The sequence below is a fragment of the Aythya fuligula genome, chromosome 1, assembly GCF_009819795.1.
Source record: "Aythya fuligula isolate bAytFul2 chromosome 1, bAytFul2.pri, whole genome shotgun sequence".
NCBI classification, from domain to species: domain Eukaryota; kingdom Metazoa; phylum Chordata; class Aves; order Anseriformes; family Anatidae; genus Aythya; species Aythya fuligula.
In genome coordinates this window covers 154,441,491-155,594,923 of record NC_045559.1, presented here as the reverse complement: position 1 = coordinate 155,594,923, position 1,153,433 = coordinate 154,441,491, and the positions used below count along the sequence as shown (strand labels likewise).

The 1,153,433-nt window shown below is 38.0% G+C and overlaps 2 protein-coding genes and 1 pseudogene across 2 annotated transcripts; 2 read left to right on the top strand and 1 right to left on the bottom strand.

The window, feature by feature from the left end:
• Nucleotides 1–194,570: 194,570 nt before the first annotated feature.
• On the bottom strand, nt 194,571–194,867 carry LOC116501864 (feather beta keratin). The gene has a single exon (XM_032207486.1). The coding sequence runs from the start codon at nt 194,865–194,867 to the stop codon at nt 194,571–194,573; it is 297 nt and encodes a 98-aa protein (XP_032063377.1).
• A 105,726-nt stretch (nt 194,868–300,593) lies between these two features.
• Nucleotides 300,594–1,072,574, top strand: GPC5 (glypican 5). Its single transcript, XM_032197871.1, has 8 exons — nt 300,594–300,741; nt 315,104–315,265; nt 424,939–425,633; nt 447,742–447,875; nt 451,922–452,047; nt 548,901–549,021; nt 717,423–717,585; nt 1,072,171–1,072,574. Exons 1-8 carry the CDS (start codon nt 300,594–300,596, stop codon nt 1,072,326–1,072,328), a joined length of 1,707 nt encoding a protein of 568 aa, XP_032053762.1. The 3' UTR covers nt 1,072,329–1,072,574.
• LOC116485223 lies at nt 604,263–604,383 on the top strand (annotated as a pseudogene).
• Nucleotides 1,072,575–1,153,433: the final 80,859 nt, after the last annotated feature.

The following is a 1,153,433-nucleotide window of genomic DNA, read 5'->3' as shown; positions in this document are numbered from 1 at the left end:
AATCAAAACTCCTTTCTAATAATCTCCAGCAATTATCAACTGTAACATATAGAAATGATTCATCAGTTGTTGACTTCTATTAAGTCACTGCATATTTAAACAAAGTTTTGCAGTTCTGGACAAGAAATAGTTGAGATCTGTTCAAGTAATAAAACATTGGTAGCAAAATAACACAGATAAATCATTGAAAAACATCTTTTACAGAATGAAAGTAAAATTCTGGTTCTGACTTTGCTAAGAAGAAACCCAGCTCTTCAGAATTACATGTAGATAATCTAATATCACTGGCCAAAATGTGTTTTGGCTATCAAAACATACTCATCTATTTTGGTGAGAATATATCAGATTATGCAACAATGAATAGAATGCAAGAGGCAGATGAGTTGTCAAGCTCAAACAATGAATTCTCTGACTTCTAGTAAATGTCTGTCGTGGTTTAACCCGGCCAGCAGCTAAACACCACGCAGCCGTTCGCTCACCCTCCCCCCTCCCTCTCTGGGACGGGGGAGAGAAATGGAAAGTGAAGCCCGTGAGTTGAGATAAAGACAGTTTTAATAAGACAGGAAAATAATAATAACAAAATAATAATAATAATAATAATAATAATAATAATACAATGGTGATAATAGGAAAGTAATAATAATATGTACAAACAAGTGATGCACAATGCAATTGCTCACCACCCGCTGACCGATGCCCAGCCTAACCCCGAGCAGTCCAGCCCCCTCCCCCCGGCTAGCCACCCCTATATATTGTTTAGCATGACGTCAGATGGTATGGAATACCCCTTTGGCTAGTTTGGGTTACCTGTCCTGGGTCTGTCCCCTCCCAGCTCTTACTGCACCCCCAGCCTGCCTGTTGGCAGGACAGAGCAAAAGGCTGAGATGTCCTTGGCTTGGTATAAGCACTGCTCTGCAACAATTAAAACATCGGGGTGTTATCAGCACTCTTCTCATCCTAAGCCAAAACACAGCATTCCACCAGCTACTAGGAAGAAAATTAATTCTGTTCTAACTGAAACCAGGACAATGTCACAGTAATTTAAATAAATCAAGATAGACAAACCAAAGCTCTTGCCACAAATGAAAGAAAACCAACCAAACAAAACACAAGAGGAGTTAAAATTCTGTTATTAAGCTTAAATTGGTTACCTTTCCAATGGAACCTATTATTGAATTTTTCAAAGTAATAATTCATTCTTAAACAAGAAAAGCAAGTTAAACCTGAGTAGAAGGGGAAGAAAACTTTTTTCTTGATACATATTATTTTAAAAGACGTGCAAAGTAAAATCTTTTGTCCTCTGGTTAAAGGAAAAAATAATAAAGTTAATTTACAAATTTTATTACTGTGTTTAAAATTGAATTGGTTGTAATTCACATCTTCTTTTATTTCCATGTAAACCTGTATGTGCATACTATTTAATATTAAAAGTAAAGTTTTTTACTGTGACATTTTTTACTACTGTGAAGGACAGGATAATCAATGTCACAGGTTCTGTTTCAAACAATGGTTACTTTTGTATATTTACATTTGCTGTTGAAATTGGAGATGCAAATAATTCCCTCCAGGGGAGGGAAGCCACTCCCTCAGGGATGTCAGACCAAGATTACTATTCAGTTCCCAAGAAACAAATCTCAGAACAAAATCAAACAGTAATAACCTCTTTGTAAACATAATAACTTGTCCATATAGCCTCTAAAGAAGTTAACTATAATAGTACTAAAAGATAAAGTCTATTAGAAACATATATTCTGACTACAGATTGACAAAGAATATTTCAAATACTGTTTAATTGCATTCTCTTTCAGTCTAACACTGAAAAGGATTGCCTGGTCATAAATATGGGGTAGTACCTGTACATACTATGGTATTACATGGCTTTGCATTAAGACACCAATAAATCTCATTTATAAAAAAATATAGAAATATATCCTAATATTCACGTAGATATACAAACACTGTGATTTCAAAACTAGTTCTTTTTTTTGAAACTAGTTCTTTATATATATATATATATATCCCCATAGAATTACAACTATGTTACTAAAACATACTAGATCAAGTACAATCAGAAAATTCTTAAAATTTGATCTATTTTATTGTTTTGAAAAATTTGGCCTTCTTTCCACCCCTCAATGTTTGGAGCCCAAAAAAATCAGATGAGAAGTCTATATTATTTTGAAGTTTGAATAGTGTAGGTTCTCTCAAGTTTACTTTGCTCTAAGTCTATTTGATATCCACTACAAGTACAGAATCTGAAATCCATGAACTGCACAAATTTATTCTGTAATTTTGTAACATACTGTAATTATTTTAGTCTATGTAATCAATCAGTTCTCCAGATCAGTTCAGATAGGCAGATCTGTTCAGCAGATCTGATCAGCAGATCAGTTCTCCAAAAATTCCTTTTCTAAGCCCTGGAAGCATGTGGAATTTTGTTTGCCATATAGCTCCTTAAGCTTTAGGGTTTACTGACATCTGCACACTGAATCACAATTACTTCACTCTCTGATATACTACCAAAAGTTCTCTAAGACATCACTAAAGAATTCTAAGGACATTGTCACCCTGTTGCATCTAACTGACGGTTTTAAGCTTTGAGAAGCATTTGATAGTTTTCCCCATACCACTTCCCAACAATATCTATTTTCATGGATGACATGTTTCAGACAGCCTCCTGCATGCCAGGTTATTTAAAGCTGCAGCATAACCCTCAGTTAAATAGAGAATTTTATGATAAAGGTCCTACCATCTTGCATAAGAACTCAGTCTTTTTTAGATATTCTAAAATATTTGTCAACCAATATTTCATTAAATACTTGCTATGCAGCCATGATACTCTTCATTGTATGAAAGGATATAAAAATAGCACTAAAGATCTTAAGAAAGACCTGTACAAGTGGGTACAAAGGCACAAGAAGGTACAAAGACACTTGCAATGGTTCAAAAATGCCTATTAGTCCTGTAAATTATGTAGATATATCTGAATATCAAAGTGTTGAAGTTTGTAAGTGCAGTCTAGTGGGAAAGTTTACAAGAATATGGCACAATTTCATGTTCTCAATAACTACAAATATATTGGTTTCAGACAGGAGATAATCCAGATATTACCGTGCAATGCGATAAATATATATCAGTTCTTCACTAACACAGATTTTTTTTACTATATTTCACAGTGTTGACATGTCTTCTACATCATTCTGAGTTGACTAGAGTATTTATAAAAATAATATGGTCTGATATGTTTGTTAAGGTAAGGCCCATGTGTCACATAAATAAAATAGCTCCTTGGACTTCAGCAAGGTTGTATCAATTAAGTTCTGTCATTCACTGATTCACTGACAGGAAGGGTAATAAAACTTATCTATTTGGAGGTTTGTCTTAATATCCCTATTAGAAACAGGCTGTCAGTGTTTTTTACTGGCATTACTTGGTTTACTACACTACTTTTTAGAGAATCACAGATTCTGAAATACAAGATGTTTTCAAAATAAATAAATGTCTAAAGTCACAAAGAGATGATAGGATTTTTCAAGATAACATAAACCTTGTAATGTCCAAGAACTGTACAGCAGATCTCAGTGGATGCCCTCTACTGCCACAGGTGCCTTCATTTTTTTAGATCTTCCTGATTGTTCTTATGAACTCCCCTGATCATGTGTACATGTATGCACATCATTCACAGACACACTGTGACAACCTTTTTTAAAAGTAGATTGGAAAAAAAATATATATATACCTAGATCTATCATCTTGATGCTTGAGAACTTAATTGAGCTCCACAATAAAGAAAGTCAACACATCAGCCAAGCACCCTACTGCTCCAGTGTCATGATACTACCAGATTGGTGGTAGCTCTCAGTAACTGCAAAATTGTGACTTCTAGTTCTGGTGAATCAGAGAAGGATGAAACAAAATCATAAAACAAAATCATAAAATAAAATAAAATAAAATAAAATAAAATAAAATAAAATAAAATAAAATAAAATAAAATAAAATAAAATAAAATAAAATAATCTCTATAATAGGGAAAGGAGGGTAAGCTTCAGGCAACAAGACTTGAGTGGGAAGTTACTTTTGCTCCAGGAACTGGGCATTCCAATGGGCTATCAATGCTTGAACAGCTTACAACTGCTTTTGCACAGAGAAAGTCAAGTCATTTGAATTATGAGTGGACCATCAAGGAAGAAAATCTGAACACAGATATGTTTGGCTGCTAGACATCAGCACATGGGCTCCTTTAGCTCACCAAGTACATGCACTGTAAACAAATGGTACTGAATACAAACATGACAGATTCTTGTTACAAACTCTAATTTAGGCAATTTCTTCAGCTGGCAGACAGATTAATCCAATCTGTAGATTTTACCTGAGCCTAAGATCACAGAGACAAAGAGCACAGTAACTGAAACTATAAAATCAACCCCTGCTGCAATTTTTAAATTATCAGGACAATTACCTACACTGTTATCTCTATGTGCAAGTAATTAGTAAGAAGCCAGGAAAAGTGAGGGCAGGAATCCTTCAATTTTATTATTCTTCTACCAGCATGCGTATCTTATTTCCATCAAATCATTTATGGAATACTTTCTATTTGTCTACAGAAAACATACAATATTTTTACGTATCATTTCATATTTTTTAAGAATAAAGAATCTAATGATTTATATCCATACATGATGGGAAAGTCCTGTGGGCTCACTTAAAATTCATAACATTACCTACTTTAACTCTAGAAGGCACTTGAACTTAATCTGTTATACTATTGCTTTTGAATACATTATTGAACAAATGCAATCTGGTATTTGACATACTCAAGCGTATGAATGCATCATATAAATGCTGTTTATTTTTTTGGCAGTTGTTCTCTGGGAGGACATGAATACAGTTGAAAGTCATAGTCTGGTGTAGTAGGTCATAGTCATAGAGTGGATTCAGCTACAACATTTCAGTGTTTGAATAGTTTTCTTTCTATAGTCTGTAATCTTCAAAAAGTTCTCATTTTCCATTCTGAGGCAATTACAATAAATAAGAATCTCAGCATTTGGACCTCAATCCAGATTCTATAGATTCTATTTCCAACTATAAATTTTTGTTAATGGACTTCTTGAAATCCATCTGATGGAAAAACAAAAACAAAAACAAAAAAAAAAAAAAAAAAAAAAAAAAAAAACAAAAAAAAAAAAAAACACTCAAGAAGCTGAACTCATTCTTCTGGCAAAATGCCTAATGACCCTAATGAAAATGTCTGAGAAAAAAGGAAGAGTGATGAAACTTTTTAGCTAAATACAGCAGAAAACAAAAATAATTCATTGGAAGTATGAAGAATATAGAAGAAAATAAATCACAAAAATAATATTCATAGAATGTCTACTTTCTAATAACAGAATTATTTTCATTTGGATAGGGGAGAGAGACAGATAATGCAATAGCTTGCCTTTATTTTTGTAGATTAGCCACAATTTTTTCAGAGCTTGTTTTCTTCAGCTGAATCATGGTTTTGTCCAGTAACTGTTGTTATTAGACTATATTTCTTTTCTCACTTTCAGATACCAGCTCACCACAAGCTTTAAGACCTCAGGGAGATCTAAAACTTCTAAGAGCTTTTGCAAAATAGGCGCCTCAAGCCAAACAACACCTCAACAGGTAAGTTATTTGAAGTTGGTTTCTCTCAAAGAGAAAGTCATCTTTCAAGGAGAGCCAGCATTTTAGAAACATGTTTTGATTTCATTGTCAAACTCAAATTCATAAATTCTCTAACATCTTTGTAAAACTAGGATAAATCAAACCCTTTTCTTATTATTTTGTTTTTGAACTGAGAGTCTTGCAAATATTTCTCTTTTTATCATTTTTTTCCTTTTCAATTTTGAAAATATATGCTCTTTTTTGCTTATGTAATATCTCCCAAAATGGATGCAATTTTTTTCATTGCATACATTTCAGAAGCACTTAACTATGACTCAACATCCTTGCTTTCACTCAGCATCACTGAAAATGTCAGCGTTTATCTGGAATAATATTATCCAACTAATACTTCATAAGCAGAAAAGGGAAAACAAGATACATTTTGGTGGTGAGTTTTCTTCCTCTTGAAACAGAAATTAGGTTTAAACTTTTAGGTAAGAATGTTATTCTGGTTTGGGAGTGGGGGGTGTTTATTTTGGGTTTTTCATAAGTGTACAAAGTAATATGACTAAAACTGGGTGATATATTCTGCCCTAAATATAAGCACAGGACAATCTGAACTAGAAGAAGGCTGTAAAGAGCATTTATTTTCTGCAGAAATAGTAAAAGATAGAAAGGGATTACATGCTTAAAATAGACCCATACAAGAAAAAAACTCATCTGATGCTCCAGAGAAGACTTATTCTTCTATGTATATACACAAATTCAAATGAAATACAGGAAATGGCTGGGTTTTTTTGTTTGTTTGTTTGTTTTCCCCCTCTGGCAAAACAACTGTGCCATACAAGAGCCATGGTTTTATTCCTCTAATATAAAAGAGGAGTCAGTTTTGCTCAAGTAGTAAGAAATGTTTTATTGAACTCTATTAATTTTGTTGAAAACTGTTATCATTTTCCAAATGTAGAATTCTTCATAATAGGTTAAAGATAATGTTTGCAAAGATCAGAGTAGCATCCCCTATCTGGTTAAAAAAGATTCGTGAAATGAATGTCTTGTTATGTATCAGATTTAATATGTATTAACTAACAGCATCTCACTTTTGTAATTACTTTTTGGAAAGCTAAATTTAAGAAAAAATAATTCTTTCCAATAAACTAAATGAATCATAAGAAGATGACATTTCTTTCCTTCAGAGTAGAATAACCAACATTTCAAACAGCATTATAGAGAAAGAGAAGAGAAGAGAAGAGAAGAGAAGAGAAGAGAAGAGAAGAGAAGAGAAGAGAAGAGAAGAGAAGAGAAGAGAAGAGAAGAGAAGAAAAGAAAAGAAAAGAAAAGAAAAGAAAAGAAAAGAAAAGAAAAGAAAAGAAAAGAAAAGAAAAGAAAAGAAAAGAAAAGAAAAGAAAAGAAAAGAAAAGAAAAGAAAAGAAAAGAAAAGAAAAGAAAAGAAAAGAAAAGCCCTTCTAAGAAAAACTGTATTTTGTTAGATATCAATAATGCACTAGAAAAGTACTGAAAAGTAAAGCAAGGGAGACCCCTTGTGGGCTGATTTTCATCTGATCTAAACTGTTCAGAAGTTCTAATGCTAATGCTAGTATATCATGGATATAATTATATTTTCTACAAGCAAATGTAATAATATTTAAACAATCCTAAATGCTATTATATGCAATATATAGTTATTTTTTGTTTGTTTGTTTGTTTTTGTTTTTGTTTTGTTTTTCTTTTTCAGAAATCATTGGCTCGTTTTTGTTACTCATTGGGCATCTAGAAATGTATACTTCTCTTCAGTCTCTAAAAATGAGAGTACCATTTCTCAGATAATTCATATTGAAAAAAATATTATCGATGTTGTTAACCAAAAATGAAATCTATTTCCACTCACAGGTTGTTTTCATGAAATGTCTTTTTTTTTTTTTTTTTTTTGGGAGGGGGATTTTTAAATCAGACTGTCTTCTTGAAGATGTAAGTAAATATATTCCTCTCTAAAGCTATCTAAATAAAACTTTCTGCCTTTTCTAGTTAAAATGGTGTGTAATTTTATTGAGATTCCATAATAAACATTGTCCTTCAGAAAGCTTCTGTTCGCAGCATACGTATTAATTTAAATAAATAAATAAATAAATAAATAAGAAAAAAGAAAGTGTGTCATTTGCCTGACTACTTCTCTGGTGAAGATTTTTTTTTGCATCTGTAGAATTTGCTGTAGAGAAGCAGATAACCCATATGGGTTCAGACTACCTCAGGCAGAAAGCATGCCTCTAGTACAGAATGAAGGGAAAAGAGTAAGCAAAAAGATTAAAAAGACTGTCCCACCCTCTAGATGAATTCATAAGCAATGAGGAAAGGAAATTCATGGCTTTATAAGATGAGGTAGTATCTTAGAGATAAAGGAATAGCTAATTTTATTTCAGTTTGGAGGAAAAGTATAAAAACCTGGTGGCAGTCAAAGACAATGACAGAAACTTGCCTTACCAATGCTAGTTAAATTTAGAGCTAAATTTTAGAGCAATGTGATCTTCTCATGGGACAATGAGAGGACCAAGTGAATAAGACACTCCGCTCCTAGCTAAAATGGTCAGTCTGCTTTTCTTTCTTCTGAGGTTTAATTGCACTTAATTCAATACAGGCACAATACAAGTCGTATCTGAGAAAGACCTGAGAAAGACACAGATAGATCTCTTCTGCCCAAGGTGCCATTAACTGCAGCAGCATTACCCTCAAACCAGCTTGAACAATTTGGGGTATTTTCAAAAGTAAACACTTTGATAAATTACAATGCACTAGATAAATAAATAAATAAATAACAACAAAAGCTTGTTTTCTAATCTAACTGTGCTAATTCTTTGACTCTTCTTTTGCTTTACGTAGTTATTCTGATGAAAGATTTCACAGAATCACAGAATCACAGAATCACCTAGGTTGGAAGAGACCTCCAAGATCATCTAGTCCAACCTCTGACCTAACACTAACAAATCCTCCACTTAAACCATATCACTAAGCTCTAAATCTAAACGTCTTTTAAAGACCTCCAGGGATGGTGACTGAACTACTTCCCTGGGCAGCCTATTCCACTGCCTAACATCCCTTTCAGTAAAGAAGTTCTTCCTAACATCCAGCTTAAACCTCCCCTGGCGCATCTTGAGCCCATTCCCCCTCATCCTGGCACGTGGGAGAATAGACCAACCCCCACCTCGCTACAGCCTCCTTTAATGTACATGCAGAGTGCAATAAGGTCACCCCGAGCCTCCTCTTCTCCAGGCTGAACAATCCCAGCTTCCTCAGCCACTCCTCGTAGGACTTGTTCTCTAGACCCCTCACCAACTGCTGTTGCCAGATAGACCTCCAATAGAAACATATGTAACTTAAACATGAGAATCACCTGTTAAACAATGTCTTCAGCAAAATTCTTCCATGGAGCCCATGAGTATGTTATGACTTTTACTGTTTCAGGGGGAATAGACTGGCTTCGATCTATAATACCAAATGGAAATGGTTACTAGATAAATATATAAAGTCAGTACACAATAAGAAAGGAACCTTTTTTTCAAGACTCTATTTACTCCTTCTGGGATCTCTACAGAAGAGGGTGTCATGTGCCTCTCTGCACCAGAACACAAAAAGGCTGTTGTTCCCTCTGTTGCACTGTTGGCAAAACATAACTAGTTTGTCCTCCTTAAATTTCATATGTTTATGGGAGCGTATGCGTTTCGTTCTCCCTAAATGTCATGCCTTACTTAGTTTCTTGTAACTCATATATTTAGGACTATACTTATGTTCATATATGCATGACTGTACAGGGTCAGCCCAACACCCTATCTCCAAAAGTGGCCCTGAGTGAGCACCTAAGAAAATTGAAAACTAGATAAATGTGTGATGAGTTTCCCAGTACTCTCCTGGTCTCAGATTGGTTTCAGTTCTCAAACACCATACATGGATTGAAGGATGTCTGACATTTGCTACAGTGATTTTTAGTAATTCATAGTAGATCAGTCATTGAACTTGTCCAGGCTTCCTAAATTTTATAAATTTGAATCCACAGTATCCCTTGGCAGAGTCCTACAACAGGCAGGCACTATCTTTCTATACTTCTCTAGTTCTTGTCCTGGAAAAACAGATTATTTTTTATCCACCCTCCTCATGCTACTCATAATTTCATCTCTTTGTCATATGATTATAAAACTAAGCCATTTTTTAAATATTTATATAGATAGAAAATTTCTGGCTATTTAGGATATGTTGTGCATGGAAATTTTACTGAAGAAATCCCACTAGATGTTTTGCTGTATCTTGATAAATCTAAATACTTATAAGAATTTGCTCCAAATGTGTAGATGGAAAACAAAAACATATAGCTATTAGCAGTTCAGATTACTTGAAGTTACTGTATTGAAAACATTGTATTGTATTGTATTGTATTGTATTGTATTGTATTGAATTGAATTGAATTGAATTGAATTGAATTGAATTGAATTGAATTGAATTGAATTGAATTGAATTGAATTACATCAGCCTGGCTGAATTTACAATGTCGCTGAATGGTCGGTAGATCCAGGAAGAAAATTCTTTTCAGATTATTGGTAGAGGTTTCTGAGGTCCCTTGTAGTACTGGGGCATGTTGTCTCCATTTAGCACCTACAAATAAAATGGAATCTTGACCACTAGATTCTGCCTTTCCTGAAGTCTTATGGTCCATTGTCCTTCTGATTTACCACGTTGTCTTTGGAACTTTATGAGGTGGAGGAAAAGCACTAATGATACAAACATAAACCCAACAGAACTAACGCAAGACAAACCCGAGACACAGACATGCCCAAATATAACCATCATACAAAATTTCACATGCAAAAAATGAAAAAATAAAAAATAATCCTGTATTTATGAGTCAGTGGTTCCTCACCATAATAGTGTTTTTCTTTAAAATGTAATCAAATCAGTATATTATGGAAAAACACTTTTTACCTTCTGCATTTTCAGATCATTTATGAAAAGTATCACTTTGAAATTTTAAGAAATGGGAAGGCAGTGCATGCACAAAACATAATTCCAAAAAGAGTAAAATATGTAATTTTATAATGTAACATTCTGAGAAAGCTGAAAAAATGTTCTGTAAGGAAAACAATGTTATAGACCAAGAAAGCTAGCTATTAAAGGGAGCCTAGGAATTCTGATGACTGTGGTGCCATTACAAAATATAAATGGTACTATTGTTTTACTGAGTAAAAATTGTTTTCTTTTTTAAAGTTGTCTGGACAAATACTTGGATTACACATTGCCAATGCTGAGCCAAGGCACTAAGTTTAATATGTTCATCTTTTCAAGAGTTTTAATGGCTAGAGAGCCAGCATGTAACACTCTGGGGCACTAAATATCTAGAATGTCTTTTGTTCTTGTATGGCCCTTTCTATGGCCTTTTTATGCCCCTGAATTAAGAATGACCTTTAATGACTATTCCTTGTTTTCTTGAGAGTGTAATGTCCCAAGTACTGTATTTTAAAGCTCCATGCACATTACCTGTGCAAGTCTCATTAACCTTTTTTCCCAATAAGCATTTTTTCAGTCACTGTTTTAAAGCCTTTAATGTCATGTTAAAATGCTAACATAATTCACATTAACAGACATTAGTAATTGCCACAGCATTCCACATTACTTAGTTAACTACACTCTGTGGTAGCCCACATATACTATTATATAGAAAACTATATAATATAGTTTTCTGTATCACATATGTAGCTAAAATAAATTTAGAGAATGTTTTAACACAATATTTACTGCAGAAAAAGTGTTAGTGTAATTCCCATAGCTTACCTAGATGAAAAGTATGGCTGTATGTGTCCAGCTGATGTGCTTTACTTTTAATTTTTTATCCTCACACTCCAGCCAACTTTTTATTTGTTTTCACCCTCTGTCTTTTCCATCCAAACTTTTTGTTCTGAGCCATCAAAGTCTGACTTCCACAAGGCAGAAAGATATATGTTGGATAGGATCAGAACATCCTTTGTTGGTTTACATTGTTTTTCTAGTTGTCTGCTATCATCACCAGTAAAATCAGTAATGGATTGAATTTTGATCTTATTAGCTTCCTGAATTTATGCTCTCAAGGTTAATAGAAGGAAAAAAAAAAAAAAAAAAAAAAAAAAAAAAGCTTTGAGCAACAGGAACATAAATAATCCTGTTGAATTCAGTAGAATTACTCAAATATTAAAAGTTAAGAATGTGCATAAATATTTTATTGGATATGAGCTTTCTACTCAAGTTTGAAGTACAAGTATTTATTTATTCAAAAGCCAGCAACTTTTTCGTTTTATAACATCAGAGCTCCATATTGTGTACAGGCTGCGTTGTATTTTTTTTTCTTTTTTAAATAGGGAAATATTTTATTTGATCTTGAATTAATATATTTGTAACTTTAGCTCAAGTTGCAAATTTGTTACATCATGTCTCTTGACACTAAAAGAATATTTCAAGAACTAGCAGCATAGATGGCTGAAGCATGAGTGATTCGTATTGCTCTATTGTAAGAATTTTGGAAACAATCATTACTTCATGCTAACATCCAATGAAAACATTTTAGGCCACTTCAACTGGTCAAGACTTACAAGTAAAAGTATTAGCAAAAGTAATTAATCTATATTATATAGATTAAAGCCTATGTATGCCATTTTAGCTTTTGGAAATACTGACTTTTTATATTTCTTATTAATGTTAGTGTTTAGACAGAAAGAATAATACATGTAGGTGTCCATTCCAAATCATAGAAAAGCTGCTGTGAATTATTAGCGACAAATAATTACTCAGGTAGAGTTCTTCTGTCTACTTGGCTTGATGCAAAAGGTGCTTTCATCAACGTTAATATTGAAAAATTTTGTTGTTCATAAATGATGAAATAATAAAGCAGTTTTGTTACACAGGCAAATCCAAATTATTCACATTGTATAAATCATTCCTGGAGATTTAACTTCATGGTGGATTATAAACAGGAGATCATAATCAAAGGAACATCAATAGTGACTTCTTTCTCTTATTTATATTTTGTTCACAAAATAGAAAACTTCAGAAATATTTTTGAAAAGCAAAATGGATTGACATCTGTATGTAAGTCAATGTGTTTTGCTATGTTCAGTTTCAGCAAGAAAGGTAGGTCAGAATGCAGAATGAGTAAAAGCAGCTGCAGGCATACCTTTTCTGTCAGTTAATGTGGACACCAGAAGCTGATAGTTCATTATCAGGGAAAAATAAAAAAAATAAAAATAAAAATATTAAAAAATAATTATTTTTTTAAGGAGGAACTCCTTATCTAAAGATGCATAATTAATTTCTGGATGGAGATATTAATGAATGAGATTTGTCTTGCATATAAAGCATAACTAGTCCAAGTTAGCCTCTGTACAATATCAGGACATTTTCTTCCTGTACGGTACTTTTGAAATCAAATGTACTTTGGATTTTTTTGTGATACTCCTGAACAAATGCTAATCTGCCATTCTTTCCAGTTCCAGAATATCCGGAATGGTACATAGAAGAATTTGGCAGAAATAGAATAGTTTATAAATCCTAAAAAATACGTAGCTTCATAACGGTTTGGAGAGTTAGGAACATTCTTCACTGTAGTTACTTTTTATCCTAGTACAAAAAAAAAAAAAAAAAAAAAAAAAAAAAAAAAAAAAAACACTTGGATCAAATATAAGAACACCCGTTTCTCAGGTAAGTTCCCTACCTACTGTGATATGTACAGGATTTTTCTTGTGTTCTCTCTTCATGGTCCCATGAATTTTGCATCCATACTTGCAACAGAAGTTTAGACAACCCTCAATCTGTTCTTCAATGATCTTCTTTGAATTTCCCGTTTTCTAATACTTGGGAGAAAGGTGCAATTTAAGCAGCACTTCATGCTTATATTGATATTAGAGAATGAAAAAAAGTAGAGTCAAGCACAGAACATATCATCTGTACTTTCTGAAAGTGGAGAGAAAACTGTTCCATTCACTGCAAGAATGGTTATAAGTCCTCCTTAATAATAGATTCAAAGTCCCAAACAATTTAAATGTCTATCTCTCTCAGGAGAGATAGGATTTCAAACAAAGCTCCATGGTTTGTTTTTCTTCTTGACTATTTCTAAGCCATCTAGAATGGCTTTGCCACTTTGACGTATCTGAGACATAAACCCCTCCTCATGTACTGAATAAGGCAAATAGGAAGCAGCATTTAGATTCTGGATTATTTTTGAGGCATAGAAAATGAAGCACCACTTCACTGACTTGGTGGTATCAACTCTCTGTTTTGAATAGAACCTATGTTCTTTCATATATTTTTAACTATATTTCTTTGAATATGCTAAAGAAAACAAAAAAAGCCTACAACAGCAATTTTGTATTTTGATCAAATAATTGAAGGAAATTGAGAAGAAAAACAGAAAGATATTTTAAGTTAATTTTCATGATTTTTCTCTTCCAACTCTATAACCATTAGCTACAATGAATTATGTATAGAACTTCTGAAACAGAAATACTGGCTTTCAAGTTAAATGACATTCAGTATTTGATTCTTCAAAATCTTTCTTCTAGCTTTTTCTATTTATTTGGAAAAAAAGTCGTGTTAACTAAAAAAAATAAAATTAAATTAAAAATGTAGTGGCACTATGGCCTCTGTCTCACTATTTTTATCTCTCCTTTGAGTATTTCTAGTTCTTTGCAGTTAATTAGGTAAAGCCAGAATTATTTATGCTAGTGAGTGTCAAGTAGTTAAACTATAATCCTTTTAAGAGCTCTTTCAGCTGCTTTAAAAAGACAGAAATCTCTACACTACTAAAATGGACCAGAGAGAAAGTTTAGTCACTGGAGTCCTTGCCATGTATCTACATACTGTTAGTCCTTGGCTGTTTTAGGCCAGCTCCTCTGCCCAATGCAATAGCTGAACGTGCCTCATATTCATGTCAGGAACAGCTCCCAGCAAGCAGTAGCAAAAGACTCCATTCATGCTGTTCTTAGACAGTTCTCTCACGCTGTCTTAACAGGTTTTCCACTCCTACATGCCTTTATGCCACCCTACTTGCACATATTTTTTGTTTCACACCACAGTGTGTTACAGTACAGTCCTCAAGTCTTTCAATATTTGTAACTGAAAAAAGTACTGACAAAATAATAATTATGTTTCTGGGTCATCTGGCACTTGGAGAAGAGCTACAACTAACTGCTCTGAAGTGTGAATGAAACTCCTTTGCTACATGGAGAGTTAGCATTGTCTGGTCTTTTTTGGCTTTGAGGTCCCTCTCTCTCGGTCCCTCTTTTATTTACCAGCATAGATGTAGCCTTGCTACATAATGAAGCAAGTAATGTAATGATACACTGAAGTTAGAAGAAAATTTTCAAGCCAAATATCTACCTCTTTATTGTTTAAACATGAAAACCCTATCTTCCTTACAGTTCTGTTAAGTAATTATCTGGATTACCTGCTCATTTTAGTCAAAAGAAGCATAAAAGAAAGCTTGATGGGTACACACACAGACAGAAACAATAGAACATCCAATAACTCAGGAGCAACAGCAAGTAGAATTTCAACTCTTCTGAATTTAGTATTGACACTTGGGAATCAGTAAAAATTACAGTTAAACTCAGCCAACACCATCCCATGATATTCTGTCTGAAAACAGAAACCTAAGTATTTTACATAATATAAGGAATTTTTAAAGTAATTTTAAGATGTTCTGCCCTTCCCTGGATATTTCCCTAGTTTAACCAACTATGTATGATTGATATGTGTGTTCTTATACTTTCTTTTTCCCTCTTTGACAACTTATGGCAGTCACTAGCCATGGTTCCAGTGATACTGTGATTTTTTTCTCCACCCTAACCTTCCAGAGAGTTTTATTATGATTTATGATTCCTGAAAAGTACTCATATGTACACTTGTTACATTAGTTCTCTGGTGTACCCTTACAGTAGTTGCACAATTCAAGTCAGTAATTTAAGTCTTTTGTTGTTGTTGTTGTTTTGTTTGTTGTTTTTGTTTTTGTTTAAAAAAAAAAAAAAAAAAAGCACACCTCCATTTCAAATTGACATAAGTCTTGAGGGTAAGAAGGTGAGAGGAAGAAAAATGACTAAATAAACCCACCAAAAACATTCTGCTAGGATATTTGAACAGAGAAACTCAAAAGAATTTACCTTTTTATTAGTCTTCTTCTGTATTTTTCTTTTTCAAAAAGAGAATACTTTCTTCCCCATCTTCTTAGTGTGTTGGGTGAATAGCCAAGGCCTTTTCAGGCTTAACAGTGTAACTTAGTCTTGGAATAACTTTTGATTCTTTCTTTGATTCTTTGTCAGCTGTTTTCAGCACTGGTTGATATCACTAAGAAGAAAGAGGAAACAAATCACCAGCTGAGATCGACTTCTATCCAGCTGGAACTTAGATTGACCTGGGAAGCTGCCTCTCGAAGCAAAGACAAAAATTTGTCCTGGAGCTGTCACATATCTTCAAATTTACAATGTCTTTTTTCTCTCTCATGTTTTCCTCTGGCCTTTCTTGTTAATATATGTTCTCAGATCATAGATGACTTTGGAAACTGATTTGTGAAGAGAAGAAAAAAAAAAAAAAAAAAAAAAATTGCTTTTTTGTAGGCTATGAACAGTTTTCTCTAACCCAGTTAACATTTCTGTTATTGAAGAAATTACTAAGAGAAGAATGATAACATCTTAATCAGGATATTTTGCTCCTTTGGTAATATTTTATTGACAGGAACTTTGTGGGGAGGGTTAATATGAATACCAGCTTATACAGAACAAATAGAAAATTCTGGTTGGACAGCTACTATAGGATAGAGACACGAAAATAAAGTGGACTACAGCAAATGCTTCTGCTCACTTCCTGCAGTAGCATCCACTTGTGGATTCCCCACTACAAGAGAGACAAGGAACTACTGCAGACAGTCCAATGGAGGGCCACAAAGATGCTTGAGGGGCTGAACCATCCCTCCCATAAAGAGAAGCTGAGAGAGATGGGATTTTTCAGCCTTGAGAAGAGGTTTGTCTGGGGATCAGAGAATCACAGAAAGGTTAAGGTTGGAAGGAACCTCTGGAGATTATCTGTTTCAACCACACAGCTCAAGAATCACAAAATCACAGAATCAAATCACAGAATCACAGAATCACATAACTGTAGGGGTTGGAAGGGACCTCGAAAGATCATCGGGTCTAACCCCCCTGCCAAAGCAGGTTCCTCAGAGCAGGCTGCCCAGGTGGGTGTCCAGACGGGCCTTGAATATCTCCAGAGAAGGAGATTCCACAACCTCCCTAGGCAGCCTGTTCCAATGCTCCATCATCCTCACCATGAAGAAGTTCTTTCGCATGTCAGTGCGGAACTTCCTGTGTTCTAACTTGCAGCCCTTGCCCCTTGTCCTATCCCCACAAACCACTGAGAAGAGGTTGGCTACATCCTTCTGTCCCCCACCCCTCAGATATTTATATACACTGAGGAGATCCCTTCTCAGTCTTCTCTTCTCCACGCTGAACAGACCCAGGTCTCTCAGCCTTTCTTCATAGGGAAGATGCTCCAGGCCCCGTATCATCTTTGTGGCCCTCCGCTGGACTCCTTCCAGGAGATCCCTGTCTTTCTTGTACCGGGGAGCCCAGAACTGGACACAGTACTCCAGGTGAGGCCGGACAAGGGCAGAGTAGAGGGGGAGGATCACCTCCCTTGACCTGCTGGCCACACTCCTTTTAATGCACACCAGAATCCCATTAGCCCTCTTGGCCACAAGGGCACAGTGCTGGCTCATGGTCAACCTGTCGTCCAGCAGGTCCTTCTCCTCAGAGTTCCTCTCCAGCAGGTCATCCCCCAGCCTGTACTGATACTTCAGGTTGTTCCTTCCCAGGTGCAGGACTCTACACTTGCTCTTATTAAATCTCATTTTGTTTCTTCCTGCCCATCTCTCTAGCCAGTCCAGGTCTCTCTGAATGGTAGCACAGCCTTCTGGCATGTCAGCCACACCTCCCAGCTTTGTGTCATCGGCGTACTTGCTGAGGGCAGACACTATTCCCTCATCAAGGTCGTCGATGAAGATGTTGAACAAGACCAGACCCAGCACCAACGACCCTGGGGAACACCGCTAGTCACAGGCCTCCAGCCAGACTCTGCTCTGCCGATCACCACCCTCTGAGCTCAGCCAGTCAGCCAGTTCTCAGCCCACGTTGCCATCCACTCATCTATCCCACGCTTTCTCAGTTTTGCTAGTAGGATGTCATGGGAGACAGTATCAAAAGCCTTGCTAAAGTCAAGGTAGATGACATCCACCACTCTCCCCCATCTACCCAGCTGGTGGTGCCATCATAGAAGGCAATGAGGTTGGTCAAGCACGACTTCCCCTTGGTGAATCCATGCTGACTACTCCTCATAACCTTCTTCTCTTCCAATTGCTTGGAGATGGCATCCAGAACAAGCTGCTCCAATACATTTCCAAGGACAGAGGTAAGACTGACTGGCCTGTAGTTTCCCAGATCCTCCTTCCTGCCCTTCTTGAAGACCGGAGTGACAATGGCTATCCTGCAGTCTTCAGGCACCTCAACCGTTCTCCAGGACCTTTCAAAGAGAGCAGTTCAGCGATCACATCTGCCAGCTCCCTTAGCACACACAGATGCATCCCATCGGGACCCATGGATTTGTGTGCGTTGAGCCCACTCAGATGCTTGTAAACCACAATCACATCCACCAAGGGGGAGCCCTCCATTTCCCAGACCCTTTGTCCTATTGCCAGAGGCGAGGAGTCCCGGGGGAGTGTCCTTGAAGCAAAGACTGAAGCAAAGAAAGCATTCAGTATAACAGAATCACAGAATCACAGAATTTCTAGGTTGGAAGAGACCTCAAGATCATCAAGTCCAACCTCTGACCTAACGCTAGCAGTCCCCACTAAACCATATCCCTAAGCTCTACATCTAAACCTCTTTTGAAGACTTCCAGGGATGGTGACTCCACCACTTCCCTGGGCAGCCTGTTCCAATGCCTCACAACCCTTTCAGTAAAGAAGTTCTTCCTAACATCTAATCTAAAACTTCCCTGGCGCAACTTAAGTCCATTCCCCCTCGTCCTGTCACCAGGCACGTGGGAGAACAGACCAACCCCCACCTCACTACAGCCTCCCTTGAGGTACCTATAGAGAGCGATAAGGTCGCCCCTGAGCCTCCTCTTCTCCAGGCTGAACAAGCCCAGCTCCCTCAGCTGCTCCTCGTAGGACTTGTTCTCCAGACCCCTCACCAGCTTTGTCGCCCTTCTCTGGACCCGCTCAAGTACCTCGATGTCCCTCTTGTAGCGAGGGGCCCAAAACTGAACACAGTACTCTAGGTGTGGCCTCACCAGAGCTGAGTACAGGGGGACGATCACCTCCCTAGCCCTGCTGGTCACACTGTTTCTGATACAAGCCAGGATGCCGTTGGCCTTCTTGGCCACCTGAGCACACTGCTGGCTCATATTCAGCTGACTATCCACCATCACTCCCAGGTCCTTCTCTGCCTGGCAGCTCTCCAACCATTCCTCTCCCAACCTGTAGCTCTGCTTGGGGTTATTGTGCCCCAGGTGCAGGACCCGGCACTTGGCGTTGTTGAACTTCATGCAGTTGACCTCAGCCCATTGGTGCAGCCTATCCAGATCCTCCTGCAGAGCTTTCCTACCCTCAAGCAGATCGACACACGCACCTAACTTGGTGTCATCTGCGAACTTACTGAGGGTGCACTCGATGCCCTCGTCCAGATCATCGATGAAGATATTAAAGAGGACCGACCCCAGCACCGAGCCCTGGGGGACGCCACTAGTGACTGGCCTCCAACTGGACTTGGCTCCATTCACCACGACTGTTTGGGCGTGGCTATCCAGCCAGTTTCTAACCCAACGAAGCGTGCGCCAGTCCAAGCCACGAGCAGTCAGTTTCTTGAGGAGAATGCTGTGGGAGACGGTGTCAAAAGCCTTGCTGAAGTCAAGGTAGACCACATCCACAGCCTTTCCCTCGTCCACCCACCACGTCACTTGGTCATAGAAGGAGATCAGGTTCGTCAGGCATGACCTGCCTTTCATAAACCCATGCTGACTGGGCCTGATCGCCTGCTTGCCCTGTAAGTGCTGCGTGATGACTCTCAGGAGGATCTGCTCCATGAGCTTCCCTGGTACTGAGGTCAAACTGACAGGCCTGTAGTTTCCCGGGTCTGCCTTCCGGCCCTTCTTGTAGACGGGCATCACATTTGCTAGCCGCCAGTCAACTGGGACCTCCCCCGATAGCCAGGACTGCTGATAAATGATGGATAGCGGCTTGGCCAGCTCCTCTGCCAGTTCTCTCAGTACCCTTGGGTGGATCCCATCCGGCCCCATCGACTTGTGCACATCCAAGTGCCGTAGCAGGTCACCAACCAGTTCTTCATGGATAGTGAGGGCCACATCCTGCTCCCCATCCCCTTCCACCAGCTCAGGGTACTGAGTATCCAGAGAACAACCGGTATTGCCACTAAAGACTGAGGCAAAGAAGGCATTGAGCACCTCCGCCTTTTCCTCATCTCTTGTAACTAAGTTTCCCCCCACATCCAGTAAAGGATGGAGATTCTCCTTAGTCCTCCTTTTTGTGTTGATGTATTTATAGAAACGTTTTTTGTTATCTTTAATGGCAGTAGCCAGATTGAGCTCCAGATGAGCTTTGGCCTTTCTAATTTTGTCCCTGCACAGCATCGTAACATCCTTATAGTCCTCCCTAGTGGCCTGCTCACTTTTCCAAAGATTATAAACCCTCTTTTTTCTCCTAAGCTCAAGCCACAATTCTCTGTTGAGCCAGGCTGGTCTTCTCACTGCCTTCTCAGTGTCTCCCATGACCAGGACACCCCCTCATTCAACAAGGGACCCACATTATCCCTAGTCTTCCTCTTGCTGTTTACATACTTGAAAAAAACACGTCTTATTATCCTTTATCTCTTTTTTAAGCCACATCTCTAGGTGGGCTTTAGCCTTCCTTGTCACATCCCTGCAGGCCCTGACAACACATCTATACTCCTCCCAAGAGGATAGGTCCTTTTCCCACATTTCATCGACCTTCCTCTTCCTTTTGATCTTATTGATGAGCTCGTTGCTCATCCACGCAGGTTTCCTGCCCCCCTTCCCCAGTTTCCTATTCTTTGGGATACACCAATCCTGAGCATGAAAGAAGTCCTGCTTAAATGTAGCCCAGCTCTCACAAGCACCCTTGCCTTCTAGCAACCTATCCCATGAGATACTCCCAAGCAGGTCCCGGAAGAGGTCGAAGTTGGCTCCTCAAAAGTCCAGGGTAGCAATCCTGCTTTTAGCCTTACTTCCTTTGCCTAGTTCTATCTGGAATTCCACCATCTCATGGTCTCTGCATCCCAAGCTGCCACCAACCTTCACATCCCTAACAAGGCCATCCCTGTTGGTAACAACAAGGTCTAGGAGCACCCCCCACCTCATCGGTTCCTCCACCACTTGCATCAGAAAATTGTCCTGAACGCGTTGTAGGAACCATTTGGACTGGTCATGCCTGGCCAAGTTGCTTACCCAGCAGATTTTTGGGTAATTGAAGTCCCTCATGAGAACCAGCGCTTGTGATCGTGAGGCTACTAGCAGCTGCTTGTAGAAGGCCTCATCAACTTCCTCCTCCTGATCTGGAGACCTGTAGTAGACCCCCACCACCGTGTCTCCCATACCAGCCCACCCTTTGATTCTTACCCACAAGCTCTCAACTTGTCCTTCACCCTCCCCCAGGTGGAGCTGGGTACACTCTAATTGCTCCCTCACATAAAGGGCAACCCCACCCCCTTGCTTCCCCAGCCTGTCTTTCCTAAAGATAACATAGCCCTCAATGACAGCGTTCCAGTCATGCGAGCTGTCCCACCATGTCTCAATGATTGCAACAAGATCGTGGCCCTGCGACCAAACACAGATCTTGAGCTCATCCTGTTTATTTCCCATGCTCCATGCATTGGTGTACAGGCACTTTAGGGACGCAGCAGGTGCAGTTACCCCTGGGGGGATGCAAGAAGAAGATACTGGACGGAGGATCGGGAACACTATCTTCTCTGAGGAGCCCTCAGACAATCCTATGGGAGAGTTCAGAAGTTTTTCCCTGTCTTCAACAGTGACGGTAGTGATGACTTCCCCCAGCCCTTCTCTGTCACTTTTAGCTCCCCTCCCTTCCCCAGGGAGGGCTGATTACCAGGGCTTTAAACCTAGTTTGAGAGCTTGCTCCCCAACACACTTGCGCCCCACATCTGTCTGTAGCCCACATACCTGGCCTCTCAAAGGACGGCCCAAGATCAAAATACCCAAATCCCTGGTCCAGACCCCATCCCCTCAGCCAGTCATTTACCTGTCCTTTTCTGCTCCTTCTATCTGCATCCTAGTCACCCAGCAGGAGGACAGAGGAGAACACTACCTGCACCCCTGATCCCCTCAACACCCTCCCCAAGGATGCAAAGTCCTTTTTAATATTCTTCATTTTTCTAATAGCAGCTTCCCGGGATCCAACCTGAATGACTATGAGAGGATAGTAGTCCTCCAGTTTAGTGAGTTGTGGCAGAGCCTTCCTAGCGTCTCTGACACGTGCCCCAGGAAGACAACACACTTCTCTGGCTAGGTTATTTGGGTGGCAGATAGGAGCCTCAGTGCCCCTCAGCAAGGAGTCCCCAGTCACCAGGACTCTCCGCTCTTTGTTTCTGGCACAGGTTACTATGCGGTGCTCCATCCAGCCCTGATCCTTATGTTTTGCACTTCCCCCAATCTTGACTCTCCTCTCAGGGTGGCTTCCCAGGTTCGGACTAATATCCAGACCCTCAGCTTCTTCTGCAAACTCCCTGAGAGCCTCAGAAAGAAGGACCACCAAGAGCCCCTTGTCCAGGACCATGTCCAATGGCCTTTGAATATCTCCAAGGAGGTGGACTGCACAATGTCTCTGGGCAACTTGTGCCAGTGCTCAGCCACCTGCACAGTAAATTGTTTCCTGATATTGAGAAGGAATCTCATGTGTTTCAGTTTGTTCTCCTTGCCTCTTGTCCCATTACTGAATACAACTAAATTATTGTATATAAATCAATGGGAGCTATCAGAAGACCTGCTCCAGCTAAGGACTCCACTAAATAACCTCTAGATGTCCCTTCCAATCACAGATATCCTTTGATTCTTTGATTCTCTTTAGTGTTGATTTTCATTACTTTTCCTTTTTTAAAAAATCTTTCCAGCAGTTTAGACATATGCGCTGAACTAAAATTCTTTTTAAACCAGAGCTGACTAACAGTAACTTCAGAGGCTAGATACAGCTATGGAAAATAATATATATGGCCCTGAGAGATGTGTATTTCTCAGTTAGTTACACCCAGAGATAGCTCCCCAAAAATGGGAATATAGAATTTCAGCACGTTACTAACTATACCTTTTATTTAAAGTGATCATACAAAGATAGGCCAAAAAAGTTTGCTAGGAGGTATATAAGGTAGGTATAGCTCAGGAGGTATAAAAGCTAGGAGGTATATAAGACAATATATATTTATATTCATTTAAAACAACTATATATAAAGGTATATATTTATTCTCTAATTATAAGATAATAGTTCTGTTATTGAACATGAATTGGAACAAGATACTGCAGCTGAATATATGTGTGTATATACCAATTTAGGAGTAAGAGATCATTCTTATGGAATTGTTTAGAAGACAATGAATCAGGCAAGTTTTAAATGCCTAAACAAAACTTTCCTTAGCAGCACACTTTATGCTTTCAGTCTGTTTTTACACATTGTTAATGATCACCTACACATATAAAACTGTTAGTCTTTTTGTTAGTCTTATTCTAAATTAGATGTGAGTATACAATACCATGGAGTTAATGCTACACAGCTAGCATTGATAGCTACAGTTCTTGGTGGATCTTAGTAAGAGGAGTCAAAGTGATTAGGCCAGAGAACTCCTCAGTGAGATAATTTCAAATTGAAACAGGCTTGTCTTTCTTCCTTTCTGATTTCCTTGTGTCATCGTTAATGCTGTATACTGTATACTTCTCAACTACTGCCTCACGCCCCCCCCCCCAAAAAAAAAAAGAAAAAAAAAAGTGGTGCGTCAACTGATTATTGTACTGTTTATCTTGTTTTTGCCTTTGGCAGTCATCCTTCTTGTTTTCAGTGGGATGTCCTGAGTTTTTGCAGTCCCTTGTGCTTTTGCTGTCATCTGTCTTGCAACTTTTGTTACTTGGATGTCTCCCACAGGTAATTATGCCTTTCCATTGTTCCATTGTTTGCCTCTTTTGTGGTCACATTGCTCACAAGTTTATCTAAAATGTGTATTGATTGTGTCTGGTTATGGCAATATATTGTCACAAAATACTATTGGTGGTTATACGTATATTATATATATATGTATTATGTATATGTATTTTATATATTATATGTATTGTATTTACTATCCATATAGTACATGGTTATGTATTCAACATAAACTTAATTACATAATGAGTAGTATACTTTTAATTTGTCAGAGGCATCTGTTTTTGCTAAAAAGAAACTCATTAAAACTAAGACAACTCATCTTCTAAATGAGGTAAAATAAAAGGTTGGACAACAAAGAACTTCCTGCATACAGCATCTTCTAAAAATGGATTTAGCTCATCCATCTAGCAGTTTCCATAGTTTTTTTAAAGCTACCTAGAATCCGTATATTCTTTTCCTGGTCCCTGAGTCTTTTTCATTGTCATGTTTGAGACACATTTCTTGACTCCATCTGTACTTCCTAAAGTAAGCAGGTGCCTGGGAACATTAAAGAGATGATCTCTGCTTCTGTTACAGTCTTCTTGCCTGTTCTCTTATTTATAGAATCATAGAATAGTTCGGATTGGAAGGTACTTTAAAGATCATCTAAATCTGCCCTCCCTGCCACGGGCAGGGACATACATGTATTCTACTAGACCAGGTTGCTCAAAGCCTCATCCAACCTGATCTTAAATACTTATAGAAATGGGGTATCCATAGCTTCTCTGGGCAACCTGTTAATCACATTTTAACCTGTCCTGAAGACCAGAAGGTTCCTCAAGCACAATAAACAATTTATCTCAGTTGAACCAGAAGTGGTTCAGTTAAACATAAGTTCAGTTTCATAATTCAGCCAACCAAAGCCTGTGATGTACTTTGCTGTCCACCTCCCTTACACTGGCACCAGCAGTTATATAGCTGTGAAATCCAGGAGCTGATCCAGTTTAAAACAAGACCTCTAAAAATATATAAATAAATAAATTAAAAAAATAATAATAAATAAATAAATAAATAAATAAATAAGGATTTATTTCAGTGACGTATACCTCATGATTCATCTACCTTGCACCAATAGAAACATTACTGACTGAAGAAAAATGTCAGGGGCTAAGTAAGGGGAAGAGGAAAGAACCACTTCTTAACAACATGGTTGGTAACCAACCATGGAACACATATGATGCTATTATAGCCAAAAAGGGACAAAATAGGCAGCCTTATTTTCTACCATCCAGGTATTCCTGTAAGAAAATGTGCTTTACAATGAGTATGCAATAAGCCATGAGTAGCAATAAAACTATTATACAATCCATCACTGTAAGGAAGACAATTGTATTACATTACTTGACCTGAAAGAAACAAGGTGTGAAGTGTAGAGATATCCTAATACATACAGTTAGCTTAGTTTCATCAAGGCTTATTGTTTCTGCCTCAGTACCAGTTTTGCAGTCTCAGACAGATTTCTGTAGAGCAACTCAACTGTTTCTTCTAAGCTCCAGAGTCAGAAAGGGTCATTACCTGGGACAGTGCAAAAATACACAGAGCCAGCTCTTGCATAGCACTGCAACTGACCTAATCGGCTTGCTCAGAACTTGGTACTCTCGAGACCATGGATGAGTACAGGTAACATTGAACCAGAGTTAATAAGCTATACAACTCTGAAACTGGTGGTGTCTTTGTATCTCTTTCTGCTATTCTCTTTCATGCTCCTCATTCTGGGAACACATTGGAGTGGAATAAGAGCAGCTTGTAGACCTGAGCTGTCTCTGGAAGAGATAAACTAATGAGCAATAAACACCTGATGTTTTATAGCTCCTTTGGTAAAGAGGGTTAGCATTCATTCCTGTCACTGAATAAAAAAATACTATGAGCTTGTTTGGTTTGTACACATGGATGGGGGGCTTCTGCACCCCTCCATCATACTCTGCAGCCACACACTGTTGTAGTAACACAGTGTGCAGGGATACTCTAGATGCTTCTTCATTTTACAGTTTAGATAAGGGAGGGATTATGTGTCAGTATTTTAGCATATACAATTTCCAGTAACTAAAGTTTCTGTTGTCTTCCTTTCTACTTTCTTTAAACCCCAGAAAATGTTTCTTGCAATGACTCCTACCACATTTCTGTTAGCTCTCTCACAGACAAGGACAGAGAGACAGATTGATTCAGTGGCAAAAGAAGAAGCATAAAAAGTTTCAAGAGATAGAAAGGGGAAAATATATAACAAAAGAGGAAGCTGAGCAGACAAATAATTGTAAGTAGAGTGAGAGACGCTGAAATTGGCATCAGTCACAACACAAATATGCTAAAAAGATGGTATTGAATGAATGTGAGAGACAAGTTAATCTTATATAATATCTGTATTTCAGCAACTGCAAGAAGTTCTCATGAAGAAGATAATGCAATTACCAGATATCATTAGTTGCATAGATTGTTTTCATTTTGTCTAAATAATATTTTTAAAATTTGTACTTTCTGCATAAAATCTTTTCTTGGTTCTCAGAGATTTTTTCTTCCTTTGGTGTTCTATAATCTTTCTTATTTATTTTTAAACATACTTGTTTTTACTCTGGAAATACTATGTTGTGGTCATTTTAATTTTGTCCTTTTTAAAATAAATGAATTTCATGTTTCTCTATATTGGTTTATACTTTTCCTCCTTTCTCAACAGTCACCTCTTTTGTTCATCTGCCACATCCTTTGACCTGTATTTCATTCAACTTGTTGCTTAAAAATTCTTTTTTCCTACTCTTTTTCATAGAATAAGGTTCAGTAATGAGCAAGGAAGTCTGTCCACAAGGACTGAGCATTACACATCAAAGAACAAGGTGTTGAAACTGATACAGACATCTAACGTGACAAAGAGTTTGACCTAAAACCAGGAGTCAAAAGTATGATATCTCTGTATTCAGTATGCTGCACGAAAAAGATGGATCCTGAATGGATTACTGAATGCAGTAAATTCCCTAAATAGGAGAATATAAATGAAAAGTTGTCATGTGAAAATGTCTGCATCTCTGCTTTCTTTGTCTGCCATTCCTGAGCCACTGCAACATCCAGACTCCTTACAGGGTGTAAAGATTATATCCCAGCGTCTATCAGTTTCACTTCCACACTCTTGCTACCACGTAGCCAGAGTAACTAACCAGTTAATTAAGTTTCAAGGCTGAAATTCAGAGACTTCTGACTTAATATAAATGTACATAACCCCAAATTAACTGGAAAGGCTGTGCTTATGAACTAACATTGGTGGGAGTGAACTTTACGTTTAAACATGTCAGTGAAATTTTGTGGATCTAACAGTCCTGTCAGAAACCTTCCCTCTATGCATTTTAAGCCAGTCCTCAAAGTCAATCTACTAAAATTAGAGGGAGGGAAAAAAAAAAAAAATAGCTAGAAGTTCTAGAAGATAAAAGCATAGCCAGATCCTGTAATCTGGTAGTCTAGTGTCACTATTGAACATGTTTGTCCTTGACATGAGATATTTCCAGCTTAAACTTTGCAATTGGTTCCATCAGGAGGGTGAAAGCTGTTGGGTATCTTCCTGGGAAGGGGATGTGCTCATGGAAGCATCTAATGAGAATAGACATGAAGAAACAATGTAACAGGAACACTACATGGATACATGGATGAATACACAGTAGATTACAGTATGTGAACACTTGAATTCTGGAGTGAGGGAACATCATTCAATGTTAACACACGTGGATACAGTATACCCCTGGTGAGTCATTAAATTCCAGGAGGATGCTTATTTTCTGGAAGTAACTCAGAGAAAGCATCAAATAATGCTCTTCAATATTCCCAGCAGAATATATTGTTTCCCTTTAGATTATTGTATACTTCCTATTATAGATACCAAAAATAAAAAAAAAAAAGAAGCATGTCTCACTGTATATTGCTTAATAGAAAATTACATGTCATTTATACATTCCTGATTAAGTTGAATTTAATGACGTAATTTTCCAATTTTAAAGACAGTACAGTAAAACAACTAAGTTTAAGGAGAAAACATCAATTTCAAAAAACATATTTAAGTGTGTGTCATAGCATTAACCTAATATTATAGGCATCATAGCATTAAATATAAAAAAATGTGGGAAAGTAGAAATATATAGTAACAGAAACTGTAATATACAATCTAGACCCCTGAAACAATCAAAAACCAGCTCAGGAAACAATAAAAATATATTCACCAATAAAATATATTTATATTTTAAAATATATTTATATTTTAAAATATATTTATATTATAAAATATATTTATAGTAATTAATTTACATCATTACAACTAAGTTAGATAAAGACATCAGCCAGGATAAAACTGTGCCAGTGAGACTTATAAGGTGCTTAAGATGATGTGAAATGATGCCAGGGTCAATGGTATCTGGAGATGTTAAACTGAGTAAAATGAGCCATGAAAGGACATTGCTAATAGCCTGAAGATGAAGGACATTACAAACATTTTCAAGGGCAATGTTGGCAGAGCACTTCCATTGAAAATTTGAGCTATTATCAGGAGATAGAAGTGAATATATAACTGTGTAGTGTTAAGTAGTTATATAACTGTAAGTGAATATATAACTGTGTTGTGAACATTTTTTCAGCACCTCTGCAGAAATATGAATCAGTTCTTACTGATAAGTCTTGAAATTATTATACAGATTATAAAACTTAAATTTCAAAGTTTATTGTAACTGGAACTATAAGTCTATGATGTATTGCATCCACCAATAAGAAAACAAAAATTAACACTTTAAAGCATAAATATAAAACAAAATAGAGACAACACGAGAACATTGCATATAAATAGAGGACAAACTTTCTCCATCTGTAAAATGGCTTAAATAACTACTAGAGATTGGTGTTAAAAAAAAAAAAAAAAAAAAAAAATTTACATTAGAAATGTAAAAGTGTCACAGTACATGTATATGTCACAACATTACTGGAAGCTTTTTGGAATGATAAAAAATTATATGGGGTACAATCTACCGAATGGTGAATGAAATAGAAAGTGTTCTACTTGTTTTACTTTTAACTGTTTATAGCAACACAAATTATGTTTCCGCAAAAGTCAAAAATACTACCAATATTTTTGCACAGTAATTTAAAAGATCAAGCACCTTTACGCTAGGGAGGTCAGCCTAGATTTGTCTTAATTTAAATGGTTTCTGTGTTGTCTCTGTTGGTGTTTAATATTAGGAACTTCCACTGGACTTGAGCCCTCCCAGTGGAAAATGAAGAACAAAGGATTTTAATAGAATTACAGTCATCTTAGTTGACTACGCAGGAAGCATAGCATTTCTGCACAATATAGGCACTTCACTCAGATGGTAAAATTTAATGTCATTAGTCTTATCTTGTCTGTTCAGACCTATATTACAATCTGCAAACAGTATTTAAATGAGAATACACTTTGTCTAGAGAAGCACTACTGAAATTATATCAATACAATTTTTAAAGTATGTATGAATATATGCTATTCAGTTGAGAAACTGATGAAGCATGGAATTCTAAAGATTGCATAGATTGTAAAAAAGGCAGAAAAATCTTTTTTAAAGTATAGTTATTTTTGACAATTCAGTTTATATGTACTCAATATGAATATTTTAAAGAACTTTGAGGAAACATTGAAATCTGGCTTTTAAAAATTAGATCCTGTCTGAGTTAATTGATTGAAATACTAAAAATCGTTATTGATTTTGTAAATTTTAATCATTATGTTTATTTGTGAAACAATTGAATGTAAGTGTCTAGGGAAAATAAAAAGGTCATCCAGAACCTAATTTACATACATAAGTCTGAAAGCTTCAGTCTTTCCCTAACAGTATTGTCTCAGCTACAATGTTTTAAAGAAAAAAATGTTTTGTTTTGTTTTGTTTTGTTTTGTTTTCTGAAAGCAAACAGAAACTAAGTAAATTAGAGTTCAAAGGAAGAATTGTTTAGTAACAGTGTCCTATTGGCCCAATCAAACTCAAAACTCTAAGAAAGTTACAAAATGTCATATGAGACAATCAATGAAATTACATCAAAAGTATTATAAAAATATATACTGTCTTGATGTGCCCATCTGTCTCCTCCTGGCGATCACTTGCCAATTACCATCATGGACAAAACAGGGAAAATTTAATTTAATTTAATTAGGTTTAGATAATTAAAACAAATCAGGAATGCCAAAGCCCAGTATGAGCTCAACCTGACCACTACGGTGAAGAATAATAAAAAATGTTTTTATAAATATATTAACGGCAAGAGAAGGGCCAAGGAGAATCTCCTTCCTTTACTGGAGGCAGGGTAGAACATAACTACTGAGGATAAGGAACAGACAGAGGTTATTAATGCCTTCTTTACATCAGTCTTTACTAGATAGACCACTTATCCTTGAGGTACTCAGCATCCCGACCTGGAAGCATGGGATGGGGAGCAGAATACACACACGCGTGCGTGCACACACACACGCACACACACAGTTTAGGTGGAAAACAGTGGAAAACATTAGAGACCTCCCCTGCCTGGGAGCAGAGGGGAGAGGGGGTGGGGGGGGAAAGGAGTGAAAAGAGAAGAAAGAAGAAAGAGAGAGAGAAAGAGAGAGAGAGAGAGAGAGAGAGAGAGGAAGGAAGGAAGGAAGGAAGGAAGGAAGGAAGGAAGGAAGGAAGGAAGGAAGGAAGGAAGGAAGGAAGGAAGGAAGGAAGGAAGGAAGGAAAGAAAGAAAGAAAGAAAGAAAGAAAGAAAGAAAGAAAGAAAGAAAGAAAGAAAGAAAGAAAGAAAGAAAGAAAGAAATACAAGTTGAACACTTTCATATTCTTACTGTTTAATATTTTCAATCATAGTTAAATGCATCTCAACTGCAAAACTAAACTTTGGGTATATTCATTAAAAGTTCAAAATATGGGCACATTATCTTTTTTTTTTTTCTTTTTCTTTTTTTTTTTTTTTTTCTGCCAATACAGGCCCCCAAGGGACACTGCTCAACACCAGCCCCAACCTGGACATAGAACCATTGACCAATACTCTCTGGCTGTGGCCATCGAGCCAGTTCCTTATCCAACAGATGGTCCACCCTTCAAATCCATATCTTTCCAATTTAGAGATTAGGATGTGACTGTTTCAAAAGCCTTACAGAAGTCCAGGATAGATGACATCAGTTGGTCTTCTCTTGTCAACCGATGCAGTTACTCCATCACAGAAGGCCACCAGATTGGTCAGGCATGATTTACCCTTGGTGATGTCATGCTGGTTGTCCCAGATCACCTACTTGTCCTTTTATGTCTTTTCTACCCTTTCTAAAAACTGAAATGACATTTCCTTTTTTCCACTCACCAGGGTCTTCACCTGACTGCCAAGATTTTCCAAATATGATGCAGAGAGGCTTGGGAACTTCATCAGACAATTCCCTCAGGACCCTGGGATGCATGTCAGGAGGGCCCACAGACTCATAGTTGTTAAGTTGCATCAGGAGGTCCTGAAACTTCTCTTCAGTTACAATGGAAGTGACACTGCTCCCCCAGCCCCCACCTACAGGCTCAGGGAATCGAGTGATATGGAAGCCTGTTCACTAGTGAAGATCAAGGCAAAGAAGTTGTTAAGAACCTCTCCTTTCTCCACAACTGTCATTACTAGTTATCCCTCTTCATTTGTCAGAGGTACCACACAAGGGTGTCATTGCAGCCAATGTACCTGTAGAACCCCTTCTTGTTATTTTTCACATCCTTCACCAATTTTAGCTTTATCAGTGCCATGGCTTTCCTGATCCCATTCCTGCGCATTCAGACAATGTTTCTGTGCTCTTCCCAGAGCACATGGTCCTCTTTCCACCATCTGTGCATTTTCTTGTTTTATTTAAGTTTGGCCAGCAGATTCTACCATGCTGGTTTCCTACCTTCCCTGCTTGATTTATTACATATGGGAATAGAAAGCTCTTGAACTCAGCAGAAACTATCCTTAAAGAGCTGCCAGCTCTGATCAGATCTTCTGTCCCCAAGGACCATGTCCCATGGGATTTCATCCACTAATTCTTTGAACATCTGGAATCTTCCTCTTCCGAATTTCAGGGCCCTGACTTTGGTCTTAGCCAGGCCCGTATCCCTTCAGATCACAAACTCAGTGTGGTCACTGCAAGCCAGGCATCCTGCAGTCTTAACCTCTTTAATGAGCTCTTCTGCATTGGTGAGAACCAGGTCCAGTAACACTTCTCCTCTGGTTGGTTTGTCTAATACCTGGATGAGGAAGTTGTCCTCAATAGACTTCAGGAATCTCCTGGATTGCTTACTGCCTGACACATGGCTCTCCCAGCAAATATCCATGTGATTGAAATCCCCTAGGAGGATGAGAGCCTGTGAGCGCAATACTTCCTGTAGTTGGAGCAAGAAGGCATCACCTACAGGCTTCTCTTGATCAGGCAGCCTGTAGTAGACCTCAACCACAAGATGCCTTTTGTTGGTCTCGTCCTTAATTTTTATCCACTGGCTCTTAACCTGCTCTAGGCTGTTTCTTAGAGGGAACTCTTCACAATCTTTTCTTGACATAGAGGGCAACACCGCCACACTTCCCTCCCTGCCTGTCTCTTCTGTAAAGCTTGTAGCCCTCTATTCCAATGTTCCAGACATGTGATTCATCCCACCACATTTCTGTGATAGCAGTTAGGTCACAGTTTTCTAATTGCACCATGGCTTCCAACTGGTCCTGCTTGTTTCCCATGCTGCATGCATTCGCGTAAAGACACTTCAGCTGGGCTTTGGACCCCATCACCTTTTTAGAGGAGTCTTTCCTAATTCCCATGGGGTGATTCACAGGTTTTTCCCTGCTGTTTTTTAAAGTATTGGCATTCAGTGGTTCCTTTGAGTTATTTACAGGTACATCCCCTTTCCCAACTGAATCTAGTTTAAAGCCCTGCTAATGAGTCCGGCCAGCTTACTGCCCAAAATGCTCTTGCCTCACTTAATCAGATGTGCTCCATCCCATGTCAGCAGGCCTGATCTGTCAAAAGCATGTCCAAGATCATAGAACCTGAAACTTTGATCATGGTACCAGCTATGTAGGCAGCCATTCACCTGATCCATATGCCACCTCCTCCTCAGGCCACAGTCTCTGACTGGGAGGATTGAGGAGAACGCTACTTGTGCTCCTGATCCCTTCAGCAACTTTCCAAGGGATATAAAGTCTCTGTTGATGTTTCTGAGACTCCTTGCCGTAGTATCAATTGTCCCTTCATGAAAGAGCAGGTGTGGGTGACAGTCCAAGGCTTGACCAAGCTCAGGAGCCTCTTTGCGATGTCAAGAATACAAGCCCCAGGCAGGCATCAAACTTCTCTCAAGAGACTGTCTGGGTGTCTCAGTGTCTATCAGAATCTCCAACTACCAACATCCTCTGTGCTCTTTTGTGGAACTGGTTCTTAAACAGGTGGTTCACTGCTCTACCTTTTTGCAGTAGTCCTTTCCTGGGTCATGTTGCTCATGAATTGTTTACTTTTTTTTTTTTTAATATATTTTCAGAAAAAAAAAATATTACACTGAAATGGTAATTAATATTTAATTATTTCCCTTTAATTAGGAACTACAATGAAAGTCAATTATACATATCTGCACTAATATCAGATAAGATCATTATGATAAGTACTGTTACATCACATAGCTCATGAAGTTAGAATTAGAAGACAGGATGTAATTCTGAAATTTTCTTTCTACTTTCAAAGCAAATAGAACAGTCCTCAGGAAGCTTTCATATCTCCATAACTAACGTTAGTACAGAACTGATAAGAAGTATTCAGCTATTATTCTAGGACAGGAAGGTGGCAGAGTAAAGCAGCTTTTCTCCTATCTCACAAAATATATCCTAGTCCCTAAATCTGTCCATTTCTAAAAACTCTCCAGTCATGTGATAAATATGCAATTCAGTATAGGTAGGAAAGTTCAGTCAGGATATGATTGCCTATAGCACACTTAGTATCAAATTGAAATCAGTCTGCTTGCTTTTCCAGGGCAGATAACTTTGTTAAATTCCCCTTTTTAACTAAAAGTGTCACCAAGGTATGATCAGACCTGCTTGCTTGGAGGAGATGGATGCCTGCTTCTTGAAGATTACAATAAAATGCAGGTTTAGGAAAACATACCCTATTTTGTGGACGGTTATAGAAAAATAGCCTCATAGTAAGAATGCTGATCCATAATGTGGGAAAACAGTTTTCTCCCTGAGCTTGAGCATGCTTGAAGATGTGAGATATGTTCATCTGATTCGTGTCAGTATGGAACAGTGGTAGGGCTGCATGGTATGATGAATGTGACCTTCTGTCTTACATACCCTTGTATAACCACAAGTCTAAGAAAAAGAGTGGTTAATGTATATAGTTCTTGTGTCTTGCAAAGGAATATTTTAGCAACTTGTGTCAATAGAGAGCTTGAAGGGAAATGTATTTGTAGGCTTTTCCTTGCAGTCTCTGATATCTGGGGGGGGGGGTCAGAGTAACTGCTAACTATTATGACTATTGCATGGGATACTATGCAAGTTTCTGATATCTGGCCAGGAGATTAAGGAGATGGGGAGAGCTGAAGAACAACTAAAAGACAAAGCTTGCAGGGGACGTTGCACAAGTCTCTGACATACAGCCAAGTTGGACAAAGGAGAAGGAAAAGAGGGAGGAAGACTATGAGCCTTCAGCATTAGAGACCACCAGAGGGACCACCGGAGACTGATACGCATGCTCCAGTAGGAGGGTTTGGATTCCGGAAACTAATTATAATAACCCTGTTTTTTTTATAAGTAGTAATGAATATGTATCAGCCTAGGAGCATAAAAATCAGCTGTTTGATGTAACTGGTGTGTGTCTTGGTGGAGCAGAGACTCCCGGCGCACCCAGCACTGTTTGCTTACCTCTGTTCCTTTAATAAATTGTAAACTTTGATTACAGTCCTATTTTGAAGGCTGAGCCATTTATTACAAAGACACACGATGGGAAAAGTGACCTGAAGCTCCCAACAGCACTCCTATGAATGCATTTTACATTAGATGAACATTGAATAAGGAGCAAAAACATTCTCAGGAGTGAAAGTTATTTAGGCGTCTTTGGCCACCCAAATGACTGACCTATAAACTACATAAAAAGCATGTTCTTCTTTACTGCTTTTGTTATTGATTATGATGATTATTTTTTTTTCTTTTGTTTTGACTTGATAATACCTGGTTACAGCAAAGACTTTGATTCAGTGTCAGGTTAAAAAGAGCACAGAATTGAATTTTTCCTCTTTCAGGAGAAATGTTTAAATGAATTAGTTTATTATATGAAAGGTGAACAGTGCTGCCACTATGGTCCTTTATTATACTGATTTATTTGATGTCCATCCTCAGAGGAGAACTCATTTAAACCTGCCTGCAGGAACATCCTGATATGTCTGTGTTCCCAGTAATCAGTAGAGACTGGATGCCTGAAGAACAATTACTGTCTGCTTTTAGAGCTATCTTCTTCTTTCCTTGGACATTACAGGGACTTTAGGTAGCTTTTTTAGGTAGAATGGATCAAACCCAAATAAATAGTAACTGCAAAATCTACACACAGACACAGTAGAATCACTGGAAATACTGCTGAGCTATGTTTGGAAAATCTTATAAAACACTTTTTTATTTTAATTTTTAAAAATATTTACACTTCACCTCCTCCTCAATACTGTTGGCTATTGATTTATCTATTGATTACTGAATATTGACATCACACTAAAAAGTCCTAGTGTGAAACTTCTATGTGAAACTAACCTAAAAGTCAAATACCTATATTTGTCTGTCTGTTTTGTGTGGTTGATATTATTATGCATATTTTAGTTGTCAGCTGACTAAATGCTCAAAAATGGCTGATATTCTTTTGTAAATAATGTAAAACTCAAAATGGAATTTTGCATTAACATGTCTTTGCTAAACATCTTTTTTCAGTTCAATTTTCATGAGACCAAGGTTGGATTAAAATATGTGTGTATATATATATATATATAAACAGCTGTGAAATTCTTTCATAAAAATGTTCTGGGAAAAAAAAAAAAATCAGGGTTTTTGTGGTGGTTTTACTCAGGTGGGCAGCTGAGCTCCACCACAACTGCTCTCTCACTCCCCCTCTCCTCAAAGAGGAAGGGGGAGAAAATACAACACAGAGAACTCGAGGTTTGAGATGAAAAAGGTTTAATTAAAGGGAAAGGGAATAGGGAGGAAAAAAAGAAACAAAAGAAACAATCATTCCACGCGGAAGCACAGAGAGAGGGAAAAAAAAAAATTATTCTCTACTTCCCATCAATGAGCGATGTTCGGCCACGTCCTGGGAAGCAGGGCCTCAAAACGTGTAGTGGTTGTTCAGGAGGAACAGCCCCCTCCCCCACGAGAGCCCCCCTTTTTATTGCTCAGTGTAACATCAGGTGTTATGGAATATCCCTTTGGTTGGTTTAGGTCAGCTGCCGCGGCAATGTCCCCTCCCCATCACTTGCCCACCCCCCAGCCTGCTGGCTCTTGGGGGCTTGGAAGGAGTCCTGATGCTGTGCCAGCACTACGCAGCTATAGACACAACACTGGAGTGATATCGGCCATTTGCCGAGGCGATCGGCTCCGGGGCAGACGCGTTCTGCAGCGGAGCGGGGGATCGGGCCAGGCAGGGCTAATTTTTCCGGCATCGAGCCTACTTGAGGGAGCCGCCAGGACCCGGCAGCCCTCGTGAGGGAGGCTGACGAGGCGAAGGCGGAGCCAGCAGCGCCCCCTCCCCAGCCATTCAAAAGCAGCCCTTAGGGAGCGCGAGCGACCAGGAGCGCGGCGAACAGGGCGGGCAAACAGGGCGTGGCGCGTCAGAAGGGAGTGGCGTGGCAGTTCGCGCAGGCAGGGCGCGCAGGAAGGGCAGAGCGCTCCCCCTACACACAAACAACACCTCCTTAACAACAGCCGTAACTAGGCGATAATGGTCGCCACGAGGCACGGCGCGCTCTCCAGAAAGTCGGTACACACGCAGACCTACTACCCGTTAAAAAATGCCGCAGTTCAGGTCACTGGATGCATGGAGTGTCTGAGCCTGTTGCTGTCATCGGCGGGAGGCAGAGAAACTGCGTGCGTGAGGTGCGAGCAGGTGGATGACCTGGTCCGCATGGTGGCGGAGCTCAAGGAGGAGGTGGAGAGGTTGAGGGCCATCAGGGAGTGTGAGCGGGAGATAGACTTCTGGAGTAACTCCCTGCAGGGCCTCAAGGGGAGGTGCCGAGGTGAGACTCCCCAAATGGGGGCGGACCCCCTGCCCTGTCCCCGTCGGGCAGAGGGAGGGGATCTGGGAACTGAGGAGGAATGGAAACAGGTCCCTGCTCGACATCGCAGGCGATGCTCTCCCCTTCCAGCCCCACCTTCCCAGGTGCCCTTACACAACAGGTTTGAGGCCCTAGAGATTGAGAGGTCGGTGTGTGAGGAAGAGGTAGCAAATGTTCCCAGGAGGATGCCTGGGGCGAGGAGGTCGACTCCACGCCTCAGGACTGCCTCCACCAAGAAAGACAGGAGGGTTATTGTTGTTGGAGACTCGATTCTTAGGGGAACAGAGGGCCCTATTTGTCGGCCTGACCCTACCCGTAGGGAAGTCTGCTGTCTCCCTGGGGCCAGGGTCAGGGACGTTGCCAGGAAGCTTCCTAACCTGGTACGCCCCTCTGACTATTACCCCCTTTTGATAGTCCAGGCGGGCAGTGATAACATCGAAGAGAGAAGCCTCAAGGCTATCAAAAGGGACTTTAGGGGACTGGGTCGGTTAGTGGATGGAGCGGGAGTGCAGGTGGTGTTTTCGTCCATCCCTATGGTGGCAGGGAGGGGTTCAGAGAGGACACGGAAAGCCCACCTGTTAAACACGTGGCTCCGGGGCTGGTGCCAACGCAGAAATCTTGGGTTTTTTGATCATGGGGCACTTTACTCAGCACCTGGCCTGATGGCCGCAGACGGGTCCCTATCTTTTAGGGGAAAAAGGATCCTGGGCCAGGAACTGGCAGGGCTCATTGAGAGGGCTTTAAACTAGGTAGGAAGGGGGATGGGGCTGAGGCTAGGATTGTTGGGGCTGTGCCAGGGGGAACAATGGCAAGGCCGGAGGATAAGGCAATGGCCCAGCTGAAGTGCATCTACACCAATGCACGCAGCATGGGTAACAAACAGGAGGAGCTGGAAGCCATCGTGCGGCAGGCAGGCTACGACTTGGTTGCCATCACGGAGACGTGGTGGGACCAGTCTCATGACTGGAGTGCTGCAATGCCTGGCTATAAGCTCTATAGAAGGGACAGGCAGCATAGAAGGGGTGGTGGTGTGGCTCTCTATATTAGAGAGTCTTTCGAGGTTGTAGAACTCGAGGTTGGGAATGACAAGGTCGAGTCCCTTTGGGTTAGGATCGGCAGGGACAACAAGGCTAGTGTCCTGGTCGGGGTCTGCTATAGACCGCCGAACCAGGATGAGGAGACGGATGAGGAATTCTACAGGCAGCTGACAGAGGCTGCAAAATCATCAGCTCTTGTACTCGTGGGGGACTTCAACTTCCCTGACATATCCTGGAAGCACAACACAGCCCTGAGAAAGCAGTCTAGGAGGTTTCTGGAGAGCGTGGAAGATAGCTTCCTGACACAGCTGGTTAGTGAGCCTACCAGGGGAGGTGCCCCGCTAGACCTTCTCTTCACAAACAGAGAAGGACTGGTGGAGGACGTGATCGTCGGGAGCTGTCTCGGGCAGAGTGATCACGCAATGGTGGAGTTCACTATTCTTGGCGAGGCCAGGAAGGGGACCAGTAAAACCGCTGTATTGGACTTTCGGAGGGCTGACTTTGAACTGCTCAGGACACTGGTTGGTGGAGTCCCTTGGGAGGCAGTTCTGAAGGGCAGAGGGGTCCAGGAAGGCTGGGCGATCTTCAAGAGGGAAATCTTAATGGCGCAGGAACGGTCTGTCCCCACGTGCCCAAAGACGAGCTGGCGGGGAAGAAGACCGGCCTGGCTCAACAGAGAATTGTGGCTTGATCTTAGGAGGAAAAAGAGGGTTTATAAGCTTTGGAAAAGTGGGCAGGCCACTAAGGAGGACTTTAAAGAAGTAGCGAGGCTGTGCAGGGACAAAATTAGGAAGGCCAAAGCTCATCTGGAGCTCAATCTGGCTACTGCCGTTAAAGATAACAAAAAATGTTTCTATAAATACATCAACACAAAAAGGAGGACTAAGGAGAATCTCCATCCTTTACTGGATGCGGGGGGAAACTTAGTTACAAGAGATGAGGAAAAGGCGGAGGTGCTTAATGCCTTCTTTGCCTCAGTCTTTAGTGGCAATACCGGATGTTCTCTGGATACCCAGTACCCTGAGTTGGTGGAAGGGGATGGGGAACAGGATGTGGCCCTCATTATCCATGAAGAACTGGTTGGTGACCTGCTACGGCACTTAGATGTGCACAAGTCGATGGGGCCGGATGGGATCCACCCAAGGGTACTGAGGGAACTGGCAGAGGAGCTGGCCAAGCCACTGTCCATCATTTATCAACAGTCCTGGCTATCGGGGGAGGTCCCAATCGACTGGCGGCTAGCAAACGTGACGCCCATCTACAAGATGGGCCGGAGGGCAGACCCGGGAAACTACAGGCCTGTCAGTTTGACCTCAGTGCCAGGAAAGCTCATGGAGCAGATCCTCCTGAGAGTCATCATGCAGCACTTGAAGGGGAAGCAGGTGATCAGGCCCAGTCAGCATGGCTTTATGAAAGGCAGGTCATGCCTGACGAACCTGATCTCCTTCTATGACCAAGTGACGCGCTGGGTGGATGAGGGAAAGGCTGTGGATGTGGTCTCCCTTGACTTCAGTAAGGCTTTTGACACTGTTTCCCACAGCATTCTCCTCAAGAAACTGGCTGCTCTTGGCTTGGACTGGCGCACGCTTCGTTGGGTTAGAAACTGGCTGGATAGCCGGGCCCAAAGAGTCGTGGTGAATGGAGTCAAGTCCAGTTGGAGGCCGGTCACTAGTGGCGTCCCCCAGGGCTCGGTGCTGGGGCCGGTCCTCTTTAATATCTTCATCGATGATCTGGATGAGGGCATCGAGTGCACCCTCAGTAAGTTCGCAGATGACACCAAGTTAGGTGCGTGTGTCGATCTGCTTGAGGGTAGGAAAGCTCTGCAGGAGGATCTGGATAGGCTGCACCGATGGGCTGAGGTCAACTGCATGAAGTTTAACAAGGCCAAGTGCCGGGTCCTGCACCTGGGGCGCAATAACCCCAAGCAGAGCTACAGACTGGGAGACGAATGGTTGGAAAGCTGCCAGGCAGAGAAGGACCTGGGAGTGATGGTGGATAGTCAGCTGAATATGAGCCAGCAGTGTGCTCAGGTGGCCAAGAAGGCCAACGGCATCCTGGCTTGTATTAGGAACAGCGTGACCAGCAGGGCTAGGGAGGTGATCGTCCCCCTGTACTCAGCTCTGGTGAGGCCGCACCTTGAGTACTGTGTTCAGTTTTGGGCCCCTCGCTACAAGAAGGACATCGAGGTGCTTGAGCGGGTGCAGAGAAGGGCGACGAAGCTGGTGAGGGGCCTGGAGAACAAATCCTACGAGGAGCGGCTGAGGGAGCTGGGCTTGTTCAGCCTGGAGAAGAGGAGGCTCAGGGGTGACCTTATCGCTCTTTTTAGGTACCTCAAGGGAGGCTGTAGCGAGGTGGGGGTTGGCCTGTTCTCCCACGTGCCTGGTGACAGGACGAGGGGGAATGGGTTTAAGTTGAGCCAGGGGAGTTTTAGGTTAGATGTTAGGAAGAACTTCTTCACTGAAAGGGTTGTGAGGCACTGGAACAGGCTGCCCAGGGAAGTGGTGGAGTCACCATCCCTGGAAGTCTTCAAAAGAGGTTTAGATGTAGAGCTTAGGGATATGGTTTAGTGGAGGGCTGTTAGCGTTAGGTTGGAGGTTGGACTCGATGACCTTGAGGTCTCTTCCAACCTAGGAAATTCTGTGATTCTGTGATTCTGTGATTCAGTGCTGTTCCAGCTACGAATGCAGAGTACAGCACTGTGTGGGCTGCTGCCGGGAAAACGTGACTCCAGCTCAGACAGACCCAACACAGTTTTCTATTCTGATTTAACAGGCTTAGTCAACATGGGAGATTCCTGCCTCTGTAGTTTGATCTCCTAATCTCCTGTGATAAGGTCACCTTGGTGGATGAAGGGAAAGCAGCAGACAAAAACTTTCAGGATTTGAGTAAGGCCTTTGATACTGTCCCTCATGGCATCCTTCTGGACAAACTTTCCAACTCTGAGATAAACAGGTTCATGCTGTTAGGTGATGGACTGGCTGAATGATCAAAGGGTTGTAGTGAATGAGTCTCCAACCTGGCTGGTGGCTGGTCACTAGCAGTGTTCCCCAGGGCTCAATTCTAGAGCCAATTCTCTTCAACATTTTTATCAGTTATCTAGATACAGAGGTAGAATGCATCCACAACAAGTTTACTATTAATGCTAAACTGGGTTTAATGGCTTTAAACTAAATGAGGGGATATTTAGATTAAAATTTAGGAGGAAATTCTTTACTCAGAGGGTGGTGAAGCACAGGTACAGGTTGCCCAGAGAAGTTGTGGATGCCCCATCCCTGGAGCTGTTGAAGGCCAGGTTGGATGGGGCCCTGGGCAATCTGATCTAGTGGTGGCATCCCTGTCCATAGCAGGGGGGTTGGAAGTAGGCGATTTATCATGTTGCACAACACATTACTAAGCAGCCTCTCAGTTCCGTATACTGCTAATTTGTTACACGTTATATTTTTGAAGTAAGTAATCTGTTACAGCTTATTTCTTGTATTATTTCAAAAAACATGAGTCCTTTGTTGCTGTGAATTTTACAGCATCAGTAAATTTCTGCTAGTAGTTTTTGTAGAGGATGCTGTTTTAGTTAGTACTTAAAAGTAAAAACTAAAGTAACGGAAATGTTTTACACTATTGTAGATTAGTGAATCCAATTATGTAAATATAAAAACTGACAAAAGGAAATTGCAACCAAATATTTCCCTGTCAAACTACTACTCAAAAGTCATTATAAATGGACATTCAAAATTACATGATTGTACCTATATCACAAGAATACTATCTTCAACAAGTGTCAGGCCCTGGAATTTTCTCTTCTTTAGACTGTATTTCTTAGACAAGTTAGCGAAATAATTTTATTCCATTGAGAACTGATGATCAGAACCAACACACGAAAAATGTCCTCTATAGAGTCAAAGAGAGCTACTATTTTTATTTATGAAATTAATCTTTCTCAGCACTAGGGTGCTTATGGCATGTGCCCTTTATCATTGACAGAAAACCTCTGCACAGACTTTTTACTTGAAAATGTTAGATGAGAAGCAGGATGAGAATAGATTTCCTTGAAAGGACTGCATAGTAGCGTCTTTTGAATATATCAATTATGAAAGGACAAAGCTGTTATCTAAAAATAGCCTTAAATGAAGCCACAGAAGAAAACTAACTTAAAATATGTTTTTCAAAATGGACTGTCCCAAAGGGAAAGCTATAGAATACAGAACATCTTTGGCTTCACTTTGTTCATTCAAAATAATGGTAATGATCACATGATAAGTCACAAGAGAAATCCCTGTGCCTATGAATTTCTAGGCAAACTAGATTGTCTTATACTAGTTTTGAGTGGCAAAGTGATAAAACCACAGATGGGCCAGGAGTTGAATACAGCTAACTCAAATTGGTCTATAATTAGTGGGATACAAAATGATCCCAGAAAACATAGAGGTCATATAAAATGTATACTTAGTTATCTCTCTTTCTCTCTTTCTCTAATCCATTCCTGTCCTAGTTACTATATAGCCTCTGGCACTTTAAGTACATATATTGCATCTAGCTTGGTATACAGATTAAGACACTATTTTCCATTAAAACACATAGCTTCAGAGTTTATTGGAAGTAGTCACTGTTTCTTTTCTAGCACAAGTGCAGATTGCACAGACTCACCTGGCATGCCATTCTCCAGTATTACAGAGTATCCAAGCTATGCCCTTCATAGCCTTTTAAACATTTCTTTCCAATCCTTGGTTTTCTCCTTTCTAACACAAAAACTCAGTAAGCTCAAGGGACTGGTTCTGGAATATAGGATCATTTATTTTCAAATGGCCTTCTGGCTGTTCAGTGATCTGTGTGAAACAAAACAGTGGTTGAAATTCAATTCATGCAGCACAGTTGCTCCGCAAAAAGTAAAACTATCAGCTTCATCAGAGGGATTGGGGTGAGCTGGCATACCCTTACAGCCACTGAGATATCTTTGTGTTAAGCAAATTGTATTGTTTCTTCTTTCTATTACTCTGTAAACATGTGGAATACTACATTCATTAATATTGCAAAACTGGAAATCTACAAATGCACTACATTAACTTTTTAATCTGTATAGTCCAACATTAATCAACAGACAGTCCCAGGTCTCAGAATCACAAAATGATTGAGGTTGGGAAGGATCTCTAGAGATCATCTGTTCCAACCACCCAGACTCAAGAACAACCTTCCTGAGTTGTCCACTTGTCCAGAACTGTGGTCAGATAGCCTTTGAATATTTCCAGGAAGAGAAACTCCACAACCTGTCTGGGCAACCTGTGCCAATGCTCTGTCACCCTCACTGTAAAGTGTTTCCTGATGCTGAGAGGGAACTTCTTGTATTTCATTTTGTTTCTACCACCTCTTGTCTTGTCACTGGGCATGACCTGTCTCCATACTCTTTTCACCCTCCCTTTAGGTATTTATAGACATTGGTGAGATCCCCCTTGAGCTTTCCCCTCTCTAAGCTAAACAATGCCACCTCTCTCAGCCTTTCTTCATAACAGAGATGCTCCAGTCCCTTGATCATCTTGATAGCTCTCTCCATTATGTCCATAACACTCTTGTACTGCGGAGCCCAGAACTGGACACAGAACTCCAGGTGCGGTCTCACTGAGTGCTGAGTAGAGAAGAATCACTTCCCTCAACCTATTTGTAATACTTTGCCTGATGCCAAGATAGCATTAACCTTATTTGCTGTAAAGGTGCATTGCTGGGTCATTTTCAACTTGATGTCCACTGGGACCCCCAGGTCCATTTCTTCAGAGATGCTTTCCAGTCAGTTGATTCCCAGCATGTTCTGATGCCTGGGGCTGTCCCTCCTCAGGTGCAAGACTTAGCACTTCTTGTTGAACTCCATGAGGTACATTTCAGCCCATATCTCCAGCCTCTACAGATCACTCTGAAAGGCAGAAAAAAACCCTGGTGTATCAACCTCTCCTCTCAGTTTTGTGTCATCTACAGATTTGCTGAGGGTACTTTCTCATCATGCAGGCACACCCCTCTGTACAGATCACTAATGAAGATATTAAACAGGACTAGACCGAATACAGAGCACTGGAGTACATCACTAATTACTGGCCTCCAACTAGACTTTATGCTACTGATCACCACCTTCTGGTTTTTGGCCATGCAGTCAGTTTTTGATCCACCTCACTGTCTACTTATCCATCCTCCAACAGCTTCTTTGTGATAATCTTATCAGGAACAGTGCCAATGGCCTTACTGAAGTCCAAGAAGACAACATCCACTGCTTCCCTCTCATCTACCAAACCACATATTTCATCATACAAGTTTATCAAATCAGTCGAGCATGATTTCCTCTTGGTGAATCCATTCTGACTACTGATGATTTTCTTGTACTTCTTGTTCCTGGAAATGGTACCCAGGATCAGCTGTTCTATTACCTTCCCGAGGATCAAGGTGAAGGGTAGTGGTCTGTAGTTCCCTGGATCCCCCCTTGTTGTCCTTCTTGAAGATTAGAGACATTTGCTTTCCTGCAGTCTTCAGGAACCTTTCCCAGTCACCACCATTGATCAAAAATTATTGAAAGTGTCATCAGTCATATCTGTTAGCATCCTCAGCACCCATGGATACTTTCCATCAGGGCTCATGGAACTTATTTATGTTCATTTTTCTGAAGTACTGCCTGACCTGACATCTTCCACCAAGGGTACATCTTCCTTGTTTCTTTGCCTTTCAGTTCGGCCTCTGGGACCTGGGATTCCTGAAAGCTGGCCTTACTGGTAAAGACTGAGGCAAAGAAGACATTCAGTACCTCAGTTTTTACCATGTCCTGTGTAACAAGGTTCTGTGTAACCAGGTCTACCATTTCATTCAGCAGTGGGCCCATTGTTTCCCTAGTCTTCATTTTGTCACTAATATATTTACAGATGCCCTTGTTATTTATTTGGTCAGAATCAATTCTAGTTGAGCTTTAGCTTTCCTATCTTGATCTCTGGCTGCTCAGACAATGTCTCTGTACTCCTCCCAGTTTACCTGTCCTTTCTTTGAACCTCTATATGCTTCCTTTTGGGGTTGAGTTTGGACAGGAACATCTTGTTCATCCATGAAAGTCTATGTTGCGATGGACTTCTCTTGAGCTTGGAGAAGGTGATCTGTGAATACTAACCAGCTGTTTTGGACTCCTTTTTCTTCAAGTGATTTATTTAATGGGACTCTTCCAAGTGGATCTTTGAAGAGGCAAATATCTGCTCTCCTGAAATCCCAGGTTGTGAGCTTTCCATTCATCCTCCTCCTTGTCATAAGAACACTGAACTTTACAATCTCATGGTCACCATGGCCAAGGCTTCCTTTGACCTTCACATTACCAACAAGCCCCTCATTATTGGTAAGCATGAAGTCCAGCAGGACACCTCTCCTAGTTGGCTCCTCTGTCACTTGGAGAAGGAATTTATCATCAGTGCACTCCAAGAACCTCCTGGATCATTTATGTCCTGCTGTGTTGTCCCTCCAGCTTGCTTGAAGTTCCCCAAGTAGACCAGGCCCAGTGAATGTGAGGCTGCTCCAATATGTCTGTAGAGCACCTCATCTGTTTGTTCTTCCCAGTCAGGTGGCCTGCAGCAGATACCCACTGTAATTTCACCTTCCCTTGTCCTCTCTTTAATCCCAATCAATAAGATATCAGTCATCTTTTCATCTATCCCCAGGCAGAGGTCTATGTAATCCTGCTGCTCTCTTGTGTAAAGAGCAACCCTCGTCTTCTAGTCTTCCAGCCTGTCCTTCCTGTATCACTTCATTGCAATACTGCAGTCATGAGATACATCCCACCATGCCTACATGATCATAGCCCTGCAACCACAGTAAAATCTCTAACTCAACATGTTTATTTCCCATACTGTATGCTTTAGTATATAGGCACTTAAGAGAGGCACCCCAACATATCAAGTTCCTGTGTTACAAATTATAAGGTATAGTTTATATTTATTTGAAAAGCAAAATCTATTGTCACATTGTTTGTGATCAATTTACATTATAGTATTTTATTAATATTTGCATGCCAATTCTTTAATCTATTTTTAATGAGTTATAATGAAACATAATTAATAAAAAGAAAAAGAAAAAGGAAAGATATACCAGTAGTATTTTTCTAGCAAACAAACTACTTAAACATTTTATCTCTGTTCTCTAAGGAATTTGTTTGCAAACAGATGATTTCTAATATATTCACAGCAGAATTACTGAAAAGCCTGGGTAAAATAATATATAATTTATGTTTTGGCTAGTATGGTGTGCTAGCACATAAAAATATGACTAGTAGTTTATGAATCAAGGATATATTACAAAAGAAAATAATCTTTCCATTAAACAGGAGTGTCATTACAGCAATAATTTAGTGTCCTTGTGTTTTTAATGGTATGCTGACACAAATGCAAATGCACTGATGTTTTGAAAGCTATGTTTTTCTGCCCTTCATTTAAACCTGTGATCCTGTTTCCTGTTTATAACCATGAATTTGAGGCATCACTAATCTCAGAAACTCTGAGTTGAATTTAAAATTTCACTATAGAAGGGATAAACTGAAATAGGCTTTCTGTATGTATTCTGTTGTGATAATCTCTTTACTCTCTAATTGTCATAAACTATACACGGGAATTTAAAATACATAAGGCTAAGCTCAAAACTTGGAACTGAACATGGAAGGATTAAAGTTTCTCATTTGAACCTGATAGAAGTGATATTTAACTCCTCATCTTTAAGGAGCTAATGCAATACTCTGCTTGAACATCTTCAATTAATGTATTGCTGACCACTTAAAAAAATTTTGATTTAGCTCTCACATTGTTGAGCAATTAATGGGGATAAGTCAATAGAGAAATATGAGCATTTCCTCAGGGTAATTCAGCCAAGGGTCATTCTTAATAAACATCTCTGTGTTGGATTTCCCCTTTATGAAACTGTTCCAGAAAATGGAACAGAAACCAAAAGAATTCTGTATGACTTGGTAGTAACATTATTCTTCCTTAGGAAATTATGTTGGTACATTTAGAAAACATTTTCTCTATAATTTTCTCAATATTTCAAATAATTTTCCAGGAAGGTTTTATCAAGTAGGAAAGTTTCTTGTTTAAAGGTTTCCTCCAGCCTTCCTTATCTAGTAACAGAATCATTGTTTTCCATGCCTGGATTTCCACAAATCATTTGCACTTAAACTGATGAGCAATTTCAGCAAGGTACTAAGACCCTTAGTGACTGGAAACATGTGACTGGAAACATGAATCCTTTTGCTTAAAGTTTTGTTTACTTTTCTGCAAAGCTTGTTAAGTAGCCTATATATATACTATACTATATATACAATATACTATACTATACTATATACTAATCCTTTAGTATCTACTTTTGGCAATTCCTGTCAGGGAAAGGATAAGGATGAACATAATCAGTGGTAACACTGGCACCCCCCATGAATAACATTCTGTTTCTTCTCTGCTACTCTGAAGGGAAAATTGCTGAAACTTTTACTGAATCCATACTAAATGTTAACGTAGGTAAACAGTGAAGATCATGGCTGCCACCTCCAGCTGCTCCAGCCCAAGACCACTCTTGCCTGGCCACCAGAGCCCAGCCCAGCTTCTCTGCCCAGGCTAGCGGACATGGCCACCACTTTCTAATTTTTGTGTTAATCTGGTAGCAAAGCTGAGCACATATCCCAGAGACACAGACAGAGGCAGGACACTGACATGACTGGTCACACAGGCTGCCCTAGCCAAGGGCTGCCTTCAACAGCACCCACACAAAGGACTCATGTAACACATAGACATAGACAGCTTTTCTTCAGCTGGTGGAGATGTAAGTTCACAAGTGAAGGCACACACAGAGGACTCTGTAGGTTCACAAGCACACACAAGTTCAGGGATCCTTTGAGTACTGGCACAGTCCTTTTGTACTTCCAACACCCCTGCATATATACCAGGCCTAACCTGTAGTGCATGCACACATAGGAGAGTGCAAATACACATAAGTTAAGAAAAAAATAATGAGGAAATATAAGAAGATAAGACAGACTACAATGAACAGACTCAGGCATCAGACAGATATTCACTCCCATGGACACTCAAAACATGGTAATACACTGAGAAGCAAATAAACGCAAAATTCTTTAGAACTACCTGACATAGCATGACCAAATATTTAAGGACAGAACAAGTCAGGTTATCATGTGACTAGTTCACTTTTCATGGGACTTATAGAGAGAAGGGGCAAAAAAGGGACAAGCCCCTAGAGTTTTATTTTAAGAAATTTAGTAACAGTGTGGATCATGGTATAGGAAGGAAGGAAGGAAGGAAGGAAGGAAGGAAGGAAGGAAGGAAGGAAGGAAGGAAGGAAGGAAGGAAGGAAGGAAGGAAGGAAGGAAGGAAGGAAGAGAAAGAGAAAGAGAGAGAGAGAGAAAAATGGTATTCTCTAATGAGGAATTAACTTCCTATTTTTAGTAGGAAATAATGATGCATATTAACCTGATGTGTAGCATACTATTAACCAGGTAGCATATAATCCTGTCAATCTGATGAAAATGCATTGTACATTTTAAAGCACGGGAAAAACTTTTATACATCATCCATCAAAAGTTACTTTTAATTTATTCAGTAGGATGCCATGGTTAATAAAAAACAAATTATTTTTTAATATCCTACAGCTTTGAGATGTGCCTAAAGCGTCAGCAGAGATATTCGCCTGATAATATGAAGTTCATGGTTTATTCAACCACAGCAGCTGTTGTAAACCCTAGGTTGTCATTTATTTTCCAACTCTTGAAAAAGATTTATCATCTGATTTTAAATGAAACACATATTTAGCCCTCAGATCGCCAGGAAAAACAGCCACACTGATACTTTATAGACACAGAAAAAGAAGAAAGAAAATGTTAATAAAACAACAAACTGAAAATAACTGGATTTTGTCTTTTTTTTTTTTTTTTTTTTTTTTTACTTTTAAACACTTCTTCTAAAGTCTTGAGCAAAAAGAGGAAAAAAAAAATCTTTACATGTCTTCTCAGGTTAGAATTTTCATGTATTTTCAGGAGTGAAGAAACATCTGTCTAAGCCTATGCCAAGAGGGCAGTCTTTCTTTAAGGTGGAAGGAAAGATTTAGTCTTACAAACAAAATGCCTTGTCTAAAATAATAAATTTTTGTGCATGACTACTGTTAGAGGTCAAAATTTGGAACCAGTAAAACAAGTAGTATACCATGAGCAGAAATTACAGTGGTTATGCATATCCATCACTGTGTACTACATACTAGAAAATTTATCATTCTTTCAAGTCATGGTACTGAGGTTTTAAAAGACCAGACACACTAATTTAAAAATAATAAAGTTTTACATATTTATTGACTGATCTATTCCATTAAAACCTTCTATTGAATCTAAATAAAAATAATAATAATAATAATAATTAAAAAATATAGCATGCACAAACAAGGTTTTCTTTAAAGGAGTAAATTTGTCCTCTTGAAATGCTAGACAATGTGTAGAAACTGCAGTGTTCTCCATGTGGAGAAAAGTTCAGTGCCAGGATCTCAGTATTTACTTCTGCACTATTAGCGTATATAAAACTCCAGCTGACATAAATGAAATCAAACGAAATTTGGAAGACTGGAATTGCAAAGGAAATTTCTAATGAGAAGGAATATGGCAGGACACTGAGGTCACCACCAGGCCTTGCTGTCCTGGCCTAGCTCCCCAGAGCCTCCCCAGACTCTTCTCAGAGTGCAGACCTCCAAGTCAGCCCCTGGGGCCATCAGGCCCTGCACCAGCGAGGCTACAACAGGAACAGTCTCCATCTCCCCACAGACCTTCCCTGCCCAGCCATGGGTCCCACTAGCCTGGACCCACCTGCCAATGTTCCAGCACAACCTCAGCCCATCCCCATCCCTAGGGAGGTGCCTGATACCCAGGGCTGGGCTCTTTGCCTACTCATCTGCCCTGCTCCTGGCTGGGGTGGTAGGATGGGTCCTGGCTGCCAGGCCTTGCAATGGGGAACTCCCCCTGCTCCTGGCACCCCAGCAATCAGCCAGGCCACAAGGTACCCTGAAAGAATAATAATTACCCTGACAGAGCATAATCTGTATATTCACTAGAGATTTTAATTAAAGGATTCATAAACCTACAGCACAGAACAAAATAAATGCAAATTTTCTTGTGTTTCTGTTTTAAAAAGATAAATGACAAGAAAGTCATCATATCAAAATTTCACAAAACTCTGCTTTTTGTTAATATAACTATGTATGCTGCTATAAGAAAAGCCATGTGAATACTGACAGCAACTGTCACATTTAATTTTGATTCACACATAAAATCAAGGTATTTTAACATGAAGAGCATAAAAACATTTAAATACCCTTTCTATGTCTTCCAAGATCCACAAATGTATATTTTTCTGCTAATGCTCTAATCAGTCACTCAAAGCCAAACGTCAGATCTGACCATGCAGGTTAGTATCTCTCCACTGATCTCCTTCCTAAGGCCAACAGAAAATTGATACATACCAGAATACTCTCTACAAATATATGCAGTCACATTTCTACTTTCCCATCTTTTGCCTTCTGTCGTGGTTTAATCTGGCCGGCAGCTAAACACCACGCAGCCGTTCACTCTCCCTCCCCCCTCCCTCTCTGGGACGGGGGAGAGAAATGGAAAGTGAAGCCCGTGAGTTGAGATAAAGACAGTTTAATAAGACAGGAAAATAATAATAACAAAATAATAATAACAATAATAATAATAATGATACAATGGTGATAATAGGAAAGTAATAATAATATGTACAAACAAGTGATGCAATTGCTCACCACCCGCTGACTGGTGCCCAGCCTAACCCCGAGCAGTCCGGCCCCCTCCCCCCGGCTAGCCACCCTTATATATTGTTTAGCATGACGTCAGATGGTATGGAATACCCCTTTGGCTAGTTTGGGTCACCTGTCCTGAGTCTGTCCCCTCCCAGCTCTTACTGCACCCCCAGTCTTCCTGTTGGCAGGACAGAGCGAAAGGCTGAGATGTCCTTGGCTTGGTATAAGCACTGCTCTGCAACAATTAAAACATCGGGGTGTTATCAGCACTCTTCTCATCCTAAGCCAAAACACAGCATTCCACCAGCTACTAGGAAGAAAATTAATTCTGTTCTAACTGAAACCAGGACACCTTCCTATGCATTCTCAGAATTGGTGCAGTTTAATTAATACTTGTTATTTAATCACATTTGTCCTCTGTGAAGCAGTAGCACAATAAACACATAAGTTACTTCAATATGTATTCATTTTCAAGAGGTAGAGGTTTGATATGTTGAAGGAGCAATATACAGCACACATCACAATATCTCACTATGACTCTAATGTGGATGCTTGCATTTGAGCTTTTCAAACCATATTCAAGGTCCCTACACAAACTGCCCACTTTCCAAAAGCAAAGCAACTGGAGATTCCAGTTATGTTGCAGTATTAGAAAAATCAGAACACACATTTATTTCCAGTATTTTTCACATGTGCCAGTGGAATATGTTCAGCAGGACAAGAGACAGTGACAATGACACCTTCTTATGGTTCTTTCTCCAATATTGTCTATATGGACATTTATATTTTCCTTACAGCATCAGAATAAGAACTCTTTTTGAAGCATTTATTGAAAATGTTTGGAGTCTAACAGACAAGTTTCTATTTTGTAAATTTGATCATTGTTATTCTCAGCTTTGGGGTTTTTAGTAAACATAATACTTCTATACTTTAGTAAACATAATACTTCTATAATACTTTAGTAAACATAATACTTCTTCCTTGTCTCTATATCTCTGAATGAAGACAACAAAGGAGTTACAGGAATTAAGATGTACTTTGATGGAGCACAAATATTCATCTAAGTACATAGTAAGTAGTAGTGCACATCCTACTGTATGAAATAATGCAAACATGGTTTGTATTAGTTGCATGGAGTTTCTACAGGAGATACTATTTAATCCTGTTTCAAAGACCACTCCAGCAAAGATGTCAGTATTGGGGTTAGATCATTGGGATTTTAATCTATATGTAGCATAGAACTAAAATTCTGAAAACCTCAGTCTTTCAGTTGATGAAGCATGAAAGCCTTTGGGCTTTCAGTATATGCACAATATATATTTCAGTATATGCACAATACCAGGACCTAACATGTCACAGCAGCAGCTACAATCAGTTGACGATTTAGAGATGCATCTACTCCCCAGATTTCCAAAATATCAAAGATATCTATGGATCACAGGTTCTCTATCGTCTTTCTTACTGTACAAAATAATAATCAAATTAGCCCCGTTCTTCAGTAAAAAATATGCACTTTCTGATGAAGTCTATTCTTATCCCTGAACAAATGTGTTCTGAAACACATTTAGAACTTAGCTGTTCTGAAAGTTTAAAATTAATAGCAAGCCTTAGTATGTATTAGTATGAGAATGTATTAGTTCTTATCTCTTGCTTGTCCAGTTTTGATTATATGACGGCATTGCACAAGGCATCTTTTCCATTGTCTTAATCAGTACATATATATATAGCTGACTTTTTAATGCAGCTGAGTTTAGTATTATCCTTTGCCTTGGATTATACTTACTTACTTATTTCCTAGGAGGGCTGTTCTGCATCTTTTATACTATTTTTCTAAGACATTATGGTTCATATTACTATTCAATACATGATCCTCCTCATTTTCTAATGAGTGTGGACTGGAAGTGATTAACAGATGTAAATTAAAAATAAATAAATAAATAAATAAAATAAAGTTAGCCTTCCCATACCTACTATGTTTTCCCCTGATAACCAGATGTATTTTTATGCTTAGCTTTAAAATGAATGAATCTCCATGTTCTGATCCATGTTAAACCATATATTGTTAAATCAATATAATTGTCATATATTATATGACGATTGACAATATTGTCACATATTATATAATATATAATACTTTATATATATGTTATATATATAATATATAAACCATATATTGTTAAATCCATATAATTCTATTCTTTGTCTTAATTAATCCTCAGTATGTCTTTTTTTCAGGATTGCTCTGCTTCATGAATACCACAAGATCATTTTTGCTATTTTATATTCATTAATGTTATCAGAAGGTTTTCTGTCTATTCAGCCTTTGATCTACATGAATCCCACAAAAATTTAGTTGTTTAGTGCCATCCCCAGACTAAAGCCATAAAGTTATTGAGTTTAACCCCTATTTATAGCCAGCATAAGAGGGGAACCAGGACCAGTCTTGCTCACTTAGCATCTGAGTAGCCTGTTGTGTGCTGGTGCTTCTTTTTGTTGACTGTACAGGAAAAGTATTAACTAAAATTTAACTTAGAATACTTAGGTAGAATTTAACTAGAATTTATCTAGAATAAGTTAGGTACCTCCTTCAGGTCCCTGAATTTAGAGGGGCTAAAGCTTGTTCAGCTCAATGACAGTTTTACACGACAATTACACATGGAATTTTTTTTTCATTCCTTTTAGATAAGGTCAGGAATATATATAAATGCAGAACATTTTTAATTAAAAGGAGGGGTATGAATACTACGGTTTCCATTAGAGTAACTAAACTGGTTTTAAAACTGTTCAGAGGAAATCAATGCAAATTCCATGTTCAAGAGTTCCACAGTATCCCACTTCTAAATGGAACACTGTTATGCACTTTCCCAGCTTCTTTCATAACTTCCAGTGTGTCATTATTCTTTTCCACAATAGCAAAGAATTACTTTTTAAACTCATATTTAATTTGTTATAAAATTTGAAGTTCAGTATTATTTAATACAAATGGAAAAGTGGTGATGACATTACATTGGAAAAATAAGATTTTGTCAAAATCAATAGAAAAATAGTGAGTGATGGGATATTTATGTGCTTAATTAGAATTCGTCACCTTTTATGGTTTCATAACATGCAGGGATGTAAAAATAACAAAGGGAGATAGAAGCATTACTGTAAGAAATTAAAGTATTGCCTTACTATTCAAATGAGAGTAAGAAATCTTTTCTCTTGTAATCACTTGGAATACAGAAGCCTACAGAGTAAAGTTAATACAGAACATCAAAACTGTGCAAATATACATGCCATAGAATACAGTGAAAAATAATGAGGAGTAAAAAGAAGTGCACTCTAAATTTAATGCTGGTCTACATTCACCTTTACCACTCTTTACCACCTTTGTTTCCTTCTTTGTAAAATTGATGGTCTTAGTCTGTTTTATTTTGTTTCTTTCCTCTGTAATGCCTAAAATTGATGGTTTTTTTACTTAGGTTTTGTTCCACACTCATTCTGTCCAGGCTTCTGCCTACCACATATTGCATAGTTTTGTTTTATTCTCTTAAGGGTTATGCTCCAACACCCAAATTTATTTTCATGGATTTCTTCTCTTTTTGTGGAGATTGCGTTGTCATCTAGAACAAGTAGAATAATATAGGAAACAGTAGGAAATTTAAGCACATTATGTAACTCTTTAACCAAGAATTTCATATGCATTATTTATTCTAATTCAAATGAATATATTTGCAAATAAATCACTATAGGTGCTGAATTATTTTAAAATGTACTTTAATTTCTTTATGACACTGATATTTCATTTACCTTTTCCTCACATTTTACAATATTTGAGGATCTGTTTACAAAGTTTTTCTGTGCTTTTCCAGTGATTGGTCCCTGACATTATTGTCCTGCTCAATAATTAACCTTTTGTTTAGTAAGAGCCATTATAATTGAATTATCACACTTAGCTATATAACATGCTAATCCTAAAGCTGTTGGCTTTATTTAGTTCAAATATAGCCAAGTAGATTTTCCCCCATATCCTCTTATTAAAATAATTATAAGTGTATTTTAAAAGGTACAAACTTAATGAACATAAATTAATTTATAAATTGAACAACTGATATTGTCAATATATTACAGATGTTATGGTTCATAATGAAACAACAAAAATCTAAGGAATTAAAAGGAATACAATTTTAATTAATTCCTACATATTGAGTAGATATTCAGTTGACTCAGCTTTAAAACATTGGTAAAGTATGCTGTTTGTTTCTTCTCTATTCCCTTATAATTTATTCTTTCTTTTTCCCTTGTAGGTTTCATGACACTTACTTATTTAAGTGTCTCTTTTTAAGACTGTGTTCCTTAACTGTCTATCAAGTTAATCTCTTAAATAATCTATTATATTGAATTAGGTAACAGTTCTTGCTTCATAAAGGAGTATTTAGTTCCAATCTTTTCATCTGTTTTATCCTATAACACTTAAGCTGTCATTCACAATCCACACATGACTTCATGTCCTCCAGTAATCTCCTTCTACTTACATGATTTTCCCCATTCCAGTATTATGAATGAAATATCTTGTTCGAATGAGCCTATTAATTCAAATTTTAAAAATACAAATTGTTATCACACCCACAAGAGGATACTGTAATCCCTTCCAGCATTAGTTTGACAGTCACGTACCAGGAAACTAAGAAATATGTTAGATTAATGCTAATTACAAAACACATGTTCCCAAATGGAACCTTCTTCTGGTGTGTAATAAAATTATCTTTTCAGTTCTCTGAGCCAATCCCAGTCATCCGAGTTACTTACTTTGCTCTTTTTGCCATGATAAACTTCTTATATATAAGTTTCTTGCTTAACTGAACCTCCACTGAGACCAGTTCTTATTTACTGACACAAAGCATGGGATTCATCTGACTAAACATAAAGAAACAAACATTTGGAAGGGTTACTTTATCTCGTCTTAGTCTAGAAATCTGAATTAGGTCAGATGTCTCATAATCTATTTCTCCCATTCAATACGAATGGATTATGAAGTGACCAGCTTTTAAATAGGCTTGTTAGATGTAGAAATCTAGGGTCAAATGACATTAATCTCATGCAAAGTAACAAAGGATATATAAAAAAATTAACGGCAAACAACTTGATGGAAACATACATCATTCTACAGCCACAGTTTTGGTTGTATTTGAATGACAAAGGAGATAAACAGATTAGAGGAAGGGTAGAGACTGAGAGAGGAGGAGGATGAGACAGAGAATGAGGTTGAGAAGGGCAAGGATGTGGAAAAAGGGGCACACATACTGGTTGAAAGGAAGGTGAAAATGTGAAGGAAATGACAGGGAAAAAAAAAAAAATATATATATATATAATCAAGAGCAAATCTAAGACAGTACATGTTACTTGAATTACTCAAAAGTATTCTGCTTTGGCTAATTCCACTGTAGTATTTATCTGCTGGAATCTTTTCCAATGTGGTGTGTGCTGACCCCAGCCAGCAACTAAGAATCCACACAGCAACTCACTCACTGTTCAGCAGGTAGGAACTCTACCTGTTCAGCAATAGCCAAAACACTCATGTGTTATAACACTATTTTAGTTAGAAATGTGAAACACAGCACTAGACTAGTTGCTGCAAAGAGAGCTATCCACATCTCTGAAAGACCAAATACACACAGAGATCTCCATAATATATTACTTTAGCCCTTACTTCCACTCACAGCATTTTGCAATGTAGGGAGGGGTGAAGCATTACCTTACAAGCTTATGTGTCCACAGAGAAAGCAGGGAACAGTTTTTGCCCTATCTATGTCATGTTGTCTGCCTTCTCCCATACAGAACACTTTTGACTGTGCACTTGCCTCTACTAGCAAGAGTTATGTTTTTAAGCAAACTACTATTTTCATCTCCTCTACCCTTCCCTGAATCAAATATAGCTATGGCGGTAATGATCAACCAGTTTCCATCAAATACAAAGAAAGCCTTTAGTGCTTCAAATATAACTGTCATTATGTAGTTATTGTTAACTGGGTATGCTTTCTATGTAAACTTGGCTATAAACCAGGTACAATTTCATAGTTGAGTTATAAACCTTAGAAATTAAAAGCAGGTGTATCAGGTGCCTATAGATGAAACTTTTCAGACTTGCACTTCCTCTCTCTATTTGCTACGCAATGCTCTATGAAGGTCCTCAGCAATGCATCTCTTCTCCTAAACAATTCACTAGTATCACAGCACTCCAAAAAAATATTGTGCTCCACAATATTTTTTTCCAGTAGAAATGTAGTCTACTTTGGAGCATGGGCATTGTACTACCAATTGAATAAAAAGATACTGACTGTTCCAATCTCCTTTTCTAGCTCTTTAAATCTCCATTGATCTTTGATGACCACCCTAAAACAAACAAACTAAAAATACACTTCCAGTAGGTTTTCCTTCTCTGCAAAAGTTTCATATCTGCCTTCTTTGCATGTAAGTTAGCCATTTTTTTCCTCAAGATTTCTTTGGGTATTTAATATATGCCATATTTTTAGACATCTGCCATCTACATGGCATACTGCCATATGCCATCTACTTTTTAGACACTGGGGAAGAAGACCAGCCTGGCTGAACAGAGAATAGTGGCTTGAGCTTAGGAGAAAAAAGAGGGTTTATAATCTTTGGAAAAGTGGGCAGGCCACTAAGGAGGACTTTAAAGAAGTAGCGATGCTGTGCAGGGACAAAATTAGAAAGGCCAAAGCTCATCTGGAGCTCAATCTGGCTACTGCCGTTAAAGATAACAAAAAACGTTTCTATAAATACATCAACACAAAAAGGAGGACTAAGGAGAATCTCCATCCTTTACTGGATGTGGGGGGAAACTTAGTTACAAGAGATGAGGAAAAGGCAGAGGTGCTCAGTGCCTTCTTTGCCTCAGTCTTTAGTGGCAATACTGGTTGTTCTCTGGATACCCAGTACCCTGAGCTGGTGGAAGGGGGTGGGGAGCAGGATGTGGCCCTCACTATCCATGAAGAACTGGTTGGTGACCTGGTACAGCACTTGGATGTGCACAAGTCGATGGGGCCGGATGGGATCCACCCAAGGGTACTGAGAGAACTGGCAGAGGAGCTGGCCAAGCCGCTTTCCATCATTTATCAGCTGTCCTGGCTATCGGGGGAGGTCCCAGCTGACTGGCGGCTAGCAAATGTGACGCCCATCTACAAGAAGGGCCGGAAGGCAGACCCGGGAAACTACAGGCCTGTCAGTTTGACCTCAGTACCAGGGAAGCTCATGGAGCAGATCCTCCTGAGAGTCATCACGCAGCACTTACAGGGCAAGCAGGCGATCAGGCCCAGTCAGCATGGGTTTATGAAAGGCAGGTCCTGCTTGACGAACCTGATCTCCTTCTATGACCAAGTGACGCGCTGGGTGGATGAGGAAAAGGCTGTGGATGTGGTCTCCCTTGACTTCAGTAAGGCTTTTGACACCGTCTCCCACAGCATTCTCCTCAAGAAACTGACTGCTCTTGGCTTGGACTGGCGCACGCTTCGTTGGGTTAGAAACTGGCTGGATAGCCGGGCCCAAAGAGTCGTGGTGAATGGAGTCAAATCCAGTTGGAGGCCAGTCACTAGTGGCGTCCCCCAGGGCTCGGTGCTGGGGCCGGTCCTCTTTAATATCTTCATCAATGATCTGGACGAGGGCATCGAGTGCACCCTCAGTAAGTTCGCAGATGACACCAAGTTAGGTGCGTGTGTCGATCTGCTTGAGGGTAGGAAAGCTCTGCAGGAGGATCTGGATAGGCTGCACCAATGGGCTGAGGTCAACTGCATGAAGTTCAACAACGCCAAGTGCTGGGTCCTGCACCTGGGGCGCAATAACCCCAAGCAGAGCTACAGGCTGGGAGAGGAATGGTTGGAGAGCTGCCAGGCAGAGAAGGACCTGGGAGTGATGGTGGATAGTCGGCTGAATATGAGCCAGCAGTGTGCTCAGGTGGCCAAGAAGGCCAACGGCATCCTGGCTTGTATCAGAAACAGTGTGACCAGCAGGGCTAGGGAGGTGATCGTCCCCCTGTACTCAGCTCTGGTGAGGCCGCACCTTGAGTACTGTGTTCAGTTTTGGGCCCCTCGCTACAAGAAGGACATCGAGGTACTTGAGCGGGTCCAGAGAAGGGCAACGAAGCTGGTGACGGGCCTGGAGAACAAATCCTACGAGGAGCGGCTGAGGGAGCTGGGATTGTTCAGCCTGGAGAAGAGGAGGCTTAGGGGTGACCTTATCGCTCTCTATAGGTACCTCAAGGGAGGCTGTAGCGAGGTGGGGGTTGGTCTGTTCTCCCACGTGCCTGGTGACAGGACAAGGGGGAATGGGCTTAAGTTGAGCCAGGGAAGTTTTAGGTTAGATGTTAGGAAGAACTTCTTTACTGAAAGGGTTGTGAGGCATTGGAACAGGCTGCCCAGGGAAGTGGTGGAGTCACCATCCCTGGAAGTCTTCAAAAGAGGTTTAGATGTAGAGCTTAGGGATATGGTTTAGTGGGGACTGCTAGCGTTAGGTCAGAGGTTGGACTCGATGATCTTGAGGTCTCTTCCAACCTAGAAATTCTGTGATTCTGTGATTCTGTGATCTATATGTCTAGTGGACTTTGATATATCACAGTTAACATTCAGGCTCTGCATCCAGTGCATAAAGAATTAAGTTAGTAACAAAGAGTTCACAAGACGCCGCGTATTATGAGAGTCACCTAAATGGGACAGTAGGAGTGGAATTCATCTGCCTTACGCCCAAGATATCCACCCATTATAATCACTAGAGAGAAATAAATGTGTTCAGAGGCTAATTCACCTGTCTTGTCTCAGTTGTTTGACTTATGAGGATATGTATAACCCCCTAAAGATGACAGTTTTTCTCTTCTGAATTTAAAGGATGACTGGAACGACCAGCTAGTTTTTCAACAGTGAATCAGAGCAGAAGACTCTTGGAGTTAAGAACATACCTTACAGTACTCTCTGTTTATACGCAGAACTCACAGCTTTAAGAGCAGGACCACAAGTGATTAATACCTCAATCCTTCCTTCTAAAAGGTGATTTATTTCATCCGGAATATTACAGGAGCAACTAGAAGTAATATTTTAATTGCTTAATCCTCTAAATATTTTGTCTTTTCATTTACATACACACACATATATACTGATCTGTCATTAAATATATTATGTGGCATGAAATCAAGAACTTGAATCCTGATATCACACTCAGATTAAGAAAATGCTTCTTGAAAAGTAAAATAACCTTACCAAGATGAATCATAATATATTTATAACAGAATATCTTATAACAGATTGCATATTCCGGTGGATAAAGTATTTTCAATCAAACAGTCCAAATTGGAAACTGGACTCCAAGTTCTGCAATTTTAAGTGGAAGCATTCCTTTTGCTGTGGCACATTTTGTACCAAACAAACCACTGGCCCAGAATAAAGAAGAAATTTGAATGGGAAAAAGACTCTTTAGTAGTTGATCCCATTACTGGAATCTCCACTTGGCTCTTTTCATTGGCTGTCTTTCACCAAAAGTCTTATTAGTCATCAGAAGTTTTATTAGTATCTGAGAGCATGGGATAGATCTGACTTGGCAGACAAGATATGCAAATGAGCAGGCTGTAAATGTTACAGTAGAGACAGACCTTCTCTGCACTTCTAGAAGTAAAATGTTTCTGGCACACTGAGATTCTGATATTAAAGAAGTGTTCTGAAGCAATAAATATTTTCAGAGTCGGAATTTAATGGGCATTGGGATGGAAGGGATAGTAATTTTGGCCTAGAAAACCATGTAGATATAATCTCATACAAGTCTCTTATTTATACTTAAATCCCATACAATTGCCTAGGTGGATTTAGCCAGTAGGCCTTTTGTAAGATTAGACACATAGAGGCTTTGATGTGTACTGACTAACAGTTTATCCATTTCCACCTATAATATTTTTCAGAAGGAATAATTCCTTTTGAAGACAGGCAGAAATAATTGTTCAGCCAAACTTTGACTAACAGCTAGGTTGGTCAGGAGAGCTTGGTCAGGAGAACTTTGACTAACAGCCAGGTTTCTGTAAGTTCTTTCTAAAAACATTTAAACAACTCAGGCCTCCAACTAGACACCTGGGAAATTGAGTACATGACTACACTGTCACATCTGTCACACCATAACAGAAAAATTTGTTGCACCACACTCTTCCTGCCTTGTTTTTTTCCTTCCACACTTAAGGGTGTCATTGCATCTGGCATATAAGAAGGGACAATTCATCTTTGTATTCAGACTTCATTGGCAAGCCCCCCACAACCAGACTTTCTAGAGATCACATCACATGATTTACACATATCTCACTGAAAAATAAGAACATACTTTTTGAAATACTTTATTCTACAGCTTCCTGTCATTACTCTATTCATTAATATATATTAAATGTCATCCTTAAATCAAGCAGATTGCTCCAGTTAGACTATTAAATTGCATTTAGAAAACTGGACTAGTAGCTCAAGTGACTTCATGTAATTATTCCTGTTTGACATCAGGATGACTGAAATTAAAGCCAGTCTAGGACACCAACTTTTAAAGGATGGTTTTCCAGGAGGGCAAAACTCTATTGTTGGCAAGTTCTTCAAAATAAAAACAATAAATAAATAAATAAATAAATAAATAAAAAGAACAATGCTATTTGGGGGAAATTTCTTTACTAGCTAGTTTAAAGCATAATTAAATAATATAAGTAATAGGGACTGCTGTTTATATAAATACTTGAGATTAAAATAGCATTTCACACTAATTATCTGCAGTTCTGACTAAGAAATATCTTGGAAAAGAAACAGTTAGCTTTTCAGATGGTATAAGCTGTCATGGTCCATTAATATCAGTACAGATAACTCTGTATAGATTTCCAGATTCATAGCACTAAGAAGCTTAATTCATTTTTTCTCAGTTCTCTAGCATGGATGGGTAGATTTAAGGTCACTAACTAGCATTGCCATGTATTCTGTGTGAAGATGAGTTACACTGTACAATGAAATTATGCTGATAAAGAAGAGACATCACATAGCCCTTTGGGAAATTGTTTTGTCATGTCACCCAGATTTAATTAGGCAAAACTAGAAGAAGAAGAAGAAGAAGAAGAAGAAGAAGAAGGAAAAAAGAAAAAAAAAAAAAAAAACAGCTGACATTGAAAACCATTCACGCATTTCTAAGATTAGAATCCCCTGCGACTTTGTACTGAAGAAACTAGGAAGTCATCTCATACTTGATTATGATTCAATTTTAAGAAAACATTTTATTTTTTCACTTTAATTAATTGAATAATTAGAGATATGAATCAATTCCTTGGTGTAACTGTGCAGCTCTCCTATGATTCAGACTGTTCTGGTTTTGCAGTATATGTTACCAGTCATGGGGTTCTTTTTCTGCTGTTTTTCCCCTTCTTTTTATGATTTAGATAAAACAACTGCAGATATAAGTGGCTAGCACTTTTTTTTTTTTTTTTTCCCTTATGGAAAAAGGATATCACTGAGAACTTTATTTCAGTTCAGAACATTTGCATTTGTACTTAACTTTGGTTTCACATAACAGCCTGATTTCATTCACGTTAGCACTGAAATTTAGTGTAGATAAACCTTTAGTGATGATAGCTATATGCAAGAAAATCATTATATAGTGATGGACTCTGAGGTGACTGCTGCCATACAGAGTCAAGATCCCAAGGCATGGTTCTCTGAAATGATCAGCCTAGTATTCAGTAAGAAACAAAAATTCAACTAAATCTTAGGAGCTACAAGGAAAGACAACAGACAAGAAAAAAAATAAGTGCCACTAAAAATTCATGTTCCATTTGCTCATTCATGCTTTTTAATACCAGATGGAGTTCTTGTTCTTCTGTCTCAAAAAGGACATAATAAAATGGGAAAATGTTCAGATAGGATCTTGGAACTAAAAATCTGGGCTTTTATCTAGAAAAATAAAAAATGGGCAAAGACAGAGGGACAAGTGATGGTAATGATGATTGATGATGATGAAATCTGTGAAGTAATGAATGACACAAAGAAGGTGAACTGTGAATGTGTGTTCATTGCCTTTATCCATCAAGAACTAGAGGGTTATTTGACATGACTTTGCTAAGTTACACTCTCATGCAGAATCCTGAACCTTTATATTAAAGAAAAAGAAAAAGAATGAAAAGAAACACAGGAAAACAATTTCAGAGGGAGTGATCTTCACTTATAAACTGTACACTCTAGACAGAATTATCACCATATAGTCAATGTCCTAGTAATAATGGAATTTGACTTGTCTGAGAGCTATAATTCCTGAGTTCCTTCAAACATCTGTGAGATCCTCACTTTTTCTGTTGAATTTATGGAATCCAGACAGATTCAGATCCAGATTTCAGATACTAAAGGGAATATGGAAATCTCATACATTAGGACTAAATTTTTAGTGGAAATTATTTGCAAGATCTTAATTCCATTTCTTTATTCTACTTCTGAAGGAAAACATATTTTTTTTTTAGTCAAACTTTGTGAAATTAAAATAAAATAAAATAAAATAAAATAAAATAAAATAAAATAAAATAAAATAAAATAAAATAAAATAAATAAAATAAAATAAAATTGTGTTGTTTGGCATAAGGTGCCAGAAGCGAGAACATACTGGAAGAACAGTAAGATAAGGATATTCTGAAATGGCAAATTTTGGAAAATAGGCCATAACTTTGTAAGTGTTTTGCCTACCTTTTTTTTATTCTTTTACTGCTATTTCACAAGCAGTACATAGCGTCGTGATTATGGTTCCATGGCCAGTTGTCCATGCCACTGGGACAGATGCTGAGAGTACTCAGTTTTACTCAAATCATAAAAATACAGTTTCCAATAGAGAACAGTCTTTTTAATAATATAATACATTTCATGTTATATGACTGCTATACAAGCTATGAAGCCTTTTAGGAAATACTTTTTTTTTTTTTTTTTCATTTAAATATTTTCAAGAGGAAAGACAACTAAATAAAATTTCCTAATCTGTGTCACTAAATGGAGTTGTTTCTGCCGTAAGCTACAGTAGTTACTGTTACAGGTAATGCAATAAAAACCACTCTCAGCTACAAACTGAAAAATAAACACTGCAGAGTGGTTCTGTTATAGGAGCTGTCAGATCTTATTCATACTCAAACACTCTTGTGTTTTGTGTTTGTCAGAGTAAATGATCTGTGCTGAGTATCCAATGAAATTCACATACATAACTAAAGTTTCTAAAAAGACAAATTAACAATATTAAATAATATATTATTTAAGAACATACCCTTCTTATTTTTCAACATTTTTTTTTATGGGAATCAATTTGTATAGCTACGCTAAATGTGACCATTTTACTTTGCTATTTCCTTTGTTATATTACAACTTCATCTAGAAAGTTCGACAGCCAGACCAGGATGAGGAGACTGATGAGGAGTTCTACAGGCAGCTGACAAAAGCTGCGAAATCATCAGCGCTTGTCCTTGTGGGGGACTTCAACTTTCTATATATATCCTGGAAGCACAACACAGCCCAGAGAAAGAAGTCTATGAGGTTTCTGGACAGCATGGAAGATAGCTTCCTGACACAGCTGGTTAGTGAGCCTACCAGGGGAGGTGCCCTGCTAGACCTTATCTTCACAAATAGAGAAGGACTAATGGGAGATGTGGTGGTTGGAAACTGTCTTGGGTAGAGTGACCATGAAATGGTAGAGTTCTCCATTCTTGGAGAAGCCAGGAAGGAGAGCAGTAAAACTGCTGTATTGGACTTCCAGAGGGCCGACTTTGAACTGTTCAGGACACTAGTTGGTAGAATCACTTGGGAGGTGGTTATGAAGGACAGAGGAGTCCAGGAAGGAAGGCTGGGCGCTCTTCAAGAGGGAAATCTTAATGGCTCAGGAGCGGTCTGTCCCCACGTGCCCAAAGGCGAGCTGGCGTGGAAGAACACTGGCCTGGCTGAACAGGGAATTGTGGCTTGAGCTTAGGAGAAAAAAGAGGGTTTACAGTCTGGAAAAGAGGGCGGGCCACTTGGGAGAACTATAAGGATGTTGCGAGGCAGTGCAGGGACAAATTAGGAAGGTCAAGGCTCATCTGGAGCTCAGTCTGGCTACTGCTGTCAAAGACAACAAAAAATGTTTTTACAAATACATCAATGCTAAACAGAGGACTAAGGAGAATCTCCATCCTTTACTGGATGCATGGGGAAATTAATTACAAGTGATGGGAAAAGGCAGAGGTCCTTAGTGCCTTCTTTGCCTCAGTCTTTAGGAAAAAAACAGTTGCTCTCTGGATACCCAGTACCCTGAGCTGGTGGAAGGGGATGGGAGCAGAATGTGGCCCTCACTATCCATGAGAAAATGGCTGGCGACCTGCTACAGCACTTGGATGTACACAAGTCGATGGGGCCGGATGGGATCCACCCAAGGGTACTGAGAGAACTGGCAGAGGAGCTGGCCAAGCCGCTTTCCATCATTTACCGGCAGTCCTGGCTATCAGAGGAGGTCCCAGTCAACTGGCAGCTAGCAAACGTGACACCCATCTACAAGAAGGGCTGGAGGGCAGACCCAGGGAACTATAGGACTGTCAGTTTGACCTCCATGCCAGGGAAGCTCATGGAGCAGATTATCTTGAGTGTCATCGCACGGCACTTACAGGACAACCAGTCCTGTGATCAGGCCCAGTCAGCATGGGTTTATGAAAGGCAGGTCCTGCTTGACGAACCTGATCTCCTTCTATGACCAAGTGACGCGCTGGGTGGATGAGGAAAAGGCTGTGGATGTGGTCTCCCTTGACTTCAGTAAGGCGTTTGACACTGTTTCCCACAGCATTCTCCTCAAGAAACTGACTGCTCGTGGCTTGGACTGGCGCACGCTTCGTTGGGTTAGAAACTGGCTGGATAGCCGGGCCCAAAGAGTCGTGGTGAATGGAGTCAAATCCAGTTGGAGGCCAGTCACTAGTGGCATTCCCCAGGGTTCAGTACTGGGGCCGGTCCTCTTTAATATCTTTATCGATGATCTGGATGAGGGCATCAAGTGTATCCTCAGTAAGTTTGCAGATGACATCAAATTACATGCGTGTGTCGATCTGCTTGAGGGTAGGAAGGCTCTGCAGGAGGATCTGGAGAGGCTGGACTGATGGGCTGAGGTCAACTGTATGAAGTTCAACAAGGCCAGGTCCTGCACCTGGGGTGCAATAAGCCCAAGCAGAGCTACAGGCTGGGAGATGAGTGGTTGGAAAGCTGCTAGGCGGAGAAGGACCTGGGAGTATTGGTGGATAGTCAGCTGAATATGAGCCAGCAGTGTGCTCAGGTGGCCAAGAAGGCCAACGGCATCCTGGCTTGTATAAGAAGCAGTGTAGCCAGCAGGGCTAGGGAAGTGATCATCCCCCTGTACTCGGCTCTGGTGAGGCTGCACCTCGAGTTTTGGGCCCCTCGCTACAAGAAGGACATCAAGGTGCTCAAGCAAGTCCAGAGAAGGGTGACGAAGCTGGTGAGGGGTCTGGAGAACAAGTCCTATGAGGAGCAGCTGAGGGAGCTGGGCTTGTTCAGCCTGGAGAAAAGGAGGCTCAGGGGCGACCTTATTGCTCTCTACAGGTACCTTAAAGGAGGCTGTAGCGAGGTGGGGGTTGGTCTGTTCTCCCACGTGCCTGGTGACAGGATGAGGGGGAATGGGCTAAAGTTGCGCCAGGAGTGTTTTAGGTTGGATGTTAGGAAGAACTTCTTTACTGAGAGGGTTGTTAAGCATTGGAAGGGGCTGCCCAAAGAAGTGGTGGAGTCATCATCCCTGGAGGTCTTTAAAAGACGTTTAGATGTAGAGCTTAGGGATATGGTTTAGTGGAGGACTTGTTAGTGTTAGGTCAGAGGTTGGACCCGATGATCTTGAGGTCTCTTCCAACCTAGAAATTCTGTGATTTTGTGATTCTGTGTTAAAAAAAAAAAAAAAAAAAAGGTTTAAGATTTCTTGCTTGACAAGGGAAGTTGAACCAGATAACCTTGAGAGGCCCCTTCCAATCTAAACCACTTTGGGGTTCTGTGAATCCTATATAAATTGTGTTTTTTGTGTTCATTTATATGATGCTGTGCATCAACTTTTTAAAAAATATAAAATAAAAATATATTTACAGAACTTTTTCCAGTTTTGTCCCTACCAATGCTTTGTAATGATTTTTTTCTATTGCTTTAAAAACTGCTTTGCAATTGGGTAATTCTGACCTGAGACTTGCTAAAATTGGTGGCTATTTTGTAAGCTTTCCTTGCAAATTCTGCTAGTACTAGTCCATTCAGAGTGACAGCCCCAGAGGCTTCTTTGTATACTCAGATTCCAGGCTGTCCTCTCTATTTAAAACCAAAAGCAAATCAGATTCAGACATGCATAGCAAAAATCCTGTTGACCTGATGTACTTTTTGAAGCTAAATGCATAATTTGCAGGAATGATCCATGTGTCAGTTTAACTGAATTTCATTAAACAGCCTTTGTAGGCTATGATGTGTTGTACAGTTTAGAATAAGTCAAGTTATGCAAGTGTGAAAAGATTCTTTGTAACTGAATGGAGGCATGCTGTTTTTCTGCTCTTCCCATGCTCTTCATAGGCTTAAACATCTTAGGTTGATAATTTCAGTCTTGGCTTATCCAATAGTCTGCCTCTTCTGCTAAGTAGAACAAATTCAAGCACTGGAATGCTGACCAGATCTGCAACATTCAAAACTCAGGTCATTCCTTTCTCCCTTCTGGGCTGCTCTGATGACTCTCCTGTCTCAAGGCAGGGCATAGTCTAGAGAAAGTTCTCAACACCACTTCCACATAGCATTTTGGAGGAGACTAGTCCAGCTTTGGTTTCCTCTACCCTGAATAGTTCTCATACACTATGCCAGAAAACTTTGTACCTGCAAACAGCCCGTTTGCCTTAATGACACACAGATAGCAATGCTTAGTAACTGAACCCAGTCCTTAAAGTTAAGGAGTAGGATTTAGCTCACTTAAATGTAGGTTATTATGCCTTATATATTTCCCATATTTGACTACGAATAAATAACTGAAGTCTGTATTTCACTTTAAATTAGCTGTAAGGTGTATGAATTTCAGACAGTAGAATCAGTATCATAGAATGGTTTGGGTTGGAAGGGACCTTAAAGATCACCTATTTCAAACCCTCCTGCCATGGGCAGAGAGACCTCCCACTAGACCAGGTAGTTCAAAACTCCATCAGCCTGGCCTTGAACACTTCCAGGGATGAGGAACTTATAGATATAAAAGATTTACTGTCCCCATATTAATATATTAGATTTTCACAGTGACTGTTCAAGGGAAAGTCAAAGAATTTTGGTGATATATAATTGCACAAGTGTAAACTCCAGTGATAAAATTTTAAGAAACACATACTCAAGATCCCTAATAATTTATTTTTCAAGGGCATTAAAATCACTACAAATTTCTGAGGGAACAAGAATTATGTTTCAGACAAATCTACCTGGAAGCTCCCTTATATGAATAAGTACCATACTCAATGACAGACCCACAATGTTAATAGGTGTATTAACACATTAATCAAATTCTAAGTACATTCTTATGGTGTTGAATGAGTTATTCTATGAGAGAATATGAGAGAAAATATGTTTTTTTCAGGCTTTCACAGAAATGACAGAATTAAGCAAGAAGCAATGAATTGCAGATTTGACAGAAATACCCACTGTGTATATATGAAGATAATTTATCATTTATAATTTAAAGAATAGTTTAGATGAATTTTAAGGGTTCTGGAAACCATTTCTGAAACACAAGTGAAGGGGTTCACTTAATTCTAGATCTAACACAACTGATAGCATACATCTTAGGAGCTTGCGTATCATACACAGGTGCTATATGAGATAAAACTATTTTTTGATTTTTCATTAATTTATGACATCATATCTTTCAAAGTGTTGAAAGATTTGAAATTGGGTAATTCTGACCTGAGACTTGCTAAAATTTGTGGCTATTTTGTAAGCTTTCCTTGCAAATTCTTTCAAAGTGTTGAAAGATATCTCTACATGGAGAAGCATTCAGCACAATTCAAAAAAGATGACAGTAAAAATCTTGCCAAGATTTATTTGTGGCAGTAATGTGTTATCTGCTAGCTACACGAAATGAATAACAAGAAATCTGCCTCTAAATTGGAATTTAAAAATATTGATTTCATTATGAATTATTATGGCAACTGTGATTAGTCTATTATTTCTAGCTGCAGCACCATTATTTTTATTAGGACCTTTTTTTTTGAAAATATTAATGCAAATTTTAAAACTGAATTTCTTTGTTCTTCTTTCAGGTTGGGTCCTAACTGTGTCTATTTAATTTATAATACATACTTTCCACTGACTGATACTCCTGAACCAGATATAGGATTGTATCGTGTTAAACATTTTTTATTTCCTTCAAAAATATTAAATATTCTTTCATACTATCTTAAGTCATTCTGGCCTCTCAAAAACTGTATCAGGAAACAGACCTTGAAGAACTTACTAATGTCTTATAAAAAGTAATTTAATCAATTTGAAAAAAAAAAATGCCATTTGGGCAGAATCACATTCTGCTGCACTGTGTACACAAAAGCACTATGCACCTGTGTTATCGTGTTACATCTAAAGCACAGTCTTTTCCCAAGGTTAATGGGAAATGAACTGTGGTTTCATAGATATCACTTGGTATTGCTTGCTCTTCTGTTGATCTTTTCTGTTAAAATTGTACTTTCTTAAATGCATAAGATTAATTATGTTTGTCTTTGTAAAATACAGCAATAGTGCTTTATTTGAGCCTTTACTAAGTTAGCTAGAATCTGTGCTAACTAAACCCCTGCTCTTCGGGTGAGGACAAATGAAGTGTGGGAGGTCTCAACTAGTTGGTTAGTAGTCCCTATCAAAACCTACCTTTTTTTATATGTGGTATAATTACTGGAAGTAACTTATTGAGACTAAGGTACATCCACATCTTAAGAGAAGGTACAACATTGAAAAAAATTCCAGGGAGAGATGCAGCAAATAAGCAAGGAATCCATTCCATGATAGTCCCCTTGGCAACATAACCTGCAACCTTAGATATTGGTGACACCAGGGGAGCTTGGTGTGCTGACTCTAAAAGAAATAACACAGAAGGTGAGGCAGAGGGTAAACTCTGCTGACAGACTCTTGCTATCACCACAGGGATGGGGAACTTAATGAAACTATGGAACTGATAGGCTGCATGGCCAGCCCTGAGTCTAATTGATAACAAAATCATGTCCTCTGGGTGAACTTTGCTCATTCTAATGTCATTATAATGCCAAAACACACCTCCATCCCAAAGGCTATCTGCCTCCAAGATATAACTATTGAGAGCATGTGCTCTCAATTTCCCTAAATCTATACCTTTAAGGCAAAGTGAGAAAATTTCATAACAAAGGTATGACTAGAGTGACTCATGCTCCACCTAAAAGTAAGAAAATAGTATAAAAAAGGCTCAACAGAGGAGGAATTTTAGGAAAGAGACTATTGCAGACAAGTCAGAAGGACATCATTGACTTTTGGGATGTGCTTTGCAGGCAGTATTTGTCACCATCAATCCAAAAGAACTTCTACTCCTGTTGCTTCAATAAACTGCACCATTCATTAATCTACTAGACTGAAGGTGTATTATGTAATTTATGCATCCATGCTCATGATACTTCAATATATTGAATGCAACTGGACTTCTGGACTTATAGTGCTGAATTGGCCATCACTCAGAATCTAAGCCCAGCTGCCCATGGCTTATGTGAGCACAAGCTGGAACACAAGAGGGTTTAGTTCCTGTCAAGATTCTTTACCCTTTAATGTAACAGTGTATTATCTCTTTTAACTTCAGTGAAATCCATCAAACTTAAGCCTTATTTTTATTGTCATTAATGCTGAACTGTTAAATCTTATGTTAATTTTAAAAAGGCAAAATAAAAGTAACAACTTAGTTTGCCAGAGCATAGCTGTTCAATGAAGATTTCATATTGTCGATATTTTTATTTACCTTCCTTCCATGTCTCTTTCATCAACCTAGTCTCTTCTGATTTTATCAAGTTACCTAGTGATGGATTTTTATACCTCAGAAAATATACACTTCTTCTCAGAAACAGCATGAAGTTTATCTGGAAGCAGAAGTTCATAGTCTGTTATCTCTTTGATAAAGCCTTCCTTGATCTGCTTAAAGTCACTCTTTTCAGTTTGTGTCCTAAGGTTAAAATCTGCAAACTAAAAAAAAAAAACATTTCACTTAAATGATTTCTCCCTCACTTCTGACTACCTATAAATCCTCCTGAGGTATTAGTATTGATTAGCATGTCAATAAGTATTTCACATTTATATCATGCAAGTCTAATTGCCAATATCTGCATGCAAAAAGATTCTATAAAGCAGAATGTATTTTCTTTCATATTTAGATTTACTTGAGTATAAGATTTCTCAAAAATTTGAACCTTAAATATTTTATGTGTGAAACCATACACTCAAATCATCCAGCTAGCCAGTCAATGTCATTTTTAGCAGCATTTTCAGTCAGGACGGATGAATATTTTGGGGAGGAAGCAGGGATACTTATGCTAGCACAGAACCAATTAATTTGAATTTATTCTAGATAGAAAAAACATTTTTAAACTTTTTATTTTTCTATAAGAATATGTATAGATATTATAATGGCATCTTGATTTTGACCTCTGGATTTCAAGTATTGAGCATATTTTCACATTCCACTGTGTATCATGTTTCCAGATTAGGCTTTTCTTCAACACCCCCAGGGACGGTGACTCCTTCCCTGGGCAAACCATTCCAATGCCTGACTACTCTCTCTGAGAAAAAAATGTCTCCTAATTTCCAACCTAAAACTCTCCTGATGCAACGCGAGGCCATTCCCTCTACTCCTATCACTAGTTATCCGTGAGAAGAGGCCAACCCCTAGCTCCCCACAACTTCCTTTCAGGTCCTTGTAGAGAGCAAGAAGGTCTCCCCTGAACCTCCTCTTCTCCAGAGTAAACTACCCCAGCTCCCTCAGCTGCTCCTCTCAGGACTTGTGTTCCAGGCCCTTCACCAACTTTGTAGCCCTTCTTTGGGCATGCTCCAGGGCCTTGATGGCTTTCTTGTAGTGAGGGGCCCAAAACAGAACACAGTACTTGAGGTGTGGCCTCACCAGAGCAGAGTACAGGGGGACAATCACCTCCCTAGTCCTGCTGGCCACACTGTTCCTGATACAAGCCAGGATGCCGTTGGCCTTCTTAGCCACCTGGGCAAAATGCTGGCTCATGTTCACAAGACCAACAATCAGCACCCCCCCAATCCTTTTCCTCTGCACACCTTTCCAGCCACTCTCCCCCAAGCCTGTAGCATTGCATGGGGTCATTGTGACGGAAGTGCAGGCCCCGGCACTGAGCCATGTTGAATCTAATCCCATTGGCCTCTGCCCTTCTATCCAACCAGTCCAAGTCCCTCTGCAGGGCCTTCCTACTCTCTGGCAGATCAACACTTCCCCTCAACTTGGTGCCATTTGCAAACTTGCTGTGGGTGCACTCAATTCCCTCATGCAAATCATAAAGAAAGAGAATGAGCCCCAACACCAACCCCAGTGGAACACCATTGGTGACTGGTCGACAGATGGATTTAGCTGCGTTCACCATGACTCTCCAGGCCTGGCTGTCCAGCCAGTTTTTAATTCAGCAAAGAATGTACCTGCCCAAGCCACGGGCTGCCAGCTTCTCCTGGAGAATAATGTGAGAGACTGTGTCAAAGGCTTTGATGAAGTCTAGGTAGACTACATCAACAGCCTTTTCCTCATCCACCAGACAGGTCACACGGTCATAGAAGGAGATGAGGTTGGTCAGGCAGGAGTTGCCTTTCATGAACCCATGCTGAGTGGGTGTAGTGGGTTTACGTGGCAAGGTTTTGATAGAAGGGGGCCATAGGGGTGGTTTCTGTGAGAAGGATCTAGAAGCTGCCCCATGTTTGGTAAGGCCCCCACTGTTTTCCAGAGCTGAGCCAATAAGCGATGTTGTTTTGCGCCTCTGTGAGAGCATATTTAAGACAGGGAAAAAAATGCTGCACCACACAGCAGCTGGGAGAGTGAGAGGAGTGAGGAACAGACTTGCAGGCGCCAAGGTCAGTGAAGAAGGAGGGGGAGAGGTGCTCCAGGCGCTGGAGCGGAAGCCCCCTGTGGCGAGGACCATGGTGAAGCAGGATGTCCCCCTGCAGCCCATGGAGTACCACGGTGGAGCAGGGTTCCATGCTGCAGCCCATGGAGGAGACCATGGTGGAGCAGGCGGCCCTGCACTGATGGAGGCTGCCGCCTGCGGAAGACCCCTGCTGGAGCAGATTCCAGGCCAGACCTGTAGCCCGTGGAGAGGAGCCCACGCAGGAGCAGGTGACCTGACAGGAGCTGCTGCCCATGGGGGACCCAGGTTGGAGCAGTTTTCTCCTGAGGGATGGACCCCGTGGTACGGACCCATATCTGGAGCAGCTGCCTGTGGGAAGCCCACACCGGATCAGTTCATCAAGGACTGTATCCCGTGGGAGGGACCCCACAGCAGAGAGGACAACAGTGACCGAGAAGGAGCGGCAGAGAAGTGCTGTAGACTGACCATAACCCCCATTCCCCCATTCCCCTGCGCCGCTTGGGGGGAGGAGGTGGAAGAGGGTGGATAGGGGGGAAGGTGCTTTTGGTTTCTTTCCTTTGTTTCTCACTTCTCTAGCTTGTTAGTAATAAGCAATAAATCTTACAGTCTCCCTATGCCAAGTCTGTTTTGCCCGTTACAATAATTACTGCGTGATCTTCTTGTCCTTATCTCAACCTTTGAGCCCCTTTCATCACATTTTCTCCCCCTTCCTCTTTGAGGAGGGGGAGTGAGAGAGCGGCTGTAGTGGCGCTCCGTTGCCCACTCAAGTGGAACCACAACAGTCGGCCTGGTCCCTTGGTTGTCCCACATATGCTACGTAATTGCATTCAAGATGACCTCTTCCATCACCTTCCCTGGTACCAAGGTTAGGCTGACAGGCCTGTAGTTCCCTGTCACCTAAGCAGAGCCTTCTGCTCCTCATTAGCATGTAATTAATAATATATGTATTCCATATGTATTAATAAAATATGTATTAGTAATTTGTTTTAGCCTAGCCATTTATCAGGACTATTATCGACAATTTTTATCTGTAACTCTTTTGGGAGATGGATCTACTTGCTTATGCCTAATTGACATTTACAGTGGAGTGATAACGTCACTTTTGAAAGATAAGCAGTGGTAGTGAATAATCTTGCAAGAAAAAATGTCAGAGCAAATATTCATGTATAGTTATGGGAATCTGTGAGCACTTTTGAATCTGTACTTATGATACATGAATTCTCAAATCCAGATTTTACAAAGTGAAACAGTGTACAATGTTTATAACTGGGACTGGGTGCCATCCTCTGGAAGTCTTTGTCATTGTTCCATTGTTCTGACTAGTTGCTAGCTCAATGAAACAAACAAACAAAACAAAACAAAACAAAATAAAGCAAAACAAAAGAGAAACAACTGCTTTGTTAGTGCATAGAATGTACAATTAAATTTTGCTGTATTTGAACTCATGTTTGTCTGGTGCAAAAAGCAATTTCAGGCTAAAATAGAAAAATATGCTACCTTCTGTTTCTTAATGAAAGTATATATATATCTTCTAAATCATGTTATAAACCACATTTTTATTTCACAATACCCCCAGTAATCACTGAGTGTCATTGCTTTTTTCTTGTCTTAGTAATCACCTTGGGTCATTTTGTGAGGTATCAGGTGAGTGACTCTGCTCCATGCTGGTGAGACCTCACCTTGAGTACTCCCTGCAGTATGTCCAAAAGAGCACAACAAAGATGGTGAAGGGTCTAGAGAGGAAGATGTATAAGAGCAGCTGAAGTCACTTTGTTTGTTCAGCCTAGAGAGGAGAATGCTGAGGGGTGACCTCATCACAGTTCACAACTTCCTCACGATGGGGGGTGATGCTCTCTTCTCTCTGGTGACCAGTCACAAGACTGGGAATGGTGTGAAGGGGAGGTTCAGACTGAATGTTAGGAAAAGGTTCTTCATTGAGAAAATGGAACAGGCTCCTTAGAAAACGACAGGCCCTGGAACAGGCTCCTTAGAAAACAACAAGCACCAAACTTGTCAGAGTTCAAGAAACATTTGGACAACGCTCTCAGACATATGTTTTAATTTTTGGATGGCCCTATGTGGAGTGAGGAGTTGGACTTGACGGGTCCCTTCCAACTCAGGATATTCTATGATTCTATGATTCTAATGTAGTATGCTTCAATAGATGTTTCTCAGTGTTTTATCTAAAACATAAGCATTTTAACATGCACCTAGACACTACAGAGTATGCCTGAACCTCAATTTCCCAGGGAATTTGTAATCCAAATGAAAAGCAACCAGCTTTTTCACTGTTTTCTTGAAGAGTAAGAGCATTTCTGGGGACTTTTTTTTTTAACTGTCAGCTTTGGCAAATTATTCTAATAGATGAAATTAGGATGAGTTAGTTGGTTCATATAAAACACTGCCATTTGCTTATACTGAATTTTTCCTCTGGCTTGTAGCAATAAATACTTTTATCAAACTACATTCTAATACTATTATTTTGGGCTTATTACCACAGAGTTGTTAGTCACAGAATCACAGAATTTCTAGGTTGGAAGAGACCTCAAGATCATCTAGTAAAACCTCTGACCTAACACTAACAGTCCCCACTAAACCATATCCCTAAGCTCTACATCTAAACGTCTTTTAAAGACCTCCAGGGATGGTGACTCCACCACTTCCTTGGGCAGCCCCTTCCAATGCCTAACAACCCTTTTGGTAAAGAAGTTCTTCCTAACATCCAACCTAAAACACTCCTGGCGCAACTTTAGCCCATTCCCCCTCGTCCTGTCACCAGGCATGTGGGAGAACAGACCAACCCCCACCTCGCTACAGCCTCCTTTAAGGTACCTGTAGAGAGCAATAAGGTCGCCCCTGAGCCTCCTTTTCTCCAGGCTGAACAAGCCCAGCTCCCTCAGCTGCTCCTCATAGGACTTGTTCTCCAGGCCCCTCACCAGCTTCGTCACCCTTCTCTGGACCTGCTCAAGTACCTCGATGTCCTTCTTGTAGCGAGGGGCCCAAAACTGAACACAGTACTCGAGGTGCGGCCTCACCAGAGCCGAGTACAGGGGGATGATCACTTCCCTAGCCCTGCTGGCTACACTGCTTCTTATACAAGCCAGGATGCCGTTGGCCTTCTTGGCCACCTGAGCACACTGCTGGCTCATATTCAGCCAACTACCAACCATCACTCCCAGGTCCTTCTCTGCCTGGCAGCTCTCCAACCACTCATTTCCCGCCTGTAGCTCCGCTTGGGGTTATTGCATCCCAGGTGCAGGACCCAGCACTTGGCGTTGTTGAACTTCATGCAGTTGACCTCAGCCCATCGGTTCAGCCTCTCCAGATCCTCCTGCAGAGCCTTCCTACCCTCAAGCAGATCGACACACGCACCTAACTTGGTGTCATCTGTGACCTTACTGAGGGTGCACTCAATCCCCTCATCCAGATCATCGATGAAGATATTAAAGAGGACCGGCCCCAGCACCGAGCTCTGGGGAATGCCACTAGTGACTGGCCTCCAACTGGATTTGACTCCATTCACCATGACTCTTTGGGCGTGGCTATCCAGCCAGTTTCTAACCCAACGAAGCGTGCGCCAGTCCAAGCCACGAGCAGTCAGTTTCTTGAGGAGAGTGCTGTGGGAGACGGTGTCAAAAGCCTTGATGAAGTCAAGGGAGACCACATCCACAGCCTTTTCCTCATCCACCCAGCACGTCACTTGGTCATAGAAGGAGATCAGGTTCGTCAAGCAGGATCTGCCTTTCATAAACCCATGCTGACTGGGCCTGATCGCCTGCTTGCCCTGTAAGTGCTGCTTGATTACTCTCAAGAGGATCTGCTCCATGAGCTTCCCTGGCATGGAGGTCAAACTGACAGGCCTGTAGTTTCCCGGGTCCGTCCTCCAGCCCTTCTTGTAGATGAGCGTCACGTTTGCTAGCCGCCAGTCAACTGGGACCTCCCGTGATAGCCAGGACTGTTGATTAATGATGGAAAGCGGCTTGGCCAGCTCCTCTGCCAGTTCTCTCAGTACCCTTGGGTGGATCCCATCCGGCCCCATCGACTTGTGCACATCCAAGTGCTGTACCAGGTCACCAACCAGTTCTTCATGGATAGTGAGGGCCACATCCTGCTCCCCACCCCCTTCCACCAGCTCAGGGTACTGGGTATCCAGAGAACAACCAGTATTGCCACTAAAGACTGAGGCGAAGAAGGTATTAAGCACCTCTGCCTTTTCCTCATCTCTTGTAACTAAGTTTCCCCCCACATCCAGTAAAGGATGGAGATTCTCCTTAGTCCTCCTTTTTGTGTTGATGTATTTATAGAAACGTTTTTTGTTATCTTTAACGGCAGTAGCCAGATTGAGCTCCAGATGAGCTTTGGCCTTTCTAATTTTGTCCCTGCACAGCATCGTAACATCCTTATAGTCCTCCCTAGTGGCCTGCCCTCTTTTCCAAAGATTATAATCCCTCTTTTTTCTCCTAAACTCAAGCCACTATTCTCTGTTGAGCCAGGCTGGTCTTCTTCCCCGCCAGCTTGCCTTTGGGCACGTGGGGACAGACCGTTCCTGCGCCATTAAGATTTCCCTCTTGAAGAGCGCCCAGCCTTCCTGGACTCCTCTGCCCCTCAGAACCGCCTCCCAAGGGACTCTACCAACCAGTGTCCTCAGCAGCACTGTGCAGTGTTGACAAAAATTGCCATGCACAATAAATCTTCAAATCTAAATTCTGAATCTTGTCATCATCTTCAGCCTGTCCTTTATGGGTGTCTTGTTTGTTTGTTTGTTTGTTTGCTGGGAGGAGGGTTCCTCTGAACACAAGTTCTTAGCAAAAGAGTAGCCTAGTACAAACAACTGTAGCATAGTATAATCTACCCTTTGCAAGTTTGGCTGCAAATTAAATCATGTTAATTTATTCCTTTTTATGCAACACAATAAATATGGCTGACAAATTTTTCTCTGTTCTCTCTGAAGCCTATCTGTGATCTTCTGCTTGTACTATTTCATTTTGTTTTGTTTTTTTTTCATCACCACTGCTAAGTTATGCATGCTGTTGTCTGCCATTCGTCTACATCTACAGAAATAGTATTCGCATCTATTTACACTTACACGTCATAATCATATTTTATGCAGCATTGCAAGCAACAACAATAAAAAAAATCTTGAATAGCTCATGCAATTATATCTTGAAAAGCTGCCTCTGTGACTAAATTTATGCCACTGAGAGTAGCATGGCTGTTTTCAGCTTAGAAATATATATGGTGGCACAGCTAGTGGGTTTTAAACCCTCTGAACTGTTGTGGATACACATCATCATATAACATATGATTTAAAACACACACAAAATGAAGTTCAAGGAAACACAATGCTTTTACACAAATGTATTTTTTAGAAGTTTTGTGATTCTTTTTTTTTTTTTACACTATCTGTTACTTAATATGCCATTGCACATGGAAACATGGAATCACAGAAACATAGAATGGTTTAGGTTGGAAGCAACCTTTCAAGATCACCTAGTCCAAGCTCCCTGCCATGGACATGAATATCTTTCACAAGATCAGGTTGCCTAAAGCCACATCCAACTTGGCTTTGAATGCTTCTAAGGATGGAGCATCCACAATCTCTTTGGACAACCTGTTCCAGCACCTATCCACCCTTGTGGATATATATATATATAACCTATCCACCCTTGCAGACATATATATATGCAATATATATATATATATATAATATATATATATATTTCTAACATCTAGTCTAAATTTAGCCTCTTTCAATATGAAACAATTACCCTTTGCCCTATCAGTACAGACCTTGGTGAAAAGTCTTTCATTGTCTTTCCTATAAGCCCTTTTAAGCATGGAAAGGCCACAATAAGGTCTCCCCAAAGGCATCTTTCCTCTAATCAAAACAAACCCAGCTCTTTGAGCTCTTCATAAGAGAGATGCTCCAGCCCTCACATCATTTTCATGGCCCTCCTCTGGACTTGCTCTAATGAGTTAATACATGTCTTATACTAGAGACCCCAGATCTCAGTATTCCAAGTGTGGCTTCATGAGGGTGGAGTAGAGGGGGAGAGTCTATTGCCTCAGCCTGTTGGCAACACTTCTGGTTATGCAGCCCAAGACACATGGATCTCTGGGCTGCAAATTCACATTGTTGGCTCGTGTTTTTCACCCAGCATTATCCCCAAGTCCTTCTTTGCAGTGTTGCTCTCAATCATATTGATGACCTATCTGTACAATACTGGGTATTGCTCTGACCCAGGCGGAGGATCTTGCACTTTTCCTTTTTGTACTTTATTAGGTTCACCTGGGCCCATTATTCCAGGCTGACATTGTCCCTCTGGATAACATCCCTTCCCTCTGGTTTATTGACTAAATCACTTAGCTTGGTGTCATCCACAAACTTGCTGAGGGTACACTCCAGTCAATCATCTATATCATTAATGAAGATGTTGAATAATATCAGCACTAGTACAGATCCGTGGGGGGCACCACTTGTTACTGGTTTCCATTGGGACATTGAACCATTTGCTATAACACTTTGTATGTGGCCAGTCAGCCAATTCCTCATCAATCTATTAGACCATCCATCAAATTAACATCTTTTCAGTTTAGAGTTAAGAATGTTATGGGGCACTGTCTCAAAGGCCTTGCAGAAATCTAGGTAGATTATATCAGTTGCCCTTCCCATATCCACTAATACAGTCACTCTATCATAGGAAGCCACCAGATTAGTTAGGCATGATTCACCCTTGGTGAAACCATGTTGACTATCTCTAATCAACCCATCAGCCTCCATATGTTTTGACATGGTTTCTAGCAGGATCTGTTCCCTGATCTTTTGGGGGCTGAAGTGAAACTAACTGGTCAATAGTTCCCAGGGTCTCATTTTTTATCCTTCTTTCAAATAGGTGTGATATTTCCTTTTTCTCCAGTCACTGTGGACTTGACCTGACTGCCAAGATTTCTCAAATATGATGGACAATGGCTTGGCAACTACATCTACTGGTACCATCAGTATCCTGGGATGGTCCTCATCATGTCCCATGACTTGTATATGTTCAGATTCCTTAGATGGTCTCTAACAAAGTCTTCTCCCATGATGGGAGTCAGACTTCACTGACCCAGGTTCTGTCTTGAGGTCTTGGGGAGATTTGAGAAGACTGATTACCAGGGAAAACTGAGGCCAAAAAATTGTTGAGTACATCAGCTTTTTCCATGTCAGTCATCTGTATACCTCCCGTATAATATCCGTAGTATATCTAGCAAATTGGAGGGTGTCTTTTTCTTTTGTTCTCCTTTTCTGATAAACATACCCATAGAAGCCGTTTTTTATTATTTTTCAAATTCCAGATTCAGTTTCTGACATGCCTTGGCTTTCTTAATCCCATCTCCTACATGCCAAAGCATTTCTATATTGTTCCTAAGATGTATGTTCCTGCTTCCACTGCCTATGCATTTTCTTCTTGCTCTTCAGTTCTGCCAGAAGATGTTTACACAGCCATTTTGATCTCCTGCCTCCCTTGTCTGATATCTTGCACTTAGGAATTGAGACATCTTGTGCTTGAAATAAATAAATAAATAAAAACCATCCTCGAAAAACTGCCAATGTTTTTTTCTGCTTCAAAGTCCCTGAAGAGAGTTTTCCATGGCACTATATTCACCAGTTCCTTAAACAGGTAAAAGTTTGCTTTCTTAAAGTTAAAGGTTTAAACTTTGCTCTTTGCCTATTTCATATCCCTGGAGATCATGAACTGTATTAAGACATAATTGCTACAACCCAGACTACCACCTAGACTGATGTCCCTATGAGGTCATCTGTGTTAGTGAGCAACAGGTCCAGTAAAGCTCCTCCTCTGGTTGTAGCATCTATCACCTGGATTAATAAATTGTCTTCTGTACAATCTAAGAGGCTCCTGGACTGCTTGCTGCTTGCTGTGTCAGGGAAGTTGAAGTTCCCCAGCAGGACCAATGCTTGTGAGCATGATACTTCCTGTAGTTGAAGAAAGAACAATTCATCAACATTCTCTCATTGATCAGGTGGCATGTAGCAAACACCTACCACAGGGTTTCCTTTGTTGGCTTGGCCTCTAATTATCACCCATAAGCACTCTACATACTCAATGCTATTTTTCAATGACAGCTTCATGCAGTCAATCCTTTATTTATATAGACCGCAGCTTTGTTGCCTCTCCTTTCTTGCTTGACCCTTCTGAATATTTTGTAGCCATCCTGTAGCACTCCAGTTGTGTGAGTCATTCCACCATGTTTCTGTCATAGCAGTTATGCCATAGTTTTCCAGTTCCACTATGGCTTCCAGCTCCTCTTGTTTGTTACCCATGGTGTGTTTATCAGTATAGATGCACTTCTGTTGGGCCATTTATCCTGACATATTCTGGGAGGAAGTCTGAATTCTTTTGTGACATTTCTCAGGTGTTTCCCTGGTTTCTAACAGATCAGCAGTCCCTTAGCCTTTGCTACCACACAGTCTTTATGCCCTGAATCTAATACATCTGTGTATATTCATGACAGTCTGTAGAACACAGAATCACAGAATTGTAGGGGTTGGAAGGGACCTCAAGACATCATTGGCTCCAACCCCCCTGCCAAAGCAGGTTTCCCAGGTAGGCATCCAGATGGGCCTTACAGAGAAGGAGACTCCACAACCTCCCTGGGCAGCCTGTTCCAGTGGTTCATCACCCTCACCATGAAGTTCTTTCGCATGTTGGTACGGAGCTTCCTATGATCCATTTTTTGACCATTGCCCCTTGTGCTATCTCCACAAACAACTGAAATTGGTCAAATCCCACTACCTCCCACACTTCAGATATTTGTATATGTCGATAAGATCCCCTCTCGATCTTCTCTTCTTAAGGCTGAACAGACCTATTATTCTTTATTTAGACCAAGATTCTTTATTTAATTACATTACTTTACTATATTTTAGTAGTTTATTTTCAGACAGGCACTGCTTTATGATTATATAGATTTTAAGTATGAAATGCTCTCTTTATGCAAAGTGAGCAAAACTTATCCAATTGACTATCCAATGCTTATAAGTCATCACGGTCAGTGAAATGGATTTTCTGGCCACCAGTGGGAAGAAATTTTAGAGCAATCTTTTATAAACATTTTTTAGTTTTTATTTTTATTTTTTCAAATGGAAGCTTTTTTTTTTTTTTAATGGAGACTAACTAGTCTATTTTGAAAAACATTAAAAGAAAAAGAAATTAAGATTATAAGGAAGATGTAGCACCTGCATAATGTAAGCAACTTTTAACTTCTATACTCTGGTATCACTACCTTCAAATAGCAGTATTAAAAACAGATCAGAAACCTCTCTGAAGTGCTTTTCTTCTGAAAGCTGAAGAAAATAGGTTTACCATGTCAAGATCCAACTCCTCTCACGTATGCTAAAGCATAAATGAACTGCAAAAAAAAGTTTCATACAGATTACATTAATTAAATTACTTGTATACAGGAGACAAAATATATATATATATTCCAAAAAGTTCTCAAAATTGTTCCATTACAATCAGTAAACCAGGAAGAAAAAATAAAAATATTAATTATTTTTAATTTTATTCAAAATAGTAAATTCAAAAATAACTTAAGCATGCTGATACAGCTAGAGCACTAACAAGGTCTCATCACGGCTATTAAAGTCAGAATAGGAACATAGCTGTAAATTTTAGGTCTGTAAACTCTTTATCATAAACTACAGTCTGGGATGAAGTTGGATTCAATGATCTTTATGGGTCCCTTCCAACTCAGGTTATTCTATGATTCTATGAAGTTCAGCTCCAGGCCAAGACAGTAAGGTTTCTAAAGGATGTAGCACAAAGAAACACCATCCTTGGTGTCTTCACTTTATAAAATGTAGTTTTATTGAGAGTTTCTTTAGATTATAGGTATAGAGTTTGGTTTTTGCTCTTCATAGGGTGTAGTTATGGATCTGATTTTGGTAATATGATTCTTTAGTTTGTATCACCAAAACACATGCAACCATCTCTGGAAGTCTCCAGAATTCATGTTGGCTATGACCAATGACTGCATTGTTTTTCAAGTGTTTTTCAATAACTCCAAGCATAACTTTCTCCATAATTTTATTAGGCATTGAAGCGAGACTGACAAGCCTGTAAATACCAGGGTCTTCTTTCCTGCCCTTCTTGAAAATTGGTATGTTTGTCAGCTTCCAGTTGATTGGGACCTCTAGAGATTCCCAAGACCATTGAAAAAATAACTGAGAGAGGTCTTGCAATTACATTAGCCAGCTCAGGCCCATAGACTTACAAACATACACATTTGGAGCAGCAAATACTGCATGGGAGTTCATTGTTTCTGCAGTCACAGTCCTCCAGCTCAGGGCTCCAGGGGTCCCATGGCCCATCATTGATGTTGAAGACAGAGGCAAAGAAAGCATTAAATGTCTCTCCTTCGTATACATCCCTATTGTTGAGGTGACCACCCTCATCAAGCAGCAGACCGATGTTATCTCTGGTCCCCCTTTAGTTCTCAACATTTTTTTAAAAGACCTTTTTATGTTCTCCCACAGTACTAGGCAGCTTTAACTGTAATTGAGCTTTGATGACAAGAATTTTCTCGCTATTATGTCAAACAACATCTCTGTATATATCTTATACAGCATTTCTGTACATATATCTACATACAAGCACTCACAGCAGTCAGTGGAGATCTATGGTTTAGTTCTATTGTCCAGACACAGACATTTAGCCCCATCTGGGCTACACTGAGGTGTCCAAGATGTCTGCATGGATCTGACAGATGCAGAAGAGAATTTACTGGAGTTGACAGCAGTCTTCTGGGTTGCAGATGGAGGACAGATGTGGTAATATATACATCTCAGATGGTACTAAGTGTCACACTTCGGTGACTGAATCCCATCCCAAAAGCAGTTCATTAGGAACTGAAAGGGGTGGCCATCTTTGGAAAGTGTTGAAACAAGTTTCACAATAACAGGTAGTTAAAGTCATTTGGAGTATTCTCAGATACTTTTCCTGGCTCTTGGATAGTGCTACAGATGAGCACAGGACACACATAGAAATTTTGTCACACAAGATCCCCAACCATATGTCTCATACAGTGAGATACCAAGCATATGTGCCCAGCTTTCCCAGAGAGGAAATCTGTGTGGGCAGGTTAGAAATGACCCCAGAGTAGTCCTAATGCTGGGATGCCAGAGACAGTAAGGGGGCTGGGAGCTTGTGACTCCCTCCAGCTGGCACATGCAACCAGAGCACCAATAAGCAAATACACGGAATGTCCATCGTCATCAAAAACATCTTTTACAGCACTTATTACAGCATTCAGTGGTAAAAATAACATTACATAGACTATGGATACAGCTTTGAGGGACTACTGATAAGGGAACATTCATAATACAGATTTAGAAAGATCAAACATTTATTTGGGAGAAAAACAGCATATTTACTAACAATCAGAATGAAACCTAAAGTATGATGCTGATCTCCATCAAATATCTAAAAAACGTGGACCACCTTTTTGGGTAAATTCACAGTATAGACGTGTGGTGGTTTTACCCAGGTAGACAGCTGAACTCCACCAAAACCACTCTCTCACTCCTCCTTCTCAAAGGGAAAGGGGAGAAAATATGATGGAAAAGGCTCAAGGGTTGAGATAAGGACAGGGAGATCACTCAACAGTAATTGTCATGGGCAAACAGATTCAGCATACGGAGATTAATATAATTTATTATCTATTACTAACAGACTAGAGCAGTGAGAAACTAAAAAAAGACTAAAACCACTTTCCCCCCATCCAACCTCTTCTACATCCTCCTCTCAAGTGGCACAGGGGAACAGGGAGTAGGATTCAGTCTATAGTGCTTTGCCTCTGCTTCTCCTTCACATTCTCTGCCCCTGCTCCACGTGGGGTCCTTCCCACAGGATGCTCTCCTGAACTGATCCTGCAGGGGCTTCCCACAGGCAGCAGCTCTTCAAGAAAGGCTCCCACATTGCTCCGTACCATGGGGTCCATCCCCCAGGAGAAAACTGCTCCAGCACAGGTCCCCCATGGGCGGCAGTTCCCCCCTGATCCCCTGCTGCTGTGTGGGCTCCTCTCCACAGGCTGCAACTCCAGTCCGGTGCCTGCTCCTGCAGGGGCTCTCCATGGGCTGCAGTCTCCTCCAGGCCCCATATATCTGCTCCACCGGGGGCTCCTCCATGGGCTGCAGCATGGAGATCTGCTCCATGTGGGACACATGGGCTCCAGGGGGACAGCCTGATCCACCAGGGGCCTCTCCACAGGCCACAGAGGAACTGCTGCTGTGTGCCTAGAGCACCTCCTGCCCTCCTTCTGCACTGACCTTGGGGTCTGCAGGCCTGGTTCTCACTCCCCTCTCCCAGCTGCTATTGCACAGCATTTTCCTTTTAACTCTTCTCTCACAGGGTAAAACCAACATCTCTTATTGCCTAATCTCTGGCCAGTAGCAGGCCTCTTTTGGAACTGGCTGGAAGTGGCTCTTATCCGATATGGGGCAGCTTCTGGCCCCTTCTCACAGAGGCCACCCCAGCAGCCACCTGAAACCAAAACCTTGGCATATAAACCCAATACAGGACATTAAAGAATGACTGCAGCACTCATCAACACAGACAGCAGACTAAACAATAATGTTAAATTTCAGCTATAAAATGAAAGGAAATATGTGGGGAAAAAAATAATATATATATATATATAAATAACATGCTGTTTAAAGTTGTCAAGAGTTTATATGCATGCAGGAATGTACTGCCAATATGCTCAGAAACAATGAATATTCTGTCTGACAAAAATATTGTAAGACATATATGTAATGGAAAAAATCTTTTAAAAATCACTTAGAAATCTAAACATGTAGACTGTGTAACAAAAGGGATTCAATAAATACATCTTTGTGTTTAAATCTTTTTCTGAGATACAATCATAAACCAAGAGTAACATGTACAGCCTCAGTGGAACAATTGCAAAAAATTACAATTATTCTTAAGTACCTTTTAGCAAAGCAGAATTATCTTCAATATTTTATGTTTTTCCTAGAATAGCATGCATAAATCATAACATTCTGTATTGCCATTAAGAATGAGTGGAATAAATCCATAATTTGGACAAATAAGTGATGTGATGTTTAAGTTCTCTATATTTAGACTTTATAGATTGTAAGACTTAATAGTCTTACTTTATGACAAAGACAACATCTGCTTCATCATTTCTAAGTTACCAACATATGCTTTAAAAACAAACAAAAACATATTTTTTCATCTCACCTGAACAAGATCCAGCAGTATGCCCACATAGCCAAGAAAGCCAATGGCACCCTAGCTTGTGTCAGGAACAGTATAGCCAGCAGCACCAGGGAGGTAATTGTTCTCCTGTACTCTGGGACCCTCACTGCAAGAACTGGCAGAGAAGCTGGCCAAGCCACTTTCCATCATTTATCGGCAGTCCTGGCTATCAGAGGAGGTCCCAGTCAACTGGCAGCTAGCAAACGTGACACCCATCTACAAGAAGGGCTGGAGGGCAGACCCAGGGAACTATAGGCCTGTCAGTTTGACCTCCATGCCAGGGAAGCTCATGGAGCAGATTATCTTGAGTGTCATCACGCGGCACTTACAGGACAACCAGTCCTGTGATCAGGCCCAGTCAGCATGGGTTTATGAAAGGCAGGTTCTGCTTGACAAACCTGATCTCCTTCTATGACAAAGTGACATGCTTGGTGGATGAGGAAAAGGCTGTGGATGTGGTCTCCCTTGACTTCATCAAGGCTTTTGACACCGTCTCCCACAGCATTCTCCTCAAGAAACTGACTGCTCGTGGCTTGGACTGGCACACGCTTCGTTGGGTTAGAAACTGGCTGGATAGCCACACCCAAAGAGTCATGGTAAATGGAGTCAAATCCAGTTGGAGGCCAGTCACTAGTGGCATTCCCCAGGGCTCAGTACTGGGGCCGGTCCTCTTTAATATCTTTATCGATGATCTGGATGAGGGCATCAAGTGTATCCTCAGTAAGTTTGCAGATGACATCAAATTACATGCGTGTGTCAATCTGCTTGAGGGTAGGAAGGCTCTGCAGGAGGATCTGGAGAGGCTGAACCGATGGGCTGAGGTCAACTGTATGAAGTTCAACAAGGCCAGGTCCTGCACCTGGGGCGTAATAACCCCAAGCAGAGCTACAGGCTGGGAGATGAGTGGTTGGAAAGCTGCTAGGCGGAGAAGGACCTGGGAGTATTGGTGGATAGTCAGCTGAATATGAGCCAGCAGTGTGCTCAGGTGGACAAGAAGGCCAAGAGCATCTTGGCTTGTATAAGAAGCAGTGTAGCCAGCAGGGCTAGGGAAGTGATCATCCCCCTGTACTCGGCTCTGGTGAGGCCGCACCTCGAGTACTGTGTTCAGTTTTGGGCCCCTCGCTACAAGAAGGACATCAAGGTGCTCGAGCGAGTCCAGAGAAGGGTGACGAAGCTGGTGAGGGGCCTGGAGAACAAGTCCTATGAGAAGCAGCTGAAGGAGCTGTTTTTTTTCAGCCTGGAGAAAAGGAGGCTCAGGGGTGACCTTATTGCTCTCTACAGGTACCTTAAAGGAGGCTGTAGCGAGGTGGGGGTTGGTCTGTTCTCCCACGTGCCTGGTGACAGGACGAGGGGGAATGGGCTAAAGTTGCGCCAGGAGTGTTTTAGGTTGGATGTTAGGAAGAACTTCTTTACCAAAAGGGTTGTTAGGCATTGGAAGGGGCTGCCCAAGGAAGTGGTGGAGTCACCATCCCTGGAAGTCTTTAAAAGACGTTTAGATGTAGAGCTTAGGGATATGGTTTAGTGGAGGACTTGTTAGTGTTAGGTCAGAGGTTGGACCCGATGATCTTGAGGTCTCTTCCAACCTAGAAATTCTGTGATTCTGTGATTCTGTGACGAAGGACATCGAAGCCCTGAAACATGTCCATAGAAGGACTACGAAGCTGGTGAAGGGTGTGTGACAGAAGTCCTATGAAGAAGGATGAGTCCTACGAGCTGAGGGCACAGGGACTGTTTAGTCTGGAGAAGAGGAGGCTCAGTGGAGACCTTCTTGCTCTCTCCAACTACCTGAAAGGAAGTTGTGGGGGAGCTGGGGGTCGACCTCTTCTGTCAGATAACAATTGATAACACTAGACAGAATGGCCTCAAGTTGCACCAGGGGAGTTTTAAATTGGAAATTAGGAGAGATTTCTTCTCAGAAAGATTAGTTAGGTATTGAAACAGGTTGCCCAGGGTGGTGGTGGAGTCACCGTCCTTGGGGATGTTCACGGAAAGGTTGGATGCAGTACTTAGGGCCATGGTTTAGTGGGTGATATTAGTGGTATGGAGATGGTTGGACCAGATGATTTTGGAGGTCTTCTCCAACCTTAATGTTTTTATGATACTATTATATATATATATCCATATATATTAGTATATATATATATGGATATATATATATATCCATAAAATCTAGAGAAAAACATCTCCGAGACAAGATTCTAAATATGACTTACTTAATATGACTTAATTTAAATTTTTCATTCTTTCTTTTCTTTTTTTTTTTTTTTTTTTTCATTTGAAATTTTAATATGATGTTTTGAATAAGCAAAGTTTTCAGGCATTTTCCGTGGTAGCTTTGAAAAATTTGTCAAAGATTGTTTGTTCTTTCTTGTACCATTAGACAAAAGAATTTGCTTTCTATAATTTGTCCAAATAAAGTGATCCCATGAAAGTGTGTGAGGCTTTACAAAAACATTTAAATTTCTACTGTTTTTCAAAGACTATCTAGTGTTCAATACTTTGGAGGTCTATATTAAATCCAAAGGAATGACATGAAGCTGAATCAGGGAAGGTTCAGATTTGATATTAGGAAAAGGTTCTTCACTGAGAGGGTGATCGAGCTCTGGAACAGGCTCATGGGAAAGCTGTCATGGCACCAAGCCTTCAGGAGTTCAGGAAGCATTTGGGCAATTAGGACAAATATATATTCTTCCCTCCTTTTTTCTACACTTAACCCAGATTCCTGTTAAACCCATGGGACTTTTCCATAATCTTCTGAGACTTTGGAAGAAATCTTATTATACACGTCTTTGGTATCTGTAATATTCATACTATGTTCATACTATTCCAATATTCATTCATAACCAGGTGTAGTGGGTCTGGCTAGGATATTAACTTTCCCTGCAGCAGCCCATACAGTGCTGTGCTCTGCATTTGTAGCTAGAACAGCAGTGGTATCAAACCAGTGTTGTGTCTGCTGCTGAGCAGTGCTGGCACAGCATCAGGACTCTCTCTAAACTTCATAGGGGGTGGGCAAAAAAAAAAGGGAGAAAAGAAACATCACCAGGGCAGCTGGCCTTAACCAGCCAAAAGGATATTCCATACCATATGATGTCACATTCAGCAAGAAAAGGTGGAAACAGGAAGAAGAGGAGAGGGGTGGGCTCTCGTGAAAACGTCAGTCCTCATCCCAAACACCAGCTACATGTGTTGAGGCCCTGCTACAAGGACGTGGTCAAGCATCACTCATTTGTGGGAAGTAGAGAGTAATTTCTTTCCTCTGCACATCCACATAGCCTTTATTAGTTTTGTGATTATTTTTTTCCCCTTCCCCCTCCCTTTTCCCCTTTCCCTTTTTTTCCTTTAGTTAAATTGTTTAGTTAATAATAATCTTTCCTTAATAATTATTCTTATTTTTTCCCTTTAATTAAATTATCCTTATCTCAACCCGTGTGTTGTTCTTTACTTCTTCACCTCCTCATCTAATGAGGGGGGAGTGAGAGAGCAGTTGTGGTGTTTAGCTGCCTAGCACGGTAAAACCACCACAGTCCTTTTTGGTGCCCAACGTGGGACACAACAGGTTGAGATAACAATAGAATTGATTAAAACGCTTACAACTAACACACTTATTTGCTAGTCACCATGTTCAGTGTCCTGTTAATATTGGCTTGTTTGATCATATGTAATGCAATCCGTGTCATGTTCTCCTTTCTCCCCTATATCCAATCCAAGAACGTGCTACAATCTGTGTTCTTTTTTTTTTTTTTTTTTTTTTTTTTTTTAATTCACTGTGCTGCCAAGCACTGGCCTTGAGTTTAATCTGGCATTCAGGCTCTGCACTGTTATCATTTAGGTCTCATGGAAACTGTCCTTTAGAGAATATTCAGAACTACACTGCCTTCCTTTCCTCATCTGGATGTCAGTTTATGAATAATTCAGGAATGGTAAGTCCTCCTTCTTTCACAGTGGGCTAATTATAACAGTTTTTGAGTATTTTGAATATCCATGTATAACCCATATATTGCTATTTCTAATTCTGAATAACGGGTTTCCTCTTCTCTCTAAGCTTAGTCAATTGTTTAGCTTACCCAGGAATCTGTCTCGAAACAGTCTTGTGGTGGGTGGCAAGGTGTGTGGGAGGATATAGGCAGGTACCTCTCATGAGTGTCTCCTCCAATAGTTTTGAACTTCACCCCTGAACAAGTGCAAAATCCTAAAAACTTGACAGAATGTTTGGGAGTTGTATGTCCTGACCCTGATAATGCCTGAGAATGGCAGCTGCCCCAGGGGTGGAAACACAGCCCTACCATTTGCCATGGACTGATCCAGTCTGCACTGGAACAAGGGGGAGCTCCTGAACACCTTCAGTACATTGATGACATCCTCGTGTGAGGCAACACAGCAGAAGTTTTTGAGAAAGGGAAGAAAATAATTCAAATTCTCCTGAAAGCTGGTTCTACCATTAAACAGAGTAAGGTCAAGGGACCTGCACAGGAAATCCAGTTCTTGGGGGTAAAATGGCAGGATGGATGTCATCATATTCTGATGGATGTGATCAATAAAATAATGGCAATGTCTCTGCCAACTAGCAAAAAAGAAACACAAGCTTTCCTAGGCCTTGTGGGATTCTGGAGAATGCATGTTTCAGGCTATAGTCAGCTTGTGAGTCCTCTATATCTACTTGAAATAGAAACTATTTCAAGTGGAGCCCCAAGCAACAACAGGCCTTTGAACAACTCAAACAAGAAACAACTCATGCAGTAGCCCTTGGGCCTGTCCGTACCACACCAGCTGTGCAAAACATACTTTACACTGTAGCTGGGAAGCATGGCCTCATCTGGAGCCTCTGACAGAAGACCCCAGGAGAAACTTGAGCTCGACCTCTGGGTTTCTGGAGCCGGGGCTATCAAGGATCAGAAGCCAATTACACCACAACTGAAAAAGAGATACTCATGACATTTGAGGGTGTTCAAGCTGCTTCAGAAGTTGTGGGTACAGAAGCACAGCTCCTCTTGGCCCCATGGCTACCTGTGTTACATTGGATGTTTAAAGGGAAAATTCCCACTACACACCATGCAGCTGATGCTATGTGGAGTAAGTGGATAGCATAACACAGTGGGCTCGAATGGGGAAACCCAATCACCCAGGAATCCTGGAAGAGATCATGGACTGGCCAGAAGGCAGAGATTTTGGAGTGCCAACAGAAGAGGTAACCCATGCTGGAGGCACCACCATATAATGAGTTGCCAGAAGACAGAAAGCAGTATGTGTTGTTTACTGACGGATCCTGCTGTGTGGCAGGGAGCCATTGGAAATGGAAAGCTGCTGTGTGGAGTCCCACATGACAAGTTGTGGAGGCCATGGAAGGGGAAGGTGATTTGAGTCAGTATGCAGAAGTAAAAGCCATACAACTAGCCCTAGAGATTATTGAAAGAGAAAAATGGCCAGTACTGTATCTCTACACTGACTCATGAATGGTGGCAAATGCTCTGTGGGGGTGGCTGCGGCAGTAGAAACAGAGCAACTGGCAGTGCAGAGGTAAACCTATCTGGGCTGCTACCCTGTGGCAAGATATTGCTGCCCAGGTAGAAAAACTGGATGTAAAAGTACGTCATGTAGATGCCCACATGTCCAAGAGTCGCGCTACTGAAGAACATCAGAACAACGAGGAAGTGGATCGAGATTCAAAAATTGAAGTGGCTCAGGTGGACCTAGACTGGGAACGTAATGGTGAGCTGTTTGTAGCTCGATGGGCCCATGAAACATCAAGACATATGGGGAGGGTGCCACTTACAGGTGGGCTCATGATCGAGGGGTGGACCTAACCATTGAGGCCATCACACCATGAGTGTGAGACCTGTGCTGCAATAAAGAAAGCTATGAAGGTAAAATGTCCCTGGAACAGGGGGAGATGGCTAGGATTTCAATATGGTGAGGCCTGGCAAATTGACCATATTAGACTACTCCCACAAACCCGTCAAGGCAAACAGTACATACTCACCATGGCAGAAGCAACTACTGAGTGGCTGGAAACATACCTCATAAACTATGTCATGACCCAAAACAGTATCTTGGGCCTAAAAAGGCAAGTGCTGTGGCGTCATGGCGTACACCAGAGAGAATTGAGTCTGACAATGGCAGTCATTTCCAAAACAATCTTGTCACCTCCTGGGCCAAGAGGCATGGTATTGAGTGGGTGTATCACATCACTTATCACATGTAGCATGGTTTAAATCCTTGGGTGCCTAGCTAAACCTACAGACATGTAATTCTATATTAAAGATTCCAAAATCCCAGTCCTGCACTTAGGAGTGAGCTGGGATCTTGCAGAAAACCTTTTTCTGCTCTAAAGTGTTGGCACAAAGCAAATCTTCTTTTAGGTGGTCAGCAGATCACTGAATATCAACACACAGAAATTAATAAACTAAACAGATAAAGGAACCATCCTCTGGCCCTGCGACTGAGTGGTGTGGCATGTCCATCTTTACACAGCATAGTACTTGGCTACAGATATTTTTTAGGCCTCATGCAGGGCATTGCTGGCCACCAAACCTATTTTTATCAGTTCAAAGCCTCTGTTAATAAAAAATAAATAAAAAATTGTATAGCTGGCACTGAAGTTGCATGATAGCTGCTACACTGAAAATCAGTATTGTAACAAAAAAATATGTGGGGAGTTTGAGAATTCAAATCCTTCTAAGATAGTGCTAGAGAGCTAAACAGAGCAGAGAGACAAAAACACTGGAGTCTTGTCTATAACATCTTCTGGGAGTGTTCCTTGGCATCCACTCTGCAATTTGTGCTCAGACAAAATTTGAGAATGCTGTTTGGCACAACCAAAACTGTACCAGTGATGACACTAACAATGAAGCAGTCAAAGCACTCACAAGTTAATGATGAATAATGTGCTCTGGTCCTGATTTATTTTTATATAGTCAGCAAAGATTTATTTGAAAACACAAAAAGAAGCTGGTATGAGCTGCACTATATCAGCTAAAAGAATCCTTATGCCAAAGACAGTAAAATTGCCAGTCTAGTGAGGATTTCAGGTTAAAACAAATGTTTGTTACTATCCCTTGGACATAATCAGAGTATGCATTGGATACATGGAGGTGGCTAGCGTAGGTATCAACACCTTGGCCTTTCCTCACAGTGTGTAAGTACACAGTTGTTTCAATACTAAGAGGTGCCACAGATCCAAGATATTCCCTCATTGTCATAACAACATCCTTGATCTTGCTTTTATTTCATTATTATTTATTTATTTATTGGTACACTCAGTGCATGAAAGTAGTTTGCTCTGGATCACAGACTTAAATCTACCCTCTATAAATGTGGTAAATTTAACACACATAAATTCATGCAGCAACAAAACAAGTTTTTGAGGGACTGTAAGATCTATCTAGATTTAAAGTACCTGTAGAGTTAGCTGGATGTTCCCTCCACTACAAACTAAATGGTCAGAAACAAATATATTTTCTCTACAGATTCTAACGTGTAGTGTTTTCAAAGACAATTTTTTTGAGCTTCCAAAGCTTTTAGCACTGACACAACAAATCCAAAAAGAGCTGATCCACAGCTCTAATACATGTTGATTCATCAGATGCTAAGCTGACAGCTGCAGTAGAAATGGCCTTTGATTTTAGTAGCTCTGTTAGATATTTTTGGTTTTTTTTTTGAGCAATGGGAGACCTGCTGACACATAGTAACATTTCTTAGCTATGAGTTTTGTACCCCACTTAAAAGTTCATCCCTCTTTTTCAAATCTGAAAGTACAGATTCTACGGATTCTATAAGCATTATTTATCATGTTTCAAGTGTTTATCATCAAATGCTTTTCCAGTAACAGTAACTGTCCTTGCAATTTGAAAAATTGTCTTTGCATTAGTCCAGCTTAAGGTATTGTGCAATATTTTTTTCTCCTTATTTAGTGTTCCCAGAAGAGTTCTCCTTATTAACTTCTTACCTCAGACGTTTCAGAATATCTTGCTCTAACTGTCTGCTGTACCTCAGCTTATATTTCAACCTTAGCAAGTAGCACATATTTCAGTGACAGTTTGGCCCTAGTGACTAAAATGGCTTCCTTTTCAGCTCACCAACAACTGCTGAGTAATCAAATACTTTTGATTTGTTCTTTAGATTTCTCTTATACTTCTTCATAGTTTCTCTAGATTAAGGGTCCTCTTCATATTTTCTCCTCCTCCTACTAGGAATCATAGAATCATAGAATCATAGAATATCCTGAGTTGGAAGGGACCCTTAAGGATCATCAAGTCCAACTCTCGACACCGCACAGGTCTACCCAAAAGTTCAGACCATGTGCCTAAGTTCACAGTCCAATCTCTTCTTAAATTCAGACAGGCTCGGTGCAGTGACCACTTCCCTGGGGAGCCTGTTCCAGTGTGCAACCACCCTCTCTGTGAAGAACCCCCTCCTGACGTCCAGCCTAAATTTCCCCTGCCTCAGCTTAACCCCGTTCCCGCGGGTCCTGTCACTAGTGTTAATGGAGAAAAGGTCTCCTGCCTCTTGACAACCCCTTACGAGGAAGTTGTAGACTGCGATGAGGTCTCCCCTCAGCCTCCTCTTCTCCAGGCTGAACAGGCCCAGTGACCTCAGCCGTTCCTCGTACGTCTTCCCCTCCAGGCCTTTCACCATCTTCGTAGCCCTCCTCTGGACACTTTCCAACAGTTTCATGTCCTTTTTATACTGTGGTGCCCAGAACTGCACACAGTACTCGAGGTGAGGCCGCACCAGCGCAGAGTAGAGCGGGACAATCACCTCCCTTGACCTACTAGCGATGCCGTTCTTGATGCACCCCAGGATACGATTGGCCCTCCTGGCTGCCAGGGCACACTGCTGGCTCATATTCAACTTGCTGTCTACCACGACCCCCAGATCCCTCTCTTCTAGGCTGCTCTCCAGCGTCTCATCGCCCAGTCTGTACGTGCAGCCAGGGTTTCCCCGTCCCAGGTGCAGGACCCGGCACTTGCTCTTATTGAACTTCATGCGGTTGGTGATCGCCCAGCTCTCCAACCTGTCCAGATCCCTCTGCAAGGCCTTTACGCCCTCATTTGAGTCCACAACTCCTCCAAGTTTGGTGTCATCAGCAAACTTGCTCAAAATACCCTCTATTCCTACATCCAGATCATTTATAAAAATATTGAAAAGTACCGGCCCTAAAATGGAGCCTTGAGGGACCCCACTGGTGACCGCCCGCCAGCCTGACGCAGCTCCATTTACCATAACCCTTTGGGCCCTGCCCGTTAGCCAATTGCTCACCCATCGTATGATGTTTTTATTTAGCTGTATGGTGGACATTTTGTCCAGTAGGATCCTATGGGAAACCGTGTCAAAAGCCTTGCTGAAGTCCAAAAAAATCACATCAGCTGGTTTCCCTTGGTCCACCATACGGGTGATCTTATCATAAAAGGAAATCAGGTTAGTTAGGCAGGACCTACCCTTCACAAACCCATGCTGGCTGGGACCAATGACTGCTTTGTCCCCCAGGTGCGCCTCAATGAGTCCGAGAACCAACTTCTCCATGATTTTACCAGGCACTGACGTGAGACTGACAGGCCTGTAATTGCTAGGGTCTTCTTTCTGACCCTTCTTGAAAATTGGCACAACATTTGCCAGCTTCCAGTCTACCGGGACCTCTCCAAATTCCCAGGATCGTTGAAAAATAATTGATAGAGGTTCCGCGATGACATCCGCCAGCTCTTTCAGCACCCGGGGATGAATCCCATCCGGACCCATGGACTTGTAGGGATCCAGGTGGAGTAGCAAATCCCGCACACGTTCAGGGTCAGTTGGGAGTTTGTCATCCCCACCGTCCCGGTCCTCCAGCTCAGGGCACCCTGGGTCCCGAAGCCCATCATCGGCATTGAAGACAGAGGCAAAGAAGGCGTTAAGCGTCTCTGCTTTGCCTACGTCATCGTCTGTGAGGAGACCTTCCCTATCAAGGAGCGGCCCTATGTTTTCTTTAGTTCTCCTTTTTCCATTAACATATCTAAAAAAACCCTTTTTATTTTCTCTCACAGACACAGCCAGCTTCAACTCTAGCTGTGCTTTGGCCACTCGAACTTTCTCCCTACAAACACGAACAGCATCCCTGTATTCTTTCCATGACGCCTGGCCCTCCTTCCAGTAGCGAAACACTCTCTGTTTCCGCCTAATCTCCATTAGAATGTTCCTGGTCAGCCACGCCGGCCTCCTGCCCCGCCTGCCTGACTTGCGATATTTTGGAATTGCCTTATCTTGTGCTTCAAGGAGGCATCGCTTAAAGAGTGACCAGCACTGGTGGACATCGAGGCCTTCAAGAGCAGTTTCCCAGGGGACCTTACTGACTAGTTCCCTGAGCAGCCTGAAGTCCGCTTTCCCCATATCTAGGGATGAGGTTTTGGTGGCACTTTTCCTTCTGTCACCATAAATTTTGAACTCAACCACTTCATGGTCGCTATGACCGAGGCGGCCACCAATCACCACATCTCCCACCAGACCCTCTCTGTTTTCTAGCAACAGGTCTAGGAGGGCACCTTTCCTAGTTGGCTCCGTTAGCACCTGCACCAAGAAGTTATCATCTAGGTGCTTCATGAACCTCCTGGACTTGCTCGTGTCAGCCGTGTGGCACTCCCAGTTAACGTCCGGCAAGTTGAAGTCCCCCATAAGGACAAGGGGAGTTAATCTCGAGGCCTCTCTTAGTTCTGTAAAGAATAATTTATCGGCGCTATCGTCCTGGCCAGGCGGTCTGTAATAGACTCCCACAACGACATCCCCTTTATTCGTTCGTCCCTTGATCCTTACCCAGAGGCTCTCAACTTTGCCATCGCCGACCTGAAGTTCCACACAGTCCAGCCCCTGCTTCACATACATCGCCACCCCACCACCTCGCCTACCCTGCCTGTCCCTCCTGAAGAGCCTGTAACCATCTATCGCAACACCCCAGTCACAGGACTCATCCCACCAGGTTTCGCTTATGCCGATGATGTCGTAGTTGCGGGACTGGGCCAGGACTTCTAGCTCATCTATTTTATTCCTCATACTGCGTGCGTTTGTGTAAAAGCACTTCAGGTGCGTCTCCTTACACTCAGCACCTTGTGGATCTGACCAAAGGACCCCACTGGCACACAGCCCCTCTGATTCTAGCATACCATCCCTTAGGTCTTCACCGGCTCGCCTGGTTTTAGCCCCTTCCCCCTTCGACTCTAGTTTAAAGCCCTATCTATCAGCCCTGCCAACTCCTGACCTAAGATCCTTACCCCTCTCCGAGAGAGGCGCATCCCATCCGGTGCCATCAGGCCCGGTGTAGCATAGACCTTCCCATGATCAAAGAAACCGAAATTCTGCCGGTCACACCAGTCTCGAAGCCACGAGTTTATGCGAACAGTACGTCTTTCAGCTTCGATCCCCCCTATCGGAAGGACAGAGGCAAACACCACCTGCGCCCCTGATCCTCTAAGTAGTCGCCCCAAATCCCTAAAGTCTCTTTTGATCGCCTTCGGACTTCTCGTTGCTACTTCATCGCTACCAGCCTGAAAGACCAGTAGCGGGTAGTAGTCAGTGGGCCGTACCAGGCGCTTGACTTTCTTGGCAAAGTCTCTCACCCGAGCCCCAGGGAGGCAACAGACTTCTCTGCGGGTTGGGTCCGGTCGGCATATCGGTCCCTCTGTCCCTTTCAGGAGGGAGCCCCCCATAACAATAGCCCTTCTTTCTTTTTTGAAGGATGATGTGGCAATGCGACGTGTAGGTCGCATTGTCTTAGGCGCCCCCTCCAACTGGGACGGGTGTTTGTCTACTTTGTCATTTAGATTGTCTTGCTCTAGTCCTTCATATCGATTATTTAAGGGTAGATGAGAAGGTGAGGTGGGCAGAGAGAGGGCTCGCCTACCACCCCGAATAGGCACCTGCCTCCATTCCCCCCCTTGATCTAGGTCTCCTCCCGCTGCCTGGCTGGAGGAGTGAACCTCCGTCTTCTGCGTAACAGGAGACGCCTGTGCCGTGGCAGTCTCGTGAACCTGCCTCAGAGAGGGTAGAGCGCACCTCCACCAGTCAATTTCCCTCTCTGATTCCCTGATGCTCCTGAGCCTGTTCACCTCCTCCCGGAGCTCCGCTACCTGGCCGAGCAGTTCTTCAACCTGGGCACATCTCCCACAGGCATACCCACCACTGCTGTCAGAGACCGACAGAAGGCTGGGGCACACTCTGCAGCCCAGGACCTGGACGGCTGCGTGTTTCCCCGAGCCCTCCGTCTGAGTAGCCACACTGGTGACCGTGGCTGGAGATGCCTCACGAGATGCGGAGGCCACGGTTTTCTGCCTGGTCGATACCATGGTCAGGTTCTACGCAAGCAGGTTACAAGCACCGAAGGGAGAGGCAGCTGCAAAAGAGCGACGATGAGCCCCCCGCTCGCCCTGCCCGCGCAAACTGCCACGCCCTTCGACGTGCCACGCCCTGTTTGCCCGTCCTGTTCGCCGCGCTCCTGGTCGCTCGCGCTCCCTAGGGGCAGCTTTTAACAGCCTGGGAGGGGGCGCTGCTGGCTCCGCCCTCGCCTCGTCAGCCTCCCTCGCGAGGACAGCCGGGTTCCGGCGGCTCCCCCGAGTGGCCTCGATGCCGGACAAAAAGCCCTGCCCGCCTCGGTCCCCTGCTCCGCTGCAGAACACGTCTGCCCCGGAGCCGATCGCCTCAGCAAATGGCCAAGGAAGGAACTTTAGCTTTCATTTTCACCTACTTCATTAAGCACAGCTAGTGTTTGTATTTTGAGCACCAGCATACAACAGCAAAGAATTTTAAACAGTTAATTTATTTTGCCAAAGGATAGGAATTGCTCAGGTAAGCCATGGGAATAAAGACTATGGGGGCAACTAGCACTACATAAGCAGGTCATCTGTACTGTTGCTTGAGATCACTTGTATTAAATCAAACTGCTAGCCTTCTGGAACAAGCTATTTGGCCTTCCACCTTTTCTGATATAGCCTCAAGTAAGATGAAAATCATTCACCATCTAGCACTATGCCTATCATAACTGAATGCTTAGAGATACAGTATGTCCCAAAAGTCAGAAAAGTCACTTCCATTTAACAAATAATGACATGGGATGTAACTTTTCACAGAAGCAATACACACTGTCTTTCAAAATATCCCTCTAGGTCATCTTCTTTGTTCTTTATCATTCCAGACTCCTCATGATTTTGGATCCTGATATGGTCCCCTTTCTAATAGCAACCTTTCCTGTCATGTGACAGCAGTGCCCTATTAAGACTGTGTGGATATAACAAATCTCACCCAAGAAAAGCAGTTCTCAGCAGCTGCAAAACTGCAAGAGTCACAGCTGCAAAGTCACAGATGCCTTGCTGTTTTGTAGCATGGAAGTTTTCCCTTTCTCTAGGCATAATCTCTTATTGGTTCTACTTCTCTTGAACCACCATTGTTTTGTTGCACAGATCCTGAAAATTTTAGACCTTAGGAGCAATTCAGAATTAATTTGAATCCCGATTCAAATTTACACAACTGCAAAATAATGAAGCCCAAAATATTTGGTTTATGAAAGCAACAACTGTATTGTACCAAGGTCCAACAATGTTCCTGATTTACACACATTTTATCTCAAAGTTGAAATACAAGTTTATGGATTGGTGGCCCTGCTTTAGCAGAATGGTAGGACCAGATGACTTCCAGAGGTCCCTTCCAACCTCAACTGTTCTGTGATTCTGGGATATACCTGTTTGTTTATTCTGGACCTATGTGGCTTGAGTATTAAAAATGCTGTTTTAAATAAGAATCAGTGACAAAAAAAAAATGTTCTAGAGAACACTAGATGGAAAGAAGCAGAGCTCTGAACTTTCAAAGAAAAGAAAACTGTAGAAAAAAATTTCGGAGTTTATGGATTCTCCTGTTTTTCTGTCTATTGACAATAAATAGTTGGTAAGATAGAATTTTCCTGAAGCTTTTGAGAGTGCTTTCTGATCAACACATAAGCTGCATATTATGTGTCTTCTGTATTGGAAAAGTTTCTGGAAGTGAGTGGATTCTTTCATAATCTATTTTTAAGCTTTATGAGAATTTGAACTTTTATCCATCCAGCTCTAACAGTACCAAGGGGACATCCCACAAAGCTTCTAAAATATGTCACTCAGCTACGATACACAAAATGGCAGAACAAGATGTTTAAATCAATGCTAGTGTGGAAAAGGAGCAAGAGTTCAAAACTGTAACTGAGCGTGGTTGTGTTAACCATTTATATGAGAGGTAGTTCCTCCAGTTGGTTCCTATTCTCTCTCCAGTCAGATCTTGCCTAAACTGGAGATAGGTTGCAGTTTAGAGTAATTATGAGCCACGAATAATCTGGGATGTGTGTAAATGCAGATAATTGCTATGCTATTTCTGTGAAGTCTATAAAATAAAACAGTAAAAGCAAAAATTTAGTAAAACTTTTTTAGTAAAAATTTAAGTAAAAATTTAAAGTAGAACTTTAAATTCCATGACTTTGCCAGAACTTTAAATGGGCCAGAACTTTAAATGAAACCTTTCATTTTGATTCCAAAAAATATAAGTTTCAGATTAAAACATCAAAATATTCTTTGAAATTCAAAGGATTTGTAATTTAAATTCATAGTTTCTAGAAATGTAGGGGTTTTTCCTTATTGTCTGTTTACAAGGTGTGCTGATCACATCAAGATTAATAAAGCAAAGATATTTCTTCAGATCACATCCATGTATTATTTTAAATTGCAATTTTATCATTGTTTTACCATTATTTTAAACATACTGTTTGTCCTGTAGAAATATACTGTTCTTTCTTCACCCATTTTTTTTTCACCAGATGCTTTATTTTCATCGTTCCTTCAGAGTATAAGGAAGACATAACAGTTGCAGTATATATTTTGTTCAGACAACATACATTCAGATATTCAGACTTTTCAGATAACTGGTTTATATGTAGAAAAAAAAAATAATAAAAAAAATAAAAAGAACACAATTTGAGGAAAAGAAAGAATGAAAGAATGAATGAATGAAAGAAAGACCAGAAGGGAGGGAGGAAGGAAGGAAGGAAGGAAGGAAGGAAGGAAGGAAGGAAGGAAGGAAGGAAGGAAGGAAGGAAGGAAGGAAGGAAGGAAGGAAAAGAAGAAAGAAAGAAAGAAAGAAAGAAAGAAAGAAAGAAAGAAAGAAAGAAAGAAAGAAAGAAAGAAAGAAAGAAAGAAAGAAAGAAAGAAAGAAAGAAAGAAAGAAAGAAAGAAAGAAAGAAAGAAAGAAAGAAAGAAAGAAAAAGAAAGAAAGAAAAAGATGAAAGGGAAAGGGAAAGGGAAAGGGAAAGGGAAAGGGAAAGGGAAAGGGAAAGGAAAAGGAAAAGGAAAAGGAAAAGGGAAAGGAAAAGGAAAAGGAAAAGGAAAAGGAAAAGGAAAAGGAAAAGGAAAAGGAAAAGGAAAAGGAAAAGGAAAAGGAAAAGGAAAAGGAAAAAAAAAAGACAAAGAAAGAAGGAAAAGGGAAAGGAAATGCATACTAAGTAGCCTTGCATCATACATGACGTGAGCAGATAAAGAGAATATAGTGAAAAGTTCTTCTAAAAGAGACTGACTTATAAGTTTTATTTATATTTCTAGTTATTTCTGAGGAAATCTTACTAGAAAGGAAATTAGCAGTAGGGAACAGAGGTTAACAGAACTCTGGCTGTTGTAATAACTATTGAAAAGTTAAGGAAAAAGCCTGAATAGGAACAAAAATGTGTGGTTAGACCATTCATGTGGTGGCAAAAATTTGAAAACAGTTGAAATTACTCTGAACCTTTGTGATGGCTGTTATGTTCTACCAACAAAAGTTACAGGGAAGACTTTTTAAATATTACAAAATATTTCCAAATTTTTTGTGCTCAGGTTTGGAAAAAAAAAATGTAAGCACTGACCATCACAAAGGAATAAAGTGAGATTATAGTGTATAGATCCACACAGCATATGTGCTTCTTCCTTCAGATGCATCACATTTCTAGAAGTCCACTTTTTAAAAATATAGCTGTCATTTTGTGGGTAGCACAGATGTAATCTCTTAAAAAGAGGATAGGCTTATATTGTATTATATTCATTTGTCTGAGTGTTTGCTTTCCAAACCCAAACTCATTTGATCTCAGTTCTTAAGCATGAGATAAAGAAGAGGGTGGGTGTCTGGATACTTGCTCTCAACACAGGCACCTGTTACTTTAGAGTTTGAAGAGGACACAGTTAGGTACATTCACACTCCCCAGCAGAGTCTCCCACTTTCTGATGCCTGTCCCCATACCATCCCATCCCTGATTGGGAAGCAAATCAAATTAGTTTTCATCTGGAAGAGCTTCCAGAAGCATCAAATATGGAGGAAGTGGTTTTTCATGCACTTGAGGACACACTGTCTGTATCGACTGTGGGAGGTAAGAAAAAAGCAAGGGATGATCCCAAGCTAATCAATCGATTCCTATCCATATTGCTTAACTTTACATCACTGTAGACAAGTTTTGCCTTGGAGCAAGCCAGCCTGTAACCAGGCAGCAAGATAACATTCAAGCAGTTAGGACAGTCGTGTGTCCAGCCCCTAACTTCTCCTTATTTAATAATATTTAATAGTCCATGGAGAGCAGATAAGAGAGGCAACCATTTGACTTACTAACAGTGTAATGGAAGATCAGTCATAAGCAACTTTATTATTTGAGCTGGACTGTATTGCAATGCCTTTCTCTCCCCTTAAAGACACAGAAGCTGTTCTTTTTCTAGGACTAAACCATGTGTTTTTCCATACTTTCAGAGTACACCTGTTTACAAGTGCAGGTTTTGCAGAACTATGTCCCTTCAATGAGTTTGCAACTAGTAGCAAAGACCAAAGGATCCATGTCTGAAGATATATATATATAAAGAAAAAGAAGTTTATTCAAATTAGAGGAAGCTGAAGAGATGGATCCTTAAACTCCTTCCATTAGACCTGGTTAATACTACAGTATAGAATTACTGTGGCTTTGAAAATTAAAAGTATTAATATGTAGTTCAAATATACAGTTCAATTTGGTAGAAGGAAAGAAAATGTAGACATAGTCTGTTTTTATCTTAATCTGTAATTTAAAATAGACAGAGAAGGGCTACATATTGGGTTTACATGACAAGGTTTTGGCTGTAGGGATTGCCTTTGTGAAAACAGACCATGTTGGACACAGCCAGGTTCATATGGCCCAAAAGGAATTCCCTGTTGGCCAAAGCTGAACCGATAACTGATACTGGTGGCACCTCTGTGATATTTAAGAAAGGGTTAAAAATGCTGTACAGAAGCAGTAGGGGGAGAAGAGTGAGAAAGCAGGATAGAAACAACCCTCAAGCCAACAAGATCCATGAAGAAAGAGCAGGAGGAGGTCCTCTAGGTGCTAGTACAGATTTCCTTGTCCATAATGCTTTGACTCTGCCACTCCTTCATCATCACCCTCTGCTGCCACTTATTCCTTCTCACTGATTCTACATGGGCTTCCCACATATGGCAATTCTTCAAGAACTGCTTCAATATGGTCAATACCACAGTATGCAGTCCTTCGGGAACAGACTTTTCCAGCATGGATCGCCCATGGGCAGCAGCTTCCACAGGACCTCTTGCTCCACTGTGGGCTCCTCTCCACAGGCTGCAGCTCCGGCCCAGGGCCTGCTCCTGTGGGAGCTCTCCATGGACCGCAGCCTCCTCCAGGCTACATCCATCTGCTCTACCATGGGTCTCTCCACAGGCTGCAGCATGGAGATCTGCACTGCCGTGGGACACATGGGCTGCAGGGGAACAGCCTGCTCCACCAGGGGCTTCTCCACAGCCTGCAAGGGAACGTCTGCTGTGGTGCCTGCAGCACCTCTTGCCCTCCTTCTGCACTGAAGGAACGGCTGTGTCTGCAGGGCTGTTTCTCTCACATTTCTCATTCTTATCTCCCAGCTGCTGTTACACAGCATTTTTTCATTTCTTAAATATGCTGTCACAGAGGTGCAATTACCATGACTCTTTGTCTCAGACTTGGCCAGCAGCAGGTCCTACTTGGAACTGTCTGGAAGTGTTTCTTATCTCACATCGGGCAGCTTCTGGACTCTTCTCACAGAGGTCACCACCGCGGTACCCCCTGCTACCCAAACTTTGCCACATAAACATTGATCTAAGGTACTAAATAATATTCAGAATTTTGCTTTATAAATTCAAATAGAATATTTATTTTTTTTTGTGCACAACACTGTATATATTCATGCATTCAGTAAAAAAGAAACTGTGAGTTATTACCTATTATTATAAAGATAAGAGCTTACAAAATTATTTATTTTCCATGAGCTACAACTGAAACTGTAATCATAGTTAATCACTTCACTATAGATTTTAAGGAAAGCCTCAATTTTGCTTACAGTGATGATCTCTTGAACATCAACGAGGTTATTCTGATATATAAAAGTATCCATGTGCTTAAATGTTTTTAGGATTGAGGACTGTCTCATTTTTTTTTCAATAACAGTTTTCCTTTTGTTTCTGTTTTACCATTTGTTTAGTTAGAGCTATAAATGTTTTAACTGCATTTTTTTGCTAATCTTTGCTTCTTTGTATTTGCTAACAGCAAATACATTTTCTAAAAAAGGTTCTAATTTGCCAAGAGGTGAGAATTCATAATTTCTTTAAAATATAATGGATTTTAATGCCTGACCATGGAAAATATGACAGAAAAACAATTCAATTGCACCTCCATCCCAGATGAAAGCTGGGGGAGAGGAAAAAATGTCATGCACATTATTAAACAGATTTCATCACTGCAGATTTAATGAAAGATGCACTACACTGAACCCTGGCATTTCATTACTTAAGAAAAAAAAAAATCTTCCATTAGGGAAATCAACAGGAGTGAGACGACCAATAATGCTGCAGCTTTAAAAAGTCCACAGGAGTAAATTTTATTTTTTTTTTTCACTTCAGTTGAAAAATGTGCACAATAATGGCTTTTACCAATGTTTTATTAATCTATGTTTAAAAAGAATTCATTTACCAAAGTGATAAGGACATTGATTGTTTTCTGTCAAGAGTAAAACCATACTAAAATGAGAGAGAAATGCATAGATGAAAAATGGAAAAGACACCTTGGCTAGTACTCATAGAATGTATTGCTGAACAAAATATCATTTTGTTGGCCGTGAATCAACTTTCTTGAACAAAAAACTCAGTTAAGATACTTCATAAGTATCTATGAAAGAAGGACTGGATTTGCTTTTGTTATGCATCTCTTTGTTCTTTTGTCCTGAGATAATATATAGAAGAAAGAATACTGTGTTGTTCTGTACTCTTAAACAATATTTGGTATGATTTTTCCTATTTTAAATAAAACAAATCAATCTCCAGCTGAAAACTTGAAATTTCTGTTGTGCTCAATGTTTTTGCTAGCTGTTTCTGTAGCAGGTATTAGGTAAATCCATAATAAATCCATAGAAGAAAAAAAAATATGATGTTAGAGAAATCCGTTGATGCCAGATAAATTTCATCACATGGAAACAATATATAATTATAATCTTGACACTTAACGGAAACAAAATGGATATGTCAAGAGCAAGTAAACAATATATATTTGGAGAGAAAACAGCAAAAGATTAAAACACCATTGGTGTAAAACAGCAGTGGAGACATTTAACCCCTGCATCTTCTAATGATATATCTAGTCTGAATAATCTCAGATACAACTAGTGTATCAACCTTACTTAAGGTACAACACCAATTAAAAAATAAATAAAGTCAACTAAAAAAGTCAAAATGGTAACAAGACCAAAGAAACATAGAGGTAAAAAGATTAAATTTGTTTTCCAAAGCAGCAACATATGGAACCATATTAGATTCTGTAGGATTTAATTCAGTTGTGATAAAAAATATAAATCAAGCATTTAAATATAAATGGTAAATGAATCATGAATTTTCTGTAATTACTGTTAAATAGTAGTGCAAAACAAATTTTGAATTCATAATTTTTTGTGAAATCACCTAGAAAGTTGAGATGTGGAAATCAAGTACCAGCCTGTAATGGCTGGTATGCAATGTACTGCAATGTATGTAATGGAATTTCAAATCTATTCTTTCTTGCTTTCTCTGCTCACCTTCTGCCTTTCTAGCCTTATTAATCTTAAATACTGTTTTGCATAATGTATCAGCTCAACTAAAGAGTTGAAAGGTTGCTCCATACACACTAATTTATAATCTGGTACTGGATACACTGTCAGGGAAAATGTGTCCTCAAATATATTCATGCTGAGGGCATCACTAAATTCAGCTCTCTAATTTTCACTTTCTTCAAATTTCTGACTAAATTAAGTAATCTGGACTATTATTTAAAAAAAAAAAAATGCTAAGTAAGAACACCACCAAAACTTTTCTTAAAATAGAAGACGTTATTACTCAGATTCCAAGTAGTAAGTTCTTGATTGCAATAGTTACAAAACTGAACCCAGTCTTACATAGCTTTTAACTCAGTCATAGTTAGGTATCTAAGAGATGAAGATGATTTCAAGCATGGCTTTAGCTTCACAGTTTTATTAGCTAAATTACAATAATTATAAATAACCCTTCTACCAAAAGGCTGGGAAGGGTGTAGATGAGTATCTATGTTCTTAACTGTGTCTGTGGGTCTTGAACTTTTTGTTTAAAATGAAGATATCTACTTTTTCCACCTTTTATTTTCTTACTTATATCAAAAAGTCCAAGTCATGGGAAAAAAAATAAAAAATAAAGCACAGTGAGAACTACAATATTTGCCATTTGCCAGAGCTTTTACATGCTGTTATACACAATTTAGTTAACATTAATTGTAAGTAGTCCATGACACACAGTCGTTGATTGAAGAAATGAATGGTCAGTTCCTGGCTGATGAAGTAGTGTGATTCATATACATGTATAACTATGTGACTACAGTACTAATGAATCTCAGGTCATAGATGCATTGCTCCTACATGCTTAACAAATATATATTGTTAACAGGAGAACCCAGGAATGTAAAGTATGTCTGCTTCTACTATCTATCTCTCCATAACAAACAGCCAGGGTGCCTGAAAAGTAGTAAATTGGTCACTTTTCCTGCTCCAACAAATCCCTTCTTAGCAATGATTCTTTAAGATAGCGCACTGAGCTCATTTTCTAGTTGCATCTTTTCCCATCTCCTCTGTTGGACTCTGACCAGAGGAATGGCCAGAATTTTGCTGGGAGCAGCTCTCCACTTCTGCAGAGATGGACTATGACAGTGTGGTTAACTGAAATACTTTTGCCTCAGTAATTTTAAAGCTCAAATCTGTTCCTTATAAAACAAGTAATATCAAAACATACCTACAAAGATCTTCTAGGCATTAGCCTAGAAGACTTCACTTGCTTATTTTCAAAGGTAAACAGAAGTCCTTCTTGCTTCTTTCCTCCCTAAGAGTTCTTATTCCCTGATAAAATGACAAAAGTGTGAGACACTTCACATTTGCCATCTTTAACAGGAAACTGCTGTTGCTATCTGTTTCATATTGTCCTTTTTCATTTCTACTGGCCTTAACTTTTTTCAAGTTTAGGCACTTGACTACTACTTTTACCCATCAAGTCAGCCTTGACAGAAATATTTCCTATGGTGCTGGTATTGAAATCACATAATCCAGTTAATTTACCAATATCCTCTTAAAAGTAAAGCTGCTGGTTCCTAATACTTTCAGTAGGAAGCTGTTCCAGGATTTCATTCTTGTCTTCTCTTAATTACAATCTTCTAATCTCCACTCTAAATGTATTAAGAAGATGTTTTCAACTTTTTTCCTGAGCCATTGTTTAAGTAGGATTTTCTTCTCCGCAGTATGTCTCAGATATACAAAGACAGCAGTCTTGTTCTCAATCTTCACTAAACAAGATACATTCTTTGACTTACCATGTACTTCATACATGGTTTCTCCATTCTCCTTACAATTTAGAAATGATTCCCTACACCTTTTCCAGTAATTCCTCTTTCCCAAAGCCTCATACCCAGCCTAGTAAAAGTATAGCTGTATCTTGTGCTTTACACTTCCTTGAAAATGTCAGTGATACATCAACTCCACTGGTAATATTTTGCCTAATGTCAACTGTCTTTACAAATCTTATCACAGCCACTGTCTAATTCCTTCTAGATTGTGGTAGATGTGAAGTCTTGCATGCCCTGCAGTCTTGAGTCTCAAAATGAAGGGAATGAAGAATGATTTGGAAAAATATGTACTCCTCATTTGGACTTTGCAGGTAAGCCATGGATGTGGAGTCTTTGATGATAAATTAGAATACATTCAGAATACCTTTGGATACTTGAATCTGAGCTTTATTTTCTCTGTTTTTCTCTTGACAGCTGTGATCAAGAGATAAACCTGAATCAAGAATTAGATGAGCCTCTGGAATGTCTGATGAGATCTTACAACATATGAGGAAAAATTTCTGTATAAAGTGTAGTATTGATGCCATATGACAATGATAAAGTTGATATGTCTGAACAAGTAAATGCAACTGAAGTAAATTCTAATTACAAGGTATTCTGTGTGTTTTCAATGTGTGTTTTCCGGTACTTTACTGGAATGCAAGGCTCTAAACAGTAAAAACTGAAGGAATCAGAGTCTCAGTATTAATTACCAAATTAGTTACCAAAGTAGAAAATTGCAACTAAGTATATTTCATTTAAAAGACAATCTACACTTTCTAAAAAGTTCATTTGGGATCATAGCATTATCTAGGCAAATTCAGTTCAAGTTTAATTGATTTTTTCTTGAATTTCTATGTGGAAATAAAATCTTTACGGGGGAAAAACAACAACAACAACAAAACATTAAACACAAAAAAAAATGTTTAGAGTGCATTTTAAGGTTTTGTTTTCAAATTCCAGTGAACAGAGTGGTAAGTAATTATTTCTGCCTATCTGCCTCCTAAGAAAGAAAAGTTGGTGACATTGGTTATTCAGTGAATTTCACATTTTTTACCTGTGAAAAGATGTACAGTATTTCCAGAAGCAGCCTTGATGGAGTGAGCAAGAAACATATACACTATAATTTTTCACTGCATTATAATAAAGTGAATGTTTTCTAAATGTCACAGTTTAAATTTCATGGGGTGTGAAATCTACTTTTGAAATGAAATTTAAAGCCTTTTTCCAAATAAGAAGTCTGATCTTATAGTCAAAAAATCTTCATATTTCCTGACATTATTAACCTTGGAGGGCTGCCTGCAAGATGATAACACTATCTGACATATAAAAACTGAATTTGCTTTTATATAATTATGTTACACAATATTTAAAATAGATACGGTTCCAAGAAAAATATTAATATGCATATTTAGCAGTATTTTCATTTACTAATAATAAATATAACTGCCCTTCATTTTAACATGTTAATATTAACACAAATACTAACAGATTATTTCTAAAGAAAACTATTTTTGGACTAATCATAGTGCTTAATGTCAAAAAAGATAACACGTCACAGTAATCTCAAGGAAACTCAACCTTAAATATACTCATTTGTTATTGAATATATAATACGTCACATTTTCTGTTGCAAAGAAAAGGAAAAGAATATATTTTTATCATATTCTAAATGGTTGTAATATCTCTTATATTCGTATAAAAATCCATAATTAATTTACCCTTTATTGTGACAACTAAATGCAGTATGTCGTTGGGTGTTTTTTGTTGTTGTTTTGGTTTGGTTTTTGTTTGTTTTTTTGGGGGGCATTTTAAAGGAAAAAACAGAATTGAAAATTTCCACAGACTTTGACTCTGAGCTTCTGAAACCCAGCCTGGGAAAAAAATAATGAGAAACTCCAAAACAACATCTCTTTGGAAGCTATCAGGTCTTGATAACAGTATAAAATTATTTTGCCTTTTCTTCATTTTTTTTGCTTTTGGACAACAACCTTGGTTCCATTTCCATTTTAACAGTTCATTGTAGGAGCAGAACAGTAAGACAGAGAGATGTATGAAAATAAAGATTATTGTATATCTTTTTTTGTCAGCATAGCATTCTCCCCTGACACAGAAAAAACAGTAAAGTCTTTGATCCCATGTTATTTAATGTTCTACTTTAACATTAAGCAGACATATAATCAATGCTAAGACAACTTGAGAAAATAAGCATGAAATATCTGTTGTGTTCATGTATTTTTTAATTGCTAATTACTGGAAAGTTAATAATATTTCTCATAGGTATAAATAAAAATGTACTTCCAGTTGCAGAACCCAGACACTTAGCTGGAAAAGAAGTCTGATGGTTTAGACAGCAGCCTGAAATTTTAGAAAATATGAATGTATTTCTGAACTCAGCATCCCTCTTTCACTACTCATATGCCTGTTAATTTGATCACGATTTCATTTTCAGTGAATTCTACAAAATAGGTGCAAGAATTATCCTTGCCTGAGAGTGTTGTGCTTCACTTATCCCCTTAGTCTTGTGAATCTTCTGGCTTTTTACTGTTTCTTGTAGGTAATGCATCTACCATGGTTTAGTTGAGGATAAAGCTGCACCAAAGTCAGTATGTTGGAAACAGATGATGCACTCAAAAGAACTGATACCACTGAATGGATTGTAACTCAGGTGCAATTGTAACTCAGGTGTCACTCTTACCTTGGGTATAGTGGGATCTACTCCCACCAGAAGTTGATAGACCTCAGTAAAATCTTTTTTTCCCTCCCATACTAAGGGCACATGATGGAGCCAGTGACATCCTCATGATACATCAGGACAGGAAGAACACAGCAGCACAGGGATCCTCAGCATGGATTTTCCTGGCTATCCCCAAAATCACACAGGTGAGTATGCAGTGACCTGCAAGCTGAATATGAAAACCAGTGAGTTGCTTGGTCCTGCTTTCCCAGTTATCCTGTAATTTCATGCATGAGCTGAGTTGCGAAAAATTATTTTTTACATGTGGATTTTCATATATAAAAATGATAATGTGTAACTGTGTCCTTTGACCGCTATTTTTATGATGACATTGAGTGACAGATTTTAGGTGCTGAAAAATAAGATAAAATAAATTAAAAAAAAAAAAAATGTTCAATGATAGCATAATAGAGATTTCATGCTTTCACGAAGCACCTTGTGCTTTCATGTACTGTAGATCTCAGTGGTGCTGACTGCTGGTTGTCCCTGACTTCACAGAAACCAGCATGTGGTGACATGAGCTGAGCATGAAGAGGCAAACAGGACAAAGTAAAAAGGTCTTTTAACCATGATCATTTGGGGGGAAGGGAAGGGGAATGTTCAATATGTAAATATTAAAGTCTCTTTGAGTTAGTAGTATGATGTAGTTTATACTGTTCTTGTTATATGTTGTCGACGGGAGGAAGACACAGACACTCAATCTGAGTGAACAATGAACTTCAACTTTAATGGATAGCTCTGTCGCCTTTTATCTAGTTCGAACATAGTCAACTCATACATATTGCAAAAACTAAGCTCAGGATTGGCTAACATTTCCCGCTCTTTTCAGGTAGTTCCTCCTTCTTTTAGCCACTGTCCTGCCTTAGGGACTTTCCCCATCGCTCAAGGGCATCGTGTCCTTGAGCCTGATTGGCTCTCAGCCAGCTGTGTACGTGCCAGACTCATGTGAGTTGAGTACGGTACTTTACTAGCCCATTGCCTCTTAACTGCCCAACATCCACTTGTCCTATTTCACTTAACCATTCCTCCACAGTTATATATGATACTTTTCTCAAACTTCCCATGTGTTATATGTATGCACACACACATGCATATCTACAAATTCTTTTGAGAACCCCATTCTCAAGGATGTGAGCTACTGCTGCTTGTGGACATCCATGTGCAATTACCAGCCCTACAAGAGCATGGCGAGACATCTCTGTGACAGTTCCTTATCCTACTTCAGAAATAATAATAATAATAATAATAATAATAATAATAATAATAATAATAATAATAATAATAATAATAATAATAATAATAAAGCATAAGATAATCTTTCTCAGCTATTTAAATACCACTGTCTTTGATATGAAGTAGGCAAGGAATGTTTACATGATTCTGTGTACCAGCTTAAGTTTCTGGTATCTTCAAACATCTATGTCTAGAAGCATTCAAGAACAGGTTCAGGATAACTACAGTCTTCAAAAAGTTGCATTTATGTATGATACCAGAGACTCTCTTTCTGGGAGAAAGATACACTTCTCAGAGATTTAAGGCATCTACCTTAAATATTCCTTAGGAATGAATCACCTTTAGCAGGTAAATATTTTTCTCATTTGGCTAAAAGGAGAATCTAGGCTGACTAGCTCAGATTTAAGCATCCAATTTTCAGATGCTTAAATGAGGGCAGATGAACCCAAGTCTGTGGCTTTAATTGGCATTATGAATTGCTAGAACAGAAATACTGAAGAGTGTTACTAAAAAAAGCATTATTTTCCTGCCATTAAGAATCTTAGAGACAAATGCGATAACATGCATTAAATAAATACAATACAATTTATCCAATATCTCCCAGGTTTTCTCCTTTGAATCTAAGATTCAAAGCCTATTATGTGTGCAGGCAGAGGACATCATTTTCAACTGCTAGATAAGGTAATAAAAGACAGCAAGGCGTAGGATAACACATTGTATCTAGCTAAATGCTGTAAAACCTGCAGCAAATGTAAAGATGTGATTGTGATAAATGCCAAAAATGTATATGACATGTCACAGGATATCTGTAAAGTACAGGACCAGAAAAGTTTTGAAGATGTCAGATCAAGGAAAGTACATTCAAATTTTATTGGAAACATTTTCAAATTACAGTGCTATCTCACTGTCATGAATATAAAACTGTGACTTCCTTTCGTTTTCTATATCACTTCATGTAGATTTTCTACAAAATGTCTGTGAGATGTAAATGTTTTTAGAGACCAGTCCCATCCCAGAAGCTCCAAGTGAGCATTCATACAGAGTAAAAACAAGTATTAATCTGAGCAGCACTGACTTCTCTTTTAGCATATTTATTATCTGTTGTCTTTTCTGCTGTGATCAATAAAGTGAATGTCTATGCAAATGAAACATTTTCAGTGCTGAGCTGAGACATGTATCTCACAGGAGGTCACTGTACAAGCTTTACCCATTCAATACACCCTGCAGCATTTTGCTGTTCAAATGTAAGGCATCTCTTAAATTTATTTTCCCAGACCATGCAGTTGAATAAAGAAAAAAATGAAAGGAACTCATACTTTGCCATAATACAGAAAAATTTATGAATTTAATCTCAGAAACAATAAATTATTTCTAATCCTGTGTAAAAATAAAATCTTAATAATTTTTAGGGGCCTGGTGGAAGTAAAAAAGGGAAACAAAGGGAGGCAAGCATTGCAAAAGAAGCAGACAAACTGGAGATCAAAACAAAGATTTTTTAAAAAATAATAATCTTCAGAGAGAACTTTCTGCAGAACAGAGAAAGGAAATATTTCTAGATTTATGTTTAATAAGATGTGGCTCCATTTCCTCTTTTATATTATGAGGAGTCAGAAGAACAACTTTTTATATCTTCTATAACCAATTTGTGATGAGAGGTCTTGCTTTCATTTAGCATGTTTTACATCTAAAATCCTACTTTTGTAATGTATCATACCATGCTTCTGAATGTAATGTATTGACATTACAGGTTAAAGCATTTTTCCATGTTCATTGTTGAACACAAAAGATCCAGCAAAACCCACTAAGTTGCCAAATAACCACACTAAGATAGATCCTCCAGGGACTCACTCAGTTCCAATGAATTTCAAGGTGGTTTTTGTTTTATTTTTATTTCACGTTTTTCCATATAATCTGATTAATAGTATGATGAAAACTGTTAGATCTTGTACCAGTGGACTGTTATAAGTCTCAGAACAAAATCTTATCATTCAATTAATGTACTTTAAAGTGAGTAAAATAGAAAACAAATTACTTGTTATCCCTTATATTCTGGAACAATGCATTAAGCTGCAATAAAGCTGGAGTGACTTGTATTTTTGAAATCATGTCCTCGGTCAACAAAAATAAAGAATCAATTTTGTACTACCCTTCCTGATCATATCAAGCCTGTAGCTCCCATGTTTCACATCTGTTTACACTGAAATAGAGGCATAGTCTTTTGCTGTGTGTTATTGTAGAGCCTGGCAAAATGAGCTCTGCTGCAGTCTCCAAGTGTTCTTGAAATGAATTTCAACATCATAATAATTAATGACAATAATAATAGACACTAACTGATACTAGTGAGATCTCTACACGTATAAGAACTAAATAAATGATTACAACCCACTCTTATAATTTAAAATATTGAGTAGTAAAAAATTACTAAAAATAACTGTAACCAAAAAGAAATCTCCAGAAGCAACTCAAAGAAAACTTATAGACAGGTTTGCTGAGACTTAAAATAAAACTCTTTTTAAACTCCAGATAGTTGAACTTAATGCCCAAGAAGATTTGTGTGCACTGAAGTCTGCAACAGATGCTTAATAATTAATGGATGTAACTATCAAGAATTTAAGGGTCCCCTTACCACTATTATCATATTTTACACAGCAAGTGAAAGAAATTAGCTGTCACCTTAAAACTTTTATAGAGCACCATTACAGCTTCCATACTGAAGAATACTCTGTCGTCGTATGTAAGTACCTCTTCTGATTTGTATTTTGCCATCAATTACATCTTGTGCCAAAAGACAGTGATGCCAGCTTCTCTCCAACATTGTGACTTCATTTAAGCATGCTTCTTCTATCTTGAATAAAGCTCAGAATTTAGAATAAATATGTTGAAATTCTAGCTTTATATAACTGCCAAAATTGCAGAGACTTTTGATTCCTACAGAGACTACTGGTTCTAATAGTAATGACGAGTTTGGTGTGAATGCATCAGCTAAGAGTACTAAGTAAAAAAAGTAGCTTTAGTTCTTTCTTTTCTCAGAGTAGTTTCTCATCTGTTTCTTAGTGGAATGAACACTGACCAAACTAAGATTATATTCTCCTCAAAACAGGGTTTGAGTAATGTTTAATAATAGCTATGATCAAAAAATAAAATAAAATAAAATAAAATAAAATAAAATAAAATAAAATAAAATAAAATAAAATAAAATAAAATAAAACAAAACAAAACAAAACAACATTTGCCTGAAATTCCTTTCCACCTATCTTCAGGCTCCTGAAGATAGTAAATGGGTAGTCATTCCACATTTCCTCCATTGTCACTGGGGAGGAATTTCCACAGGCCAATTCATATTTTACTTGGGCTATTTTCCATGGAGAGGTCATGCACCCTTTACAACCCAAAGTTAGTTTTCTAAACTCAGGTAAACCAAATCCAGGTCTTAGAGAACATGGTTAATTGAATTAAAGATTTATTGCACATATTTTTAAACAAATAGGTATTTAGAATTTAAAAAAAAAAAAAAAAAATGAATACAAAAGCACAAGTAAAAAGACTTTTTAAAAAGTATCCCCTATTTTTTTTCTGTGAACCTTAACCATCATTTTAATAATTAAAACCTGTTTTTGTTTTTTTTTTAAGTAGCGAAAACAATCAAAAGCCCAGGCCAGTCAATAAAAAAGGGTGACAAGAGAGACATATCCTATTTCTAGCCCAGATTCTGCATTCCTATTTCAGTTCCTGCACTTCATCCACTAACCCTTTAAATTAAAACATACAGGAAAAAAAAAAAAAAAAAAAAAAAAAAAAAAAAAAAAAAGCCATCTTTCTGACTACAAGACTTCTACAAGACTTCTTGCATTCTCAGTGATCTACTGGATCCATTGAGACCCAGGCTTTTGTTTCCATCACTGAAACAGCTTCCACCAGAATGGGGAAAAAGTCTCCATCACATTCTTGCAACACTTTATATTTTCTGTAACAGTGTTACAGAATGCAAGACTCTTACCACTCTCTGCAACCAGTACTCAAATTTTAGAACAGCATTTTTTCTCAGCTGTTCTGAAAGTCTTCACTGTCCATCTCTTCCCACTTCATCCACACACAAAACTTGGATGAAACAGTTTGAAACAGTTTTATTGTTGACAAAGAATTGGAAAGAGTTGTCTTCAAAGTTGATATCTATTTTCATTCTCAATATAAAAAATATTGTCGTTCATTGTTTCAAACAACATTTAGATGAACATATTTTATTTTTCTTTATTATTTAAACAAACAAAAAAATGTCTTTCTGAAAATACACGAGCTACCAGTATTATTCAGGTTTATGGTGAGGTCCTATGGCTTGAACTATATGACTTTCAGCTCATGTATACCCTTGAATTCATATCACATCCACAACGTTAAAGCACAAACACACAGTCCACTGTGAATGGTAGAGTAACCAAAGAGCTGGGCAACTGGGGCTCACACTGACCTTAAATGGAAATCAAAGTCTATTTCTAACTGCAATTTAGACAACTACACACAGTCAGCTAAATTGTCAATAATGAGTAGATACTCACTCAGCATAATTTCTGCTCAGCAGAACAGCAATGCAGAATACATCTAAAAATCAACCAACTAAGCAACCAAACAAACAAAAACCTAAATTTGTCTTTTCCAGACAATTATCTTCCTGCTTGAAGAATGACCATGAATAAAATACATTCATGAATTTAAATACTGTGAGCAGAATTAAATTAGCATGACTCTCTGCAGTAAAACAGAGATTTCAAACCAGATGGACTAGATCCACAGGACTTTGGGTGTTTAATTTGACATAAATCACATAATTCCAAATTATTTTCATAATCTTCAATTAGTGCTGGCAGTAATGTTTTAATATAAGAATACATATGGAGACACAGATAAACACAGGGTCTAACTGGAGTCAGGCAAATAAAAAATAAGACCATTGCACAGTAATCCAAAGCAAAAGAAGCAGAACACAGATGTAAATAATGAACCAGAATATTAATATTTATTTGAATAAAAATAAATATATACCAATTAGTATATCAAATCCTTTCTCTTTTGGGGTGACCTTTGATGCATTTGCCTTTGGTCGATCCTGAGAAATTTTCCCTTTCTGAGAGGCAAGTATAATCAGTCAACGTTTTTGAAAACGTTATCTTTAACTTTTTGGGCACATGTTTTAATTCATTATTACTGAAAAGTCCTAATAGCTGAAGACATTCTGTTAGCTTAGCAAGAGATTGTATTGAGTGTTAATGAAACCTAGAATTCGTAATTGAAAAATGAATAAAATCTGTTAAACAAAACATTTGTTATTTCCACCCTTTCTCAAGACAAATCTAAGGCCAGCCACTTGCAATTCTCACACAAGATGATGAGATGGAAATGTAAAATACAATTATTATTTTATTTTGTTATCAAGGGCAGGAAAGGATCCAGTTATTCCACTGTTGTTCAAGGAAACATTCATCCTGTGAAGACCCCAAGACCCCACATAAGTAGATGGCAGAGGTGCCAAGAAACAATGATGAAAGGCAACCCCTCAGCCCAAGTGGCTCATGAAGGAGTTTTAACGTTATTATAGACATCATTTCCACTCTGTTTTTTCTTTTATTTTTTTTTTTTTCCTATTCCATGGATGAATGAAAAGCCAGGAGTGCAGTGCTTTCCTAGTAATTAAATTTAAAATATGCTTTAGAAGCTGCAAGTCCTTAATTTAGCCTTTACAGTGCATAAAGACAATTTGACATTCAAAATGTAACCCTTATTTTTCCTTATGCAAATCCATTTCTTGTCCCTTATTTTATATACTCATTTGAGAATGACTTTTGTTTTGTTTTACAGTACCATGAATAATGGGAGCATTGGGACTCAGATTCCTAGATCCTGTGATAATACAAATAATTAGCAGTAAGAAAAACTTTTTTTTTTTTTTTTTTTTGTATGAGGAAAAAATAAGAGAATTGTTTCTTTGTTAATTAGCTGAAGGAACATAATCAGATTGAGATTCCAGACTCTGGAAGTTCCCTCTAATGGGAATAAGATGCAAATTATCACGGAATTTGCTATTTCTGTTTACCTGGTATTGCAATACATTGGTAATTGCTGGACAAATACATCCAACTAATATTAACTATTATCAAGAATCAGATCAAACGGAATCTTCTCTATTTGCAAAGGAGGTAGGAATGGTAAATAATGGAATCTATGAAAGGAGTAATAATGCAGTCTTTTTTATTCATTTTTTATCTAATTAGAATAATGTAAGAAACAGTTTTGGACGGTATCCAGCATCACTACTTTAACAGATTTTGTTCTCAGTTGCAAGAGAAGAGTTCTCATCCATTCCACTCACAGTTGTAGTTGTTATATAAAGTGGTCAGGCCGTTACCTAAACAACAGGAATTTTTCATGCATACATATTTCAGTATATATCTTTGATTCCCAGAAATAGCAATCACACAAACATGTATTAGCCCTTGGCTAATGTGACAATACAATAATCTGATTAGCAAGGACAGAAGGAAAGATGAAAGAAAAAGAAGAAAAAAAAAAAAAAAAAGAGAGAGAGAGAGAGAGAAAACAGAATGCCTTTTCAAGGTAACATACTTGCTTGCTGTTGCTGCAGTAGAATTTTAAAGAGTTCTTTGAAGAATATTGGCACAGAAAGACTGCAGCTATTAATGAAATATAAATTGTATAGAGAACAGTATAGAAGTTCCTTCCAATTCCCATTAAACTCTACTGATTCCATTGCAAGCTTATTAAATAGGCATCTTCCTTTTCTGTATTCATATACATGAGTTAAAATTTCTATCCATATGCTCTTATGAGACAGAGGTCCTTTACCTTCTTCCTTTTTCCAAAAGACTCTAATGTGCAGTAAACAGATTATTTAATAATAATAATAATAATAATAATAATAATAATAATAATAATAATAATAATAATAATAATAATAATGCACAACCTCAGGAATTAAAGAATTTAAGAATCATCAGATCACTCTAACTGTAAGGCATATTTTTAGGAATATTTTTGGGAATGTGCTCTCTCTAGCATGTATCACTGCATGTCTGAGCACTGCTTTAACTGCCAAAAGAAATTCTCTCACACATACATTTCTCTTCTTTGGAGAGTCTGACAGTACAAATATCCAATGGATATTAATTATTCAATGCATTACCATAAGGCCCACAGGTATTGTGACGATAAGCACAGTGTAAAAGCACATATAAAAGTAATAGAACAAACCACATTGCAAGAGTCTGACAAAGGTGAAAAAGATTAAAAGCTGCAGCACCATACAAACATTAATATATTCACTAGGAAAAAAATGTTCTTTAACCATTTCAGAAAATCTTAAGTCCATGTTTCTTTTGTTCTTTTGTGCCATTCACATTATCACATTATTTTATTTTTATTTTATTATTATTTTTTTTAATGATTCAGTTTAGGGGCTTTTAGGATACATAAGAATTTGTGCCACCATGAAATCATCATAGGCTCAGGAAGGTATCCACAAAATCTACCATAACCCCATTAGCTGCCATGAAAATACATGTGCAATGCTTTAACCTGTTCTTTAAAATTCTTCCCATGTAACTCTATTTTAATCAATAGAGGTTCTGAACTGTTGTATAAAGCTACCAGAGGAAATTCAACCAGGTTCAAATAACCTATTGCATGCTAGATCTAGCATACTGCTTGTTGTATATGAAAGCAATTGCTCTTTTACAGAAATCTTTTTGCTCTTATTTAACTCCAGGAAAATGGAAACATAAGAAACAAACAAGTTTGACTTCAAGGTTAATGCAGCAGAAATTATTTAATTCCGAACCATTTTCTTCCTAACATGAGCTTCACTTTTATTATTTTCAGCATTGTAACAGCTTAGTGGTACTTAAAACATATTTTTTTAGGAAGAAATTATATTTTTAACATAGAGATGCTCCTAAACACTAATACAGCTTTTTAGAAAATAGGGTAACTCTTCTATTAAGATAGTAACAAAATTAAATTGTAAAGGAATATGTAGACTACATCTGCCATCTACTGTAAGAATGAAATGTTGCAGTTCTCCTGTTTGTCCAAAATTTAAATTAAAAAAAATATATAATTATTAGATTGTCTTTTACCATTTAGATCTACTTCTGTGATCTGGTCACAATTTATTTCGATAAATATGGATTAAAAGTAATTAAAATAATGGCATATGTATTATAAAAATATCTAAAAGTCCACTGCCTGTAAAACAGATCAAATTTTCAATTTGTTGTGAATAGAAAAAAAAAAATGGGCATTCAAACAGTACAAAGAAAATTAGCTTATACATGTATTATGAAAGGCTTTGGAATTGCTATTAGTGTGCAAGTAATCACTATAATCACCATACTGAAAATGTGAACCATTGCACTTTTTCTTCAATTCTTGCATGTTTCTCTTCATATACAAATATAATGCTAGCTTTAAACCCCATTAGTACATCCAGCTTCCATAAAGAGTGGACAAAGTTAATTTTAAATTTTATGGTAGTTTAGTTGTTGAGCAGCCTTTATAGAATATGTCTACCCTTCTATCCATCCAAGGAGCAGCCCCAGAAAAGGTCTCATGCACTGATTTTCTTATCAACCCTACTTTTTTTTTTTTTTTTTTTTTTTTATCTTTCTCCCCATATCTGTCCAACTCCATACCTGCAAGCAATGCCTGGGCACAACTCTGAGGATAATTTCTTCATGGACTTCTTCTAATCAGCCGAGCAGAGTAGACAGTGCTTAGTTCAGCTTTGTCATTTTACATTGCCTTGCAAAATTACCCAGCTGTTTCATCTTCACATACTCTCACTATTGCTTTATGTCACAGCTTGCACGTGCACTACATACATACACTTTTATGTACTGTGAACTTGGTGAGATATAAACAAACAGTTCCTCCTTTGCTGCAGACACTCTGAACTGTGCAAAGATCAATGGCATAATGGCACTATACCTGGATATATCCACAGAAAAACACCTTATACTGTGTATAGGGACAGTCTGCTTCAGAGGAGATTGGTCCAGGCAGTGCAGAGGTAAGTAGCTCTATAAGTCTTGAGGTCATGGATCTTTCTCTGACCCTCGTGTTTAGCTACAGAAACTCAGCTTCTGTGAATTAAACTGCTTCTAATGTGAACTGACTGCAGTGGCAGTCAGATTCTTTTACCTGGTTAGACTAGTAATAATATCACATGGGAAAAAGAGATGATGTCAGATAGTGTTGTGTTAGTAGCGCTTTCTACTGAGCACAGGCAAAATTTTAGTACCTACCTAAGCAGATTTGAGGGGTGTTCCCTGTTATATAACTAACCATCAGTGAAGAAGCTTCTTCAGCAGTTAGCTTCCGAAGATTTCTCACTTTCAACTTTGGAAAAACAAGATGATCTTCTTGAGTTTTAAAGACCATGTTTTTATTATCCCATCTCAAGCAGAGCATTAAAATAAAATCAAGTCAGCCTGGAGTAAGACTGTGACAAGTTCTCACAGTAATACAGAAGAAGGACTGAAGTAATACAGTCCCTCTTTTCTGCAGAATTCCAAGGTAGACATCTTACCATACAACAGGAATTTTAAAGCTAGCCTTTTACAAATTAATGCCTGGAAAAGAGCATCTGCTATCTGAATTAAACTTAACACAGTACAGATACCAGCTGGTTTTGTGTGCTTTTGTTTTCTCTTTGTTGGTTTTTGTTTGTTTTGTTTTTGTGTTGTGGTTTTTTTTTATCACAAAAAAAATTCTTCCAATCTATTTCTACTCTGAAAGATATTTCACTTTTTCAAGATGTGATATATGTAGAGAGAGATTTGGAAGGCATTCCTTAGGTACATAATAATCGTGAGTGGCTAGTGGTCTTTTTTATTATTCTTTTTGTACACGGATGTCTCAGAAGTAAGCCCTCTGAAAAGGACAAAGTTTTTGAAAAAAAAGAGCAACTTTTACAGAATGTGTCATTTGAGAAATGTCAACTGTTTCAAGATTATATAGAGAATATATATATTTTTATATACAAGCATTCCAGTTTTATGCTCCTCTTTTTCGTATTTTTAATATTGCTCAGAACTGCTTTTAAGCAGGGAACACACAATGTGCCAGCTGGGAGGGATTACATCAAGCAAAATTTAGTCTGTTCTTTTCTTCTGCTCTTGGTTAAATTTCAGTTCCCTCCGTCCAAGTCCAACTATCATGCTGGTCCCTTTTCAGGAAGCAATAGGAGTTTCACTAAAGTATCAGAACAAACAAAGTTACTTTCATTACTTAGTTCAGTTCTCCCAGGAAGGAAAGTGACACTGAGAATTTTACCTTTACTAACGCTATTAATAACAAGACAGGTCAACATGACAGGCTGCTTCCAGAGTTATCTGATGGTTTTATCCTCCAAGTCCTGTGTTTTCCACCCTTTTGGATGAGGGACTGATCCATTGTTGCCATTCCTTCATAGCTTAGATATACATCTTTTTATTTTCCATGGTGATATGGGAACAGTAGTTACCTTGACTCAAAAAGTCATTTCAGGCCTGTCAGCACACGTCTGTCCTACTTGCTTTCTCTTCCCAGGTACTCATCCTAACCCCTATGACATACCACTGCAATCATTTCTGAAAAATAAAAATAAAAAGGGGGGTGGGAGCAGATATCATACTAATGACTAATGTACTATTGCCTATCTAAGACCCAATATGAAAAGAGAGTCTGAATTAATTTTGCATGACAAGAATCCCTCCCAAACATGACAGGAAGCTAGCTACATTACCCAAATAATGAGGTTTCCAGCTGAGGTAAGTCGGGGAAACGCTTGGACTACTATATGCATATACAATGCCTCATTTAACTTCCTGAACACACAGACATGTCCAAGAAGGCTCACTGCTAATACAAGTACATTAGAAGATTTTGAGAATATTTGAAACCAATCATATTCTGCAATGGGTATACCTGTCCCAGAAATTCAGTATAGTCTCTAGGGGATTTACTATATATTTTTTTTCTGAGCAGCAGAGCAAGTACATTATGGTTTCTAAAGATTTACTACCATAAAAATGCAGAAAGCAGTGACCTGTATAACTACATATGAGGCTGTTATCCAAACTTTGCATTCAGAGGAATTTCTTTCTCGTTCCCTGTCCCTCTCTCTCTGGGGAAGGTGATTTGAATTGCAGAGAGCATCCCTCACCATAACACTGCTAAACATTTCTATATTTCAGGTACTAGACACTAATTTTGACAGAAAACTGCTCTACCAGAAGATGCACATCTACAAAATACCTCCCCAGTTTCTTCATCTGCAGTTTGTTTCTACCTGTTCTTTCAGTCTTGGAAGAGTCCTTCCTTAACGATTGTGCTAGACCAAGAGGCACTGGGAGTTTTAATACTTATGGAGAGAGATGCTTTGAAAATCACAGATGAATACAATTTAAACAGATGGTCTTATGGAGGGGAGTGCCTCACTTTCTTCACAGTTCAGGTGAAGAGAGAGTATGAGTGAAATTGCACGTGCCCACAATTTTCCCTCCCTTCGTGTACACGGAAAATATAAAGTCCTTTTCCAATTGAAAGCAAGATTTTCATTGCTAATGTACCAAGAAGACTACACATCTTATTTGTTGTTGTTTGTTTGTTTTTCCCAAACAATTATTCCCCCCAGAATGGTTAAAATGTAAGTGAATGCTTACAAAGGTCTTTGGGATATTCAGTAGCACCTCTTGGTTTGAGTAAAACCTACTATTTGATTTTCATATTTTTCCATCCGAAGGCTGAGCATACAAACACCCTTTTTCACACATAGTTGCAGTATCTCCCTAAGGCAGGCAACTAGCAAGAGTAACTTTCTCACAAAACTGCTAAATTTTTATGAAGTAAAGGTGTTATACACTAGGAACAAGAACAAATTGATACAATTTTCATTAAATGAAGTGTAGTTTGCAGTTATTTCAAGAATTACCAGAGTTCAAAAGTATATAGTTATTTTTTAAAATCTTAAAAATACTGTCTGATATATATTTAAGAACTTATCTTAAAGTCATGGAAATATAGCCCTTATACTAGCTGTGGCAGGAGGTAGAGAGGAAAGTTACCTTTATTGTTTATCTTCCAAATATTGATGCAAGTCTTGACTTCTCTCTTTCTGACATCTTATGTGCATGTAACCTTGCTTCTAGTTTTGTCCCAGAAACCTATTCTTTATCACAACAGGGCTAAATTTGTCCCAGTACTTTGCTGCAAATCATGGCAAATAACTTTTAGAATAGCTGGTGAACTTCCAGGTATCTCTGTCTTGAGAGTTTTTCTTCCAAACTGAACATAAAACAGGTTAGCACAACAAGACAAATAATATATTATAAATAAATGAGACTTTAAAAAATAAATAAATCAGGCTTCTAAAGCCTCCCTCACAGACTTGTGGTTTTAATATGCCACTTAAGATACAACTGAGAAAACTGTAAGAACCATGATCAGCCCACTGAGTGTCATGGCCTCGCAAAGGCAGGACTTTGCTAATAAATTATCATGCCTCAGGCTTACCACTAGAGAATGTAACAAAGACACAGATCCCTTGAAAATAAAAATGTCTATTGTTACAATCAAAAAGAATGAACTAATTCCCTCTGCTCTCTTTTCTCTAAGCCTTGGTCAGTGAAACATTCTTGTTCCTAGTTACAAGGGCAATACAGGAGAATCATTCACCTTACATTGCAGTATGATACTATAAAAAATAAAGTAAAAATCCGGATGCTTTACTCTATTTTTATGTCTACTGATAAAGTAAGCCACACAGCTACTTTCTCACCTAGAATCCCTATGTGTATTTTATCATTCAGATTAAATGGAGCAAAACATAGACACACACATGAATCCTTGTCTCCCTCCTGCAAAAAGAATAAAGCTGCTTTGTGCTGTTTCTGTTGAGTAAAATAACAATTGAGCCAGTGAATCCAACTCCTTCAGGATCCCCTCCTCCCCAGAAGCCACAGGGGTGACACACATCTACTGCAGTTACTCGTATACTGCAAACCATTCTCTCTTCCTTTGAAGATGACACTACAGGGAGCACCCAACTGATTATACACTCTTATTTTAGAACATGAACACTCTCAAAGAGAAAGTGAGTCCTCAAAATACTGCCAGATTCATCATCTGGGGTTTACTAGCTGTGCTACAAAAGGTCTGCATTGCTTTTAAATTAGAAAATTATCCAGAAAATTCACAGCACAGGAAAATCAAAATGTGTTTTAAATGCCACAGGACAGGGTCTCCTGAATTCCCATGAATTTTATAAAACTCTCTCCTATATCCGTAAAATATGGGTTTCTGATGCTATCCACTAGCAACCAAAGTCATATAAAATGTGACCCTGAAATTATTTATGTCAGTAGCTATAAAACATCAGAGGGGGGAGGACAAGCAAAGGCATGTAGCCGAAGAAGAGTACTGGCAATTTGTCTGCATTTTTATTTTTTTAGGGATGGAAACAATACTGAAAAACTTATTAAAATTATAATGAAGAGTGATTAGCTTGTACAAACAGTGGTGTTTTCTCTGTATAGTTTTGATAAGCACACAACATGTTATTAGTTCTGCATTAGCACATACGCTACTTTTGATAGAAATGAAGACTAAAGGTGATGGATTCCACACTAGATCCATAAATCTGCCACATAAATGAGCCAAGTTCATAATAGTGGGTCAAGTTAATAATAGTGTATTAGAAAGAAATATGCAGTCAGACATGGTCTGTCTCGGAATTAGTGTTTTGAAAAGTCTTTCCTTTGTCATTACTGATTAAAAGTCCGTAATGCCACACAGGTTTTACTCACCCAAAAATAAAAATAAAAATAAAAATAAAAAAAAATAAAAAAAATAAAAATAAAATAAAAATAAAAATAAATAAAAATAAAAATAAAAATAAAAATAAAAAGTGAGCACAAATGTGAAATGTTACACAAAGAGTGCTGGTTTTGTTTTACTTAAAAGTCTTTAAATGCTTACATAGAGCAAATCAGAGAGAAAAAAAAATAATTAAAAAAAAAAAAAGCATGTATCCTATCCTACAGCTTTGTCAATATATCACAAAAGAAATCATATTTATTACTATTTTACATAGCATGATAACATTGCTGCCACTCCCACCTCTTCTTGTTGAGAACTGGTTCTTTATTATATTACGCTTCCCTCTGGACCAACACAAAGGATTGGGTTTGTCTCACCTAGCCTAAGAAGCCAACAGCATAAGCTGGTCACTGCAGGCTCTGTATAATATCCAAGCAGACAAGTACACAATTCTAGAGCACAATCTGACTTATTTTAGACCCATAAATTAGGATAAAATGAACTGCACTCTAAAAAGGGATCTGAGGTGACTAGATCAAATGTAGAAGTCTTCATCTAGTAAATGAATCCTACCCATGCTCTCTGCTCTGGAGGGCCCATCATCTTGACAGACTATTTGAGCAAAGGGCAAAAGCAGAAACACTGACATACTATAGCAGAGCTCTTAAAGCTCACTGCTCAATACACTGAACACATTTGTTCATGTTGTTGTTGTTCCTTATGTACATAGTGTCCTTATTTTAAATTAAAGGATCCCAACTTTAAAAGGTCCCAAATCTAAAGGTAAAGAAATAAGAAAATCTAATAACACAGAATTATCTGTACAACTGTCCTATGCTCTAAAGCTGTCTTCATGCTTCATTGAAGAGCTTCTGCCTAGAATTTTGCTCCAAGCTGGCTCATTTCCCAGTACAGCTGTAGAGAAAGATTACAAATATGCTCACAATTTGTACTATCATTACCTCTCTGCAACCAGCACATTAAGGTTGCAATTTACCTGCTACTGTGAGACTCAGAACATCTCAGCAACTATTTTAGCAAACCACCTTAATCATGAAAGTGATGGAGCGATAAGAAGTGAAGAAAGTCTGGGATGTGGGGTTCTGAGGGTCATTTTGAACTCAGGCTGAATGAGAGCATGACAGACAGGAAGACTTAGAGTTGATGAAAAAATTATGTCTATTTGTGTGAGTGCAAAGCATAAGAGAGATATTCTCTATTAAAAGGTTTTTGGAGGATCAGAAATTATATTTGATGCTAATGTTGAGCTAATAGTTTTGTTGGTTAAATCTCCCTGAGAGATCCAGATGTTTCCAGTTTGTAGCAGAGATTCTCTGAAGGGAATAGAACAGCAGGAAGCATCTTGTATGGTTTGCTGACTGCCTTTTTCTTTTTTTTTTTTCTTTTTTTTTCTTTTTTTTTTTTTTGTCTTTCTTATTGGTTTTAGAAGTTTATTCCACTTTAGATTGTTTATTCATTCTGAATAAGGTGATTTCAAAAGAAATGGCTGATGTGCTTATTAGGAGATGTAGGTGCTTTTTTGTGTATGTGTGTTGATATTAAGAAAAACAACATTCCTCTGAGAGAAAAGCATAACACTTACATTCTATAGTCTCCAGCAGCAAAATCATTACTGATATTTTTAACTATACAGGAAATACATATCTTTGCATACAGTATTTCACATTTTGTGCTCCTGTATTCACCTCTTTGAGATAGAGGAGTTTTGATCCAGTACTGAGAAAAGAGATCATATCAGAGCTCTTGCTGACATGGCACATATCATACAGCAATCAAATTATTTTCTCAGCCTGCATGATTCAAATATAGTGTTTAAATAGTACTTTAAAGGTGTCCAGTGGCATAAAAAAAAAGGTTATGTTAATTAAATAACAAGCCTCTGCAAAGGCAGTTAATATACTTAGATCCTAATTCACCATGGAATTTTAAAAGGCAGTTAACTTTAGGCACACACTTGAATTTCAGTGGGACTGCTTGAGCACATTTGAAGTAATGTACCTCCTTCACTACCCTTATGACCTGGGACCTAAATGAATAAAGGACTATTATGCAGCTGAATATACCAAAGTTATTATGCACTGTTATTGAATTGCTTTGGATTTTTAAGAAAGGAAATATTCTCCTGATCTGTTCTATTCCCTGGATTCACAAAGTAAAAGTGAAATACTACAGCTCTTTTAAAAAAAAAAAAAAAAAATCTAGAATCAGAGCTTTGCTCTAAGAATAGTAAAATGCTGCAGAGAAAAAAAAAAATCAATGAGTTGAATTTTCATATTCATAAGGTGACATCAGGAGATTTTAGCATTTAAAGTACACCACATTCTATCCAGATGCATAACAGATAGTTTTAACTTCACCAGAAGCAGTTGTTTATTTAAAAATAGTTACAATTTAGGTATATATCTACATCTACAGACACATGCCACTAGAGCTTTCCTCTGACAAAAGCTCAGTGTTTAGCCCATTCCTCAGACAATGCACCATGCATATTGGGAAAGTCTACTTGGGAAAGTCCAGTAGTTCACATACAAGCTCTGTTTTTGTGATACCAATAATCCCACTGCTAACATGAATTATTTTGGTGCTGTTTTAGTATCAGAAAGTCCTCACTATAAGCATCAAAGAGTTAAGTTAGGTATTCAAGGCTTCAAAAACCTGTAATCTTACTGTTTGAACTCCTTACCCAGGTCCTACAAAAGCATGTCAGGCTGACCCATAGTAGTCAATTCTTATTGCCCTTATCTAAAAGGTTTCCCTGCTGCAAAGCAGTCCTGTGCTGCATTGGGAATGGCAGAAAACTGAAAACAGACTCTTTTATAACAACAGGAGCTTCATTTATAGTGCACGTATACTGTAAGAGCAGTCCTGGGTTTTCTATCAGCATGCCTGAGCCTAATTACACCTGCTGTAGTCTCAAATCACCAGCCAAAGGCCTAGAGTAGTACTTCAGTGCCTTACTGAATTCAAAGAATAGCTGAGATGGAGCCTGCAGACAACTAATGTGCTCTAAGAACAATGCAACAGTCGTTTCGTGGGGTGAACTGAGGAATTTCAAGGGAGCTGCCACAGAGACTACACATTGTTGCAGAGCAAGAGGTACTGTTTTGTGTACTGCACTTCACTCTAACACTTACAGTTGAAAAGAAAGCTATTCAAACCCAAATAAAACACTACGTCTCTTGGACTAATTTTTAACATCAGGGGGTTTGTTTGTTTGTTTTCCAGCTGCTGGATTTTTTTTCTGTGTATGCATCTATCATTTTTATACTTTGTACATAATAGTTTCCTTCTGGTTTTCCTTCCTCCTTTAGTTTCCCCTATTTTTTTTTTCTTTCCTTTTTTTGTTTTTTTTTTTTTTTTTTTTTTTTTTTTGTTTTGTTTTGTTGTTGTTTTCCATTTTACATGTTCATTATGATTCTTAAAACACACTTTGCTCCTGCATGGTACAAGTGAAAATCAGGTGCAGTGTTGGTTTGCCCTCCTGAGTTAATTCTGCAGCCTGAAGCATCTGCTTCTTTTACATTTCACCTTTTTCATAATGCAGGGGTGAAAAGTCTCTGGCTCCTGGGCAACTTCTGACTCTTCAGATGTTTAAGCCAGAAGGCTTGCTACCAGTATAAGCAACACATCTTGCATGTGAAGGACAGTATCCTCTGTGAAACCAGAATGCCAATTCTGGGTTTGGAGGAGAGAAGGTCCCTTTCTTCATGTATTAATTGTCATCTGCAGTGTCTCCTCAGTGGCGTTCAGCTCCTGTGGGGTGTCTTAAGGCTCTCAGTCAAAAAAAATATTACTCTTAGTGTCAGGACAGCTGCAAGATCCTACTCTGCTGTGTCCTTTTTACAACTCTGCCTCTTGACAATATTCTAACAAAAGTACTTGTTGTGGTGGATCAGACAAATGATTCATTTTGTCCACAGCTTCACTTGTATGATCTATTAAGCTGCTTCTCCACCACAGTACTGCATAAAACACAACTGTAACTGTTGACTGAAATTTCTTCTCCAATGAATGAAATAACTATTGAAAATGCAAGGGAATAGAAATGTGGACTGTATTGAAAGTCACTGACAAGCTACTCCTAATTCCTGCTTTCATATGATATTGTAGACAAAGTATAAGATACCCAAGCCATTACAGGATATTTTATGTTTGCAAGGCACAGAAAATGGAGCAGATAGCATATAAAATAAATTTTCAAGGGTTTTGCTGGGAGAACAGACTAATAAAATTAAACCTATATATATCAGAGAAGAAAAAAGTATGAAAGAGTTAAGGGCATCCTCATACAAGGTTTTAAAAAAAGTCTGGGGAAAAGGATCTCTCAGCTAAGGGAAAGGCTTGTCCTAGCTCTGAATCTGTTGTTCTGAGGTCATATTGAAGAGATGCCCTGTTCTTGGGCTGTGCAGCAACAATATAACAAAATCTGTTCTCATCTGTCACTGGAATTACCCAGACAAAAGCACTTGCTGCCCTAAAGGGAATGGAAAGGGTATGGGGAGGCTTGCACATCACAGCACACAAACAAATCCCAAAATACATGCAATGCAGCAAAACAATAAACCTGAGACTCCCAGCTGCATCATTGGCAGTTTTAGACCAAAGTTAAAAGGAGCTTAATAACATGATCACATACTGGTTTGAGCGCAAAACTCAGCTCACTCTGACTTGAACCACTGAGGAGCAACTGAGGAAGTCAACCTCTCAAGCAGGCCATATTGTCTTGTGTCTGGTGCCGCACAAGGAACATTTTTATCACAATTAGGCAGTGTCCTGTTATGTACTCAAGATAACTTAAAAGCTTACCCTAACATGAAACAACTTTAAAACATAAATATGCCTTTATGGATAGTAGAATACTCAAACATTCTTGAACACATTTTTAAAACTTACACAGGGACTGTACTTTGGATAAAAATTGTGTGACATTTTAAGATATTCCCAAGAAATTAATACAGAAGCCATGCTATAACCTCAGAGAGAAAAAAAAGATTTCATTTTGCCTGTCCATGTAAAGTGCTAAAAAATAAAAAGACTCAAGGAAAACAAGTTTGAGCAGTGGTTCTCTCATCACGTGAACTATTTAACTTTTAGTTACAGAAGTCAGGTTTAGATTATGCGAAGTAGCATTCACTGGCACAGAGCCTGGGCACAGTTCAAGGGACAACGCATGTCATCTGAATTCCCAGTACATAGTCTGTTTTAGACTACACCCGGCTTGGCTCCCTCCACACTCCAACACTATCTCAGCAGGATTTTCAGAGCCTGGAGCATCCCTGATGGCCCTGATGCCACATTGAGAGTTTGCAAAATATATTCTCAGATTTATGCTATGAAAATGCCAATCCAGTGGGATGCCCTCATATTTTTTAAATACTAGAACTGGACAAAAAAAATAAGAGTAAAAAACAAAGAGAGAAAAGAAAGAAAGGGAATGAGAAATAAATAAATAAATAAACAAATAGATAGATAAGACACAAAATGATAACTATATCCTATGGACTTTAAAAAAAAAAAAAAAAAAAAAAAAAAAAAAAAAAAAATGGCATGAAGCCCAGAAGAGACATAGAGCCAAGTTTGGTTGCAGCCAGGATGACACACTTGGCTTCAAAGCCAGAAAATGATCCCTTACCATGTTTTATTTAACAGCAGAGATGCAGTCTTTGACTCCGTCTAGCCCATCATCTTTTCCTCAACAATAGCCAGTAGCAGTAGTTAAGCAGAAAAGTATGAAAAATGTCCACAACACACCTTCCCAAATTGTAACTATCCTCTGGTTCAAGTTTTCCAGATTTGGATGTTGAATCCAGACCACTATGTCTGATAGATGAATACATTCAATGCTCTTTTGGGGCTAACATACACTTTTGGTTTCCAGAATGTCTTTTCACAGATGAACCCTACAATTAAATTTTGTTCTTTATAGAAGACAAATAAATATATAAAAATCTCTTTGTTTAAAATATACTGTGCAATTATTTGATTGGGTGACACCTTGGATTCTCCTTTCACTGAAGAGATTTTATGTACAAAGCTTCTCTCTTTAAAACTATTAAAAACCTTAGTCTATACCTCTAATATTTATTACCTTTTCTGATTTTATTGTGGGCCTTGTGTATCTTTTTTAACTCTTGTGAATCTAGATGATCTTTAAATGTCCCTTCCAACCCAAGCCATTCTATGATTCTATGATTTTATGATTCTATGATTCTATGACTTTATGATTATTTTTCTTTCCATTTTTAATAAGCTGAACAGCAAAGATCCAGGCAACTAATTACTAGAGTAAATATAACATCAAGTTACAAGAAAATCATACACTTATCTGAAAACTATTGATTTTCCTCATGCTGTTAACTTCATTGAAAAAATAATGCTTATCTACAAGAATAAAATGTGCTCTTTTGTGTGTTAAATAGTTTTGCTTCTGTCTCTTTCAAGCCTATGATTCCATGTTGTGCTGATGCCTCAAAGTTGATTCTGCACTGCTTGCACCACAAGAGTAGAATATCTTTGTGGTTTATGACTAGTCAACATAATATACAAACTTCTATTTACATAATACAACAGTGGCTATGTAGAACCATAATTACTTATCATTAGTAGCACAACTGTACCTATATACTTCTGTATATTACTGTATTGGGCTTACATGACAAGGTTTTGGTAGTGAGGGGCTGCAGGAGTGGCCTCTCTGAGCAGAACCCAGCATCTACCCCATGTCAGATCAGAGCTGGCTCCTACCGGCTCCAAAAGCAACCCGCTGCTGGTCAGAGCCAAGACGATAAGAGATGTTGGTTGTACCTCTGTGAGAGAAGATTTAAGAAACAAACAACAAAAAAAAAAAAAAAACCTGCTGTGCAACAGCAGCTGGGAGAGAGGAGTGAGAACCAGGCCTGCAGACCCCAAGGTCAGTGCAGAAGGAGGGCAGGAGGTGCTCCAGTCATGCAGCAGCAGTTCCCCTGTGGCCTGTGGAGAGGCCCCTGGTGGAGCAGGCTGTCCTCCTGCAGCCCATGGGTCCCACATGGATCTCCATGCTGCAGCCCATGGAGGAGCCCCCAGTGGAGCAGGCAGATGTGGCCTGGAGAAGGCTGTGGCCCATGGAGAGCCCCCACAGGAGCAGGAGGTCTGGGGGGAGCTGCCACCCGTGGGGGCCCTGTGCTGGATCAGTTTGCTCCCGATGGATGGACCCCGTGTACGGAGCCATGTGGGAGCAGTTCTTGAAGAGCTGCTGCCTGTGGGAAGGCCCCATAGGATCAGTTCAGGAAGGACGGCATCCTGTGGGAGGGACCCTGTGTGGAGCAGGGGCAGGGAGTGACCGAGAAGGAGCAGCAGAGACGAAGTGCTATAGACTGACCACAACCCTCATTCCCATTTCCCATTGCTGCTCATGGGGAGGGCATAGAAGAGGGTGGGTGGGGGATAGGTGTTTTTAGTTTAGTTTTTCACTGCTCTAGTCTGTTAGTAATAGGTGATAAATTACATTAATCTTACTATGCTGAATCTGTTTTGACCATGACTATGATTGTTGAGTGATCTCCCTGTCCTTATCTCAACCCTTAAGCCCTTTCCATCATATTTTCTCCCCCTCTCCTTAGAGGAGGGGGAGTGAGAGAGTAGTTGTGGTGGAGTTCAGCTGCCCAGCTGGGTAAAACCACCAGTATTACTCATATGAATAATAGTAATAATTAGAAGACATATGAGGAGTGGCTGAAGTAACTTAGATTGTTCAGCCTGGTAAAGAGGAGACTGAGGGGAGGCCTCATGGTGGTCTACAGCTTCTTCTCAAGGGCAAGTGGAGGAGCAGGTGCTGATCTGTGCTTTCTGGTGACCAGTGATAGGACCCGGGAATGGCTTGAAGCTGCAACAGGGGCAGTTCAGGCTGGATGTCAGGAAAAGGTTCTTCACTGAGACAATGGTCAAGCACTGGAACAGACTCCGCAGGGAAGTGGTCATGGCACTGAGTCTGACAGAATTCAAGAAGTGTTTGGAAAACACTCTCAGACATATGATCTGTTTTTTTTGGGTGGTCCTTTTGGGACCCAGGAGTTGGACTCTATGATCCTTGTTGGTCCCTTCCAACTCAGATATTCTGTGATTCTATGATAACAAAGCATCAGCATTTTTTCACCTTTGCACTCATGAAAATAACTTGATAAGCAACAAGACAGTAACAAGCAGTCCTTTTTCAAATCCCTCTTGTTATATTTGGCCAAGACTGTATCAGATAAGTTTTTTGTTCAATATAATTTACTCCTAGATGGAAAAAAGTAGCAATTTGTTAAAAAATAAATAAATAAATATTAAAGGAGAGTGTATGAAGCAGAGATTTTTATTTTAGATAGGTAGGAGGAGCAAAGAAAGAAATTTTGTGTCATTTAATCAGCCTACCCTGGCTACTTCTTGTTTTTCTTTGGCTTAGACTTCCATGTAAAAATACAATTTCAACAACAAAAAAATAACAAAGTAGTCGTATGTGACAATGATTTTCCAAATAGAGGGCCAAGGAAGGCCTCAGGGACTGGACTGTTCATTCTGTTAATTCCTGTATTTAAAGTAACCAAACAGAGAGAGCATCTTACTATCTGCTATTCAAAACAAATTCATAATATATTTAATTACTTATTAAATCTTTTTCTTTATCCAACTCTATAGTTTTTTATTCTCAACCTATAAATCAAATGTAAAATAAAAAGGAAACTCTAAAAATCATAATTCAACTTTCACTTTATTTCTCTTCTACTGAATTACATTCCATCAAGTAATAGCTATCTTCACCTGTACTTAATAACTCATTTTTCAAATTATAGAAATGCTTTCAGGTTTTGTGTATTGTGTTTCTGGGATTTGATTCTATTCATTTTTAATATAACCATTTTACAAAGTCTCCAAAGAATAATTCAGACAACGAATCAGCACAATAATGTGCCTTGCATTGAAAAGAGCTGATTTTTGGAAAGAGGGCCATTCTCTGAGATGTGAAAGATATCATTATCGTTATAGTATCAATGCAATTTAAAACTTCTGAAATTATTTATGAACTTTAAAGGGCTTTCCAAAGAATTATTTGAAGATATCAGAAAATGTTGGTTACATTAATAAGAAAAAATACCAACACTTTTTCATATATTTTTTTTAAGTACATTACCCTTGTGTAAATAGAATTTTTAATTTCCATCTAAGAGTATGTAAATATTCAATATGATCAGTTAATAACAGCAACATTTTTGATGATTTCCTGAGTGACTTTATTGGATCTTATGATGCAGAGAAAAAAGACCTAGGGAAAAAAAAAAAAGTTTTTATGGGTTGTCTTACCCCAGTCTTGTCTGTGTTAAAGAAATGGACTCATAACTGAAAGTTGAGACCAGTTCTTTTTCTTGCTCATCATGTATTTCATAATGTTTTAAAAAATATTTTTTAAAAATGGATCAAGGCACGGTGGAATTCCAAGTGCTGAGGTCAACCTTGATGTGTCTATGCCAATGCTAGGGCTTAGTTCAAAATACAAGGAGATTGTCTGTTTGTTGTTTTCTGAAGAGAAAATCACTGCATATCAGAGTATACTATCTACTCCTTGATAGCAGATGGAGTAGAGCCTGGACTGCTCCCAGACTAAGAACTGCAGGTGGAAACCTGCAGGATCTTGAGCTTCCATTCTGGGTCAGAATTTGTGTGTCACTAGAAACATGCCATTTTTAGGTACACACCATTTGGATGAGCAGAAAATGCAATGTATTAAAATCCTATTTTTGTTTAACTGACCTTGACTTTTTTGTGCTGTTTGAAACACTGTAAATCTAATAATTCTTCTCCCACTTCCTTCTGAGCACACATATGTACAGCACTTTGGGATGGCAAATCATGTGCTGCTTGAGAGGTGGGGACACAAATCTAAGATCAGGAATAAATTAATTTTAGTTTGCTTCTACCTGGTTACGTAAAAAAGAAAAAAAAATGACATCATATACTTCTTATTTGCTGAATCAAGTCCTAACTTTCACAGTTTTGCCCAGGTGAAATGATTAAATTATCTGACTTCAGTTTGAAAATTTAATATTTACATACTGATATCAGGCATTTCAAAGCATAAATTAATATCTTAAAAAAATGTCCAGACATAATTACTCTATTAAAAGACAGCAGGTAACAAGTTTTTAGAATGATTTTTGCTTAGAACACAGCAGAGGGTAAAATTATTTTCTCAATTATCTTAAACCAACCTGTTATTATAACACACTTCTGAGTCATAGGCAAACTTATCAACAGCAGTAGTTTTTCACTAGATTTGCTCCACTTTTTCAGTCAATAAATGTTAGCTCAACCTACTGCTGAGCATTAATCACAGTTAATATTATGAACTTTTTCAAAATACACTTTTTCAAAGCTGAACCATATTACTCAGTGGTAGAAGTGAGAAAATGTATCAAGAGACATCTTTTATTCCCTTTTCTCACCTCTTCCTCATCTCTTCTCCTGCTTTCATCTCTCACCCTTCCTCTCCTCTGCCTCCAGGAATGAACCACACACAAAACTCCACAAATTCTTAATTAAATGGAGCTGTGGTCAATCAGAAATTATTTCAAAATTTAAAATTATTGAAAACTTTCAGATAACTAAATGCACCTACTTATGTATTTAGAGATTTCTGAAGCTGATCATTTAAATCTTTCAGAACTAAACCATCACATAAGGCAGGTTGACTAATTCTTATGTTGGTGACTTTTTCCACTTACTCCTCACCTTGTTCATGGTAACATACTTAGTATTCTCTTCAAGTATATAAGAAAAAAAGCATTCTTCACTAGAACTAGAACAGACCATTTGGCAAACTTAAGAGTTAAGTCATACAGTACTCATTTTGCAATATCTAAAAGGCTAAACCATCTAAAAATCTGAATTTGTCACTTTTTGTTTTAGACAAGTAGGCTGATGAAGATAATAGTTAAATTAATCTGGCTTTGGTAATCTTTATATATAAAGAACTCTCATTTAGTTCATTGCCAGCTCTGTAACAAATAAAAGCCACAAAATAAATGAGGGCAATAAGCAAATCAAAGTATTTCCAAAGTCACCCACAGACTGTAGCATTGTGAATTTGCCCGGAATTAAGATTTGCCCATGTTAGCTGTGTTAAAAACTTAACTTGCCATCCATGAACATAAAAACACTAAAGACATTAAATTTCCTAGTTATTAATAATGAAATTACCATTAACATCTTAAATGGAAAGAAAGCAGAAGAATAAATGCACTTCTGGATGGAATTAACCACTTCTGAAGATGATTAAAGAAGTAGACATAAAGTTTTTTTATTAAAAACACTGAAATTGGACTTTTGATTAATGAAGTACAGTTCATGGTTATTAGCAGTACTAACAAAAGACTGTAACAACAAAAATGGTAGCAGTAATGAAGACAAAGTAAAGCTCAGAAACATTGGTTGAAAAGGAACAAACACTACATTCAGCTGGAAATTTAGGAAAGTATAACATCAATAAAAGCCTTGAAAACAATTAGTACTTTCCCATTTTTCTTGTCCCTGAAAATGTGTGAAGTCCATCATCTTCTTGTCATAGACAAAGTGCAAAGTAATTAAGATATAAAACCAGTCAGTTATTGAACTTAAGTATGTAAACTCCTATTTTCACTGTAACTCTGCTGTTGATACAGTGACTATCCCTGAACAGCTTTCTATGCTGCACGTCCAGGTACAGTGTGCCAGTGTGCGGTATGATCTATGCCTTGCATGCCTTATACATGTAGATATGGACACAGCGCTGCAATGCCCATAACTCAGAAAAGCCCCACAAGGCACCCAGCAAAATCCATCTGAAAACATATGGATTTATGCCATATTCATAGTTAGGTCTTTAGAAAAAATACCCTACTCTGAGGCTGTCTAGCTAGCATCATCCTCTACTTACTCTATACTCATGAAGTAAACAACTATCATTGAAATGTACACTAACCACTATGTAAGTACTTAGAAATATAGATTTTAAGTCTTAGAATAATCTTACCAAAAATGTGAGAGTGTCTTACTATTAGATGCTATTGCTAATAGCAGCTAATTATTAATTAGTGAGAATTAAGCTGACATACTTTTTGAGACACAAAACAATTGGAGGAATATTTTAAAAGCCATGTAGTAAGGAAAGATGACCTACCATTTTTTACTGTTTTCAAAGCACAACTTTGTGTTGGAATTGAATTCAAGCAAATAGATTTTAGATCTTAATTCTAGGATCTAGTCAATTTTTGGAGTATCCAAAATAAAAAGAGATTATCTGTAAACTTGGTTTAATGCTCAACATCATCTTTCAATACAAGTTGAAACTTCTCATTATTTTATTATTATTGTGAGGCCCTAGTTGCCTGTCACTTTCTTCATTAATAGGCCTGGGGTATACAGATTAAAGATTCCTAAACATTTTAGGATGTGGAGAAGCATTAGTGGATTTTCAGGGAATGTGTAATTTCTCTGAAGGCTTTCCGCAATAATGTTGGCTGCAGTGTAAAGAGGTTTTGGTCAAGGTCAATCAATGCATCATAGACGAGACCTCAGAGACAAAAATGACTAACTACAGCATCTTCATTACAAAAGCTGGCTCCCATTCACCTTATTCCTGAGGTGAATCCCATATATCATGCCGATGTACAGGGAAGGTGAAATGACAGGAAAATCATGGACTCATGCTGTGTTTATGGGATGAGAAGACATCACAGTAGGAGACTCCAGCAGATACAAAAGTTTCTGGAAGTCAGTGGGTGTCATTTTCTACTCCATGGGACTTTGGTGCCATTCATCGAGCAAGGCTTAAGATTCAGCAGGGTGGCACAGATCCATATGCCCAGGTAGCCTGGCACAGGTGTTCCCAGACTATTCCCAGAAATTTTCTGCTCTCAGCCAATGTTTTCTGTGTCAGTGCCTGCAACTGGCACTGGAAGACTCAGAATTGCAATGAGACTTGCAAATGATTCAGCTTAGTGAGCAACACTATTCTGCCAGTTATTCCAGTTGCTAATGTTTTTGTTCTAAGACATTTACCATGTGTGATGCAAGAGTTATGCTATGATTTAATAAAACATTTTGAGATTCACTAATGCAAAAAACTATAGAAATGCATAAATTTACCAGTACAAATCTCAGAGGTGTCAATAAGGAGGTAAAAAGCACACAACACTGAAAAAAAAAAAAAAAAAAAAAAAAAAAAGTAGTGTCACAAATGTAGCTATTTGTTATTTGAGACATGTTATGAACTTTTGTTATTGTATGCCTTAAACTTCAACTGTCATGAAAACAGGAGATACAAGAGTCTCAGCTGAAAAGAAATGTTGGTATTTAACTTTTTTTAGCTTGTGAAATTTTAGGTCTGACTACAGTATTTTTCTTCAGATTGCTGATGTGTAAACCTTCACAGTTAATCATTCTATGGTTACACGTATTAAAAAAAAAAAAAAAAGCCACTCCTGTTTCTGTAGAGTTCCTCCATCCTTAAACATCTGGATGCACTTGCACACGCACAGACAATAAGTCCACAGAGACATTCTCTTGCAATACTAAACATGTACACACAAAAAGAAAAAAATAAATAATAATAATAAACTCTTCAAAGCACATGAACTTAGAGGACAAACTTCTTCCTTTAGGAAAAGGTTTTCCCCACTGTACCTGATAACCAAAAGATTTCCTGATTTGAGTATCTGAGATGGGGTAGATTTAATGATAGAATAATGACTATGCCTCTGGTTAAATTAAATATGACATTTCCTATGATCCCAATTCCACACCTGCATAAAATTGAAACTTTGTCTGTGGAAGGAAAGTAAGTGTTCAGCTGTTTTTGCATATGCCAAGAGGCAATCAAGGTAGCGTTCTTGTCAAATAATGTCATTTGGAATACCAAATTATAGAATCATATACCATGAATATACAGAATAAATAGAATATGAATGTATGAATATATTCTGTATGACTATATAGATGATTCTATAACTTTGTACTATGTCATAGGTTTCAATAAATAAATAAATTCATAGTCAGCATGTGACAGAAAGTGGGAATAAGATGTTATGGACTCTATTTCACTGTTGCTCTTAATTGAAAGTAATGGTCACCTTAGAACAACTTTATTTCTCACTTATATTATATCTCACTAATACCAGATATTCAACAAGCTCAACAATGACAGATTACAGCTGGAATAGTTTGAGGAGCAAGACTTCATAGATAGACTATTGTCTATGACTATCACTGAGAAATAACTTTAATTCTAATGACATATTTTTCTTTTCTTTGTCTTGTTACAGCAAGACTGCAAAGCAAGTATCTGGGTTAAGCTAGAAAGAGGAAATATTACTTCCCTTCACAATTAATTTCATAATAATTTTTAGGGTTCTCAAGATTAAATAAAAGAATTAAAGTAATAAACCATGTAAACGGACATTAAAGAAATAAAACATTTTAAAGGTCAGAAAAGGAGTGGAAATCTAAATGAAATTAACAATTTCTATCAAATAGAATAAAAGCAATTAAAAGGGATGATTGCTGTAACTGGAGCAGCTGAAAGCAGTAAGAGAACAGCCGTTCCTTAGCATTAGTTCACAATTAGATTAATATTAACAGAGAATGCTTTTTTCATTTGCTTTCATGAAAATATTACATGACTACTAAATCATAAAAGCAATTGGAAACTAGCTATAATATTTTAATTAGTAATTCCATGATAGTATAAAATTGCACAACAGACATCATTTCTGAACATTTATGCACTGGTTTGAAACATCAGATGTATTGCTATTCATTAGACTGACTGAATATTAAACAGCTATAACTTCTAAAGATATCATCATATCACAAAGGAAAAAAAGAAAAAAAGAAAACAAACAAACCAACAAACAAAAAACTTCTAGAGGACTGTGAGTTGACTTAGTAGTATGCTTTCCTCCTTCATTCTTTCTGTTTGAACCAAGCCCTAACAATACAGTGTCTCACCGGTATTCTTTATTTTCAGAGGACATCTTAATAACCAGTTAGTTTACATTATTTATTTTCAGTTTGGTGAAACATTCAGAAGAATTACATTGCCACTCTGTCATTTCATAGCATGAAACTCATAAGGATTATTCACATTTTAACAGGGTATTTTGAGAGAGATTATCTGATGATCACTTTTTACATCATATACATCCAAACACATAACAGATATAAGTTTAGATTTTTCAGCCTTAGCTTCTTATTTTTGCAAGTGCCATTTTGCACGCAGTTTGATTGAAAGGACATTTTTGTACCCTTGATTAACTATCCTACCACCAAAGAACATGACAACAATTGGAATGAGAAGACTTCCCAATTCCATAAAAAGGATGACAGATTTACACCTACATGCAGAAGTCACCTGGTAGATAATGTAGGTATAACTTGCATAAACTACATAAAAAGCTTTTTTTAAAAAGTGAAAAGTGATGATGAAAAAAATACATGAAATAATATTTATCTGAAATTTATCTGCACCTTGTAGGAATTTGTATTCTTCTTTTAATTATTTTTTTTCCTTAACCTAATTCTTATTGCCTTTGGCATCCCTGCCAGTCTGCTTTTAAAATAAAAGTATGTAACATAATGGCAGGTTTGAACAGAATGAAAATGCCTGTGCTGTTCTATGGTAACATGATCTCACACACCCAATGATTAAGTGCAAAAATCAAACATTGACTGTATTGGTTGCTCCAAAGATGCTTCAGGTATGACCAATTAAATGGTTGTTCTGGTCCCAACCCCAGCCCTCTGTTGGAGGGACAGCACAGCAGGGCATAGACAATACAGAAGGTTCTTGGAATGTATTGATGATAACTTCTTTCTCCAGAGGAGAAGGAAGCCAACAAGGAGAGCCAACAATAGAGGAGCCAACAAGGAGAAAGGTGATGTGCTAGACATTGTTCTCGCCAACAGGGAGAGGCTGGTAGGGAATGTAAAACTCAAGGGCAGCCTTCAATGCAGTGAAAATGAAATGGTGGAGGTTAGGATCCTGAGCTTCCTGTGTTCCCTTCTCATTGCCCTGGACTGTGGGAGAGCAAACTTCAGCCTCTTCAGGCCGTAATCTTGATCTGCTTGATACCGTACCATAAGACAAAGCCCTGGAGGGAAGATCCAAGGTCCAAGATGACACCAAGCCATGTGGTGTGGTTTACATGCTAGATGGAAGGGATGCCATCCAGAGAGACCCTGAGAGAATTGAAAGGTGGGGCTGTGTGAACCTCATGAAGTTCAATAAGAACAAGTGCAAGGTCCTGCATCTGGGGCAATCCCAAGCACAAATAAAGGTGGGCAGAGAATGGAATGAGAGTAACCCTGAAGAGAAGGACTTGGTGGTGTTGGTTGATGAAAAACTCAACATGAGCGTGCAATGTTTGCTTGCAGCTCAGAAAGCCAACCATATCCTGGGCTGCATCAAAAGCAGTATGGCCAGCAGATCAAGGGAGGTGATTCTCACCCTCTACTCTGTTCTTGTGAAACCCCACCTGGAGTACTGCATTCGGCTCTGGGGCCCTCAGCACAAAAAGGACATGGATGTATCAGAATGAGCCCAGAGGAGGGCCAGGAGGATGATCAAAGGGCTGGAGCACCTCTCCTATGAAGACAGGATGAGGTAGTTGGGGTTGTTCAGCCGGGAGAACAGAAGGTTCCAGGGAGACCACATAGCAGTCTACCAGTACCTAAAGAAGTCCTACAGAAAAGCAGGAGAGGCAGTCTTTATGAATGGGTATAATTATAGGACAAGAAGCAATGTTTTTAAACTAAAAGAGGGAAGATTTAGATTAGCTATAATGAAGAAATCTTTTACAATTGTTAGGGTGGTGAGGCATTGGAACAGGTTTCCCAGAGAAGGTGTGGATGCCCCACTGTTTATTGCCAGGTTGGATGGGCTTTTGAGCAACCTGGTCTAGTGGAAAGATGATCTAGTGGAAAGATATCTAACGGAATTAGATGATCTTTAAGGTCCCTTCTAACACAAGCCATTTGATGAATCTGTTGTTTAACATGGCAGGCAGGTAAGCATGACAATTGTTCACTCACTCCCCCCTAGTGGGATGGGGGAGAAAATCGGGGAAAAAAAAGTAAAATTTTGTGGGTAAAGATAAAGACAGTTTAATAGGACAGAAAATGAAGAGAAATAATAATAGTTATTATTATCATCATTATCATTATCATTATTACTATATATGTACAAAGCAAGTGATGGGCAATGCAATTGCTCACCACCCACTGACCAGTGCCCAACCCATCCCTGAACAGCAGTCCCCCCACATGCACTCCAGCCTGCCACGCCATATAATTGTTCAGTATGGCATGGTATGGTATGGAATATTCCTTTGGTCAGTTGAGTCATCTGTCCTGGTTCTGCCCCCTCCCAGCTTCTTGTGCACCCCTACTCTCCTGGATGGCAGAGTAGCATGAGAAGCTGAAAAGTCCTTGGCTTAGTGTATGCATGCTCAGCAACAGTTAAAGCATCAGCATGTTATCAACATTATTCTTATCCTAAATCCAAAACGCAGCACCATATCAGCTAATATGAGGACAATTAACTCTATCTTAGATGAAACCAGGACAGTATGATTCGATGGTTTGTTGACAGCTGTTGATAAAAGTCCACTCCTTAATGGGACAGTGCTCCCTACCAAACCTGTAGCAACTATTTGCCCCTACACACAGGTACACAGTCACTTTGCCCTCACCTCTGTCAAGCAGTATTAACATTAAAAATTTTATTCCCTGTATGTTTTCCTGTATGTTCTAGTCTTTAAATCCAGTCTATGAAGTGTGTATTCTTCTCTGAGCATATTTTACGTGCTATAACAATTTTTATAGCAACTAATTATAACTTCTAATTTAATTATAAGTGTTTTTTGTTGCTATTGTTGTTTTTTGTTTGTTTGTTTTTTGGTCTTGAATCAGGAAGCATGTCTTAGTTACTTTGGCTTAGTTCTATTAGTTATTTTATGCCTTTTTCTGTAGCTTTTACAAAATTAAAATAACTATCATTTAATGAAAGTATTAGAAAATTATAACTGAATTTATCTATTAATTTCTTTATTTATGCACTTGGAATTTAGCATGTCAGGTATTGGAGGGGAAAAAAAAAAAAAAAACACGACTAATTCTTTTACAAAATATATTAAACATAAATATTCAGCAGTAAAATATAGACTGAGGTTTCTTGTATTTAAGCTAAACTGACACTTCTGTCTTCAGTGCCACTGGTTACGTAATACAACATACAGGTGCCTAAGAGATAGAGATTACAATGCCTAGCTTTCAGATGCCTTGTGGGTGGCTTAAGGTAATATACCACAAGCATAAAGTGTTGAGAGAAAGAATATAACTCTTGTGTCAATGTTACACTCTTTCATTTTTTAATTTCCTAAAATGATATTGAAAACTTCATTTTGAAAAAGTTGAACTGATGTTCCATCAATAAATGATACAAAACCACCAGCTTCTAATGTCACATCCTGGATGGGATATAAAAGAAAGACAAGAGAAATGCAAACTGAAGTCCTGATATGAAGCCCTACCAGATGGGAATAATCTAAGGTAGCAGATACCAGATAGCTACCAGAATAATCTAAGGTATCAGATAAATTTGTCTAATGACTGAAGCAAAATTTTAAAGTGGCATGGCTTTCTCAGTCTGATTAGATGAACGTATTCAAACAAAATGCATAATAAAAATGCAAATTAATAATCTGTTCATATAATCAATAATACATTCAACTCAAAATTACTTCAAAACTTACTTCCGTGTACTTTGCTGATATTAATATATACAGATTTCATGACACCATATGAACATAGAAATACTCAGAGATTAAATTGCTGTTTTATTTGAAAATTGGTTTTGCAATTTTTTCACCACCAACCAAAATTTTGTGACCAAAATTGTATACTTGCACTTATCCATACCTGGGGAAATACGGTTTATTCTTATTCAAACTAGATGTCTATCACATAATCAGGAATTAGACTATTTTTACAATATTTTACAGTTTGAATACAACAAGAATGAGGATTTTTAGCAACTGTATTTCAGCATGGTGAGTTAAATGTTTTAATGATTTCATACTGTTACTTTCTCACAGTGTACACAATAAAAGTGAGTATATGCCAGAACAATATTTATTTTGATTCACCAAGAACCATTCACTTAATAGCAGGAGAGATACCTATATGAGGTATTTGGAACAAAACTTACCTCTAGGGTTATGCTTTGTATGGGGAATATCTTAATTAAGTTCCATTGCAATATTGAAACTTGAGAATGAGGTCGTAGCCTGCTGTAATATGAAAGCCTTTAATTTGCACACTTCTGTTCTATTGAATAACCAAGGAAAGTTTAATTGAGCACTCTAGAGCCCTGGGTGTTCAGAGTTTCTATGTAGTTACATTGTGTTCTCTGTGCTGTGGTTTAACTCCACATAGTTATTTAGGAGCTCAATTAAGGCAATTAAGAACTACAGCTGGGTTTTTTTTTGGACTGGCTGTGCTCAACCTGGTTGTATAATTATACTCAAATGGATACCTTGCACCCACTTCAGCCTCTGCTTGGCAATGCTTTTGTGTGTGACAGAAAAGCTTTTTTTTTTTTTTTTGCCTTTTTTTTTTTTTTCTGGTTAGCATTTTCATTATTACAAAGAACAAACAAATATAATGGGTGCCTTACACTAGAGTCATAAAAATTGTTTCTTTGCAGTTGATAGCAATTCACACTGAGATGACATTTTAAAAAGCACCCAACATAGCATATATTCAAAATATTTTGGCAGCTCTTGGGATTTTTATTATTGGCTTAAATCTCAGTTTAGATTTTTTGAAATGCTTACCAACTTCAGACCTCAATAATTTGAAACTTTATCTGAGGCTCCCATAACCACATAAGTGCTATTTATCTGTCAGTAGTTGTCTAGGTGTAAAAAGTAGGTCCTCAGGAGCCTGTCTTAGCTGAGGGTCTTAGGGCTATTACATTACTTATGCAAACAGTTTCTGCAAAGGAGGTAGGCTGGCAGCTGAGCCTGTGCTTTCCAGGCATGCCAACAAATCTCCAGGCAACAAACTGCTTGTAGCCATGAAGTTTATTTCACAGCTAAGTCCTACAGGAATTTACAAACTATATAGTGTTCTAGTTGCTATTCCCTAAGCAACTACTTGTATGAGGCATGAAGAGGGCTACTGAAGAGGCAGTCAGGGACCACTGTGCTGCTCTGTAGAAGACAGCCAAGAAGCCATCTCAATCACAAGGCTCCTGAACACCCAAACTGACCCTTATCTTACTGCCCATGTTTTGTTTTGTATCATCTCTGCTAACTCCCTGAAGGATAAATTTGCAATACAGGGGGCTTGCCCTCAGTAGACTGGAGGCAATCAGTGCCACCCATCTTTTAAGTCCAGTGGTCAGTTCTTTACTCAACGGTGACTGGCCATACCCAGAAAGACCCCATGCATTGCTCTGTGCTTCCTTCTAAATGCAGCCAGGAGAGGCAGCCAGGTCTGTGTCAATCAGTCATAACATTCCCAGCCCTACCTGAGGAGATGAAGAACATCTTCATCCCACAAATATCAATTATTTTAAGGCAGAAATATGCAGTCCTTCCTGAAATCATCAACAAAAAAACATCAAAAATGAAACACACCATTTTTTTGGTTTTATAAACCTGTAGTCTGTCAGTGAATTGACAAATTTCAGATGGAATATAAGAGACACCAAGTTTAAATCACGTCCCCCACATACTACATATTTTATGCGACATTAAATAAATTTGTCCAATGAGGTGCACTAAGAATGAGCTGTCCCAAAACACCCTGTAGTCTGGCAACTGGGAAGCAGTTTTAGAAGGCTGGAGTTAGGATTCAATCATCTACTCCAAATCAGTCAAACTAAAGGCTGAAAAACAATTTTCTGATCTTTAAAACTGAATATCTTAAATCCTGTTGTGTCGCTTTGTTGAGGAAAAGCCTGGGGAACCTACCCTATTTCTGTTGATTAGCCACACATCTTCTGCTGGAGTTCAAGACGGATTTGGACAATGTTCTCAGACCTGTAGTCTCATTTTGTGTGGTCTTGTGTGGAGCCAGAAGTTGGACTTGGTGATCCTTGTGTGTCCCTTCCAACTCCGGATTATTCTATAATTCTTTCCCATATATTATATTGGGAAAAAAATATAATATATAACCTTTGAAAAAATATAATATAACCTTTGAAAAATATAATATAAAACCTTAGATAAACTCATCCCCAGAATCTGACTTTCCAAGGCATACTCACAGGACCCATCTCTATCTCAGGGACTTCAAATGGCATAAAACCTGCTTGCAGTCATTCAACACAGTGCCATGCCCAATTATGCTGAGTACTGGAAGCAGTATATCTATTTTTCCTCTATTTGGATACACACCGGTTGCTTCACAGGGTTGGTTGGCTTGCACTAACTGCAACAATATAGCTATACTGCTTCTTGATCTGAGTTCCTTGTCTATCTTTCCATGTGTTCTAGTTTCATCTGGGATAGAGTTAATTTTCCTTCTCATAGCTAATATGGTGCTGTGTTTTGGATTTAGGATGAAAGTAATGCTGACAAAACGCTGATGTTTTAGTTGTTGCAGAGCAGTGCTTGCACTAATTCAAGAGCTTTTCAGCTTCTCCCACAGCTCTGACAGTGAGGAGGCTGGGGGTGCACCAGAAGCTAGGAGGGGACACAGCCAGGACAACTGGTCCAGACTGGCCAGGAATATTCGATACTGTGTGGTGTCAGGGTCAGCAATAAAACTGGGGGTAAGGGGTGTGTGGGGGGAGGGTGGATTGGCCAGTGGGAGGCTGTGGTGTTATTTACCTTGCTTAGCAGCTGAACTCTACCACAACTGCCCTCTCACTCCCCCTCCTCAGAAGAAGAGGGGGAGAAGAAAGCATGATGGAAAGCAAAAAAGGCTCCACGGTTGAGGTAGGATAAGTTAATTAAAGGGAAAAGACGATACAGATTAAAAAAATAATAATAAAAATTAAAAAAAAAAAAAAGCTGTGTGAATCACAGAGAGAGAAAAAAAAAAATATGTTCTCTACTTCCCATCAACAAGCAAGTTCAGCCAATCCCAGGAAGCAGGGCCATAGGCATAGTGGTTGTTTGGGAAGACAGATGCCTTCATACGAGAACTTCCCCCGACCCTCCCCCCCCCCACCCCCCCCCCCCCCCCCCCCCCGCCATTCCCCCTTCCCACCTTTTATTGCTGAGTGTGACACCACATGGTATGGAAATTTGGTTGGTTTAGGTCAACTGTCCTGGTGATGTCCCCTCCCCACCCCAGCCTACAGCCTTTTGTGGGGTGGGGATTGGAGGGAGTCCTGATGCTGTGCCAGCACTGCTCAGCAATAGACAAAAACAATGCTGTGTGATACCAGTGCTGTTCTAGCTACAAGTGCAGAGCACAGCACTATATGGGCTGCTGCAGGGAAAATTAACTCTATCCCAGCCAGTCTGAGTATAGATGCAGCTGCTGCCTCAGGTGGTGAGTAATTGCACTGTGCATCACTTGCTTTGTATATTCCTTTATCCTAATTTTTATTTTCCCTTACTTTTATGTCCTATTAAACAGTATTTATCTCAACCCATGAGTTTTATCTATTTTTCTTTTTTCTGGTTCTCTCCCTTATCCCACTGAGGGGAGTGAGCAAAGAGCTGTGATGCTTAGCTGCCTGCTGGGTTAAAACGCATCATCATTGTATCGTCATAAGTTATTTAGAAATTTCTAAAAATAAAACACCACGATGTCTATATCAAACTTAGGCTTCTATCTTTAGTTTTCTGAAGAGCATAAATTTAGATCTAATAAAGTAGGTATATGCTGTTATATATGGAGTGGTAATTCGTGTCAAGAAAATGGTTGATATTAATAAAGAAGGGGGAGATTTGAGAGTGTGGCCATGGGGGTTGGAAAGCCCCGTGGTTGAGATAACATTAGACTCTTAACAACGAGGCCATCAGGAATATAAAAGAGTTTAGAGGGAACAAAGAAGGGTGATTCAGGAGACTCCATGCAGTCTCCAGTTTCTTGTTCTCCAGCTGGTTTATTGTTCTCCAGCCATTAAGGCATGGAAGTTTCTGGATGTTTGCTGTTGTTGTTATATTCAAAGTTGTTTGACCAATGAAAAGTTGTTTTGAAAATAACTGCTGTGGAGAGAAGGGTATAAGAGGGGAGCCTGCCCTCAAGATAAAAAGGAAGGCAACACAATGTGATGAAGTTATGATCAATAAAGAAGCAGGAAAAAGGAGTAAAGAGGAACAGGCTACCAGAATGGAGACCAGGACAGGAACAGGCACATTGATTGCCTCATGAAGATAGGTTCGGCCAAACTCAACAAACTGCTCAGAGAAGCTCATAGAGAAAGTCGCTGGAAATAGGTGCACTGGAGCTGGAGAGAAGCTCGAGCTGAGAGAAGCAGACCTGCGCACACAACTGCCTCTCGCTGGTAAGCAGTTGCGCATTATGGGGAATCATACATCCTTAGGAACAAAGACTGTCCTGGTAACCTTACAGCTTATTCTCCTTATTAACAATTTATGAGACAATTTATGACAGTTTATTTAAATAAATTATTATTTATTGACAGTTTATGAGCCTGAAATATGGGACCAAACTGAGGTCAAGGTGTGGAACTCTGCAACTAAAAATTACAAGGTTGCAGTGGGAATGCTCAGCACCTGGTGAGCAGTCTCTGAGGCCTTAAAGAGCCATATGGGACCACAGTCAGAAACGTGTGGTTTGCCAGATAGTGAGGGATCTGCGGGCTCCTTTACTGATCCAACTGCTACACCATGGGCCGCTCTGCTGCTACAGCCATCAAAGGCTTTTGCTGTTACACCCCCTACTGACCTGGACGTGCCTTTTGACCCAGGCTTATTGGCCTTGAAAAGCATATGGATATGCTGTTCTTCAATCCGGGAAGAACGGGATGCATAAGGCCTGAAGACCAAGTTGCTTGACAACTTAAAGCAAGACATATTGTTCAAAAGGAATGGAAAATGGAGACTTGTTTGTAATCAAGAAAAGGAATGGAAAATGGAGGTTGTTAAGTCACGGAACTTAGGGGATTGTTTGTTACCTTTTCTGATTTTACATATGCATAGGCGTACTCGAGTTTAGTAAGTCATGGAACTTAAAGGATTCCTTTAAACCTTTCCTGATTGTACGTATGTATAGGCATACTCGCATGTATGTAAAAGCAATGTTCTATATATTTAGAACGTTTGATATTCGTGTGTGCGTGTTGGTGGAGCACAGACTCCCTGCACACCCAGCACTGTTTACTTGCCTTTTATATCTTTTATACTTTTTAGACCTTTTATAAGTATAAACATTACTAAATTCAGATTGAGTTGAGACTTCATTTATAACAATGCCTATGTACAGCTAAGCAAATAGCCAAATGTTTGAAGAGATGAGAAGGAAAAATATTGTAAGAATAACAGAAAAATATTCTACTCCTAATAGCAGATTTGATGTGAAACAAAGAAAAAGAAATGCTGGGGGACTGGAAGAAAAGATAAGGGAGTAAGAGAAAACCTACGTAAATAACACAAGAAAGGATGCATGAGAGTTCTTATAAAATATTTATTCCTTAAATACAGCAGTTATGACCTGCACCAATAAGAGAATTGGCTATTAAATCTTATTTGCTTTATTGAAGAAGTTGAGGCTTTCTGCTCCGTTACTTTTCATGATGCCAGACTCTGAAAGAAGAGAGCTTAAACTGATAATCCTATTATGCAAGGTAACATACGAGCAGTAAATGTCTCAAGTAACAAAACTGTAAAGGAATATTAAAATAAAATAAATTAAATTAAAATAAATAAATAAATAAATAATGTCTTCAAATATTTCAATGAAATACCAAGAATGTGTTTTCCTTTAAAGGCACAGAATTAGTCCAAATTTATAGCAGTATAACTACTAATGTAATTTTACTTAATCCTTGATGATTATCAAGGATTAATAATTATCTTGATAATTTTTCACCTTTACTGTATGAGATGCACATAAGTTGCACCTGTTTATTTTTATTTTTTTTCCCTCCTCATAGGAAATCTAAGAAAGCTTTAATTTTCATGTTAAGAAGTTAAAAGAATTCTGTATGGGGATTTAAAAGTATGTATATGTGTCTACATGTGACATGCTTAGGTTAATAAAGCAGAAGGTTGCAATAAAACTGAGGCAACCCTAAAATCCTCCCAAATGGGTGTAAGCAACAAAGTCAAATATCACTCAGTTTATTTGTAAGTTTCATAATTTAATAGCATCAGATGTTTGAATATTTACTGGACACAATTTTGGAAGTGCACCTAAAAGTACACGTAACAAAAATGCAAACAAACAAACAAAAAACAACTACTAATAAACAAAAGATTCCTAAAGAAAGTTTTCAACAAAGAAAATGTGACTTTCAGACCAGCAGATTTCTTATTCAGCAGTGTAATAAGACAATGTACATTTTTAAATTGGCTTGTTATTCCCTTCCAATTTCCTGAATGTTTCTTGAAAGACTTCAGTGTTGATTGAGATTGTTAAGAAGGTAATCAGGTTTGCAATAGTAGCTGATAAATGGGCTGTATTGTTAATATATAACTTTAGGATTAAAATCTTAATTAAATAGAGCCATAATTAAAAGACAGTTAACATATGCTCCCGTGTTCCACCAATGAAAAAGGAATTTACCAACTGTGTTCAATGGAGGACAACTTGTTTTCAGAAAAGACAGTTAGTTCAAAACTTGAACTCTGTACAGTCCAAATTTTAAGGTCTTAAGTAAGGCAAAATCTTAGCAGGTCTTTTTCACTAATAATTAGATTACTTCTCATTCATCCTTTTCCCCCACACTATTTAATAGCTTCGATTTTTATTCTTACTCTTTTTTTTTTCCCATACTCAGAACTGAACAACTTATTAAATAAACCTGGATTTATATATATTTAAGATATTAAGATATTTATATATTTATATATATATATTTAAGAAAAATAAGTACTCTGTGTATTCTCGTATACTGGTTTAGAATTCATGGGTATGTATTAGTTAGTACACAACAGGGCAACTGGATTGATATGCTAAAAACAAAAGAGGAAGCAAATGTAAGCCATTCAATTTTATAGAATAAAACATATGAGAATACTAGCTCATATCCAAGCAGCTGGCATAAAATTAATGCTGAGTAGAAATCAAAGAAACAATGCAAAATAGGATGTTGGCATAATAGTCTGGTTTTCTACTTTTCACATTGTGCTACAGTGAAGTTAGACCACACTCCTGTGTCAGCACTATCGCCTGTGTTGGTCTGAGTTCACATCATATCCTTCCCTGTCAGTAGTGTTAACTTCTTCAGGAAAATGCATAAGTGTAACAGTTAAATCAAAAGATTTAATCCTTCAGGTAGGCGTTCAGCACCGACATCATTTTATGTTTCTTGAAGGAGTCACAGACTGTCCATTCTTGAAGGAGTCACAGACTGTCCATCATTTATCAGTAGTCCTGGCGATCGGGGGAGGTCCCAGTTGACTGGCGGCTAGCAAACATGACACCCATCTACAAGAAGAGCCGGAGGGCAGACCCAGGGAACTATAGGCCTATCAGTTTGACCTCAGTACCAGGGAAGCTCATGGAGCAGATGGAAAGGAAAACTTCCTTTTCCAAGTTACAGAGGAGCCAACAAGGAGAAAGGTGCTGTGCTAAACTTTGTTCTAACCAACAAGGAAGGGCTAGTGGAGAATGTGAAGCTCAAGAGCAGCCTTGGATGCAGTGAACATGAAATGGAATATGAAATGGAGGAGTTTAGGATCCTGAGGGCAGGAAAGAGGGAGCTCACTATTCCCTTACTTAACTTAGAAGGAGGGATTTCTATCCTGGACTGTGACAGAGCAGACTTTGTCTTCTTTGGGGATCTGCTTGGTAGGGTACCATGGAACAGAGCCCTGGAATGAAGAGGGGCCCAAGAAAGCTGGTTAATATTCAAGGATTACTTTCTTCAAGCTAGGAGAGATGCATCTCAATGAAGAGGAAGTCAAGCAAAAATGCCAGGAGGCCTGCATGATTGAAGGAGATACTGGACAAACTCAAGCAGAAGAAGGAGGCACGCAGAGGGTGGAAGCAAGGACAGATAGCCTGGGAGGAACATAGAGAACATCATCCAAGCACCCTCAGCAAGTTTGCCAATGACACCAAGCTGTGTGGTGTAGTTGACATGCTGGATGGAAGGGATGCCATCCAGAGGGATCTTGAGAGGACTGAGAGTTGGGCCTGCATGAACCTCATGAAATTTGATAAGGACAAGTTCAAGGTCCTTCATCTGGGGCAAACCCAAGCACAAATATGGGCTGGATGGAAAATGGATTGAGAGCAGCCATGTTGAGAAAGACCTACTACGCTCTTGTGAGACCCCACCTGGAGTACTGCATTCAGTTCCGGGGACCCCCAGTATAAGAAGGACATGTATGTATTAGAACAAGTCCAGAGTAAGGCCATAATCAAAGTGCTGGAGCACCTCTCCTACAAAGGCTGAGACAGTTGAAATTGTTCAGCCTGGAGAAGAGAAGGCTTATAACAACCTTCCAGTATTTAAAGGGGAACATGGGGATGGAGTCTTTATCAGGGAGTGTAACTATAGGACTGTCATGGTTTAACCCGGCTGGCAGCTAAACACCACGCAGCTGTTCGCTCACCCTCCCCTCTCCCTCTCTGGGACAGGGGAGAGAAATGGAAAGTGAAGCCTGTGAGTTCAGATAAAGACAGTTTAATAAGATAGGAAAATAATAATAACAAAATAATAATAATAATAATAATAATAATAATACAATGATGAGAATAGTGCTACTACTAATAATATGTACAAACAAGTGATGCACAATGCAATTGCTCACCACCCGCTGACCGATGCCCAGCTTAACCCCGAGCAATCCGGCCCCCTCCCCCCGGCTAGCCACCCCTATATATTGTTTAGCATGACGTCAGATAGTATGGAATACCCCTTTGGCTAGTTTGGGTCACCTGTCCTGGGTCTGTCCCCTCCCAGCTCTTACTGCACCCCCAGCCTGCCTGTTGGCAGGACAGAGCAAAAGGCTGAGATGTCCTTGGCTTGGTATAAGCACTGCTCTGCAACAATTAAAACATCGGGGTGTTATCAGCACTCTTCTCATCCTAAGCCAAAACACAGCATTCCACCAGCTACTAGGAAGAAAATTAATTCTGTTCTAACTGAAATCAGGACAAGGACAAGAAGCAATGGCTTTAAACTTTTAGATATGATATAAGGAGGAATTCTTTACTCAGAGGGTGGTGAGGCACAGGCACAGGTTGCCCAGAAGTATGGATGCCCCATCCCTGGAGGTGTTCAAGGCCAGGCTGGATGGGGCTTTGAGCAACCTTGTCTGGTCTCCCTGCCCATGGCAAGAGGGTTTGAACTGGGTGATCTTTAAAGTTCTCTGCAACCCCAATCATTCTATGATTGTCATGATTTATTCTTATAATTTTCTGGCATGTTTCATTTTGCTTCATCTCCACATTTTTTCTGACAAAGTTTCTTGACATTTCCACATTTCCTTTAGAGGACTTTGAGAAGGGTTAGCTCATCTAGGCATATCAGCACCTGGTCTTTTGGGGTAGTATATAACACAGGAGTTAGATAAGCACAATGGTGACTCCACAGAAACATCAAACCATGAAGGTTTTAATGGTTTTGGATTTTTTTTCCCAAAATGCAAACAGGTTCTGGTACTCCTGTGTTATGAGTACTTTCCCATCCCCATCTATAGATAAACTACACTGTTCAAATTATTTCATAATGTCTGGGATTTCTTGCTTCTGTCAAATGCCTGTCTGATCAAATGTTGCCACAGTGAGAAAAAATAAAGATGAGCATGGTAAAGATATGGAAGAAGAAAAGAACGGTAAAGAAAAACAGTGTGGCCTGTGGCCACACTGTACAGTACCTCTGTGATATGTGCAAGCTGAGTGGTCTCCAAGGGCTGTAGCACAAAAGACTCATTTGACTTGTTCTATTGATCACCATGTAACTTTCTGCCTATTAAAGCAATTATCAAAACAAGTACAATGTGTACCACCTCTGTTTTGCCTAGCAAGGTGCTCTCTACCATCTGGCCACTAAATTAAGGTCACTTTCTGAATCTTACAGTGCTTCTTACCTTCTCTGTGCTTTTTTAGTTGTGCTCTGCTCAACAGGAGACATGTTGAAATGGGCATATGGGTGTGCTTTAACTGGAACTACCTCAGAGAAGAAGCTCTAATTAGTCATAGACCATCCTTGTAACTAAATTCAGAACAGATTTTTGTTGTTATTGATTTTCAAGTTTTGTTTTTGTTGTCATTTGTTTGTTTTAATGTTATAGCTAGGATCATCTGTTTTCTACCTCTTCAGTATAATTTTGAGGTGTTTGCATTGTTTTTAACACAAGCCTTAAGAACAGTGCGTAAGTACTTGGTGTAGGTGGCAAAGATCTTGCTGGGGGGAAGCTGCAGGGCTGGCAGCTCGGAGAAGATACCAGGGCTGATCCCATGCCAGACAGAGGTGGATCAAAAATGGACCCACCACAGGACACAGCTCAGCCAGCTAGCCAAGCTGGTGATGCCTCTGTGACAACATAACCAAAAAAGGGCAAAAACACTGCACAGATAGAGGAGGAGGAGGGAAAACAAACAAAAGGAATGAGAAAAAGCAGAGAACACACAAGTCAAAGAAGGAGAGGGAAGAGGTACTCCAGCCACCAGAACAGAGATTCCCCTGCAGCCCATGGAGATACCACAATGGTATTTCTCTGCAGGCCATGGAAAACCCTACACTCGAGCAGGTGGATGTGCCCCAAAGGGATCTGCAGCCCATGGGTAGCCCTACTTTGGAACAGGGGGAAAATGTGATCAGGAAGGAGCAGTAACACAATGCCTATTTCCCAGACACCCTTTGCCACTTTGAAACAGGAGCCAAGGAGGAGGCGATAGAGAAGTTTGGAATGAAGGAGTGAAGTTGAGCCTGGGAAAAGGGGGAAGAAAACTGTTGTTTTAATGTTTGTCTTTGTTTCTCACTACCTGAATCTGTTTTAATTGGCAATAAATTATTTTTTTTTGCAAGCCAAGTTTGTTTTACCCATGACAACAATTGGTAACTGGTCTCCTTGTCTTTATCTTAACCCATAAGCTTTCTTAGCCTACTCTCTTCCCCTGCTCTGCTAAGGAATGTGAGTGAGTGAGTGGTTGGTTGGGGGTTTGTCCCTTGGAAAAAGTTAACCCACCACAGTATATTAAGATGGTGGGCATGACTCAGACATTTTTACCCCAGTTTCCTCTATATACCATGGTAATACTGCAAAGAACTTGATGGCTAGTGATGGACTACTCTCTACAGATACCTTAAAGGAGGCTGTAGTGAGGTGGGAGTTGGCCTGTTCTCCCACGTGCCTGGTGACAGGACAAGGGGGAATGGGCTAAAGTTGCGCCAGGGGAGTTTTAGGTTGGATGTTAGGAAGAACTTCTTTACCAAAAGTGTTGTTAGACACTGGAACAGGCTGCCCAGGGAAGTGGTGGAGTCACCATCCCTAGAAGTCTTTAAAAGACGTTTAGACATAGAGCTTAGGGATATGGTTTAGTGGGGATTGTTAGCGTTAGGTAGAGGTTGGACTCGATGATCTTGAGGTCTCTTCCAACCTAGAAATTCTGTGATTCTGTGATTCTGTGGACTCTGGAAGCAACTAGTTTCTCCACTGCTCTATTTGTCATTTTGTCTTTAGCAGCCTTAGGAGTGCTTCTTGTTATATGCTCAATGGGGCAGCACCTATTGAATAGCCACTAGCTACAAGTCTCCTCAGACAGCTGAATAAAGTTGAATATTCAGCATAACTTTTAAAAGGCACTGGTTATATGAGGTTTGCATCCCAGGACTCACTTTCAGAGAAGGTACGTTCAATCTAGATTATTTAAAATGGGGTAGATCACACTTTCTATAATAGTGCAAAGAGGGCTATAAGTATATAACAGTTAGTGAGGAAATCTTCCACCTGGAAGACGAGCTGCACTACAGCATGCCATTGACATATTTCTGTGATTCATGGAGTAGAAAAGTTGTACCTTTTATGCTGTAATGCATAGTTAATTCATTAAAAAAAATAATAAAAATAAAAATAAATAAAAAAGAAATCAAAGATTACAAATAAAGACTATTAGAATAATATTGTATAGAATAATGTATTTTAACTCCACAAATATGCCTAAGCATCATGAAAACAATACAATTCTTTTGATTTAGTATGTCAATAACCTGAGTCATTAAGTATATCTTAGTATGTTCTCCCAATTATTACTGCAATTATTTTAAGATTAAGGCTACCTAAAGATACACAATATGATGAACTACAATAATTCCTCTAAAATGTATGGTCTGAAGATATCCTACTGAACTGTGTATAATGATTTATGGTCTGTTAGTAAGAGATGCAATTTAATTGCACTTTGGAGCATTCATAAAGTGGCAATCATCATGTCACAGAGTACCTGCAAAATGTCAAACTCTAATTATTTTCATGACAATGTTTCTCAGATTTGACTCTGGTAATCCTTCAGCCTGAAGGCTTATCCACAGAAAATGAAACATCAAGTAAATTATGCTCAGCTGTCTTCTTTACCATGTGCTATTTTGTCTACATTTTGTCAGAGTGTGTACACAGGAAGGTGATCTGATATGTTATGGAGCTAATCCTAATTCCCTTCTATGTACAAAGCTTTAGTTATTTTAGAAAACTATGCCAGTTAAATGATAGGTAGATACATAGATAGATAATATATTTTTTTCAGTAAAACAATAACATGATAAATTTTATCTCTGTAGTCAGATTCCAATCTACTTTACAGTATGTTGACACCAATAAAATGTACTTCATTTAATGAAATTAATCTTATACACCAGTATACTGATCAGAATGAAGCCTACTTTTCTCAATTTTGTCAGGAAAAAGAATAGGAAACATTGAATTAGCTAGTCTATGAAATTTGCATCTCCTGATTTCAAAGTCTAAGTTTACAAATAAATGGAATCATTCTGTGCTCTTCAATCATATTCATTTGCTCTTCCCAGTTCTTCTCTAGCTGTTTTGGTGAACTTGTCTCTGACACTTTTTCCCCATTTAGTAGTGTCACAGAGATTCCCTCATGCCTGTATTTCATAGTCACACTTTGATCTTTCCCTCAAGATTCTTTATTCATCCAGTGCTTCAGATCCTTGCTGTGATTATCTCTAGATACATTCCCCACAGTATATGTCTGGAGATTGTTCTTGGCTTTCCTAGAGGCGTGTTACTCACACCAGTGAAATTCAAACAGGAGCCCAAGGGCAGATCTTATTTTGAAAATCCATAGTGGTAAGTCTGCATGAAGTAATTACTTACTGCTATATTCATATAATATGCCTCCAAAATTTCAGGCACACACCATAAAGTAGAATACAGGAATAACAACCCTGAAAGTCCTACAATCAGAATAAATGGAAGAAGACAGGAAATATCATTTGAAAGTCACAAATAAAAACTTGTAGAAAAAAAGTACTTCAGTGAAAATTATGGTATTTTGTGTCTGAGCTGTGCAAATTGGTACCAATGGCTCTCAGATCAGAAACTGCCTTTGTGCATACACTTTGCCCAAGAGTTACTTATTCACAGATCTCAAAGGAAACATAGAATTTGTCCCCTTATTAAAAACCATAACTACTATATGTAGTTCAATTTTTAAATTACCTGAATATCACATGAAGAACTGGTGGAAGTGCAGAGTTCTTTACTATAGTGACATAGGCTTGTAGTAATTTATAAAAGCAGATCTCCAACAACTTACAGAGACAATTTACATTGTATGTCTCATTGGATGTAATACTGCTTGGTTGCAAAGGCTTCAGTGTTTTTCTATGTGTAAAGTCTTTGCAATCAAAGTTCAAGAAGATAGTCTCTTTGCAGCACTTAACACGTAGGTGCCACTTCCATGGTATAGAAACATAAACAAAACACTAAAGTTGTTTACACAAGTGGGTTCTACAATGTTAATCTTTCTACAGTGCATTTCTTGTGAGCAGGGAATTCTGGGGAGAGATTCATGCAGAGGGAGGGAGATTCCTTCATTTATATACTTTGATTTGTGGGAATTAATTTGCCCAGGGGTCTCCATGAAAATGTTCTCAGTATCAATATCATAGAAAATTTTCAGAAGAATCATTCTAAATGAGAGTCCTTCACCTCAGAATACCCATACTCAGAATGCAAGAATATGTCTCTGACTTCAGGTCAGTGCCCTAATTCACTAGAAGAAAGAGAAGAAAGAGGATTTTGAATAAAACTTTTGCATTATTTGTTAGTGTTTTACCACAGAGAAAGTGTGAAGACACAAGGGAGAAGGAAGCAGCCTCATTTCGCATTTATCTGAGAGGTGGGTTACACACCTGGGCCTTGCTGCTAAGAAGAATAGAGAAAATCTGTTTCCATATCCCACAGTGTTTTAGGGACTGCATTGCTCAGCACAACAACAGAAATGAAGGAGCACAGAGAATCTTACTGCTGGATGCACAATGTGGGATGGATGTTAAGCAGCAATTTTGAGAACCTATCCCTTGTGTAATTTTCTTCATGACTCTTGTCCTTATTTCTTACTTATGGAAATGCACAAAGATCTGGTCTTACTTAATATATGTTTTTGTATAGGGAGAGAGAAAGAAAGTCAACATTCTCAGCTATATTAAATAAATGGCTTCCTTACTATCCTTTTATTGTTAAGCTACCATTGTAACAAATAAAAAAAAAAATATTAAAAACAGTTTTAGGCAACAGAAGTATGTTGCAGGACAAGAGGATATGTCGCAGAAGTGTCCTGTAAGGTAATATTAAGCTCTTCAATTTATGGTTGTTTTCTTCCTTGTGGTGTTTTTCAATGCACTTTTATTACAGGCTCTAAATTATACTTTCACAGGAAAGGTCTCTCTTTAAACCTTTAGGTCAGATCTTTTCACACTGAATCAGTCAGTTTTAAAGCTGGCAAAATCCTTGGCAGGCTTGTAAATCTTTCAAAAGATGTTATCCAATTATCCTTCATGGTCCACAGGCTTCTATGCTGTGACAGTTTCCTTCTATGTGAGGAATTAAGTGCTCATGAAAGGTTAGGAACCAATGGAGTTGAAAAGTAAGCCAGCACATTTTTCTACAGTTAGATATTACGGCTAAATCTACAGAGACAGCATAGAGATCTGTAAAGAAATTTTATCATGATCAAGAACATTGATGGTCCTTTGAGACAAGAAGCACAATTAGGCCAGAAATGTTAGTTTATATTTTCTTAAAAGACAGTTATGTTAAAACTGGAAAGTTCTGCATGTACATGTAATGCCTTAAACCTTGCATGGAACTATCAAATAGATTTTATTTTTATCTGTACATGTCATAAACCTTGGTCTTTGTTATATGTAATATATATACTTCAGGAAAGGTGGCAAGAGGTCATAGACTTCCTACTTTTTTAATATGAAAAGGAATATAGTGAGGAGTGATCTCTAAGTTTTTCTGGGGCTATTTGACATACTTTTTTAATTCCTTTATAATAAAAGATAAATATTTATTAAGATGTTTGTTAATATCAGATATAATTTTAGATCTCAGCAGTTTTTAAGCTGCAGTATTTATTTCAGTGCAATAAACTTCAGTTACTGGACTATAGCAGAAAAAAAAAGAAAATTACTATATCAATTACACATGTAGCTTGAAAATATTATTTAATGTCACTGTTGGTCAGGATTACTAGAAAAATGCCCCTTCAAAACCATTACCAGGTTAATAAAATCTCAGTTGAGAACAAATGATAAAATGTATGTTGTCTCTTTGAGAGAGCTTAAAAAAAATGGGCTTTTTAATGAAAAAAAAAAAAAAAAAAAGGAGGTTACAGTGAGTAAAGTTCAGCTGCACTGATCCTGTGGTAGAGTTACACATGTAACTTAAGTTAGACATGTTGTGATTTTTACATCTATATATACAAGTATATTAAGATATACATATTCATTGTTTTGGTATACACATGTACCTAATGTTCATTTTTTTCCACCTCATAGTGAGAAGTATTTTCCCAGTTGAATATCTGAAGACTTACATAAAAATCAATTTCTACTTCAGGCCCTTTCTATGTCTGATTTTCAATTGTATCTTTATAAATATTCATTTCTGTTGGTGCAAGATGAAAGAGCCTTGAAATGTGAAACTTTACACCGTGAAAATAAATGAAAACCTATCTAGTCATGCAGAATTAAGTCCTTGTTTGGTTGGATGTTTCTAATACACTTCAAATTCTGAATAGGGAAATTAAGTTAAAAGGAATTTTCATATGCAGCATTTAGAAAGCCTTCAATTTTGCAACTTATATGCATTTACAACTTATATGTATTATTACCTCAACAAAATTTGTACTCTTTTTAAATTACAATGTGAAATGGATGAAATAAAAGCTTCATATGATCTCTAAATCTATAGTCAGAGAGTTTTATGTATATAAGGAAAATGCTCTTAATCATAAGAATATATATATATATATTTAAATGCCGTGGACTTCTGCATAGTACAACCTTTCAGTTTATTTTATGTTTATAGATAAAAAAAAAAAAAAAAAGTTTAGTGAGATTTTTATCCAGTTCAGATTCCACAGAGCTTGTAAATGCCATGTCTCAAGACAAAGTTGCTGTTATAAACTCATCTATCAAATAAATAAAATGTCACTGATTAATTTTCAGCAAGAAATGGATTATTATTTAAAAGGCGGTTTTCAGATTTAGTGAGAGAATACTTCTGCCTACCAAAGAGAACTGAGTGCATTAAAAATTCTGTTGTTCATGATTGTTTCACAAAGTTACAAATTATGACACAAAGCTAGAATGAAGCAGGCAAGATCCTTTCTACATTTTTTATGTAACGTTGCTGTATTTCTTTCTATTTTGAGTCACCACAATAAGTTGTTGACACTTGCACAAAAATATATTTTAGTTATTTATTTATTGGATATGGTGTTTAACAGTTAACTATTCATCCTGACAAAATGAAGATGAGAACAAAACAAAATCTTCAAGGGAATACTAGTCACAGTTTATAAATTCAGTGCTTATTTGCTAGATAAGGCATATGAAATGTTTCAGTACAACTGCACTTCACTAGGATCACTTCCTTAGGGACTTCACCTCAAATAGTGATGTGTATTGCAGCAAGATCAAGAACTATGTGTGTAATAACTGTAATCAGAACCTGGTAGAGTGGTAGAGTTTAGGATTTGTTAAAGCAAAAGAGAGAAAGATAGAAAGAGTGGGAGAAAGAGCGAGAGAGAGTGAGAGAGAGCGAGACAGTGAGAATGAATGAACAAAAGAAGGAAGGAAGGAAGGAAGGAAGGAAGGAAGGAAGGAAGGAAGGAAGGAAGGAAGGAAGGAAGGAAGGAAGGAAGGAAGGAAGGAAGGAAGGAAGGAAGGAAGGAAGGAAGGAAGGAAGGAAGAGAAAGAAAGAAAGAGAAAGAAAGAAAGAAAGAAAGAAAGAAAGAAAGAAAGAAAGAAAGAAAGAAAGAAAGAAAGAAAGAAAGAAAGAAAGAAAGAAAGAAAGAAAGAAAGAAAGAAAGAAAGAAAGAAAGAAAGAAAGAAAGAAAGAAAGAAAGAAAGAAAGAAAGAAAGAAAGAAAGAAAGAAAGAAAAGAAAGAAAGAAAGAAAGAAAGAAAGAAAGAAAGAAAGAAAGAAAGAAAGAAAGAAAGAAAGAAAGAAAGAAAGAAAGAAAGAAAGAAAGAAAGAAAGAAAGAAAGAAAGAAAGAAAGAAAGAAAGAAAGAAAGAAAGAAAGAAAGAAAGAAAGAAAGAAAGAAAGAAAGAAAGAAAGAAAGAAAGAAAGAAAGAAAGAAAGAAAGAAAGAAAGAAAGAAAGAAAGAAAGAAAGAAAGAAAGAAAAGAAAGAAAGAAAGAAAGAAAGAAAGAAAGAAAGAAAGAAAGAAAGAAAGAAAGAAAGAAAGAAAGAAAGAAAGAAAGAAAGAAAGAAAGAAAGAAAGAAAGAAAGAAAGAAAGAAAGAAAGAAAGAAAGAAAGAAAGAAAGAAAGAAAAAGAAATGAAGAGGAAGAGAAAGATTTCACTTTATTAATTCAGAAAGGAATGTATTTTTAAAGAAAAAAGAATATAAATATTTCTATAAAAATAATATAGTGATGTTTTTATTGCTCCTTTATTCCCACCTTTTCTTTTTGCTAAAAATAAAGAGAAGAAAACAACCAAAATTCACAAGTGTTCCATAAATATTTCCCCCAACATATTTGATGAGTATAATTTTTGGCAGAAGTCTGTTTGAATGATGATTATTTAACAAAAATGACTGAAGACTAAAAAATCAATTTGATTTTATGAGCTGCACAAATAGATGTTATTACAATATATAAAGTTCGTTCCATCTCTTGCATTTTGTAAGAAGGATATAACCACTTTTGCCTTTATTCTGACTAGAGATCCCAAGTAATGACTCTAGAAAGAGGCATTGTCATGAATTTAAGATTGGGTCTCTAGATCCAGTAGCTTATTTTATTGTCTTCTCTCCTAGTGACATTTCTACTGCTTCTCCAAGTTCAGTTGACCATATTATGAATTTTGGCAGACATACCAAATTATTAATTTATTAGTTGCTCTAAGGGGTGGTTTGCTGAAATAAGATTTATCCGGTGGATTATCTTTTTTTTTTTTTTTTCAGTTGAGGGTTGTTTGTTTGTTGGTTTGTTTTTAAATCAGTGTTCTTTTCCCTTTTACTAAGGTACAGTATATTGTGAATGATTGCAGAAAAATATGGCTATATGAAGAAGAATTTGCTGACTTCCTTAAACAATTTTTCCTCCTCTTAAGTTTGGATTTTGTTCCCATGAAAATCAGTGATTGGCCTGGGTTGGACTTCAAGGATAATTTAGTTCCAATTCTCCTGCCATAGACAGGGATGTCACCCACTAGACCAGGTTGCCCAAAGCCCCATTCAACCTGGTCTTGAACACCTCCAGGGATGGGGGCATGACCTCTCCAGGCAACCTGTTCCATTGCCTAACCACCCTCTGAGTGAAAAATTTCCTTCTACCCTCTATTCCAAATCTCCCCTCTTTTAGTTTAAAACTATTTCCCCTTGTCCTATCATTATCTACCCAAGGAAAGAGTCCTTCTCCATCCTTTTTATAAGACCACTTTAAATACTGACGTGAGGTCACCCCAGAGCCTTCTCTTGTCAACTAAGTTTGAGAAAATTTCTTATATTATTCAAAAAATGAGACAATCATTTCAATTATTTTTGGAAATATTCTTTAATCTATTTCTATTATCTAAGGCTTTGAATATTGCAGCTGAAATCTGAAACAGTTTCAACAATCTAAAACAGAAAAAAAAACCATCAGAATGAAGTGAGCAACTGTATTTTATAGCCTCTTTTTTTTTTTTTTGTTTTCCATACTCTGAGATTGTGACTCGATTTAGTATGGAAGCCTTAAGCATGAAGAAAACTTTCACTTACATTTTGTCTCCACAGTCTTTCTAGTCTTCTTACGAACTGCCAATGTTAAGACATTTATAATGTTTAATTACCTGTCTTCATCTAAGCAGATGGCAAGATTAAATTAGCATTTACTAGATATAGTTTTGAGTAATAGCTTTCATAGTTATTTCATCTCTTTCCCTTGCCTTGATTGGGCATTGCATGCATAATTATTATGTTTCTTTTCTTGAATGATAAAGGTTATTCAGCCTTAAATCACTAATGCTTGATGTGAGATCATGATGCCACTCCAAAGATGGCATCATATCCATGTCAGTCATAAAGATGGAAAGTATCTGCTATAAATATTAGCTTTTACAGATTCTCTAATCACTTGGGGCTTGTATGTTTTTTTGGTGTTGTTTTTTTTGCTCGTGTTTGCCAGCCACTGTGGGCTGGCAGTCATTGCTGATGCAAATGTCTAAACCGATAGCTCAAGCTGTGTGGAGGTATCTCTATGTCATTTGAAATGCTCCACACCTTGAAGGATTAGTCATTATGAAGAAGGCAAGCAAAAAGTAAGCAGAGGCAGGATGGGCCAAGCAACTGAGAATTGTTGCAGCTTCTAGTATAATTTAAATTGGATTTTGACCTAGTCCAACTTGTGAGTGATTGCTTACAGCTCTAGAGTCATTTAGTGATGACTGGGTTGTGGAAAGACCCTAATTTGCATGATCTGTGACCCAGTGAAACAGCAGAGCATAATTACTGAATGATTTCTGCAATGTGAACATTCACTCTGAAACTGAACCAAGCTAATTAGGATACTTGCATAGACTGCTTAAGAGGCAGAAAACGTTTATTCACTCCTGCAATTTCAAACTGAGCTTTTGTCATTTTTTATTAAAAAGTTTGAATTAAATTTAAGATAAAAAAGCATTCAATATTTTGCCAAAGTTATGACTGATTTCAGTAATTACTCTGCTGGTTTGTACTGCTTTGTTTCATCCATCTTTTTGATCTATTGAACAATAACTAGTACAAAATAAAGTAAAATGTATAAAATGTCAAACAGCTTTTAAATAAAATCACCCAGGTAAGCTCAAGATCATTCATTTGTTTAACTCTTAATATACCAGAAACTAGAACTTTTTTTTTTTTTTTTTTAATTAAAAGTGTTCATTTACTGTGAAATTCTGTTACTCTCTTCCTTGTGCTTTTCAGCATATATGGCTTAGAGTTCACAGGGCTCATGTGAATGAAGAGTAATTTTCATTACTATCTTACAGAATCGCAAAATACTTGAGGTTTGGACATCCTGTCCAAATCCTGTTTGAGACATTTTCACAGAGGTGTTTTCCCAGGACTATGTCCTGTTGTGTTTGGAATATCCCTGAAGAATGAAGACTCCACAACCTCTCTGGGCAACCTGCTCCAGGGTTTCACCATTCTCACATGAAAGATTTTTCTTATGTTTAAATGGAATCTCCCATATTTCAATTTGTGCCCATTTCCTGTTGTCCATTCATGGGATATCACTCCATCTTGTCAGGTTTTCTTGCCTATTGATAAGATCCATCTCTAAGCCTTCTCTTCTACAGGGTAAGCAACCCGTTCTCAGCCTCACCTCATATGAAAGATGCTCCAGACCCTTAATTATCTTTGTGGCCCCTTACTTGACTCACTCTAGTATATCCCTGTCTCTCTTTTCTGAGGCCTCAGACAAGCACTCCAGACACATCTCACCACAAGCACACATTGCCAGCTCATATCCATTTTTTCAATCCACCAGTATCGCCAAATCCTTCTCTGCAGGGCCACTCTCAACCAATTCATCATGCAGTCCATGTTGTTACTGGGGACTGCCCTGACCACAGTGCATGATCTTGCACTTGACATCACTGAACTTCATGAGGTTCACATGAGCCCGCCCACACCAGCTTGCAGGAAGGGACTGTTCCTGAACTCAGAACATGTAATTCTTCAAAAAATCAACCAGCTCTCCTGAGCCCTTTTCTCTCCAGGACCACAACAGCTGTCATTCTTCCAAGCCCTGAATAGGCCTGAGCTCTGCTCTCCTGATGTCCAGGACTGATGAGATGGCCACAGCCTCCTTCGGGCCCCAGATAGCTCTTCCTTGTTTGTAAGTATCAGGTCCAGCAAAGCAACTCCCATCATCCACTCCTTGCTCATTTGTGTCAGGAAGTTGTCATTAATGCACTCCAGAAATCTCGGTCATTATTTGTGTCCTGCTGTATTTTTCCTCCAGGAGATATCATGGAAATTGGAATCTGCCATAAGGACAACAGCCTGCAAACATGTGGTCTGAATAAGGCCCCAGCTTCTTCTTCCTGTTCAGGTGGTCTGTAGCAGACACTTACTACAACATCACCCAAAATGAGCTGCTCACTAATCCTGACATAAATTCTCACCTGGCTCCAATTCCAGCCCTAAATAGAGCTCCATGCATTCTCACTGCTCTCTCACATAAAAATCACAGAATCACAGAATCACAGAATTTCTAGGTTGGAAGAGACCTCAAGATCATCGGGTCCAACCTCTGACCTAACGCTAACAGTCCCCACTAAACCATATCCCTAAGCTCTACATCTAAACGTCTTTTAAAGACCTCCAGGGATGGTGACTCCACCACTTCCCTGGGCAGCCTGTTCCAATGTCTAACAACCCTTTCGGTAAAGAAGTTCTTCCTAACATCCAACCTAAAACTCCCCTGGCGCAACTTTAGCCCATTCCCCCTCATCCTGTCACCAGGCATGTGGGAGAATAGACCAACCCCCACCTCACTACAGCCTCCTTTAAGGTACCTACAGAGAGCAATAAGGTTGCCCCTGAGCCTCCTTTTCTCCAGGCTGAACAAGCCCAGCTCCCTCAGCCACTCCTCATAGGACTTGTTCTCCAGACCCCTCACCAGCTTTGTTGCCCTTCTCTGGACTCTTTCAAGCACCTCGATGTCCTTCTTGTAGCGAGGGGCCCAAAACTGAACACAGTACTCGAGGTGCGGCCTCACCAGAGCCGAGTACAGGGGGACAATCACTTCCCTAGCCCTGCTGGCCACACTGCTTCTTATACAAGCCAGGATGCTCTTGGCCTTCTTGGCCACCTGAGCACACTGCCAGCTCATATTCAGCCGACTATCAACAGATAGACAGAGCAGCTCTGTCTTCCTCCTTTGCCCACCTGTATCCATCCATTACAATACTCCAACCATCCCACCATGTCTCCAAAATCCCACTGAGATCATATGCCTGCAGATGCATGCAGATCTCCAGAACCTCCTGTTTGTGTGTTTATTCCTGTGCAGGTGCTTCACAGAGGCATATGTTCACACTAATTTCCTAGAAAAGGTATGAAAGCTTCCCACATCATACTGTTGTCTTTTCAGCACTTCCATATTTGTGTGCAAATATGTGCATTTTCACATTTGGGGTGATCTCCTTTCAGCCCCGCTTTGTTGATTATGAGGTAACTCTCATCCACATAATCCTGCTCCTTTGCTTGCTAAAACATGCTAAGTCCGTATGATTACTTGAAAGGTCTGCTAACTAGTTTGGCCAACCAGTTGACAAAAACACTTATCTCACTTTGTCAGGAAGATCCTGTCTCTTACAGGATCATTGATCCTCGAAGAGTCTTTCATGGTCACAAAAAGACGAATCCCTGCTGTTGATGCCAGCTGCACAATCAGTTGAATGTGCAATATGTGACCACTTATCCACAAGCCCTTCCTTCCCACTCACCATAAAGACTGAGAAGAATAACAATATTTTTTTCAGATATTTGACTATCTGAGAAAGTGAGTGATCTATGTTATTAAAGAGTAAATAATCTATGACTCCATTTACCTATTTGCTATTTGACTGAAAGGAGGGAGCTGTAAAAAAAAAAAAAAAATTAAATAAAAAAAAAATAAAAAACAGAGAGAAAAACAAGAGCCCTAAGAACCTCTAGGAGATAGAAAGAATGAAAAAGTCCTTACCTGAGTTTTACTGGTAGGGTGATTTTTGGAAACTGATGTTTGTAAAGTCAGAGATTAATATCAGAAATCAAGAAAGCTAGCAAATAAAAACCCTACTAAGAAGCTATGATTTCTAGCTCACAGATAGGGAGAGCAGAAATTTTTGAGACAGAGTTACTGACAAACATGGAGCAAGCTGCCTGAGGCAGTGAGATTCACTGTGGAGAGAACTGAGGAGGTACAGATGAGATGCAATCATCTGAGATGTGCACACAATTCCTGTCTCATTGGCTGTACTCTTTTGGGTAAAGAAACAGTACTTCCATTTAAAACAAACTGATTTTCATCACTTTTAATCAGCTTACAGTCTTCGAGAGAGACATATCTTAAAAATGATTCTTACAGTTATTAGGCAGGTATGTCCATTATCTGAGAAGATCAGAGGAGACAAGGATATTTGCCATTCTTGCTATGTTCAATAGAGCAAAATTAGTGTTTTTGCAGAGAGGTGCTCCAGGTTCAATTTATACCAAAACATAAGATTTGGAGGAAGTTTACAGGGCTGACTAGGGAAAGTTCATTCACAAAGCTCTCCTGAAGGCACTTAGTTTATTTAAACTAAGAATGTTTTATTTGTCTCCATTTCTAAAATGCTTTAGAACTCTGAGAATTGGTTCTTGGTTATGCTTGGAAAAAAAAAAAATCTTTCTTATACAGAAAAACTTTCTATACAGGTCTTTTAAGACAACTCTTCCTCTTGAATAGATTCTGGCTTCAATAAAATAATGAGTCAACAACAAACCCTATACAGGCAAACTGTTTGGGATTTGGCTATGTAGGTCTTCTTGCAAGATTAATTCCAACTTCTTTATGTGACCATTCCTTCAGTTTCTTGAACTTACATTTATCTACAGACACTATTTGATAAAAAAAAATAATACTCTGAAAGAATATTTCTCTTTTATTCCCAGGAGTTGATGGGAAACTGAAAGTTTTAATGTTTATTCCTATGACAGTTAAACTTGAAATTCTTTATGAGTTATTTATTCTGAATGTCTTTTTCATAGCTGTCTTTCTATCCAGTCTTTACTTTTGGATAAATAGTTTAGACCTACATATGTGTATATGCAAATTTATATAACAAAACCGAAAAATATGCATTCTTAAAACTGGACAGAGGGTTATAGTTGTGAGGAATTCAGGCAGGCTTTTATGGTAGCTAGCAAGGTAAATGCTGGCCTACTTCTTATTAGGAATATGCAGTTCTCTCAGTGTCTAGGGATACACACATGAATACAGATTTATGCAGGAACAGTTAAACTCTTCAGGAAAAAAAAAAAAAAAAAAAAAAAAAAAAAAAGTGAAGCAGAGTTACTGTTATTGTGGTTTTATAAGCTTTCTGATGTCTTTGCTACCAAGTATAGAATTAGTTGTATTACTGTAGAATCTAACATTTCTCTAAGGGGTTCTGAAAGGGGTTCTAAAAGGGGTTCTAAGGGGTCTTCACGTTGTGTCAGAAACAGTCAAATTCAAAACAAAACAGAGCCACCACCCCAAAGAAGTTTCTACTATGAAGATTAGATCAATAAACTTTAATCTACTTCTTTTACCTCAATACTTTTGTTCAAACCATAGGAAGAATTATGTACTTACAATACCAGAATTAAGCCAGCTGATCTAAAGCATTCTATGGCATGCCAACCATTTTCTTCCAACAAAGAAATTACCCACCGCTGGAGTGTCACTTGTGATCCAGGAAACTACCGACAAAAAAATGAAGCACTGAATACATCACAGAAGACAGAACTCATCCAGAGAAGGATATCTCAGAAAACGCAGATGAACCTCACCAGAGATCTTCACCTTTCTGATGAACTTTTCTCCTAAACCCATTTAGCCCTGGATAACTTGTTTTATTCCTCACTGGGGTTAAAAGAGATCCACCTGGTGTTAAAAGAGAAATGTGAATTTTCAGTTACCTTGAAAGTTCTGAAGCGACAATAGTCATGTTGGGTGTAAGGAGAATAAAAACTTTCTTTTTTTTTAACTATTTCAGTGAGACAGATTTTCATACTAATTTATTTTTTTTAATTCATCAGCCAACAAAATGCTAACAGTATGTACTTCTTTATATGATCTTTATCAGACCACCTGAGATCTTCCCTGAACAGTACAAGAAAACAGTACGTCCTTTTTTCAGGACAAAGCACAATCATATCTCAGATTATTTGGTATTAATTACCTCTTCTAGCTATTTTACCTAATTAAGATAGTGGCATAGAACACTGTAATTGCATTTTACTTCCCTTCTTTTTGTTTTTCTTAACTTAGGCAGAACTAGTATTTTTCCTAAGAATGCCTGGATTCTCTGACTCAGCATGTTATTGTAGTGTGCAGGGAAGCTGGAACACTTTCAAACTCACATGAACAGATAAATGCCATGGTTTTCAAGAAGGCTATAAAGGTCATATGCAGATTTCATTAAGATTGACAGGAGACTTTACATTGACCTTAATGGAAACCAAATTACACAGAGAAGTGGTTTATGCTGATTCGCAAGACAGACCATACCCTTTCTACACATAAGGTAGTACTACTTTGGAGAAGTTCTTCAAAACTAGAGGACATATGGGCTGGGAATGCACTTGAATTTCCAGAGAGAAAGAATGACAAAGAGAGTTCATACATGGACAATTACAATTGATACTTAAATCTGTAGTTATCTTTTGCAAGATGACTTTTTTTTTCCATTATTACTGTAATAATGTACACTTAACTCCGTTTATAGGAATATTTCAATGGTCCTTAAACATTTTGAATTATTGGAAGCGGGCATCTAGAGACTCATGGATTTCAAGTCCATATGAGATGACTGAATATAGCTTTGTTCTTTCCTTAACTGTAGAAGACTAATTTTCATCTTCTTCCAAGAGATCTTAGAAACCTGATTTCATTATATTATTTCATTAGAAGTTTGTTCTAGCATTCATCCTTACTATGAAAACCTTCTGTCCATACTTTCCTCTGAATTTGCCTGATTATCTCCAATATCAAATTGCAGGGTATGAACTGTCCTGCTTCATGTGCCTGAGTGAACAGTGGCAAGCACAGTATCCATGGTCAGCACTGCTGCCAGTCTACTAGTTGTGGTTCCGCTCGAGTTGGCAGCCGAGCACCACCACAGCCGCTCTCTCACTCCCCCTCCTCAAAGAGGAAGGGGGAGAAAATACAATGAAAGGAGCTCAAAGGTTGAGATAAGAACAAGAAGATCACACAGTAATTATTGTAACAGGTAAAACAGACTCCGCATAGGGAGATAGTAAGATTTATTGCTTATTACTAACAAGCTAGAGAAGTGAGAAACAAAGGAAAGAAACCAAAAGCACCTTTCCCCCCATTCACCCTCTTCCACCTCCTCCCCCCGAGCAGTGCAGGGGAACAGGGGAATGGAGGTTATGGTCAGTCTACAGCGCTTGTTTTCCGCCGCTCCTTCTCGGTCACTCTCGTCCCCTGTGCTGTGGGGTCCCACCCACGGGATACAGTCCTTGATGAACTGATCTGGCGTGGGCTTCCCACAGGCAGCAGCTCTTCCAGAACTGCTCCAGATATGGGTCCGTACCACGGGGTCCATCCCTCAGGAGAAAACTGCTCCAACCTGGGCAGCAGCTCCTGCCAGGTCACCTGCTCCTGCGTGGGCTCCTCTCCACAGGCTACAGGTCCAGCCCAGAATCTGCTCCGGCAGGGGTCTTCCACAGGCCGCAGCCTCTGTCGGTGCAGGGCCACCTGCTCCACCATGGTCTCCTCCACAGGCTGCAGCATGGAACCCTGCTCCACCGTGGTACTCCATGGGCTGCAGGGGGACATCCTGCTTCACCATGGTCCTCACCACAGGCCGCAGGGGACTTCTGCTCTGGCACCTGGAGCACCCCTCCCCCTCCTTCTTCCCTGACTTTGGCACCTGCAAGGCTGTCCCTCACTCCTCTAACTGGTTCTCACTACTCTCTCTCAGCTGCTGTTGCACAGCAGCCTTTTTTTGTTTCTTAAATCTGCTCTCCCAGAGGCACAACCAACATTGCTCACAGGCTCAGGTCTGGCCAGAAGCGAGTCCCTTTCGGAGCCAGCTGTAACTGGCTCTTATCTGATACGGAACAGCTTCTGGGCACTGCTGATAGAGGCCACCTCTGCAGCCCCCTTCTATCAAAACCTTGTCACATAAACCCAATATAGTGTTTCATATACTTCTGATATCAGCACAGCAGTGTTTTTGTTGGTTAACTGATGCCAAAGGAACTTAATTTAATTCAGTGAAATTGTGGGTGTGCTCATGTCCTAGTGCTGAGCATCCTCACTTAGGATACTTCACTGAGCACATTCGGGGTTTCTTGTGATCAGACCAGTTCTGGAGAGGTCAAACACTGCTTCAGTGTCAGCCTTTGAAATTGAAAGTGCAAGGGAATCCACAAGGCGTCAGGCCTCTCCTGCAGTGAAGAAGGAAAAATAGCTCTTTATGTGATATCATTTGATTATTGTTTCTTTTGTTTGCACGTTAGTGGGTCTAGTCCTACCCATCTTCCCTGAGGGGAAAAAAAAAAAAAAAAAAAAAAAAAACTATCTTGAAGTCAAAGAATTTTCTGCTTTTCAGGACCAACAGGTTTGGGCTGAGGCTTCCTTAGTGGAGTGAATAAAACTATTGATCTTGCTTTGTTATACAGAGATATGTGTTCTGTACCAAAATGTAATTTTATTTTATTTTATTTGAGGATATATTAAAACAGTGCTTAAGGAAGAAGTAGAATGATTAAAAAATGCCCCAAATTATTCAGATAATGAGTATATTCATTAGTTTCAGGAAATGTATATAACAGTACATATAAAATGAAATATGTCTAAAAATCCTTAGTATGCTGACTTGTTATAAAAGCTTTTCATTAAGTTTAATGATGCATGGACACCATAGTCTGTGACAGTGTTTGAATTCAGATTTATTCATCACTAACTGGAGTTAAATTTTCTGTTAGCTCTGTAACGACCAACAATAAACACTCACAAAATGACAAAACACTACACTACCTCTAATCTCATATTTTAGAAAGAGATTCTGCAGCAAACTGGTGAAGTAAAAAATGGTAAAACCATACTATTATGGATTATTAAATGACAGTGATTCAAAAAGCTGGTTGCAAAATTCCTGTTGATTTGCTGGAAATCCTGAAGAGTTATACTTCTTATGCTGACCTTCTGAAAAAAATAGCTATATTCCCCAGAGGAAAAAAAAAAAAAAAAAAAAAAAAGTATGAAGGTAAAGGGAGGTTATCTTAAAGGAGATTTGAAACTGTTTTATCTACAAAATGAAAAATTTGCTTTGTGCCTGGAAACTAAGCACTCATATGGCAGTTTTTTTTTGTCCCTAAATGTAATGCAAAGAGATTGATACTAACATTAATGTAATTCAGAAGAAAAGGTATGAATAAAAATGAGAATTAAAGAATGGAAATATATTCTACCAAAAACTCACTAATAATGTGCTTTTTGCTTTTGGAATTCTGCTTTAGAAAAGATTAAGAGCATAATTCACCTCTCTGACCAAGCAGAACTTTGTACAGAAAACAAGGTTGAAGATTTTAGCTCAAATATGGAGGGGATGCCAGAGGCTGAAGGGACTCCCATGGCCCTGGAACCTCTCTGGCATACAAGAATAAGCAGGAGATGGGACACCCAAGGAAGCCAGCAGTGTAGTCTCCCAGCCTGTTTGTCTTTGCTCCCCAAAATGAGAGAGCTTCAAAGAAGGTCACTCTTGCAAGCGTTGTTTCCAAAATAAGTGTAAGGGAGCCACACTATATGGGCTCCAAGAGTAAAAGGATTTGATCTGAACCATGTGCAGGCACATATATGAAAATGGATAGTTGCATCTGAAAAACACATTTTTCACATTTTTTTTCAGCATATTATAAGCTGCCAAACCCTTGACAAATCGTATCTTAATTTCTGGCCTTAAGTAAGAACATCTTGAAAAGGTACTTGGCCTTAGAATAACATGGAAGACACAGTTAGTAAGGAATAAGCAACCTGTTCTCTCATGGAAATTTTAAAGTAAAACTTCTGTGTCTGAGTTTATCTCATTTTATCAGTCAGTCTCATTTTATCTCTCCCTTTTACCAAATGAGAGAAGCACACATTTTCAGGATATGATATACCTAATTTTGAGACAGATGTGTGAGATACATGTATTGCCTTTTGGAGGTGACATTTTTTTCTCTCCATTGATCACTAAGGTGACCTAGGATGAACTAGATCATGTTTTGATGTCTGCTTTGTAGAGAAAAGTTGAGAATAAGTGTTTCTCAAGTTAGATTTTTGCTTTTTCTCCTGAAATAAAATGTTCAAATCGCCCCAATCACAAAGAAATCATGAGAAATATTTTTCTTTAAGACTTATATTTCTCTTTCCCAACAATATTTTTAAATGTGTTTGCTCTTCAAGAATCAAATAATATAAATTAAAAAATATAAAATGAAATAGCTTAAAGATAGTTGAAAATAAAGAGCTTTCACCAAAGATCACAATTTTCTCAGAAATGTTAACAAACCTTTTCCCATCTTTTTTTTTTTTCTTTTTCCCGAGCATATATCAGTTTCGGAATACCAGCTCTGAGAGTCCCAAGAAATTGCATTTGCTTCCCTTATTTGTTTAAGAAAAACATTGGATATAACAGACTCTCATCATCATGTTGTGTCTTCATTTTCCAAAAGTCCTAATAAAAAAATATCAAGTTAAATTAAATAGATCATTCATTTATAAGTATCAAAGATTCACTATAAAAATAATTTTTTAAAGAAAAGTATGATTTCCAAAACAAGGATATATACAATATATATACTATACGCATACATTTTCTCCCTTAATATATTTTCCAAAAAGGTGATGAAAGAGAGCCAACGGATGTTTCTTTGTTGTTAAATTACTGAAGGAGAAACTGAAATTAATAAAATTACTCAAGGAGAAACAATGTTAATAACCTCCATTTATTTTTGTTTTTTAGTGTAATAGGGTTGTGTGGCCCTGTATGAAATACAGTTGCTTTGATCATGTTTTAGTCTTTCCCCCTCTTCACTCCATTGTCTTTGCATGTGTTACAGTGGGGTGAAGGAAAAACTTCATCCAAACCGTAATGCTCAATCTTTGTTTGGTTTTGTTGTTGTTGAAAATCACACTTTCAAATTCATCTTCTTGTGTGAGACTGCTTCCTTTGATGTCCTAGGATCCAATGCTAGCACAACTCACAGCAAAGTTAACTAACTGCCTGTTAAGAATTTTGAGGAGTTTTAGACTGTCTTTTTCAAATCTGCTTTCTAGTGGCTGAATCTCACAGGCACTTCAAATTCAGATGAACTAAAAAGCCACTTTTGGTGAACATAATATAAGCTTAACACAAATTGGGACCAAAAGACCTTTTGACCTTTTCTGATACAGCTTTCCACCTGAGATAGAGGTGTGCTTAAAGGACAGAACAGACAAACAAACAAACAAATATATAAACAAACAAACACTTTTTGCTATTGACTATGTGAAGAATCTGAGGGCTTCACATCACAGGAAGATTACCGGACCTTACTCACTTCCTCTGTGCTGGTTGATTTTGTCCATGCTTTATATCTTCATGTCAAAATGCTAGTGATAACATGGAAAATTATGGTGTAAAAAGTCTATTGATGCAAACTGTCATAGCTATACAGTAGGAAAAAAAAAAAAAAAAAAAAAAAAAAAGAATTATGAGAGTTTACATGTATAACTCCAGAAGTTCAGGTTCAAGTCTGTCTCTCTTTAAAATAGGTTGATACATAGGTTTAACATATTTCCTAAATTTCTGAGCAGATGGGTTTTCCTCTCATAAGAACTTTCTCCAATAAGGAACAGTTTCTTCTTTAAGAGAATTGGTTCCTATCATCCTCAAATCTATATGGCATAACTTCAACATGGTTTAGGAAACTAACCACAGAATACATTTTTCTAATGAGATTATTTAGTTAATTTTAAAAAACCTAGTTATATAAATAGTTTATTTCTTGATTAAAATACTCATTTCAGTGTATTTAGTAAAGGAAGAGTACTTAACTATTCCACCAAGTGAAATATCCTGAGGGGAAAAAAATGTTAAATGCTTCTTTTTCCCTTAGAAAGTTCAAACGCCTATGGCATACTCCTAATCAAGATACTGCTTTTCTTAAAATAAAATAATAATAATAATAATAATAATAATAATAATAATAATAATAATAAAGTCTGTAAGTTTGGAGAATTCTGTGCAATTCTTAGTGACTATAGCTAGTGCCTATATTCAAATACTTTGAAATGTCTAGAAATTTTCTTGACATAAGAAGTTAAACATTTCCAAAAATTGAAAAAAATAAAATAAAAAGGCTATATGTAATGGATATCTGCCTTAGTTCTGCATACTCTATCAAGACTGTTCTTTGTGATTATATTTTGTTTATTGATATACTTTTCTTCTAAGAAACTATGTTTTGGTGATTTCAATACATTAGTCCACAATTCTAAACACTTTTTAATTTTACAAAGATTTGTGTTCTCCAAATACTAGGCACTTCCTGTATGCAAATATGTTAGATAGCGAATGCAGAAAAGCTTTTAGCCTGACTAAAAGAAGGGAAGAAAAAAAAAAAAAAAAAAAAAGGAGGTGGGGAATGAGGGAGTAGCAGGAAGAGAGGGATTTAATTTTTATTTTTATCTTTTACCATACATTCTACCTTTTTCTCAACCAAAGACTAAATAGAGGCATCTGATGCAAATAATGAAGTAAGTTGTCTTCCTCTTCATAATCAAAACAGAATGAAAATGTTTAAACTGAATTTTATCTTTTAGAATTTACACATAAAAGGTGGGATTCGTAAAACATGAAGTATTTTGCAGTGTGACTGTCTACATCTCAGTTAATCATCTGTATTAACCTTAAAGTCAAAGAAAAGAAGTGGGGACTTCCAAGACATGATTCAACTTACCCTAAACTAGACTTTCAAAATGGGTCAGCTAATCAGAACCCCTGTTTTCTTTCTGCATATTCTTTAAGAATTCTAAGAATTCTAAGATTAAGAGTTCTAAGACTCAGACATACACAATGTGGACATTACATTTACTTAGAAGAATCCTTCAGACTCAACTGAAATGCACCTATTTTTAAAAATAACATTCATTTGGTTATAAAATGCAATTATTTACTTACTGATAAGTAATTCGGGCTGATTATCATGTTTACCAGAATTTTTACAATATATAATGTAGAACATTTCACAGAATCACAGAATTGTCTAGGTTGGAAGAGACCTCAAGATCATCGGGTCCAACCTCTGACCTAACACTAACAAGTCCTCCACTAAACCATAAGTTCAACATCTAAATGTCTTTTAAGGACCTCAAGAGAGGGTGACTCCATCCCTGGGCAGCCCATTCCAATGCCTCACAACCCTTTCGGTAAAGAAGTTCTTCCTAACATCCAACCTAAAACTCCCCTGGCGCAACTTTAGCCCATTCCCCCTTATCCTGTCACCAGGCATGTGGGAGAATAGACCAACCCCCACCTCACTACAGCCTCCTTTAAGGTACCTACAGAGAGCAATAAGGTTGCCCCTGAGCCTCCTTTTCTCCAGGCTGAACAAGCCCAGCTCCCTCAGCCACTCCTCATAGGACTTGTTCTCCAGACCCCTCACCAGCTTTGTCGCCCTTCTCTGGACTCTTTCAAGCACCTCGATGTCCTTCTTGTAGCGAGGGGCCCAAAACTGAACACAGTACTCGAGGTGCGGCCTCACCAGAGCCGAGTACAGGGGGACAATCACTTCCCTAGCCCTGCTGGTCACACTGCTTCTTATACAAGCCAGGATGCTCTTGGCCTTCTTGGCCACCTGAGCACACTGCTGGCTCATATTCAGCTGACTATCCACCATCACTCCCAGATCCTTCTCCGCCTGGCAGCTTTCCAACCACTCATCTCCCAGCCTGTAGCTCTAATTGGGGTTGTTGTGCCCCAGATGCAAGACCTGGCACTTGGCCTTGTTGAACTTCATACAGTTGACCTCAGCCCATCAGTCCAGCCTATCCAGATCCTCCTGCAGAGCCTTCCTACCCTCAAGCAGATAGACACATGCACCTAACTAGGTGTCATCTCCGAACTTACTGAGGGTGCACTCAATCCCCTCATCCAGATCATCGATAAAGATATTAAAGAGGACTGGCCCCAGCACCGAGCCCTGGGGAATGCCACTAGCGACCGGCCTCCAACTGGATTTGACTCCATTCACTGCAAGTCTTTGGGCCCGGCTATCCAGCCAGTTTTTAACCCAATGAAGCGTACACCTGTCCAAGCCACAAGCAGCCAGTTTCTTGAGGAGAATGCTGTGGGAAAGGTGTCAAAAGCCTTGATGAAGTCAAGGTAGACCACATCCACAGCCTTTCCCTCATTCACCAAGCACATCACTTTGTCATAGACGGAGATCAGGTTCGTCAAGCAGGACCAGCCTTTCATAAACCCATACTGACTGGGCCTGATCACCTGTTTCTAGCAGTTTATGTTTTGAAATGTACTACCATATGTCCTGACTGGAGTATTTGTTTTCCCAGTGTTTTAAAATGATGTCATGTTATATGTTTTCGTTCTGATCATCACAAGAAATACATTAATGCTTTTTTCCAAAATACCAGTTTGTTCTGTGCATGATCTGGTCCTTTTTCACAGACTGAGACAAAGACAAAAGCCAACCAAATATTTAAGTCTTCTCTACTTGGTAGCAGCTGTCTTTCAACATCCTTGTAGCTTAACATGATCACTGACCTTTCTACTGTAACATCCTGACAGTGAAGACACTGAATCCTGATATCAGAGTTATAGCATCTTTGGACTTTCCAGTATGTATAAAGCAAAAAGAAACAACATATCTAATCTGTATACAATCTGATATAGAACTTTTTTTGTTTAAAACATTGAAAAAGAAAAGTGACAATAGTATGAACATATTAAAATAAAATGCATTGCAATCAAATTTCATGGAGGTTGGAAAAAATAGATTATTGATATTATATTAAAAAAAAAAAAATCTAAGAATATTAAAGCCTAATCACATTGAGATCTAACCACCGTCATTTCACTTTTTATTTTCTAAAATTTTTATTGTATTTGAATTATAACAAACTAGAAAAGATGGTGATATGCATGCCTCATTTCACAGCTGCACTACTACTTGATGGTCTGCCTGGCCTTGCCCTGATTATTTAAATGAAGTGGAAGCTATAGTAATAAAGAATACTGTGCTGTAGCTCTGAAGCAGTCTTGCAAAGAATGATAATACATGAACAGGATCTCAGGGTTTTTCCTGTGGTTTCTTACAGTCTGTAAATATATATATATATATAAAGTGATAAAACAGTAATGTTTAAAATAAGAAATATACGCATGTAAAACAAAATGCTTTAAAGCTTCCAGCAGCGTTGCAGCACTGCAAAGGTACTGTCTTGCGAACAGTGCCATCTAATGGTTTTCTTGAGAATAGCTGGCATGAGTACTAACAAAACTGGAGGAGCATCTTCATGTTGCATCAGAGCAGGCATCTGAACATTATTAAGAACATTGACGATATATTTATTGTCAGAATACTGCTTTGTTATAATTTAGAGAAATTACATTTTCAGTATAATCTTATCATTTTAGGCATTGATCTTACTTTACTTCTTAATCTTTAAACTTGACTTCAACATGAAATGGTCACATAGATTGTGTGAGATCTTTATAGGTTTTAAAACTAAACTGCAATCATTTCAGCAGTGAAACTATAAAATAAAATAAAATGAAATAAAATGAAATAAAATAAAATAAAATAAAATAAAATAAAATAAAATAAAATAAAATAAAATAAAATAAAATAAAATAAAATAAAGTAAAAACTTTTAAAAACAGTAAATAAAAATATTTTTTGATCTAGTGATCAAGAAATAAAAGGTCAGAATGGAAAATGGAGAAGGTATTGATAAGCAGGGAAATAGGGGAAAACCTCTGAATTATAGTGTTTACCCATTAGTAGCTAAATGTAAAAATTGAACCACAATAAGCATTTTCTCCTTCACTACTTCTATCTCCCTTTAACCATAACATACATATAAACATATTTCTTACTTCATCATTTAATTTCAAGTTATTCTTGGCTATGCATCTGTATTTTCAGTGTAGTGATTTTATAGAATGTAATATGGAACAACAACCTTTGTATACAGAAGGAATACCATAGCAGGAGCATGTCTCTATTGCACTAAGATGATTTAAAATAAACAGAACAAGAAGCTTCCTACAGAGCTCTAAGCCACCCTATAGATTTCAGTATTCCTGTCACAGAATTCTGTAAAAACCTGTAGGGATGATAACATTCTCTTAAGCTGTATAGCATTTTTTTTACCCGCAGTCACAAAGAAAACCAAGGATGATCACTGTAATAAAACTACAGGCCATGTTTTATGAAGCTATAAACACAAGCTTCAGCCACAAAATAAGCTAGCTTTCTAGCTTACCCAACAGACAGATACATTTCCAGACCCTATAAAATATCTCTGAGCTTCTAATTATTAAAGTACCAAGCTGTGACCTGTGTAATTCAGGTAATTAAGTGAGTGCCTTATAATGATGTGTACTTGATGCTACCAATACCTATGTTGCAATATCTAGAGGAACTTCCACAGCATTTAATGAGTTGTAATTATGGTTGACCTTGTTCTTGAGGGCATGGGCTGTGCATGCATTGTAAAACAAAATTCCATTATAAGATTTCTGTTAAAGGATCTCCAGTGCTCTGCTCTCCTTACAGTGCAGAACTCCCATTATTGTTTGTACAATATGCATAAAATACATACATATGAAAAAAAATCAGATATAGGTCATATCTGCCAGACTATAGAAATGGAGGGCTGGAAGATATATCAAGAGACCACAGAGTGAAGTACATTCTACAGTCTTCTCAATAGCTTTTTTACTGTCTTGTTCCATTCTCAAACTTAGACCAATATTCCTAATACTAAATATAAAATTGTTTTTTCCTTCAGATGAAACTAATGTCTTATTGTTCTTCCCTGTACTTACTTGCTAGATACAGGGAATAACTCAACACTTCCTAATAGAGACAATGTTAAACACGTGAAAGATCAAATCATGGAGACACTGCCTTCTCCCAGTCAATGCTTTCCAAACCTTTTAGTATCTTTTAGTTTTCTTCCGAATTCTGTCTAAACTGCCTACATCTTTTTTAAAATTGGGTGACCAAAGTTGAAAGAACACTCTATCTGAGGCTTCTCCTATTCTAGTTAAAGTGTGATAATGAATTTCTTCTCATGATTCACATGCAGTTTTTTAGCTAATGCATATCAGAATGAAAATTGCCTGTTTTACTTTGGCTGTTTTACTTTACTTTTTTTACATGGATCAATGACTCATTTTTAGTTTGTGTTCAAGTATGATTTCAAAATTATTTTTTCTAGTACTGCTGCCCATCCATTTTTTCCTTTATACATATATATATATATTATTACTTTTCTATGTGATCTCTTTACTAAAGGTCTTTGCTGAGGCTCACTTTATTCAAATCTCCTCTCCTTGTGGTGACCACTTTTACTTACAGTGTGATTCCTTCCTATGTATTTCAGCAGCACAAATTTTGGAAAAGTATTTTTTATTTGGGCTCTCAAGCTAATAATGAATTTCTCAAGGTGCCATGCAGGTCAGTTGCTCCCAGAAGCCAGGCTCTCCCCGTGGGTGGGCAGGGCAGGGACTCACAGCCAGGACCTACTCCGCCACCTCGGCAAGGAGCCAGGCAGCTGTGGCTACTGGGGCACCAGCCACAGCCCTGGGCTCCAGGCACCTCCCTGGGGACAGGACAAGGCCAGGAAGGGCCTTGTAAGTCAATAAACACATCAGTTAAGTCACAGTCAGCAGGAACAATGCCAGGCACAGATACAGATCAGGCCAGAAACAAGAACCATGGCTAAACTGCAAATCCCGAGGCTAGAAGAGGGAACACGCCCAGCTTCTCTCACCTCTTTCTCCTTCGGTCTTCCCCAACAGTCTGGGTAACAGGTCTAGACCCATGCTTGCCTTGTATGCAGGCCACAAATGCCCTCTCTGGGCATAATGGGGTGCTCCAGACCCCAGCAGAAATGTTGTTCAGAACTGGGGCCTAGGACACAGTTGCTTTTGACCTCACCTAAAACTCACTTCCACTTTGACGAAAAGTAACCAAACACTATTCTTTGTCTATATCTTTTCAACCACATTTGTGCACTTAATTTTTGGTGACATCATCAGCATAATGATATTTTGATTCACTATGACTCGTTTCTTTGTTGAGAAGATGGAATATGAAGAGCCTTTCTTCATATTGAAGTGCAATATGAAGTTCATTTCTTTTTGACCTCTATTGAATAAGCAGGTTACAGACACAAACAAAGAAGATACACTGGTGTATGGTTTAAATATCATGGAGTTTTGATCATTTTATTAGGCTTCACTTGCTCAGAGATTGACATCATAGCAAGGTGTTCTAGTGTCTTAACAGGAATTGAATTTTAACGAATAGTTCTGTGATAGGCATGCAGTCATTTGGGTCTCAAGGTAAAAGCAGATCCTGAAGCAAGTTCTGCAAATATTTAGGAGTGACTCAGTTGGGTGTCTTTTTGCTGCCAGGCATCAGCATCTCTTGAGCGAAGCAAATAAATTCTAATGATGCTGTTTGAAAAAACATATTGGGCAACCACTGCATGGCTTATGTTTACATCATTGTCATTTATAGAGTGATATGAAGTTTTATTTTTAAAACAGTAATAAAGCTGTGGGGTTTTTTAAGTAGTAAGTCACAGAAGGTGTGTTAGTTAAGTGATCAATACATCAATAATTCAGATGCCTAAAAAGAGGAATCTGTTTATAGCCAGGTTATTTACTCAAAACCCTATCATCTCCCATGTTTTTCCACCAGTCATTTCCACTGTTTGTTTGTTTGCTTGCTTGCTTGCTTGTATTTTCTGGCATCCCCTGTGATGTCTCTGATTTTACTCCTCATTTGAAAATTTGTATATCCTTTATTAGCTCCACCTTCTATATCACAACTTTGTCCCTTTTTCCCTTTTTAATGTACACAAACAGACGTTATTTTATGAAGTCATGAGCCCTGGAACTTCCATACATTTGCAGTAAATATTTAATCTGAATTTTCCTTCAAAATGGGAAAACAAAACCTATAAATATTTTTTTCACGAGATTTTCTAAGGGTCTTTTTCCCTTGGTGAAGCACTGTAATGTAATACAGCCTTACATATCTTGCTTAATGCTGCCATCTAACGTCCATTGGAGAGATCAAAAAAGCATTTCATTCAAACACGTGCAGTGTTCCAGCTCCCCGACCCATATAAGGCCTGTGTAGATTTTTCCTAGACTGTTTCACTGCAGATATTCAGTGAAGTGTGTAAGGGTTTAGATCCAAAACTCTTATTTAACATTATATTCATTCATACTATTAATTCATTTTTTTATGTCAAGCAGTGCAGTTACTATGTTTTTTGTTGTGTTTGTTGTTTTGTTTGTTTGCATTGTTATGTTTTGCTTTTCTTCCATACAGGAATATCCAGGAGATAAAAGGAGATAAAGGATAAATATAGGAGATAACTATAAAGGAGATAAAAATCTAGATAAAATATCTACATTAAAAATTTGAAATGTAATAGTCATATGAATTTATTTATCTATCTTAATACTTTGTACATGTATACTTGGCTTTGTTCAATATCTACCTTCCCCACCAGCAGTTAATACACAGACATTTTTTTTTTCTTATGGTTTGTGAAAAGAAATAAAATTACAAATACTATTCATTTTGCAGGGTCAAGACCTGGCCCATCTCAAAAGTTATAAAATTTTTTCAATCATGAGGTTTTTTATTTTAGAATAAATTTAAGGCACAAATGTTCCAACACATATATGATAAGAAATCTATATTAACAGTTCATAAATCATATTCTGTTTCTCCTAGAATTACTTTATTCATGTCTACACTTGAGGTTAGAATGCTGAACAAATATATCTCATGAGTCTTTCAACGACATCTGCTTTTCTCCATTGATTTTATAGGTAGTTAAACATTAGTTTGAAAAGATCTGGATCCTAAAACTTGTAATGCCTTACTCCAGCAAACAGAGTTCCAGCTAGATTGTTTTTACCACTAAGTAAGAGGATGTGCCATAGATTATGAGTATTTCCCTACCACATTAGTGCCACATTATTTGCATATGTTTTATGTCAGTGTATGGGTTGGCCGGCAGCAAGTTTGGTTGAACAAAGAGAAATGGAAGTTCTGAGCCTCTTCTTGTGCACAAACTGGTTGAGAGATCATAAAAAAGCATGTCTCTAGATGAATATGAAAAGTCTGAGCAGAATCTGCTCATTATTCTCCTAAATGTGTTATAATTTTTTTTCATTTCACAACTTTCTCATCTCTAAGGATATTATTGGTCCTTCTCCTATAAATCACATCTTTCTCCTGAGATGACTTCCCTAGAAATCCAATCTTTACTCCAATTGCTCTATTAGTAAACAACATAGATGCTGCCAGTGCAGCTGCTTGTCATCAGAAAGTCATCTTCCTTAACTCATGCAGTCTGGGATTAAAAATTTGATATATTTTCAGAAAGTCTAGGTTATATACACTTCTGTAACGTCAGTGGAGCAGTTTTATAGAATTATACTGTGGGTCAACTTAGCTGTAAACCAAACTATTTTACATACTTTTAGACCTATTCATAATACTGTAGATCATTATCACTGTGCTAAACAGCTCCTGAAAATTAACGAGTAAAATAGTTAAATAGTTCAGTGCATTGAATAACTAGGCTTTCATTCAGATATGTTTATTCCTTCCTCTCCAACAACCACCAAAATGAAACCAGAATAAGGAGCAATTCATAGAAGAAGGGATGAGTAAATGGCTGTTTCTACACTTAATTCCAATATTTTTTTCCACAGTAATGAGAATCAGCTGCCAAATGAGAACACTGTGACAGGCTCAAAGAGAGGACTGGATGAAAGAGATGAAAAAGACCTCATCTAGCTAAAATCTAGGAAAACCTTTGATGTGATGCCAAAATGACAAGTTGTTCATTTAACTGAAGAGGCTGACATTAGTAAATGAATTAGCAAATGAGATGAGCTTAGTAAATAAATTCATGAATTAACTAAGGAACTGGATAAAGCAGAGGTGGCAACAGGTTAGATGGAAAGGGAAGTTTCTCCAGCCAGGTTGAAAAAAGGTGAAAAATAGATTTTCCAGATCAATGACGAAATTGATTTTATTTAATATTTTGATTATAATAGACCTACACAAAAAGTCAGTACCTATAGTTCAGAATCTGAACCTTATGTGAAGACTGGAGATGTTAAGTACTAAACATATCAATACTGAGGGCTGGACTTGTAAAATAAGAAGGTGTACATCAGAAATGTTACAAACATCTAAATTAAACATTTAGAGACCAATACAAGACAAATGATATTGTGACCTGAAAATTTAACAGCGTGCCTAAACGGACAGGAAGAAAAACAATTATGTTTCTCTGGATGCTCTGAGTTGCCAATGTAGTATAGCCAAAGCAAATATAATCCTTCTCAGCTACAGAAATGTTAGTTCTGCTGTCCTACTGAGAAAGTGGGATACTGCACATAATTCTGATAAACCCATTAAAGAAAGAAGAAAAAGGAAAACTTCAAAAAGATACAGAAGAGATCCTGTGGGCTTAGGAAGATGAGGAAAGAAACCCAAAGAGCAGGCTTACCTAGTTTTAGTGAAACAAAGTCTGAGAAAGAATATAATTTGTGGTCCTTTACTTCTTTCACCGGGGGGCAAGAGAAAAAGAAAGGGAAACAATATATACATATATATTTTAAAAATAAAAATAAAAATAAAAATAAAAATAAAAGAAAAAGAATTATAGTGAGAATAGGCCACTTTGCAGTCAAAAGAAAGAAGTAGGACTTAGAGGCATAATTTGACTGCTTTATCTAAAATTTGTACTGCAATATCAGACAAATGGCATCCTGGAAGTGCATACTGTACAATTATCTCAGAAACGGACTCCTAAAATACAGTAGTGACTGTATATTTCTAACATTCACACATTAAAATAGAGGCTGTATGGGGAACTGTACTGCCCAGGTCCCACAAACTCAGAAGAAAATTAAAGCCATTCTGTGACAGAGATACAAAATGAACTCAGAACAATTGTTATTTGAGCCATTTATTTAGTATATATTATAGTAAGTACTGCACATACTATCTTCAGTTCTCAAAGGACAAAAAAATATCTCCAGAATGAATGCAAGGACTGAGATTATTCAGGGAGTCCTTTTGTCATCATAAACTGTGGTCATGAGAATACACCTGAAATCACTTTATGTGAATCAACAAATCCAAAGCAATGAATGTAGCTACTTTGGGACCATGTTAGGCCTTTTATATTTTTTGTTCACAACTTGGCATTCTGAAACATCATCTAAAATCAACAGCTTTCATATTCACCATACAGGGCTCTGAAATGCCTTGAAACACTATGATGAGCAAGAATGAATACTGCACAATTAACTTCATTTATAGACACATTCTGTCCATGCAAGTCCATTATATACAGACTATGCTTCTGATATTGTCCTTCTTTTATGCAGAGAATGCAAAGAGATGAACATTTTTCTGTTTTTATAGCTGTGATGCTAAATTATTTTAAAAACCTTTTGTTAGCTCTGTTTAAACAACAATGCTAATGACAATAGGTTGACAGACAAATAAATGAAACTTTTCCTCCATTATTAACAGTTGTTTAATCAACTCTAAGATTAATTTAAATATGATATTGATAAATATAATTACTAATATAAAATCTATCTACAACTATTAATTTTTCCTTTGTATATGCACACAGAATGTAGGTCACTGGAAATCTCATCTGACTTTGAAGTTTTTGAATTTAGTATCAAATAAGATAATCACAATTATTGCTGTGGAATCAGTACATCTGACTACATACACGTGTAGCTAAAAGTGAGTAAGTGGATATCTCATCATCTAAGTGTTATAAGAATTTGAGGGAGTTATAAAACCAGATTTTCTAAGTATTGATGTTTTACTTTCTGAATGACATATGAATTTACCGTAGATTATTAATTTTTCTCAGATAATTTATGAATGAATGGTGTTCAGTGAATCTCAGAAGAAAAAGTCACAATAAAATCCAATAACATCATTCTGAAAATAACACTTTGAATTTCAATCTCACTGCCTTTTTCTATGAAGTATGTTGGGATATACTGCTTTATGCAGATGCAAAATATGACATGCATCAGAGTAGCATAGTAGTAGATAACATATTATACTGAAAGAAAAAAAGGCTTTCGTCAACAATATCTTTATAATTTTTGAAAACTCAAGTTACTGATATGCTGATGATATACCGAAGAGTTCAGCCATCAAATTAAAGTATTACAAAGGGAAATACTACTGTACTGCTAACGAGCAGTATATCTCTATATACAAAATGGCCCAGGTATTTAATTCCCTGAGATCAATGGCAAAGTACTAATTCACATCAGATGAGGATTTGGATTAGTATGAAAGTTGGAACTGAAAATATTCAACTGTCTTTTTTAAAAGAGAACAATTTTAAGTTGTCCAGTTAACAATAACTTCATATATCTCAATATTACTGGTTTTATTCCTTCAATTTCCTGAGATGACTGCTGACAAGATGACTTGTTTGTTTGTTTGTTTGTTTTAAAGAACACTTGTAAGAGAGGAGAATGGACCACATAGGACAAATAATGCCTAATCACTACTTCCTAATTTCTCCAGATTTCATGTTGGACTAATATGCTGGATAACTGTTTTTTGTAGGGTTTCTTGAGTTCTTAAGAGAAATACCCTACCGATTGTGTTTTTTTTTTTTTTTACCATGAAGTATTTGTTAATTTATTGGAAGAAATGTAGGATTTTTTTTCCTTTATTTTGTATTTTTTTTAATAATATATTATTCAAGATTCTTCTCATCACAGAAAATAAAAAATTGAAAAACTTACATTTTGGTGTCCTGAACTGACTTGACTAATGCTATTGATTTATCTTGAGTGCAGGTAGTTTTGACCAATGCACTCTATATTTTGTTGTTATGCTAATTAATAAAACTGTAATTGCTGTAAATTGTAATGTATTATCTAACTTCCATCATTATGTGATGGAAAAATAAATAAAATAAAATAAAATAAAATAAAATAAAATAAAATAAAATAAAATAAAATAAAATAAAATAAAATAAAATAAATAACAAAGAAGAAAAAGAAACTACGGATCCAGTTGGTTGCACTCATACTTCATATGAGATCAGAGCTGAATTCTAAGCAGATTGCTCTTTGACGTTTCTTGTCCAGGTTACCCTGTCTACAAACTATATAGCCAGGAATAGCCATACAATCTAGTGATGTGGCTGATCAAAGAGTACATGAGCTATGAGTTAACATGATGATGAGCAAGCTGAGCAGACTTTTTCAGTACTTGGTTTGGAAAAGAGGGAAGACTTGATTTCCCTCCTTTTCTCAGTGTCCTTTCAGTTCTTATTTACACCTTGGAACAGTTGGAAATTAGGTTTAACACAATCAACTGTAAATATCCAATTCCAGCATTACATTATTATACTAACCTTTCACACCTGGTAATGTGATATTAAGGTCACCTAAGGTAAAACATCAAAATAAATTGCTAGACAGATCCAATAACAATTTTTAGCCAGAATGCAAAAATATATTTTAGGTATAGCTGGGAGTTATATTACACCAAGACTCAGGAATAAAATAGACTTCAGTAATGTCAGACCTTTTGGTATAAAGTGCCAACATTCAGCAGACATGTCCATGTTCATAAGAGCTCCAGTTCATCTCGTGTTTTGGTCATTTTCTCTTAGAAGATAGTAATGCATTTTCAAACAAACAAATATATATATATATATAAAAATAATATATATATAATAGTTGACAGATTAGTGAATTGTACTCTGAAACATACTTTAAAATTTCTGTTACATTTAGTATCTGGACACAATTATGTTAACAAAGTATTTACACTATAGAAACCAGTACCAGCTTCTCAACATCTCTTTCTAGTGTAGTTTCTCTGGCCTACTTTAAAAGGAAAGACAATTTATAAAGAAAATAATGTGTTGCTTCTAATTTTCCCAAGACTTTAAACAAACTGCAGGTACTTTGCTCTTGGTACAAAGACAAACATGAAACACCTCAGCTCCAAAGGGAAATGTTTCAGAAAGTTGTGAGAACAATGGGGTATCCTGGAAATTGCTTGATGACCTTGACAACAGTGAAGACAAGTAACAGCTGCTGCAGTTAAGGAGTCCAGTGGAAGCAAAGTGACAAAAATCAAACTGTGTATCCTTTTTGATCTCTGTACAATTCTGATAAAGAAATAATAAGCATACAGACCAGATTCTATCACTGTGTTGTAGAGTTTCAGGATCCCATCCTGCATATCTTCAAGACAATTAATGCTTTGCATCATGTTGCTCCCATTAGCTCTGACTTTAAGGTCATTGGTCCACTATATAGTGTGTGATGCAGTATGAAAATAGATTTGTACATTGACAAGGACCTGCACATAAAAAACTCACTGTTTGTGGTTTCAGTTATTATAAACAACATTCAGATTACCCCTTTGCTTTTTATAAGACTATATAAATTATGCTTTGTTTAAAATAAAAGCTGGTTACAAAAACTCTGACAAGTCAGAGAAACATGAAGGAATATGGAATAGATGGAAATTCAAAGTTTCTATTTCAAAATCTACCAAAGAAATTATTAACATCCTTCTTCCTTAAGATCCTGAGCTGTTCTCTTGATCTATTTTTCATTATTTTTTATAATATAGACTTTAAATTGCTAATGAATTTTAAATAGAGCTCTTACTATTTTTACCAACTCCATTTAACAGATTTCTGGGATCAATCCATCTCATGTTATTTTCTTTAAACAAATCTTTTATATTTTCCCTACTCCACTTCCTGTTTACTATCTTTTTAGTGAAAGAATTTGGCAAGTATCACATGCCAAATCTATCTATTCAAATCTATCAAATCTCTCTTTGATATATATATATAATATATCAAATCTGTTCAAATCTATCCAGAATTATTAGGTTTATTATTCACCAAATGAAAGTTGAAAAGTTTGCATCCACCTTAACTATTTAATTGTTAGTGCAGTTCAGCTATCTATCAAAACTAACAACTCTATTACTAACTCTATTACTAACTCTAAATCTGACCCAGAGAACCCACAGATGAGATCTCATGCAGGCCGTGACAGAATTACTGCCAGGGATTTCAGATATGCTGAATACATGTGCCTTCTAGTAAAGTCATGCACACAACAATTCTAGAAAGCAAATTTTGTTTCTTTTTCTTTTCCTCTTCTTCTTAAAACACAACCAAGAAAAATCTAGAGTCCTGGTCTAAAAAATAGACTTTTCATCAGTAATAATCCAGAATGTATTCCTAAATTTAAATGCAGGAAGAGGAATCCACACAAACTGCCTTGATAAAGAAAAATTTTGAAATCACACCACCAATTGGCAAAGCAAAGTAATTGCCTAGTTATTTGATTCAGTGTGTTTTCCCTCTGTCTCACTAGATGGCAGACTAAATAGGCCTTGGCTTGAAAGGAGAATCCCTTCAGGGGTCAGAAAGGAGTATCATTCTTACATAAAACGTTGTTCAAATACCCAAATATAAATGCTTTTTGAGACATCCACTTAAGCCGAACCAATATATACTCAGCCTCGGGTTACTGTGAATTATTCAACAGCATAACTTCCCAAGACAGTCTATATCTGGTGGATTTTTGGCACGTGTCCACTTCACAAATCCTGTGCAAAAGACTCACTCTGTAGTACAACTCACACAAAAGAGTGGGTCTTAACCTTAAAATAACCAAAAGTACTTTCAGCATTTTTTATGGGCTTTCAGTCTCACATGTATAAAAACTGTCCTTAAATGACACTGAAAGAATAAAAATAATGATGGATACTCTCTTAGCTGGAAAAATCAAATGGCAAAAGTGTTTTTTTGTTTTGTTCTGTTTTGGTTTTTTCCCAATACTATATCAATTTTTAGAGATTATTCATAAGCTAAAAAATCTTGACATCAAAAAATAATAATAATACATATTTTGGAGTTAAAACTAAGAAGAATTGGTTCCATGCAAAGAGTATGGGACTGAAAAGACATGATAATTTAGTGCTCCCATGCTCCCACTCTGGGTCTGAAACCATTATCTGATAAACATGTTTTAAACTGAACATTTTGTAAGTTACCAGTGTGCCCAAACTTCCATTATTGTTAATGGAAGCTACCTACACACTCACTAGTTTGTTCTGGATATTTTTTTTTAATTTCCTTGAAAAGTACATTATCTAAAGCACTTAGCACTGTGGTAGCTAACAGCAAACACAATTTAAACAGAGAAGCACTGATAACATGTAAAAGGGATCTTAGCATGTCTGTTCTACGTGATTGCATGCTGCTGTCCTCTTCTCTCATTTTTTTTCCATGATGTGAAACATGTTAATTTACAGTGATTATATAAGCTATTAAAAATAAATAAATAAATAAATAAATAAATAAGGCAAGATTAACATGAGAAATAGCTTATTGCTTAGATGTGGAAAGAACTACGATTTATGGTCATGGCTTGTATATTTCACATTGCCCATTTTAAAGCTGTGTAGCTCCACTAATAACATAAATTTGTAGTGTTACCAGTGAGACGGGAGCCTGACCCTGTTTAAGCAGAAAATAATTGTCCTACCAGCCTCAGCCTGTGTGACGCAAGGCACTCTGTCCAGATGGGGGCTCTCCTAGTAATACAGGCAGTTATCCAAAAATCTTCATACACCCTATACAACACTTTCTTCAGTCAAGCTGTATGACTAGAACTGGAGAAAAACTCTTATCATTAGTAAGAGAAAATGAAAAAGTTTTATTTGATGTTTTATTTAGTCCCAGGGAGAACAGGTTTGTGTGACATGTATGTACACTTAAACATACCAGCAAAGGAGACAAGCTACTACATCACCTACAAGTGAAGAAGGCCATGCCTTCAAGAAACCATATCTTTTCTGACACTTTTATGTGAATATACTTAGATTACACCTATGTATGTATCCCTCCTTCTAGTAGTCAATTTTATCTCTGATCTTCCCCTTTTCTGAAGGCAGGATACAGTCAGCAATCCCTATTATGTGCTATTTACAAAGATAACTTCTCAGACAAGCTGCTGTTGCTGCTGGAAATGAACCAATGTTAACCGCCTTGCCAGGCTGTTCCCATAAAATAAAGGAAAAAAAAAAAAAAAAAAAAAAAAAAGAGAGATGGAAAAATCTTAATTCAGGTATCTTTTGGTGCCAATCTGTTTATTTGCAAGGGAAAATTACAGAGTATCCTCTCTTCAAACAGAATAAACAATAGCAGGCCAGCTCTTTATTCAAAAACCCTTGTCTGTTTTTGCAGTCAGTTCTAAGCCTAAAAGAAGCTCACTCTGTCTCTCTCTTGGCTTCCTCCCAGAGTAGCACTCACACTGCTTCCCTCACTGTCAAGTTGTTTTCAGACCCACAGAAATATGCCCTGGCTTCATACTTGCTCACACATAGATATAGATGTGTATACCACATGCATTGCTTTGTTCATTTCAATTTAAATATTGCAGTTATCATTTCCATGTATACAAAAGGAAACCTCTCCAGCTGCTTAGGTAAGCTCCTGTTCATAACTTGTTATGCTGATCTGTGTCTAAGCAAAAGTGTCTTACCATTTTAGGCACCAATAAAGAAAAAGCACTTAACTGCACCCTCAAATAGCTTGAATAAAACAAGGATAAACAGGTTCTTCTGTGCATGGAAAAAAAAATAACACCTTGAATTCCACCTCTCCACAATATCTATCTGAAGCCATATATATATATTAATCTGTTAATTATTTTGTAATAACTATGAAATACTCCTGTGTGAAATTCAGCCAGGTCATGAAAAATAGATTATCTAAATTTTGTTTCATTGTTATAGTAAAAGTAGAGGAGACTTATTGGAAATTGCAAAAAGGTATTTTCTTAAGAAAAATTCTGTCTCTTGCTTTCCTTTTTATCCTTTATTACTTTTATGGAATAACAGTGGATGAAGGAAAGTAACCCTTGTCTCCCTTGAGGGTAGCTAACTGCTCCAGCCAGGAAGGAGGTCCACATTAGGAGCATATCCACCTACTCTTTTCCACTCCAATATACTGCATTTCCCCCTGGACAGTGTGGCTGGGCATCCCAATAGAAAAAGGAACATGAGGAGACTCCGATTACAATGCAGCATAAACTTTAATGGGTATGAAGAAAGAATCAAAGCAGTGACTGCTGGAAGGAATCTGGTCCAGGCTGCCACAAGGGCAGCTGGCAGTCAGACACCCCTTCACCACATGCGATGCACATCTTCCTCTCTCACATGGCAAGAGGAAGAAAGAACAGGACACTCTCTTCTGGATGAACCCATGGCACAGGACAGCAGGAGACAACAAGGACTCACGATGCAGAGAAGAAAGCGAGAGAAGATATCTGTTGGCCATATTTCCAGACAGTACAGACTGGCACCCTGCCTTCCCTCTCTGCTCTGCAGGAGGGCAAGAGGGTACTCGGCCCATCTGGAAAACCTGGCCAGCAGCTCCATCCTCAGTTTGGCACCTGGCTTTAGGCTTCCCAGTTGATGCACTCACTGGATGTCCACTTTGGCTTTAGCAGGGCAGGCACCTTCTGCCATAGTAACGGCCTCCAAAGCCAGAGAGGCCGAAGCCCCCAGAGGAGATGGGCACTCCCTCAGCACTCAGGATACTGCCAACAGCAGCAGAAGTGGTGGATCCCACGGCGGTGTTCTGGGGGAAGGAACTGAGGATGGGGCCCGGCAGGGTAACCACCACAGGAGACGGTTCAATCACCACACGGGAGTCCTGGCACTGCCGCACACAGGGCTCATTGCAGCTGTTGGCAAGAGGGGTCGGGCCACAGGGACGGCACAGATCATAGCAGGACATGGCTGCGGGATGGAGGAGCACCTGGGAGAGAGGGCAGGGAAAGCACAGGCAATGTGTGAACAGCAGCCTGACAGCCTGCTCAGCAAGAGAGTAGGCATAGGCTGGGGAGCAGGGACAGGCTGTGCAACAACAGAAAGAGGCTTGTGAGCTTAGGTCCTTAGGGGCCCCTGCAAAGACAGCCCAAGACCTTCTTCCACCTCCCCCCACAGTGGCAAGCAGAACAGCGACAGAGGGAGCAGCATCAAAAAGCAAGGATCACACCAAGACCTACACAGAAGCAAAGACTTGGTCAAGGCCTGAAGACCAAGAGGATAAGGCAAGAGAAAGAAGAGAGTGAGGAGAAGGCAACTGCAGCTCACCTTGTTCACGAAGGAGGAGAAGGCAAGAGAAGTCGATGAGGAAGCCTGCTGTTCGGACAGGCTTTTATACTGCTCCAGACTGCCCCAGGTCCAGAAACACCATTTGCACTTGTAATGTGTTTACCTACAAGCTCATCTTGTATGCAAAGCACTGAAATTAAGTAAATGGGAACACTGTTTTATGTTCCCAGTAATGCTACCTTTTAATTTCCCTGTTCATGACATGCCTATTTTGCTACACAAGCTCCTTTCAAGTGACAGGATTAGAGACCAAAATATTTCCATTGGAAATGATACATCAGCACATGAAAATGATGCAGCCTGCAATGAGGGGTATCCAACCACAGGATTTGATGACAGCCTCATAACCTAAGGGACTTGCTTTGAGGATTTTAAAAATGCTTAACATACATTTCCTTCCCATCCTAAAATACAAGGCAAGACTTAAAAACACTTTCCTATGACAGGGGTGGCCACCACCAAAGCTTCACATAATACATAACTCTGTCTAAGTTAGGTATGAACTTGTCATTCAGGTTGGATACCCTGATGGCAGACAGACTGTCTGCAATCTAACATCAGGAGAAATTCACACGTTATTTGGAATTTCTTACACTGCTTAGCTCTCATGTAAAATCTGTGTCTTTTAGAGTTAATCTATAGTGATGTGTATCTAGAATGGGACACTAACTGGGGGACACCTCACCTATCATGTCCCTATTCTCCCCAGATTTTTTTATTTATTTACTTTTTTAAGTGTTCAACCCTCCTGTTAGGTCCTTGTGCCTGCACAGAAGGCAGTGGGCTTTGGCTGTGTGCATATCTGCTGACTTCAGGATATTTCTCTATGTTAGATCTTTGTTGTTGTGAAGCCATGTAAACTTTTATGCCTTCTCAGAAACAGTGTTTCTGCATAGCATAGTCTTCAAAGTTGTAGATTAGTGCAGATAGAGACATGGACCCAAAAAGTGAAAAAGGTAATTTACTGTTATCAGTGTAAAAATAAATAAATAAATAAATAAATAAATAAATAAAGTAATAAATAAATAAATAAATGAAGCCTTCTGACAATTACTTTCATAGTTGACTAACATAGGATCGTTTGCTTTTTAATGTTTATTTGCATTTTTGCATTCTTATACTAAATCTTATCAATACTCAGTCTTGTTTAACTAACTAACTGCATGAAGTTCATAATTAACTGCATGAAGTTCAACAAGGCCAAGTGCCGGGTCCTGCACCTGGGACGCAATAACCCCAAGCAGAGCTACAGACTGGGAGAGGAATGGTTGGAAAGCTGCCAGGCAGAGAAGGACCTGGGAGTGATGGTGGACAGTCGGCTGAATATGAGCCAGCAGTGTGCTCAGGTGGCCAAGAAAGCCAACGGCATCCTGGCTTGTATCAGGAACAGCGTGACCAGCAGGGCTAGGGAGGTGATCGTCCCCCTGTACTCAGCTCTGGTGAGGCCGCACCTCGAGTACTGTGTTCAGTTTTGGGCCCCTCGCTACAAGAAGGACATCGAGGTGCTTGAGCGGGTTCAGAGAAGGGCGACGAAGCTGGTGAGGGGCCTGGAGAACAAGTCCTACGAGGAGCGGCTGAGGGAGCTGGGCTTGTTCAGCCTGGAGAAGAGGAGGCTCAGGGGCGACCTTATCGCTCTTTATAGGTACCTCAAGGGAGGCTGTAGCGAGGTGGGGGTTGGCCTGTTCTCCCACGTGCCTGGTGACAGGACTAGGGGGAATGGGTTTAAGTTGAGCCAGGGGAGTTTTAGCCTAGATGTTAGGAAGAACTTCTTCACTGAAAGGGTTGTGAGGCACTGGAACAGGCTGCCCAGGGAAGTGGTGGAATCACCATCCCTGGAAGTCTTCAAAAGACGTTTAGATGTAGAGCTTAGGGATATGGTTTAGTGGAGGGCTGTTAGCGTTAGGTTGGAGGTTGGACTCGATGACCTTGAGGTCTCTTCCAACCTAGAAATTCTGTGATTCTGTGATTCTGTTTACAGAATTAAACAATTCCTCTGCCAATGTTCTAGCTCTAGCACTCTGTTTTGATATTGGTTTTGATTCGTCATCATAGATCATCATAGTGTCTGACAAAAGTTCAGTTTTCACATGATTTTTGAGATAATCCGCCTCAAAATCAAACAGTCTTTGATATCAACTTCCGAAAAACCTCCCATCTAAATACTAAAACTCCTGTACTGACGGAGGAAGAAAAAAAAAAAAAGAGAGAGAGAGAAAAAAAAAAAAAAGTATTTCTGTACTTAGGACACTTTTTATAGTCTCTTTAAGTTAATAATGTGTCTAAACTACTGTATTAAGAATGCTTATGCTAGGAATGAGGGAGCAGTAGACATATTTACTTTTTGCTATATTCACCTTTACTTTGCTCACTTTTTTTCCAGTTTCTCTAGGACTTGCTCAGCTTTCCTCTTCAACATGCCCATGAAAGTCAGACACTTTTGTGACCTCATTTCAGACCTCAGTACCTCTTGTTCTATTGCCCAGCAGCTGAGAACTGTGAAAAATGGATTAGATGGACATGGATGAGAATTGCTCTGTCTAGAAGAAGCAGTCTGGTAGAGAAAGAAAAAAGAAGTAGATAATTAGCTATTAATCAAGAAAGAGATGGTAATCAGCAAGTTGTTATTATCCTGTAGAGTCTTACTTTTATGCACGTGTCCTGCATGTATTGATTTTCCATTCTCAGCAAGCAGACTGCAATACAACACACTTTCATAGTTTACCTGTGGCAATACTATACTTCCTCTGACACCCTAGGCTTCAGAAATTCAGGAAAGTTCTCCATCTTCTCAATGATGGAACCCGCCAAAATCTCTTTGTCATCTCAAGTGACAAGAGCATTTTCTTACTGGGATACAAATTCATAACAATCTGTGCTGGGGATTGCCCTATACCTTCAAACTGTATTCAAATTAGTAAGTACCCTCTAGGAGAAGATAAGGTCTCTGTATCTGACAACACTAAGACTAAACTGGAGAGCCAATCCTCAACTGTATCAGTCACCCCTATAGACAAGAAGAAACAATTAAATCAGAAGTCGGCTTGTTTAGTAAGACAAGAAGCTTCTCATAAGAGGGACCAGGAGAAAGAATCAGAAAAGGCAGGCTGCTCTGCATCAGAGCAGAACAGGAAGTGCAGACAGAAATCATAACTGAGTCGGAAAACATCCTATCTATGTCCCTGAATGAGCTGTGAGATATGTGAAAAGATTTCAGCCATCACCCAGGAGAGCACATTGTCACCTTGTTGCTCTGGCTGGGGTAATAATCAAGAATTAGAGGGCAAGGAAGCCCATCAGCTGGGTTTTCTTTCTAAGGAAAAGGCCATTGACAAAGCAATTGGAAAAGGGGAAGAAGTCTTTAGCCTTTGTAGGAAACTCCTATCAGGCATGAAAGAAAGGTATCTTGGGAAGGAAAATAATGTAAATTTCCAAAGCAAGTGGACCACCATGGAAGGAGATATCCAGTACTTGACAGAATTAGCTGTGTTGGAGGTGGTCTGTAATGACCTGGACAACAATCAGGTATCCAAATACCTGGATGACATCCAGTGCATGTGATCCATGTGCCAGAAGTCTGTATGGAGCACACCACCATCATACTGGCAATGTCAGACTAAAAGGATATAGAGGCATATAGAGGCAGTGGATAGATTGGCCAGCAGCTCTGTCAGTATGAAGCAAATCTCTCATCCCTCCTATGGGCCTGTGTCTCAGATGTGGAGAAACTGGTTCAGTGGCTTGAAGAGAATATGTCTTCCTCCTCACCCATTCAGACCCATATCCCAGTTATTAAAAGTCAGCACTTTTCCACTTTTCTGCTCAAGGAAAAGGATACCATGGGTGTACACTATGTGGCACCTTGCAGGTTTTTTTTTTCAGGTACATGAATAGCAAAGGAAAAAAAAAAAAAAAAAAAAAAAAAGCATTCAAAACTTCTCTTGCTTCTGTTGAGCAGTCTTTCCAGACACAGTAGAAGGGCTGATCTTATTTCTGATCCTAATGACCCTTCAGTTGTGTGTTTGCAAGAATTAAGCAATGGATACTATGGTCAGGACTAGAGGGGCCCTGTCTCCAGCCAGGCAGAGGAAAGGGGCAACCAGGTCTACTGGACTGTGTAGATCTGATTGCCTGGTACATCAGACCTGCAGGATAAGGCTCTAGTGGACACCAGTTCACGGTGTACCTTAATGCCATCAGGCTACAAAGGGGTAGATCCCATCTGTGTTTCTGGAATGGGAGGGAGATCCCAACAGCTGTTTGTATTGTAAGCCAAAGTGGGCCTAATGGGGAATGAGTGGCAAAAGTACCCCATTGTGAACGGCCCAGAGTCTCCATGCATCTTTGGCATAGACTACCTCAGCAGAGGGTACTTCAGGGACACAAAAGGGTATAAATGGGCTTTTGGCATAGCTGTCTTACATACAGAGAAGATCAAAACATACCTTTCCTGCTCTCTCAAATGATCCTTCTGTTACAGGGTTGCAGAGGGTTGAAGAACAGCAGGTGCTAATTCCTACCATGATGGTGCACCAGTGGCAATATTGCACCAAGACTCCCTAATTCCCATCCAAGCTGATTCATTGACCAAAGAGCACAAAATGATGAACAAGACTTGCTCACCCATATGAACAGTACAAAATTCTGATAGAGAGTGGAGGCTAACAGTGGACTATCGTGACCTGAATGAAGTCACACCTCTGAGTGCCTCTGTGCCAGACATGCTAGAACTTCAATACAAACTGGAGTCAAAGGCAGCTGAGTGGTATGCCACAACTTATATCACTAATGCATTTTTCTCCATCCCTTTGGCAACAAAGTGCAGGCCACAGTTTTTGACTTGGAGGGGCATCCAGTACACCTGGAATCAACTGCACCAGGGGGTGCACATTTTCCATGGACTGCTGTTTGCCATGAACTGATCCAGACTGCACTGAAACAGGGGGAAGCTCCTGAACACCTGCAGGACATAGATGACATCATTGTGTGAGGTGACACAGCAGAGGAATTATTTGAGAAGGGGAAAAGAATAATCTATACAATCATAGAGTCACAGAATATCCTGACTTGGAAGGTACCCACAAGGATCATTGATTCCAACTCCTAGCTTAACACAGGACCACTCAAAAATCAAACCACAGGCTTGAGAGCATTGTCCAAATGGTTATTGAAATCCAACAGGCTTGCTCTGCTGTAACCACTTCCCTAGGCAACCTGTTACAGTACCCAACCACAGCTCCTTTTGGCACCATGACTATATCTGCTACACTGGATGTTCAAAGGGAGAGTCCCCACTATACATCATGCAATTGATGTTATGTGTAATAAATAGGTAGCATTAATCACAGAGCAGGCTTGAATGGGGAAACCCAATTGCCCAGGAGCCCTTGAAAAGACCATAGACTGGCCTGAAGGCAGAAATTTTGGAGCATCTCTGAGGAAGTGACTCATACAAAAAAGCACCACCATATAACAAGTTACCGGAAGATGAAAAGCAGTATGTTTCATTTACTGATGGATCCTGTCTTGTTATAAGAAACTATGAGAAGTAGAAAGCTGCTGTATGGAATCCCATATGACAAGTCTTTGAAGTGCAGGAGAAGGCAGGTTGAGTCAGTTTGCAGAGATGAAAGCCATCTAACTGGCTCTAGAGATTGCTGAAAGAGAAAACTAGCCAGAACTCCATTTAATTTTGTCCTCCCTCTCCACCCTCCCACCCCCCCATCCTGCTGAGGAGAGGGAGTGAGAGAGCATCCGTGTGGTACTTAACTGCCTATCAGTGTTAAACCACAACACACTCATTCCTTACAGTAGGTTGTCTGGCAAGGACTGAATTAAACACCTTTAATTCTGTGACCACCACTGACATTTTTGTATTATTTGTAATATCAATCTTAAGGAAAACTAACCAAAGTATCATTTTTGCCCTTCAAATAAGTGCTACTGTTCGGTTGGAAATCTTATAATAATTAGTTGTCCTGCTTGTTCTTGAAAAATGCCCATATTTGGCTTTAATTGCCTTTTTTATTCTTCCTTCTCTTTTCTTAAAAATCAGCTAAACTTAAAAATAAAATAAAATAAAATAAAATAAAATAAAATAAAATAAAATAAAATAAAATAAAATAAAATAAAATAAAATACAATAAAATAAAATACAATAAAATAAAATACAATAAAATTACAAGTCATTCAGTTCCTTAAGTCCAGTAATGAACAGATATCATGGTCCCTTGGGAGTCCTAAAGGGCAGAAGGGTCCAGGAGGGCTGAATGCTCCTCACGAAGGAAGTCTTAAAGGCACAGAAGCAGGCTGTCCCTGTGTGAGCAGTCCCTGTGTGTCCCTTCTGTGAGCAGAAGAACCCCCCCACAGTTCAGGTGGAAACAGTTAGAGACCTGCTGCTCCACCTGGACTGTCACAAGTCCATGAGGCCAGATGGGATCCAACCAAGCGTGCTGAGGGAGTTGGCAGATGTGATTGCTGGGATGCTTTCCATCATTTATCAGTGGTCATGTTCAACTGGAGAGGTCCCAGATGACTGGACACTTGCTAATGTGATGCCCATCTATAAGAAAGCTCATAAGGAGGAAATGGGGAACTATAGGCCTGTGAGCTTGATGTTGGTGCCAGGAAAGGTTATGGAACAAAACGTCTAGAGTGAAATCACACAGAATGTGCAGGACAACCAAGGAATCAGGCCCAGTCAGCATGGATTCATGAAAGGCAAGTCCCGCCTGACCAGCCTCATCTCCTTCAATGACTGGGTGACCTGTCTGGTGGATGAGGGAAAGGCTGTTCATGTAGTCTTCAGCAAGGCCTTTGACACAGTCTCCCACAGTATTCTCCTGGAGTAGTGGTGAATGGAGTGAAATCCAGCTGGTGACCAGTCACCAATGGTGTTCCCCAAGGCTGGGTGTTGGGGCCCATCCTCTATAGTATCTTTCCTGATGATTTGGATGAGGGAATTGAGTGCACCATCAGTAAGTTTGTAGATGACACCAAGTTGAGGGGAAGTGTCAGTCTGCCAGAGGGTTAGGGAGGCCTTGCAGAGGGACCTGGACAGGATAGGTCGATGGGCAGAGGCCAATGGGATGAAGTTCAACATGGCTAAGTGCCGGGTCCTGCACTTTGGTCACAAGAACCCCATACAGCATTACAGGCTTGGGGCAGAGTGGCTGGAAAGCTGTGCAGAGGAAAAGGATCTGGGGGTGCTGATTGCTGCTCACCTGAACATGAGCTGGCAGTGTGCCCAGGTGGCCAAGAAGGCCAACAGTATCCTGGCTTGTATCAGGAACAGTGTAGGCAGCAGGATGTACATGACTCTTAACTATTCCTGTCAAAAAGTTCCCAAGACAGTATATAACTTCCCAAGACTACATTCAGTTTATTTTTGCTTCTTATTCTTGTTAGTTAAAATTGTAACAGAAAATGGGACACAAACAGTCAGATTAAAATATCTAAATAGTTATTTAACAGAATGTCTAGCAGACAATATTAACTTTATAATAACTATAGTATTGAAGTTACTGTTCAAAACTGTTGCATTGCTACAGGCAATTTTAGCAACAGAGCATTAGATCATTTGACCCAACTCTCAATGACAAAAGTTTAAATAGTCCTCTTAACTAATCTGGGAAACAGAATTGGCCTAGAGATAAATCACTGACTAAGGATATCTTGATGTACCTTTTGCCCTGCATCCTCATTTTCTGTATCCTTGAACACATCATTATGTGTATCTACACAGAGAAAATGTTTCTTCTTCAGTCTGTAAAATGGGAAAATTAGTAAAAATTAAAAATAAAAGATTCTTATCTCATTTATTCAGAATGTAGGGCTACTTCTATATTTTAAATTTGATTTGAGAATTGTGGACTCTAGTAAATGAAAAGAAACTAATGTGAGTAGCCCCTGTCAGTGATGTCCTTTGCTGTCATCAGCCCTCTACTAATGTCATATGTAATCATATACATATATGTATACACATAAAATATTTATCTATAAATAGCAAGATGACACAAAGTGACAGCATCATATTCTGACTTCTTTGTGTTTTTAGAATGTGTAGTTCTAATTTTTTGTTAATTCAGCTTCTCTTTCTTTTTGTGAACTGAGAACAGCAGGGCATGATATTTTTCATATGCAGTTGAAAATCAGCCATTAATATCATTACTGAAAGTCACTGCTGGATTCAATATTCCATAAGAGAACTCACTATCCTGTTTCTAAGTTGCAGTAGTTAATTTTATGTAGGTGGACTAATATGCTATTGCTTTCCCATTAACTAAATATATAGGAGGTATGAGCAATTCTGGACAAGCCTTACAGTCTTGCTTTGTTTTATACACAGTTAATAAAACACATAGTTTTTAACTGTTGCTAGCTAGTTAAGCAAGGAGAGTTAAACTTCACTCATATTGAGTCAAGCACCACTGACTGCTTTTGGTTTGCTGTGAATGCACTGGTCTGTGCTCCATTCAGGACTTGTCAGCAGTAGGTAAAAAAAAAAAAATAATAATAATAATAATCTATTTTTTAGAGTTTTCTTTCATTTTTTCTTTTACAAAGCTTTACCAAAATGTTTCATTTAAGGTATTTTTTAAATATGATTTTCTTATTTTTTTGTAATTTCCAGAATAAGATTATTTCAACCCAAAAAAATATCTTTTTTAAAGAATGTCAAAACATAATTTTTTCTCTTTTTACTTAATGTACCTGTAAAAAGCTCACACTTGCTCATCATTGTCTAATTCTCAAGATACAGCAAGGGATGTAACAGAAGTACAGCACCAGATAGCACCCGGCAGCCTTCTTTCATTGCTAACTAGTCTGCTTAGCAAAAAAAAATTCTTAATCTTCTTTTTCTCTCTCTCTCTCTTTTTTTTTTCTTTTTTTTTTTTATTTTGTAACTTCCAGTACTCTCCCAGCTTTCAAAACTTTGAAATACAAATTACTTTTGCTTCTTTTATAGAATAGATATGTGTAGAAAACTAGCCTGCAGCTAATATAATCTATTCATTTACTTTAGAGCAAAGGTCTACATACATACACTAGCAGTGGTTTGGAACATTACAGTAATAAATGAAAGTATTCAGAAAACAGGAAAAGTATTATTCTTAAACAGTCATGAAGATTCTTTGAAAATGTGTCTATACATGTAAAATCCTTTCTCTATGTCCAGGTCATTGCCCATGCTTCAGTTCCTTCAATATTAAAAATCAAAAAATGATTACTGCTAAGCTATGCTCTACTGCAAGTTAAAAAGCTGAGTTTATGTCTTTTTTTTTTTTTTTCCACAAGTATCATATTAAAATTGTATTCAATGTCTAAATATATACCTAGACATTGTAAAAGGTTTCCCTCTGAGTCAGTGAGACAAGACTTGTATATAATATAGGTGACTTGAAACCCTTTATCTTCCTTGAGATAACGGCTAGCAGGAATCAGATGCTGTGGTAACAGTGGTCTTCTGGTTGTGATTGACAGCCATCCCACCACATCCTTTAATGTTAAATTCCAGGTTATGAAATTACTTTGTTTTGAGTGTGAGATTATGAAATTAAAGCAACAGTCTTGTTTCATGTTTACTTAGTTTAGTTAGTGATGCTAGCTATACTGGTTAGCTAACCAGCTAACCAAGACCAAGACCAAGATTGTTGTTAACATTTTCAGGACAAGAGAGTTAAAAATTTATGTATCCAAAAACATGTACAATATAGACATAAGAAATTTAAACAGTATTTAAATATTGTTGTGGTACCAATGAAGAGAGCAAGCTTAATAAGACCAATTAAGTGCACTTAGCTTTAATTTATTAACTAGTATGGAAAACAACCAATTATTGTTTTTTCAACTACTTCTAAATATAATAACTAGGGATACAGAGTGGGGAGGAAGGAGATAAGGGTCTCTAAGGACACAGAGGGGAATACACCCAGCTGTTATTGACATATAAACACATCAGACACTAGGAGTGACTATAGTAAAGAAGCTGATGATTTAATTCTTAAGTGAATAGGAACATTTCAATTGTGAAAAAATAATGGAAAATAATACTGAATAGAAAATTATTTATTCCATTACTGTCAGTAAACATAAGACTTGAAGGTTTCCACAGAGCCATTAACTCTTCAAATGCACTAATTATTCGTCAAAGTACACAGTAGTCCCATCAACAGCTACAAACATTTCAAATCTTCAATACTAGTAAACTTCTATTTCTATGGAAGCCTGAATTTGCATTCTCAATTTATTTTTATTTTAGGCTTACAACTTAAATAACCTACAATATCACTTTGTATTTCACTTCCCTCACACAACAAAATTGATTTAAAACAAAAATGAAAAAAAAAAAAAAAAACACTAAAAGGCAAAATATTGGTTTACTATAACAAACTATGCAATATTAAGCTTCCATACACTTCACCTTGCAACTTAAGAACAGCTTGAACACAACACAAAACAAACAAACAACAAAAATCTGGTGTCTTTGGTTCATATTCCTCAGCATATTTGGTTTTGACCTGAGCAGAGATAAAGCTTGCACTGGTCTCTCTGGCTTATTCAGTGATATCTTTTGATTTACAGTGAAGTGGTCTCCCTGTTTTTATGTTAACTATTCATTAATAAATGAAGAACAAGTAAATCTTCTTTGTAGGATGTTTAAATGAAAAACATGGAATCACATCTGAAAGTTTTGTGTGAACATACATGTGTATGAAAAGTCTTATTAGTTCATTTAGCTCAGATGTAACACAGCTGTGAAACTCTCATTTTATTGTGATATTTTGTTTTCCATCCAAAACCAAGTAATCTACAACTTATGAAAAGGAAGTTAAAATTTTTCCAGATTTTTGTTATTTTTGCTTTCTTTGTTCCCATTAAAATTCACAAGTAAAAATTCAGTTCCACCTAATTGTGTGTTATTTCTAATCATTTCACAGGTTTCCTTAACCTGGAATATCATAAACAGGAAATGCCTTGCCACTTTCAACTAAATGTGTTATCGTATCTGGAGGCAATGATGTTAGCAGATAATACATCAGAGCAGATGGCAGTTGGTGTTCAATGCAAACCACAGGTCAGACTGGTATACTGTTAGTAGCCATAATAAATCATTAAGAGGAACTACCTACAACACTTCCAGGATGTGTGTTAGCCCTATATGGAATATTTATATCACAATCCATAAATATCTTCTTAATTACATACAAAGTAACAAAGCAATGTGCAATAATCTATAGCTGTTTAGGTTTTAACTAGAAATTTCTGAAGGAAAAGAGCCTTTTTGTTTTTGACATTTTAACCTTTCAGGCTGAAGTGTTTGACTTAGGTAATAAATTTTTAAAACCAAAATGAGTTCTTGCCATATGTGTGAAATGTATGGGCCATCTCTTAATTTCTACATGAAAACTAATTATAAGCAATTTGATAAGCAAATTTCCAGTACTTCATGAAAAAAAAGAAATGTGTATAAGTTCTTCCAAAGCTGTCCTCCCATTTCTGTTGGAGTCAAAAAGTCTTTACGGTTCCTGGATCTAGCTTTTTAAGACATCATATTCTTATGAAATCAAGATTTATTTGAGCAATATCAAATACTCAGTAGGTTCCTAGGCTCTAATGCAACGCAAAACAGTCATTCTTCACCAAAATTAAACAGGGTTCCAGAGACAGAACCCCCCTCTTAGTTAAAATTCTCCTCTGTAAAGAACAATTTATGGTCACAAATCAAAGTACTGCCTGAGAGCCAGGCAGACCATCCTTTTTGCCTTCTAGAAGGAGAGGAGTATCACCAGGGACTGTAGTCTCTCTGGTCATTCTTGGTTGTTCCCTTTTCAGCATCAACAGCTCCCACATGGGTAACAAAGGCTTGCCTAGGGGACAGACTGGGCTTAACATTATTTTTTAAAGATCCCAGATGCATAGAAGCCACAAAACCTTGTATGAAAGCATGCCTGGCTGGCAGATGGGTGCCTCCATCTCCTTCAGGAGGGAATCTCCAGCCCCTATCACCCACCACTCATACTCTTGGAGCTTGTACTCACAAAGTACTTTGAAAATCCTAGCAAACATGTTAAAATTCCTAAGTATAATTTTTTTTCAAAAGCCTTGAGCTGTGACTTATGTCTGTTGGTTTTGAAACTGAATTGTAAAACAACTGACCATAAGAAAATGGTTAGATCAAAACTGAGCCCTTTGCAAATTCAATTCTGTGTGTCCAAGCCTTTTCTACTACTTGAGTAAAATAGCTTAAAACTTCACAGAAATGACTATTATAGTTTTTGTTGAAAAGTGTTAACTAATTCTCACTTCAATGATTTCACAGTAAAAAAGGAAAAAATAAATCCCATTTCCCTGCTGCTTGCCAGTGCCTATGCACTGTGATTAACTAATGCTTCTCTATGTATTCATTTTCAAGTCATACTGAGTTCATAATGAGTAGCTGTTCAGACTTCTATCATGTTATTGTTATCTATAACTTTTACTAAAAACCTGTCGGGTTTATAACTTCAATGTAGCACAAATTTTTACTTTATATTCTTCACAACTGACATTGAATGGTTTGACTTCAGTGGTTTGCAGAACCAGCTTGAATTCTCATTTGGAGAATTCAGTCAAATACAAACAATTTATCTGCACAGGTTTTCCTAATAAGATCTGTGAGCCTATTCATATTGCTAAGGGAACTTATCCACAGATCCTAATATAAAATTAAATGGTGGCATTAATTACTCAGTTGTATTTATATTTTTCTGTCAATATTTTACATCCATCAATGATTACAAAAGCTCTTAACAAACAAAAGTCTGTTTTCCCTACCGTCATACTACCTAAACATTTTTGAATTTCTAGGTCTTATTTAAACTGTAGGTACTTCAAATCAAATTTCCTTACCTATGTGTATGTGTATGGCCTCATAAATGACTGCCTTAAAAATAGTTACATCTTTCCCTTCGCTCAGTCAAATCTTTCTGAAAATGAACTCATCCCACAGATGATGGTAGGATATATTTTGTCTGCAGTTTTTACATTTATCGGTCTTTCAAAAATAGGATGATATAAATATATTTAAATTGGAAGCAAATAGAATGTTCGTAAGAGAAATCAACCTACTTGGATCCATCAGAAAGAAATGGAACACCAGGAAATAAAATAATAATAATTATTATTATTATTATTAATAATAATAATAATAATAAAGCAGAACTTTGAAGAAAGGTATAACATATCCTGCATTTCTTGTTAGTGACAGTGTATCAAACCATTAAAACCACAGACAGTCAAACAAACACACAGACTAAGTATTCTGAAAATAAGAAACTATGATAACTACAATTTTCCTGTTTCTCAAAGCAACTAAAGATATGTCACCTGGATTACCTTGTAATCAATAGAGACAAATTATTTTTCCAAATTAACTTTGTTCCCATTAATCCTGGGATTTTCAGAGATAGGCATAGTTCTAATGTCACACTAATATATATAGTGTGACATATATATATAGTATATACAGAATATATAGTATATATAGTATATCTATATATATATAAATATATATATCTAATATATAGTTAAGAGTTCAAATGGTCTAGTTCCTTACTATTTTTCTTCATTTCATATTATATTTAACACTTGACCTTCAGACTGAGAGTATAGTTCTCAGACATTCAGTTTCTACAGATATCATCTCCAAAAAAATAAGAGGGAAAAAGAAAAGATTACAAAAAAAAAAAAAAAAAAAAAAAAAAAAAAAAAATTCCATTAAACAGTTTATCAGCTAAATACGTGAATTTCACCAGCTAAGTCATGGGCTTCTAATTTTAAAAACTTTATGCTCTCCTTCATTAATTTCACAGCTTTGCTACATAAATAAGTTTATTCAGATATTTGTATGGACTCTAAATTTATTGTGAATGTACCACAAACAAAATTCTTCTTAGGGACTTTCCTGGAAATCATTATTACTTTGTTGCATCTCATTATTTTATTGTCATGAGCACATATATTTGGACAAGACTTGCTGTTCATTTTATTTCCTTCAGATATGAACTTTTGAAAAAGATAATGATGTAAGAATTACAATTCTTTCAGAACCATACGAATAATCCTGAGCCTTCAGTTCGTTTTAGTCTTTTGTGACCTAGAGACAAAAGACTTGCACAATGACTACAGCTACTGACAGATCGAAGTCCCAAACACTGTGTTCTTGCAAAGGCACAAATATGTTCTGTGTTCTTACTTGCTCTAAGGATAAGTACAATAGGACTACTCATGTAGGTTAATAAAAGCATTTGCAGTTTCTTGGTTCTCTCTCCTCATGTATTTGGTTCTCCCTCCTAAAAGCATATCCCTTCTTTTACAGGACTACTTTTCCAACTCATTATTGAAACATTCAAATTAAAAATATAGAGTTTTTGGATTAAGTTTGTTCAGCAAATCTCCACATTCCATCTTGTTGGGTACAATGTGATCATATCCTTTGCTCTCAATCCCAGCTAAATATGGTGTCATACACTGTATATTACTTTCCTAAAATATCTCTGTCTAATCAGTAAAAGCAAGATACAATGCTAGACAAAAGTTTTTTGTTTTTGTTTTTTTGTTTTTAACTTAAGGGGTTTTGTTGCTTATTCTATAAAATGGACTTAAATAAATAGAAAGAATAATTTGTTGAAGAGCCTTTTCAACTTGTCTCAGTTTAGCTAAAGTGGCAGATGGCAGCTATCTCTGTTCTTCTTCCAGTCCTGTTCTCTGTATGGCTTCTCTGCTGTTCAAAGGAACTCCACGCTCTATACACATTATTTCAGAAAAACGAATATTAAGGTGCTAGTTGAAAGCAGTGCTTTCATGAAAAGCAGGAAGCTTCTTTGAGGACAAAAAAAAAAACAAGGTCATTGTTGACAGAACAGGATGGGGCAGGGGGCAGAGTAGTGTGGGTTTGAGTGGCATCAGAAAGCAAAAGAATTTTAGTATCACCCTAAAACAATTACTAGTACTTCTGACAAAGTCTAAACTACAATAATATTGAAATTAGAAATTATACAAACATTTCTCCACTTTATAAACAATGGGTCACTTCACAAGATGTTTTGATGAAAAGAAAATTCTTTTTTTCATTTCTCAGGAACAATTTTATATATATATATATATATATATATGTTTGTGCATGTTTATTTGACAAATAAAATATCCATTCCAGGTGTTTCTTTAGTTTACTGTAGTTAGCTTCATTAATACAAATTCATGTCATTTTTTTTTTAAACAAATGTAAAATTTTTATATAAATATACAGTGGTTAGAAATACATATTTATCAAAATTTCTTTAGGTAAAAAAAAGATATTTCTGTAACTAACTTATTTCAAATGTTATAGAACATTTGACATAAATAGTCTCTTAAATTTTAAATAGGCATCTATTTCTGTACTTTTTTGACTACTAAAAAATAATTAAAGATTATTTTATAAAGATACTTTCTCCTGTTACTTCATTTATTAACAGTCCACCTCTGGCGTATCTCAGGTTTGGAACATCATTCAGATTCCGCTGTGCTGGTTGCTGCACTTACTCAGTAATAAGACACCCTGAACCACTGTGCTTACACTAAACAGAGGTAAAAAGGAAAGGAAAAAAAAATATGTATATATAAATATTTAGTTACAAAATATGGCTGAGTGAAAATTATGCAAAATTAATTTGTTAAAAATATCATTTTTAATTATTTTAATTTTTTTCTAATTTTGAAACAATAGAAAAATGTTTTGTTTTGTTTTGTTTTTTTCTTTCACGTTCACTTTCAGTTTTCCAGTAGAAAGATATGAGACAAGTTTAATAAAAAAGAAATTAGAGAGATGGAGGATGGGAATGGAGGAGCCTTACTTACTCATTCCCTTTATCCTCCCTGAGAAATAAAAAGAGAAGAAAGAATAAAATTTAATAATAATAATAATAATATATAATAAATTTAAAAAGAAAAAAAAAAGACAGGATAAGCATGAGAACTGAAAGGTAGAAGTAGATTTTGAAATAAATGTTTTTAATCAATTTTACCGATGATAGAAAAGGGAGGTAAAAGCATGGAAAGAGCACCTAAAATCTTCAGTTTGTCTGTTACTTTTTCCAACAAATATAATTCCTTCTCTAGGGAAAAAAAATAACCATGAGAGACAAGGAATCAATAGAAAGAGGATGAAGAAGCCCTGAAATTCTAAAAGAAAATTATGATTCTAAAAATACATATATTTCTCTGCCTCAAAAATATTTGTTATTATCATCTAAAGCAAAATGAAAAGCATTTTAAAATCAAAGTGCTGACTGGAACATTTTTTATGTGGTTTACCTTCCTCATTAAGTTCATACCAATATACTCATTCCAATACTATTCAGTATTGTGGCTGGTCAGAATGTATACACCCAAAAAAACAAACTGAATTGCATTATCTGGTGATTAGAGGAGGGGGTGATTAAGGAAAGATTGGACATGGTGCTTAGGGATATGGTTTAGTGGGTGATATTGGTGGTAGTGGGGTGGTTGGACCAGATGATCTTGGAGGTCTTTTCCAACCTTAATAATTCTATGATTCTAATAAATAAATAAATAAATGAGGGAAAAAGAAAGGGAAATGAGGGAAAAAGTTTACGTCTCCCTTTGCAAACTTTTCTCCATAAAAAATTGTTAAAATGGAACCATTTCAGGAACCATTTGACAGGTATCAGATAAACAAATTCTGAAATATCAGGAAAAAAAGAAAAAAAGCATGGTTTACCATGATTTGAGTCCACACTTTTATCCATAATGGAAATTCAGCTTTTTTTTTTTTTTTTAACCTAAGCAGTTGGCCATCGCTGATGTTTTGCTGATTTTTTACAGTGTTGTTTGGTTTTGGTTTTTGTTTGTTTGTTTCTGTGTTATACTATGATTTATTTCTAAATTATCTAAATAATCTACTGTGACTATAAATATCAACAAATTAAAAAACAAAAACAAACAAACAAAAAAACACCACTGCTTTGAATTCCAAATCTCATTTTGCTAATGCTCCACTCTCGCATACCCAAGCAGTGGGTCACAGGATAAGGGCTCATGTATATGTCTCTGGATCTTCCTTGATGTCTTCCATATGTATGTAATTTTTCTAGTTTGTCATACATATAGCTTCAACAAATATTGGTACAGTGCCCTATTAGAATGTGTATGTTATGGAAATCATTTCCAACAGTACCATTTATTTCCACCTTTGGCAGCTGGTCTATATTTCAAATGGTGGTTCCTATACTTGCAGTTGCTTCTTCCACAAACCATTATATTTACCCCTTAAATCTAACTTTGCAGAAAAGAAAAAATAATGGAGGTTGCAGGGTGGGGGTTGACCAGGTTAAAGAATTGAATCTGCTGCAATCCCACAAAATGCTAAAGACAGCAGACAGCACAAGGGAGGAGTAAATAATGCAGCTGACAGCAGCGACAAGTAGAAGAAGGAACCAAACAAAGATGAAGCAAACAAGCTGTTAAAAAAAAAAAATCTTTTCTTTTTTTTCTTTTTCTGCTACCACTAGCCAGTAATTTGGCACAAACATAAAGAGAAACCAATACAAATTAAACTGAGCAGGTGTCATCAGCTCATATTTAGCTTTGAAGTCTGTTGCTTCGACAGCGAACCTAAGGGGTCACATGTTCATTTTCCAACTATACAGGCTATTCAAAGAAAAATAATATCTCAACTTACAAACCAGGTCTTTTCTTAGTACAATCAACTGCTTGGTTTGATGACTATGACAAGGCTCCTAAGACTACCTGTAAGACATTAGAAGTAACTTTTGTTGATGCTGTCAGTTTCAGCTGAAGGAGTCAAGTAAGACTATGGCAACTATGTCCTCCTTATCAGAGAGCCCAAATCAGATTTTTTAGAGTTAGGTACTGTGTCAGTTTGCAGAGTTTAAACAGGTACTGCTTAGGTCCTCTCTGAAGTGATGCATGTCACATTGCTAGTGCATTTGAGAACTCCAGGATGATTGCAGATTGTTAACACATAAGCAGGCTTCAGTTCTATCTGAATTTTAGGAGAGGGCATCCGGGAATGATGAAGGGAAAGAAAAAAAAAAAAAAGTGTAAAAAGATTGCAAATGTAATTGCTTTATGGGATACATTATAAATAGGGGGCTAGCTGGGAAGCTACAATAGAGAGTGTGTCACACATTTGCGGAAGTCTTGGTTAGCAGACAGTCCCTAGTTGAGATTACTTCAGGGAAAATGTTGGTGCTTTTCTATGGGAATGTGTGGGAAAAAATGACTTTGGGTGTCAGGCAAAAGAAAGTGATGGCTCTGCTTTCATTGATAGGGACATAAACCTCATTGTGGAATAGCAGTAACAGTCTCAAACCACCACTAAAATTAAATCAAGAAAGGGTTTTCAGCTATTCAACTTACCCACGCAGCTTTCCAGCTGCAACACATTTGGTGGCATCACCCAAAGTCTGCCCCTGCTTTGCTGCTTCTGTATAGCCCCAGAAAGTACTCACAGAGAAAGCAGATTAATCAGTGAGAAACCTATGGGATGACAAGATCATGGCACTACTTTCCAGATACATTTGATAAATATCCCGTTCAGGAAAGGTCATGCAGAAGAATGTGTCAGTGATGAATCCCATTGCTCTGCCTACGGCATAAACCAAACCAAACCAAAACAATAAATAAATAAATAAATAAATAAATAAATAAAATCCCAAGGTCCTGACTATGGGAGTGCATTTGCAGACCATTTCTGTAAATATATGTTTGAGATATGTTTCAAAAATGGATTCTCAAAATATCACAGAGACAAACTCAGGAAAACAGAAGGAAACCTCAAGTTTATAGATCTTGAAGAACAGTCAAACAAAAAGAAGTCCTCTCCTGATCCAGAAGTAGTGAAAGGAAGGAAATATTGCCAGATTCTGCAAGTTTGTATTTTTTTTTTTGATTTGTTTCATTTTTAACACCTATAAAAAAAAAATCCTTTGTTTTATTTAGTTTGGTCAATTCTATCCTTGCTATTTGAAAACTGCAAAACTCATCAATAGCAAAGTAATTTCAAAACTACAATATTCACTTCTAGGTATACCTTCAAAAGGTATATGCTAGGACCCATCTTAACAAAAACTATATTCCTCAAGCTTATGAAATAGCATTTTGGGTGACATTTGCATAGTCTTTCTGCTTGCCAAAGCAGTATTGCTTGCTATTATACATCTAATATGTATTTGCCAAACCTATTTTTAAATACACCAAGTATATGAGTTTTCACTGCTTCCCTTGAGAGACCATTCCATGGGCTAATATATCTAGCTGTCAAGAAGTTAAAGACTGTTTCTGAGTATTTTCAGTTTCAAGCTGAATCTTTTTGCCTACATTAATACTAAAACCTATATTAGCTACTTTTTATCTCGAACCTTGTTTTATAGTTTTGCTATATTGGCATTGCATGTCTTGAATAATACATGACTAACCTACAACAGGGACCAACTTGAAGTACTAAAGCTGAAGCTGCTGACTGCTTCTAAATATTGTATAATCTTAAGAGAATAAGAGGAAACACATTTTCTTTCAAAGGCTTTTGCAGAGGGAGACCTCTTAGTATGTGTCAGATTACATCTCTGACATCCCTTTGGGTGAACCTCAACACTATTTAACTTCCTTCCAGAGCAGCATGTAGTTTGATGTAGATGTTTACTTTTTTTTTTTTTTTTAATCAAACTTTGTGCAAGTTTTTTATAAATTTTGCTGTACTGTCTTTTTCAGTACATTTGTTGAGTTCTTTGAAAATGAAGTCCAGCAAATTTGAATGGATTGCTAGTTCATATTTTATTTCTCTCTTTCTAAAATAATAAAGACATTATATATATATTCAAAACAATCTCCCATATTTCACTGTTTAAGTCATCCTTTAAACAGATTAAATATACACAATATTTTTTTTTTCCTTTTTCTTTTTTTGATCATTTTAAATAACTTTACTCATTCTCTACATGTTTTACTCTTACCATTTACAACTTGACATCACTATTACTGCCTACTCCAATCTGGCAGTATGTCTTAAAACTTCACCATTTTAACCAATTGTTTTTTTAGTACTCATATGAAAAAATAAAATAAAATAAATAAATAAATAAATAAATAAATAAATAAATAAATAAATAAATAAATCTGTTCTGTGATCCTTTCAATGAGCCAGAAAAAAAATAATAAAGTAAATGGGATTATTTGTACCATCTGCTTTCTGTTTTGCCTTCACAGTTCATGATTATTACAATCTGAAAAGATACATGTAAAAGAGAATGTTAGCTGACAGGTTATGTGATAAACCACTGCTTTACTGGCAGCTCTTCTAAACAAGCCTTAGTGAAATGAAAAGATTCAAGTTTATGATTTTCTACCAGCTAATAGTTAAAGATAAATACATTCCAGTTCATCAGACCTAAAATTTTGGTTTACCCAATTTTAGAAGAAAGGGACTGCTATGAAGTTCAGCTTTGGTTTATCCAGAAGGAGCCAATCCAACATCATCAGGTACAAGGAGGACTATCAGCTGATTAGCAGTTGATTTCTGGTCATTGTCATTTCAATTAAGTCAGTAAATGAAGTTTGTCGGTTCCTTTCTCCAAAGACTTGCCTTTCTTCGTTTTGTTTCTTTCTTAAAAATAATTATCTCTTCTGTGGGTAGTGAGTTTGAAGTAAAGGAAATACTAACATTATATTAATCTTTTCAAGGACTTCTATTTTATTCTGCATGAAGAGAAGATTGTCTCTTGTAAGCAAGCTGAATTTGTACTTTTGCAAATTTGTGAATTCGGATCTATATCTCAGTATTGTTTAATTCAAATAAAGCTAAAATATTTCTATAAAATAATTTGTCCTAGTACCCTGTGAACAATGATAAACTCTTTAAACTCTTTCCTGTTGCTGATGTTAAAGTTAACCACCTCCACAGGAATTGCATTAAGCCTGAGTTTGATAAATATAACTGAAAACCAATTTGAGTAAAGTAATTTAACAGGCAGCAGATGATATGCACAGATGGGATTTCCCAATTGTATCGCTTTGGGGATGGAGTTAGTGCTATAAAAAAAAATAAATAAAAAAAAATCTCATAAATGCTTTCTATAGGAACTCCCCTCGAGGGTGCTGGAACTGACAAGATTTGAGGATTTTTGTTTAAATGCATTTAATCATTGCTTTTCAACCTGTGTGTGTGTGACAGAGATGATGAGTGAAGTAGAACCTTTCCAAACAAATCAGTATTTAATTAATACTTAATTTATACCTTTACCTTTACACAGTAATATGCCCAAAGTAAGATATGCAGAGAAAACATTGATTTAGTTTCCTTATTTGAATACTTTCTTCAGTGAAAATTACAACCTTGCCTCACACCATAAAGAGCAACTGCTGTACATAACCTCTTAGCAGATCATCTGTAAGTAAAATTAACATCTAAAATTACATAGTCTGAACATAAAAATAGAAAAATTATGTTTAAAATATACACACACATTTTATTTTAGGTGTACAATATATATACACCGGAAAATATAAACACTTTTTCATGTAAAGATATGATTATAAATATGAACTGGAAATTTGTATCATCAAAATATCTACATTCCATATTTAAGTAAAAACAATCACTATGAGTTAACAACAGAAAGTCAGAGTCCCAATATACTTAGTATTCAATAAATACAGAAGTAAACAAGACATATCCTCATTCTCTAGAAGTAAGGACAAGAACTCTACTCACAACTTCCCAGTTTTGAGTATTTACCATTTTGTCAGCAATGGTGTTTTCTTGCTTGGCTGTGTTGTTTTATTCACACATATGAGATAAAGGTATTGAGTATAACATTACAGTGCATCCTAACAGAAAGACAAACTTCCCTCCTTTCCTTGTCAGCATGAAACACTCGTATTCCTAGAAACTTACTGTCTAGGGCTACTCCAAGCTAGATTGTGCTTGAACCCAGGTTTCAGACAATATGCTCCAGAGAACATGGTTCAAACTAACTTCAAACCATTGTTGAGATTTACCTTTTAAAAAGACTATTGATTTTTCAGCAACGGATTTTTTTTAATCATTAGCACACTCCATTTTACAATATTGAAAGAACATATCAAACAATAGCAAAACTAGCTTAGCATTATCATAAGCCATATATGAGGATAAATAGATCATTCATAACTTCTTGTGGAACCACTGTTTTCTTGGTATTTCACATAAGGTTACATTACTGCACCTGACTCTATCTTAAAATTCTACTGCAGAAGTCTATTTTCTCTCTATCTGAAGCAGACTCAAATATTGAGACTGCTTTAAACTGTAAGTTACATTATCACTCTTTAAGCACCCTAAAATCTTTATTATGCCACCCTATAAACTGTGGAATTTGCTTTTTCACATTTTTTTCCTTCTCTGTACAGCAAGACTCTCTTTGAATTTTTCAGTGACAGAATATATTGAGTCTGATTTGCAAATGAATCTCCAAGTTTTATGACAAATGGAGCTTCACTGAAATCAGTGAGATCCAATTGAAACTCAAAATTGTCCTTTCCTGGCATAATGCCATCTGGAAAAGGGAAACAAAGACAGTAAATGACCAGTTTCTAGCCATGCTCACCTATGAGGGAAAACACTATTGATAAATAGAGACCCCAAAATGTACATAATTGTGAACTTGAACTGCAAATGACATGGTTTATGTTTTACATGCTTGATTGTAAACTGCACCTGCTCAGGAACAAATGTAATTCTTTCCGGTACAATGACATAAGAATGGCAGGATTTGGGAAAAACAAGTGGGTTAGACCCAACCCACCTAAATCCACCCACACGTTTGAGTCACTGTCCTAGCAGTTACAGCTAACTCTCTAGAACTCAAATTAAATCTCTTCCCTTCTCATTCTCTTGCCGGAGGCTTTTTTTAAAGCCATAATATGCAGATTGCCATTCAGTTTAATGACTAAAACAGAAATGCGTGGAGTTAAATATTGGTGTGTGGAGTATGTAATTGGAAGGTAATGTCTATAAACACTTCATTTTATCACATTGAACCTTATTACATTTAAGGTATAAAATGGAGAAGAAAATAGAAAAATTATAAAGTATGACAGAAAAAAAGGATGAAAGTGATAATTAAACACAACAGAAGGATAATGCATTAGTAAATGCTCTCAATGTACTGTCTTCATAACAAGGAGAGAAGATGTTCATTTGGACGAGGGCTTCATTTTACAGGCCAAATGATGCTAGGGATATTTAGTAACCTTTTTTGCACACTCTCATTTATACTGGCACTAGTAATAGACAGTACTGCACTGTGCCATTGCAGCTGGGTATGTACGCAAGTGCTAGCTTTTTTAAAACCTAACAAAGCTTCTTTTGGATTCTTTACATTTCATTTTAACTGAATTAAAGTACTGACACATTCCAGTTTTTCTGCCATCCTTTCTGCCAATGCAGGAGCTTTAACAATAATGGTTATTGCATTTTCCCTGGATAGTCACTTAGAAAACATTAACATTTTCACTAATTTTGGTCTTTAATAACTACTGTGTCAACAAAATATGTTAGAAACAAGGAAAAAATAATAATAATAAATAAATAAATAAACCCCACAGTCAGTTCTATGGTAAGCATATACAGAAACAATGATGCTAGAAATTACCCTCCCTCCTTTAGCTATATCATAAGGAACTTTGAAAAAATTGTTTCTCTGATCATTTTTCCCAAGGTACCAATTTAAAAAAAAATCTTTCTTTAAATAAGCTCTGGAAAGGATACACATTTAGGACAAGATTACAATGCCCTTACTCACTCTGAATAGTAATGTTAATGAATAGTAATAGTAATGTTCATCATAACTGGTTGCACTGTAGTCAAAGGGATTTTTTTTCTACCAAAAAAAAGGTAATAAAAAGCAGTTTTATCCAAGAAAGAACAATCTAGATCTAGGAAAAGTAATAAGATTATTTGACTGAAAAATAATACAAAGATAAATACCATGGTGACATTTACTATTTTTTATAATTCAAATCATTAAAAGCTCTCTCTATATAGGCAAGCAAAAAATATTGTGACCAAAACAGGTATTTAGAGAAAAATAGACATGCCACATACTCATCAGAGACAATAAAGACACTTTATTTTGTTTTATAGCATCACAAAAAGAGCACCTAAGTATAAACAACAGGGGTGGGAGCAACTGAGGGAGGGAGGAAGTGACACAAAACACAGACAACAGCCTGCCATATCTCTTGCAAGCCAACTTGCCTTCATTGTCAAAATGATGAAGGTCTAAAGCATTGCTCAAACACTACTTCCTCTTGGACTATACTGCTTTGGGGGCATCACTGTCAGTAAAATGCAGTAACCAGGAAGCTGATGCTGAGTACTGCCAATTCATTTCTTGCATGTCAGAGAGCTGTAATTCCTGACTGCAGAAGGAAACACAGTTTCCTGAAGTAGTTACATTGCTGGTAGCAACTCGAGGTAGTTTAACTGTACCTTGCTCAGTAGTTATAGATGCTTCTTACTTCCTCACTCTAAAGGAATTGACATAATTCTAGAAATAGATAAGAGAATATTAATTATATTCTTTTTTATTTTATTTTTATAAATTTTATAATAATGGTTTAAACTTTTAAAATTATTACACTTTCTAAATTTTTGACTTCAGAGAACCTTCCTGCAGCACCCTTTAGTTTTCATAACTCCCAGTTTGAGGAGCATTACTGAAATATGCTGCAAACAGAAAGAGAAGATCTAACCTAATAAATTCCAGCTAGTCACACAACAGTACTGTCTCTATCAGGATATTTTATACCAGTTATTCATAACAATCTTGTAACATTAAAAGTTTCATTAAGACCCCTCTGGTACCCTATTAACAGACTGGGAAGTCCCCTTGCAGCAAGCCCAAATGATATGCATAGCAATTCCCAAGCATCTATTAATTATTTTTCAGAGAGCAATCTCTGTTCTATTAACTAATTTCAGTTCCTGTAGCTAGTAGTTCCTCAGACATGCTGATTATTGTTCAATCAGATGGTTCTCACAGGTCTCTAGGGGTAGACTTGGGATCCAATCATTTCTTGTAAAGTCATTTTATATATATTTAAATGTGTAAATATATATACTCAGATCAGTAGTGTTTATAGTCCTTTTCAGTGTTTGTGCAACTAATGGCAGGGTTATCCCTTTTCTTTACTGTTCCCATTATCACTCTTTAATAGATTAACATCAATCCCTCAAAAAAAAATAAATAAATAAAAAAAAAATCCAGCTGTAAACAGGATGTTGTTTCAAAATCCAGATTTCTTTGATTCCTTCAGTACCTCACACAAAGGAGTTGACAGATTTATTTATTGAGTCCTACAGATTGGGAGTAAAATATCACACATGATATTCTTGTTGACTGTGTACTAAAAACTCAGTGAAAAAAATAAAGCATGCCTCTCTTACAAACTTACGCCCTCTTCAAGGGAAGGGACCAGCTCAACCCTGCAAATACTGCTAAGCCTCTGCAATACTGATGTTAGTTTAAATATATATATATATATATATATTTCTAGGTAACATTTTGCCACATCATCTTACAATCACCTACAATTTTGTTAGCATGACCCTGTGTTTGATAGGTTTTGATTGCTCTGAACACCATTCCTGCAACCAGTAAAATGACAAGAGTGGATTGTTTCTGTATCTGAGTTAATATCTTTTTCAGTAAACAGTTGCTCAATTTCTCACTTGGAGCATTGTAATTAGTGTTTCAACAATGCTAGCCTTATTTCATGTCCTTATGCATTTTCTAATCATTAAACTGTATTTTTTCCAGACTCTTCATGAGTTGCCTTTCTCATTATTTCTGTATTTAAAGACACATGCTGAAATGTATGTTTTCCCCTGACCATGAACTTCTTCTCAGGCAATCAGTGAAAGCAATGTTCCTCAGCTTTCAGAATTGCTGAGAACTCTATTTCATAGCACAATAATTTCTTTTTGGACAACTCAGAATCGTGTTATAAAAATCCATCATTCTTGTAACTGCTCTCAAACCAGAAGTGATAATATTTATTTCCAACACAAAAGACTTCCTGAAACACATACACAAGTATTAGTAACAGCCTTTTCAAGTACAAAAATATTAGCTTAAATCTCTTAAACTGTCTCCCATTCACCTATGCAGTAGTATTGCAACATGCAGAAATGCACACAGCCCATTTCTGTAACAAGTTCTTCAAACCTCTTCATATCCTCATATCTAATGTGTTTGAGAATCTTCTTGTTCTGCAAGAATTTAACTTGTTCCACATTTTAACCTGTTAAAGGTCTGACAGTTTGAATTCTCAGAGATTCATGATGTTAAACCAGAATTTTGTCATTCCATCTATGAAAAATATCATAGTTTCTGCTTTCCTGGAGTTTTTAAATGAAGGTAGTGGACTATATTCAACTCTAGCTGTTGAAAATAGAGAGACAAATAGGGAAAGAAAGAGAGAAAAGAAAATAGAGAGTGAAACAAGGAAAGAGAATAAAGGGAAAAAAGACAAAGAAACAGACAGGAAAAAGTAATGAGAGAGAGAGAATTTGAATGTATCTGGAAGGGAAATTAACCCTAATTAAGAGGAGGGTCAGGCTGTTTTTAATTGCAACCACTAGAAGACTTTGAAGAGGAGACTGCCTATAAGAGACAGAATATTTGACACCATGCAGAAGGCAAGCATGAAAGAAGCCTACAAAGTCAAGTTATTAAAGCAGAGACTTTACATAATTTTAGTGTAACTAGACTAAATTTGTATTTTGTTTGATTTCTTTCAGCTTGTCTTGTGCTGTAGCCAAAGGATGAGTGTCATCTCACTTGAACATTGTGAGCTAGAAGAACAACAGGTACCATGGGCATCAGAGAAGGCAAAAGCGTCTTCCAGTGACTGTGGCAAGGACTGAGGGACCTCTAGCATGTAGTTAGGGATTTAGACATCACACTGAACCCTGAAGTTCATAGGAGACTATCTTATGATTTATCTCATCTGCCCAGATTTCCTTTCAAATATGAATTTTTAAGCATACCAGGATCCAGCACCTTCAGTTTCTTCACTTGTCCAACATTTCTGCAGCTTTCCAATATGTTTCTAAATACTCCTATCATTATCTTTCAACCACGAGATATTAAATAAACAAATAATGTCAAAAGGAAATTTCTCTGCTCATCCAGTTTTTGATGCAGTAAGATTTCTTAAAAACAAAACAAAACAAAAAAATGTTCAGTTCAGGCTGACTATAATTATAAAAGACCTTTTGTGGATGTATTTTGATTACTTATCAACACTCAAGTATTATGTTTCTATTACTGTTATAATCCCTTGTTTCAAAATTTAATTTTACATGATTCTTCTGTTAATTCAAAACACAAAAAACCATCTTCTATTACAGGGCTCTTCATAGCTTAGCAAATTTCACAACTCACTGTGACTTAATCGTATTTCAAATCCACTTCATATTCCTAAATATTTAAAATTGACTCACTGCAAATTGAAACTTCTTTAGCAAGGTCTCAGTTTAATAATAATAATAATAATAATAATAATAATAATAATAATAATAATAATAATAATAATAATAATAATAATAATAATGATAATAATAATAATAATAATAATAATAATAATAAACAGTTGCAAAATATCCAATCCTAAATAAATTCTCTGGATAGCCCAATCAAAACAAAGTAGCTCTTTTTCCAGGAATCATAGAGTCATAGAATAGAATATCTTAAGTTGGAAGGTACTCACAAGGATCAAGTCCAGTTGCTTGTTCAACACAGAACCACACAAAAATCAAACCGTATATCTGACAGCATTGTCTAAATGCTTTTTGAACTCTGACATGCTTAGAGTCATAACCACTTCCCTGGGGAGCCTGTTCCAGTACCTGACCACTCTCTCAGTGAAGAACCTTTTCCTAATATACAATCTGAACCCTCCCTGACACAACTCCATGCCATTCCTTCAGGTCCTATCTCTGTTCCCCAGAGAGAAGATATCAGCACCTGCCCCTCTGCTCCCCTTCATGAGGAAGATGTAGACCATGATGAGGTTACCCCTTAGCCTTCTCTTATGGCTGACGTGGGAGGATTAATTTGGATATTAGGAGAAATTTCTTTACTGAAAGGGTTGTGCAGCACTGGAATAGGCTGAGTCAACATTCCTGGAAGTCTTCGAGAAATGTGTAGATATAAAGCTTAGTAGCATGGTTTAGCAGTGGACACGTCAATGCTAGGTTAAAGGTTGGTCTAGATGACCATAGAGATCTTTTCCAACCTAAATGATTCTACAATTCTGTGACTCTATGATCTAAGATGAACAAACCACGTGACCTCAGCCACTCCTCATATGTTTTCCCCTCTAGACCTTTCACCATCATGAAGGTCTGTGACTGCATGATATTTTTACACTCCCAGTCTTTCCTGCACTGTCCATCTTTGTCAGTTATTTGACCAAAGCTTTTTTTGGAGAAAACCTCTTCTACATTGCAGTTAGGTTTCTGGACACCTATTCCGTCTGCCTGTTTTAGTCTGGTAGTTTTTCAGCTGTGCTTTCATGACCAAACAGAGAGAATGCTTACAGCAGACAGAATTTTCAAGAGAATTTTTCCCTAAAGGAAATAGTTCTCCAATCTTGCTGTAACACCAAACTGAGCAAATTACCTCATGAAAACGCAGAACCCCTTCAATAAGACTGGTGAGACAAAATGTATAAAAGAGTTGTGCTTACATCTTTCCACACCTGCTCTCAACCTAACATCTTTCAGTGATTTTCATTGGTTGCAAAAAAAAAAAAAAAATGTGCACACTTCATCTGAGGTATCATCCATAGAAAAAGCTTTTGCCCACCATCTTGAGTCTGGCAATTCACTTGTTCCCTTCTGAGGAATCACCCTAAGTGTTTTCTGTCATTCCTTGCTTTCATAATATTGCACAGCAAGAGTTGCCCATCCAAACCTACCTGCCCTGTTGAGTGACTCTTCAGGATGGTGCTCCCTGCTAGGCTACCCTGTGATTCACCTTGACCCATTCTGCTCTAGCCTAGACAAGCCAAACAGTCAAACTAGTCTTCTGGTCACCCACAGAAATTTGTTTGACAAATTATGAACTATATATCAAATAATAAAAATATATAAATAAATAAAGCAGATGCCATGCATCATATGGTTCTAGCAAAGACTTTATTGCATCTCTTCTTGCTTTTTTTGGGGGGGGAGGGGAAGGTAGGGGGAGAGGGGAACTGTGAGGTTTGAATTCCATTTGATCTCTATTATGACACTTTCTTAATTTCCTTTGCCCATACCATATTTCCACAGATACTTTCCTTGAATCATTTACCCATTTTGGTTCATCAGAACTTGTTTCCAGACCTCTTTCTTAAAAAGAAGACCAATCAGTAAAATTTTTGTTAACCTCTCTTTGAGCTACATAGATAGAAAAAAACTCAGAATAAATTGTTTCCATTCAGAAAAGAATCTGTTGTTAGAATTGGTCACTTCTTTGGTGAAATAAGATTTTTTTTTCTTATAAATACTACACAGTCTTCATCCCTAGAGTTGTAAAACTTGAACTATTCGCATTCAACATAAAAGCTCTCTCTCCAGCTTTTCCTCAATGACAGTTACATTATCAGGGGAGTTATGTTATGCTTTTTTACTTCCTTATTTTATGCTCTTGGGGATTTTCTCTCTCTGAGGATGCAGTTCAGTGGCAAAGCTGAGCCATTTACTGATACATCAGGTGACAGTGGACACCCAACACTTCTTGGCTTCTGTCTGTATACCCATGCAGTTCAAACTGCACAGTCCATATCCCTCTTTTGCCCTGTTTCTATTTTTTTTTCTGTAAGTGCCCACTTGGCTGATTTTAGCCTTTAAAAGAGCTGAAAACTACTCCCTTCTGTATCCTGTTTATTTTCTGTTAATTTATTGAACAATCTGTTCATCAGAAAGTCCAATAATTGCTAAAGCGGATGCAGGGGAACCACAGGGTTAGGGGTAGGAGGAGCAGAACCATCTGACTTTGGTGGCAGTCAGATAACAGTATCTGTACATGTGCAGCTTCTCACTAGACCAATATTCAATACATTTATATCAGCTTTATTTACGTTTTCTGTGAGGTAGCCTCACATCTGTTTCCATTCCAGGTGCAGGTATTTTTGAGCTGAGGGCTCCTTCTGTTTTATTATGGGGAAGTGACTTATGAGAGATCATAACAGGCCACTATAACTTATTTAAATGAAGGGAAAAGGCTTCACTCACACAGCTCATTCAGTACCCAAAATAGTAAAATATCCCAAATTTTCTGTGATGACTTTGTCACAGGTTGATGAAGCCAATAGTAGGGATATCCTAAAAATCCATGTTGATAGCTCCCCATTAAAGATGACTGTAATCATCAAAAAGAAGCTACCTTAAAAATAAATAAATAAATAAATAAATGCAAATTTTAAAAGAACAGAAAAATAGAAAATAGATTAAAATAGTGCCCAAATAAAAAGCATGGGAAGAAATATACAATGCCTAAAACCTAAAAAGGGACAACAATGAAGGGATAATGTGGCAATGTGGAATTTGGTGGCTGTACAAAAGGCTGATTTGTAGAATTCTCTGCTTGGCCACATTATGAGATATAGTGCTTCTCCCATTTACTTCCAATGGGAATATTTTATCTCTAACCATGTTTTATAACCTTGTCTGGTTTTGGATGTTGTCCCTCATCTTTTATTCATTTTTGGACAGTGTTACTCCTTCTTTCTTGTTGTTATTTTTTTGAATGCTACTGTTTTTATTCTGCTGCCAGCTTTAGCTCTTGCTTGCTGCTAAAATTTCACTGTTTGCTTCTTTCTATTTAGCAATAAAATTCAGCATTTAGCTAATGTGTTTGTGCCTGACATAGGTGGAGGAAGCTAGCAAGCTGCTTTTTTGTTCCCTGAACTCCTGATAAACTAAGGGCTTATCTGTATGCTTTTGAGCTGTGCAGTGATGCCATTATGTATAAAAAGATACCCAAATAGAATTTTGGCACAGTATTTTTTGCATTGCCTGTATTATATCTGCTTCTTTTAATGTTTTTACTGATTTTCCTCAGCATGATCAGAACACCACTACAAAAATAAAGTACATATACTTTATACTCAATAACAAGAAAGCTGACATCTGTCTTGGTGATTTTTGTTTCTTTGATTGTTTAGTGATTTGTTGTTGTTGATGATGTTTCTTTGTTTGTTACATTCTGCCTTTTGTTTTGTGCTTTTTTTGTCCCTTACAAGCAGATACAACAGCTGAACTTGTTGCTAGAAAGTCTTTTTGCTCCTTTAATCCTTTTTTTTTTTATCTTTTAAGAAGTAGATTCAGCAACTGAGGGAGTTGGCTACAGTTAAACTAATTTCCCTATATACATGGCAGATAAAAATAAGTATTTTTAAATAATGATTCCATACATTTACAATCACTCCTGTCCTCAGAGATACTTAATTCTCTTGATCAGATACTCAGGGAGGTTTGAACAATTATACTCTCAGTTTGGCACTTGTCTTAAAGTCAAGTTGGTCAATCAGTAGTTAAGCACCATTAGATACAAAATGCATGTTTCATTGATCATCAAAATAAAAGCCTTTTTTCACAATTAATGTTCAAATCTTGGTGGTTTGCTCTGTAAAGAGAGTAGTTTCTTTGTTGTATCCTAAAATAAAAACCTGTATTAAACGTGGAAGAAAAGGTTTCCTTCATAATAATCACAAGTCAGGTAGTTTCTGTTCCATATTGGAAGCAAGTCATTCCATTTTCTGTTAATTTAATTAGTTTCCATGATGTACCCAGTTTTAGCAATTCTGAATTGCTTTCACTTCTAAAGATTGATTGATGTTTGCATATTTGGCAGAATATTTTGGCAGATATGATGTGAGTAAGAGCAGCATACTCAGTTCTTTGGAACATTATTCATGAAGCACTAACGTAAAGAGTTTTCCATCTGTAGATTTCAAAGTATATCCCAAATATTAATTAATTAAGACTCTTTATAACCCTCTCAAAAAATATTCCCATTTTACAGCTCAGGAAACTCAGGCCCATATCCTCAAAAAACAGAAACATCAAGTATACTAACTTCTAAAATGTGTCATTTAAAAATAACAGAAATTCATTGTTTTCTGCATTAAGCAAGAAAGCAGAAATTTATAGCATCTCAGTAAAAATAAATTGAAGTATTCCAATACATTTTATTTACTATCTCAGTCTGATGGTGGAATTATTTGTATCTCATTATGTGGCTTTTACTATTGGAAACAACCCTTTGCCAAATGGTTTCTTTAAAATATCTGAAGTTATAACCTTTTCCATTACTCCTTCTAGGCAATGTTAATGAACTGTCTTATACAATTACCATAGCAAAGTAACAGTTGAGTACTAATCAATATCAGTAGACAGACAGAAAACCAGATGGGAAAACAAAGGAAGAGGATGGTGTCTGACCAATGGATTTGTTGGTTTGGATTATATTATTTCTTTAAATTAAAGGTATATTGTTTGAATGCTTGAATAACTGATTTGTCTTCCTTCTAAATGTGCAAAAGGACAATATCCTGAAAGTTTTAATGCTACTTTTCCAGGGGGAGTTTTAGTACTATGATGAGAAAAACTCACCAGCTATGTGCAGTTTTGAACTATGCTGGTGCAAACTAAAGACATTTATTTTAATCTAAACTAAATTGAGTTTGCTGATGAGCTTCTCTCATTCCAGCTGTCTTCCTTATGCATACACAAGGATTCAGGCTGTGAGACAGCTCTGGGAACTGATAGCCCTGGGGCTTTTTTCTATCTGGTGCTAGTTCTCAGTCTTGCAAACATCAGTACCAGTAAAAGCAAGGTGATAGAAATCTTTGAGCAGGCAGGGGATGACAGACACTTGTTTTGGAGGAGAAGGGCTAACTGTCATGATTGATCACATTTTCCCATTAAATATGCTAAAGAAAAAATCATTCACAATTCAGTCTAATAGTTACACAGAGAAAACTTTGAATTTAAGTATCCAAAATACATGTACTTAGCACAAACTGGGCCACACTATACCCTTCTCTGAGTGGAGGTAACTACGTGTAATCCTCTAGCTCAGAATTGGCATCATCTGAAACAGCTCAGATATGAACATTGTTGCCCCAGACTCTCAGGATTTCATAAAGACTGGTAGAATGCCAAAAGTAATTTAGTCCCTTTCTCAGTTCAGTGATTAAGTCAAATGAGCCTGTGCACAAAATAGAGAAGGAGAGACTGCTTCTGACTTGGTATTTCAGAAAGCTGTCTAGCATTTTTAGCATTAGTTTAACTGCACAGATGAATATCGGTACAGGACACAGTCCTAATAGTAGCCACATTCCACAGGATCTTTCTCAAAAGCTGTATGGAATTTTGCTAATTCCTATTATTTCATCCACATTAAACAACATGCTCTTTCATCCATCCCTATTTTTTAAATGAATCATAGAGGTGTTGTACTTTCTAGAAATAGTAACAGGTTCCTAAATATGTTTAGATACTACACAATGTCTTTACAAATATAGATGAGACATCATGATTTTCAAGAATGATATATTCCCTGTTGTGTCAATCACAGGTAACACAAGAAAAAGTAGTTCTTGAGAGAGAGTGAAACAGTGAAATAACCAGAAAGGGTATGTTCAAGTGAAAAAAAAAAAGATTAGAGAACCTTCTCAGTGAATAACTGCATAACTATTCTAGCACTAACATCAAAAATCAGATTCCTTAAGTAACAGTTCATAGAACTAGTTTCTCATCTGAACATGAAGTAAAGAGCCAAGTCTTTCATGAATTATTTCAATTTTGTGCCACCTTTTGCAGATGAAAAATGCAAGGTGAGTGCAAGGTAATATCACTGTTGTTATCTTCCTTGCCATTTATCTCATTTATTAGGTATCTTCAAAACAAGTGTTAAGAGAATAGATACTGCTGTTTTACAGCATTATTCATTTGAACTCAGCATAGATCAAAATGAGTTTAAGAGTTGCAAGACAGTGGAGTATTATTTTTATAACATCTAAGGATTTGTCTTCATTAGAGAAATTTGCATATGAAAATATCTAAAAAATTCAGCTGCCTTTGTGTAAACCCTAATTTATAAATGTTAGCAAGCTCATTTCAGTAATGAGCTGAAATGCCGGTGGCATTTCAGTAAAATAGGGTGACTTTATGTAATGTTTCAGACATTATAATGGCATCACAAGCCAGCTCTCCCTGCATTAAACTGCTGTAACTCTGCTGTAACTTCATTATAATCATAATAGTGGTCCTAATATGGAGAGATCCTAGAGCACTTTTGTTTGATAATACATGCTAAGACTGTTCAGAGCAGACACTGAGATTCACCTCGTCTAAATTTAGGTGTCTAAAACTAAGCTAGTCAACAGAAAGAAATGGTCACTTTCTGGTCAGATCTGTCCTAAATATTTAATTTAGAATGAGATTAATTACTTTCTGAGCTTCCTGGTTTTCCATAGTTACTATCAAAGGAGTCTGAGGTAGACAGTATTGACTAAGTAGATGACTAACTTCTAGAAATCTAGTGTAGCCAGATGAATCTTAACCATTATTTTTATTGCATTCTTCTCTGATTTATAGTTATATTTTAAATAACATATACTTCTATAATTACTGATTCATGTTTTAGCATAATGCTTCCTTTGTCTAACCTCATTAAGCAACATAAATATCAAAGATGCTGATGGCAAAGTCAGTTTGATGCTTTTGTTACACAGTTCACTGATCCCAAAGACAGAGAAAGGTGATGAGCTCTCAGTAGTGCTAATAAAAGCCTGAGACTTTTATCCTGACAAATTATCCTCTAGGTCCAATCTAGCAGCTGGAGATCACCAATTTCACTTAGGCCACAAACAAAGAAAGGCTACATGTATATTGTAAGAGCTACACCACATCTGTGTTGTTGTTCCATACTGAGTCTTGAAAAAGCTGTCCCTTGATTCTTGGGAGGACAAAACAAAATAGTAAAAACAAGCATCTGATAGTTTCATATCTCTATTCTAGTCCATGGGTTCTACAAGCCCTACTAGCCCATTTCCTTGTCCTTTTTACCCTCATATTTGCTCTGCAATAACTTTACACCATGAGAAATATACTCCAGAGGGATGCCACAGCACAGAGGCCATGTGTATGACACACCTGTATCATTGTGGCCTTGTAGGTTTGTACATGGGCTTTGTTTCTTTGTCTTAAGTATGCATCTTTCAACAGCATGAAGTGCAAAATTTTATTAAGGGGCAATTTGATGTCCATCTCCTCAAAATCCTCATCCTCAAAATCATCATCAAAATCATCATCCTCAAAAAAACACCTACTTAGTAGCAGTGAGAGCATAGCATTGACTCCTACTGGCGAATAAGGTATTGCAAACGTATTACAGTGGAGTCTTAAGCAGTTTAAGAAAGAAGTGCTATATAAACAATTCCTGACTTCACAAAGACTGCTGAACACCAACACCCGCTGCAGAAGATGTGCCACTGTGGCAATGCCCTCTTTTTCCATAGGCTTTCCATAGCCCTTCAAGGATTTCACCACAGTGTTCAGTTCTAGTGTTGCTTCTATTTCCAGTACTTTGTTGCTGGACACAAAAAATAGCTTTCAGACGTCACAATAACTCATTATATTTCAAGTTTCTGAAACTGCAACCATCCAAAGGGGGAATTTTGCATTCTAGCTAGCAAAAAGGAAAAGTTCTGCTTTTTTTTTTTTTTTTTTCCTTCTTTCTGCACTAACTCCTGTGCTTATTCACCGGTGTTCTGCCCAGAAAATGATGTATAGCTCTATCTATGCTATTTATGTTTTGTTTTCAACAGTTCAGTCCCTCCTCTAGTCTTTTAACTTTTGTGGTTTTTTTTAATCTCAAAGAAACCAGCTAGCAAAATCCTCTTCTGTACTCTTAACTCTCAGCTATCTGCAGCTTTTATCTATTTGGTACAGTGAAATCAGCTAACTTGTTTTCTAATCTCTTCCTTGCTTGAGTCATCTTAAAATCTGTAGAATCAACAATCAGGCCCTCACCATTCTTTCACAATCTCAAAGGAAACTCCCACATCTTTTCCACCAGCAGTACCCACCAATGCCCAGCTGCCCTTACTTGTGCCTTTCCCTGCTGTATTTATTAGACACAGATACCACCCCTTTCTCCTAATCAGATCCAACAATCAAATAATACTAGTTCAACATAAGATTTTAGACACATCCTTTTCAAGAGGGCAAATAAACTGTAATGAGAAATCCAGTTCTAAACCCACAGTTTTTCTGAGGTAAAATATATGACTAACTTTCATAAATTTGGAGACATGTTGCCCTAAAACTGTCATTTCAGCCTCCTTTTTCTGCCCCTTCCCATTTTCTCTTATGGCCATACTTCACAGCTGGTTCATCTCCCTGGCTGTGTCCTAATTACAATCTACTACCAGATCTCCTCACTTAACAAAAGTGAGGGTTGACATTCATACTACCAGTACAGGGAAAAACATTTATTTGAGTAATTCCTCAAGAATCTATACTAGAAGTTTAAGGGGAAAGATAAATGATCTTCTGGGCTGATTCATTGCTCTATCAGCTTCTGCTGAAAACAGTGAAGGTGAAAATCTTTCAGATAAAGCATCAGCATTTATTTTTCTTTATTTGTAGGGAAAAATCAAACTCATGTATAGAAAACTCATGTATATCTCAAATAGCTTGTTATAGGTGAATCCAAGCAGTGTCTCATTTCTTTTCTTTATCAGTATTTTCTAAAAGCATACGTATAAATATATAAGCTCCAGATTTCTATAAGCTAGTGCATAACTGTCATGAATCCTTGCATTTCTATTTAATATTTTCAAGAAAAACAGGAAAAGAAAAAAAGAAAAAAAAAAAAAGTAAACAGAAAGAGCAGTTTCACTTTAAATACGTTGTTTAAAAGTACTGCAAACAGATCGACAATATTTCTTGCGATATATTGCCATCTACAGGAAAAAATGTACGTTGCTACAAGTTAAATATCAGGGTTTAGGTTTATAATTTCGCTATATTTTACTATGAAAAATACACATCGTGCTTCCTAGACAAATAAATGTCCAATATTAACAAAACCAGGTGCATTAAAAAAAAAAAATACATTCATAAGCACAAGACATGCAATAACATATGCACATATACATACATATGTTGAATACTGTATACGACCCAGAATCAGACAAACAAATGTTATTGGAGTTTTCTGTCTGTTGCGATATATAAAAGTGTTTCTAAAATAATTCATTTTGTGCATCCCATCCAAAAACTGCAGCTGAATTTCTAATTGAGACTAAGTAGTGTTCTTTTCAGATAGTAGCACCAAAAATATTAAACTTACTGTTTAGATTAATGGAAATAAGTGACATGCACTGCAGGATATCTATGTAGTAACATGATTGTATATGGAAATAAATGAGATATGCAAGTCTAATCGAAATAACTGAAGGTATTAGGTATGAGTTACTTATTTTGAGAGTCAGTCAAGGACTCAAACTAAATTACATATTCAAGTACTTTGCTGAAATGGGACCTGTATGCTGTTCTTGATCATATATGTGGTTATCTGAAGTGTATTTAGATATGAACTAACGGTAAAGAATTATTCTATTTTATTTACAGTTACTTCAGCTCCTTTGTTGTTAGTTATAAAAGATTTATAGTTATCATTTTAAATTATTTAAAATATGTTCAGGTATAACAGAGCTTTTTAGCAAAAAAAGAAATTTGAGTGTAAAAATCAGTAAACTCATATAAGGTCAATTATTGAAACCTAACGCACATGAATCAAAAAATTATTTCTTATCTTAGATTCCTGAAGTGCAACTAAATACAGGTGGACCTGTATGTGTAAAGCAGTGATTAGATTTTTTCAAAAACATGGCAAGAAGCTTCTGTATTAACTGTTTCAAATAATCAAAAATGTGAATTGATTTACATAAATAATAATAACACACACACACACCAAACAACAAAAAAAATACAGATGCTAGCATATCACCTAGTGAAGTTCAGCAAATGGAAAAGCAAAGCCCTGCACCTGGGGAGGAACAACCTCAGGCACCAGGACATGCCAGGGGCCACCCAACTGGAAAGCAACCTTGCAGATAAAGACCAGTGGACACCAAGTTGAACAGGGGCCAGCAATGTGCCCTCCCTGCAAAGAAAGCTAAAGGCATCCTGGTGTGCATTAGCGTTGCCTGAGTGTTAACAGCAGGTCAAAGGCATTGATCCTTTCCTCAAGGAAAGAAAAGGAAAAGATCCACCACTGATGAGGTCACAGATGCAGTATTGTGCTCATTTGAGGTACCCCACTACAAGAGTGACAGGAGGGAGTCCAGCACAAAGGGCTACAGCAATGATACCTCACATATAAGGAAAGGCTGAGAGAGCTGGGTCTGTTCAGCCTGCAGAAGAGAAGTCTCAGAGGGGATCTTATCAGTGTCTATAACTGAAAACAGCAAGGGTGCAAAGAGGATGGAGCCAGGCTCTTTTCAGTGGTACCCAGTAACATTATACAAGCAATAGGCACAAAATGAAATACAAGAGGTTCTTTCTGAACATCAGGAAACACTTCTTTACTGTGTGGGTAACCGAGTATGTGCACAGGTTACCCAGAGATGTTATGGAGTCTCCTCCTTGGAAATCTTCCAAAGTTACCTGGACATGGTCCTGGGCAAATGGTTCTAGGTGGTCTTGCTTGAGCAGGACTAGCTGACCTCCAGAGGTTCCTTCCAAGCGCAACCATGATGTGTTTCGGTAACATGAAAACACATAGTATTTTGTCATTTCAAGACAGGAAAGAAAAAAAAAAAATGACAACCAGTGCAGACAGTGGGGAAAACCTCAGCCTCCACCACTATTTATTGTCTTTGAGGAGATAGAAAAGTCATTAATTTTCAGTTTTGGTTTCCTTCTGAGACATACCTTACAAATTTATGAAACTCTTTTACGCTGAGGTAAGGCAATACAAACATAATTTTATATTTTGACATGAAATAAAGAAAAAGAGTAATTTTTCTCTTGAAGAACGCAAAGTGATCAGAACATTGTGTACTTTTGTAAAAGGCACTATTTGTCTGAAGTAGTTTCTTCTCACTATTGCTAGCTTTTGTGTATATTTAGATATTTTGGATTCAGTTTCTATTAGAGTTCTACAAACATGCATGAACATAGTACCCACCTAGAGAGTAAGACAAAAAAAAAAGAAAAAAAAATTAAAAAAAAAAAAAAAGAAAAATAGTGTGTTTTTTATAAATGGTTGGTATTGGTTTATTTTATTTCCTACATATACTTTGGCAGGAGCTGGCATGCCCCTACACAGCAGTTTTGAAAATACTGGTTTTGTGATTGATTATAAATTTTCAGCAATATTGTGGCCTTATTTAGAAAATGTCATATATACATTTTAGTTATTCTTGTGTTGTTATTACCATACAGAACTTACAGTTCTATATGGTAATTCTTACAGTTCATACAGGTTCTTACAGTCGTACCTAAAATGAAGATGTTTTCTGCAGTCCTGATACCCCACCATCCAGACCAGAAGGTCTGCTGGAAAGCACTTCCACGCACGTAATTGTTTCAGGGGCATCCAGAAGAGAAGCTAGGGGTGATGTACAGTCAGTTCTTACGGTATATGCCCTCAGTCCTCTGAGACTGGTTAAAAACAACACAGGATCTGTTTTGGTTACTATTATGTACGCATGAAGAGAAACATGAAGAAAATAAGTGGTCTACATTCCAATAGTCAGGGAATTTAAAACCGTAGGTCAGCTAGCCTTGAATTCAATATTACTGATGTTTTATAAAAACATAACCACTCACATATTGACTTCGCCAAGTTTAAGTAGTCATTGCTTGCAGAGCATATTCTGATAGTCAAGTTGTTCAGAAGTGACTTTTGGCTGTAATGAATTGGCTTTTCAAAGCTGAAATTGAGATGCTGTCACAGAACCTAACTGATAGAGAATCAATTCTTAATATCAGGATCATGGCAACAGGCAAGTAAAGATATATATGGAAAAAGATCAGAATACGAACAGGGTTTGAAAAAATGGACAAATTGTGCCTACAAGCAAAGATGTGCCTGCAACTGATGTACACTGAGGATAAGTGTAGTGTAGGTTCTTTCTCCTTACTCAAAGCTCATCTCTAAACCAGCATCAACTCACAGGTTTTCTGAAGCACCTCCAACTTCCTCATGAGTTATCTTAGTGATTTGAAAGAATGAGAACTAGCATGGTTTGCATCATAAAACTCAGCAAACATATTATATAAAAAACATATTATATAAAAATATTCCATACTTTTTTTCTTTTGTCATATCAGTTTTTGACTAGGATACAGGTAATATATATTACAATTAAGTGTAGAATGTAACAGTAATTAGCCATTTGATAATGAATACCTGGCTATCAGTATAGGCTATTAATGAAAGAATTGAAAGCCAAGAGCTTCAAATGTTTTTGTAACATCAACCTTCTCTCCCAGAGTCCCAAATAACATATGAGGTCTTATTCTCTCAGAGTCCTTCGTGTCACTACAAGCAAGTTTCCCCTTCTTGTTCCTGCCTAATTATCTTCACAGTGTTTAGTGACAATCTATTGGATACAGTTATTTTGTTCTGTGGTTTCTTCTGTCTTCCTAGTGTTTCATCTGCCACCATCCTTTTGCAATGTCACTCCTTCTCTAGGGCTCCACTGCTATAAAATTCTACCTGCATCACTGCCCCCACTGCATCTGTAATGCAGGCTGCTTCAAACTTATCAGAAACACTTGCCTGTAGTAGCCATTTTTATAGTAGAAAACCAATTTTCTTTTCCTTTGAAGTGGGAAAAAAGCGCCATTTTTATCTGAAACCTTGTTACAGTTCAACTGAATACAATGCAAAAGTACCTGATTTGGTAAAAGCACACATGAGCAATCCTGCCATTTCTCCCATTATTACCATTAAGTTTTATTTATATAAGCATATTTTATTTATATAAAACACTGTCACTCTTTTGCGACTGCTACCATTATAAGCATAAATATATCTTCAGAAAAAATTCCTCCAAATTTCATAGTCAATATGAAAGGATAAAAAAAAAAAAAAGAAAAAAAAAAAATAAAAAAAAGACATATTTAAAATTACTTTTTTAAATTTTTATTTCATGTTATGTTATTCATTTGCAGTTGTAAAATGGACAACAAAGAACTGACTTTAGTACTAGCACTAAGCTCATCCTTGTTGCTTCCAAGTTAACTGTGACATTTGCTTGCACCATCAGAAAAACTGGAGTTGACAAAGGTCATCTTGAAGGAACAATAACATGAGACTAAATTGCTTGTGTTTAATAGCTACATACATATTAAAAAAAAAAAAAAAAAAAAAAAAAGGCCCTGAAAAAGACATCAAAAAACAGATGTAAAGAGATCAAACTGAAAATGTCAGTTAATACCTTGTTTTCAATGATGTTTTAATACTTTATGGAGTTCTTGAGTCCTTAAGGAAAATCTGTCTCTTGTAGCAGATTAACTTAATCAGGCCTTCTTTGTCTATAGCTATGGTATCTGAACATCTAATAGTCCTATTTTCAAGGAAAAACTCAGTAAAATTATTAAGTTTTGTGTTAAGGTAGCCAAGAACACCATCCTGTATGGAATCATAGAATCATTTACTTAGCCTCAGTACAAAGGATAACCCAGACTGCTATCAAGAGCCAAGATTCACTTTCCTGAGCAAGCTATATGAAATGAGGCTGGTGACCAAATTTCAGTAGCTTCAATCCTTACTCATTTTTTGCCAAGGTCGAAGTCAGGACATACCTGAATGTCCTTGTATTGCATGCTACAGGTGTGGAGAGACCAAGTTCTTCTTTTGTGTGTAAGAGCATTTTATACAAGTATACAGGAGGAAATGGAGAAGTTTTTGTTTTTGTTTGTTTGTTTCAGGTAGGTTCCAGAATAATATATGCTTCTTTATGCCAAAACTCTGAAGTTTCAAGAGTATTAATATCTTACATATTCCTACAGACACTCATAACATGCACAGCTCAGAAAAACTGAACTCACACGACATAGTGGAGAATATAGATCTTTCTTGTCTTATACACTTCGTGTATGTTCTTCAAAAACATTTTTTTGTCTGAGAGAAATGAGCAAAATCAAAATTAACCTGTAAACTAAGAACAATGTTATAGTTTGGACACAACAGACATCCTTTAGGATAGCTGTAGCAGCCTAATAGAACTAATACAGCTTAATACGCTACCTAATAGAACTGGAAGACTTTAGGGAAATGGCAACAGTGTTAATCTTAAATATTTCCTGGTTTGAAAAATAACTTACCTTTCTAATATTTGTTTTCATTCCTAATATGAGTGAGACCAGACTTCCCCAAATTTTTATTTTTCAGAAGAGAGAAGGGGAAGAAGAGCTGTTTCCAAAGTAAAACACTGATGTCTGTGGCTCCTGGAGAATCTGCATGGTTCTGCTGTCCTGGAGCCATAAGAAAACTGAGATTGCACCAGAAAGAGAAAAATTGCACCATTCTGTAGTGCTCCTCAACTACTGTTTCTTCAGTTCTGAGTCAAATGCAGAAGTGTTATTAGTTGGGACCCCCAAATCAGTTCATTTCTAAATAGTTGAGAAGCTACTTGCATAATTGTCAAAAAGCTAAAGAATCCAAGTCTTAATTATTAGATACTTGTGGGGGAAAAACAAAAAATTGTTCCAAGAGACAGGACATCTGTTGTGCAATTACTTTCAAAATTAACTTTTAGCTTCATTATATTCAGATCCAGAGGTAGAACCCACCCCCTTTTTTCTTCTGGTTTCCTGCTATTGTTACTGCAGCTGTATATTCTTCCTTTTCTCTTTGTGATTTCATTAAAGAGCTAAGGTTTGACTCTTGGCTTAAAATTGTGAATGTTGGTTTTGAATAACTTTACTACATGAGGATCGTTATCAAAGTGACTGTTTCTTCTTAAGAATGGAGGTAAGAATATTCCAAATATATCATGTTCAGATTCTTGAAGTTCCAGAAATCTCTCTTGGAATTAACATAATGCATTTTGAGTGATCGATTAAAGTAGATAAATAAATAATTAAATAAATTGTATAAAGATAAAATATTTTTCTCTCCCCAAAATTTTTAAAACATCATCCTTGTTGGTGTAACATAAAGGTTCCTTCATAAAAGGATTTTTTCTGATCTTACCATTCATGAAAATATGGGTGGGTTGTTAATATCTGTAGAAAATTGTTCTCATTTCCAATGCATTTTACTGACATTTTTCTGGAAGGTAAAAAAAAATTTAGTTTTAAAGCAAACAAAACAAACCCGTGTAATCTTTCTTGCTGTACAGTCTATCAAGAAAAATGGTTACATTTCCTTCCAGACTTCTCTTTTTCAGTATAATCTAGATATTTTAATATTCTTCAAATTATAATACAGACAACTAAAATCACCGGCAATTGAAAAACATTTTTTTATTTCATAGCATAATTGAGGATACATCTCTCAGTTGTCACAGTTATAGCAACAACATGCCCATGCCCAAATAATTATAAGTTATTATAAGGAAGAAAACTCTGTTCCTATTAAATTTTTTATCGGTATAGGAGAGGATTTACTTGTTATACTTTTCCTTGAGTTTGGGTATTTGTGGTTTTTTTTTTGGTTGGTTCTTTTGGTTTGGTTTTGCTTTAATATTTTCTCTGAGTATTATCATATTATCATATGGAGGAATTTTTGTACACTCTTCTCAAATTAAATATGTCATTTTCCATGGAATGCTGTGGAATAAGATATTCCAGGATCATGACAGGTTGAAAATAGTTTCAAAAGTTAAAAAGTACTACCACCATTCTCATTGGTAAGAAACATGAGATTGGGAAAAGCAATTAAAAAACAAACAAACAAACAAACAAACAAAATGAAGCTTCCTGCTTGGTTACAGCTCAACTATCAAAATCTTTTTTCTTTTTTTTTTTTTTGTCTACCATTCCTTTCACACCTCTGACTTTGTTTCCCTTCCAAATTATTCACCAAAAGGAAAAAAAAAAAAAAAAAAAAAAAAAAATTACAGCTTGGTCTCCTATTTCAGCTGCTTTCAGGCATAGCGAGACTTGCCCTATAGAAAACAAATTCATTGAAATCACCATCCTTTTTTTCATTAACCTACTGTGAGAGGGGAAAAAAAATCTATCTTCATACTTCTTAAAATATTCTGAAATTCTTATTCCATGAATGTGAACATTGAGTTCTGTATAGTTCCTGTACAGCTGATACTTTGCTGGGTGCATGATGCATCAGTACCTGTAGCTGATAGAGACAGAGCAAAGCACAGAGTTGTGAATACTGAGTCATGAAAGGATCTACATAGGTTCTTCTCTGATGGGCATCTCCCTCCAGGTCATGTTCAAACTGTCAAATCTAGGCTCTTAATTTCCATTTTGCAGGACATAAAGGGCAGCCATCTAAACTCAGCAACCATATTCTTAGCATGTGAATTAGAAGCCTGTATTCTGCTTGTAATCAGCAGCTCAAAGCAACATAACTGGTTCTTAAAGAGGCTTTGGTTGAGATTTACCACCCACTAGAATAATCTATGACAAACTATTCCTAAATTGTTTGCTACTGTCAGAAGCTGGGATGACTGAGACATTGCTCTCCTTCCCTCACAACCCATTTTCTTGAATATTTTTCTCCTACATATATTAAGTCCTCATCAGAGTTAAAAACATTAATTCAAGCTCCTTACTGTCAGCAAAGAAAACTCTACAGCCTCCTCCTAAAGCATCTCTGAGATTAGTGCTGTAAATAAGCAGACAGTCTCTCTCCACTCACTGAGAGAAATACTGTCCAGCTTCACTCAGGGGGGTTTCAACCAGAAACTTTGTTTTCCTGAGAGGACCCTTAAAAGCAAGTATGGAGGGGCTGGTGGGTCACCACATAGGGAACAGAACCATAATTTCAAGAGAGAAAGCCAAAAAGAAACAACCTCATTCTCCCGCCTAGCACACCTCGGTGGGAAAGCAGAACTCCTGGGGTCTGGTCACAATAACTGTAAAGAGCAAGTATGTCGTGGCAAGTAATAAAAACATGATAGCTGGCAGCGGTGGTAGCTGGTGTAAGAGATGTGATCTGGGATAAACAGGGAGCATAAAGCAGGGTGAGCCTGTGATTACAGAGGTCCAGGAACAGGAGCAGGGGAGACCTGGGGCTTCCCTGGGTTCCCAGGTGGTGATGGAGTACTGCTTTGCACAGCAAAAGGGTGTTAAAGGCAGTTGTGCCCCAAGGGCAGTGAGTGTTGTGTGGGTCCTCCCCACTCTGAAGCTTGAGAAAGGACTATAATCTCTTTCGTACCACATCAGCCACTTGCATGGCAATAATACACAATGCATGGTGAGCCTTTACTGCAGTCATTCAAACAGGTTTATGGAAAAAGGGGAAGTTCAGTATTCAGTTCACACAGACTAGATCCGAATCAAAATTACACATTTTGCTTACTTTCTCTAAAACTATTTTTTCCTAAATTGTGTGCATACATTTCTGGATTAAAAAGAGATATGAGTAAGTGTAGGTAGTAGGACAAATCTGTGGCTTCCCTATTACAGAGGAATAAGGTATCATAAAACACCTCCCACTCGCCTGCTGGAAGATCAAGAATATGTGAGGCAATTTTCCCCTTCCCCATGCATGTGGGAAGAAGAAGGTGGGTTGGCAAGGGGAAAAAATAGGAGAAAGACTGATAGATGCACTACTGAAAAGGCAAAATAAACTAAAGAGGGCCAAAAAAACCCATTAGGTGAAAAGAGTGCACAGTGTATAGGAAGAACAGAGATAATCCATTGGGTAATCTTGCCAGTCAGATATCAGAAGCTTTATTTAAAACTTGAGTTTGTTCAATAAAACAACAACAACAATAAAAGTCCCATCTATTTGGTAATTACATATATGTGTTAATAATTATTTGCTTATTCATCCACTCCAAAAATAAAAAAATTACAATAACTTAAGCAATACACCGCATGTGGAGAAATTTACTCCTCCAAGCTTCCTTACTAATCATGTCGGTGTCCAGTATTAAGGTCTATGTGAGTAAAGTACTACATGGTGACACCGACGTTAGGCAGGATTTGTGCTGACTGATTTATGCCATCTGTTCACGACTCAGATGTCACTTTCTCTGTATTTCGAACGGGGAAAACAAAAACAAAAATTGCTCTCCCGAATCTTGATTAAGGTATTTGCTGAGTTTATTTGGATTTTCAACAGTTTCTGAGCTGTTTCTTTGAAAAAAATAGCACTGGTACTATAATGTTCGGTTACATGAGCAAAGAGCACACTTTGCAGGATATCAATGCTGTACAGAGAACAAAGGAATAAGTATTGTAATTAGCAAATGTTTTGCTAACAGCTAGAAAGCATACATCCACTCTGTAGACTTGTTGGAACATAAACTGCTTTTTTTTTTTTCCCCCTACATCTGGTATACATAAAAAAAAAAAAAAAAAAACGGAACCTGGCAACAAAACTTTACATATAGCATTTTAAAGAGGCAGTACACAATAAATTACAACCCTCTTCAAATGATACGGGAGGGACTTTCCTCAAATAAATTAGGAAGATTGATAGAGCAAGACTTTTCTAAGTACTGACCAGTTTAGATATCAAAACTGATATCGATTTTTTATTTATTTATTTCGTTGCCAGCAGTTTGGGTGCGAGATTAACAACAATCACAACTCGCAGGCGGCATTTCCCTTCTGGCTTAACTCTCGTTTTATTTAGTTCCTCTGGTGGCATCGCAGCCCTGAGCAGACGCCGCCCGCCGTCCTTGCAACCCCCGGCTCGCCATGAGGGGGAAACTGTCACCGCTCCCCACAGCGACCACCCCCGGCCGGGCCCGCTCCGCTCCCTCCTCACCCTCACAGGCCGCGACAGGGGCCCGCCGTGCTCCCGGCCCCGGCCGCCCCCCGCCTCCATCCCGACCCCCGGCGGCCGCTGGGGGGCAGCACCGGGACCGACGCCTGGGCCCGAGCCGGAGCCGGGGCGGGCATGGCGGGGGCCGGGGCGGAGCAGGCGGCGGGGCCGGGGGGAGTTGGTGGGTGTCCGTGCGCTGGAGGCAGCGGTGTCGCCCCGTCAGGGGGTGCCCCGGGAGAGGGCGAGGTGCGGCGGGCAGTGCCGTGGAAGTGGTTTTTTTTATGGCAGGTTAAAGCTTCTGCTTCACCCGGAGCTCTGCCAGAGCGCTGCTCGCTGGTGTGCAGCAGCTCCTGGCATCGCGCTACTTTCTGTCCCGGGAACAAAGAAGTCTGACTTTGAAAGAGTGTTACTGTGCCCCCCCCCCCCGGGGAATGCTGCCACAGTAATTAGTTGCCCCGTCTTAGGTCACAAGCCAGAAAGCGCCCAGGGGTGGTGCGGCCAAAGGAAACCTCCTGGGGCTCGGTCTGGGGAGGTGCCAGGGTCTGCACCAGAACAGTGTCACCCCGTGTCCCCGCGGTCCCGCAAGCAAGTGGCCTGCAGGAAAGCACCAGGGACCTGCGGCAGATGTTGAGGCCAACAGGAGCCCAGAGCGTGTTTTCATGGGCCAGCTGCATGCTAGGCTGCATTACAAAGAGTCTGGGTGGCCAACAGTTTGAGGGAAATTACTGTGCCCCTCTGCTTGTTGCTGGTAGTAATGCAGAGTACGATGGTGAGTGTCAGGACCTCCATGTTACGGAAGAATGAGGAGAAACTGATCCAGTGGTGGGTGACCAAGTGGTCAGGGCCTAAAACATGCCCTACAAAAAAAGGGGTTCAGGGACCCGGGCTTTTGTAGTCTCGTGGAAAGGACTCTGAGGGGGAACCTAGCAATTGCTTGTAACTACCTCTACTGCAGTTACAACAGTTATGCCTGAATATGTAATAAGCAGGCAAGTGCTACAGATTTCATTTTGGGAAGGAACAAAAAATAAATAAAAATCCAACCAACCAACCAACCAAACAAACAAAAGACCTGTCAGGAGGGTTGTGCAAGGCTAGAAGAGTCTATTGACATCACGAATTCTGTTCTTAGAGGGTTTCAAACCCCAAAGCTGGCCTGGTAATGGGGAAATGGTGCGGTTTCAACTACGTGGTTGGACCTGGTTATCTCTCTTCCAACCCATGTTTGGCAGTTCTAAAGTTTATATGCTTGTTGTATTTGACAGACCTGGGTTTCTACACAAATTAAGATTTTATGGAAAAAGCACAAAAATACACTGGAATTTACCAGTAAGTTTTTGTATTTTTATTGTACAAAGTAGATGGTACAACACATTGTTCATTACTGTTGCGTAACTACTTTATGTCCCTGAGTTTGTAGATGCATTTACAGCTTGCTGAATGAGATTAGGTATTCATTTGTTTCTATGGCAAAAAAAAAAAAAAAAATCCTTTGGGATAAACTTCTAATGGGAGTTATTGGCTTATGAGTATCCCTGTCCTGCAACTACTTATGAAATAAATTAGTTGACCTATTTTGAGTCTCAGCTCAATTGGCTTGGGTAGGATTTTTAAAGCACTGTAAATCTTAGCATTAAAAAGATTGTAACTTTGCCTTGGACATTACATGCTGTTATAAGATAATAATTCTGTGAAGTAGGTGTTACATTATGCCTCCTGGTCGCAAGATGTAGATCTCTGAATATATTCTGGGAGTTTTCAAGTGGTAAATCTGAATCTAGACAGCACAGAAGATTTCCCTTATATTATCAAGGAGTACTGATGAGAACTGTGACTACAGAGCCTAATTTATCAAAAAGTTTATATAAACCATGAGATTAATTCAATTTGTGATAACACACTGTACTCTGTTCAAGTGACAACCTCCAGAAGCAGACATGAGTCTTGAAAAGCAAAAAGTTAGCTTAAAAATTCTCATTTAGTCCTGAAAGGTGTAGGTTTTTTTATGCTCTTCATCTTATGAAGCAAAATCGGTTTTCTCAGAAACTGTAGCTTTATATAAAAGTAGAAATTTGAAGCATTACTGCTGGCTCTATAATGAAAATTATCCAGCTGCAATATTTAGTAAGAAAGGAAAGGTTAAGCAACTGAAATCTTACATTTCTGCAAATGCTGATGAACAGTGACAGAAAATAGGTTGTTTATATCGAGTAATCACTGATCCATAGTTAATGGTCAATATATAAAAGAGCATTCTGGGTCTGCTTTGTTTTAGCCAAGAAAAAAGGTGGCTTTTGTTTTTGTTTGTTGTTGCTTTTTGGTTTTGTTGTTGTTTTTGTTTTTGTGGTTTGTGAGTTCCACAAATGTGAACATTCATGATTGAAATAACAAAAATGTGATCTGAAAAGTTATCTCTGTATGATTCAACAGTCATGGACTAAACATACATTTTGAGGAGTTAGCGAAGAACCTAATAAATTAAGTCTACAGCTCAGAATGCATTTTTTCTCGTTCTTCAGAAATCTTGTTTACATAACTGACTTAACACAGCTTACAATATTTGTTTCTTCAACATAAAAATACCTGCTGATTTTTATTTTAGTGGTTTTGTTGTTGTTGTTGTTGTCTTTTAGGGTTAGTGTCTCCTGTTAATGACTGGAAGTAAAAATGAACTCATCCTACATGGGATTTCATACCAAATAATGTTTACTATTGCATTCCACATCATCTTTGTACTCTAAGCCCTCAGCTGGCTTCCATCAGGATCCATCAAAGATCATGAATATTAAGTTTTCTTGAGGAAGTAGCTATTACCTACACAACAGCCTTTTTCAGTATGTAAGATAACTAAGTAAGAAATGTGTCCTAACACACTTCTAAGAGGTGAAGAATGACCTAAGGAAATTCCTTACTTGTGGATGTGATACCAATTCTCAATTCTTTCTGAAAGCAAACTGGTAACAGAAAAAAATGCATGTGGTATGTCTGAATGACAATTTTCTTCACCTTAATGTCCTTAATACTGTTCTACAACCCTGTCCTGAAGCACCACAAAAATGAAATGAAATGAAACGAAACGAAATAAATAAAATAAAATAAAATAAAATAAAATAAAATAAAATAAAATAAAATAAAATAAAATAAAATAAAATAAAATAAAATAAAATAAAATAAAATAAAATAAAATAAAAAATAAAATAAAATATTTAAGCATTAATAATGATGTTAAGTCTTTTTGAGAAAGAGAAGACAAAACCCTTCATGCCTCCAATAAATAGAGATAAATGGGAATAACTGATTAGCCTGGCAGAGCAGGCTAATCAGGGAAATATGGGTTATGTTTGAATAACGCTGCAGTATACCAGAGTGTGGTTCTTTCTTTGTGGATGTTGAGGTTCATCCCTCTCAAACCAGTGGTAAAAACTTCCTCAGTCTTATTTTCCTGTTGTGCTAAGTGCAGGCAACAAGCCCAGCACAACAACACACCTGAATAAATGCATACACCAGAGCTGGTGTGTACTGCGTTGTAGCCCTACAATGGGGATTTCACTTGCTGTTTCCAACATCATAGAGACAGACACATGGCAACTCAAGATAAACATGAAAAGGGGAGCATAGTTACAGTGCCCTTTACAGGACAAAGGCTCTTTTTCTTTTTTTTTTTTTTTTTTTTTTTCTTTTTTAATGTTTTCCATCACAAAATGACTGGATACTCTCTTTTTTTTAGTGTTACAGTAATGAATAACCAATATGGTTTGTGATTTTTATGGATTTGTTTTTTCAGACCTTTCAGAAGCCTCTCTCAAACCATCCACAAGTTGACTACTAAATATTCTACTAAGAGCAGTTAGTGTTACACCTGAAATACATTAGAATTGCAAGTAAGGTGAAGTATCCCCCAAAGTGCATTCCATTTTGTTTCAGAAGAAACTAGAGTATTTTTTTAAAAAGAAAGCCCATACGTGAACTGAGAGTTACACTGTGGGAGTGATAAGATCAGGGCTCAGAAGTGAACTTGGGAAGCATGCCATCTGATAATTTATCAGATAAATATCTCTTTGAGATTTTTAAGATTTCCATAAGTATCCAAAATCAAAATCCAAAAGTGGAATTCCACCTTTTTATATGAGTAAATTTTTGAAGTAAGTCTATAAACAGAGTGTTTTTACTTCATAAATGTTTCAGTGCTTACTTAATAATTGCAACATCCATACATACACTAAGCTTTGAACAGTTTTCTGATAATCAAAGGGTTAATTTTCATATTTCAGAATGTAACAAAGGCCTTATGTTTAAAGCTAATTAATGAAAAAAAAAATCAATTGTACAACTTTACTAAAAGAAAATATGGAATAAATTAGATTTAGTGACAAGTATGATGCTGGACCTTTTCAGAATGTACAGAGAATACATCATTTTAAAGTGATAAAAATAATTTTCTAGATTTTATTATATATGATGACAGGAAAGTTTTCCTTCTGAAAATTAACCATATATTGCTTATTCATTATGTGCATAAAGTGGTAATTCAGAAAGAAAGTATGGAAGGGGGTATATTTGGAGAATATTTCAGCTAAATTTCACATCACATTGTTAATTTATGTGTAAGTAAAACAAATCTAGTAGTCCCACTTTACCTCAGAGATACAGAGAGCATGATTATGCTCCATACATTATGTGCATAACTTCACAGAATCACAGAATTTTCTAGGTTGGAAGAGACCTCAAGGTCATCGAGTCCAACCTCCAACCTAACGCTAACAGCCCTCCACTAAACCATATCCCTAAGCTCTACATCTAAACGTCTTTTAAAGACTTCCAGGGATGGTGACTCCACCACTTCCCTGGGCAGCCTGTTCCAGTGCCTCACAACCCTTTCAGTGAAGAAGTTCTTCCTAACATCTAACCTAAAACTCCCCTGGCTCAACTTAAGCCCATTCCCCCTCGTCCTGTCACCAGGCACGTGGGAGAACAGGCCAACCCCCACCTCGCTACAGCCTCCCTTGAGGTACCTATAGAGAGCGATAAGGTCACCCCTGAGCCTCCTCTTCTCCAGGCTGAACAAGCCCAGCTCCCTCAGCCGCTCCTCGTAGGACTTGTTCTCCAGGCCCCTCACCAGCTTCGTCGCCCTTCTCTGCACCCGCTCAAGCACCTCGATGTTTTTCTTGTAGCGAGGGGCCCAAAACTGAACACAGTACTCGAGGTGCGGCCTCACCAGAGCTGAGTACAGGGGGACGATCACCTCCCTAGCCCTGCTGGTCACGTTGTTCCTGATACAAGCCAGGATGCCGTTGGCCTTCTTGGCCACCTGAGCACACTGCTGGCTCATATTCAGCCGACTATCCACCATCACTCCCAGGTCCTTCTCTGCCTGGCAGCTTTCCAACCATTCCTCTCCCAGCCTGTAGCTCTGCTTGGGGTTATTGCGCCCCAGGTGCAGGACCCGGCACTTGGCCTTGTTAAACTTCATGCAGTTGACCTCAGCCCATCGGTGCAGCCTATCCAGATCCTCCTGCAGAGCTTTCCTACCCTCAAGCAGATCGACACACGCACCTAACTTGGTGTCATCTGTGAACTTACTGATGGTGCACTCTTAACTTTTTAAGACTCAGCTGGAAATAGTACCAGCTCTCATTGCTTTTTCAAATTAAAACTGGAAGACAAAATATTCTTTACATAAATGTGTTACTTTACATGTTAACTTAATATCCAAATTAATGAGTAAGATGGTATACATAACAAATGAAACTTAGTTCCATTGTGATTTTTAGGGTAAAATATTCAGAAGGTTTTAAGCATCAGTTATGCAAACGATTACACTTGAGTTAGTCATCCTAGGCCCTCTTACAATCAAAAGAGAGAAGTACTGTTGGAGTACAATTCATCTGGCCAGCTTTAGTTTTCTTTATTAATGTGTGATGAATTACACCAAGGAAGCACCTGTTTCTTTCCACTGATTGACAAAGAAATAACTAACACGCTTCCTACCCTTTGTCACCCAGCCATTCTATAGAGCTTTGCCTTGTATTAAATATAATCAGTAGAGTAGATCTTGCCTGCATTGCTAGAGATCTAGATTTATTTTGAAGTGTAACAGCTTCACCATCATTTGAGTTAAATCTATCAGAGTCTAAATTACTATGTTTATCAGAGCATTAATTTTTATTTACAGTACCTTGGATTGCTGAATATTAACCTTCATTGTTTTCCTTGGCTTGTGTTTCTTTTTTTCCCCCCTCCGTGATTTCACTATTTTTTTTCTGAAATATGTACAGATACTCTAAAACTGTTTCTATGGCTCAGTCCATGTGTCTCAAATGGAAATCTTCAACACTTCAAAAGAATGAATGCATGCGTGAAAACCCAAATCTACGCAGAAATAGCAGATCAGGAAGATCTGTGTTTGTAACTGGAATTGTGCAGCGTGAGCTTAAGTTGCACTAAATATTAGGTCTGGTTCATAGTGTAACAGGAGAGTGTTCCAAAGCTACATTTACCTGGAGTATTGCTGTGCATGAAAGATCACTACCTCAAAATCATAAGTATAAAACCAGCACAGCACTCACAGTCTGCAATTTCATGTATATCTGATCACAGTGTAAGAGTATAATGTATCAGTTTATAGAATTTTACTTCAAAGTTTCATCATGTAGCCAAAGCTAGAAAATTTGAGCAAAGCTATCAAAGTTAAGGCAAAGAAGGGTTATGTATATTTACAAGAACCTGTGAACAATCAGCATCAACTTGTACATCATCCCAATTCTTTGTAGAAAATAAAGCCTGAAAATTAAAAATGCAACAAAATATTTATTTTTATGCAAATGTGAAGTGGTATCAAAGAATCTACCAAAATTTAAATATAAAATTAAAATAAAATAAAATAAAATAAAATAAAATAAAATAAAATAAAATAAAATAAAATAAAATAAAATAAAATAAAATAAAATAAAATCCCTAGCAAGATGCTCATCTACTTAAAAAAAAAAAAAAAAAAAAAAAGCTGTCGTTAATGTTACCTGGCTTTCTGATATGACTCATTTCAAACAGATCCTACTATAGATCCATATCCATGTCTCCGTAGCAGTACTGAGGAAAAAGAGAAATCCTCTATAAAATAAATCTAACTTCACACACATCCATCTTTCCAATGACTAGGGAAACTCTCACAATATTCCCTTTTCTACTGCATCCTCACTGCTGTTCCTGTGTCCTAGATTATGACTCTGTTCTGTTGCCCTTTTGTTTTATCCATTTTACATCAGAAATTTGAACAAATCTCTACACCGAGCTTCCAGTCACAAAAGTTTCAGATAAGCATTCATCTTACAAATTATTTTTCTGGCACTTCAGTTTTTTTTAGGATGCTCACAAATCATATTCAGCTCTCTGCTAATCATTACAATAAGTTTGTTTTGTTTTGTTTTGTTTTACTTTTCATTTTACAATGCATCTGTTTTGTTAATATTTCCCCTAGTGGAGAAACCTGCAATATTGTGGTTATTGACTGAAATCTACTAGAGTGATAGCCATAGCAGACATCAAATATTATGAAATCAACTTCAAGCAGTGATTCAATTATTATTTGTATTTTCATTGATAAATAAATATATCTTCTTAAGATTTAACTTATAATTTTCACTCCTTACGACTCTAAATTTTTCAATAGCATTGTCATCTTCAAGTGACATCTTTATCAAAATATTACCAATAGAATCTTAAAAAAAAAAAAAAAAAAAAAAAACTATTATTTAACTTACTAGCTATCCTAAGTTTAGAAAGTAAAATTATAGGAACTGACAAAGTAATGTGCAGTGACCTCTTACTATGTCCTGTTTGGAAAAGTAATTTTGGTCTCTCTGTCTTTACACACGTTTACTTAATTTACCCTAATGTTTCTGTCTTTCTTAAACAAATAGCTGTCCAGAAGCCAAAACCTGGACCGATCAGTTTTACTGTCCTTCAGACTGCTTTAAATTTAGAATGGCACTAGTGAATAGTTTTGGCTGAGGAACTGAACATCCTGGTATCATATGTATCTATTAAGGATGCTTGAACTCACTTGAGAAAGTATTCTGTAAATAACACTACAGACAAAACTTTGCCATCCAAACTGAATTCCAGTTGATTTGTTAGCTGTTCCTTTCCAATGAGTGAAAGAGAGATCCCAGATACATGTATTATTAGACAAAGCTAACTAAAGCCTCATATATAAAGTTGAATAAGCTGAAATCCTGCTTTGTGAGTTCAAATCTCTGCCTTCAAACAGCATTGACCATGGCAGCTCATCTGAAACAGATTCTTTAGAAACCTCTGATGAGCTAAAACTCTTGATTCTTGTTTTCCAGATAAAAACTGCACTACTGAAAATACAGTGTTGAAAACATAGATACATTTCCAAACTTGTCTGTTCATCTGCGTATTTCATTGCTTTTTTTTTTTTTTTTTCCCTGAAGTAGAGAATTTGATGAATGCAGTCACTTGTGAATACTTTAAAATATTTTAAATATTTTGTGACAAACCACACTGACATGTAATGGCTTAGACAAGTAATGTGTTGTGCATCATTAACCAAAGTAATTGATTATTCTGAATAGTTTAAGAACATAGCTATCGTGTAATTTAAAATGTGTTTCTTTGTCTTTTCTCAATACCACTAGTTAATAAAACTGATCTTCATATACTTACATATACATAAAAGCGAAAAAGCAAGGGCTTTCTAAATAACTCTGTTGCTGTTCTTTCTGAGGGTTTTCTTTTGGTTTTATATTGGTAGTACTGACTCCAGTTTTAATGGTTGCCATTTCCCTGCTTTCCTGCTTTTCTGTGAAGGAAGGAGAAAAGACAGAGTTGGAAGGAACAATAAAATATTGGGGGGGGGGGGGGGGGGGCGGAGGGAGGTTATTGATATATTTCTTTAAGGTCTACTTTTCAGCTCCTAGCATGGAGAAGTTCTATTACACAACACATATGAATACTGTAATAACTAAAGGAAACTAAGAAACCAGAACTGTTAAAAATACTGTCCCTGAATCTTGCCTGGACCTTGATGCTATGTCTATAGTACTAATAAAAAGGATGAGGCCACATGGCACATGATCAGGTCTTACCAGGACACCATCTCCCATACAGTGTGATTTACCAGCACATAACCTCCTGTGCCTTTAGTCCTTGCTAAAGCACTATAAGACTATGTTTAGGTTCTGTCTAGGAAATACCACCGGACAAAGACTGTTCTCTTCTAGGCAGTAAGGATGAGGCCATCGTGTGTTGGAATGAGAAATGATTTTAGCTTTATAGGTATGTTTGCCAGTGCCATCAGAGCCAGCAGACAACACCTTGTCCTTTCTATTTATTCATTTAGCTGTAGCCTCTAGGTTCACTCGAGGTTATTGGTAGCCAGAGGATAGCAAAATAAAACAGAATTGTTTTAATGGGAGAGATTGTGACTTCTGTTTGTTACCTGAGATTCCTCTTAATGTCACAGACAGGCCTAAAGGAGGAAATGGGTCTCTCCTAGCAAAGGGGGAGGATAAACTTCTCAGTGCAAGAATCAAAGTTACAAAAGCCATAAACAAGCAAACAAAAATTGTAAAAGGCAAATTTAGAACATGCTTCAAAATAACTCCTTAAAGTCTGTTCTTTGCTATCCATAAGGATTTCCCTAATGTGTATCTTAGCCATAAAAATGAGGAAGCGATTCAGCTACAGCCCATCCTGGAGTATTGCCTTTTGGAATCGTTTCCAAAGTTCCCTAGGGACTGAAAACACTCCCATTTCTCCCAAGCCTTCACAGTCCTGCAGCCTTGAGCAATTTTACTTCCCTTTGCTACAAATGTATCCTCTCTTCCTTTTTCGTCTGTTATTCAGAGCAAATTCAGCAAGCAGACCTCATCCTACTACTTTCAGGGCAAATGTTTGATTGCTGCTGTGCTTGTTGCTTCTAGAGTAAATGACCTTCTAGTTAACAAAACTAACAAAACTGTTTTCAAAACTCATATAATGTTTTGTAATTGTATCTAAAGATATATTTTACGTACATATATATATGCATGTATATATATTACCAAACTGACGTCTTTAACTTTTGTTTAAATTTTCACAGCCCAAACTCCGAAGAAGGTGTGCAAAGCAACATGTCTTCTTGCACAGCTTCTTTCCTTCTTGTGCACTCACATTTCCCTTTGAAATGCTGTAACTGCTGTCATGCAATTAGGAAGCAGCTGAGTTTTACACCTGCATCCAACACCTGGAAAATGTTCCTGGGTTCCTCGATATAGACAAGTTCATAATGTGAACAACACAAATTATGTTGACAATATGGGTGAAAAACTGGACATTTTAGAATGCTGTATCTCCTCTAGTATACTTTTTGTCAGTTTCTGATCTGCCGTTGCGGTAACAGCGAAAAAAAAAACGACAGCATAAGCATAAATTTTAATATGAAACTTTGATATCTCCAATGACGTTAAGGTTGTTCACTGAGCACCAGAAATAATGAGACTTGGAAGGGAAGTCAATGCACCTTTATTAGACACCATACACCCAAATTGCATGAGTTAGTGGAAGCAATCTTTATAAAACAAGTGCTTAAGTTTCCTGGATAGTCAACAGTAAGAGTTTGTTTCATCTGAAGACCTCAAGAGGGTGATTCTACCTGCTTCGGTTTAACAAACAAATTTAAACTAATTGGATTTCCTTACGGTATCTTCAAGAAAATCTAGCCTTCTTCATTGAGTGCACAAGGAACCTAGGTGCCCTCAGAGCAGCTCAAGTAGTTTACAGGATGGGATTAATCATACCTAATTCAAACTGTTTAAAAGCTGATTGTTTAATCTAAGCTTATTGCTTAGTTTTCAACTATGATCAACAGCAGAGGTAAGTCTTTCCAGAGGATAATTCATCTCATCCTCTGGAGATGCCCATTAGCTGCACTGACTGCAGATACCCTACTGTCAAGTAAAAGAGCATCAGGGAATGAGCTCAGACACTGGATACCTAGTTATTCACAGTACATAATTGCTTACTGCCTTCGTGGCAGTGCCTTGGATTGTTACAACTTGTTTTCTCCTTACCAAATCCATTGTATAAGATGCACATGCAATTAATGATATTGAAGTTGTTCAATGAGCATCAGATTAATTAAAATCTGAAGCAGAACTCAGTCCATCTCTATTACACCTAATTTAATATGTCTGCAGAGAAACAGTCCTGCTCATAGGAGTAGCTGTTGCCTGGAGGGCTGTTGGTGCTATTAGTCACTGCTATTCGGTGCTGTTTGTGTTCAGAGCTTCATTCAGCACAACAGATGTGGCCTATATGTCCACATATAGCTAATGTTTAGTTGGCTAGTGATGTTGAGGTAACTCCAATCCCAGTTATGGGTGGAAATAAGATGTCTAAGTCAGGTATATTGAATTTGCTTACTCATCTTTGGACAAGTTTGTACCTGGCAGTGAATTGGGACCCCTTGCCAATTGGGTAAAGTTGTGGTTTTTACTTTTTCTTTAGCAGTGGTACATACGTCTCCCATCATATGTGCATTCCCTGGCCGTTTTTCATAGGCTGAATTAATTAATACCGAAGCCTTTCTTTTAATAAGAATGATGTGGTTTTTCCCTCCCAAGTACTTGTTCTTATGAAACTTGTGAGAACTTTAGTATTTTTGGCACTTAGAGCTCTACTAGAGGTGACTAAAATTAAGCTGTGCGTTTGAAAGTTAGTAGCATACACAACCATGATCACACAGTGAGTGCAGTCACAGAAGTCTTGTCTCCATAGGAGATCATTGAAAGTTTTTACCAATATTCAATAAAGGAAATAGCAATAAAAATACATGCTAGTATTGCAACTATTATATCACTAGGGTGACATAGACATTCATGTTCATTTTGGAAACTAATATTTTATATTAGTTATGTAACTTTTAAGTGACGTAGTCAAGAAAATATGGTATTTTCTTGGGAATAGTGAATTTATTTCTAGCATTATCTTCTTCTTGACAACAATTTTGAGATATTTGTGAAGAAATAAGCATTCTTTCAAGATGTGTCTAGGCTTTTATGAGAACATATATACAGCTGGCCTAATACTAATGTACTCATTTATATCAGTGTTTTTATAGACTGTTTATAAGGAAAAATGAAGAAAAATGATTGGAATAACAAAGTATGTTAAACATACAGAAAGGTATCAAAAAATATATAATATAGTTTTCCAAAAGTTACCATCTGCCACCTCTGCCTTCAGAGTCACATGACCGGTCATTTTGAAGGTCTTCTACATATAATCATTTAAGGTTAAGTATTTGCGAATTATTTCAAATGAGAGTCCAACATGGTGATAGTGGACCCAAACAGCAGTAAATTGCAAATGAAAGCTCCATAAATATGGTTGTTTCACATATCACAAAATAACGCAAAAGGCCTGAAATGAGCTTTTTTCCCAGCTTAACATATTCTGAGGTTACTGTGAGGTCTATTTGAGACCTTTCAACTTCAGCTAGTGTCATTTTTACCATTTCATAAGACCAACGACCAATGATGTTGTAACCAGCTGGAATCAGCAATATCTTAACATTAAAAAAAAAATGTTAAGGATTTTCTGTTGTTTCTATTCTCTCCCATAAAAATTCTGTCTAAAACAATTCACTTTAACTTTTCGTACTTTCAATTTATGGCAGTTTATGTTTTTTTTCTATGCTGTCCTTTATGTTTGCAATAAACAAGCATGTATCACTGAAATATTTCCTTAAAACAAACTTTTATGTCTTTCAGCAGGTATTCATGTTGGAATCAAATTTAAAAAGAGATGCATACCAATTTTAAACTTGGTCTTTAAACTGAACATCTGGGAAATTTTCTGTTTGGACTATGTTATCTGTCTAATTGAACTGATTTCTGAGCTCTGCAGATCGTGGCAAAAGGTGCCCTACAGCAAGATGGCATTTCTAATTGACTCATCTGAACTGCAGCATTACTCCTGTCTTTCATCTGATTGGGTATGGTAAGCACATCATGATGCTTATGGTCTTCAGGGAGGGTGGATCACCCTCCTAAATTTAAGATGTTATGTGAATTATGAGTTCTGAAAGTGTCCTTTACATACAAGCAACCACCAACTGAATTTATTCCTGACATGGTCTGTTACTATGAAGACATTAGGGATGCTATTTTAAGTCACATGTGTAAGCTGCCTGGAGACTATAATCGGGTTGAATAATCAGGTGGCATGGCAAATTTGGACTGTTGTATGGTACATTGAGTCCACTGTTTTAGTATTCAACTCTAATATTTTTTACTTTCTAAGGAATAAAGTCCCTTTTCTCTTTATTTGCATTTAAATTCAGTGAACCTAGAAAAGCAGGCATACAGTTGCACTAAACCCATCAGTTATGTGCAAACACCAGATATAAGATTAAAACTTGTTACCAGGGGCTCCTATAAGCATTATTATACTGCATCTGTTTTTATTTCAGAGCCTTGAATAGACAGAATGAAGTCTATGTTGCTAATCGTTTGTTGGGTTGTGCCTCATTTGCTAGTTTTCCCTTTCCAAAATATTGCTTGCATATTTTGTAGTCCATGATTATGCAGAAACAAAACCACAGATGTTTATATTACTGAGGTTTCTTTCTTCTAACTACATACTCTCTTAAACATGTCCCATGAAAAATCTATGTCTCACCCGTTCATTTCATAATCCTGTCAGAGATATTCTGAAGCAGAGTTTTATGGTCTTTTTGTGATTCTCCACAATCTCTTTGCTTCCCATTTTTCATTTCTCTCCTTCCTTCATGTCTCCTTCTGTCTCTTTGGTATGTGTGACTGCTGGCAGCACTGTCAAGTCATCCATCCACTTCTGTTGCTGTGTTTCAGATTCACTGGAGTGATTATCCAGTGGCCAAATGCTGGCTTGATGTTCCTCACAATGTCAAACTTGTACCCAGTGGCACAGTTATACCAATGGTAGGTCCTTTGGAACAAAAGCATGTTGCCATTCATCATAGGCACAATAGGAAGACACGACATTTGTTTTGCTTTCCATCTATTCAAAATATTTCTGGAGAGAAAGGGGGTTAGTAAAGATAAGCAATGGCAGTCTAATTTCTGAGGCTGGAATTAACATGGTCCAGCTGTAACAAACTAAATCTGTATCTGGCTGATACTAGTGATCCAGGCTGGTTGCTGTGGAGAAACAGGAATGTCTAAGGGTGACGCATGCCAGTTATCCTAAACAGCTAGCTTAGAAAACGAGAGTCATCCATTTAAGAGACCATACATCACTAACTATAAAAGGAACTAGCTTATAACTCCAGTTGCATCTACAACCTTAAAATGATGTTCTGCTTCAAGAACCAGTGAAAGAAAGGCTAATTATTTGAGACATCTTCTTGGGGAGGTAAAAAAAAAAAAAAACACGTAACAGGAATTTCAGGTTACATTGACAGCAAAAGGAAGCTGGTTTTATCAGATCATCACAGAACTCATGAATCTCTTACTGAGTTAAGAAAGCATGTTTTATCACTATCCAGAAGCTGCATAGAGTGATAGCAATGATAGAGCTATACTGACCAGACACTACTGCATTATTTAAGGGGCTTGAGATAACAGGGAGTGTATTTAAACACACTTTTCTTATAACGTATTGTTTGCTAAGGACATAGCCATACATAGCTAAGGACATGGTTGCATTATATAAATATTGTTGTTCTTTTCATCAGAGCTGTATTGTTCTCTTAATTTTCAAAATTGTCTTGTAATACATTTTTCTTTCTCTAGTCTGAACAGCATATCTGAAAGAAGTGAAAGGAGTAGAAGTTGGGAAAATCACAGCTACCCTCATCTGATGGTAAGATTTCAACTTTGCCTTTTTTTTTTTTTTGTAATATTGTGTATGGTAATTATAAAGAAAGTATCTTCTTTTTATAGGGGTGAGATTTTATGCCCCACCATTTTTTTCAATATGGACAGTTTCTACCAAGTTATATCATATTACATCTTCACCATCGTACAAGCTACAAAACTACATATTTCCTCGCATTACCACTTCCAGTGGAATTATCTGCTCACATCAGCATACAGATCATACTCCACAACTTATCATAAACCAAGGTACCAGAAGATCAGTATTTCTGTCTCTGCTCCTACCTTGAGCCTCTTTATATTCTTTCTGCAGTAACATCTTGTCTGCGTAGTTCTAGACTGAAAGAACAGCTGCTAAGGTATACTTTGACACAATTTAATATTCTTCTTTGAACTGTAAAATTTTCTCACTTCACTTTGAAGCTCTTCAGAATACTTCTACATTCAGACACTAAGTACACTGAAGTAGAGGTAATAATCCTGTTATTTCAAATTCCAGAGATGTAAAACCTGAAGAAAGATCAAGCAGAAATGAGAATTTAAAGAAGTTGGATATTTTATCATATTTAATCAGAGTTCATAACACATTTGTATAGTATATTATATGCCAAGGCATAAAGGAGTGTTGTTCCCCAGGTTTGTGGGAGGAGTTCGAAGACCCATGATATACAAGTTTTTGTGAATGCCTACATGCAGTGTTAACCTTTTAGGAGCAAAATGTGATCAAAAGTACTTGTGGCTTGCAGGGCTGAAAGCTACTTCTCTTAGATTAGATCTTAGTGGGTAATAAGCAGTTATATGAACACACATTAATTTTAGTGGAAAACAGAACTAAGCATCTTGCCAGTATGTGATACATCTCATTTATGTATCTACAGTATCTAAACATGAGCCAGTTAGCATAGACTTCCTTTATAATCAAAGGAAAGGAAAAGGCACTTCTAGGAATTTTTTATATTGACTTTGAGATATAAAAAGTCCAATCTAAAAGAAACTGTTCTTCTCTAGTGTCTAAAAAGGCAGCCTAGATGACTAGATGAGGTGTAGACACCAACATTTAATAAGGTGCACGTCAACAGCAGTTTTGTGACTAAGTTCATCTGTTGGTAACAAAGATGGACTTATACTGGCTGACCACCTGACAGTAACTAAACACTAGAATTTTTTCTCAGTTAGTGACTGATGAAGAAATAGGATGGACTTCATGTTAGCTCTTTGGTTCTTTTTTGGTACAGGAAAGTTTTAACATTTTCTGTATAGTATGAACATTTGTAGATAATATTTTTGGAAGAAAAAAAAAAGGCATGCAATATAGCACAGTAACTTCACAAGAATATTAGAAGGTAGAGATTAGAAGGTAGAACCCTACAGATTTTAGAGAAATGTAAGATGTATTCTGCACAGGGTAGAACAACACCAGGACAAATATATATATATATATATATATATATATATATATATAATATATAATTCCTATATAATTTTTTATTAAAAAATAAACTCCTATAATATATAGGAGTTTAGTAATGGCTACACACACACAAATTTCTAGAAACCACAAACAACAGCAGTTCTCCATGTGAGCAGTAGGATAAAAAATGAGCAGGATCGAATTCACTGAGATCCACATCAAAAAGGTAACTTTGTATGGCAAAGTCTAACATATGCACATCTAACTTTTAGATGTGTGAAATGGAATTGAAGGTATCGAGTAAGACTCCCCTGACATCAGTCAGAAAGTATCATAGAATCGTAGAATCACAAAGGTTAGAAAAGACCTCCAAGATGATCTCATCCAGCCACCACCTTACCACCAGTATTGCCCACTAAACCATGTCCCTAAACACCACAAGATGCATTTTTGGATCTCTGACCATGCTTGCAAGAGCTCTGTTTTATTATATCTTGTTACAAGCCAGCAGATAGTATCTTCATGTCAGATATCCAGGATCATTTCTGTGAATCTCACCCCCCAAGGCACAAGCCACACAGGGTCTTTTGTACCAAGCAAAAATGTAACATGCCAAAAGCCAACATTAACCTCATGAAAATACTTAAAACCAACTGGACACTGGGAAAGCAGTCACAGTTGTTATTGAGAGCCCTCCAGAATTCCAGCCTCACTGTATCCTGGAGGTTCTAAATACTCTGAAGCTTTATGGTTTAATTTGTTTTATGTGTCCACTCACTTATTTGCAAGGAGAGGTGACACTGTCTCTTTTCTTCTCAGTTTCTGTGAACAAATGTCAAGAGAAGACAATACATGCTCTGTAAGTGCCATTCCACAATTTAAATGCTAAATATGGAGTAGAATCTGTTTTGCCATCAGTTTATACCAAGTACATTAATAATGGTATAATTTTAAGTAAGTTAAATGTGAGCTCACGCTTGCATAACTAAACTTATTTTTTCACATAAAAGAAATAAAATTCATGACAATTAAGTCACAATCAAATACTGCATCTGTAAAACAGACCTGACGTACAACCTCCTATTTAGTTTCTAGTAGAGCTACTGCTTGGAAGAAGGAAAAAGTCTAGAACACATAAAGTTTTTATTATTATTACTATTATTATTATTATTTTAAAACAACTAACTAGTTTTTGTTGTAATTAAAAAAAAAAAAAAGTAAAGATATATATATGTTCTTAGAGTAGTTTTCCTCTCTCATCCATGTGAATTCTTTCAACTCATTTCACTTGTATATGTAGATTTGACACTGCATATTTATAACTATGAATCTCTATATTTTCAGGGTGCAGCAAAGTATTTGCTAGATCTTCTTTGGCAATATCTGTAATTGTTTTATGATTAATGTCAGTTAATAGCCCCTCCATAAACAAAGAAATAGGTTTCATACATAAGAAAGAAATAAAAACAAAACCAAACAAACTAAAAAATCTTATCTGAGCTTGCTGATAATCAGATATTGTTGATATCAATGCCTAAGCCATTTGCACTCTTGTTTTATCCATACAAAAGGGGACAGTTTTGAATGTTCCTGGAGTCATCCGGGAGCAACTTAGAGAACTGCACACATTTTGATATTATATCAGCATTTGAGCATATAAACTATGCCTTCAGTTTCTCAAATAGTTCCTCATTACTGAAGATGTGAATCTCACTGTCTGCCTTTTTTTTTTAACTAGATAACTTTGCACAAAAACAAGATCCAAGTGCTAGTTGGGATGCCTATGTTAATATAACTAATTTTGCTACATAGGTCAGCATTATAAGAATTTATATATAGCATCCAGTGTCTTATGGCATTCAATGCTTGAAGTGCTTGAGGGTAATTTTTTTTTTTTCATCCATTTCCAACTAGGTATAAGGACAGACTACTCAAGTAGCCTGTCCAGCATGTCTGGAAAACTCAGTCCTTTATGGCACTACTGCCCAGTATCATAATCAGCAGTCTTCTCTTTTGTTTTGTTTTGTTTTGTTTTCATTTTCAGGATTTTGAGCTATTATCAAATTAGAAATGCATATCTATCTTTTCTATCCCTTAAATCATCATTTATAAGAGTTGAGGCATCAGTACTAACTGAAAAATTGCAGAATTGAAAAGACAAACATCAGTTAAAAGCTGAAATCATACTACAATCCCAAACTATTAAAAAAAATAAATTTCATTCCTCCCTCAAAAAAAAAAGTAATAAAATAAAATATAATTACAAAATTACAATATCATATTACAATGTAATATAATTTTGTTATTTACATTACAGCATATATGGCTTCAAGTTGTATTCTGCATGCAGGAAAGGTAAAACTTTTAAAAATGAATGTCAAACTTACATATGATTGAAGAGGCACCTAAAAACTTCCCCTTTCTCCCCCCCCCCCCCCCCTCCAAAAAAGGGTATTTTATAAGACATGGAATCAAATAATGAGATAGAACACTATATAAATTTCAAATTCAGCTCCACTTAGCAGCAGTTAATAATTGGAGAACAGTTAATTCTCAGAAACACAATCTGAGAACACAGTTAATTTAAAGAAATGCCGTAAGTAAGCTCATACAGCAACTTACATGCATTTCATAAGAGAAGGTAAAACAGAGTTTGTGTAAACAAAAATGTAGTAACAAAGTAATTAAATCTTATATATGGGAAATTAATTAAAATATATATTTGAAAATGTTGAAAAGCTTGAAAAGTACAGGGTTGTTCATACTAAAAAATGAGGATTTCAAAGTAAACAAGGTGAAAATACCAGGAGAAGTTAGCAGCATCAACAAAAAGAGCTAAAGATGATAAGACAGTAGATGCTTTTTTTTTTTTTTCTTTTTTTTTGGATGTCATAGAATCATAGAATCATAGAATATCCTGAGTTGGAAGGGACCCTTAAGGATCATCAAGTCCAACTCTCGACACCGCACAGGTCTACCCAAAAGTTCAGACCATGTGCCTAAGTTCACAGTCCAATCTCTTCTTAAAGAGATGTGAGGAGAAATGGTAAAAATAACAGAACTCTGATAGATACTTTTGTTCATTGACTTTTAAGGTTAGGAACTTGATTTTAACCTCTATGCTTGCAATGAGTGTAGCAATTATTTGTTCTGCAGAAGATTTGTTATAAAACAATGGGGAAGCAGATGCCGTTTTTGAGCTCAAGTGAGCTAAAATGTCAGGTAAATAGCCTAATGGTAAAGGTCAAAACATTTGAATTAACAAGAAAAAATATCTGCTTACCAATATGTATATTAGCTTATATACATATATGTACAGAGGTTTATATGCAAGTGAAAGAAAAAGAAAAAAACACTATTAGAACTTTCTAGGGTATAAGGAACTTCAAGCCAACACTGTCATGATATAATGTGTAGTATCTTTAAATCTAAATATATCTAAACATGTATATGCACACACATAATTTCCTGAATAGATTATACTTTGGGATTTGTTCTCCATAAAGCTACATTATGGCCATTAGAAAAAAGTCCACTCAATGATCATGTTTTCTCAGAGAACAGTAGAGGCTGATGTCCTAGTGTACGTAAAAGTCTATGTTTGCTGTTAATTTCAATTGTAAGTATTTGTGTTAGAGACCTATAGATGCTGTTGTTCTGGATCATCTAGGGCATCTAGCCCGGTCTATTTTCCTTCAATAGCTGACAACAGATGTTGTTATGTCTTGTAACAGATGTTGTATTTCCTGTGCATTAAAGGACAAGTGGTGCTGAAGAAATAATCAAAACAGAAAGAGAAGGTAGAATCTGTCATTCCCAAAGATCATTTCTTGAAGAGCCACAGGACTGGATAACAACACATGCCAAGAAAACTATTTAGCTTTCTGTTGTGTCTCTCTACAGCAGACTGTGTAGTTCAGTTTGGCCTGACACTTCTATCTTAGTTTCCTATCTGGTGACCACTATGTATGTATGTTGTTCCATTGTGTGGGACTTTTTGACAGGATCATCCCAACTCTTTGTTTTACCACATTCTAATCAGAATTAAGGCTTTACAAACGTAATGAAACACACTGGAAAATCTAGTTTAATTAATTTATTGACCTTCTGCTAAAGTTGGACTTTTTCTTTCTTTCTTTCTTTCTTTCTTTCTTTCTTTCTTTCTTTCTTTCTTTCTTTCTTTCTTTCTTTCTTTCTTTCTTTCTTTCTTTCTTTCTTTCTTTCTTTTATATATATAAAGGCAAATAATTAAAGACTTTTTTTTTTTTTTTTTTTTTTTTTTAAGTTCTGTAATTAAGTGGGAGATTTCTAGAAGACAGATTTCAACAGAGTTTTCCAAAGAGCTGTCTCCTCGTTCCTGCTCTCCCCCCAGATCAGCATATTGGAAGTGTGCATTTGTTCTGTAGTAATGAGAAGTTAATTTACAGTTTCTTCACTCCTTATTTGGACAAATCCATATGAAGAGAGGAAACTATTTTTGGTCTAGGAACATATGGAAAGGAATGGGAGAACTCACATCTCACGTTAACCACAATCTTCTAAATCAGAATAAAGACAATGATATTAAAGTTGAACTAACTGAACATCTTTGTATTTTTTTAAATATATTTAAATATCGACATGCTTTGCTATTGTTCTCTTTAGTTCTCCTTACATTGTGATTACATCTATAATATTTTTATTCTCTTCTGTTGTCTATGAATTTGATTCCTCAGTTTGTTAGAGCATAAGGACTTGGGTTATAATGCACTTTATATTGTCAATATCAGTTTGACTGCACGCTTTTCTACATTCTGCAGGGGATTTGTTTTTATCTTCAGTCTTGCATTTGTTGGATCAAGTTGTTAGCTACCATAAGGTGTCAAAAGTCTACTAAATTTATGCTATTGATAAATCTGTCCCACAGTTACCGTCCAGAAAAAAAGTATTGAGAAAAATCAGTGTTATATCAAATATTTTGCTTAGATACTGGGCTGTGGGGAAAAAAAAAAAAAAAAAAAAAAGGCAGAGCAGTGAAACTTTTTTTAATAAAGCAGTATCTTAAAACCCTTTAGATTATGGATTTAAAAAAAAAAAAAAAGTTTGTACATATTGTACCAAGTCATTATTTCCTACTGCTTATGCCTCTTATTCACAGGAGTTTGAGCCTGAAGTTCAGAGTTCCTGAAATTCTTCTTTCTCATTGTGAGAAAAATTAAACCTATTTCCACCTGCCACAATGGTGTAGATAGAGTTCAAAAATCAAATATTTCCAGCTCATTCTATACAAAATACAAGAGCCTAAATTCAGCTTACTTGTAAGCTGCTAACATAGCTTGTCTACTCACCAGATAAACTTACAGTTGAATGGTATAGATGACCAAAGCTGAAATAATTTTGTAAAAGTAAAAAGCCTAGATACTTTAAGTGTTGCATTCATCAGAGAAAAATGAGACAATCTCACAAAAAAAAAAAAAAAGAAAAAAAATTCTAACTACTATGATCACTGCAGATTGATTGTCATCAATATCACTTTATCAATAGCATATGGATATGCATACTGTAAAAATAAATTTAAATATTTTTCAATTTGGCATTACATCAAAACATCAGTTTCACTCTTCAAGACTGAAAGGCACAATTTGGGTATACAGGGGGTATAAGTATATTTACACCCCAGTGTGAGCAACCAGGAGCAGGGCACTTAGTGTTTTGTGAGTTACTGCTGCTTAGCACTTCTTAAAAAAATGTACCTTGCAAGTGTGTCCACAGGCTACTACAAAGCAGTGTGATGCTGTGATACAGAAAGTAGCTGTTAGTGTGCTTGGTTTGTGCACTAGAAACAGTATTATGCTTGGGCTAATTATAGGGCAGAAGAATCTTTTTGAGGAAAATAAAAATAAAAATAAAAATAAAAATAAAAATAAAAATAAAAATAAAAATAAAAATAAAAATAAAAATAAAAATAAAAATAAAAATAAAAATAAAAATAAAAATAGAGAGTGTGTGATGCAGATGGAATGAGAGGAAATGATGGAATAAAATAATGAGAGAATATTTTGAGGATAAGTAGAGAAAGTATTTGAAACTTTTATTGATGTATTCACTGGAACACTTTATCTTACTTGCTCATTTTGACACATGTTCACATGTTCATGTTTAAAAAAATAAAATAAAATAAAATAAAATAAAATAAAATAAAATAAAATAAAATAAAATAAAATAAAATAAAATAAAATAAAATAAAATAAAAAAGAAAGAAAGAAAGAAAAAGGCCAGGATATTTTTGGACATTTAGTCTTCCATCAAAGCTGAAAATATAGGATATAAGATTGTTTTACTCATGTTGGGAAATAGTGCAGCTGAGATCAGAAATAGCTTTCCCGTTGCTCCAAAAGGAACATGACTATGCTTAATTAATATAGAATTCTTTGATCCATTTTTATTAAAAATATAGCTAACAGTCATAATTGGTATGTGTCTTAATGACTACAATTTCTTAGAGAAAGATGAGCTATTTTTACTTCTTTCTCCTCATAGAAATTCTACTTTTGCCTCTGTATTTGTCTTGTATTTGTTCCAATTAAATCATAATGCTATGTTAAAGTATTTCAAATTATTTGGCACATTAGCCAAATTATTTAGCATGTTCTTAACTTTTAGTATATCATTCCATAACAAAAAGAAAGATGCCAGATTTGTTCACTAATGCCTAGGGCTTTTTTTTATATATATATATATAAATCATGAGTGATCATATTCTACTAACTGAACTTTACAATATTGACAAATATTTTTCATTATAAAAATGACTGGAAAAAAATAACTGAAATTATTCATACATTTTCAAAGCCACTTGATCTTTCTTTTTACTTGCACACATGTCTAGTGCTGACGATTCATCATTACCAGCTTTAATTTTTAACTTGCCAGTTAAGATTAACAGTTACAACATATTGTTGTGCAAGTCTCTAACTTTGTTCATGTGCTTTCTTTCATTAAAGACAATTCAACACTTGAAATATGTGTAGTTCAGTTTCACTAAAAAAAAAAAAAAAAAAAAGCAAATGCAATTGGTTACATATAAGTTTTTTGGTTTTTGCTTTTTTATCTTTAGGTAGTTGCTTATCACTGTTCAAATATATGAAAATATTTTGTTGGATTATGTCTCAAGCATTCATTACAAAGGAAATGTTTAATAGCTCTGTTGATGAAAATAAAATAGGGAAAATATACAACAGTCTCTCATGGACACTGTTTTTTAAGATGTAATGAATAAGGATTAAACCAAACAGATCTTGTTAATCAAGTGAGTAAAAATGACTCAGATTATATTCAAGGAGCAGATCCACTAAATAAGCAGATACTATTCTTTCAGTCATACTTCACACTATAAAATAGATTTAATAGAAAATTCAGTCTTATTGAAACAAGAAAAACTACCTAAATGGCAATGGAGTTCTGCTTTCCTCTGCTAAACCAAACTATGGACTCCCTCACTGTCTTTAAAGCTAAACATAACACATTAAAAAGCAAAATTTTAAGCCTATGTTAAAAAGATAATTTGTGATAGAATTTGAAGCAAAATGGTTAACTATGTTTGAATAAATGAAACAATTTTAAAAATTAATTATATTCTAGTATAGCATTTAATAAAAGTAACTCTTTCCTCTAAATACAGAAGTTGTGATTTTTGCATTTTAAATTTTCAAATAGTATTTGTTGGATCCCTCAAAAGAGAATTTGTCTGTGACACCATTGTATCTGTATTTTCATTCACTCATTAAATTCATAATTGTTTCTGTACTGTGCTATTTTTAGGCTAATTTATGAGATTAAAAAGTTGTGGGTTTATATTGTTCTAAAAAACCAATAAGGTACAGATTCAATATATTTTTTTTCAAATTCACTCTGATAATAAACACCATATGTAAAGGGCATGGAAGTGACTTGTAGTATGTGAAAGCTTGCAGAGTGTGATATTTGTTTTGCTATAGTTTAATATTTTAAGTTCCATGCTACAACTTAGCCCAGCTCTTGAACACAAATATTGTATTCAGTTGAGATGAATCCCTGTTTGAGAAAGAGTCTGGACTAGCTTCAGAGGAGCTCACTGCAGACTGTACTGCGAAACTACAACTGATATTCAACAGTGAGGTGCACAACTGGAGGAGAGTTTGCTGACTGTCAGCAAAGGTGATGTAATTTGTCTAAATGTAGTTGAAAGCACATCTGCATTTGCTTCTGTTACTTATGTATCCATCTGCACAAGTAGCCTTGGATTTAACTGCATGTCCAAAATACATGTCACAAATGGCAGTCAAACTCATTAATTAAAAAAAAAAAAGAACCATTTTTTTTCTCTTTTGCCAGCTCTGTTACTGCAATGTTAGCTGACCAGGTAGCTCTTGTCCAAGCCACGGTCTCCAGCAGATGCTGTATTATCTTTTCTACTGAAGAGATGTGAATCATAGCACAGGAGACACGTAAAATGGAGAGTTGTGTGTTGTCAGCATAGTGACGGCATCTAGTCCAGCACCTCACTTCTGAACTTCCCAGTAGTTTCCATAACACTTTGATAGGAGGAAAGAAGAAGTGGCAAGTGGACTAGTCAAAGAATTAGGCCAATAGTTGTCTACTATTTCCTATTTCCCTGCTATACACCTTCCTACAAATGCAGGCTCAGTATCTCCCTTATTACTCTATCCTTACTGAGGTTGTGGGCTAGTCAAGAATACCTTGTAAGCAGCAGAGTGCTCATCAGCTGAAGTCAGCTGAACAATACGAACACTGATACAGACAACTTGTTGTCTGTAACAGCTAGGGAAGATCACAATTAGAATTATGAAAATACATTTAGTTCAATGACTGAAGCCATCTAAAATGGTGGTTAAGCATTTCAGAAGAATTTCTTCATATGAAAGGACCTATCATCCTCTTCTAGAACCACTATATTCAACCCAGCTTGCAATAGTCATAAATTCTCACAAGTTGCTGACCCAGCACAGGGCATTCATCTATGGGCACATTGATGTCACCAAGCGCCATTAGTCTCACTGACACAAAGCTACAGAGAAATCTGAACAATTAGCCAAATCTTCTACAGTAGACTAGGGCAAGCTGAATGTTTATGGCATTAATACCATTTTTATCGGTGCATGCATGCGCTTATATATACTGTTCAGATTTTTTTATTTTATTTTATTTTATTTTGTTTGGTTTGGTTTGGTTTTGATTTGTTTTGTTTTGTTTTTATTATAGTGTTTTAAGAACAGTCCCACAATAAAGGGCAGAGTCATTGTGGTCTTCAATACATAAGTATGAATAGCAATCCACTCAGATTTACTGCACTTTACTCACTAACAGGGAGCGCCTTTTAAAAGACAGTACACAGCTCATACAGCTGCCCAGGTAAATTGAAGAGAATGAAATTAGTATATTTTGTTATGATAGGTTGAGTAACAAGGTTTGGGTAAAGCTACATTTAAAGGGGGGCCAACCAATTCACGAAGTTTCATTGTATTTTGATTACTGTTAGTAGTTTCCGAATGATTTAAAATTAGAAGAGAATACATTTTGTGTATATCCTTTTCATCTATATCCTTCTCATAGTGTCCCATTTCAGAAAGAAGGGACTTTTGCAGCACAAGGTTTTGCAGGAGCTCAGGATGTCATTGGAGAGGGCGAGGAGGAGTGAGGGTTTCTAGAAGTGCAAAATAAGGGTACAGTCTACCATGAGGGAGAGCACACAGCTTGCAGAGGCTGGACAGCTTCATTCTCCCCCAGCTGTAGGGGCACCATTCAGGAGGTGTTGCCAAAGGGTGTCTTAGATTTGTGTTTCAAGAAGCAGGCAACAAGGGCAAGGTGACATTTGTTATTGAATATCCTCCATGAACAGACGTTTCTCAAGTCATCTGAGTCCATTCTGTAGCCCAATTATTCGGGCCTCTTGTTGGACAGTACGGTTACTTTTGGCCAAGAAGGTTGGAAAATGCTTCAAAAAGCATTATCACTTGCTACTAGACATTATGTTGGTCCTGGTGCCACACTGGTGGCTCTCAGTGGCTAATTTCAGGGTCAAAGTGCCCCAACAGAGCAGGAATCTCAGAAGAAGACCTGAAGAACAATTTTACAGTAGTCCTACAGACTCAGTGTACAACCAGAGGTGTAAAATCCTTAAATACAAATATCAAAAGTATTATGAACAATATCTAAAATGATATCTACAGGTGTTACTGTATAATTTATAAGGTCCCACTGAACCTTGGCTTTCAGCTTTACCTCTTACATGAATGCATAATGTCTCTCCAGTTCCCACAGTTTTTTCACCACTTGCAATTTTCTCTACCTTACACAATAATTCCCTTTTATACACTAGTTTACTTTCTCCCTTAGTCTATTAACTGTCAGGTTCCCAAACCCATACAGTACATGTAGTGTCCCTGTCCTTAAATGTTCTATTTTCCTCCTTTTCCACTCCTTCATTGCTCATCTCCATTCTCAAATTAATCCAGGAGACAGGTAGTTCTATACAGCATTTGAGTTAGCTACAGGAATCTCCAAAAGATAACCATATTTCTGTAACTGCATCTGTTTCAATAATTGTTCTTACATGTCTGTGAAGGTATATTACATAATTATACATGTTAATGCACTGGGATTCATTCCTACAGAACAGTGGAAGAAGTCTATCCCACAGAGTGTGGAGAGGGGATTTTGAGGAAGGCATTGCAATATCACCAGTACACCAACTATTTTACTTTATTTCTCCTGGCATCTTCTTTGATCTAGTCTTGAACAAGCACCGCTAGGCTTTAAACCATGCTCTCATTTGTGCAGATGTTCACAAAGCAGAAAAAAGTACATGCTTTTTGCATGAATGCAAAGGGTACGGAAGGCAAGAACTACACCTAAAAGTACCTGAAAAGCGTGGACAGATTTTACTGGATGTTTGTATAAAATGTCAGAACACAGATTAATTCTGGAGAATCTTAATCCTGTCCCTATTGCTCTCCAGTTTTAATTCCCCCTTTTACTTCAGAGCTGCTTCTTCAGCATCTTTTTCTTGCTTTTGAAATCCCTTCTTTTTAAAGACCACATTTGTACCCATGCTCTCTTTTATTCCCCATGTTTTTAAATCTACATGCTCAGAAGTAAATTCTGTGGCTTCTCCTGTTTTCCAGCTGTTCAGTGCTTTTCATGCTACATCCCCCTAGATTGCTTATTTAAGAGAGCACAGGGAGGATCCTTAGGAACTGAGAAAAGGAAAGGCAGCGAACAGCTTAAAACAGTAAGGAGTGAGAATTTCAACAGCCAAGAGAGAAAAATTGTGAGACAGAGGACAGAACAGTTGACGATGGGACAGCTCATCTTTAGTTCTTCTTTTCCCAGCAACTTGTTTGCTTCTTCCGAGTGTAGATCACAGTAAGATCCCTCCAAAGTATTTCAGAATAGCCCAACATCCTAACCAGAAGGAGCATGCATTTCCAGTTTCTTGTTGGCATTCTGAAGAAACCCAGGCACCTTGCAGTGAAACTTGGCTCCATAAAAATCACAGAAGCAGACAACTTTGACCAGCATGAGAATTGTCCTGCCTGTACTCAGCCACTCCAGCCTCAGAGTATGCAAATCCTGAGCCTTAGAGGAGGACAGAGATAGGGGAAGCGATGCTGCAAAGCTGACACTCTCCGTTTGTAAGTGTTCCCTCTTCTCATGCTGTGAAAGCTGTGAAATTTTCATCTCTCTGCAGATGCTGAAATGTATCCACAAATTAAAAACTTCTATACTTCAAATGAAGCTAATATATAACGTGGAATGCTTTACAAGTGAAATGAAAAGGTAGAGTCTGTGCAAACACTGATTTCCAGACAGGATAACATCATAAACACTGGGAAATTAAATTATTGGTTGAACAGTACTGAACTCCCAAGAATAATAATCAGATATAGGTGTTTAACTGTCTGTGACTGAGGACTCCTATATCTTGTTATAACTCACCCCCCTACAGAGTGCATGCCTCCTTCAAAATACAAATATTTGAAATTATGATTTATGTGTGCTGGAGTATGATAAAATATGTAGGAATTAAAGGCTTGATTCTAAAAAACAAACAAAAAAAAAAAAACAGCATGACGGGAAAGTGTATTTTAATCCTAAAAACAGAGCAGCCATTTTTGCACCACTTTTGTTTGTTTGCTGTCTAGTTAATTTAATATAATGTACTTGAAACGATGAATAGAGTAAGTATTAGCTCTGACAAATCAGTAACACCAAAAATTTTTACTTTTTCAAGTACATTATTATCTGACTTATTATTATCTGACTTATATTATGCATTAGCTGAGAGAGGGAAATATAAAAAGATATTTGGGGATATTATTTTTGTCCTGTTTTCATTTTTCTAACTGAAATCTACTAAATCTGTCATCTCTGCTACAGATAAACAGTTTGTGAAGTTTTGAAATAATCATATGGATCTAAGGAAAGGCAAATTTCAAATGTTGGAAGTAAAATACCAAGTAGAGCAACTTCTGTCAGTCTGTCAGTACTCAGTTCATTTATTTTTTAGAACAAATAACCCTAAAGTCACCAAAAAGAATGTTACAAATGCCTTTTTGATTATCCCTCACTGTCTTTAGCTCAGAAATTGCAGTTTGACAAGGAGCTAGCATCACCACTGCACATGCATTTTGGTAATTATGGTTGTTTAAACACGTTATAAGTTTTTGATCTTTAACTTTTTTTTTTCCTTTCTTTTTTTTTTTTTTCTTTTATTTTCTTTTTTTTCTTTTTAGCGGTTACAGGTGCTTGGTAAATTAGTTTTTTCCAAAGATTTCTCATCAGCGTTTACTGCATAACATAAATATTACCCATGATTTTGACTGACATATAATGATTTATTCCATATTCTCTGTATTGATTAAAACAGAGAAAACCAGATGCACTTACGGTGTCAGCCTTGGTTGTGAAAGAGATGAGGTCTGCTCCTTACTGTGTCAGATTCTTCATCTGCAACGTGGCAATGGCAATTGCTATGCCCCACTGTGTTGTGAGGATAAATATTGTAATAAATGTGATGTGCTCAGCTGCTTTAGTAAAGAAAAGTAAGATGGATAGCACTCCACAAAGGACAAAAAGATGAGTTAGCACATGTTAAAGAAGAGTGACCTTAGGACCTTTGTATGTGAGTTTTATCTACAAGATGCAGAACAGTATTTACTGTTTAACACATATTTCAACTGTAAGGGAAAGTTGACTTTGACTTCTTCCTCTCAGGAGACCCATTTTAATGTAGTGGATTGTATTTCAAAGATACTTCCAAATAAAGTTTTTGATAGCATACCCCAAAGCTCGGAAACACAAAATACTAGGGCACGTGTGTTTGCAGATAATCTATGTGCCCAGGGACCTCATGAACATCATTCCACTGGTTTCAGTGAGAGCCAGATTTGGTCCCCTGTGAACGACTACTTGGGCACATTTCTTTCTCTTCATCAGTGGCATGGTGTGGTGGCAGGGACACAAAAACCTGGTTCCTGAATTCAGTATATCCCCTCTGTTGCAAATGATCAAAGTCATTGGGGTAAAAAACAAAACATAACAAAACCCTACACTTTTATTTGTTCTCACGCACACTTTTCACCAGTAAGGTATAATGTGTTTAGGTGTAGAGCTTAGTGATGTGGTTTACTGGAGGACTTGTGTTAGGTCAGAGGTTGGACTCGGTGATCTTGGAGGTCTCGTCCAACCTAGATGATTCTGTGACTTTACTTTCTTTACCACTTCATTTATATTCTGAGATGAATGCTTGCCCACCTTTGCAAAAGCTCTGTGGGATCTCTGGATATAAGATAAGGACTGAAACGTTACCTGTTCCCACCAGCAAGAATATTGCCACCAACTTTGGTAAGGCCTGAATTTCATCCAAAGCAGCAAGAACAAAAATATGTTTATATGTACATCTTATTACCTCTTGGTGGCCTTTTTGCGAAAAGTGAAACAGAAAACAAAAAGCAAGAAAAAAAAAAAAAAGGCAAAAGAAGGAAACTGGAGTGTGGAGGAATAGGGTTAAGGAGTGGAAAGAGCGTCTGCATCTTGGTTGTGAGGGAGAGCCACACCACTACTACTAAAATACGATACAAAAACGACTACGTTTTATACTGTTGTGGTGTTAAAGATCAGCTATGGCTTTCAACTGAAACGGTCTTTTATGAAATACAGCTTTGTAAAATAAGTGTGTGTGTAGCAGCAAGCGTACATTCAAGCTAAAAGAAAAAAAAAAAAAACGAACTAAGGTGTGTGGGTGAAGAAACCTCAAAGTCTGTGCCCATGAGATTCAACACCACGTAGAAATGCTAAAAAATACTGAATGTGCATCACCTTCTGAGGGCTCAAACACAGCAAAGCCATCTGAAAGATAACGCTGTAGCCCTAATGAAATGCAGTGAGCAGTTTGGGAACCACGTGTGTTCTGCTACCAACAGCTACCGAACAAGACGAACTGAGAACAAGCACACTTTTTCTGATACTTATTGCAGGTAACCAGCGTAATAGGTAAAAATAAATATATTCCAGCGTCTGCAGAGATCACTGCAGTGGGACGGCAGCAAACACAAACTCCAGGCGCTTTGGGAATGGCAAATGCTGGGTATCATTTTTGACTTTTTTGTTTGGAAGATGACATGATATCCCCGGTTATACGAAGAGAAGGGACCGTGGAGATGTTGCTGGCCTTGTGCTGCATAAAACACTCCAGATTTGAGGCACTTTCGCCCTTTAGAGCCGTGAGTCCAGCACATCCTTGTGAAGCAGGCTCCTGCGTCACCCCGAGGCTCGGAGCTCGCCCAGCTGCCGCCGGAGCACCGTGGGCAGGGGGGGCAGGGGCCGGCCGTGCCCCCCCGCACCCCCTTGTCACTTTTTTTGTCACTTTTTTTGTCACTTTCCCACCTGGGGAGCGCACCCTGCGCCCCGTCGCCGCTCCTCAGGGCCTGGGCTCCGCGCGGGGGGAGACCTGCAGCAAATGGTGGCCGCACCCCCCCCATACCCCCCCAATCCCCGGCGGCGGCGGGGACCCCCCTCAGCCTCCTCCCCACCGCGTGCACCCCCCGCAGCGCACCGCACCGCACCCTTCCCCTCCCTCCTTTCCTCCTGCTCCCCTCCCCTTCCCTTCCCTTCCCCACCGCCTGCGCAGGCAGGATGCGCGCAGCGCCGCCATCCCGCAGCGGGAGCCGCGCATGGCGGGGCGCCGGGCACCACGCTCCCCGCGGCGGCGGCGGGCGACAAAGTTTGTGCCGAGCCGTGCTGAGCCGAGCCGTGCTGAGCCGTGCTAAACCGGGCCGGGCCGAGCCGAGCCGGGCCGGGCCGGGCCGGGCCAGGCCGTGGTGCCGCCCGCCCGCCGTGCGGCTGAAGCGCGGCGGGGCGGGGGCGTGCTGGCGCTGGGGGTGGGGGGTGCTGCGGCCGGCGATTGGGCGGCGCGGCGCTCGGAAGCACTTTGTTTTCTATTCTAATGAGGGCGGAGCGGGGCTTGTGGATATTTACGTTGAGGCGGGAGCCGCCGCCCTTCATTCACCCACATGGTCCCCGAGCCCTGCCGCCGCTGCCGGGACCGGGACCGGGACCAGCACCGGGACCGGCCTTGGCGCCGCTTCTCCCCCCGCCCCCCATCCGCCCCGCCGAGCAGCGGCGGCGCTGCCTCGCCTCGCCCCGCAGGGAGGAGGAGGAGGAGGAGGAGGGAAGATGGTGGCGGCCGCCGCTCGCTCGCTGGTGAGTGTCGCTGCCGGGAGACCTGTTGTGAGCCGCCCGGCGGTGCGGGGGGCGGGCGGGCGGCGGTGCGGGGGGCTCCGCGGGCGGCTCGGGGGGCGGCGGCGGCGGCAGGGGGGTGTGGGTGGGTGGGTGGGCGGCGAGGGGGGAGCGGGAGCAGGGCGCATGGCAGCGGCCGCCGCGGCGGCGGCGCCTCCCGAGCTCGCAGACGGGGCGGGAGGGGCCGGAATGAGGGAGATTTGAAAAGCGTGCGCGCCGCTCGCTGCCGCCGTGAGTCCCGGCGCCCCCCTCCCTCGCCCCCGCAGCCCTTCCCCTCCTTTCTCCCCTTGCCCCTCGCCGCCGCCATCCGGGCCCGGGGCGAGCCGCCGGGCGGGCTGCGGGAGCGGCCGAGCCTCCCCGGGGCGGGCGGCGCGGAGCGGAGCGCAGCACAATGGCAGCGGCTGGGGGCCGGGGGTGGGAGCTGGGCGGGGGGGGGGAAGGGAGGGAGGGTGCCGGGGAGGGGGCTGCAGCCCCCCGGGGGGTGGCTTTTGGGGCGGGAGGGAGCGGGGAGGAAGGCCCCGTCCGGGAAAGTTTGTGGCGTGCCCGGCTCGGCGCGGGGGGGAGCTGGCGGCAGCAGAACAAAGCAGCACATGGGGCAGAGGCCGCGGCGGCTCGGGGGCTCGGCTCGCCGCCCACGCCCAGCTCGGGGAACGGCGGCGGCGGTAAAAGAGGAGGAGGAGGCGATGGAGGAGGAGGAGGAGGAGGAGGGAGGGAGGGGTGTGCGCGGCCGTGGTGCCGCGGGGGGGGCTCTCGGGGAGTTCCCGGCTTTGTGCTCCGCCGCCCCCCGGGGGAGGGGGCGCGGGGCCCCGGGGAGGGGGCAGCGCCGCGGGCTGCGAGCGCGTCCCGGGCCCCTTCCGCGTGGGCTTTTGTTCGCGGAGGGGCGGGGGCGGCGGGCCCTCCTCTTCCTCCCCCTCTCCCTCTCCGGGCCGCGCTGGGCGGCGGCGGCGGCCTTTTGGGGGCGGGTGGGGGGGGGTCGCGGGCGGGTGTGTGGGGGGGCTGCGGGCGGGGGGCTGCGGGCCGGGGCCCGGTCTCGGGCCGGCGGCTCCGTTACGAAATCGGCGCGGCGGCAGGCGCGGGGCCTCGGCGGCGCCATGTTGCTGGGGAGGGGGAGGAGGGAGGCGGGGGACATGGCGGCGGCTGCGTGCTGGGGCCGATTGTTCCCTCCTAGGCCCCGAGCCGCGTGTGGGCAGCGGCGGCCGGCGGGGACGGCTCCCCCACGGCGCCCCGCGGACCCTTCCCGGCTCCTGGGGGGGTGCAGCGGGCGGGCCCGGCCCCATCCCCATCCCCGTCCCCTCCGCCGGGGCTGCGGGGCTCGGCGGGCCCGGGGGGGCGTCACGCCGTAGCCGGGCTGTGACCTCCGCGCTGCCGCCGCTGCCGGCGCCCCCTGGCGGCCTCGGTCCGCGCCGCCGGCCCTGTGTTCTCGGCACGAACACGTGCTGCGGCCGGAGGGCGGCGGGCCCGGCCGGGAAGGGGCCCGACGAGCACGGCCACGCCGCCCCGCGCCCTGCCCGCGCTCCTCGCCGCCCCCCGCGGGCCTCCAGCAGCGCCCTGAGCTCGGGGGAGCGGCCCCGGGGGGGTCCCCAACGGGAGGGGGGTGTGGGGGTGCTCGGGGAAGGGGTTTCGGGGGGGGGTCTGGGTGTGTGGGGAGGGGTGTGGGGGGGTTTTTGAGGTGCGCGGGGGGCAGCCGGGCGTTTGGCGCCCTCGTGGCGGGCGGAGCGCGGGTGGGAGGCGGCGGTGCTGGGGAACTCGGCGTGTGACTTTGTTCTCCGCTCAGCAGGCAGAAAGCGAGGAGCTCGGCGGTGGTTTCGCAGCGTGGACACGTGCGGCGGGAGGTAACGAGGCTTGCTGGGGATGTGGAGGTAGAGGATTCGTGGAGAAAGTTGTGTTTTTTTTTTTTTTTGCAGAAAATGGTAAGTATTTATTTTTTTCGCTATTTTTTTTTTAATGTAGAGGCAGAGCCTGTGGATCTGAGTCAAAGCATGAGAGTTTGGTGAAGAGCACTAAATTGCAAAGATTTCTTTGGGTCTGGAGGCAGGTTTAGCAGCCCACAATTTCTCTCATTTAGAGGAGAATAATTCAAGTCTTTTGAGCACACACTTTGAAGCAGCTGGATGGTCAGAAAGTCTTCAAAATGTTTTTAATTCAATATCTGGGATTTCATTTTTCTGGGAAAAGCTCATTCTGAAGTACAACAAAAGTTACAGTTCTGTTGTAGGTTAAAACCATGGTAGTAAGCTTGCTGTATCAGGTAAGACTTTTACATTGGTGCAATATGCCCTATTACAGAAGGAATAAAATGTGCTTTCAAATTTTGAATACAGCACTCTCCTGCTTTAGAGTATCTCAAGTCTGTAGTAAGCAGCCATAACTTGGTTGTGGCTATTACATATTTGCGTATAGAGCCATCATTAGAAATTTTTTCAGTTCAGGGCAGGCCAAACTAAATGCAGTGGGGAGGAATTCTAGGTTGAGGCAAGGTGTCTGTAGCAGTAATTGCTATATTCTGCCAGCAAAGTGAATAAGTAGAAAACATAACACCTGGCATGTTATGATGGTATGATACGCTTTCTGGACTTAAGAAGTCTGAGCTTAAGAGGTACAAACTGTTGAGTGTAACTTCTAAGTGTCTAATTAGCTAAATTGGGCATTAAATTTGTTTATATTTGTTTAATACTTGCTGGCCTTACCCTTTTTATCAAGGAGAATGCCCTTCCTACTTGAGATGGGTCTCTGAAAACTAATAGTTATTTTTACCTCCACAAGTTGGTGTTCTGAGAATGAGAATCATATGGGAGAAGTAGTTGACTCATTTTCACAATTGGACTCTTCTGCTGTCATAGGTATTGATTTTGGCTCTCTTGGTAATTCTGTGTGAGAGTCCTGGATGGGGTAATGCACTGGTTCAGCTTTTTCTGAGGGAGGTCTTCAGTACAGACAAAAAAAAAAACACCCTGAATATTTGTTTCAAAGCTTGGTTGTCAAAACTGTGATTCAAAATTTGATCAAATACTCACTTTGTTCTTTCTTTCAGCAGGTACAAAGTAGGCAACGTATCTTGAATTTCTAAAAGCGCTGGTTGCGTCAGAGTAATGTCAAAGTGCTTACAGTGCAGGTAGTGATATGTAGAACCTACTGCAGTGAAGGCACTTGTAGCATTATGTTGACAACTGCTTCGGGAGATCTTGCAGGACTTCAGAGACTGGAAAGGTACAGTGTGGTGGTGTCAAGTGCTTTTTGTACTAAGGTGCATCTAGTGCAGATAGTGAAGTAGATTAGCATCTACTGCCCTAAGTGCTCCTTCTGGCATAAGAAGTTATGTCTTCATCCAGTCACTCAGGTTAAGACTGTAGATGTTCCAGTAGTTTTCTGCTTTGCAGTCTTCTGTTAGTTTTGCATAGTTGCACTACAAGAAGAATGTAGTTGTGCAAATCTATGCAAAACTGATGGTGGCCTGTTATAATCTACATCAAGGAGTCTGAATGCTTTCTGCTGATTATGGGATATTTGGTGGCCTTTCTTACTTTTAACAGCAGTCTAGCGAATAACAGCTCGTGTAGCACTAAAGTGCTTATAGTGCAGGTAGTGTTCACTAATCTACTGCATTATAAGCACTTAAAGTACTGCTAGCTGTAGAACTACACATTCAGCGTGTCTCGCAATTTATTTGTTGTTTAATTGAACACTGTTCTCTGGTTAGTTTTGCAGGTTTGCATCCAGCTGTATGATACTCTGCTGTGCAAATCCATGCAAAACTGACTGTGGCAGTGACAAGTCAGTCAGTAGATGTGGACAAATTGTACCCCTTTCTACACAGGTTGGGATCAGTTGCAATGCTGTGTGTTTCTGTGGTATTGCACTTGTCCCGGCCTGTTGAGGTTGGTGGGGATAGAGGCTGAAACACTTCATAGCTTTAAGGAATTTCTCCCTCCTTCACTGATCTGGGAAACTAAAACCTTCAGTTTCTTTTTTGGAAAAAAAAAAAAAGTTATGTAACCATCTGTGTAACTAGACTTTCATTTTCTGTACCTGGCTTTTTTGTATGCATTGGATTTGTTGCCGATAATAAGTATTTGCTGAAGTCCTTGAGTGTGAGTTTTGTTTCCTTTTTAAAAAAGGCTGTTATGAGCTTTCTATTAAACTGAGGTGGATTCTCCTTTACAATTTCTTCTCCATTAATTTGTTGGGAAGAAATGGGTCGTAAGCATCAAAAAATCCTGATGAGAACTTTCACTTGTACGCTGTAAGCTTGTTTCTCGAAATCAAATTACATGAAGTGTTCTTTAGCTTTCTTTTGTACTGCTTTTTATTATATCAAAACTGGGGATGTTCTAATGGGCTTTTAATCTTTGTTCTTCATCTAGAATTTGTCAAGTTCAAACATAGTAAAGGAGGCTACAGGCAGGGCCTTAATCATGCCACACCTGTGGAATCTTTAATACTAGTTAGGTGTCCACTTCTTGTGAAGTACCCACGTTGGTGGTGAGTCTAACACTAGTCAGCTTTTGCAGGCTTTGGAATAATGTGATTAGGATAGGATGCATAGCAATGAAAGCAGAAAATCTCTAAAACTATCTGAAAAGCTCACCCATAACACTGCTTCAAAAAGACTAAGGCTGATTGGGGAAGACTGGGTACCTGGCTTCTTTATGAAGCATAAGTATAAAATCTCTAAGTGGAGCATTTGGCACATCTAGTTTTTTGAATGGCCCACATGTTAGTAAACTGCACTTCTCGCTCAAACATCAACGGCTTTCTTTTCTAAGACGGGCTTCCTGAGAAATAATGCTGTAAATTCAGATAAGTATCAAATTTGTTGCTTAAACTGCCAAACTATACAAACTATATGCTCCTTTTAAAACGCTTTTGTGTTAGAAAAAATAAGGGTATGTGGGTCAGTGCTGCCCTTGCTTGCTGTTCTTGCCTCAAATTAAAACAACATTAACTTGTTGTTTCCAAGGCAGTGCTTTCCAGAGTCGGTCAATGTATACTGTGGTGCTGCGTGGAATATTACTCCATTGTGTAGCAAAATGTTGGAGATCGAGGTGGATTTGGCATCTATAAGTTTATTTCTGAAGTAGCTAAGCCAACTTAATCTTTAACTATGTGCTACTCCACTTCCGCCCCTTTTACTCCTATCCAAGGAATTTGGAGTAGGTTTCTTACACGAAACACTTTTTTCCCAAGCTTAAAATTTTCTTTAGGCTTACAGATAAGAGGAAGCTTGTCTCAGTGAAGTCACCAGGTGAAGAAGGCAAGCGTCTCATGTCCTGGTTGCTGTTCAATATTTTTTTTTTTTTCAGTAATTTGTTAGTACTAACAGGTTTATCTCCCTTTTTTGAATTTGAAAGCAGCATTCTTAGAAGTTGAAATGCAGGAATTGTTTTAATATGTGGTGATGGTTATACTGCCATTCAAGCATCCCATTTTTTAACTTCTTGAAGATGCATCTTAGACAACAAAGCTTGTTAAAATGGAGCACTTATGGAAGCGATTTTTATACTCATGGAGTCTGAAATTGTCCATTAGATATGTTGGAGAGTACCTACCTAGTTTTAATACCTTTGTGTAGAAAAAACAACTGTCACAATTATTACTGTTCCCTTCATTTAATCCGTTAATTGCCCAGCCTGAAAAAAAGTGCACACAAAAAATGTTGCAAGTCTGTGAGGAATAATTTTATAACTTATCTAGTGTTTTAAAGACTTAGCCATGCTTTGTCAAGGGGTAATTATAACAATGCCTTTGTAACTGTAATAACAATCTTAGGTGCATGCTTTCAATACAGCTTTGTCTTACTAATTGTGAAATGTTACCAGAAGCTTGTCCCATGATTTTTATTTTTTTGAGGAAAAACTTAAATCTACCCTAGGATTCAGCCCATTCCAACAGATCGGTAGCTTTCTGATGGCTATATAGTAAGTCGCATCAAGTTACGTAAATCATTTCTCATTTTTTCTATTGCTAAACTCCACATAAATAATTGTTTTTCAATATATATTGGCTTCAGTGAAGTGGAGGCATTAAAGTAGTTGAATGACAGTGTAGTGTAAGAAATAATGCTGCTACAAAGTTCATTTGGCTTTAATAAAGTAAGTTGAGAGCCCTGTAACTTTTCTTTCTGTAAAGGTTGACTGGAATGGAGTGGTTAGATAGTTGAAACAAGCGCCAGTTTAAGAAATGTGTGGAAGTTATATTTGAAATACCAAAATAGGTATTTTCTGCAGATGTGTTCAGATGTTTCTTAAAACACTCATGTGAATGGGAAGCTTATTTTTCCTACTGGTACAGGTAATCATATTTTTCAGGCAATCTTCTGCTATGAATTAGTTTGAGCCATATACACTGATGTAAGCTTAGCACTAGTGAAGATAAGCCTGCAGAAATTTTGAGAAATTTTATAAAACGACTTTTGAGTTTGTATTATGCAGGAAGACTGTAACTTAGTCTGTCTTGCTGCACAAAAAAGTAAGAAATTCCAAGCAGTATTAATTGCCTGGAGTTTCTAGCATGATCACAGTTAGCCTTATAAGGAAAACCTTGTCTGTTAATCATAGAAAACTTTTCTCTATACACTCCTAGTATATGAAAGCATGATGGGAAATTATGCGGCTTTTTCACTGATTTGTCACTGAATGATACCGAAAAAACAGTTCTTTAGAACTGACTTTCTTGTGTTGACTTGCAAATATCAAAGCAACTAGTGAGATGACTGTCAGGAGCAGACATTTTGAGTAATAGCTAGTTCATAGTCATTAAATGAACATAAAACTAGAGGGGGACATCCCCTGCTGTGGCAGCATGGAGTTGTCTCTTCTGCATAGCTGACGTTATCATGAGAAACTGAACAGAGCACTTGATGTTCTGTTTTTCTCTAATTCTAGTCTTTGAAGTACATCACATCTCTTCCTGTAGTTTGTAAATGATGTCTTCAAGTCTCACTTCAAGACCTGAAGATTTCTTCAAATCAGGGTTTGTTTCTGCACCACCTTCTGTCACTAGACATTCATTCCTGCAGCTTTCTCCCTCATAAATGTTTGGGTTTAGTAGCTTCAGAATAATTGATGCAAATATTATTCACCAGGTAGAATACGTAAGTGTTACTTGATGGAGGAGCTAAAGCAGCTGATCATAAAGCAGTGGGCTTGCATCATGCATTGGTTCTTTATCACAGCCTTGCTATGGAGTCTGCACTTCTGTTCCTAAAGAATCTTCATTTCTGGTCAGTGGCTTGCTTCATCAATTCATTTAGGAATAGGTTTAGGTAAGAAGGTACTGAAAAATATTAAAGGTCTGAGGTTATCTCTAGTCCACTGAGTAAATACTTCTCTTACCTTGCTGATGGATTATCTGCTGCGCTTGTCTTCTACTTCTGTGTAGCAATTTTAACAAGTATCTGTCTTGATTCAGTTGGTGTGTTGAACAGGAGAAGAGTAGAGAATGATGCCTGCTCATGTGCATGAGAATTGTTGGTCTGGCATCACCGAGGCTGGAAATGAGTTCCCACCCTAGCATCATTTCATGTTGCCAGTTCTGAAGCTTCTGGTTGCAGGAGATACTTTGGGACACAGAGGACGAACAGGAAATGTTGGGTGAATTGTGTGGGTTATGTTCTTTTCACAGGATTTAATACAAGGATGCTAATACTCTCCAGCCAGGAATCATACTGGCTGTAAGAAACTCAAATGCTGGCCTGGTGAGTAGAGACTAAAAGTTCTAAATGTGAATCTTTGCTCAGTTATTCTAAGCTTTCCACCTTCCTAAGAAAAAAGTGTTTAACTCTTACTGTTAAACAAAACTAATTTTCTGTAGCATCCCAAAACGATTTAATGGGTGAACAGTTCTGTGAGTTCAGTCTCCTTTCAGGCTCACCTGCTTTTCAGGGTGGGGTGTTTTTTCATTATCCTTAAATTGCCAGGGTGACATGACACATGGGTAATTTAAGTGTAAGTATCCAAATACAGAAAGCTTGGTTACAGCCACATGCTGACTTCTTCAGGCTCTTTAGGAATTGAATCAGGTTCTATAAATATGTAGCAAACTGTGTAGACAGAGCCATAAAAGCAAATAGCTGTGATCTGTGTAGCCTTAAATATTTTTCTTTGACTTGAGGAGGTTAGTATTTCTGTTCATTACTGAAAAAAATACTACTGATTTATTTCAACCATTGTAAATTAGATCAGGTTTAGGGATCCACTGAGGCTGTGGGAAGGCATCTCCATAGTTCATGTTCTTAATGGTTCTTACCTAAAGCTATCTTAATGCATGGATTGTTGCACAAGGTTGGTGAACAGAGCTAGCTGAGACCATTTTAACTGAAGAAACGCTCATTTTGGAGATGAGTGTTCAGCGCATGTTTGGGGTTCAGACTGGCTTTGATTGCTGCCAGCTCATCTAGTTGATGAGTGCTAGCTAGTGCGTAGCCTGAGCCCTTAATGGTGTAATGCTGGAAAGTGAAGTTACTGAAGTATGTCTTTGCTCTCCTGAGTTTGGTTGAGGAGAGGCGTGTTACATGGAGTCTGACCTGCAGATAAGTGATGGCTGGCCATGTCCTACTTACAGTAGAAATACACAGGCCTGCTGGAAAAATGTGTGATACTGCCTGGGAGATGGGAGGAGATCAAGGATGCCATTGAAGGGAGGGTAGATGAATACAAGAATGGACAGGGAAAAGAAAAAGCTCAGTTAAAGCAGGAGGCTACTATAACTTGTGTTATTTAATAATTGGTATTTTCTATGCCTTCTGTGCAGCTGTGACTGACAAGAATGTTAGAACGACTGTCCTGCTGTGGGGCATGTCAGCAGTTTGGATAGAAATGGTCTGCGTTTTAACAATGGATAAGACGCCATGCAACAATAAGAAATCCTTTGGGTGGCATGTTATAGAATCTTTAAAAGGTTCCAGATACCCACATCTTTTAAGTGTGTTTATTACAGTTCCCTTCCCTGCTATAGAAGAAATCTAGCTAGTTCCTGTTTAGTGTATTTTTCTAGGCACTTCTCTAGTTTTTTTTTTTTTACTGTCCTCTCTGCAGAGCTGTAAAATATGAGCACTTAGGAAGTACTGAGTCACCGATTACTTGTTTTGATATGTGCATCTCTTTTCTTTCCCCCTCCTTCCCATTCCCGCATATACACAGTATGTTGGCAAAGGCCCATACTTTTTGTGGGAAATCAACCTTTACTCCAGTTTTCCAAGTATCCCCTTAATATTTTAAAGGCTATAAATACTTTGAAATAGAAAATATCTACATGGTAAACTCTAAAGCTCTACAGGCCTTCCTATTTTTTTTCCTAAAGACTAAAAATGTGGCATCCTGAAAAAAAGCTTTTTTTCAAGTATCTAATCAGTTCATTCTAAAAATCAGTGCTATTAGGTGGCTCATCAGATTTCTTCTATTAGTGCAGTAAAAATACTGAAACAAAATAGTGAAACATTGGTTTATGGAAAGCTTTCAAAATATGAAGTGTGATCTAAGTAAGTATAAAATAAAAGATAAATACATAGTTGAATAGGTAAGAGTGCCATTGTCTATGATAAGCTCTGCTAATTGGTGGATTACCAACCTCTAGGTAAAAACTCCCTAATTCACAGAATCACAGAATTTCTAGGTTGGAAGAGACCTCAAGATCATCGAGTCCAACCTTATCGAGTCCAATTCTTATCTAGCAAAAGCTTTTCAGTGAGAGCATGCTCGCTGAAATAGTACTGAACATAGTTTTCAGTGAAATCTGGTATGTATATATGAGATGCAGCTGCATATTTCCTTTATATTAAATAGTTCCTGATATAGCATAGGATAGTAAGCAAGGTACTACTCAGATTCTGAAATGACATGTTCATCAGTATTATCAGATAAAGCATGAAAGCAGGCTGTGACGTATGTATCTGTATGTCTTGTAAAAATGCTGTTCCGATGCAAGTCATGGAAACTCCTCAAAATTGCATTATGGTTACCTTCCCAAGGTCTGTGGCAGGAAATGGTCCCTCTTAGCGCACTCTGTTACAAAGTGCCTCCCTTTAAACCATCGCATAAAAACTCTGCAAGTTCTTAGTGCAGTATAATATTGCACAGGGTGCTTAACTTCTATGATCGAGTTTTACCTATCTGTGAACTATTCAGTTCTTAAGTTGTCTTCAGTCTGAAGGTTTTTTAGCATTCTGTGTGCTCCTTGTATTTTCCAGTTTCTTCTAGTAGAAATACAGCCAACGTCCTATAGAAACAACTTGATAGTGTTTCCGAGAGTGCTGGACTGGATTTCTGTGGAGGTGACTATGTTCTAAGAACTAGCTAGGTGTTAGGAAGCTCAAGCACACTTACTGACATACTTGCCAGAATACACGTAGAGAGAATTTTAGAGTTGTCCTGAGCAACAAACATACCAGAGGCATTTGGAATAGTATCAACAGTCAGCCTGTGAGCTTGCAAACACTCTTGACTTTGTGGCAAACTGGGACTGGAGGTGGTAAAAACAAACAAACAAGCCCAACCCTCTAATTCTGTTGATGTGCTTTAATATCTGTGTGTCTGGAGAAGTGGAGAAGTAGTTCTTTCCTGTTCTCCCAACTCAGGTATCTCCGTCTGCAGAAAACCCAGTGATCTGAGGTGAGATCAAGTGGTCAAGCTATGAATACATCCTAATGGTCGGTGTCTGAGAGGGTGCTTCAGCAGGGTAGTGAAAGCAGGTTCTGCCCAGTGAGACTGCATGAGCAATCTGTAACAGGGGTTATCCACGCAGATGGGTGCAAACAAAAGTGTGTTCTTTGTCTGACCAGACCTGAGTCAGCTCCTCTTTGAAGCTGAATTCTGAGTTAGGATGTTTCTTTTTACTTCTATTTCCTAGCAACTCATGTCTAAGGATTGTACTGATGGCTTTGACAACAGATGTTCACTTGTTAGTGTCTACTGTTAAAGTTATTTTTGTCCTTTTTTAAGATCTATTTATTAAAATTTAACCAATAAAGCACCTAGTGAGTTGAAAGAGATGCTTATACATGGACTCCCTTGTGATTTGGAGGAGAAATACATTTTTTCATACCACATTTGTGTGAATAAAACATTTTTAAACATAAGGTTGAGATGGATAGGGGTTAAAAGTCTCCCCTAGTGTAGGGAAGGGGAGAAAAATCGTTACTGGAATAGAAGTCTACGTGCTGGGGAGGTTAAAACTTTATTGAAGAAAGTGCTGAGATAGACTGCTTGGAGTGAAACAGTTTAGGCACTCTGGATTTCCACAGCGCTGTAGAGGTATATGTTGAAAGCCCCGTTTCATTAAAAGTAAACTCTTTTTCCTTGTTACTTTTTGTTTTTGGTGCAGGGAGATGGAAGGGGTGACAAAAGCCTTCAGAGCTTTGCTGGATCAGTGGACTATTCTTAATTCTTCCTTAATGTCATATCTTAATATAGGTATTCAATGCGCCCTAAGTATTAAGACTTTTCAAAAGTATCCAGTCCTGCTCTGGTGATGTATTGCATATGGAGGCTTTGTGTTTTTATGTTTTTAAGAGGATAAAAATATAGAGTATTAAATTTTTGAACTGGGCTAACAAATAAGTGAAGATTTTTTTTCTTTTGACATGAATCAGTTGCACTTTGGTGGATACTGAGAGTCCTGCAGGTCACTACTTCAAATTAGCTTTTGTGAATTGAAGAAAAAAATCATCTTTTTCCTTATGAGAAAATAATGTGGAAAATAATGGTTAAAAAGGATTCACAACCCTAGAGAATTGATACTGTCCTGGATTCCAACTGAAGATGACTGATTCTATATTATATTAAGACCACCTCTTTCTCTCTAGTCTAAAGGCTGTTTCCAGGCAGTGTATCTAGCTCAGTATACCAAGAGGTAACCCTTACACTACCTGGATGTTTCTCTGGGTTGCTTTCATGTAGTGATTGTCAAAAAAAAAAAAAAAAAAAAAAAAAAATGTCTGGACACAACCTGGAATCTGGGCTAACCTCTTCACCTACCAGTATAATTCCCACCCCAAGTGGAGCACCACGACTGGCCTTGACAGACATGCCTCATGCCTCTGATGTGTGAGTGGTCTCCTGGGGAAATAGCATGTGGAAACTGTGAACAGAAGTATGTGCAGAGGTATTCAGTTGGGTGATGTTGAACTGATGGTTGGGTGACACAGTGTGTAATGGAGCCGCATGGAGTTAAATCAGTTAACCTGAAAATCATGAAAATTATCTGATCCGTCAGTGTATATATATGTAGTTTCCCTTCATGTGCATCTCCAGTACTGAATTAAAGAGTTCAAAGTCTGGAATATATATTGATTTGTAGGCCTGTTCCCCTTTGGGGATAAGGAAGCTATAGCACATTTCACCTACTTTTAGAAGTCTGCAGATTAATAGGACATTTAAATTAGGTTACATTTTGCCTTATGTCATAAAAAAAAGCGTGGGGAGCCAACAGGATGTAAGTGTATTCTTGCAGGCATTGCAGAAGCAAAACTTAGAGCACTTGAGAAATTTAAGGGGTATGCTATGTTCGTAAAACAAGATGAGTAGTCATTTAAGTTCTGTTGGTGTTAAATGGAGTCTTCTATAGCCTGTAAGGGACTTGGAAAATCTGCCTCACCTTTTACAAAAGTTGCGTGCAAAGGAGTCTTTAGCAAAACAGTCTAAACAATAAATGGGTAAAAAGCCATTTGCCTTGTAATCTAGAGGGTTTTATTTTAATAAAGTGCAGCAGAACAATTAAAGGTGCATAAAAATATACATCTGTACTCCTTTCCTGTGCTGAAAGAGGGATAGAAGGAAATGCTGAGAGCTCAGTGCTGTAGCAGAGCTACCAAAGTAGTGTTGAGGCTGTGTGGTCTGCCAGCCAAACTTTTGCAGCTCTTTTTGGGAGGAGGTGGGAGCCTTGGGGAGAGCGATGTTACAGGACCCTTCTTGTTGAAGATTGTGTGATTACAGCCAAGGGATGCTACCATGCTGAAAGGAGAAAACTATAAAAGCTGGATGAAATTAACCTGGGAATTAAAATACCTGTCCCTTCTCAGTGTTTTCATAATACTGGCTTCCAACAATGAGCAACAATGAGAAGGAAACCTGTTAAGATTTGCTTTGTGCCCAGAACAGAAAACCAGATTGATCAATCATCCTTAGGACTGTTGTTGTAACAATTGGTCTTTGTTATGGCTTCTACCAGACAGTGGTGCTGGTTCACAGTCCCAAACTGACAAGGCACTGCATTGAAACAAACATTCCTTGAGATTAAATGGTCCTTACCATTGCAATAAGACCAGATGTGGAAGCATGACTTTTTGAAGTCTCAAAAACCTGGGTTGCCAAGAATTTCCTGTGTGTGGGTGCCCTTTTTAGCCTGATGTCCGAGTCTGCTGGTATTCAGAGAAATAACGACAGCTCCTGACTATGCCACAGTTCATGAAAGGTGTGCAGCACCAGCTTCATAGGGCAGCAATACCACTCTGTATTGGTGATACCAAGCATGTGCAGTGTGAGCTCATACATTGCTTGCTGAGGAAAAGCATGTGCAGTATGGCTGTAACCTGTAGAACTGGTGCATTTTATCACTGTGTGAGTCTCCCACACAATTTGAACTTTGTCAGAACAGTGGTTAGCTGCTTTATCCTCATTCACTGAGGAGAGATCTATCTTGATGTTACTGAGACTGAGATTAACATCTGTTGGCTTTGTGTTCCTGGTTTTCAGTTGGGAAGTTAACGCATTACCTTATTCAGAGAGTTTCAGAAATTGTAACTATGCAGCTGTTTATCCCTGATCAACCAAGTTGTCTGTTCTAGTATCAGGATCATGCTTGCCTTTTGCAAAGAGTTCTCATACTCCTTAAGTCTGCCAATAGATCTGAAAGTGCAGAAGTTACAACAAAGTCTAGGAACATTGGTACTCTTGAAAGTTTTCTAGTCCATTGTGACGCTAGTGTAAAATGACTCTTTCTGCCTAAAATAGAGTATGAAGCATGCTTCTTGGTCAGATAAGGGAGTTTAGACTAGTGTGCAATGGAATCCTGGAGTACTGTTCTAACGAAAGTGACTTCCACACGTACAAACACAAATCCACAAGAAAGCGGTAGATAATCCAGAAATACATTTGATCTGGAAGCCCACAGATCTCAGCAATATGGAACTAGGAGGGAATGTGTTAAGCAGTGGGAGTGCTGGCAAAGATGAGTAACCGGGTGAGTTCTATGTTTTATGAAAAACACCTAGCAAAGTGTACACTTGGTCTTCTGCCCAAATGAAGAAAGTTTCCAGGTCTGCCTAATGAAGTAAAATCACAACAAACTGGTGTCTTATGTGCTGCTTCCAACCCTTGTGCCTTTGGAGCTTACAGTCTTCCCACCTAATTTGTCTAGGGATATCAGAAACAAACTCAGAGGTACTTATCCGTAAATAGATGGATTAAGCTCTCAAGACTTGGAAAAGACCAAGCAACACACGTTTCCTCAGTGTGAGGTAAGTATTCGAAAACTTTTCTGGATGCATCATGAAGACAAACCTAAGGTGATAATAGCATTCATTTTAATAGATTTATGTAGTTGAACTCTGTTACTTCTAATCTGTGGACATCCTTTTGATGGAATGTTTGATACCTTTTACCTCACATGACAAACTGCCCTGTTGCAATCTGATTGTACAATACTTTGTGTGGGAGGTTTTGTGTTCATCTGTAGAACCTGCACAACACTGATGAACGTGTGTTCAAGATGGGAAGGCCCCCTTTTTTTGAGGTGTGGACTGCTGTAATTTTTTGTCAAAGATGCTTGTTTTCCCCATGGGTTGTGACTCAGATTCCAGGCCTCAAATTGGAGAGACTACGGAGTAGGTCTTCCTTTGGACTTAATGTTTTTTTAATGTAGATAGCAGGAATCCTGTTTCTGAACTTTAGTATACCTTTGGAAGGTCACTTTTAATTACCTCAAAATCAAGGAAATTACTGGACATTGGCACAGAAAGCTTTTTGTGTTCTTGGTCTACCACAACCATGCTTTTCCAGATTTGGAATTTGTCATTGCAGGATGTACTGATGTTGTACACTTAACTATAGTTCCCCGTCCCACCATTCAGGTATAAATAATGAAAAATATTTTATAACATTATTTAGAATAAAGATTATTTAATATTAAAATCTAGTTTTGACTTGGTGAATTCAATTAGGTTTTCCATGGATTCCACCAAACACAGGAGACATGTAATGAAGCTGCAGATGTTTACAATTTCTATGATAGTTCTGACTTTTTTTATTACAGCTAGCCTTTTCCTGAGCATGCAAGGCCAAAAAGTAACTGTACTTACTAATGACTTTACATCTTCATCCTTGAAGGGGTTGTGAAATGTTACAAACAAATCAGGAACCTTCCTAATTTCTTCAAACTTCAGGAAATGGTATTTCTTCACAGCTGCTTATTTCCCTAGTCCATGCTTTCTCTTACTGTGTGTGTATGTCTCTGTATAGGTACATATGTCTATATTTACACCTCCAAAAGATAAAGGGGGATGTTACTAATACACAAAAGCTGACATATTTTCACAATTGCAAAGAACAGGTTGGCTAGTAAAATGCCTTCCTGCATAGTATCTGCTACAAAAGATCAGGATATGGAGGAAAAAAAAAATCACTGTTGCTTGACAGAATTCCTTTACTCGATGCATATGTTATGCTTACTTTGTTGGTGTGTGTGTGAAACTAAAATCTTCCAGGAAAACCTGTCAGTTGAGAGGGGAAGAAACTTTTTTTTTTTTTTGGCTTGAATGCATTTTCTGATGACTGAAATCGGCTGAGGATAGTGCAGGTGCTGAACCTGGAGGTACACAATATACACAAGTTTTCTTCCTTTTTCTTGAATTCCCTGAACTATTGGAAAGTTGAGCTCTTTCATTAGCTGGAGAGCAGTTGTGGAAAGATGCTCAAGTGTGTCCTGAGTGGTGTGGGTGCAACTGGAAGAAATGAATGGGAGGAGAATACCTATTAAGGGATGTGTTTTTTAATACACATATATGTGATTGGTAACTTGAGTGTTTCTAAAGTGACAGATGGTTGGTTGGAAGGACATTAAGGAGAAAATTACAGATAGCCCTAGGAAGCTGCTATTAGAGTTAGGATACTGAGTGAACAGAGCTGTGGTATGACCTTGCCACAGCCCTCCTCATATTCTTGTGGGGGAGTGTTATGTATTCTTTGATGGAGGCATTATGGAATTGGTGGTAGGAAAGCTAGGACAGCTTAAATACTTGAAGTTGATCTAGTGAGATTTTCTCACTAGGGTCTACTTCAGTTGTGTATAATTAAAATTTATCAGTTGTTCAAAGCACTGAGTGCAATGTCATACAAAGTGATAGTAAAAACATGATAATCTTGATCCCTCTATTTGTGATTTTCCCCCTCCAATTTAAGAACTTGGTGCTTGTTCCTATGACCTGAGTCTTTGCCTTGTTCAACATCTGCTAAAGGTTTGTAAGTTCCAGCCTTAAGTTGTGCTGTGTGGTTGACTTACCTCTAGGAGCTTTCTTCTGCAGTTGACAACAAATGTTGAGGTCTGCTCCAGTACCTCAGTACTGGAATGCTGTGACGCAAATTGAGCTTACTTCAGGATGCCTTAGAGACTGAAATTAGCAGTACATATGGTTATATGGTTGTATGCTGGTTAAATATACTAATAAGGTTGCCAGTTCATGTTGTCCAGGTTTCATCATCTGTGCTGATTGAATTCAGCAGGTGACAATGGCAGGGCTCACAACAGCTGAAAAGTTTGGCTGCCTCAGTTGAATTGGTACAGCTTAATAATGGAAAATAATGGTTAAAGTAGGCTCTGTGAGGAAACAGAAGAGAGGGAATTAATACGGATCTAGATTTCAAGATAAAAGTTCAAGATAAATTTTCAAACTTGGGCAAAACTATTAGATCAGATACCAAGGTATGCATTGTGCAGAACACCTTTTTTTAACCAGTATGCTTTGAAGGTACTATCTCATTTTGCTGATTAATCTGTTGTTAAATTTCCATTAAGTATTTGAAAATAAGTGATAAACTTGTTTTTAGTGATAAATGTGCAAAATTGAAGTTGTGTGGAAACTTGTTTGCATGAACTAGTACACAGGAATTATATCTTCTATATACCTCTACCAGGGACTCTGTCTTTTAATTTAGGTGCCTAATTGAACTGAGAACTGGAAGAGCTTCTAGGTTAAGTTCATGCCATGTCACTAGAGGTAGAAATATTTTAAAATAAATACCCAACTTTCTTTAGTCAAATGCAAAGCTTTCAGAATTTTAATAGGATAAGAATTATAATATTGCCTCTTAAGAAATAAGGGGAAACTCAGTGGTGACAGAACTTACTTTGCATGTTGTGTTTTGTATAAACTGCTCTGGAATAGAAGTTAGCTAGCTGTTGCCATGTCTGAACAGTTGGTGGCTCCAATGCTTTGCAGCTGTCAGTATGCATAATGCCAAAATAAGCTAATTCAGTTCTAGCTGTATATATTGAACTAGTTAGAAACTTACAATGACAGACTAAGTAAATAGCCAAACACACCCAGCTTGCACTTTAAGCCATTATGTAAGATCCCTTCTTAATATTTAAATAAACACTAACTCCGGCATTCCTGTCAAACTTGATATAAAATGTAAGAGGCTACCTTGCAAAATGCCAATTCAGAATCGGTAGCAATGTTCTTGAAACCAGCACAGCTGACAGACCACTCCTACTCCATATTGCAGGATTGCACAGGCAAGACAGATGACAGCTATCCTGACCAAAAGGGGGGCAGGGGAAAATAGTCAAACAGTTTCTAGGAAAGAGGCAGAGAGGAGCATGTCTACTATGTAGTCAATCTGGAAACTGAGAGACAGGCAATTGCTTATATACCTAAAAAGGGAAATGTTTTGTTTTGACTTGAAGTAAAGGGTTTAGAGGGCAGTGGAGTTTGATAGAGTAAGATCATAACTTGAGAAGAGCCCATGCTGGTGAGCTGTCATTTTTGTTCATGTGACTGCACAAACATTTATTAAACAGAGAACTTAAGTGGAATTGAGAACTTTGTAGAAAGTGTTAGCTCTAGAAATATGCAAAAAAAAAAAGTTTGGATTAAAAAACAAAAGTAGAAATTGGACTAGAAATTTCCAGGGATGTGTGTTGCATTTTTTTTTTTTTAAAAAAAAAGTCCCCAAAGTCCCTGAAAATGTAATTGAAGAGATGGAAAACTCCTCCCTGAGTTTACATGTTTTGCTGGAAAATGAAAATGTAGAATTAATTTCTCCTTTGTTTAAAAACAAACAAACAAAAAAAAAACTGAAATATTTGTATTACGTTGTCCTGAACTAGTGTAGGTACCTTATGTTCCTGTTTTCATTTTTGCCTTGTTTCTCACCTGTTTTTGTATTACCATGTTTCCTTCTTTAAACTTCTGTAGCTTATCATGGGAACAGCCCTGATGGACAAAAATATGAGGAGAGCAACCTTCAGATACGGTTTAGCCCTCAGAACTAGAGTGAGGTAGAGAGCAGCCTGAGAAGTTGTAGGCCACTGTGAGTCAAGGTGAGTGTGCAGTCTGTGTAGCTTTTCTGTTTCTGTAGGGTTCAGTGTTACACACCAGTGGAGTTCTCTTGGGGCATTGGCAGCATGGGGGGCAGCACTGGCTGTATGCAAACAAAATTCCTTGCAAAGATGCTTTTTTTTCTGTCTCCTGGAGGAAATAAAAGAACAAAAATAGCCCTGCTGAACAGAATTTGCATGACAGTTTGAATTGCTCTATAACATCATAGTATCTTTGCAATAGTTCATCAAACAGTATATTCTAGCAAAATGATGTGAAAATAAATATTATTCAACTCATACCTTCATTGTTTTGGCTTATAAAATTAAGATTTCTGAACTCCTGACTCTTTTTGGTGTATACAAAGTCATCCAGGACTTCCACTTAAAGACAAGTCTGGAATGCAGTTAGAGGTACACTATTTACAGGAATCATGAAGGAGAGCTGCTTTAGCTTTTCCTTTGAGTCTACAGAAACACTTCACAGATGTTTTTTCCTTTTTTGTCTTATTTTATTATTTCTAGTATTTTAAGTTACCAAGTGTTCATGAATTCTGATGAAGCCTAAGATTAAACTTAGCTTTGTATTGTTTTAACACTGCTTTGGAATGCTAGGTGGATAACATCAGGCTAACTTTCTAAATATTTACATGCTGTAATGTCCAATTCTTGTTCATAGAGTGGATTTGTAAGACCCAAACTAGATATTCCTCATTCACATGCAATATTTAGTTTCCATGAAATGTATGTTAATGTTATTGACAAGCTAGGAAATGCATGCAGTTCAAAGATCCTTTTCCAGGGTATGTCTCAAGCTAGTCAGCTCACTAACTGGGAGAGTTTGCAGTTTATAAATTACACTTTTTTCCTATGCAAGAGGAAGTTCAGTTTCTTAAGAGTGGTGATAAGGGATGGTATGAGAATTGGTGGTATGTGTGTATCTGCATAACCACACTGTTTTTGTTTTTCTTTTTTTATAATGAGGATCTAGGCCTAACTATTTCCATACATTAGGTTATCTGTTTACAAACTGGAGAACTAAATGAGAAGTACAACTTAATAGGTAGTTCAGGAACAGCAGAAAACCTTGTCATTTTGTGGCTGTTTTTGTTGTCTGAAGCAATCAAACTTACACTTTTTGGCTTTTTCTGTAACAGACATTTCTGATCTTACACCTCCCAGAAAGTATACCCATACAACTCCCCAAAAGTACCCATTAACTAGTTATTAGGGGGCAGGTAGACATGCACATCATTATATGTACAGTGTGGTTTTCATGAAATGTAAGGTTGGAAATTGACTTACAATGTTTTGGAGTTCCTTACCAAGGTCATAAATGCTTTATGTAGTGGTGTAAATTGCATCTTGTTAAATATGCAGTGATTTATGAAGAGAGCATGAGATGTAGTTAGGGAGGCTCAACAGCCCTTCAACAGAAAGTTATGGCTCCATTTTGTTTATTTATAGTGCAGAAAGATCTGCACTAGAACTTCAATATATGAAATACTTGATAATAAGTCAAAGGAGATTAGACTCCAGTACTGACTTCCAGTACCTCAACTTGGTGGACTGGAGTTCTACTCTCACTCAGGCCAGTTGCTACAACTATTACAGCACAACTGTTATAGTATGTGTTGGGAAAACAAAAAATAGGTGCAAACACCCTTATTGATATTTGACCACAAAACATAACAGTTAGAGCATTTTGGGCTGAACTTCTGGTTATTTTTTTCACTTAATTTATGGATTCAGGTGGGACCTAGTGATGAGGTATAGGTCACTTGCTCAACACTGACAGGGTGTAGTTATTAACAGCCTGCTTCTAAACAAAAGTGTCTGAGAGCCTTTACTGACGGAAACTTAAGCCCTTATTGACTTCTGGCAGTGTCTAGTTTTGTCTAAATGACAATTTAAAATTACTGAATTCTGTATTTAATGCCAATGAATTGGTCCCCTTTAACTGCCTGGATTCTTTTGTTCTACAAACAGTAAGCCACACTATGAAAAACATGAGAGCTGAGGGAAAAACGCCAAAAAGGGTTGTAGCTCTGTGGGTTTATTTTTTTTTTTGTTTTTTTTTTTTCTTTTTTAGGACTGAAATTGCACTCTGCAAAATATATCTTTTTTTTTTTTTAATTTTTGGTGCTGTTTTAAGTAGAATGAATGTAACTCTAGTTTGCACTTGTAGAAAGGGGGAATGCTAAAATTCATGACAATATAAGCACTTAATTAAGTTGCACGAAGTTTAAGGATCAAGTACGTATGTTGTTTAGATGCAAGTCCTGTGGATTATACCTCTTAGAAATAGATTTTCATATTCTTTGCACTTAAAAAATAAATAAATAAAGAGAAAAAAACTGGGCATCAGCTACGGAGTTGGAATAAATGTTTCACCAGTTGCAAGTGCGTAAAGAATAGTAAATAGCAGACATTGTGAATGATGTATAAATGCTCATACAGTAACTTGCATGTGAGCGTTGACTTACCTGCTAATTAGAATCATAGAATATCCCAAGTTGGAAGAGACCCATAAGGATCATCAAGTCCAATTCATTAGGATGATGCCTGGTCCTCTTGTTGAACAAGTATCTGGTTGCAAAGTCTCCTTGGGTATCGTTGTTCTGATGAAGTAAAAGTAATGCAAACATCACATGTGGACTAAAGGAAATAAATTGACCTCTCTAGGCATGATGAGACTTGAATATTTTATTAACTGATAGGCACAGTTCTCCATTTTTGACATGCAGGAAAAGGAATAGGTGCTTCCTGTGTCTTACGTGCTTAGGGGTGACCAAAATAGCATGTTAACCTTGTGTAAATATTTCAAAGAAGAATATTTAAGTATCAAATGAAGTGCATGCTTTTTTCAATACTGATGTTGGTAAATAGTGATATTGAATGCAGACTTCTTTTATATTTGGATCAGAATGCAGAGCTGTACTTCTAGTTACGTGACACCTACATTTGTGTGTTGCATGTGAGTATTCTGTGTAAGTTGCTGCTTTCCTCTGCTGCAGTCTTCCTTACTGAATTCCCTCTTAGAGAAACACTGCAGATGGTCTTGTCTGATCATGTCTTAATTGGGTGGGCCTGAGTTAAATATCGTGAAAGCAAGACGAGTGATACTAATCGAAAGGAAACAGAGTAAGAATGTACAACAGGAGGATATCTGATGAAGTCCCCATGGGAATACTATACCTAGCAGTAAAAAGTACTTTTGAAAGTACATTGATTGCTGAGCCATACTTGAAGTGTAAATTATTAATTAAATAAAACCTATATGAAAAAATATGTATGCAATTACATAAGGGATACATTTCTCTGTGAATGCTTGAACTCATAAATTACTGTAAAGAACTGAAGCTCTTCAGGCAGCATGCATTGCCTACACTTCTAAAACCATTTTTCCCTTTAAGGGAAGTCGTGATTTTTAAAAAAAAAAAAAAAAAAAAAAGTTGGGGGATGAGGCAGGACAAGGCTCCTCCCTGCCTGCTGGCAGGGGGCTGCCTGCCTGGAGCGTGACATGTAGCGGTGTTGCTCGGGGTCCAGGGGCTGCTTTTTGGGGATCTGGGCCTGGTGGTATTGTGGGGAGCAGGACGATGCTGTGAGGAGATGCACAGGGGCAGGGAATGGGGACACAAGGGATGGTCGGAGCAAAATGTACAGGGGGATAAGCATTGATCAACATTCTGCAATAATAGCAGAAGGGTGTTTGTTATGTGGTCTCCACAAAGGATGGACCCCATGGCACAGACCCATATTGGAGCAGTTATTGAAGAGCTGCTGCCTGTGGGAAGCCCCCCTGAGGATCAGTTTGGGAAGGACGTCATCCCATGGGAGGGACCCCACATGGAGCAGGGGTGGAGGGTGACCATGAAGGAGTGGCTGAGGTGAAGTGCTGTAGACTGACTGCAGCCCCCATTTGTTGTGCTGCTTGGGGGAGAGGATGTAGAAGAGGTTGGGGAGAGGGGAAGGTGTTTTTAGTTTGCTCTTATTTTCTCACTAATCTGGTCTGTTAGTGATAGGCAATAAATTGTATTAATCTTTCTATATTTAGTCTGTTTTGTTTGTCACAATAGTTGGGTGATCTCCCTGTCCCTATCTCAACCTTTGAGCTCTTTCCATCATATTTTTTCCCCCATTCCTCTGAGGAGGGGAAGTGAGAGAGTGGTTGTGGTGGAGTTCAGCTGCCCAGCTGGGTAAAACCACCAAAATGGGTGTGGTATGGTGTGGGTATGGTGGTGGTGGGAGAACAAGCTATGATGCTCTGTTGTTACCAGCAATTATTTCCCCAGCATTTTGTACCAACTGTCTCCATGTTGATAACTCATTGTAATTGCAAATAGTAAAACAACAACAAAAATCCTGTTAGCATTTTTATAAAGATTTTTTGGTAAAATTTAATAACTCAAAATGAAAATCCACACTTCGACCTGTATTTGTAAATACATTCTCAAACTTTCATAATACTGGTATGAATACTTTCAGTGCTACAGTTGATGGATCCTTAGATGAGCTAAATTTCAAAATGAGTGTGCTATTTTACTGGCCTTATGTAAATTTATGGGGTCATTGGTAGCAGAGTAAGGTAGTGTTACGAATCCGAATGGTGCATAGCTTTTAGTTCTGGTTTACTAGCTTAATTAGCTCAACCTAAAGTAAAAAGGGGGAAAAAAAAAAAAAACTTAGTAACTGTAAAATAGTTCTGCATAAGTAGAGGGGAAAAAAAAAAGTTGTTCCCTGCTGTTTCTTCAAGGAGCTCCATCTGAGTGTTAGGATCTCCCGCTCTGTTCAAAACAAAAGGATAGTGTTGGAATGAAGAGCTTACAAAGAGCTCTGGTCAGTAGAGCAGAAATAGATGATTGGAATTTGCCATAGGGACATGGTGTGAACATACTAATCAAGACAACAGTCCATGTTCTTAATAAAGAAAAAGCTTCCTTACGTGCTATGATGCATGTGAAGATAATAGTTATGACTCAGCACCTAGAAAGCCTTGAAGAATGACTTAAAGGAGAATGAAAAACTGTAACGGATGTTTGAACTACTTTCAGACACGTGAAGCAAAACAGGAGATAGTATGAAAGTATTTCCTCATTTCAGAAGTTGAAGATGGAGGCAGGTCTTGTAGTGGGAACATATTTTTTACATCATTGGTGAGATGGGAACAGTAAAGGGATATTCGATCAAAGACTTGCATTTGACATGACAAAAGGAATGTGCAAAAAGTAGGTGTGGATAAAGCAACGGGTCAGGAAAGTTATTTCTGTAGCCACCCTCTGAAAGCATCCAGTCAGGGAAGGCAGTTCAGCCAAATAAAGGGTTTCCGTATTTGCAAACAAGATGGCAGTCTTAAGAGTGTTAGCTATGTAGGTAAATAGGAAACTTAAGTGCTGTATGCCCAAAATAATAAAGTTTCATTTTAGCTTGATGAATTTCAGAGAGATGAGTTGCACCAGAGGATTGAGGTAATGTAGTGGTTTTGTTCACGATGAAAGGAAGAAGGCAAAATGAGAATGTGTGGAAGTGCTGTTCTTTAGTCATTCTGAGTGGACAGCCAGGTATCAGAGAGGAGACACCGATGTATATGTCAAAGCTTTGGTCAGGAAAAGGGGCAAGACTGTAGCTAATGCTGATGTTTGCTCTCACCAAGTTCCTATATATCCTCATGTTAAAATAAGAAAATTATTTTCTTATGCATATTGTTGCAAATATGCAGGAACTTTGTCCAGAATATTTGTTTCATGAAACTTGTGAGCTAGAAGATATGTATTTTTTTCTATAACACTAAGATCAGGAAAGATTCAAAACATAAAACTGGCAGGAAAAATAAATTGGGTCTCTTATTTAAGCTAAAGTTAATTATTTCCTTCATAGTTCTTATGCTAAAGTCATTCAGAACAAAGTTTTGTACTAAATGAACCTTCCTTATCTCAAATGAGATAGCTAAAGGATGTATATAAAACGTCTTTACAAAAAAAAAAAAAAACAAAACACCTCTTTTTCCCCTTAATCTGTAGAATTAGTGTAGAGGTTTCAATGCGTTGTAACTGGCAGAAGATGGGATCAGTTCACTGTAAATCCCTGGAGTCCAGGATCATTTGTTGCTGTTGGCAAACTATTGTGCAGTTGTGTTTTTAACAAGAAACTTGCTTTTTTTTTTTTTTTAAAGCAGGAATACTTTTATTTCTTTTCCTGCTTTTCCCCTCTCCTCTAATAATTTTCATAGATTTATTGTGAATGCTGTGCATGTCTTATGTTAGGTGTTGAAGTTGGTGTTCCACGATTCCCAGAATTTCCTCTACAGTCTTCAATTTGCTGAATAAGATCCTCCACTTTCTGGCTCCCACATCCAAATTGTTTTCCCCAATACTATTTTTCAATATTTGAGTATTCTATTTTAAGAACTTGTGCTCTACTAACTGACAAGGTATTTATTGTCCATTAACAGCTTACAGACAAGGCATTGCATTTTTAATTATTTCTATTTTGGTCTAAAGCTTCTTTGGCCAAAAAATCTTTTTATTTGCAGGGGTACATCATGTTCTGCTTTCCCCTCTTTTTCTTCATGTAAGGCCCCACGTCTCTTGCTGTAGTTTGCTTCATCAAAAGATTGTAACCTGTAATCTGTGTTCACTCTTTACATTAAATGCCATGGTTCTGTTTACCAACAGTAGAAGAGCAGTAGAACAAATTCTGTTAAAGGACACTTCAAATAATATATGCTGGAATTTCTTGACAGAAGAAAACTGCCAAGTCCATGAGCATAGGTGGCTGAAAAAAGGAAATGCTGGTTCTTTCCACTTGTTACAAATTGTCACTCATTACAGGAGATGTCAATATAATGCTCCCTTCTCTTATTGCTTTGCTCAGCAGTGAAGTAGTTGATTTCTAACTGATGTCTCAATTTGTTACCCTTATTCAAAGGGCTGTGTAGAATAATTCACATTCTCCACATTTATTTTTTTTGCGGTCTTGTGTTGAAATTGCTGCCACAGTTAAAAGATTTCAGTGAAAAGATCTGAGCAAGAGCTAGGATAGGCAGATGTTGTAAAGTGCTGAATGATCACTGGCAGTTTCAAAACTTAGTAAGAAAATATTTCCAGCTAAATGGGGTAAGATGCATCATTAAAGCTTGTGGGCTTCATAAGGGGATTCGTGAGGGGATTCTGAATCTCAGAAGCAATTTCAGAACCTGATGAACCGAAGCTGCCTCCCCAGTTGCTCCGACAGCTACCACTGGACATTGGCTTCTAAAATCAGAGATTTTTGCAAACCAGTCCTCTGTCACTTTTGCCTATGAAACCCGACATTTTTGAAGTTACCTTGGAGGCAGCTGAGTTTTTGGAGGCACTCTTCAGGAAAGCGCAAGCCTGGCATCAGAAGGCGAGCTCACAAAACCCCTCCGCGACCACTGCCGCCAGCTGCGAGCCCGTTGTGCAGCGTCTCTAAAAGCAGGTCGCTTGAGGGCCGTCCTCAAGGCGGATCCTCGGGGGCTCCCTCCTCACACAGCGCTGCGCTGCCCCTTCCCCTCACACCCGTGCTGCCGGGGTCTTCTCTTCCCTCAGCGCCGCTCCCCGAGCCCCCATCCCCTGAGGGGCCACCTCCGGGGACCCCTCCTCGCACTCTGCGGGCGGGGACCGGGGGAGGGCCCGTCCCGGTCCCGGTCCCGGTCCCGTCCCGCCCGCAGGGGGCGACTCTGGCGGCCTCCCCCCGCCGCCTCGGCTGCCGGTGGGGCCATGGCGGGGAAGGGGCTCGGCCTCGTCGTCCTGCTCCTGCTGGCCGCCCGCGGGGCCGGGGAGCCGCGGGGCTGCGAGGCGGTGCGGAAAGTTTTCCAGCTGCGACAGCTCGGGCCCCTCCGGGGGGTGCCGGACTCGCCGCGGGCAGGTAAGGGGGGGGGTCACCCAGCCCGGGGGTCGCGGTGCCGCTGGACCGGGGCGAGGAGAAGCCGAGTTAGCCCTGTGCTGAGGGAGAGGGGCTTGCACCGCTGTAGCTGTAATTAAACAAACTCCCCGGAAAGTAGCGTGCTAAATAGCAGGAATCTGAGCGCAGCTCAGCGTAGTGCGGGCAGAGAAACTTTGTAAGCGCATGCAAAGTGCTGTGGCAGAGCGCATCGAGGAGACCTACCTTCTGGGGTCTGCGGCTTGCGTCCTCCAGCCGTGTGAGTACCTCAGTGGTGCTCCTCACAAATTTAAAATGAAGACCTGCGTGTAAAATCCATTCGTGGTGAGGTGTCAGGCGTGCTAGTAAGCGCGAGTCGATGCTTTCCTGGCAGAAAATGACTTCTGTGTGCAGCGGGAGCTAAATTAACATCCACCCTACTTGGAAACAGCAGCTGCCTCCTCCTTTATTTAAGATGATCTGCTTAGTTTTATTCATCCTGCAAGGCATGCTGTGTCTATTCCTAGAGGAATCACTTCAAAATACAGCTTTTTAAAGACTCTGGCTTGTAAATTGTGCACTGTAATTCTGTGTTATTTTTACGATTATCTGTTATATTTTGGCCACCAGTACTTATAATAATATACGTAGCCTTCTTACGTTGTCTCTAGCTAAAAATTTTATCATCGTCTTTACAAAAAAAAAATAAATAATTGCTTTTGTTGGAAAGCCTGGCTGGATGGGTACTGTGCAAAAGAAGATACTTCATCTGGAAGCTGAAATCTGAGTCAAAGCCCTGTTAGTGATTTAAATGTTTGGTATTGATTAATCACGTGAATGACATCAGGATGAATGATAGAGCTATTGTGGTTGTGTTCTCATTACGTAGACTGGTGTAGCTGTTACACTTTCTTTTGCCAATACCATTTATTTTGGCACCAGATGTTCACTTGTGTACTGTGGACAGGGAGAAAACGTGTTGCCTCCAGAGGAAACAACTGTGGTATTTCATGCATGTTCCTTCTGCCCTGCTTCTGTCTTTCTCCCTTCCTCTATAACAGTTTCATATCATCACTCTCATTTTATTCTTTTCTGAATTTCCTGATCCTGAAGCAAAAGCTGGTTTTGTGCAGAGTAGCAGAACGCCCTTCTCCTCCGGTGTCCTGCAAGTAGTGGTCAGCAGGAGGTGCGGTGCAGCTGTTCACTCTTTCAAGGAGTTGTGGTGCTGTGAGCAGCCTGGAAAACCTCAAGGAGCCGAGCACATGCAGGATTTCTTGCTTAGAGTATCTTTGATCCCAGAGGTACATGAAACAAATGGTTCTGAATGCTAAAATCTGTTCAGAGTTGGATGACAAGAAAATGGGGATTAAATGAGTGTTTTAGATGATTTAAGTTTGATTAAAGGTATTCGTAGGTTGGAAACATAATGGGAATAGGAAAGAAGCGTCACTTTTGCTGATGATCTTCTATGCTTAGCCTTCTTCTGAATCAAGAAGTGAAAAATATTTTAAAACTCTTTCTGAAGGCATTTAGAAATGTGTGTGTATCCTATGTATATGCATAAGCACCTTAGGTAGGTGCCTGCTTGTGAAAACAGGCGTCAGAGCTGCAGTTAAGGGTCTCAATTCGCTTGCCCAAACGTAGGCTTCTGGTAGCATTGGGGATTCCCTGTAGCCTGTGGAGTATCCTGGTGGGGCTGTCAGGTCCCATCCCTCTGGGGCACCTTGTGGAGTGGGAAAGCACAGTGGGAACCCTTGGCACTGCAGGTGGGTGACCACACTGAGCGGTGGGCACAGGTTGGGGCCTGCTCCTTTTCAGCTCAAATGTTGGGTGGCGGCTTGGGGGTGAGCTGTGCAGCCCCTCTGCCTCCGTTGTATTGCCTACGTTTGTTTTAGTGCTACTGTATTGTATAAGGACACCTTCTAAATGTCTGAAGCCGAATCCCACCTTTCATGTGGAGAAGGATTGCTAGCTGAAGGGGAGTGGGAGTGTTGGGATATGCACTAGCATGCAGTGGAAGGTAAAGTCTACAGTCAGTCAAACTACAGGGAGGAAGTTGGCTGATTTTGGCCTTGTTCTCTTTTTGTGTATTCAAATACAAATAACAGCATTCATAGTTTCTGTTTTTTCCTTTTCTTAGTGTTGATAGAAATGAAACAGCCTGATACCGGCAAATCATGCAAATTGTAGTTACGTGTCATTCAGGGACTGGTGTGTGTCCATATTTTGAATATGCATCAGCACAAAAAAAAAACACATGCATTTTATATAACTAGTTTTGCAGCTCCTCTGTGTAGTTTCTGTATAATGAGCAAAACTCTCTCTAACAGTATGCAAAATTGTCCAGTAAGTGTATAGCGAAGATTATCATCAAGGATATGGGGACCTCACGTTTGAGTTTGTGTTATTGTTCACATAACACAGGATTAGTGTTGAAATTGGCAACTAATAATCAAGAGAAATGAATACCCTTAACAACAATAAAATTTTTAGTGCTGCCCTCAGCAGTGGAAAAACTTATCTAACTATGCACAATCTTGTAGCAGTGATTTGTGTACAGACCTGTGGTCAGCCCCATCGCATGCTAAAATGAAACATTTATCACTGTCATGCTGATTTTAAATGATAGTTGCAAAAATGATTTTAATTTCTCTGCCTGTCTGGTTCTGTGCTACATGTGCACTGGTGTTAGGACTGTACAGTAAAACTTGATGATTTTCAAGTTATGAAAGACCATTTTAATTGAAATGGAGAATTGAACAATATACAAAGCATGAAATAAATACAAAAAGGCCTCTTTTTATGTGTGTGTATGTATGGCTGTTGGATTATTTAAAAAAATGGTGTTTTGTTTGCAAATTATATTTTAAAGATATTTTTATTTCCTAGTCTCTATTTCTGATATTTTCTGTCTATTGAAGAATTCCACTTCTTTACCTCATATATGCTAGTAAAGCTAGAATTTTTAGCTTATATAATCAGCTCATTTTTCAGAGAGATGAAATGGAAAGCTCATTTCTCAAATCTCCTTGTTCTCAGTTGCAAATAAGATTGTTTCCTTCTTGTTTCCTTCTCTCAGAATCCCCCAGAACAGCAGAATAGGATGAATGGTAAACCAGTCTCCCTTGCCTTCTTCATAAAGGGTTCCACTAGGTATGTTAGTGAACAAATTGTCAGGCTTCCCTTTGCACCAAAAAGCTGAGTTCCATGGCTTATTGAAAAAAGTTAAATGTCCTGGAACTGTAGAATCAAACGTTTCCTATTGATGTAGACAAAAAGTGTTTGAGATATTTTTCCAAACTCTAAGCATTTTTTTTTTTTTACCTTCAGGAATCAATCTAGGGTTCTTCTCAGCAGTCTTTTGGAGCTCATTTTTGCAGTCAGAAGAACAAAAAGCATAATAAAAGGAGTGAAGACTCTTTGATTAGTATAAATTTTGTTGCAAAGACTTTTTGATGAAAAGCAGTTATACATATGAAATTGAGTAACAGGCAAAAAACTGTGCTTGAAGGGTGACGTAATCTCAGAAAAAGTTGATGTCTATTTTTTTTGCTACCTCAAGTTAAAATACTCTTGCTAGTTCAGTTTAAACTGATTTTTTACTGTTAATTAAAGATCTGGGTCAAACTGATGAAACTCCAACCTATTCTTTGAATTTTAATTTGGGGTTCTTTTATGATCTAAATTTAGGTAACTTAGGTTTTGGTTCTGTTGGTGTTCAAATCAAGGATTTGTATGTGGGTATGCCTACTTCGGATTATGCTGTTTGTTGAACACATACAGATCTCCAGAAAAGGATATAGGTGGGAATGGAAGCAGTTGCTTGGTTGTATCAGTTGTTAAGGTCCATTTTATCACATCTGTGCGTTTTGTAAGGATTTTTGCCTGTGTTGTTTTTCTGTGTCTGAACATGCGCTGTTGGCTTCTAAATGCAAGTAGCATGTCACCCCTGGATCCACAAAATGACTGCTGTGGGGAAAAAAATAGATTTTAAAAAATATTCTGGGATTAAAAACAACAAAGAAGTGGGAATCAGCATTGTGGCAGCTTTCCCATGTCTATTTCCCGTATTTCCACTTCTAGAAAGTCAGTAGTGCTGAGAAGCCTTGATCTGGCTGGAACGATCTGAAAAGTGGTGTCTGGACTGCGAAATAGAGGATGGGACCAACATGTTGAATGGCATAGTTTGGCTCGTGTCTGTGGTGCTTCAGGCTGGTATTTTGTCAAATGGGCTGACTGTATCCTCACTACTTGGTGTTTGCCCTGGAGTTTTCTCAGGATCTAGTGTAATACTTCTGTAATACCAAGGTACTCTGGAGTTTTGGGGTGTCCTCCCACTTCTGCCAGTTTAAACAATCTTAAAAATTGAAAATCTTTTTGGAGATGTTGGATGTAGTGTGACATGAATGCATATTTTGTGCGTTGAGCTGTGCCATGAGCAAATGTAGAGCTGCCTATACCTTGCTAGGGTGCCTGCCAGTAGGAGGGTGATCTTTGAGGGTGCTAAGGAGCCAAACCTGTTGCCTGTGGTGTTCTCTGAAGGCCATACCTAAAATGCACCTCCTCTAGCAGATAGACACACTGGAACTGTCTAAACAGAGCCACAGAAGGAGGTTGGGTAAATTGTGCAACAGTGTGGGCAGTCAGGGTCACGTGCTTGAGTTTGATCCTTACCTATTTTATTTAACCAGGCTGAAGTGTTTTACAGGAGTCTTAATGGTGGTTATGAACGCTGAGTGTGGAGCAGTGGCTCTAGCCAAGACGAGTTAGCAAATAGATGTTAAAGTGTGAGTGTGAGAGACTCGTGTCTGACACAGGTTGCAAGTCCGTTTTGCAGCAAACCACTTGTTTGAACAACAGCTTCCAGGCCCTGTGGCATTTCAGTGCTGTCTCTTAAAAGACTGTTTATCATGACAATCCTAGGTCTGTTTTGGGATTTATCAGACTCTGGATTTGATCTCATGGAAGTATTTGTATAAGCTGACAGGCAGAAATACCACACATGTGGTATTTTCTCTTCCTGGCATTTAACATCATCATCCTGTCAGCACTTGTTTATCTCAAGTTACTGAAAATATGGATTTGTAGGGCTGAGACCATGAATGAAAGTTTGAAATCAGTTCCAGATCTTCTGGAAATAGGTAAAATTACACCTCAGTGTTATTACATTTTATTCTTGCTGAGCTCTTTTTCTGCACCCATCTAGATTGTTTTCAATTATGAAACCTTTCCTAGACTGTAACTGTATATCTTAATATCTGTCTACACATAACAGGCTAAGTTATTTCACTTTCTTTCTCCTGTGGTTTTGTATAAAAAACCCAGGTTGCAGTTGTAGTGCCTTCAGAATTTAGTACTGAAAAGAGCCACTATCGCTTATTAGAGCAGAAACTGTTTTCCCGCTGTATTTCAGGATAAATGGCTGTTGATAAACAGTTCTTGTTGAAAACTGGAGGACTCTTAGATGTGAAAACACATAAAAGTGTGTGTTTTTTTTACATTGTTTGTACTGAAATGGGATGACCTGAATCAGTTGCTTCTGTGCTCTCCTGAAACGCTGTCCTTACGCTGTTGCTTGTGCCACAATGCTCTGAGAAACAACTACAAAGCCCCTCTGCAGATTTGTAGTTTGTTTGGTTCTTTTGCATGTTGTTCTCAGTTACTTTTTCCTGACCATTGAAAACAGCTGTGTTTAATGAGCTGGAACAGAATTAAGTCAATAAAATGTACTTTATATGTACGTGATTAGCAGTCTTAAAGTAAAAACAAAATTCCCTTAGGATTGGGAATGATATCCATATTAAAAATATGCTGCTTAAAAAAAAATTACCATAAAATCAAAGGGAGAAGAGAATATTGAAGAGTCAGCTGAAACCATAAAAAAAATCATTATTGTTTTAGTTTTGCTAAAAATCTAAATGTTTTCTGGAAACTAGTCTGTTACGAGCCTGGATTAATTTTTGTATTAATTCCTGCTTTATGAGAGAGAAAATGACAAAGTTTGAAAGCTAAGTAGTGCCTAAAGTTTATTTAAAATATTAAGCACAATTTGGTTAATACACCTAATTTGCAGGTGATTTAATTTTAATACTAAACAAGCATTATGCATATGTGTGACTATATGCACAAAGAACTGCATGTGAGCAGGTGCTGTGTATATTGGTTGTTAATAACTAGATGAAATAAAGGCAGGATTTATACTTTACATCTTGGAAAAATTGTCCAAAGGTTTTGTGCAAGGTCAGCTTTTCTGAACTTTGTAGGGAAAAGGAAATCATTGCTTCTAAGAAATGAAATTTGTTGCTTATTTGTGAAAGGTACACTCGCCATTCAGTAGGAGAATGAGGAGCAGTACTTAGAAGTTCTGTTTTTTGCTTAATGTGGTGGCTCAGCTACACACTTCTCATCACAAAATTATGGTTTATTGTGCAATGATGCCCTCGTGCAAAATGATGCTACATGCAACATAATGTTGTTTGAGTTTTAGGCAACTTGACCAATACTTGGTCAGGTTTTCTCTGTAATGTTTTTGGTTCCAAGCAGAGAGAGGACATTTATGTGTAGTTACTACCTGCTAAGATTTGGAGAGTGAGGCAAATCATCTTATACACTTATGGTACTGAGAGTCTTCTTTCTTTCTTTTTTTATTTTAATTTTTTTTTTTTTGACTGTTTAAATACTTTACAAAGAAAAACAAATGACAAAAAAGCAAAAAGCCTCTCCAAACCCACCACAGCTATATTCCTCACTGGGAACAGCTCTAAGTCCCCTGCTGGCATTTGGGCCTGTCCATATATGAGCTGTGTTGAAATCTGAAGATTGAGGAGCTCTAATGTGGAGACTTCTGTAACGTACAATATTTTATAATATTTTTCTAATAAGTTACCCATCAGAAAATTGTAAGACTACAGTGATGTAAGAGAAGCACACTATGTCTGGTTTTCCTTTTTTTGGACTTTTCAGAGAGATTTTTAGTTCTTGAATGTTTTGGTATCCAGACTGTGAAATAAGTTTATTGAAGAGTTTAATATTTATCCACTGCAGTATTGTCTGGAACAGTATAAGTTATAAAGATCATGTTGTGTCATAGAAAGCAGGTTTTCCAAACCTAGCTGAATACTTCTGGCCATGGAAAAGTCAAATACTGAATTATCAGACCTTCTTTAGAATAGGAATATTTGCAATAACTATAGGAAACATTAATAGTTTATTGCATATTTAAATTAATAAGTGGATTATGTAAAGAAGAATAAATGAAAACAGCTTTAAATAATCAAAATCCATAAATTGAACTGCTGAAATTGTGCTTTGCTTGTTGTCTTCTATGTGAAACAAATGAAAGGTTGTAGTTTCAAGGAATCTTCTAATTAAAAGAAAAAAAATCTTCTGCAGTTTATTAGTGACTGCAGTTTGGTTCTGTAAAATGTGATGCCTGTATGTTGCTAGTAAAACAAAGTGTTATACTTGAGGATAGCATCAGGAAAACATGGCATTCTCTTTTTATTCTGGACTAGAAACGGAATTGAGTTAAAGCACTGTGATAAATGTGTTCTCAAATGAATGTCAAAAAGGACAAGAATTGCTTTTCAGGTAATTTAGAGCCTAGAGCCATCCAGGAGGGTAGAGTGTTTGACATTTTAAATTCTCAGGGAAGGGTTTCAGGGAAAAAACGTGGTACCTCTGTGTGCGTTTAATCATCACTGACTTTAATCAATGATAGAAAGCGCATGACTATAGCCCTTTCCCTATTTTAACACCAGTAAATTAATCTTCACCTCAGTAACAACTAACCCAGAGTGTGTGAGAGTCCTCAAGTCTTCGTGGAGCTGGACCACACAGTTCCCTTCACCCACTGCCTGCTGCCTTGCAGCCCCGTGGCTGAGGCTTACAACACCCCTGTGGCACTGCCAAGGTTAAAATTGAGGAGCTCTCTCTGCCATTGCGCTGCCGTTCTGCATGCAAACGAGAACAGGAAAACGAAGCAGCAGTGGCAACATTGCCAGTTTGTGAATTACCAGTTTAAAGCAAGCGTTCTGCATGCTTTGATGGGCTTTGACGGGTTGCTTCATTAACTGGGTTTTTGGTTGCTTTGGTGGTTTTGTCATTCTTGCCTTGTAGCTGCTGCCATCCTTTTCCCTAGGGGTTGCAAGCCAAAAATTGTATTCTAGCTCTTCAGTCATGGTTGAAGCAATTTAGCTAGCTGCAAGCCTTCCCCCCACCACTCATAGCTGATTCTTCTCCCTGGTCCCCACCATATTTACATACAGACACACAGAAAAACAGAACAAAAAGAAAACACAAGAAGACCTTTATGGATGTCACCCATGAAAAGAAGTAAAAGCAGGATAAAACAATTGCCTGTGCTCTGTTTGGATCAGCTTTACTGTAGGCACTTACGAACTGTGCTTCTTCAATTAAGTAATCAATGTCATATGTTATAAAGAAATTCAGAAAAATTGCTTATGATACTTTGAATACTGTGAAAGTAGTCCTGTGGCACTCTAAAAAAGATGCACTTGATATTTCAGACTGATATTTAAGAGCAGAGACCAAGTTCAAAACCAGTCAGTAAAGACTGATTAATCACTGTCTAGGTGCCGCTGGAGAATGTCTAGCTAGAAATACTAAATTCTTGTTAATGTTGATAATGTAGAGGTGTCTGATTTTTATTTTTTTTTAATTATCCTTCTGATTCTTAATGCTTTTCACTTCAGCTGCACTAAACCGGCTAATCTAGCCCTGAAAAGCAGGCTTGAAATGTATTAATTACATTACACCTAAGAATTAACAGCCTAACCCTCAAAATTTTCTGCTTTTATAACTTCGTGGTTTTTTTTAGTTGTCTGTGGCCTTCAAAATGTGCTGCATATAGAATGTAGACTTCTGTGTCTGAATTCATCTCAGGACAATGTTTATATTTGATGTTTTGCTACAGAAAAGCAAGTTGTAAAAAGCATAGTGGAGGATGTGAGTTTTCAGTGTGACACTGCTTAGTTCTGTCGCGCCTTTGTCATCAAGTTCTCTGCAGGGAAATCCTGATGTAGACAATGCTCAGTAAAATTAATCTAGATTAATAATAGATTAATCTAGATAAATCCTCATTGTGGTTTAATTCTAGTTCAAACAACTGCTATGTTTCTTAATCTTGACAATTTTTTGGGCTCATAATCATACATCAAATGCGATTAGGTCAAGAAGAAGAAAAGGATAGATAAGCATATTAAAAAGCGTGAAATCAAGAAACATGAAAAGTACTGAGAATTATAATAGAAAACAAAATATTTTAATAGATATATAATGTTATTAAGTATTTATGAAAGAGAGGTAAAAGATGAATGGATCAGGCTGCTTTGTGAAACTGGGAGTATGTTGGTTTGAAGTCAAAGTCATTGGGAGCTAATGGTAAACTGAAGGGGCAAATTGCAGGAAGAGTGGAGAGACTTTTTTCAGAATAGTGTAGGAGCATTGGGTTATCTTCTGGATACCTAGAAATGAAATAATTTTTTCATTTCACAATATTTTTGTCCCTATGAAATTGCTGCAGTTCAGGGAGAAACCCAAGCTCTGCACTGTTCCAGATCAGCTTCTGTGTCAGTAGGTGCTGAGCGGGTTTCTTGAGCAAGACAGGCTTTGGACAAGGTCAGACATGAATTTAACACACATCACGTAGTACAATTTCTCGTATCCAGAGAGGTTTCAGCAACATAAGAGTTCGTAATCTAATCCATATGTTGGTCTGATTAAATAAAACGATGTATTCTTGTCTAACTTCTAAACATATATTCTTGAGGCCTTCTTATTCATGCATCTGGGTTAAAAAGCACTCTGTCTTAGACTTGTATTAGTATCAGTGGCCTCCCCCCCCCCCGTTTCTCTTCTGAAGTCATGCTGGCTGGAAGCTTCTTTATAACGGTAAGAGACTTCCCTGAAAAAGCAGGAATGGAGGTCTAAGGAAGAAAAAGTACTGCAAAGAGTTGTAAAACTGCCTGATGCATCAATGTATGACCAATAGACAAACCCTAGTAGATCAGGTTTGACTATACGACTAATTCTTTCCTTTTGAGCACTCTGCTGGTTTATTTGAAGGTTGGGAAAGACAAAATCTATGCACAAATAATAATTATAAAAACAACAAGCATTTGAGTTCAGAATCAATTTTTTAATAAGAAAATATAAAGAAAGCCTTTCCTTTTCAGTAAAGAACTTAAAGAACACATGTAGGGGAATAAAGAATATAGTAAGTCTGAAATTGGCATGGCATTGAAATGTGTCCAAACAACTTAGTAACATGGTTCCTCTCTTTTACAGTGTCAGTTACATGACTAAGGTAGCTGCCTTTTTTAACAGCAGTGAGTTGATTTTTGTTACAAGCAGTAGATAATATTCAGTAACCAAAAAAGAGAGAGAAAAAAAAAAAAAAGGCTGTTGCAATGCAATGCTGGGAATATTGCTATCAGTATAAACATTTTTTCTCTTGATGTTTGTAGCTGTATTGCTGCTGGCATGCTACAGACTATACCTTTGCTTGCCCTGTACTGTGATATTCTCTGTGTGATAAACTCGAAGTGATTAAAAAAAAAAATCAGAGAGAGAACTGCATGTTGTACCTCTGAATAGACCTTTCTGGTATGATGAGTAAATGTTGCTGCAGGCTTATTATCATTCCTTTAATTTGCATGTAGGTGGGTGGTATATTAGTCCAGTTTGCCTCTTGCTGTTTTAACAATATGTTATTTTAAAATTCTCATTTAATGCAGCTAATATTTAAATTAATTAGTATTCCTTATGACAGCAAATGTATCTGATCATAAGTCAGAGGATTTAAAAAGTTTTAATAGAAGCTTGCAGTGCTTTAATCCCTTAGACAGTGTCAGCTTGGACATGTTTTGCATATGAGATAATTGCACCTGAAATGATAAGTGTTTTATATACATGTGGTGTAACTCACCCCTGGAACAGTGTGTATTAACATAGTTTTAATACTTTTATTTCTTGGTTTGAGTCAGGCATCACTAATGTGTCCTCTTGACCCATTCTGTGGAGTAACCTGCTATCTCTTTACTGGACCAAACTTTGCTGAAGCCATGACCGCTGCACTGATTAAAAACAAAACAAAAAAAACCACCACAACACTTTTAAACAAATGTCATAAGAGTTTCAGCTATAGGTTGTAGAAAAACAGACTTTCACGCAGTTCAGGTTCCAGCTTTGCCTGTTTTAAATGCTAGGTGTGGCCAGCCTTAAGCATCCGAAGTATGTGCTTGGGGTACCATGACCTGGTTCATCCCCCCTGCTGCTCCTTCTCTTTCTGTTCATTGTGTTTCAGCTGCTCTGCAGGAATTGCCCTCTGCAGAGGGGCCCTTACCCAGAGCAGTGAATTGGCATTATATTGCTCTTTTGTGAAGCAGCACTTCCTATGTCCTAAATTTTGTTGCATCTCGGGCTGTGATTTGGTGTGCCATTATCTTTGCAAGGCAAAATGGGATGAGTCTCCATATCTGGGGGTGCTGCCTAGGACCGGGAATGTGGGAATGCTGTGGGAAGTTGGAGGTGGTCAGCAGTTTAGGGGACTTGGTTTGGAGATTCAGCATGGGGTTGGGAGATGGGAGTCAGTAGGGTCAGAAGACTTCTCCAAGGCTTGGGGAAGGACTGGAAATGGAGGAGAGGGAGCAGCTGTCTCTGATGCTATTTTCTTTGGCATGCATAACGAATGCAAAAGTACCTAATAGATAATGTAATAGACAACCTTTAATTTTGCAGTTTTATTTTCATTTTTTTCCTGCTGAATTGGAATGTCTGGGGATGGGATGTGTACCTTCTTATGTGGCATTTGTAAAGGCGGCTTGCCAGGAGAAATTATTTCATAAACTGTAAAAATTTGAATACTGAAGAACATGGAAATCATGTTTAAATAAATGATGAGGGTAAACAGCTTTCAAAAACATCTAATAGTATGATGAAAAAGGTATCTTGTACTAGAATATAATTTCTTAATAGTTGCAGAAGTTCAGCGATTTGTGGCTGCATTAGAATAAAGTTTTATCTTTCTGTTGGGTTCAGCTTCCTGGACTGTGGCACGTAGGTGTGCCAATTGCTGTGTTACACTTCTGCCAAGAATCACTTCAAAGAGATTTACAGGGATATCGCTCGCCTGAGTTCATTTTCATATCCAGAGGTCACATTCTTGCTTTTGCATGCTTCCATGAAGGCAATCTCAGATTTCTGAATTCTGTGTGGTAGCAGGATTTCTTGAAGTATCTACTGCTCTTCCCTTAACATAATGAGATTTACTCCTGGTCCTGTCTGTGAAATGGGTTTATTTCAAGGCACACATTCTTAATATGGGTGGTGAAATGTTCTGTGTATGTGGGGTCAAACGTTTGTGATGTATATGGAGTAAAACAGTTGTCTTCATAGATATGAAGCCGTGTTATCAATTCCTGAACAGCACTCTTCACTGCAATCAATTTGTTTTGCCTGAAAATATGCATGAAGAGAAAAAGATTCTTTAAAAATGAAGAGAAAATCTGTAATATTTAATACTGTAGGTTGCAGTGTATCTTTAATACTGTAGGTTGCAATGTATCCCAAAGCAGGTATGGAAGAACAAGGGAATTGTGACAATGGAAACCACCAATGCCAGAAGGAAATGTTGAGCAAATCAGAGACCATATTATCTGTTATATGCTATATTTGTCAAGGGAATTAGATTACCTCTGTATAGTATTGTAGAGACAAGTTTTATCTAGAGTCTTAGATGAACACAACTTTTGAATGGTCCATATTACTTACCTTTGTCATTCTGTTCTAATGCTTTTCTAAATATGATTTTTAAGGAATCTTCTTAATCTTTTCTACTTGCCTGAATATGATGCAGTGGGTTCCTGTTTCAGGCATGCTGTTGCTGTCTGTGAATAAATTTTTTTCCCACTGTGTAGCTGAAGTGAAGTTCCAGGACCAGGAATCCCTTCATTAAGATGTCTTCAACCAACACACACATAAAGGGACATACATTGGATATAATGAATTTAAACATTTTGACATTCTCCAAGAATGATCAGTAGCTCTTTTTTTTTTTTTTTTTTTTTTAAGCTTTTTGGAATATGTTATTTAAAACCACCTAACTTACATAACTAATGGAATATTGAGGGTACAAATGTGTAAGGCCTCCCTTTCCCCATAACTATATTCAGATTACTTCTGAATGAGTTTTCAGAGAAAATACAGAAAAAAAAAATAGAAGTATGATTTAAAAGCGATGTTAGGGTACCTTCCTCACATGAAAAGGTTAGCTTCAGGGAGGTAGTGTAAGAACTGAGAGTAGAGTCAAGGATGCCACAGATTTAAGTTTTCACTTTAGAATGTCTTGCTTTTTTATTCCAATCATTATCTTCCCTTTCTACTTATTATGAAGAAAGAATTATGTATATACACACAACCACCAAATTATGATTCAGCCCACAGAGCAAATAAAAATGTGATTCCTGTCAGTGAAACAGTGTATCAGAGCGGAGTTTGAATTGAACAGTACAATTTTTGTGTTAATGTCATTTAAATCCTCACATCTTCCTTCTTTCATGGAATGTTTGTTTTTTTTCATTTTAGATTTTTTTTTTTTGATTCAATATAAAGCATTCTAATGCCACATGATAACAAAGAGGGCAAATAGGGTGTTTTCCTGCTTGATTATCTCCAGTTGTTTAAAAAAATAAAAATGAAACAGCTGTCAGAACAGTACCGAATTCCCCCTCTTGAATTTCAGTGTGCCAACAACTTGAAAAGATGTTCATTTCTATGAACTTTTCCCATCCCAGTAGTGACGTAGTGAATTGGCATGACAGTTGCATGGGAGTGTTAGACATCAGAGAAATCCAGTAAGAGAGATTATATTGGAAGTTAGGACTGCTCCGTATAAAAGTTAATATGAGCATGTTCATATCAGGAATGGGCTTTCTGTTGTCGTGTCTCTAATATTTGGCAGTAGTTAGCCCTTTCCAGCCCAAGTTTTACAGGAGAACAAGAGTGCCAGACATGAGCTAGCCCAGCAGGTCAGTATTCTAGGTGATGTACAGTGCATATCCAATGTATTTGACCAACGTTAGCCAGTAATATTCAAGCTAGAATAAGATTGCAGTGTCAAGGAAATGCTGTTATATGACACTAATTAACTGTAATAAGTGTATTCTTCCCACAGAATTTTAGTTACTACCCCCATCTAATTTTTGTTTAACAAGATCTGATGCCTTTGAAGCTCTGGGTATTTCTTTTAAGCATATATACCTATGCTAAAACCAAAAAAAAATTCTGTGCCTTTATGTATTGTGTACCTCTATTTCATTGTAATCATTGTAATTACTTCTTTCTCTAGGGGTTGATCTCCAGGTTTGTACTTCAAAAAATCCAACATGCTGCAACAAAAAGATGGAAGAAAGATATCAGACTGCAGCGAAGCAAGATATACAGCAAGTGCTTCAAACATCAAGTGCTACATTAAAATTTTTAATATCTCGTAATGCAGCGGCATTTCAAGGTAAGGCTTCCTGCTTTTTGTCTTCAAACCTGTTCATACTTTTCTTGATTTTAGTCTTTGATTAGTTTAGGTGTATAATAAAAGTTATCTGTTATTTTTTAGTTTCTCTTTTCCCTGCAGAAGGAGCACTGAATCATGTAGGTGATAAGCAACTGCATTGCTTTTAGAATTAGTGACTTTTGAAAAATAATATTTGAGAAGAAAGAAGCAGTTTTAAAAAGATTGACTAAGCTCGTAAACCACTACCTTGGCTTTCCTCCTAGACCTCTTTAATTTGGATGATAATTTAATTAATTTGGCAATACTGTTGCCTGGTGTGCTAGAAAACAGAGATTTTGTTATTCTATTTCTGCTTACCACATTGTCTTGTTTTAATGGAAATACTTGGGTGTTGTTTTCCTGAGGTACGTTTCTAGGATCAAATTTTGTTCCAGGTATGTAGGTTCTTGAATTTTTTTTATATTTTTTTTTAGAGTTGATAAAAATAAGTAAAATTTGAATTTCAAATTGAATTGAATTTTAATTAAATTGAAATTAAATTGGTAAAATGAAATTGAATCCAGTGAATTTCATTTGTTTCAATGTATGATGGAAAACTATCTCATGAATTATAAGCTGTTTGAGCTGGTGGTGGGATTGCCTTTAAGAAATTTTCCTGCATACTATTCATCTTACTCTGAATTTATAATAAGGCATCAATTAATGCAGAAATTGGTCAGGAACTGGAAATATGTGAGAAATAGTTGCAATGTACGTTTGTATGTGATGGAAAGAGAAATAGGATTCATACATATTATGGGCAAATCCCTACAGTCTTGTCATTTGTCTATTAATGTGTACTTACAGCCTTATTGTGCACTTATGACTACTTGGGTGGATGGGATAAGATGTACAGGCTTTGTAAGTTGTCCCTTTGGTGGCTCTCTTGTTTTTAACCTTTGAATCTAAAATGATTAGCAGATTTAAAACTACTGTTCATAAAATGGACCCCAAATTGACTCTGAGCTCCTAAGGCCTTCCATCTTTTGAAGTTTAGGTTCTGTCTAATGCTAAGACGAGGTTGTTGTCTGCCTTCTGGAATCATTGCCATTTAGCCTGGATAATACAGCTGTCAGTGTGTGTCATGATCAGAAGATCGTTGGTAAAGTGCACAAAGAAAGATCTTGTGCCCTGTCATCTGCTTCCATTCTTCCTTCCAGCGTGTGTAGATTAGCCGTCTTCTTTTGCAATATGTTGTGTTCCTTTGCTGATCTGATGCTGTAGACTCTGTAGAGCTGAGGAACCAGCGGTACTTTCCTTAAGTGAGGGCTGTGCTTTCTGCTGTGGGATTTTAACACCTCCTACCTTCCCTCAGCCGTAGAACAACAAAACAAAAAACCAACCAACCAACCAAAAACAAAAAACACCTTTACATATCTAGGTTATATACTTGTGCAATCCCAGAATTTCTTAGTCTTGACAGGAATTGGATTTAAGTGAAATTAAAGTGATGTTAGTGAACTTAGTGAACCCAGAAGCTGACTTTTCTATTGCTTTTACATCCTGAGAGGCTCAGTCTGTTGCATATTTTCACACTGTGTGCAACCTTGCATATTTTCACACTGTGTGCAACCTACCCCTGTAGCTGAGTTCTCCCTGAAAGGCAGGAGTATGCATGCCTTTGAGGAGAAATGATGATGAGGTGTTTCCCTCATGTACAATCTTAGCAATTATTCAGCATGTGAGTTCTAGGCTCTTTTTGCCTTTTAAAGATTTTAATTGTAACCCCTGCAAGTTCAGGAAGTCTCCCTAATCACCAATTTAGAGGCTAATAAGGAGCAAATGCACTTTTAAATTATCCCACTAATGCCATTTTACAGCGTAGAAAGGGTTTCAGGAAGCACTAGTGATGATTCATCCTCCCACTAGAGGGATGGTTTGAGGCCCTCTTGAGGATTACATTTTTTTCATCTTTTGGGGAAAAACACGTGACCAGTGCTTGTAGCAGGAACCTAAGCCATCTTTCGCAAATACGTAGCCTAAACACTCAGTACTAATCCCATTGGCTTTTTCTCATTATTTACTTTTAAACTAATATTTTTCAATGCATATACTATGAAGTATATATTTTGTATATGTTACATACTTAAGATATTTCAAATTATATGATTTGGTACTTTAGTCTTTTATTTCCATCTATGCAAGGAAGTATAATTAGAGAGAATATTCAGTAGATTCCAGAGTTGCTGAGATAAAAAACCTTTGCTCTTGAAGTAGTAATTTGTGGGAAAACATGAAGTTGTACATACTATTCATTTTTGAAGAATTGCTACCATTGCTAGCTGAAATTCAGGCTGTATGATTTCAGATTCAGAAACCATAAAACGATGTTGCTGATGTTTTTTGGGTTTTGAACTCTGGGAACATAGTAAGACATTCTTCTGTCTGGACAAAATCCTGCACAACCTGGTCTGAGTTCCGTTTTTAACCCTCTTAGAGCAGGAGTTTGGACCGAAGACCTCCAGAAGGCCCTTCCCAGTGCCTTTGTCTCTGCATTCACCACCTGGAGAAAGATCATACCTTTAGGCATTCCCCTTATCTTCTGTTCAGGCTAGGCCGTGCAGCCAGAAGTGTGATTACCTCGAAGTGAAAACTTTACCAAGTTTTCCTGCTACTTTGGCAACAGGTCAGGCATCTCAGCAGTTAGGCAGAAAGTGTGAAGGGGGTTGCTGGGGTGTGTGCAGATGGGAGCAGGTGTCATGGACTTCACCACGGTTATTACCTGCCTTTGATTGTTGGGGTTGGATGCCTTGGCCTGAAAGAGCTGACTGGCTCCAAATGAAACAAATAGGTAATGTTTTCTTTCAGTTTCATACATATTCAGTAGTGAGAGGTAGTTAAAATAAGTCATCTGTGTCTGCCTTCGGAGGTCTTCAGAGGCATGTTTTCTGTACGCATTAAATGAAGTCCAGATACTAAGTACTAAAGGATCACTAAGTGCTTTAGGATCACTGTATTTGCTCATAAAGCATCTGTGTGTCTATCTGTTAATTCTGTGTGTGCATGTATCTTCATATGAGAGTAAAAATACCTGTATATGACATGTCTATGCCACCTGCTAATATTTCTTTAAATCCTGTGGTACTATAGTGTGGTAAGCATTGCCTTCTATTTACAGTTTTCAAATGTTGCAAAAATTCCATCCAGGCCTTTTAAAACACGTCAGGTTAAATGATGTAAATCGTACCACTTGTGTACTGCTTCTTAGCAAGTACTGTTACGGTTTTTCCTTACATTTCAGGGCATTTTAAAATGTAGTCTGCTTTTTTACTCCACATCTTGATTCTTGTTAATACCTTTGAAGAGGGATGAGGGAACAGAAGGATAAGAGAGAGTGAAGTTAAAAAAGATAATATATGCCAGCCTAGATATTAATCTAGTAAGTGGGAGATATTTTGTGGAGAGCAAGAAATCATTCTTCCCTTGGGGAAGGTGACTACAAACCTTAGGCTGCATGCTAGCAGTGTTTCAAGACAGTTATTTTACGTAGGATAGCATTCTTGCACATCTTTGCATTTTCAGCATTTGTTGTCTTAATAACAAGTGAGAAAAGTACTGTGAATACTGTGCAGGTACTGCAATGCTAGGTACTCCATTCTAGGGGAAGCCATAAAAACAAATAATCGCTTTTTTAACCTTTATTTTATATGCTGTAGACCTATATATATATATACACTTTTGCAGAGTTCTTAAATACTACACAAGGTTCAAGCTGACCCTTGTTGGTACCTCCAAATGAAAGAAGACAAAGAGCCACCAGTGGTCAACTGGCATGGTCTGGTTTGTAACTGTCTTGCTTGGGAATGGTGCCTGTAGGACCTTTAGTTCCCAGACACTCTTATGTAGCACTTGGCCAAAAGTTTCCTCTGGGATGAGTCTTGGGCTGGCAGATTTTTATTTTTTATTTTTAGTTCAAAGTACCTGTAGTCATGTAGTCATGTGAAGACTACAGCAGTTCCTCAGCAGTTCCTCACTGTGAACATCTAAGAGGGAACATAGATGTGTGTTAGCTAGGCTTGCTGAGCTGTTGTAGTGTTGAGAGGTTTAAACCTGACATTGCTGATACTGTCTTTTGGGAGGAGATCTTGGCACAAACCGTTCCTCCAAAAATATTTTGGCATTGTTCCATGGAGAGCTGGGTGGAGATGTCCAACACAGAAGGGAGGAGGCAGAAGTGGTTGTCTGGCTCCCTGCCTGAAAGTGTTCACACCTGCAGGGTCAGCTACCACTGGCACAGGGCAGAGGATGCTGTGTACCCTGCCAGAGCCTGGGACCTGCTGGGAAGATTGGTGCTTGGTTAAGGTTGGAAGTGACATGGGTGTAGCCTAGGCAGCGAAAGACTCAGCAATCAGTCAGCTTACACAGTTTTGCTTATCTGTTTTGCTTAAAGAGTGGTTGACTAAGCAATACGGCACTCAGGACTTAGGAAGAATGATTTCAGACATCACTCTGTTAGTTTCTTACTGGCTAGCCTTTCTACTGCGTATCATCATGACAGTGCTATGGTGATACTTACCTTTTGTTTCTCATAAAAGAAACAGGAATATTGGGCACAGATTTGTGAATTAGATTATAGGAATCAGATACGTAACACTAAAATGGAATCAGCCTGTAGCTTCCCTTTATGTTACTAGGGAAAACCTTTCTATTACAATAAAGACCAAAGTGCAAATTTATTAAATGCTTTCTACCAATATAATTGGTATCTGTTTTTCTTATTTTACAGTCTCTTCAATATTTGGCATTGCAATAGGTTCTTGAAAGGATGGGGACTGCAGTTAAAATTAAAAAATCACTAGTGACCTGTACCAGGAAAAAATGTTTGTTCTGAGAGCAAAGCAAAGGTTCTGGAAAAAAAGTTGTCTGATCTGTTTCAGGCCAGATAGGCTTTGCAGAACAGGATAGGTGGTTGAGACTAAAATGGAGTTTTCAGCACAGTCTTGTCAATAAACTGTCAAGCGGAGTCTTCTTACCTATCTCATGTGCGAATACTTTTTTCAAGATTTGAACCATCCTACAATTCAAAAGATTTGGGAGAGAAAGTTAAAATTTAGCATTGAGGTAGTGCTTAACGAAGTTGAGAGCCTTTGATTGTCATGAGGGAAACACATTTGAATTTCACAATGATAAGGCTTTAATAAAAGTACATTATGTGTGCCAGCTGGGTTTGAAATAAGTAAGTGCTGGTATTGAAATGCTAGTGAACCTCAGTGGGTGTCATTGAATTGTCTAGGGATGATTTCTAAATTACTCTAGTATCACCGTTTGCTGTTTTTGACAAGGGAAAGCAGTAAAAGATTTAAATCCTCTGTATTTCAGGTTTTCTTTATTGAGGTGAGGGCAATACCTTCTCCTCCAAATGATGCTTATAGCCAAGTCCAGTAAGACATGATGCAGAGCAGTATTGTGAATGTGAAAGAGAAACCTGAAGAGTTTTCATATGTGATGACATATTACAGGTGACACAAGCTGCCATGTAGTACAATGCTTTATTACATAACACCAGTGCTCACCTAGTAACATTTGAAATAAAAAAACAAGCAGCCAAAATGATGGGTATGGAAGACTAGAAAGAATTTGCGTCCTGTATCCATAAAAAAGGCTTCCTCCTGACCCTGGCCATACCATGTCATGGATGTATGACCCTTGTATAGTCACAGTGCAGTGCCAAGTTATGTTTAGGGGAAAAAAAAATCACAACAGAGAGGAGTTCCTCTCCAACCACTTGAAGAAGAACTAAAGTCATCTAGGAAGCTGGTGATTTGGAGTGGGGTGGAGCTACGGGCAAAGGATAGCAGATCTTGTGTCACTGTTACTTTTTCACACAGAACATATAACTCTTCAGAAAGTGGCAGTATATGACATAGCAGCTTGTCTGGTTGAAAGGCAAATTAAGAGATAATTAAGTAAAAGGACAATTAAGTACAATCCATTTACTGAAAGTAAATCAGTAAGTTTACTGAAAGTAAGTGGATTTTGGTTTGTGCTACTGTGTTTAGGATCTCTAGTGTCATAAAATTGATTTAAAAAAATGGAACCTTGAATCGTTTAAGAATGTGGCAGCCTTTCACCAAAATAGTGGGCTTGGCAAGTATACCTTTGTAAGAAAGAGGTAATAAATGACATTCTTTCACTGCAGCATTTCCTGACACTTTTACTACTATGCAGGAAAACTCTACAGTTTTTGTGATGTAAGCTCTGGAGTATATTGAATCACCTTGCCCCAAACCAGTTTCTTTTTTTTTTTTTTTCTGTATAATTTTATTACATAATAGATCAATGTTGACTTCAAGCTTGATCAGAATTAAGTGAAATCAAACTTATATCAGATTGTTTGAGGTCACAGTACACGTGCTACATTTAAATATGATAAATTTGTAGCCCGTAGCTAAAGTAAATTATATGAACTAGAAAATGTGTTCAAAGCTTCTGAGCTGCTTTCTCTGGTAGCATGCTAAGCCATAAGAAATAATGAAATTTTGTTCAACCTTGTAATACTATATCTGCTCTGGCACTGTTTCAATTGTTTTCCATTTGTGAAAGTCTGTGAAGAATTATTTGAAAATTAGAAAATTATTTCAGCAAGATCTGCTGTATCTCACTTAAGGTTTCAAATGATGATTGCCCTCTGTATAATTTGCAATGCAAAGAGCTGCTTTGAAGTTCCAATATTTTCCCTTTCTCTTCTCTGTAATCCTTTGTATTTTAAGTGTGATAAAAATAAGCTAAAATCCAAGTACCTATGAATCCCAACTTCCATTAATTAAATGAAACTGAGTATATTAAAAGTCAACGAAGTGGACAGGCTGAGACCCAGTTGTCGTTGGGTTGTTGAACTGAGGGATAAGGGTCTCAAAAATGTCTCAGGTTCAGTGGAGTTATGCACCTAATTCTCTTACCTGGTAGAACTTTCCCCATAGCTATGATAGTGTTACCTCTTGGGCTGAGGAAAGAATCACAGAATTGCTTGGGTTGAACAGGACCTTAAACACTATCTAGTTCCAACTCCCCTGCCATGGGCAGGGACACCTCCCAGCAGACCAGGTTGCCCAAAGCCCCATCTAACCTGGCCTTGAACACTTTCAGGGATGGGGCATCCACAGCTTCTCTGGGCAACTTGTGCCGGTGCCTCACCACCCTCTGAGCAAACAACTTCTTCTAAATATTTAATCTGAATCCATCAATTTTCAGTTTAAAACCATTTCCTATTCCTATCACTACGCTCTCTGACAGAGTTCCTCCCCAGCTTTCTTGTAGGCCCCTTTAGGTACTGGAAGGTCACTCTTAAGCGCTCCCCAGAGGTCTAGTCTGAAAAGTCCCAACTCCCGCAGCCTCTTTTCATAGGAGAGGTGCTGCAGCCTTTGATCATCTTCATGGCCCTCCTCTGGACCTGCTTCAGCAGGTCCACGCCCTTGTCATGCTGGGAGCCCCAGAGATGAAAGTAGTACTCCAGGTACTCTCACAAGAGCAGAGTAGAGAGGAGGTGAACCACCTCCCTTGACCTGCTGGCCATGCTGCTTTTGATGCAGCCCAGGACATGGCTGGCTTTCTGGGCTGAAAGCATACACTGCCAGCTCATGTTGAGTCTTTCACCAGCCATCATCCCTAGGTCCTTCTCCTCAGGGCTGCTCTCAGTCCACTTATCACCTTGCCTGTAGTAATGTTTGAGATTTTCCTAACCCAGATGCAGAACCTTGAATTTGGCCTTGTTGAACTTCATGAGGTTCACACAGGCCCACCTCTCAAGCCTGTCCAGGTCCTTCTGGATGGCATCCTTTCCCTCCAGTGTGTTGCTGACACCACACAGCTTGGTATCATTGGCAGACTTGCTGAGGGCACACTCAACCCCACTGTTTATGTCATTAATGGAAATATTAAACAGTAGTAGTCCCTGTGCAGACCCCTGAGGGACACCGCTCGTCACTGGTCTCCACCTGGACATCGAGCCGTTGACTGTAACTCTTTGAATGAAACCATCCCAATAATTCCTTACCAACCAAGTGGTCCATCCATCAAATCCATGTCTCTCCAATTCAGAGACAAGGATATCATGCAAGACAGTGTCAAATGCTTTGCACAAGTCCAAATAGTTGATGTCAGTCGCTCTTCCCCCATCCACCAGTGCTGTAACCCTGTCATAGAAGGCCACCAGATTTGTCAGGCATGGTTTGCCCTCAGTGAACCTGTGTTGGCTGTCACCAAGCACGTCCTTATTTTCCATGTGCCTAAGGATACTTCACAGAAGGATCTGCTCCATGATCTTTCCAGGAACAGGCATGAGTCTGACTGGCCCGTAGTTCCCTGGGCCTTCAGTTTTTCCCTTTTTAAACATGGGAGTTATGTTTCCCACCTTCCAGTTGGTGGAAACTTCAACGGTCTGCCATGAATTTTCAAATAAAAGTAGAGATATAGTAAGAGATATAATATAGCAAGACAATGATTATACCCACTGGTTGGTCTAGGGAGCAAAGTTGTTACAGAAGCCTTATTAACTTCAGAAATCATCTATTCAGATGGTATTTTGTTTTCTTTATAATGCAAAAACCAGGATAAGCAGTGTACTATTGTAACTTAGAATTGAACCCAGTATGCACAAAAAGCACAGCATTAAGGGGCTGTTGTAAGTGCAGAAATCTCAATATTTAGATTAATACTTTTAAGCACTAATCCTGAGTTTTATTTCTGTATTGCAGATAATAAAAATGTCTTTTATGATTCTGGAAGGATTTACTTTCATTGTATTTCATTCTTATCTTTTGGATACTTACTTGCATACATGTATGCTTTGCTACAGGCATTTCTGAGGTTTATAAACACAGGGATGCGCTGGGATTCTGTAATAACAGTTTTCACCACATCAGTCTTCTCTTAAAATTCTGTTTCTTCTGGTGTGCTCTTAGGCTTGCAGATTCTTGTCTCAAACTATGGTTACTTACAATCACTTAATTATTTTTACTAGCTGCAGTAATACCTGAGTTACAGGTAAGGCTGACTTACAGGTAAGTTACAGGTAAGGCTGACTTACATACATGTAGACTGGTATTTATGCAGTCCTGTCAGCATGGATATCAGCTAAATTTTCAGAGTCAAATGCTGGATAAATACTAAGATTTTTACATAATATATAACGTTTATATTTATATATATAATAATAATATATATGCAATATATATATTAATGCTCAGCTAAGTGCTATTTTGGTTTAGGTCTTTGTAACAAAGTGATCAGTATAGACATATGCTAATCTCAAACTTTTATACTTTATGCCATGCTTACACATTAGAAAAAAGAAAAGTGATGTACAAATTTAAAACATCATTTCCTTCTATGAAGTGGCTTGCATTTTCATGTAACTGTGGATGCCTGCATACTGCTTATTCTGAAAATTTTGGGAAGCTGATTTGTTGGTAGAATGTAGGAGATTGAAAGGAGACCAAAGTCCAAGAGAAGGCAGTATAAAATTGGTGGTTTAGGACAAGTGTTTAGTGTTGTTTCAAAGACGACATTTTTCTGTAGCCATTTAGATTTCCAGGATTTTCAATTACAAGTGGAAAAGTTATATTTCTGTTTAGTAGTTCTATTTTCTCTGTTAAGAAAATGAACTACATTGTCAGCCAGTCAAGTATTGTTGGAAGACAGAACTTAAAGTAATATTGAGAAGTTAGAAACAAAGCCTGAAAAACAGTGTTTATTAGGAGCAAATACAGGTGCTACTTTTAATCGCGAAGAAACAGAAGAAATAACAAGATGGGGGATAACTTTCTGTGGATCTCTTTTGTAAGAAAAGTTCTTGGAATAATGATGGATCAAAAGTTGACAGAAGACAGCAATCTCTTCCTGTTGTGGGGAAGACAGCTATCATCTCAGGATTCTTAAACAGAAAGACAGCAGATAAGATTTGTGAACCGAAACTTGTCTGTTTTGTGCTGATAAACCTTGAGCTGGAAGACTGTTTGGTTTTGGATAGCTTACTTGAAGAAGAAAATGGGCCAGAAAAGGGAGCAAAAGTGTACTCTGAAATCTAAACATGTAGCTTAAAAAAGGGACAGCCCTGGTTCCTTTAAAATGAGAGACCTAGGGAAGAACTACACTATTCTTAAAAAACAATATGGATGATAACTGTCTAGAAGAAAGTTACCTGTATTCTGTTATGCGGGGTACATTAAAAAGAAAAAGGTTTTATATTGTAGCAAGGGAGGTGTAGGTTCAATATGAGGAAATATTTTCCAATGAAACGTTAAAAATATTTGAATAAACTACTAGGGAAGTTCAATGTCCAAATGTCTTAGAAACAAGCTGTACAGGACAACGTGTGCCAAGAATTATATAGTAGATATGATTGATCATGCTTTGGGGCAGAAGGGACAGTCTAGACTGCTCAACCTGCTTTTAGCCTTACATCAGGTTTAAAATGTGATTCATAAAGAAAGGTTAAAGGAATTGAATGTTTTAAATAGTTTTAAGTTTAATCACTGGGTGCTATGATCTGACATGTACTCTAACATAATGGGATGGACTGCTTCAAACATAAAGATGGACTTAAATTTAGAATACTACATTCCTATATAGTATAGGGATATATTTATATGAATGAACATTCATTTGTTCAAAACTTTGTACCCCCAAAATAATTTCATTATTTATTATTTTTACAGTGAAACTGTTGTGCATAGAGCTACAAAATACGTGGAGTTACTAATTATATTATTAAGAACTCCATGTTCCACACAGGAAATTCAATTAATTTTGTAGTTTTTGAAATATAGTCTTATCTTTACCACCCCCTTTTTTTTTCTCCAAATTGCATCTCAGTGAACATAATGCTTAGGAGAAATGGAACTATGTACTGTATTTTCAAAGGCTTTGTGAGAAGTAAAAACAGTTCTCTTTCCCAGCAAAACTAAAATAGTCTGCACTTAGGTGAAATTTTTAAAGTTGAATGTTTTTACATCTTAATCAGGTAAATATAATTGTATTTTAAGTGATATTTTTAATTAGAAAACAATCTTGTCAAAATAGAAAAAAAGGAAAAGTGAGGGAGGGCAGATATGCATCAAATTGATATTCATCAGACAAACATTAAAATACACTATTACAAAATTCAACAAAGCAAGTATTGAGGTTTTTCTTGTATATGACTACACCTTTACTTTGGAAAGTAGATGAGTGATAAAAAGAGAAATAACCCAGGAAATCTGCAGAAAAGATCTGAACAGCAAGCAGAAAGCTGGGAAGAGAATTTTGCTCGTGTGGAGATAAAGAATCCAAAGTTATTGCTAAATACCTTAGGGCATGTTGAATGCCACTAGAAACCTATGGTGAAGCAACTGAACTGAGCCCTCTGTCGTCCTTGACTGTATTGAAAGCTTGGACGCAAGTATTTAGATGCATACGCTGTCTGGAGCTGTGCCACAGTGTGTGTATTATACACGCCAAAGTAACAGCTCCCAGAACTTCCCTGCTCTCTGAAATCTTACAGCAGCCAGGTCTAATGTAGCTCAAGGGTGTGATTAAGGTCTGCGAACACGAGCAGGTTATTGAGGAATAAGCCGATATTTAAGGTTCCAGCCTATCAGCTACTAAGAGGTGATTGCTTTTACCCTGTAGTGAATGAAACCTGGTTTACTGCTACTTCCCTCCTGCCAGACATGCAAAATATGAAATTATTATCTACTTTTTTTCTTTTTTTTATTTTTTTCCCAATTATTTTTTTTTTTTTTTTTTTTTTTTTACTGTAATGAAGCAGAAAGGTATGTCCATCTCATCGAATAAAGTAGGTGGTGTAGTAATTTTAAAAGTGGTAATGAAACATGCCTTTACTGATATTAAACCGTTCAGCAGCAGGCATAGGTAGCTTTACTTTGATCCTTAAAAGAATATGGATACAAGTAGTGTCAATTTTTAATAAATCAACAAATTTCAGCTTGCATTAAAGGCTTGAACTAAGGTCTATGCAGGCTAGAGGTCTGCTGATTCTGGAGTGCCAAAGGAGAATATTTTATATTCATTTTTTTGAGTGCATGCTTTTAAAAGCGTGTGCATTTAAATGACGCATAGCAAATAGTGATATGGGTTCTAAGGTTTGCTGTAGATCAGCTGCATAGCAGTTTAATATGTGTATAGTAGCTATTTGTGCAAGATTTTCATGTAGTGTCTAAAAATACAGATTACTGAGTAGAGTGGGCTGCTTTCTGGGTTATTTCTTATTTTGCAGCATGTAACTCTTAAACTTTCCTGCAGCTGTTCTGTTCTGTGTAACTACTTAATATTCATTATGACAGAAGCAATGTGAAAAAATAACTCTAGTTCAGTAGTTAGGTATTCATCTGCAACAAAGGAAAGATGCAAGTTCCTGCTCCAGTAAGTATTTTTGTTTGAATTATATATAAACAGGGACTACACTGGCATAGCATCACCTGGCAGGCCTGAATCACTATCGAACAAGTGTTTCTCAAGGCACATGTGAATTCTGGGCTGGTTATACTTCTAGTTGTCTAGATCTCATCAATTTTGTTGTTGCCCTTTTCAATGGATCGCATACTGTCAGCAGGACTTTGAAAAGAAGGAATTATGTGCTGAACGGGAGCCAACTAACTTCTCAAACGGAAAGAAGGGAGAATGTAAATTCCAGATGGTTGTTCCCCTCCGCTACCACCGCTGTGATAGTTGTGGTCTGCCTGTTTGGCTTGAATGAGATAAACTTTGCAAATTATACAATACATGTTCTGCAAGATCATGCTAATTAGGTGGCTGAGTAAATTTCTTTCAAATCAAATTAATGTGTCATTTTTATTTCAGAATATAGCATGTACTTGTTCTCTGCTTATGTAAAATGCAGTATGTTTGTATAAATATATTCAGTTGTTGCTAGATAACTAAAAATAACTAAACATTGCAAATATATATTTTTTTTTATGCTGTGCTTATAAATCATGCAGTCTTTGTGATTTGGAGGCTGGGAGAATATTATATTGTTATAATTTGCAAGGTTTGTAGATGTAAAAAGGAGGACTGGAAATTTTAAGGTATAGCGTGGTTTTGTATTGTGCTTCTGATATATCATGGCAATTTTAAACTCAATGTAGTTTGTAATCCAGTTTTTCTGTTTTTGCCTAACACAGCTTTAACCTCATGTTATTTTAAACAAAGTGCAGATAATGTAGGACAGCTGATTATCACCAGTCAGCATTCAGTTTTGTCACTCATATATTATTTGAAAGCATCAAGCAAAAAATCTGGAAGCAAAGTAAGGCCTCGTTCAGCCATGTTAAAATTCTAAAATTCTATTTACCTTTTTTTTTTTCAGTATAACTGTGTCAAACTGAAACTGTTACCTGGCAAAGTGGTCCCCACAGACAATTTCCCTTTATCATTCTGATTTTATTGTAAACGATTGTCAGCATAGTACAGAAAACTGAAAGGCTTTTCCTTTACTCTGTTAATAGGTAGAAGCTAATATTTAGGGAACTTTTGTGGGAATTATCCCCCTGGGAAAGATTTTGTTTTTCATTTAATATTTCCATTTTATATTTAATGGTGTGTTAAGCTGGCTTTTTTCTTTCTTTCTTTCTTTTACACCTGGTGATAATGAACCTGCTGTTTTCTTTTAAAGATAATGTTTTCTTGAGTATTTATTATAACTTAAGGTTTAAATATAGCCATTGCTACAATCATGGTGCTTAGTCCTTACTGTGAAATAGATTAATGACTCCCGTGGTTTAAAAAATTTAAATTTTGCTTCCTCTCATTTATTTTCTTTCCTTTATCAAACAGACTTTCAATTACTTTTGAATGACAGGTCAAAAACTTTGAGGCACACTCTCAGTGGATGGTACTGTGCAATCTAAACCTGTTTTATGGGTTCTGCTGCTGAGTTGCCCAAAGTATGAGCAAATAGAAATACTGTGAAGTTAGAAGGGGCCATGAGGAGGCAGCTGTTAACAGAATAAAAAAAGGTAATGATGTAATAGAGTGTGGCCTTCCCAGAGACAAAGGTGTTAGCAGCAATTCATTGGGATAAAATCCTGGGCTTAATTTGACTGTGTACAGACATCTCTCTAGTTCTGTTTCAGAAGCCCTCTGGTGTCCTGTCCATCCTCCAGACCTACCTGTGCAGAGGTGCTGGTCCTGTCCGTCTTCTATCGTATCTGCTAATCCTGTAGTGGGTGTCCTGCACAACCCAGGGAATATCAAATGACATTATAATTCTGTTGAAAGTTTGAAGTTCACTCTTTCAGACTGTAGATGCTTACATCTGGTGTCTGTATGTGAGCTAAGGGCATTTGGTCCCATAACAACCAAAGATAAGATCAAATATGTCTGTTTTAAGTGGAGTTAAGACACACTGTGGGCTCCAGTGACTGCACTTACTTTAATGGTATACAGTTTTTGCTTACATTCAGTGTATATACTGTATATTAATATTTAAAAAGAAAGAGACTCGGCAGTATAAAGGCCTTACACAATGCCACCAGTACAGAACAGTCACTGGAGCCTGGGGCGGGAAGGAAAAAAAGTGTAATTCAGACTGCTGCTCATCTTGAACCTCACACTTTTTGAATTAGATACAGAACAGAAAGGTAGCAGGGGAAAAAAAAAATCATGATCATAGGTTTGTTCTTGCTTCTAACTACAGATTTGCTTCCCTAGCTGAAATAGTTCTTTGATTCTCCGCTTCTCTCCCTGCAGTTGCTATGGTACCTAATGCAACTGGAACAGGAGCATTCTGTCAAGCAGATTGAGGAAGATGCACCTAGGCTTAAGCTTTTTGCATCTCTTTTTAAAACTCAGCTCCTCTCATAAAACCGATCAAGAGCACTTACACAAGTCACTTAAATAATTAAACATATCCATGTCAATTAGAGATCTTTAAAAAAATCAAAGCATCAGCTTAAGTGAGTGCACTAGGAAAGGCAATCAAACAAGAAATGGATCAATTAAACAGCAACAACAACAAAAACAACAAACCAAATATGAATAAATCCTAGAAAGCAAAACCTTAGGGAAGTAATGGGAGAAGTACAGAATGAGAGCTTTAGGAAGAAAGAAGAAAAGAGAAAGGGGGAAATAGGTGTGGTCTTTTTCATTTTTTTTTTCCTTTTCTATAGAACTTTATGCTCTCATTTCCTTCATGCTTTGCAGTATATGACCAATTATGACCAATTTCTTGGAGAAATTACAGCCTAAAATGAATATGTAACAGAAAGGAGAATTTGAAGACGGCATTAAGATTTTGGTGTCCAGTTAATCAGCAGGTTGTCACAGAGAGTCCAGGAAATTGCTTGTCCACTCTTCAAATGCGAATGCTTCTACTTATGTACTGTGAAGAAAATAAAATTTGATTGTGTTTTTTAGAGACTGATTCCTCTCTTTGCATCATCTAACATTAATTTTCATTGAAACATATTATCACTAGGAACTGTAAGGGATACTTCTTCATCTTGAACCATTTACGTGCAAGTGTCTTCTGTAATGTTTAAAGAAGGACAACCACAGCATTTTCTCACTGTGTACGTCAAGGATTCAGAACAGCTGATAATTTTTTAATTTGTCATTTGAAAGTGTGAAATTTCATACAGTATAAGAACAGAGTTAGAACATTTCCTGAAAAAATAAGATTCTAAGACCAAGAAAAGTCAAATTCATACAAAATGAAGCAAGAAAAGCACTCAAAATAGAACATGTTGGGATTAATTCAAAGTGGTTTCTCAAAAAAGCAATTAACTTTCTTCAGTTCCCATAAAGGTGAGATGAATTTCCCCAAACAATACTGTAGGAGAAAGTGGAAATGGTTAATCTGACTCAAAAACTTTAAAATTTGTACAAATTCTGGGAAAAAAAATATATGCTGTTCTGCGGTGCTATGTGTGCTCTACAGAGCTACATCTGGATTTTCTGTTATCTTAAAATGTAGAAGTCATTACTGCCTTTTTAATATGGAGTTGCAGTGTTAGTGGCATTGTTTTGCAGTCCCATTGTATTCACTTTCATAGGGTAAACACTGTTATCTAAAGCATGCAGCATATGGATCTGGTCGATGTGTAGATTAACAACATGCTTTTAAATGCAAATCCTATGGGGGTGTTCCCAGACCTTGAGGAAGCATGCACGTATTGTGAGGCAACTTGGCATATGCAGTATCCAGGCATAAGCAATATTCAAGGCAGTGTTTCTGCAGCAGACTAACCACATCCATTTTCATAGCATTGAGCTGTGCTGTATGCTGTCCCTGTACTCCGTAACATATGACTATTTTTCAAGGTTTTCTTTTTTGCTTAAGAATGTCTTTAATACTTAAGAATGAAATGATGATGGTAACCTGTCTGCACAGTGTTTTTATAGCATTGCATCAAATCTATGTGTTGCAAACTCTTAGGTATGGTGTTGGGGCGAATGGTGGTACTCGAGTAGCAAATGCTGCTGAAATACTGATGGTCAGCTGTATAGGCTGGAGGGAACCAAGCCCATCTAGGAGAGACACTGAAGCAGACTATCTAGGGGAGTGATAGATTATCAACCCCACCTCAGGTTTTTCAGTTGAGGTTTAACATCAGCTTTTGTAGATGTGCTGTATTCAAATGCCAGCCACTGCCTTATTTAACAAAGAAATCTCTTGTGTGCCTAAGGTGTGTTAGAGCAGTCAGATTCTATGATCCCTTTCTTGAAAGGTGAGTAACATCAATTTAATGAGAAAACTGAATGCAGTCTACCCTATGCATGTTATCCCACAATATTCTTCCTCATGCAGATAGTTAATGGAAAACCAGGTTCCTGAATGGAATTCAGGTTCTATGACCAGCTTTACAACTAAGTGGGATTTATTGGGCACAAGTGGAGAAAGATTGTTCGTGACAACTGCTTTGTTTCTTACCAATCTAAGATAGTTTCAGCATCCTGAAATATTGCAACGCTGTTATTTTACAGTGAAGAAATATCTCCCTTCCAATCTTCCCCCATGCAATCTTTAGGTTATCGAATGAAATCCTTAGCATAATACAAGGAAAGAATAAATATGAAAGCAAGCTGCTATGATTTATTATTACTTATTTAATGATTCTTTACTCTGTGTGAGATAACATTTCCCCTCCTTTCTTTAGTGGGCTAAATCTTAAAAAACAGTTTAAGTTACCTGTGTATTAAGTGAAACCTGGTTATACTGTATACACATTTCTCCAGTGAACATTATTTCATGGAGAAATAATCTTCTCTAGTGAAGAACAACAGATGTTCTTTCTTGCTATCCAGTTTTATCTTTTACGATGCATGACTCAGTGTTACTATGGCAAGTGTATAGAATTGAGAACATGCGTATCTGAAGGAGATGAACATGCTAGGATGACAAAACAGAACTTGAATGTCATATAAAGCATCATTAAAATTTGAAGTTTTGTTAGATTTTCTTTTATAAAATAGGCAAAAATTGGTGGGGGTAATGTCTCATGTACTGAATTGAGTGGATAAGCTTTCAACTGTGTTGTTTGAGCTCTTAATACCTCTGTCTGCAAACCCTGACCTTATCTATTGCATCAGGTCACTAGAGGTATAAGATAAAAGATTTTAGATAAATGACAATCAATCTGAAGACAAAATTCTTGTCTCAGTACTATCTCAGTTAAGTTCTGCTTCAGGAGTTTTTGAAAGTGTTTTTCTTTGTCCACTCCCAGGTCTATTTCTAATACTGGTGTCTAGTTGCCCTGTGAAGACCAAGGCCTATTGTAATCAAGTTGCTGTGATTAACCTAGTAAAATTATGCCGTTGAGAAATGCAGTATGTGAAAATTCTAGGATTTTTACTTGTGAATGACTTTTTTGTCTTGTCATTTTGTCAAGCTTTTAAAAAAAAATGTAACACCTGCTTCTAAGTATTCACTTGCTGAGATTGCGTTGGTAAAAAATCTTCCTTGGACTTGGAGCATGACATGGTAAGGTGTTTGATGAAGCTTTAATTATGCTACTTTTATACTAACACGTATTTCATCTCTTTGCATTCAAGGAGGGAGAAGGTGCCTCTCTAGAAATGGACAGTAGGGGGACTTGGACTCTGCTCTCCGTTGTATTTATGTATTTTGTTCTATTGTGGAGAGCCACTGGATTCAAAACAACAGTAGGAACAGGAATGCTTCCAACACTGACAAGACATCCTTGTTCTCTGTCTTGGAAACAGAGATTTTGGAAACAGTCTTTCTGCTCTTACCTGAGTTTTTGATCAATCAGTTAGAACTAGGTTTCTTCTGCCTATTCTCATTCAGGCTATGGGAACCTTATGTTCCAGGTCAGAGGGTGATTGCCTGAGTTTTCATGGGAGAGGTGGAAGGTGTTTTCTCCCATGCTGCTTGATAGCCATACAGGGGAGTCCCATCTGACTCCCTCCAAATTTAAAGGAGAGAATTTGTGCATTTCCAGACTGAATGCAACTTAATGCTTGGATTTGTGTGCATCAGTGTATGGGAATTAGTGGTTTAATATACTTACCTGTTTGTTTCTTGTTTGTAGGTACATAAGCTTAATACAGTGCTATTTTTTCCCCAGTAAGATTAAGCAGTTTGTTTGCAAACCTGATAATTGATCTTTTTATATAATACTGTGTCAGAACAATAGCTACGTTTTAATCAAGTAGGCTGGACCACAGTGTTCAATCATAAACAATGCCATAGATTTCCTATGTGAACTAAGAAGTCATTTAGTCATCCTGGGAGAATTCAGTCTAAGGCCTACCTAAAGTTGAGCCATTAGAAGTATAGCTGAATTCTAGCCAATGATGCAGACAAACTACTTTTCAACACTACCTTAGTATGTGGGTGTCTAAAGTGAATAGATATGTTTGTCCTTGATGTGTATTTCTACTTAGAGAGAAGGGAAGGATTTAAAGCCAAGCTGATGGAATAGAGGACAGGAGAAATGAGAAATGTGGGCTTGTGTGGGTGCATTTACATTAATGTTTCAGGTTGGATTAAGAGATGTCTTTTTAAAAGTGATTCCCCCTGTTGTCCTCAGACTCCACTTCAGTTCACGTCACAGAGCAGTTGCACCTGAAGTTCAAAAGCTCAGTTCCTTACAGATGAATCTTAACTGAAAGATGTGTTTTAAGATTACATCAGTTTTTCTCCAGCCACTAGTGGGCATGGGATATGTGGGACTTGACCTCATCTGAAGGAAAGTCCTCCAAAATGCAAGTAGTGTGAACAATGGATCATCTGTATGAACTTTTTCATTCTGTAGATACATTTCTATTATGCCACAGGGCTTCTGAATGTACATAGCCTGCGTGACCTTGAGTCACAAAGCTAGCCCTAGCCCTATCTGGCAAGGAATTAGCTATCCTTATTACCATTTTTGGAGGTGAGAATATTTTGTACTTCTGGAGATCAAATTCTTAAATACTTCTTAAATTAATTCTTCAATAAGTCTTTAAGGCTGATGATACCTGCCTTCATGTTCATGTATCTTATACAATAACATAAAAATGTTAGAAGCCCATTTAAGACATCTTCTTGTACTTGAGAGAGCTTTAAAGCATGTTAAGCAATTCATGTGTTTCGCAGTGACTCTTCAGCAATAATAAATTTTAATCATTATGGAAATTAAATAATCTCAGTATAGCAGCCTGGAGAAATGAGCTGACAGCAACATCATGCAGATCAACAAAAGCAAATGCTGAGACCTGTGCATGGAGAGGAGAAATCTCATGTACTAGTAGATGCTGGAAGCCAGATGGCTGGAAGTGATGTTTGCGGAAAAGGTATTGGGGATTATGGTAGACACCATCCCTGGGGGTGTTCAAGGAAAGGTTGGATGTGGTGCTTAGGGACATGGTTTAGTGGGTGACATTTGTGGTAGGGGGATGGTTGGACCAGATGATGTTGGAGGTCTTTTCCAACCTGAATGATGCTATGTTTCTGTGTTACCCTGATGAGAGGCTAGAGCCTAAGCTCGAAAACATCACGTGGAACAAGGTAGATAAGGCTGCAATTTGCAAGGTCCTGCAGTTCTGGCATCTAACCTAACCCCATAAAAATGGCCTAAAAGAAAGCTGGAGAGGGACTCTATCACAGAGTGTAGCAATGGAACAAGGAATAATGGCTTTGAACAAATGGAGGGGAGATTTAGATTAGATGTGAAGTGAGGAAGAAGTTCTTCACTCAGAGCACAAAGCACACGCGGTAATTAGGGCTGAAGATGCACCTTGCTTCTGTTCTTTTCTGTAAATTAATTTTAATTACCTAAAAACCAGTGTTAAAAATAAACCCAGGGCACAGGATGGGAGGTGGAGGGCAGACCCTGTGGCGGAGCGGCGGGCAGCCTTTCTCTCTGGCAAGCCAAATGGCCTGGGGGAACCAGTCCCAGAAAAGGGACCCTCAGCCCCCCAACCCTCCTCCTCCTTCCACGTGAGGGCATCTTCCAGGTCGCTCCCAACACAGCCTCCTTTGGCCATGCACAGCCACTCCATCACAGAGGTTTGCTGAGGTCACAGTGGCCACCACTATCCCACCCTTGCTCTGGGCCCTGTAAAAGCGGACCCCTGCAGCTGGCCCACCATTCGCTGAGCTTCTAGGCACTCTGACAGCCAACTCGTGTGGCAGGAAGAAGAGCCAAAGCAGCAAGGTGAGCAGCAGGCCTCCTCTGTGTGAGGACAGCAATGCAGTCCAAGGAAGCACCGAGAAGGAATGCACCTAACAAGAAGGAGAAGTGTCATGGGCAGAGGGGTAGCGCCTGCGGCACAACAGACACCAGTGCCCGAGGGACCTCTGGCGCCCAGCCCACAGACACTTATAATAAGTGGTACCACTGGCACTGCCACGATGCGGTGAACAGGCTGCCCCCTCAGCCATACAGCGACAGGGGGCCTGGGCCTTGTCATTGGCACAACGGTGGCATGGAGTGAAGGCAGGAGTGTCAGCCGGACAGCCGTGTGGAGCAGAGGCATGCCTGTCATCCAGAACACAGTGTGGGACCCAGCCATGGCCATAAAACAGATGGCAGCATCAAACCTAGGCATGGAAATGAACTGGACAGTGGCATGGGACCTAGGCACAGAACTGGATGACCCCCTGGTTCGGCACCCTGGCCTGAGAACATTCCAAATGGAAGGCATCCCATGTGGGCAGTCCCGGGCAAGGACTGGCTTGTCCTTCTTCCAAATACTGTGGAGCCTATGAAGTTGGATCCACCAGAAGATGTGGAGGAACCAATGGAGGTGGATCCATCTCGGCCAGACCAGACCTTTGACTACTCCGGCACCTTTTCACTCTCTGCCATGCGAGCACACCAGCAGCGTCGCAGGAGTGCCCGGTAAGCTCCCTACTTGTCACGCAGGCTCCATCCCAAGCATTAGCTTGGAGCCACCAAACACCATGGACATCCTGCAGGCTTAACTGCAAGGTGTTCCGGCAATAAAGAACTCTTCCCAATTCTCAGGCGTTGTGTGAGTGCTTCTTTCCCATTCCCCAGCCCTTGTGTGAGAGGTGGTATCCCTTCTGAACAGAGCCTCGAGGAAGAGCAGGAGAACCCAGCTTTCTCCAGGCTGCTATGCTAGAGTGACAGGAGGAGTCATGGGTGGCCGCAGAGGGCCACCATGCACCTTTAACATTTGTGAAAATAGAGTGAGGGATGAAAATAGTAGTGTGTAAGTGATTACAGGTGGCTAATTTCTTATATTAGGAGTGAGTTTCTATATCTGAGTACTGGGTAACGATGGACATGGAGAAGGCTGAGGCACTCAACAAGTTCTTTGCCTCTGTCTGCGCTGGTAGATGGGCTTTCCAAGTCTTTCATTTGCCTGAACCCGTAGATGGAGGCTGGGGGATCAAAGTCCCACCCGCTGTAAGCAAAGAGCAGGTTCGACACCACCTGATGAATTTAAACAGGTAGGAGTCTATGGGACCTGATGACATGAATCCCAGGGTCCTGAGGGAACTGGCTGATGGAGTTACTAAGCCTTTCTCCATCATAGTTGAAAAGTCCTGTCAGTCGGGCAATGTCCCTGTTGAGTGGAAGAATGGAAATGTCATGCCCGTACTCTTCGATATTTAAAACAAAGAATTGAACAAGGAGCCATGTTCTTCAAAAATTAAAACAATTAGGAGACATTTCTTCTCAGGAAGAGTGGTCAGGCATTGGAATGGGTTGCCCAGGGAAGTGGTTGAGTCACCATCCCTGGAGGAGAGGTTGGACCTGGTGCATAGGGACTTGGTTTAGTGAGTGACATTGGTAGTGGGGTGACGGTTGGACCAGCCGATCTTGAAGGTCTTTCCCAACCTTAATTTTTCTATGATTCTATGGTCCTGAGAGCCAGCAATATGTACTTGTGGCAAAGATGACCAACAGCCTTCTGGGCTGTATTAGGAGGCTTGTTGCCAACAGATTGAGGGAGATGACCTGTTGATGAACCTGACAATTCAGCGCTGGTGAAGGTGCACCTGGAGTACAGTGTCCAGTCGTGGGCTCTCCAGTGCAAGAGAGATATGGTGCAACTATATGGTGCAACAGCTGTAAGAGGGAGTCCAGCAGAGAGCCATGAAGCTGATGAAGGGACCATCACTCATAAAAGCAAAAGCAGAGAACGGTGAGATTGTTTAGGTTAATCTTAGTCATAGCTAATATTGCTGTGGTGTTTTGAGCTTTTAGAGGGTTCAGCACTGGTGGAGGTGAATCTTTCTGTAACATCACTGGTGGTTGGAAACAATCTGAATTTTCTAGCACACCTAAGTACACAGGTGGAAGTCAGATGACCCATTATAGGTCTCTGTAATCGAAAGGTTGGAGGGGATTTTTATTTTTATTTTCAATATGAATGTTTCAGGAGCATTTCTTTCAAGCGCTGTTACAGTTTGACAGTAGTTAGCTGGTGAAACACAGCCAGACATACATGAGTTGGTCCATCCTTTCAGTTGAGCCATCTTCTGGTGGTGTTTAGGAGTGAAGGATTTACAAATCCCAACTGTTCTGCTTGGAATGGATTTTAATGATAACTGAGGTTACTGTCATCATTAAAAAAGGAAAGAAAGTCAGAAATTGACTGTAGTAGTGCTAAAAGAGTAAGATTATCCTACTGGATTGCCTTTTGAGTGCAGATCTTTTCTTAGCTTGACACTCTATGTGCTAGACTCTGTAAGAGCAGAACAGCACATCCCTGATCCAGACACTAGGTCTTCAAAACAGGCTTATAACTAAGTATAGGTTGGACTTGGTTCAGTGTTAAGCAAAGGATTTTGTAAAAGTAAATTGTTGGGAGAATGTAAGTAGCATAACTATCAGGGAGTGTAGTGATAGGACAAAGAATAATGGCTTTAAACTAAGAGGGGGTAGGCTTAGATTAGGTAAAGGGAAGGAATTCTTCACTCAGAGGGTGGTGAGGCGTAGGCACAGGTTGCCCAGAGAGAGAAGCTGTGGATGCCCCATTGCTGGAGGTATTCAAGGCCAGGTTGGATGAGGCCCTGGGCAACCTGATCTGGTGGGAGATGTCCCTGCCCATGGCATGGGGGTTGGAACTAGGCGATCCTTAAGGTCCTTTTTAACTCAAACCATTCTGTGATTCTATAAGTTTAAGAAACCACAGGACAGAGACTCATAGCAGCCATCAATCTGGGAGAATTCAAATCTGGCAGTTGTTTATTATGTGGTCATAGGAACTGTAAATTGTCCATGAGGAGAACAGAGCACTTACCTTTTAATCTGAGGAATGATTTTTTTTTTCTTTTTAATCAATAAATATATATACTTTAATTGTTCTATTGCTTTTTCTCTGAGTAATGTGTGTGAAGACTTAATTCAGTTCTGTTGGTTTTAATACATCTTCAAGAAAACAGGCAATAGTTTAGGTGTTTGGTATTTTAACAACATGGGGATCCCAATCCCTTCTATTGTTGCTTTTTTACCAAGTACAGCACAGTTGTTACTTTCTTCCTTGCCAGAGGAGGCCACAGAAAACTGAGTCGTTTTGCTGCAAAGAGGAGAGCTTGAATAAATAGCTAAAAAATGATTGAAAGGCCTGTTGCTAAGCTGGAGGGAGAAATGTGATCTTCAGGGAAGAAAATTAAACTTCATTCCCAAATATTGTACTAGGAAACTCCAGCATATCTTACTTCAGGAGAATGCTGCAGTGTGCGTACAGGCCCTTTGTTTTAGGCATTTTCTTTTATTTCTATAGATAAGTTCTTGGTCCTTCTTTCTAAAGCAGTTGTGCTGTCTGCATCATCTCTTCACCAATTTCAGAAAGTACATCTGTAGTGGGTTTACGTGGCAAGGTTTTGGTAGCAGGGGGCCATAGGGGTGGTTTCTGTGAGAAGGATCTAGAAGCTGCCCCATGTTTGGTAAGGCCCCCACTGTTTTCCAGAGCTGAGCCAATAAGCGATGTTGTTTTGCGCCTCTGTGAGAGCATATTTAAGACAGGGAAAAAAACGCTGGGCCACGCAGCAGCTGGGAGAGTGAGAGGAGTAAGGAACAGCCTTGCAGGAGCCAAGGTCAGTGAAGAAGGAGGGGGAGAGGTGCTCCAGGCGCCAGAGCAGAAGTCCCAAGCGGCCTGTGGTGAGGACCATGGTGAAGCAGGATGTCCCCCTGCAGCCCATGGAGTACCACAGTGGAGCAGGGTTCCACGCTGCAGCCCGTGTGAAAGATGCCTTTTTTTTTCCTAGGTAAGGAAGTATCCCACAAAATGTGGGGTAGACAAGCCCTTTTCTGGAGAGACTTTAAAACTGAAAGAAACAGGCAAATGTTTATATTAGCTGCTGTCATAAACATCCTTTTTGTTTCAATGTGGTAAGTCCTTCTAGATGTGTGTTGTCCCTTCCAAAAAAAAAGTCCCTTCTGCTCGCAAATACACCAGTTTTCAGCTATTTAGAAAAACTGTAGCAATTGGCTATCTGCAGCCTGTCAAACAAAAAGAAGCATAATTACAAAATCACAGAATTGACCTAGAATCACAGAATACAGAATCACAATAATTGACCTAGAGGGCACAAGGGTAGATTTATGTTGACAGTTCTGAGTCAGGGAAAGGTGTGACGTGGTCACAAAGATGTGGATTCACACCACATACATGCCTCTTCCAAGGTGACAACATTGTGATCTTAGGCTCATATTGTGAAATCACACGGCACATGTGTGACATCCAGGGGATCAGGCCCAGCCAACATGGGTTCATGAAAGGCAGGTTGTGCTTGTCCAACCTCATCTCCTTCTATGACTTCATGACCAGGTAGGTGAGGGAAAGACTGTTGATGTAGTCTACTTAGACTTCAGGAAAGCCTTTGACACGGTCTCCTACAGTATTCTCCTGGGAAACTGGCTGCCCATGGCCTGGACAGGTATGCTCTTCTCTGGGTCAAGAACTGCCTGGAGGACCATGCCCAGCGGGTTGTGGTTAATGGAGTTAAGTCCAGCTGGCATCCCATTACAAGTGGGGCCGAGGCGATCGGCTCGGGGGCAGACGTGTTCTGCAGCGGAGCGGGGGATCGGGCCAGGCAGGGCTAATTTTTTCTGGCATCGAGCCTACTTGAGAGAGCCGCCAGGACCCGGCAGCCCTCGTGAGGGAGGCTGACGAGGCGAAGGCGGAGCCAGCAGCGCCCCCTCCCCAGCCGTTCAAAAGCTGCCCCTAGGGAGCGCGAGCGACCAGGGCGGGCAAACAGGGCGTGGCGCGTCAGAAGGGAGTGGCGCGGCAGTTAGCGCGGCAGTTCGTGCAGGCAGGGCGCGCAGGAAGGGCAGAGCGCTCCCCCTACACACAAACAACACCTCGTTAACAACAGCCGTAGCTAGGTGATAGTGGTCACCACCAGGCACGGCGCGCTCTCCAGAAAGTCGGTACACACGCAGACCGACTACCCGTTAAAAAATGCAGCAGTTCAGGTCACCGGATGCAAGGAGTGTCTGAGCCTATTGCTGCCATCGGCGGGAGGCAGAGAAACTGCGTGCGTGAGGTGCGAGCAGGTGGATGATCTGGTCCGCATGGTGGCGGAGCTCAAGGAGGAGGTGGAGAGGTTGAGGGCCATCAGGGAGTGTGAGCGGGAGATAGACTTCTGGAGTAACTCCCTGCAGGGCCTCAAGGGGAGGTGCCGAGGTGAGACTCCTCAAATGGGGGTGGACCCCCTGCCCTGTCCCCATCGGGCAGAGGGAGGGGATCTGGGAGCTGAGGAGGAATGGAAACAGGTCCCTGCTCGACATCGCAGGCGATGCTCTCCCCTTCCGGCCCCACCTTCCCAGGTGCCCTTACGCAACAGGTTTGAGGCCCTAGAGATTGAGAGGCCGGTGTGTGAGGAAGAGGTAGCAAATGTTCCCAGGAGGATGCCTGGGGTGAGGAGGTCGACTCCGCGCCTCAGGACTGCCTCCACCAAGAAAGACAGGAGGGTTATTGTTGTTGGTGACTTGATTCTTAGGGGAACAGAGGGCCCTATTTGTCGGCCTGACCCTACCCGTAGGGAAGTCTGCTGTCTCCCTGGGGCCAGGGTCAGGGACGTTGCCAGGAAGCTTCCTAACCTGGTACGCCCCTCTGACTATTACCCCCTTTTGATAGTCCAGGCGGGCAGTGATAACATCGAAGAGAGAAGCCTCAAGGCTATCAAAAGGGACTTTAGGGGACTGGGTCGGTTAGTGGATGGAGCGGGAGTGCAGGTGGTGTTTTCGTCCATCCCTACGGTGGCAGGGAGGGGTTCAGAGAGGACACGGAAAGCCCACCTGTTAAACACGTGGCTCCGGGACTGGTGCCAACGCAGAAATCTTGGGTTTTTTGATCATGGGGCACTTTACTCAGCACCTGGCCTGATGGCCGCAGACGGGTCCCTATCTTTTAGGGGAAAAAGGATCCTGGGCCAGGAGCTGGCAGGGCTCATTGAGAGGGCTTTAAACTAGGTAGGAAGGGGGATGGGGCTGAGGCTAGGATTGTTGGGGCTGTGCCAGGGGGAACAATGGCAAGGCCGGAGGATAAGGCAATGGCCCAGCTGAAGTGCATCTACACCAATGCACGCAGCATGGGTAACAAACAGGAGGAGCTGGAAGCCATCGTGCGGCAGGCAGGCTACGACTTGGTTGCCATCACGGAGACGTGGTGGGACCAGTCTCATGACTGGAGTGCTGCAATGCCTGGCTATAAGCTCTATAGAAGGGACAGGCAGCATAGAAGGGGTGGTGGTGTGGCTCTCTATATTAGAGAGTCTTTCGAGGTTGTAGAACTCGAGGTTGGGAATGACAAGGTCGAGTCCCTTTGGGTTAAGATCGGCAGGGACAACAAGGCTAGTGTCCTGGTCGGGGTCTGCTATAGACCGCCGAACCAGGATGAGGAGACGGATGAGGAATTCTACAGGCAGCTGACAGAGGTTGCAAAATCGTCAGCTCTTGTACTCGTGGGGGACTTCAACTTCCCTGACATATCCTGGAAGCACAACACAGCCCTGAGAAAGCAGTCTAGGAGGTTTCTGGAGAGCGTGGAAGATAGCTTCCTGACGCAGCTGGTTAGTGAACCTACCAGGGGTGGTGCCCCGCTAGACCTTCTCTTCACAAACAGAGAAGGACTGGTGGAGGACGTGATTGTTGGGAGCTGTCTTGGGCAGAGTGACCATGCAATGGTGGAGTTCACTATTCTTGGCGAGGCCAGGAAGGGGACCAGTAAAACCGCTGTATTGGACTTTTGGAGGGCTGACTTTGAGCTGCTCAGGACACTGGTTGGTGGAGTCCCTTGGGAGGCGGTTCTGAAGGGCAGAGGGGTCCAGGAAGGCTGGGCGCTCTTCAAGAGGGAAATCTTAATGGCGCAGGAACGGTCTGTCCCCACATGCCCAAAGACGAGCTGGCGGGGAAGAAGACCGGCCTGGCTCAACAGAGAATTGTGGCTTGATCTTAGGAGGAAAAAGAGGGTTTCTAATCTTTGGAAAAGTGGGCAGGCCACTAAGGAGGACTTTAAAGAAGTAGCGAGGCTGTGCAGGGACAAAATTAGGAAGGCCAAAGCTCAATCTGGAGCTCAATCTGGCTACTGCCGTTAAAGATAACAAAAAACGTTTCTATAAATACATCAACACAAAAAGGAGGACTAAGGAGAATCTCCATCCTTTACTGGATGCGGGGGGAAACTTAGTTACAAGAGATGAGGAAAAGGCGGAGGTGCTCAATGCCTTCTTTGCCTCAGTCTTTAGCGGCAATACCGGATGTTCTCTGGATACTCAGTACCCTGAGCTGGTGGAAGGGGATGGGGAGCAGGATGTGGCCCTCATTATCCATGAAGAACTGGTTGGTGACCTGCTACGGCACTTAGATGTGCACAAGTCGATGGGGCCGGATGGGATCCACCCAAGGGTACTGAGGGAACTGGCAGAGGAGCTGGCCAAGCCACTGTCCATCATTTATCAACAGTCCTGGCTATCGGGGGAGGTCCCAATCGACTGGCGGCTAGCAAACGTGACACCCATCTACAAGAAGGGCCGGAGGGCAGACCCGGGAAACTACAGGCCTGTCAGTTTGACCTCAGTGCCAGGAAAGCTCATGGAGCAGATCCTCCTGAGAGTCATCACGCAGCACTTGCAGGGCAAGCAGGTGATCAGGCCAAGTCAGCATGGGTTTATGAAAGGCAGATCCTGCTTGACGAACCTGATCTCCTTCTATGACCAAGTGATGCGCTGGGTGGACGAGGGAAAGGCTGTGGATGTGGTCTACCTTGACTTCAGCAAGGCTTTTGACACCGTCTCCCACAGCACTCTCCTCAAGGAACTGGCTGCTCTTGGCTTGGACTGGCGCACGCTTCGTTGGGTTAGAAACTGGCTGGATAGCCGGGCCCAAAGAGTCGTGGTGAATGGAGCCAAGTCCAGTTGGAGGCCGGTCACTAGTGGCGTCCCCCAGGGCTCGGTGCTGGGGCCGGTCCTCTTTAATATCTTCATTGATGATCTGGACGAGGGCATTGAGTGCACCCTCAGTAAGTTCGCAGATGACACCAAGTTAGGTGCGTGTGTCGATCTGCTTGAGGGTAGGAAAGCTCTGCAGGAGGATCTGGATAGGCTGCACCGATGGGCTGAGGTCAACTGCATGAAGTTCAACAAGGCCAAGTGCCGGGTCCTGCACCTGGGGCGCAATAACCCCAAGCAGAGCTACAGGCTGGGAGAGGAATGGTTGGAGAGCTGCCAGGCAGAGAAGGACCTGGGAGTGATGGTGGATAGTCGGCTGAATATGAGCCAGCAGTGTGCTCAGGTGGCCAAGAAGGCCAACGGCATCCTGGCTTGTATCAGGAACAGTGTGACCAGCAGGGCTAGGGAGGTGATCGTCCCCCTGTACTCAGCTCTGGTGAGGCCACACCTCGAGTACTGTGTTCAGTTTTGGGCCCCTCGCTACAAGAAGGACATGGAGATGCTTGAGCGGGTTCAGAGAAGGGCGACGAAGCTGGTGAGGGGCCTGGAGAACAAGTCCTACGAGGAGCGGCTGAGGGAGCTGGGCTTGTTCAGCCTGGAGAAGAGGAGGCTCAGGGGCGACCTTATCGCTCTCTATGGGTACCTCAAGGGAGGCTGTAGCGAGGTGGGGGTTGGCCTGTTCTCCCACATGCCTGGTGACAGGATGAGGGGGAATGGGCTTAAGTTGAGCCAGGGGAGTTTTAGATTAGATGTTAGGAAGAACTTCTTTACTGAAAGGGTTGTGAGGCACTGGAACAGGCTGCCCAGGGAAGTGGTGGAGTCACCATCCCTGGAAGTCTTTAAAAGACGTTTAGATGTAGAGCTTAGGGAAATGGTTTAGTGGGGACTGTTAGCGTTAGGTCAGAGGTAGGACTCGATGACCTTGAGGTCTCTTCCAACCTAGAAATTCTGTGATTCTGTGTGATTCTGTGAAGTGGTGTCCCCCAGAGGTCAGTACTGGGGCCTATCTTGTTTAATATCTTTATTGATGACCTAGATGAGGGGATTGCGTGTACCCTCAGTAAGTTTGCAGACGACATCAAGTTGGGAGGTAGTGTTGATCTGCCTGAGGGTAGTGTGGCCCTTCAGAGGGATCTGGATAGGCTGTATTGCTGTGCTGAGGCAAACGGTATGATGTTCAGCAAGGCCAAGTGTCAGGTCCTGCAGTTTGGCCACAATAATCCCATGTAGTGCTACAGGCTTGGGGCAGAGTGGCTAGAAGACTGTGAAGAGGAAAAGGACCTAGGAGTGTTGCTTGGCTGAGTGTGAGCTGGCAGTGTGCTCAGGTGCCCAAGAATGCCAACAGCATCCTGGTCTGTATCAGGAATAGTGCAGCCAGCAGGAGCAGGGAGGTGATTGTCCCCCTATACTCAGCTTTGGTGAGGTCACACCTTGAGTACAGTGATCAGTCTTGTGTCCCTCAGCACAAGAATGACATCGAGGCCCTGGAACGTGTCCAGAGAAGGGCAACAAAACTGATGAAGGGTCTGGCACACAAGTCTTATGAGGAGCAACTGAGGGAGCTGGGATTCTTTAGTCTGGAGAAGAGGAGGCTCAGGGGAAACCTCATTCCATCCTACAACTTCATGAAGGGAGTTGTGATGAGGAGAGGGGTCTGCCTCTTCTCCCAGATAACTAACAATAGGACTCGAGGAAATGGCCACAAGTTGCACCTGGGGAGATTTAGATTAGATACCAGGAAAAACTTTTTCTCTCAAAGAGTGGTCAGGCACTGGAATGGCCTGCTCAGGGAGATGTTGGAGTCACCGTCCCTGGCGATGTTCAAGAAGTGCCTGGATGAGGTGCTACAAGATACGATTTAGTAGCTTAGTGGGTAGTATTGGTGATAGGAGGATGGTTGGATTAGATGATCTTGTAGGTCCTTTCCAACCCTGTGTTTCTATGATTGTATGATATTCATGCTTTCTAACTTCAGTTAGCTCTGAGGTTTTCTGTACTAATAAATAATGCACTGCCTGCGAGGAAGATGGAAGCTATTTTTTATACAGGTTGCCCAAGCATTATTATGCTCTTTGGCAAGGTTTTTTCTTGTGCCACTTGTGTCATGTGCTAGAGAAGACAAAAGGAAAAAAAAAAAACAAAACAGTTGTAGATGTTAGGAACTGTGAGGACCTAGAAATTACTCTTGATGATGGGTATGAAAAGACATACCAAAAGAACCTGACCAAATTTCTTTATCCTTACTGCATTTTGTGGCTGGCATATTGTTGCAGGTGAATTACGGAAACAAATTCTTGAAGTGAGATTAGCCAAAAGGGCTTTTCAATCAATATTTAACGACAGTCAAGCACTATACTACTTAGCACATGTCTAATAATTAAGATAGCTTAATAGCTACAAAACATACCTCTTACACTTGATATATATGAATGTTGCATGCATATAAAAAGTGTCACTTACCTTGCTGCAGACATCAGATGCTGGGTAAGAGATCTCTCCTCTCTTTAGGAGTAACCTTGAGAAGTATCCCAGCTCAAGGGGAGATCACAGTCATGCAGCCTGCTGCCATACAGGAGAGCTCAATGGGCTCTAGTGGCTGCAAATATTTATAGTGTAAAGTTGTTGACTTGTTGTCAAGCTTCTTCCATTTACAGTCATGCAATACAGGCTGATTATTTCTTTTCTCATTAGTGGTTTATCAACTATACCACCTCTGCATAGGAATTCATGTTGTTAGACATGAATTAGTTCTTCTGAGGTGTGACTCTACAATTTTACAGCACTTGTGTCCAATTATCAGCAATGCCTGAGCCAGAGAGCTGCCAGCATGGAATAAAGAGAGTGCATCTGTCACATGTATTTCAAAGTATTCCTTTAAATATGATTTTGTTAGATAAGGATAATCCATTTTATTGCAGTTACTACATACTATCCATTTCCACTTACTCATAATCACATCTAAAGAGATGCTTTTTTTTTTTGTTTCTTTTAAATGTTTTTCTTCCCCCTCCTATTCAGTTAGCTATATGCAACTTTAGTAATGCACATTAAAAATGTGGAATCTAGATTACTAACCTTCTTATACTTATTGTATAGTAAATAAATTCACTCACACTACAGAATTGGATTTTTAGAATTGATTTTAGAATTGATTTGCCCTTTGAATCATACATTATCCCTGGAATAGATAAAAAATACACAAAATCTCTTCTTGTTGTGTTAAAATCCTGTGGAATAAAATACATAAGCCAATGTTCCAGGGAATGAAATACCACCATATGAGAAAAGCAACATTAAAAGAAACATTATGAGATGGATTAAATGTAGTAAGAAAGAGGAAGCAAATTTCCGTTTTCTGTTGTAATAACTGCAAGTGTGTTCATTCACTTACTTATAGCTATATTAATGCACAGCTTCTGGACTGTGAACTTGAAAGGACATAAATGCTAAATGAGGTCAAGCCTGCAGGGTTGAATTATTCCTTCTGCAGCCATTACTGTTCCTACAGAAATCCAGATGTTTTAAGGTGCATATTGACACGACTCCCTGTGTCAGTTTGGTTGCATTGCTCTGCTGTAGTACAAGTCTATAACTCTGTGATGTGTAGCTAGTTTGTACTTTTTGATAACCAGCTCTAAGTTTTGGGGAGTCACCATTACTATCATCACCTCCATGTGAGAAAAGTATATTATTCTCCCAGAGACCTGCTCATATAGTTACTTGCTTGTATTTTTTGACAGCTGGAGCCTTGTCTGAACTGTGGTAAAACCTTTGACTAAGTTGCTTCAGTAGATTGTCTAGTCAAATGTTATATAATTATGTCTATATTGAATTTAATACATAAAATTTAACTAATGTTTTCCAGAGAGAAATCCAATTTTGTTTTGAAGTTTTCATGAGGAGAGGATGAAACCATTGCTTTCCTTGATAATTAGATCTAGTAGGTAATTATAGTGTATGTGAACATATTTTCTGGTAGATTAAAGAGTCCTTTAATATTCGGTATTTTCTCAATATAATATTCGCTGTATGAATGTAATGGTACAATTCTCAATAATAGTTTCAGTAAGTGAAGCAACTCTCTAAGTGCCTTACTGTAAAACATTTTATCTGATCCTCAAATAGTTTTACTGGTTCTTTCCTTCAGTATCTCTCTTCTTTTTTTTTCTTCATTTTTTTAAATGAAAAAAAAAGTTGTTATTAAAAACTACATAGGATTTTATGGCATCAATCATGTCAATGCCATTTACAGAAGTTATATTTTCTCTGTACTTCTTGTACTTCTATTGCATTCTTCTTATTACGTGTTTATATATAACAGGGCTTTTTCCTGAACCTGCATGTAATCTTTGTTACCACATCTCATATTGCATTTTTTCCTTTCAGGATTAGCTGAGTATGATGAGAGGTGACTGCACTTTTTCCTCCACAGTGTCCCCTACCCAAACACTTCAAGGTTTCACCTACTGCTAAGTGAAACTTTTGGAGAATTTTTAAGAAACAATGGTCTTAAATACCTGTAGTATACAGATAATGTCTTTCTGATCCCGAAAGCTTGCAATGTAGAACTAATGAGTCAAAGGAGGAAAGCTGAAAACCAAACTCCACTAAGTTGCATACAAATAAAATTGTCATCCTAAATCCAATAAACAGCATTTTTCCAATAACCAAGAACTTTTAAGCCCTTGAAAAGATTATGGATTATGGAATACTGTTTGTAAACTTTGTATGTTCATGGTGAATGCAAGATGCAATAACACTGTCTTCTCACTGCCTTTAGAGGTGTTGATTCGTATTGTCACTTCTTGACTTGAGATGTGAGGTGTTTGCTTTTCCCTCTGTATTCTACCAATGACAAGAGAATGAAGAAAATTCCCCTTCCAAATCTTAATGTTTGCAGGCTTTTTATGAATAATTTCCTTCCTCAAATTTGGCACACTGATTTCTGTCATTTCATGACTGGAAGTGGTCTGCCTCTGTTAGAACAGGTGTGCATCTATTGATTTTGCATGATAATATATGTTGTGTTAAAGGGTACTTATCAGAGTCAAATGTTTGCCTGTTTCAGAGACCTACCTAGGGCTTTGCACTGAGACAGTTTTGCAAAGGCAACAGATATAACAGATTTGGAATTGCCAATGATAAATACACTTACTGCAGTAGTACAAATATATGATAATAGTGCAAGATAAATGCTATCTTGGGTATTCCTCACCAAAGGGTGGAGGCACAGAGATTACCAAGCTGCTAATGCTAACACTGACTCTTTTCCCTAACACTAACACTTTTCTAGACTTCCCTCTTATCCTTAATATTTTAACCTTATTTGTCATCCCCCCTCTTCCCTTCAGGACAATGTTTAGCATGATCTGGGTGGAGAGTCGAGTACTATTATATACATTTAGCCTATTCTTCATTAAGCTCATTGTCATATACAGGATTATTAAATTTAATATTAATTTTACAAATAATGAAGCAAAAGGTTTCACTCCAGGCACTGTGGCCTTCAAGATCCTGTTCCACCACCAAAACAGGGCCGTCCTGCCACCACAAGAGTCCTTCCTTCAGTAACCTCTCACATCAAGCTTGCAGACCTCCATCCACAAATGTTGTATAAGAGAGGAGCAGGGGCAAACTGCTCAGCTCCTCCCTTGCCCAAGGCTGATGCTTATCAATGACACTAACAAGTCTGACTATTCCCTGTAACGTTACCAAACTCTCTCTTTTTTAGACCCTATTACAAGTTTTTCTCCAAATAATATATTCTATTTGCGTCTAGTACTTCCATCTACTTCCCATCCATTTATACTGTTTTATTGAAATGAAAGTGTAGCCATTGCTCTTAACTATTGTTTATCTTCTTTTTAACAATCTGATGAGAGGCATTTATGCATACATTATAGTAAATTAAGTAGACTTTCTTTTGTAGGGGAGCATTAATGTAATCAGCTAATTGATATTTCTAATTGATATTTAACACACTTTATTATTTTATTTTATGTTTTAGGCTATTTACAGTAACATGATTGTTTGTACCTCAGTAGGCTTATTCAGGTCAAGGGAGGTGATCCCACCCCTCTATTCTGCCCTGGTCAGGCCTCATCTGGAGTACTGTGTCCAGTTCTGGGCTCCCTGGTACAAGAAAGACAGGGATCTCCTGGAAAGAGTCCAGCGGAGGGCCACAAAGATGATACGGGGCCTGGAGCATCTTCCGTATGAGGAAAGGCTGAGAGACCTGGGTCTGTTCAGCGTGGAGAAGAGAAGACTGAGAAGGGATCTCCTCAGTGTATAGAAATATCTGAGGGGTGGCGGACAGAAGGATGTAGCCAACCTCTTCTCAGTGGTTTGTGGGGATAGGACAAGGGGCAAGGGCTGCAAGTTAGAGCACAGGAAGTTCCACACTGACATGCGAAAGATCTTCTTCACGGTGAGGGTGATGGAGCATTGGAACAGGCTGCCTAGGGAGGTTGTGGAGTCTCCTTCTCTGGAGATATTCAAGGCCCATCTGGACACCTACCTGGGCAGCCTGCTCTGAGGAACCTGCTTTGGCAGGGGGGTTGGACCCGATGATCTTTCGAGGTCCCTTCCAACCCCTACAGTTCTATGATTCTGTGATTCAGAGGAAGGGTAACAGTTAACAGAAATCTCGGAGTAATTAGTAAAACCAAATAGAAAGGAAGAATCTTGTGTTACATAGGATATTTATATATACAGAATATACGTGTACCCAAACAAAGAAGATTTTGTTTGGGTTTGGGTGTGCGTATATCCTGTATTCATGTATTTTGTTGGCTTGGGTTACATGGTGTTAGCTGCTTGCTATCATGCATGCAGTCCTATCTCTGTACTTTAGACCTTCCCTACAGGATTGAACCTTCAGAGTTTCATTGGATTTTTCCAGTCACTTTCAATAGGTAATGACTAAACAAAGTATGTTTATAAAGAGTTCCGTTGTTTAGAGATCAAATCAGTTGTTTCCACAGAAAACTGATGAGGCAATTTCCAGAATCTTTAGCAATGTTTAGAAAACATATTTTTTTTTTGAAATCTAATTCTCTACTCTGCTGCTCTACTCTCCTGAAATAATTATCTACTATGTTCTCGTGAGACCCACCTGGAGTGCTGTGTTCAGCTCTGGGGACCCCCAGCACCAGAAGGACATGGACCTGTTAGAGCATGTCCAGAGGAGAGCCATGAGGATAACCAAGGGACTGGAGCACCTCTCCTATGAAGACAGGCTGAGGGAGTTGAGATTGTAGTACTGGGTCTGGCTGGGATGGAGTTAAGTTTCCCTGCAGCGGCCGATATAGTGCTGTGCTCTGTGCTTCTTCTGGGGAAGGGGAATGAGAGAGCAGTTGTGGTGGAGTTCAGCTGCTCAGCTGGGTAAAACCATCACAGCTCTTCAGCCTGGAGAACGCTCTGGGGAAACCTTATAGCAACTTTCATGGACCTACAGGGGGCCTACAGGAAAGCTGAGGAGGAACTCTGTCAGGGAGCATAGTGATGGGACAAGGGGGAATGGCTTTAAACTAAGAAGAGGGTAGATTTAGATTAGATATAAGGAAAAAATTCTTCACTGTGAGGGTGGTGAGTCATTGGCACAGGTTGCCCAGAGAAGCTGTGGATGCCCCATCCCTGAAAGTGTTCAAGGCCTGGTTGGATAAGGCCCTGGATAACCTGACCTAGTGGGTGGTGTCCCTGTAGGCAGGGGGTTTGGAACTAGGTGGTCTTTAAGGTCTCTTCCGAGCAAAACCATTCCATGATTCTGTGGAATGATAGTCAGATTTTAAGTAATTTGTTTTCAAAGATAGAGTGGGGCAGAGTTTTAAGCAGTGAAAAAAACAGTGTTTTAAGCAGGCAATGATGAGCTACTAATGGCAATTGGGAGTTAGCTTGTTAGCTCAAAATTCATCTAATTTTGTCCTAATTTATTTATAGGATAAAAGGCATTCAGATGAAGATATCATACTATGAGCTTTCCTGTCTGTACCAGATGATATAAATACAAGTGATGGTGTATCTTGATGGAAATATCTCAAAATAGACTGTTATATTTATTACAATATTTTTCTAGTTACTGTTGGAATGAATTTGACTGAGACGAGATTTCTGAAACCAGTGATCCAGTTGCTCTCGACCTGAGATAGAAAATAGATTTCCAGAAAATATTGCACAGGATTGTGAGAAGAGGTGGCAGATTTTACTTGAAAATAATATAAAATTTGATAAATAATACAAAGACTTTGAGGTGTTGAATCAGAACAAAGGGGAACTTTGTTTAAGGTTTAATCAGGAACTTACCATGAGGAGCTATAAGGAAATCAGTGTCAGTGTTGACTTCTGTTTTCAGTCTTCAGCACAGTTGTTGGAAATCCACTGCAGTGTTTTTCAGTGATTTATAGGATACTGCTGTTCTGGAAAGCTGGCTGCTGTTACCAGTTAATGAAAGTATGATCAAGTGTTGACATATATTTTGGAACTACATTAAATAGCATGTGAGAAACACTCCATGTCTTTGTACTGAGTCAATATTATGATTTTCTGACAAAACTGCAGCTGAGAGTCTATTAATATAAAAGATGAAGAAAATGTGGATTTTAAAATGACCTGAGGTTGCTCCATGAAAATACCGCTTTATTTATAGATTGATTTGCGATTTCAGCCTTTTAGTTTGAGAAGTTGTTAGTCTATTCTTTTAATATGAGAGCTCAGGTTATAGTTGCCCGAAGGGAATTCATTAAGGGCAACTTACGTAACCAGTTTTGCATCAAACAGTATGTGGAGTTATCAGTGCGATGCAGAACACTTTCAAGAAACAAACACTGCACATCAAAGTGTAAAGTGAATCCGGCATATTTTCATGGAAATGTTTGGTACTGTGCTACTACAATGAGTAGCTCACACTAGCATTTCCAGCTACGTTTTATTGCTTCTCCAGACTTCTTTTCCCGTTTCCCCTTTTTCTCTTTTTCCCTTCTCCCGACAAATAAATACAAGAAGAATGTGTGCCCTTGAATTATATGTTGTAAGCTTTATGTAATTGTAAGAAGGGTGTAAGAGCACATTGGTTCCATAATAGGCTTTTACTCATAGTTTTGGTTTTCAGTTTGTTCTCTGTGCCACCAGGGCTGATATCACTTCTGTTACACAATGAATCAAGTATCATACTGCTGAGCATGGAAAGTTTTCTGTTTATTTAGGGCTTTCACAACTTTTTCCAGTCAGCTAAGGGTCTGCAGATATTTTCCATCTGGGAAAGGATACATTGGGCAAATTGGTAGAGGCTGTAGTGAAGAACAGAATTAGCAAATATATATATTTATAAGTAATGTGGGCAGAGAAACGCTGTGGATTTGTAAAGAGAGGTCATCCTTCGCATTTATTGCAGTTTTTGGAAGTAATTGGGTCCTTAGTCTACTTGGATTTCCAAAAGGCTTTTGACAAATAATTCAGTCATATAATAAAGTACAACGTCTTGTATGGATGAATAATAAGTTAACAGATAAAAATTAAGGGATAAAAAAAATATTCAATTCTCAGAATGGAAGGAAAACTTCTAGATGGATATGTTTTGGGCACTATGCAGTTCATCGTATTTCTAAGTAATCTGAAAAGGGGACAGCAACATGAAAATTACTGGTAGTGAGTATTTCAGAGTAGTAAAAATGAGGACCAACCTTGCAGGGCTGCAGAGGTATCTTTTGAGAGACAGAGGACCTGAAAGCTAGAAAGCTAGATAACAGTATGAGATTAATGGCATTCATGGAAAAGAAAGATATTAATTTTATTAAAAAAAAAAAAAAAGTGACTTTGAGCTGTTTCCATTCAGTGATGAGATACTGGGTTTCTGATAGTTTCTAAGTCAGTTAGTTCAGTGCTCAACATGAGTAAAAACAAACAAATCAAAAAACAACAACAACAACAACAAAACAAACAAACAAAAAAAAAACACCACCAAAACCAAATGGAGTGTTAGGAATTCAGCAAAAAGAGAAGAAAACAGAGCATTAGATATTGGAACAAAAAGCCACAGTAGGCTTGCATTTTTGAAAAAAATTTAATCTCTTTTTCATTCATCTCATAATGGGTTTTGTAGTAGAACTGGAATGGTTCAGATAGGGAAACAAGTTATCACAGATACAGAGAGACTTCTGTGTGATGAGTGACAAATTAGTTCTGGAAAAGTCTTTAACAAGAGTAGCTCTTTGGCCTACAAAAGGGTTTAACAAGGAAGGATATGTTAAAGATGTATAAAATCCTGAGTGTCATGGAGAGGATAATCAGAGAGCTACTTTTCATTCTTTCCTCCAATACAAAAAGTAGGGGACATCAGGTGAACCTACCAGAAGGCAGCTCTTCTCAGAACATACAGGGTGTGAAACTGATGGCGTCAGGCTGGAGTGGTTGCAAAAATTTTACATCTGTTCTGTTCCACAAAGCAGTTCACTAGTAAGTGCAAAGTTACCACCCCTGGCTAAAGAAGTCTCACAGTCTCAGATGGCTGGAAGCTGGGAAAGGGTCCTGGAGAATGGCAGCTCTGGTGTGATGCTTTTCAATAGGCATCTCTTCCACCACTTCGGACACAATATGGATGTAGATGGATTTTTGTTCTGATCCAGTCCAGTATTATAAGCAGATGAAATTATTTCCTCTATTTGATATGGATCATAAAAGTAATATAAACGTAGGCTAAAGGAAAAACTGTGGGCAATGGCGTTATGCAACTATTTAAACCACTTAAAGGTAGGGAAATTAAAATCCAAAGAGATGCTAATTCAGGATTTTTTTATTTATCGAGAATTGCTAGTAGATATTCTTTTTGAAAAAAAATATTATTATTTAGTCATTTTGCATTTATATAATTCTCATAAAGTAAAGAAGACAATTGTGGATATTCAATATCTAATTCTTTACAGACTGTAAAAAAAATATGTAAAAATATGTATATTTGCCAGTGGGAGTTTGTAATTATTATCTGAAACAGAATAACTTTTCGTTTAGTTAAGAGCACCATTACATTTTCTCCAAACCCAGATATTTTTCCTTTTTATTTTAAAAGACCAGCATGCAAAATCTATCTGTTCACCACGTTTAGTCTATTCTAGTAACAAGGTACATAATGTCTTGCACAGGCATGTTGCCAGTGTTTGTCAAACAGATTTTTTTCAAATTTTCATAAAATAAAACTTTGTACTCAAAGTAACAATATGGAGGATTTGTTAATATTTATTTTCAGTAGGTGTTGATTAATACTACTGTATTTTCATCTTGAAATATTGATTGAGGTATGAACTGTAGAAAAACTTATTTAAATTTGGTTGCGGAGTAAGTTCAAATATTATGTGCAGCCCCTACTTGCAGATCAGCTACTACTGTGCCTAAATTTTTCACTCTAGTTCTTGGTGAAGGATCTTAAATGCAGATTGCTGTAGGTAGGTGATAAGGTTTATTCTGAAAGTGTATGTAGTGACTGCAGAATGGTAAAAAATAAAAAAATCTGTTCCCTTACGTCTTTCTTCTTCAAAGTCTCATTCATACAGTCAAAGCAGCTAGGAGATGTCTTAGTCTCATAAGACGTAATTTCTGCTGCTCTATTGGCAGCAGAAGCCTTCATTTTTTATTTTTTATTTTTAATAAAATGCCTCACTTCTTTTCCAAGAAAAATACAAATAGTGAGGAAAGGAAGACAATATTCTGCTTTATGGTTGAGTGCCCTAACCTTAAACTGTGGATCTTCATTGAACTTTGTCTTTTTGTTCCATGAAGCTCTTGTTCCTTTCTTCATCCAAAAAGGTGAAGAGACTCTTCACTTTTCTCCTGTCAACTTTTCCTTACACTCTGAAGGTTAGGGGTGAGAAATTAATGTAGGTTTTGTCATCAGACTCATTTAAAAAGATTTTACCTCTTATATAAAGCATAATGTGATTTTGTAATATATCTGTGGGAAAACAAAAAGCAATTACTTCGTAAACTGGAGCTGGGTTTTCCTTATAATATTAGCATTAACACTGAAATACAGTAATTTTAAATGTTAATACTATGAATTAATTTTATACTGATTGTTTTAAGAGGATATAAGACAAGATAACTTGTTTCCATATGATGTAGAACTTATTTGGATCCATATCCAAATTGCCTTAAATAAATGTAAAAAGTGTAGTCTGATAGAGATCTCATATATCTTTCTTGCAAACAGAACATAATAAACAAAGAACCCCATTAGCTTGTTCCTGGGAAAGGATAATTTATTCTAGGTGAAGGATCATTTTTGTGAGCACAGCTTTATGGGAAGGATCACATGCCAGATGTTGAATTTACACATCTTGGTGATCTGGATAATATCCTTTAAAGCTCATAAAACTCTCTCAGTGGAAAAGTAGGAGAGTCTAATTATTCTATTCAGCATCTACATCTGCAGGAAAGAGAGCATTTCAACAAACCTTTTTTTTTTTTTCTTCCCCTCTGTCAAAAAGTACTTTCTAGGGCATAAAGCAGAGTCAAGGGACTCCCCACCAACATCTTTATGAGTATCCTAAGATGGAAAAACATTTTAGCCACAAACCTGCAAAAAAAGAAAGAAAGAAAGGTTACAATTTTATGAGTAAATTAAATATTCCACAATCCTTTCAGTTATGATAGAGCCAACCAGGCTGTTAGGAGATTAAGTGAAATCAAAATGTCATTTATGGTGTTCTGAGTGGAAAAATCATTGTTTTCCTTCAGGTATCCTGCTTGTAAGAACTACATTGAAAAATGATGATTATTAATTTTTTTTTTTAGTTTAACTGTTGTTATGTTTGCTACATGCTAATTGGGAAATATCAGTTTAAGTTAAGGATGATTCTATTCTTTAAAATAGGTAATCAGGCAAAATATTTTTGATTTTAACATATATATACTCTATAAATGATACATTATAGAAATTTAGAATGCAATTTATTTAATTAATATTGTTGTATTCAGTTGAGAAATAACTTTATAAATTCATATAGAAGTTAATCATATGTACCCTTGTCATAATTAACACTTCATATATTTCACTGAAGATTTAAAAAGCACATAATGGTAGTGATAAGTCACGTTACAAAACCTTTTTGGATTTACAAATATCACATGGAATACTTGCTGAGTACAGAGAACATTAATGTGATTTTGGCATAAGTAATTAACACTAAAGTACATTTCAAAAATTTTCAGAGGATTGTTGTGGTGAATGATACTTGCTCCTGCATTTATGAGCTAGTGTGCAGTGTTGTAGGTTGTTATAACTAGTAAGCCAGATGTTACTGTGTTGTTACTAACAACATTCTGTTCTGCAACAAAAACTGTCTAAAAGTGACTTCTCTGTTATGTCAGAGGTCAGTAGATTCCTATTAATGAAAAAAAAAAAAAAAAGAAAAACAACCCCACAACCAAGATGGCAAATTAGAATGCATGTGGATTACTAATTTCATGCTTTGGCATATTTATCCTTATTTCCTTATTTATTGTCCATTAAATGAGTAATGCTTCATCCTACTGACTATGGTCTATGTGTGTGTCCTATGAGTAAATAATATCCTCAGGTAGGGCATGTGTTCTTCTTTTACTTAGCTACCAGTGGTTCTGTAGACCTCTTTTAGGTATTGGAAGGCTCCAGTACCTAAACAGGTATATAGGCTATAGGGTCTCCCTGGAGCCTTCTCTTCTCCAGGCTGAACAACCCCAACTCCCTCAGCCTGTCTTCATAGGAGAGGTACTCCAGCCCCTTGATAATCTTGTGGCTCTCCTCTGGGTACATTCTAATAGGTCCATGTCCTTCTTGTTCTGGGGGTCCCAGAGCCGAATGCAGTGCTTCGGGTGGGGTCTCATGAGAGCAGAGCAGAGTGAGGTAATCATCTCCCTCAACCTGCTGGCCACGATACGGTGCAGCCCAGGATATGTTTGGTTTTCAGGGCGGTAAGTGCACCTTGTTGGCTCATGTCAAGCTTCTCATCAACCAACACCCCTAAGTCCTTCTCCTCAGGGCTGCTCTCATCCATTCTCCACCCAGCCTGTATTTGTGCTTGGGATTGCCCCTGTCCAGTGTCATCTGCAAACTTCCTGAGGGTGCACTCCATTTCATTGTCCATGTCACTGATAAAGATATTAAACAGTGCTAGTCTCAATACTGAGCGTATCCTTGAGGAACACCACTCGTTACTGACCTCCACCTGGACATTGAGCCATTGAGCCATTGACTGCAACTCTTGGAGTGGGACCATCCAGCAAACTCCTTACCCAGCGAGTGGTCCATCTGTCAAATCCACGTCTATCCAATTTAGAGATGAGGATGTTGTGGAGGATAATGTCAAACACTTTGCACAAGTGCAGGTAGATGATGTCGGTTGCACTTCCCCTAAATACTGGTGCTGTAACCCTGCTGTAGAAGGCCACTGGATTCATCAGGCAAATCAGACCTCTTTACTTTTGATATATTTCATTATGTTACTTCGGGTTAACCCTTTGTTTTAAGTTGTAGACTTCTCTGAAGCGAAACTTAGGAATGTAATGCTTCGTCTCCCAAGTAAGAAATAAAGAAGTACAGTTCAGTTGGAGGGAACCTGGAAAGGCCACTGGGTCCAGCTACACAGACCATTTTCAGGGCTAACCAAAAGTCAAAGTGTGTTATTAAGGTCATTATCCAAATGCTTCATTTGGAACACTGTCAGGCATGGGGCATCAACTACCTCTGTTTCTAGAAAGCCTGTTCCAATGTTTTTGACCACCCTGAGGATAAAGCCATTTTTCCTAATGTTGAGTTTGAACCTCCCTTGGTGCAGCTTTGTGTTGTTCCCTCATGTCCTGTCATCTGTTACCAGGGAAAACAGACAGGCACCTCCCTCTCTGCTTCCCTTCCTCAGGCAGTTGTAAAGACCAACGAGGTGGCCTCTCAGCCTTCTTTCCTCCAGACTAGACAACCCAAGTGTCCTCAGCCTCTCCTCATAAGTGTCCTGGTTTCAGTTAGGACAGAGTTAATTTTCTGCCTAGTAGCTGGTAGGGTGCTACATTCTGGATTAGGATGAGAAGAGTGCTGATAACCCCCCAATGTTTTAATTGTTGCAGAGCAGTGCTTACACCAAGCCAAGGACGTTTCAGCTTCCCACTCTGTCCTGCCAATGGGCAGGCTGGGGGTGCAGCAGGAGCTGGGAGGGGAGAGACCCAGAGCAGCTGACCCAAACTGGCCAAAGAGGTATTCTGTACCATCTGGCGTCATGCTAAACAATATATAGGGGTGGCTAGCTGGGGGAAGGAGGGCTGGACTGCTCGGGGTTAGGCTGGGCATCGGTCAGCGGGTGGTGAGCAATTGCATTGTGCATCACTTGTTTCACACACATTATTATAAGTAGTACTATTGTCATCAGTATTGTTATTATTATTGTTGTTATTATTATTATTGTTATTATTATTTTCCTGTCTTAATAAACTGTCTTTGTCCCAACTGACAGGCTTCACTTTCCCATTTTTCTCCCCCATCCCAGAGAGGGAGGGGGGAGGGTGAGTGAATGGCTGTGTGGTGTTTAGCTGCTGGCTGTGTTAAACCACAACAATAGGACATGCTTCCAGCCCTTTTACCAGCTTTGTTACCCTCCTCTGGATGCTTTCAAGGACCTTAACATCGTTTCTATGTTGTGGAGCCCAGAACTACATGTAATATTCAAACTGAGGCCACACCAATGCTAAATATAGCAGTAAAATCACCTCTTCTGACTGTCTGGCTGTGCTGTGTTTAATGCACCCCAAAATGTGATTTCCCTTCTTGGCTGCCAGGGCACGCTGCTTACTCATGTTGAGCCTGCTGCCAACCTGCACCCCCTGGTCCCTTTTGGCTGAGCTGTTCTCCAACCACTCATCTCCCATCTGGACCTGTGTCCAGAATTACTCTGTTCCAGGTGCAGATCCTGGCATTTTCCTTTGTTGAACTTCATGCCATTGACTGTCCAATGCTCCAACGTATCTAGATCCCTCTTCAAGCTCCTCTTGTCCCTCCAGAAAGTCAACAGCAGCTCCTACTTTGGGATCATCAGCAAACCTGCTGAGGATGCATTCCACTCCTGCACCCAGATCATTGATAAAAATATTGAACAGAACTGGCTCTAGAATTGAGCTCTGGGAACACCGCTAGTGACCAGCCGCCAGCCAGGTGTAGGCCCATTTCCTACAACCCTTTGATCTCTACTGTTGAGCCAGTTCATTGCTCAGCATAGTTTGAACCTGTTCATCTCACAGTTGGACAATTTGTCCAGAAGAATGACATGAGGAACAGTATAAAATATCTTACTAAAATCCAGAAAGATCATGTCCGCTGCCTCCCTTTCATCCATCAAGCAGGTGACCTTATCATAGTTGATCAGTCACCCCAAATTTAATTTGTATTTATGTTAAATTCCTCTTTTCCTTGAAAATTAATGTTAAGAATTTGAAGGCATGACCTGCTTGCTTCTTTGAACACAAGGAGTTGATTTCACCCTTCTTGTCTAAACAAGATAAAGATTTTGTAAGCTGACACAGCTACTAGTAGTGGCTCAGTCATGTTGTTTCAGATTTTCAGAAAGTGATTTTTGTTTATGGACTGTAAGTGGCAAGTAATTGGAGGTACTTAATGCAAAGTCTTGAATAAGGCACCAAAATGCCACAGAAGATGGGAATGCTGAAATCCTTTTGTGTTCAGGATTTTCCAGTACTTACTCAAGGTATATATTACTACTTGTAGGTTGCCAACAGAAGTACCCCACTGTTAATAAAGCATTAAATCATTAAATGTGAAATCATTGTATGCTTAAGAGGTGTACACCTAGTCCCACTGCTTGTGTGGTTTCTTATTATTTCACTCACTGCTGTTCCTGTGAACCACCCTTCCAAAGTCAGGGATCATCAAATGATAGAATCATTAAGGTTGGAAAAGACCTCTATGATCACCTGGTCCAACCATCCCCCTACCACCAGTGTCACCCACTAAACCATGTCCCTAAGCACCACATCCAACCTTTCCTTGAACACCCCCAGCGACAGTGACTCCACCATTTCCTTGGGGAACCTGTTCCAATGCCTGACTACTCTTTCTGAGGAGAAATGTCTCCTCGTTGCTAACCTAAACCTCCCTGGTACAACTGGATTCCTCATCATTGTGTGCTTGTTTACTAATGTTTTTATGCTTGTTAATTGTGATTTGTGCTCCATTTAAGTCCCATCTAGGAACTTTAAGTCTTTGGAAACTAAAACTTTTTTTTATTATTATTTTTATTTGTTTGTTTGTTTGTTTGTTTTTTTCCCCGATTAATCAGAAAATGCCAGGGCATGTGCCTGTGTTCTGGAACTCAGCGTGTTGTTCAATGATCAGAAGAGTCCCTTGATTGCTTGTGAGGAGCGCGGTATCACAAACTTCCTCTGTACAGCTGTGCAGTTAATATGGGTCAAGAACATCCACTGTTGGAGTCTGCATGCTGTTTTGGAGTGTATGTTGGCCACTCCATGAAACGGCTTCTGTGACTAATGATAGTCACAGCCAAGTTCAGTTTATTAGTAAAACATGAACCTTAAGTGTGTTAGGTGCCTGTAGACCTAAAGTTCTAAAAATTACTCCTACATCACTTCTATCAAACTGCCCATAGTCTACTTTTAATAAGACACTACTATACCATCACATAATTAAAATTCTTTGAAAGTTTACTCACTAGCATTTACATTTGGGATTCTTTTTTTTTTTTTTTCTTCTTTTTTTGAGTCACAATGGGTTTGAAGACATATTTTAATGTTGTTCTCAACTGTGCTTTCTTCTGGCCTGTGATATCTAAAGCAAAAAGCTTTTATGTGGGATTTTTATCGGAAGCTGCATCTGATTAGCAATTGTGCTAATGTGAATTTCAGATTAGATCTTTTCTTCATTGCCTTTCTTTCTTGACTCACTGTGTTAGAAATTGACTGCAGTGTTGAAATGCTCTAGGTTTAATCTTTCCAGTAAGAATCAAATGATGAAACTGCTACCAAGCAACGTCTTGGTCAATGGAATATGTCTCCTAGACTTTGCAAAAGAATGTGCTAAGCAAACATGAAGGATTCACAAAGCCATTTAATGGCAAACTACGTGCAGAGCTGTTCATTATTGTCTGATGGAATCACTGCTGAAGTACAGTGGTCATATGCTTTGTATTGCATAAAAGCTTTTAAAATGATCCCCGGTCCAAAGGTGAGGCTGATGTTCAGAAATGATATGAGAAATAGTGTGTGATCAGTGCACAGAGTTTCAGTAACTTTAATGGAATCCTCCTGTCAGTCATTCCTAACATAAAAACGATTTGGTCTTAAACTTAGTCCTAATGAAAGAGTTGTTCATTAGCAAAGGCACTACATTGTATCTGCTTCAGGAGTGAAAAGCCAGTCATGGCTGAAAAAAGTAGGAGAACTATTGTCTTGTTTTTCTGGTAAGTACTTGGAAGTCCAATAATTTCTACTTAATAAATAATATGCAAATATTAAATAATAATGATTTAATTTTTTCACAGTAATTAGACTTAGGTGGCTCATGAGTTTATAGGTTATCTAGAATCTATGTAATGGTTAATTATGCTGCAGTCTTTGCCAAAGAGCTAGAAAAATAAACTAGCATTGCACTGAAAGTGTGGAAGAACAAGCATGAAAAGTACTTTGGCTTTCCATTGCTTCTACAGTAGGTTTAAAGAGAAAATGTATTGCACTGTGTAGTGAGGGATCTCTAAGCGTTGCTTTTGCATATATCATTTTTACATTGAAGCTAGTTGAAGCACTGGACGTGACTGAAGTAGGTTGAAGTTATGCATTTTACTTAAAGTATGTGGTCTCTGAAATGCTCTCCTAGAATAAAGAAAAACATGAAACTGAATTTATTTGTGCTCACATGAGGGAATGGAAATAGCTTTTCCAGGTATATATTAAGAATAGCATGTGTCTTAGGTATTTGTGAAGATGATGCACTTCTATAGCCTGTAAGACTGATGATCTGGCTTTTCTGTTTATTAGCCTTTATAACCTTCTCATGTCATAATGGTGGCGTATATATTTGTGTGTATATATATATATATATAACACAATTGTGGCATCTGAACTTGTACATTTTGTTAATATTTCTATGTAATTTGCAATTAATATTAGAATTTGAAGCATACTACTCAGAAAATTTAGTCTAAAATGTCTAGTAGAAATTCAGGCTAAATAAGGTGATGTTCATAAGACAATATTTAAACCCACAAATTGATCCTAATTATTCCAATTGATAAAAACTGGCTAGGCAGGGAGATTTTCATAAAGTGGGTTTCATGAGATATGTATATACTGTTAAAAACAAACAAACAAACAAAAAAAACAATACTGCTGATGAAAAATAAAACCTTTCGAATAATAATAAAAAAGCATAAAGAAAATAAATTTGCGTCTTTAATGTGGGCTGAGATAAGAAGGAATAAGAATGAATAAAATCAGTTTAATCAAGTATTGTGACCTCTGTCCTTGACTGCCTGTCAATACTACATGCAGGAAGAGTGATGACTGGAAACATTTTGCTTATTTTGTTTGTACTTGAGACACTGGGACAATGTGTTACTGTCATCTGCAGAGAGTAATCTTTACCTGATTGATCTCTTGTGTTATTTCTGTATGCCTTTGACAATGGTTGAAACAGAGATTTCTGTCACTGTTAAACACTGCAAAGAAAATGTGGAACTCTGCAGGAGAGAATGTCAGGTACCTGAATTATATCTATTTTACCACTCAACCTTGAACCCCCTATTTATTTATAAGCTTTGTGATTAGTAGCAATACTTCGATATAGCCAGTATGAGGATAAATGTGGTTCTGTGCATTGTAAATGACATTTCTGGAACTGGTTTATTCTTGTACATACAGAATCTCTCATAGGTTGCCAACATTAAATGCAACCTGTAAGTAATGACATTTCAGGTCATATTTAGTCAGGTGTCTCTATAGTTGTCATTGTCCTTACGGAAGTAGAGTTATGTTTGTTTTTTCTTTTTGTTTGCATGTTTTTGTTTTTGTTTTGTTTTCCTTCCTGACATTCTCTTACAAAGAATCATTTCTCTCTTTATGTGGGATTTCAGTTCATGTTGTAGCCTCATTCATATCACTTTTAAGAGATTTGAAATTCTTATTCCAGTATTATGTCAGGTTATACCACAAAATGGGAACTAGAAAAAAATATGAAACAAGGACATCTATCAGAATGAAGTTGTCTTTTTGTTTTAAAAAGCAATAGTCCTTATTCCTGTAAAATGCCTGTTGTTTTTACCTTGTTACTGTTATCTCTTCAGTAACATTATAAAATCTTTTCTGCAGCAGTTGCTGCATGTGAGGGACTGTCTTAAGATTCTTAAAGGAGGTACGCATTTGCATAATTGTTTAATTAGTTTTCTGCATCTGTTAAGTTACTCATTTCCTGCAATAAATGTGGAGGGTGCGTATTTGGTATCTTCATGTTCCTTTTGTGTATTGCTCTACTTTTTGGTATTATGCATGATAGAGTTCATGCCTGGCAGTATGTTACTGTTGATTTTGATCCTTCCTGTTGTTTATTACAATGAGGTTTAAGCACCTTCTAGAGCTAGTCTAATTCTGGATGGCAGAATTAATTTTTTTGGTGATGTTACAACCATTACCACAATAAATCAGCTATCAGCCATATGACAAAAATAGTTACTTAGCTAGATTTCCAAAGGACAAATATGTGTGTATCAATTCTGACTTAATATGCTCCCAAGGATTGTGTTATCCTTTATAACTACACTGTCACAAAAGAGCTTAGATCTCTGTGTCTCGGTATCAGTTTATTTCAAGATACTGCATTACTCTTTACATGCTTTTGACCTTGCATTTGACAGCTATATTTTGTCTTAGGCTGTGCAAATAATTGCATATTACCAAAAGATCCAGATTTAGCTGTAGGATTGGCCTGGCCACTTCATTATTTGTATCTCCACCATTTTTATGTCATTTGCAAAATGACATTTTCAAATTATATCAGCAGTGATTTTATCATTTATTCTAAGAAATGCAATAAGTCAACACACAGGATCTTAGAAAACCTCATGATTAATTGTAGTGATCCAACAATGATAAGAATTCCAATATTTTTGCTTGAAATAGTGCTTGTTCTTGTGTTAATTATTAATGTAAAGAATTTTAGGTTCTTATTTGCCTTTATCAACTAAAAGATCTTGTGAACTCATTAAAAAATGAGAAGGTTGCCAAGCAGACCTATTTTCCACAAAGTCATGCATATTGCCATTAATTGTGCTTTTATTCTGTATCTTTTAAGAACATTCTGAATTTTCTCTTTTCCAGTAACACCTACACCATTTTGCCTGGAAATAGCATCAGGGTAGTGTAAGTTAAATGAATGAACTCTATCATTTTTCATTTTTTTTAATGTCACCACAACATTTTCAACCTTTCAGAAATCCCCTAGAATCAATTGTTTTTTAAAGATCCAAATAATTTGTTCTAGAGGTAATTTGTAATACCCTTGGATGAACACCTTGTAATTGTTTTCACTGAAAAAAAATGTAGTAGTTGCTATCCAGTATAATTCTGTAGAATAAAATGTCTTTGTAACAATATAGTTTCATTTTCTATTTCTTTAACATAATTTTCCTTTTCCTGTCAGTTTTCTATATGAGTGTAAACCAGGTTAGTGTTGCTCTCACAGGGAGTCCTGTCCCTCTCATTTGGTCTGAGCTTTTTTGTACTTCGGGTGGAATTTAATTTGCCCAAATTCAGGTATTGATAATTTGGAGATCTCTACCTGAGCTAGGTCTCCAGACTTCATCTAAAGTCACTGGAGAGAAAGAAGCACTTACACAGCAACATGTTTTACTGTATACTTTAGAAGGGGATATATTGTGGTTTGCAATGCTAAGTTGTCCATATCAATTCTACCAGCATAAACTAGTGTGATTAATTCAGATGTGGATATTTTCATCAGGGCAGATAAATCTTAGTGTCTCTCACAGTTTCTCAATTTTTGGAAAAGGCGCTTTTTGGACTTAGGAATCCAATGAGCAATTCATTTGACCTATTAAAACATTTCTCTCAGAATGAAACAAATTGTCTTCTGAAGGTGTCTCTTTCCCTTTATTCACTCTAAAGTGAGTATGTATGCCTGTTAGAGATTAAACCAACTTTATTAAACAACAGTATTAAGCTAGGGTGAGATGAAATTCATCCCATTCAGTTTATTTCCTTCAGGGATAGACATAGTTTATGCATGCTTTGATTAATATGGAGCTACTTCCACTGCTTAGAATGAAGGTTCCTGTTCCTAGAAAGTCTGAAAATCCATCCCTGGTCAACTAAAATTATGTCCAGTGGTATAATGTAGGAAAGTACACTACGGCATCAAGATCCAGAGGTGTCAAAATGATGAAAAATAAACCAACAGCACCCTGCAAGTTTCTACCATAGTTAATGTTTTATGGCGCAAGGAATATCACTCTCTTCATTCATGTTTAAGCTATAAGACTACTATTTCCTGTATCTAAATACCCTTTCTTACACTCTTCTTGCTTTAAAGTCCTCCAAGGTAAAAGGAAAAAGTTGGAGGAAATCATAATGGGGGTGGTGTAGTGGGTTTACATGGCAAGGTTTTGGTAGTGGGGGGCTGCAGGGGTGCCGTCTGTGAGAAGAATCCATCAGGTGCCCCATGTTAGATAAGGGCCAGTTTCAGCAGGCTCCAAAGGGACCTGCTGCTGACCAGAGCTTAGCGAGTGAGTGATGCTGGTTGTGCCCCTAGGAGAGGCTTTGGAGATGTTCAAAACCCACCTGGATGCCACCCTACACAATGTGCTCTAGGTGATTCTGCTTGGCAGGGGGGTTGGATTAGAAGATCTTCAGAGGTCCCTTCCAACGCCAACCACTCTGTGATTCTGTGACTCTGTCTGTGACCCTGTCTGACCCTGTCTGACCATGACCTGCTAGTTCAGAAAGGTGTGAGTCATACAGGCCGTGTCATACTTGCCAGTCTCATGTGGAATTCAGTCCTAGAACTACTTCAGGTGTCACTTGGCGCCTTAGAGAACTAGGCAAACCCTCTTGGAACATCCCATTAGAGATGTATTTTCTCTTCCTCAGGACAAAATCAAACCCACCTGAAATAAAACAAAGCCAGGGGTTGTAATGTAAATACATAGCTTGCCAGACTTCACTAGTTTGGCAAACTCTGTGGTCAGTTGTCTGTCACTTATGGGTGCTGTAGTTCTTATCTCACTTCTTCTTTGTATAGTACCAAACTCTAGACCTGTCATCCTTGGCATTCCTCTCATGGAATGACCGTGGTTATTCCTTATCTGCTAGAAAGGAACAGCAAGGTAACAAATTTCTGGAGAACTGACCAGTTGCTTATCAGGAATACCTGTTTGTATCAGTCTCTCCTGCCACTGCAAGCAAAGCTATTTAAATGGTGAACTGTTCTTTAAAATCTTATTGGTACATTTTAAAGACCTTTTATAGATAGGGAATTAAGGTGTCCATTGTTTATAAGACTTTGCAAAGTGATATCGACAAATTGTAGAATAAAAATTACTCTTACTTTTTGTCCTGTCCATAATAGACTCATCTGATAAGCCCTCCTTCTGCCAGGGCTCTGGCATCTCGGTTTTGCAAAAACATGTTTTACAGCCAAAGCTATTCCTTCCTGGCAGGATGTTCATTTGCTTGGTACCATGGACAGAAATTTCTTTGCCAGTCAAGGCTGTTGTGTAGAAAAATGTAATTGGCCACAACAACTCACTTTTGAAACTGGAAGTCTCCAAATAGTTGGACACTGGGTGCTGTTACTGATGTCAAAGATCCGTAAATACTTTCTGCACTTAAAATAGACCAAGCTCTTCATTAAGTGCTGATAAATTTCTTCCTGTGTTCTATTTACCCCTATAGTTTGAAGAATGCCTTGTTTTATTTATTAGAGGATATAAGCGTGCTGTGATGATAAGCGAGGAGTAATGATCTTAATAGTTTACTAGACTATTAGTTTACTAATTAGTTTACTGTTTATTTACTATTAGTTTATTTACTGTTAGCTCACTAATAGTTTACTGGAAATAAATACGTCTCATTAAATTAGTCATTGCTGTTAAATCAGTAAGTATTCTGTGCTCAAAATCTGGTGTTATATGTGATGTAAATCCTCACCTCGGTTATCATCTGTGGAAGGAATTTGTGTTATTGTGTGGAGAGGGAAAGTATGAACAGCACACTGGCAGTATGCAATAGCTGTGAAATTTAACCCTGGAGCATTTAAGTGATACTCAGCTTATTTCTCTGATCAGACCCGAAACATGTTGGTTGCATTGGCAGTGTCGCATGTTCTGATTTAAAAAAATGAAATGCTCTCTAGCGAGTACTGATTCTTACATCTTACAGATAGCTTTACCTGCTCAATAATAGAATATTTTAGGAAAGAATCAAGTTAGAACTTCGATCTATAGGAAATAGGCTGCATGAAGTTCAACAAGGCCAAGTGCCGGGTCCTGCACCTGGGGCGCAATAACCCCAAGCAGAGCTACAGGCTAGGAGAGGAATGGTTGGAGAGCTGCCAGGCAGAGAAGGACCTGGGAGTGATGGTGGATAGTCGGCTGAATATGAGCCAGCAGTGTGCTCAGGTGGCCAAGAAGGCCAACGGCATCCTGGCTTGTATCAGGAACAGTGTGACCAGCAGGGCTAGGGAGGTGATCGTCCCCCTGTACTCAGCTCTGGTGAGGCCACACCTCGAGTACTGTGTTCAGTTTTGGGCCCCTCACTACAAGAAGGACATGGAGATGCTTGAGCAGGTTCAGAGAAGGGCGACGAAGCTGGTGAGGGGCCTGGAGAACAAGTCCTACGAGGAGCGGCTGAGGGAGCTGGGCTTGTTCAGCCTGGAGAAGAGGAGGCTCAGGGGCGACCTTATTGCTCTCTATAGGTACCTCAAGGGAGGCTGTAGCGAGGTGGGGGTTGGCCTGTTCTCCCACGTGCCTGGTGACAGGACGAGGGGGAATGGGCTTAAGTTGAGCCAGGGGAGTTTTAGGTTAGATGTTAGGAAGAACTTCTTCACTGAAAGGGTTGTGAGGCACTGGAACAGGCTGCCCAGGGAAGTGGTGGAGTCACCATCCCTGGAAGTCTTTAAAAGACGTTTAGATGTAGAGCTTAGGGAAATGGTTTAGTGGGGACTGTTAGCGTTAGGTCAGAGGTTGGACTCGATGATCTTGAGGTCTCTTCCAACCTAGAAAATTCTGTGATTCTGTGATTCTTCAGAACAGTTTCATTTTTAATCATCTCACAAATAATCTTTTGAGTCATCTTTATTGTTAAATCTACTAGAAATATACAAAAGTCAAATTTGCAATGGGACAAAAAAGTTAGGAGCAGGTAATTTCAGAAGAGAAATTTGCAGATTCTTTGCTTTTGCTTCCACATTAAGTTCCTGATACTGGTGATGTTATATCTTTTCTAATGCTATACAAGTTTTGTAACAAATTCTTATGATCTCTGTGCATATCAGCACCTTAGCCTGAAATCTTGGTAGGAATCCACATGAGTTCCGTAATTCTTAACATTTTTTGTAATATTCCTTCTGTCACGTCACAGTTTTCTTAGCTGGCAGTACTTTAGCCGAAGATTAAAGGTGCTTAAGGCTGATACGCCCTACACAAAAGTTCACATATATTCTGACAGATAACCTAATTGCCAAAATGATTCCTGAATTTCATCTGAACCATTCTGTTCTGTACATTATTTTTTGCAGCTACACTCTCCATACAGACAGAAGTTGTTTGTCCTGGAAATTTCTAGATTTTTATGATTCAAGGTCAAAGGATCCAAACTGTTCATGATTTATTTTTTAGCTAAAGGTGCTAAAAGGTGAGGTCATCTTAATACAGATTGTCAAAACACCAATTATAGTATAACTTAGCTTTCATGCTCTAGAGCATCTTCCCTCAAGCGGACTTGCTATCCCGGAACTCAAGCATTACACTTTGGACTCAACTGTGATTTGAATTGGAAGTGTAAGAAATCATTAAAACAACCCAAAATTCACCGTTCAGACTGCTGCAGCCTCATTTTGTCATCTTAATAGGTACTGTGCACCACTAGCCTATAAGTAACTTACCCTTTCTGAATTTTTCTTGGAGAAGGAAAAGCAATCACGTGTTGTGTCACAGTGTGGCTCCTCTGTTCATATTTTTCAAAGTCCATCACAACCTGGGCTTTAAATAGTGAAATAACTAAGGGACACTCATAATTGGTCTGTTCTTTATACTTTCAATCAAGTACATGAAGCTGTTATTGAGAGAGAGTGCTATTCAGCAAACTGTGATCATGTTGTTTAGAATCCACATGAGAAAGTAAATAGTAATTTATCAGAGCAGTGACTCCCTATAGGCATAATTAGTGTTGAGATCACAGTAAATCAATTGCTGTCAGCTACTGACAAAGATAATTACTCTCAACTGGAAGCTCAGGGAAAAGGTTTACTGTATTTACATGTTCTTCTTGTAATTTTTGCTGTTAAAGAGACCTCTGTTGCATGCTCATTAAGTTAAGGACTCTGTTTTCACCTGGTAGCTATTTTAAACAGAAGTAATTACAGTAAACCTTTGGCTTAGGACCTTGCCCATGCAGTTCTTTGGAAAAATAACTTACGTTAGAAAGCATGTATATGGAGAAGATAACTAAGATTACTTCTCACTTGGCAATAATTATTCAATAAAGCTATTTTTTAATTCATGTTGGTGGTCTTCTTATTTTCTGGTTTGTGTCATAAATCAAGGTTTGTCATTGCTATATGAAGGAAGCCAAACACAGGTATTTGACCTGTAGAAGGTAAAAGTTCTGGAGGAATTTGAAATGAAGTAATTAAGGGAACTGATGCTGTGTCATGTTACTTTTATCTGACTACAATTTATCCTTGAGCAGTAAAATCTTTGGAACCAAGGAGACATCAGTGGTGACTACAGGAGAAAGATATATCTTATAGGACTTTGATTTTAGATGAAATTGTAGTACAAAATATCTGGGAAATGCCTTGATCCACTTAAAAGAAAATCTAAAGAGAGTTAGGAGCACTGAATGTCACATAAATAATAGTGCTCTCATTTCTTTCCGCTGTGCTTTTTCTTCTTTGTTCTAGATCATTTCTGAATTTCGTGAGGTGGATGTTTTAGGAAATACAAACGAAATAAAAGCCCTGCATATACCATGAATAAAATGAGAGATGATACAAGTTGGGAATCATATTTTGTTTTACTCTTCATTCCTTTGTCAATCATACTTTGTACGGATTTGTAGCTTCTATACTTTTGTGTTTTCTGTCATTCCACTTTTCTATTTCATATCTCACTCTTTGCCTTTGAATATTTTCCATGTGAAAACTAAGTGCTCTTTAGACTCCCTTGCACATAATTATGGTTTTGAGAAGCTACTGGGTGCATTCTGACCTGTGTAGTAAGGACTTTTACAGATAAGATATGTTTTTATAAAATGAAATAAATCCAAATGTTCAAATCTTTGTTACCTTCCTTTCATACAGTCTGTACACATATCATAAAATCAACCTGTTCCAGTGCCTCACCACCCTCCGAGTAAACAACCTTTTCCTTATATCTAATCTAAACCTACCCTCTCTTAGTTTAAAACCATCCCCCCTTGTTCTATCACTATAATCCCTGATAAAGAGCCCCTCCACAGCTTTCTTCAACTTTTTAGCATATCTCTTAGAGAGAGGACCCAGTATTTTCCTAATGTTCGTTTTTTTTCTGCTGTCACTGATGTATTGAGCTGCTGATTTTCATTTCTTTGATAATAAAATGAAAATGAACTCTTACAGTTTCTTTAAGAGCGTGCAGCACATAGCTTGATTTTAATTAATAAAGTAACCTCACAGAAGAGAAAGTCACAAAAGGAATAAAGTTTGGAATACAGCTTGTCTGACTGAAGATGCTGAGTAAGGCATTACCTCACTTTTGGGTTGCTTGGCCTTGGGGGTGGGGATAATCCAGTCTGCTGTGCAAAGCTGGGTGTTTCCTGTGCAGTTAGTGAATACAATGGCCTCAGGCAAACAGTCCAGTCTGACTGATTTAGGTTCTTTCTCTGGCTGAAAATACTAAGTATGTCCAAGTGTTCAGGGTCCAAAAAGATTCAGTCCCCTTAAGTTTGCTTAGGAGCTAGAATTTATTTTTGAACACAAACATACAGTGCAAAATGTAGGCAATATCTGTTACACATCCTGCTGCAGATGACACACATTTTTGGTGTTCCCCTTGGTGATCTTAGGTGGAGTCTTAATGCCGGTATACCCAAACTTGTATTGTAATGCTGTTCTAGACTGGAGAAAAGAGCAAAATCTTTTGGAAATAAGGAAATGCAGCAGATTGCAATTAAATGGCAAAGAAGCTTCCAAAGCAAAGAGGGATTCATGTGGACAGGCGTTCTGAATGTTGGTATATCCTGTCCTGGAATATTTTTGGTAACTTTGTAGAAACATAAGCAGGATTTACATGTTCTCACACCCATTTTCTATCAGTAAGTCAAAGAAAAATTCTCATAAAAAACGTGGGCAAATCCATATATTATAGGCTTTTTGCTTTCATTTCAGGACTGGTCACTTGGTTATTGGGAGCAATAGTTAGTATTCATGGCCATCCTTTCAGTAACTGACAACTTCTTAATTTCCAAAGACAGTACCGTGAAAAGCAACATCCATCACCTTCTTTTTGCCTTCCATCCTCCTTTTCAATTTTCCAAATATTGAAAGTGCCTCTAGAAGCAAACAATAAATTTTATTACTAAAGAAAGTTGATGAAACATGTCTTAGAATAAGAATAAATTACATTTTTCTTTTTGTTACTGAAACTGATCTGTGGGAACCATCAGTCTTCATAATCAGTTGGCTCACATGGCTGTGATGATAACGTGTTTACCACAGCAGTATTTATATTTCTTGTACCCTGACTAAAGCTAAATATAATAGGGAAAAGCCATGCATATGTTGTGAGGATCTATGTAAAGAATTTCCCTTCCTATTAGACTTCCAGATATATAGGGTTAGGCAGCAGTATAAATACTATGCTCTCAGAGTTTGGTATAGGCTCATAGGTTTACTTGTGATAACAAATATAATATTTTTATATCACTTTCTTACTGACCTTGGAGCCCAGCAAAGCTCAAGTATGTCAGGTTTTGTAAATAATGCCACTGGAAGACATTAATGTAAAGTTTTCTTAATCCTAGAGTCTGAAAACTGCTTGAATTCTGTAGCATCTTATGTGTGTCTGTTCAGGCATCTTTCAAAGAATCAGCTGATTGTCCTGGTTTCAGTTAGCACAGAATTAATTTTCTTCCTAGTAGCTGGTGGAATGCTGTGTTTTGGCTTAGAATGAGAAGAGTGCTGATAACACCCCGATGCTTTAATTGTTGCAGAGCAGTGCTTATACTAAGCCAAGGACATCTCAGCCTTTGCTCTGTCCTGCCAACGGGCAGGCTGGGGGGTGCAGTAAGAGCTGGGAGGGGACAGACCCAGGACAAGTGACCCAAACTAGCCAAAGGGGTATTCCATACCATCTGACGTCATGCTAAACAATATATAGGGGTGGCTAGCCGGGGGGAGGGGGCCGGACTGCTCGGGGTTAGGCTGGGCATCGGTCAGCGGGTGGTGAGCAATTGCATTGTGCATCACTTGTTTGTACATACTATTATTACTTTCGTATTATCACCATTGTATCATCATTATTATTATTGTTATTATTATTTTGTTTTTTTTTTTTCCTGTCTTATTAAACTGTCTTTATCTCAACTCACGGGCTTCACTTTCTATTTCTCTCCCCCGTCCCAGAGAGGGAGGGGGGAGGGTGAGCGAACGGCTGCGTGGTGTTTAGCTGCCGGTCGGGTTAAACCACGACAGTCTTTTTGGCGCCCAACGTGGGGCCCGAAAGGTTGAGATAACGACAGATCTGATCAGAGTGTGTTAAACTAAAATTGGTGTAAGGATTAGACCTGCTTAATAGTCACTTGTCATGATGCTGATTGCTTTAATCACAACTCTGCTGCGCCTGTTTTCCAAATTGAGTATTATAGTACATTATTTTCCGTATTTGCTCTCTGTAGTGTTGTTTCTCCTCTCCGGGCCCTGGTTTCAGACCATTATGGTACTAAGTGTTATAGCAATGGCTTATGAGACGATAAGATATCTGGTCATGACTCTAACTTGGTATTTATACTCAGTAACATCGTGGACTCTGTACTTTGGAAACAGCATCTTGGGAACTATTAGCAATTATACCTATTGTTTTTCTCCATTAGAGAGTCAATCTGTGGAGGGGAAAGGGGAGGATATTTTTCCTTACTTGCTTACTCTCCCTTTCTCCTTCACCACCCCTGTATCCTCCTGGGTCACCTACCAAAGAGGCTTTGACCGTTTGGCTTGCTTAATTGCAGCACATGTTTCACAGTCATGAATAACCTGTGCTATAGCGTCCATGGTCAAGTCCACCCCTCGATCACGAGCCCATCTGTATGTTGCATCTCTACCTTGATGGCCTGAGGTGTCATGGGCCCATCGGGCTATAAATAATTCACCTTTATGCTGCCAATCCAGGTCCACCTGAGCTACTTCAATCTTAGCAGCCTGATCCACCTGCTGGTTGTTTTGATGTTCTTCAGTAGCCCGATTCTTGGGCACATGAGCATCTACGTGGCGTACTTTCACAGCCAGGTTCTCTACCCGAGCAGCAATATCTTGCCACAATGCAGCAGCCCAGATAGGTTTGCCCCTACGCTGCCAGTTGTTTTGCTTCCATTGCTGTAACCATCCCCACAGGGCATTTGCTACCATCCATGAATCGGTGTAGAGATAGAGAACTGGCCATTTTTCTCGTTCAGCAATGTCTAAAGCCAGCTGAATGGCTTTCACTTCTGCAAACTGACTCGATTCACCTTCTCCCTCAGCAGCTTCTGCAACTCGTCGCGTAGGACTCCATACAGCAGCCTTCCATCTCCGATGCTTCCCCACAATACGACAGGATCCATCAGTGAACAGGGCATATTTCTTTTCATTCTCTGGCAACTGGTTGTACAGTGGGGCTTCTTCAGCACGACCCACCTCCTCCTCTGATGATATCCCAAAGTATTTGCCTTCTGGCCAGTCCATGATCACTTCCAATATTCCTGGGCGACTGGGGTTTCCTATTCGAGCCCGCTGAGTAATCAGTGCAACCCACTTGCTCCATGTAGCATCAGTTGCATGATGCGTAGAGGGGACCCTTCCCTTGAACATCCAGCCTAGTACCGGTAATCGGGGTGCTAGGAGGAGCTGCGCTTCAGTACCGACCACCTCCGAAGCAGATCGAACTCCTTCATATGCTGCCAATATCTCCTTTTCAGTTGGAGTATAGCGGGCCTCAGATCCTCTGTATCCCCGACTCCAAAACCCCAGAGGCCGACCTCGAGTTTCCCCAGGTTCTTTCTGCCAGAGGCTCCAGGTGGGGCCGTTCTCCCCGGCTGCAGTATAGAGCACATTCTTTACATCTGGTCCTGTTCGAACTGGCCCAAGGGCTACTGCATGGACTATTTCCTGCTTGATTTGTTCAAAGGCTTGTCGTTGTTCAGGGCCCCATTCAAACTCATTCTTCTTACGAGTTACTTGGTAGAGTGGGTTTACAATCAGACTGTAATTTGGGATGTGCATTCTCCAAAACCCCACAACACCTAGGAAAGTCTGTGTTTCTTTTTTGTTAGTTGGTGGAGACATAGCTGTTATTTTGTTGATCACATCCATTGGGATTTGACGACGTCCATCTTGCCATTTTATTCCTAAAAACTGGATCTCCCGTGCAGGTCCTTTGACTTTATTTTGTTTTATGGCAAAACCGGCTTTCAGAAGGATTTGGACTATTTTCTTCCCTTTCTCGAAAACTTCCTCTGCTGTGTCACCCCACACAATAATGTCATCGATGTACTGCAGGTGTTCAGGAGCTTCCCCCTGCTCTAGTGCAGACTGGATCAGCCCATGGCAAATGGTAGGGCTGTGTTTCCACCCCTGGGGCAGCCTATTCCAAGTATATTGGACTCCCCTCCAAGTGAAGGCAAATTGTGGCCTGCACTCTGCTGCTAGAGGGATGGAGAAAAATGCATTAGCGATATCAATTGTGGCGTACCACTTGGCTGCCTTCGATTCAAGTTCATACTGAAGTTCCAGCATGTCCGGCACTGCAGCACTCAGTGGTGGCGTGACTTCGTTCAGGCCGCGATAGTCCACTGTTAGTCTCCACTCGCCATTAGACTTTCGCACTGGCCATATGGGACTATTGAAAGGTGAATGAGTCTTGCTGATCACTCCTTGGCTCTCCAATTGACGAATTAGCTTATGGATGGGAATCAGGGAGTCTCGGTTGGTGCGATATTGCCGCCGGTGCACAGTTGTGGTAGCAATTGGCACTTGCTGTTCTTCGACCCTCAGCAACCCCACAACAGAGGGGTCCTCTGAGAGACCAGGCAAGGTAGATAATTGTTTAATGCCCTCTGTCTCTAAGGCAGCAATACCAAAAGCCCACCGGAACCCTTTTGGGTCCTTGCAGTATCCTCTTCTAAGATAGTCTATGCCAAGGATACATGGAGCATCCGGACCAGTCACAATGCGGTGCTTTTCCCACTCATTCCCAGTCAGACTCACTTCAGCCTCCAATACAGTCAACTGCTGAGATCCCCCTGTCACTCCACAAATATAGATGGGCTCTGGTCCTTTATAGCTCGATGGCATTATAGTACATTGTGCACCGGTGTCTACTAAAGCCTTATACTTCTGTGCGCGTGATGTGCCAGGCCATCGAATCCACACAGTCCAATAAACTCGATTGTCCCTTTCCTCCCCCTGGCTGGAGGCAGGGCCCCCCTAATCCTGGTCAGAATCTTCCTCGTTTCTGTGTTTGAAGGACTGTCTGCTGGAAGTTGGAGCAGCAAACTTTTCGGAGAATCCCTTTTTCCTGATTGTTTTCTTTTGCAACTCACGTACCCGTGCCTCTAGGGTCGCGGTAGATTTTCCATCCCACTTTCTCATGTCCTCTCCATGGTCTCGTAAGTAAAACCACAGGGTGGCACGGGGTGAGTACCCACCATATCGTCTTCCTTGTGTGGGTGAACGCCTACCCCTGACAGCTGAGACACTGCTTTGTACAGGTGCGAAGGAGAATAATCTCTCTTCAAGTTGGTGAACCTTTTCAGAAAGTTTCTCCCAAGTGTTCTCCTTTGGTCGGTGGGCACTGGTTGGTTCAGGTGGGGAGGACAATAGATTCTCTTCAAGTTGGTGAACCTTTTCAGAAAGTTTCTCCACAGCTGAGACGCAGGCCTGTAAGGAAGAGGAGAGACTTTCTTCGTACTGCCGGAGTTGTTTAGCCGCTTCACCCACTGTGGGTTCCTCATCCTCTTTCCAGGCCATTATTGCCAATGAGCTGGCATATGATGATGGTGCACTCCGTACAAACTTCCGCCACATGGGTTGTGGGTTCGAGCCCCACGTTGGGCGCCAAAAAGACTGTCGTGGTTTAACCCGACCGGCAGCTAAACACCACGCAGCCGTTCGCTCACCCTCCCCCCTCCCTCTCTGGGACGGGGGAGAGAAATAGAAAGTGAAGCCCGTGAGTTGAGATAAAGACAGTTTAATAAGACAGGAAAAAAAAATAACAAAATAATAATAACAATAATAATAATGATGATACAATGGTGATAATACGAAAGTAATAATAGTATGTACAAACAAGTGATGCACAATGCAATTGCTCACCACCCGCTGACCGATGCCCAGCCTAACCCCGAGCAGTCCGGCCCCCTCCCCCCGGCTAGCCACCCCTATATATTGTTTAGCATGACGTCAGATGGTATGGAATACCCCTTTGGCTAGTTTGGGTCACTTGTCCTGGGTCTGTCCCCTCCCAGCTCTTACTGCACCCCCCAGCCTGCCCGTTGGCAGGACAGAGCAAAGGCTGAGATGTCCTTGGCTTAGTATAAGCACTGCTCTGCAACAATTAAAGCATCGGGGTGTTATCAGCACTCTTCTCATTCTAAGCCAAAACACAGCATTCCACCAGCTACTAGGAAGAAAATTAATTCTGTGCTAACTGAAACCAGGACACTGATTTTCTCCCAGCAGTGAATTTTCCTTCAGCCAGTACGGAATTATTTCAGAAGGATCTTGATAGTGCAAGAATAATTAGTTTAATTAAAAAATAAAGAAGTTAAAAAAGTCAAGTACTTTTCCATGGAATTCATGCATCACTTCTTAGTTTAACTCCTTGTTAATAGCCAGCTGTTACACCTTATTTCATTCTATTTCCTGCTAATGTAATGGCAACAAAAGAGAATAAAATAAAATGGATTGCACTATCGTTGGCTTCTCAGTTATTACGATACCATAATTTTAATAACAATTTTATTGGTGCACATTCTGTAGTATTTTCATGATCATTAGTTTTGTAATAAGAAAGACTCATATTTCAGTTTCCCCTCTCTTTCTAAAAATGAAAAGTACGTAATTATTTACATTTTAGAGAAAATTAGTCTTAAAAAGTGTTTTCAGAACTGGAAAAAAAACACATTATAATAAAGATGTAATATTCTATGATAAAATCTTCAGAGTACAATGTGCTGGTTGATGCAGAGTGAGATTACAGACACAGAATAATAAGGAGAGTAGGAGCAGCTTTTTAAGCTAGGGAGAATTTCTGCTTCCCTTTTTCTTACAGCATGGTTCTCAAACAACATTCTCTATACAGGGATTCCTCCTGTCTGAATTTAGAGGTTATTTCTTTAAAGACAACAGCATAAGTGCATTAATGTATTTTTCAGTATGGAAAAAAAAAAAACACTGGAAGATGTTTTTTTATGCATTTATTCCGGTTGGTAATTTCAGGCCTTGCCATCATCCAAGATTAAGTAGTAGTGTTGTTTTTAAAATATATTCATCCCTCCAGTCTTGTTCATTGGAAATTCTTAAATAAGGAAAACTGAGAGTTCTAATTTTTTTCAGGAGAGTTTTGAAACTTTTGCAGACCTGGGAGGCCACAGTCAGTATCAGAACAGATGTGCTTGTCCTTGGCTCCTTTTTTCCCTACTGGTTAGTGCTTTCTTCCAATGGTAACGAGAACAAGCATCACATGCACACCCACCTCTCATCACAACAGGCACCTAGGACATAGTCACAATATGTGTCCCTGGAGAGCTGGAGATGTTCTGAATATCTGGGGACACTCTTGATCCCACAGTTTGCCCATAACACTAGAGGCTGATACCGGTCTTCTAAACATCATCTTCTCTGTTTGCCAAGCAGCACATGCTCTACTAACATGTATATATTTGAGGACAAGTTTTACTGAGTTCAGCATTCCTGTGTCTCTGTGTGTGTGTGCACTTGTTTATATTTTATGCTTCTCAGATGTTCTTTTACTGTTGGAGTACTTTGAAATAAAAAGTCATTTTTGCATCCAAGTTGAGATGTTGTCATGGTAGTGGCAGCTACACTGAATAACAAGTTCATTTCTGCTTCAGTATTTCTGGAAATTTGCAGAGTTCTTCAGAAAATTGTTCTCTGTGGATGCTAAGCCTTGTGACCTAATTGTGGAATATGTAAGAAGTGTCTCATTTATGGGAAGGAAATTACTTTTTCAAATCATGAATAAATAAGACACATATGCAGATATTTAGACAGAAATTTATACCTGTTTTTTGGTATCAAACCTCTTTTTTTAGTTATCCATTTAAACTTAGTGTATTGTATGAGTAAAACAATGCAAAGATTTTTTTTTCTTCCAAAGTAACTTCCTAAAACTGTTATTGCCAGTGGATTATGGACATACCTCTGTCTGCTGCCTGTTACAGAAGTAGCATGCGATATTATTTATTGTCTGGGGTCACTATAAGAGTTATTTTTTGTGGGTGGGGTGGGCTTTACAGTTTCAAATGGTGTGACAGCAGTGATTCCTTGTCATGTCATTTGCTTTGTCTTTACTTTCGTGAGAAATAAATATTTTATGAAAATAGGAAACAATATTTTTTGTATAAGAATACATGTGTATCCATAGCACATGTATCTATCACTTCCTCATATACCTTACTGTATTTTGACAGCCTTGTATAGGCCTGTTGTCTCTTTCCATTGACCTGGAATGTCAGGAAAGAAGCTCAGAGCTTAACCAGACTGTTAGCTTTGTGTGCTCTGTGCTAGGTTCAAACTCGTTCAAATAAAGAGTGAAACTTGTTTTCCTCTCAGAGCTGTTGTCGTATGTATTCTCTACTGAGTGCTCTACCATTATATGTAAGCAATTACTGTGAAGAACCGGTTGAAATGGAATATACTCTGATGGAAAATTCATTTTTCATAGAATCATAGAATCATTCAGATTGGGAAAGACCTCTAAGATCATCTGGTCCAACCTTTTAACATAGTACTAAAGTCCACCACTATATCATGCTACTAAGTTCTACATCTACATGTTTCTTGAAGACCTTCAGGGATGCTGACTCAACCACTACTCTGGGCAGCCTATTCCAGTACTGCAGAACCCTTTCAGTAAAGAAGTTTCTTCTCATACCCAACCTAAACCTCCCTTGGTGCAACTTAAGGACAAACAACCCCAGTCCCCTCAGCTGCTCCTCATCAGACTTGTTTTCTAGATCCTTCAACAGTTTCATTGCCCTTCTTTGGACACGCTCCAGCACCTTGATGTCCTTCTTGTACTGAGCGGCCCAAAACTGAATGCAGTACTCGAGGTACGGTCTCACCAGAGATGGACACAGAGGGACAATCACTTCTCTGGTCCTTCTGGCCATGCTATTCCTGATACAAGCCAGGATGACGTTGGCCTTCTTGGCCACCTGGGCACACTGCTGGCTCATATTCAGCTGGCTATCAACCAATACCCCCAGGTCCTTTTCCTTCAGGCAGCTTTCCAACCACTCTTTTGCCAGCCTGTAGCATTGCCTAGGGTTGTTGTGCCCCAAATGCAGGACCCAGCACTTAGACATGTTGAATTTCATACAGCTGGCCTCAGTCCGTTGGTCCAGCCTATCCAGATCCCTCTGTAGAGTCCTCCTACCCTTGAGCTGATTAACACTTGCACGTAACTTGCTGTCATCTGCAGACTTTCTGAAGGTGTACTCGATCCCCTTGTCCAGATCATTGATAAAGGTATTGAAGAGAAGTGGCCCCAGTACTGAGCCCTGGGGGATACACACCACTAGTGACTGGTCTCCAACTGGATTTAACTCCATTCACCATGACTCTTTGGGCCCAGCCAGTTTTTAACCCAAGAAAGCATACACCTGTCCAGGCCTTGAGTAGCCTTCTTCTTCAGAGGAACGCTATGGGAACCGGTGTCAGAAGCCTTTTTGATGCTGACTCCATGGGCAGGTTAACTGACCTTTGTGTAACAGACTTCTTCCTTAGCTGACTCACAGATGTTTTATTTTTACATCTGTTATTGTGTAGAAAAGCACGAAGTGAAAAGAACTATTGTTTAAGGAGAATTGATTTTAACAGGAAATAAAATGAAATGACAGCAAAACATAAAATATGGATAAAGCAATTGATGTTACACACACAGTTGAATATTTAGATTATTATGCTTTGCCTATCAAAACTAAATTATTGCGTTTCTTACTGTACCTGCTCTTAGGTTCTTTTCCCTTTTCAACATACATATATTTCACTTTGGCATTGTTTTCACCCTATGTTCATTAATGGTATTTCTTGATTGCAATGGGTGCCTTGTCCTTTTATCTTTAATTTTCAGTACCAGCAAACAAATATGATGGACATGTTATCTCACAAAACCTTAGCAATATCATGTTGCTCAGGAGTTGACACTGCAAGGGATGTACATCAGTTTTCTACTTTTCTCATCTCATAGACAAATTAATTTCCTGTACAATATTTGTTGTTATGATTCACGATCATTTTAATAGGTTTTATTTAACCCATCAGTTACAACAGTTACAAAATATCTTCATATCCTGTCCCTGTCCTGCAGTGGATCCATCCTGCGATTCCATGATAGAAGAGGTCGTTTTTAAGTAAGTGTCCCACCATTACTGTATTTTTATCCAGCCAGCCAGAAGCAGAGAGACACGATTTTTTTAAATGTGGGAAACCCTGGTCTAACTTATACTGAAAAGAATATTTTTCATCTTTCCCCTTGAGGTGCTATATGGCCAGGCATGTAGAGGTCATGGGAATGAATGTGGTGTAGGTAGGTTAGAACCTGCTTTCAGTGCAGATGCACAATTTTGTTTGGAAAAAGAAGTCTAAGGTTCTGTATTAGGAATACTTTTATTTTCACATGAAGTATGTTCATTCAAAAATACATCTTGCTCAATGAGAACAAATTTTTCTGACATTCCTTATTCATTCCTTGTAGCCGTAGCAGGTCAACTATGACCTTACTGCCTCTTGGCAGTAAATGGAGGAAGGGAATTCAGTAGAAAAGGATTTCTACGTCTGTGCTGTAGGTGAGAATATTCGGATTCCAGGAGATACCATGGGCAAGGGATGAACCCACACGGTATTGTTTTTTGTTGGGAAACTAGATTTACACAAAATAAAATACCATTGGGGTAGTAGCTCTCAAATTTGTTACAAAGTTGTGCAGAATGAATCCTGGGAATTACATATCACAGTATGCATTATGCCTGTTTTGGAAATTTCTGCTTAATGTATTGCAGAAGAAAGTGGATATTTAAAATGCTGTAAAAAGCAGTAAGTTGTACACCACATAAAAAAAAAAAAAAAAAAGGATAATTTCCATGTATTGTTCTCTTAGCTTTTTTAGTAACATCTGGATTATGTTTTTCATGAAAATCTCTATTTAATGTGACAGCTAATCATCTTGGCAAAAGGGAAAACAGTACATTTAATTTCTGACTTAATGAGGTAAATGGAGATAAGCTACATTTGTTGCTAGTTTGGGAGCATTTGTGGGACTTTTAAAAAGTGTTTATTTATACTGAATAATAATAAAAAACAAATTTTAAAAAAAGCTAAACAGAAGAAGCCAACAATGATTTTGTGGACTTATGACTATACTTTGAGATACTTTTAAGCTTATTCCTGCAGAGGTCTGTGATGTGGAAGGAGAAAGCCTCTTGATGTGAGTTGAGAGCTGCACCCTTGGAGCCTCTCCTGGTAGGTCTCTGCAGAGTCTGACACTTTGTTAAATTCTTCAAAGCATTATATCTCCTTGATTTTGAAAGCTAAACAACCAAAGATAAAAATGGAATACTATGCTATTTTATATGACTTTGTAAATGTTTAGAAGAGCTTATGAAATAAAAATGACATTATACTTCAGGTTTGTAAAGACTATGGTATGACACACCAAGCATTTAACCGTGTGCTTGAACCCCTTCCTAGACAGCAATATATATAAACCTGTATTTAAACGCTCAGCTGAGTTGGAACCTAAATCTTGCCACATCAGTGATCTTAGTAGACTGATGTAGGAGTTTATGCAAGCAAGAAATATAATAGAGCTAATGTACCTGAACACAATTACGGAAGTTTCCAGGCACAGCTCAAAGCTTTCTGAGTGTTGGTGGTCTTCAACGTATGATTCTGCTGTCTGTAATGACAGCTGCATAGTAAATACGTCCACTTTGTGTGGGGTCTCTGAATCACTCTTGGTTAAATTGCTCAAGAAAATAAATTAAGAGGACAACATTTCTAACTTCTGTCAGTCAGATGAATTCACATTGACACCATCCGAAGATCAGCGTGGCATGGGTGTAGTTTGCTTCTGTTTTCTGGTGTTTATTTGTGACCTCATCCAAATCACTATCAGACACAGTGGGATCTTAAGCACAGTGAACCAAATTAAAAATTACTATTATCAAGCAAGGCATGATATTTTCACAGTTATCTCAGATACACGCAGTTGGTAAATTTAATGGTTTCCCGAACAGTAAGTGGTCAAGCTGTGGAGATTTCTGGGACTGAAATGAAGGAAATGGAACTGTCTCTTTCTTTTCTAGAGGACTGCCTATTTGAGTAAACTGAAAATAGCATCATTAAAGGTTGTAAAGGAAAATCCTTATTTTTATATTTGCAGATATTAATTTGTAATTCTAAGATGTTGGCCTTCTTTTTTAACTTGAGGCAATGTATCATACATAACATGAAATTTAACTGCCTTACACAAGGTGAAACAGATAGTGATGTTTCAAAAATATATTCCCAGGACTACTACGCATTTTTTACTATTGCCATTTTTGAAATATAAGGGGGTTCAGATGCTGATCATCATGTATATTTACGTGAATTAGACACACCATTTTGCGTTTATACTTGATGTATATGTCTTGTATGTGGCTCATGGTGACATTCAAGGTGATCTGCTCCGTAACACTCCCTGGTACCGAGGTTGGACGGACAGGCCTGTAGCTCCCTGCATCCTCCTTCTGGTAGACTGGAGTCACTTTTGCTCACCTCCAGTCAGCTAGGATCTCCCCTGTTGGCCAGGACTGACGGTAAATTACTGTAAGTGGTTTGGTGAACACTTCTGCCAGTTCCTTCATCACCCTTAGATGAATCCCGTCTGACCCCGTAAGACTTACGGACATTCAGCTGATCTAAGAGGTCACTTCAAGTTTCCCATTGGATTATAGGAGCTTCATCTCACTCCCTGTCACCGTCTTCCAATGCAGGGGGCTGGCTTGCCTGAGAACAATTGGCCTTACTAATAAAGACTGAGTACCTCAGTCTTTCTCATCTTCTGACACCGTGTTTCCCATCACATCTTAGAAAGGGTGGAGATTCTCCGTAATCCTCCTTTTGCTGTTAATGTATTTACAAAATCGATTTTAATTGTCTTTTACTGCAGTATGCAAACTGAGTTCCATCTGGACCTTAATATGCTAAAGGGTTGCATAAAAATATGGAATAGGTTGTTACAAAATTTGAGCTTCAGCCCTGATAACAAGATGAACAAGACAACATTTGATATGACAACATAGGATGACAACATTTAATAATAAGATCACTGAGGCACAATTTGAAGGAAAAATTGAATTGTTACCTCTGTTATATCAGTTTATTTTTCAATACTGCCTTTCACGACAAAACGTAGTTCATCTTTCTCATTTCAAATTGATCTCTATAGTAGTTTTATACTACCGTAATAAATATTATTTTGTTACAACTAAACTCATTTAATCTTTTTATTTTAACTCTATTTTATCTTTTTCAGAAGCAACTGTGACTTTTAAAATAACAATTTGGAGTCTAAGAAGCAAACAGCCAGCTGCGTGCTTGCTTCTGAGCACTTCTGACCTAGGATACAAGAAATTCTATAGATTGCTATGAAGGAAACTTTTAGGACAACCAAAGAAGAGAGTAAAGAAGTGTCTGAATCTGTAAGATTAGGCAGTGCTAAAATATATGTAAAAATAGCTTATTAGTACTAAAATAGCTATTGGACCACATCAAAGTATGCATTTCACTGACAAATATCTGCTTCTGATGCTTTACAGGCATAGTAAGGAAAGTCTCAATCATAAGAAGCTCACAACGTGAGTAAATAAGAAAGAGAAGTGAAGTACAAAGGAATAAATTGATTTCCTTTAAGTTCCACAGGTAATTGGTGACAAATTAAAGAACAAAGCCATTCATTTTATGAACGATAATCTAGTGTCCATTACTTTTATTTTAATTACTATATTATTGTTGCTTCATTCTGCAAGTCATATTCTTAACGAATGATGGCAATACAATATGATATGCAGTAGAGGTTCCCCCTAGCGATACTGAGCCATTTATATCTTTTGAAGTGTTGTTGAATACATATTAAAAAGTAATGTTTTAATGACAGCATAGTTTGGTGTTTTGCATGTCTTTGTGGTAGGATTTTTACTAATCTTTCCCGTCAAAGCTTGGATTATACCTGTCATGCTTCATGTAGATCAGCAAAGACATTCTTGTAATATTGCAGAATCCCTAAGCATTCTTTTCATCTTTTGAACTGCATCAGTCTAGTTTTTTTTTAGTTCTTTTGCTCTTGAGATTTTCTATTGAGCATGGAAGTCCTTGAGTAAGCAAGAACTTTCCTCTAATACCTGGGAGTAGTAGGAAAATGCACATAATTGTGAGTAACTGTGAGAATTTCTAGTAAGAGTTTGTAATTAAGAAGAATTTATTGAGAAGTTGTCCTTTACAACACAGTATGGCATGCATCTATATTTCATTGGAGAAGAAAGTGTGGCTGGCCAATCCTGTCTCCTGCAAGATGACACCCTCTGAAATCTCAAAGGTGTGGATTATTTATGGCTAAGACAAAAATATAGTTAATAAAAGATTGTTAAACTAAGCATAAATACCTATACTGTAGGTTACCACTAACATATCCAGATTGTGGTAGGGTATTTGCATTTAACAAACAGTATGCATTTAAGAAACAAACTGTGACGAGGAAAATAAATTAGCTGTTTACTTGTTTCAGTTTTTATTTTTAACATGTAAGCGAACCGCTGAAGGTAAAATTTTATGGAGTTTTCATTATAAGGAAAAATGGAATCACTTTTCACTTGCTGTTAACATTTTGGATGTAAGTTACAAAATATTGTCCCTCTTCTGCTGTTAATTTGTCATCAGCCATGACATACCAGTAAGCTAGTATTGGAACTGAAATTGAAGTGTACATGTATATGGCTGTCCTCTACACCTTTTCCAGCCCTACCATTTTCTTTTGAATGTGAGATGATTAGGGTGTGACTGCCTAGAGTATTTCTTATACCTAATAATTTATGCCGTGGAAGATGGTATTAGTTATTTTCTTCTTTTCTCACAGTAATTCTTAAAATTCAATTTTTGGCAGTTGCCAGGAAACTAGTTGACACTTTTGCTAAATGACTCACAATGATTACTTGAGGACAGTTGATATATTGATTAATATTACGAAATACTGATTCCTTGAATCAATAGTTCATAACTCCATCAGTGTGCTTTATTTTCATTTGTCATGGTTTTGTTTTTTTGAGGAAGGTTTTGTTTTCCAGGGACCTGGGACGTGCCATGGCATGTGTCAGTGGGGGCTGCAGCTATGTGCATGTGATGCAATGAGCTCAGACATGATGCTTGGTCCTGCCAGCCTGGCAGGTGCACCTCTGCAGTGCTGGAGCTGGGTCAAGGGTTGGAAAGATGATTTGCTTGGAGTTGCTGGTGTAGAACAGTCTGAATTAAACTTTGAGTGATTCAGACTATTAGAATCATTTTATTTTGAGTTTTTACTTGACCTGTTTTTCTAGAGAGGAAGAACGATGCTTTGCATCTTTGGAAAAGCAGTTTCAGCATTTTGTTTCATGAAGGAAAAGTATAAGAACATGGCTGATTTATGCTGTACAGATGTACTAGTGATTTAAGATTCCTACCTCCTTGTATCATCATCTCTCATTTTCTTTCGTAGTTTCAGCATTTCTTTTGTACATCTACATAAATCTCTTGGCCCTATTTTATTCTTTGTGCTATTATGCCTTTTCTAACTTTTTGTCTCATCTTCACTCCTGTTTCAATCTTTTTTTTTTTTTTAAATGCATCCAAATACTGTCCTTTCAGTGTCAATCCTAGCCTTCTGCCACACAGCTGTATTACACTTCATTTGTATTTCCTCGTGACAGCAGTCTGCTGCTTGGTGACAAAACGTTACATGTACTTTTTGTGTCCTTATTCTCATGTAGGATGTTAAGTTGATTTTGTTAGTGGTTCTTGCTTTTATGCTCCCATCGTATTACCGTATGTATTGGAAGAAAGTTTAAAGCAAAATGCATGAAATAAAATATAAATCTCATTACATAAACAAGACAATAATGCCATCAAAAATATGTGCTTAATGCTCATGTGGTAAGGCTGTGAAGCCCCCCAGGAGGACATAGGATACAGTGAGTTCTCCTATCTCTGCATGCCTATGCCAGCTCCAGGTTGCTGATAACTCTAGACCTGAATCTGCCCCAGTAGAGTAGACCTAGCAGGGTAATTATCCTACACACCATGAAACATCGGTAGAATAACAATATATATTTAGGTAGCTGTCATCCTCTCACAGAGACTCCACTGACAAATTCTCAACAAAATTAAAGTATATTACCATTCCAAAATGCGAATAAGAATGAGACTCAAGAATAATAATATAGCAGAAAGGTAGATTTTTAAAAGAGCAAAGGGTTGGGTAATTCAGGCCTCTAGGGGAAGACATCAAAGAAATATACAATTCATTCTAACCCTATAAATGGCAGCAACCAAAGGAATCAAATCTCTGAAATGTTTTAAATTAATATTTAATTGTAATTATAAATAAAGTCAGCCTTTAAGTTATTTAAATTAGTTAAATGCAGCAGAAAAGAAATCCCAAAACAGCCAACCTATTATTTATTGAGAATAATTGTTTCCTTTTAAATATCAGTGCATTGGCAAAAGTGATGAATCTAATCAGGAAGTATTCCTGCCTACCTCATAACACTGACTCATGTTAGCACTGATGGTAACATTCAGCTAAACTCACTATATCTTTGCTAATTTTTACTCGACACATAAACTCTGGAAGCAAAGACAAAACATACCAATCCCTTTACACTTTTTTCATTTAGTTGTTTGTTTGCTTGGATGCTTGTTTTGTAATAGTAACTATAGCTAGGATGAAAATTCTGCAAAAAAGAAAGCTTTTTTTCTTTTGAAAGATGACTGGGTCTTGTAGTACACCTATGGATGCTATGGGTTTGTTGGGACTTTGTGATGACATCATCTGGTCTGAACATATTAATGTGGGTTTAGGGTGGATGTTACTCTTTGCTATTTTACTTTTTAAAGGGTCAGTTCTTAGAAGAAATGAACAATGAGATGCTGGTCTGACTGAAGTCAAGTTTCAACTCCAAATCTACAACCAAGATTGATGCAGCACAGGGCGGTGTTTCACTTCCCTTATTTATTATGCAGGGTGTGATCAATCAATAGAAGGCAGCTTGTACTTTCTATCATGATGTGATAGCAGGCATGCTTATAGAAATTAAGATTGTTATTTCTGGTAGGCTTACATTTTGGTAAAACTGTTATTTTTGAAGCCCTGTGTGTAAATTTTACTTGCCTGTTTCTGCACTTAAAAATCTCATGTTATTTTTTTGCCACTTTTTGCCACAAAGTTTACATGGCAGTATACATAAATGCTTTGTAATCATCATGGCACAGCAAGGGCCAGCCTCTCTCTACTACATTTACAGTTCAATGCTGAGAAGGTTAAAAAAAATCTAATCTTGCATGTAAAGGTGGGTACTGTGCCCAAAATATTCCAGATGTAAGAATATGCTTCAAAGAAAATAGAAACTACATCTTAACTCCTAGAATACATTTAAACCTGCAGAATTTAAATCTGTGTTAATTTAATGTAGCTTTTCCTTGCCTACATCGTTTATTGTACCTGTAGTGTTTAGTGTTTTTTTGTTTTTATTTTAAATCACTATGACTTCACATTTTATTTGTTTAAAAATGCTGCTCCTTCACTTACAGCTTGCTTGAAGTATAAGCCATAGTTGGATCAGGAAGGAAACAATAGTAATAGAAAATATTGGTTTTTGATGCAATTTCACATTTTTCAGTCTATCTTCCTGTTCTTGTAGTTCTTCTCCCCCAAGGTAATCTTTTTGCACTTTTCAAATGCTATCCAGTGCTTTCAGCCACCCAAACTGTATGTAGTGCAGCAGGTGCCTTGCTGGGTGACCAACTGGATCACAGGATAGATGCTGAATGCATTGAGGTCTAGAGTAATTACTCCACGTACAGTCTTTCACCCTTACATATAGTATATAAACATGAGACTGTGCAAAAACAGATCAGTTGACATTTGCTTGCTACAGTCTGTTCTTGGGGCGCCTGAGAATGGATATAGGGTGATGTAAAATTCAGGGAAAAAGGTAAGGACAGCAAAACAGAGCAGATTAATTCCAAGCAGAGTGGATACAATTTTTAGAGGAAAATCAAGGGAAAATGAAGGGCTTGAGAGAAAGTAAGCTTATTAATAAATTAAAAGGTGGATTAAATTAATGATTAATGACTCTAAGTGGCCAAGTACTTAAGTGATTTTTAAAAAATCAATCTCAGTGAGCGGGGGGCGGGGGAAGGAAAGTCATGAGCAAACAGGAGTGGATTGGCACACTGGGACCTACCCCGAGTCTCAGGTGAGACGTTGCTGTGCAGCTGGGGCAAAAAGCAGGCACAGCATCAGATGGCTGAGATCCATAGCTTAGCCTTTGCTTCCTTTGCGTTTGTCAGTCACGACCATGCAGCTTCTGTGCATAGTGTGCAGGGAGGAGTGACAGCACGGTGCCTTGGAGGCAGCGAGCTGCAGCTGGTATATGTGTGAGGCTGCTCGGGAGGACCCCTGGCACTACTGGTCTCTGCTGTGGCCTGGGTCACGGTCTCACCTTTAGCAAAGAAAGAAGGGTAAATGACAGTTGGACTTAACACTAGTTGGACAAAAAGAAATTTGCAAATTGCATAAATATGAAAGGACCCTGTGCGTTTATGCACAGTTGGCTACAAGTGTAATTTATGCTGGAAAAAAAGTGTGAAGGCACTGGAGGATTAAGAGAGAGAGCTAAGATTGCATTGATTTGCAAAAAGAAGAGGGGGCGGGAGGGCACTGATCCTCATAAATCCTGTCCTGTCTGTCTAAATTAAGTCCTTAAGGGTAAGAAAAAAGAGCCTTAGAAACAAACAGTAAATTAAAGAGTAGTAGGCAGCTAGTTTGAAAAAGACCCCAGTCCACTAAGTAGAATGATGTTATAAGTAATGAATTGCACTCCCAGAATATTATTACTGGCAGTGATTAAAAAGGAAAAGAATGGAGAGGGGGATTAGATATAACATAGTTGTTTTCCCTCTCAGATGGAAATTTGTGCTATTGGTAACTGTCTTCAGAGTCCTAAGCAGTCTGAAATGAAATAATGGAAGGCATCTCTCAGCCTGTATTCAGTCAAAACAGTTCTTTTTCATACAAGTTAGTTTTTCATTCCTGTATGTATATATACTTATTTCTACATACATGTTAGCACTGTATATTTGAACTCTTTGTCTTTTTCTCTCTGCATGTGTTTATGTGTTTCTTTCCACTCAAGATATCTCTTAGGCTCTGCAGTTGGAATGGGACAATCAGACTAATAATGCAAAAATAAGGTAACAAATAACCTACTCATACAGTGAGGAAGAATACAGGATAAGACAAATGGGTTTATATTAAATCAAGTTTTATTTTATATATTTAATCATATTTAGGATTAAAGTGTGCTGGGATAGAAACAGTGTAGTGGGACTGAGAGAAGGGATTTACAGAAGTGAAAAAAAAAAGAAAAAGGAAAAAAAAATAAAATCTCAAACAGCCAAAAGTGAGAAATCTGAAATCTGGAAAGCAGAACAGTTTCATTGGAATTGGCATAAAAGCTGTGTCTCTCCTTCAACATTAACTTCTCTGTGTTTACATCATATGGTTCAGTGCTTTAAAAAAAATAAATTTATTTGATGAATGATGAATATTTTTGTTCATCTTGAAAAATATTTATTTAAATAGGCACCACTTTTCTAGTAAATATTGCTGAAGGACATCTCTTTGCACACTTCATTGATATTGAGGAATATTTCTAGAAATTGTATATATACAGGAAATGCAAGTGTCTGTTTGATTTTTCCAGAAATGCTTATTGTTCCAATTGCTAGTTTTCTAGTGAATCCAGACAAACATGAGACACTAGGGAAACCACTAGCTACAGTAAGTAGCTAGTCACTTAAGGATCAGTCCTACAATAGTAGTAATAGTGTTTTTCCCTTTCCCTCTCCCTCCCCCTCTCTCTTTCCCTTTCCCTTTCCCTTTCCCTTTCCCTTTCCCTTTCCCTTTCCCTTTCCCTTTCCCTTTCCCTTTCCCTTTCCCTTTCCCTTTCCCTTTCCCTTTCCCTTTCCCTTTCCCTTTCCCTTTCCCTTTCCCTTTCCCTTTCCCTTTCCTTTCCTTTTCCTTTCCGTTCCTTTCCGTTCCGTTCCCTTCCGTTTCCTGTTTGTTTAATCTTCAAATAGCAAAGGCAAAAAAGAAATTATACTTATCCTGATGTTGTTAGATGTTTCCTCTTTAATAGATTGCAGTTACTTCTTTCTCCTCTTTCTGTGGAAAGTGCTGTGATAAGCCGCAGCACTGCATGTGCTGATCAAGCTAACGGTATTACAGGCTTAGCTGCACTTCAGAGTATGACATGATATACATGCTACATAGACTATTATAAATATGTATCAAATGACTGAAAAGCCTTCAGGCACTTGGTTCTTGTTACCTTGCTTGATTGCTATCAGTGTGCTGCATCTTCTGAATTTTACCTGTGGTCTTAGGGTCATTACCTTAAGATAATATACATTCACAGTAGTTTAAAAATCAACATAGTAAGCATCAGAAATTAAAATAAACACACTTTGTGTTTAATTTACCCTCTCTATATACTTAAACTGCATTAGTTAGATAATTGGCTAAAAAAAAACAACAATGAAATGACTTTAGAAGGAATGCATAATTTTGTTTTGTCCTTGTTTTCACAGAATCACAGAATCACAGAATTTCTAGGTTGGAAGAGACCTCAAGATCATCGAGTCCAACCTCTGACCTAACGCTAGCAGTCCCCACTAAACCATATCCCTAAGCTCTACATCTAAACGTCTTTTGAAGACTTCCAGGGATGGTGACTCCACCACTTCCCTGGGCAGCCTGTTCCAATGCTTCACAACCCTTTCAGTGAAGAAGTTCTTCCTAACATCTAGCCTAAAACTCCCCTGGCTCAACTTAGCCCATTCCCCCTCGTCCTGTCACCAGGCACGTGGGAGAACAAACCAACCCCCACCTCGCTACAGCCTCCCTTGAGGTACCTATAGAGAGCGATAAGGTCGCCCCTGAGCCTCCTCTTCCCCAGGCTGAACAAGCCCAGCTCCCTCAGCCGCTTCTCGTAGGACTTGTTCTCCAGGCCCCTCACCAGCTTCGTCGCCCTTCTCTGCACCCGCTCAAGCACCTCGATGTCCTTGTAGCGAGGGGCCCAAAACTGAACACAGTACTCGAGGTGCAGCCTCACCAGAGCTGAGTACAGGGGGACGATCACCTCCCTAGCCCTGCTGGTCACACTGTTCCTGATACAAGCCAGGATGCCGTTGGCCTTCTTGGCCACCTGAGCACACTGCTGGCTCATATTCAGCCGACTATCCACCATCACTCCCAGGTCCTTCTCTGCCTGGCAGCTCTCCAACCATTCCTCTCCTAGCCTGTAGCTCTGCTTGGGGTTATTGCGCCCCAGGTGCAAGACCCGGCACTTGGCCTTGTTGAACTTCATGCAGTTGACCTCAGCCCATCAGTGCAGCCTATCCAGATCCTCCTGCAGAGCTTTCCTACCCTCAAGCAGATCGACACACGCACCTAACTTGGTGTCATCTGCAAACTTACTGAGGGTGCACTCAGTGCCCTCGTCCAGATCATCAATGAAGATATTAAAGAGGACTGGCCCCAGCACCGAGCCCTTGGGGGTTTTGGCTGGGATAGAGTCAGTTTTCTTCCTAGTAGCTGGTATGGTGCTGTGGTTTGGATTTAGGATGAGAATGCTGATGTTTTAGCCGTTGCAGAGCAGTGCTTATGCAGAACCATGGACTTTTTTTAGCTCCTCATGCTGCCCTGCCAGTGAGGAGGCTGGGGGTGCACCAGGAGTTGGGAGGGTACAGAACCAGTACAGCTGGCCCAGACTGGCCAAAGGGACATCCCATACTGTGTGGTGTCAAGCTGAACAATAAAGCTGGGGGAATTGCCTGCAGGGACTGCTGCTACTTGGGGTCTGGCTGGGCGTCTGTCAGGAGGTGGTCAACAATTGCATGGGGCATTACTTGCTTTGTATTTTCTTTTATCATTATGTTTTGGGTTTATATGGCAGGGTTTTGATAGTGAGGGACTGCAGAGGTGACCTCTATAAGAACAGTCCAGAAGATGCCCCATAGTAGATAAGGGCCTGTTTCAGCCAGCTCCAAAGGGACCCGCTGCTGGCCAGAGCCAAGCCAATAAGCAATGTCGTTTGCACCTCTGTGAGAACAGCTTTAAGAAAGGAGAAAACAAACAATCAAAAACCATCTAGGCAACAGCAGAAGGGAGAGAGGAGTGACAACCAGCCCTGCAGACCCCAAGGTCAGCACAGCAGGAGGGCAGGAGGTGCACCAGGTGCCAGAGCAGCAGTTCCCTTGCAGCCTGTGGAGAGGCCCTGGTGGAACAGGCTCTCCCCCTGCAGCCCATAGGTTCCACATGGAGCAGATCTCCTCACTTCACTGGAGATGTGCTCCAGCCCCTTGATTATCTTTGTGGCCCTCCTCTGGGCTTGTTCTAACAGCCCTATGTCCTTCTTGTTCTGGGGGCCCCAGAGCCAAATGCATTACTCCAGCCGGGGTCTCACAAGAGCAGAGCAGAGGGGGAGAATCACCTTCCTCAGCCTGCTGGTCATGCTTTTTTTGTTGCCGCCCAGGATATGTTTGGTTTTCTGGGCTGCAAGTGTACATTGCTGGCTCACGTCAAGCTTCTCATCAACCAGCACACCCAAGTCCTTCTCCTCAGGGCTGCGTTCATCCATTCTCTACCCCGCCTGTATTTGTGCTTGGGATTGCCCTGACCCAGATGCAGGACCTTGCACTTGGCCTTGCTGAGCTTCATGAGGTTTGTACAGGCCCACTTCTCAAGCCTGTCAAGGTCTCTCTCTGAATGGCATTCCTTCCCTCTAGCGTGTCATAGGCAATGAGCTATATCTAATGTATATTTTATATAGCATGATGAGACTCTTTTTCTGATTTGGATGAATGAGTGCTGTTGTAATAAAATATGATTTATTTAGGTAGTACAAAATTACCATTGAGATCAGTTTAGAATAGGAAAGATGAACTATGTTTCATTGTGAACTGCAGTATTGCATAATAAAGGAAACCGATATAACAGAGGTAACAATCCATTTTTTCCTTCAAATTGTGCCTCAGTGATCTTATTATTAAATCCTTGTTGTCACATTTTTGTTGAAGCACACATTTTTTTAACAACCTATTCCATATTTTATGCAACCCTTTAGCATATTAAGGTCCAGATGGAACTCAGTTTGCATACTGCAGTAAAAGACAATTAAAATCGATTTTGTAAATACATTAACAGCAAAAGGAGGATTAAGGAGAATCTCCACCCTTTCTAAGATGTGATGGGAAACACGGTGTCAGAAGATGAGGAGAAAGACTGAGATACTCAGTCTTTATTAGTAAGGCCAATTGTTCTCAGGCAAGCCAGCCCCCTGCATTGGAAGACAGTGACAGGGAGCGAGATGAAGCTCCTGTAATCCAATGGGAAACTTGAAGTGACCTCTTAGATCAGCTGAATGTCCGTAAGTCTTACGGGGTCAGACGGGATTCATCTAAGGGTGATGAAGGAACTGGCAGAAGTGTTCACCAAACCACTTACAGTAATTTACCGTCAGTCCTGGCCAACAGGGGAGATCCTAGCTGACTGGAGGTGAGCAAAAGTGACTCCAGTCTACCAGAAGGAGGATGCAGGGAGCTACAGGCCTGTCCGTCCAACCTCGGTACCAGGGAGTGTTATGGAGCAGATCACCTTGAATGTCACCATGTGCCACATAAGGGGCAGTAGAGTGATCAGATGCAGCCATCAAGGGTTTATGAAAGGCAGGTCCTGCCTGATTAACCTGATCTATGAGAAGGTGACCCACTTAGTAGTTGAAGGAAAGGTGATGGATTTTGTCTACCTAGACATCAGTAAAGCATTTGACACCATTTCCCATGGTATTCCCTGGAGAAACTGGCTTCTCACAGCTTGAACAGCTGAACAGTTTCGTGGGTGAAGAACTATCTGTCTGGAAATCAATCCAGTTGGTGGCCAGTCAACAGTGGCATTCCCCAGGGCTCTGTACTGGGACCTGTTTTGTTGAACATTTTTATCAGTGATCTGGATGGGGGAATCAAGTGCACCCTCAGTAAGTTTGCAGACAATACCAAGTTAGACAGGACTGTTGATCTGCTTGAGGGTAGGAAGGCCCTACAGAACCTACAGGCCCTACAGAAGGGCCTACAGATCTGGATAGTCTGTGTCAATGGGCTGAGTCCAATAGCAAGTCACTCAGGAAGGCTAAATCCTGGGTGCTGCACTTGGGTCAGCAGTATGGTGCAGCAGTATGGGCTAGGAAAAGAGATGCTGGAAAGCTGCCCATCAGAAAAGGATTTGGGAGTGTTGGTCAACAGCCAGCTGCTGACCGTGAGCCATCAGTATGCCCAGGTGGCCACGAAGGCCAGTGACATCCTGGCCTGCATCAGAAATACGGTGGCCAGCAGGACTAGGGAAATGGTTGTCCCTTTGGGTGCAGCATTGGTAATACCACACCTTGAATATTGTTTTCAGTTTTGAGGCCCTCATGACAAAAAGGATATGGAGTTGCTCAAGCACATGCAGAGAAGAGCAACAAAGCTGGTGAAGGGACAAGAAAACAAGACTTGGAGCAGCTGAGGGAACTGGTGTTGTTTAGCCTGGAGAGAAGGATGCTGAGGGGAGACCTCATCGTTCTCCACAACTACCTGAAAAGAGGTCACAGTGGGATGGATGTTGGTCTCTTTTCTTAGGTGACCAGAGATAGGATATGAGGAAGTGGCTTCAAGTTGCTCCAGGGGAGGTTTGGATTGGGCATGAGAAAGAATTTCTTCGTGGAGAGGGTGGTCAAGCTTTGGAAGGGGCTTTCCAGGGGAGTGGGGCTGTCCCCATTCCTGGAGGTGTTTAAGAGATGTGTGGATATTGCCCTAATGGTCATGGTTTAGTGATGAGACTTGGTAGGTCAGGTGGATGGTTGGACTTGATGATCTTGAAGGCGTTTTCCAACCTAAAGGATTCTATGATTCTTTGATTTTTTTCAAAACCAAGTTTAAAATTCCATTTATTTCAAAGAGATTCTTGGTCATCTATGTAGTAAGTTAGCTGATGCTTACTGAACTATGTAACTGATGTTTTTTTGTAAAATAACCCAGAGAACGTAATAGAAGTTTGGATTAATGGCCTTGCTTCATTTATGTGTAAAAGCAAAAATCACATTTACAGTATAATTCTGGTTTTGAGTTTATTATAAAACTGTCAAATTTCCTTATCCTTATTGGAGGTATTTTCGTAGAGCTACTATGTACAGAACATCACTCAGTCTGTTGTTGTATTTTATTTGCTGCAAGTTACTGCAATTTCAAAATGAAAGATTGAAGAATCTCTCCGTGGTCATTGTAATTTCCATTTATATGTCTGTTTGCTACAATTTGGTTTCTACAGGATTTTTTATGATTCAGTTTTGGGGTAAGAGAACTCTGCATCATTTTGCTTATAACATTGCAGTCAGCATCAGAAGACAAACTTCCAGCAATCCAGCTGTGAAAAATGACATGATAAGTTTTAATAGTCATTAAAATATAATGTATTTTCAAAGTAAAACTTTATAACTGCCAGCATCACCTATAGAGATTACTCTGTAAACAACAAACCATTTTTATATGGCCTGTTAATTCAAGAAATGAACAACTCTGAGTTTATCCATGACAAATGTGCTGTATAAATTTTGTGGGATTCCTAATTCTGACAGACACTTTTTAAAACATGCAGAAATTTATGAGATGCATTCTTGCAGTGAAAGATAAACTAGGCTTTTCCTTGCTTAAACACCTGAATCTTTCTAGACCTAACACACACTTATTTTTTCCCGAGAAAATCTGTGTTGGCCAAAGTAACTAGAAATAAATTAAAACAAAAAACACCACCACCACTAACAAAACTGCAAGCCAAATCCCAGTGAAAACAACTTCATCTTCTTCCATAAAATCACTTCTTTTACTTTTTATCTTTTCATCATAAAATACAGGTTGTTGTAGCCCTTTTGGTAGCAGCCTGAAGGGGAGTGAGTAAATGAAGGGAGGTGTAGGTGGACCAAACAGAGCACTTGTAGTTAAATATTTTAGTTTTGTTACAGCTTTATATCAGAGAGATTTCAAATTCTAAACCTGAAGCACTAGATGAGTAACATGTAGTGCCTAAGAGACAAATATTCAGTGAGTTGAAGAAAAAAGGTTGCAACAATAGTATACCTGAGAAAGTCAAACAGCTGAAGATAACACAGTGTGAACAATAGCAGTAAGGTATTCTTAACTTTTTAATTAAAAGATAGGTACCAAGTGGACTTGAGAAGTTTATTCAAATGTAGAGGCAAGTAATCTGATCTTGTGTTTGGAATTACACATTTAAGTTCTCATCTTTTAAGCTCCTTATCATGCAGTCAGTTCATGTAAAGAACTCCACTGAAGTAAATGACATTGCTCAAGTGTTTTGAGGATTGGGCCCCTTATCAGCATTTTCCCACTTTCTCACTCTTGCAGCATTCATACAGCTAATTGGTGTTTTGACTGAGTCAACAAAAGAATAGTAACACCAATGAATCAAAGGAAATTGTTCTCATTAGAATGTGAAGCTAGAAAAGTACTGCCTTCCGGAACAAATATTGCCCTGAAAAAATATTCTCATTAAAACAAATTGCCCTCTGTGGCATAATAAAATTCATGTAAAGAGAAACATCTGGCAGAATCATATAACCTACCGTAGCGTAACATTTGGAATGAATTAATTTACTTTATTGTCACAAACTGCTTTTTGGTCTTCTCCACATTTTTTCCAGATTTAAATTTATCAGTATGTTGCTTTATATAATGTTCTCAGACTTTACTTGCATTTCCTTTAAAGTCATTTTGTTTTGCACATAACAAACAAAATGGTTTGGAAGGTGGAATATGTTGGAATTACAGAAAGTTTAGACTAAATTTGTAGACTGTACTTGATGTGCTGTAGCACATTTCATCTCCAAGTGTTTTACAAACCTTCCAACGTGTGAAGGCACTATGGTGTCCTGGTGATAGGAAAATTTGCCTTACGGCAAGCAAAAGAAAAAATAATGCTCACGAACATAATATAGGATTTCTCCTATCTAACCTTTCATGTTTATAATATTAGAAGTTACCTTTGAATTTGTAGTCCCCACTCCTTTTGTAGTCAGTGGAAAAAACACCACCGCCACCACCAACAAAACAAGCAAGGCATATTCCAGACTTATTCCACTGCAACTGCATTAGATGCCACTGTAAAAAATCTAGAATTGGTAGCTGAAATAAACATCTAAACTGCAGATATGTCTTTGCTTATATTAATCACACTAGATTACAAGAATACTTTGAGTATGATAAAGAGATTATTTTGAATTTAACATTGTTGTGGAGTATTCTCAGAAAGCTCACAGATTTGTTGTCACAGTGAACAGTTACCAGCCATTTAAAAATATTTAGTTCCTGTGGATTTTAAAGATACCAGAACATATGCTGAGTACAAATCTGAAGTGTTTAGACACAGTAAAATGGCATGTAAATTATGGAGAGTTTATGTAAGTTAATTAACTGAATTTTATACTTAATCTTGTCAGTGTTTCAGACCTGAGACTGCAATCATCAGTCTTACCTTTTTAGTAGCAGGAGTAGGACAGGTATGTTTGTCCATCTCTGCTGTCCATCTCTGGATTTGAGAATTAGGCACTAGTTCTTGATACTAAGTGCTGAGAGAAAAAAATGCTGTTTATTAAAAGAAAGAATGATGGGTTGAAATAGAGGAAATCAGGAAAACAATTAGAAATAATCTAGAAAGCCAAACAGACCAACATTTTCCAGACCCCTCTGCCCACCAAAATTCAAGGATGAGAAATGTTAGCTGAAGGTGAAGGGGAATTATTCAGAGCAAAAGCACTGCAAGCTAATGGATTGTCTCAGGAAAAAAATACATTATGCATAGTGAAGCCTTTCACACAAAGATAGTATTTATAACATGTAAATGAAAAAGTTGGCATAAGCAGCACATATTTGAAAGACATTCCTCAACACCAAAATAATTTAATTTCTCTTACATCCTTGAATATGTTTTTTAGTCTGCACCTCTTGCCTTTTTCTCTAGAACAGCTGGTTTTAAAACTGTTCAAAATGTGAACAAAAATCTTAAGATTCACAAAAACATCTTCTTAATTATATTTTATAAAAGTTCATGTGTTCATCATACTGATGGTGTTTTAATTCAGTTAATAAAGTTCTATGTCTGCAGAGAGGTTGTGTAGAGTAATATGTCTAGATGCTGTAGAAATTGTACTTTAGAGAACTTTTTTTTTTTTTAAAGAGAGGAAGGAAAGGGAATATAATAACAATATTGTATTATATTGCAATGAAGAATGAAGTATAACTTTTTACCTATTGTATTTTCTAACAATCAAAGTGAGATCAGACATCCCACCATTTACCTTTTCAATTGAATTGGTCATATATTTTCCTTTCAAGTATGTTAAAAAAAAATCGCTTCCATGTGAGCAAATCCTCAAGAACCTTCAACAGTTTCTTGTCACTCAAAAGATTCATATAATAAAACATTTCTTCAAAATAATCATATATGCCCAGTTTCTAAATATCTTTTCATCTAATAAATGTCTTTCATTTGCTGCAGCTAGGAAAGAAGAAAGTAAATGTGTATTTTCTCGCAGTTGATGTCTATCAGGCTGTTCTGGGCTCTTCATCCAGCCATGCAATAAAATGAGCAAGCATGGTGTTGATAATGCAGCTGTGATACAAGAATTTAAGAGTACAAGAACCCATTACACAACTTATACAGAGAAGACATACTTCAATTACATTCTCATTCAAGGATATGCCAGTACATAAATTCCTAATTATGTATGTGTATACAATATACTACACGTATATGTAGTTGATTTGTTGTTGTTGTCGTTGATTGTTTTTTGAACATGAAAATGAGTTCAATGCATAAAAATTCTACTTTGCACTGTGAAAATTATTTTGGAGTATTTTCTCCTTTTGGAAGAAAATTCAGTCTTCTGATAATATTGTTCAATGTGATATGTACATACTACATATTCAGTATATACAGAAGGTCTGGTCCAAAGTCCATTTAAGTCACAGAAAAATGTCCATCAACGTGAACAAGCTTCAGGGACAGAGTCATTCTTCTCCACGTAAATCTTGTAATCTGTCTAGCTAGTTTATACAAATCCTGTTCAAATGATTTGTCCTAGGAACATGACTGATATCACTAAGAACTGTACAGGTTTTATTGATGTTGTTGGTTCTAAATTCATAATAATCTGACCTTTATCATCCAAGTAATCATCCCCCTCTCAATTTTGGAATACCTAAGGAGTGCTCTGAAGTAACTAGAAGTAGTCTGAATATTTTGCTATTGTCATTTGCTGAATGTAAATGTAAATTTGGCTTTATGTTGTAGTTTGTCAACCAATTATAGGTGACTTTGAAGGTGAGAATTGATCCTGCTTTTTTTTAGTATTTTAGTTAATTTAAAGCTAATTTTATCATGTTTTGAATCTTAATTCCGAACCACATCGAAGTGTTTGAGACATTTAAAAAGAAGGTTAATGATTTCCTTAATTGTTTGTTGTATTATGTTTACTGTTACTATGTTTAGTATACCTTGGCATTGAGAAATAAGAAATGAGGAAAGGAGAGCACATATTTAAAGAGTATTTCAATATGAAAAAGTCCAAAAATGTCCATGTATGGTGTTGCAAATACTATCTGAAAACAGCATCTATACTTTTATAATTTGTTCTAGAAATACATTTCTGTGACACCAGAATGTTTTCTTTAAAACCCCTGATGCAGTGATTTCAGATGAGAGATACCATCTCTATTTTTTAAATTAATTAATGAATGGAATATATTTAGTAAAATTATTTAAATAAATATTGTGGTGGGGTTCCGTCAACGATACTGATATTTGCTTTTAGCATTTTCTGATGAGATAGAAACAGGTATAGAACTGTAGAAATCTAGCTTTACAAAGTGGTTGCCACATTGATTAACTGTATGCATACACAACGGATTCTACAAAGCACAGCAGAGCAATACTTCCAAATGACAGTAATAAAACAAACGGCATAATGTTATTAGTTAATGAGAGAAATTTCAATCCAGCATTGTAATAACAAATGTGTGAGGAAGCACTGACAGCTGCTGCTGGAATGCAAAACAGAACAGCTTCTGAAGCATGATCCACTTACCAGCACTGGGTTTCTGGGCAATTTGCAGAAGTTGTGGTCTTCTCTGAAGGTCTCACAGGGATTCATTTATTGGCAACATGAATCAAAATGAACTGTATTAACATGACAAAGGGGAGTAGTAAAGTTTTCCAAATCAGTTTCTATAATATGATTTTTGGGTATCTAAGGCTGAAGACAATCCCTTGTTTGTGCAAGATAGGCCCCCATATTTAATCAAGACCTAGAAGCTGCTGATGGGCATGTAATTATAGATAGTAACCCGATTAAGCTCACAGAGAAATAGAAGCATAACAATATACTTAACCTAAGAAAAAATGTGATCATTGGACATGTGCTCACACCACCAAAATTGTAGTGGTATTTTTTTTTCTTTAACAATTACAAAAAGCACTTATTTAATTTTAGCATTAATTCATCCAGTTTTAAATTTAACAATTAATGTGCATGAACGGTTCTGAATAGTATTTTTAGAAGCAGATTTATCGTGCAAAAAACTGAGATTCAGCTCATCTAATTATATGTTTTTAGTCTAGGTTTTTATATCTGAGTTAATCTTTGTATAGTTGGGGAACAAAGTTGACATCTGTAGTTCATGAGTAATCTGTTCCCTATTAGTTGTACATTTTAGGGTGGAAGTAGTCATACAAGGGTATATTTCAGTATATTTCTCTTCATAAAGACAATAAAGAGAAGCTATACAGCTAACTTGTATCTTGATGTTTACACAGAAGTTATCTAAAATTAAGGGAGATAAATGTTCTTCAGAAACATGTTAAAAGTTCAATATGGCAACACAGCAGACTTAATGTCGGCCAGAGGAGAAGCTGTGTGTATTTGTGATCCCTTCTTATATTAGAACCCAGGTTCTGGTTGTGGTTATAGATGGTTAGAGGGAGGAAGAAGATTGAAAAACTCAGTATTCTCCTGACCCAGACCCTTTCACATGCCAAACCATAATTCTTTTACCCAGAACTGAATTATTACCACAGCTGCTCAAGAGCCTTGATGACTTCTCAGCAGAGGTCCACTAAGTTTGTTGTAGGTCTCCCTGTCCGGCTAGCTCTAAAGTGTAGTTTTTTAGAGTTCTTTTGAGCTTTTTAAACTCAAAGCTCCATGACTCCTCTTAATCTCCTGCTCGAGACTACAGCTCAGGGACTATATTCTCCCAAACCTCATCCACACTAAGTACCCAGTATGTCCTGTCCCAAGACCTTATCCCACTTTCCTGTGAGCCCTGTAACACACCACTGAGCTTCCCTGTTCCTCTCAATCCGTGTCCTGCCTGTGCTGATTGCTTACCCCGGGACCATCAGCAGGGCTGCTCAGCTAGCTCTTCCTGACCCTTGTACTGCTGCCATCCATCTGTGTGCCTAACATGCTGCTGACAGCAGCTATGCACTGTCATATAGCGTGCATAGCTGCTATGCTATTGGTGTGGCCATTTGGAAAAATCAGCCCAAGATTTGGTCTTTCCTGCTGAAATTTTGGGGCAGGTAAGGAATATAGAATCACTGTGGAGAAACAACAAAAAACCTAAGTGACCCATATTTGATCAGCCTTATAATTGTATCAGAAATAGTGTGACCAGCAGGACTAGGGAAATGATAATTCCTCTGTACTCGGATCTCATGAGGCCACACATCAAATCCTGCATTTAGTTTTGAGCCCCTCGCTACAAGAAGGACATCAAGGTACAGGAGCATATCCAAAGAAAGGCAGCAAAGCTGGAGAAGGCTCTAAAGAACAAGAGTGATGAGGAGTGGCTGAGGGAAATGGGGTTGTTTATTCTGGAGAAAAGGAGGCTCAGGGGAGACATTGCTCTCTACAACAACCTCAAAGGAGGCTGTAGCGAGGTGGGGATCAGGTTCTTACCTCTAGCACTAAGTGATAGGACAATAAGAAATAGCCTCAAGTTGCGCCAGGGGAGGTTTAGCTTGGATATTAAAAGAAATTTATTCACTGAAGGGGTTATAAAGCATTGGAACAGGCTGTCCGGGGAAGTAGTTGAGTCACTATCCCTGGAGGTATTCAAAAGATGTGTAAATGTAGTGCTTAGGGACATAGTTTAGTGGTAGACTTGGCAGTGATAGGTTAACAGTTGGACTAGATTATTTTACAGGTCTTTTCCAACTTAAATGATTCTATGAATATCTTAACATCGTAAGTGACATGAATGAGTGAAGTATCAATCATTAACAGCCAGAAGTTCTTTCCGTTTCTTTACTCAACTGTAAATTGCATTTACTTATTGAAACTTGTTTCATCTGAAAATAATAACATAATTGCCACCTAATACAAGTCTTTAGACAAGAAAGATAAGTCTTTAGCAAGAAAGATAAGTCTCCTTTAGCAAGAAAGATAAGTCTCCTCAAGAAACTGGCGGCTAGCAAATGTGACGCCCATCTACAAGAAGGGCCGGAGGGCAGACCCGGGAAACTACAGGCCTGTCAGTTTGACCTCAGTGCCAGGAAAGCTCATGGAGCAGATCCTCCTGAGAGTCATCACGCAGCACTTGCAGGGCAAGCAGGCGATCAGGCCAAGTCAGCAAGGGTTTATGAAAGGCAGGTCCTGCTTGACGAACCAGATCTCCTTCTATGACAAAGTGACGTGCTGGGTGGACGAGGGAAAGGCTGTGGGTGTGGTCTACCTTGACTTCAGCAAGGCTTTTGACACCGTCTCCCACAGCATTCTCCTCAAGAAACTGGCTGCTCTTGGCTTGGACTGGCGCACGCTTCGTTGGGTTAGAAACTGGCTGGATAGCCGGGCCCAAAGAGTCGTGGTGAATGGAGCCAAGTCCAGTTGGAGGCCAGTCACTAGTGGCGTCCCCAAGGGCTCGGTGCTGGGGCCGGTCCTCTTTAACATCTTCATTGATGATCTGGACGAGGGCATTGAGTGCACCCTCAGTAAGTTTGCAGATGACACCAAGTTAGGTGCGTGTGTCGATCTGCTTGAGGGTAGGAAAGCTCTGCAGGAGGATCTGGATAGGCTGCACCGATGGGCTGAGGTCAACTGCATGAAGTTCAACAAGGCCAAGTGCCGGGTCTTGCACCTGGGGCGCAATAACCCCAAGCAGAGCTACAGGCTAGGAGAGGAATGGTTGGAGAGCTGCCAGGCAGAGAAGGACCTGGGAGTGATGGTGGATAGTCGGCTGAATATGAGCCAGCAGTGTGCTCAGGTGGCCAAGAAGGCCAACAGCATCCTGGCTTGTATCAGGAACAGTGTGACCAGCAGGGCTAGGGAGGTGATCGTCCCCCTGTACTCAGCTCTGGTGAGGCCGCACCTCGAGTACTGTGTTCAGTTTTGGGCCCCTCGCTACAAGAAGGACATCGAGGTGCTTGAGCGGGTGCAGAGAAGGGCGACGAAGCTGGTGAGGGGTCTGGAGAACAAGTCCTACGAGGAGTGGCTGAGGGAGCTGGGCTTGTTCAGCCTGGAGAAGAGGAGGCTCAGGGGCGACCTTATCGCTCTCTATAGGTACCTCAAGGGAGGCTGTAGCGAGGTGGGGGTTGGTTTGTTCTCCCACGTGCCTGGTGACAGGACAAGGGGGAATAGGCTTAAGTTGAGCCAGGGGAGTTTTAGGTTAGATGTTAGGAAGAACTTCTTCACTGAAAGGGTTGTGAAGCATTGGAACGGGCTGCCCAGGGAAGTGGTGGAGTCACCATCCCTGGAAGTCTTCAAAAGACATTTAGATGTAGAGCTTAGGGATATGGTTTAGTGGGGACTGCTAGCGTTAGGTCAGAGGTTGGACTCGATGATCTTGAGGTCTCTTCCAACCTAGAAATTCTGTGATTCTGTGATTCTGTGTCTTTGAACAAGAGCAACTTTTTGAGATCTAGTTCTGTGGCTGTTTTACCTTGCTGGGCAGCTGAACTCCACCACAAATGTTCTCTCATTTTCCATCCTAAAAGGAAAAGGGGGAGAAAATATGATGAAAAGGGCTCAAGGGCTGAGATAAGGACTGGGAGATCACTCAGCTATTACTGTCATGGGCAAAACACACTCAGCATAGGGAGATTAATACAATTTATTGCCTATCATTAGGCAATAAATAATTTATTACTTATAATGATTTATTGCCTATTGGCTCTGGCCAGCAGCAGGTCCATTTTGAAGCCAGCTGGAACTGGCTTTTACCTAATATGGGGCAGCTTCTGGGTTCTTCTCACAAAGACCACCCCTGTAGCCCCCATGCTACCAAGACATTTCCATTACAGAAAACTGCTTTCCAGTATTTTGCTAGGGCAGCAGATTCACTAGAAAATGCTGATCCAGTGGCACACATATTCCACATGAACATGTGGATTAATCATAGAATTTTGACCTGTCCTCCAAATCCATCACTATCTTCCATGCTAAACTGTTCATTTCTCAGACATCCTGGCTATCAGAGGTTGGTAAGCTCAGTTTGAACCTTGGTTCTGTATTTTCCAACTTGTTTGCTAGCCAGCCTCAGCTTTTCATCTCTCTTGTCTGTGTGACCAACAGTCAGTATTTCCTTCTTGCATTTCTTTTCTACCTTTACAGGATCTTGCTGATCACTAGACTTCCTCTCCAGTTGGTTATAGAATGGTCTGGGTTGGAAGGAGTCTTGAAGATCATCTAGTTCCCCTGCCATGGGCAAGGACACCTCCCACCAAACCAGGTTGCTCAAAGCCCCATCCAGCCTGGCCTTAAACACTTCCAGGGATGGGGCATCCACAACTTTGCTGGGCAACCTCTTTCAGGGACTCATCACCCCCTTAATAATGAGTTTCTTCCTTACACGTAATCTGAATGAAAAAACAAACAAACAAAGAAACAAACAAAAACTTATTTCAGTTTAAAGCCATCACTCCTTGTCCTATCACTCCACTCCCTGACAGAGTCCCTCCCCAGCTTTCCTTTGGAACCCCTTTAGGTACTGGGACCCCTTTAGGTTATGAGGGTACCAAGCACTGCAACAAGTTCAGAAAATCTAGGAAGCAAAGGTGGCATTATATTTACAAGATAGACACTCGCAAAATTTTATTGGTGATAGTAAACAACAGACAAAAATAGACAGCTTTTGTGTAGCTTGTTTTTTAAAATCCCCACTGATGGATTATCTGCAGCATTACAAGACAATCTGTTCCAGAGCATAGTTATCACTTCTGGTAGGCTTTTCTTTAGGTCTAAATTAATCTCCCTTTCTGCAGTTAAAGCTTATTATTACTTGTCCTACCCACAGTGGACATGAAAAATAGTTTATTCTGTTCCTCTCTGCAGTTACTTTTTATCATGTCCTGCTTCACGTTTAGGTTGTAGTCAACAGCCCCAGTTACTTGTATTTTTTCATTACAAGTCGTGTTTAAATCATTATCTCCGATGATTTTTGTTGATGTACTCTTTATTCATTGTAGATAATCCACTTATTTGGGAATTCTGGTACAAAATCATATATAGTATTCTAGCCAAAGGCATCTTAAAGCCAGCTACAATTGAATGGTTATTTACATATTATATGTGCTATAATACTCTTTTTTATACGCCAGTAGCATGGTCTTTTTCTTTTTGATGAGACATAGAAGACTTATGTTCACCTTGATATCCACTCCAGCCTCCAGATTTTTTTTTTTATTTTTATTTTTCCTAGAGCTTGCATTTGTGCCATTGATGACTTCTAGCTGAGTGTTGTTATTTTTCACTTCTTTCTGTGGAAATTCATTGTGCTTTTAAAGAACATTTCTCTAATATACGGTGGTCCTTTCCAATTTTAGTTCTGTCAGCAGGACTGCCTACAGTTATCTCCAGCTTGGCAACACCTTCAGATTTTGTAATTTCACATTCCTCAAAACTTTCATTTTATTATTATCATTAAGAAAATTATTATTATCATTAAGAAAATATACAGGCCAACAGCAGATCTCCAGGAACCTCAAATCAGTATTTTCTTCATGTTTGACAGGGAAACACTGAAATCTCTCCAAATACAGTTCTGCAATGAGTTTTGCATATAATAGTAACTTCATGTAGACCTTTTTAATACAGTTTATGAGAAAATTATGTATCAGAAGGTGTATTAAAAGCTTTTTTTTTCTTTTCAAATATGGTTGTATTTGCAGTTCTAGTCTCTTACCTCCTCCCAGACTTACATGAATTGTTTTTGATGATTTGTTTTGGCTCTTAGTCATCAACCCTTTTGCTGAGGTTCACAGTATTTTTTGCTTGCTAACATATTCTAGATTTTTTCTAGAAATGGAAATTAGTCTACCGTATGCCAGCTCTTTTTGCTTTCCCTTTTTATATGGATAGAAAAGTAATTTGTTTGATCTCTTTTAGTCTTCCAAAATTCCATTCATCAGTTGATTTAAAACCAACTAACTTGTTTACATTTGTATTCTCTAACCTGTTTCCTTCTTCTGTTTTAAATTCTAACTGCTTTGTTGTTCATGTTAATTGCATTACCTGCCTGATTGCATCTAACCTTTTTAGTAGAGATTGAAGCAGTGAATATATTAAACATTTAGGGTTTTGTTAGTGCATTGATTTAACAGCCTTTCTTCCTATTGAGTAGTGAACTAGCTTTTTCCTTTGTCTTCCTCTTGCAACTAAAGTACTTACTTTTTTGGTTTATCTTTGTATGTTTCTTGCTAGCTGTTCCACAGTTTGTGCCTTTGCTTTTCTTAGTTTGTATGTGTTCCTGGTGGTCTGACTGTTATGTGAACGGTGACAAGAGCACAGCTACCTCCTCCAGCCACTCCAGCCCAAGGACCTCTCCTGCCCAGACGTGGGGGCTAAGCTTAGTGTTTTGGGACCTGGGGTCTCTGCCCAGGCTAGGGGATGTGGCTGCTAGTTTCCCCTTTTCAGGCTCAACTGGTAGAAAAGCTCAGTATGTATTTCAGAGACACACAGACACATACATGTACAGAGACAGGCTAGTCACACAGGCTGTCCCAGGCAAAGGCTGCCTTCAACAAGACTTATTTGTAGGTCTCACATAAACATAGACACAGACAGCGAAGACACCTTCCTCCTCCCCGGCAGGTAGAGATGCTGAAGGCACACACACAGCACTCTCCAGGTTCACAAGCTCACACAGATTCATGGATCTTTTGAGCACCTGGCACAGCCCCCCTGTCCAGTGGGCAGCACTCGGCTCCCCAGCAGCCAGCACCAGGCATATGAGTTGTGGCCCTGCTCCAGCCACTGCTGGGGAGTCCCATACTCACCTCACTCATCTGGGACCTTCCCCAGCACCCAGGAGCACATACTGGTCCTGTCCCAGTGTCTGGGAGCAGAAGACCCCACTGCCTACAGTAGGTGATGGTAGGATCTCATTCACTCCAGTAGCTGGTACCTTGGTCCACAGGGCCTACACCCCTAGCCTGACTCCAGGAGCTATCGCTGAGGTTCACTCACCCCCTTCCAGGTCTCGCCAGCGGCTGGCACTTAATCCTTGCAGCACATGTACACGCAGGAAAGAGTGTGCAAATACGCATGGAGATAGTTAAGGAAAGAATGAAAGGTATAGGAAGATAGGACAGACTGGTGATCAGGCCCAGAGTTCAGTCAGACAGACTGAATGGCCCCGTTTTACATGCAGCTGTCCCCTTTATCCCCTTGTCTGCCTTTCCCTGTTTTGGTTCCTCCTGCTGCTCCTACCCCCTGCACACCCCCATGGGTTTGCAGAGTGCTGCAGTTTCTGCACCCTCCCAGTCTGGGGCCGTGGCTTCACAGTCTTATCAATTACAAAGTCCAGGCTGATAGCCCACCAATTGATGTGTCTGGGAGGTGTGTTTCTTGTGATTGTCACCCAGCTTAGAAGTCCTCCACCAGATAATCCTGCTGGAATAAACATCAGTTGGAAGTTCCTGGAATTTGAGGCTTCCTGATTCCCAGTATTATTCAGCAATCCAAGTTACCCTAAAGATTATTATGGAAGATAATAGCTATTTTACTTTACTTTCCATACCCTCATTTAGCTCTGCCTGGCCCTCAGTACTCAATTCTGAATAACCTATTTTACAGTTCAGTCTGTTATCTCAGAGGCAGCTTGCCACTATAATGTAATTATATTGTAGTACTGCGGAAAAGATTTCTTACAAAACCCTATCATAACAGCACATTTGATAAGAATACCTGCTAGTTTTGTACAGTCTGCAAGCATTTCTGTTACTGAAGCACGGTTGGAACATGATCCAAAAGCATCCCGCTCTTGCTGTATTTTTATTTTATTTTTTATTTTTAACAAAGTACTACGAACTGCTGTTGACACAAGTAAGGTTCCAATAGATCTCATCTTAAGATTGGATAGCTTTTAATAATAGGAGCAGGCTAGCCTGTTAGCCTAACTCAATAAAATACACAGTTCAAAGTGCCATTTAATAGCTCACTATGTTGTATGACTAACAAGTGATTTATATTATCACATGGTACGAAAAATTGAATTAAAATGGATTTTTGTTTAGATTTTAGTACTTGAAATGCAATGACATAAAGCTACTAAGTATGCAAGTAATTTTTTAAAAGTCGTATTAAGAAGCTAAGTCCAGAGAAGCAATTAAACACCAAACACAGTAGTTAAAAACTGACTTCCATGGGCTCAGGCATCCTTCTCATATTAAGGTCTGACACACAAATTTCACTGTGATGTGTGTCAGCCTGCTGAGGCTTATATTCTATATCAACCTGTAAACTGGCAGACATTCACGATACAAGTGTGTGAATAGGATTAATGTGTACAGCTGACAACTGTGACTTTTAGACTTTCATGTGGTGCCAGAAGGCAATCAAGTCCTGCTGAACAGCAGTGTTTTTGGATGACTCATTCACAAACTTATCTCAGACTGATAGTGAAATACCAGAAGCTAGAAAAAATGGTATTGTCTATATCCAGAACTGTACTCTGAAAAACTGGCATTTAGCTGACACTCTGTAGCCACTGCAGTTTCTAAAATCCCAAAGATACTACAAAATTATGCTGGCGTAAGTATGTAAAAACATCTGATTTCTAATTAACTTTACAAGCTTTTAACCTAACTCTAGAGGCATATGAAAATTAGAGCTCCCCGTGCCAAATTTCCTGGGATCCTGGATGTCACAGAAGTTCAGAGAGTATGTAGGATTAGGCTCACTACAAAATACTGTGGCAGCCCTGGCATTTGTCTTGGAGGCTCCTGTGGTACTGGTAGTCTCCTTTGATGTACTAGTCTATAACGATGCACAGCATATAGGAGATTCAGGTACAGTTGCTTTCTATCTGAAGGAATTAAAAACATTTATTTTGCAACTTTTGACTCATTCATCATGAAAATGCAATCTGAAACTCGAGCAGCTTTGAAAACGTCTCAAACTCTACTCTCTGAAATATTTTTCTTTTGTTTCTGCTAAATAAAAGAACAACTTTATTCTCACTATCAATCCAGAAAATTGATTTCCTCCAGATAAGCATACTTAACACATTATTTGAAAATGCAATTGTTTTTCTTGGCAGCATTTTACCCAGGCTCTCTCCAGCTAGCATCCCATGCTCAGTTTTTCATTCATGGACAGAATGAAAGAGTAATCACCAAGTTCCAGCAATACATGACATGAATGAACTTCCTGTGTTTCACAGTCAAGGATCAGACCACAGTACAGCACAAAAAAAGATCAAGAGACGGTAACATCAATAAACAATGACTTCCTTATCTCTATGAACAGTATGAAATTTCCAAGCTCATTCTCCCCTCTGGCCTTTGAGATCAAGGATCAGAAAGTGATTACATGTTAAAGTAGGAGTAGATGATCCAACAGAGCAGTGACTTGCATCATTTTTCTCAAAGGAACTTTGAAACTGTTACCGGATATTTTTTATTCTGGTCTGAAAACCATTATCTATGAAGCTTTATTGAAATCAGGCTATTTTTTCTGTTTTATGCTGGTGTGTGGGATATAGATGGGTACCACAACCTTGGCTGCACTTACACATTAACAATACAGCTTGCGGTGTCTTACTTTCCAATGGTGCACATAACTAGCTGTCAGAATGTCTTTGGGATATTAGCTTTTAAATAATAATCTCCCTTATGCATAGTAGAAGCGATCAAAAGGAAATACTCTGAGAAGTTATGCGAGCTGCTTTCTTCATCTTCCACTGAAGGTAAAAGACTCTGCTGGCCAAAGTGTCAGTAAAACTTTGGTATTTTAATTCTTTCTAAGTTAGAAATATCAAATAGCATCGGTTTATTAAAAAAGTTTTCTTTCACCTTCAGTATGCTAGGGTATTGTTTAGAAATATCTATATAGGAAGCTCAACTTAGTATACCAGCATTCCCGGAAAACTGAAGTGTTATTAATAATCAGTGGCTTCCTACCTTCAGGTCTTGCTCTCGTGGATATTTTGATTGTGGGCCTTGTTAGGGAAATTAATTGAAGTTTATTTTCTGGGACAGGGAATCGCTAAGTAGTTGTACTTTGTCCCAGCACAGGTCAGGGAATTAACTGATCATTCAGCTAGACCCAGGAAAAATTAATTCTGGGGTATGTGGAGATAAAGATCTTCAGAATACTTAATGGCAGATGATTTTTTTTAGAAGTCAAGATGTAGTTCAGAAAGTCATTTCACATTCCATCTGAATACGAGAGGGTGACAGAGCAGTAGAACAGGTTGCCCAGAGAGGTTGAGGAGTCTCCTTCTCTGGAGATATTCAAAACCTGCCTGGGTGCCATCCTGTGCAATGTGCTCTAGGTGATCCAGCTCGACAGGGGGAGTTGGACCAGGTGATCTTCAGAGGTCCCTTCCAACCTAAGCTATTCTGTTGTTCTATGATTGGACTGTTTGCTATAAAAGGGTAGCTTAAATAAAGTTAGCACAATACAGACAGTTGCTACTGCAGTATTTTTTTTCTAGTTACTTAGTACTATGGGATGAATCAGAAAAAAATCATACCAGTGTACTATAGTATTATTTAGGAAAGTATTGCAGTATTATTTATATTAAAATAACAGTGTGTTGCATCCTTACCTTGGGGAAAATGTATATTATTAAATTCTTGAATGGGTGATAGTTGACCAGTATATCAAGCAACACACTCATTCAAGTTAGTATATACATTACTGATAAATTTAAGCTAAATAATAATAAAAAAATAAATCTGTTCATATACATTCAATGTGAATATATATTTAATAAGAACTAATGGTTTAGTTGGATACAATTAATAGGATTTTAAAAGACTTTCCTCTGCCCTTTATTGAATGCTATCCAATGTTTCAGGGGTTGACTGAACAAATGAATAGCAACATACCTGATTTGTGCTGGACAAAATCAGTGCACCGTTAAGAAGAGATTTTTGTCAGTTTTTTTCCCCCTCATGATTCCTGAGGTTTTGGGAATGTTTGCTGAAAGTAACTAACTCATGTAATGGGTTAGACCTTTTAGTCTTCACCAGGAGTTAGCACATAATCGAGTAGGAGGAAAAATTACATTTCACAACTGTGATAGTCATCCACACTTGAAAGCCCTTGCAAAATTAATTTAACAGCCAAAGGTTCTCAAATAAGGAAGAATCTTACAGTATTTATTTTTATTTAATATTATTTTTTTTACCTATACATTAATTCAAATAAAATATCTTTGTGGCAATTGAAGACCTGTGATGTAGGTAAGGTCAATATTAAATTTACTTAGCACTAAACCTGATTGAATTTGCAGACTGTATGAGTGGGATTCATCTTTTCTAATTTTAGTTACCCACAAAGTAGCTAAAGGAGTATCTAATCTATCAATCATTTAGGCTCAACATAGTTCATGAAGAAATAAATGCAACTTAGAGTGGATCTCATCCTATCCTAAGGTGGATGGCTGCCATTATCAGGACGAATTGCCATTCAGAGCTGTCTGTCTGAGTGGGAACTATGACTTGCACAGTTAAAGCATCTATTTAATTAATCAGTATTCCTGAATTTGCGTCAGAGATAAAATACGAGGAGTTGCCTCTCTGAACCCACTGATCATCTACATAGGTAGGGTAGACTAAGTATTTAACTTCTAGATGGATAAAGTAAGCTGAAGTGAATCTTGCTTTGCACTTTGAAAGAAAAAAAAAAAAAAAGACATTTTAGCAGAAATTTCCTCATTATTATGGTACTACAAATTACCATTTTTAAACATATAGAAAAGACAAAATAATATCTAGTTTATTTTTTCCCCAAAATCAGAACATCGTCAGTGGCAAATTCAAATTTTAGAATTGTCTTCCATACCTATATAAACTAAGCCATCCAGGAGAAATTTGAAATATATATATATATTTAATCATTTAAGACTATAGATTTTATAGCAGGAATGTATTAGTGTTGCATGAAATAAAGTACTGCATCATGCTATACATGAGCAACAATTTGTACAGCTGAACCAAACCATGCAGAAAGATGTTAAGTGAAAAAAACAAACAAAAAAAAAAACCACCAACAACACCAACAACACCAACAAAAAAAAAAGGCAAAAAAAAAAAACAAGGAAGAACTCAAAGAATCTAAGAATTAGTAGTTTAAATAATGGCTTGATACTCAACTTTAGATAAATGATGCTGCTTCAGAAGCACACTTCAGTGCTACTCATTGCACACATGCTCTGTTCTTCAGCCTCCTAGCATGTGACTGGTCATGTATTTACTATAGAGCAGCATTAAGGGATATGAATGTGCATTATCTGCCAGCTAAAGGAGAAAGGAAATGGCCCTTCCATGCCATTTGCTTCAAGTCAAGTGACAGCTTCTGGATGCATTTCCCTTCCTCAAGCAGAGTCCTTCATCGAGAGTCCATAACATTCACTGGTTTGGGGATTCTCCTTGAACCACTGGTACACAGGACATTTTAAAAAGAGCAAGACGTTCCTGTATCTTTGCCGTAAATGTCATTTCAATAAGACATACAAATAAAGTGAGAAAGGTAATTAGTTTTCACAACTGAAAATTCCCGTAACATTTAATATACACAAACTTGCAAAGTGAGTAGCAGAACACATCTAAGATTCTCAAGAATTTCCCTTACTGTTCAACCTTCTCTTGTTTTCACGGCACATTTTTTGGTAATTTGGAAGTGTATTTCTTGAATGCACTGCATATGAGAAAGCAGAATGTTGTTTTCTAGAGAAATGATTTTCACGGTCATGCAGAAAGCTTTTACATCTTTGGAGTACCCTGTATTCAAGGGTAACATTATGTGTTCAGGAGATGAATTATCACTCGTCCCTTAGGATTAAAGTAGGATGATTTGACATGCCTTTCTTATAAAAGAAACATACTGCTGGAACTGGAAGTTTTCTTTTCTTGGATGGTCACAATAGAGAAAGAAGTATTCTCTGTTGTTCCTTTTTTTTCCCCCTGCTCTTGTTCTCAACAGTGTGCTGAAGAGTTGTGGTTACAACCATTTTGTCAGTGCTAGGCAAGTGGCCAGTTCAGGAAATAGTTTAATATATAATCTGCTTGTGAAACTGGATTTGGCAGGGGGTTAAAATGTGTCTGCTAAACTGAGTGGGAAATGGGGCCACCACTCTTAATGTTTAGTAGGGAACACAGCTTTCAATGCTTTTCTACCCTGTACTTCTTTTATTTCTTCCATCTCTATTAGGAGAGGGTTGAGGGAGCCCCATCAGCCATTCTGAAACCAAATGAAAATTTGGCAGTGAGATGGAAGGCATACAAGAAGGACAGAGCATTACAGCACTGTCTCCCAGATTACAGAAGGAAGTTGGCGAGAACTGGACATACTTAGCGATATCAACACTGCTGCCTGTGCAGATCTGTGGAGACATTACCAGGCCACAGGCCAGGCAGTGATGTTGCTTGTGTTGACACCACTTAGGGCCAACTCCTTCTGGAACAGACTGGACACATCCTTTCATGTTCTACTTGGTTGTGTGTGTACTCCTGATTTTACATTATTTTTAATTTATTTTTTAATGCTTTGTTTCAGTCAGAAATAGTATGAAGAATGTACTACACCAACCAAAATGAACTTGAGGTGCTCTACTGGAGTGTCAGAAGGATACAGAGGTTATCAAGCGTTCTGGAGTAATATTGGAAAACTCTGGAGAGTGCCGAAACTTACACAGTGTCATCCATACTGTGTTTTGGGAGTGGTACCTGTAGTAGATTTTCTCTATAGAATCACACAGGTTATTTTGGAAAGAATTAGTAGGGATGACCTGGAAAAAAAAAGATAAGTGAAAACTATTGGTTATGGCTCTTGTGGTCAAATTCTTTCCCTAGACCTCTTTTCTGCAGTGGGCTTATTATTCATTATTGGTGGATAGCTTTAGAAGTGTGGAAAGCTGGCAGTGCAGTCTAATTTAATGTTACAAATACATTGTCTTTCTTCAGTGTCTTAGAAAATATTTTTTTTTTCAGACAGATTCTGCATGTATCTTTTGTAAGTACTGTCAAAGTACAGAATTCCTTTTGGAATTCTGGCTTGTCTCTCGATGTTTTAGCATTCAAGTATTGACAGTTACATTATGTACTACACATCTTTTGTAGTGGTATTCTGGAAGAGAGTCATGTTCACAGTGAATAGAAGGGAGATTTTGAAAAACGAGACTGCATTTTCATGACACATTTTACTTATGAAGAGTGGTTGAAATTATGAGAGTCTATGCTGGTAGAGTCACTGCTAGTGAAAAAGGCACTAAAATTCGTCTGTCTGCATAAGCAAAAATTTACCTCCATTATGTCCTGCACCCTTTTTCACCTTACGTGTTTTGGTTATTAACACAGAATCAAAATAGTTTGACAGAGACAGAAATTAAAAGATAAAAGAACTATAGTTGATAATGTAATATATATTTTTCTAAATTTCCTCTTTTAGTGAAGGAATTGCATTCAGGTATACAAGTGTATATATGTTCAGTATGCACATATAAAAGTCAATGAATACACATTTGTGTGGCTGATAGGCCAACATTCAACTCGCTGTAAACTTCATAAAGAAATGGGACATCACTTTTAACTTACTGAGGTATATTGATCAGCTTTTTTTTTTTGTTTTTACAGAATGTATGTTCTCTTTAAGAGTTCATAAAAAAAAAAAATCCGTTATAGATTGCATTTGTGCAGTTGAATCTCAATGAATATAACATTTTAAAAGCAGATCTAGTTACAGAAAAGTCTTTGGACAGAAATCTCTGGAGGAGACACAGTTCGATCTAATTTTCTACAGTGGAAATTCAGATGCAGATACTACAGGTTAATACAGAAGTTATAAGTAATAATAATGTAGAAGATATAAGTAAATATGTCAATAATACAGAATTTATAACTAAATATGTAACCAAGATAAATGAGTTATACAGGTGAAATGCCAAAACTAATGACGATAATGGATTGCTAAGCTTGTCACGCTCAGAAATCTCTATAGTAAATTGGTAGAGACACTTTTTTTGGCATGATTCATCTCTCCATAAACATTTTGGCATGATTCATCTTCCCATAAACATCTAAAATAGGTAAGATGAGTCACACCTTAAACATCCCCATTACTTTCCACTGAGAAAAAAAAGAGAATATGGTATTCAGCTGAGGTGGTAGCTGAGATGAATCACCACCTTGTGTGCTTGTGTGATAGGTGTGATAAGGTGATGTAATCTTTTGCTGCCCTTTCTGCTTGTGGGTTTGGGGTTTGGAAGTTCTCATTGTTTAGTATCCATCTCTGCTTTCATCAGTATTGGCATGCATGCATTCAAAATCATTTACGAAACATACGGGATTCCTTTGGTCTGTTTTTTTTTTTTTTTAACTCTGCCTTTTCATGGGCTGATTTTTTTTTTTTTCTGAGCACCTTCCTCCTTTGATCATCAAGTTCAACAAAGTTCAACAAAGGCAAGTGCGGGGTCCTGCACCTAGGAGGAACAACCCCAAGCACCAGTCCAGGCTAGGGGCTGACCTGCTGGAGTGCAGCTCTGCAGAGAGGGACCTGGCAGGCCTGGTGGACTGGGAGGGAGGCAGCAACGTGCCCTTGTGGCCAAGAACACCAAGGGCACGCTGGGCTTAATTTAAGAGTGTTGCCAGTACGTCAAGGGAGGTGATCCTCCCCAGCTGCTCAGCCCTGCTGATGCCATATGTGGAGCCCAGATATCACCAATGATGATCACACTTCTAACAGATGAAGGACCTCTGCACAGTTATGGAGCAGTGTTGGAAGCATGTAAAGGATCTTCACTTGTCAAAATGCATGCTTTGAAGTATACTAGTAGTTGTCTTTGGACATATAGAGGTAGCAAAAGAGTGGAATAAGCAATTGTTTGTTTTTGTTAAATAAAAAAGGGGACAGATAGATCATTTTAGACTGGTTAACTTAATTTCAGGCTGAAATATTTAGAAACTAAGTACAAGAAAATATCAAGTTGATAAGAAACAATGAAATTTTATTTACTGGGGACAAGATAGGCCAAGTTAATCTCATTTCCGTGCATGTCAGGGAACCAAACTGTGGGTATGTGAGAAGAGATGTTAAGTAACACCTTTAGGTGTTAAGTAATCACCTGACTTTACATATGTTCTCTGAACTAATCAACCTCTTTCTCTCTATAATTAGAGGGGAGAAGCAGCGTGATTCGTCTTATTTCCATGTGGACACCTAAATTGGGTCAGATGAATCATGCCCATTCCTCTCTACTGATTAGCTGTGATGCAAACATCTAGTTCAGAGCTCCATTTGGGCTTTGTAGATGTTTGCAGTCAAGTGGGGGTGATCTAAGCTGAAATACCTAAAGGGAGGAAGAAGCAAATAATTTATTTGCATTGTAGTGAATATATGAGAGGATGGTGAAGCACTGGAATGGTTTTCCTGGAGATTGTGGCCTCCCTGTGCTTTTTTTAAGAATAAGTTATATGAATGTGTTAATATATGAGAACATATATATAGTTAAACTTGTCCTGTGTTCAAAGGATGTGTTAGAGGACATCTCATGTTCCTCCTAGCCCTGTGTTTCTGTGTGGTTTTATAACTTATTGAGACAGATTCTAGCTCCTCATAAACTAGGTTACACAGATGTAAAGGGAATGGGGAGGTAACCATTCAATTTTGAGTGTACCCCTTGTTGTATTGCACGATGGGGTAGAATCATATAATAAAGTGGAATTCACAGGGGGGTTATAGTTTGGAAGAGACATGTTCCCAGCAACTATTATATCCATCTCCTTCCTGGAAGCCATTACTTGCTTTGGGAACCTATTAATTGGCAGTGCTCTAGCAGGACTAGCAAAACACAGCTTAGCAGAGCATCTACAAATACAGTGAAAGACTATGAGCACCCCCTGTGAAGCTGGATAATAAAAATAGATAATGTACTGTTATACTAATGGTGTCTCTAAATTGAAATAATGTTGCATTTAAAAAAGATTTTTTTTGTTATGTTTGAAAAGAATTTGGTGAAGGTTAAAGAGCATTGAAATACAAAGCTCAAGGGAATAAGCACATGAACACATAGTTACGTAATTACTTATACGACAGTAAACATTATTGATTTGTGTCTAAATTTAACCTCTATTGTTCTAGGGTCCACTGAGTGAGCTCTAATTAAACTTGAATAGTCATTAAAAAGCATCTTGCCAACAAAAATCAGGTAGTAATTCATGAGATAATCTCATGAAAATTCCCAATAGCTATTACAAGATAGGTTTTCAGCAATTTTCATAAAGTAGACTGCATCTTGACCACATACGTACATATGTGAACTGCATAAGGAAATCTAGGTTTTGACTTTTTGTTGGTTGGTTTCATGAGGCCAGAAAGCTAGACTGAAAAGTGAGCTGGTTGGGTGACATGGAAGGACTACAGAGATGCTATTCACCATTGAAGGGGCAAAATTCATGCAGACAAAGCTGAATTACAGTTGAAGGTTGCCAGTATTGCTGGGGAAAAAAAAAAAAAAAAAAAAAAAAAGGGAGGGGGGGATGTTCTTTAAGTATGTTACAAGCAAAAGGAGGACCAGAGATAACATTGGTCTGTTACTTGATGAGGATGGTCACCTCACAAATAGGAAGGTAAATAAAGCAGAGAGGCTTAATGCCTCCTTTGCCTCTGTCTTTAATGCTGATGATGGGTCCTGAGACCCCCTGGAGCCCTGAGCTGGAGGACTATGACTGTGGTAACTATAAACTCCCATCCAACTCCAAGAGGCCTTGCAGAGACATCTTGACAGAATAGAGGGCTGGGCAACCACCAACAATATGAAGTTTACCAAGACCAACTGCCAGACTCTGCATATGGGACAAGGCAACCCTGGATATACATACAGACTGTCATATGAAAGGCTGGAGAGCTGGAGAGCAGCCCCATGGATGGAGATCTGGGGGTTCTGGTCGACAGCAAGTTGAATATGAGTCAACAGTGTGTGCTGACAGCCAAAAGAGCCGACTGTATCATGGCATGCATCAAGCATGGCATTGCTTGCTGGTTGAGGCAAGGGATTGTCCCGCTCTACTCTGTGCTAGTGCAGCCTCACCTTGACCTCTGTGTGCAGTTTTGGGCTCCACAATATAAGAAGGACATAAAAATATTACACTGTCCAAAGGAGGGCCACAAAGATGGTGAAGGGCCTGGAGGGCAAGATGTATGAGAAGTGGCTGCAGTCCCTTGGTTTGTTCAGCCCAGAGCAGAGGAGGCTGAGGGGAGGCCTCATGGCAGCCTGCAGCTTCCTCACGAGGGGAGCGGAGGGGCAGGCACTGAGCTAGATGGTTGTTTTACATCACACTTTGTAATCACTTAAATATGCTATTATCAACAACAACAAAAAATAATCCAGATATGAAGAATCCTCTGAATAAATGCAGTAAATATCTACTTTTTTTTTTTTTTTTTTTTTTTTTTTTAAAAAGTCTTGTGATTTGTTGCTTACAAGAAACAAGAAAGATTTTATTTTATTTTATTTTCAAAAAAATAAGGGGCTAGTATATTGACAGCCCTGATTTTTGACTTAGGAATGTACAAATCATAATTTTTGTTTTAGCAAAAATATATAGTTGCATGTTCCCCTGGGTAGATGCTAGATACCACTCGTGGTAGTGCTGCAGAAAGTATCCATAGTGGTTATGACAAAGATCTCATAAAGGATGGAGATAAGAGGCACTGAGCACCTGTGTGCCTGAAAATTAGAGAAGCAGTTATAAACAAGTGAGCATTTAATAACAGTAAAAAGAGCTTGTCTGGCTCATCTTAGTTACATTTAAAATGTATTGGTTTTATACTGATTGAAAACTTGCCACTTATTTTATGTTGCTCAGTAATTAAGACTGATAATGTTAGTCTGGGCCTATAGACTTAAAAATATACAGAAACACATTGTTAAATTTATGCTTGCAGTATTGAATCAGCATAACCTGGTTAGTCCTTGAAGTCTCTGAAAGTGTTGTAAATAGATTGCTGTTGTAGATGTTCACAGGAGCTGTTCAATATTGTAAGTAAACATAGATCTGCTTTGTTCTCTGTCATTGTTCAAGCTGTCTGTGGGCAAAACAAATTTCTTGAATAGTTTTGGAAGTTATGAAGCAAGAAATGTGCCAGTAGAGTAAGTCTGATTAACAAATTAAAAAATGAAATAAAATGCTAAAATGACAATTAAACAGTGTGATGAAGAATTGTAAATACAAGTAGCCAGTATTACCATATGCTGTCTAGAAAAGCACAAATAGTCAATAAATCATGCAGCTGATTATTGTACCCATTCATCTGTGGGTTGCTGAGGTACTAAAACATAATTCAATCTCAGAAGTTTGTTATTGTTTAGACTACATTGTAAATTCAATTGATTATCCATGTGCAGCTTGATTTATTCTTTCATCTAATATTTGTGCTGTTAATAGAATATTGCAGCCGTAGATTATAGCAGACATTTTAGATCACATACTTTATGTTTTTCATCCATGAAAAAGTAATAATAAAAAATTGAAAAGGGTCATAGAAATCTTGTTCATGTCATTCTAAAGAGATTATTATAAAATCATTATTTTACTACCATTACCTCCTTGAATAAATTTCATCTGAAGCATTAGCAAAATTTGTGTAGACTGGATCTACAGTTACAAAAATAGCCATTTTACTGGCTGTTATTTTAAATCATCTAAAACAGGAATCGATATGACTTATTTTTTTTTTTCTGATACTCTGTCTACTTAAGGCTTTCAAATTAAGGGTTCTTCAGTCAGTGATAACTAGATATCTAGAATTTACTTCAGTTCTTTAGACATAGCTGTCTAGTAATATTTTAATTGCATAATATCCATATTAAACTGTCAGGTGTGATGCAGGACCTGCAGGTTACCCATGCCCTTCTGGACAGGCAGCTAAATGGCATCTAACACTGGAAATGGTGCTGAATGTTCTTCAGCCAACTAAGTCAAGCCTCTGTGGTAGAGGCTGCCTTTATAGCTGGTGGAGATGTCATCAGTGCAGTTGCCTTAAGGTGGGCATCTTGGTCAATCTGATACTGTGTCTTAGTCAGCTAGCACTTCCACTTGTCAACATATGGGGTATACTGAAGAGAGTTTCCTATTTTGAATCCAGGAATTGTCTCCACGGGGTATGGTAGGAGCCCAGCTGCATGTGGATTTGAACCTTTTGCTGAATCACTTTGGTATTTGTCATGTGTACATGCTTATAGATAAATTCACCTTACGAGTGAGGCACATATGCATGTGTCATAATGACAAAAATGAGACAAATTGAATGCACTTTCCTACTCTTTATTGGATGCAGTCAACATTTTTTTTCTTACTTATGTACATGCTAGAAGAATGGAAAAGAGATAGGTAGCAAAATCCTTCCACCTTCCTGAGGATGGAAGACAGTTAATAGGTAATAGGCAACAGAGCAACAGAGGTAATGACGTATTACCTAAGCACGTATCTCATTTTTATTGGAAGAAACAATGCATAGAAGGTATTAGCAGATTAGATAAACATGTCTGTGATTTTTTCTCTTCATAAAGACGGCAATTTAAAACCCTCTGGAGTCAGTGAGAGTTATTTCATTGACCTGAACAAGCTTTTTATTGGAAATCAGGCATTTATTCTTATGTATAGATGTATATCAAAGACACGATAGCCAGTCTTAGTGACTACATTAGAATTATACCTGGTGTTCTGCTGTTCCTGAATATTCCTATTCATCAGACTTCAATTTGCTTCAGTAATTGCCTGATATCTTTTGACACTATTTGACTCTTCCTATTTTTAACATCACTGGTAGGACAGTATTGAATGTACTTCATGCTTTCCCTCAATTTTATTTCTATGGAGAGGTCCATTTAAAAACTGAAAAAAAAAAAAAGAATTTTTAAATGAGTCAAGCTCCCTTGAAGACCAGGCTACAGTCTTTCTAGTAACACTGGCCCATTTATACTATTGCATCTCATGAGTTCCTCCCTTTGTCTATTTGTGCCTTTTATCCTATGTAGCTTCTGAAGGTTTTTTATTTTTATTTTTTTTAACACAGAATTTTAATTTTAAGGCATTAGATTCCATATTGAATGAATGAAATAAACTTACCAAATCACAGAATTATCGAATTGCAGCATCATAGATTTATAGAATCATAGAATCATGGAATCATAGAATAGCCTGGGTTGAAAGGACCTAGTCATAGCTGTCTAGTGGATAAAATGAGTTAATGCTTGTAATACATGATGTTTCATTGTGTTTTTATTTTCAACTCTCAAGTAAGTTTCCTATTGATTTCTATATTGCTCCTTTGCCTAACCTGAAATGAAAACTTCCCAGGCATATCTTGGAATTCCTCAGTGCATACAGTCTTGTTCTGTTTCGCCTTTTTTTTTTTTTTTTTTTTTTCCTTTCTTTTTACACCTGTAAATCACAGATCAAGTCAGGACTGAATTCTTTTCCAATATATTTTAACTGTTTTGATAAAAATTACTAAGTATACATAAGTATAAGCTTAACAGGCTATGGAGATCTTGAGGCTTAGAATGGGTGTATCCAGAACAATGACTGGCAAGAGAAATTCTCCATGTTCCATCACTTTGACCACAGCAATTGACAGCTTTATTTTTAACCAGCATTATTTTTAAAAGCTTGTTCTCTTATGTGTTTAGTACATTTCCTTCCTTTGGAAGACAAGAAGACAAACTCTTTGTCTTTTAAAGGTTAAGTTTTAATGGATTGGAAGAGTCATTTCAATTGTTTAATACTACTTTTGCCCAACCATTTAAGATAGCAAGAGGAAAGACTTGAGGTAGAATGACTAAGAGCATTTCTCTTTTTATTGCAAGTTGCAGAATGAGTTGTGGGATGAGAGAGATCTTGTATGTATATGTGTAGACAGGTACAGTAAAGCTTTGTTGTGTTTTGTAGCTTAATAACTCAGCTTACAACTGATTTCCTTTTATATCTGTTTAGACTGTACTTAATAAATTCTTCCAAGAATACAGATAAATTATTACAGTGTTGTAACCTTATTTGTAAGGTATTTGCTTGCATAGAAAATGTAGTTGTCAGAGTTTGTGAGTATTCCCTCTGCATAAACTCTAAGTCACAATCTTTACAAAAATGCTGTCAGGATAAATGTAAGATATCCTTGTGTGATTGTTTTAAGTTCCTGCTCTAATTTTATTTATTTTTTAATTTATTCGTTTTTATTACAGAAACCTTTGAAACGCTCATCAGACTAGCTGAGAATTACACAAGCACACTTTTCTGCAATGCATATAGGAACATGGCTGCTGAGGCTGCTACACGCATTCAGGAGTTTTTCACAGATGTTGGACTCTTCATATTTGGCACAGACATCAACACAGAGGAATTTGTCAACAGATTTTTTGACAACCTGTTCCCAGTGGTCTACAACCACATTATTAGCCCTGGTCAGACTGATGTTTCACTGGAATACGCAGAGTGCCTCCGAATGGCTAGAAGAGATATCAGACCCTTTGGTAACATTCCCAAGAAGGTCATAGGACAAATGGGAAGATCACTGTTACCCAGCCGGACTTTCCTGCAGGCTCTGAATTTGGGCATTGAAGTGATCAATACAACAGATCATCTGCATTTCTCTAAAGACTGCAGCAGAGCTTTACTGAGAATGCAGTACTGCCCCCATTGCCAAGGGCTGACTTTAAGTAAACCCTGTATGGGCTACTGCCTCAATGTCATCCGAGGCTGCTTAGCCTACATGGCAGAAGTTGATCTTCATTGGCAGGCATACACTCAGTCCTTGGAGGAGCTCTCAAGCGCCATGCGTGGGACATATGACATTGAGCACGTGCTTCTAAACTTTCATTCAGTTGTTAATGATGCTCTCATACAAGCTCGTGTACACGGACCTGAATTATCTGAGCAGGTAAGAAGCTGTTGTTATCCATGCTTGGTGCAAACAGAACACTAGAGAAAGTAGCACTAATAGCTAATACTTGTTTGGCCGTTTTTATGCCAATGAACACATTTGTATCAAAATTCAGCTTTATTTAGCAATGTGTGTTTCCAACACTGTAGTTTGATGTACCTTAATCATCCACATGAACTTCTAATTTCACATAATGAATTCACAAGTTTGGCATCAAGTTGAGATTCAGTGTTTTGGCAGCATTTAAAGTAAAGGATTTTAAAAATGAAAGAAATTCATAAATGGATATTTTAAAATCAGAATCATCTAGATATGTGAAGTAATGTCGAAACATATTTCCCCTTGAAACCACAGATATTTCAAAAATTTCCTGAGTGAAAATTTCCTGAGTGAAGCTCTACATCTAAATGTCTTTTAAAGACTTCCAGGGATGGTGACTCCACCACTTCCCTGGGCAGCCCGTTCCAATGTCTAACAACCCTTTCGGTAAAGAAGTTCTTCCTAACATCCAACCTAAAACTCCCCTGGTGCAACTTTAGCCCATTCCCCCTCATCCTGTCACCAGGCACATGGGAGAACAGACCAACTCCCACCTCGCTACCGCCTTCTTTAAGGTACCTGTAGAGAGCGATAAGGTCGCCCCTGAGCCTTCTTTTCTCCAGGCTGAACAAGCCCAGCTCCCTCAGCCGCTCCTCATAGGACTTGTTCTCCAGACCCCTCACCAGCTTCGTCACCCTTCTCTGGACTCTCTCAAGAACTTCGATGTCCTTCTTGTAGCGAGGGGCCCAAAACTGAACACAGTACTCGAGGTGCAGTCTCACCAGAGCCGAGTACAGGGGGACAATCACTTCCCTAGAACTGCTGTCCACACTGTTTCTTATACAAGCCAGGATGCTGTTGGCCTTCTTGGCCACCTGAGCACACTGCCAGCTCATATTCAGCCGAATATCAACCATCACTCCCAGGTCCTTCTCTGCCTGGCAGCTTTCCAACCACTCATGTCCTAGTTGACCACTCATCAAGTAGCTCTGCTTGGGGTTATTGCGCCCCAGGTGCAGGACCCGGCACTTGGCCTTATTGAACTTCATGCAGTTGACCTCAGCCCATTGGTCCAGCCTATTCAGATCCTCCTGCAGAGCCTTCCTACCCTCGAGCAGATCGACACACGCACCTAACTTGGTGTCATCTGTGAACTTACTGAGGGTGCACTCAATGCCCTCATCCAGATCATTGATGAAGATTAAAAGGGGGACAGTAAATTATCTTGTGAAAAAGTAACTCCACAAATATATATTATCCATATATTCAAATGTTCTTTAAAGACAAAATAATATCCCAAAGTTTGGAAAAATGACAGTATAAGTCTCAGCATTAATGTTTGTTTTGGAACTGGTATCTTCTTATAACTTTTCAGATTACAAAAACCTGTTTTTCATGAGCTCTATGTAAGAAAATTGTTTAACCTTGTTATTGTTATATTCTCATAACAATAAATACAAGCAATTCTTTCTTGAGATACCAATGGCCTGTCTCACAGAACCCATAATGTAGAGTATATTATTTTCATAATATGCGTTTCAGAGGAAGTGTAGCACAGTTCATCTGCAACATGAACTAAGTCCTTCCTTATATAAATTTAAGGGAAAAAGCAAGTTAAGTGGCAGCTATCTTATCTGTGAATGCCTGTGAAGAATTTAAATACAGTTTGGGGAAATACACAGTATTTAGCTACACATTAGAATGAAAGTGTATCAGCAAATTCATTGAAGCTGTGTAAATAGCAAAATTTAAATTCTTCCTATATTTAATCCATGATATGTTTTGTAAGTGTATTTTTCTGTGTATTTCTTCATGCAGATTTCACTGACAGTGGCATATTCTGTTCTTAAAGCTGGATTGGATATCTTGGTCTAAGTAGATGTCTTCACTTTTGAAGGGTACACAGGTCCATTTATGGCTGTGCACCACTGTGGGGTGGAAGGTACCAGTAATACTTCTAGGAGTACTACAACTTTCCTCCTTACTTGACTAGCTGAAGCTGAAGCAGCATTTTCTGCTAAGTAGCTGACAGTAAATTACTTGCCCTAGCATAATAAATAGAGGATTCATCATTTCTTACTGTGTTAAAACCCACAGTCTATTAAAACAGGTTTTGAATCCTGCTTGTAGTCAATGAGTAATAGGTAAATTGACCATTTCTCAGAATTTCCCATTTGATCTACTTTACACAAGACAGCTACTTTAGCCAAAATCTCTAGCTGCTGAACTGTATTAAGAAAAGCTGTGATTTTTGAAGAGGTTTTTCACTAATATTTTGGCTTAATGGTGCCTCACTGATGTCTGTCCAATTCCTAATGTGTTCCTAAGCTACATTTACCTTTTAGGGATAGTCCTTGTTCCTCTTAAGATTTTATTTATTTATTTTTAAATATTTTACCCTACAATTTTCAGGAATGAGCTAGGAAAAGTAAGTAAAGATTCAAGGAAGGGCCTCTTTCCTGCTTCATGCTGGGAAATTGGTATGAAAAAAGCTCCCCTCTCAAGATTTAGAGTTGCATTTTGAAGGGTTTACCAGCATTGCCCTAAGCTTAAAGTCTCTTGGCACACTTGTGTTTTCAAAATGGAAGTTTTTACTCTCCAACATAATATCTTTCATGCAATTTGAATGAAAAACTAAATGGGTGAAGAGTCCTTCACCCAGTGTTTTGGCTTTATGAAAATTTCAGATTGGTCCAAACCAAAATGCTTTATTTTGATGTTTCTGAAAACTATGTCTTTCTTGTCCCTTTTCCTCAGAAGACATCAGAAATAAGAAAATTTCTTAAGCAGTGATATTCTGTGGCAATGTATTTGTTTGAAGATCAACTGTTTACTTCTGTTGCAGTAACGTCTTTTCATATAGAATCACTTCCAAACCTGAAAAGCTAAAAAAATCATTTTTCTCTCAATCTGCATCAGATCCACGTGTTTAGACTATTCATAAACCTTGTTGCATCTTTCACTTAATCTCTTTGTTACAGTTGATCAGTTCTTTCCCTCTTTGATACGTAATTTGGTCAATAAGACTGTGATACATTGATCCCTTCAAACATGGTGTTGGTCAGTATTGATCTGTTGATTATGGCTTGATTATAGTTCAGATTGCCCATACATTAGGTATAAAAGCTGATTCTGACATGGAATAAAGACAGTCTCTCAGTTTTTAGAAGAAGAGGATATGATTTCTGTTGAAATTGGCTCATTAATATTTATTTATTTATCTTCAGAGTGACTCATGAACTATTTCAAATTTAGATAAGCAATTAATGCATCAGTGATCCTAACAGACACAGAGAAGATGATTATGAGCCAGCAAATAATGGCTTGCTTAGGCATTCAGCAGCCTCTGCAGTTTTAAAGTTGAATTTCATCACAGTAAGTACTTTTTTTGAATGTTAAAGAAGCAGGTAGAAGAAAAAAAATATCTTAAAATGTATGGAAATATGGAATATGCATATGCAAATGTTAATGTGAGAATCAGCAGTGTATCCTATTCAGTGATACATGTATTTGTATAGCTCTGTATCTAATCATACGTATGTTTGTGTAAATAAGTGTATGTAAAGGATTTCTTTCTAACATGCTGTGTGTTTATCTGTATTTAAATCTAGTGTATATTCATACATTATGTTGTTCTGTTTGGTGTGGAAAGACCAATGCCTGCATAACACCACTTCCTTTTACAAAACTTTTTTTTTTTCCCCAGTAATTTACAACTTGTTCACTTTTCTGCTTGGGCCATCAGAGCAGTGCCATGCTGTCTACAGTTGCAATCTCTCTTTCCCTTCGTTCTTCCTATTTTGAATTCACACCTTTAATTCCTTCCTCCCACAGCTCCATTTACTGACAGATAAATGCAGCATCAGTTCATCATCTTTATACCTGGACATTTTCCCATGCTATTCCGCGGACTCTAGTGGAAATCTGTGGGTTGAGCAAATATTCACATACTTATATATGCTCACATATACGTATTGGCATATAATTAATGCCAGTTCTCTTCTGTGCTCCTGAAGCCTACATATGTCCATTTATGCACTGTTTATGCTCAGTGCAGAGTGCTCTATGCTTTTTAGCTAGTAGGAGCTGAAACAGAAACATTTTTAGTACCCTTCTGCATGTACACTCCTGCAAATGTAATGCCACAGAGTTTTAAGAGAGCAGCATTGTACAAAGTGAGAATAGTATAAGCTATTTGTTAATAAGATAATCTGAAAAAGATGATATTGTGCAGTTGCACTGGATAACAGGTAAAAATGCCTGTTTCTATACAGGACCTTGTAACTTCTTACTATGCTCTCTGTGCTAAGCAACATGCTGTTTTGTGTGAACTATGGCATAGTCAGGAAAATCCCCAGTGAGGGCAACCATACAGGCTAATGAATATGCAAGAACTTTGTAACATGTTTAAACATTGTTTAAAGGAAAAGAAAAAAAAAAGAAATTATGGAAACTTTTTACACGTGGTCATAAATTGTTTCATGTTACTTCCATTTTACAGTTGTTACGCTAGACACTGCATCTATGGATGCTAGACACTGCATCTCAGTCATGAGACAGAAGGAAAAAGAGAGATTGTAATAAGATTTCTAGAGTTCTAGTGTAGATTAACCATATTGTACCCTGTGGAAGAGTATGTACTCTTCCTGGGGAGAGTATGTACTCTTCCACAGAGTACTCTTTGTGGAAGAGTATGTATGCACCCTTTCTGGGTGCGCTGATGGTAGGTAGGGTCACATGCCGTGGAAAGTCAAGTTCCTGTGTCATTTACAATGCGGCTCAATGACAGCTTAAACCAGCCTCACTTTGGCTTGCTACATCTTGGTCTGGCATCAACCTCAGCTATGTTTCTTCATCCCTTTCCCTGTGTGGATGCTGGTTAGGGAGCTGAAAAAAAAAGCTGTTTCAGGGAGCCCTGGTTTATTTTCATGGTGTAAGGAATTGTGCTGTCATGTGCTGGCATCATGGTGGACTTGAGAGGAGGTGAAATGGGTTTGAGTCAAGAGCTGAAGGAAGAGGGGAAGGGATCAGTAAAGAAAAGAATGAGAAAAGGCATAAGCCTTTATAATTAAAATCTTTCCTCCAAACTAAACTTAACATTAAGCTACTATTGTTGAATCCCAAAAGATCGACGGTGTCTGAGATTAATGCTGAGTAAAAGAGATGAAAAGAAATATTGATTAGTTGTTCATTGTATATTCTGGGCACTCATGATTTGGGGATCTGGAGGAAAATGAAGTATGTGACTATGATGTAGAAAGCTATATATGCATACAAAGACGTGCCTATATTTCTCTTAGCTTAATCCTGAAAGAAATTCTAAGTTATATGTCTTCTGAAAATGTGCGTGATTATATTGTACAGAAAGAGACTTTTGTCCTGCTCTTTTTTAAAATACTGTTGATAATAGAAAAAAAAAATATATCTTTCTTGTGCTTGTGTCTTAGAATGCCAGCAGTAAGAAGCTAATGCACTATATTTAGAACTCTGCTTACTTATTATTTTTTTGTGAAATGACTAGCTGTATTGGGCTTAAGTGGCTAGGGCTTGGTAGCAGGGAGGCTGCAGGGGTGGCCTCTCCGAGCAGAGCCCAGCAGCTGCCCCATGTCAGGTCAGATCTAGCTCCAGATGGCTCCAAAAAGGACCTGCCACTGGCCAGAGCCGAGGCAGTGAGTGATGTTGATTGAGCCTCTGTGAGAACACATTCAAGAAAAGGAAGAAAACAAAACAAAACAAAACAAACAAAAAAAAAAACCTGCACAACTGGGAGAGAGAGGAGTAAGAAACAACCCTGCAGACACGAAGGTCAGTGCAGGAAGTACTCCAGGAACCAGAGCAGCAGTTCCCCTGCAGCCTGTGGAGAGGCCCCTGGTGGAGCAGGTGAATGTGGCCTGGAGGAGGCTGCAGCCCGTGGAGAGGAGCCCATGCAGGAGCAGGGAGTCTGGGGAGAGCTGCTGCCTGTGGGGGGACCCATGCTGGAGCAGTTTGCTCCTGGGGGATGGACCCCATTGTACAGACCCATGTGGGAGTAGTTCCTGAAGAGCTGCTGCCTGTGGGCAGTCCCCGCAGGATCAGTTCAGGAAGGATGGCATCCCGTGGGAGGGACCCCACGTGGAGCAGGGGCAGAGAGTGACTGTGAAGGAGTGGTGAAGATGAAGCATTAGGGACTGACTGCAGCCCCCATTCCCTGTTCCCCTGTTCCCCCGGGGGGAGGAGGTGGTACAGGGTGGTTGAGGGGAAGGTGTTTCTAGTTTTCTTTTGTTTTGTGTCTTCTAATCTGCTAGTGACAGGCAATAAATTAATATTAAAAAATATTAATCTCCCCATTATGAGTCTGTTTTGCCTGTAACAATAATTGCTGGATGGTCTCCCTGTCCTTATCTCAACCCTTGAACCCTTTTCATCCTATGTCCTTCCCCTTTTCCTTTGATGAGGGGGAGTGAGAGAACGGTTGTGGTTGAGTTCAGTTGCCCAACTTGGTAAAACCACCACACTCACTCACTACTTGTAAACACCTAAGCAGTCTGAATTGCTGCAGTAGTGACATGCTGAATTTCATATTCCCAGAAAGAGAGATATTAAAAAACATTATCAATAGAATATTTGCTTTTCTATTTCTTCTAGGATCTGGTTTACTTTTTACTGGGGCTTTTCTGGTGCAAAATTGCACAACCGTATTCAATGCCATTCCAGAATATAAAGTACTTACAGAAATGCACTAAACCAATTCATTCCTGAGATTTAAAAAAGAAACTGAATGAAGGCAATGAAAAACACATTTGGATGACCCAAATACACACTTATTTGCTTGCAAGCCACAGTACAATTGCAGTTTTTATTTTAGGGAAGGAGGAAGCTTGCTGGTCAACAAAAGACCAGATTAACCATATTTCTAATTGTGGGAATTCCCATACTTGGATATTTAGTAACTTTCATAATTTGACAAGTTGAGGCACTTAAAGAGCTGCAAGAAATTGGCATCTTTTGAAATAGCTATCCTGTGAATCCATTGCCTTACTATCTAAATCCCTTTTATATACCTCCAAATATAGCAGTACTATGCATACTGCTTCATAGCTACTGCACTTTGGTTACTTGCTAAGAGTGGTTTCATTTTAAATAAGTTCAGAAGCTATTTGATCATATTAAAAATAAAACTTTAATTTTAAAGGAATCTTAATTCTGGAAAATTATAATTATAAATCTGCTACATTAATCAGGTCATGAAAGAGATCTGAAATTCATCACATACTTAAAAACAAAGTTGTAGCTTGTGAGCTATATTCAGCCCACCTGAAATGAACTTCTGTATCAGATGCCTGTAAGAACACACAGTACAGTGTTTATCAAAAACAGTTGTTGATTTGATAACAGTCAGAGATACAATATTTTACTGTAAGGAAAATATTAGGCTGTACTTCTAAGTTTTATTTAAAATATCTGCCCTTGAATTTATTTGAAAAGCTTAAGAGTTAACCATCTAATGAAAATTCAGGAAAATTGAAGAAAAAGAAACCCACAACACTTCCATTAAAAATGAAGATTTAGAAAAATGCGGAAATGAGGAAAATAATAAACATTTACTCTAAAACAATTCAGTGTCTCTAATTAAACACTGCCGTATGAATGTCTTTTAATACTATTTCCATATGTTTCAGTGCACCTAACAGTATACACACAGAAGAGACCCACATTTGACTCAACTACAGTAACTATTTTACCACCAACTTCTCTTATTTTGACTCATGGCTGGAGGAATCAGCAATTCATCATTCCTTGATTTTGAGGATTATGAATGGGAATGCTGCATAACCTTTATCAAAATGGCTAAGGGCTTTAACCTTAACTTCACACATTTTCTCTTGCCACCTCAGTCTTCTCATTCCCTTAATATAAAATGAAATGAGAAACATTTGAAAGTGATGCATTCAAGATTTTGTTACTTGTAAATTAAATGTAATAAAAACTTCTGTTTAGATACTTTTATGAAATAACATTGCCTGAAAATCAAAACAATAGTTAAAAAAAAATAAAAGTTCTACATATAAGAAGAATTAACTATGTGAAAAGATAATTTCACAGCCTAATTTCCTGTATATACTAAAGCAAAACTGGCAATTATTACAGAGTAACCTATTCAGTTATTCTTTTACACATTAAGCAGATTATATTGCATTATATAATTTATGACTATTTTGGTTTATTATATGTATTCTTGGTATTTAAGCTGCATAGTAAATTTCTCTATTGCAGACATTCTAGGTGTACTTTATCTGATTGGAAATAGATAAGTAGAGCCAAGTATCTAGCTGGCTCTTCCAAATAGTTGACTTCATCTGTCTATGATTCATCTGCTGCTGTGTGGGCATCATATTTTAGCATTTACACAACGCAGAGACGTGCAGGCAGCATCATTATGAGGGAGTTCTCCAATTCTGTAGTTTAAAAAAAAAAAAAAAAAAAAAAAGAGCAGCTTGAGATCAGGAACAACTTACTACATTCAACTCCCAGACTTCCTTCTACACACGCTCCTGCTCCTTGGTCATGATTGCTCTTACTGCCTTTGAGATCACTCCCTCTCTGTTCACAAGAAAGCCCCATGTAACATAAGTCTCCAGCTGCACTTTGTGTGGGCAGAAAGGAGAAGCGCTGTTCGTGTTGGATGGAGTGTTCTATCACAGGATGGCCATGGTAAGGACCAGTGGCCTAGATTATATAGCTTTTCCCAAACTTCAGTCCTGTTACCACTAGTAGTCTGGGTGTTAGGGAGACAAGATGATTTACAGCATGTTTACTTCTGGAATTGAATCGCCAAACCACACTGTGCATATAGAAGTATGTATGTATGCCCATGTTGTATGTATAGGGAATCACTTGCAGTTTCTGGCTGGAAAGGAAAACAGACATGTTTAATTCCAAAGGAGGATTTTCTCTGAGACAGGATGCAGAGACTTAGAGAGGATCAGGGCAGTGATCAGGGAAGTGATCCTTCCCCTCTACTCTGCTCTATTGAGGTCGCACCTCAAGTACTGTGTTCAGTTTTGGGCCCCTCACTACAAGAAGGGCATCAAGGCCCTGGAGAGTGTCCAGAGAAGGGCTACAAAGCTGTTGAAGGGCCTGGAACACAAGTCCTGTGAGGAGTGGCTGAGAGAACTGGGGGTGTTTAGTCTGGAAAAGAGGAGGCTCAGGGGAGAGAGACTTTATTGCTCCCTGCAACTACCTGAAAGGAAGTTGTGGGGAGCTGGGGGTTGGCCTCTTCTCACAGGTAACTAGTGATAGAACTAGAGAGAGTAGCCTCGAGTTGTGCAAGGGCAGGTTTATGTTGGAAATTAGGAGACATTTCTTCTCAGAAAGAGTAGTCAGGCATTGGAACAGGTTGGCCAGGGAAGTGCTGGAGTCACCGTCCCTGGGGGTATTTGAGGAAAGGTTGGACCTGGCACTTAGGGACATGGTTCAGTGGGTGACATTGGTAGTATGGTGATGGTTGGACCAGATGATCTTGGAGGTCTTTTCCAACCCTAATGATTCTGTGATTCTATGAAAGGGAGTATGAGTAGGCGTGATAGAAGTGGATCCTGGGGAAGATGTGCAGGTGCCCCACACTCTGTCAACCTTTGGCTCTTCACAGGCTTACACTACAGCAGCAGCAGAGGAGCAAGGTCATTGCCAGGTTCCACTGCCAGCAACATCTCATATTTTATCAGGAATACAGTGTATATTGCAGGTGGGGTAAGTTGTAGCTGCTTTGTTCAAGTTGACCCTGCTTGAACAGGGCTGTTGAACTAGATGATCCAACTTTCCATAGATCAAACATATAATCCAACTGTGAGATGAACAGGTTCAATCTATGCTGAGCCAAAAACTGGCTCAACAGTAGAAATCAAAGGGTTGTAATAAATGGGCCTACACCTGGCTGGCAGCTGGTCACTAGCAGTGCTCCCAGAGCTCAATTCTAGGGCCAGTTCTGTTCAATAGTTTTATCAGTGATCTGGATACAGGGGTAGAATGCATCCTCAGCAGGTTTGCTAATGATCCCAAAGTAGGAGGTGCTGTTGACTTTTGGAGGGACAAGAGGCCCTTTCAGAGGGATCTAGATACGTTGGAGCATTGGACAGTCATCAACAACATGAAGTTCCACAAAGGAAAATGCCAGGATCTGCACCTGGAACAGAGTAATTCTGGACACAGGTAAAGGCTGGGAGATGAGTGGCTGGAGAGCAGCTCAGCAGAAAGGGATCTTCAGTTATAAAATTAGTTATATTTTAAAATTACAATTTGTATTATATCTTTAATTTTAATCATAAAATAAATTATATTTTTCTTCATTCAAAAAGTCTAACTGTATTCAGCCTTGTGTGCATTTAACTTTAAGCAAACATGTATTCCCATTAACAATTTACAAAAGACAGAACCAGAGTGAGCTACATGCCATATACTTCTTGAAAAAAGGAAAATCTGAACTATGTAATTTTCAGCAAAGCAGACTTTGGAGTAAAATTGTGGAGTTCTGCCTGAAACTTTTGGCTTATGCTTGTGCCACCTTTACGTTGTTGAATTTAAATAACTTGATAAAGTGATTAATTTAAATTACTTCAGAAGTATAAAATATAAACTGATTTGTGAAAGCTGCTGAACAGTAATTGAATTCAAAGTCCTCATCTTAAACACTTCTGTATTCTAATCTCATTGTGTTGTAAAAGAAGGTTTGATACCTAACTTAAAACACAGTTGAACACCATCACTTTCCATTTCCCTCCATCCACAGATAAGCATCCAACTGCAGCTGTGAAAAAACGTGTGCTTATATAATAAATTATATAAAATATTTTTATACATCAGTCATTTTTTGATTGTAGCAAGGAGCTAGTGTACTGCAGTCATGACCTCCTCTAGTGTTATGTTTCACTTCCCCAGTAGTTCAAAGTGGAAAAGCTCCCTGCTTCTGTCAAGAAGCTTTCTCCAGAGGCTTAACTGAGCTTCAATCACAAGAAAAAAGAATGGAAAATTTTGAAAACAGTGAAAATCAACAAAGCAAGTTTTTATCACTTGCTTGGAACTAGTGAAATTACCAAAACCATTGGTAAGAAGCATGGGAGGGTTTAAGCCATATTTCATGTCTGACGTGAAAGAGGGGAAGTCACTGGGCAGTGAAGAGATCACAAGTATTATTTCTCACCACTGCAGTCACAGCAACACTGAAGTATATAAACTCTTCTCAGCTAGTAGTGGATGACAGTAATTTTAAGGTAAGTTTTGAAGCCTATTGAATGTTTTGAGGAAAGAGAATAGAACTTGTGGTCAGGGTTCCTAATGAAAATGAAAAAAAAACCACCATCACCTATATGACCACAGAGGGATACATCCGCTGACCCGAAGATGAATAGTCTCATATTTGGTCTTGAAGCTTTATGCTGTTTGGTGTTTTAAATGAACAATGCTCAATCACAATATTGCCTGGAAAAGGAAAGACCTTTATCAGGAAACCTGTGCATATTAAGTACTTACAAAGCAACATACAAACTAATTCACAGTCCACTTTTGCAGGTATTAAGGGTTTTTTCTGTGTTCTATATAAATGTTCATATAAATGCAAATAGAACAAAGAAAAATCTGACACAAGTTTTACAGAAAATCAGTGTTTAAGATGAAAATAAATTTCAATTAAAGAAACCCAGGTCTCTCTAGTGCCAAGCAACCTGAGAGTATTTACTGTGGTAGTCTTTGACAAACATTTTTAAAGAAACTCTGAGGTTTATGGAAAATATACATGTTAATATACATATATATGTATTATATACATATTTATTGCATGGTTGTATATTAAAAAACAAAACAAACAAAAAAAACAACAACAAACAGCTAAGGGTCTTGGTTTCTATGCACAAATAAAGTAAAAACAAAACAGCATTAGAGATTGAATTAGAGATGAACAGCATTGAAGCATGGTCTATTTTAGAACAACTTTCAGGAGCTGATTTTCTGAGACACCATTGACTGTATTTTTAGGTGAGTATAAATTAGAGAATCAAAAATGTAAGTTAAAATCTGGAATTCTGTGTGGAGGTTTTCATGGGTGTTGTGTAAGTTCAGTGATGTTGGTAGCGTAAATGATAGACAATTTGATTTGCAAGTCTGTTACAACTCTAAAGTGAAATATAGAGGAAACCAAAGTTAAACTCTAATAGACAGAATGCTCTGTTGTCCAATATAAAACAATTTGAAGATATATGCTTATATTTGTTCTTTAAACATATGAAATGATCAACAAAAAGTCAGGTATGGTAGACATTAGTTGAAAGATGTTTGTATAAAGGATAACAACTGAGTATGTTTACATAATTTCATCTTATGCATAATAAGTCATTTCCAGACTCTGCTTATCTGTTTTCCTATTTATTTTTTCTTGCTTAATCTCCCTTGTTTCTGTAATTTTGCCCTTTTCACAACACTCTATTTTCTACCACTATAAATGCCCATAATATTTTATGGATTTTGTAACTAAAAACAGTGTTTTCCAAATAATGACTAAATCTATAAAACAACCTGGACATTTATAGTGCTACCATATTTAACATAAAAATGGTAGCAAACATCCCTCAGCATCTCTTGTTTGTCGGAATCCCTGTTGTATGCTTGATTCAGCTCAAAATGTGTGCCTTTTTCCACTGCAATAGGTTTATTTGCTTTTAATGTGTAGAAAAAAAAAAAGAAAAAAAAAAAAAAAAGGTTTCCAACCATGGATAGAATAAATATTAACAGAAGCAGTAATGCATCTATAAATATACATGCATTTTGGAAAAAAAATATGTTAGGATACGATCCATCCCTTTCATTTAGCAGGGCATCACTTTTCAAATGCAAATTGGAAAGAATAAAAAAAGATGAGTTATGCTGGACATACGCTTGTTAATATTCTGTTAGTGTCTTTATTTTAAGGTTTATGATACACCAACAGATATGTGGCAAACACTGGAAGCACGTGTTTCTGCCAAGAACTTCTTAAATACTAGAGCAGAACATGAAGCCATGGAACCATGTCTATCAAATACAGTTGACGGCTACATTAATTTCTCTTCTCAGTATTTGAGTGTATGGTGGCACAGCTTTCAATACCTGCTTCAAGATGCATCATTTCCTATTCCTCTTCTCTCAGCCAATTTTCCTTTTATTTATAGAAATGCAAGAGAACATATTTCTCACCCTTGGTGAGAAGAGGTTCAAATCCAGTGTCAAGTTCATGTCTCACGCCTTTCTGAAAAGCCTTGTGGTTCTTCCAATCCATTTGTCAAATTGCTTGGGTTCCTCTTCTGCAACGCCTCGCTGGAGATACTCATTTTATTGGGTGTCCATGGCATGGTGCTGGCAGGGGGCTGCGGGGCTCCTCTGAGGGGCTGCCCCATGCCAGACACAGTCACTTCTAGCTGGCTCCAACACCCCCACCACAGGGCATGGCTGGGCCTAGCAGCCATGGATGGGCACCTCTGGGAAAACTTACATGGGAAAGGTTAAAAAATGTTACACAGCAGCTGTGAGAGAAAGAAAGTGAGAGAACCAGCTCTGCAGACCCCCAGGTCAGTGCAGACAGAGGACAGGAGGTGCTCCAGGCACGGAGCAGAAGTTCCCCTGCAGCCTGTGGAGAGGTCCCTGGTGGAACAGGCTGTCCCATCCCCCCCCACATGATCAACACAGACATGGCTTTGGCAAGCAACATCAAGCAGTGCAGTTTTGCATAAGGTAAGTTCAATATAGACTGCCAAATAATGTAGAAACATATCATGGCATGCTTTATGCATTCCTGTTTAATGTGCTTAAATCAAATGTGCATCACAATCTGAAACATTTTTTGTTAAATCTTCAAGTTTGCTGCACTTCCTTTTTTAAATTGAGATCTGCTTTGTCAGGAAATAATAGAGTCCTTAATATACCTTCTTTCTTGGGGGGAATGGGAGGGGAAACGTTTAACAGAAGGTTGGGCAAAATTTAGACAAAATGCACAGATCCAAAATGGGCCTCCTCTTTCCATTGACTGCATTCTGTAGACTTTTTCAGACTCAGAGGTCTGAAAAATAATGTGGAATAAGTAGTCTGGACTGCCGTCACATTCTGGGTTTAGATAGCATACTGGATGTCTAATTCTGCTTTGGCACCATGGCAAGCTGTCTGAATGTGTTCACTGGGAAACTAACTGAAGGTGAGGAAGATGGTCCAAGAGGCTGAAAATGCAACAGTGTGGTTCTTTGTATTTGCAGAAAGAGAAGAAAGGAGGCTTTGCACTCCTTTCCATAAGCCAAGTAAGAAGCTTGAACAAGTGTAAAGGAAGAAGTGAACCACGAATCCTTTCTGTAGTCTGTATTTTCTTTTTTTTCTTTGCTCTTCCTTTTTCATTCTGAAACAGATTAACAGTGAGCTACTCAGCTGAGCAGTTTTCTGGTTCTCAGCTGGTCCTTAAATCAGCTCTTTGTACTGCAAGAGAAAAACTATATGAGGGCAAATCTAGAGATTGTGAAGCAAATGAATTTTTTAGACTAATTTGGTCCCTTACATTATATATACATATATGAATAAGTGACTGCTTTGTACATAATAAAGATCGTCATAGAAAACTGTTTTTGAGGTTCAAATGAGAGGGTGAGGAGACATTGAAACACTCAACATACAGACAAAAGAAGGAAAAACAGTAATCTCATAAGGTGCAGTCTGAAATGGGTGAAAAAAAAATAGGTTCTCTGCAATGTTAGCTGTCTCAGTAGTAAGGTTCCTCCCCTCCCTCCCTTTTTAAACAGTGGTTTTTGATTCTTTATTATCATGAAAAGGTAGACCTCCAGTTATCTAAGGAATGGATGACGGTGTCTTACACTGAATGAAATAATGTATTATGACTGTTATTGTATATGTGCATGGTTTTATTAACATACATACTTCTGTTACAGACCTTGTTTTCAAAACTACTGTTGCCTTCACAATTTTGAAACTTAAATTGGAGCCTGCCACAAAGTGTAAGCACAGAGTGCAAATATGCAAACACGATGAACTTGTTTTGCTTCCACAAACTCTTTTATGTGTTGTAAATTGTAATGTGTTTCTTCTTTTAAGTGAGCAGCATGCCTGATAAAGGCTATAGAGCCCCATTCTGCTTTTCATTGACAGTTGCATTCCTACTGAGTTTCTTTTGGTGACCCTGGATAGACTTATATTTAGATTTAATGAACAATTCTCTGAGTATCAGATGAGAAGGCAGAATAATGTCAGCCCTCTACGTCAGAGCTATACTTGCAGCGCACACAGAAATAAGGAGCAATAAAGTATATTTTAGCCACTAGAGAGCACAGATATGTCAGTCTCAGTACACACAGGGAGCTGATCTTTGGAAAGGACTACTGCCGGTTTTATATAATTGCTTTTCAGAGGAGAACCACAGAGTGTTTTCACTGAACGTAAATGAAACACCTTGGCATCCACTGAAGCAGACTTGGACTGGGAGAGCTGGCAGCCTCTCACAAGAAGCAGTTTTGTTGAACTGCCTTTGAGGAGTTTGAACTGGCAGTGCTGCATTCTGGCTGCAGGATAACTTGGCCAAGAACATTAGGATTTCCCCTAACATTAAGCCATTAAAAAAAAAAATCACTTCCTTCCCTCTCACCCCCATTCAGAAAAGGAAACTCTTTTTTTACTGCCAGACTTACTGAGTGTTAGTCCCTCATGAAAGGAGCAGCAGAATTGAAACAATTTAAGATTTAGTAATTAAAAAGTGGAAGACATAAATTGAAATTATATTAAGAAACTCATACTTAATGAGCTAGCAGATTTTATTTTACAGTTACAATGTGCAGAATGAGGAAGGAAATCAGAGATAATTAAAGACTGATAAGACATGAGAACAGCCTGAAGAACCCAGGCTGAAACACTGGTTTTGGTAGAGGAGGAGGATACAGGTCTCAGTCACATGCGAGCCATGAACTGTGGGTCCCAATCCAACAGCTTGGACAGCAGTCTTTTGCAAACCCCTATAAAAAAATAAAAAATAAAATAATAAATATATATATATATATTGTAAATACTTAGCATTATTGTCTCTTCATCTCTTCTTTGGCCCTCCATCTTCAGTATAGATTTCATTTCCCAGAAAGGTGCATGACAATGACACTGACGCCCCACTACTACCAAACATAGTGGAATAATTAGTTGTCCAGTGGTACATTTATTTATATATCTCAGAAAATATTTTCCTTTTTTTTTTTTTTTTTTTTTTTTTTTTTTTTTTTTTCAACATATAATCCTCTTATCCTCTTTTATTTTTTATTTATTTTTCCTGATGAGGCTACTACTGCTTTGCACTGGACACAACCCCCATTTTGAGGCTGACCACAGCTCCCATTCCCTGTTCCCCTGTGCTGCTTGGGAGGAGGAGGTAGAAGAGGGTGGATGGGGGAAGGTGTTAGTAGTTTGCTTTTAGTTTCTCACTGCTCTAGTCTGTTAGTGACAGGCAATTTATTATATTAAGCTCCCTATTCTGTCTGTTTTGCCTGTGACAATAATTGGTGAGTGATCTCGCAGTACCTTATCTCAACCCTTGAGCTCTTTCCATTGTATTTTCTCCTCCTTTTCCTTTGAGGAGGGGGAGTGAGAGAGTGGTTGTGGTGGAGTTCAGCTGCCCAGCTGGGTAAAACCACCACAACTCCATCTTACTTGAAAAATTTGTAAATACACTTTCTCATGTATCAGCTGAATTTTTAATTATAGTTTTGAATAAAATTCATTTGTAATTATTTAACAAGTTTATTTAAGTCTTGCAGGTGATTATAAATTGAGTGTTTAATGATTTGTGCAAGCATCATTCAATTATCAGCTTCAGTTTGTAATGCTCTAGGCTGTTGTTCACATTTTCCACTTCTAGATTATGTTGGGCTTCTCTCATAAATTCTGTAAAATGATGAAACCTATTTGTGAAATTTATAAAACTTTAGGTTGCTGCAATAACTCTGGAGTTTAAAGCTTTGGATGTTTAAGATGTATGGCCAAGAATCCTGGGGCTACAGTAGAGAAATAGACTAGTTGCAGAAAAAGAATTAACAAAGAAAACAATACAGTATTTCTCCATGATCTTCCTATGTTGCTAATACTGGTGGCACCCCACTGTTCTTTCCTAAGGCAATCTCATTAACATCTTTTTCCCAATTTGAAGAAAAAAACATCCTGTTTTAACAAATGCCTGTTCTCCTGGTATCTAAGAACTTGAACTTTGTCTCATTAGGGAGTCCTTTACTCTTTCATGCACCTCTGCGCGCTCTGACATCTCAAAATACATTTTTTCGTTGCAATAGAAGTTTGATATTAAATAAGCAACTGTTACAAACAATAAACGATAAAAGCCTGCTCAAGTCTTTGGAAATACTGAAATGTTGGTGCTCCCTCTTGTGGTTTAACTGAAAGAAGGAAAAGCAAGTTCAACAAGCGCCAAGTGTGCCGATGTACTGGCTCCTGCTTCAGGAGCTCAGCTGGGGATTATTACAAGTTAGGAGGAGAAGCTAATTTTGCTTTGAGAAATCGTCATTGTTACCTGCTTAGATGATCAAAAAGTGCCAAATGCCAAGAAGCTGACCTTTCCTCTGCTGCTAGCAATGGCCGGCTAGCAGAAGGAGTTACAGGACAGAGTGTGCTGCTGTACTGCTCTTCTTTTTCTCCTCTGTATGACACACAGCCATCTACCTGCAAGGATTACACATCCACTTGTAGGGTTTGAATCTGAATCAGGAAATGTTGTAAACTTGTAAGGCTTTGTGTTTATGGATAAATGTTTTGGGCAGTTTGGTTAGTAATCAGTTGCTGGAAACCCTTGTGACATCAATAATCTTATTTATTGAACAAAGTGTTCAACTTGTGCATTCCTAGAAAACCTGAAAACATTCAATTAACCACAGTTTTTATTGTTGTTGGTGGCAATATAGTTTAAACCAGTTGTTCTGCTATCTTCTAGCTTCTAGGGCTACTGCACTTCAGTATTTTTCCTTCCTTCCTTCCTTCCTTCCTTCCTTCCTTCCTTCCTTCCTTCCTTCCTTCCTTCCTTCCTTCCTTCCTTCCTTCCTTCCTTCCTTCCTTCCTTCCTTCCTTCCTTCCTTCCTTCCTTCCTTCCTTCCTCCCTTCCTTCCTTCCTCCCTTCCTTTCTTCCTTTTCTTTCTCTCTTTCTCTCTTTCTCTTTCTCTCTTTCTTTCTCTCTTTCTTTCTCTCTCTTTCTCTTTCTCTCTTTCTTCCTCTCTTCCTATCTCTCTGTCTCCTTTCCTTTCCTTTCCTTTCCTTTCCTTTCCTTTCCTTTCCTTTCCTTTCCTTTCCTTTCCTTTCCTTTCCTTTCCTTTCCTTTCCTTTCCTTTCCTTTCCTTTCCTTTCCTTTCCTTTCCTTTCCTTTCCTTTCCTTTCCTTTCCTTTCCTTTCCTTTCCTTTCCTTTCCTTCCCACAGGTGTTTGAGGGGATCAAGAAAAAGCTATCGTTCAGTAACTGAAAGCACACCAAGCAGGCTGTGTCCTAGTCTAGTGAATGGGAGTGGCACTTTTATTTTCAGCCTTTGAATTAAACATAGGAATGATTATTGAATTTCATAATTAAAAAAAAAAAAATAGTGAAATGATTTCAGTAGAAACGCTGAGGTCAGAAAGAACCATTTTTGTAGTGCAAAAAAGTCCCAAAGGATGTGACCAATTGGCCCTATTGAACCTGTGAACTGATATGGCAGTGTCCCGTTGTTACTAACATAATGCTCACATCATTGTCCAGCCCTCTTTAAATGTGAAGGCTTATGACACTCAAGTTTTCCAAACTGTGTGTAACCAGAGATGTTCAACTATGCACCAAGCAAAATCAAACTGTCATAAAGTTCGTGTGTGGCACTAATTGCAATTTAACTGCATGGTTATTACAAGAGCTTTTAATTAACCCAATCATCATTCTGTGGCATGCAAATTGTGCATAATAACAGCATGCTGAATATAATGACAATAGGTTTGTCTGAACTGTGAAAATCGTGAGTTTTATAATTTTCTGAGGTTTCCTTTTATGCCATTAAATATTGTGCAGTATCTGTTTAAGAAAATTGGACCAAAGTGGGGAGATAAGGAGAAAAGAAAAAAATCCTAGTAAGTTGCTTAGGCTTGTCTGTTTTAAAATTTTATAGTTATCTTTAATTCTTTCTGAAATTCAGTGAGATTTGTAATTCTCTTTAGAATAATATTTTCGGTGATTCTTTCAGTCTCACTTTCCTCAGGGTATTTTCAGTCCTCTTCAAGAATCATTTTGTATGCTCTTCAAGGATCTTGTGTTCGTGGCCAAGAAAAATGCTCAAATTTTTGTGGGAATGTTCAGTGAGAATAAATACCTTTTCAGTGCAACTGGAGGGCAGGATGATAAGAATACATTCTGATCGGATATTGCTGCAAAATGATCTTTTGTTAGCTCATTAGTGTATTGAGAGCAACCCCCTTCTTCCAAAGTGAAGATTCAAGTCTATGTCTCCAAGGACTGACAGTAATAGCACTGGATGAATTTTTTACAGCCCAAAGGCTAAGAATACTGAGATGATGTGGCTGAAAGGCTGTTAAAATCCTTCTGGAATTGGCGGAAATACAATTAACTGGCATTACACTTGTTCCATGTACACTTTCTAGATACTTAAGGAATACATACAAAAAACAGTAGACATTATTATGATTTTTTTTTTAAGTGTATCATGTGGAAAATGAAATTCTGACATTTTAGTTTTAAAATATTAGTCTCACAGACACAGCAGGCACCTGAAGGCAAGATAGTACTTACTATATGACCTTTTCATGTGCACAACTGCTTACTGAAGAAACTGTGTGAAAATGAAGACTGGGACAGAGAGGAAGGCAAAAATATATCTGGCATCCATGTACAGTTAATGGTTTGAATATGACATAAAGATGTCAGGCACCAGTGAACAGCTGAAAAACAAAACAAAACAAAACAACAGATCATGTTCAGCTGGTTGAGTGATGCAAGTGTAATGTGTCAAACAAAATAAAGAAACCAACACCACACAAAGCTATCCAGCCAGGCAGTGTTCCCAGGGTTTTAAATAAAAATAAAAAAGTAATAAAAAAGAGAAAGGTAACAGACAAAGACATCATCAGAGTACCTGCTCGTACATGCTGAAGTAGCTCACCTTGTAGAAACTCTGAAGAAGGAAGTGACTTTGCTAAAGGTTAGTGAGCTAACTTTCAGCTGCAAGAGATGTTGCTATCATTAATATAACAGCTCTCAGCAGTATGACTACTGGCGTGTACTTCTTTGTGGGAATTGCAGAGGTGTGTGTGCTCCTGTACAGGCACTTTTTACAATTTAACTACTGGTATTTTCAGAATATTCCATAGATATGTATGTAAAGCTTATATAAGATTATTTTTTTTTAAAAGATTCTATATTTGAAACTAAGGTTTATTTGTAAATGTATCAGTGAATGCAAAATTCCCCAAATCATACTATGCATTTCTTGAGACATTCACTCAAAGTAAGTAAACAGAGAGAAAGGTCATGAGATAGTATTTTGAAGCAGCCATATAATGTAAAAAATGAACACTGTCCGTACTGCAAGCCACTAGGACTGTAAGAACTACTGATTTTCTTTATTTTTTTCATTTTAGTTGAGTAAAACTTAAAGACATTTAAATTTAAGTTCAAGGAATATAGATATCTGTGGATTCTCCTGCCTTCATAGGGGAGCAATAGGAATACATATGGAGCAACAAATACATGTTTTTTTCAGTTTATTACAACTGGAGCTAAATTTCCCTTTTCCTTTTCCCCTTTTCCTTTTCCTCTTTCCTAAAGGAGCATTACTCACCTCCTTAGAGCCTGTATTAGCTGGTAAATCGCTGACACCGTGTTTCTCTGTCCCTCACAGGCTCACACCCTGCAGTTAGTCTCTGAGAGTGCCAGGACAGCTGTGGCATCTCTTTCAGACATCCAAGGGCCAAAGTCAGCACAACCTACACACATAACCTGTGCCTGGCATGGGAGAGGTGCTCCTTCCCAAACATCTGGATCTGACGCTCACTGCTTGTGTTTGTGTTTCAAAAACTGAATACCTATTGTAGAGCCCAAAGCCCTTTTTAAGAAGGCTGACTATCAAAACTGAGTTTTAATAAATCACATGCAGTATTAGTTTTTTGGTACTGCATACATGCTAGGTTAAAGAAGATACGTGCCCTTCAGTCTGCTTAACATACTTTCTGATGTGATCCTCGCCGTCAAGTATCTCTTGCTTAATAAATATGTATGGCACTAATTATTTTTCTTCAGTGACTAGGAAGAATAATGAGCAATGAACATGAACTGGTATCATGTATAGCACAAAATGCTCACTATCACATTTTACAAAGAAGAAAATGGGAATTCATGTGAACTTGTATCTATTGACATCTGGATCAGAAAACCAGGCATACAAAATCCCTTGGTGTTTTCAACATCTATGGTCTGAATCATTAAACGTGCATCTTGGATCATTAAATTTACATCTCGCAAAGTTGTAATGCAGGTTTACACCATGCTAAGTGTTCACTATATGCTCTGAATAACTATGCTGAACGTGCCATAATAATTCATCAACCCTGAAAGAAATCACAGAGTTCAATACATATTAAAAAAAAAATGTGATTAGGGTGTAATACAGAAAAATGGAAATATGCTGCTGTTCACAACACATTCTGATCTCTGAAGTTACTGTCGCTGTCTGCATAACAATACAGTTTCTTGATAAAAGGCAAAAAAGCCACATTCAATAAAATACATGTGGTGACTTGCTTACACACTTTATATTCCTTCAAAAGGAGTAATTTTGTTTGTTCTTTTCTTTTACAAAATGAAATAGAATTGTGTTTACTGCATTCGTTATAGACATACTGTTGACAAATATGATAATTAATGATATTTTTGTAGCTGATATTTATCATATGTCCATAGACTTTCTTTCTTGTTAAAATGGACTTAAACTGAATTGAGGGATATGTAATATTTTTTGCTTACATATCTTCTTTCCTTCTAATGACTTTTTTTCTTTTAGGTGAACAAGGTATGTGGCCCTCCTGTAAGGAAGCCTGCACAGTCTCCAAGTTGCTCTTTTGATCAGAACAAAGATAATGAAGGGCTGAAGATGTTCTCAAGAGACAGTGAAGAAACCCTTGCCAACAGAAGAAAGTAAGACATTAGTTTTACAGCCAGAAAGAAAGAATAAAGTAAGCCATTAATTTTACAACAGAATAGCTTATATTCAGTGCAGTGGCATGCAAAGAATGAAGCATTTCAGCAACACAGTCTGCTCAGTTACATTTTGAAAAGAGTCATTTTATGACTTTATGACTTTATGTTTTCCAGTATAATGGATGTATGAGTGGGTTCATTTGGTGTGTTTTGAAATATTTAAAAGAGTGGATAACTAAAATATGAATATGAATAAGAATATCAACTCTGTGTGTAAATTTTCAAATTACATTTAAATGGCACATCATTGGGTATTACTGCACCTGTCAAGACCTGATTGTCCCTTTTACCAGAAGACTGTACAAATTGATAAGACAAAAAACGTAATGACTTCATTCTTACATACCTTTCTATTGTGATAAACGAGAAAAATAAGCATTTAGGTTTAAGTCTTGAAGTTCTTATTGAAGCAAATCCTGCTGATTTTTTTCTTTGGCTCTTTAGCCAGTACATAGTGAATTCAGGTGACTACAAAACTTAGGTATTTGATTTATATCTGGTTCAGCATTACAGCGTAAACTTTCCCTAACTGTGTAGGAGCTAAGTGTTTAAGCTGCCATTATATTCAGTGGGGAGGAGGACTCAGTTCAGCTGCCCACACAACAGCATGAGTTCAGTGCCATTTGAGGATGCCCTAAGGTATCTCAACTGATCTTCTGCTTCCCAGAAGGATACAGGTGTCCTGTAAGTTTTGCCATATGTTGCAGCCTTGTGCAGAGATCTCAGATAGCTGAAGGCACCTTAAAGGCCACCAGATATTCTATCTTTAGACAAATGAATCAAGTCTTTAATGCCTGCAAGGAGTAATTGCACTGTAAGGAGTAAGGATAGTATTACTGGTGAGATTAAAGGCTCTATTAATGCAAATCATATGCAAAGGAAAAATCAGAAATTTCATTCCCATCACAGTGTCCACTAAAGTACAGAGATGGTTTCTTTGGCCTCTTTTTCTTTCATTTGAGTTTGTAGTGCAAAAGGAGACTGAAATGAGAGAATTCCAAGTAATAATTACTCATTTCTGATGTCTGGAGAAGAAAATGTGCCTCTGAGCTTCAAAGGCAGACCATTCTAGCTAGTGCAATGTTCTTTATGTTCCTAAGCAAGTTCCTGATGTTTACTCAATGCTAGCACTCTGCAAACACAAAATTGCATTCTAATATCTCAATTCATCTGGGACCGTTCTGATTCAAAAAAATAGTGTCTGGGTGGACCTCAGGGAGATCATATGGGACACCAGAGCCAGTGGGCTGCAGAAAACAATGTTGTTTTGCCATGGTTTATTCCTGTCTGAGATGCTGGAACCATTTAATGGCTTGCAACAGGTACTACACCAAAAAGCTGGGGGGTGTAGAATGAGAAAAAAAAGTTTTTGAGATGCACTGGCAGAAATTTCAGTTTAGCAACTTCATAGTCCATATCATCTTCCCTTGCTATCTCCTGGATCACCCCTTCTTCCTTATTAGTCACAATCACTTTATATTTGCCATATTATATTTATATTTGCCATATTCCCATGGCAACTGCATGGCAACAGAAGAGCAACTTCAGCAACCTTACAGCCTGCTTTTAAGGAAGCATGGTTCTCCCAGTCAAACTCTGCTTTTTTTACCTTCTGACCTGTTTACCTCTGGCAACAGGGTTGCTCTCTGCAACTTTCACAAACTTTAGCAGAAAAGAATAGGCTTCTCCCAAATGGTGGAGGCTTGATCAATGAGAATTATCTTAGGAAAACAACAAGTGAACAAAAGGACTCCATTAAATGTGTGACTCCCAAGAGTTCCCCAGTTTCCTAATATTTCTCAAATCCAGCTGCAGATGAAAGTTTACATGTACATGTGCATTAAAGAACAATGTACATGTTGGACTACTGCCTGAACTTTTCCTAAATAATTTTCACTATCAGAAACACCATCAATTTAAACATCAACACCTTAGGCAAGTGTTTTCAAGCACTATGTGGTACAAGAAAAAAAGGAAATTCCACTTTGCTTTTGACACTTAAAAATGTCAGATGAATTTTTGAAATTGCTAAGCGGAACATTACAAAACAACATACAATCTTAAAAATACATAATGATTTTTTCTCCAAACCTTAGCTTTGCAGACAGGTTATAACAAGGAGAATAAAATTGTAAGAACAAAAACAAACAAAAACATTGCCAAACAGATAAGAAATGTTTGTAGCTTGCACTGACTGCAATTGCACATTTGTGCTCAGCTGCCTATAATTACATGCTATCTGGTCTAAAAGATGTTGATGTGAAAATTGACATTCAAACCATCTGCCCTTCTAACTACTTTGGTCAGACATCTACAGGGGCTGAAATCAGTTATTACTTCTGTATTAACTTCGGCTTTGCCTCAGGATGCATCTGCTAATAAACTAAATAACTGACCTTTCTGTTACAACGCAGTTTGGTATAAGATATTGTAGCAGCTGTATTCATTTCCATTTCTTTATAATACATGGATTGATTGTACAGAAGAAGAAATTTCAACTATTTATTATGAGAAGACTTTAATCACTAGTATTCATCCAGAACATAAACACAACGCATAGTCAAAATCAAAATCAATCCCCCTCAATGGGATATGGAGGAAATCTGCAAACATATTATGCACACTATATGCAATTTGGGGGATGGAACAATACAGGATACAACTATCTGTGGTTGGGAAAGTGTATGTGAATCATATTTATATACTTAAAATAAACTGTGCATATACAATTACATGATGAATAGTCAAAAAAGACCCTACCTGAGATTTTCAGAACAGTAGTTTCAGAACAGTAATGCACTTAGATCCCCTTAAATAATCATAGTAAATCTGAATCACTGTGCTTTGTGTAGAATATTTGCCCTACAATTACAATTAAAAAGTGGCTTTTTCAATGACAAAATATATAAAATTACTCATGTTTTATTTGTGTTAATTTTGAGTAAGCAAAAATTAAAAATTTAATTCCATATGCCATTTTAGATCTGTGTTAACTAAATGTAATGAAATGTCTAGAACTTTTAGAGCTATTTTCTTTTTTTTTTTTTTTTTAAAAATTCCAGACAGCGTTCAAGAAGTTAGCATAATGAGAAACTTGCTGGCTCATAGAGCAATGAGTACAGCATTTGTCGGTACCTTTCTTCTTCATGCCTGCGGGTCACAGATAACTCAGTATACTGTGATATTCTAAACCAGAATAAATAAGTATTTTAATTTTTCACAGCAGGAATGGGTCTCCCAGGAAGAGATTTTCAATACATAAGCAAACAATTTATAAACATAAATATCTCAATCCAGTTACAAACATACTAGCTAAAAAGTCATTCATTTGTTTTGATTTAAGTGCAAAACCTTATCATTAGCTCTGGGCAACTTGGCAATTCTTTAAAATAGCAATACATAATTTATAATTTAGCAGCATAACAAGATAAAATTGATGTCTTTTGGCAGACAGTAATTTAAATATCCACTAAATATTTAACATCTACATCTTAAACCCATTCTACCTAAATCTTGAATTACTCCATAACTCTCACCAATACTCTTTCTTGTACTTGTAGGACTGTAGGGGACCAGTTGGTAGCGCTGAAAAACAGATGACATTAATATACACCTGTTTTTTTATTTGCTATGCTTTCCTTTGGATCATTTTTTATTACATTTGTACAAGTGTAGTATTGCAAGCTGTATCAAAATTATGCAAGAAAATTTCAGGGTGGAGGAAAATAACTCACATTCCAGAGCATGAGTAAATTGTTTAATTTTGACAATAAGAGTATCAAGTCTGTAAACTACTGAAATGTGTCAGAGAGAATCTAACTTAGGTAATAAGAAATTGACAAATTGGTTTAAAACATCATTGGAACCAGGAGAGAACATTAGAAAAAGCATATTCTGTATCTTCTCGTAGACATGCACAATAGCAGTACTGCTTAATGTTATTGATTGACACTGTCTATTGTTTCCCATGTTCCTCTGTGCAGAGAATTTATCAGCCACCTCCGGCTCTACAGAGCCTTTTACGGCGGACTGGCTGATCAGCTGTGCGGTAATGAGTTGGCAGCTGCTGATGGACTCCTGTGTTGGAATGGAGAAGATGTTGTAAGAAGGTACCTTTTTAACTCACTTCTGTCTTTCCTTCTGTATTTCTCATTGCTCTAAATTAGCCAAGTGGAGTCAAGTGCATTGTTTCTCTGGGTATATGTCAAAGCCCATTTGGAAAACAAGTCAGCATGGGTTTCCTTCTCTCAGGCCTCATCTATAAACAGAATTAAAAAACAACCTGTATTTATGTTTTAAAGAAAAAAAGAATATTACTGGTCCTCAGACATTTCTGCATCAAATTTATGGAGCTTAACCATATGCTGGTTAGGAGAAGATGGACTGGCATTTATAGTTGGAAAAAATGAATATGGATTTTTCTTTTCAGGGATGATCTTTATAAAGTGCTCCTTTTAATACAGAGTTTGTGATATCAGACAAGCTGTTTGCTTAAAACTTTCTCTGGCTCTGAAGAATGAACTAATCTCTTAATATATGTGGTGTCTCAGGAGAGCACCATAAGTTAAGACACTAAGATAAAATGTTTTAAAGGTGAAACACCTGTATTGTTTTATGTATGCACTAGCCTGGGAGACATCACTCAGTAGCAATGGCAAAGAAGAGATAAAAATAAACTGCTAGGCTCCTGGATGCATATCTCTGGAATCGATATGTTTCACGACTTACAAGACACTATCATTTGTGAATGTCAGATGGATTTTCAGAGAAATGAGATATGTGTTTTTGCTTTATTGCTCTCATCAAGAAAACAAGTATTTCTCTGAACTTGTGGTGACAGATGAAAATATTGAGAGGTTCATTGCAATTACGTTTTATAAAGATCATACTCTTATTACCAAGATGAGGTAGTATCAAAGAAGGTGGATAAAGGCTATAAAGGTGTGTTAGTAAAATGGGAGATAGCTGGTACTAATCAGATCAGGCACTGACAGTCTGCATCTTCAGCATGGGTTTATGAAAAGCAGGTCCTGCCTGACTAACCTTATCTCCTTATATGAGAAGAAGATTATGGGCTTAGTAGATGAGGCTGTTCATGTTGTCTACCTGGATTTTAGTAAAGAGTTGGACAGTGGTTGCCACAGTATTCTCTTGTAGAAAATGGTTGCTCCTGGCATGGACAGGTATACAGCTTGTTGGGTGAAGAACTGGCTGGATGGCCAGAAGTCATAGTGGAGTCTAATCCTCTTGGCAGCCAGTCACCAAGGCTCAGCACTGGGTCCAGTTTTGCTTAACATTTTTATCAGTGATCTGGATGAAGGAATCAAATGTATCTTCAGAAAGTTTGCAGACAATACTGAGTTAGGCAGGACAACTGAAGGTATGAAAGCTCTGCAGAGGGATCTGGATAGGCTGCGTCAATGGGCTGCATCCAGTTGCAAGTCACTCAGCAAGGCTGGGTGCAACTGGGTGCTGCTCTTGGGTCACAATAACCCGATGCAGCAGTATGGGCTTGGGGAAGAATGACTGTAAAGCTGCCCAGCAGAAAAGGAGAGGGTGGTCAAGCGTCACAACAGGCTGCCCAGGGAAGTGGTGGAGTCCCCATCCCCTGGTGCTTAGGGACATGGTTTAGTGGGTGACATTGGTAGTAGGGTGATGGTTGGTCCACATGATCTTGCAGGTCTTTTCCAACCGTAGTTATTCAATTATTCTATTTAAGAACGTGGATGTGGCCCTGAGACGTGCTTTAGTGATGGTACTCAGTAAGTCAGCTTGATGGTTGGACTCAATGATCTTGAAGGTCTTTTCCAACCTAAATAATTCTATGATTTTAGGATTCAGGCATCTCTAAATAGGTTATGTAGGAACTATAATGTATTGATTAGTGATGTCTAAGAAAACAGTACATACCCTTTCAGCAAACAGCTAGAGATCTGCTTTAGTTTATCATCTTGGGTAGTGCTTTGCAAGCACTAAGGCCCAATAAGTGGTTGACCCTTGGCACTCTCATTGTCCTAATTTGTCAACAATCTTCTCAGGATGAATTATCCTTTCTTAGATACCTGTATTTCAGATTTAATTTCAACTTTATATCCTGGCTTTTATTTTCATGCTTTTTCCCAAGTGAGTTATAGTACTCTTACTAAATGTCTCAGTAAGAATTTGAAGTAAACATCTTGTAATTACAGATTTCCTAAGAAAAAATTTCTTGTATTCTAATTTTTATATGCAGGTGGGCTTACTATCCATATATTATATATTTTCAAAACTATATTATTATACAGTACTATTACATTTTAGTCATTATACATGTATTATTATATTGTTACTATTATTACACTGTTATATTTTAAGAAGTATGATTAGAAGCTTCAGTCCTTTTACATCAATGAAACATCTCATTAAATTCTAGACTACAGTGGTTTTTAAAAGTAATTTTATTTGATTAAAATAATTAATTAGCACAATTTATTTGTGGCTCAACTTAAAGATATAGGCGGTGACAAGAATTCCATATCTTAAATGAAAGACTTCCTTGATTTTAATTTAACTTATACATTTCCTTACTAAAGTATTTTATTTTTATATAAAAGTAGATATTATTTTTATATTGACTTTATCTCTAAATTTTAATGTTAACTTTCTGAAAGAGCTAACAGTACTATGTAGATAATATTTAGAAGTAGAGAGAACTGATTAAAACCAGAAGAGCAGAATGCTCTGGGTTACTCTAGGTTATCAGCTGGAGCTGAAGCCTGTAGATTAGTTTTCACAACTCAGCACCTCTACTTGTACACTATATCACGATGCATATTCTTCTGCTTCAGTAGCTGTATGACTGTCCTCTTCCTCCCATTCCTCCCATTCATTTTGCCTTGTTACTCAGTCAAAATGTCCTATTTTCATTTTATTTTTTTTTTATTTGTTCTTTTATAACTGAAGGGGAAAAATGTCCATCCTGCACATCCTGAAATCATTTATTTTTTTCTTAATATTACTACTGAATTGCTAAGCTATGGAAAAATGGGCACTTTTATTCTTAGGCAGTTCCGTGTGCTTGCTATCAAAACAAGGCACATGTAACACAAGAGTTCAGGGCAGGAGTACAGATCAGATGTGCAGTGCCTGAAGTATTCTCTTGGGTTATGGAAAGTCAAACTGTGTCTCAGAAACACTTTCAACACATTTAAATTCTGCAAATTTAGACGCAAGGAGAATATGTTCAAGTAAGAAAGGTTCCTAATCTGCTCCATGTATTGTGCTGGAAAATGACAGTCGGAATGGATCAATGAATCAGTCCAATTTAGAAGGGACAAAATGAATACAAATACAAAAAGTAGGGCAAGTGGTTCAAAATCATCTTGATGAAATTCAGCATAATCCCAGTTACAGGTTTTTCAGAAAAAAAAAAAAAGGCAAACTTGAAGAGTATTCCCAGGAGCATTATGAGAGCAATCAAGAATCTAGGAAACTCAGTTTATATAAAAGGAATGAAATATCTGGACCTGTTTAACCTGGAAAAGAAAGAGTGATGGGAGAAAAAGCAAAGCGCAAGCAGGCTGTTGCTAAGGGGAAGAAAAGTAGCTATTATCTGTTTCTATAATGGTTAGGACACGTAACATGTAAATTATAGCATGATTAAATATTACAGAATCACAGAATCAAAGAATTGTCTAGGTTAGAAGAGACCTCAAGATCATCGAGTCCAACCTCTGACCTAACATTAACAAGTCTTCCACTAAACCATATCGCTAAGTTCAACATCTAAACGTCTTTTAAAGACCTCCAGGGATGGTGACTCCACCACTTCCCTGGGCAGCCCATTCCGATGCCTAACAACCCTCTCAGTAAAGAAGTTCTTTCTAATATCCAACCTAAAACTCCCCTGGTGCAACTTTAGCCCATTCCCCCTCGTCCTGTCACCAGGCACATGGGAGAATAGACCAACCCCCACCTCGCTATAGCCTCCGTTAATGTACTTATAAAGAGTGATAAGGTTGTCCCTGAGCCTCCTTTTCTCCAGGCTGAACAATCCCAGCTCCCTCAGCCGCTCCTCGTAGGACTTGTTCTCCAGGCCCCTCACCAGCTTTGTCGCCCTTCTCTGGACTCGCTTGAGCAAATTGATGTCCTTCTTGTAGCAAGGGGCCCAAAACTGAACACAGTACTTGAGGTGCGGCCTCACCAGAGCTGAGTACAGGGGGACGATCACTTCCCTAGCCCTGCTGGCCACACTGCTTCTTATGCAAGCCAGGATGCTGTTGGCCTTCTTGGCCACCTAAGCACACTGCTGGCTCATATTCAGCTGACTATCAACCAGTACTCCCAGGTCCTTCTCTGCCAGTACTTGGGAGAGATTTCTAGTGGTGGGGATGGTAAGCGACAAAAGCTGGTAGTTTCAGGTCTGGTATTTGCCTGCATGAAGATGTTTAATAACAGGCAGAGCAAGGTACTGAGAAACAATGCAGCAAAAAAATTTTTTTCCTTAGAGATACCAATGTGAATTGGATAACCTCATAAGAGCTGCTTCAGCCTTCTGATTCTCAGTCTAGAATTATCTAAATCTTGAGTTGCTCAACTTCTGTTCTCATGATCCCAGAATACTGTGACATTTTAGAAGCAATAATGACATGAGCAGACATCACCACTTTTCTCTGTAAATACAGAACACCTGAACCTGTGAACTTTCTCTTCCCTACCCTACACAAACACACACACACACACACACACACACACACACACACACAGAGACACTAGTGAATTTGTCTGTGTAGTATTTCTGGCTACTCAGGGAGAGGAGGGGAAAATCAGTATTGTTCAAACTAATTGAATGTAAATGGTTTTTATCTGTTGTGACATTCTTCATCTCTCTCTGTTTTTGCTTTCTGTTTAAAAATCATGTACCATAGCTGTTGATGACTGCAATTTTAGGCCTGACATGGGAAGCAATTCCATAGGCTACATAATGCTGGTGCATGTGTATCAGCACTGGAAGAGTTTGCTGTATCTGTGTTTAAAACTGCAAACAGCCTTGCAAATAAATCCTTGCAAAAACAAACAAACAAACAAACAAACAACTGCAAATAAGCCCTGGAGACAGAAGATGGATATGGTAAAAATGAATAAATAAAATCTTTGGTGCTCTTCTTTGTCCTTTTGTGCATTTTTTAAAGGAAGTTGTTTAGAGTTTTAACAGCTAGCTGTAATACCATATCTCAGTTAAATCTTGTAGCTTTTGCCATATTTCATACCATCAAGATTGGATGGGAACAGATCAAAAAAAAAAAAAAAGGGGGTATTATTTAAATGAAAGCTTTCCTAACAGTTTACATTTCACGTGCTTCAGCTGCTTCCTTTTTGGCTTATTTATTTATTTTTTAAAATAACCATAATATCATGACAATTTGGCCCTTAATTCAGAAACTAGAGCTTGTTCTGGGTCTAGCCTGTTACATGGTGTAGGTTCACACTTTTATCAAAACTGAGATAAGAATCCCTAAATTGCTGTATTCATGTTGTTCAAGAGAAGAGAAGAGTTCAGTTGGAAGGGACCTTCAAAGGTCATGTAGTTCAACTGCCTGACCACTTCAGGACTAACCAAAAATTACAACATATTAATCAGGGCATTATCCAAATGCCTCTTGAACACAGACAGGCATGGGGCATGGGGCATCAACCACCTTGCTAAGAAGCCTGTTCCAGTGTTTTACCACCCTCATGGTACAGAAATTTTTCCTAATGATCGGTCTGAACCTTTCCTGGCACAGTTTTGTGCCATTCCCACATGTTCCATCATCATTTACCAGATGGAAGAGGCCGGCATCTCCCTCTCTGCTTCCCCTCCTCAGGAATTTGTAGAGGACAATGATGATATCGCTTCTTAGCCTTCTCTTCTCCAGAGTAGACAACCCAAGTGTCCTCAGCCTCTCCTCACAGGACCTGCTTTCCAGCCCTTTTACCAGCTTTCTTCTTGTTCATTAAGTGGTTTAACTGACACTTACACAGTTTTGGTTGTCCAAAGCACATGGCTAGAATGTGAACAGGGATGAATTAAAAGTCCACAGAGGAGAGCTGAATGTAGACTTTCCATCTTGAGACCAGTGATTCCACTGAAACAAAAATAGATGTGAGAGAAGGAAATAATAAAATTATGCATGTTGATGGACTCAGAACTAACAGGGATTATTAAAAACAGCTAATCAAGTTTGGAAGGAAGAGTTTCATATGAAACACATATCAAAAGTATCCAAATTAAGAAGAATTAAACAGCCTGATTGATTTTAATTGCTGAGCAAGCTGTTAGAAAATGATTATAATAAGCATCTATCATCAAATAAATGTTTAGCTTTAGCACAGCTCTTACGCTGGGGAAGGAATTTTCTCCTTAGACTCTTAAATATTCTGAAACAAGAGTTCAATCCCAAATTAGTTCTTAGCCAAAAAAAAGCAGATAAATGGTGATGTAAAGAGATATAATGAATTCCTCTTAGTTTTCTTCTATTTGAGCTAGCTCTCAAATCATAATGAGGCAGAGGTGAAACTACTATTGAAGGCACCACTTGCAACCTATGCAAAAAAAAAAAAAACACAAAAAAACAAAAGCCTGAGCAAATTGAAATGTTAAGAATAGCCAACTGTGGCTTTTACTGCTTTGCCTAATATGCTATTGTCAATAACGACAAACAACAGATGCTTAGAGAAAAGCAACTGTAAATTTGTGTGTCCTTACAACTGCCAAATTTGGCAATGCCTGCCCCAGAACAGTGAATGTTTAGTCTTCTCATGAACTCATGAAATCTTAGCACCAACAGCATTCCAAAATCAGCCTAGCATCCCACGATTAGGAATTGGAATCAGAATTGTTCACAGTTTTGTTTTGACCTTCAATTGAAAGAAATCCAAATGCCTTAAGTCTGAAATATTGTTTTGAACTGCTGCTGCCCCCTTAGGGATACTTGGAAGAGCATCCCTATGGTTCACCAGCATATGGCACCTCGGCTGTAATGAAGAATCAGGACATCTGACCTGTAAGAAGAATATGTAGCTCCAAAGGTCCTCCATGAATTCAGGAGAATTTTTTCATTACAATTTATAAACCTGCATTTGGAAAAGTGCTGTTTTCAGGTTATATTCGATATCTAATTCGATATCCATTAGTTTTACCACTCCCACCCACACCCCCAAAAAGAAACACCATTAAGTTGATATTGATCCTATTTTGGTTGTGAGAAAAATGAGAGGGTCTTATGACAATTTTTTTCTGTGTCATCACAGAAAACAAAAGACATTTCTATTTTTGTCATCAACATGTAATTCAATAATAAAATAACAATATTTGTCTAGTTGCTGGTTTTCTGGAGGTAACTTTTTGATATCTTTTATTTTGAGAAACTTGAAATATTATTTTTAGGTTATCTTAATGAATTTGGGAATTACAGGTAAGGATATAATCTGAACTATTCCAGAGAAAGGCAAAAAACAGAAGAAAGAAAAATACTGGTTTGATAATAGATTGTATAAAAACTATTTACTTTATGTAAAGGCTGAAATTCTGAACCCTCTGTCAGTTGTTTTTAGGAGATCCAAGTCTGATATTAGGTGAAAAATGAAATGTTATGATTCTTTTGTTTACATTAATTGTGGGTTTTGTTCTCTATTTTGTCAGGAAGTATACACATAATAAATAATTCCTGCTTTAATAATAGTAATGTTATAATATAATATAGTTATATGTTAATATAGCTTTATTATTTTCATAGTTTTATTATTTTTATTAATATGTTAATATAGTTTTCAGTATATACTTAGACAAGTCTCATGACATTTCAGAATATAATTTATTTAATTATTTAAAAGCAAAAAAATATGTATTGCATTTGATTACCTGTAAATAAATGATCTGGTTATCCTTCTGTTTACTTGAGCAAATGCATAGTTTTCTGTACTGTTTGTCCTTTGTCATGCACAGAAGGAGTTATAATGGAAGGGTTCTAATGCTGGGTGAATTTATTTTTAATAAGTTGGTAATAATTTACAAAGTGTATTGTCTTTTAAACTGAAAAGCATGATTTGAGCTGTGTTGAATAACTGCTAGCATTTATAAAGTCTGAAAGATAGACAAGAGAAAGAACAGTGACCAAGGGTATTCTAAGAGTTTGAATTCTGGCATTATAATACCTTCATTCTGGAGTGTTTTGTTCTTTCATTTTACACAGCCCTAAAGCAAGCAAACAAACAAACAAAAATCCACAGATTTACTCCAGAATTTAGCATTAGAGAACTGTTGACTATTAAAAGTTTTCCTAGGGAGTTCAGGGCCACTTTACCATGGTTTATGAAATGCAACAATGGAGGCAGAAAGATCTGTCATCTCTTTTTCTGTATAGTAAGGTTTGACATTATTACCAATGAAAATTCATGCTGTATAGTTCAAAAATAAGCATAACGTAAAATAAATATGAATCATAGGTGATTATACTTGACAGAAGATTTGTGTATTTGTGCCTCACTGAAGTTCGTATAAATGAAATCCAATCTATTTGGATTAAACTTTTATATATATGATACCTTTCAAGTAACGTGTTTAGTGATATTTTACAATAAGATCCCTTATACAGTGATATTCTGAAGCATTTTATATTTTTAAATGCAAATTATTTATCATCTGTAGCAAAGGCAATGTAATTCAACAGCTCTCACTGAATTATTTAAACAATATTTTGGGTTGTGAAAAATCTTCTCAGGGGTCCTCTTTTCACTGTAGTGTTCACAGCAGTCCTGAATAAACACTGCAGGCTTATTAGTCCAGGCAGGAAACTTTTGAGTACTTATGACTGTGCAAGTGTTCAGCACTTCAGCATTTGCAGGTTTTCCTTTCCACCTTTGTTTTGTATGTGTTGTCAGCTCACGACTTTCCTCACAACAGTTGTAGGTCAGATTTTCAATGAGCATCTTGCACTGACTGTATCTATACTAGTGAAACTTAAGATTCTGCTGTTTATTTTATTTTATTTATTTATTACATCTCCACATTAGGCTTAGTTACTTCTGTTATCCTAAATCAGGACTGATTTTAGAAATCTGGAAATTGGTTGGGAGTCATATGAGAAAATCGCTGATAGTTTCTATATGTCTAATTGTGAAGTTTGCAGTAAGCTGTTCTAAGCTCTTATAATTGCTATATAAGAGCAATTTTGCTTTGTAGTCCTATTATGGTGGATATTCTGTAAATTATTTTGTGTAAAGTCTAATTTCATTAATGCCATTTATGTAATACGGTTGATAAATTGGTATTCATATAATTTTGCTAATGCATTCAAAGAATGACAGTTCACTTTATTTATTCTATAAATTAGTATTATTCTTTCCAATTGTATCAAATTATTCTTGCTGCTTTTGTAGTTAAAAGAATCATCATTTTCTCTTTAATGAAGTAAAACTGATATGCCATTCACAACTGTGAGTCTACGAGCATCTACTTCAAAAATACAGCGTTGTCTGGTCTCTTTAATAAAAGTTATGATTTCTTACCTACCTTAGCAGCTCATCTTCTTGTATTCCATTAGGATTTTATGATGGGAAGCACAAGTTGGCCTGTATTCATTAAAGTGACCATTTTGTTGTAGCTGTTGCTGTTCTAACACTGCATTCTCAAGGTCTAACTTCATTACTTGTCCAAATACGGGCACTCGGTGAAAATTATGCTGAATTAATGAAGGCTGTGAATTTAGAAGTCAGGGTTGTTAACTTTTTTGACTTAGTTCATTGAGTGAGAAAACCAAATTGAAGACACTTTGTTTCAGAAAGATTTTTTATTATGAAGGTGTGGTATCTCACACAGAAATGTAATGTTTTTCTAATCCAGTTAATGCATTTGCATCTTTAATATACTCAAAGTGATGTTTTGAGTTTAATCTTTCCTAAGTAAAAGAGACACCTTTGCTGCATGGCTTGTAAAAGACGTAAGTGCCAGCAAGCCCTTCCATCAGACTGTTAGGACTCATTATATATATTTAAGAAAAAAATATGCCTGCAGGAGAAGGAATTGCACTATAGCATCCTGCTGTGTAATACTGTTCTTCCTCCTAAGTATCTACCAAAGGAATCTGAGTGTTGAGTTTCTGTCACATTAGTTTTTAAACACATGCTTTGGCAACATTAATGTCTTATGTTAATAAGAGCTTGCACTGTTGAAACTTTTGCTCTTCTTCATATCTTCTACTCCAGGTGCATGTGAAGAAATGCATACCTGAACTGGTCTTCTGGCTTTTCTCAGTAAATAAATATGTGGGCCTTTGCAGGACTCAATTCATTCAGTCCTTAAGTAGTTGGATAGAAATTCCTAGAAGGTCATGTTTCTCTCCATTGGCTATGAAGGTCATCAGTGTAGACGTTTAAATGTAGTGGTAGGATTTATATTATCTGTCTAAAACATATAGAATCTTACATGTTTTTCAAGAACAATGCAATGTATCCACACTAAGATGAAAAAACAAAATACCTTAAACACTGGGTGTTAAACCTGGGATATTGATCCAAACCCATTATGCTTAAGTCTTTGAGATATTTCACCAAAATATATTGATCCATATTCTAAAAGTAACATATAGCAGTGCTGATCAGTTTTTGATAGTGCAAGTCTTCTGGTTAAATTGACATATGAAAATAACTTTTTATGGGATAACAGTGTTCAGGACCAAGCAACACTAGCTCTTTATCTTTGGTCAAAGGTGAAACATATTCTTGAATGAGGTATACAGTTTTATGTTTTAAAACTATAACATAATTGTTTTGAAGTTGTTTGTTTGTAAAGGTTAAATAAAATTAGTAATGGATCTGAGGTGAGTTAGAGTAGTTGTGGAAAGAATATAATTTTTTTCTTTCATTTTCCCTTTATTTCCTAAGCCTGTTTTCTCTGTAGGAGAGGTTATAGCATCTAGAACTCAGGTCTTAAATGTCCAGTTCTAATATAGTGTTATGAAAATTGGAATATTCATGTTCTTTTATGAAATATGATGGCAACATTATCTGAGGGAAGCTTATGTTCCTGTACACAAGTATGTTTCTACTCATCCTCCTATTAGTACGTCTCACTTTCATATCCCAATGTCTTTAAAATCTTCTCTGAATCACACATAAGGACAGCAGTAACAGAGGAAGTAATAAGCCTATCCTATTTTGCAGTCTAATAAAACTACTTTTTTTGTTTGTTTGTTTTGTTTTGTTTTGTTTAGTGAAACACTTCTGGAAGCTACAAAGATATCATGGCAGATACCTAAGATTATTGCTTTCAGTTCAAACATCAAAGCAGCATATTATATTCTACTTAGAGAAGAAAAGTATGTTATTATTAGTGCATCCTGAAATTGTTGCAGAGAAGCTGTTTGAAGTAATAAAAACTAATTAAAAAATCAAATACTTTTTAATTCAAAAGTATTATAGATGTGGTCAGTTAACATGTGGTGGTACCATATGGTAGAAGAGCAATACTGAACTGTTCAAGAGTTCGGAAGAGCAGCTAATGGAGAAAAAACGAATAAATCATTACAGTTATTTTTTGAGCAAAGGTCTTTTATATGTGCAGATTATCACTATATTTTCCTCAGTTCCTTGAACAGCAATTCCAAGATCAGGGCAACTGGCTCTTGATTTCATGCATATCTAGCTCAGAAAAGATTTGACTATGATCCAAACCAATGAAAGCTCATTCTGGAGTACTGCCCTTCAGCCTTTTGACAGCACAGACTGTACTTAGAGATCTTGGCAGTACTCATTTAACTTCAAACCCATATTTTTATATCTAGAGAAGTTTTTCCTAACCATTTCAAGAGTTTATAGGTAGCCTGTGCCACCTCTTCTCTACTTTTAATTTCTTAGTAAAGAGGAATATATTTGAGGAATAAAGAAGTTCAGTAGAACAGTGAGAAGTTGCTTAGACACTTGTGAAAGATTGAAAAAAAAAAATAAATTCAGCTCATGCAGTCAATACAGTTAATTCTTTTGGTTTTTACCTTTATAATGCCATATTTGTGTACATAAAGAAGACTTTGTTTTGGGAGTGAAATTCAAGTGACATTTTAAGCTATGCAAAATTGAGGTGTCTTATCTAGACTCCTAGAGACTGTATAGTCAACGGAGTGTGCCATGTCCTGCCTAGTGCTTGTGGACTGCCTGTTTCTACCCATTGTAATCACTGGGAGTGAGCCAAGATGATCCACTGATCATCTTGAGAGGAGCTGCATGGCTTAGATGATCTGAATCATGCCCTCAAGAACATGCAAGTCAGATTGAAAAAGGTTTGCACCGTAAAAGGACAAGCAGAAAGAATTCTGAACATACGTCATGACTCTCAGAAAGAGACTACAGAAATGGGCTGCTTCTACCCTGGGCCTCAGGGAGCTGTAGTTAAAGGTATAACACTGCGCACCATACTCAGGTAAATGTCACCAGAAGATGACCATTGAAGGTAAAAGAAAAACAAGTTTTCTGAACATCAGCAGAGGCTCAATGAATTGCTTTTCTCCTCATCCTTCTTTCAAATTCCTCTGTAGGAGATTTGAATCCACTATAGAGAAAGAGCCACTGTGGCAGATGCTTCAGCACTGCCGTTGGAACAGTTCACAGAGATAGACAGATCACATACTATGAGTCAAACAGATGCTCATGACAGGAAAAACTCTCGTCTCAGCTGTGTACACAAATTAGAGTGGAAGACATGAAGAGAAGCCATATGTAAAATAGATCCTACACTTGTTGTTCAAATGAGCAGTTTTCTCTAATACTTCCATCAAATTTTAAACTGTGTGGGATTAGAATTGACATTTTTCCATTTCCATAAACAGGAAACAGACCTTGAGTATAGAAAAGTTAGCAGTTAGTATTGTGCTGCATAAGCAAGATTATCATTTCATAGGGCAGGAACAAATTCTTTCTCAAGGGACAGGACAGTTCATGTCCTAGGAAGTCTCACCTGATAAATAGGCAGTGTAATTATGCACCACATTCATTTTTCTCATTTTTTTTTATGTGCATGTAACATTGTCCTGAGCTTGTTCATTTAAACTTTTGTGTATGTGGGAGTAAAGCAAAAAAACAATCTATATCTTGATAAAGTCAGAAACAACTTTCTTCTGGAAAATTTTGTGTCCAAACAAACAAAAATCCAGCACCAAAATAGTCACAATGAAAATAACCCTTGACAAATCCACATTAAAAGCTATTATGTAATGCCTTGTTAAAATTAGTGTTCCTATTATCTTGAGACATGTTTTCTGCCTCCCCGCTGCCCACTGCACTCCTGCCCCCTAAACAAAACAGAACAAACAACAGCAAAAAAGCACCACACAAGGACACCAAGAGAATAGTGACAATGATAGGTTCTTCTGAGACACTGTGGCTGTCTGTTTAAGTGAGATCACTTTCCTGGAGTATTTGGAGATCTTACTCCAAAACAGATTTCCAGCTCATAAACTGCAAAACAAGTGAACAGGTAATAGTCCTTCACAGTTGCCAACAATAAATGATCTCTATCCAGCTGACTTAAAAATGAAGATATTTATTCACAGAGCACAGTTAAATCACAGAATCACTGAGCTGAGATAGTGTGGAAACAAAAAGTGTACCTGGGTTCAAAGAGAGGCTAGATAAGTTAATGGAAGAATTCAGCAATGACTGTTGATGAAATTATGATTTAATTCTGCTTTCTATAAATTGTCATAAACTGGGTGACAATTCCGAAGAAAGAAGAGGGAGAAAGTGTAGTATTACACTTTTAACAAGTTCTTGCTGGCTAACTTTAGACAGTGGGACAGTGGTTGCTGCTACTAGATTTAAGCTTGCTGAGTGGAGATATTTCTTCAAGAATTATTGTCACTTCTTGTCCATGATACTGCTGTGAACCATTCTCATCTTGAAAAAATAAAAAAAAAAAAGATAGTGATGGGCACTTGAATATAAAGCAATATAATCTAATTGTCAAGGTCATTCTTGCTATCAAGGCTATGCAATGTCCTACTTTTCAGCAATTGCTCAGAATTGGGAATTGAGATCTAGAGATAATAGCAGAAATGTTTTCAACTCTTAGAGGCTTCCTCACTGTAGAAACATTTTTTCTCTTAATTTTGTAAAGTACAAAGAGCTCAAATTTATATATAATTTCCTGTTATTTTTCTGGAAAATGCCTATGTGATTTTTTTTCCTCCTCTCTCTTTTATCTGTCTTCTCCTCTCATTTTTTTTGGGAGAAATTGCATTCTGCATTTTAAACAAATCAGAGACATAAGATCTGGTCTTCTCCACCCCACCATTTGCATCTTACATTTTCCTACTACAAATTCAAGTGACTACTAAAACGATTTATTCTCTAAAAGAACTTGCAGAACTCTACTCATGATGTATGTGACAAAATGCTTACCAGAAATCAGCATTACTTTCAAGTACTTCTAATGGCAACTGTAGTTCATATTTCGTGACACTATTAAGACAAAGAACAGAAAAACAGTTAAACACAAAATGGGGTATTTTTAGGGCTATGTTAGTACTGATTTGAACCTCATCCAACATGATGAGGCCATAATCATTCACAATTGTTCGAGGTTTCATTTTTTTCTCATGTTTATAGCATGGCATCTGCAACAGCAACAGAAGCACATACTTTAGGTAAACCTTCATAGTGGTGGATTTCTCGTTTTGGTGGTCCTTTGGAGAAAGCTGTTCATTCTGTTGCTGGATCTTAGGTTGCCATCCAGTGGAGAAGACTGTAAATTCTAGTTGTTGCAGAAAGAAGCTTTGTTACTCATGGTGAAGCTGCCTTTATTATGTAGGGGAAAAGACTGTGGGTGCCTTCAGTAAATAGAATGTTTGCTTTGTTTTTTGTTTTTGTTTGTTTGTTTGTTTGTTTGTTTGTTTTGAGTAGCTTTAATGCAGATTTAAAAGGTGAACTAGTAATAGCACAGCATTTTAAGGAGAAAACCTCCTGGGTTTACCTGTGTTCTCTAAATATTTCTCAGTTTTGACCAGTGTGTTATATGACATACAACATCCCAATTCAACAGTGCAGATCCATTTATAGTAATATTAAAAAGTTATTAATATGGCAATGGATCAGAGCTGTGATTTGTAGCAGGGTTTTGAATTCCACAAAAAGATTACATTAGTTTCAAGATTTTTATTTTTATTTTTGTTAGTTATGCCATGTGCTGTTAAAATCTCTTCTAACGCAGATGCTGAGTGGTGATTTCATTTGGCCTTAGCTATGTTTGAACAACCAGTTCACAGCTTTGAGGAAAAAGCATTACAAAATAGGTTTCAGTTTATATTACTGAATCATCTGACCCATTCTGTACTCACTTCACTGAGTGCTTGGAAAGTGATACAAAACTAGTTAGGGAAGTGTTGGCAACCACCACTATTTAAGTAGTATATCATGAGGAAATACTTTAAGTATTTAAAGGAAAAGAGACACAAGATAAAGTTGAATTGACCTACAGGAACAAAAGAAGAAAAAAAAAGGAAAAAAGTAGGGGAAAAAAAAAAAAAGATAAAAGTTAGGACACTGATCACGCTAAGGAACAAATATGGAAGACTGTGACCAGTAGCTTCCGTATCAGAAGCAATTCCTGAGCAGCCATCATTCTGCCCTGGTCCATGAGTTTCCAGAATGGACCAAACACAAATGAAATAAGATGATGGATGAATCTTCTTTACTTTGGAAGTCTGTAGTAGGCCATTGCCATGACAAAAGCCAAGTTACAAAGCACAGTCTCAGTGTTTCCTTTCTTTAGAAAGTCTGAAAGCAACAGAAATTCAAACTCTTCAAATTGTCCCTCATATATTTGCAGCTGAAATGCAGGCCCATTCTTTAAGCTGTTACTAAATGACCAGTATTTCAATTTTTCACATTATTACCCCGATGTCTTTGTTCAGAGAGAGGAGAGGAGGGCAAAGCCGATTCTGCCTTCAATGTCTCAAGTAGCCCTTATACCTAAGTATATGTTGTTTGTTGTATGTCCCAAAACATGCAGACTACTTTTTACTTTTAAAGTAAAAGAATGCACAAATTGCAACTGTTCAGGAATCCAAAAGGGATTATTATTTTTTTTTCCACTTGTATGTAGACATTTTTTATTACTGAGGTCATAGAATCACAGACAAACCTGAGTGAGGAAGGGACCTCTGGAGATCAACTTTCAGTTCAAGGCAGGGCCATAGGCTTAACTTTGTCAAGTTGACTTGAATATTTTCAATGACAAGAGATTTCACCACTTCTCTGGGCAACCTATTCTAGTGTTTAATTGTTTGCATAGTGAATAATGTTTTCTTATAGACAGGTAACATTTCCTGTAAGCAACTTGTGCCTCTTAACTCTTGCTCTATCTTTGCATCCTTGGAAAAATAGAATCCCCTCGTTTTCTTGTACCTACATTTTAGAAACTAATGTCACAGAATCACAGAATTGTCTAGGTTGGAAGAGACCTTCAAGATCACCTAGTCCAACCTCTGACCTATCACTAACCAGTTCTCTCTTAAACCATATCACTAAGCTCTACATCTAAACGTCTTTTAAAGACCTCCAGGGATGGTGACTCAACCACTTTCCTGGGCAGCCGTAGTGGGTTTACGTGGCAAGGTTTTGGTAGCAGGGGGCTATAGGGGTGGTTTCTGTGAGAAAGATCTAGAAGCTGCCCCATGTTTGGGAAGGGCCCCATTGTTTTCCAGAGCTGAGCCAATAAGCGATGTTGTTTGCGCCTCTGTGAGAGCATATTTAAGACAGCGAAAAAAAAACGCTGTGCGAGACAGCAGCCAGGAGTGAGAGAACAGCCTTGCACGTGCCAAGGTCAGTGTATGAGGGAAGGGGAGAGGTGCTCCAGGCGCCGGAGCAGAAGTCCCCTGTGGCCTGTGGTGAGGACCATGGTGAAGCAAGATGTCCCCCTGCAGCCCATGGAGTACCACGGTGGAGCAGGGTTCCACGCTGCAGCCCATGGAGGAGACCACGGTGGAGCAGGTGGCCCTGCACCGACAGAGGCTGCCGCCTGTGGAAGACCCCTGCCGGAGCAGATTCCGGGCCGGACGTGTAGCCCGTGCAGAGGAGCCCACGCAGGAGCAGGTGACCTGGCAGGAGCTGCTGCCCGTAGGGGAGCCAGGTTGGAGCAGTTTTCTCCTGAGGGATGGACCCCGTGGTACGGACCCATATCTGGAGCAGTTCTGGAAGAGCTGCTGCCTGTGGGAAGCCCACGCCGGATCAGTTCATCAAGGACTGCATCCCGTGGGTGGGACCCCACAGCACAGGGGACGAGAGTGACCGAGAAGGAGCGGCAGAGAAGAAGTGCTGTGGACTGACCATAACCCCCATTCCCCCGTTCCCCTGCGCCGCTCGGGGGGAGGAGGTGGAAGAGGGTGGATGGGGGGAAGGTGCTTTTGTTTTTTTTTTCCTTTGTTTTCTCACTTCTCTCGCTTGTTAGTTGTAGGCAATAAATCTTACTATCTCCTTATGCCGAGTCTGTTTTGCCCGTTACAATAATTACTGCATGATTTTCTCGTCCTTATCTCAACCTTTGAGCCCTTTTCACATATTTTCTCCCCATTCCTCTTTGAGGAGGGGGAGTGAGAGAGAGGCTGTGGTGGAGCTCGGCTGCCCACTCGAGCGGAACCACGACAGCAGCCCATTCCAATGCCTAACAACCCTCTCAGTAAAGAAGTTTCTCCTAACATCCAACCTAAACCTCCCCTGGCACAACTTTAGCCCATGCCCCCTCGTCCTGTCAACAGACATGGGAGAATAGACCAACCCCCACCTCGCTATAGCCTCCTGTAATGTACTTATAAAGAGTGATAAGGTCGCCCCTGAGCCTTCTTTTCTCCAGGCTGAACAATCCCAGCTCCCTCAGCTGCTCCTCGTAGGACTTGTTCTCCAGACCCCTCACCAGCTTCGTTGCCCTTCTCTGGACTCGCTCGAGCACCTCGATGTCCTTCTTGTAGCGAGGGGCCCAAAACTGAACACAGTACTCGAGGTGCGGCCTCACCAGAGCCCTGCTGGCCACGCTTCTTCTTATACAAGCCAGGAGGCTGAAGTCTGAGATTAGATCCCCCCTGAGCTTGGTCTTTCCTAGACTGAACAAACAGTTCATTCAGCCTTTCTTCATACCTCAAGTTCTGTAAACATCTTGGTGGTATCTTACTGGATTTACTTCACTTTTCAGGCCTATAAAGGACCATATGTTGCCATGACTTTTGTGATTATTTTTATTTGTTTGTTTTGCTGTGTTGTGGGTTTTTGTTTCTTTATTAATTTATTTTATTGGCTGAGTGTCTCAAGTGTAATTTGGGAAAGGTGATACACTCACATTCTGAAATTGCTCACCTTTAACATGAACTCTATCTCACCTTGGTCATAGATATTTTTGCAAAGCCAATCATTTTGTTTATTTTTTAGTTGCCAGAACTAGTTACCTCCTTATTCAGTTTTCAGACAATTTTTCTTCCTGTTTTTAAGACTGTAATTGTGGGAAAACATTTTGGGATTTGGGCTTAATGTTTGTTTTTCCCCTCTGTGTTTATAATCTCAGCTGTGTAAAGTATGGACAGTTTTATTATGTTTGATATACACATTTGTGTAGTAGAATGCAATTGAAAAATTAAACAGTCAACAGCTAAGAGACAGGAGAGAAAGCAGAAAAAGAGGAGAAAAAAAAATCCACCCATTTTAAATTTGAAGTAGATGAACAGGAACTGGAGAGGAATTATTTCCTCCTGACTTAAGGACATGTTACTGATCTGCTTTCTATGTGAAGAAGCAGATACAGATGCATCTAGAATAACATTTTGATTTGGATCAGGAGTGTACTTTTGAAGGAAATCTTTCATTCATTCCTAGTTGCTGCACTTCAGTTCATGTTGTGTAGTGGTTTTAGGCAAATAAATTGGATTCCTTTCAGATGAAACTCAATTGAAAGATCCGACTGAAGATTGCACCTAACACAACCTAACTACTAATGAATATTCAGTCCCTTGGGATTATAGTAGATCTAATTGGAAACATTCTCTCTTCTCCAAATACAAGTCTTGAAGATATAGAGTCCTTTGTTTTTACAGAAACAAATTTCTGTAAATCTATTGTTACACAGTTTCACTCCCTGCTGATTTTGTACATAGCCTCACCATAGTGAATTGTGTATGTTGGGGGGAGGTAGGAGAGCAAAAGGGAGGAGGGTGAATTGCCAGTACAGTGATTTAGATTGGATATAAAATAGTACCAGTTTCAAAGGGGAAAAACCCTGTACAAAACTTGGCAAATGCAGGGACGAGAGGGCAATTGCTTAGATTTCAGTCAAAAAAGAAAGGAAAAAAAAAATGGGGGAGCATGTGTCCTAAATGTTTTTGCATTTAGAATATTGCCTGTTCATTATTCTAAAAAATGTTATTTAAATGGATTACAGATAGTAATTAACTATATATATTTTTTTAAAGAATCGTGATACTTTTGTTGAGAAGGGAATTGTTAAACTGTATACTAGATGTAAAGGCTTGTAATTGTTTGAAATAACAATGTATATACCAACACAGACCTTTTTAATGAGACATGGTGAACTGGGACATCTACTGCTATGGTGGAAAATAAAATGAAACAGTTTTCCTCCAAATGGAATACATGATTGTTTGTTTCAGTGGGGCAATCATCATGTACAAGCTACTGTACTGGGATGTTTTTCTGCCTTAATTGCCCTGTCAGTTACAATTAGAGGTGTTAATATAGCTGTGAAATGCTACAAATTACTTGTGGCTTTGCTCCTTGTGTATTCTCAGCCTGTCTTGTGTAAAAAGATATCAAAGTGACTGAGATTTCTTGCTGAGTCTGTTATTAAGGTTTGCTTGTTATACTCCCTGGGTATAGATACTCACTCAGTGTGGGTTCCGTATTATGGGTGTAAAGATGCCTGCAACAGAACCATTTAATCCTTTAAAGTAAGGGATCCTTTACAATCCTTTAAAGTAAAGTAAATCTTCAGGTATCAGGCATTTTTGCTGAAATTGCTGCAGATATAATAGGGATTCATTTAGCTGTACTAATTAAGAAATTGCTAGTTTTACCAAAGTTGTTATTAGTATGAAAATCTGTGATTTTTACAGTCTTATCTGTGCTTTGTGATAGGTATTTGCCATTGTTTTTCTGTTATAATAAAGGAGCTGACATCTTTTGAAATCCTACTGCTATGATCATCTGGAACAAAGGGATCATCTTAGCAGAGCAGAGAAATTTTTGACTGTTGGGGGAAAAATGAACTTGAAAGTGGGGCACTGAGGATGGTGATTTGCTAGTGCTTTCATTTCAGTAAGCAGTATCAAAAGACTACCTGGTCCATCACTAATAAATAAAGCAAAGGAGACAAATTGAATGAATGAATGCTACAATGCTATGTGATAGCTTGAGGAAAAGATAAAATGCAGGAGATTCATATAAGGATGTCCAAATGAGCCTGGTTGTGTGGTAGGTTAGAACTGGCTTTCTTTCTCTTCTGAAAAGACAGCAAGTGCAGACTAATAGACGTCTTGTGTGTGTTTTGAAACAGTTACTTTGCATTTCTGAAGTCATACAGATTGCATTGGTTTTTGAAAGGTCAGATATTCTCTGTATTGAACTCTCTAGTATTTGTTTCAGAGCTGAAAAAAATCCTTGGACAGTGGAATATCTTTTTCCTGTTGTCCCAAATCTTAAAACACTGTCATCTACAATGAGGAGCACTTTAGTGTAATCAAGAGACTGGTGACTAGAAAAAGTGACAGGTCACCTTTTTTTTTTTTTTCTTTTCAGTTTTGAAGTGTGTATACTGCTTAGTGAAACGTTTTCAAATGTCAGTAACCGTTGTTGGTTGTTTCTTTGAATTAACAATCAATGAAACTCATAATTTATAAAACAGCATTTAAAGTGGGATTCATCCAGATTAAGTAGTTTCTCCTTATGATATATATGTATTCTTTTAAATGTGCAGTGCAAGCCTCTTGCTAAAATCTAAATTTAATGACTGTAAATCATGAGCACTCAGACCTTTTATTTCAGCCAATGGTTACAAGGGGTGAGGTAAAGATTTTAAATACTTTGAAAAATGGAAGAAAAAAATTAGTCTTCAGAGTCTTCAGTGGTTTCGAAAGAGAAAGTTTTCTTATAAATTTTGAAGGCAAGTGCATATTTGTATGATTGAGTTTTTATCTTATATATCTTATTATATAATTTTTCTTTTTCTTATCTTACCCCACAAAATAAGCAACTGTTAAATTGTGTACTTGCCAAGAATTGTGAAGAAAAGATTGTTAATATTTTTAAGTTATGTGAAGTACATTACTTTATAAAATTAGAAACTATTAAGTCTTTGGTTTTTGAATAAAAACAAATATACATTATTTTAGATATGGGGTAACAGCAAGATATGTACATATGTATTAGCTTTGTGTGCCTGCTGACACATCTGAGCAAGAAAAAAAAAAAAGAAAATTCTATAAACTCAAAGCATTTGTAGGTGACAGTATATATTTCATATCAGTTATCAAAAAAAACCTTATTAGATGTATATGTCATTCCCATATATGTGTGAGTGTGCATCTTCTTAGTGCATTATCAAAGACCAAGAAGAAAATGTCTGGTCCACCATATGTAGAAATTAAAACTACCTAACTTTGTAACTTTTTATAAAGTTTAATTATAAAATTATTTCAATATTTTGAAATATTTCTTAGGTGTAGAAAGTGTTTTGGGTCCAGATTACTACACTAAGCGCATCACCATAAATACACTTAATGGAAGAGTTCTCTTTCATGTTGAGAGGGAAATGTTTCACAAACTGTCATCTCTGCATACCTCACCCGTGTGGGGAGAAGGAAACAAACTTTTTTTGTTTTCTAAAATCTGAGTGTTAAGCTTTCTTTCATGTTTGCTGTTCTAGGATCTTAATTCTCTAGCCTAGTCAGAGAAGTGGACTAAGAGTCCAGAAAGCTACATTTTAATGTTCCCACAAGATAGATGTCTATGTGCTTCAGGTCTTGGTGTGCAAGCAGTGGGAACAATGGAGAATGGTTTTAATCTCTGGTTTAGGCATCTGACTTTGGGCTTTTTCCTAGACTAATCTTCTTAGGCTTCCTAAGCAGCAAATAGAGCTGGACAGACTCTACAGGAAGATGATTGGGAAGACCTGAGTTTAGCTGCTTCTTTTGAAGCTGGTTTGAAGAAACACCTACCTCTCTCTTGTGATAACATGGGAAGCCTTGCCCAAATCTCCCCAGTTTGTCTTTCTTGCAAGCTTCCTTTCCTTTGACTTTGTCATCTGCTTAAACTCAGACCATGAAAAGGAATTTTGGAAGGTAAATGCAGTCAGAGGAATACTGCTGAAATCAAAGGAACTGCTTATGTGTGTAAGCACACACAAAAAAGTACTTGCAAAGCTGGGGTGTTAGATAATGAAGTCTTTGAGGAAGAAGCTCTGTGTTTGGCAGAGTTATTTGTTAAATAAATAGTAAGCAGCAGGCTCTACTTTTGCAATCAGTAACTGTGGTATTTCTTTTCATGTTTATGTTTAGATAAAAAATGTATTTATGCTGAAATTCTTGCAAAGATTGACTGAAACTTTAAAAGCCACAGTCACTCAAATATTTTATATGTACTTTTCACCAGAGGATGACAGTTTTACTCTTGTGTGAAGGGTCTTATGATAAACAGAGAAAAAACTAGGCTACTGTATTTCATAGATACAACTGTATCTATAAAGAATTTCCAACTCTATTGCCATATCCACATGCATATACAGACGTTATTTCTGTTTATTACACTCTGCCGTTTCTGATACTGGACAGTTACGCTTGACCTGGTTGTGATCACTAGAGCAGAAGATGATTGACTGCAGCTTTTACCCCCTTCTTCCTTGTATATGTAGAAGAAAACTATTAAAAGACTTATTCAAGGGAAAGAAAGGTCAGGCACTCAATCAGACTGCAAGAGCTGGGATTACTGTCAAACTAGAAAGTCTTCTGTATAAAATAATAACTGTTTCCATAATATTTTTTCTATTATTCATATAAAATTAGTATATGTTCTCTATCGTTTTTTCCCCCTTTTGAATCTGTAACTTGGCTGTTAACCTGCTGACAGAAACCACAGGTTAATCTGTGGTTAAGGCCAATGGCACCCTGAAACAAGGTGGAAGGTGTAGGATTGCCTTGTTTCTGGAGAAGAGTTCTGTGTTAAAAACTTGACTACCTTGCTACTCTAAGTACTGGAGCTATGAGAAAAGAAATAAAATAAAAGAAAAAAGAAATATATATATACATATATACTGTTTCACTTTATATGTATCTTATACCAGACATTTACTTATTTACTTCCTTGGCAGTTTATTAGGTGTACTCATTGGAGCCAGTAGGTTCTGCAAGCAGAATGTAAACCAACTAAAACAGTCCTGATCTGGCACAATATCAAAGCCGCAATATCAAAGGAAACAAATCCACCACAGCCACCGCTCTGCTCCCCCAAAATTAAATGAAGAAAATGGTTTATTTTTAATGCATTTTTTCCCCTCAGTAGATGTATTTTCTTCTATGAAATAAATATTTATTAACAAGTAATATTCATAAGCACAATTATATTTATGTGTCATGAGCTGAGTGAGATTATACCTATTTGGTTTTCTGCCAAAAACATTTGAAACAACTTTGAAGATTTTTATTTGTGTTATAAATTAAATATCCAATCCAGAACTCCAATACCCAGTTGTCACAATACACATTAATTTCACAACAAGAATAATTGCTTTTCTTATATTGTTTAATTATATTGTATAATAAACATAATAAATATAATTTATTGTATAACCAATGTATTGCATTGATACACTGGTCATATATAAAATCAAGATTTGAACTTTTTTCTAAAAGCATAATGTCTATATTGTATACTCTGTAAAGATTTGCAAGTAATTAAAGTGATAAAGGATTGACAACTTTGATATTTTTTTTCTTAAGAAGATCAATCTCTTTCTCTTAAAATCCTGTCTTATTTATTCTTGTCAGAGGAAGCAACATGAGTATTTCTCACCACCTTTATCAGTTGGATGAGATGCGTATGTCAAGGAATGATTAATATGACTTTTGAAATAACTATTTGTGGGCAAAATATTAAGAGACCAAGCATTTTTGAAGACAGAAGAAAGGAACACAAAAATTATGGAATTTAAGTGTCAGTCTCTTTGGGAATGAAATGCTAAAAATGCTAACTCATCTGCAGATGCAATTAAACTCTTGAAGTGGTTCTAAGTATTTGCTAAGCAGTTACAGGGAGTGAGGTTTGCAGAGTAGTAAAGTATGACCTGAAAAATTGATAGCTTTGGGAAATTATGCCCAAATCACATGCCTGAGAATATCAATATTGAAGTTGGTTTGCCAATTTAAGGGCAACAGTTTTTATATAAAACTTCCTTTCCGAGATATCAAACTGTGCTCAAAGTGCTCATATGTTTGTGTATCTGAAATATGCAGTGGTTTTGAACATTTCAAGCTTCTTTTTCAGTTGTTAGTTTTTATGAATATAAGATCCTTTTGTGCTCAGTTTCAGTATATTGCTTTTTATATTTGGCCATTATTATTTAAGCTTTTCCTCCATTCTAGAAGGAAATATCAAACATTAATTTAACAATACCAGCAAAGTAAACATTACGTCATAAAATCCAGTCCTTAAACTCATTTTCTTATGTTCTTCCCATTCCTCTTTCCTACATAATCTCTTTACCTAGAGAAAAATAAATGAAAATATGTGCTAATATTTCTTGATCATTTTCCCCCAAAATATAATTATTGTCTTAAATAATAAAAGTGCATACAACAAATAATCAAAGAAGAATCAAATACCTGCAAATTGTCAGTTCAAGTGTTTAAGATATTGTGAATGCATTTAAGACCATTGTGAAACCGTTACCCTTTCATTGCTGGAGTAGCTGAGGATGTAAATTTAATTAATTGTGTATAAATGTACTTATTTATGCATTTATACCTGTATGTAAATTACTTGTATAGTATCTATAGTTATGCTTGTAATTGTCAAACATGCAGAATGGGGTTCCATAAATTAGAGGATTAACTTTGGTTTAAATCAATCAGTTGAATAAGCATGAATAAAAATGGTTTATAGATTCACGTGTAAATATCAGCTGTTTCCTACCTCCCTGGCAATATCATAAAATCCCAGCACAATTACTGATGTTGTGCAGTGCAAAAGCTGCAAAACTATGTTTATATCTTTCTACAGTATTCAAGCTTAAGTCACTGAAGTTTTTTGGACAGAGTGCTGCTGGACGTGGCATCACATGAGTTTATTTATGTTTATATGTACAACCTTTAATTACTCTGACAGAAACCTCCATAACTGCTGAATATCTTACCAGACACTACTTCTTTTGAAAACATCTGGTACAAAACAAGCTGTTACAAATGGACTGGGCAGAACCAGAAAACACCACCATTTAACTCTCAAAAGTCTTGGAATAGGGTAATGTGTACAACACAGTGCAGTGGCCTGATAAAATCCCAGGTCAGTAAAGCAGCCCAGCACCTGAGGGTGTGATCGGTGGGTAGTTGGTGATCAAGAATCACTCCAGACATGGGATGGAAACATGCTGGGGAAGGCAGCACTACTAGAGCTGTAGCAGAACACAGGTTGTATGGGACAATTATAGAGTGGGAGTTAGAGTAAAGACAAAACTGGAGATTATCATGTTGTAGAAGGCAGGAAAAATTGCACATCTAGATTTTTACTACAGCTCAGGTAGAGGTGCAAAAGATGAATGATACCATGAGGCAAGTTATTAAAAGGACAGATGGATCAAGTGTGAAATGGGAAAAGAAGAGGAGAGGAAAAGAAATTGAAAAAAGCCAGAAAGTCAGTTTATGCGTTTATGACCATTTTATAGTGGCAACAATTCTTTAAATCACTTTAGTTCTATATATATGGCATGCTTTCATGGTTTGAACTAGGCTGCACCACGTGACACAAGGGGATATGTTAAATCTACAGGAGACTCTAAGAAATTAAGTCAAGTCTTCAACATCTGCTGGAGTTAAAAATATATAAATAATACATCATTACTTCGCAGGGAATATCAGGCAAAAAAAGAATGTAGAGAACTCAAAGAGACCATTAAAAAAATTTCATGACTGAATAGTCATTGATGCCTACAATGTATAGCCAACCAAATACTTACGTATTTCCTTAACTATTTACATGAGCTAATATTTCATAATTACTATTTTTATCTCTGCGTCTCTCAGACAAAGATTCATAAAAACTAGGAGTGTATGTCCAAATGTTCGTTTGGTGTGTTAACTCTTTTTTATTAGCAAGGTTAGTGAAAGCAGAGTTGTGCATTACAAAAGGGTTTATTTCCTTAATGACTTCTGTTTTATTAATTTCTTTATCAGATGATATCATTCAAAACTAGCCTTTTGTCAGTCTCCTCAACATTTTGGGTGCCTCTCTGCTTTGCATCCTCTTATGCTCTTTAGCATCCTCTTTTGCTCTAGACATTCTTGAGTCATTGATGATGATTATTCAATCACCTTTTAAAATCTATTCTGTCAGAAGTTTAAAAATTCTGAAGATTATACTTAAGCATTGCAAAACACATTCCATGCAGCAATTTAAGATTCAGTAGGTTGATATACTTCTGTGGATTTGCAGAGATGAGTTCTTTGAAAAGATTTCGGGTTTAAAATCTTAAAATGTGTTGTCTTCCAACAACACATTTAATTTTTTTTGTGTGTTTTTCTGGATTTTTTTTTTTTTTCCTAAGCATATCTTTTTGAGTTTTATGAAAATTATCACTTTTTTTTTTTTTTTTCTTATGATATTTTTTGCTTTTAACATGTGAAAGGTACCACCATGTGAATATGAATTCTTGCACATGTGGTAAATGGGGGGTACTGAATTCATGGTGAGCAGCTGTCCAAGTGAGACTGAGCTGACTCCAGTCCTGAACACTGTTGTCTTGGGTAGGTTTGTTTGGATTTGAAGCAATTTCAGTTGATTTCAGGGAAGGGACAATAAGAGGAAAAATGAAGAGATGCATACCAGAAAAGGAAAAACTAATTATGTGATTTGTGGCTTGTTTATATTCACTTTCTTATACCATCCTCTAATGTTTCTTTTATATTTGAAATAACATGCTAATGACTATGCCATAAGCTGCATCATGGAATTTTCAAGTATCTAATTTCAGAAGAGTCTACCTTTCCCCCCTCTCTCTATAATGTAATAAATTCCCAAGAGGATTGGGAGAGGGTACTCAGAACCACTCTGTGCTTTCAGTAATGCTGTCTTCAAGGTGCCTTTATTAGAAACATAGTGCAGTCATGCATTTTAAGGACTGGCTTTAGATCAGTATTCTTATTGTTTGTTTTCAAGCAATTCTGTGTATTTATATCTCACTTGTCATTCTACTGTTGAAGTACCAAACAACATTGAGTACTGCTTGGTCAAAGTATAAACAGCAGTTTCACCTTTCCTTCTGTCATGAGAAACAGGGAACGGTCATATCTTAAGTTTTACTTAGTTTCACCTTTCGAAGCATTGCACTGAGGGAGGAAAACTGTTTTGACATTGTTTAAGGGTACAGAGAAAGTTTTCAAAGAATATTTCATGGGGAAAGGTGCGAGACAGTAGGTCTTTCAATTACCACTGAGATTTATAAGTCCTTACTTTACAAAGAAAGAGAGCTCATGGCAAGTTGCTGGGATAGCCTCTAAAGTAAAGCATGGCAAGCAAATCTGAATAGTGAGAGTTCAGTGTCAGCATTCCAGTGAAGGAAGAAAAAGTAGGTACTGTGAGTAAGATTCATGGAAGTTTTTGATATATGACTGCATGAAAACTGAGTCATTTCCTGTTTCTTTTTTTTAATTATTATTATTTTTATTTTTATTTTTCCCAGTGCAGGAAGTATTTATATGGTAATAACAATTAAGCACTACACACAAAAAAAAAAAAAATTGTTTTTGTTAAAAAACAATCAGAAAGTCATTCAATACTGTAGATGTTTTTACTGAGCCATCTTTTTTCCTTGTCCCAGTTGATGAGATCAGGTGATTGAAACTACAGGAACCTGGCATGCTTCTGGTTGCGTATCTTCATGATGTTACTGTATAATAGAAGTGATCCTAAACAGCAGGATTTTCACTTGGCTGTTTTGCATTTGATTGAAGACAAGGCTTAAAACTTGACGTTATTTGAGTTTTGGCAATGTTTAGACAATATTACTGCTTTGTGGTTTTTACACCTGACCAGTCTGGTGGCTTTCTATGACTGACTGACTGAATCAGTTGACAAAGGAAGACTGACCAATGTCACCTGGATTTCTGCAAGGCCTTTGACACAGTCCCACATGACATCCTGGTCTCCAAATTGGAGAGAGGTGGATTTGATGGGTGGACCATTCAGTGGATAAGGAGTTCTCCTTAAGATCGCACTCAGATCAGTGGCTCTATGCCCAAGTGGAGGCCAGTGATGAGTGCTGTACTTCAGGGATCTGTCCTGGGACCAGTACCGTTTAATATCTTTATCAATGACATAGACAGGGGGATCAAGTGCACCCTCAGCAAGTTTGCAGATGACACCAAGCTGAGTGGTGTGGTTAATACAACAGAAGGAAGGGATGCCATCCAAAAAGACCTGGAAAAGCTTGAGAATTGGGCCCACGTTAAAATGATGAGGTTCAACAAGGCCAAGCGCAAGGTGCATCACCTGGGCTGGGGCAATCCCCAACATGAGCACAGACTGGGAGAAGAACTGATTGAGAGCAGCCCTTCAGAGAAGGACTCGGGGGTTCTGGTGAATGGAAAGCTCAACATGACACAGCAGTGTGTGCTTGCAGCCCAGAAAGCCAACTGCATTCTGGGCTTCATTAAAAGAAGAGTGGCCAGCAGGGTGAGGAAGGTGATTGTCCCTCTCTACTTGTGAGGCCCCACCTGGAGTACTGCAGCCAGCTCTGGAGCCCTCAGCACAAGAAAGGTTAGTGGGTCCAGAGGAGGGTTAGTGGGTCCAGAGGAGGGCCACAAAGATGATCAAGGGGCACCTCTCCTATGAAGAAAGACTGAGAGCTGGGGCTGTTCGGCCTGAAGAAGAGAAGGCTCCGGGGTGACCTCACTGAGATTTTTCAGTACTTAAAGAGGCCTTATAAAAAAGGTGAAGAGCAACTCTTTGCAAAATCAGATAATGACAGGACAAGGTGAAAAGGTTTTAAACTAAAAATGGGGAGATTTAGGTTAGAGATTAGGAGGAAATTCTTCACTCAGAGGGTGGTGAGACACTGGAACAGGTTGCCCAGAGAAAATGTGGATGCCCCATCCCTGGAAGTGTTCAAGACCAGGCCTTGAGCAATGTGATCTACTGGGTGGCATCCCTGCCTATGCTGGGGGGTTGGAATTAGATGATCTTTGAGGTCCCATCCAACCCAAGCCATTCTATGATTCTATGATTCCACACCTGTAGAAGCAATATAGGAGATTGGTAAAAACTTGGTCTAACATATCCTCATGTATTGTTTTCCTCCTTGTTCCTTGACAAATCTTGTTTTCTTTTGTTTTCATTGTTATACACCCCTCTCAGTGTCATAGAACATATTAATTGTCCTATGGGCTCCTGACTTAATGTTTTTGACAGTGTGATATCAAATGATACTGGAAGTGGATTTTGCATGGTACTAAGAAGTAGAGAATAATTTAGAATTGAATAACCCCACAGACTCCAGTGCAGAGGAGTACTTCCCTCTATTCCCCATGTTCTGTCGAATCATGATGCTGTCATGATCATTCCTCAAATTGCTCTGTCAGCTGTTACTGTAGTGTACTCCTGAGTTGAAGGGCTCTATGCATATGCAATATGTGATTCTTAATGAAAGAAAATATTTTATATAGTATCCATGTAAACCCAGAGGTAACACATCGTAGCTGTCAGTGTTGTATATTTCATAAAACAGTATTTTGCCTTTGATAATTGAATGTGATTTACTAATATCTGCATTTACTTATTTTTTATTTTTTTTAAATGAAAGTGTGTTCTCACACTGTTATTAATAATAAGCATGCTTACACATATCTGTATAGAATTACAATAGTAATGGTAAATATTTAAAATATTTTAGGAAGAAATAAAAAAATGTATTGACACTTAGAATGAGGTTGGAGGGTCTAATCTGAAAAGAGTGTGTGAGAAAAAGTTAATCACGATCAGGTTGTCTAAGTTGTTACTAAGATACTGAGAAAGAGTGTACTGTTTGGTAGGACTCTGCTGCAGACTGGTGGCTGAATAAATGTTATTGTAATGCTACAACGGTATTGTAATGGTACAATAAAAATTCTGTTACACTGTAAAAATATGCTAAATGTTACGTATTGTATATGTAAAAAGCATAGACACCAGGTCCCAGTTGAGATGCCAAGGGTATCTGAAATGTTGCACTGAGCTGACAAGTAGGATTCATACAAATGCTGCTTGGAAAGAACCTCTGTGGTTTTCCTAGTCCAAGTCCTCCGGTCTTTGAGACAGACCTGAGTGACGATATCTTTGTGGATGCCATCAAATGACACTGGATGCCTCTATTCAAACTACTGAATTGAGCCCTAAATTTAATTTACTGTAGTAGGAGTATAGATACTGATCTCCTGGGCTGACAACAGTGTTTGTGTGTATGCAGTCTGGAACTGAATCCCATCCCTGCTATTGGAAGTTGGTGGTGTTGGAAGCAGAAGAGGTAACTGGGCTTGCATGCAGGCTACAGCTTTGGTAGGAGAATGGAAAAAAAGACTTCAAGTAAATCTTGAGAAATCTTAGCATGCCTTCACTTAAGAACAATGTCCTACATAGAATGCTAAAAAAAAAGCTATTTGTGACTTTTTATGGCTTCACAGGCACATAAAAAGATAAATTGATGACAGGGAATAGTTTTGCAGTAGCACAAAACTAATCAAGACTGCAAGTCTTTATTATTTTCTATTATAATTGCTTTTTTTTATTTTTCTTTTGAACTATTCATTTTCTCTCTTAGAATAAAACAGTTTGTTTGAATATTAAGTGATACCTGTGCTCATGTCTTCAAAGTTGCTAGGAAAATAAATTTACTAAATCATTTTTCCCTCAAATGCTGTCCAATTAAAAACTATGTTAAAAAAAAAATCACTGTGCAAATAAAGTATTGGAGATATACTGCTATCATTGCCTTAGATATATCCCATTTCAGATTCTGTTATATTGGAGATCTCTATGAAATTGCTTTGCAGTTAAGGTATTTAACTTTCTGGTTTTCAAGTATCCATCACTTGAATGCTAACCTTTCTCAAATTCCTTTCTTGATTATATTAGCATCAGGAATAATTTTCCTGCTTTTTCAACTGTCCATCCCAAAATATATATTTGGTTTTTTGTTAATGTGGAGCTTGGCTGCCCACCCAAGTGAAACTTAAATATGCTTTGTCTCTGCCGCTCCTTCACAGTCACTCCCTGCCCCTACTCCTCGTGGGGTCCCTCCCACAGGATGCCGTCCTTCCCAAACTGATCCTGCGGGGGCTGCCCACAGGCAGCAGCTCTTCAAGAACTGCTCCCACATGGCTCCGTCCCACGGGGTCCATCCCTCAGGAGCAAACTGCTCCAGCATGGGTTCCCCATGGGCAGCAGCTCCCCCCAGACTCCCTGTCCCTGCGTGGGCTCCTCACCACGGGCTGCAGCTCTGGCCTGGGGCCTGCTTCTGTGGGGGCTCTCCATGGGCAGCCTCCTCCAGGCCACATCCACCTGCTCCACCGGGGGCTGCTCCGTGGGCTGCAGCATGGAGATCTGCTCCTAGTGGGACCTATGGGCTGCAGGGGGACACAGCCTGCTCCACCAGGGGCCTCTCTACAGGCCACAGGGGAACTGCTGCCTGGAGCACCTCCTGCCCTCCTTCTGCACTGACCTTTGGGTCTGCAAGGCTGTTTCTCACTCCTCTCCCAGCTGCTGTTCCCCATCAGTTGCTTTTTTCCCCTTTCTTATATATGCTCTCACAGAGGCACAACCAACGTCACTTACTGGCTTGGCTCTGGCCAGGGACAGGTCCATTATTTAACATGGGGCAGCTTCTGGATTCTTCTCACAGAAGCCACCCCTATGACCTCCCGCTGTCAAAGTCTTGCCATATAAACCCACAGCAGCTGATTATATAGTTCCTTACAAAAACACTAAAGAATTTAAGTATTTTATTCTTGTGAAAACATTGTTAAATTGTATTTTATGGTTTCCAACAGGTCTGTTGAGGTGGTGTACTTAGTGTAATTGCATCTGTAGTACAGCAGAAAGTTTAACATTTTGCATATTGCTCAAAATAACAGCTAAAAGTTTCAGTAGAAATTTTTATAGTGCTTGTAACCCCACATCTTTAAACTTCACTAACAGTTTTTCTTATAGAGATCCAGATATAGAGCCTGTACACATCTCTTCACTCATACATACACACAAACACAGAGGTGGCCAGAACTTCTCTGATTCTTAACAGCCAGCCAAAACAAGTGAGATACTAATGAAAATTGGTTCAGTATCAATACAAAGCTTTTGGAAAGAAGGGTAGAATGATTGAAGAGAACAAAAATGATCCATATATGAAGGTGATCCCAAGGCAAATAAGAACAGAACAGAAAATTGGAATTGCTCATGTGTCTTGGTGTTCATGCTGGAAAAGCCAGGAGTGCCTGCATCCAGGCACTCCAAAGAAACACTGATATGGAAGTGCTGCATTGCTGGTGCTGCAGTACCTGCTACTTAAAGCTATTACAGTGCCAAGTAAATGGGATGTGTCAAATGCACCTTTACAAGTACCTCCAAAGACCCAGGGCTGCTCCCTTGAGGGATGCCACCAGGTCTGTGCAAATACCTCAGTACAAATAAAGGAAAGCAAATGTAGTAATGCAGACACATCTCACAGGTAAACACAGAGTTTCCCAGTCTTTTTCGAACTTGCTGTTAATATTCAGAAGCTGGTTAAGGATATTATAAGGTATATTTTGAAATCAGCTTTGAATTTTGTTCAGTCTTTTACCGACATTGGCTTTACATTTTTGAAAGTTAATATGGAGTCGTGCAAGACTTCTAGGTGGCAAAAGGAAAACTATTCATACTGGTATTTTATCTTATACTTCATATGGTAAATAATCTAGAATTTGAAAGGTGCTATGTTTTAAATAGCCTCTTGTTATTGAAATGTCATCTTAAAATTAAAAACCTGTATACCATTATAAAATTAGAACTCTTTAGGGTATTTTTAGTGAATTAATAAATTTCTTCAGATGGTTGAAGATAGTGGTTTTGTTACCTTATGTCTCTGAACCCATCCAAGGCATATCATAGTAGACTACAAAAATATGCCCTGGGGCATCTTAAAAATATATAAATAGCATATCAACATGTTGTTGGGAGAACAAGGTGGATATTGATACTCAATCCAGGTACTGCTCAGAAATTTGTGTTGTTCTCACAGCCCAACCTGTGGTGATCCATGATGATGAGACCATGTCTACAGAAAACAGGTGGGAGAGGGCATGCATATGATAAGAAACATTAATCTAGGCATATTTTCTTCTCCAGGTAATGCAATTTGCTGCATGAGAAATACTTGGTATGATTTGCCTTTATATGAGCTCCCTCCATTTTCCAATTTCCAAAAACTGCATGTGCTTTCTACAATATACTATATAGCTCAATAAACTCAGGTGACTAAAAGTATATAAAATACAATATTTATTTTAGAGTTGATTTACTTAGAGGAAATTGAAGGAAGTAGAACCTATGTGCATGTTTTGCTTTACATTTTGAATTCTACAAGATTTTTATAGGTGAAAATGATTATTTAATACAGTACAATCAAAATCCAGGAGTAGGGGGCAGAATTCCAATTAATTTGATTTTATTACTTTAAATCCACAATTTGCCTGTGAAAATGGAAACTTTCAGTAAAGGGGCTTGTGAACATTTTAATGGAAATAAGTCAGAATTGAAAAGACATATTCAAAAGACACTTCCAAAACTGAAGATGTCAAAAGTCATTACATCTCAAAAAGTAACAGAAGACTGTAAAATTAAGTTTTCCAGTGCCTCACACATGAGGTAGTATAAGTGAAAAATAAAAGAAATGCACAGAATATGTAGCAGAAGAAAGCCAAGTTTTCATTTGCCTATAATTGCAATTAGAGACTGATTTTCAATAATTTTTGATACCTTCAGTTCCAGATAAAGTCAGTGCAAATTTCATATGATTGCACCACACCATAGCAAACTAGTGAAGTTCTTAAAGCATGAGTTTTATCCATTCAAAAGCACCCCATTTCAAAGTCAACTGGAGTTAAACCCCTAAGGTGACGTGAATTCAGATGAATGCAAAGTAGGAAGAAATGGCAGAGACTGAGAAGAATCTGAGATAACTAATAAAATAAGAGCTAGAATCTTTAAAAGAAAGGGAGGGAAAGAAAAGTTACAATGGCAAAAAGAAGTCCAAAGAAAAGACTGTGTATCATGCAATGAAACAGGGATGAGATGAAACTTCTAAGAGTTGAATGTATGAGCAGGAGAATAACACTGAAAAATAAACATAGAGAAGGAAAGGGTAATTTACTAAGCAGATCAAACATTAAATTAACTGCAAGTGGCATACTTTTTGTTATTTGGAAGAAAATATTTCTTTACTTTCATCAGAAGACAGAGAATAAATATGCTTATTTGCTAAAATACCTTCCACCTCTGGCTTGACTAGTATCCCCAAACATATACAGACAACTCAGCCGTGCTAATTCTGCTGAAAATATTTTTCACTGTTCGAGCAAGGATGTCATTTCTATCCCCCTGCCAGCTGGCCCTCAGCTGATATATTGAAATAACCTGTCATCTGAATGACAGCTGGCAGTAAGAGGACTTCTGGTGATGGAGATGATTACTAAGCTTCATTGACAGAAATAAGTGTTTTTGCTCAGTCTTTCTCCAGCCTCCCTTCTGGGCAGGAGAACAAAGATAAATATTCATTGACAGATTTTCGGTTTAATGAGAGTACTCATCCATGTGGATTATTTTTTTCCTTTCTCTCTTTTTTTTTTTTTTTTTTTTCAGGGGGGGAGGTGAGGGGAAGATTTTGGGGGCACAGCCTCTAAGTGCTTTAGAGATTTTCTTCTGTGATGCTCTTTTTGTGCTCTTACTAACATAATATTGTCAAGGTTATCTCTTCTTTTTCACTGTGTTACTTAGAATTTTTTTCTGTGTCTCTGGAACACAGAAACAGAGGCTGAATTGGTATTTCTTCATGCTTTCAGAGGAAAAAAAAAAAGTTTAATTATAGAAACTAAAATACAGCATATATTCACATCTTTTGATGACATGACAATGGAACATAAAAGAAAATGATCCACTCTTTGCCAGTGAAACATACTCCAAAAATGTAAAAAAAAAGGCATAGAATGCTTAAAGAAAGCTTATACGGAAGACTGTGACTGCAATTATCAGTGAAGCCTTAGAAATGGTACTGTTTTTATACTTGCTGTACTCTTTTTTTAATGACTTCAGTAGGTGATCCACAAATGATAATAATTAAAAACTCAGCAAAGCTATGTGTTTCCTTGGCTAAATGTCGTACCATCAATCATTAAATCCCAAAAGGATACTAATGTGCAATTTGGAGGATTTTCTTTAATTTCTAAATCTAAAACAATGTCCAATACTTTTATTTCTGAAACCGATTCTCTCTCATTCTTCTGTTCCTTCACAAAAATGCTTCATCCTTTCGTTTAGCAATACTAGATTTTTCTGGAAGACATTCTAAAACAGAAGTGTCCATTCATATTCTTCTGAATGAGGCAGGCAGGAGATAGCTCTATGCCCCTTATATCATGATGGTTTGCAGAGTGAGTTAGGCCATTGCAAGGGGCATTCTGCAATGCAGAGAATAAGCAGTCCTCTGTGATGCTTACCTCCAAGGCAGTCTATGTGGTGTAACATAAACTGAAGTGAATTGTAGCCTATGAGTGTGTTCCTGTAGTCTGTTTTTGTGTAGCACATATTTGTGATGACTGGAATTTTCTTATGTTTCTTTTAAAATGAAAATACAGTCCCAATTTTTAGTTGGATTGCAGAACTAATTATGAACAAAAGGGTATTATGACTTTAGCAATAATGAGTTTATATTTGTATCTTGTATAAATATTATCCACAGTATCAAATGTCTTAATATGGAAGAATTGTGCTATGCTGTAAGACAGACAGAATTGGAAGGTTACTGTTTTGTGTAATTCATCAGTGTACAAAAATTTAATAGCATATATGACAAAAAAAGCATATTTGCTTTGTAAAAATATTTTAATTTCAAAAGAAATTATATAAAAATGTGAATAAAAATATGATTGATTAATAGATACATAAGGAGGTATAATCTGGAAAAATACATATGTCAGGAAAGCCTCAGTCTTAATCTTGTTTTAACATGAATTCATTATACAGTATTTTGCAAGTCATTTTGCCTTTCTCTGTTTCCCTAAATAAGGATAGTAACACTTACCTTATACATGTACACTCCCTTACAAGGTATAATGAATATTCATTAAATCATGCTTGTAAAGTATTCTGGTGAAGTATTACTGTTAATATTATCGTGAAGATATTCAAAAGTCTGTGACCAAAATTGTATAGAACACTGTCAACTGATATAAGAAAATCAGAGATAAAATCTGTCACTGGATCCTTAACTTCATACTGTTGTCAGATTTTGCAGGCCGACTTGGGATAACGTGTGATATTTCTTATCTAGACATAGCAAGCTGAATAGAGAACAGATTGTCAGCCTAATATATATCACAGTGGCCCCAGGCCAGAGCAAATCTTTACGGTCAATTTATGAATGCCTGAAAAATTTAACTAGGAATAAACTAATGCAAACTGGCAACCTTAACTATATTGTAATTTGCCAGTTTAATTTTTTTTCTGACTTGAATGAATCAGTTCAGCAACAGTAGCACAGAATTAACTATATTCCTAAACTTCAAGAACATTTAATCACTTTTGAAGTTAAGAGTAAAGGAAATTTTAATATATTTATTCTAAAAGTTCGTTGCAATTAAGTACTTACACTGAATGAACAATGGATCAGCATTGTCTCCAAATAACCTCAAGGAATATTTGAATCTACAGCTGTGGTCCAACTCTAAATCAAACAAGCTTAGGCACACATATAGATATTTCAGCAAATAATCTGAATGGATTTACCTTTAAGCTTTTCAAACAAATAATTCACCTTAATAATATAGTAATTTGTAAGATAATTTAATGATCAATAAGACATAATTAGCAGATTGTTCCAGAGTATCAAGCAATCATGTTTACAATCTTTAAAATATCCGCAGCTTCCCTCCTTGACACTCCATGATTTCACCAAAGAAATCTACTAGGTAGATGTATCTTTTGACTTTGTCAATGGTATACTAATTTTATTTATTTATTGCTGTATGAAGTTGTTTAAAGAAGCCATCAACTTACATCTGTGAAAAGTCGTTAAGCTTCCTGAAGTTAATATTGGCAAAAAGCCTATCAGTGGACTAGCCTGTAATCTTTACTGGTGGGAGAGGAGGCTATGCACATGGCTATTGATGCCGAGCTGGAGAAAGCATGCACATAACAACTGGAAATGCACTGGAAATTTCACTCTCCTTCAATATATTCTCACATTGGCCACATTGTGGAGCTACAACTAAATTAGTCAGAAACTTTTAGAGATGCCCTGACACACTCCCTGAAACAGCAGCATTTGAGCCAGTGCATTAGATAAGGTGTGGTGTGTGTGCAACTGCATTTTAAATTGATTAGGAGACCCTCCCCACTCCATAATCATATGATAGTATAAGTATCTTCTATTTAAAAAGATGCACCTCAACTTTTCTCCTGACTCATGCAGCTAGAGTTTGAGAATAAGGCATGTTACCTTAAACAAGCAGTACTAAAGCCCCAGAAGTCTTCCTTTTTGAAGTCAGCTTATGCCCAATGAAATAGAATTAATAGCATCTGTCTTAATTACTAGAGTTACTGAAATTCTCAGTAACTGTTCTTAGTCAAACATTTGCTCTCATTTTTAGAGAGAAATTAGGAATTTTTCCTACCTATCTTAGGTGATTTTCCAGAATTGTTATTTCTTGTTATTTTTACTGCATTTCAATAGATGTGCATTACTGAATTTCATAGGATGTACTTGAATTCTTCAAATGTCTGCTTCAGGTTTCAGTAAAAGCCACTTCAACCTAAGAGGCCCTTGCTTTGCGGCCAGATTGTTGGCTGAAGTGTTAGCAGCTTGTGGAAACTCAGATCTTTTAAGAAATGCCAGGTGTTCATTTGTTTTCAGAAGGTTCTGGGGCTTGATCTAGGGAAAAAAAAATAAAAAAATTGACTTATCAGACAGATTTTCTGAAGTATTTGCCACACAAACTTATTTCTCCACAAGCTGAACACTTGAAAACATCTTGTTACCTAAGCAAGCTCAGCTTGGCATGAAGTAGCCAGATTTGTAAAGGCTACTACAGACATAAAGAAACCAAAACACACAGGTTATATATTTTCTGCTGCAATAAATAACAAGGTTTCTTTCTTTCTTTCTTTCTTTCTTTCTTTCTTTCTTTCTTTCTTTCTTTCTTTCTTTCTTTCTTTCTTTCTTTCTTTCCTTCTTTCCTTCTTTCCTTCTTTCCTTCTTTCCTTCTTTCCTTCTTTCCTTCTTTCCTTCTTTCCTTCTTTCTCTCTCTCTCTCTTTCTCTCTCTCTCTTTCCTTCCTTCCTTCCTTCCTTCCTTCCTTCCTTCCTTCCTTCCTTCCTTCCTTCCTTCCTTCCTTCCTTCCTTCCTTCCTTCCTTCCTTCCTTCCTTCCTTCCTTCCTTCTTTCCTTCCTTCCTTCCTTCCTTCCTTCCTTCCTTCCTTCCTTCCTTCCTTCCCTCCTTCCTTCCTTCCTTCCTTCCTTCCTTCCTTCCTTCCTTCCTTCCTTCCTTCCTTTCCCCCACCCCCAATAAGGCATACCAGCTTCTTTTCATTCTTTTTTCTTTCTTTCTTTCTTTCTTTCTTTCTTTTTTTCTTTTTTTTCTTTTTTTCCTGTCTTCTTTCTTCCAGGAATCTAGAATCCCTTTCAGAAGTGAGCAGTGTTTCAAGTTTGTGAAAACAAAGGGGGGAGCTCTTGCTGCATCAGCTGTGACACAGAGGCAGCTGTAAGAAAGCTTGTGCTGTGTACTGCTTATTTAACCCATATAGCAGAAGGGGAGATATAGAAAGGGTTTGAGAAGGATCTCTCTGTCCACTTCTCTTCTCACCCTTGCATTGCCCATGCGACTATTTGTGAAGTTAGTAATAGGTTCATGTTTGAAATGACATTTTGGATGAAAGCAAAGTACGTGATATAGAACTGAGTTTTCTCTCCCTGTCAGATACCTTCCTTAATCTGATTTTGCAAATCTATGAAGCATATATAAATAGAACTGAAAGCACAGGTTATGATTTTGGTGAGTTGTAAAAAGGATGTATTTTCATAAAGCTTGAGGCAGGTTGTTTTAAACACAGTATATATAACACAAGCTTATTTTCTGAAGCATGCTCAAGTCTGAGTCTCAGGTTAATAAACTAAAAATTTTAAAACCATCATGATTAAAAAAATTATCTTGATAAATCAATCCACAGATACATAGATATTCATATTATTGTAGTGTTCATTTTTCTGATCAGTACGTGGTGAATTTTAAATACACCACTCAAGATTTTATCTAATACCTTTTGTGTCTACAGTCTGAAAATATAGCTCCCTTTTTAAAGACCAGACTGAGGAAATATTTGTGGTTTCAGAGACATTTACACTGTGGGACACAGAATGCCATCCATGTTTGTATGTTTATTCTTCAGTCCTGCCAGGCTTTTAAATGTTTAATGTGAGATGTACTTCTTCTGCCCTTAGAAAAAAACAAAACAAACAAAAAAAACCCTCACTTTCCCTTTTATGCCAGCTCCTTTAATAGCAACAACCTCCTGAGCATTGGGAAGGTATTTTTATTTTAAAATATATATATTTTTACTTTATTTTAATATTGTATTTTACAAATACAATATTTGTAAACTTGACTCTTAGTTTTCTCTGTGAATAAAAAAAAAAAAAGGCAAAAAAAAAAAAAGCTTTTTTATTGTTGGTGTTTTCCTTTTTACTTAGATGTTTCTGTTATGATCCCTCTGACAACCCTGTCACTTTCTGCAGCTTCAAGAAGAGCCTTGTACTTTTGAAATTTTCATTAGCTTTTGTCTGTCTGCCAAGATTTCTGGCACTGTAGTCTGGCGATGCAACAGTAGTATCTTGTAGCCCTAGCCCAGAGGCTCCAGATCAGAGGTAGAAGCTCCAGAACAGAGCAAAGATACCTGCCTTCTTCTTTAAGTAATTTTTCATTGCCTGATTGCTTAGAGGGGATAGAGGCAGAGCAGAGACTAACAGCTTAATGCTGGTGTAGAGCCAGCCTCCACACCCCCAAACAAACCAAACCAACCAAATAAACACAAACGAAAATCAAACAAACAAAAAACAATCCCACAGCACAGTGGATTTAACTGTGACTAGGACTTTTTATTCTCTCAGAGTTCTAAGGAAGGAAAAAGTGGAAGAAATTTTGTCTGCTATTAGGAATACACACAGCATGTACCATTGAACTGGGTATATATTTAACCATGTTCTTGAAACGGATGGATGAATAATACCAGCGGTGTTATTGAGGATTATATCCGTGTTACATTCAATGGTGTGACACAATTCAGTTTTTGTATATATACTGGACTGATTTGTAACCAGAGAGCGTGGAGTCCAGGATGTTGCAGCTATGTAGGAATGTGTGTGAACAGTCAAGCTTCTGGCTGAAAATAAATAAATAATTAAATAAATAAATAACCCTATTAGATTGCGTTTCTGTCAGGATTTCAGTCATCTGAGTCTATGTGAGCTGTATACATGTCTTTGCTTACAGAAAGTGATGGCATTCTCTTGGTTATTTGCTAAAAAATACCAGAAGAAGATTGCCCTCCATATAAAGCCATTATCACTAGTTGTTTTTGGAGTACTTTGTCATTCAGAAGAAATACAAGCCCTGTCTAGAGCAGGGCTATGTCCCTGTTCGAACAGGACAGCATTAGTGGTAGCTGAGGAAATGGCATGCTCAGTCATCATGCCTTTATCTGTAGATTATGAGAAGTAGCAGTATTATGCTACTTGCCTTGCATATGACATAGGCAGTGCATACTTAAGGAAATCACTCTTATTAAGGACACTTAATCAGTAAGTTCACTTTACTTTTTCTGTATTTTTTAAAGCTTTTTTAGTTCTCAAAGTTCCTCTCCATAGAATGCCAGTCCAGGGTTTTGTGTATATTCATTTTCAGAACACTAGAAAAAGCAGGTACAAAACAAATTTGATCAAGCCAGCAACATTTTACTTTCCTTCCAGCCACAGATGCTACTTATTAGCAGTGAACTGACTTTAAGAATATCCCACTGCATCCCTTCATTTTCCCAATAGAAATTCCACACCAGAGCTGGCTTGAGAAGACAGTCTGTGCAGCCTGTTTGAAATATTATGGGGTGTGATAGGTCCAGAAATAAAGGGATAATTGCAAAGGGAAGGGAATGTATGATGCTGTTTGGCAGCCAACTGTAAGATATACAGGGAGTTTTTTATCCCCATTGTTTATTATAAGAGTACTACCTAAAGAGGGGACAACAGCCATCTGCCAAGTAAATTGCAGGACATTAGGGAATTTATAGATAAAAAATCAAATTCTATTCTCTATCCCAAACCCAGATTATATATGTTTAAATATTCTTGTGGAAGCTGATATGTGCCTCCCCTGCTGATAGTTCTCTTTTTTTGTTTATTCATGGTGATTGCTCATTTGGTATTAAAAATCCAGAAAAATAAATAAATTATTGTGTTCTACACAAGTCTCTCCGTTCCACAGTCAGATGAAGTATGCTTCTATAAATAGATGTTACCCATCAGAAAGTGGAAGGAGAAGCCAAGCAGGTATATACTCCCTGTTGTCCTGATTCCCTATTGGCAATGCCAAGTGCTGTCCAATAGAAGGCAAGTAAAGTTCTGGTCATTGGAATCTGGAGCAAAATATTATTTTTAAGTTTTTTACTGGATTTTCTGGAAAATTAATTGCTTCTGGCCAAGCAGAACTTCTGCTCACACAAGTGACATGTATATATGTATATATATACACACATACACACTTGTGTATTTTTGTATGTACATATGCATGCATTTATTCTTTACGCGTGTATATAAAGTAGTAAAGTAAAGTAGATAGTGTTCAGGAATGTTCCTAGGCATTGAAAAATGATAATCACTGTTGTGTTGTTACAACAGTCTCTGGAATGGTTTGGATTTGTGTCAACTGTCACTTTCCCTAACAATTCCCAGGCATAATTTGGGAGTTAGAAGGTTCTAGGCACTGTTCCCAATAAGCAATATGCTGTAGTCACCCAGTTTTGAAGGCTAAGAGATTTTACTAGCATACCAAGGGCTGTTCCATACCTGTTTATCTTGGTGTCAGGGAATGTTTGTAGAACAGAAATGTCAATTAATGTAATACAGACAGATCAGGTATACCAGATAATGAATTGAAGTAATAAGGTTCTATGTAGGTTGGATATTTGCCATTTCAGTGTAATTATCTTTCCTTCAGTTGTCTGTCTCCCAAACTCACATTGCCTTTGCTGGAGAGTTTAGAATTTAGTTTTCTTGGATTTGCATTAAAGTAAATGAATACAGTGTATTTTAAGTTGAATACATCTAAATGGATGCATTCTAAATTAGATGCAAAACTGAGACATGGCAACACATGACAACACCGAGCTGCATGGTGCAGTTGACACACTGGAGGAAATGGATGCCATCCAGAGATTCCTTTACAGGCTTTAGAGGTGGGCCTGTGCAAGCTTCATGAGGTTCAACAAGGCCAAGTGCAAGGTCCTGCATCTGTACTGGAGCAATCCAAAGCGCAAATAGAGGCTGGGTGGATAATGCATTGAGAGCAGTCCTGAGCAGAAGGACCTGGAGGTGTTGGTTGATGAAAAGAATCACAGAATCACAGAATGAGTCAATGGGTTGGAATGCTTGGGTTGGAAGGGACCTTAAAGATCATCTAGTTCCAACCTCACTGACAAGGACACTAGAGTAGGTTGGCCAAGTCCCCATCCAACCTGATCTTGAACATGTCCAGGGATGGGGGATCCACACCTTCTCTGGGCAACCTGTTCCAGTGTCTCACTACCCTTACAGTGAAGAATTTCTTCCTAACATCTAATCTAAATCTATCCTCTTTTACATGTAGTTTAAGTGCATTCCCCCTTGTCCTATCATTACCTACCTGAGTAAAGAGTCCTTCTCCATGCTGTTTATAACATCCCTTGAAGTATTGAAAGGCTGCAATGAGGTCCCCCCTGGAGTCTTCTCCAGGCTGAACAACATGAATTGGCAATGTGTGCTTGCAGCCCAGAAAGCCCTGGGCTGCTTCAGAAGAAGCATAGCCAGCAGGTTGAGGGAGGTGATTCTCCCCCTCTGCTCTCATGAGACTCCCATGGAAAACTGCGTTCAGCTCTGTGGCCCCCGGCACAAGAAGGACATGGATCTATTAGTATGAGTCCAGTGGAAGGATGATCAGAGGGTTGGAGCACCTCTCTTATGAAGACAGCCTGAGGAAAACAACCATTCTATAATGTATACCAAAATTGCTTAATTTCCTTCTAACCTCCTTCCAGTCTCTTGCTCACAGTCCAAATGACCTAGGCTGCCCATATTTTACATCATTTCTATAAGCCACAAATCTTAGGGTGACTTCTATTTGGACATAGTCACAGTGGACCATCTGCTTCGTCACAGTGGACCATCTGCTTCAGTGTTACATTTTCATAACACACAGGCACCATGAATTTTCTAAGTTAAAATAAAGTATACCATTATCCAAATAACTCCATCCAAATATACTTTTCCATTTTCATTTCAATGTAACTTTGCAAATATTTAAAGTGGAATTTGTGTTTAAAGGTCAAATCTCCAAGATGTCTAGGATGAAGCAAAGTGATTTCCCTGGCTAGCAGGTGAACACCACAGGCACTATGTTGGTGCCTGTTCCTGGCCTGATTGTACTGGCATCTTCCCAATCATGTTCCCTAACAACAGGATGATATGCAAAAGTGTCAGATATCATATGTGCTAACTAACAAGTATTTATCTCTTATTTTAGAAGTCAGATTCATCTGACATTAGATGTCTACAATTCAGAAACTACATAAGGAGACTAGCTTACATATATGTGATGTATAGTCTCTGGGAAGGCATAAGCTTTTCTACATCTCACAGAAATGTGTATTTTTGTATAGTGTAGTGCTGAAGCTTATAGAAATTTTACTTTTATGTTGTTGGAACAAGGCTTGGGGCACTTTTGTGCTATGCAGCAGTCTTGCAAAGCATGACTAGTCATATTTCTGATAATTTGGAGTCAGCAAAAGTTGAAGGACCATTCAGAATAGCCAATCTACATATGGGCACATGTGTCTTGGAGCTCAAAGAATCATAGAATATACTGAGTTGTAAGGGACCCACAAGCTCATTCAGTCCAACTCCTGGGTCTGTACAGGACCACCCAAAAAACAGACCATGAGTCTGAGAGCTCTGTCTAAAAAATTCTTGAACTCTGGTAGGCTTGGTACCATGACCACTGCCCTTGGGAGCCTGTCCCAGTGCCCAACCACCAGGCAGGTGCAAAACCTTTCCCTAACACCCAGCCTGACCCTCCTCTGTCCCAGCTCCATGCCGTTCCCTCCAGTCCTGTCACTGTCCCCAGAAAGCAGAGCTCAGCGCCTGCTCCTTCGCTCCCCTCGTGAGGGAGCTGCAGGCCGCCATGAGGCCTCCCCTCAGCCTGCTTTGTTCTGGGCTGAGCAACCCAAGGGACCTTAGCTGCTCCTCTCACATTTCCATCTCCAGACCTGTCACCATCCGTGCAGCCTTCCTTTAGATGCTCTCTGATAGCTCAAAGTCCTTCTCACACCATGCCACCCAGCCCTGAGCTACCTGATGGACCCTAAATTTTTTTATCTCAGAAATCACCCTGGCAAATTGAAATTTAGTTGGAAATGGCTTCAAAAAGGTTTCAGTGTAAAAGCAGATCTCCTCCAATGTTTTACAAATATGAAATCTGACTGGAACTCTCACACTTTGTTTTTCTTTTTCTTTTTTTTCTTTTTTTTTTTTTCATTAGTAGAATGGTTATAAATCCTCCCACAGATAATGTTTAATTTGTACAGATTTTGCAACCACAAAAATAATTAAGAGGGAATTTGATAAACAGCTGTTTAACTTCTAGCATTTTACTCCATGTTCATCTAAATTGTTTGAAATGGATTTCAGACACTGGCATTTACATACTTTTTTCAAGATTATTCAATCTATATGACATCCAGCTTCAAGAACTCGCTGAATCATATTTGTTAAAGACTGGAAAATAGCTGGCGCCAAATCTATACTTACATCATTAATCTCTTTAAGAATTTAAAATATAATTGAATGCTTACAGTAAAATGATCTCATATAATATTACAATTGTGAGAAATCTAAGTATAAAAATATCTGTTTTCCATTTAAATGCATAAATATTTTGATTTGGACAGAGTATGCTGGTTGTGGTCAGTTTGTAGCAACTGTATGTGTCTATGGGTATTTAGAGATATTGGAAATAGTTGCAGACTTTTTCAGTTAATCTTATTTATTTATTTATTTTTAGTGTATGCATTTATTTCCTCTGTTGTTTTGCTGCATCTTTCTTGTTTAATAAACAAATGTCAAAAAAAAAAAAAAAAAAAAAAGCAAATCTGGATAGAAAATTTTCGAAGTCACCTTTCACAATTTACTAACCGAAGAAGTTTCTTCCTAAAAAAAAGATGATTCTTGTGATGTCATTTACATCAACAGATTTAAATATTACAAAACAACTTTGAACATTTGAATTTCAGAAAACATAGCCACCTCTGTGTGGACACAAGAACAGTTTGAACAGTAGAAAAGTCAGTTTGCAATGTGACTGCCTCATACAGTAACTTCAACCTTTGCTTTATAGTTATTCAGATCACAAGATTTAAGTTCAAAATTTCTTGAGTTCTGCTTTTTCACAGACTTCATTGTGCAAACTTCAGTGCTCTTTTCTCAATATGCATCTTTACCATAATTTTGTCTTAATTGTCCAACTATATAAGCATTTTTGTATGCTTGTTAATCAACTGACTAGCCAGTGTATTTTGGAGGCTATTTTTGTTTTCTGTGTGCACAGAATCCAGCATGTTCTTAGTGAAGCCAGTCGCCTCACATTTGTGCTGCTGTAAATTTTTATATGTGCATACATCAGCTGAGTCTCTCTGTCTCTCTCAGCAAAATTATCCTAGTTGCTTTGAATCATATGAGCTGGAGCTCATGAGCTCTGACAGCTATGTTAACATCTTCTTTCACAAGATAAAGTTAAAAACAAAGAACTTTATCTATGTTAGTACCCTTTTCTTTTATAGCATATATTATAGTTACGTATACACGTCTCAAAAATCTTCAGTAAAATATGTTCAAACTGGGTAAATGTAGCTATTTTCTTTGTTGCTTTGCTGAAGGAAACAAAAAAGCCTGTTTCATATTTCAATCTCAATCAATAATAAAAGAGGAATATATTAAGAAAGCACACACTTCTACATAGCAGCATGATATAAACATATTGGATAATTCACTTAACTATCTGAACATTCTTTTCCAGTTTTATGCACTTAAAGTGAAATGTTCAGATTTTTTTTCATTTCCACCAATTCTGACAAAATATTAGTTGTCATCATCATTGCACTGTAAGGGAGTACAGGGTGAAGGTAGAACAGCTACTATCTCCAGCAGTGCTAAGGCCTAGGTAGCTCCTACTTTAGACAGAAGCTGCAGGTACCAATTCTTTGTGTTCTACAAAGTGAATTTAAGGAAAAAATATTACCTTTGCCTTCATTTTAGTTTTGGAGATATCTCTCTGTATTTCCTTGTACTCTCTTTTAAAAGACTTTTTACTTAAGAAAATTCTTTTCTGCCTCACAGATTGCATCCTTACATCTCTCTCCATCCTTACTGAAGGCTGTAAGAGCCTTTAATAATTCCTGAAAACACATATCCTTGCAAAGCTGATCACTGAGTGAGGTCCAAGCCTAGGCAACCCATATTCTTTCTGAAAAAACAGAGTACAATAAAGCTTCAGTTTTGGAGCATGGGATTGGAATAGGCAACTTGGATCACTGTGCACTTTTATTGTCAGCAGCAATGATGCTATAATTATTCTTTCATAATCTTAATAAGTTCTAGTTGAAAATGAATTAATCTTTTTTTTTCCTGTATTTCATGGTTGGAATACTGTTATGAACCCTGTTTTACTAATGGATAATAAAGTCTTGATTTAAGTTTAAATGTTTTAATTCTCCAGTTTATAATATTTTTTATGCCAACATTTTCCTTCTGTTTAACTAACTATATGTTCCTAAAGACAGAACTCTAGCGTCCTCTAGGATGTTTATTCCTTTTTTCTTAGATTGTTTCCAAGATTAAAAAAAATATATATATTCTCAGTGTATGTTTGATTTGGTGGCATTAATCCTTACTTCATCATACTGGCACCCATACAGAAGTTCTCACTGGAATTTCTCCCTCCAACATAGTTATGATATTTGGTGCTATACACATTTTTCTGGAGCAGGACTTTTCACAAAGACATTTTTTCTCCTGTCTTCTACTGTTAAGTAGGTGAATAAGGGATATTATGTAATAACTACGCGTGGATATGGTATATATTGGTCCATTTCTCCAGGCTGTAGGAATGCCTCTGGATTGCAGCCCTGCTTTCCAACAGATTGCCTGCTCTCCCACAACTTGACATCATCCACAAACTTGCTGAAAGTGCATTAATTTCCTTTCATCTCTAAGGTCATTAATAAAGCCATTAAACAACATCAGTTCCACTATCAACTCCACTTAAGTTGCTTCCACTGAAGTTGCTTCCAATTAAACTTTGTACTACTAATCACAAGTCATTAAGCTTAGTAATCCAGCCAATTTTACATCTATTCTATAGCCCATTTGTCCAAACTATAGCTTACCAGTTTGGCTATAAGGATACTGTAAGAGACCATTGCAAAGCCTTTATTATAGTCAATTTATACACCATTCATTGTTCTCCCTTCATCCACAGAGCCAGTCATCTCATCAGGAACAATATGCCATTGGTACATCTGTGCTGACTATTCTCAGTGGCCCTGATCTTTCCCACATTTGTAGCCATACAGAAAAAGAGGTTATACATATAATGATTTTGACTTTGTAAACATCTTATATCATGGTTAGTAATAAAGAATTTACAATTTTTTTACATAATTTTATTTTAGAAAGTGTAATCTCAAAGGAAGGAGCACACTTTAGTGACATTCATTCAGCCATGTTTCAGATGTCTTGGCAAGAACCTCCCTCATCAGACACTGTACAACAGACAGAACACTTCCAGCTTTGCTAAAAATGAAGTTAAAAGAGCATCTACTTAAAATGAACTAGTGACTATGCCTGCATTCAGTGTGATATTTCCAGAAATAAACTGTCCCAGGTTTTGCAGTTACAAAGTATATCTTGAACAAAATTTTAGTGACAGGTGAGATAACAGAATTCCTCAAGGGACATAATGAAGGCTAAGAGGGTCTTATTTATTCTAGGTTTGACTGACATGAAAGGAAAGAAAAAAATGCAAAACAAAATCCAAACCACATCAGACTGCATTTGTTTAATCTTAAAATAGAGATAAGTGAGTGGAAGAGGAACCTTTCAAAGACCTGAATGATCTATGACTGTGAAAGCAATGCAGGGCCATGCCCGAGGGTATGCCTTACACTGCTAGTCTTTTCTTGGCATTTGTCAGGTAAGACTGTTTAGTTGGGATAAGCTCAGGTGGGAGACAGTCTGCTGATATGATATACATGATGTAACAGAACATATTGTGGTTCATAAGGCTTTGGTCAGAATCAAATGAAATTAACCATCTGCATGTGAGGGAACATTTTGTCTTGAGTAGTAAAATTAGAGGACATAATTTGGTTTGCAGGGCATGGGAGGGGGGTTTATTACAAGCCTGAAAAACTGATTCAGGACCTGATTCAGTTTCTGCTGAACTGGTGAGAGACATTTATTTTATTTAAGTCAAGGGGGATCTAATCTCCAATGGGTAAGCTATTAGTAGTCTAGTCACAGTCAGTGAAATAAACATGTTAATTAATATCTAGGGTAGCAGCTTCACAGATTGAATTGGAAGTATTTAGGAATGCTTTTACTCATGTCTATAGGTGGCATCAGTGTACTGTATGCAAGGCAAAACTAATTAATTATGCTGATAAATCTTGCTTTCCTGACTTCTGTTACCAAGTAATCAACCTGGAGAGTTGAAGATGTGCTCTAGCATCCAGGATACCAATTTTTTTGAAGCAGAATGCAAGGCAACAGGAAAAGTAATGCATTCCTTTTTCCCTTACAGATAAGCACGGCCTCCCTTCGCATTGTTGGTGTCAGCATTTTTCATAAACGTTGTCTAGCAGGCATCCACAGAGAGAAATTTAACACTCATTGATTTTTCTCATGTTGGGTTATAATAGGAGAATCTTCACAGATTCTGATTTACAAAAGCTGAAAGTGGACTTGTTGCTCTAAACTAGAATCCATACAAAATGTTTATAGAATTAAAGCAAAAAAGGAAGACTGCTTCTGCTCACCCTTCCAAAAGACTGTCTTTTATGAGTAAAAAATCAGTGAAAAATACTTTCAAATAAAGCTTTTAGCAGTAGACATTATGTCTACTGTTAGATGACCAGTCACTATCTGCACTTTTAACCTGCAGTACAACCATGAAACGATTAGCAAGCTTTCTTACTGAAACATACCCCTTAACCTGGGAGGCATTGAACATACAACAGCTACAATTTTAATTTACTAAAGTATACACAAATGTGCAAATCATATTAACAATGTCTCACAGAATGGTTGCAGCACTGTAAGATGTTCAGGCCAGTTTTTCTTAGGAAAAGGACTGACAGTGCAAAATAATTTTATATTAATTTGATTATTTGGAGAGTTTTCTTAAACAATCCTGTAGGCTTTTCAGAGTAGGATTCACAATATCATCATTATTCTTTATTAGACTAAATGCAGTCAGGAGTACAGAATTAATAGTAAATAGTTAGGATTGAGGCCCTTTGCAAACTAGTACAGCAAGATATTTACACCCAGTGTGGTAAGAACAAGGAACCAAGAGACTGGAGAAATCTGCTGAGGTCCATGCCTGCACTGCAAATTTTTTTCCTCCCTCTTTCCAGTCTGCTTTGGCCCCTTCGAGATGCATAAGCCAGGAGACTAGTGGAGACTTACATATCAGTTTTATGCATAAGGGAATGAGCAGAAACTACCCTTTAATTTGGGATATTCTGCTGCATTCCCAAAACAGACACACCTGTAGGGAAAAAGAATATTTACTCAAGTACTAGCATGATCACTTCACCACAGGAAGGAGGAGCAGACAGCTGTATGGGGCTGCATCATGCTACTTTTTCTCAGGAGCAGGAATAGGCCTTGGTCCAGTTTATTTACTGGTAGAGGGTTAGTCAAAACGACTGGGACTCCCAAATGCCCTTGACTGTGTTAAGGAGTACATACTTTTATCCTAAATTCAGTTGCCATAAATAGGATGAAGTTTAAAAGGTAGAAACGTAGGTATATCTAATGGCACTAAACTGTTATGTTTAGAAATGTATGTTTAGTCAACTTAATCAAACACCAACTAGTCAGACATAAGAACATATGTCTGGAAGAGGTCTACTGTGTAATGAACTTACCGTCCATGCTGCCACAAAAAACAAAACCATATAATCACAGCAGTATGTTTATCGTGCCCTTTGCTGTGAGCAGTTAAGTTTTATAATTCTTCTGCTGTCTTGAAAAGGGATTTTTTTTTTTTTTTTTTTTTGCATTCGATTTATTTCAGAGAATGTACCCTCAGCAAATAAAAGCTTACCAAAACACAGGACAACCAATGCTTATTTCACTGATCAGAAATACTGACATCTATAGGCACTCCTGTGCTGTTACCTTTTCTATTTATCCACCATCTTGATTAGTCTCCCTTGCAAACATGGACTTTACTATTTCTTTCCAATAATAACACTTAATGTTGTAATATAACTTCAGTCATAACCATAACCAAAGTTTACATGGCATCCATCACTCTGAACAGATTAAGGTGACATTTTGTGCTATTTTTGTTGATTTTTAAAATAGCTCCCCAAAGTAGTAAAACAATAACTTTTGGTAGCTATATCTCTTCCAAGTGAACTTGATTGTATATGTTCATTTTTCTACACCAGATTTGAACAAAATTGTCTAGTGACAGAATTTTCCATGTATACTTTCCTATAGTTTTTACCATCCTGAAATGTCTGAATGTCTGGGTAACTTTAATCTGGTCTTGCCCTTATCTGGCAGATAAGATAAATGACTATAATCTATCAAGGGTGTAGTAGAAGGTAAATTATTTCCTAATAGTCAGCATTTGATGATTTAAGTGAGGTGACATACTCTATTTATTTATTTATTTATTTTCATTTTACCTTGCAGATATCTTAGGAGTTTTTTGAAAACAAATGCAATACCATTCTCTCTTGAGAACTGTAAATATACCTGTTCAGCGTAGTGTCAACAAATGCCCAATGGCTTATACAGAACACCAGCTGTGCAGTATAAATTTGTAATAAGGAATTCAGGAACAGAGATTGCTGCAATCTTTACAGAAAAGGAAAACAAACAACAAAAGCAAACAAACAATTTCCATATAATCCCTATACACACTCCAACATAATGGAAACATATTCCAGTTGCAAGTTCTAGAACATTAGCGGAAAAAAAATTACACGTGAATTTATTTTACATTTTGCTTCTACATTTCGTCACAGCCTTAGCTTGCTTACAGATATCAAAATGCTGTTGTCCTGGAAGCTGCCTATTTTATTCACACTCAAGATACTAAGAATGTCACCATTACAGAGAAATAGGGCCTTCAGTCACAAATGCCAGACTGTGAAGCTCATAGGGGATTTCCTAATACATTATTTCCATATTTCCCATGTAGCACTCTCTTGCTCAGGTTTCTATTTAGCAGCTTTATTCACATCACACTGCTACTCTGTATCCTGAGATAAAGGACTGCTTTCACAAGAAAGTAACCAAGGTCATAGATCTTTTCCTTGCTAATAAACAGAATAGAATACACTCACATCAAACTAGTTTAGCTAAGTAGACAGAATTTGTTGTAGTCAGTGGACCAGATTCTCACATGGTGTAAACAAGCATCATGGGTTTACAGCAGCAAAGAAAGTGGCCCACATTTACCCAAAATTTCCAAAATATAGTTCTAGATTGGTAATGATACAGTAAGATTAATAAAATAGCTAACTAGGATCACTAGATCTACATGTTTATTTTTGCCCCAGTCATAGATTCTGCAAAGATCATTTTCTTAAATTCATCCATTTGGCATGGCCACTCTTTCTTGGTCTTTCATGTCAGATCTACTTGCTCCATCACATCTCAGATGATACATGCGCTTACTAATGTTGATGCGGAAGTTTATAGCAAAATTGAATATGCTGATTCTAACAGAATACCAACGTATTTAAATAAAACATATATGGCAGTCTGCTTGAAAAAACAAAACTGCCAATGTCTACCTCCATTAATATGACTATGGTTGGTCATATGATCTCTTTCCCTGACCATACCAATACCTTGCACAGGGATATCAGGGCTTCTGAGCTGAGGAGCACATCTGGGCTGCATCCTGATTAAGTCTTGTGAGAGAAGCCAATGCACCAGTTCCCTCAGAAATAAAACCTGTAAATGTTACCCAGACAGGCACAATGGCAAGTTCAATCACACAAGTCATCTGGATAGGCTGGACCTTGGACACACTGCAGGACACATCCTCCTATGGGAGCTCTGAGAAAGATCAACTATTAGATATATATGCAGTCTCAGAGTGAAAAAAAAGAAAATGTGAATTAGGATTGAGGAGACATGCATGTTACTCACTCAATGTTTAAAATCATTTTGTAATTTGCATTTATTTATATTTTTATATATTACTTCTGTAACTTGTGATTAATTTTATTTCTTACCATTATCTTTCAGAAGTAAGTTAATTTTTTGTCTGTCTTCAGATACCAAGCTCAACATTAATAAAATTTGAAGAGGTAGCATTAATACAAAGAAATTTCTCAAGAGTAGAGGTCTGGATTAGATAATGCTGTGGTTAGTATTATCAAGCTTTTTTTTTTTTTTTTTTTTTTTCTACAATACTTGCTAAAGGACAGCATCACATAAAACAAAATCTGTGTTAATGTTAGGTACTGATGAAATGTTATCTTGTTATATTTTGAGAAGCAAAGAAGCTTTACAGGTATTCCTGTCAGGAATGCGCTCATCCTTTGAACATCTTCCCTGGCATGAATAGCTTTTTAATTTAATTGACAGATCAAACTGCACATTTACCAGTGGAAAAGGTTACTGTACATCATATAAATTAAAGTCCACCTAGCAACTTGTTTAAGGATGAAGTTTAGTACTAAGTTTATGTAGGATTTTGAAAATTAATTATTTCAGCTGACATTAATGTTTCAGATATATGTAAATTATGCATTAGAATGTAACTGCAGAACAGGGAGAGATCAACTCTTCAATTTTAGCTGAGCATAAATTACATTTACACTCACTAAAAGTCTCCTTAACCCTGCCAGAAATGTGTAAATGGCCTTCAGTTTAAATGAGAAACAGGCCCACTATAGAATTTTGTCATAAGGAACTGAGGGCTTTTTTAAAATTATTTATTTTATTTTATTTTATTTCATTTTATTTTAGAATTTTATTTTATTTTATTTTATTTCATTTAGAATTTAAAGTTAAATATTTCAAATGAGGAAGTATACACAAACACCATTGCTTGATAAAGGGGTGTCTTACTTATACATATTAAAAGTGTTTAAAATATAACCTTTAAATATTGTCTTGCACTGATAAATAAGTCTTTTCACATTCTTTTTCATACAATCATCATAGAATAATAGACTGTTTTGGGTTGAAAGGGACCTCAAAGATCTCCTAGTTCCACCCCCCTGCCATGGGACACCTCCCATTACAACAGGTTGCCCAAAGCCCCATCCAGCCTGGCCTTGGACACTTCCAAGGATGGAACATCCACAACTTCTCTGGGAGATCTGTTTCAGTGCCTCACCACTCTCTAAGTAAAGAACTTCTTCCTCATGTCCAATCTAAATATCCCCTCTTATTAATTTATGAAATTTAACATTTTAATGAAAAGATTATTTTAAGATAGTCTTTCTCTTTTGGGAAACTCATTGTATATTTTACAGAACTCAGAAAGTGTTTATTTTGAAAGAAATATAAAAAGCCAGAAAAGCCAGAAAATGAAACTGAGTACCACAGTACTGCACTGTAATATGTAATGGTGAAATTAGAAGTTCCTCAGAAGCCTATCAAGTGGTAATTGAAATTTGGCAGGAGTTATTTTTCGTACACAACTGTATTGGAAGAGAATGCGTATTTTTTTTTGTAGGAAAGAGTAGAGCAATTTAAAGTATGTTTTTTCCCTTTGATTCAAGCTTGTGCCCTAAGGGCCATGCTGTTTTGTTTTTTTCTCCATGGAGAGAATTTATGTATCATGAAACTGCAGAGTAAATTGTGAGGCACTTTCAGTGTAGGACAGAAAATATATCTATTGGCCACAAATCCAAAAGAAGTAGTGTCACTCTTGGCCTATTGGGGTAGAAAGGTGCAGAGAATTCATCTTAATAATTTTAGTCCTTATATCATAACAGACTAGATATAGTCATATAGGAAAAGTCCAAATGTTTCAAAAAATCTTTTCAGTGTTATATGTAAATCAGAATATGCTGTACTGATAAAGATTTAAAATAGTTTTCCTAAGATACTCTAATTTGGCCAGATCTTTTATAAAATGTGAATCAGAAGACTGAAAATTGGATATTCATCATGCTGTTTACTGCATCATACAAATAAATAGAATCTCAGATGAACAGAAAAATTCATCATTCGAGATATTTATAAGAGAATGTTCATAGACGGAATTAATGTATTTTACTAAATCAAATTATATATCTGAAAAAAATAGGCAATCTTCCTGAGTGCAGATCTGAAACAGTTGGTAAAATAAAAGCTGTGGCCTACCCTGGGGAACAAGTATGGCTGATATTCATCAGGCAGTCTTGGCCTTAACCACAGTACCACCACAATATGGGTGATATAATTATGCTCAAAAATGTTCACTACACATTCTCCTAATTATTGTTATATAGAGAAAATAAAATATTTATTGTTAAATTTTCAGCAACATCCCATTATTAAAAAAAATGTGGTTTGGTCATCTGTAATTTTTAAGAATTACTTGTGCTGTAAAGTTGTCAGAAACATTCAGGAGTACAATTTTTTTTTTTCTCTAAAACTTCAAAAGCCATAATAGCTTGGTATATACCTGAATATTTACCAGATATTTGTCTATCTAATTACCAATCTATGTATGTATCTGTAATAAAAGTTGAAGAAACATTTCACAAACATTTTTCTGTGGGATTACATTTAAGATTATTTTATTTATTAATTAAACATTCCTTCCATATGGACGTCTGATTTCTGATTCCCAGCATTAAATCTTTCTCCTGTGAAATATCACCAGAATTATTTAGTTCCAGTTTTTGGTCTGGTCAGGATAGATTTAACATGTGGAGACAAATGCAAATACACAGTTAAATAAATGCATATTTAAAGTTGATTTCTTAGGCTTCTTTTAAGTATAATTTTCACATATTTTATCATTGTGACTACTTTTTTAAGAAAAATGATCAGCAAGGAATTCATCATCAGCTAGCAAGAGAACTGCAAAATATTTCAATTTTTCTATATATGATAAAAGCTAGATCTGTGGAATGTTGTTATGCATACAGAATTGTCCATATAGTTTGTAACAACATATGGATGGGACTTCTCAAACAGACAGATGAGTTAAGATACTCTCTGACAGGACTGTTGCTATGCAAGAAAGAAAAATCTTATTTTTTCATCTTTTCTTATCTTTCTATGCAAGATAAGAAAAATCGATTTTTAGTCCAGGGTTGTAAAATACATGTTTTTTAAAATCACAAATTAGAGTGTAGAATTCAATGAATCTTGTCATAAGTTGAACACATACCACACGTCTTGTGATAGGTGAAGTGGAGATAGGGTTCTGCAGCAGTAAGCGTAGCTGATAAAGAAAAATTTGTTGTATGTAGCAGAGAGGACTTTGGAATTCATGTGGAAAATTCAACAGATACACTATACTCTGCTCTGTCATGGAATTTAATTCATTAATACTGCCCAAACACTTTTGGAACCTGCATCTAGAAGGCAGATTTGACACTTAAACCAATGTGATTAATGCTGCCTAAACTAAAAGCCTACACTCACCTTTTTTTTTTTTTTTTTTTCCTAGAGTGTGAAATGCTTCTGAGAGGCTTTAAAGAGTAACTCAGAGATCTGGAGGTGGGAGCTTTCTTCTCCCCATTGGGTAATGGATCCTGTAATCTAGAACAATGCAAGGCTACCTTTCTTTCATTGAGGACAGCACACATGTAAATGCAAGGTAGCTTCATATATGTTTACAGTAAAGTTCAGTACCTGAACTTTTGTTGTAGCCAATGATCATCAGCCTGGACAGTAGTAAGCAGAGAATTATCCAGCTGGTCAGACCTTGAGGCTCTACTGAGTTGTCCAAAGAGGGTGTTTAGCACCTTTTTAGCTACTGTGGTGTTTCCTGCCTACTTGTCAGTTGGTAAGGACATACTGTTATGGGTACAGGTTAGATTTTGGATCATTTTTGCCAGTTCCATGTATAGAATACACTGGATCTCAGATAATGCTCAATGCCTTTATTTACACCACTGAGTTGACATTGTATCACACAGCCAATGAAATTTAAGTGTCCTGATATCAGTCTAGTAAGTTATATTTTGAGCCAAGTGAGTCTGCTCCCTAAAAGTGATGGGATTACACATATGCATTGGAGCAGTCAGTATTGACAATGGATAAACAGGCACAGCCTGGAGTGCAAACATGGGATTTACTGAAGGATCTGTAATGTTAATAGTTTCTTGAAGACCTTATAGAGCTGGAAAAAGCTGCACCTTGGAGATTTAGTTTTATTAGCAAGCCAAGAAACAGTGATTTTAAATATAATCAAGAGAACATTCTGAGAAATACTTATGATACAGCATTGATTTATTCAATGGAAGTAACCTATAAAGATAACCTTAAGAAGTCTTTTATTAAAAAAAAAAAAAAAAAAGAAAAAGAAAACTGAAGTATTGGTGTCAAGTAAGTCTCCAAGTCTGAACAATAAGGAAATTTGCCTTTTTGTAGTAATAGAACTGTCTCTGAAAATCCTGATTTTCCTAAATAGTAAATATTATTTATATTTTTTTTTTTTTTTTAATTGCTTAATGCCTCATTTCTCCATCTACTGAGGGCATGTTTCTGCTTTCTTCAAGCTGTTGAGTAAGACTGTCTTGCCTTTACTTTGAAATGAATTTAATAAGAATTAGAAGGTTAAGAGCTCTATGTATGCTTAAAAAGTATTAATGTACACTAATGTATTTATTTTAATAAATTCATTTTTACCCAGGTAATAAATATACATCTGGAATTTAAATTCACTTTTTTTGTTCTTAGTTCAGGAACAACCCTGTTGGAGTTGTTGGAGAAGACCACATTTTTTACATGGAGTTGGAGAGATAGGCATCATATTCCACTTGATTACAATAGTAATAGTAATAGCAGTTTTGGATGTAGGACAATATACAAAGACCAATGTGCCCATATATCCTGTAAAAATTGAATGATTTACAATACCACTGTATGTATGTACAGCAAAGCTTTCATTTATAAATTTACAATGATGAACACATCACCTATGATGAGTTTGCATTATAAAAAATTGGAATTAAATCATGTATATTTTATCTCTATAAACATGCATATCATGGCTTATGAAAAGTACTATGTGATTACTAAGTGAAATACTCTTTACAAGATTTTTTCTTTCATTTCAAAATACCAGCCTTTTATTGAAAATTGCAACCTTCCTGAGGAACCCACCAACTTTTGCAAAATTTAACTAAAAGTGTTAAAAAGTTTTAAAACATAACAAAAAATAATTCTCTTCTATTTATGGAAAGGAATAGTTTTATATTTATTTGTCTTTTATTTAGAATTTTAAAACTGTATTTCACATGAATTGAATGGAACAAAATGGAACAAAACATATATGATAGGATTATAAAGAAAACACGAAGGAAAGGGGTTGAAAATGGATCATCTAGGCAGGAAGCTACTGTTATGCTCTGTGACTCTATTTCTTTCCCATGTGGTCAGAAATTCAGAAGGAGTTCCAAAGGCTGCTTATATGATATCGTATTTAATGAATAGGTCAGTGAAGGACTTAAGAAGCCTTTATGATAATGCACCTCATTGTAGTCAATGCATCATCAAAGACTCCTGATGAAAGATGAAAAGTTTCAATTGTTCTCTAAAGACTGAAAAAGGTCTCTGCAGGCATTTGAAATGAATAGAACTGGGGGATATTATAAGTCTGCTAAAGAGAAGATTGCAAACTCAAAGTCCTTGCCAAGGAACAGTTCAAAATGTGATTTGACCCTGCAGGATATGAATATTCTCTTTTCTGTTACATTTCCTACTTAGCTAATTATGCATTACCTTGGAGCTTGACTAGGCAGAAAGAAAATTCTACTGTGATTTTCTAAAATGCATATGAAGCAGGGAGGCTGTATCCTTCTTTATATAATCTAGTAATAGTGTGTTCACTTTTCAGTACCCAGGCATCAAAAAGATATGACCAGTATACATAGAATTCAATTTAGTTTTGACTAATTGCATGTGATAACAAACTTTTGTATTCAGAGATTAAAGAGATTTTTTTTCAATGTATTGCAAATAATTTATTTATTTATTTATTTATCAAGAAAATGTATTATATTCCTATTAGAGGGAGATACTCTTAGGATTTATTACAAAACAGAGACATTGCATTAAGTAAGGTATTGTGCACAAGGGTCAAAATGGTAATAGAAACTATTTTAAAAAGATTGTTCTTGCATTAAGAGGGGAAGCACACTGAATATTATGGTAACCCTATCTTGTTACTTGTTCTTGCATTTTCTTTTTAAACTTAATTTTGTGTTTTGTTATTGTAAAACTATTTATTTCATTTTAGATAAATACAGAAAGAACTGACATTTATCAAGACAGACTTGTTACAATTCATTATGATCTTTGCTGTAAAACAACTGGCCATTTTGATTTCTTCTTGGACTATGGATACAGAATAAAAGATGCAGGAAAAACAAACAAACAAACATAAACAATCAACAAAATGAATACCTGAAAAATCAGCAAAAAGTGTGATCTCTTTTAAGGACACATGATTTTTTCTGAGTAGCTAAATAAGAAGCAAGTTGATAAATGTCATTCAGGTAAAGATATACTGAACTGTTGCTTTGCAAATGAGGCATTTTAAGATACAGATACTACTTTTAGTTTTGGCAGTATTCCAAATAGTTTTTTCAGCTCTTAAAAATTTTATTGCCAGTTAGATTCATTTTGTTAATCTTTCAAGTACTGGAAATGAAGAGCAGATGAAGCTCTGATGTACCCAATTATCTACTGCCTTAAATAGCTCTATTAGTTGAAATAATAGCAGGACTAGTTGATGGCTGTTCTGTTGAAGCTGTTGCTTTATGAGGAAAAGATGGCACACTGGGACAACTTCTCTTTCCTAAATTAGTCTCCCAAACTTTAATCCAGGGCTACAGGAGTATTCAGTTGCTATGGCTTCTGCATAGTAGAGAGGAAAAACTGGGTGTTTTGAATTATATTGTATGTCTCTATGGTAACTGGACACAAAAAAAGTCAAGATTTTTAGATGAAATCTTTACCATGAAAGATGTTAATCTTTAGATAAAATCGATACCATTCACAAAAGTCCATGATGCCATGTTTCCCATGTGAAATTCAACTGCGGATCACAGAATTATAGAATGTCTGGAGTTGGAAGGGATACACAAGAATCATCAAGTCCAACCCCTGGTTCAGAACCAACCAAAAATCAAACCGTATGGCTAACAGCATTGTCCAAATGCTTCTTGAGCCCCAACAGGCTCGTTATCATTACCACTTCCCTGGGGAGCCCATTCCAGTGCCCAACCACCCTCTCAGTGAAGAAACTTTTCTTAACACCCAGCCTGAACCACCCCTGACACAGCTCCATGCTGTTCTCTCAGGTCCTATTGCTGTCACCAGAGATAACAGATCAGCACCTGTCTCTATCCTCTCATCCCCCAGTCTGTACATATAGCCAGGGTTGAAGTTTTAGTGGCAGTTTTTCTCCTAAGATTATAAAGAAAAAAAAGGGTGCCAAGTTATTGCTGGCAACTTGTATGACTTTATGGTGGCAAAAACAATTCCATTTGAGCGTTCAGTACTAAAGTGGCTACCAGATTGGAAATTATTATGGAGATTACCAAAAAAAAAAAACATTTTGGAAACTGGTATTCTTAAAGGCTGGCATTCTTTTTCAAAAATATTTGTCAACTGACGATCCTGCAAAATTCAGATTATCACCTTTATTCTGTATAATGGCAAAAGAGCAGAAGGAGAAGCAGCTGGAAGAGGAAGAACAGCAGGAGAAATCACAGAAGCACCAGTTTGGGGGTGATTTACACCGTGCTTACTGGCTCCAACCTATTAGTTGCAGCAGAGAGGACTTGAAAGAACATGAGAAGATAAATAGGAAACATTAAACCATGACTGTATGTAGAGGTGTTTTGAACTGACAGGTGATACAGAAACATATTTTTATAATTATCCTCTTGGGTACCTATTCTTAGCCTTTTATTTATTTATTTTTTTCAACATACTTCAATTGTTCTTAGTTTGTATTATAATACTGGGATATACACAAATTGAACCTTGTTGTAATTAGAAGTCATCAATTTATGATTAATTTTGGAACCTGTGGGAATATGTATTTACTTTGTAGCCTATTAAGTCTGGAAACTGAGATATCTGTGCAGTAGGATGTGCTGTTTTTTTTTTTGGCTTAAAAACAAAAGTAAGAGTGATTTGCAAGATGGTGGTTTTGCTTTTGCATATGAAGGTACTTTTTCTAATCTAACCTTTGTTTTATCTTAGTTGTATTTAAATATATAATGAAGTACCAGATGGAGGTTGCAGAGAGACCTCTCCACCTTGATGGGGTATACTGATATATACTGAAGACAAGCTCTGTAAGCCAGTATTTGCTTTTGGGGACATTGCCACCTGGGAGAGCAGTGAAGATGTGTCGATGTATCTCTAGTGGTGCTCGCTTCTGGTCAGTTTTGTCACCCTCAGAGAATAATCAGCATAAAAAAAATGGTTTAGCTTCATAGTTATCCATTATATACAGGCTTTATATGGAAGAGATTGGTCTCAGCTTCTGAAACTCCTCTAAGGACCTCTTTTCTGAAGTAGCTGTTAAAACTTTAGTGCTCAGTCCATAGGGTCAGCCTAACGGAATGTCCAGGATCCTCCAAAAATCTGTAGTTCTAGTCTGTAACGACCTGGGGATTTTATCAATGATTATGACAATAAGTAATAAAAATAAACAATAAATAAATCATAAGAATTAATATGAAGCTGAACTGGACAATGATACAGTTCATTAAAAAAAGGTGCAATTCACAGACAATTCATCAGGAAGAGCTGACAAAGCATATAAAATTACTACAAAGTTTCCCCATAGTGCCATTCATCTTACAATAAGGCTAATGTCTAGGTCTGAAGTAAGCACCTTAGAATCACAGAATCATTAGGATTGGAAAAGACCTCCAAGATCATCTGGTTCAACCATCACCCTACTACCAACGTCACCCACTAGACCACGTCCCTAAGCACCACGTCCAATCTTTGGGACTACATGGTGACTCCACCACTTCCCTGGGCAACCTGTTCCAGTGCCTGACTACTCTTTCTGAGAAGAAATGTCTCCTAATTTCCAACATAAACTTGCCCTTGCACAACTCGAGGCCATTCCCTCTAGTCCTATCACCAGTTATCTGACAGAAGAGGCTGACCTCCAGCTCACAACTTCCTTTCAGGTAGTTGGAGAGAGCAATAAGGTCTCCCCTGAGCCTCCTCTTCTCCAGACTAAACACCCCCAGTTCCCTCTGCCACTCCTCATGGGACTTGTGTTCCAGGCCCTTCACCAGCTTCGTAACCCTTCTCTGGACACACTCCAGGGCCTCAATGCACTTCTTGTACTGAGGGGCCCAAAACTGAACACAGCACTTGAGGTGTGGCCTCACCAGAGCTGAGTACAAGGGAATGATCACCTCCCTGGTCCTGCTGGCTACACTATTCCTGATACAAGCCAGGATGCCATTGGCTTTCTTGGCCACCTGGGCACACTGCTGTCTCGTGTTCAGGCAAGCATCAATTAGCAACCCAAAACCTCTGTACAGCTTTCATCCCTCTTCCTCTGTTTAATCTTCATTCCTGCCTTAAAGAAGAAACCTGGTAAATCCTATCCTGTTGACTCTAGAAGAAGAATTACCTCTTGGTTTTGCCTTTTTTTCTCTTCTGTATTTATGAAAGGTGTTGTCTGTCCCTTCTACACTGTTTTCCAACCTATTTGAAGTGCGCTCAGCCATCTGCCCAAAACCTTGCAACTCAGGGCAGCCACAGGGCTTCTCAAACTCCACTGACTCTATCTCTGCTGGTTCTTAGATGCTCTGCAGTATGACTAAGGAAAATTAGCTATATTACAGGCCAGGCTGTATTGCACAGCTTTTCACTCCAGGAGTATGTAAGGTGTTGAGGAGGGGGCTGCTAGGAGCAGGAGAGGACAAAATATGAAAAGATAAAAGAAGGGAAGACTGCTTAGACTCCATGTACAGTGTGAGGACAGAACCCACTTATGGTGGGGAAGATTTCTCAGATGGTTTGAGAAGAAAAACCTGGCAGGATATATGTTCACTTGGTTTGAAGTCAATTTTCTGGCTCACAACTAAGGAATATGTTTTAATAGGCCTTTAGATTACATGCAAATATAATTTAATTGTTACAAACATAAATAAAGAAAAGTGAAAAGCAAGAGTAAGCAAACTGACAAACTGGGGGATTTTCTAGCCTGAAATATTTAAGTGAAGGTAATAAATTAGAGAATGATCAAATTAGGCTCAGAGGTTATAGGAGTATCTGGCTTTGTTGGCATCCATGAGAGATGTGGAGGCAGCAGATGGGAAATGAACTAGAATCACCTACCAATAAATCAATTTGTGGACACTAGCAATTTCTTCCATCTCCTATATGGTTTTAGGGACAGAGGTGTAGGATGAACTGTCTGTAGCAGTCTGGTAGACATACTTTTCAAAATACAATAGAAGAAACAAGAAAGAAACTAGAAGAAAGACACTGTCAAGTATTTTTCCAGACAGTGAAAAAGGAATTTACAAAATCTTTTATCAAGTCTGGACAGAGACAGTGAGGCAGAAACCATCCTTCAAAAGCTGCAGAACAGGTCCTGAATATAGTTGTGGACATGGCACATGTGATAGAGGGAAGTAAAGGAATATGAGGTTATTGACTATGAGGATTAGACAGGATAAAGCCAAACTGAATAAGAGAAAATGGTGGACTACAGTATGTTCCATCCATGCAAAACCTGCTCATTGCTTTAAACCAAAATGTGTAAAAAGAAAAATAACATTTGTGCAGTTGCTGCTCTTCAGTTGTTTTTTTCAGCCCAGGAAATGAGGAGTCTTGAATGCTTGACCACCAACTGTACTGCACTTTAGAAAACACGTACCAGTCTCAGATCTAGGATTACTTTTTTACCTGTTTAACTGTTCTGTTCAAACATCCTATCTATGTCCTTGAGGACAAGGAAGACAATCTGGTAACCTCCCTTGGTATGAAGGGGAACATCTAGCATAAATGTGAAAATAAAGGCAGATGGGAATTCAATGTATCTTTCCTAATGATGTTTATGTTTTATATTTAGTTTTATTTTTTTACCTATTTTATAGTTACTTTGCATATCTCATTATTAAAACAAGTTTTAACCAATGAAAAGAGACTCATTGCTTCAATAAGTTTTCATTTACCTCCAGTGGTGAAAGAGTATGTGAAACAGAAAATGAGGTAAACGATATTCTTGGATTTACCAGAGAACTCTTGGTAGATTTATCCTTGCTGTAGTTTTTGAAATTTGCATTAGACCCATTAATTATATTTAAGATCCAAACCCAAGCATTTGCTTGAAAATGAGTGATCTTCCTATTTAGCATGAATTTGAAATAAGGTTGGAAAATACTTAAGATACCATATGCTATATAATTTTATGATCACCTTTATCTTTCTTTTATTTTTAACTTTTTTTTTTTTCCCTCACAAAGCAGCATGTTTTATCATAACTCAATAGTGATTACAGTTGTAGTAAATTTAAGTGGAAAAAAATAAATATTATTTGTGTATTCTTCAACTAAACTAAGTGTTTTGGCTCAGCAGGAGTGAATGTACTATGTAGGCCTCTGTTGCATGGTTTGAAACTGTTTTCATTCACAGTGTGTCCTATGGGTCTGAATGAGCTACAATACAGCTCAGACATAAACTGCTTTTTTTCAAAGCAGCAGCAGATAGAATAGGCCATTTTTGCTTGAGAACTTAACTGATATAGATATACAAGCAATGGGAGTGCTTGTTTTTCCCTGCCCACCCTGGCCTAAAGTTAATTACTGGCACAGCGACATGCATGAATTGACTCTGACAGCCAATACTGTCTTCAACAAGTAATGAATTAACAGAAGAGTTTAGCTAGGTATTTTTTGAAAGGTCTTACACAGTATACAAGTGCATTTTTACAAAATATAATTTTCCTTGAAATATTACTTTTCTCTATTGTCTTTATAATGTCTATGCTTTTCAGGCTAGGATATTTTATAGATTTTTATATTAAACATTTTATATTAAAGAAGTTTTATAATTCTTTGAAATACGTTTCAAGTAGTCAGTATTCAGCTGATCCATGTTGAAGTCAAACACATTAAGACATTCAAAGGCCTGTACTGTAGAGAGCTGTTTCTAGGTCATAACGTTTTATTGTGTACAATCAGAAAATGTGGTGTGGTTGGCAAACCCTACATTGGTTTTTGAAATTACTGTGCTACCGGTATGTTCCAATCAATAAGAATCTCTGAGCCATGAACTTTTATTGATTTGTATTCTCCTGGGTAACATAAATGGCCTTCCTTAAGTCTTCCAATTTCACTATCATATTTTTTTTTTTCTGAAAACACAGCTGAAAAGAATGACAGGTTTATTTATGCAGTCGCTTTGCTGTCCAGCTCTTCCAGAGCCTGAAACAAAAGTGCTAAGTAGGAATAAAAATTCAATGATAAGCTTTGTCTTGATTTTAAGATCATTGGTCTTAAAACACCTATGTAATACTTTTGACTTCTGGAAATGTATACTGTCATATTAAACCTGTTCAACCCCTTTTGAAATGTTTAATTTTTTATTCTTTGAATTGAAATACAAGTTTTTTATTACTTTAAACTGAAGAGGTGAGAGAATAAAATTCTAGTCATCCTTCTGCATTATTTTTATTAAAGATACTTGAACAGGAAAGTTCAGCTTGACAGATCAATGCTAGCCAATAATGCGAAGGAATGATGTCTATCTACTGTGTGAACTGTTGTGATGCATAGGACTCAGTGAAGCCATCATCCAAGATCCCATTTGCTAGTGATACTGAAGTAGCAGCTCTGTAAAATTTTCTAATTTTAATTTAGCAAAAAATACCAAAAAATACCATCTGGTTGTATCTGAATCAGAATAATGAAAGTGTCTTCAAGTAAATATTTGGTCCATGTTGAGTAGAAAAGAAGGTAATTAAATTGCCTTTTTTTTTTTTTTCTTTCCATTGAGAAAGAATTCATAGCTACTAAAACTTAATTATTTTAAATATTTCCATTCCTTCAATCTGGCTGATAAGGAAATACTGGAAGAGAAATTGAGTGAATTAGCTTCCAAAGACTTATGTTCTTCACAGGTCTGTCTGTGTGTATGTAACTAGAATTGCTTCAGAGATTCACAGTAATTAATTTAAAAGAAAGCTGGATGTACCTACACATGTAAATGAATGTATTCAGCATGACTTGGTCAAGGTCACAGAAAGTTTGTGACAGAGAAGGGAATTAAAACAGCTATTTCCTTAATTCCAGATCAGGTCTGTAATCACGAGCTGCCTTTGCTTCCAAGTATCCACCAAGTCCCAGCCTCTGCCAGAGACTTTCTGCATCACAAATTTTGGCTCTGATCCACAAAAGGATTTGTATGTACATGTAAGAAACTGTGATCATCAAAATACCTACCTTGGCACCAACAGTCAACACAAAATTTAACTGGGAGCCAGAAGTTCTGCTTCTGTGCTTAGGCAAAGTTATCTTAGATAATTTCAAGTGGTTACAGAATGAATCAGAATGGTTTGGGTGGGAAGAGACCTTAAAGATCATCTAGTTCCAACACCCCTGCCATGGGCAGGGACACCTCCCACTAGATTGTTATCTCAAATCCCGACTTCTTCCTGATTCTTTAAATTACGTTTTCTTCTTGCTAAAACCTATATGGGCCATATCTGAAGACATACTTGCAACACACCTATCAAATGTTCTGGATGAGTTCTACACCTATCATAATGGTGACAGTCAGTTTTATTTTCAAAATGGTAACTGCCACGTGTTCTGTTAATTGTCTTAAATAATTGTTCAATAGCTGAGCAATGTAACAAAATTCCTTTTCTAGTCTGGGAATAAAATTTATGGTATTTTCCTTCTTTACTGTGATAGCTTATAGCATCTTTAAGCAAATTTTAGTCTTACTCTTTTTGTATACAAGAGAACAAAGACCCAGTTTACACTGAATTATTTGAGGTAATCTAAATAGTCTGCTGAAACGCATTATGACAGTAATGTTCAGTCTGAAAATCACTTTAAAATGTATAAGGCATCATATATACATAAGCATATAAATATATATATCAACAGAGAGACAGTTTCTGTGGATAAACATTAACAAGACTGAAAGGATTATAGTACAAATATAATATTTTTAAATTATTTGAGATACTACTAAAGATAAATATCTCTTTCTGTGGCTTTTGGAGAAGAAAAGTTTAAAGTCTTCTTCATTAACACTATGTATTTTCAAGTGTTTTAATATGATTTTCCAGTAAAATTACAGCTGTTTTAATTTTCATATCTTTATTTGGCTTTTGAATGCATATACAGCTTTGCTTCCATTCATATTAAAGTCTATATTTTTAGTGTTTATTTTAAAATACAAATTTAAAATATAAAGTTGTACTTTATTTTTTCTTGTTTGGCAACTATATTGGTAAATCCTAAAAAAAATTTAGAGCTCATCATATCATAGGAAAAAATAAATTGTGTATATATTTTTATTACTATTTTAGCTAAATCATTTGATTTCAAATGGATTTTAAGAATATTTTAACTTCATTAACATATGTTAACATTTGTTAACATAGATAACAAATCTATGTCGATAAGATTTCTTATCTATTTCTTCCTCTTCTAACCTTTGTCAAGGGCTTATTTAAGCAAGAATGTATCATTTATCTGTTTTCCTACTACCAATTACAGCCTGCATGTAGGCCTAGTGCAATCTTAAGACATGCCTCAGCACATGGAGCTAAGCTTTTTTAAACCTTATAAACTGATTCAGCCAAGGCAGTAAATAATTCTGCTAGAACTTAGTTATATGAAAGTGCATAGCAGCGGAGTGGAGTATATGTCAGTTAACATATGGTGTTGGCATGAACTACAGTAGTTGTACTGACAATAGATGAATTAAAAAATTCAGGAACCTAAGGCAATCAATTAATTGATCTGTAAATTACATGATACCGTGATGATTTTTTTCCCCTGTATAATATATGGCTGCACTTTCATCTTCCCTTGAATCTTCCTATTAGAATAAGTTATTTTGATGATCAAAGTGATTGATGAAAGTGCAGCTCCTGTACCAATAATAATGTCTGTCTTTTTTATCATAGCATGTGAGACACCAGCATTTTCTTTAATGTGATTAATATAAAGTTACACCTTCTAGGGTGTCTATGTTGACCACTATTTGCTCACAGCACTATCAGGACAATGTCTATTACTTGTTATGGGTAAGCCCCATATTAGAAAAATAGACTTTTTTTTTCCTTGATTAACTGTTTGTGGAATTTTATTTACTGTTTACTAAAATATACTCATTCATATAACATTCTATGCTCCTCCAAAATGACAGTGTACTCAGTATATAGGGACACAAGCATTTGGAAAAATGCTTTTCAAGATGTTATTATGTCATATTCTTTCCTAAGAGAGTGTGCTGTACTGTACTGGTCAAACCCAGCTATGCATAGTCCCTAAAATCCTGTTAGGCACCATAACTTAAAATCCAGTGATCTGAATGCTGATGTACTGGGTCATCTCAGTTGGCCCTCATTCATCAGATCTTAGCTGAAAGACTAGCCTGTCTCCTAAAGTAGGAGCCTCTGTGTCCTACAGCCTTCTATGTCTGGTGGAGTCAAAGTCCAGTACTTTCTGACCAGGTTCTTTTAGATTTTCCACACAAGGAGGTTTTAACGTTTAATACCAAATTTACTTAATACCAAATTTACTTATTTGAAGATATTCAGCATCACATGAGATTTTGATTTAGCAGAGTGAAAGAGCAATGTACTGAAATGACAACAGAAGCACAATATAGTGAGTGCAACATGCAGTTGAATCACAATGCAAACATGATTGCCGTTACTGGTCTCTGTATGATCACCATCATGACACAGTTTGTCCTCAGTCACTGGGAAGCAAAATGTTGGTTAAAGCCAACTCAAGCCCAACGCCCTCTTCAAAGTTCATCTTATTAGTTGCCCCGTTTTTATACTGGGCTGAGCCATGTGTACACTCCCCACAGCCCCATGCTGGTCTGGCTAGCTCAGGGTGACTTTACACTTTTTATTATCTCAGGGAAGGCTGTTTACACAACCTGATCACCCACTGGTATAGCCAAATATCTGAAGCAAAGATTCAGTCCTCCATGTCCTCTGCTGAGATCAGTTCAGCTTTCTCTACAGTAATTGGTAGTCATTCCTTATGTTCTTTCCTGAGTTTATTATTCTTGCCCACCTCCTCTTAGTCCTACTTCATGGCAGAGGTGTGTTGATTGTCATAAGTGCACAGATTCGTGTGTTTATAAAACCCGAATCAGACTTACATGGGATACGCCTCCTTTCAAAGTTACCTCTGTCTCTTCATTCACTACAGAGGGGTGCTTGGGCCAGGGTATATAGCAGTAGTGCTTTTAAAAAATTACTTAGTAAGGTGGAATTAACGCAAGCCTGTGTGTCTCCAGACAATGACCTCCCACTGGAGAACTGTCTAAAAAGTGATAATATCATTTTTTAAAGCAGGTCAAAAGTCTTTTTTTCTACTTCATATTACAGTCAGCATTTGACTGCTTTATTCTACACTTTGTTCTGTTAACAGTACATTATAGCAGACTAACCCAAGAAATTGTGTGTTAAATTCCACTTCAGGGATTTGATCAATCACCATATTTGTAGTTTGTTACACATATGTGTATGTTCTCAAATATATGTGCATTTCCCCAGGTATGTACATATCCAGTGTATGTGTGTGTGTGTTGGTGAATCTGTGTATATCCTTGATGGTGAAACTATCATAGGACTATATTACTAGACATCACAAGCTTTGCTGTGAGGAGTTTCTGAGAACCAAAAGAAATTTTAATCTCTCCCTGTACTTGAGTAGATGCATATTTTTAGTTAGTACATTTCTTGGGATTATTAACTTAGTAGTAGTCAGATCCTGCTGGGATTTTTTTTTCCTACTAAGTATTAGGATGTTTATTGGGATAAACTTTTGAAATTTTGCTCTAAGTGTAAGGATCTCAACTGGGTGTTGATAATATAAGATCTGCAATTATTATAATAAGTGGAAAATAAACACAGTTGATTTTTTATCATGTTTTATACTATGCTTACCATGAGATTTGACAGAGGTAGTAGTATTTCCTACTCTGACTTCCTACAGGTAAATTTTATACCTGTTTAAAACAGTTTTATGTTAAGCTATTTTTTTCTCATTATTTTATTAAAAAGGTAGAAGAAAGAGAGCACAAAAACAAAACATTTAAAATACAAAAAACATTTTTCTTTTTTGTTTTTGGCTTTTTGACTTCATGTTCACATTAGGAAAAAAAAAAAAAAAAAAAAAAAAGAGTGCTATTTTCCCCCCATAACCAAAAACGTGTAGTGGCAAACCAACAGAGAATAGGAAAACTACCTTTTTCTATGCAACTCAAGTGGCAGCATCAACAGAAGTAATACTGATGAAGTTCTTGCTTGACTCTGATTAGGTTAGGTAGAATTGAAAACTTTTGGATCCATTTTTTATCAGTCACTCTATAATTATTGTAAGATGTCACAGGTTTCTTTCTGCAGAAATCAAAGGTCATGAGTTAACATTGTTTTCAGTGTCAAGCTGTTACCTTCCATCAAAAAAACAATGCACAACAATAGACAAAACCTTCTCCATTCCTGTTATTTATGCCTGTACATGCAATCTTTTTCTATTCTTTAATGTGGCTTGACAAAATAGGTTGTCATGATGGTAAAAAACGTAATTTCTAATAACTCCTATGCCATTTTTCTATCTCTTGCAAATTTTTCATTTTCCAGACATTTGTAAATCACATAGGTTCAAGAATATGGAATTACATTCTCCTTAGTTACACAAGTCTTTCATTTCAATTTTTCATCAGATCTATCTAAAATATTGTCTATTCCAATTATATTATTATTTTAACTTAACTAAATGGCTTTTCAAAATTCCCAATTGTGAACCAGTACAGATATCAGGACCACACCTAATTAGTATACAGTTGCAGTTTAAACCCGGTAGGTTTAACTTCACCCTCTCCCTCCTCAACAGAACAGAAGGGGAAAGTATGACAAAAAATCTCATGGGTCAAGATAAGGACAAGAAGATCACTGGTTACTGTCACAGGTGAAACTGACATGTTGTGGAGAAGATTAATTTAATTTATTGCCAATTAACAATAAAATAGTGGGAACTAAAAGCAAACTAAAAACACCTGTTCAAGCCCCTGTTCTAGCATGGTGTCCCTCCCACAGGATGCCGTTCCTCCCAAACTGATCCTGCAGGGGCTGCCCACAGGCAGCAGCTTTTCAAGAAGTGCTCCCACACGGCTCCGGACCATGGGGTCCATCTCCCAGGAGCAAACTGCTCCAGCACGGGTCCCCCACAGGCGGCAGCTCCCCCAAACCCCTGCTCCTGCGTGGGCTCCTCTCCACAGGCTGCAGCTCTGGCCCAGGGCCTGCTCCTGCAGGGGCTCTCCGTGGGCCACAGCCTCCTCCAGGCCACATCCACCTGCTCCACCGGGGGCTCCTCCACCAATGGGGGGCTGCAGCATGGAGATCTGCTCCATGTGGGACCCATGGGCTGCAGGGGGACAGCCTGCTCCACCAGGGGCCTCTCCACAGGCTTCAGGGGATTTCTGCTCCAGCGCCAGGAGCCCTCCTGCCCTCCGTCTGCACTGACCTTAGTGTCTGCAGGGCTGGTTTTCACTCCCCTCTCCCAGCTGCTGTTGCACAGCAGCTTTTTTGTTGTTGTTTGTTTTGTTTTGTTTCTCAAATCTGCTCTCCCAGAGGCATAGCCAACATTTCTCACTGGTTCAGCTCTGGCCACAGCAGATCACTTTTGGAGCTGACTGGAGCTGGCTCTGATCTGACATCGGGCAGCTTCATGTTCTGCTATTACAGAGGTCACCATTGCATCAGCCCTCTGCTACCAATACCTTGCCACCTAAACCCAGTATGTATGCATTTTTATCTTTGTACCTTATCCCCAGTTAACATGGGTAAAAAACACTGTAAAAATAGTTTATATGCCTATACCATTTTGCTAGATGTCACCAGGACTTAATTTTTCATTCTTTCATTTCTATAATTTAGAAGACTTATAACATCAAGAAAGATGTCTTGATATATGCTGTATTTATTCAAACATTAGCCACAGATGTTTTCAGAGATTTTGCCCTTCAACACCTGGCTGAGCCAATAACTTGATCGTTTTATGAAGTGCTGGGAATCTGCCTTATTGCAAGTCACATCATATCTTCCTGGCCTTCTGCAGACAAACCTACAGTCATTTAGCTTGTGCACGGAGCTGGCTGAAGGCCAGTAAACTTCAATCCAAAAGCTGTGCATCTTTGTTAGCACGGTGCTGTACTGTCATTAGGATTACCATATTAGCTTGAGCTCACAATCCTCAGATCAGGGCTGGCTGGCATCCATCCAACTTGGAGCACAGGCAAAGGAGGCATGCAAGACCCAGAGGGTAATACTGAAAAATTAAAAAAAAAAAAAAAAATCACATATGAAAGTTACACAGATATCTAAAAAAATAATAATAATCAAAGGGTTAAATTTAAGTGTGACCTTTCTTTAAATAACAAATAAATTAAACTGTCCCATTCAATATAGATGTTAGAAACTGCTATATATGTTTAGGTTAGTGTTAATTTATAACTACAGATAAATATGTTCGGGTTTTCTACTGGTGGTCTGGAATTCATAACACTGACTTTCAGTTTAGTGAGGTACTAAACCTTACAGTTTGGTAAGGTGTGCTGTTTGCAGTAAGTATCTAGGATGACCTGCGTGGATCAGGCAGATATAGCATGGGAGATCTGCACAACTCTGAAGCAACAGCTGTTGACCAGATGTGATACTCAATGTCATCTTGAATAGCACTAGACACCCATGTTTAGACAATTCAATCAATACAATTAATGATGTTTACAAAGTGATTCAGATGATGAAATGTAGTTTCCAGCCTTATACTGAGGTGATCTGCTTTCTAAGCTCTGCTGAGAGGGATCACTATATCTCCAGGGTGCAATTCAGTTCCTTGGCAGTATGATAGTGGAGATAGAAATGTTGCATGGCCTCTAGGGTACCTCTGTTTGTCTGGAGGAACCGCTTGAAGTTAGTCTACATATTTGTTTGAGTTTCTCATTTAGGGGCTGACTTCCCACCAAAATATTTTAAAACAGCATATTAATCATTTTATTAGTATACCATGTTTAGTTCATAAAGATGTTTTATATTGTAACATATTTCCAGTGCAAATTCTTTGGTCTTATTTCAAAAGGTTCACTATATTAATTAAATAGCGAAACATTCTGGATTACTTTGAACACTCTTTAATGAATTAATATCTTTGACTCAATGATGTATGTCATGTCAGCTCAGGATCAAGCACTTGAAATGTCTGTGGGGTTCAGAAATGGGAACATTTATGACACAGAGTCTATTAAACCAAAGGGTCTGCTGTCTTTTGTGCCTTCTTCCAGTTAACAGTGGCCTGTTACATACATGTATGTTGATGAAATCTGCATGGGTCTCACGCAGGGTTTGCTTGAGGTACTTGGACATCAGTGCCTTTCACTGTTGGGCACCTATGTGCCATGCCAGAAGGGTGCAGGTCTCTAGCCCCTCTGTCAGATATGAAACCTGTTCTGCCTATGGAAAACAATCTTGGCATTTGAAGTGTCACTATACACTTGTGTGTGAGAATTTGAACTGTATCCTAGATGTCTGCAGCTGAGCTAAGGCACACTAGGTTCATTGTATAGCTGAAGGAGATAAATAACACTTCTGGACATGTTCGATCTTCTAATTAAAGGAAGAGGAAATCTAAACAATTAGTGCAGAACTAGCTAAGTGAAATGACCTACAAGCTTTTCAGAAAGCATTTAGCTCTTTAGGAAATCAAATCTAAGCTCAGTGTGTGGCCAAGTTTATGACTGAATGATCCATGCAATTTACAAGCTAAACCTGTGAGTGTTAACTTTGGAGAGACACTGTGAAGCTCTCAAAACTATTCCATTCCTTTTTGATTTTATGTTCCATAGATCACAATGTGGGCTGCAGTATAATAAAGCTTGGTGGCTGAAACCATTCCAGAAGCAATTAAAAATTAATGAATAACTACAGAGAAAGGCAAGCAGAAATGCTCCATCAGTGGTCCATATTAGCAAAGCACTTCCTAGTCACAAGTTTCACAAGTCAATCCCTCAGTGACCAAACTTTTCAAGACACATTTTCAGAGAGAAATACATGTACAGCAACTGACCTTGCTTTTTCATCCATTTCCCTCAATGCTTGCTTCTGTGACAGGTCTCCTTCACATACGAACATTGCTGTAGTGTTGGTCTCCAGGTGCTATTTATTTATTACAGTCTATGATTAATAACTAAACAGAATGAAGCTCAAACTATAAATGGTAAAGATGTTACATTAATTAAGCTGTTGTCCCATCCTTAGGAGAAAAACTGACAAAGCAAAGCTAATACATAGCTTACACTGTGTTTTTTTTTTTTTTTTTATTCATTTAATTAATTAATTAATTACTTTTCTTTGTTGTTTTTTTTTTTTGTTACCACCAGGTTAAAAAAATAAAGGAAGGAAAGGGAGAGGGAGAGGGAGAGGGAGAGGGAGAGGGAGAGGGAGAGGGAGAGGGAGAGGGAGAGGGGGAAGGGAAGGGAAGGGAAGGGAAGGGAAGGGAAGGGAAGGGAAGGGAAGGGAAGGGAAGGGAAGGGAAGGGAAGGGAAGGGAAGGGAAGGGAAGGGAAGGGAAGGGAAGGGAAGGGAAGGGAAGGGAAGGGAAGGGAAGGGAAGGGAAGGGAAGGGAAGGGAAGGGAAGGGAAGGGAAGGGAAGGGAAGGGAAGGGAAGGGAAGGGAAGGGAAGGGAAGGGAAGGGAAGGGATAAAAGCCCTTTGTGTATAAGAAAAGTTCTTAAAAATTGTTCAGGCACAAGAGTGTACCAGTAGTCTGGTAAAGAACAATGCCAGTAGGATTTTTAGTAAGGAGCAAAATCTGACCTGGCAAGTGAAACCTTTCCATGATCTTTCAGGGCTACAAATAGGAATATGGGGAACAAGATGGGATTTGTCCTCAACTGCTACTAAGAGCTAAAGTAAGACAATATTGCTATCCAGAATTTTGGTTGTCTGGAAAGACAGGTTGTCTGCTATTCAGACAAAATGAGAATGTATCTCATAGAAGGATTTCAGGGCTATGCCAGTGAGGCTGTGCAGTAACTATGCATACACTTAAAGAACAGTTGGCCTGAAACAAACAAACAAAATTTCCCCAAAAATTATTTGCAAGGATGAAACACAGGACAGACTCATGAGCAGGAATGAAGAGAACATGTTTTTAGAAAATTAGAGTTAGCCATATGGGACAAACTGAAGACTGAAGAGAACTAGCAGTTAAAATTCAGATCACCATGAATCATATTGGAAAATATCAAAATTAAGTAAAAACCAGAAATGTAGGATTAAAAGCTATGTTTTTCTGAGGGACAAACGTTTTATTTATGAAGCAGTTTTGGAATCACACTTCCAGCAGATGAATCAGAAAGTAAACTTCCTTATCTCATATTTGCATTCTGAAAATTACTCCATCAATATTATGAAGTTTTCAAAAAAGCTGTTAGTCACTCTGAAAGTTATTTGGTAGATTTATTTAACCTTACATACAAGTAGAAAGTAAGCACTGTTAACTTATTTTATTGGAAAAAAGGTATTAAAGGGCTTGAGGTAGGTACCAGAACAGAAATGTACATATTTTCCCCAAAGTATATACCCTGCACTTCTCAGGCCAAGCTTTAGATTAAGAGATTCCAGGGACTGTGAAAAGAAATGTGATTTGAATATATATATATTTAATGACTTTATCACAATTCCTTCTGTGCAGTTGCTGTCTAGTTAGATCCTTGGTATATTCATAAAGTGAGTTGAGAATTATGTATCAGTGATACTTTTGAGTTTAGTTTTTTTTTTCGTACTTAATATACAGCACTTTCTGTCAGTCTTTGATTCCACTAGGCAAACTACTTTCAGTTTGGATGCATTGAATCAAATCTCATGTCTACCGTGCTGGAGGGCTTAGGGTGGTGTTTGGCAGCATATAGGAGAATTTAAGATAATTTAAGGAGAAATTAAGATTTATGCTTAACAATGAGCTTCAGGTATTTGAATATCCTGTTAAACTGCAGCCAAGGAACCCATTTGCAAAGAACCTCATACTTAGAGCCTGGCCCACTTAATATCCAACTTTAAGGGTGTATTTTAGAGCTGGCACTATAATCTTCTAGCCTGTGTAACATGTTCACCAAGGTCTTGATGCATCTCAACTACTATATGTAATCACAGAATTAAAAACTAGCTGACAAGCTAATATGTGTTCTTATTAGAAATAGGTGAGTGTAAACAAAACTTGTCTTATGAAATAGTTTTCTATGGAAAAGCATTGTTTGTCAAAAAAGAAACTTTCATGGGGTCCTGATTTTATTTTTTTTTCTTTGTGGTCTAGTCCATTGGAGACCCCATTGCCCTGCCCAGCTATCTGCTGTCTCTTATGATTTGCAGAGTTCTGGGTTGCTCTTCTTAGTACCTGTGTGCTTCACTGGCCATTTTATTATGTGGTTGACCTCCCAAATACAAAGTAATAGTCGCTGCATTCTTCCAAGGATGCCACTCTATGAAGCAGTTCATTCATTCATAGGTATAGCCTGCAACATGCCTGGCAGTTTACAAAAAAAAAAAAATAAAAAAGCAAAATTTGGAAGCTGCTTAGCATCCTGTCCTATTTAAGAAATTTTCTGCTCAAATCCACTGAAAAAATAATGTGTAAAGTGGTCTACTTTTTGAATCAGTTGTTCAACTTTCTGACTGTTTTAATTAATGACAAAGTAGCCAAATATTTGGTAGCAGGCTGAGAATTTTATGGAAAAAAAAAATATCTTTGGTTACAAACCTAAAAAACCTGCATTTTTCAACATTCTTCAAATCTGAAATAAAATTTACACACAAAAAATAAGGACTAATTTTTCTATTGAGGGAAGTCACAGTTACCACACAGTTGCAATGATTAGTCTGAACTGTTCAATTATACACAGCTGCATGTGTGAGTAAGACTGTAATGATAAGAACATAATACTCAACGCAGTGTCATTCACATGATCACAAGATGGCTGAGTCTGGAAGAGACCTCTGGAGGTCATCTAGCCCAACCACCCTACTCAAGCAGGGCCACCTAGAACCACTTGCTCAGGACCCCGTCCACATGGCTTTTGAAGATCTCCAAGGACAGAGGCTTCACATCTCTTCTGGACAACCTGTGCCAGTGCTTGGCCACCTTTACAATAAAAAAAAAAAAAGTATTTCCTGATGTTCAGACAATCTCCTGTGTTCCTGTTTGTGCCCATTGCTTCTTGTTCTGTCACTGGGCACCACTGAAAATGGCCTGTCTGTCCTCTTTGCAACCTCCTTTCAGATATTTAAACACACTGATAAGATCCCCTTGGAGTCCTCTCTTCTCCTGGCTGGACAGTCCCAACTCTTTCAGCCTTTCCTCATTTGTGGGATGCTCCACTCCCTTAATCATCTTGGTGGCCTTCAGTAACTCCATGTCTCTCTTGTCCTGGGGAGCCTAGAACTGGACTCAGTCTGCCAGGTGCAACTTCACCAGTGCTGGGTAGAAGGGAAGGATTGTTGAACCTTGACTTATCGCACCACTTTGCTGCAAGGAGGGCACATTCTTCAGGAGGGAATTCTTCACTGTAAGGGTAGTGACACAGATTGCCCAGAGAAGCTGTGGATGCCCCATCCCTGGAGGTGTTCAAGGCCAGGCTGGATGGGGCCTTGTCCAAGTTGATCAAGTGGGTGGCATCCCTGCCTATGGCAGGCGGGTTGGAGTTAGATAGTCTTTAAGATCCCTTCCAACCTGAGCCATTCTAGGATTCTTTCAGAAGACGACACATCCTTACTATTTTGGATGTCAAAACTGTTTACCAAAAACTTCTGGTTTTGGTAAACCTCACATACAAATATATACCTATGCAAAGGTATATATTTTTGCAACACAAAATTCATTTAATGTTTTCAGACTTGTAATACTTGCTGCAGGGTGCTGTTTCCCTGAAGAACAGTTTTGGCAACAGTTTGACCCCATTTTCTTTCCTTCTTTTGGCAGCTTTTCCCTTAGGGAAGATAGCCTGTTTGACTTACATTATCCTTGAACCCCTTGTTACTTACTTGACATTAATTTCTGTAACTAAGGCAATATCTCAAGTGAAGTTAAATATCAAATCTCTGAGAATAACATTGTCTGGATTGATTCTCCCTTTAGACTGCACACTAAGCAGTCACATAGAACTTCACTCCAGACACTTCCAAACTTACAGCAGACAATAGACTTCTCCTTTTGATCCCAAAGGATGAAAGTGGAACCCTTCTTCTATTAGGAAGAGTTTAGCTTCCAGCAGTCCATTACAATCTGTATAAATTTCTTATAAGTTTGTCCTTCAATTTGTCAGGATCTACTGAGTATTTCAGTAAATGAAATACTTTAAGCTTCATTAGGAAGAAAAAGAAAGATAAAAGCTTGCCATTAGCTGCAATGTTTTCTAGAATGCACTGAACTGCATGTGCCAGAAAAAAAAATCAAAGTTCTTTGATAAGAACTGCTGCTCAGATACACAGTTCCCATTACTGGAATATCTAGAAGCATCATAATATTTAACTTTCATCACTGTCTTTTCATTGTACCTGCCATGACACAGGTATGTAAGAGTTACTATGATTTTAGAAATGGAAATCTGGAAAGCTGAGGCAATAATAAGCTTGCTGCGGAAGCCCTATGACTTCATCATGAGCACTCCAAGGCTAATGCAAATGACATTCATTTCAGTTTAGTTATTTAAACAGTATAATGTCCAGGCTAGTTGTTTAGGAGACATGTCCAGCAGAGATGGAGAGGTCATAACTCCATCTTACCATAGGTGCTAAATTTCTACCAAAGCCTTGGCTCTTCTTTTTTTTTTTTTCCTCTCTTCCCCAACTCTGACTATAGGGGAAGTTTGATCAATAGGTACTTAGGGAGTAGGTGCCTTATTTTTAAATAGTTAAAGATAGGATGTGCAGGATGATAGGATTTTCAGTACAAATGAAAGTAATTTTTTCATATTTCTTCTTATAGGGGCATTCTCAGATGAAAATGATGTCATATTTGTCTAGAGTCTCTATTTTGCTAGGTTTTGGGGGAATGGGAAGAAAAATGTGAGACTGAGTCACTGTCATATTTTTGTTGTAATATGTTTATCACTGAGTGAAACAAAGAGCAACTAATGAGAACCAGCTATTTTTATTAGGTCTTCATAGTATGATCTTCTTTACCCTTCTGTAAAAGATATTTTTGCTGCTGTTGTACAGTGAACCATTATTCACCAAAGAGAAAATGAATATATATAACTACATTCACTCATTTAGATCTAAAATAAAACAATAACTCAATGTGATAAGGGAAATTTGTATTTGGTTTTTGAAAAGAGACAGAAAAAGGAGAGGATATGAAGAAAGGTAGAGCTCAGTGATATGGAGGACTTGTTAGTGTTAGGTCAGAGGTTGGACTCAATAATCTTGAGGTCTCTTCCAACCTAGAAATTCTGTGATTCATTGATTCTGTGAAAAACAAAAGGTTTATTAACGCTCTTAAACCTCCAATATAATCGCTAACTTTAAATAATTTAGTATTAATTATGAAGGGAGTGCTAGCTTGCATACATATATATATGTGCATATATATATGTATATATATATATAACCTATGTATATAGGTTATGCACACAAAGGAAGAAGAATTTCTTGTTTTTAAAGAAACATTAAAAGATGGTGCTACATTGTACATGGGTGTAAGTACAGTCAGGATGAAATGTGGAAAACACCGAAACATCCTCAAAGGTGTTTTTATCCCTACTTATGTTCCCTGTACTATACAGTGGTTATATTTTTCCTATATTTTTTTCTGATATAAAAATGTATAATCTAAAATATGCTTGTGTAGTATTGATATGATTTTGTCTAACAACATTTGAGATGAAGGATAATAAGCCAGTTCAAATACCTTCTTAGTGCATTCACACACAACCCTTTAACCTTCTACAGACTCTTCAGTTGACTACTCTGATAAAAGTCTCTTCTGAAATTGGAGCTCCTCATGCATACAGCAGTATCTTTGAATATGACTTTATTTAAAGTCTATATTTTTTGTGATTTGTCCTGAAATGCTTTAAAAATTTCCTACCATCACGGATAGTAAAATGCATCAAGAATTAAGAAAGTTAATGCATATATTTATCTTTGGTATAAGACCAGTTAAAGACTAGTACTGAATGAGACTGTTACTCAATTGCAATTTATGATGTTCAAAAAAGTTTTCAAATTCCCATAGAGATTAACTAAGACAAGCACATAACACATATTAAATTGTAATGCTCATTTCTGTTGTTTAATAGAATACAGTATACTGTACAATTTCTGACCTGTACCACTGTACGTGTCTTTAACAAGCTATTCACTGTACTCTAAGAAGTGGTAATGCAGGCGTTTTGCAATTCAGGTAACATGCATTCAGGAGAGGCACTGTGAATTACAAAGCTCTGATAAGAATACAGTTATGGGTTAGTAGCTGAACAAACTTCTCATTGTTCAGAAAACACTTTTTCTGTAATTTGTGTGATATCCTTTGTAGGAAAATGAAACCAATCCAAACTGTGTATTAATACAGTAGTGGACTGATTTTCTTCCCATCCAGGTGTACAAGAAGACAGCATGCTTGAGTAAGTGTAAAACTGGTTTAAATGAAGATACAATTATGTGTCCTGAAGACAGTGTCATATTGTCTAGGATTTTGCAGTATTAAAACTGAGAATGTCTTAGATGAAAATGTTTTATTTGTGAAAAAAAAAAAAAAAAGTATAAAAACACCCCACAATTAATATGAAGAACATAGGAGTCATAAAACATTTAAGATGAAAAACACAATGTGTTCGATACATATCATCAATTCCTAGTTGGCAGCATTGTCGTTCGTGCACATTCAGATAAACTGGGATGATACGATTAATCCAATGCCACAGAGATGAATCAGTGACTTATATGGACTGATTATTAATCTACCAATATTTTGCTAACTCTTAGTGTATTCTGCCAACAAAGAGGGACATTAAAAAGCAGCTTTACCACCACAGGGAATTTCACTGTTGAGAATAAATGGGAAGATCTGTCAAGTGGCTCATGTGAGGGGATTTGCTGAAATTGCATTTCACTTGGCATTGCACAGCAACTTAGGCTGATTCCTTCATTTGACCTTTATTTGCTGAGTGACTTTCTTTTCTTATGTCAATAATGTTATTCAAGTTTATTATCTGCTTGATAGTCCTTCACCATAACTTAACTGTCATTTTGTGGTTATTTTCCATAAATAACCTCAGAAAAACCAAACCACTCAATAACAAAGAATGGATTGTGGGATTGCACCTTTGACATGATTTGTATTTGAGTAACTCCCATGCTGCTGTAAGATAAATATTGACCATGTCAGCATTGTGTCAGGTATCAGTCCCAAAATTATCAGGTACATTCCAAGTCTCTAGTAGATACTTCGGTTTGTGTCCTGAAGCATCATGTTGGAGAAAATATGAAATGTCAGACTTTTGTCTCCAAGGTTTTGTGTCCTATCTAACGCCATAGTTACATGACCCTTTTGCCATTTCCAAGCAGAGCTTTTGTTAATTCCTATACGGAAGCAGGTTTCCCAATTTTAGACTAATTAGGTGTATCAAAGCTTCATATTTCCAAGTTGATTATATTGTTTCTCCAAGATAATTCCTTTTGTTTTGCCAGCTATCTGCTGTAAACATTTATGTGCTTGTTTATGATAATTAACATATCTCTTTTCATTGCTCAATTAAGTGAAGTTATGGTAGAATTATTAAAGTAGTAGGAAGATTTCAAGAATACTACAAGAAGGTGGAGATATTGTTGTCCTTAGATATGTAGATTTAGCGTACTTGCATATGTCTTCTGTTTAGTTATTTTCTATTGTAGTAAGAATTTATTTTCTCAGTTGTAAATGTGACTTACCCAAGGCACCTAGTTTGAATGAAATATCTGTCTCAAAGCTCATCTTCAGTTCTTTTCTCTTCAGCAGAGCTTGCAATTACTAGAACATATTTATTTAATAAGGAGCACTGCAGATTGATAGTGATTCCCTCTCAGATGCCTCTTCTCTTGCCTCAGTGTAGAATTTGGAGATCATTGGAGTGAAAAACTCTCCCATTTTCCTTAAATGATTTTGGGTGTGCAACACTTGATAGAGTTTAAGCTTGTCATTGGCAGCATAGTGCTGTTATTTAGGGTGTTTTGTCTTGTTCTTTGTGGAGCTCATTTTGCAGCACAGATAGATGATATGTAGATAAGTATTACAGTTGTTACCATTAATTGAAGACCAATTTCCATGCTATCTTTCAAGTGAGAATTCCTGTAGTTCTTGAACTTTTGAAACAATGCAAAGATTAAATTTTATGAAAGAAAAACAGACACACACACACACAACAACAAATTCCCTGAGGTTGGTAACACAATACAGAATTTTTACAGCAGGAAATAACATTGGTTACAAGGAAATTTATCTAAGCTTTCATATCATAGGGTAGAATTATTTTAGGATTCTACGAGTAGGTTCATGTGGCCTACTTCATTCAGATGAAATCCAAGAAAAGGGAGAAGGAAAATCAGAAGGAAAAGATCGTGTCCTTAAAACACTTTATACAAGTTTAGGTTGAAATAGATTACTGCAATGAGTTAATGAAGATCCTGACAAATTTGGTTTATTTCAAAACGGTTACAGCTTTGGCAGCTGCTCAGAACTGTGCTAGTTCTAAATATGCAGTAGGTTACACTTGGAGTTTCTTTCAAATATTCTGAAAAACTCTGCAAGTGTTACTTTATGTGATTTGTCTCAATGACATCGATCTAGTTCCAAACAAGGAAGGTTTTTATGAATTATCTATTTAAGGTGGAGTATTCCGAAGTCAAATGTCACTTTTCCAGTGGAGGAAACTCAAAGGCTGACTTGCTATTTTTTCTTTTAACAGGCAGTTCTATTCAATGATGAAAAAATAAATGTAAATACTTTATAAGACATGTTTTAACCTAAAAGGTTACAGGATTTGTTTTCTAAAGCACAAATTATGCAATCTCTAAATTTAACAATAGAGTATACAATCACATTTATTTATTTATTTATTTATTTTATTCCCAAACATATACCACATTACAGACCTAAAAGTAATTTCTCATTCAAAAATTCAAAGCCATTTCATTTTCATTAAAAATAAATTTGATCAATTTAGAAGTATTTGAAATGTGTAGGAAAAATGGTATCTGTCCCAGAAATAGTACAATTGCTGTCTCTGATAACTAGGTATAAAATATTTTGATGGGTTTTCTGATGCTTCCTTTGCAATAGTATTTGCTTTTACAAAACTCTCTATATGCTAAGCAAAGCCAGCCAACACCCCTGTCCAAGCTCCAAGTGTTTTTAATGATTTAAGTGATTCTTTGATTTGTTGAGCTTTATTAATTAAAATTTGGACTACCAAACGTTCTTATACTTTTTTTTTTTTTTTTTTTTTTTTTTTTTTCCTGTACATGTTTAATTTTTGACTAGTATTCAGGTAATGGTTGATTTCTCAATTAAAAGTTACCTGTAATCTTGAAGTGTACAGCAGTTATGAAGATGTTAGCAATAGCAGGTGTAAAACAGCTGTTATCAGCAATCATAAAGCAAGGAAGCTAGGAAGGAGTTATTTTAATATATATATATATTTACCAATTTGAAATTAAATGGAAAAGAAAAAAAAAAAAAAAAAAAGAAGTAGACACACTGTGTTCATACTTTCCTAAACCACAGTGAGACTATATAAACTATATAAATACAGGTGCTTGCTTGTAATTTTGAATGCCAGCAGCCTAAGCTGTGAAGTAATTTAGTATTCAACTGAAGTGAGAAGCTGAATGAAACAAGTCCTTTAGCATTCAATACCTACTTTTCCACACTAGAACATGAAAACAAGAAAACACAGTTTGTGAAAGAGGCACATATTGCAGAAAAGTGTATCTTGATTACTGTATCAGTGTCAGTTAAAGGAGGTGAATTAAAGGTTTTTACTAAAAGGGTAAATACAGTAAATCGATTGTTTTTTAAATTATATTATTTGGTCTCCTGTATATAATATTGTCTGACTGGAGCTTTCAGAGGAACCCACAGAAAGTAGGCACCCAGTTTCAAACAATTTCCCTAGCATTTTTGTTCTTACTTAAATTGTCAGCTGATGAAAATAAACATTGCTTCATTTATACCAAATTAGTAGCAGTATCCCTATCCGATACACACCGACATATCAGAGGTAAGGCAATGCAACCCTTTGATTATACCCTTTAAGACCAGAGAAATTTTCTCAATATCATGATCCTGTAACTGGGCAACTTAAGGTAGAGATTCCTGAGTAACTCAGTAGGGCCAAACACTAACAAGCCCAAGAAGGTGGTGGTAGAAGGTGATGATAGCATCTGGTAGACAGACATTAGGTTACATGGAACAGCTGAACTTGCTGAAGTGTAGAACATCACCAGATCTTTCAGGAGAGGCTTGCCTGTCTTAGGGTTGTTCCAGAAAACATAATCTGTTGAGCTAATGCACATTTTGTTACTTTAATGTCACTTGTGGGACATGGTCCACATTCTAAAAGAAGCTCAATGTCACTTCTTCCAAACAGCAAGTTTGAATCCCACTCAGTATTCTCTGTTCATCTTTTGCTAGATGTGCTTGCACATACCCAGTCAACCTGAAAACATTAAAGGCAGGATTAATCACTCTGTCATTCACTTTTCTTTAGCATCATAAGGAAGAATGCAGTTCTCACCTGCTTGTCTGTGCAGTGTTTCAAGCTTACATACATAAGAAATAAATGTTATTATTACAAACTGTTATAGATGTTGATTTTTTTTGCTAGTAAGTGGAGGAAGTTACTAGCTTGAATTGTGCCTACATTTTTCACTGCAGATTCCCAGGAATATGAAAACATGCAGAAGCATCTTTTACTAAAAATATGGATAGAGACTTCCCAAGTTCTTCTGCAGTCTAATATGTGATCAAGAGAAACTTCATCTGTGGTGGCTCTGAGTTCATTTGCTTTTGTTTAAAAGGATTATTTGCACTAAAAAGAAAATAAGAAATAAGAAACCATGGTGTTTGGTGGTGTGCAGTTTGCCTGAAAATCTGCTGTTGATGGCAACTCAGCAAATAATGTTTGCTTATTAAAAGCATTTCCTGAAAACTGTGGAGCACTCTTTCTCCTGTTGAGGCTGGGATCCTCAGGAATATGAAGGACACAGATATAGAACAATTAGACAAAGAATATCATGAATACTAGACCCTAATTCAGACTCTACACAGCTATGAAAACACAGTGCAAGACCTCTGGATTTCAGATACAACAGTTCCTGGCTTTTGGAGCTGCTTGAAAAAAATTTCTCTCCCTTCCTCTCTCCCTCCCTCCCTCCCTCCCTCCCTCTCTCTAGTACAAGTTCTTGGGGTTTGTCTCATGGGCTTGAATCCTGTCAAACCTACAGACAATCAGCAGAATGAGACATTAAGGGGGGGGGGGAGGGAATCTTGATGTTTAAAATGTTTACATATACACATACTTTCTATATATACAACTATATGTAATTTTCTTCAGGTAATACTGCACTTTATCTTCAAGTACAAGTCAAAATAAGTTTCTTTAAATACTTGACTTATGAATGATCTTCATAGTTATATAAGCATCTTTGTCTACACAATTCTTATTATTCTGTTCTAACAATATGAACTTTTGTCAACATTTTGAAATTATTTAGCAGTTTGAAATCTTCCTATACTTTAAAGATGCAGCTTTCCCACAGTTGAGAGGGTCCTACTGGTGCAATTATTAGAAAGTGTCAAACTAAGCCTGAGATCTCATCTGGGCGTTCTCATGACTATGCCATCTTTTTCTTGGAACTATGCACATTTACTTCACTACATCTCAGTTCTTATGCTGAACAAGGAAAAACATAAGCTTTCTATTTAACAATTGGTTATTATTTTATTTATTTATTTATTTATTTATTTAAATATATATATACCTGTTTAGAAGCCAGTCTATTAGAAACAAGTCTATCCTAACCATATTCCCCTCCTACTTTCCCTTTACTTACATATCTTCTTTCCATCTCTAATGGATGAATACTGCATGCATATCTCTTGGATTCATTGTTAAGTCTATGGAGCATGTGCACTCATTTTACTTGTGTTGTGAAGTGGCAGGGCTATGCCATACTGCTGTGAGTCTGAAGACATGATGTTGTGCCTCTACAAACACACTAGAAAGCCATGCTTCTCACTTAAGTGTTTAACTTTGGGTTTTAACTGGAAAGCATATCCAACCAAACCAAACAAAAAAAGTTTACAGTTTGGGATAAAGAGTTCAGAATTCCAGAATGATTGGAGATGTCTTGGAGTTCAGGATCCTTACCACCTATCAAAGCTCTTGACTCTTCAAACTTAGGTTAGGGTCTTGAAAGAGTTAAAGAGCTTGGTAGCACCTGTTCCTAGAAGGTCCAGTTGTCCAGCTCTGGGTTGTTCCCCAGGCAACATGTAGGAAGGAAAATGCTGCCAGCACTACCTGTTGAATTCTGGGGAAGTTTGTATCTAGATCAAAACTTTATGGCTCAGACCCATTTTAGCATCAATCTCATACTCTGATGCATCTATTCTTATGATTCTGTGATTTTGTGATTCTATGCTGATATGACTCCATAAAGCTAGTGCAAAGGAATGGAAAATCATGGTCAGTTAGTTTTTGACAATAAATATAATGTATCAGTGTTCGTTGTTATCACAATATAATATAGATTATTTATGTTGAAGTAATATAGAGATACAGATCTTCTAAGCACTTTGTCCACAATTTTGGCTGATTTTGAACAGAATTCCTATCTATATAATTTCTATTAGCTTTTCTAATTACAAAAACCAAGTGATAGCCAACAGAGTGTGACCTTCTCTTTTAATAGAGATATTGATACAATCAAATGTAAAAATCAAAAACTGTATTCATAGATACAATAAAGAGCAATAGCATATTTATATGAATATTGAACTTAGAGAATGGGCAACTTGTTATTCATCATTTAAAAACATGTTTATAGAATACAAATATATTGGTGCTTTTTATTTTTTTTTTTCTTGTGTTGATGAAAATGAATAGTATTTGGGGACCAAGTCTGCCTATTAAAGTGCTATGATACATTACCATGCTTGTACAGAAATGAGCACAGATGGTGGGTCTATTATTTCTAGCAAGAAATTTGTCTTTTTTTTTTTTTTTTTTTTCCCCAGGATTCAAATTTGACCGACACTTACTCAAGTTGGTCTACGTCTGTGGGAATCCTTAATTTTTTTTTTTTTTTTTTTTTTTTCCATTAATTGCACATTTGGAGTAAAGAAAACAGAAAGTGATTAATGCTGTATTAAAACTTTATAATGAGTGAAGGCTTTCAAACAAAGAGTTTGAGATTTATATATTTTTCAGCCAAGTAAATGGAAACATGTTTTGCATGCAAATGAAAGTCTACAGGGATGAAGTTTTGTGTACCAGGCTTAGATTCCCAATAGTTCATTTAGTTCGAACAGATCTTTTAGTCCACATTAGAGTGTTTGAAGATGTTATATTTATAGACATTTGTTAATTAAACACAATGATATGTGGAAAATAAAACAGCAATATATAAGTAAGGTTATAATTTTTATGCAAAAAATATCATTTCAATCAGCAAAAAAGTATATATTAAACAAGAGGCTGACATTCATAAATTTACTTTCATGGTAAGAATCAATGAAACAATGCTTCATTAGGCTTTGCCAATGCCTTATTATCAATCTGAAGAAGAAAACGGGGGTCAACCTGCCTTGTTATTATTGGAGCCAATAATTAGAGTATGGGTTTTAATATGAATTGCTCAAAGCCAGATCACTTTGCAGGGAAGGTAGATTTAATATGGGTTAGGATTTCCAGTATCAGGAAAAAATGCAATCACATGAGTTCATTTACTCCAATGTATTCTATACTGAGACCTCCATCATTTAGCAATGCATTGTGAAAAACTCAGTTTAACATTTATTCTGTGAACTGGTACACAAAGACAGTATTGTCAAATTTGGAGGAAACCATTCTTGCTTCCAACTTCAAAAATGATATTGTATTATTTTTGTTCCATTCAAACAAGTTTTTTTTTGACCTGAAGATAAATCAGAAGCATTTGAAATGAGTAGTGATTGTATCAATCGTGGACAGAAAGCTTTCTTTGTGTTTACTATGCCTGTAACCTTGTGTGTTATTTGCAGTCTGATGGGGCCTGCAATGGACAAAAATGTCAGAAGGGTGGGCTAAAATGTATCAGTTGTCACAGAGCAAGTTTTGAGCTATTTTGGTGGCAGACAATGCATTTATGAAGGTTTTGTTTGTGGAGGTGCTCTACTTTGCTTAGGAATATAGTTGTAAAGGAGGAGCCTGTAGGTGGTTTGGAATCACAAAATCACTTCTCTCAGAGATGGAATGGATCACACCAGCCACGGGTCAGAGAAAGGCCAAGAGATATAAAGAACGTAGAAAGAATGGTGCTAAACAGTTCAGAGCAAGTAACACCAAACAATACAGAGCCTGTTACTTCTAGTACCTAAAGATCTACTTTTTCAATGCTAACACACTTAAAATTGTGGTATTACCAAGTATTAGTGTGCTGCTTGTTGCTGCATCAATTCACTTGCCATCTCTGCTTCAGCTTTTATCCCTTCCCCACTCTCAACTGGAAGAGCAAACCCTACCTCATATCAGTCAGCAAGGGCACAGCTTAGGTAACTAATGTGAGTAGGATCTTTGACAGGCAAGTGACTGAATGGATTTCCTTCCCAACAGAAAGGAAAAGTAGCCTGATATAACTATGTTATGTTATGTGTGACTGAGCAGTTCTCAAGTTCAAACGTTGACACTTAATAGAGGGTCTCAGCATTGCTGCTCCGAGGCCTCTTGATCTTCTCAATGTTTTTAAGGATCATGTTGTATGCTGTAAAAGAATAAAATGCTTACCAAAGTCAATTTCTTTACAAAGATGCAAGGGCAGGCAAAAGAATGAAGGACAGGGATATTCCCAGAGTAGAGCATGCCCATCCATACTGTATATCCGCTTTCTGTACAGAGATGCATTTCTTACAAAAGACAACAAAAGAAGTAAAGGTTGAATGAGATTTACCGTGAGCAGTGCAGTGGGTATGAACATCTGAACATTGTATAGGAATTGGCTTAGCCATCAGAACTGAGAAAATATTCAAGTGGAATTAGAGCCTCTTTCTAGGATGACTTCAAGCTTCCAACCCAAAACAGTGAAGAGCCATTGGACCACACAAGGTTTAGAACATTGAAAATGTATAAATTTGAAAAAGAGTGTTTATTTTATTTTATTTTATTTTATTTTATTTTATTTTATTTTATTTTATTTTATTTTATTTTATTTTATTTTATTCTTGCATAAGAGAGGAGAATCAATCATGTAGAAAAAACAAAACAAAACAAAACAACAACAACAACAAAACTAGACTTCTCTGCCTAGGGAGCAGATATAAATCTTATCTTTGAGAGAATATGGAAAAACAACTATAACATAATGACAAGGAGTGGGAGAGAAGTAACTAACACTTTCTACAGGTAAGTTTTGAGCCCAAGTAAATACATTGGTACTGAAGAAGAACATAAGAGGATGAAAGTTCTGAAAAGCTTATGGAACATAACTGACGCTCCTAGTATCTGTTTCATTCTCAAGACAGTGTCCCTTGCCCTCAAATGGAGGAAGAGAGTAAGTCCTACAGTAAAGACCAGTTGTGCAAAGGTGCAGATTTCATTGTGAAAATAAATGAAAATAGAATGATAGCCAGCTTTGAACGAGTCATTGCCAGATAATTCCCAGCTGAGCTAAATTAATAAAATTGTAGCCAAATCAATGGCTTATTTCTTTCTGCATGGCTAGAGAAATGAGTATTATCAATTGAATTAAAAAAAAAAAAAAAGGTATTCTTTTTCACATAGTTCTGCATTTCATAGGCAAATGTACAATAATTTGGTTTTACAGCATTTCATGAAAGGTGTTAATTGAAAAACTCAGTGACAGAAAGTAAGAGGGACAGAAAGTAAGAGGAATATAGGTTTTGCATGCTGCAATACAGAAAATGAGAGCACTGTAAAGGATGGATATCCATAACCTTTTAAGAATTTCTTATAGTGTTATAGTATGAAGAAAAATTCCTGTACTTAGTTAAAGCACTTGTCCTAGCACTTGTATTGCACTATTCATCTGGAAAAGGAAGAAAGGAGGGGAGGGAAGAAGGGAGGTGAGCTTTGTAAATCCATTCTGAATTATCTATTTTGATGTACACAAATGACTAAGAAAGATGGATTTCCAAAGTAAAGCATTGAAGAAGGTTCTCCTCTCCTCTCCTCTCCTCTCCTCTCCTCTCCTCTCCTCTCCTCTCCTCTCCTCTCCTCTCCTCTCCTCTCCTCTCCTCTCCTCTCCTCTCCTCTCCTCTCCTCTCCTCTCCTCTCCTCTCCTCTCCTCTCCTCTCCTCTCCTCTCCTCTCCTCTCCTCTCCTCTCCTCTCCTATTTTCTTAGGAGCTACCAGAAAATTTGTTGACTCTACTCAAATTGCAGTGTTAAATATTTTCTCAAATCAAATTTTTCTCAAATCAATACTTTCTCAAATAAACCAAAATACTTCACTGTGGAGAATACAAGCCATTCATATAATCAGTGTATTCAACACTGCTATGAAGAATTTTTTTTTTTTTTTTTAAATCTAATTTCAACTACCATGTTCAAGTGAACTATATTATGCTCATTAAGCCTTGCTATCTTAATTGTGCAGTATTAACATCTATTCCAAGTTATAGTATGGCTCGTGAATTAGTGACAGACTCAGTAAGGGCTTTAGTAATGGGCATATTACTTTAGTATTTACTTTAGCTAAATACAGCTGACAATGTATTTGCTCTAATGAAGAGTGAAAAAAGCTGGGATATTTAACTTGTGACTAATTCCAGGTAATCATTGATGCAATATCTTGATACATAATTGAATTTAAATTTGGTATATTTACATACTAAAATGAGTGCAAAAGAAATAGAACATTTGCCCTCAATATAACATAGAATCACAGAATCACAGAATTTTCTAGGTTGGAAGAGACCTCAAGGTCATCGAGTCCAACCTCCAACCTAACGCTAACAGCCCTCCACAAATCATATCCCTAAGCTCTACATCTAAACGTCTTTTGAAGACTTCCAAGGATGGTGACTCCACCACTTCCCTGGGCAGCCTGTTCCAATGCCTCACAACCCTTTCAGTGAAGAAGTTCTTCCTAACATCTAACCTAAAACTCCCCTGGCTCAACTTAAACCCATTCCCCCTCGTCCTGTCACCAGGCACGTGGGAGAACAGATCAACCCCCACCTCGCTACAGCCTCCCTTGAGGTACCTAAAAAGAGCGATAAGGTCGCCCCTGAGCCTCCTCTTCTCCAGGCTGAACAAGCCCAGCTCCCTCAGCCGCTCCTCGTAGGACTTGTTCTCCAGGCCCCTCACCAGCTTCGTCGCCCTTCTCTGCACCCGCTCAAGCACCTCGATGTCCTTCTTGTAGCGAGGGGCCCAAAACTGAACACAGTACTCGAGGTGCGGCCTCACCAGAGCTGAGTACAGGGGGACGATCACCTCCCTAGCCCTGCTGGTCACACTGTTCCTAATACAAGCCAGGATGCCGTTGGCCTTCTTGGCCACCTGAGCACACTGCTGGCTCATATTCAGCCGACTGTCCACCATCACTCCCAGGTCCTTCTCTGCCTGGCAGCTTTCCAACCATTCCTCTCCCAGCCTGTAGCTCTGCTTGGGGTTATTGCGCCCCAGGTGCAGGACCCGGCACTTGGCCTTGTTAAACTTCATGCAGTTGACCTCAGCCCATCGGTGCAGCCTATCCAGATCCTCCTGCAGAGCTTTCCTACCCTCAAGCAGATCGACACACGCACCTAACTTGGTGTCATCTGCGAACTTACTGAGGGTGCACTCAATGCCCTCGTCCAGATCATCGATGAAGATATTAAAGAGGACCGGCCCCAGCACCGAGCCCTGGGGGACACCACTAGTGACTGGCCTCCAACTGGACTTGGCTCCATTCACCACGACTCTTTGGGCCCGGCTATCCAGCCAGTTTCTAACCCAACGAAGCGTGCGCCAGTCCAAGCCAAGAGCAGCCAGTTTCTTGAGGAGAATGCTGTGGGAGACGGTGTCAAAAGCCTTGCTGAAGTCAAGGTAGACCACATCCACAGCCTTTCCCTCATCCACCCAGCGCGTCACTCTGTCATAGAAGGAGATCAGGTTCGTCAGGCATGACCTGCCTTTCATAAAGCCATGCTGACTGGGCCTGATCGCCTGCTTCCCCTTCAAGTGCTGCATGATGACTCTCAGGAGGATCTGCTCCATGAGCTTTCCTGGCACTGAGGTCAAACTGACAGGCCTGTAGTTTCCTGGGTCTGCCCTCCGGCCCTTCTTGTAGATGGGCGTCACGTTTGCTAGCCGCCAGTCGATTGGGACCTCCCCCGATAGCCAGGACTGTTGATAAATGATGGACAGTGGCTTGGCCAGCTCCTCTGCCAGTTCCCTCAGTACCCTTGGGTGGATCCCATCTGGCCCCATCGACTTGTGCACATCTAAGTGCCGTAGTAGGTCACCAACCAGTTCTTCATGGATAATGAGGGCCACATCCTGCTCCCCATCCCCTTCCACCAGCTCAGGGTACTGGGTATCCAGAGAACATCCGGTATTGCCGCTAAAGACTGAGGCAAAGAAGGCATTGAGCACCTCCGCCTTTTCCTCATCTCTTGTAACTAAGTTTCCCCCCGCATCCAGTAAAGGATGGAGATTCTCCTTAGTCCTCCTTTTTGTGTTGATGTATTTATAGAAACGTTTTTTGTTATCTTTAACGGCAGTAGACTGATTGAGCTCCAGATGAGCTTTGGCCTTCCTAATTTTGTCCCTGCACAGCCTCGCTACTTCTTTAAAGTCCTCCTTAGTGGCCTGCCCACTTTTCCAAAGCTTATAAACCCTCTTTTTCCTCCTAAGATCAAGCCACAATTCTCTGTTGAGCCAGGCCGGTCTTCTTCCCCGCCAGCTCGTCTTTGGGCACGTGGGAACAGACCGTTCCTGCGCCATTAAGACTTCCCTCTTGAAGAGCGCCCAGCCTTCCTGGACCCCTCTGCCCTTCAGAACCGCCTCCCAAGGGACTCCACCAACCAGTGTCCTGAGCAGCTCAAAGTCAGCCCTCCAAAAGTCCAATACAGCGGTTTTACTGGTCCCCTTCCTGGCCTCGCCAAGAATAGTGAACTCCACCATTGCGTGGTCACTCTGCCCTAGACAGCTCCCGACGATCACGTCCTCCACCAGTCCTTCTCTGTTTGTGAAGAGAAGGTCTAGCGGGGCACCTCCCCTGGTAGGCTCACTAACCAGCTGCGTCAGGAAGCTATCTTCCACGCTCTCCAGAAACCTCCTAGACTGCTTTCTCAGGGCTGTGTTGTGCTTCCAGGATATGTCAGGGAAGTTGAAGTCCCCCACGAGTACAAGAGCTGATGATTTTGCAACCTCTGTCAGCTGCCTGTAGAATTCCTCATCCGTCTCCTCATCCTGGTTCGGCGGTCTATAGCAGACCCCGACCAGGACACTAGCCTTGTTGTCCCTGCCGATCCTAACCCAAAGGGACTCGACCTTGTCATTCCCAACCTCGAGTTCTACAACCTCGAAAGACTCTCTAATATAGAGAGCCACACCACCACCCCTTCTATGCTGCCTGTCCCTTCTATAGAGCTTATAGCCAGGCATTGCAGCACTCCAGTCATGAGACTGGTCCCACCACGTCTCCATGATGGCAACCAAGTCGTAGCCTGCCTGCCGCACGATGGCTTCCAGCTCCTCCTGTTTGTTACCCATGCTGCGTGCATTGGTGTAGATGCACTTCAGCTGGGCCATTGCCTTATCCTCCGGCCTTGCCATTGTTCCCCCTGGCACAGCCCCAACAATCCTAGCCTCAGCCCCATCCCCCTTCCTACCTAGTTTAAAGCCCTCTCAATGAGCCCTGCCAGTTCCTGGCCCAGGATCCTTTTTCCCCTAAAAGATAGGGACCCGTCTGCGGCCATCAGGCCAGGTGCTGAGTAAAGTGCCCCATGATCAAAAAACCCAAGATTTCTGCGTTGGCACCAGCCCCGGAGCCACGTGTTTAACAGGTGGGCTTTCCGTGTCCTCTCTGAACTCCTCCCTGCCACCATAGGGATGGACGAAAACACCACCTGCACTCCCGCTCCATCCACTAACCGACCCAGCCCCCTAAAGTCCCTTTTGATAGCCTTGAGGCTTCTCTCTTCGATGTTATCACTGCCCGCCTGGACTATCAAAAGGGGGTAATAGTCAGAGGGGCGTACCAGGTTAGGAAGCTTCCTGGCAACGTCCCTGACCCTGGCCCCAGGGAGACAGCAGACTTCCCTACGGGTAGGGTCCGGCCGACAAATAGGGCCCTCTGTTCCCCTAAGAATCGAGTCACCAACAACAATAACCCTCCTGTCTTTTTTGGTGGAGGCAGTCCTGAGGCGCGGAGTCGACCTCCTCGCTCCAGGCATCCTCCTGGGAACATTTGCTACCTCTTCCTCACACACCGGCCTCTCAATCTCTAGGGCCTCAAACCTGTAATGCATGCAGCAATGTATTTGTATGAAGGCGAATTACTCTCTGATTCCTATGGAAAACAAGTCATTTTGTATGACAGAGTAAATTTATATCCATGAACAAGGCCAATGTCACTTTAGGAATGGTATCTGGACCATTGTATGCCTCCTTAGAAATATCCTCAGTCTCACTTAAGGTGATATTTAAGCAAAGATCAATGATAAAAAAATGTTGCTATGTGGTAACCTGGCTTTAATGACCAGCATTCAGTATTTAGCATTCTCTTAAATACAGTTAAGTGGGGAAAACATGTTTATACTTTGCAAGTGTTATTTTTTTTTTTCCTCTTCACATCCTCCTTTTTTTCTTTCTTTGTTCTTGCCCTTTTAGTTTTCCTCTAATTTTCTTTCCATATTCTTTTCTGTGTGCTAATTCCCACTAATGATAACTCAGCTCATAGCCCCCTTCATCCTTTTGGTAATTCCTTTTCTCATTTTCACCATAATAATAAATAAACAAATAAACAAATAAATAAATGAAAAATTAAAGTGCTCTCCTTGGGCATTTTCCATATATGACGGCCAAAAGGCAAACAGTCCTTGCCCCTCAGAGTTATACTTCATAGCTTTCTGCAAACTCAGGCAGCAGACTAATCTTCCTATGGTTGCTTCATATATGGAAGGTTTCCTGTTGAGCTTAGAGGTCTTGCAATGTTTTTCATAAAACTCAGCTTCTGCTGAATTCAAATATACTGTGTTGCTCATATGTAGTAATGGTAGGCAGGAATTAGGCATTTCTGTACTCCATTCCTCATAGTGGAGGAATTTCTTTTTCTTACAGCTTAGCAGCTGGGACAATAGTTTTGAGATAGAGATATATAGAGCTATCCTCTTGCAGAGTATGCAGACAAAACATAACATATGGAGGGGATTTGCATAATGGGTATTTGTGATAATGTAGCAATTCATTTTTTCTTGCATAACTTGACTATTACCTAAAAAATAGGAAGTTGAATGTAGAATTGCATCTTCATAAGCCACAGAATTCTGCAAAGTGGTTAATTTTAGTGTCTATATTTTGAGTTTTGATATATTGGCGTGTTAGAACCAATGCTTTACTTACTATGTAAATTCTTTCTTGAATGTGAATATATCTGGCTTCCATTGCTTCTTTTGCACATATCTGTCTATGAAGTAAATTTTGTCCTTCTCTGTACTTGTATCAGTTATGTAATGTCAAATAATATATGCATAACTTGTCTATTGTCCTGTAATAAATATTGTAGTTGCATGTGAATTCGCAAAAACACTAGAAAACTTCAGATGTAGTTCTGAACCTACCATGTGTGTAGTCTCTGGATGGTTTTATTTATTTGTTTTGTTTTGTTTTGTTTTTAACCTGATATGTCATGCTTTTAGATAATCACGGTTTCACTTGTATTTAACAAAACCAAAATGAAGGACAGCTCATACACAAAAAATATGCAGAGATAAATGTTTCTTCCTTCAAAATGTAAACAACTCTTTTCTTGTTAAAGTTTGCAGTAAAATTAAAGCAACAATAAATAACACAACTTTGTGGAATGAAGTAATTATATTCTGCTATATTTCTTTTCTATTAAAAATATGTGCACAAAATTAATGCATCTCATTAAAATGCAATGTTGGTGCCATGAGAATTGAGTTAATATGAACTAGAAGATGACTCTCTGAGAGCAGAATAACTTACTAAATCATCTTTGTGTGTGTATTTGTGTGTTGAAATAGCTATACTCTTCGCGTGGTTGGCAGTGGAATCAAAGCTCAGTTTGGGAATCCAGAAGTAAAGGTGAAAGGAACAGATCCTGTAATAAATCAAATTATTGACAAGCTGAAACATATAATTCAGGTAAGCTTCTTTTACCTATAAATATAATGTAATATTAAAGGCAACTCTAGTGAAAGTATAAATTTACTGTACATTAAAGGGTAATTGTTAATTCAAGTCATTGCTCAATGTATGTCAACACCAGGAAAAAAAAAAAATCTGCTCCCTCTCACTTCAGTTATTGGAAATGATGTAGTCAAAAAATTTGCATATGGTAGAGAAGTGTAGGAAGTAAGAATTTGTGAGCTGGGCCACCTGTACCTGTGAGTACCAGTATAGCATTTCATTAATTGTACAGAAGAACAAACAGAATAATTTAGGGATATTGACTGGGTTAACATTTAAAAACAATAAAACATAATTTCCCTCATCCATCTATACTAAATTGAGATTTTTTCTTAATCAGTCTTGCTGCAAGGTTTATTGTTTATTAATCAGATAGAAACACTAGAAAGTTTGAATAGCATGCTTGCTAAGCAAGTTGGTGTTCATTGAATATTTGTGAGTTACTAAATTTAAGGCTTATAAAGCAGTCAGTTCCAATATGATCCTGCACAACTGTAGAACTGTAATACATTTAAGATTACATGTATGTTTTGTTATACTGTTATCATCTGTATCATGGATAGCCATAACTACAGGATGAAAACCTGACTCTGTTGAAAGCACCAGTAAGTTTGCTGACAATTCTGTATTTCAGTTAGAAAATAAAATTTTCCACCATGATCTGAAGCCTGAATGATAAGAACTACTTTACTAGCATTTCTTGTCATGGTCCCATCTAGTCCAGCAACCTCTTATCTGCACTGGTGAAAAGAGACTGTTCAGGGAGGGCATGCAAGCTTGGCAACCTTACCTTCTCCATTCCCCTTCTCTACCTCATTTTCTAATCATGAGAAGAGATATTAATCAGCTCTTCCTTGCCTACTGCATTGAGTTCCATTTAAAGACTGCTCCTTTAATTTTGTTTTTCCATCTTCTTGACAGCTGCTTTTAAGTACAGTTTCCAAAATGGTTTCTTGAGTTGAAATAGGCAAGCCATTCTAACATTACCGATAACTTCATGGTGAACTCTCTGGGTTCTTATTTCTCTATTGGTAAAAAAATAACTGACAACAAAAGGACAGAATTGGTGAAATAGTAAATAAACAAATAAATAGAATCTTTTCCATCAGTAGGGTTGTTCTCTGGGATAAGTGGAATCCCGATTCAAGCTCAAAGGCAGTCATTTTTCCTTCCTCCTAAAATAAAACACTGTATTTAGCCCTCCAGCTTCAGCATGCTTTTGTCTCTACTTCTTATTAAAATTGTGACTACCATGGTAAGAAAATAAATATAATTTTGCGTCCGAATAGATGCTATGACTTAATTAAGAACTAAAAATTACTCTACAAAGAAATATGTTGCAAATCTTACTGGGTAAGTCTTTTATCTGTCAGGAATGTTGTCCTTTGATATTAAACCTGCAGTGTAGAGTTTATTGTATTGTTTTCCTCTAGAGGCTAGGATTTGTGTTGTTTCCTCCTTAGGTGAGGATCTAAACAAATGGAATAGAACAATTCCATTATAAGGCATTTCATTTTCAGAGCTTATTTGTCCTTGTCTCAGAAGACTGGTGAGGGTCTTGGAAAGAAGAACTTATAACCTACATACTGCAAGTCCTACTAACTTGCAAATATATTATCTTTCTATATCATAGTTTCCTTTCTTGTAGCTCTGAGTATGGAAATGGGGCAGTGGATAAAGAGACCATCAAATACCTTAGAGACCCAATATATAACTGTTTTTCCTCAGATAAAAGGGATGAAGAAACTGCAGAAAAAGCTTTCTTCTCTAGCTTTTACTGCTTGGAAAAGAAGGATGGGGAGGGTAAATTAGAGATTCAAATACAAAAGATCACCTTTTTGTCCTTTGTGATATGAAAAGGATGAATCACATATTAAGCTTATGAAGGAGAGATTAAATAAGGGGAGCTTAATGGATTGTGGTGTCACCTCTTGTGTATAAGTCCTAGTTCTATCTACTTAATTCCAGCACTCTATCTGAGTAGTATTATGCAATACAAAAACTTTAACAGGTAGTTCTGTAGAAAAAAATCATATTTGTCCTACTTTTCATAATTAATAATTCCTGTAATCTATAAAGGTTTATATACTTTAATTTAGTTTTAAGACTGGCAACATGATGTGTAACCTTCTATTTGTGTAGGAAACTATATATATTTCTATATAAATTCCATGTTGCTGTAGCCTTGCTTTCTAATAAGTCCATTTTTGTTATTTGTGTTTTATATGGAGCATGAAATGTGGCAATTTGATCTCTGCGTTAGGAAATGGAAATGAGTGGTAATTCAGGTTTATATGACCTTTCACATCAGCCTTTAAACACCATACAAGATATCAAAGCAGCATTGCTCTCTGTCTCATGATGCCATTGGAGGATATGGCCCTTCCTTCCAATCACAGTTAGAGCTGTGTGTATCAGTGTAAGTGTAGTCTGATTTTCTTCTGCTTGTATAGCCTGTCATGGTGCCAAGACCTTCAGAAATGAAAAGCCTCTAACATTTGGTGAATATCAGTATCCAGAAAAGAATCAGAGGTTTTATTTCTGGTACTTCACACAATAAATATGGTGAAATGCACTGAAATGTTATGTAATCAGTGATAACATAAAACATTTATTTGCAGCTGGGATAGGATTTATTTCTGTAATCAAACACACACATTGAGGTGTTTAAGCTTCCCTCATATGCAGGTCTAGTCCATGAAGCTTAGACAGCTGTTCATTTGGCCAAATCTGAGTGTGTGCTTCAGAATAAGAAAAGTAGGTCTTTAGCCTCAGACTATATAAAATGAGTTTGGGTGTATTGCCCACATGTTGGCATCTACATTATAAACATCTGCAGTTAAGTGCCTGATCTGAAGGATTTCACCTTGTGTCATATTTCTGAGCCCTTTCCAAGAGGATGCCAGTTGGAAAACACAAACTAGAAATGTGTCCTTTTCTAATTCTAATAAATAGTTAGTAGGTACACTGTATCTTCTTATTCTACTACTACATTCTGGTTTTTCAAAGGGTATGTTGCACCACAGAATTATCAAACTATAAAACAACCTAATGTCTGCTGGAAAATGAAGCCTTTTGCTTTTGCAGGTGTCTGAGTTGGTCTGAAGTGCATGTACTTAGGATACATTTTTATTTGTTTGGTTTTTAATTTTTGTGAAATGATTGAGACCTTAGGTACAGTTCAGAGAGTCAGGAACTCAAAAAGATATGTCCAAACATTTGGGGAGCTCCTGACACAATTCTGATTTTATGATTATGCAGTCTTTTCTAATCATTTAAAAAAAAAAAAAAAAAAAAAAAAGTAAATTATAGAAAGACTAGTTTGAAGAGGATGAACAGTCTGGTATTTAGAGTACATAATTAAACTCAGATTCAGAAATACATCCTGATTATATTTTGCTCTTCTAGAACAGAAAAAGTAACTATCTCTGCTATGAAGAGGTAGAAGAAATACATTGTCTTCTGAAATGTTCCTTTCTCTTTGTCATCAAAGCACATGATCCCTTTTCTCACCAATTGCACTACATTTTTCTTTGTACTTTCAAGGATCTGAGCAGGAGAGTAGGAGTGAAGTTAATATTTGGAGATGTAAAGGGAGGGCTCATTCAAGGAGGACCTAGCAAGCTCTCAGAAAATCAGACTATACAAATTTATTGTCAAATGGCTAAATATTATCAAGTAGCAAAAGAAGAACAGATACATTAAAATTTGCTTCCTGGTCATCTTTAATGTGTACATGAGAAAATAGATCAAATACTATTTTGACCTGCCTGCAGAAAAGAGTAAGGGTCTCCTAGTATTTCCTCTTTTCTTACTGGGCAGATATACAAGCATGTAAAAATCCCTAGCCAAGAATCTACTTCAAAATATGTACATGTTTGGTGCTTAAACATAGTCTCTCTTTTCTCGGTTCTATTAATTACAAATTTTTAACTCATTGCTTAAATTTGTTGCTTAAAGGAGAACTCTTCCCAGTAAGGTTTGTTTTCTGGGCTACTGTGCTAGGGTTAAGTTACAACTGTTCACAGACTTTATGGCAGAGACCTTTTCAGTATATGCCACAGTGGCCCATATGTCATTTCTCCTTTGTGAGAGGCTCACAGTAAACCTCCTTCTTTTTCTGTAAATAGTGGATTTACCAAAAATCAATAACACTTTTGATTCCATTGGACCCTGACTGCTATAATCTGTGCTCTGGACTCCACAGGTTCGTACTCCCAGCATTGAAGTACAATTAGAGGAGCTAGCATGAATTCAGGTGAACCAGTCAGTGATGAAAAGGGTTTGACAAAGTCACCTTCTTTTGTAAAAATCCTTACTTGTACAGTCTGGTGTTTTGGAGAGCTTTTTAAATGATGGGCTCTTCCTCATTCATTTATCTTCACGGTAGGCCAACAATGGGTTCAGTGCATATTCTCTTATGTACTGAAATCAGTAGCTATCACTCTTATTTAATAGGCAATCATGATAAGCAAAGTCAGTTGCATATGGCAGCGATAATAATGGTAATTATTTTTCTTTCTTCCCCAGTAATTTAAAAACATGATTTATCTTGCCTGCAAGTACAAATACTAAGGTTATGAAGTAAGTATGATATTTTGGTGCTGTGATTACAGGCAATTGGATCTTGGTCATTTCAATGTATTTCTTCTTTTAAAAGATAATCTCGGAGAGATACTTGTTTGAAAATAATAGCCATTCCTTGGAGCTCATATTAACAGGTGAAATAATCACTTGCTAATTTTAGAAAATCCTGCCATAGTAGAAAATACCACTGTGTATATCTGACAATATGAGGCAGACAATTTCCCTGTAGAGATTTCCAGAGGCACCTTCCTCTCTATTGACTATACTGGAAATTTAAACACTTTGGTTAGGATTAATAGTTTCCTATTTCTGGGTGTAGCAAAAGATGTGCTTGAACTTATCTGGAAGGGATCACGTCTTACGTTGCAGAACCCCTGTATCACTAGCTGATATACATGGATTAATACTTATTTTTTCCATGAAGGGCTGAAAAATGTCACTAATGGAAAAACTATCTGATCATAACTAGCAAAATTTATTCCAAAATGAGAATAATATAGTATTTTTGTTATTGATAGAAATTCTAAAAGCCAAAGGGAGACTAAACCCAGCATTCAAATGAGTAACTATAAAAGCTGAATGGGTTTGTGAAATAAATAGTATCAGATTAAAGAATTTTCAAGATCATGCGGCAGTAAATAAAGCCTAAATTTTGGCAAAATCCTTGACTAACTATGACAAACGGAAAAGTTGTACAGTGCAGATTTGTAAGAGTACATATATTTGTGTGTGTCATCAGCAGAAGGCAGTCCAAAGCCAGTAATCATAGTATCAAAATCAACTGGAGAAGGTTCCAGATGACTGGAGACTTGCTAATGTGATGCCCATCTATAAGAAGTCTCATAAGGAGGATCTGGCCTGATAGCCTGACCTTGGTGCCAGTGAAGGTTATGAAACAAATTATCTTGAGTGCAATCACACAGCATGTACAAGACAGGTAGGAAATCAGTCCCAGTCAGCATGGGTTCATGAAAGACCCATGCCTGAGCAGTCCTCATCCCCTTCTATGACCAGGTGACCTGCCTGGTTGATGAGGGAAGGGCTGTTATGTAGTCTACCTAGACTTCAGCAAGGCCTTTGACATGACCTCCCACAGTATTCTCCTGGAGAAGCTGGCAGCCCATGTCTTGGACAGGTACACTCTCTGCTGGGTTAAAAACTGGCTGGCTGGGCAGGCCCTGAGAGTGGTGGTGAATGGAGTTAAATCCAGCTGGTGACTGGTGTCGTGCTTCCACTTGAGTGGGCAGCCAAGCTCCACCACAGCCGCTCTCTCACTCCCCCTCTTCAAAGAGGAATGGGGAAAAAATATGTGAAAAGGGCTCAAAGGTTGAGATAAGGATGAGAAAATCACGCAGTAATTATTGTAACGGGCAAAACAGACTCGGCATAGGAAGATAGTAAGATTTATTGCTTATTACTAACAAGCTAGAGAAGTGAGAAACAAAGGAAAGAAACCAAAAGCTCCTTCCCCCCCTCATCCACCCTCTTCCACCTCCTCCCCCCGAGCAGCGCAGGGGAACGGGGGAATGGAGGTTATGGTCAGTCTACAGCACTTCCTCTCTGCCGCTCCTTCTCGGTCACTCTCGTCCCCTGTGCTGTGGGGTCCCACCCACGGGATGCAGTCCTTGATGAACTGATCCAGCATGGGCTTCCCATAGGCAGCAGCTCTTCCAGAACTGCTCCAGATATGGGTCCGTACCATGGGGTCCATCCCTCAGGAGAAAACTGCTCCAACCTGTGTCCCCCACGGGCAGCAGCTCCTGCCAGGTCACCTGCTCCTGAGTGGGCTCCTCTCCACAGGCTACAGGTCTGGCCCAGAATCTGCTCCGGCAGGGGTCTTCCACAGGCGGCAGCCTCCATCGGTGCAGGGCCACCTGCTCCACCGTGGTCTCCTCCACGGGTTGCAGCGTGGAATCCTGCTCCACCGTGGTACTCCATGGGCTGCAGGGGGACATCCTGCTTCACCATGGTCCTCACCACAGGCCACAGGGGACTTCTGCTCTGGCGCCTGGAGCACCTCTTCCCCTCCTTCTTTACTGACCTTGGTGCCTGCAAGGCCGTTCCTCACTCCTCTCACTCTCCCAGCTGCTGTGTGGCGCAGCGTTTTTTTTCCCTGTCTTAAATATGCTCTCACAGAGGCGCAAAACATCACTTATTGGCTCAGCTTTGGAAAACAGTGGGGCCCTTACCAAACAACTGGTCACAAGTGGTGTCCCCCAGGTGACGGTCAGTGTTGGGGCTCATCCTCTTTAATATCTTTATTGATGATATGGATGAGGGAATTGAGGGCACCCTCAGTAAGTTTGCAGATGACACTGAGTTTGGGGGAAGTGTCAAGGTGCCAGAGGGTAGGAAGGCCCTGCAGAGGGACCTGGACAGGTTGGATCAATGGGCAGAGGACAATCAGATGAGGTTCAAAATGGCTAAGTGCTGGGTCCTGCACTTTGGCTACAACAACACCATATAGTGCTAGAGGCTTGGGGCAAAGTGGTTGGAGAGCTGTACAGAGGAAAAGGATCTGTGGGTGCTGATTGATGCTCGCCTGAACATGAGCTGGCAATGTGCCTGGGTAGCCAAGAAAGCCAACGGCATCCTGGCTTGTGTCAGGAATAGTGTAGGCAGCAGGACCAGGGAGGTGATCGTCCCCCTGTACTCAACTTGGGTGAGGCCACACCTTGAGTGCTGTGTTCAGCTTTGGACTCCTCAGTACAAGAAAGGCACCTGGAGCGTGTCCAGAGAAGGGCCACAAAGGGCCTGGAGCACAAGTCCTGTGAGGAGCGGCTGAGGGAACTGGGGTTGTTTAGTCTGGAGAAGAGGAGGCTCAGGGGAGACCTTATTGCTCTCTCCAGCTACCTGAAAAGAAGTTGTGGGGAGCTGGGGGTCAGCCTCTTCTCACAGGTAACTAGTAATAGAATTAGAGGGAACAGCCTCAAGTTACAGCAGGGGAGGTTCAGTTTGGAAATGAGGAGACATTTCTTCTCAGAAAGAGTGGTTAGGCATTAGAATAGGTTGCCCAGGGAGGTGGTGGAGTCACCATCCTTGGGGGTATTTAAGGAAAGGTTGGACGTGGTGCTTAGGGACATGTTTTAATGGGTGATATTGGTGGTAGGGTGATGGACCAGATGATCTTGGAGGTCTTTTCCAACCTTAATGATTCTATGATTCTATGATTGGACCTATGGGCTATTAAATCTAATACCACGTTCTATTTTTACCTATTGTCAGAGACTCCCTAGGGATGACTCAAAAAATTTAGAGGCAGAAATGTAGTTAATTTGGCCTCCTTAAGTAATTTTGTCTATTTCTTTCCTTATGCATCTTAACATTTCTTACTTTCTTTTGACTACGTGTGCACACCAAGCATAGACTTTGGCTAAAAATGATGTCTATAGCCTTTAAGTGAATGAATAGGTGCCATTACTTTAAAAGACATGAAATGTGGCAACTATTTTTCCTTTACTAGTGGTCATTATTACTGTGTTGTAAGCACTGTGTTTGACCATGCCATCATTTGTCTATTTACCTGTCTCAAAAATATCACAAAAATAGTAAGGTAGGATCTTATTTTGACAGTGATTTTTCATACTAACTACACTTTGCAGCTTTTTTTAAAAAAAAAAAAAAAAAATGCTTTATTAATAGGACACAACACAGGCAAATTAATATATGTTTTTGTGAAAGCCAAGTACATATTGGAAGTGGTGATGGAACACATTGCCTGAATTCTCAACTATACATACAAATAACTGTTTTTTTAAATTATTCATATGCAAGATGTGGTACTTGCAGTTGCACTTCCCTTTGATCACTGATAACATGTTTGTTCCTTCTTTAGCATTATGATAATTGCCTAACAGTTAAAATCCCTCTGCCTCTTAGAACAGTTCAAACTGCTGTATAAATTTAATGAATTATATATTCTGATGACTTTATTCATGACTGAAATGCAGTTCTTTCTCATGGAACAAGTGAATTCTGAAGTGTACAGCATTTAACATTCAGATACTTAGGGCCTTAGTTTGATATACTCTTCAGAAACAGGAACAAGCTCTTGAAACACACTTTCAAAACGTTGTTTATTTCCTCTACTCAAAAATTTTTTGTTGCTATATTTTAGCCTGCACTTTGCATCGTTCTGTAACAGGTATCCCATTGAGGTAATTGGGAAGTAAAATTTGAGTGCACTTTGTCATACAACATTCACTTGTGCTAGATTTGATTTCATCTGTTTGCACCTAAACTGCTTATTTATTATTTTTGTTTCTTTTTCAATGGGAAAGACTGTTGCACAAGTTTTGTTTTGTTTTACATATTACAAATGCATAGATTTTTTTTTCTGCCTTTTCCACTTTTTTTTTTTTTCCTTCTAAAATTATCACACTCCTGCAGGTAGAGAACAGCTTGATATCTTCATTACATTTTTTTTTTCCAGTGATTTGTTGGCTCTCCCTTTAATTTTTTATGTGTTTGCTTGTTCTTTCATTGTACTTCTGTAATTAATACAATACTACTGTCATGCTACAAACCCTTGGACAAATTCCATCTATGGCAAGGCATGATAGCAGAATTATGTGTCATCGTATGAGGATATTCATACTTGACAGAGAAACCTATTCTGTATTTGTTGTAAGCTGTTCCTGTTTTGTTTGTTTGTTTGTTTGTTTTGGCACATCTAAAGATGGCCAAATCAATTTGGCTTATCACATAGTATTAATTTAACTATTAGCTGAAGTTATGTTAAATATTTTGAGTATTACCATTATTCATAAAATATTGACATAATTTCCGCAGAGTAGGAAATAGCTAGGGATGAGATGGGAAATTCTTTTCTGAGTTACATCCTCCTCCTTTTACGATATATTTCAACCTCAAAAATAAATATCAAAAGTTCAGGATTGCTGATGTTTTCAAATCTCTTGAGTGAAAAGTTTCTCTCAACAGTTCTGAGATTATAATGAAGTTATTTGTTCTTTTTGTTGTTCACAAAGGTAACCTTTCTCTTCCTGAAATTCAAAACACCAAAGTTTATGTGAACATTCTGAGATGATTGCATGTCCTATGTGTAATAAACTATGGTGTACAGAATGAAGACAGAGAAGGAAAAAGTCATTATGAGGGCATGAAGATGAGAACATGCATCTCCCAATGTTGGGATGGTCATTGATGGTCATTAACCGCATAGTGGTTTTTTGTTTGTTTGTTTGTTTGTTTTTCCCCCCAGTAATAAAAGCTCAATAATCTTTTTTTCCTGCTTTATTTTGTTTTTCACTAGGAAGTTTACCAACATTATTAAAGGCTAATCGGAGTTCCAGTCATTTAGCACAAATGATTTAAAATACTATTTGTACTTAAATGAAAAGCTTTTGATTTTCCTAAATGTGACTAACAAAAGAAAAAAATGTACATTTTACAGAGCTTTCTGGAACTATGGCTAAGGTCTAAATTTGTGTAAAGCTAATTGAAAACAAAACAAAACAAAAAAAAACAACACAACTTACATTTGTATTTTTATTATTTTTTCTCCTCCTTTTGCTTATAAAACAGTGCACAGTGAGAAAACATGCACATTGATGCAACAGGGAGGTACTATCAATTCTTATCCATTTAGTGCGGAAAACAGTGGCACAGAAAACAAGACAGACTTTTCCAGCAGTATTAGGTGGACAGCGACATTAAACAATTATTAATTATGGTGCAGATTCTCTCTACAAAAGCCTATTTTGCACCTAAATTGCTTCCTGCTATAACTGGTAAAAACTGCTTGTGCTAGGGTTTCTCAGCAAAAGAGAAGTATTGTTCTATCTTCTTAAGTACAATATTAAGTGAAGGAAGGAGGGTTTTGAGATTTTTGGATTTTTTCTATGGCAATATAGAATATGGTCAGGGCACAGTTTTTTTTGATGCTTACTTTAGAAAATCTGTTCTACTTTACTGTCTGAAAAACCATGTAATTTTATTTTTCTTATTTATAATTTATCATTTATGCTCCTTGACTCTGATAAAAATGTATTTATTCATTTATTTTTTAATACTTTATTTCAGACTCCCCATAACTGTGGCCATAGATAATAAAACTAAAAGGGGTTTTGTTCCTGTACCACATGAAAATAATGGCAATTTTGAAAGTGAAAAGGAGCTTCTGATGCCCTTAATACCCAATCTCAGTTTAGAAAAGAAATGGAATATACATATTGATATATAATAGGACAGACTATAGAGTTCAAGAGGGCTTCAAGGCCCTGATGTACAATGGTGCGTACTCTGGACATTGTCTCAGGACACTTTTAGTAGACAATAGTTTTAGGGAGCAGTATTGTGGATTACTTTTGCTTTTGGCCTTTACATTTAGAGAATCATTTGCTTTGCAATGGCAACCATGCCAATTAGTGTACAATTAACTGGAAATGAGGTTAGGAATTCAGCTTGAAAGTGACCTGCCTAATGGAATCTGGATTTGTTTAAAAAGTTTTTCTTTTTTATGATTGAAGAACCACATCCACTTCTTCTCATGTGGAACAACAATTGTACTTTGCAGAGATGCATGCAAGCATCAGCTACTTGCAGTACAAACTGCATTATTCATTGTTTTCATTACTTGTATACCAATGAACACATCATGGGAAATAAACAGGAAGAACTGGAGATTTGCATGCGGTCACAAGGCTATGATCTTATTGCAATTACAGAGACATGGTGGGATATCTCATATGACTGGAATGCTGTCATGGAGGACTACAATCTTCTTAGGAAAGACAGGCCAGGAAGGCAAGGTGGTTGAGTTGCTCTTTATGTGAGAGAGCAACTGGAATACATCCAGGTCTGCCTAAGGATGGATGAAAAGCAAGCTGAGAGTTTACAGGTAAGGATTAGCAGTCAGGCTGCCATGGCTGTTGTGGGTGTTTGCTACAGGCCACTTGATAAGGAAGAGGATGTAGATGAAGCCTTCTACGTACAGCTGGAAGTAGCCTCACAATCACAAGCCTTTGTTCTAATGGGGGACTCTAACCATTCTGTTATCGTCTGGGCAGATCACACAGCTAGACACAAATAGTCCAGGAGGTTCCTGCAGTGCATTGACGACCACGTTTTGGCACAGGTGGTGGAGAAGCCAACAAGGAGATGTGTGCTGCTGGACCTTGTACTAACAAAGAAGGTCTGGTTGAAGATGTGAAGGTCGGAGGCAACCTTGGCTGCAGTGCCCAGGAAATGGTGGGGTTCAGGATCTTGTAAAGGAAGAAGCAGAGCAAAAAGTAGGATTGCAGCCCTGGACTCCTGGAGTTCAAACTTGGGCCTCTTCAGGGACCTACTTGGAAGAATCCCATGGGTTATGATCCTAGAAGAAAGGGGGGGTCCAAGAGAGCTGGTCACTATTCAAACATTACTTCCTCCAAGCTCAAGACTGATGTATCCCTATGAGTAGGAAGGCAAGCAAAGGGGGCAGGAGACCTGCATGAATGAGCAAAACTCAAACAGAACAAGTATGCAACATCCCCTGCAAGGGAGCGCAGAGACCCACCAGGAGCTTGCAGGGCACATTATAGTAGGAGAATGTTACGGGCCATCTGATTAAGATCAAGCAGATGAGGCCCTCTACAGACAGATAGAAGCAGCCTCACATTTGCAAGCCCTGGTTCTCATGGGGGACTTCAAGCACCCTGATATTTGTTGAAGGGACAACACAGCAGGGCATAGGAGGTTCCTGGAATGTGTTGATGTTAAATTCCTTCTCCAAGTAATAGAGCGGCCAATGAGGAGAGGTGCTATGATGGACCTCATTCTCATCAACAAGGAGGGGATGGTGGGGAATGTGAAACTCAACGTCAGCCTTGGCTGCAGTGATCATGAAATGGTGCAGTTTGTATTCAGAGAACAGTAAGGAGTGAGCACTGCAAGCTCACTACCCTGGACTGTGGGAGAGCAGACTTTTGCCTCTTCATTCTGGTCTGCTTGGTATAGTACCATGGGTCTGCTTGGTAGAGTACCACGGGACAAAGCCCTGGTGGGCATATGGAGGAGCCTGAGGTACCCAATGTCTATTTTGCCTCAGACTTCACCAACAAAAGTTCCAGCCACATGGCCCAGTTCCCAGAAGGCAAAGGCAGGGACTGTGAGAATGATGAACTGCCCAGTGTAGAAGATCAAGTTTGAGACCATTTATGGAACCTGAAGGTTCCATACACATGTCCATGAGACCAGATAAGATACATCTGCAGGTCCCGAAGGAACCATTGGATGAAGTTACTAAGCCCCTATCAATCATATCTGATAAGTCATGGCAGTCCGGTGAAGTTCCCAATGACTGAAAGAGGGGAAGCATAACCCCCATTTTTAAAAAGGAAGACCCAAGCAACTACAGGCCTGTCAGTCTAACCTCTGTGTCCTCTGTGCTCTCATAGAGCAGATCCTCCTGGAAACTGTGCTGAGGCACACAGAAAATTAGGAGGTGATTGGTGACATCCAACATGGCTTCACTAAGGACAGATCGCAACAGGAAAAACTGGTGGCCACGATATCCTTCTCTCTAAATTGGAGATACATGGATTTGGTGAATGGACCAACGGGTAAGGAATTGGCTGGATGGTTGCACTCAACAGATTTGCAGTCAACAGCGCAATGTCCAGGCAGAGATCAGTGACAAGTGGTGTCCCTCAGGGGTCTGTCTTGGTAACAGGGCTGTTTACTGTCTTTACCAATGACGTAGACAGTGGGATTGAGTGCACTCTCAGCAAGTTTGCAGATGACATCAAGGTGTTGATACAACAGAAGGAGGGGATGCCATCCAAAGGGACGTGGGCAAGCTTGAGAAGTTGGCTCCTGTGAACTTAATGAGGTTCAACAAGGACAAGTGCAAGGTGCTAAACCTGGGTTGGGGCAATCCTAGGCATGAATACAAACTGGATGAAGAACTCATGGAGAGCCGCCCTGCAGAGAAGGACTTGGGGGTTCTGGTGGATGAAAAGCTGTGAGCCAGCCCAGAAGGCCATGCAGCCCATGCTTGCAGCCCAGAAGGCCAACTGCATCCTGGGCTGCATCAACAGAGGGGAGGCCAGCAGGCCAACGGAGGTGATTGTCCCCCTCTGCCCTGCCCTTGTGAGACCCCACCTGGAGTGCTGCATCCATGTATGGGGGATACATGCACAAGAAGGATGTGGACCTTTTAGAATGGGTCCAGAGGAGGGCCACAAAGATAATCAGATGGCCAGAGCATCTCTCCAATGAAGACAGGCTGAGAGAGCTGGGGCTGTTCAGCCTGAAGAAGAGAAGGCTCCAGGGGAACTTTATTGCAGCTTTTCAGTACTTATATTTGAGCTTATAAAAAGGATGGCAAGTGGCTTTTTACAGAGGCAGATATTGATGGGACAAGGGGGAATGGTTTTAAACTAAAAGAGGGGTGATTTAGATTAGAGGTTAGGAGGAAATTCTTCATTCAGAGAGTGGTGAGGCACTGGAACAATTTTCCCAGGGAAGCTGTGAATGCCCCATCCCTGGAAGTGTTTAAGACCAGGATGGATGAGGTTTTAGCAACCTTGCCTAGTGGAAGGTGTCCCTGACCATTGAAGGGGGGTTGGACTAGGTGATCTTCCAACTCAAACAATTCTATGATCCTATGATGATTCTACAATAAAGGAATAAAAGTTAGAGTTGGTTTTTTTTGTTTGTTTGTTTGTTTGTTTGTTTTTTTCGTTTTTTTTTTTTTGTTTGTTTTTTCTTTAAAGAAATAAAAGTTAGAGAATAAAAAAAAACTAACAGAGTGATAAAAGTTAGAATAAAATATTCCCAAACTGACATACTTGGGACAATATATTTGGGAAAGAGAGGTGTGGACTTTCATATGAAAAGAGACTTTAAAAGATTTAAGTACAGCAGGAAATCAACTCTCTAGCCAGAAGAGAAAATCAAATTAGTGACTCTAACTTATGAAATCTGATACATATCATAAAACCATCACACAGCTTCATTGACAGTCTCTTCTGAGTAGAGGCTCAGCAAGCAAATATCACATTTGTATGGAAGATATCAACAAAAATTTGAGAAGTATCTTACTATCTCTTTTAATACTAATTAATGTCAGATGTAGTCTGTCAATATCATAAAAACATTAGCTAAATAATTTCTATGAAGCAAACTCATTTAAAAGGAAAAAAAAAAAAAAAAAGAGTTGGAACCGTAACTGGAATTAGAGTAGATACCATTAAGATCTAAGTGGCACTTAGAAACTCTGGTCTCACCAGTACTATGGAAATTACTGAGTGAGCAGTTCCTCTAGGTTGATGTATTAAGGGAATAAGCAAGATGACTGTGCTGTGTATACATTCCTGTGTTACTGCTTGATGATCAGTACTTTCTCCACTTTAATTTACTGGTTGTGGATTCTGTATAGCAGCAGAGATCATTTCAAAGATAATCACATTTCTGTAAGTGTTGATAAAATGGAAATATATTACCTCTTGCCAGTCAAAGTTCTACAGCTTTGGTAAGCTCTACTGTGTGAACTTGTATGTTATTAACACCAAATAATACACATTGAACAGTTATTATAAGTGCTGTAACCACGAAAACAGGTTGTCATCAACTACAAAACAGAAAGTCAAAGGAAACTGTCTTTATCAGTTATCATAAAAATATTTTTAGAATACATGCAATGCTCACTGTGCAAAGCTATGGCATCTAAAACAAAGCAGGTACCACAGTAGTACAACACTACGAAAAAGAAACTGTAGCAGTATTTCAGTGGTATGCAGTCACTGAGAAGAAAGTTGATGTCAACAGACTTTTTGAATTGAAAAACGAAACATCATTTTTAAGCATACTGAATGTTTCCTATTTGAGACAGGTTATTTCCTTCTATTCTCAGCCCTGGGAAATCCTCCAAGTCAGTGGCCTGTAGACAGCAGTACAGAGCAAGCCATTTGCCGCAGGTATCATCATAACTTGTTCTACTTGTCAGCCTGTGCAATAAGCAATGCATTCTGCAGGCACAAGAAATAGTCTGGAAAACAATCTTTTACTTTGATGTCTTATAAACAAAAATCCTGTGTTATCTATGAGAGCTGTTTGTTGCCTAAAGAACTCATTTGCCTAGTCTTTTTCACTCTGTAAATGTAGAAAATTGTAGAAGATCATGATAGTATTATGCACTGGCATTAAACTACTTTTCACTCCTGTGATGTGCATGTGAAATCTATTTTTATATATTTATATATCTATATTTTAAACTATACAATATATTTAGGACACACATTTTGCTCAGCAAAGCCTTGCTGTTATCTTGAGAGAGCCAGCCAGCACCTGGTTGAAGAATCAGAGCTGAAGGGAAAGCATGTAGTTTACATGAAGCCTCATCATTCAGCATTATGGCTTAATGTGGCATAAACAAGCTGAGCTATGCAATTTTTAATTTAGTTTTTGTTTCAAGAGACAATACAGGCAGATACAAATACTTCCTAGCAGATTGAAGTTAGTTCTTAGGTTTGTAGTGAAAGTATTTCAGGAAGGGGAGTATTAAACTGCTTAGTATTCAGCTGACTGATACATTGTAAAAAACAAAAACCAACCAACCAACCAACCAAAATGATTCTGAGTTGTTTCTCTAATAAGCACAGAATAAAAAAAAGGAAAATCATTCACAGAGAAAAACTTGACAAGGTTCATTACATATATAACAAATCATGGCTTTCAATATCAATATTCATGTCAATATTGGTATTGAATAAGTATTTATATATGTCTTTACAAGGCAGGTTAGTTACTACTTCTGAGAAGTCTTTTCAGATTTTATCTTTACAATGTATTACCAAACCACTTCATTATACAGGTGGTGTAGTTTCATTCATGAAGACACAGGGCTCATACCGTGCAAGACTGGTGAAGAGCTGAATAGGTGTTGGAATCACCTGGGAATTTCAAGAATATTTCTTATTTTCCCAGCCTTAACTTTTATGAAGTGGTTTGCTATGCTAGGAGTCAAATGAACAGTCAGGCTCTCCTGGAATACTTGAAGTGTTTGCAGTGAAGGTTGGACCTGATGACCTTTCAAGGTCACTTCCAACCCCTTCAATTCTGTGATTCTGTGATATGTGCTCACTGAACGTTGTAAGAAGAATATCAGATAAACCAGAACATGAACCACAATATATTTAAGATCCTTCTGGAGGCAATCCAAGTTTTTATTGACACACACAGTTCCAGGTATTTACTCAATAAAGTAAATATTTACTGTATTTAGTACCAGAAAGATTGAGTACCAGATTTATTTTATCGGGAACAGAAAGATCTTAGGGTGTTCAAATTCATTAAGCATCTTCTATTAGAAATTCAGTAGCTACAGACAATGGCTTCAAAAAATGCTAGGACCCTCCAGTCATGCTATTTTAAATTCAGTACCACAATTAAAAAATAATAATCTATATATATAATTAAAAAAAAAAATAAAAAAGATCAAGCTGGAATCATTTAAAAAAAAAAAGATAACTTGATTCTATGAAAAACCTTGATTGTCAAGTATCAGTTAGTTACTACAAATCATATAAAGATTGCATTTGTTATTGCTTATATTACTTCTAGTAATATATTACTATTACTAGTATTCTGTGCAAAACCTTCAAAAAATCACTCGCTATTATGTTTGATTGTATTTCAATCCTTTTAAGGTAGTCTTATTTGAGGAGGTTACTATCATCAGATTAGAAATCTAAAGTTAGGATTTAGCTGGTGAAGTGCAGACATCTCCAGTTTCCAGAACCCACTTTCATAACTCAGACTCTTTCATTTGGCAGTTACAGGATACTGGATTGGTCACGCTGTACCCTGAAAGTGTCTTTTTCTCTCATCTGACTATAGTTAAAGTCTGCAGATGTTTACAAACATATATTTGTGTTTTGGTGTCTGAAATCGAGGTAATATGAGCTGAATAATAGTCAGTTTGATATATCCTGAGGGAGTATGTGTGTAGAATTCACCTTCAAGAATTCGAGTTGCAAGAAAATAATTTTCATACACATCAGTGGGAAGATTTGTATCTTCTTATGCAGGAGGAGATCTCTTTAGTTACAAGCATTTGGGGAACAGGAGTTTTATCAAGAAACGATGTTTTGTGCATAAATCTAAGAAATAGTAAAAATGACAGTTCAAGGGGATTCTAAGGAAGCTTTTATCTGGAGCTTTTAAAAAGAGAAAAAAAATATTTGTCTTAAGTGACACAATTGAAAAGATTTTATTTTTAACTTTGTCTACTTTTTAATACCTTATTGTGTTTTCTATACTTTTAATTTCTGTTTTTTTTTTTTTTTTTTTTTTTTTTTTTTTTTTTTAGTTTTCCTAGTGCTGTTTTTCAATGGGAAAAAAAAAGAAAATTTTACTGAAATAAAAATAAAAATAAAATTTTTCTAGAATAGTATTTTTTTATTGAAAAAAAAAGAATGACTAAGAAACAGCAGTGAGTATTTGCAATTCTATATTGATATTTATATAATAGGTTCTCTTCAGAACTTTTCCCTTCACCATTCTTTTAATTTTTTATTCTGTTTTCAGTTTTAATAGAGATAACTGAAGATTTCTAATTTTGACAAATTTGTATATTTTGTCCACATCTTCCAAAGAATTGCATGTCAGCATGACTGTTTTGTGTTTGTGTGTACACGCATGTGCATGTGTGTTTTGGTTATTGTTTTCAAAATAACAGTATTTTCTTGAACATTTCAGAAATTACAGTTAAAGACGATGTGAAAAAAAGAAGCTTTCTATGATTTTTCCAGGAAAGATTTAAAATACTTGTGTGTGTATATATATATGTGTATATAAATACATACAGAAGACCTAATATTTCTGAGAAAGGTATTATTGCTCCCCATTGTATTGTATTGTATTTGATGCTGAGACTGCACTAGTGTAGTGTATGAAGTTCTTAGGATATCAGTCAGGATATATTCTAAAGCTTTTGAAATTCTTATTTCTAGTTTTCTTTCATGTGCTGTGAATTATTCATGTTTTCATTTTGTGCATGGCTTAATGATCTGTTCTTTGTGTTCTGCCAGTCTTTCTGTCTATTCAGTTCATACTCATATTTTTCTGAACTGCTGAGCCTGCACACGTCACATGTCAGACCCTTAATCATACTGTTTAAGTCCCTTGAATGCAGAAATCTATGTTTACCTTTCTCCTTATGCTCAAGGTATTAAATTTTACACCTTAAAATGTACCTTAGACTGTTATGAGAACTGGTAGAATTACCCCATTGATACTTCAACTCTTGGAAATGCTATTTTGAATTGTTCCACACCCCCTGCACTCCAGGTGCCACAAGGTTCTCTCAGCTTCAGTACATCTAGTTACTTCCCTTCCTCTACAAACAGACTTCTGTAAGGAGAGCATAACTGGTGGGGTGAAATGCAACTCTCTCCATGATACTAGAGGGCAACCATCCAGTTAGCTACTACTGTGCCAGCATCCTCCTGGCTCAGAGAATTTTGCAGTTGTGAGGGTGTGGAGAAGTAAGGTGAACAAAGTGTTTCTTGAGAACCTACAGGGAATGTATCTACACATAAGGGCCTGAAAAATGAAATAACTTTTAAAAATGGAGCAAGTGGAATATATTCCTTTTCATCCTTAGTGGTCTTAGATGTTATTTGTAACAAAAACCCTCAGAGAATTTTCAGAGAAAGTTTTAGTAGTTTTAAACTACTGATGATCCACGTCATACCAAAAAAAAAAAAAAAAGTCTTATTCAGTTCTGTTGCTGTTTTTGCTACTAAATAACTGGGTTTAGAGGATATATCTTGCAATTATTTTTTTAAAAACATTTCAGATGATTTTTCTAATATGAAAGACTTGGGTCTGTTTAAAGGGATCAATACTGCAAATAACAGAAAATTATTTTCATTACTACTTTTTATTTCTGGAAATTTTAGCTAAAGCACCATCTGATTACTTTCAAGGCTATTATCTGTCATAGACCAACATGGAAAGTCATCTGCAAATCCTGAGACTGTGTTCTTTACCTTTGTACTTCTATATTGCACAGGAATGGGTGGCTCACATGTAAAGCTTTTTTTAAAATTATTATTTTATTTATATTTATACAGCTCAGTGCTCATTTTCCATCTCTTTCCTTCTCTGTTTTGTGTGCCAGTGTATTTAAAATAGCAAATTTCAAGCATTACAATAATTATTTTTGATTCCCACCTTTATTGCTTTCCAAGTTGTATGACAGTTCCATTATTCAGGATATGAAATATGCAAGGTCCTTCAGGACAGGAAAATAGTTCATTGGGTTTGAGTGTACTTCTCGAAAACAAAACAACACAAAGCAAAGCAAACATGAATAGCTATAATTCCTTTGATGTTGAAAGCAATGTAGTAACCTGGGGTCAAACCATCTTGAATCATTAAGTTCCTGAGACTTTCTTTTTAATGAAGGGAAAAAGGCACCTACGGAATAAATTGACACTTGAGATGACCTCAGTTACACTCTAGAATGTCTAATTTTTCTGTTTTGGCATTCTAGAATGATCACAGTCCAAATGGTGATATCACAGATGAGATATGTTATAGATAGATGGGATGTGTTTGGAAGAAAACATAAAATCTCATTCATTGTGGGTGACACCAAATTCAGTTTGCATGTGTTCATGTTGACCTTAGGTAGCTATCTTTCAAGAACAGATTAACAACTTACTTTTTAGCACCACAAAAACACAGTAGGTTCTTAAAACCTTTTATCTGCTCCCCAGATACACAAATTTCATTAAAAAACCCTGATGAGCTGATTTATTAGGAGTAATTTGAGCGTACTTAATTAACTCAGGTTATATTTTAATGACATAAAGGTTTAGCAGAAATAGTAAAGGATTCCCTCAGTGTTCTTTTCCTCATTCTTGTTTTCAGAGTCTTTGGTTTATCTGATTTTTTTTGTGTTTTATTTTACTTTATTTTATTTTATTTTATTTTATTTTATTTTATTTTATTTTATTTTATTTTATTTTATTTTATTTTATTTTATTTTATTTTATTTTATTGTGTGTGTGTGAGAGGGTGGGGTATGAATAGGTAGGAGAGGACTGTTTTTACCCAGCTCTGAGTACCAGTAGAGGTCCCCAGTTATCTCAGGACTGCCAAGATGAGGACAAAATTTTTCTTCCCATCAGTACTGTTCCTTAATACATATATGATTGTAGTGAAATAATTCTAAGGACAAGAAAAAATCAGGGCTGAGATCACATAAAATAACTTGGTGCTTGCCCAGAAAATGTAAAATTTCAGTTCTAGGCCATTGTAAAGCAGGGTAAGAATGAACCCAAAGCTAATTTAATAAAGAATATGGGATTCTATAATTCCCAAACTTCAGATGGAAGGGCTGAATTGTATTTTTTGTTTTGTTTTGTTTTATTTTATTTTTAATTGTAAAATTTATAGCAAGAAAAGTTTGCAATAACAATCCAGTAATGCTTTTTTTGTTTGCTTTGTTTAGAGTGTGAATTGCAATGCTTTTCAGGAAATATACTTTAATTATGGACAAAGAGTAAGCAAAGAGGAAATGTTGTGTCACTGTGAAGGTTTTTGTGCAGTCTCTACCCTATTCACCTTAATAGATGGCACTCAAATGGGCTTTTCTTTACTAGAAGGAATCTAAATGTAGTCCTGTATGCTTTGCTGGCAGTGACATCAGTAGATCATTTTCCACCTTACTGAATTGCTTTAATCACCTTAAAACCTGACATTTTAAATTAACATACTGCTGAAAAAGAAGCCATTCATGCACAAAAGTTCTGTAGCAATCTTTTTTTTTTGTTTTGTTTTGTTTTTAATTATTTTTTATTTCAAACAGCAAACTTTGAAAAAAATAAGGGACATGAAAGCAAATCTGCTGAGAGGTTCATAATTTTGAATACAGAATGTATCTGAATTGTAGATACTGTCTCTAATTTGAATGTCACAAAACAGTAGGAAAAATAAAATAACACCATGGGGATCCAAATGCAATGGATAAACATAAATTGAAAAGCCTACTGGAAATAAGAGATCTGATGGAAGACCAATAAAGAGAAAAAATTTATCTAGTTAGAAAGTGCAGGGATAACATGGAATTGTGAAAAGTCAAGCTGACTTAAAATTGCAGGGAATAGTTATACAGAATCACAGAATCACAGAATTTTCTAGGTTGGAAGAGACCTCAAGATCATCGAGTCCAACCTCTGACCTAACGCTAACAGTCCCCACTAAACCATATCCCTAAGCTCTACATCTAAACGTCTTTTGAAGACTTCCAGGGATGGTGACTCCACCACTTCCCTGGGCAGCCTGTTCCAGTGCCTCACAACCCTTTCAGTGAAGAAGTTCTTCCTAACATCTAACCTAAAACTCCCCTGGCTCAACTTAAGCCCATTCCCCCTCGTCCTGTCACCAGGCACGTGGGAGAACAGGCCAACCCCCACCTCGCTACAGCCTACCTTGAGGTACCCATAGAGAGCGATAAGGTCGCCCCTGAGCCTCCTCTTCTCCAGGCTGAACAAGCCCAGCTCCCTCAGCCACTCCTCGTAGGACTTGTTCTCCAGGCCCCTCACCAGCTTCGTCGCCCTTCTCTGCACCCGCTCAAGCACCTCGATGTCCTTCTTGTAGTGAGGGGCCCAAAACTGGACACAGTACTCGAGGTGCGGCCTCACCAGAGCTGAGTACAGGGGGACGATCACCTCCCTAGCCCTGCTGGTCACACTGTTCCTGATACAAGCCAGGATGCCGTTGGCCTTCTTGGCCACCTGAGCACACTGCTGGCTCATATTCAGCCGACTATCCACCATCACTCCCAGGTCCTTCTCTGCCTGGCAGCTCTCCAACCATTCCTCTCCCAGTCTGTAGCTCTGCTTGGGGTTATTGCGCCCCAGGTGCAGGACCCGGCACTTGGCCTTGTTGAACTTCATGCAGTTGACCTCAGCCCATCGGTGCAGCCTATCCAGATCCTCCTGCAGAGCTTTCCTACCCTCAAGCAGATCGACATACGCACCTAACTTGGTGTCATCTGCAAACTTACTGAGGGTGCACTCAATGCCCTCGTCCAGATCATCGATGAAGATATTAAAGAGGACCAGCCCCAGCACCGAGCCCTGGGGGACGCCACTAGTGACTGGCCTCCAACTGGACTTGGCTCCATTCACCACGACTCTTTGGGCCCGGCTATCCAGCCAGTTTCTAACCCAACGAAGCGTGCGCCAGTCCAAGCCAAGAGCAGCCAGTTTCTTGAGGAGAATGCTGTGGGAGACGGTGTCAAAAGCCTTGCTGAAGTCAAGGTAGGCCACATCCACAGCCTTTCCCTCATCCACCCAGCGCGTCACTTTGTCATAGAAGGAGATCAGGTTCTTCAGGCATGACCTGCCTTTCATAAAGCCATGCTGACTGGGCCTGATCGCCTGCTTCCCCTGCAAGTGCTGCATGATGACTCTCAGGAGGATCTGCTCCATGAGCTTTCCTGGCACTGAGGTCAAACTGACAGGCCTGTAGTTTCCCGGGTCAGCCCTCCGGCCCTTCTGTAGATGGGCGTCACGTTTGCTAGCCGCCAGTCGATTGGGACCTCCCCCGATAGCCAGGACTGCTGATAAATGATGGATAGTGGCTTGGCCAGCTCCTCTGCCAGTTCCCTCAGTACCCTTGGGTGGATCCCATCCGGCCCCATTGACTTGTGCACATCTAAGTGCCGTAGCAGGTCACCAACCAGTTCTTCATGGATAGTGAGCGCCACATCCTGCTCCCCATCCCCTTCCACCAGCTCAGGGTACTGAGTATCCAGAGAACATCCGGTATTGCCGCTAAAGACTGAGGCAAAGAAGGCATTGAGCACCTCCGCCTTTTCCTCATCTCTTGTAACTAAGTTTCCCCCCACATCCAGTAAAGGATGGAGATTCTCCTTAGTCCTCCTTTTTGTGTTGATGTATTTATAGAAACGTTTTTTGTTATCTTTAACGGCAGTAGACTGATTGAGCTCCAGATGAGCTTTGGCCTTCCTAATTTTGTCCCTGCACAGCCTCGCTACTTCTTTAAAGTTCTCCTTAGTGGCCTGCCCACTTTTCCAAAGCTTATAAACCCTCTTTTTCCTCCTAAGATCAAGCCACAATTCTCTGTTGAGCCAGGCTGGTCTTCTTCCCCGCCAGCTCGTCTTTGGGCACGTGGGAACAGACCGTTCCTGCGCCATTAAGACTTCCCTCTTGAAGAGCGCCCAGCCTTCCTGGACCCCTCTGCCCTTCAGAACCGCCTCCCAAGGGACTCCACCAACCAGTGTCCTGAGCAGCTCAAAGTCAGCCCTCCAAAAGTCCAATACAGCGGTTTTACTGGTCCCCTTCCTGGCCTCGCCAAGAATAGTGAACTCCACCATTGCGTGGTCACTCTGCCCAAGACAGCTCCCGACAATCACGTCCTCCACCATTCCTTCTCTGTTTGTGAAGAGAAGGTCTAGCGGGGCACCACCCCTGGTAGGCTCACTAACCAGCTGCGTCAGGAAGCTATCTTCCACGCTCTCCAGAAACCTCCTAGACTGCTTTCTCAGGGCTGTGTTGTGCTTCCAGGATATGTCAGGGAAGTTGAAGTCCCCCACGAGTACAAGAGCTGATGATTTTGCAACCTCTGTCAGCTGCCTGTAGAATTCCTCATCCGTCTCCTCATCCTGGTTCGGCGGTCTATAGCAGACCCCGACCAGGACACTAGCCTTGTTGTCCCTGCCAATCCTAACCCAAAGGGACTCGACCTTGTCATTCCCAACCTCGAGTTCTACAACCTCGAAAGACTCTCTGATATAGAGAGCCACACCACCACCCCTTCTATGCTGCCTGTCCTTTCTATAGAGCTTATAGCCAGGCATTGCAGCACTCCAGTCATGAGACTGGTCCCACCACGTCTCCGTGATGGCAACCAAGTCGTAGCCTGCCTGCCGCACGATGGCTTCCAGCTCCTCCTGTTTGTTACCCATGCTGCGTGCATTGGTGTAGATGCACTTCAGCTGGGCCATTGCCTTATCCTCCGGCCTTGCCATTGTTCCCCCTGGCACAGCCCCAACAATCCTAGCCTCAGCCCCATCCCCCTTCCTACCTAGTTTAAAGCCCTCTCAATGAGCCCTGCCAGCTCCTGGCCCAGGATCCTTTTTCCCCTAAAAGATAGGGACCCGTCTGCGGCCATCAGGCCAGGTGCTGAGTAAAGTGCCCCATGATCAAAAAACCCAAGATTTCTGCGTTGGCACCAGTCCTGGAGCCACGTGTTTAACAGGTGGGCTTTCCGTGTCCTCTCTGAACCCCTCCCTGCCACCGTAGGGATGGACGAAAACACCACCTGCACTCCCGCTCCATCCACTAACCGACCCAGTCCCCTAAAGTCCCTTTTGATAGCCTTGAGGCTTCTCTCTTCGATGTTATCACTGCCCGCCTGGACTATCAAAAGGGGGTAATAGTCAGAGGGGCGTACCAGGTTAGGAAGCTTCCTGGCAACGTCCCTGACCCTGGCCCCAGGGAGACAGCAGACTTCCCTACGGGTAGGGTCAGGCCGACAAATAGGGCCCTCTGTTCCCCTAAGAATCGAGTCTCCAACAACAATAACCCTCCTGCCTTTCTTGGTGGAGGCAGTCCTGAGGTGCGGAGTTGACCTCCTCGCCCCAGGCATCCTCCTGGGAACATTTGCTACCTCTTCCTCACACACCGGCCTCTCAATCTCTAGGGCCTCAAACCTGTTGCGTAAGGGCACCTGGGAAGGTGGGGCCGGAAGGGGAGGGCATCGCCTGCGATGTCGAGCAGGGACCTGTTTCCATTCCTCCTCAGCTCCCAGATCCCCTCCCTCTGCCCGATGGGGACAGGGCAGGGGGTCCACCCCCATTTGAGGAGTCTCACCTCGGCACCTCCCCTTGAGGCCCTGCAGGGAGTTACTCCAGAAGCCTATCTCCCGCTCACACTCCCTGATGGCCCTCAACCTCTCCACCTCCTCCTTGAGCTCCGCTACCATGCGGACCAGATCATCCACCTGCTCGCACCTCACGCACGCAGTTTCTCTGCCTCCCGCCGATGGCAGCAACAGGCTCAGACACTCCTTACATCCGGTGACCTGAACTGCGGCATTTTTTAACGGGTAGTCGGTCTGCGTGTGTACCGACTTTCTGGAGAGCGCGCCGTGCCTGGTGGCGACCATTATCGCCTAGTTACGGCTGTTGTTAACGAGGTGTTGTTTGTGTGTAGGGGGAGCGCTCTGCCCTTCCTGCGCGCCCTAACTGCGCGAACTGCCGCGCAAACTGCCGCGCCACTCCCTTCTGACGCGCCACGCCCTGTTTGCCCGCCCTGGTCGCCGCGCTCCTGGTCGCTCGCGCTCCCTAGGGGCAGCTTTTGAACGGCTGGGGAGGGGGCGCTGCTGGCTCCGCCTTCGCCTCGTCAGCCTCCCTCAGGAGGGCTGCCGGGTCCTGGCGGCTCCCTCAAGTAGGCTCGATGCTGGAAAAAATTAGCCCTGCCTGGCCTGATCCCCCGCTCCGCTGCAGAACGCGTCTGCCCCGGAGCCGATCGCCTCAGCAAATGGCGAATGACAAAATAGTAATAAAAATTTTCATCAAGATTAGTAAAAACAAGTTAGGGAGAACTGAGTACAAACATTTCCAATAAAAAAGCTGATGTTGAATAAAGGAGAATGAGTTATGGGAATGAGGTCAAGGAAATAAAATATAGATGATTAAGATAAAAGAAAAAAAAATGTAAGGCTCAATTCAGGCTTCTGTACACCTAAGAGATGGACCACACCTCTGTGAATCAGTTTGATGAAAAATGTGAAAGAAGGAGAAAACAGAATATGTGCTCAGAGACAACATGACTTTACAGAGAGCGTATTGTGATGTAGCAAGATAGTTTCTTGCCAGTACTCCAAGCAAGTGACCTGTTGTATTTTCTTTGCTTGAAGGAGTATAGCAGGACAATTTTCTGTGTGTCATTAAGATGGTTACTATAATGTTGTATGAATTGTTTTCCCTAGATAGAACTATAAATAGTATAGACCTTGTAGTGGAAGGAAGGAAGGAAGGAAGGAAGGAAGGAAGGAAGGAAGGAAGGAAGGAAGGAAGGAAGGAAGGAAGGAAGGAAGGAAGGGAGGGAGGGAGGGAGGGAGGGAGGGAGGGAGGGAGGGAGGGAGGGAGGGAGGGAGGGAGGGAGGGAGGAAGGAAGGAAGGGAGGGAGGGAGGGAGGGAGGGAGGGAGGGAGGGAGGGAGGGAAGAAGCCAACACCTATGTTTAAAAAAGCGGTTGTTAGGCTGTAGGAAGATTAAGAAAGTTCCTCAAATATTGGCACTGCAGCCAGTGCTAAATACTTTCTTTAACAATCTTCATTTAAAAATCACTTATTTTATGAGTTTGGAAATAACGTGATGTGGTGGTTTAACAACCAATTGACAACTCAGCTCCACTGTGCTGCTCTCTGATTACCCTTCCTTGTAAGGACAGGGTGAGAAAATAGAAAAGTTTGTGGGTTGAGATAAGGAGTGATATAAGTAACTGAAAAGAAACAAAACAAAACAAAACAAAAAAAAGCAAAAGCCATATGTAAGCAAAAGGAGAAAACAGTCATTGTCTACTTCCCATCAATGAGCAATGTTTGGTCACATCTTGGAAGCAATCCATGTAGCATTTGCTTGGGAAGACAGACGCCTTCATAACAGGAGTTCCCTCTTCTTGTTCCACTTTCCCACCTTTCATTGATGAGTGTGATGTCATACTGGTTTAGGTCATCTGCCCTGGTGATGTTCCCTCCCCACCTCTTGCCCACCCCCAGCGTACTGGCCTGTCGAGAGGTTGGAGGGAGCCCTGACGCTGTGCCAGCACTGCTCAGCAATACAGAAAACAGGTGCAATACCAATGCTGTTCTAGCTAAAAGTGCAGAGCACAGCAATATATTGGCTTCTGTGGAGAGAGTTAACTCCATCCCAGCCAGACCCAGCATACATGAGATTTGGCAATCAGAAGCAAGTCAGATTGTACAGCAACAAATAAGTGATTTAAGTCATGCAGTAATAAAAATAGGATGAAATACAAAAATGCAAAATGTAAGCTTGTGCATAAGAGACAGCCTTCCAATTAGTAATAAGAATTTCCATGAGGTTGAAGCTCATCAGCTGGAGGCAAATGAGGAAGGTAAGACCAGGGTAACTGATCAGCAGATTGATTTGAGTCATCTACATTCCCCTGTAATTTGGATTCATGGGAAGCTTATTTTTCAGCACAGCTAGAGATTTGGGGATGGTTTCTTAACATTTATTTATCTTCTTCCCAGTTATTTTCTGTATATTATTAAAATATGATGACATATGCATTTAGGGGAAGAAGGAACTTTAATGCTTTTTCTAAAGTGATATCACATTTAAATATTCTTTTAGAATTATAAACCATATAAAATCAAATCTACTATTTCTGCTCTGCAAATTCAGTACGTTATTGCTTCCCTTTTTATTTTTATGCTTTTTTATTTAGAAAGGCTTTAATAATATTATTATTAATATGATAGTAAATTTCAGTGTGGGAGGGGAACCATTGGATAAATATATACATTAATTATTTTTTGAAACTGAAATCCTTTCAACTTTCCAGTCTGTTTCTCAAATCCTATGCTTAATTTTAGTGGTTCATATTATTACAAGGAAGAGATGCTAGTGTAAATTTATATTTACATACTTCTGTTTTATTAAGACATTTAAGTACTTCCAATCAATATATAAATATTAAACTTTTTCTTTCTTTCTTTTTTTTTTTTTTCATTCTAAAGTTGGTTATGATAGCCTGTTTCCTGAAAATGAAAAAATTCCTCTCCTCTCCTCTCCTCTCCTCTCCTCTCCTCTCCTCTCCTCTCCTCTCCTCTCCTCTCCTCTCCTCTCCTCTCCTCTCCTCTCCTCTCCTCTCCTCTCCTCTCCTCTCCTCTCCTCTCCTCTCCTCTCCTCTCCTCTCCTCTCCTCTCCTCTCCTCTCCTCTCCTCTCCTCTCCTCTCCTCTCTTTTACTCTTCTCAGAAAATTATGATTGTGTTACTTTGAGGAGCTTTTCATGAAATCACATGAATAAGAATAGCTGGGACTTAAATCAATGGTACTTTAAAAATGACTGTAACAGTGCCTTCCACATTCTTTTGAAATTCTGTTGAAGAACTTATTTTATTTCAGAGTTTATTGTCTTGACAGAAATGATATTTCGACTATTAGTAAATTGAGTAAAATTGAAGGTTCAGATTACTCCCCAAACTTCATGCACAGCCCTAAAATATATAAAAACACTTTTATTAAAATTCAGTGTCTGCTGACCCTTGAGTGAATGTGGAGCTTCATCCAAGAAAAATAAAATCCTGTTGAACTCCCAAGTAACTTTCCAGTTTTAATTCTCTGATTAGTCAACTTTGAGGTGGAAAACAGGCTTTGAATTCAATGTTTAATTGTTTCTGTCTTGTACCTTTTTCATATTTACATACCTAAACAGTTTTTTTTTTCTCTTCTTAGTAAGTGTAAAGCTTAATAAAAATGAAAAGCATTAATTAAAATATCTACCTTCATTAGCTATATCATTCTTTTTTTATTATTTTTCAATGGCTTATGCTTATTCTAAAGCTGGATATATATATATATATATATATATATATATATATATATTTTTTTTTTTCCCCCAAAAGCCCACATAATTCTATTTATTATGAATTCCTTTTTACAGGAAAAATAATAAAGATCAATAATAAAGATATTGAGCAAGATTGGATCTAGTATTGACCCATGGGGTACATTACTAGTAAATGGACTCCAACTGGACTTTGCAACACTGATCACAACCCTCTGGGCCTATCCAGTTCAGCCAGTTTTCAATTCAGCAAGTAATTGTCATTGATTATAGAGTTTTCTGATAGCTTTTTCTCCCCTTATTCTAATGAAGTCCCTCCATTGAAGTAAAAAATATTTTCACCAAAAATCTTTGCCTTGTACAATTGCTTTGCCACAGGAAACAAAACAAAACAAAACAAGAACAAACAAACAAAACAGCAACAACAACAACAAACATTATTGCTTATTGTTGGCAAGAAAAATAACATAAAATGAACACTAGGAAATAAGATATCGGAGCTACTTTTAAAAGATATTTGAAAGTATTGTACGAAAATCCATTAATTTAGTACTTTGTGTTCCCAAATTTTCATTAAATGTACATCTGCCTCAGCAAAAGAATTTCTTGTCATGACGTCTATGTATAATTTTTAGCACTGTTTTTTATGCTTTTTTGATAATACAACTGAAAGCACCCAACACGCACGTTTCATTTTTTCATATGTTGTTAATGGGCAACAAAAGTATAGTGAATATACAGCTGATGCCCCAGATATCTCCCTCATTGGCAGAGTAGTCTGCAAGGATAAGAACATGACTTTCTCAGTACAGCTTTCCTTCTACAGAATGTACAGAATGTATGGGGCATGTAAAGTCAGGGGGAACAAAGGTGAAAGAATATAGAGACACGGGTCAAGAGACTCCTGTCCAAACAGCATACTTGAAACAGCATGCTTGAAATTTTTCCAGCAATGCTCTTTGATCTAGAGTTTGGGAGATCCACTACAATTTGTGGGATGGTTTCTCAACTGTCCTAATGACATACTTTGTTAGAACAGGAGGGATCTGCGGGTATTCGACAGGAAACCTGTCATACCCTTAAGTGACTCCCCTGCCCTACCCAGCAGCTCTCTACCTTTTGTGTTGCCATTTCTATGCAGTCTATACACATTAAAACAAAATAATACAAAAACAGGCACATACAAGATTTTTGTTTTTTGCTTAAAGAAATAGAAAAACAAAACAAAACACCTCTAATGATCTCTCTCTCTCTCTTTTTTTTTTAATGCAATGTTTTTTTTTTTTTATTAAAAAAAAAAAAAAAAAAAACACAAAACATTTGCATCTGCAAATGGTTCTCTTGTGTTAACCTAGAACCTCTTCTATATAGGTTAGTGTGGCATATGTGGTGCCAAATATGACTGATACTAAACCAGATGAGAAAATTGGCAATTATGTTCAAGGGAAAAAAGATCCATTATCTTTTCTGTGTGCTTGCCCACAGCAGTAGGTTCTTTTGAAGTGTGATGGACTACACAGTATTCTCTGTATTTTGCTACAGTTTTCTCATGGTGCATTGGTGAGAGTGCTATTCATGACTTTCCCCTCTTTGGAATACAGGGAATAGCACTGCGTAGTCCAGGAAATCCTAGTGCCAATGTTTCTTAGTGCTCTTTTGTGAATCTGACTATCTATCTTGTTTCATTAGATTGGTCTATTAAATATCCAGCTGACCTGGAAGACAGCAGCCAACATAAACAAGTTGACTTCCACCCAGATGCATAACCATAACATTTTTAATCAAATGTAGTAAACTGAACTTGTAGAAACTATATGACAATCTGGAAAAGCAAAACAAAGCAAAACAACCCCCCACTCCCCAAGGAAATACTTGTTCTACTCATCACAAGAAATGAAAAGTTATTCTTATCCATCTTTCTTATTTTACGCTGTGTCTGATCTCTATTAGAATGGTTGGTTTCCGTGTCTAATGTAGGTTGTCTGCCAGAATCAAGTTTTCTGTTCAGATTATCTGATGTCACAGGTATTGTAGCTCTAGATCATGAAGCCATATTTTATAGTTTTTCTTAATCTATGCTATCTTAAAGAAGCCTAGATTCTAAAAGGGACTAGCCATTCATCAGCAGTTAAGTCAGCTCAAGGAAATAGATATTTGCAATTTCTGTACAAATATTACTCATATTGCAAAATGTTGGCAGTTTGCCTGTGCACAACCCCGACCCCAAAACCCATGCCAAGTATTTGCCTGACGTTGATTCTGTCTAATTATTTCCCGAATATACTTTGCATGGATCAAAGGGTATCAGGGTTCCCACAACACTCCTTCATACCAATATGACTTCTGGCACCTTTGAATAATTTAAAACCTTTTGAGGGTTTTTCTTATTTGTTTTTATTTATACTATTGTCACTAGATTCAACTTCACATGATCTGCTCTGTTTTTCTTTGGTATAGTTTGCTTTTAGAGACACAAATTTGCCTGTTGTAATGTGCAATTATTCTTCTACTCTGAAATGTTAGTGGTTATAAATCCCTACAATAATTTACCTATTATCCTAAAATAATTTCCTAGAAATAATACTATGACTCAAATATTATCAGAACTAAAAGTGTACAATAAACCTAGTAAAAGTGCACAAAATGTGGGCTAGAAATAATATTTCTAAATTATTTTCTGTGACATTTTTTTCCCTAATGTTATTTTTCTGATACTGCACAGATGTAGGTGACAATATTATGAATCATCACAATTTGAAGGACATGAGTTCATAAATTATTATGATATGTGTCATTATTAAATGATAATAAATAAAGAGCTGTGGTGGAATTGTCCTCTGCTCATGGGTAGTAGGAAGCAGGGGCCTCTTATGTTCCTAAGAAGTAAGAACTCAGTATTATTTGTTTTTATATAGATTATAATCCTGTAATAGAACTAGTCACATAGCATAAAGGCAATTTGTTTTCTAGAATTTTAAAAAAGAAACGGTATTCACTTCCCGTAGTTTAACTTCTCCTGAATAATTACTTTTAATCACTGAAGACAAAGAAAAAAAAATTTTTCTATTTGATCAGCTCAGTATCCAAGGATCTCTGTTTCAACCACAGATTAGCAAGCCTAATAATATTTTGCACCTTGCCAAGATAGCGTTTATCTACATGGGGAGAGAGAGGAAAGGGAAGAATCTCAAAAGACAATATGGAAAAGATTTATACAGTGATTCTTGCCAATAAAAATGATGTGGGTAGGAAGTATGTCACTCATTTGAATGCCTGTCACAAATACCTCAATATATGTCTCTATGTATTTCCACCTAAACAATTCTTTCTCTCTCTGAAAGTTAATCTCTGAACCATTTCTGTCTCTTTTCTGAGATGTTTTGCTTGGAATGGAAAATGTTTTAATTTCTGCTTGCTTACTGTATAAGTTCCTGCAGGCTTTCTTAGATTGAGTTTGATTGTTGCATTTAATTTCAGGAAGACTTTAATTCTTCTGAGATGGCCTCACTTTTCAATCACTCTCAGTAACAGTCTTTTAATCATTCACCTCAGTACAAACAGTCCATCAGGTCTTTAACAACAGAACAATGACACAAAAAAATGGAAATCTATATTATGAAAGAGGTCCTAAATCAAACCCTTACTGATTAATTCCCTCTTTATTCACAAAGCCTAACTCATCCTGACTGAATCAATCAAAAAGCTATTACCTTCATACTTGCAAGTGTTACTTTCAAAATCAATAAAAATTGAGTTCATTTTTAAGATGCAATATATTACCAAAATAAAAGTTCCCCATTTACTTGGGCTAGACATTTATCAAAAACTGTTGTAGTTGGCAAAATCCTGGTTGTTGGCCTGGTATATTTTTTCATGTTTTGTAACTTTTAACTTTGTCCATTTCTTTCCAGTTTCATTAAGTTCAATAACTGTATTGCTATTAGTTTTGTGGATGTGGATGTGTTTTTCTTTTTTTATACATCACTTTGCTTTATGATCAGTGTTTTTCAGGAAATCTTTCTGCCTCATATGCCATGTTTTCATTTTGTTTTTTAACAAAGCTGCAGTCAAAGTGGTCCAAACCTGGGGACTGCTGGGTAAGGACAGGACACACCTGGTGAAGTGGAGCAAAAGGCTCTTGGCCAAGACCTCAAAGCTTTTGAGGAGAGTTTTAAACTAGGTGGAGAGAAATTACAACCCAGTTGGAAGTGTGGAAGCTGTTGACAGGGTTCAGAGTGCCAGGAAAAGCAAATGGTTCAGAGTGCCAGGAAAAACAGACACTTTAGGAAAAACAAAATGGGGCAAATGAAGACCCTCCATGCATGCCGCCTTGGAAGGAAGCAGAAGAAATTAAAGCTCCACATACAGATGAAGAGTTGTGACATCATTGGTGACGAAATAACAGATGTAGTGTCACAGCCTGCATGACTTGAGTTCTGTGATGAATTGATACAGGATCTTCAGAAAGGGAGGAAGGACAGGCAGGGAATAAATCGAGGAGAGGTTGCCCTTTATGCAAAAGAGCTTGAAGTATATAGGTCTTGTATACAGCAGACAGCAGGCTGGTTGAAAAGGTGTGGCAACCTGGAAATTAGAGGAGTAGCCAGTGAACATTGTGGTGGGAAATTTTGCCAGGCCACCTGATCAGGGTCAGGAAGAAGACAAATTCTTTAAATAACTAGAGGAAATCTTTTTATCACAGAACCTGGATTTTATGGAAAACTTAAAACTCCTTGCCAGCTGCTGGAAGAGCTACACAGAAAGATGCAAGCAGAGGGTGCCAGAGATATTTCCTTATTGCAGGTATCAAGTGAGTCAACTAGGGGATGGATCAACTCACAGCTGGATCTGATACTCGTGAACAAGAACTGCCTAGGGATATGGCAGTCAGTGGCAGCTGTGGCTGCAGTTAACATGAAATCATGGTGTTTGGGATCCAAAGAGTAGTAAGGAGGACAGCAGCAGGAGAGTTCAGGCCTTAGAAGGTAGTCAAGCAGACTTTGTCTTCTTCAGGAAACTGTTCAGTGGGATCCCATTGGAAGCAGCACAGAATGACAAAGAGGTTGGGAAAGACAATAGGTGTTTAAAGACAGGATCTTTCTAGCACAAAAACAGTTTATCATGATATACAGGGAAATAAGCAGACCAGAGACCGGCTTGGTTACACAGAGAGCTCATGAGAGTGCTCCAGTGCAGAAAGGCGGCATACTGGGGTGGAAACAGGGACAGTTACAAAAGAACAAATGACTCATACAGGTCCTTGGCACCCTATAGGCTGCATCCAGGAGTGTTTTGAGAATTGGCTGATATCCTTGCAATGCTGTTCTCCATCATCTTTGGAAGGACATAAAGATTCATGCCATTACCCAATGACTGGTAAAAAAGAAATGCCAAAAGGTCAACCTTACAGGCTCATCAGCTCCACTTTGTTCCCTGGGAAAACCATGGTGTAAGTCATCTCACTAGGATTAAATGATGACTGTCTTCTGTGATAAAATCACTGGATTTGCAGACAAGTAAAGAAGCAGATGCCATTTACCTCAATGTTAGGAAGGTACTTAACACTAACTTCAGTGGTTGGGTACCAGAGAAAGCTTCATAGCTATTGAATTAAGCTTAAATGAAACAAACATCTCAACAACAAATCCTATTTATTTTTTGTCCACTGTTAGTGACAAAAAAGGGTAGCAAAATATAAGAACTTCCTGTTTATATTTTGACCAGGTTTAATCTAAGAACAGGATCCTAATTATTTCACTGTTGTTATTTTACCTCCTAGTCACATTCTAAAAACATCCACAAATCCATGCCACTAATTCTGAAAATGCATTTGTCTTTTGTTTTCCTTCCTTTTCATATCTATGTTTTTTCCTACATCTATCCTCACATATCATGTTTTCCATATGGCGTTCTGGCATGCTTATGGCACACACAAGAACTCACATTCAAAATTTTGAATTGAAAAGAAAAGGTAGCCTTTCATATTTTTTCCACTGAAGATATCAGAAGAAACAAAAAATAATTTGATAGCTCAACAGCAATAGAATTCTTTATAAGAAAAGCATTTGACTGGCCTGAGGTGAAAAAGATGTCAATTGTAGAGCTGTCCCAGTTTGCCCCTCCAGTGAGTTTGACCTCTAGTTTTTAGGGTATTACAGCATTTCTCAGGTGAGAAATGAAAAGAAAGAACAATTAACATATCCTACATATTTAAAAAACATATATTGGTGACTGTGGTAAGGGATTTCAGTGTATGTTTCTACATGAAAAAAAGTAACAGAAACTAGGATTTTTAATTCAGTTTCATCAAAGGCTGTAATCTCTTAAGTGAGAAAATGCATATGTTTTTTGAATAAGAAAGCACAAAGGGTATTTACCTTGTTACCACTCAAACAGCATTAAAATATTCATAGGATGCTTTAAGAGTGTGCTGACTTTCTTGGGTCTTCATCTGGAAGGAACATCCACTAATGGTTTCTGCTTCCTGTACATTCATGCAGCCAAAGAGATGCTCACATTTAAAAAAAAAAAAAAAAAAAAAAAAAAAGTATCCTTTGACCACTTATAAAAGAAAATGCTTAGAAGTCATTTCATTTAATGACAGTACTAACTATTTTGTAGCTGATTGTTAATAGTTTATTTTAACTGGAATTCTGAATTGTATGAGCTTCAGAAATCACTTTTTGCAATTGCATGGTCTTTGTGGTTTCTAATTTTAATTTCTCTACACAAAACCAGTCATACAATGAAAGTATAGTTATTACTGTTGCCTTTTCTCCTTAGACAGGAACTGAATTATGTTTCTCCTATCTGTACCCTGACAGAATCTTAGGACTCTTACAAGAGAAGAACTACATACACATATTTTGTGGAAGGGCAAGAAGACAAGAGTATACAAGAGTATAGCTTCCTTCAGGATGCACATACTCTCAAATGTTCTAAAAAGCATATCCATAAACTAGGACTGGCTTTGAGACTAGAGAACAACTTAAGGTCATCCCACTTTTCAAAATTTTCTTTGACAGTATGACTTTTTTAAACATATGCTTGTATCTATATATGTATATAAGTAGATACAGGTAAATATATGTATTTTCACTTCTAACTACTTCATCAAAACTGTTTCTCCTTATTTTAAATATCAGTGATTTATGTCTTTATCATGTTAAAACAGTATACCACAATGGAAGTTGCAGAATTATCAATATCATCATTACCCTGTAGGCCTGCTTCTGTACTAAGCCTTTATCCAGAATTGTAATACTATAAAGCTGAAATGTGCAGGCCTTACTTAATTCTCAGTCAATAAAGTTTTAATTGAAATCAGCAGGGGTCTGCCCAGTACAAGCTGACAAGAATCTAAGAATTTTTTGAACGGTGATAGGAGTGTTTGCATGATCAGAGCTTTGTGCAAATGGACACAAGTTAATTATCTATTTGTTGACTAGTGAAGACAAGGTACGTGTGAAAGAATGCTCATTTATTTTTTTCAGTTTCATTTTGTATTCCGACTTGTAGTTTGAATTCCAAAAAGTATGTTTTTATTTTTCAGAGTCAGTATGTTACGCTCAAACATAAATGAATCCCAGGAATACTAACAGCATTATAGACGAGTTGCTGTCTTGTGCGTCCAAATTACTTTATATAGCCTATGGGCTATAGAAACCATGTAGGGAAGAAAAAAAGTTATAGCCTAGGAACAAGCATACGTGATGTTGATGACATAGTGCATTGTGTTGTTGAAGGAGGAAGTGACAGAAATATACACCAGATTTTCCTTTGCTTTATAAGGCCACACATGAATCCAAGGTTGCAGCAATTAGCCTGTCACCTAACTGAACTCCTGAACACAATTGATGAGACCATAGCTTTCATGTTTTAGAAACACTTTAGGAAACTGCTGTTCAGGTAAACAAAGGAAAATCAAGCAGGAAGTACTTTACCATTTGCTTTTCCCCCCCAAAAAAATAATAATAATAAATATATATATATATTTGAAAGGGTTTTCTTTAATTTTTAAATCAGTTAGCTCAGAAAGCTTTGTGAAATATAGTAACCTCTTTACATACCAGTTTACCGATGTTTCCGAAGCCACTGTCAAATGGTAGAATTTATAACCTCTCTTTAGAACAAGAACATTTCAGTAAAATGTTATTTAAAAAAACAACAACAACAACAACAACAAAAAAAACAACATTACTAGAGTGGGTGCATGATGCAGTAACTTTCTGTGTTATTTCAGGTATATGTAAACAATACGAGCTATCACACAGTGGATTAAAATGGATGTTCCAAATATTTACAATGCTTTAAAGAAAAAATATCTGCAAAAGATTCACTGCAAAATTTCTCCATGGGATTTTTTTTTTTCCTGAGAAATATTTATTCTGTATGATTTTTTTTTTATTATTTTTATTTTTTCAGAAGCTCCTTGAATTTACTTCTAAGGCAGACTTTGTACAGTCCAGATTTCCAAAAGGGCAATTATTTAAATTCTCCAAATGAATTACTTAATCAAAGCATTCCTTTAAAACAACAACAACAAAAAAAACAACAGAAGAGTACCTGAGAAATTGCATTTTCCACATGTCCCCCAAGACAATACGTGGTGCTAACAGAGGAGATTTTTTTTATTAATTTTTTTTTTTTCCTACACAAACAAACCCAAAGCATTTTGGGGATGTATAGCCTTAATGAAACAATTAAAAAAAAATCTGATAGTTACTGGAGACCAGAGTAAAGTTTGGTGAGAATTTTAAAGGGACGTGTGCAATATGTTTATGGAATAAATATATCTTTTCAATGAGTAAAAATTTGTCTTAAGTTAATGAATTTTTACAGTGGAGTATTAAAGTCTTGTGTTTGTGCGTGTCTGAACCAGCTTATGAATCTGCTCACAGCTTTCAGCTTTCAAACAAACTAACAAAGTTTCTAAATTTAAATAACGGAGTTCCTTCCAGTGTAACAAACCCAAGCTTTAACTAAACACATCCAATATCTTTGCCTTATTTTATACTGAATATAGAAAATCACAGCTGTCTGCTTTTATTGCAAGAGGACAGGGAAGGGTGATTGTGAATAAACAGTAAGTCTCCCTTTGAAAGAACCACTTGTAGGATAAGGAAAACAAATTCTTTTAATCAAAGCCCTGTCAGAGTGCAAACTCCTACAAAACCAGAATTTCAAGCACGTCAGGAATAGCTTGGTGCTGTTGTATGCTGCCTCATCATTAGCACACACCAATATGGTTCTTCTCCTGAAACACAGGACTTGGTCACACCTGCTGTACTGTAGGTGTTCAGAAATTCATTTATAGCACATCTACCTGCTACCTCTTCATCTAGCAAAGGCTTGAGTTGCTTTTGAAAGACAATATTGTAGTAGTGATCCTCCTGAGAGTAATTAAAGAGTCACTGATGCTTGTATTAAGTAAAGAAAATGCCATCACATGTTTTTCTTCCCATCCCAGTGATGTTCTGGTTAACTTTAGTCTATAAAGTATTGCATCCTGGTATAGTTCTGCCTGAACAGAAACTGTTCATTCCTTAGCAATCTTTTTGTGTCCTTCAGGAAACATTATTCTCATGCTAATAATATACTATTTTCTATTTTCAAAGTTATACCACAGTTATTATCTACAAAACTGATCTGAATTTATATCAAGAGCCAGCAAAATCTTCATCATTTACTTATTTTAAAAAAATTAGTTTTAGCCATAAGATGGCTTTAGTCACTCCTCTGAGGAATAGTGTCTGAGTCTTTTGTCATGTGCAAAACAAGTATGGAATATGCAAAAACTAGATGTATTCCTTGACAGTCAAATGTTTCTACCAATGAATTAGCAGAAGAAAAACAACAACAACCACAACAAAACCAACCACATTTCTTTTGTGCATAAGGGGTTTTAGCCAAAGTAAATGAATCAGGGTTGTAATTCACTTGGGTTCAAATTCATTTAGCCTTGTCATATTGAAGAAAAGGAAACCATCAACCATAAAGGAGCAGTCAGGCATGATATTGAACAGCTGAACTTGTCAAAATAATCAGCATGTAGTTATGAAGCTGCATTCAACGTAGCACTGCTTTACATTTATTGCTATTGTGTTTGATTTTTACATGCTTTTAGGCAAATAGATGTAGGTTGTTTTGTTTTGTTTACTTCTTGAGTTGTAAAATCATTATGAAACGTAACCTTTACTTAGCATTTGACCACTAATTAGAGTATTGTTAATTGTTTTAAATTTGTCCTGTTTGAATAGTTATTCTATTTCCCCAAAGGCATACTGATGGAAGGATACCCTTTTGTTATTTACTAGCTACGGCCAGTAGATTAGGTCTATTTGCAAGTTTTTGAGCTTTGCGTTAGCTTATCATAAGACCATATTTCTTTGCTGATTTTTCCAACTAACTAAAAGTACATTTCTTATATCTGCATGTGCAAATCAAAACGAACCCTTTACGTAGCTGTGTGTATATACATATATATAATTAAAATAAAATCAGTTCTAGGTCATTCACTACTTTTTTTTTTTTCTTTTCTTTTTTTTTTTTTTTGATCTCATTGCCCTGTTAAAACCTTAACATTAGAATTTTCGTTTTAGTACTATACCGAGAAATTCATAAGCAGACAATGATTATTAGTAAGTTACTTCATGAATGGTAAATGGCTTCACTACAGTTCCAGACCATGTATTTTTCTGTCAATACTGTTTACAGCATGTTGTGCTCTGCCTCTTAAGAAGAAAGAAGGACAGCTTATGTTATATTAATAAGCAACTCATTTATAAGTAGGAAGTTGGTAATCTTTGAATATTAATTGGAATCATTCTAAAGGAACAGTTAGAAAACAGACACAGAAAGAAGACTCCTTCCTGTGAGTGTTGAATAGTGCATTATTTTTAGACTATAAATTATTTACATGGAATTTCTGCTTAGAGCCAGGAATCTTTTATCTTTCCATTCTTGCTTTAAACCCGATCAACAAAATGACATCTAACTTCACATTTTCCCTAGAGCTTGACAGTCATGAAAGCACAGCCATCTTTAGGCAGATGTTTGCAGTTGAAAAGATGCATTAAAGCATGGACCATTAGCTGAACTGTTGTGTAAGTTGTCAAAGATCCAGGTTGTTTAACAAATTGATATCTATGCAGAAAACAAAAGACTGAGAAGCCCAAGGAATGCTGCAGTAGTACTTATTGACAGTCTTTGAGATCAACAAGAAGTACTACATAGAGAAGAGTATGAACAGAATGACAATATGGCATGTTTCAAAATAACTTTAAACTGAATGCAATAGATAATTTATTAAAGTAATATATCCCCTCACTACAACTCCCAAATATGCTGAAGCAGATTTTTTTTCTGCCTAGTCTTATCTATTGCTGTCATATTTAAATGAATTAAAGTGTAACTTAAGCTTTGCAGAGAAACCTGTCTTAGAACAGGTAATGTGATGCTTATATTGTGCTGCATGCAATTCACAACTACCCAGGAAGATCTGCATGACTTAAAAAAAAAAAAAAAGTCCAACCTAAAATTGATTATTACAAATGGAAAGCTGAGTAGAAATAATTAAAAAACTGAATGGAGGAGAAGAAAGGGGAACAGAAGATCTAGAAAAGTGTAAAAGATAAATATAAATTATGAAGACGCAGTGAAAGGTAGATAAAAAGTGTGGCAAAACAATAGAAGGTCTGAAGAAAAAAATGGGAAATGCTAGTAAATATTTAATGGGATATGTAGACAAGAAAAAAAAAAAAAAAAAAAAACACTTAAAAATGGAGAAAAAAAGGTAAGAAAATTTACCCCCAAGAAAGGAAAAAATTGGGTGCCATTGAAAAAGAGAAACTAAAAGAGAGGTAGGAAAAAAAGAAATGAGTACTTAATTCTTTTGTGTGCACGTCTACAGAGATGAGAAAGTTCCTAATGAATTGCAGACTTTGCATATATACATATACATGTCACTCATGCTCTCAGTTATCGCATAGAGTTTAAATGTTTAATGTTCTCATGATTTGTCTGATTGAGCTCAAAGATAAATTTGTTCTATCATATGTTTCACTAGATCAAATTATTTTCCTGTCCTACCATTGCTATATTAGTGATGATACTGGAAAACAACTCAAGTATACTTCCAAGTTGCTAAGTGTATGTAAATATATATTTTTAATAAGAACATAACTTTGTATGGAATGGGATGCATTAGGAGCTTTAAAAAATAGCAACATTTGGACAGTAAAACAAATGGAAATTAATTCTTTGCAATTGCAGATTAATGAAGTCATTATCATAGTCATGCAAAGCTCAGCAATATCAACCCAAAGTTATTGCTTATTCTGTTTCCTGGGCTTTAAATTGGAGCCTCTGTCTGGTAAATAATATGTTAGCTCTGGATTTGCTCTTATCTTTTAATACTGTATAGTCTTTCTTCCTTCTCTTTTTGCTTCTAGAATCCATTACTCTAGATAAGGGGACAGATGCATTATTCTGGTTAAACATTCATTAATGCTGACAAAATTCATTAAAAAAACTTCAAATTTTACTGCTACTTTCAGTAGGATGAGAATGGGAATCCTTATACTATTGCTACAAAGACTTTGTTTACTTTTTTTTTTTTAATAGAAAAAATATTTTAAAAAATGATATATGCATAACAGTTAGCCTTGTTGTAATTTAGAATCATAGAATATCCTGAACTGGAAGAGACCCATGAGGATTGTTGAATCCAATTCCAGCTCTACACAGGACCACCCAAAAATAAAACAGTACAGCTGACAGCATTGTCCAAACACTTGAACTCTGCCAGGCATGATGCTGTGACCACTTCCCTGGAGAAACTGTTCCAATGCTCAACCACGCTCTCGGTGAAGAACCTTTTCCTAATGTTCAACCTGAACCTCCCTGATGCAGATTTATGCCATTCCCTTGAGTCCTCTTTCTGTTCACCAGTGGGATCAGTGCTTGCACATCCACTCCCCCTCATGAGGATGCTGTAGACTGCCATGAGGTCTCCCATCTGTCTCCTCTTGTCTAGGCTGTACAGACCAAGTGACTTCAGATACTCCTCAACCATCTTGCCCTTCAGCCCTTTCACCACCTTTGTAGCCCTCCTTTGGACACACTCTAATACACACTCATATATCAGGGCACCTAAAACTGCCTCACCAGCACAGAGCAGAGTGGGACACTCCCTTCCCTCGACCTGCTAGCAGCAATGCCATGCTTGATGCAACCCAGGATAGAGTTAGCCCTTTTGGCTGCCAGGGCACACTGCTGACTTATATTCAACTTGCCATCAACCAGGACCCTCGTATCGCTTTATGTGGGGCTACTCTGCAGCCTTTCATCCACCAATTTGTACATATATCCAGCATTGTCCTGTCCCAGATGCAGAATCTGGCACTTGCTCTTGGTAAATGTAATGTGTTTGGTGATTGCCCAGCTCTCTAGTTTGTCAAGATCTCTCTGCAAGGCCTCTCCATGCCATTAAAGGAATAAACACCTCCTCCTAATTTAGTATTATCTACAAACCTACTCAGTTTATGCTCAAGTCTTGCATTCTGATCATTTATAAAACTGTAAAAGAGAACTGGCTCTAAAATGGAGCTGTGATGAACCCCACAAGTGACTGGCTGCCATCCTGATGTAACCCTATTTACTATAACCCTTTGAGCCTGAACCATCAGCCAATTGTTCACTCATATTATGTACTTGTCAAGATGTATGCTGGACATTTTATCCAGAAGGGTCCTGTGGAAAAAAAAAAAAAAAAATATATATATATATATATATAGTATTGAAAGCTTTGCTGAATTCAAAAAAGATTACTTCAGCTGGCTTCCCTTGGTCAGCTATGTGGGTAACCTTGTCATAAAAGGAAATCAAATTAGTTAAGCAGAACCTTCCCCTCATGAATCCCTCCTTGCTATGATCAATGACTGCATTTTCTTACAAGTGTTCTTCAGTAACTCCCAGAATAATCTTCTCCATAAGTTTACCAGGCACTGAAGCAATGCTGACAGGCCTGTAATTTCCAGGGTCTTCTTTTAGCTCTACTTGAAAACTGGTACAAAGTTTGCCAGCATCCAGTTGACTGGGACCTCTCTGGATTCCCAAGACTACTGAGAAATAATTGAGAGAGATCTCTTGGTGACATCAGTGAACTCTCTGAGTACCCTGGGGTGAATCCCACCAGGTCCCACAAGCTTATATGTATTATGGCAGCAAATCCCACAAGAGTTCGGTGTTGGCCGGGAATTTATCATAATCGTCCTCCATCTCCGGGCACTTGGGGGTACCAGAGCCCATCACTGATGATGAAGACAAAGATGAAGAAGGCATTAAACATCTCTGCTTTGTCTACATCTCTATCTGTGAGATGACCGTCCTCAGCAAATAATGGATCAGTGCTATCTATGGTCCTCCCTTTGCTATTAACAGATTAAAATACAACACACCTTTTGGTTGTACCCCACAGACCTAGCCAGTTTCCACTCTAAGTGAGCTTTGGCCACACACATATTGTCCCTACAATGATGAACATCATCTCTGTAGTCCTCTCACATCAGCTGACCTCACTTCTAGTAGCCATATACTTTATTTTTCTGCCTAAGACCTGGAAGAAGTTCCCTGCTCAGCCAAGCTGGCTTTCTGCTCTTCTAGTTCCCTGAACACCCTGACGTCTTCTCTCTCCATATTCAGGGTTGAAGTGTTGGTGGCAGTTTTCCTCTTATCACCAAAGATTTTAAACTCCACTACTTCATGGTCACTCTGGTCAAGGCAACCAGCCACCAATCACCACTTCACCCACAAAACCTGTTTACAAGCAACAATCTAAGAGGACATCTTTCCTAGTTGGCTCCCTTAGTACCTGTACCAAGAAGTTATCATCAACATGTTTTAGTAATCTCCTGTTTTAGGACAAAGACAGCTAATCTAGAGGCAAAATTAGGTGCAAAATAAACTAGTCCTATTGAACAAAAAGAAACTTCCTACAGGTGTGGGAATGGGAACCGAGCTCAGTTCAAGGTTGCAGATCAGTATTAATTCCCTTTTTTTTCCTTTTTTTTTTTTTTTTCCTTTTTTTTTTTTTCTCCCATCTTTTCAAATCTAGACTACTTCTACTGATGTAAATATGTAAATTTCACTGATATCTATGTTCCCCTACTCCCTACATTACTTTTTAAATTTTAATTTAATTTTATTTTATTTTTCTCCACATGGTCTGCTAAAGCTTCTTTAGGCTGTCTTCTAGCTGTTTTCTCTAGCTGTCTGCCTGCCTCGGTATTTTTCTGAGGGAATTCTTCCTTGGTTAAAAATGATATTGATATTTTATACCCTTCATATTGCTTCAGTTCATCAAAGTTTGCCATCTAAAGATGTCTGCTGTGTTGGCTGATATTTTTCTACCTCCCACATTTCTCTGAATGTTTTCTATGGCTTTCATTGATATCAAAGGCATAACTCCTATTAACCTGAGTCAGAAACACTCCATTCCAAATATGTGTGTTAATGAGCAATTACGTGTTTAGGGGAAGTTAAGTCACCTATATATTTTTAAAGTTTTTAAATGTAATTTTCTGTTTGAAAGTAATTTACTAACTTAACTAGCTTTCAAACAGATGGTCACACTAGACAGCTAATTTCTAGAGCAACCGTCTTAAGGAAGTGCTCTCAGGAACTTTCTGTCTAAAACATCACTCTTTGGAAAACTTCAAAAGAAAAAGAAATGACAGCATCATCAGACGTGGAGTAATGTAGTTGTGAATACAATTTATAAAAATTGCTTTGCTGTAGTGAATATGCAAAACCTATGTGGCTACATTAATTTCATGTGTATTAAAAAATAAAAAATAAGACTTACACAAGTTTTAGTAATTTTTTCTTACAGACTTCCAAGCAAATGTCTGAACATTTCACTATGTAACTGACGAGGACTGTACACTAGAGGCTATGTATCAGGTATTAATTGTCACTTTGCAAGCAAATGGGATAAAAGTCAGGCTTGCACAAAAATTACACTGTCTTAAAAAAATAAACGATTCCTTGGAAAGCATAAATGAACTGATAATCAGGCAGCTAGGCATTAGTGTGAAGAAATGGATGCCTCGAAACATTTCTGAATACCTGAAGAGAATTTTAATAAAATATAACTAGGTTCAGTAGTTATATCACACTCTATATTTTATTCTATAACAGAAAATCAACAACCAAAAGAATGAAATCTGCCAGAGGGATCATCTCAGTCCTAACCATATCTAGATAAATGTTATAGGTATTCTTGACTGCTTTTCTTATCTATTCTAAATACTTAATTGGAAAGTGAATGAGTTACTTAGTTATACTAGAGCAAGACAAGTTACCATTCATTGGAGTTTTTATGACTCTAGAAAAGAGCATACTGGCAAAAAGCCACAAGCATTGATAAACAGTAGGAAAACTGATGTGTCATAACATTAAAATCTGAGTACAGATAAAAGAAAACTTGCTTTGTTCAACATCTACAGTAACATAATGTAAATTGTCTTAGAAATCAATATAATTCCATGATTCGTGGTGTTACTATAAGCCAGGTTCATCCTCACTGGTTCTGGAAGTATAAACCTTTTACCTCATTTGACAAGAGTTGTAAGAAGACCTTCAATATATACAAAAATAGGAGCCTTTCCCTCAAACTCAGGGTGGTGTTGCCTCCTGAATAAAGGCACACATGGAAGAAAATTTTCTTTGATAACTTTCTGTGAAGCTTTATATTTCCCATAAAAGAACAGAAGGACTGAAGAAAAGGAGAGAAAAGGCAATACAACAGTAACAGAGAGAAAGTTAATGAAGAAAGATTATGGACCAAGTGTTGCCTGAAAGAGATTTGCCACTATATAGAGAAAATGTCTCCTTTGAATTCTGTTGTGTCCATGGAAAGAAAGCTCTGCATATCCTTAGTAAATAAAGTTCACATAAGGACTGTTTGACTCCACACAGCCCTGAACTTTTTCTAATCAAGTAGGTCAAAAAGGGCAGTACTGATGACAAACATAGTATTCAGTGTCCATGGAGGCAATGCATGTACTTGTACATTTCTGAAAAAAATCAAATAGAAAAAAAAGAATGGGGAATTCAAGCATGTCCCAGAAAATCTGAAGTAAAACTTAAGGAGCTGAAGGCCTCAATTAAGGAATTAAAATAAGATCTAGATATTTTCCAAAGTGGTAATAACTACAGACAAACTCTTGTTCTTCATGTAATTAAAGAGGTTATTTCTGACATCTCTTCAGCTGTATCTTTCTCCAGAAGTTGCCCCAGTGAAACCAGAGTTGCCAGAAGCAAGCACATAGCTACAATTCAAAGTTCATCACCTGCTATATCAATTTGAATTAAAACCAGTAGCACAGGAAATGAATGTGCCAGGCTATGAACTTGAATGCCTCAGCAACCAGCACGTGCTCTTCAGTTGTCATTAAGTTAAAAAGGGTAAGCTGTTGCACAAGAATAGATGAACCCTGGGGGGATGTTACTCCTGTCAAATAAATCAAAGCTTGTCTGGAAGCGTTCTGGTAGATTACTTACAATCAGAGATGAAATCGTTGTTGAGGAAGCAATTATAACATCCTAGACACTTAAGGACAGTCCAGCTGCATCAATTTCAACCAGGAAACCAGGGGATCTGTAGCAGGGAGTCACAGAAAGGAGATATCACTGGAAAGAGAAATCATAGAGTGAAAGGCCAACATGGAAGTCAGCTTTTAGAAAGAGAAATTGGATGAACAGGATGGAAACTAGATGGAATACTTAGGAATGTTAGAGATACAGCTCTGAGCCCAGTATGGAAGAAGTGGACTCTGAAGCCATGTATATTGATCTAGGCTATTGTAAGGAAGAGCAGTGCTGAATTTGTGAAATAGAATAGGCATGAATCCAAATATAAGCAAGAAAATAAGCAGTTCAGTGAACTGAAAATTCAGCACTTCAGTTGATACTGTAAAGAGAATTGCACAAGGAATAGGATCATTGCAAGTACAAGGTGTGCTCAGTTAACAGAGGTTAATGACAGTTCCTTTCATACTGTGGAGAAAAAAAAAAAAAAAACGCACACACAAAACAAACAAACAACAACAAAAAAATAACACAAGGGAAAAAGAAAAGTTAAAAGGGCAACATTTATGGTTTCAGAATAAGTTTCAGAGCTCTTCTTTTGATCAAGTTGTTTAAGGACCAATAAAGGAAATTTTGCATCTATAAAGTATTGTTAACACTAGTTCAAATATAAGAAATTTGAATAGTTATACTGCAAAAAGAAGGGATCAAGGCATCAGTATCACCCATTTGTATTCAACATAAACAATAACTAAAGAGACTTAACTTATCAAAAACTAAAAAACATATATTCTGATGTTTTATCCTTTTTTTTAAAAAAAAAATCTGGATGTTGAAACAGCTGTAGAGAAAGTGAAAACAAGCCTTTTGTTTTGGCTAAGGATTTGAATAAAAAAAAAATGTACAAATACATTCTAATCTAAGGAGAAGGTGGCATTTTCACAAATTGATCACACTGTCTGGAACCAACAGTGGAATTCACCTCTAGATTCAGATATCTACAAGTAAGCATCTACACTGCAGGTTTTGATGTGTACTCAGTGAAAAAGCTTTTTACGATACAATGGGCAGGATTCAATTTCCTGAACATATATACCTGCTGATGTTCCAAATGCCCTCTGTAAGTGGTATCTGCATGAAGCTTGCACACCTTGCAAATCCAGAAAGTAGAGGAGATTCTTGTCCTGTAGTGGCAGGTGGAATCTGCATAAAATATAGCATATAAGAGGGCAACAGATACTTAAATCTTAAGTTAAGGGTTTGAATTGAAGGTGAGTTGAATGTGTCCCGAGAATTCAATTAATTTTACTGCATGCCATCTTGTGCCATCTGAATGCCTGGCCTCTACCTACCAAAACAGAAGTTCATGGGTCAGCATGTCTGCTGAGTGAGAATGTCTTGGTTATCTTAGGGCATCCCAAGGCATCTAAAAAACTCAGATACTTTCTCTTTTCATAGTAACTTCCATTGTAAAAGCACACAGAGGAAAAACTAACAATAAATAAATAACCAACTAGATTATTAAGGTTTGTCTTAAAAGTGACTTCTATGTTAAACTTCCATTTCCTATGAAATATTCTAAAACATACCCTTAATTCTATAATCTGGATAATGCTGAACATTGAAACATAATCCTAATACCCACTCACTACTCTGTTAGAATAAAATAAAACAAAACAAAACAAAACAAAAAAACAGTATATAGGTAATTTTATTGATATCTGTAGAAAAAAGTCTCTTTACATTTTGAAAAAGTGAGTTTCTAAATTCTTTACAGACCCTGCTTCTGCTTTTATATGATCAAATACTGCATTAGAAAAAAATATAGAACCAAGTGCAATTTACAGTCAATCCAGCCTTTGTATAAAAAAAGGATAGATTCAGACTCAAAGGCAAAATACTTCCATTATTCTACTTCCAATTTTCAGTTGAAAGTGAAGCACAGATCTAGAGATTACAAGACTCAAATGTACATAACCAAAATTAAAATTGACTAGTTTATTTTCATTGTCATAAGTGAATCACAAATCGCACTAACACTGAAAGAAAAAAAAAAAAAAAAAAAGGAAAAAAGAATAAGCCTTCTGAAATTTAATTTTAATAATATAAAGTACTTATTGTACTGATTTGTTGTTAGATTTTTTGAGTTTTTATTTTGTTTTTAACGGTTGTTTAGGAAAACAGATTAACTTAATCTTGTTTAGCTGTTTCAAAATAAATACTTAAAGCACACCTAAAGCTTAGATGTTTAAAGTCGTAAAATTTACAATTGAAATTTTCTAAGAAATTTCTAGAAAATTTGGAGCTTTTCTAAAATGCTCCAAATGAAAATATGGTGTCATGTTAACTTATACCTGTCAATATGAGTAATTTAGTTCTCAATTTACCCAAGCTTCCTAGCTGTAAAAGCTTAACTGCTGTCTCATATAGTGTATATAATTTCTAAATGTAAAAAAATAAATGAAAAAAATAAAAAATACCACTTTTTTATGTTCTAAAAAACTGCACATAATCAGAGTAAAACCAGTAGAAATAAGTAATTTACTTAACAGAACATTCAGTACTCAAGAAATGCTGAGTTTTTGTTCTGACTTTCAGTCAGTCTTGTCTATGGTTATGGCTACTTAATCGCCTATAGTGAATATTTTTGCATCACAAACATGTTATTAATATGGTATCACTGACCTTGCTTTCTAAGGCTATGTCCAAATACGGGTACATAGTGTCTCAGTTTCATACATTAGGAAAACGTGCTGGGATTGTAACCTGAAAATAAATTATTCTTCTCATGTCCCAACCTCTGATTTGATGGCAGTACTTGATATGAAAGAGCTCTATTATGCCCCCAAATGTCCTGGTTTGCAGATGGGGAGGGAAGAGGATAAGTATGAAGGAGGCTGGAAATGGGTGTGCCATGAAATTCAATTCCTTTGCTACATACATGCTCAGACAATGAAGCATCAGTTCTGCTGCCCATACATAGGCTTGTGCAAGCCTCAGGCACCTGCACATGGCTGGCAAATATAACATAGAACCTACAAGTGTCATATAGAATCAACATCTGGAAGCCAGGCAGGATACACTTTGCCATTTCAAATGACACTAAATCAATATCTGTGGTGAAGTGAATTGAGCCCCTTGGCAGCACAACAATAGTGTCTAGGGAACCAGCTGATCAAATGTCAATGTCTGGTTTTACAGTGACACAAATAGCTCTGTTGATTGGATCTGCATTGACTATAATGATAGTTTAGACTCCTAGCTTAGAGATAAACTTACGCTTGTAGGCTAGATCTGAATCCTTGCATACATGAATTACCTCATGTGGATGACAGAATAACATTGTTCTAGCCTGGAGGAAGTATTGGCCTCAGATGGTCAGTCTCCATCTTTTTTTCCTATAGTATAGCACAGTAATGGCTTCCTTTGAAAACAGAGTTTTAGAAATTCTCAGTGACACACAAAGTCTTGTAGATTAAATTGAGCATCTTGAGAAAAATTCTCATTCCTGACATGGGTATGTGAGTAGTTTTATGGCAAGGAACTGGGAGATGCAGATAAGTACGTTCATATCATTCTTCGTCTCACTTCACCTAGGGAACAGAGAATCACTGTGTAATAGTTTGCAGCTAGGAGTTTTAGTTTTTTGTTAGTTTGTTTGTTATTTAAAGTCACAGTGACCTAAAGAATAATTTTTCCAACCACTACTCCCAAACAGAACCAAAGAGCATTGTGATGCTCCAACTACTGGTTGCTGAAATTGCAGAAACATCAGTGTAAGATAATATCTGCAAAGAGATGTTCTTTGTTTGTGATCTTTGTTTTACTGGAATATCTTTTCCTTGCACTTCAGTTTTCTTCTAGTGTTCGCTCACTATCTAAGAACCTTTATTAAAAGTTATTCTAAAAACCCAGGCAGAGGGGATCAGCAGTAGATCTATCTGAACTATAAGTCTGTGCTACTATTATTTTATTTCCAAAATCTCTTAACAGCCTTTTTTTTTTTTTTTTTTCTTCTGAAGATGTTTATTATACTTAATTTAAAATATAAACCTTTTTTTTTTTTTTTAAGTCCTTTACAAATTGAAGTTAACATCAGCAGAACCTCTGGAAATTTTTTAGCAGTTCTCTTTTCTGGCGATTTCAAAGTTCAGTGATTGCTTTGCCTATAATTACCATAATATATAAAATTTTCAAGGTCTGTTTTTTCCACATTTTGTTTCAAGGAATCTTTTGAAAACTAATCAGATATTTTTTCTACTCTTACCTTACTTCATGGTTTACCATATCTGTCTGTACTCATCTCTGTTGAGGCTGCACCTCTAATACTGTGTTCAGTTTTGGGCCCATCACTACAAAAAGGACAGATGTTGGAGCGTGTCCAAAGAAGGGCAAGGTAAAGGGTCTGGAGAAGAAGTCTTATGAGGAGTGGCTGAGGGAGCTGGGGCTGATTAGCCTAGAGAAAAGGACAGTCAGGGGAAACCTTACTGTGCTCTACAATTACTTTAAAGGAGGCTATAGTGACGTGGGGTTTGGGCTTTTCTCCCAAACATCAAGTGATAAGACAAGAGGGAATGGCCTTAAGTTGTGCCAGGGGAGGTTCAGGTTGTATATTTAGAAAAATTTCTTCACTTAAAGGGTTGTGAAGTGTTGGAACAGGTTGCTCAAGGAAGTAGTTGAGTCACTGGAGGTCTTCAAAAAAGATGTGTAGATGTAGAGCTTAGTGACATGGTTTAATAGTGGACTTGGCAGTGCGAGATTAAAGTTTGATCTAGATGATCTTAGAGGTCTTTTACAACCTGAATGATTCTATGACTCTATGATATTTTGAAATTGTTCACCTATTTTCCTTATAGATTACCATGCAGAAAAGTACATCTCTCAAAGCCCACTGTTGTCAAATTCTAGCCTTCTAATCTCTGGCAAGACAATTTTATCACATATTCATAATTTCACTTTATGAAATGCATGACCTTGCACTTAATAGACAGATGGATCAGAATGAGTGGCTTTCACAACTACTGCCCTCTCATCTTTTCCTTGCAAGTCTGCAAAATACATAAGAATTCTGACCTGAAAATCATTGAAAAATAGAAGCAGAAAAAAGTAACAAGAATACACTGATACAAATATTTAAACTTGCAGAAATAATTTAAAGTGGCTAGAGCTGTATTTGACCCAGGTGGCATTTAAACATATAAAGACATAAATCTCAGAAAACAGATATGGAAAACCCAAGGAGCAGGCAACTTAACAGAACACCTCAAGTATAAAAGATTCAATTTGAACAGATCAAAAAAAATCAAAAAGCACAATAAGGATGACACACACAGTTGCCATTGGGAGCTCATTTTATTTGGCTACAAGGGAACAGGGCATTCACCAAAGCTAACATTTCCACAGATAATTGCGTATGAGGACAAACACAATCACTGAGGTCTACCTCATGTCTACCTGAAGTTTAATTTTGCTAAAGCTGTCAAGTTCAAACATTTCATAAAAATAATAAATAAAAAGTAAATCTGCTTTTTGAAAAGCTAAGGAATAAGGTAAATGAAATGAAGGAAAATCCAGGTTTATGGTGTCCTACACCTTTTGAAAGAATTTTTTTTTTGGTAATTTGTCATTTCTTTGGTATACCAACTTGTAATAAATGACTGAGTCCCAAATAGGATTGCAATTAAATTAAGCTTTACAATTTATTAAATGAATAGAGGCAAGTAAACAGCGCTGGGTGCGCTTGGCATCTCCGCTCCACCAAGACGCACACAAGTTACATCAGGCAGCTGTTTTTTATGCTCCTAGGCTAATACATATTCATCACCACTTTTGGAAAAGGCAGGGTTATTATAATTAGTTTCCCGGGACCCGAACCATCCCATGGACGCATGCGTATCAGTCTCCGGTGGTCCCTCTGGGGGTCACTCGTACTGAAGGCTCGTAGTCTTCCTCCCAGGCTTTGCCCTTCAGTTGTTCTTCAGCTTCCCCCCTCTCCGTATTTTTCTCTTGGCCAGATGTCAGAAAGTTGTGTCCCGTGCAATAGTCATCAGTTATCTCAAAAAACTCCCCCCTGTTCTCTTATCTCCTAGACCCGAGTCTCAAGGTTTACCCTTCAAACCCTCTATCAACATGAACTGCTAGACCATTCTTTTGCAAGATACAAGAGCTATATACACTAACCATTCTGTTTCTCTTGGACTTATGGTTATACAAGGGTATATAAGACAGAAGGTCACATTTCATCATGAGGCCCTAGCATTGTTTCATATTGACACGAATCAGATGAACATATTTCACAAACTGATCGGTTTTAATGCAGAAAGTGCAATGATCTTTGTAATTACAATTCTTTTCCTTGAACATGCTATTTTTTTTTCTACTTCAGCTATTTAAAAAGGAAACAATTTTCTGGGAAAAGAAAGAAAATCATTTCTAAGGAATTCCTTTTTCTGTCACAGCTATCAAGTTACTTGCCAAATACAAATAGGAAGAACAGTTTCATGTTCCTTTTTTGTCATACATAAATGTCAAAATCTTCTAATTATTTATCAATTAATCAAATTGAGCTTACAATTAACAACTAGGAAAAGAGAACCCAAGAACAATAGAAGTAGTACTTACAGGTTAAATTCTCTAGACGTGTTGTTGTTTGAGCTGGGACTTTTACCATCAACCAAATGTGAACTTCTTTTTCCCCTCTTTTTATCATTTTAGTAATGATCAGGTTTACCTATTTTTAACATTTATTGACAGTGTTGTGTTTCTTGTGGACATCATAGAGTGAATCCATGCTCAAAGAGTCAAATTAAATGTTGCTATTACTACATATATTTTACGCATTCCTGCTGGCCTAACTACCATATAGTTTTCTTATAGAATCATAGAGTCATAGAATATCCCAAACTGGAAGGTACACACAAGGAGCATTCATTGAGTCCAACTCCCGGGTCCCCAAAGGACAACCCAAAAAATAAGACCATGTGTCTGAGAACATTGTCCAAGCAATTCTTGAATGCTGGCAGGCTTGGTGCTGTCACCACTTCCCTGGGGAGCCCATTCCAGTGCCTGATCACCCTTTTGGTGAAGAACCCTTTCCTGATATCCAGCCTGAACCTCCCTCATCCCATGCCATTCCCTCAGTCCTGTCACTGTCCCCAGAGAGCAGAGCTCAGCGCCTGACCCTCCGTTCCCCTCGTGAGGGAGCTGCAGGCCCCTCTCAGTCTTCTCTTTTTTGGGCTGAAAAAACCCAGTGACTTCAGCCACTCCACATACATCTTCCATATAATTTCTTAATCATATAGTTTCAGCTTGTACTACATAAAACACAATGAGGATCATGAATTATTAAAATCAAGGCTTCTCAATAGTCTATACAAACAATATTTTTCTCTTTATTTTTGATTATGAAATTACCAGAAAAGAGTTAAATTTCTTGTGCTATACAACAGATTTAGTGGAAGTAGTCCTGATGATTTCACTAGGATCTAGATCAGTGCCACTGGGAATACATGAACATGTGTATTGTGTTTATGTAATATATATCCCAAACTCAATAGGAAGTTTTGTTGAGCATTATACCATCTGTCAGCTCTTATTTATCCATCCAAGTATTACAGGGAAATTACTCTCTTCCATGTCATGACTATGGGGAATTTCTAGTTGTAAAATAAGTAGGATTTTTTAAAGTGAATTTAAACAGAACATCATAGTGCTTTATTTTAAATTACAGGGATTTAATAAACATCCCTTGGTGAACCAGCACAAAATATACATCTGAAAGTTTCCCTTCACATTTACTTTGATGCAATATGAAAACAAAAGTAAACATCATACTTGACTGTAGCCACCGTCACTGTACAGCAGCGTCGCACCCACACATTTTTATGGCATGCTTATGTGAAAAAGTTTGCCCCAGAAAATAAATATCAGTGAGAGCTTTATTTTGGCTGCTGATTGAGATCATTGTAAACATTACAATGACCTCTTCCATGCAGTGTGTTTCTTAAAAGTAATTTCTTGTTCCTGTCTCCAGCAGCCATGCTCTTCCCTCCTGCATTTTTACTTCAGTGATTATTTCTTTACATGCTCTAGATAACGCATTGAGCCTAGACCTTTCCTCTTCTTTCTCTGTCTCTTCTCAGAAACAGTTCTGCTGTAATACTTTTTCTTCTTCCCCTTTGCAACTAGTTCATGCTATCTATTTTTAATTCCCATTGCCAAGAAGCAAGTGAGGGATAAATGTGGTCCAGGTGCTGAAGGGATGAAGAAGAGCATTTGCAAGATAGCATCAGCAATGTGCCCTTTAAGCTGGTTGTCATTCCTCCAAGCACTCACAGAAACCCCCAAAGCCATTTTTCTCACTTTCCTAGCTCCTGGCTAGCAGTGAAGAAACTGCACTCTGCTGTTAAGTGAAGGGTCCATTCAGCTGTGGTTGTCTATGGCCAAACCACCCTGACCATGCCTGATCCCATCTAAATCTCTGCAAGTTAAGCAGGGCTGGGTCCAGTTAGTACTTGGAGGGGTGACCTCCTGGGAATACTGGGTGCTGTAGGTCAGAGTTTTGTTTTAGTGGCCATCTTGGTCATAGTGACCATGAAGCGGTTGAGTTGAAAATTTTTTGTGACAGGGAGAGAAACTGCCACCAAAACTTCAACCCTGGATGTGGGGAGAGCAGACTTCAGACTGCTCAGGGAACTAGTTAGTGCGGTCCACTGGGAAACTGATTTTGAAGGCATCAGCATCCATCGCTGCTGGTCAGTCTTTAAGCATTGCCTCCTAAAAGCACAGTATCAGGCAATTCCAAAGATGGTGAAGGGCCTAGAAGGGAAGAAGTATGAGGAGTGGTGGCTAAGGTCTTGGTCTGTTCATCCTGGAAAAGAGGAGGCTGAAGGGAGGCCTCCTTGTGGTCTACAGATTCCTCAAGAAGGGGAGTGGAGGGGCAGGCGCTGATCTGTTCTCTTAAGTGACCAGCAATAAGCACCCGTGGGAACGGTGTCAAGCTGCAAAAGGAGAAGTTCAGGCTGGATATCAGGAAAAGGTTCTTCACTGAGAGGGTGGTCGCATACTGGAAAAGGCTCCACAGGGAAGTAGTCACAGCACCAAGCCTGTTGGGGTTTAAGAAGTTTGGACTGTACACTTGGTCTTATGGTGTGAATTTTTGGGTAGACCTGTGTGGTGCCAGGAGTTGGACTCAATGATTCCTGTGGGTCCCTTCCAATTCGGGATATTCTATGATTCTATAATAATTGCCTTTGACTGGCATACTTTCATTCTTTATACTTTGTCGGATAGTGGGATTTGTGGCACACAGATCAAACACACCTTGAAGAAAGTTTCAGCTTTATTAGGGCACACAGATAAATCATACCATAAAACTTGATATGGTTATCCTGGATCAGATCAAAGGTCTGTGAAGTCCAATATCCCATCTCTAACATTAGCTAGAACAGATGACCAAAGGAAGAGAGAGAAAAAAGGAAAATATATTCATTTAATGCTCATTTTACTACAGTGTGGTTTCTGTATTTTCAATAACCATTAATTTACATTAACAGGTTGAGTCTCCAATTCATAAAGGGATCTGGGGATTTTGGTTGACTACAAATTGAATGAGTCAGAAGTGTGCCCTGGCAGCCAAAAGGGCTATCTCTATCCTGAGCTGCATCAAGCATAGCATTGCTGCTAGCAGGTCGAGGGAAGGGACTGTCCCACTCTGCTCTGCACTGGTGCAGCCTTGAGTACTGTGTGCAGTTTTAGGTGCCCTGATATAAGAAAGGCATAAAAGTATTACAGTATGTCCAAAGGAGGGCTACAAAGGTGGTGAAGGGGCTGCAAGGCAAGACGGTTGAGGAGCATCTGAAGTCACTTGGTTTGTTCAACCTAGAGAAGAAGAGGCTTAGGGAAGACCTCATGGCAGCCTACAGCTTCCTCATGAGGGGGAGTGGATGTGCAAGCACTGATCTCCCTGGTAAACAGAAAGAGGACTCAAGGGAATGGCATGAATCTTCATCAGGGAGGTTCAGGTTGAATATTAGGAAAAGGTCCTTCACCAAGAGGGTGGTCAGGCACTCGAACAGGCTCCCCAGGGAAAAGGATCACAGCATGAAGTCTTCCAGCGTTCAAGAAGTGTTTGGGCAATGCTCTCAGCAACATGGTTTTATTTTTGAGTGGTCCTGTGTGGAGCTGGAGTTGGACTCTATGATTTTTGTGTGTCCCTTCCAACTTGAGATATTATATGATTTAAAAAATATATATATTTTATTTTTTAATAGGAGTGACCAGAACTGTACATAGAACTAAATATTTGTGTGACTTATGAATTTTGAAATGCTGAAGTGTTCTCTAGGGCTTCCTGTATTGTTTCATGATTCTTTCCTAATAATTTCTAGCATATGTTTTCTCTTTTTGATTGATCTGCTATTTTGATGGAATTGGTTGTCATAAGGCTAATATTCTAAATTGGAGAAAAAAAAATCAAAACCTATTGTTGTCTTAGATATTAAGGATATTAAGTTGGAATTCTTTTTTTTTTTTTTTTTCAACCATATGAACCATTTTTTATTTGTCCCCATTAAATGACACCACCCATTCTCTCAGCAAATCACTTATAAGATACTTGCACAGATGATCATAGTTGAACCTTGACCTTATTAATCTGAGTAACTTTGTAACATAAAATATCCTTCAGACTTCACTGCCAGTTTCTTTTTCAAGGCATGGATTAATGAAGACATTGAAAATCATAATTTTAATTTAGGTTGGTTGTAAAGGTCCTTCTGAGGTCACTTCCTTCAACAGCCTCCTGAAAGCATGTTTAGGTTCAGTGTAACATCCAGTGGAGTCTTGAACTCCTTCAAGGATGGAGACACCCACCTCACTACAACCTACTTTAAGGTAGTTGTAGAAAGCAATAAATAGATATATATATGTAATATGTATAATTTGTATAATATGTATAATTGCATAATATATTTACTATGTATAATAATACTATATATAATATAGTATTATTAATAATATATATATCACAGAATCATAGAATGGCTTGGGTTGGAAGCGACCTTAAAGATAATCAGGTTCCAACCCTCCTTGCCATGGGCAGGGATTCCACCCACTAGATCAGGCTGCCCAGGGCCTCCAACACCTGGCCGTGAACTCCTGCAGGAATGAGGCATTCGCAGCTTCTCTGGGCAACCAGTTCCAGTGCCTCAACACCTTCTGAGTGAAGAACTTCATCCTAATATCTAATATACGCCTACCCTCTTTTAGATTAAAATCATTCCCACTTGTCCTATTACTATCTCACTGATGGTTTGTTCTCCATCTTTTTTATCAGCCCCCTTTAAGTATTGAAAAGCTGCAATAAGGTTACACTCTTCTCTTCTTCTTCTCTTGTTTAGGCTAAACTGCCCAACAGCTTTTCTTCATAGGAGATTTGTTAATATATATTATATATTATACAGCTATCCACTCATTTAGCTGTGTTTTGTAGCTTCTGTTGGCTGAAGAAAAATCAGGATTACTGGCTTCAAATTCTAAGATACTGCAGAGTGTTTTCTTCTTCTTCTTTTCTTCTCTATCTCTATTTATTTATTTATTTATTTTTAAACACAGATATCGTATTTGCTATTCCCAGTCCTCAGATACAAAGGCTATTGTAAGTAACAGATGAGATAACGTTATTGTTGTTGGTTCAACGATATTATCTTTGAAGTCTTTTAGATCTCTTATGTAAATACCATCTTGTGTTGGCAGTTTATTTTTATGCCTTAAAAGTATCTTTTTTTTTTCCACCGATTACAAAACCAATTTTGATATGTAGCTGAGATGTAGGTATATACAGATCAATACATCCTATTGTTTTTAATACACTTTCCTATATAATGTAAATACAAACTACTGCTATACGCAAAGTACAGTTTCAGCTGTGTAATTGTGAATGTGCCTTTTTCAAAACTGTTTAGAAATCATCTTTAACACAGTTGCACAATTTAGTGAATGCAATTTAAACAGTAGATGGTGAGATATTTCAATACTAACATAATAATGGACTTTGTAGAGATTCACATTTACCATTTACTGTAGTAAAAAAATACTGCAATCCAGAAATACTTCACTACTTCAATATGCCCAGAGAAAGTGTGTTTGTATAAAAGGGGTGAAATAGATTTTTTTTTCCTTTATTTTTTAAGATGTTGCCTGATGTAACTTTAGCTTATGATTTTCTATTGATTTTTACAGCAATATTCTTCAGTAATAATGCTTTATATTATATCAAGACTAACAATCTATATTAAATGAACACATCATAAACATATCAAATATGGAAAAGAACAATTAATAGCTTATAAAGAAACAGGTTTAAGCTGAATTCTGGAGAAACAAGATATAACTCTATTTTTGCTCTCCACATGATAATCACTATCTAATATAAAGCAGTTGGTTTTTACATGACCAGAAGAGAGTGTCCGTTGTTGACACTTTAAGGACTGTGAGAATGAAAAACAAACAAACAAAAAAAGTGACAGAAACCCTGCTGGTGAACGGTACAGTAGATCATTGTATTCAGTATAATATTTTGATTCTCATCCTGATACTCAGGAGTTTTCTGCAATGGAAAGATTTATAATAACTCTAATCTATGATTTTTATTTAAAAAGCCAAATGAGAACAAAGGAAACATATCAAAATGGTATTTAGATGTTCCTTGGAGAAATATATGACTCTATAAAGCTTGACTAAGATCAGTTTGGTATAATTTATAGTTGTTTAATGGCCTACCAATATTATTTTATTTTATTATTATTATTAGCTTTATTACTGACAATATAAAAGGGAGAAGAAGTAAAACTTAGACTTACTTTCTAGCCCTTTGTGCCTGTATGGGAGTTAAGACACATAATGTAAACCTTACATTTCTGATGTGTAAACATCTCTCATGTGTTCTATAAGGTCTATCAGACCTTACGTATCAGTAAGGTCAAAACGGAAGATGGATGGGGAAAAAAAGTGGAATGGGTTGGAGGAATTGGCCAGCATTTTATTTGCATACAATAAGCAATAATATAGCCTTTACCATTAAATAAATTAACATTTCAAATGAGAGAATCGTGGTTAGTTTTAACTCATTTAAACAGTAGATTCAGAAATGACAGCTGTACAACCCCTCCCTTCAGTATGCTAATTGGTAAAGTGCAGTAGTCATTCTTGTTCTAGCTAATAAATATTTGTGAATACATGTGAAGAATAAGCTTCAGCTACAGAAGTTGAAAGTACCCCTAACAGTTATACCTGATCATTACAACACCATTTGGAGAAACATGGATTTAAAGCTTTAAGGTTAAAAAAATTAAAAACAAAATAAACAAACGAAAAAACGAGCCAATGTATTACAAATGCTGGAGGACATCTTTAATCACTTAACTTTTGGATTTAGGATAGATATGGGCAATGAGTTTCATACAATCATCCTGTACTAACAATATACTCTGAATGAAAAGGGCACTTTGTGGTTTGTGAAGTAAAGTACTTTAACAGTACCCAGCTAAAAGCTTTGGGTTAAAACATTCGAGTAGGAAAGAAATGCTGGGACCCTTGAATATGTCTTTGTTCAGAGACAGGACTGAAGATGAGCAAGGATGTTGATTGACTTAGAGGGTTTTAAGCTAAGCAATTATTTTTTCTGGTGTTGAAAATATAGAAGAGTAATCTTATATTATGGGGCTATCTTCTTGGCTATGTTATGGACTCTCATTTTAACTTCAGTAAGATGATTATAATACATATACATGCAGTAAGAAACTGAATTAATTCAGTGTGACAGACTTAATTCTATTTGACTTTGCAACTGTAACATTTATAAATTTTAACTTTTAAATAAGGTTATATACAACAGTAGTTATGCAAGAGCAGGTAAAATATCTGACTGCTAACTCCAGAGAAGTGCTCAGTAGTAAAATGCTAATTTATAAATGTGAAATATTTATTAAAATTTGCAATGAATTATAGAATCATAGAATTATTTAGGTTGGAAAAGATGTCTAAGATCTTCTGGTCTAACCTTTAACCTAGCACAGGTAAGCTCATTGCATCCCTAAGCAAGCCTCATATCCCTTAGCTCTACATCTACACATTTTTGAAGAACTCCAGGGACGGTGACTCACTTGCTTCCCTGAGTAGCCTGTTCCAATACTTCTCAACCCCTTCAGTAATGATTTTTTTTTACTAATAGCCAACATAAACTTCCCCTGGTGCAACTTGAGGTCAATTAAAACAAAGTTCATAGGTAGGAATGTCATAATCTATGTAATAATGCAAATGTTGTTCTGTACTTGTAAGCACAGTCAAAAAAAAAAAAAAGAAATTTGCTGGAAATTAGAAGTGAATACTTAAACCTAATGTAAGATATTGTAAGATACAAATTTTAAGCAGTAATCAAACTGATCAACAAGTTGCCAAAACGCATATAAGATCTCAGGCAAAGTCATGATGAATATGTATCTTTTTTTTTTTTTTTTTTTTTTTTTTTTAATTCACCCCCCCCACCATTTCAGCTTAATGTTAACATCAATGAGAAATCTACTTTAGTGCCAATTATAATAATAAATCTTTGTGGTTCCTTCTGGGTATAAGTTACCTGAATTTTTAGCATATACAGAATTAATAACTTATATGATTAAGAGATAAACTTTAGGATGCAATAGAAGCTATAATCCTATTTATCCTATATGTAAACTTTTCAGTCAAAATACAGAATTCATATTACCTAAAGTGAAGAGAAAAGAAAACGGAATTTTAGGCGTAAGAAACTGTTGCTAAGTATTTACAGGATACGGAGCCAGTCTTGAAAAAATAACCAATTGGCAAGAGTGATGCATCATTCTCCTAGTGTATTCCTGAGGAGTGTGGAAATTTGCTACAAAAAAGAAAGCTAAGAAGTATTAATTCCTGTATCAAGAATAGCCTAAAAATGTCTTTGTTTATGTATGTTGCCACAACAGATTTACTGTTCTCTGCAAATGTATTAGAAAACACAAGCTTCACTTGAAAGTGTTGACAGAACTTATACGGAGACCCAGAAATGACTATTTTATATATATATATATATATATATATATATATATATATTTTTTTTTTTTTTTCCATACTTAGTGTGAAGCAGTTCTTATTCTATATAAAGCCAAAGCCAGTTCTTGGAGGCCATCATAGTGGAATAAAAAGGCTGACAAATTCAGTATATTTTACACTGTGGAATGATATGGTGCATACTGATAGGGGTGCCCTTGGCAAGTGTATATTGTGTCTCAGATATTAGACTACTGGAATGCCATCCTCATTCCATCCACAGATTCATTTTGTTTTAATTTGGTCTCATCTCACTAATAAAAAGTTATTGTTTTAATGGGCTGAGCCTATCTATTACAAGTATAAAACGTATTACAGAGTAGTAAGTGGATTTAAAGTATAATTAACTTTAAATGGATTTGATATTTAAGACAACTTTAAATTCAGATTACATTTTACAAATAGCATGACTAGCCGCCATTGATTTTAGCAGTGGAAAGCATCCTGTTTTCAACGTTTTTTTACTCCTTAATTTTGAGGTAATATCACATTAGACTGTAGAACTCTATTTCATCTCCTTGCTCAGTGAAACCCTTCGAGTTGCATCAGAACTGAATATGATGCAAATAATTTAATGGAAATGGATTTACGTGCTAACAAAGTCACAGTATCATAATAATCATGTGACAGAGACATCATTGTCTACGAATGAATATGCAGCACTGCATACAGTAAACACAAACTAAAGTGCAGTAAGCTGTAGTAAAGCACATTCGGTTAAAATGTTCTCCCCAGGGACTTCAATCAATCAGCTCTAATCTCAAAATAAGTTCTTTTCCAAACAACATGACTGTCTGTGTGTACAAAATGTTTTCTGAAGTGATGATTGAGGATGGTTCCTCAATGGATGGATTGATGCAGGATGGTTCCTGTAATTGCCTCATTGTTCAGCCTGTGTCACAGAATTATGCTAATCATGCATGATAGGCACATCTGCATATCCAGTGCACAACACTTCTTGGTACTTCATTCTTTCATTTGACATATGGCACTGAATATATTTCTGTGCTGGCACTATTAGAGCTGTTCAGGTAACAGGCCAGCAAAGTATTGCATAAAGGCCAATTGTTGAATTTATTTATTTTTTTTATGAAAAAAAAAATAAAAAATATATATATATATTATTTGGAATAAAACAATGACCAGAAGACACTGCTGAAATGATAATATATTTGTTTGGGTTTACGGCCAGAATGGTCCTTTGGGGATGCTGTTTTATATCAGTCTGTCCCTCTACTGACTTCGGTCAATTTTTCTCAGAAAAGGAAGTTATATAAGTAATAGCTCGATGTGCTTCAAGAATTCTTAGTTACCATAACAGTATCCAGGGAATTAATTTGGGGGACTATAAATCCAAAAATTTTTAGCTTCTGAAGTTGATGCTGGGTTGAGCTGACTCCAGATAGCCCCAGAATTTATCAGAACATAAGCGTACCATGTATCCATTTATTCCCTCAGCCCTGAGAAGTGGAGTGTGTCATGCTTGCTTTTTTGTTCCCCTTCATATCATTCTCTGCATCAAGGCACTGTAGAGTCCAGGCTATATACACTACTGGAGAACAAAATGTAAAGAAGGACGGGGTGAAGGCCTACCGACTGTTTTGTTTCTCTGAGTAATTGAGGGAAATAGTCCACAGTATTTGTAAGTGGCCTGGATTATTCATAGTATCTTCCTGTGAATGTCGTTTGGAAATTCTGGTCTTTAGTGCTTAAGGAACAGATATAAGTCAACGAACTGGTCACATTTTTTCAGGATAGACTTAGTTCAGATATAAGTGGGTAGAGCAGTAAAACTTTATGGCTGGGTCTAGGGCAGGTCATATTTGAACAGCAGAGCAGCAAGTATTTACAAACTATAAGGCCCTCACCCCCTATTTTTGACAGTAAGCAGTTTTTGATCCATTCTTGTCTTAAATTTCTGAGCAAGAGTAAAGTAGGATTCTTCTCCACTAACTTTATCGACTCATTTTGTGACATTGAATCTTATGTTTTAAGTTGAGGACTTAAAGTTAGTTGTTACGTACTCTGCTTTGGAATAATATGTCTGTGTATCTTTTGCTTCCGTTGGTCCACACAGATCCAAGTGTGGCTATGTTGTTCAACACTTAGGCAATTGGAGCTTGAAATCCAATATTATTATTAATAATTGTTCATGAAGAATAATGCATGTTAGGCAATGATGATAGAGGAAACATATATTTTCATCAGTTATTTCACTAACTTAATGAAATTATCCCTCAGCTGCACTTGAAATGCTCTGTTAGCATTCCAGCTCACTTCAATATCTGATTTATTAGCTACCACTTTTTGACCACAACCTAAAAATTCCTTATCAGATTTTTTTTTTTCCTTTCTTTCTATTGCACGCCCTTCCCCTTCCTTCTTCCCCAAGTCCCTCCCAAAATGTTGCTATTGGGATTTCTAATCTTGTGTCTGGGTATCTGTTCTGGGTCCTATTTACTAATTCTTAGTTTGCTGTGATATTTTAACTTTTGAAAAAAAAAAAAAAAAAGTGAACACGAATCATTTAATGTGTTAATTTTAATTACAGCAATTTAACTTTATAAAGATAAATTGAGTAGTACTGACCAATGAAGTACCAGAAATTCAGTTTAGCTGCTCTCTTCTGAAGGATATCAACATATTAACATATATTTAGACTTTAAAAGCTGGATTACTTTAAACATATATACATACACAGTATACCTGTTTAGCCTTGCTATCACTCAGAAAATGTAATTTCTGCAAAACCAGTTCATTTCTTGTAACTGTCTCACATTTGTGTGCACTCTGTTTTCCTTTCCAAAACAATAAGAAAGGCAAGGCCTCTTCTCCTCTCTAGTTGTTAATGGGTTTGTGGTTGTGGTCAACTATAATCAATAAACAAATGTGTTTAAGTCTCTTTTTTGCCCTTTCACGTCCAGGCTCCCTGCTATCCCTCACCTGAAATCAATGATACATATCTCATTGACTGAATTTAAAAGGGAAAAGATCTAGCTGCCTATTAACAAAATGTAGCGTATCCAAACAAGATGGGGGTGAATGAATTGTTTAAAGGGACACTATCCCAAAGAAAACCCTTTGTTTTTCTGTAAGATTTTTAAAAGAAAAAAAAATATTGTCATAGTTCTATGTCTATATTTTAAATTCAAATTGCAATTATTTTTTCTATACTGCTAAATTAAGAAATAACATTTCTGAGGGAAAAAATATTTTACTGCTCTTACCCAAAATACGATTTGAGCTCACTGAAATTTGCTAAGTTTTTCACATTGTCTTTAATGGTCTCAGATCCATCAAACTTGTGGAGTTTTCAGAGATTAAAAACCTTGTAAATACCACAAAGGCTGTACAGAGGAAAAAGGTAATGCATTTAAAATATCAGTCTTGAGTTCCATAATTTAAGACAGTCACAGCTAAACACTCTGTAAGCCATAGTACATCTAGTTATTTTCAGTCAGGTGTACATAAAATCAGAAAGCAATGACATGATTAATTAGCATCTTCACTGTTTGGCTAACCATTGAGGTTAGTCTTGCATGCATATTTCTTATCTTAATAGTTTTAAGATGAATTAATAAATACTATATTCATTGAAATATTCATATTATTTTCATACTTGAAAAATAAAATTGTAACATTTATTTTGAATGTCTTCCGTTTTGTTTTGTATGAGTCAGCAGTCCAAGTTCTTTTAATTGAGTCTTAATATTTTAAAAAGACTTAAAGATCTGAGTTCTTTTCAGATATTCTAATTATGACAGAGTGCTGTTAACAGGACTATTTTGTTATATGTATTATTTTCACTGCCCTTTTTTGTGCCTGATAGCTTTGGAAAAACTACTATGGGGACTTGACAAAAGAAGACAAGCGAGGGCTGGTGAAGTGAACTAGAAAGAAAATTTGGAATATGGTGATAGAGTCACTAGTATATTAGTTAACTGCTTTATAAATCTAACATAAGTGAACATAGCCATCTAACTGTTTATTAAAATACAATATTCCTAAGAATAGACTTTAATGCTCTAGCTTCTGACCTGGACTCCTAATGAACACAGTACTAACAAGATCAAAGTTTCAAACTATATCTTAATCTTCGCTTCACCTAGGATGCTAAAAAACACACTGTCAAATACAATGTGGTAACCAGAGGACTAGGTTTTACACGGAATTTTCCTCCTTTGCTTTTTGCCATTAATTATAATAATAAATACTTGTAGATTCTTTTTTCCTGTTACATAAATATCATAGTGAGATATTTATAAACACCTAGTAGAAATGTATCTGTCAACATGGAATTTTGAAATGATTGAACTCTATTTAGTAATTCTGTAACACTTGCTAAATCACAGAATTAACTATTATTAATTTCTATACTCAAAGCATCTAATGGTAAACATTATGGATTACACAGAATACAAACTAATGTAAACTATACTTTCGGTGGGATTTACATCCTATAACTTAAAATATCTAAAAATCAAAACCTAGAAGCTGGTAACACTCAGCTTCTTTTATAACAAATGGTAGAAATAGGAAACAGCGAAGTTATGTTCAGAGAGTGGTGGGACATCTATCTTAAAGAGAGTTAGGTAAGTTAGGGAGAATGTGATAATATTGTCATCCACATATGATTTATTTATTTATTTTTAAGCAAGGTTTGGTAATTTCAAAAGCAAAAAAGAAAATGTAGGCGTGAAGCATTAGAGTCATTAACTAGAAAAGGTTTGAAGGGTTTGTTGCCATGAGATATTATAGTCTTTACTTGTATTTTGTGACAAGTCTTTGTTTACTTATTTTAAGACCACTTGCCAAGTGAAAGCCACTTGCCTTAAAAACAGCTTCAGACTAATGCTGAAAGGTGAATGGATAGGCTTTATGTGATAGACTTTAGTTCCTGCCTGCAGGATTTTCTATTTCTCTGCTTAAATGAATAAATAAGATGCTTGAGAAAGCTGACAATTAATAGGTTCTTAAAGAAACGAATGAACAACTAAGTGATACAGAGTTAACAATGCGTTATGATTAATATCCACCTTTGTGATTCTTGCTGTTGATTTTAAGGTACTGAGTAGTATAGTACATGGAAAGAATTCCATCTTCTTTAATCTGTCTTCATACTAAAGAAATACTGCAGGCAGATAGAAAACAGATGAGGAGCTAGACAAAATAATCTGCAGATTGCAAAAAATCTGCAAAAATGGTAAGAATCACTAATTACATAAAGTAATTTAAGTGAGTTTGAAGTGAAACTGAGACCAGGCACTTGTATCTTTACCTGTATTCCCTAATGGCCTGATATACTAGGAATGCTAAAAATACACCTAACAAACAAAAGAAAATGCAACAAAAAAATAAACACAGCTTTTCCCATCATTTACTTTAAATGATGAAGGGATTTGTCCATACTATCATGTGTACATATTATCTGTGTACATCTTCTTGATGTACTACTTAGTAAGTTATTAAACCATCTTAAAAATATATCTAGATGTTTCAGGTCTAGAAGGTGTTATTATGAGTTCTCATGGCAAATCAGCAACTTACAACTCCTTCTACATTTGAAGATGGTGGTTCTGACTTGTGTGTGTGCAGCCCCAGGCTATGTTCATGGATATATAAAAATAAACAAATAAAACAAAACAAAGCAACAACAACAACAAACAATATATTTAAACTGCACAATTTGATGCATTTTTTGAGCAGAAAAATACCATGCATAGAATGTGGAAAGCATTGAAGAGCCTGTAGATGGATAAGAATAAAGGTCTATAGGGCATTTAGTTACCAAGCCAAGGCTAATTCCAGGTCCTGGAGTGAGTTGTAGTCAGTCCACCGTAGAGGAGTCTAACAAAGAGTAGAATGCAAGCAGCCTGCACCAAATGAACTGCAAAAAAAGAGATCCTCCTGTGGATATTGCAAGGAAAATACAAGTGGAGCCAAAGAGTCTAAAAATCAGCACAAACCAAGAGCAAAGTTAATATGTATTTAAGCAAAACAGGTTTAAGAAAGATTTCCTGAAGTTCTGCTAAGACAATACTTCAGTGATTTCAGACTGCCTTTAATGATCCTGACAAGAAGAGCAGGGATTTACTTCTCTCACATTATGCAGTGGACATGCCTAAAGAGAATTTACAAGGCTTGTAAATGTAAGTACTATTCTTTATTAGTAAATGAGTTGAAGAGCTGGACTTGTTTTTTATTCAGTCTTAACAAGAGTTTGTAAAAGATGTGCCACTCACACATGTTGGAACTCATTCACTCCTTGACACCTTACCTTTTTCTTCTAAAACTTCCTAAGTAGAACACTGAGGTGCAGACTGTAGAGGAGGCAACTAGACTGTGCTGTGAAAAACAAGGTTGTGTTTTTGCAATAGAAGGTGTTTTTGCAGTGGAAAAATCCACTAACCTTGCGTATTCAAAAGTGATTGTGTAGCATAGCAGTGGGGAGTATGTTAAGCAGATAAGGGGAAGGTCTCACTGTTCCAAAATAAGGAGGATAGTTAAGAAAAACAGGATGGGCGGTACGAAATCAGTAAAAACAAAAATCATGGGCCCTCTAGTCATGAGAGAAGACTGGAAAAGAAAGGAAAAGGAGAAATTAGCGGTTGGTCAAATTAAATTGTACATACAGAAGTGTGTCGAGTAGGTTGTGAACCTTTAGTACTCAATGAGGAAACAGGGGAGAAATAAGGATTTGGGTAATGGGGAATATAAGGTTACGATAAACTTTTACTAAGGTTACGATAAACTTTTACTGTGCGCTCGTGTTTGCAGGATGCCCCCCATTGCAATAGTAAATAAAATAGCTTCACAGAAGGTCCTGTCTGAAGAAAATTATTGAGATTTTTCTCACAGTGCCACAACTTTATATAGTGTTCAGTAGACATGTTTATTTTGCTAATCATTTCATGAAAGGTTGTGAAAGTAATATCTACATTTCATCTTAAAAAAAGAAAATAAAAAAAATCCATATACACAGTATGAACAAGGCTTGTTCAAAGAAGGCAAATCTTATAAATGAAATAGAGATTTAGTACATACTTTTATGAGACTAGAGGTCTGTGAGATCTATGTGAGTGGGGGTTGGAAAAAACAAACAAACAAAACAAGGAAACTCAACATTCTTCTAAATCTGGATTTAGAAGAATCCTGAAGAGAAGGAAAATAGAACCTTAATTTTCCTCCACTGATTTAGCTGAAGAGAACCACTGCTTGTTGAATCAGCATACCTTTATTTCTCTTGAGTTAATAGTCATTCCTATTATCTTTTTTAAGAGCTTTAGTTCCTGTATTTCATCTCTTGAAAATTGGAACTAGATCAGCATGTAATTGCTACAAGCGAGGGTAGAATTTTTGTGTAAATTGTGATTTTCATATCATTCCCCAAAGGAAGAAGACAAACAAACAAACAAACCAAAAACCTCCCTTGTCAAATGCTCCAACACATTTAATCAGTTCTACAGCATTCCTCTAGGGTAACGTTTGGAACAACAGCTATGTATGTATACATAAGGTATACCTGCATGTTTTGAGTATTCAGTTTTGTCCACCTTGTTGTCTACACCTCTTTTTGTTCTAGCCGAACTCTAAGTTAGTCAGCTACTTAATTATGAACAGGAAGGTTCTGACCTGCATGCTCAACCTTCATTCCCTGTTCTTGCTTCACCTGGTTCTGAACAGGGAATTCATATAACAGGTGCAGTACTAGCTCTTTAGTAAGGAAATCAAGTCTGGCCTTTTACAAAGCAGTCTTAAAATTTTGTGTTTCTAGCAGCAAATAGATAAACTACATCTGTCATGTTTATACAGTAGTAGTTTATGAAAGCAAATAGGAAAAAGATGGAAACAGAAGCCAAGAACACCTTTCCTTCCTAAAAGGAAGTAAAAAAAGCTCAGTGTGATTATCACAGAATCACAGAATCACAGAATTTCTAGGTTGGAAGAGACCTCATGATCATTGAGTCCAACCTCTGACCTAAGGCTAACAGTCCACACTAAACCATATCCCTAAGCTCTACATCTAAACATTATCACCAAACATTCCCCTCCACCCCCCCAATCTTGACAGACAGCTAAAACACATTCCTGCCTGAGAGATCAGCATAAACATGTAACGGTATGTTGCTTTGTTTGAATAGAGTATTCATGATTTTAACATGACAAAAGGATGTCCCTGATTTAGTCTAACACTCTTCTAATGTAATGCAAGACAGAAATAAATGACAGGTTGGTTGCTAAATGCCTTTAAAACATGAATGCTTTATTCGATGGAAATCTTATTTTATTGTTAATTTTCTTTGTTCTGAATGATGATTATTCATATGAATATATGCACCCATATAAATGATCATATATGCATAAAAACAAAAATGCATATCAGAATATACACATGTATAAATCTTGTCCATGAAGACATATATATAAGCCATGTTAAATTGGCAAAGATTTTATTGCCATCTGTTAAGTATTTATAGACTGTAACCCATGTAATTTTTTTCTTCTTTTTCATGAGATTGATGTAACAGACCCACAGTTGCCTTAGACAACCAATTTTCCGTTTTAAAAATACTGAGGAGAGCTTGTTTAAATTCCCTAGACCCTACACTGTAACCTGAAATTTGTTAAAGAATCTTCATCATTCATCCAAACTGCAATTTGATCCATTATTTCAATGTTATTTCCTACAAGTTACTCTGATTAGTTTGCATGTATATTCTGACTTACCTACTACAACTTTTTCAATTTATGTTGTGGTGAAATTCAGTGTCCATATTTTATCATTTAAAAATAAACTGTATTTTAAATATTTAACAGCTGTCATTTAAAAACATTTTATTTAGTGATGGGATAGGAGGTATTTTTTTTATCACTAACAGCAGAATATTTCACCTCTCTTTGTTCCAAACATAGAAGTATTCTTATACTCGTTTGGTATGCTTCATTATGATTTATTGATGAATTTGCCATCTGCATCAATGTTAGGTCATATGTCAGTGCTAGAGTATATATACATATATATATATAGATATATATTTTTTTTTGTTCCAGACAAAGTGTCATACTTATTAGCCTTAATATCTGCCTTAGAAGTTTCATGAATATATTTAGATTCTTTTATCAATTATTTTTATTTCCTCATTGTCAAAGACTACACATGCCTGTCAGCTTCTCTATTTTTCCATTGGTGATATATGTTGTTGGCAGTTCCTTGTCATTAAGTTAAATCTGGAAAAGCATTGTATAGTGTATTTCTCTGGTCATGTTTTCCCTACAGAAGTCTTGGAGAGCAAATATTTGTTTTGATCTCACTCTGATTTTGATAACTCTTACCAGGCTTTCACAAAAGCAATGTATTGGAATGTATTTGTGCGGTGAATAGAATAGTTGGAAGTAGGATCAATGTGGAAAATTGTGGATTTAAACAGCGCTGTAGCAGTTCATCTTCTCCTGCCTACTAGCTATCACTATTCCACATTTCTATAACTTCCTTTCAATTGTGATTGCTTTTTTTTTTTTTTTTTTTTTCTTTTTCATAGAAACAGGTAAAATAAAATCAAACCAAAATTAGTCATGGTCTAATAACCAATATTAATTTTAAATTCTACTTCCAATATAGACTAATGAGTACATTCCCAACTAATTTCCATACTAATAATCCATACACAGTTTTAATGAGAGAACATCATATACTTATTTTAGATAGCACTTGACTCTTGAAGAAGTTCCACTGAAACAGACGGACAAGAATATGCATCAGGTTGCTACTCAGTTGTGATCACACATACTACAATCCAGATTTCTGTTTTGATTTACTTATTTGAATTAAAGAAATCAGTTTAAAATACAGTTTTGTGAAACTTGTCAAAATATTGAAAGGACTTTTGGGAACAAATGTAATGTAATATCATGAGGTTATTCCATAGAATACTTGCTCTTGTTCAACCTGGTGTCCATCAGGACCCCCAAGTCCTTGTCTGTTAACCTGTTTTCCAGCCAGGTGGCCCTCAGAATGCCCTGTGCCCTGGTACTTAGTGCTGTTCCTCTCCAGATACAAGACTTCGCACTTCCCCTTATTGAACATCTGAAGGTGTTTTTTTAAAAAAAAAATAAAAAATAAAAATATTTATTTATTTATTTATTTTATCAGCCTATTTCCTGCACCCCACTACTCAGCACTGGTGAAGCCACATACAGAGTATTGTGTCCAGTTTTTGGCTTCCCAGTACGTGAGAGATATGGACATACTGGAGAGAGTCCAGTGAAGGAAAGCTAACACGATGAAGGGTGTGGAAGATCTCTCCTGTGATGAAAGGCTGACAGAGCCAGGACTATTCAGCCTGGAGAAGAGAAGGCTTGGTAGGGGATCACGTCAATGTGCATAAATACCTGAAAGGAGGATGCAAAGGTGATGGAGCCAGGCTCTTTTCAATGGTGCACAAAGGACATGAGACAATGTTATCATGATCTCAAGGGTTACCTGACCTGTAGGTGCAGAGATAGTAGAAGTGGTAGGATTCCATAATGTATAAGGACATAGAGGCTTTGTTTTCTAAAAGTTCTATTTATTACAGATTATCACATACTGCCACCAGTGAGTATACTATGATTAATAAGGCGAGTATATAGAAAGATACAAACAATATATATTACCAGGAAAGTAAATATATTTGCAGTAGATATTGAGGGAGTAGCACTAATTAATTGTAGCAGGAATTAGAAGTAGTAGAAAAGCAATTAGAGGTAGTAAAAATCAGTAGTAGAGCAGCAAATATAGGTTGGTATTATAGGTTCAACAAACGTATCAATACTAGAGTAATGAATATACTTAGCAAGGACTGCATACATCAGTAGTATAACAATGATACTTTATAACAATGACAGGGGACCCACCACCACCAAGGGGACCCACCACCAGCCAGAGCAGAGCCAATGAGCAATGTTGGTTGGGCCTCTGGAAGGGCAGATTTAAGAAAGGAAAAAAAAAGTGTTGCACTACAGCAGCTAGGAGAGTGGAATGAGAGACAGCCCTGCAGACTCCAAGGTCAGTGCAGAATGAGGGTAGGAGGTGCTCCAGGCACTGGAGCAGAAGTTCCCCTGTGGCCTGTGCAGAGGCCCCTGGTGTAGCAGGTTGTCCCTCTGCAGTCCATGGGTCTCACTGCGGAGCAGATCTCCACACTGCAGCCCATGGAGGAGCACCCGGTGGAGCAGGTGAATGTGGCCTGGAGGAGGCTGTGGCCCATAGAGAGCCCCTGCAGGAGCAGGCCCCGGGCTGGAGCTGCAGCCCATGGAGAGGAGCCCACGCAGGTGCAGGGGATCCAGGAGGAGATGCCACCCATGGGGAACCCATGCTGGAGCAGTTTGCTCCTGACTGATGTAGTGGGTTTACGTGGCAAGGTTTTGGTAGCAGGGGGCCATAGGGGTGGTTTCTGTGAGAAAGATCTAGAAGCTGCCCCATGTTTGGGAAGGGCCCCATTGTTTTCCAGAGCTGAGCCAATAAGCGATGTTGTTTTGCGCCTCTGTGAGAGCATATTTAAGACAGGGAAAAAAACGCTGCGCCACACAGCAGTCGGGAGAGTCAAGGGAGTGAGAAAACAGCCTTGCAGGTGCCAAGGTCAGTGTAGAAGGAGGGGGAGAAGTGCTCCAGGCGCCAGAGCAGAAGTCCCCTGCGGCCTGTGGTGAGGACCATGGTGAAGCAGGATATCCCCCTGCAGCCCATGGAGTACCACGGTGGAGCAGGGTTCCACGCTGCAGCCCGTGGAGGAGACCACGATGGAGCAGGTGGCCCTGCACCAATGGAGGCTGCCGCCTGTGGAAGACCCCTGCTGGAGCAGATTCCGGGCCGGACCTGTAGCCCGTGGAGAGGAGCCCACGCAGGAGCAGGTGACCTGGCAGGAGCTGCTGCCCGTAGGGGAGCCAGGTTGGAGCAGTTTTCTCCTGAGGGATGGACCCCATGGTACGGACCCATATCTGGAGCAGTTCTGGAAGAGCTGCTGCCTGTGGGAAGCCCACGTCGGATCAGTTCATCAAGGACTGCATCCCGTGGGTGGGACCCCACAGCACAGGGGACGAGAGTGACCGAGAAGGAGCGGCAGAGAAGAAGCGCTGTAGACAGACCATAACCCCCATTCCCCCGTTCCCCTGCGCTGCTCAGGGGGAGGAGGTGGAAGAGGGTGGATGGGGGGAGAAGGTGCTTTTGGTTTCTTTCCTTTGTTTCTCACTTCTCTAGCTTGTTAGTAATGAGCAATAAATCTTACTATCTCCTTATGCCGAGTCTGTTTTGCACGTTACAATAATTATTGCGTGATTTTCTCGTCCTTATCTCAACCTTTGAGCCCTTTTCACATATTTTCTCCCCATTCCTCTTTGAGGAGGGGGAGTGAGAGAGCGGCTGTGGTGGAGCTCGGCTGCCCACTCGAGCAGAACCACGACAACTGATGGACTCTGTGCATGGATGGAGCTATTTGGGAGCAGTTTTTGAAGAGCTGCTGCCTGTGGGCAGCCCCTGCAGGATCAGTTTGGGAATCATAGAATCATAGAATCATACAATATCCCGAGTTGGAAGGGAACCATAAGGATCATCAGGTCCAACTCCTGGCACCACACAGGTCTACCCAAAAGTTTAGAGCATGTGACTAAGTGCACAGTCCAATCTCTTCTTAAATTCAGACAGGCTTGGTGCAGTGACTGCTTCACTGGGGAGCCTGTTCCAGTGTGCAACCATCCTCTTGGTGAAGAACCTTTTCCTGATGTCCAGCCTAAACTTCCCCTGCCTCAGCTTAACACCATTCCCGTGTGTCCTATCACTGGTGTTTATGGAGAATAGGTCACCTGCCTCTCCACTCCCCCTTGCAAGGAAGCTGTGGACTGCGATGAGGTCTCCCCTCAGCCTCCTCTTTTCCAGGCTGAACACGCCCAGTGGCCTCAGCCACTCCTCATATGTCTTCCCCTCTAGGCTCTTCACCATCTTCATTGCCCTCCTCTGGACACTCTCCAACAGTTTAATGTCTTTCTTGTACTGTGGTGCCCAGAACTGCACACAGTACTCGAGGTTAGGCCGCACCAGCGCAAAGTAGAGCAGGACAATCACTTCCCTTGACTGACTAGCAATGCCATGCTTGATGCATCCCAGGCTACGGTTGGCCCTCTTGGCTGCCAGGGCACACTGCTGGCTCATATTCAACTTGCTGTCAACCACAACCCCCAGATTCCTCTCTGTGGGGCTGCTCTCCAGCATCTCTTTGCCCAGTCTGTATGTATTGCCAGGGTTGCCCTGTCCCAGGTGCAGGACCCAGCACTTGCTTTTGTTAAACTTCATGTGTTTGGTGATTGCCCAGCTCTCCAATCTGTCCAGGTCTCTCTGCAAGGCCTTTCCACCCTCATCTGAATCCACAACTCCTCCAAGTTTGGTGTTGTCGGCAAATTTGCTCAGAACACCTTCTAGTCCTACATCCAAATCATTTATAAAAACATTGAAGAGGACTGGCCCTAAAATGGAGCCTTGAGGGACCCCTCTAGTGACCATCTGCCAGCCAGGTGTAACCCCACTTACCACAACCTTTTGAGCCCTGCATGTCAACCAATTGCTCACACATCGTATGATGTTTTTGTTAAGTTGTACGCTGGACATTTTGTCCAGTAGGATCCTATGGGAAACCATGTCAAAAGCATTGCTGAATTCCAAAAAGATCACATCAGCTGGTTTTCCTTGATCGACTAGATGGGTGATCTTATCATAAAAGGAAATCAAATTTATTAGGCAGGATCTCATGAGCCCATGTTGGCTGGGACCAATGACCGCATCATCCTCCAGGTGTGCTTCAGTAACTTCAAGGATCATCTTCTCCATAATTTTACCAGGCACTGATGTGAGACTGACAGGCCTGTAATTGCTAGGGTCTTCTTTCTTACCCTTCTTGAAAATTGGCACAACATTTGCCAGCTTCCAGTCTACTGGGACCTCTCCAGATTCCCAAGACCATTGAAAAATAATTAAGAGAGGTCTCGTGATGACGTCAGCCAGCTCTTTAAGCACCCTGGGATGAATCCCATCCGGACCCATGGACTTGTATGGATCCAGGCAGAGCAGCAAATCCTGCACACGTTCAGGGTCGGTTAGGAGTTTGTCATTCCCACTGTCATGGTCCTCCCACTCAGGGCACCCTGGGTCCCGAAGCCCATCATCAGTGTTGAAGGCAGAAGGATGGAAGGATGGCATTCTGTGGGAGGAACCCCACATGGAGCAGGGGCAGAGAGTGACTGTGAAGGAGAGGCAGAAACAAGGCATTAGGGACTGACTGCAGCCCCCATTCCCCGTTCCCCTGCACTGCTTGGGAGGAGGAAGTGGGAGAGATTGTGGGTGAGGGGAAGATGTTTTTAGTTTGTTTTTGTTCCTCAATGCTCTACCTTGTTAGTAACAGGTAATAAATTATTTTAATCTCCATATGTGTTGTGGTTTTACTCAGGTGGGCAGCCAAGTAAAACTTGACTCCACCACAACTGCTCTCTCACTCACTCTCTCCTCAAAGAAGAAGGGGGAGAAAATACAACACAGAGAGCTTGAGGTTTGAGATGAGAATGGTTTAATTAAAGGGGAAGGAAATGGGGAGAAAAAAAGAAATAGAAGAAACAGTAAGTCCACGCGGAAGCACAGAGAGAAGGGAAAAAAAATAAATTATTTTCTACTTCCCATCAACAAGCGATGTTTGGCCACGTCCTGGGAAGCAGGGCCTCAAAACGCATAGTGGTTGTTCAGGAGGAACAACCCCCTCCCCCACGAGAGCCCCCCTTTTTATTGCTGACTGTGACATCAGGTGTTATGGAACATCCCTTTGGTTGGTTTAGGTCAGCTACCCTGGTGATGTCCCCTCCCCATCACTTGCCCACCCCCCGCCTTCTGGCTCTTGGGGGCTTGGAAGCAGTCCTGATGCTGTGCCAGCACTACGCAGCAATAGACACAACACTGGAGTGATATCAGTGCTGTTCCAGCTACAAGTGCAGAGCACAGCATAGTGTGGGCTGCTGCAGGGAAAGGTGACTCCATCCCAGGCAGACCCAATGCAATATGCTGAGTCTGTTTTGCCCAAGACAATAATTAGTGTGTAATCTCCCTGTCCTTATCTCAACCCTTGATCCCTTTTCACTGTATTTTCTTCCCCTTTCCCTTTGAGGAAGGGAAGTGAGAGAGCAGTTGTAGTGGAGCTCAGCTGCCCAGCTGAGTAAAACCACTGTAGTTGTTGGGCCCAAAGAGTTGTGGTGAATGGAGTTAAGGCCAGATGGAGGCCAATCATTAGTGGTGTCTCCCAGGGCTCAGTAATGGGTCCACTTTTCTTCACTATCTTTATCAATTATCTGCATGAAGGGATTGAGTGCACCCTCAGTAAATTTGCACCTGACACCAACTTAGGCGCAAGTGTTGATCTGCTTGAGGGTAGGAAGGCTCTACAGAGGGATATGGATAGTCTGGACTGATTGGTGGCAGTTCAACAGGGCTAAGTGTCAGGTCCTGCACTTGAAGCTTAACAACCCCATGCAACACTACAGGCAGGGGGAAGGGTAGTTGGAAAGCTGCCTGGTAGAAAAGGACTTGGAGGTAGTTATTGGTCTGTAGCCAGATGAATATAAGCCAGCAGTGTGCTCAGGTGGCCAAGAAGGCCAACATCATCCTGGCTTGTATCAGAAATAGTGTGGCCAGCAGGGCTAGGGAGGTGATCGTCCCCCTGTACTTGGCTCTGGTAAGGCCACATCTTGAATACTGTGTTCAGTTTTGGGCCCCTCACTTCAAGAAAGACTTGAGACCCTGGACCATACCCAGAGAAGGGCTACAAAGCTGGTGAAGGGTCTAGAAAACAAGTCCTATGAGAAGTGGCTGAGGGACCTGGGTTGTTTAGTCTAGAGAAAAGGAGTCTCAGAGGAGACCTTATCATGGTGTACCTTACAGGAGGCTATAGCAAGGTGGGGATCAGGCTCTTCTCCCAAGCACCAAGTGATCAGATGAAGGGAAATAGCTTTGAGTTGTGTCATGGGAGGTTTAGGTTGGATATTAGGAGAAATTTCTTTACTGAAAGGGTTGTGTGACACTGGAATAGGCTGCCCATGGAAGTGGTTAATTCACCATCCGTGGAGGTCTTCAAGAAATGTGTAGATGTAGAATTTATTAGCATGGTTTAATGGTGTACCTTAGTATGAGATTAAACATTGGAATAGATGATCTTAGAGGTCTTTTCCAACCTGAGTGATTCTATGTTTCTATGATTTATCATATCATTGTATCTACCAAGCCTATACTTATGACAGGTTATCCTTAACAATACTATACATATGACAGATTATGTATATATATGTATATATATATATATATAATAAAATGACCACTACCAAGTGCTGCATCAAACTGTTGTAAATTCTGAGTCAATTTAGCTTTATAAGGTTTATTTATGGGGTTAATAAAAGGCAAGTAAAGAGCGCTGGGTGTGCAGGGAGTCTGGTCTCCAACACACACACACGTTACATCAGGTGGCTGTTTTTTATGCTCCTAGGCTAATACATATTCATTACTACTTCTAGAAAAGTCTGGGTTATTATAATTACTTCCCGGAATCCAAACCCTCCCACTGGCACATGCGTATCAGTCTCTGGTGGTCCCTCTGGGGGTCTCTTGTGCTGAAGGCTCATAGTCTTCCTCCCAGGCTTTGTCCTTGTCCTTCTCCTTTGTCCATCTTGGCCAGATATCAGAGACTTGTGCAGCATCCCATGCAAGCTTTGTCTTTTAGTTGTCCTTCAGCTTCCCCTTTCTCCTTAATCCCTTGGCCAGATACGAGAGACTTGTATAGTGTCCCATGCAATAGTCACAATGGTTAGCAGTTATTCTGAAACCCCGTTGTTCTCTTATCCCTGGATATCAAAGACTGAAGGTTTACCCTTCAAGCCCTCTATTGACATGAATTGCTGGAACATTCCTTACAAAACCAATCCCAGAAATGGGGGACAAACCAACCTCACAGGACCTAATTAAGAAAACCAATCTCAGAACAGGACCAGTAAAGAATGACTTCAGAAAAGGCCAGCCCCCAGGAGTGGGACCGGAAAGGTAACCAATAAAATAACAGACTGAAAGTCACTTCAAGGTAGACCCGCATCACAGGGTTTGGAGCATCATAGAGCTTAACCATTAATCTAACATAACAATGCAGATATAAAAGTGGACCCAGTGTTCTAGTAATGTTTCAGCCAATTTAACAGAGAGAAGTATGTGCAGCATGGGAAGTTTCTTAGAGAAGCTCCATTTTGCGTAGAAATCAGGCCATTATTATGTTATACAGACCTAAGGGTGTGTAGAACAATATCACTTTAAGAAGCCAATAGATGCTATTAATTTCTGTTTTTCTTCTATGACAGCCAATAGATGATGCTGTTTTATATTTTCTCAGACAAGATTTTTATTTTTCCAGACTATTTTCAATTCTATCAGCTTGAACAACCAATAGCAGTTGCAGATTCACACTTTCTCAGGGATATATCAGCCTGTTATCTTCTTGCATTACACTTGCTAGTATAGTATTCATTGAACATCTTATACACCTATATTGAACATTGTACACCTTGTATGTTTTTAAAACTCATAATCTGAGAAAGAAAAACATTCAGTAGAGTACAATTTCTAGATGTATCAAAGTGTACTGGACTTATGCTTCCAAATTGGTTAGGGACTTCAGAAAAAAAAAACAAACAAACAAAAAACAGGCAAATAAATAAACAAACCCTACATTCTTCCTTGTAATAATGGTAGACTAGTTTGGCCGAGGTTCCCCAAAATACTTTTGCCTTGAATAATACATTTTATTCTTTACAATGGATTGGCAACAGTTTAGATAAATAGAAAGCAATATTCTGTAGCAAAGCAATTAAAACGTTTGTTTGTTTGTTTGTTTTGTTTTTAATGCAAAGTTGAAATGTTTCTTGCCATGTCCATATATTTTACTAAATCTACACTGTTATTGCAACCATATCCATAAAGTACAATTGTTAACTTCCATCATAACAGCATCATAACACTTCAGCTATATAGGGCCACTACAGAGGTAAAACCTCTCCTCTGATACTTACTCCCAGTTGGTACCACAGGTAGGTTCTGCTCAGTCATTTTCTTCTTAGGCATGGAGCTCCCAAGCCCAGTCCTGTCATTTCTTCAGCCCTAGCTTGTCTTCTTTTGTCAAGGCCAGTTCTGCTGGCAGTTCTAACCAATGAGGTGATGTTTTGTTGTTGTTGTTGTTGTTTTGTGCACTGAACAGTAATGTCTGTGCAGTGTTGTTGCAAGATCCCTGAGCTAGCTGGTAAACCTGTATAGCAGTATAGCACAGGGCTATGCCATATAAAAACTAGCTGTGGTCCCCGGATCAGAGTAGGTTATAGGTTCCCTCCTAATATTTATATGGATAGCTAATAGCATGCAAAATTACTTAAGTCAAATGTAAGCAAATCTTACATTAGAATGAATAAATAAACCCACCATGGCATGTTTAGTCTATAAATTTCTTTATTTTTTTTTGTGGAACATGTTCCAATAGGAATTTTGAAAACAAAGAACACTAGAAATAAGTCAGCACACATATGTGTTCCTATTCTATTGACCTGGACAACATAAAAATCAACTAACGTATCCATCCATATTCCAGATGTTGTAGGAAACTGTGAACAGAAAGGACAGAGACCTGAGTGACTTTAGAACTGGGATATTTTTCTGGAGATGGAGAATGCTGGTTCTCGATTTACATAAAATAGGCTATATCAAAAAGGAAAAGAAAGGATTCATTTTTTTTTTTTCTTCCTTTGGAATATAAGATTCAAGTTTTTGTTGTGTTGTTTGGAGGAGAATCCTGAGCTTATGCTGCAACTCCTAAACTAAACATTGTTGGACCTTAAACAAAATAAATAGCATGTGGATTCTTAGGTGCTTTAGAACGAGCTCTGTTATATGCAGCACAGAGACAGCAGAAGTGCCTTAAACTACCTAGAACAGAATACATGGGCTGATAGACCTGTGGTTTCAGTCTACTCTGTCTCATAGCCTGGAGGACAATATTTATGGTTTGAAAGTCTGCCTTGGAGATAGATAACGCTTATTCTGTCTTTTAAGTCAAGAAAGAGAAATGGTCCTTTCTTTTAAAAGGCAACAAACAGCCTCTGTGGAGATCTTCTGTGGGGTTCTGTAGGCAAAGTTATATTTAATCTTTTGGATCACAGAATGCTTTGCAACCTGGAAAGATGAAAATGTACATTTAGCCTGTATGCATTTTCATCATGTGCATGTCAGTAGAAAAATTTCAGTCATCTTTGCATGTTATGGCATGAAAATTCTAGTGTGTGACTGTACTTCTAAAACCATGAATATTAATTTATTTGTCCAGAGAAATGTGCATTCTTTTCAGAGATAGCAGTTAATAAAATACTTCTCCAAGCATCTTCATTTCGAGTCCTAGATTTTTCTAGAATTTCATGGAAGATAAACTCCTGATATGGAACAGTCTTCTTGAGAAGCATTCTTTGTACCCTGCATGACAAAGTGTACAACAAGTTGGCATTGTAAGTTCCTGAAAATTAATTAAACCGTACATGAATTCATGATGTGTCCTCAGCGATTTTTTTTATACTCTTCTATAACAGCTCTCATGTTCTATGGGAAATGAGATCCCTAAACAAAAGTAAAGTCAATGCATATATGTCTGATTCGAAAAAGAATAATGATAGACATTAGTAAATGGCTGTAACTAAACCTGAAATATGCTATGACTTGCAATATGAATTTCACTTTTCTGATATAAACCAGTTCATTCACTGACATTTGTTAAGAGTCAATATTGTCCTATGAACAATAGTTTTTCATAAATCTTGCCTGGGTTCTGTTAAGTAGCCATTGGATAGCTTCCAGCCATCTGGCTAGCATCTTAGCTTCATTGAAGACATAATTCAGTGTGACTGAATTTGAAGACATAATTCAGTGGGAGAATAGAAGGAATAGAAGTCAGGAATAGAAGTATTAAACATTTTGAGTATTGTGGAAGACAGAGAGTTTGGAAACTTAGTAAAGCACATATCTTTCTGTGAACAAGAAAATATTTTGACATCATGTAAACTTACATGTATTAACCTTTTCTCTTTTCCTCTCTGGAATCCCATGGCTGTTCTTCAAGAAAAACTTTTTATTTTAAGTTTCTAGTTGTGGAAGAGCTCATTACATATATGGTATTAAAGATGTTCATCAACTTGGGAGACATTCTCATTGCTTACTAACAATAAGTTCTAAAGGAGTAGAAGCCTTCTATTTCTACTAGACTGTTCTAGTATTAAAAAAAAAATAAATCTCATGGGAGTGGAATGGAGCTTAGCTTATTGTAGAGGGGATTTAGTTTGCAGACAACATCAAGAGTGTTCTTTAAAAGTATTAAAATTCATTTGGTCATTATAATAACCTTGTTTGATAAAAACATTCTCAGAATTCTTAACCTGAAAGACAGTGAGTGAGCAGCACCACTTAGTGTCCTGGTTAGTAAGGAAAAAGATCCTTGATTTTCATAGAATCATTTAGACCTTAAGCTCATCAAGACTATCCATCCCCCTAACCCTATAAGTCCACTGCTAAACCATGTCCCTAAGCACCATACCACACATATCTTAAATACTTCAAGGGATGATGACCCCAGCACCTTCCTGGGCAGCCATTCTTCACCTAACCACTCTGTCTGTGAAGAAATTTTTCCATGTATCTAATCTAAACCTCCACTGGCACAGCCTGAGGCCATTGCCTCACATCCTACCACTTGTCTCCTGAGAAAAAGAGACTGACTTAGTCCTCACTGCAACCTCCTTTCAGGTTGTTATAGAGAGTGGTGAGGTATACCTATATTACAGAGAGGAGACCTCAGCCTCTAGACTAAACAGTCTCAGTTCCCTCAGCTGCTCCTCATAAGTCTTGTTTTCTAGTCCTTTCACCAGTTTTGTTGATTTCCTCTGCACATGCTCAAGCAACTCAATATCCTTATAGTGAGTGACCTAAGAGTGAACTTAGGGTGTGGTATCACCAGTGCTGCGTGCAAAGGGACAATCACATCCCTAGTCCTGGTGGCCTCACTATTTCTATACAAGCCAGGATGCCACTGGCCTTCTTGGCCACCTGAGCACACTGCTGGCTCATGGTCAAGTGGCTGTTGACCAGCGCCCCCCAGGTCCTTTCTGCTGAGCAACATTTTGATATAAGGTAAGAGAAAATGTGCACTCTTCAGTTCGCTTTCTTTGCTAGTATGCTTCAGTTTTTTTTTTTTTTCTTGTTTGTTTGTTTGTTTGTTTATGTATATAAAAACAACTAAAAATACATTCAAAGATACATTTTTTAATTTAGTAGCATGCATTTTTGTAGCAATAAGAAAGGCTTTCCAAGCACATTTCATCCTCAAGCTCTTCATTTGCCGGAGTAAACACTACAAGCATCTGAACGCTTTATTACTAAACAAAAGAATAAGGAACAATGATAGTTTCAAGGGTTCTGTTTACAGATGTTGCAAGAAACTGTCAGGCAGCAGGAATAGGAGGCCAGAACAAGAGATGTATGAAGATAATTTTTGGCCACTCAATGAAATTTTCTTCGTGGTTCTTTGTGGTTTTCTCTCTCTCGGTGCAACTGTCAGTACAGCTCTAATTCTGGCCTGCTATTTCACAATAGTTTTCACAACCTATGAGGAATGTAGGTCTAGCTTGCAGGTGGCAGAATAGATTTTTTCCAAGGCATATAGAGCCTTTGTTTTGAACACCAAGTTATTCTCAGAAAGGGAAACTAGATGACTCTAGAAGTCATCTGTTCTAACATCCCTGCTCAAAGCAAAGTAAACTAAAACAGGATGCTCACATCATTGTCCAGTTGGCTTTTGAATATCTGCAAGAGTGGGGACTCCACAGTCTGCTTTCATTTTCTAGAAAATGTTCTACATTTCCATTAAAAGTGCCACTAGTGTGCTCAAGGGATGTAAAAGGTGTGGCAGCCTAATGTGTATTAGAAACATTTGAGACCAGAGGAAGAGACTTCACACAAGGAAGAGCAATTAGAAGAGTCAGGTTACATGGTGATGCAGAAAGAGGACCAAGCTGAGACAGAAATCCAACAAAGCTTTGCAGAATCACTGCCGTGCCTATACTGGGAGTTTTTTTATCTAGATGTATTGACTGTACATGCATGCATTCCTTTGCATTATTCATTAACTTTTCCTATGTCATTTTCAAAGGACATTTTGTTATTTTTATTTTCCAATTATTATCTTTTTAGATTCTTCTAACATTTTAGTATCTGAATCCTTTTCCATGAATTTCTGTTTTGATTTTCTGTGTTTACAAAAGATTAGACTTAAAAAAGGACTATACCATTGAAACAGTTAACTTTTAGGTACCATGCTTATCTACAAGGTGAAACGTTGTTTTCACCTTGGCCTAAGTTCTACAGACTTCCATACCAAGCAATTCAATAATGTCAAGCAAAAGTGTTAGTAAGAACTTGGGAAGGAATTCACCTTTGTTAGCTTTAAAGGTTTAAAGATTACTCATCTAGGTTGACTTTTTAAGTAGCAATTTCTCTTCACTGACAGCAAAATAAGCCTAGCTCAGATTTAGATAGCAACTAGGTCATACAAACTGTAGTATTCAATGTTGGGTTTCTAAGGAGACAGCTGTATTATTTTGTTCTTTGCAGAAAAACAAAACCTAAGAATTAACCTTTTATTTTAAACTCAATTTTTTTCCTTCAATTTTAAAGCATGTGTTTTACATGATTTGTCATCTCTTTATATGTTCAGTGGTTGACTTTTTTCTTGAAGTCTGTTTTAATGGTCATCCAGTGCTTTCCCAAATCATTTTGCCCTGCAACTTGTTCCCAAGATGGCTGTTTGCATTCTGATCTCTCTCCTAAAGTTGACAGTAATAAAACATAAATAATAATATAATTATTTGTCTTTTATATACACGCACAGGTTCTTCATAGCTTGAAAAAGAAAAAAGAAAAAAAAACACTATGATAAAGCATGTGACCTTTCTAATCACTGTGACCAGCATTCATCCTGTGCCATTATTGGTAGATACTCTTTATCCTCAGCTGCTGAAGTCTTTTCCAAGTCTCTTAAGAAGAAAATATTTGAAATGTTTTTCTTTGAGTGGAACTACCAAAAGCTTCTGCATAAGAATTTTTATGCCATCCCAGAATCTCATTTACTGTATTCTCCTGGGCATAATTCACATTGTAGTATTCAACAAGGACCTTCTTTAATTCTGCAGTAGTGCAATATTTCTGCAAATAAAACATGTTACTCATTTATTTTAACAGTTTAAGGTTGAAGATGTCTTGGCTCATGTTAAATTGCAAGTGCATGGTTTGATATTGAATTCCTACCTTACTTTGTAAGATTTAACCTTACACCTTGTGCATATATTATGAATTTTCTACAACAGAAGAGGAGTTAATGTCTTTATATATTTGATGTCTGTGGGTGTAAAAAGTACAACTACACCCATTAGCATTTAATTTCCTCCAAATGCCTGCTGTTAAAGATCCCTTAGGATTTTATTTAATTTGTAAGTGAAAGCTGCTAGCTATTCTGCTTTCCCTGTGTCTGTCCTCCACACCAGAGTTCAATTAAACATCCCCCTATGGTTTCCTTCACCTGCAAAAACAAAACATATGTACTAACAGAAAAGGGACCTGAATTTCAACTACACAGGTGCATGCTGGCTAGGTAGATATATATGCAAGTGGTTAGCCAAACTGTCATTCCTCACCCTTGCCTCCAGTGAAGATAAATCTCCTCTGTTTCCTTTCACTCATTGAATCCTCCAAACCAACATTTTTCTGTTGATTATAAAAGATAAGTATTTCTTCTGTGAGTGTTGGAAGGTCACAATCAATTCTTTTTCTTTTTTCTTTTATATTTTTCAATTGCTTTCTTTATAAATAGACTTTTTCAGCATGGAATTACAGCATGTTCACAGATTAGCCTTTTGTATCTCAGATGTTGAGACAGAAGTAAAAGTTGTAATAAATGACAAAAAACAAAAAACAAAAAAAAACAAAACAAAACAAACACAAAAAAAAAACAAAACAACAACAACAACAAAAACACAAAAGGTACATACCACAAAAACAGAGGTGTTTTAGGTGCCAAAATTTGTGATCAAAGTTAAGCAATAAAAGATATATCATAAATACATTTTAAAGGGAGAGAACTTTATTGTATAACAGCTAATTATAATTCTGCAGGTAACAATGTGTGGTGTAATTGCCCAAAGTAACTAGGAAAATAAAACTAACATTCACATTTTAAAGAAAATGTACAGCATTGAAGAGGCTTTCAGGGTGGGGCATAGCTGCATTACCTGAGCGTTCCCTAGGCTTCCAACCTTAGATGCTATTGTGCTGGGGAAACCTGGTGTACTAGCTCTAAGGAACAGTATGGCCGGTCCTCTTTAATATCTTCATCGATGATCTGGACAAGGGCATCGAGTGCACCCTCAGTAAGTTCGCAGATGACACCAAGTTAGGTGCGTGTGTCGATCTGCTTGAGGGTAGGAAAGCTCTGCAGGAGGATCTGGATAGGCTGCACCGATGGGCTGAGGTCAACTGCATGAAGTTCAACAACGCCAAGTGCCGGGTCCTGCACCTGGGGCGCAATAACCCCAAGCAGAGCTACAGACTGGGAGAGGAATGGTTGGAAAGCTGCCAGGCAGAGAAGGACCTGGGAGTGATGGTGGATAGTCGGCTGAATATGAGCCAGCAGTGTGCTCAGGTGGCCAAGAAGGCCAACGGCATCCTGGCTTGTATCAGGAACAGTGTGACCAGCAGGGCTAGGGAGGTGATCGTCCCCCTGTACTCAGCTCTGGTGAGGCCGCACCTCGAGTACTGTGTCCAGTTTTGGGCCCCTCGCTACAAGAAGGACATCGAGGTGCTTGAGCGGGTGCAGAGAAGGGCGACGAAGCTGGTGAGGGGCCTGGAGAACAAGTCCTACGAGGAGCGGCTGAGGGAGCTGGGCTTGTTCAGCCTGGAGAAGAGGAGGCTCAGGGGCGACCTTATCGCTCTCTATGGGTACCTCAAGGGAGGCTGTAGCGAGGTGGGGGTTGGCCTGTTCTCCCACGTGCCTGGTGACAGGACGAGGGGGAATGGGCTTAAGTTGAGCCAGGGGAGTTTTAGGTTAGATGTTAGGAAGAACTTCTTCACTGAAAGGGTTGTGAGGCACTGGAACAGGCTGCCCAGGGAAGTGGTGGAGTCACCATCCCTGGAAGTCTTCAAAAGACGTTTAGATGTAGAGCTTAGGGAAATGGTTTAGTGGGGACTGTTAGCGTTAGGTCAGAGGTTGGACTCGATGATCTTGAGGTCTCTTCCAACCTAGAAAATTCTGTGATTCTGTGATTCTGTAGAGTGGAGTGGAGACACCATGGCTAGGCTCTGTAACCAGGTGGGGACTCTATTGTTCTTGTGCACACCGAGACTGATAAGCTGCACTTTTTGCTACCCTGAGTCAACAACCTGTCATGTTTTGACAAATGCTGTACCCTAGTGTACTTTTGCTCATTATAATAACATTATAATACCAAAACATACCTCCATGCCAAAAGCTACCCACCTCCAAGGTGCAACCACCCCTCACTGAGCATGCGCTCTGAATTTCTCAGAGCTTATTACTGTAAACGGAGACGGGAGAACTTTTTGCCAATCACAACTAAGATACACTTGACTAGAGACACTCAAGCTCCACCTAAAAGATAGAAAATAATATAAATTGGCCTAAGAGAGAGGGGATGTTAGGGAAGATACCACCATCCCGAGGAGATACAACATCCTTAGGACCCCCTGACTCCTGGGACTAGTCGACAGGCTGAGCCTCTCTTCCCCCCCCATTGGGACGCCTTTGGGTGAGACTTGAACACTTGGTTATAAATCTTTCTAGAGTCTTCAATCCTTTCAACGTATTAATTTCTAGGTTGTGCATCTGTAACACTTGTGTATTTCATGCATGATTGCTGGCTTTTGCAGACAGTCACTATCGCCGGCAATCCAAAGAACCTGTGTACCTGTTGCTGTAATAAATCACACTTGATTGCATTGTTATAGCTCTCATTAAGTGCGACTAGGGTAAGGGTGCTTATACGTTATTGGTGAATACATGACTGTGATAGTTCAGTGTTCTGAATCCAACCAGACCCCTAACGGTTAATGCATTATTGGTGAATATCCAACTGGACCCTTAACGGTTAATGCGTTATTGGTGAATATCTGACCGGACCCTTAACGGTTGATGCGTTATTGGTGAAATCTGTGATTGTGATAGTTCAGTACCCTGAATCTGACCGGGCCCATAACGGTTGATCAGCTACACCCCTTAACGTGACACAAAGTAAGAGAGCTACTTCAGTTAAAAAAAAGAATCTTCTTAAGCCAATAAAAAACAAGCAAACAAACAAACAAACAAAAACAATAAAACTTCTAGGTTGATTGAAAATATGTCTGATGAACTCATATACCTTGCAGCACTTCTATTATGTACACTGTCAATCCCCAAAACCACTGAAAGATATAGAATTGCTTACAATCCCAGCTATTTTTTCCCCTCTAATTGTGCTACGGTCACACTCAGCATTTTAAAGTTTGAGTCCAGCAAGTCTACAAGTGTTTTCAAGAGCAGAAGTATGTACGTAATGCATAGAAAACAACAACAAATGTATGTTAAAAATGTAACAGAATCATAGAGTTAGTGAATGGTTTGGATTGGAAGGGACCTTAAAGATCATCTAATTCCAACCACTCTGCCATGGGAACTGTCCCTTGGCGTCCAAGATGGACACCAAGGGACATCACTCTTCACAGGTCTCCACCTGGACATAGAACCACTGAACGCAACTCTATGGGTGTGGCCATCCAGACAATTTCTTATCCACTGAATAAATTGTCCACTCTTCATATCTCTTCAATTTAAAGACCAGGATGTCATGGGGAACTATGTAAAAGATGTTGCAGAAGTCTAGGTAGATGACATCGGTTAGTCTTCCCTTGTCAACTGAGGCAGTCACTCCATCATAGAAGGCCACCAATTGGTCAGGCACAATTTGCCCATAGTGAAGTCATGCTGGCTGTCTCAGATCACTTCCTTGTCTTGCATGTGCCTTGACATTTCTTCCAGGAGGATCTTTTCCATATCTTGCCAGTCACAGAGGTGAGGTTCACTGGTATGTAGTTCCATTGGTCTTCCTTTTGCCTCTTTTTAAAAATGAGAGTGACGTTTCCCTTTTTCCAGTCACCAGGGACTTTGCCTGACTGTCAAGACTTTTCAAATATGACAGAGATTGGCTCGGCAACTCCATCAGCCAATTCCCTAAGGACCCTGAGATGCATGTCATCAGGCCCCATAGACTTGTACCTGTTTAATTTCATTAGGTGGTCTTGTTCAGCTCTTTGCTAACAGTAGGAGATACTATTCTCCTCTAGTCCTCATCTGCAGGTTCAGGGACTCAAGAGAGCTGGGAGGCCTGACTGGCAGTGAAGACTGAGGCAAAGAAGTTGTTGAGTGCCTCAGCCATCTCCATGTCTGTTGTTACCTGTACTCATTTTTCAAGGGAGGTCCTTGACCTCCCTTTTCTGGCCAAGGTACCTATAGAATCTCTTCCTGTTATTCTTTGCATCCCTTGCCAAGCTCAGTTCCATCAGTGCCTGGGCTTTCCTGATCCCATCCCTGCACATCCAGATGGCATCCCAGTACTTTTCCCAGGCCACTTGTCCCTGCTTCCACTGCCTGTGTATTTTCTTCTTACACCTCAGTATGAATAGCAGGTCATTTCTCAGCCATGCTGTTTTCCTGCCTTCCCTGCCTGATTTATTAAACATGGAGGTGGAAAGCTCTTGCACTCTAAGGAAAGTGTCCTTAAAGAGTTACTGTCTCTGATCAGTTCCTCTGTCTCTAAGGACTGTGTCCCAGGGGATCTCATCCTGTAGGCCTTTAAACAGCTGGAATTTTGCTTTTCAGAAGTTCAAGGTCCTGACTTTGCGCTTTGCCAGGCCTTTATCTCTCAAGATCATGAACTCAGCCAGGGCACGGACATGGCAGTTCAGACTGCCTCCAATCATAACCTCTTTAATGCAATCATCCACACTGGGGAGCACCAGGTTCAGTAACATTTCTCTAGATGTTTTGTCTAACACCTGGACCAGGAAGTTATCCTCAGTGCGTTCTAGGAGTCTCCTGGATTTCTCGCATCTTGCTGTGTAGCTTTCCCAGCTTACATCTGGGTGGTTGAAATCCTCCATCAGGATGAGAGCATGCAAGCGCAATGCTTCTTACAGCTGAAGCAAGAAGGCATCGTCAACAGGCTCCCCTTGATCGGGGGGCCTGCAGTAGACCGCAACCACAAGGTGTCCTTTGTTGGTCTGGTCCTTAACTTTTACCCATAAATTCTCAATCTGTCTGTGGCTGTTTCGTAGAGGCATCTCTTCATAATCTATCCATTTCTTAATATAGAGGGCAACACCTCCACTCTTCCTTCCCTGCCTATTTCTTCTGTAAAGCTTGTAGTCCTCAATTCCAGTGTTCCAGTTGTCTGATTCATCCTACCGTGTTTCTGTGCTAGCAATTAGGTCACAGTTTTCTAGTAGCACTGTGGTCTCCAACTCCTGCTTGTTTCCCATCTTGTGTGCATTTGTGTAGAGGCACTTCAGCTGGGCTATTGGCCCCATCACCTTTTTAGAGGAGTCCTCCCTAATTCCTTTTGGGATAATTCACAGGTGTATCTTATTACTCCTGAAGTGTTGCTGTTCCCTGGTTCTTTTCTGTCACTCAGAGGTACACCCCCTTCCTCTGCTGAATATGGTTTAAAGCTCTGCTAATAAGTTCAGCCAGTGTGCTGCCCACAATGCTCTTGTTCCACCTGGTGTGTCCCATCTGGTGTCCAATATCAAATTGGACTTGTTATGATAGTCTGAGATTGAACTTGGGCATTTTTTATGATTTACACTGACAATATGATTTCTTTTCTGAGAAGTTTTAGCCTGAAGGATTAACATTTGCCAAAGTCATGAATACTAGAAAAACATGATAAAAAAATCAAACAGAATCTGTAAGAGGTGGTGAGGCCAAAACTTACTTTGATAATATTTGAGTAGGTATAATCCAGATACCTAAACAGAATAAACTTCTTTGCTTTGGGAATATGTAGACTGTAATGAATGCTGCATATGCCACTGCATATATATTTGCCTCCTGTCTTAAAGATCATTCATTCTGTCAGGCTAAATGACAATATTTTATTTTATTTTATTTTATTTTATTTTATTTTATTTTATTTTATTTTATTTTATTTTATTTATTTATTTATTACTCTGTGGACATATCTTATTATTTGCCTTGGAAAACCCTTAAAATACGATATTTTCCTTGATCTGAAGGATTTACAAAGCAAAACTTCAATAAACATTTTTCTGCCAACAGGCTAATGAAATCTAGATGCTAAGTTGAATTATTGAATTGATATACAAATGTTATACTAGATAAATAAGAATGATTTTATTTTTGTCTATTTTTTTCATTTGTTTCTTTTTTAATATATAAAATGTAGAGATGTAATGTGTGACAAAATGTAAATCCAAGACTTCCACTACTAAAGAGAGAAGGTTTGAGAAAAGTGAAGCATTTTTTCTGGTGAACTAACTACACACTTTTGGATTTCCCATAGTTCTTCTGACACATAACTCAGCATAGCTTCATCTTGCCTAAGCTTACCAGTTGGAAAGTTCTGTGTATAGGATGAGCTAGTCATCTAGACTCCTGTATACATGTAATTAGTGGTGAGAAAGAGGCATTATCAGGAGACCATTTGTTTTGTTGTAATACCATTTATTTTGTTGTAGTTGTGGTGAACTGGAGGATTAGGAGGCATAGGTGGTACACTGTATGGTTTTGCTGTCTTGACAAGCTGGAGAAATGGATTGACATTGCAGAAATGGATGGACTTTCATGAAGTTCAGCAAAGGGAAAGACAAAGTCCTTTGCATGCTGGGAGCAGGCTAGAAGGCCTGTAGAAGGCAGAAAAAAACTTGGTGTCTTCGACATAAGCTGAGCATGAGCCAGCAATGTGTCCTTGCAGCAAAGGCTTTGTTACAAGCATCAGGAAGAGGGTTTGTTGCCAGCAGGTCAGGGGAGGGGATTCTCAGCACTGGTGAGGCCATGCCTCCAGTTCTGGACTCCACAGTCCAAGAGAGCCATAGGAATACCAGAGCAAGCTCAAGAATGTGCCTTGAAAATGATGAAGGGATTGGAAAAAAATCTTAAAAAAATCTCATATGGAATGAAGATGAGAGAGGTGGAAAAGCTTGGAATAGACAAGGCTTGGGGATATTATTAGTATGTGCTACCTGATGTGAGAGTAGTAAAGAGTCAGTCTTCTAGTGACAGAACAATGCTTAGTACAAAGAACAGAGGCAATGTGCACAAAATAAAATACAGGAAATACTATTTAAATTAAATGATTTTGTTTTGTTTTGTTTTGATTTATTTTGTTTTGCTTTGAGAATGGTCAAACACTACAGCTTATCCAGAGGCATTATGGAGGCATTGGCTATATATTTAAAACCTAACTGGACAAGGTACTGAACAACCTGTTTTAGTAGGTCCTACCTTTAGCAGGGAGTTAGCCCAGGCCATTGCAGAGGCCCCTTTCAACCAAACTAATTCTGTGATTCTGTGAAAATTCTACAAGCAGACAAAACTAAACACTTTTTAGTATCTTGTGATGAGATAACATTCTCCCTCAAATGCTAAGCAGTTGAATTTACTTACCAAAAGTTTACTAGTTAGTAAAACAAAGTGTAACATATGATTTATGTTAATAATACACAATTTATACAATATATACAAAATCTGTCTATAAACTTTTCTGGTTTTGTCTGGGCCAAGAATTTTACAGCAGTTGTCATGACCAAAATTGGCAGGATTTCTTGCTACTTCTCCAAATCTGAGTGGACCTCTCCCTGGACTGTCTTGATTTTTAGTTGAACAGGAGTACCTATAGTAAATATATAGAAATTTTATATATTTCTATATATAAAATTTCTCTCAGAAATTTATGCAAGCAAGGATTTTGTGGCATTGGTATGCATACAGCTTGTCGAGGTATATATCAACTTGCCTTTATTTCTGACATAAAAGAATAAAAGATAAGATCTCAATGGCGTGAGTCACAGCACGATGAAAGCTTGTGTACCTTCCCAAGTTTGGTCAAAATATGAATATGGTAAACCTTTATACTCTTGATTGTACATTTTAGAAAAATTATTCTGTATTTAGATTTTTTTTTTTTCCCCAAGGATAACTTTTCTGTAGCATACAGTATTCTTCATTTGTCAAGGTTCAAATCAGTAACTATAGGTGTAAACAAATATTTATATCTATTAGTTTGGAAAACATTTTAGTGTTGTCAAAGAGAAACAAAACATATCTTCATCTTTCAAGTTCCAATCCCATATTTTTCATATGACTATAACTGTAGTGATAAATTCGTGCCTATGTTTATGTGCATGGGAAAAAATAGGATTTTTATGACTCACTGTGAGTAGAATCACATTTAATCATAAATCAGCAACAGAGATATAGATATATTTAGAAAGTACAGGGAGCAGCTTGATATGTAGTGTATGGAGCTCAGTTATTGGATTTAATGTTATCTACTCAGAGAAGTCATTGATACTTACAGTGTAGAATTTCTATTTGTCTAAAAATTCCATACAAACTTAAACTTACTGAACACTAAAGATCTCTATAGGACATCCTTCAGAGAGGTTTTATTTTATGTAGTTTTATTTAGGTAGTTCTAAGTGAATATTCTCATAAACATTAATATATTCATTGTATTTTTCTTGTAGTATACATTTAGTATATATGAAAATTCCACCTCAGTGAACACTGCTTTTACAATGACTTCTTAACTACATGACATACTGAGGGTATATTGCAGAAATCGCAAGAGGAAAATTAGTCTTATTTACACAGATCTTCTCACCCCTCAGCATTCTGAATTTATGCAAGGGATTTTCTAGCTCTTGCATATATATTAATAAGTTCTCTTTTGGAGTATTGTGACAATATTTTGATTGTAAAGTGTGCCTCAAAAAGAGTAATCAATGTTTATTAAAATACAATCTAAGAAAGAATTTGAGTGTTTGGGCTAACAAAAAGAAAGTTAAGTAGAAATAGGAGACCTCAGGTCTATAAAAACTTTATTGTAAAGAGGAACATAAATATTTGTTCTTTATTGCCATGATGGATGGGACAAAAAATAATAAGGTATGATTCATATGAGGAAGAGTCATATTACACACTACGAAGAACTTAATGCTGAAGATAATGCAGGTCTCAAAAAAGACTCTGTTCAAGAATTTCAGCTCTGTAGGCCTAAACAACCAGTAATGGTACATTTCATGTGTATCATCATAGTGTAGTGTCATTATTCACAGTGCATAGATCTTCATAGGAGAAGTTATAATGTTATAATTTGGAACACTACTAAAAATTCTCCTGTAGTATATATTGGCATTTTATGTTAAAATTTGCATACATTTTACAAGATAATTTTGGTTTTCAAAATAAGGTGCCTAAAAATAAAATCTGGAATGTATGTGGAATTTATGTTAGAATAATTTAATAGTTCAATATATAATTCAATATTCTTTTATATTGAAGATAAAACTTGTATTCTCTAAAGTCTACAAAAGATATTTTACCAGTAAAATATGTACAATATCCTAAATTGTAATATGCAATAAATATATTTACTGGTTTGTCACCATGGTGATCACCTTGCACTGTGAATTGAATTTTTTGAATTTTCAAGTTCCTCCTTGCATTCCTATTTCGAAGATTCTCTTTTCCTTTTTAGTTATACATTACAGAGTGAGGAAAGAAAGGCAGAAATAACCTGCAGACTGGGCCCCACTGATATGTCACTGAGAACAGTTAGTTATTTAATTAAGAAGACATGATGTCTGACATAAACACAGAACTGCAGCTGCTATAAAATGCTGGTATATCTCCCATGATTTGCTACTGCTTCTCGTCTCTGTGTATGACACAAAAGGAAATGAGAATTGGATAGGAACTTTAAATGTATATTTTAAATCTAAACAATTAAATGAATCAATATTTTATATGAACATTATATGATTTTGTAAGTTGTATTTTAATAAAAAATGGACTTGAGGAAGCATCTGCTTGATAATTTTTTATATTCAGAATACCTTATCATCCTGAAGATAGTGATATTTCATTTCATGGGCAAAACATCTGTATTTCCATTTTACTCAATAGAAATTTAAGTAGACAGAAAAGGAATTTATTAAAAAATCTGAGTTTTGCTCACTGTCTTCACATTAATGATTTAGCAGTTATAATACTCTACTAGAATTTTCTCAGGCCAGACCATTATTTCAGTTTCTTAAAAATGTCTTTTCAATCTGAGAAATTAAATATGACCTGACCCAGTATCTACTGAATTCACTAGTTGCTGAAGTGAGCAGCCATTTTATAACCATTTGATATCAGTGGAAAAGAATCTATGCAGCATTGATGAAAAAAGTTTCTACCAACATATATTGTTGTGAGGGCTGTATTTTTCCCTTTTCACTTTCAAATAATCTTATCATACTGCTAGCCTTCTTGATTGCAAGAATCCATCTATCCCTAATTATTCTGCAGTCACTTCTCTAGTCCTGGATCTCAGAGTGACTTATCAGTAGAGTTATTTTAATGTAAATGATTTTGTTTTTCTAGCACTTTCATTATATGTTTAGTTCCCTGTTTATTCACCATATTTAACGTCTTCTGAGGCTCCTCATTATCAGTGGTTTTGGCTTAATGAGTTGTTGAAAAGTTGATGAAATATGCAACTACCAAATATCTTGCTATTTCCAAGTTTAATAGTTTTACACTCTAACACACAATACTTTTTAAACCTTGTATTGGTAAATTTCAAACATTTATAATGATTGTTACATCTCTTTTCATTTAATAAAATGAGCTGTTTCAATTTTAAAAAACAATATTGAAATTATTCGAAATACAAATATCCCTTGTGTTTTTCAAACAAATTTAGAGGCATGTGCAAAGTCTTAAGGAGACATATACAGATAGTTCAATACTACATTTTAGAAAGAAAGCTTGTTAATCTGTTTAGTAATTTAAGTTTTGTAACATATGAATATAATATTAGGTGTAAAAAAATGTGCTTGTATATAGAAAGACAATTTTAGCCATTAATAATGTTAAATGCCCTTCTGTCTCTACACATTTAGCCAAAGAGCAATTGCCTATTTCAACCATAAGAATAAAAATAATTTGCATGAAGAATGATTTTTCTTTTCTTTATGAGTAAATACTGAATTTTTAAAAGCACAGATATCCCTGTATTTCAAAGACGAAAATAATCATTTTTTTCCCAGATACATTGTCCTTGTTTCAGCTGGGCCAGAGTTGATTTTCTTCCCAGTAACTGGTATGGTGCTGTGGTTTGGATATAGAATGAGAAAAAGGCTGATACCACGCAGATGTTTTAGTTGTTGCAGAACAGTGCTTACACAGAGTCAAGGCATTTTTGGCTTCTCTTGCTGCCCTGTTAGCAAGGAGACTGGGAGTGCAAAAGAAAATGGGAGGGGGGAAAACCAGGACAGCTGGCCCAAACTGGTCAAAGGGCTATTCCATTATATATGTCATCATGATGAACAACTAATATTGTTGCTGAACAACTAACTGAGGGGATGGGAGGAGGAAACACTGCTGCTCAGGAAGAGTCTTGGCATCTGTCAGCGGGTGGTGAGCAATTGCATTGTGTATCACTTGCTTTGTACATTCTATCATCATCATCATCATCATCATTTGCCCTTCCTTTTATTGTACTATTGAGCTATCTTTATCCTAACCCACAAACGTACCTTTTTTTTTTTTTTTTTTTTTTTTTTTTTTTTTTTTTTTTCTCCTTTTTTTCTCCCAGTTCCCCATCCCACTGTGGGTGGAAGAGTAGTGAGCAAATAGCTGTGTGGTGCTTAGCTGCCCCCTGGGTTAAACCACAACATACATGACTAGAATCAACTAGATCTTGAATACCTGGGCAACATACACTTGCTCTACTTTTGTATAATAAAAAATAATCACTGCTATTTGTTGAATCTTTTTTTTTTTTTTTTTTAGCCAGAACTGAATAGTTCAAAATTGCTAATGAATTCTGACCTTATCTAATTAAATGTAATAGAGTTAAGCGATTTCATCACATTTATTTTATTTTCTCTTCCTAGTGCACAGGAAATTTATTTCCAACAATTAAATTCAACTGAGTGATTCTATGTATTAGTGCCTTTTTTTTTGTTGTTTTTAATTTTTAGATATAGTTGTTACAAAAAGACAATCTTATTAGGTAATTGGTGCATGGTTAAAATAATTTGAATAATTTAGGTAATTTTTAAGCATTACTTTTTTTTTTTTTTTTTTTTTTTTTTTTTCTCTGAGGTGGTGTAATTAGTTACCACTTTTTTTTTTTTTTAATAAAGATTTTATTTATTTATTTATTTTTTCTCAAGTGACAAAACATACAGAAAGATTGGGGAAAGAATTGTTAATGAAATGTAGTCAGTACAATACAGTTGTTAAAACTGTGGTCTTCCGGTAAATTTTTACAAAACACATGAAAATTGCCACTTCCATTGTGGTTTTAGGGTGTTGTGGCTTTTTGATGGAGTCTGGCTACAGGTTTTCTTAATTGGATGATTCATTCATTAAGTGATCCCACAAACCTATAGCACTGGTGCAACTGGCTGGTTGCAAATAGATCTGAGGGGAGGAATGTATTCTTTTTGTAATTAAAAAAAAAAAAAGTGCTAATGGGCATGCTATAAATATTAATATATCTGTTTACCTATTTTGTTCTCTTTCTCCCCACCCCAATTCAATTAATGAACTAATGAGATGTCTCAGTGGAATACAAGGGTGTCCATTTTAGTTTGGAACAAGCCATGCTGATTCCACCTGAAAAAGAAAACAATAACAACAAACAAACAAAAACAGATGTCTGCTAGAGAGGGATTCCTTGATGATATATGCTTATATAAACAGAGAATGAAATTATAAGGCTTTTAAGGGACCATAGATTTTAGACTTTAACATCAAGTGCATTCATTACCTACAGTATTAAGGCTTTATTTAAAAAAAATATTGGCGTAGTGGTGGAAATACTTGCCTGGAATTCAGGAAACATGGGTTACTAAAGTTAAAATTCACAGTGACATACGCCTGGTGAGACTAAATGTGTCTGTACAGTTTAGACACTCAAAAAGGCATCTTCTCAAATCCATGCCTAATTTATTTCTCTGCATATTCTAAAACTGTAGATTTTGAATGGGCTTGATCCTCACAGTAAATGCTGTTATTTGCAATTCTGACAGCAATCCTTAAAGCACACCTAAGTATCTAGACCACTCAGAAGGATGCCCTTTTAGATATACCTCTATTCAGCATTTCTCTGTAACTGATTTCTGTGGCACAGAATATGTTGTGTGACCTCCAACCTCTACAGCAAACTGAGTCATGCATGTCTGGGTAGAAGTCATGGAATTCAGTATAACAGTGCTTAAGACTTATGGATCTTTATGAACATTGAGGGCAGGATGATAGACTTTTCATTAGTACTTACAGACATCAGTAACTCCCTGGTTATAGTACCATTCTAGTAATGTTTAGGTGGTTAGAGTCTCACTGGGTCTAAATTTAGGGTTTCTAACATTTAGACAGAGCTTCCTTTTTTCTATCCTTTTCTTCTGTTACTTACACATATTTTATGCTCTTTGAGGCAGGAACTTTACAGATTATGTACTTTACTTTTATGTATGGAACATAACATAGAGTTTAGATATCTTTGATATCCAGCTTTGATATCTGAAGTCTACCTTCAGAAAAAAAAAAAAAAAAAAAAAAAGGAACTTAAAATATGACTTATTTTGTTTCATCTCTTTCTACCTTTGGTAGAATTTTAATGCACTAACTATGCGTGCTGATTAGCTTGCTGAAATTTCTATTTTGTACTTTCCCCAAAAACTGTGAATATAATAAAATTTACCACACAGACTGTAAGTTATTATTATTAGCAATATATATTATATACCATGGAATGCTGTAGAGTAAGCCTTTTTAATACCACCAGTTGATAGGTGCACAGATGTAATTAAAGCATCACTGAGTACTGCACACCCTGTACGCCACAGGTCAAATAAGTCTGCATTTCACAGAGCTTCCTACCAGCCTGGAGTCTGCCACTTTATGTAATGCTTCACTGATAGCTAACCCAGGTCCTACGATAGGGTATGTTTTTCTGCTCAGTGAACATTTATCAGTTTTAATAACACTAACAGGAGTTCAGTGTATGCTTTTGAAAGAAACTGTTTGTTGTATGTTTTTAATAAGAACAATTTGTTCACTCTTCTGAGTAGAAAAACGAATAGAGGTAGATCATTACATCATTGGAAGGAGGTGTTTCACAGTGTTTTTTATGTTGCTCTAAATGAATCATTGAAGGTTGAAGGTCACTGACCCTGTGCCTCAACTGGCAATTAAGAATTGTAATAACTATCTAACTATGCCCTGTTATGCTTCCCATACAATAAGTCTCAAGTCTTCATTTTGTTCTTTGCCATCTATGCAGAAACTGTGATTTTCTTTTAAAATTAGATTATTTTTTATTAGACTGGACTTTAAAGACAAATAAAAACAGTACTCAGTTATGCACAAGTCTGTAAGGTGCTTTACCTTTTTTTTTTTCACAGTAACACAGTCTGTAAGAGAGAAAAAAATATATATATATATATATATGTATATTTGTTGCAAGTACATTGAGGCCTTTAAAAGAAGCATGCTGTTTAGAAGAGGTCTCTGCAGAAAAATGAAATATCCTGAGGTAAAAACATGCATATGATATGATTCACTGAGTTTGGTATGAGATGGTAGATTTATAGGAGCATCATCCTGTTCTGAGTTTACAGAGTGTGGGAATAGAAATGTTGTTTTTGCAGAGTTACATTGTTTAGAAGGAAGGAATGTGGTACTGACATATGCTTAGAGTGATAAGAAAGCTTGAGCAGGTGACCTTGTAAAATGCAGACAACCAGACTCCTTAGAACAATTAGGTGACAATCACGGTGTTAAGTCAGATAAGAGAAGAAACATTACCACTTCAAACAGTAAAAAAGTCAAAAGAAATTTGAAATTTATCAGGCTAGCAACTGAAGGCCATGCATTGTTTGTGAAGCATCAGATAGATTGTGAACCTGGATTACCCACTCAGTGGGGAAACAGGGGAGGGTCCTGTCATCAAAAAGTATATAAACTGTGTTTTGGAACTAGTAGATGCGCTCTCCTGCTTGTGGGCGCCCGGCATTGCAATCGCGAATAAATTACTACTTCACTGAGATCCTCGCCTGAGCCTAAGTTATTGGCTACAGAGTGTTTCTCACAAGAGACGACTACAGTTCTTAAAGAGGAAAAAAAAAGAAAAAAACAAAAAAAAAAACAAAAAAAACAAAGCCCATGAAGTGACCAGTTTTGAGAGCAAAGAGGGATTCTGCACATTATATAAATGTTCCTTTAAACTGATAGACTCTTTGCTCTCTCCAGTCATGAAGAAGGGAGTTTTACTTCCTTCCCCAGTCTCATTTGCTTTCAGAAATTGATATGATGATTTCAGGCCCGTGTGTAGCAATATGCCTTGAGACAGTTGCAGGAACTACCACCTAAATCTTTAAAATATATTTTATTTTATTTTTTCCCAGTATCCTTTCAGGTTATTTCAACAAACTGAAAATGCAAAAATCTAAAATAAAACTAGAATTCTGCTTTTTATTGATAAAATCAGGTTTAAATTTTACTTTAGGACTATGCAGACAACAGTTTTGCTGTTGATCTTGTTATATATGGAGTGGTAATTCGTGTCGAGACAATGGTTGATATTAATAAAGAAGGGGGAGATTTGGGAATGTGGCCATGGGGGTTGGAAAGCCCCGTGCTTGAGATAACATTAGACTCTTAACGATGAGGCCATCAGAAATATAAAAGAGTTTAGAGGGAACAAAGAAGGGTGATTCAGGAGACTCCATGCAGTCTCTGGTTTCTTGTTCTCCAGCTGGTTGTCTTGTTCTCCAGCCATTAAGGCATGGAAGTTTCTGGGTGTTTGCTGTTGTTGTTATATTCAAAGTTGTTTTGAAAAGAACTGCTGTGGAGAGAAGGGTATAAAAGGCAAGCCTGCCCTCATGATAAAAAAAGGCAACGCGATATGATGAAGTTATGTCATCAATAAAGAAGTAGAAAGAAGGAATGAAAAGGAACAGGCTAGTGGAATGGAGGCCAGGACGGGAACAGGAACATTGATTGCCTCATGAAGACAGGTTTGGCCGGACTCAGCAAACTGCTCAGAGAAGCTCATAGAGAAAGTCGCTGGAAATAGGCGCACTGGAGCTGGAGAGAAGCTCAAGCTGAGAGAAGCGGACCTGTGCACACAACTGCCTCTCACTGGTAAGCAGTTGCGCATTATGGGGAATCATACATCCTCAGAATCAAAGAGTTTCCTGGTAGCCTTACAGTTTATTCTCCTTCTTAACAATTGGACAGTTTATGATTCTGAAACATGGGACCGAATTGATGTCAAGGTGTGGGACTCTGCAACTAAAAATGACGAGGTTACAGTGGAATTGCTTGGCACCTGGTGAGCAGTCTCTGAGGCCTTAAAGAGCCATGTGGGACCAGTCAGAAACGTGTGGTTTGCCAGACAGTGAGGGAGCTGCAGGCTCATCCACTGATCCTTCTGCTACTCCATGGGCCCCAGCACCACTACTGCCATCACAGGCCTTTGTTGTTATGCCCCCTGCTGACCTGGACGTGCCTTTTGACCCAGGCTTATTGGCCTTGAGAAGGAGATGGATATGCTTTTCTTCGATCCGGGAAGAACGGGATACATAAGGCCTGAAGATCGAGTTGCTTGACAACTTAAAGCGAGACATATTGTTCAAAAGGAATGGAAAATTGAGATTTGTTTGTAATCAAGAAAAGGAATGGAAAATAGAGACTGTTAAGTCATGGAACTTAAAGGATTGTTTGTTACCTTTTCTGATTTTACATATATATAGGCGTACTCAAGTTTAGTAAGTAATGGAACTTAAAGGATTGTTCTTTCCTGATTGTACGTATGTATAGGCATACTTGGGTTTAGTATGTAAAGCAATGTTCTGTATATTTAGAATGTTTGATGTTCATGTGTGCATGTTGGTGGAGCGTAGACTCCCTGCACATCCAGCACTGTTTACTTGCCTTTTATGCCTTTTATACCTTTTATAAGTATAAATATTACTAACTTCAGATTGAGTTGAGACTTCATTTATAACAATCTACAGCTGCAGCATGTTGACTGGTGGGCAAAAACTCCTTTATATGTTCAACTTCACAAGCTGTTGGTAACAGCAAGTGATATATATATCATACAGGAATAGAACGGATTTTTTGTTACACAACAAGTCAGTGCAAAAGAAGAAATAGCTGTTGTTAAAGGCCACCTGTAAATGTAGCTGGAACTAGGGAAGCAACACATATTTTGTGAAAATTTATTATCCACTTATGAAAGCACACACCACTACTGAGTGCAAAATCAAAAGATGTGTGGAAGGAAGTTTTTTCTAACTCTGAAGACATGAGCTGCATTTCTGTTGTTTTGCTAGCATAAAATTATGTTCAGTGATGGAAAGTGCTGAAGAAGCACTGGAAATATTTGTCATCTCTGAATTTCCAAGCTGACAGTTAAAAACATCTGATAAGTGAAGATGCTTGACTTAACTACTTAGTTTTGTGGTTTCTCATAGATGTAAGTTAAAATTCTAAAGGACTGAAATAAATATTTATATATATATATACAGATTTTTTCTAAGAAGAAAGCTGAACTAGATAGAGTTGGCTGTCTGGACCAATAATGTTGAATATATATAGAGAGAGAGAGAGAGAAGAGAGAGAGAGATTCAAGATTAGGTCATAGATTAAGTGTCATTTTAAACAACCAGGGACTCTGGAATTTGGTATGCATCCAGTGTGAATGGGAAAGTTTAAAAGTACTGTACATGACTGATTTTTTCTCTAGTTTGAAGAGCATACACTGCATTAGCATGGAGATATAAATATGTAATCTGATTTATTTTTAATTCTTTGAGAGTTTTTTTTTTTTTTTTTTTTTTTCTACAAATTCTTTTCCCTTTGTCTGTTTCATCTACCAATTTTCTTTAATTGCAGAAAAGTACAGATATGTCTATACTAGGGAAATATTTTTACTAAAATCTAAATGTCTAAAAAGCACAGGTCCAACTGACTTTCAGTAGAACTTAAAGTCTCATGGTCTGATTTTAAAAATTCCATTTAATATCTCTCCCCCCCTTTTTTTTTTTTTTTTTTAAATGTTTGTCCAAATTTTTCATTTTAGAATAAAATGTCAAAAGCAGTCAGTGGGAGAAGTGGGAGAATCATTTCTGAGTTCAGGAGAGTAAAAGAAACTATCTTTGAAAATTCCACTTCTAAGCTAATAAATAATTTTGTAGTTTTGTATTTGTGCCAATCACAACAGCTAAGCTAGCTGGTGGATCTTCAATATGTCTCACAGCTCAAAAATCTGCTTTTTCAAGGATAAATAATATAAATTTAAATTATTTATATTTAAATATAAATAATATAAATTTTTCAATTTATATTAAATTAGCTGACATGCTGGAAGCCATCCATCCTTACTAGTATGATGCTTTGTCTCAGCTAATATACTTTGCTTACCAGCGGTATATTTATTTTGCCTGAAGCACTGTACTAGCATAACTGTGTTGCTTTCAGCACCTGAGACAACTTGCTCAGATCTTGGGCCAGAGTCCAAAATTCTAGTACATTATAAGACTAGATCCATTTCACTTACCTTTAAGTATTTAACCAAAACACCTAAATTAGGAATGGTCCTTCCTATACTGTCTCTGTAATTAGGCAAATACAGTTGCTTATTCAGGGAGGAAGACATTTCTAGAGGTTGGTTCAGTACACCTGGATTTTCTCCTTGAATGTTTCTGACATATGGCTGATTTTTGAGAGATAACCAGATAAAAAGCACCTCATCTTGTACTTCAAATTAACTTGTTATTCAAGTTAATGAACCTGGCATAATGGCTCAGGACTTTGTACCTCTGCTGTCAGAATGATGACTTCATGACATATAAAAGAGTGTGGATCCTAACCAGTGAGCTGCTTTAAATGTTCTCTGTATCTCTTGATGTCCAAAGATAAGGAGGTTCTTTTCTCATGGCTTGTGACAGCTCTCAACATCCATCCTGTTGCAAAACAGTAGAGGTGAATGTTCTTTATTACAAAATAAGCCATGATCTGGGCATCTGTTTTGTATATCAGTACTTTTTATTTTTATATACATATATTTATTTGTTTTAATCTATTTGAAATGAATAGACTATTGTAGAAAACTCTATTTACCTCTTCCACAGAATTAAATAATAATTAGAAATTTAATTTCTAATAATTGTTACTCTTAGGATAATATATACTCTATACAAAATAACATAAAAGAATTATTATAAGAATAGGAAATTTCTTAGGAAAAGAATAAATATTATTTCTTCTGGGGAGTCCACTATACTTGAACATTTGCTAGGGATGCTTGGGGATAATTTTAAGTGCTTCTATATGCTATGTTTATTTCTTCTTTATAAATAGACTTCATTTGTGCAGATAGCTACTGCAAGTGAATGGGACACATTATTTTTCGTGTTGTTTAGCATTGTTAATATTGATGATAACCTTTTCAGTGTACTTCGAAACATCTCTCTAACAGCTAAGGACAGATATGCAGCTTTTGCATCTGGACAAAAACTTTGTGAGATCTTTTAAATATATTTTACATGACATTTGCTAATTTATTAATTAAAACCGTTGATTCTGAGTCCCATCTGTCTTTAGCTAAGGGTCTGTTGTAGCTAATTGCTTCCCTAAAAAAATTGTTTTTAAGGGAAATGCTTCTTTGAGTTTTATTAGCTGTTAACCAGCATTTAAAGAGAGAAAGAAATGTATTGTGACATAAATAACAAACTGAGATTTCTGTGGTATTTTTGTTTTTGTTTTTCAAGCAGAGACTTTAATCAAGACATCAGACAAAAGAATTCTGCAGTTCTAAGTGTCAGTTTATCATTCAACGTAAGTCTGAAATGCAAAGCCTATTTGTCTTAGAACGTATTCTGCAGGCTAGCTTTGACCTCCACTGCCTTCCACATGATGCTCTGACTACCTTCCCTTTTAACACAGAAGTGAAGCCCATGGCAATTATGAGTATCAGTGTGTGGTAATCTAAACTGAACTTTAAACCACTATAAAACCTTCAAGAGTAAAGCCTAAAACTGTAGTGAAGTTAGAAAATAATTAGCAAGAAGACAAGAGTAAGAATTCAAAAGCTTGATGGTGACATTTCTCTTTGGCCCCCGGCAAACCCATTGCTGCTCTGTAATGTCATCCTGCTTTTAGCTTCTTTGTGATTAAGGAATTTTACATTTTTCGTATGTATAGACTCATATTGCAGAACAAGTTTGAAGGCTATGATTTATAGGTGGTCAGTTGAAATTAGGATATAAAGAACTAGCTTTCACCCTGAAAAGCAGCATCATCAGTTTCAAGATACTTCCCTTGGTTTCCCTTTTTTTCTCCTTGTTGAAAAGAGAGTTGTAATATCAGTCTGAAGTGTAGCACTACAGCAATAAAACTTTCTCAAAATACAGAAATAATTAATAACAGCTAGTAATTAAATAAGTGATATATATATATATTTTAGCAACTTAGCCTAATTTTCCGGTTGTTCACTGTAGACGTGACCACACTTGCAAATGCCAAGAACATCACTTTAGTTCCCCTAGTGCAGACTCATTGAAGTCAGGACAATCAGCCTACTAAACTGGCATGACTTACCTAAGAGAATTATATATAATAGAATCAGTTAACTTCTTTATCCTACTTTCATATATAACAATCAAGCTGCAGTGTTTTGAAATAAAGCTTGGCTGATATGAATATTTCCTATTACTTAATTAGAACGATTGTGATTCACCAATGACATTGTTACAATTTTACTTGCTGTGTCCATTCACACTGACCTATGTGTACTTTTTTGCTCATTATAAGTATGTCTCTGTTGGATTTTTCTTTTTTTTTTTTTTTTATACTAACATAGGAAAAAAATGGATATCATCTTAAGTAATTGAGCATCACTGAATTTTAATCTCATTTTCAGAGTTCCAGAAGCCATAACGTAAAATATGTGGTTCAGGGTCTGTATCAAATTTACACTAACTACTTTGTGATGGTAAGAAGTCTATAAGAATGTAAGGAGCTGATGGAAATAATCTGTTGTTTGATTTCATTTCTTTTGACAAATTTCTAAAAGTTATTTGTTCCATATATATTACACAAAGACTGAAAGTCAGAACAGATGTATTGCCACTTTATTTACAGGTTTCTCCTGTATACTATTTAAGGATTTTATGTGAACTTTATCCAATTCACTGCTGATAGCCAAATTTGCAAAAATTGCAACATTTGTATTAACAAAAACTTCAGTACTGTTACTTACACATGATGTTTCCTCAAGATTTGAACATACAAGTATAATTATAGTTTTTGTATGAAAGCATAGGCTTAGAAAGGTGCTGTGTGGATCACAGAGTTCTGATTCCCCTAGGCCTGGGTCAGAAGGATCTCACAGAGCACCCATTCCACTCTCCAGAGGACCTTGATACCCTATAAAACGTTGTGGTGTAATCTGACAGGCAACTCAGCACCACAGAACTATTCGCTCAGTTCCCCCAGCAGGATAGGGGAGATAAAAAAAAAAATATAAAAATAAAGTAAAAATTGTGGGTTGAGATAAACAGTTTAATAGGACAGAAAAGAAAGGGGAAATAATGATAATAGTTATGATAAAGGAATATACTAAGCAAGTTCAGAAGTGCACCTGCTGACAGATGCCAAGCCAGACCCCACAGTATGGTGCAATTCTGCAGAGTCTAGGGAATTTGAGAAAGCCTTGATCGTTTTAATTTTTGTCCATGTGGATATGTGTTCAATTGTGGATAGTCACAGAAAAGCAATGTGCAAAGAAATATACGGATGCATGCAAAGACTGCAGTATTTCTCTTTCAAGGTTAACTTTCTTTCTTTCTCTCTTTCTTTCTTTCTTTCTTTCTTTCTTTCTTTCTTTCTTTCTTTCTTTCTTTCTTTCTTTCTTTCTTTCTTTCTTTCTTTCTTTCTTTCTTTCTTTCTTTCTTTCTTTCTTTCTTTCTTTCTTTCTTTCTTTCTTTCTTTCTTTCTTTTTCTTGTTTCCCAGCTGCCCTTCTTTCCTTCTTTCTTTCCTTCTTTCCTTCATTCTTTCCTTCTTCTCTTTTTTTTTTTTTTCTTTCTTTCTTTCTCTCTCTCTTTCTCTCTTTCTTTTTTTCAGTCTTTTTGACTGAGTGTATGAATTTATTGCAGATTTTTTTTTAGGATCTAAAATCCTCGATATGTTTAGTACAGTGCTTTGAAGTTTAGGCAACAGCTGTGAACATCTGTCATTTAATATGTTTTTCTTCACTTCAGATCACCATCAGAAGTTAAGAGACTGGGAATCTGTTGCTAACTACAGTGCTAACGTATTGAATGCTCTGAAATGAGACTTCATAAAAAAAGAAATCATATCTTTAGTATATCCTATGATATTTTATGATTATCTTTCAAGTTGAAAATTCCATGTATTATTTTCAGTAACATGGGTTTGAACATATTTCATACTAATTACTGAGGTAGGAATATTGGAATTCAAAAGATCATTTGAATCCTGAAGTTTTAGTGATTTCCGTTAGTTGTTGCTAATGAATTTATTGTGATATCTCACATCACTACAAATGCATTTTTGTATCAGATTTTTAGAACACTTACAAAAACATAAGCAATTACTTTTAAGTTATGGTAAATTAGCTAAAAACCTCTGTATTTTATTATTATTTTTTTTTAATATACATATCTTTAGTTTTTTGTATTCATGTGTAACGTGTTATATTCAGTAATAAAAGGAAGACTGAAAAAAAGAAACTATTTCATACCATAAAAGGATATGAAGAGAAGTCTGGAAGATTGAATTCAATTGGATGAATTTGCTTTTCTAAGATCTTCTTGGTTTTGCATGGGTCAGGTCACTCAATGTCAGCTATGATAGAATTTAATTTGATCTTTGATATGATCTTTGATACATGGGCTCCTAAATCCACACTTTTTTTGATATTCCAAAAATTAAATTTTATATAAATATACATATTTATATAAATATATAAATAAGATTAATTTTGATATTCCAAAATTAAAACTTTTTTTTTCCCCCCATTTCATATATTTTTCTCTTTGTTCACTGTTTGGAATCAGAAAATATTAAGTCTTCACACATCACCATGAGCAAAACAGACATGTAGCAGGATATCCGTGAAGTTAATTGTCATCCTGAGTTCTTCATATAGATTTTAATCAACTTTTCTTACATTTTCTTTTTTAATTGACCGGTTTTTAAAATGTTTTCACTGCAAGCTGACTTTGGTCACAAATCACCAAAACCAAACCAAACCAAACCAAACCAAAAAACTAAAAAAGTCATCATCAACAAAAACCCCCACAAAACAAACAAACAAACAAACAAACAAACAAAAACACAGCACCTTAAAAATGTACATAGTCATGTATTCAGTTGTTGTTATTCTAAGAACTTATCTGAGAATTTCACAGAATCACAGAATTTCTAGGTTGGAAGAGACCTCTAGATCATTGAGTCCAACCTCTGACCTAGCACTAACAGTCCTCCACTAAACCATATCCCTAAACTCTACATCTAAATGTTTTTTAAAGACCTCCTGGGACGGTGACTCCACCACTTCCCTGGGCAGCCCGTTCCAATGCCTAACAACCCTTTCGGTAAAGAAGTTCTTCCTAACATCCAACCTAAAACTCCCCTGGCACAACTTTAGCCCATTCCCCCTCGTCCAGTCACCAGGCACGTGGGAGAACAGGCCAACCCCCACCTTGCTACAGCCTCCTTTAAGGTACCTATAAAGAGCGATAAGGTCACCCCTGAGCCTCCTTTTCTCCAGGCTGAACAATCCCAGCTCCCTCAGCTGCTCCTCATAGGACTTGTTCTCCAGGCCCCTCACCAGCTTCGTCACCCTTCTCTGGACACACTTGAGCATGATGTCCTTGTAGCGAGGGGCCCAAAACTGAACACAGTACTCAAGGTATGGCCTCACAAGAGCGGAGTACAGGGGGACAATCACTTCCCGAGCCCTGCTGGTCACACTGCTTCTTATACAAGCCAGGATGCTGTTGGCCTTTTTGGCCACCTGAGCACACTGCTGGCTCATATTCAGCTGTCTATCAACCAATACTCCCAGGTCCTTCTCTGCCTGGCAGCTTTCCAACCACTCATCTCCCAGCCTGTAGTTCTGCTTGGGGTTATTGCACCCCACGTGCAGGACCCGGCACTTGGCCTTGTTGAACTTCATGCAGTTGACCTCAGCCCATCGGTGCAGCCTATCCAGATCCTCCTGCAGAGCCTTCCTACCCTCGAGCAGATCAACACGCACCTAACTTGGTGTCATCTGCGAGATTTGTTTAATTTGTTTAATTGTACTTCTCACAGCTGAACATGCACTGACCTCAAATAAGAGCTATATGTGAACTACTTCAAGGCAAGGCCTGGCGGTAGACATTCCACCACACAAGAAAGTGCATTTGGAAGGATGCAAAATTTTATTTGGGGCATACTGGATGGAAAAATCTTTGAGTGAATGTTTGGAAGAAATCAGTTCAAGAAAGTTTTTAAGAGTTTTTAGTTACATTTAACCATAAAATCATAAAATACTGAAGTCATCTGTGGAAAATCTGATTTAGTCATAAAAAAGAAGGAAGGAGGGTAGTATTTTAAATATGCTGTTATTGCTGTTACCAAATTTCAGTGTTCCAAAAATAAGATCAAGAGCAATTGAGTGAGGATAAAAGGTCATTAAAAGTATTATTTTGTTAGTCTAGTTTAGAAATTTCCTAATGCTGATAACAATCTTAGTTATACATAATTTTGTTACTGACACACACTTGAGCCTATTAGTATCGCTGTGGTGTCAGAGCAATTAAATATAATATTTTCTGTAGATGGCACAGATTTTCACACTTGAAATGTATATTTGTTCTTCCTGTCTTTGGCTTGTAATGAGATGCAGATGCCTAACCACATTTTCCTACACCTATGTATCCTTCCTAACTACTATTTAAAAATACATGACTAGTATTCTTACCCTACCTTTCACTGGGCTGTCACATTTTGAGTAGTTATCAAATGACACAGCTTCTGAAAGAGAGTTTTTCCTCTCCCCTGCCCAGCACAGCTACATCTTTTGTGCTAGCATGTATATCCATCTAACCACACAGTGAACTGGATCATACAACTGATGCAAGCTGGTTATTTTTCAGATTCAGCTCTCTGGCTGCACAAGCTCTGTGAAGGAAACAAACAAACAAACAAACAAACAGACAAAAACCACCAAAACAAAACAAAATAAAACAACAATTAAACAAACAAACAAAATCACCACCAATAAAAAAAAATACAATGGGAAAGTCAGGGAGAAGGCAAAGGCAAGGCTGCTTCTTTTAGTTGCCACGCAAGATGATGACAATTAAAGTGTTTGTGATATGGATATCAGCGTGAGAATCTACAATGTCTATATTAATTTCACCTTCTTTTCTCCTGTGTTTTACTGAGTAGACAATTATATCAACTTGTGTTGAGCTGCACACGAGTCTTAGAATGAACAGAAAGTAGGTGGAGTATATAGCCAAAAGCAGAGAGAGGCAGAGACAGGTGGTGAAGAAGAGCTTTCTAAATCTCCTTGCTTTTGTAGGACCAGTCTGTTAGCTCTGATACATCTAATATCTTATTTTGAGTTTCAGAGGAAACTGAAAGGCTGTAAGGGTACTCCTTCGAATTCTTAATGACCCTTACTTTCTCCCCTCGTATTTCACTTGTTCTGGAGCTGATGATAACAGGGCTGTGAGGAGAGTAAATTCACCTGATTAAATGCTCATTTCGTCCTCAGAAAAAGGTTTCTATCATTCTGCTTGCAGGCCAGCTGCTCCCATGGGCCAAGATGCTGGGGGTGGCAGGGGCTACACATTGGGGGCCATAAGGGCAAGGCCTGGCATCCAGGACCTGTCCCACCAACACAGCCAGGAGCAGGGCAGCCAGGGGCACTAAGGACAGAGCCAGCCATGGACACTGAACACCTCCCTGGGTCCAGGGGTGAGCTGAGGCTGGGACAGGACATGGCCCTGCAGATGGGTCCAGCTTATCAGGTCCCATGGCCGGGCAGGGCAGTGCTGTGTGGAGCTGGAGACCAGCCCAGCTGCAACCTTGCTGGGGCAGGGACTGATGGCCCTGAGTGCTGAAATGGTGTCCTGGGCAGAGTGAGGGAAGCTGGGCAGGGACAGAGAGGCCTGGTGGTACCCTCAGGGCTCTGGCAATTTATGCTAGATCTTCAGTTTGGGTTGATTTAGTCTTCAGCTGCATGGTAGCTAGGTCTAACACCAAGTGATGGTGGGAACCTGCATCTGAGGAGCTGACAGGAGGAGGATTGTCCTTTGGCCACAGCTTGTTCTTACCTGTGAGTATGTGTAACATCAGCCTAACCCCGAGAGCTCAGTTCTGCAGCAATGCTATAACCAATCCTGTTGGAAGCCCACTGTTCCTATCCAAAGCATACCCATCTGTAGAACAGTTGGTGGCTGCAGGAAAAAGTCTCTAGAAAATTGCCATTTGGACAGTTGGGCATATATGCTTTATCGACCTATATCAGGCCTTTAACTATAAAATCATTATCAAAGCTGTACCAAGGCCTAGAAACATATAGGATGTAATTTAAGAATCACATGAGACCCAGGATCAAGACAGATGTGTGGATACCATCACTCATCTCATTTCAGCAATCAGGCTGACTGTCATGTGGCTGATGCAGGTAGGCAGAGTGTACTTTCTTTCCCTCTCCCTCCCCTTCTTTATTTTCTTCCAGCCAGACTGGCTGATTCTGTGAGTCAGTGACAGATTAGGTAGTGCCTTAATTTTAAGCTACACTGGCCCTTTAGAATAGTTTATTGTAAATCAATTTACATTTTGATAGTATGTGCTGTGCTGTCATTTTCTTCTCTAGAAACTCATGTGATTCATTTCTTTCTCTCCCCGCTGTTGCATTTTTTTGCATGAATGGGCAGTCTTCTTGGAAGGCATGAGCCCGCAGGGGCTCACATCCAGGTAGGTCAATGATTAGAAGAAATAAGCAGCAACAGAAAAGTGATGGTTGCCAGTCTTGTGGGATTTCTGATTTGTCATGTTCCCATATGACCAAAATTTTTCACATCAGACTGGAATGAAATCCACCTCCAGTCTGAGGGGGACAAACTCTGGGTGCAGCAGGGAGGCAAGAATACAATTGGGCTTCTCCACTTATGAGGTTTTTCAGGTTTGGTGAGGGGGAGCACATGGGAGTATTTTAGAGAGACTTTCCTTGTATCATCTACCTATGCGTACATGTGTGTGTAATGACTAGGAAAAGAAACAAACAAACAAACAAACAGACAAAAGCCATTTATTTGGCAGATGCAGTGTCCTGTTAATAGGCCTCCTGGTTTTCCTGTGTGGGTAGGAAAAGCAGAGCAGAAATTCTGTTAGAGGGGAGGATGAAGCGGAGAATAAAGTTTCAGTGCCATTGATGTCAGCTATGGCAGTGTGGCCTCCAGACTTTTTTTTTTTTTTTGTGCATATTTCATTTGTCTCCTTTCCTGATTACCAGAACAGCTGGCAGCAGTTGTTCCAGGTCAACTAGAAGTTGAACTGGATGTTTTGATTTCATGTATGTGTTATAGTTCTCAAGAATCCTCTCAAAAATATAGCAAGGTACAATAAACCATGATAATTCATACGGTTTTAGGGATGTAGGCATAATGACTGTCCCCGAGAGTCCTTCAGCATCTAGTAAGTTGCCTGAAGGTGTGTGTAGAGTTTTACAGTAGTTCAATCTTGGCTGAAAACTGCAGATATCCAGATCATAGATATAACTCTACATCTTAAAACAGCAAGAGGATATGGTTCACCATGCACACTGGCAATCTCTGTTGAAGGACCTGAGAGGTGAAGGTCTAACTTGAGTCTAGTGGTATTTTGTGTTTATGAGACAGTCCCCTAATGCCTGCCTAGAGTTGTGGAATTCAGCCTGGGTGAAGACCTGCCTCTTGCTGTGGGTGTGATTTATGCAAATCGTGTTAAGCTTAATGACATGAGAAACAACTCTTTTTAGGCTTTAGCTACCACCAGATCCATGTTGAATTTGGTTACCTCAGAAGGCTGTCTATTGCCCATTAATAATCTATTTGATAGATTGAAATAGTGGCGACTGTTTCTCAATAGAGAGTGGTTCTTGAAAGGTTGTATTACCTCCTAGGAAAAGACCTTAAATGTTGCCATTCCTAAATGCCTTGCATTGATACTGTTCTCAGTTGCACAGAATAAGATCATATACATAAGAGCATATCTCCTTTGTGCCAAATCTTCTGTTAAGAATAGAGGGACTTCTTGTCTTGGAGAATAGTGTGAAATGTTCCAGGCAGATATTCCCTGACTTTCTGCCAATTGCCCCACTGGTTGCTTAAGGATGACAGATTCATCCTTTTAATAAAGACTCTTCCTGCAGTAATACTGTCAGAAGGGTCTGTCTCTATGGCAAAAATAAATGCAAAGAGCAGAAACAGCACAGTAGAAACAGCAAGAAGATGTGTTCAAAGTGAATGTCAAAGCAAATGTGTTGCATGTTTCCTTACATGATGCACGAGGGTTAGATCATTGGCATTTTGATCTAGTAGAAATGCTGATACTATGCTATGTTTGAAATGTTGCTGGATATTTTGTTGACCAAAAGGATCATGAAGTTGATCAGAGGGCTGGAGCACCTCTCCTGTGAAGACAGGCTGAGTGACCCAGGGCTGTGCAGCCTGAAGAAGAGAAGGCTCCAGTGTGACCTCATTGCAGCTTTTCAAAACTTGAAGGGGGCTGTTGAAAAAGATGGAGAGCAAATTTTTGCTCAGTCAGATAATGACAGGACTAGGCGAAATGGTTTTAAACTAAAAAAGGGGAGATTTAGATTTAGAGTTTAGGAGGAAATTCTTCTCTCAGAAGGTGTTGAGGCACTGGAACTGGTTGCCTAGAGAAGCTGTGGATGCCCCATCCCTGGAGGTGTTCAAGGTCAGGTTGGATAAGGCCCTGGGCTGCCTTTTCTGGTGGGTGACATCCCTACCCATGACAGGGAGGTTGGAACTAGAAGATCTTTAAGGTTCCTTCCAACCTGAGCCATTCTATGATTCTATGATTCAATACCTATTCTCCAATGTATAATTTGGATTTGGACTGGCCAGGTCAGTGTGTCTGAGACTTAGATAGCATGTAGACTTGAGAGGAAGAGCATGCTGCCTAGTACAAACAAAGAATTTAGTATAGATGTAGTTTTTTCTTTTTTTCTCTTTTTTTTTTGTTTTGTTTGGTTTGGTTTGGTTTTGTTTTCTCTCTTTTTTCTCTTCCCCCCTCCCCCCTTTTTTTTTTTTAATCTTTGAAGAACATAATTATCTATTCCCAATTCAAATATGGCAATGTCTCCCTCACCCATATATTATGGAACTATGCCTCCTGTGAGGTGAAGACCATATGCAAAACAAATAAGCAAAAAGACAAAGCAAAGCAAACCAAACATGTTATATTTGTAGATGTATACCTGGTGCCAGCAGTTCTGCAAAGACTGCAAGATGTCTGTTCTACACACTATAGCTAACAGATATTAACAGCCCTGTCTTCCTTCCTTCCGCAAAGTATTGGTGACCAAGAAGACAGCTAGCACTTGTTGCAATCTCAGTTTAACAAACTACTCAGCTGTGCAAAAAGGAATCTCTGGTCTTCCTTGGGGGACACTTGGAATTTACCTATCATGGGTTGAGAAGATGGATATCTGGTAGGATAGTCCAGGTAGGAGGCTAGACATCATGTTTTGGGAAGATGATGTGTGAAAAATTGAATGGATGATGGAGCGATATAGATGCTTCTTAGGTGTGATTCTGAAAGGAAAAGCACAGGCTAAGTATTTCAGAAGGAAAAATGTAGAGCTTTACATAAGTCTTGGTTTTGGCCTCCCATTGTCTAATATTGGCTCTGATTGCCCTGGTCATTTTTCCACTTACATGGACCAGAGCAACTTTTCTGCAGAAGGCTGTGATTATATATCAGCTAGAGAGGGTGTGCCTTTTACTTTTTTTCTAGGCAAGAGAAGGAAAAGAAAAAATAAAAAAAACAAACTTTTCAGATTTACCTTTATAGACTCGTATCATTTTATCCAAATGGGACATATTTACGTCAAAGAAATGATATTTATTTTTGGAGGCAAAGTTTAAAACAGCCTGTTGTGATAGAGAGAACAAACTGTATTAATAATGAATAACAAAAAGTTACTTCCTTCAAACATAAATCATTTTAAGATCATTACTTAAATCGTTTTAAATGATTACTTTTTTTTCATAAACAATTGTATCTCTGTTGTGTTTCTTTGAAAGTATTACTTTATTTATTTATTTATTTGTTTTTAAATCAGAACTACAGCTTCATTTTACTTAGAGAAGATGCAATCAAACATATAGTGTGTTGTCTCAGGCTCATGTTAATGATGACCCAGAAATTTAAAAGATTTTACTTTGTCGTTCAGTTGTGTTTTGTGGTTAAATGATGAAGCCCTAATTGTTTGTTATGATAATCATTTCAAAGCTTTCTTCAGTATTTATGTCTGCCCATAGTCTTGACTTGAATTGATAATCAGTGGTTAAAACAAATGTTCTGAGTTCTAAGATTATTTAAAACTATTTGTATATCTATTTTCATTTAGTTTTATGTATAATGAACTAATAAAAATGGTGTGCACAGAACATCAGAAGAGAAAACTTTTTATGAGACTAAGTAAGAGGAACTGAGAGGGGTCAACAGAACTTTGTTTTACTGAATAACTATCTAGGGACACAGTAATCTGTTCCTTTGCAGTTCTGGTAAAGTGAATGGGAGTTATATACATGTATTAGGAGGCCTGTTTTCCCCAAAGAGATACTACATTTTGTATCAGTTTCTGCTTAAATAGGCATCTTGGAATAGTTCTTTCTCCTTATTTAGATACAGGAAGGCAGAGAAGAGAATTAATTTCAGATGGCTTTAAGCAAATGTTAGAAAGGTTAACATTCACACACTTCCAAATATCTTTTGGGCAGCTGACATTTTCAAACACTAAGCTTTTTTCTTTAGCTGAATTACAGTGCTGGGCAGAAAGCAATGGATGTGTGAAATGAAATATGCCATTCAAATACAGAAAAGAAGGGAAAAACTGCTTGTAACTATTACAGAGAATAAAAGGTAAAATTGAAAGCCACTGCTACAAGTTGAGTGTTCTGTTTGAGGCATTTCACATGTACTTGATATATTTTATGTATGAGAAATGCTTGGAAACTTTTTCCTTTCACCAAAATATCTTCAAGTGTAATTTATTTTCAGATGAGGAAATTGTCTATTGAAATGAAAGAAAGATGTGGTTTAAAATTCCACAAAACCACATTGCAAGATGAACCTGAATAGCAGACAATGTTCATAACTGGACTAACATGTCTGAGTACCATTTTGGATTCAAGATGGAGTAAATCTGTTAATTCTTTTGCTTTAAAACTGTTATGCCTGTAGCATGCATCTCTATAGTGGGAAACTTGAGTATGCATCACTGACATGCTTGTAAGATACATAAGATTATTGCTGAGATACAAAAGGGTTAGCAAAAATTATATTTCTGACTACAGTATAGATACATGCCAATCACTGGCCTAATTAAATACAATGTGTTAAAAAATTCCCAGCAGCACTACATCTGGATAAAAATGAATGAACACATTCTTTTTGCAACAGAAAGTAGGTTTTAGAGAAATAGGAACATACAAATGTTGATGCCTACAATAATAGATTTGCTAATCAGTCATGAACATTTTTGTAGCTTCCTTTAAAAAAAAGAAAACAAGTCTTCACAGTGATGCTACGTCTGCCAGTTCTCCTGATAGCTTCTGGAACTTGTAGCCTTCATGAACCACATTTAACAAAAGAATAGATGTCACTCAGTCATGGGAAATTGCAAGGATTTTGACTAAGTTGATTCATGTACCAAAATGGAAGGCAGGGAGCTAGTGGTACTGAAGTTGGAGGAACTACTGCTAGAGGGAACTGAGGATCATAGGGAGGATTTGGTGATGAAAGACTGCTAAATTCTGAGAAGCAGAGGGCGTAGCAGGACCTGTCAATACTATTGTGGGATGGAGAACTGTCAGAGGAGAACAGAATTGCAGCAGGGTTGCTGTAACGATGAGGTGGAGGTGAGACGCAGTTTTATTTCAGTGAACATAGGCAGAGGGAACATATGAGAAAGCAGATATAAGTCCAAGGCACACCAGATTTAACCATAGTATTATGGTTAAACCATTAATATGTATTAATGGGACAGTTTAGAAGTCTTTAATTAAGGACTTGTTTCTCTCCTACATTCATAAAATTTGGCTGTACCTGTCCAACCTAAGAACCATGGGCAGTTCATAAGGACCTTAAGATAAACAACTCAGCATTTCAGTATGAAATGCTTGGCATTTTATTTCAGGTATAGTAGTTCTTGTTTTAAACATAACTGCATAAAAACTTATGTGCATTCCTTGCAACAAGAACTCATAACAGGTGTCTTCTTAGCTGTAGCCACTAGTAACCTTTTCAGGTGTTTACTCATCTTATTCCTTATATTCTTTGCTGAGCAGTGAAAACAGTTCCAAGAGGAGCATGAGGAGTACCACACACATAGGATGCAGTATCTCTATCAGAACCAGAAGGAATATGTGGGTGCTCTAGTTACTTATTTATCTGAAAGAACAGCTGTAAATATTTGTTAGACACTGGAACAGGCTGCCCAGGGAAGTGGTGGAGTCACCATCCCCAGAAGTCTTTAAAAGACGTTTAGACGTAGAGCTTAGGGATATGGTTTAGTGGGGATTGTTAGCGTTAGGTAGAGGTTGGACTCGATGATCTTGAGGTCTCTTCCAACCTAGAAATTCTGTGATTCTGTGATTCTGTGTGATTTAAAAAGTGATTATTGGTAACGGAATCCACAATGTATACTTAAACTGCAAAAAATGATAGGATTTCATACTCTTTTTTCTTTTCTCTCCACATTTTCTCTATGAGCTGTGCCTGATGCCAAGGGACATCTTCATGCTTAGGATTTTTAGATAACTACATGTATTTCTTGTCATGCTCTCTGTACAGAGCTCAGTTACCCAACTCCGTATCAGTTCTGCTGGAGGTACAGGGACCTTCATTTGATCTGGACCTCTATTTCTTTTGCAGAACTCCATATATATATATATATATATATATATAAAAATGTACATTTGGCTGCATTAGGCAAAGCTGTCTGCTCATCCAGCCCATATTCCAACAGCTTGTGTATGAAGATCTTATGGGGAACGGTGTCAAAGGCCTTACTGAAGTCCAGGAAGATGATATTGCTTGCTCATCCATCAGGCTGGTGATTTGATTATAGAAACTTATCAGGTTGGTCAGGCATGACTCCTCCTTATCTTACATACAGTTTATAAAATTCAAGGACATGAAAGTGTTTGGTAATTGGGGAAGTCTAGATTTTTTTCATGTTGTGTGAGGTTTGAGAGAAGGGAGTAGTCAGGCTTTCTTCCATTCTGACAATTGCATGTATTGATTTTCCTGAAATTTTGTTTTCCCCTTTTTCTTTTTCAGATCTATTTGTTTGCTTGGATTTCCTGAACTACAGTGACCTTACTTTATGCCTCAGATCATCCCCTATGTTCAGTGCTAGTTGTACTTTGTCAGACCTGTTCTGCTCATCTGTAGTACTTGAAAATGTTATATAAGGAGACATGGCGTTTGACTTTTCTGTACTTGTATCTAAAATTCCTTCTTCCAAGATCAGTGAAAACTGATGCACAGAGAATGCAGCCATGGAGACAAAATCACTCTGCTTGCTTTAAGGAATTTCAATATTGCTATAACTATGCTAAGATTATGGAAACTGCTTCCATGCTCTCTTATCTTGGTGGGAATATACTGTCACTGCATATATGTGATCAGTTAGTAACTGTAAAGTATATTCTGCGTAGTTTTAGGACCAGACTTACTGTTTTTACAATTTCTGTTCAGCATGTATCTTACCTACATAGCCCTTCACGATTCTTTTTCCTATGCAAGAACTACTAGAATGTGCTTACAGCTTAGCAGGATACTATCACTGTCCAAATCTTTCCCTTACACTTTACTTTTGTGTTTGCCAACAGCAGTGCAAAAATACTGGCATTTTACAAGGGAACAACACTTTTCTTTGGAATAGGGTTTATTTCTTGAGATATATACTGTATCAAACTGATAAAGGTCTGTAGATGAATCTGGAAAGGAATTGACATATAGTCGATATATGTTATCATTTACAGAGCATTATTAAAAAAAAAAAACAAACAAACAACTATTTCTTAGTAGATTCAACATCCAATACAGGATTTGTTCTTGTCACATTCTATTTAGTTTGTTTTATATATATATAAATATTGTTTGTTTGTTTGTTTGTTTGTTTGTTTTTTGTTTCAGTAAAGCTATTATAGCAAGACTACTTGGCCAAATTCCTCTCTTCTTCTTTCCATTCTTATTCCATTTCTTCCATGTCTTCTACCCATTTCTAATTCTGTTTGAAGCATTTCATTTGTATAAGTTAGGAAGTGATGGAGTCACCATCCCTGGAGGTCTTTAAAAGACATTTAGATGTAGAGCTTAGGGATATGGTTTAGTGGAGGACTTGTTAGTGTTAGGTCAGAGGTTGGACTCGATGATCTAGAGGTCTCTTCCAACCTAGACATTCTGTGATTCTGTGATTCTGTGATTTGTAACATATACAGATGTGTTGAGGAGACTAGATATGTTGAAGAGACCAGAGCAGTAGAGACTAAGAACCAAGCACAACCTTTGATTTTTATTTTTGTTAAAAAGATTGCAATATCCCCCAAAAAATAAAATGCTATTTTAGGAGCAGTAGTGATTGCCTTTAAGAATATCTATCATTTTATATCATTTGTAATTTGTGCTTTCACACTTTAGCTTGTACTTAAAAAGTGTTCTGGTATTTGCTAGGCAGGATCTGAGTGACAGTAGGAACTGAACTATATCATTAGGATGTGTGGAGTTTGACTTCACAGGCCCTTTGAACTGTCATGAAGTATTTATGTCTAGAATGTGTATATGTGTGTGTTTGTGATTAAAACACACTCACACACACAAACCAAAACAACAAAACAAAAACTAAAACAAGATATCAGTGAGAGGAAAAAAGAACAAAATATGTTAATATTCTGAATAGGAGTACGACCCATTCTGCTTTAGAACATAAACTGTTGATTAAGTGGCTATACTAGCTGCTGTTCAAGTCAATAAATAATATTCAAGAGAATTTGTATTTTGCTCAAGTTCCTCATTAGGGATACATCGGAGGCCCTACTAACTCTTCTTATATAATATTGTGACTTCATTTTACACAGTCTGTTGCCCCATTTTTGTTTTGTTTTGTTTTGTTAGGAATTCTCATATGTTTTTGACCAAATATGTTTGGAAGGTCTATTTCAAATCTTACCACAGAAATTATCTTTGTTCCTGGCCTGAGGCTATAATTAAATGTCTCCTGTGGTTGTGTATTTTTTTTAACATTTTACCTTGCACAAAAGCAATTAACAGTTCAGAATCCTGTAAGCAATGATGACCATTTTTGTCATTTAGTTTAGAGTTCGAAGTTGGGAATTGACAGATTACTTTGCTTTGGTATGATATTCCTAGCACTGCCTTGGGTTACTGACCTAGATAGTATTGTATTTTTAATTTTGGCACCAAGTGTGCCTGTATTTTTGCTCAAGGATTATGAGTTTAGACATTATATATGACAGTAATTCACTCGTTTTCTTTTAAGTATTTGAGCACTGATAAGATTTTCTTCTTTCATTGATTTCCAGTAGGTGGCATCCATGCATAATAAAACTCTCTGAGACTTTTCTAGTCGGAGTGCTATTATATTTGGTCAATAGAAAATAGCATTTCAATAGTAAACCAGTTTACTAATTAGTATATATATATATATTACTCGAATACCAGCTTCTGCACATTTTCTTTTTGATTTCTCATCTTTCTAGACTCCAACAATTGCTTGAACATTTAGTTCTTTTTATTTTCTTTCTGGACTTGTAGAACCTAATGTCCATTCTCAAAGAATAGTCTTGCATTCACTTCACATTTTCTAGGTCTTATACAGCTATTAGACACTAAATTTGATGGAAAAAGAAAACAATTAACAGAGTTAAAGAAATTGGTAATTTCTAATTTGAAGTGAGCATTATTGAACTAATAAAATTAATTACTATATTTGTTCATTAGGTTGGCAAAAGTTTTTGATTATTTCTAGGCATTTCATTTACTGTTTAAGAACTTTTTATCATTAAAATAGGCACAGTTCTAATCCATTATCATCACAAGCCCATTCATAGTGTATATTGCAGACATGTCCTTTGAACGCTCCCATTCCTATATTTCACTTCTGTTAAGTCACAACTTGTTAGTTGACCATGGCCAAACACAACTAAACTCTCCTTTCTGCCTTTTGAAATGGCTATTAGTCATTGATTTCCAGTCTTCCACAGAATACTGGACTTCAGTACCTGTATCAAATTTGCTTGAAAATCACTACTGCCTTTAAAAATTATTAGGTATGTGCTGTCAGACAGGCATTAAAAGAACAGTTCTTTTGAAAAAATCCTCTTTTGTTCTTCCAGGACAGAAAATGTCGAGCTCTCATATCTTTGGAGAAAAGATGAAATACATGTATGCAAATACAATTCCTTCCCAAAACACTTAGAAACTGTTACTTTCACTAGTCTGGATTGGATTATTCTGGTCCAGTCATGATTTTCCAGATCAGTATCCTGATTAAATTTTAAAATTCTGTGAAATAGGAGGAACTATGGTACCACTGACTTATAAATGTTTTATCAAATCTGATGGTTCAGCCTCCCTACAGACTTCTCAGACTGCTTGAGCCCTGAAAAAGGTATTACAGGAAACATATTTGTAAGATCCCATAGCCCATGTTGAGAAGCTCACCTGCGTTGCAGGGTGGATGCCTTAGATAATGTAGATACCAGTTATTAATGATTGCCTTTGTGAAGGTTCTATATCTAAATCTTTGAAGCTCAACAGTCTCAGAGTAATAACTGCCTTTATGGAGGTGCTAGCTTCTGGCTGTAGAATTACATCCCTGCCCATAGGTGATTACAGCTCTCAGTAGAAAGAATGTCAGGAAGTTAAACGGATGGAGAGGGTACCTCTTTGAAGGGCTGTCAGGAAAAACTGGTGGTGTGGGGTTAACATCCTACTAGAGGACTATCAACTGGTTTGGGCCTAGTGACGGAATGAGAGAGTGTACGGTGTGAGGGTAATGGTTTCCTCCTGTATGGGAGAAAGAGATCTAGCTAGGACTTATATGCTCCTGTTGCCAGTGCCAAAATCTGTGAGAACAAGTGTTAGCTAGGAAGACTGTAGTATTTACTGTGGCTTTATAATTTATAATTTTGGAAACGTGCATTGGAATTATTTGATCTAACAAGCTCTGTTTTTATATTTCTGATCTCTCTATGTTTTGGCATCAGAAATTTTAGTCATGCTGAAATTTGATCCTTGCAGTTTTCAGTTTTGCTAATAAAGTAGAATAAGCTAAATGGTTGTAAAAGCTGCTTTACAAAAGCCTTTATTTTACTTTATAAAAGCTATTTAAAAATCAGCTGTTTTAACTAACCTTCAGGGAATAAAAGAAAGTCAACACAAATTGTGGTAAGGATAGACCTATCCCTTTCCTCAAATCAAGAATAACACAGCAAAGGTGTCAAAGGGAGTAAGATTTAGAATACAACATGAAGAAAATGCTTCAAGGTGTATTATTATACTCCTATATGCGTATTCCCATATACAATGTGCTGTGCAGCAACCTTGTAAATTATGAGCATTTGAGAGGTAAATTATTGTTAAATAATGAAAATCCAACCTCAAGTACATGCAAAGTATTGAGTGCAATTAGGAATAGTTGTGGCAGTGGACAGAAACAAGCTAAAATAAATACGCAAAAAGGAAAAATAAAATGAAGACCAGATATTATAACTAATGCAGAAGCCAGCAGAAAATGCATAGTAATTCTGTCTAGTGCCCTTAAGTGGTAGTGATTCCATTTCAAAATCAGTCAAATGGGTAAATATGATAGAGATTGATTACATACTTCAGAGCAAAAAGATGTAAGTAGGAGAACCTCAATAAAGAATCTGCTGTATTTTTCTCCTCCCTTTACTGCAACCAGAATGGATTTCAGTTCCCATTTTGCATTTTATATTTTAGTTTCATCATTTGGTCAAGATAAGCAGTAAGAAGCCTTCTTTAATTTTAAAGCACAGAAGCGGTGATGCAGCTGGAGAAGGGTTCCAGAGCTCACCTCCTGCTCACTCAGAGCACTGACTGATTGCTCTTTGAAGTATCAGCATAATGTTGTTAGTCTTCTGGTAGTACAGCAGACTAAATATATTAAAATTCACAGGAGTGCTATCTGTTGCACAAGGCAGTTTTCTGCATAAACTGAATTAACAGACCAGATCAGCTCTTCTATGTCTTTGAAAATGTTAGTGGTAAAATAAGAAGAATAATCTTAGTTTAGTACAGAAAAAAATGGGGGTACTGGTAAAAAGAACTTTTTAGATTTTGTAAGATTTTAAACTTTCTGTTTTTCTAAATGATGAACAACATATATTTATATTAAGCTTTTTATTGAGCTATACTTTATAGCCCTAGAGAACCCCAAGGAATGAATGTACAATCAGAAACATATTGTCAGAAGTTCAGTCTTTTAATCATAGGCATTATTTGAAGTTTAAAATGAGCTGAAATATATGAATATAAAATCCTGATGCATGGCTCCTTGGCAGATCCCTGAACAAAATCCACATATCATAAAGATTAAATTTGCAATCTGCCAATGAAATATGGAAACTATTCTCTCTTGAAACTGAATATATATGCAGTTTCAAGAAGAGTATCTGGAAAAAGTAGTTAGGATGTTAAAGTAAATACATGTTCAATATAACTTCTGAATATACCTTGCTGGAATATCAGCATGCAGAAGGCTATAAACACAGATGTATTACAGCGAAACCAAGTCTGAGTGTATTGTTACAATGCACAAACAGGAGCTTATGTCTAAAAACAGAATAAAATTAAAGACGTGGCTATGTTATATGCTGGGGCAAGCTGAGGCAGGACATACCTTTGTCAACAAATGATCCCAACTAAGAACCTTGAGCATGGCTTGAGTCAGTCTGTATGGGATGTCTGCATTTCATTTCCAATAAAAGATTTTCCTTTGTCTGATCTCAACATTGGGTAGCATCCCTTTTCATCCTTAAGGATGGAGACAGTATGGCTGGTGTTAACACCTAAGTCCAGGAAATCAGAAGTGCTCCCAAGTGGTGTAGTATGAGTATAACCTAAATTTCTGTGGGATGTGCTGAGGAGATAAGATAACATAAATAAAACATCTCTGTACACTTCCACTTATGTATCTGATAATGTATAGGTCAAAATTATTTAAGGGTTTGAAAAATGAGTTACAAGTTTCAACTGTCAAGATAGCAAATAATGCAATTTCTTAACAATGATTATACATGACACGTGGATGCACTTTTATCTTTGCATACAAATATGCATCTGAAACTACTAGTTGGAATACCTGTGCAACATCCTAAAGTAACTGTCACTCAATAATTGTAACTTTTTCAGTGGTTTCTAGCACTGCTTATTCTTATTAGTTCAAGTAGTTTCAATGGGAGAATGTACCTCAGAGCATATTTTTATGCTTAACATTTCATTACTACTTTTTTTTTTTTTTTTTTTCAGTTGCTGCCCTTCTTTTTTATTTATTTATTTTATTTTATTTATTTATTTTTATTTTTTAGATATTAAAGGACAATAATTAAAATAAAATCAGGTCACCTAGCATGCTAATCACACCTCATCAACATAATATTTGTGGCGATTATGTGACTTGGTTTTAAGTTAATGGATCTACATCAAGGTTTTTTGCACCTTCTCTCAGCTTATTTAAGATATTACATAGCACTTTATTTATAAAGAACAGCGTTTTTTACTAGCTTTAATGATAACATTGGGCTTAAAGATACTTTGTCTTTTTTCCTTTCACAATGTGAGTACCAGGATTTGGCTTCAGAGGCTGCTGTAGTTCCTTTGCAGCAGGTGCCACCAAGGGCTTTTAATAAATTAACTTTGTCTGTTCTTGAAATTCTCAGGAGGGAATTTCCATGGGTGCTGCTCGCTGTTCTGATTAGAGTACTAATTTCGTGATTATTGCCAGTTTACCTTCTTGCCAGGGAGATGCTCTGTTATATATGACTTTAGAAAAATCAGACACTCTTTTTAACGTTTTGAATGAATAAAGTGTCCAAAACAGTCTAACTAGCTGATCTTTTTCCCACGCTTGTGGACTTCAACTGCTTCATCAATAACAATGAGGTTTTAGGCTATTGAATGTCCTCTTCATCTGCCTAGATTTTTACTTAGTCGTTTTGAATTGTACAACAAAGGCAACCACTGTAGATGTACAGGCATGACTAAGATACCCATTTAATGTATTAGGCCAAAAGGAGGAGCATATGTGCATGTTTATATGCATAATTTTAAATATATGCATATAAAAATTAGAAAAAATAAATCATACTGAATGAATTGGACGTTCACTGAGCCCTTGTTTGTAGGTTGCACATTAGATGTCAGTGTTATGGATAAATTTGGAGCTTTTAAAGAGTGCTTGCATAGAGAATGATAGAGGGAAAATGCTGAAGTGATGTTTTCTTTAAGTTACAGTTCTTGTTTTTTTTTTTTTTTTTCCTATATTCATCTTAAAATTATTATGAAGAAATATGTGATGAAAACAGAAAAGAAAAAAATAAATAATTTAAATATATATATAAGTATATAATAATAATAATAATAATAATAATAATAATAATAATAATAATAATAATAATAATAATAATAATTTCATAGCACTGCTCTTCTCAATGAGATTTAATTTGACAAGGAAAGTGTTATGGGGGGGACTTTGGAAAGACTGATGCCAGATTAAGTTTTTCCCCATATTGCATATTGAAACGCAGAATTTAAGCCAGACTCAATTGTTTTCTTATATCATTATCTTTCGGAATTTTCAAAGCTTATGTATTTCAATTTCAGATATGTACCCCACATGGGATATCACTAATAAAGGCTTTGCTGGCATTCTGCATTTGATCACAATAAAATGAGACTCTCTGTTCAAAGTGCATGTTCATGATACCCAGAAGGGAACCTGTTATCCTATAAGTGCTAACACAATTCAAGAAATACTTTTCTTCTCCTGTAGTCTTAAGAACAATAACTATTGCAAACTAAGTGTTAAATTTATTTATTAAGATGATTTATGGAGTTCTTATTACTGAAAGCCACTTCAGGTGCCATGCATAAAATAATCCAGTCATTTTCCCAGACCCAGTAGCACAGCTGGTGAAACAGAACATTGCTGTATCTTTGTAACCATCTGGCAGGGAAGAAAATCAGATAAACTGGTCATGAATCAATTCTTTCAAACTGGAATAATTTAAAGCATGGCATGACTCTAGAAGTAGCTTTTTTAAAATGTCAGTAGAAGCCAGTTTATATACTTAATTAGAAAATTAGAAAGAAAGACAGAAATTCAGAACGAATTATAATCTCTAGTGTTGTTGCTGTGCATAATGTATTTCAATACTTAAATAATGTCACTTTCAAATCATTTTTATTTGATCTTCATATCTTGTTAGCTCCTTGAACGTATTTGAATCTCTGAGAAAAATTACAAGATGATTATTTATTTGTTAATAACAAATTATTTTCATTTTTTAATCTGACTACATTATGAAAACTGTAGAATCTATTAGCTCAATTTTAATGGAATATTTACCTTGTGTGATGGAAACAAATGGAATATTACCAGAAAGTGGTATCTATCCATGGTCTTATTAATCAATGCAAACTATTTCTTTTTGCTTTCATGGAGAGCAATGGTGGCATAGAGATTAAATGGTGGCATTTCTTCCATACTTTGCATTTAACAAATTTTTAGTTCTCTGTTTATTTTGTGGCTGTAAATCTGTGTAGCTACTGAGGATCAGGTTCAAAATGTTTATACTATTCATTGCTCATTGTTCAGTGGTAAAAAATGTTCAATGTACTCTTTTCATCCTGGAAGCATTTAAATTATCATATTGACTGTAATGGAAATATTCAAAAAGTTAAGCATATATATATATATAGTTATATATATATACATTTATATATATATATATAAAATATATGCATATATATATATAATATAATGGGCTGCCCAGGGAACTGGTAGAGTCACCATCCCCGGAGGTCTTTAAAAGACGTTTAGATGTTGAACTTGGCGATATGGTTTCGTGGAGCACTTGTTAGTGTTAGGTCAGAGGTTGGGCTCAATGACCTTGAGGTCTCTTCCAACCTAGACATTCTGTGATTCTGTGATAATAAGGAGTTTCACCAGACTAGGTGTCGGGTATCCATCCTCTTTAAAATAAAGCCATTACCAAGAGGTACCATGTTTTCTTCTGGCCATGTTCCCTTTTATGCTTGGCAAGAGCAAATGTTTTGGTGTTTGATTTGTGTTGTAACTAAAATAAAATATCACAGTAAGCAATTTCCTTCTTTAGGCTAAGGACTCTTACTATAAATATGACTTCTGTGATAAGTTCTGCATCAGCTACTAGCTATCACAGTGGTACCTAAATTTTGTAGACCCAAGTTATATTTAGAATTAAAGGTCACAACAGAAATTAATTTTAACAGAAATATTTTCCCCACAGATGGCCATTTCATTGTGTTATTTCTGTCAGAATGAAATTGTGTCATATATCTTTTTCATAAAACATTACTCAGAACAAAAACTTTTAGTTTTAAGTGGCTATTTCTTTTTGCAGCCTAGGCAAACAATGGAAGCTTTATCATGGAATATCATTCCTTGGGATTATTTTGGAAAAAACAAAAACAAAAACAAAAACATGTTTGTTGTCTATTTTTTTCTTTCTTTCTTTCCATAAAAGGTGTCACCAGCCCCACTGATACTACTGTAATGTCACTGATAAGATATTTATTAGGAAAAATATTATTTGTAAAAGCCAAACATGTTCTAGCGAAAGCAAAAATATATTTTCTGCCTTTCATATTGTATACTGTCAACCAGCAGCCTATTTGAAAGGTTTACTTGAATGTAGAACAGTATTTTGTCATGAACATGTTCTATTAGCATCATGCTCTATATGTATTTTTAATATTAATGTCAATATCAGAGGTTATTTTCTACTCTTACAAAATCTTTGATCAGGTATTATAGTTACCATCACAGTGAATAGAACACTATAGATATATAGTAGTGTAGAACTAGTGTAGAACACTATAGATATATAGTGGATAGAACAATATAGTTACCATCACAGTGGCTTAGACTGCAGAGGCTTGGGTTTTACACCTTAATCTGCAAGTAGCTGTATGTTTACTGTTGTATGAAAATAGTGACCAACAGCAAACTGAAAGATTTAAACGTTTACATCCATATTTCAAACTTTTCATCTGATTGAAACACATCCACATTGTATTTGGGAAGAGCAAATCTTAGGATATCTACTAGTGGATCAACAGTAGTGTGCTTGGCCTTACAGCCAAATGCCTGAATTATCCAAAGGAGGGAATCTCATTGTGGACTGCATGAACGTTCATTATTCCCAATGCAGGGGAAAGAAAAAATTTTTTTATTCCTGATTATTGTACCAGGACAGCTATTTCTAGATGGTAGAACTCTTGCAGAGATTTTTTTTCTTCATTGTTGTGTCATATTAAATCATTACATGTATGTAGAAAAACAAACTGTGATTATTTTGAGTATGATTAATCAGAAACTTGTTAGAATACCACTGAATCAGACACTGTTTAAAAACTACAAGCAACTTAACTGTTATCCCATTAATCCTTTTGGTCTTTAACTCAGACTAAATTTATAATTTATAAATTGTAATTTAGCTGTTCAAAGTGATAAGTGAATAATGCTTTCTTAAAAAAAACTTTCATGCTAATTAATACAGTTGGGACAGCTGTACAGTAATGACATTTATTAGGTATCTTTTTTTTTGGTTCATTTTAAAAATTGGATAAATTTAAATGAGGGAAAAATGTGAAGGACTGAAAAATGAATTCCTGAGATCTTTTTTTTTTTTTTTTTTCAAATTTCTTAAGAGAAAACATCTCAAGTGTGAATGATTCCTAGAATTCATAAATACTACAGTTATGCATCTCAAGGCGTATTGCTGAAAGATAACTTTCTCTGCTCTAATCTGTCTTCATCCCTCTCACTCAGCTTTGGTTCTTAATCCAAATGTTCAAAATCTATTTTAAATTCAAATGTTCTATCTAAATCTTCTATGCAAATATTTGTCCTGTATTGGTGTCCCCATGTGCTTATCATTCAAACGTCTGAAGCTCAGTAAGGTGCTTATGCACAATTATGTCTACGTCATCAGGTGCTATATGGATTTGGACAACACACAGTATAGCAAACCCATTTATGTTCCTAGGCCAGGATGTGATGTTATTTGGAAATTACACCAGCAACTTTTAAATATTAAAATATATGGAAATATAGCATCATCTTTATTCTAGCCTTAAAGCAGACCTATTCTTCTGCCTTGCAAAGACTCTCTCTTCTCCTTTTTTTATTTTTATTTTTTTTATTTTTAATTAACCACCAACTGATATAGCATTAGTTAATCCTATGTATAGAATTTTCCGTTCTTTCCCTTCAAATGTATATTGCTACAGTGTCAAATGATTAAGAACACCAGAAATACCCTCTCCATTTAGACCAGTGATATAAATAGATCCAGAGTCCAATATTTTATTTCTAATATTAGCAATAGGAGGTGCTATTTGAAGAGAATGTGATCCTGGTCACCATCTTTGCTCCATTCCTGCTACATTCTTCTAGCATTCACAATACTTGTATCAGAAGATGCATTCTTGCCTGTCCCTTTTGATACGTGTTAATGGACATGTTTAAGGTCATCCAGGAATTTGCTGAATTCCTCTATGAAACTTCTAATACTGTTCACTGTCACTGTCACACTATGGCAAAAAGTTCCACAAATAAACTTCCTGATCTACTTTCTTTTATCTCTCTGAAATTATCTATTATTAGCACCGTCAAAAGCATTCTTGCACAACTTTAATATTGCAGAATTTGGTGAATAATATCTTTGCATTCAGCATATCATCAGTCTTTATGTCACTGCCTTGTCAGTCACTCAGTCATACTTCTATTTTGTCAGCTTAATTCACCTTAGTAACATATCTGCTCAATTGCTTTCCTCACAAATTGTAGAGTGCCAGCTTATTTATCGTCTCTTGATGTGGCGATTGCTTCATCCTTGTTATCCTGCTATACCTTCCCTACCTTCCCTATCTCTCTCTCTCTCTCTCTCTTTTTTTTTTTTTTTTTTAAATCTGATTTATTCTGAAATATCATCAGAATTTTGTTGACTTTGTTGAGAGGTCAAATTTTAAAGATTTGTCAAAATTAATTCAAAGTCCTCTTTCTGATTTGTAACTGAGTCCTGAGCATCACATAGTCTTGGTTGAGATTATTTTTCTCTAATGATGGTACTTTCTTTACCTACATTGAATTGTATCTGCCAGTTACTCAGTCTTTCTGGAGGGCCTTGCCATGGATGCTGCATTTGAATAGCAGAAAGAGTTTAATATTATCTACAGATATGAAAATTAAGTAGCAGTTATTTTTATTTTTATTTTTATTTTTATTTTTATTTTTATTTTTATTTTTATTTTTATTTTTATTTTTATTTTTATTTTTATTTTTATTTTTCGTTTGTCTGTTTGCTTTACCCTTAGGAATTGACTGAATGAAAAAAAAAAATAATTGCTGTTTTTATTCACAAAGGGTGATACCTTTAAAATTTTATGCTTTGATGAAACAATATAATTCTGTAATATATACATGTTGAATGCTGTTTAGTTTTACATGCTGGCAGATTTCAGATACATGTTTCCAACTTTATATCTCATGCATAAGTATGTACTCCCAATTAATTTCATTACATCTATACTTTTAATTTTGAAAGGACCATATTCTGTAGCAGTTTTCACACACACATACACAAAAGAAAAAAAAAAGAAGCTATAATTCTGATTACATTTTCCTTCAGAAATCCTTTCTAGGAATTTTTTCCTTAGGCACTTCACACTATGCCTGCTGGGTGCAATGAAGGATAAGACAATGCTGATGTCGTAAATAAATCCTTACAGGGTGTACAGTCATCTCAGTTCAGTTTTCATACAGAATAAATAGTAACTGTTTTCTTCATATGAAACATTAATGATCTGTAAAAACAGAGAAATCCATGGAAATTCTTTTTTATTTAAAAAAACAAAACAATAACCACATATACAATAGTATGTGATGTATATACCATTTAAGAGCATACTGCCTAATGAATACCAGATTCTATTCATTTCACATGAATGGCTTCTCAGTGATTGATCAGCTCACTCAGCTGCTTACTGCACTGTAGTGATTTTTTGAAGGCTTCCTGGGAGGACTGTCAATTAAAACAAATACACGTGTGTAAATGCCATTTGCACGAATGTATGTTTTACATCTGTAAAGAACAGTCTTTCTCCAATTTGTAGTTCAAGATTACTACACTCTAGAGAGTGATTTTTTGTTGTTTTTTTTTTTTTTTTTTTTTTTTTTTTAGGCTGTACTGCTACTCATGTAAGTCTGGTTCCTTGCATCTCTGCAGACCTTCAGTAGACTTTCAGCAGGCTTTAGAGCATCAGGCACCACCACATACTCATACTGCAACTGAGAAGTTGCCACAAATATTCATTCTTTAATATAGAAAAAGCACAGATGATGGACTGGCACAGCTCCCTCATGTTATTCTAAACACTCAAATAAAAAGAAATCCCATGAAAGAATCATTGCATCTTGGGGTCAGAGCTTGCTTAAAGCAATATAAAGCTCAGAGGAGGGATTGGTTCTTGGTCCTCATTTACTTAGCAGTAAGAAGGTCACAGACAAATCTTTTTTAGATTATTTTTCAGTCAGTTCTCTTTCCATAGGAGATTCTTTCTTTGTTTGCCTTTTCATGTTTTCTGTGGAGAGACATGCCTCAATGCAATCTCAATGAAGAAGTGCTTTCAGTCTTTTTAGTTACAGTAAAGAAGGATAGGAAGGGCAGGAGTTGTAGCCGAGATGCTGACAAAACAATTTCTCATGAGAGTTGCCCACATTGCACTGTGTTGCCTCTGTATGCGGTCCCTGGACACAGGTCAGTCCCAAATGATGAAGGAAGGTAATCGTTTGCCTCAACAAACAGCTTCTGCCCTTTACTCATGCCTCTGGCCTTCTACAACCATTTTAACTTGGGATTCCTAATGTGTATAAACCAGGAAATAGTAAAAGTAGCAGTGACAGAGGTTAAGTTAAAAGTTTGTATCCATGTTAAACCATAATGTCAATTATGGTAAGCTTGTTATTTATGGTAAGCTTGCCTGTTTTTAGTCTGAGTGTGTCTGAGTGAACCAGATTAGGTTGCTGTTCCAGTCATCAATTATGAGAGTTTTTGCCTGCTTGCAGTGTTTTTTTTTTTTTTTTTTTTTTTTTTTCTGTTCCCTTACCTCCTTGAGCATTACCAGACCTGTAGAAAAAAAAAGAAAAAAAAAAAAAAGAAAAAAAAGAAAAAAAGAAAAAAGGAAGGCAATTCAGAATATTCATAATACTGGAACGGTAACCACAGAGCCACAGAGCCTGTTTTTGTATTTTAAGTGTTTACCTCTTTTCCTCTGCACTCAGGAGGCAAATGCTATCAGAACATATGTTTCTCCTTTAAATGTTTTTTTTTTTTTTTTTTCAATAGTAACATCACCAGTGGTCCATACTTTTATCTTAACTGAAGCAGATGGTTTAAAGGTCTTGGCATTAACTGCATTGATTAAAATTAATAAATAAATACATTTTACTCTGCTGATTTCTTTGGCTTCATGCCTGTAGGCAATAATGGATGATTAGGAAGTATTGTGCTGAGAATAATATGAACCATGAATTCCAAACTGAGTTGGCGTTGTAACTTACTTAGAACTCAAATGATGAATTTGAAACTGAAAAAGTTTATTTGAAAGTGAAAAAGCAAATACCAGCTATCACTAGTATTTCTTCATATTTTGTGTAAACAAACTGAATATAATTCAGTACTCAACTCTTCTCTCAGCAGTCAGTTGCACATGTATGTCATGCTGAAATTTTGCAATTCTTCTTCAATCTATTGATTTTTACTTCTGACAATTACTTCTAGTCTGAGTCCCACATATTAAATCATTCATTCGCTTTTACAGAGGATGCATTTAAAACAAATATGCTGTTCAATTTACATCTTTTTTTTTTTTTTTTTCACTGTTTCACACTATAACTATTCCACACATTTGCAGTCTGATTCACCAGCCTCTGTAATCAGATAAAGTTACTTCATTGATTTCACCAAACTTTATAAAAAGGCATTAAAAGCCTTTTGCTTTTAATGTTTTAGGAATAGTCTCAATGAGACTAAGTATTGCAATGAAGACCAAATTCTATTTTGTATGAATTTGAGCTTAGAAACTTCGGGCAGTCTAATCCTATGCGTCAACAGCTCTGTGATAATTACTGACTGCCTCAGTCTTGTGCTTGTCAATATCCTTTTTATTATATGACAATTCACATGGACACACTAAACATCACCCTGCTGGACTGGATGGATGGCTATATCCACACTGGGATAAGGCACGAGGCCAGCCTAAGCACTAACATAAGATCAACCATAATGTTTAAATGTTAATATACTCTTTGGAACTTAAGGCCCTTGCCAACTGATACAGTCAGTCTTCACTATACAGGATAGTGAAGATGAAGGACTGTCTGAGAAAGCAACTTTCTCAGACATCCTTGGGTGGATTCTACAGAATACAATTAAATTATGCATGTAAATCTTTAAAAGACACTGACTAGGGAGTAAATTCCTAAACTCAAAAGTGAAAGACATATCAAGACAACACCTATCTACCAGTCTTTCAAATATTTTTTGTTAAATTACAGAAGTTATTCACATTTTATTTACTTCAGTAAAATCTGTTTCACAAATTCCATGGCAGTCTTTGAAAGTGTTCAGCTTATTTTATGTGCCAGCTTTAAAAAGGATCCTCAGTGTGTAGATTATTAACGTACAATTGATACAGCTAAAATTCAGCTTTGTCATGGTGAGTTTTCTTTTATATTTAGAATAACAGATAGTGTAATTGTTGCATATCAGTGGTCAAATACTAACTTTTCACAGAATTCTATACATGCTGTCATTCCCTATATTTCTTACTTTTTTGTGTCATACAAAACTGCGATGATTCACTTTCATGCTCTGCATCCAAAGCAGAGAAAATAAAGTTGTTCCAAATTTAACTGAAGTCTGTAATGGTTTCCCATGATTTCTTCTGATAATGAAAAGGTAAAATTAGTCTTGTTTTTGTTGAACTTATTGGCATGCTGATTGTTTTGCAGAAAGACTTTGAAGTAAGCATGGGTCAATTTTAGGAAAATCACAGAATCATAGAATCATCTAGGTTGGAAGAGACCTCCAAGATCACTGAGTCCAGCCTCTGACCTAACACTAAAAATCCTCCACTAAACCATATCACTAAACTCTACATCTAAACGTTTTTTAAAAACCTCCTGGGACAGTGACTCCACCACTTCCCTGTGCAGCCCATTCCAATGCCTAACAGCTATCTCAGTAAAGAAGTTCTTCCTAACATCCAACCTAAAACACCCCTGGTGCAACTTTAGCCCATTCCCCCTCGTCCTGTCACCAGGCACGTGGGAGAACAGACCAACCCCCACCTCGCTATAGCCTCCTTCAAGGTACGTGTAGAGTCTTCCCTGAGACTCCTCCACGCTGAACAATCCGAGCTCCCTCAGCCGCTCCTCATAAGACTTGTTCTCCAGACCCCTCACCAGCTTCGTTGCCCTTCTCTGGACAAAAGTGAGGTTACGCTATTGTGTTTAGATGTGAGGGTAAAGATTTTTGGTAAAAATCTAATAATTATTTTCTGTTCATATTTTGTGTGTGTGTGCACATGTGCATTATGAACTATGAAACTGCCTGGAAAGAATGCATCCAGCTGTTTTGTCTTCTGTTTGATTTGCCAAGATTTTACTCCATTATTGAATTGGGACTTCTGGAATAAACACAACAAACTAAAGAAGTATTTGCTAGGGTTAAGCCAAGGTTCTTTGTACGTTTTTTTCTAATAGCATGTCACATTGGTATGTTTAGCTTTTTTTTTTTTTTTTTTTTTTTTTTTTTTTTATAATCATCCCGTTGCAGGAGGAAAATTCTCAGCAGCATAATAGCAGTTCACCACAGAGATATTGCCAAAACAAATTGATGGCATTTTAAAACTACATAATTACCTAGAAATAACTGAATGTAATTAAATATATATTTGTTCATGTTTTGAGCTGCATTTGTCCTTTAAGTAGTCCTATCACTACTGAATTATTCCCCTGGTGTAATTGAATGCCATTTTGATTTTATTTATTTATTTATTTATTTATTTATTTTTGTTTACTCAAGGATGTCTTCTGTTTTGTTTTGATTTATGAGGATTTACAATTCAGAGTTAATGTGGTAGACACATTTCTGTTTTATCCATTCATGTCTAATTGTTGAGGGATTTTTGAAACAGCAAAGATCCCATGACTTGCTGCAGCTGAGCAAACCAAGCTACCAGGATGACTATGAGAAGTTCCCATGACAGTGTTCCCACATCACCTGACTGAGGAATTTAGAAAAATATTGTTGTCAGCAGCTGGCTTCAAGGACGGGATCTATGTGACTGCTAATCACAAAGGTGTTGTTTTCTTGCAGGTGGGGTTGTTTTCTTGCAGTTTTTTGTCTGAGTGCTTTTGACCAATAATCTTGTGTGAGACACTATCCGCCCCTGTTAAGTTTGCTAGAAAAGTCAGGCAATTCGGGTAATAAAGTAGAGCATGATCTGACCATAGTAGTGTCTGTCTTGTTTTCGGCCGTTCTTCCTGCAACACATGTCCAAGAATATTTTGTTGTCCTTAATGATGGAAGGTGGCCCTGAAATCACTCTGCAGCCTCGGGGATATAAGTAATGGCCCTTTCTTTATCTATTGTACTTGAAGGTACATGTACATGACTTCTGTCTTTCCATCAGCTGTCCGCATCTACTGTGGACTCTGAAGGCATTAGTGTGCATTTATTACTGCTTCTGAAACACTCTCTAGCAATCATTTAATGAAGCAGCCAAACAAACTGCTGTGTAATCTGTTAATATTGGCATTTGCAATGTAATTAAGATAAAGTGTTTGAAAATGAATGTCTTATAGTTTTATGTCTAATTAGTTTCTGCTGATTACCACAAAACACTTAAAACTGTAATGGCTAAACAAAATAATTAAAATCATAAAATGAGGCCCTAGTGTCTAAACTATAGGTGAACTTATGTTCTCCTAGATCATCTATTGCTTTGAGGTCTCCTGATAGAAAAATATGTCTGCTTTAATATCTGGCTTTCATATTGCTATTCCTGACTTGTGTTACTTGGAAGTTTTGAATCAGGGAAAAATGATCTGCTGAAAGAAAATAATTAAATGACTCAATTCAATAATTAACTATTCCTGATACAAGCCAGAATGCCCTTGGCCTTCTTGGCCACATGGACACACTGCTGGCTCATGTTCAGGTGACCATCAACCAAAGTTCCCAGCTGCCTTTCCCCTGTGCAGTTTTCCAGCCACACTGTCCCAAGCCTGAAGCACTGTGTGGGGTTGTTGTAGCCAAAGTGCAGGACCCAGCACTTAGCCATGTTGAACCTCATCTCATTGGCCTCTGCCCAGTGACCCATCCTCTCCAGATCCCTTTGCAGGGCCTTCCTACCCTCTGGCAGATCGACACTTCCCCCCAGCTTGGTGTCTTCTGCAAACTTACTGAGGGTGCAATCAATTCCCTCACCCAAATCATCAATAAAGATATTAAAGAGGAGGAAGGTCTTTTAGTTAAGTAATTAATTATATAATTCTGCATTATATATGTATATTCATATACATACAGCTAACTTGTGAAACCTCTCTCTGGCTGCTTCTGAATGGTTGTTTTAGCTCACTTAACTTATCTCTATTGAGCATGCACATTACAGGGAACCATCAGGGGAGGGGACACACCAAATCCCACAATTCCACACATTCCCAGTTTGATGGGTGTGTTTTTTAATATGTTAATGACCCTTAATGAGCGAAAGGTAACCATAGGTAAGTCTGGAATCCAGCTTCAGCTGTTTTCCTCATTCTTGTTTTCTAGTTTTCATCCCTTATCTCCCTTGCTTTTACTAGCTCAAGGCTACCAGTCTCCCTGTTTTCTTCAAGGTTTCCTTGTTTTCTTTAGTTTAAGACTACAATACTGCCTTGTTTCTTAGGTCTGTTTCTGCTGATGCACAGAATTTGCTAATGTAAATATAGCCTTACAGCAGCATCCATAATTGAAGTTGCAAACCTATGGCTCAAACACAGGAATAAACTGCTATATGCTAACTGTTGAAGCAGTTACTGTATGCAGTAATTATGAGCATATGCATTCATAAACCAGGACAAGATTGAGTATGTATAGCTTTTACTGATAGAAAGCTAACAATTCAAGTAATAGTGCATTAGCTAAAATCATTCACATAGACATTTACCATGGATTTACTTATACTTAGGGTGGGATTCATCTCAATTCAGCATATTGCAATTGTTATGAGATGGAAGCTTTGATTACAGCAGCAGTTACCATCTAAGAAAATTAAATCTCTTCATTTGCTGCAGTTCAAGGTCTTGCTACTGCTATAATGTTTGTAATGTGGATACAAGTCTATGACATTCAGGTATTATCACTTCACTGATATGAATATGATTATTGCTGATTTTTTCCCTCTATTATTTTGTCTGTGATGATAAAGATCATTTTAAAGAAGCTGATTTTTATTTATGTTCTGATCAGGAAATGAGCTGGCATTAAATCTACATAAAGAAAATGGGATTCAACATTGTCTATTCTTACTATACGATATACTTGATATGAAAGAAGCTCAGGTTTGTTCCAGATTTTCATGCAACAAACAATATTTGACTGAATATAATCAATATCTCACAGCTGGACAAATTCTCCAGAAGGATGCTGCAAAGGACAGTATCAAAGGCCTTACTGAAATTCAGAAAGATTATGTCTGCTGCCTTCCCTTCATTCAACAAGCAGATGACCTTATTATAGAAGGAGATCAAATTACTAAGACAGGAAGCATTGCTGAAGCCTTGATGGACATGCACCACAGAATCTTAATATATCTAATGGCTATCTTACTTTCATAAAAAGAGACTTTGATGTAAAATTTCAGTATTGTTCAACCAGTGAAGATGTTTGTCAGTTATGATGTTCAGATCATTTTTTTTTTTTGAATCCAGAGAAACAGAAGCTTTTGTATAGAGCATTGGGTGCATGACCCCTCACTGTATTTTGCATGTTTCTCTAGTCTCGGAGTGCTGTTTGGTTGCTTCTTTTACCTCTGGTCCTAATGCAAACACAGAACTATCAGAATTCCTTTCTGGCAGGCTTGAAGCAATCTGCTGACTAGTGTAGTGGACCCTTTGACACATTACAGAAAACTTTGGGTAAAGGACTGAATTGGATTTTGATAAAGAACATTTGCTGAATAAATTGCTTTTATTTTTATTGAAACGTTATCAAGGTATTCACACTATGGGTTTTTGAAACACTGATTTGTATTTTCAGTTCATGATTGATATTTGTTAGGTGTTTCTAAATTTCAGGTCTAGAGAGCATTTTCTCAATTTATACAATGCATTCACATTCTTGCTATCTGTAGACTACATTTAGGGAGGAAACCTGGGTGTTCAGCTTCTTCATTTATACATTCACTTGTGATTTAACCTGGAAGACAGCAGGTCGTCAGGTATGTGAGCATCTATATGATGTACTTTTGCAACTAGGCTCTCTACCCAGGCAGCAATACCTTGCCACAGTACATCATACCAGATGGCTTTACCTGATTTTTTTGGATGTGACAGTCATGATATACCTGCTCATATCCTCCCACACACCATATTATGAAGGAAATTAACTCTATCCCAGCTGAAACCATTACATATTTGCATTCTGATTTCAGTTGAAAAAGTTTTGACATAGAGGCAGATACAAGATCATGGTACACTCTCACAGGTCTGCCTGACCTGGACAATCAGAGCACCAGGACTCTGGGATGTACTGTTTGAGTCCTGGCTTACATAGCAAATTCTACAACAAACAAACAAACAACAATAACAACAAAACCCAATACCAAACTGACTAATTTAGTTGTGCAGTATTATAGACCAGTGCCTAAACTGGACTATGAACAATGACAAAACTACAGGAGTAGAAAGGTTGTGCTGAACGACACTACTTCATATCTCAATATATTCTTTTACAATTAACTAGACAGCAAATATAAATAAAAAGCCTCTGGAGCCCTCAGTAATTATTTTGTTCTTCATTTTCTTGAATTGAATAAGTATTTCAGTCATGGGTAGTGAAGTGAACTTGTCAACTGCATGAAGTTCAACAAGGCCAAGTGCCGGGTCCTGCACCTGGGGCGCAATAACCCCAAGCAGAGCTACAGGCTGGGAGAGGAATGGTTGGAAAGCTGCCAGGCAGAGAAGGACCTGGGAGTGATGGTGGATAGTCGGCTGAATATGAGCCAGCAGTGTGCTCAGGTGGCCAAGAAGGCCAACAGCATCCTGGCTTGTATCAGGAACAGCGTGACCAGCAGGGCTAGGGAGGTGATCGTCCCCCTGTACTCAGCTCTGGTGAGGCCGCACCTCGAGTACTGTGTTCAGTTTTGGGCCCCTCGCTACAAGAAGGACATCGAGGTGCTTGAGCGGGTGCAGAGAAGGGCGACGAAGCTGGTGAGGGGCCTGGAGAACAAGTCCTACGAGGAGCGGCTGAGGGAGCTGGGCTTGTTCAGCCTGGAGAAGAGGAGGCTCAGGGGCGACCTTATCGCTCTTTATAGGTACCTCAAGGGAGGCTGTAGCGAGGTGGGGGTTGGCCTGTTCTCCCACATGCCTGGTGACAGGACGAGGGGGAATGGGCTTAAGTTGAGCCAGGGGAGTTTTAGGTTAGATGTTAGGAAGAACTTCTTCACTGAAAGGGTTGTGAGGCACTGGAACAGGCTGCCCAGGGAAGTGGTGGAGTCACCATCCCTGGAAGTCTTCAAAAGACGTTTAGATGTAGAGCTTAGGGATATGGTTTAGTGGAGGGCTGTTAGCGTTAGGTCAGAGACTGGACTCGATGACCTTGAGGTCTCTTCCAACCTAGAAAATTCTGTGAAATTCTGTGAAATTCTGTGAATCTATATACTTGACTATATTATCTCTAAATCTTTAATTTTGATCCAGTGAGGACTTTCTTTGATCATACCAGTAACTATTTAATGACTTTTTTATTGTGCATAAGTAATTGTGTATTAAAGGACATACTACTTAACATATCATTAACAGCATTTTTATTTTTCTCTGTTATTAATTTATGATTTAACCATTAAGCATATGAAATATATTTAGAGCTACTGCTTACAGTTATAGTCAAAACTTTTAGGGACTGCTGCAAGCACACCAGAAATTTAGGAAAGATTTACCTTATCTGTTAAATACCCAGGTAGGAGGGTGGGGATAGAATCTGTGGTAGATGGTAAAAAACCTACTGTGAGGCAAATTGTCCAATTTATATAGAGAAAAATTAAAGTAGAGCCACAGTGCACAGAAATAAAATGTGGAACAGACTTTCCAGTAAACATCTTCAAAATGGTCTTAATGCATTTTGGAGCTCAAGGAAATTGCTTGGATTATTTGCAAATCACTTAGCTAAACCTGTGATTGTATCCTCTCACATGTTTTCCAGACACCAGTGTAATAAACTTGGGAAGACGGCATTCCTAAAGCAGCGAAGGGTTAGTGGTCTGCCCTGAAAACAAGGGATTAAGTCTGCTTCTTCCAAATCCTGATGTGGCTGGAACCATGAAGCTCCTACCAGGAAGGTAGGAGATTCATTAGAAAAGTCAGAAAGGGCAAAAAATTAGCCTTTTGGAAGCAAGTAAAACCTGAGATCTTTAGCTTTTCTTCCAAAGGTGTGCTCATTCTGTATAAACACTGCCTGTATTTCCCCAAGGAAGAGGAAGATATATATTAAATAGTGTTGCCTTGTCTCCTTCGTCTGAATCCTATGTCTAATTGCAATAATGAGAGCTCAATTTTATTAATGGGGGCAGAGGAGGGAAAATTAATAATAAAATTCTACTCCACAAAGGAACATACATATATATTTTTCCCTTTCATACCGACTGCAAACAATTGGCTCTCTGATGAATTCATACATTCACTGAAAATTTATACAAAGCTAAGTTTAGAGAGCTGATTGTTCTTAGTGAGGAAGAAATTTTCTGGGCTACACATGCCAAGAATATTTTGCAAACAGTGAGAGAAATGAAGGTTGAAATAACTAACCTATTAAATGCCCGATTTGGACAACTATAACTTGGCCTAAAGACCCAGAAGCACAGTTATGATATTATTTCAAAATTAAGCTAGTTGCTCTCTTTCTGTAAACAAAAGTAAATACTTCAAGAAGTTTAATGAGTCTTTGAAATGTTTGAAAGAATTTGTGCTGAATAGGTATGTCTTTCTTGTGTCTGGGTAAAACTCTACATGGCAAACTTAGTGGAAACAATATTAGGAACAAAAGAAAATGAGCTTCTGCATACCACATATTTTCTTTTCCATTTTACTTCATTGAGTCTGTCCATACATAAGGAGAGGGTCTCAAACTAGCCTATTAAGTAAAACTAGCTTGGAGGTTCTTCTTAACAGTTTTACAGCCCTGAATCTTTAGCATTTCTGTAAACATACTTATCATTAAGCTAAAATTCTTCTAAATTGAATATTGTTACACCTATGCTAACTCTTAGATCTAATGGTCTCATGATTAGCTGAGTTATACGCAAAGATTTTACTGTAAAGCTTATGGTGAAATGACTTGTGAAATTGGTCCAAATCTGTGCACAAATAAAAACTGACAGCAATGTTACGTGTTTGGGCAAGAATAAAATATCTTCAATAGAAATGAAGATAGAAGTGCTAGAATTCTAATAGGAAATAGTCCTGTTGAAAAATCATTGATCAAAGTTTGATTTCAGTTTGATGGTACAGAGTTTATAAATTTCTCATCCTGAACAATTCATTTTAGTGAAGAACAGATTACCTGGATGTTATCTATTACAGCATATAAACAAAAGTTACGAAATTCTAAATAATAGACTAAGAAAGATATGATCATTTCAGATTTAAAAAACCTGTGAGAAGTTTAATTCCATATGAGTACGGCTGAAATGTAGGCTGAAATATAAATATGTCCTTGGGACCCGTGTAGTAAATACAATAAAACCTGGCAATGTTTACACTTTATTACTATGGTAATAGAAACTCTAGAATTACTTTATACCACACAATTTCACTGTTCTTTATACAAAGAAGGGTAATGATTCCTCACATACTAACTGATAACATAACTAGTGTCAAAACTACTTTAAAACAACAGATCTATATTGAAGCATGTGGGGGACCAGCCAACATACAGTCATTAACATATGAAAGACTTGCCAAGAGTTTGTATGAACTCTTTAGAAATACGGATTTGTATACGTATTTCATCTTGCAGTTAAGGACTCAAACTATTTTTTTTTTTTTTTTTTTTTTTTTTTTGTGCATGTGTGTGTGTCTGTATGTATATTAGTTAGGAAAAAAGGGAAAAATTAATCATGAATCTGAATCTTGACATCAAGTCTGAAAAGTAATTCCTCTGTGAAATCAAGCTTAAAAAAGAATGTTAGAGCTCAAGCCAGAGGGAGTTTATGTGCCTCTTAAAGAACGGCCATGTTTCTTACGTTGACTATGTACTGTTTGCCTGTATTTGTTAATGTATGCAAGACTCTAACAGAATCACAGAACTTGCACAACCTACCAACCAGAAAAGTGTATCTGCTGTGACTGTGGCCTCTCTTCAGGGTTCTATTCATCCTCTGTAAGAAATAGACACCAACCCCTGCACCACAAAAATGAAAAAAAAAAAAGGTAAAACCCAAACCCATGCCTCCTGTCAATGGCAACACAGATACACAGATCTGTGTGACTAATGGTCTACAAGACAGTGGACAGCACTCATACCCTCATGCACATATACACACAAACACAGAATAAAGTTCCTCATTCTAAATAACAGTTAGAGATTATGTTTAATGAGAAGACAGGGCAGATCTGTGATGATAATGTGCAGGGCATGGCCAGATGTGTACTGACAAGCCTCTGTTTACAAATGACTACCTCTCTTCATCTCTTTAACCATCTATTTATTGTCTGTTATTTATTTCCTCTATTCTCTATTCTTTACCCTTTTATTCTAATATATCTCATGGGTGTGTTACTATTAGTCCGCAGGAGGGTCATTAGGATGATCAAGGGGCTGGAGCACCATTCCTACAAAGACAGGCTGAGAGAGTTGGGGTTGTTCAGGCTGGAGAAGAGAAGGTTCCAGGGAGACCTTATAGTGGCCTTCCAGTACTGAAAGGGGGCTACATGAAAGTTGGTGAGGGACTCTTTTTCAAGGGGTGTAGTGATAGGACAGGTATAACAGTTTTAAACTAAAAAAGTGTATGTTTAGATTAGGCATTAGAGGAATAAATTCTTTACTCTGAGGCACTGTAACAGGTTGCCCAGAGAAGTTGTGGATGCCCCATCCCTGGAAGTGTTCAAGGCCAGGTTGGATGGGGCTTTAGGCAACCTGGTCTAGTGGAAAGTGTCCCTGCCCATGACAGAGGTGTTGGAACTAGGTTATCTTTGAGGTCCCTTCCAATCCAAACCATTCCATGATTCTATGTTTCTATTTTCCCATGCTTATTCCTTCCTAAATCCCCTTGATCTCTCCTGTTCCCCATCTTTGGTTGTCCCCCTAAATATTCCATATTAAGTTTAGAAGCATCTCATATTCAGTCTAGTATAATCCCAAATGCCCGTCCCGTGCATAACGTAATGTATTCCACACCTATGGAGTAACCATCGTAGTCTCTGAGGTGATCTGTGGAAATTGTGTCCCAGTGGGTGTGGTGGGTATTCTCCCAGCATATGGGACTGAGGATCTTCTGGGAAGGGCTCTGATTGGGTTATTGAGGTTCCTCTCCCATCATTGTGTCAATATGTTCCTTTGTACTAGTGAAGATTATCATTTAATCACATTATCTAAATATTGAAGTGTTCTAAGATCTGAGGGAAAAAGTTGCTGCTCTTTCTCTTCTTTTTCCTCAAATAACAATTTAAAGATTAAAGTACTAGCTTGAAAAGTAAGAGTTCCAAGTTCAGCTTCCTCCATTGAGAGATCCTCTATGTCAAAGTTGTAGGATCTTTGAGAAGGAAGAACTTTGTTTATTCTTCAGTAAGTATAACATTCAGATGACCATTGTGACCTTAACTATAAGGCTACTAATCTATGCATTCTTTTCAGAACTTTGGGCCCAGAAAATGCTAGTAATTTATTCTTCACTGATGCATTTTCATAAGAATAACTTGAGAACACATCTTCCTTTATCTTAATAAAACTGGAATACAACATGAGAGTTAGACAATAGGAGAAAATGTGGGTATGAATCACTGGGGACAGTGGAAGTGCTTCAGTCTGAATCTCCCATTTTCTGCATAAAAACCCCTAATAATGAAGCTATTACATGAAAGATAATGAGTAATGTCTGTTCTTCTGTTGGCTGAAACTTAGGAAACAGTGAAACATGTAGATTCTTAATTCTGTATCTTCTTCCATAATGCTGTGCCTATATGAATGATCTTTGCATTTGGGGAACATTAGGAGGGTTATTTTTCTACCAAGCTGTTAATCTACTGGTAGTGCTTAGTACTGCACTACACTCTACCAGCTCCCATTAAAACTACTTGGTTTTCTTTGTAATTTATAGAGTAGTATAGCCCAGTTCTGGATGTAAAAGAACACTACAATAACACTACAAAAAAAAGAAGATAGCATTTTGCTAAATGTGATAGATAGATGATCTTTTAGTGACTTTTAGTTTATAAATGCAACCATATTATACTAACATCTATAGTACATGTATTCAAGTAGTCTATTATTGAAATGATTATGTGCAAAACTTCTGACTCAAACACCTTTTCAGCTTATAATTTATTAAATGTTTGATATTTTAAAGATATAAAGAGAAATGGGAACACTGAACCCTAGAAACTAAGCCCCAGACTTCTCATATGTTGTATTGTGTTATATGTTGTTGTGCTGTATTTTCATATGTTATATTGTATCAAAGGTGTTCTGTATTTCTCTGCATTAATACTTGATCTTGTGATGATTCTTATTTCTGCATAAATTTACACTACAGAACCATGCAGAAATGAATGCATTGCAATAATGAAATCCTTGTCAGGTTAAGTGCTATAAAGAAATTCTACTAGCATTTGAAACAAAATCCAAACTCAGTTTGCCATATTATCTCATATTATTTGCATATTATCTCTGGAGCAGCAAGGATATACACATATGTAATTGGATTATAATAAATTGAAAACACCAAAAATGTCTTAGAAAAAGTCTTAAGATATTCTTTTAGGCTTTAACAATATTTTCTTAATTTTGTAGCCAGGCCTTTAATGATATTCGTATTCCCAACAAAAAGAAAAAAAAAAACAACACATAGCTGCATTGAATAGGTGTTTCTAGTATTCTTCCAATTAGATGTTCTATGTGGGAGAAAAACAAACAAACAAACAACCAAAAAAAAAAAAAAAACACAAAACAATAAGAACAGCTCATCTTAAAGGAATTCAGAATTTTTTATGTTTCATAAAAGCTGTAGAATGCTGACTCACATATTTCTGATGTTTATTTGTTGGCATGCTTTATGTGAAGTATTTTGAATATGAGAAAAAGCATTCAAAGCTTACTGTTGCTGTGCTAAAACAATGCACAAAACTTACCATAACATCTATATATTAATTGCAAGCCAAATGAATAAAATAAATTATTTTATAATTTGCTCTCAGATAGAACTTTTAAAACATTTTTTCTCTGTCTTTGAGACAGAAGGAAGTCTGACATCAAAAGGTTGACATTCACTTTCTTTCCTTCGTTTCTTATTGATCTCTTCATGAGACTCTGAAGGAAGAAATTGTAACCGCCCCCTTGGCAGGAATTAGTATTAGGGTTTTCCTAGTTACATAGTAAAGTTTCTCATTTTGTCCTGGTTTCAGTTAGAACAGAATTAATTTTCTTCCTAGTAGCTGGTGGAATGCTGTGTTTTGGCTTAGGATGAGAAGAGTGCTGATAACACCCCGATGTTTTAATTGTTGCAGAGCAGTGCTTATACCAAGCCAAGGACATCTCAGCCTTTTGCTCTGTCCTGCCAACAGGCAGGCTGGGGGTGCAGTAAGAGCTGGGAGGGGACAGACCCAGGACAGGTGACCCAAACTAGCCAAAGGGGTATTCCATACCATCTGACGTCATGCTAAACAATATATAGGGGTGGCTAGCTGGGGGGAGGGGGCCGGACTGCTCGGGGTTAGGCTGGGCATCGGTCAGCGGGTGGTGAGCAATTGCATTGTGCATCACTTGTTTGTACATATTATTATTACTTTCCTATTATCACCATTGTAACATTATTGTTATTATTGTTATTATTATTTTGTTATTATTATTTTCCTGTCTTATTAAACTGTCTTTATCTCAACTCACGGGCTTCACTTTCCATTTCTCTCCCCCGTCCCAGAGAGGGAGGGGGGAGGGTGAGCGAACGGCTGCGTGGTGTTTAGCTGCCAGCTGGGTTAAACCACGACAGTCTTTTTGGCGCCCAACGTGGGGCCCGAAAGGTTGAGATAACGGCAGATCTGACCACAGTGTGTTAAACTAAAATTGGTGTAAGTATTAGACCTGCTTAATAGTCACTTGTCATAATGCTGATTGCTTTAATCTCAACTCTGCTGCGCCTGTTTTCCAAATTGAGTATTATAGTACATTATTTTCCGTATTTGCTCTCTGTCATGTTGTTTATCCTCTCCGGGCCCTGGTTTCAGATCATTATGGTACTGAGTGTTGTAGCAATGGCTTATGAGACGATGAGATATCTGGTCATGACTCTAACTTGGTATTTGTACTCAGTAACATCGTCGACTCTGTATTTTGGAAACTGTATCTTGGAAACTATTAGCAATTATACCTATTGTTTTTTTCCATTAGGGAGTCAATCTGTGGAGGGGAAAGGGGAAGATATTTTTTCTTACTTGATTACTCTCCCTTTCTCCTTCACCACCCCTGTATCCTCCTGGATCACTATGCCTTCCTCCTTCACCACCCTCTTACCCTCTGAGCTTGCTACAATAGCTCTCCAAGATATTGAATATCCTTGGGATACTCAGACCAACATAGTCTTGTTGTTCTGCCTCCTGAATGCACTTCAGGTTCTGCTTAAAGTTAAACAACTACTTAGGAAGCTCATCCGGAGATCTGCCCGGAGGCAGTATAGTTGTGGGTGGCAGGGAATATGGGAGGATATGGGCAGGCATCTAGAGCAGTTGGCACCCCCAGTGTTTTGGAAATTCACCCCTGAACAACTGCAAAATCCTCAAAAACTGGCAGAATGCTTGAGAAAAAGGTGTCATGATTCTGGCAGTTCCAAAGTAACACAAATCATTGTAACATGCTGGGGCCTGGCTCATGCCTATCGAGCTGCCATTGATACTGCTATCAACTTAGTGACAGACCCTGCGGCCACTCCAAGCCCTGTGACAGATTCAACGGCCACTGTGACCCCTACGGTGGACTCTGCAGCCGCTCCAGTCCCAGTTCCTGCAGATGCTCCAGTTCCAGCTCCTGCAGCTGCTCCAGTTCCAGCTCCTGCAGCTGCTCCAGTTCCAGCTCCTGCAGCCACTCCAGTTCCAGCTCCTGCAGCCGCTCCAGTCCCAGTTCCTGCAGATGCTCCAGTTCCAGCTCCTGCAGCTGCTCCAGTTCCAGCTCCTGCAGCCACTCCAGTTCCAGCTCCTGCAGCCACTTCAGTCCCAGCTCCTGCAGCCACTCCAGTCCCAGTTCCGGCAGATGCTCCAGTTCCAGCTCCTGCAGCCGCTCCAGTTCCAGCTCCTGCAGCCGCTCCAGTTCCAGCTCCTGCAGCCACTCCAGTCCCAGCTCCTGCAGCCGCTCCAGTTCCAGCTCCTGCAGCCGCTCCAGTTCCAGCTCCTGCTGCTACTCCAGTCCCAACTCCTGCAACTGCTCCAACTCCAGTTCCTGCAGCCACTCCAGCTCCTGTGGCTGGGTCAGAGAAAAGAGCTGTAGCAGTGCAAGTTGACCCTGCAGAGGGTATTCCAACCTCTGTGGCAGACCCTGTAACAAGGTCAGAGAAACGAGCAGTAGCAGTGCAAGCTGCCCCTGTAGAGAAGGTGAAAAAATGGTATAGAGATTCAGGTCGTTTAGAATGCAGAGAGTCTTCTGCCAAATCTAGGTATAGAGACGACGGAGACGACGACGACGCTGGGCCATCAAGGGTTCAGGAGGAGGAAGATGAGGATGCCGAAAAATCAACAGTAACTACCCGAAGCCTAAACGAGCGTGAGTTACGAGATGTGCGAAAAGATTTTGGTCGCTGTATAGGTGAGCAGCTTGTCACCTGGCTGCTCCGATGCTGGGACTCTGGAGCCAATTGTGTGGAATTAGACGGCAGGGAAGCCAAGCGACTGGGATCCCTTGCTAGAGACGCAGGCATTGACAAAGCAATTGCAGATGGAGCACAATCTCACAGCCTCTGGAGGCGTCTCCTCTCAGCTGTGAGGGAAAGGTATCCCTTCAAGGAAGAACTTTTATGTCTACCAGGCAAGTGGACCACTATGGAGAAGGGAATCCAGTACCTGAGGGAATTAGCCGTACGGGAAGTGATTTATGAGGATCCAGACCTCAGACAAACATCCAAAGATCCAGATGAAGTCAGGTGTACACGACCCATGTGGTGGAAGTTTGTATGGAGTGCACCATCATCATATGCCAGCTCATTGGCAATAATGGCCTGGAAGGAGGATGAGGAACCCACAGTGGATGAAGTGGCTAAACAACTCCGGCAGTACGAAAAAAGTCTCTCCTCTTCCTTACAGGCCTGCGTCTCAGCTGTGGAGAAACTTTCTGAAGAGTTCCACCAACTTAAAGAGAATCTATCTTCATCCCCACCTGAACCAACCAGTGTCCACCGACCAAAAGAGAACACTGTGGAGAAACTTTCTGAAAAGGTTCACCAACTTGAAGAGAGATTATTCTCCTCCGTACCTGTACAGAGCAGTGTCTCAGCTATCAGGGGTAGGCGTTCATCCACACAAGGAAGACGATATGGTGGGTACTCACCCCGTGCCACCCTGTGGTTTTACTTACGAGACCATGGAGAGGACATGAGAAAATGGGATGGAAAATCTACTGCGACCCTAGAGGCACGGGTACGTGAGTTGCAAAAGAAAACAATCAAGAAAAAGGGATTCTCTGAAAAGTTTGCTGCTCCAACTTCCAGCAGACAGTCCTTCAAACACAGAAATGAAGAAGATTCTGACCAGGATTAGGGGAGCCCTGCCTCCAGCCAGGGGGAGGAAAGGGACAATCGAGTTTATTGGACTGTGTGGATTCGATGGCCTGGCACGTCAGACGCACAGAAGTATAAGGCTTTAGTAGACACCGGTGCACAATGTACTATAATGCCATCGAGCTATAAAGGACCAGAGCCCATCTATATTTGTGGAGTGACAGGGGGATCTCAGCAGTTGACTGTATTGGAGGCTGAAGTGAGTCTGACTGGGAATGAGTGGGAAAAGCACCGCATTGTGACTGGCCCGGATGCTCCATGTATCCTTGGCATAGACTATCTTAGAAGAGGATATTGCAAGGACCCAAAAGGGTTCCGGTGGGCTTTTGGTATAGCTGCCTTAGAGACAGAAGGCATTAAACAATTATCTACCTTGCCTGGTCTCTCAGAGGACCCCTCTGTTGTGGGGTTGCTGAGGGTCGAAGAACAGCAAGTGCCAATCACTACCACAACTGTGCACCGGCGGCAATATCACACTAACCGAGACTCCCTGATTCCCATCCATAAACTAATTTGTCAATTGGAGAGCCAAGGAGTGATCAGCAAGTGATTCACCTTTCAATAGTCCCATATGGCCAGTGCGAAAGTCTAATGGCGAGTGGAGACTAACAGTGGACTATCGTGGCCTGAACGAAGTGACGCCACCACTGAGTGCTGCAGTGCCGGACATGCTGGAACTCCAGTATGAACTTGAATCGAAGGCAGCCAAGTGGTACGCCACAATTGATATCGCTAATGCATTTTTCTCCATCCCTCTAGCAGCAGAATGCAGGCCACAATTTGCCTTCACTTGGAGGGGAGTCCAATATACTTGGAATCGGCTGCCCCAGGGGTGGAAACACAGCCCTACCATTTGCCATGGGCTGATCCAGTCTGCACTGGAGCAGGGGGAAGCTCCTGAACACCTGCAGTACATCGATGACATTATCGTGTGGGGTGACACAGCAGAGGAAGTTTTTGAGAAAGGGAAGAAAATAGTCCAAATCCTTCTGAAAGCCGGTTTTGCCATAAAACAAAATAAAGTCAAAGGACCTGCACGAGAGATCCAGTTTTTAGGAATAAAATGGCAAGATGGACGTCGTCAAATCCCAATGGATGTGATCAACAAAATAACAGCTATGTCTCCACCAACTAACAAAAAAGAAACACAGACTTTCCTAGGTGTTGTGGGGTTTTGGAGAATGCACATCCCAAATTACAGTCTGATTGTAAACCCGCTCTACCAAGTAACCCGTAAGAAGAATGAGTTTGAATGGGGCCCTGAACAACGACAAGCGTTTGAACAAATCAAGCAGGAAATAGTCCATGCAGTAGCCCTTGGGCCAGTTCGAACAGGACCAGATGTAAAGAATGTGCTCTACACTGCAGCCGGGGAGAATGGCCCCACCTGGAGCCTCTGGCAGAAAGAACCTGGGGAAACTCGAGGTCGGCCCCTGGGGTTTTGGAGTCGGGGATACAGAGGATCTGAGGCCCGCTATACTCCAACTGAAAAGGAGATATTGGCAGCATATGAAGGAGTTCGATCTGCTTCGGAGGTGGTCGGTACTGAAGCGCAGCTCCTCCTAGCACCCCGATTGCCAGTACTAGGCTGGATGTTCAAGGGAAGGGTCTCTTCTACGCATCATGCAACTGATGCTACGTGGAGCAAGTGGGTTGCACTGGTTACTCAGCGGGCTCAAATAGGAAACCCCAGTCGCCCAGGAATATTGGAAGTGATTATGGACTGGCCAGAAGGCAAATACTTTGGGATATCATCAGAGGAGGAGGTGGGTCGTGCTGAAGAAGCCCCACTGTACAACCAGTTACCAGAGAATGAAAAGAAATATGCCCTGTTCACTGATGGGTCCTGTCGTATTGTGGGGAAGCATCGGAGATGGAAGGCTGCTGTATGGAGCCCTACACGACGAGTTGCAGAAGCTGCTGAGGGGGAAGGTGAATCGAGTCAGTTTGCAGAAGTGAAAGCCATTCAGCTGGCTTTAGACATTGCTGAACGAGAAAAATGGCCAGTTCTCTATCTCTACACCGATTCATGGATGGTAGCAAATGCCCTGTGGGGATGGTTACAGCAATGGAAGCAAAACAACTGGCAGCGTAGGGGCAAACCCATCTGGGCTGCTGCATTGTGGCAAGACATTGCTGCTCGGGTAGAGAACCTGGCTGTGAAAGTACGTCACGTAGATGCTCATGTGCCCAAGAATCGGGCTACTGAAGAACATCAAAACAACCAGCAGGTGGATCAGGCTGCTAAGATTGAAGTAGCTCAGGTGGACCTGGATTGGCAGCATAAAGGTGAATTATTTATAGCCCGATGGGCCCATGACACCTCAGGCCATCAAGGTAGAGATGCAACATACAGATGGGCTCGTGATCGAGGGGTGGACCTGACCATGGACGCTATAGCACAGGTTATTCATGACTGTGAAACATGTGCTGCAATCAAGCAAGCCAAACGGTCAAAGCCTCTTTGGTATGGAGGACGATGGCTGAAATATAAATATGGAGAGGCCTGGCAGATTGATTACATCACACTCCCTCAAACTCGCAATGGCAAGCGCCACGTACTTACAATGGTGGAAGCAACCACCGGATGGCTGGAAACATACCCTGTGCCTCATGCCACTGCCCGGAACACTATCCTGGGCCTTGAAAAACAAGTACTATGGCGACATGGTACCCCAGAAAGAATAGAGTCAGACAATGGAACTCATTTCCGAAAAAACCTTATAGACACTTGGGCCAAAGAACATGGTATTGAGTGGGTGTATCACATCCCCTATCATGCACCAGCCTCCGGGAAAGTTGAACGATACAACGGACTGTTAAAGACTACATTGAAAGCAATGGGCGCTGGAACATTCAAAAACTGGGATACGCATTTGGCAAAGGCCACCTGGTTAGTCAATACTAGGGGATCTGCCAACCGAGCTGGACCTGCCCAATCAAACCTGTTACATACTGTAGATGGGGATAAAGTTCCTGTAGTGCATGTAAGAAATATGCTGGGTAAAACAGTCTGGGCTACTCCTGCCTCAGGAAAAGGCAAACCTATTCGTGGAATTGTTTTCGCTCAGGGACCTGGATACACTTGGTGGGTGATGCAAAAGAACGGAGAGGTCCGGTGTGTACCTCAAAGAGATTTAATACTGGGTGAGAATAGCCCATGAACTGAATTGTATCATGTTAATTACTATATAATACTGTATATTATCACTACTATGACTACTGTAGGTGACTAATTAGAATGTATGGAAAAAAGTGTAACCTGAGCATGACATAAATGGTGTGGAATAAGGGGTGGATAGATGTCCTGGTTTCAGTTAGAACAGAATTAATTTTCTTCCTAGTAGCTGGTGGAATGCTGTGTTTTGGCTTAGGATGAGAAGAGTGCTGATAACACCCCGATGTTTTAATTGTTGCAGAGCAGTGCTTATACCAAGCCAAGGACATCTCAGCCTTTTGCTCTGTCCTGCCAACAGGCAGGCTGGGGGTGCAGTAAGAGCTGGGAGGGGACAGGTGACCCAAACTAGCCAAAGGGGTATTCCATACCATCTGACGTCATGCTAAACAATATATAGGGGTGGCTAGCTGGGGGGAGGGGGCCGGACTGCTCGGGGTTAGGCTGGGCATCGGTCAGCGGGTGGTGAGCAATCGCATTGTGCATCACTTGTTTGTACATATTATTATTACTTTCCTATTATCACCATTGTAACATTATTGTTATTATTGTTATTATTATTTTGTTATTATTATTTTCCTGTCTTATTAAACTGTCTTTATCTCAACTCACGGGCTTCACTTTCCATTTCTCTCCCCCATCCCAGAGAGGGAGGGGGGAGGGTGAGCGAACGGCTGCGTGGTGTTTAGCTGCCAGCTGGGTTAAACCACGACACATTTTCACTTTGTTCTTTCAAATAGTCACTTTTCTCTCCCCCCATCTTTCTTTTTCTGACAGAGTCAGTTTTGCTAGAATGAGTTTTTAGTGCAAGAATTCAATGAAATAATTAGCCCTCTTTGGAGTGCAATGGAGTGCACTTTGTAGTGCAATCTAATACCCTTCCAAAAACAGTAACATGTCTGTGTGTTCTTACATGGCTTATTGTAAGATGAGATCGACCTTCTGAAGATGCCTACTTCTTTCCATTGACTATGAAAGATCTAGTGACTCTAAAAGGTGTCTAGTACCATTTAGCTAGCCTGCAGACGTTTAAATTTAGTACACAAATCCTACAGTGAAGAACATTTAAACCTCATTTTTACAAAGAAGCTAGTTTTTTATATTCTTAGCTGAAAATTGAGACTAGAACAGGGGGTAGAGTGTCAAGAGGATGGAACTGGTCTCTTTTCAGTTGTGCCCAGTGAGAGGACGAGAGGCAATGGACACAAAATGAAGCACAGGAATGTCTGGCTAAATTTGAGAAAGCCTTTTTTTTTGACTGTGAGGGTGACAGAGCACTGGAAGAGGTTGCCCAGACAAGTGGTGGAGCCTCCTTCTCTGGAGATATTCAAAACCCACCTGGAAGAAATCCTGCACAATGTGCTCTAGCTGACCCTGCTTGGCAAGGGGGTGGGACTAGATGATCTTCAGAGGTTTGTTCCAACCTTGGCCATTCTGTGATTCTGTGATTCTGTGAATGTGACTTTTGGCTTTGATAAACATCTTTCATTTTACTTTAGATTGAGATGAAAGAATCCCTGGATTTACCTGTCTTTCGGCAAAGATAGATGCCTAAGTTTAGATTGCTAAAGTTATGTTAAGTGACTCCCACCCTAACAGATGAAAAAATACATAAGCAGTTTGTGAGACTGGTGTGAGCCCTTTAGTCTTCACCTTTCATTTGTATAAGCCTATCCTAGGACATCTTTGAACAGCTCAGATACAACTACTCAATCAATATTCTATATCACAGAATCACAGAATTATCTAGGTTAGAAGAGAACTCAAGATCACCAAGTCCAACCTCTGACCTAACACTAACAAGTCCTCCACTAAACCATATCACTAAGTTCAACATCTAAATGTCTTTTAAAGACCTCCAGGGATGACTCCAGGGATGACTCCACCACTTCCCTGGGCAGCCTGTTCCAATGCCTAACAACCCTCTCAGTAAGGAAGTTTTTCCTAATATCCAACCTAAAACACCCCTGGTGCAACTTTAACCCGTTCCCCCTCGTCCTGTCACCAGGCATGTGGGAGAACAGACCAACCCCCACCTTGCTACAGCCTCCTTTAAGGTACCTGTAGAGAGCAATAAGGTCACCTCTGAGCCTCCTTTTCTCCAGGCTGAACAAACCCAGCTCCCTCAACTGTTCCTCATAAGACTTGTTCTCCAGACCCCTCACCAGCTTGATCATCCTCCTCTGGACTCACTCGAGCACCTCGATGTCCTTCTTGTAGCGAGGGGCCCAAAACTGAACACAGTACTCGAGGTGCGGCCTCACTGGAGCCAAGTACAGGGGGACGATCACTTCCCTAGCCCTGCTGGCCACACTGCTTCTTATACAAGCCAGGATGCTGTTGGTCTTCTTGGCCACCTGAACACAGTGCTGGCTCATATTCAGCCGACTATCAACCAATACTCCCAGGTCCTTCTCTGCCAGGCAGCTCTCCAACCACTCATCTCCCACTCTGTAGCTCTGCTTGGGGTTATTGCACCCCAGGTGCAGGACCCGGCACTTGGCCTTGTTGAATTTCATGCAGTTGACTTCAGCCCATTGGTCCAGCCTATCCAGATCCTCCTGCAGAGCCCTCCTGCCCTCGACCAGATCGACACACACACCTAACTTGGTGTCATCTGCAAACTTACTGAGGGTGCACTCAATGCCCTCATCCAGATCATCGATGAAGATTTTAAAGAGGACTGGTCCCAGTACCGAGCCCTGAGGAATGCCACTAGTGACCGGCCTCCAACTGGATTTGACTCCATTCACCACAACTCTTTGGGCCCGGCTATCCAGCCAGTTTTTAACCCAACGAATAGTACGCCAGTCCAAGCCACGAGCAGCCAGTTTCTTGAGCAGAATGCTGTGGGAAACGGTGTCAAAAGCCTTGCTGAAGTCAAGGTAGACCACATCCATAGCCTTTCCCTCATCCACCAAGCGTGTCACTTTGTCATAGAAGGAGATCAGGTTCATCAGACAGGACCTGCCTTTCATAAACCCATGCTGATTGGGCCTGATCACCTGCTTGCCCTGTAAGTGCCGCGTGATGACACTCAAGATAATCGGCTCCATGAGTTTCCCTGGCACTGAGGTCAAACTGACAGGCCTATAGTTCCCTGGGTCTACCCTCCAGCCCTTCTTGTAGATGGGTGTCGTGTTTGCTAGCCGCAAGTCAACTGGGACCTCCCCCAATAGCCAGGACTGTTGATAAATGGAAAGTGGCTTGGCCAGCTCGTCCGCCAGTTCTCTCAGTATTTTCAGGTGGATCCCCTCTGGCCCCATCAACTTGTGTACATCCAAGAGCCGTAGCAGGTCACCAACCATTTCCTCATGGATAGTGAGCGCCACATTCTGCTCCCCATCCCCTTCCACCAGTTCAGGGTACTGAGTATCCAGAGAGCAACTGGCTTTGCTGCTAAAGACTAAAGCAAAGAAGGCATTAAGCACCTTCGCCTTTTCCTCATCTTTTGTAACTAAGTTCTCCCCTGCATCCAGTAAAGGCTAGAGATTCTCCTTCAACCTCCATTTTGCGTTGATGTATTTGTAAAAACATTTTTTGTTGTCTTTAACGGCAGTAGCCAGATTGAGCTCCAGATGAGCTTTGGCCTTCCTAATTTTTTCCCTGCACTCCCTAGCAACATCCTTATAGTCCTCTTGAGTGGCCCGCCCTCTTTTCCAAAGATTATAAACCTTCTTTTTTCTCCTAAGCTCAAGCCAAAATTCTCTGTTCAGCCAGGCCAGTCTTCTTCCCTGCTGGCTCGTCTTTGGGCACGTGGGGACAGACCGCTCCTGCGCCATTAAGATTTCCTTCTTGAAGAGTGCCCAGCCTTCCTGGACTCCTCTGCCCTTCATAACTGCCTCCCAAGGGACTCTGCCAACCAGTGTCCTGACCAGTTCAAAGTCGGCCCTCCGGAAGTCCAATACAGCGGTTTTACTGGTCCCCTTCCTGGCTCCTCCAAGAATGGAGAATACCATTTCATGGTCACTCTGCCCAAGGCAGTTTCCAACCACCACATCTCCCATCAGTTCTTCTCTGTTTGTGAACAGAAGGTCTAGTGGGGCACCTCTTCTGGTAGGCTCACTAACCAGCTGCATCATGTTCCTGTTTGTAAATGCTACCTCTTTTCTACTCTGTTGTGTATAGTTTTGCTTTTATAATGCACATATAAACAAGTTTCTTATTCTATGTGTCATGAAACTAGGATTTCTGCATTCTAAAAAAGAAGAAATAGTGAATTAAATTCACATCAATGAGCAGTGTTGCTGGATTGATCCGGATTCTGAACTGTTCTTCAAGACGGAAAGATTTCTGTTAATTTCTCCTATTAGCAGGAGCAGGAAGAACAGGGTTAATTACAAATAAATGGTGTGATGGAAATATTTAATAACTGAGAGCACATGGCCTAACATAATACAATGTGCTGTTGAAAAATTATCTGATTTCCAAAATAATATAAACTCTCCATAACCTATACACCACTCATTTCACTCTAGGAGGAAAGTGGTCCCTTTGAAGACTTCAGATAACCTAAACAATAAAATAGTTATGATAATGGAAATCCTGAGCTTGCATGTGCATGTAAAACGATTCTGAAAACACAGACTAATGTACCTGGAATTTTTATGTGTGCTAGCTGTAGGAATACATGTGACTTTATAAATATTTATGCAGGGTTCAAAGCCATCTGTCAACAATTAAAGTATATGTCACGTTTAATGACATAGCCTGCATAGATTAGGATTACTATAATTAGAGTATTGCGCACATATTACAGCTGCAAAATGGATGAGCCAGGCTTTCTCAGGAATTTCAAAAAAGGCTTTTTCTATGTGATAATATTCTGCATGATGTTTGATTGCATCTGAATAAGTAATGTTGCAGACAAATGACATAGGCAGCTACTTGAACTTGAAGCTAGTTTTTCTGAAAAAAAGTTACAACCTTATCACACGTACAAAGACCCAATGGGACTTAAAGAATAGTTCTATCAAACCATTCAGAAGGCTCTGATTGCAAATGGTTCACTTCTTTATATACCAAGAAAACTGTTCTCAACTAATATAGTATCCCCTCCTCCACCACTTCCATGCTTCTAGAATACCTTAATTCTCTTGAAGTTTTTGAAAAACAGGCATAATGAATTTTGACAAGAGTAGGCAGTAGAAAGGTCTATTTCAAGAATAGTTTGGTGGTAAAGAGGATTAAAAAATATAACCCTTCATATGTGATGAATCTCAATTCATGCAAAGCAGCCTTGCTGCGTAATGAGCATAGCCAGAGGAGTATAGTTATATAGAAGTCACAAAAATAAATGGCAGCTCAGGAACAGGATCAGGGGGTAAATTGTGTGTCAGGAAGGCCTTGTTTGGAAGGAAACTGGAAAACTTTCTCTGTAAGGCTTAAGTGGGGTGTAAATGATGTATGCGAGTTTTTACTAGCTTTCTGATTTAAGAATATACACTGCAAATTAAAAGAAGATATATTGGACCTTAAGAAAAACTTGGTAAATAATGTAGAAGGCCTCTTGATGTATGCTTTTTCTATGGTATGTTTTGTGGAAAAGAAATGCAGCAAACTCTTCATAAAGGATTGGTCCAGACACAGTCATAGTTAAGGACTGGTGATATGCTTTTGTAATTGCTACTTGATCTCGCTTACCTAAGGAGATTCTCAATTATTAATAACTTTAAGTTTCTGCTCAGTTTATTTCATAGTAGGGGGGGAAATTACTTTTGCACAGATAATCCCTCCCCACCAAAACTACTCTATAATCAACACAGATATAGTTCATTGGGAGATAAATGAACTTTCAAGGTTTTTCTTTCATAGTAGTTGAGTTTTTTATTACTTTTTTAGGTGTCTACTCCCACATCATTTTCTATATCAATTTAGAATGCCTTGATATGAGAAAAAAAATACATGTGCAGCTGTTGTTGATGGAAATGTATTTTTAATGTTTATATTTTGTTAACTATGAGTGATCATTTATAACATACATTATCTACAGAACAATGGCTAATGCAAAAGTAATGGATTCCTTTTACTGCCTTCTTTTATTTAACTTGGTTTCAAATACTTCTGGAAGTCTACCAATTTTATAAAAATACAGTTTAAATATTTTTTTGTCTTGCTGAAACACTTATCTTTTTTTTTTTTTTTTTTTTTTTTTTTGGGCCTATAAGATTCTGACATAATGAGATGTGATGAAGTGTGTCATAGTTTGCTGTAATTCAGTAATTCAGTGATAACGTGATAACTGTGCATAAGAGTCTCTCTTTTCTCTGTCTGCATATATCACTTGTGGTAGCACCTATTGTTTGTGTATGCCTCAGTTCGATTGGAACTAATGGAAGACTGCATAAGCCATTATTCTGTAATCATTCTTTCAGACCTAGACTCTATAAGAATCAATGCTTCACATGCAGATTTAGAAGAATATTCTGTATTCTCAGCTAAGTACAAACCACAACTCTTTTGTGGAGCTAGCCTTCTACAGCAATTATTTGTTGGTAGACTTAAGTGTCTTAGAGGCATACTCTGACATTTATGCAGAGATTTCTGAAATGTTAAGGACTGCTACAAACACAGCTTGTGGCCCAGCTATTTTTTTCCCCGAGCTGCTCACTTCCACTGTGCTGCTGTGGGTATCATTGATGTGCACGAATATAAAGTCTACCTCTTATATGCCAGTAGCCATTGTAATTTACTTCCAGTTTGCATTACTTAAGAGTAAAGTAATAGTCCTCTTTAGGACTAAAAGAAAGATGTTTTTTTCTCCTTGAGGAATTAAGAGTGTTCTGTGTCCTGTTTGTCAATAATTTGTTGATTAGTCTGCATTATATGCTAGGCACCAGTGATAATGGTCCCTATCATCTCTCACTGATTGTACTGATAAACTGTGGGTGAATTATTTCATGGTGCCATTATTAGTTGTCAGAGAATAGACTTTATAATCATTCATTAGCTTCATGGCTTATTCATGTAACTGAACTGTGGCAGTCAGAATTCCTGTCAGAACAATTCAGCTACACAGAGCCTGCAAATTGGCACAATATTAGATTGGCATTATACTTGAACAGAAACAACTTTCTTTGCTGTTTTCTGACATTCTTATTTCCTGCTGTAATATTATTTCTTACTTTTCTATTCAGAAACTATTTAATAATCAGAGTGATTGTCCTGGTTTCAGTTAGAACAGAGTTGGTTTTCTTCCTAGTAGCTGGTGGAGTGCTGTGTTTTGGCTTGGAGTGAGAGGAGTGCTGATAACACCCCGATGTTTTCATTGTTGCAGAGCAGTGCTTATACCAAGCCAAGGACACCTCAGACTTTTGCTCTGTCCTGCCAACAGGCAGGCTGGGGGTGCAGTAAGATCTGGGAGGGGACAGACCCAGGACAGGTGACCCGAACTAGCCAAAGGGGTATTCCATACCATCTGACGTCATGCTAAACAATATATAGGGGTGGCTAGCCGGGGGGAGGGGGCCGGACTGCTCGGGGTTAAGCTGGGCATCGGTCAGCGGGTGGTGAGCAATTGCATTGTGCATCACTTGTTTGTACATATTATTATTAGTAGTACTATTATCATCATTGTATTATTATTATTATTATTATTATTATTATTATTATTATTTTCCTGTCTTATTAAACTGTCTTTATCTCAACTCACGGGCTTCACTTTCCATTTCTCTCCCCCGTCCCAGAGAGGGAGGGGGGAGGGTGAGCGAACGGCTGCGTGGTGTTTAGCTGCCAGCCGGGTTAAACCACGACAGTCTTTTTGGCGCCCAACGTGGGGCACGAAAGGTTGAGATAACGGCAGATCTGACCAGAGTGTGTTAAACTAAAATTGGTATAAGTATTAGACCTGCTTAATAGTCACTTGTCATAATGCTGATTGCTTTAATCTCAACTGTGCTGCGCCTGTTTTCCAAATTGAGTATTATAGCACGTTATTTTCCGTATGTGCTCTCTGTCATGTTGTTTATCCTCTCCGGGCCCTGGTTTCAGACCATTATGGTACTGTGTGTTGTATCAGTGGCTTATGAGATGATGAAATATCTGGCCATGACTCTAACCTGGTATTTGTACTCAGTAACATCTTCGATTCTATACTTTGGAAACTGTATTTTGGAAACTATTAGCAATTGTATCTGTTGCCTTTTTTCATTAGGGAGTCAATCTGTGGAGGGGAAAGGGGAAGATAATTTTTCTTACTGGATCACTCTCCCTTTCTCCTTCACCACCCCTGTACCCTCCTTGATCACTCTCCCTTCCTCCTTCACCACCCTCTTATCCTCCGAGTTTATTACAATAGCTCTCCAAGATATTGAATATCCTTGGGATACTCAGACCAGCATAGTCCTGTTGTTCTGCCTCCTGAATGCACTTCAGGTTCTGCTTAAAGTTAAACAACTACTTAGGAAGCTCATCCGGAGATCTGCCCGGAGGCAGTATAGTTGTGGGTGGCAGGGAGTATGGGAGGATATGGGCAGGCATCTAGACCAGTTGGCACCCCCAGTGTTTTGGAAATTCACCCCTGAACAAGTGCAAAATCCTCAAAAACTGGCAGAATGCTTGAATAAAAGGTGTCGCGATTCGGGAAGTTCCAAAGTAACACAAATCATTGTAACATGCTGGGGCCTGGCTTACGCCTATCGAGCTGCCATGGATACTGCTATCAACTTAGTGACAGACCCTGCGGCCACTCCAAGTCCCGTGACAGATCCAACGGCCACTGTGACCCCTACGGTGGACTCTGCAGCCGCTCCAGTCCCAGCTTCTGCAGATGCTCCAGTCCCAGCTCCTGCAGCCGCTCCAGTCCCAGCTCCTGCAGCCACTCCAGTCCCAGCTCCTGAAGCTGCTCCAGCTCCAGCTCCTGAAGCCGCTCCAGCTCCAGCTCCTGCAGCTGCTCCAGTCCCAGTTCCTGCAGTCGCTCCAGTTCCAGCTCCGGCCGCTACTCCAGTCCCAGTTCCTGCAACTGCTCCAGTCCCAGCTCCTGAAGCCGCTCCAGCTCCAGCTCCTACTGCTGCTCCAGTCCCAGCTCCTGCAACTGCTCCAGCTCCAACTCCAGCTCCTGTAGCCGCTACAGCTCCGGTTCCTGCAACTGCTCCAGCTCCTGTAGCCGCTCCAGCTCCTGTGGCCGTGTCAGAGAAACGAGCTGTAGCAGTGCAAGTTGACCCTGCAGAGGGCATTCCAACCCCTGTGGCAGACCCTGTAACAAAGTCAGAGAAACGAGCAGTAGCAGTGCAAGCTGCCCCTGTAGAGAAGGTGAAAATATGGTATAGAAATTCAAGTCGTTTAGAACGCAGAGAGTCTTCTGCCAATCCAGGTAAGGCTTCTGCCAAAACTAAGTATAGAGATGACGAAGATGATGACGACGCTGGGCCGTCAAGGATTCAGGAGGAGGAAGATGAGGATGCCGAAAGAGCAACAGTAACTACCCGAAGCCTAAACGAGCGCGAGCTACGAGATGTGCGAAAAGATTTTGGTCGCTGTATAGGTGAGCAGCTTGTCACCTGGCTGCTCCGGTGCTGGGACTCTGGAGCCAATTGTGTGGAATTAGACGGCAGGGAAGCCAAGCGGCTGGGATCCCTTGCTCGAGACGCCGGCATTGACAAAGCAATTGCAGATGGAGCACGACCCACCAGCCTCTGGAGGCGTCTCCTCTCAGCTGTGAGGGAAAGGTATCCCTTCAAGGAAGATATTTTATGTCTACCAGGCAAGTGGACCACTATGGAGAAGGGAATCCAGTACCTGAGGGAATTAGCCGTACGGGAAGTGATTTATGAGGATCCAGACCTCAAACAAACATCCACAGATCCAGATGAAGTCAAGTGTACACGACCCATGTGGCGGAAGTTTGTACGGAGTGCACCATCATCATATGCCAGCTCATTGGCAATAATGGCCTGGAAAGAGGATGAGGAACCCACAGTGGGTGAAGCGGCTAAACAACTCCGGCAGTACGAAGAAAGTCTCTCCTCTTCCTTACAGGCCTGCGTCTCAGCTGTGGAGAAACTTTCTGAAAAGGTTCACCAACTTGAAGAGAATCTATTGTCCTCCCCACCTGAACCAACCAGTGCCCACCGACCAAAGGAGAACACTTGGGAGAAACTTTCTGAAAAGGTTCACCAACTTGAAGAGAGATTATTCTCCTTCGCACCTGTACAAAGCAGTGTCTCAGCTGTCAGGGGTAGGCGTTCACCCACACAAGGAAGACGATATGGTGGGTACTCACCCCGTGCCACCCTGTGGTTTTACTTACGAGACCATGGAGAGGACATGAGAAAGTGGGATGGAAAATCTACCGCGACCCTAGAGGCACGGGTACGTGAGTTGCAAAAGAAAACAATCAGGAAAAAGGGATTCTCCGAAAAGTTTGCTGCTCCAACTTCCAGCAGACAGTCCTTCAAACACAGAAACGAGGAAGATTCTGACCAGGATTAGGGGGGCCCTGCCTCCAGCCAGGGGGAGGAAAGGGACAATCGAGTTTATTGGACTGTGTGGATTCGATGGCCTGGCACATCACGCGCACAGAAGTATAAGGCTTTAGTAGACACCGGTGCACAATGTACTATAATGCCATCGAGCTATAAAGGACCAGAGCCCATCTATATTTGTGGAGTGACAGGGGGATCTCAGCAGTTGACTGTATTGGAGGCTGAGACTGGAGCAAAGAACGACAGCCTGAGACACAGAACGCCATGCAGGAAGAGGAGGACACGCTATTATCCCCCTCAGGCACACAGCCCAGCAGGCCAGGTTCTTCCCAACTCTGTTCTAACTGAAACCAGGACAGTGATACAAATTGGGCATGACTGCCCTGTGCTATTCCCCTACATATTTTAAACCGGACTATGGAATACTTTCCTACAGTGTGTCTTAGGAGGAGCTATCATTCCTCACATCTGCATCTTTCATACTATATTTTAATAATCATTGTTCCAGTGGATTAGTCCAAATTCTAACATCGAAGTAGATGCTTTCAGATGAGTGGTCTCTCTTTTTCTTTTTTTTTTTTTTTTTTTTCCTTGGGAGGTCATCTTCCATTTCATGTAAGCAAACATTATTTCCTTTGCTTCTTGATTTCATTTTTCTTTACAAAGATCTGGATAAGTGCTATCTGAAAATGTCATAGATCTGGGGAAAGAAATTCCACTTTGGGAAGTGGCAAAAATGAGGAATTAATTCTCTAACTCCCTTAACATTCCACCAGGCTATAATCCAAGATAACTTTACCCACTGTTGTGTAACAAACATGCACAGTGCCTCACCTGAATGTAATATACTTTTGATCTGTCAATAGAGCTTATTCAAATTGTAAAATAGTGGATGTGAGGTTAAATTATAATGTCAAAATTGGTAGAAATTAATTTATTTCCGAAGCTTTACGCAATAATTAAAAAGGATGTAATTAGTTAGCCAGTAAATCAAGATGAACAAAGTTCAGTCAGTTCTTTGTATGGAGTAGCTGAATAAGTCTACTGAACTGAATTTATTTGTTGATTTTTTATACAACCAAATGGTACAGATAAAACAGATGATTAAGAAGATGTAGCATGTTTGTTTGTTTGTTTGTTTATTTGTTTTCTTTAAGGCAAAGATTTGTACTGTGTGTGACAACAAGGAAATACTCATTGAATGCTTAGTCAGTTCACAGGACTTTCATGCACTTTGTTAAGCCAGGAGCAAAAGAACATCTGCTGTTACCAGCAGTTTTGTATATCTTTGACTTCCCAGGGCAAATGACCATAGCTGATTTCTAACTGAATTAGCAATAGCTACCTTTTGGTATAATGTGGAATGCAAATAAAACTGCATTCCTTATGTGATGTCTTAATTGCCCTGCATACCTTCTCAACAGTGTGAAATTTTAGGAATCATACAGTCAAATCTTCAATATCTGAATTTGTTTTTCTTGCCAATAGAGCAAAGTAGCTGTGTTCTAAGAATTAGTCTATCTCATTCCAAGATCCCATCTTCTTCTCACTTGTACCAGAATCCACTCAGATGGGGTTTGGAAATATTGTGAAGAAGTAATTTTATCATGCTTCTGGTGTGTAAGAGAAAACACCGTGTGAAGCAGTATTGCTTGCTGTGAGCCAGCTCCCCTGATCAGCCACTGAATTACATTCACTGAAATTGGTTCTTTAGATAAATCACCAATTTCCTCACTCACAATAGGGTAGAAATAGGGAATAAGTAGATGTCCTGGCTATTCGTATCCACTCTTACTGAGGGAGAAATGTGTAAAATTCACATGAGAATGAGATCAAGGTAAAATTATTAGCAAATTAGCTGCAAAATATTTGCTCTGTCTAGTGGACGGGGTTATACCAATAACCTTAAAACAAATACAATGAAACAGGTGAGCAGTAAAGAACAGTGAAATAAAAAATCCAAGCAGATCAATGGCTCTATAGAAGAGATGCTAAAAATGCTCATAAAATAACTTTAGAAATGTTTTAAATAACATTTTGCTGATGATTCTCCCCATCCTCCCCCCCCCCCCCCCATTGTTGTTGGCCTGTTTTACCTCTTAAATTTAAGTTTCTCTTGTTATTTTTCTCATTTATTTCTGTTTGTAGCTATGCTATCTTCATGGATGGGTGAAACGGGCAAAGAACATTAGTCTCTACACATTAATCATATGTAATATGACTTTGTTCTGCTATTTCTACTACCTAGACAGAAAGGAGTACAAGCTAGGCTTTAATTTTGCTTACATTGGTTATCTTAGATATGCCTGACTCATTTACTTAATTTTCGGAGGATGACTTAAATTGCAGTGAGAAGTTAGTAAGACACATTTTTGTTGTTGTTGTTGTTTATTTATTTGTTTGTTTGTTTTTCCCAGAGACCAAAAAAATTAATACTTTGTGAAATAACCAAATTGATAGTGTGCATAGCTAGGCTAGTAGGAAGTGTATCAAGGGACAAGAGCAAAGCTTTTGCCTCTCTCTTCACTCAAATCTAGTAATAACTGGAAAGAAAATCAGTTGTTCATGACAGAAATCATGTGAGAACCTGAATTGAGGGGTTTTAGCTGTACAATGTGCTTCCAGATATGAAGAGGGATTTTTAAAATAGAGAAGACTGAGGCATGAGTATTTTTTTTAAAGAGAAATGTTGTCCTTTTAAATATTTACATATGTAATACTAAGCAGAGGAATAAACTTTAGCATAGTTTATCCTTCTCATCTGAAGGAGTTCAAAACAGTCATGCTTCTAGAAATAATTATTCTAGGCTTGATTTGATTAGGTAAATTGGATTTACTGCTGGTCTCCTTTGGGATTCCCTCCACAGGTGTTTAAGGTATGCACATAAATGAAAGAGAAGCAATATTATGACTGAGCTTAGTTCACATTGACTGCAATAGAATATCATCAAGATGTTATTGTTAAAAAAATAATAAAATTAAATTAATAAAAAAACAGTGTTTCCGCTGAAGGTGTATGATGTGTATGATAAGTAAATGGGATACTAGATTTTTGTTGAAAGGGAACCAGTATCATATCAGTTTCAACAGTGTAAATATAAGCTCCCTCACCTTCCAGTGTTCATCACTCATGAGAGATGAACTCACTTGTAACTTTCTACAAGCACTGGAAATAAAAAAGAATTCAGTCTTCCATTTAAACCAAATTTAGTTACATGGATTCATACATTTTTGAGAGAAGGGGCCATTTTTGGTTACTTATTCTGACCTCTTGCATATCCTGGTGTTGAACTTCTGGATTAATTCCTGCTTTAAGACTAAAACCTCTGTCTGAACCAGAATACATGCATATGTATATATATAATATATATATTATATATATATTATAATATATATAATAAATATATATTTAAGAACTTGACCACAACTGTTAATAAATTATTTTGATATAGAACAACCCTTGTTTGGTTTATTTTTAATGTACAATATTGATAAAGTGGATTCATTTGATTTAATTGAAAGAATAAATCAAAGTTTTTGGTTCATTTGTTATTTTCACATTGGTTAAAAATACCATATTTTTGTTTGTTTGTTTTATTTTGTTTATTCCCTTTTTTAAACACCCCAGTATAACTCAATTCTGTGCCATCCTTTCTGAACAGAGGAAGCAAGACCTGGATTTGGGAGTAATATAACATACCTAATCTAATTTAGTATTCCTATTTCTGTCTTCAAAGCTATCCCATTAAAACCTTTGGCTATAACACTAGTCTTGATAATTCATAGCCTACTATTTCATAGAACAGAATATTTTATCTTTTAATATGAATGTAATACAATATTTAGACTTGCAAATTTACTTTTGTCTGTTTTATTATAGTATGTATTTAAAAATTCATTCTATTGCCTGGCTTACCAGATGAGGTACCTTATTAGACAGTTTGCCACTTCTCTTTTTTACTTAGTAAGTCTCGAGCTTTTATAGCAGTGGAAGATTTACCAGCATGGTTTGTGTTTTATACTGCCTTCCAGGTTATTAATGAAAATCCTAAATGATCTGGAAGACCTACCAATCCCTACAGGACTGAACAAAACCCACACATTCCTAGTGATAGAATCATAGAATGTGGACACCTCACGGGTCTGGAAAAGACCTAGGGCCAGTTGCTATGTAACATGGATGCTGTCTGTCTGCTCTAAAGGACACTAGTATGAAGGTGTGAAGGACATGTCTCTATCCATGTGATTTGGCCTCGGGGCTAGGGATTAATGCCTTATCCTCTCTTATTTAGCAGTATAGATACAGAAATGTTACACATTTTTAAATTAAAACTGAGGTATACATGTCCAGATACCACTCTTTTAAACCTAACTGCAAACCAGAGGAAACAAAAAATCAGAATTACCTTTATGTGGAACCTAAAGTTTTCCTTTTAAAGCATATAAATATCAGAGAGACATACCTGAAACTTTGGCTGCTCACTGAAGTTTTCCATCTGTATTGCTAACTTATACACTGTATCTTGTCTTCAGCTATTGCAGAGCAAATCATTTCCTAAATATTATAACTGGGATCTGCGACAAACAGGCAGTGGTGGAAGTGTGGATGAAGAAATCAGTGGAGATTGTGATGATGAAGATGGTTGTGGAGGATCAGGAATTGGAGAAGTAAAAAGAGTAATGAAAATTACAGACTGTAAGTCCATGATTCTGTTTCCTTCATACATTTTAAGAGTGAATTTGACATATTTTCCACTAAGAAATACCACTGAATTATCTTGAAAAAGGTGTGGAAAAGTTGTCTGTTTGTTTCCAAGATATACAGGAATAGGACTATAATTACAAGGCTTCTATGAGAATGGTATGATGATAAGTATCAGTTTCATCATTGCATACTTGCATATGCAATATCTACATATTTGCATTATGTAGACTGACCTCAACACAGTATTTTAGCCCATTAAAAGTCAGTACAATGACATGTTTATGTGAGTTACTGATTTAGCATGAAAAGTATTACTTGAAAGTTTTGCACAGAAATTGTTTCTAATTTGTAATGGAACTATGGCAAAAAGCTAAGATTTAGTTGTGGTAGTTGAATTTCTTAGAAAACTATTGGAATCAATGTGCTGTAGCACACTAAGCATCAGTGCCATTAGTACTGCTTACACTTCTTTCCGCCTTGCTTACTTTTTAATTTTTTTCCTGAACCACTTTTGTAAGAATTTTGTAAGAAGAATGTTTGTAAGACCTTTGTTTATGCATTTCAGCGACATAGAATTATGAGTATGAGCAACTGGGTTAAAGCACAAGTAAGTTGTCTGGTTCTCTGAACTGGTGCTATATTGTGCATCTCTTACTTCTCTTTCAAGTGTAGAAATATAGGCAGAGATGATGGGAATAGATGCCTGCCATCATCAAAATTATATTTTTCAATATTCAGTACTAATAGATAAGTAGTAAAGGCTGTTGTTAATCCCTGAGTTTACCTATATTTACTGAATTTGAGTGTGCTCTGGGTTTCCGAGGATAGGTCCTCTTGACTTGATAGTGAAAAGACAATTTAGAAATTCAGTCGCAGAGAAGTCATACTTGCTTGCCTAATTCCAATTTAAATAATTGGAGAAACGAGACTCCGAGCATTCTGGGCATGCATTAGCAGGTAAGTCTGCATTCAGCCTAAGATGCTGTTGCACTGCTACCTACTATACATATTTTCAAGGCCTGCTGATGTTTCTTTAGATGGAATGTTAAGAGGCATTTATTTCCTGAGAGTGGCTTTTTTGAACATATACATGTAAACTCAAAAAAAGAAGTTAGAGATCAAATACTTAAAAGCAGATGTACTTTGGACTACTGGATATATCTATTAGATAATGACACTCAATGGTATGGACAAACTGTAAAATAGTCTTAGAAATGACTAGGGATATTAAACAAGTATAACATTGTAAAAATATTGAATGAATTGCACATTTTTTTACACTCTGCATTTTATTTTTCTTCATATTAATATATTTAATGTAATCTTTTAAAAATGTCAAAAAGATAGCTAATTAAACTTTGTATTCTCATTATTTTACATGCGTCTCTGGGATTATAAACTATGTATTAGGCTTGCTGAAATTTGCATTTAATGCTGTTTCATTCAAACCTTTTCTAAGACACTAGTAAACAAAAATATGAGTCCATAGTGTTTTATATTATGACTTTTATATATTTCTTGATTACTAGTTGCTTGAGTGGCCTGTTGTGAATTATTAAAAGATTCCATGTAGTACAAATTTTGTTACAGTATAGGTCATGAACATCTTGGGAAATCACTTAAGGGTATACTTCAGATAACAAACTGAAGCTCAGATAATTCTTTTGCATCTCTGGGATATACAAGTAGGATTTTAGGAATTAAAAATTAAGTTGAAAGTCCAAAAAAAGTAAAATAAACCTATTGTAGTAAGCAAACAAAAATATCTTTTCAAGATTCCTGAGGAACAAGAATGAAAACATTAAGAAATAAATATCATCACTATTTAATCTGGTGGAAATTTCTTAGCTTCAGATGACTGCTGCTGATTCTAAGCTAAGGCAGATCCTGAATTCCCTATTTCTAAATTGAAATGCTAGATTTATGCAGCCTGTATTGCTTACTGCTTTTGTAAAACATGACTAAATATCACGCATGGTCTACCATGGTTAGTTAGTTAGGTAGTTTGTTAGTTCTGATGCTTTTTATACATCCCAATACATATATGTATATATATTAATTGCATACAAATAGCCATAGATGTCTGACTACTGTATTTATATCTACATGTAAAGTTTTATCTTGGCAAACATCTTCCCCTTCCTTTCTGTTATTCCCAGATCTTAGAATCATACACATTTAGAAGACAATGACATGATCTCAGAAAAGGCAGATACACATCTGCCTTTACATTTTTTACCTCTATAAAAAATAATGTGCTTAGAAGGGATAATTCTGTATCATACTTTATCAGCTTATTTAGATTATGAATTTATTGGAAACAGGATCGTTCCCCTTTGTGAACATCTTTGGAATAGCTAACAAAGGGGAGAGTTGGCTTTGTATAAGGCCCCCAGACTTTACTATAATACGAAATACGTAGCAATCTCCTTTTCTTTCCCGGCTGATTATGAAAAAAATGAAAAGTTGACCAGAAGCAAAAGACTATGAAAAATTTCTTTGGTAAGGAAAAAAATAACACCATCTATATGCCTGCATGTACCAAAAGAATATAAAGTAAACTTTCCATGTGCATAATGAATCCAGTTAAAATGTGTATGTTACTAAACCACATACATGTATGTTAACAGCCCCTGAAGTTGAAGATGACTTATTTTTCCATTCAGTGTTACAGACGTAAGAAGGGTCTTCACTTAGTGTTGCAGAGTGTCAAATTTGTGCTGACAGGCTTTAGACTTTGGAAGACTAATGAAGAAATTTGCTATTTATGACTCAGAAATGATAGCCATAGCATTACACCAACGCTTAAAATATGTTGTATTTTGAAAATTTGTTTTTATATCTAACAGTCATTCGGTGTTTCAAAGTCCTACAATTGCTCTGACTGCTTCGTTCTTTGCAAGTAGCTTTAAAATATAGCAAATTGATGCTGTCCTTTGGAGCAATGGTACAAGTGATAGTGCACTTTAAATGTATAAAATGAACAGTAGTATAAAGTCTTGACACTGCATTTGATAGTTTTATTTTACCCTAACCAAGCAATTCCCACAGGACTATTTCATGTGTCACAATGAATTACCTCCACAAAAAAACAAACAAACAAACAAAACAAAACAAAACAAACAAACAAACCTTCCAAATTCAAGAGGTATTAATGACAAATACTTATTATTTATATATTGATTTGAACCTATTTTCAAATAGCTGTAGCAAGGAAGAGCTAATCCTGCTATCACTCCTCTGAGGTACTCAATATGTTTTATTAAAATTCTCATAGGACTTACACCAAGACCACTAATTTTTTGAAAAGTGCTGTACCACTGCTTTGCCTTTCTTCTTCATCTTTTTAAAATTCAGTGCAGCTATTGCCTAACTTTATTTTATTTTATTTTATTTTTAAGTTACAGCCATGTTCAGGGCTCATATATGTAAAATTATGCTTTGTGCTTATTTTATATACAGGCAAATCTTGTCTCTTGTTTGAATTTTGTCTCATCTGATATTCACCCTGTCTGAGGAAAGAAGTCTCCAAAATGTTTGATTTCTATGACTACTTAATTCATTGAAAGTTATAGTCTTGTTCAGTTTATGCAATAGCGTGATAAGTTGGAAAAGGCTTTATGTTTTGACCTCCATATAAAAAGAGGGTACAATGATACACACAAACTAATCTATGTCTCTTATATGATTGTGTACTACATTCTCAGGTTGCAGACACTTTTTCTCCTCTTTCACTTACTTCAGTATGGTTCACTCCCTTCCCCTTCCCCTTCCCCTTCCCCTTCCCCTTCCCCTTCCCCTTCCCCTTCCCCTTCCCCTTCCCCTTCCCCTTCCCCTTCCCCTTCCCCTTCCCCTTCCCCTTCCCCTTCCCCTTCCCCTTCCCCTTCCCCTTCCCCTTCCCCTTCCCCTTCCCCTTCCCCTTCCCCTTCCCTTCTCCAGTACAATGGCAACAATGATAAAGGTATCAGCCATTTGTACAGCTGTTTTTCTCAAGTGCTTCATCAGCCATTCTCATTCATATCCTAGAAGTACTGAAATTGACCAGTTACTGTTCACTGAACAAAATAACTAGGCTGAGTACAAATCTTAGCTATACTGTAACACATGATTTCACTGAGGTAATGTTCATTCAAGGTGCTTGACTGGGACATGAAAATTTTAGGCAGCAAAAGTAAATGTGACAAATTGACTGCATTTACCTAGATCTGTGTTTATTATACATGTAAAAAAATCCATCTGTCATTACGTAGGTAGGGTTTAAATGAATCATCACAACACTAGACTGAGATAGATTCATTGTAAAATTTTAATCTGAAGAATGAGAATTTACAGTCTGATGTGGAAATGATATACAACCACGCAGAATGTCAAACATGAAAAGAAGAGACTCTAGATGATTATTGAACGTCTAAACAATAGAGATCTTTAATCATAAAACATAAACTTAATCCATATTTTAACTCATATAGATGCAGATTTAAGAATATATGTATACAAATTATATAGGTTAAAGCATTCTGATTAGCAATAATTGTTTAATGACCTGACTTTTGGAAAATGGCTTATCCAAAAATGTTTTTTTAGGGTTTTCTATTTGCAAAGTCCAATCTGAATCTTATGATTTACTTCAAAATATTTCAGTGCTTCTGTCACAGATATTTAACTTGTTGTCTAGTGTTTTTGAATGCATCTTTATCCCATCATATTGGAAGAACAATATCTTTGTTTCAGAAAGCAAGTCATATTAAAGTAGTAGGAATATCATCCACTAGCATCTTTTGCACATGTCACAGGTCACTTTCCTTAAATATTTATTGTCTAATTAAAAAAGGAAGACAAAAACTAATAAGTAGATAACTCCGAAAGTTATACTTCCAGTCATAAATCGATGGTGTCACATGGTGTCACATAACACAGTGAATCTGTTCTTGTGTTTTTTGGCCAATCTGTTCTGCTATTTCTACCCCTTTCACCATCCTCAGCTCCAAAAATGAAGCAGTACTGTGGTCCAAACCATCATGGAAGCAGTGTGGTGAAGGGCTTCTCAGTAGATTTCTGAGTGTCTTGGGACTCAAAGATTTATGATTAATGATATTCACCAGATAGTGAAAACACTAAAATCTCTGTTATGATGTTTGCCATCTGTTACATTGTTTTAAAGTCTAATCTGCATTCTCTCTAACTTCAGTAAAGGGAGAGCACCTTTATGCCTAAGTAGGGTTTCAGGTCTTATTTTAATACACAACAGTATTCTTCTTAATCCCCCACTGTTAATGTGAAATGCTCTTATTCAGATTTTACATTGTGTTTTATGGAATGAGTATGATTAACCATTTATTGTTTAGCTAGAAGAACTGATATTTAACAATAGTTCTTGTATGTTGATGGGATTGAACTGCATTTTAACCTAATGGCATTTAATGTCATTTTAACCTTATGAAATTCTTCAGTAGTTGACTTTGTTTATTCCCTGTCTAATAATTCTGTTGATAGTTGGTGGGTTATCTTTGAGAGAATGTTTAAAAGATGATGGTGGAGGAGGATCAGAAAGATGAGGGATCTTACAGAACAATTCATTCCATTTTGAAATGCAAGAAGAGGGTGCATTGCCGCACTGTAACACCCACTGTGACTTCTCCATTAATTCCAGGCAAAAACATACTTTCACACAAAAGCGTTTTTACCCTCATGTAAATGGACTACCATTCAGAATCAATTTTATAGTCCACTGTGGGTGTCGGCATAGTAGTCACTGTCATGTCAGTTCTGAGCAAGGACTGTATCTGTAACTGCCAGTCTGGTGAAACAAGCAAACTGTATTATTTCTTCATTCAGTATGTAACTTGTTGGCTCAAACAGCCCAAGGTTGTCTACATATCTGTAAGACCTGAATTTAGGTTGTTCTATTTTCCCCTCTCTGACCAATGAAACAGCCTGAAGGGTACACCAGCTGATGTGAAGGAAAATTTAGAACTGAATGAGTCCATAGAAAGGAGTGAGCATTCTTTTCTGCCCTGTTAATTGGAACCCCACTATTTTCCAGATTGATAAATTAACCTTTTACTGCTCCAGTACCACATAAAGTGAATATCTTCAGGATGCCAACTTTATTCTTATATAGCCCATTAATTTAAAAGTAGTTCATACGATACACAAGCTACATCATACCTTGACCAAACAATATAATTTTATGTATTTCTCTGACTATTCCAAGAAGAGTTCCTAAAGAGCTATAACCTTCACAAGGAGAACTCAGAACACAAAGGATGTGATAGAGTGTATCCTCCGTGCTCTATTTTGGAAAGCATAAAGCAGGAAGCAGTTTTTTGGAAAGCTACTAAAAACTGAGGAGTAGTAAGGCTGAATTTGTTCAAGAGATAGGTGGTTGAACACTAACGGTAACTCTTCTGTAAGAGTAGCACTGGCTACTTTCCTTCTGCTGCAGAAAGCCTTCAGGCCATTCTCTGTCCAGATAAATAGTTATAGTAACTATTAGCTTATTCCTTTTCCTCAGGAAATGTAGAAGAATGAATAAGGAAGCAATATATCTTGGTACTTTGCTGGAAAGTTTGTCTCTTTACTGGTAACTGTGAATATTAATATTAAGATATGGGTTGCAGTGAAATAATATGTGCAGTAAAAGACTCCAATTTTCTGGTAACTTCAGAATTAGTGGTATTTTTATAGGGTAAAATATAACCTCATGTTATTAATGCAGGTAATTTGTAATAATTACACTGCTCTGATGCACTGTGTTTTAGACTAGTGAGTATACTTGTTAAATGCTTTTTGATAACTTAGAGCCTTTGAAAAGTAATTGTGCTTTTTTGTTTGCATTTGTGGTAGTTCGTCATAATTTAATCTTCCTACTGAGTATAACATATCAATACCAGAAAATGCACTGTTGAAATGTACAAGATTTTGCATTAGCTGACTTTATTTCAGCCTCTGTGTGAATTCCCTCAACAAATTTTACATAACCCTTCCCTTTATTTGTTTTTGAAGTAATGATCCAACTTGACAGCTCAGCTTTAATCCATTAATCAAGTTAAATTCATTACACAATATGTACAGATGTTGACTCCTGACAAATGGTTGTGTTCAAGTAGGAGAGTTGCTACTCTTTAAATAGGAAGCAATTCAAAACTGAAATCACAGAATCATACAATATCCTGAGTTTGTAGGGACCCACAAGGATCATGCAGTCCAACTCCTGGCTCCACACAGGACCACCCAAAAATCAGACCATATGACCGAGAGCACTGTCCAAACACTTCCTGAACTCCAGCAGGCTCGGTGCCTCTTCCCTGGGGAGCCTGTTCAGGGCCCGACCTCCCTCTGGGTGAAGAACTTTTTCCTAACATCCAGCCTGACCCTCTCCTGTCTCAGGTCCATACCATTCCCTCAGGTCGTGTCACTGTCCCCAGAGAGCAGAGCTCAGATCCTGCCCCTCCGCTCCCCTCGTGAGTGTGTTGGGTCTGTCTGGGATGGAGTCACCTTTTCCATGCAGCAGCCCACACTATGCTGTGCTCTGCACTTGTAGCTGGAACAGCACTGATATCACTCCAGTGTTGTGTCTATTGCTGCATAGTGCTGGCACAGCATCAGGACTCCTTCCAAGCCCCCAAGAGCCAGCAGGCTGGGAGTGGGCAAGTGATGGGGAGGGGACATCACCAGGGCAGCTGACCTAAACCAACCAAAGGGATATTCCATAACACCTGATGTCACACTCAGCAATAAAAGAGGGGCTCTCATGGGGTAGGGGGATGTTCCTCCTGAACAACCACTGTATGTTTTGAAGCCCTGCTTCCCAGCACATGGCCAAACATCGCTCGTTGATGGAAGTAGAGAATATACTCTCTGTAGTAGAGAATATGCTCTCTGTGCTTCTGCGCGGACTTGTTTCTTTTGTTTCTTTTCTTCCCATTCCCTTACCTTTAATTACACCTTACTCATCTCATACCTTGGGTTGTATTTTCTCCCCCTTCCTCTTTGAGGAGAGAGGGAGTAAGAGAGTGGTAGTGGTGGAGCTCGGCTGCCCACCTGAGTAAAACCACCACAGTGAGGAAGCTGCAGGCTGCCATGAGGCCTCCCCTCAGCATGCTCTGGGCTGAACAAACCACATGACTTAGCTGCTCCTCATAAATCTTCCCCTCCAGAACATCTTTGGCTTCTTTTCAACTTTGTTGCCCTCCTTTGGACACTCTCTAATAGTTTTATATCTTTCTTACACTGTATCACCCAAAACTGTAAGCACTGCTCAGAGTGACACCAGCACAGAGTACAGCAGGAGTGGAAAATATCATCATTTGTTTTTCCAGATGGATAATATGAACATGTCAGTATACCTTTTAGTAAAATAAGATGCAAGGAAGTTATCTTTTAATTTATCTCAGTTTTCACATGATACTTCAAATGGCATTGCTTTGTTCTTTCATGACTTCATGTCTATACATTCAATGGATTTACCTGCTCAAACTTCATAGACCGGTGGTGGGCTGTACATAGTCCACAAGTGAGATTTTATCATGGAAATCACTGCAACTTGGGTATCACTGCGGCTTTTTTTGTTTATGTTTCAGTAATTTATATCATTTGTATTTCTGTGCCAACATTTGTAACATGCATACAGAAAAAATCTTTGAACTTCATATATGTTGACAATATGTGCCTTCTTTCTGAAATAAAATACTGATTTAGTGAAATGTACGTTTTTCACAGGAATGTACTGATTACAGTAAATCCTTCTCTTCAAAAGACTTTCAGTTCCTGAAAGACAAGGGTAAGAGAGAGAGAAGAGATTTATGGCAGTTTTACTGTGGCAAGGAAGGATGAGATAACAATAGCCTTCCAGTTAATATTATCCTATGATGACTTTATTGATGTATTATGTAATATGATTACACTCATGTTATTTACTAATCCAGTACCTTCAAATGAGCCAGTGGAAAACTGATTAAGGTTAGTCCTTCAAAAAGCAGTGTAGAATCAGAGAATGGCCAAGGTTGGAAGGGACCTCTGAAGATCTAGTCCAACCCCCATGCTGAGATGGATCACCTAGAACACATTGAGCAGGATGGCATCCAGGTGAGTTTTGAATATCTCCAGAGAAGGAGAATCCACTACCTCTCTGGGCAATCTGTCCCAGTGCTCTGTCTCCCTCACAGTAAAGAAGTGCCTCCTTATATTGAGCCAGAACTTCCTGTGCTTCAGTTTGTGCCTGTTGCCTCTTGTCCTCTAGCTGGGCACAACTGAAAAGAGACTGTCTCCATCCTTTCAACATCGTCCCCTCAGATGTTTATACACACTGATGAGGTCTCCCCTCAGTTTTCTCTTTTCCAGGGTAAATAGGCCCAGTTCTCACAGCCTGTCCTGATACGACAGGTGCTCCAGTCCTTTAATCATCTTAGCCTTCCTTTGAACTCACTCCAGTAGTGCTATGTCTCTGTAGTAGTGAGGAGCCCAGGAATGGACACAATACCCCAGGTGTGGCCTCACCAGGGCTGAGTAGAGGGGGAGGATCTTGACCTGCTGGCAACACTCTTGCAAATGCACCCCAGGATACCAATGGCCTCCTTGGCCACAAGGGCACATTGCAGACTCATGGCCAGACTGCTGTCCACCAGGATTCCTGTCCACCAGGACTCCCAGATCTCTCTCTGCAAAGCTGCCCTCCAGCAGGTCACCCCCTGCCCCCCCCATCCCCGCTTGTACTGGTGCTTGGGGTTATTCCTCCCTACATTCAGGATCCTGCACTTGCCCTTGTTGAACTTGATGAGGCTCCTCTCAGCCCGTTCCTCCAGCCTGTCGAGGTCCCCCTGAATGGCACAACAGCCCTCTGGGGAATCAGCCACTCCTCTGAGCTTTGTGTCGTCAGCAAACTGGCTGAGGCTGCACTCCATTCCATTGTCAAGCTCGTTGGTGAGTAAGCTGAACAACGCTGCACCCATTTCTGCACCCTGGGGACGCCACTAGCCTAAAACTGGATTCTGCACCTCTAAGCATAACCCTCTGAGCCCTGCCATCCTGACAATTGCCAATCCACCTCACTGTCCACACATCTAGGCCACATTCCTGAGCTTGTCTATGAGGATATTATGGGACACAGCATCAAAAACCCTGTTCAAGGCCTTGCTCAAGATCTACCTCAAGGTACACCAAATCCACTGCTCTCCCCTCATCTACCCAGCTAGTCGTCTCATCATAGAAGGCTATGCCCAAGCAGCTTGTGCCCAAGTACATTGTCTCCCATCTTTACTTATTATAAGGCTGTTTCACTCTGGTCCAAAGACTCTTTAGTTTGGATAGATGAGGGAAAACTGTAGGGAGATAATAATCAGGCTGTTTCTACAGCTGTGGTTAAAGTCATTCAGCTAGTATGTGGGATGGAAATAAAACAACCACTTCAACAGTGTCTGATGGGAATTTAGGGCTTTGTTTTCATGATTTTTGTTTTTTTATTATTTTTTTTACTGTGTATCTGAGATATGCAAAAACAAATCAAGATACACTGCTCATTTATGGAAAGTCTGGTCAATTACAGAATATTACAGTACTATGGCTAATACCTGTTACATTTTGAATAAATTCTGATCAGGTTCTTTCTGAAGTCAGTAAGCATCATTTAACTGACTTCATAGGAGCTTGTATTTTCCTGAGAAAACACATTCTGACTTTAGCAGGAGTTCTAACATTATTTCACTGAATCATATTTGTTATTATTTGTAACCCCCCCCTTTTTTTTTTTTAATGTAGTTTATAATAATGTACTATGGATCTGAAAAGAAGAATTTTTATGACTGTTGGGATCACTGTATCATAGAATCATAGAATGGTTTGGGCTGGAAGGGGCCTCAAAGATCATCTAGTGCTATCCTGCCCTGCCATGGGCAGGGACACCTCCCACTAGACCAGGTCGCCCAAAACTCCATCCAACCTGACCTTGAACACTTCTAGAGATAAGGCATCCACAGCTTCTCTGGGAAACCTCTTCCAGTGCCTCACCACTCTCTGAGAAAAGATTTTCTTCCTTGTATCTTTTCTAAACTTAGTCTCTTTTAATTTAAAGCCATTCCCACTTATCCTAATACTTCAATCCCTGACAAAGAATTCTTCCCCAGCTTTCTTGTAATTCCCTTTAAGAACTGGAAGGCTGCTATAAGGTCTCCCCAGAGCCTTCCTTCTCCTGAGTGAACAATCCCAACTCCCTCAGCCTGTTTTCATAGGAGAGATGGTCCAGCCCTCTGATCATCCTTGTGGCACTCCTCTGGACTTATTCTAATATTTCCAAGTCTGTCTTGCGCTGTAGACCCCAGAGCAGAATGCAGAATTCCAGGTAGGGTCTTAAGAGAGTAGAGCAGATAGATGCTCTCACAAGTCACATCCCTCATCCTGTCATTAAGGGGTAAGGAACTTTTGCAGGACCTAAACCCCCTTGCGTTCCAGCTTTTACTTGGATATTAGAGGGGCTGGGTGTGGCTGGGCTTAAATTCTCAGTGATGCCCAATTTGGCAATATAGGTCTGGTCCCATTCAATATATTAAATCATCAGGATCATGGATGCACAAATAGCACAATATTGCAGTACTGTAAGTCTGGTTGCATTAATTATATTGAATTATCATGATCACAGATGCACAAATAGTGAAATACACTTTCTGTCTAATAAATGACTGGTGTGGTTTATTGAAGCAACAGGATTACAGGTTCTTTTGGATTCACAGTGATACTGGATTCACACTGTCTGCAAAGCACATGCAAATACCAAGAATATGACAAACACAACCAACTACACATGTGCTAACTTATGAAACAACTCTATAGAGAATGCTAAGTTTCCCGGGGAACCACTCGGAATAACCAATAGTTTAAATCTCACCCCATAGTCATCCCTTTGCAGGGGGCAGGGGAGAAGGGGGGGGATGAGAGGCTCAGCCCATTGATTGATCCCAGAATTCAGCAATCTCCTTCCAACTTGTCTGTAATGGTTTCTTTCCTGACATTTTCTCCTTTTGAGCCATTTTTTATACTATTTTATTAGTTTTAGGTGGAGCTTGAGTCATACCCGTCTTTGTTGTGGTTGGTATAATTTTTTCTTGCTTTTGTTTTAAAGGAGGTCTCTTTCAACCTAGACAATTCTGATTCTGTGTGATTCTGTATAGGCTCAGAGAAATTCAGAGTGCATGCTCAGTGAGGGGTGGTCTCACCTTGGAGGCGGGTAGCCTTTGTGATGTGTTTTGGCATTATAATAAGATTGTAATGAGCAAAGTTCACCCAGTTCACCCAGAGGACATGATCTGGTTATCAGTTAGACTCAGGGCTGGCCATGCAGTCTATCAGTTCCATAGTACTATCAGGTTCCCCATGCCTACAGTGATAACAAAGAGCCTGGCCACAGTGTCTTCACTCTACTCCACCCCCTGTACTCTCTCTCTTAGAGTCAGGACACCAAGCTCCCTTGCTATTATCAATACCTAAGGTTGCAGGTTATGTCACCAAGGGGACTGTCATGGAAGAGATTGCTCAAATATCTGATGCACCTCACCCTGGAAGTTTCCTCAATGTTGAACTTTCTCTTAAGATGTGGACATACATTTAGCGTCAATAAGTCACCTCTAGCAATTATTCCACAACCTGCTGGCCATGCTTCTTTTGATGCAGCCCACAATAAGGTTGGCTTTCTGGGCAGCAAGTGCACATTGCCAGCTCATGTCGAGCTTCATATCAACCAACACACACAGGTCCTTCCTATCAGGGCTGCTTTCAATCCATTCTCTGCCCAGACTATGTTTGTACTTGGGATTGTCCCACCTCAGATGCAGAACCTTGCACTTGGCCTTGTTGAACTTCATGAGTTTTTCTCAGGCCCACCTCTCTGTTCTTCTGGATGGCATCCCATCCTCCAGCATGTCATCCACACCACACAGCTTGGCATAACCTGCAAACTTGCAGAGGGCACACTCAGTCCCACAGTCCATGTCACTGACAAATATGTGAATACTGGTCCCAATACTGACTCCTGAGGAGCACCACTCATTGCTGATCTCCACTTGGACACTGAGCCTGTGACCACAACTCTTTGAGTGCCACCATCCAGTCAATTCCTTTCCCACCAAGTGGTCCACCCATTAAATCCATGTCTCACCAATTTAGGGACAAGAATATTATGGGGAGAGTGTCAAATGATTTGTACAAGTCCAGGTAGATGATGTCAGTTGCCCTTCCTCTGTCCACCAATGCTGTAACCCCACTGTAGAAGGCCACCAGATTTTTCAAGCATGATCTGCCTTTAGTGAAGCCATGTTGGCTGTCACCAATCACCTCCTTATTTTTCATGTCCCTTAGCATCGATTTCAGGAGGAACTGCTCCATGATCTTGCCAGACACAGAGGTGAGTCTGACTGCCCTGTAGTTCCCTGAGCCTTCGTATTTTTCCCTATTGAAAATGGGGTTTCTCTTTCCTGTCTTCCAGTCAGTGGGAAGTTCATTGGACTGTCATGACTTCTCAAATATGGTGGATAGTGGCTTAGCAGTTTCATCCACCATTTCCTTCAGGACCCATGGTTGCATATCATCAGGTCCCATGGACTTGTGCACCTTTGGGTTCCACAGATAGTCTTGAAACTGATCTTCTTCTACACTGGGCAGTTGATCATTTTTCCAGTCCCTGCCCTTCCCTTTTGGGGCCTGGGCCATGTTGCTAGAGCTCATTTCAGTGAACTCTGAGGCAAAATAGCCATTGAGTACCTCAGCCTTCTCAATATCCTGGGTGACCAGGTCTCCCAACCCGTAACCAAAACATCTTTATTGTTCTACTAAGTTCTTCCACAAATTCTGTGAAATAAAATTTATATTATTTCCCTTGTACAAAATAAAAATGAGCATGAGGTTTCTCACAAAAATGCTTACATATATAACATTTAATTAATAGATTTTTGAAATATATATTTGATCTATACAAATAAAAATATTCATAAATAGATTTATTCTATATTTTAATTTAATTTTCTATGGGAAAGTAAAACAAAATGAACAAACAAACAAACACACAAAAACCAGACCAGTGTTGATATTTCATTTCTCATACTTTCTGTGATAGCTTTTATGATCTGTTTTTTATGCTTCTTTTACTCCTTTATTGTGTTCCTACTTTACTGACATAACGCCTCAAAGAAAAAGTCTCAAGGAAAAAGATTTTTTTTTTTTTTTTTGGTGGAAACAGACTCTTCTTATTACTTTGAGGGAAAGGAAATATAAAGCTAGCCTCTGAATTTTTAAAGGATCAACATATTCTAGTAACATTTCCCTCATCCATGCAGTTAGGTAATTTAATGTTACAATAAAAACACTACATTCTTACTACCAAAAATCTAAATATGAATGTTGGATGATAGCTATACACTACTGTTCATTTCTGTTTTCCTCAGCATTTAATCCTACTTTAAGCATAATAGATTTTTCTTACTTCATACTAGCCGTTGGTAATGTAAACATCTATGCCTGAATTTAGCTTTCTTTTATTGTCACCAGAAAGGAATAAATATATTTCACTGGAAACAAGTAAATATGTGACGGCACAATTCATTAGTTGTTAAGCAACTCTATTAGGATGAAAACTGCAACCTAGAATCCCACTTCTCTCAAATGATTGTCAAAGGACTGAAGCCTTGGTAGCTCAAGTAAAGATATCTAGTTAGTCAGACAAATCCTTCCCTAAGTTAGGTTCCTTTGCTTTCACTTTGGTTTTAATTTCATTGTATTTATTTTTATGTAAGAGTTAAATATTTTTCAATGTATGTTATGATTTTATCATAATGGTCGCTAATGATTTTATGATTGCAACATAAAGCAGAGGAGCTACTTGGAAATACAGGCAATAATGTCTGTAAAGTGGGATTCAGATTGTTTGAAAAGACTAATTTTGTAGGAGAAGAAATCTATTTTTTTCCATCATATGTGATGGGGATAATGGTTACTGGAGCAAAAGGATGTATGAGTGGCTTTGAATCCCATGGTATATTTAGTTTTCAAAGTGTCTTGGTGTCTGTTTTATCTTTTTCTCATTCTAGATTTGAAATACAGATAAATAGATGTTAAATCTACAGCAAACTAAAACTATCAAGACCACTAAATTAAAAATGAACTCTTTCACTGAATTAAAAAGGAACAGTAAAACACTTTTTGTCTGCTTATGAGAATCTGTTTCATTCTCAAAACTTTGAATCACATCAGACCTTTGTCTTTCAATCTATGTTTGAACAGGTAGTAACCATGATAAATGTCACATCTGTATAATCAAAGATTATAATGAAATAGTGAAATGAAAATGAAAAATCAAAGTTTATAATGAAAAGTAGTCCCTCTGCATGGCATGGATGTCTTCAGTCTTTATTTATTTTAAAAATCAAAATACATAATCTCAAGAGTTTCTTTTGCATCATGTGCAGAGACTTACATTAATTTCTTATTTGTGTCTTCTATTATTATAAATTACAAATCCAATGCCTTGAATAATCTGTTTATTGATAATTCATGTTCAGATCATTTTAAACTTTTTAAATAAGAGAGAATTAATCAATTTTTGTTTGTCACAAAACATTTTTTTTTTTTTTTAGAAATAACATGAGATAGGAATATGATGCTAGAACTAGTTTATAAAATTTGCAAAAGGTGTGTTATTATCAAACAAAAATTCTGCAAAAGTTTCCCCAAAAATGTTGAATCTACTCTATAGTCATACTTATGACCTACATATTCCAAAGCAACATATCCACAGGGCAGCAATTGAGTTTCCCTTTTCTTTTGTTCTTTTAAAGGGAAGTGGCTAGAGGTCAGTGTAATTCCCATCGGACCTACAAATTTGATGCTTGCTTGCTAGAATTAGTCTTCTAACAGGCATGAGTACTGTTTTGTACTTTCTGTGAAGAAATGCAGAGAAAGAGTGTTCTGTTTTGTCCTGATCCTCTGGGAAGATTTCCCCTCTAGATCAGACACCTAATTGTAGGGGTGGAACTACATTGCCTAGACATGATCATGCCTAGATCATTTTTGCAGATCATTTCACAAATCTGTTTCAGTATGTGCTGAATAGCTCACTGGTTCCTTCTAACTGTATGAACTGTGTCTCCAGCAACAATAGCTAGCTCACATTAAACCCTGTATTGTAGACAACTACATTTAGGTAACTGAATCTGATGATAAATTCCACTTTTTGTGTTTTCAGTGGTTGGCTAAGTAGAACAACACTCTGCCAGATGCTGGCCAGTAGCAGTGAGATTAGACATGTTAAACATGAGTCATTTTTCTTACTTGGAGTCCCATTAGCAGATTCTGCTTAGGGCCAGTGGACGTGATTAAGGAAGAAAATATTTCCTGCTTTATTGTGATTTACCCGTTTGGAGGCACAGAGGGTTATGCCACAGCTCAATAGACACAGACTTCATTAAATATATCCTTTGTGGTACCATATAGTCACTAGTATTTTTTATGTCAAATCCATTAGGTCTCTGAAACATGTATCTTTTCTCCCATTTGGCTTCATACAAACACGTGCTGTATACAGTCATCCCTAGGTAACTGCTTTTATTGCACAACCTTAAAATAAGGGCTCCCTGAGTAGATGGTACATTTCTCATTCAGACGTGATTTGGAATTATGAATGCTGTGAGCATGGACAAACCATACGTAAAGTTGTGCCAGGCTTCAGGGAAGGGCACCAAGCCTGTTTTAAATTTAATTATCAATAATACCCTTAGGCATTATTGATAATGAATCAATCTTAGGCATTATTGAAATGAATCAATCAATGTCATTGTAATTCAGGGCCAAAATGTGCCTGAGATCCAACCTAGAAGAACAAAACTTTAGCCTTAAAAAAAGGTTATAGACTGAGATGGAAACCCTAAGAATAAGAAACTGGAGGTGAAGAAAACAATTTCTTGAGGAACAAGTATGATTGGAATATCTGAATGAGAACAAGTCTGAGTTGAGAAAGACATATGAGAAACAGGCATAAACTTCCTTCTTCACTACCTTTACTGTGTCTATTCTGCCATTTCTTAAGTTTGTAGGCTTGAATAGAAATGCTGATGTGTATAAGATTGCATTTCCAAGGCAAAAGGGTGGATCCTGTGACCAGCTTTTGTATGTGAGAAACACTTACACAGGTGGTAGCGATATAGAAAGTATAACAAGAGTGTTTTACAGATTGCAATGGTGACATTTGGAAAATATGTCCATCTTCAGACAGCATGGAGACAACTGCCTGTTAAAAATGACCATTTCTGAAATACTGGGAAGAAAAATCAGAAAAATACAGTTGTTTACAAAGGAAGAAGCTACATATGAACTAAATAATTGTCTAATAATCACTTTGTACATACTGTGTGGATACCTTACATACACAAATTCAGTCATTAGGAAAAAAGAAAGAAATAAATAACTATTAATTAAGGTGAAGGTTTCCTAATCAAATTGTTCAGCAAAAGCTCATTGCAGACAAAAATATTGATCATACATTGTGACTTGGATAAGTACTTGAGATTTATTAAAACATTTATTGTTTGCTAAATGTTGGCTATTTAAAAGTACACATCAGGGAATTTATATTCAGTAATTAAACATGCATGCTCATATATTTAAATGAAGATAGTAAAAAACATTAATAGGTTTCCAGTTTATGTTGTGCTAGTCTCTCTCTTTCAAGACTGAGACTCACAAGACACTTAGACAAACCTTAAATATAGGTAAACTAAGAGCATCAATTCCCGTTTTACAAACTGATTTAGTTAATAAGGTAGGTTCTGCTGATCACTTTGCACTTCCTCTGGATCTGTGTCTCCTCTAGCCAGAATAGTGGAATTATGCAAGATACTGGAAATCAACCAAAACAATTTGGAGACCAACATTTTAAGGCAAACCAAATATACTTCTGCTGTACATGAATATAGCTATCTTAGGTTGATCTTGGCTGGCTGCCAGATATCCACCCAGCTGCCCTCTCATGCCCCCTCTTGGAAAAAAAAAAAAAAAAAAAGAAAGAGGAAAAATCTTGTGGACTGAGATAAAGACAAGGACATCACTTACCAGTTACCATCACAGGCAAAAAAGATTTGACTTGGAGAAAATTAATTTAACTTATTGCCAATTAAAATAGAGCAGGATGGTAAGAAACAAAGACAAAAACTAAAACACTTCCCCCACACATCCCCTTTTCCCATGCTCAACTTCATTCCTTCATTCCTGACTCCTTTACCTCCCCTCCCAGGCAGTTCAGGGGGGATCAGGAGTAGGGGGTTGTGATCAGATCATAATACTTTATCTCTGCCATTCCTTTATTTATATTTTCCCCTGCTCCAGCATAGGCCCTCTCATTGGGCTGCTGTCCTTCAAGAACTGCTGTTGTGTGGGTCTTCTCCATCTGGTACAGTTCCTTTGGGGAACACCCACCCGGTTCAGTGTGGAATCCTCCATGGGCTGCAGGAATTTCTGCTTCAGCTCCTCCTCCCTCTCCTTATTCTCTAACCTTGAAATTCACAGGGATTTTGTCTTCCTCACACTGCCAGGCAATGATTTTTGCTTTCTTAAATCTGCTACCCCAGAGGCACCACCATCTTTGCTGCTGGGCCCAGCCATGCCCTGCATTGGGGCTGTTGGAGCTGGCTGGAAACAGTTGTTTCTATTAAATGTAAGTGATAACAGAAAGTGTTTAGAGAGATGGATTCAAAAAGAGATAAAAATCAGTTTCTTTTTTTTGTTTGTTTGTATGTTTTTTGTTTGTTTGTTTGTTTTTGGTAGTCCTATATGTTGCCTTTACCTTTTTTTTTTTTTTTTTTTTTTTTTTCTTGCTCTCCCTTTTTCTAATTAATTATCATTTCCCATCTTATGTCAAGTGATACAATTATAAAGCTGTTATTTGGAATACTAATAACCCTCAAAGCAGTTGCCTCATACGTAAACTCTCAGGCCCAAAGGGGCACTTATCAAGCCACTAGATTTAAATTTCTCATCATTCATTATTGTTTCAATTGGTCTAAACAGAATAATTGAAGAAGAGCAACAGGTGCTTTATTATTTCAGTTCTTTAAGCTTGTTTTTTAGCTTATGCTTTTAATGGAAATGCTCTTTTACAGTGAGATGGCTATTAGTTCTTCTGTATGCCAGAAGATGCCACTGTAGAACTCATTGGCAAACTGGAAAGACTGATGGCAGGGGAGAAGAGTATGAATATTATCAGGTGCAGCATCTGATTGATTCCTCCTGAGAAGATATTATTGGGAGTATCCTAAAAGTCAAGGCTATTAATTTTGTTGGAGAATGAGATTTTGAAATCTATATCTATATCTATCTATCTATATATATTTTTTTTTTCAGAAAAGAAAAGCATCTGGAGTTCAGGAATTAAAGGGAATAGTTAGTTTTTTTTTTTTTTTTTTTTTTTTGGCATAATTTTATTAAGTGAAATCCTAGTACATTATTAACCAACATAGATATGTATGTGCATGACATTGTAGCAAACATCAGTGTAAGTAAATGTTCTTTCTCAAAGGGGTTTTTCTAGAAAGGATTTCCCCACTGTTTAATATACTGTATAAATCACTTAAAAAAAAAAATAAATAAATCTCTCCTTAGGTTACTATTTCATTTTCTTCTACACCCAGCTAATCGTAGAGAGGTTCAATATCCTCTATCTACAACAGTGTCAGGGTTCCTTTTTTAAAATCATTTTCCCAAAAAATGCCAGTAGTGAGCATTCCGTCACTAGCTTTAGAAACTATGCTTTTCCCCAGGTAATAAATAAAGAGGCCAGCCAAAAACAACAACAAAACACAAACTTCCCACAAAGATATATCAAAAAACATGCTTTATTTTATTTTATTTTATTTTATTTTATTTTATTTTATTTTATTTTATTTTATTTTATTTTATTTTATTTTATTTTATTTTATTTTAGTAACAATTTGAAACTACTACCTCTTGGCAGCAGGATGATTTCCTGGTGACAGAAGAGAAGAGGGAGGGAGGTTACCATCAGCCCCACTGATGGTCAAAAAAAGCTCAAAGTTATCATCCGTAATGACATACAGTCAGTGGAAGAAGTGTCTTTAAAATCATATCTTTTGAACAAGTTCTCAATTAATTTGTGTTTTTTTTTTTTGTTTGTTTGTTTTTTTTTAAGAGATAAAATGATGCCTATGTAAAAAAGAAAGCATATACATGTATATTGAAAGCATGTGTGCATGTAAGTTTTACAGTGTGACACTTCAATTCACTATCAAATGTCACCAGAATGAGTTCTTGAAATTTAACTGTTGTACTGGGTTTACGTGGCAAGGTTTTGGTAGCAGGGGGACCAAAGAGGCTACCTCAGTGAGAAGAGCCTGGCCGCTGCCCTATGTTAGAGAAGAACCAGATCAAGGCGGCTCCAAAAGGTACCTGCTGCTGGCTGGAGCTTGCGCCAGTGAGTGATGATGTTTCTGCCTGTGGGAAAGCAGATTTAAGAAAAGCAAAAGAAAACCAAACAACCAAACAAAAACAAAACAAAACAAACAAACAAAAAAAACCTGCTGCACATCAGCAGCTGGGAGAGCAAGGAGTGAGAACCGGTCCTGCAGGCCACAAGGTCAGTGCAGAAGGAGGGCAGGAGATGCTCCGGGTTCTGAAGCTTCCCTGCAGCCTGTGGAGGAGCCCCTGGTGGAGCAGGCTGTCCCCCTGCAGCCCACGGATCCCACATGGAGCAGATCTCCACACTGCAGCCTGTGGAGGAGCCCCTGGTGGAGCAGGTGGATGTGGCCTGGAGGAGGCTGTGGCCCATGGAGAGCCCCTGCAGGAGCAGGGGATCTGGGGGGAGCTGCCGCCTGTGGGGGACCCGTGTTGGAGCAGTTTGCTCCTGGGGGATGGAACCTGTGGTATGGAGCCATGTGGGAGCAGTTCCTGAAGAGCTGCTGCCTGTGGGCAGCCCCTGCAGGATCAGTTCGGGAAGGACAGCATCCCATGGGAGGGACCCCATGTGGAGCAGAAGCAGAGAATGCCTGTGAAGGAGATGAAATATTAGGGACTGACCACAGCCCCCACTCCCCATTCCCCTGTGCCATGTGGGGGGAGGAGGAAAAAGAGGATAGATGGAGGGGGAAGGTGTTTTTATTCAATTTTTTTTTCTCACTGTTCTAGTCTGCTAATGATAGGCAATAAATTATATTAATCTTCCTATTTGCTGAGGCTGATTTGCCTGTGACAGCAATTGCTGAGTGATCTCCCTGTCCTTATCTCAACCCCTGAGCCCTTTCCATCATATATTCTCCCCCTTTCTCTTTGAGGAGGGGGTGGGTGAGAGAGTGGTTGTGGTGGAGTTCAGCTGCCCAGCTGGGTAAAACCACCACAGCTGTGCAGTGTTTTCTACTATGAAACATTTAAAACACATTGAGGCCTAAACAAAAACAAACAAACAACAATCAAAACCAAACCAAACCAAAGCAAGCAAGCAAGCAACCAACCATTAAAACAAACAAACAAACAAACAAACAAAAAAACCAAACAACAAGGGATGCACAATGCAAACTCTATGTTTCGTCATCAGCAAAAAAGATGTATTTTTCAGTAACTACATACAGACTTTATGTCTTGAGGTTAAGTAGGTGTTGATGGTGCTCCTGCCTATTAGAAACAGACATAAATTAACTCAACGTGGAATTTGGGTATAGAGATGGGTTCTTTCCAGTTGGTCAAAAATGATGTTTCTATTTCCAGCACAACTGTTCAGCCTGTTCTGTAAGCTAGATAGCTTGATTATTAGAAGTAGTTTTCATCTCTTTAGTTGCAAATAACAGAATTTGTCATCTGAATTCTGAGGGTACCATGTGGAATATGAGGGTGGTCTCTGTGCATGGCTTTGAAAGGCACATTGATCTCTACCAAAACATGGAGAAACTGAGGATGCTTTTTACAATACTGAAATTTATGCTTTAGCTATTTTCATAAGTATTAGCTGAAAAGTCTGTATTTTCTTTCAAACTTGTGAGGTAGCATGTAGGAAGGAACTGGAAATAATGTTTAATCAAGTGAGAGAATATTGAACAGTTCATTACTATGAGACGTAACTACAACTGACATATTATATGCCTGTTATAATTTTGATTAAAATATTCTTCTACCAAGTATTTATTTATTTATTTGTTGGAACAGCCAAAGGACTTGAACACTCTTATAAAATTGGTCTAATAACACAAAATTGTCTTAAGTGATGGCAGTCCTATAGATTGAACCTTAGCCTTCTTGCTAGACTCACCACAAAAATGTTTTATAGCAATTATGCATTGTTCTGTTGACTATTACGGTAACTGTTTTTGCATTACCTCTTCATAAGATCACATGTTTGCTTTTACTTTTTATTTTTTATTTTTTTAATTTTGATTTTGTGAATACTAAGAACACATTCTAAATCTAAGGATATAAAATACAGTTACATTGTTAAATTACATTTTTATAATTAAAAGGCAAATTAATGCCTTAAATGCACAACCAGCATTTTTCTGATGCACAGAATTACTTTACATTTTGACAAAGAATATAAAGTCAGTAAATTGCATAGCACATTTTTTTTCAAACTTATCGGTAACTACAGTTACTTTGTCAGTAACTACAACAACTTCAGAAAATAGGATTTATCCAAAAAATATTTACCTTACATACAGCTAAATGTAAAGGTAGATTTGAAAATAAAATTATGGACCAAATGAATTTTGATACTAGTGAACACCTAACATTGTACTATAGTCTATGGGTTTCATGTTTACTGCTGCTCAGCAAGAAATGTATTATTCAGAAGTACCTGTGGGTACCTGTGAGTCAGAGTACTGTGTGGCTGAGGCATTTGCTATGCAACAGAAAATTTTTCAGTTACTCAAATGCAGGGCAAGTGAGATGGCCAACAAATATGTCACTATACACATCAATTTTGCAATGACAAACTGCTCATTTCTTAATTCACTGCATTGTTTTCATCTGTTGCTTATATAAAAAAGGTATAATAGATAAAATTATTGTGATGAAGCATTTTGTCACAACTGTAGCCATTTCTCAGTCTTCTCTTATTTTGGAAAACAGCACTGGTAAATATTGTGAGAAAATGTGGAAAGTAATTAAAATGAAACACTTTGATGGATCACTCCTGAATGTTCCCTTTTAATAAATTACATTTGTTATAGTTCATTAAATTACAGGAGGGATGCAAAACAGAAAGAAAGAGAACACACATGAGCTTTTAGTTCATTTTTGAAGTTTGGGTGGGAGTGTTATATATTTTGATTTTGATAATTTTTTCAAGTCAATGGGGAAAAACTCAAAGCTGGGATTGAAAGTAGAAGACCTGGAGATCCAGGCAGTGAGGGCAAGATGGCTAAAATAGTACCACTAATAAAATAATTATAATAATTAAAAAAAAAAAAAGCCTTTTTTATCAGGCTTCGTGAGACGTAATACAGATGTACGAAAATAGGAAACAGATCATCATTTAGCTTCCAGGTGGTTTGCTTTTAAACAAATGTTTTAATCAGACTAATCACTTTTCCCAAAGTCATGGGGAATAGTTCGTTTGAATGTTCTTTTGTTCATCCTTTTAATTTCTTGCCAAAATGTTCTAGAGTCAAACTGCCATCAATCACAACAGTAAGATATTTTACAACTAAACCAGTAGTTTATGTACAGTGTGTCTACTGTAGTATATATATTACTATAAGCTCTGAAGAAGAGTTTTCCAACACATCAAAAAGAAAATCCTATGAAGAGAAAGAAGAATACAATATAGAACATTGTATTAATGTTTTGTGTGGTCAGTATCACATGAGACTATGTAGTCTCATGACTGTTTGTTCAGACTGCATAATTTTTCATTTCCTTTGACTGTTTTTTGACTTTTTTGGTTAAAAAAAAAAAAAAGTTAATTCTTCACCAAGAATATATTTGAAGAATATATTATTTATTTGGAATTTTCATCAAAAGATATCCTATTAATGTGTACTGAGATTGTATCCAGCCTTTTAGTTGCAATCAGAAATAAATAAAACATAAAAATTGTAAATGGATTTTTCTTCTTGAAACCTTTGTGTCATTTTTCTGTACTTCACTTCTCACTGTGACCTAATTATTTAGTGAGTCTTCAAATTTGTGTTATTAGTTCATTTTCATTAGGATGTAATCTCCCTGTTCTCAAATTGAACAAAGATTTTATATATATATATTTTTAGTTTTCTGACTAGCATATGATTACATCTGTTATTATTATTATTATTTTTCTAAATAAAGGGAAGTCCTCAAGTTGCTTCAACAAGGTTCACTGAATATCCATTAAAAATGTACTTCCTCAAAAATCAAATTTCTAATGGGTTTGAATTTCCTCATGAGTACTTTATTTACATGTACTTTATTTCTTTTTATCCCACTTTTATTGTTTCTAAGCTGTTAAATTTTCAAAACTTTGAAATTTCTCTAAATCTATAGTTTGAGAATACAGAAGGCCTTGTGGAAGATGTGATGATAGATGACTGTCTAGGCCACAGTGATAATGAAATAGTTGAGTTCAAATTTCTTGGTGTAAGGAGAAAGATGGTGAGCGGAGTTGCCAGCGTGGACTCTAACAGAGAAACTTTTGAGCTTCTCAGGGAGATAGTAGGTAGCATTCCCTGGGAATTGGCTCTAGAGGGTTTAAAGATCCATGAGAAATGGTCACTTTCCAAGAAGCATCTTTTGAAAGCCCATCTGAAAGCAGTTGAACCCATTGTGCTGCAAGTCGAGTAAGCAGGGCAGAAGACTGGCCTAGCTAAATAGAGATTTCTCCTGGAAATGGATTAGAAAAGGAAATATATGATGGCTGGAAACAAGCTGAAAACAAGGCCTGACTTCACAGGGAGAGTACAGAGCTGCAGTTTGCATCTGCAGAGAGAAAACAAAAAAATCCAAAGCTTGAGTAGACATTGGCCATTGTGGTGTCAGACAACAAAAAAAAGTTTTTTTTGTTTTGTTTTTTTTTTTTTGTTTGTTTTTTAAGTATAGTAGCAGAAAGAGGAGATCAGAGCAAAACGCTAGACTGTTACTTCTGTTACTTGCAGCAGATGGTCACTTAACAAGTAAGGATGAAGATAAGGAAAAGGCATTATATGCTTTTTTTATTTTTGCTCTTTTTTTTTTTTTTTTTTCCTCGGTTTTTAGTTTTAACAAAAGATCTTGGGCTGCCCCAGCCTCAGAATTGGATGACCATGACTGGGGGTACAGTGACTTTCCATCTGTGGTCACCAAAATTCTAAGTGAACAGCTGTATCAGCTCATAAATCCATGAAACCTGACAGAATTCACTCCTGACAGGAGCTAGTGGATGTTATTTCTGTACACCATTTACCAAAGGTCATGGGAATCCAGTTAGGTCTATGCTGGCTGGAAGCTAGCCAACACTATACACATCTAGAAAAAGCACATAACAGAAGAGGAAACTACCAGTCTGTTAGTTTAACTTCAGTCCCTGGAAAAGTTACGGAGTAGAATATCCTGGGAGATATTGAAAGACATTTAAAGAACAAATGTGTAATCAGGCATAGTCAACATGGGTTCATCAAGGGAAAATCTTAATTAGTAATTTTATCTCCTTGTATGATAAGGTCATCTACTTGGCGGATGAAGACGAAGCAGTGGATGTAAACTTTCTGGATTTAATAAGGCCTTTGACACTCCACCACATGGTGTTCTTCCAGACAAATCATCTAGCTGTGAAACAAATGGGTTTAACACTACTCTGGGTGATGAACTGGCTGAACAACAGAGTTCAAAGGGTCATAATAAATGGGCTGCTATAAAGGGTCATAATAAATGGCTGGCGGCTGCTCACTAGTGGTGTTCACAGGGCTCAATTCTATGGCCTGTCCTGTTCAACATTTTTATCAGTTATCTGGGTGAAGGAGTGGAAGGCATCCACAGCAGGTTTGCTGATGCTACTAAACTGGGAGGTGCTGTTGACTCTCTGGAGTGATGAGAAACCTCACAGAGAGGTCTCAATAGATTGGAGCATCGTACAATGATCAATGGCATGCAGTTCAACAAAGAACAATGCCAGGTTCTACACTTGGGACAGAGCAATGATTGACAGAGGTACAGACTGGGAGATGAATGGCTGGAGAGCAGTTCATCAGAAAGGAATCTGGTCATCAGCAAACAACATGAGTCAGTATCCCTGGCAGCCAAGTGGGAAAACTTCATTTTAGAACACATTAAACATAGCATAGCCAACTGGTCAAACAAGTTGATTCTCCCATTATCTTTACCATTGGTATGGCCCCACCTTGAATATTTTGTGCAGTTCTGGGGTCTACAATATAAAAAAGATGTTAAAAAAGCATTCAGAGTAGGGCAACAAAGCTGGTGAAAGGAGTGGAAGCATGTCCTATGAGGAGAGGCTGAGGACAATTGAGTTGTCCTGTCTGGAGAAAAGGAGGCTGGGGCCACCTCATTGCTCTCTACAACTTCCTGAGGGGAAGTGGGGAGAGAGGTTCTGTTTTTTTCTCCCTGATGACAGGACATGAGGGAACAGCACAAAGCTGCACCAAGGGAGGTTCAAACTAGACATCAGGAAAAATTGCTTTACCGTCAAAAACACTGGAACAGTCTTCCTAGTGAGGTGGTTGATGCCCCATGTCTGTCAGTGTTCAAGAGGCATTTGGGTATCATCCCCAGTAACATGCTTTAACTTTTGCTTAGCCCTGAAGAGGTCAGGCAGGTGGACTTGATGATCTTTGAAGGTCCCTTCCTTCAAAAAGAATTATTCTAGTCTAGTCTGGTCTAGTCCAGTCTAGTCTAGACTAATTCACTGATTATACCACACACAAAATCAGTATCCTCCTTTTCTTCATCTGTTTGAAGAAAATAAATAAATAAATAAATATATATATATATTTTTCCCCAAGAGATCAAGAACTGAAGAGATACTAAATGTATCGCTGCTTCTTTTTCCATACTTTGTTGAGACACTGAAGAGGATAGAAGCAGTTGGAGACTTGACTCTCTCTCTGTAAAGATGACCAGCTCCTGTAACTTTATTTTATTAGCAGACTATTTGGCTCTAAGCCATACATAATAGTGAATGAACATAGTTAGCTTGTTTGGTCTGAATAAACATTTATGTAAAACCAAATGAAATATTTCAATACATATAAAATCAAATAGTGACTTGCGCACTTATTTTTTTCCAACTAACAGGTTTTTGTTCTTTAATCAAAAGACCCTATAAAATTATAAATAACTAAGTTATTAAAGATTCAATTATCTAAACGGTGAGCATTGATTATATTATTATTATTATTATTATTATTATTATGCAATAATATGTATGCCCTATGTAGTGTTTTTGACTTAGGATTTTTGCAATTTAACAGATACTGACTAACTACATACACCCTTCTTTTTGCTTTGTATAGCATAGGTAAAACACACAGAAACTATTAGTGTAATGTTAGCAATGCCTTATTTTTTAAGGAAAATAGGCCAACACTGAAAAAGAATTAATGTTATAAGGGAAGTCAGTCAAAGATTGAGAATGAGATTTGCTTTTCCTATAGTGGGAAAAACAAACAAACAGCAACAACAACAACAAAAACACCCACCTATGGGGATTAGTGTTGACTACCTAGAAGTGCACAGTGTGAGTCAACTGACTCCAAAAGTAGATCAAAGATAATTCTGTTCCAATAGCTGATTATTGAAGGAGAATTTGCTATTCCTAATAGAAACCTAACAAGGTTTCTGTATCATGGTTATCAACACACAATCACTACTTAACTTAAGTAACATGACTAATGACCTGTTGCGTCATATGATTTTTTTTCCTCTTCCTCATGGAGTGAGTACTACATGTGTATTGGAATTTTTTATTCGCTACAAATCAAGGTCAAAGAATTGCATCTTTTATCTGAAGCTTTGCTTCTGATGGTCCTTCTGGCTTGAGTAAGGACTTCAGTAATCCTTCAGACTTCAAACCAGAACTCTGTAATTCCCTCAAACATCTCTCTTCCTTGACAAAAAAAAAAAAAAAAAAAAAAAAAAAAAGTATTTATTCACTTTGAGTACAATTGTCTTCTCCTCCACAGTTAGCTACAATATTTTATAGATAATTTGAAAGCAAAAAAAATTACTAAGAATGAAGACCTGGTTTGTAATTTTGCTCCAGAACCTGGGCTGTCATTAAAGAGAACTTCTAAGTGGAAGTATGTGATTAGCCCAGTTCTCTCAGTTGGAGATAAAAACATATCCATGCAAGTATGTGGCATTTAAGATAAAAAATGTTTAAAGTATACTAAGGCATGCTATCCATTACCTCTTCATGGAATCCTAAAAAAACTTGTATATACATGTAGTTTTGCTTCCAACAGAAGGCACCCATATGTTTCCAAATTCTGCCAGGGAAGAAGGATGATTAGAGAAAAAAAAAATGACATTCTGACTAGATCATTAGAAATAAGAATGGATAAAAACAGATATGAGGAAATGCTAATGCCACACATTATTTTATTTTATTTTTTTTCAGTTTCTGCCTGGGAGTTTCCTACTCAAGGTCAAACCCAACCAATCCCCTCAATTTCGGTGCGGTGTGCACTTGTCTAACCTACATATTTAAATACAGTTTTGAATAATATACTTGGCATTTATTTTTATCTTTTCTGAGCAGATCTGAAGAGATTTTAAAATCTTTGTTTGTATAAGTGCTACCTTAATATTCATTGCTTATAAAATTAAGAACCGATTGTTCCATTGTGAATAATTTAAATAAAATGTTTATAAAGGAAAATTCAGAAACAGAAGAGTTTTAGTTAAGAAAGCAGTGGATTTTTTATTCTAATAACTCTACATATTTTCTTCCTCTTTTTTTTTTTTTCCTTTTTTTTTTTTTTTCTTTTTTCTTTTTTAAATTTTAAGCCACATAATTGAGTTTTAGGAGCTTGATACATTATCACTTCTCAGTTAAGTCTCAGTAGTTATATGTCAGTGTATACCGTAAGACTTTCACAATTACAACATGGTTTGTACCTAGACTATTCTCTCAGAAACTTTCCTCCAGCACATCACCTTTTGAAAGTCAAGAAGAAAAGTATGTGATCCTTTCCATCATAACAACACATCTCCAGAAATTAATCAACCAGTATTATCAGATCTCTTCGATTTTATTTGCTTATTTATTTGCTTATTCTTCTATTTTTGGAGACTTTTTTTTTTTTTTTTTTACGGGATGTGTAATATGACTCTGGTGAAAGTCAAGCAATGTTCTTCGGTATTGTGGATGACATTCTAGAAAGAACAAAGGCTATTGATGCTGCTAAATCACTTTTATGGATCTCACCATCTCAATTGTACTTCGAGTATCCATGAATATTTATGAATATAATCATATTAGTTCTTCAGATAATGATGTGTATTCATGTATAAACACTTTCAAGCTAAAAATGTCATAAACTAACTTCCTTCTCTACTAACCCCTCATTTTCTTTCAAGTACAACAAAACAGTGTTGATCTTGTACTTCCACAGTATTAACTTGTATTTTCTACTTTAAACTCCTGTGAATCATCTGCTATTCTGTGATTCTGTGATCTAAACCTGCAAACTCACATATATTTTTATTGTGTTGCTCTGCCTTAATAAATTGCTTTCATTTTTCCTGACTTACTTTTTCTGTAGACACTCCTTCTATGTTTGAGCTTATTCTTAGCAAAACAGTCCTTATTCTTATATCGATTTGGAAGACTACTCCTGAATCTAAATTACTGTTTGTTTTAACTGTGGTTTATCTCTTGCATTCATGCCAACTGGTGTGCTTTTGGCAGTCTGCCATTTTATTTTGCTAAAACATGTCTTGTTAGAGAATCCTAAGCAGGAAGTATACCTTTATGAATTAATCAGAAAGGTTAATCAGAAGGAATTGAATCACTGATAAAAAATGTCCTATATTCCAAATTTACTTGGTCTGTTAAAATGATTTATAACATTCTAAAAGAAACACATAGTGATTTTCAGTAGCAGGATTACATTTCCGTAATTCTTTGAAAGTAAGGATATAACATTTTTCTATCTTCTAATAACACTAATTAGTTAAAAAACTATTAAAAAAAAAATCCTCTTGCAACAGCCTCCAGAAAATGTAATGTGGAAAAAGAGATCAAATGAGTTTAAAGAGAAGTTTTACCCTACACCAGAACTTTGAATTCATTTCTTGAATTTACAGATCTATTGGGTTTACATGGCAAGGTTATGGTAGCAAGAGGCTGCAGGCATGGCTTCTGTGAGAAGAATCAAGAAGTTGTCCCATGTTAGATAAGGGCCAGTTTCAGTGGGATCCAAAGGGACCTGCTTCTGGACAGACCTGAGCCAATGGGTGATGTTTGTGCTTCTGTGACAGCAGATTTAAGAAAGGGAAAAAAACTGCTGCACAACAGCAGCTGGGAGACCAAAGAGTGAGAAACAGCCCTGCAGACACCAAAGTCAGTGAAAAAGGTGGGCAGGACATGCCACAGGCACTGGAGTTCCCCTGCAGCCTGTGGAGAGGCCCCTGGTAGAGCAGGCAGTCCCCCTGCAGCCCATGAGTCCTACATGGAGCAGATCTCCATGCAGCAGCCCATGGAGGAGCCCCCAGTGGAGCAGGTGGATGTGGCCTGGAGGAGGCTGCAGCCCATGGAGAGCCCCCGCAGGAGCAGGCTCCGGGCTGGAGCTGCAGCCTGTGGAGAGGAGCCCATGCAGGAGCAGGGGGTCTGGGGGGAGCTGCCGCCCATGGGGAACCTGTGCTGGGGCAGTTTGCTCCTGATGGGTAGACCCTGTAGTGTGGACCCATGTTGGAGCAGTTCTTGAAGAGCTGCTGCCTGTGGGCAGGCCCTGAAGGATCAGTTTGGGAATGATGGCATCCTGTGGGAGGGACCCCACGTGGAGCAGGGGCAGAGAGTGACTGTGAAAGAGCAGCGGAGGTGAAGTGCTATAGGACTGACTGCAGCCCCCATCCCTGTTCTTGTGTGCTGCTTGGGGCAAGGATGTAGAAGAGGGTGTATGAAAGAGAAGGTGTTTTAAGTTTTTTAGTTTCTCACTGTGATAGTCTGCTAATGATAGACACTAGATTATATAAATCTTCCTATATTGAGTCTGTTTATCCCATTGTGATAATTGGTGGGTGATCTCCCTGTCCTTATCAACCCTTGAGACTTTTTCATCATTTTCTTACCCTTTCCCTTTGACGAGGAGGAGTGAGAGAATGGTTGTGATGGAGCTCAGCTGCCCAGCTGGGTAAAAACAGCACAACAGTAGATGTGAGATTGAATATATGTGTGTACGATGGTAAAATCCTCTTTCCCATCATCAGGCCCAAACTATTAGATAGAAATATCAGTTTGACAGAGTAAGTCATTGCACAGATGAAAAGAAATTCAATTTCTCTTATTTTTATATATTCCTATATAGCTTTATGCATACAGAATTTTTGTTATTTACCCATATCACTGAGAAGAGCCTTCAAATACATGAAATTACTCAATTATATCCAAAACTAGACAGTGACAGTAAGATGTTTATCTAAAGTGATGGAAATCCAGAGAAGAAAATATATATATATATATATTAACAGCCATATTGAGTATGAAAACTTATTTTTAGAATTAAATAATTACTTGAGCCGGAATAGTCTGAAAAGATTTATGAAAGTTGTAAAGATATGAAACAATTCACATTATTTGACGAGACTCTTCATTACTCATGGGCAACCTTATCGCTCTTTATAATTACATTAAAGGAGGCTGTAGAGAGGTGGGGGTTGGTCTATTCTCCCACATGCCTGGTGACAGGACAAGGGGGAACGGGCTAAAGTTGCACCAGGGGTGTTTTAGGTTGGATATTAGGAAGAACTTCTTTACTTAGAGGATTGTGAGGCATTGGAATGGGCTGCCCAGGGAAGTGGTGGAGTCACCATCCCTAGAGGTCTTTAAAAGACGTTTAGATGTTGAACTTAGCGATATGATTTGGTGGAGGACTTGTTAGTGTTAGGTCAGAGGTTGGACTCAATGCTCTTGAGGTCTCTTCCAACCTAGATAATTCTGTGATTCTGTGATTACATTTCAATGTTGTAATCAGACAAAATAGTCCTATTAAACTTACTCAATCTTTTCTTTCTTTTTTTTTTTTTTTTTTGATTGAACATAAAATTACATCAGAAGAAAAATGGAAATGAAAATGCGATGAAATTATTTTAAATTATTAAGCAAAAACAGTAAAGAAACATAACTTTAAGTATAGAAGTATTTTGTGTTTAGCTATGAGAAACCCTTGTCAATGGAAAAAAACTTACATTGTCATTTATACGTTTTTTCTGATTACATTATACAAATGTGATGTGACATACAGTACTCCAGATTCCCCTCCTTTTTTTTTTTTTTTTTTTTTTTTTTTTTTTTTTTTTTTATACAAGACTATATAAAGTCTATGTTTCACTCTTAAATCTTAGTTAATCTTTTTATTTGTATTTTCTTACATTTTGCCTGGAGTATAGTTAGCTACATATATTTAGCTACATATAATTAGCTACAGATACTAGGAAAGGAAAAGGAAATATGTAATAGCAGACAAATATATGGCAAACTGAAGTCAGTGACAGAAATTTGCATTTCAAAGTTTTATATAAAGAGATTGCTTATTTTTTGGAGTAATGCTGATCTTTCCTTTTACAACAAGGTTACCCATGTAGTTGACCAAGGGAAGCCAGTTGATGTAACCTTTTTGAATTTTAGCAAAGGTTTCAATACTGTCTCTCACAGTATCCTTCTGGACAAAATGTCCAGCATACAGCTAAATGATGAACCAGAGGAAACTGGTTCATAATAAATATTTAAGAGGCTGAGTTTGCAAGCTGACTTATAAACACTAATAATAGATATGTAACATAAAAATGCATTTTTAGGAAAGTTAAGAGACTATTAGGAGATTAGGAGATTATTGGGAGATTAGATTTCCTAATGTGCAATGACTATTTTTTTTCCTGTCATTTCTCAAAGGAGTTGATGTAGGTGAAAACGATCTGGTTTTAATGCACTGTTAACTGGTTCTGTGAAGACTATACAGCTAATAATAACCTATACTTTTTTTGCCAAAAACAGTTCTTGTTTTACAAAAATAATGACTGTAATATGCAGTGCATTACATAACTGTGTACATGACCTTTCAATATTTCTTTTTTAAAAACAACTGCATTTGTATTTATTTTGCTAAATTATGATTGTGGGCATGCTTGCTAAATTCTCTATATTAGCACATAAGAAGTCCATTGAGAACGTTCATATAATTTTTTGTAGCAACACTGGAGAACTAAATCTCTAGTGCATTCATGAGAAAATTCTAAGAACATATGTAAACAGATGTAAAATTATGAATATCTTGAGACTGTTTCATGTAATATAATAATTAATGCATACCATTTTCTTCATACTTTAGTGTAATTTTTCATAACCGATTTAACAGTCTAAAGTTGCATTCATTCTATATGTTCCAGTAAGGACAACTATTACAAGAACCTAATAAATCAAATCCAATCTGTTCTATTTCTTATCCTGGACAATACCAGTCCATGCTAAGCACACCAAGTGCTCACATAATTTATTGAAAAAGGAATTTCAACTTAAAAAGGGCTTTCAGCATAAATAGGAAACAGTCTTTGTTTCTTTGCAAGGATAAACAAGGCATTAATATTACAAATGTAGAAGGATATTTTCAACCTCTGAGGGGCTCCTACACTCTTGACCTGTCAATTATGTGCTGACTATTTGCTATCTAAAACAGTTCCCAATGGAGACAGTATAAGAAACATCCCTTCTGTGAATAACATGAATTAATTGAACTATGAAGGAATAGTATTTTTAAATGTGCTTATTTTTCCATAGGATTTAATTTACTGTTATGTATTTTTTTAAACTTAATTTTTGTTGAATGCAAAACTTTGTAGTGAAATTCTTTTTCTTTATTTACATGGACATGATGAACTTCTAGTATCTAGGAAAAAAAATCATATTAACATGAATTTTACAAAGTAACACTGTACTTTTTATTCTTTCTGTTCATACCTTTCTTTCTAAATCTCAGATAGTAATTGTATTTTATGGGAGACAAATAATATTTGTAGTTGTAGTTTACACTCTAGTTAGATTTCTTTAGCTCTTTGTAAGCAGCAAGTGGACTCTGTGTAAGAATAATAGGGTATTTTTGTGGATAGAAATTTTAATATTACTGTATTTGTAAAGGCTTGATATGGTGTCTTTTTATGGATGGACATAAGTTACACTTTTATAAGTGTCCTATAGTAGATTATTACTAGAAGTATTAGTGCTCTAAAGAAAGTTAAGAACATATACGTAGCACAAGACTTCTGGCTTGTCATCTGCTCAGTGTAGTGTCTTATTAACTACATGTATATTCTTACATTAGCATTTGTTCTGCCTCTGATTTTGGCTGGAGCAAGCTACCCTTTGCAACAATTTTGTAAACAACTTTGATCTCTCCATGCCTTGCTTAGGTACTCTTGCTGCACTCCAGCAGCATTGGTCTCAGTTTCCATTCTTAACTATTTCATAGACAAGTGCACCCACTGGCAAGAGCTCACACTACTGTCTTGTCATGCATCTTTACTGCTACTTGGGGTGCCTTTCTTATTCTTCAGTGGAGATAGGAATAATTAAAGTTATAGTAGCTTTGCCCTTCTGGACATTATCTGAGGCAGGATACATATTTATTATTTGCTGTAAGAGATTTCAGTTGCTGTCTTTAGGGATACTAAAGCAATGAATAATTAAATGGTCTCTTTCTATTAAGATAGTACCATCTGCATACTAATAACAAATAACAAATAACTAATAAGGTTAAGTAGCAACAAGATTTCTTTCAGCTCCAAATTCATTTGTTATAAGCAGACAAGATAGTCTAGAGTGAATGATCAGTTCTGGATTTCTTGATCAGTTCTAGATTTCTAAATTGTCTGGAGACCTAAAGCTTCTGTGGAAAAAAAAAAAAGTCACTATTTTGCTGTAGTAGATCTACTAAGGTGGTAAATCTAGCAGTATGCTTTCTTTTGTTGTTAGTAAATAATTAACTCTTTTGGGCTCCAAGTGAGTATGTGCCCTGTAAACAATATGTTTGCTTACTCAAAAGCTCAGTGCTTTTCAAAACGTCATCTCTCCTATTAAATACAAGTTGAATCATTAGATTTTTTTAATATCATTTTTCTTTGTTTCTTTTGGTGGAATTGGTTGTGAACTTATTCACATACTACCAAGTGCAGATACAGAGAGTGCTCTCCAAAGAAACTGACCTTTGCCAGCAGACAACACAAATTGTGAAAATTAAATTACCTTCTCCTTTCTCAGCCTTGTAAGTCTAATGTTATTAGTAGCAAAGGAAATGACATCCACTTTAAAAATTACATTCATCTTGCCAATGTACATTAAATTTTGAACTTTTATATATATATATATTTTTTTTTTCTTGTCTGTTACTACAAGAATGGAAGTCTTGTGGCCGTTGTTACTGATAACTTGCAATATTTTGAATGGAAACATATAAAGTAGCCTTAAATTAAAAATTACTTTAAGCAATGTCCCTTTTTCAACATTTATGAGGTGCTTAAAGTAATCTTGGCTTTTGAACACTGACTGAGAGGACCAAAATTATAATTGTGACACCTTTTTTTTTTTTTTTTTTTTTTTGTTTGGGTGTGTGTATGTGGGGGGGGAATTGAAATGTAGAACTATTTAACTATTTGAGGTTAAAGCATTACATCTTTATTCCTGCCTTTACCTAGTATTATTCATCTTGGATATCTGAATATCCTTGTCTAAATCAGAGAGAAAAGGATTTGAAGGGTGGACTGTTTGGTGGATAAATAATTGGCTAGATGGCCGCACCCAGAGAGTTGTAGTCAAGGGATCTATGTCCAGTTGGCGGCCAGTGACAAGTGGTATCCTTCAGGGGTCCGCCTTGGGACTAGCGCTGTTTAATATCTTTACCAGTGGTATAGACAATGGAATCTAGTGTATCAACAGGAAGTTTGCAGATGACACCAAGCGGAGTGGTGTTGTTAATAAAGTAGAAGGAAGGGATGCCATCCAAAGGGACATGGGCAAGCTTGAGAATTGGGCCCATGTGAAGCTGATGAGTTTCAACAAGGACACATGCAAAGTGCTGCATCTGGGTCGGGATAATCCCAGACATGAGCACAGACTGGGAGAATAACAAACTGAGAGCAGCCCTGTGGAGAAGGACTTGGGTGTTGTGGTGGATGAAAAGCTCAACACGAGCCAGCAGGGCGTGCTTGCAACCCAGAAGGCCAACTGCATCCTGGGCTGCATCAACAATGGAGTGGCCAGCAAAACGAGGGACAGGATTGTCCCCTCTCTGCTCTGCTCTGCTCTTCTGAGACCCACCTGGAATAATGCATTCAGCTGTGGAGCCCCCAGTTTAAGGACATTAGAGTGAGTCCAGAGGAGGGCCATGAAGATGATCAGAGGGCTGGAGCACCTCTGATGAAGACAGGTTGAGAGAGTTGCGGTTGTTCATCCTGAAGAAGAGAAGGCTCCAGGGAAATGTTATAGCAGCCTTCCAGTACTTAAAGGGGGCCTATAAAAAGATGGAGAACAACTTTTTACTCAGGCAGGTAATGATAGAACAAGGCTTTAAACGAAAGGAGGGAAAATTTAGATTAGATGTTATGAGAAAATTCTTCACTCAGAGGATGCTAAGGCACTGGAAGAGGTTATGCAGAGAAATTGTGGGTACTCCATCCTTGGAAGTGTTCAAGGCCAGGTTGGATGAAGCTTTGAGCAACCCAGTCTAGTGGGAGGTGTCCCTGCCCATGGCAAGAGGGTTGGAACTAGATGATTTTTAAGGTCCCCCAAACCATTCTGTGATTCTGCAATTCTGTGACTCTGAGATTCTGTAATTCTATGATTAGCAGGCTAAAAATCACTGCAGGATACTTGCTGACATGGTAGTGAGCACATGCAGAGGACTGGACAACTTGAAATACTTCTGAAAAAAAATTAAGTAAGTTAGTCTGTCACAGCGAACCTATTTTCGTTAAGAAACAGATCAACGCACAAAAAAAGGCACACTGAAGCTTGACAAATTTCTTAATTTTAAAGTAATAAAATAAGTTTTAGACTGCTGTACTTATTTTAACTCCTTTCTTGTCAGAACTCAAAACTGAACAAACACATTTTTCTTCATATTTTGAATTAGTGTTTTCATGATTGAACTTTGGTGTGCCAAGCTTCATTCAAGAGCACTTTTACTATAGAGTTTTGAACCCTTGTAACCAAAGATTACAGAGAAATTGTTGGTACATCACTAACTACAACAGTGTAAACAATTTCATTATAATATTATTCATGATGAACATCCTCTAGAGGAATTCCTAAGATTTGTAAAGATATCAGACAAAGGGCTGGGCAAAGGCTATGAAATTCATGCTGTTGCAAACAGTAATAACACCTTTGCTTAAGTGATGACCTTCATTATATTGTTTTCTGATAATTACTTTTCCTAATCATTAACCTACTTTTACGTTTTTACCATAAGTAAATTGTTATCCTGTATAAGTATGCCCCTCTAAGTCTGTTTGCTTGGTTAGAACACCATAACATGTGTCTGTAGTTCTTGCCTGTATAAGGGTGCAAGAAAAAGCTATTTCTAGCTAGTAAATTGTATGACATAAGGCATGTTGTCATATTTTAACCTGAGATTAACCTATTTATATAATCCTGGATTGTATTGTATAAAAACTTGATTGTATTGTATGAAAATTTGGACAAGAGTGAAACTATAAGGAAGCAGTGATCTGTATTCACAGTATCTATATGTAAAAGGCTATCTCATGCTATCACTGCCCATGCTAAGCACTTCAGAATTATATGAATTACTTTATTAAGTTACAGAAATAATAATCTGGATTTTAGAACATGGTGTATGCTAATTATACATTACCAGATGTTTTCAACCCTAGTTTTGTACTAACTACTCTGTCTGCTTTTCTCTCCCACGTATTTTGCTGTTTTTCTTTCTTGTCCTGTTTCTGGAAGGCACATTATTATATGAGTGAATTTGTACTGATTCAAAATAGGTTCTCTAAAGACAAATGAAGCAAAAATTAGAAAAAATGAGAAATAAGGACAGTGCCAGAATTGTTCTGGAGGGATCTGTGTGATTGGTAAGGTGTCTGAGTAGGAGAAGGAAAGGAAGATGAGGAGAAATTAGCCATAAAGATGAAAATCTGTCTGATTCCAGGTTGGATATTTTGGATATCCTATTAAGTTTTGGAACTAAAAACAGAACTGCTTTCCTTTATTTATTTTTTTTTTTTCCATATCTCTATTCCTGAAAGTACTTGATCTGCAAAACTTCATTGATGGTAGATAATCTGAGCTTGTTGCGATATATGTGATCAGTCAGGACCGATACAAAGACTTTCTCTCAGTAATACTTCAATACTATCTCTGCCTACATATTTGAAAGTACAATCCATGAGAGACCTCCAGCAAATGTACATAGAAAAAGGTACATATAAGATGCAAGCAATTCACATCTGTGCCTCTCCTTACAGTTTCTAAATTTGACTTTTTTCCCCTTTTTCTGCATAGTTTCTCCAAAGATAATTCTTGTCTTTTACTCATCTTCCATGATGGAAGCTCTTTCTTGTTTGTTCCTAAATACTAATGTCTGTTTCTTGTCCTTATGCTCTATTTGGCCCCTGCTGTTGCTTTCCCTTCCTTTTTCTGCTTTCCACATGTAACCATGTGAACTTGGCTGCTTCACTGTCACCTAATGCTACCGTCAGGCAGAGAGCTTTGTCAAATCTTAATACTTGGTGTGCAATATAACAAACATAAAATTGACAGTTCCAGTCTAAGACCTACTTAGGACTTATAGCTGCTTGATTTTATGTGCTGTGCATCCTGTCACATTTCCCTGTTCTAAGACAGGGACATAACAACCAGGTTAGCCAGGTGCCTGGGACATTCAAGGCTTGTAAAGAGGGAAGAAGACAGCTTGGCACCCAGGGACCTCCAAGGCTTGATGAGGAGAGGAAAGAGGGCTGATATATGACAAACTCACAGAGAATGGCCTTATACAAAGAAATGATGCCTTGTAAAACAGCATTATTTATGGTAACCATGTTACCAGGAATGAGGAGCAAGGTGTACAGCTCAGAGTCACCTTCCCAACTCTTATGCTCTGTGCTCTCTTCAAAACTTTTAACCTACCTTTAAATAAAGTACTAAATGTTGTGAATTTCCCATACCTGTAGGCTGCAAAAGAAGGGAAACAAATGAAGGGAATGCTCCAGCTACTCTAAAATACAAAACATAGAAATAATTTATGTGGAATATCTGATACTATTTTTTTTTCCCCTTTTTTTTTTTTTTTTCCTCTTTTGAAATGAAGTTAAACAAGCTGTACATAAAATACCTTTGCATAGGTTAATGAACTACAAACAAGTTGTACTTTATCATATTGCTATTTCAGGAACAAAATTAAATACTCCATGCCTACTAGAAGTACATTAATTCATAAAGATTGACATAAAATTTAGGGGTTTGGTTATAACTGAAAATTTCTATTAAGTTTGCTGCAAGGTCAAGTTTATTTAACAATCTCAGAAGCTTCTTGCATTAAAAAAGGATTTAAAAATCCATAGTCTGACTTGAAATTCATGTAGTTAAATTTTAATGCAATGCTAAACCCCAAATTTAAATTTTGAATATTGCTGTGGCGGTTTTGCTCAGTTGGGCAGCTGAGCTCCATCTCAACCGCTCTCTCACTCCCCCTTCTCAAAGGGGAAGGGGGAGAAAATACAATGGAAAGGGCTCAAAGGTTCAGATAAGGACAGGAAGGTCACTCAGCAATTTTTGTCATGGGCAAAACAGACTCAGCATAGGGAGATTAATAAAATTTATGGCCTATTACTAACAAGCTACAGAAGTGAGAAACTAAAACTGAAAAACACCTTCCCCCCATCCACCCTCTTCTATGTCCTCTGCACGCATGGTGCAGGGAAATCGAGGAGTGAGGGCTGTGGTCAGTCCCTAACACTTCGTCTCCTTCCTGCCCCTGCTCCATGTTGGGTGCCTCCCATGGGATGCCCTCCTTCCCAAACTGATCCTGTGTTGTCTTCCCACAGGCAGCAGCTCTTTAAGAACTGCTCCCACATGTCTCTGGGATCTGCTAACAGAAGTCATTCCTGAAGCCCTGCTGCTACTGAACCCTTGCCACTTACGTTTTTCTTTTTTTTTTTTTTTTTGGGGGGGGGGTTTACACCCAATACATGCTGTCAAAAAATAAGACATACACCTTCTGCATAAGCAGCTAAACACATGGGAGAATTGGTGACATTGGTTGATCACAGTTTCTCAGCCTTGTGTGGGTTTCATAGATCCTTCCACCAGGCCTTTGATCCAGCCTACCCTTACTTCTTATTTCCTTGAGTGGAACAACTTGAAACAAGATCCTGCCTCTGTAGCTACCATATTTGAGCAGCTCTGAACTGGAAAACTGAACTGAAGAACATCAGTAATAGCTATTAGGTGGAGAAAGAGGATAGACTTTGGAGAAGAAGAGTTTTTTGTGAGGGAACAGACCCTGGGAGAGGGTGAGAGATGCAGATGTAGGTAGGGGCAGGGCAGCCTGGGGAAAGATCTCCCCTGGGATGTGGCTAATTTCGGTATTTGTTGAGGACAGGTTGAGGGTGGAAGAGTGCATCTGCAGTACCTCTGTAACATATTATGGCCCCCTGATATCCACTTACCTCAAACAATACTTAATGGAAAGTAGGAAGCACAATCAGCAGAAGCTACAGGGGATGGCAGAGTGCTCTTTGAAATTAACTGCAAAAAATAAACAAGCAAGAGAAACAAGCACAGAAAAATTAAAACCAGATACAGAGACCTAGAAAAAAGAAAATAAATAAAGAGCAGTAGGAATAAAATCAATAATGCCAAGACTATAAAAAGTCTAGAATAGGTCTCTAAAGAAGGTCAAAGAGTCAAGCAGGTGTGCAAATCCAATTTGCATTTTGAAAACAAAACAAAACAAAACAAAAACTTTATGTGTTTGAGACCCAAGTTTGTTAATGCAGATGAGAAAATTGCCTACTCAAGAGTGTGTTCATATGGTAAAAACTGATTTGCATGCAGTAACAGTGATTCTGAACACATACCAGGTGGCATACTCTTGTTATTATAGGCAATATTTTACCTATATTGTTATCTGGATAATGTGCTAACTCTTGTGGTTTTTGGTGTTTGTGTTTTTGTTTTGTTTTGTTTTGGTGGTGATGGGTGGTGTTTTTGTTTTTTTTTTTAAAAAACTTTTTTTTTTTTTTTTTAATACATTGTATTTTATTTACACATTACACAAATCTCCTTCGGTTAAATGTGATTGTTTGGGAAACAGAGCTGGATCAAGGTGAATCAAGAAAATCAAAGAAAAACTGATTTGAGGTTAGATTTTCCTTCTTAGGCATTTGTGTGCTTCTTCATTTTCATATTGTTTGTTTAAGAAGCATCTGTCATGAAGCACACAGTTCTTCTTGCTCCTTAGAGGCACAGATTCCACTTCTTCAGACACACCACTGAGTTCAGTAAGTAATGCCCTTCATTTCATAGCAGTTCCAGAAATGCTTCCCTTCAATACTAGCTCACATTTAACTGTGGTTTAAGCATGTTGCTATGTAATATGTGTGTTTTTATAGGTTATATCAGAGGTAACTGGAGGGGGGGAAGGAGGAGGAAAAGTAACAACAACAAATTAAAAATAGAGTCCCCAAAGTGACAACAAAACTCCCAAATATCTGGAAACAGGAAGGCTCAGGGGAGACCTAACAGCAGTCTTTCAGTACCTAAAGGAGGCCTACAAGAAAGCTGGAGAGGGACTCTTTATCAGGGAGTGTAATGGTAGGACAAGGGGTTTTTTGGTTTTAAACCAAAGGAGGGGAGATTTAGAATATATTAAATATATTATATATAGAAGTTATATCTATATTACCTATAGAAGTTCTTACCTAAGAGGGTGGTGAGGCACTGGAACATGTTGCCCAGAGAAGCTGTGGATGTTGCATTTCTGGAACTGTTCAAGGTCTGGTTGGATAGGGTTTTAGGCAAATTGGTCTAGTAGGAGGCATCCCTGCCCATGGCAGGGGTTTGGAGCTAGATGATCTTTAAGGTCCCTTCTAACACAAACCATCCTATGATTCCATGAAAACAAAGGAAAAAAGATATATATATACATTTTTTTTTTTAAAGGAACATGAAGGAAAAATAAGAGAAGACAAAACAGAAGAGAAGAGTAAGGGATTTTTGTAGGGCACCTAGGTTTATAGAGTTCCTCTACAAGGATATGTCAGATCACAAGGTGGCGTTCTGTTCTGTCTTTTAACAACAATCATGTAGAAATATGAGTGATATCAGGACTACAGACAATTTTGTAGAGTATTTATAGTTTCAAAGGTCCTTACAGTGCTCCTGATGCACACTTGCAAAGTTTTACTTATTCTAAAAAATCTTACAGAAAGCATTTCAAATAACTTTTGAATACTGTAATACTTCAATAAGAAACTATGAATACTGAAAAAGCACGTAAGATAAAAGGAAATGAAAGTCACTGAACACTGAAAATATTCACAGTAGATGACATATCAAGTTATTTCATTTAGTATTTCTTTATTGATGATGTATTAGTGAAATTCACTTTGTTCAGTGTCTCAAATATCTCATTTTCAGTGTACAGTGAGGTGTTATATTATTTCATTTTCCCAAAATAAATCACTGTATAATTATCCTGTTCCTATTTTCTCCCATCATATGGTCCATGGTTGCATCCTATTCCTTTTCCCTCCCCACAAAGAAAAAGAAAAGGAGAGAAAACCCTTCTGTAACAGGGTTCATAGTTTCAGACAATAATTTTAATATATTCCAGTAATGGAAAGAATTATAATTCATTAGATTTAAAAATAAAATTAAACAGCATTATGTTTGATAAGGATCAAGTTAAAAGTGTCATATGAATTACACATGAGAAAAATATGTGTACTCTTTAAGTCCTCTTGTCTGTTCCCATTCAACTGCGGGAATGTTTCTTAAACTATATATTAAATGATAAATATAATTTTAATAGTGTAATTCCTACTCCTCTTCAGGAAACAGAGCAAAGTACAGGAAATCTCCTAGGACCTAGTTCTGCCAGTCTTACTCTGAACAGTCATCTAATCCATGATAATTCCCTGGAAATCTTTTTAAGGATTTGCAGAAGAAGGTGTTACTCAAAGTGAATAACATGTTCCATGCAAACAAGTTATTATTGTTGTTTTTAACTTTCAAAACAAATTACTGCTTCTCATTTATACTCCTAATTCAGAACATGTTGGGAGTAGACAAGGAAGACTGTTTATTAGTCTCAATTATTTGTAAATCCTCCCTAATTTTCACTTGGGCAAATTGAAGGCAATCAAGGTTATGTAGCAATTTCTGTTATAAATAGTTTTTCTTGTCGGCCTGACCCTACCCGTAGGGAAGTCTGCTGTCTCCCTGGGGCCAGGGTCAGGGACGTTGCCAGGAAGCTTCCTAACCTGGTACGCCCCTCTGACTATTACCCCCTTTTGATAGTCCAGGCGGGCAGTGATAACATCGAAGAGAGAAGCCTCAAGGCTATCAAAAGGGACTTTAGGGGACTGGGTCGGTTAGTGGATGGAGCGGGAGTGCAGGTGGTGTTTTCGTCCATCCCTACGGTGGCAGGGAGGGGTTCAGAGAGGACACGGAAAGCCCACCTGTTAAACACGTGGCTCCGGGGCTGGTGCCAACGCAGAAATCTTGGGTTTTTTGATCATGGGGCACTTTACTCAGCACCTGGCTTGATGGCCGCAGACGGGTCCCTATCTTTTAGGGGAAAAAGGATCCTGGGCCAGGAGCTGGCAGGGCTCATTGAGAGGGCTTTAAACTAGGTAGGAAGGGGGATGGGGCTGAGGCTAGGATTGTTGGGGCTGTGCCAGGGGGAACAATGGCAAGGCCGGAGGATAAGGCAATGGCCCAGCTGAAGTGCATCTACACCAATGCACGCAGCATGGGTAACAAACAGGAGGAGCTGGAAGCCATCATGCGGCAGGCAGGCTACGACTTGGTTGCCATCACGGAGACGTGGTGGGACCAGTCTCATGACTGGAGTGCTGCAATGCCTGGCTATAAGCTCTATAGAAGGGACAGGCAGCATAGAAGGGGTGGTGGTGTGGCTCTCTATATTAGAGAGTCTTTTGAGGTTGTAGAACTCGAGGTTGGGAATGACAAGGTCGAGACCCTTTGGGTTAGGATCGGCAGGGACAACAAGGCTAGTGTCCTGGTCGGGGTCTGCTATAGACCGCCGAACCAGGATGAGGAGACGGATGAGGAATTCTACAGGCAGCTGACAGAAGTTGCAAAATCATCAGCTCTTGTACTCGTGGGGGACTTCAACTTCCCTGACATATCCTGGAAGCACAACACAGCCCTGAGAAAGCAGTCTAGGAGGTTTCTGGAGAGCGTGGAAGATAGCTTCCTGACGCAGCTGGTTAGTGAACCTACCAGGGGTGGTGCCCCGCTAGACCTTCTCTTCACAAACAGAGAAGGAATGGTGGAGGACGTGATTGTCGGGAGCTGTCTTGGGCAGAGTGACCACGCAATGGTGGAGTTCACTATTCTTGGCGAGGCCAGGAAGGGGACCAGTAAAACCGCTGTATTGGACTTTCGGAGGGCTGACTTTGAGCTGCTCAGGACACTGGTTGGTGGAGTCCCTTGGGAGGCGGTTCTGAAGGGCAGAGGGGTACAGGAAGGCTGGGTGCTCTTCAAGAGGGAAATCTTAATGGCGCAGGAACGGTCTGTCCCCACATGCCCAAAGACGAGCTGGCGGGGAAGAAGACCAGCCTGGCTCAACAGAGAATTGTGGCTTGATCTTAGGAGGAAAAAGAGGGTTTATAATCTTTGGAAAAGTGGGCAGGCCACTAGGGAGGACTTTAAGGATGTAGCGAGGCTGTGCAGGGACAAAATTAGGAAGGCCAAAGCTCATCTGGAGCTCAATCTGGCTACTGCCGTTAAAGATAACAAAAAACGTTTCTATAAATACATCAACACAAAAAGGAGGACTAAGGAGAATCTCCATCCTTTACTGGATGCGGGGGGAAACTTAGTTACAAGAGATGAGGAAAAGGCGGAGGTGCTCAATGCCTTCTTTGCCTCAGTCTTTAGCGGCAATACCGGATGTTCTCTGGATACTCAGTACCCTGAGCTGGTGGAAGGGGATGGGGAGCAGGATGTGGCCCTCATTATCCATGAAGAACTGGTTGGTGACCTGCTACAGCACTTAGATGTGCACAAGTCAATGGGGCCGGATGGGATCCACCCAAGGGTACTGAGGGAACTGGCAGAGGAGCTGGCCAAGCCACTATCCATCATTTATCAGCAGTCCTGGCTATCGGGGGAGGTCCCAATCGACTGGCGGCTAGCAAATGTGACGCCCATCTACAAGAAGGGCCGGAGGGCAGACCCGGGAAACTACAGGCCTGTCAGTTTGACCTCAGTGCCAGGGAAGCTCATGGAGCAGATCCTCCTGAGAGTCATCATGCAGCACTTGCAGGGGAAGCAGGCGATCAGGCCCAGTCAGCATGGCTTTATGAAAGGCAGGTCCTGCTTGACGAACCTGATCTCCTTCTATGACAAAGTGACGCGCTGGGTGGATGAGGGAAAGGCTGTGGATGTGGTCTACCTTGACTTCAGCAAGGCTTTTGACACCATCTCCCACAGCATTCTCCTCAAGAAACTGGCTGCTCTTGGCTTGGACTGGCGCGCGCTTCGTTGGGTTAGAAACTGGCTGGATAGCCGGGCCCAAAGAGTCGTGGTGAATGGAGCCAAGTCCAGTTGGAGGCCAGTCACTAGTGGCGTCCCCCAGGGCTCGGTGCTGGGGCCGGTCCTCTTTAATATCTTCATCTATGATCTGGACGAGGGCATCGAGTGCACCCTCAGTAAGTTCGCAGATGACACCAAGTTAGGTGCGTGTGTCGATCTGCTTGAGGGTAGGAAAGCTCTGCAGGAGGATCTGGATAGGCTGCACCGATGGGCTGAGGTCAACTGCATGAAGTTCAACAAGGCCAAGTGCCGGGTCCTGCACCTGGGGTGCAATAACCCCAAGCAGAGCTACAGGCTGGGAGATGAGTGGTTGGAGAGCTGCCAGGCAGAGAAGGACCTGGGAGTGATGGTGGATAGTCGGCTGAATATGAGCCAGCAGTGTGCTCAGGTGGCCAAGAAGGCCAACGGCATCCTGGCTTGTATCAGGAACAGTGTGACCAGCAGGGCTAGGGAGGTGATCGTCCCCCTGTACTCAGCTCTGGTGAGGCCGCACCTCGAGTACTGTGTTCAGTTTTGGGCCCCTCGCTACAAGAAGGACATCGAGGTGCTTGAGCGGGTGCAGAGAAGGGCGACGAAGCTGGTGAGGGGCCTGGAGAACAAGTCCTACGAGGAGCGGCTGAGGGAGCTGGGCTTGTTCAGCCTGGAGAAGAGGAGGCTCAGGGGCGACCTTATCGCTCTCTATGGGTACCTCAAGGGAGGCTGTAGCGAGGTGGGGGTTGGCCTGTTCTCCCACGTGCCTGGTGACAGGACGAGAGGGAATGGGCTTAAGCTGAGCCAGGGGAGTTTTAGGTTAGATGTTAGGAAGAACTTCTTCACTGAAAGGGTTGTGAGGCATTGGAACAGGCTGCCCAGGGAAGTGGTGGAGTCACCATCCCTGGAAGTCTTCAAAAGACGTTTAGATGTAGAGCTTAGGGAAATGGTTTAGTGGGGACTGCTAGCGTTAGGTCAGAGGTTGGACTCGATGACCTTGAGGTCTCTTCCAACCTAGAAATTCTGTGATTCTGTGATTAAATTTTTAAACTTTGCCAAAAAAACTCTGATTAAGGCTTACTTTTTCCACTGTGTGGAACACTGAAGGAAAAAGAAATATCTCAGGTATTTCCAAGGTAGTGAAATTTATTCCTTAAAGATGTCTTTGAAGACTTCCCACATTTTGAAGCAGCTCATATGCTGACTATCAGAAGATTCTTTTTGTTACCCCATCCATATCAGAATTACTTAAAACCTTAAACCCTTAAAACCTGTTGAGACCCTGACGAGCACATTTCAACAGCAGGAATTTCCTAGTGGTGTGCTGCCAATTTATATAGGCAGAAAACTCATCTACTCACAGAGCTTCAGTCTGGGGTTTAAAATTACAATGAATTCCTTCCCTCCCCTGGTGAGTGGCAAGGGGTCCCTACTATAGTGCTTCCTATAACATGCAGCTCAAATCATGGGTTACAACAGTTCAGAGGCATATCCATTACAATCTCCACCTTTTCTCTTTCTGGACCAGGCCATAGGGTTTAACATTGCAGTGAACTCCTCTCCTTGTTCCTTCTTCAGCCTAGGCTTGTCCATTGGCCACAGTCCCTTGGAGGTATACCTGTTCTGGCATGGGCTTATCCATGAGCCACAGTCCCCTCGGAGGTCTGCCTACTGTGTCGTTGTCTTATCCATGGCCACACTTTGAGGTCTACCTGTTCTAGTGTGGACTTATTAATGGGCCACACCCACTTCAGATGTATACATACCTGGCATGGACTTATCCATAGCTACAGTTGCTTAGAGGTGTACCTGCTCTGCTGCGGCCTTCTCCATTAGCCACAGTTCCTTCAGAGGTCCCTTCGGACACCTGTTGTGTTTCAGTATTATCTGTAGTCACAGATACTTTGTGGTATTCTGACATGGCCTTCTCCATGGACACAGACACTGTAAGGTGTACCTGGACTTCTCTGTGGCAACAGATGCTTCAAGGTGTACTCGTTCCAGAGTGGACTTATCTGTGGTCACAGATGCTTCAGGGTGTACATGCTTCCACATGGACTCATCCAAAGGTCACAGTCCCTCTGACTTGATTTCAGTCTAGACTTCCAGCCTGTCCAGTGCAGCAGCATGGGAACAGCAGTGATGCCTTGGCCATCTGCCAGCCCAGGCTCATGGCCGTAGCTGTTATCAAAATGTTCCCAGGCCCAGCAAAGCAAGAAGATAAGGAATAGAGAAAACTGCAAAAGTAAAAGCAGCCACTAACAAGCACTGAACTCAAATACACAATAAGGCAAGTAAGCCCTGTGACAAGCATAGGAGTCCACCAATTAGCAGATATAATATAACAGATATAACATCTATAAATTTGACTTAACATGCTCCACACTCCAGTCAAATCTGGCATCTTGTTGAACCCTTCAAGCCCCACGTAGGATGCCAAAAAGACTGTTGTGGGTTAACACTAGCAGGTAACTAAATACCATACAGCTGTCCATTCACTCCCCTCAGGTGGAATGAAGGAGAGTATTGGAAAGGTAGAACTACAAGAACTCATTGATTGAGATAAAGACAGTTTAAAAGGTAAAGCAAAAGCTGCACATGCAAGCAATGCGAAACAAGGAATTCATTCACTACCTCCCATCAGCAGGCAGGTGCTCAGCCACTTCCACGAAAGAAGGGCTTATCACAAATAATGGTTTTGTGGGAAGACAAACACCATCTCTCCCGATGTCCCTCTCTTCCTCCTTCTTTACACCAGCTTTTATTGCTGAGCATGACACCATATGGTATGGCATATCTCTTTCGCCAGTTTCAGTCAGCTGTCCTAGCTGTGTCCCCTCCCAGCTCCTGCTGCACCCCCAGCCTCCTTGCTAACAGGGCAACATGAGAAGCAGAAAAGTCATTGGCTTTGTGCAAACACTTCTCTGCAACAACTAAAAACATTGGTGTGTTATCTTTACTATTTTCTTCAAATCTCCAAAACACAGCATCAAATGAGCCTCTACAAAGAAAATTAACTTCATCTCAGCCAAAACCATGACATAGTTTGAGGGCTTTCGTAGTCCCAAAGAATCATAAAATCATTAAGGTTGGAAGATACCTTCAAGATCATCTGGTCCAAGATCATCTGGTGGTACCTGTACCACCAGTATCACCCACTAAACCATGTCTCTAAGCACCATGTCCAACCTTTCCTCGAACACCCACAGGGACAGTGACTCCACCACTTCCCTGGGCAACCTGTTCCAATGCTTAACTACTCTTTCTGAGAAGAAATGTCTCTTAATTTCCAACCTAAACCTCCCCTGGCACAGCTTGAGGCCATTCCTTCTAGTCCTATCACTAGTTATCCATGAGAAGAGGCCGACCCCAGCTCCCCACAGCTTCCTTTCAGGTAGTTGTAGATAGTGATACGGTCTCCCCTGGGCCTCCTTTTCTCCAGACTAAACAACCCCAGTTCCCTCAGCCGCTCCTCATAGGACTTGTGTTCCAGGCCCTTCACTAGCTTTGTAGCTCTTCTCTGAACATGCTCCAGGGCCTCAACGTCCTTCCTGTAATGAGGGGTCCAAAACTGAACACAGTACTGGAGGTGCGGCCTCACCAGAGCAGAGTGATCACCTCCCTGGTCTTGCTGGCTACATTATTCCTGATACAAGCCAGGATGCCCTTGGCCTTCTTGGTCACCTGGGCACACTGATGGCCCATGTTCAGACGAGCATCGACCAACATCCCATGATCCTTATCCTCTGCACCACTTTTGAGCCACTCTCCCCCAGGCCTGTCGTGCTGCATGGGATTGTTGTGGCCAAAGTGGACCCAGGACCCAAGACCCAGCACTAAGCCATATTGAACCTCATCCCATTAGGAATACATGAGAAAGTCCATTTTAATTTGGCGCGTGCGTGTGTGTGTGAGGCAGGGAATAAATCTAGTTATCAGGAAAAGCTAAACAAAAAAAAAATCTTTTAAAAATAGAAGACAACTTTGAAAGAAAACACTTTAATTCAAATTTCAAGATTTTTGAGTGTTTGTATGCTAATCTGATCAATTAAATTGTTCATTAATTGTGGATTTAATTCAGTAATATGGTAAGATGTTTCTGCTGCTATAATTTAAAAAACAAAAACAAGAAAAAAAGCAAGCCACTTTCACTTTTACATGCAAAGACTGCCCAGGAGCAAACAATTATGTAGTTAGGAGCAAGCAGTTATGTTGTTATTAAATACTCCTTTCAGATCCAGTTACTACTTCTATAATATATGCCATATAAAAATACATTAAAATAATTAAATTTGGATTTGTACCTGGAAGTCAGGAAGCAAAAGGGTGAACCTTATTTTTGTCCTGTGTTTTGTCCTGAATTATCTTGAATGAGCTGGGACCCTGTGTAAATGCTCAGATGGTGGGAACCCTGTGCTACATAGCTCTTTTAATGCACTAGATTTTAGAGCAATTTCTTAACCTGTATTCTTTCAGGAAAAAATGTAAACATTTTCTATGTGTAATTTGAGACCACTTGCTTTCCACACCACATTACTTTTCACATATATAATAGTGTTAATATAATAATGACATCTGCCATTTGAGTGTTTGAACCAAATGTCTCTCAGCAATAGACACAAGATGTCCAGAAAATTTTTGACTGGCCTATTTTTATTTTATTTTTCTTTGATGTAAAGGAGTCCCAACTTCTCAAATCCCAGACATTCCAGATACAAACTGACTGGGGCCTATTATGTTTGGGATGAGCTCTGTGTTTCTTTTGTACTTTGTTGTCCTCCCTCTCAGTTTCTACTACATTAGGCATTGCTCTAGATTACTGGAAATGCAAATTGAACTCCCAAACCATAATGTATTTTGTGTTGTCTAGAATACATATAGCTTTTGCTACATGGACCAGGAAAAGAAGATGATGATTTAACTGATTATGTCTTAATAGAACCTCAGCATACCAGAATGGAAGAAAAAGCATCTATGTAATAGGAAAGGATTTTCATGCAGAATGGAACATTTTCACAGCTGAGAAGTGAAATGTGAGTCAGTCTACACAGAAAGCTAACAGCCAGCTAGTTCCCCAAGCAACATTGCAATAAACTGAAAAAAAAAATAAAATAAAATGTTACCACATTCTTTTCTTACTTCTTTCTAGAAAGAAACAGCAAAATGAGCTCCTTCATTGAGATAAAAAAGAAAGGGAAAAAAAAAAAAAAGCACAACCTCTCGTATAGTTTTAAATAAAAAGGAAAGAAGCACCTGTTATTTTTATTCCTGCTGGTAGATATATCTGAAAACATGCCTTTGATTCCTCTGGAGTGCTTCTTAGAAGTAGAATTCTTAGTTCGTACAAACACCGAGACTTTTAGATTATTTATTTATTGTCTTTTATCCTTGTTACCTATATTAAATTTATACTTTGGGCAGTAGAATGTGGGAAATCTGAGACTCTGAGTTTATAGGAATCTAACTTAGGAACTTTAATTGACATCCATAATTTCTTGCTGTGACTTGCTGTTAATGTGTCTATTTCATTCTGTAATTCCCTGTTCTACCCCAGCTGCACCTTCAGCAGTTCTGTGCTAGCATGGACATTTTTGCAGCTGTACAAAGATCTAGATTGAGAAACTGACCTATCTAAAATGAAAACCATGAAAAAATAAACAGACAGAACAAAACAAAACAACAAGTAAAAAAATGATATATATTTTTTCAATGCTGTTGTGTAAACAGCTTTTCCAGATGAACACAGGGCAGCTGAGCAAGTAGAGGGAGAAATGCAGAATCACAGAATCATAGAACTGTAGGGGTTGGAAGGGACCTCAAAAGATCATCGGGTCCAACCCCCCTGCCAAAGCAGGTTCCTTAGAGCAGACTGCCCAGGTAGGTGTCCAGACAGCCCTTGAATATCTCCAGAGAAGGGGACTCCACAACCTCCCTAGGCAGCCTGTTCCAATGCTCCATCACCCTCACCGTGAAGAAGATCTTTCGCATGTCAGTGCGGAACTTCCTGTGTTCTAACTTGCAGCCATTGCCCCTTGTCCTATCCCCACAAACCACTGAGAAGAGGTTGGCTACATCCTTCTGTCCGCCACCCCTCAGATATTTATATACACTGAGGAGATCCCTTCTCAGTCTTCTCTTCTCCAGGCTTAACAGACCCAGGTCTCTCAGCCTCTCCTCATAAGGAAGATGCTCCAGGCCCCATATTATCTTTGTGGCCCTCCGCTGGACTCTTTCCAGGAGATCCCTGTCTTTCTTGTACTGGGTTGGCTCTTCAGAAGTCCAGGGTAGCAATCCTGCTTTTAGCCTTACTTCCTTTGCCTAGTTCCATCTGGAACTCCACCATCTCATGGTCGCTGCATCCCAAGCTGCCCCCAACCTTCACATCCCTAACAAGGCCATCCCTGTTGGTAAGAACAAGGTCCAGGAGCACCCCCTGCCTCATCAGCTCCTCCATCACCCGCGTCAGAAAATTGTCCTCAGCACATTATAGGAACCATTTGGACTGCTCGTGTCTGGCCAAGTTACTTACCCAGCAGATGTCTGGGTAATTGAAGTCCCCCATGAGAACCAGCACTCGTGATCATGAGGCTACTAGCAGCTGCTCATAGAAGGATTACATTGACTTCCTCCTCCTGATCTGGAGACCTGTAGTAGACCCCCACCACCATGTCTCCCATACCAGCCCACCCCTTTATTCTTACGCAACAAGCTCTCCACTTGTCCTTCACTCTCCCCCAGGTGGAGCTGGGTACACTCTAATTGCTCCCTCACATAAAGAGCAACCCCACCCCCTCACTTCCCCAGCCTGTCTTTCCTAAAGAGGATATAGCCCTCCATGACAGCGTTCCAGTTATGTGAGCTGTCCCACCATGTCTCAGTGATCACAGTAAGATCGTGGCCCCACGACCGAACACAGATCTTGAGTTCATCCTGTTTATTTCCCATGCTCCATGGTGTACAGGCACTTTAGGGAAGTAGCAGGTGCAGTTACCCCTGGGGGGATGCAAGAAGATGATCCTGGACGGGGGATCGGGAATGCTACCTTCTCTGAGAAGCCCTCAGACAATCCTATGGGAGAGCTCAGAAGTTTTTCCCTCTCTTCAACAGTGACAGCAGTGACAACTTCCCCCAGCCCTTCTCTGTCACCTTTAGCTCCCCTCCCTTCCCCCATCAAACCTAGTTCTAGAATCTAGCACAGAGTAGAAACTTACCTATTGGAGCACAGAAAATACTCCAAGAGACATCCACATTTCTAGATTTGCAAAGTTAAAACGTGTTAGTTTCCTAATAAATGTTTGTTATTACCACTGCCTTATTATATATGTGTATTGGGTTTACATGGCAAGGTTTTAATAGTGGGGGGCTGCAGGGACAGCCTCTGCAAGAAGAATCCAGGAGCTGCCCCATGTTAGATAGGGGCTATCTCCAAACTCCTAGCAGACTGGCTCTGCTGACCAGAGCAGAGCCAGCAAGCAATGCTGGTTCTGCATCTGGGAGAGCAGGTGTAAGAAAGGGGGAAAAAAATGCTGTGCAACAGCAGCTGGGAGACCGAGGAGTGAGAAACGGCCCTGCAGACACCAAAGTCAGTGAAAAAGGTGGGCAGGAGGTGCTCCAGGTGCCACAGCTGAAGTTCCCCTGCAGCCCATGGAGGAGCCCCCAGTGGAGCAGGTGGATGTGGCCTGGGGGAGGCTGTGGCCCATGGAGAGCCCCCACAGGAGCAGGCCCTGGGCTGGAGCTGCAGCCCGTGGAGAGGAGCCCATGCAGGAGCAGGGGTCTGGGGGGAGCTGCCACCAGTGGGAGACCAGTGCTGGAGCAGTTTGTTCCTGATTGATGGACCCTGTGGTACAGACCCTTATTGGAGCAGTTCTTGCTGCCTGTGGGAAGAAAACATGGGGTCATTTTGGGAAGGACGGCATCCCCTGGGAGGGACCCCACATGGAGCAGGGGCAGAGAGTGGCTGTGAAGGAACGGCAGAGGTGAAACATTAGGGACTGACTGCAGCCTCCATGCCCTGGTTTCCCTGCACCAGTTTGAGGGAGGATGTAGAAGAGGAAGAATGGGAGGTAGGTGCTTTTTGGTTTATTTTTAGTTTCTCACTTGTCTAGTCTGCTAGCGATAGGCAATACAATTTATTAATCTCCCTATGCTGAGTCTGTTTTACCCATGATGGTAATTGGTGAGTGATCTCCCTGTGTTTATCTCAACCCTTGAGCCCTTTCCACTGTATTTTCTCCCCCTTTTCCTTTAAGAGGAGGGGTGAGAGAGAGGTTGTGGAGTTCAGCTGCCCAGCTGGTTAAAAACACCACAGTCCATTTTGGGCCCAATGTGGTGCTGAAAGGGTTGAGATAACAACTTGTCATTGTTCTTTTTCCTACCACTTCTACAGGCATAGTAAAAAATATTTTCCTATTTTTTTACACCCACAGAAATTTTGAATTATTTGTATTTTCACTAGCTTGCAGAATGGCATAATGCATAAATCTTAATTTGGGAAATTAAAAAAAAATGTTTATTTGTTTTCACTGAACTAAGATCAAAAGTTTGTTGAGTGTTACATATACATCTTTAAACTCCCTAGTGTTATTTGTTAATTGCTCAGAAAATGCTAACGTATTAAATCTCTAGTTTCAAAAAGCTATTTTCCACTACATTTCAAGTTTATTACATTTGTTTTCCTCACTGATTTTTTAATTAATTCATCTTAATTGTAGATTATTTGGTACACTAATCTTTTTTGTTAGCTGTCAACACTAAAATTTTAAAGTTACATATAGTTTATTCTCTGTGATATGATATGAATGTGTAAGGAGGTTTTACTGAATAGTCATTTATATTTCCTTTTTTTTTTTTTCAGTTTATTTCATATGTATCAAGAATGTTTACAGCTGTATTACTTGGTGATTTCTCATGGTACTTCTATACCAGTGAAACCCGCATAACAAATATAATTATTCCTGAGCCTTATACATTGTCAGCTATGTGCTCTAATTTTGTAATTATTTAAAATATTTAATAAATAAGCATAACTCTTCAGTGCTTGTCTTCAGCATCTTAGATATTCATGTAAACAATAAGATATTATGAAAAATAAGGCACGTCATATCTTCCTCATCCATGTTTGAGTTACTTTGCTTGTATTAGCCAAAATTGTGTTGTGCAAAGAAGCAAAAATAAGAAAGAAAATACTACTGTATGTGCTGAAAAAGAAATTGAAATTAGCAATTCAGAATATTAAATGGCATTAAGAGTTTATATTTATCACTGTTTATAAGAAACTGTTTAGAATATTTATGAATCCAAATACCACTGAAGCAGTGTTTCATTTTATGAACTGCTGCATTCAGAGTACTTATATGCACATGAAATCACTGGAAATCTAATCTAGCTGTTAAAAATATCCATTACATATGCATATACTTTTATCTATTATATGATAGTGTATTGAGAAACTTTTTGTAACTTCCATAATACAGAGAACTTGAGTTCAGTATTTCATATTCTGCAAACATAAATGTACAGCAACAGAGAAGGAAACTGGTAAAGGGAAGGTAGTTCAGTATGTTTGCTGCTATAATTTTTAAAATGTTTATTGCTGTAATGTTTGCATCTTTTTATCTTTTTTTTTTTTTTTCTGGTTATACTGTTTAAAAATATATATTGAAAAGGGTATTAAAAAGGAAACTCAGCATTTTCTAGCTTTTGTATTTGATCCTGTATAATCAAACTTCATTCAAAGAATAGCTATTATTAAATGGATTTTTTTTTTTAATTATATATTAATCTCTGGAGATTCTTTGGCTGTATGAAACCATGCCTTTCAAAAATAATCTGCTCTGTGCTGATGCAGCAAACTAATGAAAAGTTAACTTAAAAGCTAACAAAACTTGCTGTGAGTATCATATATAAATAAAAACTTAATTCCAAGTAAAAATGAACATTTGAACAGAAATAAAACATGAAACTGTTTAGATTTATAAAATCTGATATAGCATTATCTATATTGAAAATGTGGAAAAGGAAACTATCTCCATTCTTTCCTTCATGATGCATATACATTTATGTGTTCATGAATAAATGATGAGCATATATCTTGTAATAACTACTCACCTTTTAAGAAACCAGATAGACTGTACAAGGTGAAAGTAGGAAAAAATATTTTTCATATTATTACATCTTTTCGTACTTTTTGGTTAAATTAGTTAGGTATATTTGCCCTAGAATACTGTGAAACACAGGCCAGATAAGCAAATTTTGACAAGAAAAAGAGGGTTATGGGATTAAATGCAACATGTATTGATGTACATATTTCTGTCCACCTTTGACGTGGTGATGATTTTGTTTAAAGAATAAACAAAACTCATAGACCAGATTGTGCAAATGTCAGCATTCAATAATGTCTTAATTAGTATGGTTACATAGCATTTTCAGCTTTGATTCTGCTATGGCAGTTCAGGCACAGAGGAACATGGTAGAGGAGCAATGTATATCACTGGAATTTCAGGATTCTGATTTGTATTTACAAACTGATATGTGTACTTTACAGATATGAATAAAAGTACTCCACCTTTAATTTCTGTTCTTGAAAAAAATGAAAATCAGTCACCATGATGCTTCCAAGAGATTTACAGAAATACACAACGTTAATCTTTTTTTTTTTTTTTTCTCAGTTTACATGATAAAAAATGTAAAAAATGACCAACGTGAACACTAGACTACTAAAATATTCCATTTAGCAAAAGAGGTAACTTTTCTTCAGGTATGGAAGTGATGGCTTTATAATTTTGGTCCATAAACATTCTTGGATGAACCCTTGGATATTCTAAAAATGTGGAGTTCAGAGATTTAACAGTTTATATGATCTAAATATGAAATTGCCATACGATTGGCTCTGTAATGTGATAATTTCTAGATTATGGCTATTTACTTATTGTTCTACTTTTTCTTAATTTTTACCTGAAAGTGCTTAAATGAGTTTTGAGTGGGGACATCCAAAGGGAATGTGGCATTGTGTGAGTTATAAAGTTGGCCAGATTTCATTTTGTTTGAGCAGAACAATAAGTTAAACTCTTATCATATAAGCAGAATCTGATCTCATTTTGTAACCATCTATTTTCAGAGAAGGTGCAAATCAGCAGGATTGCTGACAGTTGTTGAAAGCCTTCCTATATGTTGTCAAGAGTTGTTCTTTCTTCTGCAGGACAGATTCTTTATCTTGCAGCTGAGATAACTGTGGGGAAAAATCCTGGAACACCTTAAAAGAAAGAACCTCAGGTTATTTTCCTTAAAAAGAAATATTTGCTCTGAAATTATATGGATTCTGGGAGCATATATATATATATATATTGCCAAAAGAGGCCTGCGAAGCAAGTAACTGCCATATTCCTCAGATCCCCCTTCAGGCACAGTTTGGGCAGGAACTATGCCAGACATCCCTTAGGCAGAGAGAGAAGCGGCATGTAGAGGCAAGACCATTTTCTGACTGTGATGCAATCTACCCACTTGCTCAGTGCTGTGCCTGCAGGCACTGCACCTTGAAATGTCCCTGCAGCCATTCTCCCTCTTCCTCCATTTCTTGCTATGAAAGCACTAAGCTCATAGGTTTCAACACAACCCTCCAGTTATTTATGTCATTTTGAAATATGTACATAAAGTACAAATGAGATAAATCTGAGGAGATACATACAACAGCCAGAAGCAGGTGTAGTGTGGATATGGCTCAGTTATGCCCTTTATTTGGTGTCAGAGCTAGAAAACGTACCATGTTCCTGTTTCACTGAGCAATGTAAACATAGCCAGTAAGGTGGGTAAGGCTTCTGCAGTACCTCACAGTCAGGGCAGGCCATGTGGGCAGGTGGACAGTAGTGATCTGAGGTGACCTGAGAGTGAAAGTGAGCAGATAAACTAAATCAAAAAGCATAGTACAGAATGTAGAACTGGAAGACTAATGTTTCTTGGGAGTAAGAACTTTTAGTGCAAAAATATTGAACATTACAAAAGTATTAGGAGGAAAAATAGCAGTGAGAAAAGGATGAAAATAAATGGGCAATGGGTAGAATTTAAAAATTATTCATCCTGAGAAACTTAATTCCTTTAGTACACATTTATTAAAAAAATCATTCACAATAATTTCTTTACAACAGTCATGGGTCTAGCTTTCAATATTTTGAAAACAAATGCAAATTGGCATATTCATCTAGTAGAACAGTGATATGCATACTGGAGCAAGGGATTTGCTCAGGTATTCTTAAGTTATTGATGTTGCAAAATTTGGTAGAGCATGTAATGGGAGAAAGGATATCAAGCAAATTTTTATCCAGCATCTTCTTTCAGCATCATTTTATCACAGTCTGTTCATTAATTCACACTTCTTTTCAATGGTATTTATATTATTTTTAGCACCTCATATGATTATTGAGTGCACTTGCTCTAACAGAAAAAGGTCAAATATTAATAATGCAGTTAGAATTCACGGCCCTTAAGAAATTGGAAGAGGTTGAAGTGGTTCATGTTTCTTGGAGTTGGAAGTTCATTGCAATTAATTGTGTTTTACACCACTCAACCTGTGTTCCTTAAAAATGTCTTATGTTAGAATTCATTGTCAATTAAACTTCCCAATATCTGACTACCAATGCCAGGCATCCAGTACATGTCTAGCATCAGAGGAACAATGTAGTTTCATTTTCATTTTTAGTATTAAGGGTCCATCAGCACCTACTACTCTTAGGTTTTCCCAAATTACCAGATAAATATGGTAAATTGTCAGGTCACACCTCTCTAGGGCCTTCATCTGAACTGTCCCAGCAGTTCTTACAATGGGAAATTAGAGATAAATAGCTTAACTAAAATTTAATATGAAACTTTACAAGATATTATATTTAACTATAGCAGTATTTGAAAGCTGGGAATATAAAAAGGAAATTATCTCTGACTGAAGCATTCATATACCTACATACTGGATAAAGTGATATGTAATATTTTTAGTATAGTATATGTATATATGCTAGTATATGTGATACATCCCAAGTACTTTGGTGATGCTCTTCATACTTATACAAGCATACTTAGAACTTTGCTTTAAAGTAAGCTACAGATCTGCAAATGACTGCTAAAGCTGTAATGCATCATGACTGAGAAAAACGCTTTGTTCAGCTATTTGATGTATACCAGTATTCCTCACCTTTACCTCACTGACTCTGATAAAGATTCCTTAATGCTTGGGACCTAGCTTAGACATCTACTGAAGAATGAATTCTAGCAATACCTATTTCTTTCTGCCCATTGACTGACTATACAGCCAGCTATCTCAGAAATGTCTACAATCTAATATGGCTGTAGTTGCTAAGATGATGAATTTTCAAAGTGATAACATAAAAAAATGACCATGGTCTTCCACCTATTTTTAAACAGAATAGAGAAAATAAGCTCTCTCCCCAAAGGAGCAATGCTGACATAAAATCAAAGAAAAGATTTTAACTCAAAGGCTAGCTAAGGGCTGTAAGTTACGGAGGGCAGGAACTTGAAAGTTACATGTGATAAAGCTGAGCAGCAACATTGCCAGGTGCTTTTGTGGTGTAGTCCTTAATGAAAACTCAAAATGAGTTTGCAGTGATACTGACTTCTTTCAACAATAAATGAAATACGAGTGTGAAAAAGCAAAAGAATCCGTTCAGATTCTTGAGATCTTGGGAAGGAGAGAAACTTCAGTCAAATTCCAGCTCTAAGAAAGTCAATGGCAGCATTCCCATTTAATTAATTTTAAGTCAGGATTTCACCCAGAAATATGAGCTGAGTACGAATAAAGGAAAAGTTATTCTGTCTTCTGATACAGCATCTTATGTTTATGTACAACCTGTCTTCCACAGGGAAGGGCTTTAGCAACTTCATATAATAAACTGTGTTAATGTTTCTCTGAAATGCAAGTGCATCAAGATAAAAAAAAAAATAAAATAAAAAATTCAATATAGCAATCCAACAATACATAACTTTACTACACAGATCACACAGTTATTTCAACGACAAAACTAAAAAGAAAATAAAAATTTGTTGGGGAAAATTATGAGAACAGTGTCAATGGCCCTAACAAACACATGCAATCTCCTTTGAAAAACTGCTCTTGAAATAGTTCATGATCTAATGCTATACTTTACATTGCTGTAACAGCAGATTGAGAGAGAAGAGAGTCTACTAAATGTCAACATAGAATCATAGAATGTCTCAGGTTGGAAGGGACCTTAAAGATCACCCAGTTCCTACCCCCATGCCATAGGCAGGGATGCCACCCACTAGATCAGTTTGCTTAGGGCCTCATCCAACCTGGTCTTGAACACCTCCAGGGACGGGGCATCCACAAATTCTCTGGGCAACCTGTTCCAGTGCCTCACCATCTTCTGAGTGAAGAATTTCCTCCCAACCTCTAATCTAAATCTCCCCTCTTCTAGTTTAAAACCATTCATTCAACATGTCTTTATCATATATTATCTATGAAAAGGAGCGAATCAATTTTTTTTATTTATTTTTTATTTTGTATTATTTATTTATTTATTTATTTATTTACTTATAATTAAGAGACATTTTGTACTCAAAATTCATGGAACTAGTAAAATGGAACTAAAAAAACGTCTTTTTTTTTGGGGAGGGGGTGGCGGTTGTGTGTTTTTCAACTGGTATATTGAAATCATGAACAAACAAACAAAAAGCTAGGTAGATGTATGTTAACAGTTGCCCTCTCTCTGACTCATGTTCAACCTGGTGTTCACCAGGTCTCATAGGTCCTTTTCTGCAGAGCTGGGTGGCCCCCAGCATGTACTGGTGCTTGGGGCTCTTCCTCCCCAGGTTTAGAACTTGGCACTTCTGCTCATAGAATTTCATCAGATATCTTGTCTGCCCGCCTCTCCAGCCTGTCCAGGTCACTCTGGATGGCAGCAAGGCCCTCAGACACCCCCCCTAGTTTCACATCCTCTGCAAATTTGCTGTGGGTGCACATCATCCAGATTAGAAGGATCTCTACTGCATCCTAAAATATATATATATATTAAACTATGACTAGATAATGAAATGTCTACTGGACTTTATCAAATATTCAATGGACGTTGAATGCATTACTGAAAGTCTGCAATACTGTGATTCCTAATGAATCAATGTGTTGCTTCTGACCTTTATGCACAATGCACAGCTATTTCTTTATTAAATACAGAATTCACCCAAAGTTTCTCAGATAAAGGATACTTTGGGCAGGAAAAACTTTTTTTTTAAACATGCTTGGGAAAAAAATAAAAATCAACAGCATAGCTCTCAGTACATTTACAGAACTATAAGTCAAATGACCAACTTCAAGCAGGTCTTTGGACAGTACTGAAATCATGCCAAGGAGGATACATGTTTGATTTCAATATCTTTTGGGGGAATATCTGACCGCGCAGTTAACTGCAGCCAAGATGAAATGGGAACCTTAGACTAAATAAATCTCACTGCCTAAGAAAATTGATGGCATATTAATGTCTCCAAGCTATTGCATGCTATATAGGATATCTCAATTTAAACAAGATAGACTGTTTTGTAATCTGTAGATATCAACAAGCTGTTTAGAGAATGATTCTTCTGATCTATTTAACATTTTATGAGCAAGACACCATTTAGTACATTCCTTGAAAACAGGGGTTCTAAAATTTTCTTCCTCAGATTCTACATATTCTGTGATACAGAAGAAATTACTTGTACCCTCAACTTCCCTTGTGTAAAATGTAGCAAAATATACCACATATCACTGCTTGCCATTTAATATTTATTTTTTTGTAAAATGTGATATGTATTACCTCTGTATTAGTAAATCTTATAATAAAATATAGGTCTGTTGTTGATAAGTTGTTGGGACAAGTTGTTGAAATACAGCTGTTTATTTTATCTTGGCTTTATATTGCTTTTTTTTTTTTTTTCTTTTTTTCTCTGGTCACCCTACTTTTACACCTTTTTTATGGCCTTTTGTAAAAAACATTTAGATTACAAAGCTATGCCTCCATGCATCTATAATGCTAGGGTCCATGACCTGAATAAGATAGATCAATTTATGGTTAGATGAATAGACCACCCCTTATTTCTCACACCATTAATTTATTCATTACAAAGTAGATTTTCCACATGTGCAACTCCACAAACTGTCCTAAATGAATTAAAAGACATTAGATGCTTTAGGTTTCAGATTTTGTAATTTACTATTATTACCGATTGGTATACATTTGAATACAAGTGTTTTCTCAATTTAGTTACTGCTGTCAAAGTTCTTCTGACTATAGTTACACAGGTATGTAAATATTCATTATATAGTGTGAAATTTTGAATCTAACTGTCTGAGAAATGTTACAAAAAAGGAAGTTACCTATAATATTGAGGGTTAGATAAAACCTTAAAAGTATATTTTATGGTTGATATTGTTGCTGTACTATATCCTGTGTTGCAGAAAAGCTCCTGAAGGTGTTGGCTATAAAAGTTAACATTTCAGTGGGCTTCCATATTCTTCCACTTAATGAACTGTTAAAACTCAAAGAACTGGTAAAGACAGAATGGAAATTAAGCACTGGATATTATGGCAATTCCTGGCATTTTGCATTTTCATATAAAAACAGTATTAGCTTCAGAAATCATGTCTAGTTTCTTGATGCTTTGTGCTTCTTTAATCATAGCTGCAGTATGGCAGGTGAGTAGTTCTCTTTTGTATATTTTGTTTGTAACTAAACAACCTGGAAGACATCACTGCAGATGGCCCAACTTATTTATTTATTTATTTTTATGGTGACAGTGAAGTAAAATGAACTTTAATTTCTGAATAAGTATGAATCAAATTGGTAGATGAAACACTTCTGTCAATCACCTTTTAAGAAAATAGTATGAGATTTTAAATTTATAAATTACTTATTTAACTGTAGGTTGCTCATAATATAATTCAATAGATATTAAACATTTATTCGAAGTACTAATTCAGAATTAAAGATAAAATTTTGGTTTTCTTACTACATAACTAAATTATTACTAAATGCCTTACTATTTCGAACAGTAAAATTTAATTATTTTAAAGACAGATAGATGTAACTGATTTTTTTTCAAATGGTTTTTAATTGAAACTACGTTTTCACTTTATTTAAAAACAAGAAGGTGATTCTATAGATATTTAATTTTCTGAGGGAAGAGAGAAAAAAATGGCTTTTTTTTTTGTGTTTGTGTTGTCTTCAATAAAGACAGAAGTATTCACATCATATGCAACTGTGTAGACTTTTGTAGCCATTTTACTGAACATGAGCCAGTTAGCTAGGCATTTTTTAGATTATATTTGACAGGATGTTGTGTTTTCCAAATGTGTGTTTATACAGAATATGCCAGAATGACACTTTCAAATATTAATTAGCTGTTCAAACATATTGTGTATCAAATCACATCTGGTCTATGGCAAAATGTGAAAACAAATGGCACAGCAGCTTTTCAGATAGGTTGATAGGGTCACGTAGATCTGCTTGTTCCTATTTCCACTTGGAGAGTTTCATCAATGTCTCATGTTTTATGTCATAATTTGCATTTTAGAAGGTACAGTAATGTGTGCTGACATGCCAAAATTTTCTCAAGTGTCTTGTTATTTGAGTGGTGGAATAGATCTTCAGGAATGGAATATCTAAATCTTTTTTCTTTCTGTGCCCATGGTGTTTACGCTTGGATCCTCATAAGAGTCTGACAGTTCTCAAGATATGGACTACACTGACATGTATCTTTCTGTTCAAATCATTCTGTTGCAAAGACAGCAATGTTAAGAGAGGGCAAAACTGAAATCAAGAAACAATTCCTGACAGTTCTGGATTAAGTAGAAACAAGGAAGAGCTAGAATTTTGTTCCTGTTCCGAGGATGACATCTCTGTCTTGTTCACCCAAAAACTTCTCAATGCAGCACATAAAAGCAAATGTAGACACCTTTGTTGTAGACATTGATGTGTGATCCAGTAAACGACTTCCTCACTGACAGGTGAGGCAAAGGCTTCTCAAATGACACTTTGAGCTTGTGTCTACATATGAGTTAGGTTTATAAATTTTGATTAAAATCAATGGAGATCCACTCTCCAGCTTGGATTGAGCTTTGCCACTTAAGGCAGGATGGTAGACTAAATGTTGAAGCCTATTCCTGTTTGTCAACATTTCTAAAAAAAAGGTTTCAGTGTGCAATGAACAAATTGTAAGCAAATATGCTGAGTTATACCTGGGGCAACAACCTCCTTGCAGGCATCATTTGTTTATTTTTTTATTTTTCCCTGGGGTTTTCTCAGGTCTCCCACCATTATATAATCTTGAATCTTTAGTTGTCTTAAGAAGGAAAGAAGAACACTTGGCAGCTGGGAGCAGTCTGATGCAGTACAACTGAGCAGTACATATGGTCTGTGTGTCATTCATATGAGAAGCTATAAAAGAATCCCCACATATCTCCCCATGCATATGCAAAGAGCCTCACGTAGGATGCATATTACTAATTTACATTTTTCTTCTTTGGGCCCGCGTTTCTGCACAGACTGAAATCTTTCCAGTGCAGTGAGTATATGTGGCAAGGTTTTGGTAGCAAGGGGCTGCAGGGTTGGTGTCTGTGAGAAGAATCCAGCAGCTGCCCCATGTCAGATCAGAGCCAGTTCCAGCTGGCTCCAAAAGGGACATGCCTCTGGCCAGAGCCAAGCTAATGTCCAATGTTTGCACTTCTGTGAGAACAAATTCAAGAAAGGGAAAATAAAAATGTTGTAGAACAGCTGTGAGGAGAGAGAGGAGTGGGAAAGAGCCCTGCAGTCCCCAAGGTCAATGCAAAAAAAGGGCAGGAGGTGCTCCAGGCACCTCCTGGAGAAGTTCCCCTGGTGGAGCAGGCTGTCCCCCTGCAGCCCATGGAGCAGATCTCCACGCTGCAGCCCATGGAGAGCCCCCGCAGGAGCAGGCCCCGGGCCGGAGCTGCAGCCCAAAGAGAGGAGCCCACACAGGAGCAGCAGGTCTGGGGGGAGCTGCTGCCCATGGGGGACCCATGCTGACAGATGGAGCCCATGGTACAGAGCCATGTGGGAGCAGTTCTTGAAGGGCCTATGGGAAGCTCCCGCAGGTTCAGTTTGTGAAGGATGGAAACCTGTGGGAGGGACCCCATGTGGAGCAGGGTCAGAGAGTGACCGTGAAGGAGCAGCAAGGATGAAGTGCTACAGACTGACCACAGCCCCCATTCCCTGTTCCCCTGCACCACTTGGGGAGAAGCTGGAAGAGGGTGAATGGGGGGGAAGGTGTTTTTTGTTTCTTTCATTTCTCACTACTCTAGCTAGTTAGTAACAGGTAATAAATTTTATTAATCTCCCTATGCTGAGTCTGTTTTGCCCATGACAGTAATTGTTGAGTGATCTTCCTGTCCTTAGCTCAACCCTTGAGCCCTTTGCATCCTATTTTTTCCCTCTTTCTTCTTGGGGGGGGGGGGGGAGGGGGGGGAAGTGACAAAGCAGTTGTGGTGGAGCTTAGCTGTCCAGCTGAGTAAAACCACCACATCCTTAAGTGTCTAATGTCATCATTCTATCTGTTTCTGAATGGTAGTGCACAGGATAGTAAAAGATAGTAGCTCAATGCATCTTAAAGGTTTTGAGAAAGGGAACATGTTTGGTGAATGTAAAATATAATCATGCAAATACTTATTCTGATAAACATTTAAAAGATGTTTTGAACTATAGCAATTTGTCACATCAGGTGAAATCTTTGAGAACTGGTAATGACAAGTGAATTAGTTAATAGATAAACAATCTTATTATTTATATATCTCATATGACGTATGTTTACAAATGGAAATAAAAAGTATTATTCAGTATAAAAAATATAATTATGGCAGTATAGTAAGTCCTATTTGAGGAAGATTATTTCTGCTTATTAGAAAACTGAACACACTACAATACAGCTGAGTCTAAAAGCTACTTATGATGTTGCTACTATATGGTACTGCTTTAATTCAGTAGTCACTGTTCTCAATCACAATAAATCACTCCTTGTACTTTTCTGAAAACAGATATAGAGGCATATTTATTTAATTATTTATTTATGATTAAGCTCCCTTTTTTGAAAGCAAAATACTCCTAGGGCACTTCCTCAAAGGCTGCAAATTGCATTTACAGTGTGACATTCAGATGATTCATATGATATGTTCTGCTTATATTAACTGACTGCTTTGAAATGGGTGTTCTTGGTGAGCAAAGTGAAAGAAAAACTGATTTACATTACCTTGCAGAACTTCAGAGCTTGTTCCACTGCTGGGAAACCTAAAAAATGTATTAATATTTTTTTTCTGTTCTCACAAAGAATAATATTTTAAGTGCAGGTAGTCTAGGTACTTTTTGAACAAAAATATTTAATACTCCAGATTACTGGCCACTTATCTTGGCATGGATTTTTTATTTTATTTTTTTCCCCAGATGCTTAGTTTGAAGAATTATAGTTGAATTGGATGTTTTTTCCTCTCACTCTTTTTCCCACTTTTTTCCTGCTTGAGCAACTAACTTGCAATATATCACAGCTGTCATTATAATGAGAGAAAACATCATGATGCAGCAGAACTTAGTCAATTCAATTATATAGAAGATGCAGTGAAATTATTTTTGAAAGAAATGCACCTGCTGGGGCTTCCTGCTAGTCTAGTCTACAATTAGATACTGTGTAAAAATTATTAGAAAGTTCATTTAAACAATTTCTCTCTCAAATGTGGCAGGGGAATATTTCCCTGAAGGAAGGGTCAAAACTCTGGAGAAATATTTACTTCAAAAGTAAGGCAGATTATGCATTCTTGTTCTAGTAAATGTTGACTAAAAACTCAGAACATCTTTTAAAAAAATAAATAAATAAAATCAAAGGTCTAAGATAATCATAAAAAGATGAGGATTTCTTAAAGAAAGAAAACAGTTCAAATATCAAGGTATGCCGTTAGCATTCCACTTCCACTGGACTTCTACCAGTGGCAGAAATAACACAATAACAAAAGGCAAAAGAAGCTTCTTCCACAAAGTAGTAAGAACTACTCAAGAAAAATCAACTAAAAAAAGTGAACTAAAAAATGAATAAATGAACTAAACCTTATATGAAAAGCCGTACTGCTTGCATTTTGGAGACAATTTTACCATATCAGTACTTCTAGGAAGAATAATACATTTCACCAGGTGAGTGACCCTCTGATGTGACCCCTGGCTGTTTGTGTCACATTCAGAAACTGAGCCAAGAGCTTATTGTGATAACATGAAAGGAAAGCTTCCCCTAAAAATGTACATTCTCAGAATTGTTTTATCACATGGTGCTCATCCACTTTCCCAGGAAGGCAATAAATCACTTTTGCAGCTTATATCTTCCTGACTGCTAGAGTCATTACTATGTGATATTTTTACAGCTTATTTTGCCTAGTAGTTATAACAATTTCATGCCATTTTTTCTCATAAATTAAAGTGATTAATACAGTAATGCTGCAATCTTGTGCAGTTTATAGTTTGAGAAATGCTTTTTTTTTTTTTTTTTCTTTAACCCTTAGTTTGTCCAACTGCCTTTTTATATTGTTCCATCTATGGAAATTCTGTTTCAAAAATAAGCAAAGTATTCTTTCTACCATGGTGTTATCAATTGCACATTTTAAGTGAGTTTGAGTATTGTAACTGAAAACAATGGATAGTCCCTTTGGGGTTTGTTTAAAACTTTCAGGGGCATTTGTCCATGAACAATGATATAAGGGGAAAAATGTGATATCTTCTTAAAGATGAAGAATGAAAATTCACTTCTTAAAGCTGGACAGCAGATGGTCAGCCTTCCATTGGTATTCATCTATAAAACCATCTATAAAATGTAGTATAAATATGGTTTCTTTAGTAACTTCCAAAAATTATTTTAGTAGCAACCAAATAATGTTCTCATAGAATATTTTCTAAATTACCTCTTTTCATTAAGTATATTGAACAAATCAATAAAACTTAACATATTTTAAATATATATATAAAATGATTTTATGTAGACATAGAAAATTTATTCTCTGTATGTTGTTTACGTAAGAATTTCAAATTAATACCTCAAAAAAGCACCAGACAACTCATATTAATAGGTTGTCTGAAGAAAGCATAGGCTCCTGTGTTATGTACAAAAGTCAAGAAATTAAAGTGTGTACTCTTGGAATGATTTATTAGAGAATCTGACTATCTGAGTGGAAGATGGAGTCTGGGTTCTTAAACTCTGTTCTGAATGGTTTCCCCAAAAGATTTCTGATACAATTTCAAGTCCCATTCTTTTATTTATTTATTTATTTTAATTTTATTTATTTATTATTTTTATTCATGTTTTATTGTTTTTATTTTTATTTATTATTTATTTTTTATTTTTTTGCCAGGTGCTGACACAGAGTGATGCTAGTCTTGCGACAAACAATTAACTCTTGAGATATTTATCGTTCGGGACTGATCTTTTAAAAGGAAGTATCACAGTTTTTGGCATCTTAGAATGCCTCTCTGACAGGATAGGTTTCAGATATTACCTTAGATTTGCATTTAATTTGTATCTGCAAAATATCATGCCAGCTTATTTTCATATATACCTTTTATTGAATATTTTCTATAGTAGTTAAAAATGAGAAATATCTATTATCTGCTTGGCTTAACCTTCTTTATCACAGTTAAATATTTGTTTTGTGACAAATATGAAGTTGTACATAACTGAAAAGAAGATACAATTATGCTAGTGACAGGCAGGAAAACCCTATTTACTTATAGAAAACAAAACAATGACATTTATATTTGCATAGTATATATGAAAAAGATTTGGCAAATTATTTGTGCATATGTCAAGTTCAAGGTTATTCCTTCAAAATAATGAAGAAGGAGCCTCAAACTGGCCAGCAAAGGTAATAATGTAAATATTTTTAATGATTAAATCATAGTTTATTCAATAATATGTATAAATCAATTAAATTTCATGAATTCTTTTTTAGTGTACTATAGTCTTTTGTATTCATGAATAATTAATGTGAGGAACAGCAACAACAAAAACAACAAAGACAAATAAACCCATGATATATTTTGGTTTACTCCTGAAAAGGTTAAGAACATCAAATTTTCAAATATCATGACCTGACTTTAATGAACCAGTAACAGGCTGACATTTGCAGTACCATTTTTATGTAATAACACATCACATGCAAAGATCAGCAAGTGCAATGTAACTGCTTATCTCAAAGGAGAAAAATAAGTAATAATGGTACAACAGAGGTTAATGATAGGTACAGGTCCAGCCTGGCTTTTATCAGTCTCTTTAGAAAATGAACTGGGGATTGCTGTCAACTTGATTGGAAAACAGAGGAGAAATAGATACATATGGGAGACATCAGTCAGAGTGGAGAGGACTGGTCTGTGTGAAGGTTGTTTGCAAGGTTACCTGCTCTGACGCAATGTAAAGCTGGAATTTGCATCTCAAAGCTTTGTTCCTTTCTCAACATAGTGTCACATAAATTGTCGGCCTTGGGGTTTTAATTTCACAGATGTCTAAGCTCATTTATAAATTAAAGTGCAATAATCTGTGATCCACACTCTATCTCATCATTCTGATTTTTCTCAGCAAATGCTACATGGTGATTTTTTTTTATGCATCAAAATGATACCGAAAGTTTTTTTTCTCCTTTTTATTTTTATTTTATTTTATTTTATTTTATTTTATTTTATTTTATTTTATTTTATTTTATTTTATTTTATTTTAGTACATCTGTGTATTTCATGTATTTCCGTGAAGGTTAAAACATTGTCTTTTTGTTTTTCATTAAAGATTGTGTTTTATTTTTATGTATTAACTTCTGATTATTTATTTATTTATTTATTATTGTTGTAATCTGCAGTTTTCATAATCCCTCATCAGTATAGTTGGCTGACAGATGCTTTGTAAAGATTTTAATTATCTCCTCTTTCTGTGTTAGTGGAGGTATCATCCTCTAAGGTACTGACTCTGAAGCCATTACAGAAGTTTAGTAGTAGTGTGAATCCTAGTAAAATAGTGCATTAACAACTTATTTGAGGACATTTTACTTGTATATTGTGTTTTTAGACCTAAATAAAAATAGAAATAAAAACTTACTTATTCCAGACCATGAGTGGCAGGGTTGAATACAGTAACAAGCAAGCAGCTCATCAGCAAAACACCATCCAAGGTTTATAAGAAAGAATGATGTAACCTAGTATAGGAGGCACAATGTAAAACAAACAAACAAACAAGTATAACAATATTTATAGATTTTGTTCATGAATGTCCTAACTCTAAAAAATCCTAGGAAATAAATGTGCCTTGGAAATTTTCTTTGAGATTCACTTGATTTTGCATTTGCAGATTATGTGCAACTGTGCTGGAGCTCCAGAAATTCTCCAGCCAAACAAGAGCCCTGCTATTTTAAAGCTAGCATTCAGTTTGAACACCATCGCTCTTGTTACTAGGTACGTTCTGAACATAAGAAAATGATTATTTTAAGGGGAAAAAAAAAATAAAAAATCTCTTTAGATTCATATTCATTCCTGGGGTTTCAGAAAGTAGGAAAACAAAGAGAATGTTCATCAGTTATATATGGGACACTGATAATGGCTATAATGGCTACCGATAATTGCTATGATGCCTCTGAAGATGTGCAAGGATTTATAGATGAGAAGACAAACTCATTATTTGAGCCTTGTCTCTAAATTGGAGAGATGTGGATTTCATGGATGGACCACTCAGTGAATAAGGAATTGGCTGGATGGTCATGCTCAAAGAGTTTTAGTCAAAAGCTCAATGTCTGAGTGAAAACTGATGATGGTGTTCCTCAAGGGTCAGTATTGGGAATGGCGTTGTTTAACATCATGCTAGGTGACATGGATAGGGGGATCGAGTGCACCCTCAGCAAGTTTGTGAATGGCACCAAGCGGTGTAGTTGACATCCTGGACAGAAGGGATGCCATTGACTTTCACAGGCTTGAGAGGTCTGTGCAATCCTCTTGAAATTCAATTTTGTTGAATCGTAGAATCATAAAATCATAGAATGGTTTGGGTTGGAAGGTACCTTAAAGATCAACCAGTTCCAACCCTGCTGACATGGACATGAAACCTTCCACTATATCAGGTTGCCCAAAGCCCAATCCAACCTGGCCTTAAACACTTCCAGGGATGGGGCATACACGACTTCTTTGGGCAACCTGTTACAGTGCCTCACCACCCTCTGAGTAAAGAATTTCCTCCTCATATATAATCTAAATCAATTATCTTTTAGTTTAAAGCCATTACTCCTAAAGCCAATACTCCTTGTCCTAGCCCTACATACCTGAAAATGAGACCCTCTCTAGCTTTCTTATAGGCCCCATTTAAGTAGAGGAAGGCTGCTATAATGTTTCCCTGGAGCTTTCTGTTCTCCAGGTTGAACAACCCCATCTCCTCAGCTTGTCTTCATAAGAGATGTGCTCCAGCCCTCTGATCATCCTCATTGCCTTCCTTTGGACTCACTCTAATAGTTCCATGTCCTTCTTATGTTGGGGAGATCTGAAAGCAGTGCTCCAGGTGGAGTCCTGCAAGAGCAGAGCAGAGGGGGAGAGGGAGAAAATCATCTTCCTTGACCTGCTGGTCACCTTTTTTTGATGCAGCGCAGTTGCATTAGTTGGCTTTCTGGGCTGCAAGTGCACATTGCAGGCTCATGTCGAGCTTCTCACCAACCAACACCCTCAGGTCTTTCTCATTAGAGCTGCTCTCCAGGTCCTGCACATGAGTCAGGACTGTCCCAGGCACAAATACAGGCTGGGCAGAGAATGGATTGAGAGCAGTTCTGAGAAGGACCCTGGGGTGTTGGTAAAATTATCTTCAGGTAAAAGTAACCAGGTTATGAAATTTACACCCTGCAAACTTAAGAGCTCGTTGTAGAATTAAAACTATGATAAGGTCTAACAGGTTAAAATGTTGGTTAAAAAAACCCTCTGTATGAAAGAAAAAGAAAGAAAATTTGAAGAAATTAAGTTCATAAAATTTTCAAATTTAGAATAAGAATTGCAGGAAAAAAAATGAAGCTGTTGTAAGGCCATATATGCTAAAATTCAGTTTATACAAATAAAAAAATAATACATGAAATTTGCAATGCAGTATCATAACAAATGGTAACATTTTATGAAGTTTTGAAAAGTAGATTGATGGAACATTGTGTGAAAATAGAATGGATACCATTGAAGCAATGTTAGCAATGAATATGGGAAAAGTTAAAACCATACCTCACTGAATTGCTGTCCATGACTTCTTTTTACTACAGTAATTGAAAACAAAAACAAACTAAAATGCAATTAAATTGTGTGTTTATGATACATGATTGGCATAGTACACTGACATAATTTATCAAGCCAATTAAATCCTGGCATTTTATAAGCTCTAAGTATGATAGAAAAAATGAAGATTTTAAGAAGCATTTGTGTCTTAACCTCTGTTTTAAGTACTGCAGTCTTATTTCTTAAAGAAAGAAAATCAAAACAGTGGTCAGTATAAATACCAGACAAAAGTACTTCCACCTGGAAAATGCTATTTTTACTAGGCCTAGGAGGAAATTTTCTAGTTAAAACTAATGATGGCAGAATGGGAAGGATGAGGTGAGCACATGCTCCTTGAGAGCTGAATGAGGTGACACTTTGTTCTTAGCTGTTGTGTCTCCAGTACCTGAAGTGATTCCATGGTGCTTCCAGCACTGCCTGCTTTACCTACCCTGTTTTAAAATACAACATTGATGTCCCCCTCTGAAAGGGCTCATATGCTTACATCAAGGCAAGGAATAAGAGCTATGTATGATTTGCTGACTCAGATCCCTGGAGAGAAGCTGCAAATCATCCATCATCCTTACAATTTCTAATATATTGTTTTTGGCATCTCACTGCTCTGTGCTAGTTATTGTTATCGCCAACAAATTCCAAAGGCACAGGCTGCTCTGCAGCTGTGGCAACTTTTTAGCTTTCACATGTGGGTGAAAGCAATCTTCTACCTGCTTAGGTTTAGTCCAGAGTAGGTACACATATCATTTCAAGACGGAAGTGTGAAACCTGGTAATAGTGTAAGAGGTCTTTCCTAAGGCAATCATTTCTGGCTATTCCCAGAAAGTTACTGCAGGACAATAATGCATTTCTAAATTGGAGAAGGATCCTGTTTGGTTGTAGAATAGGATATTAAATATCACTACTTTTTAAGGAAATGTCTTAAATAAAAACTACTGTATAGTAACCAAAATTAGAAATATTCTTAAAACTTCTAAACCAAAATATTATAGAATGTTATAAAAGTTGGAAAAATGTTTTGATTTATCTTACAGAATTATACAGCAAGAAGATATTTTATTTGAAAACTCTTCTACTGTGTTGTGGTTTAACCCGGCCAGCAGCTAAGCACCACACAGCAGTTTGCTCACCCTCCCCACTCCCTCTCTGGGATGGGAGAGAAAATCAGAAAAAAATTAAAGCCTGTGGGTTTAGATAAAGATGGTTTGTTAGGACAGAAAAGAAAGGAAAATAATGATAATAATGATAATAGTGCTCCTACTAATGATGTGTACAAAACAAATGACGCACAATGCAATTGCTCACTACCCGCTGACCAATGCCCAGCCCAGCCCTGAGCAGCTGGCCCCCCCCACTCCGGCCAGCTTCCCCATATTAATTGTTCAGCATGATGTCAGATGGCATGGAATACCCCTTTGGCCAGTTTGGGTCAGCTGTCCTGGGTCTGTCCCCTCCCGGCTCCTGCTGCACCCCCAGCCTGCCTGTTGGCAGGACAGAGTGAGAAGCTGAAAAGTCCTTGGCTTAGTGTAAGCACTGCTCTGCAACAATTAAAACATCAGTGTGGTATCAACATTATTCTCATCCTAAATTCCAAACACAGCACCCTACCTACCAGCTACTAGGACGAAAATTAACTCTATCCTAGCTTAAACCAGGACATATTGCAATTAACTTTTCAATAAACTAGGCACAATCAATAATGTACTAACAAGCTTTTTATGATAAACTGAGCTGCACTTGAAAACTGAGCTGTATTTGCAAAGGTGTAAGTGAGATTACTGCATCCAGACTACAGAAAATAGTGAGGAATTTCACCATGAGGAAAGATATTAAGACAATTTGTAATTTTTTGCTCAGAATTAGTAAATTAATAAAAATAGCTCAAAACAATTCAGCAAGGACAAATCAGATTTTTCATCCTTCTTAAAACATTTTACATATGTTTGCATTTATCCTGGAGTTCTTATACTTTATGATTAATACAAAACAAGAAATTTAATTTATGATGGTCTTTTTTTAATTGCAGGAAATTTCATATAAAGGCCAATGGCTAAAGGCATTTTTTTTTTCCAATTTGCAGTTTGTTTCTGACTCTCTGAATTAATTTGACTTTGACTAATTATGATATGGATTAAAAAAAATGCATATTTTATTATAAACAACTTCTGTCATATTTCTTCTTCTTGTATCACTTTATTAGACATAGAGAGAATGCAAAAGGGAATGAGCCTAACCTTTTGGAACCTGGAATACCTTTGGCTTGCATTCAGTTTGAAGGCCTTATAAATGTTTTGTTTCTGAAACACTTCCAAAATGTTGGGATTTATAACTGTGTTAGTGTTGAAAGTATTATTGTATTGACAACTGAATAATGTTGATCCAAATTAGATCTCAGACCACTTTTACACTGGAGCAAATCTACAAATATGAAATAGAATTAGTAAAGAATGTACTTAAATAAGCACATTAGATTCATTTAATGGAATTGAACCACACCATGCTGAAAAATGTATTAAAAAATACTGGTCACTAGAGAGAAAATATTAAAAAAATGTCTCACTATATTGCTGGCAGCTTTATGGATTTTACCAGTTTAAACTTCTAAGAAAAGTACCCAAAATATTTTTTATCTATTCATTAATGTTCTCAATATTTACATAATGATTTCTCTCCAAAGATGAAAGAATGTGTGAACAATAAATAATTGTGACCTTCCTGCAAAACAACTTTACCTTTAATGATGGATCACATAGGGTGATGCTTGGCTGCATCCAATACATCAGTATTTATTAAGCTGACAGGAAGTCAATTTCACCATACCTTGTTTTGTACCAGAAAAGATATGCCAGGATTAAAACAGAGAAAAAGAAAGGGAGGGAAAGGGAAGGGAGGCGGGGGGGAGGAGGAGGAGGAATAGAAGGACTTCAATTCATGTTTTCTGTAAATTTTATTGTACATTTCAATAGATGAAACTCTTCATAGACTTATTGAATACATAAAATGATATAGATAGATAGGCATTCTTAGAATGCACTGGTTTAGGAGCAGTTCACTGATCGAGGTCACTATCAGCTGAAGTTAAGCGGGTCAAGTATATTCAATAGCAAACAATGCATGGCCTGACAGGAACATGATTTCTACAGCTCCTGAAGCTGTACTGGGAGAACGTGAAATCATAGTCATTGCTACTAAACAGGCATTTAGAAATAACTGATAATAAAGGCCAGGTCAGATCCTTTGTCATGCCAGTAAATTAACTGGATACTTACAAGAATATAAGAATGTATGAAATAACAATAATAAATATAAAAACATTTGGGAGAAAACAAAACCATAATGGAAGCATTCCAAAAGATGTCAAAAATTTACATATTAATGCTATAAGAAAGATAACCCAGGAATGCAGAAAACAGGACTTTTTGTTTTCTGAAAAATTAAAAGTACCATACAGATTTGCACAAGGATTTCTGTATCCTGTTTTTACAGGATATCCTGTTAATACTGATATTAATGCAAGTATAAACTCTGTAGGTTTCTAGCAGCTCATTAGTTTTAACAGAGTACACACACATTATGCAAAAATAAGCTGTTATATGGCACGGTCATCTAGCTATTTAGTGTATTTGTTATTTATTTTAGTATTGATTGTTTCCAAGTGACACAAAAAATACAAAACTTAAAGCTACTCCTTAGTTTAGGGTCACATATAATGAAGGAATTAAAATTAAGGAAGTTAAAGCAAGAGTCAAGCAGTGAAATTCAGGTCCCACTCTAACTGGTCCTAAAACTATAATCTGAAAATAATCCTCTTTGTCTGTGTCTGTCTGTTCATGAAATACCAATGTTTCACAGCTCAACCATCTTGGATGTGCTTGCTTCTTATGAGAAGAGTGCAATAAGTCATTCACAGAGATCCTGAGAGCTTATTTCCCTGAGAGCATATTTTCCATATGGCAATGTTAATGCACAATCTAAATGCACCTTGGTAGAATGTGGTGTTTCATGGGGTCCCAAAATGCCCTACAGTGAAGGGAGAGAGATGTCTTTTCCAATTCAGTATTACACTCCATAACACTCCATAAATCTTTTCTCTTCACAGAGCACAAACATCTTTAGAGTTTGAGTTAATGTAATAAACAATGCCCCAAATATGCTATTTCATAATGGCTACTGTCGTGGTTCCGCTCGAGTGGGCAGCCGAGCTCCACCACAGCCGCTCTCTCACTCCCCCTCCTCAAAGAGGAATGGGGAGAAAATATGTGAAAAGGGCTCAAGGATTGAGATAAGGACGAGAAAATCACGCAGTAATTATTGTAACGGGCAAAACAGACTCGGCATAAGGAGATAGTAAGATTTATTGCCTATTACTAACAAGCGAGAGAAGTGAGAAAACAAAGGAAAAAAAGCAAACCAAAAGCACCTTCCCCCCCCATCCACCCTCTTCCACCTCCTCCCCCCGAGTGGCGCAGGGGAACGGGGGAATGGGGGTTATGGTCAGTCTACAGCACTTCTTCTCTGCCGCTCCTTCTTGGTCACTCTTGTCCCCTGTGCTGTGGGGTCCCACCCGCGGGATGCAGTCCTTGATGAAATGATCCGGCGTGGGCTTCCCACAGGCAGCAGCTCTTCCAGAACTGCTCCAGATATGGGTCCGTACCACGGGGTCCATCCCTCAGGAGAAAACTGCTCCAACCTGGGTCCCCTACGGGCAGCAGCTCCTGCCGGGTCACCTGCTCCTGTGTGGTCTCCTCTCCACGGGCTACAGGTTTGGCCCAGAATCTGCTCCGGCAGGGGTCTTCCACAGGCGGCAGCCTCCGTCGGTGCAGGGCCACCTGCTCCACCGTGGTCTCCTCCACAGGCTGCAGCGTGGAACCCTGCTCCACTGTGGTACTCCATGGGCTGCAGGGGGACATCCTGCTTCACCATGGTCCTCACCACAGGCCACAGGGGACTTCTGCTCCGGCGCCTGGAGCACCTGTCCCCCTCCCTCATACACTGACCTTGGCACGTGCAAGGCTGTTCTCTCACTCCTGGCTGCTGTCTGGCGCAGCGTTTTTTTCCCTGTCTTAAATATTCTCTCACAGAGGCGCAAACAACATCGCTTATTGGCTCAGATCTGGAAAACAATGGGGCCCTTCCCAAACATGGGGCAGCTTCTAGATCTTTCTCACAGAAACCACCCCTATAGCCCCCTGCTACCAAAACCTTGCCACGTAAACCCACTACAGCTACTTAAAGAGTTACACTTTCAAGACTGCTTTTTTGGTTATCCCTTTTATATGTTAAACATATATCCATATATGGTGATTATTACAATAGAGATTAATACATCTGTAGCCAAAAACCCAGCATAATGAAGTAATATCTGACTTGCAGACAGAACAATACAGATACAAAAAAAGGTATTACAATACAACAAAAATAAGTAACAAAAACTCCATTGAGTTTATTGACACTGCCAAAATCCTGCAAAGACACATTTGGGAAATGGCAAGCCATTATGTCGCTGAAAGAAATGGGCCAAACTGTAGTATTTAAAATAAGTAAACCAACAGCCGTTAATTTTTGATACAGTATTGTAAAGTTAAATTAGAAATAAGATCTGCTAGAAGAGGAAAACGTAAAGGAGGACTAGAAAACAATGTTCTGATTGAAATATTTATGAAAGTGTTTTAAAAGGGAGATTAAGCTAAAGGTACCATAATGGATGTATTTTACCTTTATTTTAGGAAAGACTTTGGTAAGGTGTCCAATATAAATCTAAAAGGTCAAAGTTTGATGAAGCGTTGCCAGTGCTTTGATTTAAATCTGCTTGATATGAACCCTGGAAAAAGACAGGAAATTATTTTAAGTTAAAATGAGTATAGATAATACTAACCCTTTGTAAGCCTGATAAAAGTAAAACATACTAGTTATAGCAATTAAATTCTGCCTATCTGAACTTCTGGTTCCCTATTATATTCCAAAAATAAGGGTGGAAATGAATAAATGCAGCACCCCAACATTTCTCTGTATTTTCTCCTCCTCTCTGTGATACAATGAGTTTGTGATCCTGAAAAATGTTCTTTAAAGTGCAATAACCTCAATAACCTCAAATTTTCATTCTATAGCTGAAGGTAATTATAAACCCATTATTAGAGACTTATTGGAAATATGAGTATGTGTCAGTTTTCTTCATCTTCTTTTCATCTGATTTTTCTAAATGCAGATAACACATCATGAAGACAACTGGGTACCATATGTATGCAAAGCTTTGCCCATAAGGAGGCGTTTGGTTGAGTTTCTCAGCAATCATTCTTAGGATTGAAGATTACTTTATCATCATTTTTGATTAAATGACCTTTGTGCAGTGATCAGGAATGTAGTCATGAAATCTGTTGACGACATTCTCATCAGTACAGAGAAGGTTTGGAATATCTCACAGGAATAACGAGATATTTATGGTGACTGAATAACAGTAATTGGATGAAACCCATCAATAATATAGACTGTCTGAAATACTGTGGTATTGAAAAGAAACAATAAAGAAACAGTGCATATATTAGCTAGTTGCAAGGTGACTATGAACTATCAATGTAAGGCAATGGTGGAGAATAGCAAGCATTATTCTGGATGCATCACATGAAGTATTTTTAGTTTGGTTCTACAGGACCCATGTAAAACCATGTTTTGAAACTTAAAAAATATATATATTACTCCAGATTTGATTTAGTCAACGTACTTCTCTGAGGAGGGAATTAGAGAACTTACTTTATTAAAAGATTAAAAGAGTTTGACCTTTCTGTCAGGCAAAAGACAGGCTTATATAAAATATCATTATTTTCTATAAACACATTTAGTGCTAACTAAAGGCAATAATTAAGTTATACTTAAAAAACAAAAAATAAGTTCTTACAAGGAAAACTGGTTAGTAACCAACAATAATCTGGTAATCAAACGTTTCTATGAATAAAAAAATAAAAAAAAAATGTATAGTATAACCTTCCACTATAGGTGGCGGATGCAAACTCGCATTACAAAACCAGTGTATCTTGACTGGAATATTCTGTAGCCTGCTATTGCCCTAGTGTCTTGAGCTGACTCCCTAACCTATATATTTGTGAGCAAATATACAGAAACTGGTTCTGAATTCAGCAGGCATGGAACAGCTCACCTACAGGCAGTGAAACTCTCCTGCCTTCTCCCAAAAATACCTACATGCAGAAGGCCTATTCAGACTTACCCTGAACACTCAAATCATACCCAGGCATTTCCTGGGAGTGCTACTTGTCTCAGGCCAAAATTGTGCCAGCCCCATGCTTGCAATTTGATATCTTGGATGGTCAAATGACGGTGCCCAGGACTAAGCTTTGATTAAATTTAGTGCACTCACATAGGAATTTTTATCTATAATCTTTAATGAGCAGAGACTGTGAAGGTTTGTAGCTAACGGCAATTCATACAAAGCTTTTACTCCATCAGTGACCTTCTGAATTGTAAGACAAGGAGTGTCTGCTAGAAAAAACAAAAACACCAAAATTATGAATCTATAAAATATTTTTGGGGGTAAAAAAATAATAATTAAAATGACAACTAAATGCAAAAGTTTGTTTGTTTGTTTGTTTGTTTCATAAATTTTCCTGAAATATTTCTCATTTAGTAACAGGAACATTTCTGCTTTCTAGATGTTACATACACTGTGGAATTAAAAAAATTACTGGCTACCTAAGTGACTGAGATTGAAACAGTATTCCAGGTTGTCTACATCATTTGAAAAACTCGTTCTGGATGAAATAATCCACATATGTTATAAATACTTAAAACACATACATATATATTTGCCTATGTTTGCATACAGACATCTGTAGGTATGTATACAGACATCACTTTAGATAAAAAATTATCACCGCTTTAATGAAAGGATTAAGTACTACCTTTCTTTACAGTCCCTTTAAAAAAGTGCTGCAGTAGGCCACACAGACATCATTTATTTACACATCTGTCTAGCAAAGAAAATTCTTCTCTGTTTTGTTGCTTCCAAATGACATATGCAGTCTGTTGCCATTACTGTAACAGTGAAACCACACCACGGTGACTTAGTGTAGGTTTCCTTAATGCATGACATAAACATTTGATCCATGTAGCCATTACTTGAAGTTTGCTACTTCTGGAATTTCTTTAGTTAATAAAAATAATATGAAGCACATACTCCCGGATTTGGTCATGGAAATTTACTGAGACTGTCCCTACTTTTAGAAGACAGTCCCCTATTTCTATTTGGCATAGAAAGTAGTGCTTTGAAATTGCTTCCCTAGCATTTTTAGAGTGGTGAGGAAAACATGTCTGTGCATACAGATAATTTAGATCAGCAAAAGCTTCCAGACTGAAAGAAAAGCCTGACTTTTTCAATCAGTGATAAATTAAATACAGTAATTGCTATTCTGCAAAATAATAGTACTTTATTTTTGCTCATGGAATAAAATATTATTAACAATAAGAGTATTATCTGTGGTAGAAGAAGTAATATTTTTAAGCTGACTTTCATAAATTTAAATGCTAATTATAGCTGTTAATCCAATGAGACACATTTCAGAGGTGTGGATAATCACCACAAATTTCACCTTTCTGTAAATGCATAATGAAGCATCAGAGTCTTATTTCTAAGCATATCAACTTCTGTCAAGAGATTTTCATTACATCAAACATTGATTATGCTAAATTTAAGTTTACCATGTTATGGATGGATTTAAAGTGCTGATAAGCATCATTTAAAATTATTCTTTGCAGAACGTGCAAAGATATCTCAGTATGTGTGCAAAGAAGGGGATATTGCCTACTTGCATAACATACTTAGAGAAAGTTTTTGTGCTTTTTGTTAATCTGGAGACTGGGAAGGAGTAAAGCATAAGGACATATGGAGACAATTATAATTAATGCTTTTGATGCTGTGTTTTTTACTAACAAACTCCTGTTAACATCTGGGAAAAACCTGTCATGTTATTCAGATCTCTGAGAACAGTGTGGTGTGGGGAGAAGAGCTGTTATGTGGACATTCATACATTTTTACAGTGGAATACTTCCCTTTAAAGAAGAATTCTTCATTAGTTTACAGAAGTTTTATTTATTGTACACATAGACAAATGCTATATACTATAATCATTTCTATGGCTGGTGCTGTCCTTGGAGCACATATATATATGTATATTTCTCTATATATTATATATATACATTATATATATATATATATTATATACATTATATATTATAATATATATTATATATGTGTGTATTTATATATATATGTATTTATATTTATATTTATATGTGTGTCTTTTCAAAAGAATCTTTTTTACATTCATTTCCATGACTCTTCAGAAACATGAAAAGGAATCATTGTTCTGCTCCAGAAGCAGTCTAGTGAATTATTTTTTCAACCATTGGTTATATAAAGTGAATGCATCTATTTTAACCTCTGTTCCACAACTTGTGCCATAGCACTGTAGTGGGTTTACATGGCAAGGTTTTGGTAACAGGGGGCCATAGGGGTGGCTTCTGTGAGAAGGATCTAGAAGCTGCCCCATGTTTGGTAAGGGTTCCATTGTTGACCCAAGCCAAGCCAATAAGCGATGTTGTTTTGTGCCTCTGTGAGAGCATATTTAAGACAGGGAAAAAAACGCTGCGCCACACAGCAGCTGGGAGACTGAGAGGAGTGAGGAACGGCCTTGCAGGCGCCAAGGTCAGTAAAGGAGGGGAAGAGGTGCTCCAGGCACCAGAGCAGAAGTCCTCTGCGGCCTGTGGTGAGGACCATGGTGAAGCAGGATGTCCCCCTGCAGCCCATGGAGTACCACGGTGGAGCAGGTGGCCCTGCACCAATGGAAGCTGCCACCTGTGGAAGACCCCTGCTGGAGCAGATTCTGGGCCAAACCTGTAGCCCGTGGAGAGGAGCCCACTCAGGAGCAGGTGACCTGGCAGGAGCTGCTGCCCGTAGGGGACCCAGGTTGGAGCAGTTTTCTCCTGAGGGATGGACCCCGTGATACGGACCCATATCTGGAGCAGTTCTGGAAGAGCTGCTGCCTGTGGGAAGTCCACGCCGGATCATTTCATCAAGGACTGCATCCCGTGGGTGGGACCCCACAGCACAGGGGACAAGAGTGACCGAGAAGGAGCGGCAGAGAAGAAGCGCTGTAGACTGACCATAACCTCCATTTCCCCGTTCCGCTGCGCCACTTGGGGGGAGGAGGTGGAAGAGGGTGGATGGGGGGGGAAGGTGCTTTTGGTTTCTTTCCTTTGTTTCTCACTTCCCCAGCTTGTTGGTAATAAGCAATAAATCTTACTATCTCCCTATGCCGAGTCTGTTTTGCCCGTTACAATAATTACTGCATGATTTTCTCATCCTTATCTCAACCTTTGAGCCCTTTTCATCATATTTTTTCCCCATTCCTCTTTGAGGAGGGGGAGTGAGAGAGCAGCTGTGTTGGAACTCGGTTGCCCACTCGAGCGGAACCACAACAAGCACGTACATTTCTGTTACAACAATTTCTGTTTATTCATTTAGTGAATAAAATATAAAAAATGCATTCTCCAACATTGGGTTCTATCTTTATCCAGTTCTTGCTGAAATCAATACTTTACTGAGAAGTAAATTCTCAGTTCTTCCCTATACTATACGAGTCCTTGTCCTTTTTTTTTTTTTCTTTTTCTTTTTTTTTTTTTCAGTATAAGTGGAAAGTTCTGCGTATACAAAGATGTTATGCAATATTTCATTAATGTCTAGAGAACATACTTTCTTCAAATGCAATAAAGATTTTGGAAAAAAAGTAACAGAATGGTTCTTCAGTTTGTGGGAGAATCCTATGATAAATTAAGCTCATTTCTCACATGACAGAGACCCTCTTCTTCCACCAACTGAAGTAGCAGTTCAGAGCATTACATGTTGTGGGAGTCATTGACATTGCTGCAATGTTTCTTAAATGCTTTTTCAACACAATACTGTTCTGTGAGTAATCTAGCATTCAGTACTGTGCAGAAAAAAAAATGAGATGTTCAAAATGAAGTCGTTGATGCATTTATCGTCAGGTTGGGTCCATGTAGTTTTTACACGCAAGAAGATTATGACTTTTTACCCCCTTCCTGTCATTACCCTGATGAACAGACACATTATAACTTTATAACTATATAGTGTTATAAAGTATACAACTGGTATTATACTTTCTAGAACTTGTTACTCTTATGATCTAGCTCATCCATCAAGGATAAACGCTAAGGTAACTCAAGGGAATACAGCACCTATATAATTTGCATATCCCAGGTTAACACTAAGTCCTACAGTGGTAAGGAAGGCCATTTTGCAACTTCCAGGGAGGATTCATCTGATAAAATCTACATCCAAGCTAACTCTGAAAGCTCCTTTTACAGACAATAGAGAGAAATGGGCTCATTTAGGAGACAATTTACCACAGTCCCAAAAGCTCACTTAAACTGACTAGACAAGCCTAGTTTCATGAGGAGATCTAAGATATCCCATCTGGCCTTCTGCTGATCCAGAAGGGAAACAACATATCACAGATCCCCTAAGTTTTGTTGTTGTTGTTGTTTTGTTTGTCTGTCTGGTTTTTTGTTTGTTTGTTTGTTTTTCCAAAATGTTAGGAAAGCAGCTTCAAACATCTGACAATTCCCAAGTTTTTGATATCTTAGAACATCTTAAATGACATTTAGGTAACTGAATTTAGCACTAATGTCTATATTAGTGTGAGATGTGTCCTAGGAATGTCTATTTCTTTCTTTAGCAAAGAATTTCTTTCTTTAGAGATAATCTGGATTATCTCCAGTATAAGACTGGAAAAAAAGCTTTAAAATACTTCATTTTCTAATACACTGAACAATTTTATTTATTTATTTATTTATTTATTTATTTATTTTTCCTGTGGAAGAGGAGATATTTCTTGATATATGGAAAACACACAATACATAATCTGGCTTTAATACAATCATTCACGTAGTATGTTACCTGTAATATGGAACATTTTGGTTGCTCTAAATCTCTGTTGTGCTTCCTGGGACACAAGTACATTTTGCAAATGTGGTTTTCCTAGTAATTTTTCCTTCTTCAGTATTTCTTCTATATGATATTTAAATTGTATTGCTTGTGTTAATTTAGTTATTGAAAAGATTGTAGAAATGTACTTTTTTCTTGAACAGATTTTTCCCTCAAGTGTTTTATTAGGATTGTAAAGAGTTCCAGCTTGAGTGTTGTAAGAAGCATTTTTAATCATATATTGACCCTTGACACTTACAAAACCACATTGTCTTAAATCTCTTTTTTATCAGAGCAGAGGCCTCCTCATCCAGTCTTGTGCCAAAAAATTGTATGTGATCAGCATCCAGATTAGCCTGAAGCCAGTGTATTAAGCAGATGCTCTTAAGTGCTTGGCCCCCACCAAAGAACTACCTACTCTAGAGACTGCCACTCACACATGCACACACAGACAAAAACACAAGAACCAAACCAGGCAAAATTGATTGGAAGTATTAAAACTAAAGTGAGAATTTAAGTTGTGGGATGTTGGTTCTCCTGGTTTACAGGAATGAAGGACTAAATATGATACCTAGACACTGTGACAAGAATCCAAGTCTCGAGTATAGCTGGAGTATGAATAAGAGTATGGAGTATGAAAGACTGAACAAAACCAACAGTTTCCTCTACTAGGACAGTTTCACATCTATATTCCAAGGACCTAAGTCTTCTTCTCCCACTTCTGTTCATTCCCTTGTAAAAAGTCACAAGTCCTTTCTGATCCCTCTCCTTCTGGTCTCTTGACTGCCCATATCAACAAAAGAAGAGGAAAGTGCCTCATGCTGGGAATCCCTTCAAAGATCAGTTATAACTTCATGATGCTGAGGACCTGGTGGTCCACTTCTAGAGTGAATATCGTCTAATAAATGGTTTTGCAGCTGTGGTGGAGAGGGAACATTGCTGCTCTCTCTTCTTTCTAAAGGAACCAGCCCTGATTTATTGGTTGCCTAACCTCAGTTACAGATTCTTAAGATTCTTAATGTAAATTGATTGCCTTATGATCTAGTGATCTTAGGAGTTGGCTATTTCTCTTTAGTAATTGTACAGAAAATTTAAGTAGCTGTATTACTTATGCTCCCAAGGGAACAACACCTGTAACTAGGCACGTTTTTAGTTAAGTCAAGCTCTTAAGTAGTTGAGAATGAATCTGGGCAGGAATGAGATCATGATTTTATTTATTTATTTATTCATTTATTTATTTAATTATCTATTATGACAGCTGATTGCTTGTGCACTGACTAATATCCTTACTTAATATGTTAGAATCTGCTAAAACCACTTGCAGTGTTACATTCAGATATTGCACTTCAGCTAGATGTTTGCTCATAGCTGAGAGGCAGTGAGGAACTTTTTCTGAAAATATTTCTCCTCTGTAACCGTGTAACTGTATGAGTTCTCCTAGTTCACATGAAGGCGAGGTTGATTTACTAGTTTAAATGAATGTACTTGTGTTTGTCCTGATACAGACTAGAAATACTTATGTAATCATTTACCTCCTCCAGGCTGAAATACTCTTACTAACTGCAGAGATGCACTAGGTTCTCAACCTCTCTGCTATAATGACTATAAGAATGCTTTGTTGTTGTTGTTGTTGTTATTTTATCTAGTTCCAGCTATCTTGCACCCAGCTTTCAAATTCTGGTTGGGTAGAACAAGTGCAGCAGGAAACAGAGCTGTAAGTCGTAGGATTAGAGCTTTGGGTTTTTTCTACTTTACCTGTACTAAAGTGTCAGCCTCCCACTGTGCTAAAGTGATATACTTTTAGATGCAAGGTGTTATAAGCATTAATCTACTTTAACATTTGAGTTTGGGTGAGGAATGCACATTTGAAACATATTTTCTGATTGCTCTGCTACTACTCTCTCATAGTGCAGCTGTCTTAGAGTGTACAAACGGGAGATTTCAGAATAACTCAGATTGGAAGATGCTGTCTAAGAATACACCTCTACCTGCTAGTGGAAAGACATAAAGAACCAGAATTCATCAAAAATACACTTTTTATACAATTTATACACTAAAATGTGTATAAAGCAGGCTTCGGTACACAGTCCCAGTTCCACATATCTACACTCTATAAATCCCACTTGTGTGCTGCAGTCTCTGCTAATGTAGACATTAATTTCAAATATTTTGCTGTGTTTTATATTCTGCTAAACTGATAATAATTGATGACTGCTAAACTGATAATGTAAGTACAACCCTATATAAGGAACACATTAGATCAGGATATATGGTCTTAACAGCCACTTGACAATAACAATAGTTGAACTCACAAAGCAGTCCACACCCTCCTTGCTAACTTGTTATCACTGGTACCCAAGCTAATTGTTTTATTACTGCCTACGTCAGCAATTTAGACACACTTGTCTCCTCTACTATTGTATCGCAGCTTGTATACTCAGAGTAAATCTCCGGTATCACACGGTGATTTTCAGGTAACCATTTTTTTGTTTTGCTTTTATTAGTATAACACCATATGAGCAACTGTGAGGTAAATGGCACTTCAAATCCTTTCTAGCAGACTATCAGTGACTGGAAATGGAGAGCAAATATGGTTTGTGGGTGTTTGTTTGAACATCACAAAATTTACAGTCCACACTGAAAATTAAACATAGATGGTTAAGTTTTCATAGATAAAATCAGTGAATGTCTGCTTTTTATATTTGAAGTTATGTTTAGAAATTTCTGAAATGAGTAGGCAAATTTCCTATTTTCGTATTTTTAAAAAGACAGAAATATTGTGCAAATATTTTGTGTGAAAATTTTATAATGCTCAAGTGCCTATTTTTACTTTAGAGTAATACATTGCACAATGCTCACTATAATTCCCATAATGCTCACTATAATTTCACACTTAATTCTCTAGTGTGACAAGTAAAAGCACATTTTATGTTAGTTCTACTGTTCTCTTTCAAATCAATTTTTCCTACAATATTATTGCTTATGCCTTATGTATTTTCCATGAAAATTCTGTTGAGTTCAACATTGTTTCAGAATATCATGTAATCTTGTTCTATGAATATGTTCTGATTCAAGGCCACAGTTTCAGTAAAGAGTGATGCATAAGACACTTCAGCAGTGTGCTGGTTTTACCCAGTGGGGCAGCTAAACTGCACCACAACTGCTCTCACTCCCCCTCCTCAAAGGGAAAGAAGGAGAAAATACAATGGAAAGGGTTCAAGGTGTGAGATAAGGACAGGGAGATGACTCAACAATTATCATCACAGTGAAACAGACTTAGCACAGGGAGATTAATAAACTTTATTACTTATTACTAACAAGCTATGATGCCATCCTTTCCAAGCTGAACCTGTGAGAGCTTCCCATAGGCAGCAGTCCTTCAAGAACTGCTCCCACATGGCTCCGTACCATGGGGTCCATCTGTCAGGAGCAAACTGCTCCAGCATGGGGCCCCCATGGGCGGCAGCTCCCCCCAGACCCACTGCTCCTGTGTGGGCTCCTCTCCATGGGCTGCAGCTCCTACCCAGGACCTGCTCCTGCAGGGGCTCTCCATGGGCTGTAGCCTCCTCCAGGCCACATCCACCTGCTCCACCGGGGGCTCCTCCATGGGCTGCAGTGTGGAGATCTGCTCCATGTGGGACCCATGGGCTGCAGGGGGACACCCTGCTCCACCAGGGGCCTCTCCACAGGCCGCAGGGGAACTGCTGCTCCAGTGCCTGGAGCACCTCCTGCCCTCCTTCTGCAGTGACTTTGGTGTATTCAGGCCTAGTTCTCACTCCTCTCTCTCCCAGCTGCTGTTGCACAGCAGTGATTTTTTTGTTGTTGTTTTTTCCCCATTCTTAAATCTGCTCTCCCAGAGGAACCAGCACCACTCACTGCCTCAAGCTCCAGCCAGTGGTGGGCCCCTTTGAAGCTGGCAGGTGCTGGCCCTTATCAACAAGTCTAGGGTAGGTGCCTTATTTGTTTATAGCAGTGAAACAGCTCAGTTTCTGGGTGTGGCCAATGTCAAATGGCTGGTGTGACAATAAGTGACACTTTGATAGTATTAGGCACATGTGTTTGTAAGAAATCTGAGCCAGCAGATGAGTTGCACTAATGAGATGCATCAAAGTGTATTTCATGAATAAATATGCTTATCATATAATCTAATGGTTATTATTACATTTGTTTATAAAACATTTTAAATCTCTCTATATAGTGTTTATTTATTTATTTATTTATTTATTTATTTTTACATTTTATTTCTATATTTACTAGGAAGTGAAACAACGAGGTGTAACTTTTTTGACCAGTTATTCTGCACAGATTAATTCATGGAGAATTGGAACAGAAATCTGCAATCCTGTTGAAAGATAATGACTTTTATTTCTAAAGAACAGTATTTATTAATTTACATTTATTCAGTGTGAAACCCACGTGATATTTTATTACTTCATGGTTGTGTAGTTGAACTACATAAGAGCACCATATCTTTAATAAGTATTATTAATTGCAATGCAGCTGTAGCATTTGTTCTTTTTGCCCATTTTTCAAAATCATAGCTTAATATAGTATTATTCAGATGCTCTTCATACAAATATTATGGTAGTGTGCAAGTCAAGTTTAATGTGCAGCAGGGAAATACTGCTCTGTCTTTGCACATTAGCTGCCTCCCACATAACCATGCACATTTTAAACTGGAAAACAAAATTATGATTTCAGAGAAATTGCAACTAATAAAGTTGAACTAGCTACACAAATACCCACATAAATATACTCCGCATTGGGAAGTGTTTAATAGTTGGCAGTACTCATTTTTATTTTGGAGAAATATATACAGTACATTTCTGTACCGCTTTTAATATTTAATGGTTTGCACAGGCTTAGAAAACAATTATTAAATATAAAAAGTATTGCAGGTAGAAGTCACAGAGTGGTTTTCAAATATATTATAAACGAACAGATTAGCATTTCATTATTTCTTCATATGCCACTTGGAGAAACTGAGTTACCTGAAAAATGGTAGTAAAAAATCTCTAACGGCTTAGAAATGTGGTGGTGAGGAAGACAGGTTAAAATATTGCCTCTTGAAAAAGAGTTGTTTCTTGACATTCGTGTTCGAAAAGCTTCCTGTTTTATTAAAAGAAAGTGAAATGTTGCATTTTACCTAGTTGTAACAAAGAATTTTTGTTGTATCGGAGCATGTCTCTCCATTTGCAGTGGAAAAACTAGGTAGTGCTACTGCACCTTTGCTAAAAACAAGCAGCACTTTTTTCATCAGAGTCAACATGTTTAAAGATAAGTTATATTTTGGAAGTCCACTCTATGTTGTAAAAAGCTATATCTGAAGCTTATAGTATTCTGTTTGTGTCTTTGCAGTCCTTTATTTAGTTATTTATCTTCGTCATTTTAAAAGTGAACATTTACATTTACATTTATATTTACATTTCAGATTCTGATAAAAGGGGTAAATTTCATGAGAACTGTGGATGCTTTAACAGATGTTTTATTTTCCTATTTTTTTTTCTCTTAATCTTTTTAGATTAATATTCTAGACTCATCTGAACTAAACAAAAAATACTTGTGGCAATACTAAGAGATGAAGACTTGATCATTTTCACTACTTGATTGCTAGGTTTATGATACTGTTTTGGACAGTTTCTGTTGATTCCGTAGATGAAGGTGGTTGCAGGGGCTAGCTCTGAGCAGCTTGGACACAAGTGATCTTGTCCCCTCTGTCTAAGGTCCAAATGCAGACATTTATAGACGTATCTATAACAGACCATGCCATCTGCTTTTCAGATTATCTATTTTTCTTTACATGGTTAATTCCTTTTTTTTTTTTTTTTTAAGGATTTTGTTTCTCACTAGTCTACAGCATGGATTTTTCATGTATTTTTGCTATGCTTTTTCTTGTTCTGTCCTATATAATCTTTCTTACAACCTTGCTTTTTGGGATAATTAATTTAATGAAGTACTATCAAATTATGTTTTCTTTTTCTCTGTGAAAAAAAAACACACATGACCTGCTCTAGTAATATTCCTGTTGTGCCTTATGCTTTTGACACCTCCTAAATGATTAATAGCAAGAGACACAATATTTGCCTTTATTAATGTTATATTAATAGAGGACTCACAAAAGTCAATTCTACACTTCTCTATTCAGCTAGGTCCTTTCATGTCAGAATGTATGGGTATATGTGTGCATGTGAGTATTTATATATATATTTAATAACAAGGATATCTCCTGGGCCTTGGACTTTAGCTTCTTTTTAGGAGCTATGGAAGCATTATAATGCTTCAGAATTCTAAAAAGAAGACTAATATCTGATTTCGCTGATGCTCAAATTCTACACAAAACCGATACTTACACAACAAAAATTAATATTTTAAAAAAAAAAGTAAAATAAAAAATTAACTTTATTAATGAGATGGAAAAGTTTAATAATGACCTGTTATATAGGCTTGCTAGCCAAATGGTCATTGACAAAGAGTAAAGCAATCAAATAGTTTTTCTTTTCAAAATTTTAAGTAGTTTAGATATTGAAATATTAATTGGGGCTCACTTATGCAACACATCTTGATTGTTTCCCATGGTGTATGGGTTTCTGACTGGTGAACATTGCTGCATATTTCACTAACACTTCTAGCTTACTTTTATTAAAATGGATTTCTGTTGCTCTGTAGTTTGTGATTTAATTAATGATCTCAATAGGTAGACAGAAAGATATGTAGCTTCAGCGTGTAAGGGTATGTGCTATGTAAAGATACCTAGTTTCTGAAACTAGCTTGTGAATGGCTATTCAGTAATAATAACTAGGACAGGAGACACGAGAAGTAATAATTTAAGGACCCAAGTACAAGAACTCTAAGAAGCAGGAGATGTAATAGCAAAGACTAGAGCAGTTGGATCACTGCCTGATGGACCTTTGAATGAACCACTAGAAGCCTTGAAGAGGTTCAATCATAACTTTGTTATTGGTAAGAAGGGGGAAATTAATATAATGGATATCAGGGATGTGGTGGTTTTACTCAGGTGGACAGCTAAGCTCCACCACAACCTCTCTCTCGCTCCCTCTCCTCAAAGGGAAAAGGGGAGAAAATACGATGGAAAGGGCTCAGGGGTTCAGATAAAGAGAAGGAGATCAATTAACAATTATCATCATGGGCAAAACAGACTCAGCATAGAGAGATTAATAAATTTTATTACCTATTACTAACAAATTAGAGAAGTGAGAAACAAAGGAAAGAAATCAAAAACACCTTCCCTCCATCCACCCTCTTCCACCTCTTCCCCCTGAGTGGTGCAGGGCAACAGGGAATGGTGGTTGTGGTCAGTCTATAGCAATTCATCTCCCCCACTTCTTCACAGCCACTCTCTGCCCCTGCTCCATGTGGGATCCCTCCCAGGGGATGCCGTCCTTCCCAAACTGATCCCGAGTTTTCTTCCCACAGGCAGCAGCTCTTCAAAAATTGCTCCAATATGGGTCTGTACCATAGGGTCCATCAATCAGGAACAAACTGCTCCAGCATGGGTCCCCCACAGGCAGCAGCTCCCCCCAGACCCTCTGCTCCTGCATGAGCTCCATGGGCTGTAGCTCTGGCCTGGGGCCTGCTCCTGCGGGGGCCTCTCCACAGGCTGGAGGGGAACTCCAGTGCCTGGAGCACCTCCTGCCCTCCTTCTTCAATGACCTTGGTATCTGCAGGGCTGTTTCTCACTCCTCTCTCTCCCAGATGCTGTTGTGCAATGTGTCAATGTGTTGTGTTTTTTTTTTGTTTTTTTTTTTTCCCCCTTTCTTAGATCTCTTCTCACAGAGGCACAACCAACATCGCTCATTGGCTTGGCTCTGAGCAGCAGTGGGTCCCTTTGGAGCCTGCTTAAATTGGCCCTTATCTAACATGGGTCAGCTGCTGGATTCTTCTCACAGAATCCACCTCTGCAGCCCCGCACTACCAAACCCTTGTCATGTGAACCCACTACAAGGGGAAAAAACAAATTTATCTTGGGATATTTGAAGAGGTTTGCTGGATTCAGAAAAAATCAGTATAGGATGCCTAGAGGAAAGGACAAAAACTAAGTGAAGCTGGAGTCAAATTAGGTTGGGGAGAACAAATGTGGAAGGAAAGGAGATAAAGATGGATGGGCACATGTAAATAACCTGCTGGTTGATATATTTGTCTGGACAAGCCCTAGCCTGATTACCACAGTCCATCCTCCTAATAAGCTCTATTCCTAATTTTATTCCTGTGCATCATGCTAGCAAAATTTAGGCTGTTGAGTAGGTTAAGAGGTCTGGTCTGGTAGCACAGTTTTGGTAAATGAGTAATGAAGAACTCAGTGTACTTCTTAAGTCATATGTCATTATCTATTCAAAATAATTCTAAAAATTACCTACTGGAAGGACTCTGAAAATCATTTCTAAAGCTGGGCAGTGATCAAAGTGATTTTTTTATGTTTTCCATTTGTATTGTTCCCAAGTATATTTAAGTCCCATTTATCCCATTTTAATACCTGAAAGAGGCCTCTCATGGCTAGATCTGTTTCATAAGCACATCCTTTTCTGCTCATTCTACCTCTCGTCCTTTTACAGTGTTTAAGTCCATATAATACACTGGTGTTTGGCTTTCACTGTGAAAATTATAAGATGAAGTTTCTAACTTAATATAAGTTTGACATAGTGAGTAGAATCAAGGAAATGGGGTACCACAAAGTGTCATTGCAAGTCTTAGGGTACAGATATGGATGCACAGGGCATGGAAACAAGGGGTATTTCTGAAACAGTGGCTCACTTGTACTTCACCTCTGAACTTCCAACTGCAAGCATATGAAACACACTTCTGTAACCAGACCTATACTCCCCCTTTACCATGTCTGTCTTAGCCTTTTACTTTCAAAAGGCAGCCTTATAGTCTTGATGCTGCCAAGATGTTGTGCAGTAACTTTAAGGCTAAGGCCATTTTTTCAAGAGTGGAGACCTGGGGTTTATTTCTTAGTAGCCTAAACTGGGGCTGAGTCAACAACTCCTGCCATAAGTTAGGATGGAGTGGATGGGAGCTGCCTCTATTTCCTGTTGAAGCCAGACCTCTTTTCATGGAGGAAGCTCAGATTCACAAAATCCTGTGGAAAGCTTCATGAAGTAACATGTTTCTGCATCTGATAAGTAGGACTCTTAGCTGTGAACAAGAAGACATCATGTTTTCATGAATGTTCCTTTGCTTGTGCATTTTATATAACTTTAATCCTAAAGAAAAAAACAATCTCCAACCCCCCTAAATATTTCAGAATCATGAATTTAGGACCATAATCCTTATTTGAGGCTTTTGTGTAATGTTAATGAAAAGTAAAAAGATAAAAGCATTGTGTGAGGACAGAACAATTTAGAGATTGTAATTATTATTAACTGTCTGGAAGAGTAATATCACATCTCATTAACATCCAGTACTCTTCAGCAAGAATAATACTAATCTAAAGAATGCAGCACACCTTAAGCTGAACTGCAAAAGAGATAAATTTATATAATACATTATCAAGCACAGCAAGAGAAAGTTACGAAGGTAAAAATAGTAATTGCTTTCTACACAGAGACAAGCAACAAATCTTTTTTCTAAACTTTACAATTAGAGACAGTTTGCAAAATCACACTTTTACAACTGTACTGGGTCTGGCTGGAATGTTAACTTTCCCGGCAGCAGCCCATACAGTGCCGTACTCTGTACTTGTAGCTGGAACAGCAGTGTTATCACACCAGCGTTGTGTCTACTGCTGAGCAGCAGTGGCACAGCATTGGGCCTTTCTCTAACCCTCCTAGGGGGTGGGCAAAAAGTGAGGAGAGAAACATCACTAGGGCAGCTGACCTAAACCAATCAAAGGGATATTCCATACCATGTGATGTCACACTCAGCAATAAAAGGTGGAAACAGGAAGAAGAGGGGAGGGGTGGGCTCTCATTAGGAAAACATTGGTCCTCCTCTCGAACACCGGCTGCATGCGTTGAGGCCTTGCTTCAAGGACGTGGTCAATCATCGCTCATTTGTGGGAAGTAGAGAGTAATTTCTTTCCTCTGCACTTCCATATAGCCTTCATTTATTTTGTTTGTTTGTTTTCCTCCCTTCTTTTTATTTTTCCCTTTTCCCCTCCCTTTTCCCCTTTCCCTTTTTATTTCCCCTTAGTTAAATTGTTTAGTTCATGGTAGTCTTTATTTAATTGTTATTATTATTTCCCTTTAATTAAATTATCCTTATCTCAACCCGTGAGTTGTTCTTTGCTTTACTTCTCCCCCTCCTCATCTAAAGGAGGGGGAGTGAGAGAGTGGTTGTGGGGTTTAGCTGCCCAGTACGGTAAAACCACCACAACAACTTGTCCTAAGACCCCAAATAATCTGCCTACAGAAACATGTAAACAATTTCATGAAGAAGTTATTGCTCTGAAAAAATTTATTTGCTATTTCATTCCTTTTTATTGTGGTAGCTTTTGGGTCTTCTGACATGCATCAATGAATATTTCAAGTCTTTTGGGTTAAAAAGAGCCTACCACCTGCACTTTTTTTTTTTTTTTTTTTTTTTGGGGGGGGGGGGGGAGGGGGACTTAACTTTGAACTAAATTGAAAATAGTTTGCTCTTTCTTTCTTGCTTGCTTTCTTGCTTTCTTTCTTGCTTTTTCTCTCTCTCTCTTTCTCTTCCTTCCTTCCTTCCTTCCTTCCTTCCTTCCTTCCTTCCTTCCTTCCTTCCTTCCTTCCTTCCTTCCTTCCTTCCTTCCTTCCTTCCTTCCTTCCTTCTTTTTCTTTTTCCTCTGTGAACTGCAAATAAAAGGAATATTTTTAAAAACAATTTATCCTCTTTTACTGTTGAAGTACCTGAAGAACATCACAGACTGGATGTAGCCAGAAAGATGATGGAAAGCTTTGCAGCAATTTTCTGTGTATAATCTTAAGCACTGTAAGAAAAAGTAGAGTGAAAGACTGTTAGTCCTTTTGCCACTTCCCTTCCACATCTTTGATCCTTCAGTAAATCTCCCTGTCCTTTGGCTTCTTGCTTATGCACCACCAACAAGAGCAATCCTGAAAACTCATCTCATTGTGAAGTGGTCATCATGCTTCACGGCACATTACGCGAGTCATTTAATATCTTATAACACCCATTTTCTTGCCATACTGTGCTTAAGGATAACTCTACTTGAAAGTGCCCTGTTAAGCTCTTTTACACAGACCATGAAATTGTTCAACTCCTGTATTCTTAAGAATCAGTATGAGACTAAGTGTGATTTGGTCTTCGGTTGAGCATAACCTGCTGCTTCCACAGCTCTTCTCCTCCCTCTGTCTGGGACTGGAAAGATGACATTCTGCAGTCCATGATGATTTCTTGACAAACCACTCCCAGCTGGGCTTCCTTCCTGCTAACATGAAGAACACCACCACTGCCAGACTCTGTCCAAGGGTTTTGCTCAAGTATTTTTATTTTTTATTTATTTATTTTGTGTGTGTGTGTGTTTACTGTTAGTAATTAAGAAATTTACTAAACCATACCACTCTCTACAGCTGGCCATTTTGGATGTTATTTTTCAGTAAAACAAAACAAAACAAAAAAGGTTGTACATATCATGCATTTGTTAAAGTTAGTTATTCCTAGAAAGTAATCTTTTTATGAATAAAATCACAACAACCCCATGAAGAGCTACAGGCTCGGGGCAGAGCTGGAAAGTGGTGCAGGCTGGAAAGTGGTGCAGAGGAAAAGGATCTGGGGGTGCTGATTGATGCTCACCTGAACATGAGCCGACAGTGTGTGCCCAGGTGACCAAGAAAACCAATGGCATTATGGCCTGTATTGGGAATAGTGTAGCCAGCAGGAAGAGGGAGGTGATTGTCTTCCTGTATTCAGATCTGTTGAGGCCACACCTTAAGTACCGTGTTCACTTTGGGGCCCCTCAGTACAAGAAGGACACTGAGGCCCTGGAACGTGTCCAGAGAGGGACTACGAAACTGGTGAAGGGCCTGGAACACAAGACCTGTGAGGAACAGCTGAGAGAACTGGAGTTGTTGAGTCTGGAGAAGAGGAGGCTTAGGGGAGACGTTATTGTTCTCTCCAGCTACCCTTGTGGGGAGCTGGAGGTGTGGTGGTTCCGCTTGAGTGGGCAGCCGAGTTCCAACACAGCTGCTCTCTCACTCCCCCTCCTCAAAGAGGAACAGGAAGAAAATACGATGAAAAGGGCTCGAAGGTTGAGATAAGGACAAGAAGATGACGCAGTAATTATTGTAATGGGCAAAACAGACTTGGCATGGGGAGATAGTAAGATTTATTGCCTGTTACTAACAAGCTAGTGAGAAACAAAGAAAAGAAACCAAAAGCACCTTCCACCCCCCAGCGGCGCAGGGGAACAGGGGAATGGAGGTTATGGTCAGTCTACAGCACTTCTTCTCTGCCACTCCTTCTCGGTCACTCTTGTCCCCTGTGCTGTGGAGTCCCTCCCACGGGATGCAGTCCTTGATGAAATGATCAGGCAGCAGCTCTTCCAGAACTGCTCCAGATATGGGTCCATACCACGGGGTCCATCCCTCAGGAGAAAACTGCTCCAACCTGGCTCCCCCATGGGCAGCAGCTCCTGCCAGGTCACCTGCTCCTGCGTGGGCTCCTCTCCATGGGCTACAGGTCTGGCCCAGAATCTGCTCCAGCAGGGGTCTTCCACAGGCGGCAGCCTCCATTGGTGCAGGGCCACCTGCTCCAACGTGGTCTCCTCCACGGGCTGCAGCGTGGAACCCTGCTCCACCGTGGTACTCCATGGGCTGCAGGGGGACATCCTACTTCACCATGGTCCTCACCACAGACCACAGTGGACTTCTGCTCTGGTGCCTGGAGCACCTCTCCCCCTCCTTCTTCACTGACCTTGGCACCTGCAAGGCTGTTCCTCACTCCTCTCACTCTCCCAGCTGCTTTGTGTCACAGCATTTTTTTTCCCTGTCTTAAATATTCTCTCACAGAGGCACAAAACAACATCACTTATTGGCTTGGCTCTGGTCAGCAGTGGGGCCCTTACCAAACATGGGGCAGCTTCTAGATCCTTCTCACAGAAACCACCCCTATGGCCCGCTGCTACAAAAACCTTGCCACGTAAACCCACTACAGGAGGTTGGCCTCTTCTTGCAGATAACTAGTGGTAGGACAATAGGGAATGGCCTCAAGTTGCACCAAGGGAGGTTTAGGTTGGAAATTAGAAGATACTCTCAGAAAGAGTAGTCAGGCATTGGAATGAGTTGCCCAGGGAGGTGATGGAGTCACCATCCCTGGAGTTGTTTAAGGAAAGGCTGGACATGGTTCTTAGATACATGGTTTAGTGGGTGATGTTGGTGGTGGGGGTAGTTGATCTTGGTAATCTTGGAGGTCTTTTCAAACTTTAATGATTCTATGATTCTATGATACATACTTGTAGCATTGTGCTATCTAGCTCCAGGCTGATCCTGTGGTCTGAATGTTAGTCATTGTAATGCAGTAAGTTCACTCCTAGAGTGACTCTTCCAGTTTCATCCAAATAAGGACTTTTTTTTTTACTGTTCTCCAAAATCTGCCATATGAACTAAATCAGGTAAATGGGGATGATTGGAAAATTAACTTCAAAAGCACATTTTGTGCTTGAAATAAAATGCTAATGGTGATCTATCATTCAGGTCTCTATGGTATCATCTCATCTTTCTCAAGTCAAGAAGTGAGATGAAAAAAAAATACAGTCTCACAGATGTTATTCTATCAGTCAGAACTTTTCAGATAACCCTTAATTGGAAAGGGTTGGAAGACTAGCGAATTTCTGATAAAATGTAGTTACAAAAGTGGACCAGAATGACAGGAAGACTTTCCAAATGTAAATGCTTCGTGATCTGAGCACCATGTTTCCTTGCCACACTCATTTATATGTTAATAGAAACATGGATGGACTGAAATTGGTCTGGGTAGAACAAAGAGATCAGCTGGGTAGAAAAACCTAAGTGAATACAGGTTTCTAGACTAGGAATTTTTATCACAGATCATGGGATAGTTGAGGTTGAAAGGGACTACTGGAGGCCATCTGGTCCAACCGCCCTACTTAATTTAAGCAGGATCACCTAGAGCCACTTGCATAGGACCATGTCCAGATGGCTTTTGAATCTCTCTAAAAAAGGAGACTCCATAATCTCCCTTGGCAACCTGTGCTTGCACTTGGTCACCCTCAGAGTAGACAAGCATTTTCTGACATTCAGAGGGAACTTCCTGTGTTTCAGACTGTGCCCATTGCCTCTTGTCACTGGGCACCACTGTAAAAAGCCTGGCTACATTTTCTTTACATACTCTTTTCAGGTATTGTATTAACTGATGTTTCCCCTTCAGCCTTTTCAAGGCTGAACAATCCCAGCTGTCTCAGCCTTTCCTCAAAGGAGAGTTGCTCCAGGCTCTTAATCATCATTGTGGTTCTTCGCCAGATTCTCTCCAGTATGTCCATGTCTCTCTTGTACTGGGTGCTCCTGCACTGCACACAGTGCTCCATATCTGGCCTCACCAGGACTGAGTAGAAGGGAAGGATCACCTCCATCGACCTGCTGGCTATACTCTGCCTAATGCACCCCAGGATACAGTTAGCCTTCTTTACAGCAATGGCACATACCTGGCACATGTTCAACTTCATGTCCACCTGGATCCCACACATACTTTTCTAGAGCTTTTCATACTTTTGTAGAGCTTTCCAGCTCTACACTTCCCCTTGTTGAATTGCATAAGGTTCCTGTCAGCCCATTTCTGTACCATGTTAAAGTATAGCAAAATAAAGCTCTCATCTGTTAACCACTCCTTCCACTTTTGTGGCATCTGAAACTTGCTGAGGGAACACTGCCTCATCATACAGATTATTAATGAAGATATTAAACAGGACTGGATCCAATATCAACCCCTGGGCTACACTGGTAGTTACTGCCCTCCACCCACAATTTGTTCCACTAATCACCACTCTCTGAGCCCAGATTTTCAATCCACCTCATTGCTCATCTAGACCATACATCAACATCTGCTCTATGAGTATCTTACGGATGTCAAAAGCCTTACTGAAATCCAGGTAGCCAATATCTACTGCTATTCTCTTGGCTATCAAGCCAGTCATTTCATGATTTCATCAACTTCACGTTGGTGAAACTTTAATGAATCCATACTGGCTACTCTTGATAAACTTCTTGTCCTTCCTGTGCCTGGAAATGGTTTCCAGGATTAGCAGCTCCATCGCCCTCCCAGGGTGGGAGGTGGAGCTGACCAGCCTGTAGTTTGGAATATGAAAAAGATCGGTCTGTTCAACTTATTTTTTCATTTACTATATTATTATTATTATTATTATTATTATTATTATTATTATTATTATTATTATTATTATTATTATTATTATTATTATTATTATTATTATTATTATTATTTTATGATGAAGAAGAATCCAATAATCAACTGTGGAACCTTGCAACATTCAGAAAATGAGGTGGACGGTCATCCCATTTCTAGGCATTGATATAACTTCTAAAATTTTGTTAAGGTACACTTCACAGAAGTAGTGGCAACTATTTTGTTGGTAATGCAAATCAACATTAATGAATTAACTCTTATGCCTAATGGACAAAATTCCATTAACAAGTGTGCCAAGATGGAAGATACATCATTTTGTGGCATGAAATATCAGTTTTCTGAGGAGGTTTTTAAGGAGGTCTAACCCTTGAATTAAAATGGTATTCTGTGATTAGGTTTAGAGCCACTGTAGAGTGGTATAAGCAAAAATAACTAACTAAATAAATAATCCAAATACATTTTAGGCATATCATCCCTCTTCCTCATTTTACATATTACTCTTGCAGATAACTGTTAGTCTTTTAAAGTAGGTCTTCAAATTTTCTATCATTATACTTCTCAAGTATAGTGCTTGGCTTAAATAAAGCAAAAATCAACTGGATGGTAAAATTATACTTCTCTTGTGTCTAAACTGGATAATATAAAACTAGCTAGGAGAAAAAGCTTCATATCACACATCTCACTGATGTCCAATAACCTACAGGATATATTCTGAGTTTATTGAGTTAGGCAATAAAACTTGTAAATCATTGCAACAGAGGGAATATTTTTATTCATCTTGTTTGAATCTGATCAGCAGAATACCTGCAAGTTATTGAAAGAATTGCTTATAAAATAGCAGAAATAAAACTCTGTCTAATCCTTAAGGTGCTGTAAAAAAGAGTTCTGAATGCATCTATAAATGTTCTGGACACATAATACAAAAGGGATTACTTTTCTCTACAGCATAATAATAAAAAAAAAAAATAAAAAAAATAAATAGTTTGAAATGAGAAAGAAACAGGTGAGATAATAAAATGAAGACACACGTATATTTTTGCATCTCTGGGGAAAACACTGGAATCCCAAGGAACTGCAGTATTACTGTGTAACAACAGCATATTTTGATTTAGTGTTTTATATAGGCATTTTTGAAAACAGAATCTACTTCAAAATATCCTTTTGTAGAATCCTTTGGTAATCTGTGATTTTTAATACTTATTAGTTTTGAAATATGTTGATAAATGAGTAAATACGTACCTAGGATATGTTTTATTACCTGAAATGTATATATTTGCTGCAATGTATTACTGTAGCAAATAACTTTTCTAAACAAAATAAATAAACAACTTTAAAAACAAGAAAAACAATGGGGAAGAAGGAAATTTAATGTGCTATGCATAATTTTAACTTCTTAGCATTTTTAGTATTTCCTTAATAATGTAGCAACTATATTTTAATTGCTCATTCATCGTTCACTCATTAGAATATGAAATTAAATACGAGTGTACTTAAAACTATTGTCTATACAGCCTTATGAAACAAAAACTTTGATTAAAAAACAAAACAAAACAAAAAAAACACCATTTGAGCATAGTGTACTGAGAAGAAAATTGTTGTATAATATTTTCCAGTTCTTGAGATGTCTTCTGACAGATTAAATAGTAAAAACTGAAATATTACATGCACAGCTTTTTCTTCTGTGGACTAAACTCATTTCTTTTGCTATTGTGTTTCTCATATTTATAATTAATTCCTGTTAGTAAGCTTCCATCTTATTCTGTCTGATTTCTTATGTGAAAAACTCATGCTTTTTTTGAACAAGTTAAATATATCATTCATATTACAGCTACATGATTACAGAAAGACTGAAAAAACTCCAGATGCAGAAAAGATGTATGGTATTTGGAAATTAGAAATCAGAAATGGAAAACCTCTAAATTCAGTAGTTGATGAATTTATGAACATTTATCAGACAGCTACATTTTTTCAACAGTAAGCAATCTTTCTTCTATGACTTAAGTTTATGGACAAGACTGTGCTGGATGCACTAATATGTAATTTCACTCCAGTAATACTAGACTGACTTCATGCATATGTAACAGATGGTTGTTAGAAGAATAGGTTCTGACTAGCCCTGTTACTTTTTTTTTTTCTTTTTTTTTTTTTTTTTTTTTTTTTTTTTCCTTAAGCCTTTCACGTAAAGCAATTTCAATTTCAGCTTTTCTAATGCTTCCAGATCAATCACACTATTATTAAGAATGGAGATGGCGCTGCTCTGGAAGATTTTATCAGAAACTTTTGAACATGGATAAGTTCATTGTTGAACTGATTTAAACTTTATAATTCAGATATATTTTTATTCCAGATTCAATTTACTACATGCAAAAAATGAGTTGCATGTCATGAGTTGCACGTCCAGAGCAATAGAATTTCTGTGAGGGAAAAAAACACAAAGTAAAAAACATTTCTGTAAATTCAATGTTCAGGTCTATCAAAACACTAATAAAAATAGTGAACAATCTCTGTGCTAATGGCTATGTTCTGCCTTATATCTACAGAGAAAAATATATACACTAATACAAGCAGTAAAAGTACCAGTTGGCCAGCTTTGCAAATGCAATTTCATTTTTTATTATTATTTTTTTAAATGGTCAAATAAAGTGTGTGTAGTGGTACTCAAAAGTACCCTGAAACACCGGTCATGAATGAAGGGGAAAACTGATTGTTGAATGCTCCTTATTATATATTGAATATAGATCACTAAAATAATAATCTCAAGGACAGGTAGAGAGTCTGAGCTACTTCTTGTATAGTCTTCCTTTTTAATCAAGAGGAATGGACAAATCTTAGGACAGGATGAATTGGTCTCTGAATTGTATATCCTTGTTACTGTGGAGCTTAACACCAACACTTCATACAAACAGGACTGAGTCTACTTGTTCAGTAATCATCTGGTTTATTAAAGTACCTAACAAATAGAAGGCACTTAACACATTGAAAATTAAAGTACTTCTAGGGAATGATTTCTCTGGTGTCTGTAATGATCATGCTTTTCTATTTAGGGCTTGTTGTACTTGCGTTGTATAAACAGCTGGAAATAGACACTACTTTTTTTTTTTCTCAGGGGACACTGATGTTATCCCACATCAATATGTTCAGAAGCTCACTGTCAGAAGTATCTCTTCAATACCCCAGTTTCAGTAAACAGGCCAGGAAATATATCTGAGAATCTGTCCTCAAGACAAGATGACATGCAAGAAATGAGAAAGGTGTCATGATAGGAAGAATCCAGTAACTCAGATGGACCCAGCGGTTACTGGGGATTGTTGCCCATAGACTTTTGCAGTCTATGGGGTTATAACCCCCTAACTATATAGAAAAACTACCGTTTTTTTTGTTGTTGTTTGTTTTTGTTTTTTGAAATTGTATAGTTGCACAAATATACCAAAGTTATTGTAACAAAAAGTTTTATACCACACTATTGTACAAAGCTAGGCTAAAGCTAAAACTGTTGGACAATAGTCATTTCTAGTTGTTCTCCAAGATGATCAAGAAAATCCCAGTAAAAACAAAACAAACCAACCAACCAACCAAACAAAAACAACCACCACCACCAAAACAAACAAACAAACAAACAAAAAACAAAACAAAAAAACAGAAGTCTTGAGGGCTACTAGCATTGAGAAGAGTATATTTTGAAGCTATCAAGCTACAGATTCTGACATCATCTGGAGGCTGTGTGAGGAATGTTTTAACAATTCGTGTTCATAAAGAACAATTTTGTTTGAATCCTGTCTGCCTCTGGGTCCTGCACTGGCAATTTAATTCTTGAACCACAGATGCAGTGTTTCCCAGTCTCCCCCTCATTCTAGTCAATTTATCACGTCTTCAGAAAACACTCCTTAAATTTATGAACCTGTTTGCTTTTGTTATTCCGGACTTCTATTTCTAACAGTTACAACCTTTTTTCCTGTCTTCTTCGAGATTAACTTAACACTGCTATAGATGTGTCTGTGAATGGCTGGGGAAGAATGTTTTAATTACTCGTGAAGTGTCAAATAAGAAAGCTGTTTGTGTTTGATGTCTGGGAGTTTCAGAACAACTGATAACAACTAGTGACTGTTATGGGATACTATGCGGATCTTTGGTATCTGGTTAGGGGGGCCAAGAGATAAAGAGGAAGGAAAAAGAAGCTGAAGGACAGCTGGGAGACAAGACCTGAAGAGGATGTTCTATAAACTTGGAATGGTGCCAAGTAAGTACAAAGGGGGAGGGGAAGACTACGAGCCTTCAGCATGAAAGACCCCTAGAGACCCCCAGAAGAGACCCCCAGAGGAGACTGTGCATGCTCCAGTAGGAGGGACTGGACCCCGGAAGCTAATTATAATAATCTATTTTTTTAGAAGTAGTAATGAATATGTATTAGTCTAGGAGCATAAAAATCAGCTGCTTGATGTAACTGGTGTGCGTCCTGGTGGAGCGGAGACTCCCGGTGCACCCAGCGCTGTTTGCTTACCTCTATTCCTTTATATTCTTTTAATAAATCCTATTTTTTATTTAATCCTAATTTGAATCCTGAGCCATTTATAACAGCTGAGTTATATTTTATATTTGGGTCCTGGGTTTAAAATCAGATCAATGGAAAAAGTTGCATAACATTTTTTGCATTGTTAATCAATTATAATTTTTTAATTTTTTATAACTATGCTATATTTCTTAGCATTTTGAAGTACATTCAAAGTTTTCTTTAACATTTCTTCTCTGTTTTATATCTCATAAGATATTTAATATAAAATGTAAAGAATGTTGTGCAATTTTCAAGAAGAATGATGCTAATTTTGAAGAAGGGTAAGAAAGAAGACCCTGATAACTACAGGGCTGTCAGTCTCATGTCAGTACCTGGTAAAATTAAGGAGAAGATTATCCTGGGAGTTATTGAAGTGTACCTGGGGAACAATGCAGTCATTGGTCACAGACAACATGGGTTCACAAGAGGTAGGTCCTGCTTAATAAATTTAAATTCCATTTATGATAAGATCACCCATCTAGTTGACAAAGGGACATCAGTTGATGTAATCTTTTTGGATTTCAGTAAAGCTTTCAATGCTGTTTCTCATAGGTTAGGATTTCTCATCGAATAAATGTTCGATATACAGCTAGATAAAAACTTCATACAATTGGTGGACAATTGGCTGATGGGTAGGGCTCAAAGGGTTATGGTAAATGGGATTACATCAGGCCAGTGGCCAGTCACCAGTGGGGTCCCCTAGGGCTCCATTTTAGGGCCAGTCCTTTTCTATGTTTTCATAAATGGTTTGGATGTAGGACTAGAAGGTGTTTTGAGTAAGTTTGCTGATGATACTAAACTGGGAGGATCTGTTGGCTCTGCTGAGGGTGGAAAGGCCTTGCAGAGAGATCTGGAAAAATTGGAGAGCTGCGTAATCACCAACTGTAGGAAGTTTAAGAAGTGACAGGTCCTGCATCTGGGAAGGAGCAACCCTGGCTATATGTACAGACTAGGGGACAAAATGCTGGAGAGCAGCCCCACAGAGAGGGATCTGGGGGTTTTGGTTGATAACAAGCTGAATATGAGGCAGCAGTTTGCCCTGGCAGCCAGGAGGGCCAATCGTATCTTGAGATGCATCAAGCATGGCATTTAAGTCGGTCGAGGGAAGTGATTGTCCTGCTCTACTTTGCGGTGGTGCAGCCTCACCTCGAGTACTGTGCGCAGCTCTGGTCGCTACAGTACAAAAAGGATGTGAAACTGTTGGAGAGTGTCCAGAGGAGGGTGACAAAGATGGCAAAGGGACTAGAAGGGAAGATGTATGAGGAGTGGCTGAAGTCACTTGTTCTGTTCAGCCTGGAGAAGAGGAGGCTAAGGGGACACTTCATCGCAGTCTACAACTTCCTTGCAAGGGGGAGTGGAGGGGCAGGCACCAACCTATTCTCCTTAATCACCAGTGATAAGACCTGTGGGAATGGTGTTAAGCTGAGGCAAGGGAGGTTTAGGCTGGACATCAGGAAGAGGTTCTTCACTGACAGGGTGGTTGCACACTGGAACAGGCTCCCCAGTGAAGTAGTCACTGCACCAAGCCTGTCTGAATTTAAGAAGTGATTGGACTGTGCACTTAGTCACATGGTCTAAACTTTTGGTTAGACCAGTGCGGTGCCAGGAGTTGGACTTGGCGATCCTTATGGGTCCCTTCCAGCTCAGCATATTCTATGATTCTTTGATTCTATGACTCTTGGTGAAGTCAGGGGTCAGTAAAACTTCTACCTTGGACTTCTGGAGGGCAGACTTTGAACTGTTCAGGACACTGGTAGGGAGGGTCCCTTGGGAGTCGGTCCTGAAGGGCAAAGGCATCCAGGAAGTCTGGGTGCTCCTCAAGAAGGATGTCTTAAAGGTGCAGGAGCAGGCTGTCTCCATGTGCTATAAGATGAGCTGGCAGGGAAGAAGACCTGCATGGTTGTGAGTGTCCAGGAGAGAGTTTGTGTCCAGTGGAAGAAGGGACAGACAGTTCAGGGACAGTACAAGGATGTTGCTAGCATATGCAGGGAAACCAGAAAAGCTAAAGCCCAGCATAAGCAACCTGGCCACTGTGGTAAAAAAAAATAAAAAAATAAAAATGTTTTTACAAATATATTGATGGTGACCTTATTGCTCTTTACAGATACCTTAAAGGAGGCTGTAGCGAGGTGGGGGTTGGTCTATTCTCCCACGTGCCTGGTGACAGGACGAGGGGGAATGGGCTAAAGTTGCACCAGGGGAGTTTTAGGTTAGATATTAGGAAGAACTTCTTTACCGAAAGGGTTGTTGGACACTGGAACAGGCTGCCCAGGGAAGTGGTGGAGTCACCATCCCTGGAAGTCTTTAAAAGACGTTTAGATGTAGAGCTTAGGGATATGGTTTAGTGGGGATTGTTAGCGTTAGGTAGAGGTTGGACTTGATGATCTTGAGGTCTCTTCCAACCTAGAAATTCTGTTATTCTGTGATTCTGTGATTCTGTGATTCTGTGATTCTGTGATTCTGTGATTCTGTAAGATGAGGGCCAAGAAGAATCTCCATCTTTTACTGTATGTAGGGGGGAACATAACTATTGAGGATAAGGAAAAGGCTGAGATTCTCAATGTCTTATTCACATCTGTCTTCAATAATCAGAGCAGTTATCCTCAGGGTATTCAGCCTCCTGACCTGGAAGTCTGGAACGGAGAGCAGAAGAAACCCCCCACAGTTCAGGTGGAAACAGTTAGAGACCTGCTACTCCACCTGGACTGTCACAAGTCCATGGGGCCAGATGGGATCCACCTGAGGGTGTTGAGGGAGCTGGCAGATGTGACTGCCAAACTGCTTTCCATCATCTATCAAGGAACATGGTCATTCAGGGAGGTTCTAGAGGCCTGGAGACTTGGTAACATAATGTGCATCTATAAGAAGGCTCATAGGGAGGATTTGGTAAACTACAGGCCTGTCAGCCTGACCTCGGTACCAGGAAAGGTGATGAAACAGGTCATCTTGAATGCAATCACACAGCATATGCGGGACAACCAGGGGATCAGGTCCAGTCAGCATGTGTTCATGAAAGTCAAGTTTTGCCTGACCAACCTCATCTTCTTGTATAATCATGTAACATGCCTGGTGGGTGAGGAAAAGGTTGTTGATGTAGTCTGTCTAGACTTCAGCAAAGCCTTTGACACCTTCTCCCACAGTATTCTTCTGGGGAAACTGGCAGCCCATGACTTGGACAGGTATACTCTTTGCTGGGTTAAAAACAGGCTGGACAGCCAGACCCGGAGAGTGGCAGTGAATTTAGTTAAATCCAGCTGATGACCAGTCATGAGTGGTGTTCCCCAGGGGTTGGTGTTGGGGCCCATCCTCTTTAATATCTTTATTGATGATTTGGATGAGGGAATTGTGTGCACCCTCAGTAAGTTTGTAGACAACACCAAGTTGAGGTGAAGTGTTGATCTGCTGGAGTTTAGGAAGGCCCTGCAGAAGGCCCTGGACAGGTTAGGTAGAGGCCAATGGGATGAGGTTCAACATGGCTAAGTGCTGGGTCCTGCACTTGGAGCACAACAACGCCATGCAGCACTACAGGATTGGGGCAGTTTGGCAGGAGAGATGTGAAGAGGAAAAGGATCTGGGGGTGTTGGTTGATGCTTGCTTGAACATGAGCTGGCTGTGTGCCCAGGTGGCCAGGAAGACCAATGGCATCTTGGCTTGTATCAGGAATAGTGTAGCCAGCAAGACCAGGGAGATGATCACCCCCTGTACTCTGCTCTGGTAAGGCTGCACCTTGAGTACTCTGTTCAGGTTCAGGCCCCTACCTACAAGACAGACATCAAGGCCTTGGCTCCAAGAAGAAGCTCCCTCCAGAACAGGGAGCTCCCTCCAGAAGAGGGTCTACGAAGCTGGTGAAGTGTCTGGAACACAAGTCCTAAGAGAAGCAGGTTTCCCCCATCTCTCCAGTCCCTGAACCTCTAGGTGAGGACTGGGGTACTGGAGTCACTCCCACTGTAAATGAAGAGCAAGTTCAGGACCTCCTGATGCAACTTAAGAAATACAAATCTATGGGCCCTGATGACATGCATCCCGGGGTGCTGAGGAAGTTCGCTAACGTAGTTGCCAAAACACTCTCCATCATATCTGAAAAATCATGGCAGTCAGGCAAAGTCACAGGTGACTGGAAAAATCACAGAATCACAGAATCACAGAATTTCTAGGTTGGAAGAGACCTCAAGATCATCAAGTCCAACCTCTGACATAACACTAACAAGTCCTCCACTAAACCATATCACTAAGTTCAACATCTAAACATCTTTTAAAGACCTCCAGGGATGGTGACTCCACCACTTCCCTGGGCAGCCTGTTCCAATGCCTCACAACCCTTTCGGTAAAGAAGTTCTCCCTAACATCCAACCTAAAACTACCCTGGCGCAACTTAAGCCCATTCCCCCTCGTCCTGTCACCAGGCACATGGGAGAACAGACCAACCCCCACCTCACTATAGCCTCCTTTAAGGTACCTGTAGAGAGCAATAAGGTTGCCCCTGAGCCTCTTTTTCTCCAGGCTGAACAAGCCCAGCTCCCTCAGCCGCTCCTCATAGGACTTGTTCACCAGACCCCTCACCAGCTTCGTTGCCCTTCTCTGGACTTGCTCGAGCACCTCCATGTCCTTCTTGTAGCGAGGGGACCAAAAACTGAACACAGTACTCGAGGTGCGGCCTCACCAGGGCCGAGTACAGGGGGATGATCACTTCCCTAGCCCTGCTGGCCACACTGCTTCTTATACAAGCCAGGATGCTGTTGGCCTTCTTGGCCACCTGAGCACACTGCTGGCTCATATTCAGCCGACTATCAACCAATACTCCCAGGTCCTTCTCTTCCAGGCAGCTTTCCAACCATTCCTCTCCCAGCCTGTAGCTCTGCTTGGGGTTATTGCGCCCTAGGTGCATGACCCGGCACTTGGCCTTGTTGAACTTCGTGCAGTTGACCTCAGCCCATTGGTGCAGCCTATCCAGATCCTCCTGCACAGCCTTCCTACCCTTGAGCAAATCGACACATACACCTAACTTGGTGTCATCTGCAAACTTACTGAGGGTGCACTCAATGCCCTAGTCCAGATCATCGATGAAGATATTAAAGAGGACCGGCCCCAGCACCGAGCCCTGGGGAACGCTACTAGTGACCGGCCTCCAACTGGATTTGACTCCATTCACCACAACTCTTTGGGCCCAGCTATCCAGCCAGTTTCTAACCCAACGAAGTGTACGCCAGTCCAAGCCAAGAGCAGCCAGTTTCTTGAGGAGAATGCTGTGGGAAACGGTGTCAAAAGCCTTGCTGAAGTCAAGGTAGACCACATCCATAGCCTTTCCCTCATCCACCAAGCGTGTCACTTTGTCATAGAAGGAGATCAGGTTCATCAGACAGGACCTGCCTTTCATAAACCTATGCACACTGGGCCTGATCGCCTGCTTGCCCTGCAAGTGCTGCGTGATGACTCTCAAGATAATCTGCTCCATGAGCTTCCCTGGCACTGAGGTCAAACTGACAGGCCTATAGTTCCCTGGGTCTGTCCTCCGGCCCTTCTTGTAGATGGGCATCACGTTTGCTAGCTGCCAGTCAACTGGGACCTCCCCCGATAGCCAGGACTGCTGATAAATGATGGAAAGCGGCTTGGCCAGCTCTTCCACCAGTTCTCTCAGTACCCTTGGGTGGATCCCATCTGGCCCCATCGACTTGCGCAAAAAAAGGCAAAAAAGACAAACATCACTCCCATTTTGAAAGAGGGTAGAAAGGAAGACCTGGGGAACTACTTACCAGTGATCCTTACCTCTGTGCTTGGCAAGATCTTGGAATTAATCATTCTGGAGGCAATGTTAAGGATACATGCAGGAGAAGGAGGTGATCCGAGACAGACAGCAAGGGTAAATCATGCCTGACCAATCTGGTGGCTTTCCATGTTGAAGTAACTGCATCAGCTAACAAGGTAAGAACAACTGATGTCATCTACGTGGACTTCTGTAAGGCCTTTTATCATGGTCCTACATGACATCGTAATCTCTAAATTGGAAAGACATGGATTTGAAGGGTGGACCATTCAGTGGATAAGGAATTGTCTCGATGGCTGTACCCAGAGAGTAGTGGTCAATGTTTCTATGTCCAGGTGGATACTGTTGACAAGCAGTGTCCCTCTGTGGGTCTGTCTTGGGACTGATGTTTTTAAATATCTTCATCAGAGACATAGACAATGGGATTGAGTGTACCCTCAGCAAGTTTGTAGATGACACCAAGCTGAGTGGTGTGGTTGTTACCAAAAAAGGAGGAGATGCCATCTAAAGGGACCTGGACAGGCTGGAGAAGTGGGCCCATCTGAACTGCATGAGGTTCAACAAGTCCAAGTACAAAGTGTTGCACCTGGGTCAGGGCAATCCCAGATGGGAGTACAGACTGGGAGAAGAACTCATTGAGAGCAGCTCTGTGGAGAAGGACTTGGGGGTTCTGGTAGACAAAGGGTCAACATGAGCCAGCAGTGCACACTTGAAGTCCAGAAGGCCAACTTCATCCTGGACTTCATCAGAAGAGGTGTGACCAGCAGGTCGAGGGAGGTGATTGTCCCCCTCTGCTCTGCCCTTGTGAGGTCCCACTTGGAGTACAGCATCCAGGTTTGGGGCTTCAGCTCAGTGAAGATGGGACCTGTTAAAGTAAGTCCAGAGGAAGGCTACAAAGATGGTTAGAGGGCTGAAGCACTTCTACCATGAGGAAAGGCTGAGAGAGTTGTGGATGTTCAGCCTAGAGAAGGGAAGGCTCTGGGGAGACCTCATTGTGGCCTTTCAGTACTTCAAGGGGTCTTATAAAAAAGATGGAGAAGGACTCTTGACTAGCTTAGATAAGGATAGGACAAGAGGGAAGGGTCTTAAACTAAACGAGGATAGATTTAGACTAGACATTAAGAAATTCTTCACTGTAAGGGTAGTGAGGCACTGGAATAGGTTGCCTAGAGAAGCTGCGGATGCTCCATCCCTGGAGGTGTTCAAGGCTAGGCTGTATGGGACCTTGGCTCACTTGATGGAGTCAGCATTCCTGTCTATGTCAGTGGGGTTGGAGTTAGATGATCTTTAAGGTCCCTTCTAACCTGAGACATTTGTAGAATCAATCATCATTCATAGAATCAACCATAGAATTCTATGATTCTAGGATTCTTTCAGAAGATGACATCCTTACTATTTTGGATGTCTATCTTTAGATGGATAGATATCTGGAAGTGCTTCTTGGACTTTTCATAAAAGAAAAAAAAAAAAAAAGGCAAGCTTAGCATAAGTTACTAACTTTCCAGCAGCTAAATATAGTTGTGATTATTTCCTACCAAGGTGAAGTAGGTCTTAGATAATGATTGGTGTCCGAAATCTGGATGCAATCTTGTAGGTACCTGTAGGTGGAAAGATTACTTGGGCCACTACATGACAGTTAGGAGTCAAAATATACTCACATATAGTATTCTGTAAAAAATGCAAATGTTAAAAGAAATATACTTATCAATGAATTTTTTTTTTTACAGTTCTGAAGATAACTGAAATAAATATTTTTTCCCAACTTCATTAGGTGAAGAGATGTAGGTAGCGTTATTTTTCTCTTAAGATCTGAGTATAAAATCCTTGCTAAGAAGCAGAAACTTTAGCTTTCAAAAATATACTTAGTTGCAAATTATGTTGTTACATAGATAGTTTTACAACGTGGTCTGATTCCTTTTCATTTCCAGTTTTTCCTCTTGTCACAACAGCTTTATAGTAGTGTTAAAAATTTACAACCACCATTTATTTCTTGCGATCTGTCAAAAACTAACGAGAGCTGTAGTTTCATGACCCAGGCCTCTTCATTGCTGCATTTATATAGCCTCTGAGTATTTATTTTGTGCACATTGCTTCTGGGACAATTTCTCTTATGAATTATGTGTTTATTTTTTATTATGTACATTTGACTTGAAATAAGAATGTTTATACCTTCACATTTCTCTACATAAGAGAAAAAAACATTGAAATATTGTCGTGGTTTAACCCGACCGGCAGCTAAACACCACGCAGCCGTTCGCTCACCCTCCCCCCTCCCTCTCTGGGACGGGGGAGAGAAATGGAAAGTGAAGCCCGTGAGTTGAGATAAAGACAGTTTAATAAGACAGGAAAAAAAAAAAATAACAAAATAATAATAACAATAATAATAATGATGATACAATGGTGATAATACGAAAGTAATAATAGTATGTACAAACAAGTGATGCACAATGCAATTGCTCACCACCCGCTGACCGATGCCCAGCCTAACCCCGAGCAGTCCGGCCCCCTCCCCCCGGCTAGCCACCCCTATATATTGTTTAGCATGACGTCAGATGGTATGGAATACCCCTTTGGCTAGTTTGGGTCACCTGTCCTGGGTCTGTCCCCTCCCAGCTCTTACTGCACCCCCCAGCCTGCCCGTTGGCAGGACAGAGCAAAGGCTGAGATGTCCTTGGCTTAGTATAAGCACTGCTCTGCAACAATTAAAGCATCGGGGTGTTATCAGCACTCTTCTCATTCTAAGCCAAAACACAGCATTCCACCAGCTACTAGGAAGAAAATTAATTCTGTGCTAACTGAAACCAGGACATCTATCCACCCCTTATTCCATACCATTTATGTCATGCTCAGGTTACACTCTTTTCCATACATTCTAATTAGTCACCTATAGTAATCATGGTAGTGATAACATACAGTATAATATACTATTTAACATGGTGCAATTCAGTTCATGGGCTATTCTCACCCAGTATTAAATCTCCTTGAGGTACACACCGGACCTCTCCGTTCTTTTGCATCACCCACCAAGTATATCCAGGTCCCTGAGCGAAAACAATTCCACGAATAGGTTTGCCTTTTCCTGAGGCAGGAGTAGCCCAGACTGTTTTACCCAGCATATTTTTTACATGCACTACAGGAACTTTATCCCCATCTACAGTACGTAACAGGTTTGATTGGGCAGGTCCAGCTCGGTTGGTAGATCCCCTAGTATTGACTAACCAGGTGGCCTTTGCCAAATGCGTATCCCAGTTTTTGAACGTCCCAGCGCCCATTGCTTTCAAGGTAGTCTTTAACAGGCCATTGTATCGTTCAACTTTCCCGGAGGCTGGTGCATGATAGGGGATGTGATACACCCATTCAATACCATGTTCTTTGGCCCAAGTGTCTATAAGGTTGTTTCGGAAGTGAGTCCCATTGTCTGATTCTATTCTTTCTGGGGTGCCATGTCGCCATAGGACTTGCTTTTCAAGGCCCAGGATGGTGTTCCGGGCGGTAGCATGAGGCACAGGATATGTTTCCAGCCATCCGGTGGTTGCTTCCACCATTGTAAGTACGTGGCGCTTGCCATTGCGAGTTTGAGGGAGTGTGATGTAATCAATCTGCCAGGCCTCTCCATATTTATATTTCAGCCATCGTCCTCCATACCAAAGAGGCTTTGACCGTTTGGCTTGCTTGATTGCAGCACATGTTTCACAGTCATGAATAACCTGTGCTATAGCGTCCATGGTCAAGTCCACCCCTCGATCACGAGCCCATCTGTATGTTGCATCTCTACCTTGATGGCCTGAGGTGTCATGGGCCCATCGGGCTATAAATAATTCACCTTTATGCTGCCAATCCAGGTCCACCTGAGCTACTTCAATCTTAGCAGCCTGATCCACCTGCTGGTTGTTTTGATGTTCTTCAGTAGCCCGATTCTTGGGCACATGAGCATCTACGTGGCGTACTTTCACAGCCAGGTTCTCTACCCGAGCAGCAATATCTTGCCACAATGCAGCAGCCCAGATAGGTTTGCCCCTACGCTGCCAGTTGTTTTGCTTCCATTGCTGTAACCATCCCCACAGGGCATTTGCTACCATCCATGAATCGGTGTAGAGATAGAGAACTGGCCATTTTTCTCGTTCAGCAATGTCTAAAGCCAGCTGAATGGCTTTCACTTCTGCAAACTGACTCGATTCACCTTCTCCCTCAGCAGCTTCTGCAACTCGTCGCGTAGGACTCCATACAGCAGCCTTCCATCTCCGATGCTTCCCCACAATACGACAGGACCCATCAGTGAACAGGGCATATTTCTTTTCATTCTCTGGCAACTGGTTGTACAGTGGGGCTTCTTCAGCACGACCCACCTCCTCCTCTGATGATATCCCAAAGTATTTGCCTTCTGGCCAGTCCATGATCACTTCCAATATTCCTGGGCGACTGGGGTTTCCTATTCGAGCCCGCTGAGTAATCAGTGCAACCCACTTGCTCCATGTAGCATCAGTTGCATGATGCGTAGAGGGGACCCTTCCCTTGAACATCCAGCCTAGTACCGGTAATCGGGGTGCTAGGAGGAGCTGCGCTTCAGTACCGACCACCTCCGAAGCAGATCGAACTCCTTCATATGCTGCCAATATCTCCTTTTCAGTTGGAGTATAGCGGGCCTCAGATCCTCTGTATCCCCGACTCCAAAACCCCAGAGGCCGACCTCGAGTTTCCCCAGGTTCTTTCTGCCAGAGGCTCCAGGTGGGGCCGTTCTCCCCGGCTGCAGTGTAGAGCACATTCTTTACATCTGGTCCTGTTCGAACTGGCCCAAGGGCTACTGCATGGACTATTTCCTGCTTGATTTGTTCAAAGGCTTGTCGTTGTTCAGGGCCCCATTCAAACTCATTCTTCTTACGAGTTACTTGGTAGAGTGGGTTTACAATCAGACTGTAATTTGGGATGTGCATTCTCCAAAACCCCACAACACCTAGGAAAGTCTGTGTTTCTTTTTTGTTAGTTGGTGGAGACATAGCTGTTATTTTGTTGATCACATCCATTGGGATTTGACGACGTCCATCTTGCCATTTTATTCCTAAAAACTGGATCTCCCGTGCAGGTCCTTTGACTTTATTTTGTTTTATGGCAAAACCGGCTTTCAGAAGGATTTGGACTATTTTCTTCCCTTTCTCGAAAACTTCCTCTGCTGTGTCACCCCACACAATAATGTCATCGATGTACTGCAGGTGTTCAGGAGCTTCCCCCTGCTCTAGTGCAGACTGGATCAGCCCATGGCAAATGGTAGGGCTGTGTTTCCACCCCTGGGGCAGCCTATTCCAAGTATATTGGACTCCCCTCCAAGTGAAGGCAAATTGTGGCCTGCACTCTGCTGCTAGAAGGATGGAGAAAAATGCATTAGCGATATCAATTGTGGCGTACCACTTGGCTGCCTTCGATTCAAGTTCATACTGAAGTTCCAGCATGTCCGGCACTGCAGCACTCAGTGGTGGCGTGACTTCGTTCAGGCCGCGATAGTCCACTGTTAGTCTCCACTCGCCATTAGACTTTCGCACTGGCCATATGGGACTATTGAAAGGTGAATGAGTCTTGCTGATCACTCCTTGGCTCTCCAATTGACGAATTAGCTTATGGATGGGAATCAGGGAGTCTCGGTTGGTGCGATATTGCCGCCGGTGCACAGTTGTGGTAGCAATTGGCACTTGCTGTTCTTCGACCCTCAGCAACCCCACAACAGAGGGGTCCTCTGAGAGACCAGGCAAGGTAGATAATTGTTTAATGCCCTCTGTCTCTAAGGCAGCAATACCAAAAGCCCACCGGAACCCTTTTGGGTCCTTGCAGTATCCTCTTCTAAGATAGTCTATGCCAAGGATACATGGAGCATCCGGACCAGTCACAATGCGGTGCTTTTCCCACTCATTCCCAGTCAGACTCACTTCAGCCTCCAATACAGTCAACTGCTGAGATCCCCCTGTCACTCCACAAATATAGATGGGCTCTGGTCCTTTATAGCTCGATGGCATTATAGTACATTGTGCACCGGTGTCTACTAAAGCCTTATACTTCTGTGCGCGTGATGTGCCAGGCCATCGAATCCACACAGTCCAATAAACTCGATTGTCCCTTTCCTCCCCCTGGCTGGAGGCAGGGCCCCCCTAATCCTGGTCAGAATCTTCCTCGTTTCTGTGTTTGAAGGACTGTCTGCTGGAAGTTGGAGCAGCAAACTTTTCGGAGAATCCCTTTTTCCTGATTGTTTTCTTTTGCAACTCACGTACCCGTGCCTCTAGGGTCGCGGTAGATTTTCCATCCCACTTTCTCATGTCCTCTCCATGGTCTCGTAAGTAAAACCACAGGGTGGCACGGGGTGAGTACCCACCATATCGTCTTCCTTGTGTGGGTGAACGCCTACCCCTGACAGCTGAGACACTGCTTTGTACAGGTGCGAAGGAGAATAATCTCTCTTCAAGTTGGTGAACCTTTTCAGAAAGTTTCTCCCAAGTGTTCTCCTTTGGTCGGTGGGCACTGGTTGGTTCAGGTGGGGAGGACAATAGATTCTCTTCAAGTTGGTGAACCTTTTCAGAAAGTTTCTCCACAGCTGAGACGCAGGCCTGTAAGGAAGAGGAGAGACTTTCTTCGTACTGCCGGAGTTGTTTAGCCGCTTCACCCACTGTGGGTTCCTCATCCTCTTTCCAGGCCATTATTGCCAATGAGCTGGCATATGATGATGGTGCACTCCGTACAAACTTCCGCCACATGGGTCGTGTACACTTGACTTCATCTGGATCTGTGGATGTTTGTTTGAGGTCTGGATCCTCATAAATCACTTCCCGTACGGCTAATTCCCTCAGGTACTGGATTCCCTTCTCCATAGTGGTCCACTTGCCTGGTAGACATAAAATATCTTCCTTGAAGGGATACCTTTCCCTCACAGCTGAGAGGAGACGCCTCCAGAGGCTGGTGGGTCGTGCTCCATCTGCAATTGCTTTGTCAATGCCGGCGTCTCGAGCAAGGGATCCCAGCCGCTTGGCTTCCCTGCCGTCTAATTCCACACAATTGGCTCCAGAGTCCCAGCACCGGAGCAGCCAGGTGACAAGCTGCTCACCTATACAGCGACCAAAATCTTTTCGCACATCTCGTAGCTCGCGCTCGTTTAGGCTTCGGGTAGTTACTGTTGCTCTTTCGGCATCCTCATCTTCCTCCTCCTGAATCCTTGACGGCCCAGCATCGTCATCATCTTCGTCATCTCTATACTTAGTTTTGGCAGAAGCCTTACCTGGATTGGCAGAAGACTCTCTGCGTTCTAAACGACTTGAATTTCTATACCATATTTTCACCTTCTCTACAGGGGCAGCTTGCACTGCTACTGCTCGTTTCTCTGACTTTGTTACAGGGTCTGCCACAGGGGTTGGAATGCCCTCTGCAGGGTCAACTTGCACTGCTACAGCTCGTTTCTCTGACACGGCCACAGGAGCTGGAGCGGCTACAGGAGCTGGAGCAGTTGCAGGAACCGGAGCTGTAGCGGCTACAGAAGCTGGAGTTGGAGCTGGAGCAGTTGCAGGAGCTGGGACTGGAGCAGCAGTAGGAGCTGGAGCTGGAGCAGTTGCAGGAGCTGGGACTGGAGCAGCAGTAGGAGCTGGAGCTGGAGCGGCTTCAGGAGCTGGAGCTGGAGCGGCTTCAGGAGCTGGGACTGGAGCAGTTGCAGGAACTGGGACTGGAGTAGCGGCCGGAGCTGGAACTGGAGCGACTGCAGGAACTGGGACTGGAGCAGCTGCAGGAGCTGGAGCTGGAGCAGCTTCAGGAGCTGGGACTGGAGCAGTTGCAGGAGCTGGAGCTGGAGCGGCTGCAGGAGCTGGGACTGGAGCGGCTGCAGGAACTGGGACTGGAGCAGCTGCAGGAGCTGGGACTGGAGCGACTGCAGGAACTGGGACTGGAGCAGCTGCAGGAGCTGGAGCTGGAGCAGCTTCAGGAGCTGGGACTGGAGCAGTTGCAGGAGCTGGAGCTGGAGCGGCTGCAGGAGCTGGGACTGGAGCGGCTGCAGGAGCTGGGACTGGAGCGGCTGCAGGAGCTGGGACTGGAGCGGCTGCAGGAGCTGGGACTGGAGCGGCTGCAGAATCCACCGTAGGGGTCACAGTGGCCGTTGGATCTGTCACAGGGTTTGGAGTGGCCGCAGGGTCTGTCACTAAGTTGACAGCAGTATCAATGGCAGCTCGATAGGCATGAGCCAGGCCCCAGCACGTTACAATGATTTGTGTTACTTTGGAACTGCCAGAATCATTACACCTTTTTTTCAAGCATTCTGCCAGTTTTTGAGGATTTTGCCATTGTTCAGGGGTGAATTTCCAACACACTGGGGGTGCCAACTGCTCTAGATGCCTGCCCATATCCACCCATACTCCCTGCCACCCACAACTATACTGCCTCCGGGCAGATCTCCGGATGAGCTTCATAAGTAGTTGTTTAACTTTAAGCAGAATCTGAAGTGCATTCATGAGGCAGAACAACAAGACTATGGTATTCTGAGTATTCCAGAAATATTCAATATCTTGGAGAGCTATTGTGACAAGCTCAGGGGATAAGAGGGTGGTGAAGGAGGAAGGCAGAGTGACCCAGGAGGATACAGGGGTGGTGAAGGAGAAAGGGAGAGTAAGCAAGTAAGGAAAAATATCCTCCCCTTTCCCCTCCACAGATTGACTCTCTAATGGAGAAAAACAATAGGTATAATTGCTAATAGTTCCCAAGATGCTGTTTCCAAAGTACAGAGTCCACGATGTTACTGAGTATAAATACCAAGTTAGAGTCATGACCAGATATCTTATCGTCTCATAAGCCATTGCTATAACACTTAGTACCATAATGGTCTGAAACCAGGGCCCGGAGAGGAGAAACAACACTACAGAGAGCAAATACGGAAAATAATGTACTATAATACTCAATTTGGAAAACAGGCGCAGCAGAGTTGTGATTAAAGCAATCAGCATCATGACAAGTGACTATTAAGCAGGTCTAATCCTTACACCAATTTTAGTTTAACACACTCTGATCAGATCTGCCGTTATCTCAACCTTTCGAGCCCCACGTTGGGCGCCAAAAAGACTGTCGTGGTTTAACCCGACCGGCAGCTAAACACCACGCAGCCGTTCGCTCACCCTCCCCCCTCCCTCTCTGGGACGGGGGAGAGAAATGGAAAGTGAAGCCCGTGAGTTGAGATAAAGACAGTTTAATAAGACAGGAAAAAAAAAAATAACAAAATAATAATAACAATAATAATAATGATGATACAATGGTGATAATACGAAAGTAATAATAGTATGTACAAACAAGTGATGCACAATGCAATTGCTCACCACCCGCTGACCGATGCCCAGCCTAACCCCGAGCAGTCCGGCCCCCTCCCCCCGGCTAGCCACCCCTATATATTGTTTAGCATGACGTCAGATGGTATGGAATACCCCTTTGGCTAGTTTGGGTCACCTGTCCTGGGTCTGTCCCCTCCCAGCTCTTACTGCACCCCCCAGCCTGCCCGTTGGCAGGACAGAGCAAAGGCTGAGATGTCCTTGGCTTAGTATAAGCACTGCTCTGCAACAATTAAAGCATCGGGGTGTTATCAGCACTCTTCTCATTCTAAGCCAAAACACAGCATTCCACCAGCTACTAGGAAGAAAATTAATTCTGTGCTAACTGAAACCAGGACATCTATATAAATACACCTTTATAAAATACACAGTTAAACATAATTATGTTGTTATATAAAATGTATATTTATCATATTTAGTATGACATTTTGGACAAAAAAAAAAAAAGTTTACTAACCCAGATAATTTTGCCAAGAGATCATTAATCACATTTGCTATGTGATTCTGAGACACATTTGAGAGCTTTGTCACAAAACTAAACCATACTATAGACAGTGAGCTGGAATCACACTGCCAACTTCACCATGAAATTAAAATGCGAAAGCATAACATTTGCAAATAAAAAATAGAGAATTATGTAATTTAAATATATCCCTGGGTACTTACCAAGGAAACAAATGTCAGAGATAGAAATATAAGATATTCTCCGAAAACACTAATTGTGCAAATGATAGTTACCCATATACTACAAACAGAAGGAATTTTGTTGAGATACTAATGAGTTAGGAGTAGTCTTAAGCTGGAAAGATCTGATTTTCTCAATAACTTTGGATAACTCTTGGATAAAATTCAATTTTTACTGTACGGAAAAATACAGAAGAATCTGAAGTTTTTTGATGCTTTTGATGTTTTTGACGAAGTTTTTTTGATTCTTTCCTGAGAATTTAAGTATGTTTCTTATCTCACTACTGTTATCAGCGTGAGCAATTATGTAATTCTGTCTGTCACAGACATACTCGGACAATACTTGGAATTAAAAGAACTGATTCCCATTTTTAAAAATAATATTGATTATTATTCTTTTGACTGAATCTTTAGAAACTGGTGATGTGTACGGCAGGTACAGTTTTCTTCTCTTTCTTTCTTCCCCAGCTCACTTGGCTAATTTACTCATTCTTTTATAATCTTATTATTTTACCTCTGCTTGTATGTATTTTTTTTTAATTAATCAGGACTGATCACTGCCAAGATAGCTTAGTGCTCATTTCTCTTTCTCCTTTTCGTTTTTTTTTTCGTTCCTTCTTTATTTCTTTCACTGGTAAAAGCACCAGTAAAACACATATTTAAAGTAGACTGCTTTTGATAAGGGCTTAAAAAAATATTAAAGATACAGAGATACATGTTGCTTTTCGACAGAGTATGACTGAGTACATACTGCTCTTTTTTTTTTTTTTTTTTTCCAAAAAAGTCACAGTTCAGTCATCTGTGTCAAAACTTTCTAAAATTTTCTACTTCAAAAAAGCTGGGGGAAAACAAAACAAATCAAATCAAAACAAAACAAAACAAACAAACAAAAAAGGGAAGCTGGGGATGCACAAGATGCTGTGAGGGAACACACCCAGGACAGCTGACCCCAACCAATCCAAGGGATACTCTGTATCATATGACATGGTGCTCAGCAATAAAGCTTAGGGATAGTTTTTCCAAGTTAATGTCTTGGAGACTGGTCATTGGTTTGATGGTGGGAAGTGGTGAGTGATTGCCTTTGTATCCCTTGTTTTTGTTTGTTTTACTTTCACTTATTACACTTTTTCTCAATCCCTCCCAATATATTTTTATTTTATTTTATTTTATTTTATTTTATTTTATTTTATTTTATTTTATTTTATTTTATTTTATTTTATTTTATTTTATTTTATTTTATTTTTATTTTATTTTATTTTATTTTATTTATTTTTTCCTCTTCGAGTTCTCTCTTCCATGGCACAAGGTACAAGTGGATTAGTGAGCCACTGGCTGCTGTAATCAGTAGAGGTCAAGACAACAGGGTGGAATTTAGTTGCCTAAATGTAGGTGTTCAGTGCTTTTTGAGATGCCCCAAGGTATCCTGCCTAGATCTAGCTGTTGCTCCAGAAGGAAGGCATCCCACATATCTACTATCAAATACGTCACACTCTACTTACCTATTATTATTATTATTAAAGAAAGTAATAGCTATTATTACCTACAGGGTTAAAATTTAGTTTGCTAATGCCTCTACAAGCAGAACACTATAGCACTCTCTCTATTGCAATTGGAGAAAAAGGCTGCAGAGGAAGACGTGATAAATACATGTTTTATACATTATCTATGGCTGTTCTCTGGGCCCCAAAGTGGTATTAAATTAGCACATTAGATTTCACTAATGAGATTCAAAGTGGAAGAATATCTTGGACATCTGCTCTGTGTTTGACAGTGCAGTCAAATCTGTTGCTTTAATACAGATGATCAAAATAAAACCTCTTAAAAAGGCAGATGAGAAACATTGGAATTGGCAGTCTGTGAAGGAATTATAATGGGAAAGTAAAATTTGCTGGATTGTTTCATGACTTTTTCCTAGAGAAAGTCCACTGTAAATGTATGGGGAGGAGAACATAAAAACAGAACATTTTATCAGAGAAGCTGAGAAAGTGGGCAGAGGGAATAAACTCAGTCATTAAATGATCAGAATAAAGAATATAAAGATAAAGATAATTTTTTTATGCTGGATAAAGAAAATGGTGGAAGATCAACCAGAGCAGAGTTAATATATCTTTAAGTCAAATAAAGCATGTGTGGGTGAGAGAGCAGAAGCCTAAATATCATGTGGTAGTCCAATCTATACATGGGTAGCCTGATATTGACATCCTAGATACCCTTTAAAAAGCTATGGCTTTTTAAAAGCATCCAGAACTAATTAAGACATGGTTATATAATTTATTTAATATTATACTACATGAACAACATGAAAAGTGAAATATATTTATTGAAAAGAGCAAATGGTTTGGACCCAGATAACCCGGAAAGGTGGAGGAAGAGGTTTTTGCTGATGAGATGATGCAGAATTCAGTATCTTTTTCTTCCAAATATAATTACTGACTTTCTGTAATGAAGGCTTCGTCTTTGGAGGGACAAAATTTACATTTTTAAAAATTCTTTAATTTGGTTAACAGGTAGTATTTTTCAGTCTGTAATTCTATGTCCATTATATATGACTTGACCTTTGAAAATATAGATAATAACATATCTTAAAACATCTTACAATAATTCATATATTTTTGTACCTTTTTTTGTGTGTGTGTCCCTGTGTGCACTGATAAATGCTAGTGTCTTATTATAAGTATTGTGCTCAGATTTCGCTCTCTGAAGTGTCTGAACAGATAGACGTTGCATTATAGTTCTACTACTGACATTTCAATTCAGAGCTAAGGCCACCAACACTTACAGCTACTGCTGTTCTATTAAATATTTGTCAGCGAAATAGACTAAGGATTGCTTCTTTCATATTTCATGTTCATGCTGGGCTACAGTGAAGATGAAATGTCAGGTAAAAATCAGTGTATACCCTTTCTGATAACAAAACTCTTAGCTTGCATACAGATACTGTGGCCTTTCAAGAAGTGTGCATACGATCATAATGCATACTGTGATTCTTTAATTGAAAATTTGTGTAGGTAGATAATTGAGCAGATTAGAGATGTATCTATGAAGTGTGCCAATTATGCATGGGAAAAAAAATAAAAAAGAGAGACCTTGCATGATGAGGGGGGATAAAATCAGTCTGATAAAATCATGGTAGACATAAACTTTTCCCATTATTCCCACATGAAATTAAAACTTGTAACTTTTAAATGAAGCAGTGCAGGCTGGTTTACTGAAAATGCTTTTGAATAAGCCTGGCAGGACTTGTTCATTTTTAGTGTCTTGGTAACTACTTCGAACATAAATGGAGCTTAAATGAACTGGCACAATAGACTCTCATTTCTGTAACACCTGTAAAATTTCTACTATAGTAGAAATTCTACTCTTCTGCCTCATCCCTTTGCTTGATCCTACTGTGCATGACAGTACAAAATTCAGAAATGGGAGTTTTTATTTGTTTATTTTAAAATGTGTGGGAAGATGAGAAAAGAGGTTTCAGAAAAGAAATTACCTAAAAGTAGTAACTGTAATCTGCTCAATGTACTGCTAACTCTCTAGGGAATAGTTTGGCTTCCAACAACATACAGAATTTCAACTAATCCTGAGTGCTATTATCAATGCAGTCATCCAAAAAAATCAAGCAGCAAGTTTATCTGTGACAGTGATGATTTGTGCCACTACTAATACTGAAGTTTTTAGACATAAATTATTATTTGGATTATTTTCATTATTTGATTAATTTATTGATTTATTTATCTAGTTATCTGATTGTTTATTTATTTAAAATTGATCTCTCCATTCCCCTTTCAAAGCAAACATTTAGGTATGTTGCGCTTTTATTTATTTATTTATTTATTTTCTTCCTTTGTCTTAGGGGAAGAAAATTGAATTTTATTGTGTGCTGTGTCAGGGAAGGATCAAATGAAAAGGAAGATAAAAGTCTCACTGGGACAGTTGGGGAAGAAAGTCTGTGTGAGATAGGCTTAGGGGGAAATAGAACACTTGAAAGATCAAGAGATTTGTTATGTTTCTCTCTGGCACAATTTTAAATATGTAGAAGGGGAAAGTGTCCTAACCTGATGTTGTAATTTTTTTGGATAAAGTTGAAGAATTTTCAGATGCCAAGATGCATTTTTGAATTCTCTTAATTTGCCTTTCTTATTTACTGTAGCAAACTTCAGATATGGACTTTGTGTAGTTTTGTGGAAGTTCCTATCACCTCTTTCAAATTTCTTCAGACTGCCTGTAACATGTTATGATACAGTGTATTTTTAGATGTCTCTCTTTTGCTTTAGAGGGCCATATATGTCTGGAGAATTCTTTATGGTTATTGCTTACTTAGCACTAAGTAATATTAAAAATATTAAAGTTATTAATATGGTAGCTTCATAATTTTTAATAGTATAACACGCAACTCATTATGCACGCTGTTGACATAAACACAACCTCTGTAATAGGAAACTAAGGCAGTGGCAGAATGATTACAAATAATGAGTAACGTTTTGGAAACAAACAAACAACAACAACAGCAAAAACCTATGAGATAAAATTACGTTATTTGCCGTGTTAAAAGAATTTTGGAATCCATTCAAGATATTTTTGCGTAGGTCCAAAGCAGTTAAAATGTGGTATTTCATTGTAATCTCTGAAATTAACTATGCTGTGAAATATTTGACTTCTATTAATGCCTGTCAACAAGTTATCTACCCTTCCTTTGGAGAAAAAGAGAAAATTAGTTATTCAAATGTAAAATTCTGCCATTTCTGTAGGCTCAATTTCATCTCTGATAATTTCAGTACTTGATTGAAGTACAAAGATGGGAACCCATTTCCCTTCCACTCAATGATGAAAATATATGTCTCTACATTGTAAGGGGCCTGACACATAGGTGAGTGCTATTTCTTCCCACTGAAAGTATTCAGGAACTAGGAGCTTTAAACTCATAATCCATTTAAACCTTCATAAACCAATAGTAATGTCAAATGAAACTAGATGGGCTTCCTCTGGTCTTCTTAGATGCTCACTCCTGGATGCTACACTCTGCCCGGTGTTGCAGCCACAGAGACACATCAAAGAACAGATCCAGATCAACACTGGACCATGCTGGAATTTTCTTTTCTGCTTTTACTGAGCTCATTATACCCTTGATAAGTTCCTAAGAAACTTAAATGCTGGCCCAGAACTTTCTGGGAGGTCAGTAATTATAGAGAACAAGAATATTTACGCCCAAATTATCTTGTTTGTAGACAACAACAACAAAAATTACTATTATTATTATTTGTGTGTGTGTGTGGTTGTTGTTTTTGTTGTTGTTTTTTAAATGTGCATGGTTTTACATTGGTACAGTCCACAAAAGTTGTAAACCTTTAGTTTACAAGCCTATTTATCCAGCAGCAGGAACTTGCCACTACAGGGGAAAATGCTGCTATGTTGTATTTTCTTCTAATGCTCTGAATGTATTTGATTTCAGAAACCAACATTAGAAATATCGGACTTTGTTGTAACATAGACTAAACCACAGCAGAACCTGTTAGGGAAAAAAAAAAAAAAAAAAAAAAAAAAAAAAAAAAAGATATACTGTGATTGCATTTGCTGTATATTACTATATTACTGGTTAATTCACCTCACTGAATCACATCATCAAATTAAGTTTACACAACTGCAATTTCTCAAGTAATAGTGGGCTTTAGGACTTTTTCTTGGACATATTGCTTTATCTTTACAACAATACATGTATAAATAATCTGACTACCTGTTTGTAGGATGGATGTTTACTACAACATTTATTTATACTAGTCATCCAGTTTTTTACATCTAATGAAAAACAACAAGAAAAAATATTTGGAGAGAACAAAAACATACAAATTTTTCTGTACCTAGTCATTTTTAATGAAGAGAAAAGCTTATCATTTATCTCTTGCAAAATTAAAATAGAAATACTTCAGAGATCCCTTATCATACACAGTGGGAAGAACTGAAAAATAATGATCAAAATAAAAGGGGTAGGTTTTAACATTAACATTCAGTCTGTGTAAAAATTCAAGAGTATGTTGATATTCTCATTTCTAAGCACTCATATGTACTTATATGTATTCCTGACATTTTATTCTAATTATTTGTTCTGCCTTTGTGCTTCCATTATGTAATGCTTGCTGATACATATGCATGCATAGACTCTGTGGTATTTTAGAGTTATAAGTAATATATTTAAAGGGGGCTTATAAAAAAGATGGAGAGCTACTCCTTGCTCAGTCAAATAATGACAGAACAAAGGGGATGTTTTTAATAGGAGAGATTTAGATTAGAGGTTAGGAGGAAATTCTTCACTGTAAGGTTGATGAGGCACTGAAACAGGTTGCCCAGAGAGGTTGCGGATCCCCCATCCCTGGAGGTGATCCCTGGAGGCCATGTTGGATGAGGCCATCCCTGGCCAACCTGATCTAATGGGCAACATCCCTGCCCTAAGGGGGGTTGGAACTAGATGATCTTTAAGGTCCTTTCCTTCCTGAGGTATTCTATGATTTTATGATAAGTGGATGACCTATGAAAGGAACAGATGGGAAAAAAAAAAAACAAAAAAAAAAACACTAAAAATACATGCAATTTGCTAACAGAAAAATTAAAGGTGAATGCAGGCTGAAAACATTCTACTGCTGTAATATATATTTTAAAAATGTGTTCTTTATAAGTATGTATAATTCCCCCAAATTTTGTACATAAAAATTGCATAGTCTATATGCATGTATGTGATTCAAGATTTCAATTCATTTACTGTTGTTATTAGTTCAGGCACACAAGTACACACATACAAGTTACACACACATGTACATACATACACCCCTATTCAAGACCAAAATTTACAAGGTTAGCCGCATTTATTTTTTTTCTTAAAAATGTAAGTTGTAACATTTGTTCCTTCATTACTTTATGTACATTCTCTTACATAAGAACACGGTATTCTATTTTATCATATTTTACTTTCTTTTTATGAACTTTTAAAGTACAAACACTAACAAAAATATGTAATTAAAACATATATTTTAGAGGACCAAGATAACTATCAGCTCTTCTTCACATAAATTGCTTATCACTCATTTCTTTCAGAGGTAATTGTTTAAAATTAATAGACATAATGAAGCATGGCCTAGCAGGGAGTAATTTTGTCACATAGTACACCAGACTGTTTTGTATACAGGCCTTCATTTTAACAGATGTGATTTTAACATTTCTTCTAAAAACTGAAATGATACATGTTAGAAGACAGGAGAAAAATAGTGAAGCATAAATTAAAAACTGATTATTGCATTACTAGTAACTGAACTAATACTTTTAGATGTTTTGTAATTACATTGTAAATCATCTATTGGATATGTATCTTATTTAAGAACTTAAGGGACAAAGCTTTTCAAAATTAAGGGCAATTTCAGCCGTACAATATGCAGACAGGATAAGTGCGCTCAAAGCCTCTGCTTACAATAATTCCCAGTATATTCCAGATATCTGACCCTTTACTGGATATTTTACCCCAAGCCCTCCCCTTTGTTTTCTCAGTGTCTGTGTCCATTATACTGATTGCTGTGACACTGCATGGTGTAATAACACAAGTTTTAAATGTCACATTTCATATATTCATGTGACTGTGGTGTAACAGGACCACACTGAGGGTGAAAAATCTAACCAGAAGCATAAGAAATATCAAAGTGGAACAATGAACATCACATAAAGTGGTTTGGGGCTATCTTTCTTCTCTTCTATCAGAATAATGGAATGATTCAGCTTGGAAGGGCATGAAGAGCTCTCCAGCTCCAGCTTCCTGCTCAAAGCAGGGCCAGACATGAGGTTGGACAAGGATGCTCAGGTCTTTGTCCTTGGCATCTAAATGAAGACAAAAGTTCTAAATCTTTCTGTAGTCAGTAAAGAAAAGTAGACCTGTTCACAACTTAATTAAGATATTAATTCATTGTCCAATGAATTAAGGATGAATGTTAAATATTTATCAATTTAAATACTATCAATTTATTAAATATTAAATATTTATCAATTTAAAGTACAAGTGGAGTAGCTATTATACTGTAAATTTACCTGCTTTCTTACAAAACCTATCTATCTTACAAAATCTATCAAGGTAAAACTTGCTTCTACAATACTAGGGAAGTTTACAAAAAAAAAAAAAAAAAAACAGTCTTTAGAATTATTTTTCTATATATAAAATAGATACAAAAATTTAAAAAATTGAATGATTTAAAAAATAAATCAGTATTTTTAGATATACATATATTGAAAAAATATTTGAGAGTTTTCCCAAGGTTTTTCACTCATTTTTTAAATAGTTTGAAAAGCAGACAATTTTTTTTTTTTGCTGTTCTATAGAGCCACATCACATTTCAATGCTCTGCTTTATTCTGTACCATTCTGTTTGATCTCATCAAACTGCAATGGTGTTCAAAGTTACAATGATGTATAACAGAATTAAATGTAGTGTCTGAGAAAAAATCAGGAAGGTGAAAAATTTACTTCCTACTTGCATACCATAACCAATCAATTTTTAATTAGAATTGTTTTAAATTAATTGTCTTTGAGTAACATCTTTAAAATATCATTTAAATAAAAAAAAAATAAAAATCACATGTATCTGTGTCACAGGTCCGTGAATTAAAGACGATCTTGAATTGTAGTCACAAATAGTGCTTTCAAAATACAGTATCATCTCTATTTTTTTAATTTTATTTTCTACTGACACAGGTAGAAATAAATAGTTCTGTGAAGATACTCATTAGTCTGAATGCAGTGAAAAAAGATCCTGTGGGAAATAATTTTTTCACTGTAACACACCTATTGCAAGGAATCACACATTCAGAATTTATTTTTGATAAATAAATATTTACTAAATTCAGATAAGTAAGCTGTCAAACTCAGCAGTTCTTAAGGCTAACGCTTCTAAAAATTGGCTTATGCATATTCAAATTTACTGGAGACTGCAAGTACTTTTTTTCCATTACATTGTTAAAAATAGCAATGTTTGACACATTTGTACACAGAGATTTTCATGTTACCCTGGCAAGATAAAAAGCTAACATATCTGCTGCTGGAATCTAGTCTCAGCTGTGTTCACAATGTAAAAAAAGGCAAAAGGATTAGAAAAGGCATTTTTACAGTAATAAAGAGAACGAAGGAGGTTCTTATTGTTACCTTGAAGAGCCTAAGTGTTAAACTAAAACCAGAATTTTTATTTATTTATTTATTTATTTCAGAAATAAAAACACCTGTATTATGTTTGGAATACACACACACACAGACACATACATATTTAGAGAGTACACAAGAGGGAAAAATATCATTCAGAGAAAGTATTCTGTTTGCTCAACTGAAGGTTACTCAGAATAAAAATTTTCAGTGTTTTGACCTACATCAAATGTTGTTTACATTAGACAGGACTGACTGTAGGTCAAAAAGTCAGAGGGTTTGCTCTGATGTTTTATTTTCTTTGAATACTCCTGTGAATTTTCATCTCTTGGAATGTGTTTTTAATGCATTTTTGACAACTGATTTCAGGTTGGTAGACTCTTTGGGGATGGGTGTGAGATGTTGATATATTCATTTTCTTCCTGTCCACCAGAACTGTTTGAATCACAAAATGCTTGTTCGTGTGTACTGAGCTAGAATGCTAACTGCAAATTAGAGGTACTACATATAGTTCGATAGACAGTGTCCCATTTTAAACTTTGATGATGATACAAATACATACCTTATAAAAACAATTATGTTATCTCAGTCTGCCTGTATCCTACATTTGTTTTGTAAACTCTTTTCTGAACCAAAGAGTTAAAAAATTCACTTGCAAATAACTTTTTCTGTCTGATTTATTTAATTATTTACTTATTTTTTATCTACTTTTTTTTTTTTTTTAATTATTATTACTTTTAGGATCAGCATACAATTAAAATATGAAGGAGCACTGAAATAATACGTGGTCAGAACATATATATATATATATATATACATATATATATATATATAATATATATATATATATATATATAATATATATAAATATATATATATATATTTATTTTATCCCAGTTTTTATTTCACAGAGAACAGCTTTTGAAGAGTCCCAGATGAGAACTTTTTAATGTGAAATGCATTAGCGATCATGTTTCATAATAGAAAATATTGCTGGAAAACATTGCAGAACAGACCAACAACAACAACAAAACTATAACAAATTACTGTAAATGTTTTACCTTGTTTATCCTTGTTCTAAAACAAGGATAAAATAGGCATGGGCACATTTGTTTGAAACTGTCCTGGCAGTGGCCAAGACACTATCACAATGGTGGCAAAAGCACAAGAGTGCTCAACATGCTATAAAACATGTACAGATTACTTTAAAGAATGTATTAGCTAGCCCAGGGACTGATATGGTACATTGAGAAAGGAAAGAAATGCCTTTTGTAAAATGAAACCACGAGTCACAACATTTATTAGAGTTCTGTCAGGGAATGAACAACGATGTATTCTTGGATTTTGAAACCAGTTGATCAAGTCCCCACTAAAGACTTATAAAAAGTCAAGAAGTGAAGAAGCAATAACAATAACAACAACAAAATCGTGAATGAATGGTTAGTTCTAAAACATGAAGAGGTCATTCTCTATCTGGATGTAGATATCCCATGTAGTTGAAGTCAACAAATTTATGACAAATATAAAGTATTACTCAGGAATTAGATCTTAAGATTTTAATAGGTAGTTCTATGAAACTACCAGTGCTCAGTAGGAATGAACATGAAAGTAAAACATACACTGAAAATAATTAGACAGTGAATGGATAACGAAGCAGAAAATATTACAGAATCACAGAATCACAGAATTTTCTAGGTTGGAAGAGACCTCAAGATCATCGAGTCCAACCTCTGACCTAACGCTAACAGTCCCCACTAAACCATTTCCCTAAGCTCTACATCTAAACGTCTTTTGAAGACTTCCAGGGATGGTGACTCCACCACTTTCCTGGGCAGCCTGTTCCAATGCCTCACAACCCTTTCGGTAAAGAAGTTCTCCCTAACATCCAACCTAAAACTCCCCTGGCACAACTTTAGCCCATTCCCCCTCGTCCTGTCACCAGGCACATGGGAGAACAGACCAACCCCCACCTCACTATAGCCTCCTTTAAGGTACCTGTAGAGAGCAATAAGGTCGCCCCTGAGCCTCCTCTTCTCCAGGCTGAACAAGCCCAGCTCCCTCAGCCGCTCCTCGTAGGACTTGTTCTACAGGCCCCTCACCAGCTTCATTGCCCTTCTCTGGACTCGCTCGAGCACCTCGATGTCCTTCTTGTAGCGAGGGGCCCAAAACTGAACACAGTACTCGAGATGTGGTATCACCAGAGCCGAGTACAGGGGGACGATCACTTCCCTAGCCCTGCTGGCCACACTGTTTCTTATGCAAGCCAGGATGCCGTTGGCCTTCTTGGCCACCTGAGCACACTGCTGGCTCATATTCAGCCGACTATCAACCAATACTCCCAGGTCCTTCTCTGCCAGGCAGCTCTCCAACCACTCATCTCCCAGCCTGTAGCTCTGCTTGGGGTTATTGCGCCCCAGGTGCATGACCCGGCACTTGGCCTTGTTGAACTTGTCAGGGGGCAAAAGAGGAGATGAAATAAGATTGAAATAGGTCTCTAAAATCCTGAGTGGCATTGAAAATAGAAGGGAACGGCATTTTCTTTTAAAAAATAAGGGACATAATGAAACTAGCTGCAGTCATATTTAACTCCTACCCAGAAAGAAGACCCTTATTCACACAGTATTCTGTGGAATTCCTCACCACATAGGTGATTATATGAGTTTACAAAGCAACTGTGAAAATTTTGTAGAAGAAAATATCACTGGGGAAAATCAAACCTCCTCAGACTAAAATCTAAGGACACCCTTGCTCCACAGCCAAAAGAAAAAACAAACATACAAACAAAAAACATCAAAGTATCAACAACTAAAACCACTGATTCTAGACACTAGGAGACAGTTCTGAAGAGTTATTTTAGGCTAATCCTGAGTGTTCTTACACTTTTTCTCATGTGTTCTACAGGAATAAGGTGATTTATATGAATTTTCTTACATTTATATTTTCCAACCAAAAGTTGTGAGCTATAGTTTGAACATTGAAATTATCAATGACACTCAGTACTGCATAATAACAAGACCGGAATATGCTTCTGGTACCAGAGAATACTCAAAAATTAATAGGTTTCCAATATATTGAGTATAACAGTAAATTAACTGTTAACTAATAGTCTGTATTAATAGCTAACCACCTACAAAATAAAAATGTTTCTGTCTCCTATATGAAAAAATCTTTTACCACCTATTATTTTCTCTATATTACAATACCTATACATTATAATCAGTACAGAAAATATCTTGACACCAAATATAGAAATACAACTCATAAGTCCAGAGATTTTATATATTTAAAAATTCAATTAAAAAATGGATGTAACAATCTTTATTAAGAACACACATTCCATCTAGATGGAAACTTGCTATATGCAACCAACTTTAAAGTCTAAAATGATACAAATGACTCTTGTTAACATAGCTGCCCAATTGATAAGTGATTTTAGTTAATAAAGTAGTTCATTTATAAAAGATCACTTTCCTTAGCTTAGCAAAATACAAAGATGTCAAAACCTAGATCTGCCCATTTGCACAAATGATGCACAGACTTAAACTGTCAAAGACTTGGTAGCTAAACATGTACCAAGAGGAGAAATTAAGTGATAGCTTTGATTCCTTGATTCCTGAAAGAAAGATTTGTGCCTAATGTTTTTATCTTTTTGTTTGTTTGATTGTTTGTTTTGTTTTGTTTTTCATTTTCTTTCATGATTCTGTGTCATTTTCATGTTGGAACAGAAAAGCTTTCAGTATAGTTTCGGAGTAGTTGTGTCACAATGATTTCAGGACTTTGTCAGATTCTTTCTTTCTTTTTTTTTTTTTTCCTTTTTTTTTTTTTTTTTTTTTTTTTTTTCCTAGAGAAGACTGGACCACTATCAGTAGGCAAACTGTCATAGTAGTAAAACACTAAAAGAAGACAACTAACATTATTGAAATGAATAATGCCCTCCACTATGGGTATCTATGAACAATATTTGTTCTTGAATTATTTTCTACGTATGTTCTTTTCCTTCAATGTTCCTCATGTACTACATTTCTTTAATAGAAGCAGGGCATATTTCTAGCCTTTCAGTTTTTCTGCCCTTACCATTACGAATGTGAAATGTGAATGTTATACGCACCAAACCCCTCATTCAAATGCCCTATTTCCATACATTAAAGATATCAACACTTTTTTTTTTTTTTTTTCAAAAGATTATCCCTCCAGAAAGCAAATGTGAAATTAAATCATAACAGTTAGAACATTTATAAAGTCAATAACTGTGGAAGGCAGACAAAAATTCAGGGATCTTCAGAGAACTTTATGTTGATGGACATTACTCTCGATGGAGAGAATAATGACCTTTAGCAAAGTCTTTCTTCATCTCAGGCTCAAGGATATTAACACTCAAAAGAACTTTCAGAAAAGTGTCTTTCCTGTCTGTACTCATGACTAGTTTAATACAGGAAATGATTTTCAAGAATTCAATGCACAGCTTTTTCATTCTGTCTAAATCAATGACATGAGAGCACCATAAGATACTCATCTTAAGACCTTAATAACAAACAGCCTAGACATTTCTAAATAAGGCTGTCTAATGATTTACAACTCACAGAGATGAAAAACAAACAAACAAACAAACAAAAAACTCAAGAGAGATATCAAGGATAATTTCAACAGAGATATAGTTATCTTCATCTTACTACATAGATTCTAACTCATAGCTGTGACTGATAGGTAGATGAATGGATTTGTAAAAAGGTCATAAAAACTTGAATTCATCTTAACTTTCTGCATATACACTTTTATATAAAAATAATATACTTTGGTGTTGTCAAGACTGGAATTTTGTTGTGGTTCAGCTGACAATTGAAGTCACTAGCAAGATCTGACTTTCAGACAGACATTACATGATTTAGTCCTTCACTATAACTAAAAAGGTCTGGCCCATATAGATGTGAGATATTTACTTAAATTACTGAGCATTGACCTAACGGTTCTGTGCTTAAGTTAGCACTGTGTTTTAGTCTGTGGAAAAATGATGGATGAATAAGTAGCTTAAGCATCTGATGCTTGGAAAAAGTCTTTTACTTTTCTGATATGACTTTCTGCCTCTATCTGTGTATGCCATGTGACTCAGACCTCAGTTTTCTGTTTCTTTCATTGTTGATTGAGTCTGATGTTTTACCTTACTATTGCTGGGGCTTGAAGTGATATGTTTGCAGATAGGTAGATTCCTATGGAAAATAAGACAAAATATGAATGCAATTCCTGAGAATCATTTGTGTCCAAACACGTATAGTAGACATGGAGGATAATCTTCAGCTGGTCAAATAGATGGGTCTACAAAGCAGTCATTTACCTGTGTCCTAATTACTTGTGCACCCTTTACAGGCAATTAAGGGAAACAGGTTCTATTGTTCATGATTTATCTTTTTCAAAGGAGACTTAAAACTGTATCAGTGGATATATGAGAAGCATCTTAATCAAGCTTATTACAGGAAATTGGCTCATACACTTTAATATTGTAAGATAACTACAATTAAATTACTGTAATTGCTAGAGAATATGTCAAGCTTCTTGCCAAGAGCTAATAGACTTCCAGTGACCTTAAATTTAGCAGCAGTCCAGTTGCTGTAAGGATTGAAAGAACCAATCTGCCTGATCAGTGTCTTTTCTAAGTTTGTTGTTGTTGTTGTCGTTTTGTTTTGGTTTGGTTTGTGTTTCCCCTGAGGCAGTTTTAGAACTTACTTCATTACGTAATTGGAGAACTATTTTTTTATTTTTTTAATTTACTCCACTGTATTGAAAGGGCTGCTTCTGCATCCTTAGTACTCATCAATTTGTTTTGGGGTGTGCGGTAGCACCTGTTCAGCTATATGGAATAAGAAACATATTTTATTAACCACAAAACTTAGAATATAAAATTCTTCAAAATCAGATGAAAGCAGAAATGCTATCATGGGAACATAATTATTTATATCAGATTTACATATACTGATGGTGAATTCAAAATTTGTGTGTGAGAACTTTACTGTTGAGGAAAGAAAAGGGTTCCTTCTGGAACCCTGCATTCCTTCTGGTGATTAGAACTGGTCAGTGATAATCTTCTGTACTAAATACCATATCAAATAATACAATTGCAGAAGCCCTTCTTTAGTCTTTTCTTATATAGAGTGTGCATTGTCCATTAGAAAATAGGCGAAAGCTTTCACCTATTTTCTAATGAAGTCAAGATATAAAGTATATTTTAAGAGTGCGATTGCAGGCAACTTTTGAACATTCATTTTAAACATCTGAAAAACATGACTGCCAAATATCTTAAAATCTTACGGAATTTTTGGCCACAATGGTCTTAAATGTTAATAATAATGATTAGAGAGGTTTTTTTTCTTAACATATATTGTTCGTGAGTTGTCGTCCTGCATTACACAATTAATAATACACACTAATGATTGTGTTTTGTTGTTGCTGCTGTTGTTATTTGTTGTTTTTGTGCACTGCATGAGATTTAGATTCAAAACAAATTGATCTCATGAAGCTTATAGATCTTCACCTTGACTGAGCACATCAGTACTATTAAGCTGTATACTCTCTGTGAAAGCAATGACCATCAGATATCTCACTCTATGAATACTCTGCTGCAAACAATAAAACATTACAGAAAGTTTCAGAACGAAAGGATAGAGGAGTGGTAATTCTGTTCTTATTTTGTTCTCAGATTTATCTTTCCTATATCAGTACATCAGTTTGGTATATTCTGATTGTGTTTTATCTTTCTTGACCTTTCCTGGATACTTGTATTTGTCAGAATCCTGCATATGTCTCAGTGATGCTGGTTCTTGCTGGCATCACAGAAGAACATTATAACCACATAAGTGATTGTAAACAAAATTAAAGCACTGAGGAAGAGCAGAAAGTCATCATAATTTTTCCGTTAAAAAAAAAAAAGAAAAAAAAATGCAAATAAATATATAATCCTGATTTAATTAACTTGTATAGATGAGAAAAAGGATTAAATAGTGTCAGCCAAGCAGTCACTGTTACAGTTAATTGCAATTTTAAAATTGTGATTCTTACTAAAATCAGTTAATAGTCTCTGTCAGAGGTGTGGTGGTGTTGGGTTTTCTATAGGTATGTCTATTTTCTTGGCAGCCTCACTAGTAATATCAACTGTATTCTTTCCTTTTTGTAGAATTCTATGTTTTTCCATCTTATAATGCCTTTGGATCAGAAAAACTGATCTTACCTTTCTGTAAAACTCCTTTTCATTAACTGTATAAGAATGAGTCTTGGGATGAAATTTGTATCTTGGCAATGTTTAAGTTTTTTGTTGTCTGTTTTTAGAATACTTTAAAAAGAACATTATTATTATTATTTTATTTTCACAGGGGATTTTTTTTTTCTCCTCCTCTAGTTTCTAGCTCCTACTTATTCAAGTAGTGTTCAGTCCTGTACTCCTTACACAGCAAAACATTTAACGACTGTGCAAGACTAGTCTGAACAAGGACTGTAGTTCTTATACCAAATTTACAAGCTGTTTGACATTGTCTTATAATAATTAAATTAAAATGTTGGCTTTTTGTATAAACACAATCTCTTTCAAAACGTAATGGATTTGGTGTGGGTGTGGGGGGGTTACAAGGTGAATGTGCTTTCATTTCTTGATTAATTGGTGTCATTAGTGGTTAACTGCCCTGATTATCTATTTAAATACTTCGTTTTAGAGATGGAATGTCTTTTCTTTTTATATAGCAGATTAATACCTATTTGACTAGTTAATTTCAGAATAGCTTACATTTGCACATTACTATAAAGACTGGCAGTCTTTAGTAAAAAGTCATTTTTGGAGGCTACATTAAAAATGAGTCTATACCTTAGAATAAGCATGCATCTCTGTACATCAGGATACCTAGAGAACAGATTCATCTCACTAGAGGTACTCTTTGGAGGCAATCTGCGTTCCTTGTACTTCTTAACCCTTCAGAATACTATTTGTTTTAGTAAAGAGTGTATATAAAGATTACTGTGATAACTTGTATCCTGAAATAGTCACCTAAAATATATATCTACAACTAGGAAGAATTAATCTGAACCTAGAGCTTTATAAACTTCGGTAGGATTCAGCTCTAGACTGAGATATGCATTTTTTTTTTTTTTTTTTCATAACTTTTCAAAGGTTATGGTTCTTTCAGAGGTTTCTGTTGTATCAGAGGGTACCTATTTGTGACCATTGTATAGGGTTTGATCTTAAATCAGTCCTGAGTATTAACGATTTACTCTTGTTTGTGGAAAAGTTCTGTAAGATTTTGGGATTTCTCTCACTTCAAATAGGTCAAAATTGTAACATGATTTTCAGGACCAGTTTTCAATTTATGTTGAAAAATAATCACTAGTGCCATCTCTGTAGTTTCTTCTGCAGGGACTTAAACACCTGACTAGCACATCAAAATATGCAGATTAGCTCCAAAAATAATGGATATGGGAAATACCTATGAGGAAAAATAACAACAACAACAAAAACTCTTCAATTAAATAGAGCAAGGGACAGTCACTGAAAAGTAGGCTTCAGGAACTGGAAAGACTACAGATGGGATTTTGATAGTCATAGACATACAAACATGTAAAACAATCAGGGTCATTAGGGAAAGAAGGCTGTAAGAACAAGTGAAGGCAGTAGAACATACATGTTTGTTTATAATAAGCAGAAAAAGGACAGAATCAAAAAAATAAAAAAAAAAATAGAAAAGAGTTTAAGAGTTTTCTGGACCTTCCATAAAGACATGACTATTAATGAATTTTCTGTGTCTCCTGCAAGCTTTAATTACCCAGTTACATGGAACTATATAACGATGAACATCAACATGTGACTGATCATTAGTGTAAATACTTATGATCACTCCAGCCAAATAAACAGTAAAAACTTAAAAGAAAAAACCCTACCCCAAACAACAATGCCTTGAGTGTTATGCAACTATTTATGGCAGATAAAATAAGTATTTTGTTTATTCAGCTTTAAACTTGGGGTGACAGCAAGAATATGAAAGGTTGTGGTTTTCTTCAAAATACTCTTAGTTATGTTTTTTTTTTTTTTTTTTTTTTTTTCCTCATGATCCTTTCATAATGGAAAAACTAAAATAAGCTAAAACATACTAGATGCATTTCAATGTGACAAGAAACACACTTTATCAATCCCTACCATATGATTTTCTTTTCACCATGATCTTGAGGTCTCTTCCAACCTAGAAATTCTATGATTCTATGATTCTATGATAAAACTTGCTTGTAAATGCAGTAAAATTGAAAGAGGTTAAGTAGGTATATATTCCTAGAAGAATCAACATATACATCAAGAAGAATGTGAGTTTTCTGATCAACATCTTGACAGAAAACTAACAAATGCCCCAACTGTTGAACAGCAAGTACTAGCTAGCTAAGCAACATGAAATATTTTTGGAGTCAGTTTCTTGCTCCTTACTTTCTGTGGTTAATCTTAACTCAAAGGACAAGATACACAGTAGATACGCTGAATGAAAAATTGCAATGTTATTCTGAAATGCACTAATGGATAGTTATGCATATAAATTGTTGTGATTAAATCAGTTTGTGAAATCAATAAAATTGATTACTTTATTTTTCTGTAACCATGAAATTATTTTCATTGCAAACATGCTCTGTGTTTAGCATTTATTTCAAAAAGACTATATCATCCCTCAGGACAGTATGAATTAGCCCCAAATGAAAAGAAATGCAATAATTTCATTTCATTTGTGAATTATACAATCCATCTTAAATATGCATCCTTTCATATTAATCTTGTCTTCAAAAATTCCTGCTGTTTTCTCAGTATCTCTCATATATGTGTCAGAATTGAAACTGTTTTATTTTTTGCTGTTTTATTTATTCACACCTCAATACTTACATAATCCCTATACAGATTAAATTTCTATGGCCTTTGCTGAGAATTTCTGTTAGACTTTTATTGAATGATTTTGCCCTAGCAGAATGCTTCTTGTACTGGAAGCGTCTATCTATCTATATTATCTATCTATATTTATATTTATATTTATCTATCTATAACTATCTATTAGTTATCTATCTATAACTAATCTATACCTATACCTATACCTATACTTATACCTATACCTATACCTATACCTATACCTATACCTATACCTATACCTATACCTATACCTATACCTATACCTATACCTATACCTATACCTATACCTATTCCTATTCCTTTTCCTATACCTATAGGTATAGGTATAGGTATAGGTATAGGTATAGGTATAGGTATAGGTATAGGTATAGGTATAGGTATATATGAGGTGACAAATGTTGTTGCAAGAGATAACCCATCAGACAGAAGGTTCCATTTTTGAGACCACTTTTTTATGTTGTTGTGGTTTAATCTGGCAGGCAGCTAAGCACTGCTCAACCATCCACTCACTCTCTGCCAGTGGGATGGGGGAGAGAATAGGAAAAATATAAAAGTACGAGTACTTGTGGGTTGAGATAAGGACAGTTTAATGAGAAAGGAAGAAAAGAAGAATAAAAAAGAAGACCAAACAAACAAATAAAAACAAGTGATGCACAAAGCTTCCCCCAGCTCACAATCTGCTGATAATGCCCAGCCAGTCCCTGAGAAACAGCAGCCTCCCCAGCCAACTCCCTTCAGTTTATTGTTCATCATGATGCCATATGGTGTTGAATATCCCTTTGGCCTGTTTGGGCCAGCTGCTCTGGTTCTCTGCCCTTTCAGCTTCCCCACTGGGTACACCTCCAATGTAACTCCAGCCTCCCCACTGGCAGGGTGGTATGAGAAGTTAAAAAGTCTTTGGCTTAGTTGTTGCACTTGAGTTGTATTCCTGCTCAGCAACAACTAAAGCATTGATGTGTTATCAACATTGCTCTCATCCTATATACAAAACACCAGACATAACTGCCACTATGAAAAAAAAAATTAACTCTATCCCTGCCAAACCCAGGACAATGTTTAAATTAATTTTTTTTTTTTTTTTTTTCATGAACTGCGCTGTCATTAAACGGCTTATCTTTCCTGTCTGAGTAGCTCACATATGTTTAGTGTGAAAGGAGACAGAAGAGAAAGAAAATTGCTTATTTAAGGGAGTACAGGAAACAGTAACCTTCCAAAACCAAGAAAAGGTCTTGGTTTCCACTAACTACAGTGAAAAGGGTTTTGAGAAGGAGAAGCTGAAGGAAACAAACATTTGTCAAAATTCTGGAGCCTCCTACATGTATTGCAAGATCTGCATTGTTCATCACAATGCCATACTCTCACATCCCCCAAACTCTACCCAGGTACAAACATCTTTGATTCACAATGTGTGTTCTTTGATACTTAGACAAAAATTATGTAATGGGTAAAATACCAGAAGCACATACTGTAATACTGTACAAAATATTTTTGCTAATGTTTGAAGCACCATATTATTATGTGAAAAAGAAAAATAAGCAAGCAAAAGAAACACCTGCAGTGTATGATAACTTTTTTTTTTTTTTTTTTTAAATAAATAAACCTCAGTATAAACACTTAAAACAAAAATATTTTTTTCAAGCTATTGTTCAGGGGATACACTATGACAAACTGATAGGAATTATAGAAAATAAAAACTGAAAATAATTGATATGAGCTATTGTTAGACATTGCTAGACATTACCATATTGCTAGACATTAACAATGAGGGCATTACATTTTCTTTCAGAGTAATTTGTTTGATGTTCTTTTTGTTACTTGCTTTGACGTGTCTCATCTAAAGTGTGTGCTTATCACTATAAGACTATTTATTCTATCCAAGGTCACATCTAGAAATAGGTCTTTGCAAGATTTTTCTTAATGTCTGAACATTTGTTGTATCAGTCAAGCATAATTTTCTTTTTTATGCCCACCAGACCCTTTGCATCTTTCCAATAAGTATGTCTTACATCTTCCATGCATTCTCCCTACTGATTTCTTCCTTCCCTTATGGCCCCATTCCACCTAAATGATTTCCTCCCTCCTATGATTTTGCTGTCTTGGAACTAATGCACACTGTATAAACTGGAAACTTTTTTTTTTTTTTTTTTTTTTTCCTATCTCAAGTATGACCCAGTTCTCAACAAGGAATTAATAATATAATATGTGGAGACAAAGATGAAGAGTTAACAGTTGTCCTGGTTTCATTTAGGACAGAGTTAATTTTCTTCCTAGTAGCTGGTAGAATGCTATGTTTTGGCTTAGAATGAGAAGAGTGCTGATAACATGCTGATGTTTTAATTGTTGCAGAGCAGTTTCTGCAGTTTCTGGATTTCAGAAACCCATTTTATTGGTGACACATGAGATTTCATAATTCTAGGTTGAAAAATGGGGATTATTTCAAGTATTATAAAATGAGTGAAAAGCTGATATTAATCAACTGGTCCTTCAGGAGAAATATGGATCTGTAAAGTTAGCAGTGGAGTTTTTTAGGATTACACTTGGATTACACAGTCTTACTTAATATTTTCAGTAAGAATTTAAACACAAGTTACAGGCAAACTGTGAAGGAATTATCTGATGACTAACTCAGAAGCAACATTTATATATGGAACAGTAAAATATCACTGTTGTTGAAGATCCAGGCAGTAACAATGTCATGAAACCTGATGACATTGAACACAGAACTAAAAGTTTGACAGAAAACAAACAAAAAAAAAACAACTAATAACCCAAGAAAGATTCAGTATTACACACACACACACACACACACATATACATGTATACATAACTGCATTAACAGAGGCATGTCCAGCAGGTTGAGGGAGGTTATTGTCCATCTCTACTCTGCCCTTGTGAGGTCTCACTTGGAGCCCTCCATCCAGGTTTGGGGCATCCAGCATAACAATGATGTGGACTTGTTAGAGCTCATCCAGAGGAGGGCCACAAAGTTGATTAGTGGTATGGAGCAGCTCTGCTATTAAGAAATGTTCAACCTGAAGAAGAAAAAGCCCTAGAGAGACTTAATTGCAGCTTTGCAGTACTTAAAGGGGTCTTATAAAAAAAAAAAAAAAAAAAAAAAAAAAAAAAAAAAAAAAAAAAAAAAAAAAAAAAAAAAAACCAAACCTTTTTACTTGGGGAGATAATGAAAGAACAAGGGGGAATGGTTTTAAATTAAAAGAGGGTAGATTTAGACTAGATGATAGGAACAAAGCCTTCACTCAGAGGGTGGTGAGGCCAGTTTGTCCAGGGAAGTTGTGGATGCCCCATTTCTTGAGTTGTTCAAAGCCAGGTTACATGAGGCCATGGGCAACCTGATCTAGTGGGTAACGTACCTGTCAATGGCAGGGAGGTTGGAATTATATGATCTTTAATATCCCTTCCAACCCAAGACATTCTATGATTATATTTTGTATATATATAAACCCCAAGATTTATGGGCAATGTAAGGCATCTTTGCTTTTCCTAAGCACTTTTCCTAAAAGCAAAATATTACAGGTATTATGTGAAATATTTACATTACAGACATCAGTGTTGTGATACAAGGCATTGTACTCACAAGGCATCATCTAGTCCTGTGTGTATTTCTGGACATTCAAATTCAAAAAAGATTAATTTAAGAAGAAACAAATGTAAAAATGGCTCTTAACAAAATAAGGAGAATGAAGAATATTTTATTTTGTAAGAAGAGAGTAAAATAATATAATTTACTTAGCCTACCAAAGAAGGAGAAGGCATATCGATTATAAAAAGATCAAGGGAATAAATGCTGGGAAGAGAGGAAGAAGTTTGTATGTTAAGATGGTGTTGAATGAGAATGGACATTTGTAACATTTTATGAAGAAATTGAGTCTGGAATTTTAAGAGGTGGTGTGGCAGTGATGGGTAAACACAACTCATGTAAATCTTTTCAACAGAAGTGGTAGCAACTGGAGAGCTAATTTATTGTCATCTAAGGCTTGAAGCACTTTTATGGAGTACCTGCTACATAACAGGACCAGATTCAACAGTCCATGAGAAGCTTTAAAGTCCTCTGATCATAATAAGCATATGGAAAAATTCCTACTTTTTGTTAGATTTTTTATATTTTTGTTAGATTTTTGTTAGATATTTACTTAGAAGTGTATAAGTGTAATGCAATAAATATTGATGTTAATAATACCACAGCTATTTCATCATATTTCAGATAGAGGAAGATAAAACCTTTCCTGTATATAGTGTTGTGTTTTGAACCAAATAATGACCATTTTAATATTTTATAAAAGCTTCCTTCATTTCTTATTCTAAGAAGAAGATAAACCTTATTATTTATTTTATAGTATGCCGGTATCTCTGCAGTTCTTGCCTTATCAACATATAAATTAAATTGAAATACACAAACATTTTCTTAATACCATTTCTTAATACCATTTACAGGAAGTAAACTTTCCAGAGTAAAGAGTTAATTTTTAAATAACTAATATACTATCATGAGCCATGCAAACTGTGAATGAATGAAAAATAATTACTATGTTGTGAAAAAGAATCTGACACTTCTTAGGCTGTGAAAATCGGGGAGGATAAATTAATATATTAATTAAGATACCAGCTAGCAGAAAAGGATATATTCACCTATTCAAAGAAAATCTGGGCTAATATTAAAGCCACTTACAGTCAAATTATTCTGTAAAGAAATTGCTATAACTGCATTTTTTCATTAGGGAAACTGAATATTTGTAAGTGATTTTTGCTGCTTAAAAGAATACTTAAAATAATAGCTTTGTTTTGAATTAAAATAAAATTGTGTGTGTGTGTCAGTTATTTGGTTTTGACAAAACAAAATTACATATTTCTAGTAATGAAAGGGTTACTTAAAAGCATACCAAAGTTGGTAGGTCCTTATTGCTTGACATTCATGACAGACAGTATATCATATCTAGATTTTAACACTTATGTGACCACCTGCTTTAGGAGGTCAAAAAGAGAAGTAAGCTCATTTAAAGTCAGAAGCACCTTATTCATTCCTTTCTGTGACAATTAACTGGAAAAAAAAAAAAAAAAAAAAAAGAATGTTTAAGCACATCACTAAATGCTTTACCAAATAAGGCCCCAAGGCCTAAGGATATTTAGGGCCTTAAATGCCCTTGAAATCCTTGGAAATTGCATTCACTTTCTTTTACAGTGGATGCCTTATGAAGGGTCTTCTAAAGAGACAAAGTACTTTATCAGAGGTCTGAAGGCCCATAGAGTCATTTGACTCCCGAATCAAACAGATCTGTAAAGCTTATTAACACAGATGTTTTAAGAGCTCTGATGAATGAACGTCCATTACATTTAATATGAAGGCTTCAGGAACACCAGGATAAGGCCTGTGTATTGTGTGATACTATTTAGGTACCAGTAAAATACCAATGTCTTTGAAGACGCAATCCTTACAGCTGAAAGCACAGATTTTAAAATATTTTTTTGTTGTCAATTAAATTATTTTTTTTTGTTGTCAAGCCTGAATATATACTTTTGATAATGCATTCTAATGTATATATACAATTCTAAATAAGAAATTCAATGTTCAATATACCTACTCAGAAATCTTTATCCAAGACACTAGGAAGCTGTCACCCAATCATAATTTAATGAACTCCTCTCATAGCTATAGTTGGTAATAGCACCCAGCATGTGTAACACAAGTATGAATGCCATTTATAAAATCAGTTTCAAGGTATGTGCTAATGGCAAATATACAAAAGGTAATAGCTGGAAGTATCTTGCTTTTATCAGATTCAATATTATTTTTAACTACATTTGAGAAGTATTTATATTATTTACCATTTTCTAAGACCCAGTGAGTCACAGGAAAAAAATCAAAATCATAATTAAATAAGGTTGTAAACTAACCCATATTTGAGTATATTAAATACACAGAAAGACTGAAAACATAATTCAGACTTTCTCTAAAACATATTGAAAGCTGATCAAACAGTAAATGAAGTACATCCAAACACTGCCATAAGGTAGCACTACAGCTATTGCTGATAGGCCCACATGGTACCCTAACAGTACCACAGTAAAGAAAATATCCATAAACAAGTTCACCATTCAGTATTTTGGTCAGGTTTTTGTCCCCAGAGAAATATCTTTCCCTTAGTAGCTAAAAGGCTACTTAGCTATACATATACATGTATACATATACATATATATACTATACATTATATGCATATGTAGTACACTAAGAACGAATCAGTTTGTAGTACGAAGTGGACAGGTGAAATATTCTGCTTTGTTTAATGACTGTTAGCTGTTGACATACTTTTCACGGGACCAATTATACTCATATTTGCCTTAAAGAGAAAATTTTTCTCTATATTTCCCCTATTGTTCCTCCCTCTGGAGTATTCCAGTATCTGCACATGTGCAGGGTGAGGTAAATGAAATAAACTGACAACTGATGGATCCTTTCTGTTTGTATTCAGTCAGTCCAATGTACTGACTGCCCTACATCACTGAAGATATACTTCTCAAAGAATTACCATAGATATTGGACTGTTCTGAGGCAATGCCCAGGAAGAGCCATGTGGGACTGCCTGCACTGTTTAGGCTGTGGTCAGATTACTGCTTGCTGTTTTGTTAGTACAATTTTATAGCACATTCCAATTATTTCTGTTTCTGAAAGCATAGTAACCAAATGTGGGTTTCTTGCTTGTCAATTGTTTTGCCCAGTGAAATGTATTTATTTAAATTACCCTGGTTGTGTTCTGATCATGTTAGCCTTATTCTGAACTACAAAGACAACATCAATTCTAATAATATAATGATATTGTAAAAATCACTTTCTGTCTGTGGCTACTAATGCATTCATTAGGGTTGTAGACCAAATTTCAGATATAAGCCATAATCTCCTTGTTTGACTTGCATCTGTGCATCTTGCATACTAAAAAATAAGGTGTCCCCATGGTCATAGCTGCTCATGAGAGAAAACATTTTTTTTTTTTTTTCTGTATTGCCTGCCAGATGGACCCCAGTTGTGAAATACAAAATATTTCCTAATCTCACATAAAACAAAAAAAAAAAGATAAAATCTATAAACTATTTTTTCTCTGAAAGTGCATTTTAAAAGTGTTTCTCTTTTTTAGGTTTTGTAGAAATAGATGTGAACTATGAAGCTATCTACATTATATGATGGATGCAGTTTGGAGGACAATCACTTAATTCTATTTTTTGAAATGATTTTTTGAAATGATATAATCTTTAGAACAGAATAAAAATAGCATTAGTTTTCAATTTATAAACAGAAGAAACACCTAAAGCATTGTACATAATACATAAAAAGTTGTACTAGTCAAAATTTATCTTTAAATTTTTCTCTAAAATAAAGTGCTAGTGTGCTTAACAAGGAGTACAGTTCAAAAACTATATTGTTATTCAGTCAGAAGGTACATATTGCTCTGCAAAAGAGCAGTGAAGTGAAAAAACACCAGGGTGTTGCTATCAGATCAGGAATGTCTATTTTTACAAATAGAGATAGAATTAATCACTCTTAATTTATGTATCCAAAAGTTAGACGTCAAAATCTGAGTCCTCAAAAATATCTTTATTGGTGTATTTAGAAAGATAGAGACTTTTCAGGAATAAATTTCACCTCATTTCAAGTTGGGTCAGATCAATCATTTACTACTTAATCTTCTCCATCAACTGTAAAAGGGGACCATTATTAACTAGTGCAAAATTAAACATTTAATTACGAGATATCTAATTGTTGAGGGATTTTTGAAACAGCAAAGATCCCATGGTTTGCTGCAGCTGAGCAAACCAAGCTACCAGGATGACTACGAGAAGTTCCCATGACAGTGTTCCCACATCGCCCAATTGAGGAATTTAGAGAAATATTGTTGCCAGCAGCTGGCTTCAAGGACAAGGTCTATGTGACTGCTAATCACAAGGGGGTTATTTTCTTGCAGGTGGGGTTGTTTTCTTGTAGCTGTTTGTCTGAGTGCTTTTGACCAATAATCTTCTGTGAGACACTATCCGCCCCTGTTAAGTTCACTATAAAAGCTAGGCTATTTGGGAAATAAATGGAGCATGATCTGACCATACTAGTGTCTGTTGTGCTTTCAGCCGTTCTTCCTGCAACATCTAATAACTTGTAAATTCCTAATAGATGAAAATATACATTTTCTATTAAACATACAAAACAAACAAACAAACACACACACACACAAAACCACTCTCTTTACAGAAGAAAAGAACAAAAGATTGTATTGCAAGTGTGATATTTTAAGTTTGTTGTTGTTGTTGTTGTTTTGTTTGTTTTTGTTGTTGTTTTGTTTTGTTGTTGTTGTTGTTTTTCCCTTCATAAATACCTTGTTTTAGCAGTCTATCAACATAAATCTTTGGATTAAATACAACCATAAAAAGATAGGCATGAAATATTTGGTAATGTAAGAGTACTGGCAGCTATATCAAGAAAGGGCCTATCCCTTAAAATGTTCTCCTTTTTGTTTTTGTTTGTTTGTTTATTTCTCCTTTTTCTATTAGAAGGCATATTGTGCTACACACACTATGGGTAATCAGGTATATTGCATTAATGTCAATGTTGGAATTATTAAAGGCAACTGAAAGTATTTTTACTTGGATTTAAAGTATAAGGGAAGAAGAAAACATGTGACCTTGACTTCCTTTATACTAAAGAAAATGTTCCGAGTTTCAAGTTGTGGAAACTCTTGAAGAGCACTGAATAATTACCACTTCATGCTATAGAGTATTGTTTGAAATACTTTTGACAACTGAAAAGGGAGTCTTCAAGGAAATTTATGAGAATGATAATGGAAAATGGCCTTACCAGAAAGATATTGGGCTGTGGCTTAGAGTACTTCAGTTCCGGTGTCTGATGTAGTCTTAACTGCATGGTCTTTGGCCACATCTGTTGAGGTGGAGATGATACTTTCTTGTCTCCATGGGATTTTGTGATAGTAAATAGGTTAATGTTTGTGAAACATGAACATACTGCAACTGCATTGGTGGTGGTCATGCAAAGAATAGAATTTCAGAGTTTGTTAAAATACTTTTCGTCTCTAATCACAATAAATGTCTACACAAAAGCCAGGAATTAAAAGAAAAAAAAAAAAAAAAGTGTTTTGTATATGGTCTAAAGAGCACAGATAACATATATGCATATATTTAGTTTATATTGTTATCACATGATATATAGCTATTACGATCTTTTGTCATATCTACTACATGGAACAGCTGCATTTGTTTTGTATAACAATAATGTTAACAATCAAGGCCCTTAGCCAACTTAACTATTTTAGCACAGGAATATAAAACTGCTATTTCTTTAAACAGGTGAAAACAAAGGATCTTGCCTAGAATTAAAATGCTTCTTAACATACATTATACATAAAACTTGGTGGGGGAGGGGGGAAGGGATACTTAAATAAGCTTATTGCTACAAAAGGTAGTGAAGAGAGAATATTTTTTAAGGACTGAACATTTGAGAGGGATAAGTATTTTATGCAAAAGACGTGGCACTGAGCCACATTGTGGCAAGAATATATTGCTAACATAGCTATACCTGTTATGCATTTCAAGTAATTTTATTATTACTTTTATTCATTTATTTATTTATTTATTTATTTTTATCCTTGACAAAGGCCTGGACAGCACAGAGGGAAATTACCTCTTGCTTTTGTAAAAGCAAAAATACTAAACTTTTCACAAAGAAAATACAAGTAATTTCCTTTTCCATGAACATAAGAAACAATGAAGCTATTTCATTCAGTGCTGTGTCTTGTGGTTGATTGCAGTTTCTGGTCAAAGTTTTCATTGTAGGCTGAAGTATTTATAAGACGTATCTGGCTGTGTCTCTAAGACATTAGGTTCAGCAGCCTTCCAAGGCTTCCAAGATTCTAAACCTTAAGATTCTAAGACTTAAGAAGATAGACAAAATGATATCACATAGTGTGTGAGCTTTCTGCCCTGTAGTACTCCAATCCTAGAAATTATTCACGAAGAAATCTTGTAAATGCTTGTGTGCAAAAGAAGATTAGGAGTAAGTTCTTTGAGAGGATATACATCTGGAGTTCCACATGCAAATTCTGCTGGTTTGATCTTAGCCCTAATATTTAACTATCTCTCTGGTATTATAGTTACTATAACTATAGTTACTATAGTTACTATAACAATATTACCATTACTATGATTATATATTATAGTAATACATATTACTGTCAAAAGGAGATTTTGACAGGAGTATTTGACCCTACAAAAAGTATTTGATCCCAACAATTTAAAGCAGAATATTTAAAAGAATATTTAAAGCAGTTCAGAAGCGAGAAGTGAAAAGTGTTCTTTCTCCTAATCTATCAGACATTGACAGATTCTAATTAATTTTAGTGGAAAGAAAAGTAGGGAAATGCCTAACACACTAAATGTTGTGTTAAAAATGCAGTAACACTGTTTTCCTTGTTAATGCTACACATTCTATTTAGGGGAACAGGAGTGAAATTCTGTGGTAACCAAGGCTGTGGAAGGCTTTTTTTTTTTTTCCTCCTCAGAAAACTGTTAAAGTACATTACCCATAAATGAACAAAACAAAATTAGAAATACCTAAAAAAAAATCCTGTGAAAAATGAGGAAAACGTTTATTTATCTGGACTGGACTGAAGTATAGGTGTCACAGCCCTGTTAACCTTGATAAAAATGCAGGAAATGCATATGTATAAGTTGTGATATATTAATTTCTCTTAAAGGACAGTACAAAAGCTGTGTTAGGAAAAGAATGCTGAATTGAAATACTAACTTATTTTATAGAAAGCCCCTACAATGATATAGTTTATTGCTGAGAGTAGAATGTGCCAATTCTATATATTTTAGAGGTAGCGTCTCCATATATGCTTAAAATCTGTGATGGTCCAGCTTCTTTTGCATTGTTTTCTTAACAAATTCACACAACTTTTGTGGTCCAAAGAACAAGTATAATCAAACATCAATAAACTGCAATGCATTTCATGGTATATGATATTTTTTAGCCTGGTTAATGGCTCCCCCCCAAAAAAATGTAAATGTTTCTAGCTTTTCTAACAGTTCTGCGTAATACTCATGTCTGCAAATAATTTTGTCTTATCCTCTTCTATAATATTCCCTCCATTATTGTGTTTAGACTAACGTATTGATGGTGAGTACAGAGCATGTGGAAGCTTTTGTAAAGACCTATTTCAGAAATAAAAACATTGATCAAATCTGCAACCACATATATGTACATCATTCTTCTATGTGTACCCCACTTTAAAGTTATACATGCACCCCATCCATAAACACTGCCACAATGTGCTACCTTTGCAAGCAAACAAAATATTATTGCCACCTTAAAATTCATAGTTCTTATTTGAAAGGTCTGTAAACTATACATCAATACAGAATTTGAACCATACATACTTAAAGTTTCAATTTGTGCTGTAATAACCTAGGATTAGACTCAGTGCAGGTCTCTTTAGATGTTATCAGAATTTGAAAACAAACTTACCACTTTGCTTTGGTTCAGAAAATAGAGAAAGATTAAGCTGTCACATTAAAATATTCAGATGTCTATGTTTAAACCAGGTGCCTAAATGAACGGAGATCTACAGTTTGTTGTTGTAACCTCAGGCTGGTATCTAGTGCCATCTGAGATATAGAAAGTAACCTTTTAGAAACTAAATTGACCTAAGTTAATCTCCATTCCCCACCTCAGAAAGGCTTAGATTTCACTGTAAATTCTTATCAAACCTGGCAGCATTATGTGGATGTCTTGAAAACAGACATACATCTCAAATAGCACTATGTTAAAGCAAGAGAATTAAATTCCAAATTTCTGTTGACTGGAACAGAAATTTGACATCTAGGTGACAACTAAATTTAGGGTCTAAATCAGCAGTTTTTCCACTCAAGTGCCTTGCATGTTGTGTATGCTGAGAACAACTAATGGAGATTGGCAGGATCACATTCCACAAAGTCTACAGTTTTTTCTCCTAAAGTTGGTTAGATGATGGGATGTTACTCCTCTTTTATATAGTACTGTAGTGGTCAGAGAAATAGGAAAGAGAAAAGGAGAGCTTCCTACTTCAATACTGTTTTCAGCATGTAGAAACTTGGGTCTTCTATTTCCCACTGGCATGCCAATTGAATGTGGCGTACTCCACATCCATCCTCTTTAAAAACTCAGTAATACTGTTGAAAATAGGGACCTCATCTGGCAATTTGTATTTCTAATAACAAATGGGTAAAACGCACTTTCCATTCTTCCTTTTGAAAAAAAAAAAACAAACACATTGGCAGTAAGCTCTGTGTTACTGATCTGTACTAGGCATTCTCAAGAGAAAAAGGCAGAACACATAATGTGGTATTCATTGACCAAATTTATAGTGTAGATATCCATACCTATGACAGCTACCTGAAGTTCTCTTTTCAGTTAATAGATACAAATAGGTTGGTCTAAGACATAATTCATCTCCTGACAAAATATTTTTTTATTGTCCAGGTAATTTATTGTCCAAATTATTTATTGCTCATTTTGGACCACTTCAGGACTCAGTTTTCTTTCCTTTTCTCTTTATTTATTTATTTATTTATTTATTTATTTTTAAAGGTATTGCCTTACTTTTTCAATACACTATAAAAGTATAGATGGAGTTTACTACCTAATACAGGATTATGGATTCCAAGCCAGTGGCTGACTACCAAAAATTGGAGATGTAGATTTTAAGTATTGATGTCCTTTATGGGCTGTATTTCAAGAATCAAGAATCAAAGTCTCAGCCAGAGAGGAAAAATACGACTACTACGAACAAGAGAAAATAGGAAGCTTCTATAAAAGATAAGCTTCAACTATAATTTTTATAATCACACTATGTAGGGGTCTCTGAAAATATGAGAAAGGGTGTTGGTTTCTTCCTCTGGCAGGTACTTGTGGGCTTGATGATATAAAAGTTACAGTTTATTTCTTCCTCTAGCAGATATTTGTGGGCTTGATGATATAAAAGTTACTGTTTAAGTATAAAGTGCTTTTGGATGGTTTGTTGAAAGACTCAGTTCAGATTGGTTGATGTTCAGATTAACTGTGTCATTATTTAGAGTGTTGGAAATGTTTCCTTTCACACTGCGTAGTAACATTTTTGTTGATTTGGCTACAGTGGAAGATTTAGCCCAAAGTGTATACTTGGAAAAGATAACATCTGTGCCTGTAAAAACCTTGAAGAACAACTTTGAGAAAAAGGCAATTAAATAATGCAGAACATTTGTGGCAATGTAAGCTCCTTGAGAGACTCCTGATAGAATCAGGAGCTTTGTGATGTAATGTTAATCGTAATATATGTTCTTTAACCAGCAATTTCAATGAAGACTCAAAGTATGAGCTTCAGTAAAGAGGGAATATCTCAAAGGAGCATTCATCCAAACAATTAGAAAGCTAAAAGACTGTTTAGTTAGATAAATAAGAAAGAATTTAAATATTATAGTAGAAAGATTATCATTCATCTTAATTTCATATAAATGATACCTTACAAAGAACATCAGATCCCCACGACAAATCGATACGTGGGAGTCTGACTTATTAAGGAATTGATTCATGTCTTTTCAAATATGGAGATAATTTGAAAATGTATTAGCATTTAAACTTCACATAATTACACTACATATGAAATCAAAATTCATATTAGAAAATGGAATAGGGAATGGTTTTTGACTTGTGGAATTTACACTGATACTTGGTCCTAACAGGACTCCTTAACAGGAGTTAAATTTTAGTGTATCAGAAAAAAATGTGGCCCCATCATTTAATATGACATTTACATAAAAGCTGGATTTTAAGAGCTATAGTTCAAGCTAATAGTTTCCTTATTCTAATTAAGGTTTGAACAAAACAGATTTTGAGATGATAGAGTGTATTACCCAAGATCTTAATCTGACCACATTTTACACAGATGATTAATTCAAACACAAGTTGTATACAAACACACAAATGTGTGTATGTGGGATCAAGACCCAAATCAGTACAGTTGAACAGTCTCTGAATTGTAATTTAGCACACCATATATTTTTATGCAATATATATTCTATAATATGTCTCTATATTATAGATATATTTTTATTCATAAATGCATGTCCTTATCTGACAATTTTCCCAGCTATTGGAAAAAAATCATATTCTAGAATCAGGTCTATCTAGCATTTCTTTTTTCTATTTAATTCGGACCTGTTTATAAGGAATTGAAGACTTAGATGAGCCTGTAAAATTGAAAGTTCTAAAATGGGGATTCACAATTAGATTTTTAGTCTTCAAAGATGTATTCAAATCAAGGTGTAGCAGATAAGATTTAAGGTTAAGTCCGCATATACTGTTTCAGTACACATCTTCTGTAGGTCCTGTGTCATTAATGCTAGCTTGTGAATTTCTCAGACTTTCTATATTATCTCAAACTGTACTACATATGTATAATTAGCTGGCTATTTGAGCTCACAATTACATATGGTCACCTACACTGCGGATATCTTGATTTAATCAAGGCAAATACCACCCATGTTTACAGCAAACTTAGAAGAAAGACAATAAGGACCAATTACCTCAGCATGGATGTAGTTGATCTTAACCAAGAGCCAGCAATATTACATATGCTTATTTTACTTAGATGTTTTTACAGTGTATATTTTTAATGTCCGGGTGATATAGAAAGTAAACTTCACTGCAAATTTTGCCTATAGATTTCTGTTGATTTAGTGAGCTGAACAAATTTACAGAGAACAAAGAATCAGATGAGGAGAAGAGGAGAAGAGGAGAGGAGAGGAGAGGAGAGGAGAGGAGAGGAGAGGAGAGGAGAGGAGAGGAGAGGAGAGGAGAGGAGAGGAGAGGAGAGGAGAGGAGAGGAGAGGAGAGGAGAGGAGAGGAGAGGAGAGGAGAGGAGAGGAGAGGAGAGGAGAGGAGAGGAGAGGAGAGAGAAAGATGGGGATGAGAGAGAAGAAAGGAGTTGGGATACAAGGACTCCACCCATTTTGAGAAAAGCCTACCTTAAGATCATTATTCTTTTTCATTAACTGCAGAAAGATATATCTGCATAAGACTTTATTACATGGATATATATACTATGCATCAATTACAGGACATTTGCATACTTCCTGAAACTATTTTTTATAAAAATATTTTGAATTATATTCAAGATCTGCTCAACAGACCAAACCAACAGTATCTAAGAATTCCAAGTTGAAAATCAGGGCTGATGTTCTGCAACTCTGGCATGCAGAAATCTTTCAAAAATGGAAATGATTTCTGCTGTGTATAAAAATTTCAGATATTTCATAATTAACAACTATTTGAGTGTTAATTATAATAAATCCCACCACACCTTTCTGTAAATAAAAGGCACCTGCCTCTCACTATGATTTCTCCAGTATAGATGTGTGCAGATTTTAGAGCAAAACAAAACTAGAAATGTTCAAAATGGAGGAACATGTGTGTTCTCCTTAAAGAGAGGGTGAGAGAATACATATGTGATAAGCACAGTTGTGACAGATTACTGTCACAGTAATAATAAATAATAACAGTAGTAATAAATGTCATTACTTAGAATGCTATTGGAATGTATCATACTCTGATAACACAAAAATTAGTATATTGTAGGAATTTCTACAGTATAGAAAAATATTGTTATTACTACTCAAAACCCAAACATTTTATATTTTTAAATCAGTGGCCACATGTTTGAAACATAAAATAATCCTGGTTAATAGTCTTATATGCAAATTTGCTCATTATTCACAAAGGTTCATTTAAGATTTAAATCCAATTTAAATAAACACTTGGGATATACTTCTGACAATTCTGTCTCTAGCAGATGCATTTAAGCATGTAAAGAAATAATATATATACACATATATATATATATATTTTTTTTTTTTTTCCAAGAGAAACTAGCATCTTTGGATGGGATTTTATTTTGATCTCACACAGAAGTTGGTTCAAGCTGAGAACTTTTCCAGTTGTTTCAAAAGCAGTAGTACAATTATTTATTTATCTTGTTTATTCTTTACTCATTTATTTTATTAATTTCCTGATTTAAATCTACACCAATTGTGATTTCTGCTTTATACCAGGAGCCGATATTTTTACAAATTGTACATAAGTCCAATATATTAAAAATAAATTTACATTATTTAGTTCATTATATAAAATAAGTTGCTTACTTCTTGGTAGTCAAATCCTACATCAGTGGTTACCTGAAGTCTCCAGAACACAATTCCAAAGCTCAAAAAACAAATTCATCTTTTCGTATAATTATACAATCCAGTTATTTTTTTCTTCATCATTTTATATATTTTTAATGTTATTATTATTATTTTTTCCACATTGAGGTTCAGTTCAGATAAATTTCTTAAGGATTTTAACTTTTTATTTTGACATAAAAATATCATGTAGCATTCTTCATACTTTTTCATTAAAATTTGTCATATTGTTTGTAATTTATCTTCAATGTAAGAAAATGATTTTTTTTGGTGTGTGTTTAAAAATGCATTAACCTCCGTAATTGTAGCATACACTGCTTCTTAATGTGGCTGAAACTAAAAAGCAGCCTACACTGATGTAAAAACTGGCTGCTGCAGTCCCACCCTTTGTTTCATCTGTCACTTGTATTCCACTTTCTTGAGCTTGTTTCAGAGTTTGCTGGACACATCATCCACCTTTTCAGTGTTCAATGCAACAAAACGGTATTTGACTGTCAGAAGGAACTGATGATGACTGAATTCAGTACCAAGAAAGATATAGTTGAGATACGGAGTAGTGCAAAATTACACCAGCTTGTAGCTGTTGATAAGCAAACTGTATCAGGCTCTTCCTGAATTTTAACTCTGTCCCCTCAAATGGGGGATATGATATCCCTTTATTAGTCTAATGTTGACAGTGTAATATTATATTTTTTGTACCACTGTCCTTCAACCATCTCTTTATCTTTCTATACATTTAATAGTTTGAAACACAAGGTCCCTTCCCTTCCCTTCCCTTCCCTTCCCTTCCCTTCCCTTCCCTTCCCTTCCCTTCCCTTCCCTTCCCTTCCCTTCCCTTCCCTTCCCTTCCCTTCCCTTCCCTTCCCTTCCCTTCCCTTCCCTTCCCTTCCCTTCCCTTCCCTTCCCTTCCCTTCCCTTCCCTTCCCTTCCCTTCCCTTCCCTTCTTCCCTTCATCCATATTTATCTGAGAAAGTGTGGGATAGATGAGTAGACGGCAAGGTGGGTTGAGAACTGGCTGACTGGTCAAGCTCAGAGGGCTCAGATTGGCAGAGCAGAGTCTGGCTGGAGGCCTGTGACTAGCGGTGTTCCCCAGGGGTCAGTGCTGGGTCCAGTCTTGTTCAACATCTTCATCGACGACCTTGATGAGGGAATAGTGTCTGCCCTCAGCAAGTACGCTGATAACACAAAGCTGGAAGGAGTGGCTGACACACCAGAAGGCTGTGCTGCCATTCAGCAAGACCTGGACCAGCTGGAGAGATGGGCAGGAAGAAACCAAATGAGATTTAATAAGAGCACGTGTAGAGTCCTACGCCTGGGAAGGAACAACCCAAAATATCAGTACAGGCTGGGGGACTACCTGCTGGAGAGGAGCTCTGAAGAGAAGGACCTGGGGGTCCTGGTGGATAACAGGTTGACCATGAGCCAGCAGTGTGCCCTTGTGGCCAAGAGGGCTAATGGGATCCTGGTGTGTATTAAAAGGAGTGTGGCCAGCAGGTCAAGGGAGGTGATTCTCCCCCTCTACTCTGGCTGTCGTCAGGCCTCACCTGGAGTACTGGGTCCAGTTCTGGGCTCCCCAGTACAAGAAAGACAGGGATCTCCAGGAAAGAGTCCAGTGGAGGGCCACAAAGATGATATGGGGCCTGGAGCATCTTCCGTATGAGGAGAGGCTGAGAGACCTGGGTCTGTTCAGCCTGGAGAAGAGAAGACTGAGAGGGGATCTCTTCAGTGTATATAAATATCTGAGGAGTGGGGGACAGAAGGATGTAACCAACCTCTTCTCAGTGGTTTGTGGGGATAGGACAAGAGGCAATGGCTGCAAGTTAGAGCACAGGAAGTTCTGCACTGACATGCGAAAGATCTTCTTCACGGTGAGGGTGATGGAGCATTGGAACAGGCTGCCTAGGGAGGTTGTGGAGTCTCCTTCTCTGGAGATATTCAAGGCCTGTCTGGATGCCTACTTGGGCAGCCTGCTCTGAGGAATCTGCTTTGGCAGGGGGGTTGGACCCGATGATCTTTCGAGGTCCCTTCCAACCCCTATAGTTCTGTGATTCTGTGATATTAATAAAAGAAAAAGAAAGCAGTCTGAGACTATTTCATTGAATTATCCCAATAATTATATTTAGCTAATTAAGGAAATTAAATGGTGGTTTATACAGCAGGATATAAAACTTAGTGTTCATGTGCATACAACTTATTTTTATTCTAATAACTAGTATATCACTGATATTTATTTAACCATTTTATTGGGACATACTATAATTAACTAACAAGCTCACTGAGCTGCTCATGTTAGTGAAATGCCATGGAGATAAGAGTACCATAAAGATTAAAAAACAAACAAAAACAACAACAAAAAAATCATATATATAGCTATTTAAAACCACACACACACATTTTTAAATATATGTATACGCATGGAATGCTGTGGTTGTCATAGTGATCATTGTATCTGAACTCTGCCTGAACTGTATCTGCGTGGTTCTTAGTGTTTTAAGACAAAGAAAGTAATTGCTCACAGTGTATTGGGTTTGCCTTCAAAATAATACCACAAAACTATTGACAAAAGACTCACCTAACAGAGAGCTGAGATTAGTGCTGGGGGTTATTGTCTTCTAGTCTCAAAGCTATGTGAAATGTCAGTTAATTGAAAATGGTAATTGTTCCACATAGCAACATCAACTGTTTCATTCCAGGAAATGTGCTGCTCTTAAATTAATAGCCATTGATCCAGAGGCATTTCATGATTCTTCTCCATCCTTTTCACATATTATCCAGCCATCAGTCCTTGGGACAAAACCTATTTCACCATTTTTATTGACCATTCTTTACTGAGTGACCTGGCATCCTGTTCATATATAGACTAAAACAGGTCTGTTCATCTGAATGTATGTCAAGCAAATTGAGCCACCTGACTTTCAATACACCTGCTGTTTTTTACCATAAATACTTGAAATTAAAAAGGTTAAGTAATAGTACAGAGCAGTTATGTGGCTATTGATGATTAATACAATGAACTAGTCTCTCCAGTCTTCAAATTGCTTTTGTGATAGTAAAAATTATTAAAATTTCTTTCAGTAGTGCACTACAGTCACACTTATATCTCATCTTGATTTCTTATGAAAGAATGTACAAAATCTGCTTCTTGTTTGCCAAATGAATATGTTATTAATACAATCTATCCGAGTAACAAATGGCAATATGTCTGAACTTCATTATTACATAACAAAAAAGCTCAAAAATTTTTGCTTTACTTAACTTTTATTGTTGTTTTTGTTTTTTGAAAGCTTAGTAAAGGAAGCAAGTGGTGCAGAGTTATTCTTTTGCTCCCTTCTTAGACACAGTTTTCCTTCTTGGTGTATTAATAAAATAGTCATTAAAAGAATCCAAATATATCATTTGCACAAGCTGCTGAAACATTTATAGAGACACAATTCATAATTTGGTGTTTTTTGTTGTTGTATTTTTGTAAATAAGAAATTCTATACACCATCTAATCTAATTTTGGAATAAAATAATTTTTGGCAGTATTGAATAGGAAGGCTCATATTTTTTTTCAGTGCTTACTTTTCCATTCTAACTTGGAACAGTTTCACCTTCACAGCTATATTAAAAATTGTTGTATATTTTTTCATACTGTTTAAATTCCAGATTAAATTTATATGAAAACAGAATGATGAAAAAACACACCGAAGTGCAATGCTTTTAAATTAATGTATATTAATATTTGTGCAGAGGCCTAGATGCCTCCTTTAATATCAGAAGAAAACACTCTATATTTCTGTGTTCAAGTGCTTTTGCTTACAATGTGTTGCAAATTAATGTAAACTCCAACAATTTCCAGCAGAAAAAAAAAAAAAAAAAAAAAAATTTCTGTATGATTCCTTTCCATTCTTTTAAAAATAATACATTGGCTGCAAAGAGCTTCCATGTGTCTTCATAAGTTGCTGTATCTCTTATACATTAATAGACAGTTTTATATTCCAAATAGAAGAGAGAAATCTGATTAAAGTTTCTAGGACAACTACAGTATAAAATCAATTGAAATTACATTGCAACATAACATACATAACGAAATCAGTTGTTATATACCAGGTTTAATGCTAATATCTGGTTTATAGTTAATTTAATCAAAAAGGTAAGAAGCCAGGAATATTTTAAGAAAAAATTGCAGCAGCTCATGGGGGATGGATAATATCTCCAGGTATATGATGCTAAGTAAGTGAAAGTCTGAGTGTTGTGAAGAATCACAAAGTAATCAAAAGAAATTGTTGCAAAAATTTGGGACCTTTTTGCATCATTTATACCTATGGAAGTGAGCACATGCACAGTTCTGTGATTCATCCCATTTCTTGTCATTTTACATGTACTTTCTTCTTGAGCAAATTTCAGATTCAGAAAGTAAGTGCAAATCAGATATAATTGAATGAGGGGGATTGGTGGTTATGAGAAGTAGGGCCATTTTGAATGTGTGGCCTCACCAGTGCTGAGAAGGGAAAGATCACCTCATGACATATTGGCAATACTTTCCTTAATGCAGCCAGGAATATGGTTAGCCTTTTTGGTGGCAAGGGCACATTGCTGACGTATGTTCATCTTAGTGTCTACTAGGACCACCAGGTCCTTTTTTGAAGATCTGCTTTCCGTTTGTGTGACCCACAGCATGTACTGGTGCCTGGAGTTGTTCATTCCCAGGTGCAGGACTTTGCACTTATGCTCATTGAGATCATGAGATTCTTGTCAGCTCACCTCCCCAGGTTGCCAGTTTATTCAGAGCTTTAGGAAATTTGAACCACTTATGCAAATTTGTAGAGCCTTGAGACTTGATTCGGATTATCTGAAAATATTTGAATATGTAAGAACAGCTCTAAGTGTGTTGTTTTCATTAATAAGCCTTGAGGATCAAAGCTGTTTCTGGCCTTTGGAGCCTTATCTCTTTAAAGCTTACATTAGCAGCTAAAGGATGTCTTTCTCAAACTGATTTCACATTAAAATATCATAAAAATAGCATTAATTATAGAGATGAAGATTACAGATGTAGATTATTGCTAAACATTGAAAGTGCTAAGCAAATCTACCAGATAGCAGTAATGACTTAATTAAAACAAAATGCATCTGTCTTGGAGAACAGCAATAAAATAAAAGCAGCAATCCACAGAAAATAGTAACAAAAACATGAGGCATTCAACCGAAGCATGTTATAGTAGCATGAAATAGATTGGCTTGGGTAAGTATAATTTATGCCAACCTTAAACATTAGCATTCTAACGGCTGCCAGAAATTTAGAATATGTTGCCTTGAGAGTGCCAGGTAGTTTAGAGGGTAACTACCAATTACCCCAAAATTGAGTCATATCAGAAATGACTTAATGTTTTATTTCCTCCCACGGCCAAGCTGGCTGTGATACCTTTGCAATAGACTTCATTGACTCTGCTCCCTTATTAGAAGGGTAGCTGTTTTTTCACCATTCTCAAATAGACTAAAATGACCTCAGCAAGAATTATTGCACAGTCAGTGCCAAGAAAAAGAGTTACATTGAGGCCTGTTCACACTAAGTGATTTTCTACCTGGTGCATATGGCCCATATTGGCCCATGGATAACTTATCTCCTGTTCATATTTGTTTTGAGGAAATCATTTTATTTTATGCTTTATACTCTGAAATTTCAGTCATTAGTAAGTTGTAAGCAACACTGTTAGTGTTTCAAGTAATACATGAGATTCATGTAGCAAAGAGTGAAGGAAGATATTTTCTCCCTCTGGTGTGGAGGAGATAGACCCTGCCTTCCTTTGTGGCAATTCTTACTATGTTATATTTAGATGTAAAGATGGCACTGACAGTTCTCACTGGAGATAAAATAGCAATACTTGCAGTTATTGTAATGACCATAGCTACCACTTTAGCTACTCTACTCATGTCACAAACCTGGTGAACTGATTCAAAAAAAAGTACATAATCCTAAAAAATATCTTTTTTAGAAAAATCACATAGTACTTGCCTAGTTTTAAACATGCACTTAGCTGACTGTTAATGTCAAAGAAATGTAGTAAGAGTCTGATTCTCTGAACTGTACAAGGCTGCATGAGTCCATACCATATGTAAACTGTCTGTATGCAAACTGAGTACGCATTTTATGTTTCATGTCGATGTTGGTCCTCTTTAATATCTTCATCGATGATCTGGACGAGGGCATCGAGTGCACCCTCAGTAAGTTTGCAGATGACACCAAGCTATGCACATGTGTCGATCTGCTTGAGGGTAGGAAAGCTCTGCAGGAGGATCTGGATAGGCTGCACCGATGGGCTGAGATCAACGGCATGAAGTTCAACAAGGCCAAGTGCCGGGTCCTGCACCTGGGGTGCAATAACCCCAAGCAGAGCTACAGGCTAGGAGAGGAATGGTTGGAGAGCTGCCAGGCAGAGAAGGACCTGGGAGTGATGGTGGATAGTCGGCTGAATATGAGCCAGCAGTGTGCTCAGGTGGCCAAGAAGGCCAACGGCATCCTGGCTTGTATCAGGAACAGTGTGACCAGCAGGGCTAGGGAGGTGATCGTCCCCCTGTACTCAGCTCTGGTGAGGCCACACCTCGAGTACTGTGTTCAGTTTTGGTCCCCTCACTACAAGAAGGACATCGAGGTGCTTGAGCGGGTGCAGAGAAGGGCGACGAAGCTGGTGAGGGGCCTGGAGAACAAGTCCTACGAGGAGCGGCTGAGGGAGCTGGGCTTGTTCAGCCTGGAGAAGAGGAGGCTGAGGGAAGACCTTATCGCTCTCTATAGGTACCTCAAGGGAGGCTGTAACGAGGTGGGGGTTGGTCTGTTCTCCCACGTGCCTGGTGACAGGACGAGGGGGAATGGGCTTAAGTTGAGCCAGGGGAGTTTTAGGTTAGATGTTAGGAAGAACTTCTTCACTGAAAGGGTTGTGAGGCATTGGAACAGGCTGCCCAGGGAAGTGGTGGAGTCACCATCCCTGGAAGTCTTCAAAAGACGTTTAGATGTAGAGCTTAGGGATATGGTTTAGTGGGGACTGCTAGCGTTAGGTCAGAGGTTGGACTCGATGATCTTGAGGTCTCTTCCAACCTAGAAATTCTGTGATTCTGTGATTCTGTGATTCTGTGGTCAAATAGAGTAGTTGTAGTGTAGGAACATCCAAAACATCTGAGCCTGCATGAATATACTTAAAAACAAACAAACAAACAAAAAAACAAAAACAAAATAAACTAATGAACAAGATAGTTACATGAAATCATAGAATTTAGATTAAGATGAACATTTTACTCTGGGAACCTGCATCATTTTGATGTTGCTCTGTAGTTGTTCAAAAATGAGAAAAGAAAGCAAAGCTTTAATTTAGAAGTAGTATACATTTATTTTTATTAATTAGGAGATGCATATAGATATTAATAAAGAATTATGTAACATGATTTTATTTTTTATTTTTACTTTTTTTTGGAAGTGCAATAACTGCATGCTGTATCCAACTGACAAGTTATAATCATAATTCTTATTAGTACCCTCCCTTCACTGAAATGTTTATATATCTTCATCTGAGAAAAAATAAAATTATCTTTGATTAGATGTATCTGCTTATTCAGGTCCTCTTAGTATGGTCTAATATTATTGAAAATTATCTTCATATAGGAAATATCTAATTACCTTTACTAGAGATAATGCACATTGCATCATTGCTACAAAAAAAAAATAAAATTCTGTTTGCAAAAAAAAATCTGTTCATGAAAATGTTACTTTAAAATTAAGGAAGATATATATATATATATTTTGTTTCATTAAATACATGAGTATTGTCTTTGAAAGAAAAAAAAAAAAAAAAACAACTTTTAATAGTTAATTTTTTAATGAAATTTTACCCTGAAGTCATTATGGAGAGCAATACATATTTGTAAAGTCTGAGAAAAGCGCATATGACTTCACTGGGTGAAAGAAAGGAGCAAGTGGAAGTAGAGTAGGGGCAGACTAGGTTTAACTTTGGAGCAATAAAAGAGCAAATTATAAAGAAATATAAAAATGAGAATAATTTTTTGGAATGTGTCTGTAGAAGGATGAGAAGGCTATGAAATTAGCTGTTGAACATGTGCCAGGAAATAGTAAGAACTAATGGCAGCACCCATCGATTGTGAGTGAGGCTGAATATGTAAAATATGTGGAATCACCACTGCCACTGAGAGCACCCTTTCTAGAAACCACCTACTCTCAAGTAAATTTCAGTTTTCCATCAATCTTTATTTTCAGCAGAAGTATTTTTCCAGGATATCTGAACTGCACATGCTTTTTCATACTAAGAAAAAGATTCATTTTTCCTACCTTTTTATATTCAAAGTGTCATCTTATTGAGAGAATTAGATTTATGTTGGAATATGCTTTGTTAGAATATTAAGATTCCATTCAATGACAACTTCAGAGATACTTCATTTCCAAAATATCACAAAGGAATAAATTAATTAAATTACTTAAATTTTAGTCAGTGATGGAAGTAGTAATATTTGATATAAACAGCTGTAGGTTTTTACTGAAATCCTCATCAGAAAAAAAGCATGACTATATATCATCAATGTAATTAACAGTCTTTTATAAGTCTAGATGGAAGAAAAAAAAGTAGGTTAGCCATTCCTGGTCTTGTAAGCAGGATCATTGTAGTCTCTCTTGGTTCACAGAAAAGTTTGTCAGATGTGGCAGTTTGCTGCAGGTGTTTAATGCCACATGAGTAACAGTAATGACTTGAAGTTCCCAAGTATCTGCAACTAAAAATAATTCTGCTCTGTACAAATGTCCTCAAGAGCAATGTGATTATCTGTCAGCACAAGAGAGTGGGTAGCAATTGACTCTACTTAGCACCATCTATGAGCCATTTCTCAAGGATAAAACAATGATAATGGGCAATTCCATCATTAAAAAACACTTCTGTACACTGAGTTAATTTTTAATATTTTTCATTGCTAACTATATAGATAAAAAATCTAAAATGAGCATCTATAATGACAAAAAAAAATAAAAATAAATAAATGCAGAAGATCCCATAGGCCAGTCTCTAAACACACTAGCAGTCCCTTTAAGCTTCTTCAGCCATATTTTTGAAGGACAAAAGACCACTTCTTTTTCCCATTTAGTCACTTCAGTGAAACTGAAAATGTTTCCTTGAGTTTCAGTACATAGCTAAGCCCAAATAGAACAATAGGATGAGGGACACTGGAGATTTTGACTAGCTGGCAGAGCAAAGCACCATTTAAAATACATTTATTTGAGGTTTCACAGTTGACATACAGCCCTCACAATACTGCTTGTAGAATTTCTAGTGCAACTTCTTGCTTCCAGTCCTGCTTCGAATTTAGAAAACCTGTAACACAAAGCTGAAAATAATGCTATAAAGAAGTTAAATGCTTGCTACTCTGAAAAATATTGATTCTTAGAATCATAGAAATATAGAATGATCTAGATTGGAAAAGATGTTAAAGATCATCAAGTCCAACCATCAGCCTGACCTTCTGAGTCCCATCACTAGTCATACACACACGTTTCTTAAATACCTCCAAGAACAGGGACTTCAGCACTTTTTCAGGCATCCTTTTCCAAGTCTTAACCAATCTCTCAGTGAAGAAATTCTTCCTAAAAGTAGAATCATTAATGTTGGAAAAGACCTCCAAGATCATCTGGTCCAACCATTCTCCTACCACCAATATCACCCACTAAACCATGTCTCTAAGCACCAAATCCAACCTTTTCCTTAAACATCCGCAGGGGTGGTGATGCCACCACCTCTCTGGGCAACCTGTTATAATGCTTGACTACTCTTTCTGAGAAGAAATTTATCCTAATTTCCAACCTGAACCTCCTGTGGCACAACTTAAGGCCATTTCTTCTAGTCCTATCACTGGTTAACTGTAATGTCCACTGTAAACCTCCACTGGTGAAGCTTGAGACCATTCTTTGCTACACTATTCTTTGCTACTTTTTTTTTTTTTTTCTTTTTTAAATAGGAACCACAGAAAGCATATTCTTATTCCGCAGGAGCTAGCTTGCTCAGCCCAGCACAGAACACATATATTACTGAACATATCCTAAGATCCTATTTTGTAAACTTAGAATTTTAAATGAAAAATACTTCAGAGCATACAACAAATTTGAAATTTTACCTTTGTATTTAGAAACTATAAAACTAAGTTTAAAGATATTAAATGAGAAGAAGTAGAGTTGTGGTTTAACCCTGACAGGTAGCTCAGATGCACACAGCTGCTCACTCTCTCTCCTGAGGTGGGAAGAGGGAGAAAACTGGAAAGGTAATAGTGTGAGAACTCATGGATTGAGATAAAGACAGTTTAACAGGTAAAGCAAAAGCCACACACACAAGCAAAGTAAAATAAGGAACTAATTTGCTACGTCCTATTTGCAGGCAAGTTTTCAGTCTCTTCTAGGAAAACAGGGCTCATTACGTGTAACGGTTTATTGGGAAGACAAATGCCATCACTCTGAATGTGTGTTGCGCCCTTCGCCCCCCTCTCCCCTGCCCTTCTTTACCCCCACTTTTAGTGCTGAATATCATGCCATATGGTATGGGATATCTCTTCAGTCAGTTTCGGTCAGCTGTCCTGGCTGTGTCCCCTCCCAGTTTCTCGTACACCCTCACCCTCCTCACTGGCAGGGCAGCATAGTAAGTAGAAAAGTCTTTGACTCTGTTTAAAAGCAATGCTCTGCAACAACTAAAAACATTGGTGGGCTGTCCCCATTATTTTCATTACAAATCCAAAACACAGCATTGTATGAATCTCTATGAAGAAAATTAACTCTATCCCATTCAAAACCATGACAAACATTTTAGTGTCAGAGTTTCTAGTGTATAGTAATGGTTAAACAAATTGCAGAGGTCTGGTTATCTAGGACAGATGGTACATACTGGTGTTCAAATCATATGAAGAGAATATGTTCCAACATCTAGCTGTCTTACTGACACTGGCATTTAAAAAGCAGTAGAATTGCTGTATACTCAGCAATCAGACTTAGTGCCTGCATAAGTACAGACCCTATTGCAAGACTACATATCATATTTTTAATGAGGTTGCATGTCAGTGTCACTGAAGTACATCAGGTACCTTCTTCATATGTGCACTATGTCCACTAACTTGAGGTTATTGGAAATCTGCCTGTCTGGTTTTCAATGGAAACTTGGACATCTTGAAATCTTCTGGAGATCTTGAAATCTGGAAGGCCCAAACCAGAAGGACCACACATGGTTATCAAAAGCACTGGCTACTTCAGTAAAGGTGACATTCTGTTAAGACAGGCAAGTACTCAGGAATGGATTCAGACAGACAAATTAAGTTCTCAGAAGTCTAATTCCACTACATGTGTCTTAATCGTGAGATTTGTATATGTAGGATGAAGTCAAAGAGAAAGGAAAGAAGCACCACCAGAAGGTGATTTAGAAGCCTAATTTATTTTCATAGAACCATAGAATGGCTTGAGTTGTAAGGGACCTTAAAAATCATCCAGTATCAACACCCCTGCCATGGGCAGGGTTGCCACCCACCAGATCAGGTTGCCCATTGAATTGTGCTTTTCTGACTCTTTTGAGCAGTGTTTCAGCAGTTATTATACTCAGAAGAAAGAAAGTTTATTGGCAGCAGGAAGCTGCCATTTTCCAGATAGGAAGGAGAAATGTAAGTTGAACATTGTACCACAATGCTCTTTCAAGCAGACCAGACAAACAAATTCATGTTTTCCTTTAATATGAAAACAACAAGCTACTCCTTGTACTGCTCAGATAATTTAGAAAGGTTTCCTCTTCCAGGTACCTCAATAGTTACTTGGAAGTGATAAACCATTGCAGAGGTGTGCTAAACTATTATCTGGAGGAAGGAAGGAAGGAAGGAAGGAAGGAAGGAAGGAAGGAAGGAAGGAAGGAAGGAAGGAAGGAAGGAAGGAAGGAAGGAAGGAAGGAAGGAAGGAAGGAAATAGAAAAAAAAAGGAAAGAAAGAGGGAAAGAAGGAAAGAAAATTTAAAAAGAGAGAGAGGGAGAAAGAGAAAGAAAGAAAGAGAGAGAGAGAGAGAGAGAAAGAGAGAAAGAGAGAGAGAGAGAGAAAGAAAGAAAGAAAGAAAGAAAGAAAGAAAGAAAGAAAGAAAGAAAGAAAGAAAGAAAGAAAGAAAGAAAGAACGAGAAAGAAAGAAAGAGAAATAAAGGAAGAAAGGAAGAAAGGAAGGAAGGAAGGAAGGAAGGAAGGAAGGAAGGAAGGAAGGAAGGAAGGAAGAAAGAAAGAAAGAAAGAAAGCAAGCAAAGAAAGAAAGAAAGAAAGAAAGAAAAAGAAAGAAAAGAAAAATTTTGGGTAAGAGAAGGTATAATACTTTAGATTTTAAAAAGTATGTACTAATTGGAAATTCTTTAATTCTTTTCTTGATGGAAAGATTTTTTCCTAGTATATGCATAATGCATATATTTTAGAGACCTCTCAGGCTGCCAAAAATTTTAAAGTTGTATCAGGATGTGGACCCAAATTTTCAACTGATCTATAAAATACTTGTTACTGGTTATTCTAGGCATTCTTTCCTGCACTGTGAATTGGGTCACACAGACCATGAAATCCATCTCAACGGGGTTATGGTCTGAGAGAGAGTGGAAAGGTAAATAAGTACTTTTTGGTCTTTGCTAGGGAAGCTGATGACATGAAACATGTAACTTACAGATTTTGATGATTTCTACTTACATAAATATACATAAATATATTTAAGAAAGGGTCTTTTTTTTTTTTTTTTTTTTTTTTTTTTTTTTATGTCAAATCAAATGTGACCATTAAAAAAAAGAGAAGAGGTGGGAGAAATGATGAATGACCTTAATGAGTATGTGGAACATAACAGATGGAAACATTACAAGTTAAATCATTTTTTTTTTTGCCTGTAAATGCAAATAGTTCCTCACACAGCTGGTTATGCAACACTGATGCAGGAATATTTGCAAATATTTTCACAGACTCTATCCAAAAGCCACAAAATGCCAACACATACTGTCGTTCAGTAAACAGATTAGAAGACACAGAGGGCAGTGTGCAATTACAAGCCAAGTAAAGAGTCAGAAGGCAGCTAAACTCTGTTAGCTGCAGTTAGGATAGAGAGAAGTCAGAACACAGCCAAGGAACTGAAGAAAATTGATAGGCTAACATATTAAAGATCTGTTGATAAAAATCTTGACAAAGTCTGCTTTCACAGCTTCTATGCATTAAAATGTGCCCCAGCTACAGAACTGCTCGTCAGTTGCTGCTGGAAAAACTGATCCTTCTTTCTTAGAAACACTGTGAAAGTAAGACTTCCTTGTTTAATGAAACACCTTTAGTAGTTTTTGATAAGAATAATCTTATGAAATGAACTAACACATTTTTCCTGGATCTTTTTTTATTTTAATATTGTTTGTAATGTTTATAGACAGTCTTTGCAAGCAGGTTAGTAATTTCATATCAAAACAGAACTAAGGTATAAAGACCAACTGTACAGTAGAAATATATATAAAGCTTTAGTGGCTACATTAGTTTCTGGAGAAGTGTATGAGAATTTCAGAAATATTCTGAAGGAAGGAGGCAGGAAACAATCTTCTAAGGCACACTGTAGAAGTTATTATCTTAGTGTAGTCTTCTGCAAACACAGAATATGGGATTCTTTCACAGATTAACCTTAAGGGTGCATACATTTGAATAATTTAATTTGGGTGATACTGGATATACGAACTTCTTGACTAGAACTGAGCTATATCTTCTATTAATATGCCATCTCCTGTAATAAATAATTACATTCTATCTGTGTTATTCTAGGTACAGGTATAGTTCAGTGCATGTGCATTTATAAATTATAATTTAATTTATAATAGTAGAGAGAGAAGAGGATCCTTCTAGATCATTCATAGTGCCTAAATAATAGTGTTTAACTTTACTGTGACCGTTCTCAGAATTCTTGCAGACATTTTTTCTTCTGGAGAGTAAGATCTGCAGTCACCTATTCAATCTTTTTAAAAGTATTGGAAAGAATTATGGAGGCCTACTCCAGGTGCAACAGGAAAGTATTAGCTGAGGGCAGGTGTCTACTGGTAGTAAAAATTAAGACAGAAAACAGAAGGCACTGTAATCTCAGCTTCTAACAGATGTTTCTAACGTATCTATGGCTAACACATTCATGGCTTTGATCATGTTTGGTACATTCTTATGCAGCCTGCTTCTTTGAGTGACTAGACTATTTCATCCCTGTACACTTGCCTAAACAATAAGCTTATTTTTGTTAATAATCCTAATAAAAAAGGAACTGAAAACTTACACGTTCAAATAATTTATTTACTCTCCTACAATTTCCATTCCATGTCCTTTGTGGTGTTGAATTATTCCATATGACCAAAGCAAAGTAATTTGGATTCTTCATTGGATCAAACTGTCCATTTATATATAGATATTTAAAAAAAAAAAAAAAAAAAAAAAAAAAAAGATATTTATGATGTTATAAACCTCTTTTACCTTTAGAACACCAAAATGTGGTAGAGCATTGTGACTAATAACAACCAGAAATTTGATGTTCCTTCTTGACAATAGTTTTGACTTCACAGATATTTAAAGTGTGTATTTAAATTTAGGTCTTCAAACTCCACATTTCTAGAGCTGCTTCGTTGAATAACATGTGCATGAACAGAAGAGTTTACTCTTTTGATGTCCTGATAGTAAAGTTGCAGTGCTATGATGATGTTTTTTTGAACTGCTTCAACTCATAATCATTTAACAGAAGAAACAGATAATTAAAACATATTGGCTGTACCTACCTATAATATCAATTATTGTATTATCTATTTTTAACTTACGCTGCAGATAAAGTTTGCACTTCATAATGACTGCGGGAGGTGGGAGGAGAAGTTATAAAAATCACAATTACATTGCATATGAACTAAATAAGGAATAACATTTTCTATTACTTATTTTTAGTTACATAAACATATGTAACTTATGTATATGTATGTTTAGTTACATAAACATACAATAAATTTCTCAAATATAATTTATGGAGAACATCCTAAAGGGAAATACTGATTTCCATAGCTGAGGGTAAGTTACAGTAACAGAAAAAGGATTTGCTATATACTTATATGGCTTAACCCAACACTGTACTAATGGTTGCACAGTCTTGGAAATACCAGTTCAACAAGAAAAGTTTTGCAGACTGTGGGACGATGCTGAAAAATTTAATTCTGAGAGCCTAGAAAACTGTTTAGCATAATGCTTTAAAATAATTTTAAAATTCATTAACAGAACCAGAACAGATTTTAATGGGTGTTGGATATTTAGCTTAATATAATCAAATTGTACCACTTTAACAATTTTCCACCCATTGTAGACATTGTAACTCACTACAAGCTGTTCATCCTGTCATTAGGCATAAAGAGGTTTGGCTGCAATGCATTTGTAAAGTCTTCAGGAAGAAAATCAATCTACAATGATCCTGTATTATGATGAAAAGTAGCGATACTGTTCTTCTCACTGTGTGAGTTTTTACTGTTTGTGAAGGATTTATTATGCTTGGCTGAACTTATACAAAGTAGGAATCAGTTTGAACGTCAGCTGATATCTGAACTTTTTTTAAAAACTTTTTTTTTTTTTATTTATTTTTCTCAGATTAACTCCAATAACATTTTACACTTCACCTATTGTTAATGTTCTTTATTTATTGAGGAGTCTCTGCTTTTGTGCTTGCTCCCATTACATGTTTGAATGGCTACTCAACAGATATGCCAGCTGAGGTCTGATATTTTAAATTTGCTTACATAGTGGTTTAAAAAATATTGGAGAAGCCCTCATGTGTGCAGCAGGGTGCTAAAAGGAAGTCCTAGAATGTATGCCTTTCCATTCTGGATCTGTCTGTTAGTGTATATCCTGGGTAACAAGTAACAGGAAAACCCTTGAATACCAACAAATTTCCCAAGGGGAAATACATTGTGTTGAACCCTCTGAGAGAAAACCCACTGTACTTCCTTTCTGAAAAAAGTAGAGGGGGACGGTCCAATAATGATCATGTAAATTAATGGCATTTCTGTCCAAAGTTCCAAAGAGCACTATAAAGAAGCAACAAGCTGGTATAACTGACTGCAGTCTGTAATTTAAAGAAATTAATACATCATAAAGTAAACCCGTCTTCCTTTCTAAACCAGAATACTGGTCACTGATTTAATTTCCTCTAATGTAGCCTGTGGCAGGTATTTCTGACAGATAGCTAGTAATATCATAAAACCCAAATATTTAAGTAATTAACCTAAATCACTGATATTGTTCTTTTCTGAAAAGTTTCTGTTCTGTTTGTTGTATGTTTATTTAGCCAAATGGGAGAAAAAAAAAAAAAAAAGAAAAAAGTATTCTGTGAAGATACAGGATCTGCAACCATTTACATGGTATGTTCCTTTTCAGCAGGATAATTCTTCTGTAGACATTTCACCATTCAGTGCATCAGGCATTCATACCATCTTTTTTTTTTTTTTTTCTCAGCTGCTTACAGAGTTTTATTTCCACCACTATTCCTAGATACCTTTGCCCAGCTCCATTTGAACCACTGTAAATGTGTATGGATGTGTATGTAAATGTGTCTGGGGGGGTTCTGCTGTAGCATGGTGAGTGAATATAAACTTTTTTCTTATTTTTTTTCCCCTCAAGATACACTTTTAAACTAAATCACTTCAGCTACCTGATACTGATCCACTCTGCAGCATGTTGTCACAAACCATTATACCTTCTAAACTGAGGTGGCCTCTCAAGGGCAGCAAAAGAAGAAAACAGATGTGAAACTATGGCTGCTGTTTCCCTGCTCTGAGATAACACAGTTGTTTTCATGTAGTGCTTTTAGATCTAATGATGAAAAGTTCTTTGAGTTGGAGGTATTTTCAGAAGATTATCAGAAGATAATTATCTGAATTTATGTTACATTTAAGTCATTCTGTAATAAAAGTTTGAAGCAGCATCCACATCTTTAATATTCCTATTATTATTAAATACATGAAAGCAGATAACAGTATTACATTTTCATTTAAACACAGCAGCTGGGGCTTTTAAGAAGATGCAAATATCATCACTGTCTGACTAATAGATGCTCAGACAAGTGTCTACTTTCAAGCTTATTAATTGTCAGTAGCTTTGAAGTTAATATTTATTGATTGTTAAGATAGTAACTACCTAGCCATAGGTAGTCAACATCAGGTAGAGAGATCGAGGAAATATGTCTCCACTGCCTCCCTGCTTGATCAAATATTAAACAAAATCATGATCAAGATCCTGGAATCACAATACTACCATGTTAGGTGAGGCAAGGACACCTGTGCACTGTGACCTTCCAGAATGTCTCAGCAGTTCCGTGGTCTATTGTGAACTTTCCCATGCAGTTTCTGTGGATGATGTGTTTGTGTAAATGGAATGTGCCCAGAATTGTCTTCTCTGTCAGGAGCAGCCTGTGCACTGTGCCAGTTTTGCTGTTCATATTATGTCAGTGCATGTGAGACTTAGCTAATTGGTTAGTGACTGAAGACAGTTATTCTTAGAGTTTATCATTCTAATTTCAGGGTGATATTTATCTATAATATTCCATAAGCAATTAATATTTTAAAATTTTCTTTATTTTCTATGTACTACCATAATGTATTTTCTTAGAAGATGTCTGCTTACCCAGAGATCCGCCCCCTGTGCATTGCAATCCCTTATTGGGAATATAAAGCCCTTTTCAAAATCATGGACCATGTAGGGCAGTGATTATTTCAGTACTGAAACTCATGAATGAATGGATTAATGCTGGGCAATTAGGGCTGGGCATCTCAACGCCTTTTGTCAGTTGGAGCCTCATTGTGTTTTCTAAATATGCAAGACCTGTTTCAGAGTTCTGATTTATTTGTTGTTCTTACTCCTGATGAACACATTATATACCTATATTCGCCTGTGTGTGTGTGTGTGTGTGTGTTCCTATTGGCTTTGAGAATTCTTCATCCGTTACAAGTTCTGTCATATTAAAGGGCACAGGAAATCGTTATAGAAGGGTAGAAGTGCTTGATACATATATCATACATCTGCATACATATACATAGACTTAATTGCCATATAATACACGACTGGAAAGTATACATCTGCATGATAATTTCCATACCAAATAGAACTAAATGGAAATTTTCTGAGAAGGCTTTCACTAGAAAATCTATGGGCTGAACCCCTAATGTTTCACTTTTATTTTTATATTTTACCATTTTCATTACTACATTTGAACCCTATTAAGACCATGTTTACTTCTACAGATTTTATCCTCTGAAATCTTTCCTGGTTAGATTCTTGACTAGCAACTCTCAAGCTGGAGACCAACCACATTTTAGGCTTGGGAGATATCTTCTTACCACAAGTCCATGATTTATGTAACCTAAAAATATTGAACCTGTAACTTCAGGGTTGACCGTCTAACAAGAACTACCCACAAGATGCCAGAAGTAAATAGATCTAGTAGTAGCCAGGAATACCAGAATAATTTTTGTCATGAAGATGGGAGCTGGAAGTGCCTGACAGTCTTAAGCTTGGCTCCTTGTTCTGTCAGAGTGAGCTTGTATCTCAGTAGTTTCCTTTGATTTTCATCATGCTCTGAAAGGTATTTTATATGCTCTCCATATGTGTATATGTATACAACAATACAGAAATTGATCAGCTTTTTCCATTATATGCAAAATAAGTTAGTAGTGTTACTGCTCCTATTGATTAGTGTTAGATTTGTACACAATTATGTGGGTATGATTAAGAACAGAAATCACTGAAAAGTGACAAGAACTTTGTTTCAACCTACAAGGTCTCTATATAACAGAATTATAGTCAAGGAGCAGAATGCCTTCACAGCAAGATTAGAGGATAGACAGATCTCTGTAAAATGAGAATAACAAGGCAGTAGCAAACATCTTCACATTATCAGGTTTTTCCAGACAATGAAAAAGGACAAATAGTGCTTTGTGAATTTGAAATTATTTTCCTAATGTTACTTTCTGTTCTGGTTTCAGTTAGAACAGAGTTAATTTTCTTCCTAGTAGCTGGTAGAATGCTATGTTTTGGCTTAGGATGAGAAGAGTGCTGATAACACCCCGATGCTTTAATTGTTGCAGAGCAGTGCTTTTACTAAGCCAAGGACTTCTCAGCTTCTTGCTCTGTCCTGCCAACGGGCAGGCTGGGGGTGCAGTAAGAGCTGGGAGGGGACAGACCCAGGACAGGTGACCCAAACTAGCCAAAGGGCTAGTTCCATACCATCTGACATCATGCTAAACAATATATACGGGTGGCTAGCCGGGGGAGGGGGCCGGACTGCTCGGGGTTAGGCTGGGCATCGGTCAGCGGGTGGTGAGCAACTGCATTGTGCATCACTTGTTTTCTACACATTAGTAGTAGTAGTACTATTATCATAATTGTATTATTATTATTATTATTATTATTATTATTATTATTATTATTATTATTATTATTTTCCTGTCTTATTAAACTGTCTTTATCTCAACTCACGGGCTTCACTTTCCATTTCTCTCCCCCATCCCAGAGAGGGAGGGGGGAGGGTGAGTGAACGGCTGCGTGGTGTTTAGCTGCCAGCCGGGTTAAACCATGACACTTTCCAAATGTATCTGTTTCTCTCTTGATTGTAGGAATTAACATCATGCTACTTAATGGCAAAGGCTGACCAGTTGCTTTATTTTTGAGGATTAAGGACAGCATTAGTATGTCTTTTGCTATAAAAGGAGGAGGTGGGAGAGCAGAGGAAAGACTTGCCATCTGATAAGTAATCGTAAGTAGTTTTAAAAGATGCTATAGTCATTGACATAGCAATTTATAAATATTGATATATATATATATTGATATACTCATTTAGGTTAGAAATCAGGAGACATTTCTTGTCAGAAAGAGTAGTCAAGCATTGGAACACGTTGCCCAGGGAAGTGGTGGCATCACTGTCCCTGGGGGTGTTCAAGGAAAGGTTGGACTTGGCACTTAGGGACATGGTTTACTGGATGACATTGGTGGTAGGGTGATGGTTGGACCAGATGATCTTGGAGGTCTTTTCCAACCTTAATGATTCTATGATTTTATTAATGTTATTGCTGTTGTGGTCCAAGTTTATGGGAAAAAAATATCTTTCCAGGAGTAGCAGTCCTTTAAAAGTTCAAGACTTGTTCCTCTCTCTAATTTTGATCAGCAGTTCTATCTAGATTGTTTTCTCTAGGGTTGTTTAGTGTGGTGGTTTCATACTGATTACTTAGCTAAGCTCCAGCACATTGTTCTCTCACTCTTCCTCCTCAAAAAATCAGTGTGAGAAACTATGATGAAAAAAAAAAGCTCACAGGTTGAGATACAGAGAGCAAGAACACTCATCAATTAATGTCATGGGCAAAACGGACTCAGCATAGGGAGATTAATGTAATTTAATGTTTATTACTAACAGACTAGAGCAATAAGAAACTAAAAGAAAATGAAAAGCACCTTTTTCCCCTACATCTAACCTATTCTAACTCCTCCTAAGTAGTGTAGGGAGATGGGGGCTGCAGTCAGTCTGACTTTGTCTCAGCTGCTCCTTCATGGTCACTCTCTTCCCCTGCTCCAGTGTGGGGTCTCTCTCATGGGATGCAGTTCTTCCTGAACCTACATGGGCTGATCCTACATGGACTTCCCAAAATATGTAGTTCTTCATGAACTGCTCCAATATGGGTCCCTAACATGGGGTCCATCCGTCAGAAGAAAACTGCTCCAGCATGGGGGCCCCACGGGTGATAGATTGCCCCAGGCATCCTGCTCCTGCGTGGGCTCCTCTCCATGGGCTGCAGCTCCAGCCTGTGGCCTGCTCCTGCAGGGGCTCTTCATGGGCTGCAGCCTCCTTCAGGCCACATCCACCTGCTCCACCGGGGGCTCCTCCATGGGCTGCAGTGTGGAGATCTGCTCCATGTGGGACCCATGGGCTGCAGGGGGACACCCTGCTCCACCAGGGGCCTCTCCACAGGCCAAAGGGGAACTTCTGGCTGGTAGAGAAGGCAATAGCCCAACTGAAGTGCATCTACACTAATGCACACAGCATGGGTAACAAACAGGAGGAGCTGGAAGGCATCGTGCGGCAGGCAGGCTACGACTTGGTTGCCATCACGGATACATGGTGGGACCACTCTCATGACTGGAGTGCTGCAATGTCTGGCTATAGGCTCTTCAGAAGGGACAGGCAGCATGGAAGGGGTGGTGGTGTGGCTCTCTATATCAGAGACAGTTTTGATGTCACGGATCTTGAGGCTGGGAATGATAAGGTTGAGTCCTTATGGGTTAGGATCAGCGGGAAGGCCAACAAGGCAAGCATCCTGGTGGGGGTCTGCTATAGACCGCCGAACCAGGATGAGGAGACTGATGAGGAGTTCTACAAGCAGCTGACAGAAGTTGCGAAATCGTCAGCACTTGTTCTTGGGGGGGACTTCAACTTCCCAGATATATCCTGAAACCACAACATAGCCCAGAGAAAGCAGTCTAGGAGGTTTCTGGAGAGCTTGGAAGATAACTTCCTGACACAGCTGGTTAGTGAACCTACCAGGGGTGGTGCCCTGCTAGACCTTCTCTTCACAAACAGAGAAGGACTGATGGGAGATGTGGTGGTTGGAAACTGTCTTGGGCAGAGTGACCATGAAATGGTAGAGTTCTCCATTTTTGAAGGAGCAAGGAAGGGGACCAGTAAAACTGCTGTATTGGACTTCTGGAGGGCTGACTTTGAACTGGTCAGGACACTGGTTGGCAGAGTCCCTTGGGAGGCGGTTCTGAAGGGCAGAGGAGTCCAGGAAGGCTGGGCACTCTTCAAGAAGGAAATCTTAATGGTGCAGGAGCGGTCTGTCCCCACGTGCCCAAAGACAAGCCTGCAGGGAAGAAAACTGGCCTGGCTGAACGGAGAATTTTGGCTTGAGCTTAGGAGAAAAAAGAAGGTTTATAATCTTTGGAAAAGAGGGCAAGCCACTTGAGAGGACTATAAGGATGTTGCGAGGCAGTGCAGGGACAAAAGTAGAAAGGCCAAAGCTCATCTGGAGCTCAATCTGGCTACGGCCGTTAAAGACAACAAAAAATGTTTTTACAAATACATCAACACAAAACGGAGAACTAAGGAGAATCTCCAGCCTTTACTAGATACAGGGGAGAACTTAGTTACAAAAGATGAGGAGAAGGCAGAAGTGCTTAATGCCTTCTTTGCCTCAGTCTTTAGTGGCAAAACCAGTTGCTCTCTGGATACCCAGTACCCTGAGCTGGTGGAAGGGGATGGGGAGCAGAAAGTGGCCCTCACTATCCATGAGGAAATGCAGTTATGAGGTTAGCGAACTGCTACGGCTCTTGGATGTACACAAGTCAATGGGGCCAGATGAGATCCACCCGAGGGTACTGAGAAAACTGGTGGAGGAGCTGGCCAAGCCGCTTTCCATCATTTATCAATAGTCCTGTCTATCGGGGGAGGTCCCAGTTGACTGGCAGCTAGCAAATGTGACGCCCATCTACAAGAAGGGCTGGAGGGTAGACCTGGGGAACTACAGGCCTGTCAGTTTGACCTCAGTGCCAGGGAAGCTTATGGAGCAGATTACCTTGAGTGTCATCACGCGGCACGTACAGGGCAACCAGGTGATCAGGCCCAGTCAGCATGGGTTTATGAAAGGCAGGTCCTGTCTGATGAACCTGATCTCCTTCTATGACAAAGTGACACGCTTGGTGGACGAGGGAAAGGCTGTGGATGTGGTCTACCTTGACTTCAGCAAGGCTTTTGACACCGTTTCCCACAGCATTCTCCTCAAGAAACTGAACATTTCTGAGCGTACACTTCGTTGGGTTAGAAACTGGCTGGATAGCTGGGCCCAAAGAATTGTGGTGAATGGAGTCAAACCCAGTTTGACCAGTCCTCTAAGTTCAACAAGGCCAAGTGCCGGGTCGTGCACCTGGGGCGCAATAACCCCAAGCAGAGCTACAGGTTGGGAGATGATGTGTTGGAAAGCTGCCAGGCGGAGAAGGACCTGGGAATATTGGTTGATAGTCGGCTGAATATGAGCCAGCAGTGAGCTCAGGTGGCCAAGAATGCCAAGAGTATCCTGGCTTGCATAAGACACAATGTGGCCAGCAGGGCTAGGGAAGTGATTGTCCCCCTGTACTTGGCTCTGGTGAGGCCACATCTCAAGTACTGTGTTCAGTTTTTAGTCCCCTCACTACAAGAAGGACATCGAGGTGCTCGAGCGAGTCCAGAGAAGGGCAACGAAGCTGGTGAGGGGCCTGTAGAACAAGTCCTATGAGGAGCGGCTGAGGGAGCTGGGCTTGTTCAGACTGGAGAAAAGGAGGCTGAGGGAAGACCTTATCACTTTTTATAAGTTCATTAAAGGAGGCTGTAGTGAGGTGGGGGTTGGTCTATTCTCCCATGTGCCTGGTGACAGGAAAAGGGGGAATGGACTAAAGTTGTGCCAGGGGTGTTTTAGGTTGGATATTAGGAAGAACTTCTTTACTGAGAAGGTTGTTAGGTATTGGAATGGGCTGCCCAGGGAAGTGGTGGAGTCACCATCCCTGGAGGTCTTTAAAAGACGTTTAGATGTTGAACTTAGTGATATGGTTTAGTGGAGGACTTGTTAGTGTTAGGTCAGAGGTTGGACTTGGTGATCTTGAGGTCTCTTCCAACCTAGGTGATTCTGTGATTCTTCTCCGGCACCTGGAGGATGTCCTCCCCCTGGCTCTTCAATGACCTTGGTGCCTACAGGGTTTTTTTCTCTCCCAGTTTCTCACTCCCCTTTCTGTGCAAATGCTGTTGCACAACTATTTTTTCCTTTCTTAAATACACTCTCACAGAGGTGCAACCATTATCACCCAGCGCCTCAGCTTTGGTTAGCAGCAGGTGGCTTTTGAAGCAGGCTCGAACTGGCTTTTATCTAATATGTAACAGCTTCTGGACTCCCCTCATAGAGACAAACCCTGCAACTCCCCCCCTGCCTTGTCGCCCCCCCCAGTACTAAAACATTGTCACATAAGCCCAATACATTTAGTTAGAAGATTTTTCAGTGTACACAGTGAAAACTTGGTCTGTTTTGTTCATATGGTTTCAGAAAAAATTGCTAATTCCCAGCTGATCAGAGAAAATGCCTTTTGTTAAGTCATAAGGAAATGAGGTCCCGAGGATTTATGTATAGCAAAATCATGTACTTATGTAATGTTTATAATTCTATATTGAAATCCACAGAAACAGGTAGGTTTCCTAGAATCCTTGCCCAGGAAGACACATACTAATTAACTCAGGAGTCTAATGACATGGTAGTACAGGGAGGCATCAGCATGACACATTTCCACTTACACATTGAAGAAGCAGGCCATAAGCAGGCCATAAGATGTATTGAATCTAAAAATAGATACATAACATTACTCCAAGTCTGTTCCTGCACAAAGATCAGTCAGGCTGACCTTAACAGGTCACTATTGTGGCTATCATCTGTAAGAGTCCAGCTACAGGGTTTTCAAACTACAGCTACCTTCTATTTTACCAATTTGGGCAGCTGTCATCTTAACTCAGTTTGACCCATACTGATGTACTTCAGATCATCCTTTCAGATACTGATAGCTGACTCTCTACCTTCATTATATGGCCATAGAGGAGGGGGACACTGTTCAACAGGCAAACTGCTTCCACCTTTTGCATTATCACTCTTGCTGAGAGATTAAAAGGTCTGGGTCCAATGCTTTACTCAGCTCAAGCATATACAATTCATACCTTTCCAGCTGGAATACAGCCTGTGACATATGCATAGCTGAGATTGAAGTTGGACCATATTGCAGCCAAGAAATACAGGAATGTCTGAGCAAGGGATAAAAGTAGGAAAGCATAAATATAACATTGTAGGCATAACAGGGGCAGGAAACGTCTTGTGCTGTGACTCATTCTTTGCGTCTGTTTATGAATTTTATCTACTGGCTCCTTTGTAAAGGCTATGTAAATATGTAATGTAATGAAGTCTGGATCACATTCTTAAATGTTAAAGCTCTCGTAAGTTGCATTTCATGATTATAACACCATTTTAAATCCAGCCCTAAAATTCTTCTGAATAGAACTGTGCTTAGAAATTACTTTTAAGTTACAACTTTCTGAGTACTATACCCCTCTTTCCTCTTCCTTCTAGCACATATGTGTCTTAATTAGTGTTCTTCCTTTTATAAATGACAAGCTTCATTTAATTTGTTTTAGGGTTTGGATATTTAATGGAAAAAGTAAATATCCAAAGGTATTGCTCAATAATGTATAAAGAAGTGTTTTGCAATTTGGTGTTGCTGCATTTTTTTAATAACAATTGTTATCATTCCTTGACAGTTACTATAATACTTTTGGTACATATAATTTAAAGGTCTTGAGTCTCCGAAGGTTTATTGTCATGATTAGTTTTAAACATATGTGTAACTCATTGGTTTTTATGAGGTTACTTGTGCATTTGAATAATTTATGTAAGAATAAAACTTACTATTCCCTAACAGGGTTAAGTAATCAAAACAAATAAAATACAGCAGTAATTGTATTTTAACAGTTGGCTGCATGTACAAAAGCCCCAGCACATTATATTAGCATGTTATTTTAAGTAATTGGAAGTAATATTTTCTTCTAAATTTAGAAGTGGAAAATCTAATTTATTACTATTTAACAGCTTAAATAAGAAATAAAAATGTAAATATAAATATATGAACTAGTACTGTTAACATGTTGAAGATAATACACACTAACAAGTGGTGTCATCAGAGGACCCTAAGAACTCAAGATTTCCTCCAACTCTAAGTCAAAATAAGAGTTGTCATAATAGACATATATACATACAGACACATGTTGTAAAAGCAAAGGTTTACTTTTATTTCCTTATTTTTTTTTCCTTTTTTCTTTATACTAAATCTATAAATCAATCAGCAGCAAACCCTACTTTAAGGGAACAAATGTTTACAATAAAAGCATGTTACAAAATATATATGCTCAATAGGATTATGATGCACAATGTTTCTTGCTTTACTTGAAGAATGATACTTTTGTCTTCTCCACTTTGGACACTAACAACACATGCATTTTTACATACATTAACTATTGACTGCTATCACATGTTCATATTTTCTCTTCTTCTATGAACTCTCATACTAAGCCATAGGAGCTAGAACTCTCACTTTTTTTTCTTTTCTTTTCTTTTCTTTTCTTTTCTTTTCTTTTCTTTTCTTTTCTTTTCTTTTCTTTTCTTTTCTTTTCTTTTCTTTTCTTTTCTTTTCTTTTCTTTTCTTTTCTTTCTTCTCTTCTCTTCTCTTCTCTTCTCTTCTCTTCTCTTCTCTTCTCTTCTCTTCTCTTCTCTTCTCTTCTCTTCTCTTCTCTTCTCTTCTCTTCTCTTCTCTTCTCTTCTCTTCTCTTCTCTTCTCTTCTCTTCTCTTCTCTTCTCTTCTCTTCTCTTCTCTTCTCTTCTCTTCTCTTCTCTTCTCTTCTCTTCTCTTCTCTTCTCTTCTCTTCTCTTCTCTTCTCTTCTCTTCTCTTCTCTTCTCCTCTCCTCTCCTCTCCTCTCCTCTCCTCTCCTCTCCTCTCCTCTCCTCTCCTCTCCTCTCCTCTCCTCTCCTCTCCTCTCCTCTCCTCTCCTCTCCTCTCCTCTCCTCTCCTCTCCTCTCCTCTCCTCTCCTCTCCTCTCCTCTCCTCTCCTCTCCTCTCCTCTCCTCTCCTCTCCTCTCCTCTCCTCTCCTCTCCTCTCTTCTCCTCTCTCTCTTTTTTATTTTTTTTATTTTTTTTTTTTTCCCTGTATTCTCACAAATTTCTCCACACTCTGGATCTGGAAATATTGTGAACATGAACACACTGTCTTTACAATAAAGAACATGTATTTTGAAAATGAAAAACAGATTTCTAACAACACGGTTAAATTGCTAATATGAAGAGAAAAACGTATGGAGTTTCACATGCAGAATTATCATAAACACACTGATAGATCTGTTAATTGTGTGGTTTCTGCCAAATCTCACATTGAATTTGAGGTTCATTCAGTGTGATAGAAATTCAGAGAGCAGAAGCATGTACCATCCTGCAGACCTGGATGCAGCAAAGTTATGTAATCATGTACAGCACAAGTATTGCAGGAAATAATCTTGGTTTTCATTCAACAATTGGACTAATGAATTGGCTAAGAAAAAAATAGGTCAGTGGCTTCTGGGTTCCATATTCTTATGGAACCCAGACTAATTGCTTTTTTTTTACTCATATCTTCACCATCCTTGCCAGAACAAAACTTGCACATCACCTTTGATCATTCTCTCACAGACAGTTGTTTGTTGCATTTTCTGATTTAGAATTCAGTTTCAACATAGCAGGTATAAAATGAGTGAAAGCTGGAGGAAAAGATTTGCACTGTCCCCTTTTCCTGCTTTGTGGTTCTCTTCCTGTCTTCCTTTCTCTCACTAATTTCCTTTACTTTTTTTTTTTTTCTTTTTTCTTTTTTTTTCCTCTTTTCTCTTTTTCTCTAGTTCTCTAGTAGCTCATCATATTCTACAGTTCCCCTTTCTCCCATCACCTGTCCTATTTTGTTTCAGATAGAGGAAAATAAAGACAAAGATGCAGAAAACCTGAAAAACGTTTTGTTTGTTTGTTTGGACTGCTGTTTTAATGTAGTGTTCCCACTGCCCTTATTCTTCATCTGTGTATATTTCTCATGTGCTTTTCAGACAGTGACCATGCTTGGTTTGCTAAATGCTGTTTATAGCAACATGACTGAAGCTTTATTTTCCCTGTTGCAGCTTCTGTATTAGCAAAGGCAAAGTAATAATAAATAAATAAAAGAAAAAAAAAAGTACACTCATACTGCACTTTCCATTTGGTATGTCACTGAGATTCTACTCAGATGAGACTTACAAAAAGCATTGTCACAATATGTAAAGTTTATCGGGAGTTTATCACTTTATAATGAGGTTAATATAGTTTATTTCTCTGTTTACAGTACTTTTATTATTTTGCTGTCATTGTTGTGATGATTTCTTGTTCATGTGTTTAGCCTCTCTGCTAAGATGGTTTTGAGTAACAGAGAGAATATTTTGTGAACATGTAAAATTAGAGGGGAACTTATTTATTTTTTTCTTTATGACTTTTTACAATAAGTTACTAATAGTGTAATGCCCCTCATTTTATCTAAAAGTTTGTCCTTGAACAAATTCCAGGCAACTTCTGTTCTCATTGTGGTTTGTGATGATCTTTGCCTTTCCATTGATTCAGCACTTACCTTTGAGCCTCACATTTCAAATGTGTTGAATTTGCCTTTTATCAGCTTAAAAATGTGGATCTCATGCATATTTACATTGCAAACTGTGACAGCTCTGGAAGAGGTCAGTTGTGTCAACTGCTCTATACGTCCACAAGAAACTCTATTATCTGTTGAATAGACACAGCTTTACCATGGGTAAAACTAAGCATATTTTCCTAATAATATTACCTGCTTATTTTGAAACTGATAGTTGAAGGGGTTGTTAATACAGTTCTAAATAATTTTGGTCTCACAATAATACTGAAAATAAAGAAGAGTAAAATTTGAATGGCAAATCTCTGTTTCATATAGTTTTGTGGCTGTCACCAGTGGTAGTTTTAAAATGATAACTGTGACTTCCTTGTCAATCTAATACCAATTTTTCTAGTCATCAGATGAGAGGGGCAAAAATTTTTTACCATCAGACATTTTCAGTGTTGGCGGATAAAACAGTTGATTCATATATTTCATAAGTTAGAACTTAATTCAAAGCCATTTGTAGTTGTTGTTTGTTTGTTTGTTGTTTTTGTTTGTTTGTTTTCAGTAACAGGACATAAAATATGTGCTTGTTTTTAAATTGAGTTTTATTTCTTCTTAGTCTTCTGGACTAAGTCTGCAATCTCACTTAAAAACCATGCATCTTAGCCATGATCAACACTGGTTTCAATTATTGGTAAGGCTGTTATTTGGTTTGAACTGGATTTAAAGCTTATGGGGAAAGTATGGGCAAAGGAAAAATTACACTAGTGCAATAGCAGAACCCATCCCTGACCCTTGACATATCAGAGTTGCATGAAAGAGGATGAGATGAGACTAGAACAGATTTTTTTTTTCCAAGGAGAAAAAATAAACCAAGATATTACAAGAATAAATAGTAAAAATTGACACTTGGTGGGAACTATTTCCATTGTTTTAGCCAAACCCCAATCTATATATAGGGATGCTCTTAAAGCAATTGCAGAACACTGAGTTGTTTCCTTTGTGTGGTGGTTTTACCCAGATGGGCAGCTGATCTTCACCACAACCACTCTCTCACTCCCCCTCCTCAAAGCAAAAGGGGGAGAAAATATGACGGAAAGGGCTCAAGAGTTCAGATAAAGACAAGGAGATCAGTCAACAATTATCATCAGGGGCAAAACAAATTCAGCATAGGGAGATTAATAAAATTTATTAGCTATTATTAACAAGCTAGAGCAGACAAACAAATGAACAAAAACAAACAAACAAACAAAAAAAAAGAAACAGACTAAAAACACCTATCCTCCCTCTTCCATCTCCTTCCCCACGAGCTGCAGGAGAACTGAGGGAATGGGGGCTGTGGTCAGTCCCTAACACTTTGTCTCTACTGTTCCTTTATGGTCACTCTTTACAGCTGCTTGCCATGGTTTAACCAGCCAGCAGCTAAACACCACACAGCCATTCGCTCACCCTCCCCCCTCCCTCTCTGGGATGGGGGAGAGAAACAGGAAAGTGAAGCCCGTGAGTTGAGATAAAGACAGTTTATTAAGACAGGAAAATAATAATAACAATAATAATAATAACAGTAATGATGATAATAGTACTACTACTAATAATGTGTACAAAACAAGTGATGCACAATGCAATTGCTCACTACCCGCTGACCGATGCCCAGCCTAACTCCGAGCAGTCCGGCCCTCCTCCCCTGGCTAGCCACCCCTATATGTTGTTTAGCATAATGTCAGATGGTATGGAATACCCCTTTGGCTAGTTTGGGTCAGGTGCTCAGGGTCTCTCCCCTCCCAGCTCCTGCTGCACCCCCAGCCTGCCCTTTGGCAGGACAGAGCAAGAAGCTGAGACATCCTTGGCTTGGTGTAAGCACTGCTCTGCAACAATTAAAACATTGGGGTGTTATCAGCACTCTTCTCATCCTAAGCCAAAACATAGCATTCTACCAGCTACTAGGAAGAAAATTAACTCTGTCTTAACTGAAACCAGGATACTGCTCCAACATATGGTCCTTCCCATGGGATGCCGTCCTTCCCAAACTGATCCTGCAGGGGTTGCCCACAGGCAGCAGCTCTTCAAGAACTGCTCCCACATGGCTCCATACCATGGGGTCTATCCCCCAGGAGCAAACTGCTCCAGCACGGGTCCCCCATGGGTGGCAGCTCCCCCCCTCAAATGTCCTGCTCCTGCATTGGCTCCTCTCCACAGGCTGCAGCTCCAGCCCAGGATCTGCTCCTGTGGGGGCTCTCCATGGGCTGCAGCCTCCTCCAGGCCATATCCACCTGCTCCACTGGGGGCTCCTCCACAGGCTGCAGCATGGAGATCTGCTCCATGTGGGACCCATGGGCTGCAGGGGGACAGCCTGCTCCACCAGGGGCCTCTCCTCAAGCCACAAGGGAACTGCTGCTGTGTGCCTGGAGCACCTCCTGCCCTCCTTCTGCACTGACCTTGGTGTCTGCAGGGCTGGTTCTCATACCTCACTCTCCTAGCTCATGTGGTACAGCAGTTTTTTCCCTTTTAAAATTCTGCTCTCACAGAGGCACCAACAACATTGTTCATTGGCTCAGCTCTGGCCAGTGGTAGGTCCCTTTGGAGCAGGCTGAAACTGCCCTTATCTAACTTGGGGCAGCTTCTGGGCTCTTCTCAGAGAGGCAGCCCATGCAGCCGAAACCTTGCCCCATAAACTCAATAGAATTTGGCTTGTCCTAAAGCCTAGTACTTGCCATTTATATTTCATTGGTACTACCACACCGTTACTACGTTGCTGATTCCTGCAAGTGCTATCAGGCCTTTACTCTAATGTATATATTTTTACCTCTTTTACAGGCACAGGATCTTTATTATATTAGAAAAGCAAGTCATACAGCAATATTTTTGGAGCCTTATGGTTCTCTGATGGTGACAGGCTGAAATTACACAGAAGGGTGCTCTAACACCCAATGAAATAGAAACTCCATTTCCTCTCAGTGCTGAAAAAAAAAATAAAATAAATATTTAGAAAGTAGAAGTAATTTATTGCTTATGCTAGAATCTGGCAAACTCTTTAGACCCTGTTGTGTAGATTTAAACTCTGTAAATAAGTTGGCAATAAAAAGATGTTACTGTCTTAAGAAAAAGGATAAAGGGAGAAATTTTTCCATGCAAAATCATAGAATATGAATTATAAATAAAAGCAGGTAAAGCTTGATGTATTTTCTTTGACTTGGATCAAAGCTGTGATGAAGTCATGCAATATTTTGAGGAGGAACTCCTTCATTAGATTTTTTTTTAATTTTCTGAGTTCTTGTTAATACATTCCTCAGTCTCTAGCTAGATCATGCAATGAATTATTACAGGGGAATAGATATTCAAAAATATTTGTATTGTTAAGATTTTTACAATTTATGCTATGCATTTCAGAATGGAATATATACATTTCATATTTGGTGGATTGTGCCTGCATTTAACTATTATAAACAGTAATGTTCTCTAATATTGGAAGGAAATTATCATTCTTCAAAATTAGATTTTTGAAAGGACAGTATAAGTATCACCAGACATTATTTCTTGTATCAAAGAACTTACACTTCTATCAAATTCTTGGTGTTATGAGTTCCCTTTCACTAGTTTAAAAACAAAACAAAAACAAACACAAAACATGCTTTAGTCTAAAAGGATTTGTTTTGTTTTGTTTTGCAATATATTTTCTTTCCTCAGATTTCCTTTTGGAGTTTTCTCATTCCAGTAGCTGCTAGAACTGAATATAAGATTTTTACACAGTACCCATCAGAGCACTGGGTCATCTCTTCTGCAGTCAATCACATTCCCACAGTTCATCAGAGATTCATACAGTGACAGGAAAAGCATTCAAACCAATAGAAAAAGCCACAAACAAATACATCAGTTTCTTGTTCCTGTTACATACTTCAAGATTTATTTTCCTGTCATGTTCTGACCTTTCCAGCTTTCTTTAATTAATAAAAGATAATCTTTTTTTTTTTTTTCTTTCTTTTTTTTTTTCTTTCTTTCTTATGATTTCATTCACTCGTAGGGTACAGAGTTTATTATGTGTGGAAGTACTTAAAACAAAACAGACAACAATTACTGAAAATATCCCTCATAATTTTGTGTATTTTAGAAAAATTATTTGCACACATTTACAGATTCAGTTGAGACACTTCTAAGATTTTTTTCATATTAAGCAGCATCACCCAAGGTAAAAAGTGTCAGAGCAAGATGTATTTCACTAACATGTAAAACTATAAAAATTTTATCCTTAAAAATCTCACATTTGTTTTTATATTATATGGAACCCTTAATTAGGAAAAAGATAAGATTAAACTTTAACCTACTTTATAACCTTGTGTGGTGGGTTAACCTTTGCTTGTCACCATGTGCCCACCAGACTGCTCTCTCACTCCCTCTCCTCAGCAAGGCAAGGGAAAAAATACAATAGAAAAGCTTGTGTGTTTTGAGACAAGGACAAGAAGATCACACAGTAACTACTATCATGGGTAAAACAGCATTGATTTGGGGAATACTAATTCCATTCATTTCAAATTAATAACAAAGTAGAATATTAACAACTAAAAACAAAACTAAGAACACCTTCCCCACACCCCAGGGGTGTGGGGAAATTCGTTTTCAATTCCTTAGCCTTATCCCCTCAAGCAGTGCAAGAGAACAGTGGTTGCAGTTAGTTCATAACACTTCGTCTCTGCCACTTCTTCATCTCCACACTCTTCCCATGCCCCCCTGTGGGGTCCTTCCCAAGGGATTCATGAACTGATTTAACATAGCTCCTTCCCACAGGCAGTACTTCAAGAACTGCTCCAGTGTGGGTCCCTCGGGGGCCACAGTTCCTGCCAGAAAACCTGCTCCTACATGGGCTCCTCTCCAAAGGGCCATGGTGCCAGCCAGAAGCCTTCTCCTATGTGGGATCTCCATGAGATGCAGCTTCCTTCAGAACATATCCACCTGCTCTGGCATGGGGTCCTCCATGGACTGCAGTGTGCACATCTGCTCCAACATGGTACTCCATGGGCTCCATGGGACAACCTTCTCCAACAAGTTCTTCCCCATGAAGGGGAATGAAGCAGGGGAATGCCTGTAATACCTCCTCCCCCTGCTTCTTCATTGGCTTTCGTGTCTGCAAGAGTTGTTTCTCTCACATTTTTCTCACTCTTCTCTCTCACATCTGCTCTGCAGAATTTATTACCCTTTTGGAAATATCCTGTCACAAGAGTGACACTAGTGGCTCAGCTTTGGCTAGCAGTGGGTCCCCTTCGGAGATGGCTGGAAACAGCTGTGTCTGACATGTGTGCAGCTCCTGGTCTTTTCTCACAGAAGGGGTCCCCCCCACCTGGCTACCAAAACCAAGTGATTCAGAAGGGTCAGAAGACAAAGGATGTTGTCATTGCCAATCATATATGCACACTGCACTCTGATAATAAGCTAAACAATTAGCCAAGTGATTCTTAAGAAGGACAACTACTTGAAAGTCACTTCCTTAGTGCTTTAATGTATTCACATGGAGATACAAATTTTTATTAACACACCCACTAAACTACCTGTTTTGATTTTTTTTTTTCTATATAGGGGGAAAAAGGAGGTGGTACTGAAAACATCGTAGATCTCTACTAAGGGCTCCATCTTTTTATTCTGCTTCTTTCTATATTTGTCTTTTGTATTTTTTTCATTTTTATGGCTATTGTGAAATTAATACTTCAATGTGAATTAGTCCTCTGTTGGAGTTTCCACATTATAACTACAGTCAGTATTGCTGTTTGTAGCAAAGGGTCTATCACAAGATAAAGGACTATTATTTATTTTTATGTGTCAATTGGAACAATTTATTTAAAGACATTGAAAGTGAAAGAAAAAGTAAAAAAAAAAAAAAAAAAGGCAAATAAAATATCTCCCCTTTGAGCAGTGTCAGTCAATTTGAGTGAAATGGATTCCCTGTTTGCTCAGCAAGTATTTTGTGTCACAAATTTCCTGGACAATTCTTCTTGGATGTCTTCATTATAAAGAAATACCTGGTGTTTTAGTGTTGTATTAACTGTTTAATTAGTATATTCATATTAAACTATATGTTTCTGTTAGACAATTTGTAATAAAATATTGTTTTATTATATGTAATGTTATTATATTATACTGCAAAATAAGTTGAAATTCCATGATAGAAAGTGCTATGGTAATTCTGTAATTCAATAAGCATCTAAACAGCACAGTAAATTTAAAGTATATACTGAATAGAATATTTCATCAACTCAGCAAAGACATAGGATTGAATTTTTTATACTTCTTTGTTCTAGCCCAAAATAGATTCTATTATATTCTTACTCTCTCTTTTCTGGTTCATATTTAGTGGTAATGGTAGTAGTATAAACTAAATGGGGAAATGTAACTTTACTTTAAAGTTCTTTTCCATTTAAATGGTATCAACATTCAAGTTATATAATAAATCCAGCTTTATTGTAAAGATTCATTACTGAAAGCATCACCATGCTTTTTTAAAAAAATAGAAATTTCTCTCTCCAACTACCTGAAATGAAATTGTGGAGAGGTGGGCGTCGGCCTCTTTTCACAGATAACTAGGGATAGGACTAGAGTTGTGCCAGGGGAGGTTTAAGTTAGAAATCAGGAGACATTTATTCTCAGAAGGAGTAGTGAGGCATTGGAACAGGTTGCCTAGGGAAGTGGTGGAGTCACCGTCCCTGGGAGTGTTTAAGAAAAGGTTGGATGTGGTGCTTTGGTTCAGTGGGTAACATTGGTAGTATGGTAATGGTTGGACCAGATGATCTTGGAAGACTTTTCCAACCCTAATGATTCTATGATTCTATAATTTTTCCTTCTTTTGTATTTTCAATTTACAGTATTTCCAGTTCCAATTTGCAATTTCCAGTTTTTAAATTTAGGCTTAGAGTTCCCTCTATTTATTCATATATTCTTGTTATAAAAAATATATTTTTTTCACCACTAGTATTGTACAATGCATATACTGTGATACACAACTATTGTTGGCTCCCAGTTGGGTCCCAACAGTTTGCTTCTGCCTACAATCCTTTGGCAAATTATTCTTTTCCTACATAGCCAACTGCTCTGCTAATTACTGTATTACTAGTACTGGGCATGGGGGGATGAGGGGGAATAAAAGTGTGTCAAGACTTCCGTATAGAAAATTGAAAGAGGATAGAATACTTGTTTTCAGTAATGAATAACGTTTATGCATAGGGAGTTGAAGACTAATTTTGAATTTTGAAAAATATCCATGTCTGGCAGTGAAGTACTTAAAAGGCATGTTCTTAGATGACTTAACACTATCTTCCCTTCTTGCGGGTCTCCATCAAGGATGCTGTATTGAGGACTACTTAATTACTATTGACCTTCTCCTTTGTTATTCCCACCCAATTAAAGACAAGGAAGACAGACATACACAAACTTTTTTTTCACAGACCACAAGTATCTCCAACTTCAAAGTATTACTGGAAAGTTTGGTATTCTTAATTTACAAGGGTCCAGATGGTCTTCTTATAGCCACTGATGGAAGGAGGTTAATGTGAAATTCTTATTTTTGCAAGCACTACCCATCTGAGGAAAATGCCAAGGTGACATTTCTAATTCATCTTTAGCTTTGACAATGCCATTTAGAAAAGGCTCTATCCTTCCATTAGTTTCATCTTTGAGAAATACGGATGTATTCACACATGTAGTGTGTATATTTAAGTTGCATATGAGCCTCTAAATAAGAACTAAAATGCTATTCGATCCCTCCATATATGAACATTCTGGAGTGTTTTTTTTTTGTTGTTGTTTGTTTTTTTTTTGTTTTTTTTCAATCCCGTTGAACTATCCTTCTGAGGATTCAACGTTTCTAGGCCGAGTGTTTTACCACTTTTACCACTATTAATTCATTTAGTGTATCTTGTATATAGTATATATACTATATACTATATCTTGTATATCTTAGTATAACATTACTTTCCATTAATTCATTTGGTATTATTATAATTATTGTAAGTGCTTTGGTAGGATTTCCAGGGTAATTCAGTATTAATTAAGTGGATCCATGTTGTTGAGAATCCTGTTATGCTGAATATTTCAATATAGTGGAAAACATCAAAATCTTCCTCTGAGTGTACAAATCGCTTATTGTTCTGCAAAATGACTATGCAGAAAGGGCAATAAAGAAGTCATAGTAAGCCTTCATCTCTGACTATTGTCTACTTTTGACTCTGAGCCAGTTCTTTGGAGTAGGCATTATGTTCTTTACTTGCAGTGACAATAAGTCTTCATGATTGAACGTAGACCTAGTTCAATGTTGTTGCCATATGGTGTGCTAGCAATGCTACTAACTCTTACTGGCAGACTATTCAATGAAAATGGGAATAGCAGGACCAGGTTTTGTATACAGTAAATTGCACAGATGACTATCCTTTTCTTATGTTTAAACATAAAACACAGGGCATATGATTTTTTTTTCCTTTCATGTGTTGAATTATAGGGTATGTACCCCATGTTTTTCAAAGACAGTAAGACAGAAGTTTACTGTCAGTCTAGAAAAAGTCAGAATTAAAATTAAAATAATTCAACTGTTTGAAAAAGGTGACCTGCAACTGAATGGACAAACAAGAAATGATAAGAGAGAGGAAGAGAGGAAGAATGTTCTTCCACTGGTACTATGAGTTATAACAGTATTTCAAAGAGTTATTAATATGCTTCTAGATTTCTTAAAGAAACAAAACCAAAAAGTAAGCTAACAGACAAATAGCCAAACCAACAAACCAACCAACCAACCAACCAATTAAAAAATCCCGAAGCACTGTGCAGAACTGTAGATGAGGGAGAAAATCACTTTCCTGTATTTTGTACCTCCCATCCCAGGGAACTGAGACATACATGTATTTTACTCAAGAAAAAAAAAAAATCTCATCAAATAAGCTTCTGTGGCTATTCTTTCAAACGTTTTTCCAAAGCAAATGCCATAGTATGGCACACCATCAAACTTAATTTTAATATTTATCATTGGCTTTTTTCAACTATATACTTTTTTTTTTTTTTTTTTTTTTAACGAGAATAATAACATTACTCTGCTACGTTGACTACTCAATTTCACAACATAAAAGGACAAGCAATTTAATACATAAAATGAAGTGATTCAATCAGTATTAGAAATTGAAGTGTGACCCTAAAGCCTGTCATAAAAAATAAAATTCTTCTGTTCCTGTTGTTAAGGCACTTCTGGCATGGATTCTGAAAGAATGAATTGTAGTCACACAATGATATTTTTGATCACCCCACCTGTGGGCATTATAATTTTAGTGGGCATTATAATTTTAAAATAATTGGTTGTATCACTAGACTCCTTAAAGAAAATAAACTACTTAACACAGGAGTGAAGGTATACTGCAAAAGGATGTGGATAGAACTCATGAATTTTGTAGGAAATAGAAATTAGGAAATAAACGAGAAATGAGGAGAATATTCTCAGTCACATATTTATAAATGTACCTGAGATTCATGGGAGTAATGAGAGTGAGACTACAATGAAACAAATGGGGAGAATGACAATATACCCCAACCAAGCTGGTAACACACATGGAAGGGAAAATATTGCACACAACATGGGAAACAAACAGGAGGAGTTGGAATGCATGGTGCAGTTAGAAAACTATGATCTAATTGCTATCACAGAAATGAGTACAGATTACATATCTAGAACACTGGAATAGAGGGCTACAAGCTTTACAGGAGAGACAGGCAGGGAAGGAAGGGTGAGGGTGTTGCTCTCTATGTTAAGAAATAGATTGTGAAAAGTTCCTTCTAAGAAACAGCCAAGAGCAGGTTGAGAGCCTGTGTATAAAATTAAGGACCGTATCATCTGCTAGTCAAACTTAGGCAAAAGAAGGAAATGCACAGAAAGTGGAAACAGGGCCATTTACCCTGGAAAGAGTAAAGAGATGCTGTCGCTATGTGCAGGGTTGGGATCAGGAAAGCCAAGGCACTGACAGAACTAAACTTCGTGGCCAAGAAGGCCAATGGGATTCTGGTGTGCATTAAAAGGAGCATGGCCAGCAGGTCAAGGGAGGTGATTCTCCCCCTCTACTCTGCCCTGGTCAGGTCTCACCTAGAGTACTGTGTCCAGTTCTGGGCTCCCCGGTTCAAGAAAGACAGGGATCTCCTGGAAAGAGTCCAGCAAAGGGCCACAAAGATGATACGGGGCCTGGAGCATCTTCCTTATGAGGAGAGGCTGAGAGACCTGGGTCTGTTAAGCCTGGAGAAGAGAGGGGATCTCATCAATGTGTATAAATACCTGAGGTGTAGGGGACAGAGGGATTTGGCCAACCTCTTCTCAGTGGTTTGTGGGGACAGGACAAGAGGTAATGGCCACAAAATGGATCACAGGAAGTTCTGCACCAACATGCGAAAGCACTGGAACAGGCTGCCCAAGGAGGTTGTGGAGTCTCCTTCTCTAGAGATACTCAAGGGCCGTCTGGACACCTATCTGGGCAACTTGTTCTAGGGAACCTGCTTTGGCAGGGGGGTTGGACCTGATGATCTCTTGAAGTCCTTTCCAACCCCTACAATTCTGTGATTCTGTGATTTTGCATCTATCTCGCTGTATTTCTCTTACCTTTCCTGTTTAGAAAACCTCATGTGACCCTCGGTGGTATATTAGGTTGCTTTAAATAATGGAGTTGAATAAGGAGTATTATCACTATTATCACTATATCATGAAATGTGAGAACCTTGAAGGATCTAAAGAAATTCTCAGGAAATGGGTTTAAAATAAGCTACACCTATACTTGTTCACTCAGCACAAGATATTGCACCTTCCAAAAACTGTCAAGAAAAGATTCAAAAAGTTCATGGAGAAATAGTCTGTGAGCACCAGACATTACAATACAGATTCAAGTTCTCACTATAAAAGCCCTGCAGTCTGGAAACGGAAGAGTAGGCCAACCCTATACACATCCTGTTTTATATTCTTCAATACATATAAATTATTGCCTGCTGTTAGAGGTAATGCTTAGGTAGCCCAGAATCTGAGAAATCATTTATTTTGGAAACAACCTGTCTTTGTTTTCCAGATGACATTTTTTCTAGTACAGGAAGTTTTTCTCATTAACTTCCAATTTAATTTTCTTCCCGTTTTGACTTAAAATGAGATCCATTTCAGCAGTGACTGATCTCATGTTTAAGCCTTTTTTATTAATACTTGTGTGATGGTATGTCTGGAGTGATTCTCAGCAGATGGTTTTGGGAAGGAAAAGCCTTATATCTTTCACAGGTAATATCTGAGATCTCTCAAACAAGAGCCAGATCAGGGCAACCTACAAAACACAGGCAGAAGCAGGCTTCATAAAGTCATATTTATAGTTCTGGTTTTAGAGGAATTTATAGCATAAAGTTTCTATCATTCCTAGGAAGATTTAAATGTACTTTTGCAAATAGTCCAAGGGCTGTGAAATACTTAGATATTCGCCCGTGTTATTATTTATCATGTAGCAATTAAAATATATAAAAAAGTGTTTTTGAAGGATTCATGTCAAGAATAATGATTTTTTTATACAGCTCTCTTCCAGAAATGTGTGAATGTCTTTCTTAAACAAATAAACAAACAAAACAACAACAACCACAACCACCATATTTTCTCGGTTCAGAGTACCTCTAAGTAAAATGAGTTTCCCTTGGTATCAAAGACTCTGCAAGTGCCTGGACTCTATATTCCATGAAAAAAAAAAATATATATACATATATTATATATGTATACATATATGTATATATACATGAAAAAAAATTGTATACATATAGAGGTTCTGAACTAAGGCTCAGCAAAAAGCTTAGAATTTTACACTAAACCCATGGTCACATAAAGCTAAAACCAGGAAAGTGAAAAAGCAATCTTAGCATTTTGTTTCCCAGCCATATTGCTAAACTAATACAGAGAGGATCTTTCCCTTGTAAAAGTATATTTCATTGCTTTAGCTCGTCCTTTCATTATCATGTAAAAAGGCTGGTTTCAGCATAAATCTTAGCAGGAAAATAAGGCTTGAAGTACCTGAGTGTACATTTTCAAATGACTTTAAAAGAACTACATGTCCCCAAGCAACACATATTTCCCTAAAATTTTTACATTAAATAACTCTTCATAATATCTTTCATTATGCCAACAAGATGAATGGTTATGTTAATAATAATCATTCAAGGAGCCAAAGAAAGAGGAAAAAATACATCAGGATTCTAGGAAAGGTGAAGCAGAATGATAGAAATTCTGTGATTCTGTAATATATAATTTGGAATGGTATCTTAATTTATGCACATAGAAAATCCTGAATTTTTAGATGATGAGACTTTCACTTCTGTTACTGTATTGTCCTTGAAAGCTAAAAGCCAGTGTTTTTTGTTTTGTTTTGTTTTGTTTTTGTTTTTGTTTTTGTTTTTGTTTTTAATCTTATGTTTGTAAATGTCTAGCAAGGTAACAATGTATTTTGAGTTATTTTCTGAATTCTAGGGAGCTCATATATCTGAACAACAAATATTATTTAGGCAAAAAACAGACATAAAATTTACATTAAGTTTCTCTTCACCACCTCAAGATGAGTACTATTAGAAGTTTCTGGCTGAATTGTATTTGTTCTGCTTTTCCCTTGTGACAAAAGCCAGAATAATAGAAAATCCTTACTAGCAGTATCAGAGAGATTCTCTGGTACCTCAGTTGCAGACTTGAATCATATATGCAGTTCAGGAACTCTTTTGAGTCTTGGTGCATTACGTAGCTGAGAAATACAGAAAAAAATCTATTTGCAGATGTCTTTAAGTCTAGTCCCTCCTTTTCAGGAAGTGTCATACATGTACATGACCAGGGTTTAAAAACAGTGATGGGGACAGCACAAATGTCCGTTGTTTGCCTTCCCTGGAACTCTGCTTACTCCTATGTATATCAGGACCAGGGACCTTTATTATGAGAAACCTATAGAACCCACATGATATCTTGTCTCTAAACTGTAGAGACATAGATTTGATGGATGGACCACTAGGTGGTATGGTCACACTCAAAGAGTCGCGATTAATGGCTCAATGTCCAAGTGGAGTTCAGTAACGAGTGGTGTTCCTCAGGGGGTCAGTATTGGGACTGGTGATGTTTAATATCTTCTTTGGTGACATGGATAGTGTGATCAAGTGTACCCTCATCAAGTTGGGTATTAGTTGATGAGCCAGCAATTAGCAAGCAATGTGCTCCTGCAACCCAGAAAGCCAGCTGTGTCCTGGGCTGCATCAAAAGAAGTATGGCCAGCAAAGTCAAGAGAGGTGATTCTCCCTCTCTGCTCTGCTCTTTTGAGACTCCACCTAGAGAATTGCATTCAGCTCTGGGGCCCCCAGCATAAGAAGCACATGGATGTGTTAGAACAAGTCCAGAGGAGGGCTACAAAGATGATAAAAGGGCTGGAGCACCCCTCCTATGAAGACAAACTAAAAGAGTTGTAGCTGTTCAGCGTGTAGAAGAGTAGGCTCTGGGGAGACCTCATTGCAGCTTTCCAACCTAAAAGGGGCCTACAAGAAAGTAGGATAGGGATTCTCTATCAGGGAGTATAGCGATAGGACAAAGAGTGATGCCTTTAAACTAAAAAAGGATAGATTTAGATTAGATATAAAGAAGAAATTCTTTACTCTGAGGATGGTGAGTCACTGGAACAGGTTGCACAGAGAAGCTGTGGATGTCCCATTTCTGGAAGTGTTCAAGGCCAGGTTGAATGGGGCTTTGAGCAACCTGGTCTGGTGAGAGGTGTGCCCATGGCAAGACAGTTGGAACAAGATGATCTTTAAGATCCCTTCCAATCCAAACCATTCTATAATTCTATGATCTGAGAAGCCAACAGACCTGTTAACACTGTGGTATCCTCTTGGAAAGGATGGGCTTTACAAGATGACTTCCTGTAGAAGATTTCAGCTCCTGAAAGGAACTAAAACTAGTCTAGCTAGATCTTTGAAATTAATACTTGACTAGAATGACAGGATGGCTATTCCACTTCCTATACTTTTGTATTGGGTATAGAAGGCAACGTTTTGGTATCAGGAGATTGGTGGGCAACCTCTGTGAGGAGAGGCCATGGACACAGCTGGTTCCAGCCAGCTCTAATTACCCCACCACAGGGCACAGCTGGGCCCTGCAGCCAAGGTGGTGATGCCTCCATGAAAATATAACTAGAAAAGGGAAAAAATGCTGGAGCACATGGATATTTCCTGAAGGACTACAGTCTGTGGAAAGCCCACACAGGAACAGGGGAAAAGTTTGAGGTGAAAGGAGCAGAAGAGAGGAGATGTTAAGAATGTATTGCAGTCCCCCATTCCCCATCCCCTCTGCAACACTCAAAGCAGGGAGATGTAAAATATTTGAGAATGAAGGAGTAAAGTTGAGCCTCTGGGCAAAAGGTGAGGGGAAGGTGTTGTTTTGAATTTTGTCTCTGTTTCTCACTATCTAAATCTATTTTAATTGGTAATAAATTCTACTGATTTTCCTCAAGTCCAGTCTGTTTTGCCCATGATGGTAACTGCTAAGTGATCTCCCTGTCCTCATCTCAGCCCATGACAATTCTCATCCTATTTTCTCCACTGTGCTTTTGAGGAAGGGAAGCAAGAGCAGCTGGATAGGAATCTGGCTGCTGGGTAAGGTCTACCTACCACATGTTTTTACTTGTACACATTAAAGCTGACAAACGTTAAGTTCCCCCAGTTTTCCATTTACTGTGTGTAGCATAGCCTTAGTGCACATGAATCACAACAGTAATTTCAGCCCCGGTCTCAAATACAGCTGGAAATCACAATAGAAAAAAAAAATCCTAACAGTAAAAAGGGTAAAGTCCCTATTGTAAAGTACATTTTAAATGTTGATCCTTCTGGATGATATCTACGTATTTTCTGACAGTGCTTTTTCCAGGTCCTTCCAACACCATTCCAGCAGTAAATACAGAATAACATTATATTTCTGCCAGTAAAGGATTAGGTTGGTAAATCAGCATATTTTATTTGAAAGCAAATGCCATCCAGGGACAGAGAGAATGATAACAGAGCCTATTTTTCATTAGGGCACTTTTAGTTTTAGCCGTCAGTAGGAACCTTATTTAAATAGAAAGATTTTTGGTCACTTCCTGTGAGAGTCATATACAGCCCGTAAATGGACAGTTTTACAAATGAGAATACGTGGAAGCTTCAGAACTACTGAAATAGTTTTCTACAAAAGGTGCAGAATATTCCTTTTATATTTTCTTTGAAGTTAAAAACTGCAAATTAGGCATTAAAAATGAATAAAACTCACTCTGTAAGAAAAATAATGGTAAGTGAAACATAGTTTCATTCTAGTTTAAATAATTTGATTGCTTGATCTCTAATAAACTGTTCTTCCCTCACCAGCTGTGTTTTAAGCAACATGAATTAGATAGTTTGGTAAGCTACAGTATAACCTGCATTTCTGCTTGAAGTGTGTTTTTTTGTTTGTTTGTTTGTTTTTGTTTTTTGTTTTAATATGTGTATGTTGGCTGCAGGGGAATGGTAAGGAAAAGAGATGTGTGCAAAAGTGCAAAAGCTAAAGGCAAAGATATTAGCTGGCCTGCCAAATGAGCTATGCAGCTGCAAGGCTAACATGGGACCAGGGGCAGGTCAACATATGCCTGAAAGCTTCAAAACACTAATTCAAGTCCATCCAAAGTTTTTCGTCTTCTCTGTCCTGTAAGAACAGCACATTCTTTCTGTACTGTTGACCTCCTTTTAGATGCCAAAAAGACAGCAACCTATAGGAAAAATTAGCTTAATCCTTTCCTTGCTTCCTCTTGTCTTTTCCTCCTCCACGTTATATCTATGGTCTGTATTACTTTCTATGTTGTCACTGAAGCTGGCATGTGTCCACATCTTTTCTAGTCCTATCTTCAACATTCTGCCAGCAGTGTTCTACATTAAACATTGAAGCTTTCCTGCGTGATTTAGAGGAGGTTTTACATGCTATGGATCTTCTCTAATGTTAGGAAGGCTATAGGTAGCTGTTTCTATGGTTTCACACTCTCACTGCCAGAGTCATTATAAAGGTACTGCATTGCACTGATTTTTACCCATCTGTCTCCTCGTATAACATGCTCAAGAATTACTACTCACCTGAAGCTATAATAATTCTGACTACACATCACCAAAAAGGCAAGACTGATTTTCCTGGTTGCCACTTTTCGTATATAGGGTTACATCTTTTATGAGCAGAGGGATCAAAAGGAAAGTCTAGTGACAAAACAGACTCAAAAGCAAAGATTCCAAGTGCCCATCACTTTTAGCCACAAATAAAGCAACAAAATAAAGTGTCTTCAAGACACAGGGGAAGTTAGTTTCTGGATCTGAAACTGAAATGTAAGGCTTACATGTATATCCATTTCACTCTGTTCTAAGTGCCAAGGATAGGAAGATAGGCCTCTTATTTAGTAGAGAGTGTTTGTGAAATTCCTTCAGTTGTGTCAGGAGTGCTCACTTGTATCTGAATTAGCTATATTTGTGAAAAGGAATCTAAAGAAGAATAAAATCTATACCATATCCCCCCTTTATATTGCTTAATTGTAGTCTGTAGCAATATAAGCATTCCAGTTCTACAACTTAACAAATAAATAAATAAATAAATAAAAACCCTTTATTACATAGATATTCGTCAGCCAGAAGTGTTCTGTCTTCTTGTTTCTGTCTCTGTTATCCATTTTTAAACTATTAAAACACGAGGAGAGTTATTCATTGACATGTTCTTTGAATTGCTATTCCTTGGCAACATCTATGATTATGAGGAAAGGCCAGATTAGTAATGTGATTTTCTAGTTGCTATGTGAAAAGCAACCACTTAGAATCAGGTGGATATTTTTGGCTGCAGCTCAATCCTTATTAATGTATGCATCCTTTTAAGTGTGGTTAAATTACTAACCCTAGAATCTATAATAATGAGCACAATGTTGTGAAATACAGATTTTTTACATAATGAATGTCTCATCTAGCAGCACTGTAACTCATTAATCTCTGAATAACCTTCAATTCGTACCATAACATGGATGTTAATGGTAGAAATTAAAGTTGAAAATACCTATTTGGTCTTCTATTTCATGTACTCAGTTGATTGTTCCCTAAAGTATATTTTCCAGTGCTTTGTCTCATCTAGATTTAAATGTACCTAGCAATAAAGCTTCTACTACTTCCCTTTTGAGACTATGTCACCATGTAATAGATTTCACTATTGGGAATTTTTACCCTATTCAATCTTGGGAAGATATTTCATCTCAGAAACAAGAAAAAGGGAAAACATAATAAAAGCAAAAATATTTATTGACTAGAAGCTAGCAGGAGAATTTTCTACAAACCAGGCATCTTACTTCTCTTAACAGCTCAATGATGCTGTTGTCATTTCCTATAGAGTGAAATCTGCTCTTGCATTTTTCATAACATTTCCTTGAGGTAAAGACAAATTCTACCCATGCCCTTTGACTGTGTCATTTAGCACTTATTTCACGTTTCTACTTTGTAGTTTAAAGCTTGTTATGCCCTTGGAAGTAAACTGCTGAAATACCTATGTAAGAGTCAAATTTTTTAAGTCAGATTTATTAAATACAGGAAAAACAGATTTAAAACAAAGAGACTTGTGAAGTCTATCAAGATCTCTTAACCTTACAGAGACGTTATCTTCTTTAGTCCTCAGAGAGAGGAAAAGCTTCCATCAGCAACAGAACAAGCTCTGTCTTCTGACTGACCCCTCACTTGCAAAGAACCATTTATGAAGGTGAGCTGATTCAAAGTTGATCAGGGACAGACATAAGGTAATAATGGTTAAACTCATTACTAGACCACTGACTACAAAATACTAAACTGACTGACAGATATAGGTAGCCATCCACTCCTGATAAATTCCTTGCATATAACATGTTGAATATTTGGACTGGTGTTAAGAGTCATCAAAATGTGTTTTCGGGGATGTAAAATAGCCTAGTCAGTGTCAAACTGTGTAATACAAGGGTACGTGAACTGAGTGACATAGAGTCAAATAAAGAGCAAATGAGGAAACAAAATGTCTTATTTGTGTTTATGTATAATAAAGGTTTAGAGTGTTACAGAGGAGATATACATAACATTTGGCAGGGAAAGACAGAAATACACACACCTCCATACACAATTCTGGACAGTTGCCTTATCAGGTCAAAAGATTATTTTAAGGAGAGAAGAGCTTCTGGATCAGACAAGCAGCAAGAGAGAGAGTGAACTTCTACTCTTGGAACAGGCAGGGAAAGCAGACAGCAGCCTTGGAACTCCAGCAATCCTATATTGGTTGTGCAGAACAGTACCTGTAATAATTATTTCCTCTTTTCTGCACCTCACTCCTCACCCCCTAACAGTACCCACATCACCCCACCCGATTCCAAATCCTGTCATTTTAGAGGATGTTTGAGCTTCTAGGCAGTTTTCACTCTCTGCACCCTGGAATATGCACTCCATAAAGAAGATAATATGACAGGTACTGGTTTTTCTTGCTTATCAGCTTCTTTTCTTTCGTATGCTGAAAGCAGTCTTTTCCCCACCGTGAAAATTGTGTTTCTTCAGCGACCAGTAATTAATTGACCATCTGTGGCTTGTTTATAGGTCTTGGTCCTCTGTTATCAACAATATTTTCAAGGCAATTTCTATTATCCCTTGCTTAAACTCTACATCATACCAAGAGACACCTGATACCAAGCTCCAGTTCACACACCGAGTTCTCATAATAAGTTGATAACAAGAAGAATAGGTTAGGATAGGTCTTTGCACAGTCAGCATAAGCTTTAGCTTGCATTTTTACTGGGACACTGTGTAGTGTTCCCATTATCCAAGCTAAGCTGTCAGTTTTATATTATTATTATTATGTTGTTGTTGTTGTTGTTTGTTGTTGTTGTTGTTGGATAAATAGATGAGAGAAGGAGAAGGGAAGACAGAAGAAAAAAAAAATAAGTCACTTCCATTACCAGATTTCCCCAGATTTTTCTCTGCAGGGCTTCTCTCCAGTGTCTCGTCACCCAGTCTGTACGTATAGCCAGGGTTGCCCCTTCCCAGGAGCAGGATCCAGCACTTACTCTTGTTAAACTTCCTATGGTTGGAGATTGTCCAGCTCTTCAATCTGTCCAGATCTCTCTGCAAGGCCTTTCCACCCTTGTCAGAGTCAGCAGCTCTTCCCAGTTTAGTAATATCAGCAAACTTACTCCAAACACCTTCTACACCTCCATCCAAACCATTTATGAAAACATAGAAAAGGACTGGCCCTAAAATGGAGCCCTGGGGGACACCACTGGTAATGGGTTGCCAGCCTGATTTAACCCCATTTACTATAACCCTTTGATCCCTACCCATCAGCCAATTGTTTGCCAGTTTTGTTTTTACCTAGCTTTATGCTGGACATTTATTCCAGTAGAATCAATCCTATGAGAAACCATATCAAAAGCTTTACTGAAATCCAAAAAAGATTACATTAACTGGCTTCCTTTGGTTGACTAGATAGGGGTGATCTTATCGTAAAAGGAAATTAAATTTGTTAAGCAGGATTTTGTTAAACAGATGCAGCATTAACTTGTCTAAACAGATCAAAATATTTCTGGTCAAAAGAACCCTACATGTGCATTTTCAGCTTTCAAGGAATTAACATAAAGGCACATTGAGGTCTTCAGAGAACAAATTTCATATTTTGGTGACATCACTGTGTGCTCTCATTACTGAAGAATTTTGCATTTAAGTACAGATCAGAAGTATGGATCAGAACATTTCTATGGCTTATGCTTTTTCATAAAATAAACTTTCAATTTAACCACCAAGCAAGAAAAATAAAGAATAAACTTGCACCACTCCAAATATTTTTGTCCCAGCCTTGATATTCTTGTTACTACCTATCCAAACTCCTTAATATAGCATGTGTATGTCAGTGAAGTTACAGATAAGGAAAGTGCACATTTTATTAGTTTACTTCATAATTATGTAATAAGTTGTTATCAAATATATAAATACATCCACGGGATATAATTTCAGAGGCATCAGTTTCCTTACTTTGTACACAAATTGAGAAACATTTCCTTTAAAAGTGTGATTACAACTAACTAATGTCAGAAACTTCAGTGTGATACTAAATGCAGCAGAAAAAGTTCTAACATCTTCAATTTCCAATGGCTATTTAAATAATTAAATTAATCTTTTAAAATGTCACATCTGTTGGAGAATTTACTTGTTAGATTAGTTTCACTGTTGCATTTCCAGTGTGTTTGGATGTTTGTGATGCTTCAGTTCACTGAATAATATTTTCTTCCATATAGCCAAACTGTTAAATGCTAATATAGATTCTAAAAACATGATAAACATGGTTTGCTTCTTCATATTTTCTTTATTAGGCTTTAATAAGCATGTTGGTATTTTTAAATTGCTTCTTAAGTGCTTCTGTACATTGATTTAATCTATATGGTTACTTTTAAAATCCCTTCATCCCTCGAGACATTTAAGGTATTTATGCATGGATGTGGCACTAAGAGACATGGCCTAGTGATGGCATTCAGTTGGTCTGATTGGCAGTTGGACTTGATGATCTTGAAGGTCTTTTCCAACCTAAATTATTCTATGGAGTACAAAATGATGTAGGTAGTGACAGTATGGATGTGGCCTTGAATGTCTAACATTATTTTGAGATGGAAAGATAATTATTTAACATGTTAACCTAGTAGTTATGCAGGATTGCTAGAAGATTTCATAGTCTGAGGGCATCAAGCATAGCAGATTTAGTGTGGTAGATGTGCATAAGACATTGTTCCATGGGAGTGAGATTGTCTTTCAAGCACAATGAAATTATGTGCTATGTCTGCATGGGCAAAATCTCAAGGATTTATGATGATGTATAAAATACCCATATATCTTTTCAATTCCAAACTGTTCTGGTAAAATCAGATGTGTCAGATAACTGGGTCCCTGGAATAATTTTTGGAGTAGAAACACTTATTTTCTCATTGATACAAAACACCAAACGAATTTTAGGATAATTTGTTCCTGAGTAGCTTTTACAGTCAATACAAATGAGACAAGACTAAGACTGGTGTCTCTAGTTCACAAGTACCTCTAGGCCTTAAAAAATACATTGTTTTGTCATGCCATATTTCCAGAATATCATACTTGTTCTCTGTTTCATGTGGTATAACTCAGCTTGTTAGGCTTCAGCACACTGCTCCCAGACCATTTAGAAAAATACATGAAATAATTATTACATCTTGGTCCCACAAGAGATCCAGGAAAAGTGCTGGGCAACAGAAAAATGCCTGGACTGCTTTAATGTGTCTAGCCCTGAGCAGTGTGATAAGATCCCTTCTGCAAGATTAGGCTTGCATACCTACATCTACATTGTAGCATGGGTAAGATGCAGAAGCAGTTGTGATTATCCAGAGGACTGTTCTAGCGAGCATACAGACATGCATCCCATGTCCCTGCTCAGTCTTGTTTTTTCATCCATTCAAGTGGATTGTAAGAGCAGAGACTCTCAGGAACTTCATGGATATGTTTTGTGATGTAGCAGGGGACCAAAACTTGAACTTTTAATTTTAAAAACTCCCTTCTTGTTTTCTTGCTCGTGTAGGAAAAAAAAATAAATTAACATAAACCTTATTCTTGTGGTCTAGAGCAAACCATAGTGTGAATGCTAAATGGAGTTGAATGTCAAAACACTTAAATCACAATCACAGGCATACAAAGTTTTACAAATTACATAGTGTTCATGTTTCATGGGAGAGAGGATGCAGTCAGAAGAGAATTCTGACTGGAGGCAGTCTGGGAGGTTACTGCAGTGGTCTGGTGTGTGCAGTTGTAGTGTCATAGGGTTTGTTGGGGTTTTAAAGAGATAATACAGGTCCTAGTGCATCCTGAACCATGAGGCCCCTCAGAGACTCACATGTTCTCCTTTTTCTGGGTCCCCTATGGAGTGTCATTCTTTGGCTTTTCTCAGTTACTGTGGGTATCCTTAAGTGTCCTCATCTGCAGGATTGGGTAGAGGGTATCTCATTGATGGTTAGTCTGATCAAATGCACTGTTAACTGATTTGCTTTTGCTGTTGGTGCTCACAGTCTTGTTGCTTTGGACTTTCCCAGATATGATTGCACTTCATGATGATCAACTGGTTGTTTTTTGTAGTTCAGCTATGTATCTCCTTGAGCATACCAATTTTCTGTTGTTTGGAGAAGATGGTTGATCATATTTTGTTTACCTCTGCCACAGCAAAAAGTTGGTTAAATTTCAGGGGCTTATACTAACAGTTCTGTTAACTAGACCAGGCTCATGATAACTATTACAACATTCCACTCCACTAAGACGTCTGAGTTGTAACACTAGATGGAAGGGGAAAAAGGGGATTAATTTATTTCTGAAGAATTTTGAAGATGTTTTTATACTTCTCTTTCTCTTGTGACAAATATATGTGTCTTTCTATGCATTTTGTTCCCTCTGTGCCTTCTGTCCTCAAACTATTGACAATTCTCTCAATAGATAGAAAAATTTGCTGTAAATAAGTCTGTCCATGAAACGCTCACTGAATAAAAAGCTTTCTGCAGAGCTCTTTTTGGAAAGTATTATTGAAGATACTGTTGCATATCACAATGAGATTTATGACCAGTTCTTTAATACTCCAGCTGCAAATGCACTTTGTGGTCAAGTATCAATAAAATAAAAAATTGAAAATTTTGTTCTTTTTTTTTTTTTTTTTTTAAATATATATATATATTACTTACATTTAAAGAATTAACCTTTATAACACATGCTTTTTTTACTGGTTCTATGGCATTTGAAGTGTACTTATTTTCAACTTCAATTGGGCAGGACACAGCTTTGGACCCTCTTCAAATTCGATGTTCCATCTAGCATGGAAGTCTCATATCTTAGTCTCAAGAAGTTTGTTTGCACTTTTAAAAAAGAGTCACCAAGAAGAGGCTTGCTCTATCCTCCAGACACTTGCCCTTTACATGTTTATAAACATTAATAAGGTTTCAATCTCCTCTTCTCCAAGCTAAAGAGACTCAGCTCCCTCAGCCTTTCCTTGTAAGGGAGGTGCTCCACTCCCTTAATCATCCTTGCGCTGGACTCTCTCAAGCAGTTCCCTGTCCTTCTTGAACTGAGGGGCCCAGAACTGGACGCAATATTCTAGATGTGGTCTCACTAGGGCAGAGTAGAGGGGGAGGAGAACCTCTCTTGCACACCACTTCTGATACACCCCAGGATGCCATTGGCCTTGGCCACAAGGGCACAGTGCTGGTTCATGGTCATGCAGCTGTCCACCAGGACCCCCAGGTCCCTCTCCCCTTCACTGCTTACCAGCAGGGCAGTCCCCAACTTATACTGGTATCTGGGGTTGTTCTTGCACAGATGCAGGACTCTACATTTGCTCTCATTATATTTCATTAAGTTTCACTCTGCCCAATTCTTTCGTGTTCAATAAGGTTTTTAAAGAGGAAATCTTCAGAACAGCTCTTGAATGTCTGAAGATGGGGGAAAGGGAAACCATAAGAATTGTTTCCTCTCTCTGAAAAATGAAGAAGAAACTTGATTTAAAAAAAAAAAAAAATCACAAGAATATACCTCATATTTTAAATAAATCCCAACAGTCATGAATATTACCTCCTTTTTTTTTTTTTTTTTTTTTAAGAAACAAGTTTCTTGATAGGGGATGGAGCATGGCAATTTAGGATGTCATCTTATAGGGTCCTGTTTCAAACAGTAGTATTGGACAACAGTAGCTGTGTTACCAAAGGTGAATTCTCAGACGCTCTTTTTCTGGAGCTCTGGTGCTGATGGCTTTGACTAGTTGTGCCTGGAAACATTACTGAGTTTTAAATGAGGTTGAACCATATCTAATGTAGCTACTGCCAAGGATCTGGTTACCTGCAAAGTCCACTCTTTGTAAGTGAATAACAGAGGAAAAAATATTAGATACTGTTCTTGGAGAACTCAGTCAAATACCTCTACAATTTCAACATTGATCACTACTAATACCACCTGTTTTGACAAGGGTAATTCCATCGTGGTTGAAGCTGTCAGTTATCCCTAAAGGCACACTGATAAATGCTATGTTTTATCTACCTTATATCTCTTTTTTATATCTCTTTTTTATATCTCTTTTTCCTTTCCTTTCCTTTCCTTTCCTTTCCTTTCCTTTCCTTTCCTTTCCTTTCCTTTCCTTTCCTTTCCTTTCCTTTCCTTTCCTTTCCTTTCCTTTCCTTTCCTTTCCTTTCCTTTCCTTTCCTTTCCTTTCCTTTCCTTTCCTTTCCTTTCCTTTCCTTTCCTTTCCTTTCCTTCCCTTCCCTTCCCTTCCCTTCCCTTCCCTTCCCTTCCCTTCCCTTCCCTTCCCTTCCCTTCCCTTCCCTTCCCTTCCCTTCCCTTCCCTTCCCTTCCCTTCCCTTCCCTTCCCTTCCCTTCCCTTCCCTTCCCTTCCCTTCCCTTCCCTTCCCTTCCCTTCCCTTCCCTTCCCTTCCCTTCCCTTCCCTTCCCTTCCCTTCCCTTCCCCTTCCCCTTCCCCTTCCCCTTTTCCTTTCCTTTCTCCATCTGTAAAGACAGGAATGTATTCTAAAAATAGCCTCAGGAATAGGTGACCACCCATTCCAACTGTACAAATGTACAGTCACTGTTAAAATATTCACAGGAAACGTAAAGTGCACAAGACAATAGAGAATGCACTTTAATATGGATGAAACTATGTATTTTCTACATAGTGTATTCTTTCTAAGCAGCAGAATTCAAAATTATGAATACTTTGTCATGTAGGTTCTCTTGGAAAAATGTGTAAGGAAATTGGAAGGTTTTTTGTTTTATTATTTTTCTTTTTTTTTCTCTAATAAAATAATTTTTAAATAAGTATTGTCTGGTTTTGTTTGTTTTTGAAAACCTGTTCAACATTTAATCAGCATTTAATCTCATAAAGTCATGGTTTTAATTCAGATATTCACCTTTCTCTTCAATTAATATTTTAAATTCCATTTTATGTTTTAATTAATTAATTAATTAATTCTGTGGTGGTTTTTCCCTGCTGAGCTGCTGAACTCAACCACAGTTGCTCTCACTCCCCCTTCAACCTCTCACTTGAGGTGTAGCCTCACCAGAGCAGAGTACAGGGGAGCGATCACCTCTCTGGCCTTGCTGGCTACACTATCCCTGATACAAGCCAGGATGCCATTGGCCTTCTTGGCCACCTGAGCATGCTGCCATCTCATGTTCAGATGAGCATTGACCAACACCCGCAGATCCTTATCCTCTGCACAGCTTTCCAGCAATTCTTCAGCTGTCCAGCCAGTTTTTAACCCTGCAAAGAGTGTACCTGTTCAAGCCATGGGCTGCCAGCTTCTCCAATAGAGTACTATAGGTGATCATGTCATAGGCCTTGCAGAAGTCTAAGTAGACGACATCAACAGCCTTTCCCTCATCCACCAGGTGGGTTACCTGGTCATAGAAGGAGATGAGGTTGGTCAGGCAGGATTTGTCTTTCATGAATCCGTGCTGACTGGGCATGAACCTCATGTTTTCCCACACATGCTGTGTGATTGCATTCAAGATGACCTGTTACATCACCTTTCCTGGTACTGAGGTCAGGCTGACAGGCTTGTAGTTCCCTGGGTTCTCTTTATGACCTTTCAAGATGGACATCACATCTCCAAATCTCTGGGACCTTCCTGGATGACCATGTTCCCTGATATAGATGATGCAAAATGGTCCAGCAATCATATCCACCAACTCCCTCAGCACCCTTGGGTGGATCTCATTTGGCCCCATGGACTTGTGACAGTTCAGGTGGAGCAGCAGGTCTCTAAGTGTTCCCACATGAACTGTGGGGGAATTCTTCTGTTCCTCATCCCAGACTTCCAGGTTGGGAGTTTGAGTACCCTGAGGACAACTGGTCTGACTAGTAAAAACAGATGCAAAGAAGGCATTAGGAACCTCAGCCTTTCCCTTAGTTTTAGTAGTCATGTTTCCCCCTGCATCCAGTAAAGGAGGGAGATTCTCTTTGAACCTCCTCTTGCCATTAATATATTTATAAAAACATTATCATTATCATCATCATCATCATCGTCGTCATCATCATCATCATCACCATCATCATCCTTAACCAAGCACACTAGAACAGTGAGAAACTACAATCAGAATAAAAACATCTTTACCCCCATCCACCCTATTCTACCTCCTCCCCCTGAGCAGTGCAGGGGAACAGGGAATGTATCGTGTAATGACCACACAGACACCAGGGTTCTTTTAGGATCAGTAACTGCTACTACTTTATTGATGACATAACTTCAACTCCTCCTCATATTGAGGGCATAACTTCATCTGCTTATTGAAGACAGGATCCCTTCCTATCCCATTCGCCCCACAGCAGTACTTTTCCACTAACCATTCATTGGTCAAACAACTTTCCCCAGCAACAGCAAACACCCAGCAACTTCCATGTCTTATGGGCTGGAGAACTAGTAGTCCCAGACAGGGTCTCCTGAATCACCCTTCTTTGTTCCCTCTAAATTCTTTACATTCCTGATGGCCTAATCATTAAGAGTCTGATGTTATCACCAACCATGGGACTTGCCAACCCCCATGGCCACGCTCCCACAGGAATGAGAGCTGCGGACAGTCCCTAAGGCTTTGTGTCCACCAGTTCTTCACAGTCTCTGCCCCTGCTCCACGTGGCGTCCCTCCCACAGGATGCCGTCATGCCTGAAATGATCCTGCAGGGGTGGCCCACAGATGCAGCTCTTCAAGAACTGCTCCTACATGGCTCCATACCACGAGGTCCAACCCCCAGGAGCAAACTGCTCCAGTATGGGTCCCCTATGGGCTGCAGCTCTGGCCCAGGTCCTGCTCCTGCAGGGGCTCTCCATGAGCTGCAGCCTCCTCCAGGCCACATCCACCTGCTCCACTGGGGGCTCCTCCACAGGCTGCAGTATGGAGATCCACTCCATGTGGGACCCATGGGCTGCAGGGTTCTCCACCACCCCAGGGTTCTCCACCCCTCCACAGGTCGCAGGGGCACTTCTACTCTGGTGCCTGGAGCACCTACTGCTCTCCTTCTGCACTGACCTTGGGGTCTGCAGGGCTGGTTCCCACTTCTCACTCTCCCAGCTCATGTGGCACAGCAGGTTTTTTTTTTTTTGTTCGTTTGTTTGTTTTTTTTCCTTCTTAAATCTGCTCTCAAGAACTGTAAACAACATCTCTTATTGGCTTGGCTCTGGTTAGCTTCTGGGCTTTTCTCAGAGAGGCCACCCCTGCGGCCCCCCCTGCAACCAGGAACTTGCCGTGCAAATCTGATACACTTAATACAGTCTGAAAATTTTTAGATTGTCTCCCATGAAAAGAAATACTATGAAGAGCTCAATAACATTTTTGGTTAATACTGTGAAGAGCTCAACAACATTTTGTTGTTGTTGTTGTTGTTTGTTTGTTTGTTTGTTTTGTTTGTTTTGTTTTGTTTTTTCAAAACATCAACTGAAACTTGAAACTTGTTGGACTAAGTATTTTCTTAGTATGTAACTGAATAAAATGTATTATTATTGTTATTATTCCAAACTGATCTTGTCCAACACTGTCATGATCTGAAACAACTTTTAAACCTAATAGGTAGGAAAGTCCTTTGAGCTTGTCATCTTCATCATTTACCTTGACTAAACATTTAGATAAATCTTTAGCAATTACAGTTCACTTTCTTATGTAGTTTAAGACCCCTAGTGCTTTCTTGCCAATTTCTATGTGCTCTCTGAAGTTTTTTTTCCCCAGATCCTTCATTAGCTTCAGAAATTATAATGTGTGTTTTAGATTAAATTAAATTGCATATAATTTATTGCAGATACATAGTGAATATAGTACATAAATGGGAGAGCTTTTATAACCTTGACATAAAAGTACATCGCATGCTGATTTTTTCACTCATTTTCTTTAACAGTTCCTATAATTTGCATTCTGTTTGGGGCTTTTAATATAAACATTCAAACAACATCTTGATAACCTTTGCATTGATAATGTCTATCTGATAGGGTCTAAATTTTATTAATATAATCTATCTGCTGAGTTTAAAATTGACTCTGAAGTTTATATCTTATTTATTTTGTGTCCCCTTAGATTCCATAAATAGCATTAGAGTCCCTGTAACCATGCTAGATGTGAATTTTTGTTTTGTTTAAAATGTGGCAAATTTGCTTCTGTCACAATGTAGGGAAACAATGCTAAGGACCAAATGCATTTTCATAATTGTAGTTTACACAAAAGTAAACAATAAAAGATACACATTACACTTTTAAACATTGAAGAAAACTAAGAATATAAAATAATGTATGAAACAAATACTCTTCAGCTTTCATGTTATGCTGTAGAAATTGTTTAAAAGAACTTTTCAGCCAATTTTTGCTGCTCACACATTATTCACAAGGAACATATTTTATAAACATTTTCTTGTCTTCTTGGTGATGAAAATAGTTCATATGATTTTTGCAAAAAGTAATTACCTAATGGATTTTGTTAATTTATCTACAGACATGTCTGAGGGTGAATATTTATAATGGATTTCAACATAGCTCCCTGAAGGAAAACTGACTTGCAAAGCATCAGACATCTGGCTAAATGTGCATTTATTCCTTAAATGTCTGTTCTGAGACATAAATTTCCGTGGCTGTAAAGAACAGGTCTCAGGTTTATCAGTGAACTTGTTCCCTCATCTTCAGTCTTAGGATGTTCATTAAGTAATTCTAAAGCTACTATTTTAAGTTGCCAAACAGCTAGCTAAGGTCATCAGCAAACTAGCTGAAACACCTTGACTTAAACTTTGTGTATGCATTTTTTGAGGAAAACTTTGTCCACAGTACCATGTGTTTCTCCAGATTTTTCTTATGCCAGTGTACTTAGGAGCAGTTTCGGCTACAGCACTCTTGGTTCCTTTCCAACAAATTGTGAAAGAAATTGTCCAACCTTATGAATCAATCACTGGAATCACATAAGAGGACAGTGATCACACATATAATATTTTCTGGTGTTTATATTTAAGGCATAAACTGCAAAGAAATTGAGGCACAATCTAAAAGCATTCCCTACATTTAAAACACATCTGAATCCAAGCCAGCAATTTTCTGTGTGGAAAGGAAAATGTTTTCAGGAAAGCAGAAGGTTCTTGCTATGGTAGGGTCTCTGATTTAGGAAGAATCAAGAAGTAGACACCAGGGCTGAAGTCATTAAGGTCCTGTAAGACCAATGACCTGCTAGGCTTTCAAAAAGGGCATTTGTTCCCATGGGAAAATGTTGAGTGGACTTTAAGCTGCACGCATTGCTCTGTTTTTCTTGAGGCTACTGAAACAAAGTGATTTACAGGCCAATTAGGCTTGGAGAGACCTTTGGCCTTAGAAACCTCTAAACACAACACTTCAGTATTTTGTGTTCAGGATGCTTTTCCTACTTTCCTCCTTTATTCCTGGCAGTAGAAAAGGAGGGAAGTAAATGTTACGTCATCTTCTGTGACTTGTTCAGGAATCGGAATGCTCGTCTCAAGACTGCCCGTTACAACTCAATAGCATAAAGCACTCTGACTACATGGTTCAAAGTAATTGTGCTAATATTTAGTCCTAAATGCTTCCGGTAGAACAAACACGCCATTTTGCTAATTATCAATATACCTGACAAATGAATTTGTAGTTTTCTTTAACAGTGAAAGAGAAATACAATTTACAGACTCATTGCATTCTTTGGGTATATATTAGAAGCTCTTTATTTTATTTTATTTTATTTTATTTTATTTTATTTTATTTTATTTTATTTTATTTTATTTTATTTTATTTTATTTTATTTTATTTTATTTTTTATTTGAAATTACTTTGTCTCAAATGAATCTCAAGAATACATGCACAGAATGAACTAAATTCACACTGAGACCATGAGCAACAATACATCTCCCACATGGATCTCTAAATTATTGAACACAAAGAAGAATGTTTTGCAACTTTGACTGGGGAATTGTTAATCAGGCCCATAATAGTATGTAGGTCAAAAAACAATTAAAGGAGCCTGACAGGAATTTAAGACTAGGCAACTATTAGAAGCCTTGCTTATTAAAGAAAATAAAAGGATGGAATAGATTTTTTTTCTTTTTTCTGTGCTCTGGATACAGTATGACAGTTTGAGTAGCAATAAAACAGTCAAGTTAGCGATCAATTACTAACTTCAGGAACAGAAGAATAGTTTTGTGATGAAAAGCTTATTCGGCCTTTGACAAATACTTGGCTGTCACAATAGCTTGTTTGAAATACCATTGTAGCAACTCCAGCTCTGGTTTTATTTTTTGTATCTTCCAAACAAATAAACTGTGTATAGTGTTTTTAGTCTGGCTTTGAAGTTCAGGCTGTTCTGGCAAGGCACTGGTACTTCACAAGTAATAAAAATACAATCCCTGCTGTTACTTATCCTGCAGAACCATTTTCTTATCAGAAAGGCTTGCAAAACAAACGAGCAGTTGGATCTCTAACGGTAAAGTTTTGTAAAACTGCACCATTGTGACAATAAAAGAATGTAGCAAAAAGTACCTCTCAAAATGCACAAAAATTCCAAAGAAGAAATTATATGTTTTATCTGAGTTTTGATCAGCAAAGAAAAGTGGCTACCATATCTCTTTGTCCTATCTTAACTTTTTATCTCCAATAAGGACAAACATGATTTCACTCTATTAGAAGTTTGTCGTAAATAAGTCTTAGTCATTTAACATGCATTTGCGTTTAACATGCATAAAGCCTTTACACTTCTATCTTTGAAATTCAGTAAACAGAATGCATTTCAGTTTAAAAAACAATAATTTTTTCATCTGTCTTAAGGTCTTAAAAAGAAAAACAACAAACGCCAAGGAGAAGAGTCATGTTTGGTATTAGGTGAAGGATGTTAAAGATGATGCATCCTCTTGAGCTACAAGCTGACACTGAGTTTCAGATAAATTCAAATTAAGAAATCCCAGATGGAAGGGAAACACTGAAGAGATTGTCATGCATGAAGTATATGCAGCTTAACAGGATTATCAATAATGGTTGCTCAAGCTGTGAAGACAAGATTTCAGAGCAAAATAGGGAAACTGTGTTTTGGAAGAATTACAGGGTGCAACTTGTGTCTTGTCATTTTTCAGGGTGGTATGCTTATTTCTTTCATAAAAATACAATAAGAAAAGGTGGCAGTGTTGTGTTCTGGTAGATCCATTGTGATTACACACACATAAATATATACATGTAAAAATACATATGCATTTATATTATTTACATATTTAGTATTTTATATAATGTTATTATTAGTTTATATTTTATTATTTATACATAGGAAAAGAGATATTATGAAGAAAAAATTGAAGTGTATGTCTCTTGAGCCTTTTAAAATAATCTTGATAAATTATACTATTTCTGTTACTGATTTCTAATAGATATCTATACATTTATTCTCAAAACAGAAACCTAAGAGATATTGTGAATATGCATGACCACAGCTTTATATTTAAAATAGTTTGGGGACCAAATCAAACCTTTAGAGGAAGAAAGCTTCAGGTGAATTATTTAGGAATAACTGACAACAGTATTTTTGGACATGGCCCTAGAAACATCTTCACAAGATCTGAAATCAGTGCAGCGCAAATTTTTAAATCACATTATAAACATGGCAGCACAGGCATAAAACAAATGATGAGGCTTTGTCAAGAAGAGAGCAGACAGGAAGCTAAAAAAGAGTATAAACAGTGGTTAATCATTCTGCTAACAGATAAGGTCCATGGGCTCTATTCTGGCCCTGAATTTGAAGAAAAAACAGTTCCCCCTTCATAGAATCTAACCCTGAACCAACTCTGGACATAAGAAAGGATTAATATCATTTGTGTGTATTGTAATTTCACAATGTTTAATGTAATATAAGGAGAGTAGGTCATGTAGGTCATGACATTGATAGTTGCATAACATGAAACTGAAGTAAGACATATGCAGAATGTTCTGGATATGTTACAGCATGAAGCATGCTGGAACACCTGGAGGTACAAAACCTGCTAGAATAATGTTGGAGTACTGGGAAGGGTGGCAGATCCCAGCCTGAAGCAGTCTTGTGCAAAGCTCCAAAGCTGTCCATGGAGAATAACTTATTCTAAGTACTATCCCTTGAACTTTCCAGACAGCATGTAAACCAGACAGGCCAGGCCTATGCCAGGGCATTTGCTGCCAGAAGGTCAGCACGGGCAATCTCTGGTTTAGGTTAGTCTTTTATGTATTAGTATATACATGATCAACAGGGCTATAGCTAGTCTCAAGCAGCTAATTACCCAGATTCCTCCTCTGATTAAAAAACAGTTGAGAACTCTTGCAATAGGCTTCTATTCTGAAGCTCTAGAAGTGTCTGTCTTTCCTCAGTGACTCTAAGGAACACCTGTTACATATTTCTTTCCACTTCTCTGAAGTGGCCTCAATACTTCTGTAAATAATAATGTAAAAATAATATCACATATCTTATTATGGTATTTAACAAATTAATTTAACTTTGCATTAACAATTATGAGACAGGTAGGCTTACCACTAATATTTTAGGGGAAGCAAATGCACAAAGGGCCATAATTACACTTTCTGCTAATTCATCCATCATAATTACCGGACTAAAGTTCAAAGAAATAGTGATTTATTTTTTAATATTGTGTTTCAAGAACACTGTATTGTCACTAGAACAGTGATTCCTAGGCCAATTCTGAGCAGAAGGTGTCACAAGTTACAAGGCATTGCCTAAGATTTGGGTTTGATGATTTCAAAATTTTATATAATTCCAAGTTAGACGTGTAGGCATCAAATATGCTTCACACAAAGTAAAGATGATAGATGTCTATGTGTATTCAAGAATTCAAGAATCTTCTTTTCTTTTTTCTTTTTTTTTTTTTTTTGTTTGTTTCCTTTTTTAGACATTAAATAATGCTATATAAGCTTGAAAATAGGCAATTTTCGTTTTAACGGTCCCTGTGGTGTCTATAAATTTTCCTTTGATGTCTTTCCAGAGAGACAGCTGGAAGCCATGTGGACACCCCAGGGCATCTAAAATGGCACTCAAAGACTTTTCTTAGGCAACTGAACCACTCTTGGATTCATTTTATTCCAATTAAAATTTTACATGAGGTGCCAAACTGACTAAAGCAAGCATCAGTTTCAGAAAATGAGCTTTATTTCTCTATTGATCCTTTTTCATGTACATGCCTTTTCCAAGGCAAATGGTTTTTACCTCTTAGACACGTAACTTTCCAAACCAGATTTTGGTTGCCTTTGGCCTTATAATAAAATGAGAGCTGTCAAATCACACAGAACTTGACCATTTTTCATTTTGTATTACCAGCAGAAATGCTTTTTCTCCCTGAATTCTTTACCATACCATTCATTTCCACCTTAACTCCTTAACTTAGTTTTTCCAGCTTTCTCGACTTTTTTTTTTTTTTTTTTTTTTATCTTGACCTGTAAGAATACACAAGTTACCTTTCCACTGTTACTAACCAATTTTGAAAGTCAGCTTGAAGTTTAGCTAGAGCAGTAGAGCAGCCCTTCAAAATATATGTAACTATTTCAGAAACAATTGTACTACCTTTTGAATGTATTATACTCCCTATTTAGATAGCATGGCCTGTATAGATAAAAAGGTAGTATGACCTCTGATTGTCATGCTATGCATAGACTCAAAGGAAAGACATGGAGAATAAATCAACTGATTCAGTGGACCTGTGTTTATTTCTCAGTGAAGACATATGCATGCTTGTTGATTAGCCAGTCAGGACAAGATATCAAGCTAAGGCACAAGCCATTCAACTTCATGTCTTCAAAGAAGTAAGTGATAAGAAAAAAGTCTGTTTCTCTAGCATATGTAAAAATAAACATTAAATTAAAAAATAAACTTGAGAAATCAATTGGTATAACTTGTTTTATATTAAAAATATAAGATAAAACCCCGAAGTATTTCTGTTGCAATAAATCAGATGAAAAAAAAATGTTTTGATTGTCTATAGTTATTTATGCTTTAATTTTCATAGATAGATGTTACTCTAGAGACAAAAACACTTCTTAAAGCAATTTAATTTACAAATCATGTTCATATCTCTTCTGAAGTCTACCTGTAGAAAGACTACATGCTCAGTGAGCTCCATCAAATGCTGCTCAATGAACCTGCTTTATGTTGCATTGTTCCTTATGTAGAAACAATGAGAGATGGGCCCTTTCACTGTGATGAAAGGTTGCTAGAGGTCTCTAGCAAGACCTCTGTGATACCACCAGACACTGTGTCTGGTGGTATCTAAATTTGTTAATGTGGAATGGATGGAACTGAGCCAGAAACTTCCTTTGGTGCCCATGAAACACAGCTTATGACTCTTGTCTCTGATACATACTTAAAAAAAAATCATATTTTTGAATGTACCATATGCACATGTACAAACCCAAAAGGTCAAGCATGTGTCTGTAAAATAGCAATGATGTAAATTTTGCAGCTTGTATTATTTAGATGAATTATTATTTATCTAAAAAAATGTGTATCTTGGGGATACTCTGAAAAAAATATATATAATTTTTTCTCAGTATTATGCAAACTCCCAAGTCAACATATGGTACTATTCCAAAGAATCTTAAGCTTTGTATTTTCTGAGCTATAAAAGCTGATAAGCACCCCTAAGGACTGAGATATTTTGAATTGCAGAGATATTCTGAAATCAAATTTTGTTTCAATAACAGAAAAAAAAAAAAGAAAAAAGAATTATAGAATCATAGAATATCCAAGTTGAAAGGAACACATGAGGATTATTGAGTCCAACTCCTAGCTCCACCCAAAAATCTAACTGTATGTCTGAGAGTATTGTCCAAGCAATTCTTGGACTCCAGCAGGCTCGGTGCTCTAACCGCTTCCCAGGGGAGCTGGTCCCAGTGCCCAACTACCCTCTCAGTGAATAACCTTTTCCTAACACCCAGCCTGACCCTCCCCTGTCCCAACTCCATGCAATTCCCTCAGGTCCTGTTGCTGTCCTCAGAGAGCAGAGGTCAGTGCCTGCTCCTCATTTGAAAGGTCCTGGAGAACAGGAGAGGTGCCTGAAGATTGGAGGATAGGCAATGTCACTCCAGTCTTCAATAAGGGCAAGAAGGAGGATCCAGGAAACTACAGGCCAGTCAGTCTCACCTCTGTCCCTGAAAAGGTATTGGAGCAGCTTGTTCTGGATGCCATCTCCAAGCAATTGGAAGAGAAGAAGGTTATGAGGAGTAGTCAGCATGGATTCACCAAGGGGAAGTTGTGCTTGACCAACCTCGTTGCCTTCTATAATAGCATCACCAGCTGGGTAGATGAGGGGAGAATACTGGATGTCAACTACCTTGACTCTAGCAAGACTTTCGATACTGTCTCCTATGAAATCCTGATACCAAAGTTGAGAAAGTGTGGGATAGAGGAGTGGACAGTAAGGTGGGTTGAGAACTGGCTGACTGGCCGAGCTCAGAGGGTGGTGATCAGCGGCACAGAGTCTGGCTGGAGGCCTGTGACTAGCGGTGTTCCCCAGGGGTCAGTGCTGGGTCTGGTCTTGTTCAACATCTTCATTGACGACCTTGATGAGGGAATAGTGTCTGCCCTCAGCAAGTACGCTGATGACACAAAGCTGGGAGGAGTGGCTGACATGCCAGAAGGCTGTGCTACCATTCAGCAAGACCTGGACAGGCTGGAGAGATGGGCAGGAAGAAACCAAATGAAATTTAATAAGAGCAAGTGTAGAGTGGAAAGTGGAAAGGCACCTGGGAAGGAACAACCTGAAGTATCAGTACAGGCTGGGGGACTACCTGCTGGAGAGGAACTCTGAGGAGAAGGACCTACTGGATGACAGGTTGACCATGAGCCAGCACTGTGCCCTTGTGGCCAAGAGGGCCAATGGGATCCTGGCGTGCATTAAAAGGAGTGTGGCCAGCAGGTCAAGGGAGGTGATCCTCCCTCTCTATTCTGCCCTTGTTAGGCCTCACCTGGAGTACTGTGTCCAGTTCTGGGCTTCCCAGTACAAAAAAAAAAAAGACAGGGTTCTCCAGGAAAGAGTCCAGCAAAGGGCCACAAAGATGATACGGTGCCTGGTGTATGTTCCTTATGAGGAAAGGCTGAGAGACCTGGGTCTGTTCAGCCTGGAGAAGAGAAGACTGAGAGGGGATCTCATCAATGTGCATAAATACCTGAGGTGTCGGGGACAGAGGAATTTGGCCAACCTCTTTTCAGTGGTTTGCAGGGACATGACAAGGAGTAATGGCCACAAGATAGAGCACAGGAAGTTCCGCACCAACATGCAAAAGAACTTCTTCATGGTGAGGGTGACGGAGCACTGGAACAGGCTGCCTAGGGAGGTTGTGGAGTCTCCTTCTCTGGAGATATGTAAGGCCCGTCTGGATGCCTTCCTGGGCAGCCTGCTCTGAGGAACCTGCTTTGGCAGAGGGGTTGGACCCACTGATCTTTCGAGGTCCCTTCCAACCCCTTCAATTCTGTGATTCTTTCACCCATGAGGACATTGTAGGCTGTCATGAGGCCCTCAGCCTCCTCTTCTCTAGGCTAAACAAACCAAGGGACCTCAGTTGCTCCTCATATGTTTTGCTGTGTAGACTCTTCACCATCTATATAGCCCTCCTGTGGATGCTCTCTAATAGTTTTACATCTTTCTTATGTTGCCAGGGCACACTTTTAACCTGTGTGAATACAGATAAGAGCAAACCACAGTGCTGCCTATCTGCTTTAATGCAGTTAATTAGACCTATCCAAAAGCTAATATTCATCATACTATGCTTAAAAACAATGTGCTGTTAAAGTAACGATTCTGAGTGTGGTGGCATGTTTTATGTATGCTTTAATAATACACAGACTGGAACAAACTGTAGTGCTATGAATAAACTATCATTGGTTATGATCCTTGTCTGAAGTCAGTAGGACCTGGCACTGACACAAATCCCAGCTGCAGGCAGCCCATGTGGAAACAGGATTTTAACTATTTAAACAGGAGTAAGAATTCTTTCCTATTTGTAGCATTGTAGAGTTAATACTGCTGTAATGCTGATATGCAATTGACCTTCATGTGAGTACTCACTTATATCGTCATCCATATCAAGTTACACTCCTTTTGCGTTCATTTCTGGATTTCTATTACATGTGCTTGCAGCATTGTTATGCCACCCCCATCCACCGATATAAATATATATATATATTTTCTCCCATGCAATTGTACATAGATATGCACTCCCTCATGCACACATTTAAATACGAGTGCCAATGAGCCATGGCACGTATATTTACAATAGACTGGAAAAAATGTAAAGAAGCCACACATCCTTAGAAAGGCTGTAGTGTATGAAACCACAGAAACAAAATGGAACTTACTTTGTAGATGTAATTTTGCAGATGATCCCACAGATTGTTTCACTACTTATTTTTGCTTTCCAACATATTTAGAAAAAAATGGCAGTTATTGTCTGCATGAAATAAAATAGTAACCCTTAGGATTGTTATCTTGAAGCTCTCTTGCTCTCTCTCTCTCTTTTTTTTTTTTTTTTTAAATGCTGAAGATGTGGTAATGTATTCTTCTGGTCTGTTTTTTGTGCTTTATTTATTTATTTTTTTTAAAAAAGAAGGCTGCAACCACTTTCACAATAACCATAGGATTTTATTTCTAATACCACATAACTACAACAGACCAAAAAGCAGAACATCCTGCTCATTGCAGCCTGCAGTTTGCACACATTTAAAGTCATAGATGTCAATGGCAGATGATATTTGTCTGATTTAGATTCAGTTGCTTAAATTCATTCATCTAGTGCTGTTTTTAAAGTCTCTGGGATAGGTCTCTAGCTGCAGAGTGTGGCCCTGACATAACACCTGTTTGATATCTGCCAGCTTTGGGCAGGTGTTTTGGGTACATGGGGTGAACTACCTGTGTTTAGATGCATAAATCCCATTTGTGGTGTCCCGATTTCATCTGGGATAGAATTAGTTTTTTAAATTTAATTATTATTAAAAAATAAATAAATAATAATTATAAATAAATAAATAATGAATTAATTATTATTAAAATTAATTAGTTAATTTCTAGTAATATGGTGTTGTGTTTTGGATTTAGGATGAAAGCAATGTTGATAACACACTGATATTTTAATTGTTGCTGAGCAATACTTGCACTAAGTCAAGGACTTTTCAAGTTCTCATACTGCCCTGCTAGTGAGGAGTCTGAGGGTGCACAGGAAGCTGTGAAGGGACAGAACCAGGACAGTTGACCCAAATTGGCCAAAGGAATCATAGAATATCCTGAGTTGGAAGGGACCCTTAAGGATCATCAAGTCCAACTCTTGACACCGCACAGGTCTACCCAAAAGTTCAGACCATGTGCCTAAGTGCACAGTCCAATCTCTTCTTAAATTCAGACAGGCTCGGTGCAGTGACCACTTCCCTGGGGAGCCTGTTCCAGTGTGCAACCACCTTCTCTGTGAAGAACCCCCTCCTGATGTCAAGCCTAAATTTCCCCTGCCTCAGCTTAACCCCGTTCCCGCGGGTCCTGTCACTGGTGTTAATGGAGAAAAGGTCTCCTGCCTCTCGACACCCCCTTCCGAGGAAGTTGTAGACTGTGATGAGGTCTCCCCTCAGCCTCCTCTTCTCCAGGCTGAACAGGCCCAGTGACCTCAGCCGTTCCTCATACGTCTTCCCCTCAAGGCCTTTCACCATCTTCGTAGCCCTCCTCTGGACACTCTCCAACAGTTTCATGTCCTTTTTATACTGTGGTGCCCAGAACTGCACACAGTACTCGAGGTGAGGCCGCACCAGTGCAGAGTAGAGCGGGACAATCACCTCCCTTGACCTACTAGCGATGCCGTGCTTGATGCACCCCAGGACACAGTTGGCCCTCCTGGCTGCCAGGGCACACTGCTGGCTCATATTCAACTTGCTGTCTACCACGACCCCCAGATCCCTCTCTTCTAGGCTGCTCTCCAGTGTCTCATCGCCCAGTCTGTACGTGCAGCCAGGGTTTCCCCGTCCCAGGTGCAGGACCCGGCACTTGCTCTTATTGAACTTCATGTGGTTGGTGATCGCCCAGCTCTCCATTATATTCTATGCCATATGACATCATGCTGAACAATAAAAGCTGAAAGTAGTTGTCTGGGTTTGGGGTGCCATTGCTCAGGGACTGACTGGGCATTGGTCAGCTGGTGGTGAGCAATTGCATTGTGCATCACTTGCTTTGTTTATTCTTTTTGTTGTTGTTATGTATATTTTTTAATTATTATTTTCCTTGCCTTGCCGTTTGTTTTGTTTTGTTCTTTATTTGCTTTTTTATTAAACTCTCCTTATCTCAACCTATGAGGTCTTGCACTTTTCAATTCTCTCCCCCATCCCACTGGGGGGAGCATTTGGGTGCTGAACAGCTGTGTGGTATTTAGCTACCTGCCAGGTTGAACCACAACAATGGCCAGATCTGTCAAGCTATTTAGCCAGAAACCAAAAGAGCCTGTCCCCAGAGAATTTCACTGTAATGTTCCCCAGTTTATTTACTTATATGTAGTTATACATGTAAATCGTTTTTCTTCAAAAAGAACCAAGACTATGACCACGAGCTAGCAGGCATATTTTATTTTGTTTTAAGTGCTCTTCAGTGAAATGTTGTAATGTCTTGCAAGGTTTTATCCAAAAATTTTATCTTTCCCCATTTATTACAGATTCTCTTATATAGAGAGTTTTAGTGCTTTCAAGGAAAAGAAACAGAAGCATGTTTTCACCTCAAATCTTTTTTAGGTGCATAAGACTAACAGTAACTCATCTTTGTTGTAATAAAATACCTAATCAGAGTTGTGCCACATCAAATCCGTACAACATTTCCAAGGGTCTCATAGATAGCAAGACAAGAATCCCAGACAGGTTTGTCTGAGAAGCAGAGGAGAGGCATCATCTTGTTGAGAAAAAGGGAAAATTGTTGAATGCAGGGAAATCCACAAAGTCTGCCCCTGCAGAGCCAGCACTCCTAAGACTAGGTTCCATGACAGCTAAATGCCTTCTGCAAATGTATCTCTGAATATTTTAAGGTTGTGGTCATACAGTTTTAAAAAACATAGAGTATATTTGATTTTCAAATGGGCAGTGAAAAAAAAATCAAATGATCTTTTATTTTGTCAATGTATCTGGTATTATACCAGACTGTTCCTGCTACTTGCTTAAAAATATACTGTTGAATCAGGTGCTAAAGAAATACGTGATCATTGTGACTTTAAAAAATAAAATATAATTCTGAGTGTAGTACACCCAGGCAGTAAAATACTACAGAACTTAATGTTTTATAGGCATCACTTCATCATAAGGTAAATCTTTGTTAGGCATGCTAATTTGCATTTCAATGTCTCTGTGTTTCCAAATTATTATCAGACTTCTCTTGCAAACAATTCAGTGTGTCACTTGATGCCTTATCAGAAATCCTAAAAATAAATGCACTGAGAGTGATGTAGTGTTTTAGTATCTACAAAAAGAATAGTGCATTTAAGTATTTCTGTGTCTATAATGAAATAGAGAACAGAGCAAATATATAGTCCTTGCACATGCCAAGAATTTTTCTTGAAAATGTTTTCATATATACTTAGCAATAATAACATAAGAATAAATGTTTATCAACTACTCAGGATTAATTCTAACGGTAAATTTGAAGATTCCATTTTGAGCAAGTAGGTTTGAAACAGCATTGTCATGTGTTGTGGTCTAACAGTTTCAAGCAGCAAAGTCCCACACAGCTGCTTGCTGATTCCCGCCCAGTGAGATAGGAAAGAGGATTGGAAGTGTAAAAGTGAGAAAACTCATGAGTTGAGATAAAGACAAATTAAAAGGTAAAGCAAAAGCTGTGCATGCCAATAAGGAAAAACAATAAATTCATTCACTATTTTCCATCAACAGGCTGATGTTCAGCCATTTCCAGGAAAGCATGGCTCATCACTTGTAACAGTTATTTAGGAATACAAACACTATCAATCTGAATGTTCCCCCCACTGCTTCTTTCCCTAAGTTTTTATTGTTGAGCATGATGCCATATGGCATGGGATATCCCTTTGGACAGTTGGGGTCAGCTGTTCTGGCTAAATCCCCTCATGGTAGTTTTACCCTGCTGAGCAGCTGAACTGCAACACAGCCACTTCTCACTGCAAACTGCCCCAGCATGAGTCTCCTATGAGCGGCAGCTCCCCCCAGACATCCTGCTTCTGCATGGGTTCCTCTCCACAGGCTGCAGCTCTGGCCTGGGGCCTGCTCCTGCGGGGGCTCTCCATGGGATGCAGCCTCCCCAAGGCCACATCCACCTGCTCCACCGGGGACTCCTCCAAAGACTGCAGCGTGGAGATCTGCTCCATGTAGGATCCATGGGCTGCAGGGGGACAGCCTGCTCCACCAGGGGCCTCTCCACAGGCCGCAGGGGACTTCTCTGTCGGTGCCTGGAGCACCTCCCGCCCTCCTGCTGCACTGACCTTGGGGACTGCAGGGCTGGTTCTCATACCTCGTTCTCCCAACTGTTGTTGCACAGCAGTTGTTTCCATTTCTTAATTTTGCTCTCCCAGAGGCACAGCCAACATTACTCCTTGGCTTGGCTCTGGCCAGTGGCGAGTCCCTTTTGGAGCCATGTGGAATTGTCTCTTACCTAACATGGGGCAGTTGCTGGGCTCTTCTCACAGAGGCCACCCCTGTAGCCCCCCTGCTACCAAGCCCTTGTTGCCCAATACACCACTCCTAGCTTATTGTGCACTCCTAGCCTCCTCGCTGGCAGGGAAGAATAAGGAAGAGAGAAGATCTCGATTTAGTGTAAGCCCTGGTCAGAAATAGCTGAAATATCAGTATATCACCAATACTGTTTTTATCACAAATCCAAAAAACAGCACTATATGAGCTACTATGATGAAAGTAAACTATATTCCAAGCAAAACCGGTACATCTTCACACTAACAGGTCAATGAAGACAGTCAGTTTAAAAAAGGGTCTAGATGCTTTTCAGCTTTATTGTGCCATGGCACAGCTGTTACAAGTACAAAGCGCAGTGACTCTGTATATGCCCTCTCATCTTATGTACTTAGATTTACACATATACATTCCCAATAGATTTATCTGTGGATGTCAGAGTTTGCAGGATCAGAGATTAAAAAATAGTTGGATAGTTCATTTTATAGAAAATCTTTTTTAACTTCAAGAATAAACTGATGAATTTGCCTTTACTTGTGGATGTACAGATTTTCTCATTGCATTTTTAAAAACTCTTTTCAAGCTAATTCCAAGAGAAGAGTATATAAAAGGTTAATACAATACTTATTTTTAGATCTATGTTCCTATGAAAAAACAGCAATTTTACTGTATTCACTGGGATTTGAAAGCAGATAAATAATGAATAGTTCAAGTGATAATTACCTTATTTCAATATTTACAGAAAACTGGCACTTCGTCATCATCAAAGCACATTGAGAATTGTCTTATTATCTACACAAGTGCCTGATTTCTATAAATATTGAAATTTGGTAATTATCTCTAGCACTGTTACTTCCTTATCTACTTTTCAGAATTGATCAAATAGAAATATCATTTAGTCATTAACATTTTTCCAAATACATATCTGGTTTCTTTTTAATGAGACTGCATATGTGTGGGAGGTAAGTTGCAAAATAAGGTCAGTGGAATAGAATGAAACATCTTTGTATCATATGTATCCAAATGAATGAGCTAAAACCATGTTATTCAAATATCTGGGTTTAGCCTGAATCCATTTCTTTTTAGGAATGGACTTCGCTAACAGGTAGAGAGTCCATCTCTCAAAGAGGAGCCATCGGCACGTATACATCATGAAATGAATATATCTCTATTTATTTATTTGTTTATTTGCACATTTGAGACAGGCAATATAGTGCCATATGCCCTTCTTTGTTGGGTTAAGAAACCATATAATGTTTCCCAAGGGTGTTATTCCTTGTAAGTCTATTTGGGAGATGGCAGACAGGGCAGGGCTGAATCTGCCTGTATTGTGCAATTCTATTTTTCCCTGACATTCGTCTATAATCACAATTATACGTAACTCAGAAAATCAAGATTAGTTAATCTATAATGTGTATGCATGGAAATCTTTTACAATCTAATTCTGCACAAAGTACTGTGAAAAATAAATAAATAAATAAATAAATAAATAAATAAATAAATAAATAAATAAATAATGGGCCATTGTAAAAGGGTTTTTGTATGGCCTTTGGGGAACCATCCGTACTCTGGAGATACTAACTACACAGTTTACTCCACACAGGTATAAAATGCAGTATGTTGCATTCAGAGAAAGAATGTTTTAGTAGATCCATCCAATGTCCTAACTTCAAAATTTCTTGTTCTATCAATTACTGTATTTGTATATGCTACAGAGTCTAACTCTAGTCTGGAGGAATTTTTAGCCATGCATATAAGGTTAGTGAATGTCCTCAAGCATTTTCCAGTGACTGGCTGTAAAACAGATATGTTTGCCTGCTCCCCAACAGGTTTGGCCCATGCTAGCTTGCACACTCCTACACATACTTAGGCAGGATGTGCAGGGACTACTCCTTGTAGTGGGTTTACGTGGCAAGGTTTTGGTAGCAGGGAGCCATAGGGGTGGTTTCTGTGAGAAAGATCTAGAAGCTGCCCCATGGTTGGGAAGCGCCCCATTGTTTTCCAGATCTGAGCCAATAAGCGATGTTGTTTGCGCCTCTGTGAGAGCATATTTAAGACAGGGAAAAAAATGCTGCGCGAGACAGCAGCCGGGAGAGTCAAGGGAGTGAGAGAACAGCCTTGCAGGTGCCAAGGTCAGTATAGAGGGAGGGGGAGAGGTGCTCCAGGCGCCGGAGCAGAAGTCCCCTGCGGCCTGTGGTGAGGACCATGGTGAAGCAGGATGTCCCCCTGCAGCCCATGGATACCACGGTGGAGCAGGGTTCCATGCTGCAGCCCGTGGAGGAGACCACGGTGGAGCAGGTGGCCCTGCACCGACGGAGGCTGCCACCTGTGGAAGACCCCTGCCGGAGCAGATTCTGGGCCAGACCTGTAGCCTGTGGAGAGGAGCCCACTCAGGAGCAGGTGACCTGGCAGGAGCTGCTGCCCGTGGGGGACCCAGGTTGGAGCAGTTTTCTCCTGAGGGATGGACCCCGTGGTACGGACCCATATCTGGAGCAGTTCTGGAAGAGCTGCTGCCTGTGGGAAGACCACGCTGGATCAGTTCATCAGGGACTGCATCCCGTGGGTGGGACCCCACAGCACAGGGGACAAGAGTGACCGAGAAGGAGTGGCAGAGAAGAAGTGCTGTAGACTGACCATAACCCCCATTGCCCCATTCCCCTGCGCCGCTCGGGGGGAGGAGGTGGAAGAGGGTGGATGGGGGGGAAGGTGCTTTTGGTTTGCTTTTCCCTTTGTTTTCTCACTTCTCTCGCTTGTTAGTAATAGGCAATAAATCTTACTATCTCCTTATGTCAGGTCTGTTTTGCCCGTTACAATAATTATTGCGTGATTTTCTCATCCTTCTCTCAACCCTTGAGCCCCTTTTCACATGTTTTCTCCCCATTCCTCTTTGAGGAGGGGGAGTGAGAGAGCGGCTGTGGTGGAGCTCGGCTGCCCACTCGAGCGGAACCACGACACTCCTGAAAGTAATTTCAATGATCTTCTGGGGAAGGAGAATTTAAGGGAGTGTATAGATGCATTCGCCTCAAGACCAGAGGATGGCCAGTCCTTTATTTTTTAGTTATGCTTCCTCTTTAACTAGATGCATTGACCACTAAAATTTTTAACCAGATGGGTTGAATATTAACCATCTCATTTGGCTTGAGATACTGAGAGACTAGTCTTTCTTTAGCTGCCAATAAAGAGAAGAAACATTCCCAGAGCAAATTTTTTAGCTGAGCTTTATTACACATCTATCTTAGATGAACTGTGATAAGTGCTTTTTTCACTGAAAATAGATGGAATCTAAACATCTAATTGTTATGCAGACGTTGATGATGTATATTATGTCTATTATATTTTTTCTGAGGGTGGATGAGATGAATGCCACCCCTCACTGTTTTCCTGGCTTCTCCTTTTATACTCTAAGTCCCAGTATGGTACATACAGTCCTTAGAGATGAACACCCTACATATGCTTCAAATAATTCCTGATCATCTGCATTAAAAAGGAGCTCAGTCAATCTGAGCTCTTTTCAGATGTGTTCTTCTCTAAAAAAGGAATCACTTCAAATAAAAGAAATACCTGATTATTATTTTAACACCTTCTGCCACACAGGCATAATAAAAGGGCTGTAATGTAGTCACAGCAACGCCAGATGCTATAGAAGTTGAGGATGAAATTATGCCATAATTAAGACCCTACAAATTTACATTGATTCCACGCTTCTCTAGGATTCAAATAGCTACAGACATAGCTAAGACATATGTTTATTTTTGGCATTTGTTATATCTTCCCATTGGAAAGAGCAATGTAAGTAAAAATCCCATTATTAATAACTCAGAGATATATAGACAGTCCAAGCTGTCTAAAGAGATACAAAAATATGGAGTTATTTTTCCAAACTGCTGTCATAGTTCAAATGAAAAAGAAATCCTAATGCAAAAAAAAAAAAAAAAAGTATTGGTGAAACTTGAAACTGGTAATAATATTCTTGGGTATCCCCTTGAGATCACTTAATTTGCAGTCTTCTACTGAGGAAGGGCTGAAAAGGAAGTTATATACTATGTTCTATATCCTACATAAGATAGGTACTAGTGTCAGTTCCTGTGCATTTTTCAGAAGGCAACAGAATATGTATGAATCCCCTACTTTTTTTTGTTTTGTTTTGTTTTTCTTTCAGTGGCCATGTAAGATAGGAAGTGGGAAATTAGGAAGGTATAATTTTGATGGAATATGTTGAGAGTAAGATCCAAGGTGCAATTTATTAAAGGAAACTAGAAGTGAAGAATATGAAGAGTTCTCATGCCACAATGAGTAAATCATTGTTATTAAAAATGACTGAAATATGTAAAACTAGCCCAGCCATGTTTAACAAGGTGTAGGGCTAACAGTAATGGGGCTTCCACAGCTTCCAGTGCTGTGGAAAAAATACATTTTGCACTTGAGTGGTAACCCTGGTTTAAATGTTTCTTTGTTTGTTGGTGTTTATTTATTTATTTATTTTTTAATTGTGACCATTATTCTACAAAAGAGAAATATCTTTCTCAAAATACACAAATCTTACTTCAGTCTTCTTTGCCTTATTGTGTTAGAACCAAGGTTTTTATAACAGAGTCCCTGAAACAAGCATGAAAAGGACTCTGGAAAGAAAGTGGAAAACAACAACCAAAAGCAACTCACTAGGTAGTATTAAATCTTATACGCAACACGTATTACGTATGGTACCTTTTGGTAGCATAACATATAAAGGTTCTTAGAAACTTTTTGCAAGTTTCTCAGTCTCATTTTCAGGACACTTGTGTTAGTTACACACAGGCTGCTACTCTCTCAGGTAAACCTTTATTTATTTATTTATTTTGCAGCGCCTCATAAGTCTGGCCTTGCAAACCACATTTTGACAATTTAAGGGATTTGTCAGAACAAAAGAGCTACCTCCCATGATAGGCAACCATATCAAAGAAATATATTCCTGAAGCATTTGCACAGCATCCAATTTCTGAAATTCTGCATACACTGTAATCCGTAAAACACTTATCCAGTCCTACTAATATACAATACCTATAGTAAAGAAGTGTAAAAGTTATAAATTATAATGTGCCATAAAAAGAGAACAGAAACTCCAGTGTATGTTCAGCAAAGTCACCTAATAAAACGTGACACCTTCCAGACTTTTATATCATCATTTTCCATTGTTTTCAACAGCTTTACAATTGTGTTTTTATTACTTTGGCAAGGAAACATGGTATGTCCAAGTAAAGAATGTTACAAACATACTGAATTTTTATAAGTAATCAGAAGGAGATATTCCAGAGTTTCTTGAGATCAGAATCTTAAAATTTATCATCATTCCTTGTATCATTCAGAAGTGGAAAATTGGATTCATAACATGAAACTTGCAACAGAAAAAAAATAATATATTTGCTTTCAAATTACAATTGTATTAACTTAATTGTTCAAAAAAAAAGTTATACTGTTTTATATGTAGATCTTAAAATAAGGAGTATTTATTCCACATAATTATGTCATTTACAAAAATTCTATGAGAAACAATTTTGCTGTAACTACAGAATATAATAGACATACACCTGAGATACTTTTCTGGAAGTGATTTAAATGGTTGTCTGTCAATGACTTATGAAAAGTTTGTTTATAAACAGGCATAAGACTTTCAAAAAAAGATTAATTTTAACACATTAACATATGCTTATGCATTCCCTTTAGTTAAGAAATGTATATTTCATTACAAATGGCTTACAGAATCATTAGCTGGCATAAATGTCTTTATTTCATTTTGAATGTGTCATGGCTTATTCTAACCTACCAGCAACAACTAAAACTTTTGTTACTTCATTTTCAGAAAAATTGCATTTTCATTATGCATAGGTTTTAAATATATTCAAGCTATTTGTAATGAATTGTGAAATATGAAAATACATTATATGTTATCACAGTGAATTTTCTGTCAGACAAGTGTACTATATATATTTATAATTAGAGTTTTTAAGGTTTTGCTTATTTTTATATTTATTTGCAAATATTTACATTTCATCCATCTATCTATCTATCTATCTATCTATCTATAGCTGATTTTCCAAAAAGCCTGCTGGAAGAAAGATTCTGCTGAATACATCATAGTTGATGCACAGCAATGAGAGGGTTCTAGAATCACAAAATAGAAGAGATCATATTGCTAGGTAAATTTGTTCTTTCTGTGAATTTCTTCTAAAAGTTCAGGATGGGATTTAGAATACCTTTATTTGGAGTACAATAATGTTGGTATATACATAGGCAGTAGATGCATAAAGTTTGATTATCATAAATGAAAATGTAGTTGATAATGTCAATAGAGTGGAAAAAATGATAACCTCATCCTTAAGTAGGCAACAGGATGTTATGAAGTTGGTTAAACATTTGAGATGTTTTCATGCATGATGCCTAAACCTCCAGCTGATATTCCAGAAGAATGCAGATCTGTTGCAGGCCTAGATGCAAATTGCATCTCTGCCATCCCTGGGAAAATGCTACTGAGTACTTCAAATGACATGCGATGCTTTTGTTTAGATATACAAAAGCTCCTGCTGATGGAATCATTCTCTAACTCCTCAAGGATGAATTCAGTGGCTCTTTGTTGACCGCAACTTATACACCTATAGCTCACATGTAAATATCTGCACTTTTAGCATCAGGTCAGCCTGAACATCATGCCCACTGCTTGCCAATGAGCTAATTTTCTAGGATTCTACTTTCTTATGTCATCTACAGTTGAAGTTATAAGATGCCTGATTTCTTTCTCCAGGGACAGTTATCATTAATCTATCAAATTCCTACAAAGCAATATAATTGACTTAAAAAAAAAAAAAACAACAAAAAAAAGCAAACAAAAAAAACACCTGCTTTAGACCACAGATTTTCATCTTTATGGGAATAAAGTGACTTGAAGATAACTTTAGCTGAAATGCTTTATCCAAGGCAGCTCAAAGGGGGGAAAAATAGAAGAATATTGTTTGTTCTTGATAAATGCTTTCATTGTCTTCTTCATTCTTTGTTGGTAGATGTCTTGTTAGATTTTGTAGATTTTGGCATCACTGGGGCAATTGATACTAAGACATCATACAAAATTAACCTAAGGTTAAGCTAGCACACGAGCTGGTTTCCAACATCAACTGTAGGTAAAAGTCCAGAGAAAAATAACGCAACAACATATTATAATACTTCTAGCCTACAAGATTACCTGAGGCAGAAATGTTTTTTATAGATTTTTCCAACAGGAATTTTATAATCTTCTTTTGAGTCAAATTACATTTTTATCATCCATAACACTCTGTGTCAAGGAGATACACGATCTGTCCCTAACTGTGTTTTGAACCTGACAGCTGACAGCTTCATTTGATGCCTACTAATTCTTTTGCTGTCAAGGGACAGAGAACAACAGATCAGCTCTCTACATGCTCTATCATTCCCCCTTCAGTCATTTCTTTTCCAAGCTGAAGAGTTCTAGACTACTTATTTACTCCTTGTAGAGAAACTGTTTCATAGTTTTCACATTCTTATTAACTTCTTTTGAAGGCGTTGCCGTCCTTCAGTGCTGGTCAGTCTTTAAGCATTCCCTCCTGAAAGCACAGAATCAGACAATTCCAAAATAATGGAAGTCAAGCAGGTGGGGCAGAAGGTTGGCTTGGCTGACCAGGGATCTTATTCTGGAGCTTAGGCATAAAAAGAAAGTGTATGGCTGCTGGAAGCAGGGCAGACAACATGAGAAGACTACAGGGATGCTGTTTTCATTTGTAGGGAGAAAATTTGTGTGGCCAAAGCCCAATTAGAATTGAAGCTGGCCAGATCTGTGGGAGACAATAAAAAGGGCTTTTTAAAATATGCAAACAGGAAGACCAGAGAAAACATAGGTCTGATACTTGATGGGGATGATCACCTCACAAAAAAGGACATAGGCAAAGCAGAGACGTTTGATGCCTTCTTTGTCTCTGTCTTCAATGCTAATGATGGGATTTGGGACCCCAAGTGCCCTGAGCTGGAGGGCCATGACAGTGGGAATGATAAATTCCCAGCCAACCCTGATAGTCTACAGGTTTTGCTGTTCCACCTGGATCCATACAAGTCCATGAGTTCAGATTCATTACAGGGTACTCATAGAGCTGCCTGACGTCATCATGGGAACTCAATGATTTTTCAAAGGTCCTGGGAATCTGGAGAGGTCCCAGTTGACTGGAAGTTGACAAATGTTGTGCCAATTTTCAAGAAGGGCAAGAAAGAAGACCCTGGTAACTACAGACCTGTGTGTCAGGCACATGTCAGTGCCTGGTAAAATTATAGAGAAGATTATCCTGGGAGTTATTGAAGTGCACCTGGGGGACAATGCAGTCATAGGTCACAGTCAACATGGGTTCACGAGGCGTAGGTCCTGTTTAACAAATTTAATTTCCTTTTATGACCAGATCACCCATCTAGTTGATCAAGGGAAGCCAGCTGATGTGATCTTTTTGGATTTAAGTAAAGCTTTTGATACAGATTCTCATAGGATCCTACTGGAATAAATGTCAGCATACAGATAAAAACACATCCAGATAAAAACATAATGCGATGGGTGAACAGTTGGCTGATGGGTAGGGCTTAAAGAGTCATGGTAAATGGGGTTACAACAGGCTTGCAGACAGTCACCAGTGGGGCTCCCCAGGGCTCCATTTTAGGGCCAGTTCTTTTCTATGTTTTCATAAATGGTTTGGACTAGAAGGTGTTTTGAGTAAGTCTGTTGATGATACTGAACTGGGAAGAGCTGTTGATTCTGTCGAGGGTGGAAAGGCCTTGCAGAGAGATCTGGACAGATTGGAGAGCTGGACAGTCACCAACTGCATGAAGTTTAACAAGAGCAAGTGCCAGGTCCTGCAGGTGGGAAGGGGCAACCCTGGGTATACATACAAACTGGGCAATGAGACGCCAGAGAGAAGCCCAACAGATCTGGGGATTGTGGTTGACAGCAAGTTGAATATGAGCCAGCAATGTGCCCTGGCAGCCATGAGGGCCAACTGTAGCCTGGGGTGCATCAAGCATGGCATCGATAGTTGGTCAAGGTGAAGTGATTGTCCTGCTCTACTCTGCAGAGGTGCAGTCTCACCTGAAGTACTGTGTGCAGTTTTGGGCATCACAATACAGAAGGGATGTGAAAATATTGGAGGGCGACAAAGATGGTGAAGGGACTAGAGGGGAAGACATATGAGGAGTGACTGAGGTCATGTGGTTTGTTCAGCCTTGAAAACAGGAGGCTGAGGGGAGACCTCATTGCAGTCTACAGCTTCCTCATGAGGGTGAGAGGAGGGTAGGCACCAATCTCTTCTCTCCGGTGGTCAGTGATTGGATCTGAGGAAATGGAGTCAAGCTGCAACAGGGGAGATTCAGGCTGGGTATCAGGAAAAGGTTCTTCACCAAGACAGTGGTCCCGCACTGGAACAGGCTTCCCAGGGGCATAGTCATGACACCAAGCCTGTCTCAGTTTAAGAAGCATTTGAACTATGCTCTCTGTCATATGGTCTGAATTTTTGGGTAGATCTGTGTGGAGCCAGAAGTTGGACTCAATAATCCTGGTTGGTCCCTTCCAATTTGGGATATTCTATGATTCGTTGCCCTACTCTTGACCATACACAGTTCCTGTACACCCTGGGGTAGATGTTCTATGTCCCCCTTTTCTGGGGACATAAAGTACACGCAGTAAGCAAAGTTATTTATACAGCTGTATAATGACATTCTGTTATTATTCTGTTTCATTTCTAATAACTCAGTAGTTGTTGCTACTGAGATTCACCTGTCTTCATATTTTTGTCTGTTATAGCTTCAACATCTTTCCTCTGATTGATAGTGGTTCACTCAGAGCTTAAAATGAAAGATAATTGTTTCCCATGAACATATATTTATCTACATCTAATTTCTTTGACTATTTTCCTCCCAAATCCCACAAGATCCTTGGGCAGAGTCCTCAGATTTGGCCAGGTCTTTGCTACTTCAGATGGCTTGGTATCTTCAGCAATAGATATAGATATAGATATAGATTAGATATAGATATAGATATAGATATAGATATAGATATAGATATAGATATAGATATAGATATAGATATAGATATAGATATAGATATAGATATTTCCCTAGGTCACTCTTACCCTCTTTTCTAGGTCATTTATGAATTTACGGTGAATGATGTGGGTCCCAGCACAAATTCTTAAGGCACTTCATTACTGGACTCCATTCACAGTGAAGAGTGGCCATTTACTGTCACTTTCTGATTCTCTTTTTAATCATCTCTAAATACATACAAAGACCTTTTACTCTATAATTTACCTAATAATCTTTGGTGATAGGCCTAGTCAACCAAATCTTTTTTAATGGTTGTTATAACTCCAGAAAGTTATTCAGTCATGGTAGGATAGAAGTACAACTGAGTGGTTATTCACCTCCAAGAAATAAGGGCCTTCTAGACCCAGAAATCTGTGAAACTCTGAAGACAGCTGCCATCTGAGAACAAATAAACAAAACAAAAAAAGGCTCAAAGACACTGGTATAAGGGATTCAATCACTGAAGCTTGAGAAAGGGAGGATCATATTTATAAACTAACAATCTCATAAAAGTATTACATCTAATACACTTTATTATTAAAATGAAATGAAATCATACTGAATCTCCACATTTTTCCCCACACGTCCCAGTAGGCATTCTACAGAGTGAATACAAGAACAGCTATGAATCAAGTATAATTCTGGCTGCAATAAATAAGACCAACAAGCAGCCCTGAGGGTAGCTCTAGCCCAGCAGTTTGCCATCTTTTTTATTAGATACATAAACAGCCTCAAGATATTTTGTCATATGATATCCCCATAGTATCTTAAAAACAAACAAACAAACAAAAACAAAAACAACAACAACAAAAAACCCTGTTTAATCTGTCTGTAAAACCTTGTAAGCTTGTAATATGTTGCTAAGCCTCGCAGCCCTTTGCCTTATCTCCATGTACAGCAAAGGCTGTCCCCTTTAAGCCTTTCACTGTAACCTGATGCTCTCTTAATCACCCCCTGAAACTCTGCTCTGTATATCCTCTTTTACAGAGACAGGTGAGAGGGATTTTATTAATGCAATACCTTCTTAAGTGGTTTAGTTTTATCCTTTAGTATTGATTCAGTGGTTTAAATCCATTAAGAGAGTGTGAACAGACACTTTATTCTTTGCTTAATAAAATCCACCATAGAAAAGATAGGTCATAGTATTCTGTCCTCTTCTACACCTTTATTTTGTCCTGTGATACCTTAGACCAATAGCATATTACAAAACATCTCCATCTAGATGCTGTGTAGTTTCAGTTGACATATTTGTTTGTGTGCCTGTCAATTTTTAAGTCATTTATTCAATTTCTAATATACAGGTGTTTCAATTTTGTAATAATTTTAATATTCTAAATATGACTTCATATTCAAAACCCAATGAACATTTCATATGGGCTATATCTAGCATTTATGTTTTCAGCCAATGATGCAACTGATAAAATCCACAGTAATCCTATTACAGTGATTTTCAAATACATAGCATGTTCAATATGATCATTAAAGATAATGATCTGGATGATGGAGCAGAGTATTTCCTCAGCAACTGTGAAGATGACACAAAACTGGGAGGAGTGGTTGATACACCAGAAGGTCATCCAGAGGGACCTGGGCAGCACAGACATATGGGCCAATAAGGACATCATGAAGTTCAACAAGGAGAATTGCAATGTCCTACACATGAGGACGGACAACCTCAGGCACCAGTACATGCTGGGGGCCACTCAGCTGGAAAGCAGCTTGGCAAAATAAAGACTTGGGTCTCCTGGCAATTTTCAGAAATAGTTTGTGCCTTTGGAATAACAAAGGCTAATGGTGCCTTGGACTCTGTAGGCAAAGGAGGTTGAGGGAGGTGATCATTCCCCTCTAGTCAGCACCGGTGAGACCACATATGGAGTTCTATGTCCATTTATGGGCTTGCTGATACAAGGGAGACAGGCTTACTAGAAAGAGTCCAGAAAATGTCTATAAAGGGTCCAGAGCATCTGAGGAAAGGCTGAGAGAGCTGACACTGTTCAGACTGGAGGAAAGAAGGCTCAGAAGGGATTTTATCAGTTTATCTGGAAGGAGGGTGCAAAGAAGTTGGAGGCAGACTCTTTTCAGTGGTTCCCAGTAACAGGACAAAAGGCAACAGACTCAACTGAATGACAGGAGGTTGCCTCTGAACATCAGGAAATACTTCTTTACTCTGAGGACAACCAGGCACAGGCATAGATTTTCCAGAGTTTTCTTCCCTGGAGATCTTCAAAAGTTGCCTGAACATGGTCCTGGGAAACCTGCTCCACGTGGCCCCACTTGAGCAGGTGATTGGACTAGATGACCTCCAGAGGTCCCTTCTACATGCAACATTCTGTGACTCTAATCCCTTCCCAGAAGAAGCTCTGAGATCCCATTCCAGCAAGATAATACTGATTTTTATAAGACTGTGGATATTGTTCATGAGTTATGATACACAGCAATGTCAATCTGAACTAATAGTGCACAATGCCCTAGAAAATTTGAATGATAACTTCCTACCATGGCCATTTTAGCAGCTGAAGTAAACAAATATAGCAAGAGATGGCAGTAAACAAGGCAGAGGTAATTTTTCTTTGACTTTTTAATACCATTAAATATAAGTAATGGAGTTCTGAGCAGTATCTAAGCACTTGTATGTCTAGCCATGGAAAGTACAAACTCCTTACAACAGTGGTAGTGGTACCAACAAAGCATACTGTCTCCATTAGTATGACCTGAGGGATTGCAGACTGGTTCATCTCCTTCATTTAGGATTTATTAAAGTACTTTTTCCACTTTTGATAACTATCAAAGAGTGATACAGTTATATATATAAGGTAAGAATTTTAGAACAGTTCAGGCTGTTCTAATAGAAACCAATTTTCAGTAGCAGCAAAGAAAAACACTACTGCACTACTTACACATTCAGTGAAAATGTTTGGTTGTGTGTGTTTTTTTTTGCATACGCTTTAAGAGATACACCTCTTAAAGTTAAAACTGTTTGCATAGATAGCAGTAGGGAAATAGTTCTACCATGAAACATTTATAAGATTGAAAAATATGTTTTTTGTTTATTTGTTTTTCAAAGACATAAACTCACTATGTAGAGGGGGGGAAAAGTTTTCCAGGAGTTTTAGAATTCTGTTTGTTCTATAAGGAACTTAATATCCTCCAGGTTATACTGCTCAGGAAATCTCTATCCCTTCCTGTAGGACAAGAAGAAATTTGCAGTCTCTTGCACTTCAGCACATACTCTCATTGAAGCTATAGTGCTGCTGTTGATTCTGTGACAGACTGAAACCTGGTATGAAACAGTCCACTTGGGCTGGGTGGTCTCTGGATCTAGATTTCTGAAAGATAATTTGGTTCTATTTTACATCCCTGCTGTATGCTGGTGGTCTGTTCTTTCTTTATAATCCTCTCAATACCTTATATTCCTACAGATGAAAGAGACATATATTTATAGAGGTACTTCTAATACGAGAGTACATAATGGCTTTTGAATACAGACAGAAGAAAGTAAGATGACAGACAGAGGTATTACAGATATTTTTTTTTTTTTTTTTTTTTTTTTTTTCTTCTCCTAGCAGTCTTAATGTCAGTGAAAGCTGACAATACAAAAGTGACATATACAAATTGTCATAGAATCTGTCATGTGCCAGCTAACTGCAGCTCATTGCAGCTCTCACTGAAGGTAGCAGAGAGGCTCCTTCCTGCCTTTTTCTACTGTCATGGTTTTGTCTGGTATAGAGTTAATTTTATTAATAGAATCTTGTATAATGTTTGCTGTATTTTGGATTTGTGATGACAGTAGTGGTGATAACACAACTTTGTTTTCAGTGGTTGCAGAGCAGTGCTTATACAGAGCGTTATGCTGCCCTGCCAGAGAGGAGGTTGGGAGTACACAGGAATTTGGGACAGCCAGGACAGCTGCCCCAGACTGACCAAAAAGATATTCCATGCCATATGATGTCATGAAAAAAGAGAAGGATAAAGAAGGAGGAAGGGAGGACATGTTGGGAGCGATGGAGTTTACCTTCCCAAGAGACCATTATATGTGATGAGCCCTGCTTTCCTGAAGTAGCTGATGGGTAGTAGCAAATGAATTCCTTTTTCTGCTTTGCTTGCATGCATGTTTTTTTCTTTACCTAGTGAACTGTCTTTATCTTACAAATTCTCTTATTTTTATCATTCTGATGCTCTTCCCCATCTCACCTGGGGAGAATGAGCAAGTGACTGCGTAGTATTTAGTTGCCTACTGGAGTTAAACCACAACACTCTTTAGTCAGAGTTTTCAGTCATGGGAGGATTCACATACACGTAACAAAACCCAAATCATTTGACAAGAATGTACTTATGAGGACACTGCAAATGTGAGTCATTAACAGACACAGAATATAACAAATAAAAAGCTTATGCATAAAGAAGCTAGTGAAAAAGAGGAGGAAGTACAGCATATTTTTTTTCTTCTCATACTTTTTCTTCTCTAGTTACCATTTCTTCCTCCTGCAGGATTGTTGTAGGGTGCTGCTGAGGAAGAGCCAGTGAAATTTCACTATGTGAAATCTTTTTTTAGCTAATGCAAGTATCATTTTTTGTTTGTTTGTTTTTCTTTATCAGGTGTCAGGTTAGTTCAAACCTATTGGAATTGGAGGGGTTACTGTCTAGTGTAATTGCAGCCTTCCTCCATTCTGTTATTCATGCCTGTTTCTACTGAGCCAAATTAATCCTGACAGCTAGCCAGATGCTTCTGCCAGTCAGCAGGACTTTGGTCTCAAAAGAGCATCTGGTTATAAGGAAATTTTGTAACAAGCTTTACAGCCAATATTGTTTTCTAAAAATACCATAATAAACACTGAAGTAAAGGTATTTAATTACTTCACTAATGCACTGTATTTTTTTAAGAGTAGGGCTGTTGTCTTTTTCACTACAAATTTAGTTTATTTTGGGCTAAAGGAGACAGACTTTTAAGTACTACTTTTTTAAGTATCTACTTTTTAAGTAGATAAACTATATATTGTATATACAAAATCTTTATTACAGCCTGTGCAACCCACAGACTCAAGTGCAGCTGCTTAGAGTATAAGCGAACTGCAAAGAATGTATTTTTTCCTAGTACTTCCTAGTGAGGTCACAATATTAATTTTAATTTGGAAGGTCTTTGGGGTACAGAATTTTTAGCTGCCTAGAATATTTTGGTTTCTGGTATGATATTATTAAGAAATTTTTTGTGCTTTTTTTTTTTTTTTTTTTTTTTTTTTTTTTACCCATCAAGACAGTTAGTATAGCACAGTATTTTCAATAGAAGATATAACTTTTTCATGCAGTTTCTTTAGTTAAATTTAGTCTTGTTTTCTTACTGCTTATATTCATTTTGCTCAGAGACTACTTTATGGGAACAATGAAGAAGGGGTCAGAAAAAAGCAATCTTTTTTTGAATACAACCTTCATTGCTTTTGCTTTATGAAATAGAGTGCTTGTATATTTCAGCAAAAATGCTTAGCATGGATAAAATGCTTAGTATCTTCCTTCATTTAACCTTTTTTCCTCACTTAGAATAATTGGAATTGTAATCTGAAAATATCTGAATTCATCCAAAGAGTGAAGGGGGAATATAAATCCAATACTTGATAAAGGCTACTGATGTAATCATAGTAAAGGCTATTTTTTTCCATACTGAAACATATTCACATATGTGTGTTGCAAAACTGGAAACCAGGTACTGGATGAAACTCTACTAAACCCTCAAAGAGGCTTGCTTGTATTCAATTGTTCTAACACTGCCTGCTTGTATTCATTTGTTCTAACAATACCACATAAAAAGTCTTGTTCTGCTGTCATTTTCTGTCATGAAAAAAGCTGATATTATAAAAGCTATATATAAGTTTCAGCATCTGAACTCTGTATGCTGGATATACTTATTTCTTCTTTGATGAGAATATTTCTATTGGAGAAAAATAATGCCACAAAGTCAAAGCATTTCTAGTGTAATTTGATGAATTAACATGATCCTTCTTTCAACAAAGTTTTTTTTTTTTTTTTTTTTAAATTGCAGCCCTTGTTCTATGGGACCTTTGGGTTTTCAGCTTTTGTTACTGGACTCTTTTTTTGGCAGTACAATCATGGAATCATTTAATGGGTTGGGTTGGAAGGGATCTCAAAGATCATCTCATTCCAACCCTGTATTGGGTTTATGTGGCAAAGTTTTGGTAGAGGGGTGCTGCAGAGGTTGCCTCTGTGAGCAGATCCCAGCAACTGCCCCTTGTCAGATAAGAATGTTTCAGCTGTCTCCAAAGTGACCCACTGCTGGCCAGAGCCAAGCAAATAAGAAATGTTGTTTGCACCTCTGTGAGAGCAGATAAAAATAAATAAATAAATAAATAAGATAAAATAAAAACCTACTCACAACAGCAGCTGGGACAGAAGTGAGAACCAGCCCTGCAGACACCATGGTGAGTGCAGAAGGAGGGCAGGAGGTGTTCCAGGCACTGGAGCAGAAGTTCCCCTGCAGCCTGTGGAGAGGACCCTGGTGGAGCAGGCTGTTCCCCTGCAGCCCATGGGTCCCACATGGAGTGGATCTCCATGCTGCAGCCTGTGGAGGAGCCCCCAGTGGAGCAGGTGGATGTGGCTTAGAGGAGGCTGCGACTCATGGAGAGCCCCTGCAGGAGCAGGCCCTGGGCTGAAGCTGCAGCCCGTGGAGAGGAGCCCACGCAGGAACAGGGGTCTGGGGGGAGCTGCTGCCCGTGGGGGACCCATGCTGGAGCAGTTTGGGAAGGATGGCATCCTGTAGGAGGGACCCCATGCTAGAAGAGGGGCAGAGAGTGACTATGAAGAAGCAGAGCCGAAGCTTTGGGGACTGACTGCAGCCCCCGTTCCCTGTTCCCCTGCACTACCTGGGGGGAGGAGCTAGAAGAGGGAGGATGAGAGGGAAGGTGTTTTTATTTTTTTGTGTTTGTTTTTGTTTGTTTTGTTTCTCACTGCTCTAGCTTGTTAGTAATAGCTAATAAATTTTATTAATCTCCTTATACTAAGTCTGTTTTGCCCATTATGATAATTGTTGAGTGATCTCCCTGTCCTTATCTCAACCCTTGAGCCCCTTGCATCATATTTTCTACCCCTTTCCCTTTGAGGAGGGGGAGTGAGAGAGTGGTAGTGGTGGGGTTCAGCTGCCATGAACAGGGACACCTCCCACTAGACCAGGCTGCTGAAAACCCCATCCAACCTGGCCTTGAACCAGGGATGGGGTATCCATAGCATCTCTGGGCAACCCGTCCCAGTGCTTCACCTCCCTCAGAGTAAAGGGTTTCTTCCCAATAGTTTTAACCTAAACCTCTTTTAATTTAGTCATTACCCCTTGTCCTATCACTCCACTCCCTGACAAAGAGTCCCTCCCCTTTAGGACCCCTTTATGTGATGAAAGGCCACAATAACGTCTCCCCAGTGCCTTTTCTTCTCCAGGCTCAACAACCCCAACTCTCTCAGCCAGTCTTCATAGGAGAGATTCTCCAGCCCTTTGATCATCCTTGTAGTGCACTTCAGGTCAAAGTATCTCCATAAAAAGGGTAAAATCAGGATTTAAAATTCTTGGCTTTTTACTATTCTTAGAAATTAGTGGGAATACCACGTGGAAAAACAAAATAAAACAATAATTAAAAAATGACTTTTATCACTGCTATAGTCTACTGTTGACTTATTTTTACAATATTCAAAGTCTGTTGATATTTGCCCTCCTTTTTTATCCCCTTTTGTATTTACTGAGAGTGTATTAAGTGAAATTTTTTGAGGTTTGCATTGGCGCTATAAATACTGTCTGTTATTAAATTTTATACCATTATGCAATGGATTCCTCATGATGGCTTTGTTTCTTTTTTGAATGAACAGATTGTTCTGCTTTCAAAATTTAAATATATCTTGCATTTACATCACTTCAGAAATAATGGCACAGGAGTAAAGATCCTATTCACTTAACTTTATCTTTATTTTCCCATTTTCATTTTCCAACTGAAAGGATGAAAATTTTACATCTGTTTACCAGTGGCTACACACCATTTAACACACTAACACCAGCCAAATGGATCCCTGTTAAGTGTAATGTTTTTACATATGTCACAACTGAACAGCAGTTATTATTACCCTTAGTTTAAAGATAGTGAAATTAGTTCCTGGGGGTAAATTCTAGTTAAGCACCAATTACTATTTGGCTCTTTTCTTCACCATTGCCAGTGCAATATAGTGTGACCAGTGGACAGTGATTCAGATTATCTAAACTTAGGCCCAAACCTTGTTCCTATGACACTGGGAAATGGTAATTAATCTATTTCTGTTTTCTCTCCTTTTATGCAAAGGAGATATTTTTCATTAAACATTTTGCTCACAGTGCATGTTCTTGCTTGTTTTCTTCTACACCTAGTCTCTGTGCTACCATTTCTATTTCACTGGCATATACCCTACCCATCCCAAGGCTAACCTGTCCATGTTTGTTAGGTCAGGTCCAGGAGCACTAAGAGCAGTGCCGGCTGATTGAAAAGGCTGTAATTTGCTGCTATGGAGACTCAGCTGAGAAAAAGTATATTAGTGGTTTGATGCTACCTGGAGCTGAATGAACATACATGTGAACAAACTAGTGGGGAAAAAAAACACGGAAAAAGAGCACCTGTGTCATGATACTGCACTAGAGGAAGCTAGAAATTTTGGGCAAACTGGTAGGAATGCTATGCCACTTCCTGAGAAACTAGCTGAGAAAGTAAGCAGTATTTGGTAGGACAGACTGTAGTCTTGAAGAAATCTGAGGGATCCTGAGCAAGATGAAGATGAGCAGAAGGTTTTAGTACAATTGTAAATAGCTGAGTGAGTATAACTGAAAATTCTTTCCACCTTCCTAAAACACTTCTCACTTTTTTCTCATCATCTAATCAGAGCCATTTCACAGAGTATGTGAGGTGAGCAGGATTTCTGCATTTATTTCTGTCCCTTGCTTCCCTGGGCTTGTCTGGTCCTGGCAGAGCACCATGCTTTCTCCCTACCTTGTACAGATGATTGGCCCAGTCATGGAGGCAGATTTCCCTTCAGCTATCAAAAATTCTTTGTACAATGGCAATTCTTTGTACAATGGCAATGTACAATGTACATTGTACAATGTACAATGGCCTGCTAATTTTCTTTCTATTTCTGCTTTTACCTGCTTTCTAGAAGTTCAGTAACAGTCTCTGCTCCAAACAACATTGACAACAATGAAGTAGCATGCACAGAGCATTAATGAGGGCTGTACTAACTGTTACTACTGTGCACTTTTAGCACCTGCTTAACAATTCTTGCCTATAGATATCAAAAGTGTGTACCTAGTAATCCGTTGTGTTTTGTATGAGAAAAGCAAGGTGAAATGACTTATGCAAACACCTAGAACAATTCTGTGACAGATCACAATAAAACAAAAACCAAACCAAACCCAAAACAAACAAACATTTTGCCTTTTTACTGGTCAAAATAAATAAATAAATAAATAAAAACTACAAAGTCATGAATATCATAAACTGTGATATAAATTACCAATATTCTGTTTCTTGGGATGAGTCAGTATATATAACACAAAGTTTAAAAATATTCTAAAATAAAATTATTTTAAATTATTCACCTTGGTGTTTTTTTATCCAAAAGTGAGAAAATAGAAAGTCAACTTATTTCTGCTCAGCTACCTTTTGAATGGCTGGTGAAAATACAGGAGTACTGAAACAAGCATGTTTGTGCGTAGCAAGTTTCATGTTAGTTGTTTTAAAAGACCAAACCAAATTCTAGGAAAGGATTGTTAGCGTTTCATGAGCATTATTTGTTTTCTTCATTTAAACTAAGACTAAAAAGACAGCTTAAAATGACAGAACAATATTTTATTGTCATTAAATATAGCATTGAAAAGGAACAGTGTGTTCAATTAGTAACATGACATACATGATTTCATCTAGAAAAGTTTTTGTTTATGCCTTAAATTATTTTTGTATGCACCCCTCATGAGGTTTATGCTATGCTTTTAGTCATTAATTAACCCCAGTATGGATTTTAATTCTGCTGGAAGAGGAAAGATTCTTCTAGAAAATACAGTGGAAAATATGGCTGCAGTGTAGATGTATAGGCAGAAGTTAAATGAGTGTAAATCATTTTAAAAATAAATTAACTATTTCCAGTTAATTATGTACTTTAAAAAGTTAGGAAATTTAAACCTGGTTTATGAAACTGATTGATTACAGTCCTATTTATTTCTGTATATGTCATTTTGTAATACCACAAAATCTTTTTTTTTTTTCCTAAATGTAGAAAAAGTAGATGACAATAAAAATAGATGACAGTAAAAAGTAGATGACAATACATTGCTTCACAGAGTTTTAATTGTTAAAATTAAACGTGTTTTTTTTTTTTTTTTTTTTTTTTAATAAAGCTATGTGACTCAAAAGTTTGACCTCCAACACACATAAAATAATCCATTGAAATTAATGGTAATTGACTGGCACAGATAAAAAGGCTTGGGTTTCTATAATTGAAAGAAAGAAAATGTTGGGGCATAGTGGGCATCCAAATTATTGATAATAAACCTTTATGTCTTGTTGGTTTATGTACACCTTTCCTTTATTTAGTTTTGTTTTCTTTTGTTTATTCAAGATTTTCTCAGGATGTGGCTTCCAAGTGATGTATTAAATTGTGGGACTGGAAAAAGATTCAATCCTGAAACTATTAATGTAGTCATACAGCTGTAATCAGATTGCTGAGATGACTTGTCAGGCACTGTAGCCCCTACAAATAGCAGGATATAGGCCAGTATAGAGATGGAAAACTTATCATGGTATGATTAAAGGAGATGAAATAGCCACTCCTAAAAAGCTGTTCACTTATATATTGTCATCATGAGTCACATAAACAAGATACAGTAGGAACTGGAGCATGTGTGACCTAGGGTCTTCATGCTGCCTGCATGAATACCTGTAGCTCATGGAGCTAAAAGCCATGCTTCAGCTTATCTGATGGAATCAGAAGTGAAAACCTCTCATCATTCCAAAATATTGTGGTGAAAGCATTGATTTAGGAAGAGGAGACGGGATTTTTGAATCCCCCAGAGGGATGCTGCAACCACTGCTCAGGCAGCAGTTGAGTTGCATGCAACAAAAAATTCAAAAAATATTGAGGCAAAAGGAGAAAATAAGAGCAGTGGTCAGACTATATTTATTGTGCAGAACCTATGAAGCTGTGCTTCTTCTCATTATATGTCTGCTCTGGACCATAGATTACTTTGCTTTCTGCTATTATTTTATTTTATTTTATTTATTTATTTATTTTTTTGAAGCGGGTAATGAAAAATAGCTTATGTCCACTTCACTGAAACAAATTCAAAAGCAAAAATGTCATGCATTCTATGTCTCTGTTTTAACACACATTTTCACATGTTTCTGTCAATGACATATTTAATATAAATCATGCAAGAAGTGAGTTTCCAACTCACATTCAAATATGTTAACACATCAGATCTCAGGATTTATATTAATCTCATCAGAGAACAGAAATATTCCATGAGGCCTACTTAGACAGTCCAAAATAACTTAGAAACTTACTGAAATTCCCATAAATGACTGAGCAAGAATTATATTCTATGTTCATTGGGTAATGATTTCTGATAATTTATACCTTTAGAAATTACAGATGATTCATGTACCAAAATAGTGACATTTTCTGGATATGTTTTGGGAATGATTCATCTGTCCTAACTTAATACACCATTTGATTAAAGTCATATGTTCCCAGTCTGCTAAAACAAGATCCTTATTGTTAGGAAAAGGAAATCTTGTAAACCAGACATTTTTAATACAATCTATTTTTATTTATTTATTTATTTTTAATGTAAGTGTATTTTTCTTTGAGGAATAAAATTTTATATATTTCCAGAGGCTTTCAACTTATGTTGCAACTAAATTGAGATGTCTGAATTGGTCACCTTAAGCTTCTACAGTCAATGGAAAGGGCGATTCCAAAGTATTTTTCTTGTACATACTTCTCAGGATAAGATGAATCGTCTTGGTAGAAACTTTACATTGAGCTAGAGTGATTAACTCAGATATCTAACTTGTAGACATCTGAGTTACATTTGAATCTCAGTTGCAATATAACTGCATCCTGAGAAATTCATGAAAGGCCTTTTCTGTGTTTGGCAGAAAGGCTTAATATTGTCTCAGTTGTTTGAAAAGGCAACAGTAGAATGGATCATATCCATATTATAATATTCTGCCTTCCTTTCCCAATCTCCATAAGAGCATGATCTTTTTTTCCCACCTTGCCTACTCTTCTAGGAGAGTTTATCTACATTCAGGTGTAAGGTCATTTTTCAGTAGAGCTCCTTCAGCATCGTTTTCATAAAACTTAAACAGAAGCTGTGTCATTCAAGAGTGCTAGGGAGAGAGAAAAATGCTACATCCAAAGGCTACATGCATTCCTAAATCATAAGAGAGAAATTCAGGAAACTACGTATGAGAAAGAAAAAAGCAGGCTTTTACACCTTAATAGAGACCTAATCTAAAGCTTTACGATGCTAACTTGAATCTTTTTATATGACTTTGATGACAATCCAGACATAATGGAAGAAAACTCATTGAGCTGAAACTCAGCTTCCATTTTCCTGCACAGGAAGAACTTACAGAGACAATAAAGTGCCTAAAGTATAAATTTGTCTTAACTAAAAACATTGTTTGACGTTATTAGTGTTTAGTCCTATTTTTGATGTAACTTTTTCTACTTAATTGAAAAAGTAATGAACATTAAAAAGTAATTTTAGGAGACTGACTCTTTTTCTCGTGGAAAAAGGATGGAACTTTTCTTAAAGAATCTGCTGCTGCCTTTGAACACTGCGTACTGTCACTACTGAACTTCTTACAGTTTCTGAAATAACCATGATCTCTATATTCAAACAAATCAGCCTTCGAGCAATTGGAACTCCTTGTTCATGCTGATAATATATCTCTTTATTACAAGTTCAATTAAGAGACAAAATTAGATAAGACAAGACCCAATTTCCTGTTTTCCAAAAGTTTAATATATTGCAAGACTGTAAGGGTAAATGGCAACCTTTAATTCCAGAGGATATTTTCCAGTGTCTCTACTGCAGCATTCCCACTGTACAGAGATTTATGTTCCAATTTGTAATAGTGGCAGAGCCTGACTTCTTGAAGATGTAATTAAAAATAAATAAATAAATAAATAAGGTTTGTAAATCCACAGCTATTTTACAGTATATAACTTTTTTTTTTTTTTTTTAAAGTAGCTAACCCAAATTATCCAACAATATTTTATGGAACAGGGTCTCGACACAAACTGGTCTAGAATTCTGTCTTGATTTTATGAACAGTGCAGAAATGCCTTTCTTGAGATTTTACATAGTAGTCGTTATGTTTTGTAACATTAAATCCTCTTCCTTGATATGTCTCTACCATTGTTGTTTTCTAGGACTAAACTATATACATATATAGCTATATATATATATATATATAGCTATTATATATATTATATATAATTATATATTATATATAATTATATATTATATATATATATATAGCTAGCTAAGTCCTTTGTTACTAAAATGAACAACACAACACATTACTCTGCGTTCATGCAGATGTATCCTTATTGCTGTCAGTGAAATTACGTCAATATAAATCTGGCTTATCACCAGCATGAATTATGATCATGTAATTTAAATCTTATGGGGCAGTATTCAGAGCTGAAAGTATATTATCTGTTGTAATGGTAAGCCTCTGTTGAACTGATCAGTATTGGTCAGTTGAATCAGTATTGGTTCTGGTTAGCAATAATTAATACTCACTTAATACTCTCTAAAATTTTGTTTGTCTGCTTGTTTAAATTTTAATTTTAATATTTAACATCACGAGTTCTTTTAATAGCCTCATCAAAGTGAGATACTAATTGTTCGTGTTGAGGAGTATATGAAAAGATTAATGGGTTATGACTCAATACCTGCCGAAGCTTCAAGCAAAATCATTTATGCATTCTTAACACACTTGTCTTTGAACTTACTCCCCAGCAAAAACTATTATCTAAGGTGAAAACATTCATTGACTTGTAATGGCATTAATGCTATCTGGATTTCCAGGTAACACTATGCATATTATTGGTGTTCATGATAAAATACAGGAAGTAAAAATCAAAATGTGTTTAGGTTAATCATAGAGGTCAATGTGAAAGAGAAAATATTATACAAATATATCAGTGGCAAATGAATTAAGGGGGAGAAAATAGATCTATTAAAATGATAAAATAATGCATGCAATGAAACAGGTGTCAATTTAAAAATAGCTGACAGTTTTTCCATTGTAAAATATTACTGTGGAAAAAAAAAAAAAAAAATATATATATATATATATATATATGAATACTCAACAAGGAAAGAAAACCCTGTGAAAGTAAGGCTGAACATGTGCAAATCAGCCAGCTGAGATGCTGTGCTTCCTGAGATGTTAATGAAATTGTTCAACAGGTAGAAGACATTTTTCAAAGGTGTAAAGGACAAATGGTGTCCCGCTCCACAAGTCAGCTACAGCCAGGAGCCCAATGACTGCATATGTTGATGTTATTACTAAACAGAGACACTATTTCTGATAACAAGGAGAATTGGCAGCAAACTAAATGCATACTTGGATAGTTTTGGTTTTTGCTTTTAAAAAGAGGAAGAAGTGAACATAGTGGACAGAGTCCCATAGGTGTGACTTCCATTCCAGACCCTTTTCATCCTTAAAATAATACCCTAGGATGAGAATCACAAAACAGTTCCATGGTAATAAAGTCTTGGTAAGCAAGAATCATATAAGATCATCCATCTAGTCAATCAAGGGAAAACAGCTGATGTAATCTTCTTGGATTTCAGTGAAATTTCAGTAGGACACAAGGGAATGGGGTCAAGCTGTGAAGGGCTGGATATTAGGAAAAGGTTTTTCACTGCAAGAATGGTTGCACATTGGGACAGGCTCCCCAGGGACATAGTCACAGCACTGCTTTCAGAGTTTAAGAAGTGTTTGGACTGTCATGGTCTGAATTGTTGGGTAGACTTGTGTGGTGCCAGGAGTTGGACTCAATGATCCTTGTGTGTCCCTTCCAATTTGGGAGATTCTATGATTCTATGATTCATAGCCAAAACAGAAGAAAACAAAACTGAGTTCCACAAGAAGGGATAAGTATGAGGTTAGAAGTAAATCTACCTTTATGTCAAGGACTATTTTTAAGAGCTTGATTTTATGTATCTTTTAATAAATTAACTTTCAACAATTGAATATGTGTGACTAGCTGATATCACTGATTGCAGTGGATATCCTCATTTTATTCTCAAGAGTAGTTACTTATCTGTCCCTCTGTGCCTTGTGGTAGCCGAATGTATACACCACATTTATAGCACTGTTCTGGATGTGACTCTACCAGGAGAACTTAGTGAGGGGAGAAGAACTTCCACCCAAATCATCTTTTATCACACTGAAAGACTTCATTCTGAATAGATCCAGAAAGCAGTGCAACCCTCTAGATACATTAATGATATATTGTCTGCTCATTCTCAAGCTGTTCAAAACTTCTCCACTGAAACTCCACTGTTCGAGCAATCAGGGACAAAATCACAAAGGTCTGCTTGCAAATACAATGCTGAAAATGAGATAAAGGTTCTTTGCAGCCTATCCTGAAAAGCAAGATTCCAGTCCATGGCAATACATGTACAACTTTCTGCAGCACTTTCTGCATGTGTCCAGAAAGCATCTCTAAATATATATATATATTTAGAAATATGCAAAGGATTACAAACGAGGAAAGTTTTATGTATTTGGACTGCTTAACTTAGGAGAAGCAGAAAAACTGGGATTTGAAATAAAGAGAATGTAATTCTTAGCCTATAGAACAGCCTTTGTTGTATGACACTTTTTCATGAACAAGTAGATAATGATGTCCAAACTAACTGGGGACAAGAGGTTTTAACACTGGTGTAACTGTATCAAGTGGTTTCAGAAGTATTCCTTCCATTTCTGTGAATGTCACTTTCTTTCAGGAAAGGTGAGGGTATGTGATGTACAAGGAACATACGGTTAGTCTCTTACATTGTGATGTGATTGAGCATGAGCTGCACAGATGGCCAACATGGATACAATAAGCTCCATGTGTTCTGGAGGCATTGCACTGACTGCATAGTGATCACTCAGTGGTGTTATTCAGAACAATTACATATTTGGCCACTGATCAAAGCTACTGTTCAGGCCAGGTCATTGGTGTTTAGAAATTCTGGAATATGTCCTTCTTTAATTGCTTTTAAAGGAAGTGTTAAGCCAACATGCCTGTACTTCCCTTGAAGGTAGTAGTGTGGCATTGTTTTGCACAACCTATGGACATATGGACCTATGGACCTATGAACCTATGGACCTAAACATGTATAGGCCAAGTTCTCTTAAAGTTTCAAAGCAAATATGTTTGCTAACTTCTGTCACATAGACTCATTTCACTTTATTTTACATACTATGCACTGGCACTATTACAGCAATAACTCCACAGGGAAATCCAAAAGAATACTAAAAAATGTCCCCTGTAAATATATGTTTCTCTCAGTGACCACAAGAGAGCTCTAAGACAACTCTAGACTCCAAATGTTATTTCCTTTGCTAAGTACTGAATGTGATGATGGTGGATCTAATAGATATAAACAACAAAATAATTTCAGGGAAAGTATGAGACTGAATTTTGAAAAAAAAAAAAAAAGAAATCTTGAACAAAAGGTCTTTTGTTCTCCATGTCACGGGAATAAGCATATATTATTCCATTTCTAAGCATATGTGTTTCTTTTTTTTTTTTTTATGTTACTAAAGATCTTAGAAATTACCTCAGTTTGACACAACTGATCTATCCCTTGAGAAGTTTGGGAGCTAATATAATCTAAAATAAGGAATATTTCTCATCAGTTAACTCAGTAAATTTGTTACTGATTTATTTATTACTGTGAATAAAGAACGAGGATTAAAGTACCTAAGACTATAAATGAAGTCAAGTCCTTTTCAAAATCCCAAGGAGAAAAGCATTGCTGTGCTTTTTATCTATCGTGATATAATCTTTCATTATATCTGTGCCACACTTCACAATTCTTTATTAACTTCCTGTACAACTATTTACTGTTCAAAATTACTACAGGTGCCTTTCTGAATACGAGTATCTTGGCTGTATATATAAAAAAAAAAAAAATTAAAGAAGGTTGTCATTTGTGTAAGGTACTTTAAAGAAAGCAGAGGCATCAAATATATTGATATAGAGATATAAACCATGCAAACCAAGCAGTTAAGCATTCCTAAATAAAGAATGAGGCTGATTCCTAAAATAAATTAAAATAATACATATATATTTTTATCCCCATCTTAAATTTTCTAGCATTTTAATTATATGCATGCATTTCAATTCTTTTATTCTTATTCTTATTCTTAATTGATTCTCATATTTATTTTTGAAGACTAGTGATTAAAGGAATTATGAGTTCTGTCATAAGGCCAATTCTTCAACTGTTCCTGTAATTACAAGACTGCAGGCTTGGCCATCTTCATAAAGGTCAGAGCAATTCTCAGCCTAAGAGCACCAACATTATATTAATTCTTTACTATTTTCTCTTCACTTACAATTCCTGAAATTATCATTGTTGCAAATGTCACTGGTTGCTTTTACCTTTCTGACGTATCACATAGAATGCTTACAAAGGGCTAATTAAATACTTATTTAAAACTCTAAAAATATGTTAAAAGTAGAATTTTGTTCTGCCTTCCTGAGTTCTATTTTGCCTCACATAGCCTAAATTTACAAGTTGGTCATCTGTTCAAACATATAATGTGATTCCCATCCACTATCCTAGGCACTTTGTGGTTTTTATTCAACATTTTACAATCATCCAGATATCTTTTAAGAAACAAAAGCAGTTGGTATTTTGAACATATTCTTTCGCTGAATAATTTATCCTAGGCTAGCTAGCTTGATCAAATACATTTTTGATGAGTTCTCCCCTTCCACACAGTTCCCTGGATAGAGATGTTCCAGGGCTGAATCTTCATTGCCTTACCGACACTTCTGTCTTTTGCCCACATGTAGAAGAACAATAAAATTATTTTCATCTTAGTTTTCCTTTATGATGCTGAGCATAATTTGAAATCTGAGAACATTATTCATTGCATCTAGGATCCAGTCCTGCATAGAGCTGTCCATGACTTCCAGAGTGATTGCTCCTTTAATGCCTATTGACAGTGGTGCTTAGGCTGTTTGACATCTGATAGGAAACACAGCTTTTTTACAAATGGGGAAATGATGGCTTCACATAATAATATCCCATAGGATAATTCTTAATTGCTGTCTCCACTTTTACGTCTTTACTGCATACATATAAATCCCTGTGCATATATAAATCTATTAAAAGGTGACTTGCCAAGTTTTTAATTTAAAAAATATAATTTTGCTGTCCCCTACTCTTCCTATTTATGATCCTCAACTAAGAGAAAATAATGCACCTGGGATTAGGATTATCATAATTACATTTTAAATACAAAATTAACACCTGAAGAGATTGAGAACAGAACAGCTCCTTATAAAAGCTCTAGTAAAATGCATAAATGTCTCACTAAGACCAGCACTGGGAAAAAGAGCATGAAGTCATTCATTTATATATTTAGAACATTGAGTTTATCATTTTTTCTACCTATCTAGCACAATTTTGTAATCCGAATACTGACAAATACTCATGCAATATCTGAAATAATAAACACCTAGAATCTGTATTTTATTTTATTTTATTTTATTTTTTGGAGGGGGGGTTCTCACTCAAAATCTCAGGAGGAAAAAAATAAGTTGAAAAAACATTACTTGACATCATTAAACTTTTGACATCAATAAACTTTTGATCAGTCCTTGCCATGTGTTTAGCCTTTGTTACCAAACAAATCAGAGAGGTTTTGGAACATAGACCAGCAAACAGATTCTTTGTTAACTGGGATATAGAAACAAATTTGCATTTACTTATAACATCTCTGGATTTGTACACATTGTATTTATGTGCACAGTCATCCAGCTTTAGTGAAAGACATAAGAATGGTTTCACTTGACTCTTCATCTTGGCCTAGATTTGGTCATACCAAATATGTATGAATGTGAGAAAGGTGAGAAAGACATGGAGCACAGGTTTCACCACTTGTAGACTAAACGTGTTTCTACTACCTCGGATGAATTGATTATGCCTCTTAAATAATTCATAAGGAATCTTAGAGACCTGTTTTTAGTGATCTAAACTACTCAGGCCTGTCAAATACTAGCCTGACTGCTCAGGCGAGGTATCGTGTAACTCAGATGACTTCACTGAAACAGATGTTTAAAACTGGTTTGAAATGTTTTTACTTTTAGAGACATACAGAACTTAACCAAGATTTTGCACACAACTACCAGTAGAAAATATAAAACCTGTTGTTTAATCTCCTTGCCTTTATATTCTTTATAGCTCACTGTATTGTCTCTTTGCAAGTGAACTCTTTTTTTTTATTATTATTTTTAATTTTTCTCCTTTTTTTTCCCCCCTTTTTACTGTGTATTACATGAGACACATGAGACATGTATGTGTCTGTGTTGAAGAAAAAATATTATTTCAAAACAGATGTTTGAAAAGGGGAAGTTGAAAAAAAAAAATCCATGTCAAAAAGATATGTCAGTATGACTAAAATCCTTTGTGCCAGGAAAGTGATCAGATAAATAAATCAGTAAAATTGTGGGCATAATTTAATCTACTATCTGAATCCAAGACAGTTCAGTTAAGATTCTCACTCTCTCTTTTGCTTTCTTAACATAATTCAAAGAATTCACCACAACCACAAGTGGTGAGGTGGCCTGTTATTAATGTCATAAAAATTAGACAGGAGTTGGAGATGTATTAGTAAGTTTCTGTAAATTTCCCAGTTGTGAATGTTTCCAATGGATGGATGTAAAATGTGCTTAGAAGAAATAAAATGAAATTTCAAGAACCACAACTTGTTTAAGGGATTCAAATAAATAAAAGTAGAACAACGAAAATGGCTCGATGTGTCTAGCTTCTCCAGATGCTAATTAAGAAAAGATACAGAATATGTATAATACAAGTATTTGAAACAGTGGACAGTACAGTTCTGCAACAGTTTAAGCTGATCTACAGTGGTGCTACTTCAATTAATTCTTCACTTATACACTTGTCTGGACATTTCTGATTTCTTCTTTTTAGTAGCTGACACTTTTCTGTCCTTGTGGTTATTTCAGAAATCTAAACCAGAAGAAAGCAAATTTTTTGGATGGTAAAGGAACATACTCAGAAAGACTAGAACAATAAAAAGAGTATTGTGATGAGAGATCTAGGACAATATAATGAAATAAATTATGGTTTAGTTTTAATTTTAAAACAACTAGAATTAAGTAATAGTGAAGATTATCTTCAGGAAGTTTCCTTATCCAGGATACATTAAACATTAAAAATAAAATAGAATAAAAATGATATAGAGAAAAATTCTGTACTGGTTTTGAATAAAAATCTGCTTTCTCTCCATTTTTATTGACATTTGTTATTGGAAAATAACAAAAATAGTAAGCATGATTTAGATATTTCCCACCATTAGACAATTGGTGTAGGAATTAAAGTGAAAAGAGGTGCTTTTCATATCTAAAAAAGGTTATTGAAATTAACTTTTGTTAGTAATAAAGAAAAATAAATAAATTTTGCTGGGGGGACTGGCAAGATGGGGGGTGGGAAGCATACAAAATTTCATGCCCTATATCCACCACAGATACAGCTTTATTGATTATTAATTATTATATGTTTTTATTTGCCTTGGTATAGAGACTCATTTAATTAAAATAAGTCTATGCAGTTCCATGCATTAATATATTTCATGTGAATGGTTTGCACCTTTTTCATATTAGTAGAAACGTAATACAGCACTGATTATTTAAAGCATTCAATTAAAACTAGTCATAGAGCTGAATGAAATTATTCTGAATGTATACTGATATAATGTATTGCCAATGAACACAAACAGATTGGAATACTAAAATCCATCTGCAAAGCGTTAATTTAGTTCCTTGGGAGAAACTTGGGAAATTCTACCAACAGGGAGTCAGATGATTCTCATGTGAATGGAAGTGACTAAGAAATGATTGAGTATTCTGTGCTTAAAAGGAAGAACTTACTCTATTATAAAGCTTTGAAATAGCAAGAGTTCTTATTTTTTCCTTGTGAATGAAATTTGAGAATTTCTTTAGATACAACTGCATGCACAGAACCACTGGCAAAGTTAGATAATTTAGGTATTTGTAAATAAAAGACTTGTAATTTCTAGCTGCTGTTTTTCTGTCCACACTTCTATGTGCCTTCAGGGTTATGCCACATGCCACCACTGACTTCCCTCTGCTGCTGTGCAGTAGGTGTCTTGAAGGATCTTGTTGAGGTCTTAAAACCAGACTCCCAGTAGATTCCCTCCAGGATTTATTCAGGATGGTGGTGTGTGCATATGTGCAGTAGTGCAGTAGTGTTTGTGAAAAACCCTAATTTCTCTTAAGAGTTAGGAAATTAGGAGGGGAAAAGACAATCACTTAAGAGAAGTCACACATATGACTTAAGCACTCCAGGTACCATTTGTTTTATTCCAGATCCCCACACTTGCCTATTGTTCATATGACAAAAATAATAGTAGTAATAATAATAAAACATATATATATGTATTTTCAGTTTTAGCTCTTTCCTTTGGTCACTAAGATTAATTCATTTATTTAGTTACACCAACAAACTCAGAAAATGATCCAGTGAGAAACAAACTATATTACATAAATATTTTCTTCAATACTCTTCAGAGAGTGTATCTCCCTGAAGAATACATACTTTACTCAATCTGCACACAGTTTTAGCTACCCAAAACTCATCAGCAGCAATGAAGAGTGGCAAGTGACTTCTGTTCAAGATATGTGCTGACATGATTAAATCCAGGTTTGTCATTGTGAATATTCCACCTTACTGCTACTGAAGGTAGAATGTTTATTCATCAGGACTGATGCAGAGAATAGTTAACAAACTTTATAAAGTTCACAGGTTATCCATACAATCCTATGCAGTTTGAGAGAATGACTAGGTTTTATTAACAATAAACAGCTTGAGCTGTTATTAAATAGATCTCTTGGGCACAACACTAGTTGTGCCATATGTTATTTCTTTGTGCCTCTCTCCTCTGCCTTTTTAATTAAGGGTGCATGGGTGAAAGCAGTGAAGTCTCATTAATTGAATTAATTGATTGAAAAGACACATGACCATGAATTATTCTGTGAAGACAACATTATTTTTTTGAGGAAAGAAACGGTGACCTCTAGTCACCTAAATAAAATTAACAGAGATAATTAACAACCAAGACTCACTAATTCACAGATTAGGAAACTGAAATATATTTTAACATTGTTTAAACCTGAATTGCTTTTCATATAGATATGTCAGGGTATGGAGATTTGAAGAGATTTTTCATTTCATTTCAGATATCTATTCAACAGTGTAATTGCAATGGAGAAATAAAGTTTTTGTTTGTTTGTTTTTCATTTAGACTTGGATAATAGAAATCAAAATATATGTGGGATTTTTTATTTTATTTTCTGCTAATAAGATGTGAGATTTTGTGAGAGATTTTATCTGTGTTTTAGGTTTTTTATCTGGAAAATGGAGATGTTAATTCATAAGCAGGTTTATTAAGCACATACTGATGGATAATGCTATACCTATGGGAAAAATGATAGCTTTTTAGTACTTAAAAAAGGACTAAAGCCAGAAATAGAGAGGGTGTCACCCCCTATGTAAATGACCAGCTGGAGTCATGGTCAAAACGCCAGGGGAGTTTTAGGTTAGATGTTAGGAAGAACTTCTTTACTGAAAGGGTTGTTAGGCATTGGAACAGGCTGCCCAGGGAAGTGGTGGAGTGTCCTGGTTTCAGTTAGAACAGAATTAATTTTCTTCCTAGTAGCTGGTGGAATGCTGTGTTTTGGCTTAGGATGAGAAGAGTGCTGATAACACCCCGATGTTTTAATTGTTGCAGAGCAGTGCTTATACCAAGCCAAGGACATCTCAGCCTTTGCTCTGTCCTGCCAACGGGCAGGCTGGGGGGTGCAGTAAGAGCTGGGAGGGGACAGACCCAGGACAGGTGACCCAAACTAGCCAAAGGGGTATTCCATACCATCTGACGTCATGCTAAACAATATATACGGGTGGCTAGCCGGGGGGAGGGGGCCGGACTGCTCGGGGTTAGGCTGGGCATCGGTCAGCGGGTGGTGAGCAATTGCATTGTGCATCACTTGTTTGTACATGTTATTAGTAGTAGTACTATTATCATCATTGTATTATTATTATTATTATTATTATTATTATTATTATTATTATTATTATTATTATTATTATTTTCCTGTCTTATTAAACTGTCTTTATCTCAACTCACGGGCTTCACTTTCCATTTCTCTCCCCCGTCCCAGAGAGGGAGGGGGGAGGGTGAGCGAACGGCTGCGTGGTGTTTAGCTGCCAGCCGGGTTAAACCACGACATGGAGTCAGCATCCCTGGAAGTCTTCAAAAGACGTTTAGATGTAGAGCTTAGGGATACGGTTTAGTGGGGACTGTTAGTGTTAGGTCAGAGGTTGGACTCGATGATCTTGAGGTCTCTTCCAACCTAGAAATTCTGTGATTCTGTGTGATTCTGTGAACTCTGTCTTAGATGAGGAACTGACTTATGGATTTATGAGGTTATGGGTGATGGTTAAAGGGAGGGCAGGGAAAGGTGACATTGTAGAGGGTGTCTGCTACAGGCCACCTGACCAGGAAGATTGAGTGGAAGATTGAGGCCTTCTACAGACAGATAGCAGCAGCTTCATGTTCACAAGCCCTGGTCTTCATGGGGGACTTCAATCACCTCCATATCTGTTGAACGGACAACACAGTGGGATGTAAGCAATCCAGAAGGTTCCTGAAATGTGTTGTTGATAACGTCCTTCTTCAAGTGATAGAGGAGACAACAAAGAGAGGAACTATGCTGGGCCTTGTTCTCACCAATAAGGAAGGGCTGGTGGGGAATGTGAAACTTAAGGGCAGCCTTGCCTGCAGTGACCATAAAATGGTGAAATTTAGGATCCTGAGGAGAGAAAGAAGGGTGCACAGCCAAGCTTGCTACCTTGGACTTCAGGAGAGCAGATTCTGAATTCTTCGGGGATCTAATTGGTAGAGTACAGTGGGGAAAAGCCCTCGAGGGAAGAGGGGCCCAAGAAAGTTGGTTAATATCCAAGCTCAGGAGTGATGCATCCCAATAAAGAGGAAGTCAGGCAAAAATTCCAGGAGGCCTGCATGGATGAAAAGGGAGCTCCTGGTCAAACTCAAGTAGAAAAAGAAGGCCTAGAGAAGGTGGAAGCAAGGATGGATAACCTGGGAGGAACACAGAGAAACTGTCCAAGCAGCTAGGGATCAGGTTAAGAAAGCTAAAGCCAATCTGGCAAAGGATGTCAAGGGCAACAATAAAAGCTTCTACAGGTAAGTTGGTGATAAAAGAAGAGTAGGGAAAAAGTAGGCCCTCTCCAGAAGGAAATAGGAGAAATGACTATGGGATATGGAGAAGGCTGAGGTACTCAGTGACTTTTTTTTTTTTTGCCTCTACCTTCATCAGCAAGTGCTCTAGCCACACAGCCCAAGTCCCAGAAGGCAAATAAAGGGACTGTGAGAATGATGAACCACCCACTGTAGGAGAAGATCAGGTTTGAGACCGTCTAAGGAACCTGAAGGTGCACAAGTCCATGGGACTGGATAAGATGAATCCATGGATGCATGGAAAACTAGTGGACCTGTGTGAACCTCATGAAGTTCAACGAGGCCAAGTGCAAGGTCCAGCACCTGGGTTGGGGCAACCCCTCCCTCCCTCAAATTAAAAAATTAACTTGTTAAACACAAAGTTTAACAAGAGAAAGTGATGGATTCTGCACCTGGGAATATTGCAACCCTGAATATACTTACAGATATATCCCTGATATATTTACAGACCACAGGATGGGAGGCTGGAGAACCGCCCCACAGAAAGGTATCCCACAGAAAGGTATCTTTCAACAGTGTGCCCTGGCAGCCAGAAGAGCTAACCATATCCTGGGGTGCATCAAGCACATAATTGCTAGCCAGTCAAGGGAAGTGCTTTACTCTGCACTATTGTGGCCTCACCTTGAGTACTGTATGCGTTTTTGGGCACCACGATATAAGGACAGAAAACTATCAGGTAGTGTCCAAAGAGGGTTGTGAAGATGGTGAAGGGTCCAGAGAAATATGAAATATGGTTTGGTATTTGGGTAGCCCTGCGTGGAGCCAGGAGTTTGACTCAGTAATAGTTGTGGGTCTCTTTCAAGTCAGGATACAGGATTTTATGCAATAAGGCTGGGTGGAGAATGGATTGAGAGAAGCCCTGAGGAGAAGGACGTGGAGGTGTTGGTTGATGAAAAACTCCACATGAGATAGCAATGCGCACTTGTAGCCCAGAAAGCCAACCATATCATGGGCTGCATCAAAAGAAGCATGACAAACAGGTCAAAGGAGATGATTCTTCCCCTCTACTCCACTCTCATGAGACCCCACCTGGAGTAATGTGTTCTGCCCTGAGGGTCCCAGGACAAGAAGGAGAGAGGACCACAGAGATGATCAGAGGGTTGGAGTGCCTCTCCTACAAAGAGAGGCTGAGAGAGTTGGGGTTGTTGAGTCTGGAGAAGAGAGCTCCAGGGAGACCTTGTAATAACTTTTCAAAACCTAATGGGGGCTTACAGGAAAGCTGGGGAGGCACTCTTTGTGGGGATGACAAACTCCCAACTGACCCTGAACATGTGCGGGATTTGCTACTCCACCTGGATCCCTACAAGTCCATGGGTCTGGATGGGATTCATCCCTGGGTGCTGAAAGAGCTGGCGGACGTCATCGCGGAACCTCTTTCAATTATTTTTCAACGATCCTGGGAATTTGGAGAGGTCCCGGTAGATTGGAAGCTGGCAAATGTTGTGCCAATTTTCAAGAAGGGTCAGAAAGAAGACCCTAGCAATTACAGGCCTGTCAGTCTCACATCAGTGCCTGGTAAAATCATGGAGAAGTTGGTTCTCGGACTTATTGAGGCGCACCTGGGGGACAAAGCAGTCATTGGTCCCAGCCAGCATGGGTTTGTGAAGGGTAGGTCCTGCCTAACTAACCTGATTTCCTTTTATGATAAGATCACCCGTATGGTGGACCAAGGGAAACCAGCTGATGTGATTTTTTTGGACTTCAGCAAGGCTTTTGACACGGTTTCCCATAGGATCCTACTGGACAAAATGTCCACCATACAGCTAAATAAAAACATCATACGATGGGTGAGCAATTGGCTAACGGGCAGGGCCCAAAGGGTTATGGTAAATGGGGCTGTGTCAGGCTGGCTGGCGGTCACCAGTGGGGTCCCTCAAGGCTCCATTTTAGGGCCGGTACTTTTCAATATTTTTATAAACGATCTGGATGTAGGAATAGAGGGTATTTTGAGCAAGTTTGCTGATGACACCAAACTTGGAGGAGTTGTGGACTCAAATGAGGGCGTAAAGGCCTTACAGAGGGATCTGGACAGGTTGGAGAGCTGGGCGATCACCAACCGCATGAAGTTCAATAAGAGCAAGTGCCGGGTCCTGCACCTGGGACGGGGAAACCCTGGCTGCATGTACAGACTGGGCGATGAGACGCTGGAGAGCAGCCTAGAAGAGAGGGATCTGGGGGTCGTGGTAGACAGCAAGTTGAATATGAGCCAGCAGTGTGCCCTGGCAGCCAGGAGGGCCAACTGTGTCCTGGGGTGCATCAAGCACGGCATCGCTAGTAGGTCAAGGGAGGTGATTGTCCCGCTCTACTCTGCACTGGTGCGGCCTCACCTCGAGTACTGTGTGCAGTTCTGGGCACCACAGTATAAAAAGGACATGAAACTGTTGGAGAGTGTCCAGAGGAGGGCTACGAAGATGGTGAAAGGCCTTGAGGGGAAGACGTATGAGGAACGGCTGAGGTCACTGGGCCTGTTCAGCCTGGAGAAGAGGAGGCTGAGGGGAGACCTCATCACAGTCTACAACTTCCTCGGAAGGGGGTGTCGAGAGGCAGGAGACCTTTTCTCCATTAACACCAGTGACAGGACCCGCGGGAACGGGGTTAAGCTGAGGCAGGGGAAATTTAGGCTTGACATCAGGAGGGGGTTCTTCACAGAGAAGGTGGTTGCACACTGGAACAGGCTCCCCAGGGAAGTGGTCACTGCACCGAGCCTGTCTGAATTTAAGAAGAGATTGGACTGTGCACTTAGGCACATGGTCTGAACTTTTGGGTAGACCTGTGCGGTGTCAAGAGTTGGACTTGATGATCCTTAAGGGTCCCTTCCAACTCAAGATATTCTATGATTCTATGATTCTATGATTCTTTATTAGGCAGTGTAGTGATAGGATAAGGGGTAACGTCTTTGAACTAAAAGAGGGTTGATTTAGATTAGATATAAGGAAGACAAAAATTCTTTACTCAGAGGGTGATGTGGTTGTCCAGAGAAGCTGTAGATGCAAACAAAAAGTAGTCACAGTAGCCTAATTACGTAACAATAAGAAAACATATTTTCAGAACTGCATTGAAATAATTCTTTTAAATTTGTCTTATTACTTAAAATACTTCAATGTTTGAAAGAGATTCTATCAGAATGAATGTAGTCTGGTTGCAAATATGTGTCGTTCTTTTTCTTTATCAAATGCTAGTTGGCCCACTTGTGGACCACTTACAGATGCATACAACTGAACCGAGCTAAATCTACACCTGAAAACCACAGGAAAATTATATTTTTGAAGAAAAACAAACAAAACAAAACAAAACAATCAAAAACAAACAAACAAAAAACAAACAAACACTTGTTCCCCTTCCTGTATTGTTTTACAAGCAAGAAAGCATTGCACCAGTCCTAAAACATTTTCTCTGTGTTCTCATTCTTTTTCAAGTACATTTCAAGGAACTGTATTTTGCCCATAAAACCTTTTAATGCTTGACTCCTAAGTATCTTAACAGACCTCTTCTGTCTTTTTGCTTTATATCAGTAGTTGACATCAGCTGGGACATTTAAACTGACAGCCTCTATATTTAATTTAAATGTCATGAGACTGGTGATACATTCTCCTTAGAGCAAAGCCATAGATTTCTACTATTCTTTTCTCTTGTTACATCAGAGTTAATTTTAGGCAGACTTCATTGTCCGTATTTTCACTGCCAATATTCTAATACAGAAGGCTGCTAAGGAAGATTTCTAATGGACTGGGAATTTCTTTTGCATCATTTTCCTTTATCACTGCCAGTCTATACTGTTATGAGGCACGTCTCCAGGAAGTTTTGTTGTATTTGTGTCTGGACTTTTTTCCTCCCAACTGGAAAAAAAAAATTATATATATATATGTATATATTTATATATATAAAAATATATGTATATATATATTATACTGGGATCCTGCCCAGGACAGCAGAATGGCCTCTTTGGTGGGTACACAGAGCATTTTTATTCTTTGCTACATGGAAAAGAGTAGTAAAAAGTATTTTATAATTTTTAATGTATAGAATAACTCAAAATATTGTCTTCACTAGACACAGAGTATGCTTCACAAAAATGAACCTGTCACTCCTATTCTGATCAAACTTCCTAATCTATAATACATTTTCTCCTCTCTTGTACTTCCATTAGACTCAGCAGCATGTGAAATGTTCTTCATAATACTCACCGATATATTTCAGTTATGTGATTCCACTTTCAGTTAAAATACAAGAGGCAGACATGTTACAAAGGATTTTGGAAATTCTCTTAGTAGTCCAAGTCCACTGTCGATGTCTGTTGGGATCTCATTCACAGCTCCCTTGAAAGTAAATGGAGATTATATGATCAAAGCCTCATGGATTTAAAAGTATACCCTGACTATATTTCTGACCTGGATCTTAGAAAATGACTATATGTTTTATGAGTAAGTCATCAAAACAAACAGCAATTATTTTCTCTGTCCAGTTGTGTAAGTCAACTCAGTTCTACTTGGTGCTTTTTAATATACTGAATACATACTCTGCTTGTATTGCTAAACGAGATCCAGTTTTTGTTATCAATTCCCCCCAGTCATTTCCCCTCTGCAGTTAAAAGACTGACACTGTCACTCCTTACCACTTAAATGGGAACAAAGTTGGGTCAAGTCAAAAGTAAAATTTATAAATGTGGCTGAAGATCTAGCAAGTAACATGAGACACATAATAAGTGCTTCAAACACTTCCACTACTGAGTAAATTGGTTGATTTATTTGTTTAATTAATTTTTGGTTGCTTTTGACAAATTTATTATGTCCCTTCATCTGAACTCCTACCTTGACTACGTACATTATAAAATTCACCTTCCCTTTGGTTGTTCAGAGATTACAACTTCCTGATGGTTCAGAAAAAAAAAGAACTCCTTGAGAAGTCCCTTCACATTAAATTGGATATCCTCTCCCTAGTATCTTTTATTCTTCAATAATAATCTCTCTCTCTCTCTCTTTTTTTTTTTTTTTTTTTTTTTTTTTTTGTGCTGGTGACATGGTCTGAAACTGAGGAAGCTGAAATCAAAAAGTTTGTGAGGTTATGTAAAAAATGTCTACATGTCTGTGCCTATATACATATACGTGTAAGTGTATGTGTATGCATACATGTGGTACCTTCAGAAAATCTGGAGTATATTTTCTAACATTTCAGAAAAATAAATATTTGTACTCAAAAACGTACATATATTTATTCTAAATAATACTATTATAAAGATACAGTATAAAATGTAATTTTTAATTAATACAAATATAAGATCAGGGGGCTGGAACACCTATCACGAAAGGCTGAGAGAGTTGTGGTTGTTTAGCCTGGAGAGAAGAATGCTCCAGTGAGAAATTATTGCAGTCTCTCAATAGGGGTTTATAAGAAAGATGGAGAGAGACTTTTTACAAGGGCATGTAATGATAAGACTGAGGTGGTTTTACCCAGCTGGGCAGCTGAGCTCCACCATAACCTCTCTCCCACTCCTCAAAGGAAAAGAAAGAGAAAATACAATGGAAAGGGCTCAAGGGTTGCAACAAGGACAGGAAAACCACTCAATAATTATAATCTTGGACAAAACAGATAAAAGAGACTCAGCAAAGTCTCTTTTTTATTAAAAAAAGATTTTTTATTAATTTTTATAAATTATATAATTTTTTTATTAAAAAATTAATAAAGTTTATTGCCTATTACTACCATGTGAGAGCAGTGAGAATCTAAAAGAAAACTAAAAACACCTTCCCCCAATCCACCCTCTGCAGCGCACAGGAATGGTGGCTGTAGTCAGTCCCTAACACTTTGTGGCCACTACTCCCACACGCAGCAACTCTTTAAGAACTGCTCCCACATGACTCCATGCCACGGGGTCCATTCCCCAGGAGCAAACTGCTCTAGCATGGATCCCCCACAGGCGGCAGCTCCCCCCTGATGTCCTGCTCCTGCGTGGGCTTCTCTCCATGGGCTGCAGCTCCAGCCCGGGGCCTGCTCCTGTGGGGGCTCTCCATGGGCCGCAGTCTCCTCCAGGCCACCTCTACCTGATCCACCGGGGGATCCTCCATGCGCTGCCGCATGGAGATCTGCTCCATGTGGGACCCATGGGCCACAGGGGGACAGCCTGCTCCACCAGGGGCCTTTCCACAGGCCACAGGGGAACGGGAACTTCTGCTCTGAGCCTGCCCTCCTTCTGCATTGATCTTGGGGTCTGCAGGACTGGTTCTCACTCCTTGCTCTCCCAGCTGCTGTTGCACAACACTTTTTTTCCCCTTTTTAAAATTAGCTCTTACAGAAGTACAACCAACATTGTTTATTGGCTCAGCTCTGGCCAGCAGTGGGTCCCTTTTGGAGCCAGCTGAAACTGGCTCTGATCTGACTTGGCAGTTTCTGCATTCTTCTCGGACAGGCTACCCTTGCACCTCCCCTCTACCAAAACCTTGCCATGCAAACCCAGTACATGAAAACCCCAAACCCACTAAAGCCATTATCAAAGAGTAATGGCTTTAAACTAAAAGAGGGTAGAAGGAGGAAAACCGCTGTGAGGGTGGTTAGATACTGAAACAGTTTGCCAAGAGAAGTTGTGGATGCCCCATCTCTGAAAGCATTCAAGGTCAGGTTGGATGTGTCTTTGGGCTATCTGATCTATTGAGAGATGCATGCGCATCCTGGGAGGTGGAGGGGTTGGGATGAAGACGGGGTTGAACTGGGTCATCTTTAAGGTACCTTACAGTCCAAAATATTATATATATATGTTCTGTATATCCTAGTGACTATATTTTAAATCATAAACTAATTTACCATTGGATTTGTTGTTGTTGTTAAATATGCAGAATAACACAATGTTATAGATTGCTGAATTGTAGCAAAGACAGTACTGAAATTATGCCACAATGCATATGTAGCTTCAGATACAGTTACGTGAACTTCTCTGAACAATGCTCCAAGTTTTACTAGAAAGTTGTAGTAGCACAGTCACAGTACTTTTGGTGGTTATTTTTTTTTTCTTTTCTGGTTTATACATATCTTATCTATGTCTCAGTTTTCCTTATATCCTTCAGCCAAAGTAAATCCTTTTTATCTGAAGTGTTAATGTCTTTTCATTCCAAAATATTTACTGAATATCTCCCATATTATTTTTTTTTGTTAGTTTAAATAAACCAAATTCCCTTAGTCCATTCAAAGATGTTCCTTGTTCAGAAATCCCATCCTTTAATCATCCATGTTTTATTTCTCTGTACTTACACAAGTTTAAATGTATTTGTCTATAGCAAAGGTATATATATTATATATTATTATATAAATAATATAATATATATAATATATATTATATATTACATATATATAATCTGTGTATTAGCATAGTTCTTGAGTGCACATAAGCACTTCATTCAGTGCTATTTCTTCAACTAGAATATCTCCTTCTGCAGCCAATGGAGAGAAATAATATAAAGAAGTTCTAAATCAATTTATTGTCTCTCTTCTGCAACAATACAGGAATCATAGAGCAACTACGTTACTAAATTAGGTACTTTCATTAAATTCCTGAAGTCAAGAAATTCAGGAGCTGAGTAGGAACACTTTGGGAAATGGAAACTGACTCTTGCAAAACCAGGCATTTTTCTTAAAACCCAAGCTTTAGTGAGGCTGCAGATGGACAAAAGGAATCCTGGTCCTATGTCAAGCTACAGGTTTGGATCTTAGATGCAAAAAAATGCCACCAAATACATTGTACTACTCTTAAGGTTAATTTGGCTATTTCCCACCCAGTCCTATGTTTATCTGAGTCTCCAAAATTACTTTTGCTGCGTGTGACTTTTACAATTTTCCGTTTTTCTGAGCAATAAGGCACAAAAAGAAATTTCTCAAACTGGAGGAAAGATCATAATTAATAAATAATGCAAAATGTAACAAAACACATTTCTGTGATGGAGTAATATGTTTATTTTCTGTATTTTCAACTTTCCTTTGAAAGAAAGTGTTGCTATATCAAGCACAGTGCTAGAAACTTGGCTTGGACTGGCACACACTTCGCTGGGTTAGAAACTGGCAGGATAGCCGGGCCCAAAGAGTCGTGGTGAATGGAGTCAAATCCAGTTGGAGGCCAGATACTAGTGGCGTTCCCCAGGGCTTGGTGCTGAGGCCGGTCCTCTTTAATATCTTCATCGATGATCTGGATGAGGGCATTGAGTGCACCCTCAGTAAATTTGCAGATGACACCAAGTTAGATGCGTGTGTCGATCTGCTCGAGGGTAGGAAGGCTCTGTAGGAGGATCTGGATAAGCTGGACCGATGGGCTGAGGTCAACTGTATGAAGTCCAATAAGTCCAAGTGCCGGGTCCTGCACCTGGGGTGCAATAACCCCAAGCAGAGCTACAGGCTGGGAGAGGAATGGTTGGAAAGCTGCCAGGCAGAGAAGGACCTGGGAGTGATGGTGGATAGTCAGCTGAATATGAGCCAGCAGTGTGCTCAGGTGGCCAAGAAGGCCAACAGCATCCTGGCTTGCATAAGAAACAGTGTGACCAGCAGGGCTAGGGAAGTGATTGTCCCCCTGTATTTGGCTCTGGTGAGGCAACACCTCGAGTACTGTATTCAGTTTTTGGTCCCCTCACTACAAGAAGGACATGGAGGTGCTCGAGTGAGTCCAGAGAAGGGCGACGAAGCTGGTGAGGGGTCTGGAGAACAAGTCCTACGAGGAGCGGCTGATGGAGCTGGGCTTGTTCAGCCTGGAGAAAAGGAGGCTCAGGGGCAACCTTATCACTCTTTATAAGTATGTTAAAGGAGGCTGTAGCGAGGTGGGGGTTGGTCTGTTCTCCCACGTGCCTGGTGACAGGACGAGGGGGAATGGGCTAAAGTTGCGCCAGGGGAGTTTTAGGTTGGATGTTAGGAAGAACTTCTTTACCGAAAGGGTTGTTAGACATTGGAACAGGCTGCCCAGGGAAGTGGTGGAGTCACCATCCCTGGAAGTCTTTAAAAGACGTTTAGATGTAAAGCTTAGGGATATGGTTTAGTGGGGACTGTTAATGTTAGGTCAGAGGTTGGACTCGATGATCTTGAGGTCTCTTCCAACCTAGAAATTCTGTGATTCTGTGAACAAAAAAAAAAAAACCCTGACATTTCTGTATTTTGCTTGAGTAGAATAAAGACTGCAGCAATTTTCATCAAATAAATCCTGAGATTCTACAGTTTATAATAGTGTAAGTCAACTTGCAAATAAATTCTTTTGGAAAGCTCTAAAGCAGGTTTAGCCCTTAATTGTTAGACTTACTGTCACAAAATACATTTCATTCATCATAGCTGGTAAAACAAGAAGATAGGAGATCCAAGTTAGCTCAGCAACATTGTGTTGACAATCACTAATGGGTTGACTCTAGTTCAGAAAGAAGTTGTTTCCTAGAAGATAAATGAGTCTCCAGAAAGAAAAATGAGCATCAGTGACACTCTCTACACCAATATGATTGCCTGACCTATGAAACACAACAGGATTTGTTCTTCAAGAAAATTTTCTGTTCCCTTCCCTATCCCAGAGTAGAAAACCATAGAGAATAACAATGAAGTATATTTTAGGACACAATTCTTAACTCTGCCAGTGGGATTAATTAGCAGCAACATAAAAATTAGTTAAGTGAAATAGTTTTAAAATTGCTGGAATTAGAGTAAAGCTGTCTTGAGCTGTCAAGGTAGTCTGAACTTGCTGATGGTAGTTATTCTACAAGAACTCTGATTGTATTCTACTCTTGTATTCTACTCTTGTATTCTACAAGAAATTTGATGTTTCCAAATAGGTACTGCTGAAGTCTGTTCTTAGTATCTCAAGAAACGCAGAAGAGAGTACAATTTTGTGTTTACTAAAAACAATAACACAGTCTAGTCAACATACTTCGTTTTTCAACAAAGCTTCGTTTTATGTTAGGCCAGCTGCAGCACTTACTACCTAAGCTGCTTACACACTGACTTGCCCTTGTGATGGTGTCAAATGAAAACGTCACAGCAGCCTACATAAACTTGTACCAGGTTTTGTCCTTGCTACAGGATTTCCTGCTTCCAGAAGAGGAACCACCATGCAGTGATCACTTCTGATGCACCAGTTCAATGTGATGTCAATGAATGTCAAACACGCAAAATCTCACCCTTCTTCTGGTACAAGGTGTTATAATGATTTTACCTGAGAAAAACAAGAACAATAGACATATACCCAATATGAAAAGATTGACCCAAGCTGCTTTCCCAAAGTCACATACAAAAATTATGACAGAACCTAAGACAGAACACAGGAGTGAAATCTTGGCTCATTTTAAAAATGCCAAAGCTAAAAGGATTTTAATAGGATTACTAGTAGTATTTCATGGTAGATTTCCTTTACTTCTGTCCTGGGCCTTGATTTTAGACTGTATATGACATAATATATAGACTCATTAGGCCAAAAGGAAAAGGTAGTAAAAAACAAAAGGAAAAAAACATAAAATAATTTTACCAGTCTGGAATTCCTCTCACAGGCAAGGTGGAAATGCCAAGGTTGTCAAAACCTACTGATGGGATATTAACAAATATTTCATCTTATATTTCTATGCTAGAATTGCTGAGTGTCTTCTGACTATCTGGGGAAAGCATATACACATGCTGTACAATTTAATATACCATAAGACTGACACAGAATACCCACTGCATTAAATTATCTATGAAAGCATAGTTTTGTACATTTTCTAAATATTACTGTCTACATTCTTGAATTTCAATACCTCAGAAATCATTAATTATGCCCTATTCTAAATTATCATCTAATGCACAGAAAAAATGTTAAATTGGACTGTATGAATTATGCATCATCTCCAATTCAATATGAACACTTTGTTAGTTGAGTGCTAAACACTTTTGTGTAGTGTCATAGAAGGTGAATACATTTCTCACAATAGAATATGAGGAACTATGACCTGACATTTGTAAGCTACAAATTCCAAAGAATCAAAGAGATATTCTTCAGGGGAAGAAACAAACATACAACTAAAGACAGACTTTTTAAATAAAGACAGACTATTTTATTAGGGTCATATAACTATTTGCATTACATATTTCAGATCAGATCCATTCAAAAGAGATCAAAACTGTTAAAAATAATGTTATTAATCTCTTTATATATAAGGGCTCTCAACTGTCCCAGCGATTTTTTCAATTGTGTTTTCAGAATTAATGTATGTGGTGGCCTGTTTTATCTGTGCCCTTTAAAAGACTACGCCTACTTTATGTGAATATTTGCATTTAATATTAATTAATGTGTAAGAAATTAATGTATATTACTCACGTATAGGTGTGGTGGTTTTAAGCTGCTATGCAGCTGAACTCCACCACAACTTGTCTCTCACTCTCATTCCTCAAAGGAAAAGGGAGAGCAAATACGATGAAAAGGCCTCAAGGGTTGCAACAATGACAGGGAGATCACTGACCAGTTATTGTCATGGGCAAAACAATTTTATTACTGTATTATATATATATATATTGTTTCATAAGATATATATTTATATATGATTTATTACCTATCAATAGACTAGAGCAGTGAGAAACCACAAGCAAACAAAAAAAACCTTCACACTCATCCACCCTCTTCTACATCCTTCCCCCAAACATCACAGTGGAACAAGGAATGGGTGCTGCAGTCAGTCCCTAACACTTTGAGTCCACTACTCCTTCACGGTAACCCTCTGCCCCTGCTCCACGTGGGGTCCCTCCCACAGGATGCCATCCTTCCCAAAATGATTCTGCGGGGGCTGCCCACAGGCAGCAGCTCTTCAAGAACTGCTCCCACAAGGCTCTATACCATGGGGTCCATCCTCCAGGAGCAAACTGCTCCAGCATGGAACCCCCACAGGCGGCAGTTCCCCCCTGATGTCCTGCTCCTGCGTGGGCTTCTCTCCATGGGCTGCAGCTCCAGCCCGGGGCCTGCTCCTGTGGGGGCTCTCCATGGGCCGCAGTCTCCTCCAGGCCACATCCTGGAGCTTAAAGCTTAAAGCTTAAAAAACTTTAAGCTCCACCGGGGACTCCTCCATGTCCTGCAGCATGGAGATCTGCTCCATGTGGGACCCATGGGCTTCAGGGGGACAGCCTGCTCCACCAGGGGCCTCTCCACAGGCCACAGGGGAACTTCTGCTCTGAGTCTGGAGTACCTCCTGCCCTCCTGCACTGACCTTGGGGTCTGCAGGGCTGGTTCTCACTCTTTGCTCTCCCAGCTGCTGTTGCACAACAGCTTTTTCCCATTCTTAAATCTTCTGTCCCAGAAGCCCAGCCAGCATCGTGCACTGGCTCAGCTCTGGCCAGCAGTGGGTCCCTTTTGGAGCTGGCTGGAGCACTGGAGCCTGACTCTGATCTGACATTGGACAGCTCATGGTCTCTTCTCAGAGAAGCCAGACATGCAAATCAACTTCTACCAAAACATTGCCATGTAAAACCAATACAATAGGAAAACCATTAGACATCTTTAATTAATCCTAGTAAAATTGTTCAATAGAAGCTGCTTAATTACAGTCTAAAAGTGACTAGCCTCCAGCTGAACTTCAAGTCACAGAATCACAGAATCACAGAATCACAGAACTGTAGGGGGTTGGAAGGGACCTCGAAAGATCATCGGGAACAACCCCCCTGCCAAAGCAGATTCCTCAGAGCAGGCTGCCCAGGTAAGCGTCCAGACAGCCCTTGAATATCTCCAAAGAAGGGGACTCCACAACCTCCCTAGGCAGCCTGTTCCAATGCTCTGTCACCCTCACCATGAAGAAGACCTTTTGCATGTCAGTGCGGAACTTCCTGTGCTCTAACTTGCAGCCATTGCCCCTTGTCCTATCCCTACAAACCACTGAGAAGAGGTTGGCTACATCCTTCTGTCCCCCACTCTTCAGATATTTATATACACTGAAGAGATCCCCTCTCAGTCTTCTCTTCTCCAGGCTGAACAGACCCAGGTCTCTCAGCCTTTCCTCATAAGGAAGATGCTCCAGGCCTCGTATCATCTTTGTGGCCCTTTGCTGGACTCTTTCCAGGAGATCCCTGTCTTTCTTGAACTGGGGAGCCCAGAACTGGACCCAGTACTCCAGGTGAGACCTGACCAGGGCAGAGTAGAGGGGGAGGATCACCTCCCTTGACCTGCTGGCCATGCTCCTTTTAATGCGCGCCAGGATCCCATTAGCCCTCTTGGCCACCAGGGCACACTGCTGGCTCATGGTCAACCTGTCGTCCACCAGGACCCCCGGGTCCTTCTCCTCAGAGCTCCTCTCCAGCAGGTCATCCCCCAGCCTGTACTGATACTTCAGGTTGTTCCTTCCCAGGTGCAGGACTCTACACTTGCTCTTATTAAATGTCATTTGGTTTCTTCCTGCCCATCTCTCCAGCCTGTCCAGGTCTCTCTGAATGGTAGCCTTCTGGCATGTCAGCCACTCCTCCCAGCTTTGTGTCATCGGCGTACTTGCTGAGGGCAGACACTATTCCCTCATCAAGGTCGTCAATGAAGATGTTGAACAAGACCGGACCCAGCACCAACCCCTGGGGAACACCACTAGTCACAGGCCTCCAGCCAGACTCTGTGCCGCTGATCACCACCCTCTGAGCTCGACCAGTCCCTCTGAGCTCGACCAGTCAGCCAGTTCTCAACCCACCTTACTGTCCACTCCTCTATCCCACACTTTCTCAGCTTTGGTATCAGGATTTCATGGGAGACAGTATTGACAGCCTTGCTAAAGTCAAGGTATATGACATCTACCACTCTCCCCCCATCTACCCAGCTGGTGATGCCATCATAGAAGGCAATGAGGTTGGTCGAGCACAACTTCCTCTTGGTGAATCCATGCTGACTACTCCTCATAACCTTCTTCTCTTCCAATTGCTTGGAGATGGCATCCAGAACAAGCTGCTCCAATACCTTTCCAGGGACAGAGGTGAGACTGACTGGCCTGTAGTTTCCCAGATCCTCCTTCCTGCCCTTCTTGAAGACCAGAGTGACACTGGCTATCCTCCCGTCTTCAGGCACCTCACCCGTTCTCCAGGACTTTTCAAAGATGATAGAGAGTGGTTCGGCGATCACATCTGCCAGCTCCTTTAGCACATGCGGATGCATCCCATTGGGGCCCATGGATTTGTGTGCGTGGAGCCCACTCAGATGCCCCTGAACCACTCTCATGTCTACCAGGGGAGAGCCCTCCATTTCCCAGACCCTGTGTCCTATTGCCAGGGGTGAGGAGTCCTGGGGGAGTGTCCTTGAAGCAAAGACTGAAGCAAAGAAAGCATTCAATATCTCTGCTTTCTCAGTGTCTCCCGTGATCACGACACCCCCCTCATTCAGCAAGGGACCCACATTATCCCTAGTCTTCCTCTTGCTGTTTACATACTTGAAAAAATAACCTTATTATCCTTTATCTCTTTTGCAAGCCTCATCTCTAGGTGGGCTTTAGCCTTCCCCGTCACGTCCCTGCAGGCCGTGACAACACATCTCTACTCCTCCCAAGAGGACAGGCCCTTTTTCCACATTTCATAGACCATCCTCTTCCTTTTGATCTTATTGATGAGCTCCTTGCTCATCCATGCGAGTTTCCTGCCCCCCTTCCACGATTTCCTACTCTTAGGGATGCACTGATCCTGAGCATGGAAGAAGTGCTGCTAAAATATCCCAGCTCTCACAAGCACCCTTGCCTTCTAGCAACCTATCCCATGAGATACTCCCAAGCAGGTCCCAGAAGAGGTCGAAGTTGGCTCTTCAGAAGTCCAGGGTAGCAATCCTGCTTTTAGCCTTACTTCCTTTGCCTAGTTCCATCTGGAACTCCACCATCTCATGGTCGCTGCATCCCAAGCTGCCCCCAACCTTCACATCCCTAACAAGGCCATCCCTGTTGGTAAGAACAAGGTCCAGAAGCACCCCGCACCTCCTCGGTTCCTCCACCACCTGCGTCAGAAAATTGTCCTCAACACATTGTAGGAACCATTTGGAGTGCTCATGCCTGGCTGAGTTGCTTACCCAGCAGATGTCTGGGTAATTGAAGTCCCCCATGAGAACCAGCACTCGTGATCATGAGGCTACTAGCAGCTGCTTGTAGAAGGCCTCATCAACTTCCTCCTCCTGATCTGGAGACCTGTAGTAGACCCCCACCACCATGTCTCCCATACCAGCCCACCCCTTGATTCTTACCCACAAGCTCTCCACTTGTCCTTCAACCTCCCCCAGGTGGAGTTGGGTACACTCTAATTGCTCCCTCACATAAAGGACAACTCCACCCCCTCACTTCCCCAGCCTGTCTTTCCTAAAGAGGACATAGCCCTCCATGACAGCGTTCCAGTCATACGAGCTGTCCCACCATGTCTCAGTGATCACAATGAGATCGTGGCCCCACAACTGAACACAGATCTCAAGCTCATCCTGTTTATTTCCCATGCTCCATTCCTTGGTGTACAGGCACTTTAGGGAAGCAGCAGGTGCAGTTACCCCTGGGGGGATGTAAAGAAGAAGATACTGGACGGGGGATCGTGAATGTTACCTTCTCTGAGGAGCCCTCAGACAATCCTATGGCAGAGCTCAGAAGTTTTTCCCTGTCTTCAACAGTGACACCAGTGACGACTTCCCCCAGCCCTTCTCTGTCACCTTTAGCTCCCCTCCCTTTCCCCGTCAAACCTAGTTTAAAGCCCTGGTAATCAGCCCAGAGAGCTTGCTCCCCAACACACTTGCGCCCCACTTGCTCAGTTGGTGTCTGTCTGTAGCCCACATACCCGGCCTCTCAGAGGAAGGCCCAAGATCAAAATACCCAAATCCCTGGTCCAGACACCACCCCCTCAGCTAGTCATTTACCTGTGCTGTTCTGCTCCTTCTATCTGCATCCCAGTCACCCAGCAGGAGGACAGAGGAGAACACTACCTGCACTCCCGATCTCCTCAACAACCTCCCCAGGGATGCAAAGTCCTTTTTAATATTCTTAATTTTTCTAATAGCAGCTTCCAGGGATCCAACCTGAATGACTACGAGAGGATAGTAGTTCTCCGGTTTAATGAGTCGTGGCAGAGCCTTCCTAACGTCTCTGACATGTGCCCCAGGAAGACAGTACACTTCTCTGGCTAGGTTATTTGGGTGGCAGATAGGAGCCTCAGTGCCCCTCAGCAAGGAGTCCCCAGTCACCAGGATTCTCCGCTCTTTTTTTGTGGCACAGGTTACAATGCGGTGCTCCATCCAGCCCTGATCCTTATGTTTTGCACTACTGACTACTGGCTGGGAAGAAAAACTATAAAACTATACAGAAAAGGAAGGTTATATGAGAACAATGTGAAGAATTACAAGAATCTTTAGACCAGGAAAAAGTAACAATGCCTCCTAATGTTCTTTCTGTACTATACTGTACATTACTCAAACTCTGAAGTTTTCAACATTTTTCCTACAAACTATTTGTTCTCTTTTGATTTTATATTAGGTCATTGCAAAGTTTGTATCTGTAGATCCTTTGCATCTACAGATATCATGCCCAGGACATGGTCATTGCTTAATATTTTGAAACTTTATAGCAAACCTTATATTTTAACTAATACTTTCATGTTAGTTAGTTATGAGTAGACTGAAATTCAGGAGGTCCCTGAAGTCACAGCTTTCCTTAAAAAGATCAACAATCAGCTATTCCAAACAATGGTGGTTTTTTTTTTGTTTGTTTGTTTGTTTGTTTTTTGTATATATATATTTTTAATTTATACAGAGACATAGGTGAAGGTGAGGTATATACAAAGAAATGACATATTATTTATTTAATTATTTATTAAATAAGCTTTGACACAACTTCAGCTTTATCATGGATTCAAACACCAATACTACCACAGTAAAAGTCAGGTAGGAAACTTGCACCAGATGCTTGACTGTACTTGCTGTGTAACTATTAGATCCCTTAGAGACAACCACTTATAGAAGGAAATATATTCATTTACTGAAGAATCTTACCTGAAGATAAATCTGTGGTTAGGAAATATATATTATATATATTTATTACCTACAATAAATGGGACAGATTCAGTGCCTAAAACAAGGTGTAACATCCATATAAGTTATATATTTATACTCAAAATTTAGCAGTAGTGCCTGTCCTTTAAAGAAATTCAGTTTGTAAGGTAAAGGAAAATGGTCAAACTGTATCAGTGTTTAAAATAAAACATTTTTAAAATTACATAACAAAATTTGTAAATTCAAAATAATTATGATACTGAGAATTCACTTCTACATGTATTATATCATATTTTTTTGTGTAATGGCTGTGCACTTAAGGGAATTATATTTTGTGAAAAGCTTCCTGAAATGAATGAACCAAGAAGCAGACTAATAAAAAAAGGAAATATTATATAGATGATAGCCAGAAACTGCATGATGTTTGCTGGCAAGTTAGTGAATCTATCTTAGGTGATTGTATGAGACAAGGGTTATGCAGTAGACTAATAACAAATCTCCTATGGTTATATCTGTAGGGATAAATGTTTATCTACAACTAAAGTCTGTTACAAAGAAATTTGAACAGTGTCAAGTAAGAGCTTTATGTTAATTGGAAATTACCAGAAAATAAGTTAATGAGTAAATTTGTAGGTTTTTGTTTGTTTGTTTAAAATATCCATGGTTTAAAACAGCAGACATATGTGAAACAAAAACTTTAAGCATTTCAAGTATATCCTGAAAACAGGAATACTTATACACTAATCTTTACATGATAATACAGAAATTCTGGTTGTCCTGGTAACCTTTTTGTGCAAAAGGCTAATAAAATTATTCAGTTAAGAAATAATTTGGAGGTTCCAGAATTATAGGAAATGAGTACAATATCCTGCATTTACTATTATGCAGAAGTTACTCAGAATGGTGAAGAGTATCTTCATATAAAATATTGAAAAAAAATATAGTTGTATCCTCATTTGTTTTTTACTTTATTTACAGTGGACAGTCTATTACCAGCTTTACTCAGCAGCTTGATGCAGCTGTTCATGCCAAAGCATCTAGTATTATCTGAGATGTGCTAGAGAAGCTGAGACAATTGCATTAAGTATGTCAGCTTTGGCACACTGATTTATTGGAGACACTACCAACAGAAGACCCTCTAGGGCCAAGCAGGATGTCACTGAGAATCTCAACATTTACCAACACCTCTACATGAGCGCAGGGTTACGTCCATTACACAGCAGTACAATAATGAAAAGTAAAACTTAGAGGTGACCAGTTAAGTTTCCTGAACATAAATGTCTCATATATTTTTAGATTTTGAGAGTTCTCCTTCCTAGTTCCATTCTAGAAAACCATAACTTTCCTATGGCTCTTGACTGAGATATGTAGCTGTCTTAGGTATCCAAAGAATTTTCTCAGATGCCTGAGGTCACCAGGCAACTATGACTGCAAAACTGAATACAATCCCTAAAAACCTGTAGTCATAGTATGATTTCATGACAAATCCTCTCTTACGGCTCATATTCCAATCCCACTTTTATCCCCCTTTTTCACAGGTGGTCAATTCTTTATCTGTGTCTATGAGCTTTCTTTTCTAAACTCTGTCTGAAAGTGAAAGCTACAGGAAAGACTGCCTGCATTTTCCTCGTTTGTTCTTTTTTCAGTCACAGCATAAAATCAAAGAGATCTCTCTAAGAAGAATTGGAGGTGATACATAGGTATCCTAGTCACTCCAAAGATTTAAATTTTTCTGTGATTCAAGAATAAAAATAATTGTTTCAAAGATGACAAAAAATACAGAATTTAACACAAAAGCCAAGTTTGTCTGGAGAGCTTTTACATGTCGTTATCCAAGGGAATTTTTAATAAGTATGCTAATTAAAAAAAAAAAAAAGTGTGTTTCCCATATCAAATAGTTCTAGCTATTCTGTTCTTGAAGCTGCCCCAGCAACCAGTGACCTGCATGAGAACCCGTGCTGACAAGCTCCACAGGTGTCCAAGCTTAATGTAGCTCTGGAGTGCTTTTTTTTAAGCATACTCTGCTCTGGCAAAGAAAAATAGGGCAGGCAATCAGACAACCATCTTCCCTAACCTGAGTGGAATACTTAACATAAGTCAAGGGTAAAGAAAACAATCCTCCCATAGCAATGCCTTGAGATGTCATTGAAGGAAGATCATCTGTGCGTATACACATATATACATGTGTATATATGCATGCATATGCAAATATGCATGCATTTACAAAAATACAATCAGAAAATATGAAATATTGTTCCTTTGCTTGTTTAAATGTATTACTTGACAAAGCAGATGTCCTTTCTACAGGACAATCTGGCTATTGTATCTAATAAAATGGTTAGACAATTTAATATAAAAACAGAATTATATTATGAAAGAAAGGATTGACCCATGAGAAAAATAAGTTTTCCTTAGTCATTCTAGTTGTGTAAAAATGAAAATTTTAATGCTACTGGATAAGATAGCACAGAAAAAATAATCATAACATTTTATTTTTTATCATACTTTCCCTTTTATTGAGTTTTATTCCCTTTTTATTGCCAATGACAATCTATAGTAAGATGATTCCGTTGTAATACTGTGTATTGAAAATTACCTGCTACTGAATTGTTTTTTTTTTTTTTTTTTTTTTTTTTTTAATTTGTCAGACTTTTTACTATTATGAAATATAAGTCCTAAGTTCTAAAAAAAGTTACCTATTCATCTTTAAAATTTGCCATGTAAGTTTCAGGTAACTTTCTAGAGGGAATAAAGTCTACTGCAATAAATTTAAAAGACCAGAAGACAACTTACTAGCTTATTAGTCACAGAAGCTTTATGGGCTTTTGAAGTACAAGACATCCTGTGAATTAAAAATAAATAAATAAATCTTCCATCTCCAGTGGAATAAACTATCAAAAAGTGAGGAAAGAAGACTTGTTTGGGTGTTTTCATTTTCTCTGCACTGTCATCTCACATGACATGAGACATACAAGTAACACCAATGTGAATGGGAGATGAATAAATCTGTGGAACTAACTGACAGATAAAGAAGGCATCAGAGTTCCTACTCAATTAGACCTTGTGGTATAGGGGGAAAGCACCCAAATATTCATCATTCCTGAGCCCAAATGTCTAAAAAGATTTGAGAAAGAGCAAAAGGCTCTTTCTGGTGAGGTGGGGCCTACTTAGGTGTTTAGAGCTGTTAAGGTTGGATTTTTTTTTCTCTTTAATGAAATCTGAAATACTTACATTATCATCTCTTTCAAGAGCTAGATATTGATGTTAAACATTATCTATTGATATGATGTTAAATGATGTTAAACAATATCTATTTTTAGACAATATCTATTAATAGATGTTAAACAATATCTATTAATAGACATGACAACAGCATGAGAGCTGACAATATTGTGCATGTGTACTTAAAATGATTAATAATAGGAAAATTATATTTATGAGTTACCAGGGTCCCTTCGCTGCTGTAAGATGAAAATCAGTGGCATAGAATAGTGTTCTTTATATTCACAGTCACTCACAATTATTTACTACTACTTAGGAAACAGGGTAATACAATGTATGCTACTATGACCAGAGGTGGAAAAAAGAGGTATGAATAACATTAGGTTTAATAAATTAATATGTATATATATATAAATATCACTTTTCTCTCTGGCATTTGTTTTTTGATTCATCCAGTATTTTAGATGCCTTTTAGGTGCTAGCTTTAGTGAAACATCCTGTGAGATGATAAAACAAGGGTAAGTTAAATATTGATAGGTAAATGCGAGTCTGAAGCCTGCATGTGTAAAGAGCAAAAGATGTGTTTAATGCATTGCACATTAGCTGTCTCATTAAACTAGTGATGAAATTCACACTCTGATGAATTAAGAAAGAGCTTTTCCATTATTTTCCATGATGCCAGCACTTCACTTAATGATTCAAGTCTGTATTTCAGACAGGGAGTGTTGGCTCAATCATTCCCCTTCACACTCTCCCTCCCATCTTCCATGCCATCCTCATAATAGGAACAGAAGGAGAAGCTGATCCTGAACTACAACAGTCTTCAGTTAGTATATAACATACAGCAGTCATAACTTCAGATTATCCATGTATACATTTACATTTTTTTTACATTAAAAAAAAAAAAAAAAAAAAGATACAGGCTTAAGAATGTTTTATCTTTCTAAAGACATTCTAGCATGGTACCAATTCCACACTATATGAGATGGAAAAAGTATCATACAATGATAGAATAACAGCATATCTGAGTTGGAAAGGACCCACAAGGACCCAAAGGACTGCCCAAAAAAGCAGACCATGTGTCTGAGAGTGCTGCCCAAACATTTCTCAAACTGACAGTCTCGGTGCCATGACCACTGCCCTGGGGAGCCTGTTCCAGTACCCGACCACCCTCTTGGTGAAGAACCCTTTCCTGATATCCATCCTGAACTACCCCGTCACGTATTCAAGCCATTCCCTCGGGTACTATTGCTGCTCACCAGAGAGAAAAGATCAGCACCTGCCTCTCCACTCCCCTTGTGAGGAAGAGTTGCAGACCACAATGAGGCCTCCCCTTAGTCTCCTCTTCTCAAGGCTGAACAGCCCAAGGGACTTCAGCCACTCCTCATACGTCTTCCCCTTTACCACCTTTGTTGCCCTCCTTTGGACACTCTAACAGCTTTATGTCATTCTTGTGAGATATGTTCATCTGATTCGTGTCAGTATGGAACAATGCTAGGGCCGCATTGTATGATGAATGTGACCTTCTGTCTTACATACCCTTGTATAACCACGAGTCTAAGAAAAACAGAGTGGTTAATGTATATAATTCTTGTATCTTGCAAAGGAATGTTTTAGCAATTAGTGTCAATAGAGAGCTTGAAGGGAAATGTATTTGTAGGCTTTTCCTTGAAGTCTCTGATATCTGGGGGGTTTCAGAATAACTGCTAACTATTATGACTATTGCATGGGACACTATGCAAGTCTCTGATATATGGCCAGGAGATTAAGGAGACAGGGAGAGCTGAAGAAAAACTAAAAGACAAAGCTTGCAGGGGACGTTGCACAAGTCTCTGACATACAGCCAAGTTGGACAAAGGAGGAAGACTATGAGCCTTCAGCATAAGAGACCCCTAGAGACCCCCAGAGGGACCACCAGAGACTGATACGCATGCTCCAGTAGGAGGGTTTGGATTCTGGAAACTAATTATAATAACCCTGTTTTTTTTTAGAAGTAGTAATGAATATGTATCAGCCTAGGAGCATAAAAATCAGCTGTTTGATGTAACTGGTGTGCGTCTTGGTGGAGCAGAGATTCCCAGCACACCCAGCACTGTTTGCTTACCTGTATTCCTTTAATAAATTGTAAATTTTGATTATGGTCCTATTTTGAAGACTGAGCCATTTATTACATTCTTATACTGTAGTGCCCAAACCTGGACACAGTACTCAAGGTGAGGCCGCACCAGCACAGAGTACAGCAAAACAATCATTTCCCTTGACTGGCTAGCAATCCCATTCTTGATGTATAACTTGTTGCAAAAGTAAAATGAAATATATACAAGAGATAAAAATTACCGTCAATAGCACATTAAAATAATAATAATATATATTTTTAATAGAAAATGTTGTTGTTTTTTTTTTTCTCTCTAACAGCACCACTTTTTTTTTTTTAATTTTATTTTTATTTGTATTTTTTTATTTCCCCAGTGGCAAAAAGAAAAAGAAGATATGTAAGAAGGAAAATAAGAATCTAGGAGGAAGAAAGACAAAAAGAAAATAGAGTTGAAAATATCTGAAATAAATAGATAAATAAATAATTCAAACCTTGAATATATTTAATTTTAAAATAGAAAGAGGAAAACACAACCAACAAGCAAACTTTTGTACTTGTCTTAAGCTATATCTCTGAGGTACATCTATACACTCAAGACACCACTATTGTTCACCAAATTGTACTGTTACAGGATTTTTTATACACTAAAATCCAACAGCAAAAATATTCTTCTCATGGTTTTCTTTCTATGACATGTATTTCAAGCACAGAGATCCTGAAATGTAATCGTAGGTCTTTGGTGAGACTTTCTAGAAATTGTCCTGTCTTCTTACTTACTCATGACTGGAAGCAAGGGCTGGTAGTGAATCCCATGCTGGTACTGTGTTAGATTGCTTTTAATACACAGTGTGTATGCTCTGGGTAAATATCCTACAATGTTTCTATCAATAAAAACCCTAAAACATTTCAGGAGCTTGTTTGCTTACAAGGAAATGATGGAAGATTATGTGGCTTGTTGTAAGGGGAGGGAAAGGTACCATCAGTTTGTTCCCTGAGAGGCTTATTCAGCCTGATTATTTACACTGCATGTGTTACCAGGCTCCTTATCTTCCTGCATGGAGCATGTTAATTTTAAGCACCCCCTTGTTCCTCTCTATTCCTAAAACAGGAATAAAACATTTCTTAGGTCATTCAGAGGTCAAACTACTGTATATGTTCATGAGATAAGGCTATAAAATATATGGATAAAACAATATTCTAGTTGATAATTATGGAAAAGCACAGTGTACTTCCTCTTATTCTTTTTTTTCAGCTTTAATGAGGGTGAGTGCTATGTTTTAAGCTCCTCCTTGGGGAAAGAAGTAGAAAAGTGAGATTTTTTTTAATGATAAAGTGTTTCATCTAAAATCAACTTTTTTTTTTTTTTTTTTTTTTTTTTTCCCTGACTTACATGGCAGTAAAATATTGATATTTAAGTGCAAAAGCGCAATGTCTTAGAATTTATATAGCATACAATCTTATGGATTTAAGCAAAGCCCATAATTTATGGGAAAAAAAAAAAAAAAGGAAAAATTACCATGTTTTTGTTATTTTTTTTTTTCTGTAAAGTGTATGTAAACAGAGAGAAAATAATATTTTATTTCCATAACAGTTTAAAATTATTGATATGCTCTGTGGGACAGAATCAATCCTGAATTTAGATCCTCTTTTGTTGTGTCTTTTCATAACAGTTGCGTAAGTTTATTTTGACATTATGTAAAAAAGAAGCTGTCAGTCAGTAACAACTTACCTTTCAACTGAATTGTGTGGCCCTTTCAAATTCCTTTATTCCTTCTCTCTGCTGGGCCATACCTAAACAGCTATTGTCATTCATCTTGCTGACATTACTGTCCTTTCTGATAAAATGTAACACATACTGCTTTGAGTGATGAAACCAACATAAAGTACATTTTGTCACCGTTGCATTGTGACATTTGAAATTAAGCATTCCAATTCAAAAATGTAAACCTGTTATGTTCAGAAACATAAAAATCCTGATTTTTTTAAAATACACACACACACATATATATATGTATATAAAGGATCTCTCCAGAAGCTGGTTATATCATATGCACTGCTCAAAAAGTTCATTTTTATCCATAATAACTACATTTCTTATTTTTATTTGTTGTTAATAAACTCCTAGAAAACAGTCACATCACTCACTTGGAATGAGTGATTGTTTGGCCTCTGATAGTCGTGGAAGAAAAATCTAAAAACACAGAGATATCACTTATGCCTGAGGAAGCCCCTGAACTGTAGATTGTTTAAAGCTGAGAAAATAGCCTGAAAAGTATCACACTTACCAAATTTTTCCCTAAATATCATCTACAAGTCATTATTAGACAGAAGGTCCCACAGAACATGAACTTTGGACTGACTTATTTGACTCATGTTGTTCATGTGATTTGCTCTATTTTCAGGCCTTTATTTTTTAATTAAGAAGGTACAATCAGTGTGCAGAAAAAATATTTTATATATATTAAACAGGCCCAAGAAGACTGCATTCAGGTTTTCTATGGTGAAATACATTAAATAAAAAATTAATCTGCATATATTAAAATATACACTAACCTATGAAAGTGTTGATACAGTCAACACAGCAATTCAGTGCTATTTGACATGGCCTAATGTATCTAGGACCCCACAGAAGGGTGGCAGATACCATATAAAAGGCCTGTGTCCTTCAGGAGATGCAGCCCATGGTCAGGAAGTAAAAACCAGGGCAGCCCAAATGTCAACAGCCATCTTTGCTTTGACAGTGCAACCGAGACTGCAATGTCTCCCTGATAGTAAGGCACCTCCTTTCTGCATTTGTCAGAATGAACTTTGGGTTTTGCTTTGCAGTCTTCCCCTGCACAATTTCTATCTGAGACAGATCCTGCAAGTTTAAAAATGTTTCTGTTGTTGCTGTGATTTTTTTCCCCACGTACCCAGTCAAACTCTTGCAATGGATGTATCTTTGCAGAGAGAAACTTCTGTTCATTGTGTCACTGTTCTGTGCATCTGACTTTATTCCTCTGAAGAGAAAGTGAACTCCATTACAAATCTGATATGTAGGATTCTGCATTACTTTTCACTTTCATATTAAATTTCCCTTTGGTTTCCTTTAATACTTCATTGGCTTTAATTGTCTTTTCACTTACCTCAAAACATCATGAGCTTTACCGTCCATTCGTGACAATGTTGTTTATGTTTGTTTGTTTGTTTGTTTGTTTTGAATAAATGTGGCATTTATGTTCCTGTGAAAGAAAAAGGCCAGAGGATAAAAGGAGGTTTTGTTTGCTTGTTTGCTTTGTTTATGTTTTCCAGAGTCCATTTCAGGATGCAAAATACAGAACACAGTGGTAGGAACTGCACTAACACTATGTGGTGCATTATGAAAACCTTTTATCATACTGAGAAATAAGGGAAGGTGATTGTGCCACAGTTTAACAGCAGTAAAACAGTCAGGCACCTTACTGTGATTAAGGAAATAAAGTTTACAAGAGCAAGTTCTTCCAGGTCAGTGTGCCATGCTCTCTGCTGGAACTTCTTCAGCACTGGGAAGGAAATTTCATCCTACAGAGAAGCCTGACACCCTTTTTGTGACTCTCCTGGGGGTGAGAGAAAAATACTAGGTCATGAGCTAATTTCCTTTTCTCTTTACCTCTTTTTATAGAATTGCCTTTTCTTTCAGCAAACAAGCCATAATATACTACACTGAGACACTGCCATTCGAAATATCTGCAGTACAACCAGAGTGGGAGGATATAATCATGTTTACTCACCCTCTCCTGCTCATATATGGGTAAGGTCAATGATGAGTCAGACTTGGGCATAGCTCTTTTTAAATCCTTTTTACTAATGCCAGCTTACTTAAATCTTGGTTGAAAGACAAGCCCAAATTCCATCTTTTCAGGGTTTATCAGAAGCATTATATGCAGTTAACCTCCAGGGCTATTCTCCATAAAACTCTGATAAGCACATTTTAATAGTTCACAGTCAGCTAGAAGTAAGAAAGTCACGGAGGAAAGCAACATTCTGTTTCTCAGTAAATAAATGTTCATTGTAAATAAAAAGCATTGAAAATCCTACAAAAAAAAAAAAAAAAAAAAAAAAAAGACTAGAATATAGAATTCACTAGTTGCTCTTTAAAAGGAGGTGCAGCTGTCTTTGAAAGAGGATTAGGCACAAAGCTTACTGTTATTTTAAGCTTACTGGTATTATAAAAAAAAAAGCTTATTGGTATTATAAGTGTCACACACTTATAAGAGGGAACAACTTTACACATTCACATTTTCCTAAAAAAAAAAAAAAAAAAAAAAAAAAAGCTGATTATATTTATTTATTTTGATGCAACTCTTTTTTGTTACAGCAGGCTGACAACATGATGGTGGAAAAGCGGAAGTGTATTTTCAATCCACAAATATTTTCTAGATTTTTTTCGAAATGAAAGTTTAAAATTAACATGTTTGGCTTAGTTTCTGATATTTAAATTTTATTTGAAATTCTAAGAATAATTTTCATTATTGAAGCTCTGAGATTTTAATTAAAAATAGAGTTGAACTTGTTTTCTAAAAATTCTACTTTCCATATAGCACTATAGATATCTGGTTTTAAATCATGAAAAACTTTGTTATTGATGGGGGACCTCATCGCAGTCTACAACTTCCTCGCAAGGGGGAGTGGAGAGGCAGGTGACCTTTCTCCGTAACCAACTGTGATAGGACCCGCAGGAACAGTGTTAAGCGGAGGCAGGGGAAGTTTAGGCTGGACATCAGGAAGAGGTTCTTCACCAAGAGGGTGGTTGCACACTGGAAAAGGCTCCCCAGGGACGTAATCACTGCACCAAGCCTGTCTGAACTTAAAAAGCAATTGGACTGTGCACTTAGTCACATGGTCTAAACTTCTGGGTAGACCTGTGTGGTGCCAGGAGTTGGACTTGATGATCCTTATGGATCCCTTCCAACTCGGGATATTGTATGATTCAATGATTAAACTTAACAAGTCATAGATATATGCTGCCTATTCAATATTTGATTGAAAGACATGTTAAAACAAGTAGCAGCAGCAACATCATTGTCTCAGTTTTAGTGTCTTTTTGACAGAAAATATCCAATCTATTTTTTTAACCTCTTTTATGTGAAGAATATATTATTCTTTTTCTTGCTAAGTTTGAATTAAGTTGTCTCTCTATTCAAGTGTTTGATAAAACACTGGAATATCTGCCATTTTGTGGGAATAATAGCTCATTTAATAGAAGTTTTCTAATTTATTAATTTAAATCATCTTTTCTTTTTCATTTATTTTTTCAATTATTTCATGTTTTGCTATGAGTACACCATTTTATTTCATTTATTGTCATTTGAAAGCTTCAAAAGCAGTTCAGCTATAAGATTTCTCTTGAGATGAAGTTTGGCTTCCAAAGGCTATATCAGTGCAGGAAATCATATTCAAATTAAAACACAGCAGTAGCTTTTATTCCTAAAGACAAATGACAAACAAACAAACAAAAACCCAAAAAACTCTGGAGAACAATAGGAAAATATAATAATTGCTAACCTGAAAGAATGCAACCATCATGAATTAGGTTCTCAAAAAATCTGAGAATGAAAAAAACTTCAGTAAAAAATCTCTCTGATGCTGGAGACGTTGTGCCACACAAAGCGAAAAATAATATTTTCATATGATGATGGAATCTGAAGCTTTAAGGCACAGCAAATGTCTGCCTCTTGATATTTGGATAAAACGCTGCTACCCCTAGAAGAAGGGTTATATGTGATCGTGTTCTTCTTCCTACCTTTAGGTGTACCAGCTTGCTCATTTCAGTTTGAAAGTATTTGTGAAACATGAGGCATAAAAGATAAGAGGTTTTGCATGTCCCTGGGCTTCATTTTATGTCATGAATCTGTGCTATTGCCCAAACATATGTAACAATATAGGAAAATGTGGATAAAGGATTAACTGTGTAAAATATTGCTTTCCTTTAACAATCAGTTTTTAATATTGAAGCTGTATTGATTTCCCTCTTAATATTTAAATGTCTGTTTCTGTTTATGACATCATGTAAATATTTCTGTGAAGTGTCCGTTTGACACACTATTCTGGTGTTATATTTTGTTGAGTGTTTGTGATTTGCTACTGAGATATCAGCACAGGAGATTCAATTACAGAAATACCGCATGCATAGTTGAACCAAGAGTATATTAAGTATGGAATATCTGACCATTTCAATTTTACATTGGAACGTTTAAAAAATAGAAAAACTAAAATCCGCTATTACATGGGCAGCATGTGTGATATATAAACAAGGAATGTGTTGTATAAAAATGGTTCATAACACAAATACGGTTTATGGTAGTACATAAAGTAGGAACAGAAATGTAAATGCAAGTTACTGCAAAGAAAGATGTGAAAGTACAGTACCTTCTATTTTAAAAACAAGTAATTCTTGTTTGCTGGGAAAAGACATCAGCATGGTTACACTGCATAATAAAGTGCACCACACTAACAGCTGAACTAACACAGCTGATCAAAGTTGCTATATTCAGTGTTAAACCAGGTAGGCTGAACAGTGTGCACTTTAAATGCACCCTGGGTACACCAGCCTATTACTGCACCCTAGCAAATATTCTGATTTCATCATTTCCTGGGCATTACACCAGACTACTACCATATTAGTGAGTACAGTGCACACACAGCTTATATTTGGATGAAAGGTGTTTCACATAGCAACAGTTTAGGTTTTACATATGCAGTTGTATACTTCCAGTCTGGGATGTCTTTCTCTCCTTTTTGTCAGTAAACCTATAAACAGACTGGTCCAAACTGATAAAAATTCCAGTGTCCTGAAAGAGAGTAGATCCTGAGTTGCAGCAGATATTTTCATCTATCAAAGTATATGTAGCCCAAAGAGAGAGATTTTTTAGATGGCAATTTCCATCTTTGAAATCAACAAGTAAAAGAATTTATTTTCCAAATTCAGCTCAGCCAAGATTTTTGTTTGGCTAACCCGCTACTGCAGAAGTACTCCAAAGTAGAGCAGAGCATTTAATATGAGCATGGTTTCACTATCTGGAGCTTGATTTGTTTTGGTTTTTCATTTTACATAACCATGTATTTATTTCAACAATCAAATGTGTTGAGAAAAGAAAAATGTAAATGGAAGAGTAAGAAAATGGAACAGCATTAATGTTGAGGTAAAACAGCATTTGTATAATAAACATAACAAAATTGAGTCAGTGAAACAGAGGAATTAATTGGTAGATTTAAAACAGAGGCAAAAGTAAGGCTTCCTGCTCTGCTTTCTGCCTGTAATAAGTACAGTTAAAGAAATCTTGAATTAAGATGTTTTTTTTTTTTTTTTTTTCAGTTTAAACTTAGTAAGGAAAGCAGAAGGAGGCCACCAGTTGTTCTTACAAAGCAAGAAAAACTGCTCTTGTCTCCCAGTTTTTGGGCTATAGTGTTATTGCATGTACCACCTCCAGGCTAATAAAGCGAGAAGGCTCACTCTTTCTGAAAGGTAACTGACTTTTAATTAAAAGAATCAACACTGCAACTACAAGCAGCTTCTCACTGTGTTTACAGTCTGCTTTCTGTTGTGTTTGCCTCAAAATCATTGCTCCCATAATTTGAATTGCTTCCACAGGGCAGGATGTTATCGACCGCTCTCTGCAAATCATCTCATACTCTTATACTCTGTAGAGGAGAAAGAAAAAAAAAAAAAAAAAAAAAAAGGAAAACAAAAAAGTCATTACATCCAATCTCTAACATCAGTTCTGATATCTTTCCTATAAGAGAAAAATATGGTAGACAAAGAACTTTTTTTTCTTCTTCTTTGTATTCATAAAATGGGCCACTGAAGCGCTCTAATGAGGTATCTGATCCCATAACACATGGTCAGCAATGTGACACTGCACAATATTCCAAGCCACAATACTGGCATGGATGTTGGAGGACATCCTAATGCTCCACAGCTGTCCTCAGATGTGTTAAATATGGTTTTAGATCAGGGCACTGGGATATGAAAGCAGCTTAATGTCACTTGTGCACTCATTTCCTTGTTCTGAGTGCAGATCTGATTTGATCTGGGGCATGGATATATTTATAGATGTGAAATCTATCAGGGTATTGAGTGAAAAGACATTGCTTTTGTTTAGAAGTACTGAAAACCCAGATTGCTTAAGGCTGAATGAGTTTTCCAGGGAAATTGTATCCTCTGAATGCTTTCCTTGTTATTTGATTCTTTCTTAGGCATCTACTTTCTGCTAAAGTCTTCTGCTTCTTCATCTGGGGAATGCAGAGAGTGTAGTGTGGTAGAAAGAAAACGGAAGTTATTTCATCTGCTGTAGTCAGAAATTCAACTTGCTGAGCAGTGGGAAGGAGGCCCAGCCAGCCCTCCTACCGGTGACGAAGGAGAGCTGCCCTTAACAGTGCCCTTCAGTCTCCTAAGGCCTCCAGTGCTGGGTCTCACCAAACACATGAACCAAAAGTGGCCAATTTATCACCAGCATGCTCCCGCTCCCCTGAGGCTTATTCTTCACAGGATGCTTTGATGGATGGGTCTTTGGTCTAATCCTGTATTGTGGGTTAACCAAGGTAGGCAACTAAACCCCATACAGCCACTCGCCTACTCCCCATCCCCCTTCTCCCCAGTGGAATATTTGTGAGAATCAAAAACGTAGAAGTGAGAAAAGTCATGGATTGAGATAAAAATGGTTTAATAACAGAAAACGTGTACAGAAGCAAAGCAAAATCAGGAATTCATTCATTAGGCAGATGTTTATCTATTTAATGGATACTTGGGAAGACAAATGCCATGACTCCAAATGTCCCTCTCTTCCTTCATTACCCCAGCTTTTATTACTGAGCGTGACATCACATGGTATGGAATATCATTTTGGCTAGTCTGGGCCAGCTGTCCTGTCTGTGTCCCCTCCCAACTTCTTCTGCACCCTCAACCTCCTTGCTGGCAGGACAGCATGAGAAGCAGAAACAGCCTTGACTCAATGTAAGCACTGCTCAGCATCAGCTAAGCATTGGTGTGTTATCAGCACAGTTTTGGTCACAAATCCAAAACATAGCATCATGTGATATATTCTAAAGGACATTAACTCTGTTCTAGGCAAAACAAGTACTCCATACGCTTGCCATCATAAAACTATTTTCTCAATGCAGATATAAGAATATAAGAGCATCTACATCAGTTCCACAGAGTTTTTAACCTGATCATTCAATCCAGTAATGCATATCTTAAGAGGGTCACATATGCAGAAGTAAAAGAGCAGAAGAACACAGTGATACTAGCCTGTACAAGCCACTCCTCGTTTCTGGAGATCTGCAGCTGAGTTGTATCTTTATATTTAATAGCAGCTGATTTTTTTCTTTCATCCCGGAATGATGTGTGCAGTAGTTTAATTACATACACTTCTTTTTTTTTTTTTTTTTTTTAATGCCCACTACCCCCAGAAATAAAATGTTGACCTCAATTTTTTCACTACTGTCAGGTGAATAAGCATTTCCAATTCAATTTCTTATACAAGTGATTCTTTTTCATGTTCTTCTTCACCTCTCTCTTTCAATGAGTTCTGTTGTGTTCAATTTCTCCATCCATAAAAAGATTGTTTTTTGTTTTGTTTTTTTTTTTTCTGCACACATTGCTGTTTAGAAACTTTTAGTAAAACTTCTTTATTTTCTCCATACCTCTTCTACTGTACTTTTTTTCACAACGGGGAATCAGAAGTCCATATATTTAAGATGATTCAGCACAACATATAAGGATGCATTTGTTTTATTTGTTTTTACTGTTCATTGTCTGATAGTTCTTGAAGTTTGCTTCTTTCTTTCCTTCTTTCCTTCTTTCTTCCTTTCTTCCTTTCTTTTTCTTTCTTTCTTCCTTCCTTCCTTCCTTCCTTCCTTCCTTCCTTCCTTCCTTCCTTCCTTCCTTCCTTCCTTCCTTCCTTTCCTTCCTTCCTTCCTTCCTTCCTTCCTTCCTTCCTTCCTTCCTTCCTTCCTTCCTTCCTTCCTTCCTTCCTTCCTTCCTTCCTTCCTTCCTTCCTTCCTTCCTTCCTTCTTTTAATGATGAACATTGAATCAAACTGTTGATAAAACTGTATTTAGTAAATCCAAGTTCTCTTACCTCTGTGGGGATAGCTGTTTAAAATCAGTCATTTTGTATAGTTTGTCTTGTTTTCCTATGTGTACTAATTTGCACTAATCAAAACTGAATTTCATTTGCCACTTTATTGCCTACTCAGTCAATATTTTGACATCCTTGTGCACATGCACATCTTTATAGTCATCTTTTACTTTTATTACCTTGATTAACTTATCAGCAAATTTTATTCTACTTACCTTCTTCTCCAGATAATTAATGAGTATGCTGAACAACACATACTATGAGAAAGAGGGACCTAATTTGAATGCATTCTGATGGCAAGAAAGAAAAAAAAAAAAAAAGTGCTTTTTTGTCATTTGTTTGTTTATTTATTTATTTATTTTGTTTTTCCTAATTTTTGATGTGCTTTGACTGATACAGTAAGTCTATGGTTTTGGTTGTTCTTGTTTTGTTTGTTTGTTTGTTTTAAAAAGCCTCTTATAGGAGACTTTAAAATGTCTGCTTGGTAATCTAAAATATGCCAATCAGAACACTTCTGATTGTATAATTTTTATGCAAGGTCTCATCTTTATAGAAAAAGTTTGTTGATTTACCCATCTTCACACTTAGTTTTTACTGTGACTTTCATGAGTATGCTAGGAGATTTAGCTTTACTGATTCAGATTTACTCATTTATAAATGAATCATCTGTGGTTATATTTATCACCTTCCATTTTTCTAATCCCAATAATCTTCTAAAGTGTTAGGTTTCATACTGTTAATCAACAATTGGATTGACATTATGAGGTCCTGGCTGTTTGTTAGTATTCATTTTGTCAAATTTTCCTATTTTTTTTCCTCCTGATTCTCCTGTTTGTCCAACTTCTTCTGTCCTTCCTTACGCAAAAAGAGAGAAATGCTTTATTTCTCTCATGGTGAACATCTATGAATACATTTACTTAGCTTCTAAGATAGCTTGTCATTTTCTCAGAGAATTACTTTTATGTCTTAATCACCCATTGGATCTTCAGATCCCACCTCCTGTTTTTCATGTTCATTATGTAAATGCTTTAAAGGAGACCAGCTAAGGAACATGAAGGTGGACAGGCCCATGGGACTGGATGAGATTCATCCACAGGTCCTGAGGGAACCAGGAGTTGAAGTTGCTAAGCCACCATATCATATATATATCATATATGAGAAGTCATGACAGTCCAGTGAAGTTCTCACTGCCTGGAAAAGGGGAAACATAACCCCCATTTTTAAAAAGGGAAAAAAAGATGACCTGGGGAACTACAGGCCAGTCAGTCCTACCTTTGCTGTGTCTGGCAAAATCATGTAGCCTTGATGCTCCTAGTTGATGAAATTATACTTAGGCACATAGAAAATAAGGAGATGACTGGTGACAGCTAACTTGACTTCACTAAGGGCAAGTTGTGCCTGACAAATCTGGAGTTGCAGCATTTGTGGATAGGGGAAAAAAACAACTGACCACATTTACCTGGACTTCTGCAAAGTGTTTGACATTGTCCCACTCAACATCTTTGTTTCTCAATTGGAGAAACATGGATCTGATGGATGGAGCATGCGGTGGGTAAGGCATTGTCTTGATGGTCACACTCAAAGAGTTGTAGTCAACAGCTTAATGTCCAGGTGGAGATCAGTGACTAGTGATGTTCCTCAGGGACCCTCAAGGGGTCAATATGAGGACCAGTGCTGTTTAACATTTTTATTGCTGACATAGACAGTTGACGTGTTGGTGACATCGAGTGTACCTTCACGAATTTTACCAATTACACCGAGCTGCATGGAGCAGTCAACACACTTGGCGGAATGGATACCATCCAGACCTAGACAGGCTTGAGAGATGGACTCATGAAGTTCAACAAGACCAAGTGCGATGTCTTGCAGCTGGGCTGGGGCAATCCCAAATACAAATACAGGCTGGGCATTGAAAGCAGTCCTGAGGAGAATGACTTGAGGGTGTTGGTGGATGAGAAGCTGAATAAGCCGGCAATATGCACTTACAGCTCAGAAAGTCAACAATATACAGACTGGAAGCATGACCAACAGGTTGAGGAAGGTAATTGTCCCCTTCTACTCTGCTCTCATGAGACCCCCACCTGCAGAAATGTGTTCAGCTCTGGGGCCACCAACCTAAAAAACATATGGACCTAATAGAGTGAGTGCAGAAGAGGGCCATGAAGATGGTTGGAGGGCTGGAGCTCCTCTCTTAAAAAGGCAGGCTGAGAGAGTTGGGGTTGTTCAGCCAGGAGAAAACTCCAGGGAGACATTACAGTGGCCTACCAGTACTTAGAGAGGGCCTACAGGAAAGCTGTGGAAGGATTCTTAATCAGGGAATGTATTGATAGGACAAGGGGCAATGGCTTTAAGCTAAAAGAGAATAGATTTAGATTAGATATGAGGAAAAAAAAAATGTTTACGGGTAATAAAGTACTGGAACAGATTACCCAGAGAAGCTGTGGATGCACTATCCCTGGAAGTGTTCAAAGCCAGGTTAGATGGGGCTTTGAGCCCCATTTGGTCTAGTGGGAGGTGTCCCTTCTCATGCCAGGGGGATTGGAACAAGATGATCATAAAGGTGATCTTCCAACCCAAACCATTATATGGTTGTATTGGGTTTACAGGGCAAGGGCTTGGTAGCAAGGGGTCTGCAGTGGTCACCTCTGTAAAAAGAGAGACCATTAGCTGCCCTATGTCAGATAAGAGCCAGTTCCAGCTGGCTTCAAACAGACCCACTGCTGTCCGGAATTGAGGGAATACGCGATGTTGTTTGTGCCTCTGTTAGAGCAGATTTAAGAAAGGGGAGAAACACCCTGCTGAGCAACAGCAGCTGAGAGAGAGGAGTGAGAACCAGCCCTGCAGACCCCAAGGTCAGTGCAGCAGGAGGGCAGGAGGTACTCCAGACGCAGAGCAGAAGTTCCCCTGTGGCCTGTGGAGAGGCCCCTGGTGGAGCAGGCTGTCCCCCTGCAGCCCATGGGTCCCACATGGAGCAGATCTCCATGCTGCAGCCCCCCCATAGGTGGAGGAGCCCCTGGTGGAGCAGGTGGATGTGGCCTGGAGGAGGCTGTGGCCCACGGAGAGCCCCTGCAGATGCAGGCCCCAGGCCAGAGCTGCAGCCCATGGAGATCATAGGATCATAGCTGTAGATACATGTACATAAATGCCCTTGTAGTTAATGGTTGTCTAGTTAATACAGGCAATAGTACCTGGTCAGCTGAGCAAATGTAGATATCAGATTTGGGGAACCTGAATGTCAGAGGTCAGGTTTAGGGAACCTGAATAACAGTCCAGACATACATAGGTATAGATAGACCTGAACCCTATAAATGTTTCACTCTTAATTTTCTCCATACCTGTTTTAGTTGCCTAATAGCCTTCAGTGATGGAATGTGTTCATGTCTGAAGTGAAGAGAAAACTGAATTTCTGTAGACACAGTCAGAATGTAGTTCTGTTTTGAGTTAATGGCAGCCTTTGCCTGATAAACTCAACAGGAAGGGAACACTGTGTATAACTGGTAAATCAAACGGAAAAGAAGAAAGATACATTAGAGAAAACAATCAAACAGTTTTGTGAATTGCAAGCTTAGTGAAGTACTGAATTAAGTAGCTGGGGACATTGCGTAGCCTCCATCATCTGGGAGCAGGCTAGGAAAGTCTGTCAGGAGTTATGTGCAACTGAGCCTATGCTGGGGAGAGGGGGGTGGACTATATGGTTACATCTGTTTCCTGACAACTCATATTTTTTCTCATTCTAATATAACTTTTACTCACTACAACTGAGCTCTATTTTTGATAGTAAAGTTAAAATTATCAACTTAAGATAAACAATTTATTAGCAGATTAACAGGAGCCATTTTCATATCACTGTTTCTTTATCTGTAAGATAGCTGTAATTACATTAGATCTTTTATTTGTCATAAAGTTTTTTTTTTGTTGTTTTGTTTCTGTTTTATTTTGTTTTGTTTTTCCAACAGCATACACCAAGCATTTACCAACTTTGTTCTGTGCATGTATTAAGCAAACCAAATAAGTGTTTTATCACACAGCTGGAAATTTATAGGTTCATTTTTATTTTTGTGTGTTTTGCAGTGTTTGCTTGCAATAACATACAGTAGATTTTTAGATTGTTTCCACAGAAAAGGCAATCCCAAAGCTGGATCAGATCCTTTTGCTGAGGACTGATTTGTTACTCAGATAAAACACTTACCAAAGTTAAATCCTTGCCACAATTAGGAGTCCAGAAGATTTTAATTTGCATTTCTTTCTACTAGTTTCATTGAGTATTTCTCCCTGGCTGAGGCTTTTGGTAGGAATTCAGCTCTAGATTCAGATATCTAAATTCAATTGCCTACATGTATATACCATGTACCATTTTAGATGACTTAACATTTCTAAATTATGCTGGCAAAAATGGCATATATTCCATGGGAATTCTGAACACTTTGGGAGCAGCCCCTGAGAAGACAAGGAGGATATGTTAGAGCATTTTAAACACTTAGAAATCTGTGATTACACATCAGTTAACTGAAGATAACCAAGGCATGCCCTTCAGGTCTTCATTTTACCATAAACTTTGCAAGCAACAATCAAATAGCAGATTTGATGTCTTATAGGTTACCATGCACCAATTTTCAATTTTTACTTGTCTTGCTTTGCACCATCACACTCCTTGTTCTAGCTGTTTCTGTCTTGTTGGAAGTACTTTTGCATCTTTTACACACACACAAAAAAGTCATGCTCTGCCACTTGCACCTCTGCTTTCTTGACTTGATCTGCATATGTGGGCAGATGCATATTCACAGAATCACAGAATTTCTAGGTTGGAAGAGACCTCAAGATCATCGAGTCCAACCTCTGACCTAATGCTAGCAGTCCCCACTAAACCATATCCCTAAGCTCTACATCTAAACATCTTTTAAAGACTTCCAGGGATGGTGACTCCACCACTTCCCTGGGCAGCCTGTTCCAATGCCTCACAACCCTTTCGGTAAAGAAGTTCTTCCTAACATCCAACCTAAAACTCCCCTGGCGCAACTTTAGCCCATTCCCCCTCGTCCTGTCACCAGGCATGTGGGAGAACAAACCAACCCCCACCTCACTACAGCCTCCTTTAAGGTATCTGTAAAGAGCAATAAGGTCCCCCCTGAGCCTCCTTTTCTCCAGGCTGAACAAGCCCAGCTCCCTCAGCCGCTCCTCGTAGGACTTGTTCTCCAGGCCCCTCACCAGCTTCGTCACCCTTCTCTGCACCCGCTCAAGCACCTCGATGTCCTTCTTGTAGCAAGGGACCCAAAACTGAACACAGTACTCAAGGTGCGGCCTCACCAGAGCTGAGTACAGGGGGACGATCACCTCCCTAGCCCTGCTGGTCACACTGTTTCTTATGCAAGCCAGGATGCTGTTGGCCTTCTTGGCCACCTGAGCACACTGCTGGCTCATATTCAGCCGACTATCCACCATCACTCCCAGGTCCTTCTCTGCCTGGCAGCTTTCCAACCACTCCTCTCCCAGCCTGTAGCTCTGCTTGGGGTTATTGCACCCCAGGTGCAGGACCCGGCACTTGGCCTTGTTGAACTTCATGCAGTTGACCTCAGCCCATCGGTGCAGCCTATCCAGATCCTCCTACAGAGCCTTCCTACCCTCAAGCAGATCGACACACGCGCATAGCTTGGTGTCATCTGCAAACTTACTGAGGGTGCCCTCAATGCCCTCGTCCAGATCATCTCTCCTTAACTACCCAAATATCATGATCATTTGCAAAGTGTGATCTGCTTTCACAATACCTTTGCAGTGATTTGCTTATTAATTATATATAGACAAAAATAAATTCATTTGCCCTGCAACTAGCCCACAAACTACAGGACTTCTCAATATGTCAACACACAAGCAGAAATGCTCTTATGCCTCTAGCTGAAATGGTTTATGAAATTATCCCTCACAGCTGCTTGTTACCAGACTCACAGCTGAGATGCCATAACTGATCATGTTAATTTCCAGTCCATTTCTGTTGAAAGTGAAATAGATTAGTTTAATCTACTACTGAAGCTGTTTAAAACAGATTTACTTTTTTTTTTTTTTTTTTACATTGAAATAGAGTATGTTTTTCCAATGAAACAGCTGTGACTCAAATCATTACTGTTACATGGGAAGGAGTAAAACTAAGAGAAGAGGAGATATATGGGTAAGTGGCACAGTGGCACACTTCAAACTGAAATTGGGTTAAAAAAAAAAAAAAAAGTAATGGAAGTTTGGCCTTAGGAAAACAAAAAGAGGAAACAAAAACAACATGAAAAAACAACTGTGATTTCTTATATTGTTTGCCACATGATCCATATTGTCTAAATAATTTTTCTTCTTGATTAAATAAATTGTCATTACATTAAGTCAAAATTAACCAAGATTAGTTCTCTGACATGCTCCTAACCCTGTCAGTTCCTTAACATAACCAACACTTGCAAAGTCACCGAATAATTATATCGTCAATTTTTACAGAGATGTAAGAAATTGCCTGTAGGTGGCCTGAATAACTAATCATTAGTTGTCTTGGAAAAACAGGAAGTAGAACTAACAAATAGCTTTTTAGAGAGGAAGCTGATCAACATTGTTCTATATTTCTCTTGTTTTTCCTTACCCTTGGCCTATTTTGACTCCATCTAAGGTCATGGAGGTTAAGGGATTTCTCTATTGTCTTCCTTCCTGGCCCATTATATATGCTCAAGGAATTCCCTTTGGAAGCTGAAATTCAAATATTTTCTGTGAAAGAGGCACCAGGGGTTCTTCATTCTTAAAGATTCCTGCATAAATTTGTGATCGCAAACATGAGCACACACAGATTGTCAGCAGAGAAACATTGCTGGGCCATGAGCAGGTCTGGCTGTATATAACATCTAACATAATCTGTATATGAGCTTGTGAAACACTATGGGCTCCAGCAATGTCATCTCTTTGTCCAGACCAAACATAACCAACATAAATAAAATAAACCATTTCTTAGCAGATATCATCTCCCAGATGAAAAAGTCAAGAACTGATACTGAAGGCAAACAGGACAGAGGTTATGTCAAGTGAAGAAAATACTTTGACATGTTTACAGATACAGCTGGATGCTTTATGGCCACAAATAATTAGGGGGAGGGCTTTTGGATTTCTCTGTGAGAGACATCAGCAGTTACAAAACCACCAGTGCATGCACTTGCTCAAAGGCTAGCAGGCCTGCTTTCAGGTATTTTTATCATTTGAGCTAAGACAATGCAGCATACCTGGGTATGAAACCATCATCCTATAGGAAACTCCACCTGCTTCAAAACTTATGGAAAATCCTTTTACTAAACAAATTGGCAGCTGCAAACACACCTAATTCATATATCTTTGTTTTCTCAAAATACTGAATTATGATGGAAGGTGAGTTAGGTGACCTATACCTAGGGGATATGCCTAGGTATGTTTCTGGGAAATACACTGCCCTTGAGGAACTAGGTTAGTTTTTTTGGTTGTTTGTTTGATTGATTTATTTTTTATTTTTATTTTTTTAATGGGGGTGGGAGATTACTGTGATGGATCATGGATAGACATTAGGAAACAAAATTTGTCTTTGTGCATGTACAGTTGTATGTTTGAATCTCTATATTGTTGATTCTTGACAACCTTTCTGAGAACCTAGGAATTTTGCAAGAGCACAGGGTCCAATATGCTGTGATCTGCATAAATATATGGCATTTATATATCTGGTATCTTGAGCATTGCCTTTTCTGAAAATCTATTTCCTAATTTTATTTTTGTATGAACAAAAGAAATTGTGTTTTTCATGTTCACTAGAACTACTTAGGAAGGAAACAATAGCAGTAAAGGTGAGTGGTTTGGGGTATCTAAACACTGATTTAATCTTGATAGTGAAAAGGGCTTATTGGGGCTCCCTTACGTTTTTTTTTTTTTTTTTTTTTTTTCACTTTTCTAAAGCCTTGGATGAGAAAATAAAAATAGTAGACTGAAACCGAGCCCAATATGCGTGTGTTTGTGTGTGTGTGTGTGTGTATTTAATGAAAGTGCTTTGAGTATTTCTAGACCTTGCCTCCTAACAACCCTTGGCAAACGGGTTACAAAGACTAATACTATATTAAAATATAAGGGATATAAATACCTTCCTTTGAAGGTATTTATACCTTCATCAGGAGCACCCTCAGGAATGGGCAAGCAAAAGCTTTTTCTGACCATGGTTATTTTTCTGCTCTATCTGTGCTAGCCCAAAGATAAAGAAAATCTGTCTCTAAAATCAAGTATGCACTTTTGATACACCTTTGAATAAAAGCACCCTAACTATTGTATTCTGTTTCTCAGGCTTGTAAAAGATTCTGTGATGGAGCTTTGATCCTGAAATTTTTCTTTCCCAATTTGTCTGTCTACTTTCATTCTAAAATCAAATGCAGTTATCAGGCAAGTCCAAGGCTGCTTTTCATCTTGGAGATAGAAAAGAGCTCAATCTGCATCTAAAAGCATGTTCAAACCATACAGTTTGTTCCCGTTATAGAGACAGATACTGAATTATGCAACAAGTTCCCAGTGAGCAATTACATTTTAATCACTGTAAAGATTTTTTTTTTTTTTTTCTGCAAAGACACTCCTATAGATGATTTATTTCAAAAGATAGGAATAATGCCCATATAGCTTAATTGTGAAAGTGTTCAGCTTCCCCAGACAAATTTCCTGTCAGGCAGCACATATGAGGCAACCAGTAGCTTGTATTTAAACCACTTATTATTATTATTATTATTATTATTTATTATTATTATTATTACTATTATTATTATTATTCCCTTCCCTTCCCTTCCCTTCCCTTCCCTTCCCTTCCCTTCCCTTCCCTTCCCTTCCCTTCCCTTCCCTTCCCTTCCCTTCCCTTCCCTTCCCTTCCCTTCCCTTCCCTTCCCTTCCCTTCCCTTCCCTTCCCTTCCCTTCCCTTCCCTTCCCTTCCCTTCCCTTCCCTTCCCTTCCCTTCCCTTCCCTTCCCTTCCCTTCCCTTCCCTTCCCTTCCCTTCCCTTCCCTTTTATTTCAGTAAATCTTTAATACAGTATGACCTATAGTAGCTAAGCCTCAATCTGCAGTTCCATTTGGTCACTCACAACTTTTTTTCTTGGATTAAAAATTCCATGAATTGTTTTTACTTTTCTTAAATGGATTGTGGTGTTTACAGTAGTTGCCTTCTAGGCTGCTAAATTGAATATCCATATAGTACTACAAAGAATGCTTAAAAATAGAAGCATATTATAGAGGAATGTTCTCCTGCAGTTAATGTTAAAATGGTTTTACTAGAGGTAACTATATGTGATATTGTGTATGTATTTAACATGGAAAAACATAAAATTTAGATGTATTAAAAATGAACATTTACTTTACTGATCTTTCCAGTAAGAATTTGAGCATAGGTTATAATTGCCTTTTGTATTTCCATGGTAAACATAAATTCCCACATTCAGCTAGTTGCTTGTACTATCTCTCAAATTCAAAAGCTATTTTTGGTTTTGGTTGTAAAATAATTACAGCCTGTAAAATAATTACAGCCCCTGGTAAAAGAACATATCAAATGGAGCAGTCCTTTACATATAAGGGCCTGGAACACAGGTCCTAGGAGGAGCAGCTGAGGGAGCTGGGGTTGTTTAGTGTGGAGAAGAGGAGGCTCAGGGGAGACCTTGTGGATCTCTACAACTACCTGAAAGGAAGTTGTGGGGTGCTGGCAGTTAGCCTCTTCTCACAGAGTGATAAGACTTGCAGTGACAGGAGTAGAGGGAATGTCCTCAAGTTGCGCCAGGGGAGGTTTAGGTTAGAATTTAGGAGACATTTTGTCTCAGAAAGAGCAGTCAGACATTGGAATGGGGTGTCCAAGGAAGTGGTGGCATCACCATCCCAGGAGGTGTACAAGGAAAAGTTAGACCTGGTGCTTAAGGACATGTTTAATGGGGTGCTACTGGCAGTAAGGTGATCATTGGACCAGACGATCTTGAAGGTCCCTTCCAACCTTAATGATTCTGTGATTCTGTGACAACATGCTCATATAGCAAGTAGAAACAAGGTTACCTGTGATTGCTCAATCCATCTCTGGCAAAAGGAGCAAGTACAAAGAAACAAGTTCTGAAATAGCAAGTGCCAATCTACTCAGGAGTTTACAGAGCAAAACCAAAAATTTCAGCTCTGCTAAGCAAATCACTGTTCAGTGATGACTGCAGGTGGAATGCAGATGTCTGCTAGCTTGCTTCAGCATCACCACACTGAGGCTCCTGAGACAGTACTGTGAGACACTTCTTAGCCACTTACCTGGTTGTGGAACCAGTTGCCAGAATCTGTATAGCTAATTAAATAAGTAAATAGATGCTTAATATGGATCAATGTTATGTCTTGCACTGACCACACTGTTTGCATCATGAAAGGATTTCAGACTTTGGTTTTACAACTTTTATTAAACCAATTTTATTAAATTATATAAAATGTAAATGGATGAAGAGATGTTATAACTGGGACTGCATGGTGACTTCTGAACTTCTTTAAAAGCTCATTATTTCCAGTGCTTTTGTTTGGGGGGGGGGGGGGGGTAGTTTTGATTTTTTGCAAAGTCTAGCTGCATTAAGAAAATGCACTAGGACATTGGAAAAATCAATAAATCAATAACAGCTCGTGCTAATTATTTTATGTTCTGGAAGAGGTAGTTAGAAGGTGCAACAACATAGATATTGTTTTATCATTTCTTTCTAAAATAATCTTTTAATATAATTTTCAAGAACACTATATATATATTCAGTAATCACTGGGATTTAATTACACATAAACATACTTCAGTAAAAGATACTTTTATCAGTATCTGTTTATCTAGTTCCTTTCCAATCAACATGCTTGGCCAGCTGTTAGTCAAAGTCTTCACATTTAGCTAGATCTTTAAAAACTTCAAAACAAAAAACTGTACAGGAGTAAACATAATGCTTTCAGTAAGCTGTAGTATCCACATTCACATTTTTAACATGTTAATAAGATTAGCTATTTTTCCTTAAACCCCAGCTGCTTATATAATAACCCGAGAATCTCATATTTTATCTATTTATTTTTCAAATGTATTTCAATTTCTTATGATTTTGAAAAAGTAAAAGCCTAATATATAAAGAAAGTGTAATGTAACAACCCAGAAATGAGATGGCAGCCTACATGGAGCCCTCAAGTTTACTAATTTTATTTCTTGTCTTTTTTTTTTCTGAGCTAAATTTATGTTTGTTTTTGTTTGTTTGTTTGTTTGTTTGTTTTTCCGTCAGATTTATTGCTTTTGAGTGCTTTACATTGTCAATATGAAGCAATGATAAAGCTGTGATTAAAGATTTTCCTGATGAAACTTGAATCATTTGCCATGTCAAATAAGAATAAACAAAACAAATAAGCGTATGTTAGAAACTAGGAGTGTAAACATAGCAGGGGAAATAGAAGTTAATGCACTCAGATGTTTAGCAGAGCTTGTTATGAAAAGAGTCAAAATCTAAATAAGACTTCTTGCTCCTGTTTGCACAAACTACTTCTCTCACAGCATCTCTCCACTCACTTTTCACTGTTTGAACTCACAAATTGTATTCTAGCTGAAAAGTGTACTTCTCTTATCTGGAAATGTTTTTCTTTATTCTTCTATAGTTAACTTCCCCATCTTACTTTTTAGAGCCTCTATTTCTGACTTGTATACAGCTCACAGTACCATGGCAATTAGCCTTCCTAGTCCTTGCCAGAAAAGCTATTCCTTCACTTAATGCAAATTTATCAGCATACCTAGTGTACTTAGTCAGTGTTTGCTCAAGACTTTGAAGATGGAAAGTGGTATGTAAAGGCTTAGCACACCCTGTTATACAGTCAGATTCTGTTTAAATTATGTGCCTGCTGTATTTATAGAATAATTAAAAGGTTCCTGGGTCCTTGAAACAACAGAACCATGTTTCATCTTCCACCATCCTAATTAGAATGTGTTATATTATTATCAGTGGAATTTTCTATTTCATTGAAATGCAAGGAAACCTCAGGAGTGAAGTCACCACAAAGCTTTGTATTAGCATAAAGCTCTGATATGGTCTTTTATTACTAATGGCACAGGTATATCAGCTTCTCATTATGCTTTCATAATACGATACTTTTAAAGGCCAATAAGAAAGAGTGAAACACTAGCTGCTTTAGGATTAATGAAAATTTTAGTGTAGGATATATAGGGGCAGGATTTCATGCCAAAAATTTTGGTTTGGGAAATGAACCAGTGAGGATAACGAACAGTTCATTTTATTTATGAAATACATTTCCATTACAAGTGTGCATCAGATTAATAAGTATGAGAGTTGCAGTCAGAAGGACAACTCTAACAGTTACAACAATGTTGATACTTTATCTTATGAAGAGGATGTTACCTCTACAAGCTACAAATTTTGGTCAGCCTCTTTTTTGTTATTGTTTGATTGATTTTTTTTTCCATAGGTGTTTGCTTGTATAAAGAAAGAATTCGTCTAAGGAAAGGGATATTTCAATGTATTTTCTTCTAAAATTCAAAGCTGAATAATTATTATTTTCACCTTAGTTTAAAATTTATTATTTTTGTCCAGTTAGCTAGTGAAACCATGGTAACCCACCAGAAATTTGCCTTTGCCTTGGAATGCATATTGCTCCAGTTCCTGGTGTATTTACTATAGCCCTGGCTCGTGAGCCTTTTAAAATTTTATTCACAGGCACAGAATTAAAGCAACTAGGATATACATTTTAAATTAAACATTAGCTAATTTTATGATGAGGAGAAAAAAAAAAAAGAGAGAGAGAGAGAATCACAGAAATCCAGGCTTTTTGCAGAGCTACAGGCTAGGAGAGGAATGGTTGGAGAGCTACCAGGCAGAGAAGGACCTGGGAGTGACGGTGGATAGTCGGCTGAATATGAGCCAGCAGTGTGCTCAGGTGGCCAAGAAGGCCAACGGCATCTTGGCTTGTATCAGAAACAGTGTGGCCAGCAGGGCTAGGGAGGTGATCGTCCCCCTGTACTCAGCTCTGGTGAGGCCGCACCTCGAGTACTGTGTTCAGTTTTGGGCCCTTCGCTACAAGAAGGACATCGAGGTGCTTGAGCAGGTGCAGAGAAGGGTGACGAAGCTGGTGAGGGGCCTGGAGAACAAGTCCTACGAGGAGCGGCTGAGGGAGCTGGGCTTGTTCAGCCTGGAGAAAAGGAGGCTCAGGGGCGACCTTATTGCTCTCTATAGGTACCTCAAGGGATGCTGTAGCGAGGTGGGGGTTGGTTTGTTCTCCCACGTGCCTGGTGACAGGACGAGGGGGAATGGGCTAAAGTTGCACCAGGGGAGTTTTAGGCTGGATGTTAGGAAGAACTTCTTTACCGAAAGGGTTGTGAGGCATTGGAACAGGCTGCCCAGGGAAGTGGTGGAGTCACCATCCCTGGAAGTCTTTAAAAGACGTTTAGATGTAGAGCTTAGGGATATGGTTTAGTGGGGACTGCTAGCGTTAGCGTTAGGTCAGAGGTTGGACTCGATGATCTTGAGGTCTCTTCCAACCTAGAAATTCTGTGATTCTGTGATTCTGTGATAACTAAACCGAGAAAACTCCAAGGTATGCAAAAATACCATTTGAATCCCTTTGAGAGGTATAAAATTGATATGGAAATAATGTGATCAGTAATCATTGTTAAGTAACTGTTACAATTAATTTATGTACAAAATTTCATTATGAATTTCCCATTTTATGATAAAATAAAATGTCTTTACTCTTTGGTCATTACCTTAGAATGAAACAGAATATAACATTTTTCTCAGCCTCTGCCAAGACCTTGAATGAAGCTGTTTAGTCTAGAAATGTAGTGATCACAGAATCATCTAGGTTGGAAGAGACCTCCAAGATCACCTAGTCCAACCTCTGACCTAAAACTAACAAGTCCTTCAATAAACCATATCACTAAGATCTACATCTCAACATCTTTTAAAAACCTCCAGGGATGGTGCGATACATTCAGGGATGGTGATCATACATTTAAAATTAAAAAACAAACAGAATAAAAACTCTTTATAGAAATGTAATGTAAATACACCTAGCCATGAAATGCTATTCTTTTTTTTCTTTTTTTTTTTAAATGAAAATAATACATGGTCAAACCATTAAAAGAGTTGAAAATAATAAAAATAATTCTGTCAACAAATTTATTCACCTACCTATAATCTCTAAAGTATTTTTTTTTCTTATAATTGGAAAGACTTTAAAAAAAATACACACTTTTTAAAAAACACTTTGTCAGAGGACTATTGCTGATAGCATTTCAGGTGTTGACACAGAATTGTTTTCCAACACTGTAATATTATTTGAAGGATTCTGAAGAGGCTTTATTTCCTGCATATTTTCCTTTTATAATGTTTCTGAACTTGTGAGCACTTTGGATGTCAGGGCCACCCTCCAACATCCAAAATTTGCTGCTGTGCTTTCATTATGGGATTACCAATAACTTTATAGATTGCTGAAGATGCAATAATATATCACAACTGTTAAGGTAATGAATCATTGCATTTTCAGTGTCATCTGTTTTCTGATACTCTTGCAATTTTGTTTATTTCACTTAAGCAAGAAATAATCTTCTCATCTCACTCAGAAATTATCACATTTTGTAACTGGGTGTGGAGAATGGATATCATGTTTTTCATTCCTGTTCAAAGTCTCTTTTACATACTAATGACAATGGAAAATGCACAACAGTACCTTGAGCAAGTACCAGGATCTGATACTGTCCTCCTCTATTTAACATGTCTTAATCATCGGGTGACACAATATAGCTCCTTATTTATTATCACTCACCCATGAAATGTTGTCTGTCTGGAATAAGAAAATGAAAGTCTGTGGTTCAGTATATTCTCAGTTACTGAAAATACCAATGCTCTTACGTTAAAAGAGGTTGGGCAAAGCCCAGATTTTCTCTTTTTACAGTGCTCACCTTCACTTGTGAGCAACAACTGATTTAGGTATTTTTAATGGTGGCACTTGAAAAAGAAATAGTCTGAATTGCCTTCTGAAATTCTGAATTTACTTTGTCTGTTTTCCGAGCTGGCTAGACTTAAACTGAGTCTGGTTTATGCTCCACACACATTAACAGTATGCTGTAACAGAGTGGATATTCTTTATTGAGAGGCAAGACATATTAGCACAGGGGAAAGATAAATGCAATTGCATGATTTCTAGACTGGTCCATGGTTGTTCAGTTCAAACTGCAGAGAGAGAACCTTGTGTCCATCCTAACTCATGTAGCCAAGACAAATGAGTCCAAAGTCTGCCTGCACCAGTCTTGGATGGAGTAAGGTAGTCTAAATGTCACCCCAGGAGTTTTGGAATGAAATTCATGTCTTTATTGGAATTAATATTATATCCATTACCTCACTTAAACTCTTAAAAATATGGGATTTGGGATGGAACAAATGGGATTCATGTCAAATGATGTGAAGAATTTCAATCCAAAGTCATGAGAGTTGAAATGCAAAATGGGAAGAAAAATAACTACAGAAATACTTCAGATTTACCTACAGTGTAAAAAAGGTATGTGTAATTGACACAAGCCAGAATCACACAGAGAATTATTGTTGCCTAAAAACTGTCAAGCTGGAAAGTGATGTGTTATAGCCCCATACATGAGCCCACTCTGGGTCTAGTACTATTTTCATTACCAGCTCTCCTCACAGAGGAGGGTAATCTCATTCAAAGAAGGAAAAAGCAGAGAGAAAATGCAAATATTTTTGAAACAAATATTTTTGATGATTGATAGGACTTCTAAAAAAAGTATTATCACAGCAAGCTGGAGGAATTGTTAATGTGCTTCAGCGTAGATTCAATTACAATTCTATAACACTTATTTCTCTCTTAGAAAATGAAAACAAAAACAGGAAAGCCCCATTGCAGAGTAACTCAATAAACGATTATAAATAACCTGATTTTTTTTTCCTTACATGTATTCAATAACAATTTGCTGTAATTATGATCGAGATCTCTTTATTTATTTATTTTATTTTATTTTTTTTTTTTTGAACAGAACTTCATAGTGAAGTACTATGTAGACAATGGATGTCACAACAGAAAAAGCAGGCACTGAGAAAATGCATATAATACCCACAATTTCTAAAACTACTATTTGGTTTGCACTATTGCTCTGTAGGAAGAAAAACAAACAAACAAAACAACAACAACAACAACAAACAAACATGTAACAGTATCATAGGTGTTGCTTAAAATAACATTTTTTGTTTTCATATTTCAACACTAAAACTTCTTAGCAAATTTTGAGGTACAACCACTATATTGACTCCTCTAGAAGTAATCTTGCTACATTTTGTGAGAAGTAATAGATATTTATGCATCTACCTGTTTTACTGATAGAAATTTCGTACTTTTTTTTTTTCAAAATAAAAAAAAAGTCAAGCTTGTACATTTTGTACTGCACTAGAGAGGGATATATTTACAGCTAATAACATCAACCTGTTTATAAACCTGTGACAAAACTTCGTTTTATAATGACAGTGATTACATATTTATTCTTAACTATGGTGTTGTGAACATTGTTTTAATATACTGTAGCAGTAAAAACCTAATCAATAAAAGCTCATTAGAAAACAACAGCAACAACAAAAGATCAGTTTAATTGGGGAAATATACATATTTTTAATAGGCAGTTGAAGGTCTTGTCCATCAACATCTATTTCAATCCTGAGGGCACCATTGACAAGCATTTCTGTGCTCCATTAAGAGACACTGGTGTGTGAACTGATCTGGAGGTCATCTGTCATTTTTAAAACACAATCAATACAATCCCCAGAAACAGTCCTCAGATTCATTTAATAAGTAAGAAAGGAATAGGTCAGTGATGCCCTAGTGAGTTGCCTGTTATTTTCAGGAAGGCTTTATTTATTTATTTTTTATTTTTTATCAACTTATTTTTGTGCTTTTAAAAATAATGGCATTTGCATATTTTCATTGGTAAAACTCCTAAAAAAGCTATATTAACAGTCATTAACAACATATGTGTGAGACTTATGTTTTCACATTCATACATTTGTTTTTACTCCTTAAAGTCCCTACTAGACTTTTTATTTTACTGATTGCCAGTTTGTCAAAGGTGTGCCAGAGAACATGAAATGAGCATGAGGAGGCAATGAGACAGTATTTCTGATTTTATGTTTGAAATCATTTACCTCTATGGGTAATATCTGGTCTTTAAAATAAAGAAGAAAATATTACACTTGGCCTATTGTATTTTTTTTTTCTGTTAGTGTACTTTTTTTTTTAAATCTGAAACATTTAAATGAATACCTGTGACAACTAACCATTGTTTTCTCAACACTTTTGTATCTATAGGTGGACATTTAAAAATTTTTAAATATATTTTCTTGGAAACCCTGAGACTATTTTATGGAGCGCTGTTAGAAAAAGGCAGCAGCAGTGCCTAAACAGGCTCATTAGGCTTCACTAAGGGCTGCATCTTAGCAGAGACAGCTGTTTTGGGCAGTGGCATCATTAGCATGGGTGAGATCCTCCCTGCCCACTCTCTTTACCCACCATGCTGGGTAGTTCAGCAGGATCCAGGCATAAATGGGTAAGAAATAAAAGAAACCAAAGTTGCCCCAACCAACCTGGCCATAAATGCTTCCAGGGTTGGGGTATCCACAGCTTCTCTAGGTAACCTGTTCCAGTGCCTCACCACCCTCTGAGTAAAGAATTTCTTACTGATGACTATCTACCCTCTTTAGATAGACTGATCTATCTACCCTCTTTTCTAACCTGTCTTCGTAGGTGCCCCTTGATCATCTTTGTGGCCCTCCTCTGGACTTGTTCTAATAGGTCCATGCCTTTCTTGTGCTGGAGGTTCCAGAACTGAACACGATACTCCAGGTAGGGTCTCAGAAGAGCAGAGTGGAGGGGGAGAATCATCTCCCTCAACCTGCTGGCCACATTCCTTTTGATGTAGCCTAGAATACGTTTGTCTTTCTGGGCTACAAATACAATTGCCAGCTCATGTTGAGCTTCTCATCAACCAACAACCCCAGGTTCTCATCATAGTTGCCTTCAATCCACTGAGATACAATCTTCTTCACCCAGCCAGTATTTGTGCATGGGATTGCCCCTACCCAGGTTCAGGACCTTGCACTTGGTCTTGCTGAACTTCGTGAGGTTCACACAGACCCACCTCTCAAGCCTGTCCAGGTCCCTCTGGATGGAATCTCTCCCTTCAAGGTGTGTTGAATGCACCACACAGCTTGGTGTCATTGGCAAACTTGCTGAGGGTGCACTCTATTTCACTGTCCATGTCACCAACAAAGACATGAAATAGCGCTGGTCCCAGTACTGACCCCTCAGGAATGCCATTCATCTCTGATCTCCACCTGGACATTTGACCACCTGGATTCTTTAAGTGTAACCATCCAGCCAATTCCTTACCCACTGAGAAGTCCATCCATTAAAGCCACATCTCTCTAATTTAGAGACCGAGATATCATGGGGGGACAGTGTCACTTTCCACAAGTCCAGGTATGTGATGTCAATTTCCTGATTTCCATCAGGAAAACAGGCTATGGTTGCTGATGGAGAAACTGGTGCTCCTACCTCAATACCTAGGCTGTTTCTGACCAGTGACAGGACACATTTGTTTCATCAGGTACTTTTGCCAACTCCTTCTGGATGACAGACTGAGAAGGAGAAGATAGACTTGTAGTCAGAGACTAACATATTAAACAACAAGAGCAGCTCAAATCAAGGCTTTGTGTAGAAAAGAAAGCAGGTGAGACACCATACGGCAAACCACAGAGATGACTTGCTGGTCTTGTTTAATATTAAACCATATTGTAAGCAGGTGTTGGTGCTCAAAGCTACATGCAGTAGTAAAAGGTTTGGCTAAACTGTTTAATGGTAGCTCTACTTCAAAACAGTTCTGTATTTAAAAAAATTGTTTTTGTGTGTGAGTTTTGACCCCTCTTACTTCCACTTAAATTAAAGTACAATTTTAGTGGGAAAATGGAAATCATTCCAAGTATGGGTTTTTGAAGTTTCTTCTGAAACTCCTGATACTAGCAGTAATTTGACTTTCACAAGTGAAAAAAAGGAATAGAATGTAGAAACTGGCAGTTCATGTGAGAGATTTTGATTCCCACAGCATTGGCAAGAATATACTTTTTTATACTTGCAGATCCCCTTCATATTGTGTAGTTCTTTTTCTTTGTTTACTACATAGGCAAAGCTGAAAGTCATATTCATTTTCTCAATAGATGGATTTCTTCCAGGTTTAGCTGGAAATTTTCTTATCTTGGAAAGCCTTTATCAATTCTGAGAGCTGTTCATATTGCTAAAGTAGGAATCTGTCTTCAAGTGACTAAAATGGCAATATTTTGTTTGTTATTAAGGAAATGAATTTGATTTATATTGACATTTTTGTATTTGCTACATTTCTATGCCATAAAAGCACAAATATTTTAACTGACAAAAGAGCTGCAACCATTTGCTCTTTTGGGAAATAAATAAATAAATAAATAAATAACACGGAATATTTTCACTACAGAAGACTTCTCTCAGCTAGTGGCTTTCCTAGATAAAAAGGCACAACAAACAAGAATAAGCATTTCCTAAAGAGGGGCAATTGCACAAGGAGCAGCTTAGCAATACCTCAATCTCAGACCAATCTATTTAAGTGTATTTGAGCTAGACACAAATCTAAAGCTGTTTAATAGCCAAAATAGATGTTCAGGCTGGCAGAAGTGAGAGTAAAGAAACGGATCCAAATAACTGAACTTTTAGTGTCACTTGTGCCGTGTGTCATTATTGTAGATTTCTTTGTAGTGGTAATTCTCGTGATTCTTATCCACAATATCAGTATCTAAAATATTTGGGAACACTCATTTCTACAATGCTCTTACACCAATCTCTACCTCATTTTTCCTCCTTTTTGCAGCATTCAAATATATATTGACAAATTACACAATTAATATTGCTTTCTGGATAGCTGATGAAACTTCCTCACAACATTGCAAATCTATTCATGAATTCTGTATCCATAGTTCATGGAATTAAACTCTTGCTCAAAATCTGAATACTTTATCCATAAATGACTGGAGATGGAGAGAAAATAATTTGTTTTGGTTTATTAAAACTCGAGGGGGCACAAGGTAGCTGTCTACAAATATATTTCAGAAGTTTGTTGCACAGTGGGCTATACTCTTATGAGAGTATTCAGTATATCGGTATTCTATGTCGGTATTCTATAAAAACATACTAATTCTACATGGATTTTCTGAAGTGAAACATGGTTTGTTTTGTTTATTTGTTTGTTTTCTTATTTTATTATTGCTATGGAAACCTGGATTCTTCACCTAGCTGTAGTCCTAGCTAGACACATTCTTGCTTTGGCTATACCTAGGCTACATCAGGATCTTATCTGAATTAAGTGTCGTTGTGTAGCACATCCCATATAGCTATTCATTGGAAGAGGATGGCTACACTCAAACTGCCATCAGGAACAACTAACTTGTGCTTTCTCTGTGTCTAGTCATTCCTGAAGCTTAGGTTCCTTGGCCAACACTATGACAGGAAATTTACCAAAAATTAATGGATGATCAGTAGTTTATAATTTACCTGTAATTAATGATTTACCAGTAAATAATGATGGCTATGGATGGTATCACTCCCATAAAGAAGCCTAGGTGCTGGTTCTGTTTTCTGCAGAGAGCAGTACAGGTAGGAAGAAGAGGACCTGGGCCTATTTACCTCCATTGAGAAAGCAGGACTGCAGGCCTGCAAGAGTAGAAGGGTGTCTGCTTCAAAAACGAAAAGGAGTTACAGCACCCTCCAACATATCTGTCAGGTCAAGTCATGTGCCCATGCGGAGACCAATGTCTCCAGCATCTCTGTTGCAGAAATGATGCAGCTTGTTAGGGGCTGGTAAATTGGGTGTAGGCATGAGGTAAAAATCGAGGCACAGGCAGGGCTGGCTCTGGAGGAGCCTGACAGCCCCTTTTTCCCAAGACATTGGCAACTAAAAGCAGCTTAGTTGGTGAGATTAGACCAGCGCCTGTTGTTTTCCTCTGCCTAAATAGCACACAACGCGTAGAATCTGAATAACTCCCTTGGCACAACAATATTTTTCTAATAATAGTGTTGTTTTAGCTGTGATAATATAAACATAAATGCAAGAAAGGCTGTAGGGAGAATATCTATTATTTTGCCAGCTGCTATAGTTGGAAAAAAAATGCCAAAAACATAGAAGCTGCCCATAATCAATAGTTTTTCTCAGAATTTCTCTATTTCTCAGAATCCTAGTGAATCTTAACATGCAAATGATGTCACTGGTACGTTAGATCAATTTAAAGTTATTATAACAAATGCAGAAGCAAAAATATCCAAAGAAATTTCCTTGCCTAAAAGAGGTTTTAAAATTATATTCTTTATTTTGAAAACCCCACTGAAACACTCTTGTTCTCAAAATAAACAAAGCAGTAAACACTTGCCTTGAAATAAGCCTAATATAGGTAATCCTAGATTTAAACAAATCTTTTATTAATTGTTTGTTTTGAAAAAGGTTGAAGAGGCTGGTAATCAAAAGTATTTATGAAAGTGGAAAAAAATACAGTTACCAAAGAAATTGACTTTTTCAGGAATTTGTAGTCTTTTTTTTTTTTTTCCTCTTTTAATATTGGATTTACTTTAACTGTACTCTTGACTCATTGCTGCGTTTTGCATCTTACGATAACATATATCACTATGTGAACATTTCCCAAATTCCCAAAACAATTTCCACTTCAAGATTATTTCATGAACGTTAATGTTATTTTGCAAAACCACTTTAATGTTTTGTTTTTGATTTTCAAGGCCTTTTTTTTTTTTTTTTCTCTACTGCTTTTAAGCCTCGATGAAGTACCACCCTGATATTTTATTTATTTATTTATTTCAATTTGAGGATTAATAGATTGTAAAAGGATCAGAAGTACTCATTTTACATGTGTTTTTTTTCAAAATGCTTACTACACTTTAGTGCTGACTTACTTTTTTTTTTTTTTTTTTTTTTTTTTTTTTTTGAAGCTCATTTGAGGGGTACTGAGAAACAAACAATTTTAAAAGTAAAATGGGTCTGCAGTACCAGTGCAAATTCCAGTGCATTTGGGCTTTCCTATCATGTTGAATATTTCTAGTGATCTTTTGAGTAACTTCATTTTCTACTGAATTCAAAAGGAAATGGTAATGCTCCATATTTTTCTGGACTGATTGTTTGTGACCATGTCATTTTCACTGAACCACATTAATCATATTCTCACTAGGGATATGAACTTACATTTGCCAACTATTTTCTATTAAAGTGATATTTGTAGGAGGCTTATAACTGAAAAAGAAAAAGAAAGAAAAAAAAAAAAAGGAACAGGAACAGCTATGTTCATAATTTTAACAGTCAAAGATGATTCCTATATTTCATCAATATAAATCAGTGCTTTGGATAAGAGAGGAAGGTCTTCAACAAACACTGTCAGTCAGGGAGACAATGAAACAAAGCAGCTGCTCAATCACACTTGCATGCATTTAGCCTGGCAGTTTATGGTAGCTATCTTACTTTTAAAAAAATGAAATATAAATTCATAAACAGAATTAAAAAAGAAAAAGAAAAGGAAGAAATGAATCGAAGCATATTCATTTGCATATATATATACATTTATTCATAACTTTGTGTAGATTGCACAAAATAAGTCTTTCTCTAGATGTAAATCAGAGAACTAATTTCCCCCTTCTATTTGCCCAGCTTCTCTGTTTAGAGAAACAATGGCAATACATATTATTGAATATATCACACACTTAAGTGTCTGAGTAAATTCACACGATTAAAATATAGTAATATATTCAGATTGTTTCAGGAAATTTATAATCAGAAAAATTCTTCCAGGAGTGTTCAAGAAGATATAGCTTCAACAAAAACTCTACTAGCGATACTGTATAAACTACTATGACTTTCATATCTGGCATTAATGTACCTGAAAATGTTATACTTCAGATCAAATCAACTTCTACTAAAGGATTATACTTCAGATCAAATCAACTTCTACTAAAGGATATTTATAGTGCAAAAATATAACATGAATCCATAACTGATGCTTCTTTTCTTCCCATTATGTAGCAATATAAAAATCCTGTGGTTTTATTTGCATTTTTTTTTTTAATTTTTAATGCTAAGACAAATAAGAACACAAATATTAATACTAATAAAACTAACTTAAGAACAAGTAACATATATTTTAATACTATTTTGCATATTTTACTGTGTTCTTATTCTTCATACACTGATGATTTTTCAGTGTATGTTGTAGAAATCTCCTTGAGATGGCTCAGACAAGGCATGATACTCTTTTTTTTTTTTTTTTTTTTTTTTTATATGGGATGATGTCTGCAAAGAAAATCTCTGACAACCAAATAAACATGGTCTTCTCTCATGGATATAGCTTAGCTCTGTGAATGTAAATGTCTTTCCTCATGTATGAAGACAAATCAAAAGAAAAAAGAATAATGAAACAACAACTAGTGCATTCATGCCACTTTACTATAGGGATTTAGTTTAGAACTGCAGTCATGTTAAGTTCTTAAGACAGACAATGGAGAAAGAAATTTACTGTTGCCTAAAACACTTTCTCACAGCATTCTTATTTTCCCTGGAAAGCAAATTTACTGTCTCCCATGAACTATAAAGGAGCCCTAGGAGTTTTTGCCTTAGGTTTCTCTGTTATGATCCCAGAAATAGGCAGAATTAATCAAATCAAAATAGTCTCCTAGATTTAGCCTGGGAGAATGACACACATTTTTTGTCAAATAAATGAAATGGGTAGCATATGTTGAGATTTCTGAGGATATGACAAATTTAAAGCATCACATTTTGGGAGCATCAAAAGCAAATATTCAAACAAATTAATATAAAGGGTCATACAAGGTTTTGACAAGTGCTAGAGGATAAGACAGAAGACAGAGCAGTAGGATGAAAGTATCACAAGAGTGAATTTATCCAATGAATGATGCAGTGCCAGAGCAAGAATTGAAATGATGGAACTAACATCAATATCTGAAGAAGCAAAATAAATATTAAAATGAAGCAGAATGTGCCTGAACATACAAAGAAATGTTTAGTATGGTTATTTTATATTTAAGTTTGTACTAGGAAAAAGTTACACATTTAGAGAGGGCATACAGCATGCATTGATAGAAGACACTGAGCAATGCAGAAGCACAATTTGCAACAGAGGTCTCCTTCACAACTGTAGTCAGGAAGGAACTTGCAGAAACCTTCAGAGGAGAAGCCAGCAGCAACTGGCAAGTGATTTCATAGTTTAACCTTTTAGCACTGTCCTCAGTGGTCAGTAAATATAAATAGCAAAGACAGATCTTCAAGTCCCATGCAAAGAAAATAACACCTTAGATTTAGCCTCCTACATAAGTGAAATATATACAGAAACGTTATTTTTATCAGTACAATCTGCAGACTATATTTTGTAAACCTGTTGGGCAAACAGCATTACTTGCAATCTAACATACCTACCCCAACATAACATTTTATTTGTAAGTTAACAACTCCAGGATACAATGTGCAATTAAGATTTCTATAACAATCTAAGATTTCTTCACAATCTAAGAGATTCACTCTTAGATTGTGAAGAGTTAACTCCTGTTGACTTTGGACATGATTTCTTACTTTTTTCTCCTGGTATTGATTTTGTGTATGTGTGTGTGCACACGCACTTTTTCTGTTTGCCTTAAAACAGGCAGTATTTTCCCCTTCCCTGCGTTGTCCATCCACTTTCCCTGGCAGAAGCATAAGAAGACGTTGATTAGGAAAACACTGGTTACTGGGAACAGGAGTATAAACCTTTAAAGAAGCTTCTCAAGAAAACAGGGAGAATACATATAAGTTTCCTACCATCAGTTAAATCAACCATCACTAATTTTATTTTTATTTTTGTTAAGTTCTGTGTCCACTCTTTCCTTCTGCCAACTTCTATTTTAAATCTGCATATTTGAAATAAAAATATTTTGCATCCATTGACTTTCCCCTAGTTATATTCATTTAACTGATACTGAGACATATGTGTTGTCAATAAGAGTGAAGCATGACCAAAATCTAGCATTGCCCAAAGACAGTTTGGCAGAACCTTTGGGTATCAGGCATTTTAGCAGTGCACAGTGCCTAAAAAAATGCTCTCTACTTCTCATCAGCACAGTCTTATTTATTTATTTATTTATTTATTGTTACTTTTCTGGAGTCACTCTGTGCTTATTATGTGCTTATTATGAAATAATAAGGTGGTGGTCTTCCTCATAAAGTCTTTTTGAAAACACTAAATTCACATTTCTATAAAGAAAAAAAAGAAAAAAAAAAAGAAAAAAAAAAAGTGTCTCTGAAGCACAGCTGCATCATGATGAAGCTTACTCATGGCTCTTATACTGACTACTTAGCTTTCCAGTATCTTTTTTGTTCTTCTTCTTTAAAGATTATGAATTTGCTTCAGCAAAATTTTGCTATGAGTTGTACGGTTTCCCTTTTTATGTTCTTACTGACATTACCTGCAGTGTTGTTTGAATAATTAAGTAAAAGACAGAAGGCATACTTCTACTCTTCCGTCTGGCTGTTTTTCAGCACAAAATGTCACTGAAACTAATGGTGTAAATGAACATCAAGTGTTATGATATGATGTCTTTGAACCTTCAGGAATATTAATGTAGCTGGAAAAAAATGATGCATAGGATCATATCATTGATAGAATATGACATTGTACTGCAGGATAAAATAATTCACAATTTACTGTAACAGAAGGAAGTTTTTGGAGGGCCTTTAGCCAAGATGATGAAGTAAAATGAGTGTATGGGAAGTCTTTTGTATTTTTGCTTTCCACAGAGTGTCTTTAATATAAATGGTAATTTGTCCTTAGGAAGTTAATATCAACATAGTGTCAATGCAAATTATTCAGTATTCTGCAAAACCAAACTTTTTCACTACAGAGAAAAGCACACAATATAGCAAAAGCATGAGTTACTTTGAATTACATCTCAGCACAGATTCACATAATATAATGTTAAATTGAAAGTATTTTATAGAGAAAAATCCAGTTAGTTGCAAACAGAAAGTGAATATATGAAGCAAATTAAACTGGTTTCAGCACTCCATGCTGCTAAACTGCTTTTAATTCAAAGAGTCAGACACTTTCATTTAATTTTTACTTTATCAAATAGTGGTGAAATTTAAGTTCTATTAAATACCTCCAGGAAACATGAATTTCCAGAAATACTGAACTGTGTTACTGTGTAATTGGCAACATTACATGGGAAGCAAATAGAAGTCTCCAACTACACATCCATTACATTTTAATAAAAGGTGTAGATGAAGGGAGAGTAATGTTGTTATATCTTTATTTTTGTTGTTATATTTTTAGTGTTTTTATAACTATATTTTAGAAAGGTTTGGAAATTATCACATGGCAGTCTTAAAAACAATCAAAAGAAATACTGTCCAGATTAAACAATTGCAACATGGATAAAAACTGTTGGAAAACTATTTTACGAAAGAATTAACTGTGGTTTATTATCAGACTGAAAAAACATTTATTGTGTGATATCACAGAAGTATATCCAAGGCCTGACTTTTTGGTTTTTGTTTTGTTTTGCTTTTTCCTTCTTCCTTTTCCCTTTAATTAAATTACTTATCTCAACCCATTAGGTTTTTGTTCGTTTGTTTATTTGTTTTTCTTTCCAGCATACTTTTTTCTTCCCCTCTTCTAAGGAGGGGGAGTGAGAAAGCAGTTTTGGTGGAGTTCAGCTGCCCAGTGAGGTAAAGCCACCACAACTTTCTATCTTATTATTTCACAGTCATATGTGCTTGGGAAGGTTTTTGTTTGTTTGTTTGTTTTGTTTTGATGTATTTTGTTTTATTTTTATAACAAGGGCTTGTAGACTTTGATGGATTAAAAAGTACATCTAGTTTAAATAAGTATTGGAAAAAATATAACAAAAAATGATTGTGGTTTTCTTAGTGTACAGTACTTTCTGAAATGTTTGCTACATTCAATCACACAAGATACAGTTCAAATCACTTATTGTGCAGGGTCAGTCACAGACCCTTTTCACATTTCTCCTTTAAGACTTAGAAGGCAACAGAAACTATTAGATACATAGCTAGGAACTTTTGAAAAACAATTTATACAGAAATGAAATGATTAAATTATAGGTCCCCTGGCGTGAATTTAAATACACTTATATCTTCCTATCACAAATTCCCAAGTTTCTGGAGTGAACAACCTGTAGTTTATGACCGTGTTCTTAGTAGCAGTCTGAGGTTAGTTCCGTTATGACATTTTTAAAAGATTTTAATTCATTCTTTGTCCTTTAAAATTTTTTGGAAAGCAAAGTTTTCTTTATTACTATCAAATGCGGCCATGATAATTGCACAGCCATCTCAGTCTTCTCAACAGATTAATGATGTGGCATGTACCTGGAACCCAGTGTACATAATGGCATTGCAATCCAGTAACTGCGTTGACTAGTTTCATCCGCATTCCAGTGGATGTCAGTGGGTTAGGCAATTTATGAGAAAAGAATGAAAATATATATATATATATTTTTTTTTTCTGTAAAGAATTTGTTCTTTTTACTTCTAGAAATAAAGCTATAACTTTTCTTGCTGTACACTTTTCTGAAATTCTATGTGTTATTTACCTTGTCTTTGTACTGCATCATGATGTAGCTGTTATTAAAAACCATTTCTCCTTATGGGGAGAAAGGATTACTGTAACAGAATTCATAGCATCTACATTTGAACTAGCTGCTTCACAGAAAGCACAGTGAAGTTTTATATGAGCACTGACCTAACCACCTGAAGCTCATAGCAGGATCAGTTGTAGAGGGTACTTAAAACATTAATGTGAGAATAAGCACATAGAAAGTGCAAAGATAACGGATAAAAGAGAAATGAATAATAAATCTGCAATAAGTTTTGGTACCCCAGGGTAGCTTGCAACTCTGCTTGAGAAGTGGGTTAAATAATTTCTGGGGAAAAACAACAACAAACAGCAAAACTTAGTTACATATGTGTTAGTAAATAAAACATGATGAATGTTAGGACACTTTAAAATCATATGGCTGGACTCCTCCTCTCCAAGAAGAAAAAAAGTATTATATACTCTGCCTATTGAGAACATCCCATGGTGCATTCTCTTTGTCAAATGGCACCTAGGCTCATTTTGGAGAAGTGGATTAAACCATGTCAGAACTAACCATTACCAAGATGCCACTGATAAAACCTATTGCTCTTGGTTTGTGCAAATTGTTGTTCTAAATGGAGATCTAGAGAACATGTAAAGAAATATTGGAAATAGCTGGAAGGTAAAGACACCAAGGTTTGCAGTACAGACATGCAATGATGCAAATGATGCAATGGCAGAATGGGGAGAAATGGGGAAAATGAGTTGTTTAGGAAACATAGACTTGGTAGGTCCCTGATATTTTGAATGTGTTTATGCCTTCAAATAAAGCAGATCAAACAAACAAATGCCATGACCTGCAGCAAGAAGTTTATTTAATTTAATGTATTTATTTATTTATTATTTTCTTTTAACTAGACTCCAATCCTTTGGGGAACAGTTAAGTTTCATACAGCTCATGTTTTATAACTTCTCTTTACTGATTTCATCTGAACTTCAGATGAAAGAATACACAACACACTGTTCCCAGAGAACAACATAAAGATATGCTGTTGCATAAACTGTTATGCTGGGATGGTTCAAGGTCCATTAGTTTCATCTATTTTATGCATTATCCGTATTCACTGTCTAATGGTAGCTGCTTTAGTTAGTGATTTACAAATACAGCAAGAATACGATGATTATTGATCATTTCCTGGCATATTTTCCCAGTTTTGGTGGGTCAGCAATTTGCCCATTTCTTGAGCTAAAAGTAGTTGCTTTTGGTATTCAGTGAAACATTAATATGATATCATTTAAATGTCTCCATGCAACTGTGTAGATGTGAGCTAGATGTCTAAGCTTTAATTATAGTTAATGGACTTGCATGTAGTTAATGAACTGTCTAGTCAAGACTGTCAATAGAACCTCAAGGGAAATCCAATTCATGCTAAAATATACATATTTTGTTCAGATGCTAAAGCACAAATGCCTATTCTCTTTTGAAGTACTCAAGTTTATCTCACCAACTCTGATCAAGAAAGGAAACATTTTTTTTTGTCACTTGCAGGTTTACAGGTCACTTGCAGGTTTCTAAGGTATCAGAAATAACACTAAATGCTTAAAAAAAAATAAAATGAAATAAGCACCAAATGTTTAAGTAAATAAATTGAGCCTTTTGTATTTAATAGTTCTGGCTGGGTTTTCCTGTAGCAGGAGTTCCATACAGCTCATGTATGGTTAGTGAAAACATAATTCCCTTTTTGTTTGTTTGTTTGTTTATTTCATCTTACTTGTTTTGTCTCACTGTGTCTCACATCTGACTATTGTTAACTTAATTTCTTTGCCTTTTATTATTTTATTAACAAGAAGAGTGAAAAATAATTTTTTATTCAATTGATCATGATTTTGTAGACTGTCATACTATTTAGTGTCCTCTCCAGCTACTAGGATTTCATACTAATGACCAGATCTACAATATCACAGAGATAAGTTTTGGTAAAGTTTGAAGCACAGCTTTCAGGTTCAATCACAGCCTTCCAAACAATTTAGTTGCCTCAAAATGCTCGTTCATCTCTGGCCAATTTCCATTCATTTCCAATCCATCCAATTCCATTTTTGAGGCTTTATACTCCTGCCAAATTCTAACTCTCTTGGGATCTTTTACTTTTTGAGACAGTCTTCTACTCCGTCTCATGTAGTCTGCTGTCTCTCTTGATGAAGTTACTTTCCTTTTAAGTGCTTTTCTGAAATGATGCCCAAATTGCTAGTGTTCTCTACAATCCTATTTTTATTCTACTAGATTATTTATGTCAATAAAATCGTCATTGTAATAACATGTATTAAAGATAGAAAAACATTTGAAATTAAACTGGAAATCATCTAAAACTCAATTTTGGTTAAAATATGGGCTTACTATTGGGCATAATTTAAAAATTTTGGAGCCTATGCATCTTTTGTAAAAACTCAAATTTATAAAAATGTTATTTCAGCCTCTTTAATGGAGTACATGTTTTGAAAACAAAACATAGAATTTCCTAAAACAGGCAAACAAACAAACAAAAAGACTCCAAAACAACAAATAAACAAAAAAATCTGTTCTGTAAATCTAAACAAAATGAACCCAGGTATGTGGTCTCATGAAGCTGGTAAAAAACTTCTTTCAGATAGTTCAGAATCTTAAAGTGATTGCTGAACTTTAAAACCATATAAGTAAGGGGGGAAACCCTTACTTTACCAAAAGGGTAAGACATTGGAACAGGCTGCCCAGGGAAGTGGTGGAGTCACCATCCCTGGAAGTCTTTAAAAGACGTTTAGATGTAGAGCTTAGGGGTATGGTTTAGTGGGGACTGCTAGCGTTAGGTCAGAGGTTGGACTCGATGATCTTGAGGTCTCTTCCAACCTAGAAATTCTGTGATTCTGTGATTCTGTGAAAAACAAGGTTTAAAACTCAGAAAATCACACTTGCCAGCTTTTGCACAGGTCTACTGTGCTTATTGTCCTTTGGATGCCTCTAGTTCAAACTCCAAAATCCATCATTTATATTTTCTTTCAGCCTGATTGACTATGTGAAATGTTGCAATGAGAACGGTATCACTGCATTCAAGTTCTTGTACACTTATTTTTTTTTTTTTTTTTTTTTTTAAGAAAGAATTAAAGAAATGTATAATATTATGAGTAAAATATTTTTTCAGATGAAACCTGCCTTAAAAATTTCAGAAATGATGTGTTGTTTAAAGTCATAAGCAAATAAAACATGCCAAGTAAGTGTCATATAAAAACATTTGCATGCATATGTATACATATGTATGCATATAAATATATATACACAAAAACACATACACGTATATGCATATATACATAAATACATACAGGAAATAAGGTAGGTACATAGGTAGGCAGGCAGTATTAGTGTGTACAATGAAAAGGCAGAAAGCAAATACCCATAATTCCCTAGAAATCTATTCTAGCTAGCATTTTGTACCAAAAATTTACAGAGAAAAATTTTATCAAAGTGTAATAAATAGGTCATCTACTTTGGAATAAGATTTCCTCATGACTGATGTTGAATATATTTCTCACCCGACATTCTGTTTGTTGCACCACTGTAGTCCATGGAAACACTTTTATTTCACAAAAAATGTCTCTATTTGTTTTGAACTGTAAATATTTTGCTTTAAATTTCCAACATACATGTTGGATTCTTCTTGGTGATTAAATTTAATTGAGATTAAATGTAGTTTTTATGTCTAATGAAAAAAAATAATAATAATAATAAAAAAAACACAATAAAATAATAAATCATGGAAGTTTTTCACAGCTACAAAAGGAAAGTAGTGATCTTCTTACTGTACATTAAAACCCATTTTCAATGTCATTGTGGATTTTTTTTTTAGATATCATAGAATCCTGATTGGCTATATTTTTGAATACTCCATGTAAATGAGTTTAAAAAAATGGCAGCAGCAGCTTGAAATATTTGATAAATAGTGGAGAGGTTCCACTATTTAAGAATATGACTGGGGCAGAATAAGAAGTATGAGACTCTCTGAACAGAAAAGATTGATTCAGAAAAGGATGTTCTTTTCAAAAACACTGACCAAGTACTCTATCCACAGAGTATATAAAATGCTTAAATTAGGAGTTCTTCCAGCTGCTTGTATCCTCTAATTTCATGTCCTGAATAATAAAACATAATAAGAAAACCCACACAATCTTAATTAAATGGTCTTAATGTTTACTCAAGTGGTGTTTTTTTTGTTGTTGTTGTTGTTGTGTTGTTTTTATTTTTAATTAAAGTGAAATGGTGTGTACCCTTCATTTTCACAAGACATGAAGTTATTTTATTTAGATCAATGCATCAAACTGCATGAATTTTAAATACTATGCCCATACTAGAGCATAGATAAAGAAGTTTTGTGTGGATTTTTTTTTTTTTTTTTATTTGGCCATCAGTAAAAATCTTTGTCTTTTCTTCATAGAATCATAGAATGGTGTGGGTTGGAAAAGACTTTAAAGATCATCTAGCTCCTACACCCCTGACACGACAATGGACACCTTCCTGGTCCACTAGACCAGGTTGCTCAAAGCCCCATCTAACCTGACGTTAAATACTTCCAGGGATTGGCCATCCATAACTTCTCTGGGCAACTTGTTCCAATGCCTCACCTACCTCTGAGTAAATAATTTCTTCCTGATGTCTAATCTAAATCTACCCTCTTTTAGGTTAAGTCTTTTAGTATCAGCTTGGTTTAAAAGTCATTAATTTCTACTGGATTTTTTTAGACTATCTGCCTTCACCAAAATTATGAGGATCATTCCCTGTAAATTCCTTATGATTTTAAGAATGTCATGGTCATTGTAATCTGCCATTTTGTAGGGTTTGGCTGCAGCAGTATTGCTCATGTTATCTGTTTTACCACTGTGAAACTAATGACCATGAGTGAAATGCACTAGAAATCTAGCTTCTTCCATACACACTTATATGTCAGCTCATGACTTGCTTACAGGACAGGCTGACCAGTTAGGAAGATGAAAAATTTTACTTCTCACTATGGAACGGTATTGTTCAGTGTGACAGGGGAAATGGTAGTTTGCACACAGGATATTACTATTTTTTTTCTGTATTAATACAGGTGTCACAACATACCTTTTCTGTATTAATACAACTTAAAAAAAAAAAAAAAAAAAAAAAGTACAACAATTAAAATGGGCATGAAGACCATTCCTTCATTTTCTGAAATACACACTTCAAAATATCTTTATTGAATTATTTATTGAAATATTCCTCAAGTTGTAATGAGTACAAGAAACAAGGTGATTTATTTATAAAGAACTACTGTCAGTGATAAACTAATGAGAGATAGAGTTCTACCATACTTATTACTTTCTAAGAAAAGTGGTTTAAGATTTTCTGTTTTGTTTTGGTTGTGATAGAGCTATTTTTCATGGGAAAGGGTATTGTAAATGAAACCGTGATACAACCTGTATTACTGATGATTTTTAGATTCATGCTATGTTGGAAGACAGAAATTTGGAGGAAAACAAAACAAGCAAAAAGGAAAAAAAAATAAAAACTAAAACAAACAAACAAACAAACAAAAAAAACCAACAACAATAACCTACAGACTGTAGGGCTGGTGAATGCAGAGATTCAAGTCTCTGTTGTACTTTGGGCAGATATTTGAACTTGGGTTTCCCTCTTTTCAAGTAGTCTATTCACCTATACATGACAAAATGATATCATCTACCTGGACTCATTGATACTGTCTGGCAAAACATTCTTGTCCATAAAATGGAGTGACAGATTTGATAGATGGACAACTCAGTGACTAAGGAATTGACTGGATGGTCATATTCAAAGAGGTCATCTATATCCAGGTAGAGACCGGTAACTAGTGGTGTCACTCAGGGGTCTGTACTGGGACTAGCCAAGTGCAATGTCCTGCACCTGGGTCAGGGCAATCCCAAACATGAATTCAGTCTGGGCAACAAGAGGATAGAGAGCAGTCCTATGGAAAAGAACTTGCGGGTACTGGTAGACAAAACTGAATATGAGCTGACAATATGTTCTTGCAGCCCAGAAAGCCGACTGTATCCTGGGCTGCATCAAAAGAAGAGTGACCAGCAGAAGGTTGGGGGAGATGATTCTCCCCCTCCACTCTGCTCTTGTGAAACCCCACCTGGAGTACTGTGCTCAGTTCTGGATCATCCTGCACAAGAAGGACATGGACCTATTAGAACAAGTCCAGAGGAGGGCTGCAAAGATGATCAAGGGCAACTCTCTCATTAAGACAGCCACAAAGGTGGCGTTGTTCAACCTAGAGAAGAGAAGGCTCCACGGAGACCTTATAGTAACTATCCAGTATCTAAAGGAAGGCCACAGGATAGATGGGGATGGGCTATTTATCAGGGAGTATAGGACAAGGGGAAATGACTTCAACCTAAAAGAGGGTAGATTTAGATTAGTCATCAGGAAGAAATTCTTTACTCAGAGGGTGGTGAGGCACTGGAACAAGTTGCCCAGAGAAGCTGTGGATGCCCCATCCCTGGAAGTGTTTAAAGACAGGTTAGATGGGGCTTTGAGCAACCTGGTCTAGTGGACCAGGAAGGTGTCCGTTTTCATGTCAGGGGGATAGGAACTGAATGATCTTTAAGGTCTCTTCCATCCCAAACCATTCTATGATTCTATGATTTTGTGATTCTATGATTCTATGAGGTCTATAAGTCTATGATTTTGTCCTGAGATTTTTGCCTTTGCTACTTTTTTTTTTTTTTTTTTTTTTTTTTTTTTTTTTTTTTACGGTGGGAGAACTTTATATTTCTTTCATGGTACACTAAGAAAACAATGGTAAACATGGATGATGATGATGATGACAATGATGATGACAATGATTATAATGAGAAGATTCTGGTTGTAGAGAATGTCCTTTTAATTTTATTTATTATTATTTATTTATTCCACTTTGAGTGTGTAGCTAGATTTTTAAAGGCATTTAGATGCCCAAACTGTTATACTAGTGGGGAAGGTTTTGTTTTGCATTTTTAAACCTATTATTAGATTATTTTTTTCTTCTACAGTTAGTTACTCAGTTGAACAGCTATAAGAAATTAGTTCTTGTTGGTTTTTGAAGAAGGTTTTTGTCCAATTTCTGTGGTTTGCACAGAATGTCCAGTCCATGCTTTCTATTACTATTACAGAGACATTCAAACTGGGTACAATTTTTTTCAAGCAGATCAGTATCACCAGTTGTTACCTTGTAAAAGCATACATCAGATTGTTACAAAAGACAAATAACAGAGTAGGCTTATTCTAAGTGCTATAAAGGAACTTTTGAATCCCAAATCTAATCTCTCATCTGCCTTTAGGACTCTTCATACTCATCTTACACATCTGACAGACTGTACAAGCAAATATACTCTTCCTTGTTGTTTATTGTTTGTTTGTTTGTTTGTCTTGTTGTTTTTGTTTTCTGAGCATGCTTTTTTAGTAAAAGTAAAATTGAATTAGTTTGTTAACAGTGAAAACTCCAGAATCATTTTCATGGTAAACTGTATAGGCAATTGATTACTTATGCAGGACAGGTAATATTACTTATCATCACATGGAGTAGTTGTCATTTATAACTCTTGGAATTTAAGCAGAGAGAAGAAAGAAAAAAAGTATTATGAGAATCTGAAATTTTTTTTTTTTAAAAAAAAAAGGCTGGATCATATGGCTTTGTCTATACCAGTAAACTAAATGTATATAGGACAGTTTTATAACACTAAAGCCAATTGGTATGGATAATTTAAATCCTCTCACCTGCCAAAACAGAGTGTCCATAAACAACAAGACTATTAGCAATGGTATCTGTTTCATACAGCTTTCCAGCCTATGAATGGAAGTGGATTTGGAGAGTTTGTATCAGCTCAGGACAAAAATTGCTAGTGGTTACTCTAACAATATAAAATTGCAAATGATTCACTCTCATAATAGAACACTCCCTAACTCTGTCTAATCTAGTAATAAATATCTAATAAAAGATCTGTATCAATTCTGTAGAAGTAATTTTAATTCTTACTTTTCATGATTTTAACTGAACAACTTGTAATCATATAATAATTCTCTAAAAATTTTTGGTCATAAGCTTTTTTCTTTTTTTTTGGGGGGGGGGTCTAAAAAAACAAACTGCAAAGAAGAAATTATCTCAGGAAAACAAAACAAAACAAAACAAAACAAACAAAAACAAACAAACAAACAAAAACCATATTTATTTATTTATTTACTTACTTATTATATAACTACTTAATGTGACTGCCAGTGGGACTTGAAGTTTCAGATCCACTGTAAAAACTCTGCTGGTCGAACTAAAATAACATGACAACATCAGAAGCAAAACAAAAAATATGCCATATCAGCAGTTAGGCAATTCTACTGTCCCTCCAACTGTAAGTGATAATCCTCCTTTCTAGTGCTGTCTTTGGTGCTCACTTAACCCAAGGGTAATTGATTTTAATCTGTCTTTTCAGTCATTTCCACATGGCTTCACAAACTAACACTCTGATTGTGCTTTAGGCTTGTATTTTGTTCCCTCCTTCACCTTTTCTTCTCTAGCTTCATGTCAAAGTCTATTTGCCTCACCAGCTGATCTTTTCATCATTCTGCTCTATCATTTTTTGCTTAGTTACTTTCCTCATTCACAAATGTAATTTTCCTGTCCATCTCACCACCTGCCTGTTCATTTTCTTCTATTGAACTGAATGACCTTTTCCAGCCAAATGGTTTCCAGTGTTCCAGTCTTTTCCTGCAGATTCCACCTCCTTCCTCTCCTTCCCCAGTTTCATAGTTGTGGTATCAGTTCATGCCTTTAGCCAGTGAGACATTTAGCCAGTGAGACATTCCCTTCTCAATGAGACATTTGTTTCCACTACATATAAATCAGATTATTTCCCGGCCACTCCACCAATCTGTGTTGTCTGATGCCATGAATGGTGCAGAGAGAAGACCACCTTTTTTTCTATGACAGTGGTATGTCATAGTGGTATGACTGTGGTATGAATTCCAGCTCAGCTAAGGACATCAAATAGTAAATTTGGAAAAAATCTAGAGAGAAGTTTTGAACTTTCACCATGTTACACAGGAAGCATGGTCAGTTACGTAACTCTAATGAAGAAGGCAGAGTTTAGTCACAACGAGAAGAATTTGAAAAGAATGTTTTCTTCAGACATTTAAGTGAAAAATCAACTTTCTAATCCATGTGTACTCAAACATATGTAATTGGGCATAGTTATAGATTTGCAGATGAATAAAAAAGATTTTATAAGTCACCAAAAGCATAATCTCTCAACCACTGAAACTGTTTTATAACAAAACTTTATTGATGATCCCACAAGAGAAAAGTCTGCCAAAGATGAAAAAAAATAGGATTTAATGTATGTTTTCCTTTAATCTCTTGACAATCAGATACACTTTAATCCTTACGACTGAGCATTTCCAAATAAAAAATAGAATTGGAATTCATTCTACAAACAATATGCAGATATTTTTGTGTTTTAATAATTAATTTTTGGCAAGAATAAAGCTAGTCATCATTAATGGAAAGTCCAGAAAACCTTAATTAAAGGGGATATTGCCAACACCAATGATCATCAGATGGCAGACAGTATTAAGCTCCTTTCAAGATATGTACATGTATTACTATCCAGAATTATTCAGCATATTGTTTTTTGATATCTATTCAGGAAAGACAGATACTTTTATTCCCTTTTAATAGCTAGGTGAAATTTGATATCTCAATAAAGGAGTTCTGTCAAACTTGAGGTGCCATATACACTTATAACTAGAATTTTCTGATTTAGAAAATGATTCTAGGAAAAAAAAAAAAAGTGTGGAAGACATTGGAAATGTAGTAAATTTTACCCCCTGCAGAGATTAAATTGATAGGAAATATTGAAGAAAATAGTAGGATCATTGTTTGGACCTGTACTTGGAAGTAATTGGAGCAGAAATTAGACTCTTAAATGAGACACTTTTCCCTTCACATTCCTACTGTCCACTCTTCCTGATTTAAACAATATTTTTCCATGTGCTGGAGAAGGAGCAATGAAGAAATGTAATCATGTAATACATGATTCACATTGTACTTCAAAAAAAAAAAAAGAAAATAAAAAGAAACATTTTTCTTGTGCAGGTATAGAATTTGGAAGGATTATAAAGATAACAAATAACAAGAAGTGTAGATTAGAGAGCACAGCCTTGTTGTTACAACATATGTTCTGAACTTTCATAAGATAGCAATATATAACACTAGACATGTTTTCATGAAAACAAGGAAATTGAAAGCACCAGTAGAATAAATGTTTTTGTTGTTGTTGTTGTTTTGTTTTGTTTTTGTTCTTTATGTTCTGAAAGAACTCTCAGAAGGGTGTGAATGTAGCATTAAGGTACCATATCAATTGCAATACTGGACTGAGGCATAAACAACCATTTTCCAGCTCCCTTCTTCTGAAAGTCACTTTGAATGAAGGTCAGTATGACCAAGATACAGGTCTCCACAGTTTTTTCTTTTAATAGAAAGAGTGCTAATTGTATCATATATCATTTTATTTTGATTACTCTACAGGTACCATAAAGGAGGCTGTAGCCTTAATAGACGAACCTCCTTAAGGTGGTTGGTCTATTCTCCCACATGCCTGGTGACAGGATGAGGAGGAATGGGCTAATATTGTGCCAGGGGAGGTTTAGGTTGGACGTTAGAAAGAACTTCTTTACTGAGAGGGTTGTTAGGCATTGGAATAGGCTACCCAGGGAAGTGGTTGAGTCACCATCCCTGGATGTCTTTAAAAGTTTAGATGTCGAGTTTAGTGATATGGTTTAGTGGAGGAATTGTTAGTGTTATGTCAGAGGTTGGACTCAATGATCTTGAGGTCTCTTACAACCTAGACAATTCTGTGATTCTATGATTAACACAAAAGGAAAAGACTCATTTTAGCTACCTCATTCTTTTCAGACATTTTGGGTAAGGTTAGTTATAGACAGGAGGATCTGCCATTTCTTGATTATTCTGCCTAAACACATGCTCTCATGTACTTTTGTGTTAACTGAATAGTTGTCTGGAAATATAGTTGTCTGGAAAGAAAACAAACAAACAAAAAAATGTACTTAACAAGCTACAGTAGTTGGGATAAAATCCAGTTGTCCGTAATGTATACATCAGAATACCATTTTTCTTTTTATCATCATCACACACCACTTAAGATGAAGCAACAAAACCTCAATGTCTAACATCAATGCCTTATCCAAACTTACATGTTCATAACAGTAACCATGTGATGTGTGATTTGTAGCAAATGATCATAAAATATAAGCACTGAAAAATAAAATAATAATGTATAAATATATATCAATACAGGGAAAAAAGTATGAACTAAGAAGATATGAGTGAATAGTTTAATTTCATATGAAACATTAGAAATTCGGTCCACTTGTACACACTTCCGTATGGATGCAAGTGACTATCTTCAAATGATAATGCAGAGTGTGTGAATAGAATAAAAATAGGAATTTGCCATAACTCTTTCAGACAACCAGTATACTATTTTCTCTCACAATTTCATGTGCGCATCATCAACATCCATCATCATTCCATTTCTGAAAACCAAGGGCAGCGAACAGTCAGATAATCAGCAGAACTGTACTTTCTCACAGGCACCTGTGAGATCTCGATCTAATTATCAGTCTTGGAAGAAATTTAGAAACATTTTGCTTCTAATAAATGTTCCTTTGGTTATTTATCTGGATAAGACATCTGTTCATTGCAACTGAATAGTCATTTAATGAAATTGTTTTGTCCACAAGCAAAGAAAGACAAATTTTAAGTTCGTGATGTCAAAAAGCAGGAATATCTATAGTCCACTTAAACAGAGGTAAACAGAAATGAACCATGAAGAAAACATGTTAAATACAAACATTGTCACGATGCCAATGCACACCAACTTTTGTTAGCTTCAGAGTGGAAAACAGCTAGAGTGAGATTCTTCTATACATGTTTTCATAGGTGCCTAGCTGTGGTGGTTTTACAGTGCTGGGCAAATAAACACCACAACCACACTCTCACTCCCCCTCCTTAGATTTGGAGGGGAAGAAGTAAAGCAAAGAACAGCTCACGGGTTGAGATAAGGATAATTTAATTAAAGATATAATAATAATAATAATAATAATAATAATAATAATAATAATAATAATAATAATAATAATAATAATAATGATAATAATGATAATAATGATAATAATAATAAAAGAAAGGTTGTTATGAACTAAACAATTTAACTAAAGGGAAAACAAAAAAGGAAAGGGGAAAAGGGAGGGGGAAAGGAAAAAAAAAGGAGGAAAACAAACAAATAAAACAAATCAAGGCTATGTGGAAGTGCAGAGGAAAGAAATTACTCTCTACTTCGCACAAATGAGTGATGCTTGACGACGTCCTTGAAGCAGGGCCTCAATGCACGTAGCTGGTGTTCAGATGGAGGACCGACATTTTCACAACGAGAGCCCACCCCTCCCCTCTTCTTCCTGTTTCCACCTTTTATTGGTGAGTGTGACATCATATAGTATGGAATATCCCTTTGGTTGGTTTAGGTCAGCTGCCCTGGTGATGTTTCTTTTCTCACTTTTTTGCCCACCCCGTAGGAGGGTTAGAGAGAGTCCCGATGCTGTGCCAGCACTGCTTAGCAGTAGACACAACACTGGTGTGATAACACTGCTGTTCCAGCTACAAGTACAGAGCACAACACTGTATGGGCTGCTGCAGGGAAAGTTAACATTCCAGCCAGACCCAGTACACTAGCACCACCCAAGGGTGTCCAAGACAAGGGTATCTGAAACATGAGACTGATAGTTAAAACACAAATCTTAACATAAAGCCCTCATTCTTCTCGTGTGATAATAAGTAATTAAGCAAGATACCTGGCAGTGCCTGAAATATCCCTTAGTAATTCCTTGACCAAACTGGTGTCCTTCTATGATGAAGTGACTGCATCAGCTGACAAGGGAAGACTAGCCAATGTCATCTACAGGGATATCTGTAAGGCCTTTGACACAGTCATACATGACATCCTGATCCCCAAATTGGAGAGATATGGATTTGAACGGTGGATCATTAAGTGGATAAAGAATTGGCTTGAAAGCTGCACCCAGAGAATTGTGGTCAATGGCTCTATGTCCAAGTGGAGGCTGGGGATGAGTGGGATGAGTGACGTCCTTCAGGGGTTCATCTTGGGACTGGTGTTGTTTAATATCTTTATCAAAAAAATAGATAGTGGGATTGAATGCACCCTCAGCAAGTTTGCAGATGACACCAAGCTGAGTGTTACAGTCAATACAACAGAAGGAAGAGATCACATCCAAAGGGACCTGGACAAGCTAGATAAGTGGCTCCATGTAAATCTACTGAGGTTCAAGTCCAAGTGCAAGGTGCTGCACCTAGGCAGGGGCAATCACAGACAGGTGTACAGACTGGGAGAAGAACTCATTGAGAGCAGCCCTGCAGAGAAGGACTTGGGGGTTCTGGTGAAGGAAAAGCTTGACATGAGCCAGCATTACACAATTGCAGCCCAGTAGGCAGATTGCATCCTGGGCTGCATCAAAAGAGGCATGGCCGGCAGGTCAAGGGAGGTGATTGTCCCCCTCTGCTCTGCCCTTGTGAGACCCCACTTGCAGTGATGCATTCAGGTCTGGGGACCCCAGAACAAGGAGGTGGATATGTTAAAGGCTGGAAGCACCTCTCCTTTGAAGAAATGCTAAGAGAACTGGAGATTTTCAATCTGAAAAAGAGAAGGCTCAGGGGTGACATTATTGTAGCTTCTCAATACATAAAGTGGTCTTATAAAAAAGATGGAGAGCAACATTTTACACGGGCTGATAATGGTAGGACAATGGGGAATGGTTTTAAACTATAAGACAGGGCATTTAAATTAGTTGTTAGGAGGAAATTCTTCATGCAGAAGTTGGTGAGGCACTGGAACAGGTTGCCCAGAGAAGTAGTGGCTGCTCCATGCCTGAATTTGTTCAAGGTCAGTTAGATGGGGCTTTGGGCAACCTGGTCTAGTGGGAGGGGGTTGGAACTAGATGATCTTTGAGGTCCCTTCCAACCCAATATGTTCTATAATTCTATGATTCTATGATTTATATGTAAGTAACTGAATCACATGCCATTTATCATCATTCAGGAGACAAGTGCTGCTCCTATTTCATCATACCAGTGATTTCCCAGCTGGGATTCACAGACATCATAAAGACCCTGGAGACTTGTTCATTCTCCCAGGAGACCCATGCCTTACCCAGGCTTCTTCCCTGTTATGTGGTTCAACATTTCAGATACGTCATCCAGAGCAAAGACATATGTGCAAGGCCTTCCTCTGTAGTTTACTGATCTATGTTTCAAGGCCTTCATTGTAGATACACATAACGAATGCAGAAATCCATATTTTAGTCAGTTCCATCCTGAGCTCCATTCAGAATACATATTCCATCAGTTTCATCTCCATTCCTCCTAACAGTAATAGCCTGCTTTGAAAAATTAAGGTAATTGTTATGAAATTAGTAAATGCAACAAAGAAATGATAGTGCACAAACAGATACATTAGAAACAACAACAACAAAAAACATAACAAGGAAACTAAGTGTAGGTGGAGCAGATATAAAGCATGTATAAATCTAAAGCATGTATCACAAACAAATTTGAATGGTTGGATCACCAAGAGGAACGCTTAAAAGTATTCGATCTAGTATCTTTGTTTAGGAATTTGAAGGTCAGTTCAAGAAATACAACCTTCCACTGCTAGAAAAGTCTGTCAGAAAGGGATAAAGTTCTCCTTGACACCAAGTTATGTAAAAAAACAGATGGTAGCAAAAGCATGAAATAATTTCTAAAGATCATATTGGTTTACAATGTACTCACTCCACAACAACCACTCTTAGCAATTATTTGCCTTTGCTCTGATCTATTTTTTCCCTTTGTTCAGCCACAGGTCTACTCACAGGCATGCACATACTTCAATGTGTCTTTCCTCTTTATCTAGATATTTTGTTTTACTTTTGCATAAACTAACATTTCTTATTATTATATTGACTAGTCAGACTGATGTTTCCATACTGCTTCTAGAAGTCTGAGAGATGACCAAAAATATTTCATGTGCTGAGAAGAAATGCTTCAAATGCTGTTTTCTCATCTTGATTCTTTGGTTACCAGTAAATTCAACAGCGATCAGGAATGCCCATCTGGACACTGGAAGTCAGGCATCAGTACATATATGGATAGATAGTTTGAACAGTACCTAAATCATGTTTAGTCTGTTCCAGATTTTCCCAGTAAATTCTGCGGAAATAAATAAATAAATCATTAAATAAAATTAAATAAACCCAGTAAATTCCATACTGGTCTGAGTACAATATATCAGAAATGCAGGAATTATCTGTGTCATCTGTGTCAGGTGGGTATGGGAGGTTGAATCCATTCTCACTTCTCAGAAATTATGTAGATATCATTGTTTCACTGCACATATATCTTCCAGCTGAACACTGTAAAGATTCACTTTTCTGTTTGTTTGTTTCATTTATTTTGTTAAAGGAACTTCTGCAGGAAGTTTGTCCACCTTAGCCTGTGATGCCTACAATTTGTTCAGAAATTGCTTTTAAAAATAGTGGACTAGAGACAACATTTAGAGGCAAAGCTACCATGCAGACAGACATTTATCAATTGCAAAGGTGCAATTTGAATGACCAGGGTCTCTACAGCTGATCCCATCACTCAGGATATCTTTGAAGATCTAAAGTTTTGAACTTGTCAGCTATTTAGCTGTCCCTAGCTTGTAAAGTTCTCGTAGTATGGATGGGCTCTATTCCCCATTATCATCCTGTAACAGGCAGCAGGCAGCACTGGAGTCTTTCATATTCTTTCTAGGTACCCATCTCCTAGAAGTGTGGTCTGATTGTATCAGAGACCATTGGCAGCAAACTCACAGGTAGCAGTTTTTGCCTGTAAGTATTTGAAAGCCTATCTTCTTGGAAGAAAAAAAAAAAAAAAAAGGCAATTTGGCAATTTTTGAAATTAAAAATTTATGAAATTTGTATTTTTTTCCATTTAATATTAAAACAAATGTAAAATATTCCTGAATATATTTATTTTTCAGCCAGATATATAACTTTCCTGATGTACTTGTGTACCCCCCAGAAAGCAAGATATAAACAAATGCAAACACATACATGAAGACAAAAACATATTTTAGAAGTAAAAATACAGTTACTTCAGTTAAATGTTCATAGAATCATAGAATGATTGAAATATTGAAAATCTCTCCTACACCTAGATTTTTTTTCTAGATGCTCTGATAAAACTATATTCAGCTGAAAGTATCTTTTAGATGTTTTATTAGCTAAATTGGTTTATTGTGTGCTTTGAAATCATTGAATATGATTCCTGTTTCTTTCTCTGGGTGATTTCTTGTTTTTGTATTAGTTTGTACCAGAAACAAATTGAAATAGATGTGCTGAACATACAGATATGAAGCAGTTTGCCCAGTAATAAATGCTTCAAGACAGTTTTCTATTCTTCCAGTTAACCATTTGGGATAGTTTAGTGGTTTGGGTAGCATTAGTAACAGAGATACAAAGTTATATAATATCTCAAGCTAGATATTATCAGTGCAAACTCAATAAAATCTAACCTTTTTGAAACAATGTTTCTCTGAATATTTGAGTGGATTTTGATAACCTTCACACATTACTGATTTTCACATTGTTTAAAAGATCACGAGAGAATTCCAGTCTTGGAAAAAAAAAGTTAACTTTGTACTGTAAATATTGGAAATATTTAGAGAGCAGCAGATATTCAGAACAATAGTTCTTTTTAATATATTACAGTTCAGCATTGTTGATTCAGAAGTAATTACATAACATAAATAAAAGTTTTCTTAAAAGTAACTTTTCAGCTCTTATTGGCATCTAACTTAGAAATAATATAGTCAATAAACACTTTTGTTTGGATTTCAATAAAGGACAAAAAACAACAACCCAGCCTAAAAATAGACAATTAAATAAAGACCAGCTTTTAGTATTTCTTGCCTATCAGCTAGTCATTGCTGTGTAAACCAAAAATAAATTTTGGCAGGGAGCTATGAAATCTATTTAATACAGAATTTAAACAAAACCAAAAAACTATTACTTGGAAAAAAAAAAAAAAAAAAAGGTTTCTATTTCACTGAGCTATATATTGGCAACTTCACAGCAAATCTATGTGTCTGGAAAGCTGAAAAGAATTCTTCAAGTGTCATGTTTGTGCTAGGTTTAGACCTAGCACATATTAATTTCATTCTTCATATTAATTATTTCATTCTGTAGATGAAGGGGTCATAAAAAAAAATAATCTTTAAAACTAACACTGAAATATTTTGATCAGCAGTATTTGCCTTACTATTTGGCATGGAATGAAGAGTTCACTTTGAGTTTCATCAGGTAATATGAGAAATCCATTATCCCTAGTAGATTTAAATTACTCAGATTTAATACAAGTTAAAATTATATGTAACAATATGGCATTTCTTAGTTTCATCAAATCCCACAAGGAAAGGTGAGAATGTTAACATTACATTGGTTTACTAAAAATTTGGTTTTCCAAAACCAAAAATACTTCAAGAAAAGTCTCTTTGCCATTGTACGCCATATTTTCCATCTATTTCTTTTACATTATTAATATATTTATTGTTGTTTATTTATATATGTTTATTTTTTATTTTGCGTATTATATATTGATTATTTTAATTAATTATTTTAAATTATTTAACTATTTGTCTCAGTGGCTTTCCTTAGCATTTGTTACTAACTGATATAGAGTTACATTTTTTACAACTATAATAACATACATACAGAGATGTCTCAGACTGTGTCCCTTAAAAACACTACACACATTATTGCTGTGTGTATTGGACGACATAAATGAGAATAGATCAATATAATAAAGTGGAGAGTGGAAAGTAACTATTTCTATGGTTAAAGCAATAGTCAAAATAGTGAAATGCTTAAATCATTTATACCAAAATACTGACGATGACATAATAGCTTGTTTTTTATAATGAACAATCTATATATTCGTGTGTATGTTTTCTTTGTTTTGGTTTGTACTTCAGAGTATATAAGAAAAGTAATACAATAAAAACAGACACATATAAACCTACATTGTACACAGAAATATCTCCATAATCAAGACTTTTGAATGTTTTGAATGTTAATTTTGAACGTAATAGAAATATTTCAATAGTTACAAAGGATAGAAATTGAAAGTATATACCTTTCCACAAAAATAAAACAAAACCAACAAAAACATATCTGCTATTGATATATCTTTGACTAAACATGTGCTTCAAGAAACTGCAAAGTTGCTGAATTTCTGCCCTGTGGAAAATTTACAATTTTGTCCGAGGAAGAAGTATCAGTGAAACTCACCATAGAGCAACTATATCTTTTAAGAGAAAGCTTTACTAAAATATCATCATTTTCACGCTTTATGCTTGGAGGCAGACAATAAACCACTGACCTTGTAAATCCAGTCTTGCCAACACTAGTAAACTCAAAAGAAGTTATAATGAATCTTATGGTAAGCTTGCTGGCACATGCTTTATTTTCCTTGACTTTCTGTGCATACAGAGTGATCACTGGGCTAGGATTTCTGGGTTTCCAGTCTTTCAGATATCATGTAAAATGGTAGAGGCAGCAAATCTGTAAATGTTTCTTTATGGGAACAGTGTTGTAAAGGTATAGAGGGTATCCATAATTAGACCAAATGTTGTGAACACAATCAAATTAGGTAATCATGCAAATCTTGCTGATTTCTAACACACTTGTTCCTTAACATTCACCTTGATTTTACATCAACATTCCTAATGCTGCCAACTGTAGTCTTTATTTATTTATTTATTTTTAAGGAAAGACAGTTAATTCTTTCTTCTTTCTCTTGTAAAATATCTGAAAGTACATCAGGGTGTTCTTAAATAAATATGTATTTATTTACATTTGAATCAATTATTTTGGAAAATATGGTCCAGATTCCTTCTATACTGAGATCACCAGTGGAAAAGGCGGGGGGCGGAGTTGGAGAGAGAAGGAAAATGGATGGAGCAAGTAATTTTTGTTATATAAACTGAAATTTTGGTCTAGGAAATGTGGATTTGAGTAGTAATCTTTTTCCTTCATATTCACTCTACACGGTAAAAATGCTGAGCACAGACTTGCTGTAGCTTTAATAGTGTTATGGAATATTTAGACCACAAATTATTTTAAAATACTCCTTAAATGCATATACATATTATTTATTTATTATGTTATTATTATATAACATTATTATATATTATATTATTATTGTATGTTAATATTATATTTTTATTTATTATTATTTTAAAATATTTCTTATATATTTATATATATATATATTGCCATATGACAGGCATGGAGGAAAGTTACTCATTTTTAGTCATATGTTTCTCAGGTTCATAGCACCAATAAAGAACCCATAAAAATCACCTTCATTCCCAGAGGTACAATATCTTTCTGGGTAAAGTATTTGTACAGAGGAACACTTTGAAAAACATCATCTGAATACAATGAATTAGGAAGAGGCTCAGAACAGATTTTCTAGTGCCTAGATTGTGCTTGGGGATTTGACTATGACAGTGCTAAGTACAGTGTTTCAGGTAAGTATCTGTCAACATTCAGCTAGTAAAGGATTTCCCTATTTTTAAGAAATTTATTTATTTAAAAAATATGAATTCATTTCAAGTCAAAAGTGTTCCTGACATAAATAATCTCATAATAGAAATCATTTAAATTTGGTTTTGATTTTATGTCTTTTAAAGATCAAAGGCATCTGCAAATTATAGAAGATCAAGAAAATATGTCAAAGTGAGTAAGCATAATAGTCTTATTGTAAATATTAAGTATTTGAAATGTTGTCTATATTTTCAATAAAAATAAACAACAACAACAAGTATGCCAAGAATTAACAAAACATTCCGTAAGTTTGCTCAAGACAAGATTATCAGGTCAGGCTATCCTGTTTGTGAGCACTTATACTTGAATTTATATAATTGGAGAGATTTTGGGTGGAGAGATCATGTAGAAGTCCAGTTAATAGATATTAATTCCATTTGAAGAGGATTTCAATCTACCTCATTAACAGTTAACAGTTCCACAGACAAATGGATTCCATTTTGACCATTTAGTCTGGTAATGTGCATAATGCAGGCCATTAAATTTCAAAACACTGTATTAAGGTATCCACATATATTCTAGATGTATTATCTAAAAACTTGTTTAGGTATATATATAGGCTATATATAAAGACTAGGTATATATATAGCCTATATATATATATATAGGCTACAAAGAAATTAAGAGGGCTGGAGCACCTCTCCTTTGAAGAAAGGCTGAGAAAACTGGAGATTTTCAACCTGAAAAAGAGAAGGCTCCTCATTGCAGTTTTTCAATACTTGAAGTGGTCTTATAAAAAAGATGGAAAGCAACATTTTAATCGAGCTGATAATGGTAGGACAATGGGGATTGGTTTTAAACTATAAGAGGAGACATTTAAATTAGTTGTTAGGAGGAAATTCTTCATGCAGAAGTTGGTGAAGTACTGGAACAGGTTGCCCAAAGAAGTTGTGTATTCTACATTCTTGGAAATGTTTAAGACAAAGTTGGATGAGTGCCTGGGCAACCTAATCTTGTGGGTGGCATCCCTGCTCATGGCAGGGAGGTTAGAACTAGATGATCTTTAAAGTGCCTTCCAATCAAAGCCATTCTGTGATTCTGTGATTATATGGAACATGTTAATGGAACAAACCTTTGCCAGGGGAGGTTCAGACTAGACATAAGGAAAAAAAATATTTAATGAAAACCATCTCATCAATGGCCAAACACTGGAACAGACTTACTCTTGAGGTAGTTCATTCCCCGTGCCTATCAGTGTTCAAGAGGCATTTGGATAATATCCTAAATAATATGCTTTAACTTTCAGTTAGCCATGAAAAGGTCAGACGGGTGGACTTGATCTTTGAAAATTCCTTGCAATTGACCTACTCTAATTTTTGAGGACAAGAATAGTTTCAGGGCTCCGAGAGGTATCATATGTTTGAAACTTTCATATCCAGGCTCAACTCCACTGTAAATATTTCCCTTTCTATTAATGTCCAATATATCAGCTCTAGGAGGAGCTAGGCACCTCAACACCTCAACTTAACAAGTCTCTAGGAAACATACACAAAGGGTATGTATGTGAATTATTGTTCTTTGTTGTCAGGTGTACATTCATAAACTCTTGGGTATAAGCTTGCTCTGCTGTGCTGCCTTTGGAATCTGAGACCAATATTTACCATAACGCTTCTTTCTCTCCTAAAAGTTTTTATCTGCCAAAATCATTCTGTTACCATCTCCTGTTCTTGTATTGTCACTTAAAAAATTGTTGATGCTTCATCTGTTAATACTTAGATTCATGAAGAACATTTATTTTGCTTAAAGGACAGGAAATGGTCAGGATAAGGGCTTGAAGTCTTGAAATGGAAAGAAAGCATACAAAATGACTCCACAATATATCCTGTCACCCATGCATGAAAAAGTAGTTTCTTTAACATTTTCAGATGACTCCTCACTGACAATACTAGAGTTCAATTTACCATGCCCCACTGGAAATGGCTTTATGGCAGTTTTAGTGTCTCCCAAGCACCAAAAGTAGTTCTTGTAGAGGTCTTCTTCATTTATTTTCTTTTCTATGCTTTTCAACTGTCATTCATTGTTTGCTCAACTTTTTCTGTCTTGGATTAAAATCTTCAAGCTAAAACTCAAGACTATGAAAGTTCATCTGTTTCTCATCTATCTGTACTCATGTTCTTCATGAAGAGGTACCTTGTGAGTAAAAAGCTACTTTGAAAAAAGCTATATGAATTATCAAATATTAATTAAGCAGAAATAGCAGTGTGTTTTTTTGTTTGTTTGTTTGTTTGTTTGTTTTTTAATGTTTCACTGTAAGTTAAGTTAGATGGGCTTTCCTTTTCAGTTAGAAGTAAGGAACAGTAAGGAACTTATAATGTATTACTTACAATATATAGCTTATTATAACTATATTATATTATAAGAAGCCAAAAACCTCTTGAAACAATATACTTTTTGTTTCTCTCTTTGTTTGTTTCACTCATATCCACACCACTCACCTGGAAAACAAGGAAATCACCTTTTTCCTCAACCTTTTTTTTTTTTTCTCCTACATGCTATCCTGAGACTTCTTGTTAAATTCTATTATTTATTTATTTTTTCTTTCTCTTATAAGCCTGAAAACTGACAGATAAACTTTTCTTAGAAACTGCTTTTCCCTAGTCACACAAAAAAAGCTAGTCAAGTTGATGATCAGCTTCTTTAGGCTATGGGGTGTGAAGAGCAGAACAGATGTATTCAAGTACGGATGTCTGGGAGCCAGAAAAACACTACTATTTGTATGTTTCTGAATAAGAACCATATATTTATGTGTAACCTGCCTACAGATATGAATTCTGCCAGATCAGCTTTGCCAGTGAGAGGTAGCACTGCTACAGGTAACAGGTTTAGTCTTTGAATTGCTGATGGTTACCCTTGAATTTCAAGAATGCACTAGTTTCATTGTTTTAATGCTCATGTTTTGTACCTTCAGCTAAAAAATCTTATGCTTGTGGGATGTACACAAGACTTTCTATGACATTTCATAATAAATATACTAAATACACTGAGGAATGCAGATCAATATTCATCAGCAAACACATAGTATTTTTCAAAGGCTTTCATCTAACCTGAAAGTAAATGAACCACTCTGCCAAAAAGGGCTGTCTCTGAAATGAAAATTTCTATGAAAAAATGTATTTTTTAGACCTCATAATCTGAGCAGAAAGTGCAATTTTAAAAGGATACTGGGAATTAAACTCTTTTGAGTCTTATGCTTTTGGTACATTTCCAACATTATAGTTTAGCTAAAACTTGAGGAAACAAAAGTTGTCCCAGGAAGGAAGAGAAATTAGTAACTAGGGAAGATCTCTGTTTTTCATTCTTTTCTATAAGTAAAAACAAACAAACAAACAAAAACAAGCACCAACAAAAAACAACAAAAAAGTGTTTTTGTTTACACGGAGGGAATGGACACATGGGCATCAACCTTCTCTACTGTTCCATACTTTCTTCTTTGTTGGTAGTCCAGTTTTTGATGTGAGTTCAGGTCAGAAATCAGCAGCAGATTATATTTTTCTCATCATGTTTCTGGGTGCTTTATGGTGTTATGTTTGTCTGACAAATGAAGTCCTTTTCCAGGTTAAAATATCATGATCCTTATCTCTCTTGACAATACTTATCTGATCCCACATTGAAGTCGTTCTAGGATGCAATAAAACTACTTCAGAAAAAAAAAAAAAAAAAAAAAAAAAAAAAGATCATAGAACTGATCACTCACCCCTCTGACTTAGTTCTCTATGGGGATCTTGCACATGGCAACAGGTGGGTTTATATTCCTACATCTGGCAGACAAGATGAGGAAATCACTACAAGCACTCATACCATGTATATCAAGCATTACTGATTTACTGATGAAAAATAAGCACAGTTTAATATATCAGTGTTTGGGCAGATTAAGCTAATATACATGTTATATTTCCTTTAAAGATAGTAGAATAACTGGTGTTCTAGGTGGAATAACTAGAATAAATTGCTAAAATTACGTAATCATTTTATAAATGTGGAATGATTTCACTTAACTTCTAGAAAAGATGTGCTTTATACCTTTATTTTAAAAGCAACATCTAGACAAACAGTAAAACAATGAACTGCTGCAGTGAAATTGAGTCATAAATCTTGGAAATCTGAAAAGTTTAAATAAATAAATTATTATTATTACTGTTATTATATATATATGTATATTATATATATATATTTATATATATGTATTTTTTAAAGGGCCTAAGTAGTAGCATTCTTCCTCAACCCAAACTTTCTCAGAGTTTGTGTCTTACTTTCACAAGTTTCAGTTCAAATTCATCTCTCCTCTAGATGATAGCATTCTTCAGACCAGAATTGTTGATTATAAACCTTTTAGAGCAAAATAATGATAATTTAAGAAAGATTAAAAAAAAAAAAATAGAAAAGAATCATGTAGGTAAATTATTCTGAAGGACAGTAATTTATATGAGAATTCTGACTCAGAAATTAGCACTGAACAGATGAAAATTCAAAGAATGAAGAATGTGCTTACTTCTACCCAGTCTGATTTATAGAGCTTTAGCCCTACTATCACTTTGTATTGATTATGAAGCTTTTGCATAAGTGAATGATAAAGGTTAAAAATAGAAAAAAAGATGGAAAGATGGAGTTCTTAATCTAAAACTGATGTTATTTACAATACTGATTTCAGCTCCCAAGAGCACTGAACATGTTTTATAATGAACATGGATTTAGAGGTTATTGGGCGAGAAAGCAATAGCAGAAGAGCTAATGAAGGTTACTGTGGTTCTCTCTGCCTCGGAGGAAAAATACAGTTATGTCTTTGTGTCCAAAACAAAAGCAAGTATTCTAGACATGAAATACTTTGCTATATGTTAAAGTCATCCTTCAAGCAAACCTAATATACGTTAACAGTTTAAACAAATAATGTAATCTATTTGTGAGTCTCAAAGAATGCAAAATAAATTGATATGTTTTGATTTGTGACATCACTTGTCTTTGTTGCATTAAATCATAAAAGCTTTGTTTTCTACATGGAAATACTAAGTTCATTAATATATAATATGAAACAAATGCCACTGACAACTTTGAATGAAAACTTTCAAATACTAGACTAGAGACTTAATGTCTGCTGCTCTTGTAGTTCAAAGGACTTGTCAGACTTATATTAAGATCATTGGTTACACTTTTTTTTCCTCTCTAATATACAAATTTCATAAAACATGTGCTGTTAAACATGATATGTCAGATTCATTTCCAAACATATGTCTAACCATGCAGAATTCTCTTAGTTGATGCTATTAGACAGGCTTCTTAACTGCTTTCTAATGACTGTAACAGCATTCCTTGTTTGTAGTTGAGATTACTTGGTATTGCCTGTGCATTTAAAATTGTTATTTGCAATGAATAGTGTATTGTTATTTTAGGTCAAATTATTTCCTCCAAATAAACACCTACTACCTATTTCAGAAAATTTCTTCATAACAATATCTATATTTATAAAATAATAGAATAATAGAATCATAGAATCATTTAGGTTGGAAAAGACTCTTAAGATCATTTAGTGCTTAGATAGAGCAAAACCCCAAAACAGCTCAGTACAATGTGTTTCAAAGAGGTCTTACCTGCACCTTGTTAAGGAGAACTACGTTATATGGGCAGTGGCGTAACTTTCCCTGGAGAAACTGCTGAAATCTCTGCCACTTAAGAATAGACTGGATAAAACAAAGATTACTATGAGGAAAAAAGAAAAAAAGAAAAAAAAAAAAAAGTAATGATGGCATGATTGGCATCATACTTTGTATATGGAAACAAAAGTCCTAGTCATAAATTATCTCCCCTTGTGAAGGCAAGATAGAGGTAAATTATCAATAGACATTTCACTGTCCTACCTTGAATTGTAGCAAATAAATCAGGTTTATACTTTGGTGTTTGTACTCAAGGTCCTGGCCTGGGATTTGAAACAGGTTCCTGACCTACCTTTCCTAGAAACAGACGTGAAAACTTGTATGATTGCTTTTCATTGAAAGAAATAACTGGCCAGCAACAGAGGCGAGGTGATGACCAACCCCCACCTCGCTACAGTCTCCTTTAAGGTACCTGTAGAGTGCAATAATGTCGTCCCTGAACCTTCTCTTTTCCAGGCTGAACAATCCCAGCTCCCTCAGCCGCTCCTTGTAAGACTTGTTCTCCAGACCCCTCACCAGCTTCTTTACCCTTCTCTGGACTTGCTCAAGCACCTCAATGTCCAAGTACAGAACCTTCCTGTGACACTAAGCAATTCTCTGAATTTTGGTAATTTCACTGGCTACATCTGTACCACCAAGTATCTCAGCTTGCGCCTTGTCTCCTGGTTTCAGTTCCAGTTTTCCACTGGAAAACCGGATAAGTGTCAGTTCACTCCATGGTTAGGTGATAAGGAAAACCATCCCCATTCCAAAACAAACCTCATGTTCTGTGGATAATTCATTGCAAGGACTGCTTCCAAAAGGCAGCACAAGCCAGTCAGCTGAAGGTTTGGATTTCTCTGACTTAGAAAGTCCTTCAACAGTTGGCTTGTTATTTTCAAAACACTTTCCCATGCCTGGATATCATATCCCAGAACCTGTTATATGCTCCTCCAGTTTTGAGTTATTAAAACACCACCTGGTGAGTTGCAGCACAGCCCTCTTGTTTTTGTTTGATTGTTTGTTTCCAGGCACTTTGAACTAAAATGAAATAATAATTGGATCTTCTAGCCAAGGAGACAACCTCTGGCTAAGAAGGGATGCAGGACACTGCAGTACGTAGTTGTGATTTGTTCAGCAGTTTCTTCTATGAACTGATATCTGAGCACAGTAGACATAAGCCACTCAATACCACCTTAACTCAAGGATCTCCTTGTGGGATGTGTATTTAGTTATGTAAATATAGTTACAATGGATCTTTTCCTATTTCAGAAGGAAATACTTTCATAGAATACTGGTTCCTCAGAGATGTTTGTGCACATTGGACTCTGATTCACTATTTTCCTGACAAAATGGCAGCCCTTCAACACCAAACAAACTTAATGCTGAAACCAAGAAATGCTTAAAGACAAAGTTATGACTTTGACTTAAAGTTTTGACTTTAATTCAAAGAAAATATTTTTTGATCATTCAGTAGTGAATGAACGAACAAAGAATTAATGTAATCAAATTCTGACTAAATACCTATGTCTGAGTACTCCGTTTGCTTCTGCTGCATTTACTAATGTCTCTCTACATTCACTGTTGTGGAAGCTGCAACTTTGATGCAGTACAGGATCCAGTTGTCTAAACAGAAGTGCCAAATGCCACTGGAGATGCTTTAGTATATCCAAAACATCCTTACAGGGCTTTTTAAGAAACAAGCTTCTTTTGGATGGGTAGGTGTATGTCAAGTGCAATACACTCCTCCTCAGCATCTAACATGTCAGTAGATAGCGATGTTTAGGCAACAAAATCCTCTTTGTAATACACAGTATATACAGTATAGAAATGAAAAATGAAGTGGAATGAATAATGCCTTAGGTATCATCTGTGATTATCTTCTTAAACTCACCAGTTTAGTATCAGCATAAGACTACCTTATGTTACATTAGGGATGGTGCTCACACTTAAGCTATTTATTTCTAATACATACTGATGCATATAGCCACTATAGCAAAAAAGATGAAATTCTGCTCTGCCAAAACATGAGTTCATCTGTGATTTTAAAAAGAGCTGTACTGAATATTTTTAATGTATTTAAAAGACTCTGGCCTTTATAGTTAAAAATGATCTCATGCAACTGTGAAGGTTTAAGCACATTTTCAATCTTTGGTGCTTTTGTTTGTTTTGTTGTTTGTTTTGTTTTTGTTTTATTGCTTTTACTTTGCTTTCTTCTTGCATGATGCAAAGTAGTTGTAGAGAAAGTAGCATGAATTTATGAGAATTATGGAATAATTCATTCCATTTTATAAGGATTATAAATATGTATTCCTATGCTCCAGGGCACACATTAATCAGTGCCAGAAGTTAGTTGTCCCAGTGGTCTGGTTATCTAAATTGTTCACTATATTCTATCGCTACTCCAACCTCTAAAGCACCAGGCAATGGTCACAGGCAGAAGCAATTAGTGAAATAGAAACTTTAGTGTTTGGGAAAAATCTATGCATTTTGGTTTTGAACCTTTTCTGCTCTTTCACCTTACAGTTGCTGACAACCTATTGGGATTGACACAATCAGATACAATAATTTATTACACCCAAATTAAGACTTTAAACCTCACAAAATTACACAATGGGATAGGAATGAGAGCCATCTTACAACATACAATTTTAATATTGGTGAATCCTGTGCTAATTTTCTGTGCTGATTCATTAATTTAATTGATAGTGACAACAAGTATACAAAAGTTTATGTAGCTATAAATTCCATAAAGCAATCCTCCATTACTTCTAAATGAATCATTTTGACTCTTTAAGCCCTTTTCACATGAACCATGAATCAAACAGAACTTATATGAAAGACTACATGCTTGAGATGTTAAGAAGTCCATCTGAGTAAACTGATTTATAATTCAGATATGGCAAATTCGTGTGCATTATTAGATAATTTATTTTTCTTTAAAATTAAGGCCAAAAACCTCCCAAAGGAGGTTCCTTTCACTGGAAAAATGCTTGAAATTTTTGACTTTTTTTTTTTTTTTTTTTAGCCTCTTTGAATCAGCTGTTAATTTCTTCTTCATTAAATGAAAACTAAAGAAACTAAAACAGACACATTTTTCACTATGTTAATTTCTGACAATTTCTCAACAGGGATATGGCTTATATCACTATTCCTCTCTTCAAAAGCCGTTCAGTCAAAGAACGGTAAAGTAATGTGTGCGCTTTCTTTTCTAATACTTTTTATTGAAATACATTTTTGTTGTTCATTTGCTTTATTACCAGTGCTGAATTGTGAAACATTTAATACTTACAGAATCACAGAACAGTTGAGATAGGAAGGGTTCTCTTAGATCACCTACTACAGCCTTCTGCTCTTTTTCATTTCAGCTACTGCTCAATGGAGAAGGTAAAACTTATATAATATGTTAAAGACATACAGAGTTCCTAAAGAAGATGTATACACCATCTGTATGTGTACTATAAGGACCTATGTTCATGTGACAAATGCATATGCTTTCTTTTTAGGTATACACCTTACATGTAGATTCTGCAAATATAGATACAGTCATAAAAATATGAATATGGCCTCATTTGCCATATATCCTTCATAAGGTAGTTCTTCTCAGCCATCTTTCTCTCCCTTCATTGAGACTTCACAGCCATTATCACAAGAACTTCACTTGGAAGTGTCTCTGAATAATACTACTCATAGTTCATTGTTTCTACTTTTCTTTCTAAGAACCGGATACCATTAAGTATTTTGTGAGTTTTTTAAGATTAATGGCTTTAAAACACCATCTGGAGAATGATCTGATCCATACTGAATACTTCTTTTCTTATATATATATATATATATATATCGTGATTTTTTAGTAAGCAAATTTATATGTTTCTTAAAGTAAGAAATGGAAGTTGTCACAGAAACCACTACATATAAACAGAAGCATGTCTAAGGCATTTGAACATAGCTCTGTGATCTAGTTAGCATAACTATATTTAGAAATGTTTTTGTATATTATAGAATTAGGAATAAAGCTGGGAGGAACAGTAAAAGAAAGGGAGAAGACCTTTAAAGGCTTTAAAGTTTCAGCTGGCAAAAATCTGATCAAGAAAATGGTAACTACTATGTACTTTTAACTTCTGGAATGCCAGTGCAAAGTTCTTTTCTCATTGTTGTTTTTTGTTGTTGTTATTTTGTTTGTTTGTTAAAATCAACTAATACCTTTTTTAATGTTTGGTTGCATAATCATTATTGAGATGTCTTTACAGTGAATTATAATAATCAAACTAATACTGTGTTCGCCTTCATAGGACAAAAATGTGTTGATATTCATCAATGTTGGTATTTTCTTGACACAATAAGGAGATAGCCTTAGCTCTTGCTATCTATAAGTTTCAGAACCTATTACTCTGTTATCACCATACCTTCATTCTTCTTAATCTCTATGTTAGTCTTCTTTCTTGCCTTTTCCTATAAATTATGCCATTTACTTTATCAGTTGCACCTAAATCAAACTGCTTCTGTTTCAACAAAATGTTGTAGACCCTTACTGATATGAATAAATTCATGTCCAACTCCCTGCAACGTTGTCTTTTTCCAGGTATCTCGCTACTGTAAATTACATTTCTAAATTCATATTATACATATGTTTACAGTATAGCAGCCTTTTCTTTTGTTCACTTAAACTCTATGTATCTCTTTACCCTCTTCTAAATCTTCTTTATGATATTTTTTCTGAATTTTGGGACTTTGCTTGAACCAGTTATCAAACTGTTTTTTCTTGTTTGTCTGCTTGTTTGTTTTTTTTTCCATGTCTCACATGTTATCCTGATATTTAGATTATATATATAGTGACTGAAATAACTATGTGCCCTGCTTAGGAGAATTTTACACAACTTCAGAGGAATGTTGTCTTGTAAAAGCTACATTGCAGAATAGTTTCCTAACTATCTGAAACACTATCCCATTTTCTCAAGTTCTTCCTCATATTTGAGGCTCATAAATGCTTGTGCCACAAGAGCTGTATTTTGAATTTTCTGGAATGTCATAAGAAGAATAATTCTTTCATGGTTTTGGCTTGGATAGAGTTTATTTTCTTTGTAGAGTGATGTTTTTCTTTGTAGTGTAATGCTGTGTTTTGGATTTTTGGTGAAAAATAGTCATGATAATAAACCAATGGTTTTAGTTGCTCTTACACTGAGCCATGGACTTTTCACCTCCTCACGCTGCCCTGCCAGTGGGGAAGTTGGGGGTGCACCAGAAGCTGGGAGAGGACACAGTCAGGACACCTGACCCAGACTGACCAAATATATATTCCATGTCTTAGGGGTAAAGAAGGAGGAAGTGGATGGCTTTCAGAGTGATGGCATTTTTCCTCCTGATAAACTGTTGTGCATGATGAGCTTTGCTTTCCTGGAAGTGGATGGACCACTAGTTTGCTGGGGTTAAACCATAGCAGATGCACAGAGGGAAATCCAGTAGTTCCTTCTCTGTAAAGCTTTGATAGGGTTTATGTGCAACCAGATTCCCACAGAAATTCATTTGCTAGCTTCTTGTTCCCTTGAAAAGCCTTCTAAGCTCTGGCATATGCTACCCAACAAATAGCAGCTAAGGTAGCAAGATGTTTGAGGTTAGACTGCAGATACACAAAAAAATACTGGTTTGGTTTCAAACCAGGCCACTATTAAAGGATGTTCTGTTTAAAACGTTTAAAAAGTTTTAAATCCTAGCATGGTTCCTAGACTGTTTAAAAGTCATAGCCCATTTTTGCAAGATTTTGATAATCTCAATAGAAAATTTCCATGTCAAATGAAAATCTTCCATGTCTTAAGGTATGACTTTTCAAATCAAAGTTAAAATCTGCTGCTGTGTATTGAAAGGATATTGTATAATAGCTGTAGATATTCTGGAAAATTTAGCAGGTCAGATGTCAAGGCTGTCAGTATCACTACATTTCACAAGCTTTAGATATCTTTAAAAGAAGCTAAAAGAACATTAGAAATACTTTGCATCTGTTATAATAAGATGCTGTTATATATATCACACTGTTTGCTGTAATTCTTTTATTGAATAATCTTTTCTAAAACTGACTAAGAAAATTTTAAATTGCAGCCAATAACTGGATTTCACAGCTAATGCTGCAGTCGGAGACGTGATCATTGACTATTTTACTTTATATAGGTTCATGAAAATGTTATATTTGGATTCTAGAGATTTATCTTCTGCTCTGCTGCAATTATGGCTTTCCTTCAGAAAGAACTCTGAATATTATTTCTGAATTTCACCATTTCCAGTCAAAATATTAGCTCTAATATGATTTTGATATAAATGAGACATTTATCACACATCACTTAAAAGATTTGGTAATCTTAAATGCATTTTCTTTAAGAAAATTTCAGAGTCAAATGTGAGGAAACTAAATCCAAACATTTGCGAATTTGCTCTTTTTTTTTTTTTTTTTTTTTTTTTTTTTTTAATACAAACATTTGTATAGGTCTTACAACTATTACAAGTTTGTTGTGGACTAAGAAAGTTACACTCATTTAGAGGAAAGGATGACTTCTATGACTAATTATGATGTGTGAAAGATGGCATACATTTTCAAATCCAGGTATATAATGGACAACAGATTTACTTATTTAAATATAAAGTATGGTATAGGAATAAAACTTATCCAAACTGAAAACTAAAAAAAAAAAAAAAAAGTTGTTCTTTGGGAAACAACAATGAAACCAACAAAACTGGTTCTGTTAAAATATACTGGTTTTAAGTGTTTTTCTGTTCAGTGATTTTTTTTTCTTAAGATCATATCTAAGTATATTTTTTTTCCACTTCTCATTTCAATACAGTCAAATTTGTGGGATAGATCTATGGGGCTTAACAGATGAAAGGGTTGCTGTATGTTTATACTGCAATCTTAAAGTATAGCCATTTAACATCAGAGAAAATATTCAGCACTCTGTGGTATTTCAGTTGATGAAAGCAAAATGTATTGCTATGGCTGAACATTTTTAATAGACACTCTTTTCATTGGAACTTCTAAAGTTTGCAGTTTTCATTTCAGGTTGGAAAGAGGGAAAAAAAATAAAAAAATGGAGAGAGAGAGAGAGAACATGTCCGATAAAAAGAAAACTATTCTTTTTGTATTTTCCATATTATTGTTAATGAAATCTTCACTAGCTATTAAAGATGACTCTTCAGTTAGCAATTAATAACTTGTCTCGTTTTCTTCAGATTCAGATCACACACTCTAGTTGAAGACCACTGTTTTTTAAGTGTAAATCTAGAAATTTTCCTTGTTTTGGCAATTACCTTTAATTATAAATAGATAAAATCCTGGATATTTAAGATAAGGCCATACATTTCATGTGATAGATTATCTGTAAATACACTGGGAGAAATCTGCTTTGTTATACCTATAGCACTTGGTGAACTTTTTTGTTGTACATGTTAGAGGTTTTGTTTTTTTTTGACTGTTGAAATTTTTAGATAAGGGGATTCTTCACTAATGCTCTGGAGAAATGACACCTCTCCCACCCCTCCACACCTGCTCCCCACCAAATCCTTTTGGATCTACTTCTAAAACATGCTTGAAACAAACAAACAAACAAACAAACAAAAAACATTTTGATCTACCAAACGTCCATTCAGTGAAGTGTTGAGTGACTGATCTTTTTCTAGACAGATTACTACTGAATGTGCATGATAAGAAGGAATTTATTCACTCCTTCTCAGCCTCTATTGTTGCTCTTCCTCCTTGTGTGTCCACTTTCATTGTACTCATGGAGCTAATTTTCACAAATTCCAGGCAAGAGCACTGGATCAATAAATCCACACAAAATAGCAGTCTATTCTGCTGTCTGAGTACAGCAGCAAAGAAGACAAATTCATTCTAGCAGGTTTTTCAGACAACATGATTGACTTTATCTGACTCTTCCCTTAATGCGGTTTTTCAAAGCTACAGGAAGGAGATTTTAAGTACATACAGCAAGTTCTCAAAGAGCAGCTTTCAAGCTGCTTTTAGAGAAAAGAGTATTTTTAACACAAGCACCAAAAAAGTTGTTCCTTTCAAACACAGTGATTCTTTGTAGCTTCTGTTAAACTAGCTTAACAAAGAGGAAAAATCCATGACTAAAATATTTATACTTCATCACAGTCCCCTAAAAAAAAAAAAAATAAAAAATCAGTAGTTTACTCAACTTTACTAATGATACAAAGGAAATAAGTACCTACACAATGAATAATAATGCAGAAACAGACTGTAAAATCAATGTCAGCTCAGTAGAGCTGAGCTTCATTCTAGTAGTGCTGTTCCAACAGTAGAGCTTACCTTCTGAATTATATATGTATTGACCTAATTACATAAATATTGACTTTGCTTTATATAAAGGCTTTTTCAGTCTCAGTGTAATTACAATGTCAATATTTGTTGCATGTAATAACACTGGATTTAAATCTGTTAATTTTGATTGATAGTGGCATGCCACAAGTTGCTATATGGGATCAGACAGTCTAGAAGTATGAATAGAAAATACAAGTAGCTGACAATGCTTCCAAATCTAAAAATGTCTCCAAGCCCTTCTGATTATTTAACCATGAAGAGGAAATAAAATGGGTGATTACATACTTGTTTTATAAAAAGCACTGTTTTGAGATGGAGAAATATTTATTTTGGTCCAAAGCTGTAAAAATATTCAGACGGAACTCAGTAAAAGGTTTCCTGTTTAAAGTTACATTTACAATTTTGCCTTACAATGTTTTAAAGTCTGTTTAAATTATGCCAAAAAGGGGGGTTTTATATAGCAACAAACATAGTTTGTTATATACCCTGCATCAAGTATATGTTGTTTTGGAATATTATTTGGATGTAGACACAAGAAATTTGACATTAAATTATTTCCCTTTTCCTTCAAATCCAAGAAAGTGTGAGCAGTGGTCTTTTAGGTACAGCTGGGACTTGCAAAACTGTTCATTTCAGACTGCAAATGTTTGTTGAGATATATTTCTACAAGAACAGTTTTGTTCAGAGCTGGCAGGCCTCTGAATTACTTTCAACGATGAATAGCCATATAGTATAGTGTATGTGTTTTTAGATGCAATTATAAAGTATTTTGAATTTGGCAGTATCACGGGAATCAGAAACCAAGCTGTGACAGTCCATGTGCTGAGAATATATATATATATTTTTTTCTAGCTATAGCATGTTACTAGTAGTGACAAGGCATCATACTGTGCTTTCTTATTTGTCTCAGCAGGGGTGCCAGACAAGATGAACCTCAGTGATGTAAAGCAAATCCATCAAACCAACGATGGCAGCACTTTAGACACAACTGGAGTAGGAAGTACAACAATGGCCGATTACATGACATTTATGCTGATGAGCTTGGTAACATTATTTCTCAGTCTTTGGTAACTGTTTAGCTCTGTCTTGATATATGTTTCATTGTCATCTGCTTATCCCTAGTCACAAGCCTAGAATAAAGGATCTGGTGGATAAAGTAATATTTATGACAGGTTACATAACATCAGCCTCTCTGACTTTAGGCATGAATATTAACAAAGTTGTTTATATAATATTTTTCCTGTATTTTTGTAACATCTGTATATTCATGCAAAATCATGTTTTCTTTACCAATATTTTGTGTAAAAAGTAAATTAACTACCATGGAATCATAGAATCACTGAGGTTGGGAAAAACCTCTAAGATCACCTGGTCCAACCATCCCCCTACCACCATTACCCACTAAAAGAGATTTGTAAAAAGAGACCACAAAATCACAGATTCACAAAACTGTGGAGGGGACCCCTGGAGCTCATCCAGGGCAACCCTAAGCTCACAGCAGAGTCTACTAGAAAAAGTTGCCCAAGGACAAGTCCAACTGGTATTTGAATATCTCTGACAATGGAAATTATACAGCCTCTCTGGGCCACTGTTTCCATTGCTTGAACAATCATAGCACTTTTTTTAAAAAAACATTTAATATTACCTACACTATGATTCTATACTATTTCAGTCTGTGCCCATTGCCTCTTGTCCTGTTACTGGTACCACCTTCTTTGCAACCTCCATTCAAATACTTATATACATTGATAAGATCCTCCTGAGGCTTCTCTTCTCCAGCCTGAACAGTCCCAGATCTCTCAGCCTCCCCATTGAATGAAAGATGTTCCCATCATTAAAAAATCTTCATGATTTCAAAATCTTCATCATGTAAAAATCTCAGTAGAGATCACCTCTTTTGACCTGTGGCAATGATTTCCATAATTCAGTGCAGGAAGCTGTTGGTTGCTTTTGCTTTCATGTCACATTGCTGTGTCATGTTCAACTTGCTGTCCAGCAGGACTCCAGGTCCTCCTTCACAAAGCTGCTTTCCAGTCAGTCAGCACCAGCATGCACTGTTGCATGGAGGTATTCCTCCCCAGATGGAGGACTTGGCATTTCCTTTTGTTGAGTTTTATGAAGTTTCTGTCAGTCCATCCCTCCATCCTGGCAACATCCCTGCAAATGGCAATAACTATCTGGTGTATCAGCTGATCTTTCCAGTTTTTCCAGTATCTTTTTTTTTTTTTTTTTTTTTTTCCCAGTATCATTTGTGAGAACTTGCTGTTGTATTGCTTAGCTCATTAAAAAATTAAATAGTATCAACTCCTGGGTAAACCAAGAACAACTTGGTCTCCATGTGGACTCTGTGCTGCAAATCACAACCCTACAAACAAGTGATATCATCCGATGAAAGAGTTGCACAGCACTTTATGAGCTTTGTATTTAAACTCCTATCTTCATCTAAGGGAATCCTGTAAAACAGAAAATGTAGAATTTGTCCTTCTCTCACTAAAGAGAAAAACAAACCACAAACAAACCAGCAAACAAACACAGTGTAAACTCAGATAGTTTTGGTAGGGATTACTTTTCACAGCTCAGAAAAACTACGTATTTATACTTTGTATGTATACACATACATACAAATTATTGCATTTTATCTGTGAACAGTGGGGCTTGGATTCAATCATATGTTATCTCAATCTATATGTCTACATACAGATGTTTATATATTTTATATGTATCTATGCTGTCATTACAGTCAGTGAAAAAGCAAGGTAACATTTAGTTGTTAAAACACCAGCAATTAATGCCAGTTGAGATGCTGTGAGAAAATTTCCCAGGTATCAAGCTGCTGTTACAAAGGGGCTCAAGTCTTTCTATGAGCAAGAGACCCGAGTCCCTTGTCAACACAGTCAATGAAGCCCTATTACAGCAGACACCTAAGAAAAGAACTCAGCTGCCCAAAAGTGTCTGGCTAGTTCAACCTGAGATTTCCTCAAGCATCCAAGGCATCCTCATCAGAATGCAGGATTTAAAAGAAATTCCAGAGGCTTCCTTAAAAGGATTCTGTGTGGAGTTGCAGCTGGTGGCTAAATGACCTAGAGTATTTCAAATAGATCTAGATATCTATGTGTGGGCCAGTGAATCATATGTCAGATCTCCATCATCCACACCTGGACCTAACTAGCTGACATGGTGACACATGAATGCAAATCTGAATCACAGTCTGAATTGCAGCTCAGGTTCTTACACTTTATAACATGAAGTAAGCTAAAATGTTGCACAGTACTAATGGTATATTATATATAACTGTTATAAGATTTGATTATCCTGCATGACTAATTCCTATGTCATTTTGACAATAAATCATTTAAGAATATTTTGCAGTTATTTTTTCCTTCACAAGAGCAAAAAAAATAAGAAAGAAAAAGTATAGTATTGTATGCACTAACCTCGTATCTAGAACTCTTCCTCGACTGCAAAAGCAATTAATTTTATATGAGATAAATATAAAGAAACATATATAAATATTTTTATTTCCAAATGTATTCACTAGTCATTAGTAAACACAAGATAACATTCAGGTAAACAAAAATAATGTTTAGAAAAGCAAATGAATATTCCTAAGAGCAATTCCATGCCTAGGCAAATATCATTATATAAGCATGTTTGCCAGGGTATAGATTTTACTTGACCTCTTTATTTTTTCTGTTTTTTTTGTAAATCAGTCCTCCAACTTCACTTATCATCTCATCATACAATGAAATTATGACATTGATAATTCAGGGAAAGAAAATCTGATTTCATTCATTTTGTTTTTCAGCTCAAACCAGTAAGGTCTGTCTAGGCCAACACCTTTATTTTTTTTATTATTATTATTTTTATTTTTTTATATATATATTTTAAAAGGTACCAGTTCCTTCAAGGGAGATGAAATAAATCTTTGTATAAGATATTCTTAACTGGAGAATTCTAACAATATGCAATACTCAAGATTTGATAACCCAAAGCACTTAATTCCCATTCTACATTTTCTTATGAAACTAAAGTACCTACTGGTAGCACTGGGTGGTCAAGATTACAGTTTATTCTATAACACCTTAGAAATACAAGCCTCATTTTCAAACAATTATAGCAATTATGTCCTAAGGCCTCTTCAGATGTTATTACTCTTTTACTGCTTCATTTGTTTATGTCCTGTTTCTTATTTTCTACATTGCCATTTCTAAGACTCTTTCTTGAGTGGAAAACTAGGTCTTTTCTTTCCAAACAGATATGAACCATCTAGATTTTGGACCACTTCCACAGGCAATACAAATACAGTTGTAATAAGTCTGGAGTTCCCTCAACAACCTGTAGACCAGATTCCCCCCATCCTGTCCTAACCCTCTCTAGGTACTTAAACATATCAGAATAAGGAAAGAATCATAGAATCGTAGGAAGGCTTGGGTTGGAAGATACCTTAAAGATCATCTAATTCCAACTCCCCTGCCATAGACAGGGATGGCACCCACTAGATCTGGTTGGCCAAGGCTCCATCCAGCCTGGCCTTGAGGAACATAGGGACCTACACTCTTTGGCAATTTGTCTCAAGACTACCTTGCAAGAGAGGCAGCCTTACAGGAATCTGTGGGAACATGGTTGAATTGTCACTCCAAGGTTGGCAACTGTAAAACAACAACAAAACAGACAACAACAAAAATAATCAACAACAAAAAAAAATAATTGACAACAACAAAAACTTAAATGTTGCCTGTATTAAACCCAAAAATGATTTGAGGAATAGTCATTGGCAAGCAATGAGTACAAAAATAGAATATAACAGGGAAACTAGAAGGCAAAAAGCAAACAAAAAATCTAAACTAGTGATCATTAACATGCTGTATAAAAACATCTATACCAACAAAAAATAGTGGACAGTATTCAGTATGGATCAAGACAGTCAGCTTCAGTAGCCTTGGTATGCAGAGGCTGTTCTCAACAGCATAATCATAAAGGAAGCACAGGGCAGCTATTGAGATCTCCAGGTGACCTAAGAAATAGCATGGAAGTCTAGGTTGTTGTAAATGCTTTCATTTGTTTCCACTCAAGCATCTTAAGAGTACAAACTTTTCTGAATCTAAAAATAAAAAATAACAAAATAATTTTGTTGAATGAGATTATTTCTGTTTTGTTTTGAATAGGCTTTTTATGTATTGCAGCTGATATGGTTTAAAGTAGGAATGTTTTACTCAATGTGTCATTTCTCAGATAGACGACTCATTCAAATGATGTTTATACTGAATTTGCAAAGGATATTACTATTAAAGTTGTGTATCTGGTTTCAGTACAATAAAAAATAGAAATGAGCATAAGGTGAGAGAAACTTGTAAGGAATAATTTCTTAGTACAGTTACTTGGAAAAAAATACTTGAATAAATGAATAAAAAATACAAATGAATAAATGAATAAATGAATTAAATTAATAAAAAATTATAAAAAATACAACCTTTCAAAAATCTATGATATTTTTATTTGGTAAGATTGAACTTCTCTTCTCTTCTCTTCTCTTCTCTTCTCTTCTCTTCTCTTCTCTTCTCTTCTCCTTTCCTTTCCTTTCCTTTCCTTTCTTTTCCTTTCCTTTCCTTTCCTTTCCTTTCCTTTCCTTTCCTTTCCTTTCCTTTCCTTTCCTTTCCTTTCCTTTCCTTTCCTTTCCTTTCCTTTCCTTTCCTTTCCTTTCCTTTCCTTTCCTTTCCTTTCCTTTCCTTTCCTTTCCTTTCCTTTCCTTTCCTTTCCTTTCCTTTCCTAACCATGCAAAGGCTGGAGAAAGAGACAGAGAAAGGGAGAGATACACATACAAAATTTAATTTATTTCTCTATACTGATATTTTCATATGTTTACTCAGAAGACTTATATGTTCAGATTATAACAGATTTACCTATCTAAGATTTCAGATTAGCATTAAAATTTCCATAGCATCTTCTTGGAAATATCAAGTAAATGGTGATATTATCTTTGCCTCAGAGTTTTTGTTTTTGTTGTTGCTGGTTTGTTGTTTTGTGTGTGTGTGTGTGTTTTAATTATTTTTTGAACATTCAGCTCTAATCTGAAATAATTGTGTAAACATGAATCTTATTCATCAAATTATGCTCTTTTTCTGTGTTCTGACACATCTGAAGGCAACAGGAACAGCAACAAAACTTTTTTTTACCTACATTAGTCTAATGTAGCTCTAAGAAAAAATAGATTATGTTTTTTGAAAGCTTAGCTAGCTATTAATAAAGTTCTAACTTTTTTTTTTTTTTTTTTTTTTTTTTTTTTTTTTTTTGCCTGCTGGTGATACACAAACAAAAATTCTGCTTGACTTTCAGATACAGAAAAAAATTACATCAGTCTTTTGGAAATTTTATCTTTTACTCATTTTAGAACTTGTAAATGTGAAATGCCAGAGAATATATCTGATACCCTATGAAGCTCTTGTACCAGTTCCCACTGAAGAGGAAGAACATGCAGATCTTCTGTGGCTGGGAGGACTTGATCGACGCATCTCATTACCCGTTACAGTGCACAGGTCTATGCTAAGATCACCTGCTGTGCATGCCTAATTTAAGTGTCACAACTGTTTCTCTCCAAGTTTGTCAGGCAGTCTAAATCAATTGTTAAGACTTGATTTTAAGTCACTTGGAGGTTTTTCTCAGTGACAGCTTCTGATTTTCTGTCTTCTCTCAGTGCCCCACTCCCTCCCATTTGTTATGGTACAAGAGTTTACAGTGCAGTGAAACAGGTCAGATGATCTCTAAAGATCACTTTGGTTTAGTTCACCGTGCATCTCCACAGAAAATGACACTGGTGGTCAGAGTACTCATAGCAGTTAATTAAAACATTTGTAGAAGGTGGACACAATATTAGAAACATCAGAACCGTTTATTAACATAACCTTATATACAAAAAATGTTTCCATAGTTGCATCTCAGATTCATAATTCATTATCTAAAGCAAGATATGATCATTAAAAATAAATAAATAAATAAATAAATTGAAAAAGTCAAAGCTATGCTTGATCTTATTCATATACAGGCTACTTATGAGAGACCATAACAGATTTCTTTTTAACCAATGGGTAGAAGCATACTGCCCAATACATCAGTATATCTTAGCCTGAGCCATTTCCCTATTTTTTGTCCCATATAGGGACTGTAGGGGATTGGTATGGTATAATAGGAGAATGTTATTTCCTGGGCAGTTACAGTTTACATACACTCAATACCTTTATACTGGCTCTTAAACATATTTTTAATGTCTGTTGACATTTTATTTTTTATTTTTTGGTAGAGAGAGCTATCTTTAAAATCCTTGTCTTTTTAAATTTTATTTTATTTTTTTTTTTGTTTTATTTATTTTATTTTTTAAAAGATCAGAAGTCTATTCAAGTAAAACAAAATATGTGATACTAGTCCATTGATAAAAGCAAAGAACAACATGATGCTGAAGAATAAATGTCGGTATTTATATTGTCAGAGCATTTGTTAGATCTGGTAACTAGTGCATGGGAGAGGTTCTTTTACATATTTGTGACAGTATAAAATTCCATGGATATAACTGCAAGCATAGCTTATTTACATGCAAAACTGAAACAATAATTTTATTAGAATAGGATTGCTTTTAGAGGGGCATCCAACATTACAGGTAATAGCAAGTTGTATTTCTCTGTTCTAAAATGCTTATACATGTATTACACCATGACAAACAAAAAAATAATTGAGCAAATAAAAATTTATGTTGTGTACTCTTACCTATAAGACTGTTCCGGAAAAAACAAAATGAAACAAAACAAAACAAAACAAAACAAAACATCTATTTTCCTATTAAATACATCATTTTGTGTTAAAAATTAGTCTTAGTAATAGTCTTAGTAATAGTAATAGTCTTGGTAATCTAAATGGCCAGGGCAGGAGAAAAACACTTGTGCTCAAATATGCAAGTAGACTTGCACACTACTTGGTTAAAATAAATTTTTTGAAATAGTGTCTTATTTTCCTGGATTTCAATCTTTTGCCATATATATGTGGCAATGTGCCACATATGGAAATGTGCCATATATAAAACCAGGGATTTGCTGTTAATATAATTAAAATCTTAATGATGTAATTCAAGTATCATTATTAGTCTCAATTTAATTATTCTAGCAAAAGAAAGAAAGCATAATTACCTAGTTAGAGTATTTCTATACAGAAAGTCTCGAGAGTAACAACACAAATAAATTGTAATGAATACACTTCTTAGTCTCAACTTATTTATTTATTTCTAGTGTTATTTTCACCCTTCCACTGTTTGTCTGAGTCTTAAAATTGGTTGTTTCAGACTGCTGAAGAGGTCATTACAGAGATTCATCAGCATCTGAGGGATCTTCACAGGTAGTCTCTAAGGGGGAAAAAGATCCTTGCTTGGGATTTAACAAGGCTCACTGGTAGGGCTTTAAACTAGATTTGAAGCAGGAACAGGATAAAAACAGGCTTGACAGAGACCCTCATGGAAACATGGTGGGATGGTTCACATAACTAGTGCTGCAATGAATGGTTACAACGTCTTTAGAAGGGACAGGCTAGGAAGGAGAGACAAGGGATAGCCCTGTATGTTAGGAAGTGTTTTAATTGTCTAGAATTGAACAGTGGCAATGTCAGGGTTGAGTGTTTGTGGGTAAGAATCAAGGGGAAGACCAATTAGGCAGATATCATGGTGGGAGTCTGTTATAGATCACACAACAGGATGAAGTGACAGGTGAAGTATTCTATAGATCAGGTTGCCCAGGGCTTCATCCAAATTGGTCTTGAGAGACTGGTTGGTGAAGTCCCTTGAGAGGCAGTTCTAAAGAGCAAAGGAATCCAGGAAGCCTGGATGCTCTTCAAGAAGGAAATCTTAAATGCACAACAACAGGTCACCCCCACATACAGAAAGAAGACATGGTGTGGAAGAAGACCAGCCTGGCTAAACAGAGTTGTAGCTAGAGCTCAGGAAGGGAAGAAAAAGAGGGTTTATGACATTTGGAAGAAGAGGCAAACCAGGACAGGGAGCGGAATGAAGCCCTCATAATCCACGAGGAAATGGTTAGTGACCTGATAAACCACTTAGATGTACACAAATCTATGGGGCCAGGTGGGATCCACCAGAAAGTACCGAGGGAGCTGGCAGATGTGCACACTATGCTGCTTTCCATCATTTATCAGAAGTCCTGGCCATCTGGGGAGGTCCCAGTTGACTGCTGGCTAGCAAATGTGACACCTATCTACAAGAAGGGTTGGAAGAAGGATATGGGAAACTACAGGCCTGTCAGTCTGACTTCAGTGTCGAGGAAGTTCATGCAGCAGATTATCTTGCGTGATATCACATGGCACTTACAGGGCAACCAGGTGACCAGGCCCAGTCAGCATGGGTTTATGAAAGGCAGGTCCTGCTTGACGATCCCAGTCTCCTACAAAAGAAGAAAACATATGGAAAAAAGGAAACATTCCCTATGGTGACGTGTTCGGTGGATGAGAGAAAGGCTGTGGATGTGGTCTACCTAGACTTCACTTATTCTTCTCCTTCTCCTGAAGAAACTGGCTGCTCATGGCTTGGATAGCTGTATGCCTCGTTTGGTTAAAAGAAGCTATAGAGATGTGGGGATCAAGCTCTTATTCCAATCACCAAGTGATAAGACAAGAAGAAACGGCCTAAAGTTGCACCAGGGGAGGTTTAGGTTGGGTATTAGGAAGAATTTCTTCACTGAAAGTGTCGTGACATATTAGAACAGGCTGCCCAGGGAAGAAGTTGAGTCGCCATCCCTAGAGGTCTTCAAAATCCCGTAGACGTAGAGCTTAGTTACATGGTTTAATGATGGACTTGTCAGTACTAGGTTAAAGGCTGAACCAGATAATCTTAGAGGTCTTTTCCAACCCAAATAATTCTATGATTATATGAATATTCTGACGTTGATGGTTCTTTCCCACCTCAGGATTCACTTTGTGTCATTTGCATATGTTGGCCGACATGCTTGTATACTTTTGCTCTTCCACCATTGCTCTGTGGCTCCAATCTGAATTTACTATGTATGGTGCTATTTATATAAGTTAGTGCTTATTTATATAAGATTCTCTTTGTTACCCTTAAAATCAGTTTTGTCTAGCTTGAGGTCTGCATTTCCTAACTGAACACAGGTGAGTTGTTTATAGCCTTGGGGCTCCACTGCAAGCCCTGTGCCCTGTCCTTTATCATCTTGTCTCTGTGCTGCTCTACAACATATCCTGTGTCTACAATTCTCAAAGCTTCTGCTGTTACATTAAGCCTGTATTTTTCTCCATTATGTCATTGTGTTAAAGTCATAGGTATCTCATTTATGTAGACTAACTGCTTGTCACTTCTGTCTGTATAAAAATATAGTTGTCTCATATGAAGATAAAAGTAAAACGAATTTGCTGTAGCCACCCGGTCAATATATATATATATCTATATATAATATAATTATATCTCTAGATATAATTATATATAGATATTATATTTATATATATATATACACATATATGACATGGTTTAGTGGGGACTGCTAGCGTTAGGTCAGAGGTTGGACTTGATGATCTTGAGGTCTCTTCCAACCTAGAAATTCTGTGATTCTGTGTGATATAATACATAATATATATGTATAATACACATTATAATATATATGATATATATAATATTATATATATTATATATATTATATATATATATATATATTGACTGGGTGGCTACAGCATATTTGTGTGTATATGTGTGTGTATATATATATATATATATATATTTGTGTGTATATATATATATATATATGTAAGTGTATATAGCCACAACTAAACCAACCAAAACTACAGGCACATCAGGAAAAGGTCACTGAGCAAATCTGATGAGCTTCAGTCCAGAGGTCTTGAAAACTTGCTACAAAGCTAATGGAAGGTTACCAGCAACAGCAATACCATGTTACAAGACTATGCAATTATACAAGGATCAGATGCACCCTTTTGGGTACTTCAGAGAGGCAGGGGCTTTTACTACCATGTTCTGAAATGTTTGTGCCAGCTCCTGCCAGATGCCTTAGGGAATCCCAAAAGGCTTCTGTGTGGCCACCTTAACTGAGCCCTCATAATCAGTGAAGCACCTTAAAAAAGTGATTCCTCTCATACTAAGAATGGTATCTATGGTCATATAGATTTCTTCTAGCAATGAATAGTTCAAGACTGACTCATTTAATGTGTGAAAAGAGGTAAATATCATTTTTAACATAGGATTAAATACAGCTAATTCCTTGCAGCTTCTCCTGCTAGAAGAAAAATAGCTTCTAAAGTATTTACTTCTCTTCATTAACTGCCTGAGGAATTTAGATACTTGCAGTAGCAGGACTGATCTTCTACACCACCATTCAGGCCTGGTCTGAGTCCTACCTCTTAATAGCTTTAAAACTGTTTCCACAAAATACCATGCTACAGGTTGGTTCTAGTTTACTATCCATTTAAATATGGATTAAAGAAATATGTCACTTTATCTGACTCTGACATAATTTAGATCTCTCATTCTAATCTGAAAAGCAAACATATATGTTGAATCCTTCTGCAATATAATATAGCATGAAAGGTGCAGAAATTATCAGAAGAAGGTGAGACTAGGGCTATAGTTAAAATCACTAGCAATTCTAGTGTGCTTTTAGATCTTCCAGGCAAGGACTTCATGGAAGTGTGAAATATTATCATGATTATTATTAATATTCTAAAAATATTTTCATTTACCTCTTTTACCTTTTGGATCCTTGGAAACTGCCATAAACAAAAACTGATAACTTGCCCAATTGTTTTTGCTTCACCAATGTACATAAAGAAATGTTTAACTGGGATTTTCATGCATATCTCCTAGCTGCACAATAACCACTTCTGAGTATGTGCCACAGGAATCTGCAAACGCAAAAGACCATACCTCTTGGGGAGGACTTGATTGTAACTTCTACTTATGTCCTACCCTTGATATGTTCTTTGTTTTTCTCACATCTTTAAAAAATCTTATACCATTAACAAATATTTTTATTTAAAATAAATAAATAAAGAGAGAGAAAAAATAAAACACTGAAACACTGATGGAATAATCAAATACCCAGTTCTTTCTTTCTTCTTTCTTTAGTTTCTTCTTGTGTTGAGAATATAATTATTTCCTTCCTGAATCTATTTGGATTTATTTATTATTCTTATAGGAAAATCACCTTTACTGTGCTCTTGTCTGATTCTGAGGCAGAAAAAGGGTCCTCAGAGTTGTTTGCAAATGTTTGGGGAAAAAAAAAGGAGCTGCTTAATAAGTGTGTGTGGGGGAGAGGGGGTGAGGGGGAATTGGTAGTGGTATTAAAGCCAGGATTAAAGCCAGGGAGACAGACACCATTCATTTATTCACCATTTCTGGTGAACAAAGCCTGCATGTAAGTTAACCCTTTCTGAAATAACAAAATAACAGAGCAAACAGAGCATACACAAAACTTGAGAAGGTGGAGCAGGGCTGGAAGAGGCTTGAAGAGAAGATGTTGCTGCAGAGGAAAGAAGAGGTAAATGAAACACAGTCCTGTCCAGACAAATGTGGCCTTGGGGTCCCCTGGGTGAGAGGGGAATCAAAGTAGGTGGAAAGATTGCTACAACATTTTTTTATTCACTATATCTCATATCTAATGAACAACTAACACAATTCATGCTAGCAAAACAGGGTATGAGAATATCAGTCTGTTACCACCCACAAGACCTCCCAGCTCAGCAGGAAGACAGAGATTGTTGAAGCTGGAATTGGTAGGTGAGCCCTGTAAACCACCTCTTTAAGAGGCAGCCGACTTCTTTGCTTCATGGATGAACAGGGTTACAAAGATGGTGAAGGCCCTAGAGGGGAAGATGTTCAGCCTGGAAAAAAGGAGGCTGAGGGGAGATATCATCACAGTCTACAGCTTCCTCATGAGGGAGCGTGGAGGGCCAGGCATCGATCTATTCTATTTAGTGACCAGTGATAGGACCTGAGGGAATGGTGTCAAGCTTAGACAGGGGAGGTTCAGGCTGGATGTCGGGAAGAGGTTCTTCACTGAGAGGGTTGTCGTGCACTGGAACAGGCTCCCCAGGGACGTAGTCATGGCACCAAGCCTGTCAGAGTTTAAGAAGTGTTTGGACTGTGCACTTAGTCACGTGGTCTGAATTGTTGGGTAGACCTGTGTGGAGCCAGGAGTTGGACTCGATGATCCTGGTGGGTCCCTTCAAGTTCCCAGTATTTTATGATTCTATGACTTTGGTAAGAGCAACAATTGGAGTACTGAGCTGATCAATAAACTTTGAATACGATTAAAATGTATGGAGAGAGTAGTGACTACCTTCCATATCCACCACGAATAACTTTGCAAGTGTACTTTGAAGAATAGTAGCTTCGTCTTTCAAAGATTTCTGAGGTTTGCCAAAAAGTTAGGTTATTTATGGTTCATTTAAATCTTGACTTTGTTGAAGTACCACTTATGTAACTTACTGCTTTCTACAAAGCAGACATTGTTCACTGAGCACACAAACAATGCAGCTGAATTTTCTGTTCTTCTAGATGGGTTTTTAGGCACACTTGCCTATGAGTTTAATAAAAGAGTACTAGAAATTGAATCTGGTCCTTTTTGCTTGAAATCTGTTTCTGTCAGAAGAATTAAAAATTGTTATAAGCCACATGAAGCAATAAATACATTTCTTCCTGTTTAGCTACCAAACTTAATCCTCACCTTTTCCTAAGTAACCTCTTAGGATTAGTAAAATCTTTGGATTTTGATGACTATTTTCGTGTCTTCCGCCAATAACACCTCATATATGACAGCTATTGGTATACAGATCATACAGATCACAGTTCAATAATTTCAATATTTCAGTCTTCAGTGAGAAACATTGCTTATCTGTGCATTGAAAAATCTAGTTTCAAAACAAGGACATATTTTGAAAATATTTTGAAATTACAAATGCTTTCTGATCATATATATATATTTTTTCTCTTTCCAGCAGTGATAGAACCCATACATACAGAGATAAAATACAGCTAGTCCCAGGGATTTATTGCATTTAGAATGAAGATTTTCAAACACCACATACAGTACAGCAAGAGGTACAAAAGCTAACAATCTTATCAGTGAAGAGCAATCCAGATAATTAATAATTCAATAATAATCCAAATAATGAAAGAATTCCAGATAATTTTATTCTCTATTAACCACATTTTTTAAAATTAAGATGTAGGTAACAGAAGTTTGGAAAATAAGCTTACACTATGGAGTATACTGTGGTTTAGCTCTCCAAAATCTTTTCAGTTTTTGAGAAATTCTGAGCAGAAAAAAAGGTTTTCCCCAGCAAAATACATACATAAATAAATAAATAGATAAATATTTTTAATGGTATTTGTGACAAAACTGAAAATCACAGAAAAATCACCTACTGGTTTTCTAGAAAACAACTGGAATTTCAGATCATCTTATTTGAGAGGTTTATAATCCCATAAACCGACATAGTAATTTGAGCAATGTTCATTACTATTTCAGATAAAGATAGATTTTGTAATAATAAATAAAATAAACCATGCCGAAATCTGTGGTTTACCAAGAAAATAAAAATGATTTTTTTTCATATCTACTGAGATTTTGTCTTTAGTTTTGTATTAACTTAATATAAATTTTTCAGACCAAATTCAATGTTATTCATTAAACTAAAGCAAAAAGGAGAGATAGAGAGACAGAAAGAGAGAGCGATGAAAACCTGACACTAGCTTAATAGAAATCGCTGATGAAAGTCCTCAGAAATTCCATTCCTGTTCCCTAAGTGGTCTGTGCATTTTATATTTGATTATTCCTGCATGACATACTGACACAGTCCATAAAGAATATCACAAGATTTCAGGCTGTCTGTGTGTAAATCACATTGTGTATGATCTTTGATGGTGGAGCAGCTTTTTGTTATATGCTTCTAAGAGAGGCTGTTGTCCCCCTAGAAGGTAACATGTCTGCTCCTGAGTTGCCACAGCTTACAGTCTAGCAATTTGAAGAAACACATTAGCATCTAAATTGTTGTAGAAAGGACAATCACTCATATAATTGCTGAAAAGGCAGCAATCTCCAGGAGAGAAGAACCAAGATTATTAATGGGTTCCCTGGTCCTAGCTGAAACTGTCTGCTAATGGGAATCAGAATTCTGAGTACTGAAATACTAACCAAGTACCACTTAGGGTAGAAATGAGGAAAGGAAAAATATTTTCTAACTTATACCAATACATATAAATATGTATAAATATTTATAATATTAAAAAGCAAGTGCTAATATTTTATATTTTTTATACTTTTTATACTTTTTATATTATACTATAAAATTTATAAAATATGTCATATTATAATATGTTATAATATATATATTATATTTTTTAATATTTTATATTTTTAAACACTTGTTAAAAAGCAAGTGTTAAAAATACCAGCACTCTTTTCCATTTTTTTTTTTTTTTTAATTTTTAAGTTATGTTATGTTATACGTTGTTTTATATGTTTTTATTTATATTATTTTATTTTTAGCAGGTGTGGTTTCTTCTTGTTTAAGTCATAATATGATTTTGGAAGAACATCTTTCTGTGTTAAGAAAAAGCACATCATACACCTTATTGAATTCTCAGGAGAAAAACAGAACATTCACTTTCTTATTGCGATCTTGATCTCTAAAAAAATCAACATACTTCATAACTATTTCTATCAATTTCTGTACCAATCTTCAGTGAGAAACATTGCTTTTCTGTGCATTGAAAAATCTAGTTTCAAAACAAGGAAATATGAAAAAGATCCAATGTCATCAATATCCACTATTCTTATTTTCCCTATTTGAACTTAAACACTGGGCCAAAATACTAATTAACATATGAAATATTACCCTCAGTGTTTTTTATATCCCTACATAACTATAACCTCTGTCAAGCTCTTTGGCAATACAGGCAAAAACACAGATCTACAATCACTCACTACACAGTCATACAAAGATGTACAATCACAGTTCATCCCTGCAATTGCATACTCATTTTACTATTTCTCTCATGTCTTACCCTGTCACTATTTTTTCATGACATTTTTATTTAGATTTTTGTACTTGTCAATTTTAGAATTTTGTTTCTACTTTGGCTAATGATATTCAGAGTAGATCTGTTTCTTTGTATGTTTGTTCATGGTCTGCTGAAGGGGAATCCCAATATTATTCAGGTTTATATAGCTTACTCCCGTAACTATTTATACCCCAAAAATCAGTAATATGAGGGAAAGCCAGTCAAGACCTTGGGTAAAAGATATTGTGGTAAGCAAAATTCAGCTTTTGCTTCCAGGCACATACTTCTCATTTGACATCTGTCAGTAATTTTAACAAACTTCAACTTTGAAATTAGAAGAATCTTCCAAATTCATAAAACTGTAAATTTATTCAGCAAATTTCCTGATGACACTAGTGGGAAAAAAAAAAAAAAACACAACCCTCAAAAATATTGTTTTTCAGATAGGTCTAGCTATGTTTAGGGAAGTAATTATGTGAGTTTATGGTCTGAGATAGAGTAAGCACATTTCATGAATAAAGAGGTCCCTCCCTGTCCTGTGTTAAAAAACACTTTTCAGTCCAAGATGCAGCATCCATTTTGCAGTTTCTGAATCTCCTATGATGACTGTCACAATATATTTTCTTAATCATATATAGTAAAAAAAGAACAACAACAACAACTAACAAACAAAAAGACTATAATTAAATAGAAAGCAAACCCTGGTGGGCAGATCATGATTTAAGACTCAGGAATTCCTGTGAGTTCATGGTCTTCTATCTCAAAAGGAAAATAGCATTTCTTCATTCATTGTTAAGTGGCTAGGTGTGTTACACTGTTTCAGTACTAAAAAACATTAGGTTGGTCCAATGTGAAACAGGTACATGTATTGTTGTGAAGCTGGCAAGGCAGAACTCTGACCTTGTGATAGTACATATTGCTTGTTCAGCGATATGGCACCATGCTGCAAGTCATTCAACATGAAACAATACAGCCATCAGCACAGTACGCACTGGCCACGTGGCTGTGTGTGATCACAGTAGCCATCAGGGATTGACGAGTGCTTCCTGAGGCCAGGGCTACCAATCGTGTGCTCCCTGGGTTTGGGAGTGGCAAAACCTATAAACAGAGCAAGTGTCTCTGTGTCAGTGGGTGAAAACATCAGCCAAGGTCAAGATCGTCTCTGCAGCGATGCCTGCAAGACATTGATGCCTACCACAGTGAAGGATGCCTATCATGACCCGGCCAAGTATCCGTGAACTATTGGGTCTCACAGTAATGGACATAAATGACTGGGAAAAACATCATGCTCATTGGTACCCTTGTCATCACTCAGGGGTTGGTATGTTAACAAGCTAAGTAATTAATAAATTCCTTGTCTTTCTATTGCTGCTCAAGCGTGTGTGTGTGTGTGTGTTTGACATCCCTGAATAGCTCACTTGCTTATATATATTATATATAATAGCTTATAGCTTATAGCTTATAGTTTATAGATTATAGATTATAGATTATAGATTATAGATATAGTCTGATTCTTGCTGGCCTGAACCAATCAGCTTCAGCCCCCAGAGTTTAACTAGAGTATACACTTGCCATATATCTATCATACGTATCTTTGTAGGCAGTAATATTGATATTTCTCTTTATATACACCATCTTCTTCATCACAGTGCTCTTTTCTCCTATTTTTACTTCCATTTTCTTGATAAAATATGACCTTCTGATAGGTGATATCACCTTATCACCTATCCGAAAACCTATAATCCAGAAAAAATAATTTATCTCTACGATATACTAGTCTTTTCCAAGGAATCTAGCCTAATTATCACAGAAGTTGAATAAACCAAGGTGTCTGTGACATGTTTCAATTTTAGGTTGCACAATTTTAGCCAAATTATTAACACCATTTGCATTATTTTCTAGCTTTTTTCTTGAGTATATATGTTGAAGAACACTGCAGTTGTAGACATGTTGCAACTAATATATTTCACTGGCATTTTCAGCAACAAGGCTGATATTTGAAAAACAAGAAGGTGAACTGTGCCAACGTCTATCACTGATTCTTCCAAAATGGAGTTCAAGATGATACTTTAACACGGCAATGTCAGGAAGACTGCAGTGCTGCCGTGGGTGTTGTTTGTTCAAAGGCTAGATAAAAGATGTTAGCTTCTTGTACTGTCACCCTGACAAATCTCAAAAACACAAAAAAGGCTTATATAAAAGGCTTATATATAAAGCTATCAAATGTTAAGGTAAAATTAAGTCTACTTTTCATGAAGGTTAGTAATTATAATTTCTCAAACACTGCAAGATAAAATGTTCTTGAGTTTTTGTGATCTACAGCACATTGTATTGAAATAGCTTTACATCAAAGCCAGACACGGGCTTTTCACAAATTATAGCTTTTGTTATATGATGTATGTTCATGGTGAGTCTCAGATTGTGAGGTTAAAAACAAAACTCTTGCTTGTTGAACTCTGTATTTTATTTTGCTGTCCTTCAGGCTGTATCTCATCCATTTAATAAATAAATAAATAAATAAATAATCCTCATTTATTCAAAAAGCTTCAGAATAGTGAGTCTATGAAATAAATTGAATTTTCCAAATTCAAATATCCCATCTAAATGTTGTTGTACTCTTTATGACACAGTAAACACATCATGAGATCTTATATTCTTTCTTTAGTGAGACTAAAATAGCTTTAATTATGAAATCCATAGGGCAGTGTAATCAATGTCCAATTGATGTCCAATGTCCAATGTGCAGAGAACCTCTAATAGATAAAAATTCAAAAAAATATTTTATCTTCTCCAAAAGAAACTATCAATAGTTCACTCTGATGCTATATAAGTTCATGGCAGGATTTGTACCATACCTCCTGATCTGTTTCATATTTAATGGTTTTATTGAAACTTTGAATGTATGCTAAGGATTCTCTCTGCTTTTATATACTTATTTACATTTACGTTAGGACATTGTGAAAGACTGCCCATTTTGGAATTTCAGAATATTCCCTTACTCCCATTTATAACTAAAAGTTAAAACCAAAACAAATACTTTAAATCTTTCTAGATGTTACTAAATCTAGACACGCACAAGGTACAGCCCAGCTCATTCTGAACTTTCTCAAAAAAAAAACAAAAAAAGTCAAGAAAATAAAGGCTATGTACCTCCAACTCCATACAGTAGGAAATTTCTATGAACCAGAACATAAACATGTCATGTTTGCAAGTACATTTCTAAGACTATGACAGAAGAAGTAAGCATAGATTTAAGTATTTTCCTTATGTGTTTTCTCCAGTTGTTAATCCTCTGTTTAAAAGATATAATCATAATACATCATTAATTATCTAATAAATGTAATACACAAAACAGACAGATACCAGTATTTTACTGTGGCCTTAAGGACTCATTTGTTGCACTTCCAAAGGTGCCAACCAAAGGTGCTGTAAATACCAGCATATAGGAAATAATGATTTATATTAAATGACACTTCACCAAGACTATACAGCTGAAATAGCATCATTAGTGATCAAATAACATATTTTGTCATTAATAGAGGAAATAACAGTGGTCCCTACTTCCCTTTCTCAGAAAGTTCTAGTGTAGAGATTCAAACAACCATCTTCATCCATTCTGTCATTAAATGTCTGGAAAACGAAACAAAACAAAACAAAACAATAACAATAACAACAACAACAAAAACCTTGACAAAATTCTATGAAGTTCTCATCCAAAAACCAAGAAATATATTGAAGTCTGTTAGTATCTTGGAAGAGGAGTACTATTGACTGAACAAAAACTTTTGAGTTATTGAACAAAAGTTTGAGAAACTGATTGAAAAAGGAAAAGTCAAAGTTCTCCACCAAAGTTCTTATCCAAATATCAAATGAAGGTGGTTTGGATTTCTTGTGAGATTCACGTATACTCAAAGGAGGTTCACAGAAATCATGTATACTCAAAACTGGTTCACAGAAATCTACCACAATAAAACTTGTATTTTGAAACTTCCTTCCAAAGGTCTCTTTACAAGACCTTCCTTGTAAAATACGTTGAGCTTGTAGACAGAAGAGGTAGGACTCATCTTACCTAAGCTTAGTTTTCTGAAAGAAAAGTGTTTGATTCAGGCCTTCTGTCATCCAGGCACTCTCTTAATTAACTGTGAGACATTTGCAGTACATCACATTTTACTATAAACTTCTATGACAGGAGAAATGAATCACCTACTGAAGAGAGTCTTCCTCAGTTCTCTGTAAAAAGAGCCTAGATGACTAGATTACATAAGGTACCAAAGCTTTGAGATAACAAATAACAAGACCCACCTCACATGTCCAGCAGGAGCAAGAAAAGTAACATTGCCTTAATTATTTCTTTATTTCAGCTAAAGTAATTCTAAATATAGTTATGATTATGAAAATGTTAATAAGAAGGATGAATATTGTCATGTAAGAAAATTCAATTGAGGTTAAATGCATTTAAAAAAAAAAAAAAAAAAAGCCTTTCCAAGATCTAGAGAGTAAGGGGGTTTCATATTCAACAGCAAAGTACACCCATTAAATAAAAAGCATAGGTTTAATTGCCTTTATAAATACAATTACTTTTCTAGTGTGTTAATTCCAGCCAACCAACACTGCAGCCCTGTGGCAAGAAAGAACTGGTGATAGGATTTCAGACTAGTTATATTCATAGGGTCATGATTAGACCAGGCAAGTTAAATTTTTCTTAGAAAGAAGAAAATATCATAATCTTGCCTTCCATCTAAGAAGCATTGCTACAAATTCAGTTTGGCAGGACTACACATAAATTCAGCTTTCAGCTACAAGCTGTAAACTTCAAAAACAACTAAATAATTTCCAATGGATATTGATGGAGAGGGCCTGAACCTAAAAGGAAAGGCTGGTGCATTTTTGATCTTTCCTAATGAAATTAATAAACAAAACCTTAACATCTAATGGATTAAATATTACATTTTCAGTCCATTTCCAAAGGAGTGATTAGTTGCTTCCTTGGTTCAGATGATATTTAAAACCGACAAGACTGGGTAGCAGTCTGAAGGTCTGATAATTTCAGATTTTGTTTTATAAAACACATCCACCACCACCAAAACGGCAATAAGAACAGGCTTTTGTTAGTAAAGCTCTGCTTTAAGGCAAGACTACAGAGTAACACTGCCACAGGTTATGACTCAGTATCACAGATTAATTATACAAAGGCTAATGATCCTGTTGCCAGTACTGAAAACACTATTTTCCAGTGGCAAAACTAAAAATATGTTTATATTATCTCTAATTTGCTGGTAATTTTTCTTCATTCACTAACTCATAAATTCAAACAACATTGTTTCTAGGGAAAATATCAATTGTTATGGGAAAAGCATGTAAATGTGTAAATTCTAAACACTTTTGTGATAAAATTATTAATGTTTGTTGTTCATATATATCATTGAAGATATAAAAGTTAAATATTTCTAAAGCATAGAGCCAAGGAAATCTTTTTGTTTGCTTCATTTTGGAAATGAACTGTAAACAGGACTGTTAGGAATGTTTTAACAATTCGTGTCCATAAAGAACAGTCCTGTCTGCCTCTGGGCCCTGCACTGGCAATTTAATTCTTGAACCACAGATGCAGTGTGTCCCAGTCTCCCCCTCATTCTAGTCAATTTATCAAGTCCTCAGAAAATACTCCTCAAATTTATGAACCTGTTTGCTTTTGTTATTCCGGACTTCTATTTCTAACAGTTACAGCCTTTTTTCTGTCTTCTTCGAGATTAATTTAACACTGCTATAGGTGTGACTGTCCCTGTGAATGGCTGGTGAAGAATGTTTTAATTACTCATGAAGTGTCAATAAGAAAGCTATTTGTGTTTGTATGAAGTCTTTGATGTCTGGGGGTTTCAGAACAACTGATAACAACTAGTGACTGTTAAGGGATACTATGCAAACCTCTGGTATCTGGCCAGGTGGCCAAGAGATTAAGAAGAAGAAAAAAGAAGCTGAAGGATGGCTGGGAGACAAGACTTGCAGAAAATGTTCTATAAACTTGGTATGGTGCCAAAGGAGTACAAAGGGGAAGGACTTGGAGAGGAAGACTACGACCCTTCTGCATGAAAGACCCCTAGAGACCCCCAGAGGAGACTGATGCACATGCTCCAGTAGGAGGGACTGGATCCCGGAAGCTAATTATAATAACCTGTTTTGTTTTTTTTTTTTTTTAGAAGTAGTAATGAATATGTATTAATCTAGGAGCATAAAAATCAGCTACTTGATGTGGCTGGTGTGGGTCCTGGTGGAGCGGAGACTCCCGGTGCACCCAGCGCTGTTTGCCTACCTCTATTCCTTTATATTCCTTTTATAAATCCTATTTTTTTATTTAATCCTAATTTGAATCCTGAGCCATTTCTAACAGGACTAAATGGCAATTATCAGTCTAGTATTGTTTAAGATCTACAAGTGATTTCCACTTTAGTTGCTTGAGAGGAAATAGAGCTAACAGCTTGTAAACTTATAAACAGAATGATCTTCTGAAAATACTGCTATACAAATATCTTCTAAAAATGCTCAAAGGGTAAATAAAATTTATTTTTCTGGACCATATTTTTGTCAACTATTATCTTCATTGATGGAGAAGTCCTCTTAAAAAGATCATAAAAGTTAATGGCAAGAAGTTTTGAGAGTATTGAACAATTACTTTACTATTGCTGCGTCAGAGTAGAAGTGCACAAAAAGGAGCCTTATATTTATTAGCATTAGCTTTTTGATCTTCAAAGTATTTTTTTTCTGAAAACTGCCAAGATCAGCTTGAATGACAGACATGTGAAGGATACCTAAAATTAGGTGTAATTTATTTATTTATTTATTTATTTATTTTAATCAAAATAGCTTGCTTACAAGGTACACTTACCTATCTTATATCTGTCTTATATGTCTTGTTATGATCTGTCTTATATTCAGGGAAAATTTTCTTGGTAGTATTTATTAACAGCTGTTGATAAATGAAAGGAGGGAGAGAAAAAGAGAGGGAAGGAGAGGGAGAGAGAAGAGGGAAGAGTGAGAGAAAGAGAAAGGGGAAGAGGAGGATGAAGGAAGGGGAGGGAGGGAAGAGTGCAAAGAGGAAGATAATGGATGAGAAAGAAAACAAGGGGAAGAGGGAAGGGAAGGGAAGGGAAGGGAAGGGAAGGGAAGGGAAGGGAAGGGAAGGGAAGGGAAGGGAAGGGAAGGGAAGGGAAGGGAAGGGAAGGGAAGGGAAGGGAAGGGAAGGGAAGGGAAGGGAAGGGAAGGGAAGGGAAGGGAAGGGAAGGGAAGGGAAAGATTTAAACCTCCGTTTCCCTTTTTGCTACTGCCTTCACAGGCAGCATCAGCCTCTTAATGAGAAAGTCCTTGCATCTTCTAAGTATTTCTCTTTAGTTTCTTTACTGCCTGGTTAATGCTACAACATGTCAAGTAATGTAGCTTTGAGAGAAAATGTCATAATAGAAAAGGGATTTGAATGAAATAAAATAAAATTGAATTATATCTAGTGGTTTGTAAAGAGCAAATCTAGCGGTTTGTAAGACCGCTATTTCTGAGGATGCATTTAGTATGCATATTACAGCTCATCTTCCTAACTCCTGTAAAAATATAAAACTATAAAATTCTATAGTTCCCTAATGAAAGGGAAGCACAATCCTCTGCTGGAAATCACTGCTATAAAAGCATTTATTCCTGGATGACAGAAAGTATTAATAGGCAAAAGTTAACTGTGTTCAGTTATTGTAAAGGAAAAAAAAATCTGCTGATTTCCCCAGTACTTTAAGCAATGTGTGCTCTGCCTTTTTTTCCATGTACTTGAATAATGGCTTTTAAAACCTTTGCAAATCTTTTTGTTTGGATTTCCTGCATGAATTATTCTGATAAAAGCAAGCTGTGTTAGATAATATGACAAACCTTATAAATGCCCTCCATTCCTTGTAACCAAGATGTCTAGAGATCCCTCTAAACAGCAGGCTAAATGGAGATCACTGGTTTGATTGAAAGCATACTGGGGCAAAACGGACTACCTGGAAATGCATCACAACTGACACTAGTGAAAAATACTGCTGAAAGCATGTCTTTCCCCAGGGTGGCATCAATTTTTCCACCAGTGCTGCTCAGCACTCTTCAGTACATTCATCCAAAGATCTGTGCTTCTTGGAAGAGCCAAGCCACCATATGGCATATTAAAGATCTTAATAAATCTAGCTAAGGAGACCTTTCCTTCAAGCTGTTTGTTTGTTTGTTTGTTTTGTAGTACAGTTTCCTGTTTTTGAAAACATCTGGCTATGACCATAAGGACATTGTACATTCTGCAAAGAAATTCTGATTCTCTATTATCTTCATCAACTGTCAGAGTTAGGAACTAAATTTTTGTGCTGATACGTATCTGTCTTTATGAGATCCTGAAAAAAATTAAATGTAAAATAAAATGGGGTATTGGCAAGCAGTGGAAGTATATAGTGTTTGTTTGCTTTTCTTCCTTTTGGTTGATATTTTTTTTTTCTTTTCTTTCAACTGTCATTCAGAAGGAAAATTTGCATGCTGATTACAAAGCCAAAATTTAAAAGCAAATGGCAAATTAAAAAGATAAGGATTATTAGTTAGGATATAAACTAAGTCTTACATCAAAAATAAACAGATACTATAGTCAGGATTTCCAGGACAGCTGCCCTTTCATATAACATCTGAAAAATCCTTTTTTTTTTTTTTTTCAAATGACTTCCAATTTGTCATATATTCAAATGATGTGAATGCACATGTTTCCTAAAAACCAAGTGGTTTCTAGTGTACTCAAATAATGTCAATTTTATGTGTAAAAATTATAACATGGCAGATCTATAGCTCAACATCTTCATTGCAACAAGTAAACATTTATTTAATATTGGTAATTAATAGTGGTAATTAATATCAGTAATTAATATTGATATGTTATTAGTAATTAATATTGGTAATTAATATTAGTAATTAATACTGGTATGTTAATATTTAATATAATATACAAATCAAGCACAGTGACTCAAAATTGTTTTTCAAGTAGTAATATAACACAAAGCTCTCAGGTAGCAAGAGGTCTGGTAAAAATATTGCTGCATATTTGTGTATCTACACATTCATAGTTTTCACTACACTGATTCTGTGCATCTCTGTTAGAATGTAAGAAGGAATCTCTGCTATCTCACTTTTATTTATCTATCAGGATGTATCAGCATTGTATCATAGAATTATAGAGTTATAGAAAATCTTGAGTTGGAAAGGACACACATGGATGATCAAGTCCAACACCTGGCTCCATATACAAATACCTACAAATCAAACCATACACCTAAGAGCATTGTCCAAATATTTCTTGAGCTCTGGCAGGCTAGGTGCCAAGGCTGCTTCCTGAGGGAGCCTCTTCCAGTGCCCAATCACCCTCTCAGTGAGGAACAGTTTCTTAATACCTAGTCTGAACCTGCCCTGACACTGACACTTGTCTGTGCTGTTTTTGTATCTTATTGCTGGTCACCAGAAAGAAGATATCAGTGTCTTCCACTGCACTCCTTGTGAGGAAGCTGTAGGCTACCACAAGGTCTCCTCTCAGTCTCTTATTCTCTAGGCTGAAAAAATCAGGTGAATTCAGCCACTCTTCAATGTATGAGGAGGGTGATCTTCCCCTCTAGACCCTTCACCATTTTCATAGCCCTCCTTTGGACATTCCCTAATAGTTTTATGTCCTTATATTGTGGAGCTCAAGAGCACAGAGTAGAGTGAGACAATCACTTCCTTCAGCCAGCTAGCAGTGCTGTGATTGATGCACCCTTGTATATGGTTAACCCATTTGGAATCAGGGTCACGTTGTTGGGTCATATTCATCTTGTCATTGACTAAGCCCCCCTGATATCTTTTTGTGGGGCTGCTCTTCAACATCTCATCCCTCAATTTATAGATATATTCAGGATTGCTCTGTCCCATGTGCAGAATCCAGAACCTGCTCTTGTTAAATTTCTTATGCTTCATGATTGTCCAGTTCTCTATTTTTTCACGATGTCTCTGTAAGGCCTCTTTACCCTTGGATGGAGTAAACAGCTCCTCCTAATTTAGTATCATCTGCAGACTTAATACATATCCATGAGTCCTGCATTCAGATCATTTATAAAAGCATTGAAGAGAAATGGCCTTAAAATTAAACCATGGGGAACCCCACAAATGCCTGGTCACCTGCCTGATGTAACCCCATTTACTATAACCCTTTAAGCCCAACCCATCAGACAAATGTTCATGCATTGTATTATGCACTTGTCCAGCTGTAAACTGGACATTTTGTCCACAAGGATATTATTGTGTTTTAATCTGGCTGACAGCTAAGCACCACACAGCTGTTCGCTCACACCTTCACCCTCTGTGGGATGGGGGAGAGAACTGAAAAAAAGTGAAAGGCTATGGGTTGCAATAAGGACAGTTTATTAAGACAGAAAAGTAAGGAAAATAATAATAATGATAATCGTAGTACTACTACTAATGTGTAGAAAACAAGTGATGCACAATGCAATTGCTCAGCATCTGCTGACCGATGCCCAGCCTATTCCCAAGCAGCTGGTCCCCCCACCCTGGCCAGCCACCCCATACTAATTGTTTAGCATGATGTCAGATGGTATGGAATATCCCTTCGGCCAGTCAGCTGTCCTGGGTCTGTTTCCTCCGAGCTTCTGCTGCACCCCCAGCCTGCCCGCTGGCAAGACAGTGTGAAAAGCTGAAAAGTCCTAGGCCTACTGTGAGCACTGCCCTGCAATAACAAAAACATCAGCATGTTATCAACGTTATTCTCATCCTAAATCCCAAACACAGCACCCTACCGGCTACTAAGAGGAAAATTAACTCTATCCTAGTCAAAACCAGGACAGATACTATGGACAGGACAGGATAGGACTGAACCAGGACAGGACTGAAAACTTTGTCAAAATCCAAAAAGATTGCACCTACTGGCTTCCCTTAGCCAGTTAGATGAGTAATACTGTCATAAAAGGAAAGGCATGTATTCCTGAAGATATTTTTCAATTTCTGATGAACAAATACAAATATATATATATATATATATATTTTTTTTTCCCTCTGTAAATCTTTCTTACTGAAACACTTCAAGCTGTGTGACACTATCTTCTATGGCTGACTATTTGCAGCTGTACCATTTGTTCCCAGTAACTGACCATCTATCCTCCATGTCCACATCCCACATATCCCAACTGGCCATCTGTCCTTCATGCAGTTCTGCTATTTTTCAAAAAACAAACAAAAAAATATTTATTTTAAATTGTTTAAAATATTTCAACTTTTTTTTTTTCTTTTTTTTTTTTTTTTCTTTTGCTTTTCCTACTTGTTCAATGGGATAACATGTAATCTGATCTCTCCCTGTCCCCACCAGCACTGTGACTTCCTGAGCTCCCCAAGCCCATGTGGAACAGTCCTATACTGACAGTGCAAACACTTATACTTTTTTTATAGACAGTTCTACACTTATAGTTTTACATTCCTGCTGCCTCCTGCATTTCAGTTTCAAATAACCTCTGTAGTGAGTCAGATCAACTTACTGATCCAGCTGGAAATTTAACCAGTCAAAAACAAAATCTACTTTTATTTTTTCAGTCTCAGTGCCTCTTGCTCTAACAGCAGCTGCCTGCAGGAACACCACTTCAGATCAAAAAATGCACAGGATCCCTGGTCTTAGAAGTGCTGGTAGCTTGAAAATTAGGTTGATGAAGACAGCCGCTTGGATCTGAAAAGGTGTGAATTTGTACTCTCTTGGTCTGCAAAGGTAGGGAACCTTTACTGACCACTCATCCTATCTACTTCACTGTCACAAACGAATGAAGACGTCTGCAATCACCACAGGCTGTTTAGGAAAGGTAAGATCCAAAACATACCCATCATCTGTGTTCATGAACAGGTGAAAAATGCACTCGCACACATGCACAGACATCCCTACAGCACAACAAGATACTAGGATTTCTGATTTACCTCTGCACTCATCATTCTTACCAGGCATCTCCCTGCACAGTGTCTAGGATCTGAGGTCTTCATGTAAATTAACTACTTAACAAAACCTGCAGTCTTAAATGTCAGGACTATAGAGAACTTTTAAATCCTTAATTGAATATTTTGCTCCCAGAATAAAGAACTTGTTGTTTTATTTTATTAAATTTATTATTCTTCATATCAGTTCCCTACTGATGCAATATGATGCAATTGTCTTTTAGTTCTTTTAAAAAATGTGTGAGGAAATCAGTGCATCAGAGCTAAAGCTCTCAATGATGTTGCAGCCACTTTCTGTCTTAAGAACTGCAATTTTTGCTCTTTCCTTTGAGATCAGATATACTGCCACCAATATTACCTTCTGTTTTATCACTCAGAATTTGTTTTCTGTTTTCTGCAGTCTGGTCTCTGACTCCCCTAATTTAATATAACATTAACTGTCTTTAAAGTATTCTGTTGCCCCACCTTCCCTGCTATCTCTCATTTTGTTTCCTTCTATTAGCAGGAGAGAATCTTTTCTCCTGACACAATCTGCCATGCACTTCCTGTCAAACATCCCTTGCAAAAGCAAGCTGATAATCATCTGCTGTATGACCTTCTTTGTCAAATTGCTCCCTGAACCCCAGTTACACTGTGAGAACTCCACTCACTGCTAAGTACATTGTTATGGTTTTCTATTGTCCATTACTTGTATTCACTGTGACGAATGTACCTTAATGTTGTATACAGCAGTACGTTAATGAACACTTTTTTTTTTTGCATTTACTGACTTTTTCCATGGACACTGGAATCAGTACTTTTTGTTTCCCAGTGATTTCTCTGCTTTAATAGGTTTTGAATTAAGACCCTATATTGAGCTTTCACGAACAGACACTGTCCTTTGGATACAACATGTGCACTCAGCGTACTTTTAAATACCGATGTAATAGGGTTAGGTCATCTTAACAGAAGAGGAATGAAAGAAATGGCTCTTTCCACATTTTGAATGAAACTCTGTCAACAAAATGGCAGAACTTGCAGGACATTTGTAAAGGTCTTATAATATCAAAAAAAAAAAAAAAGTTTTGTATGGTTAATAAGAATGATTGATAAAATTTAAGATCAGACAAGTTAAGAGAAGGCACCATAGAAGAGAACAGTTTCTGTAACAGTTAAGCACCTTCTTGTTATACCATCCCAGTACTACTGGGGCTTTTCAGCTGCTCATGGAATTGATGCTCATGGAATTGATGATTTTGGGTTCGTATTGATCATGTTACTGTAATTGATGCTTCTTGTTATGTTACACCATGAAAAAGAGAATTGTTCATCGGCAGAAGACTGAAATGAGAAAAAAAAAAAAAAACAGAAAAAGAATACAACAGGTATTTAGTGAAAATGTTAATAAATATTTGATAAATAATTAATTAAATCAGTAATTTAGTCATGATCAGGGTTTTTAGTTATAACAATTTCATCCTTATATCATCGAGAATCGTGTAGCAAATACAGAAGAGTTGTGTCTAGTATTTATTCCTAGCATATGCCCATCAATTTTTAGTATTTATAGACTTTTATAGACTTTTTTTTTTTTTTACAGTTTTACTTGTTCTCATACACATGCTTTAACACACTTGGACTGGCACCTGGTGAACTTTCCCTCCTAGAAGCCTTTCTTACTAATAAATGATTTTATTTGAAGTGTTTTCTGAATACAGTTATACAGTTTAAAGTTCTGAAGTAAACTGTACTTCAGAACACTTTAAGATCAGGTTTAGGCATTAAGTTAAAGGTAGTTTCTTGCTTGTTACAACAGTAAACATTTATTTTAAATGAGCATAAAACTTCTTGTACCTTGTATGCCTATAAGCAATCTCAAGCAAATATCATTGTTTATCCAAGTCACTTGTGGTTTTCTTGTCCATTTTATTTTCCATTATTTTTGGAACATTACAGTGGAACAGTTTTCTTGGTAAGAGATCTGGTTAACATTTTATGAGACAGACAACTTTAGGAATTTCTTTTGAGCTTTACTAAATTGAACATGTGAAAATAAAGTTGTCAGGTGTAAGAACAGTGGAGCATTTTGCTAGTCTGTTTTGAAGAATGAAAGCACATGGTGCTGTTCTGGGAACACTGATTTTAGTCACTGTGAAGTGTATGAGCATTATTCAGTCTGACTGATCAATGAAAGTATTCACTTCACTTAAATCAATCAAAGTCACAACCAAATGTCACCACTTGGTTATTCTATATGTAATCAGATGCATGGTGTCTATCTAATCTAAACCATTCTAATGCACTTTTTTTTTTTTTTTTTAACATATATATATATATATATATATATAGACTGATTCTATCAACTGAGTGGATGATAAATAACTCAATGACTGTCAAGCTATATGAGCAGAAGAGAATGAAATAATAAAAATAATAAAATGAAAAAAATAAATTTGAATAAATTTATTGAATAAATAATAAAATTATTTAAATAAATAATAAATAATAAAATTATGAAATAATAATAAAAATAATAAAAATAATAATGAAAATAATAATAAAAATAATAAAATAAAATAAATTAATAAAAAAAGAAAAACAACTTTTAAATCTTGCAAATTACATTGAGACACATTTCAGTGGATTTCATGTGAAATTTACTGGTTTCAGGTACATTAGATATACTTTCTGACAAACTGTTCACTTAGTTTTGGAAATAGATGAAATATTTTTATAGACACATCAACTAGGTGAGAAATATCCTGTAGACTTATTTTTAAATAACTCCATCCATTAAACAACTGTCAAGAGACTTAACAAGTTATGTGAATTGTTTTGGGGTGTGAAGGTTAAATTTATGAACTCCTTCTAAGAATGCTGAAATTAGAGGCAGATGAATATATAAATTTACTTTTTACAAAATTTTATTTTACATTACAAAATTTTATTTTACATGTTCTCAAGAACTCTGATGAACAAAATGAGAGACCTGGTTACCCAGGACAGTGAAAAGGCCAAGGAACTGAATGAATTCTTTGCCTCAGCTTTTACCAGTAAGACCAACCTTCAGGAATTCCAGGTCCCGAAGACTGAAAGGCTGGAGCATGTAAGATGTATTTTTGTTGGAGAAGGGACAGGTCAGAGAATACTTTACACCTTCAGTAAATGCGTAGATTACATGAAACTGGGGGGAATGCCTGATTCACCAGAGCTCTGGTGAATCCATTCAGAGGAATCTCTTCAGGGTAGAGAGATGGGCTCACAAGAATCTCACGAAGTTCAATAGGAAAGATGCAAAGTCCTACACTGGGGGAGGAAAAACCCCAAGCACCAGGCTGGGGACCACACAGCTGGAAAGCAAAAAAAAAACAAACTAGCAGTCCTGGTAGACACTAAGTTGAATGTGAATCATCAATGTGGTTTCCTTGCAAAGAAGGCTAACAGTATTCTTGGTTGCTTTAGGCAAAGTATCACCAACAGGTCAAGAGAGGTGATCCTTCTACTCTGCTCAGCATTGGTAAGGCTGCACCTGGAGCATTGTGTCCTTTCCCCTTCCAGTACAGGACATACTGGAAAGAACCCAATGGAGGGCTACCAACATGGCAAAGGTCACTTTCAAAGTTAACAATTTTGTGATTCTGTGATTCATTGGCAAGAAAAAATAAAGGTATTTTAAGATCTATAGTGCTCTGTCTTTCATGCTTCACAAAAGATTCATTTAAATTTATTTTTTTTTAAACAAAGTCAAAAAAATTGATGGCATCAATGAAACTTCTTCACCTGTGTAGCACTTGCATGTGCATTTTCTGAACCGTAGTTAAATGTTTAGCTTTAAGCTAAATAAAATCGTATCATTTGTTGTATATTGACTCTATCCTTACCTATGTGTGAGAGAAAGATTCATGCACTAAGCTTAAAATCAATTAACTAAAACAAATAATGTTCAGAGCTTCTTTTTGAAGAAAGACGATGTCTATCCATGTGAGATTTGATCCCAGGCTTTCATCCACCTATGGAAAAAGCAGTGTCTGCACCATTAGATTATGCTTATTTATTTATTTATTTATGTGTTTATTTATTTATTTTCTGCAACAGAAACTGATCCGATCCTACTGCTCAGCACAAGGAGGCAGAAATACAACCTCAGTTCAACTCGTTAGAGTTTATCTTTCATATTCCACATCAACAGACAGTAATACTGACCAGTATTCTTTAGTTCAGCATTTTAAGGCATATTATAATAGTCCTTTTGACAGAATAATGGTAAAACTAACACAGAATTGAATTTTTCAGGAAATAAATTATTCTATTTTCATAAAAAGTCTTGAATAAGTAGTAACAAAGTATTGGGACACGCCCTGAACAATCGTGAGAGTAAGATCAATTATCAAATAGACATAAGGGTTCCTTGGAAAATGTGTTGCTGTTGCAGTTTTACTATATTAAAATGGCTGCGATAGCTGACAAAGTGCAAAGTATGGTGAAACCTTTGTAAATGCTTTCCCACAGTGCTTGCATAAACATCTTTCTAAAAATGAATTTAAAGCCTAACTCAATAATTTTCTTGAAAATATGGCCAACAAAAAAGGATCAAAAGATAGTTACCAACTTGTATATAAGATTGGAGAATTCAAGATGTTTGAAAAAATTAATCTTTCTTCCAAATTTCACATTTATTCCATACCATTTACCCTCTCTACTACTGCCAGTTGAAGCCATAGTAGAGTTAGGGATGCAAAATTTGGGCCACGAAGGTAAAGGGATGGAGCACGTCTGCTACAAAGACAGGTTGGGAGAGGTGGGATTGTTCAGCCTGGAGTACAGAAGGCTCCAGGGAGACCTTATAACAAGTTTCCAGTACCTAAAGGAGGCCTTTGTAAGGAAGGACACTTTGTAAGGGAGTGTAGTGATAGAACAAAAGGGAAAGTCATTAAACTAAAAGAGGGTAGATTTAGATTAGACATCAGGAAGAATTACTCAGAGGGTGGTGAGGCACTGGAACAGGTTGCCCAGAGAAGTTGTGGATGTCCCCTCCCTGTAAGGCCAGGTTGGATCGGGCTTTGAACCTGATTTAGTTGAATGTGGCAGAGGGGTTGGGATTAGATGATCTTTAAGGTCCCTTCCAGCCCAAACCATTCTATGATTCTATGACTTAAGAGTACAGAATACACTCCTAATACAGAAAACAACTATTTCTCACTGAGCATCTTACTTCTGCTCCCAGGGTTGCTACATATTTTATAGTGGACAGTCACTGCATACAGTACACTTAGAAGCAATGACCAAATCTTTGCCATGTACATTCTCAGTACATTTCTCCAAATAATGTCAAGATCTGTTCACCTGTTGGTGAGGATTTGGGGATTTTTAGTGGGTTTTTGGATTGGAATTTAGGCATTGTATTCGACTTCTAAATTCCTGCATTTCACTTTAAGCATCTTAGTGAGCAGTGTATTTTCTGAATAAGACTCCCTGTATGATCCAGGTGTTAAACTACATACATCCATGTAAATGCAGAGGACAATATTATATATCACAGACAGTTTTAATTCTCAAAATTTCTATCCTCTTGAGCTCTTGCTTTTGTAAATTCAACACTTTTTTTTTTTTTTTTAGAACAAATATGTAAAGTGTTTAAAATATGCAGTTTTGAGTTTTAAATAAAGTGACTAGAAATAAAAAATAAACAAATAAATGTGAATCATAATATGAGTTAAACCCAAGAGGGATTTATTTGATAATCTTAATCTCTCCATCATGTTAATTTTATGTAATTCTCTTGTCAGCTAGGAATGTAAAACAGGAATATTCTAGTCCCTAGATACTGGAGGCAATCTACAATTATGGTGGTTCAAGACAGAAGTTCCTAAATAGGTTTATTCTTTGCAAAGATCAAGGAAAGTGTACTCAGCAAAGCAGAGAGATACAGTGAACATGGAGGGCGGTGAAAAGTAGGAAAGGATTTAGACCTTATAAAACGTCTTAGAATAAAATAATCTGGAAAGTACATAACTTACTTTTAAGCAAGCATGCTTGAATAAACTTACACTATCAACTCAGAAAGATAGTTAAGGAAAGGAGTGCTTATTTATGATTTCTTGCTTGATTTGGAATATTGGGAAAATAATTCCTCCATGTACACTTCCTGAAATTGGTTTAACAGAGAACGGATAGGAAAGAGCTAGAACCTGAACATATAAACACCAGAAGGTGTAGCTGGTAAAAAGTTCAAAGAACATTAGCTAGCCCATGAAAGGACAATCTAATTTATTCCTACTCAAAATAGTTGGGAAACCTGGGAAGAACAGTACTTAATATAGGTGGATATTAAAGTTAATATCTGTAAACAAAAGGCCTACATGAACAATATATGTGGCTTGCTGATTAGTCAAGAATAAGTGGGTGTCAACATATATAAATTTATTTAGTTGTAGTATAGATGCTACCTTCTCAAAACATAGACCCTGAGTTGTGATCCATACGCATTACTTATTTTCTTCAACTAAGAATGAACTTTAGTGTAACTCCCACAGTTTAGTTTTCACCTATTAGGAAAATAGGTATATAATTGTAATTAAAAACAAAAACAACACTAAAACAAATAAACCAAGCAACAACAACAACAACAACAACAACAACAAAAACACCAACTCACAAGTCTATGTATTTTATACAGAAATATCCCAAAATAATTAGTTCTACAAAAAACAACAAAAGACTTAAAATAAAGACTTGTAACAAAGACTTATAACAGCCATGACTTATAACAGATCTTTTTTAAAGGTTGTCAGTCTTGCCATATTTAGCATTTCATTTAATCAAGATGAACACATAAGCGATTTACTGGATTATTACAGGGTTTTTTTTTGGTCCTCTAGCATGATATGACAATTGTTACATATAGAGCTTCTATTAAAAGACTTGTTCATCAGGTTTATCATTCAGAATGTGCTGCTGCAGCTGCTAGCACTACCAGTGAACAGCAAAATTGAGAATGATACAGCTGATAGTTTTTATCCTTTATCAGCTTCGTGCTAATTTAATGTAACACAGAATATTATTTGCATTACTTCAGAAGTAAAAAGATAGTTCCTGTGGGATTGCATCACTATTAGAAATTTCTTACTCTATTATGTGTGAGTCACCACTGCATACCAAACAGGGATTGTATAAACTTCATTTGTGATAATAAACTTAATGAGCAATATTGAGAAATGTCTAAAAAACTGAATTAAGATGACAGTATTTGCCAAATATAGCTTTGTATTTTTTGTGCATTGTTTCATTAAAGACACACTAGCTCTTTTGGCATACAATTAAAAATGAAAATAGCAATGTGCATTTTAAATATCTGCCGGGCTAGGCAATCACTGGAAAGAAAATAATTTCCAAAACAGACGCAAGATGTAAAAATAGAATACTCAAACTTGTTATTTTTGAAAGGATATGTTTATAGTGCTTTGTTGTGTTTTCCATTACCTAAGCGGTAGAATTCCCCATTTTTTTTTTAGTGCACATCATCAACAGGGAAAAAGAAGAGAGATTAATATACAAGACTTATTTCATTAAAAGATGTAAATGTAATATGTCAATTAAGTATCAGAAGCAATGGATGAATATAATGGTACACTAGCTAAAGTGAATAACAACTAAACAACTATATGCAACCACAGAAGAAAATGAAGAAAAAGAATGAAGAAGTTTTATATCTAAAGACTGGTTTTTAGCTGGTATCCAGACACTCCTTTGGACACAAATCTAAGGGGTATCCTTCAGTCGTTTCTGTGTCTGAAGAAAATATTAACATCTAGAAGACACAGTTCTGAAGAACTACTGTAAAAAAAAAAAAAAAAAAAAAAAACAAACTATGAAAGACACACACACACACACTCACACACACAAAAACAAAACGAAACAAAACAAAACAAAACAAAACACTTTCTTTCAGGAGTTTTACATAGACTCTTTGAGTATACTTTAAGTTGGAATGGGAACTCCAGTTCATCAGAACTCCAGGTTTAATTAAACTCTCAGTCATAAAATAAACAGGGAATGGATGGTGGCAAGGAATGTAATGTGGCAAGAGTGAAAGGTAATCTGCGTTACAATGCAATCAACAACTGTGGGCCAAAAAGTTTTCTAATACACTGATAATATAGACAGACAGGACAGACTGTGTCAAGAATTTCTAGTGGCATTTCTGCAGTGAAAATTTCTCAATTAAATGTTTGCTAGGGGTGTGAAAGTGGAAAATACCCTTATGACTTTTGTCAAGTAAGGAACGATTCAAAAAGGACTAACTTTATGAATGTCATACCTATATCAGTAAACTTGATGTAATGTGCTCTGATAAAAAATGATTGTGTTCTAGTCCAACCTTCTCCTCCTCAATGAAGTAGTCATTCTTTTTAACCTAGTATTATTAGTTTAACAAATAACAGCTGCCAAAGCACTTCAGTTAGTTTCTTGTTCTCATATTTTCTGGATTTTTTTAGTATTTATACAGAAAAAAATATATTAATTTCTCACCATTGCAATAATAATGGAAAGAAGTTCCTGTTTATGCCTATATCATTTAAGATTTAAGATTAAGATTATTTTGAGACTTTATTTTCATTCTTAAAAAAAAAATAATGGATTCCAAACTCAGTGTATAGCAGTTAGCATTAAGCCCTCACTCTTCAGTAGATACTAGTAAAATACTGCATTAGCAGGAATTTTAATGATCTGCACCATGCTCCGGGACTGTTGCCATAGTTTACCATGAGCTAAAAAAATATTTCTCAGTATATATAAAGTATTAACTCACTGGTCCATCATCAGACCTGGCTACGGAAACTATTTACAAAGAAATGTCATATTGCTCTGCTATAGTCCACAGAACTATTTTGAAAGAACTGTTGTCATTTTGATGCTGCATTGTGCTGCTAGGAAAGGTGGAAGAGAAAGATGAAAACAAGGAAGGAGTTATAATCACTTCTAATTGAGCCTAATCTTTGAAAATGACATGTAAAAATGTTATGACCATAGGGGCAGTTTAAATCTCGTTTGAGAAAAAAAAAAATAGGTAATGTAAAAAAGTAAAGGGGGGAAGTGACAATCTATATTAAACTATTTTAAAAGCTTATGGCAGGACCTCTTGACCAGATGACTATTGGAATGATTTTTATTAAAATTATACAAAAAACATCATAACAGAAATTTGTATTTCAAATAAACATAGCATCAAGCTTTTTATGACTGTCTCCCTAATGAGGTGTTTAGTCTTTTTTTTTTCTTTTTTTTTTTTTCTTTTTTTTTTTTTTTCTATGAATAGACATCCTTTTAGCTGTTATACAATTGAAAATCAGGGGTTTTGTTTGTTTGTTTGTTTTTAATGTCATTAACATATGTACAAGTATTTAGGTAATCTTAACATGAATTTTACAGCATGAATTAACTTTTCTTTTTCTTTCCATGATTTTACTGAAATAATTATGAAAAATATATACTGCTCAACATATATGTTTTTTGATGTTGTTTTATTTTGTTGTGTTGTTTTGTTTTGTTTTTCTTTCTTTCTAGAAATTCTCATCAACCCATTATTTCGCCCATGTAAGTATATAAAAACTGAGCTACACTATCTCAGTATAATGCAACTCTGGGAAGGCATCCAAAAATGGGAATGGTCTTTTATGATCAGCACATCAAAACTGGAAAGATAATTCATCTCATAAACAACTAAGAAAAACATATAACCAAGGAGTTAGAAGCAGAGATTTGGCATTTAATGAAAATGGTGCAAGAGACTTTCTGATTCATTATTAACACTTCCAGAGTTTGTACTCTTTGAACAATGTTTTTGCATTTACAGAAGTTTTATTAACATGCAATATAGCTCAAATAGTCTTTTATGCAACCAAGATTTCTTCTATGCAAACATTAAAGGTTTGCAGACAGAACAACAACACAGGGTGGTGGTGTTTGCTGGTTAAAATCTACCGTAGCACAGCTGCAATTAAATAATGACTTATTACTTGCAAAGTATTTCCAGTCTAACAGTCTTTTTGCTTCAGTAGTTTACGGGTTTTCTCACCCTGGAATCTGAAGGTTATTTGAAAAGAAACAGACAATTTGTCTTTGCAGGAGGAGTAGATTAAGGAAACAGTTTAGAATGGATGAACTCTGGAAGTAGCAGAGTTGAGTGTCTGAAATAATATTGGAAATTGCTTTCCAGTGATGTTTATGTTCCCTGGCTTCAAGAACATGCAGTGCAGGATGATGAGTGTCAGCTAATAAACATGACAAGTCCAAGAGGGAGTCATGAAATGCCAGCAAAAACACCTGGTAAGTACAGCAGTACTCAGAAATCCCAGAACTTCAAAATCACAGACTTGAAATGGCTGTGGAAGGCAGCAAGATATTAAATGTGCAGCCATTCTTTCACAGGTCTGTAGGAGGTTACTTGCCATGGGAAATAATCTACAAGTCACATTTTCTTGCTGTTGGGCTTTCTGCCTTTGTGATTTCAGGACTTGTAGTGTAGCCAGAACACAGACATATATTTCAAGTTGCATTGTGTTTATGGAGCCTCAAGTAATATACTCAGTTTTAAGTACAGTGCACCTTGTTTGTCAGTAAAATTCCAGTTCTCCTAAATGCTCCTCTTTAACCTTTGAACTATTTCTTGCAGCAAAGGGGTTCATTTTAAGAATAAGATTCATTATTACGTCAGATAAAATAAAATGTTCATTTATTATTTTCATGTACAGTTTGCTCATTGTAGATCACCCCAAATGATGTTGAAATCTGAAATGATCCACATAGCTTTTATTATTTTCTCTAGAGATTGAATGACAAAGTTCAGACTTTTTTCAAGAATGAAGTCCTCCAGAACTGTAAGTGAGCAAAAATTACAGGTCACCTATACCCAAATATTTTGGAGTTATAAGTTGAAGCGTTATAAGCACACACATAAATAATCCATAAAAATATATTCCCAAATAAAGATAAAATCTGAAGATTTTCTTTGAAGAAATGTAATAAAACAGAAAAGTACAAACAAGTAGGATGAAATAGATTCAAAACATCCTTCACTCCCTGTCTTGGAGTTTAAATTGAATTCATATCAATTTTTGATCTAACCTCCCTATCACATGCTGTGTGAACATTTAGAACCTGAGACTAATAGTGATAAAACCAATAATTTGGAGAGTAAATTGCCTTACTTTTAAGAAGGCTCATTAATATTAAAACAGTAAAAAGAAACATGTCAGGGGCAGACAGAAGAAAAGAGGTAATGGGGCAAAAAGCTGAGTACTTTGCTGTACACACACACACACACACACTTATATATAATCTTAAATATCTTACTATATAATATATCTTACATAAAACATATAAATACTTAAGATATATAAAATTATATTATTATAATATTATATTAATATTATATTATGTTATTGTAATATTATATTATTATAATATTTAATATATGATATTCAAGATATAAAATATATTTAAGATATATTTTATATCTTAAATATCTTACTTGCCAAGGTGGTTGGCTCTGGGGCAGATGCGTTCTGCAGCGGAGCAGGAGATCGGGACAGGCAGAGCTTTTTTTCTGTCATCGAGGCCACTCGAGGTAGCCAAGGGAGCCGCCAGGACCTGGCAGCCCTCACGAGGGAGGCTGACGAGGCATAGGCAGAGCCAGCAGCGCCCTTCTCTACCCGGACATTCAAAAGCAGCCCCTAAGAAGCGCGGTGACCCAGACGGGTAAGCAGGGCATGGTGCATCAGAAGGGTGGGGCACGGCAGTTCACACAGGCAGGGCAGAGCATCTGTCCCTGGTTAGGAGAACAGCTCGTCTACCAGCTGTATGCCTGTAGCTAAACTGCCATGGTCTGCACTAGGCAGAATGCTCTTTCTAGAAAGTCTGGTGATCCAGACTGAGTGCCTGCTCAAAAATGAGGCAGTTCAGGTCTCTGGATGCAGGGAGTACCTGAGCCTGTTGCTGCCATCTGAGGGAGGCGGAGATACTGTGTGTGTGTGAGGTGTGAGCAGGTGGATGACCTGGTCCACCTGGTGGCAGAGCTCAAGGTGGAGAGGTTGAATGCCATCAGGGAGTGTGAACGGGAGATAGACTGGTGGAGCCTGTCAGGCCTGAAGGAAAGGTATTGAGCTGAGACACCCCAAATGGGGGTGGACCCCCTGCCCTGTCGCAGTTGGGCAGAGGGAGGGGACCTGGGAGTTGAGGAGGAATGGAAGCAGGTCCCTCCTTGACCTTGCAGGCAACGCCCCCCCTGCCGGCCCCACCTTCCCAGGTGCCCTTACACAGCAGGTTTGAGGCCCTGGAGCTTGAGAGACCGGTGGGTAAGGATGAGGTAGTAGGAGGATGCCTAGGGAGAGGAAGTAGACTCCACGCCTCAAGACTGCCTCCACCAAGAAAGATAGAAGGGTAATTGTTGTAGGTGACTCCCTTCTCAGGTGGGAAAAGGATGAGGTTGAGGGTCTGGATAATAGTCTGAACCCGGGAAGCAACCCTGCAAAGCGTGTCAAGATTGAGGGAAGTACTGAGCATAGGGATAGGGGCTGGGCGGAGCACTGCATCACAACCAGTGCCACGAAAAAAGAACGGAGAGTCTTAGTGATCAGAGACTCCTTGCTGAGGGGCACTGAGGCTCCAATTTGTCGCCCAGATAACCTATCCAGAGGGGTGTTCTGTCTTCCTGGGGCACATGTCAGAGACGTTAGGAAGACTCTGCCACAGCTTATTGAACCAGAGGATTACTATCCTCTTGTTTTCATTCAGGCTGGATCCTGGGAAGCTGCAACTAAAAAAATGAGGAATATTAAAAAGGACTTTGCATCCCTGGGAAGGTTGTTGAAGGGATCAGGGGCGCAGGTAGTGTTCTCCTCTGTCCTCCCTCTGGGTGACCGAGACCCAGAAAGAAGAAGGAGAATGGTACAGGTGAACAACTGGCTGAGGGGGTGGTGTCTGGACCAAGGATTTGGGTATTTCAATCTTGGGCAGCCCTTTGAGAAGCTGGGTACGTGGGCTGCTGACCGACTTCAACTCAGCAAGTGGGGCACAAGTGTGTTGGGGAGAAAGCTCTCTGGGCGAATTACCAGGGCTTTAAACTAGGTTTGACAAGGGAGGGGAGCTAAAAGTGACAGAGGAGGGCTAGGTGAAATTGTCACTGTTGAAGATAGTAGGGAAAAACCTCTGAGTTGTCCCATAGGATCGTCCGAGGGCTTCTCAGAGAAGGTAATGATCCCAATACCCTGTCTGGACTTTTTTTCTTCTTGCATCCCTCCAGGGGTAACTGTGCCTGCTGCTTCCCTAAAGTGCCTGTGTGGAGCATGGGAAATAAACAGGATGAGCTCGAGACCTGTGTTTGGTCACAGGGCCACAATCTCATTACAATCACAGAGACATGGTGGGACAGCTCACGTGACTGGAACGCTGTCATCGAGGGCTATGTCCTCTTTAGGAAAGACAGGCTGGGGAAGTGAGGGGGTAGGGTTGCCCTTTATGTGAGGGAGCAGTTAGAGTGTACCCAGCTCCACCTGGGGGAGGGTGAAGGACAAGTGGAGAGCTTGTGTGTGAGAATTAAGGGGTGAGATGATATGGAGGACACTGTTGTGGGGGTCTAGTACAGGTCACCAGATCAGGAGGAGGACGTCGATGATGACTCCCCCCCAGGACTCCTTGACACTGGAGGGAGGAGAAGGAGTCTGGGAAGTGGAGATCTCCCCACTTGTTGACAAGGGAGTGGTTTGGGAGCGTCTGAGTGGGCTCAACGCACACAAATCCATGGGCCCCAATGGGATGCATCCATGTGTGCTAAGGGAGTTGGCAGAGGTGATTGCTGAACCGCTCTCTATTGTCTTTGAAAGGTCTTGGAGAAAAGGAGAGGTGCCTGAAGATTGGAAGATAGCCAATGTCACTCTGGTCTTCAGGAAGGGCAAGAAGGAGGATCCGGGAAACTACAGGCCAGTCAGTCTCACCTCTGTCCCTGGATAGGTGTTGGAACAGCTTGTTCTGGATGCCATCTCCAAGCAATTGGAAGAGAATAAGGTTATGAGGAGTAGTCAGTATGGATTCACCAAGGGGAAGTTGTGCTCGACCAACCTCATTGCCTTCTATGATGGCATCACCAGCTGGGTAGATGATGGGAGAGCAGTGGATGTTGGTGCTGGGTCCAGTCTTGTTCAACATCTTCATGGACAAACTTGATGAGGGAATAGTGTCTTCGCTCAGCAAGTATGCTGATGACACAAAGCTGGGAGGAGTGGCTGACATGCCAGAAGGTTGTGCTGCCATTCAGTGAGACCTGGACAGGCTGGAAAGATGGGTAGGAAGAAACCAAATGAAGTTTAACAAGAGCAAGTGTAGAGTCCCGCACCTGGGAAGGAACAACTGCATGTATCAGTACAGGCTGGGGGACAACCTGCTGGAGAGGAGCTCTGAGGATGAGGACCTAGGGGTCCTGGTGGATGACAGTTTGACCATGAGCCAGCAGTGTACCCTCATGGCCAAGAGGGCCAATGGCATCCTGGTGTGCATTAAAACGAACGTGTCCAGTGGGTCAAAGGAGATGATCCTCCCCCTCTACTCTGGCCGTCATCAGGCCTCACATGGAGTACTGTGTCTAATTCTGGGCTCCCTGGTACAAAAAAAAAAGACAGGGATCTCCTGGAAAGAGTCCAGCGGAGGACCACAAAGATGATACGGGGCCTGGAGCATCTTCCCTGTGAGGAAAGGCTGAGAGACGTGGGTCTGTTCAGCTTAGAGAAAAGAAGACTGAGAGGGGATCTCATCAATGTGTATAAATACCTGAGATGTGGGAGACAGAGGGATTTGGCCAACCTCTTCTCAGTGGTTTGCGGGGACAGGACAAAGTGAATGGTCACAAGATAGAGCACAGGAAGTTCCGCACCAACATGCGAAAGAATTCCCGGTGAGGGTGACGGAGTACTGGGACAGGCTGCCCAGGGAGGTTGTGGAGTCTCCTTCTCTGGAGATATGTAAGGCCCGTCTGGATGCCTGCCTGGGCAGCCTGCTCTAAGGAACCTGCTTTGGCAGGGGGGTTGGACCCAATGATCTTTCAAGGTCCATTCCAACCCCTTCAATTCTGTGATTCCGTGAAATTTCATCTCCCAGAAATAAATGTCATTGAAAATATTGAAATGAAGGAGAAGTGATAAGAAACTGTGCCAGAAGACAGGGCAACATGACTACATCAAAAGAAGCAAGTCAAGGTGAGGTGAGAAAATGAAGGGAAGGGAAGGGAAGGGAAGGGAAGGGAAGGGAAGGGAAGGGAAGGGAAGGGAAGGGAAGGGAAGGGAAGGGAAGGGAAGGGAAGGGAAGGGAAGGGAAGGGAAGGGAAGGGAAGGGAAGGGAAGGGAAGGGAAGGGAAGGGAAGGGAAGGGAAGGACTTAAAAGTGTATTTTCTGGGTGAGAACATATAACTTTCTAACTCTACTTTGGTCAAATTCTGCACATATCAAGGTATATGTAATGAAGTAATTTCATGTACTCTGAGAATATACAAGACACTCTGACCTCATTAGAGAGAGAAAAATCATGAATTAGACATTTGTATGGTGATTTACATAGCTGAAGAGAGCAGTGGCAGATGCTATACAGCAAAACATGAATGGAACATCATTTTAGCAATTTAATTAAGACTGCAGATATTACAAAATGAGAAACGAGAAGATAGATATGGCAGCTACAACTGAAAAGGGAGAGAAGGAAGCTGAACCTGACGAATTTATTTGCACATGTATTTCTGAAGTTATCTATACACTGAGGCATTGTGACTATATATTCTGAATACTGTGCTATAAATTGTTGCATATCCTGCTAAGTAATGTAGAGGTAGTTACCAATTATTACCATATCTATTACCATAGATATATGTGTGCTTTTTTGTTTGTTTGTTCATTGTTGTTATTGTTTGGTTGATTGGTTGTTTTTAGTAATGACAGAAGTATTAGAATATAGAAATTCATGAAAATATAGGTTATTACGTGGAAGATACATAAACACTAATATATATATATGACAAATTTACAACATGGAAAGAAAATACAAGGTATGTGTATCTCAGGAATATATGGCGGAAGAAAACATGCAAGATAGGAAGTGAACTGAGGTTAATTGTTAATGGTAAATAATATAACTAATATCCCTACTGCTATTTTACATCAAAACTTCTTCCCAACTTCTTTTCATTGAAAAATCATATGCACAGTTTCAAGGGAATCTGAAAAAAGAGTTTAAATCTTTCTTCTGAAAAGAGCTTCAAGATGGAATTACAGTAGGCTAAACACTTAATTAGTAGGAAATAGTAAAAATTCCTGAAAAACAAAACAGTTTTGTTGATCTACAGTACTTGAGGATCTGATCCAATATATCAATTTTTGTTTCATTTTGTTTGCATTTACTTGTACTATGATGAAGAAAACATGAAAAATAAATGAACAGAAAACAACAACAACAACAACAACAACAAAACACGATTAAAAGTCATCCAGACTCCTGTGGTGCTTTTATTTTTATTATTATTCTAATTTTGTGTGCATGTGTGTGTTTTTATTTATTTATTTTTCTCTAAATGTTTCTCAGCAATGCAGAAGAAAAGGAAATGTTTTTTTGTTTTGTTTTGTTTGTTTGTTTTTGTTTTTTTTTTTTTTAACCGATAAGGAAATAATTTAAAAAGAAAAGAGCCAAAACCATCATTTCTGTGTAACCCTGCTACAGAAGTTTGGCCTGATACAAGCTTCTGGGTAATCTGAGATTGAACAGTAACTTCAGAAATACAGAAATAAGCATCATAGGATACTTGAAGCCATAGTGTTAATCCTGCTATCAATCTCATCTATATTTGTATATTGAAAAGCTTAAATGGGGTTGAAGGAATGGTGTTCTGAGAGATGTGGTTTAGGGGAGTTGATTCAAAATCAGCTGAGCTTGCTATAAATTGCTTCAAAATATTTTTTTCATTTTTCTGAAAGCAGTTGAATTCAATGGATGTACCATTCCTGTGCCTTTCAAAGCATTACAATAACTAGTGCTTACAGACAGAAAAAAATGTGGCTGCAGGTAGAAAAGAAGGCAGGATCACTTCTCTCAGTGGGGGCACTGCACTGGTTCAGCATAAGGTAATCATGAAAAAAACACTTTAGGATAAGGAGGGAGAACTATCTTCTGAAAATGCCTAAATTGGTCTATTGACTATGGAAGATGTTTAAATGTGTAGGTCAAAATGATCTATTTCAGATTCTACACGATTACTAAAGCAAAACTTTGAGGTTTTCAACTTCAAAATAAAAGTTTAAAAACGTGGTTCAAAATGAAATTACATTTTCTCCTGTCCAGTTTGTCTCCTTCTCCACTACATATTAGCGATCTGTTAGATCTGTTCAAACAACACTCACAGCCTTGAAAAGAGAAATTTTTAAGACATATTCTTCTTATCAGCATTTCCTATTAATTAGTTTAGGCTGTTAATTAGTTTGGGCTGTATATTTAGCACTGGCTGCTGTAAATTTCAATGCAGGTTAGTGACAAAAATGCTTTTCATACAAAAGCTATTTCTTTCTGTTTATAATAGGCTAAGGTGATGAAAAAATAGCTCAGCCCATTTTATGTTCCTAAGTATGGTCATATTTGAGAAGTGAATGTTAGTGAGTGAGCCATTGTGATTCTGATCATCTAACATAACTACCCAGGTTCCTCATAGAATCAGTGTACAGGAAAAATAGCTTTGCTGGTTGATTATTTTGGGAGCCTAAGCACCTAAATTGTATTGCTTAAATGGAATGACCTGGGTAAACACCTATAAGAAACTAAAACTCAGAAATCGTGAAGTCGATTAAAATCACAAACAGAAATAATGTGTTTTGGTGAAAACTGTTTGCTCACTTCTTCATAGGTGGAAAATAGAACCTTTCATACTACTTAGTAGTTAAGGCATTAGAGAGTGACATGGTATTCCTTCATCTAAGGATTGCATCTTGCTCTCTTCCAGACTCTGCAAGTTTTATCTCTTGGGATATAAAGTTATGCTGCTTCAATGGATGTCACATAAGGAGTACTATATCAATTTGGTTACTCTACAGACTGCTAGTCATGTCATCACCTGAGAAAACCTACATTACAGTTAACTTGAGCACTTTCAAAAACACATTGCAATAACAATGGAGAAAAGGAGGGTCAGGGGCGACCTTATTGCTCTCTATAGGTACCTCAAGGGAGGCTGTAGCGAGGGGGGGGTTGGTCTGTTCTCCCACGTGCCTGGTGACAGGACGAGGGGGAATGGGCTTAAGTTGAGCCAGGGGAGTTTTAGGTTAGATGTTAGGAAGAACTTCTTTACTGAAAGGGTTGTTAGACACTGGAACAGGCTGCCCAGGGAAGTGGTGGAGTCACCATCCCTGGAAGTCTTTAAAAGACGTTTAGATGTAGAGCTTAGGGATATGGTTTAGTGGGGATTGTTAGCGTTAGGTCAGAGGTTGGACTCGATGATCTTGAGGTCTCTTCCAATTTAGAAATTCTGTGATTCTGTAACAAGAGAATTTTGAGGCAGATCAAGCTATATGTGAAGATATAGTCTGTGTTGGTACCTAGGCCTGAACCTTTTATATTTGACATAAGTATAGTCAGAATTAAGTTGCCTGGATCTAGCATAATGAATTGTTTCTAGCCTAAGCAATTGGTAATTCAGATTTTTTTTTGCTAATCTGTGGTTGATCTGGATTATCTGTAAAATCTTAATCAATTTACAGGGAATCTGAAGTATTATTTATCTTTTGAGAACTTGGAAGAAAAGGAAAAAGAGTAACCAACAACTCTTTGTGACCTAACATTCCTACACCTTCTTTTCCTTACTTATCCAGAGCAATAGGAAAGGCATTCAAATGAAAACTTCCTATGTCTTTGAAGGATTGTCCTCAAACTGAGGATAGAATCACAGATTCATAGAGGTCGGAAAGGGCCTCCAGAGGTCATCTAGTCCAACCAGCATGCTAATTCAGAGAATGTTCAGCAGGTTGCTCAAGGACATGTCCAGTGAATTTTTAAATATCTCTGAAAATGTAGGTTCCACAACCTCCCTGGACAGCCTATTACACTATATGACCACCTTTATGGCATTCTTTATTTTTATTTTTTTATTTTTTTTTCTCATCTATGACAATTTTATTTCATTTCATTATCCTGTGCTCAACTTGTGTCCATTACCTCTCATTTTCCACTGTACAACTCTGAGACGTTTGGCTCCATCTTCTTTTCACCCTCCCATTAGATGTTTGTACGTAGAAATAAGATCCACCTTGCACTCTCTTCTCCAGAACAAACTAGCCCCGTTCTCTCAACATTTCCTCACAGGGCATGAGGATCACTTCTCTCCTACCCCAACAAACTTGTACCCTTCCCCCCCACACTGATCTGTCTCCAGTCTTTCCTTGTGCCAGCTCTATTAACAGAACCTGTTGTGTATCATTGTCCTATTCTATGCATGCATCTGAAGTTCTCTTTTGTTGAGTAGAAAGAAAATAGTTACTCTTCTCATTTTTATCTTGTATTTTTTACCAGAAATATATTCTGCTCACCACTCCCTCTAACAGAACACAGTTCACACATGCTTGATTATAATACAATCAACAAATGTCACGGAAAACTACTGGATCACTTTTATGATTGGAACAATCATAATACTTTGGTATTGTGAACAAATTTGGATTAATAAGGAACTTCTCTATATATTGTCTACTTTTAAATCTTCGGTTGCTAGATATATAGAGCAGAATACATTATTCCATATTTACTTATATGGACACCTTTAATTTGCATTTTCCTTTAGTTCCAGTGTAAATAAGCTCAGGTTCCTTGGAGCCAGGATCTAATGAAGGGCTATAGCTTAGGTTGCTTTGTTCATTAATTCTAAATTTAGCCCTGGTATTAAACTAAACACTGGAACAATGTTTTTGTTTTTGTTTTTGTTTTTGTTTTTTTTTGTTTTGTTTTTTGTTTTGTTTTGTTTTGTTGTTTTTTTTTTTAATGACATCCTAACTCTTATAAAACAAATTATTTTGTAAGTCTTTTCAGAATACAGAACAGAGGACAACTAAAAAACCTCATTTTTACAAGTCAGAATGCATTTTAATGACTACATTTCATTAGATCAAGAGAGTACTTCCATTTTGTGAGATTTCTCTATTGTGAATGCTTGGCATATTTCTTGAGTCATGAGGTTTCATAAACATGTATGTCATTTTGCAAAAGAACAACCAGGCATTATTCAAAGGAAGAAAGCTTGTAGGAAAAGAAATTCAATAATAATAATAATAATAAAATAGAGTTAAAAAGCTAATAGATTGATTTGTGGGACTACGATTTCAAATACCAAAATAGTGAATATGCTGAAAATGCTCTTATATTTTAAATAGTGGATTATTAATGGAAAGAGAAAGATTGTATCAAGCACAGGAGACTGTGCTTAAATTTATTATATTTTGATATGTTTACATGAATAATAAACTGATTTACTAGGAACTGAGAGGATATTGTTATTATTAATATTAATATTTCTTACAAGGCCACAAGTTTCATAAACCTACCACTAGGTATTCATGAGATTTTTTTTTATTTTTTTTTAAGAAGAAGAAGAGGAGTATGGTAAACTCATGTTAAAATGCAATTTTTATTTTTAATATCGATAATATAGTTTGCACAGATTTTTTATTTCTGCTCTAGTGGTCATTCTGGATTGGATTGAATTGCTTAACATAGGCACTTAAAGTCTGAGATGCTACAGGTACCGACGTTATGTGAGTAGGGTTGGCAACCAGATTCCAACATTTCCCAGTGATCCATGCCTTGCTGGATGTGCAGCTGGAGACCGAAAGGTATTCCTCACAGGCTCTAAAATGACAGGAGATATCCAGATAACTGAAACCCATCTCCAGCTTTGTTCTCTACTTGCCCTCTCTTGAATATTTTATATCGTCTTTAAATATATAAAATAAATTAAATCTATTAGCATAATGTGTGGCAGTTACTCTTTAAATTGTATTAATAGTTACTCAGACATCTAACACATGCCACAATGTTACAGGCTTCTAATTTAATCCCTTCATTTAAAGATGTTCAAGTAAATATGTCTGACAAGAGTCTCTTTGACAAATATATACACTGCATATCACAGTTCTTTGTAGGCATCTGTTGCCCCATGGCAACTGGAGTGAACCATACACTCACACATCCCTGAACAGTCTTGTCATACTGTCCTCCTGTAGATTTAACACAGTCTTCCTTTGAATTGCCTTAGTTTTCCATGACTCACGTAAAAATGCAGACAGAAATTATAGTTTCTATAAAACATACTTATTGCTGTTTTATAAAACATAGGTAAAATTGCACTTTCATATATATAATACTTTATTTTACTTCTACTATACTGTATTATACTAATATACTTTTTTTAATTATACTTTTTTATATAATATACTTTTTTAAATTATACTAATATAATATTTAATATACTATAGTATATTAAAATATACTACTATATTTTCTGTAAATGTTTTTATCTATTTGTTGTGATCAGTATGTTACTGCTTTAAAGTGATGCTTATAATTTGGTCTGAATTTCAAGTTTGAAAGTTTACATATTTTTATTAACAGACTGTACCTTTGCAATTGTTATGTTCATGAAAGTTAGTAAAAATAAACATCTTCTTAAAAACGTTTAGCTTCCTTTCAACATACACTGCATCATGAACAATTATGCTGTATCAGACAATGGAGTATCATCACCCCATGAAACTTTCATTGCACTTCTGTATCCCAGACAATACTCCAACCTACTTGATTGCTGGCTATAATGCAAACTTTAAGTAGTGAGAATAAATTGAACATTTTATTGATAACATTATCATCTATTATAACAGGATAACATCTTTGAAGAGCTCAGACAACCATTGAAAATCTGAAAGACTGATTTAGATCTTAATATGAATTAGGGATGAGTATAGGGTTTTATTGGAAGTCAAAAGTTTATCAGAAAAATGAAATATTATGAAAAAAAAGATGGAAATATTTATGGCCTGTGAAAAAAATTGTACCTTCCTATTTGGTAAAGCTTTGAATAATCTATAATGTGAAGAAATTCAAAGTATATATAGCAAATAACATTAAGTAATAACTTGATCATTATGCATAAATGAATTATCAATCCAGGTAAACAGCAAGGTACTCCTTTTTTAATTGGTGATGGTTCTGCTCATGAAGGCAGCACAAGTCTGGTGCTCTAGTAAATGTCAATTCTTCGGTGTCTCACCCGTGTTCTGAGTGAATTGGAGGCCAGAACACTAACCCAAACCCAATTTGTAGAAAAATGTCCAAGAGAACTTGAGAGAGTTCAGTTTCTAGGAAAGGAATTTAGAAAGAGAGTACAAAAAGCCAAATCAAATATAATGGAAGTTTAGGAACCCGGCACAAGAGCTTGATAATCTTCGATAACAGTGAACCTCAACTAAACTTTCCTTAAAAATAATTAAATAAATAAATATCAAGAGTGTAAAATTGTAAAATAAGTATTTCACAGAAAGAACTGGTAATTCACAAGACTAAGAAATGAAAGAAGACATACTAATAAATAAAGGAATCATTTGGATTCACAATGGTTTCACAACAGTAATTATGACATTCTGAAATTCCCTTCAAGAGAAGCAAATGTTTCATTCTTTTTTCTGCCTGCTTCTTCATCTCAGTTTTATAAAATAAAGATCACCAAGAAGAGATTATATTGCAGCTACTCACACTAGCAAATTATCTAAAATGAGTTGCACAGTACAAAAGCCCAGTATTTAATATTTGAAGATCTAAGTTAATTGATGTCAATGATTATTGATTAATTTAGCTAAATATTATGCTATTGTTATATATTATGGTTAAGGACAGATACTGAAATAAATAAATACTGTGCATTATAGATTACAATTATTAAAACTGATTATGTGTTGTTATAAATGGCTTAAATAATTAATATTCACATGAAATGATAAAATTTGTATCTAATTACTGACTAAAAATGGCAAAAATATATAAATGTATCAAATTGGTTTTGTCTATCATATTGTCAAATTATTATTGTTTGTGCCATTGTAGATGTAGTCCTGCTTCACAGATTTAATGGGATTTATTTTTGGTTTTATGGACAAAAAGTATTTTGAGAGATATAGAAAATCATTTAAGATGAATGGTATTCTATGAAATATTAATTTGATTTCAATATAATTGTCTATTTTATTCTATTAATAAAAAATTGTCACATCATTTTTGTTGTTGTCATCATATTTTTAATATTATAGTACACTATAACTACAGTATAAGTAAAGAGTAGTTAGCATTAAGAAGGAAAATTGCAAAAAGTGATTAGACAAAGTACCTTGTTGTAATCACTGTTTTCTTCCATTTTTGTTTCTTGAAATATATGGTCTTCAGAGTATCATATCTCTCTATGGTACCTGCTTGCTCTTATTTTGCTCAGTCTCACAGTGAAGTAGTCATATAGGTGTGGTGGTTTTACCTTCCTAGGTAGCTGAACTGCACCACAAACACTCTCTCTCTCACCTTCCTCAGAAGTAGAGGGGAAGAAGAAAAGGAAAAAAAGGAAAAACAAACAAACAAACAAACAAACAAACAAAAAACAGCTCACGGGTTAAAATAAAGATAATTTAATTAAAGGAAAAATAATTATTAAGGGAGAATTATTATTAATTAATTAACTAAAGGGAAAAGGGGAAAATGAAAAGACAAAAAAAAAAAAATCAAAGGCCATGTTGAAGTGCAGAGGAAAGAAATTACTCTCAACTTCCCACAAACGAGCAATGCTTGACAAGTTCTTGAAACAGAGCCTCAACACATGTAGCCATTATTTGGGAGGACAGATATTTTCACAACAGGAGCCCACCCCTCCCCTCTTCTTCCTTTTTCCACTTTTTATTGCTGAGTGTGACATCATATGCTATAGAATATCCCTTTGGCTGGTTTAGGTCAGCTGCTTGTCCACCCCCAGCCTGCTGGCTCTGAGGGGGCTGGACAGAGTCCTGATGCTGTGCCAGTATTGCTCAGCAGTAGACACAGCACTGGTGTGATACCAATGTTCTTCTAGCTACAAATGCAGAGCACAGTACTGTTTGGGCTACTGCAGGGAAAGTTAACTCTGTTTCAGTCAGACTGGGCACAATAGGAAATCCTATACATAAGCTGGCTGTCATGAGACATACTGTAGGCAAAATTTCACTATTAAAATTAGCTTTGTGGCAAAAACAAGATTTCCTTAAGTAAATATAGCATCTTATTTTCAAGATCTCTCTGAGGCTTCCTAAGTAATATTCTCTACTTGAATACTTAAAGATTACAAAATATATGCCTCTGTTATAAAGAATTGTCAACTGAAAGATCATATGTTCATATTAAATTAATTCAAATAACACTGAGGCTTATCTATGTAAATAGGTATTAGTCTGAACATTTCATTTGAACTGTTTTTTTAAGAATTGCAGCCTTACCAACTAATTTTTGACAAGACAGAGTAACTGAGACTTTTTTTCCTCACATGGACACACATAATTCAAATAATATTTCTTCATTTTGACCATTATAAAATCCATATTCCTCTCAATTGTATGAAAATGAGCTGCTGAGAAAGTGTTGTCTACATGCTGAGACTGATTGCATATGACTACAGTATATGATAAAATATGAATAAATATGTAGCAACAATTTGTTACTTATATTACATATACACTTACATATTTAATTCAACGGTTTTCATCTATAAAATATTCTAAGCTACAGTTGTTCTGGGAAATGTACATGAAGCTAGAGAAGATAGCTAGAAGGTAGAAAAGAGACAAGAGGTAAATACAGATTTTTTGTTTGTTTGTTTTTAAAAAGAATATATACACTATGATTTCCTGATGTATTTTCCCACCTACTATACTGTAAATATCCAAGACAACACATCATTATTCAATACAATAATTTATTTATTTTATTTTTTATAGCTTGTTGTAATTTTCAGGCTCCTCAATTAATAGCAGTGCTATTATAAAGTTTTTGTTTGTTTGTTTGAGTGATCTAAACTTTTAAACTAAATTCCTGTTAAATTTCTTACCAAACACTGTTATTAAATCTGTAGCAACAGAATTCTAGCTTCACTATAAGAATTATTCAGGCCATCAATGTATTTCTTAAAAGACAAAAATTTAAGAAATCTAAAGCATTCAATAGTAGTAGTAATCAGATTTATATTAAATAGAATGTCACATTTTTACATTGTTATGATTTCTGTATAGGATCAACCAGATGAATATCAGAGAAAATGAGACAAATTGTGAAAAATAACTTCAATAACTGGCTGAAATAACAAGGAAACTAAAAACAAAAGAAAACAATAGCAAAAAAAAAAAAAAAAAGTAACTTAAAAGCAGTTTTAAAAGTAGAATGCATTTTAAATTGCCCCCTAATTTGCAACTCCCATTTCTAAAAATATTTACATGAATTTACATTTAGAATAAATATCTTTATTCTAAAGATATTTACATTTCTAAAGATTTTTACATATATACATGTACGTATACCCTGGATATATGTACAGACCAGGCAGTGAGGTGCTGGAGAGCAGCCCTGCAGAGAGGGATCTGGGGGTTGTGGTTGACAGCAAGTTGAATATGAGCCAGCAGTGTGCCCAGGCAGCCAGGAGGGCCAACCATATCCTGGGATGTATTGAGCACAGCATTGCTAGTCAGCCAAGGGAAGTGATTGTCCCGCTCTACTTTGCGCTGGTGCGGCCTCACCTCGAGTACTATGTGCAGTTCTGGGCAACACAGTACAAAAAGGACATTAAACTATTGGAGAGTGTCTAGAGGAGGGCAATGAAGATGGTGACAGGCCTAAAGAGGAACACATATGAGGAGCGGCTGAGGCCACTGGGCGTGTTCACCCTGAAGAACAGGAGGCAGAGGGGGGACCTCATCACAGTCTACAACTTTCTTGTGAGGGGGAGTGGAGAGGCAGGTGACCTGTTCCCCGTAAAAAAAAAAAAAAAAAAAAAAAAAAAAGAATCCCTTTCCTCATATTTCAAGATTTGAAATCTTTGACATCTTTGACATTTTGACATCTTTGAATGAGAATTATAAATGAACATATTTCTTAACAACAAATATCAGTAAATTCTTGATTTCAACATCAAACCCTGTAGTCTGTAGGTTTCAAAACAGCAGGCATTCCTGACACTTTTTATTTTTTTGACCTTAAGAGCTACTGCAAAAGCATAACCAATGTTTCAGAAAGTTCCACTTTGTTCTGTGAATGAGTTGATAACCTAGGAACAAGCGAACACAACAGCACAATTAAATTTTGTCCCTTTTAAGTTATGGTTAATTATAAATAAATACATATAAAATGTGTACATATATATATATACATATATAATGGACTTTTGGAATAAAAGTATCAGTAACAATCTGGACATCTGCAGATGCTTCTTATGATGAACACATAGCTCATTTCAAGGACCTACTCAGCTTCAGAATGATACAATCTAAGAGAAATCTGTTCTACATTTCCAAATTTTAAGAAGCTCTATTAAACTGTAATATTAACTGTATTAAACTTACATAATGATTTATTATAGTTTAAATAGAATCTGTACAATGTATTAAAGGAAGCTGCATGCTTACAAATCATATATAACTTGGCAATTTATTCATTTATAGACCTAATTTTTAAGAAAGTATGCCTGCATATATACTCTATATCTTTTAGTTTTATTCTTGATTTTAAAGCATTTATATGTCTAAGGGCCAAGATAAAGACTTTTTTGCTTCTCATACTGCCCTTCCAGAGAGAAGGCTAGGGGTGCACAAAAAGTGGTGAGAGGACACAGCTAGGGCAGCTGATGCAAACTGGCAAAAGAGATATTCCACACCATATGACAGCTGAACAGTAAAAATGGGGAGAGTTGGTCAGGCAGGCCACCGTTGCTAGGAGAGTGACTGGGCTGGTGGTGAGCACCTGTATTATGCATCACTTTTTGTTTTCTTTTCCTCTTTCTTATTAAATTGTCCTTATCTCGGTCCATGAGTTCTTGAATGTCTCTTATAAATTTTCTTTTCTGCATCACTGTGGGGCAGGTGGTGGGGAAGGAAGGAGCAAATAGTTGTGTGATGTTTGGCTGTATGGCAGGTATACTACAAGGTATATGTAGCTGCAAATATTCATCAATTCCTATTTTGGTATTTTTGGTATTTTTGTGGTATTTTTGTTGTTGTTGCTGTTTTTTTTTTTGTTTTGTTTTTTGTTTTGTTTTGTTTTGTTTCTTATAAGTTTTCTTATATACTTTATTTTCCTTTGAATTACATTTCTAAGGAAATGCAAGTATATCGTAGTCACAAATTATCAGTAAGTTTACAGCATTCTTAGTGAGCAGAAATTAGCTACATTTATTGATGTCTGATTGAGAAAGAGAGTAAAATGAATGTTGGAGCTGACTGAAAAAGAGATCATCTGAAATGTATTGTGTTTTTTTCCTTTCTTTACTCTCTTCTTGATTTTATTTTATTATTATTATTGTTTTTTTTTTGCTACAGACCAAATTGATATTGCTTAGTTTCTTTTTTTTTTCACATTATATTATTTCATTTATGAGTTACACATGGAGGAGAAAAAAATAAACTTGGAAAATGAGAATGATAAGGAAAATAAAAGAAAGAAAAAGAAAAAGAAAAGGAAGAAAGGAAAGAAAGGAAAGAAAGGGAAGGAAGGAAGGAAGGAAGGAAGGAAGGAAGGAAGGAAGGAAGGAAGGAAGGAAGGAAGGAAGGAAGGAAGGAAGGAAGGACAGAAGGAAGGAAGGAAGGGAGGAAGGGAGGAAGGGAGGAAGGAAGAGGAGCAGACCTTTGAGTAATTCCTTTTACCATACCCCGAGTATAGGTGAAAGCTGAGAGAAAAGAGAAACGTAGTAAGAGCAAGGCTCTTAACAGTTTTGTATGACAAAAAAAAAAATAAAAAATAAAAATCACATAATTATGTGGAATGAGATTTCTAGTGTCAAGCACTTCTAAGATTGAATCCAGAAATTTCAGTTCTAAAACTTCACTTTCAATATCACTTTACTGACTTAGTCTGCAGCCAAATTTTGTAAAACTCACAATGAAGCAAATAAATGCAATATTCAATACATAAATACCACAGTAAGAAGTGAACTAAAAAAGCATGGAGGAGGAACAGTGCCAGTTCTTGATTAGATTGTCAGGGGACTGTGATTAATAAAGACTGATTACTGTTTTCTCCACCTGACACAACATATAGGACAGACTCACTGAGAATTTTCTGTGAGATTTCAAATTGTTTCATCCCCAAATTTGAAGAAAGAACAACACTGATATATATAGCTATATAGTTATAGATATATAGTTATATAGTTAGATATGTATGTTATATATATAATATGTAACATATAATGTAGCTATATAACATAGCTATATAATATAGTTATATAGATTTATAGTTATATATAAATCATGTCTGCCTTGTCTACTTCATTACAAATAAATAAACATTGAAATAACTCTATATGAGGAGGTTAATGTAAAAAGAGTCTCATCAGATATATAAGTTTTTTTATATTTTTCCTACAACATACCAGAAAGGTAAAGTACTAAAAATAATACCCCAGAATAGAATCTAAAACAAAGAATCATCTAAAATTTGACCATTACACACTAAAAGGCTATTATGGATAATGCCAATAAACATTGAAATAAATCATTGTGCCTTGATATGAAAGTCACTGTGTTTCTGAAATATTTATATTCTTAAATCAAAGGCTGTCTATTTAAATTCCACCCCCTTGTATTACCAAACTACATTGTTTATATGTGAAACTCCCATCTAAGCAAACACTAAAGAAGAAAATGGGAATTGTGTTCAATCTTAACATAAATTCATTTTTCATTTGCCTTTTCACTTCTAAATCTTCACCTTTTTGCCCTTTACAGGAAAATAAATGCTTCTCTGTTTACAAATTTTCTAATATTTTCTTTTTGACAAAATTGTTCCACTTATTTAAACTAAAAATCTCTCTCTAAAGGGTCGGCTCTGAGAAAGTTCTCCCATTTAAAAGCAGCAAAGTGCTGGAATAATCTCAATTTTGTTTTTGACATTTTCTGTAACTTTTAAATTTCTGATAAAACATTTTTTAGTTTGAAAAGTTAATTTGTTGTTGAACATACACACACCACTACCAACAACAAAGAAACAAAACAACAACACAAAAAGAAAATCAACAACAGCAATAACAACAAAAATGAATTGCAATATCCTAATGATATAAAATAATACTGCAGTCACTTTTCGGACTGGAGGTTTATCAACAATTTGAAATTTTGACTGTCTTTCATGTTAGCTCCAGGGGTTTTGTGGTTACAGCCACGGCTGGGTAAGAGCAGCAGACTGGGTTCATCTGGAGGATTTGACACTGAAAATGTGATTCATTCACCTAACCATATGTATCTATTTTGTTCCAGCAGATCTGGTGTGTTTTGTACATCCCCATATGACATACTTCTACAGACAGCTCACACAGTCAGTATCAGCCTATAAAAACTGAAGCATACAGTGATGTGAACAGAGTTCTCATTATCTTAGGCATTTTGTAAAGGGATATCTGCTGAAGGACCTGAAATCAAAGTTACTGGAAGTGAAGAGATTCCTCATCTACCTGCAAGAATACAGCAGGATAGGCGTTGCACAGTCCATAGATGCAGCTGCTGAAGCTCTCTGTCCACAGGTCCAGCCACTTGTGAGGCTAAGCTAAGTTTTCAACAGGCATGCATGTACAGACACACACACAAAATTCACACACACGCAATCAGTCACCACATGCTATCATGGGTGGAGAACAGCACCTAAGTAAACTCAAACAAACATGAACAGCATGATCCTATGCTTTTCCAGCTGATTGGGACTGAAGTACAGAAGTGAACTATGTAGACACACATACACTTACACATACACCTGTATTTATATAAACATATATATTTGCAGAACAAAACACACGTAAGTCCAGAAGCTGGCCTTAGACACTCAGTCTATCCAATGGCTGGCCCCTGAATTTCCTGCTCTTCCCAAATGTTAACATTTAAGCCTATGAGACCCCAGGTTTTATGTCCCAGTCCTGACCTTTTATATGCATGTACTTGGCTAATCCATCTTGAAGTTGGCTAGTATTCGCATATATGCAGTCAAACATGTGACATAGAACATAGTTGCAAATACATGTATGATTTAATGAGAACACAGCTAGACTGCAATGCTGAATTGTATGGTTCAGATGAGTGCACTGACTGGTAACCAGTTTATGCTTTTATTTATTTATTTATTTATCATTTTTCCTCTGTTTTTCCAGACTTTTTCCTCCTTCATCTATTCCTTGTCTTGCCTTTGGTCCTTTCCATAAACATCTTATAATGTGTCTTGCACATTAGAGTACCTTAAAAATATTCCACAGCAAGCTCTAGACAGTCCTAAAATGTTCTTCCCCCTTTAACTCATACTGTGTGCTACACCCTGTTTCAGTAATGCCACTTTACAGTCCATATTTGAGGAGGAAGTTTCTTCCCTTGACTTATTGTAGGGGCTTAACACTGGGCAGTGGGATCATTGTTATCCTTAGGCAGCCCTGGGAAAAGCAGAGTCAGGGTGCTGTTGGTACTCGCATGGTTATTGGGCTCATTCACCTGTTGTCTTTCTTCTGCTCCTCAACAGGCTTTAGTGGTGGTGGCGGTTTAATAACTTAACACATTCTGAGTATGATTCAAAATACCCAAATCTGAAAGATTATTCAGTTACATGAGAAGCACAGGGCCTTCAGATTGTGAGTAGCATGGATAAGAGGCATTGGAGCTAGAAGGATGGCACAGGCCAGTGCTTTAACTGAAATTTAGGAACCATTCCAGTGAAGAAATGGCTAGTTGATTTTAAAGAGGGCCTAAGAAGAAAAGAGTTGAAGCAAGATACTTTGAACCAAATGGCTCAGGGAATGGGGATGGCACCCTGGGGCACATCATGAAAACAGCATAGATTGTCACAGCTGTTGTCTGGTATGACTACCTGGAAGGAGCCATCTGCCTTTCCTTGTTCTGAAAAATTGGAACAATAATTTAGCCCTATCTTACAGGCTGGAAAAGTGCATAACATTGTACAGACACTTAGAAATCATGTTGTTGTAAAAGCAGAAAACATTTCTAATGTTGAACAGAGTTTTGTTAATCAGGCTGTAAAGGCTTCTTAGGTCTTGTGCATTAGAAGTCCTGTGTCTCCTTCTCTGTCTGCATGTTTGGTTGCCATCTCAAGAATAGCATGGGGCAATGCATTACCTCCATTGTTACTTCAATATAGAGTAGGACCTGATATATATAGATTTCTATATATTTCAATATAGAGTAGGACCATCCATATGTCTACTGACAATGTCAGAAGATTTGGAAGTGTAAAACAATCTTCACTCTGAAAAATTAGAATATATTCTTCAGGAACTCAAAACTCTCTTTTACATGTCCTAAGAAATCATATGGCTCAGCTTTAGCTTCAATATATTTTGGTTTGGGGGAAAGTGACAACAGAGGTGAGGTTGGGCTCCACTATTTTCTTTTATTTCTCCCCAACCCCTTTATTTATTTATTTCTCTTAGTAAAGGAGAAGTGATAGGAGGCAATATAAATTTATTTAAATCACAGGCCTTGAGACACAGAGTTTCATAAGAATGCTGACAATAATTTTGATGTGGACTTAAAATATGTAGATTTGTTTAAATGACTCAACTTTCTGGCATGCTGAAAAAATATATTTCCTGTTAGAAAGATCAAAAAACTTGATACAGAATCACAGAATCACAGAATTTCTAGGTTGGAAGAGACCTCAAGATCATCGAGTCCAACCTCTGACCTAACACTAACAGTCCCCACTAAACCATATCCCTAAGCTCTACATCTAAACGTCTTTTAAAGACTTCCAGGGATGGTGACTCCACCACTTCCCTGGGCAGCCTGTTCCAATGCCTCACAACCCTTTCAGTGAAGAAGTTCTTCCTAACATCTAACCTAAAACTCCCCTGGCTCAACTTAAGCCCATTTCCCCTCGTCCTGTCACCAGGCACGTGGGAGAACAGGCCAACCCCCACCTCGCTACAGCCTCCCTTGAGGTACCTATAGAGAGCGATAAGGTCGCCCCTGAGCCTCCTCTTCTCCAGGCTGAACAAGCCCAGCTCCCTCAGCCGCTCCTCGTAGGACTTGTTCCCCAGGCCCCTCACCAGCTTCGTCGCCCTTCTCTGCACCTGCTCAAGCACCTCGATGTCCTTCCTGTAGCGAGGGGCCCCAAACTGAACACAGTACTCGAGGTGCGGCCTCACCAGAGCTGAGTACAGGGGGACGATCACCTCCCTAGCCCTGCTGGCCACACTGTTCCTGATACAAGCCAGGATGCTGTTGGCCTTCTTGGCCACCTGAGCACACTGCTGGCTCATATTCAGCTGACTGTCTACCATCACTCCCAGGTCCTTCTCTGCCTGGCAGCTCTCCAACCACTCCTCTCCCAGCCTGTAGCTCTGCTTGGGGTTATTGCGCCCCAGGTGCAGGACCCGGCACTTGGCCTTGTTGAACTTCATGCAGTTGACCTCAGCCCATCGGTGCAGCCTCTCCAAATCCTCCTGCAGAGCTTTCCTACCTTCAAGCAGATTGACACACACACCTAACTTGGTGTCATCTGCAAACTTACTGAGGGTGCACTCAATGCCCTCATCCAGATCATCAATGAAGATATTAAAGAGGACCGGCCCCAGCACCGAGCCCTGGGGGACGCCACTAGTGACTGGCCTCCAACTGGACTTGGCTCCCTTCACCACGACTCTTTGGGCCCGGCTATCCAGCCAGTTTCTAACCCAACGAAGCGTGCGCCAGTCCAAGCCAAGAGCAGCCAGTTTCTTGAGGAGAATGCTGTGGGAGACGGTGTCAAAAGCCTTGCTGAAGTCAAGGTAGACCACATCCACAGCCTTTCCCTCATCCACCCAGCACGTCACTTTGTCATAGAAGGAGATCAGGTTCGTCAAGCAGGATCTGCCTTTCATAAACCCATGCTGACTAGGCCTGATCACCTGCTTGCCCTGCAAGTGCTGCGTGATGACTCTCAGGAGGATCTGCTCCATGAGCTTCCCTGGCACTGAGGTCAAACTGACAGGCCTGTAGTTTCCCGGGTCTGCCCTCTGGCCCTTCTTGTAGATGGGCGTCACATTTGCTAGCCGCCAGTCAACAGGGACCTCCCCCGATAGCCAGGACTGCTGATAAATGATGGACAGTGGCTTGGCCAGCTCCTCTGCCAGTTCTCTCAGTACCCTTGGGTGGATCCCATCCGGCCCCATTGACTTGTGCACATCCAAGTGCCGTAGCAGGTCACCAACCAGTTCTTCATGGATAGTGAGGGCCACATCCTGCTTCCCATCCCCTTCCACCAGCTCAGGGTACTGAGTATCCAGAGAACAACCGGTATTGCTGCTAAAGACTGAGGCAAAGAAGGCATTGAGCACCTCCGCCTTTTCCTCATCTCTTGTAACTAAGTTTCCCCCCACATCCAGTAAAGGATGGAGATTCTCCTTAGTCCTCCTTTTTGTGTTGATGTATTTATAGAAACATTTTTTGTTATCTTTAACGGCAGTAGCCAGATTGAGCTCCAGATGAGCTTTGGCCTTCCTTATTTTGTCCCTGCACAGCCTCGCTACATCCTTATAGTCCTCCCTAGTGGCCTGCCCACTTTTTCCAAAGATTTCCCTCTTTTTTCTCCTAAGATCAAGCCACAATTCTCTGTTGAGCCAGGCTGGTCTTCTTCCCCGCCAGCTCGTCTTTGGGCACGTGGGGACAGACCGTTCCTGCGCCATTAAGATTTCCCTCTTGAAGAGTGCCCAGCCTTCCTGGACCCCTCTGCCCTTCAGAACCGCCTCCCAAGGGACTCCACCAACTAGTGTCCTGAGCAGCTGAAAGTCAGCCCTCTGAAAGTCCAATACAGCGGTTTTACTGGTCCCCTTCCTGGCCTCGCCAAGAATAGTGAACTCCACCATTGCGTGGTCACCCTGCCCAAGACAGCTCCCGACAATCACATCCTCCACCAGTCCTTCTCTGTTTGTGAAGAGAAGGTCTAGCGGGGCACCACCCCTGGTAGGTTCACTAACCAGCTGCGTCAGGAAGCTATCTTCCACGCTCTCCAGAAACCTCCTAGACTGCTTTCTCTGGGCTTTGTTGTGCTTCCAGGATATGTCAGGGAAGTTGAAGTCCCCCACGAGTACAAGAGCTGACGATTTTGCAACTTCTGTCAGCTGCCTGTAGAATTCCTCATCCGTCTCCTCATCCTGGTTCGGCGGTCTATAGCAGACCCCGACCAGGACACTAGCCTTGTTGTCCCTGCCGATCCTAACCCAAAGGGACTCGACCTTGTCATTCCCAGCCTCGAGTTCTACAACCTCGAAAGACTCTCTGATATAGAGAGCCACACCACCACCCCTTCTGTGCTGCCTGTCCCTTCTAAAGAGCCTATAGCCAGGCATTGCAGTACTCCAGTCATGAGACTGGTCCCACCACGTCTCCGTGATGGCAACCAAGTCGTAGTCTGCTTGCTGCACGATGGCTTCCAGCTCCTCCTGTTTGTTACCCATGCTGCTTGCATTGGTGTAGATGCACTTCAGCTGGGCCATTGCCTTATCCTCTGGCCTTGCCATTGTTCCCCCTGGCACAGCCCCAACAATCCTAGCTTCAGCCCCATCCCCCTTCCTACCTAGTTTAAAGCCCTCTCAATGAGCCCTGCCAGCTCCTGGCCCAGGATCCTTTTTCCCCTAAAAGATAGGGACCCGTCTGCGGCCATCAGGCCAGGTGCTGAGTAAAGATCCCCATGATCAAAAAACCCAAGATTTCTGCGTTGGCACCAGCCCCGGAGCCACGTGTTTAACAGGTGGGCTTTCCGTGTCCTCTCTGAACCCCTCCCTGCCACCGTAGGGATGGACGAAAACACTACCTGCACTCCCGCTCCATCTACTAACCGACCCAGCCCCCTAAAGTCTCTTTTGATAGCCTTCAGGCTTCTCTCTTCAGTGTTGTCACTGCCCGCCTGGACTATCAAAAGAGGGTAATAGTCAGAGGGGCGTACCAGGTTGGGAAGCTTCCTGGCAACATCCCTGACCCTGGCCCCAGGGAGGCAGCAGACTTCCCTACGGGTAGGGTCAGGCCGACAAATAGGGCCCTCTGTTCCCCTAAGAACAGAGTCTCCAACTTGTTAAAGAACTAGAGGACAAATATAACAAATTGCCCGTGAAGTATCAAGAAGTTCTTCAGCCCACACTGGTTTGAAGAGCACAGCAGGAAGCCAGGAAATAAGCACCTGTTTTTCAGACAAAGCCTAATATTCAGCCTGAACGCCCCCTGACAAAGCTTTATACCATTCCCTCAGGTCTTATCACTGGTCATCGGAAAGAACAGATCAGCACCTACCCCCTCCTTGTAAGCAAGCTGTAGACTACAATAAGGTCTCCTCCGTCTCCTCTTCTCTGGGCTGAACAGACCAAGTGACATCAGCTGCTCCTCATACATCTTGCCTTCGAGACCTTTCACCATCTTTGTAGTCTTCTTTTGGACACTCTCTGATAGTTTTATGTCCTTCTTATACTGTGGTGCCCAAAATTGCACACAGTGCTCAAGGTGAGGCTGCACCAGTGCAGAGCAGAGTGGGACAATCATTTCCCTGAACTGGATAGCAATGCACCCCAGGACCCTTTTGGCTGCCAAGTTACACTGTTGACTTATAGTCAATTTGACATTGACCAGAAACCCCAGATCCCTTACTGCAGGGCTGCTGTCCAGCCTCTCATCCTCCAGTCTATACATATATCCAGGGTTGCCCCATTCCAGAGGGAATTTGATGTTGTTGACATTTGTTGAGTTTGCGATTACCCAGCCAAGTTCTCTCTGCAAGATCTCTCTACTCTCCAGGGAGTCAACGGCTTAAGTTGGTCAAGCATGACTTCCCCTTGGTGAATCCATGCTGATTAGTCCTGGTGATTTTCTTGTCATTCACGTGCCTGGAAATTATTTCCCAGGTTATTTCATCCTTCGTCTTTGTGGGGATCAAAGCTGACTGGCTTTGTACTTTCATGGGTCTTCCTTCTTGCTCTTTTTGAAGATAGAATTGATATTCGCTTTCCTGCAGTCTTCAGACACTTTTCCCAGTTCCTATGATTGATCAAGGACAGTTGAGAATATCCTGACATCTGCTAGCAACCTCAGCACTCATGGGGACATACCATGGACTTTTATGTATGTACTATTCGCTCAAGTATTCCCTGACTAGGTCCTCTTCCACCGAGGGTACATCCTACTTGCTCCATCCTTTCCCTCTGATCTCTGGGACCTGGGATTCCTGAAGGAAAATTTGTTAGCAATGACCAAGGCAAAGGCAACTTTCAGTACCTCAGCCTTTTCCATGGCCTTTGTAATCAAGTCTCTCATCTTATTCAGCAGTAGACACACATTTTTCCTTGTCTTTCTTTTGTCACCAATGCACTTAGAGAAGTCTTTCATGTTGTTTTTGATATCCCTGGTCAGATTCTATTTCATTTTGGCTTTAGCTTTCCTAACTTCATCTCTGCTCAGACAATATCTCTGTATTCCTTCCAGGTAACTTGACTTTAGTGCTACCCTTTGTAGGCTTTCTTTTTTGTATTTGAGTTTGGCCAAGAACAGCTGGTTCATCCATATAAGCCTTCTGGCATTTTTTCCTGACTTCCTTTTTGTTGGGATGCATTGCTTGGAGAAGGTGATCCTTGAAAATTAGCCAGCTTTCTTGGGCCCATCTTTTTTTTGGTGAGTATAATGTCCAGCATAGCACCTCTCTGTTAGCTCCTCTATCACTTAGAGGAGTTATCACCAATGCATTTCAGGAACCTCCTGGATCACTTAGGTTTAGCTGCATTGTCCCTCCAGCTGATAACAGGGTGGTTGATGTCCCCCATGAGGAGTAGGCTCTGTGAATGTGAATGTGAGGTGATTCCTACATGTCTGTACAGGACATCATATTCTTGTTCTTCCTAGTTGGGTGGCCTGTATCAGGCACCTACTATGGCACCCTTACCTGTTTTCTCTTTAATCTTAACCCATAAACTCTGCCAGCACCTCATCCATCCCAAAGCAGACCTTTATGCGTTCCAGCTGCTCTCTCACGTAAAGGACAACTCCCACTCTTTCTCTTCCAAGCCTGTCTTCCCTCCAGAGCTTGTATCTCTTCATTGCAAGACTCCAGTCATGGGAGCCATCCAGCCACATCTCCATGGTCCCAACAAAGTCGGAACCCTGCAACTGCACACAGACTTCTAACTCATTATATTATCTCCATACTGCATGCATTAGTAGACAGGCACTTAAGAGAGGCACCCCAGAATATTGAATTGAGAAACCCTTGAGAAAGGGATTGGGAGACTTATCTATAATAGTCCTTGTAAGCACTTCCTTGCTTACATGTAAGTGTTGGAGGTGACCCTGCTTAAGCCCCGTTTTGTTGATTTTGTCTTCCGTTCCTTTCACGTCACCTTTTGCTCATCAACTCTATCACTCCCTCCCATGGCTGCTCACATTCTTAGCTTAAAACCCTCCTTATGAAGTCAGTTAGAAAAAAGATCCTTCTTTGCATCTCATAGAAGTACTGTATATTTTTATATTTGAAAGAAATGTCATAAATGGAAATAGTCTCAAAATTTCACGTGGGATATTTCAATTTAAAAAGTCATGATTTATAAAAACAATCTATTTGTAAGACAGTTTCACTGAATTTCTGGGTAAGAAATGTATTTTTAGCTGTCAAAGCTTTTATGGCCTTTTAAAATCTATTTTCTGTTCTTCAGAAGAAAAAGACTTTTAATATTAAAATATAAATACATCTATAAAATGAAAAATAAAAGCCAAAACTGAGATGAAATGTTTTAGAAATTACTGATGCAGAATGTTTTGATTAATCTTTACAGATGGTTTTATTTCTCACATTTTCATTAAGATGTATTTCTCATGTATTCCATGTTTCTTTCCAATTCAGAAAGAAGTAATTTTGTTGCTTAAAAATGGGCAAGTAATACCTCTACAGATACTCTAATGTTTGTTCATAGAGTTGCACAGATCTATAAGGTCTAAAAAAGGACATGGTAGACGAAGGGTGGATGATGGAAACTTCAAGGTCCTACATGTCTTTGTTTAGGTAACTGAATGCTGTAATTCTGTATTTTATGACCTTGGAAGCTGAAATTTTCCAAACACAAAAAATCAAAACAAAACAAATAAAATCTCTCAGGTAATGAATGAAGTATTTGTAAGCTTTGTTGATTAGTTCGTTTGTTTGTTTGCTTACAATTGTAACTTTGATTATCAAGTCTTTGGCAACCACCTCTAGGTGACTCTGCTTGATCAGTGGAGTTGGACCAGATGACGTCTAGAGGTTCCTTCAAACCAAGAAACCTTTCTAGCTGTGTTTGGTATGTCAGTGAGCTACAGAGTAATACAATATACGCATGTACATATATAATTTCTCTTTAATCTAATTGTCAGAAAAAAAAAAAAAGAGAAAGAAAGAAAAAAAAAACTGTGGGAAATCAGACTTGTCGCATTCACTTTGTTTCTTCAAGAAGAAAATATCTAGACAACGTAGTTGGGCTTATTTTGGTAATAAGTATCATGATATCAAGCCATATGTTGCATCGCTCTCTAGATTCTCATGGCTACCAACAGTTGATAAGACAGTAGTGAATGGCACTATCTGAAATATCAATGTTATTCCATTCAGCCCATACTACTCCGGAAGGACACAGGACTTTCAGACTTATTTTTTCATTACTTCAGACTTATCTTGTGTAATATTTGTCACCATGTGACATCGTAAGAGGCACCTGAATCAAGTCTAAAACCTCCCACAAATACAGTGACATTTTAGACACCAATTTACAAGTGGAATACTAAATGTAAAAATCTAAATCTGTATTGCAACTTGACCTCTCTGGCAATGGTCTTGCTTTCACTATAAAAAAGTCATACAAAATTGACATTTTTAATTTGAAGATACTACATGTAATTTCCCTACTGTGCTTGGTGTTTGTGTTACTTCTGTGCAGTCATTGGGTGCCAAGACATTGTGACTTGAAAAAGGAGCATCAGGTGACATCCCTTGAAGTTCATAACAAAACAAATAATTACAGCAGTAATAAAAATAAAAGAAAAACAAAAGTGCAAATAGAAGTATTTCTTTGACAGAAAAGTGTGTTTGTTTGTCTGTTTGTTTTTAATGTGAAAACCACCTAAATTGAAGTACAGTTGATTACAGATCTGAGATTACAATTGTTAAACATAGAGACCTTCTCAATTACTTTGCATTCAACTTCTTAATTACAATGCCATGAAGTCCTTATTTGTAGCTCATGACATTTTTTGTTTAAGAAAATCTTGTATCTAATGGATTTAAAGGAAATTTTCTTTTTTATTAAAAAAAATATATTTAATATAAAATTAATAAATTTGCATTTCAAATTTATTGTGCAATTGGGAGTAGGTAAGAATTTATATTCTTTTATTCATTATGTTAGATTGTCACCACTTTATTTGCACCACAAAAGCTTATATATAGCAAGTACCTGCAGCTGTTTTCTAGCAGATGGCCATAGTCAGCAGCTGAATTTTTACTGCTATCAAGTGCACAGCACTCAATTCAACAACACAATTTAAAAAATAAAAATAGTCCACTAATAATAATGTTAAATTCTATAATTTGTCTTATCTCTCCCTTTGCTCCATAATTGCCATATAGTTTCATGATAGTATTTCCCCAGATTGGTTAAGATTTGTGGGGTTGATATTTTTCTATATTGACTCCTGTTTGACAGTTTTTGAATTAGCACTATGTGTGCCCACCACAGACATTGTACTCCTTGGAGGAAACTTATGTTGATATTTTTAAGACTTCTTTTCACAGCTTTTAAAAACTTGCAGATTTTTCAATCATGCTTGGAGAAGGGCTGGGAATCAAGATAGAAATAATTGAGTGAAATTTGTCCAAGTACACAGTAAATATAAAAATAATCCTTTTGGACTGGAACACTGAAAATGAGACAAACTAGTCCAAGCTACCTTAGGCAACTTGTAGCCCATTCCTCTTGGGAGGCACGAGGGACTCTGAGACTATGAGGGGTTGCTCTTTAGGTTCTTAAACTGAGGTCTGTGTGCAAGTCATTAAGAAATTTTAACTGAAAAATAAATAAACTACCTATTAGAGTATTCATTTGTACTTCCATAATTACCTTGATTTTTTTTTTATGATAAAGCCATAAAGAAGTATTTTTTCACTATAGTACCTTTAATATTGTTTACACTGGCTTGGTGGGCTCTTTGTGGAGAAAACTGTTCAGGTCTGACACGTTTAATTTCAAAAGCTTTTCAGAAGGTTGGTGATTTCTACCCTACAGTGAAGAACGAACCACTGGAAGCATTACATTCAGAAGTCATGTGATGTACAAGAAAAGAATCACTTCTGAGAAGCTATATTCTGGCTTTGCAAATTTTAGGACCTGCACAAGAGCAAAGTCACTATATTCCAGAGGAACATATTGTGAAGTCCTCATAGATCTCTGATTGACATATAGTTTCTGTTAATTAGAGTTCAATTAACCAGATGTCCACTTGATTCTATAATGATTAATTCTAGGAAAAATTGAGAGTTATCTAAGAAGTCTCTTAAAAATCACTTATACTTTGCAGGTTGATTGATGGATATATTAGGCGCCCTTAAGCTTGTTCTTTCCACCCTTGCAAACAGTATTTCCCCTCTCCCATTTACATTTCACTTTGACTTCTAATGCTGGTATGAGGGTCATTAGAAAGGATGATAAAAGGAACAAATCTAAATTAAAATTATGCAGCTGTTTCATTCTAATTTGTGGCATACAGAAGTGCAGGGTTAGATAAACAGAGAATTAAAAGTGGAAGAAATTTTTAAAAGAGAGAAAATTGTAAGATCTATAAAATGTGTTAAGTAAAACATCAAATGAGACGCTTGCTTCAGCACCTGTTCTCCCATGCAGACTATTAAATAGAATAATATCTTGGTAGCTGGGACCCAAGATATCTTAATGCTAACTCTCTAGTTTCAACAACATATTTTATAGACATTTTAAAGTTAGTTGGAGAATTTAATTGTTTTTATTTCTCCTCCTCATCAGCAGGTAAACTAGCCTAATGTATGGAGAAATCAATATCAGCACTACATTATGGAAGCTGCTGTATCTTCAGTTGGGAAGAGATACTATAAAAGTTGTCATACTTCCCACTTGGGAAAATTTGGTCCTGCTTTGAGTGTGATTTTGGATGAGATTATCTCCAAGGGTCCCTTCCAAGTAAAATATTATTATGAATTCTAAAGTCTGTTTTATTTCCTTCAGTGATTCTGTGGCTTAATTGAAGACAGATCACAACAGCCCATCCTGGAAAGAAAGAATCATAGCAAAACAAGACAAACTACCAGACTACTATAACATGCAATGACCACACAAACTGAAAGAACTGTTTAAAAGGAAAGTAAACCATAGGACTAATTTATCCCACTGGATAATTATTGCAATAACTGTGTCCCCTATTTAATTCAGGCACAGCTGAAAGAAGGACAGACTTCAGTGCAACATCTTGTGACAGGACTGCTGAGAGTTCTCAGGCTTGTTACTTCACTGATAAATCCACCCAACCACAAAACTATAGCTTCCAAACACATAAGTAGCCTGGTAGACATCACTTGTGAAATGTGTTCATCTGATTCATGTCAATATGGAACAATGCTAGGGCTGCATGATATAATGAAATGTGACCTTTTGTCTTACATACCCTTGTACGCATGCACCAGTGGGAGAGTTCGGATTCAAGGTACTAATTATAATAACCCTGTCTTTTCTAGAAGTAGTAATGAATATGTATGAGCCTAGGAGCATAAAAAGCAGCCACCTGATGTAACTTGTGTGCATCTTGGTGGAACAGAGACTCCCAGCACATCTAGCACTGTTTGCTTGCCTCTATTCATTTAATAAATTGTAAGCTTTAATTGCAATCCTATTTGGGACTCAGTCATTTATTACAACTGGGGGCTCGTCCGGGATGGCTTTGGTTCCTGAATTCTAATTTGATCTAGGAGAGGCAACCCACCATTTGGTGGCTTCTGTTCGAGTCGGGTTGGGACTAATGCCATCTTGAACCTGAATAAAGACAAACAAAGATTTTAATTTTTTTATGAGATCCTTTGCCAGCTGCAGCACTATATTTTGCCCATAATTCTGTGCACGAAGATCTGAACGAAGATGACGGAGTCGTATTTAAGGCATATACCATTAGGTTGGGTGGGATTCAGTTGCCTGTGTGTGTAAGAATGTGACTGAGACGGAATCACAGAATCACAGAATCACAGAATTTTCTAGGTTGGAAGAGACCTCAAGGTCATCGAGTCCAACCTCCAACCTAACGCTAACAGCCCTCCACTAAACCATATCCCTAAGCTCTACATCTAAACGTTTTTTGAAGACTTCCAAGGATGGTGACTCCACCACTTCCCTGGGCAGCCTGTTCCAATGCCTCACAACCCTTTCAGTGAAGAAGTTCTTCCTAACATCTAGCCTAAAACTCCCCTGGCTCAACTTAAACCCATTCCCCCTCGTCCTGTCACCAGGCACGTGGGAGAACAGGCCAACCCCCACCTCGCTACAGCCTCCCTTGAGGTACCTAAAAAGAGCGATAAGGTCGCCCCTGAGCCTCCTCTTCTCCAGGCTGAACAAGCCCAGCTCCCTCAGCCGCTCCTCGTAGGACTTGTTCTCCAGGCCCCTCACCAGCTTCGTCGCCCTTCTCTGCACCCGCTCAAGCACCTCGATGTCCTTCTTGTAGCGAGGGGCCCAAAACTGAACACAGTACTCGAGGTGCGGCCTCACCAGAGCTGAGTACAGGGGGACGATCACCTCCCTAGCCCTGCTGGTCACTCTGTTCCTAATACAAGCCAGGATGCCGTTGGCCTTCTTGGCCACCTGAGCACACTGCTGGCTCATATTCAGCCGACTGTCCACCATCACTCCCAGGTCCTTCTCTGCCTGGCAGCTTTCCAACCATTCCTCTCCCAGCCTGTAGCTCTGCTTGGGGTTATTGCGCCCCAGGTGCAGGACCCGGCACTTGGCCTTGTTAAACTTCATGCAGTTGACCTCAGCCCATCGGTCCAGCCTATCCAGATCCTCCTGCAGAGCTTTCCTACCCTCAGGCAGATTGACACACGCACCTAACTTGGTGTCATCTGCGAACTTACTGAGGGTGCACTCGATGCCCTCGTCCAGATCATCGATGAAGATATTAAAGAGGACCGGCCCCAGCACCGAGCCCTGGGGGACGCCACTAGTGACTGGCCTCCAACTGGACTTGACTCCATTCACCACGACTCTTTGGGCCCGGCTATCCAGCCAGTTTCTAACCCAACGAAGCGTGCGCCAGTCCAAGCCAAGAGCAGCCAGTTTCTTGAGGAGAATGCTGTGGGAGACGGTGTCAAAAGCCTTGCTGAAGTCAAGGTAGACCACATCCACAGCCTTTCCCTCATCCACCCAGCGCGTCACTCTGTCATAGAAGGAGATCAGGTTCGTCAGGCATGACCTGCCTTTCATAAAGCCATGCTGACTGGGCCTGATCACCTGCTTCCCCTTCAAGTGCTGCATGATGACTCTCAGGAGGATCTGCTCCATGAGCTTTCCTGGCACTGAGGTCAAACTGACAGGCCTGTAGTTTCCTGGGTCAGCCCTCTGGCCCTTCTTGTAGATGGGCGTCACGTTTGCTAGCCGCCAGTCGATTGGGACCTCCCCCGATAGCCAGGACTGTTGATAAATGATGGACAGTGGCTTGGCCAGCTCCTCTGCCAGTTCCCTCAGTACCCTTGGGTGGATCCCATCTGGCCCCATCGACTTGTGCACATCTAAGTGCCGTAGTAGGTCACCAACCAGTTCTTCATGGATAATGAGGGCCACATCCTGCTCCCCATCCCCTTCCACCAGCTCAGGGTACTGGGTATCCAGAGAACATCCGGTATTGCCGCTAAAGACTGAGGCAAAGAAGGCATTGAGCACCTCCGCCTTTTCCTCATCTCTTGTAACTAAGTTTCCCCCCACATCCAGTAAAGGATGGAGATTCTCCTTAGTCCTCCTTTTTGTGTTGATGTATTTATAGAAACGTTTTTTGTTATCTTTAACGGCAGTAGCCAGATTGAGCTCCAGATGAGCTTTGGCCTTCCTAATTTTGTCCCTGCAGAGCCTCGCTACTTCTTTAAAGTCCTCCTTAGTGGCCTGCCCACTTTTCCAAAGCTTATAAACCCTCTTTTTCCTCCTAAGATCAAGCCACAATTCTCTGTTGAGCCAGGCCGGTCTTCTTCCCCGCCAGCTCGTCTTTGGGCACGTGGGAACAGACCGTTCCTGCGCCATTAAGACTTCCCTCTTGAAGAGCGCCCAGCCTTCCTGGACCCCTCTGCCCTTCAGAACCGCCTCCCAAGGGACTCCACCAACCAGTGTCCTGAGCAGCTCAAAGTCAGCCCTCCGAAAGTCCAATACAGCGGTTTTACTGGTCCCCTTCCTGGCCTCGCCAAGAATAGTGAACTCCACCATTGCGTGGTCACTCTGCCCTAGACAGCTCCCGACGATCACGTCCTCCACCAGTCCTTCTCTGTTTGTGAAGAGAAGGTCTAGCGGGGCACCTCCCCTGGTAGGCTCACTAACCAGCTGCGTCAGGAAGCTATCTTCCACGCTCTCCAGAAACCTCCTAGACTGCTTTCTCAGGGCTGTGTTGTGCTTCCAGGATATGTCAGGGAAGTTGAAGTCCCCCACGAGTACAAGAGCTGACGATTTTGCAACCTCTGTCAGCTGCCTGTAGAATTCCTCATCCGTCTCCTCATCCTGGTTCGGCGGTCTATAGCAGACCCCGACCAGGACACTAGCCTTGTTGTCCCTGCCGATCCTAACCCAAAGGGACTCGACCTTGTCATTCCCAACCTCGAGTTCTACAACCTCGAAAGACTCTCTAATATAGAGAGCCACACCACCACCCCTTCTGTGCTGCCTGTCCCTTCTGAAGAGCTTATAGCCAGGCATAAGACGGAACTTAGTTCCGAAACGAGTGTGGAGATCATCTAACCGCGGTTCCAATCTCCCACAAGGGACTTGGCTGGTGAAGGACCAAAGTGATTCCTATAGGATTCGTGGGTGGGTGATAGGTCCTAAACCCCCTGCAAGACACTCTTACTAAGGTAACCAAGGGCTGTGGGAATTGCCATAATAAAATTCAGACAAAATCAAAGACCAGGGACCAGAAGAAAGGGAGCAAATTACCAGACATACCACCAGAAAGTCCATTAGGAATAATGATTAGAAATTGGAATGATAGGGGCCCCAGAAAAGGAAAGAGTAAATTAAAAATGGTCCAGTATTGTATGATAGAATGACCAAAAGAACCCTTAAGACCCCATGTATTTTGACTGATATTTGGGTCCTCAGAGGACTGGGTCTGTCAGGTTCTGAACATTCATGTTAATAGTAGAATACCCATGGATCCAGAAGAGAGCAAGTACGCTGCAGCATATTTGGGAATCGGTCATTTATTACAACTGAAGAGGCTGTCCTTGGCTTTAGTATAGTCTTTACAGTTATGGGAGTTAGAAACTGAGCATAGTAAAGGGTTGTTTTATTTTCTTTACATACCTTTCTATTATCTTCTTTAATCAAAGGTAGACTTTTGAAAAATCCTTCAGACACAGACAGTAATGCCTAAGCTTAAGTTTTAGCCTGTCCTGGGAATTCCAAAATATAATGAATTTAATAGAATTATTATTATTATTATTATTATTATTATTATTATTATTATTATTATCATTATCATTATCATTATCATTATTATCTTTATTATCTTTATTATCTTTATTATCATTATTATTATTTTATGTCTTAAACGTACTTATTATAGTTATGCTGTTGTAAGTAGAATACGTGGATTAATATCTTGCACAACAGAACTAAGCTGCATTTATCTGCTTGCTTTGTATCACACCTAGTTAAGAGCACACTGAATAATTTCATTCTTTAGGAAGACTGTTATTTGAACACGCTTCTCTGAAATTGTTATGGGTGCTTGACTGATAACTGATTGGATGACCTACCTACACTAATAATGAGCAGAATATAGAAAGTAATACAGCATATTAAATAGCGGAAATAAATCTCCTTCTATTACTACTGTCTTCTGCAGCACTAATGGTTCAGCTTTTTATGACAGCTTAATATATGAACTGGAAAAATGATGAAGCAGGCAGGATTATCTGAATGCCCATGAGGTATCACTGTTGATAGTCGGCCTCCTATCTGCTGGTCTTCTGCATTCACCCTACAGAACATCATTCACCCTCCATTCAAATTAAGTTGCATATTTGTGGCAGATTGAGTTTAGTTCTTTATTATTTTTATTTATTTATCTATTTTAATTTGTTCAATAGGATTAATTTTCCCTGAAGTGCGGGGAAAATTTTGTGTTGATTTTTTGAAACACAAAATTTCCTGTTGGGATACTTGCCCACTCTGTAACTAGGATGAATCAGCAGTGTCAGATAAAAATACTTTTTGCTAAAAGAAAAAAGTTATGCTGGCGTTTTGTCCAGTACAAAAGCATGTCTCAATCATATCTTTTAACTTTAAATGTCTAAACTGTCTTCTAAACAAATAGAAAAAGAAAAACAGTTTTTTTGTTGACAAAATGAACTTTTTTGAGGTGTATTGACTTTGGGTTTAACACCAGCTGTCAAGATGGTAGTTAATTACTATTCAGTAACTTTAATTGCAAGCTACTGTTCATATATTTCAGGACAAGGTAAAGCAAATAACACTTGTCACTAATAATTACAGCCACTTTTCACTACCCTGCCTTGAAGGCACTGAGCTGCTGATTTCTTAAGAGGTCACAAAAGATAAATGAGTGAAAGGAAAATCACACTTCTAAAACTTCTGAATAATGCATCATTTTCAGAATTCTTTTCTTTATCTTGAAATATTGTTTGTTGCTCACTTTGATATTGTTTAGACTGAAAAAAAATCATTTAATTTGTTGATTGCTATGTAATACTCACAAGGTTTGAGGTGAGGAATGAGTTTGTGGTTGTTTTGTTGCTTTGTTGGCTATTTTTGTTGTTGTTCTCTCTCTTTTTTTTTTTTTTTTTTTTTTTTTTAACAAATTCCCAGAAAGACCTAGTAGGCAAAGTACATGCTTGTAAGCAAAATGTGCAAGAGAAAAATAAACAGAAAGCTATACAAAAATGAAATGGTCAAAGAGAGACTGTGATTGCTTCCAAAATTCACTGGTAACTTTTTTCTCCTTTGCATCATGTGTGGAAAACATAAATAAGTAAAATAAAAAAGAAAATTTACATCAAGCTGTTTCTTAATTGAGCTCTAATGGATCCCCTTTGAGACCCATCATAACAGAGAAATTCATATGTAGTCTGATTTGCATCTGTACATAGAGCTGACTCGTGGGTCTTTACTTTTGCCATCTAGCAATAACAGCCAATTTTGAGGGCTGGCATGTGATCTAAATGTTTTTCTCATCTCTTCTAAGCAACGTAGTCCAGAACCTCAAAAGTAAGTGTGCGGCTAACTCTGTGAAATTGCATCTCCCTTTCCCTTCTGCATCTAAGTACTATTTTTAACCTTTCCTCAAAAGCCTTCTACAATGGCCAAGTTAGTTGGATAGTTAAGAGCAGAAGACAGAAAGCATAAAAATGAAAAATGTCTCTGATAGACAATCCGTACCATCAATACCAACTTTATGTGCTTTCTAGTGATTATAAATTCACTGACAGAAATGAGGTGAATGTGTGGTTTCAAGACAGTGTCTAGTGATTTAGAGATTCACAAAGTTACCATTTTTAATGTATTTGTAATTTTTATGCATATGTGGATGTGCATGTATGTACACAAACAATAATATAACTAGCTCCCTTAAAAGGATTGGTCTGAAAAATGCTTGTACTGTTGAGAAATGAGATACTGCAAAGAGGTGAGTAGAGCTTGTTTTCAGTGAAACTGCTCTATACCTAAAAATAATTCTGTTTTGAATGCTGAGCTTCATTCCCATATTAACCACAAACTATGTGAACTGCCTTGAAGCATCATCACCTTCCTATGAGTTTCTTCATGGACCTCTTTCAGTCAGTTAAAATATCCCTATAAAAGTCTTTTTGACAGGTAAGTTGAATGCTCATCTATTTTTTAGATGTAGGACTAGATTTAAAATAATTTGAGTTGTGTGTTGATAAATAGATATATGTATGCATGTATGTAAGTATATAATCTTATAATTTATCTTGTACGTTTATTCTTCTGGTTTCATCTATGTTGCACTAAGAAAAAGAAAAATCATGGAGGACTGTCCAGGGACAACTGACCAGGGGACACATAGTCATGAAAGTGAGAGGTGGGGAGAAAGCAAATATCTTTGTCTCTTAATAGGCATTTTGATAGTGTCATTTTGGGAAAGTACAGATGGTCAGATGCTTACAGGTCCAGTGTGAAGTATCGAAGTGAAGCAATTTATTAAAACAATTGCCTTCAAATAGATTGTCACAGAAAAATAATAATGTGGTTTAACTTCAGTGGATGATTGGCAGTCAATGTTTTCAGATACATCTGAAGAACAGAGATATTGAAACCTATGAATAATTTTCTTTACAAACAAACAAACAATGACAATAATAATAATTTAAAAAATGAAATTGAAATACAAACCAGAGATGCAGGAAGTAAACAAGGTATCTGCAAGATTATGGGGGGGGTGGGGGGAGCGAAGAGAGCATGTTTCAGTAAATGAAGGTGCTGAAGAGGTGCTAACCCAAAATATCCTGTCAGAAATCAAAGTGGAATATGTTTTAGATACTGATGAGGTTGTATTAGAGTGGTTCTGCCTGTTCACTGCTTAGATAAGGGCTATCAAATTATTTTCTCAGTAAATAAATAAATGATATGAATTATAGGAAAAATAATTTCACCTTCGATCATCCATTTTAATTATTATCATGAACATGTTTAAGAGACACTCTTTTCCATTTTCCTGACTTTTTATACAGAGACAATCATGTAAATTGCCAAGAGATGTAAAAATATCAGATTAACAGAACAAAGAAAACATTGAAAACTAGCGGGATTTAAGACAGCAAAGTAGTCCAGGACCTACACCCTTTGTAACAATTTTTATACCCTGTAAGTTTGTGTATATCATCTTATCCGTGTGAGTCTCCTCAGCACCCACAGCAGCACAAGAACTCAGGCGATGGAGACACATACATAAAGAATTACATCAAATGTGATCAGTCAAGGACATCACCAAATGTGAGCTGATGTCTTCACAACTGGTTCTGTTATCTCGAGTGGTTTCCCAGTAGAGCCCCTAGAGTACGCAATGCAAAGATGCCATGCAAAGTATGGCATCTGAAAATGCTTTTCTGCCATCATACTCTCACTAACCTTCTGAATGACATAAACTAAGTTGACAAAGACTCTGTCAGCACAAATATCCCTGCATAAATGATTTTTCTGACATAACAGTGTTAATAAGGGTTGTGTTTTTGTTTGTTTGTTTGTTTGTTTGTTTTTTGTATGTGTGTGTTTTTTTTTTCCACACCTTCAGCTATGAAAGCTCTACTGATTTAGAAACAAACAAACAAACAAACAAACAAAAACAACACCTAAGACTGAAAGACTTAGAAATCAAAATTAAAACTCTGAGAACTCTCTCTCCTTTATGTCTATGTTGAGGAAAAGCTGAGATGGCAAGAGCAGGATTTGTGAGTCACAGAAGAATAGTGTTAGGATGAGTTTGATGTGGGGTTATAAAATTAAGTGTTCATGTCTCCCTCATTCAAAGATGATGCCAAGGAGTTTGGGGAGAACTAAGTAGTCTTTGGGGACTGTAATGATGTTAATCTGTGATATGGTTATCAAGACACCATTTTCTCTATGGTGACATATTGTAAAGAAGTTTCTAGGAAATAGAGGTTATGTTCCTTTGTTTTCTATAGGATGCTACTGGGCCTGCTGCCATTGATGTTAATCTAGTGTCACTAACACTGTTATGTAATATATTGACTGAATTTATTACGCATAATGTCAGAATGTAAAGAATTCTAGTATATATATACATTTCCTTTCTCAGTTACCAAAAATGTGCTACATACATAGATATTATATATATCTATGTACCTATATGCCTATATACATATATAGATATAGTATATACCACTACAGTATATATAGTGTGTATATATACATGTATGTGTGTATGTATATACACACACATTTATGCATATCATATAATCCAAGCCTTGAGGTGCAAATTTTTAGCTGATTATTTAGACCTATTTAGTGAAGCATAAAATGCGTTTCTGTTGCAAAATACTATCTGATGTTCCACTCTCTCCAAAGACAAATCCCAAGGTAGCAATATTCTAACATCAGGTCTACAAAATTTGTGCATGCCAATTAGTGATGTGTTTGTTTATCATTACCAGATAAACAGATGAAAAGATTTATCCCATTATCTTCAAGACAGTGCTCTCTCCTTTTAAAGTCAAGGTCTAAGTCCAGGGAAGCTTTTTCTCATTTAAATGTTACATTTAATTTTAAACCTGTAAGGGAAACAATGAAATAATCTAGAAAAGTTCAAGCATTTTGCCCTCACTATTTGCAATTGTTGTTCATAGTTAACAGTATTATTATAATGTGTTACTTTATAGCATTCATTCAAAATTTCAATTCTCTCCAGTGTTTACTTTTGACTTCAGGTGTCTCCATTATTTATTTATTTTGACATGGCTGTTTTATCTGCAATTCATATACATTTTGTTACTGCAACTAGGTGATTGATCTTAGGTAACTGAACTTACAATTAACTTGTACTCCTCATGTGGGCAGTAAGTCACTGATTTTCTGGCTTGAATGCTGGTTGCTTTGAAGGTTTCCTTCTAAACTGCATATTTATTGCCTGAGTATTTGTTATCTTAGAATCATGGAGTCATTCAGGTTGGAACAGACCTCTAAGAGCATCTAGTCCAACCTTTATCCTAGTACTAAAGTCCACCACTATACCATGACACTGATCTTCATTGCTCTTCTTTTAGGAGTCTTTTGACAGCTGGTAAAGGTTCAGTCACAAGCAGATCCATCTTCTGATTCCTGTTCAATATGCACTACATACTTTAAACAATGACCAGTTGTATAGAAATTTTGAAAGCCAAAGCCAGAAGTAATTTTTACTAGCTCTGGATAAATACCCTGTAGTCAGACTTTATAAACAAGTCTTGTCTTCTTGCTGTTCCTCTGTCTCATTGTCTCCTGTATTTCTGGCTACAGAGGTAAATACCTGTTTTCAGATGTGGAAAAGGGAAATTGTTTCCCAAAATATTATAATAGTTAGGATACTGCCTCAGGAGATGAAAGGTTTTCAGGCTGAATTGACTCAACCTCCTCTAAGGAAAGCTGTTATTCGAAAGGTGAAAACTTTAAATCTTTGTGAAAGTCATTTCAGACAGTTACTATTATGGGAAGGCCTAATTTTCTAGGGCTTGAATGCTTTCATAGACATCTCTAGCCTGGGATGCTAAATCTGGGACAACACTGAAACAAACGTGTGCTCTACCAGTCCTGTCTGATGGGTATGAAAGGTCCTTCTTCAGCTCAGGGAGCTCCAGCATCACCTGGGGTGGTCTTCCCGGTGTCTCACTCCAGATTAGACACCAAGAGATGAGAGTATAAATATCAAACCTCTGAGGTCTGAATCATCAACAAGTGACAGGTTCCTAATGCCCAAATATCAGAGGAGTCTGATTAGATGACTGAGTCTCAACTTTGGTTGATAGAATGTATTATATAGCACGATATAATGACATGATATAATGAGACTAAACTGCAGTATTAATTCAGTTAAGTTAATTTATTGTTATCAGGTAACTATTGTCTTTGAAGAAAAAAATACAGTATTGAAGTACAATATTGAGAAGTCCTGGGTAAAATTTTTATTTTGCTACAGTATCCATTCAATCTACAACTTTCTTTACAGTTTTCTTTTTTTTTTTTTTTAGTTCCCATACATAATTAACTACTATAGTAATTTATATGATATCTTTCATTTCAAATATTTAATTATTTTAATGAAATACTAGTCAAAACTAATTATATTGACACACTCAACACTTGCATAGCTCAGATCTTCAGTGACATATAGATGTTTTCTTTTAGTTAAGTTTATCAATTATTTTAATGTCAATACAGTCTCAAGTGTACTAAGGCAAACATTAACTTACTGTGGCCTGTATTCTAAGTTCCATTTTTGAGTTATAGACAAAGAAAAGAAGGGTTGAGCCAGTCTTTTCAGAACCTAGGGATGGAAAACATAGAGAAGGGCCCTGCTTAGATCAGGGACTCCTGGTCACTGGACACTGCTGTTACAGCTTTTAAACACACAGTGTATAGTATATACTGCTCATATATTGTAGCTGAACAGAAGGATCCAACTGAAGAACCCCACAAATGTGGGAATTTGTAAGTATATTTGGGCAGTGTAGCATAGTACAATGCTAAGCAGAGTCTGAGTCCCAGCTAATCCTGAAACTGCAGGCAGCAGAGGCACATCATCATCACACTGTGCCTGTACCTGCTGGGGGTTACCTTAGCATGCTTATGTTGCTTCCAAGGTCTAATGGAGCATAAATCTACATCTGTAGTACTGTACTGCACTGTGTACTTCACACTGCATCATTTAGAGCTAGCTGAGGTGTGTCTAACAGACTGATATATTACCTTTTGTAAGCATGTCCTTAAAGCCCTAAGAGCTTGGACTGGAATCAATTCATCCAAGATACTTGACACCTCTATCAGATACAATAGCAATGTTATGCTATAGTGGCCATAGTATTGCTGAATGCAATTTCTTTCTGGAAAGGAGAAATGGCAGTTTTTAGGATGGGCATTTCTCTTTGGTTCCCAAAGGAACTGGTGCCACATAAGGATGAATCTTCAAAATTAAGGACTGTCAATGTAGGAGTAGTTTCCATACAATGCAACAAAGATCTGAAAAGCAAAACTCATCTAATAGCTTCCATATGACTAGGCTCAGGCAAATTTTTCAGTCCATTTCTGTAATTTCTCAAGAATATGTACATTGTCTCCTCTTTTTATATGCCTGCAGCTCTGAGAAGTCCATTCTATTGATATATTTTCTATTTGTTAAAGTTTATAACTTTATTAGACCCGCTTATCTGTCTGCTCTGGCCAGTTACAATCTTAGTATTCAATGAGTATTTTGATATGTTTCTTCTAATCACAGTTTTCTAGATGGTATCTGTGTTCCCATCTGTACTGGATTTACATGACAAGGTTTTGGTAGTGGGGTGCTGAGGGAGGGGGTGCGTCTGTGAGAAGAATCCAGAAGCAGACCCATGTCAGACATAAGAGCCAGTTAGCCAGTTTCAGCCAGCTCCAATGGGACTGATGTCTTTGGCTGCACAGAGCCAAGCCAATAAACAATGTTGTCTGGGCCTCTGTGAGAGAAGATTTAAGAAAGGGAAAAAAAAAAATAAATCTGCTGCTGGGAGAGTGAGGAGTGAGAATCAGCCCTGTATACACCAAGATCAGTGTAGAAGGAGGACAGGAGGTGCTCCAGGTGCTGGAGCAGGCTGTCCCCCTGCAGCCCATGGATCCCACATGGAACAGATCTCCATGTTGCAACCCGCGGAGTAGCCCCCGGTTGAGCAGGTGGATGTGGCCTGGAGGAGGCTGCAGCCCATGGAGAGCCCCCACAGGAGCAAGCCACAGGCCAGAGCTGCAGCCCGTGGAGAGGAGCCCACGCTGGGGGTCCGGAGGGAGCTGCTGCCTGTGGGGTATGTGTGCTGGTGCAGTTTGCTCCTGGGGGATGGAT

Excerpts from the sequence above, each read along its gene's own strand:
- GPC5 (XM_032197871.1), top strand. The coding sequence starts at position 300,594 with ATGGCGGGGAAGGGGCTCGGCCTCGTCGTCCTGCTCCTGCTGGCCGCC. Across the intron at positions 425,634-447,741 it reads GACCTGAATTATCTGAGCAG|GTGAACAAGGTATGTGGCCC; the intron begins GTAAGAAGCTGT and ends TTTTTCTTTTAG. Across the intron at positions 717,586-1,072,170 it reads AGTAATGAAAATTACAGACT|GGGTGCCAGACAAGATGAAC; the intron begins GTAAGTCCATGA and ends TTGTCTCAGCAG.
- LOC116501864 (XM_032207486.1), bottom strand. The coding sequence starts at position 194,867 with ATGTCCTGCTATGATCTGTGCCGTCCCTGTGGCCCGACCCCTCTTGCC.